General features: G+C 34.1%; 1 protein-coding gene across 1 annotated transcript; it reads right to left on the bottom strand.

The window, feature by feature from the left end:
- Positions 1-221759: 221759 nt before the first annotated feature.
- On the bottom strand, positions 221760-776298 carry STPG2 (sperm tail PG-rich repeat containing 2). Its single transcript, XM_031941927.1, has 15 exons — positions 775944-776298; positions 771356-771465; positions 766928-767086; positions 750968-751132; positions 741863-741975; positions 727134-727245; positions 688898-689005; positions 678268-678427; positions 657379-657539; positions 649156-649236; positions 552331-552339; positions 548226-548385; positions 425198-425313; positions 230773-230924; positions 221760-222145 (listed from the first exon to the last, which is right to left on the bottom strand). Coding segments are annotated over exons 1-15 (1716 nt in total). The 5' UTR covers positions 776053-776298; the 3' UTR covers positions 221760-222144.
- Between the last annotated feature and the right edge of the window lie 70274 nt (positions 776299-846572).

Consider the following 846572-nt stretch of genomic DNA (forward strand, 5'->3'; position numbering starts at 1 on the left):
TTGAGAAAGAATCATAACATGGAAGGAACCAACCTAGACCTGCTCATTAGTAGTGTGAGTTATGTAGATTAAAGCGCTATGAGGGTGAGGGGAAAGCATGTCTCATAACAACAAATGCTTTTCCACTTAAGAATATCAGGTCCCTGGGGAAGGCTGGGCTTATCAGAAATGAAGGAGAATCCTCTTGATTGCTGATGGGCTTCTATATAAGTCTTTTGTAATTGCATTTTCTATTACATCTAGTCTATTTTCTATTTCTATTATTATTAATGCCTTATCTTCATCTCATACATTATTAATCTGAGTTCTTAAATGAGACTTGACATGTCTTTTTTATTATAGAGACCTAGACACAATCTATCTTCAGTGTTTCCAGGAGGGACCCTGAATAGGGGTTGAATAAGCCAAATTTTAATGTTCCTGGGGGAAACCCTTGCGACAAAATGACCTGAGTAGTGTCCCAAAGTCAATATCAAGCTCTTAACATGCACAGCTGGAATTCTGAGTCATGCATCACAATTTGTAATTAATTATAACAAAGGATCTTACAACACTTAAAATGAGTGAAAATACTTAAGAGAAGAAAACAAGTCTTGCTAGAGCCTTAGGTCCTCCTCAGGAGAGATCCAACAAAGGCAATTCAGTATGCTTCTATTCTAAGGCCTCCCATTTGGAGATGGGAAAAGTTTCCTGCTAAGATGATAGAAGGTGGAGGAGGAGGAAATAGTAGCATTAGGGATATTACCAGAAAAGCTAAGGGGCTTATAAGATAAAACCAATTAGTGGGTTAAAATGACCTCTAAGATCCCTATCAGGTCTAAAATCTATACCAATGAAATGACCAGTAGGAGATAATTCCTTCCAATGCATTCAAGGTACCACTTGAATTTGAGATCAAGAACTCCTGTGGTTTCTAGAAAATTTTACTTGGAAATTTTTGGTAGGGAAAAAATAGAATGGGAACTGGAGAAGTTTAAGGATGATCTAAATATTAATAATAATGTAAGGAGGGTAATTTGTTTCATCTGAAGAGACTGAACCCCATGAATATGAAGAGAGTTGACAGAGGATACATAGATGATAGAGCCTTCAAATTCTAGTACTATCAGTTCCTCCTCAGGAGATGGCTGAAATTTATTGTAACCAGGCTGTTCCTAAAAGTCAAAAATATGGGAGAATTCTATGTTCATTCTTTCTAACAAAGCTTCCAAACAATGAAAAATTTGCCTTTAGATAATGGACTCTCCAGCATTATTAGCATTCATTAGGTAAACCATTGTCATGAAGGCTCTAGATTCAATTCTTGAATTGGATGATATCCAAATTTTGCTGCTCTTTTTTGTTAATCTTAAAATTCTAATGTCATTTGCAATTGCAGCATACCATGGAATGAATTTGTGAAGCATTCCATATTTTTTTATTTTATATTTTTGTTATTTTGTTCAATTATATGTAAACCAAAAAATTTAACACTTTTTTTAAAATCTTCAGATTTAAATTCCCTCCCTCCTCTCCCCAGCCTTCGTCCTTGAGAAAATAAGCAATTTGATATAGATTATATATGTACAGTCATGCAAAACATTTCCATATAAGAGGAAAAAAAGAAAAATTGTTGTAATATCTATTCAGATTTCATCAATTCTTTCTCTGAAAGTGGATAACACTTTTCATTGTAAATCCTTTGGAATTGTCTTAAATCATTTGAGAAAAGCTAAGGTATTCACAGTTGATCATTGTATAATGTGCTGTTACTGTTCTCTTAGTCCTGCTCATTTCTTTTTAAATCAGATCATATAAGTCTTCCCAGGTTTTTTCTGAGAAGATCCTGCTCATTATGTTTTATAGAACAATAATTTTCCATTTAAATCATATACCACAATTAATTCAGTCATTCTTCAAATGAAAGGCATTTCCCCAGTTTCTAGCTCTTAGCCACCACATAAAGAGTGGCTGCAAATATTTTTGTACATATAGATCCTTTTCCTTTAATATCTTTAGGGTACATGCTTAGTAGTGGTATTGATATGTCAATGGTACATACTATTTTATACCTGAGGATATAGTTCCAAATTGTTCTCCAAAATGGTTGGATCAGTTTACAACTCCACCAACAATGAATTAATCTCCTCCTCCTTTCTCAAATCTCCTCCAACTTTTACCATTTTCCTTTTCTGTCATATTGCCAATCTGATCAGTATAAGATAGTTGTTTTAATTTGCATTTCTCTAATCAATAGTAATTTAGATCATTTTTTCAAATGACTATAGATAGCTTTGTTTTTCTTCTGAAAATTTCCTGTTCCCATCCTTTGACCATTTGTCAACTGAGGAATGACTTGTATCATTATAAATTTGATTCATTTCTCGATGTATTTTTAAAAATGAGGACTTCAATCAGAAAAATTTGTAATTTTTTCCCTCGGTTTCCTACTTTCTTTCTTCTTGACTTCATTGGTTTTGTTTGCATAAAAATCTTTTTAATTTGATATCCATCATCTATCCAATATCCAAAAATTATCCTTTTTTATATCCTGTAAAGCTCTCTATCTCATTTAGTCATGATTTCTTCCTTTATCCACAAATCTGACTAGTAAAATATTACAAGCTCTCCTAATTTGTTTATGATATTACCCTTTATGTGTAAATCAAGTATCTATTTTGACCTTACCTGGGTGTAAAGGTACAAATATTGGTCTATACATCTCATTTCTGTCAAACTGTTTTCCATTTTCCCAGTAATTTTTGTCAAATAATAATTTGTTGTCATAAAATCTTGGATCTTTGGGTTTATTAAACCCTAAATTATGATGGTCAATTACCATTATATTTAATCTAATCCACTGATTCACCACTCTATTACCAGTACCAGATTGTTTTGAGGATTATCAGTTTGTAACAATTCGAGATCTAATATTACTAAATAAATAAATTTAAGAATTTTATTTTATTATTATTATTATTATTATTTTTTTTTTTTGCTGAGGCAACTGGGGTTAAATGACTTGCCCAGAGTCACACAGACATAGTGTCCAAGGTAAAATTAGAACTCAAGTTTTCTTGACTTCAGGGCTGGTGCTCTATCCACTGCACTACCTACCTGCTCCCAGAATTTAAAAAAAAATTAATTCCCTTGGTATTCTTGGCTTTTTGCTTTTCCAGATGAGTTATACTATTTTTTTTTCTCCCTCTCTAAAATAATTTTTGGTACTTTAATTAGTATGGTACTGAATAAGTAATTGTCATTTTTATTATTTATTTATTTTATTTTTATGATCATTTTTATTGCTCAGTGTCCAAGTGCAATTAATATTTCTCCAACATTCCATATTTTTCATCATCTTTTCAGATGAAAAGATTTTCTAAGGTTTTCAATTTAGGTGCCATCCTCAACTACTCATTCTTTCTCATCCCCCATAACTAAACAATTGCCAAATCTTGTCATTTCTACCTTTGTAACAATTCTCAACTATCCTCTAAATTCTCCTTTGATAGTACCACCAACCTAGTATGAGTCTCTATCACTTTCCCAGAGTAGATTTCTATTTTATCTCCCTGCCTCAAGCTTTCACCACTTCATGTCCTCCACACAACTGTAAAAGTGACTTTTCTAAAGTGCAGGTCTGATCATTTCCCTCCTCCTTTCTCCATCCCCGTTCAGTCCATTTCACTGATTCTGTCTCACCCTCATGTTCTTCTACAAAGTCATCTCTTTGACTATTAAAGCCTTGTATAACTTGGTCCTCTCCTACCTTTCTGGCCTTCTTACACTTTACACCTCCCCTGTCTACCACTACCTAGTCTGTAATCCATGCTGTCCCTTGTACCACAACACTCCATATCATGAATATGTACATTTTCACTTGCTCCCTGCTCTTTTACACCTAGAGATTTCCCTGGTTTCTTTCAAGGCTCTATTAAAAGCTTCCTGTCTACAAGAAGCTTTTCTCAAGCTGCCTTACTATTAGTGGCTTCTTTCTGTTGACTATAGCCAATTTATCCTATATGAATCTGTAATATCTCAGTTTCCCTGCCTCAGTTTCCCTGAATTGCAATACCTCAGTTTGCCTGAATTTTTATGTTATACCCTGAATAAAATATGGCCCCCACCCCTCCTTTTCCTTACCCCATTAAGTTCTGGTCAGTCTCACATTCCAAAGAGTCATAAAACTCTAAATGGCTTATCTAAAATGCTCACTATCTTCTGTCCCAGACTCTCTGTTTCCTTCTTGACCCCCAACCTGTCAAAACTAAAATTATGATCCTTTCCTGAAATTATGGGTTGTCCACATAATGTGTTTTGCCCCATCTTGTCTTTGTTTCCCTGAGAGTTAGAGCCCTAAAAAGTCTCTGGAATTAATTGCTTGTTGCTGGATGCTTTGAGACAAGTGTCCCATTCAGCTGGCTAGTTTCCCCCAGCCCAAATTTCCACTGTTAAAATATTAAAAACCTAATCTTTATCTTGCCTCAGTTTCCCCGGCATTACAAATCATGTTTGTACCTAGTTGTTTATATGTTGTCTCTCATTAGATCATGAACTCATTAGAGGCAGTGAATGAAGGGGAGAGAATTCTAGGAAGAAAAGAAATAGGTTGGTAAATTTCAAGCTCTCCAGATTTCCCCCACAGATTTGCACCTCAGGGTGAACATAGACTGGTGAAAAATAAGACTTGGGTAGAACAGGGGTCCTCCTGATACAACCTGAGAAGATCTGAAGAAAGAATCAGACTCTAGGTAGACAGAGCAATAACCTTTGTAAAGTGCAAATGCCTCTGTGCTCTCTTCCGGAGGCTAGCTGGGTTTGGTTGGAGCCTCTGTAGGAACCTCAGAAAGTTTAATCTTCTTGACTGTTTGTGGAATTGGGGTCTGATTCAGGAAAGACTGAGGGAACTTCAGTACATTGGGAACGCCAGGTCCAGCGGTGCATAGGTGAGAAGGAAGGCAGCACACCTGTGAGTGTAGAGGCAGTGGTTAAGGGGCACTGCTGGCTGTGGGCCCTTGCAGTAGGATGGTGCTCTTGGTTTGAAGTTCCTAGTCAAGGTGGAGAGCTGAGATAAAGCCAGAAGCACCATTTTCCTCACCCTAGAATTAGAGGTGCTTATACTAATATCTCTTATTTTAAAAAATGAACTTCTTTAAGAAAGGACCCCACCATAGAAATATACTATGGAAACAGTGAAGACCAGGGCTCGTCTTCAGAGGAGGACATTGAACTAAAAAGAGTACATTGAACTAAAAAAGAGTAACGCAAAATGGTTCCTTGCCCAGAGAAAATTTATAGAACTTAACTCAAAAAATAATTTTAAAGCCAAATGAGAGATCTTGAGGAAAAACTAAAAAACTAAAACTAAAAATCACCCAAAAAAAACCCAAGATGATTATGAAAAAAGGTTGGTTAACCATTCAGAGATAGAATCTCAAAGACAAAAATAATACTTTGATAATAATACTTTGAAAATTAGAATTGGTAAAGGAGAATCCAGTGAAGCTATGAGAGACTAAGAAATAACAAAACAGATTATAAAATGAAAAAATAGAACAGAATAGAAACACCTTATAAGGAAAACAACAGCCCTGGAGAATAGATCAAGAAGAGAAAATGTAAGAATAATTAGACTGCCTAAAAGTTGTGATCAAAAAAGGACCTTGACAAAATAATGCAAGAAATAATCCAAGAAAGTTGCCCTGGAATGATAGAATAGGAAAAGAAAGTAGAAATAGAAAAAATCCACTGATCACCATCTCAACCAGATCCTTTGTGGAAAATACATAGAAACATTATTGCTAAATTAAAGAGATTAAAAAGGAAATTTTTCAAGAAACAAGGAAAAAAACAATTCCACCTTTGGAGCTACAATTAAAATAGTACAACTTGTCAATAGCAATAATAAAAGACAACAGGTCTTGGAATCATATATGCAGCCAAAAATACATTTGGCAAAATTATATATAATATTGACCAGCAAAAAATGAACATTCAATAAGTTGTAGATTTTCAGAACTTTCTATCAATAAAATCTGAACTTAATAGAAAATTTAATATATAAGAACCAATATCAAAGATCAGTTTCAAGGAACTCAACACAAACAAATTGTTTATGCTTTTTATAAATGGAAAACTAATACCATATGTTTAAGATTGACATCAACAACAGGGCAGCTCAAAAGAAAGATCTGGGCAAAGTTAAGCCAAAAATAGCAACTATACAAATGAAGTAAAGACAAAGAATAGACACAGAGGCATAGGGTGGGGGGAAAAGGAGGCTTGTAGTTCTGAAAACCTACTCACATAAGGAATGAGTTAAATAGGCAACACTATATATATAGCATGAAGGGTATAGCATTCTCCAAAATCTATAAAAAAATAAAAGGGAGAAATAATGGACAGACTAGGGCGTGGGAAGAAGACAAGGAAGGGATTCATAGGCAGGGGGTGGTTAAATAATATCAGGCAAGTTAGGAACAGAAATAAAGCAAAGAGTCAACAAAGATAGGAAAGATATGTATGTGTATGTCTGTGTGTATGTCTGTGTGTATTTTTGTGTATGTACGGGGCAAGGTATGTATCTATGTATGTGAATGTATATAGTTATATATATATAAATAAATATATTCTTTCTTAACTACTAGCCTTCTTTGGGGTAGGAAGAGATGAAAGGAGGGAAATGAATAAAGTGAAAAAGGTGCACAGCAGAGAACAAAAGAACAATTTACAAGGAAGTAAAGAAAAAATGGACACATGAATATAATTTCTTCTGATAATATATATACTTTCTTAATCTGGTAGTTTGTTGTTATACATTTTGAATCCTCCCTGATGTTCTGCTGAGCACATGACAATGTTCTCTTTTGTTTTGTTTCATTTTGTTTTGTATTCCTTTTGTTTTTTTCTTATTCCATTTAAAAAATAAAACAAATTTTAAAAAACAGTAAATGATTTTTTTCTTTGTACTACCATCGCTCATTACAGTGTCTAGCACATAATAGATGCTTAATAGTTGCTTGTTGACTAAATAGTTGACTGGTGAAATGAAAAGAAAAATGGTTTTGTATTCAAAATATCTGGATATTAATCCTGCTTCTGACATTTACTATCTATGTGTCTTTGAGCAAATAACATAATCCTTATAAGTCATTTTCCAAATACCCAGTTGGGATATTTGATTTAGTTAACCTTAAAAATTCTTTCCATTTTTCAATTTATGACCTTATCCTAAAATAAGTTATTTGGCTATTTTTTTCTAACTTAAAATTATAGAACTGTTTAGAGTTGAAAGCATTTTGTCCTTAGAGCTGAAGTTCTAAATTAGTATCCATTCATCTCTAAAAACTTCCAAAAAAAAATTCCATTGGGCCTGTGAATTTGAAATAGAAAATATTTTTATCATTGTGTTCCAATATAATTGTTTTTCTTTGTAATCCTATGCATTTTATTTTATGTATTAAAATATTTTATTCTGAGGAATCCTTAGGCTTTTTCAATCTGCCAAAATGGTAGAAAGCATATTAAAAAAAGTTAAGCACCTCTGCCTTAAAAAAATCTAAACCTTTTATTTTACACATAAAAACACTGAGGTTCAGAGAACTTAAGCAATTTGCTCAAGGTCACCAAGGTAATTAATTAAGACAGCTGGGACCAGAAGCCACAACTCCTAACTTTCAGTGTAGTGCTTATTCGGTACATCAAACAGCTTCTCCTAGAGTCACGAACTAAAAAATATTAAGAATGAAACAATGAAATCCATGATACAAGTGACCTTTGAAATATTCAATGTGCTATTTTTATCACATTATATATATTTATATATGTATATATAAATATTTAATTTGATTAATAAATATTTAAGTTTTACAGGAGAATATTGTACACAATAATAGAAAGATTATGTGATGATCAGTTGTGCTGGACTTTGTTCTACTCTGCACTGTGGTGATCCAAGACAATTCCACTAGATTTGGGATGAAAGTGTCATCCACATGGAGAGAAAGAACCATGGAGATTGAATGTGTATCAAAGCATAATATTTTCTAGAAAAAAGAAGCAATCAAAAAACAACAACAAAAGGTAAAAATACCATGGCTCTTTCTCTAGATGTGGATGGAATTTCTCATCATAAGTCTACTGGAACTTCCTTGAATCACCTCATTGATTAAAAGAGCCAATTCCATCACAGTGAATCATCACATAATCTTGTAATTGTGTATAATGTTCTCCTGGTTCTGCTCACTTCACTCAACATCAGTTCATGTAAGTTTTTCCAGGCTTTTCTGAAATCATCCTGCTTATCACTTCTTATATAACAATAATATTCCATTACATTCATATACCATAACTTGTTCATCCATTCTCCAATTGATGGGCATCCACTCAGTTTCCAGTTCCTTGCCACAACAAAAAGAGCTGCCACAAACATTTTCTCTCTTTCATGATCTCTTTGGAATAGAGAACCAGCAGAAACTGCTAGATTAAATTGAAGCATAGCATTTTCACTTATTTTGTTTGTTTGCTTGCTTTCTCTTTCTCATATTTTTTTTTTCCCTTTTGGTCTGATTTTTCTTGCAAAACATGACAAATATGGAAATATATTGAAAAGGATGGCACATATTTAGTTCATAACAGATTGCTTGCTATCTTGGGGAGGGGAGAGGAAAGGAAAGGAGGGAGGGAGAAAATTTTGTAACACAAAGTCTTACAAAAATGAATTTTACACATATTTGGGAAAATAAAATACTATTGAGAAAATAATTAAGTTCTATATGAGACAAAAATGTTTTCATGAGTGTGTGTGTGTGTGTGTGTGTGTGTGTGTGCATAGATTCCAAAAACATTTATTTTGTGTATTTTTATTGCCGAAGCCTTTATAAAAGAGATTAGGGATATCACATTATGGCAGAGTTACTTTTAATTTATCAGAGTATTCCATGGAATTAGAAATGTTGATTGAAGTGTTTGGCAAAGTAGCAAGATACTCTTACATTCATGCCCCCTCAGATTTAAGCCAGAGCTTTAGATTGTAGAGCTCTAAAAAGATAATGCTATCTGTCCTCTGAATAAATAATGATCTCATAAATTTTGCAAAAATTAGCCGAAATGCTGATGTGAGAAAGAAAGAAAGGTAATATTGATGATTTAGTCATTTTAAGAGACTCACAAGTGATCTTTTTCAGTTTTGATTGAATTTCTACTGTAAAATCATAAACTTCAAGTGTGTTAAGAAACTCAATCTTTAGCTTCACTATTTTACATCCCCCACTTTCTCCCCCCCTGCCAAGTTCTGCTTCCTCATCAACCTGTAGCTAGAAGTAATTAGTAAGTAAGCATTGTAAACTTATTTCAAATACTTCTTCCAAACACCACTTTGTAAATGACATAGACGGTTTTCTATGAAGTTCGTTGCACTTGTACAACTACATATATAACTTTTACTACAAGATCAGCCATTTTAACATATCAGAGAATCTTCTCATCAATATTCATTTACTCTTCATAAAGTAATGTTTTATTATCATATAAAATATTTTTAAATTAATAATATTAATAAATTAACATATTTTAAAATATTTTAAATTTAATAATTAATTAATTAATTAACACCATAACTAGGATGGGATTTCCAGAATTTCACAAAACTTGGAAAGGCTGAAATAAACAAGAATTGAGTGCGATGATCACGTTTGTGAACTACATTAACCCAAGTCAATGACATCACAGATTTAGTAAGCATATGCAGGCCTCCAGTACAGTAGGAATTATAAAACTTAGTGTCCAGAAAGCAAGAGCAGTTCATCAAAATAGGAAGCTACTAGATAGGCTGAGTTCTCACCACTGGTCTCCCTAACTATCTTTCCTCCCAATTCCCATTTCTGCTAAAACACTTCATGCTTCTTGCACTGGGACTTCTTTATGGTACTGGCTCCAGGGCACAAAATTCCTAGTTGCAGATCTATAAATATATTTGATTGACAACAAGAATGGAGTAAGTATTTGCTATATTGGCAAATACTGACACAATGTTAACCACTGGGAATACAAAATGGGGGAAATTCCATAGTCCCTGCTTTCAAGGATTGTATATCAAAAGTTTCCTTTAGAAGGAGAGGTTTGAGCTGAGTCCTGAGGGAAGACAGGAAAACTCCAAAGAGGAAATTATGGTGGTTAGAATATTCTAGTCATAGATTTGCCAGTGCAAAAACAGAGACAATGAGGGGAGGGAAATATCAGGGAAGGAGAAAAGAAAAGACGGGAAGGAAGAAAGGAGGAGGGAAGGGAGGGGAAAAGTGAGAAGATGGAGAGGAGAGGTTGTTCATTTTTTTAACAAGTCCACTCTCTGCCTATATATCTTTGTTTATGTTTAATATATATGTATATATATATATATATATATATATATGCTCATGTATATGTATGTGTATGGTGTATGCATAACCCAGATCCTATTGTACTTTCTCTTATTATAACCCAAATGGGAGATGAAGGACTAGTCATCAATCTTTGCATGATAGCCATTCATGTCCTTGAAGGCAATTATTAAGTTGTCCTCAGTCACCCATTCAGCCATCCTTCTCTTCTGCAGGCTAAATTACTTATCTTCCTACTTGTCTATCATTAAAGAATTTACCAAGAGAAGAAAAGCAAAAGCCATTGAGAGTATTTTAAGCATAGTATCCTTGTGGTATGACAAAATTATGCTGGGTGTATGGAGTGGCCATGCATAAGTACTAGAAAATTTAACAGAAAATAATAAAACTTTAAGAATTTTAAACTTTAATTTTCTGCAAAACTGAGCACAAAATATATTCAGTGGGAGAAGAGGAAAAAAATTTCTCCTTAATTTCAGGGTCCTATGTCTTCATTGAAATTACTCTTCACATTTCCTCAGAAAGCCTGAAATCAGCTTCTGTTCACGTTCTACTAGCTGAGTTCTTTTTGTCAAGTGACAAATGCCCAGAGTTTTCTCAGTACTTGTAGCTTCTTCTAAGGAAGAATTGAGAAAAGAAAAATGGCTCATAAATTCCTAATGGCCTTAGAGAAAAAAAAAAAAAAATCTCTTGAATTCCATTCAGGGGTGTTAAATACAAAGAATTTGGGCTATTTGTCATTTCAGGACTCACATTAAAGAAAAAGAAAAGATAGAGGCATAAAAGGTTTTTTGCCTTTAAAAAAAAAAGTTGACTCTAAAATAGCATTCAGCCTACAAGGCCCTAGTAAATTAACCAAAAAAATCATGTTCATTTTAGAGGAGATATAATTTGTTTTTATGCAGGAGAAGATAAATTGTAAATTGTTGTTTATTGAGAATTGATTTTTGAACTGAGATGGAGGTATATTGGCCAGATGTGACTTATAAAGAATATAAATAGATCTTGAACTAGAAAGTTTCAGGGACTTGTCCAGGGTCACACAGGTAGTATGTTGCACAACCAAGGTTTGGACATCCACAAGTCAATTATCAGCATCACTTTACCATGGTCTCTCCTTTTATGTCACTGCATGAAAGCTTACTTTATCTTTATGAGGCAGACACATCAAAAGAATGATACAAATTTTCATAATAATAAAAAACATCATTCCAAGAAGGAACCCACTGGCCTCCTGAGTGTGGTCAGGGATTTGTTTATGTGCACACAACAAGGTATATGCAGTCATGTGTATTTGATTTTCTCCAACCAGCTAAATGATAAAATTGCAGAAAATTAAGGTCAGAGAAAAGAGGCATACATATTAATATGCTTGTGAAGTCCAAAGTCATCCCTTTATGAAGTGTGAAGGAGTTCTCTGAATTGAAAGAACAGCTGACCATTGACTAGAAAAAGATTGATCACTCCTCTGGAATATTTTAAAATGCTAAGCCATTCAAGTCCTCAAAGACAGCCAACAACAACAAATTTGGGGATTTGGGGTTTTATGAAATGTGTCCCGTGCACCAGAAGGCAATTGGGAGAGAATGAGAGACAGGTAAGAGGATTTGTTCTCTTCATTTTCCCTTCCCCTACATAAGTCATAGTATTTTTCGTCAGATCTATTCACCCAGTTAGAGATGCTGCATCCAGCAGGGAGAAATTCAGAGAATCAAACATTCCAAGGCAGGAAAACACACAATCTCCAGACAAATATATAAAAAGCTAGGCAGTATTCTAAGCACCTCCAAGAAAAGAAAAACAATAAAAAAAACAAGTAGCGGCAGACACTTTAAGCTACAACTAGTTTGAGCAATTCAAAGCCAAACTGAGGAGAGGATCAGGTCCAGGGAATCCAGCTGAGGAATTTCCCAACAAGGACACTGCACATGAGAAAACAAAGAACATTAGGACTACTTGGTGACAGAAATATAAGTTGTCTTAACTATATCTGTTACCTTATATATTTGCTTCTGTATTATTCTATGTCTATTCTTCCCAAAGAAATTGTGTGTATGTGTGTGTGTGTGTGTGTGTACTTTAGGTTTATGATGGGAAGACTTTTTAACTACTCTTATTCTAATGTTGTCTTCATAAATACCTTTGATTTGAGTTGGATTGTGTCAACTAGTTTATTATTAGAGATAAACTCACCAGTAAGGGCTCAAGAGTTATAGTGTAGGAGTAACTATCCATAAAGAAGCATCTTATATGTGTGAACTTTGAACACCAGAGGTAAAATCACTTCCGTGAGGACTAGATATATACATATACATATGTGTATATATATATATATATATATATATATATATATATATGGAGTTGGAGAGTTAGCCCAAAGGAGGTGCTACATAAAGACTTTTATTCAGATCAACTGTGAAAGAGACAGGATCATAAGATTATTCATCTAGAGTTGTAAGACCCTTCAGATGTCACCTGTTCTAACACTCTTATTTAATAAATTAGGAAATTGAGATCCACTGAGGAAATAGGAAGCACCAAAAAGGAAATTTGAACTTTGGTTCTCTAACTCTGGAGCCAAAGTTCTCCCAAGGACATAGAAAGTAAGTGTTTTATAAATTAGGATGTTCTTTCAGGAGGAATTAAGGGAAATGTTGAACACAAGAAAAAAACACTGAATTCAAAATCAGAGGACTTTGATTTGAGTCTATTCTATTAAAATTTAGTATATGTTCTTGATCAAGTCACTTAAATATTAGGGCCTTAATTTCTTCATCTTTAAAATAAGAGCACTTGATTAGATGTCCTTTGAGTTTGGTTCATTTTAAAATACATATTTCCATACAAAGAAAATCTTGCTCTAGATTAGAGAGCCATATGTCTTGCCATGTACCACAAGTGTGTTTCTGTCCCAAAGTTTTAATACCTTAATTAAAAGCTGCAGTAGAGATTCAAGCTTATATAGAAGTTAAAGAAGAGGTTTTTGAATTTTGCAAAGTTATTATTGGCAAGAGATGGAATTGGTAAATGATATTCTGCAAAACATGTTTTCCCCAGGGAATGTGCTCACTCAGGTTAATCAACTGGCAAACAAGATACCCAGGGTTATCTCTTTACCACCCTATTGCCCCATCAATAATGTACATGCTGTCATTAAGGAGTAATTTGTCCCTTCTGGGCTGAATTTTGAGAGGTGCATCATGAAGGAAAAAAATAGGAGTTATGATGAGGAGATTGTGGGTCATACTGTAATCTCAGTTACATGCTGTGCTAGACCACAGACCATACATCACAACAGTTCCAGGCATGCGCTTATGCCTCCTATAATATATAGACCAAGAGTAGCAGAATCATTCCAGTAGGGTCTTTCAAGGTTAACATTATAATCATGCTTCAGGGCATAAACCAGCTGGGCTCAGGAAGATGTTTTCTTTCTTGAGGATGATTTTTCACAGTGGGTCATAAGCATTACAAGTACTTTTTACTTTTAGCAAATATTTTGTTGCCCAATATCAAAATGTACTCCCAGTTATTTTCCTGGAAGTTTGCAAATGGGAGACTCTCCACCCAAAGGAATACTGATTTGAATCAATTTGACTCAGAGATTTTCCTTTTTGATTTTTGGTAGTTCAAAGAAATACTATGTTCTTAGATTTTTACTAAGCAATCAGGTTACATAATAGGGTTCTTGGTAGCAAGTATTGTTATTCCCAGCTGCTGATGGAAAAGTGATTTGCCCTTGCCCAAAGCCATCAGAATTTAATATTTAGTAAGACTTAAAAGGTTAAGGTTCAGATTGTTTCTCAGACACTTGATGCTGGGGGTCAGATTTGAGATTTTTCAGTTTTTATTTCCACATGCCAATGTGCTTGGCCAAAAATCATGAAGGAAATGTGGGCCCACAGAAAGAATTAAGGATTTGGTCTTAGAGATTCCAGGTTCAAATTTTGTCTCTGTCACTTATTTTTGTTAGGGTAAGATATTTAACCTCTCAGGGTCACAGTTTCCTTCTTTGTAAAATGAGTTGGACTACAGGATCTCTAAGGTTCTTTTGAATTCCAGATCTATGATCCTGTGAACCTGCTAGATCCCATTTGTTAACCAAGAGGAAAAAAACAAGCAACAAAAGATCTTCTGGGAAACAGGCTCCAAACTCATTTCTTTGCTTTCAGGTAAAGAGCCTTTTATGAACTTTGCTTACTATCTTTGTGACACTGAGCAAGTATAATCATATTTTTCCTTTGTGGAAAACTTAGTTCACCATAGCCTATGTAACCTTGAGACTTTTGTGATTTTTTTCCCCTCAACCTCAAATTTTTCATCTATAAAATGAGAGGTTTGAATTAAAAGGATTTTGAGGTCCCTCTAATTATCAAACTGCATTATAATTCTATGGTTTCTATGTACATTGTTGATGGAATATAGATGGGAGAGATCTCTGAGCTAAATTCTTTGAAGAGGAGAAAAATTAAGTAAGTGAGTTAGGGATAGGTCTCATTAGGGATGATGTAATCACCAATAGTGTGACCACCTAAGGATAATTGCCTAATTTCTTCCTACTACTCACATTTAGAAAGGGACAAATAGGTCCCCTAAAGAGCATACACTCCCAAGGAATACACAGATAAGCTCTTTAGTAAGTGCTTTACTTTTGAAAACAATCAGACATCTTTTAATCCTGAAAGGATTTATGAAGTACTTGAAAAGTTGTTTGTGTACGTCTATTCATGAGTAAATGTATTGAGACAGATGAGAAGGTACAGGGAATGTAGGAGAGAGAGTCCAAGTTGTGCACTAACAATTAACAAAAGAAATAATAGTAAAATAAAATGAGTTACAGTATATGAAGGTAATGGTATATTATTGTTCTATAAGAAATGATCAGCCATTCCCCAACATATGGGCATCCACTCAATTTCCAGATCCCTTTCACTACACAAACCTTTTTGCACATGTGGGTCCTTTCCCCTTTTTTATGATCTCTTTGGAAAACAGATCCAAGAGTGGTACTGCTGGATCAAAGGCTATGAAGTTTGATAGTCCTTTGGGCATAGCTCCAAATGGCTCTCCAGAATTATTGGATCATTTTACGATTCCACCAACAATGTATTAGTGTCCCAATTTTCCCACATCCCCTCCAACATTTATCACTATCTTTTCCTGTCATCTTAGCCAATCTTAGAGGTGTGTAGTGGTACCTCAGAGTTGTCTTAATTTTCATTGCTCTGACCAATAACAATTTAGAGCATTTTTATATGACTCTAAATGGTTTTAATTTCTTCATCTGAAAACTGTCTGTTCATATCCTTTGACCATTTATCAATTGGAAAATGGTTTGAATTCTTATAAATTTGAGTCAATTCTTTACATATTTTTAAAATGAGGCGTTTAATAGAACCCGTGGACATAAAAATTTTTTTCCTATTTTATTGTTTCCCTTATAATCTTTTCTGCATTGGTTTTGTTTGTACAAATTTTTTTTAACTTAATATAATCAATATTATCCTTTTTGCATTTTGCAATGTACTCTAGTCCTTCTTTGGTAACAAATTCTTTCCTTCTCCACACTTCTGAAAGATAGATTATCTCTTGTTCTCTTAATTTGCTTATAGTATCACCATTTATGTTTAAATCATGAACCCATTTTGTCCTTATCTTTGTATAAGGTGTTAGATGTTGGTCAATATTTAGTTTCTGCCATACTACAAAATGCAATTTAAAAAAAAGATTTTTAATTCTATTTTTCCTCCTTTCTTTCCCCCCTCCCTAAGATGGCAAAAAAATCTGATATAGTTTATACATGCACAATGATACTAAACATGTTTCCACATTAGTCGTGCTGTGAAAGAAGAATCAGAAGGAAAGGGAAAAACCACGAGAATGAAAAAATATTTTTAAAAAATGAAAATGTATGTTTTATCTGTATTCAGACTCCATAGTTCTTTTTCTGGATATAGAATTTTGTATTATGAGGCTTTCTGTCTTAGATAATTTTATTGCTGAGAAGAGCTAAGTCTGTCAAAGTTAATCATCACAATGATGCTGTTACTGTGTGCAATCTTCTTATTCTGCTTACCTCATTCAGCATCAGTTCTTATAAGTATTTCCAGATTTTTCTGAAATCTTCCTGCTCTTCATTTCTTATACAACAATAACATTATATTACATTAACATACCTCTGTCATTCTTCAATTGGTGGGTATTCCCTCATTTGTAATTCTTTCCCACCACATAGAGAGATGCTATAAACATTGTTGTATATGTAGGTTCTTCTGCATTTTTACAATCTTTTTGGGATACAGATTTAGCAGTGATATTGCCAGATCAAATGGTTTACATAATCTTATGGTTCTTTGGGCATAATTTTGATCATGTTCTTATAGGATTGTTGTGAATATATGAGACAACATAGGCAATGCTTTCCAAATCTTAAAGTCCTATATAAAAATCTTTGTTGTTCAGTTGTTTCAAACATGTCCAGTCGTGACCCTATTTAAAGTTTTCTTGGCAAAAATAATGGAATGATTTGCCATTTTCCTTCCCAGTGGATGAGGAAACCAAGACAACTTAATTTTAAGTGACTTGCCCAATGTCACACAACTAGTAAGTATCTGAGACCAGATTTAAACTCAGGAAGATCAGTATTCCTGACTTCCAGCCTAACATTCTATCCACCTTGCTGCCCCATAGAAATATTATCTTATTAGTTTACTATAATTATTACTTGACTCTCATTTCACTACAAATTAAAGAAAAAATAGGTACAAATGCTCCCAGAAGGCATAATACGGGAAGGGTAAAGGGATGGGAAGAACAATGCATCTTCCTTCAATAAAATATTTCTGTGCAATTCCTCCTACTGCCTCCTTCACATATCCATAGGAGATACATGCCAAATCCAACTACATCACTTTTAATCAACTTTCTGTAGCAAAGCAATAGTTTAGTAACTCTGCCCAAAGCCTATGGCTTCTAAGCCACAGGGAAGAAGTCACTCAGAATCAACATTCTTCTCTTTCTTCTTCCTCAACTCTCCACTTTCTGCACCACTCCACCCCACCCTACCTTCAGACAATCATATACCCTTTTATTATAACCCACCTTGCAAATTATGATCCATTAATCCCAAGTGATTTCAGGACCACAATTTTAAAATCAATTGTTGTTACATTAGCATTGGAAAGGAAAAGAGATGTCCAAATATGTCATCCCCAGCATGTTATCTTAAACATATAGTGAACAGAGACGTTGACTTGTGCCAATGTCATTTTTCCAGAAGCTTCATTTATAGGAGAGACAGGGTATAAATGATTGGCAGCCACCAGGCTGAGTGCTGTCACAATGGCAGGTTCTTACTTTAGATCTCAAATTTGAAGGAAGCGTTCTACTTACCTAGCCTAGCTACTTAGATGGTCAAGTAACAAGAGTCTGTTCCACTGTTTGCTCACTACATGGTTTAACAAACTGGCTCTCCTTTGGCATTTATTGCTTTTTTTCTTTATAAACTAGAGGCAATAATAGTTGTTCTTTTCCTAGCTTATATTATTGTTTTGAGAAATAAATCTTCTTTATAAAGCACATAACTCTCCTGCCACATCTGCTGCCTATAAGATATGAAAGATTTTGAATTTATTTAATTTTATTTTTGTCATGAGAATCTTTTCATAAATTTTACTCTGGAAAATCTTGCAATAGAGGGGCAGAATTTTAAAGTAAGCCCTCTGCCATTGAATCCTTTGCTCTTTCCCAGTTGCTAATTTTTATATAGTTTTCAGGAGCTTCAATCATGGACTCCAAAGAGGGATTTGGTTAAGGTTATGATATAACAGGAGAACATTGGGGTTCAATCTCCTAAAATTTCCACCCAAAGGAATTTGGACCATTATGTCATTGCTTATCTCTAGCATGGCTTCAGAATTGTTGCCAACATACCACACTCTTTTTTATAACTCAATCTTTCTAATAAATTAAGTTCTTATATGTGCTTCCCTACCATGTAGAAATATGATTTTTGCAAAAATATTTTGCAAAAAATTGTAAAAAAAAAATTACAAAGACAGAACAAAGTGATGAGAACAAATTACTGCTTCTTTTGGCTTGTTTGTTTTTTGTTTTTTTGTTATTTATTCAAATGTGTAAGCATTCCTCTTCCTGAGTCCAGACTTTGCATAGAACTACTGTGGTCCAAAATGTGTTTAAAGTTCTACTGGTTTGTATAATGATGGGAGGGTGTCCGTTTCATCATGTTGTAACTACTAGTGTGGAAACTGACATCTGCCAGCTAGTAATGGTGGTCATACCTCACTGCTACCCCAACTGCTCACAGTCCAGGTCAGCCTACCACCCTGAGCTCCAACCAGCTGTCAGCACTGTCACAGCTGCCATCTTATTTACTGCCATAAGCCTCCTTGGCATTGTTGTCCAACACACTGCTGAGACAAAGCCTGTCATTGGCTGCAAAAGGCACAGGGAAGGAAGAGACTCAGGAACCCTGGGAAGATGCAACATGTTCAAACCACCTGACAGTGGAACCAGTCTGTGCCCAGGTCTCTGAGATTGCTCTCTTTTGACTGATGAGATTGGACAAGGCACAGTAGGCCCTCCAGAACTCCTATTCAGAATTGTTTTAATTGAATGTGTCACTGACTAGGGATGGAGATTTGGACCACAGCATCTATTCCAAATGAAACAATTGTTTTAAAGTAATTGGTCTGACAAGAAGGCTGGCAACCATTGAGAATAAGATACATGCATTGATACATAGAGAGAAATACATACGCACACGCATGCACCCATGCACACATGCCTGGAATTGTCAAGGCTAAGCTTTGAAACTTTCCCCATCACTTTGCATATGGAACAAGTCCTTATTTGAATAAATACTGAATGATCCCAGGGATGCAACTGTAGTCTCCTTCTTTTGCTTCTCATACAAGAGGCTGTCTTTCACAGCTTGTTTAAATTATCCAGTCACAACAATTTGCTGAGAATTTAATAGAGGAGAAGTGAAGAGGGTTAGCTTGTCTCTGAACTCCTTGGCAGATCTGACTGCTTAGCAAATCCGGATACAAGGCCTGCAATTATGCCATGTAAGACAGCAGGTCAATTGCATCTGTGTGTTAGCACTTATTTGAGCTATTTTTTTTTTCCTCTAAATAAGTGGCTCCTTGGGAGAAGACTTGAGGGAGGATCTAGTTGCAAGAGATGAATATATTGAAGCATATAAGGGCTCTATCACTTGTATGCATAGGATATAAGACAATTGAACAAAACAAACAGAGTTTCTGGTCTCCCTCTCCGAATAGCTCCCTAACACATGCCTGATTCTTTCTCACTGTTGCATACTATGACTTTCTTCATTCACACTTGACTTTCTTTTTATTTCTTCTGGGATTTTTTTTTAGATCAACACTTTTTTCTGACCCTAAATTTACTTAAAGATTCTGCTACTGTGGTTTTTTAGAAAAACAAGACAGCATAATGAAAATTTAATTTTTCTGTGGCTCTTCACACAGTAATTATTTAATAAGTGATTATTAAGAAATAGTGGATTCCATAAATGTGAGATGTGCTGGTTTAATGACTCCTGTCCAAGGAGCTCTGTCCATTCCCCTGTCTATCATCATTATATTCCAGTAGTCCTTTGACAATATCAGTCATGAATCAGGCAAGATAAGAATATCTGTAGCATTGTATTAAGGTAACTTATGGAAATATTACTGGATTTTTTGTTTTGTTTTTGCTTGCCTTTTTCATGCATGGACATTTTGCTTCCTAATCAGCTTTATTTACAGCTTCTATCCTACACCTACTGCTCCTTGATATACTCTGAAGATATCAAGGCACTTTCTATTTCTGTATCTTTGTTCATTCTGTTCTTCTTTTTGGATTAAATTGAACATGAATTCCTAGGCTTATTTCCCATTACTCCCTCTTATTTATTCTATGGTCCTTCCATATTAGCTTCCTTACTCTTCCTCACATTTGACATTTCATCTCTCATCCCATGTCCATACACAAGCTTTCCCCATTCTTAGAATGTGATTTTTCTTTTTCTTACAACCCCTTTTTCATTGAGTTTAAGAGCTATTGCCTACACAAGGGTTTTCCTGATGCTCCTGGCTGCTAGAAGTTTAACCTCCAAATTATCCTGTAACTGCATCTCTGTCTCTGTCTCTGTTTGTCTGTCCATCTGTCTCTGTCTGCCTGTCTGTCTCTTTCTCTGTCTGTCTCTGTCTCTCTCTCTCTCTCTCTCTCTCTCTCTCTCTCTCTCTCTCTCTCTCTCTCCTCCCCCTCTGAGTTCAAATTTAGTTTCAGACACTTATCAATCTTGTGATCCTGGCCAAATCACTTAGTCCTATTTGTGTCAGTTTACACATCTGTAAAATAATCTAGAAAAGGAAATGGCAAATTACTCTAATATCTTTGCAAAGAAAACCCCAAAGGGATTATGAAGTGTTGAGCATGACTGAAATGACTGAACAACAGCATACATATATACATTTTCTTCCCTATAGAATGCAAACTTCTTAAGGACAAGGACTATATCATTCTTTGTCATATCCCAAGCATTTAGCAAAGTAAATGGCACTTTCCTCCTCACCTCTAAATTCCAAATATTATCTATCCTACTCATTAACTTTTGAAATTACCCAGCTCCAGTGACTCAGACCAAAGAGATCCCTTCTTTCTCTGAACTCTTATAGCATTTATTGTTCACGCAATTAAATTTTTCAATCAGTTACGTGTTTTTAAATTATTAATTATCTAATTCATGTGTCACATTTTTCTAACTCAATTATAAGAGCCTCTAGGGAGAATGGCTATATTATTCATTTTATCTTGATCTCTCAAAGTACCATTTATGGTATTCAAAAATACTGAATTGAATTGAATTGAAAAGAAGAGCTTATTAGAAACACAAATGACAGGCAGATTATCAGATATAAGATTTGTTTTTTGGATATCAAGAGAAAAGGCAAAAATAACTTCCTTATTTTGAATACACAGAAAAACAAAAAGGAAATTAATTATGGCAAAAACACTTGACCTGGAGTCAGAAAATTCAAATGTGGCTCATTTTCCTCATCTGTAGAATGAGGAGCTTGACTTGCCTCACTTAACTTTTCCCCTTTTTGTGGGGAAATGGGAAAATATCATGCCTTCTTGAGGCTGTCTCCTCACTGGCCTCTTCCTGTCTGCAAGGTCAAGGGAGAAACACTATTCCCTAAGTTATTCATTTGTCTAAACTATGTAATGCCACAGAAGGACTCTACCATAAGGCCACATTTTTAAGGATGTTGATGAACTATTTGAATTAATTCCTAAGGGATTAACAAATCCCTAGCCTATTATATCCTTCCATCCCAATGATTCTCAGCCCCTAGCTGTCATTTTTCATACTTCATTTTCTGTCTCACTTATTTCTCTCCCCTTCAAACTAACTCTACAGCTTTAGCTCCCACTAAAGCCTCTCATCATCCTCTTTGGAATATGAATTCAGTAAACAACAAATTTGCCTTTATCTTAAATATTTGCCACCATCTTTTGGTTCTCATTGAGACCAGGGCCTCAGTTCTGAGAACACAGCTTTCCTTCCACTACTGGTTGCACTTTCGGTTGTCTCCCCTCCTGCCACTCCCCCAACTCATTAGTCAAAGTAGAAGAATTAAAATACTCTGTTTCCCTTTGTTATCTCCAAGTTATCCCTTCTATATCACTCATATATCAACTTCTCCTCTGAGATTCACTCAATTCATATCTACCATCCAATTGGAATTATGGTAGTTATTGTTTACTGACTTCCAAAACAATTCCATTATTTTCTTAATGAGATCATCACCTGGATCACAGTCTTTATCTTCTCTTTAACTCTTGTTTTCATACTGGCGGGACTCCAACATATAAATTGTTATTCCCTCAAAAACATATTTTCCCAACGTATTTATTTCTACTCCACCTCATTTATCATAATGAGATTGCCATAACTTTGATATTGCAACACATACCACACTTCTACATTCATGCATTCTGAAATTCACTCATCTCATAACAATCTGTTATCATTCCAACTTGCTTCTGCCTTGCAATCCCAAACCCTGTTTTTTCATTCTCACCTTAACTTTCAATTCCTCTACTCCTTAGTTCTTTCCCAGCTCTTAATCCCTATGCTAGTAACACTTTTTTATCTTTCCCTTATTACTCCCTTTGTGAATCTGTTCAATTCTACACTGTCTTCTTCTATCAAGTCCTCTGTCCCTTCACTGAATCTTTGATTTTGCCCTGTCAAAACTCAACCTTAAATTGTTCTCCAAATCTGGTGTCCCTGATCCTACTTTAATGCTATTGAGCAAAGTTGTTCTTGTGTTGTTTTTCAGTTTTGTCCAACTCTTTGTGATGCCATTTGTGCTTTTCTTGGCAGAGATACTGGAGTTCATATTCCAAAGAAGATGATGGAAGGTGTTTGCTATTTACTACTCCAGATCATTTTATAGATGAGGAAGTGAAGCAAAGAGGGGTAAGTGAATTATCCAGTGTCACATAACTAGTAGGTATCTAAAGATAGATTTGAATTCAAAAAGTTAATTCTTCCTGACTCCAGAACAAAACTCTATCCACTGCAGTGCTATCTAACTATCTGGATAAAGCTATAAAACATTATAAAACTTGGTCCACTACAAATTTTTGTTGTATAATTTCAAATTCTTCCAGATGTCCCTAATTCATCCACAATGCCACTCACCACAGTGCCTTTTCCAAACTTTTTCATTCCTCCCCAAACTTCCCTTGGTCTATCCTCTCTTCATGCTCTCAGCTAAGAATACACTAAACAGTAATAATAACAACATGAGTTCATTTTCTACTCTTTTCTTCAATTTACATCACTCATGTCTTCTGGCACCTTCTCTTTCTTCATCTCTGACTCTCATGAAAACGTGGACCTTCTTTCCAAGGCAAATTCTTCTACATACATAAGTAATCCTATTTTCTGCAGCTGTCTCCAAAGCACAGAAAAACAATGCATGAACAAAGGTCCCCAAGGATAGTCCTAAACCACCTGTGTACACATCTCAATGTTACATTGAAAGTCAAATGAAAAACCATATGAAAATACTTTGTAAACTTTAACATGATATATAGAAATGATGTTTGATCATCTAGTGAAGGAAATCATTTTTTAACAAAGTTCTTATTTTTTAATATATAAAGTACTAAAATGGAAGGAAGAAAGAAAGAAGGAGGGAGGCAAGGAAAGAGGAAGGGAGGGAGAAGGGAGGGAGAAGGGAGGGAAGGAAGGAAAGAGGAAAAGAGAGAGGAAGAGAGAGAGGGAGTGAAGAGAGGAGGAAACAAGGAAGGAAGGAAGGAGGGAGTGAAGGAAGGAAAGAAGGAAGGAAGGAAGGAAGGAAGGAGGGAAGGAAGAAAGGAAGGAGGAAAGGAAGGAGGGAAGGAAGGAAGGAAGGAAGGGAAAAAATGAAGGAAGGAACAAAGGAATGAAGGAAGGAGGGAGAGATAGAGGGAGGGAATGAGGGAGAATGAAGGGAAGGGGGAGGGAGGGAATAAGAAATGAAGGGAGGCAGGAGGTAGGGAAAGAGGAAGGAGTCTTCTAATTGACCACTTCCAGTTTGTGGGATAGCTTTCTCACAAAGATTGTTATTTGTCCTTTGTTCTCAGAGAGGATCATAACATCAGGGAGATGATGCTATGAAATGCAAGTGGATTGGATTTGAGTGACCTTGCACAGCCCTCCCTCACTCAAATCCAATTCACTTATATGTCATGATATCACCTTACTGATGTCATGTTCCTTTTTGAAAATGAAGGACAAACAACAAGAAAATCTTTAGGCATAGTTCCAATTTGCTCTACACAATGTTTGGATTGGTTTACAATTCTACTAACAATAAATTGGTGTCCCTATCTTTCCACATTCCTTCCAAAATTGGTCAATCACTTCCTTAGTCATAATGGCAAATCTGATAAGGTATAGGTGATACTTCAAAGTTGTTTTAATTTGTATTTTTCCAATAAATAATAAGTTAGAGTATTTATCATATGATTATGCATAACTAAGTTATTATTCCAAAAACTGTCCACATCCTTTGACCCCTCATAAACTGGAGAATGACTCTTATTATTTTATAAATTTGGTTCATTCACTATATATTTGGGAAATGAAATCTTTATCAGAAGAAGGGCTATCAAATTATTTTTATGACAAATATGGTGCTGATCCCAAAATTAGAAAGAGACAAAACAGAGAAAGAAAATTACAGACCAATCTCCCTAATGAATATTGAGAGAAAATATATAAATAAAATATTATCAAGAAGATTACAGCAATATATCTACAAGCAATAGTTTGTTATCCTATGACTAGGCTGGTTCAATACAGGAAAATCCAAGGAAAAAGTCAGCATAATGCCAATAAAAAAACTAATAGAAATCATATAATTATCTCAATAGATGCAGAAAAAACTTATGACAAAATATAGCACCCATTCCTATTAAAAATATTAGAGAGCATAGAGAGAGCAGATAAATGGAGTGCTACTTAAAACAATATAATTTATCTCAAACTATCATCAAGCATTATCTACAATGAGGATAAGACAGTAGCACTCCCAATAAGATTAGGAATGAAGCAAGAATGTCTGTTATCAGCACTATTATTGTGTACTATTGTGTATTATTGACTATTAGAAATGTTAGATCTAAAATTAAGAGAATGAAAAGAAGTTCAAAGACTTAGAATAGAAAATGAAGAACCAAAACTGTCACTCTTTGCAGATGATATGTTTAGGGAACACTAGAGAACTAATTAAAAAACTACCTGAAATAATTTAAAATTTTGGTAAAGTTGCAGGATATAAAATGAATTTATATAAACCATCAACATTTCTATATATTATTAACAATGCCCAGCAACAAAGGACAGAAATAAAAATTCCACTGAAAATTGTAATGGGCTGAGGTTTGAGTTGATGCACTGAGGTTCCAAGTACATGAGGCTAAATAGTAATTGGACTATACCCTATTAATATACATGATTGGATAAAGAATGGCCCCTGCCCACTCTCTGTGCAAGTCCTGATGTGTTGTATAGGAAATGACAATTTTGGTGGGTGGAGGCAGAGAGAGAGAGAGAGGAAGAGAAGCTGGGAGAGATTGGCCTGGGTTCCATACTCCTAGCTGCTGGTCGTGTGGCTGCTGGTCTAGCTAGTTTCTTGACTCAGCTGCACATATTGCTATTGCCAGTTCCCTTCCACCTCCGATCTTTCTTCACTGAGAATAAAGAGTGACGATTTTCCCCTAACCTGAACTCCAGCCTCCGGCTGATTTTAAAATATGCGGTCTTCACAGAAAATAATTGTAGAAAATTTAAAAACAAACCCCAAAACTATGTGAACTATATAACACAATTACAAAACACTTTTTACCCAAATGAAGTCACATGAAAACCAGTGGAAAAATATCAGTTGCTCATAGGTAGGTCAAGCTAATATAATAAAGATGAGAATTCTACCTAAATTAATCTATTTATTCAATAACATATCAAATAAACTACCAAGAAATTTTATAGAGCTAGAAAAAAAATAATAACAAAATTCATCTGAAAAAACAAAAGGCCAAGAACATCGAGGAAATTAATGAAAAAAATACAATAGAATGTTGTCTAGCCATACCAGATCTAAAACTGTACAATAAAAAAGCAATCATCATGCCAAAAGAGCTATAAGACTGTGCATATCCTTTGATCCAGTAATGTCACCAGTAGGTCTGTATCCCAAAGAAATCATAAAAAATGGGAAAGGATTCACATGTGCAAAAATGTTTGTAGCAGCTCTTTTTGTGGTAGCAAGTAATTGGAAATTGAGTGTATTCCCATCAATTGGGGAATGGCTGAATTAGTTATAGTATATGAATATAATGGAACATTTTTGTTCCATAAGAAATGATAAGCAGGTTGATTTCAGAAAGACTTACATAAATTGATGTTGAGTGAAACAAATAGAACCAGAAGAATACTGTACACAGTAACAGCAAGATTATATGATGAACAGACTTAGCTCTTCTTAACAATACATTGATCCAAGACAATTCCAATATATTTGGCATGGAAAATGCTATCTATATCCAGAGAGAGAATTATGGAGACTGAAGGCAGATTGAAATATATTATTTTCATTTTTTTTCTTTTTTTTTTGTTTGTTTTTTCTTTCAGATTACTTAATGTCTTGGGGATAGGAAAGGTAAGAGGGAGAGAAAAATTTGAAACTGAAAATCTTATAAAAATGAATGTTAAAACTATCTTTACATGTAATTGGAAAAATAAAATACTATTGAATTTAAAAAATAGCAATCATAAAACTATTTAGTACTAGAGTAGTAGATAAGTGGAATAGGTTAGGTACACAAGACACAACAATCAATGACTGTAGTACTGTTTAATAAATCCAAAAACTCCAGATTTTGGGATAAGAACTCACTATTTGATGAAACTTGGAAAACTGGACACTAATGTGGCAGAATTTAGACATAGAACCACATCTTACACCATATACAAAGATAAGGTCAAAATGTGTACATGATTTAAAGTGTGATCCTATAAGCAAATAAGGAGAACAAAAAATGGTTAACTGTCAGATTTTTGGAGAAGGGAAGAATTTATAACTAAACAAGAAATAAAGAATTATTGAACTAGCTGAAAACCATGATCAAATAAAAAGAGAGTGGATATTATCTTTCAAGAAATAATGAAAGGGGCAGAGTCAAGATAGTGGAGAAGATACACGCATCTTCCTAAACTCTCCTTTTCCCTCAATCTATTTCAACGAAATTCAGCCTTGGAATTAGTGCTTGATTAGGGTCAGAACCCATGAATATTGGGAGTACAACATATTACCAACCAAAGATAATCTTCAAATTCTCCAGAAAAAAAAAAGTCTGTTTTGCTTGTGTGCAAGGACAGAATGGGGTTAGGCCAGGCACAGACTCAGGAATGGTGAGAGCTCAGTCACACTGAGCAGACCAGAGGTGGGTGGAGGGTGGTCTCTGCTGGCAGAAAATGTGCGGGGAGAATTCTACCACAGTATGAGCTACTCTACCCTGGCAGCAAGCCAGTATATCAGCAGAGAAACTATAAACACAGGGGGTAAAGATTATAACTCCAAAAAGCTGGAATCTCTCCGGACCTAGCTACACCCACCCAGCACCTGGAGTGACTCAGTGTGATCCAAGCACAGCCACAGTTACTGGTCCAGCATAGGCCTAGTAGCTGCCTTTCCACTGCTGCTAAATTCAGTACAACTGCTAATCCCAGCACAGCCAGTAGCTGCCCCACTGCCTCTTCACTGCCACTTCCTGTTGTCTTTGGAGGCGGCTTGCAAATACCCCACTGATCCCCCATAAGAAAACTGTAGTTTTTTGTTGGTTTTTTTTTGTTGTTGTTGTTTTTGTTTTGCCAAAATGAGCAAAAAGGCAAATTGGGCTCTAACTAAAGATACCTTCTATATGGAAAAAGAGCAGACTTCAAACTTTGAGGAGACTACCCAGCCAAACTGAGCATTTTCTTCCAGGGGAAAAAGATGGACATTCAATGAAATAGGCGAATTCCATTTATTACTGACGAAAAAACCAGAGCTAATCAAAAAGTTTGACCTCCAAATATAGGACTCAAGAGAAGCATAAAAAGAACTCTTGAGAACTGTATTTCTGTTATGTGCATAAAGAATATATGTATAATTTGGTTTTGCTGTTATAATATGAAAAAAGAACTAGAGGTGGAAAGGAAATTATACCAGAAAAAGGGAAGAGTGGAGGGGAAAAGAGGGAAACTACATCTCATGAAGAGGCAAAGGAAACATATTATATCTGGAATGAAGGGAGAGGGATGAACATAGTATGAATCTTACTCTCATCAGATTTGGCTCAAAATGAAAATATTAGACATATTTGGTTTACATAGAAACTTCTCGCACCTCATTGAAAAATGGGAGGGGAAACGTGAAAAGGGAAGAAATAGGGTAAATAGAAGAGAATACAGAAATTGTAAGGGAAAGCTATAAGGGAAGGGACTCTAAAGGGGAGGAAGGGATTCTAAAGAGGGAGAGCTGCGTGAGGCAAGTGGTGCTCATAAGTCTAATACAGGGGAGGGGAGTAAGAGGGAAAAGAAAGAGAAAAGCATAATTTGGGGATAATGAGATGGCAGGAAATACAGAATTAGTAGTTTTAACCATAAATGAATGGGGTAAACTCCACCATAAAGCAGAGAAGGATAGCAGACTGGATTAAAAGCCAGAATCCTCCAATATGTTGTTTACAGAAAACACACTTGAAGCAGAGCAATACATACACAGTAAAGGTAAAAGCCTGGAGCAGAATCTACCATGCTTCAGATGAAGCCAAAAAAGCAGGGGTAGACATCCTGATCTCAGATAAAGCAAAAGCAAAAATTTATCTAATTAAATGAGATAAGAAAGGGCACTATATCTTGCTAAAGGGTAGCATGGATAATGAAGCAATGCCAATACTAAACATATATGCACCAAGTGATATAGCATCTAAATTCCTAAAGGAGAGGTTAAGAGAGTTGCAAGAAATAGACAGCAAAACTATAATAGTGGGAGATTTCAACCTTGCACTCTCAGAACTAGATAAATCAAACCACAAAATAATTAAGAAAGAACTTAAAGAGGTAAATAGAACACTAAAAAAGTTAGGTATGATAGATCTTTGGAGAAAACTGAATGGAGACAGAAAGACGTACACTTTCTTCTCGGCAGTTCATGGAACCTATACAAAAATTGACCATATATTAAGGCATAAAGACTTCAAAATTAAATGCAGAAAGGCAGAAATAGTAAATGTATCCTTCTCAGATTATGGGACAAAAAAAATTATATTCAATAAAAAGCCAGAGGAAAATAGACCAAAAAGTAACTGGAAGCTAAATAATCTCATCCTAAAGAATGATTGGGTGAAACAACAAATCTTAGACACAATTAATAATTTCATCCAAGAGAATGAAAATGAGACGTCATACCAAAATGTGTGGGATGCAGCTAAGTTGTAATAAGGGGAAATTTTATATCTCTAGAAGCTTACTTGCATAAAACAGAGAAAGAGAATATCAATGAATTAGGCTTACAACTAAAAAAGCTAGAAAATTAAAAGACAAATAGCTAGCAAAACCTTAAATCAAACACTAAACTTGAAATTCTAAGAATAAAAGGAAAGATCAATAAAACTGAAAGTAAAAGAAAAAAACTATTGAATTAATAAATAAAAATAAGAGTTAGTTTTATGAAAAAAACAACAAAATAGATAAACCCTTGGCAAATTTGATTAGAAAAAGGAAAGAGGAAAATCAAATTGTTAGCCTTAAAAATGAAAAGGGAGAAATTTTCACTAATGAAGAGGAAATTAGATTAATAATTAGGAGTTACTTTGCCCAGTGTTATGCCAATAAATTTGATAACTTAAATGAAATGGATGAATACTTTCAAAAATATGCGTTGCCCAGATTAACAGAGGAAGAAGTCAATTGGTTAAATAGTCCCATTTTAAAAAAAGAAATAGAACAAGCTATTATTCAACTCCCTAAAAAATAATCCCTAAAACCCGATGGATTTATATGAGAATTCTACCAAACATTTAAAGAATAATTAACGCCTATGCTATATAAACTATTTGAAAAAAATAGGGAATGAAGGAGTCCTACCAAATTCCTTTTATAACACAGACATGATTAGGTACTGATACCTAAACCAGGTAGGACAAAAACAGAGAAAGAAAATTATAGACCAATCTCCCTAATGAACATCAGTGCAAAAATCTTAAATAAAATATTAGCAAAAAGATTTCAGAAAATCATCTCCAGGATAACACACCATGACCAAATAGGATTTATACCAGGAATCCAGGGCTGGTTCAATATTAGGAAAACTATCAGTATAATTGGCCATATTAATAATCAAATTAACAAAAACCATATGATCATCTCAATAGATGCTGAGAAAGCATTTGATATAATCCAACATACATTCCTGTTAAAAAAAACACTTGAGAATATAGGAATAATTGGACTTTTCTTTAAAATAGTCAGTATATATTTAAAACCATCAGTAAGCATCATATGTAATGGGGATAAACTGGAACCATTCCCAGTAAGATCAGGAGTGAAACAAGGTTGCCCACTATCACCATTATTATTCAATATGTATTAGAAACACTAGCCTCAACAATAAGAGTTGAGAAAGAGATTAAAAGAATTAGAGTAGGTAATGAGGAAACCAAATTATCACCCTTTGCAGATGATATGATAGTATACTTAGAGAACCCTACTAAATTCTACTAAAAAGCTATTAGAAATAATTCACAAATAAATCCATAAATCCTCAGCATTTTTATACATAACTAACAAAATCCAACAGCAAGATATACAAAGAGAAATTCCATTTAAAATAGCTGTTGATAATATAAAATCTTTGGGAATCTATCTGCCAATGAAAACTCAGGAACTATATGAGCAAAACTACAAAACACTTTCCACACAAATAAAGTCAGATCTAAACAATTAGAAAAACATTAAGTGCTCCTGGATAGGTCAAGCAAATATAATAAAGATGACAACACTACCTAAACTCATCTATTTATTTAGTGTTATACCAATCAGACTCCCAAGAAACTATTTTAATGATCTAGAAAAAATAACAATTAAATTCATTTGGAAGAAAAATAGGTCAAGAATTTCAAGGGAAATAATCAAATGAAAGTGGCCTACCTCTACCTGATCTAAAACTATATTATAAAGCAGCAGTAACCAAAACCATTTAGTATTGGCTAAGAAATAGAAATAAGAAAAATAAGAAATAGACAATTAGTTGATCAGTGGAATAGGTTAGGTTCAAAGGACAAAATAGTCAATAACTATAGCAATCTAGTGTTTGACAAACCCAAGGACCCCAGCTTTTGGGATAAGAATTCATTATCTGACAAAAATTCCTAGAAAAATTGGAAATTAGTATGGCAGAAACTAGGTATTGACCCATACTTAACACCATACACCAAGATAAGATTAAAATGGGTTCATGATCGAGGTATAAAGAATGAGATTATAAATAAATTAGAAGAACATAAGATCATTTACCTCTCAGACCTGTGGAGGAGGAAAGAATTTGTGACCAAAGAACTAGAAGTCATTATTGACCACAAAATAGAAAATTTCGATTATATTAAGTTAAAAAGCTTTTGTACAAATAAAACTAATGTGGACATGATTAGAAGGGAAGCAATAAACTTGGAAAACATTTTTACAGCTAAAGGTTTTGATAAAGGCCTCATCTCTAAAATATATAGAAAATTGATTCTAATTTGTAAAAAATCAAGCCATTCTCCAATTTATAAATGGTCAAAGGATATGAACAAATAATTTTCAGATGAAGACATTGAAACTATTTCTAGTCATATGAAAAGGTGTTACAAATCATTATTGATCAGAGAAATGCAAATTAAGACAACATTAAGACAACTCTAAGATACCACTACACACTTATCAGATTGGCTAAGATGACAGGAAAAGATAATGATGAATGTTGGAGGGCATGTGAGAAAACTGGGACACTGATGCAGTGTTGGTGGAGTTGTGAATGGATCCAACCATTCTGGAGAGAAATTTGGAACTATACTAAAAAAGTTATCAAACTGTGCATACCCTTTGATCCAGCAATGTTACGACTGGGCTTATATCCCAAAAACATCTTAAAGAAAGGAAAGGGACACATATGTGCAAAAATGTGGCAGCCCTTTTTGCAGTGGCTAGAAACTGGAAATTAGATGGATGTCCATCAATTGGAGAATAGCTGAATAAATTGTGGTATATGAATGTTAGGGAACATTATTGTTCTTTAGGAAATGACCAGCAGGATGAATACAGAGAGACTTGGAGAATCATATATGAACTGATGCTAAGTGAAATGAGCAGAACCAGGAGATTAATACACTTCAACAATAATATGATGATCAATTCTGATGGACATGGATCTCTTCAACAATGAGAGGATCCAAATCAGTTCCAATTGATCTGTAATGAACAGAACCAGCTACATCCAGAAAAAGAATGCTGGGAAATGAGTATGGACCACAATATAACATTTCCAGTCTTTCTGTTATTGTTTGATTGAATTTTTGTTTTTTCTTCTCAGGTTATTTTTACCTTCTTTCTAAATCCAATCTTTCTTGTGCAACAAGATAACTATATAAATATGTATACATATATTGTATTTAACATCTACTTTAACATATTTAACATGTATGGGACTACCTGCCATCTAGAGAAGGGGGTGGAGGAAAGGAAGGGAAAAGTTGGAACAGAAGTTTTTGCAAAGGTCAGTGTTGAAAAATTACCCATACATATGTTTTGTATAGAAAAAGGTACAATAAAAAAGTTTTAAAAATTAAATAAAGAAATTATGAAAGAAAACTACTTATTCTCTATCTCTCTCTGTCTCTGTTTCTGTCTCTCTCAGTCTATCTGTCCTTTCTCTGTCTTTATCTCTCGTGTCTCTGTGTTTTTGTTTCTGTCTCTCTCTGTCCCCCCTCAAAAACCTATCAAAATCAAACAGTATATAAAATCTTTAAGGATATAAAAATAAACCATGGCTTCTATATATCTCAATTTATCTCTTTCCTAACTCTATATTCCTCACCAAATAAGTGATCACTCTAATGGTGATGTAACTACTTTCATAAAACAGACTGAAGACATTCTCAAAACCTTTCTATAATAGTAGAATCTTCCTGGGCTTCTGCTCCACACCAAGAACTTTCTAAGACCACAGGTTCCTTTCCATGATACAATGAAACAGAGGTGAGAATGAAAGTTATAAAAGAATAGTCAAAGTGTGTACCTTCATGTTAATGGTAGAAAGTAAGGAAGTCTTCCTAGAGGTTTAGCAGACTGTCTTGTGATTAACAGTATGGGTAAAAATCATACACACAAGATGTGTTAGTATTGATGGGCTACAATCTGGTCCATTGAAGGGAATTCTCAGATTGATATGATCATGGATCCATTTGAATATCTGAATATTTAAAACCAAAGGATCACACATAGAGATTCAGGTATTTTAGTATTCATCTCTTCTGGCTTTCTCATTTTACACATGAGGAATGTGCCACTAACAAGTTATTCAAGATCAGAATGGTACTAAGTTGCACATCATGTCTTTCAACTCTGGTTTTCTGATATGAAAACCAGCATTCTTTTCACTATACAAAGATGCTTCCCTCTCAATCAATTCTTCCTATTCAAATCTGCATTCATGAAAGGTCCATCCATCTTTATGGGGCCAGAATATAGCCTAATAAAAAGATTCTCTTGTGAAGCTCAACATTTATCAGAAATGACTTTCCTATTTAAAGCCTGACTTGGACAGTATCCATAACATTTATAAACTTTTTTTTTTTTGTGAGCTCACATCTATCTGTTAAATCCTTCTCTGAATACTTTTCAGAGGGCATTTGAACATAGTTACCTCTGTTGTTATATCTTTAAAGGTTTTGCATAATATTTGATTTTGACAAATACACAGAAGACACTTTACTACCTTTCATATATTTTATATACATTATATCTGTTCTATATGATAAAACTTTGAGAAGTAACATGACACAGTGAGTTTTAAACTAGCAAGAATCAAGAAGATCTCATTCAAATCTTGTTTGATATATTAACTATATGAACTTAGGTAAGCTTTTCTATTTCTCTATGTGTTGCAGGAAAGTTCTTAAGACAACTTACAGAAGAGGTATTGACTTAAATTGGTAGAGTTTCCTTTTGTTTAGGCATTTTTTATATCAGTTAAGTCATAGTTAAGTCCTTATTTCTATAATAAAGCTTTAGGCTGTTTTTTTTTTTGTCCAACCAAATTAAAAGCTTTATTATAATCAATAAACAAGTAGGATTTTTCCCCCTATATCTCTTAATTAATTAAAAATATGATATATTAAAGAATTTTGTTTCTAAAAGCCACACATTTCATTTCTTTGCTTTCATCAAGTATGTTTTCCATAAACTCATAAAATATTTTCATCATTATATATAAAGATGGAAAATTAGGCATAATGGTTAGTCACTGATAATTATTTAATACTTTGGGGGAAATAATAAAATAAGAAGGAGACCAATTTTAATAATAATAAGAAAAATGCAGATCAATAGAATCTTGAGCCTCATCAAAAATAAGAAAACAATAATGAAATGTAGTATTTATAGAACTGCAAAGAATGAGGCTTTCCACTTTCTTGTTTGTGGAATACTATATTGATGTGAACAATTTGGAGAACTATTTGGTAATAATAATAATAAATAATTATAGACTATAGTAATTACACTACAGAATAATACTGACAAAAACTATAAGAATAAGAATGCCAAAATCCATCATGTTTTTTAGCCAAATGATTTCCTATACAAGATCTTTAATCCTAAAAATATAATTAAAAAAATGGAAAAGGGGCCTAAAGCATAAGACTATTCAAAGCTCCACAGTCTTTTTCTTTTTGTCTTTATTTGCTATGACTAGAAATAACCCATTATAAATCATGGTTATTAAAGTAAATGTATAATATTATTTTAGTGAGAAATATTAGTAAAATAAAATATGTAAAGATATGGGAATTTAAACACAATGAGATTAATAGAATGAGAATTATGCATTCACAGAAATCAAAGTCAAAGATAATTGAGTCTCAAGTCAACTTCGAAGGGAATAAATGCAGAACTTGGATTTTTTGTTTGTTTTCTGTTGTGGAAGAGGGGAGAGGACTCATTTTATGCTGTTAAATGATATTCTTAATAAAAGATTCTCTTCCTTATGTGCTTCTTTGTTCATTTTTATTTGTTACTATTAAGTTTATAGTAATGAAAATATTTAGTAAAAGTCTGAATGTAAGAATAGACTGTGTAATGTTTTGTACTGCATATAAACTGATGAGTTTTTCCTTCTAGTCACAAGATATCCCACCCCTTCTGCAGATTCCTCATTAGAACAGTATAAGGACCCATCCTCTATGGCCTCTCTACTGAAGAATGGTTTTTAATGAGTTTCTGGGACAAAGGGCATTTTAAACAAATTAAACTGCTCCCAGTGACCTGAAAAGATGTATAATAATCCTTACTTTTTCTCTTCGTATTATTTTCCCCAGGATTATTATTGACAACTGGTCAGCCTGTCATGACAGAGTCCAATTAAAATTATATATCATTGCAAGTTTTCCTTTCTCTGATGTCAATATTCCCTCTGGATGAGAGATACTTCAGATAGCTTTTTTATATCCACCCCTGGGTGTTTTAATTTCCTGACAAATCTATCATGTGCAATTTGCCATCAGGAGCAATACATCTCACAGCAATGATAAAAAGGCACAGAGCCTGATTCTTTCTCTTGCTTTGAAACATGAAATGTGCACAAATGTTATTGTGTTTAGAAGTACTTTTAGCCTAAACCATCTCTGTATCCCTGGATACTTTCAAAATCAATTCTAACAATACAGTTAATGATGATTACCAAGGGAGTTGTAATTGAAAAAAATCTTTTTATTTGTTTGTTTTTGTAAAATTTTTGTACCACTGATTCCTAACCATTGATTTAACAATTCCTCAAAGTATTTCTAGGAGATATCATGAAATTCCAAATTATCACATTGTGAAAATGTTCACAATAACATTGTAATTAATTTTTATTATAAAAATACTCGTGCCATAGAATATGTTTAGGAAGAATGGCAAGATTGGTTATTAAGAATCCATTATGGTGTCACAAATCCATTGTCAAATCAAACGAGAAAAGGTATATATAGAATATTTTGCAAAATTTAAAGTATTATATAAATTCCAATTACATGTATCACATCATTGCTTCACCTTCTTTTGTATAATTCTGATGGTATAGTTGTCATTCATGCTCAAAGAGGACCAAAATGACATCATTGTGTTAAAATCAGATTAATGTGTCCAGTTGTGGCTGTTCAGACCAATATGAGTTTGGAATACTCTACCATAGGTCAGACAAAAAAAAAGTCCCTATGAACATTTAGGGTGGATTATCTAACTTGGCATATCTCATATTTTTTCCTGAGTTAATTCAGTTTTGCTTTGCTCATAAAGCATAGAACCTTCTCTGATGAGGGCACACCATGCTGGTTGGTCCTGTACCAGTGTCTCCCATATCATACACTCAATTCTAAAGTTCTTAAAAGATGTTAAGAGTGTTCTTGTATCACTTTTTCTGACCACATTGTGAGTACTTGCCCTGTATTAGTTCTACATAAAATAGTCTTTTTAGCTAGGGTATATGGCAAAGGTTTGTGGCAAGTATTTGTGATAAGTGTTTGTGGCAAGTGTTTGTGGAAAGTATATGTGGCCAATGTTTGTAGCAAGTGTGTGGCAAGTGTATGAAAAGTGTGGCAAGTGTTTGTGTCAAGTGTATATGCAAGTGTTTGTGGCAAATGTTTGTGGCAAGTGTATGTAGCAAGTGTTTGTGGCAAGTGTATGTGCAACTGTTTGTGGCAAGTGCTTGTAGCAAGTGTATGTGGCAAGTGTGTATGTGCAAGTGTTTGTGGCAAGTATATGTGGCAAGTGTTTGTGGCAAATGTTTGTGGCAAGTGTATGTAGCAAGTGTTTGTAGCAAGTGCTTGTGGCAAGTGTTTGTAGCAAGTGCTTGTGGCAAGTGTATGTAGCAAGTGTTTGTGGCAAGTGTATGCGCAACTGTTTGTGGCAAGTAAATGTGCAAGTGTATGTGACAAGTGTATGTGGCAAGTGTTCAGCAAACAATGTGGCCAGCCCAATAGAGTTGTACTCTCTGTAGTAGTTTAATGCTTGGTAGTTTGTTCAAGAAAGGACCTATTTCTCATCCTTCTGGTGATCTTCAGAATCTTTCTAAGAAAATTCTAATGGAAGTGATTCTTTTTTCTGGCATGACGCTGGTGGACTGTCCAGGTGTCACAAACATACAACAATGAGCTCAGCACAGTATCTCTGAAGACCTTCAGAGAGTCAGTCTAATACCTCTTCTCCCCACCCCCATATTTTTCTGCAGAGCCTACCAAACACTGACTCAGCATATGTTCAAACTACTGGACATGTCAAGAAGTCCTTGGGAGGAATAGATTTGGATCAATCTGTTACCTTCAATTCAACCAGTCAACATGAATTATTAAGTGTGTAATATGTGCAGGAACTATTCTAATTCTTCAGAATACAAAGAAAGGCAAAAAAGATAAACCTCTACTCTTGAGGAGCTCACTTTCTGATTGAGATCAAAGACAGAAATGGGAGCTATGTCATCCTTTTATATATCCTATATATTTTTTAATTTTTAATAGCTTTTTATTTACAAGTTATATGTATGGGTAATTTTACAGCATTGACAATTGCCAAACCTTTTGTTCCAATTTTTCCCCTCCTTCCCCCTACCCCTTCCCCTAGATGGCAGGATGACCAATACATGTTAAATATGTTAAAGTATAAATTAAATTCAAAATAAGTATACATGTCCAAACCGTTATTTTGCTGTACAAAAAGAATCGGACTCTGAAAATAGTGTACAATTAGCCTGTGAAGGAAATCAAAAATGCAGGCGAGCAAAAATATAGGGTGTATCCTATATTTTTATAGGAATAATGGAAAATGTTGGCATTGCTTTACACCAACATTTATGTTGTTGCTACACAAAATAAATTAGGTGAAGGAAATTTAGTTACCATAAAAAGCTATGAGAGTCAGCATGTCATATTGGGTTTTGGTTTTAGAGTTAGAAAGACATTGGTTCCCTCAGAACATACAGCTGGTGGAAATAGATAGCAGGAAGGAAGGAAGGAGAGAGAAACAGCTGTGCTGCCCAACTGACTGTTCAGTTGGGTCCCCAGTGGGGCAGCTCTACTCACAGAGGTTGTTTGTCCTTCATTCTCAAAGAGATCTATGACATTAGGAGGTGATGCTATGACATTCAGGTGAGGAGTAGACTGTAAAAAGTCATCAACCTTACTTCTCCAGAGTCAAGATATAGATCAGAATGACTGGAGATAGTTGTCAGTCAAATAGGTCCATCAGAATCCCAATTTTTTTTTAAACAAAGCCAGGTTTTCCAAAGTTATATTTAAAGAAATCATAAATGAAAGCTACATTAAACAAAACAGTTAATTGTTTCAGTTTGGGAGGGAGACAAATTATAGAATAAATAGGGAATAAAACCTCTAGCCCTGAAATCCCAAGATATTTTTACAAATTATAAGAAGTCAAAATTTACATTCCTTTGGAGAGAGGACTCACATGAAAGGGTATGACTCTTTATGTAGACATAGGGAAGAGAAAAGGAAGAAAAGGATAAAGAGTACTCCATATATATCTATGTATGTATGTATGTATATGTTCTTGATAAGTCATTCTTTTTGTTATAATTATTTTTATTAAAGTTTTTATTTTCAAAACATATGCATAGATAATTTTCAACAATTACCTTTGTAAAACGTTATGTTCCAAAATTTTTCCCTCCCTTTTCCCTATGCCCTCCCCTAAAAGGCAAGTAATCAATATATGTTAAATATGTGCAATTCTTCTATATATATTTCCATAATTTTCATGCTGCACAAGAAAAATCAGATCAAAAAGGAAAAAAGTGAGAAAAAAAAAACAAAATACAAACAAGCAATTACAAAAGAGTGAAAATACTATGTTGTGATCCACACTCAGTCTCCATAGTTCTCTTTCGAGCTGCAGATCGCTCTCTTCATCACAAGACCATTGGAACTGGCCTGAATTACCTCGCTGTTGAAAAGAACCATGTCCATCAGAATTCATCATTGTATAATCTTGCTGTTGTTGTGTACAATATTCTCCTGGTTCTATTCATTTCACTTAGTATCAGTTCATATAAGTCCAAGCCTCTGTGAAATCATCTTACTCATCGTTTCTTATAGAACAATAATATTCCATAATATCCCATCACTTAATAAGCCATTTGCTAACTGATGGGCATCCACTCAGCTTCCAGTTCCTTGCCAGTACAAAAAGAGCTGCCACAATTATTTTTGCATATGTGGGTCCTTTTCATTTTTTATGATATCTTTGGGATATAGACCTAGTAGAGGCACTGCTGAATCAAAGAGTATGCATAGTTTGATAGCCCTTTAGACATAGTTCCAAATTGCTCTCCAGAATAGTTGGATCAGTTCACAACTCCACCAACAATTTATTCATGTTCCAGTTTTCCCACGTCTTCTCCAGCATTCATCATTATCTTTTCCTGTCACTTTAGCCAATCTGACAGATGTATAGTGATATTTTAGCATTGTCTTAATTTTCATTGCTCTAATCAATAATGATTTAGAACATTTTTGATATGACTATGAATGATTTTAATTTCTTCATCTGAAAATTGTATGTTCATATACTTTGACCATTTATCATTTGGAGAATGGCTTGGTGACAAATTTGAATCAGTTCTCTATATATTTTAGAAATTAGGCCTTTCAAGAAACTGGAAACTGAATGGATGCCCATCAGTTGGAGAATGGCTAAATAAGTTATGGTATATGAATGTTATGGAATATTATTATTCTATAAGAAATGATCAGGAAGATGATTTTCAGAGAATCCTGGAGAGACTTACATGAATTGATGCTAGTGAAATGAGCAGAACCAGGAGATCATTATATTGGGCAACAACAAAATTATATGATGATGCAATTTTGATGGATGTTCTTTTCAGCCTGTTCCAATGATTTGTAATGATGCAAGCCATCTACACCCAGAGAGATAACTGTAAGAGCTGACAGTAAATCACAGCATAGCATTTTCACTCTTTTTTTGTTGTAGTTTGCTTGAATTTTATTTTCTTTCTCATTTTTTAACTTTTTGATATGATTTTTCTTGTGCAACAAGATAATTGTAAAAATATGCATGCCAGTATTGGATTTAACATATATTTTTAGCATGATTAACATATATTGGATTACATGCCATTTGGGTGAGGGGATGAGGGGAAGGGAAGGAAAAATTGGCATAAATTTCAAGGGTCAGTGTTGAAAAAATTATCCTCGCATATATTTTGAAAATAAAATACTTCGATTAAAAAAAGAAGAAAAAAAAAAGAAATGAGGCCTCTATCAGAACCCTTGGATGTAAAAAATTTTTTCCTAGTTTATTGCTTCCCTTTTAATCTTGTCATTAGTTTTGTTTGTATAAAACCTTTTTAACTTAATATAATCAAAATTATCCACTTTGCATTCCATAATGTACTCTGGTTTTTCTTTGGCCACAAATATTTTCCTTCTCCACATATCTGAGAGGTAGACTATCTTTTGTTCTTCTAATTTGCTTATAGTGTCACTCTTTATGTCTAGATGAACCCTTTCAACCTTATTTTGGTATAGGGTGTTAGATGTGGGTTAATAACTAGTTTCTGCCAAACTAATTTACAACTTCTCAACAATTTTTGACAAATATTGAGTTTTTATCCCAAAAGCTAGGATCTTTATGTTTATCAAACATAAAATTAGTCATTCTTTCTCCATTACATTCTTCTGAATTTACCTTGTCCAATTTATGAGTCATCCTACCATTCAGCTTTGTCCAACTAAATATATTGATTCTCTTTGAGAATGGTGAGTCATAGGGACTTCAGTTCCTTTATGAAGACAGGGAGAATAAATGAAAAGTTGGTATAACACTTCATAATTAAATTTCATTTACTAAAATACACATAGATGCAAAGCAAATTCATTTGCTACTCAATATTATCTATGACATATATTTTAAGTATTTTAATTTAGAGCAAAATTCTCCCTTTACAAATTTTAACAATTTATATTTAAGAAACAATTTAATCCATATTGACAAAGCATTTGGCAATCATTACATTTATACAATGTAAATAAGCTAATATCAAAAAGGTTAATAACTACTAAACTGTTATACAAAGTAGTATTTATTTAATTTGTAATAAACTAATAAATAATTTATTTAAGAGTGCAAGGGTCAGAAGTATTAATAGATAAATTCAAACAATGTAATTCTTCTACTAGGAAAACAGTTGTCAAAAACAAGGAAATATATCTATTCTACTTTTTTTTTCTATGAGGTAAATATTTCTGATCCAAATCTAGGAAAAACTATACAGAAAAAAGTATAGGCCAGTATAACTAATAAATCTTATAATTAATAGCAGAACAGAGAAATAGTTTTAAAATCATGAAGAAAAAGGATAATTTTGTGATTTTTTTTTAAAAATTCTGATTTTACATGCACATTCTTTTTTTAAAAAAACACATTTCCTTATGAATCATATTAGGAGAGAAATATCAAAACAAAAGAGAAAAACCATGAAAGAATAAAAAAAGAAAAAGGGAGAAAAGTGAACATAGCATTTGTTGATTTACACTGTATATTTCTCTCTCTGGATGTGATAGGGTTTTAAATCCAGTTTATTGGGATTGTCTTGGATCATTGAACTGCTGAGAAGAACCAAGTCTTTCATAGCTGAACAATGATCAATCTTGCTATTACTGTGTAAAATGTATTCCTGATTCTGCCTGTTTTGCTCAAAATCAGTTCATGTAAATCCTTTCAGGTTTCTCTGAAATCATCCTGCTTATCATTTCTTATAGAGCAATAATATTTCATAACATTCTTATACCATAACTCATTCAGCTAATCTCTGATGCACATCCACTCAGCTTTCACTTTCTTGCCACTACAAAAAGTGCTGCTACAAACATTTTTGCACATGTGGGACCTTTTTCCTCATTTCTGATACAGACTCAGTAGTGGTATTGCTGGATTAAAGGGTATGGACAGTTTGATAGCCCTTTGGCTAATTCCAAATTGCTTTCCAGAATGGTTGAATTATTTCACAATTTCACAATTTCACCAAAAATGCATCAGTGTTATGCCTTTTCCCACATCTCCTCCAACATTTATCATTATCTTTTCCTGTCATCTTAGTCAATCTGAGAGGTGTGAGAGGTACCTCAGAGTTGTTTTAATTTTCATTTCTCTCTGCAAATTCTCTCTGCAATTTCTCTCTGCTCTGATTTAGAGCATTTTTTCATATGACTATAGATAGCTTTATTTTCTTCATCTGAAAATTGTTCATATTTTTTTCTTGATTTCTCAAAATGGGAATGACTTGTATTCTTATAAATTTGACACAATTTTTAATATATTTTAGAAATGATGAGTCAAGATGATGGAGAGTAGAAAGAACTTCGGCTGAGCTCTTTCTGATTTTTCTCAGATTCAACAGTAGATCAAGCCTCTGTATGGATTTTAGAATGGCAGAAAACACAAATATTTGGATTGTAACAAAATTTCCAGCAGAAGATATCTGGAAAAGGACTTCAGGAACAATCTATTTCATTTGGACAGGGGAGGACACAGCCTAGCACAGGTGCAGAGCAGGAACCCAGGATGGAGATGCAGGGAATCTAGTGAGAGGCTAGATTGACTACTCTTTCCTCATTCAGAAGACCAATAAATGAGCAGACTAGTTGTGAGAACTCCAATACAACTACAGAAAGCAAACAGGAAACTAATCCCAGAATAACAGGCAGACTTGACCAGGCTCATCCAGTGCAGTGGGAAAGCCTGAAGCATTGACCCCAGCACAGTTTGAAGCCTCTGTTATTCTGTAGAGGAAGCTGGAGACAATCTCCCCCTGTGCCCTGGGAACAAATCTCAACTTTTTAAAGTGAGCAAAAACCCAAAAATATCTCTGACCATAAATAGCTTTATGGAGAAAGGGAAGAACAGAACCAAAAATATGACAACACTGAAGGCAAAACACCTCCAGATTAAGCCTAAAAGGGGGATATGAACTGGTTTCCAACTCAACTCAAAAGGCTTTCTTGGAAGTATTTTAAAAGGATCTTAAAAGAGAGTTAAGAAGAATGGGGAAAGGAATTGAAAACTTTGAGGGAGAGTTTAGAAAAGGACACATAGAAATTGACTGATGAAAACAACTCCCTAAAAATAGAATTGGTGAAAAAGAAAAATATATAAAATGTTTATATAAAAAAGTAAATATATATATATACTGAAGAAAACCATTCTCACAAAAAGAGATTTGGCAAAATAGAAAAGGAAAACAACTCCTTGAAAAATAGAATTGGTGAAATGGAAAAAAAAATCCAATGAACAAAATAACTCCTTTAAAAGTACAATTAAACAAATGCAAAGTGAGATAAAAATGCTAACTAAAAAATAATTCACCAAAAATAGAATTGGACAAATGGAAATGAAGGACTTAATAAGACATCCAGAATCAGTCAAACAAAACCAAAAGGATAAAAAAAAATAGAAGAGAATGTAAAATATTTCACTGGAAAAACTAGGGGTACCTAGGTGGCACAGTGGACAGAGCCTGACATGAAAAATAAACCCAGGAGAGAAAATCTAAGAATTATTGGACTCCCTGAAAACCATAATGAAAAAAAAAATCCTGGACAACATCTTTCAAGAAATCATCAAGGAAAACTTCCCTGATATTGTAGCACCAGAGAAAAATAGCCATTAAAATAATCCACCAATCAGCTCCCGAAAGAGATCCCAAAATGAAAATTCCAAGAAATATTGTAGCTAAATTCCAGAATTATTACATCAAGGAGAAAAATACTCCAAACAGCCATAAAGAAATAATTGAAATATCAAGGACTCACAATCAGGACTACTCAGACTCTAGCAGCTTCTACTTTAAAGAATCAATGGGTCAGGAGTATGGTATTCTAGAGGCAAAGGAACTTGGACTATAGCCAAAAACCAACTCCCTGGCAAAATTAAGCATTGTCTTTCAGATAAAATGATGGACATTCAGTGAAACAGAGGATTTTCAATTTTTTTTATGAAAAGACCAGAACTGAACAGAAAATTTGACCTTCACACACAGAACCCAGTAGAAGCATAGGAAGGTAAAAAGAGAAGAAAAAATATTTGTTAAGGATCAAAATGTTTACATCCTTCATGGGAAGATGATATCTGTAACTCTTGAGAACTACCTTTATTAGGGGTATATTTAGAGAGTGTAGGTATAAATTGACTTTAATGTGATGATATAGAAAAGAAAATAGAGTTGAAAATGGCATTGTACTGGAAGAGGAAAGGGGATAAATTACATGACATGAAGAGGCAAAAAATACCTATTACACTTGAGGGAAAGAAAGGAGGGAGATGAGCATTGTTTGAATCATAATATCATCAGATTTGCCTCAAATAGGGAATAACATAGATATTTAGTTTGATATAGAAACTTGTTTCATGATATAGAGAAGTAGGAGAGGAAAAGAGAAAGGAAAGGAAGAAGCTAATAGAAGGGAGTACAGAAGGAGAAGGGGAAGGGAGAAGAGAGGGAGCAGGAGCTGAAAAAAGGAAGGGTAGATTGAGGAAGGTGATGGTCAGAAGCACAATACTAGGGATTAGGAAAAGAAGAGAGAAAGGTATGAGATGGGAAAAATAGGATGGCAGGAAATGCAGAGTTAGTCATTTTAACTGTGAATGTAAATGGGATGAACTCTCCCATAAAATAGAAGTGATTAGAGACAGGATTAAAAGTCAAAATTGTACAATATGTTGTTTACAAGAAACACATTTGAAGCAGACACATACAGAGGTAATAGCAAAAGGCTTGAGAAGAATTTATTATGCTTCAGCTGAAATAAAAAAGCAGGGGTAGTGATCTTGATCTCAGATCAAGCAAAAGCAAAAGCAAATCAAATTGAGTAAAATAAGGAAGGAAATTAAATCTTGCTCAAACAAACTATTGATAAGAAAGTAATGCTAACCATATATGCACCAAGTTGTATAAAATTCCAATTCCTACAGAAGTTAAGAGAGTTGCAAAAAGAAATAGTCAGCAAAACTATACTAGTGGGGGATCTTAACTTCACTCAATCAGAACTAGATAAATCAAACCAGAAAATAATAAGAAAGAAGTAAAGGAGTTAGCTAGAATTTTAGAAAAGTTAGGTATGATGAATGGGGACAGAAAGAAATATACATTTTTCTCAGTGTTACATGAAACCTATGCAAAAATTGACCATGTATTATAGCATAAAAACCTTACAATCAAATGCAAAAAGGCAGAAATAGTAAATATGTTAAGTACATACTTTTCAGATCATGATGCAGTAAAAATTACATGTAATAAATGAAAAATAGACCCCAAATTAATTGGAAGCTAAATAATCTAATCCTAAAGAATGAGTGAGTGAAACAATAAATCACAGAAAACAATAATTTCATCCTAGAGAATGACAATAATGAGACAACATACCAATAATTATGGGATGCAGCCAAAGCCAAAGCCATTTTCAGGGGAAATTTTATATTTCTAGATGCTTACTTGAATAAAATAGGGAAACAGAGATAAAGGAACTAGGCACACAAAAAAGGTAGATAAAAAACCAAATTAATCCCCCAATTTAATACCAAATTTGAAATTCTGAAAATAAGTGATTAATAAAATTGAAAGTAAGAAAAATATTGAACTAATAAAGAAACTAAAAGTTAGTTTTATAAAAAAGCGTACAAAATAGATAAACTTTTAGTTAATTTAATTAGGAAAAAGGAAAGAAAACCAACAGATTACTAGTATCAAAATGAAAAGGGTGAACTTACCATTTTGCCTAACTCTATGCCAATAAATCTGATAATCTAAACAAAATGGATGAATGCTTACAAAAATATAGTTTGCCCAGATTAAAAAAGGAAGAAATAATTTACTTAAATAGTCCCATTTTAGAAATAGAAATTGAACAAGCTATTAATGAACTCCCTAAGAAAAAAAATGTCTAAGGTCAGATGAATTTACAGGTGAATTCTACCAAATCTTTAAAGAATTAATTCCAGTAGTATACAAACTATTTGGAAAAATGGGGGAAGAACCCGTCCTACCAAATTCCTTTTATGGCAGAAATATGGTGCTAATAGCTAAACCAGGAGGAATAAAAAGAGGAAAAAACCAATAAACTAATTTCCCTAATAATATTGATGCAAAAATCTTAAATAAAATATTAGCAAAGAGATTACAGCATTTTATCACCAGGATAATACACTATGACCAAGTAGGATTTATACCAAGAATGCAGAATTGGATCAATATCAGGAAAACAATTAGCATAATTGATTACACTAGTAAACAAAGTAATGGAGATCATGTGATTGTATCAGTTGATGCAGAAAAGCATTTGACAAAATATAATACTCACTCCTATTAAAAACATTAAAATGATAAGTAACATCTAATTAAAGTCATCAGCAAGCATCATATGTAATAGGGATAAACTAGAAGCGTTTCCAATAAGATCCGGAGTGAAACAAGTTAACCCACTATCCCCATTACTATTCCAAATTGTATTAGAAATGTTAGCTTGAGCAATAAGAGAAAAAAAATTGACGGAATTAGAGTAGGTAATGTGGAAACCAAACTGTCACCCTTTGCAAATGATATGATGGTATACTTAAAGAATCCTAGCCAATCAACTAAAAAACTAGTAGAAACAATTAACAACTTTAGCAAAGTTGCAGGATATAAAATAAATCCATCAAATCATTGGCATTTCTATATATTACCAACAAAGTCCAGCAGCAAGAGATACAAAGAATAATTACATTTAAAATAATTTTAGATAATATAAAAAATTTGGGAGTCTACCTTCCAATACAAAGCCAGGAAATATATGAACAGAATTACAAATCGTTTTTTTTCACCAATAAAGTTAGATATAAGCAACTAAAAGAACAATAAGTGCTCTTAGGTAGGCTGGGCTAATATAACAAAAACTGATAATTCTGCCTAAATTAATCTGCTTATTCAGAGCCATACTAATCAAACTCCCAAGAAATTACTTTATAGAGCTAGAAAAAATAATAACAAAATTCATCTGGAAGAGCAAAAGATCAAGAATTTCAAGGGGATTAATGAAAAACTGCAAATGAAGATGGCTTATCTATAACAGACCTAAAACTATTTTTATAAAGCAGTGGTCATTAAAACTATTTGGTAACTGGCTTTGAAATAGAATAGTCAATCAGTAGAATAGGCTAGGTTCACAGGACAAAATAGTCAATAACTATAGCAATCTAGCATTTGATAAATCTAAAGACTCCAGATTTGGGGATAAGAACTCACTATTTGACAAAAATTGCTAGGAAAATTGGAAAATAGTATGGCAGAAACTAGGCATTGACTAACACTTAATATTCTATATTCAGTTCACAATCTAGACATAAAGGATGGTATCTATAAGCAAATTAGAAAAACAAGGGACAGTCTACCTCTCAGATATGTAGAGAAGGAAGGAATTTGTGGCCAAAAATAACCTAGAGAATATTATGAAATGCAAAATGGATAATTTCAATTATATTAAATTAAAAACATTTTACAGAAACAAAACCAATGCAGACAAGATTAGAAGGGACACAGAAAGGTGGGGGGAAATTTTACATTCAAGGTTTCTGATAAAGACCTCATTTCTACAATACATAATCAACTCAATTTATAAGAATACCAGTCATTGTCCAATTCATAATTGATCAAAGAATATGAACAGACAATTTCCAGATAAAGAAATTAAAGCTATTTCTAATCACATGAAAAAATGCTTTAAATCACTATTGATTAGAGAAATGCAAATTAAAACAACTCTGAGATACCACTTTTCACCTCTCAGATTGGCTAAGATGACAGGACAGATAATAATAAATATTGGAGGGGATTTGGGAAAATTGGGACACTAATGTATTGTTGGTGAAGTTGTGAACTGATCCCACCATTCCGGAGAGCAATTTGAAATTATGTCCAAAGAGCTATAAAATTCTGCCTACTCTTTGATCCAGTGGATCTGTATTCCAAAGAGATCATAAAAAAGGAAAAAAGAACCCACATGTGCAAAAATATCTTTAGCAGTCCTTTTTGTATTGACAAGGGACTGGAAACTGAGTGAATTCTCATCAGTTGGGGAATGCCTGAATAAATATATGAATGTTATGGAATATTATTGTTCTATAAGAAATCTGAAATGAAATCTGATTTCAGAAAGGCCTAGAGAAACTTACATTAATTGAGATTAGTAGAACCAAAAGAACATTCTACATAGCAATAAAATTATGTCATGATCAACTGTGATGGACTTGTTTCTTTTCAACAATGAGGTGATTCAGGCCAATCCCAATAGAGCTGTAAGGAGAGAGCCATCTGCATCCAGAGAGAGAATTATGGGAACTGAATGTGGATCACAACATAGTATTTTTTCCTTTTGTTGTTGTTGTTTGCTTGCTTTTTTTCATTCTTATTTTTGTCCTCTTTTGATCTGATTTTTCTTGTGCAGCATGATAAGTGTGGAATTATGTTTAGAGGAATTGCACATGTTTAACCTATGGGGATTACTTGCTGGCTATGGAAGGGGATGAGAAGGGAAGAAGAAAATTTTGGAACACAAAGTTTTTCAAGGGTGAATGCTGAAAATTATCTTTGCAAGTATTTTGAAAAATAAAAATCTATTGCTATTTTTTTTAAAAAGGAATGAGGCCTTTATCAGAAACACTGGCAATAAATTTTTTTCCCAGCTTTGTGTTTCCCTTTTAATCTTGTTTGTGTTGGTTTTGTTTATGCAAAATTCTTAAATTTAATATAATCAAAGTTATCTTTTTTGCATTTCATAGTGTTCTCTAGTTCTTCCTTGGTCATAAATTTCTCCCTTTTATAAAAATCTCATAAGTAAAATATCACTTGCTCTCCTAATTCATTTATGGTATCCCCCTTTACATGCAAATTAGGTACCCAGTTTGACCCTCTTTTGGTACAGAGTATGAAATGTAGGTCTATGCTGAGTTTCTGATTTATTGTCTTCTCAGAAATTTTTGTGAAATAGTGAATTCTTATCCCAGCAACTGAAGTTTGGGGTTTTTGAAATACTAGATTATTATAGTCATAGATTATTATGTCATTGTTATCTAATCTATTCCACTGATCCATCACTCCATTTCTTAGCCAGCACCATATGTTTTTCATGACTGTTGCTTTATAATAGCGCTTAGGTCTAGTACTGCTAGATCACTATCCTTTGTATTTTTTCATTAATTCCCTTGATATTCTTGACCTTTTGTTCTACCAGATGAATGTTGTTATTTTTTCTAGTTCTATAAAATATATTTTTACATTTTGATTGAAATGACAGAAATAGGATTATATAATATTTGCAAAGATATTTCAATATTTGCATGATAGCATAATAAATAACATAAAAAATCTGCATAAAATCATGATTATATTAATAGATGCAAAGAAGCTATTTGATAAAATAAGAATTTAAATATCCTTAAAATGACGAGTGATAATTTATTATAACTAAGAGCTACATTAACATAATAGAGAAATATGAGATACTTTCCCACTATAATCAGGGACAAAGTAGATCTCTTCTGTTTTGCCATTATTATTTTGTGTAGCTGAAGAAATGCTAGCTATCTAATAAAACAAGAAGAAGAAAATCCAAAGAAAAGGCTCAAAATATATATTTCTAATAGTCCAATGAAAAAGAAGCTACTATTCACAAAGCATTGCAATTAAAAGGAGTAAATTATAGTTAGCCCCTAGTGTCAAGGATCTTACATTATAATAAGGGAGCATAACATGTAAATATAAATAGCTAAGCATAAGAGAGATAATGAGGAGAGACAGACAGCCAGAAAGAGATAGAATCAGAGAGCAACAGAAACACAGAGAGAGAGAGAGATGGAGATGGAGATGGAGAAAAAGAGAGAGAGAGAGAGAGAGAGAGAGAGAGAGAGAGAGAGAGAGAGAGACCTGACACCTATGGACATGAGAAAGATTTTTCTGGAGAAAATGGAGTTTGAACTAACTCTTGAAGGAATCTAAGGATCCTAAGAGAGTGGAGAAAGAATGATTTTAGTTATATAACAATGAAAATGCTAAATATAAGGAACATTAAATTTTCAAGTTTGACTGGAAGATAGAATACATTTGAAGGGAATAATATGAAATACATATGAGAAGACAGACTGCAGTAAGATATAGAAATGTTTTAAATGCCAGTTGAGGATTTTATCATTGAATCAAGAGTAAGTTAGAGGATACTAAATAGTAGAGATATGATCCTGCTTTCTTTTCTTTAATATATAATATAAATTTTATTTTAAAATTCAATAATATTTTATTTTTCAATTACATGTAGAGACTGTTTTCAACACTCATATTTGTAAGATTCTGAATTAAAAAAATTTTTCTCTCACCTTCCCTTATTCTCCCCTCCAAAAGACAGCAATCAATCTGATGTAGGGTTTACATGTCCCATTATTTTAACATATTTCCATTTAAGTCATTTTTTGAACAAAAAATCAGAACAAAAATGTAAAACCACAACGAAGAAAAAACAAATAAAAAAGGAGAAAATAGTATGCTTTGAACTGCATTCAGTCTCCATAATTCTCTCTCTCTGGATGCAAATGGCATTTTCCTTGCCAAGTCTATTGGAATTGTCTTGGATCAAGAGCCCTTGACTCTTTTTTCCAAATATTATTTGAGGAATTGTGGCAGATAGATTGGAGGGAAGAGATAAAATGTTAGGAATCCAATTAGGAAGATATTGCAATAAGCTAAATGGAAGGTGAAGAGTGCTTGAATTATATTGATAAACAAATATACTTGTGTGTGTATCTATATATCTCTCTATATCTATCTATCCATAAATATATGATGAAGGGAATGGAAATGGAGGATGGAAGATATTATGAAGATATAATCAACATGACATAGCAATCCAAGAGCAATAAGCAGGGAATTATCAAGGATGATTCTAATGTTGATAAATTAAACTTTTTGAACAGTGATGTAGTTCCAGAATAAACAGGGACATGGGGAAGATAAGATATTTAGCAATTTTGTGGGATTGGTTAGAAGGGGAAGATTAAATGGTAAGTTTCATTTTAGACATGTTGAATTTGATATATCTAAGAGACACTCATTTGGAGATGCCCAGCAGGCAATTAGTGACTGGAGCTCAGATGACAAAGAGGTAATATACAATAATTATCTGCTTAAAGATGATATTTGAGCTTATGTGAGTTGTTGAGATCACCAAGTGAGAAGATACATAGTAAAAAAAAAAAAAAAAAAAAAAAAAAAAAAAAAAAAAAAAAAAAAAAAAAAAGAATAAGCCAATAAGAGAGTTAGGGAACATATTTAGAGTATAGGGCATAGTTAATAATCCATCAAAACAAAATGAGAAATTAATCAACAAGCATTTATTCAGTACTTATTATTTGCCAAGTACCTCACAAATGATGGCAGCATAAAGAAAGGCAAAAACATTGTTCATTTTCTCAAGAATATCATATTACAATTAGAAGAAGGTTTAGTTTTTAAAAATAAAATCAGAAAATTATTTTTACAAATAGTGACATTTGTAGTATTAAATAGTATTATATATTTTAAAAGCCCAAAAGAATCAATAATAATTTAAAAATCAAGACAAATAAATAGCTTCAATAAAATAGGAGCATATAATCTCCCATGAGGAAAATGCTAGGAACCCTAGTTGATAAAATGTCCCTTTTGGGATGTAATAAAAATCTATTCTCTGATTTGGAGCACGTATAGATTTCCTGCAATTGATTCTGATTAACTATATAATAAGAAAATGGGTTATTTATTGGCTACTGATATAGATCTAGGGTGTTTTGAAAAGAAGTCTTTCCTGTCGGAGTGAATGATAGAGACAATGTTGTACGCTTCAGATCTTCCCCTTCTCAAGTCAACTCGTGATGTATTAGTACAGTCCTCTTTCCTCTGAATTATTAAAATCACTTGTTCCTGTTTTATGTTAATGAAATTGGTGATAGCTATGATCTTGTGATCCTTGAAAGGTCACAAGAGGAAGCCACCCAAAGTCTGAAAGCTAACGTCCATGCAAGGATTTGCCAAAAGCTAGACAATGAGGAACAAAGTCCCAAATAGCCTATTCGATCCGGTCCAGCAGTATCAGAGATTCATACTCATCCATCTATCCACTATAACATATCTAGAATTGAATCTGGTTGGGTGATGCTATGTAAAACCTGTCATGTCTAAGCCCATTCTGAAATGGTATAAAGAGACTGAAATGATATAAAGAAAAATATTCCCAAGCACAGTATGTGTGGGAGAAATATTTGTAACTTCTGGCTTTCTATATCTTCACATTAATATTGTTATAAAATTAATTTATGCTAATTACTTAAATGAAACTAGGATATCAGTTACTGACATTTAGTAATGGGGGAAATAATATATAAGTAATAAGCATTAATGAGAAATAGTGTCTAAGTAATAGGGAAGTAAGTTGATAGTTAATAATACTAGAGATAAATCATCCCAATCTCTCAGGAATGCCTTCTGAGAAATGAAGCTCTAAAAGAGACAGACTGAACTTATTTCTGCCGAAAAATAAACAGAAAACATAATACCTTCTTGACATCCCAATTCAACAGCAGTTACTGATTTGTGATAATTCATTACCTTGGAAGTTACATTGATTTCAGTGACTATCGAAGCAGGGGTCCTCAAACTACGGCCCGCAGGCCAGATGTGGCAGCTGAGGATGTTTAACCCCTTCACCTAAAGCTATGAAGTTTCTTTATTTAAAGGCCCACAAAACAAAGTTTTTGTTTTTATATAGTCTGGCTCTCCAATAGTCTGAGGGGCAGTGAACTGGCCTCCTATTTAAAAAGTTTGAGGACTCCTGGACTCAATTCCAAAATATATGTGAAACATTAAATCTATAAGAACAATTCCCCAATTGATTAATAGCAAAATATATATGAACAGGTAGTTTTTAAAGAGGAAATACAACTCAAAATCATTTTAGAGAAATCACTTTAAAACAACTCTGAAGTTCCATGCCAAATCCATCAGATTGGCAAAGTTGACCAAAAAAATATTGAAGAGGATTGCAGAAAACAAGTATATTAATGTACCAGTGCTGGTAGGACTTTGAATTGGTACAACCATTTTAGGAACCAATTTGAAAATGTGCCTAAAGGGGGACCAAATAGTACCTCTAATAGGCCACTATTCCAAAAAAAAAAAAAAAAAAAAAAAAAAAAAAAAAAAAAAGCAAAGGCAAAGGAAAAAGATTGGGATATGTACAAAAATATTCCTAGCAGATCTTTTTGTTGTTGTGGTGGTGGTGGAGGTGGTGGAGACAATAAAGTATCTTCAGAAAAGGGGAATCATTTTCCTCCTCTAGAAAACAGTACTGAGAGAGCTTGAAATGAAAGCTATGTCACAAAGCAAGAGTAAATTATCATTGAGGTCTGCATCACCACCATCAGAGTTACCTCAGTGCAAATAGACAGTTCACTTGGCTCAAGAATGATTGGTAGATTAATCTACCTTTCTCACCAGCATCATTGACAGCAATATTGATATCAATATCATTATCCGTATATCTATCTATGCATATATATGCATGCAAACAAATTACATGTAAACATTGAAAGTTTAGTATTTTAGTGTGGTTAGAAAATAGCATTCAGAGGGGACTAATATATTCTGAAATTCTAATTTTGATAAAATTCTATAGCTAGCTGTGTGAATTCCCTACTCTGAAAACTGATGCTTAGTTTACCAAGCTAAAAAAATAATAGAATTATAGATATAAGTGATGATGACTGGAATCTTAGAGAAGAAAGAACTTTTATATATATATATATATATATATATATATATATATATTATTGTAAATTGTTAATATTTTATAGCTAACAAAGGCAAATTCTATATGGAATTTTCCTGGTGACCAAACATTAAAGACATTTCAATAAAAAATAGGAAAAGATCATGAGTTAATATATAATATGCTTGAAAGAAATATTATGTATATCTTATAAATAAGACTCTTTTTACTATTTACTGAAAGTAAGTCAATTAGTAAATGAATATCTTAGATTTCCTCTTCCCAATATTTTCCTTCTCCATTTAGCTCTAATCCCCAGAATGTATAATTATCTAGTAAAAAGAATCACCATTGGCTCATATTTATAATTGATTTATCTAATTAGCTAGAATTAAAAAAAAACTTTTTAAGGTTTTCATAACACACAAGCAGCTGGGTCTATGTGTAATTCTCTTGTTATCTCTAGACACCAAAGGGAACTCTAGCTAGCTCAGTTGTATAGCATGCTAAGACTTTCTGCTTTGTTGCTTTTCTGTTCTTGAAGAGCTTTCTTTTTCTCATTTTGCCCTCTTCCCTCCAGCAAAGAGGATGGCACCCCCTACAGAGTTCATGCTGTGTTTTAGGATCCTAATGTTTTCCAAACCTAATGCTGCTGTGGTCATCGTTGGAAATGTTAGACTTGGGAGAAAAAGAGCAGCTATTGTTACTGAGGTCCCCCAGCTGCTGCTAACTTAAGGAACAAGCTTGGTTAAGGCAGCAAACATATGGGAGCTTATGGTTTGTACTCACTTCATCTTCTCACAGCAGGCTACTCTTGTGCAGAAAAGACTTCTGATGAGAAGCACTGGAGTGAAGGAGGACTTGAGGGGAGGGAGAAAGTTGGGGAAAATTGTATGGAAATGTAAATGAAGGGAAGATAATGACCACTATTTCTCAGCTCTGTTGCTTTCAAAAGCTTGAGCGCTTTTCAAAAAGATGAATTTCCAGGACAAGAGAAATACAGCATAGATACAAACCAATTGACAGGGCTGTGATGGGCAACTGATTCTATTACTTTCAATTGGCTGAATCAGTGAATCCATTCAAACACAGTCATACTTTAAAGGATGAATAATAATAACAATAATAAAGAAGATATAGAGAGAGCTAAAACTTCACTTAGCCTTTCCAGCTTTCTTCTGTCTCTGTTTCTCCTCTTTTCTTTCTTTTACTCTCCTCCATTCTTCTTCCTTCCATTCCTCTCTTCTATTCCCCATTCATTTCTTTTCCTTTCTGTTCTACTCTTCTCCTTCCCCAACCTTTCCCCCTTTCTCACTCTTTACAGCCTTTGCCATCTCCTTTCTGTGTGTCTGTCTCTCTATGATTATCTCTTTTCTGTCTCTCTATCCCTATATGTTTATTTCTAATACATACACACACACCGCACACAAACACACATACAACTAGGCAGTTGAAACTTTAGAATGGCCATTATTTAAAGCTGATAGAGTATTTTCCATGCCAAGCTAACTCTCATAATTAACTTTTCCAGCTGTAGAGAGATAAACTTGAGAATCCAAGTTTTCTTAATACAACAATCACCTCACATAGCTTTCTATGGGATTTCATAAAAGTACTAGGCACTATATGTCAGTTTCTGTTGAATAGTCAGAAGTCAGAATACTGTGTGCCCACCCTCCTTTATACCTATTAAAGAGAAAAATCCTTTCTTTCTGTATCACATGAGATTACCCTTAGTCTTACCATAGCAATTTATATATGTGGGTTTTTTCTTGAACTGTTCACCAAAGCAAGATAAGATGTGCTTTCTTTCAATATAAAACTAACCTACTAAGTTTAACATCTTTCTCAGTTTCAAGTCTGAATGAGAACCATGGACATGTAGATTTTTAAAAATACAAGATTACGAAAACTATAAATACCCTTATTGTTTCTTTTTAAATGTACAGAAGGAAGTTTAGTGAAGATTTAAGTTTTATTCAATCCACACGAACTTGTTCCTATATAACTGCTATATAACAGGCAATATATTTGGCGCTAGAGACATGAAAACATAAATGAACCAATTCTTGCTCTCATATTTGACTCCTATAATGATCAATGACTGTCCATGCCACAGGTTCAGAATCTAAAATGAGAGAAAAAAAAATCTAGGCCTGCAAAGTTGTCTAAGAGATTGTGAAACTCTTTGAAATTCTAGCCCAAACTATGTCTTTGTGAAGCAAATCTCAAATTATAAGGCTATCCTCAAGTTATAAGGAATCAAATAAGATAGGATTTTATATAGACACCAACATTTGAAATATGAACAAAATAGTACTGGTCACTAATTCTTATATTATGAACTTTGATTTATTGTATCTCCATAGGAAGTGCTCAGCTCAAAGGAAAGGACCACATTTTCCTTTAGATTTTATATTCAGGGTTTGATATCAACAATATCACAATAAAAATGACATATTGAGTCCATAATTGAATTATATAAAGAGGATTTAGACTTGTAGAAATTGGAGGATATTATCTGTACAGGTTTATTATAAGAATTGGAGAGTGCTAGTCACACTCGCCTAAATCTTTTTTTCTATAGTGAAACAGAGTCTATCCTGTTAACTCAGACTCAAATCTTTTATGTCTGAGGGGCCTCACTTCAAAGAGACATAGGTGCCTATTTCCAGAAGGGGAAGATCATGGGTAATGTAAGCACCATTGAGTATTTTTTTGAGTATTCACTGATATTATATAAATGTTCACAGTCAGCTAATCGTGAGATGAAAAGAAGGGTTATTGATTGATTTTTGAGTAAGAACTGGGGTGCATTTAAAAAACAAATGTCATCTAATTGGGTTTCTGATTATTGTTCTTTTCCTTCCTGGTGGTACTTGAAGAGAAAGGCTCTCTGTAAACCTCTTGATAAGGAAAGGACTCCAGCACTCCCATCTGAAGGTGACATGTGCTTCGAGAATATAGTTTCTTTTCTCTCCCTCTTCTCATGTTCTTTATTGTTATAAATTTAAAAGGATTGACAATGATTTGTAACCTTTGAATGGTTAGGAGAATGAGCCACCAAAAGTCTAGAATCAGAATTCATGCATCAGGTTTCCCAGAAGCCAAAAGACAAGGAGGAAAGTCCCAAGTGACCTGCTTGAATCAGCCAGTTTTAGGAGTGATGTGCTTTCATCTATTTATCAATTGTGATACATTTGCAAGTGAATTTGGCAAGTGATATGTAAAAACTTTGTTATCTTCTCCAAAAGGAGTAAGGTGTTGGGGAGAAATGTCTAAAACTTCTGTTCTTACTGTATATTTACAGTAGATATTTATTTTAAATTAATATTAACTGGTTAGATAGAATTGGGGAGATAATTATTACCAATTAATATTGGCAAAAACACATCAAAATAAAAATTTGAACCAATAAGTCTTCAAGAAGAAATGTTTGACCTTCTGGAGCTACTATTCCTGAACAAGGTATGTAACTGGTTTCTCTCTGACAGAATGAATCCAGAAGCATGACTATACGATCAAACATTATGTGATAGAAGAAATTAATTGTCCTGCATTGCATTGGAAATGGTTCATTTTTGTTACCTATGTAGTTGCTAATGAATATGGAATTTGTAATCATGTTGATATTTATTTGAATGTCTTAAATATTAGGATATTAAATTAAGTGGAGAAAGGGCTTTTTATTTGCTTTCTTCCATTATTTACCCCATACAATATATTCAAGTGCTTGCTATATTAGACTTTTGGATCATGAGACCTTGGCTCAAATTCTGGTCCTGGATGATCCTGGACAAATCACTGCACCTTCATGAGCCTCAGTTTATAATTGGCAAAATGAAGATATTCGATTAAATGAGATCTAAATTTCCTTCCAGCACTAAATGTATGCAACCCCCCCAAAAAAATCTGTGAACATTTTACATCCTAGCAACTAAATTAAAAGATATTTTGTGTTTAAATGAAGTTTCCAAGAAAGCATTTATTAAATGCTTACCATGCAAAACACAATAGACATTGTAAGAGAGAAAGAAAAAGAACAATTCTGAATATTTAAATGTCTTTCATTTTCATCCATTTCTATGCTTTCATAATCATATGTTCTTTTTCACTGAGCACATACTTTGGAAGAAAATGTATTTTAACACTTCACTGTCTCTTCAGTAAAAACAGGTTTATTGAAATAATAAAGCAACTTCTAACCTGCTGGGCACTTTTAAATGATATTCCACGATGATGTGAAGAAAGGAAATCAAGAATTGCTTAGCATTGACAAATTTGGAAGAATAAATAAATAAAAAGTAATTATACTCCCCTCCTTCTATATGTATGTTATAGTCACACAGATAAGAGAAATTGGGCAATAGTCCATTATGAATAAGAATCCAATAATACCAAGCTATTATTCTCTTTGTATTCCATTATTAATCTGTTCAAAAGCAACACATTCAGCAGAGAGAGTGTAGGTGAATGAAGTGAGGTTAGGAACAATAAGCAGGAGTAAAGTAATGGTGCAAAATCCCTTAGAGCTCCCCAGGGAGCTGTCCACCAACAGGAAGTGCTAAGCACTGGCAGGAGAGAGAAGCAAAATAAAATCCCTCCATTTATGCTTAGTATCCTTCACCTGGAAAAGAAATCAAAAAAAGGGGGGGGGGGATGGGAGGAGGGGATTTTTTTTAAATGGCATCAGAATAACAAATAACCACAGACAGTCACTTTGGACCTATTCCGAAACAACAGAATACACTTTAAAAAGCCGTAAAAACAATAAAAATCCAGTCATGGTGAAAAAGGAGAGTCTTCCCCGCAATAAAGCCAGTCAATAAAGAGGCTCTCTCATTTAAACATCAAATGCACATTGTTTTGCAACACCTGTTATTCAGGCATAATAGCTTTCTTAACCTGTCAAAGTGTTTAAGCTGAGGAAAAGAAATGGGCCTCCAGCTGTGCGGTTCTGTGGAGAAAGCCTGTGAGAAGCGATATTAGTTTAATGAAATGTGTACAGATTGTAATTGTAGTAATAAGAGGGCAATTCCCGGAGGCGCGCTAGGAAGGCGGGGGAGGGTAGCCAAGCGGAAAGGAGGGGCTTGCGGATTGAAGGGGGCGACTGAGCAAAGGCATACTCCAGAGAAGGAGGGACAGAGTAGGGAGCAGCAGGGAAGATGAACCATGCTGATAATGTGCTTTTCTCCGCAGATTCGCATACAATCACAAGAGCGGCAGACAGACTGCAGGCTTCTTTCAACAACAGAGACCCTTGGCAAAAATTGACACCTTCAGAAAGTGTGGAGCCAGCCTCATTGCTTCAGCTAGTTCCTCCTAACACCAAACACAATAGCAACAATAGCAATCTTGCTTTGGTGAGGAAAATATAGACACACACTGAGAGACACACATAAACCTTTATATGTAAGGTAAAAAAAAAAAAATCAAACTGAAGTAAGGGACGGATTCGGGAACAGGGGAAATGAAAATCAACTGGAGTCTGAAATAGGCTTTGGTGGGTTATTTGATTTCATCTGAAAAATTCATATCAGACTTAGTCATAAGATCAGAGGTGTAGAGTGGAAAGGGACCTTAGAAGTTCACCTACTTCAATCTCCTCATTTTAGAGGTCAAGAAATTTAACCCTCTCCTTTTATAGGAGAGGGAACTGAGACCCAGAAAAGTTAAGTTATTTATCCAATCAAATAATAAGTGACTGGTAATAAATGGCCAAGTCAAGAGGTGAACAGAGATCCTCCGACTCCCAGTCTTGTGTTCTTTCCAAAGTACCAGTCCTCCGAGAAAATGGGGTAGGTAACTACTTCCAGAGTAAAGAGCATTGCAAGTTGCTGTTGCAACTTATACACGTTGTAGGAATCAGAGAAGAAGATTTATACTAAGTAGTTCAAAATCTAAGAATTCCTTTTTCAGTGATCTTTTTGTTTAATAAGCATTTGGGGGGAACTATGGAAACATTGAATCAGGTAATCTAAACTCTACATTATCTGTTTAGCTTTATTTCAATCTCTTTGACTAAAGCTTCTATTATATAATTCTGTTAAGTCGACAAGGAATACGACTTGCTTTTTATTTGTGGTTTTAAAAGCCCTGGAACAGCACTTGTACTGCAATAAGTCAAATATCTAACTACTCAGTCTACACCTCTTCGATAGAGTTATGGCATTTTCAAATTCAAAAGACCATAAGGAAAATCACACTGCATCTGACCAGTGATAGATTCAGCAAGGATTCTTTCTAATAAAAGTGTCAAACAATGTGTTGCAGGAAACTATTTTTTAAAAGGTCAGGGAAATTCCCTGAACATTCCTAATATCTTGTGAATAAAATGTAATGAGCTTCTAATAAGTAAAACCTTCTTGAATCTATTTTGTTAGTTGTTTGAGGAAGAGGATGCTAATAATATCTTTGTTAATAGCATAGACTCTTCAGACATTTGGTCCCATTCAGTAGCACCAACTATAGAAGATTACATTAAATTTTTCAAGGGGGGCTAAAGATGTCTTTAATGTGCCTTGCCTATATCCTATATCTGAAGCATTTAAGGACAATATGAAAGCAGAGTTATAATTATAAGTGTTAGCCTCTAGTTGCCACCCATGAAATAAGCATTCAAATCAATTTTATAATTCTTATTAATTTTATTCATTCTTTTGTTTATTTGTCCATCAATTCTTTCATTTTTTCTCTCTTTTTTTTGCAACTAAATGTTGTTGTGATTAGACCACTGAATTCAGAGTCAGAATAGACCTGAATTCAAATTTTTCTCAGATGTTTACTAACTGTACGACCAGGATAAGTCATTTAATTTTTCTCAACCTGTTTCTTCATCTATAAAATTGGAGAAATTATAGGATTATAGGAAATTATAGGATTACTGAGAATAAAATGAGATAACATGTAAAGTACTTTGCAAACCTTAAAAAGCATGATCCAAATGCTATTACCCTTTCATTCTTTCTTTCCTTCTTTGTTTCATCCTATGACTTTGTAACTATAAAGAATTCAAGAACAAACTTCTTCCAAGTCAATGGGCAGATATTTTGCAACTTCATCATTAAAGATACATGGAGGCAGTATCTTATCCAAGGTCACACAGACAATATTTATTAGAGGCAGAATTCAAACCCAGATATTCTTCACTCTGAGGCATGGTTCAGTAGCTGCAAAGTAAGTAGTACTACAAGAAATAATTAAGAAAAATTATGTTGACTGGGGAAATTACTTACTGTAATGTCTCATATGGATCAACCCAGTAGTTTTCTGCTTTAATTAGTTCTTAACACCTAGGTACTAACTTTGTTGTTTCTACCTTCAAGGAGTATCTTTTAAATTCTTGCCCCTGTTCTACTTGCCCCTCTGCCTTAAGGCTGGCCAAGGAGTGGAAAGGCCTGTAAAGTCACATTTGGACTAATATCTTATATAAGGAATCCACTGCAGAGTCTCCTAGGAGTTAGTAACTACTTCTGGAACTCCAAGAATTTCTCTTTTTGGCTTAAATTCCCCAACTACTATCCTTGTGCAATTCTTAGTTGACAAAGGACTTCCTATATCTAGTTAACTTTAGAAAAATCTCAGCATGACAGAGACATAAAGCACCATCCAGAAAGCTATTTACTGGTCCCAAATCCCTGAAGTGTACACTGAAGAACACTAGAATAGGAGCCATTTGATTGGGGCTGTTTTCCCAGCTCTCACACAGATGTGATCTTGGCTTTCTTAACTATTAACTTTGCCTCTTAACTTCTTCAGGTTTCTATTTCTTTATTTGTTGCAAGAATAAATTGTGATAACTATGAAAGCGTTTCAAAAAAGATAAAACCATTTGCAAATGTAAGGTAATTGTTAAAATTAGCTTGACATACCATCAGTTGGAGAATGGCTGAATAAATTGTGGTATATGAATATTATGGAATATTATTGTTCTGTAAAAAATGACCAACAGGATGATTTCAGAAAGGCCTGGAGAGACTTACACGAACTGATGCTGAGTGAAATGAGTAGGACCAGGAGATCATTATATACTTCAACAACAATACTATATGATGACCAGTTCTGATGGACCTGGCCATCCTCAGCAACGAGATCAACCAAATCATTTCTAATGGAGCAGTAATGAACTGAACCAGCTATGCCCAGAGAAAGAACTCTGGGAGATGACTAAAAACCATTAAATTGAATTCCCAATCCCTATATTTATGCCCACCTGCATTTTGGATTTCCTTCACAAGCTAATTGTACAATATTTCAGAGTCTGATTCTTTTGGTACAGCAAAATAATGTTTTGGTCATGTATACTTATTGTGTATCTAATTTATATTTTAATGTATTTAACATCTACTGGTCATCCTGCCATCTAGGGGAGGGGGTGGGGGGGTAAGAGGTGAAAAATTGGAACAAAAGGTTTGGCAATTGTTAACACTGTAAAGTTACCCATGCATATAACCTGTAAATAAAAGGCTATTAAATTTAAAAAAAATTAGCTTGACATAGTGGAAAAATAATCAGCCTTAGTGTTAAATATCTGGGTTCAAGCCCTTGATCATCTTATGTGTAGTGTGTGTGTGTGTGTGTGTGTGATCCTGAGCAAGTAACTTAATCCCTCCATGTTCTAGGTTTTCTAAGATTGTAACTTGAAGAATAACTAACTACTTGCAATGTTAGAATGAATTTTCTCATTGGATATTCCTTTTGTCAGTGAAATCATTGCTATGTTTTTGACTTTTTCACTCTCTCTAGTCTACATATCTAATCATTTTGAAATCTTTACCTTTCTACTTCTATAGTATTTCTTGAATCCAAAGCTTTCTCTCTACTTACATAGCCAACTCCCAAATTTAGGCTCTCATTACCTCTTCACTACTGACCTCCTAATTGGTCTCCCTGCAATCAAGACTCTCCCTATCCTAATACTTCCCTTCAAGTCACCTAAACTGCATCTCTGTAAACATCTCTCCCTAGAGACTGACTAGAGTCAGTAAATTCTATTGAATCTCTATTTCCCTTAGAATAAATTATTAACTCTTTCACTTGGCATTTAAAGTTTCAACACTGTAGTCCCTCCTTTTCCACCTTTCCAGTTTTCTTATACTTTCTTCCCCTTCCCATACTTTACAATCTAACTACATTAATCTTCTCTCTATTCATCACACATATCTCTCTATCTACTGTCTCCATGGCAATCATTAACCATCTCTCTCTTCTAACTTCAACCTCTCTTTTCAAAATTCAGTTCCTGTCAATATAAAGTCTTCTTGATTCTCTCTCTCATTTGTTTTTATATTTAACATATGGGTATATATTATGAATGATTATTCTATATATATTCTACATATATTGATGTATATGTATAGACACATGTGTATATATAAAAATGTGTGTATATATGCATTTATTCAGGTGCATATATTTGTGCATATATATATATATGTACTTATTCATGTGTAAGTGTGTGTGTTATCTTTACTCAATAGAATATGTTTCTTGAGAACATGGATTGCTTCATTTTTTTAATATGAAGAATCTAGAAGAATGGCTTATACATGCTAGTGATTCACAATGCAATTTAATTGATTGGCTGAAATCACAGGAACAGTGCAAAAATATTATTATGATTGATTAAAATAATTGTGGTTATTATTATCATTCTATTTTAAAAAAATAATTTTTTTACCATTTTAAGGGGTATTTAGGTTTCATTTGTTTTGCTTTAGTTTTCTGAGTGTACATTCCTGATTAGAAAATCAGTAACACAAAATAAGTTACATGCAATTAACCCAGACAATTCAGAGAACATAAGTAACAAGTTTCTGATATTGAAACTAAAGTACAATCAGCAGAGCATAATGGTACCTGTCCTGAAATTACCATACTCATCTGACCTCAGCTCTCTAGTTTTTGGTTCATTTACATTCTCTCTAAACTTTGTGGAGGTAAAAGTCTGGATTAAATTTAATTTGAGGAGCATAGCTCTTAGGCCTTTTCATCTCCAATCTGTGTCCCTTTTAATGATGGTTCGAGTGTGGTTTCTGATATTGCCCAGCTGAGGTCTCACATTGTGAGATGATACTTTCATCATCTACATCCTGCTCTGATCCATGATGTCATGGAGGGCAACATGACTGATAGGTTCTGACATGCCATGTCCCAGTGCTGGATGTACCAGCTGGGAGATCAGCTAAGCATCAAGCATAGGCAAAGAGGAGACCCGGGGGGGGGGGCAGATTATTTTCGTAATGTTAAATTCTCAGAAAAAAAATATTCATAGCTACATATACAAGACCACTGCCAGGTCTAATCCAAACATTAGATACGATTTTTGTCAAGAATTAAACCAATGGACCTGTTTGAACTTCTCAAAGTAACTTGCTGTCTTTTCTTTAAAATTTAAAATCCTTCAATATCTACAACATAAAATATAATCATAATCAGAATAGTTTCACCTTTTACACCATTTCCTTGGATCCAAAAAAAGAAATGTGAAACTTTGGCTTTCTACTGCGGAGTTGAGTTGAAATGCATGTGCATTTATCAATGTTTTGAAACTGAATTTGGACAAGTTGAATGCATTAAGTTGGAAATAATACGGAATAGAAGAAAGAGCATTGGTCTTATATCTACTTATATGTGTAAATAAAAATATCATCATCATCATCAACAATAATAATTACTAAGGTATATAAACACTTTAAAATTTGCAAAGTCCTTTCACACATTTGGTTATCAAAGCAATTCTTTGAGTTGGATAATATTATTGGGCTATTTTACTTGTAAGAAAATTGAGGCTAAAAAAGTGCCTTGACTCATTAATCAAGGGTCATATATCTAAGGTATCTGAGGCAATATTTGACTTCACATCTTTTTAATTCCAAGTTGAGCTCTCTCGATATGTCACTAAGTTGCCTGTACAAATGTATCTGGATAAAATATAGCCTCTTTGAAATCAGGAATGATTTAATTTTTCTCTTTGCAACCTTCGCCAGGTAGAAGGAACTTCATAGACTCCAAGGAGTTTAAAGACATCTGGGTTTCAATATTGACTCCAAAGCAAAATTGTTTTGTGACTTTAAGCAAAAAACTTTTGAGCCAAAAAACTCTTCTAGCTTGTTTCCAAATCTTTCAAGAGTAAATAATATTTGTTTAATCTGCCTCATAGAACTACTCTGACCAAGACACTTTGAGCACTTTAAAGTGGTTTCTTAAGTCTACATAAATGTGAATTATCATTGTTGTTAATGTAAATAAATATAGACCATTAGCAGCAGCACTTAGCTAGGTAATTTTTTTGTATAATCATGCTTTATTTTTCCCCCAAAATACATGAGAAGGAAATTTTTAGCATTTATTTTTACAAGATTTTGAGTTCTAAAGTTTTCTCCCTCCCTTCTCTCCTCTCCTCTTTTCCAAAGAAGGTAGATAATTTGATCTAGTTTATACATGTCCTATTATATAAAACTTATTTCCATATTAGTTACAGTTGTAAAAGAAGAAACAGATCAATGAGAAAAACACTAGAAATTCTGAGGTGAGAAAAAAAGTATGTTTTTTTTTTTATTTGTCAATAAGTTCTTTATGTTGATGTGGATAACATTTTCCTTTGAAAAGCATTCATATTTGTCTTTGTGTTGCTGAGAACTGCGTCACTCAGGGTTAGTCAATACACAATGTTTTCTTGGTTCTGCTCATTTGGCTTTGCATCAGTTTGTAAAAGTCTTTCTAGGTTTTCCTGAGACTTGCCTGTTCATCATTTTTTATTGCGTAACAGTATTCCACTATGTTCACATGCCACAGCTTATTCAACTATTCTTCAAATAATGGGCATACCTTCAATTTCCAAAATTTTCCTAACCATGAAAAGGGAGGCTATAAATATTTTTTGTACATACAGGTCCTATTCTCTTTTTTATGACATCTTTGGGATATCAGCCTAATAGTGGTATTGCTGGATCAAAAGGTATGAACAGTTTGGTTGTCCTTTAGGCATCATTCCAAATTGCACTCAAGACCAGTTGGATCAGTTCATGACTCCATTAACAGCACATGCATACATCCAGCCATTCTGGAGTGCGATTTGGAACTATGCTCAAAAAGTTATCAAACTGTGCATACCCTTTGATCTAGCAGTGTCACTACTGGGAAAGAAGCGAAAGGGACCTGTATGTGCCAAAATGTTTGTGGCAGCCCTCTTTGTAGTGGCTAGAAACTGGAAACTGAGTGGATGTCCATCAATTGGAGAATGGTTGGGTAAATTGTGGTATGTGAATGTTATGGAATATTATTGTTCTGTAAGAAATGACCAGCAGGAGGATTTCAGAAAGGCCTGGAGAGACTTACATGAACTGATGCTGAGTGAAATGAGCAGGACCAGGAGATCATTATACACAGCAATAATAATATATGATGATCAGTTCTGGTGGACGTGGCCCTATTCAACAATGAGATAAACCAAATAAATTCTATTTGTTCAATATGAATAGAACCAACTACACCCAGTGAAAGAACTCTGGGAAATGAGTGTGAACCATTACATAGCATTTCCAATCCCTCCTTTTTGTCTGCCCGCATTTTTTATTTCCTTCACAGGTTAATTGTACATTATTTCAAAGTCTAATTCTTCTTGTGCAGCAAAATAACTGTATGGATATATATACATATATTGTATTTAACATATACTTTAACATATTTAACATGTATTGGTCTACCTGCCATTTGGGGGCCGGGGTGGAGGAGAAGAAAAGGAAAAATTGGAATAAAAGGTTTTGCAATTGTCAATGCTGAAAAATTACCCATGCATATATCTTGTAAATAAAAAGCTATAATAAAAAAAATAATAAACTAGAAGGGAAATTTAAAAAAAACCAGTACATATTTATTCCAATATTCCCACATCCTCTCCAATATTTATTATTTTCCTTTTTTTGGTCATATTGACCAATATGAAAGAGAAGAGATGGTACCTTGGAATTGTTTTAATTTCCATTTCTCTAATCAAAAGTGATTAAGAGCACTGCTTTATATGCTTAAAAATAACTGATTTCTTCATCTGAAAACAGCCTGTTCATATCCTTTGGCCCTTTATTTGTTGGGGAATGGCTTGAATTCTTATCAATTTGGCTCAGTTTTCTATGTATTTAAGAAATGAGGCCTTTATCAAATATACCTACTATAAAGACTCCCAATTTTTTGCTTTTCTTCTAATCTTTGTTGCATTGGTATTGTTTATACAAAAGCTTTTTAATTTAATAAATTCAAAATCACTTAATTTGCCTTTATCTCTAAGTAATGCACTCATTTAGACCTTATCTTGCCACATAGTATGAGATGTAAATCTATGCCTAGTTTGTGTCCTGTTTTCCAGTTTTCCCAGCAGTTTTTGTTAATTAATGAGTTCTTATCCCAAATGCTGGAGTCTTTGGATTAATTGAACCCTTGATTACTTTTGTCCTCTTTCTCCTTTTCCTTCTCATCAGTGTTTTGCTCCTTTTCACCACCTCCCTGATCTGTCCTCCTTTCTATCAATACTCCTGTTTCCTTTATTTAATCTCCTCCCCTCCCATTTTTCTTGTGATAAGATAGATTTCTATATTTAAATGATTGTGCATATTATTCCCTCTTTGAGCCAACATAGATGAGAGTAAGGTTCAAGTGATGTTCATTGCCCACTGTCCCAGCTTCTCCTCCATTGTTTGGTTTTTTGCACCTTTTCATGTGAAGTAATTTACCCCATTTTATATCTCCCTTCTTTCTGAACCCAGTGTACTTCTTTTTCTCATCATTTATTTTTTGTCGTTCTCTCAAATTCATCTTTTTTCCATACACTTTTTCTATGTGTATTCCTTCTAGTTGTACTTTAGTAATATAATTATTAAATTATAAATATCATTTTCTCATATAGAGATGTAAAAGTTTTAGCTTTATTGAATCTTTTTTGTTTTCCTTTCCCTTTTTACTTGTTTATGCTTTTCTTGGGTCTTAATATTGGTGGTCAAACTTTTGATTTAATTCTATTCTCTTTAATGAAAGGTTGAAATTCTTTCATTTTATTGAATGACCATTTTTTTCCCTTGAAGCCTTAGGTTTAATTTTTCCAGTTAGGTGATGCTTGGTTGTAATCCTAGATCCTTTGCCTTACAGAATATCATGTTCCATGATCTCTGATTCTCTAATGTTGTAGCTGCTACGTCCTATATGATCATGATTATAACTCCCCAATATTTGAATTGTTTCTTTCTGGCCACTTGGAGTAATTTTTCCTTGAAGTTATGAAGTTCTGAAACTTGGCTATTATGTTCCTTGAAGTGTTTCTTTTGAGATCTCTTTCATGAGGTGATCAGAGGATACGTTGGTTACTTTCAATGCTTAGTTTTGCCCTCTGGTTCCAGAACATCGTGGCATCGTGGCAATTTTCCTTGATATTTTCTTGGAAGATACTATCCAGGCCCTCCTTTTTTTTTTATTTTTATTTTTTTTTTTACTTATGGTTTTAAGATAATACAATTATTCTGATATTGCCTCTCCTGGTTTTATTTTCAAGGTGAGTTTTTTTTTCCCATGAGGTATTTTACATTTTATTCCATTTTTTTCATTTTTAATAGTTGTTTGATTCTTGATGTCTCATAAAGTCATTATATTCCACTTGCCCAATTCTAGATTTTATGGTGTTTTCCTCAATGAGTTTTTGTACTTTCTCTTCCATTTGGCCAACTGTACTTTTAAAGAAGTTGTTTAGAGGATTTTGAATCTCCTCTTCCATATGACCAATTCTACTGTTTAAACAATTTTCCAAGCTAGATGACTCTTTTCATAATTCTCTTGCATCACTTTCATTCCTTTTCCCAATCTTTCTTCTATCTCTCTTATATGATTTTTAAGTTCCTTTTTTGAGTTCTTCCATAGGTTGTTTCTGGACTTAAGAGCACTTCCTGTTTATTTTGGGAATTTTGCCCACAGTTGTTTTGACATTGTTGCCTGAGTTTGTGCTTTAGTCTTCCCAATCACTATGATAATTTTCTATGGTCAAATTCTTTTTGTTGTTGTTGTCTTTTGCTTTGTTCTCTGTCTCTCTCTCTACCTCTCTCTCTCTCTCCCTTTCTTTTTTTCTGTCTGTCTCTTTCTCTCTTTCTGTGGTGCTAGCTGAGGTGGTGAGGTGAGATGGGAGTGGTGCTGCTTCAGCAGCACTCAAGCTTGTAGGGGTTTGGTAGTTTACCTGGTACTGAAATGAAGTTCGAGTGGTGATGTTTGGTGTGTATTGAAGCCAGATAGGCTTTTTTTCTGAGTTTTTCTGATGCTACACTCTAGTTTGGTGATTCTAATATTGGATTAAATGACTAGAGAAGGGAAATAGGTGTTTGTCTAGTGGATCATGAAGTAATCAGAAGTGTTCTTAAGTTCTATGGAGGTCATCAAGCTTCAAATATGGATATTGACATTTTGATGTCATCATTAATAGAATTTTATCTCAACCCTTCATTTCTAAGAGCAAACCTTAGTAGAATAACACTTAAGCAGAAAAAAAGTAGTAGAACTAAGCCTAATTTTTAAATTCTCCTACTAGATTATTTAATCTATATAGCTATAAGTGGCTGCATAAGATCTCAAATTTAAATCTCAGTAACTTCTTGATTTTTCTGATGTAGTATAGATGGAATGAATTTTTCTAAGTATGTCATCTCCTCCCTTAATTTCCAATTTCTGGAAAAAAAAAAGATTTATCAGTTTTTAGAGAATTGTAAGGTATCATTGAAGAGGTGAAAAAAAAAGGAATGAATGGAGGGAGGCTGACTGTCTATAACCCAATCCCTCTGAGACCAAACTATAAGGTCATCATTTAGCCTAATTGAGATGATCCCTTTCTAAGTCCCTAATAAAGCACTAAATAGTGAGGGCTCCATGAATCACACACACACACACACACACACACACACACACACACACAGATACCTATTACAGCAGTTTTGTTTGTTTGTTTATTAAGGTCTAAATTGTACTACTTTACCAAAGAATTATATGAAATACATTACTTTGACTTTTCTAAAATTTTCAAAAGCTAGAACCAGGATATATATTTCCAATCTTTCAATCTCAGCAGATATATTAAGTGAGAATGCAGAGCTTCTATCTGACATACATTAAACTCAAAATACTTAAAAAAAAATAAAGTCTTTTCTTTTCCTTTTGTTACTCCTGGTGGACTCAGAGGATAAGAGAAGTTTTATATAAGCAGTCAGAGACTAAGCTTTGAAAACGATGTAGTCACAACTTTCCAAAGATCAGCCTGAGTCAGACATCTGCTTAATTTCCAGCCATTCTTCCCTCCTACTTAACCAGAAACTAAGTCAGAACAGATTTTATTTTAATTTGGGGCAGTTGGATCTACTTTATGGCCAGTTCCAAGGTTGAAAAAGCCAGCATCATAACTGTGCTCTTTAACCTCTGTGATGGATAGATCCCCCTTAGAAATCACAGGGATTTTTGTCTGCAGTCCTGGTCAGAGTCTTACTGATGAATCGGAAGCAGGTTTAGTTGATGCTGCCACCTATTGAATGAGGGGTCCATCAATACCCTGTATATATGAACATGTCAGTAAGCTACAGGACAATGGTATGTCAATTTCCTTTGAGCACAGCCCATACAACCAAGCAGTAAAGCAGCTTCAGCCAAGCATATTACAAGCTTGTACATCAAAAAATAAAATAAAAAACGGGAGAGAAAAGGATAAAATCTCTCAGATACAGGGAAGCTTTCATTCTAACTCAACCTTAGGCTATCTTCAGCACAAGGAAGGACGAGGGCTGATTTATTACTGCAGCTATTGGTGGATCCCCTTTTACAGGGCTTATTACTTTGACAGGGTTAATATCAGATTGTCTCCTATTTTCCCTGATTCTTCCCCAGAGAGGAGAACATAAGAACAGAAAGAAATGTTTACTCCTGGTAGGTCTCTTAGAATAAGAACAGGAATGTTTTTAAATATAATTTTTGAAATTTTGCTTAGAATTACAGATTTAGAGCTGGAAAGGACTTTACAAGGCATTGAGTTGAACCTCCATATTTGTGTATATACGGGTTAACTGACTTGCCCAGCATCACAGCTAGTGTCTGGGGTTATTTCAGAGCCAGTTCTCCATCTTATATAGCTGTCCTACTGCTCATATTTTAAAGAACAAGAAATTTTGACTAAGCTTTAAAATTGATGTAGTCAGAGCTTTTGAGAGAAGATCAGTCTGAGTGAGAAGTCTGCATAATTTCTAGCCATGCTTCCCTCCTACCTAACCAGAAACTAATTAAGAACAGATTTTTTTTTTAAATTTGGTTTTCCTTTTCTTGGAGCAATTGGATCTACTTTATGGCCAGTTTCAAGGTTTAAAAAGCCAGGATCATAACTGTGCTCTTTAACTCTGTGATGGATAGATCCCTCTTAGACATCACAGGGATTTTGTCTGCAAAAGTGACTTCCCACAAGCACACACACACACACACACACACACACACGGATCTGAAGCAGGATTCAAACCTAAGTTTTCTCTCCTTACTCCAAGATCAGTGTTCTATCTATTATGCCATTTTTGATCATCCAATAAATTTTGTTAAACATAAAATAATCTGAAGAAGGTCATAGTGAGAATTCACTCCTAGTACTCAAATTGCCTATTTTTGTTCTTCAGTATAATTTTTTTCTTTTCATACCCAGCATCCAGTATAATACCTGGCACATTGTATGTACTTAAGCATTTTTAATCAAATAAGGAAAAATTAAAATAATACATTCTTAGCTTCTATTGAAGATATGAAGAATTGAATTTTTTGTTAACAAAGTCAAAGATTTATTGTGAACTTCTTGAGAGGAGAATATTTTTTTTTTGCCTTTCTTAAAGCAGGAGAAAATTCCTCCCCATGCTGGGTGGACTTCTGACAAATTTATGAGAGGACATGAAAAAGAATTGCATGTTTTAGATAGCTGTAGTTGAGTTGCAACCTCTTTACTGATGATTTCTAATATATTCTATTTATAACCTGTTATACATAGTTATTTGTATGTTGTTTTCCCCCCTTTAAACTTTCTTCTCCTAGAGAACAGGATTTACTGTTGTTTGTATCTCCAGTGCTCAGCACAGTACCTGGCACATATTAGGCCCTCAATAAATGTTTATTGACTGACAAACTAGACTTTTGGCTTTGAGTACAATAAGAGATTAAGTATAGTCAGAGCAATGGCATTTAATCCATCTTAATTTCCACTCCTATACAGTGCCCCAGCCCACTTGACAGTGACAGGAGCTATAAACTAAATAGAAGATAATTAAATTCTCAGGTTTCGTTACATTTAGTCCCTAGTCACTATTTGAATTTCCCCTTACTCCTTTGGAGCTGCTATTATCTGGTGTTTCAATGGGCTTGGTTCCTCCCTTCCCCCCCACGCAAAGAATTTCAGTACATATAGTTTTGGATTTATAATAACATATTCTTCTTGTCTAATAAGAGTTGCTCCTATTTATTTGTCCTTAAGGGGCCCTCTGCTCTGGATCTATGCATAGAGTTGCCACAGATTCAGTCCTGACCTCTACTGAAAGGACTTATATTCTTGGATTCCTTGTCTCTTCACCTTGAACAAGTTAAAACTTTGTTTATGGCTGGTGTCTTGGACTCCTAAAGAAAAGCACAATTTGAATCATGAAACAGGTCTTTATTTGTTTGTTTGTTTGTTTATTTATTTTTTTATTTTTGCTGAGGCAATTAGGGGTTAAGTGACTTGCCCAGGATCACACAACTAGGAAGTGTTAAGTATCTGAGACCAGATTTGAACTAAGATCCTCCTAGCTTCAGGGCTGGTGCTTTATCCACTGCACTCCCTAGCTGCCCCACAGGTATTTATTTTCTAAACAAAGACATATTGAATGTGCAAGATTCAGAACACATTGACAGAACACATTAAAGAGGATTTTCTAGTTTAATATATAATTACTGTTACAATTTGCTCAGAGACTAATACTTAAATATGATCAGAGAATAAATATAAAGTTCTTTGATCAATTGTTGATTAGGAGTTTTATATTTCATCTCAACTCTGAACTAGCTACCTTAATACTTGCTTATTCTGACAAGCCCCAAATCCTATAAATGTAATTAGTATGGATAGCAAAAGCTTTATTCAGCGAATAACCCTGTGCATTCATAAACAAGTCTTCTCAGGAAAAAAACACTCTCTGTCTCTCTGTTTATTTCTGTCTGTTCTCTCTCTGTGTCTGTTTGTCTCTGTCTCTGCCTCTCTCTGTTTCTCTCTGTGTGTCTCTCTTTCTCTCCGTCTCTGTCTATCTGTCTATCTATCTCATACACTCACACACAAACACTGGGGTTTTAAGATATTAAAGCTTAAAACTTCATTAAGACTTTTGGAAGTGTGTGTTTAGTGTGTGTGTGTGTGTGTGTGTGTGTGTGTGTATGTGTGTGTGTATGGCTAGTGTAGCAGAAGATTTAGCCACACACTTAACTTTTTAATTAAAAAACGTTTTATCTGGACTCCTCCTCCTCTTGTTAATGGTCCCCTTTGTTGAAGAAATTTCTCTAATTTCTAGGCAGCTCTACTCTTTGGACCCAAAGAACTCTGAGCCTCTTGAACTTAAAGCTCACCTCCAAGCACAGACACATTCAACATGAGAACAATATTCAATTTTTGTTGTTGTTGTTCAGTCATGTCCAACTCTTCATGATCCCATTGTGGGTTTTCTTGGCAAAGATCTTGAAGTGGTTTGTCATTCTTTCTCTAAATAATTTTTATAGAAGAAGAACTGAGGCAAACAAGGTTAAGTGAATTGTCCAGGTATGCAACAAGTGTCAGAAGCCAGATTAAAACTCCAGAATATGACTCCTTCTGATTCCAGACCATGTACTCTATCCACTACACCACCTAGGAAACAACAATGAATAGTATCAACTAGATAAGTGAATGTTCCATTAACGATCAGCAGTGGAGTAGGGAGGGAGCACTTCCCATTCCTTCCATCCCTGCCTTGATGCCCTAATGAAGATCTGCCTCCTGGAAAAAAAAAATCAAAACAGGAGAAAAACAAAGAGAAGCTATTTTCCCTTTCCATTGATGGAATATTCCCTATTCCCCCATACATACCCATTTACAAGTAAACTGCTCAGCAACATACTAAAGAAAGTTGAATCATAATATGATTAAAAACAAAGAAGCTCAACATTCATAAAAGGTCTGTGTAGAAATTGTAATGAAATGGGGGCTATTACAAACAAAGAACTGGATTTCAACAAAGTAAACGACAGAGTTGGTCAGATTATCACATCACTACACAAGCTAATAAAATATGGTCTTAATCTAGGTAAATTTGTAACTAGTTGAATAATCAGTTTTCTAGATTTGATGCATAGAAGTATCTTCACTGATGTGTCACAGGACTCCCTGATCCATTATGATAAAAAATTTTAGCATAGAATTGGATAAAATGAAAAATGGCATATTTCATCAAACTTAACAGATCACTGGCAGGACCACAAACACACTTGGATGATTAAATTGTAATTTCAAAAGATCTTGAATGGCTAGAGGAATAGGTCATTCTAAGAGCATGAAATTTAATAGAACCAAATCCTCATCTCTATGTGTTGGGGGGGAAAGATTAAAGCTATTTTGAAAAATACTATATATTAATTTTCTTGTATATTTGAAGGAAAAAGCAATTTGTGCATAACAGATTTGCAGTTCCGTACACAATTATCTTTTTATTATACTATGTTGTGGAAATGCTTGTTTTATATCATAAATTTAAAATATTTAAATATAACTAGGAAAGAGTTTCTTTGAAGAATACCTAGCAGAACACTACCTATGTTCAAAAACAAAATAAATCAGGAGATATAGAGAGCCAGAACTCTGGAGAAAAGTGTTAACTCAGTGGAATTGATAAGACAATGATTATCTGATTTAGCATGGTGATTAATAGTTATCTCGTTCAGTATGATTGATTTAATCCTAAAACAAGGTGTTAATTCAGTGAAATTAAGATTTAATATAATATTAAATGTAAACTCTCTAGTTTACATGTATTTAATACTTAGTATATTTCTATAAGTTGACACCTATTCTACAAGATTGACACCTATGATAAATTGTATATTTTGTATATTGATTGTATATATTATATATTGCAATACAGTATATAATTGTAATAGAGTATATAAACTGGGGACAAACTCAGCCAGAGAGAGGAAAAGACTTGACCAGCCTCTGGTGGCTCTCCTGTCTCCTTCACTTCTCCACTGAAACCAAGACGCATTTGGAGGTCCCCCAGAAAGCTAGCCCAGCCCAATGTGAAGGATATAGACTGTGAAGGAGATAATAAAGACTTTGGACTTTATTCCTTCCTGATTATTCTTGTGGTGATTATTCTGCTGAGACCAAGGCTGGTCCCAAGACCTTCAGAAAGCTAACCAGAGCATTACATTTTGGTGCCCAAACATAGGTCTAAGGATTTACACTCAGCAATTCAACTGACAGGATTGTGAGTTCAGTGGAGAAGTCCCCATGACACAGAAATAGGGTAAGTACAAAAATAGACAAGCAAGAAACTTTCTTAAGGGGTAAAGTAGTGTTTTAGCTGAAATGGGACAAATGCTTAGAAAAGAGCTTTCCCCACCCCAAGGGAAATATGTGGAATGCATATGTAAGCTAATAAAAAACCAACATTTGATTGTAGCTTGGGAGCAAATTAGTGGACTCTTAGAAACATTAAAATGCACATCCCCTTCATTTTCCAAGGAAGAAGAATTAGAGGCAAATAAATGGAAACTAGGGAGAGCAACTAATTGAATATTACAATGATAATGGTCCTGATTAAATTCCTAAGGAAACAATATATGTGTATATATATATATATATATATATATATATATATACACAATTGGCCTTAAGGAATTACATAAGTATTAAAATAAGGAAAAAGGAGAAAGAACAGGAAGGGGATGGTATTGATAAAATAGCTGAAAAACATGAAGAATTAAACAAGAAAGGAATTAAGTACAATGCTGATGAAATTAAGGAGTGTGGTGCTTCACAGAAGGATCCATTGGGGGTTCTCCATCCCCTGACCCACCCACCCCTCAATTAACCCTTCATCAGTGGAAGGAGAAGAAGAAGGGAGAGGGGCAGTGACACAATCAGCACCACCCATGAAGCAGCTTTGTTCACCCACTATGACAAGATTACAAAAGGCACTAGTTAAAACTAAAAAAGGACAGTATATATCTGATTTAAGAATAGAAGCATATCCTGTTATTCAAGAGTTTGACTCTTAAGGTCAAGCCTGGAGAAGATACATTCCTTTTGATCTGGAAATTATCAAAGATCTGAAAAAAGGTTACACTCTTTATAGGACTACATCGTCTTATGTTAAGATGGCATCAGAGAATTTGGCTTTTGAAATTTTAACCCCTAGTGATTGGAAATCTATAGCAAGGACAGGTTTAGAACCTGGACAAAACTTGTTTTGGCTTTCAGAACATAGTGGACTCTGTAGAATACAAGACCAATGAAATAGGCAAACTAAAGTTAATATACCAATCATCTTTTATCAACTAGCAAGTATAGGTCAGTATGCAGACACTTTAGTGCAGATAAATTATTCTTTGATAGCATATGAGCAAATTGCTACTGCTGCTATCAAAGCATGGGGCACCCTCCCAGGAAGGTAAGATAGAGGGGAAGTCTTCATGAAAATTGCACATGAGGTTTGTAGAAGAATTATATAGGCACTACACAAAGATGCTCCTTTAGAGGAAATCATAAGATGCTGTGCCACAGTGGGCACAAATGCCTTTTGTACCCAAGCTATAATGCAGAACATGGGAAGACAGAGCCTCTTTTGGCAAGGGGCTTCCAGAGAGACTCGTTAATGCTTTCAATGTGGTAAAGTAAGGCATCTGAAAGCTTAAAGTGAGAAGACAGGGTGAGAGAAAACGATCCAAAACCCTATATTCAAAATGTAACTGAGCCTTTCATTGGGCATCAGAATGTAGAATGACCCAGGGAAATGACAGGCAGGGCTTGGCTCCAGGGTCCCAGACAAAAAACAGTGGGGCATGATGGCAGCTGATGTTACCCCCAGAGAGTCTTTAGAAGTTCAGTTCTCTGACATGAATAATCAGCCAAGAAGCAACCTGATGAGAGAAAGGGATTATAATTGGAGAGAATACAAGTTTTATAATCTGACAGAAAGCTAGTGTTCAGTGTGAGAAGCTCCAATATAATTGCCAGGTGATGTGGAGAGATCCAGAAAGTGATGAATGAAAGAGTCTAGATAGGTTAACTGCTTGGGGGAGAGGGTTTATTTGTATGTCTAGAGATGGAGAAGGAATCAGATAGGTGCCAATGAGCCGTATTAGCCTTGCCCATCAGAGAGACACAGAAAAAGAGAAAAACCTTGAAACAAAGGAGAAAAGAAACATCAAGTGGTTCCATCTCTGACTACATGTGCCACTGAAAAAGCATGTCTGTTAACCCAATGTGTATGGCAATTGACTCATGAACATCAAAAATTGTTGATAAGACTGTTACAGAACTTCAAAACCCACAGGAATCACTGGATTCTGTGAGACATGATAAGATTGTTGCAGGACTTGAAAATGATCAGGAATCATTAAATTCCCTAACACAGTATAAGACTATTGCAGACTTCAAAACTTGCAGAAATCATTGGATTCTCTGACACATGAAGTAATGGACAATAGATTATTTTTGGACTATCTCTTCACTGCTGAAGAAGGCATTTGTGTGATTGTTATTTATATACCCTCCTTCTAGGACTTACAGAAATCTTTTACAATACCACGTTGATGAATCAATTGTTTGAATGAATTGTTTGTTATATCAGTACTTGCATATATAATTCATGTTTGTTACACCACATTGAGCCTGTGCTGGCTATGGAGAGAGCCATCACTACTAGCCTGTGTTATATTATATGTGCTTGCTGATGGATTTATGTATACCTGTTTCAAGTGAGACCCTTCAGAAACTTGCTAACAAAATCTGGTTTGACTCCCCATTTCCCTTTGGAGTTTTCATCTCCCTTCCTGAGACATCAGGGTTCTCATCTCCCTGCTAAGTCAGGGAGGGCATGACCACCTATGTTCTAAAACAAAAGAAAGCAGGAGATGTAATGGGCCAAAAAACTAGAGAAATATACTTAAGGCTCAGTATGATTGACTTAATCTACAACAAAGTGTTAATTCAATGAAATTGATGATACAATGATTATCTAGTTTACATATACTTAGTACTTAGCATAGTGATGTAATAATTCTACAGTTGATATAATTATAATAGGGTATTTAAACTGAGGACAAAGTCAGTCACAGACATTCCATCTCCCACCATCCTGGTGGCTCTTCTGTCTTCTGCATTTCTCCACTGAGACGAAGACCCATCTGAAGGTCCCCCAGAAAGCTAGCTAGGCCCCAAGCAAAGGAGACAGACTATGAAGGAGATAATAAAGACTTTGGACTTTATCGCTGACTATTCTCCTGGTGGAGAATTATTCTGCTGAGACCAAGGCTGGTCCCAAAGGCCCTCCAGAAAGTTAGCCCAGACATTACAGTTTAGTAATCCATAAACTGGCGATGTAGTAGCAATATGACATAGCAGCCTAAAGTATTAAGTTATGATCTGAGTTTCACATTTGGGGGAGGATATTGACATATTAGAACTTGTCCAGAGAAGGACAATGGAAAGGGTGGGAGACCTGGGGCCTGGAAGGAGAACCAGAAACTATAGGACAATTTGTTATGATAAGGTTATTTCTCAGGCACACATTCTCCTTCAGTACTGAAATAGAATTAAAATCACTAGTCAGAAAGGCTTCAAAAGTGAGGGAGAAAAAGATTAAGTTAACTAATCTCAGATTCTGGTTGCAAACTCAGCAGGCATTAATTGGTACATATGGCAAAGCAATAGATGATCAGTCTGCTCTAATTATCATCTTTATTAATTTACAAGGATGCTTCATCTTAAAAATAACTTAATTTTTCCAAGAACGTGACCTTTAGGGTAGAAGATGATGACAAAAGTAAGAGTTAATTCTCTTTACCTTCACTGCAACTTACGGCCCTAGAGAATTGTTTGGAACACTAAGAGGTCAAGTTTTTTCCTAAAGGTTACATGGTCAGTATCTATAAGAGGTAAGAATTGAGTCCAGGTTCTCATGTTTTCCAGTCTAAGTCTGTTCATTCTGACATAGTGATTTCTTTTTTTATTTTATTTTTAATTTATGGAATAAAACAAACATTTCCATTATATAGTACAATTAAAGATGATTGTACATTAAGTTGCAAATCTATTATGCATAACTTGTTCTTCTTTTCAAATAAACAACAAAATTATCATGTAAATTTTTCTTCTTCCCCCAACTGATTCTAGAGATGACTACCATTAGACACAAATAGGCATGTATATGTATTCTATACCTACTTCTATTTATTAGTTCTTTCTCTGAATGCAGATAGCATCTTTCTTCATATGTCCTTTATAGTTAATTTGGGTATTTATGTTTATTACAGCTGCTTCTTCAAATACCTTAAGTCCTACCATTTAGTTATAGCTTTAAGCTTAATTCATTAAGTTTCAGAAGGAAGATCTGAAATGAATGAAATTGAAGGGAAGCAAATTTGGGTCAATATTAGGAACTCCATCCCAAAAGTTAGTTACTCCAAAATGAGATCAGTTACCTTATAAAGTAGTGAGTTCCCCACTGCAGGAGATTTAAGAAGAGATTGAACGATCACTTTCTGAGATACCATAGAAGACATTTATACTTCACATGTAAGTTAGATTAGATGACTGTTCCCATAACTTCCAAATGGAATTCTTTGAGGTAGATCATAGGAGAATATGGTTGTAAACTATCGAGCCAAAAAAGAAAAGATTTTGAGTAGAAGGAATAAGATAAGTTACCTGGAGCATTTTTTTCTGAAATTAAATGCAATGTCATTTGGATTAAGAGTCATACAAAAAAAAAAAAAACAAAAAAAAAAAACAAGCCAACTGAGACTGAATGGTACAAAATTATAAAGAATACACTTGACCCTAAAGAAGTGTGAGATAATACCCACTCCCATTCGTTTGCAGAGGCTGGGATCCATGGGAAATTGCTTATAATCAAATTTATTTGATATATCTAACAGTCAACTTTTTCTCTTTTCCCTCCTTCCCAATCCTGACCTTTTCTTTCCTTTTAGACATCTTTGTTAAAAGAGGTGGTTTTCTGAATGGGGGAAGGAAACAGATAAAGAGGGAAATATAGCCAAAGAAGAAACAGATGTCAGTAAAAAAAATTTAATAATGTGAGTTATAGTTAGAAGACCAGTTTTAGTAGATAAGTAAAAGGGAGAGATAGACAAATAGTCTATTTATCTCACCATGGTGGTCTGTACAAAGGACCATAGTTACTGTGATTTTTTTCTTCTAAATGGTCCAATCACTGAAAGCTATGCTTAAAGATAATATTTTGTATAATGTTCCTATAAAAGTGAGATATTCCAAACTAGGGAAATTTGTGATCTTAATTCAGTTAAGTCACACAGAGACTTTTCCCAGAACTGGCTGATGGCAAGGTTTGTGAAGTTTTCTAATTGATGAACTATATTCTCTACATTCGTTCATTTAAATACTTTTGATATCCTAAGTAATTAGAACAGTCCCATTGACTGTTCTTTATTTTCTAGTCATTTGCTAAGGAGCAATGATAAATATTACCCCAGAGAAATGAGTGTTTGCAAACCACCTCTGCTTTCTTTATATTTCCCATCAGTGATATATTTATCCTTATCCTTTTACATTCTATTATCTCTTGAATCTACTCTTTTAGAAATAGCTTTCTGTGATTCTCATTTCCTTTTTTCTCCTCAATGCCATACTCTCTCCTTTCTCCCCCTTCTCTCTCACCAGCAAAACCTACATAGCAGACAGACTCATTCATCTCTAGGAATTTATCTGGTGAAACACATGCTTTCTTTGAGGTCAGATTAACCATTCCCCATAGAGAGTGCAAAGGAGAAATACATGTTGGCTGCAAAGTTGTGCTACATTTAACCATCATTTAGGCTCACTATTTTAAGCCAATTTAACATGCTTAAACATGCCTTTTGTCATCAACAACAAAAGCAAAAAACCAACTGAATTCGAGTTAATAAATCATTTTCTGGAGGCAGAAACTGCTTGAATACCATGATATCTAGGCCTTAACATAACTCTCCTTTTGTGGACTGAACAGACACAAACAAATAGAAAAGGTTTATTTCTCCCCATAATTAAAAAAAAAAAAAAGATCTAAACAGGAAGAATTTTAAAAGGCTTTGTGAAATGCATGAGTTTTGAAAGAGACTTAAGTCTTAACTTAATGATACCAGACACCAGCATTACATTGAAAGTAAAACTAGGCTGTGTAATGGATAGAATGGTGGACTTGAAGTCAAAAAGAGCTGAATTAGAATCCAGTTGAATAAACCTATATAGAAGGTTTATTAAATGAAAAAAATTCATAATATATAATTCTCAAAATATTTCTTATTTTTAAAAATTTTTAAAGATTTTATTCTGAGCTTCTTAATCATCAACAAATATAGAAAGAAGGAAAGAAAAAAAGAGGATTGTATGTGAAACCAAGAATCTATTACCTGCAGCTTAGTCTTTTTATAGCATATATTAAAATTAGTAAGGTAGTACCACCCTACTTTGACTATTTATGTTCCCTTTTGAACTTTTTTTTTCCTGGGTACTAATGTGTATTTTTAAAATGCTTGATTGATGATACTTCCTTTCTTTTTATTATTTTTGTGTCACAATCACTCCATTTGTTATTTTTTAAATGATTTGGGATATATTTTTATATAGTTGTTGATAGCTATATATATATATATATATATTTTTTTTTATCTCAACTATCTATTCAAATCCTTTGGACATTTTTAATTGAAAAAATGTTGCTCTTACATAATTGTGTCTATTTCATACACACACACACACACACACCCTGTTATCAAAAAAATTTCTTGCAAAAAAGGGTGTTTTTTAGTTATTTCCCTTCTAATTCAAATTTGGCCTTGCAAAAACGTTTTAAGTTTATAATAATAAAATTGTTCATTTTATCTGCTATAATTCTCTCGGGTTCTCATTTGACCAAGAAATCCCTCACTAGCCATTGTTGTTAAAAATATCTATTTCCCTTTTCCTCTAATCTGAACTTTTTAAAATTTCTGAACCTTTTATTATGTCATGCATCCATTTGAAGATTGTGATAGATGATGTGAAATACTAGCCTCAACCTTATTTCTGTCAGATTATATTCAAATTTTTGCATCAGTCCTGTTGGAATCCAATAGATTATAAAATATTATGAGATGGTGTGTGATTGTTTCTGAGTCTTGTGTATGTGAGGTTTTTTTAAGCTTTTTTTTCCCAAAACACATGCATAGATAGTTTTCACCATTAACCCTTGAAAATCTTTGTGTTCCAAATTTTCCCTCCCTTTTCCCCATCCTCTCCCCTAGATGACAAGTAATACAGTATATGTTAAACATGTGAAATTCTTCTATACATATTTCCACAATTATCATGCTGCACAAGAAAAATCAGATCACAAAAGAAAAAAATTAGAAAGAAAAAAATGCAAGCAAACATCAAGAAAAGAAGGCGAAAAAAACTATGTTGTGATCCATACAGTCCCATAGTTCTTTTTCTAGGGGTAGATGGCATTCTTAATCACAAGACCACTGAAACTAGCCTGTATCATCTCACTGTTGAAAAGAGCCATATCCGTCAGAACTGATCATGGTATAATCTTGCTGTTGCCATGTACAATGATATCCCAGTTCTACTCCACTGAGCATTAGTTCATATAAGTCTCTCCAGGCTTATCTGAAATCATCCTGCTGATCTATTCTTATATTGTGTATCTGTTGTACTTGTTAACTTAGATATTTTTAAGTCACTTGTTTTTCTTGTAAGCTACTAAAATGTTCATACTTTTTAACTCCGTGGTAGTAGTAGTAGGTAGTCATTATTATTATTACTATCACAAACATGATGATGACAACTACCATTACAAACATCATCACTAGACCTATATTCCAAAGAAATAAAAGGAAGACTGAAAGCATTTATATGTGCAAAAATATTAACAACAATTTTTATAGTAGCCCAAAACTGAAAACTAAAGGAGTGTCTTCCTATTGGAGAATGGCTAAACAAAACACAGTTTATAAATATAATGTAATATGATTATGTAATAAGAAATAATGAAATCAACAATATCAGAGGATATTTGGAAGACCTTTACAAATTAATATATAGGAAGGTGAATAGTACTAGGAGAACTATAAATTTTTCAAACCAGGAGTTTATACAGTGACAACAATGTTATGCAGAAAAACATCTTTTTAAAAAACTTTAGAATTCAGATTAATTCCATTGTAAATAATGAATCCAAAGCATTTGGGATGGAACATGGCAACTATTTCATATTAAAGAGGAGGTAGCCTTAAAATGCAGAAAGAAACATACATTTTTGGACATAACCAATGTGATAATTTGTTTTGGTAGATTTGGTATTTCTTATGATACTTCTATTTTTTGATAATTTAGTTACATGGGAGAAATAATAAATGTTCACACAATTAATTTTTTTAAAAGAATCCTGTTTTGTCTTCTATTATGTGTACAGAAAAGCCCCTTTTCCTTGGTTTTTAAGTTGAGAATATTTTAAGAGGCAATGTGATACACAGATGCTTCCAGGTACAGTTTAACATACTGAGGATTGACCTTGAAAGAACTGGATTCAAAGCCAGGTTGTACTACCAAACAGGCATGTGACTTTGAAGTGTTTTTTACTGTCTTTTAGATCTAGCTTCTCAGTTGCATAATGAAGAACATCACACCTGCACTGATTTCCTCAAGGACTGCTGTGAGAAAAAGCATTTTGCAAAGCATGATAAATATGTAAATTATTGCTGTTACAGAGAAATAGAGGTATGAAGTGACTTTTTCAGTATCACACTGTAATCCAGAAAGGGAACAAAACATTCATATTTGTTTATTACAAATTATTTTTCAAACCCTTGTAATACAAGGTGTCTTCAAACAGGGAAACTTTTCTTAAGAATGGTTTGGTCTTTGTTTATTCTCTTTGCTGAAATAGTCATTCCAATCTTAAAGCCAGAAAGACTGAAATTGTGATTATGTGACTTACTTGGATCTATTGGTAATGATACCTAAGCTGAAACATTTATCATAAATACAGCTATGGTATTTTTCAGGAAAAAACTTTTAAAAAAATTTTATAGTGTTTTTTTTTAATTCCACTATTTGCCTAAATCATATATAAGTAAAATAGTTGAAATATTTCTTTCTGGAATTTTCAGAAAAAAAGAAATAAGAAACAACTGATGAAAACAAGTACAGAAGCTTTCTTTTTTTTTCTTCTGGAAACACAAGAAGTAAGCATTGATTTTTATTTTTTAAAGGCAAAGTCATTTCATAAACAGCCAACTCCATGCTATTTCATTAAATGTATTTCTCATCCTCCTAAGTGTTTCATTTGCCTTATCAGGAAGGAGGCTTTACATACTGACTTTCTGAGTATCATCTTACTGTCCCTTTAGAGAACACAGCATTATTACCATGCAGTGTTATGGAAGAAGTTCCTAGTGAGAGAGAATTATTTTTTTCTGGCTTCTTGGGGATGGAGGAATAGCAATTCAAAACTGACACAGACTGCTTGAAGATGATGAATTCAGAAATCTTTCCTGTTCAAGAGTCAAAACTTTCTGAAATGAGTTTACCACTATTGCTTTGGAAGCAGGTGTTAACAAGAACTTTACTTGTAGAAGTCTGTGGGATAAGAGCAGGGTATACCTGCAAAACATCTAATTGTTCACAAGAATTTCTCACAATTAGTGTCATGATATCTATAGCTTGTTAAACATTTTATAATCATGCACCATACAACATGGGGCAACTAGAGTAACTGCCCAACTCTGTCCAAATATATTCCCCAGCTGTTTTCATCCCTGCAGTGTCCTGACCAAGATACGTACTGTCATTTTGATGGCCCATTCACAAAATTTATAAAGAAATTAATTCAACTCGATTCAAACAGAGAGCACTGATGGGCAAAATGGGACTTCACTGTATATTAAGCACAGCTTTAGTCTTCTTTAAAAAATGTTTTAATCTTCATGGATAGATACAAAGAGGAAAAACACACTGATCAAAAACAGAAGCCTTGTGGCAACAGTAATCCATAGCTCATCAAGTTCTAGCCTGTGGAGTTCAGAGGGATCATGCTACTATCGTTATCCAATAAAAAATGATAATTACCATGTCATCCTCAGGTCTTCTGGTTCATAGGCTATTTCAGACACAGTAGCCCTATGTGGTACAGCACAATGATATCATAGGGGGAAAGAAAGAAGAAACAGCTACAGAAGATCATTGAAAGCAATGAAGAATTAGGTGACTTTCAGGAAAATGTCCCACCAGATAAACTCCTGACTTGTTTTTGGACTTTTATGTTAAATATGTGTGTTGCATGTGTGTTATGTGTGTCTGTGTGTGTGTTTGTGTTCAGGGTATTCCAAAAATGTGTGTTTGTATACATTTTTATAGTACAATATTCTGCTCTTGTTACCCTCTACCACTCTGCCTGGAGATGAAAAATATGTTTCATTATGCTTTTTCAGGAACAATGTATATTTGTTTTATTTTATTAACCAATTTATTGATGCATATCATTGTTACCTTTTTTTCACACATCCCCCAAATCCTACTCTAATCTCCTCTTGTATAAGCAAAAAACTTCAGTAAATGCATATACAAAATATTCTCTCCTCTAGGAGCTCCTAGCACATCATCCATGAAGGAGGGGACATTGTTTCATTTTGTTCTTTGGAAGCTTGGTTAGTTTTTTTTTTTCAATTATTTATTGGTCAAGTTCTTTTCTGTGATCTTTTTTTTTTTTTTGTCCTGCAATGATCTAGTCATTATGCATATTGTTATCTTTTTGTTGTTCAATCATTTTTCAACCATATCCAACTCTTTGATATAATTTGAGGTTTTCTTGGCAAAAAATACTGAAGTGATTTTACATTTTCTTTTCCAGATCATTTTACAGATGAGGAAATGAAACCAACTAGGTTAAGTGATTTGCACACACATTTAGTAAGTGTGTGAGGCTGGATTTGAACTCAGGAAAATGAATGAACTGTGTCCATTGTGCTACCTTGCTGCCCATATTTTTTTTTCAAATATTTACAAAGAAATAAGAATATTGACATAAACTCTCTTATATTTTAAAAAAAAGATTTGATAGTGTTTTACATCACTTTTATTTCCTTCACTGTTATTCCCAACAAGCTACCTCATACAAAGAAGAATTTTTTAAGAGGAAAAAAAATAAGTAAAACTAAACACTTCAAAAAATATTACATGTAGTATTCTATATCCACAGTTCCTTGACTCTAAAAAAGAAGAAAGAAGGAAGGAGAAGGAAAAAGAAGAAGGAAGAAAGAAGAAGAAGAAGAAGAAGAAGAAGAAGAAGAAGAAGAAGAAGAAGAAGAAGAAGAAGAAGAAGAAGAAGAAGAAGAAGAAGAAGAAGAAGAAGAAGAAAGAAGAAGGAGGAGGAGGAGGAGGAGGAGAAAGAGGAGGAGGGAATAGGAGGAAGAAGAGAAAGAGTATCTTTATATCTTTGAGATCAAGTTTAGTTGTTATAATTTCACATCGTTAATAGCACATACGATCTTGCTTATCTGTATTTGTATCCTCAATATTTAATATAGTATATGGTGTATAGTAAGCTTTCTCTCTCTCTCTCTATTTCTCTCTCTCCCTCTCCCTCTCCCTCTCTCCCCCCTTTCTTTCTTCCTTTCTCCTCCACTATGTGCTATGAGTATATTGGAATATATCAAACTTTTTCATTTTGACATCATTGGTGTATATTGCCAATAATGATATCATTGGATCAAAGGTAATTAAATATTTTTTTCTTACACATTTCCTAGTTGTTATGAATACTAATTGTATCAATAAATAGCAATTAAAAACTAAATAAATTCCCAGCTCTACAAACAGTAAATCAGTGTTTCTGTTTTCCCACAGGATCTACAAAATTATCAAATTTTTGGTCATATATAAGGTGAAATCTAAGTTGTTTTCACTTTTATTTTTCTTACTATAAATCATGTGGAGCACAGTTTGAAATTGGCATTTATGGTTTATAATCCTTTTTTTGAAAATTATTTGTAGATTTGCTTTGATCTTTTATCTATAGAGGAATGGATTTCATACATCTGTAGCATTCTCTGCAGTAGAGGTGTCAAACAAATGGGTTGTGGGCTGCATGAGTTTAACAACTCTTCCAAGTGTGGTCTAAGTCAGATTAAAATGTAATTGACAAGTATTTAACAAAACACAGATAAAATTGCACATTACAACTGAGTCAACATGTAGCCCGGTATATGATTCCTCATGTTTCTATTTGATTTTGACACCACTGCTCTTAAATATCAGACTTTTATTGGGAATATTTCTTGAAAAGAAGTTTCCTATGTGATAATATTTCATTGATTTTGTATTCATTTATTTTATTCATCAAAATGATTTCACATTTTTAAGTAACAAAAACTGTCTCATGCCTTTTACAACTCTTTCCGTAGCTTTCTTTGGAAAAAGAACTCTATAAGTATTGTGTCCCATTTTCTTCTTAATTTCTGTGATGAGACTGTATATTCAGATCATTTGCCCCTTTGGAGCTTTTAACTGATGAATCTCCTTTGATATAATACTCAATATTATCTCTGCCTAACTAGGTTTCCATTTGCCTCATTTCCTCTTTTTGCAATTGGCATTAAATAGTTTTGATAATTACCAGACTATATTCCTGAGTTCATTCATGTATTGCCCATGAATTCACATTTTTCTCATTATTTCCTTTAATATTCTGGACCACCTTTTCTCCAAATAAATTTTATTGTTGTGGTTTCTTTCTAATTTTCTTTCTAATTTCTAATTTCTTTCTAATTTTAACCTTATTATATGGTTGTTTATGCACTAAATCTATACATTAATTTAGATACTACCAGAATTAATATGCTGGTATGGCTCAAACATGAACACTTGAGAGTTCTTCAATTATTCATCTTTTATTTCTATAAAGTCTTTTGCTGTTGAATTATACCATCCTTGTATGTTTCTTGATAGACTATTTTATACATCTTGGTAGCTATTTTGAAAGATTTGACTTTATGTTTTTCTTGTGTTATATCAAAATTTCAATGACTTTTGTGGATTTATTTAGAAACTTTCCACCATGTTTATTGATTTGGGGGATTTTCTAAGTACACTATCATGTTATAGTTTTACATTCTCTTGAGTAGTGTTTATGCCTTTAATTTTTTCTCTTGTCACATTTTTATAGCTAATATTTCCAAAACTACGTCAAATAATATTGAAGAAAGACTTTTTCACAGGGAGTTCTAACAACTTCCTGTTCTCTGGAGGAAATTATTACAGAAACCCAAGATTCTCTCTCAGAGAAGCTAATCTTCTAAAGTATCTAAACCTTCCCAGCAGTTAATTAATTGACTTCCTCCTCCCACTCTCCTCCTGATTTATCCCCCATTCATAGCTTTGCCTATTCCAAACTGAAAAGAAACATTTCATTTATTTGTCTTGCATATATAGCACCTTGGTACACCAGTCTGAGACTGTTGCCAGGGAGATTCAGGTCTCTTGAAGAAGTATCTATAGCAACCAAATTGACTTACCCAGAGTTCACAAGGACTCCTGATGTTCAAATGTATTATTTGGAGAGTACTCTGGGAAAAAAGAGAATAGAGGACTCATCTTGGTTAGCCTTGAAGAGAAAATGATCTTAAGTGAAAAACTATATTCAGTGTTGTTCCTGATTTCCTGGGGTTTCTGAGCTCACTCTCTGTCCCTCCTTCAAGCTGTGCAGGTTGATATTATGTACAATGATAGGTAAACAGTGATCATTAACAGGATAATATAGAGGATTCCAAAGGCTCAGAAAAGAAGAGATTTTAACTTCAGTGAGCAGTTTGGACTATGCATCTTCTCTTTGTCCATTCAAGAGAGCTTGTGCAAACCCCTTATCTTCAGCTGAACTAATTGTTGTTTCCTTTCTAAGAGAAGAGTAGGAGTGGAACAACTGGCCTTTCCATAGTTGCAATTTAAGATGAGAGTATCTACTTTTTATTACTTTGGCAACAAATCCCTTTAAATTCTTATCTTTTCATTTGTTTGACATAAAAAGCAACATCAAAATCCACAAGTCAATATGCTTTATATTACAAAAGAGAAAAGGTTTAGTCCTTAGAGAGATGGAAAACAATCTTCCTATTTAGTGGGAACTGTAAAGGGATGGAAGAGTATCCATGAATCTCTAAAAGAGAGAGAAAAAGTATATTGGCAAGCATGATAGGAATTTTTCTAATGAAAAACTAAACCAAGATTAGAAATCCAAATAAATTGAGAGTAAGGAACTTGACCCTGAATCTCTTGGGTATTTCTATTTCAGAATCAAGGAGTTACTTTCAAGTCTGCTCAAGACCTTAGAAGAATATCTGGAACAAAATACATAGCACCCCATCAGTCTTTGCAAAGGAGGATCTATGTGTATATGTATATATCTTATATGACATGAATATATATATATATATATGTATGTATAAATATAATATAGAATGAATAGAGTTGCTATAAATATTATTATACTTGATACCATTAATATTCTATATAAACAACTCCTAATACTATGGTAAATCTTTAATATATGGGAGCCTAAATCTATAAATCTATTTTAGTAGTATTACTCCTATATCTACTTTATTCATGGTAATTCTACATATTCTACATATGGAAGCTTCCATATTAAATAATAAGGTACCCATATTTACATATGGATACTCATTGATAAATTATATATTGTTTTCTAAAATTGTTTAATTTCTTATTATTTGATCAGTTTGCAAGTTGAATGAACTTTGAACTGCCTTGAAGAAAAAACATGGCTCTGTTTTTCTGAATATCAATAGCTTAATATGTTTTTTTTTTCAAGTTGATTTCCTTTAGATAAGGTAAGATGAATTTTAATAATAGCTTTTTATTTTCAAAAAACATGCAATGATAGTTTACAACATTTACTCTTGCAAAACCTCGTGTTCCAAATTTTTCCCTCCCTTTCCCTCCCCTCCTGTGCTAGACAGCAAGTAATCCAATGTATGTTAAGCATATGCAATTTTTCTATACATATTTCCACATTTTTCATGCTGCACAAGAAAAATCAACACAAAAAATCAGCACAAAAAACAACAATAACAACGTAAAAATACTATGTGGTGATGCACATTCAATCCCCAAATTCCTCTTTTTGAATGCAGATGGCTCTTTCCATTACAAGTCTATTGGAATTGGCCTGAATCACCTCACTGTTGAAAAGAGTCATGTCCATCAGAGTTGATCATCACATAATGTTGTTGCCGTGTACAATGTTTTCTTGCTATACTCACTTCACTTAGCATAATTTCATATAAGTCTCTACAAGACTTTCTGAAATCATCATTCTGATTGTTTTCTATAGATCAATAATATCCCATAGCTTTCATATACTACAACTTATTCAGCCATTCTCCAACTGATGGGTATCTACTCAGTTTCCAATCCCTTGTCACTGCAAAAAGGGTTGTCGCAAACTTTTTGCACATATGATATGTTATTTTGGAAGGTACTAACCAATTCTTTTAGTTTGAGAATGCTGTAATACAACTTTGCCTTTGATTTCTTGTAACTGAGGAATAATGTTTTCATGGATTGGGCTCCTAGTAATATAAAAGTCCTTTTCCTTACCTCATGGCACGAACATATATTCTAAAAATTATACCCCAAACAGGCTTCTCTAAGCTGAAAGACCCATGGGAAGTGAGTTGTTGGAGAGTGCATTGGAGAGCACTAGGGATAACATTGTCAGAAGCAATATATTGGTAAACTATTCTTCATTATTATTTTCCTCTAAGAACTTCCTTGTGGCCATTTCTTCCAATTTTCCTTTTCCTGTCATTGCTGAATTTGCTTCATTTTCTGCCACTGCTTTTATTTATTTAGGATGGTAAGAAGAGAAAGTTAAACAAGGAGAAGACATGCCTTGGATTACTATTTATTCCAACACTTTCCCAGGATTCCTCTCTTACAGTGATAGGAAGCATAAAATAAAAATCTATCAAACTTCAGAACTTAGTAAAACATGATTAGTGATTCCCTAGATACCAATAATTAGACTTAAATATCACTAGATGGATATATTTTCATCCCAATATGAATCTAGAGAGGGGGAAAATAGCCCCCAAGTGACTAACCTGAATAAACTTTCAGCATGAACATTCAAAATGAACTGGCTTCTCACAGATTTTGGCTTGAAATCTGAATTTCAACATCAACAATTAATCACCATTACTGATCATGGTCAATTGGCTTCCCACCCCAAAGGCCCTGATAAGGGCAGTATGTTTCCTTATAGCCAATATGTCAGTTTCACTGTGGAGCAGATGGTGAGTCAATTGGGTTTAGGCGGGTAGTCTAGATAATGCCATACCAAGTGCCACCTTCCAGCAGGAAGTCAATTTTCTGTGACTTTGATGCCACCTTGACACACCACAAGTCTATTGCTTCCCATGAAACCTGTTTCCATAGGCACTGGAAAAAAAGAATATTAGGCAATGTATTACTGGAAATTTGTGATATCCTCCAATCCCTTCCAAGAACACAGTTGTCAGGAACAGTTCTGCCCTTCAGGATCTGCCTAGAGAAGGAAACTTGGCTTATAGCCCCATATCCTGAAAGCATCTGTTATTTAAGAATCATCCTATGAAAAATATCCTATCTTGTCCAAAAACACTTAGTGATATTCTTTTTCTATCTTCCCATACCATATATTAGAATAATTGAGGACCAGTCTTTTCTTGGTAAATGGAAAATTATTTTTATACAATGCCTTCTAGTTAACTCCATTTTATCCAATTTACCAAAAGTAAATAATAGCAGATCTAATATACTGTAAGATTCTATCATCTTTAAACCTTGGCTGAAATCAACAGGCATTTACAAAACTTGCACTATTTTCTTTCAGAAGGAATGCCATCTCTGGAACTTTACTAGTGTCATTACTTTTCTTAAGCTTTAGTGACATTCTTCCATCTTCAGAGCAGAACATTAATCCCTCTTGGCATACTATTCCTGCAAACTGAATTAAAGTTTCTAACAGCTGGTAGATTCCTTTACCTGTCTCACAACTGGCACATCCATTACAGAATCAACATTATCTTTGCCAGTTTTCTCTAAACACTTTCCCTGTAATGCTTCCTTACTATGTCCATAGTTACAGAGATGAATCTTTCTTTATGCATATAAGTTATATAGCAGCAAGAGATTGTCACAATGATTAAGATTTGGGTACTTGGTGAATTTGGAAAGATAAATACACATAAGTAATTTAGTTTTTGAAATTGTTTTTAGCCAGATTACTCTCTTGGGAGAAACAGAATGACAATTCTTTTCCATAATCCCTATTTTTTTCCCCCGCAAATCCATTGTTAACTTGAAAGATCTTGGCAAGAATGTTTTTTGCTTACTCTACTTAATTTGAAGTGCTATCATTAAAAAAAAAAAACAACCTAATAGCTATGTCCTTTCCTCATGATATTAACAGTAACTGGTCACATAGCATATATCACTAGCATTTTCAAAGGAAAAGGGACCCAGTACTTACCTAAGACAATTTATTTTTGATTTTAGTTTAAAATCTATCTTGAATATATCTTCCTGCTTGTCTGCCGAGGGAAGCAGTCAATGTACTTTGTTCAAACATCCAATCTAAAGAATGTAGTCTAGTGGCTAGAAATGGAAACTAGAAATTAAAAGGTAAGATTTCTCTAGATTAATATGTGATCTTGGGTAAAGCATCTATCTTTATGGCTTAGTAACTTTCAAACCAACTTTCTCTTTTCTGACTTTTTTGCATTCATAAATACAAGTAAGGAAGGCAAAAATGAGGGGAAATTTCTTTCCTATTTTTCTAATTCTCTGTTCAGGAAAGGTTGGATATTTCCTATGACTTGTTTGAGTGAAATTGCTCATGTGTGAGCATGAAAAAAATCTAAAATCTAATGAGAATTTGTTTTCCTTAGCAATATACCCACAATAGCAATAGTAAAAGCTTTCCATTTTGGGAAGAGAAAAGATATGGATTACCAGCTTCATGCACATCCTCCCTTGTTATTTTTGTTGTTGATGATGATGATGATGATAACACTGTGCAGCCATTTTTCAGTTGTATCTAACTCTTTGTGAAGCCATTTTGGGTTTTCTTGGCAAAATACTGGTGTGGCTTGAATTTTTTTCTCCAGCTCATTTTTCAGATGAGGAAACTGAGGTTAACAGGGTTAAGTGAATTGCCCAGTGTCCCACAGCCAGTAATTAAATGAGGGCAGATTAGAACTCAGGAAGATAGGTATGATTCCAAGCCTACCTACTGCACCACATATTTGTCTTATGCTTTCTTTGGAGTTACACAAAAAGTTAGTGCTCATAAGTAAGGCCATGAGAAAACAAATAGCATACATCTTTCATTCTCAACTAGTACCATCTCAACTAGTACCAGGATATAAGAAGTAAATTAAAACAGTACTAAATCAGCACAAACTGCATTAGGACAAGCATCCTTGCCTTTGACCTGGAGCCAGCAGAAATCTTTCCTCCAGAAGTTTCAGGGGGTGGAGCTTGATAATCTATTGTTCACCAAGTACAGAAAATAAGGTTTGAGATTTAGTAACTAAGTAATAGTTATTTCCAAATGATGTAATAATATCTGCCTATTGGTAAAATTTCTGTAAGACCAAGAAGTGAAAAGTGATGGACAAAACTCATGCTTTAGAAGGACACCTGATAAGAAATTTGGTCTTCCACATTGAGAAACTGTGACCCTATGTTAGTATGAAAAGATAACTTCCCAATTGGAACAGATTTATAATGTGTTATTTCAACTCACGCATGCTATCTTGCAGTTTATGTCCCTGTTTCTTTCTTTTGATCTTTCCCATATGTATAAAAAATGGAAGGATAAGAAGCATTTATATAGTGCTTACTAAGTTCTATGCACTATGGTAAGCACTTTACAAATACTGTCCTGTTTGATCCTCACAACTTTGGAAGACAGATGGATTATTATCTCCATTTTACAGTTGAGGAAAAGTCATACAGTTATAAAATGTCTGAAGCCAGATTTGAACTCAGGCATCTTCTTTTAGAACAACATGCTTACAGAAAGAATAAAAAAGAAATACTTCCATAAAGCACTTCTTTTCCAGCCTATCAAACAAAGAAGCATTACAGGGATGTAAATCATCAGAACAAAATAGTCTATATTCCTTTTAATTTCAAGAAAGGTTAGAAACCTCCAAAAATGTTTTTACATCCTTTCTGTAAATGGGGTTAGATAGATCCTTACAAATCTAATCCCAGATTCATTATTCATATATATTTTTTATCTTTGGCAATGATTAAGGGCAATGATTCACATAGTAGACAATTAATTGAAATGGTTGTTGATTAGTTGAGTAATTGACTAACTCAATGACATTTCAAATAAATCAGTGGTAATGATGATAATGATCATGATGATGATAGTGGTGGTGGTGGTGGTGATGGTGAGGGTGGTGAAGGTGGTGGAGGTAGAAGCAGATCTGTTCACAAGAGCTTCTTAATTTCAAAAGCAAATTCCAGTAAATTACTCCTTCCTTCCTTCTAATACCTTCTTTAAACCTTAAATCTTCATCACACCTCACAACCAAATTAATGGCACAGCCTGTTTTTGCACTCATACTTTTGACTTAAATAGTACAGAAAGACTTATATCAATCTCAATGTGATAGGATATAATGGAGTACTCATTGTATCCTTAGAATATGAAAAAAGTGTATAACATCCACAATCTTTCCTAATAATTGAATTGGTTTTGATATCAACTATATTTCCCCACATATAGAAACCTATAGAACTCAAATCATCAGGATGACTGTCTCTATTGCAGAGACAACTTGACAACTTAGGACATTTATATTCTTCCTGGGAACTGACAGATTTTCTAAACTCTTATGTAGAATATCTTAGGCATTTTGCAAATGATATTTTATAGCTTGTGAATTATGACTGGTTATAAAATCCAAGATGCATTTCAACAAGAGAGTCCTTGTTTCCTAGAAAGAACTGAAAAAAAATTCCAAACTGCTATAAAAAGAACTCTAGAAGAGTTCATCAGAGGTCATGGAAGTGATGGGTTAAAGAATGGGCAAGGTTGGTCATAGTATTCACCATCCAGTGTAAGAGAATAGGGATGATGAAATGAAGAAAAAAAAAATCTAGCAAATATAAGAGCTGCTTATACAAGTATATCTTGTTAGAAATCATAATTTATCCCAAATACAAACAGTAGTTAAGGATATGGTTTTGAGGATGGGATGGACAGATATTTTACTAGAAAAATACTCAAAATTAGAACTACAGAAAGGCATTCTGATCTTTGAATCATTTACAAATTGTTCCCATCAATCCTTTCCCAGATCCTATGGCCTTACCTTTCATTCCAGCAGTAAGATAAATTATATAAGAAGTAAATTAAAACAGTACTAAAGGTGGAAATGAATTTAACAAGTAAAATAGTTGAAAAGACATGAAATAATTATTTAAAATAACGTTGAAATTTCTCTATAACAGGAAAAAGCATAAAGTGATTTTTTTCACTGAGCAATTGGCATTATTACTTTTGTAAAAACCTACAAAGACCTGTACTTGGTGCTGTTTCAAATGGTATGGTAATAAACCCTCATTAATTTTGATTCCACTAATTCATAATGTATTACTCAGTAATTTTGATAGGGTCAGGGATATTGTTTAATTTTGTGTAATAAGTCTCTTCACTCTTAATAGGTAAGGCAAATTATTAATAATACAAATAAGTGCCATGGTTCCAGTATAAGAATTGTTTGCAAGTACTTGAAATGGTAACTTGCATAAAAATACCTAATAAACTAATTTTCAAACATCTTTATTAATACTGTAAATAAATAAGGATTCAGCAAGAGACAGAGAGACAGAGATAGAAACAAACAGAAACAAACAGATAAGAGGAGAGACAAGGAGAGAGATAGAGACAGAGAAAGAGATTAGAGAAAAGAGCATTCATTATTCTATGGGGGAAACAACATATATGTTGAAAATTAGATACAGGGGCAGCTAGATGGTGCAGTGGATAGAGTACCTGAAGTCAGGAGGACCTGAGTTCAAATGTGACCTCAGACACTTTACACTTCCTAGCTGTGTGACTTTGGGCAAGTCATTTAACCCCAATTGCAGAAGCAACAACAACAACAACAAAAAAAAGTTACAAAACACTTTTTTACTAAAGTTTTTTTTTATTTTCAAAACATATGCATTTATAATTTTCAACATTCACCTTTGTGTTTCAATTTTTTTTCCTTCACTTCCCCCCACGTCCCCTAGCTGGCAAGTAATCCAATATATTAAACTTGTGCAATTCTTCTATACATATTTCCACAATTATCATGGTGCACAAAAAAATCAGATCAAAAAGAAAAAATGAGAAAGAAAACAAAAACCAAGCAAACAACAATAAAAAGGTGAAAATAATATGTTATGATCCACATTCCATCCCCACAGTCTTCTGGTTGCAGATGGCTGTCTCCATCACAAGATTTTTGGAACAGCCACATCCTTCAGAATTGATCATCGTATAATCTTCCTGTTGTTGTATACAATGTTCTCCTAGTTCTACTCACTTCATTTAGCATTAGTTCATGTTAGTCTCTCCAGGCTTCTCTGAAATCATTCTTCTGGTCATTTCTTATAGAACAATAGTATTCTATAACATTCATATACCATAGCTTATGGCTATTCAGCCATTCCCCCAACTGATGGGCATGGGCTGTTTCCAGTTTCTAATCACTACAAAAAGGGCTGCCACAAACATTTTTGTATATATGGGTCCGTTTCCCTCCTTTAAGATCTCTTGGGGATATAAGCCCAGTAGTAACACTACTGAATCAAAGGATATGCACATTTTGATGGCCCTGTTGGCACAGTTACAAATTGCTCTCCAGAATGGCTGGATCAGTTCATAATTCCACTAACAATGTATTAGTGTCCCAGTTTTACCACATCCCCTCCAACATTTATCATTATCTTTTTTTGTCATTTTAGCCAATCTGAGAGGTGTGTGGTGGTACCTCAGAGTTGTCTTGATTTTCATTTCTCTGAACAAAAATGACCTAGAGCATTTTTTCATATGACTATAAATGGTTTTAATGTCTTCATCTGAAAATTGACTATTCATATCCTTCGACCATTTATCAATGATACAAAACACTTAGCAATTTCAGGGAGATGGTGGTAGATGCTGGGAAAATCAAAGTTATCAAGATTGATTTCCTGTAGGAGGTGGCACTTTTAGGAACTCTGTAAGGCAATATCTAGAACCTGCATATGCTAAGACAAAAAGGCATGACCTCAAAGTGCATAGACATGGTTAGAAGAATTCTGGACTTAAATTTGGATGGCTTGATTTCATATTTTAGGTCTAATATTTAATAGCTGTGTGACCTTGAGATCATTCAACCTCTCTGAATTTTAGCTTCTTCAGATGAAAAGGTGCATAAGAGTAGACTCACCCCCTCAATAAACATTCATCAAAATAAGTATCTCTTTTACCTTTACAACAGTTCTTTTTCCTAAACGCTTATTAAATGGTTTGTCGAATTGAATTACAACTACAGATTTACCAGTCACACCTATGAACATTCATGAGCAAGCCTCATTACTTCCTACAAAAGCAAAATGAACTTCTAAACAAATTTCAAAAAAAATTTTGCAGAATATTTACCTCAAGTATTTCTTAACCTAGATATAATATCTATTATTTAATTCTTACAAAATACACAGGATAATTATGGGCAAAAATCAGGTGGGGGAGGATGATAAAAATGAAATGAGGGGCTAATTGTTTATTATTTATTATCAGAGGAAGGTTTAGAATTTAAAGATTCTACTCTATATCAGTGAGTATTTTTGTCCTCTCCCTAAAGAACTGCTAACATTTATAAAGCTAAGCTTTAGGAATAACCTTTAAAATACTGCTTACAAAGATGTCACCAGGGATACACTGAAGACGAGCAGGCTAAAAAGTTTTCATTTTCTAACAGCAGGAGAAAGAGAGATGGAGGGACTAAAGAAACCAAGAGGGAAAAGAGGAAAGGAGGCGGAAAGAGGGGGCGAGAACAAGAGAGAGATTTTAGCAGAGCCTCCTGGAGATAATGTAGTTGCCTAACAGTGAGAATTTCAGGGACTGTAGCAGTTTGGGAGAGATGTTACCAGGATAAATAGCTCTTTCAGTGTCCCTCAATTAATATCACTAAGCTAGCTACCCTGTGGAGGTATAGGATCTGCCCTACCAGAATTAATCCTCTAAAATAATCCTTAGATTATGTTAAGCAGTAATGTCTTGCAATAGATTTAACTTCCTTCTAAAGAAATTCTCCTCTAAAGAGTGTTTTGAGAATTCTATGAGGAAATAACATCACTTTAATTATTGAACTACCAAGTTGAGTTTTGACTTATCAATAGTGCTTATTTGGGATCCTTTTCTAATCAGTTTCCTAATTCTTACAAAGGGTCAAAAAACTAAGCATTTCCCAAGTTAGATGCTCCTCTTCTCTATGACAAGCATGGAATGTGCTTGTACTAAAATCAATTTAATCTTATTATTATGAATATATCCCATCCATTCTGCTCACACACCCATATACCACTTTTCTAATTTTCTACCACCCATCCTCAAAAATAAAGGGTTTTCTTTTAGAGTTAATGTTACAGTAAAAAAAAAAAAAAAAAAACTAAATTATGGTGAAGCTGGGTCAATTATTACAATTACGTTTTTGACCAAAAAACTAAGGAGAGAGGATGCAAACATGCCATTTGCAATTCCAGTTAGTTTCCCACTAACTGTAGATGACAGATTAGTTTCAGGGTTGTAATTATATATTGATGGAATTGACTCAGACAAGTTCTGAGGTTTCCAAAGATGGACTATGGCTACCCTTGTGCACAGAGGGCTTGGCTATTTCTGCAGCTACCTGTCATGGTAAAATGGACCTTAGGACATAAGCTTCAAGTGAGATTGCATTCAATCAGAACCACCTAGCTAGCCTCTTTTCTGTGATTCTTTTCATCTGTCTTAAAATGAAAAACAAAATCCAACCTGGATTGAGAACTCAGAGTGAGTCAAACTAAACCAAAATCCAGAACAAAGGGCACTGATTTACAGAATATCCAAACAAGTCCACATTTAGCTAAAACAAACTGAAAATTACAGGCCCCCCAAAAAATTCTGAGTTGACTTGAAACAAAACACCACCTCATTTGAAAAATATTTAATTTAATGGTTATCCTCATATTTTTACACAAACAACTCATAGTTTTTTTTTTTACCACTACAAAAAAATCTGTTATAAATATTAAAAAATGTGTGTATGTGTATATATGTATATATATATAAATATACATACACATATATAATATACATAAAAGAACCTTTCTTCTTTCTTGATCAAAGAAATAATTGTCTTATAATATTAATTTTTAAAAATTTGTTCATTGACAAACCTTTTTAATTTTATATAAAATAATTTATCCATTTTATTTTCCATTATTCTGTTTCTTGCTTGATCATGAAATTTCTCATACTCATAGATCAGATAAGTTTTCCATATTTTTCTACTTTGCTTAAAATATTGTCTTTTATGTCTAGGTCATATACTCATTTTATATCTAGATCACAATTTTTGGGATATAGATCTATCAGTGGTATGACTGGATCAAAAGGCAAGTAGTCTTTATAGGCTATAAGGGTATTAGTCTATATAATTCCAAATTGCTTTCTAGAATGATTGTATCTATTCAGAGGTCCACTAACAATGCATCAATCTATTTTCCCACAACTCTTCAAGCATGTATCATCTTTTTTTTGCCTATCATCTTTGTCATTCTAATAGGTATGAGGTAGAATCTCAGATTTGCTTTAATTTGAATTTCTCTAATTAGAAGTAATTTGGAGCATTTTTTAAATATAAGCTAGATTTCTTCCCATGAAATCTTTCTATTCATATCCTTATACTGTTTACCAATCAAGAACTAGCTATTTTAAAAAATAAATTTAAATTAGTTTTTTTATATATTTTGGAAATGATATATCTATCAGAAAGGGGGAAAAGGCTGCTAAGGTTTTTCCCCAGTCAATTCTTTCCCTCTTAATCTTAGTTTTATTATTTTTTTGGTCAAAGACTCAAATTTTATATAATAAAATTATTCCTTTAATTTTCTATGATTCTCTTTATTTTTTTTTTGGTCAATAAATTTCTACTATCCATAGATCTGATAGGTAATTTATTCCACATGTCTCTAATTTATTTATGTTGTGATCTTTTATATCTGGCTCACAAACTCATTTGGAGCTTATCTTTATATAAAATGTGAGGTGTTGGTCTAAATCTAATTTTTTCCATACTACTGTCCAATTTTCTCTGGAGTTTTTGGTCAAATAGTGAGTCTTTATCCTAGGAGCTAGAGTCTTTATATTGTTGAATACCAGGAGATACATACATACACACACACACACACACACACGTTTGTTTTTGTATGTTGTACACTAGAGCTACTTCATTGACCTATTTTAACCAGTATCAAAATATAATGACTATTGCTTTGTAGTATAGTTTGAGATATGACATTACAGACCCCCTTCATTATCATTAGTTTTCATTATTTTTAGAGATTCTTTTCCTAAATGGGATGGCTACTAATTGAGGAATGACTAAAGAAATTGTAGATTATGAATGTGATCAGATACTAGTGTGAAGAAAGAAATTATTTCAAAAAGATATGGAAAGACAAGAACTGAAAAAGAGCAAAGTAAGCAAAGATAGAAGAAAAAATTATATCATAACATAAATATTATAAAAATGAAATTTTTGATTACTTTTATATATTTAGGAGGAATGAAACAACAACTAGGAGAACAATTTTACAATAACAAACTTGTAAAAAACAAATGACTTTGAAACTTATAAGACCTATGGTGACTACAATGACCAGTTGTAATTCAGACCAATTATAAAACATGTTATCCATTTCTGAGGGTGTGGAATTTTACTTTATTGTTTTGACCATTTATAAAATATTCCCCATGAAATATGAGTAATCTACAAATTTAGTCATGGCAAAAACAAAACACAGCAATAAAACTTTAAAAAAATAACAATCCATTTTGTCAATAGTATATTGAGTTTGGTTTCATGATTTGCTGTTCTGTGAAATGTTTTCTGGGGAAAACATCTTGGAAATCTTATAATTAAACTCAGTATTTACTTCTCATCTGTCTATGTAAGGCTTTATTACTCTATACTTAATCTAAGACAAAATAGAGAATTTTTTCCCTCTCTATATTTATAGCATCCATTGTATTACATGGTGCTTTTGACTTATAAAAATACTTAGGCAAAAGCAAGTCACCTATCCAAGTTTTCAATAGTCAAAGATTACTCCAGGAGCTAGACTGTATTTAGTATTAGATATTTTTCAAATAGCTCTCCATTTATTCATCTCAGACAGAGATAGATAGAGAAGGAGAGAGAGGGGGCAAATGAAAGGATGGGAGGAAAGAAAAATAGAAAGAAAAAAAGGAAGAAAAGGAGGGAGAGAAGGAGAAGAAAAGAATCATCTCTGAAGATTCTCTGGCTTATATTTAAATCTAATTCAAGTCATCCTGTATGTAGAACAGGAACAGCTAGTGTCATATTTTCTTCTCTGTTCTATTGCTCTCTGTAACGGGCTTTCAGGAAAGGGGCATGCAAATCCCAGTGATTGATTGGCCTTTTTTACTATGCTCTTTCATGTGTGCTCATCTTGAATGGATCTATTTCACAGCTTTTTGAAGCCCACACACAGAAAATTCATGCATGATCTGAAGCCAGCTTGAGAGTGTCAGGCTAACAGCACAGATGTCCTAGTCCTAGACATGGGGAGCAGCAGCTAAAAAGCAGAATGCTTGTGTTGCTTGAATGGCCCAATGGGCATCATTCCAATTTTAAAGCTCTTGTAAAGCAGGTTGACTCAAAGGAAAGCATATTTTCCAAATGAATATTCTGAAGAAGGCCTGTTGCAGTCAGACCCTAAATTTGTGGATTAAGTGATAATTAAATGTCTGCATTTTTAAGATACTCATCCATAAACAGGACCTAGACAGAAGAAACAGCAGAGTTAGAGATTGAACAAGTTCAGAGTCAAGATAGATTCAGGAATGGGAGTGGATATTAAAACATTCTGCAATTTGAGGGATAAATCTTTCTTAAGGTCAAAAATTCACCCCATAAGGGTGGCTTTTGTTTTTCTGAATGCAGAAGAAACCAAATGGATTATGTGGAGAAAAAGTCAAAGTGCAAACTTAACAGAAATTTACAGGAGCACAATATTTTTTTTAAAATTTTGAGCACTTGTGTTATTTTTAAGCCTAGAGAGAAAGAAAGAGTTTGCATGAGTCACCCTAGGAACTAGAAATACAATTAAGTGGAACTCAGGATGTTGTCTCAGGTCTCACACTTTCCCTACCTTGTCCTAGAATGATAGAGCTGGGATAACAGGAAGGTGGCAAAAAATATAATAAAACCATAAGCAACATTTTCCTTTTAACTAGAAGAAGCATTAATTGGTAAACTTTTTAAAGATTGGGAATGTTTTTAACCTTCAGTTTAAGTACAATGTAGCTAGAAAAATAGCACCATCATTATGTGTAATTTTAAATTTCATAGTTTCTCATGTGTTTGTGTATCATATAGACTACATACCCAGGGATTACTACCAAACATTATAAAAGCATTATAATTTTCACATTTAAGTATAATATTCATGAATTTTTTTTATTTTAATTAATTTGGATTAATTTATTAGGGACTTCCACATGAGGAAAACCCTCTATTGATGCAGAGCAATACTGAGAACTTCCTGGGACATTGAAAGATTAAGCAACTTGCCTAGAGTCACAAAAACAGTATGTGTCATAGTGGGGATTTGACCCAGCCCCTTCTCACTTTCCAATCACTACAGCAGTATGTGAATTTTGCTGCTGCTGCTCTGTGGTAGCAGGAGATCCCACAGGAGAGAAACTACTGCTCTTGGAGTCAGGAAGATCAGGGAGAACCAGATACTTAAAAGTTATGTGACACTGAGCTTCTTCTTTTACCTTTACTTTCCTTAGTTTCCTCCTTTGTTAAAATCTGTAAAACATAGCTTCTAGAGTTGTGAGGACCAATAGAGATAAAATATGAAGTGCTTTGCAAACCTTAGAGCACTAGAAATGCTACCTATTATAATAAGTAGTATTTGTTCAGCAGATTAGATTTTTAATGTTTTAGATCTTATGTACCTTAAGGGCAGGAACTGCTTTTTGCTTTTTTCTGTATCCCCAGCAGTTAGCATAGTGTCTGACATATAGTAAGAATGTATTGATTAATATTTCGGAAAGCTCTTTATAAATATTGTCTTATTTTATCTCCATTAAAAACTTTTAATTTTAAAGTGCTACAAAAATTATTATTCATCTCTGCAACTACAGCAACTGGGACATAATAAGTTAAGTAACTTGCACAAGGTCATACAATAATAAAAAAATATCTAAATTTAAAATTCAAATACAGGTTATCCTAAAACTATGTCTAGCACTCCATATGTTTTCTTCAATAAAATTATCTCAAGTTGATATTACTTAGATTTCAAGTTTAGACATTTGGAGGATGATCTGATAAGCGATTATTTTTCCAGAATTCCTTCCCATATCTTTTCCTACATCGACTTTTGACCCACAAAAAATACTTATCATCATTTTAAACCTAATCCCAAAGGTTACATTTAATGATCTGATATCATGAAAATTTCTCCTATTAGGAGAGAATTTAATTTAATTTAGTCTAATATTAAAATTTTAAATATTTTATTTGAGTCTAAGTCTCTTGATCCTGCCCAAGCTAAGAGTAGAGAGACCATTCACGAACCAACTCCAATACTGACCAGTATGCTAGCATGCTCTAGCTAGCTTGTAATCAGGTTGTAATCTGGTCTCATTTTCCCCTCCTTAGACAGGTGGCCCCTTACTACAGGGGGTTCCCATACTGGTGGCATCTTTAACGCATATACCCTAATTTCCTTTAGTCCCACTGTAGCTCAGAATTCAAACCCAAAGGATCCAACAACCCAAATCTGCCAGAAAGCAGAGACTACATATATTTATTTCCCTTTCAAATGCCCTACTTACTCCCTTATTGTTTTCTTCAAGTGATGCGCACTTAAGCAAAGGCAAGGATATTTATAAAAAATTAAATGAGGAGCACCTACATCTGACTAGCCTTCGCAAAGACCTAGAAAAAAATGTAGTACCTACTTGAATTACATGGCAATCATAGATTCAGAAAGCTACAGCTGGAAGAGTCTACTGCAATCATCTCATATTACATTTGAAGAACCTGAAGCTTTGGAATTTAAATGACTGATCATCCTGGTTAAAAATTGCATACGTAGTACTGAAATTTTCAAACTCTCACTCCAGGATCAGTGCTCTATACCCTCTTTACAGTGAAATCTTTTAGAAAAAGATGTTGTTCCAGATGTGCATTTTATGCTTGGATTTTTACCTGAATTAAATATAAAATTGCACAGAGATATTGCAATATAAAATTGCACTGTGCAATTGCACAGTGGGCATCTAGATGAAGCAAAAGCTTCTGTCTATCAGAACAGCTTCAGCATCATGATCCCTCATCTCCTGAGACCTATCCATTGTCCAGTCTCCACTAGTTGAACCTGGCTAGGTATGAAATCAGTCACACTAATAGGATATGTGTGAGTGCTTGGCCCTCTTATTTCTCTGCTTCCTCAATGGTTCACTGGAAATCAGGCATATAGTTTTTAAACCTAAAGGGACTTTATTGAAGTCAAAATGCAAGAAAACTTGACCTCTGTGCTGATTTAAGCCACTGGGTTCACACCTGACAGCCCAGTAAGAAATCAGGCTGCCACAACTAATTCTCCAAGTGTAGGGAAGGAAGCGCCAGCACAGAATCATGATGGCACATGATACAGCTGGATAGGAATAGAAAGGAGAAGAATATGAACACCAGAAAAGCATTTTAACACTTGCTAACCTTGTTAATGTTGTTACTTCTTTTGAAATAATCACTTGGACAACTTGCAAAGTTGGACTTTGAATCTATTCAGTAGATTATTGATGTTTTGGTCTAATAATCAGTTCAAATATTGGAAAGGTCAATCACAGATACAGGGTTATATAGGAATACAGGTTAGATCACACAATCAGTATTGATTTCTACATAGAGCTCCAACCAGAGTTTAGGATTGTCTTTTAAGTCTTTTTAATGGCCATCAGATGAGGCCACCATTTTTAGAAAGTTTCATGCAACTTTATTTTTATATTTTATCCATCATAACTTCAACTTAATGCATTATAACTACTATCATGTTTTATTAGACTTGAAGCCTCAGGCTGGTTAAGCAAAGGGTTCTTAAAAATTAAATAAATCAATAGAGAAGTTTCCTACAAAGGCTTCTGAGAAAATATAAGAAGTTGAACAATATAGAAATTTGGATTTTATCACAACTAACTATTCATATCATTCCTCTATAAGGATCCTTTTCTCCAGTCAGACTGGTCTATACCTTCTTCACCTAGATAGCTAGATATACTTATCAAAATTATACCCATCCTTTAACTTTACACAACCTACTTTTCCTGTCTAGGTCTCAGTTTCCCTATCAATAAAACAAGAGATTTAAATTAAATCATCTCTTAAGCACCTTTCAGCTCTGAAATCTTACAAAACATTGGGATTGGTAGTAGAAAAGTCTGTGTTCAAATCCCAGCTCTAATTCTTACTAGCTGTATAGCTATAAGCAAATCATTAAACACCTCTGAGAGTCAGTTTCTTACCTACCCTACTGTATCTATCTATCCTACTGTATCTATCTACCTACCTACCTATCTATCTCTATCTAGCCATCTAGCCATCCATCCATCCATCCATCTAGCCATTCATCTATTCATCTATCTATCTACCTACCTACTTATCTTCATATTTATCAACCTACATAGCTACCTCTCTACCTCTCTCCCTATCTCCCTCCTTCCCTATCTATCTATCTATCAATCTATCTATCATCTACCTACTTCTTTATCTGCCCAACTACTTATTTACCTACCTATTTATTAATCTATCAGTCTATCCACTTATTTATCTATCTAGATAGATAGCTATTTATTTACCTACCTACATATATATCTACTTATAACTATCTATATATCTATCTACATTTAAGTATATATCTCATGGGATTGTTAGAAAACTCAAGTTACATATAATTTTATATTGTCATTATACATATTTTAACGTTTTATGTATTGAGAAAACAGACCTGCAATTTTATGCTAAGGACTCCTTCTAAGAAAAGATCTTGTTAAGTATCTGCTCTGCAGTTTATAGTCTTGAAATAGTTTGAGTGCTCCTGATTATCTAAGACTCTTTGTCACAGAAAAAATGCAGATTTTCTGTAGTTGGTGAAGTTCCTCAAAAAGAGCTCTCTATATCTACAGATAGTGAAATGAAAGGGTTTTTTTGTTTTGTTTTGTTTTTAAAGAAGGTAAATGACAGTTCTCATCAATTACAATTCCTCCCTCCTGATCTGTGATCAGTCCAGTCCAAAGTAATCTGAAATTATACAATCTGAAGTGGGAAGGAATAACAGAGATCACCTAGTCCAACTTACCCAAAGGATGAAGTTACCAGTGATCACCCATCATGTAGCCTTTGCATGAAGGTAACAGTAGGGCACAAGGGATCTGGCAAAATCCAGGTCAGAGAGAGAGCCAAGTCTTTGACCACAAATAGAAAGCTAGAAGGCTCTCCATGGCATCTGCAATAAAACAAGGTGAGTGATCATATGGTCTAATATTTATAGCTGAAAGGGATCTCAGAAGCTATCCTATCCAATCCCCACATTTTATAGATGAGGAAAATGAACCTCATAGACTTTAAGTGACTTGCCCAAGGTTGCAGAGAACCAATATTCCTCTATTTTCACAGAACTTTCCCCATTCTCTCCTTGTGATCAATCAATAGATAATCGATTAGTCAGTCAACAAACATTAACAAAGACAACATAATAAACACTAGAGATTGCTTAAGATACCTCCTCACAAATTTATACAAAATTATTAAGATACCTCCTCACAAAAACATATTTTAATAGGGGACATGTATAAGCATATACAGTAAAAATACAGTTAATAAATACAAATATATACAAAGGAATGATATGCCAGGTAGTGTAGGATGAAGGGTATTAATATTGGGAGGAATAAGAAGGATCTGCATGTCCAAGATGATGTTTGGTCTTCATTTTAAAGGGAGAAAGGGATTCTGAAAGAGATGAAAATAGCATGCATTTCAGGCAAGAGAGATGGTCAGAATGAAGTTATGTAGATAAGAAATAGAATGTGGCATGTAAAGAAGGCTGACTGAAGGAGAAGGAGCTTGAGTCCAAAAAGATGTATTGAGATTGGGTCCTTGAGACAATAAGAAGCCAAGAATAATTAAGTGAGAGAGTCACATGGTCTGATTTTCAAATTAGGAAAATTATTTTGTGTAGAGAGCATGGATTAGACTAGGGAGAGCTTGAGGGAGGGAGATCAATTAAGAGGATGTTGCAATTATCTAATTGAGAGTGATGAGAGTTTGACCTTAGAAAGTAGCCACGTGAGTAGACAGAAAGGATAGGAGGTAGGAAATGTTGTACAGAGGAAATAGCAAGATTGATGTCTGATTAGATAGATATATGGAGTAAAGAATAGTGATGAATCCAAGATAATTTCAGTTATTATAATGGAATATTAAATGTATAATATTATATTGCACTAAAAGTATTTCTTCAAACATAAGGAAATTTATTTAATCAATTTTACTTTGGATTTGTTGAGCTGAAGAGATCTTGCAAAAGAAATGTCTGACTAAAAAAATAAAGATGTATGATAAAAAAAATTTATTGATGTAGGGCCAAAACTCAAGAGAGATATTGGGGCTAGACATAGAGAGACTGTTGAGTCATCTACATCAAGATAAAACATGAGTCTAAAATAAAGGCAAATTCTCAACATAGGATTTCACTAGCATAGAGAATTTCTGGTGGAAAAAACTCCCTCTGACAATGCAGATGAGCACCTGCTCTGAGACCAAGAATTTAAATGACTTTGATGGGGCCACATAACTAGTATGTAAGAAGAGAGACTTGAACCTAGATCTTACTGACTTAAATCTGTCTTTGCTGACTCTACACATTATACCATGGCTGCCTCCCATACTAATCATAATTATTTGTTATTAATGGTTGGTAGGACTGAGCAGGAAAATGATAGGAAAGGAATAAGATAATTTTTGTTATTAGAGAATTGATCAGTAGACATATCTTTTTTGTATGAATTATTTCTAGATTTATTGCCAGTGAAGTTAGGAGGATGAGCTGGTAAGGACCCCAAAGTTTTAAGCCTCAATTCTTAGGCTTAAGGCTCTGCCCTCTGGAACAGGCTTGGAGTTGATATTGCTTCTTTAACCCTAAATTCTTTTCTAGTTTTTTTATGAAGTGTATTGGGTATGGTTATGACCTTGTAAGCTTCAGAAGGTTAGGATATTGATTACCTAGGAAGTCTAGCAGCAAAGTCTACGTTGGAGCTTACATCCAGCCAGTCAATGATCAAAATCTTAAGGAATGATCTTATGGATCCAATCCAGCAATAGCTGAAACAAAAGCTAATCCATCAACTCTGCCACTTTTAGATATGAATTCAGTAGTACCAAAACTATGTAGAAATGGAATTAAGTCTTAGCCCATTCTCCCCAAGACAGAAATAATATAGAGGAGACCATTCCCAAAGGTATTGTTCTTGTTATTTTCAGAGTTAAATATCCTTTTGCAAAGTTAAATACAAAAAAAAAAAAGAAATAATAGATATAGTAGAAGTGTATTTTTAAGGCTGGTAGTGGGGAATCTGAATTTATATTTTGAACAAAAACAATAAATCTTATCTATTCCCACAATGACATCTTCACACACACACACACACACACACACACACACACACACACACATCTCAATCAGCAGCAATGGATAAATTAATGACTCCATCAAGCACTATCAGACATATGATCCATTTGGTTTTCGGTTGCTGGTGACACAAAGCCAGGCTACATGGCACCAAACAAGCTTGTATGGCTCCCTTGGAGGGAAGCCACAGTCATTTGTAAGCAGTTGTTATCAATAACCCCCTTTAATTCTTCACAAGTGTCAATTGGATGTAGGGAAGAAGAGGGTGAACAATTCATTTACTTATGCCCTCATGCTTCCCGTTCTCACTCACTTTGTCAGCCTCTTTGCTTACTTTGCAATGTCAGGAATTGTTTTTGTTGTTATTTAGTCATATCCAACTTTGTATGATCCATTTTTAAAGCTTTCTTGGTAAAGATATTAGAGTAGTTTATCATTTTCTTTACAACTCATTTTATAGATAAGGAAACTAAGGCAAAAAAGGTTAAGTGACTTGCCCAGGGTCACCTAACTAGTAAGTGTCAGGTCTTCCTGATTCCAGGTCAGGCACTCTATCCATTATGTCACTTAATTGTCCTTATGACAATGGAGTCACATTAAAAAAGATAGGGTAGTTTAGATGTCCAATTGCTTTAGTTAGTGGTAGGATGCTTCACTTAATTCTCTGTTGTTATTTGGTGGATCACTATAATATGTCTAGATTGAAGCTTATAATACAGTATTTAGGATAGTACAAAATCATGGATCATAATTCTTGAAATAGGAAAGTGTCATCATTTGAAATTCAGACAAAGAGAAAAACATCATAATCCCCAAGCAGAAAAACAGGCACTAGTGTTTTACCACTGACAGGTTTATCATTATCTAGTTGGACATTCTCAGTCTTAATTGTTATTTTTCAACAATGATAATTGTCACATTTAAACAACATACTTTATATTTCATAGCCAGCCACCAGTAGTCCTTGCTTCTATCTCATCAAGTTTCAGATTATTCAGTTATCAAAGTTTCATTAGACAACATATCATTGCTGTGGTTGAAAAATCTATTAATGAGCCAGACCTAGAAGGGCACAGAGATCTAAAAATTGGTTGAACATTGTATTTCCAAGATTGGATCTGTCTCTTTTTCTTGTGATTGGACAATTGTGTGTGTGTGTGTGGGGGGTCCCTAGAGAGGCTATATCTTGGGTATTATATTGATCAGGTCACAAGATAAAAAAAGTAAATTTAAAACTGGTGACAAACTGGCATCTCAAGCTCAAATATTGCCCAATGACAAAATGGTTCTGGGCAGCCCCCATCTCTCACTAGGAGCATTCTATAACATTAATGACATCTGGATTTCTTTCAAACCAGTGGATTTTGGACAGCATTGAAGGCTTTTTCCTTGAATAGTTCACAGCTCAAATTAGGAACAAAATTAGTCACTATCTCTGTATGTGATTCTTTTCACAGAAGGCTTCTTCTGAATCCATTTGCATTGCAAATGTCAAAACCCCTAAAGAAATAAAAGGCAGAAAATAAAGAGTGTATTTCTACTCAAGCAGCAATAATTCATTATCCAGCAATTATCTTGATAATAAACTTCCATTTCTCTATTTGGGAGATTTCTTTCATTATTGGAAATATCATAAAGATTGGAGACAAAGTACAATACTACTAGCTATCAACAATTTCTCTTTAAGGATAGACAAGAGAGTCTAATTAGTTAGTATTTCAGGAAAAAACTGAATGTTTGCCAGATGATTCTCATTTGGCTGTTTTTAAGTCCAGCATTAGATTGCTAAAGAAAAAAATAGGAATTTGAGTTCCAGGTAATTAACCTCCATATCATTTTTTTCCTAGGTTCTAATAAAGGTCCCTTGAACTCTTCATTACCAAGAAAAATTTGTCAAAACCAAGGAAAAATATTCAGAAGATTTCCCCTAGTATTATCCGTTTTCATTCCACAGTAACAACTTTGAAATAACAAATGATTGACCGATATGTGCAAAGGGGAAGAGAGGCTTATTGAAACAAGGCAAGACAGCAATCAGACAGAGCAAGGTCAGTGAAAGAAAGAAAAGTAATGTAGCAATAAAGAAAAATGCAGCAAAATCTCTGAAATCCCAGTCTTTCAGCAAAAAGACCATCTTTTTAAAGCATTAAAGAGAAAGGATAAAAAAAATGAACAGTGAAGATAAACCAAAAAAATAGTGTTCTAAAATACATCATAAAAGACTTGCTAATTAACTGGGCTTCATCGTCTGTTTCATATAGAAGCCAAGGTAGTATCAGGCATCAAATCGTTATGTTTACATTCATCTTTAATAGGACTGAACACTAGACCCCTGCCCATTTCTATTACTGCATTTTTGCTCACCAGAGAAGCTTGCATATTTAATATCTATTCCAAGAGAGCTCAAACAATAATTCCAGCATGATATTTCATAGGCCCTTGATAAATCTCTTAACAGTATGCCATTAAGTGTCTAAGATTTCTTTGAGTCTTTTGCACCATTAAGACACTAACAGACTGAGATGATCGATTTTCCTTTGTTAAGTCTCATCTGCTCAGGGTATATAGTTTCTCTCCAGTGTCCTCCTAGAACCACTTAAGAACTGGGGATCATCTTTCTAATAAGACCACATTTTTAGGTTCTGGCTTATCAACTTTTCAGCCTACCCACTTGAAACAATTTTCAGATTGCTTAGAAAAGCAGCTGAAAAGGAGAAACTTGCTCTGTGGCCTTAAGAATAAAAAAGAAAATTCACAAGAACAGAAAAGATTTTAAAAGTAGCTATTTTAGGGCAGTTATGAAATTATTACTCTTTTACAAATTTGGATCCTGAGTCATAGATTTAGGAAGGAATCTCATAGCAATGCCCTACCTATCTCTCTCAATCCTTAACTTCTATGGCTAAGGAAAATATATCCCAGAGAAGTTGGTTGCCAAAGTGGTATTTATATTCAATGACTGTAAATTTATTACTCCAAGGTCAAAACTTATTTCTACTGCACTATACTAAACTCCTCCAAATTGTATTGCATTCATTGAAATAGAATCCAGTGGGTTTGAGATAAGAAGTTTGGGCTATCATTTGATGCCCTTAGTCACCCTGGAAAGTTAAAAAAAATACAGTAAAATAAAATACAGAAGTGTTGCCTTTTATTTCTAATAAATTTGTTCTCCAGAGACCACTGAATTTCCTGGTCATCTGAGTAATTTCTTTCCAATTAAACAAGGAGTCCAGACTTTTTGGAGCAAATGCCTGTTATAATCTATAATTAGTGGGTAATTAATGACATACACACTACCAATACTACTCACCAAATGATTAGAAAAATAATACATGGTTTCATAAATCCTGGGAAAATGACTATAAATCAAATTGTAAATCAAATCATAAAATCAGGTTTGTTTGTTTTTTTTTGTTTTTTGTTTTTTGCTTTGTTTTTAAATCTGGAAATAACCTTAGTGATTAATTGTCTCAGATCTTTTATTTTACAAATAAGGAAACTGAAGCACAAAGTTTACATGTTTTGAATGTACTAGAGAAGCCTGTTCTGAGGATTTTCCTACACATAGAAAATGTCCCAATAGTACTGAATAATTAATGCATTCTCCCTATTTTTCTGTTTTTCTCTTTTTTAGCTTTTTTGTCTCTTAAAATATGTATTTATTTAAAACTAAACACAAAACAAAATAGAATAAGAAAGCAAAGGAAAATCCTTCCTATTTTTCTAGATTATTTCAATCACTCTTCCTTCATGGTCTGCTATTTTAAGGCTTTGCCATTTACCACTCTGGAAGGCCTCATTGTCTGGAACCTATTACTTCTCAACCTTGGTAATCCTTCCTATTCTCATTCTATTTTTTCTTCATCTATTATTAAAATGCTGAGTAACCCTAGAGAGTCACAAAATCAAGCTTATTTAACTTTATTCTGCATTTATAATCTCCATCAAGATCTTTTTTCTAATTAACCATTTTTCTACTCCTAATGACCTTCTCCTCAAACTCTTGCAGTTGTCCACCAATAAACCGAAAGAGATCACCCTTTGTCTTTTATAAGGGGGCGAGGGGAAGGGAGAAGAAGCATATCTCCTTAATAATGCAGAGTAAGGGAGGAAAGAGTATTCAGAAGGAGGATATGGTATGTTAAACAATGTTAAAAGTAATAGAGAAGTAAAGGAAGACAAGGATTAGAGGTAAAAGACCACTTTCTATTGTCTCCCCACTACAGCCTCATTTTCTCACCAATTTCTGATCAACTGATCAACTCAACTTCTGACCAATACCAGTAGAAAATAATGCTCCGTTCTTGATCCTTTTGCCTAATCTACTTAGAAACTAGTCTTCCATAGCACTGCTACTTCCTATAATCTCTTCACTGTGCTCCTTTCTTTTCCTTACTTTCTCTTCCTTCCTTTCTTTTTCTCTTTCTTCTTTTCTTTCTTTCTTTTCTTCTTTTCTTCTTCTTCCTTCCTTTCTTTCCTTCCTTCCTTTTCTTTCTTTCCTTTCTTTCTTTCCTTCCTTCCTTTCTTTCCTTCCTTTTCTTTCTTTCCTTCTTTCTTTCCTTCTTCTTCCTTCCTTTTCTTCCTTCCTTCCTTTCTTTCTTTCTTTTTCTTTCTTTCTTTTATTCCTTCATTTCTTTCTTTCTTCCTTCTTTTTTTAGAATCTTTTATCACTTATTAAAACAATTCTAAAATCCAGGACTTCCAAGAAGCTCACTCTACTTTGAGATAACTTTACTTATTAGGAATTTTTTTTTTTATATTGGACCAAAGTCCTTTGTTCTTTTAGACTTCTATTTTTAAGAAATGGTATTTATGTTTTAATTTTTTTAAAAACACCTTTTTTTCTGCCCAGAAATAGTGTATCTGATATTGAACACTGTTTAAAAAGTCTAAAAGAACAAAGGACTTTGGTCCAATATAAAAAAAAAAAAAATTCCTAATAAGTAAAGTTATCTCAAAGTAGAGTGAGCTTCTTGGAAGTCCTGGATTCTCTATTCCTAGTAGTCTTCAAATAAAGTCTGGATGATGACCTCTCAAGTATGTTGAGAAGAGAATCTTTGCTCAGATACAGCTGGATCAGAAGGCTCCTGAGTTCTTTTTTACTCCTAAGTTCTATGAAATCTAAACATTCTTTCTCATGCCAAACCTTTAAATACTTGAAGCTAGTGACCATGTCCTTTCTAAGTCTCCTCTTAATAGGCTAAACAATCACAGATCCTTCAACTGATCCTTGTAAAGAATAATGGGAAGGTTCTATATAACTATCTATCTGTCTAAGATTCTTCACTATCATCTTCTTGCTGTACATAGTGTTTCAGGTGATTGGATCAGTGAAGGGCACATCAGCCATGTTCTTTCTTTTCAGAGCCCCTTTATCTGTTGCTCCCTCTAGTTGAATTTAAGTCTCTTGAAGACAAGAACAATCTTGTTTGCTTTTATTTACTCCCCAATATTTAATCAGGTACAGAGTAAATGCTTAATAAAATATCTAGCCAGCTAGATTAGAATGACTAGGTGGTGAAGTGGATAGAGGATATGGCCTGGAGTCAGAAAAACATCTTCATGAGTTCAAACCTGGCCACAAATACTTACTATGTGCATGAACCTAATGATTAAGCAAATCACTTAATCCTATTTGTCCAATGAGTTGGAGAGAGAAATGTCAAAACACTTAAGTATCTTTGAAAACAACAACAACAACAACAATGAATAAAGTCACAGAGTCAAACATGCCTGAAAAATGACTCAACAAAGCCAGCTATATTTGTAAATCATTTCCAGCTGATTTCTATCTCCCCACAAGCTCATCCTATTGAACCTCATAACTGAGTTTGTATCTTTCCTGAAAACAGAAAGAAAAGGTCCTTAAGCTCTCCTGTGAAGACTTAAGCTAAGAAATGTATATTTGAGGAATTTATTTCAACACCCTATTGAAATACAAAGAAACCAGATTTAAACACACAGTCATAGCAACTTTCATTTCATTTCTCTAAGCCCACCAAATGTAATTTAGCTTTGTTTGCTTCCCTCCCTTCAAAAAAGGGAGAAAGAATCACTGCAGAAGGTAGCTTTTTCCCTCCAATGCTATTAATGCACCTTAAAAAGAACTTGAAGGCTTGTAGTGCTATTCCAACGGAAGTCTCCCAGAAAGGGAAAAAAACAAACAAATAGAAAAAACTTGGGGTTGTTCGAGACACAATACTTCCAGAAGAATTTGGATATCAAAAAAGGACAAAGTTCAAATTTATTTATTCACATCATAGTTCTCTCCCTTCCTTCTCCTGGATCTGCCTAATCCAGGGACTTAGGAAGATGTAATAATTGGGAGAAACAAAGTAGTAGGACATCTTAATAAAGTCCCCTCACAGAGGCAGAAAGATCTTGATTCAAATCTTACCTCAGATATTTACTGGCTTTGTGTCTCTCAACAAGTCATTTACCCTACCCTCTGTGGCTCAATTTCCCCATCTATAAATTTAAAGGATTTCAAATAATGATTTTAAGGCCTTCTAACATCTCATGTGGTGATATTTTGCTCCTGATAGGTGAGCTTCTGCCTTCTCTTATAGGAGCTTCCATGTTACTTCTGGGACTGATCCATTGCTACAATCTCCATTCTCCTTCCAGCTCCCCTTTATTTATTTTCTTTCTCAACCAAAATGCAAACTCCTTGAGGTGAGAGACTAACTTTCTTGTACTTGTGTCCCCCCAGAGCTTAGCACAATACCTAGCATACTGCCACAAATGTTCTCTCTCTCTCCCCCTCTTCCTTCCTTTCTGTCTCTCTCTGTCTCTTTGTTTCTGTTTCTGTTTCTGTTTCTCTATGTCTCTGTCTCTTTCTGTCACTGTCTCTGTCTCTTTCTCTCTTTCTCGAATCTCTGCCTCTGTCTGTCTGTCTGTCTCTCTCTCACTCCTCCCTCCATTCTCTCTTTCTCTCTTTCTTCCTCTCTCCCTTTGTTCCTAACCCTGTGCCACTGGGATTGTTAGGCTACTATCTCTGGAGCTTGAATTTCCCTTGAGGACTTCATGGATGTTCAGGTTTTAGTTCTTAAGTCCTTTAGTTTCTCCTCCATGTTCTTTGCATCAGCTCTTTTGACTCTGGGATCTCCCTCCTTTTTAGAAAGACCACTCTAAATTATATAAATTTAAAATATAGTGTCATGTGAACTGGGCATTCCTCATCCATAATAGATGGAGTTAATTCAATAGCACTTAGAACAAGAAAAGTTACTATTTTGTTGAAAAATTAATCTCCAAGAAATTCCTTAGCTTATTCCAAAAAAAGCATCAGTTCCAAGACAGAGGTCTCCTTGTGCTAACCTTGTTTATTAAAAAACTTATCGGGGCAGCAAAATGGTGCAGTGGATAGAGGTCCTGAAGTCAGGAGGACCTGAGTTCAAAGCTGATCTCAGACACTTAATACTTCTTAACTGTGTGACCCTTAGCAAGTCACTTAACCCCAATTGCCTCAGCAAAGAAAAGTTATCTTTGTCAAAGAAAACTAAAAGGAATCAAAAGAACACCAATTCTAATGCACTATAATTTTTCAGTTAACATTGTTAGCCATCCTTTCTTTTGAGATATCTTTTCCTCCCTGAGCTTCACAGCTAAGAACCTTTCCTGATTCTCTTGCTGTAGTCATGTTTCCTTCACTGATCTTTCACTTGCTTCTGGACTTCATAAAGTAGATATCCTCCTTGTTTCTCTTTCTTGTTATACATTCTCTCATCAATCTCATTCATTTTCTATTACTTTCACTGTTTCATGTACATAGATAACTCTTGTCTGTATTTCCATCACTGATCACTCTCCCAAGTTTCTAAATCAAATACTCTTTTACTTAAAGAACATCTCCCCTATATGTGCTTCCAAAAGGCCAAAGTTATCATATCCAAACAAACTTTCCAACCAATCCAAATGGATTATCGCCTAGTCTCATTTCCCTAGATAAGGACCATCCGTCTTTTGCTTAGATTTTTGGATCCTAAAATCTTCTCTTTCACATTTTACTGTATGTACTTTCACAGTGTAATGGTCACTTATTCAGTTACCCATCTTAGAAGCTTTAACGTGATCTTTTTCTCTTTCCTCTTCTCTACTAGTCTCCCGTCAGTTGCCTAGTGCTGTTGTTTCTACCTTTTATATCTATTCCTTTTTTTTTTTTTTTACTTTCACGACCATCTTCTCTAAATAAGACCTCTCATTGTTACCTGCCTAGACTATCATTGTATTAGCCTTCTGTCTATTACCATCTCTGATCTTTATTCCCTAAAAGCCATCCTTCTTGCTGCTTTCTTTTCGAAACCTTGGATTGTCTTCTAATGGGCTATTGTGCAAAATTCAGTTCCTTAGGCTGACATGGCAGCTCCTCCGTAGTCCTGTGTTTATTCTGCTTTTCTAGTCTTCTTTCATAACAGGGTGCAGAATGAACTATATTAATATAGTGTCCTAGGATCATAGCTACAGAGGGATTTTAATGTTATTTAATCCAAACCCCTCTTTTACAGATAAGTAAATTGAGATCCAAAGAAGCTCATAGGGTATAGATCATAGAGGTAATAAATACAAGCTCAGATTTTGACATACCAAGTTCAGACCTACAAGTTCAATACTCTTTCTAATATACCAAACTCCCTCTAGTTGTGGTCCAATTCAATTTTCTTCATTGCATTTTTATCAAACCAGAAATTTATTTCCCTAATTTCAATTCTTTGCCCACCTTTATATAAATGAAAGAGATTTTAGAGATATTCACCCTTGCTGAGGGAAAAATCTTGAATTATAATTGAAATCTTTAGATGAGAAAACTGTATCTATCTCACAGCATCATCTTCTACATTATATGAATTTACCAGCTTAAATTAAACCAAAGGTTGAGTTAGACTCCAAGGCCAAGCACCCACCTTTTTGAAGAATCTTATTAAAACCCTAAAACAAAACCCCAGAGATCTGAAAACATAGATAGGAAAACATGACCCATTTTAGAAAGTTATAATAACACACCAGCACCATCTATCAGAATAGTGATTTTTTTCCAGATGGAAGATAGAATTTCAGGAGAGGGCTGGTGTGCCTTGAAATATTTAGAAGACTGCCTAAATTAGATCATTACTTCTTTTTAAAGAACTGGAATGTACCACTGCTAATCGAATCTTTGTTCTGAATATATCCTCCTAACTATGCAGCCAAGTCATTATGGATTACCATTCAGATATAGCCTAGAAATGAGAAAGTGATAATGAAGACCCAGCAGTTATTAAATAAGTAAATCAAGAGAGATTTGATGGGAAACAGTGATGATCTGGCAATTTTGTCATAAGTTTTTAGTTCTAAAGACAGGCTTCATTTCCTTTCTATTAATGGAATGGCGCTCCTGCTTATAGAAAGCAGAACTTAACAAAAATATACCACAAGGTTTTCCTAGTACAAATAAATGAATGAATAAACAATTTCAATACTAGAAATAGAATATTACTAAATAGAAATAGAAGTCTCCTGCTTCTTCCAGGGTTAAGGGATTTCATGTAGACTGCATATCCATGGCAGTGTTGTTAACATAAGGTATTAAGTGCAAAAAACCTGAAATGTAGCTAATGGTATCCAATTCACTACTATGTCTTTCTATAATTTCCCAACAGAATGAAGCTCCTTGAGGAGATGAATTATATTGTTGTTGTCTTCATATATAGAATCTCACATTGTGACTTACACATAGTAAGCACTTGTTAAATGATAATTAAAATTAAATGAATTGAAATATGTTAAATTTTATGCTTTCAGTATAACATGATGTATATTATACAGATTATATGTTGGATTTACATTGAAGCTACAAAAATTATATTGAACAACTTCTAAGGTATCTGCCTCATTAACTTTCGTGGAAAAATCTCCTGACTTTATTTGTACTTTGTCCCTTTTAGGTCCAAGTCCAAAGACTTAAGTATTTTATTTAGCCATTTTCCATAGAGTTATCACATGACAGAATTCATGTCATTAGAAGTTGATGAACAGATATGCATTTGAACTGTTTGGCTGATAAGGACCTCTCAACAAAGAAATTTATGAAATAACAGCAGCCAATAAAACCATCTTGAAAGGAAAATGGTCGATGTCCACAGTACAATACAAGTATTTTCCCTTCTGGAGAGCAATTTGGAACTATGCTCAAAAAGTTATCAAACTGTGCATACCCTTTGATCCAGCAGTGTTACTACTGGGCTTATATCCTAAAGAGATTTTAAAGAAGGGAAAGGGGCCTGTATGTGCAAGAATTTTTGTGGCAGCCCTTTTTGTGTTGGCTAGAAATTGGAAACTGAGTGGGTGCCCATTAATTGGAGAATGGCTGAATAAATTGTGATATATGAATATTATGGAATATTATTGTTTGGTAAGAAATGACCAGCAGGATGATTTCAGAAAGGTCTGGAGAGACTTACATGAACTGATGCTGAGTGAAATGAGCAGGACCAGGAGATCATAATATATTTCAACAACAATACTATAGGATGATCAATTCTGATGGACGTGGCTCTCTTCAACAATAATATAAACCAAATCAGTTCCATTTGTTCAAAAATGAATAGAACCAGCTATACCCAGAGGAAAAACTCTGGGAAATGAGTGTGAACCACTACATAGCATTTCCAATCCTTCTGTTTTTGTCCGCTTGCATTTTTTATTTCCTTCACAGGTTAATTGTACATTATTTCAAAGTCTGATTCTTCTTGTGCAGCAAAAAAACTATGAGCATGTATACACATGTTGTATTTAACATATAGTTTAACATATTTAACATGTATTGGTCTACCTGCCATCTGGGGGAGGGGGGAGGGAAAAGGAGGGGAAAAATTGGAACAAATGATTTGGCAATTGTCAATGCTGAAAAAAATTACCCATGCATATATCTTGTAAATAAAAAGCTATATAAATAAATAAATAAGAAGTATTTTCCCCTCACTTTCCTGTCATGGAAGTGTTCTTTGCCTTGCATTTGGAGAGTTTGCCTCAACATCCGCTCTTCATTTTAAATCACACCTAATAGCATCCAAAGCAATTGCAAATTCTCTTGGATATTCAGCCTTCAGTTGTTTGGGTATATCATATATGTTTTAAAAAACAGAGACTATGGAATATTATTTTTCTGTAAGAAATGACCAACAGGATGATTTCAGAAAGGCCTGGAGAGACTTACACGAACTGATGCTGAGTGAAATGAGCAGGACCAGGAGATCATTATATACTTCAACAACAATACTAGATGATGACCAGTTCTGATGGATCAGGCCATCCTCAGCAACGAGATCAACCAAATCATTTCTAATGGAGCAGTAATGAACTGAACTAGCTATGCCCAGAAAAAGAACTCTGGGAGATGACTAAAAACCATTACATTGAATTCCCAATCCCTATATTTATGCACACCTGCATTTTTGATTTCCTTCACAAGCTAATTGTACAATATTTCAGAGTCTGATTCTTTTTGTACAGCAAAATAACGGTTTGGTCATGTATACTTATTGTGTATCTAATTTATATTTTAATATATTTAACATCTACTGGTCATCCTGCCATCTGGGGGAGGGGTGGGGGGTAAGAGGTGAAACATTGGAACAAGAGGTTTGGCAATTGTTAATGCTGTAAAGTTACCCATACATATAACCTGTAAATAAAAGGCTATTAAATAAAAAAAAAAACAGAGACTAAATAACATTAAGAAAAACTGAGAAATAATAGTCATTTCTAAAATTCTGGGTTACATAAAAACAAAGGATTTCTATTTAGAAATAGAATTTAGCAGGACTTGACCCAAACAAAATAATAGCCAAAACTCCATCTCTTTTACACAAGCCCTCCTGGCCTACCATTGTCTCTTTCTAATGTCTTACTTTAGTTTTCCATTTATAACTTTTTCACAATATTATTGGAGTTTGCAAAAACTAGGAGCAACTAGGACAGAATTTTTACCTTTATTATGAATTACCATTCAGCACCAACATGTCAAGTATCTATTACTGCATTCTATTGGCACAAATGCCAATGACTACTAGTCATAAAGATATATCATCTGGTGATAAATTATGAAAAACAATAACTTATAAGATCTTTCTCTATACCATTTATGGATAAAATATTTGTTCTTCCTTACCAAAACCCCATGAGATAGGTAAATATTATTTTATTTCAAACTAGTAGCTTTATCTAAAACTTAAGATGGGCAAACTAGAACTTATAATATCTCTTCCATCAAACCTGCTTCTCCTCCAAATTTTCTTATTTCGATTTAATGTATTATTTATTTCCTAACCACCTGTGACCATTATAAAAAGTAATGGAGATTCATGGTTAGTAATGGTTGGCAAGCATTTAACTAAATCCCCTCTTTTCTCTATGGCAAATATGAATGCATGTTTGTAGAATCCTATCATTTAAGATAAAAGAGTGACATGCACTATAAAGTTAGAGGTATTTGTCAATGGGTACTCAAAATGTTCGCAATAATAGGTCACTTGTAACACAAACATTAATGGCAAAACATAACTTGTTCTCAGAACATCATATGGAGCACTTAATAGAACTTTACTAGGGCTTTGAAGCAGGTGATCAACAACCTTTCAGTGATGCATGAAATATATCATGAGGCATAAAAGAAAATGATGTCATTGCTACATGTATGCTCTATTTTTAGAAAATCTTCCATATAAGGGTTTTTTATCTTAATGTATCTTCTACTTTTAAACTTCCTATTTGTAAATATTAGCAATGACTGAGTAATGTGTTTAATCATCTTCTGTGAAATCAGCTAAACTCTAATGTTGTTTGATTACATCTAGTCACAAAAATGCCAAGTGCATTATCATTTAGAGTGCTTTGCTTAAACAGCCATGCAAATGGGAACACCCAAAAATCAGCATACATCAGGAGAGACCTGAGTTTCCTTATGGCACAGACTTATTTTATTCCACTCCCTTCCTCTTTAAAATAATGCATTTTCCAGCACATCATTTCCCCAAATGATGATGATCCATCACCACTGGAGATTGACTCATGAAGCCCATTAATAAAGGTGAATATTCTCAGCAGATTTGCTCTTTGGGAAGGTACATTGGTCATGAATATATTATTCTTTGGCTTTTGCCAAGAACCCCCCCCCCAATATGCTTTTGCAAATTCTATTTTCCCTACTTAGGCACTTCTCCAGATAATAAATAACACTCACCCCTCCTCTTGATTAAATAGACATTCTTTTTATAATATATCAAAGTGAAGTGGGGGAAGGGAAGATTTTTTTTTCTCTCTCTTCTGAGCATCCAGAATTTAATGACTATAATTGAAACTACCCTGGACAATCAACTCCATACTCAAGACATGATCGTTTTCAAGCCAGAAGCGATATTTGAAGTCCAGTCCAAACCTTTCACTTTATCAATAAGGGAACTGCAGTCCAGATAATTACTCAAAGCTATATAGATCATAAATGAAAGAGGGTATTTGAACCCAGGTTTTTTTTTATTCTATATCCATTGGTTTTGCCATCAAAAGTACAATTTCTCCATTTAAAGTAACTACTGATAATATAAAATATTTAGGAATCTATCTGCCAAGGGAAAATCAGAAACTTTATGAGCAAAATTACAGACCACTTTTCACACAAATTAAGTCTGATCTAACCAATTGGAAAAATATTAAATGCTCTTGGATAGGGCGAGCAAATATAATAAAGATGACAATATTACCTAAACTAATCTATTTATTTAGCGCTATACCAATCAGACTCCCAAAAAACTATTTTAATGACCTAGAAAAAATAACAACAAAATTCATATGGAAAAACAAAAGGTCAAGAATTTCAAGGGAATTAATGAAAAAAAAATCAAATGATGGTGGCTTAGCTGTACCAGATCTAAAATTATATTATAGAGCAGCAGTTACCAAAACTATTTGGTATTGGCTAAGGAATAGATTAGTTGATCAGTGGAATAGATTAGGTTCAAGGGATAAAACAGTCAACAAATATAGCAACCTAGTCTTTGACAAACCCAAAGATCCCAGCTTTTGGGATAAGAACTTACTGTTTGATAAAAATTGCTGGGAAAATTGGAAACTAATATGGCAGAAACTAGGCATTGATCCATACTTAACGCCGTACACCAAGATAAGGTCAAAATGGGTTCATGACCTAGGCATAAAGAATGAAATTATTAATAAATTAGAGGAACATAGGATAGTTTACCTCTCAGACCTGTGGAAGGGGAAGGTCTTTATGACCAAAGCAGAACTAGAGATCATTACTGATCACAAAATAGAAAATTTCGATTATACCAAACTGAAAAGTTTTTGTACAAACAAAACTAATGCAGACAAGATTAGAAGGGAAGCAATAAACTGGGAAAATATTTTTACAGTCAAAGGTTCTGATAAAGGCCTCATTTCCAAAATATATAGAGAATTAACTCTAATTTATAAAAAATCAAGCCATTCTCCAATTGAAAAATGGTCAAAGGATATGAACAGACAATTCTCAGATGAAGAAATTGAAACTATTTCTAGTCATATGAAAAGATGCTCCAAGTCATTATTAATCAGAGAAATGCAAATTAAGACAACTCTAAGATACCACTACACACCTGTCAGATTGGCTAAGATGACAGGAAAAAATAATGATGATTGTTGGAGGGGATGCGGGAAAACTGGGACATTGATGCATTGTTGGTGGAGTTGTGAACGAATCCAACCATTTTGGAGAGTAGTTTGGAACTATGCTCAAAAAGTTATCAAACTGTGCATACCCTTTGATCCAGCAGTGTTACTACTGGGATTATATCCCAAAGAGATTATAAAGAAGGGAAAGGGACCTGTATGTGCACGAATGTTTGTGGCAGCCCTTTTTGTAGTGGCTAGAAACTGGAAACTGAATGGATGTCCATCAGTTGGAGAATGGCTGAATAAATTGTGGTATATGAAAATTATGGAATATTACTGTTCTGTAAGAAATGACCAACAGGATGATTTCAGAAAGGCCTGGAGAGACTTACACGAACTGATGCTGAGTGAAATGAGCAGGACCAGGAGATCATTATATACTTCAACAACAATACTAGATGATGACCAGTTCTGATGGATCAGGCCATCCTCAGCAACGAGATCAACCAAATCATTTCTAATGGAGCAGTAATGAACTGAACTAGCTATGCCCAGAAAAAGAACTCTGGGAGATGACTAAAAACCATTACATTGAATTCCCAATCCCAGGTGGTATTTATGCCCACCTGCATTTTTGATTTCCTTCACAAGCTAATTGTACAATATTTCAGAGTCTGATTCTTTTTGTACAGCAAAATAACAGTTTGGTCATGTATACTTATTGTGTATCTAATTTATATTTTAATATATTTAACATCTACTGGTCATCCTGCCATCTAGGGGAGGGGGTGGGGGGGTAAGAGGTGAAAAATTGGAACAAGAGGTTTGGCGATTGTTAATGCTGTAAAGTTACCCATACATATAACCTGTAAATAAAAGACTATTAAATAAATAAAAAAAGAAAAAAAAAGTACAATTTAATTGAGATGCTTTGAATTTTCAGTCATTGATTTCAAAAATCTAGTAACTAGACAGATTTCAAATTCACACTAAAAAGCTTTCTAATTTAAGCATCTAGGGAGCACTTAGAATCTACAAACCTGAATTCATTCAGCAAGAAATTTCATTAGCATTGACTACATTCAAGGCACTATTCTAGAAATTAAAGAAGACACAAAGAAAAATACATCATGTCTTTGACCACTATGACCTTATAGAGAAAGGGTTTTTAATTCGGGGTCTATGAGGGGGTGAAAAAATTTTGTATTATTTTCTTATTTCTAAATTATTTTCTTAAATTTTTTAAAAGTATATTCCAATACAATTCCTATGTATCTTATTTTCTGCATTTAACTACATCCTGAGGAGTTCATAAAATCCATTAGTCTACTAAGTAGGTTCATGACACAAAAAAGCTTAAAAAACAATATTCTTAATTTTTAAAAAAAGTGGGATTTATGATCATCAATATGAAAAAATAGTCTTTGTTATGAGACTGGATCATTTCAATTAGCTGGTCACATATTTCATCACAAACTCCATCAGGCTCACTAATTCACTGTTTCTATACTTCCAAGTCTTAAAATTAAGTTTGAGTATGAAAGCTTAGCTCTTCTACATTACATGGAAATTATCTTGAGTTGCTGAGTTCTACATCACAGGAACCTCAAGGTCTAGAAGATAACTTGATGATTCAAAGATGTAGACATTAGAAAACTGGGGCATCTGCTATCCAAGCAGAGAAGCTGTTCACAAGAAACTTAAATCATATGATTTATTCATCCATAGAAATTCAGGACTATCATATACCATAATGTGAAGGGATTGTGATCTACAATAATGGAGCCATTCATTCATACTGGTAAAATCATGTATCATTGATGAAATAATTTAATTTCCAAATACTATTCAGATATTTTAGAAACATATGTCTATTGATAAAGTGCTTTTTACCTTGACTCAGAAGCAATACCAAATGGTAGAGCAGTCCAATGGAATCATCATAGCTTCCTTGACCTTCCTAATAGTCATAATAAGAAACTTCACCACCTTTCCCATTCTCCTTCTCCTAAACCATTTCTTTCTGATGCGCTTTTAAATGTAATTTGGATTTCTATGGAACCTGAAATAGCATCTGATTTAAATATTAGGTGAACACTGATCTTAATCCTTAATCTGGGCTCAGAATTTGAAATGACTCTGTGAGGTTGAATCTTTTTTAAAAGAGCTTTTAGCTTCAGGAAAATATAAAAAAGCTAGACTGATGATTTTCTTAGTATAAGGGATTTCTTCCTTGAATATACATCATCATGGTTCTACAAATTATGATATTAGCTGCCTGATGCACAGAGACAAGTGATTTGTCTGGGATTACACTGTCAATATGTGTCAGACGTGGGATTTGAACCCACCCACTTGGTTATTACATAATATGCTTGTATTTGTTTTCTCCACTGAAAAAGATGCCAAATCCTTTAGCATCCAAACAGGCTATCTTTGTAATCATCTTGATGGTTAATTCTTTAGAAGTTAAAATAATGTCTTCTGAATTTACCTGGCTTGGACCTTGAGCAAAAGAAAGGCAGCCTATTAGCAGGGCCTTCCAGGTTGACATGGTCTTTTAAAAGCAGCTGATTTTACAGTGGTTAAATTATTAAATCAGAAAGATATGAGTTCAAATCCAGACTTAGACACTCACTAGTTATATGTTCCTGGGCAAATCAATAAACATCTGATTGCCTCAGTTTCCTTCTCTGTAAAATGGGAATAAGAATAGTACTTACTTTTCAAGGTAGCAGTGAGGATAAAATGAAATAGTATTTATAAAGAGCTATGCATTTAAAAGACCATATAAATGCCAGTTATTATTATTATTATTATATAGTTTTTTAACCAGAGCCTCTAAACTTGTTTTTGTTAATATTTTGATAACTGTATTTCAATATAATTTGTTTCCTTTATAATCCTATGTATTTTGTCTTATGCATTTAAAAATATTGGTTCATTTTACAAAATATTGGTTACATTTTACAATTTTTAGGTTTTTGTGATATTCTGGAATAGCTTTTTATAAATAGTCATTAGCTTTGGTAGAAGCCGAAATATAACAGATTTTTAAAGGAAAAAAATTGTGGGAAACTTTAAAAATTCACACAGACTAGCTGGGATCATATTAAGTGTTCTAGTTAGTGTCCAGAACCTTGAGAGCATTCAATCAATGAAAAGTGATGGCTCAAATATTTTTGAATAATCAAATTAAATTATTTTGACTTTTAATAGGTATTAGCAACCTGTTAAGCCTTGAGTTATTTGAAATATGTTTTATAAAATCCGGTATTTATATAGGAGCCATGCTGCAAAAGCATCTGGCAGCATAAAGGTGGTAATAAATAAGGATTTAAAATCTAGCCAAAATAAGAATTTAAGATACAAGAAAAATACAATGTGGGATGAGAAGGGAAAAGGATAGAATGAATTAGAGATCACTCCCTTCTGAAAGATTTAAAATGAAACACCAGCTTAGAGAATTAAATACTAAATTTAAATCAGTTGATAAAGATGGTACAAAGATACACCCCCCAAAAAAATGGCATTCCCAGATGGAAAAAAAATAGAGAAAAGATTGGAAGCCACAGAGAATGAACTGATTGTATCTGAATACATATTGAGGCATACTTTTTCTTTTTACTTTATTTTTCTTGAGGGTCTTTTTTGGGGGATGAGATCCATGTTTTCTTTAGAAACAGGACTTTCATTAATATATTTTGCATAATTTCACATGTGCTTCTGGAAGAAGAGGAGTGAGAAAGGGGGAAGGGAGAGAATCTGGAGCTCAACGTTTTAAAAACAAATGTTAAAAATTGTTTTACATGTAACTGGGGAAAATAAAATATTTTAAAAGATTGGGAGATAGTAGAAAATAGATCAAATAAACATAAATTTGTTTGCTGACTTTAGTATTACTAAGGATTCCTTGCTAAGGGATTAATGCTAAGACCATTAGAGAAAAAGACAGAAAGAAGAGACAGACAGAGGTCTGCCATGAGTAACAGAATTGTCCCTGAGAGTAAGAGTTCAAATTAATAATAATAATTGTTAAAGTTTTAAAAAGAATAATCAATTAAATGCAATGTCTAGAGGCCTACAAGCTTCGTTAGTCTATCAAATCTACAAGTTACACTGGGACTGGGAGATAATTAGTTGGTTCATTGGATAGCCTACATATATGAGCAGGTGGAATTGATTAGGGGTCCAAACAGGATATAGAGATGTTCTTTCATGGTTCACTCTCTTTTATAATTACCTACAATATTGTAAATAATAACCTACAATATTTAAGCACATATTAAGAGATACTGGGTCCCTTTTGACATTCATTCATCTTCTAATCTTTTTGTAATGTGCCTTCTTATTACTTGTTCACCACATTTTTCCATCTTCTCCTATTAGCTAATTAGTTGTAGTGTTTTTTTTTTTTTAACAGTTCCAAGTTAGTACTCAAGCTGCAGATTGGAGGGAAGCCAGCAAGACAAAATGGAAGGAATATTTATTGGTCAAGCTATGAATTTTTTCAGCCTTTCTGGAAAACAATTTGGACAATGCTACAAAAATTACCAAACCTTTGACTCAAGTATCCTACTAATAGAATTATAGCTTAGTAGAAAGAAATCAAAGAAGAAAGGAAAATATTTATATATACAAAATTATTTTAGACCCTATTTCCATGGTAGCCCAAAATTAGAAACTAAGGTATTGTTCTCATATTAAAGAATGATTAAACAAATTATGGTATATGAATATGATATGATGTTATTAAGACATAAGAAATGACAAAATGGTCAGTTTTATAGGAAACTGAGAAAATGTTTGTGAAGTGAGCAGAACCAAGAGAATAATTTATACAACATAAATAGCAGTATAGCAAAATATAACTTTAGAAGCCTGATCAATGCAGTGACAAATCATGATTCCTGAAGACTGAAAATAAAACACATCACTCCTCTCCTGACAGAGAAAATGGAATTAAAATGCAGACAGAGACAAACCTTTTGAGGCATGACCAATGTGGGGATTTGCTTTTACTGTACTATGCCATTTGTGATGAGTGATTTCTTTTTCCTTGGTTTCCTTTCCATTCCTTTTATTTTGTTCAACAGGGAGTAGGGAGCAGTAGTACAGAGCAGATTACTAAATTAAATATATGTTAATTAATTTTTTAAGTACAAAGAATGTTGTTTGTAATTAGAGGTTCTAAGTTCAAATCTTCCCTTTACACTTACTACTCATGGAATCTTGAAGACTCTATTTCCTCATTAATAAAATGAGGGATTTGAACCAGTAACCTCCAAGATCTCTTTCAGCTCTCAATTTATAATCCTCATTTGGTTTTGAATGAATTACAAATGCTAATGTGATTAGAGAAAAGAGGAGTCAGATAAACAGAGGCAGAGAGACCCAGGTAAGAAATGGAACAAATCAAAATTTTTCGTGATCATTCAGTAGTGGGATCAGGACAGAGAATGGCTGGATTTCTGATCTGGGTGAAGGAAGTATGGAGACAGAAACAAAGAAATAGAGGTGAAGAAAGAAGGAAGAAGAAGACAAAGAAGGGAAGAAGAAGAAAAAGAAGAAGAAATTACTTTTAACCTCTTCATAATGCTCTATTTATCATTTGCTACTTATCTATTCTATAATATTTTTTTATTAAAAACTTCATTCTGAAAAGAGGTTCATAGACTTCACCAAACTGCCAGAAGAACCCATGAAATAAAAACATTTAAGAATCCCTGTTCTAATTTGTTTTCTGTTCTCCTCTTGTCCTCTGACTCACCTAATTTTATTAAAAGCTTTAGTTGTGATTTGATATTTATAATTCCTAAATCTTAGATGAAGAGAAAGAGGTATTCCCTTCACCATTACAGGTCTCAAAGCCTCTATTCTTGCTAAATGACTTTTGTTACAAGCAATGGCCAAAAACAAAAATAAAAATAAAGCATCACTAGATGTCCATCATTCTGGTGAGAAACTTATCCAAGTTCAATCAGACTGGTTCTCACGTGATATTTCATGAACCTGAAGAAATTCAAGTTTGATAGGACTTGACCAAATTTGTGTTCTGATTACAAAGAAGAATAGTCTACAACTGGGTCCCTACGGCCTCTCAAGTGATCCATTTGGTACAGAAATCCCAACTGGTCAAATAAACAGCCTAAAACATCCAATTCAGATACTTCTTTTTTATTCCAAATTGAATAACATCTATTCCAAATTCTCCAATAATGATTCTTTGATGTAGCAGGTTCTCTGAAAGGGTGTACTTGAATCTAAGACAGGAGAGTGCTTGTAGTTAAGTACCTACTCGAGTAGCACATACTTGATGTAAGGTAATGATGTGGTCAATCTAGGTGGCCTATACTTCGGGTAATGTGGTGATGTGATGCTCTTCAGCTGCGCATGCCCTGTGTGGTGTCTTAATGTAGTTGTGCTGGTATTTTAGGGAGTCCCAGAGAGAGAGGGCACTCTCGGCTGCTATGATCTCAGCCCCAGAGAAGAATTCAGGCTCCAGACTCCAGAGTCTAGACTCTATCTTTGACCGGCCAGGTGATTGTATCGATTACCTCATCACTGCTCCTCTTCACCCTAGTTTCAGATCCCATTTATCTGGGTTTCTTCCATTCCCACCATATCTTCATATTCTCAATTGTACCTCACAGGAAACTCTTTATAGGGGAATTTATGTCCCATTTTTATCTCCTACGTTATATTCTCCCAAAACAAGACAAAAATATGAGAAATGGAGTATTGAATGGGTGGGTAGGTAGATAGATAGACAGACAGGCAGACAGGGAGGTAGAAGTTTTTCTAAAATGCCAGATACTGTGCTAAGTAAACTGTGACTACCGACAGGACAAAGGAGCAAGAAATTCAATGATAGAAAATAGATTTCCCTTTAAACTGGTGAATCAGAGCGTTAAGGCTATGTGGAAAAGAAAGTGAAACCAGAATAGTATTTAAGAAATGAGGGAAGAAACAATGGGAGATGGATTAGAGTACCCCGGAAGATTAAAGCAGGAGTATCTTTCTGGCCAGCATGATGGGATCTTGATCAGCAAGAGGAATTTAAGAATCTGGATCATGCAAGCAGTAAAGTTATATATGATGAAGACATGTCTATCATTATGTATTGCTGAAGTAGAGGGAAGAGATAAGTCATGAGAGGCAAAGAGGCTGGTGATTTTGAAGACTCTTGAGTTTGAGAAATCATAAAATCATAGCTCTACAACTAGAAGGGATCTTAGAAGTCATCTATTCCAAATCACTCATTTCACAGTTGAAACTGAGAGTTCAAGTGATTTAACCAATATCATGCAAATAGCTTATCTCCTAGGTACTTTTGAAATACAGACATACTGATTTCAGATCAGCACTTTCAACTAATTGAATACTGCCTTTCAATATATTCATGTATTAATTGAAATGCAAATATGATGGCTGAGATAGAGTGGGAGGAAGACTCTACCCTTAATTTTTTTTTTTTAAATAATGTAGGTCAATAGGCCTGAAGACCAAAAAATAATTGTGACAAGAAGCTGGACTGAGCAATGTAGTTAAAGAGAATAAATCTCTAAGAAGAGATTCTTGAAGTTCAATGTTGGGTCAGAAGTGAGAAGGACCAAAGTGTACATGTGCCTCCTTTTCCATCTACCTGACTATTTTTAGGGGTGAGGAAGGATTAGAGAAGAACCAAGAATTAGAGAGGATCAGTGTCTTCACTGAAGGGGTAGGTTTTCATTATTTCAAAGTGTTTAGAGAGATATTTTTGTACTCTTCAAATTTCATCCTTTAGGTATCTCATCATTTATTCTCTTGGATTTAGTCTTTATTTTAAAGTAAATTTATTTCATAAATGACAACTTGAAATTATACCCTAAAATTTCTCTAAGCATGCCTTCCTTTACTGTATGATGTGAAGAATTTTACAGTTGAAAATTTTAAGGAAGAAAAATTCTATATTGTTATTTATTAAATGTCTATTCTATGCTTGATATCATTCTGTGTCCTGTTAGATACAAAAAAATAAAAGGAGCATTTTCAGCTCTTGAAGACCTAAAAATATTTTATCTGTACTAAAAATCTTTTTGCTAAAAAAAGCTTGGAACAGCATTTGTTCAATGGTGTGAATTTGCTATATTATTCAATTTCCCTTGTCCCAAGTAGTTCAGCAAGTGAATACAGTGAATCCATCATTTTCAGGTACCTTATCCCACAAAGATGAGGACATACCTCATATCCCATAGCATCAGGTACTACATAATAATATTAATGACAACACCTTATATTTATATAGTTCATTATAATTTTCCAAGCTTTTACTCCTGTAGGGAAAATATTATCACTGCCATTTTGTGGATGAAGAAATAGACTCAAAATGGTTAAATTATTTGCTCAGGATCACACAGCAAGTAAATGTCAGTGTCTGGCACTCAAATGAAAGTTTTCAGATATCATCAATTCTCTTTCTGTGACATCATGCCACCAATTCTATCAATTTTCACTGATCTGTTCAGGGGACGATAAATGTGCAACCACTTTATCAATCTTAAGAAATGTATAGTATCTCTATATGTACATGGAAATGACATATCACAAGGAAATTGCAATCACTGGAATCAAGCCTATTACTAATAATTTCTGCTAGGCAAGAAAGGCTTTTGGAAAAGATATTGTATTCTCAGTGTTGTGAGGCTTGCCCTCTTTCCATGAACCAACTAAAAATGAGCACAGATAATGAGAACATTTGATAACAGAAGTTGGGGATAACAGATGCTTGGTTTCACAATTCTCTAAGATCAGCCTAAGGAATTTTTCTGGGAACATGTTTCATGAAACTCATCTATTTGGATGCAGTTAGTTCAAGCAAATACAAATGCAACCTTTTCCTTCTGAGGCCCAGGCGACAATGATTCAAATTTGCCATATTCCAAATATAACTCACAGATAATTATGTTCCCTATTTGTAAGGAACCAAGTACATAAATCCTTAAATGGAGCAGTTTAACCAACTTTAAAAGAATGAGCAGCTGGGTGGAATTGTAATGATATAATATAAAAGCATAAAAATTGAAGCAGTAGTCACATAGTAAATTTTCTCAATTTCATATTTATGTTCTCTCCTCTATTTATTATATCATATATCAAAATGAAATGATTCTGCTTCCTTAAAACTCCTGTGGTATTTGCCAGAGGAGTCAGCACCATGGACAGAGATGCAGTGCATCTGGCATTGAAATTTAAATTCCGAATTGTATAATTCTGTATTCAAAATGGTCTTGTCTCCACACATCCCTCCACCCTGCCAACAGTTATCAAAACTGTTTTATGGTGATATTTAAATGTGAACCCCACATTTCATGGACTTATGATACTTCATTGTTAGATTGTGAACTTATAACATCAGAAGTAACTATTCTCAGAGTCGATCAAATAGTCTATCCTATTTTGGGAGAAAGGAATATAACAAAGTAAAAAAGGGGAGAAAAAAATTCACATGCACACACATACACACACTCACAAAAGTTGTAGGAAATTCCTGGTTAGGTAACTCTTTCAATCAATGAAGATTGCAAACTTCCCTGCATCTTTACAGTCAGTTACCAAGGACAGCAAACTGTCAGGTCAGCATATGCTAAGGTGTAGTAATGTTCAGAGAAGATTAAAATTTATGGAGTGAAGCCTGCCAATTTGCATCTTTAATATCCACCTGATTCACCCAGCTCTCACCTGTGGCTCCAAAACACTGTAGTACATGCAGCAGCCATACTCTACTAACCCATTTTGGCAGATGGACTGAAGAAGGTTGAGGGAAACTGAGGACTCACAAATTCATTAGTGAGTTGGGGTATGTCTACCCCCATGCATGTGGAGATTTATCCCAATGGAATGGTTGTATGAGAACAATTTATTCAAACAATCACAAAAGCAACCAATGCAGCATTGTGGAGCACTTAGAGCTCACTTGGACATCAAAGACACTATGGTCCTCCATTGCATGTTGGGCTATATACATGCAAATTTTTTTTGTATGATGATTCATTAATCATCAGTACATGAAACATGGGCATGCTTATGGACAAACAACACTTCTTGCAATTCTGCAGATATCACTTCCAAACAGCAGCCTTGAAGGAAACAAAACTGGCAAATGAAGGGTAATTTGCAGAAGTTGGAGCTGATACACATTTTTCTGGAGTGGCCACAGTGATGAGGATGCCAGGAAACTGGCATAGGTTTTGCAATCACAACTAATCTATTCAACAAACTTGCTTATTTCCCAAAAATAGTGGATGATAGACTCATGACAATGTAATTGTCACTTGCAAAAAAGCACCATGCTACAATCATCAGTGTGCATGCACCTATCATGATGAATGCTGATGATGTTAAAGAAAAATTTTATGAATGCTTGGAGACTCTCAATATCAATGTGTTGACAGAGGGCAAGCTAATAAACCTGGGTGCCTTTAACAGCAGAACAGGCACAGACTATCAGACATGGCAGGGAGCCATTGGGAGAAATAAAGTTGGAAATAGGAACATTTGCAGAGGAGAGGATAGAATTCAGAAAAACTAACCAACACAGTAAAAATAAAGGAAAAAAAAGAGCAAGTAACATGATATTAGGTGTTCTATACTCATAGTACCCAAACTCCACAAAGAAGCATTCTTCTCATATTTCTTCTTTGAGGTTAGTCTTGATCATTATAATTTCAAATATTCAGTTTGAAATGATTTGTATTGCTTTTTCCATTTGCATTGCTATAGTAATTGGATATATTGTTTTCCTAGTTTATATTATTTTACCTTGCATGAATTCATATAATTGTTCCCATACTCTTCTGTACTTGTTATAGTCATTATTTCTTAGAGCATTCCCATTCTATTAATAATCCACAATTTGCCTAGCCATTCCCCTATTGAGAAGAAACTACTTTATTTCTAGATCTTTGCAACTATAAAAAATGTTTCTGTGAATGTTTTTGTGTCAATCAGTAAATAAGCATTCATTAAATGTTTACTACATATCAGTCATGGTGATAAGTTTATTTGGGACCTTCTTTTTTGTCATTGATTTTCTTGAGCTTTATACCAAGAAACTGTGTGCTAGTATTCAAAGGATATACATAATTTAGTCACTCTATTTATAAAATTTCAGACTTCTTCAGAATGGCTACATATATTTACATTTTAGAAACAAAGGAGTAGAACAGACAATTCAAACCCTCAGGTGACCCTTAGAACCCCGAGAAGGGGAGAAGTTATCAGCCAGGACAAGGAAAAACTGGGATAGACATTCTCAGGGTCTTTATAAAGTCTGCTTATATAAAATATTTTGTAAACTCCAAAGCCCTAAATAATTGTGGACTATTACTATTATTATTGTTAACATTTTAAAATGGATTCTATCTATTTCTATTCAATTATTTTAAATTTTAAATCATTTCAAACATTCCAAAATTTTTGAATTTTGGGATGACTACTCTAGATTTATAGATTAAATTGGTCTATGCTATCATTTTTTAAATGCAAATAACTCTTGGGTTGTAATTCCACAGATTGAACAAAGAAAATCAACTGTATTTCTCTTTAATGCATTTTTATTCTGGAAGAAGTAAGGAATATTCCCCTCAGACATTGTTATTCAGTGTTGAATATGTAATGTTTGAGGTAGGATTTGAGGAAGCATCAAGGAAAAAATAAAGACATTGTTTTATTTTCCCTTGTTGTTCCGGGATTTCTTGGGTGCCCTTTAAGCAATATCTAAGTGTCTCTAGGGATATCAAGAAGAAGATTTGAGCAACTTTGGTTCTGTGTCGGTTAACTTCAGAGGCAGAAGATGTGCAGAAAATCTAAAGGGATGAATCAATTGACCTCTTCCTTAAAAGGAAATAGCTGTGAATAAAAAGGAAAGTTTTCCTTTGATTGTTGCTATATTGTGGTTTGGGAATAAAGAGGAATGCAGGACTTATTGGAAAACATTGCTGCAGTCTTGATTTACTATTGTTTTGTTCAACTAAATTGTAAAACTTAAACTGGGAACAACTGTGTGCTACAAACATCTTAAAAAGGAGAGTATTAGAGCTTCCAAGGAGTTCTCTAGGGTGTAATTGTGTGATCTTTGTATAGGTTTGATCTAGTAGTCCTGAGGGGGCTCCTTGTAACTCTTACTTAATTGAATAACTAAAGATTTTAAAGCAAAATAGCATTAGAAACACTTCAGCCTCTCTCTCTCTCTCTCTCTCTCTCTCTCTCTCTCTCTCTCTCTCTCTCTCTCTCTCTCCTCCTCCTCCTCCTCCTCCTCCTCCTCCTCCCTCTCCCTCACTTCCTCTTTCTTTCTTTCTCTCTTCTCTGCAGTCTCTCTCTCCATCCCGCCTCCACTCATTTTATTCTTTTCTTTCTCATCCCTGTTAGTCTCACATTCATTCTCTCTGTCTCACTTGCTCTCTTATTTTCTCTCCATTTTCTTCTGTATGTGTCTGTGTCTCTATGTGTGTCTGTATCTGTCTTTGTTTCTCTTTCTTTTTTTCTCTCTCAAGAAACATTGAGAACTTAGAAGTTCCAAGTTAAATTTTATCATTGATTTAATCTCTAATAACATCCAGATTATTTCCTTCCTTGAAATATATACCTCAGTCTCTCGGAAAAGTTAACTTTCTCTTCTCTTTTTTTTTTCTTTTTTCTTTTTTTTATAATCAACAATGATTAATCTTTTTTCCATTCTCACCCCTCCTATTTTTAATATCCTTGCCTTTACGGGTTGTTTCTTAGAATCAAATTAGTCTCTAAAATAATGACCTATGCCAAAACTGGAAGTTTTGTGCAAAAATCACCTATTTTGCTTTCATTAGTTATGCATATATAAATATATGTATGTATATAATGTATTTATTTTTAACATCCTTTTCTTTTTAACTTTGAGTTCCAAATTATCTGCCTCCCTCTAATTCCCTCCAACTCCTACTGAGAAAGCAAGCAATATGAAATCATACAAATCATATTTCCATATTATTCATATTGCAAAAACAATAAGAAGGAAGCAAGAAAACTACATTTCAATTTGCATAGAATTCATCAATTTTCTCTCTGGAGGATTCCATTTTTTCCTCCTGAGTCCTTTGGAATATTCTTGGTTCATCAAATTGATCAGAGTTGCCCAGTCTTTCACAATTGTTCATTATTACAACATTATTGTTACTGTGCATAATGATCTTCCAGTTCTTCTCATTTCACTTTGTATCAGTTTCTACAAGCTTTCTCGTGTTTGTTTGTTTTTTCAGAGATCATCTCATTCATCACTTCCTATAGTACAATAGTATTTCTTCATAATCATATGCCAGAATTTGTTCAGCCATTTTCCAGATGATGAGTATTTCTTCAATTTCTAATTCTTTGCTACCATAAAAAAAAGAGTTGCTATAAATATTTTGTACATATAGATTCTTATCCTTTTTTTCATCTCTTTGGGTTATTGATCTAATACTAGTCCCTTTTTAGAAGGGCCCCTGCTCTCCTGCAACCACAAATGCTAGCTAGCTCTTCTCTCTGTCATGGAACTAGGAATAGGAAACTGTTCCTTGTTTCTGATCATAAACACTCCTCTCCACTTTGTCCATATCAATCAGCACAAGCTGCACACACTGACAGTAAAGGGTGCCCTATAATCTCCTTTTGACTTGTCCAACCCCTTTACCACCTCTGGGCTGAGAGCTCCTGAAACTATTATAGCTGTAACTCCTGCCTTTATCACAGCTGCCACCAAGGCCCACCTGCCTATACTACTGCCCATAGTCACTCTTAAGTATCACATTCTCCAGAGTCACATGCCTCCTCTATAGATCTCCTAAATTTCCTTAGTCTGGAAAAAATGGCTTACTCTGATCTGCCACTCCAAAATTTGATCTGAGAAGTTATTTTTAAATTGTTTGGAGGGGAATGTTGGGAAAACTCAACTAGATTGCTGCCTCTAATTCACCAGCTTGTTTTCATCCCTGTATTTATTTATTTTTAAGATCTGAAGAGTTCAAATCAAGTATAAAGAAGAATAAAGACTATTAGATGTTTTTTAGTGACAATTTCATCTGACAGGCAAATTCTTGCTAATTCAGTCCTTTTTGCAAATGGAGATCTGTAAAAAGTAACAGTTCATGCTTATTCAGTGTCTTAGCTTTTGAAATGTGCATTCCTGGGGCAATCTTGTGAGACTGAAAAAGTGAGAAGTAACCTAGAGGAAGGAAACCTGTAACAAAATTAATAATGACAGGATAGAGAAATAGAAGAATTGGACACAAGGTGTTGCTTACTGAGTTGCGGACCATCATCTAGTTCTCCACAATTACAATCCTGTAATGGGCTGAGGTTTGAGTTGATGCACTGAGGTCCCAAGTAGGCTAAATAGTAATTGGGCTAAAATCTATTAATATACATGCTTGGATAAAGAATGGCCCCCGCCCACTCTCTGTGCAAGTCCTGATGTGTTGTATAGGAAATGACGATTTTGGTGGGTGGAGGCAGAGAGAGACAGGAAGAGAAGCTGGGAGAGATTGGGCCTGGGTTTGAGACTCCTAGCTGCTGGTCGTGTGGCTGCTGATCTAGCTGGCTTCTTGACTCAGCTACACACATTGCTATTGCCCATTCTCTTCCACCTCCGATCCTTCTTCACTGAGAATAAAGACTGACGATTTTCCCCTAACCTGAATTCCTGACTCCTACTGATTTTAAAATACACGATCTTCACACAATCCCTTTCCATTTCCCACCCCACCCCAGCCCTAAGAGTTGCCTGGGGTACTTCCTAATTGATGGAAGTTTAGACATTGAATTTTGAAGTTAAACTCTTGACAGTATCCACGGGAGAACTCCTCTCTCAGGGCAGTCTAAAGTTGGTGAATCAGACCTATCAAATGCAGGAGAGGAAGAAAAGAAGTGAATTATGGAATGGTGGAAGGGCATGGTTGAAGGAAGATAGACAAGATTAGTTAGAAGTGAGGGAATCATCAGTGAGACCTAAATTGTCTGAACTTAAGAATTATTTTTTATCAGGAATTACCAGTGATGAAGTTCTCTCTATCAGTGCAGATCTGGAATTTGTATCCGAAAAGTGTTGGCCCTACATGTCAGTGGTGAAACTTAAACCCAGGTCTTCCTAATTTTGAAACTAATTTTGAAACTCTGGTCATGATTTTCACAAAACTGGAGAAAACCAATGAAAAGCAAAAGAAATAGAAGGAGTGCTAGAAAAGTAGAGAATAGGTCAAATTATGTGTAAAGGCCAATTATTCTAGCTACTTAGGGGTTAGAGAGTTTTTCTTTAATGCCATTGGATTGAGCTTTCATTTTGGGGATGATCTCCCTAGTGTTAGCCACGGGTGATTATTACCCCTGTTTCAATTAATCACTTAAGATTAATTAGCATTTGCAAAGGTGAAACCTGGACCAGAGCCATGCCAGGAAATGAAATCGCTTCAATTTAGATTATTTTAGGAAGATTCTGAAGATCACCTCTGCAGGATAAGATACCAGACACTGGGATCCTTTCTTCAACAAAACTGCCAAACATTCAAACTCTACTGCAGGGAGTGCAACCCTACTAGGCTGACCACATTGTTTGAATGTCAAATGTGCATTTGCCAAAAAGGCTATTTTATTGAGAACTCACGCAGGATAAGTACTCACACAATGGTCAGGAAAAGCGATACAAAGACAAGGTCTCATTTAAGAAATTTAGAATTGATTGTGTGGCATGGGAGACACTGATATAGAACTGCCTAGCATGGTATTCCCTCTAAGAGAAGATTCTGTGATCTATGAGCAAAACAGAATTGAAGTAGCTCAAAAGAAACATGAGATGCACAAAATTAGAGAATCCACCTCAAATGTTCATGTGGATTATTTGTACCTGACCTGTGGCAGGGCATTCTGAGTACATGTTGGTCTGATCAGCCACAGTCAGACACATTATAACTTGGCTCAAATAGATTAATATCATTTTAGTCCTCTTCAAGAGCAAAGGACAGCAACCAATCATTTATTTCAAAGAACAGTAAGAAGAGAAGTACAAACATTTCTCTCTAAAACTTTGATAATACATTTTGCCTATTATACTTTGAATTTCTGGAGAGAGAAGCCTCTCAGATTTAGCACAGTTTCTACATAGCATTGGTTCTATCAAGTTCACATACAAATGTGGCCTCATTACTAAATGAATTTTTGTCTCAACTTCCTCTGTGATAGGTCCTGAAGGTCTAAAGTCACTCTTTGATTGTTACTGGATTAGCTGCAAAAATTGGAATGGACTCAACAGATTCTAAATCACTCTCCTAAGCTTTAGGCGCTCAGAATATCATAACCACAAACTTCCTTCCCTTAAAAATAAAAGAACAGGGATTGAGAAAAATAAAGATATAAATTTTATCACCTGGGAGCTGAATGTTGGCCTTGGATGTGAAGAAAACTTGAAGCCTCTCTGCTTACAGTACTGTCTCTTTCTATACATTGTCAGTCAGGAAGATATCAGCTGAAAAAAATAGAAACAGTGACAGAGACAGATCGAAAGAGAAAGACACAGAGAGAAAGTCAGACAGAGAAATATATATTAATTTCTTGTAAAGTTTTCTATAATTCTGTTTCTAAAATTGTAGCCACATATCATGTATCATGTTAGTAGATTAATTAGTAGATTGGAGTGCATTATGGATTATTTATGCATGCTCCAAAATATCTCCAAGACATTTTTATTATATAATCATCAAAATGTTCCAGGAAAAAGGCTTCCCCTTCTTATCTATGAGATTGTTTCAACCACATTCTGCATAACCTCAAAGGAAAAGCTTTTTTTGGCCATTCCCCCAGTTACATAGAAATCTAGGTAGGAATGGAGATGAAGACACAGACTTCTACTATGTTTCATTATATTAGACTGACTCAAAATGGCTTTCATAAATTCCTTTAGGAAAATATAGAAATCGAGAAATTCAGAACATTCCATTCTATTCAAATAAAAATTCCTATATAGATAAGATAATAAAATGGAAAAAGTACTGGGCTCAGAGTCAACAGACTTGGGGAGTAGGATGGTGGTTTAGTCCCACTTGTATTACTAAATAGCTCAAGGTCCTAAGGTACATTACTTCAGATTTTAATGTCACTGACGGGAGTGAACCCTGAAACTGTCCAAATAATGGGGGTGAACTCTGAAATTCTCCTCTGACAGAGACCCACCCTTCGGGGCAGTTAAGTGGGTTCATTCTGTTGGAAATCTTGGCAGGGACTAGCTGCACCCTCTACTGAGTTGAAGATTAGGCTGGGATCACTCCCAATAGCTCCTACTTAAGTAGTCTCATTCAGTTGGAGATCTCGACCTGATACTCCTATGGAGTGGCTTGAAACTCCAAGATAAGTACTCTCTTTTCAACTGGAAATCTAGGCCTGGGGGCATTGACAAGATTGAGGGATTCCCAGGCATTGACAAGATTGAGGGATTCTCATTCAATAGAACCCCAAATCCCAGACTGCCAATAAAAGACAACAACCCCAAGTTTCTGCAGAAGTCCGAAGCAGGATTATACCTTGCCAAGGAACTTCTCTTCTTGGCCCAGCAGCCTGCCAGGACTCTTGCCCACTGTGAAGATACCCTCTTCTCAGTGATAACCTTTGTTATTTCTCTGATAGGACCTTGCCAGTGAGGAGTCTATCTTCCTAGCAAAGCTGGTTTCTCAGTGCCAATAAAATTTCCTTTTGCCTCAGACTTTTGAGTTTGCGAATTCTTTCTCATTAGACCTGCATGGACCAGAGGGGATTCCCCATCCCAATTCTCACACCACTAGCAGCGCATCATCACTGCCCTAGTATAAAGCCCTGATCTCCTTACAACTGGACTATTACAATACCCTGATGGTTTAATCTGCCTGTCCCTCCCATCTATTCTCCACTCTGCTGTCAAAGTGTTCTTTCTAATATAACTCTGAACGTGTCACTCAATAAACTCCATTGACTCTCTACCACCTGCAGGATCAAATATCAAAATCTTTTTGGCATCTAAGACATTTATAACCTCTTCCTTACCACCACCTTGCAAATTTTATTAGGCCTTATTCCTCTCTAAGTACTCAAAAATCTAATGAAAGTGACTCCTTGCTGTTCCTCAGAGAAGACAATATATATTCAGGATCGAGACATGGTCTTTGACTATCTCCCTTGACTGCCTTCCCTTGCTTCCATCAGGTCCCCTCTAAAATTGTACCTTCTATATAGGAAGCCTATCCTGATTGCCCTTAAATCTAGTGCCTTTCCTCTTTTTTTTGGCTAAATTTAGTTTAATCTCTCTTTATAGTGCTTGTAGATAGTTATCTGTATGTTGTCTTCCCTTAAACTATGACCTCCTCAGGAACGGGGACTGTGCTTTACTTTTTTTTTAATATTCCTAGCACTTATTAAAGTGCCTGACACATAGTAGGACTTTAATTCATCTGTAAAACTACAGCATTAAAGTGAATAACCTCTAAGGTCAATCAATCAACAAGCATTTGCAAATGCCTGCTGCAAAGATGCAGTGTGGAATGATGAATATAGTTCTAGAGTTGGAATCAGGAAATGCTAAATCTCAATTATTTACTTACTACTGAACTAATCAATTTCTCTGGGCCTCCTTTGTAAAATAAGTGTTTAGACTCAGGGCCTCTAGAGTCCTTTTCAGTTCCTAAAGCTAAGATCTTTTGTGTTTCTTTTGCCTATGAAATTCTATAACTTTATTCTAAGAGGCAAGCCAAGCCCAAGGGAGTAGGCAAGTGTAATTTTGAAGTGTGACAGAAATATTTCTCTCACCATTCCATTGTTGAAATTTTCCAATTGGAAATATAAATGTTAGGAGTTAAAGCACAGTTTTAACTGGGGATATTCATTAACAATGCAAATGCATGTTTGGAACCAAGTGTAACTTAGGTAACCCATTTAATTAATCATCTCTATGAACAGTGACATTAAAGAATTAAGGAAATAGGAATCTTGCCGATAAAAGAATAGTGGAGATAAGATCTAGATAATGGCCTACATCAGGGAAACTCAGGGCACTCACACAATAACATTTGGAGTGAAATGCTTGTAATAGAAAGAAAAGTCCTAGAAAGGAAGTAGGAAACCACCCAAAACAACTTTAGTTATTTAATTAACAATGTTGCTTAGTCCTACTAAAGTAGTTTCGTAATAGAGCACAGCATCCAGTAGTTTCTTTTGAAAAAATTGTCCACTTAAAAGGTCCACCAATTGAATATTTATAGTACTAATAACCTGCCTCATTTATTGAATGAAAGACAATTGGGTGGAAGTTACAAAGGGAACAATTGAGGTTTGATGTGAGGATAAAACTACCTACCAATTAGAATTGTTTAGAAGTGAAATAAGATGCCCTCATGCTTTTTCCACATCAGAGATCTTTCACAAAAGGTTGAGTAACCAAGTATAGATATGTTCTATTAGAGAACTGGGGAAGAATTGAACTAGATAGTCTCTGGGATACTTTCAATTAGAGAATTTAGTGATTTCAGGATACTATGAATGCCTTCTGGGGTCAAACAGCCAAACGGTATGCTAAATTGCCATTCAAAAGCAATGCATTATGAACCCTATTTTACACAAGCAAAAGTGAAAATCATTTAACCTCTCAGTCACTTTTTAAATATAAATTTCTTATTAAATTTTAAACAAACACAAAATGAGAAGACAAAAAAGAAACATTTCCATGTACACGGTAGAATACTGAAGATTCAATATAAAACAATAAATTTCCATTTCAAGAAAATGTATATAATAAATGAGAAATTGTTTTCAAAGTTACATATCTTTTCTTTGCTTCCTTTTAGGTTTTTCTTTTGTTCCCTGCATTTTTCCCCTCTCTCCACTATAAAGAAGGCTATAATTAAACATGAATGTATACACACACAGTCTGTGTATGTATATATATATATATATATATATATATATATATATATGAGGTGTAAACATAAATATGCATATCTAACATTACATATATATACTCATGTACATATACGTAAAGCCATCTATATATACAAATATACACACATATATATAAAGCCATATATTTCTACTTGTTATCTCTTTCTCTGAAGATGGATATCATCTTCCTTCATTGGTACAAGTCTTTCCATGTTTTTCTGAGTCAACCAGCTCATCATTTCCTATATCATAGTAGCCTTCCAGCACAATTACATCCTAGCTGAGAGATTGTCTGTGAAAGCTTTTTCCCAATTTTCTATATTCCTTCCATTCTTGGCTACACTGGTTTTAATTATATAAGATTTTAAAATTTAAAAATAATTGCAATTATCAATTTTACAATTCAACAATGCCCTCATCTTAAATAGATAACATATCATACTACTGAATCTCCTTCCATCAGCCACATTTTAAGAATATAAGGGTGGATAAGTTGCCAATTAATATTGGTAATGTGAGTTTCTTCACTGAGTTCCCTACACTGATGATATCCTATATAGATCTAGACTTTTATTCTTTCTTTCAATCTCTCTCTCTGTCTCTCTCTGTCTGTCTGTCTCTCTGTCTCTCTCTCGCTCCTCTCCCTATCTTCATTTTTTCTATCTATTTCTAAATACATGATTTAGTGAAAAATAACCAGTACTTTTTGATGTGCAAAGCACTGAATACAAATTTTAACTGGTTTACTTTCTAAAAGGAGGAGACAGTCCTTATGGGGTAATCATGATTAGGAAGGAACATTTTGCTTTGGTAAGTCACAAGAAGGGTGAATGGAGGTAGATGGGGAATTGGCATGTTTATTGATATGCCTTTTCTGGTCTCAATGGCAAAGCACTAATTTGATTACAGTTTCAGAACTAGAAAGTAGGATGATGGCAGGAGATGAGGGTGGAACCAAGAGTGGATAGCAATTTCGTTTGACTTTAAAGATATAACAGTAGATAGGGCATATAGGAAGAATCAATATGTTTGATAGCCTTTTATTTTATTGTACCATGTGTTATACATGATAGAAATGGTATGAGGTCTGGGAAGGAACAAGCAAGGTAATTATCTTTATTAAAATGGAATACCAAACAATGAATTGTGGAGACAGCCATGTGACATAAGTTTGACTATATGAGTGGGAAGTAAAGTTCACCACTTTGGGAGCTGAAGATCTTGTTTTGACATCAGACTGGTTCAACAACCCACAGAAATATTTTAATTTTATGATTGCTTTGGAGGTGGTAGTTTTATCTTACAGATTTTTAATGAATGACTGAAAACCAAAAGAAAAGCAAAGGAAAGATCTTTTCCTACGGTCTATATGGTATCATAATGTCAAACCCAGGTTTCAGGAAATAATTTTGTGAAAGTACTTGGTTTGCTCAGCTGAGCAGAAAAAATAATCAGATAAGAGGGCCAAAGGATATTCATAACCTTATTGAAATAAAATAGTGCCAGATATTAGGAATGGAGTGCATATCCATAGTGATGCATATCACAAAAAAGAAAATATGATTTATAATGGCATTTAAAATATGGAACATAGTATATCAAGCAATAAAATAATGCATTTTTATAATTTGAAACTGCCTGCTCTTTTCATCCATTTGCTTAAACAGAAATAAGCAACGTACCATTGATTCATCACAACATAAATTATATGACAAACAGGACTATATACATTCTTAAATATATACAAATATGTATATGCATATATCAAGCAATAAATTAAAATATTAAGCATCTATGGGCAAGACATTGTGCTAAATGTCTGGGATACAAAAAGAGGCAAAAGGAAGTTTAATAGAGAAGAAAACATGTAAACAATTATATATAAGGCAACCTATACACAAGTTGAATAGGAAATGAGTAATGTAGGGAAAGCACTGGAATTAAGAGGGCTTAGGGAAGGCTTATTGTAAAGGTAGAATTTTATTTGAAATTAAAGGCAGTCAGGGAGAGTAGAGGAAGAAGAGTGTTCGTGTGAGGGGCAGCCTGAAAAAAAAAAGATGAGAGATAAGAGCATTTTCATGAAACATCCAGGAGGCAAATGTCCCTGGATGAAAAGGACATGATAGGGAGTAAGGAAGGTGTAAGAAGAGTGGAAATATTGGAGGGGACTAGGTTTTGAAGAGCTTTGAATGCCAAACAGTATTTTATATTTGTTTCTGGAGACAATAGGAAATTCCTAGAGTTTAATGAATAGGAAAATGACATGATCAAACCTGCACTTTAGGAAAATGAATGGAGGATGGAGTGGAGTGGAGAGAGATTTGAAGCAGACAGATGCATCAAAATACTATTGCAATAATCCAGGCATGAAATGATGAAAGCCTGTAGTAGAGTGCTATCAGAATAAGAAAAAAAGGAGGCATATCTGAAAAATGTAGTAAAAATAACTAACAATCCTTGGCAACAGCTTGGATATGGAAGATGAGAGATGGTGAGGAATCCAGGATGATCCCTAGGTTGAGAACTGAAGGACTATGAGAATGATGATGATCTCTGCAGCAATAAGGAAGGTAGAATGTGGGGGTGGCTTTTAGAGGGAAAGATAATGAGTTCTCTTTGGGGAATATTGAGTTTAATATGTCTGCTGGACATCTAGTTCGAGACATTTGAAAGACAGTTTGAAATGTAAGATTGGAGATCAACAGAAAGATTGGGGCAGAATAGATAGACTTGAAAATCATCAGCAAAGAGATAATAATTACATAATGGGTACTTTGCCAAGTGAAGCAGAATAGAGGGAGAGGAGAAGAGAACTTAGGGCAGAACTCTGAAGGATACCTACTCTTTATGTATGTATGTATGCCTGTGTGTGTGTGTGTGTGTGTGTGTGTGTGCCCGCTCTCCAATCGAATCTAAAGCTCTTCTTGTTTTATCAGATGATTTGGAGCTAAACTAGTGGAATGTGGCCGGGGAATTAAGGAAGTAGATTTCCCAAGAATTCAACAACTTTTGGCAAGTTAACATAATTTCTTCCCTTAAAACAGGAGTAACATCGGCCTTGACTATTGCATAAGAATCAAATGAAATGATTTATGTGAAAGTATTTTATAAATTGTAAAAAAATAAAGAAATGAGGATTTTCATAAAATGAGCACTGAATAGGGATTTTAATCCTCAATATTGATTGTAGATCTGACTTCTTTGTCACTGACTGTATTAGCTAACTCAGTGAGGTGACTTGGGGTATATGCAACTCCCAAACACTTCCATCGTGACTTTTAAAAGTGCTTTTATTAGCACCAGCAACTTATTAGTTCTGGTTTTATTTTGGGAGGAAATTAGGAATACTAATAAGCCATTGAACTGTTAATATAAAGAAGTCTTATCTCTAACACAACACAGACATGCAACAAGGATTGAGTGGCAGATTCCCTTTGTAGATGTACCTCCCCTTGTTTCCATATAGAAAAGCATCTGGTCAAAAAAGCCTAGTGTAGAGACTAGCTTGGTCTTTAAACAACCTTGGAAGAGCCTTGACTTTCATAGGAGTGGGATCTTTCAAAATAGTCAGAAGCCTCCAGGATGCCATCAGAGATACACTGATAGGAACTTGACCAACTCTTAGGCTAATAAATTCCTTGGTTTATTGTCTTTCCCTAAACTATATTAAAGAACCCTGGTATATATTGCCTTCACTTTATGTTTTTTTTTTTTTTTTTATCTCCAATCACATTTTTTTTTCCAATAGAAAGTTTCTCTCCCTCCCCCTTTCTCAGGAACACAGTATCTGGTAGATAAGAAAATCTTAAAAATTCATTGAATTTTATTGAATTCCAAGAGCATTTAAAGATTAAAATAGAAGGGCAACAAATAGATAGGAAGTGGAACAGTTTTGCCAGCATTTCTATAGCAATCTGCTTCCATAATCAAGGACAAAATGACTTCTACATTGAGATGCTAACATGTAAGTATTTAATATGCCAAATGAGATGAGGCAATGGAAAATGCTCTTAAAAACTTGAAGTTGGGAAGTTTTGGCAAAGCATATTCTTGGCTGGCTAGACTTTTAAACAAATTCCTATAGGAACAATCTGTGCTTTAGGTGACACAATTTAAAAACCATTGAGGGGTTGATTTCCAAGCTATTTCAAGAAAGATTAACAAAAATTGGGGAAAAATCATGGACAAAAAATTTTTAAAGATGCCATAAAGAAGACATGATAATACAGTTCTTTCCTACCATATAACAAATCCCATGAGAATGGCCTATGCATATGTTTGAGGTATGCATGATAAAAATATAAGAAAATACAAAGACAACCTTTTATAGCAGACCACATCTTCACAGTCATATAAGTATATGAATAATATATAATATAAGAATATAAGAATAAGAGGTGTTGTGTGCATACAAAGTTCTGTTAAATTTTCTGATAAGCTTATTTCAAAATAGTACTTAGAGTATCTGCATAGGTTATGCTTTAGTAGATAATGTAGTCAGGTCACTAAATAATTTTTAAGTGCCTACAGATCTAAGTGCTGAGGAGAAAAAAAAAGTCAAAGACAAACACACAAACATTAAGTCCTATTTTCTCAAGGAGCCTATGATAGGGAAATAATTTGTTCAATGATCTTCCCTGCAAATAAATTGAATGTAAGTGAGGGAAAATTGGGCAAAATCACCAGCCTTACTTTCTCCTCTAGAGCTATTTGGGTCCAGAGGTAATATTATACATCAGTATGACTGGACATCACCCTGAATGTAGTGAGAGACCTTGAACTTTTTAATTTAAGTTTTTAACAGGTCTGTTTGACTGAGGTAACCTGCCCATTCAGTGATTAAGACTATTAAGTATTGAGGCAGGGAATGGGTTTTGTCCTGGGATCCTTTGGTAGCCAATCAATGAGAGCTAGAGTGATTTGGGTTTAAGGCAAAGTTTTAGGTTTAAGAAAAAAAATCTAATTGGAAAACCCCAGTCTATGGGAAGGTATCTCTAATTAAATTGTTTCCTAATGTTGTAAACATCAGATCTGCTGGCCCAAAGAGGCTGGAATATTTTCTAAAACTAAGAGGCCTTATCTCATTGTGATTTCTGACTCCTTATGCTTTTTATCCCATTCATCCCTTCCTTACACAAACAGAGAGTCCAGGATTAGAGTTTAGATTTGACTTGTATCTCCAAATACTGGAGTAACATGACTTTTTAAAATAAAGTATCCCAATATGCAAAGCAAATATAAGACAGATAATAATTTCCTGCAATATATCCAAAAAGACTTAAATGTAAAAAATTCAAACGTACACACTGACAATAAACTAAAACATGAAAAAGCAACCCATGACTTCTATTGCACCCTCTCAGGAAGCAGCTAATGTATAGAATGTTGGACCTGGATTTAAGAAGATCTTATTTAAAATTCTGCTCTGGATATTTCCCATCAGTATGACCCTGAGCAAATCATTTAAATGCTATATACTTCAGTTTCCTCATCTGTAAAATGGAAATAATGAAAGCAAGTTATTTAATTGTCTCAGTGTTATTTTTTTTGTTTACATATAACACCTAAAGCATAAATAATAAATTGATAAAATATTTTAAATCACTTGCAAACTTCAAAGTGACAAATCATATTAAGTTATACTTAAACCATGAAATATTTTTGGGGATTTTTGAAAAAACATTTTGTCTTCACATCTTCTATTCAATTTCCTCCATGTCCATTTCTTCTGGCAAGCCAGAGTATGGTTTGTGCTGATCCTTGTTCTGTTTGATGAAACATTGTGGTACTTGTAGAAGTCATGTAGAATGAATGAAAAATAAGGCATGAACATTTCCAAATTTCATCAAGGTATCCATAAAATCTTAAGAGTCATAGAAGTAGAATGTCAGCATATTTTGTAGATCCTCTATGCACAAAGTATGAAGAAAAAGCAAGATGAACTGAAGATCCTAATGAGACACATTTTTTTTCATAAATTTTTGCTGAGCTTTGGAGTGAGTCCTATGACAGTGATGTGGGTGTTTTAATTTATACCTTATTCAACAGGATCAGCATAGATAAGCGAGGGAGGGAAGAATCATTTTCTCTTAAAAAGACATAATCATTTGAAGAAAACCGGAATGGACTGCCTCCAATACTTTGTGGGTAGCCTGAGGTTAGCTACCTACCAAGTAAATCATAGTGATACCTCTTTTAAGGATATGACTTATACTAGATGACCACTAAAGTCCCAAATCTGAAATTCCATCATTCTATCTGTGCTCCACTATCTGTGCTGAATTCAAGATTTAATCTACTTTTAAATATATTATTGAGCATCTATTATGTGCAAGGCATTTCACGCATAGCAGTACAAGTTTCCATACAGTTTAAACAAATATGACAATAAAAAATTCATAGAAATTTAATAGCACTGTAATTCTAGATGAGCATATTATGTGAAAACGAGCAAGGGCTTAATATGAAAATATCTCTATGACAAAAAAAGCTAGTTGTCAACACACAAACACAGTACTTACTATTTGATGGAATTATATGACTAAGTTTTTTTTATAATTTTCTGCAAAACTGTGATCAAAAGATCACAAATCCACATATGCCATCTAGTACCTGAATATTAATTAATTATATAGATAGAAGATTGTAATCAAGTAATTTCATAGGGGAATATACAGAATGGACACTCTAGAGAAAGTATGAGAAGTGCAATGAAGGAATCCTGACAAGGTGCTATGGGAAATGAGATCCTTAAGACGATTCTTATACTAGGAAGAACACAGAAAGTTTTCATGAAAAAGTGGTATTTCAGGTGGTGTTTACTTTATTACAGAAGAGAGAGATTAAAAGTAGATGAGTTTAACCAGCAAAAGAGACATAATACCTGACAAAGAAGCATAATATTTTTGTGATAAGAGATTTCATTTTTTCTGACAACTATTAAAACTGTCTTTGCCAAAAGTAAAATACCTAATAAGTCCTTAAATTATCTTTGGGACACCAACGGCCTTTTTTCCCCTCTTCCCTCCACAAGCTCAGCTTTCCTTTTATTTTCTCCTTTCAGTCTCTCACTATCTCCTGTGTTGCTAATTTTTTTTTCTTACTCTATTAAATCCTAAGCAAGGTAAGAGATGAAGTCTTCCACTGCTGCTATTGCCCAGCTCTTGAAGTCATTATCATTCTTTTAAATATGTTTCTCACTAAGTATGTTTGTCCCTCTAGAAAATCCCAGGCTTGACCCAAGGCTGCCTTCTGGCTCAGATATAATGGTAGTTCCAAATCATATTGGGGGAGATTGGGAATGCTCATCCCTCTGAGTAACAACACCCAGGATTCCAGTCACTTGTCAAATCTTTATTGCAAAATTAATAAGCCATTTGGGAATATTTAGAAAAGGAACCAATCACTTCAGTGTCCCAACATGATGTCATTAATATTGAAGTAAATAAAGGTCATAATGAAGTAATTTCCTTTCTTTTCTGACAAGTTTACTGGACTATGAGATCATCTGAATGCTACAGATAAAGTTTCCCTGGATTTTAACAAAGCATTTGACAAACGTCTCTCATGCTGTTTTTGTGGAAAAGACAAAGTTGTTGACTAAACTATAGTGCAGTTAGATGTAACTAAAACTGGTTGAATGGTAGAATTCAAAGAATATTAATTAACAGTTCAGTGGAATATCTCAGGGATTTGTGTTTGACCCTCTGCAACATATACATACATATATACATGTGTGCATGTATATATAAAATTAGTGACTTAGAGAAAATCATAGGTGTAATGTTAATCATCAATGCGGGTAATACATTTTAGGAATAAGTTAGCAAGTGAAAAATGGCTTGGACAGTGAAGAAACTCAAGATAATTTCAAGAATAGGTAATTCTTTGATTCACCAACTTAGGATCCCAAAAGATCATTGGGCTGAATATAAAAAGATGAAATTTAATAAGGATAAGTGAGTAGTAATAATCTTTTGTTTGTCTTCTATAGACACACTATATTCCTCTTCCCATCAGAATGAAAAAAAAAATCTAATCAATATTTGAGCTAATTAGGGCCAGCTTCACTGTGTGGCCTATTAGATAGGGCCCTAGATTTGTATCATTAAAACAGTTCAAATCTCATCTCAGACTACTTTGAGATTCAGGGCAAGAGAATCTCTTTCAGCCTAAATTTCCTAATTTGCAAAATAGAAATTATAAGAATAGTTATCTTTACATAGTTGTGAGGATCAAATGAGATAATTTATTAAAATACTTTGTAAAATTTGAAGTTATAATAATGAATTATCATAATACAATACAATATTCAATAATAATAATATTGGCATTATTATCAACAGCTTAATTACTCTTGCTTAGAGAAACAGGATGTGCCAAAGAATTCTTTTATAGTGAAGAAATTTTCTTTTCCTTCTTTCTCATTTAATCCCTCAATTAATTAATTAATGTTTCTCCTCAATACTTAGCTATATTTTTTTAAATGCTCCTTTTCCTAATATATTGTTATGTTTGATTTCTTTGGTCATTGTTTTTGCTTTGGATTGCTCCTGAATTGATGTCTTATTTGATTCACATAATTTTTTTCTATTTCCAGGCCAGATTATTATGTTGCTGAATTATTGTGTATCACAGAGTGGAACTAGCACATTTTTGTGTTTAAAACGAATGCAATAAAAATGGAATTTGCCACAAAGCCTGCATTGTCTCCCATAGGCCTTCATTATAGCTTTTAGGGAAGTGCAATCCATAACAATAAAATTGTTTAAGAAGTTACAATGAACACAAGGCCCATCTAATTAAAACTCTCCCTAGGTGGGGATGTCAGATTAAAGCATTTAGCTAGGCTCCAGGTAACATCTAGTCCACCCTTTATCTAGTTCCATCTATCTTACTTTAAGCAAAGAAAGAAAGAGGATATTTATTTGTGAAAGCTTTAAGAAAAATGTGAAAATGGCTCTCTGGGGAAATGAGATACAGACTTCAGTATTTTGCATAGGAATGCTGATGATGAGAACAATATCTGTAGAAGCTTCTCAAATTCTTTAAGAATAAGGCTAAAAAGAAACAAAATCTTACTTGAAGATTATTTCTACTATCATGATAGACCTCAGAGAAAACAAGCAATTGGAACAAGCATTAAAGAAGAACTTTAAAAAACACTGGTAAAATAGTGGCATATGTTTCCTAAAAGCAAAAATACCTGTAAATGATCTTAGCATACTATATATGATTGTGATGAAATACTATTGTGCTACAAGAGATGATGAGTTTATTGATTTTAGAAAAATGTGGATCGATTTGCATGAAATAATGAAGAGTGAAATGAGCAAAACCAAGAGAACATTATGCACAGTAATGGCAATATTGTTTTAACAATGACTGAGTGAATAAGTCATTTTGATGATAAATACTCGATTGACTAAAAAGGATATATGAAGGAAATTGCTATATTCATCCAAAAATGATAAATAAAAGTATGTCTAGAATGATTTTATGTGTGTTTTATGTGTATTTGTGCCTAATGGTAGCCATCTCTAGAGTGTGGTGGGAAGAGAAAAAAAAAGGAATGCACATAGTGATTTTATTATATATTTATAAGGAATATAAAGTTGTATATAATAGATTTGGGGTTTCGTGTGTAATTATATATTTTTTTAAAAATTCTACTGTTATAGATATACTTGTTTTATTTCAAATATTAAAATAAAAATTTTAGTTATTACCAATATTCATTACTCATTGTTTCATTGGATATAATACATATGTAATAAGATATAGTAAAAACTATATAATGTATAATATTGATAATATATAGATATAATAATTATATATTGATATATTAAACATATAAGTTATAATCAATAAATAATTAAAATCTATTAAAGTACATGGCCCAGAAGATGACAGAGTAGGATTCGTTTGCTTTTCCAGCCTTAGCCTCTATGATACAGTACAAAGACTATTTGAAGGACCTGAATTTGAACCCCGATTCTGTCATTTATATGAATTTGGGTTAAGTTATTTATCTTTCTAGGCTGTAGCTTCTTCATCCACAGAATATATGGTTTGTGTAGTCTGACCTCCAAAGTTCCTTTTAGTCCCAAATCTAGGATCCCATAATCTCTCCCAACAACCTCAAAACAAGAGCTAATCTTCCCAGACCACAATAATTCACTCTGCCTTCACAAGACATGAAAAGCCCCTGGGAGAACCTGATTACATAAGTAATTACTCCCTCTGATCATCCCTGGTCCACTATTGTCACCAATAAAAACAACCTGACAGGCTTATGCTTCAAACTGTTGCTTCAAGCAAGCAATCCCTCCCAAATCCTCTTATATCAATGACTCAGTCTGCATTCACATACACATAAAAAATTACTGACCAACATTGTCAGACAGAAAAAAGATGCAAGTTTTGGGATGGTAGGAGCGAAGGTCTTAATGAGGAACTGAAGAGAGAGGAATAAGCATCTGTGCTACTGTGTTAAGAGACCAGAAACCCAACTGGGACCATTTCTATGTCAGTGGATTTCATAAATAGCTGATGACTATCTGAGTCTTTCCATTCCCTAACGGAATGCTTTAGGGATTGTACATTGCAATTGTCTTTTTTCTGAAATCACTACCCATTTACTTTTTAATTTCTATTGTGAAGTAATGTTATATTATGACACATGTAATGAACAACTAACAATGACTGAAAAACCTGAGGTGACCTCACCCACATGGACTAGGGACCTTCTAAGAGACTTGAAGACAAGAACATATAGTCTTTATCCAGTGAATGCAGGAACTAGAGAGCAGTTTTGGAAGGTGAAGGGCTGTGGAGGTGTGAAGTATTCCCATTCAACTTGGTACAGAATAGGAGCCTGAGAACTGCCATAGCCCTCCACCAACCCCCTTTGGCCAATGACCTGAAAAGTCTAAATCTTAGATCATTTCTTTCATTATTTTCTTTTCTAGGTTCAAGAAGAAAAGTCTCAAATCAAGCCATGAAGATCTGGAATCTAAGAATCCAGGAGTATTAGGTATTGCAGCCAGGTACTGAAAAGAAAGCTTCCAGGGACAGCAGCTTAGCAGGGCTTTGGCCTTCAATTTGGTGAGATTGATGCTACTTAGGAATTGACTTAAACTATAAAACTAATCTCTCTTACTCTTCTCCCTAGAAACTAGATGGGATGAAGGGGTCATTCTTGCAAGAGTTATTGGGGAAAATGTCTGTATCCTGTGCATACTATATATTAACTAGGTAAATGAAGCTGAGATGCTAGTCACTGTGCCCCTTAAATGAGGGGATATATTCAGTGAGAATTTGAGCAAATGGCAGAAAATGAGCCTCCTCCAACTCCTCATGGTGCCAGAGTAGCCTGGGAATCATTGTGATGATACTGAAAAATATACAAGGTTTGCCCCTGATAGAGCAAGATTAGAAGCAAACCATGTTATACATTCATAGATGACAATGTCCTTTCTCTGCACTAAGGCTTCATGCATTTATTCCAATGATACTGTGCTAAATGATTTATAATATTAACACATTTGGTTCCTTCAATAGCCCAAGGAGGTAGGCTTTTTAATACCCCCATTTAACAGATGAGAAAATTAAAGCATACAGAGATCACTCATTGTATTTTGAAGCTGGATTTAAACTCAGTTCTTCCTGACTCCTGGCTCAACAACTTTATCTGCTGCTCCACCTAAATTTTCTACAAAGTAAACTATAATGTAACAAGATTGATTTTCTTGTTAGGCCTCAAAACTAGATTTAAAGGCTGTTCTAAAGGAACAGTTTCCACAATGTCTGGAACAATAGCCATGCTATTGGAGGAAGCACCCAGCACCAGGAGAGGTCACCTTAGAAGAACACTCATTAAAAATAGAAAATCCATCTTTCCAATTCAGCAGCAACAGTTTTAGTTGGACTTTCTATCTAAAAATGCAAAACAAATGGAAATCATATCCAAGTACATTCATCAATATGCAGATTCATTTTGTTTTTAAGTTAATTTCAGAAAACAAACTGCTTTTTGTGTGATCACACACATATTTTGATTGTGGTTTTGGAAGATTTCACTTAAAGAACCTATCTCAGAGCAGTGTATGTTGTTTGAAAACCTCCACAAAGAATCTCATTCTGCATTCTGCATCAGTTTTAAACTCTATGATAGGGAAAAAAAATAAAACCCAGGTCTTCAATAATGACTGAAAAGTTGACCAGATGTTGAGTATTTCAACCTCTTAGGCATCAGTTACTAGGGAATTTTCTGTGAGTTTTAGTTAATGTCTATAGGAAAAAATATAAATGTGTGTGTGTGTGTATATATATATATATATATATATATATATATGTAGTATGTGTGTTTATATGTTTTTTGTGTATATATATATATATATATATATATATATATATACACATACATATAAACCTGTATATATGTATGTATGTGCGTGTGTAAAATGTCTTAGTCAAATCATCATATCTCTCTCTTTTAAATTAGCAAAGCTTATAGGTATCCTGGAAAGTTTCAAAGTAATCATAAGGCAAGAGATATATAAAACTGTACACATGCTCTTGCTACTGAACAAATGAAGTCAGCAACCATTCCATTTTTTATTCTCTTCTGACCTCACCCAAAGCACAGAAAGCATAAACTTCCATATACACACAGATAAGACCAAATTCCAGCTCCCAGGTACCAAGAAAGAAAAGGCTGATGACACAGATTGGATTTGACAATTCTCAGGTTGGAGGGATAGCCTATATTTAGAGCTCCAACCATTTTGGGGGCAAAGAGAATTAAGTAAATTGACAGGTGGCATTCATGTAATCCTGTGAGTTCCATCAGGTAGAAAAATATAGATGGCCTCAGAAAATAAAAATAAAAATGCATATTATATATATATATATGTATATACGCAAAGAGAAGGGAGAAGAGAGAGAGAGAAAGGGAGAGGGAGAGAAAGAGGGAAAAGTAAAGAGAGGAAGGAGGGGGGAGAGAGGAAGGGAGAGGGAGAAAGGAAGAGGGAAGAAGAGAGAAAGAGGGAGAAGGAGAGAGGGAAGGAGAGGGAGGGAGGGAGGAAAGGAGGGAAAGAGAGAGAAAGAGCTCGAGCAAATACTTACCTATTCTTGGAAACCCCAGAACAACTGTGGATTTATGATCATTTCTGCACATTCTGCAGAATATTTTGGTGATACAAAGAAGATGGAATTCAAATATGGGCTTCAATTAATTATATTAAACAGCAACGAGGGAATAAGAATACAGAAGTGGGAAGGTGATTAGAACTTGCTCTTAACATTCTTTAATTGCCAGGCCTTTGTCAGTACCAGATGGTACTTGAGCAGGAATTATTTGGGAATAGCCACCTTTCTGACATTATCTTTAATTAAGAAACCTTTCTCGACTATCAGGCATAACTTTGGAATCATTTCATCTTTCCCAGGCCAATATTAACTCACAGGGTGGAATCAAGTCTGTTCCCCTTCTGTCTGTCATTTGCTAGAGCTGCTTCCATCTGTTGTAAGGTGAAAAGATCAATGTTGCAGTGATCTTAGCTCAGGGTCACTGTTTGAGGTTCCTCTCTGAGACCGCCAGTGGCTCATCCATGTTTCCTTCTATTTCATAAGATGAGAAATGTCTTCCAAGCCCCAAGAAACAATCTAGTAAAACAGTAGGTTTCAGGCAGATGTCATACTGGTAGAGTACCTTATGCCATTTATATGGAACTGGTTTTGTACTAATGTAGCCCCACCAAGTATTCAGCTGCACTCAGTGACTCAGTCTTGAAAAGGGATTGAATCAATCAAAGTATGGATTGTGTACTGCTACGTATAGAATATTGTGCTTTGTGTTGGAAGAGAGATAAAAGTTTTCAATAAAACATAGTGTCTGCTCTCATGGAGTTTACAGTTTGGTAGAGTTATAAGACACAAAAGAAAACAACAATATAGATAAATAAATATATTATTACAATATGCCTAGTAGATGGAAAAAGCAGTTAATATTTGAGCAGGTGAGGAAAGATTGTGTGAAGGGAGTGGCATTTAAGCTGAGCCTTAAAGGATGCACAGGAATTCAACAAATTAAAAGGGCAAGATAAGACATGGAGGCAGGGAAATGTAACTTGTGTTCAGAGAATAGAGAGTAATTCTATCTGGCTATAATATAAACTACTTACATCTTCAGCTTTAGCAAGCAGAAAAATATCTTAGCATTCAGTTAAGCAAGAAGAGATATATTGGACTTCCAGGTCACATAAGCAACAAGAGGAAATACTAGACATTTTCTCCAACTCCCCAATTTTTTTCAAATCTTCCCAAAACGGAGATTATGTGCCTAAGAGAAAACAACTTCAGCTATCTCTATGGTTTAGATAGGTCCTCAGACTACAACCCCAGCCAGATGCAGCAGCTAAGAACGTTTATCCCCCTCACCCGGGGCTATGAAGTTTCTTTATTTAAAGGCCCACAAAACAAAGTTTTTGGTTTTACTATAGTCAGGCCCTCCAACAGTCTGAGGGTCAGTGAACTGGCCCCCTATTTAAAAAGTTTGAGGATCCCTGGAACATTCAGAATCCAAAAGATTTTTTTTAAAAAGGAACTCAAGAACTGAATCACTGAACCTGAGCTCACTCAGCATACCTCCCCCACTCTCACACTAGTGGTAATGAGACTTCATTAGCAGAATCAAGGGCCCTACAAAAGTGTGCAAGAAAAAAAAATATTCCAAAATCTTACAGGCTTTCACTTTGTTTCTTGTACAATGGATCTCTGGCTCTAAGCTGTGGGCCTCAACAACTAGCTTAACAGTAGCCCTTTAGTAGCCCTTTAGTAAGACAGACAGAAGACAGACAGAAGGGGAACAGACTTGATTCCACCCTGTGAGTTAATAGTGGCCTGGGAAAGATGAAATGATTCCAAAGTTATACCTGATAGTCGAGAAAGGTTTCTTAATTAGAGATAATGTCAGAAAGGTGGCTATTCCCAAATAATTTCTGCTCAAGTACCATCTGGTACTGATAAAGGCCTGGCAATTAAGGAATGTTAAGAGCAAGTTCTAATCACCTTCCCACTTCTGTATTCTTATTCCCTCGTTGCTGTTTAATATAATTAATTGAAGCCCATGTTTGAATTCCATCTTCTTTGTATCGCCAAAATATTCTGCAGAATGTGCAGAAAGCCATGACTCAGTAAAGGAGATACATAAATGAAAAGAACAAGGATTTGGACAGGATGGGATTGACTTTAAAGGAAGAGAGATAATAAATAAATGGTTACTTAGAATAATACAAAAATAAATAAATAAATGATAGTGACTGAGAAAGGTTCATCAGCGGATATAAGGATTACACCACTAAGACAGCAAGAGCTCAGCATTCAGCTGAGACCAGTTCTGATCATCCACTCGCCTGAGACAAAGATCTCTAGGCTGGTTAGTCATGAATTGCCCAGAATGAGAGGAGGCTGACATGCTTTCAGGTCCAGCCTCTAATGAAAATATCATCAGAGGGGAAAAGTTAGAAAATTACATATAAGAAAATGCTCTAAATCACTTACACTAAGAGAAGGGAAATTAAAATAATCCTGAGATTTGACCTTACATCCTAAAAATTTGCCCAAAAAAAGATTAAAAATATGTCAATAATTTATGTTAGAGGAGTTTTGGGAAGACAGGCAAACTTATACATTATTGATGGAGCTGTGAATTGTTACAACCACTTTGGAAAGCAATTTGGAATTATGTAAATAAAGTGAATATAATGTGCTTACCTTTTGAACTAGAGACTTTATTACTGGGATTTCCCCCCAAAAAAGCTATTGATAAGAAGAAAGTTTTCATAAACTATAAAAGAGTTGATAGAAAAGGATTTTTGTGAGACCTATGAAATGGAAAGAAAGCAAATGTTCTTCACTTCGGAAATGTCTAAAATTATGTACATAACTTTAACTGGAATATTACTGCTAAGCTGTAAAAAGTGATATAAGTGATGAATACAGAGATAATGGAAAGATCTATATGAAGAGATGCTGAGTGAAGTGATCAGAGACAGGAAAACAATATACAAAGTGACTATAACAATGTAACTGGAGCTACATAACAGAAAATCAAAAAATAGATATTAAAAAGTAAATTATAAAGATCCAGTAGCTCTCAAATAAAAAGATATGAGAGGAAAAATCCAATCCATCCCTTTGTGGATGTGAGAAGTCTGCAAGTGTTGAATATTGCAGGTTTCTTCCTATGCTTAAGACTGTTCTGGGGTCTCTATCTACTTCTCTTCCACTGACAGGGATCCCGGGGTCTGTCTTCATATAGAGGACTTTATATAAGATATCTCCCCACCCAATTTAGACAAGGTGATAGAATTCATCTTTAAAAAGCTTATTTACTAGCACCAGGTGGTCCATCAAACCTAGAGCGACTAGGCAAATTCAGGTGATCACTGAGAAGAGACACATTTAAGTTTTGACCACTCCAGTGCATAGTAACAATGAGCATAAAGTATAAAAGCAATAGCACTTAAGGGAGGCTAGAAACCTAGTGGTTTGGACACCTGAAATGGGCACAGACAAGGGTAAACACAAAGACTGGTAGTCAGGCACTGAACTTAATAGGCAGTAGTCAGAATGATAAGGAGATACATAAATGAAAAGAACAAGGATTTGGACAGGATGGGATTGACTTTAAAGGAAGAGAGATAATAAATAAATGGTTACTTAGAATAATACAAAAATAAATAAATAAATGATAGTGACTGAGAAAGGCTCATCAGTGGATATAAGGATTACACCAGCTTTTTCTCCTGGTCTTGGGTGTTAGGGCATGTGAGGAAAGGAATTACTCGGTTTTTAGAGGCTGCCAAGAGATGTTGGTACTTTGAAGATAAAGTTAGGTTTTAGAGAGGAACAGAAATGAGGATGGAAGAACCATGGAAGAAAAAGACAATAGGGAACACATATTGGGAACAATGGAAAAGGAGAAGAGAGAAGCAGGACTGAGGAGAATTAAAACTGAGTTTACTAGAGAAGGAGAAGGTGGGTCAAGAGATAGGGAAGAGCTATGAGATCCCTGATCTCCTTAATTAATTCTGCTGCTCTGTGTGTATAATGATCCTTGGATCCACCCCTACATGGTGTGGGGTGCCTGGGTCAGGTAGCCTATTCAATGCAGGGTTATAGATGGTTCTTGAGTCAAGTACAGATTTTTTTGATATGAAGCCATGACTCAGTAAAGAGGTGTAAAGGTCATAGGATTCTGGGCATGGCAGCTGAAGGAACAGAAGAAGGAACATATTGAATTCCTATATGGTGGGATGAGAAGGATGGAGGAATCTTTGATTGGCCATCATGTGCTGCCTATGGTTCTGCTTCTTCCATGCATTCAAAATTATGTGGCTTCTATCATAGATGTCTTTAGTGAAAATTTGATCTAGTTGTTTTTCCCAACTTCATTATCCTAAGTCCACTTCTACTTCTTATAGCATAGTGAAGATGAAATGTTAGGTCCCCAGAATAGTGACATCTCCTTTTATCACAGATATTGAAAATAGGTCATCATAAAAATATTGATACTTCTCCCCTTGCCATCATGTCATTTTCATTTATGAGTATCCGTTAGATAATGTGTCATATAGACTTATTTTCACTTTCAATTCTTTTCTCTGTTTTGTGAGGCAATAAAATGCTTAATATTTCCTAATTCTGTTCTGTTAATGTTTTGCAGATCAATTTATATATTGGTTCCCTTGGCAGCCATATTGCTTTACCCAGAAATAAGATCAAATGTTCACTGCCTAAATCAGTTTTTAAATAGACCTATATTTTCACTTTCACGTCTTTTCTCTGTTTTGTGAGGCAATAAGATGCTTAATATTTCCTAGTGCTGGTCTGTAGTGTTTTGTGAATCAATTTATATGTTGACTCCCTTGGTTGCCATATTGCTTTACCTGGAAAAAAAAGATCAGATGTGCACGCCTAAATTTTAAATTATTTTTGCCTCTTTTTGTGGCAAATTGCACATACAAACATACATATCTGTATATGTGGATGTGGATGTGGATATGGACATAGAGATGTATGTTAGAAAGAGATTATTATTCTACAGAAAATAATCAATGTTATTACTTATTCCTTTTCTCTATTCCCCTATTTTTATATGATTAGTTACTTAAATAGATTCACTGTAAGCAATTTCAATAATTTTTCTTATTCTTATTTGATATTGATTTTGGAGCTTTGCCTCTCAGCTTTTTAAAAATGCCATGGATTCCTTTGGCAGTCTGTGAAAACCTCTTCAGAATCAAACTTTTAAATGTATACAACAAAATATATAGGATTACAAAAGAAATCAATTACCTTGGAATTATTTTTTTAATTCATAGACCCTTAGGTAAGAAGACCTGCTTAATTTGGTCTGATGATATATAGACAGCTGGTTCTATTAACCTTCTCATCTGAGAAAGCACTCATTCCCATAAACTGAGTCAATTTCTGTTTGCATATTTGAATGTGTTTGTGTGATGTTGTTTGGTTGTTTGCCACACCCAGCATTCTGCAACTTTCTTCTAGAAAAATTTGTTATGTGATGTGTAGGTGTGATATCTGTAAGTCACTTATAAATCTTTTGACACCTTTCTTGTTTCAGAATTGAGATGTATTTCCAACTTTTGCATAACTTCCCCTATGATCACTTCCACTATCCCTTCATCCTCTACATGGGATACTGCTTATGATGCCCTCCCTAAATAACAATCAACTATCTTTTTTTTTTTGCTGATTTTTACTTATTCTAATCATGAGTTTGATACAAACATATACATGAGCACATGAGCATGCACACACATACACTCACACACACCAACTCTAACTTCAAAAGTTCTTTTTCTTGGATAAAAATACTTTTTTGTCATGCTGCTCAATCTATTTTTTCAAAAAAGCAATATTGGTGTAATTTAGTTTTTCCAGTAGTATTTAAAATCACTGGTCATTATACAAAGATTTCATGTTCAGAGATTTACAATTTAGTTAATATTTATAGAGGATCTAAAATCTATGTCATTATTATCTTTCTCCAAGTCCTTTTCTTCCATTTCACCTCTATGTTAAAAGAAAGACATTCAAGACTGAGAGCCATTTTGTATTTTTCTTCATATTAGAATGCAAGCTGTATACGAGTTCCTCCATTAAAATGTAAGCTACTTAAGAGTCAGAAACTTTTTGGTTTGGTTTGGTTTGGTTTCTTTGGGGGAGAGGGATATTTTGCATTTTCTTTACATCAGTAGCATTTAAGATCGTGCCTTGCTTATAATAAGCACTACACTTAATTGACATAGGTTATCATGTGACAATTCCAATATAATGCTGGTTTTCATACTTATTGACATTAATTTCTATCTAGTACATAATTTAAGCATTTACAGGGTAAGAGAACTTTCCAGATCTCTTATTATGCTGACATACTCATTTAGATTCAATACAGTAAGCTTTTATTAAACACTATTAAGATTATCATGCTAAGTGGCCAACATACAAAGATAAAAAGCAGTCCCTATCTTCAAGGGGCTTATATTCTATTTGGGAACACAACATATAATTAAATATAAAATATAAAGTAAATTGAAAGTATTTTCAGTGCTGGGAAGAGTATAAAAAATGAGACATCAGAAAAAAGAATAAGTTAATTTATTTATTTAAATTATTTAAAAGAATAATTTAGAAAGCAACTGCTTTGTGCCAGATGTAGTGCTAAGCACCATGAGTATAAAGACAGGAAAATCAAGTCAAGAATAACTCAGAAAACATCTACTCTGTCATAGCCATGAAGCTAAGCACAGTAGTCACAAAGAAAGGTCAAAGATAGTCCTGGCTTGCAAGGAACTTATAATCTAATGAGTGAAAGAACATGTCAAGAGATATGTTCAAAAAAGTTACAGACAGGATTAATTGTAGAAAATTAATGGAGGGAAATAACTAACATTAAGGGGGATTTGGAAAAATTTGTTGTGTAAGGTAGAAATGTAAAGGGGGATGGAGCTAAGAAGGTGGAGAGTACTCAGGTCTTTGAGCTCTTCTTCCTCAGATCCCCAGAAGATCAAGCCTCTGTGTGAGTTTTGGAGTGACATAATCTAAAAATATTTGAGAGGTAACAAATTTCCAGCAGAAGATATTTTGGAAGAACTTAGGGAAAAGTCTGTCTCAATCAGGCATGTCAGAGAGTGGTTGCAAGCCAATTCAGGAACAAGGAAGCACAGGGAGACCCAGGGCAGCCTCCATGGGCAAAGGGAAATCAAGTGGGAGGCTCTTTGCCAAATTACAACAGCGTTTACCATTCTATCCAGGTTTAAAACCCAGTGAATCAGGAAATTAGTTGTGATACTACCAACACAATTATAGAAGGCAAATAATAAGCCCCTGAACTCCATCATAAATATACCACCCAGCACCAAAAAACCATGAAGCCACTGTTGCCTATAGAGGAAGCTTGGGGCAATCTCCCCTTTGCCCTAAGAACAGACTCCAACTTTTAAAAATGAGCAAAAAAAAAAAAAACCCAAAAAGAACTCTGACCATAGATAGCTATTATGGAGACAGGAAAGAACAGACCTCAAATGCTGAGGTAAAACATCTCTAGATGAAGCTTCAAAAGGTGATACAAGTTGGTCTCTTTCTCAAAAGGCTCTCTTGGAAGAATTCAGAAAGAATCTTAAAAGAGAGTTAGAAGAAAAATGGGAAAAGGAAATGAGAGCTCTGAAAAAGGAAACAAATTATCTGAAGAAAATCAGTCCTTATTAGATGGTTTTGGTGAAATGGAAAAGAAAACAACTCCTCAAACAATAGAATTTTTGGAATTGTAAAAAAATCCAAGAAACTAAACAATTCATTTAAAAGTTCATTTGGGAGATAAAAATGTTAACTGGAAAAAATAATTCACTAAGAATTGGAATGGAACAAATGGAAGGGGAATGACTCAATGAGACATCAAGAATCAGTCAAACAAAACGAAAAAAATGAAAAAAATTAGAAGGAAATGTAAAACACATCTTCAGAAAAAAATTGACTTGGAAAATAGATTCAGAAGAAACAATCTAAGAATTACTGGACTAGCTGAAAATCATGATGAAAAAAGAGTTTAGATAACATCTTTCAAGAAATCATCAAGGAAAACTGCTTTGATGTCCTAGACCCAGAGGGTAAATAGCACTGAAAGAATCCACCAATTACTTCCTGAAACAGACTCCAAAATGATAGCTCCAAGAAATATTGTGGCTAAATTCCAGAATTATCAGATCAAGGAGAAAATACTGCAAACAACCAAAAAGAAATAATTCAAATATTGAGGCACTACAATCAAGATTGTCCAGGACCTAACAGCTTCCACTTTAAAGGCTCAAAGGTCCTGGAATATGATATTTCTGAAAGCATAGGAATTTGGACTGTAGCCAAGAATTAACCATTCAGAAAAATTAAGCATTATCATTCAAGAATAAAGAAGAACATTCAATGAAATGGGGGATTTTCATTTATTTTGATGAAAAGATCACAGCTGAACAGAAAATTTGATCTTCAAATATAGAACACAAGAAAAGCATAAACAGGTAAGAAGGAAAAGAAAAAACTATATTTTAAGGTTAAAATGTTTATATATGTCTAAATGAGAAGATTATATGTTTAACTCTTGACGAGTGTATCTTTGTTAGGGGTATGCTTAGAGAATGTAGGTATAATTTGACTTTACTGTCATGATATGAAAAAGAAACTGGGGTGGAAAAAGGATTTTACTGTAAGTAAAGGGAAGGAGAGGTAAAATGGGGTAAATTACATCACATGAAGAGGAAAAAAAGGAGGGAAATAATGGAGGAGAATGAGCATTTGTAAACCTTGATCTCATCAGATATGGCTCAAAGAAAGAATATCAAAAATATTTACCTTAATATAGAAACTTGTCTCATTCTATAAGGAAGTAGGGGGGGAAAGGAAAGGAGGAGGTAATAAAAGGGAGAACAGATGTAGAAAGAAAAAAGATAAGAAAGAAGGGGAACTGTAAAAAGGAGAAGATAGATTGAGAGAGATGGTGGTCAGAAGCAAAGCCCTGGGGAGGGGAGAAACGGGGAAAGTAAAGAGAAAAGTATAACTTGGGCAAAATAAGATAGCAGTAAATACAGTTAGTAATTTTAACTGTGAATGTGAATGGGATGAATTCTTTCATAAAACAGAAGTGGATAGCAGATTGGATTAAAAGCCAGAATCCTACAATATGTTGTTTACAAGAAACACATCTAAAGCAGAGTGATATATAGAGTAATGGTAAAAGGCTAGAGCAGAATCTATGATGCTTCAGCTGAAGTAAAAAAATAAAGCAGGTGTTGTGATCCTGATGTAAAATAAAGCAAAAACAAAAATGGACAAAAACAACAACAAAAAAAAGATTTAAGAAAGAAAACTACATCCTATAGCTAATATCATAAATAATGAAGTGTGTGTGTATACTATTTAATATAGTATATATTTATGTCTTTAGTATATATTTAGCACTAATTAGTATAGCATCCAAGTTCTAGAGGAAAAGTTAAGAGATCTGTAAGGAAAAATAGAAAAAAACTATACTAGTGGGGGATCTCAACCTCACTCTATCAGAACTAGATAAATTGAAACACAAAATAAAGAAGAAAGAAGTTAAAGTAGTAAACAGAATTTTAGAAAAGTTAGGGAATGATTGACCTTTGGAGAAAACTGAATGGGGATAGAAAGGAATATACTTTTTTTCTTGGCAGTACATGGAGCCTACACAAAAATTGTCCATGTATTAGGGCATAAAAACCTCAAAATCAAATGCAAAAAGGCAGAAATAGTAAAGGCATCTTTTCCAGATCATGATGCAATAAAAATTACAGGTAAATAAAAGGGCTAGGGAAAAACATAACAAAAATTAATTGGAAACTAAAAAATGAATGAGTGGATAAAACAGCAAATCATAGAAGCAATCAATAATTTTATCTAAGAGAATGATAATAATGAGACAACATAACAAAATTTATGGGATGCAGCCAAAGCAGTTCTTTATCTCTAGATATTTACTTGAATAAAATGGAGAAAGAGAAGAAAAGAACAAATTAACCCCCTCCAATTAAATGCCAAATTTGAAATTCTAAAAATAAAAGAAATTTAAAAATAAGAAAACTATTGAACTAATAAACAAAACTAAGAGATGATTTTATAAAAAAAAAACAATAAAATAGATAAACCTTTAGTTAATTTTATTATAAAAAGAAAACAATAGAAAAATGTGCAAAAATGTTTGCTCCAGCCCTTTTTGTAGTAGCTAGAAATTGGAAATTGAATGGATGCCCATCAATTGGAGAATGGTTGAATAAATTATGGTATATGAATGTTATGGAATATTATTGTTCTGTAAGAAATGACCAACAAGATGATTTCAAAGAGGTCTGGAGAGACTTACATGAATTGATGCTAAGTGAAACAAGCAGAAGCAAGAGATCATTACACATGGCAATAACTAGATTATACAATGATCAGCTCTGATGGATGTGGCTCTCTTCAACATTGAGATGATTCAAACCATTTCCAATTGTTCAGTAAAGAAGAGAATCAGCTACGCCCAGAGAGTAAACTATGGGAAATGAGTGTGGACCACAACATAGCATTTCCACTCTTTTCTGTCATTGTTTGCTTGCATTATTGTTTTCCTTCTCAGATTTTTTTCTTTCTTCCTAGATACAATTTTTCTTGTATAGCAAGATAACTGTATAAATATATTGAATTTAACATATAACTTAACATATTAACATGTATTGGACTACCTGCCATCTAGGGGAGGGGGTATGGGGAAGGAGGGGAAAATTTGGAACAGGAGGTTTTGTAAGAGTCAGTGTTGAAAAATTACCCATGTATATGCTTTGTAAATAAAAAGCTATAATAAAATAAAATTTTAAAAGGTAAGGTAATGGTTGCTGGATTAAGAAAGAGGGAGGTTTAAGGAATGGGGAAATGTGAAAGCAGTACACTCAATCTGATTTTCTTAAAAGCCTAGGAATTTGACAGTATTTCGTGTTTTAATTATTTGCTTAATGATGCAGGACTAATTTGACAGCAGGCGTTAATTTCCAATGCTTAATCAAGCAACCAAAAAAAAAAAAGAAAGAAAGAAAAGAAAAAAAGGAAAGAAGGAAATGCCATTGCTTTTATCAAAAATGAAAAAGGTGAACATCTTATAAATAAAGAGAAAATTAGTACAATAATTAACGGTTATTTTGCCTAATTGTATGGCAATAAATCTGATAACTTAAGTGAAATGGATGAATACTTACAAGAATATAGTTGGCCATATTAACAGAAGATGAAACAGATTACTTAAAAAGTCCCATTTTAGAAAAAATAAATTGAACAAGCTATTAATCAACTCCCTAAGAAAAAAATCTCCAAGGCCAGATAGATTTACAAGTGAATTCCATCAAACATTTAAAGAACAATTAATTCCAATACTATCAAATTATTTGGGAAAATAGGGTAAGAAGGAATCTTACAAATTCTTTGTACGACACACATATGGGGCTGATGTGTAAATCAAGTAGGGTCAAAACAGAGAAAGAAAATTATAGACCAATTTCTGTAATGAATATAGATTCAAAAATTAGCAAAGAGATTACAGCAAGGTTTCACCAGGATAATACACCATAAACAAGTTGGATTATATACCAGGAATGCTGGACTGGTTCAATATTGGAAAAACTATTAGCATAATTGGTTATATCAGTAACCAAACTAAAAAAAATCATATGATCATCTCATCAACACCAATTCCTATTAAAAACAAAAGAAAGCATAGGAATAAATGGAGTTTTCCTTAAAATGATAAATAGTATCTATTTAAAATGATTCGCAAACATTACAAATAACAGGTATAAAATAGAAGCATTCCCAATAAGATCAGTAATGAAACAAGGTTGAATGAAACTACCACCATTACTCTTCAATATTGTATTGGAAATGTTAGCATTAGCAATAAGAGATATAAAGGAAATTAAAATAATTAGAGTAAGTAATGAGAAAATCAAATTATCATTCTTTGAAGATGATATAATGGTATACTTAGAGAATCCTAGAGAACCAACTAAAAAACTACTAGAAACAAGTAACAACTTTAGAAAAGCTGCAGGATACAAAATAAATCTACATAAATCATCAGGATTTCTATATGTTAACAACAGAATCCAGCAGCAAAAGCTACAAAGAGAAATTCCATTTAAAATAATTTGCTGATAATATAAAATATTTGGGAGTCTGCTTGGCAAGATAAGATTAGGAACTATATAAACACAATTACAAAACACTTTCCATACAAATAAAGTCAGATCCAATCAATTGGAACAATATCAAGTGCTAATAAATAGGCTAAGTTAATATAATAAAAATGACAATTCTACAAAAATTGATCTAATTGTTCAGTGCCATACCAATCAAATTCTTCAGAAATTATTTTACAGAGCAAAAAAAAAATAATAACAAAGTTCATCTGGAAGAACAAAAGGTAAAGAATTTCAAGAGAATTAATGAAAAAATGCAAATGAAGGTAACCTAGCTGTACCAGACCTAAAACTAAATTATAAGTAGCAGTCATCAAAACCATTTGGTATTAGCTAAGAAACAGAGTAGCTGATCAGTGAAATAGGTTAGGTCCACACGACACAATAACTGTAGTAATTTAATGTTTGATAAACCCAAAGATACCAGCTTCTGGGATAAGAATTCACTATTTTACAAATATTGCTGGGAAAATTGAAAACTAGTATGACAGAAACTAGGTATTGACCCACACCTAACATCCTATACCAAGATAAGCTCAAAATTGGTTCCTTATTTAAATATAAACAATGATACTATAAGCAAATCAGAAGAATGAAGGATAGTCTACCTCTCAGATCTGTGGAGAAGGAAGGAATTTATGGCCAAAGAAAAACTAGAGTATACTATAAAATGCAAAATGGATAATTTTGATTATATTAAGTTTTGAAAACAGAAAACTGGGGAAAATTTTTACACCCAAGGGTTTTAATAAATGTCTCATTTCTAAAATATATAGAAAATTGACTCAAATTTATAGAATAAAAGCTATTCTCCAATTGATAAATGGTCAAAGGATATGAACAGACGATTTTCAGACAAAACTAGTTCTAATCATGTGATAAAATGTTCTAAATTACTATTGATGAGAGAAATGCAAATTAAGATAATTTTGAAATAACACTTAATACATCTTGGATTGGCTAAGATGACAGGAAAAGATAATGATGAATGTTGGAGGAGATGTGGGAAAACTGGGACACTAATTCATTGTTGGTGGAGTTGTGTATCTCTCTCTCTCTTTTTTTTTTTTTTTAATTTAATAGCCTTTTATTTACAGGTTATATGCATGGATAACTTTACAGCATTAACAAATCCCAAACCTCTTGTTCCAATTTTTCACCTCTTACCCCTCACCCCCTCCCCCAGATGGCAGGATAACCAGTAGATGTTAAATATATTAAAATATAAATTAGATACACAATAAGTATACATGACCAAACCATTATTTTGCTGTACAAAAAGAATCAGACTCTGAAATATTGTACAATTAGCTTGTGAAGGAAATCAAAAATGCAGGTGGGCAAAAATATAGGGATTGGGAATACAATGTAATGGTTTTTACTCATCTCCCAGAGTTCTTTCTCTGGGCGTAGCTGGTTCAGTTCATTACTGCTCCATTGGAAATGATTTGGATGACCTCATTGCTGAGGATGGCCAGGTCCATCAGAACTGGTCATCATATAGTATTGTTGTTGAAGTATATAATGATCTCCTGGTCCTGCTCATTTCACTCAGCATCAGTTCATGTAAGTCTCTCCAGGCCTTTCTGAAATCATCCTGTTGGTCATTTCTTACAGAACAATAATATTCCATAATTTTCATATACACAATATTCATATATATAAATTCAATTTATTCAGCCATTCTCCAACTGATGGGCATCCATTCAGTTTCCAGTTTCTAGCCACTACAAAAAGGGCTGCCACAAACATTCGTGCACATACAGGTCCCTTTCCCTTCTTTATGATCTCTTTGGGATATAAGCCCAGTAGTAACACTGCTGGATCAAAGGGTATGCACAGTTTGATAACTTTTTGAGCATAGTTCCAAACTACTCTCCAGAATGGTTGGATTCGTTCACAACTCCACCAACAATGCATCAATGTCCCAGTTTTCCCGCATCCCCTCCAACAATCATCATTATTTTTTCCTGTCATCTTAGCCAATCTGACAGGTGTGTAGTGGTATCTTAGAGTTGTCTTAATTTGCATTTCTCTGATTAATAATGACTTGGAGCATCTTTTCATATGACTAGAAATAGTTTCAATTTCTTCATCTGAGAATTGTCTGTTCATATCCTTTGACCATTTTTCAATTGGAGAATGGCTTGATTTTTTATAAATTAGAGTTAATTCTCTATATATTTTGGAAATGAGGCCTTTATCAGAACCTTTGACTGTAAAAATATTTTCCCAGTTTATTGCTTCCCTTCTAATCTTGTCTGCATTAGTTTTGTTTGTACAAAAACTTTTCAGTTTGGTATAATCGAAATTTTCTATTTTGTGATCAGTAATGATCTCTAGTTCTGCTTTGGTCATAAAGTCCTTCCCCTTCCACAGGTCTGAGAGGTAAACTATCCTGTGTTCCTCTAATTTATTAATAATTTCATTCTTTATGCCTAGGTCATGAACCCATTTTGACCTTATCTTGGTGTACGGTGTTAAGTGTGGATCAATGCCTAGTTTCTGCCATATTAGTTTCCAATTTTCCCAGCAATTTTTATCAAACAGTAAGTTCTTATCCCAAAAGCTGGGGTCTTTGGGTTTGTCAAAGACTAGGTTGCTATAGTTGTTGACTGTTTTATCCCTTGAACCTAACCTATTCCACTGATCAACTAATCTATTCCTTAGCCAATACCAAATGGTTTTGGTAACTGCTGCTCTATAATATAATTTTAGATCTGGTACAGCTAAGCCACCTTCATTTGATTTTTTTTTCATTAATTCCCTTGAAATTCTTGACCTTTTGTTTTGCCATGTGAATTTTGTTGTTATTTTTTCTAGGTCATTAAAATAGTTTTTTGGGAGTCTGATTGGTATAGCGCTAAATAAATAGATTAGTTTAGGTAATATTGTCATCTTTATTATATTTGCTCATAATGGGCCTGTATCTCAAAGAGATCATAAAAAATGGGAAAAGGACACACATGTGCAAAAATATGTATAGCAGCCCTTTTTGTAACTGGAAACTGAGTAAGATGCCCATCAGTAGGAGAATGGCTGAATAAGTTATGATATATGAATCTTATGGAATATTATTGTTCTATAAGAAACAATCAGCAGGATGATTTCAGAAAGGCCTGGAGAGACTTGCATGAACTGATACTAAGTGAAGTTAGTAGAACCAAGAGAACAGTGTACACAGCAACAACAAGAATATACAGTGATCAATTATGATGGAAATGGCTCTTCTCAACAATGAGGTGATTCATGCCAATAACAGCAAATGTGTGATGCAGAGAGCTATCTGGATTCAGAAAGAGGCCTATGAGGACTGAATGTGGATCACAGCATAGTATTTTCACCTTTTTGTTGTTGTTTCCTTGGGTTTTGATTTTTTCTCTCTCATTTTTTCCCTTTTTGATCTGATTTTTCTGGTGCAAAATTATAATTGTGGAAATATGTTTAGAAGAATTGCATGTGTTTAACATATATTGGATTACTTGCTGTCTAGGAGAGGAGCTGGAGAGGAAGGAGAAAAATTGGAACACTAAGTTTTGCAGGGGTGAATGTTGAAAACTATCTTTGCATATATTTTAAAGATAAAAAGCTATTATTAAAATGAAAAAAGAAGAAATGTAAATGGGAATTGAAGGAAGTGAGGGAAGTTAGGAGGTGGATATGATAAGAAAGAGAGGTTCAGGAATGAGAGACAGTCAGTGAATATGCCCCAAATTTGGAGCCGGAGTTGTCTTGCATAAGTCAGAGCAAGGAATTCAGTAGCACCATTTTGTTGAATAGAGGGAAACATTATAGTTAAAGTTATTATAATTGGAAGAGTTTCAGGGGGCCAAGTTTTAAAATATTTCAACACCAAACATGGCTTGAAAATGATAGAAAAATCAATGAAGTTGATTGAATGGGGAAAGAAGATGTGATTCATGGTTAGACTGAGTTTTAGAAAGATCAATTTGACAGCTCAGTGGAGGATGGACTGGAATGCAGAGAAATGTGATCAAGGAGACCAACCAACAGGTGATTGCAATAGTCTAAGCAAGCAGAAAAAGAGGGCCTGTGCCAGGATGGGGGCAGTGTCAGAGAAAAAAAAGAGGTTATGTTTGAGGGATAATATAAAGGCAGATACCTTAATATTTGGCAATAACAAATTGGATATGGTGTGAGAAAGAGTGAAAAGTCAAGGATGACTCTGGGTGACTGATAATACAATTGACAATAATAGGGAAGGTAAAAAGAGAAAAGAATTTGGGAAGAAAAATAATAAATTCCATTTTGGACATGTTGAGTTTAAGATTTCTACACCAGTTTGATAAGTCTAAGAGATAGATGGAGATGTGAGACTGGAGATGGGGAGAAAGGCTAGGGTTGAACATGCAGATTTGAGAAGAAAATTGAAAATGTGAAAATAGTATCAATAATTCAAGAAATATGTATTGTCTATCATAAAACTATCCTTGTCAAAAGTAATGTAAAAGCAAGAAGTACATAGTCCTTGCACCCAAGGGATTTGGTATTCAATCATTTGTTGTCCATTACATATCAGATGTATACAGTACTGTACTAGATACTTGTAATACAAAACCAAAACCATAACACCTCCTACTATTGGAAGACCATAAGTCCAGAATGCACAACCAGGAGCCAAAGTGATGGAGACAAGTCAGGGAGGCAGGAATTCAGGCTCTTATTTTATATCTTTATTTGCATCCTCAATAGTCTGTGGTTTGATAGCAGTTCCTATTTATTTAGTTCTGTTTTTTCTGCCCCAATAATCAATCTCCCATCCTTTTTACCCCAAGTGATCTTTTTCATCTGTTATTTTGTATAAATCAACTCATCATGGACTGATCACCAAGGGCAAACTAAGCAGTCACCCAACTGACCAGCCAATCAACCAACCAACATTTCCAAACCTGAAAAGTCAAGATGAAATAGTACACCAAAAGTGGGATCTCAGATGGCTCTGCCAGAGTATTTTCTGACTTTTTACAAATCTTTTTGGTTCCTGAAGCACAGAATTTGGAAAAATTATGTAAAGATCTTTGCTGTATGATGCCATTATGAAACAATAGGATGGAGATTGGTTGTGAAACATGACAGCAGCTTAAATGAAGATTTATTCACTGGTGACATTTGATCAGATCTTTGGGGTGTATTCTTAGATTTCATTAGTTAAGGACATAAAGGAGTCTGTCTGATTAAAGAGAAAAAACAGTGGGGAGCTCTCATAAATTACTACAGCTCAATTAGGGGCAGACAGTTTAGTGGGTGTTTATTACCAGTGGAAAAAAAGAAGATTTCCAATTAGATTAAAAGGTTTTGAAAACCATAGTTATAGACATAGTGATTTAGAAGACAGCATTGTGAGAGGCAGCATTGATTAAAAGTAAAGTGATCGGTGATTTGCAGGGCTCTGTTGTTTATCAATGGGAGCCTTGTTACCTAGGCACAGTATATCTCACAAGATAGATGGAGTGATCCGGCTAATTTTTTCTTGTGCCTGAGATCTACAAGATTATAAAAGACAACTAAATCACAGATGAAAATACCAGCATGATTTATTCAGAGTAATCATCAAGGATAAAAGGGGGGGTGAAGACAGTGGATGAGCATCAATCATCAGGAATGTCTGTCTGCTCCTAAGAGTTGCTCTTGGTATCACAGCAAAGCAAAAGAGTCATCAGAAATAACATAAAAGTAGAATTGTTTGTTTAGAGATCAAGCTGATGTATGGCAAGTTTCAGAAACGTCCTTGACTCTTATCAAAATTGCCAATCAGAACTTCTGCCCTAGGAATGAAAGAACTGTGCTCTTGGTCTAATCCCAAATTCAGATTCCTGTTTCACTCTCCCATCCCCATCCCACCCTCTTTTTTAGTGCTTAACTGGACTTCGAGGAATATGAATGAACTGGGATTTTAGAACAATGCCTTGATTTTATAGTACTGGTAGATGTACTCCTTGCATAGGTTACCTTTTGCTATATATTTTTTTCTAATTAAGGCTTTCCTTCTTTAAGCACAATAATCATGTGGTAGAAGGATGTAAAGGATGAGCCTTTTGATATTTCCTTTTCCCCAAGGGTACCTTTCAGGAAGTATCATTTTGCTCCAATCTTTTAAATACAATCCCTCCTTATTTCATTTTCACAAGTGTAGACTCTTGCACTGACCAAAGTTTTTGCTTTATGGTTGTTGCTTATAATTGGTGGGCATTTGCATAGTGGTCAAAAATTAAGACTGGCCTTCAGATGACTCCTACTATTATACTAAATTTATTAATAATGATATATTGATAGCAACCTGGTATAACTTTCCACATAAACATTTATTTTTGAATCATTAAACTCATTACAACTGCCCTTCACTACACATAAGAACAAAGCCCAACCAGAAAAGAAAAGTTACTTCTACAGCATTAAAAGTGGAACTTATATGTAAGATAGAATGATGTTCTAACTTTTTCTTCCTTCTTTAATTGTCTTTCTTCTTTAAGTCTTTATCTCTTTCCCTCTTGCTCCTTCTTTTTGTATCTAATTTCCTTCATCTCTTCCTCATTTCCTCCTCCTTTGCTTTGCTCCTTCTCTTCTTCTTCCTCTTCCTCTTCCTCTTCCTCCTCCTCCTCTTCTTCCTCTTCTTCTTCTCCTCCTCCTTCTCTTCCTCCTCCTCTCTTCTCCTCCCCCTCCTCTTCCCCCTTCCTTCTTCTTCTCCTCCCTCCTCCTCCTCCTTCTCCTCTTCCTCCTCTTCTTTCCTCCTCCCCCACCCTCCTCCTCCTCCTCTTTCTTTCCCTCCTTCTCCTTCTCTTTCTTGTCTTCCCCCTTCTCCTCTCAGGAATCACTTGGAATATCCCCAATCATCCACTTTTTAAGGTCATTCTTGATTCTTCATTCTTACTTATTACTCTCCATATAAATCTATTATTCAATTTTATGGATTCCACCTCCTCTATCTCTCTTGCCTGGAATAGTGCACTAGCTTTCTAATTAAGTATTTCCACTTGCCATCCCTTTTTTCTTCATTCCATCCTCCATTCAGACACCAAATTGCTTTGTTCTCAAAGTACATGCCTGACTCCTCATAAAAAACAATCTCATTTGCTCTTCATTTGCTTTAGGGTGTAATAGAAACTTTTCAGTTTGAAATTTCAAGTCCCTAACAATCTGAATCCTGATTACCAATACAACCCTAAATGCCTTCACCCAGACATGGCAATCCAGCTCTCTCTGGACCCCTGAGCTAAGATTATGGAGGATTCACTATATGTAGCCCAACTCAGGAACACCTTAATGCCCCCACAGTCCCCATTATACACACAAATACATAAGCATGTGTGTTATAATTCTATGAGTAATAAATTCAAATGCTATTTTCATTATCTTCCTCCCCTGCTTTTATAGTCAATCTTTAAAAGGTTGCCTGCAGAATAAAATCAAAACACACCATCTTGCTATTAAAGTTCTCACATTTCTTTTCTTTTTTTCTTTTATAAAGCTTTTTATTTTCAAAACATATACTTAGATAATTTTCAACATTCGTTCTTGCAAAACATTGTGTTTGAAATCTTTTTTCTCTCCCTCTTTCCCCCCTATCCCCTTCCCTAGATGGCAAGTAATCCAGTATATGTTAAACATGTGCAATTTTTCTATATATATTTCCAAAATTAGCATGCTGCACAAGAAAATCAGATTTATTTTCTATCTGCATTCAAAAGATTCTCAACTAAAAAATATTAGACACAGATTATATGCAAGGCAATGTGCAGGCTATAAAGATATACAAGACAGTCTTTGACTTCAATCAACTTGAAACCTCCTTAGAGGGAACAAATGTTGAAATATGAAAAATTAACAATATAAGACATGCAAGAAGTATCAAGTATGCCAATGATCATGATAATAATTCTAAGCATGTATATGGAGCTCTATGATTTGCAAAGAGTTATACAAGTATTATTTCATTTACAGAGCAGGAAATAAGAATCTAGCATTTAGTGTTGACAGATCCTTGTAGGTCATCTAGTCCAATCTTTTTTTTGCAATAATGAACAAATGGCCCCAGAAATGTAAAGTGGGTTGCCCAAGGTCATATTAGAATGATAAAGGAGGTTTATTCCAAAATAAGAGTGACAAAGCAAAAAAAAAAAAATTCCCTACTCATACCATAAAATTTTCATAGCATAATAGATTATGTGATTAAGTTATTCCTCAATTATATTTTTAGGTCCACCCCTATTTTTAGGGGGAGTTGGAGATGAGTCAATTTCTTCCAAGACTAAATAAATCCTTAGATGGCTTTATTATGTGGTTGAATGTCTTGTCACTCTTCATATAAATAACAATTTGATGTTATTGAAGCTGGTGACAAACCCTTCCATGTCTATCATGTGAATAAAACTGGAAAGCATTCTGCATTTTTTGATACTACTAACTTACTTTGTCTAGAGAAGCAAATATATTTAACCTGACTTTCAAAATATCTTAAATTTCATTGTTCTGAGCCCAATACATGAGAAAGAATTGCCTAAAGATGTAATCTGAAATCTATCTGTTAAAGCAGATACCCTAAAATTTTCTTCCACTTAAGGTAAAAATGACTCCATCAACACAGTGGTGGATTCATTCATGATCCCTCCACAACCCTTCTGCCATTCCTAGTTAGCATACTCAATAAATTTCATTCTATTCTATGCTCCAAAAATATTGACCTGTAATTCCATGCTTGCATTCTCCAATTTACATTCCATGACATAGATAAAAACATTCTTCCTATTCATCTAATATGCTATTAATAATCAATTTAAATAGCATACAGTACAAAAAAGATCCAGCTATAATTATTACAAACTCCATATTTGCAATCCAATAAATCATAACAGCCAAAATGTAGTGAGTTTTATTAGTAAAACTTTATTAGTAAAACTTCATACAAAATTTGGGAAACATTTAAATTTAGGAAAATGTTATACCCTCAAAAATGACATATATTCTTTTTTTTGTTTTAATTAGTTTTATTAGTTAAACATATGCATACATAATTTTCAACATTCACTCTTGCAAAACCTTGTGTTCCCAATTTCCCCTCCTTTCTCCCCACCCCTTCCTTTAGATGGCATATATATGTTAATGTGTGGAATGTGGAATTCATTTATATATATATATATATATATATATATATATATATATATATATATTATGATTGTGGATATATATATATATATATATATATCCACAATTATGCTCCACAAGAAAAATCAGATCAAAAAGAAAAAAAAAAGAGAAAGAAAATAAAATGAAAGCAAACAACAAAAAGAGTGAAAATCCTATGTTGTGATCCACACTCAATCCCCAGAGTTGCTGTCTACATCGCAAGACCATTGGAACTGGCCCGAATTATCTCATTGTTGAAAAGAGCCACATCCATTAGAATTGATCATCATATAATCTTTTTTTAATAACATTTTTGACAGTACATAATGGGTAATTTTTTACAACATTATCTCTTACACTCCTGTTCCGACTTTTCCCTTCCCTCCCTCCAACCCCTCCCCTAGATGAGAGGCAGTCTTATACATGTATGTGTGCAGAACCTAACAGTTCTCTTGTTGCACAGGAAGAATTGGATTCAGAAGGTAAAAATAACCTGGGAAGAAAAACAAAAATGCAAACAGTTTACATTCATTTCCCAGTGTTCCTTCTCTGGGTGTAGCTGATTCTGCCCACCATTGATCAATTGGAACTGAATTAGGTCTTCTCTTTGTTGAAGAAATCCACTTCCATCAGAATACATCCTCATAGAGTATTGTTGTTGAAGTGTATAATGATTTCCTGGTTCTGCTCATTTTACTCAGCATCAGTTCATGTAAGTCTTTCCAAGTCTCTCTGTTTCCATCCTGCTGGTCATTTCTTATAGAACAATAATATTCCATAACATTCATATACCACAATTTACCCAACCATTCTCCAATTGATGGGCATCCATTCAGTTTCCAGTTTCTAGCCACTACAAACAGGGCTGCCACAAACATTTTGGCACACACAGGTCCCTTTCCCTTCCTTAGTATCTCTTTGGGGTATAAGCCCAGTAGTAAAACTGCTGGATCAAAGGGTATGAACAGATTGATAACGTTATGGGTATAATTCCAGATTGCTCTCCAGAATGGTTGGATTCGTTCACAACTCCACCAACAATGCATCAGTGTCCCAGTTTTCCTGGATCCCCTCCAACATTCATCATTATTTTTTCCTGTCATCTTAGCCAATCTAACAGGTGTGTAGTAGTATCTCAGAGTTATCTTAATTTGCATTTCTCTGATTAATAGTGATTTGTAACACTTTCATATGAGTGGTAATAGTTTCAATTTCATCATCTGAAAATTGTCTGTTCATATCCTTTGACCATTTATCAATTGGAGAATGGCTTGATTTCTTATAGAGTCAACTCTCTAAATATTTTGGAAATGAAGCCTTATCACAACCTTTGAATTTAAAAATATTTTCCCAGCTTGTTGCTTCCCTTCTAATCTTGTTTGCATTAGTTTTGTTTGTACAAAGGCTTTTTAACTTGATATATATGTTCTTTTCTTCCCTATATGGAAAAAAATCAGTCTTGACAAATTCATCTCAGTCCATAAGTTTGTCAACTTCATCTATCCTTGCCCTACAATTAAATTAGCAATTAAAACTTAATATTTTATAACTAGCCAAGTGTAAAATGGTTAGTCAATTTAGACTTAAGAATCTCTATGGTATAAATATACAAAAACAGATATTAGATATACAATGTAATAAATGACCCTAGTTAATTTAGTGTTTGGTAAACCCAAAGATCTAAGCTTTAGGGACAAAAACATATTATTTGGCAAGTACATCTAGAAAACTTAAAAACAGTATAGCAGATACTGGGAATAGAACAAATCTCACAGTATATACCAAGGTAAGGTCAAAATGGGTTCATGATTTATACATAAAGAATGATAAATAAATAGGAAAACATAGAATCAGATCATGGATAAGGAAGGAATTTAGGACTAAAGAGGAGCATTGAGAAAAGCAAAATGTATAATTGTGATTATATCAAATTAAAAAGGATTTACACAAAGAAAACCAATGCAATCAAAATTAGAAGGAAAGCAGAAAAATTGTAGGGAAAATTTTATAGCAAGTATCTCCAATAAAGGCCTTATTTCTCAAATACACAAAGGGCTAAGTCAACTTTTTTTAAGAACATAAGATATTCCCAATTGGTAAATGGTTAAAGAATAATAGGTATTTTCAAAAAGGTCAATGCTATCAATAGTCATACAAAAAAAATGCTGTAAATGACTATTGATTAGAGAAATGTAAATTAAGATGCTTCTGAGGTACCACCTCACACCCATTACATTAATTAATAGGAAAATGATAAATGTTGAAGGAGATGTGGGAAAACTGAGGTACCAATGTACTACTGTGGAGTTGTGGATTAAGAGCAATTTGAGAATACACCCAAAGGACATTAAAACTATGCATATCCTTTGGTCTAGCAATACCATTACTAACTCTATATTCCAAAGAGAGCAAATAAAAGAAAAAAAATTTTTTTGTACAAAAACATTTATAGCAACTCTTTTCGTGATGGCAAAGAATTGGAAATCGATGAGATAGATGTCCTTTGACTAGGGAATAACTGAAAAAGTTGTGGCATATAATTGTAATGGAACATTAATGTGCTATAAGAAAAGATCAGCAGGAAGTGTTAAAAAAAATGTCATGTGTAGAATGAAGTGAAAAGAAATAAGAGGACATTGTATACAATTAGAGCCATATGAATGAACAACTGTGAATGTTTTAGCTGTCTCAGAAATAGAAAGATTGAAGACAAATCCCAAAGAACTCATAATAAAAAATAGTATCCACCTTTGAAACATATTATTTTTCACTTTCTTTCTTTTTTGTTTTGTTCAAGTTTTCTTCAACAAAATGACAAGAATGAAAATGATTTCTATATTTGCATATGTATAACCCATATCATATTATTTACTGTCTCAGGCAAGGGAGAGAAGAAGGGAGGGATAGAATTTGTTGGGTTTTTATAATAACTTTTTATATTTCAAAATACATGCAAAGATATTTTTCAACATTCATCCTTCCAAAACCTTGTGTTCCATATTTTTCTTCTTCCCTCCTCACCACCCCCCTCCCATAGATAGCAAATAATCTAATAGAGGCAATTCTTCTAAACATATTTCCACATTTATCATGCTGCACAAGAAAAAGCAAATCAAAAAGGAAAAAAATGAGAAAAAAACAAACTAGCAAACAACAACAAAATACTATATTGTGATCCACATTCAGTCCCCACAATCCTCTTGAGGGTGCAGATGGCTCTCTCCATCACAAGTCTATTGGAATTGATCTGAATCACCTCATTGTTGAAAAGAGCTACATCCTATGGAAAAACAAAAGGTCAAGAATTTCAAGGGAATTAATGAAAAAAAAAATCAAATGAAGTTGGCTTAGCTGTACCAGATCTAAAATTATATTATAGAGCAGCAGTTACCAAAACTATTTGGTATTGGCTAAGGAATAGATTAGTTGATCAGTGGAATGGATTAGGTTCAAGGGATAAAACAGTCAACAAATATAGCAACCTAGTCTTTGACAAACCCAAAGATCCCAGCTTTTGGGATAAGAACTTACTGTTTGATAAAAATTGCTGGGAAAATTGGAAACTAATATGGCAGAAACTAGGCATTGATCCATACTTAACGCCGTACACCAAGATAAGGTCAAAATGGGTTCATGACCTAGGCATAAAGAATGAAATTATTAATAAATTAGAGGAACACAGGATAGTTTACCTCTCAGGCCTGTGGAAGGGAAAGGTCTTTATGACCAAAGCAGAACTAGAGATCATTACTGATCACAAAATAGAAAATTTCGATTATACCAAACTGAAAAGTTTTTGTACAAACAAAACTAATGCAGACAAGATTAGAAGGGAAGCAATAAACTGGGAAAATATTTTTACAGTCAAAGGTTCTGATAAAGGCCTCATTTCCAAAATATATAGAGAATTAACTCTAATTTATAAAAAATCAAGCCATTCTCCAATTGAAAAATGGTCAAAGGATATGAACAGACAATTCTCAGATGAAGAAATTGAAACTATTTCTAGTCATATGAAAAGATGCTCCAAGTCATTATTAATCAGAGAAATGCAAATTAAGACAACTCTAAGATACCACTACACACCTGTCAGATTGGCTAAGATGACAGGAAAAAATAATGATGATTGTTGGAGGGGATGCGGGAAAACTGGGACATTGATGCATTGTTGGTGGAGTTGTGAACGAATCCAACCATTTTGGAGAGTAGTTTGGAACTATGCTCAAAAAGTTATCAAACTGTGCATACCCTTTGATCCAGCAGTGTTACTACTGGGATTATATCCCAAAGAGATTATAAAGAAGGGAAAGGGACCTGTATGTGCACGAATGTTTGTGGCAGCCCTTTTTGTAGTGGCTAGAAACTGGAAACTGAATGGATGTCCATCAGTTGGAGAATGGCTGAATAAATTGTGGTATATGAATATTATGGAATATTACTGTTCTGTAAGAAATGACCAACAGGATGATTTCAGAAAGGCCTGGAGAGACTTACACGAACTGATGCTGAGTGAAATGAGCAGGACCAGGAGATCATTATATACTTCAACAACAATACTATATGATGACCAGTTCTGATGGACCAGGCCATCCTCAGCAACAAGATCAACCAAATCATTTCTATGGAGCAGTAATGAACTGAACCAGCTATGCCCAGAAAAAGAACTCTGGGAGATGACTAAAAACCATTACATTGAATTTCCCAATCCCTATATTTATGCACACCTACATTTTTGATTTCCTTCACAAGCTAATTGTACAATATTTCAGAGTCTGATTCTTTTTGTACAGCAAAATAACGTTTTGGTCATGTATACTTATTGTGTATCTAATTTATATTTTAATATATTTAACATCTACTGGTCACCTGCCATCTAGGGGAGGGGGTGGGGGGGTAAGAGGTGAAAAATTGGAACAAGAGGTTTGGCAATTGTTAATGCTGTAAAGTTACCCATGCATATATCCTGTAAATAAAAGGCTATTAAATTAAAAAAAAAAAAAAGAGGAAGAGACCTACAAAAAAAAAAAAAAAAAGAAAAAAAAGAAAAGACCTACATCCATCAGAACTGATCAGCACATAATCTTGTTGTTTCTGTGTACAGTGTTCTCTCGGTTCTACTTACTTTACTCAGCAGAATCTCTCCAAGCTTCTCTGAAATCATCCTGATGATCATTTCTCATCCATTCCATTACATTCGTATACTATAATTTATTCAGCCATTCTCCAACTGGTGGGCATCACTCAGTTTCCAGTTCTTTGCCACTACAAAAAGGGCTGCTACAAATATTTGAAGATAAGTGGAAAAAGTTATAGGAATGGTCATCAGACCATAAGGGAATAAACTGACCCAGTTAGAAATATGGTATATATGAGGCAAGAAGTCTGTGGCTTTTCCTATCTTTTCTCTCCTTAGATGACATTATCATCAATTTATTCAGGTTCTGAGGTAAAACCTCAGAGCTGTCTGATTTTACAACTCTTAATTGCTAGCATTTTGAAACATTTTTATGAGTTCATTTGTACACTGAAATTATTTGTTTGTTTCTCAGTATTGTATAGCTTTAATTTCTTTAGATACTGGTTAAGGACCCAAGTGGAGTGCTTTCTAGGAGAGTGTTTTTGGTTTATTTTTGAAGAAAGGAATTCTGTTGTTTGTCTTTCTTGGAAGGGATAAATAAGTATATACAGCCATTGTAAACAAATCCTTAAAAAGAATAAGTAGTGACTTTCAGAAATTTAAAAAAAAAACATCTCATCAAAGTCTTTCTTGCATTATTATTATCCTGAAGAATTTATTTCATCTTTGGACCTAAGTACCAACCAGAAAATGGCAAAAGTTTGGCCATATCCTTTGAAAACACTATAGGGGAGCCACCCTGCTATTGCTTCCCACTTCACCAAGTAATAGCATTTATTCCCCTGGAGCATGTTAAATAGTTTCCTCACTTATCTGGCTGGAGGGGACCATTAGACTACATACTTAGTAATTCCATTTTAAGAGTGTTTAATAACATGTTTTCAGGGATCCAAGAGAAGTATAATCCTAGGGGTTTCCTTATATCTATTTTCTCAGAGTATCCCAGTATTTCTTTCTTGCTCAGCTAGCCTCACAGAAATATTGTTGGCAATATGAGCTATTATCCATTCTATCTTTGATACGAGGGTACGATAAATATGAACCTGTTTAACCTTGATGTATTAAGGATTAACATTTACATAGTATTTAATAATTATATGATTTATTTTAAATATGTTATCTCATTTGAGCTTCATAAAAATTACAAGGTACATACTGCTGATATCAACAAATAGATTAGTTTAGGTAGTGTTGTCATCTTTAGTATATTCGCTCGGCCTATGCAAGAGTACCTAATATTTTTCCAATTGGTTAGATCTGGCTTTATTTGTGTGGAAAGTGTTTTGTAATTTTGTTCATATAGTTCCTGGCTTTCCCTTGGCAGATTCCCAAATATTTTATACTATCAGTAGTTACTTTAAATGGAATTTCTCTTAACTTTAACTGTTGGATTTTGTGGTGATGTATAAAAATGCTGAGGATTTATGTGGATTTATTTTGTATCCTGCAACTTTGCTAAAGTTGTGAATTATTTCTAATAGCTTTTAAGTAGAATCTCTAGGGTCCTCTAAGTATACCATCATATCATCTACAAAGAGTGATAATTTGGTTTCTGCATTACCTACTCTAATTCTTTAATCTCTTTCTTAACTCTTATTGCCAAAGTTAGCATTTCTAATATAATATTGAATAGTAATGGTGACAATGGGCAACCTTGTTTCTCTGATGATCTTATTGGGAATGGTTCCAGTTTATCCCCATTACATATGATGCTTACTGAGGGTTTTAAATAGATGCTCCTGACTATTTTAAGGAAAAGTCCATTTGTTCCTATACTCTCAACTGTTTTTATTAGAAATGGTTGTTGGATTTTATCAAATGCTTTTTATGCATCTATTGAGATGATCATATGATTTTTGTTAATTTGGTTATTGATATAGTCAATTATGCTAATGGTTTTCCTAATATTGAATCAGCCCTGCATTCCTGGTATAAATCCTACTTGATCATGGTGCATTATCCTGGGGATGATTTTCTGTAGTCTTTTTGCTAATATCTTATTTAAGATTTTAGCATCAATATTCATTAGGGAGATTGGTCTATAATTTTCTTTCTCTGTTTTCAACCTACCTGGTTTAGGTATCAGTACCATGTCTGTGTCATAAAAAAGAATTTGGTAGGACTCCTTCAATTCCTATTTTTTCAAATAGTTTATATAGCATTGGAGTTAATTGTTCTTTAAATGTTTGGTCAAATTCACATTTAAATCCATCTGATACATGTTTTCTTAGGAACTTGATTAATAGCTAACGTTCTATTTCTTTTTCTAAAATGGGATTACTTCTTCCTCTGTTAATCTGGGGCAAGCTATATTTTTGAAGGTATTCTTCCATTTCATTTAAGTTATCAAATTTATTGGTACAAAGTTGGGCAAAGTAATTCTTAATCATTGCTCTAATTTCCTCTTCATTAGTGGCGAGTTGTCCCTTTTCATTTTTAAAAGTAACAATTCAATTTTCCTCTTTCCTTTTTTAATCAAATTTACTAAGGGTTTATCTATTTTTTTGGTTTTTTTTCATAAAACCAACTCTTAGTTTTATTTATTAATTCAATAGTTTTTTTTTTACTTTCAATTTTAATAATCTCTCCTTTTATTTTTAGAATTTCAAGTTTAGTGTTTGACTGGGGGCGTTAATTTGTTTCTTTTCTAGCATTTTTAGTTGCAATCCCAATTCATTGACCTTCTCTTTCTCTATTTTATGCAAGTAGGCCTCTAGAGATATAAAATTTCCCCTCATTACTACTTTGACTGCATCCCACACATTTTGATATGATGTCTCATTATTGTCATTTTCTTGGGTGAAATTATTAATTATGTCTATGATTTACTGTTTCACTCAATCATTCTTTAGGATGAGATTATTTAGTTTCCAATTATTTTTTAGTTTATATTCCCCTGGCTTTTTATTGAATGTAATTTTCATTGCATTATGATTTGAAAAGGATGCATTTACTATTTCTGCCTTTCTGCATTTGAATTTGATGTTTTTATGTCCTAATATATGATCAGTTTTTGTATATGTTCCATGAACTACTGAAAAGAAAGTATACTCCTTTCTGTCTCCATTCAATTTTCTCCAAAGATCTAGCATACCTAATATTTCTAGTATTTTATTTACCTCCTTGACTTCTTTCTTATTTATTTTGTGGTTTGATTTATCTAATTCTGAGAGTGCAAGGTTGAGATCTCCCACTATTATAGTTTTGCTGTCTATTTCTTCTTGCAGCTCTCTTAATTTCTCTTTTAAGGATTTAGATGCTACACTACTTGGTGTATATATGTTTAATACTGATATTGCTTCATTATCTATGCTACCCTTTAGCAAGATATAGTTTCTTTCCTTATCTCTTTTAATTAGATCAATTTTTGCTTTTGCTTGATCTGAGATCAGGATGGCTACCCCTGCTTTTTTTATTTCACCTGAAGCATAGTAGATTCTGCTCCAGGAATCTTTTAACTTTACTCTGTATGTATCGCCCTGCTTCAAGTGTGTTTTCTGTAAACAACATATTGTAGGATTCTGGTTTTAATCCAACCTGCTATCCGCCTCTGCTTTATAGGGGAGTTTATACCATTCACATTTATGGTTAAAATTGCTAATTCTGTATTTCTTGACATCTTGTTAACTCCTGCTTATACTTTTCTCCTTTCTTTTCCCCTTACTCCCCTCCCCAGTATTAAACTTGTGAATACCACTTGCCTCTCAGATCCCTCCCTTTTTAGAATCTCTTCCCCCACCTTAGAGTTCTTCCCCTTTTCTTACCCCTTTTCCTCACAATTTCTGTATTCTCTTCCGCTTAGCTTATGCCTTCCCTTTTCACTTTTCCCCTCCCACTTTTCAATGAGGTGGGAGAAGTTTCTCTGTAAATCAAATATGTCTAATATTTTTCTCTTTAAGCCAATTCTGATGAGAATAAGATACACACTATGTTCATCCCCCTCCCTTCTTTCCCTCAGATATATTAGGTTTCTTTTGCCTCTTCATGAGATGTAGTACCCCCATTTTACCCTTTTCTGGTACAATTTCCTTTCCACCTCTAGTTTCTTTTTTATTATAACTGTAAAATCAAATTATATATGTGTTCTTTATGTATATTTATAATAGAAATATAGTTCCCAAGATTTCTTTTTACCTTTTCATGTTTCTCTTGAGTCATATATTTGGAGATCAAACTTTTTGTTTAGTTCCGGTTTTTTCATTAGAAATAGATAAAACCCACCTATTTCATTGAATGTCCATCTTCTTCCCTGGGGAAAAAAAATGCTCATTTTGGCTAGGTAAGTTATTCTTGGCTGCATACCAAGTTCATTAGCCTTTCAGAATATCAGATTCTTGGCCCTTTGATCCTTTAATGTGGATGCTGCTAGATCCTGAGTAATTCTTATTGTGGCTCCTCTATATTTGAATTTTTTTTCTAGCTGCTTGTAGTATTTTTGTCTTGGTCTGATAGTTCTGGAATTTAGTCACAATATTTCTTGGAGTTTTGATTTTGGGGTCTCTTTCACTAGGTGAGTTTTGTCCTATGGAATTTTTTTTTCCATTTTTCCAATTTTATTTTTTAGAGAGCTATTTTCTTTTTCTAGTTCACTAATTCTGTTTTCCTTAGAATTGTTTATCTTTTCCAATTCATTAATTCTGTTTTTCAGGGGATTTGATTTCTTTATCCACTCTATCTTTAAATGAGTGGATGATTAAAAAGACTCTTACAAGAGAACCTTTTTAATTTCCTCTATGAGAGTCTTTTGTGATGAAGAACAGATCATATCTCCCTTTAGAGATTCACCTGGAGACACTCTGTTTTTAGTCTCCTCAAGATTTGAAGTCTGCTCTCTATCTGTATAGAAGCTATCTATAGTTAGAGTTCGCTTTAATTTTTTGCTTATTTTGACAAAGAAGAATCAAAGAAAACAAACAAACAAACAAAAAAACAAATGTAGTTTGCTTTTTGGCTGTATGATATTACCAAGTTTCCTCTACAGACTACAGGAGGTAGCAATGAAGCAGCAGTGGAACAGTAATGGCTGTGCTGCCTGCATAGTGGCCACTTTCTGAGACTCTAAGAGCCTGCTGAGTCCCTCTGAGTGTTGGGTGGGTGTGGTCAAGTCCTAAAAGACCCCAGTGTTTTGGAATTGAAGTCTTTACCCCCTATGTTTGTAGCTTCTCTGCTGATCTACTGGCTTGCTGCCAGGGCAAAGAAGTTCATAATAGTTAAATTCTCCTTACAAATTTTCCCACAGTTCAGGCTATACTCCACCCCCCTCTAGTCTGCTCCATGCTCTTGCTGTCTGCCTGCTGTCTGGGCCTGGTCTAACCATCCCTGCCCGCAAGCAAACCTTTTCTGGAGAATTTCGAGGATATCTTCTGTTGGTAATGTATTTGTGGGGCTTTTTCAGTCAAGCACTAATTCCAAGGCCATATCATCGAAAAACATATTCTGAGGGCAAGAAAGAGTTTAAATAGATGTGTGTGTTCTTTCTGCCATCTTTATCAGAAGCCTTCCACTCTCACTTTTAAAATCACAAATATATTCTATGCCTGTGGCCTCTCCCTCTGACTTCTCCTAGAACCTTTATTTAAGAATAGTGCCTATTAGGGTATTTGAGGGAAAGGACTTATGTGCACAAAAATATAGTAGTCTTTTTTCTAATGGCAAAATATTGGAAATTGAGGATATGTTGCTCAATTGGTAAATGGCTGAACAAGTTATGACATGAATATAATGGAATACTATTGTGCTATAAGAAATGATGAGCAAACTGATTTCAGAAAAACCTGGAAAGCCTTGTGTGAAGTGATGAAAAAAGAAATGAGTAAAACTAGGAAAATGTTGTACATGGTATCAGCAATATTACATGATGAATAACTTAGCTCTTCTCAGCCACATAAAGATCTAAAACAAGTTCAAAGGACTCATGGTGGAAAATGCTAACTACATCCAGAAAAAGAACTGATAGATTCTGAATGCAAATCAAAGATACTTTTTCACTTATTTTACTTTTTTGTACTTTTTTTCTTTTAATGTTTCTTTTTTCCCTACAAATGTGACTAATATGAAAACATATTTTACATAATTGTATATATATAACCAATAAAAAATTGCTTTCCATTTTAGGAAAAGGGGAATGGAGGGATAGAGGAAATTTGAAACTCAGAATCTTGTAAAAACGAATGCTAAAAATTCTCTTAACATATAATTGTAAAAAAATAAAATGCTGTTTTTATAAAAGAAATAAGATCCTTATAAATTCATCTTTCTGTTTTTATTTTTATTCTCAGAAATTAGCACAGTAGTTGGCACATAGGAGATACTCAATGTTTGACTGATGGCCACTTTTTAATTTACTTCATTGAATATTTGCCAGCAACTATAATCTTGAACATCTTTTCTCAATTGAGTAAATGTTTGCTGTTTTTCCCTTGATCTTCGTTTTCTGGATTCTTTACCACCTTGCTTTAAAATTGTATTTCCTAGCTTAAGATTACACATTGCTCATTCTCAGATGAAGAAATTGAAACTATTTCTAGTCATATGAAAAGATGCTCCAAGTCATTATTAATCAGAGAAATGCAAATTAAGACAACTCTAAGATACCACTACACACCTGTCATTGGCTAAGATGACAGGAAAAAATAATGATGATTGTTGGAGGGGATGCGGGAAAACTGGGACATTGATGCATTGTTGGTGGAGTTGTGAACGAATCCCACCATTTTGGAGAGTAGTTTGGAACTATGCTCAAAAAGTTGTCAAACTGTGCATACCCTTTGATCCAGCAGTGTTACTACTGGGATTATATCCCAAAGAGATTATAAAGAAGGGAAAGGGACCTGTATGTGCATGAATGTTTGTGGCAGCCCTTTTTGTAGTGGCTAAAAACTGGAAACTGAATGGATGTCCATCAGTTGGAGAATGGCTGAATAAACTGTGGTATATGAATATTATGGAATATTACTGTTCTGTAAGAAATGACCAACAGGATAATTTCAGAAAGGCCTGGAGAAACTTACACGAACTGATGCTGAGTGAAATGAGCAGGACCAGGAGATCATTATATAATTCAACAACAATACTATATGATGACCAGTTCTGATGGACCAGGCCATCCTCAGCAACGAGATCAACCAAATCATTTCTAATGGAGCAGTAATGAACTGAACTAGCTATGCCCAGAAAAAGAACTCTGGGAGATGACTAAAAACCATTACATTGAATTCCCAATCCCTATATTTATGCACACCTGCATTTTTGATTTCCTTCACAAGCTAATTGTACAATATTTCAGAGTCTGATTCTTTTTGTACAGCAAAATAACGTTTTGGTCATGTATACTTATTGTGTATCTAATTTATATTTTAATATATTTAACATCTACTGGTCATCCTGCCATCTAGGGGAGGGGGTGGGGGGGTAAGAGGTGAAAAATTGGAACAAGAGGTTTGGCAATTGTTAATGCTGTAAAGTTACCCATGTATATATCCTGTAAATAAAAGGCTATTAAATAAATAAATTTAAAAAAAAAAGATTACACATTGCTCTCTGTGAAATATTTATCTTTACTCCATTCCTCTTTTCTATTCTCAGCTGTTCCTCCCTCTTTCAATTTCTTGTAGCAGAATTCCATGTTATGTTTTAAAATCAATGAATAAAGTGAAACTCTCATATGGCCAAATGTAACCTGAAAATGCCTAAAATTACCCATAAAGTACGGTATAATTCAGACCATAAAGTAAGAAGCAGTTGCATCTGGAAAAGGGCTCCAGTTTCTCCAGGGCAATTCATATCACAGAACAACTAGATCTGAGATAGTTGCTGTGAAAAAATTAGGTTAGTCCTTTGACATATTAACATTTTTGTGTATTCAAGCTCTCTACTGGCATTCATTTGCACTTCTGTAAATAATTAAAGACATGCATGATTAAAAAGCAATTAAGATTGATTTTATGTTTATCTAGAGAAAGCTGACTTTAAAGTACTATTGAAAACAGTAAATGGACTGCTTAAAAGAGACTGATAATTTGGAGTTTAGACATCTTCCCTTTCACATGAAAGGAAAAGGAGGAAAAAAGTCATTTTGTCAGTCATTAATGTTCTCAAGGATTGATATTTCTGAGGGATTCCAAGTTCTGTCATGTCATCTTAATAATATTCTTTCAATAGGCATAGAGAACAAGAGGAGACTCCAATCTCTCAAGACAAGAAAGCAAAAATAACATTACAGATTACATATATAGAATATGTATATTCTATATGTAAATATAAGTCTTAATGGTCTTCCTTTCTATTTGGATTTGATACCACTGATCTGAGCAGCTAGATAAAGCACTGGATAGAGTTCAGAAATGAAATTAGGAAGGCTCATCTTCCTGAGTTCAAATCTGGTCTCAGATACTGTGTCATCTAATCGTGTATGTCTCAGTTTCCTCCTGTAGAATGACATGAAGAAGGAAATAGCAAACCACTCCAGCATCCTTGCCAAGAAAACCCTAAATAGGTTCATGAAAAGTTGGAAAGAACTCAACAACAATAATAGCCATAGATATAAAAGATAGCCTGGAGACAGTGAAGCTATTTAATTGGCTGAGAACCTTTTGAAGAATGAGAAAATATATTCTTAGGATGGGACCTTTTTAATAATGTTGAATAATGTAGCAAGTACCTACCATCCTTTTGGCAAAGTTATGTGGATAGCTTTTAGAGTTTAGTGATAAATCTCTGTATGTATGTTTCTGGACATCTGTATAGTAGAAAAGTATGTACACCAATATATCAAGGGTTAATTTGGTTGGCAAGAAATAGGGTATTTTTCTTTAGCAGTGCAATGAATTTAGGATTTAGAAACCAGGCAAACCCCTAACCATGTGTATGAAGGAAAAACTGACACTTTCAATGAATAGGGGGAAAAAAATTTCTCTATAAAACTGCACTCAAGGTTGGACTAAGAAATGACTGCATATTTGAATTGGCAATTTTTTTTTGCCTTTAGTGATCAGGAAATTAGTTTGAGGATTTTGAAATTTCAGCTGACATTTTATTATACCCATACAGTAAATGATGATAAGCTTCGGCTTCTAAAATTGTGGACTTATGTATGAATTTGGTAAATTTGTGCACAAGGTTAAAAGTTCTTTGCAATGAACAATTTCACTTCACAAAGAAAATTAAATGACTCCTGAGCATCCCTTTCAGAACTTAGAAAAGGATATCATACTTTATAAAAACATTTTAGTTATTTTGCATTAGGAGTTTATCTATTTTAATTATTAGCAGGTATAACTTGGTAGATTATAAATTATGATGGGATGGAAATTAGGTTTTTATTTAATTCTAGCTATATTTGATCAGTTAAGCATTAAACTGATTATTAGTGCCACACTGCATAGATATTTTGGTTGAGAAAATGGGGTTGCCCCTGGAAGAGGAAGATACTTATCAAATTTGTTTCTATGAGAGACACATAGATTATTCAGTGTCAGGAGTTAGCTTTTATTCTTTTGTCTTACTTCCTAAAGCAGATTTCTTTTTTTTTAAAAGCTTTTTATTTTCAAAATATATGCATGAATAATTTTTCAACATTGACCCTTGCATGGCCTTGTGTTTTAGATATTTCCCTCCTTATCCCCATCTCTTCCCCTAGATGGCAAGCAATGCAATATATGTTATACACGTTAAAATATATGTTAAATCCAATGTGTATAAACATGTTTATACAATTCTCTTGCTGCACAAGAAAAATCAGATCAAAAAGGAAAGTAAATGAGAAAGAAAATAAAATGCAAGTGAATAACAACAAAAGGAGGGACAATGTTATGTTGTGATCCACATTCAATTTCCACAGTCCTCTCTCTCTGAGTGTAGAGGTTCTCTTCATCATAAAATCATTGGAACTGGTATAAATCATCTCATTGTTGGAAAGAGTCACATTCATCAGAATTGATCATCATATAGTATTGATGTTGCCATGCACAATTATCTCCTGGTTCTGCTCATTTCATTTAGCAACAGTTCATTTAAGTCTCTCCAGTCCTCTCTGAAATCATACTGCTTATCATTTTTATAGAACAATAATATTCTATAATATTCATATACCTTAACTTATTCAACCATTCTCCAACAAATGGGCATCCATTCAGTTTCCTGTTTCTTGCCACTATGAAAAGGGCTGCCGCAAATATTTTTGCACACATCCCTTTCCTTCCCTAAAGCAGATTTCAATTACTCTAGTCCAATATAAGGCAAGACAACAGATTTCTAAGATTTATCTTTATATCTAAGAAATGCTTCTCTTCTCCCAACAGTTAGTCATCTCAGATTGTGCAGCTCATGACGCAAAGTTGTCTTTATCCATAGATAAATCCATAGAACAATCATATTCCTCCTCCAGAATTCTAATTTACTTTTCTGTTTTACCTAGTGCTAATTTTTTTTTCATTTTCCTCTGAAATGAATATGAACCTCAGAACTTAGTAATATGTGAACATGTGCAATTGCTTTCTCATGACGTCTTGGAGCTCATGCCTCAGGGAGCCAAGATCTACCAGTCAAAAAACAGTTCATCAAGATCTACAAACCACTCTTTTCCTTTTATCTCTATATAATACTCTAGAATACTTTTTTGGGGGCAATTCAGTCCAACTACTGCCCATCCTCTAAGAACATCCAACCCAGATTCTAGTCCTTAAAGACAGCCTTAACCTAAAGATAGTTTTCCATAACATTTTCCCGATGTTGGTATGAACCTAAGACTATAGGATGACAAAGTAATTCTCTAGCCTTCGGTGAAGCTTCTTTCTTATGGCCTAGAAATCACATACTCTGTCTAAGTATTCCATTGCTATTCCATTGTTCAGTCATGTCTGAGTCTTTGTGATCCTATTTAGAGTTTTCTTGGCAAAGACACTATGATGGGTTGCTATTTCGTTTTTCTAGCTCATTTTACACATAAGGAAAGTGAGGCAATCAGGGTGAAGTGACTCACCCAGGGTGGTACAGCTAGTAAAATGTCTGAGGACAGATTTGAATTCAGGAAGCTTCCTGACTCCAGATCTAATACTCTATCCACTGAGATACCTAGCTGTCTCTATGTATATACACAAAAATTAAAAAAAAAAAATCCCTTTGGGATGAGGATTTTTCCTACTTAATCTTATTTGATTTGCAATTATTCACAGTCTGCTGAAATTTCTTGAAGTCACATCCCTTTACTCAAACTCAAAGTGAACTCTGTGCTAACCTAATGATTTTATTGTGTTTAACTATATACTATTTATTTAACAACGATGGAAAGGCAATATGGAAAAAGATTGGTAAGAAGCTTCTTTTGAGGGACCTGTATGTGCCAAAATGTTTGTGGCAGCCCTGTTTATAGTGGCTAGAAGCTGGAAAATGAATGGATGCCCATCAATTGAAGAATGGTTGAGTAAATTATGGTATATGAATGTTATGGAATATTATTGTTCTGTAAGAAATGACCAGCAGGACGAATACAGAGAGGATTGGCGAGACTTACATGAACTGATGCTGAGTGAAATGAGCAAAACCAGGAGATCATTATATACCTCAACAACGATACTGTATGAGGATGTATTCTGATGGAAGTGGATTTCTTCGACAAAGAGAAGATCTAGCTCAGTTTCAATTGATCAAGGATGGACAGAAGCAGCTATACCCAAAGAAAGAACACTAGGAAATGAATGTAAACTGCTTGCATTTTTGTTCTTCTTCCTGGGTTATTTATACCTTCTAAATCCAATTCTCCCTGAGCAACAAGAGAACTGTTTGGTTCTGCACACATATATTGTATTCAAGATCTACTGTAACCTAGTTAACATGTGTAGGACTGCTTGCCATCTTGGGGAGGGGGTGGAGGGAGGGAGAGGAAAAATCGGAACAGAAGTAAATGCAAGGGATAATGTTGTAAAAAATTACCCTGGCATGGGTTCTGTCAATAAAAAGTTATTTAAAAAAAAAAAAAGAAGAAGCTTCTTTTGATAGAGCTTGGGCAATTCATGCACCACCCAACTCTGAGATTCAATTTCCTTAACTGAAAAGGATATCACTTTTTCAACTTGAGAAAGGCTTTAGAAATACGAGCTGTCACACCCAAAGAACTCTGGGAGATGACTAAAAACCATTACATTGAATTCTCAATCCCTATATTTATGCACACCTGCATTTTTTATTTCCTTCACAAGCTAATTGTACAATATTTCAGAGTCTGATTCTTTTTGTACAGAAAAATAACGGTTTGGTCATGTATACTTATTGTGTATCTAATTTATATTTTAATATATTTAACATCTACTGGTCATCCTGCCATCTGGGGGAGGGGGTGAGGGGTAAGAGGTGAAAAATTGGAACAAGAAGTTTGGCAATTGTTAATGTTGTAAAGTTACTCATACATATAACCTGTAAATAAAAGGCTATTAAATAAAAAATAAAATGTTTAAATAGAAATACGAGTTGTTATTATCAACACTGAATGTACAAGCAAAATAACAGTTTGGTTAAGTATACTTATTGTGTATCTAATTTATATTTTAATATATTTAACATCTACTGGACATCCAGCCATCTGGGGGAGCGAGTGGGGAGGAGGGGAAAAATTGGAACAAGAGGTTTGACAGTTGTCAATGCTGTAAAGTTGCCCATACATATAACCTGTAAATAAAAGGCTATTAAAATAAAATTTAAAAAAAAAGAATGAAGAACAAACAACAACAACAACAACAAAAAACACTAACTGTACAGTTGTTACTTTCTTCCTATTTTATCACTATTATTTGTAAAAACAAATTTGTAAAAATATTGTAAAAAAAAGACTTAATTCTTCCCTATGTTTTATTATAGTTATTATAATTACTTTAAAATATTTACTCTTAAAGACTGGAATACCATTACTTACATAGTTATTATAAAGACTAATGTGAAATTCTGCTCCCTTTTTTCTAATATATTTTCCAAGTTACCATTTTTAAAAAATGAGTAATATTTTGTCTTTGTTCAAGAAACACTTTCTTATGCCTTTTTAAGATTAGAACCAATTTTCAAAAGATGTTACATAATTACTTGTTCAACTTTTGTATCAGGTAAATAGAGGGCAATTGTCCTGGTGCCCACAAATTGAGAGCAGTTTTACTCCATCACATCTATAGCATTTAACTAATGGGTAAGTTGCTTTATCAAGTAAAAATAATGCAGATGTCATGCTTAAAGTAGTGAGACAACTATTCATTATGTAAAGGTATTCATATACATATAAATATAAAATAATCCATATATTAGGTACTTATTCTGTACCAAGCATTATGCCAATCCCTGAGGATACTAATTAGATGCATTAATTAGTGTGTTGTTCTGTTTCCTGTAGATTTACAGAAAATATGATATATATCTGAGATGATTTTATTTGACTTCTGAAGCATCTCAAATATGTCCTCTGACATGCACAAGCGTATACCTTGCTTGCAATCACTACCAGATAACCAGCAAAATTAAATCTTGGTTGGGTCTTATCCTTGGTTCTCAAAGAGGATCAAAATGACATCACTGGCTGATCAGACCAATAAGAGCTTGGAATGCTTTGCCACAGGTCAGACACAAATAGTTCACATGAACATCTCTAACTGCACATCTTGTGTTTCTTCTGAGCTTATTCAATTCTATTTTGCACAGCACCATCTCTGATAAGAGCACACCATGCTGGTTGGTCCTGTACCAGTGTCTTCCATGTCATAAATCAGTTCTAAAGTTCATATGCACTATTTGTATCTGACCTGTGGCAGAGCATTCCGAGCCCAGCCACAGTCTCTTCTAGTATAGAGATGCCATTTTGGTCCTCTTTGGGAACAAAGGACAACAATCAACTAACCAACTACTTATAATCATAATTTCATGATCTCCATATTCAGCTATATGATCCCATATGGGTTCATGATTCACAGTTTAAGAAACTTGGCTAGACTTGAGAAAGTTTAAATCATACAGAATAAACTTAAAAGTCTGTATGTATATATATTTTTTTCCTAAATAACCCATCTTAAATCTTTCCCAGCAAACCCTCTTGTCACTTTATAAGTGTTGCTTTAAGTTCAACAGGAGTCTAGGAAAAGACTTGAAGAATAAAGTTACTACCAATCTGGAGAGAAAAAAATAATGATAATAAAATAATAAAAATAATGGTGGCAATAATGGTGATAATGATGATACCAGGCATTTATATGTTCAACATTTGCAAAGTATTTTAAATGCAGGAGCCTTACAATACCCATGGACATATGCTTAGCAGGGGAATTCCTTTGTTCAGAAAGTATATGTTCATTTCAGTCACCAAGATTGAGAATATTTTAATTTTTCAGCATTAGAGACATCTGCAGAACCATGCTGGACTCATTTCAGATTTAAATCCACATATCTCACAATACAAATGTTGGAATTTAAGGCAGGAAAACTATTTTTCATGGTGTTCTCTTAGGCCACAGTGGGCAATGGCATACATGAGGGCATTTTTAAAACACTTAAATGAAAAACAAAGAACAAGTATCCCATTAGGATAATAGGATTTCTTCACATAATTCCCATACCTTATAGTAATTAGAAAATCCACTTCTGCCTCCTTTTCCTGTTAATCATGAGGTTAAATGGTAGCTTGACAGTTATTCTAATGAGCACACTTTACATGCCATCCCAGCTTGCTTGCTCAGCAACAGCCTTTGCTCTCTGGGGACTAGAGATAAGTTCTCAGGAATTACCTTTAAGCTAATCAAGAGGCTTTGTGAGTTGAAGGTGGATTGGAGCAGTGGGGACAGGAAAGAGATGTACACATAACAAACTGTAATCCTCAGTCTTGTGATCTGGTCAAATTCTCAAAATAGAAGGCTAAAAAAACACCCTTTGGGGAAGTAGAATGTGGGGAGGATTCAGTACTGCTCAGAATCTCAAAAGCCTGATTTCAAGGTTAAGCTGACCAGATTCCAGGTTGAGTATCAGATGGCTATATGCTTATACCAAGTGAAAACTTGGAGATACAGAGCTGATGCAATTTGATATAATTTAAGATTTGCTTGTGTTTTATAAAGCCCAAAGAGCTCTGTATCTGCTGCCAGTCCTACATGCTGTGACATCTTGAAGTTCCATTGATTTTGAATGGGAATAATTAAAGCTGTTGCATAGAAACCACTGGGGCATTCCCAAGGTGAGCTTCCTAGTAACAACTCTGCTGGGTGAGATGGACTAGCTGTGATCAGAATGAAGCAGCACAATACTTCCACAGATCTACCCATTTTAAATGGAGCTATTTGGCTTCTAGGAACTGTTTCACTAGGTATCATGTAGTAGGATTTTACTTTCCTGCAAATCCAAGAAAGGCAGTGTGTCACAGTATGGAGAAATAATATTGCATTTAGAGTCAGGTGATTTAGGTTCAAACTTTGCCTCTATTACTTTCCTCCTCTGTGATTTTAGGCAAATTGCAAGCTTTTCACATGCTCTCTGAGTTTCAAGTTCCTAATTAAATAAATAAAGGGGTTGGACCAGATCACCAATTTAAGAACTCTTGTTCTAGGACTCCATCTAGCTTCTGAACCTAGTGGATGACATTTTTAATAGCACTAACATTCAAAATATTTAATTTTTTAAAAAATTTAAACTTGAATTTGGAAATATATATTGCAACTATTTTTCTCTAATGAAACTGGATAAGTCATGTAAGCTTGCAAGGGGCAGGAACTTCAATTTTCAGCTTTATGCCCCCAGTATTAATACAGTGTCTGACACATAGTGGGCATTTAAAAAATGTTTTTGTAGATCCATGGATTTTGTTTCAGTTAGTCACAGGGCAATCTCTTCATAGTAAAGTTAGTCAAAGACTAATTTCTTACTAGCATCATGTAGATTAGTTACTACTATATGAGCTTTCAGTGCCAGAGAAGAAACAATGTAATAGAGATATTTAAGTTTTAAAATGAACTGTTGTTATGCCTTGTGGTTAATTTTCATCACATTTTATGTGATAGCAATAAATCTTCTTGAAATAAATGGGAATCTGGCACCAGTCCCCAAGGTCTGGAGAATAATTATCATTCTCTTACAGGAATTTGAAGAAAGTCTCATCTCCTTCAAAATACTGTGAATCCCCATGACAATGCAGCTGATAAACTGTCATCTAGTTTCTACATAAAGACCTAAGTCCTAAGCAATCCTTTCAACTTTTTGATAGCTCTTACTTTTAACTTAGCATATGTATGTAAGTATGGCACCTTCTTTTCTTGTTTTTCTGGGCTAACATTGACTCATCTACCCAAATTTTATTCATACTCATTTACTGAGGTTCTCAGGAGGGCAACCACAAAACAATATACATCACTACTTCTGGTGGTGCATGAAAAACACTCAACATTCACAACTAGAGGTTCTTAGCTTCCCCCACCCAATATATTTTTCTGTTAACAAATTAGCTAAGATAACAGCATTAACTTTAAAAAAATACATTTTACTACTTTTTTAATTTTACACCAGCTAAATTTTCTTCCTTCATCATCTAGAGAGCTATATCACATGTACTTTTCAAAGAAAAAAAAGAAAAGTAGAAAAAATTATCAACATTATTAAAAATATATGAAGTTATTCAGACTTCCATATCCATGGACTTACTACCTCTCCAAAGGAACAGGGTGAAAGTATCTTCTCATACTCTTTGTTAGTGTCATACTTATTATTTTTTAAAATTTTGTTGTTGCTGGGGTTTTCTGGGTTACATTTCAAGATTGCACTGTCTCCTTCATTCCCTATCCCACACTAGAAAAGCCACTATTTGATAAACATAGAGATAGAAAGAAAAAGAAAAAGAAAGAAAGAAAGAAAAAGGAAGGAAGGAAGGAAGGAAGGAAGGAAGGAAAAAAAGGAAGGAAAGGAAAAAAGGAAGGAAGGGAGGGAAAGAAGGAAAGAAGGAAGATAGAAAGAAAAATAGATAAGATGGATGGATGTATATGTACACACATATATCCATATTTACACATATATGTATGTATGTGTATGTGAATATATAATTAGATAGGCAATATACACGTGCCCCATTGACAACAAACAGTTCCATATGTCAGGATTCCCCAGATTTCAGTTTGAAAGTTCTCAAATTAGGTTCTAGGGGTAAAGGGGATGCTTTGATCACAAACATTTATTCTGTACCTTATGTTTCAGGTGTTATGGTAAGTATTGGGAACAAAAAGAAAGGTAAAAGATATTCCCTGCACTTGATGATTCCACAACCTAAAGGATCAGCTTTTCTCTGATGAGCAAATTCCTTAGAATTTTTTCACATAATTATCTTTGTTCCTGCCTCTTTCAATCAATAAACTTGTGCCAATTAGAAAGGACAACCTTACATTGGATAATTTCTCATTTTATTAAACTTAAATTTATCTCATTAAAACTTGTGTAAATTGTTTTATATTTGGGGAAAAACAGAAAAATTCAAATTTCCTTTCTCCATTAAAGGATATGAAAGACTTGAACACCCCTATCATGTCACCTTGGGGCCTTCTTGAAATTAAATATCCCTAGTTTCTTCAACCAATAGCAATATAAAGCTTGTATTCAAAATTCTTCACCATTCTAGTTGACCTCTCCTGGATGCTTTCCAGCTTATTAATGTCCCTCCTAAACTGAAATGAGCAGTATTATTCCACCTAAGGTCTGCTGAGGACAGGAAATAATGTCATCTTGCTGTTTTCAGTAACTTGCCTTTATTCAGCATTCAATATTATTAGCTATCTGGGTTGTCAGTATCAAACTGTTGACACATATTGAGTTTCTACTCCAGGACCACTTTCAAACATTTTTCCAAAGTTCTTTTGCAGACTGTTTCATTTTTGACTTTATTATCTCCAATATTTAGTTCATGGGTAAGTGCTTACTAAATGCTTATAATTGATTGAATAACAAATATCTGTTTAACTGTACCTCTTCATGCTGTATTTGCAAAAAAAAAATTTCTTGAATTTCTTTTTTTGTTATTATTAAGAGTTACAATTATTTTTTTTCTTTTAGGTATTATGGGATAGAAAATAAAAATTCAAATTGCAGGACGGGACTAGTTTCAGAGAAACACATGTGACTTATTATAAATTCTTTACATTTCAAACAACTAAATATAATAAGAAAAGAAACTTTTCTAACATTCAAACCCTTTTCCCCCCAAATAGCTCACATATAAATGTATCTTGGGAGTCCCTACAATGGATCATGAAATTCTGCAAATTTTTATTATTAATTTGTTTGAGAATCACTCTGTAACAAAATGAATCTGTGCTTTAGCTATGTTTTTAAAAAAATATATCAGTACATTAAAATAAATTTAAAGGCTTTTATTTTTGAATAAAAAGTGATATATTACAGGCTGTTTTTAATTGGTAGTTCGTTTTCACCATTGTGCTAAGGCCAGAGGTTTACATTTATTTGACATCATGAAAAATTAGCCTTGATTATTAATTTCATGGCTTTTTGTGAGAACTTTTGTTTTGGGCAGGGGTCTAGGAATATGAGTCTTAGCTTTGCTGACAATTTGCAATGAAAAGCACAAGCAATGCCTGTTCCTTCTTACACGTGGATAATAGAGTATGATATTGACTTTCCTGATTTATACATAGTAGTACTATGCACTTTAGGGAGATTTCCCCAAGTCTATAAGGAGATAGGCTTTAAAACCCATACATAATCTCAACAATCTCTATAGTTGACCCAAAAATCCAATGTACTTAAGGGAGGAAGTCACAAGATTAAGAATTATAACCATCTAGAGCTAAATTCTGATCAGTTTTATAGATGTTCTTTCTTTTTCTATAAGCCCCTTTGCTTTAATATGCCAACCTTTAAGCTTAGGTAGCAAAAGCTGATATTTTTAAAACAAATGATTCTCATCACTAAAGATATATTCCTATTATGAAATGACCTCAGAAAGATGCAAAATTCACCTTCTTAATTAATTCTTTACATTTTTCCTTTTTTGACAAAAAGCTACCCAGAATTTCTCTCAGATGGCATATGCATATGATCTAAATTATAACTTATTCTAGCACAATTGCTTAATTTACTAAATTATTTATTTGCCATTTATTTATTATTCCAGTAAAATAAGCATTTATTAATTGGTAAACATTTGTTAAGTGTTTACCATGTGTCAGGAACTGTGCTATATGGTGTTATTTTATTTAAATACTATAATTATTTATTTTCTACAATAAAACTTTGAAACACTTTAGTAAGATTTTTCATTTAGCGAGATATTACCCTTTAAAATACTACTGCCTTCTTATTTTATGGTGATAACTTTTAACATGATCACATACACTCTGATCACAGACACCAATATGTCCCTTCTAAGGGACAGTTCTAAGACTATCCATGCTTGTCTAACCTGTGTAACTTGTGCTCTTACTTTACCATGAGTTCACCACAATTGGTCCACCCAATGTGCTCCAAGCCTTCCTCTTTTTCTAAAATTTACTGCATTCATTCTTGTCTTATAGAGTATACTGAACACAATTTCACCTTTGCTTGATGATTAAGGGTAGCCATTTTGAACACCAATTTTTGCAATATATTGAGTTATACAGGTATAGATGTACTCAAATATAGATGAATTCTTACTACACTCTCCTAATGCTTGTAATTTATTATCTCCTTCACCACTATTAACTACCAGCATTATATTAGCTGTAGCTACCAATTTCTATCACTCTCAATGGGCTACAGTTGATTGGTTCTTCATCAAGGAGAGAAAGAGAGCTCTTACTGATGATTATGCCTATAATAAGCCAGTCCTTTGTTTGAAGTCAGAAAAATCACATATAAAACAACAGAATCCATAAACCATCAGAGCTGAAATGAACTTAGTGATAATTTAGTCAATTTTACAGAAAAACTGAGGCCTAATCAGATTCAGGATCTATTTGATCAAGATCAGATAGATAATAACTGGAGTCATAGCTTCCTGATCCCAGACCAAAAATATCTCCAGTACAAAGAGACAATAGAAAATTAGAAATGATGAAGGGAGTAATGTGAGATGATCTAGCATCATTCAAACTCCTTGAGGGCTGGGCTATTTCATCTTTTATCCGATGCCTTTTACCTAGTGGACATTTGGTAAATGTTTGTAGATTTGCATTGATTTGCTGAATTACTATGGTCTTTTCCATATTGTCCTAATATATTTTTCTCCCACGATTCTGTTGTTCAGATTTACCATCAATGTTTATTTTTTTATTATTATGGTTTTTTATTGACAAAACATATGCAAGGGTAATTTTTCAACATTGACCTTTGCAAAAACATCTGTTCAAACTTTTTCCCTCCTTCCCTCCACCCCCTCACCTAGATGGCAGGTAGTCCCATACATGTTAAATATGTTAAAGTATATATTAAATACAATATATGTATACATATTTATACAGTTATCTTGTTGTACAAGAAAAATTGGATTTAGAAAGAAGGTAAAAATAACCTGGGGAGAAAAACAAAAATGTAAGCAAACAATAACAGAAAGAGCGCAAATGCTATGTTTTGGTACACACTCATTTCCCAGTGTTCTTTCACTGGATGTAGCTGGTTCTATTCATCATTGATCAATTGGAACTGATTTGGATCCTCTCATTGCTAAAAAGAGCCACATCCATCAGAATTGATCCACATATACTATTGTTGTTGAAGTGTATAATGATCTCCTGGTTCTGTCCATTTCACTCAGCATCAATTCATATAAGTCTCTCCAGGCCTTTCTGTATTTATCCTGCTGGTCATTTCTTACAGAACAATAATATTCCATAATATTCATATAGCACAATTTACCCAACCATTCTACAATCCATTCAGTTTGCAGTTTCTAGCCACTATAAAAAGGGCTATTATTGTACACATGGGTCCCTTTCCCTTCTTTAATATTTATTTGGTATATAAGCCTGGTAGTAACACTTCTGGATCAAAGGTTATGCACAGTTTGATAACTTTTTGAGCATAGTTCCTAATTGTTCTCCAGAATGGTTGCATCCATTCACAACTCCACCAACACTGCATCAGTATCCCAGTTTTCCCACATCCCCTCCAACATTTGTCATTATCTTTTCCTGTCATCTTAGCCAATCTGACAGGAGTGTAATGGTATCTGAGAGTCATCTTAATTTGCATTTCTCTGCTCAGTAATGATTTGGAGCACCCTTTCATATGAGGAGAAATAGGTTCAATTTGTTTATCCAAAAATTGTCTGTTCATAACCATTGACTATTTATCAATTGGAGGATGGCTTGATTTATTACAAATTAAAATCAATTCTCTATATATTTTGGAGCTGAGGCCTTTATCAGAACCTTTAACTGTAAAAATGTTTTCCCAGTTCATTGCTTCCCTTCTAATCTTGTCTTCATTACTTTTGTTTGTACAAAAGCTTTTTAACTTGATATAATCACAATTTTCTATTTTGTGATTAATAATGATCTCTAGTTCTTCTTTGGTCACAAATTCCTTCGTCCTCAGGTCTGAGAGGTAAACTGTCCTATGTTCTAATTTATTTATAATCATATTCTTTACGTCTAAATCATAACCCATTTTGATCTTGTTTTGGTGTATGGTGTTGTGTGGGTCAGTGCCTATTTCCTGCCTTACTAATTTCCAATTTTCTCAGAAGTTTTTGTCAAATAGTGAATTTTTATCCCAAAAGTTGGAGTCTTTGGGTTTGTCAAACACTAGATTGCTATAGTTATTGACTATTTTGTCCTGTGAACCTAAACTATTCCACTGATCAACCACTCTATTTCTTATCCAATACCAAATGGTTTTGGTGACCATTGCTTTATAATACAGTTTTAGATCAGGTACAGCCAGGCTGCCTACATTTGATTTTTTTTTCATTAGTTCCCTTGAAATACTTGACCTTTTGTTCTTACACATGAATTTTGTTTTTAGTTCTTCTAGGTCATTAAAATAGTTTCTTGGGAGTCTGATTGGTATAGCACTAAATAAATAGATTAGTTTATAATGCAGACAAGATCAGAAGGGAAGCAATAAACTAGGAAAACATTTTTTACAGTCAAAGATTCTGATAAAAGCCTCAGCTCCAAAATATATAGAAAATTGATTTTATTTTGTAATAAATCAAGCCATCCTCCAATTGATAAATAGTCAATGGTTATGAACAGACAATTTTTGGATAAACAAATTGAACCTATTTCTCCTCATATGAAAGGGTGCTCCAAATCATTACTGAGCAGAGAAATGCAAATTAAGATGACTCTGAGATACCTCTACACACCTGTCAGATTGGCTAAGATGACAGGAAAAGATAATGACAAATGTTGGAGGGGATGTGGGAAAACAGGGACACTAATACATTGTTGGTGGAATTGTGAATATATCCAGCCATTCTGAAGGGCAATTTGGAACTATGCTCAAAAAGTTATCAAACTGTGAATACTCTTTGATCCATCAGTGTTTCTACTGGGCTTATATCCCAAAGAAATCTTCAAGAAGGGAAAGGGACCTGTATGTGCAAGAATGTTTGTGACAGGTTTCTTTGTAGTGGCCAGAAACTGGAAACTGAGTGGATGCCCATCAATTGGAGAATGGCTGAATAAATTGTGGTATATGAATATTGTGGAATATTACTGTTCGGTAAGAAATGACCAGCAGGATGATTTCAGAAAGGCCTGGAGAGACTTACATGAACTGATGCTGAGTGAAATGAGCAGAACCAGGAGATCATTATATACTTCAACAACAATACTATATGATGATTTGATGGACGTGGCCATCTTCAGCAATGAGATGAACCAAATCAGTTCCAATAGAGCAGTAATTCATTGAACCAACTACACCCAGCAAAAGAACTCTGGGAGATGACTATGAACCACTACATAGAATTCCCAATCCCTATATTTTTGTCCACCTGCATTTTTGATTTCCTTCACAGGCTAATAGTACACTATTTCAAAGTCCAATTCGTTTTGTACAGCAAGATAGCTGTTTGGACATGTATACTTATATACTTTAACCTGCCATCTGGGGGAGAAGATGGGGGAAGGAGAGGAAAAATTGGAACAAAAGGTTTGGCAATTGTCAATGGTGTAAAATTACCCATGCATATAACTTGTAAATAAAAAGTTATAAAAAAAATAAGATTAGTTTAGGTAGTATTGTCATCTTTATTATATTTGTTGACCTATCCAAGAGCACTTAATATTTTTCTAATTGTTTAGATCTGACTTTATTTGTGTGGAAAGTGTTTTGTAATTTTGCTTATATAGTTCCTGACTTTCCTTTGGCACATAGATTCCAAAATGTTTTCTACTATCGACAGTTATCTTATATGGAATTTCTCTTTGTATCTCTTGATGTTGGATTTTGTTAGTGATATGTAAAAATGCTGAAGATTTATATGGATTTATTTTGCATCCTATAACTTTGCTAAAGTTGTGGATTATTTTTAATAGATTTTAATAGAATCTCTGGGGTTCTCTAAGTATACCATCATATCATCTGCAAAGAGTGATAATTTGGTTTCCTCCTTACCTACTCTAATTCCTTTAATTTCTTTTTCATCACTTATTGCTGAAGCTAACTTTTTCTAATGCAATGTTGAATAGTAATGGTGAAAGTGGGCAGCCTTGTTTCACTCTTGATTTTACTGGGAATGGTTCCAATTTATCCTCCTTACATATGATGCTTACTGATGATTTTAAATAGATGCTACTATTTTAAGGAAAAGTCCATTTATTCCTATACTCTTTAAGTGTTTTTAATAGGAATGGATGTAGGATTTTATCAAATGCTATTTTTTGCATCTATTGAGATAATGATATGTTTTTTGTTAATTTGGTTGTTGATATAGTCAATTAGACTAATAGTTTTCCTAATATTGAACCAGCCCTGCATTCCTGGTATAAATCTTACTTGGTCATGATGTATTATCCTAGGGATGATTTTCTGTAATCTTTTTGCTAATATTTTATTTTAGATTTTTGCATCAATATTCATTAGGAAGATCATTCTATAATTTTCTTTCTCTGTTTTCATCCTACCAGGTTTAGGTATCAGTACCATATCTGTATCATAAAAGCAATTTGGTAGGATTCCTTTGATCCCTACTTTTTCAAATAGTTTATATAGCATAGGAGTTCATTGTTCTTTAAATGTTTGGTAGAATTCACATGTAAATCCATCTGATCCTGGAGATTTTTTTCTTAGGGAGTTGATAAAATAGCTTGTTCTATTTCTTTTTTCTAAAATGGGATTGTTTAACCAATTTACTTCTTCCTCTGTTAATCTGCACAACTATATTTTTGAAAGTATTTATCCATTTCATTTAAATTATCAAATTTATTGGCATAAATTTGGGTCAAGTAACTCCTAATTATTGCTCTAATTTCCTCTTCATTAGTGGCGAGTTCCCCGTTTTCATTTTTAAGACTAACAATTTGATTTTTGGTACATATATGTTTAGTATTGATATTGCTTCATTATCTATGCTACCCTTTAGCAAGATATAGTGCCATTCCTCATATTTTTTAATTATATCAATTTTTGCTTTTGCTTGATCTGAGATCAGGATGGCTACCCCTGCTTTTTTGGCTTCACCTGAAGCATAATAGATTCTGCTCCAGCCTTTGACCTTTACTCTATATGTATCACCTTGTTTCAAGTGTGTTTCCTGTAAACAATATATTGTAGGATTCTGGCTTTTAATCCAGTTCATTATCTGCTTCCACTTTGTGGGAGTTTACTCCTTTCACATTTGTGGTTAAAATTGCTAATTCTGTATTTCTTGCCATCTTGTTAACTCCTGCTTATGCTTTTCTCCTTTTTTTCCCTCTTACCCCCTCCCCAGTATTGAACTTGTGAGCACCACTTGCCTCACACAGCCCTCCCTCTTTAGCATCCCACCCCCCTTAGAGTCCCTCCCCTTTTCTTAAACCTTTCCCTTATAATTTCTGTATTCCTTTCTATGTAGCCTACATCTTCCCTTTTTGCTTTTCCTCTCCCACTTTTCAATAATGTGGGAGAAGTTTCTCTGTAAGCCAAAAATATGTCTAATATTTTCTCTTTGATCCAATTCTGATGAGAGTAAGATTCACATTATGTTTATCCCCCTCCCTTCTTTCCCTCGGATATAGTAGGTTTCCTTTGCTTCTTTGTGAGATGTAATACCTTTTCCCTTTTTCTGGTACAATTTCCTTTCCACCTCCAGAACCTTTTTTATATTATATTTATATTATTATTATTATATTATATATAATTATATTATATAATATTTATATTATAACAGTAAAATCAAATTATACATGTACTCTTTGTGTACATAACAGTAATACAGTTCTCAAGAGTTCTTTTTTACATTTTTATGCTTCTCTTGAATCCTATACTTGGAAGTCAAACTTTTTGTTTAGCTCTGGTTTTTTCATTGAAATAAATGGAATTCACCTATTTCATAAAATGTCCCTCTTTTTCCCTGGAAGAACATACTCATTTTGGCTGGATAAGTTATTCTTGGATGCATACCAAGTTCTTTACCTTTCAGAATATCAGATTCCAGGCCCTTTGATCCTTTAATGTGGATGCTGCTAAATTCTGAGTAATCCTTTTTGTGGCTCCTCCGTATTTGAATTATTTTTTTCTGGCTACTTATAGGATTTTTTCCTTAGACTGGTAGTTCTGGAATTTAGCCACAATATTTCTTGGAGTTTTGATTTTGGGATCACCTACTGAAGGTGATCGATGAATTCTTTCAATGTCTATTTTACCTTCTGTTTCTATAACATCTGGGCAGTTCTCTTTGATGATTTCATGAAAAATAGTGTCTAAGCTCTTTTTTTCATCATTATTTTTAGGGAGTCCAATAATCCTTAGATTATCTCTCCCACATCTATTTTCCATGTCTGTTGTTTTCCCAAGTAGGCATTTAACATTTTTTTCTACTTTTCTTTTCTTTCTTTTTTTTTTTTTTGGTTTTATTTGACTGGATTTTGGTGTCTCCTCAAGTCATTCATTTCCATTTGTTCAATTCTGATTTTTAATGAATTTTTTTCTTCATTTACTTTATTTCTTTTTGTAATTATCCAATTGAGTTTTTAAATGAATTGTTTTCTTCTGTGCAATTTTTTTCCATTTCTCCAATTTTATTTTTTAGAGAGCTATATTCTTTTTCCCATTCACTAATTCTATTTTTCAGGGAGTTGATTTCTTTTTCCACTCTATATATTTTTTTAATTTAATTTTATTTATTTATTTATTTTGTTTTTTGTTTTTTATTTAATAGCCTTTTATTTACAGGATATATGCATGGGTAACTTTACAGCATTAACAATTGCCAAACCTCTTGTTCCAGTTTTTCACCTCTTACCCCCCCACCCCCTCCCCTAGATAGCAGGATGACCAGTAGATGTTAAATATATTAAAATATAAATTAGATACACAATAAGTATACATGACCAAAACGTTATTTTGCTGTACAAAAAGAATCAGACTCTGAAATATTGTACAATTAGCTTGTGAAGGAAATCAAAAATGCAGGTGTGCATAAATATAGGGATTGGGAATTCAATGTAATGGTTTTTAGTCATCTCCCAGAGTTCTTTTTCTGGGCATAGCTAGTTCAGTTCATTACTGCTCCATTAGAAATGATTTGGTTGATCTCGTTGCTGAGGATGGCCTGGTCCATCAGAACTGGTCATCATATAGTATTGTTGTTGAAGTATATAATGATCTCCTGGTCCTGCTCATTTCACTCAGCATCAGTTCGTGTAAGTCTCTCCAGGCCTTTCTGAAATCATCCTGTTGGTCATTTCTTACAGAACAGTAATATTCCATAATATTCATATACCACAATTTATTCAGCCATTCTCCAACTGATGGACATCCATTCAGTTTCCAGTTTCTAGCCACTACAAAAAGGGCTGCCACAAACATTCGTGCACATACAGGTCCCTTTCCCTTCTTTATAATCTCTTTGGGATATAATCCCAGTAGTAACACTGCTGGATCAAAGGGTATGCACAGTTTGATAACTTTTTGAGCATAGTTCCAAACTACTCTCCAAAATGGTTGGATTCGTTCACAACTCCACCAACAATGAATCAATGTCCCAGTTTTCCCACATCCCCTCCAACAATCATCATTATTTTTTCCTGTCATCTTAGCCAATCTGACAGGTGTGTAGTGGTATCTTAGAGTTGTCTTAATTTGCATTTCTCTGATTAATAATGACTTGGAGCATCTTTTCATATGACTAGAAATAGTTTCAATTTCTTCATCTGAGAATTGTCTGTTCATATCCTTTGACCATTTTTCAATTGGAGAATGGCTTGATTTTTTATAAATTAGAGTTAATTCTCTATATATTTTGGAAATGAGGCCTTTATCAGAACCTTTGACTGTAAAAATATTTTCCCAGTTTATTGCTTCCCTTCTAATCTTGTCTGCATTAGTTTTGTTTGTACAAAAACTTTTCAGTTTGGTATAATCGAAATTTTCTATTTTGTGATCAGTAATGATCTCTAGTTCTGCTTTGGTCATAAAGACCTTCCCCTTCCACAGGTCTGAGAGGTAAACTATCCTATGTTCCTCTAATTTATTAATAATTTCATTCTTTATGCCTAGGTCATGAACCCATTTTGACCTTATCTTGGTGTACGGCGTTAAGTATGGATCAATGCCTAGTTTCTGCCATATTAGTTTCCAATTTTCCCAGCAATTTTTATCAAACAGTAAGTTCTTATCCCAAAAGCTGGGATCTTTGGGTTTGTCAAAGACTAGGTTGCTATATTTGTTGACTGTTTTATCCCTTGAACCTAATCTATTCCACTGATCAACTAATCTATTCCTTAGCCAATACCAAATAGTTTTGGTAACTGCTGCTCTATAATATAATTTTAGATCTGGTACAGCTAAGCCACCATCATTTGATTTTTTTTTCATTAATTCCCTTGAAATTCTTGACCTTTTGTTTTTCCATATGAACTTTGTTGTTATTTTTTCTAGGTCATTAAAATAGTTTTTTGGGAGTCTGATTGGTATAGCGCTAAATAAATAGATTAGTTTAGGTAATATTGTCATCTTTATTATATTTGCTCGCCCTATCCAAGAGCATTTAATATTTTTCCAATTGGTTAGATCAGACTTAATTTGTGTGAAAAGTGGTCTGTAATTTTGCTCATAAAGTTTCTGATTTTCCCTTGGCAGATAGATTCCTAAATATTTTATATTATCAGTAGTTACTTTAAATGGAATTTCTCTTTGTAACTCTGACTGTTGGATTTTGTTAGTGATATATAAGAATGCTGATGACTTATGTGGGTTTATTTTATAACCAGCAACTTTGCTAAAGTTGTGGATTATTTCTAATAACTTTTTAGCAGAATCTCTGGGGTTCTCTAAGTATACCATCATGTCATCGGCAAAGAGTGATAATTTGGGTTTCTCATTGCCTATTCTTATTCATTTAATCTCTTTCTCAGCTCTTATTGCTAAAGCTAGCGTTTCTAATACAATATTAAATGGTAATGGTGATAGTGGGCAACCTTGTTTCACTCCAGATCTTATTGGGAATGGTTGCAGTTTGTCTCCATTACATATGATGCTTACTGATGGTTTTAAATAGATGCTGCTGATTATTTTAAGGAAAAGTCCATTTATTCCTATACTCTCAAGTGTTTTTAATAGGAATGGATGTTGGATTTTATCAAATGCTTTTTCTGCATCTATTGAGATGATCATATGGTTTTTGTTAATTTGGTTATTAACATGGCCAATTATATTGATAGTTTTCCTAATATTGAACCAGCCCTGCATTCCTGGTATAAATCCTACTTGATCATAGTGTATTATCTTGGAGATGATTTTCTGTAGTCTTTTTGCTAATATCTTATTTAAGATTTTAGCATCAATATTCATTAGGGAGATTGGTCTATAATTTTCTTTCTCTGTTTTCAGCCTACCTGGTTTAGGTATCAGTACCATGTCTGTGTCATAGAAGGAATTTGGTAGGACTCCTTCATTCCCTATTTTATCAAATAATTTATATAGCATTGGGGCCAATTGTTCTTTAAATGTTTGGTAAAATTCACATGTAAATCCATCTGGTCCTGGGGATTTTTTCTTAGGGAGTTGTTTAATTGCCTGTTCTATTTCTTTTTCTGAAATGGGACTATTCAAGCAATTTACTTCCTCCTCTGTTAGTCTGGGAAGTCTATATTTTTGGAGGTAGTCATCCATTTCACTTAGGTTATCAAATTTATTGGCATAAAGTTGAGCAAAATAACTCCTTATTATTTCTCTAATTTCCTCTTCATTGGTGGAAAGTTCTCCCTTTTCATTTTTAAGACTACTAATTTCATTTTCCTCCCTCCTTTTTCTAATCAGATTTACCAAAGGCTTATCTATTTTATTGGCTTTTTCATAGAACCAACTCTTAGTTTTATTAATTAGTTCAATAGTTTTTTTACTTTCAATATTTTTAATTTCTCCTTTTAATTTTAGAATTTCCAATTTAGTATTTGATTGGGGGTTTTTAATTTGGTCTTTTTTTAGTTTTTTTAGTTGCAAGCCCAATTCATTAATCTTTTCTTTCTCTGTTTTATTCAAGTAAGCCTCTAAGGATATAAAATTCCCTCTTATTACCGCTTTGGCTGCATCCCACAAATTTTGGTATGATGTCTCATCATTGTCATTATCTTGAGTGAAATTATTAATTGTATCTATAATTTGCTGCTTCACCCAATCATTCTTTAAGATGAGATTGTTTAGTTTCCAATTACTTTTTGGTCTATTTCCCCCTAACTTTTTGTTGAATGTAGTTTTTATTGCATCATGATCTGAAAAGAAAGCATTTACTATTTCTGCTTTCTTGCATTTAATTTTGAGGTCTTTATGTCCTAATATATGGTCAATTTTTGAATAGGTTCCATGAACTGCTGAGAAGAAAGTATATTCCCTTCTATCTCCATTCAATTTTCTCCAAAGATCCAACATACCTAATTTTTCTAATATTCTATTTACTTCTTTAATTTCTTTCTTATTTGTTTTGTGGTTTGATTTGTCTAATTCTGAGAGTGCAAGGTTGAGATCTCCTACTATTACAGTTTTGTTGTCTATTTCTTCTTGCAACTCTCTTAACTTCTCCTTTAGGAAGTTGAGTGCCATACCACTTGGTGCATATATGTTTAATATTGATATTGCTTCGTTGTTTATGCTACCCTTTAGCAGGATGTAGTTTCCTTCCTTATCTCTTTTAATTAGATCAATTTTTACTTTTGCTTGATCTGAGATAAGGATGGCTACCCCTGCTTTTTTGACTTCACCTGAAGCATAATAGATTTTGCTCCAGCCTTTTACCTTTACTCTATATGTATCCCCCTGCTTTAAATGTGTTTCTTGTAAACAACATATTGTAGGGTTCTGACTTTTGATCCAGTCTGCTATCTGCCTCCTCTTTATGGGGGAGTTCATCCCATTCACATTTACGGTTAGAATTACTAAATCTGTATTTCCTGCCATCCTAATAACCCCAGATTGTGCTTTACTTATTCTTGCCTCCCCCAACCCTCTTTCCCCCTTTTAAACTTATGTACCCCTCTTGTATCACGATACTTATCCTCTTTATAATCCCTCCCTCCCCCCCTTTGAGTCTTTCCCCCTTCCTTCCCTTATTACTCTTTTTCTTTTCCCTTTTCCTCTCCCCCGTTTTTAATGAGGCGAGAGAGAATTTTCTCTAAAACAAATGTCAATTATTTTTTCTTTGAGCCAACTCTGATGAGAGTAAGATTCACACAATGTTCCTCCCCCTCTCTAAATTCCCTCAGATATGATAAGTTTCCTTAGCCTCTTTGTGGGATGTGGTTTCCCTCTTTTTATCCCTCCTTCCCACCTTATTCTGCCATCATCCCTTTTCCATATCTACTTCCCTTTTTTATGTTATATCAGTACAATCAAATTATACATGTATTCTTTTTGTATATCCACAACAGAAATACAATTCTCAAGAGTTATTTTTACCTTTTCTGCATCTCTTGAGTTCTATGCTTGGAGATCAAATTTTTTGTTTAGTTCTGGTTTTTTCTTCAGAAACAAATGGAATTCATTTGTTTCATTAAATGTCCATCTTCTTCCCTGGAAGAAAATGCTCAGCTTAGCTGGGTAGTTTATTCTTGGCTGCATCCCAAGTTCTTGTGCCTTTCGGAATATCATATTCCAGGCCCTTCTTTCCTTTAATGTAGAGGCAGCCAGATCTTGGGTGATCCTTATTGTGGCACCTCGGTATTTAAATGGTTTTTTTTTGGCTGCTTGTAAAATTTTTTCCTTAATCTGATAGTTCTGAAATTTTGCCACAATATTCCTTGGGGTTTTTATTTTAGGGTTTTTTTTCAGAAGGTGTTCGATGAATTCTTTCAATGCCTATTTTACCTTCTGATTCTATTACATCTGGGCAGTTCTCTTTGATGAATTCTTGTAAAAATAGTATCTAGGCTCTTTTTTTCATCATAGTTTTCGGAAAGTCCAATAATCCTCAGATTATCTCTCCTAGATCTATTTTCCAAGTCTGTCGTTTTTGCAAGTAGATAATTCATGGTTTTTTCCAGTTTGTCATTTTTTTGTTTTTGCTTGACTGATTCTTGCTGTCTCAATGAATCATTAGTTTCTATTTGTTCAGTTCTAATTTTTAAAGAATTATTTTCTTCATTACTTTTTTTACTTCTTTCTGTATATGTCCAATTGAGTTTTTAAATGTATTGTTTTGGTCTGTGGAATTTTTTCCATTTCACTAATTTTTTTTTTTTAGTGAATTATTTTCTTTTTCCAATTCACAGATTCTACTTTTTTGCGAGTTCTTTGTCTTTTCCAATTCGCAAATCCTACTTTCTTGCCAGTTTTTTATTTTTTCCAATTCACCAATTTAGTTTCCCTGCACTTCCTGGGAATTTTTTAACTTTTCCAATTCGTATTTCAGGAAGTTGTTGCTCTCTTGTAAGGCTCTCTTTCCTTTCCCCATTTATCTTCTAACTCTCTTTTGAGACTTTTAATGGTCTCTTCTATGAGAGCATCATGTAAAGGAGGACAGTCTGATGCATTTTTGCTGTTTGAGGTCTCTTCAGGTTTGCTGACCTGCTCTTTTTCTGCATAGAAGCTGTGGGTCGTTCTTTTCATCTTTTTATTCATGTTTTAAAGCCTTTAGGGTATGTCTCCTAGGCAAGGGGGTTACCAGCTTCCTCTGCAGAGCAGGGAGAGATGTAAACCGATTTCCGGCTCCGAGGTATGGGAGTGCTCTGAGTGAGAGTCTTCCCTTCCCCCAACAGGAAGTGGATTCAGCACTGGCCGAGCTATCGAAGTGCCCAGTTGGGCTGTGTGGGTTAGCGATTGCCCTCAGCTAGAGACTAAGGGGTGAAAGTGTCACTGCCCCAGGCCGGAGCCTCTTGTGCGACTGTAAGTATTAGCAGCTGACCGCAGACCGTAGACCGCTGCAAACTCTGCCCAGCATCTCTGCCTGATGCAAATCGGCCCTGGAAAAGCTCTATGGCCCCAAGCCGAGCTCCCCCCTGCACAGATTGGAGGCTAACTCGGGCTGCGTCCTCCTGCCGTGTAGGATCACAACAAGTGCCCAAGGAAAAGCCCCGTACTGCGGGTTGGGGCTGCGCGCTTGTGCTGAGATCTGTGCTTTCACTTTCGGTTTGAGGCTCTCCTCAGAACCTAATTTCTCTCCCAGTCTGCGCTGATCTCCCCCCTGGCCCCGGAGCCAACCTTTTTTTTGGCGAGACTGCAGATTTTCTTCGGCTGGTGAGTTGTTATACTTCTTATCTTTACGAATTGTAGCAGTCAAGACTATTTTTGAGGCTCGATATAATTTTGATAAAGAGGGTAAGAGCTTAGAAAGTCGCGTGTGTCTTCTCTGCCATCTTGGCTCCTAATCCTCCACTCTGTCTTTTAATGAGTTACATGTCTCATTCAGATCCTCTTACAAAGCTTCCCTTTCCTTTTCCCATTTTTCTTCTAGCTCTCTTTTAAGAGCTTTTTAAATTTCTTCTATGAGAGCCTCATGTGGTGAGTTCCATATCATATCCACCTTTGGATCTAGAGACAAACTGTTTGTAGTCTCCTCTTTCAGTATAGAAAGTATCTATAGTTAGAGCCTACTTTGCTTTTTTTACTCATTTTAACAAAACAAAACAAAACAAAATGTTGCAGTCTACTTTGGGGGCAATGTGGGGTTACCAAGCTTCCTCAACAGACAATAGGAAGTAGCAGTGAAGCAGCAGTGGGACAGCAGTGGCTGCGCTGGCATTAGCGCTTATGCTGAGATATTGTGGAGTCCCGCCCGGTGCTGCATGGGTGTGGTCAGGTCCAGAGGGACTCTAGCGTTTTGGGGTTATATTCTTTACCCTTTGTGTTTATAACTTCTCTGCTGATCTACTGGCTTAGCAGAGCAGCCCACACTGTGGTAAAGTTCTCCCTGTGGCTTTTTTGCAAGTGAAGACCACACCCTACTCCCCTTTAGTCTGCTCAGAGAGCTGTTCTGTGCTCTCAGTGCATATCTACCTGAGTATGTGCCTGGCCTAGCACCAGTCTGTCCCCACACACCAGTAAAAACAAACCTTTTCTGGGGAATTTTGAGATTATCTTCTGTTGGTAATGTGTTCTACTCCCAATATTCGTGGGTTTTGACAGTCAAGCACTAATTCTGAGGCTGAATTTCCTAAAACTAGATTGAGAGTAAAGGAGAGCTCAGCAAGATGCATATGTTCTCTCTGTCATCTTGGCTCCACCCAGTTCCATCAATGTTTATAACCAGATCAGTGGATTATAGCCTTAGTCTTAGAAGGGTCTAACAGCCATCTAAACCAAACCTTCTTTTAAATTTGATATCTAATTAAATGATTTGGGTTCTTAGAGGAAGGGATAAGATGCATATCCAAATTCTCTAACTCTACTACAATAACTATCTTGGTGGTAAATAGTCTGTTGCAGACGTAATCAAAGGAGTTAGGAATGGAAAGGAATATACCTTAGAAATAATCTATTTCAACATTTTCACTTTACAAATAAGGAAACAGTCAGAAGACGTGTACTATCAAGAAACAGACTACTTTTTGAACTTTGAACTAGTCTTCAAACTCCACAAGTCTTTAATGGCCAATTCTTTCTACCTAAAGAGCAAAAGGGAGATAGTGTTTTTCTCACCTACACATATTCCATAGTCTTGAGGTTTATGAATTTCCTAAATAGATGCTGTTTTATAATATTAATTTCCAACATTAAATAAGTTTAAAAGTTCTTTTTAAAATTTATTTTAATACACATTGCTTTCTGTGAGAAAGCAATGAGAAAAATTAAAACAAAAGGGAAAAATCATAGGAGAGAAAAAAGTAGAAAAAAAGAAGTAAACATAGCATGTATTGATTTATATTCAAATTCCATAGTTCTTTTTCTAGATGTAGATGGCATTTTCGGTCCAAAGTCTATTGGGATTGATTTGGATCACCCGAAGCACTGAGAAGAATCAGTTCTTTCATAGCTGGTTATTGCTCATTATTGCTGTTATAGTATAAAATGTATTCCTGGTTCTGTTTATTTTGCTAAGCATCAATTCATGTAAATCTTTACAAGAAAAAAGTTCATTATGGGTGTTTATGAACAATTTACCTTTCCCAGGTAGTCTTTGAGTTTTAGGCAACCTGGATTCAATATTCTTGATTCAGTTTCCACTACCTGGAAATGTCACTGACTTTGATCCAGTGATTGAACCTTATCTAGGTTTGGGGGCTCTTTTTCTAAGGTGATAACATGAGGTAGACATGACCCTTTGACATCTAATGCTAGCTAGCATTTATTCAAGCAAGAATGCCCACTGAATATAAGATAGCTGACATGGAGGTATTTATAGTGTACTCTCAGTAAGTAGCTCCTTATATCCCATAGAGACACATCAGATCTGTGCTCTAATGAAATAGCTTATATTAGGTAGAATTTCATCTAGTCTAGGAAGCTATTGGAATGGATGGGAGTTCGAGCATAGGTACTTTTTATACTTTACATAATTCATCAACTAGACAAATCTAATTGTCTAGATGTAGCTGCTGTAGTTTGTCTGTATTAGCCACACATTTTTCAGTTGGAGTCTTTCGGGTGAGCTTCCTGGGATGTTTATATTAACAAATTTAATGTCAAAAGAAAAGGGTTATAAAATGGAATTATGCACTGAATGTTTCATAGAGTAACTCTGGATCTGGTCCCTCCACACCCATGACTCAAAACAAATATTTTAATTAGTTTAGGAAGGAAAAAAAATCATGTCAAAAAAGAGAAGATAAAAGTTAAAATAACATGCATCAGACCCAACTACTCCCCAAAGTCAAGGTTCTCCTTCCCTTTACCCTACTTCAAAATTCAAAAATGTCTTCCAATCAAGCAACTTTTTTTCAAATTAATTCCCAATTAGGAGGAATTGATAAGAAGAGGTCAGGATTGTTTCATCACCAGAAAGACTCCTTTTTTGTGATTTCAAATCTGGTCTCCAACATTTACTAGCTATGTAATCCTAGGCAACTTATGTTAACCTATTTGTCTCAGTTCCTCGTTTGTAAAACAAACTTGAAAATAAATGGCAAGTCACTGCAATATCTTTGCCAAGAAAATACCATATGAGGTCACAAAGTCATATACGACTGAAATAAGTTAACAAACAACAGCAAGAAAGTGAGAAACATTCCTATACTATATATTTTCTCAAGACATAGAAAAGTCAGTTGCAAATGTCATTATAACTATGGCTTATATCAAGTTGACCAGTTTCTTACAAATGCTATATTTCTATGTCAGTTTAATTCAATATGAACTGATTAATCATTTACTATATGCTGGATTGCATTTTGTTATTATTGCCAGATTGCATCAAATTTTTCTATTGTTCTATATGAAGTCATTCCTGATACCAACTGTTTATATCCTCCTTCTTAGCCTGTCATTTACTTAAATATTTCAGATGTATTTTTACATTTATTATAAATATTAAAATATTACATTCTCATCCTACAAGTTTTGTTCTATATTCTCATGTAATTGTTAAGCTTTACTACCCATGCCAACTTCTATAATTACGTCAATATGGGCATTTTGTGTAAACATCTGGTGCAACTCTATTGACAATGACATTGTGGGTCCCCAGCCTCTACTCCAAACTCTAAGCCCAATTTTAGTTCATCTTTGAAAGAACCTATAACAATATTAAGCAAAACCAGAAAGCACATATACTGGGTTTACTTATCTCTATGTTGAAGATTATGTATCAAGCTCTTCCTTGACATCCAATCCTAAATCATCAGTTACTCAGAGGACCCTTCAAACCCATTGCCCCAGAGATATCACCAAGTAAACACAATCAAAACAGAATTCACTATCTATCCCACCCCATCAAACTCACCTTTTTTCCAAATGTCCCTATTTCTGTTGAAGATATCACAATTCTTTAGTCTCACACATTTGTAAATTTAATCTTATCCTTGACTCCTCTCTTCTTTACCCTGCATTTCCAATCAATTGCCAAATCTGGCCATTTTCGCCTTCATATCATCTCTCAGATTGACTCTGGCACTTTATTCACATAAAAACCACCTTTGTTAAAGATCTCATCATCCCACCATGATTATTCCACTGACCTCCTAATTGGTTTTCTCTCCCTTTAGTCTGTTCTCTACTCTGGTACCAAAGTGGTTTTTCTTAAGAGTAAATTAGACCACCACACTTTTCCACCTATCAATTCCAATTAGCTCTTAGATAAAATATAAGTTCTGCTTAGTGTGTAAAATCCTCAGTTGTTTTTTTTTTTTTTTAAATTCACCACACCTTATTCTTTTGTGCTCCACTATCCAGCCAAACTTGCTTTCTCTTTGTTCTTCAAACAGGAATCATTTCCTAAATCTGTGTCTTTATTGATTGCCCCCTGTACTTGGTATAAATTCTCTCCTCACTGCTGCCTCAGAGAATCCATCTCTCCCTTCAAAATGCAAATCCAAGCACCATGTTCTACATGAAACCTTTCCTGATACCAACTGCTAGTATCCTCCTTCTCAAACTGAATTTTCTTAACTATTTTAAATGTAGTTTTATATTTATACTCTATCTATCTATCTACATATAACATAAATCTGTATATAGGCATTTGTATATGTGCATATTTATTACATATTTGTCACCACTCTAAAATTTACATTAATACTATATATACAAATATTATATAAATATGTATGCACATATATGTATGTGTGCATATGTGCACATGTCTGTATACATCTGTTGCTATCTTTCCTGTTAAGAGTATAAACTTCTTAAGAATAGGAATTATTATTTCATCCATTATATTTGTAAGTCTAGAATTTAGCACAGTGCCTGACACTTAGTAAAAGTTTGTTGATTAATACATTTACACTTTATCTGTTCTGATCATTATTTGTATACATCCCAGTCTGGTACAGAGGGAACAGTACCTGCTTTGGAATTAGAAAAGCTAGATTAAAATTCTACTTCTGTTGTTTATTACTTGTACCTAAATTTTCTCATCTGTAAAATGAAATATGGCAACTTCCAGATCTGAATCTATGATACTAAAGTATGATCCTATGTATGTGTTTATATGTATATATGTTTGTGTGTGTGTGTATCTTTTATTCCACATATTTTTTTTACTGACAATCTCATTATACTCTCCTATTTCTCAGAATTTACAAGCTTAACATTTACCTTAATAATGAAACCCTCTATAAACCTAAAATGTCCTTATTGGGGATTTTTGTTTGCTTGCTTTTTATTTTTACTAAAATTCATTCTATTTGCTACGAGTGATCCTTAAAAAAGTACAAACCCACTCCCACTTTCTTCACTTCCAAAAACCAGCCCAAAAGTCTCTATGTGGATTTTACCATGTTTGAGGCCATATGGGAAAGAATGTTGCCCATTTAAAAATCAATATCCTTCTCTAATCACATCTGTACTGAAATATTTATATAAATATACTTACATTTGTTTATTTTACCTATCTTGTCCACTTTTTATATTTCTGAGTAATAAGAAGAGAAAAATGAATCAAAGTAACAAAATAGACATGAGGTAGCATCATTTATTGAGTTTACTTAACTCCTGGCATATGAGAGACAATTACATTCTGGGGTTTTAAGATGAAACACAATGGGAAAAAAACTTTCCATCAATTATTTTTATTCAGTGTTAAATTTGAGAAGGAAGCATCAATGATATATGTTAAGACAGACAGAAATAGACATCTGTGCTACTTCTGTAATAGGAAAAAAATCAGAGAGAAAAGAATTAGAATTCTTGCAAGAACTGGTTTTCTTTCTCAAGGTTATAAGAGCAATTATGTTTCTTTGAGCAGCCGATGGAGAACTTCATCAAAATTAAAAGATTTCTTTGTAAAAAGACCTTTCAGCTTGTTTCTAGTAATAGATGGGAGAAGTTTGGAACATGTCTGTGGAAATATAAAAAAAAAGAAAAGCAAGTTGAGCAAAAGCTTTTCCCTAGTTTATTAAATGTATTTTCAATTTCTATAAAAACTCCAAATTCTATGAAACTAATTATTTTAGCATTAAACTTAATAATAACTGAAGATTCTAGTCATTTGTGCTTTTGGTATGTTCTAATTCTCATGTTTTAACTAGAGGCTTTGAAAGTCAATAAAAGTCTTGCAATCATTCTTTAAGTGAACTATCATGCATTTGGCGACATCTGGACCTTGAAGATCATCTAGACTAACCCTCTCATTTAACAGATAAGAAAATGATGGCGCAGAGAAAGTGGCTTATTCAAGGCCATGAAAGCCCAGTAACATCCATAATTTATACCTGGGTCCCCTGACTTCAAATCCACTCATCTTTTTACTACACCATGATGGGTTGCATTGCTCAAATAAAAATTTGTAAAAGTTCCTACTGGGGAAAAAATTAACAAATCCAAACAAAAATCATGGGCTTGAACTGCGCTTGAACTAAGATGAGGAGGAAGTTCATTCTTAGCATGGGGAAAAGGGAGACCACCTCTGTAAAGATACAGAAGTTTGAGACAGAATAGCATATATGAAAAAGAACTAGTAGACCAGTTTGACTGAAACAGGAAGTATGGCAAGAGCAACAATTTTTAAAAATCTGGAAACAAGAGTTTAAAAACCTGTCTGAGGATTTTACATTTTATTGCATGAGGAAATAAGTAGTCACTTTAGATTTTTTAGTCATGGAGTGATATGGTCAGCTCTGTGCTTTGAGAATATGGATTTTACTACTGCATGGAGGCAGGTAAGAAGTCAAAATCATAATTAGAAAGTTATTTCAACAGTTAACACAAAATTGTGGTGAGGTTATACCCTAGGGCAGAAGGTTATGAGATGAGTAGAGATATGGCATATAAGGGAAGTTTTGGATATAGAATTGACAACATGCAGGCAACTGATAGTGTATGGGAATTCAAGAATATAAAAAAAGTTTACCAAATTTAATAAACTATATTAGGGTGACATTACCTTTATCAAAAATAGAGAAGTTGAGAGGGGAGGTATAATGACTTTTTTAATGTTGAGTTTGAGGTACCTTTGAGATACTCAGGTTGAACTGTCCTGCAGGACTGGGTTTAGAAGACGGATATGATATGATATGGTATGATATGATATGATATGATATGATATATACATATATATATATATATATATATATATATATACAAAAAGAAAGAGTGAGAGAATATGAGTGTTGAGTTACATGCATTAGAAAAAAAAATAATTGCTGGCTCTAAGTATTTGAAGAAATATCCTGGGAAACAGGGATTAGATTAGTTCTGTTTTGCTCCCTAGAAATAACTAGAAGTAATTAAGAGAAGAGGTATATTTAGACTTTATATAAAGAAAAACTTCTTAACAATCAGAACTATCTACCACAGATTGCTTTGACATTCAAAGTCTTTTTCTTGGTCATTCTGAATTTTAAAAAATCTAAGATGACTCTTGGTAAGAATATATATATATATATATATATATATGTGTGTGTGTGTGTGTGTTTAAATAGATTTATAAAAAATTTGGAATCCAATATACACATGTTCTTTGTTTAAAGGCAAAAAAAAAAAAAAATAAATTGTCCAAAAATAGAATGGTCAGCTTGGTGAAGACAGTGAATCCCTGCCTCATTGGTAATCTTCACTTTCCAGGTACAATGTAGAGAGGATTCTTATTGGTTTAAAGATTGAACTAGATGGCATCTGAAATCTTAGAAGCTCTGAAATTCTAGAGTTCTATAACTTTTTACTTGTTTGATTTAAGGACATCATGCTTCATGAAAGATGTAGAATTCCAGGAAGTGTTTGAATAGTATGTGTGTGTGTGTGTGTGTGTGTGTGTGTGTATGTGTGTGTGTGTGTGAGTGATAAAGAGATAGAAATATGGGGACAGAGGGAAAGAGACAGAGAAAAATAAAAAAGAAAGGAGACATAACTTAAATAGGTAATAACAAATTTGAATATGATACACAAGGTATAAGAATTTTGGAAAAAGTAGATGTGGGGGATTCAAATGATTAGAATTTGGTTTTCTATTCATGGAAATTTTATAAGGAAGATGCATGGTCATATGATAAAATTTCCTAGCAACAGAATTACATGGCTACTTAAGACAAGGGTGAAAGCCTTAATTATGGTAAGCAATAAGACAATTTTGATGGTAGATAGAGAAAAAGACAAGTTTCATTAGCCATATAATCTTTTTGTTTTGGAGGGAGAAAGATACAGGAGGGTAGCATGATAATAGTAGACAACTGACAGATTGAATGAAGAATAACAAAAGATAAGAAAAAGAATAGAAAGGAAAACATAAGATGAAGAAGGAAAAAGAAATAAGAATTAAAATATCATTTAGCATGTGAACTAAGCACTTTACAAATATTATCTTATATAATCCACACAACAATGCTGAGAGATAGGTGCTATTATTATCCTCATTTTACAGTTGATGAAATTAAGATAAAAAGAAGTAAAATGATTTGTAGGACTGGGCAAGGTGCCATCTGGGTCCAGTGGCCAGATATAAATCAGGATAATTGGAGAAGGCTCTGGATGCAATAGGTCTTCAAGACTCCAGACCCTGGCGCCCTATCCACTGTACCAACAGCTGGCTCTGTTCCTTTATATATTTTACCCCAGAGCTGGCAAAGAAATAAGGTTACAATTTCTAATCCTCTTCTATTAGTAGAAAGGGGGTTAAAATACTTATGTGTTTTCCTAGCATATTCCTAGCACAGTCCCTGGTATATATGGTAGGAGCATAATAAATATTTTTAAAATTTTTAATTCCACATCTTTTTGTAACCTACAAGATATTACAACTTTGACTCTCCCTTCTTTGATATTTTATTAGCTGCCAAATTTTACAGATTCTATCCTCAAAGTGTCATTCGTATTGGTCACCTTCTCTCCTTCACATGGTCACCACCTTAAGTCAATAGAATATCATTTCAATCTGTACTATTGCAATGATTACTTAATTGTACTTTAGTTTTCCAATCTCCTCTCTCCAATCCATCAGCCCTCCAGCTGCCAAAATTATATTTCTTAAGGACATCTGATCATGTCATTATATTCCTCAAGTATATTCAGTGGCTCCCTATGGTTTCTAGGATAAAATATAAATTACTCAATTTAGCTCCAGCCTACTTTCTTTCACATTAATTCATTTAAAACTCAACACTTTTAAGAAACTGACTTTCTTGCTATTTCTTAGACTCAGCATTCATTCCATCTTCCACTGTCATGTTTTTGAAGCTTTTTCTGTTCCTTTTAGCTAATACTCTTCCTCTTCCTAAATTACCATGTTTATAATATATGTATGCATATTTCTATTTCTATCTAGTTATTAACCTACATATACTTATCTCTTTTTATATTGTTACTGCCCAGTAGAATTCTCCCCCTGAATGAAAGAATAGCTTTCTTATATTTTTGCATTCTCACAGGATACAAAAGAGGCAGCTAGGCCTCTGAACAGGAATAGGCAAGAAATCAAGAAGACAAATTCAAACTAGGCTTGGGCACTTTGTAGTATTGTGATCTAGGGCAAGTCATTAAACTTGAGCCTCTGTTTGTCTCAGTTTTCTCAATAATAAAATGGAAATGATAGTAGAATTTAATGTCTAGGGATGCTGTAAAGATGGAATGAAATATCTGTAATGCGTGGTACATGGCACAAAGTAAATACTCAATAAATGTTCGTTTTCTTTTTCTCCTAGAACACTACTTATAGAAGATGCTTAATATATGCTTTGTAGGTTAAATGAGATTAGAAGCTATTAAATGACATGAAGTATGAGCTATTCCTCCCACAAGTAATTTCTTAATACCTCCACCCAACCCTTAACCAAAGGTGGCATTCCTCATTGTAAAAATACAAATTCTAGTATGACTCTGGATATGAAACAATTTTTCAAATGAAGGAATAAAAATGATTAATAATCATATGGAGGGGTTCCAAATCACTAATAATAAACTAAACACTTCGTACCCAACTAATTAGCAAAGATGATATAAAACAGAAATAATGATTACTGGAGGATTATGGAAAGAGAGGCCCACATACACTGTTGCAGAAAAGATGACTTGGTTTAACTATCTTGGTAAACAGTCTAGAACTCTAAGAGAAAAATGAGTATCAAATTTATGCTCGATGACTGGGTTCAGCAAAGTGAAAAATAAAAACAGGTTTAGAAGAATCCACATTGAGAAAAGAGGTTAGAACTTCTCAATTATAACTTGGTAACCTTTGAAAGAGGACCTTCTATTGAATGATGAGGCCTAAAGTCATATATAAAAGTTGAAGAAGTGAGCATAGGGAGAGGAAGTGAAGGTGGTGGAAAGTTGGGGTTTTTTTGTTTTGTGTTGTTTTGTTTTGTCTCGTCTTTCCCTCTAGAAGTTTGGTAGTGACAAGAAAGAGGGATCTAAGAGACAAGTTCTTATTCTAACTCTCTTTACAAAATAGGTGCTGGTTAAACTGGTAATAGCAAATACAGAATGGGAAGAGTCCCAATATCCAACACTTGTTTCCACTAATCTGTCGCTCTCTTCTCTCATACCATTCCTGTCTACTTAGAGGTGCTCCTGTGGGAACACATCTTCCTTTTGGAGCTAATGCTGGAAGAGGGTTAGGGAGATAATAAAGGGTTAAGTGTCTCCACCAAGAAAAGGCAGTAGGAGTAAAAGTTGGCCCAACCATCCCAACCTCAACTGAGGAGGGTTCCATTCCACCCTGAATGGCAGGGAGTGTCATAAAGAGATGAACCATTGCTATATGGGACAACATAAAGCTATGAGGTAGGTCCCCAAAGTTTCTGAAGGACACTATCTTGAGAGCTTCCTTCCCACTCTTGGAGAAGCTCAGTTGCAGGGAACATTGGTCCAGATTTTCAAAGTGAGGTGTTTGAACATTATGGCAACAGCACATAGTATCCCCCTATAATCTACAATCATAATATGAACAGAGTCCACAGGTCCTTTAGTATAAGACAGAGCTAGGGTCTTGTAGCAGCCCTACTAGGGCCAGGCTGTACTGATTCCATTCTTCCCATTCCTCATGTATCCAGGTACCTAGCCTAGGCTTAACTGGGAAGTATCCAGAAGATCAAATATATTCAAGGATCCTCAAAGAAGAGTGATGCAAGGATTACACATTATAGTGGATGTGACTTTATCAGCCCAGATGGAGCCTGGAATGGGAGCAGTCCTACTTCTCTCCCCTAATGTTACCTTCCAGAGTGTGAGGCAGTTGCTTTCCCAGAAACTCCAGAGTTAATTACTCACCCTCAAGGAGAAGGTCCACATTTGCTCAGCCCTATGCTGCTTCTGGATCTATTTGTACACTTATTCTGCCTCATTTTTTAGAAGCCAACTTTCATCTTCTTTAAAGAATGGCCTCTTTCCAAAGTACCTAAAGTTGTTAGGCAATATCTTCTAAAAATGGATCAAGCAGGAACAGCTTTCAGATTAAACCAGTAAGACAAAATGTTTTATTCCACCCACATACAAGTAAAAAGCAATTTTTAAATAAATATATATTTTTTAAATTAATACTTCATTTAATTTTAGGGGGATAAGTGGAAAGAAGAATGGCAGTCAGAAAAAACCAAATACAGAAAGATAAAGAGAGAAGGAAAATAAACATACAGTGAGAGAAAAAGAGATGAAGATTGATAGGAGAGATAGAACTAAAGAGGATACACAGAAACAGATAGAGAAGCAAGGTAAAAGGAGAAAAATGCAAAGGAAGATGAACTAGCAATATCAGATCTAAAACTATGTTATAAGTAACCTCATCAAAACCATTGACTAAAAAATAGAGTAGTGGATCAGTAGAATCAGACACAAAAGTCAATGACTATAGTGATCCATTGATAAACTCAAAGACTCCAGTTTCCCAGATAAGTACTTGACAAAAATTGCTTGCAAACCTGAAAAGCAGTATGGCAGAAACTAGGCACTGACCTAGTCAAGATAAGTTCGAAATAAGTTCATGATTTAGTTATAAAGGGTGATACTAGAAGCAAATTAGGACAACAAGGGATGGTCTACCTCTCAGATCTGTAGAGAAGGAGGCAGGGAATTATAACCAAAAAAAGAACTACAGTATATTATGAAGTCAAAATAGATAATTTTGATTATATTAAAATTTTTTAAAATGTACAAATAAAACCAATGCAGTCAAGATTTGAAGGGAAGCAGAAAGCTGAGGGAAAAGACCTCATTTCTAAAATACATGGAGAATTTACTCAAATTCTTAAGAATACAAACCATTCTCTAATTAATAAATGGATATGAACTGACATTTTTCAGACAATGATAAAGTCATTTTTACTCATATGAAAAAATGCTCTAAATCACTATTAATTAGAGAAATGCAAATTAAGACAACTCTGTGGTACCACTTTACACCACTCAGATTGGCTAAGATGACAGGAAAAGATAATGATAAATACTGAAGGAGATGTGGGAAAACCGTAACAATAAAGGAATTGTGAAGTGATCCAATCATTCTAAAGAGCAATTGGGAACTATTCCCAAAGAGTTACAAAACTCTGGATACCCTTTGATCCAGCAGTGTCTCTACTGGATCTGTATTTCAAAGAGGTCATAAAAAGGGGAAAGTTCCCATTTGTGCAAAAATGTTTGTAGCAGCCTTTTTGTAGTGTAATAGGAACTTGAAATTGAATGAATGCTTATCAGTTGGAGAATGGCTGAATAGAAAGGAAGGGAGGGAGGAAGGAAGGGAGGGAAGGAGGGAGGAAGGAAGGAAGGAAGGAAGAAAGGAAGGGAGGAAAGGAAAAAGGAAGGAGGGAGGGAGGAAGGAAGGAAAAAGGAGGGAGGGAAGGAGGGAAGGAAAAAGGAGTGAGGGAGGGAGGGAAAGAAGGAAGGAGGGAAGAAGGGAAGGAGGAAGGAGGAAGGGAGAAAGGGAAGAAGGAAAGGAGGGAGAAAACAGAAGGGAGGAAGAGAGAAAAGACAGAAGGGAGGGAGAGAGAAGGTGGAAGGGAGGGAGGGAAGGAAGTAAGGAGGAAGAGAGGGAGGGAGAGAAGGAAGAAAGGAGGGAGGGAAGAAAGGAAAGAGGAAGGGAGGGAGGGAAGGGAAAAGGAGGGAAGAAGGAAAGAAGAGAGGGAGGAAGGGAAGGAAGAATGGATAGAGGGAAGGAAGAAGGAAATCAATACTTTATAAATATTTCATTTGATCTTTATAACAACCCTATGAAATAGGGGCTATAACAATTCTTATTTTATAGTAAAGGAAACAGGCAGACAAGTTAAATGACGTGTTCAGGATAATACAGCTAGTAAGTGTCTGAATCCATATCTAATTTCAGGTCTTCTGACTCCAGGTGTGGTTTTCCATTCTTTGTGGCCCCAGCTGTCTTATATTATACAGAATATAAAGAACACATTTGGTACTATCCTTCATTTTACTGTGTTGTACTATTTCCTTCCATTGATTAAATCCCTCCTTTCCCTAGTCCTTCTACAATCAAATCCATTGGAAAACTATTCAGAAACTGGGTGGTAGAGGAAGTCAAGGGAAAGGGAAATCTTGTTGATTCTTGCTTCACTCTATTGCAAATATGAACATCTGTTTCCATTTGAAGTGGGGGACTGTGGTTATAGAAAGTGATTAGTTAGAGAAAATGTCTTTTTATTTGAAAACCACAAGTATATCTGACGAATACCATGACAATTAAAAGATGACGACGAATGTTGGCAGTTAGTTGGGAGCTTCTATCCCATTTACTAACATAAACTGCAAAGAATACTGGTCAAAGTAAAATTAACACAAAGAAGTTCTTTCATAGACAACACGTCCGTGGAACTCCACGGTTTCAGAAAAGAAATGAATCCGAGATTTTCACAATAGAAGAATGTGAAGGTACTTCTTGGCATTTCCTCTGGAGTTCTACTAAGTAGGTCAATCATTTACATGGACTATTGATCTTTGTATTTGATTACCCAAAGGAAAAAAAAAAAGTAAATAATTTTCTCTTCAGAACTCTGGTGCCTTTTAATTGATGCAAACTCAGTTAGTGCTCTAACCATAAAGGCATTTAATGAGGTGAGTAATGAATGGAAGAGGAATTTCTCCCTGGGATGCCACAGGCCAGAGTACATTCCTGCCTTTATGAAACCCCAGGTCTCGACCACTGTCTCAGACATTTTGTGGATCCCACAGCTCTGGCTGTATTCTCTTTCTCATTTGACAAAGGCATTTCCTTCTGACTTAATGACAATCCTTTCATAATACAATCTCTTTTGTTTGTATAGTTATTTCCAAAAAAAAAAAAAAAACAAAAAACAAAAACAAAACCTAGAATACTGCAAGGAAAAGGGTTTCTACAGGAACTGACTAAACAAAAGTACAGGGAAAGGATAGATGTCTTTGTATTGGGAAAGAAGGGCTAGGCAAAAGAAAGTCAGCCAACATTTTATTAAAGAGGATTTCTAAGAGATTGATACTATGTATCACACAATTTATGGTCTATTGAAAACAAACTGATCTCAGATTACTAATGGTGCTACAAGAAGAATCAGCAAGACTCACCATTTTAAAATCGCAGATTTGCTTCCTAGCTGGAACTGCAATTTGGGTGATTGAATCCGAGAGACATTTTCCACCTCTTTCCACAATAAAGGATTCCGTAGAGTAGCATTAAAGGTTCCTTTTAGCACAGTGTCTCTGAAAATTGGACTTAGCTGTTGATAATCAAACAAAAGAATAGCTTATATTAAACATATTGCTCAAATTTTGGAAATTGGTGTCTTTAGAAAGAATATATAGAGATATAAAACACAGGAAAATATAGCTGAGTATTTTAAAATTTGATTGATGCTTTTGTTAATATATAACATTAATTTAAGGAATCGTTCCTGTTCTCCAGAATGAATCCTTTCGTGTAACAAATATATCTGGTTATATGTATAATATTCCTTCCTAGTAGTTCCCCATTTCATTTCTCAGAGAAGATCACTTTATTATCTGTCTTCTTGAATCATCACTAGGTTGTCCATGACTCAAAGTTCTAATTGCTTTTAGTGACATTTTATTTTTTATTATGATACTCATTGTATAGAATTTGGTTCTGTTCATATGATGCTATATCAATTCATATAAATCTTTCCACATTTCTTTGAATATTATGTTTCATTTCTTATTGTATTGTCCTATCCTATATCACTGATATAACACATCTTTTCCAGTCATTCTCCAACTGTTGGATACACACTTTGTTATAATTGCTTGCTACCACACAGAGTATTACTATGAAGGTTTTAGATTCTGGATCTTTTTTGGCTTTAATATACATTTCTTGGTTTTTAGGCCTGTTAGGTTTGGTCAAAGAGTAAGAAGAGAGTTATCACATTACTGTTATTTCAGACCTATTTTCTGCCAAACAGTTTTCTAATATTCCCAGCCATTCTTGTATAAAATGAAAAATTTCCCCAATTAATTTATATTCTTAGGTTCATTGAACATTGAGCTGCTATTCTTTTTTCCTTCAAGGTTCTGCTTATCTAGTCAAGTCAACTAATTTTTCTGTGTTTTGTTCTTTTAACAACACAGATGAGGTACAGGATCATGAACAAACTACTTAACCTCTCGCAACTTTCCAAGATGCTGTTCCAAATGAAAGCAAGAAAAGCATTCTAGGGATGGGAAGATGCTGAATAAGGGGATGAGAACAAGGCAGGATACAGGAGTCACATAAAGAAATGGGCAAATATAGGGGGATGGGAGTATGCTAGGCTAAAGAGTATGGACTTTATCTAGAAGGAAGCCACCAAGGGATTTGGGGCAGAAGAATTATATATATTCTATGTATAATGGAGATCAATTGGCATTAATACTAAAGAGTGCACATGGTGCAGCAAAATACTCAAAATACTATTTGGGCAACTACATAAAAATTATATAAATAGCAATGGTGACGAGTTGTCCTAAGGTTGAGGCAGCAGTAAGAAGTAAGAAATAAATGTAAAATTGGGGGAAGAAGATCAGGAGTGTTTCAAAGGTAAGTATTAAAGATAACATTATTGAACCATGGATACATTATTGAAGACATTCTGATTGCATGTCTGATATTACCAAGAATTCTCTCCAGAGGATTCTCATTCCACGAGAAGACCAATTATCAATGAATCATAGTTTTAAGGGAATTCAATAATATCAGTCATTTTGGGGACTGGTCAGGAGTTCTTCCTACCACTACATATGAGTATTTTCTCTGTAACTAAGTCTGAGAGTAGTTTGTAGCCCTAGAAGATAAGTGACTTGTCCAGAATGACACATCCAATTTGTATCTGCAGAGGGACTTGAACCCAAATGCTCTTTACTCTAATGCTGTTTTTATAGTCCCTGTTGTAGGCAGTATCTTAAAATAAGCATGATCCATAAAAGAGAAAGAAAAAAGAAATATTTTAAAAGATTATAAATTATTATTTTATAATAAAAATTTTTTTCCATTTTATTTTGAAAGAAAAAGACTAAAGATTTTCCAGTGCTTTCTATCCAGGCAATATGTGGAATAACACAGTACATTTAAGTTTTTAATGGTATTTGAAATAGACTTTATAGCATCCAAACTGGTACAGCAATTCCATGAAACACAGAAATGGTTAACATTTTGTGACATTTTTAAAAAGTTCACAGCATTCAAAAGAAATACTAAGAATGGAAATTTAATAAACTCTAGCTATTCCTTGCTTGTGTCCCTTTTTCCTTTAGAATATCAAGTTAAGTTAACCCAGTCTTTGAGAAAAATCTTGTCTTTATGGAGATAACATATCATAGAAAAGTATAATTCACTGAATTTGCTACATATAGATTTTTGTCAAGGTACTTTATTCTATCATGTGCTCTGCCATAGTGGCTATTTTTGGAGCATGTGTAGATAAATTATTCCCGGCCTGGTTCCAGTGGGCCATGTGGACAATTTGGAGGATCCTACCTCTATTCCTGCAGTGGCCTACTGCTGAAAGTATTTCATGATTCAATTTGACATGACAGACTACAAATGGCCCATTGGTTGCCCTATACTGTATCTGTTAAAGGAAAAGGATAAAACAAAAATGAAAGCTGGCATTCTATCAACTTCCACTCTCCAGTTGGCAAGATGTGTTTCTGGAAATGGATGGTAAAGGATAGTCCTTCTTTACTTTGATTTCATGGCAATCACTCTGGTTCCCCATGCAGAGTTAAGACTTTTCAAGGTGGGCTTGTAACAGGGAATCTCTGACTACTTTGAACTTTTTATGTTTGCTCTTTGCTGATGTTCAATGAAAAATATACTCCAAAAAAGGATTTGTCCTGAGGACCTTGTCTTCTTGGAAGGTCTAGAGTTCTTTCTTTACTTGGAACTGAAAGTGTTAGCTTGATGTGATAGAAATCTCAGAGCAACAGTGGATGATGACAGAGGAAGCTTCTGCATTGGAAAAAGCTAACAAGAAACAGAACTGTCTAGGCTGGCCTTCTCATTAGCAACTAGGTATTAGAACTTGCCCAGATAAAATGTAAAATGCCTAATAAGTTCAAATCAACAAGCATTTAAATCACTAAGGATTTATTAACTATCAGGCACTACGATAAGTGTTGGCAATTCAGAGAAAAGCAAAAACAATCCCTCCTCTCCAGGAGCTCACAATTAGCAGCCTTTCAAATACCTTTGTTTTGATGGACTTAATTGCCAGTTTTAATAATCTGAAGAGCATGAGAAAAGTGATCCTAATCCCTCTAATTTGAAGTCAGACTTTTCTAGCTGAATCCATCAATGACTCTCATAGTAGTGGTCCCTAAACACAGAGCTAGGCATGCAAAAAAGCAGATACCCTCACCCCTATGCTCCCAGGAATTATTTCTCTTTAAGTTAGATATTCTTAATATTTTCTTTTATATTTTGCCCCATCATAATAAATTTTCTTTTCATAGAACACAAAAATAGTATTTTAATAGCTCTAACTATACCAAATACTCATAATATTCAAGTCTCTTGGAATGAAAAGCTTTCCAAATAGAGAGATTTAGCCGAGAAGATAAAAAAATTACCAAGGATGCTTTTAGTAAGCCTACAGGAGGGTGAGTTTACATACTAATACTTTTATTCTGCTTCAAAAAGCAGCAATTTTACCCTGGTATCTATAGAATATTAAATAAAGAGGGGAAAAACAAAGCAAAACAAAATACAGGAAAACAAATTGTCCCAGGACTGTTTCTAACTGAATACAGTTGAAAGAAATGAGAAAAGGGATGACCAAAATAATAGCTAGCATTTAAGTAGCACTTTAGAATTGGCAAAGCACTTTACAGACATTATCTGATTTGATCTTCAAAATAGTCCTGTGAGTTTAATTCAAGTAATTTAGATTAAAGGACAATAAAAAGGCACAGAGCCAAAAGATTACTATCTAAGATTTTTGGTGCTACATACACTTACATCTAATCACTTTGCTTTATTCTGTTAGAAAGTGCCCCATGTAACTGGAATGAAAGTGGATAAAAAGAAGAAAAAGGATGCTTCTTTTGCAGTTTTACATGCTTGAAGAGCAGACAATCTATGTAAGGAAGCTTCCTTTTTCAGAGGAAGTTCCTGAGATCCTTTCTAATATGCATGCAGTCTTTTTGCTAGGTATATCCACAAATGTATTTGCAGTATAAGTGATTTGGAAAAGCTATTAAAATGAGACAAAAATGTTAACATATTACACTAAAAATAGAAGCAGATAGGAGGAATGAGAAAATACAACCAGGTTAAAAAGATTGAGGCTGATGAGGTGACTGGGTCAGGAGATAAATATAAGTTCAGAGTAGACAAATGCAAAATAATTAGATCGGGAGCCAGGAACCCTGCTAGGGAATCTATGCTAAATGAAAACCATCAAACATTTTGAAAGGGGAAAAAAGAATGTGAGCTTTGGCAGCCAACGTTATGGAAACCCTTATTTCAAGTTTTGTTTTGTTTTAAAAGTAATAATAGCAAGTTATATAGGCTAAGATTGTGTACATGTAAAACAGTGATATTTTACAGGAACAACATATAGAAGATATGTATGAGAGGATTAGCTCTGAAACAAATAAACAAAACCAAAATATAAGAGGCTATAGGAAAAACTGGATTTAAACCCCACATTTACTAGCTCTGTGAACTCCAGAATATCACTTAACTTGAACCCACTTTCCTAATCTGTAAAATGATGGGGTTGAACTAGATGGCATCCAGAGTTCCAAAAGCAGCTAGATGGCTCAGTATTGAGTGCTACGCCTTAAGAAGATGTTACGCTTTATAAGCAAAGAAGAATTGAAGTAGCTCTAAAGAAATGCAAAATGTGCAAATTTAAAGAATCTACCCCATGTTCACTATAATTTGACTCTAACATAGTGATATTATTTTGATTCTCTTCAATAATGAAGAATAACAACAACAAATCTATGATCCTATGAAATCCTATACTCCTTCTTACACAAAGAATGTGCAAGTTGTGTAATCAAAATCAGTCAAATGTGTAATTTCACCAATTAAAACTAGATAAATTTTCTGAAGTCATTAGGATTTCTATCTTTCTACTCTATCATAATTGAAAAGTTCTACAAAAAGTCAAGAGTGACAAATATATTCAAAGTAATTAATTGTTCAGAGACACTGAACAGGTCCTGCACCAAGACGGACAAACAAAATACCAGGATTACTTCCTAGGGCTCCATGTGGTCCAAAATGATCAACCAGAAGTCCAAAAATCAAGTGGAATTAATCAATATTCTCACAATGAGACAGAGTTTATTGAATTCAGTGTTTAGCCTATCTATATTGCTACATCATCTTAAAATATCAAAATTTTGGCCACCATGAATGAACAATTATTGAAAGTCAGCATTATGAATGGATTCTGGGAAGATGCAAGAGTAGATCAAGAAATTACAACTTTTCTAGATTTCTCCCACAAACAAGACCTAAGTGAGCCACAAGGCAAACATACAACAGTAAAAGCAAATTGCAGAATAGTTGTCCTCCTGGGACAATCAGAGAAGTTCTGAAGAAAAAAAGATCTTAGAGATACCAGGATATAGTTTTGATCTATGTGAACATTGCTAGGTTAGTTTTGATGAAACAGCAAATAGAGAGCTCTAGGAGTATGAATTTTCACCTCCCAGTGTGTGAAGTCCAGGATCTGAGCAGAGGAAAGTTGGGAACCTTTACTGAGAAAGGATAACAGGTCCAGCTGTGCTACCAAGACATGGCCCTGGATGAGGATCAACACAAGCCTAGTGAGTGCAGAAAAAGTGAGACAGGGAACACTGCTATGTGGCTACCTACAGCAGAGTGGAGTCCTAGATTTTGGGTTCCAATTCAGAGGGGAGAACTGAAGAAGGACCCGAGGCCAGAAGCACTATTCTCCATACCCCAGGACTAGAGGTGATTACATCAGCAATCTGCTATAATATTTTTTAAATGAGCAAACAAAGGAGAAAGAACCTAACTATAGAAAATTACTATAACAATAGGGAAAATTTCATCTTCAAAGGAGAATATAGAAGTAAAAAGAGGCTCTTATCCCAAAAGCAACATTAAATGGCCATCTGCCTCAAAAGAATTTATTTAAAAAACAACTCAAAAAGATATTAAAATCAAAAGAGAAAGATTGAATAAAAACTAAAAAAAAAAACAAAGCAATCCAAGAAAAACAAGATTATGAGAAGAAAGTCAACTAATTAGAAAAAGAGAAGCAGAATCTTAAAGAATAAAATGACTCCTTGAAAATTAGAATTGGATAAGGAGAAATCAGTAAAGTTGAAATAAACCAAAAAATTATAAAATCAAATATGAAGTATGAAAAACATGAATGTGAAACATTTCATAGCAATAATAATTGTTCTAAAGAACAGACAGATCAAGAAAACATAAAAATAATCAGATTACCTGAAAGCTACAATTAAAAAGAGAAACTTGACCAAATAATACATGATATAATTAAAGAAAATTATTCTGAAGTATTAGAATAAGAAGAGAAAGGAGAAATACAAAAAATCCAATAATTACCACCTAAAAGAGATCCTATGAGGAAAATCTATAGGAACATCAAAGTCAAATTTCAAAATTCCCATACCAAGAAGGAAATATTACAAGCAACAAGGAAAAAAAAACAATTCAAATGTGGTACAGCCACAATTATAATCACATAATACCTAGGCATTGGCTACATTAAAAGCCCATAGCTCTTGGAACATTTTATATCAAAAGCAATTCGGGTTGTCACCAAAAATTTCATCCTCACCAAAGTTAAGCATAATCCTAAATGAAAAAATGGACATTCAATGAGATGACAGACTTTCATGATTTTGTTGCAAAAAGAGTAGAAATTAACGGGAAACTTGATGTATAAGGCCCAAGAGAAATATAAGGTAAATAGTAAAGACTAATTTCAAGGGACTACTAAGGACAAAAGTTATGTTTTGTGTAAACTATATGTTTAAGACTGTCATTAGTAATTGAGGTGTTCAAAGAAAGATTGGGGTAGAGCTGAGTATGATGTGATTCTAGAAATCACATAGGAAAAGGTAAAAAGAATAATTATGTTATATGAATGAACCATAACAAGAACTGATATAGAGGAATTGGAAGAGAAGGACTAGATATTCTGAAATCTTACTCACATCAGAAATGGGTTAAAGAGGGAACAATACATGTGTGTATGTGTGTGTGTGTGTGTGTGTATGTAAGAGTCTTCAAAGTTTATAAATAAATAAAAGAGGGAGGGAATAGGGAAAGGGGATTAGAATATAAGGATGTATAGATGTATAGAGGTATATAAGGATACAAGAATGGGAATGAGATAAAGAGGGAGGAAAAGATTGGATGACAGGATAAGGGGGGAATCCTTGGAGGTAGAGTAGGTTAAGTAGTACCAAGGCAAGGTAGCAAGTAAAGCAGAGGCCTCAACAGGGATAGAAATAAGAAATAATAATGATCAGAAGTAGAATTTATTAAAAAAAAAAAAGCAGGGCTAACAATCATTGATCTAAAAGTTAAAGCTATATGGCATCCATTATTAATCAATATTATTTTAAACCATTTAAAATAACTAGATATTATAAGGCTGAAACATTCCTTTGGTATAGGAAATGATAAGTTGGTGGATTTAGAAAAAATATGGAAAGACTTTGACTTATGAAGGATGATATTATATACCTTCAGAGTAAGAGAGGACAAATAAGTGGCAGTATATTCTTACTTAGATGTTCTTGAATGCATATGTGTTTGATTACAAATGTCTATTTATATCTGTATATATAGATAGAAATATAAACATTTGTGTACATATATAAATGTATGTATATGTATACGTGCATATACATATACACTTATGTGTATATATGTATACAATTGTAGCCTTCTTAGAGAAGGTTGGGGAGAGGAACAAAAAAGGAAAAAGAAAAGTAAAAAAGTACACAACCGAGAACGCATGAACACATTATTATATAGACTTTCTTGAAATGGAAATTTATTGCCTCATATTTTGAATCCTTTCATGTTCTGCTAAATATGCCAATTTTTTTCTTTTTCTGTTTTTTTTCTATTTCATATTTGTTTTAAATTAATAAATTTTAAAAGAAAGTTAGCAATGTTGTAGTGTGTTTTTTTCATGATATTTCATGCCATATTTCTTTTTAATAACCTGAGTGGAAAAAACTTTTGTATTTTTATTAATTTTAGATCTAATTTTAATTAATTTTGAGATCAATTTTAAGCTCCTGAGGAACTAAGTCAGAAGAGTTCTGAAGGAGGGGAAAATACCAACAGCTTAATAAAACTTGGATCTTTTTAATATCAAATGAAGTTGAGCAAGGAGAACATCAACAATTCCCAGTCTCTATGTGCACTTCCTCATTTATGTAAAAATTTTATGAGAATGAAATACATTAGTTCAAGATAACATTTTATGATAGTATTAGCAAGGAAAAAGACAACTTGCACAAATGACTGTCAGCTGTAGACAGCGTCTTTATTAATGCATAATTGATTGAAAACTAGAAAATATAAGGTTTCACTGTGCTATTGTTTAAAATATGCTAAGTATGTTTTTGCAAGGTAATAATGTATATTATTGGTAGAGTATAATAAAGTAATAATCTGGTAATATCTGGCCCATAGTAGGTGTTTAAATACTTATTGACTGGCTAAACAAGTTGAAAATTATATATGATTATTTGAAATATAGAATAAAAATGATTACTTTTTCAATGAGCCTCTCATCATTTGTATTAGATATAAAATAGAAAGTTATATGCCCACCAAAAATAAATGTTTTTGTCAGGCAGAAGATCATAGTCCAAGTTGGAGAGGAAACAACTTGTAGATGGTGAAATGCTAAAGCTGTCCCTGTTTGTGTTTATATTGAATTCCAGAACACTGTAGAGCCTCCTTGTTGAGATTCATAGCCACTCAATGATTGGTTAAGAAATAACCTACCTTGCAGAAACTTACATGCTAAGTGAAGTGAGTGTAACCAAGAGAACATTGTACATAGCAACAGCAAAATTATGTAATGATTAATTCTGATGGAAGCGGCTCTTTTCAACAATGAGATGATTCAGGCCAGTTCCAATAGTCTTGTGATTAAGAGAAACACCCAGAGAGAAGACTGTGGGGACTGAATGTGGATCACAACATAGTTTTTTCATCTTTTTAGTTATTGTTTGCTTTTTTTTCTTTCTCATTTTTTTCTTTTTGATTTTTTCTTGTGCAGCTTGATAAATGTCAAAATATGTATAGAAGAATTAACATATGTTGTATTACTTGTTGTCTAGGAGAGAGGGTAGAGGAAGGAAAGGAGAAAAAATCTGGAGCACCAAAGCTATTAATTTTTTAGAAGAGCAATAGCCTATACAGCATGAAATAGAATAAATATTTCACTGTTTACAATAGGACCTGGAATAAAGGTGGTCCTTTTAATTTCTTATAGAATGAATTAATCTCAATTCTGAAATTAATGATATTGTGAATGGATAGTCTTTGAACCAAAATAGTAAAATCAATTATGTATTTAGGATAGATAAGAAAAGCTTTGGATTGGAGAGGGGGGAAGGAGAGCTTAGTCTAGGGACTTTTTTGTGTGTGTTTGTTTGTCTCAACCTTCTATGTAGAGGAAATTCTGGAATCATGTGAAATGGATAAGAATAGAAAATGAATTTTGTGGTATAAGCAAATCTATAGAGGCAATTAGGATGTTTTGGTACCGAATAAACTACTTTTATGCCCAAGTTAAGGCAGTATTTTGTATGCTTTATTTCATGATTAAATTAATTTCATTCTGAGAAGAAATGATCAAACAAATACTATATTCTAAGGCTTTTAACTGAAATTATTCTTTTTTCATCTAGCAACCATTCAATTAATGTTTGGGTTCTAGATAAATATCTCAAAGTATTTTAATAAATTGTTTTGTTGCTGTTCATTTTATCCAGGCATGTCTGACTCTTGGTGACTTCACATGGAGGTTTTTTTGACAAAGATATTGGAGTGGTTTGCTATTTCCTTCTCCAACTCATTTTCCAGATGAGAAAACTGAGGCAAATAGAATTAAGGGGTTTGCCCAGGAACATACAGTTAATAAATGTCTGAGGTTGCATCTGAACTCAGGAAAATTAGTCTTCCTGACTCCAGGCTTGACAGTTTTATTCACTGTCCCACCTACTACCTGCCCTTTTTTGCCTATTACCTTCATTTTAATTTTCAGATTCATTTTGAATGAACAGATATTGAATATTGCAATTAGACAAAGAGATTAATTTCTCCTTTGAGCCAGGACAGCATTTTAAAATGCATGCCCACATCCTAAGCAATTCCTTCAGATCTTCCCTAAAACCTATTTTGAAAGTGATAGGATCACAGTTTCAAGTGAAAAAAGAAGGAGCTCACTAAATAAAACTATACAAAGAGCTAGAAAGTATTATAACCTTGACTTATGAAATTAGAATTAGGTGTCTGGAAACCTCTGAAATATGCAAAATTTCACTAATAAGAAAAAAGAAACATGAAAGAACTGTTGAAATTTGAAGAAACTACATACTGCCAAGTAAAATTTCTATAATCATGAATTATCTCCCCTCCACCAATTTAAGTACAATTGCCTTTTCTCCCTCAATACCAAGGGAAAAATATATGCATGTAAATATATATATATATATACAATTTTATACATATATTTATATACATAAATATAGAGAGATTTACATATGTATTTATATGTAAATTTGTACATACAATATATGTGTGTATATATATATATATATATATATATAAAAATATATATATATAAAACTAATGATCAAAATACACTGATGGATCTTCAAAGGACCTTATAGAATATTCAGAGTAAGCCTCTTTTATAAAAAAGGAAATTGAGATTACACCAAAAGCTACAAGTATAGTGAGTAATTTTTGAATTCCAGGCCAAGTATCACAAATAGCCTGTGTCAGTGGGAAGTGGTTGTTATTTGTCCTTCCTTCTCTTAGATGTGAGTGGGGATAATGGCCAAGCATAAAGTCATAATCTGGGCCAGGCTAAACAATTCACCTAGGCAGGAGCTGCCAAGAAAGGAAGCACACGGGAACGAGCAGCTGGTAGCTTCCTCCTTCAACTAATTATTTTCCCTGCCTAGGTGCTAAGCTGTGTTTTGTTTTGCTTTTTTTTTTTCCAACACTGTAAGAGGGCTGCCCATGTAATATTTGAGTTCTTCAATAACTCACTTCAGTCCTGATTATTCTGCCCTGGTTTTGACTCACATTCTGAACTATCTGTGCCTTAAAGCCAGTTCCCTTGAACTTTAAGTTCAATATCAGAACAAAAATAGACATTTGAAAGTAATTCAGCACTTAAGGAAAAGAATTTCGTTAGCCATAGGATATTAAATAAGGATAGACACCAAAAATCCCTTGGGTTCATTGAACTGGGCAAGCCTCCTGTCTCTGTCTGGATGAGAATCTGGTTTCTTGGGGATAGCTTTGCAATGAGGTGACCTGGAAGTCACCTCAACAATCTGAACTTCTAGTCTCCAAAGTCAGCCAAGTCCTGGATACGTTTCTGGAAAACACCAATAACCAAAAACCAAGTAGCCTAACTTACATGGGGGGTGGTAATTGATATTGCCCCTACTATATTCTAACAAAGGGGAAACTGAAAAAAGAACTATATATTTTTTAAAATTAGTTCCATATGTAATCCATGGCTCAAAATCCATTTGTATAAGACTCTCCTCATTTGTAGAGAGTGATTACTCAGGGTTCATTCTTTGGAGGAGGAAGAGAGTTGGTGAAAACTTAGAAAAAGCCTTATCTTATATTTTTCAGCATCTGTCCAAAAGACCCACAGGTCTCTGAAGAACTCTTAGAATCTTTGTAGTTAGAAAGCTGGGAAGAAGTTAGCATGTAGAAGAGCTGGTACTTTGATCATGTCTCTGTAATGTCCGGGCTAGCTTTCTGGAGGATCTCTGAACTGGCCTAGGTCTTTAGGTGGACAAGTGATGAAGGTAGGAGAGCCACCACAAGGCTGGTCAAAGATGGAGTTTGGAGTCTGGAGTCTTCTTTGTGTCTGTGACTATGATTCTTCTGTGACTGTGTCTGAGAGAGACTCTCCCTTAAGTAGCTTAGTACAATTATATCACTACAAAGACTGAGCATGTGCCAATTGCCCATTACATCACCATCATATTAAATATATGTTAGAGAACCATTATCTCACACTGAGTAGGTGCACCCTGCTGTTCTTGATTCAAGCATACCTTTTCAGAATTTCAGCCCTCTACATATCTCTATCTCAAGATTTCTTGAGATATGATTTCTCTTAAGTGACATCTGAAACTTTCTAATTTCTATTTTCAGATAAATGGGTGTATTTGCTATTCAGTATGTGTGTTCATTATAAAATTGGCATTTGGTGGGAAGGGAATCAAATCTTACATATAATGCTTAAGGGAACTTCTTCCCTGTTAAGAAATAGAGATCAAGACCTGGGCTTGAACCTAGAAATTATTTTCCCTATACTAACAATATTTAAAGGGAACTGATGGACAGAATAGCTAGTCTATGGCCCCAACTTCCTGTCTTCTCTCCTAGTAGGAGTCTAAGTCTCTCTTGGAGAATGGTGGAAAAGGAGATTCTACAGACAAATATTTTTGCTAACCTGTGAATCGAATATATATAGACCCAATGATACATATACATATATGGGCAAAAACATAGTATATGCAATTTACACATACATATTGCTAAATGCTCTTTTAAAAAATATGGTTTATTGAAGTCATTCATTTTTACAACAATATCATAGCTAATGACACACCAAGTATTAAGATACATGTTTCCTAACTTACACAGTTTTTAGTTACATAGTAACATACTTTTAATATAAACTTGTTGCTTTGCTTTTTATCTTTAAAACCAAGCCTTTGAAGTAAAGAAACTCTAAGCTCCCTTCTTTTCTAAATCTGAGTCCTTGTGATGATTAAATATAGAAAATATTAAAAATCAATAAAGATTAAAGCCTGTTTCACTTTTATTAACTCAGTATCTGACACATAGTAGATACTATATTAATATTAGCTACTTTTAATACTAATATTATTAGTCTAATTAATATCAAATGCTATATGTGTATGTCTGTGTGTGTGTATATATATATATATATATTCATATCAACATATATCAAAGATCCCCAGTGAATGACAAAAGATTCTCATATATTATACATACTAAATGGCTGCTATGAGTAAAATATTTTGCAAGGAGGAATGCACCATGTCAGGAAACAAACACAATGCCCAGGACCATAGTAGGTGCTTATTGGTTGAATTACAGAAAGAAAACACTTAATTGAAAAATATCCTGAATGCTCATGGTAATGAAATATTGGTCAATTTATGAATCACTACAAATTATAATGAAGCATTTCTGTGTACACTCACTTTTGTTAAATGTCTTACTAGACTACTTTCATTTCATAAGAGACAGAAATGCAGTCAAACCCAAGACAAGCACTTTGTAGTTTAAAATTGTGCCTGTTCTCAGAGGAGCTGCCATCACAGAATGAGTAAGGAGCAGGGGATAATGGAGAAGATGCGATTAAGGCAGAATGATTGATGAATTCTTTTACTGAATCCAGTGTGGTTTTGTGCATAGCCAGCAGGTTCTGCTCTGGGACGAATGGATTTTTAACTTTTGATTATGTTATTCAATTCAATTTAGTACAATTCAGCAGGCATTTATTTATAACTACCTACTATGTGCCACATTAAGTATTAAGGATAAAAAACAAAGGTGAAACATTCTTTTTCCTTAAAATTAAAAAATATTCAACTGGTAAAACAATATGCTCATATATGTTCACAGAGAAAATAAGTGCAAAGAGGTAGAATAGTGGAGTTTTGAAACCCTGGGTCACTTGAATATATTTGATGACCCTGAATAATCAATCAATCAATAAACATTGATTAAGCACCTATAATGTGCTAGGTAGGGGCAGCTAGATGGTTCAGTGTTCAGAGAGCTGAGCTTAGGATGAGGAAGATCTGAGTTCAAATTTGACCCAAGATACTAGCTGGGTGACTCCCATCTATAAAATGAGTTGGAGAAGGAAATACAAGCCACTTCATTATTTTTCCCCAATAAAACCCCAAATAAGGTCACTAAGAGTCAGACATAACTCAAAAATGACTGAACAACATCTCCTCTGGTACTTAGCACAATGCTCAGTTCATTGGTGTAGGGAGCTCTCATTCAGTATTCAAAGCAATTCAAAGGAATTGGGGGTTTATGAGTACTAACAATGGGGCAATCAGGGACACTTCTTGTAGGAGAGAGTACTAAACTTGGTAACTTGAACAGGAATGAAAGAATAGAATAATAAAGTCATTGGGATCTCTCAGTCTGTACAAAAGCATAGGGAAGAGTATTAGAACTGCACAATACAGAAAGGAGCTAGTAACCTATTTGGGTTATAACAAGGGTATGAGTGAAAGTAATGAATTAATTAGTCTGGAAAAATAAGGTAGCGCCAGATTGTAAAGGCTTCAAATTCAAACAAGTCGGGATAGATTTTACCCTAGAAGCAATAGCAAAGTAATTTAAAGTGTCTTTTAAAAAAATTTTCTTTTGCTGACTTTTTTCCGTTTTTATATCATCTAGATTACCCCTGTATACTTATACCTCCCTAGCCAGAAAGCCATCACTTATAATATTGAATTATTTTTAAAGAAAAACATGCAAAGTAGAAAATTCTGCAAAATCAATCAATACTTTGAAAAATCTGATATTGCATGCAGTACAAATACTTGTAGGGATCTCCTGTCCCTATTCACCTCCCCCAAAAAAATTTCTGCAAAGGAACAGGAGGAGTGATCCTCTCAAGACTCTGTTATGGGGAGTTTATTCTTAACAATTTTTAATACAGTATTCATCTTCGATTATTTTGTGGTTATTGTTCTTCCTGTTTACATTGTTGTAGTCAATAAGTGTATTATTTTCCTGGTTCAGTTTACTCAACATCTATTCACATAAAATTTTCCATTTTTTTTTTTAATTTGCTGCTTGTAATTTTGATAACATAATATTTAATTGTATTTGTGTCATTTTGTTCAGCCTTTTCCCAATTTATGGTGATCCTTGTCCCAACTCAACCCTTTATTCAATAAATTCCAGTTGTTTCTTTTTACCTTAAGTATCAAATATAAAACCCTCTATCATTTAAAGCTCTTAAAAAACTGGACTCTTCCTACCTTCCCAATATTCTTACACTTTACATTATACACTCCATACTCTTGCATTTAGTGACATTGGATAAGACCTTGAATCTCCAGAGTCTGAGAAATCCTGCTTTTTTCCTTTGGCTGTCCTGCATTCCTGTAATTCTCCCCACCCCTCATCTCTATGCCCTAGTTTCCCTGGCTTTCTTCAAATTCCAACTAAAATCCCATCCTCTAAGAGAAACCTTTCCTTATCCCTCTTAGTGATAGTGCCTTCATTCTGTTGACTACCTCCAATTATAATTATGTGTTTATACATATTTGTTTATATTTTCCCTCCCCCAACAGTGATTCCTTGATTAAAAGGTCTATTCTCTTCCTTTTTATCCCCAGAACTTAATACTTCTAGTTCTTGGCTATCACAGAAAGTGTCATCATAAATAATGTGGTATGCTTGGAACTTTTTTTGGCTGCTTTTTTGTTTTGAACCAATGAAACCTATCAAGAGAAAAAATATAAAAAAGAAATTATGCAAAGGGCTGAAACTCAAAAAAGGTATGCTTGAATCAGACAACTAAGCACTTAAGGTTAATAACTTATTCACTATGAGACAATGACTCTATTAGCATATGTTTGGAAAAATGGCTTTTCTCACCATGTTTGATAGGCAAGGATTAGAGGGTGGAGTGAGAGAAATGAGACTTCACTTGGCAGCAGGATGAGGAGGAGAAAGGTGGAGATTCTGGACTCCAGAATCGAGAAGAGATCTTTGTCTAAACTCCTAGAAGTTTGCCTGCTTCTCCCCCTAAAGACCAAGGACTTTTACTTATCCTGACTCTGGCTGATCCTGAGGCCTCCAGGAGCTAGCCCAAACTTTACAAAATGAGAGGGATCCAGAATGGGGAATACACTGGGAACATAATATGGATTCTTCAAAGAACTATCAATCAGATAGGCAGAAAAAGCATCAGGGAAAAGTAATATTTCATTAAAAGTTTCAATAAACATTCTTTAATATTTGGAATATGGAAAATCAATAATTTAATTTTTTTTCTGAGACAGCCAGTATTTTAATAGATTGATATCTACTTTCTAAAAATATAATATGCTTTTTCTTTAACATAGCATATTATATTTTCAGTGTGATATCAAAAGTACAAGTCCTAAATTTTTGAATTGGAGCATAAATTTTCTCCCTTTATAAAATTGATATACTCTATTATATTGAAAAAAAAAAGCAATACAATTTAAGAATTTGATCTCTCCCTATCAAACTCTTATTTTATCTAAATAAATAATATCCATCCACAAATACTTTTTAGAAGAAAGCTATAGAATATTAAAATATGATTTTATTTTAATTATTTCTGTCACATGCAAAATTTTAATTGTCCTAGAAAATAATGTAATTTTTTGAAATCATTCATTGTCATTCCATATGGCAAAAATTTTGACTACTGAAAAATATTAAGATGAAATTTTTACCCTTAAAACTTGTTACCAAGAAAGTATGAATATCTCTCTAATAATTATTATATTTTTAAAAATCTAAATGTTCAACAGTTTGCATGAGCAACATCAATGCACTTCTAACACAAAACTGAATTCTCTGTAAGTCAGTTTTATTAGTAGTTAAGAATTTTAGTGATTCTTTTTTATGCCACAGTCATTTCCTTATACAGCATGTCCCAAAAGTCTTGGTGCAGTTTTAAATTATTAAAGTTTAGACTAAGATATTTAGAACTCCCTGTACAGTTCCTAGCTAAATAATTCATGCTCCCAAACTTAAATTTAATTTAAATTTCTACTTCCTGATTAACGGGAGCTCATTCTATGTTATTATTCCACATACATCCCAATTTGTGTTCAATGGCTAAATATTTAGTGAACACTTAAGGAAAGGCTGCCCTTATAACAAACTTTCAAGGACTTTGGAATCTTGAGTCCCATAGTTTTTCCAAGTCTAAACTCTAGAGTTCCTCTGGTTCCACTATTGATAGATGAGTGGAACCTAAGAGAGAAATTAAAGGGTCTTTATGCCCTAAATAATTTGTGTTGTATAATAACTTTGACACTTTTATGAAAACTAAAAAGCCTACTCAGATTCACTTGTTGTCTGGATTCATAATTGAAGGAAATGCTAAATTTCAGTTAAATGTTAAAATAAGGATGTACTTTTTCTTTCTCCATTTAAGTTCCCAGACCTCCCGAAATCTATTCACAGTTTCTACATGTACAAATACGTGTTTACACACACACATGTATATGTATACATATGTGTATGTGTGTATGTATTGTGTAATTGTGTACACACACGTGTGTGCTAATTACAGAGAGTCTAGAAGTCTTGAAAGCAATTTTAAACTTTTCAGGAGGGAATCTCTGAATGGAGTTATGATTCAATTGAAATACTGAAATGCTGATGATAAACAATGTGTATCCATGAAAAATTATATCTCCTCTGCAACTGCAAATGCATAGAATCCCATGGGATAATGAGAGATTCCTTGACTTACCTAACGTCATACTATAAGCATTAAGTGTATATGTAAAAAAGTGGGACAAACCAAAAATTTTCCTAATTGTTTTATGTCTCTTTAGCCATACTGGTTCTCTAAATTCAGGGCCTCCCAAGGATAGATCAATTCTTTGAGGAAACTATCCCAAACTAGTTGAAGGTTGGGAAGAAGGGTCACATCCTATTCTTCTTCTAATACAGATAAGCCTCATGCTTGGTTAACATAATCAATGTCATCTCTATCCTTTGCCAAACATCTTTGAAAATTTCTTTCCTCTTCTCTACCTGTGTCTGAGAGAGCTCCTAATAGCTCCTCTTCTCTACAAGGTGTTTTTTTTTTTTTTTTTTTTTTAAGAGTAATTATGATCTTATCACCTGGATAGCTAGCCATAGTAGTGGCTTTGTAGGTGCCATTGGGAAAAATCTTTCTTCCTTTCCAGGTTACTAGTTCCTTATCCTCTGCATTAAGTTCACCTCTTAGGTGCAGCAGACATTTCTCAGAAGATGGGTTCTTTGCTCTACAGCAAAAATCCACACACCTCTATACATCCCTTTTTGTATTGAATGGGACACAGATGACCAGAATGAGCAGGCGATGGCACTATGTTTAGGAAGCAATATGTTTTGCAAAACTCATCACTTTATCTTTCCTTTACAGTTTCTTGAAAGATGATTCTAGGTTCTTTTTTGATATTGACTTTTAGGTAGTCCAATAATTTTTAATTTCTATCTCCTGTGTGTGTTTTCCAGATCAGTGGATTTTCCAGTGAGATATTTTTTATTTTTTCATTATTTTGGTTTTGTCTTATTTCTTGATTTATCATAAATTCATTAGCTTGCTTTTGCTTAACTCTAATTTTTAAGTAATTATTTTATTTGGTGAACTTCTGAATTTAAAGGTGATATATTCTCCAGTGGATTTTTTTCCATTTGGCCAATTCTGTATTTTCAAGCATTCTTCTCCTCACTTTTTTTTTTATACTTCCTTTAACATTTGACTTTGTCTATTTTAAGGTATTTTTCTTCAGTGTTTTTTATTTCTCCTTTACTAAGCTGTTGACTTGCTTTTCATGATTTTCTTGCATCACTCTAATTTCTATTTCTATTTTTTTACTCTGCCTCTTACCTGATTTTTCAAAATCCTCTTTGAACTCTTCCATGGCTAGAAGCCAATTCATATTTTTCTTGGAGACTTTGGATGTAGGAGCTTATCTTCTGAGTATGTATTATGATCTTCTTTGTCATCATAGTAACTTTCTATGGTCAGAATTTTTGTCTATTATTTGTTCATTTTCCCAACTTAGTACTTGACTTTTAACTCTTAAAGTGGGGCTCAGCTTCTAGGGTGGAGGGCTCAATGTTCCAAGCTTCAGAGGCTTTGTGAGGCTGTTTTCAGAGATACTGTTAGAGAACCATAAATTTTCAATTTTTCCAAGGTGGTATGATCTAAGGAGAGGTGATTTACCACTTTCCTAGCCTTTGTTCTGGTTTGTGAGTGATAAGCACTCTTTTCTTGCTTCTCTGACTCTTGAGATCCCTGACCCACTTTGGCTACAACTTCAGGTGCTGATATGTCTTCTCATGCTGGGACTGTTACCCAAGACTGTGACTTAGATCTGAGTATGACCAAAGCAGCAGAGTCCTACCTCAGTGCTGGTAAATAAAACCCTGTGGATCTCCTTCTGACTAGTTGCTTAACTGTCTTACTGTCTGTGGGCTGAGAGCTCTAGAAGCAGTCACTGCTGCTACTGATTCATTGGCTCCCAAGGCTTGCTCATGGTTTACTAGAGTTGTCCTGGGCCAGTGTGTGCTGAACTGTGCTGCACTATCACCCTGACAAACTGTTGCGTTCTGCTAAACTCAAACCAGGTCAAGCAAGTCAAAGAGGGGGGGAAAAGCATGTCCCTCTGGAAAACTTCCCATGAAGATGATGGAATAAACGATTCTAGTCAAATAATCTGTCTGCACATCAAAAATAGCAAGAAATGCAACAAATGAAGCCAAATAATGACAATCAAAAGTGGAAAAATGAAGAAACTTCTACAATATAAATTCCATGTAAAAATGTAAAAAAGGGAAGAATCAAAATTAGCAGATAACCACACTATGACCTCTCTATCAGTGACTGCTGCTCCTACAATATCACTCATTCCTAAAGCCCAAAGGGGTATTGGCTTATGGCTTAGCACTTAAGACTTATAACTCTGCAAAGGTCCAGATGCTATAAGGAGCTCTTCCCATTTCTGCATTCTCCTCTCTCTGACAATGACACTTTGACCCTCCTCTCCCCTTTGAGGGAAGATAGGGAAAGGAGCAACTTTCCCTATTACCAGCTATTGCTTCTTGAGAATTATTCTCTCCTCTCCCTTCAAATGCATTCTTCTTGTCTTACTCCAGCAGCCCTCCTGAAACCTGGACCCCAAATGTTGTCCCCATCCTCTCCACTCAGGGAGCTGCCTTCCCTTCCTATCAAATAAAGGGAGGAGGGAGCTACACACAGATAGGATCCCCACTTCCAGGAGTACCCTATCTTGCTACTCCTTATATATTCCACAGGCAGAAGGTTTAGTTATTTGGAATTACTAGTTTTTAGTTTATTTGCTTAGAACTTGTAGTACTAAAGTAACTAGAATAAAACAAACTCTTAATGCCAAGCAGTGATCTTTAAAAATGTATATTGATGATTAAAATAGAGAGTGAATAAGAGATTATGAACAATGAATCCCCAAAGTCTGTTCTATTTAAACATTTGGGATATAAATCCATCACTATTCAAAAAACACAAAGCATATTTCTTAATGAGAATGAGCTAGCTATACTTTTTTCATACACAAAAGTTAACATATACATATAGTATTAATAAATAGAAAAACACTATTAGTAATCATTATGGTTGTTATTTTACACCTACCAATACAAGAATTCCAAATGCTTGCTTTCTACTGCAACTATAATTCATCTCATAGTATAATTACACTATTTAGCATTTCTTCTACTGATATCACTTTATTGCTTTAATATAAAGCACTCACTACCTACTGAATGCAGCAAAATAAACTACTGTGAGTTTTTAAAGTTCCATAAATTAACAAACATAACATCCAAGCTACGATGTTTCATTAACATAGCTTTTTGTTTAATTTCCTTGGGGACTATTTGAAAGGAAGAGAGGAAACACATAAATGGTAAAGAAAGTATGGTATTAATAAGGATAACTAAATCATGAAAGCTTGAGGCCAGAAGGCACCTTGAACAGCTATTTAGACAATCTTCTTATTTTCAGGTAGTCATGTTAAAATCAAACTAGAAGAATGAGAATAAGTCTTTTTTATGGACTTCCAAAAAGAATATTCTCAAATTTTCTTGACAGCCCCATCTCACTGCTCAACAATAACAACATTATTTTAGAACTTTCTTATGTTTATAACAATTTTGTAGAGTAATACTGTTAGGGACATTTCTCCTTCTCTGAGAATTGTCGTGTATACCATGTCAGCTAGTAGGGCAGGCCCAGGAGGTAAAAAGGGGCTTGGCCTGAGGCAGGAGGTTGTGTCTTACAGGTGTTAAACCACTAATAGGTTCGTTGAGATGGAGGGGGGGGTGCCCTCTTACTCTATCTCCACCTAGGACACAGCACTAACTGCAACTCCAGGTGTCTCCCTTCTGTAGATCCACCTATACAGTGGGCTAGGCACGAGGTAATCCCAGAGGAGAGTAAATATAAATAACCACCTTTGAGTCCATAGAGAGGTGCAGGCATACACACATATACTTGCTATTGCACCCTCTTACTCCTTTTTTCTGCTAACCCCTGCTGAGATTACCAATTAAGAAAGGCTATTTTGCACCATAAAATCTTCTCGTCTTCGTGTGTATCTGGGAGTATTCCAAAGACTGGTATGAATAGCCCTGACAATCTAGAATAGTGTACACCGACAGTCCGGTACAGATTATGGGTCATCAAATTTCCAAAACTCGTGCAATCATAAAATGTCAATGGCATTACCCAGAAGGCAAAGGAGAAACAATAGGATGGGCATAATTAGGTCATTTCTAAAAAAAGCATACAAAAATCCAGGAAGTATAGATCAGAAAATGTGTTCAGCCCAAATATATTGGGAAAAAAGAGGACAAATGAATAAAGGGCTGAAACAGGTGAGATAATAAAAGTCCTAATTAAAGGCCTTCAGAATGTTGAAGGGATAATAAATGGTGAAAGTACTGAAAGGAAAAGAATCACACAGCAAGCAAAGGCATTGGTTTGAAGTTGATTGCTAAAGGGAGCACCCATATAAGTGATGTAATTGATGTAACTTTAGTTATGTCTATATTATGATTTCATTTTCATAAAAGGACGTTAAAATCTTTCTGCTCATTTTAAAAATTCATGATTTATGCCCAAATTGCAAAGTATATTTAAGACATTCTTATAAGTTGAAACATGATGCTTATTTTCTCAACTTATGGCTAGGGAATGGATTCACCTGAGATTTCATCAATATAAGGAACTTCAAGAAATAGAAACTTCTCCCACCAAGGAAGTACCCTAGTGGACTGAACAATCAAGTAGTTGCCCACAGTAGAGCAGCAGTATATTTGAGAGACAATCAGTCAAAAAAGAATTTATTTAACTCTTGCTATATGAAGCCCTTGAAATGAAAATGTAAGAAGATAGTCCCTAACCTCAAGGAGCTTATATTCTAATAGCAGAAAACAACTACGTCTCTTCCTCCCCTTTCTCCTTCCCTCTCCCTCTCCCTTCCTCCCCTTTCTCCTTCCCTCTCCCTGTGTAACCACTGTATTGAGCCCTAAAACACTGGAGAGCCATCTAAATTACATTTATAACCACTCAAGAGAATTCCATCTATCAAACCATACTGGAACCATTAAGTAGACAAAAAATGCTTATGTTCTAGTATGAGCTGATGGGGTGCAGGCCTTAAGAAGGATGTAGCAACAACTCCAAAGTGAGTGTGAACACTAAACTCTAAGACCAAATTTGCTTTAAAACTTTTGGCTTCTCTCACAAAATGACCAAGAAAAACCAATGGGTACACCAACAAGATGCTTGGCCACTGGTATAGTAACTGGCCCTGCCATTCTACCAATGACAAGCACATGCAGAAATTCACCATCCAACATGATGGAAATCACAGCCATCAGGGATATATGAGGTCCGTGTCTGACTTCTTTGTACTTCCTACACCAGCTGTATGCTTCTGTGTACTGCCCCAACTACATTTCCATGTGGGCTTAAGGATAAACACTAATGAGGACATAAATCAATGATTCCAAGCACAATGGAAAAACGGAACAATCCCAACCCACTTTAGGCTTGCTTGCCCTAGATTCCCACTAAATCCCAAGCAAATAGCTCTACTCATCAAAACCCCCAAATCTTTCAGAGATAGCAAAATGTCTACTTTACCTTAAAAAAAAAAAAAAAAAAAAAAAGAATGTGTATGTTCTATTACATGCTGTTGAATGGACATACAGTGATTCTCTAAAAACAAATATCCAGAAAGACACAACTTGGCATAATGGATAATGAGCCTACTTTAGCAACAAGAAGTGTCACATCAAATACATACTGGCTGTAAGAACCTAAATAATTCACTCAGAGTTGCAGCAAATTCTTCCAGTGACTGCTGGAGGTCTAACTCATGATGGCGATGATACAAAGAGACTGAGAGGCAGTTACTTTTCTCTGACCTCTCTCCTCTTCCCTCTTGCCTCCAATTTATTTTATTCCCAATCTACAAGGAACATCTGTGAAGGCTGCTGCTTTGCAACTCCTTTAAGTGTTATGATCCACAGCTTTGGAGGCTCTTGGAGAATTGACCTGCTCCTTCACTTAGGCATGGTCCTTAACAATCCACATCTTTATTGCCATTACAACTCACATCTTTATTGCTATTACCTTTTTTCATTTTAGTGGTATGGTAGCTTTTTCCTTCATAATTTATTTCACATTATATTTTTAAAATCATGTTGTTTTTTTTTTCCCTGGATTAGGGGAAAAACAAAAAAGCAAAATCCTAAGAACAAACCCCTTTTGTTTTGCCTAAATAGAAGTTTAAAAAAGCTGTTAAACAGATCTAACATAGTAATTTATCTTTGACAATAAAAAATGAAAACTTGGCAATCAGCATATATTGTCAGGAGAACAACAAAAATATTTGCATTTTCATTTGATTTTGACAATTATAAGTTCTAGGGTATATCAGAACTGTATTTTAGCAGTCAAACAGAATATCTTTTGTATCTCTAGGCAGACAAAATATAGCTGCCTCAGGAAAAGAATTTATTAAACATTCCCCCCTAGACACACACTGAACTCAGAACTACACAGCATGCATCGAGGCTCAAAAAGATCGTGATTTGCCTCTCAGTCATATACTTCCTGCAGTTAAGGGGGAAAAAAATCGAAGCTTTGTTTTATGAAACTCTTGAACTTCAGAATTATAGCACTGCCACAGTTACAAGGCGAGATATATAACATGCTCAAGGGGGAGGCAAAAAGAAACATTTGGATTAGAAGAAAAATTACTCTTCTATTGGAATTTTATAAACATGACCTCTGCATTTATGTAGGTATCTATAAAGCTAAAATATAATCTCTCAGAAGCATGCTAACTCTGAATGAAGTTACCCACAGTGCAGTATATGTGGTCCAGAAGTCTGTGAAAAATTATTCTTTTCTAATAAAGTATATTTTATACAAATAAGGCTTTGATTGTCCTTTGACTTTTTCTAAAAAGGTGAAATTCACCATGGGACATTCATTTGCCTGACAAATAAATGTTCATAATGAAATATTCATGAGGAAATTACTTTTCTACTTTCATACTTTAAAGCAACACTATAAAAGAAAAGATAATGTATTCATATATTAAACTAATGAAAAATGCTATTGCATAAATTCTTTAGAGTTTAGTTTTACAAAAACAAAAACAATACCAAAAAACCTTCTAAACAAGATGCTTCCTATACAGTATTGCTAATCATCAGAAGTACATAAGTGGACCTGTAATTTGATTTTTATTTAACCCTTCTCTAAAACTCAAATAGGAATGTAAAAAAAATGCTCATATTTAGTCTGCAGATGCTCACAGTTGTTCATTGATATTTCACAAAACATGTAAAAGGCCAGAGTTGCTAATAAATAGAAACTAAGACAACTCTAAATATTAACCACCAGGTCCAGTAGAACTAACATATGAATTAGGTCAATTTTCTATTAGTATTTCCCACCTGGGTCATTGTTAATTCAACATAATTCCTCCAAATGATAATCTTGGGATTCCCTAATATTGTGCCTTGTAACAAGTTAAATGTTTCATTTCCTTATTATTCTTTGTCTAGAATTTGTATGTTTTCTTGGAGACTTTCATGCAAATATTGGTCTTACAAGCAACAAAAGAGGTAGACAATTCCTTATTCCTCCGTACAAATGTATAAACCATGCAATCCAATTCCAACAGTTTAATCAAGCAATTAATGTAAAATTATTTGAATTAATTATAAAAATCCATATTTTAAAACCCTTACTCAAAAAAAGTATGGATAGCATTTTTATAAGAAAATCTTAACATGAAACATTACAAAGTCATCCAAAGATTGATTTTTTAAATTACTACCATTGATTTTTAAAATTACATAGTACCATTAAGAAGCCTAAGACTGAAAAATCTGGTTTCTGGAAAGTATGTAGAACATGGGCAGTGACCCAGATAAAAGTACATGATGTTTTTATTTTATAGATATGGCCATGTAATTATTATCCATATCCAAAATGCAGGCTTATCTCCCTCTTGTAAGAGAAGATAAAGATCTCAAGCAATGCCTCCTCATTCTCCAGGTAATCAGAGAAGATGTGTGTGTGTGTCTGTCTAAGTCTACAATATGTATAAAATTAAGGGACAAAATATAAGTGATGCAAACAATGATGTCAACAGACAACTTTTTTTACAGTCTTGGGCAAGAAAATAAAAACCAAAGGAACACAGCTAATGCTATTCACTAATTACTGCTAATGAAAGAATAAGGGATTCAGAAGGAAAAGTCAGGTTTGGAAAGTGAATGATGGTTAAAAGCTGAGGGTAGCAACCTGATGGCACAGTGGATAGAGCACCTGACCTGAAATCAGGAAGATATGAGTTCAAATCCAGCCTCAGACCGTTAACACTAGTTGTGTTACCCTGGGCAAGTCATTTAACCCCAATTGCCTCATGCCAAAAAAAAACCCTCAGGCTATGCCAACTTTGGAACCCTGTATTTTAAGCTGAGTGTTACTGCAGCCCAGAGGGAAGCTTGAAAGACCAGAATCTTGGGATACAAACATTGGACAGGAAGGAGGGTGCTTTTGACTTGGAACTTTGATGGGACTATTCCATATAGGAACTGAGTTAAACCATGAATCTAATATCCCTCTCCAGAAATTCAGAAGGGATAAGGTGAATTATATCCACAAGATTTATGAGAGAATGTTCATATTTTGCTTTTGTTACACATTTGTAAAAAAAATAATACATTAACTAGTTAAATGCATCCAGGGACCCCTAAAATTGGGAGAATACAATCAATGGGGACTTGAGCAATTAGCAAAGATGAGAGAACAGTAGCCTCCTAAGGATACTGAGAGCCCTGGGGAAGAATGAAATGTAACACATCTGGTTCTCAGGTCCCCAATATGGGGTAGGGAGATGAGGCATGAGTAATCACTGTTACATCAAATAGTCAAGGTATTTTTCCAACAAAAGAAGGATATGGGAGTGGAATTTGGAAGAAGAGTTAGTGATGGCAATTTAAAAATTAAAAAGAAAAAAATCATTAATGAAGTGTTTTTCTACAATCATACAAGAGATACATACAACTTAAGTAGAAATTCATTGAGTTAAAAAGAAGGGAATTCTGTTTAGCAGGGTAAAATTTGACACCTCTTTCCACATAGAAATTCTTGTGTAATAATACACTCTATGTGATAGAATTTAGCTTAAAAAATCAAATCAAATCAAATTAATGGTTTTTCCTAGCTCCTGAAAGTACTGAAAATTCCATCAAACCATTTCAAGCTGAAAAGGAAAGGAAGGGGTGAAAGTGCCTCTGTATGATTAGATACTACAGAGAAGCTACAAGAAAATAGAATAACACTACCAGAAACTGATAAAAGATAAAATCAAGGAAAGGATCCAGAAATAAAATCAATGCCTTCAGATGTCTATACACATATAAAGAATATAAGTAGCAAGCAATATGAGATAGAGATTTTAGTGAAAGGACATAAATTTGATCCCATATCTACTCAATTTTTTGGATGTATAAATGATGAGTGATATGATACTGTTATAAATAGTAGCATATCCTTAAGTGAAGAAATTCAAGACATGGAAAGATGAAGAATTATGCAAAGTATTTGAGTAAAGACCAACAGAGGCTGAAACAAAAAGCAATATTATCACTGGTGAATATTATAGACCAGCAGGTCTGAAGACCACCAGGCAGCAAGTGGAACTAAAGACTTTTTCAAGGTGTTGGAAAGTTCAAAACTATTTTCTACTATTTTCTTAACAATGTAGACACTACTTGCAGAAAATACTCCTTCACTTTTCAACTCCATATCTATGTGATGTCAGACTTCCTTTATATTGAAACAACATATTATAACAGAAAATGAAGGCGATATGATAACGTTTTCTTCTACTGGCCCAGATATTAAAGAGAAATTTTCAAAAAAATAATTAACCAATGACTCTTTTCACAATAAGTTTTTCTGTTGTGAGTTATTTTTCATAAAAATATGTTAACATCCAATAAGTATATTTTAAAATGAGTTAAATTATACGAATTTTATTTTAAAATTCTATTAGGAGAATTTTCATTTCTAATGTAACATATAGCAATAGATATAATACACGTAAAAGCAATTTGGGATCATCAATAAATTTTAAGAAGGCAAAGGAATTCAGAAAACAAAAAGTTTAAGAAATACCATTATAGACCACTATAGTTTCACCCAGAAACTACCGTTACAAGTCCCAGGCCTTCAGAAATTCTCTGGCCACTGTCTTGCATAGTGGTTCTTTATGACCTTACCTCAATCAGAGGTCTTCAGAGATCTCTGGCTACCACCTCACTGAGCAGTGGTTCTAACGTTTAACAAAGCACCAGAGGGCAGCTGCATGCAAGTGCAAGATCTTTATTCCACGTGTTCACATCCTGCCCTAGCTGACCTCCTGCTCACTCCTAGTGAACTCCCTGGTAAGACTCCAAGTAAACTCCACCTACTTCCTGGTCCCCACAGCTTATATAGGGTCTATGAGGTCTCACACACAGCCAGTTAGAGAAGGAGACATCTCCTGTGGATGATGCGATCTCAATGTGACCAGAGCTTCCACTCACAAGGCGGTTTGTGCTAGTCACAAAAAACCTCTTCTGGGCATCTCAGGCTTCAAGGCTTTTGTACTTCCTTATTGCATTATCCGAGCTTCCTCTTTGGACCCTTACAGACCACCTTTGAGGAAAAGAAGAAATGAATGAAGAGTTTGGGGGACTGAGCCTAAGTAAATTATTCTGGTTCCGGATGAAGGAAAAGCAAAGCAGACATAAAATTTTCCAATCCAACCACAGGGTCTATTGATAGTATACTAACCACAGATGGTACATTTGTTTGGTTCTTCAGTCTCAAGGCCATATTCTAGAAAGAATGTTGCAAAGTTAAAGCACATCCAGAGCAGGATGCCTAGGGATCCCAATCTACACAAAGATAGATCAAAGGAAATGTCAGTTGTCTAGTGTAAAAAAGAGAAGAATAGCTTCTTGTAGGTATTTAAAGAGCTGATCCAGGATGGAGGAAGTAGACTGGTTCTACCTGTCCCCAGAGGGAAGAACAAGGAGAAATGCGTACAAATTGCAAAGATAGAAATTTTTGATGTAATTTTTTTTTTCTTTTCAGAGCTAACCCAAAGTTGTATAATACCTCAGCTCTATGAAGTAATTGATTTCCCTTCCCTATTGAAGGTCTTCAAAAAACAATAATTAAATGACTATTTTAGATCACATATATATATTACAGATTTTATACACACACATTGTTATTTTATGCAGAGGATATGGCAAATATTAGATATTTAATAAATACTTATCGATAGGTTGAACTTATTATCTTAGCTATAATGAGCAACAGCACATAATTAATTGTCAAATACATTGAGTGCAGAATGACAATAGAATTGTTCATAACAGGAAAATCATTTCAGTTTAAGTTAGTCAGAGAAAGCTTAATAAAAGAAATAATATATGGGCCGAGAATTCAAGAATATATAAGGTCTATAAGGGTAGTAAAAAAGCAGAAATCATTTCATGCAGAAAAAAAACACAAATAGAAGCAGAGACACTTGAAAGCATAGTATTTTCAGAAGAGAGAATATGGGGATATATATGGAGTAAAAAGTTGCTTAGGGACATAAAACTGCAAAATGGAAGCAGTGATAGAGATCAACTCCATTATAATGTTTTTAATGATTTTTCTTTTTGCAGTAAAACGCTCATTTTTTTAAATCTGTTAGTCTGATAATTAAAATTATTTCTGTAGATTGTAGTGCAGAGACTTTGTTTCATACATTCTTTGTAAATTTGTAAACAAAACAATTGCAAATTTATTCAGAATGAAACATGACTAAAATAAATTTAGCAGGAAGGCAACTTTCATTTTTCCTTTAAGAAATGTGCTAAATATGATGTGATTTTTGCCAAATGATAAACTTTACCTACTAACAAAGTATTAAAAATCTTTCCGGTCTTGACAATTCTCTATTTTGCTGATGGCTTTGTGTTATCTGTCACTGATTTGAAAGTTCAATCCATTCTATTCTTCTTTCTTCATTTATAGGGATTCTCAAGTGGCAGATAGTGAATGTGGCCATAGTCAAGCAGTGAAACATGAAATCTAATGGAAAGATTAGAACTCTATTTCAAATGCATTTTAGTATACAATTATATTTCAAATAAAATTTTCTTCTTTTACAACCTCATCATATTATACTGGAAGAATAAAATCTTAAAATGATTTCATACCTAAACATCCAATGTCTGTTGACAAAAGGACACATTTACCTTATCTGTTCTTCCTACATTATCTTGTGATAGTTTGGAATCAGTATGAGGCCTCATTGAAGAAAAGGAATATATCATTTATGGTAAGAAACTTTTTTAAAAGAATATGTTTCAAACAAAACCAATGCAATCAAGATTTGAATAAAACAGAAAGCATGAAAATAGTTTTTGTCAGCAAGTATTTCTAATAAAGTTCTCAAATATATAGAGAATTGATTCAAATTTATAAAGCTAAATGTCGTTCCCCAATTAATAGAGTGTCAAAGGCAGTTTTCAAACAAAGAAAACAAAGCTATTTGTAGTCATATTAAAATCATTATCAATTAGAGAAATAAATTAAAACAAATCCAAAGTACTACCTCATGCCTATCAGAGTGGCTAACATGACAGATAATGAAAGTAATGAATATTGGATAGGATATGGAGAGATTGGGACACTAATATACTAGACATGTAGTTCTGAACTGATCCAACCATTCAGAAGGACAATTTGAACTATATCCAAAAGGCTATAAATTTGTGTATATTATTTGATTCAGCAATACTACTCCTAAGTCTATATCCCAAAGAGGTTTTTTAAGGGGTAAATGACCTATTTATACAAACAAATTTTATGGAAGTTCTTTTTTAATAATGGATTGGAAATCGAGGAGATGCCCATCAATTGGAGGAATGGATGAATAAGTTGTGATATATGTTTATGACGTTACACCATTGTATTAGAAGAAAGGATAAGCAGGATGTTTTTGAAAACCTGAAAGACTTACATGAACTGATACAAAGTGAAGTAAGCAGCACCAGGAGGGCACTGCACATAGTAACAGCAATACTATATTATGATCAACTGTGAATTACATCTATTCTCAGTAATACATTGATCCAAAACAATTCCCATGAAAAATACTATGCACAACCAGAGAAAAAAATTTGGATGCAGATTGCAGCATACTAATTTTTACTTCCTTTACTTTTTTATTCTTTTGTGTCCTCTTTCACAACATGAGTAATATGGTGGTATATTTTTTCATAATTAAATATGTGCAAACTATTTCAAATGACTTACCATCTCAGGGAGGGGAGAGTTAAAGGAAAGAAAAAATGTGGACTTCAATTTTTAAAAAAATAAATGTTAAAAATTGTCTTTAAATTTAACTGTGAGGGGAAAACAAAATATTTTTTTAAATTATACAATTTATTTATTAGAAAAATAGAATGTTATTATTTTGGCTGAAGATTTGTATAGGTGTAGATAAATGAAGATTTGTAAATAAGTTAATTGAAATAAATTACTTGTTTTTCTTACCTAAATAACAAAACTATTATGTATAGTGTTAGGGTAATTTCTAGAAAATAATTTTCCCTGAATAGTTTCTTTCAGAATTAAAATAAAATGTATGGATTTAGGAGGCCTCCAGGACCAAATACAAAATGCTCTGTTTGGTATTCAGACCTCTTCATTAACCAGCCCTTTCCAATTTTCTTATGCCTTACTCCCATAAATATACTCTTCAATCCAGTGACTAATATTCATATAATATTACTAATATAATACTCTTTAAATGATGGGTTTTCTTTTCAGGTAGAAGGCTGGGATCATTTGAGTCCCTAAAACAATCCAACCTTCTTTCTTCCTCCTGTTCAATTCTGGTCCCAGCTCACTGACCTCACTTAATATCTGAATTTTCTTCTTCCATGACCAGACATTCCATCTCATAGCTCTAGATATTCTCTCTGGCTGTACCACAGGTTGGAAACATTTTCCCTCCTCTACTCCTACTACTGACCTCTCTGATTTCTGTTAAGTTTTAAATTCTACCTTGTACAGGAAGCCTTCCTCAATTCCTTTTAATCTGAGTATCTTCTTTCTGTGAATTATTTCCTATCTATCCTCTATATAGCTTACTTTCTATATATTTGTTTGCACATTGGCTTTCTCATTCGATTGTAAGGTCCTTGAGCGTAGGACTGTCTCTGGCTTTTTTGTTTTGTTTTATTTTGGTTTTTTTTGGTATCGGCAGTGCTTAGTACAATGTACTTGGTACACAGTAGGCTTCTAACAAACATTTACTGATTGACTGTGAAATAGAGTGGAATATGATGCACTAAATGGAACATATGTAATATGATTCTTCAAACTATGTAGAAGTTATTTTCAGAAATCCAATGTTTAAAATACTTTGACTAAAATGTAAAATGTTATGCCAATGATACTGGTTTATATATGTGCAAGAAGAAAACAATTTATGATGCAATTTGAAGAAGTAAAAATTTGTTAGCTTCCTTATTTGTTATGTAATTGATTTTCAACTTATTTTAAAATGTGGCACTACTTTAAACAAAATTTTGCTTACCTGAAAATATAAAATACATGTGGGAAGAAGGAAGCACACAGGTAACCATCAGGATTTATACAGGATTACTGTTAAAAAGCCTTTCACTATAGAAATTGTCTGGAATATGTGTTTCAATTTATTTTTATTATATACTTTTGTTATATTCATCAAGGCTGTTTTTAACAACCCAAAGCATTGAAAAAAAATAAGATTTAGACTGAAAAAAAAGCTCCTTTTCCAAGAAAAAGAGAAGAATTCCTGTCAAGGTTTATTTTGATAGTATGAGATAAATAGCCAAAAATAACTACTAGATATTTTCTTGCAAAACAGAATTACTCAAAGAAGTTGCAGATGCAAATTTATACTGATGTAGTAAGTTTTAAAATATGTATTTTAGCCTTATAAAAAGTTCATTCTTTCTCAAAAGCTTTTGATCTGGAAACCATTAAAATGACTAGGATTGAAGTACTCAATTTTAATTGGGTTTTGAAAAATCTTGCAAGACATTGTAATACTGTCTTTGCTTAAAATAAACAGTGAAATATGGAGAAATTTCATTAGCGCACTGTTCAAGTAGTCAGTTTCCAAAAGAACAAAAAGTGTGATAATGAAAGCATCTTAATGAGGTTTTGTGTGAGAAAAGATTATAATACAAAAAGTGATTTATTTGATATTACAAACCATATAATATAGTGTTATGATTTTCAATCAAGACAAACCCCAAAATTTTACATTCAGTTATAGAAGAGCTGTTTGATCACACCAATAGCTCCATCCTTTTTTCTACTGTTTTCAAATTTTATTAGGAAAAAATAGGGAGAGGGAAGAAGGAAAAAAGAATTAAATAATTAAATAATTTACATTGTTGTATATGCTATCCAAATTGCTACTGACCCATCAGAGATACAGCAATTCAAATTCCAGGTAGTATAATGTACCTTTATGGTGACACAATATCTTGCTTTTTTTCTTGAACATAATTCCCTTTCAGCCCTTTCAGGACATCTTCACTTTAGGGTTAGAGGGTAGATATATTTAACTCCTAGGTCTTGCCTTTCTTCTTTTAAATAACTGATTATGTATTATTTCCCTCTTTGAAGAGAGAATAAGAGAGAATAGGAGAATAAGATTCAAATGATGCCCATTGCCTACTCTCCTGTCTTTCCTTTTGAAAATTTTTTGAGCCTATTCTTGTTAATTAATTTACCCTCATTCTACCTCTCCCTTCTTTCTGCACCAAGTGCACTCTTCTTTCTCATTCCTTAACTTTTTTATGTTACTCTCTCTAATTCACCTTATTCCTATATCCTCTATCTAGGTATATTTTTTCTAGCTTCCCTGTTAGTAGGATCATTTTAAAAAATTACTACTATCATCTTCCCATATTAATAGTTCAATTCCACTGAATCACATGTTTTCTTTTATTTTTTTTTTTACTTCTTTAGGCTTCTTTTGGGGCTTGACATTGGAGAACAATCCTGGTCTTCTCTTTATAAAAGCTTAAAATCTTCTATTTCATGGAATGACCCTTTTTTTTCCCTTGAAGTATTATGCTTATTTTCACTGGGTAGGTGATTATTGGTTATAGTCCTAGCTCTTTTGCCTTCCAAAATATCATGCTTTGTGACCTATACTTCTTTTTTCCCTATTTTTTTATTAAAGCTCTTTTAAATTTTCAAAACATATGAATGGATATTTTTTCCAGCATTGAACCTTGCAAAAATCTTATTTTCCAAATTTCTCCCCTTTTCTTCCACCCTCTCCCCTAGATGGCAAGTAATTCAATCTATGTTAAACATGTACAATTCTTTTATATAGTTCTACAATTATTGTGCTGCACAAAAAAAAAAAGAGATCAAAAAGGAAAAAAAATGAAAAAGAATACTGTGTTAGGCAATATAAGATCTTCAGAAATCTAAGCTATGGTCTCCATCTTCTGAAACTTTAAAATTTTGTGAGAAATAGAAATGATGTTCATTTATACAACATAAGAGTGAAATAAAAATTCATGACAACTTAAGAGCTATCATAATGTAACATATGATCATGTTTCAAGTAATGCTAAACCAGAAAGTACAATTATTATGAATTCAGAGGAAAAGAACAATCATTGTTAAAAGACCTAAGTTTGAATTCCAATTCTATGAGATAGTAATAATATCACCTTATCCTTTATTAGCCTTAGTTTCCTTCTCTGTAAAAGGAAGGTTCTTCTTAAAAGAATTCATAATCCTCTAAAAGAGTCATTTAAACATGAATCTAAAAAGCAGATGCATGAAAAATGTGCATTATACCAGACTGGCAGTCATTTCAGTTGGCAAATCTGAATAACTTTCTTGAACAGAAGCTATAGCTAATCAATGATCTTGGCCCAGAATTGAATAACAGAATTGAAAAAGAAAATGGAAATTTTTCCGTGATCCTATATTGTTTCACAATCACAAGCCTTTTCTGCTAATGATCCTCTATGACTATGAGTCATAAAACATCATAAGCTAAGAAGTATTTATTAAGTACAACTGTATTAAATGTTGGGAATGGATAGAAAGAAAAAAATCATCTGAGATGGCTGTAGGCCTAGACCAGTCCTATGACTTAATGGATATCAGTAACTCCCATGTGAGGAAATATCCTCTTCCAATGCAGATTGAATCCTCTGAAATTTTTAAAGTTGCTTAAAATATTGAGAAGTTCGGTGTCATCTCCCAGGGTCACACAACCACTTTTTATGTCACAGAAGACCTGAATCCAGTTATTCCTGGCTTTAAAACCAATCATTTGTCCACTACAATATAAAAAACAAATATGAGCAAAGAGAAGGTAAATTGGTGGCATAGTAAAACTGACAGAAAAATATTTTCAGCCTGAATTTTGCACTGGTTTTCACAAAGTGACAAATGAATTGGAAGAAGATATCTCTCTAGCACACTGGGTAGATGTTTTATGGAGGATTAATGAAAATGCAGGTGAGAGAAATGACAAAAATAGCACAGAATGAGAAGGCATGGATGAGTAATAATGATCTCATTGTAATGAGATTATGAATCCCTTGAAAAAAAGAACTATACAGGATTATTGTAAGCATCAAATAATAAAATAAGTGGTTCACAAATGTAAACTCATCATCATCACCATTGTTGGCTGAGATAGCCAGGAAATAGTAGAATTAAAATTAAGCCTAAAGATTTAAATAGATTAAGAGAAAGAGATGGAGGGTCTGTGACAGGATGTAAGCACAGGGGAATGGACAATGAGTAGCTTGTTCTTCCTGAGAGGGTTATATGATTTCTAATATCATAGAATATTAGACTGAATTAGCTTCTAATAGCATCTAAAGATCTGATTTTAATAAACATCCAGTTTAATTCCTGTACTTTATAAATAAAAAAATGGAGAGTCCAGAGTTAAAAGTTTTATCTGCAGTTAATAATGCCTGTCAAACTATGCTCAAAAAGTTATCAAACTGTGCATACCCTTTGATCCAGCAGTGTTACTACTGGGATTATATCCCAAAGAGATTATAAAGAAGGGAAAGGGACCTGTATGTGCACGAATGTTTGTGGCAGTCCTTTTTGTAGTGGCTAGAAACTGGAAACTGAGTGGATGTCCATCAGTTGAAGAATGGCTGAATAAATTGTGGCATATGAATATTATGGAATATTACTGTTCTGTAAGAAATGACCAACAGGATGATTTCAGAAAGGCCTGGAGAGATTTACACGAACTGATGCTGAGTGAAATGAGCAGGACCAGGAGATCATTATATACTTCAACAACAATACTATATGATGACCAGTTCTGATGGACCTGGCCATCCTCAGCAATGAGATCAACCAAATCATTTCCAATGGAGCAGTAATGAACTGAACCAGCTATGCCCAGAGAAAGAACTCTGGGTGATGACTAAGAACCATTACATTGAACTCCCAATCCCTATATTTATGCCCACCTGCATTTTTTATTTCCTTCACAAGCTAATTGTACAATATTTCAGAGTCTGATTCTTTTTGTACAGCAAAATAACGTTTTGGTCATGTATACTTATTGTGTATCTAATTTATATTTTAATATATTTAACATCTACTGGTCATCCTGCCATCTGGGGGAGGGGGTGGGGAGTAAGAGGTGAAAAATTGGAACAAGAGGTTTGGCAATTGTTAATGCTGTAAAGTTACCCATGCATATATCCTGTAAATAAAAGGCTATAAAAAAAAATAATGCCTGTCAGTACTTGGGAACGGAACACAAGTCCTCAGGCTCCTAAACTAGCATCACACACACACACACACACACACACACACATTATTGAGGAAGTTATTAGTAAGCCATTTTCTATATCACTTTTTCAGATTTAAGTTTCTGCCTTTATAAATATATATCTAGCTAAGATGCAGTTTTCTAGAAAATTAATAAGAAATACAATCTCATTACTATTTAAATACAGGTATCTATAAGAATCATATATCAAGTAAGTATAAAAAAGTATTGGTAGAGAGAGAAGAAAAAAGTAAATTGAAAGATCATTTGAAAGATATTCAACACACACACACACTTACAAATACACAAAACTGTTTTCAAGAGTTCTAAATTGTAAGTTGAAGGAGCCATTTAAAGAAGAAAATTGGGTTAAAATGTATAAAGTTGGAAGATTTTTAAAGAAAAATTTTAAAAATAGAACTTTAGGTTCAGATTGATTTTCATACCCCAGGCAAAGGGGGGGCAATTATAAGGAATGAAAAAAATTAATATTTAATCCAAAGTTTTTATGAATATAAGCTTTCATTTTTTATGTTTTAGATTTTTATTCTGGTTTCATGCATACCTAAATCTAGCCTTACTGCTATGTGTACATTGTGATATAGATTATTATTTATGCATTTCCAAAACTATATTACTGTCTATATAATACTATTTCCTTTGCCTTAACTAAGTAAATTGTTATCAATTAAAATCTAAAAGTGTTATTATTATGAGAGACTGATTGTACTAATATGATACATGTATAGCTATATTATCTTGTGAGTAGCTGATTGTATAGAAAGATAACAAAGGATGGGGACAGAAAAGCTGGAATGGTGGAAAGGAAACATATTTCCCCTCAATAGGGTTACTCCTAAATTCTTGTGGAAATCTGAATGTAACTATATGGTTATAGTATATCTCTGGGAACTCAAGACTTACTCATGTGAGAGCAAATTAGAAAAATGAGTGAGAAAAAAAGTAGTGTCTCACACATCAGAATTACAGGTGTGAGAATACAAGTGTGACACTTTTGTTAGGGTGTTTATAACTCTTTTTCTGTGAGTCCTACTGAATGCCATTTACCACATTACATTGAGGGTGCTCATGTATGTGGAAAACACATTGAATGATGAATAAAACTTTACGCTTTGTGATATTACACAGGGAAGCAGGATCATGTGTGTCTGCCCAGTATAAGAAAGGAAGAAAAAAAATTATTCTGAACAGCTATTTGGAATACTTAAAGCATTAAATAAAAACTGTTATATTGACTTCTTTATAGGGCAGATATCTTAATACATACATAGCAGTTCTCCTATTTGTTAATTGCTTTAGTAATCTTAACTTTTTAAACATTACATTTATTGCTATGCTTTGTTTGAACACTAGTTATTTTTGCAACAAGCACCTAGATAACTCCATTCCCAAGTATATCCCCTGAGCAAACATTTTGACTACCAGACATTAACAGTAAGGAGGAATGTGTCCCTAATTCTGCCCATAATACTAACATTGTATTCAAATAGCATTTCTTTGGCTTTCCATGATGGTGTTACTTATATTATTTCATTCATTTGTGGAGATTATTCCTTTATCTCTGTTTTCCTTGTTCTGCATCACTTCATGTTCCATATTTCCATAATTATTTTATATTCATTACTCCTAATAGTACAGTAACAATCCTATGGTCCAGGTCTACTGCATTCAAAAACTGTTCAATTCTTCCCATTTGTTGGATATAAACAAGTTTTTCAGTTTCGTATCATCATAATATTGCTAAACACTATTTGTCTTTTTTTTGTTCTATGCATAATCTCTCTTACCCTTGGGATGTCATCCCAATAGTGGAATCTCAGAGTTAAGTGGTAAAAAAAAATAAGTTGTTAAATTTTATCTTAAAGTTTAAACATGATCCCCTAATTCATAACTCCCCCTAGCTGGGAATCCATGCGCCCATATTATATGAAACTCATCTAATTCGTCTTTCAATAAAAGAGTACAGAATTATTGAGTCATAAGAATGTCTTATATTTCTCTGTATAAAGTTTAAGATGGAAGCACTTTTCAAACCATAAAGCACTATATAAATGTAAGTAATTTTATTATAATCTCTTGGAGGACCTCATGCATACCTGACGTGTAATAAGAGCTCAATTAGTGTCTGTTTAATGAATGATCAATCAAGATGACCATGACAAATAAATCCTCCAATATTTCAGGGGAAGATTCTACCATTTAATTTTTTAACACTTAAAGGCATGTTGAATCTAACTCCTAACTACATCTTGATTTCTTCTTTTATCTTTATTTTTAATCTTCATTTTCATTTTTCTTTTATTCTTTACCAATGTCTTTTCTGTGGTATCTCCATCACACCATCTTTTACAATTAAATTCTAGTTAATTCATTTTCAAACTATATATCATTCTTTTTTTCAAACAATATTACTTTGGGTTTATCTTGTATATATTATACATATATTTATTCAGTTTTTCCAGATTAATGGAGTGAATGAGTTAAAAGGCATTTATTAAGTAATTACAATGGGCCAGGCACTGTACTAAACTCTCCAGATATGTTATAAAAGCAATATATACCCTATCCTTAAAGATCTGTTCTAATAACAGAAGATACCTAGAGACGAGCAGGATAGTTTCAGAAAAAACTGGGAAGACTTACATTAACTGATGCAAAAAAGAGAACAGCAATATTGTAAAGATGATCAATTAAAAAACTGAGCTACTCTGATCAAGACAATGATAAAAGACAATTACAAAGGACCAATGATGAAAAATGCTATCCACTTCTAGAGAGAACTTCTAAGTTTGAAGATTGAAATATACTTTAACTTTATTTTTCTTGTTTTCTGTATATATGCTTTCTTTTGCAACATAGCTAATATGGATATATTTTTTGCATTAAAAATTATGATACTTAGAAAGGACTGATAGCCAGGGAGGAATGTGTTTTTTTTTCCTTTTGCAAAGTAACAGAGGTGGTGGGTGGAATCAAAAGACAATTGAATAAAAGATTCTTTCTAGACTCTAGAAGGTGGAGGAAGAAAGGATATGTACTCGATGGCATGGCACGATGATAGCTGGAAAACAAATGGTAGATTTGGGTCATATAGGGAATGGAGAACTCTCTTTAGCAAGGGACCTACAGTTCCCTTTGGAAGGGATTGATATAAGAGGCACAGGACAAGGGAGAGCAGCCAGGGCAGATATATGAACTCTTTGGGGGTAGATATTGTTTTATTTTGGACTCTGTTACCCACATATCTAGCACAGTGCTAAATCTATAATAGGTGTTTCAGAAATATTTCTTTGATTGACAGGACATCTTACTCTTTTCCTCCTCAATACTTCTTAGCTTTACCTTCGTTGCCTTAAGTACACCTAAAAACCACAAAGCAATAACTGGATGAGTTGTAATTCCTGGGCAAAATGTTGTTTTCATACTTCACCACAACGTACATGCTTCCTGTCTTTCTGGCATGACGATTCTGTCACCTCACTAGCTCCTCTCTCTCTTACTTTTATTCTGTTCCCTCTATGGACATTCTCAAGGATAGAGTGCAGTATCCCTGTTATCTTTATAGATCCACATACTTATTCAAATCGCTATTACTCATCTCCTAAAAAATAAGGTGAATAATAGAATGAGGCTTCGTGAAGCCATACATCAAGAAGAAGGTTTTATAGTTTTAGTGTTGCTTACAAATCAATTCCTTCGAGTTGGTCTGCCATTAGCAGCTTTTAAGATTGCCTCAAGCTGTGTCATTCACGGCTGTTTTGACACATTAATGCACTAATGGTATGTACCAGCTGACATAACTTCTCTTAAGCACGATTACAATAATTATTAGGCCTCTTGGATGAGACGTGCAAAGTTACCAAAGGTGACAAAGAGTATGTAAATACTCAAATATTCCTCAAGTACCCACTTAAAATTGTCAGTGAATAATTAAGAAACTACAAACACACTGGGAAGGAGAATTGTCTACAGAGAACCCCCAAGAAAACACTTTGAATGAAGAGAGACAGGAGCTCAGAGCTGATAGCAGAGGCACTCAAGTACTCAATTTCTTTTTATAAAACAAGGTTAAAAGTCACAAGGCGATGAAACATCATCCATCGAGTCCACGGATTACTGGCAGTTTTAAATTAAAATGAGCATACATTTGAGAGGAGCATAATGGAATGACTTGTTTTTAAAATTATTCACCTTTTCGTGAGGGTGAGGGTGAGGGGAATAGACATGTGAAGTTTCTTTTTATATGACAAAGACACATTAAGGTAAATGCATTGATGGAGTCTGACCTTGATAAGACCAAGTGATTTTAATTTCCCCAAATTAATGTACTGTGTAACAGCTTCCTAGCTGATCTCTCTGCCTCCGCCTCTCCCTTGATCACACAAACACCTGAAAGACTGATTATCCTCAAATATCATTTTCATCATGTCCCCACTCTTTGAAAGCATAAAATGCTCTGGAGGAGGGGGGCATGTTGGACATGAAATCCAAGTTTTTCTGACTGGATTTATATGTTATTTGCCAATATCAGATAGGGCACACTTTTACCCAATGAAAATGAACAATTTCACTTCTCTCCCCTGCTCAGCAGTAATTCCACTTCCCTACTTTTCTTCCAGATGAAAGAAACCACTTCATTGGGTTTGTATCATCACAGATTTAGATCTGGGAGTTAACAAATTCAACCCTTTCATTTTACAGAGGAGAAAATTGAGTATTGGAGAGGTTAGGTGACTTGACTTACTAGGTAGTATAGAGGACAGAGCACAGCACTGAGTCTGTAGGAAGGACTTCAGGTAGGAAGACCTGAAATCCAACTTCTAGGTAACACATTTAACCTCTTTTTGCTTCAATTTCTTTAACTATAATATGACTGATAATAGTACTTACCTTCCAGGATTTTTGCAAGGATCAAATGAAATATTATTTATAAAATGCTTAGCATAGGACCTGGTACATATTAGGTATATAATAAATGTTGTGGGTTTCCCCTGGCACACAGCTAGTAAAAGTCTGAATCTGGTTTGAATACTTGATTAAGGGTACTGCTCAATCAACTTGAGTTTAGAGAATAGTGAGTCATTAGGATTTTGATGCTATCTTCCTACAGATTATATAAACAGACTCCTTGTTTCTCAAAGAAGATGGGTAAATCTTATTGATTTGGAATGAATAATTTGGTTTGGTTTGTTATAGGGGAAAAAACAGCAATGTTACTTTTTTCTGAACCTATTAAAAATGGATCAATAACAAACTGAAAGGGGAACATTTCCACCTCCCTGCCTTTTCAGAGGACAGCAATCAAGATGATTTGGGTCATAGTTTGATGCTCAATCTGGGTACATCTATTTCAAAGGTTTCTATGTTATTTAATGAATGAAACAAATGATAAGTTGGGATCTGAAATGCATTTTTTCATTGTGCTGCATGACAAACTAAAAGCTTTCCAAAAGTGACATGGGTGTTGTGACAGATTTCAGATTTGAATCTTGGTCCTTTGCCTCTAAATCCAAAGCTCTTGGCACTTCATCACACAGTTCCCATTGGCTTTTGAGTTTTCTATCAACAAGTAGTTAATAAAGTCATTTGTCTTAACAAAAATTTCTTTATTTCTACTTTGGATCTAGTTCTGACCAATAAAGAATTGGATAAGAGAGATGGGAATATGGGAAATAAGTAACTGTTACTTAGTCATACTCTTCCTGCCAGAGAAGGAGGAGAAAAATGGGCATAGTGACTGAAGACTTTGGAAGAATGTTTTTCAAAGATAGCAAAATGGAAGCTTCCAGCTCAGTTCAGTTCCCTCAAGAACCATAAAAAATAGCATCAAATTAGGCAAGTTAACAGAGGAATGAATGACAAATAGAATGATAAATTAATAAAATAATCAGTGAGGTAATCTCCATACCAGTCCCAAAATAAAATTTAAAAGATATAATAGAAAAGGAGAAAAATATACTGTAAGCTTCATATCTGATACAATGCCAAAACCAAGATTCACTCTTACCTCTTGATGGTAATCCTTGCCTTCTCTGTTGAATATAAGATTTTTGGACCAGTTATGGACTGAATTCAGGCATATCATCCTAGGTCACATGGAGAGCAAGTCATTCAGAATGTGGGCAGTAGGAATAACCCTGAGACTACCAAGACTTCAGCTCAGATAAAGGGAATAGGATCCTTACCTCAGCATTCACAAGCAGGCAGATGGTGCAGGAACTCAACCTGGATTAGCCTCCTAGTTCAAGATTCTGGCAGAGAAAACCATGATTTCAGCCTAGCTACCATACCCCTGACTGCAGCAAGGTACATAGCACAAAGATTATGATTCCAAGTCCATCTGCCCCATCCAGAGCATTTAATTACCATTTTGATGTCCCAAACGATCTAAGAAGCTACAATTAGCAAAGCTGGTTGACTTCCCAACTTCCAACAAGAAATCAGATCTCACTATGGTTACTGGAAACCGTCCAATCCTACACTGAGTCCTTCCAATGTACTGCGCTGATAATAATTTCAAGAAATAAAAGTCAATAAATTAAAAATAAGGGTGTTCTTTGTCATCCACTCCAAGTGGAGAGACTAAAGAAAAAGAATGACAGAAGAAAATCCCAAATGTAACGAAGAAGTATCAGGAAGTTAAGGAAACCGAAGGTAAAATTCCAATGTATAGAGAACTCATTGAACGATATGAATATTTAAAGGATAAAATATGAAGGAGAAATACATTTTTCCATAAGATCAATGTGTAAGGTTTTTTTGTTTACTAAGCATGTATATTATAAAGATCTTTTTTTTGGTTTATGACAAGGTTGAGAAGTGGGAAGGAGAGCAAATATATGCTTGTTAATTGAATATATGTGTGTGTGTGTGTGTGTGTGTACTGCCATATAAAAACCCTTTAAAAGATAGGCTGGAAGCAATTGGAAGTTCAGTATAATCAAAACATCAATGGCAATACTGAGGGAAATCTCTGGTGAAATGTTCCATCAGGTTGTCCTTGATTCATATGTATCGATCATTTGTATCAATAATTTGGACAAAGGTATAAACAACAAATATTCTATGTATAGATTACACAAGTTTGGAAGCAATAGCTTACACATGACTGACAAGGGGATAAAAAAGATTTTAATAGACAATGGACCCAAACTAATAGCATATAACAAGTAGCTGTGAAAGGTCTGGTGAATTCTAATATCAATAATGTTAACAATAAATAGCAACAAAGACAAGCAATCTTAGGCTTCATAAACTAGAAGCAAAGTTTCCAGAGCATGCAAGAAAATCATCCTTATATAAATACTTGGTCAGACCACACCAACTTGTTCAAGAGAGAGTCTGACCATCAAGGAAAGACACCTACAAATTTCATACTTAGTTGGAGATACTGAAATGTTTAGGCTGTCCTAGAGAAAAAGACTTATGAGGGACATGAAAATCATCCCTAAGAATTTTGAAAGGGTTTCATATGTAAAAGGGTTTCAATTTTGCCTTTGGACCAAATGGGCAGAACTATGACCAACTGACGAAAGTTTTAGAGAGGCAAATTTGGCTCTACATAAGCAAATACAATTAGCCATGTCCAAAAATGGAATGAGCGAGCTGCTTTAGAAAGTAATAGATTCCATATCAACATAGACCTAGAAAAAATAAGAAGCAGCAGCTAGATAACAACTTCTAGGGAATAGCCTAGAAGTGGCTCCTTTTCAGGTATAGATTATACCAGCAAACTCATTCTCTTCCAACTCTTGAGATTCTGTTATCTTTCCCAGATCTCATATATATTTCACTATCTTCATTTGCATTTTATTATTTTCATTTTTCAAGTATTGTTACTATTAGGATTCTTACAAGGTGCCAAGTCAGTGGAATTGATGAGGTAATGATTCTCTAATTTACATGTATTTAGTACTTACTATAGTTCCACAAGATTCACACCTTTAAGAGAGCATATAGAAGGAGGAGCTCTCAGGGCCAAAGAAGAGAAGCCCACTAGAAGCTCATTTGGAGGAAGCTAGAGGCAGAAGCTGGCAGAGGCAAGAGACTATCGGCAGGAGCTCTCGGAATCAAGGAGAGAGAGAGGCCTCTAAGAAAGACTTAAAAGGAAGCAATAAAGGATTTGGACTTTAACTCCTGGCTGCACTTGTGATTACTGAACTGAAAGGAAGGCTGCTCCCAGAAACCCCCCACGAAACCTGCTCCCAGAGAAGATTACATTTTAGAGGAGAACATTACTGTTAGAATATCTAGCATTTATTTAGAACTTTCTGATTTACAAAATTTTTTCTCTTCTCTATGTGTTTATGTGTGTGTGTGTGTGTGTGTGTGTGTCTAACACACACACACACACACACACACACACTTAGGTACATATCTCTATCTTACCATCTATTTATATCTAGGAGGCAACTAGGTGATTCAGTGTATAAAGCAATGAGTCTGAAATCAGGAAGACATGAGTACAAATTTAGCCTCAGACATATTTTCTATGTGACTCTGGGCTACCTATTTAACTTTTGTTATCTTAATACACTGAAGAAGAAAATGGGAAACCACTCCAGTATCCTTGCCAAGAAAACTCCCTGAACAGTATGGGTCATGGGGTGATAAAGGGTTGGACACAAATTTGTAACAATAAATATATATAGCATTTGATTCCCACAACAACCCTGTGGGGGTAGGTGTTATTATCCCTATTTTGTGGATTTTTATGAGAAAACTGAGGCTGGGAAAGTTTAAGTGATTTGATCTAGGTAGAACTCAAACTCAGAACTTTGTGACTTCAAGTCCAACCCTCTATTAATTGCTTCTTGTGTTGATGCTTCCCCAAAGACAGTCATTCATTCATTTATTCAAATAACATGATAACTTTAGGTAGGACTGAGTCTCTATCCTCACAGAGGATAAAATAAATCCCAGGTAATGAGAATACCCAATGTTAAGTGCCTCCATATATTGTAGAGCTGATAAGTAATATGAACAAATAGGAGAATGAATCATGTTCAGGGCAGCCCAGTTCTGGTGTTCTGGTGGGTATGGATACAAAGGACCTCTGACGGTCTGAGTTCCAATTCCAACTATGCCATTTATTCCCTTGTGTAATACAGACAAGCCATTTATTCACTTTAGGCATTATTTTCCTAATCTGTAAAATAAGTGGGTGTAAATCGTATGTTTTCCAAACCCCTTCTGGGTTGAAATTCTATGACTCCATGTTAAAGGAAAGATCCCTGCTTTTATTAGGGAGAGAGAATATTTCCATAATCAATAAAATGATGTACATTTATTAAGCACCTATTCTGTGCCAAGAACTATGCTAAGCACCACCATAAATCATAACCAGTGTGAGGCAGAATAGACTAACTGCTCAGTGAATGGTACATATAGAAAAAATTCTGGAAAAGAATGATCATTGAGAGCTGGCAGTGTCAATGAAGGCTTAATGAAGGTGAGGACTTTGATAAACGAGAAGAAATGATAAAAGCATTCCAGGAAAACTAAACCAGGATTTTTCAAGATGCATACAATAAGTAGACCAGTTGGACAGATTGAGGGTTTAGAGAATAGCAGTTAAAAAAAAAAAAAAAAAAAAAAAAAAAGCTGGAAAGAGCCTGGAAAAGGCCAGAATGAGGAAATCCTTAAATTCCAAGATAAGGGACTTTCTCTTCTAGGTATTATTATTAAATTACAGGCATAATATCTACAAGGTAGAAAGCACTCAGAAAAAAATTTGTAGGATGAATGAACATACAGGCAACAAAGAAACATTGATAATTTAGTCTGGGAGTTACATGGGGCAGATTTAAAATAGGAGGAGAGAAGCATCTAGGAGACTTTTATAATTTTCTAGGTATAAAGAGACATGAGACCCTTAAGTTCTTATTTCTTTTCTATAAAAGGAAGGCTAAAAAGTCATAGCATCAGGGAAAGGAAGCAATACTGGAAAAGAATACATTATAGGGAGCCCAAGTTGTAAGTAAGGGAAAAATAAAATCTTGGTCTTTTGATATCATAGCACACTGTGATTACCATGATGACTGGAATGAGAGTCTCTCTCATGCTTCTCTTAGAAGAATCAATAGCCTCTAGTGACAAGTTGCAAAGTGTAGTTTTGTGAAGACCATGTATTTTAAAATCAGCCGGCATCAGGAATTCAGGTTAGGGGAAAATCATCAATCTTTATTTTCAGTGAAGAAAGATCAGAGGTGGAAGAGAATCGGCAATAGCAATGTGTGCAGCTGAGTCAAGAAGCTAGCTAGACCAGCAGCCACAAGACCAGCAGTTACCAGAATAGAACCCAGGCCCAATCTCCCCCAGCCTCTCTTCCTGTCTTTCTACCTCCACCCACCAAAATCGTCATTTCCTATACAACACATCAGGACTTGCACAGAGAGTGGGTGGGGGCCATTCTTTATCCAAGAATGTATATTAATAGAGTATAGTCTAATTACTATTTAGCCTCACATGCTTGGGACCTCAATGCATCAACTCAAGCCTCAGCCCATTACATAATTTGGTCTTAACCAAGTAATGATTCCTTCTTTGAACCCTTCTTCTTACCTGTAGATGTTCATGAAAGACAGAAAACTAAAATCCTAAGCACCTGTGGAACTTTTACAAGAAAACCAGAAGCAACTGAGGTATTACCCTCAGAATTCATCTTCTACAATTAAGTTAGACTCTTGTAAATTTCCCCTGCGTATCACTGGTTACAGAATTTTTCTCCACTTACTGGCCTAGAATAATATGAAAAACTACTGGGCTCCACTAAGATAGTTTTAGCTTCACACTCTAGAGAGGACAGCATTTCAGCAAAGTGATTTACAGTATTTCTGCCTCACAGATCTATAATGAAATTTAATTAATTTTTAGTGGCACAATGATATCTGTAGGTGAAAGTAGTTATAAAAACAAAGATTTCCAATGCTGGGAACTCTCCCAATTAGATAGCTAACAGTTAAAGCCATTGTACTTAATGTTGCTTTAGAAAAAAGTAATGGAAGGTATGCAATCAATATCCGCTAGGATATGGACAGTTAGTTATAAATATACAAGATGACTATGAGAAAAGGATAAGAAGTTAAGAGTACTTTTCAAATATTCAGTAAAAATAGCAATAACTCATTAATAATGTTAATAATAATCAACATAGGTAGGACTTTAAGATTCGCAAAGTGCTTTCTATATATTAGGTTAATACTAGGATCATTTATCCTCATTTTACAGATTGAAAAACTGAAAATTCATGGGATACAATAACCTGACAAGGTTATCAAAGTAGGGGTTATCCTAACAGGAATAATATTTGTTGTGACAGAACTTTATATGCGTGAATTAGAGTTGTGATTTAATAAGCTTGTTTAAAGTCATTCAAGCATCAGTTTAAAAACTGCCTGTGGACATTTTTTCATATAGAAGTAAAATAAATTTAAAAAAATTATTCCAGTAAGTATGAAAGTAAATCTATATAGGCAATCTGTCTATAAAAACTGGCATTTATATAATGTTTTAAGATTTGCAAAAAACACAAATCTAATCTCGTTAGATTCTCCATGAATTGTACTATTTTCATTCCCATTTTACAGATGAGAAAATTGAGGGCAACATACCAGAATCACACAAGTAGTAAGTTTCTGAGGTAAGATTTGGACTGAGGTTTTCCTGACTCAAAGTCCAAAATTTCTAACCACTATGCCACAAAGTTATTCTTTGAAATATAGATATTTTCCTATTGACAAAATTGCAAATTCAGTTGACTCTCTACACATGCTACGATTCGCTCTCTCAATGAAGTGAAGAAGTCACCATTACCTTTCAGTTGATGTCTATTCCTTCAATAAGCTTCAAGCTGTTTTTTTTTTTAACCTCAAAGAAATAAATATTAGCCAGGGGATTCTTTCTGACATCTTTAAACAGGATGGAGGAAGTTAGGGAAGAGATACCCTTAGGCACACAAGATCTGCCACAACTCTTAAGCCCCAGTTATCTTCAACATCTGGCTATAGAAATGCTGAAATGATTTGGGGCCAGGTCTTCCTGGAACTGAACTGAAGCCAATTTCTTCAAGTTTTTTCCTAGACCTAATACGTTTTTATTTTTAAGTCAAATTTGTATGTGTATGTGTTTCTCACCATGATGCCAGATAACAGAAAATATACAATACAGAGTTTTCGTTTCTCATCTCAATTTCTAGAAATGGAAAACTATTACAATGAAAAAATTAATTTTTCCTATTCATTGTTCAATAGCTGACTCACTTACATTAAGTGATTCCATGGAGCTCCTGAATTGGCAATAGGAAATGCTGACTGACAGCAGAAAACCTGAGAATTATTATCACATTATCATTATTACTTTGTCTAAGAAGACAGTCAGGATGTCCTGGGAACATCACAAAAATAAAGTACACTGACTAGGGTAGAAAAAGAGGAAAAGAGAGAGAAGAGGAAAAAAAAGAGGACAGGAGAGGAGGGGAAAGGAAAGGAGAAGAAAAGAGAAGAGAAGGGAAGGGAAGGAAGGGGAGGGAAGGAAAGGGAAGAGAAAAGGAGAGAAAATTAATATAATATGTCTTAAAGACAGGAAATAATCAATTGTAGATATAACAATCAGCATACACCAACAGTTCATTCTGAAGCCAGTTTCTGGACCATTTAGAGAAATGGTAGAAGTCTGAACCAAATGAGAATAATAGATGAAGATAGGAAGTCATTACTTACAATCACAATAGCTCCAACCACAAATTTTTAAATAAGTTGTCTTGGAGTTGACAATTTGTGGAATAGACAAAAGTTGATATTTGCTATCATAATTTCTATGAAAAAACACATTTATTTGATTTTTTTAAATCAATACAGCACGGAGTATAACAGAGATTAGAAACTGCTTTATCCAGCTGACATATGATGTCCTTATCACATAAAGATATTATGGAACTTCTAGTGGGAAGAGCACCAGGCCTGGAGTCATGAAGATTTAAGTTCAAATCTAGCTTTAAACACTTACTATCTATGTGACTACAGGCAATTTCTGTTTGCCTCAATTTCTTCATCATAAAATGGGAATGTAAGTGTACCTATCTTCCAGGGTTGTTCTGTGGACCAAATGAAATAATAATTTCAAATTACTTAGCAAAGGGCCTAGCCCATATTAAATGCTACATAAATGTTAGTTATTATAATGAACAGAAAGAAGAGGCAAAAGCAATACTCATTTAATCAGAAAGGAGGAATATGAAAGATGATGAGCAATATTGCCTTAGAAAATATTTAAAAAATTAATTGAGGAGAAAGCAAATATCGAGTTCTTTCCATGAGGTCAAATTAGACTAGTTCATCTCAAAAATATTTGTAGATTAAATTAAAAGATATACAAAATGGCACATATCTGAAAATATTTCCAAAGCAGTCAGCTATCAGTGTTAAAAGTGAAACAATCACATGTTCTTAGATATATCTATGCTAGATAAACCTAGATATTTATGCTAGAGGAAATGTCATTTTAAATACTGATCTTTTATCCTCTCTCCCCAAGAGGGAGGATAATTAATTAATCAACAAGAATTTATTAAGTTCTTACTTCATGTCAAGATGCAAGAATATAGTTTTGTTTACAAATTAATGAAAATGAATATCAGTCATATCTAAGACCACAAAAAAAAAATGGTACCAACCCCAATAGGCCTCCCTTGGAGATGTGTATCATTTTAATGAAAAACAATGCTTTGATCAGACATGGTAAACATTTAAATATAATACCATTATACATATATACATATAATATTGAACTGGGAAACTGAGGACTTCTCAGAATAAGACTCAGCACCAAGGACTTAATCATTAAGGTTCTGGGAAGGACAACAAAGACTTTGCAACAGAAAACATTTAAGAGATAAATGCTTAGAGAAGACTCTGACTAACTATTTAATGGACTAGAGATATTAGAGAAGTCTACAAACTGGCTAATCTCTGTTGATTGAGAAAAACCTGAGGTAAAACCAAGTCTCCTTAAGTTATTTTAGAAACCTCTAACTCCTCTCCTTAGAAGCAGAACAGACTTTTCTTTCTTTTGAAACAGGTATTGCTTAACCAAGACCCTACTGCCACAAAAGCCCATAAATATATTTATATATTCCAGAGACAAATAAAGGAATAAAAGTCAAGTTTGCCAATGATTTTAGGAAGATTAACAGGAAATGGGGGGGGGGGGCGAATACTTTCTGTAATTTTTTTTTCTGACCATTTAAATTCTCTCTCAGCTTTTGTGAAACCAGCTCTCCTTTCTGAGACTCCAGTGAGTGGACTGTCCACATCTCAGGAGATTCTAATAAAGCTTCTGTTCTTCACTCTGAGATATCTCTCAGTATTTTGAATTAGGGGTCGGTATCCCACACAATATCATTATATATAAATATAAATAATAAATATAAAACAATTCTTCTTGGGTACAAGTTAGCAGATATTATGGCTCCGACCATTTTCCTAGGGATATCAAACCGGAAAAGGGAGAACTCATCAAAAACCTGTCCTATCATGTTAGTGGGGAACCTCAACCTGTTGTTAGTATTAAATGACACACTTCTAAAGCATTCTCTCTTGTCATTGAATCATCAAGTTGACAATGGCTTCAAAGTTCCTCTTTACATTCCCTTAATATTCTCTTTTGCAATATTCCCACAAGTAATCATCCTACCTTTTCTTGAAAACTTCCAATAAAGGAAAATTTAATAATACCAAAATAATCCATTCCATTTTAATAGTATTAAATTAGAAAAAGATTTTTTTCTTCATATCAAGGAGATATCTACTCTTCTGTTTTGCCCTCTGGGATAAAACAATAAATCTAATCCATAATCTATAAATAATACCTCAAATACTTTAAAGGCAGCTATCAAATCTCCCCACCAAGCATTGTTTCTTTTGGACTATAAATATCTTCAATTTCTTCAGTTCATCTCCATATCTCATATTCTCCCTTTCCTGATCTCCATCCTATAGATTGTACTCCATAGATATAAGATAGATAGATAGATTCAATAAAAAATCCATTAATATCATAATATATTTTACCTTAATGTACAAAATGTGGTAGCTAAGTGGCACAATGGATAAAATACTGGGCTTGGAGTCAAGAATACATCTTCCTGAATTCAAATCTCACTTTCAGATATTTAGGAGTTGTATGACCCTGGGAAAGTTACTTAATCCTATTTGCATGAGTTTCCTCATCTATAAAATAAGCTATAGGAGGAATTTGAAAACTACTCCAGTATCTTTGCCAAGAAAACCCCAATCAGTTCACAAAGAGTCAGACATCATTAAAAAATGGCTACAACAAAACAAAAAAATTAAAACACTTTTTAAATGCTTTTGTTATCATCTATATAGTTATTACCAGTAGATGGAGTTTTCTCTGGGAAAATGGGGAAAAAAGGAAGCCTGTACATATTTTGTAATATGAACCAATGGAAAGAATATTTGTATCATTGAGATCACAGATAACATTAAATTGTTAAAATAACAAGCTATTCAAATAGTCGTTCTTTCTTGCCAGTTTTTTCTGCCTGCTGCTAAAGTGTAAATTAAGATATAATTTTTTATTTATTCATAGAAATGACGAAGAGCTATTTCCTAATCTAGCTAGTATTTATGTAGTATTTTAGTGTTTGAAAAAAACATTTTAAAAAAAATCTCATTTTTATTCTCCCAGCAACCCTGAGTCTTATGATCTCCATTTTACAGATCCAAAAACTAAAGCAAACAGAGGTTAAATGACTTCTCTAGGATTATACAGGTAATGTATAATTTGAACATTGGTCCTCTATCCACTATACAATCTACTAGTTTGAATTTTAAGTTGAAATTATTGTCAGTCAATATACATTACACAATGTATATTAGAATGCATATTATAATGCTCATGTGTTTTTGATGTTAAAATACATAACAACTAGTTATTGATTAAAAATAAGCATAGAAAAGTGAACAGAGAACCATCTTCAAAGTCAACAAGACCTGGGTTGATGTCCTATCTCTGATAAACTGGTTGTGAGACACTGGGCATGTCATCTAACTTCTCACTGCTTTGGGCAATTTTCTATGACTATAAGATGTAGTTTAACTGGTAATAGGGGATAGAGTGCTAATCCTAGAGTAAAGAAGTTTTGAGTTCAAATCTTGGCTTAGACACTTAATAGCTGTGTGACTTAGGAACCTTGCTTAACCTCTTTCTGCCTTAGTCTTCATCTGATAATTGGTTATAATAATAATTTCTATCTCCCAGGGTTGTTACCAAAAAAAAATAACAAGTACATAATTTTGAAAACTGAAAACACTATGTAAATGCTTTTATTATCATCTCTATTATTATTGCCAGTAGATGGAGTTTTCTCTGGGAGTTCTATACACTAAAGAACAGCTCTATTTGTTTTTCTTTTAAGTGTATCATAGAATTAAAGCTGAAAGGGACCTCAGAGGCCGTATAGTCCAATTCCAATTTTAGAGACAGGAAAATATTATGATATACTCAGGGTCACTCAGTAGGAATCATCAGAAAGTGAATTTAATCACTCTCATTGCTGTGTTCCACTGATGGTGCAAATATGGGTGGAATGTGCTTCATTCAACTATTTTCGTAAAATAATTTGCATAACTTGCTGAGAGAAGACTATGAAATGACTCAATTACCATTCTAAGTGATTGGAGCATTTTTGTGAGGATGCTAGTACATGCTGCATATATTTGCATAGCATATACTTGTGTTACAAGGATTAAATTAAAACATGACAGACTTTGAAGATAAGATCAAACATTAGGGATCAAAACAATATAATGCTACACTGGCTGGCAGAGGGAGATTCTGGGCCTATCTATGGTAATCTCTAAAAAGACAAGAGACAATATTCTCTTAGATATCCCAGATCAGGAGAGTCAAGTTGGGGGCCATAAAACTGAGCATAGGAATCCCTGTAGGCCACATATTGACTTATTTAGATAACCAAGATATTAACATTATCTTTTTTTATCGAATGTTTATGAGCACACAACAATTTCTAACATTGTTTACTCTCTTGCCAAAAAAATTGATGAATATTGATGAAATACAAGACGAAGTTACTTTTTCAAAAAAATTCTTGATTCTTATGAAATCACTCTGTAGAGCAAGACAGTGAAATGATTTCTCCTTTAGGTCTAGATCCTTCAGGTGTCAATTTGGCAACAGGAGGATTTGATTATGATGTTAAATTTTGAGATTTTTTAGGGATAGATGCTTCCCTTCCAGCTTTCCAATTTCTTCAATCCTCTGATTGTAACCAAATTAAGTCACTACAATACATCACAGAAGATGTGATTATTGTGGTGTCTAGAACTTTCAGGCCAAAAGATTTGACAGAATTGACTTCCTATTGATGTCATATGTGAAAGGATATCAGTATATTGTGGACAAGACTAGCACCAAGGGTCATACAGCAAGCTTAATACAGTTTCTGACATCCCCAAAATAAAGGAACAAGTTTTGACTTATTCAAATTATGTAACTGTGTGAAGCTAAGAAGTAGAAGTGATTTAAAAAAAAAAGTGATTAAACCGAGAACAATTAGAGGGGGAAAAGTTATTCCATTACTTTTATATAGAGCAGAGCTGGAAAGTTCATTGCAGCTGGCTGCCAGGATGGAAAATCCAGATATGGGACAGAACTATCAACATAAGTTAAGGACATTTAAACTTTCTTTAAAAAACATACCTAACCTTAATAAGACAAATACAATATTAAATGTAATGAAAGTGAATTCACTGAATTTAGTTTAAATTTTAACCTGTATTAATTTGATTAAACATTGGACCTTTATAGTAAACACATGTCAATAAGCTTTTCATCCCATTACTTATAAACAAAGAATAAGGCAAAATTTAAGGTGTGATTAAACAAAATATTAAAAAATATATACACAAAACATTCCTGTTTTCATCAATGAACTACAAAAAATATTAATTAGTGATTTTCCCATTTTTTTATAATTATGTGAATAATTTTGGCCTCCTTTACATTCTGCCTTAGATTTAGGCTTTCATCCAAAGAGAACTGAGAGCCATATCTTATGCCTATAGATCCATGTTGGAAAAAGTATATGGCCATATAGAGAAGGAAATTCTATTCTACTTTTTTTTCTTAATAGTAATGTCAAGACACTTTTCTTTAATTATTTCTTGTATTATTGAATCCAAATTCCTTTTTCTTAGTCATACCTTTCAAATAGTTAAATTATTTTTGTTTTCTCTGTTGTTGTTCTTATGAAATGTCTCACATTTGCTTTTTTTTCATTCTTAACATTTAGTTCTATTATTTCTTGATCACATATGTTTTCCTGGCTTCCCCTTGTTCTTTTCTACTTTACAAAGAGTCATCTTCTTCCTTACAACTCTGGATCTAGAAATTTGGTAGGCTTTCTTTTCAGTGTTGTCTTGTTTTATTCTTTTATTTTTCCTCAATCTCTCACTTGATTTTAAAAATCTTTTTTGATTGTTTTCTGAATTCTTTTTGGACAGAGACCTATTTAATATTTCTCTTGGAGATAGGAGAGGTTTTTTTTTTATTTCAGTATCCTCTTTTCAAGATGAACCCTGCCTCTTCCATATTCCCATAGTTACTTTGTTTGAAGTTGTGTTGCTTGAGCATGAAAACTTGTTTCCAGGATTTTGTTCTTGGAATTTTATTTTGTGATTTTCAGTATATTTGGTAAGATGAGAGATGTTCATTGGGAAAAAAAACTTACTTTAAAAAGAATGCCAATATCAGAAATCTGTACAATATTAAGCAATAAAGAACTGAAGGCTTCTGAGCGCAAAAATAGCCTTCTCTTGGTGGAATATTAGATTGATTGCTCAAGACAATGAAGGATAAATAGAGAAGAGAGGAAGGTGTCCAATATTATAGAATAGTTGGGAAGGGCCTACACTAGAGACAATTTCATTAGAAGAGAAAGGGTGGTGTCCAGGAATGATATTCCAAAAGCAGAAAAAGGAAGACTCAGTAACTGATATAAGTTGGGTGAGATAGCCTGTTGTTCATTCATTTCTAACTCTTTGTGACCTCATTTGGAATTTTCTTGGCAAAGTTGTTTGCTATTTCTTTAACTCAGTTTATAGATAAGGAGACTGAGGCAAAAAGGGTTTTTGTAGAGGGATGAAACTCTGAAAATATGTGCTTGAATCAGACAACAAAACACTTAAGGCTAATTACCTATTCTATGTGAGATAACAGCTCAATAAACATATATTTAGATAAGATGGTGATGTGATGGCTCTCCTCACCATTGGTGCTTGCTGAATGTGTGGTGGTGAGGTAATCATAGGCAAGGATTGGAGGGCAGAGGGAGAGAGATGAGAGTCACTTGGCTGCAGGATGACGAGGAAGGAGGCTGGAGACTCTGGAATCCAGAATCCAGGATACATCTTTGGCAAGCCACGTGGCAGCTTGCCTTCCTCCTTCACTTCTCCCTCTAAAGACTAAGAACTTTGACTGATCCTGACTCTGACTGGTCCTGAGACCCTCCAGAGAGCTAGCTCAGACATTATATTTGGCGCCCTATAGTGGACTAAGGACCTGCACACAAAACTCAATCATACTTTCAGTGAATAAGTCCCTGTGACCAGGAAGTAGGTTGAGCATTAAAACAGAGGTGCAGGAAACTTTGTTAAGAGCTGAAATGGGGCAGATACTAGGAAAAGAACCTCTCCCACCCCAATCCCCAACTTGAGGGAGCTCTATAGAAAGCATATTAGGTTAATAAAGAAGCAAGGTTTGCTTGTAACTTGGGAGCAGATCGGTGGACTCTTGGAAACATTAGAATGCATGTCCCCTTGGTTCTTCAAGGAAGAAGAAATAGAGGCAGACAATTAGAAATTAGTTGGAGAACAACTAAGTAAATATTACAATGATAATGGTACTGATTCAATTTCTAAGGAAGCATTCGATATATACAACATAATACAAATTGGCCTTAAAGAATCCCACAAATTCTAGAAAAAAGAAAAGTTTTAAGGAGAATAGCCAGACAAGGAATCATGAGGAGAAAGAGGAAGAGAAGGGGGATGGTGCTGATAAAATAGCCAAAAGGCATGAGGAGTTGAGTGAACTTAAAGGGTGTGGTGCTTCTCACTCTTACAGCTCAGCTGCACCTCTGCCTACACCTGAGCAGGCTCTAGATCCTCCCCCATCAACTTCACCTTCCTGAGTGGAGGGAGGAAGAAGAATGGGAGAAGCAGTGATACTACTAGTACCTCCCACTCAGCAACACCCCCCCACCCCAGACTTGATTGCAAAAGGCACTACTTAAAGCCAAAGTGGAAGGGCATAATATAGCTGATTTGAGAATAGAAATGTATCCTATGATTGAACAGCTTAACTCCTCAGGTCAAGAAAGGAGAAGATACACTTCTTTTAATCTAGAAATTATCAAAAATCTGAAAAAGGCTTGCACTCTTTATGAGTCTACATCATTTTATGTTAAGATATTATTACAGAATTTGGCTTAGGAAATTTTAACCCCTAGTTATTGGAAATCTATAGCAAGGACATACTTAGAACCTGGATAAAACTTCTTGAGTCTTTCTGAACATAGTGAACTCTGTAGGATACAAGGCCAACGAAATAGGCAAACTGGAGTTAATATTACAATTACCTGTGACCAACTAACAGGTGTAGGTCCTTATGTAGACACTTCAGCACAGATTAATTACCCCATAGCAACATATGAGCAAATTGCTTCTGCTGCAATTAAAGCATTGGGCATCCTCCCAGGAAAGCAAGATAGCAGGGAAGCCTTCAGGAAAATAGAGCAAGGTCCAAATGAACCCTTTGCTAATTTTGTTGGACGTCTGGAGACAACTGTCATACGAAGTATTGGTGAAAATGCAACAACAGAAATTATGATAAGACAAGTTTCTAAAGAAAGTGCTAATGAGGTTTGTAGAAGAATTATACTAGGATTACACAAAGATGCTCCTTTAAAGGAGATTATAAGATGCTGTGCCACAGTGGGCACAAACACTTTTTATACCCAGGCTATGATGCAAATTTCCCAAGATCCAAACATGGAAAGACAGGGTCCCTTTTGGCAAGGGACTTCTAGAGGGACTTGTCAATGCTTTCAGTGAGGTAAACTAGGGCATTTGAAAGCTCAATGTTGGCATAAAGACAGAGTGAGAAAATAGGTTGGGAAAACAAGACCCAAAACCCTATGTCCAAAATGCAACAGAGGCTTCCATTGGGCATCGGAACATAAACTGATTCAGGGAAATGGAATGGGGGGCCCAAGCCCAGGGCCTAAGGCAAAAAATACTTGGGGCATAATGGCAGCTGATGCTTCACCCAGAGAGCCTTTAAAAATTCAATACCCAGACATGATCAATCAATCAAGAAGCAACCTGATGGGAGAAAGGGATTACAATTGCGGAGAATAGAGTTATATGCAACTGGGACTACTGAAATATCCCCTGAAGAGGTGAAATCTGTTTGTCTCTAGCCTATGGATCTTTTGCCTCCAGGCACAGCAGGCTTGACCATTTCACCTCCTGAGAGTGCTTACAAAACAGTGTTCATCCATACACTGATGTGGGAAACTGGAGAATATATAGATACTATCTTAGAACTAATACAGGTAGACAATGTATGACTTATCAACCAGGAGAAGTAGTAGCATCAGGTTTACTAATACAAACTCCTAATAGGCTATCTGGTGATAGTTGCCCAATTCTGACTCCAAGCAACAGAATACAGGATTATATGGACAGCAGTTGTGACAGCTGACCATCCTATGCTTACTATCTATGCAAATGGCATATCATTGAAAGAGTTGGCAGACACAGGTGTGGTGCAGATCATACAGTCATTAGAGGTGGCAATTGGCCCAGTAATTGGCCAAAGATTAAGGCAGACACTTACATGTCTGGTGTAGGAGGATCAATAGCAGCTGAAGTTAGTGCTACCCCTTTGAGATGGACATTTGAAGGTAAAACAGGAGTTTTTACTCCTTTTACAGTTGAAAAAATCCTCATCAGTCTATGGGGAAGAGACATCTTACAACAGTTAGGATTACAAATGAGTACTTCAGTTTTTTTGGCAGGGCTGCTGTTAAAAATCTGCCAACATTTTCACCTGTTCCTATTCAATGGAAAACTGATATACCAGTGTGGATAAAACAGTGGCCCTTAGCTAGTGAAAAAAAATTCAAGCCTTATTAGATATAGTACAGGAGCAACTTGACCAAGGACACTTACAACCTTCTCTTAAGTCCTTGGAATTCCCCTGAATTTGTCGTAAGAAAAAAATCTGGAAAATGGAGGATGTTGACTGATTTAAGAAAAGTTCCATCTCCTACTCAGTTGCCTAGAGAATGGCCTCTTTGGGTTATAGACATTAAGGATTGTTTCTATTCTATTCCTCTGGATAAGAAGGATATGAAACGATTTGCCTTTTCAGTGCTCAGCATTAATTTATCTGAGCCTTATAAAGCATATGAATGAACGGTTTTGCCACAGGGAATGAAAAATAGCCCTCAATGTCTCATATGTATGTTTCTCATCTCTTTGAAAAGTCAGGGAGGGCGTGACCACCTGTGTTCTAAAACAAAAGAAAGCAGCAGAAGTAGAGCACAGGAACTCTGAAAAGGTATACTTGAATCAGACAGTTGAGTACTTAAGGCTAATTACCTATTCAATGTGAGATAATAGTTCTATATACATATATTTAGATGAGATGGTAATGTGATGACTCTCTTCACCATTGGTGCTTGCTGAATGTTTGATAGTGAGATAGGCAAGGATTGGAAGGCTGAGAGAGAGAAGTCAGAGTCACTTGGCTACAGGATGAGGAGGAGAGAGGCTAGAAACTCTGGATTCCAGAATCCAGGATACATCTTTGGCAAGTCACATGGCAGCTTGCCTGCCTCCTTCACTTTTCCCCCTAAACAACAAGAACTTTGATTGATCCTGACTGACTGATCCTGAAACCCTCCAGGGAGTTAGCCTGGACATTATATAAGTGACTTGAAGACAATTACATAGGTAGTAAGTCTTTGAGTCCAATTTGGAACATAGGAAGATAAATTTTCCTTATCTTAGTGCTCTATTCACTGCACCATTTTAGCTGGATAAGTCAAAAATGACTTCAGGTTTGAAAGTCTTAATTATTAGTAAGGTGATAACATGGCAATAGAAAATTTGGGTAGATTGAGATTTGAGATTAAAGAATTATCCAATTTTAACATGCTTATGTTGATAAGCCAGAAAGATAGCGAGGTAGAGATATCAAACATGCAGTTAGAACTATGGGACTATAATTCGGGGGACATTTGGAGAGGGGAAACAGAGGAAAGAAATATAGATTTGGGGACAATTTGCATATAGAGGTAAATAGAAATTACAGTGATAAATGAAAGCCAAAAGAATTGATGAGATTATTAAGGGAAAGAGCATTGAGAGAACATAAGAGCTGTGAATAGAAATATGGAGTATGGCTATGTTTAAAATGTGGGAGGAGAATGAGAAATCAGAAAAAGAAACCCAGAAGGAGAATTCAGACATGGCAGGAGATAAGAAAATTCAGTTGTCATATAAGGCAACAAAAGACAGGATATTGAGAAGAAGAAAATGATATACAATGCCTCAAGAAGTATGGAAATGGGGGGGGGAGGTGAAAGTCATTGGATTTCAAAATAATGAGGTAATTAGAAGGTAACTTTTAGTAGAGTGATAGAAATGGAAGCAAGATCACAAGTTGAAGAATGAATGAATAATGAAGAAAAGTATAGAAAGTTTCTCTAAGCCCTGGATATAGTACTATTTTAACAAAATAATAATAATAATAATAATTTCAGAAGAACATTTTAATTTAGTAAGGATATTCAATATCATATCATAACATTTAAGAATATGAATAAAATATATTCATTGCATACAAAAAATGTTCTCATTAAGCTGAATCTTTCTAAATAATTCTTGAATTTCATTAATCCAGTGTCCCATTGTCTCTACCAAACCTAAAATTCTCTATTTTAATAATGTAGACACATTCCGCAGAACCTGACCTCATTAAGGCACATTTTAGTGAAACAAATAATCTTTACAAACCTTTTAATGTGCATTCCATTTTCCTCCTGAACTATAATGAGTGTAATTAATCTGTATTAGATTTCAGCATGTCTTTTAAGAAGCACTCTACTCCATTTCATTTTCCTGATTTGAAGAAAAGCACATTTGCTCTTCTGGGTGTGGTGACAGAAAAGTCAGTTTTATTTTCTTTTGTAAGCTGGGTTCTGTCATCCAGAATTTGAACTTCCCATTGTTTTGTTCTTTATGGAATGTAATCATGATACAAAAATAGTCAAGGTAAAGCAACTGGCCAAAAATAAGGATGAAAATAATATTGATCTTGTTGGGAACATATTAAATCAAATGAAATTCTTTACTTTAATATCTTTATATTTCACTATCCATGAATTAAAAGGAATGGAAAATACATGCTTCAAATTTAATAAATTATAATGTGCCTAAAATACACAAAAAACTATAGGCATTAAAATAAATTTAAGTTATAATAATTGTCTTATGATCACTGGATTAAAAAAAACTTTGAAAAACTCTATTCATGTATAACAGAATTTCTATGCAAAAGGATAATTTAAAATATCCAATCTGAACTTAGATATTCAATTTTTATAATAATTTATAGAACTTTGATTTTTTTATTATTTGAAGTAAACTATGAAGTTCAGGAGAAACATGTACTACTAGAAAATGTAATTTTGTGATTCAACCTTCTCCAGAAACATAATCTTTATATGAAGATCAAGTACATATCAGCATATAATACATATAGAAGCAACTAATTCACTTTGGTGATAAGCTCATGAAGTCAGAGAAAGAGACCTATTTAGGTTTTTGATTTTATTTTTGTTTGTTTGTTTGTCTTCCCTAAGAGGACAGATTCTTCATGAATCTTAGGGGAAAGCGTATGTGTTTAAGAACATGGCTTCAAATGTACTCTCTCTCTCTCTCTCTCTCTCTGACATTTACTTCAACTTTAGAAATACTAAACAAACTCCATTAACTTCCAGAGTTAGAGCTTCTGGTTCATCCACTTCATTTTAGAAAAGAGGAAACTAAGATATCCCCATAGCCTGCAGGCACCTTATCCCTCTCTGTGCTTTCCAAGTGTATCACCCCTGCTGTGACCTGATTTATCCACCTTAGGGTATCACCCCCATTGTTAAACATTACTCAGTTGTCCTATTGTTTGTTGCTCATACCTTGCCAAGCCCCTTCCTGATTTACCCTCTCCATCTGACTTTTCTCCTCCTACTCAAAACTGTAGAATGCAAAGAAATCATATAACTATGCAGATCAAAATTTAGGCAAAATAATATATATATAAATCACAACTCCAATCATACCATTTTCCTGCTTAGAAACATTTAATGGTTCTTTTTTGCCCATTGGATAAAATACAAATAGTTGAGAAAGTCTAGCTGCTGTTAATGAGTTCAAGTTATTAAAGATGGGCATATACACCTTTTGAGTATTGAAGAAGCTGATGGGAATAATTATTGAGCCATTGTTAATGATCTTTGAAATATCAGATTGGGAAAAAGACAATAGGATTCTATAATAATTTTACAGCATTTCATGTAGCACTTCAAAATTTGAAAGAAAAATAAAAACCTTTACATATATCAACTCATTTACTCCTATCAAAAAAACTGTGAGGTAGGTGCAATGATTATTCCCATTTTATAGATGGGTAAAATGAGATTGAAAAGTAAAATGATTTGCTTAGGGTCAAGCTGTGAGAAAAAATTGATTTCAGGTCTTGATGAGCCAGGTCTGCTCCACTTAGCTGCCTCAATTAGAAAGGGGGGGGAAATATTGACAAGTATATTAAATCTCTGAAATATAAGAAGTTTGGGCTGTATAGTATTTACATAGATTGCAGCAAAACATTGACCAGTCTTATATAAGATGGAAAGAGATTGGCTAGATAATAATAGTTAATTGAATTCATAATTAATTGGATTCATAGCTACACAATAGACTCAAAGATCAGTAATTAATGTAATTGACTATCAACTTGAAGAGAGATTTCTAGTGAAAGTATCCTAGAATCTGTATCTGATCCTATGCTATTTGACATTTTTGTAAATATAGCCCCAAATGACATGCTTATCAAATTTTTAGATGACATAAAGCTGAAAGAACTAGACAGTGCAACAGGTAACAGAATCAAGATCCAACTGAACCTCAACTGGCTAGAACATTGAGTCAAAGTAAGATGACATTTTATGGGGACAAAAATAAAATTCTACACTCCACTTTAAATATATGAACTTTACAAGTGTATAAGAAGATATTCATCTGAAAGAGCTTTTGGAGGTTGTAGTGGTAATAAGGTAAATATGAATCACATATGAGAAGGCAGCCAAAAATACTAATGTCATTCAAGCTTCCATAACCAAGACAATTCCAATTAAGCTTTGGGGTTAATTGGATGATTGGGTAAAGGAGCTGAATTCTTATGCCCACATATATATAAGAGAAGATGAAGCAACAAATTAATATTTTATATCCTAACTAAAAAGTCTTCTCTTCTAAGATGTCTTCTTCCCAAACAAAGAGTAACCAAGACTTTCCCAAGTAGTCATTCCCATTTCCATTAACTTTTTACTTCCTTATCAATATTGGGAAGAATAAATAAAAGGCCAAAGAATCACTAAGATGACAAATCAGGTCAAATTTTACATTTCTTTGGGCAGAGAAAACTGAATAGAGTACCAGTTCAATTATTCTTTGGTCACCATAAATCTTAATGAAAATTTTTCTTCTTTTAATTGAAATTCTCAGGCAAGAGAGTTTTATTTGGTCTCTAGTTTCTACTCTGATAGAAAATATAACATCCTCAGCTCAAAAATATTTCAGTTTTACAGGCTATAAACAGAAATTGCAAGTACTTATATAGAAATTCATTTCCCTTTAAAATGAATAGGTAAAAAATTAATTTTCCCATTAAAGGCTAAAAAGTAACTAGTCAGTTACCTTCTCTAGAGAAACTGTATATAAAACTAAAAATGTTCTATCATGTTTGAGTATGAGAGCACCTTGATACTGATTAGGTTTAGATTTAGAGAACCAAAATGAGGTTTAACTCCCTGACCACCAGAAACCCTAATCAAAATGAGATTAGGGTTTCTGGTGGTCAGGGAGTTAAATGATAAGGTCTAGTGGCAGGTTTGGGGTTCAGGGAACCAAATGGAGAGGTTGGGCTCCCCCACAACTCCTTGGGATTCAGTGCAAGGATAGGGAGCTTTGGGGAGTCCCTTCTGGGGGCACAGAGGTTCTCTGTAAAGGAATTTACAGACCTGAAAACCTAGACTGATAAAAGAGGCTTATTATGGGGACTGGAATTTAGGTTAGAAATACTGACAGAGAGGCATAAAGTCTGGTTAGGGAAATAGGTGGGGGTAAAGAAAGGATGGCACTGGAAAGAATATTCCAGTGGACAGAGGCCCTTTGCATCCCAAGTATGGCATAGCTTGCATGTTTGGAACCTCTGCAAAGAGAGGGTTTTAGTTTGGCTCTTTTATATTGAATGTCTTAGTGGGGGCTGGGACAGCTCAAGTTGGCTACATGCTGGGGGTTGCTCTTAATGGGGCTGAGTACAGCTTAAGTTGAATTGAATGGAAGATCTGCATTTGAATAGGGTTGGAATTCAGCTCAAGACTCAACCACCCCACCTAGGTAAACCACTTTATCTGATTCTCTGGGGTAGTCTCTCATTGAGGCAGGGTTGAAGGAGATTTTCTCCTTCAAGGATTTTTAGAGTTTTGGGGGTCCCCTCTTCAATACCAACACAGCAGGTTTGGGCTTTTTTATATATAGGGTTTCTTCAGTGAAGGAAAAAAGATAAAATATGTTTGGAAATGGTTTTTTACAACTCAGGATTTAAAGTTTATTTAAAAAAAATCTTTTTCCAACAAGACATTCCAAATTACCTAGGAATTAGAGGTTTATTTTTTATTAACTATGTCAGAATTATTTCAAATTGATTAATTTTATTGTGGAAATATGATTTTTCCTTATGATCAGGGGAAAGTAAATAATAAGACAGTTATTTCGTGAGACAAGAAATGAGATGATTGCTGCTTCTTTGGTCAATTCTTTCTCTCTCTCTCTCTCTCTCTCAGGTATAGAAGTATATAATATGTTTAGAGGAATACCAAGATAGATGGGACAGCTCTACCAAGAGTGTGGCAAATATCTCCTCATCAATGAATTTTGCCCTATTGAAGCAACTCAACATCTAGTGAAGCCATTTTCCCCCCTTTCTCTCTTCCCTTTCTGTCCTTTTGGATAGAAGAATTCAGAGTTTTCTGTCTTTAGAGTTATCAATTGTTGTAGTCTTGAAAGCCAGCTCCTTATAGATTGAATCTGACCTATATAAATGGTTTCTGATAACTAATGTCTTTAATTGCAAATAAGAACTGAAAATACGAGAAACTGTTTTTGATTTTGGAATTTTGAAATACATTAAAAAATTAAGGCTCACTTTGATCCAGCAGTGTCTCTACTGGGCTTGTATCTCAAAGAGATCATACAAAAGGGAAAAGGACCCACATGTGCACAAATATTTGCAGCAGCTCTTTTTGTAGTGGCAAGAAGCTGGAAACTGAGAGGATGCCCATCAGTTGGAGAATGGTTGAATAAGTTATGGTATATGAGATACTTAGCTTCACTTCTTATACTATAAATATTTTTGCACATTTTTCCCCATAAAGGTGGATTAACAAAGGAAAAAACAACACACACAAAAAAAGATTGAAGGTTTTTTTTTTCTTTCTTAAATACCATATATTTTAATAGATGAGAAAATCTATAAATAAGGAATTCAACATAGAATGAATTTAGTTTATCAGAGTAAACAAATTTAGAACAATGTTTTCTCCTTTTTTCATATTTCTTGAAATACAGAATAGTTCAAAGCAATCTTCCTGCCTTCCTTGCATGATGATCTTCTTAGGATGTGAATTATACAGAGGTTATGGGGTACAATGGAAAATGTGCCAACTCTGTAGGCAGATGACCGCATTTAAATTTTGTTGCAGCCAATTACTTTCTGGGAGTTTCCTAAATTGTCAGTATCCTCAGTAATAAAAATAAACATCTTAGGCTAGATCAGGGCTTCTTAAACTTTTTCCACTCATGATCCCTTTTTGCCCAAGACATTTTTATGTGATCCTGAGTACATGTGTGTATGTGTATATATATACAAATATAAATATATATACATACATTTATATATACACAAATCCAACATTTACTGACAATGTCATAATTTCATGACACCCACATTCAGTTACAAAATCCCATATGCAGTTGTAAACCACAGTTTAAGAAATTAGGTTTAAAAAACTATCCATAACTATTCTTATCAAACTTTTCAAGCTAGAAATGTATACTTAGAATATCTGTCTGATATTTTGAATCTATCCTTTTTGGATAAATAAAATACCCTAAAATAAATAAAATAACCCTAAAAATACCCTACTCTTAAGTATTTTTCATGAACAGATAGTATAGAATATCATTATACCTTTTGTCTATTAAACCTCTTCACCTTTTAATTTAATTGGGTAATGTACTATTTCATTACTAGGAAAAAGGTATTTAGAATTAGGTAAGTTAGAATACCCAATTGGCTGTTTCAATATTAGTCATTTTATATAATGATATCAATTTTCTTCTTTCTCAACTAAATACATATTCACAATCTTTTTTGTAGAAAAAATTTCTCTTCTTATTTACAAATATAATTGTTCTCTTCATCTTCCTAATACAGTCTTTTTAAATATGGGATGATTAAATGATTATTATAAATAAGAGAAAACTATATTGTTGAATTATTTATTGATATTTAACAATGCTTAACTACCTACACAATTTTAAAAATAGTCTAATATCTTATTCTTTTCTTAAATTACCTGTATGTTTTGAGAAAATATACTCAATGAGCAGGACAAAAGGAATGCACAAATTGCTTGATAAAATCACAATATTTAATAACTAATTAAGTGTATATAAGTAATTCAAATTTATTTTTCAAAGGACTATTTTTTGTATGTATTTAAAATAAATTTCATAAACATTAAGTTTTTTTAATTAACTAATATTAAAAGGTGCTTCTGGCATTTTTTCCTAGTTGTCTCTAAGCTAAACAAAGTTAAAATTGCTTTCTGTCAGCAACTTTTGAATCTTCACTGCTCAATGCCTTTTCCAGATCATTAACAGAAATATTGGATACTAGTCATAATTCTGATTCCTAGAGTAACCCTATCAATTAACCTTTTTCTTTCTTAAGTAATGGAACCATATTTTCATTCAATTTCTACTTATTGACCTATTTGTAATCTTATGATCTACCCAGGGCCATTACTAAAGGAGAAGATTGGGATTTGCAGTGAGGGAATAAGAAAATTTCCATATCATTATTTTTTTTTTCCTTCATTGGGAAAAAATTTTCAGTACTCACTCCAGCTGAGAAATGTAAACAATCCTTCTTAAATGAGTAAATATGACTAGAAATAACAGAAGAAAACACTGTTATAAAATCTTGATTAAATAACCATCAAGAGTGAAATGAAAGAGAGACAAGTATAGGAAAATGCCATAAAGGTAACTTTACAGCCAAAGGGATATATGTAGGATTGCCAGAAGGTCATTGCTCCCACCATTAATCTCCACACAGTTTATGAATACAAAAAATTAACTGATTAGACACACATCTTGTAAATATTTAAAGAGGAAAACTCTAATCAAGAGAGCTATACTAATTAACATTTTTATGAATGACTTCGATAAAGGCATATATGTCATATTTATTATATTTGCAGATGACACAAATCTGTGAAAGATAATTAACATATGGGATGACAGAATGAGGACCTGAAATGATCCTGATAAGCTAAAACATTGTACTAAATATTCAGTGGAACTGAATAGGAATTAATGTGAAATGTTGGATATGTTTTATTAAGTATTCTGGGTATGGCTGGAAATGATAGTCAATGAGGTTATTTCTGTCTATGAAGTTTGTGATGATTTTTGATGTCTCTACTACCCATCAATTGTTGCCTTACACTAGTCATTTAGGCTCCAGAGTAGTAGAAAGCCCCTAAATTGCAAATTTTGAAAATTAACCTGTTTTTCCAATTCTAGAGATGGACCATATTGGATTTATCTCCCATGTTTTGGTTGCGAAGTTCTCTTAACATAGTAGAACAGATCAAACACTATTGTGGAACATATGCACATGTATGTGTAAATATACACATGTATTTATGTACTGTGTGTATAAATACATACATATGTTGTTGTTGTTTAATTGTCACTCAGATCCAGCTCTTTGTAACCCAATTTTGAGATTTCTTGACAGAGAAACTGGAGCAGTTTGCTATTTCTTTCTCTAGTTTATTTTATGGCTGAGGAATCTAAGCCAAACAGAGTTAAGTGACTGTCCCAGGGTCACAAAATTATGTATATAATCTGTACAAATATCTTGATAGTGGCCTCTGAGGAAGATTTTTGTAGATCTTTGATTTATAAAACAGTAACTTCAAAAATAAATTTATACATCCTGGGGCTCCTTTCAATGGCCCACTTCTCTCCAGCATGTGTAAGTCCATGGTACTGAAGTGTTAGATCTATTCAGAGTTCTGAGCTCCTACAAATATACTTCTAGGTCACACTAAGTCAGACTTTCTCTTAGGACTTAGCTCAGGCCTTGCGCCTCTTTGTTGTCAGGGCTTGTTCCATCCTCAAAATGTTTTGTTTCCTTATTTTCGTGCTTATTGCTTCTTCCAGGTAGAATGTAAACTTCTTGTGGTCAGTAATTGTTTAATTTTTGTATTTGTATGTCCAGCATCTTTGTTTCTTATATGTAGGATGCACTTAAATATTTGCTGAATGAAACAGAGACTGATCCTCAGTCTTGTTTTATTCTCGCTATACACTCTCCTTTGCAATCTCATTCAGTCTTATAGCTTCAACCATTATGAATGCATAAATTATGGACAAATCTATACCTCTCAACCCAACTGTTCTTGTGAACTCCAGACCACCAGTACCTATTGACTCTCTTTAATGAAATGAAAAACTGGCATGTAAAATAAAAAAATTCCAAAGACCTTTTCATAGTAATCTGTTACTCATCTAGATTTTTCTTTTTCTGAACTGTAATCACTTTCTTCTCAACTTTCTAGAATAGAAATCTAATAGGATCAACAACAAAATAAATGAAGAATTTATAGAAGTAGCATAAGAAAATTCATTGCCCTAGTGGCCAAAGAGAGGGCTTCAAGAATAGAGAATAATTAAAAGCTAAATTCTGTTTTTTAGCATTATTCATAGAATAACTTGAATATTCTCTAGTTCCAGACATCAGAAGTTAAGAGTATAGAATTGTAAAGAAAAATAAACACTAAGAAAAAAAGCATTAGATTTCCTGAACTGAGTAATACTGGTTCTGGTACTGGTGATACTGGTGACCTTCAAGAAGGAAGGAAACAGACATTTCTTGATCTCTTACTATGATGTAAAAAGAAAGACAATCCTTATCTTCAAGAGATCACATACTAATGGGAGAAGTCAGTACACAAAAAGGAGCTAAAAAGGATTTAGGGGAGCACAGAATTAAGTTATAAAAGTCTGGAAATCAGGAATAGGAGAAAAGGAAGAATGAAGGTTGGCTTGTGTGCCTCCACAAAATAGAGACCACAAGAGAAATTCATTAATGGCAGAAAAGGGCAAAATTTATAGTATATCCTAAGTAAAGAAAGTTAAAGGAATGGTTAAGTGTGTCATAACAATGAGGAAAGTTTCAGGATGAGACAATATCAGAAGCCTGGTTTTAAGATCCAGAAATTGATAGAAAAATGAAAGTTGGCATAAGTCCTCCCAAAAAACGGGAGCCTCAGGAGAAGATCAGCAATGGGAGAAGGGAGTGGGAGCTATGTGGAGATAGTCAATTTAAGCAAATTCAAGAGAACAATTTCTGTTAAGTGGTAGATACCACTTAATAGATAACAGAGATATAGATACCTAAAAGGTGAGTTACAAAAAGATGACACGAGTGGGAGGTAATCTAGTAAAGAGAAGAAGACAATAAAGGACAGAAAAGGGTCTAAAAACTTTTATCAATAATAATAATGCAGTGAAAGCATTTTTATTCTTTATTTTACTCATGTCTGGAAGTGGGGAATGGTCAAACTATTCTATGAATAATGCTAAAAAAAATTTAAATGGATTTTTTAACATTTAATGACTCTCTATTAGTATAATAGCTTGTGAGAACAAGATTTTTGCCAATGGAGCTCTTTCCTATATAATCTATGTCCATTAGAAAAGTGATTGGCAATGATATATATGTATGTGCTCTTCTTTATACTATAATTTCTAAATTCCTCCTTTATGTAAATAGGAATGGCTCAAATATGTTCCTAGTATATTTTGTTAAGAGTTATAGTTTATGTTTTTAATTATGAAAAGAGTATTTATTTCTAGAAAATTTTTAATTCTGTCTGAAAACATTTTTTCTGTTATCACTTGTCTTGCTGTTTGGGTTTCAAAATGATATAGTGCTAAATGCTACGGGAAAGAAGTGATTTAATATTATGGGCAGCTGGGTGGCACAGTGAATAGACTGCTAGGTCTGGAGTCTGAAAAACTCATCTTCATGAGTTCAAGTCTGACCTCAGATGCTTAGTATATGAGTGACTCTGGGAAAAATCAGTTAATTCCGTTTACCTCAGGTTCCTCATTTGTAAAATTACCTAGAGAAGAAATGGCAAATACCTCCAGCATTTTCTCCAAGAAAATCCCAAATGCAGTCATAGAATCAGTCATGACTGAAATAATTGAACAGCAGCTAAGGGCATTATTTATATCAATAGGAATTTCATCATCATTCTATAAAGTATAGTATAGAATACAGGGCTATATTCACTTTTAATCCAATAAATGTTTATGAAGTGTCAGGGGCCTCTTGTTCTTTGGAGGTGAAACAAGGCATGGCAGCATATGCAAAAAGAGTGATTTGAGAGTTTTCCCTTTATAATGGAAGGCACTGGGAGCTACTCCCAGATCCTCCACTATTAGGGATGGTCACCAGGGAATTCTCTTTATCATTTCCTACCTGGCTACTTTCCCAAATTTAATTTTTTTCCCAAAAACTCATCATTCTATAAGATGAAATCACTTTGGAAATTTATTTTCTTCCCTATCTACATGATTTCATGGCATCCATATGACAACATCCTTCCTGCTCTGTCAGCTTCTTTTTTATATATTTTTTCTCCCATTATACTGTAATCTCCTTGAGGACAGAGAACTATTTTTTTGCCATTCTTTGTATCCCCAAAACTAAGCAATAGTAGACATTTAATAAATGTTTGTTTGACTATGATTTTGACTCTAATGGATTCAGGGTCTGGAATAACTCATATATTTTGGGTACAGCCAATGTAGGATTTTGTTTTGCTTAATTATGCATATTTATTATGTAATATTCTGGCTAGTTCTCTGGAGGGCCTTTGGACCAGCAGAATTATCACCATGAGAATAATCAGGAATAACATCCAAAGTCTTTATTGTCTCCTTTATTCTCCCAGTCTGCATCAGCAGTCTCAACCAATCAGCCAGTCAGCAATCTGCACATCCAAATGTAATATCCTGCTTTCAAGAGCCCCCAAGTTGGGGTGATAAAACATACCATTGCTTTCTAAAGCTCCCACACCAAGCTGATTAAAATAATGTCCAGACCAGCTCTCTGGAGGATCTTGGGACCAGCCAGAGTCTTTGGTTTTAGTGAATAAGTAATGAAGGCAGAAGAGCCACCATGAGGCTTCTCCTTGTGGCTGAGTTTGTCCCCAGTTTATATACTTTATTATAATTAAATCAATTCATCATACCGAGTATAAACCAATCATTATATCACTAGGGAACCATAGTTTGTTGTAAAATTAAATCAATCATGCTAAACTAGATAACCATTGTCTTATCAATTCCACTGAGTTAATGCCTTTCTCCAGAGTTCCATTACATGGAAAATCATGACAAAATTTGGTTGCCTGAAAAAGTTCATCAGAATTGTTGTGTAATTCCATAATTCCATGGCAGCATGTTTTGTATGAGTTCAAGATAACAAATGATATTCTGCTTTTCTAGTCACTATGAAGTAAAACAGGGCTGTGTGCTTATTCTCATGCTTTTTAGCATGATATTTTCAGAAAGCTTCAAAAAGGATAAAAATATCATCAAGATCAGCTATTTCATTGACAGTAAGTTATTTAACTTAAAAACACTACAAGCCAAGGCTGAAGTAGAGGGAGAATTGGTGCATGATTTTTTTTTTATTTGCAGATGATTGTGCATTCTGTAGAGCTTGTGAAACTGAAATGTGATAGAGTATGGATCAATTTTCTGCCACTTAGGCTAATTTTGGCCTAAAGATTATCCCAAGAAAACAAATGTTCTCCACCAGTCAGCATTTTTAAATGTTGTGGATGACTTGACAGTATACTTTGGAGGGATGTCCACATAGTTGATGAGGTTAATGCGTGCACTGCCTCAGGTATTTCAGTGTTTGGGAGGCTCCAATGAAAATGTGGGAAAGAAGAAGTATAAGACTGTCTACCAAGGTCTACTTTGTGCTGATCTCACTACAGACCAGTAAACCCTGAACCTTCTACCTGTACCAGGAACTGAATTGCTTCCACCTGAGGTCTTAGGAAGATTCTGAAGCTCATTTGGCAAGATATGGTACCAGATAGTAAGATCTTTTGTTGAACTGAATTTCCAAGCATTCAATTAAATGATGAGACATGAGAGACCCTGACACAAGATTTTCTAGCATAGCATGACAGCATCAAAGGAAGGTGCTGTGCTTGATTAGAAAATTGCAGAATTGCAGTAGCTCAAAAGAAACATGAAATGTGCGAATTTAAAGCCTTCTCTCTTCCAAATTTTTTCATGGATTACCTGTGCTACACTTATGGCAGAGCCTTCCAACTTGCTATTAGTCTGTTCAGCCACAGTTGGACACATTGTACCTTGGCCCCAATATAATAATGTCATTCTAGTCTTCTTCAAGAAAAAGAACAATTATCATCAATTTGTTATAAATGTTCTTTTTCCCCTTTTTTCCCACTGGTAGAAAAAATAGTTTTTTTTAATCTATTCAAAAATAAAATGTAAAATGTTACATAAACAAATATACAATGGATAAAAAAATAGTTTAGAAAGAACAAATATGCAAATTTATAGAATGATTAATAACAATAGTTCAGCATTAGACTTCAGAGGGGTATAAAATTCTATGTGAGGTTGGAGGAATAAAGATTAGTTCCAACTAGATCAATCAAAAAATTTTCCTGGAGAAAACTGACTTTGGAGACTTAAAGAATGGATAAGATCTATGAAAGTGGATATAGAAAAGAAGAACCTGCCAAATATAAGAAATATTGCATTTCAAAGTATAGAAACAGAAAAGTTTCAAAAATAAACAATGGTGAGGGAGCAGTCTAGTCTAACTGGAAGTGGGTGAATATATAAAAGAGCTATGTAAAATAATGTGGAAATATGAACACAGGGCCATTTATGGAAAACCTGTAACAATAGCCAAGGAGTTCAGCTGTATTCAGTAGGCAATAGTGAGTCCTTGAAAGATTTGAGACAATTTGAAATGGTGCCATGAATGAATAGGAAATGTTAATCTGATCTAGGTATGAAAGACAGAATGTACTGAGAAAAGAATGGATACAGAAAAACCACACAAGACTTTTGCAAAACATATAAAGTATAGGTGCTAAGTTGGTAGCAATAAACATTAGAAAGTTGACTTGGAAAAATAAGGAGTATGCGTAGGGCGAAAGCAACAATGACAAAAATTTATTAAGTGCCTGCTATGGGTAAATTATTGCATTGGTAATTAGGTGTCCTTTACCTTACTGAGCTGATAATTTAGTAGTGGGTCAGAATAAAAAATGCTATGAAGGGGCCAAGATGAGGAAGGAAAGGATGTTGCCAACTTGGAGGTCAGAAATGGCAAAACTTTAAAGGGAAAATATGACATATTAGTTATATATCATATATAACATTTAGTTATATACTCAGGAAATTTAGATAGATTTGGTAGCTGGATGCAGATGAACATGATGGAAAGTATAAGGAAACTGGATTCATTAATTGGTCAAACACAAAAAGAATAACTGATACAAAATGTGAACCAAAATCCATTGATTCTAAATTTTGTCACTGATAATACAAGGCTTCAAACATGGATAAATGACAGTACTAGGGACTAAAGATCCTAGGAAAGAAAGGATAGCCCTGTGTGAAAGCCTGAAAGCATCTATTCTTCAGTGCTAATGATGGGCATTTGTGGTTAGAAACTGCCCTAAAGAAACAAGTGAGGATAGGAATTAACTCAGTCAGTGTGTGGAGAAAACATTAGTAAGAGTCAGATAAAATGGATTCAATAAATACATAATAGCCATGGCTAGAAGAGTTTGGGAAGCACTATTGGTACCTAATAAATACTTAGTAAAACACTCATTGAGTGAATAATGAAAGGCTTAGAGAATGGGTGAGCATGATAGAGTGGTGAAATAAAGGAATGTGTAGACATGGAGAGTAAGTAGAACTACAGAGAGGCCCATTCCAGCTATGCTTTGAAATCTAGACTTGAAAAATCTGGGGGCTAGGACCCCTACTTCTACAGGATCATGGATTTATTAATTTAGAGTTGAAAAGACTTAAAGGTTTCTAAATCCCTAATTTTAGAATTGAGAAAACTGAAGCCTGAGGAACGTAAGAGATTTATCCAAGATCATAAAGACAAAGTTTAGTGAGAGTTCTGGTCCTCCATCTCCAAATCAGTGCTCACTCCAGTAAATTAAGATCAATGCATCTGTGATACCATCAATGTGGGGACTGTCTCCACAAATGGGAATCAACGGGGATGACTTCATGTTCTCTACATCTCCTGGACATGTCCTGCCATAATTCTTGATAGGTGGTATCCACTAAATAACATCTGTCTTCATCGTGACCAAATAAAGCTCAAACCTATTATCTTAATGGGGTCTTTGTCTCATTTTTGTTATGATTTCATTTCAAAACCACTAAGTGAATTTGAATTGTTATTATAATTCTGAGAAAAAGACATTCGAATAATTAAAAAAACTCCCATTTTTGGATGATGTCAGTAACAACCCATAAATCCTTTTCCAGGGGGTAGAAATGATGTGCAAGGTAGTTATTACATGGCTATTAAACAGATGAAGAATCCTTCATCTATTAATAGATAAGTAAGAAAGTGGCTATTAAAGCAAATGGTGAAGTTACTTCAGTGTCTATCAGTAATGCATGGAATTAACCATATTTAATGCTATTGGAGAAGAATAACCTAGCTCTCTAATCATTATCTTCTCCATCCAATTCTATTCTTTAGATACTCTAATTCACCTAGCTTACAAAGAAATGTGTTAAACAAGGGCACTTCACAATATTAGTGCAATTTACATCAAATGCACTAGAGAAAAATTACCTAATACAATTTTCTAAACCATTTAGTATCATGAACTTGGCACTAAAAGGAGAAAATTGCATTTTATGATTTGTAGGCAGTTGAAAACATCTTACACCTGAACTCACACAATCTGCACATTATTATGCTGCTTCCTTAAAATTCTTAAGGATTTAATAAGCCAGAAAGAATCTTGGAGGGTTTTTTGTTGTTTTGTTTTTAATTGCAATCTCTTGAAATAGGAAGATGACATTTTTAGCCTCATTGTTTGAGAAAAGACATACAACTAAAACAATGCTATTACTTCTCTCTAGTTTCTGCCTTGTTTTTATTATATTTTTCCCAAGATTAATAGAGGATGAGAGGAATTGCAACTGAAATATGAATTAAAAATGGGAGGTAGTTATTTTATTCATTTTAATCATCTTTAGAACAAACAGTTATTGGATTAGACTGAAGAGAGTGAAATACAATATGCAAAAAATTATTAATTTTATAAATATAAAATATGCCAATTTTATTAATAGTACCTAGTGGTATAAAAGAGATAGTGAACTGAATTTGAAAGCATCCCAAGATGATCATGTATCTTTTGGACTGAGTCAGAAAACCCAAATCTAAGTTCTGGTTGTGCCACTTGCTTTAATTTTTCCATTTTCAAATCAGAATAATGATCATTTCACCATCATTCTCACAGATACAAATAACTCTACAGCTGCTATTCATAGCCCCAAAAGGTACCCCCTCCTGAAGGGTCTTTGGATTCTGTACATTTCAGGTTTGAGAGGGAACAGGGGAAGCTTAAAAGTATTAGACATGTTCTGTTCTTCCTACTAGATTCACAAGGTAAAAATCTCAAAATTGATATATGGATCTAGTCCAAGATCTCCCCTAATGAAATTAAAAGAGTCTTTTCTAGAAAGGGCATGTTATTTATAAAGTAAATAAGACAAGTATTTTTTTTCTTTAACATACACAAAAATTCTTAAAGGCTCACAAGTCTTAAACAAATATTTAAAATATGTAACAGTAACTCATCACAGCTATTCCATAATCCTAAAAGACTTAGAGGATTGCTGAATAGATGCTCCATATTCACTTAATATCTGTATTGTCTAAGCAACTCACAAGTAGAAAATTCTGGCAAAGGTTTTAAAGATTATTCCTTTCAGTTACAGAATTCTCCTGGTGATAATTTTCTTCTGAGAAGTTGCTGAAGAAATTACTTCTTTCTGGGCAGCCAGTGAACAATTCAAGAGCCTCCAACTTTTCACTAATGATATTGCTGAAAAGGCTTAACACATCTCTCTGATAACTTCTGTTCAGTCGTCTGTATTTAGAGAAAGAAACAGGAGGCTGAAGAAGCAGCCAGGGGACTTGAAGCTGAGTGTCAGATTCAGTGGGCAGCACATGTTCTTGGTAGTAATGGTGATTAGGGGAGAGAAAGAGAGAGAGAGAGGAGAAGGAGGGAGAGAGGAGAGAGGAGAGAGGACGAGAGAGAGAGAGAGAGAGAGAGAGAGAGAGAGAGAGAGAGAGAGAAGGGTGGAGGAAGGAGGGTAGGAGGGAGATTCTCCATCATTGCTGGAAATGGAGAGCTGTGTTCCAAATCAGGAAGGACCATCTAATGACAAGGTAAAAAAAGAGAAAGTTCTGTCTCCTTGGATCTTTTTTAGCCTACTAAGTGGCCAGCTCTTCCTGGATCAGTTGCCAATCATCACAGGGAACAACAGGGATTGTTGTTTCAAGCCAAGCACATGACATGAATAAGTCTCTCCCCATGAAGCAGAGAATCCATGATCAACTAATCATGGGATTGTTCCAACTGATCAGGGATGTTCCAGTGATCACCTCTATTACACAAATATGAACTATTCTTTTTCAAAGTACCATTCATTTTTGCTGTTCTTTCGTTGCTTTTCAGTCATGTCTGATTCTTCATTTCCCAATTTGGGGTTTTCTTGGCAAAGATAACAGAATGAATCAACATTTCCTTTTCCAGCTCATTTTATAGATGAGGAAGCTGAGACAAACAGGAGCAAGTGACTTGCCCAAGATCACATATCTAGTAAATAGCCGAGGGCAGAGAACTCAGGAAGTTCCTGAGTTTAGGCCTTACATTCTGTCCCATCTATTATACCACCTAGATAAGTATAGGGCAGGCCTAATTTCTAAGCTCTCAGATCCTCTTTTTAGGGATTGTAGCAGGTCATTGTTTGGGGTGGGAACAGAGAAGGGAGAAAACATTTTAGATAAATCATTTGGTATCTGACAAGTCTATTGTAAACACATAAGATAAAAGGGAACATTCATAAACAACTAAAAATTAGATTATCCTGTCTCTATTATTGGACACTAGTTGACCTATGCTAAATGGAAAAGAAGCTGACTGCCAAGAAAAGCAATAATGCCTTTTGTTTTATGTCTGTACCAAACTCAGTAATCTTTGTGCACTAAGGCTTCTGTTTTCATCTTTTAGAGTTCCATGTAGGCTAAGAAATCAAGAAAAATAAATTTCACTGTCAATCAATATATGAGAGCTGACTAATATTTAGTCATACCCTACAATAAATAGTTCCTAATAATAAAAAGTACTGTAGGGGAAAAAAACTGCCAAGCTCCTCTCTCTCTCTCTTTTAGGCAAAAATGGGAAGTGACAACAGATTTCACACTTTTCCTACAGCTACCTACTCTTTGCACCTAAGGGGGAAAAGAATGCTAAAGTTAGCATTTCTATCCTAAAGTAAAATTTTCTTTAGCATTCTGCTACAATTTTCAATAATCTGAAGTTCCAGATTCCTAATTTATATTCCCTGATTTTTGTTTGCTAAGTGATTCTGTAGCTTCTTTGGCTGATTTCACTCTCCATGTGGGGGAAATGTAGAAGAGGCAGTGTGACTCAATGGAGAGAAAGATGGTCTCTAAACCAAGAAAGCCTGGGTCCAGATCCTACTTTTGACCCATGTTAGCTATGTGGACCAATTCAATTATCCTTAAAAATGTTATGGAGAACTAGCTGACCTGCATTGATAGAACTGATAGAAGCAGTTTCCTTATCCAAGAGCTTTCCATATCAATGAAATCACAGATCCAAAGTCCCCATGTCTTCTCTATAGGAAACTATAGTCTCCTGATTTGCTAAATACTTGGTTTCCAGGCTCTTAGTTGATATTCAACTATGTCAAATAACAGGAATCTAAATCCTCAATCTGCTTGCTACTACTCTTGCTGCAGTAATGTTATCATAATCATCTGCAGATGCTACATTGAGCTAAGTAGGTGATTTAAAAAAAACTTATTCTTAAATAAGAAATTAAAGAAGAAAAATGGGGAAAGGAAAGGGAAGCTTTGCGAGAGGGTCTACATAAGTCATGTTACCCATTAGAAGATAGAGTGGATAAAGAAATCAACTCCCTGAAAAACAGAATTAGTGAATTGGAAAAAGAAAATCGCTCTCTAAAAAATAAAATTGGTGAAATGGAAAAAAATTCCATAGAACAAAACAACTAATTTAAAAACTCAATCAGAGAATTACAAAACAAATTTTAAAAAGTAAATGAAGAAAATAATTCATTAAGAATCAGAATTGAACAGATAGAAATAAATGACTCAAGGAGACACCAAGAATCAGTCAAGCAAAACCCAAAAAAATAAAAATGAAAAAATAGAAAAAAATGTTAAATACCTACTTGGGAGAACAATAGATCTGGAAAATAGATCTAAGAGAGATAATCTAAGGATTATTGGACTTCCTGAAAATCATGAGTAAAAAAAAGAGCCTAGACACTATTTTTCAGAAAATCATTAAAGAGAACTGCCCAGATGTTACAGAAACAGAAGATAAAATAAGCAATGAAAGAGTTCATTGATCATCTACTGAAAGAGATCCCAAAATCAAAACTCCAGTATTGTGGCTAAATTCCAGAACTATCAGACCAAGGAAAAAATACTACGAGCAGCTAGAAAAAAACAATTCGAATACAGAGGAGCCACAATAAGGATTACTCAGAACCTAGCAGCATCTGCATTAAAGGATTGAAAGGCCTGGAATCTGAGATTCCAAAACGCTAAGGAACTTGGTATGCAGCCAAGAATAACTTGCCCAACCAAACTGAGCATTTTCTTCCAGGGAAGAAGATGGGTATTCAATGATATATGCGAATTCCATCTATTTCTGATGAAAAAAACAGAACTAAACAAAAAGTGCAACCTCCAAATATAGGACTCAAGAGAAACATAAAAAGGTAAAAAGAAATCTTGGGAACTATATTTCTGTTATGAGAATACATAAAGAATACATGTATAATTTGGTTTTGCTGTTATAAAAAGAAGCTAGAAGTGGAAAGGAAATTGTACAAGAAAAAGGGAAAAGTGGGGGTACTACATCTCACAAAGAAGCAAAGGAAACCTGTTATATCTGAGGGAAAGAAGGGAAGGAGATGAACATAGTATGAATCTTACTCTCATCAGAATTGGCTCAAAGAGAAAATGTTACACATATTCGATTTACAGAGAAAACTTCTCCCACCTCACTGAAAAGTGGGAGGGGAAAAGCAAAAAGGGAAGGAGTAAGCTAAATAGAAGGGAATACAGAAATTGTAAGGGAAAGGTTTATGAGAAGGGGAGGGATTCTAAAGTGGGGGGAAGGATCCTAAAGCAGAAGGGTCGCCTAAGACAAGTGGTGTTCACAAGTTTAATACTGGGAAGAAGGGTAAGGTGGAGAGAAAAGAGAAAAACCATAATCTGGGGTTAACAAGATGGCAGGAAATAGAGAATTAGTAATTTTAACCATAAATGTGAATGGTATAAACTTCCCCATAAAGCAGAGGTGGATAGCCGACTGGATTAAAAGCCAGAATCCTACAACATATTGTTTACAGGAAATACCTTGAAGCAGGCCAGTACATACAGAGTAAAGGTAAAAAGCTAGAGCACAATCTACTATGCTTTGATTATATCAAGTTAAAAAGCTTTTGTACAAACAAAACTAAAGCAGACAAGATTAGAAGGGAAGCAATAAACTGGGAAAACATTTTTACAGTTATAGGTTCTGATAAAGGCCTCATTTCCAAATATATAGAGAATTGACCCTAATTTATAAGAAATCAAGTCATTGTCCAGTTGATAAATGGTAAAGGATATGAACGGACAATTTTAAGATGAAGAAATTGGAAAGACTTCTAGTCATATGAAAAGGTGCTCTAAATCATTATTGATCAGAGAAATGCAAATTAAGACAACTCTGAGATACCACTACATACCTGTCAGATTGGCTAAGATGACAGGAAAAGATAAAGATGAATGTTGGAGGGAATGCGAGAAAACTGGGCCACTGATGCATTGTTGGTGAAGTTGTGAACAGATCCAACCATTCTGGAGAACAATTTGGAATTATGCTCAAAAAATTATCATATCAAAATGTGTGGGATGCAGCCAAAGTAGTAATAAGGGGAAAATATCTCTGGAGGACTACTTGCATAAAATAGAGAAAGAGAAAATCAATGATATAGGCTTGCTACTTAAAATCCTAGAAAAAGAGCAAATTAAAAACCTCTAGTCAAACACTTGAAATTCTAAAAATAAGAGGAGATATTAATAAAATTGATAGTAAAAATATGTAATTAATAAATAAAACTAAGAGTTGGTTCTATGAAAAAACCAACAAAATAGATAAACACTTGGTAAAATTGATTAGAAAAAGGAAAGAGGAAAATCAAATTGTTAGTCTTAAAAATGAAAAGGGAGAACTTTCCACTAATGAAGAGGAAATCAGAGCAATAATTAGGAGTTACTTTGCCCAACTTTATGCCAATAAATTTGATAAGTTAAATGAAATTGAGGAATATGTTCAAAAATATAGCTTGCCCAGATTAACAGAGGAAGAAGTAAATTGGTTAAACAGTCCCATTTTAGAAAAAGAAATAGAATAAGCTATTAATCAACTCCCTAAGATAAAATCCCCAGGACCAGATAGATTTACATGTGAATTCTATCAAACATTTAAAGAACAATTAAGTTCTATTTAGATGTCAGAGGAATTTTTTTGGTTTGTTTATTTGTTTTAATTATCTAGAGTGTGCTGGGGGAAAGAATAAGTAGAAAGGAAGGGAACATAACATTTGTCCTATTCTAGATTAATATGAGAAACAATTTATAAAAATTATATGATTTGTCATTTCTTTTTCTAATATTTGAAAGTAGTAAACACCAAAACTATTTTGGTGCAAAAACAGAAGAATGATCACTGAAACAGACATGAAAAACAAGATAAAGCAAATATGCAATAGCTAAGCAAAGTTGTAGCTATGTTTCCCTTTATCTCTGAAGACTGAGAGGAAAGTTTTTATCCTCAAATAATTAGAATACACCTGGGACTAAAATATTGTATAGGTCAAAAGCTTTTAATATTTTTGTGTCATAGACCCCTTTAGTAAGTAGTCTGGTAAAATTTATAAATACTTAGAAAAAACGTGTTTAGATGCCTATGATAGAATATACAGAATTACAAACGAAATGAATTAAATTGAAATGCAGGGTTGTTTTTTTTTTTTTTGATCTCTTAATAGTTTATTAAAAATTCCTGGTCTAGGGAGAGAAGAAAACCAAAGATTTAATTTTAGGTTTCTCTGCCTGTTATGAGATTGACTACATTGGATTGGGTTAATGATATAGAGAAAAATTTTCCTGGCTTTTTCTGCCCCCACTCCCAGGCTGTTTTTAAACCGCCTAATCTAAAATTTTAAAGTATCAGCTATTTTTGTTATATGAGCAAAACAATAAAAACAATATACACTTCTTTCAACCATGCATTTATTAAATATCTACTGTGTTCCAAGCACTTGTTAAGAATTGGAGTTGCAAGGAAAATTAAAATACTGTGCCTCTGGTTAAGAAACTCATAGTCTGATAGGGGGACAACATGACGCAGCTTTGCATACCCAAGATATAGCAAAGATCTATTAGAAATAAACTTAAGAGAAAGACACAGAAATGCTTCTTACAGAAAGTGGGAGTTTGTCTGAGACCTAAAGGAAGTCAAGGATGTCAAGAGGCAAAGATGAGGAGGGTTTGGGAAAGAGGACAACAAGGAAGCAGTGTCATGGGGGTAATTGAGACTTAGTCTCCATAACTCAAACCTCTTACCTAAAGGATTGTTTACTTAAAACATACCATAGCATAATGAAAGATAAAGATGTGGATGAAGAAAAAAATTAGAACCAGGATGGGGTTTAAATTACATCAACCAACTGGACTTTGCATCTGGGAAGCTCTGTTCATAATATACTCTTTTTTCTAATAAAAAAAAAAAAACATTTCACCCACACAAATAGCATAGCATTCACACTTCACAAGAAAAATATAGTGAAGTTTGAAAAGATCTTCAATAGATATAAATAAAAAATGGTAAATTCTTCAATCTGTTATAAAATCAGACCCCCTTTATATTAAATGAACAGGCATGTGTTTCTTTATACACTCTTCATGGAGTCTGTCTTGTACTTTATGATATAGAGTAAAAAGGACTTTTCTGCATGAAGCCTTTCCTGATCCCTCCTCCCCAAAGCTCTTCCTTCCAACTTAAGCATTTAACAACTCTGTACATGTTAAATTTATATGTATGCTGCATATATTTTTGTGTGCTTATTGTCCTTCTGCAAAGATTCTCTTTTTACTTGTATTTCATACTCTAATTGAAGAAAACAACATGTAAAAGGAAATTGTGGTTGAGGGGGAATTCTTTGGTCAAGGAGGGCACAGGAAGATGAATAGAATCTTAATTGAATTGATTCTTATGTTCTTTCAGAAATAATATTGTTAATCTGATTACTGTTTCCAGAAATGAAGTAGAAATAGGTGGGAAGAAATGATGAGGGAGGTTGGTGGCAGTGACACACACAGTAGGCCCTTAATACTAGTTGAGTGATTGATGAAATAAATATAAAAGAATATCTGTCAGATGCATAGAACTTGCAAGGTCACCATCTGGAAAGGGAGAAGCATCCTTACAGTTCCATTTCACATGATCTCCTATTTACTCTACATGTCTAGGATAAGTGGAAAACGAATCCATTACTGTGGCCCTTAACATCACCATCTACAGTGAACAACTGCTAATATAATAACCTGTTCTTATAGAAGAGAAATAGAATTGCTCAATATAAATTTGAACAATTCCTTTATCCAGCCAGGATGGAGATTCTGAAAGCAGAGACTATGCTTTCTCTTCGTTTTTCCTTTGCTTTTCTGTGTATATTTTCATATCATCCTGGCGTTCTAATCTCCATTTCTACCAATCTCTTGCTCCGAAGCCCTGGGTTTCTGATTTGTCCAACCCAGATCCACCATGATTCTCTCATGACATTTTAATGCCAATGTCACCAAGCCTCTTTCTAACTTTATTTTTGGAAATACTAATCAAGTCAATATCATTCTTGATATGACTTACCAATCAACTCAGCTTTGATTCCACTCATCTTCTCTGTTGCCTCCCTCATCAAATCACTTCATCATGACCAGAATTCCTTCTTACATGTTGTTTTCCTCAACTATACTGTAACCTCCTTGAAGTCAGGGACTGTTTTTCATATTTGTTTCCCCGGAATGTAGCCTAACATGTGGCACATTATAAGTACTTAAGACATTTTTTCATTTATTTCTTCATTTGTATGCCATTCAGTCTCTCATCTCTTTTTCTCTCTAGCTGCTTACTTCCAAATTTTACCCATACATCTTGAACCTTTACTGCTATCATGTCTTCTTTATATGTTTTCCCAAGTGCAAAATTAGGACTAATGTCTAGAAGCTAGAGAAGGGGAAATTACTTCTTAGATAAAAATGACAGTGCCACTTGAACTCTCAAAAAATGAAATGCATTACTTAAGAAGTTCCCAGTTACTGGAAGTCTCCAAGCAGAGTTTGGATGTCTACTCATTGACAGTGTTGCAAAGGAGAATCATCATATCTGAAGTTATTTCTAACTTTAAAATTATATGCCTTTTATAACATCAAAAACAATTACACTTTACCAAAAAATTATGGCAATAAAAATTCTCTTTTTCTTTCTTATTAAAAGTTTAAAAATATTCCAAACTCGATACAATTCATTATTTGAAGTATGGATTTTAAAACTATGGTTTCTAAACAAAGCCAGAACGCTTTAAAACACATTCTCTGAAGCTAAACTAAATTACAATATTAAATTCCCAATGCTGCTTAAAAGCATGTTACAAGTGACAATCACACTCAGGAGTGGGTGGGGAAAAAATCAACTGTAGAAAACTTGAGATGTATGTTAGAAGTGCTATAATTGACATAACACATCTCTCACATCTCTAAAAGTCTTTTCATTTTTTATTCCCTCAGTTAAAATACCCTCTCTGGACCTTGAAGATAATACTCCAATATCACCATCATTCTTTATTTGATAGGCTTTGTTGCTACTAAAGTTACTGCTTCACTTTGCTAACTGTATTTGCAATTCTTCTGCTACTCCAAGCAAAAGGAAACCATGGATGTAGAGTCAAAGAGTCTTGGTCAAACTGTAGTTCTTCCACATACTTCCTAGGTGGCCATAGGAAATTATTTAAACTCCACTAGGCTTCAGTCATCATCTGTTAAAAGAGAAGGTGGGACTAAATGGCCACTTCCAGGGCTAAACCTAGCATCCTATGATCCAAAAGAAGCTATAAATTCAAAAAAAGTAGTAATCATATAGACCTATTTGAGATATGACAATTTCAAGATCATTCTTTCTTCCTAAGTAAGACTTTGAGACTTAATTGATTCTACTCTTTGGTGGAATTCTTTGGGAATGGAAGAAACTTTGGGTTTATTCTAATTTATTTTCTTTACAAATCATTATTCAATTATATTGTCAAGTGCACCATATCAAAAAAAATCTATAAGCATTAAATTCCTGCCTTATTCTTTGATAATGAAATCTTGATTTTCTCTCATTTAGGCAGAGTTAGACTGTTTTGCAAACTAACTGATAAACAAACTAATTAGAAAACCAATTATTTCTTATTACTAGCTATATTCTTTCAGTGAAAAAGCTACTTCCCATAAGTTATTTTGTATATGTCTCAAGGGCTCCACAAAATTCTCCTAATATCTTGGAAAGCATATTCCACCTAGAATCAGGAAGACCTGGGGTAAGTTCTATATAGGGCACTTCTTAGCTATATTATCATGGGATTCTCAATATGTAAAATGGAAACAATAATACCTCAAATCCTGAGGTTGTAATCAAAAGAAATATCGTATATAAATTGATATTTGATAAAGTACTATATGAAATGCAGACAAGAATAATCATGCTGATAGCATTTATATAGGGCCTAAGGTTTCAAAGAGATTTACAAGTGTTATCTCATTTTATTCACATAACTACCCTTGGAAAGTAGATTATTATCCTTTCCATTTTATGGATGAGTAACCAGGCCAGAGAGAGTTTAAAAGACTTGCTCAGTACCATGCAGCTTGCAAGTGTCTGAAAGGACAAGACTGGAACCTAGGTATGATCAAAATAATTTAAAATCTGTATTAAGACCAATATTGAAGGAGATATTTTTAACAGAAAAAGAGGACCTAAGTCTAAGACAATCAGCTGGAAACTGCCCAGGGCTCATACCTAGACCAGAGAGTTACATTGGCTATAAGAGAATCCTTGATGAAGTGTTCATAATACCAGTTAGTGGTTCATTGAGGAGATTACATCTTTCAATTAGAATCAAATGGTAAAATGTGAGAAATGAATAATTCTCTCCCATATTTAATGATTAATTATTGTATTAGGACCAAGGTTTTTCTCTTTTTCTATTCCTCATTCAGAAATCAACCAGTGTGGGAAATCTTTACTCAGCCCAAAATCAAATCAGACAGCAAAAGAAACATTAAGTTTAGGCTAACAGGTGTATTCCTGCTCATTGTGTTTGCTAAGACAGGTTTAGGAAAGTGTTGATTCTCCTTATAATCAAGATAGATGATATAGAAATTGTTATGTCTCCTTGACCTCAATTTGAGTGACCTAAACTGTGTACTCCACTATAGCCCACCTTCCATTTGATTAACCAATCAGAGTTGAGTAGACATTGCTCAGGAACACCTCCTCTTGGAAGGGCATATAAACTGTGATCCCACTGCCATAAGGGGTTTTGGTCTAAGACAGCCAAATGATCATTCTATAAAATTATTAATAAGTGATTAAATTACCCAGAAAAAATATATTGATAGGTCCTCCAGACTCCATGTTCTGTATTCTATCCACTAGGTTATTTAGATGGCTTATGCATAGACTGTACACAAACAAATTATACCTTCAGGAATTGTTTTTATACTATATATCTAGGGAAGTGTGATAGAGTATAGCACAGAGATAATATCGAGTCAACTGTTTTCTACTGATAATTTTTTCTTGAATTAAATCAATTTTTGATAGATTGGTCACAGAGTATGTAATATCTTAATTTAGTAAAACACAGACAAACATAACAATCTACACTCTCACATATATTGAATCAATTATATATTCATGTAATTTGAAATTCTGTCATAATATTGTTTAATATATTAGAGTATGATATTTTGCTAACTTATGGTAATTAGAACTCTTTTTAGGGTGTCATGGAAAGGCAATAGAGTTGAGTCTCAGGACCTGGTTCAAATCCTGCTCCACCACAATGAAGTAGTGAAATCCTCCAAATCACATGCCTCTCTCTGAGTAAATAATAAGATATAAAATATATAATGAAAAACTTCCTCGATTGGAAATACTTAATTGAATGAAATTTAAAATTCATCTCTTTTTAGTCACATGTTGTCTTTCAAAGTGGATCAACTGCAAAAAGCACCTTGTCCATATAATTAGAGACTTCCCTCAGGAAATGGAGCAGCTAAATGACTCGTTGGAAAGAATTCCTAGACAGGAGTCAGGAAGACTCATCCTTGTGAATTCAAATCCAGCTTCAGCTGCTTACTAAATATGTAATTCTAAAAAATCACTTATCCCTGTTTATCTCTTTCCATTCATGGAATCCTCATTAAATTTTCATTAAGAATAGTACTCTCTCTCGTGGGCCACTCAGTTCTATCCTTGTTGCTTGGTTATCTAGTTTTGAAGTTTCAATCCCGAATGTTTGGAAATCTATAGCAAGGACATGTTTAGAACCTGGACAAAACTTGTTGCGGCTTTCTGAGTATAGTGAACTCTGTAGAATATAAGGCCAATTAAATAGGCAATCTGGAGTTAATATACCAGTCTCCTCTCATCAACTAGCAGGTTTAGGTCTTTATGCAGACACTTTAGCACAGATTAATTACCCTTTAACAGCATTTGAGCAAACTGCTTCTGCTGCTATCAAAGCATGGGGCACCCTCCCAGGAAAACAAGATAGAGGGGAAGACTTCACAAAAATAGCACAAGGTCCAAATGAAGCCCTTTGCTTATTTTGTGGGACATCTGCAGACAGCTGTCATAAGAACTATTGGTGAAAATGCAGCAAAAGAAATTATGATAAGACAACTTGCTAAAGAAAATACTAATGCGGTTTGTAGAAAAATTATATTAGGACTACACAAGGATTCTCCTTTAGATGAGATCATAAGATGCTGTGCCACAGTGGGCACAAATACCTTTTATACCCACAGTATTATACAAACTTTTCAAGATCTGAACCTGAGAAGAGAAGAAAAGGTCCCTTTTGGCAAAGGATTTCCAGAGAGACTCATCAATGTTTTCATTGTGATGAAATAGGGCATCTGAAATCTCAATGTTGGAAGAGAAAACAGGGTGGGAGAACAAGACCCAAAACATTATGTCCAAAATGCAACAGAGGCTTCCATTTGATGCCCATCAGAATGTAGAATGACTCAGGGAAACAAGAAGCTGAGCCCAGCTCCAGGGCCTGAGACAGAAAACATTTGGGGCATGATGGCAGCTTAAGTTAAACCCAGAGAGTCTTTAGAAGTTCAGAACTCAGACATGATCAGTCAAAAGAAAAGCAATCTGATGGGAGAAGGAATTACAATTGGGGAAAATGGAGTTGTATGCAGCTGGGTAGTACTACTGAAATATTGCCAAGAGAGATGACATCTGACCATGTCTGGCCTATACATCTTTACCTCAAGGCATAGTAGGCTTGACCATTTCACCTCCTGAGAGTGCTTACAAAACAGTGTCTATCCATACACTGATGTGGGAAAGTGTAGAATGTGTAGCTAATATCCCAGTCATTAACACAGATAGACAATGTGTGACTTATTAATCAGAAGAAGTAGTAGCATTAGGTTTGCTGATACAGACTCCTAATAAGCAATTTGGTGATATTTATCAAGATTTTGACTCCCAACAACAGAATCCAGGAATATTCTGGACTGCAGCCATTACAATTGACTATCCTATGCTCACTGTCTATGTAAATGTCATATTATTGAAAGGGTTGGTAGACACGGATGCAGACTGTACAATCATTAGAGGTGGCAATTGGCCCAGTTACTGGCCAAAGATTAAGGCAGACACCTATATATCTGGCATAGGAGGATCAATAGCAGCTGAAGGTTAAATTCACGCATTTGACTATTCTCGTGGTTTCTATCCTGCTGAGACCAAGGCCCTTCAGACCTCCAGTCTGCTAGCCCAAACATCATAGGAAACAAGAAAAGAGAAAGGAAGTAGCTTCAATCAGCTCTGCTCATCAGTTCTAATCATAAAAACTCTTTCTTCCCTGGTATTCCTTTGAAGCTTTCTCCTTCTGATGACTCCTCTGGACAGTCACTTGAATTAAGAGATGGAACTATGACAATGAGAGAATTTTTTCATTTTGTCTTTAGCTCCTCAATACCTAACATAGAGCCATATAAATCATAAATACTTAATAAACTATTCTCTTTCTTGTTATGGAGAAGAGGTATGCACAGTTCAATGAAACTTCATTCTTTGTTATGCAGAATTACGAAAGTTAGGTCACAGAGGAGAGTTTTGACAAAAGGTGATCTATTATTTTTTTTACATGTTAAATGTGTCACATTATATCCTAGATACAATATATGTGTGCAGAACCGAACAGTTCTCTTGTTGTTGAAGAATTGGATTCAGAAGGTAAAAATAACCCAGGAAGAAAAAAAAAGCATGCAAACAGTTTACATTCATTTCCCAGTGTTCTTTCTTTGGGTGTAGCTGCTTCTGTTCATCATTGATCAATTGAAACTGAATTAGATTTTCTCTTTGTCAAAGAAATCCACTTCTATCAGAATACATCCTCGTACAGTATCATTGTTGAAGTATAATGATCTCTTGGTTCTGCTCATTTCACTTAGCATCAGTTCATGTAAGTCTCTCCAAGCCTCTCTGTATTCATTCTGCTGGTCATTTCTTACAGAACAATAATATTCCATAACATTCATATACCACAATTTACCCAACCATTCTTCAGTTAATAGGCATCCATTCATTTTCCAGTTTCTAGCCACTATAAACAGGGTTGCCACAAACATTTTGGCATATATAGGTAAAGGTAATCTATTATGAAGGGAAATGGCAAGTCACTTCAGTATCTTTGCCAAGTAAATCCCATGGACAAGATTAAAATAATAAAAGATAGAACACTAGAAGATGAGCCCTACCCACCCACCCCCAGATCAGAAGACATCTAATATATACCATTTTACAACATCCCAAAAGGTGACATACACATGTATGTCATCAGATGACAATTTCAAAATCAGATTAATTATATACCTTGCACCCAAACGTAGAGAAGATCTATACAGTTAAATAAAACAAAGACTTACTTTAAAAAAAGAAATTAAAAGATAATTAGAATAACAGGAAAGTTTGACCTTGGTATACAAAATGAAGCAGGACAGAATTTTGTCAAGATAACTTGCTATTTGAAGCAAATATTCTTTTGCAATGATCTATTAAATAGAAATCAAGCTGATTATATGTTTTGAATCAAAGATAGAGTAGCTCTATACAGTTAGTTAAAACAAGATCTGGAGCTGATTGTGGATTATATCATGAGTATCTTAATGCAAAAATTCAGAATGAAATTGAAAATGGTAGGAAAACTCATCAGACTATATATATATATATATATTTCTTTATGAATACGAAGTTGAAGTGATAAATAGATTTACAGGACTTGATGTGTTAGATAGAGTGCCTAAAAATTATGGCCAGAAGTTCACAATATTGTACAGGAAATGAAAAAAATTCTAAAGAAAAAGAATACCAAGAAAAAATGGCTATCTGATGAAACAACAAATAATTTGGGAAAGAAAAAAAAAACAAAAGATAATGGGATAAGGGAACAATTTGCCCAACTGAATGCAAAATTCCAAAGAAGAGCAAGGAGAGATAAAAAGATTCCTTAAATGAGAATTCAAAGAATTCTCATTGAAAAGAAGAAAACAATAAAATTAGAAAAGAGACCTCATCAAGAAAATTAAAAATATCAAATGATTATTTCATATAAAAATGGGCATGATAAAAGAAAAAATGTTAGGGACTTAACAAAAGTAGAAGAAATTAAGACTAGGTGGAAAATATATAAAACAAATAAAATATATATGAAAAGCTATGCAATCAGATTTTAATATCACTGATAACCAAGATTGTACAAGGCAATGCCAAGATAATTCAATGATCAATTCTGATGGACATGGCTCTGCTCAACAATGAGATGATTCAGACCAGTTCCAATGATCTTGTGATGAAGAGAGCCATCAACACCCAGAGAGAAGAATGTGGGAACTAAGTGTGGTTCACAACATAGCATTTTCACTCTTTTTGTTGTTTTCTTGCATTTTATTTTACTTTTTTCTTTTTTCTACTGATTTGATTTTTCTTGTGCAGCACAATAATTGTATAAATATGTATGCATATATTGAATTAACATATAGTTCTATCACATTTAACATATATTGGACTACTTGCCATCTAGGGGAGGACATGGGAGAAGGGGGGGGATTGGAACACAAGGTTTTGCAAAGACTAATGTTGAAGAATTGTCCACGCATATATTTTGAAAAAGAAAAAAAAATTCTTACCTGAGTTAGTTAAAACCCTAACGTATATTGCAGTAAGTGTTGCATTCAATATGTCAGCAAATTTTAAAAACTCAATAGTGGCCACTGAATTGGAAAAGATCAATTTATATCCCAATGTTAAAGAAGGACAATGCTAAATGTGTTCAAATTACTGGATAATTGCACTTATTTGTGTATCGATAGGTTATGTTTAAGATTCTTAAAGCTAGGTTTCAACAATATATAAACCAAGAATACCAGAAGAGGAGACTAGTTTTTCAAATAGGCAGGGGAACTACAGAATTGCCTAAAGTCTTTGCTGGTTATGGAGAAAGCAAAGAGATTCCAGAAAAAAAAAAAATCTACTTCTCCTTCACCAATTGTGGAGATCACAGAAAAGTGAGACCAGTCCTCAAAGAAATGGAATTACCACATTATCTTATTTGTCTTCTGAAGAAGCTATATGCAGGTCAAAAAACAACAGTTATTGAACAACCGATTAGTTTAAGATTGAAAAAGAAATACAACAAAGCTGAATATTATCACTTTTTTATTTGACTTATATGCACAAGAATATATCCCACAAAATGCCAGGCTGGATAACTAAAAAGCCAAAATTAAAGTTTCTGGGAGAAATATCAATAATTTCAGATATGCAGATGATACCAATCTGATAGCAGAAAATGAACAAAAACAATTAGAATGGAGAAAAATCCCTTGATGAGATTGAAAGAGGAGAATGTAAAAGTTGGTTTGAAGTTAAATTTCAAAAATGTCAATCATAGTAACTGGTTCTATTAAATTTTAGGCAAATCGAGGGAAAAGAAATGGAAGCAGATTTTAAATTCTTGGGTTCAAAGATCACTGAAGATGATGACTGATAAACTTAAAAGCCCCTTGTTCCTTGGAAGGAAAGTTATGGCAAATCTGGACAGCATACTGAAAAATAGAGATGTCCCCTTTCCAACAAAATCTATATAGTCAAAGCTATGGTTTTTCTAATAGCAATGTATGGCTATGAGTTGTACTATAAGGAAAAATTGAGCAATACAGAATCAACACTTTCAATTGCAGGACTTTTGAAAGTCCCTGGACAACAAAAACAACAATAACAACAAAAGTCAGTCAAATTAATTCAGACTATTCAATGGAAGGTCAAATATTATAGCTGAATATTAAATATTTTGGCTACATAATGAGAAGACAGGATTAATTGGAAAAGACCCTGATGTTGGGAAAGATTGAAGGCAAAAGGAGAAGGAGATAGCAAAGAATGAGATGGATAGTATCATGGAAACAACAAATATGAACATGGACAGACTTTGAGAAATAGTAGAGGATAGATAGAAGGACCTGCATGTTATGAACTTATAGGCTCATGAAAAGTCAGACACAACCAAATGACTGAACAATAACAAATAAATTCTTATTGAATTGGGTGGTTGAACTGATTTTTATAGATATTTGCCCCTTTACAACTTGCTATCTTTTCAGCTAGACCTGCAGAACCTGCTCCTATTGCACAAATCTACTCTCAAGTAGCCCTTAACTTGGTTGCAATATTAAGCATGAAGAAAGTACCTGTGGACTAAAAAAAAGTCAAAATAGGAAGTACTTGGAAGCAATTTAATGCATTAAACTTGTGTCAAGGTAAGTGTCCGATCACAATACTCTCCAAATTTTATAAACCTGTTTGGTCATCACTGTACAACTTGCAAATATAGATAGTGATCAGTTCTGATGACTTCCATTTAGAAAGATTCTATTCCATTACTCAACATTGTTTTAAAGACATTTTAAAGACCTTGTATCTAAGCTAGTAATAAGTAGCCATGGAAAGCTAAGGTTCAGTGCCCTATTAAAAATGGTTCTGAAAAGACTTATTTGTATTAGATGTTAAATTTTTTTCTTTTTGACCTAACAACAACCCATCCAGTTACCTACCATTGCCCTCATTTTCATACTATAATGACGATATGAGAGAAATATGAACTACATGAGAAAACTAAGACTCAAAAATGGATATGAGCTGGTATGTGTAAACAAAGCTATGGTATAAGATGGAAAACATCAAGCATAGATTTATAGTTTCAATCCCATTTAAGAAGGTAAATTTCAACACCATCATTTTCATATGGAAAAAGATTACCCATTTGTATATTTAATTTAATATACATTAATTAAGGTGAGGAAAATCCCCCCAACAAATTCAATCTGTTTCTGCCCATAAAAACACTGAAGATTTCATCAGTGTCAGAAGAAAGAACGTCCTGAAACGCACTGGTTATTAGTCAGATAATGATCACTATAGAGACACCTTACCATCAATATTCCTCAGAGAAATATATAATGGGAAAACCTTTCTCATAGACAGAAATGGAATGAAAATAATAGCGATGACTCTTAACATGTGATAATTTATTAGTCCTTTAATGGAAATCCAGACATGAAAAGTCTCAGAAATAATCTTTAGTCTGGTACAGTAAAGAGTACTAGTGTGAAAATGGATTTGAATCCTGATTAGACTAATTTTCTGGTCTATAATCCTGTACAGGATACTAATTCTCTATGGTCCTCAACTTATTTATCTCTAATATGTGAATAATAATTTTCCACTATCTACCTTATAGTGTTATTTTGGAAGTTTGTGTGTGGTTGTGTTTTGGTTTTTTTTCAATAGATTTTAATTTTTTCAAATAAAGATAATTTTGTAAAATTTTGTGTTCCAATTTTTCTTTCTCCCTTACTTACCTGTCCCTTCCCCAAGATAGCAAACAACTTCATGTAGATCAAATATGTGTTTCTTTTAAACATATTTCTATGTTTGTCATGTTGTGAAAAAGGAAAAAAAAACAAGAAAGAAAATCAAGCAAACAACAACAATAACAAAAAAGAAGAAAATATTATGCTTTGATCCACATTCAGTCAGATGGCATTTTCCATCCCAAGGCTATTGGAATTGCCTTGAATCAGCACAATGTTAAAAAGAGTCAGGTATATCATATTTGATCATCACATAATCTTGTTATTGCTGTGTACAATGTTCTCTTCATTCTGCTCACTTCACTTAGCATCAGTTCATGTAAGTCTTTCCAGGCTTTTTTGAAATCAACCAGCTCATTGTTTCTGATAGAAAAATAATATTCCATAACTTATTCAGCCATTTCCCAGCTGATGGGTATCCACTCAATTTCCAGTTCCTTGCCAGCACAAAAAGGGATGCTATAAAAATGTTTGGATCTTACACAGTTATTTTGAAAGAGGCACTTGTGTTCATGCGATAAGATGATTAATTTTCAATTTAAGAAAGGCATGATAATATATAAAAAGAATAAAAGAAAGCTTCAGTTACAAATTCAAGAGTAGCAAGTACAAGATGCTCTGGTGAACTTCCAGGCACCTGGTTGAAGCTCTTTAATTCATGTATTAGACAACTATATTTGATTGTCCCTGAAGAACTAGAAACCAATTATGCAATCTGATGCCTTGTACTATGTCACCAAATAAACACTAGATGATGATTTTGGTCACATGAACTAAGGAATGACTTTAGAGCTGGCACCAAACAAAACCACCTACTACTATTGATCCAAGATGGTAAAAGCTGTCCAGCAGAAGCACGAAACTTATGCTCAATATCCTATAAGTGTTAATTTTCCACCTACATTAAATACATATTCCACACAATGCTACTTGCTTGCTTAGGTATGTGTTTGATGGACACAGCCTTCAAAAATCCAGAATCACCTTTACCAAAAATTAGTGCTCAGGAAGGTAGTGCAAGCAAGAGCTTTTTTACTATGTGGTACACCAAGCACAGAAGCAACACACACACACACACACACAAACACACACACACATACACACACACACACACACGTTATATGACAAGGCATACATAGATTCAGCATAGAGTTGGCCACTCATATAAAAGAGATGTATATAGTTGCAAAATCTCAATGGAAGTACACACTCAGCAATTAGGGAAATTGTATCCCTTAAAATTGGCTTGTTTGAGAATGAGTATGCCAGATATGGAAGGGGACATGTGAGACCCTTCTATCCTCCACCATCTCCAAAAGTCTGTCCAAGGTCATATTCATTGTTTCCATGATATGATCTGTCCATCATGTCCTTTGCTGTTCCCCTTTCCTTATGTTTTCAATCTTTTCCAACATCAGGGAGTTGTCATAATGAGTCATTATGTGGCCAGAGACTTTGTGCTTCAGTTGCAGCATTTAGCCTTTAACTGTATAGCCTGAATTGATTTTTTAAATGTGGACTGACTACCCTCCTTGCCGGTCAGTAGACTCCAGTAGTCTTCTTTAGACCACAATTTAAAAGCATCAATTCTGCAGCATTCAGCTTTCCGTATAGTATGCACACACACAGGTATTTGTATAAATAAAAGCCAAACACATTTGAAATAGTTAAAGAGTAACCTTGGTAAGGAAATCCAGAAAAAGATCTCATGAAGAAAGTATTGTCTGATTCTGAAGGAAACTAGTATTTCTGAGAGGTGAAAGTGCAGGATGAAGCATCTATAGGCACGGGAGTAGCCAGTACAAAAATATAAAGATGATAGAAAGAGTATCATGAATGAGAAGCAGTAAGGAGACTAATTTAAGAGAAGTATACAGTGTCATGGGAAGTAATATGCATATAAGATGGACATGTAGGAAGAAGCTTGGTTATAAAAAGCTTTAATAGCAAAATGGAAAATTTATGATTGTTGCATATTTGAGCCAGATTTAATGAATTTAAGTTCAATGAATTAGCATTTTTGGCAGCAGTCAAAAATAGATGATGCAAAAATAGATAAGGCTAAATTAATAAGGTATCACTCCTCAAAAGAGGGAAGCAATTGTCCCATTGTAAAGTGCTTGGCAGTAAAGTCACATGTTCCCAAAGGAGAGTAATGAAAATGATGACAGATCTTGAGTCTGTTATACAAGAGTTGGTTGAAGGAAATGGCAATATTTAGCCTTGAAAAGAGAGTAACTATGTTCAAGTATTTGAATGATTGTCACTTGTTCTGTCTAGTTCTAGAAGTCAAAATCAGAGTAACAGGTGAGAGCTGCAAAGAGTCAAATTTGAAGTCAAGAAAACTTCACAATTAGGGCTGGGGATAATAAAACTAACTGCTATGAGAATGAATGAATTGATGGCCACCTTTTGAGTATGTTTTAGTGGATGGAGAATGCTGTACAGATAAAACTACATGGTTGCTTAGGGCCCTCCTAATCCTCAAAATCTGAGATTCTGTTATCCTAAAGAAAATAGGAAATCTCTGCAATTTAAGGGTGTGGTATGGTCATTCATTTACTTTAGAAAAAGTACTTTCTGGCAGAGATGTAGAAAATGGATTAGAGTGAAGAAAAGACTTGAAGCAAGGAAATAAAATAGGATTTTATTGCAAGAGTCTAGAAAATATGTGATGACGGATCGAGCTAAGGTTATATACCTGTGAGTAAAGAGAAGAAAACAGATACAAGAGATATTGAGAAGGCAGAAATGACAAGATTTGACAACTAATCAGATATAGTAGGCAAAGGAGAGTAAGGAGTTCAGGATAACATCAAAATTATAAAACCAAATGACTTGGAATAAGGTTGGTACTATTAACAAAAGCAGAAAAGTTTGAAAGAGGCATGAAAAAAAGACAAAAAGGCAGACCCAAGTGAAAGATTTTTCATTTATCCCTATTAAATTTCATTTTGTTTTATTCAACCCAATGTTCTAATCTTTTCGAATATTTTAAAATTCTCTATTAAAGTTCTAATTTGATACCTCTTTTTACGAAACTAAAGGTGTATTGTGAAATCAGAGATGTTTTAGACAGCTAAAATAAGTATACACATACAATTAAACATGTACAATGATAAAGAATGCACATTATCCCAGCTAAGATATTGTTCTGAGTTCCAGCTTTAAATGAGGACTTAATATCACTTAATAATCTGAAAAATTTTATTATTAAATTAATAATAAACACAAAGCAAAGAAACCAAATGCCAGTGTTATCCCTAATTTCCCCACTTTCATTTTCCAATTATATCTAGCAAATTGTCATATCTTGTCATTTCTACCTTCTCAACATCTCTTGCATATATTCCCTTTCTTTTACTCACACAACCACAAGTTTTTGTCACATATTTTCTGGCACATTCCAACAGTATCTTATTAAATCTCCTTACTCAGAAATTAAGAAAATAATTTTTAAACTTGATACAGCTTTAAAAATTTAAGGAAAAAAACTAAAAAAAAACAAATTAAATTTTCTTCAAATTTATATCAAAATATTACAGCAAAAAAGGCTGCTCTATTTTTGGATAAGTACGAAAACATCACATCTCAAAGTAAAATTCATCACTGTAAAATTGTACTGAACTTGCAGAGCTGATTTATGGGCCTCAATATCAAAAAGATACAGAAATTTCTAAGAAATTCATACAATAACAACAACAAATGATTCACAAAAAAACCTGCTTCATGTTTGATGTAACAAATATTTAGCTTAGGAATAATATCTCAATTTGCAAATATTTCAAGAGTAAAAGACTAAAGTGGAAGTAGCAATTTATCAGGAAATAAAAAGTATTAAATTAAAATTAAACAGTAGTATTTTAGCCTGTTTTGGGGGTTAACTTCCAATTTTATTTCTTGAAAATTCAAATTAGGCAACCTAAGATACTATAATACATCATGAAAGGAATGAAAGCAAAGAATAGATTAGCCCAAAATATATTTTACTACACTTTCTATAATATTAATTGGTTCATATGATAATAAAAACTTATTGATACACAGATTTTTGTATATTCTGATTGCTGGAGTTTTTTTTTCAATGAAAGGAAGAAAATTATCATAAGTAATGAACAGATAATAGCCCACAATTTTGACAGCCTAAATCTTTCACAGATCATCACACATGAAGATGAGAAAGTGATGCAGAGTAATGATAAGAGGAATAAAAATATGAACAATATGGTTATAATTTCTTTCAACACATGTTGTACCCTAGTCTGCCACGGTCCAATGCAATCAAATTGGTTTTCTCATCCAATATAAGTGTCCAAAGAGGGATATTGGGAGAAAGGATGGACTAACTTTCCCATCACTTCTGTGAATGTCAATGGTCAGGATGTCAGTAGACAACGCCTTTTGCCTTTTACAAGATATACTTTGGGAATTTTAAAGAATTTCTCACAAGTTATCATACAAATGCCATGAAAACATTTTTCAGTCTAGTAGATCATATTTGTTCTTTTTGATTATTCTCTAAGTTATAACTATCTTCATACAAAGAATATTGAACCAATCACTCAACCAAAAACCATTTAAATGTCTATTCCATACTAAACACTATTCTAGATACTGAAGATAAAAAGACAAAAAATGAAATGATTTCTCTTCCTAATGATATTACAATATATTATGGGGAACAATATGTATTTGTATGTGCAGTAATAACAGATTAAATATATGCAGAATAAAACCAAAATAAATATAATGTAATGAAGGAATGATTAGTTGTTGATGGGGACGAAGTGTTAAGAAGAGTCATCACACAGAAGGTGTTATTTGAGCTTCATTTTGAAGGAACAGATAAATTCAATGATGTATAGCGAGAAAAGTGTACATTTCAAGCATAGTGGATGACCAGTAAAGTAAGATGGGAGATAAGAGTGTTCTATGTGACAAACAGGGAGACCAATTTCACTGGGAGCAGGATATCAATGAAATATAAAAACAGGTGGAGGCCAAGTTGTGTAATGTTTTAAAAGTCAAATAGATACTTAGATATAATCTTAGGGAGCCACGGCATTTAATGAGTAAATTAGTAGCTTATGTTGAGATCTACATTTAAGGAAATTACTTTTGATTGGGATGAGAAGAAACTTGAGTAGGAGAAATTGGGGAACTATTACAATATTTCAGGTAAGAAGTTGTAGACAGAAAAGATGTGAGCAAATGGCAAGATCTGATGAATAAGGATATGTAGGATGAGGGAATGTGAAGAGTCAAGGATTACCCAAGTTGATGGAAGTGGGACTCTGTTTTTTTCTTACAACTTTTTATTTTCAAAATATATGCATGGAAAATTTTTCAACATTAACCCTTACAAAACCTTGTCTTCCAGTTTTCCCTCTCTTTACTCCACTCTCTCCCCTAGATAGCAAGTAATCCAATATATGTTAAACATGTAGAAAATATGCTAAATCCAATATATGCATACATATTTATGCAATTATCTTGCTGCACAAGAAAAATCAGATCAAACAGGGAAAAAATAAGAAATAAAATAAAATGCAATCAAAATGTTATATTGTGAGCCACGTTCAGTTCCCACAATCCTCTCTCTGGGTGCAGATGGCTCTCTTCATCACAAGATCACTGGAACTTGGAAAAGGACTCTAGAAAAAATGGCACTTTCCTCAACAGAAACAGAAAGTCTGGCAGAAAGGTTAGGAGCTGGGAGAGAAAGAAGTTGGAAATAATGACTTTTGCTTTGGACAATTTTGATTGTTTTTGGGACATCTAATTTGAAATATATAATAGAGACATGCTGGTGCCAAACTGAAGCTCATGGAAGAGATCTAATAATCACAAATATCTGTGAGCCCAACTACATAGAGGGCATAATCAAGGGCATTATCAAACTCTGCACACTAAAGGGAGCCATTGAGAGAGCAGGATTGTGTATAAAGAGACAAGGGGCATGGTAGAAAAGCTTGATGTTCAACCACAGTTATAGTACATGATATGGAAAATGATGCAGCAAAGGGGATATAGGAGTAGTTGGAAACATAGAAGAACCAAGAAAGAAGTGTCACAGAAAACTGGAGAAGAGGTAGTAGAAGCAGTTCAATGAAATCATGACTATCAAAGGCAGCAGACAGGCAAGAAGTTTGAGGTCTTAGAGGAAAAACAACCTATCACATCCCAATTAACAGACTGCTGGTAACTTTGGAGAGAACTGGTTTAGCTAAATGATGAGGCTGGAAGTCATAATGTAAAAAGTTGAGGCGTGGATAAGAGAATATAAAATAAAAACTGAGTGTAGTCAGCTTGTTCAAGAAGTTTAGTTCAGAAAGGGAAGAGAATTATTGATATGTGGCTTAAGAGAAGGCTAGAGTCTAGTGAAAGGTTTTGTGTGTGTGTGTGTGTTTTTAAATGAGGGAGAGTTTAGCATGCTTAAAGCAGCTTGGAAGGAATTGGCAATTAAGGAATTGAAGGTTATGATCTCAGATGCGTAACATACTTACTAGCTGTGTGACCCTCAGCAAGTCACTTAACCCCAATTGCCTCAGCAAAAAAAAAAAAAAAAAAAAAAAAAAAAAGGAAAAGAAAAGAAAAGAAAGAAATTAAAGGTTAGAAAGAAACTGGACATGATGAATTCATCTATTGGAGAAGTTACAGAGTATTATAACACTGATAAAACAAGGAAGCAAACACTGTGAAAAGTAGGGTTTTTTTTAAGAAAATGCAATATTGGAACAAAATAAAGGTACATATACATAGCACCACTTATGCATCTTCCTCCTTAGAGAAGATGGGGCACCTACTTTCAAGATTTTAGCAAGATTTTGGAGCATGTATAGGATAGACATTCTGTAACTGGTTCTGCTCAGATAGCCATGTGGAGAACAAATTTGACTGGCTGTAGGGACAGTTAAAAAACTTCCACTTTTATCTTTTTTTGGTGGACATATCTTCTCTTGGTCTGTCTCTTTTGATGATGGCATCCAGAAAAAGCTGGAGAGAAAAAGCTGTAAGGCAAAAGACTTCCAGCCCTCCCTCTTTATAACTGATGTGTTCTCTGATTCAGCTTTTGTTTTGTTTTGTTTTGCTTTAGATAGATAAATTAGAGAATATTATCATGTAATTTGTAAAATATTGGAAAAATAAAACATCTTGGTTTCCAGGTAGTCAGGTGTCTGAGAGTTAAGTCCATGTCATGTTTTGAAGCCAGCCCAACACGGATATAAAGGAACCACAGTGAGTTATCATGTGAAATCTGGACGTGGTTTTGGTGAGAAAAATGTAATATAGAAACTATGCAAAGTCTGAATCCCCTCCTGAGTCAGAATGTAAGGTGGTATATGCCTCTCAATATGCCTGTGAAGTATTGTAGGAAGAAGGGAAGAAATATATGTACTTTTGTTTTCACTATAATCCCTTTGGAAAAGCTAATTGATTAATTAATTTGTTAAATGGAAGTAAAGTGTTAGGCACTAACATCTAGTGCATTAGTGTAGTATCTATACAACTACTAAATAAATGTCTGAATTGTAACATCCTGGTTATGAAACAGTGGGACAGTTTATGCTTGTCATGCACATGCATTCATACACCAAGAATTTTAAAAGCTAATATAGTCAATATAATGTTTTAAAAGAGTATTTTTATTCATTTTAGATAATATTAAATATCAATGAATAATGAAACAAATATCTAAGCCTTGATTAAAAGTTTGCTTTTGAGAAGCAAGCATGGAAAAATTAATCTATTAATTCAGAGGGAAAATCCAACCCAAGCATTTAATTTTATGGTCAAACTAACAGAAAGCCAAAAGTCTAAAATCAATTATTCAAAATAGAAATGGATATACAGAGGCAATCAGTACCTGAGCCTAGAATCTTGGGACTCTTAACAAAAATGGAATTCATCCGTCATGAGCTAAAATGGAGTAAGAAAAACACAATCTGAAGCAAATCACTTTAATATCCTTACTGAAACAAACAAATATTGCCCACATAAGGCTGATTGTTACAAGAATAACTGAGCAGGATCAATATTCCATGAGGTCTTGAGATAGGTTTTGTATGAAATAATATTCATATTAAAGACTTAGGCCTTTCCTTGGACCAGCCAGGATATCCAGATAGGATAGAGAAGGCACCCACTACTCAAAATAATAACATGAAATTAAAAACAAACAAAAAGTTAATTAAAAGAACAACACAATGCTTCTTTATTATACTGTACTCATTTATAGATTGGAACTCTACTCCAATTAAGTCAGGAAGGAGTAAGGGGAAAGAAACTCTAAAGAGGGTTGAGAGTAATTTTACCCTGGTAAATCCTTGATCCCTTTCAAAGAGTTCAAATTATGGTACAATGATGCATTTGATATAACTGACTGACCAAGTTACATCATTAAAGTAAGTTTTGGGCTAAAAAACAATGGCTTTCTTTTCTGTGGTCAACAAATAAAAGAAATCTCTACCTTCTTAAAATTTCAAGTAAAAATTTAATCTGTAAACATGCAATTTGCTAACAACTAGAAAAAACATATTACTGTATCTAGATCAATCTAGATATAAATATATAGATACATGTATGTTCATATACATATATGCATGTGTATACACATACCCATAATAATGCAAAGAGTATGTATGTGTGTGTGTATGTGTGTGTCCACCATAGGAACAGTTTGAACACATTATGTCCTAGCTTTGCCCCAGAATAGAAGAAGAAAAAAAAGTTTAAGAAGGAAAGGCTGCATTGCAACTTCAGACAATCTAAAAGAAGCAAAAAGCTCATCTGCAGCATTTCAGTGGCATGAGACCAATTATAAGAAACCATACTGGGGAGAAAGCTTATACCTTAGGAAGCAGAAACTATCTTAAATATATTCTAACTGTATTCTTTGGAGAGAAAGTTTAAAAAAAAACCTACATAGGCATATATCTTTTTTAATATAGACCCAAAGTAAATCTATTGCTTTAAAATCAGCCATGTGGCTTGCTCCTATTTTTAACACAGGAGAATGATGAGAAGTGATGCTACCTGATTATTAAAGACCTGCCAAGAGTAAGTGCTCTATCTACTCTTAAGTGTATGTGAGTGACTTGAATGCCAAAAACTTCAAAGAGCTCCCTTACAAATTCCTGCCCCTAATATTGGAAAGTATAAAGTAGCAAAAATGCCATAAAAGCATGACTATAATGCATATGAATCCTTTTATGTGAGTACTAGTTATAGGCACTACATAAAAATTGCTGGAGCAGCAGATAGTTTGAATAGCAAGACTTGGTATCCTCTGCTTTATAATACACATAAGGGACAAAAAAACAAAACAGACAAGCAAAAGGACAAAGTGAAAGAAAGGAAGTAAAGTAAAAGATAGCTATGTCACAGTCTTGTCCAACTTTTCAGAAACTCATATATCTCCAAAACTGGAGATCAGATTGACTTACATATATATTCATCCTTTCTCAGAGATTCCCTGGAAAAATTTGTAACAACAATAATAATAGCATTTTTAGAATGATTTAAACTTTGCAAGTTGCTTCATATTTGTTATCTCAGCTAATTCTAACAACAAACCTGAAAATTGGATGTCATTATAATTCTCATTTTATAAGTAAAGAAACTGAAGTAGACAGAAATTAAACAAGTAAGTGCCTAAAGCAGGTTTTGAAACTGGCTATTTCTGACTCGAGATTCAATATCCCCACCACTGTGAAACCTACCTCCTTATGTAGAAAAAACTAGTTATTGGGGTGGAAAAGAGTAGAGTGACACTTCCATTCTTTTTGGTGGCTAAACTATAATTCCACTTGTGAACAGGAGAAAAAAATCGAAATGATCTATATTATAACTCTAAATTTCTTTTTTTCTCTTTTGGTGTTTTTACCCTAAGCCTGAAAGTAATGGTCTCAATATTCTTTGTGCTTCTCTGTTGGTTGGACCCGTCTTGGAATGGCAAGAAATGTCTAGAAAATCCGAGGCTCATAGACAATTTTTTGCAACCTGGCTTCCATCCCCTACCCCAAATCCCAAAGCTGTCCAAGCTATCTCAGGAGGTTTTTCTTGGAGCAGGTAGGAAGCAGTTCTAACTTTGACTTAAACTTTTGCAATGACAACACTGGGACAGAAATGTGAGAAGGGATTAGGAGGAAGAGAATGATCCCAATTACTCTTTTTTCCTCCCCATGCTTTGTCTTTAGCAACATGTTTGAAAAAAGATGAGAGCTACCAGAACCCTAGATAATCAATAACATTTGTTGAACTCTTTTTGTATGCAAAGAGCATAGTTTAATAATATTACCCATAATTCTATTGGTCTTCTTACATTGCCATAGTCTAAGGATTCCTGATAGTAGCACACTAGAAGAGATGATTACACAGTAATTAATCTTAACTCCCAACAAGTGACTTAAATTGAAGTGATAAGCCATTAGGATTCTTTAGGCCATAGAATCAAAGCTCTTTAGTTGGAGAGAACCATACCCCCTTATTTTTACAAATCAAGAAACAAATCTCAGGAGATATAGGCCTTGCCCAAGATCATACAAGTAAAATATATCTCGGTCCTCTGGCCCCAGAGTCAGCATGCTTCCCATTACTGTTTAGAGATGTATGAGAAAGTCTGGGGGGAAAAAAACTAATTCTAAGCCTGGGTTAACTTCTATTCTTTGGAGTTTTGATCAAGTCTATAGGCTCATAAAGTTCTACAACAGACTCTGGAGATTGAACTGTAGTAGGTACCCAGGTAGTCAGAAACTTCAGAAATCAAGGATAATCCACCCTTCCTACCCAACATTTGAAGCCAACACAAAACACTTTTGGCTCTGCTCCAGGTGCAAATGCCAATATCTGGAGGTCAGGGAGGGGGAAAAGAAGACAAGCTTCCTGCCTTTGGGAAGTACACTTTCTGCCGCAGCTCAGTCCTGACTTATTGTATGGGTACCTTCTAGCCTGCCACCCCTTTACCCCTACACCTTCCCCCCAGCACAGGGAGGCCTATATCCATTGTACCTCCTAGTATGCAGTATGTCTGAGATCAGTGAGAAGAAGAATACAGTTTGTACTGGTCACAGCTGCTCTCTTCCTCAGCCCACCTGCTAAAGTTAGAAGTTGTCTTCCTCAATACCTATTATTGATCCCTTCTCCATTATGGTACACTGGAATTTTGTCTTGATTTTGACACAAATTATCTTGAGTTTGAATATGTTCTGAATAGTACATGTTCTGAAAATATGTTTCCAATCTTCATTTGAAATAGGAATTTAAAATGTGCCTAGACTATGTATGGCTCCTCCATCCACATTAACAGTTCTGATGGTAGTGCTGAGGAGCTGAATATCTTTTTTCTAATGTTATAGTTATTGACCTTCTCTCTATCTGTATACTGCTACCCCACTACCTCACCATGATTATCTTTTATTAAAATCTGCCTTACCAATTTTTCTCCTGGGTCTCTTTTGGAGTCCTGAAGCTGACTTTCTTCACTGTGTCTAGTTAGTTCTAAGTTCTTGATGCTGACATTGGGTTGGCCATTCTAGAGATAACACTAGAGCAGGAAGCCAATGGGAAGTCCAAAATCTTCCAACCCTACAATCCTCCAACCCTCATTAGATGAACTTCTCTTGTAAAGCATGGAGAAGAGAAAATGAGATCCTGGAGCTGACTCCAAAATATTCTCCCTAATTCACCCCCTCCCCACAAACACATAGGAATAATTCCTTGTCACAAGTTTGACATTTTCTCTCCTTTATATGGTCACATATTCAATTTTCCAATCTAAATTATTTTGATAACTTTATCCATACCCTGAAAGGGAATGAGCAATTCCCAAACTTATCTGGACAGAATTACTATCATATCTAGTTGACATGATGTTAATTAATTGATTCAATGGAGATATCCTCACCTAATTAATACAACTGGGGTAAGTGGGGTGAGGTAATTGATTGGTTGAATCAACTGATTCATCCCCAAACACTGGATAAAATTGCTTTATTGTGATCTTTTAGAAAAATCACTTCATATCTCTGGCTATCAGTTTCTTCATAAATAAAATAAGTTAAACTAGATGAATCCTAAGAGTCCTTGCAAGTTCAAATCTTTGATCCTATAAAGCAATCAAAAAACATTGATTAAAAGCCTATTAAAAGTTGGGGGCAGAACCAAGATGGTGGAGAGAACACACACTTCATTCTGAGCTCTCCTACTACCCTCACTACTGATTACAAAAGTCAGTCTCTGAAATAGTGCTTGACTGGTAGAATCCATGATATTGGGAGTACAACAAATTACCAGCTGAAGATAATTTGGAAGATCGCCAGAAAAGGTCTGTCTTTATCAGGTATGGGAGGAGGCCAGTGCAGACAGGGAGGCAGAACACGGAGGCTAGCACATGAGTGGACAAGAAGAGAGACAGAGAATTTGTGGGAAGGACTCTATCTCAGTGTTGGCTGTAAAACTTTGGTTGTAAAGCAGTAGATCAGCAGAGAAGTCACACAAACACCAAAGGTAGAGTATACCCCTAAATGCCAGAGTTTAACAGGTCCTGGCCACACCCACCCAGCATGAGGAGAGACTCAGCATGATCACAGCCAGCCACTCTCTGCAAAGCAGCTGCTCTCCACAGTGTGTCTGCTCTTCTCCACATCTCAACCATTCTCCACAGGGCAGATGCTTTTCGCAGCCTATTTGTGGCCTGTTCACAGCACAGCCGCTGTTCCACATGGCAGCCACTGTCCGTCCCTGTTCTGCATGTTCTGCAGAGAAAGCTTGAAACCTCCTTGTCCTGAAGGCAGACCCCAAGGATTTTAAAAAAAATTAATAAAAGAGCAAAATGAGCTCTAACTATAGACAGCTTCTATACTGAAAGACAACAAATTTTAAACCTGGAGGAGAGTAATAGCAGACAATCTCCAGACAAAACCCCAAAGGGGGATATAATCTGTTCTCCACCAGACAAGGCTCTCCTAAAAGAAATTAAAAAGGATCTTAAAAAGAGAGCTAGAAGAAAAAATGGGGAAAGGAGAGGGAAGCTCTGCAAGAGAGTATTGAAAAGGTATATAACTCATTAAAAGAAAAATTTGAAAAAAAAAACTCCCTGAAATGTGAAATAGAAAAGGTAAAGAACTCCCAGAGAAACAGAATTTGTGAATTGGCAAAGATAAATAACTCCCAAGAAAGTAGGATTTGTGAATTGGAAAAAAGAAAATAATTCATTAAAAAAAGTGAAATGGGAAAAAAGTCCACAGAGTAAAACAACTGATTTAAAAACTCAATTGGACATATACAAAAAGAAGTCAAAAAAAAGTAAATGAAGAAAATAACTCATTAAAAATAAGAACTGAACAAATTGAAATGAATGATGTGATGAGACATCAAGAATCAGTCAAGCAAAACCAAAAAAATGAAAAAATAGAAAAAAATGTTAAATATCTACTTGGAAAAACAACAGACCTGGAAAATAGATCTAAGAGGAGATAATCTAAGGATTATTGTACTCCCTGAAAATTATAATGAAAAAAAGATCCTAGACACCATTTTCAGAAAGTCATCAAAGAGAACTTGCTAGATGTTATAGAATCAGAGAGTAAAATAGCCACTGAAAGAATTCATATGGACCATCATCTGAAAGAGACCCTAAAATAAAAACTCCAAGGAATATTGTGGCTAAATTTCAGAACTATCAAATTAAGGAAAAAATATTACAAGCAGCCAGGAAAAAAAAAAAACAATTCAAATACCGAGGAGCCACAATAAGGATCACTCAGGATCTAGTAACTTCCACATTAAAGGATCGAAAGGCCTGGAATCTGATATTCCAAAAGACAAAGGGAATGCAGCCAAGAATAAACTACCCAGCTAAGTTGAGCATTTTCTTCCAGTGAAGAAGATGGACATTCAATGAAACAGGTGAATTCCGTTTATTTCTAATGAAAAAAACAGAGCAAAGCAAAAAATTTGACCTCCAAATATAGAACTCAAGCGAAGCATAAAAAGGTAAAAAGAACTCTTGAGAAATGTTTTTTCTGTTACAGGCATACATAAAGAGTGCATGTATAATTTGATTTTACTGTTATGATATTTAAAAAGAAATTAGAAGTGGAAAGGGGATTATATCAGAAAAAGGGAAAAGTAGAGGTAAAAAGAGAAAAATTACATAATGAAGAGGCAAAGGAAACCTATCAAATCTGAGGGAAAGAACGGACAGGGAAGAACATTGGGTGAATCTTACTCTCATCAGATTTGGCTCAAAGAGAAAGTATTAGACATATTTGGTTTACAAACAAACTTCTCTCACCTCATTTAAAAGTGGAAGGGGCAAATCAAAAAGGGAAGGAGTAGACCAAATAGAAGGGAATACAGAAATAGTAAGGAGAAGTTTTAAGAAAGGGGGAGGGACTCTAAGGGGGAGGGAAGGATGGTAAAGAGAGAGAACTGCATGAGGCAAGTTCCCATAAGTTTAATACTATGAGGGAAGTAAAGAGGAAAGGAAAGAGAAAAGTATAATCTGGGAATAATAAGATGGCAGAAAATAAAGAATCAGTAGTTTTAACCATAAATGTGAATGGGATGAACTCTACCATAAAGCAGAGGCAGATAGCAGACTGGATCAAAAGCCATAATCCTACAACATGTCGTTTAACATATTAAACACATTTAAAACAGGGTGATACATACAGAGTAAAGGCAAAAGGCTGGAGCAGAATCTATTATGCTTCAGTTGAAGTAAAAAAAGCAGGTGTAGCCATCATTATCTCAGATCAAGCAAAAGCAAAAATTGATTAAAAGAAATAAGGAAGGAAACTATATCTTGCTAAAGATAGCATAGATAAATGAAGCAATATCAATACTAAACATATATGCATCAAATGGTATAGCATCTAACTTCCTAAAGGAGAAGTTAAGAGAGTTGCAAGAAGAATGAGACAGCAAAACTATAATAATGGGAGATCTCAACCTTGCACTCTCAGAATTAGATAAATCAAACCACAAAACAATAGAATTTGTGTGCTTTGGCTATGTATATTTGTTATAAGCATTTTGTATTTCTTTTCTTTTCTTCTGAAAAGAGGAAAAAAAGTTTGTTGATTTTTTTATTATAGTTTTAATTTTTATAAAAATTTTACTCTATAATGTCCAAATCCCTTTTTTGCCATCATTTAATGACCTCTGTCTCTCTTTCTCCTCTACAATTCAATATCTGGCTTACAATTTTTTTTCTTGTTACTTATTGTTGTTTGTCCTTCAAATACACTGGCCTCCTAATTCCTACAATCTACTCAATTCTCATCACCTCTCTTCCTTTTTGTCAGCACCACTAACTCTTCAACTGTGTCATACACCAGATTTTCTAGTTACCAAGATGTTGCTAATACTTCAAAAGTGCAAGATGAAATTTGATGACATGGGGCAACTTTGGGCTGGAGGAGGCCCCATGATTCCACACTTATCTATTGGGACAACATCACAGTCTCTTAAAAATACACTAAGATTTTAAAATATAGGTAAGGAGAACCTTACTTATCATATTATGATTAGCATGTGTCTCAACAATCCCCAAAACACAGGCAAATCAATCAAAGATTTGGGGGGCTTTCTGGCTAGTAGATTAATATGGAAATGCTAGAAAGCACTATATAAAATCTTGTATACATTGGCAACTTACAGAAGTATAGAGGTTAGTGTCTGAAAACTTCATAGGATGAAGATATTTTAATTGGAGTTCGATACATGATGTGCTACCTTCTACCTTTTTTGTTAATGTTTCCAGATGCTTGTCTCTTTTTTTCCATATTTTTGTATTTATTTTGATATAACAGGTAAATCAGGACAACCTTTGGTCATTTTGATGAATTCCCATTTTCAGCCTTGAAAGTTACTCCCTAAGTTCTAAAAGTCCTGAGTTACTATGTCAGTCAATGATAACCTTAAGAAGAATGATTTTCTTAACATCAAGCTTCTGCAGGAGAGGAAAGCTTGTTATGCAGCTGGAGAATTAAACTGATTAGGAGATCTAGATCTTGCCAACCCTCCATGAAAAGATCTATGAATTGTTCTAACTGCAAATCTGATGTCAAATAAGTTCCATAAAGCTTTTCTTAATTATTTTTTAAACTTTCCAGTGGAGTCTAGTGAAAGAGATGAAATAATTTTGAGTGTTGTATGCTTCCTGAACTAATTTATATGTATTTTAAAATCTTTCTTATATTATGTACTTTCTATAAGGAAGGTTACAAAAGCATCCCATGCCTAATGTTCATATTGTATATGGAATGATCTGTCTGTGGGGAGAAGACTCTAGTCAGATCTTTGGTTCAGAAATTTCCCAGGTGGTTTTTTTATTTAATATTTTATTTTCTCAAAATACATGTAAAACCAGTTGCAACATTTTTTATTTTTTCCCAAAATTTTGAGTTCTAAATTATCTCCCTACTTTCCTTCCTCTTTCATAGGGAAGAGATTTGACTTAGTTAGGTTTGTGTAGCCATACAAAACATATTTCTTTGTAAGTCATATTTAAAACACACATACAGGTGTTTTATTTTGGAATGACACCAAAACTAAAGAGAGAATATTTCCTTCCTTTTGGTTTGGCCCCCAGATTAGAACTGAATGAATCAAAATTCAGAGCTCCTAAAGTGAGAAGAAGAGGAAAGAGGTACCCATGACATGAAATATATCATATATTTTGTATTTGTGTATATATTATTCTAGCTAATAAATATATAAACTCTTTGAGGTCCAGAACTATTTCATTGTTTCTAGTTTCTTTGTATCTCAATAATTAGCACAGTTGCCTAGCATGACCAAACACTTAATAAATTTCTACTGATTCAACCAAAAAAATCAATCAAGAAGCACATTTACAAGACATAAAATAATGTTAAACTTGAGATGCTGTTGTTTGTGCTTACTTCTTGAAGAGGACTAAGACATTAGGGAGGAGATTCCTTGACTTGTAAGTGGACTGGATTTAAGTGAGGAAGGGCTGTGTGAGGTCACCTATCTCACTTTTACCTGCAGCGCCATCTAGATATAGTGACTAGATATAGATCAGGATGACTAGGATGGCCCTGGATGCAATGGGAGACCTTGGCCTTTTTAAGTTAAGATCTTAAACAGGTCTCAGTTTGACGGAGGCCAAACCCATTCAGCGATTAATACTAGGTAGCAAATGAGGTTAAGAATCTCCTTTTTCATCTAGTCAAAAAAAATATCTAAATAAATATGGGAGGGGAACACCCTCTTGGTTTCTGGCCAAAGCAGAAATGACTGCTATTTACATTCTAAGTCAATCAAGACCCACATAATGATCAAATGGGCCTTGGCTTGAGACCAATCAATGAGAATCACAATAGTTTTAGTTTAAGACATCCTTCTTAAGAGAGAAATCTAGCCAGTAAATCCCAAGATATATTGGAAGGGTTCAGAGATCCAAAAAAAGCTTTTAAGAGCATCTGTACCTGATCTGTAGATAATTTTGATAAAACTGTTAAATAGTATAAGGCCAAATGCACTCTTTCAGGAATTCTATTGAGGGAATCTTTTCAAGTTGACTAGCTAAATTGTCAGCTGTCCTACTATGGACAGTGAGAGGGAAGGGAAGGAGGCAAGTCAGAGAGTAGTAGGGAGAAATAGAGGGAGGAAGGAAAGGAAAAAGAGAAGGAGGAAGGAAAGGAAGGAGGGAAGGAAGGAAGAAAGGAAGGAAGGAAGGAAGGAAGAAAAGAAGGAAGGAAGGAAGGAGGGAAGGAAGGAAGGAAGGAAGGAAGGAAGGAAGGAAGGAAGGAAGGAAGGAAGGAGGGAAGGAAAGAGGGAAGGAAGGAGGGAAGGAAGGAGGGAAGGAAGGAGGGAAGGAAGGAAGGAGGGAAGGAGGGAAGGAAGTAGGGAGGGAGAGAAGGGAGGGAAAGAGAAAGGGAAGGAGGGAGGGAAAAAGGGAGGCAGAGAGGGAGGGGGATAAGAAAGAAATGTTATATATATAATAACATATGTTATATATATAATAACATATGTTATCTCATTTTATCTTCACAATATTCCTGGGACATAAGTACTATTATTAGCCTCATTTTACAGATGAGAAAACTGAAGGCGATTCAATCAATGACTTGCCCAGAATCACATAGCTAATAAGCATCTAAAGCTAGATTTAAACTCAGACTTTCTGACTGTTGGGTCCATCACTATCCACTTCATCTCCTATCTATAAAGGCAATTATAAAAAGGAATAATAATAGAACTTTTAGGCCTCAAAATGATGAGGAAGAAATTGAAAAAGAAACTAGACTAGGAAAAGACTTTCATGACACTTTTCCCCTCCCTAATGAAAGATCCTAAACCAGGATGGGACTATAGGAGGGATAGCTGTCCTAAAGCCATAAAAATCATTTGAAAATATGCCCTAGGAGGGGCACAAGTTAAGAATAGGTATTTTTTACATATATACCCTTTAATGGGGGAGACAATATGAAAAAATGTCTAAAGAATCATCCTATTAATTAATGTCAGGAATAGGATGTAAATGTAGGCCTTTCTGATTCTAAACTCAGTTGGCTCTCAATTTACAGATCTGAGCTGACAATTTAACTAGTCAATTTGAAAAGATCCCCTTAGTAGAATTCCTGAGAGAGCTGCACTTGGCCTTATACTATCTAACATTTTTATCAAAGACCTGAATAAAGACATGTTGGTAATAATTATCTAATTTACATATAACACAAAGCTGGAAAGGAAAGCAAAATTGTAGGTGATGGAATCAAGATCCAAAATGACACTGATCAACTAGAGCATGTAATGTAAAGGATAAATGTAAACTCTTAATTGTTGTCAATCACTTGTTCAATTGTTGTCTAACTATTCATTCTACCTTAACTCAAGTCTCTCCCCACTCCAGTCAACTAATCTTACTTAAGTGTATATTTGACTGTGTCATTCCCCTGCTCAGTAAACTGCAGATTTGTTCAGTTTCAAATGTAAAATACTGTTTGACCTTTAAAACTTTTCTTAGCTCAACTCCCTCTTATCTTTCCATTCCCACACTTAAAACCCCATCACATCCTCTATGATCCCGTATCATTGGCCTCCACACTGTTTCTCACACAAGATACCCCATCCCTCAAGTGTGAGCCTCAGCTTGGGCTTATTCCCATGACTGAGCCTCTCTGCCTCCTCATCTCTGCTTCCTAGAGTCTTTACCTTCCATCATATCTCAGCTAATAGCCATCTTCTGCAAGCAACATTTCCACATCCTCATTAAACTTAGCACTTTTCCTCTGAATCTATCCCCAATTTATTCTCTATATCAAGTCTTCTTAAACTTCTTTCCACTTGTGACCTCTTTTTCCTGAGAGATTATAATGTGTCTCCAGACATATAGGTATACAAACCAAATATTTAGTAACAATAAATTATAACTTTGTGATCCCCACATTCAGTTACATGACCCCAGATGGGGTCATAGTTTGAGAAGTTTTGCTCTACTTTGCTAACTTGCACATAGTTTTTTGCATGTTGCCTGTCCCCTAGACACTGAGTTCTTTGAGAGCAGAGACACTACTTTTTTGCCTTTTCTTTGTATCCCTAACACTTGACATCCCAAATACTTGGTAGACAATAAATGCTAGTTGATTGATTGAGACTTTATCTGCATGTATCATTATTATCCCTCACATCCAGGAATGTGCTGGCAAATGTTTAACAATTAGCTATCTGGGGGAAAAGTATACACAATACTTTTAAATTTAATCTGCATTATGTATTTTCTGTATCCCATTTTTAAGTCCAGATAATGAATAAAACAATAAACCAATCTCTGACTTATAGCATTTGCTGATTTCTAAGGTGTAAATGCTGACACTGAACATTTAATTATTGTCTTCAGTGAGCTTATATGAGCTGGTTCCAGTAAACTCGAATATTCACACACCACTGTTTCTGTTTAGGGTACTACCATTTTCCTACTTATACTGCTATGAAAACTCAGAGTCATCTTTATCTCTTCCTTTACCTCCTATATCAAATCAGTTACAAAGTCTTATCAATTCTACTTCACTCTATCACTTAAATCTACCCCTTCTTTCTGTACCGGCAGGCTTGAAATAAATTACTTACTCCTATTCCCCTTTTTCTTATATGATTTGATGAGCCTGAGAAGTTCCCTTAAGCCAAAGCCTTTTTTAAGTTCAGGGATCATGGGCAGTCACAGACAGAGTTCTGACATTCTGTTTGTAATCTTGCTGCATGGTCCGTTGACTAGCTTGGGCTCTAGACAGTTCTAAGTATCTACTTCAGAGTAGCAATGTCTCTAAAATGACCTTAAATACCAAGAAGACAATTACTTATAAATGTAACCACTGTAGCTCAATTTCATGTTAGTTTTGTTTATTTTAGTTTCGTTTTAAATCTATAATTTAGCAGAATATAGATATAACCAATAAGCACTTAGTGGGCCATAACCTATTCACCATGGGTTATAAACTTTCTACAAATCCCATAAGGGAACATTATCTAGCTGCAAGCAATATGGCGCTAAAGATGTAAAGTAAGAATATTTTTCTGATACAGGAAAGGCAAACATAAACACAGGTCAGATTTAGAGCAGCAACCCCTCTGGTAACTTTGTTTTATGAGAGCTCTTAAACAAGACACATAATAAAAAATAAGATACACTTGAATCATCCACTGACTGGTTTTATTTCTCACATAACAAACCCATCAAACTTTGTGAAGACTATTCTTTAAGTTGCAATGTGGCAAAATCCACAGATATAAAAGTTGTTATTTGTATATACAACAACTGGGTGACTCAACAGCAAAGCTCTTCCTTTCTTAGCTACCTTCTAATACAATTGCTTTAGTGTAAAGTCTTTAAGTTATCTTGTCCTTTAGTTCTAAAAACACATGCATTTTTTAGCTGCACTGACAGAAACTGCTATTTCCTTTCTCTCTGGAAAATTTTAGCAAAAAGTCATAAGGCATAATACTACTTAAAAGACTAGGAAAAATAGTCAAAAATCATTGTTCTAAGAAAATTAAAAGACAATTTATAAATATCCTGTAAAATTATTTTATAAAGTCCAAGCACTAATTAATATGATGTTTTAGGATATAATATCATAACTATCTATACTAGGATATCTTGAACAGATTGCTACTCTGATAGAACAAAAGATGCATGTTCTGTTCCTAGCATTAACAAAATATTCTGACAATTATTATAAATAAAATATCAAATTTAATATACTCTTTTAAAAAGTTGTTAAATTACTATTGTTAGCATTTGATAATCAAGTCATCTAAAGGATGATATTTTCAAATTTACCAAAAATATTTCATTTATCTAACTCATTTGTCATCACATTTAGATAATATATAGTCTGAATAAAAGGGAGGTAAAAGTAAAACATATATATCTGAGGCAGCATGGAGTCCGTCCTGGATTCAGGGAATTGCTTCTTACTCATAGTGGCAACTTGCTACTAGAAAAATACATTCAATCTGAGAAAATCAGGACCCAAACAATGGGGCTTGGCCTAAGACTCATTGGCAGCCAATTAGAATCAAACTGGTTTTGGTTTAAGGCCTGCTCCTTAAGAAATAAATCCAGGCAGTAAACCCTAAGATATCTTGGAAGGATTCAGAGGTGCAAAAGAGAAAAATAATGCTTTTAAGAGCATCTATTGATAAGGATATGATATCCTATGTGGACAGAGGGAGGAGAGGAAGGAAGCAGGGAAGTAAGGAAACAGGAAAGGAAGGAAGGAAGTGTTTGGGACAAAAAAGACCTACCCAAATTGACTACTACCGAGATCACTCATAGAAAGCAGAATTATTTATTAGAATCTCAAGAAGCAGACCCCATCCTGGTCTTTGAGCCAAATTTCACAGCAGGATAGGGCCAGAGCCTTGAAAATGCTTACAGCTTTTATACATTTCAGACAAAGAATCTCCAAAATCCTGCCCTCTATATGTTGTGATTGGTCACATAAGTCTACTGTTCCCCTAGTTGGTCAGTGGAATGTAGTAGACAAAGTGATATACAGCTTCTTTGGCCACAATGGACAATGGAATGTAGTCCAGGCCTTATCTAAAATCATGTGACTCCGGAGAAGCCAAAACTGAAGCCTATAGGCTTGATGTACTTTAGCTAACAGTCTCTGATCAATATGTGCTTAATCTGTAAGTTCTTTACCTTTTTCCACACAATTCCCCCTGCTATTCATAAATATATCTATATTTTTGTGTATATATATATATATATATATATATATATATCCTCATAAAGAACTTATATTGTGGTCAAATTCAATTAACATCTCTACACATTGCTTGTTAATCTCCTCATCTGGATCATTACCAGTTTGTCCTCATTAACCCCTAATGAATGCTGGTGGACACAATTAAGCACTGACCCATCATCACAAACAATATTTGACTTGCTCCATCTGTTTCTATATTCACTACAATCTATAATATCTACCCTCTCTGGCTGACGAGTAAAGGTCCATTCACACTTACTCTCTCCCATCCATGGCCCTTACCTGTTTGATTTAGGCAATGCCCGAACAAGGTACACCAGATCAATACTACTATCAAGATTTTACATGCACAGTTCATCAGTTCCTTTTCAATGTTTGTCTCAGCTCATTCTCTAGATTCAATTTGGAAGTCCACACTCTTGGAGTGTCCACCGGTCCTTTAATTCTGATATGCTGAGTCCACCCTCTTTCCTGTGTAGCACTGCTGTGTCTGATGTCAAGAGGATCTGGAATGGTCCTTTCCAGCTCAGGGTCAGCTTGTCCTTCTTCCATGTCCAAACCAGCACCCAGTCTCCAGGCTAGAACTTATGCACTGTGAATCCTAAGGGAGGAGTCTGAGCAATAAGCCCTTTTAGTTGTAAAGTTTTCAGATGTTGCAGTACAGACATGACACTTTGGTTTCAAATATTGGGTCCAAGGAAGAATTTTGAATCCCTTTTGGATAAGGGTGACCATACAATAATTCATAAAGTGAGAATCCTACATCCCTTCAGTGTTTTATTCTATTCTTAATAAAGCAAGAGGAAGGCACTTGGTCCAGGGCAATTGTGTCTCAGTCAATTTAGTCAGTTGCTATTTAATTTCCTTATCCAGTCTTTCCACTTTACCTGATGAGGGCAGATGCCATGGGGTGTGTAAGTCCCATGATATTTCTAGAGCTTGGGCCACAGATCGAAGGATCTTAGCTGTGAAATGGGTGCCTTGGTCCAAATCTATCTGCTCCACCAACCCATACCCTGGCATGATATATGCTCAAGGATGACTTTTACAATTGCTGAGGCAGTTGCCCAGGCAAGAGGGGGAGGCCTCCACCCATGAGGTCAGATGGTCCACTACAACCAACAGGTATTTGAGATGCCCCACTGATGGCAGCTCGGTAAAGTCCACCTGAATGCTTTGGAAAGTCCTGATACCAGGGGGCCTTCCTCCCTTTTGGACTTGTCATTGGGCCACCCTATTCATCCTCTGACAAAGAAGACACCCGCTGACCAGTTGCCTGCTATTGTGTACAAGCCGGTGCCACCAACTTAGCACCACATCGCACAGATTCTGGACACCCCAATGACTGCCCTGATGTAAATATTGGAGTACATGTCTCATAACTGCTGTGCTCAGTATCTCTCTGCCATCAGGGAGGAACCAGTACCCCTTTTTATCCTCCTGAGTGCCAAGAATTTGGATTTCCTGCTTCTCTTTTGGGGTAAGGGAAGGTGGAGACATTTGAGGCAGAAATGCCAGAATTAGCACCATAATTTCCTCCATACTTACAGATTCCTCTTCTCCAGCCTGTTTCCCCGCCTCAACCACAAAGCAGTTTTTCCTTGTCTCAAATGAATCTCCTCTTTGGTGCCCCTGCACATGAATCACTGCAACGTTCTTAGGTAACATAAGATTAGTCAAAATTTTAGTGGCCAATGCCCTGTGTGCCAATCCCTTACCTTTATTGTTTCCATTCTTTCCCTCAAGTAATTTATAGGATCTAATTTCTTTTTCCCTTCACTTATACAATGACCTAAATATTTTACTTCACATTTCACAAATTGCAATTTGTCTTAAGAAATTGTCAGTCCCTGTATCCTAAATAATTTAATAAACTGATAGTGACTTGGACAAGGTCACTCTTTTTCCTCCCTGTCACAAGAGGATCATCTACATAATTTAATAAACTGATAGTGACTTGGACAAGGTCACTCTTTTTCCTCCCTGTCACAAGAGGATCATCTACATATTGTAAGACTTTTAATAGTAAGAAATTTATCCCAGAATGTTCACACAATTCTTATAAGTAGAAGTTCCATAAATTGAATATTATACCAATCATTTTGCTTTTAAAGTACCCAAAACACAGAAAAATCCCAAACTACATATTGTCTATAACAAAAACATTTTCAAAAGGACAGAGGCAAAAACTATTATCCTTGGAGTCCCTTTAAATAATTGACACCAATACAGTTAATTAAAACTTCCTATTTTCACATAAAAGAATCTAAAAAGTTCTTAAAAACATCAATTAAACTTTTCTGAAATAACTCTTTCAAACTATATATCACATTTCTGATCATATTATTTAAACACGAAAACCATTATGTATCTAAAGAAACAAATGTTCAATCAATCAACATCTTGTAAGAACATCCTGTCCCTTTAAATCAGTTTGCTTTCTTCAGCCAAAAGCAGCTGCACCTTTCCACTGTTGCTCTCCCCCTGAAAAACACATCCCATATCACAGTCGTCTCTCTGTGACTATCCTTTCCAACCAGTTCCTTCTTTTTCCCACTGATTTCTTCTTGAAATCATTTGCTCCCACTAATCAGTCCTTCTTAAATCACCTTCATTCCTGTCCCATCTCTCTGTCTCTCTTCTCCCAATGCCTACTTGCTCAAACCTTCTCCGACATACTTTAAACACTCCCAAACCAATAACCCTTCTGACTAGATTCTCAACTGCTTTTGTAAATCAATCTCTCTTTTCCCTTATCTTTAAATCACCTTTTTTTAACTTTAAACTTCAAGATTCACAATTAATTTTGAATCAAATTTCATAAAACATAATATAATTTACAAATTACCCAATACTTTTAGAAAGCAACATAACATTTAAGTAGGGAGATACAAACACGACCCCCCCCCCCAAGGTAAGCTACTGGCATTTTGTTTAATAACCTATATTTCAATTTGAAGTCCAACCAAATAATAAAAATTTTTTTTCTCTTCAGTAGTAAAGGCCACAATATTCAAACAATTCTTAATATTTTATCCTCTTAATAAATCTAACATGTGCAAGGCAACAGTAAAATTATTTCAAAATTATTTCAATTTCAAAATTATAGTACCTCTTTAAAATATAGTAAGTTCCCAAAACTCTTAATCAAATGTTGCAGACAAACAGTTAGCAAATTTAGCCTTCTTAAACTTTCTGTTCTCTAATTCCATAAAAGCAAACTTGCTAATAATGATTTTTCTTTCTTCTCCTGGGAAATTTTTTTTTTCTTTTTTAGAAGTATGTCTAGTTTTCCCACAGGTCCAACAGGTCAGAGAACCACTTTGTTCAACTATTTACCTCTCTTACTCTATTTTTATTCCTCCCTTCCAATATCTGAAGTTTCTTGTTTCCAATCTTAACATGCATGCCAATTTAAAGTTATTTTAAAATTAACCAGTATTTTAGTTTGTGAAATTTCCTAAAATCTACCTAGATATTCCATTCAAACTTCTTTTCTTTAGTTATCCAGGAAAGAGTCAAGCACCAATCCTTGCTTTACCCTGAGAATTTTTTCTCTGGCAGGAATCCACAAGCCTGAGTTATCAGTAACAGGGCTCCTTGTTTACAGGAATGATAGCCACTGTTCTTCTATTTTTTCAAAACTTTCCAAACTTTCAATCTATGTTTTTATTTTTCCCCTTCTCTCCCTCCTCTCTCTTCTCCCCATAAAGCTGAAGCTGTTAGCTGGAGGTAGAGGAAGAGAGAGAAAAAGATTTTTCAAACTTCTTTTCTTACCTAAGCCACTCTGAAAGAATTACTACTCTGAATGAATTCCAATTCCCACAATTCAACCTGATATTTTTCTAAGCTTGCAACACAGAGGCTGAATTCTTATCTTTTATGAGCTTGCTAACTTTTAACACAGAACAAAAAATGTAAAGCAGACAAACACACAGACAGACAGATGCAGAGCTCTATTTTTCTTGAATTCCCTAGGTAACATCCTGATATAAATTCATGGATTGCTTCTATACCACCCTAGACCCAGTCCAGGTCATTAGTGGAGGTCCTCCCTCATGCCCCGCAGGCACCCGAGAGTCTTTTCAGGAAGTCCTTTCCTTGGGGTCTAATGCAGTCCCAACATAAAAACAAATTTAGGAGGGCTAATCCCTTGGGGTCTCTCTCGACCCAGCCAATAGATACTCAAACTCCTGATTGCTTACCTTATGTTTACATGTGTATATATCTTTCAGGCTTGTGGTACCAACCAACAGGACTCTACTTCCTTCTATCTTCAATCTTCAATTCTGCTTTCCACTGAATTTCTCCGCCTCAGGTCGTTGTCTAAAAGGGAGGGAGGCTGCACACCCAGAGCCAGAGACCATGGAGAAAATTGCTCTGTGGGCGCCTGTCTCTGTCTGGGTTGCACACAGCCATCTCCCCCAAAAACCCCATCCTGGACGAGCCCCCAACTATTTGGGACAAAAAGACCTACCCAAATTGACTACTACCAAGATTACTCATAGAAAGCAGAATCTTGAGAAACAGACCCCATCCTGATTTCCGAGCCAAATTTCAATGCAGGATAGGGCTAGAGCCTTGAAAATGCTTACAGCTTTTATACATTTCAGACAAAGAACCTCCAAAATCCCGCCCTCTATATGTTGTGATTGATCACATAAATCTACTAGTTCCTCCTAGTTGGTCAGTGGAATTAGTAGACGGCTTCTTCGGCCACATTGGACAATGAAATGTAGTCCAGATCTTATCTAAAATCACATGACTGGAGAAGCCGAAACTGAGACCTATAGGCTTGATCTACTTTAGCTAACAATCTCTGATCAATATGTGCTGTAAGTTCTTCACCTTTTCCCACATGAAAGGAAGGAAGAAAGGAAGGAAGGAAGGAAGGAAGGAAGGAAGGAAGGAAGGAAGGAAGGAAGGAAGGAAGGAAGAAAAGGAAGGAAGAAAAAGAGAGGAAGGGAGAAAAGGAAGGAGAGAAGGAAGGAGGAAGGGAAGAAGGGAATGAGGGAAAAAGAGAGGAAGAGAAGAAGAGAGGGAGGGAGAGAGGAAAGAAGGGAGAAAAGAAGGGAGGGAGGGAGGTAAGGAGGAAAGAAGGGAGGTAAGGAGGAAGGGAGGAAGGGAGAAAGGGAGGAAGTGAGAGAGGAAAAAAAGGAAGTCTTCTAACTGACCAATTCTAGGCCAGTTTTACTTGGAGGTTGTTTGTCCTTCCTTCTCAAAGGGAACCATGATATCAGGGAGGTGATGCCATGTCATGCAAAGTGAATAGGATTTAAGTGAGGGAAGGCTGTACAAAGTTACACTTTTTCCTTCTAGTTATTTGGGTCCAATGGCAAGATATAGGAAAAAGGGGGCGGGTTTTGTAGGGAAAGATAATGAGTTCAATTTAAAACAGGTTAAGTTTAAGATATCTATGGAACACCTAGTTATAGATATGCAATAGGCAGTTTGGAAGAAAGAAGTTTTGGCTGGACAGATACAACAGAGAGTCATCTACACAGAAATGATATTGAGATCAATGGGATCCAATTACTTCAGCAAATGGACTTGTATATAAAGAGAAAAATAGAGGGCTCAGGGCAATCTTAGAGAATATCACAGAGAGTGGATATGACCTGGATAAAGATCCAATCAATAAAGGAGACTGAGAAGGAGCAGTTGGGTGGAAGGGAAGAACGCCAGGAGAGATTGCAGAGAGAGTGTCAGTGAGAAGAATGTAATCGGCAGTCTCAACAACTCTAGAGAGATCAGAAAGGATAGAGGTTGAGAATAGGCTGTTAATTAGATCTGGCAATTAAAAGGTCACTCATTACTTTGAGAAAAGCATTTTTAGTAATATGATAAGACCAGAAGGAGAACTGCTGTAAGGAGAGTTAAAAAGAAAATGAGAGGAAAACAGTTGATGGCAGCAGTCATAATTGATCTTCTAAAGGAGTTAAATCACAAAAAGGAGAAGAGACCAAGGAATATAGCTAGTGAAGAGGGACAGATTAAACAAAGGAATTTTTTTTGAGGATGGGGGAGACATGAGCATGTTTGTAGATAATAGAAAAATAGTATACAAGAAAAATTAAAAATGAGTGAAACAGTGAGAGGGATAGAGGGATAGATAATTTGCTGGAGAAGAGAGGTAGAATAGGATCATATATGTATGGGGAAGGGTGTTTACTTTGGCAAGAATAAGAGTCACTTGTTCGTGTGAAATAGGAATGAAGGAAATAGTAGTAGAGGACTCCTGAATGCTGTGAGAAGAAGGTGACAACTCTTAGTAAATGGCCTCAATTTTTTCAGTGGAATATGTGTTTGTTTATCTCTAGGATAAAATACAAAGGTCTCTGTATGGCACCAAGAGCCCTTCATAACCTGGCTCTAAAAAGATTTCTCCAAGTGTATTACTTCTTACTTACTTATTCTGGGCACTCCTTACTCTTAAGAAACTACACTCCTTGCTATTATTAGTATATGACATGCTATCATTGTTCTCTGCACTTTTGCACAAGCTGGCCCATGCTTGGAATATTCCCTGATGTCTTTGTCTATTAGATCTACAGCATCCTTCAGAAGGGAACTTTAGTGTCATTTCCTCCTTATCCCTCCAGCAACTCGAGATTCTTCCCTGAAATTTATTAATATTTGCTTTCTAAATATTTTGCATTTTAATATGCATGTATATTGTCCCCCCCCCCTGAAGAATATAGGCTTACATTTAATGCAGTGTCTGAAATACAGAAAACACTTAATAAATATTTTTAATTGAATAATTAATTCACTGGGGAGAAATCAGTTGATGTCAAAAAAGTGACATGGACTCACATGGTGGCCATAACGTCACTGACATGCTGATGTAGGAGGATGCATCACTGGGAATTACCAATCCCTGAATTAGCTTAGAGAGCTCAGCAAATAGATATTGTCCTTTGTAAATGTGGTTTTTTGTTAAATCAAAGTAGAAAATGCATTGTTATGGACAGTGCAAGTTCAAAAAGCAACATCATAAAAGGAATCCATAATATAAAGACTTTCAACCTGTTACTATGGTAAGCCTGGATAAAAAACTCTATAAAGAATAAAGCTCTTATTTTTTAAGAGGTATATAAAATCTTTTCAAGGCACCAGGAAGTCATTTAGTAAATAAGCTGTTTCAGGACACTAAATAGAACACCACATGTAGAAAATGTTAATTTATCCAACTTGAGTGAACTGAATATAAACATACCATTATGGTACTCACCATGATTTCCAACAGAATAAGGTTAAATGGTGTAGCAGATGCCTCCACAATCACTGTAAGGCAACCTGGGAGCTGGGAACTCAGACTCAGACTAAGGTCCCCCTTTTGGGTAATTCTGATATTCTCTCATGTATGTGCTACATACCCTCAACTCTTTGTAGAATATTTCTAATAAAAACTATTTACATTAAGACCTTTATTATTATTTAAAATAAATTTTATATCTTCCGAGGGCAACCTTAGTACTTAAAGATATCACTTTACCTTTATTTACTATCCACACTTCTTAGTCTAATACCATGTAGTATTCTTGGCTATCAGTTAGTTATAGGATGGTTTAGTATTGTTATCATTCTATTGAAAAGAAAGCAGTTATATATCAAATTAGGTATCAGATATTATCAAGCAAAAGAGGCATACAAAAGGTAGAGTATTTACCAGGTGGTTATCTGTTCTCACTTCTTCCCTGCTTTCTCTAGAAAGCACAGATACTGCCTTTACCACCTTCCTTGACTTTGCTCAACTTTCCACTTTGTCTTGTATTTTTCAGAGAGTGGGAACACTGGCTATCAAGAGATAGCAGCCTTTCTGGAATGATTAACATGTTAGGAGACCCAGAAGCAGTCCCAATGTTACCTCAATCCTGGGTCAGAGCATGCAATAGAAAACAGTGTGAAAGGCTCTCAGAGGGGCAATAAATCTTTGGAGCAGGGTTAGATATACACAAATATACACAATTGGCAATCTACTCTTTTTGTTCTTCAAAGAAGTAGGGATTCTGGGACCTACCAACTTTGGAAATTCTTCCAAGTGATCTCAGTTATCTGGTCTCATGCAAATTTGCTATTTTCGTCTGATGAAGTCTGCCCTTGTCCATGATAATATAAATTTACAAATTTTTATAAAAATATTCTAACAGCTAACAGTTTTGTAACCCTTCAAAGTTTACAAAGCATATGTGTGTGTATATATACATATATAATATTAGCTAATAATATATGTATATATATATTAGGTATATTAGGTTACATATATATATATATAAAGTATATAATCTTAAGTAAATATCACACCATCTTGTGAACGGATGGCTAGAGTATGCATTGTCCTCATCACACAAATGAGAAAAGAGACTCAGAAAAGTTAAGTAAATTAATCATAATGACATGATGAGATAGAACAGATAAAATAGAACAGAGAAAGAGAGAAAAAAAAAATAGAAAGGAGAAAGAGGGCTCACTTGCTCACTGTCCTCTTCTTAAGTGCATATACTGTCTGAATTGCAGGATGAATAATATAAATAAGATTTTAGAATATAATTAAGAATTAGAATGTAAATAAAAATTATTTGATTCTGAGGTAACAGAAATTTTCTCCACTCTGCATACATTGTTGGGATATTTAACATGGGTCCATAAGATGAATAAAAGATTTTGAGAAAATATTTTCCATGATATTTGTAATTGTTCAGCCAAAAGTTATCAGTCATTGAACAAGTAGTTAATGAGGCTCAACTTTGTATATTGCACTGGTTATGAGAAATCAAAAAGGTATAATTAATTATAATTATTTTTTAAAATATTAATTAAACAAGTAAACATCATTCTTACCCTAAAGGAGTTTAAAATCTGAGTAGATAAAAGAAACAGAATTTAATAACGAACAAGGTGACTGGTTTTACTCAGAGAAAGATTCTAGGAGAAAGTGGGACTTGGATAGATCTGGAAAAATGGAGAGGATTTAGATATAAAGAAAAGAAAAGGCACTGCAGAAAAGGGAAATAGAATGAGTAATGCTCTAAGGCAAGAATGAGCATGGCACATACAGGTGACAATGAACTGACTGTCAAATTAGATTAGAGAATGCTTGTTGAAGAATCATGGTAAATTATGTTAGCCAAGCAAGGCCGAGATAGGTTATAGATCAGTTTCAAAGATAGATAGATTAAATGTATTAAACAACAGGAAGTCATTCTACATACCTGAGCACCGATTGGAATAAAGAAATTAATATTTAGGAAGGTGATTCTGGTAATAATATACAGCATGAGTTGTAGTAGGGGAAAAAAAACCTATATTTCCTAGGCAAATAGAAAAGTCAAGGATATTTCTAAATATGGAGAATGAATAGATTAACACACTAAAAAAATCCCACAATCTGATATTATAAGTAAGCCTTCTTATAAAAATTGGGGGAGGGAGATTAAGCTTTAACAGAAATTATTATCTTTCTACAGGAAAGATGTAATGACTTATTTGACTATTTAAAAAAAAACAAAACTTATTGATTATTCATTTGAAAACTTTCAAATGAGATGATCAACATCCTGAATAAAATCATACTATTTAACTAAAGAGGAACATCAATCTAAAATCTTCAGAGTTGGCTCTTTCTATCTTGAAAGTTATAACAAGTTTTCCTCTAAAAGATCTAGGGTCTATTACTTTGAGAATGTACAAAATAAAAATTTTATGTCTCCTGCAAATTATTTCAAGAGATTTTCCCATTTTTTCCCTCAAAACATCAAATTAGACTAAAAAAATTGAAATTACTCAATTAGTTTCCTTTAATTTAAATTTAGTAGAATAGAGTTTTTCATATGGAATTTATAAGATAGTTATTGTAAGTTGCTGTTACTGATTTTTCTTTTGCTAATCTAACATTCACTGCTTGATTACAGGGAATAAATGATTCCTGAGTATTTGCTTTGAGGCAGGCATTTAAATATACACAAGAAGCTTACAATGGGTACACAATGAAGGCAAAAAAAGGGAATATCTTCGCAGTTTTGTTCATTTGAAAATTAACTGAAGAATGATTAGCTAGAAATTTTGTATAAATTCAAGAAAATTTAAAAAGAAAGTTAAATGGCCTGGAGAAGGTAAACACTTGGGAGTCTGAGGGTCAATAGGCCGGGTCGAGCAAGACCCGAGAGGAAAACTCTCATGTAAATTGTGTAGTGAAATGATCGGCAAATGACCCCAGGGGAAAGGGCTTTCCGAGAATGCTATGGGGTAACTGAAGACAGAAGGAAGACCTCTATCAGAATAATTTGGAATAACAAAAGGAGTCTAAGGACAGTTCTCACTAAATTACGGGGAAAGTGCAGTCCAAACCCCAAAACCAGGAGCAAGAAAAAAAAGAAAAAAATGCACTTGGGTATTTCTGTTGTATGTGGGAAAGTATAATTTCCATGTGATTTTTGTCTGTTTGTGTCTGTGCAGAATTTATTTATCATGTTTATTCAGTGAGCTACAAAAAAAAAGAGAAAGGTCTGACTTTCCTGTAGGCTCCAACACTGGCCAAAGTTGGAGCTTTAGAAAAAGTCCATTAGAAATAAAGGTTGGGAATTTGGCAATTGGTCATTTCAAAATTACAAAGCAGTTCAATTAAATTGGAGAGGATCGTGCAGAGAGTAAAGATAGTTTTTTTTTTTCTTTTCCTTCCTCATTCCCTGACAGGAAACATGGGGCCCCAGGCAGAGAAAGAAATTATGTTTAATCACTTTAGTGAAATTCATTATTTGAGATAAGCAATTTTATATTATTGGGAATTCAAAGCCGTATGAGATTGGATTTTAAGTTACAATATAGGTTATTAAAACAAAGTGCCAGTAGTTTACTTTAGGGGAAGGTCAAGTCTCCCTACTTAGATGGTATGTTGCTTTTTAGAAGTATTGGGTAGTTTGTACATTATGAGTTATGCCTTAAATTTTGTCAGTTCTGCTGGATATATGTATATAAATTTTATGAAATTTGGTTCAAAGTTATTTAATTACAAATCTTAAAGTTTAAAGTTTTTTTAAAAATGACTTAAAGACAAGGGACAAGAAGGATTAATTTGCAAAAGCAATTAATAGTTTAAATGGATCATCTAGTTAGAAGGGTTATTGGTTTGGGTGTGTATTTAAAGTATGTCAGAAAAGGATTGAGCAAGTAGGTATTGGGAGGAGATAAGAGATGGGACAGGGGAAGAGATGGCATGAGAGAAGGAGGAAGAAGATACCCCATGAGGCTGGGGCCTGTCTTTAACTGGCAGATTGAATCCTGGGGGATTTGGCACCCTAAAAGTGTTAGCTGTGAGAAGTGGGGAATTGGGAAGCATGGTGGAGTTGGGAGAAATGCCATGTGGAGTGGGGGAAGAGCGACCACATGGAAAGGGTGTTGTCAGATGACAATCTAATTCCCCTTCCCCCATTAAGTGTGGTTTAGTTGCTTGCTTGCTTGCTTTTTCTTTTTTTTTTTTTGGAATAGACTGCAGCTCCTTGCTGATTGAAACACTAATCGCTTACACTATTTAAAGGAACAGCCTACATTTATATAGTGTTAATAACTGAATGTTTTATTTTTATTTTTCAAGTCTATAGCTGCTCTAAAAGGTTTGTTGGAACCATAAGTTTTCTGAAAGTGATTTATTTCTACTAAGGTGTCCCATCTATCTTCAGCAAATTATTTAATGTTTATCTAAGTGCATAATGGTATCCTTGTTTAAGGAATATTGTTGGAATCTTTACAAAGTGTTAAGACATTGGAGCTGATTTGATCTTAGAAGAAGATATTTTGGGCCAGAACTTGAACTAGGTACTAAGTACAACTGATGGAAACAATGCTTGTGTTCACACCTTTAGAAAGCTCTAAGAACTCAATGGAGTTCACAGTTTGGGAGATTCAGGGTCTAGAAAGAGATATCTGAATTCACACCTTCCTTAGGACCAGAGAGCACTCTGGGAGATAACCCAGAATCCCTCTCCCTCCAGAAGGTGGAGTTAACCTTTGGGAGATCACATAAATATAGGGAGCTTTTGCAGCTTGAACTTATTTCTTCTGGTGGAACTGACTGGAGATACAGAGAGATTCATTGCATCTTTCAACTTGGTGCTGACTGGAGGCTGAAGAAAGCAGAGGCAGAAGCCAAGGACAAAGTTGCAAGATCTCTTGGAGCCAAGCAGAGAGTTAGGCCTCAACTAACCAGGCTAATTTGGAAGGAGAAATAAACGTTTGCATTTTTACCAGCTGGCTGCGGTTTTGGAGTAATTATTTATTTCAACTGAGACTAAGGCTGCCTCCAAGAAAACCTTCACAGAATATGATAACAAAAAAACCTAAAGCAGAATTTTAATCTGATCTGATAATTTGATAGGGTTATTTCCAAAAATTTAATACTTTTTTAAGAATGTTAAATTTGAAAGATTCTTTTATGTGGAAATTGGATATTCTGTGAATTTTAATTGATTGTATTGAATCATCTTAAATTTGCACCATTATTTAAAGGAACTCTGAGAATAATAGTTTTTGTCTTTGTCCCTTTGAAGATGTTTTTGTTATGGACAATATGCAATTTAGAATTTTTCTATGTATTGGATATTTTAAAAGCAAAATGATCTGTGTAATGTTGAACTCAGAACCATCTACTTAAATATGAATGATAAGCTGTGAACTTCCTAAGATGAATCTCTTACTGTGATCCTTGAGAGCTAGATTTATCTGAAGCTTTGATTAATGAGAATTTCTGTATTGCTGTATTCTCTTGGGACTGCAGTTGATATTATTTAGAATTTTAAATTCAGGAATGACTATCTGATCAAGCCAGGATTCACTACCTGAAAGGAATATGCCATAAGCTCCTCAAAAGAAGTTGTTACAGGTGGAAGTTAGTATCGGGGAATGAATTAGAAGCAGGATCTTGGATCTTGGCCTCTGCTGGAGGTAGGATCCTTCTGATTCAATTTCCCAATGGTATTCTTTTGAATGAGAACCCACCTGATTATTCCTGAGTCTGACTTAGGGTGGAATCATTAAAATTAAGACAGTTACCTGAAGTAACTGATTTAAGGAAATCATGTCCCTCACTACCTAAAGCTATTGCTATTATACATGTGAAAAGGACATCAGGTGGGGAACACATTTGAGGCCCAGGGTAACTGCCTTACTGATGAAGAGGCGAGGAAAGCTGGGAATGAAAAAGATGTTATTGAAGGAATGATGGTATTGATTCCTTCTCTGCCACCTAACCCAACTTCCCCATCCTCTACCAGGGAGGAAAAATTAAGAGCCCAGGATTTGGGAGCTCGAGAAGATGACATGGGACAATGGTTTCTTCCAGAAGGCAGGGAGGTACTGACTAAAGCAGGTATGAGGCAAATTCTATGTTATCTACATGAAAGCAGCCATTAGGATGTCCAAAACCTGTGTGACACTGTGCTTACTATGTTTGTGACTCCTGGATTATACACATTGGCCTGGCAATTGGTGGAGAGATGCCTGATCTATCGAAGAACAAATAAGGCTGCCTCGTGTCACATGCAAACCAGAAGGAGACCCCAGCATTGAGACTATTCCAGAGTATGCAGGTGGACTTTACCAGGCTGCCCATGGTAGGTCACCTCAAATATCTGCTTGTCATAGTGGACCACCTGACCTCATGACCTGAAGCTTTTCCCTTGTCCTGGGCAACTACCCCTATGGTGAGCAGAATTTTATTGGAAAATATAATCCCCAGATATGGAATGGTGGAATGCATTAACTCAGACCAAAGCACCCATTTCATGGAAAGAGTTCTCCCGGGTCTGATGCAGGTCCTGGAAATATCTTGGGAATTTCACATCTTGACATCCTCCCTCTTCAGGCAAAGTAGAAAGAATGAATCAGGAAATAAAGAAGCAATTGGCTAAATTGGGCCTAAAAACTGGTTTGCCGTGGACCCAGATGTCTTCCCCTTGCTTTGCTTAGAATTAAGACTAAACCTCAGAGGGATATTGGATTGTCACCTTATGAACTCTTACAGACATCCATATTCCAGAGAAAGGAGGACTAAAAAATATAGGACACCAAAGACTTGTTAATTAGAAAATATGTCTTACAACTTGTTAAGCATTTGCATGAACTAAAATTAAACGGGCTTATTGCTTCATCCCCTCCTCTAGGATTTGCCGTGCATAAATACCAGCCCAGAGATTGGGTCCTGATCCGAACCTGGAAGAAGGAAAAGTTGATCCCAACCTGGGAAGGACCTTTCCAAGTCCTTTTGACCTCAGACACTGCTGTAAAGACCCAGGAACACAGTTGAAATTATCACACTTGAGTTAAAGCACTTATGGATGCTCCAAAAGAATGGATTTTAGAGCCTGACCTTATAGACGAATTGAAATTACATTTGAAAACAAGGACTCACTAACTTTGGGAGGGATTTGATAAACTGTGTGTACAGATTTCTACTGGGTTTTTTGATTTGAGGGATCATTTTGGGAACCAGCACCTGCTGCCATAAGGAATGAACCAGAAGGAATCAATGACTTAGAAAGACATTGTGAAAATATGCTAAATATGCTTCAACATATCAGTATGCCATAACTTTCAAGGATCTAGGGCCAATTCCACACTATGATGAGGCATGGGAATAGGATTTTAGTAGAGGGATTCATAAATAGGTAAATTAAAATGCCACTTTAAAAGAAGCATGAAAATGACAAATCATTAAGTATAGTATAAATTATCTTGTGAAGAATAGCAAAATAAGGTCTTCAGAATTATGCCATCTCTTTTGTAGTGGGGAATAGTTGAAGGATCACTGAATCATTTTAAAAGTTCTAAATACTGTATTGATTTTTTCTATCTCAATGTGACAGACATGAACCCATAGGCTTTTAAGCTAATGTTTTTTCAAATGTTTATATTTCCTAGGAAATAAGATCATTATTTCTTGACTTGACCTCCAAATACAGGGAAGCCACATACCACTTGTCCTGAATTCTTACCTCCCTGCTTTCTGCAGATGTGTTGGTCAAAACCAGATAAGGAGGATTTTATCTTGAAAGAGCAACAAAGAATAAAAAAATAAAAAAGAAAGAGCAACAAAGTCCGGGGTCAAGGAAACTAACATCAGTAACGACAACAATAACAAAACAAAACAGGGAAATCACCTCACCCAAGTCAACAGATTTTTGCTCATCCTTGAAGGCTATAAAAAACTCTCTTGAGAGAGAGGCCCTTGGAGTTGGTCCATGCTACTTGGTTTTTTCACTTAGTAACTAGAAGTTCAAGTGTGTGATCACACCTGCTTAACTTGTTAGTCTCTGCTTAGGGGGTCCAAAGTATCTTTCACTATTGACAGGAGGCCTGGTATTTTTTAAAATTTGTTTGTTTGTTTTTTCCTGAGGCAATAGGAGTTAAGTGACTTGCCCAGGGTCACACAGCTAGGATGTGTTAATTGTCTGAGGTCAGATTTGAACTCAGGTGCTCCTGACTTCAAGGCTGGTGCTCTATCCACTGTGCCACCTAGCTGCCCCAAGGGAGGTCTGTTTTTACCTGAAAAAAAAGCCTTCCTCCAATCCATAAATTTGAATCTAATCATTAATTGGTTCGTCCATCAAATTAATACATTCTCCACCCTTTATTCTTTTACCCCTTTTTGCCCTCAAAACAAACTAAAACAAAGTTACATTCCTCTCTACCAAATTCGTGACCAAAAACAAATTCTCCTAATGGTAACATGTTAAAATTAGAGCAGAGCTATAAGTTATCAGTTAGGCCTTATTGAAGTAGAAGTGATATAGAATTTATGTTATGTATTGAGCAAAAGAGGGATAATAACAAGAAATAACTGAGATCAAACACAACTTAAATTTTATTCTGAGATTTCACAGTATACTAAGTGATAGAAACATTTTGATAATATGGAAATATATGCAAAGTGAAAATTATGCATAATTTGAATCATTTCTTGATTTTGCAAATAACAAATATTACAGGATTAAAGAAAGAGATAAATGAGAATAATTTAAATTCAGACCCCATCCATCAGCAATTCAGTCAGCAGAGAACAGTGGAAGATATGGTCTCCAATGTACAGTAAGGTATAAGAAACTGGTATGGGTTCAAGAATAAAAGAAATTACATGATTTTAAGTCAGGTACGGATAACAATAAAACATAGTACATCATAAAAAGTATGTTGCCTAAATAATAGTGAGAAGTAGCCCACTTTATTGAATTAGAGTTGAAGGCAAGGAAAAATGAAGACTGTTAGAAGATACAGAAAGGCCCTCCTAAAACAAAAAAATAATAATAACCCTTAGGCTGAATTTCCAAAACAAGCAATTCTATATGCTACTCTATAATCCAAATATATGATGATGGCATGGAAAGTTAATACATGAGAAGAAAAAGGTTGTATTGCTGAGAAGAGCTAAGTCAATCATAGTTAATCATCACAAAGTGTTACTCTTACTGTGTGCAGTGTTCTCCTTGTTCTTCTCATTTCACTCAGCATCAGTTTATATAAGTCTTTCCAGGTTTTTCTAAAATCTGCCTCTTCATCACTTCTTATAGCATAATAGTATCCCATTACATTCATATACCACAACTTGTTTAGCCATTTTCCAATTGAGGGCATTCCCTCAATGACCCATTCTTTGCCACCACAAAAAATGCTGCTATAATATTTTTGTGCATATAGTTCTCTTTCCCCCTTTTTAAAAATAATTATAACTTTTTATTGACAGAGCCCATTCCTGGGTAATTTTTTACATTATCCCTTGCACTCACTTCTGTTCCGACTTTTCTTCTCCTTCCCTCCACCCCCTCCCCCCCAGATGGCAAGCAGTCCTATACATGTTAAATATGTCACAGAATATTCTAGATACTATATATGTGTGCAGAACCGAACAGTTTTCTTGTTGCACATCTCTTCCCTTTTTTATGATCTCTTCAGGTTATAGACTTAGCAGTGCTGAATCAAAGGATATACATAATTTGATTGTCTTTTGGGTGTAGTTCCAAATTGCTCTCCAGAATGGCTGGCTTAGGTCACAATTCCACCAACAAATTGTTAGTGTTTCATTTTCCCCAAATCCTCTCCAACATAATTATTTTCTTTTTCTGTCATATTAATTAATCTGTTAGGTTTAAAAGATGGTGTCTCAGATTCGTTTTAATTGGCATTTCTGAGCATTTTTATCAGGCTATAAATAGTTTTGATTACTTCATCTGCAAACTTCCTGTTTATATTCTTTGACCATTTTATTAGTTAAGGAATGACTTGAATTCTTGTAAATGTGACTCTTTTAGATATTTGAGAAATGAGACCTTTAACAGATAACTGTTATGAAAATTACAACTTATTATTTAAGTCTGACTTTCTTCCTGGTTATTTCCCAGATTCTCTATTTTGGAATAACCTTCTTTCTCTACCAACTAATCTCATATGGCACTTGGATATTTGTTCATTTGAAAAGAGAAAGGAATAATAGACAAGCAAAATCACCAAAAAAGGGAAATAAATGAAAAATAAAGAAAAATGTCCAAAAAACCCACTGCCAAATTGTCAACAAATTAAAACATAAACAAAAAATAAAAATATTAGCAAAAAAATTCAAAATACTAAAATTTACAGAATAAGAAACAGAAAACCTAAGAAAACCAATCCGAAAAACAAATTGAACCTATTATAAATGTCTTCCCAAAGAAAAAACCCACATGGCTCTCAGATGGACTTAAGAAGGAAATTATATACTGTCAGACAATAAAAAAAAAAAAAAACTATTTAATTGGCAGAAAGTAATTTACAAATTCCTTCCGAAACAGGTATAATTCTGATAAAGAAACCAGGGAAAGTCAAAACAGAGAAAGAAAACTACAAAGCACTATTCATTAACAAATAAAAATACTAATACACAAATATTTAATTTGTTAGCAAAGAATTTATAACAATATATTTAAGAAATTATTCATTAATCTTAGATTGGATTTATACCAAGAATACAGGTATAGATCAATGATAAGGAAACTAGATCACAAAGCAATATTAATAATAAAACCAATAAAATTATGATTATATTTACATGTAAAAAAGCACTCAATCAAATGCAGAACTTGGTCATTTAAAAAAAATAATAAAAGAAAGGAATGGACTTTTCTTAATGAAGTGACTATCAATCTAAAACCAAGATTAAGTCATTCTATAAGAGATAGCTTAGTACAGAAAGAAGAAAATGTAATAAGGCAGTGATTGCCCTGACAACAAAAATAAAGGAAATAAAAATAAAAGTTTTAATAACACAATAAGAAACATTATAGCACTGTTAAAAGAGAGCAAACTTGGAAGAAGAAACACAACTGACTTGGAAAATGGATCCTGTAAAAGAAACCTAAATAAAATCAGGTTCACATAAAAACATGAAAAATATGAAACTATATTTCAAGTAAACATAAAAGAAAATTTCTTAGATATATTGGAACAAGAGATTGAAGTATTGATTTGTAAAATTCACAATTCACCACCAAAGAGTAACCTGACATATAAAGTTCCAAGAAATTTGACTGCCAAGATAAAAAGATGGCAAATAAAAGTAGATTTATTGCAAGCATCCAGGAAGAGATTAATCACATAACAGTTGGAATGTCATAGATCTGTGTATCACCTAAGAGAAAGGAATCTTTTATTCCTTTATATTCCAGTCTAATATGCTAAAAAGAAAAGGACAAGGCAGTCTCCCAAAAAGTAATTTATCCTTTAACATCAAGCAAAATCCTCTAGGAAAAACAATGGGTTTTTAATAAAATAAATACTTTCCAAGTATTCACTTTGTGAAAACTAGAGTTGTGAAGGGTCCCTGATAGGCAAACACCACAAACTATAGAAATTTAAGACGAACAAATTTGAACAGGTAAAAAGGGCCAAGTAATGGTTCAGAGTTTAAATAACTGAAAAGAAATGAGGATACTATCCCTTCAAAGTATCAACATCTGTAAAAATGTCAGTCAAGGAACAAGGAAGGACAAAGTATTGGCTTGAGTATACAAAACAGTACAAAATAACAACACTCAAAAAATACTCATACAGGAGCAGAACAAAGGAGAGAGGAAGGAGTAATGGATTTCTGAATTTGGGATGCTACAGAAAAAGATATTCCAAATATAACAGTGTGGATTTGGGAGAGTGATGATCTTATGAACCTGATTCTTATCTGGGGACAGCCAGATTTTAATTAGTTAAATTCATTAAAAGTCAAACAAGCAAATAAAAATATTTCATTTTACAGAAATACTGTGAAGTAAGCATTAAACTCACTTGAAACAAGAAAGGGAAGGAAGGGGGATGTTTTGAAATGGAAGGAAAAAAAAGAGAAGGAACAACTGGAAGCAAAAACAAAATATAATTAAGGAGGGAAGATTACAAAAAGGGAAAAAAAAACAAGAAAAGGGACATGACACAGTGAGGTAGATCTAAGCACAGAAAATGGGGAGACTAAATAGATATTATTAATTTAGTACAAATACTTTTTTTAAAGGGATGAATCACAAATTATACCTTCAGAATAACAATAGTAAGAAGTGCAAGACACCATGCTTTACAAATATTATCTCATTTGATTCTCACAGAAACTCTGAGAGTTAAGTGTTGTTATCATCATCCCAATTTACAGTTGAAAGAACTGAGGCAAACAAGTTAAGTGATTTGTCCAGGGTCATATAGCTAATAAGTGAATTCAAATCTTCCTGACTTTAGGTCCAGCATTCCATCCATTGAAAGAAAAGAAAAGGAAAAAAATCCCTACTTGCTACAACATCCACTATAATGGTCATGATTATTAATAATAATTATGTATATTTATATACTTCAAATTTATTAAACATACCCAATAATAATGGAGCTCTTAATTCTACATTGAAACCTGTTCAAATTTAATAACTCTTTGACCAAGATGTTAATTACAAGTGATATAAAACATGACATTTTAAGGGAAATAGTAAGTTAGGGTTTGGATGAACCTAAATATGTTGCCATGACCTCTTAAATAAAACTAAGTATAGTTTATCAATGTTAAAAGAAGTCAAAAAACAAAAAATATGCTATTAGTCATATGGTGACATAAAGACATATGGGTCTACCAAAAAAATATTAAACAGTTCTTTTCTTCTTTCAGAATATTTCTCTGAGAATATCAAAATGGCATTTGAACTAGATAAGTGTAAATTTTTAACTTAATCCAAGGGAATATAGAAGTTACAATCTTTGAACTTGAATCCATAGTTAGCATCAAGTCAATAGATAAAACCAAATTCTACAAATTACCTTAGACTTCCCTGGAAAAAGACATATAAAGGCTTAAAGATATCAAGAAGGTTGTGAATGCAGGTTGAGACTTACAGGTATCCAAGCTGAATGGGAATACAGATTTCAAACAATTCTTTTATAATACTAGGCTTAATATACACTTTTAAAAATGTAAATGGAATCTAACATATTTGATAAATATTTTAACAACAATACTTCTAATATTAACAAAACACAAGATCCATTATCTGAAACAGCTATAAAATGCTTTTTTGAAATGAGCCTATACTATTTTTCCAAGGAAAAAGAAGCTGATAACAAGTACAATTTATCAATTGAAACCAAAAAGTGCTTATCTCCATATGGAACCTATAAAAACAATGACATCCAAGAATATCCTCCACTGGCAACATCTGCACCAAGGGCAGGACATAACAATAGTTTGTGGAAACAGAGGGAACTGTAATGGCAATTTATTACCTGTGATGGCAAGCTCATTGCCACCAGAAATGACATAAGGATTATCCTTAGGAATCTCAGATATTGTTACCCATATAGACAATTCAAGAAAACAGTAGAGAGGAGTTGCAGGGATAGATGTGGCAGAATGAAGCCAGAAAGCTGCTTGAGCTTTTCCAGTTTTCCTCAAAAAGCCATATAAAACCAAATCTCTCAACAGAGTCTGATGGAATGAAACCACTCATCAGCTCAAGGGAGATTAAAAAGACTTCAAGAAAGGTCAGTTTCACTTGGGTGAATGAAAGGGGTGATTAACCTAGCTTAGATAGTGTCCATGAAACCAGTGAGAGGGTCTTAATCAAGGCAGATCAGAAACTGAGACTCTCTGTCCTGGCTCAGTAGTGGAACAGACCAATGGTGCATCCTCCAGTTACAGGTCAGAAGGCATATTACCAGTCCAGAAAATGATGCTGTTGCCTAGAGAGAGAAAGCAGGGCTATGCCCTGTTTTGAGCAAGACACCAAACTTAAGAGGTTCTTGTACTCAAAGCCAAGGCTCAGTGTGGCACAAGAAGCTTGGAACAGGACCTCATGTATCCCAGGAGCAGAGCTTGACCTCAAAAGTGACAAAATAAGAAAAAAAAATCAAGAAAGAAAGAAAATGAGCAAGAAATAGAAAACAATCTTATCATAGAAAGCTACTATGGTAACATGGATGACTAAAACACCAACTTAGATAAAGGCAAAATGTCCACATGAAAATCTCAAAAGATGATATGAATTGGTCTTAAGACCCAATAGGTTGCTTGGAAGCACTCTTTTTTTTTTTTTGCTGAGGCAATTGGGGTTAAGTGACTTGCCCAGGGTCATACAGCTAAGTGTTGAGTGTCTGAAGTCAGATTTGAACTCAGGACCTCCTGACTTCAGGCTGGTGCTCTATCCATTGCACCACCTAGCTTCCCTGAAGTATTCATTTGTAAAAAGCAAATAAGAGAAGTAGAAGAAATATTGAGAAATAAAACAAGCAAAAAGAATCAACAATTTGTAAAAGGAAAACAATTCCTTTAAAAACACAATTACCTAACAAAAAAAATCCACTGAAGATAACACCTTGAAAAGTAAAATTAATCAAATGGGAAAAGAGATGTAAATGCTAACTGGAGAAAATCACATATTAAAAATTAGAACCAGGCAAATGGAAGCTAATGACTCTATGAGACATCAAAAATCAAACAAACTAAAAAGAATGAAAAAAAAATGTAAGAAAATGCAAAATATCTCATTGGAAAAACAGCTGACCTGGAAAATAGATCCAGGAAAGATAATTTTAAAATTACTGGTCGACTTAAAGGCCATGACCAAAAAAGAACCTGGATAGCATTCTTCTAGAGATCATCAAGGAAAACTGCCCTGATATATTAGAAACAGACATCAGAAAGTCTTCAAAAAATTCATTGAAAGCCTGTAGAAAGATCCCACAAGGGAAACCTCAAGAAACATTGTTGAAAAATCTCCAGAACTATTATCTCAAGAAAAAAAATTATTATGAGCTTCCAGAAAAAAAAAATTCAAGTATAACAAGCAACAGTCAGGATTACCCAAGATATGGCAGTTTTTACAATAAAATAGTAGAGGGGCTGGAATATCATATTCCAGAAGGCAAAGGACCTGGGATTATAACCAAAGATCAACTACCCACCAAGACTCAGAATTATCTTTCAGAGGAGGAAATGGATCCTCAATGAAGTAAGAGACTTTTAATCATTTATATTGGAAATAAAAAGAAGTAAACAGAAAATATGATCTTCAAATACAGGACTCAAGAGTAGCATAGAAAATTAAACAGGAAAAACAATTATTTAGAGATTAAACTGTTTACATCTTTAGATGGGAAAAATTGCATTCTTCTTTTGGAGTAATTCACGGGGACATACATTGACAGAGACTATGGATATGAATTGACTTTGATGTGATGATATCAAAGAAAAAGACATTGAGGGATAGAAAAAGGATTGTACTAGGAGAAGAGGAAAAGATAAAATGGGACAAATTAGATCACATGAATAGGCAAAAAAAAAAGACCCTATTACAATAGAAGAAGGGAGGAGGATGAACATTGTTTGAAGCTTAATCTCATCAGTTTTGGCTCAAAGAGAGAATAACATTCATTCAGTTAGATATGGAAATGTATCTTACCCTATAAGAAAGGGTGTGTGTGTGTGTGTGTGTGTGTGTGTGTGTGTAGATAGGGGAAAGAAAATGGAGGAGCTGGAGAGCAGAGAGGACAGAAAATTTAAGAGAAAGAATAAGAGAAAAAAAGGAGGAAGAGTGATAGTAGAGAAGGCAGGTTAAGGATTGGATGGGTTAGAAACAAAACACTACTAATGAGAAACAGGGTGAAAAGAATGAACAAAAGTACAGAGGAAAAAAAGAAGGTAAAAGGAAGTACACAGCTGGTAATCATAATTTTGAATGGGATGAGATCCCATAACTTGGGAATGGGATGGACTTTCTCAAAAAATGAAAGCAAATAGCATAGTGGTTTAATTAAAAGCTAGAATCCTATAATATGTTGTTTACAAGAGACACTTTTGAAACAGAGAGATACATATAGAGTGAGGATAAAAAGCTGGAGCAAAATTTATTATTCTTCAACCAAAAGCAAGGGTAGTAATTCTGATCTCAGATAAAGCAAAAACAAAAAAAAAGTCTAATTAAAAGAGATAAGGAAAGGAACTACATCTTGTTAAAAGGATACCATAGACAATGATATAGTATCAATATTAAATGTATATGCACGAAGTGATACAGTATCCAAATTCATAGAGAAGTTAAGGCAGTTACTAGAAGAAATTGAGAGTCCTCCTCTCAGAATTAGATAAATCTAACCACAAAATAAACAAGAAAGAAATTAGGGAGATTAATAGAATCTTCAAAAACTTAGACCTCTACAGAAACTTAAATAGGGATAGAATGGAATATATCTTTTTGTCAACAGTATATGGCGCCTACACAAAAATTAACCATGTATTATGGTATAAAAAGCTCATAATCAAATGCAGAAAGGTAGAAATAATAAATGGTTCCTTTTCAGATCATGTTGCAATAAAAATTACATTCACAATAAAGGGTCAGGGAAAGATAGACTAAAAACTAATTGGAAATTAAATGATTCAATTCTAAAGAATGAGTTGGTCAAACAACAAATCACAGAAACAAGCAGTAATTTCATCCAAAAGAAGGAAAATAATGAGACAATATACCAAAACCTATGGAATGCAGCCAAAGCAGTTCTTAGGGGAAATTGGTTTTTTCCCTGGGAGATAGACCCTACCCCTTTTTTATTAAAGCTTTTTATTTTTCAAAACATATGTGTGAACAATTCTTCAATATTAGTCCTTGCAAAACCTAGTGTTCCAATTTTCTCCCTCTTCCTCCACAACCTTCCCTAGATGGCAAGTAGTCTAATATATGTTAAACACGGTAGTAATATATGTTAAATTCAATATATACATACATATTTATACAATTATCATGCCACACAAGAAAAAAAGAGAAACAAAATAAAATGCAAGCTAACAAAAAGAGTGAAAATGCTATGTTGTGGGCCACACTCAGTTCCCACAGTCCTCTCTCTGGGTATAAATGGCTCTCTTTATAACTGAATAATTGGAACTGGTTTGAATCACCTCATTGTTGAAGAGAGCTTTGTCCATCAGAATTGATCATTGTATAGTCTTCTTGTTGCTGTGTATAATGATCTCCTGGTTCTGCTCATTTCACTTACTATCAGTCCATGTAAGTCTCTCCAAGACTCTCTGAAATCATTCTCTGGGCATTTCTTACAGAACAAAAATATTCTATAACGTTCATATACCATAACTTATTCAGCCACTCTCCAAGTGATAGGCATCCATTAAGTTTCCAGTTTCTTGCCACTATAACAAGGGTGGCCACAAACATTTTTGCACATGTGGATCCCTTTGCCTCCTTTAAAATCTCTTTGGGATATAAGCCCAATAGAAACACTGCTGGAGCAAAGAGTATGCACAGTTTGATCATAGTTCCAAATTGCTCTCCAGAATGGTTGGATCCATTCACAGTTCTACCAACAATGTATTAGTGTACCAGTTTTCCTACAACCCCTCCAACATCGAACATTACCTTTTCCTGTCATCCTAGCCAATCTGAGAGGTGTGAGGTGGTATCTCAGAGTTGCCTTAATTTGCATTTCTCTGATCAATAGTAACTTAGAGCACCTTTTCATATGACTAGGAAAGTTTCAATTTCTTCATCTGAAAATTGTCTATTCATATCCTTTGATCATTTATCAATTGGAGAAAGGCTTGAATTCTTATAAATTTAAGTCAATTCTCTATATATTTTAGAAATGAAGACTTTATCAGAACCTTTAAATATAAAAAAATGTTTTCCCAGTTTATTGCTTCCCTTCTAATCTTGTCTACATTAGTTTTGTATGTACAAAATTTTTTTGACTTAATATAATCAAAATTATCTATTTTGTGATCAATAATGATCTCTAGTTTTTCTTTGGTCACAAATTCTTTCCTCCTCCACAGATCTGAGAGGTAACTATCCTATGTTCTTCTAATTTGTTTATATCATTCTTTACGTCTAGATCATAAACCCATTTTGACCTTGTCTTGGTGTATAGTGTTAGGTATGGGTCAATGCCTAGTTTCTGCCTTACTAGTTTCAAATTTTCCCAACAGTTTTGTCACTAAATTGTGACACTAAAATATGTGTCACTAAATTGTGAGTTCTCATCCCAAAAGCTCTTTGGGTTTGTTAAACAGTAGACAGCTATAGTTATTGACTATTTTGTCCTTTAAACCTACGTTAATTCATTGATCAACTATTCTATTTCTTAACTAGTACCAAATGGTTTTGATGACTGCTGCTTCATAATATAGTTTTAGATCAGGTACAGCTAGGCCATCTTAATTTGCATTCTTTTTCATTAATTCCCTTGAAATTCTTGACCTTTTATATTTCCCAGATGAATTTTGTTGTTATTTTTTCTAGGTCAGTAAAATAGTTTCTTGGGGGTTTGATTGGTATAGCACTAAATAAATAGATTAGTTTAGGTAGTATTGTTATCTTTATTATATTGTTAGGGAAAATTTTGTATCTAACTTTAATATCTCTAAATAGCTATATGAATAAGATAGAGAAAGAGGAGATCAATGAATTGGTTATGGAACTAAAAAGCTAGAAAAAGAAAAAATTTTTAAATCCCAATTAAATACCAAATTAGAAATTCTGAAGCTTAGAGATTAATAAAATTGAAAATAAAAAAAAACTATTGCCCTAATTAATAAAATTAAGATTTAGTTTTATGAAAAAAATAAAAGTAGATAAACTATTTGTTAATTAGATTTTAAAAAAAAGAAAAAAAACAAATTAACAGCAAAACAAATTAAAAGAAGAAATGAAAGCAATAATTAGAAGCTATTTTGGCCAACTTTATAACAACAAATCTGACAATCTAATTAAAATGGATGAATATTTACAAAAATGTAAATTGTCCAGATTAATAGAAGAGGAAATAATTTATTTCCTCTCTAAATAGTTCCATTTTAGAAAAAAATAAATTTAACAAGCTATCAATGAACTTCCTAAGAAAAAATTTGGAAAAATAGATAAAGGAGTCCTGTCAAATTCCTTTTATGATACAAAAATGGAACTGATATCTAAACCAGGAAGAGCAAAACAGAGAAAGAAAATTACAGACCAATCTCCCTAATGAACATTGATGCAAACATTTTAAATAAAATATTATCAAAGAAATTACAATATCTTATCAGCAAGATAATACACCATCATCAGTGATATTTATGACAGGAATGGAGGGCTGATTTAATATCAGGAAAACTATTGTCATAATTGACCATATCAATAACAAAACTAATAGAAATCTTATGATAATCTCAATAGATGTCCCAAAAAGCTTCTGGCAAGCTATTAACACCCATTCCTATTAAAAACACTAGAGAATGTAGGGAATAAAAAGAGTTTTCTTTAAAATGATAAGCAACATCTATCTAAAACCATCAGCAAGCATTATTTGCTAATGGGGAGAATTTAGAGACATTCCCAGTAAGATCAGGGGTGAAACAAAGATATCCATTATCATCACTATTATTCAATATTATACTTGAAATGTTGGCTTTAGCAATAAGAAAAGAAAAAAAATTAAAAGAATTACAATAGGCAATGAGGAAATAAAACTATCACTCTTTGCAGATGATATAATGGTATCCTTAGAGAATTCTAGAGAATCATCCAAAAATCTACTTGAAATCTACAATTAACAATTTTAGCAAAATTGCCAGATATAAAATAAACCCATCATTAGCATTTCTATATGTTACTAACAAAGCCTCGAAACAAGAAATAGAAAGAGAAATATTTGTGTGTCTATCTACCAAGACAAATCTAGGAACTAGAGGAACACAATTACAAAAGACGTCTCATACAAATAAAGTCAAATCTAAATATTTGGAAAAATATCAATTATTACTGATGGACCCAGCTAATATTGATTAATCTACCAATCAAACTGCCAAAAATATCTTATAGAGCTAGAAAAAATAATAACAAAATTCATCTGGAATAACAAAAAGGAAAGAATATCATCAAAGACTTAATGAGGGGGGAAAAAGTATAAAGGATGGTGGTCTAGCAGTACTAGACCTGAAATTATATTATAAAGCAGCAGTCATCAAAAATAAATGGTATTGTATAAGAAATAGAATGATGGATCAGTGAAATAACTTATATGCACATGACACAATGATCAAAATGATTACCATAGTAATCAAATATTTGATAAACTTCAAAACTCCGTCTTCTGGGATAAGAATTCACTATTTCACAAAAATTGTTGGCAAAACTGTAGAACAATATGGCAAAAACTCAGCATAGATCTACATTTCACACCTCATACTAAAATAAGTTCAAAATGGGTACACAATTTGGGCATAAAGGGTGATACTATAAGCAAATTAGGAGAATAAGTGATAGTTTACCTATCACAACTTTGGAATAGAAAGGAATTTGTGGCCAAAGAAGAACTAGAGAAGGTTATGCATGAAATGCAAAATGGATAATTTTGATTACACCAATTAAAAAGCTTTTGCACAAACAAAACCAACACAACCAAGATCAGAAGGGAAGCACGGGGAGGGGAGGGAATTTATAGCCAGTGTTTCTGATAAAAGCCTCATTTCTAAAATATATAAAGAATTGTGTCAAATTCCGAAGAATACAAGCCATTCCCAAATTAAGAAATGGTCAAAGGATATGAACAGATAATTTTCTGATGAATAAATTAAAGCCATCTATAATCATATGAAAAAATGCTCTAAATCACCACTGATTAGAGAAATGAAAATTGAAACAAATTAAAACATCTCTTAGATTGGCTAAGATAACAGGAAAAGATAATGATGAATATTGGAGAGGATGGGGGAAAACTAGGACACTATTGCATTGTTGGTGGAGTTGTGAAATGATCCAACCATTCTGGAGAGCAATTTTGAATTCTGTCCAAAGTACTATAAAACTGCACACACCTTTTGATCCAGCAGTGCCACTACTAGGTCTGTATCCCAAAGAAATTATAAAAGAGGGAAATGGACCCACATGTGCAAAAAATTTTGTAGCAGCTCTTTTTGTGGTGGCAAAGAATTGGAAAATGAGAGGATGTCTATCAGTTGGGGAATAGTGGAATAGTTTATTATATATGAAAGTAATAGAATATTATTGTTCTATAAAAATATGAACAAGCTAATTTTAGAAAGGCCTGGAAAGATTTACATGAACTGATGCTAAGCAAAACTGTGAAGATCGTGTATTTTAAGATCAGCACAAGACAGGAATTCAGGTTAGGGGAAAATCGTCAGTCTTTATTCTCAGTGAAGAAGGATCGGAGGTGGAAGAGAATCGGCGATAGCAATGTGTGCAGCTGAGCCAAGAAGCTAGCTCGACCAGCAGCCACACAACCAGCAGCTCAGAGTCTCGAACCCAGCCCAATCTCTCCCAGCTTCTCTTCCTGTCTCTCTCTCAGCCTCCACCCACCAAAATCGTCATTTCCTATACAACACATCAGGACTTGCATGGAGAGTGGGCAGGGACCATTCTTTATCCAATCATGTATATTAATAGAGTATAGCCCAATTACTATCTAGCCTCATGTACTTGGGACCTCAGTGCATCAGCTCAAACCTCAGCCCATTACACAAAACAAGCAGAATTATGAATACATTATATACAGCAACAACAAAAATCTGCAATGATCAACTATGAAAGACTTGTTTCTTCTCAGTGATTCAATGATCCAAGGCAACCCCAATAAACTTATGGTAATTAAATCATCATATACTACTTTCACTTTCTTTTATGGTTTTTTCCCTTTTATTATGATTTTTCTCTTTCAACATGATTCATAAAGAAATATGTAAAAAAAAAAGAATGTATATGTATAGCCCCCCCAAAAATACTGGTTTTTACATGTAGCTGGAAAAACAATAATAAAAAGGAAAAGGAAACAGAAATTTGCATCTTATCCCTTCAGGCTATAAAAATTTTATACTTACTATATAGTACTGTATAGTAAAATAAAATTTGATGATTACAATAGTGCAATAAAAGTTTTCTCTCATTAGTAGAGTTAAAAACAAGAAATAATCATACTACAAAACAGAACTCAAGACATCCTTAATAATTCAACCAACAAATGGAACCAAATGAAGTTGTTGCTAACCAATGCTTGGACATTACACTGATTCTAAAACACACACACACACACACACACACACACACACACACACAGAAACTGAAGGACTATGTATTAATAGCTTTTCCATAACAAAGAGGCATAATCTCCAGCTTTTTTTGAAAATATTTTCAAACAGATTTGGCAGAGGAAATTAAAATCATATGAGAACAAAAGGAAGAATGTTTCACTTTTGTCCTTTCTCCAACTTAAAGCTACATGATAATGGGTTCTTTTTATGAACAAAGTGAATGCACTTCCTAATGCTATTCATAAAATACAAAAAAAGTTATTTTAATCAATGTGCATGAAGAAAAATAATTACTTTAGATATAATATGTAATAAATCTTGTTGATTACTATTTCAATAATTGAAAAACTTTTTTTCCTCAAAAAATGACTTTTGTTCCTTTTAGTTCCCTCTTTTTTCTCTGTACCTTTCTCTCCTACTCATCTTGCACAACGGCTGCGTCACCATTTCCATAGCAAACTTTAATGATTTTATATCTCATTGATTTCTTTTTCTTTTTTCTTCAATCCCTAGACTACTAATATTCTACATTATACAATTTAGAATTTTAGAAAATAAACTCATCTTAAGATTTAGAAACCATGGTTTCTTTAATGTGTACTCTAATTTACATTGTTAGCAATCAACTCTATCCATCTTAAGCTGTTCTCATTCATTTGTAAATGAGGGTATTAATATTTGTATTGCCTGTATCACTAGTTTGTTGAAGAAAATCACTTGAGACAAAATATCTGTAAAGCATTTTTTATTTATAGAATGTTATAAAGATATTAGTTTTTACTGGATGTGTAATTTCATTACTATATGGAACTCTAGTGAAGGAATCCCCTAATTAAGGTCAGCATTTATTAAGGTGCAACTCATATTGCAGGTAGAAATGGAATGCAGGTCTTTCTAACTCCAAGACTAGTTCACTATTCACTACACCATAAGAGCATTATTATTTTACAAAAAAAAAATTCATTATTTTTCATTTGCTGCTGTTCCCTTCTCCACAATGAAACTAGTGCTTCTTTAGAAGCAAGGACTAGACTTATAAACTATTTATACCTCAAGGAATTAAGCTGAATGCACAACAGATATACAATAAACACTTATCAATTTAATATTAAGTTGAATTCATATGAAAACTAATTTTAGGGGTTAAAAAAGAACTATTTTGTGACATAAGTACATACATTTCTTAGAATTCATATCTAAAGATGGTAAAATACAAAATAAGAAGAGTGTACAATTGTAACATAATAATTACATGACTGGAATTAAATAGAGGATTCAATTGAATCCAATAAAAATTTACTGTATTAAGTATCTAAAATCTGTAGACCCTGTGCTAGGTCCCAGGGTAGATAAAGATTAACAAAACATATATAAATGACTGACACAAAATGGAATACAATGTGCACAGAACTATTAAATCTGTAGAGCTTCTGCAAGAAAAAAATATTGCTTATGAGTCAAACATAATTATCAAAAGAAACCTTACCTTTTTGAATAAGACATTTTAAAATCCCCTTTTTAACACTGGGCGGCACAGTGCACACATGAATTATTTCATTTCTCATTTGCTATTTTAGCTTCCTTATTAACCACAAGTAGATTTGGCTCTAAATAGTTTTAAATGCATAATCCAGTAATATTTAAAATGCCTGGTCTCTCCTAAGCACTCTCTAAAGGTATCTTTTTTTTAAATAAGAACTACAAAAGAGAAGGAAGAAAACACAGTTAAAGCTTGAAGCAAGGTAAACAATTCTCAGATTCATATTGGTTTCTAAGCAATCTTAGATTTTCTAATCTGAAAACTTAATTTCAAGGATGGTACAGTCATTCTTTTATTCTGGGGAGTAGATCTTATGAGGGCATCACCCTTATCAAAGATAACAAGCTTGTTAAAAAATGTAATACTAATGGACATTTTATTAGAGCATATGACTGTTATCCCAATAATAATTACATGAGTTTTTTCATATCTGTACAGTCAGCTACCTAATCAGAATCCCCAGTAGATTGTAAAAGTATATTGAAATTTCTAAAATTTCTATATCTTTCATAAGCTCAATGAAAAAAATAACAAAAAGTAAAATAAATACTAGACTTCAGTTGAGGACTATGGGTCATCTAAGGAAAGATCTCTACTTTTTACTACAGACAGGAGTATTGAACTTGCTGTTTCAAGAAGTTCCCAACCTATCTTTTTTTGATAACCATTACAAAGGTACTTTTAAAGACTAAGACTGTATTATATGGGTCATCAAACTTATGAGTCAATCAATCAATAAACTGATCTTATTAAATAAATTTAATAAACACCTAATATGTGCCAAGAACTTTTATGTCCTACGGATACAAAGAAAAGTAAAAAGACATTCCTTGCTCTTGAGGAACATTTAATGAGGAAGATGATATAATTTTGGGCAAAGAAGCTACAACAAAGATAAATTGGAAATAATCATTAGAGGAAAGGCATTAGAATTAAAAAGGATTGGGAAAGACTTCTTATGGAAGGCAATATTTTAACTTGGACTTGAAGGAAAGGACAAATCAATGAAAAGTGCAAGATGTAAGAGATGGAAGATCTCATTTGAGAAAAATCAAGGAAGATTCTGTCACTATATCAAAGAGTACATGAGGTAAAAAGTGTATGGTAGAAAAAGACTGGAAAGGTATGTGTGTATGTGAGCACATTATAAAGGGCTTTAAATGTCAAAAGATTTCATATTTGGTCCTGGAGGTGATAAGAACCACTGGAGCCACCTGGAAAGTGGAAAAATCACCTTTGAAAGCTGAGGAGAGACTAGAGTAGAGAAAGATTTCTGGCAAGCACACCAATCATCAGACTATTACCATAATCCAGGCTGAAGTGATAAGGATAGACTGCCGGGGATGTGGCAGTATAGGAAGAGACAAGAGAGAATACAATGTTAGAAAAGGAAAATTGCCAGATCGTGGCAACAGCATGGGTGAGAGTGAGAAAGTGAGAAAATTAAGAATGACCCCTAAGTTGGGAGCCAAGGAGACTGAAAGGATGGTGGTATCCTCAAGAAAATTTTTTTAAAAGTTTATAAGGAGATAAAGCTGGAAGAAAAGAGTCATGCAACATATAGTGATCTTCAGAAGTTGTAGTGGGATGTTGAGGGTATGACCATAGCTATAAAGAGAAAGAAGGAGAGTTAAAATATTTGTGCCAAAAAAACCACATTACTTTTAGCCCACAAATCTCTTAATTTTCAAAATATCTCTTTGGCTTGACAGTGAGAACTCAGATTGTTCAGGGAAATCATTTGTTGACACAATTTTAATTCTATTAATTGATCTTTCTATTTTTTAAAATTTTCATTCTTACTCTTGACATTTCCCCTAAATCTTTTTACTCCTTGATTTGTCTTTTAAAACAAACAAACAATAAATCCACTATTTTTTTGACTTCCCATTCATTTTGGAAAACTATCTGTAGAGGGCCACAAATAGTGGGGGAACTCTGGGTAAGGTATAAGACCCTTCAGCCCAGAGGGAACCTGCTGACAATGTCTGGTTTGGCAACCCATCTCCCTTTGGTGCCTCTCACCCTTCCTGAGAAGTCAAAAAGGGTGTGATAACCTGTGTTCTACTTGAAGCAAGGGACACTTACAGTAAAAAGGAATTTACATATATATCAATAGCAGGGTGCTTATAGCTAGCACTTATTCAGTGTGATGTGGTAATATAATGCTTCTATAGTTAGCACATGCTCAGTGCGCTATAGTAGTGTAATAGCTAACATATTTAGGGGCTGAGAGGACTTGAAATAAACAGACTCCATCTTTGACCATCCTTGTGGGTCTCCTGCTTCTTCAATCCTCCACTAGAACCAAGGACTCGGGTTGGTCTCGAGATCCACCAGAGAGATAGTCCAGACAGTATATTTTGGCACCCCAACTTGGAGGCTCTAAAAAGCAGGTCACTACAACTATCATCTATCAATTCAATTTATTAAACATGGATTAAGTGCCTACTATTGTCAAGCACTGGGTTAAACATTTTTAAAATATCTTCTGATGTATTAGGCATTGTGCCTATAAGGACAAAGGTGAAAACCTGTTCCTGAGCAGCCTGCATTCAAATAAAGGAGCTTATATGTGCATACACATGAATAGATACAAAGAAGATGCAAGATAATCTTTGAGGGGAAAGAATTAGTAACTAAGAAAGTCCAAAAGTCCTCAAGAAGAAGGTAGTGTTGAGTCTTTAAGGAAACCATGGCTTCTTTTTTTCTCTTTTTTATTATAGCTTTTTATCTACAAAACATATACATGGGTAATTTTTCAACATTGACCCTTGCAAAAACTTCTGTTTCAACTTTTCCCCTCCTTCCCTCCACCCCCCTCCCCTAAATGGCAAGTAGTCACATACATGTATTATTACATATATTAAAGTATATGTTAAATACAATATATGAAATCATGGCTTCTAAAAGGTAAAGTTGAGAAAGAAGAGGGAAGGAGCCAATGTAAAGCTATGGAGACACAAAAAGGAGTCATCAGATCAGTTCTGGGTCTGAGGACTACAAATGTCATCAAAAGGACCAAAAAAGCCACCTAGTATGTTACATGAAAATATGCATGTAGGAGTTGGGGGAGACAGAAAGAGAGAATAGATATAAAAGGTTAAGAGATACTGAAGTATTTCAGTGGGTAGCTTGCTAGACCTGGAGTTAGAAAGACCTGTCTTTAAATCTGCTTTTAGATTCTTATTAGATATATAAAAGTGATTAAGTCATTTAAAATCTATCTGCCACATTTTTTCTCATCTGTCAAAAAATGATAATATAGATAACTCACAAGGTTGTTATTAGGATCAAATGAAATATTTGTAAAGTGTTTTGTAAATGCTATTATCATCACTTTTATTTTAGTAGTAGTAGTTGTAAACACAAGTACCAAGAGTGGAAAATAAGCAGAAAGGTACTGGCCAATGAAAACTAATAGTATAAATAGAATTGTGTAAGTATGCCACTTTTGGAATACTGTAAGGAATAGATGGGTAGACAGATAGATAGATGGATATACAGACAGACATAATGACAGATGACACACATACACACACATCAGATTTTAATTCAGATCTTCCTATTCCAGACTCAGAACTCTATCCACTGTACCACTTAGCTGCTCATATTAATGCACAGCCATTGCCAAACCATTATCCATTCAACATGTCAGTTCTGTCTGACATAAACTACATTGTTGTGAAATGAATTAATAATTATCCACATGTTAAGAATGAACTGAGTCCATAATATATTAATATGCAAACATTAGACCAATAAATATAATTCCATCTATAAATGAATAATATTAAAGTCAGACTTTGCAGCTTCTTTCAAAAACATATCAAGAATTTACAGCAGAATATGCTAATACTGTAACAGAGCTACATAACAATTTCTGTCTTTGCAGGAAATGCAACAAGCCAAAGGGCCTATTTCATTTGATTTATTAATCTCTTAGACCTACTATTAATGATGAAATAAAATAAGTATGGCTATTATGACCACCCGTCAATCTGCTGCAAATTATACCTGAAGCTACTTGAGCTCTTATCATAAAATTTCCATGATGTTAAAATATTGTCAGCTACAATATAGCAACAGAAAAGCAATTCCATTTTTCAAAAACAACATAAATTATTTTAAAATATTTTGGGAAAACTGGTTTCCCCTCTAAGTCTAATACTCTATTATCCTAATTTTTCATCATTAATTACAAGAAATAAACTTCCATTCAATAGGTTTTTTTGGATAATATATGTTTATGTTTACATCACAAGTGAGTCTAGTTTACTCATCTTATTAGAACATCAATCTGAAATTCAAATAAAGCAGAAACAATACACATTTGTCTTTCAACAAAGTAAATATTGGTGCTTTCTAAAAATCTCATAGATTGAAGAATGAAACATCTAAAATAATTTAATCAATTACTATTGCTGAGGATATACCCTCATTATGATATTCCTACTCCCTAGCACTGACAATTTATCATTTTAACCTTAAGAATCTGACCGAGAACAGCAATATAATAGCAATTTAAGATTGATTTGACAATGCCAGTTTCTATCAACAAAAAGAGGATTCATTAGTTAAACAAAGAAAAATATGCAAATGTTCATAAACCTGAATGTATAGAGGCCTTGAATATGAAAGAAGATATATAACTCAAGCCTCTCTGGACTAAATTCTTAAATTTATTAAAGACATAGTCACGAAAAAAGCGGGAGATGGTGGAGATGATGACAAGTTCTCTCAGCAGCTGCTTTGAAATAAAATATTGCTTGCTATTTTGGAATGGATTTTTTGTTAGAAAACTTTTTAATATGTCTTGGGAAACTGAGATCAGAGAAGAAAATTATTGCAGAGTCTCTTTTTTAAATATGATTACAATCTGGGAAAAAGATAGGAAAATTCGCAATTCAATTCAGAACAAAGGGTTTTAGGTACATTTAACTGTCATAACTTGTTCCAATTCCTATTAAGAGTGCTAACAACTATCCCTCCAAGACTTCCAAATCCATTTACCAGCTGACCTAGACAATATTTATTATACATCACATCAGTCTTGAAGTTAAAATTAGGTTGCTCTTCATCATTTATTGGCTTTCTTGGTTCTAATAAATAATTAAGCTAACATAATAGAAAAGTCTGAAAATTAAAAATATATTATGTCATTTTTCATAAGATCTCTGATAGTAAGGTTTTAAATAGCATATAATTTATATATCTAAAACATGTACATTTAGTTAAAAAGCAGCCTCTATAAATTCCTATTTTAAGTTGTTTCCTGATTTTAAAAAATGAAAAATATAACTTCACTTAATGGAAAAATAAAGAATAAACTTAAATCAAAAGTGATTGTGTAATAAATACCACCAAAGCCACCATATTAAGAGAACAAAGACCAGCAATGTCACCCATTCTTGGAAGAGTGCTGTTTTAGATTGTGCTAGGTTGGATAGGTTGTCAGAATAAGATAAATGGAGCTGAGTTGTACTATTAACCTGTGACATTTTTGACAGTACAAAGCTATATACTGTGAGAAAAGTGGAATATCTATTTTTTGACTTTGCTTTCTCCCAGTTTATAACAGAAACTAGTAAAAATAGATGAAATGTCCTAATGAAAGACAGAAGCAGATCTTGGAAGAACTACTTTCCATTATTTGTAAAAAATAATCATAATAAGATATATGAAGTATCCTATCATGGCCTGAGACCACAATTAAAATTATGGGATTTATTTATTATACATGTGTGTATATTTGTGTATATATATCCATATATATGTATATTGTGTATATATATATATATATATATATATTGTGTATGTATATCCACTTATGCATAAAATAATCTAACTGTGATTGTTGATAACCTCATTTACATTCTTGTCAGGAAACTTGAAATAAGCAGAGACAAAAAGTCAAATCATTATTAAATGATAACCACTATAACTACTATATGAAGTCATTGCTACGGTTACACTCACTGAAATTTTTAAAAGAAATGTTTTTATTAATTTTATTTCCTTTTGTGAAAAAATTGTTTAGAACTTTTACATTGTCAATATCATCATATTTAAAAGTAACAATATTTAAAATTAACAAATCATGAATACAACTTGAACTCTATTTCTCTATAATGTACAAAGACTAGAAAATTTGAAGACATTGGGATTTCCATTTTACTTTCCTTTTAAAATATGCTAAATAAAACACTGAATCTTTAATACATACACACACACACACACACACACACACACACATATATATATATATATATATATATATACACATATATTTCTACATATTAATTTCAGTGCATTGTAAAAGGCCCAAAGTAGATTCAGACAAGTAATATTGTCTGGATATAGACTGAAGCATGTTATTTTTCACTTTCTATTTTTCTTTCTTGTTTTTTTTTTGTTTGAGGACTCTTCAAGAATTTGAAAATTATCTCTCTTGCTGTGGATATTAATTTGCATTTTATAGATCTTTGCTAATTTCTAAGTTACAGATTCTTGAAGTATTACTAATTATATTATAAAAATATACTTACTTTATGCAAACATACAATTCCTAGAAAAGCATGAACTCATAATGTAAGATGCAATAGAATGTAGGACCCGTGAAATCAGTTACTGTTTTGTTTTTTTCCATTGTATTTTTAGATAAGAGTGCTTTGCACATAGTAGGTAATTTACTATAGTGGATTTTATGTGTGTACATGTTAATATATGTTTTGGTGTTTATATATAATCTAAACAAAATATTATATAAAGGAAATTCTAAATTATTTTATTAATGATTACTTTATAAAAGGATTAAAAGATTTATTTTATAGTAACAAATAGTGAACAAATTTTAAAAAAGGTTTTGATTGCTTAAAACATACGAAGTACTGTGTTGAGTTAGGAACACAAATGCATAAGTGTGACAATCTTTGCCCTCAAAGAATCTGTTCTAAATGGGAAAGGATATACACAAAGAGGAGTGATGACCAAGAGGAACATTTTGTTTTGGGAAGTCCTGGGGATGATGAGTAGAAAGATAAGTGACATGCCATTCTAGTATGATTTGATTGTGGTACCAGAACTGGAAAATGTGACATATAAAAAGTTCAAGAAGCAAAATTTTTGGATAATTAATCATCTTATTAATCATGCTAATAACAATTAATAAGAAAGATGAATGATACTCTTGAATACCAAAGACCGTTCACGGTACACACTCAACACTTATATGCTCTTGGAATAATAGGTGATCCTAAGGGTGTAAATCAACTCTGATTGGTTAACTAGGAATGAGAGAAAATTAATATTATGAGATGTTAATCAATGAGATTATAATGAGAAGTTAATCCAATTTCATTATTAGTAATGTCCTTCAAAAACAGGCTTGGCCTAATAAGGTTTTGGAAAGGAAAAATCAAGTGTCTTTCCAAAATTAACAGTTAGCTATTTAATAATTATTTGTCTCAAAATAAAGATGTGGGTACACTTACAGAAAGATGCAAGAAGATATCTGGGATGGGATGGAAAGTATACTTTTGGAACACAAAATATTACAGAAATGAATGCTGAAAACCATGTTTCCATCTATTTAGAATTTTTTTTTTAAAATTGAGAAAAATGGCATTGAAAATTTTAAAAGTATATGTAAATGTTTAACCATGTGAAAAAATGCTTTTAATCAGTAATAATAATAGAAACGCAAATTATAAAAAAAAAACTGCCAGGTTTCATCCCATGGCTTTCAAATGGGCAAAAGATAACAAAAATAGAAACAGTCATTATTGGAGAGTGATAAAGTATAATTTTAGTAGGTTTTTATTGAGATAAATTAATAGTCAACATTTTACCAGTGATACTTTCTTAAATGTATGAAATTAGCATAGATTTTTAACTTTCATGTATAGTAATATATATATATATATATATATATATGTATACACACACACACACACACACACACATATATATATATAGATAGATATAGATATAGATATATATGTATATATTCCTACTGGACCCTTTATCAATTTGTAGAAAGTGAATTTTCCCCCTAAATTTCACATAAAATAAGTAATGTGTTCACATACTATCCATGATTCAATTAAAACCATACTGGACCAGTCAGCAATTAATAGAATGTAAATTTTCTCCTTTGAAATGTTTTCAAGTTTGAAGTACTGTTCGTTTCACTATAATGGTTCTTAGAGATACAGCCCTGTATTGAAATTTCCAGATGGTACAGGACAATGATTCTTTTAAAAATATATTCTATTGATATTGCCTTTGAAACCCAGGGATAATTCCCTACCTCATTGAATTAGAATCAGTCTCAATGTTCAAGAAATAGTTCAAAAGCAAATCCCCAACAAAGAGACAATTAGTTGAAGAGGAACTCACTGTTTCTCAATAGAGTCTATCTACCTTTTGGAAAACTCCAATTCTCAGAAAGTTTCTACTTGTATCAAGTAAAAACCTGGGTTCTCTACCATTTCCTGTCATAATTTCTACTTCTCCCTTATGAGTTCAAACAGAAATCCAATCCCTCTTCCACTGGACAGCCATTCACATACTCTAAAAAAGCTGTCAGGTCTTTCAATTGTCTTCTCTTTACAAAGATAAACATTCTCAGTCTTTTTAGCTGATCCTTGTAGCACTAGTACTGCTATGGCAGTGATGATAGTAATGATTAAGAGGAAGAGAAGGATAAATGTGATGATAAATTCCTTTTCTGAGAGGGGCAAAGATAAATTAATAGATAAAAATTAATTTTAATTGTTACAGTTACATAATAAAGCATATGAAATAAGAGTAACCCCTTGAAGTACTCAGTTACTTTCTTAATCCTCTGCCCTTTCATGATTAATATAAATAACTGCACACATGATATTTAGGCTTTCAGAAATGTAGAAGAAAGGAAGGATGGAATTTATATCAGCAAAAGTACATAAAACATTGTTTAATAACAGAGAGCATAATAAAGTATTAACTTTCTATGTTGCATAGAACATAGTGAAATAAAATGGTTTCAAAGCCCCACTTCTAGAATATATAAACAGTCCTCCAGCTACTTACTAGATACATAATGAGTGTTCCTATGCATCTGCATTATCAATGCTACATTGCTTTTTAGCACTTTCCTTCGCTTTATTTATCTAGTTACATGTTGTACTCATGTAAAGTAAAAAGACAGAGCATTTTTGGTAACTTTCTAGTTCATTATGCCTTTGACTACCTGACCTTTTACATTTTATTTTATAGATGATCAGGAAAAAAAGTCAGCAAAGCAGCACTTGCAAGGAAATTACATATTCTAAAGATACCATCTTGTATTCCAATCTCCTCACTACCCTTTCTCACCATACCAAAGGAATGTGTCCCAAAGGGTAACTGCATGAAGCTGTACAAACGTCATATTAAACAGCATTCTACCTTTCCTCTCTTTTATTTTTTTTTCATGAAAAAAAGGTGTTTGGCAAAGGAATAGTCCATGTATATTAAATACTTTCCTCTTTGCCCCTTAATTTCATGCTTGACTTTCATTAATATGTAGGTGCCAATACCACAAGTTTAATCTCTTTGAAAAAAGCATGATTAAACTCATGAGGTGATATATTCTCTCCTTGTCTCTTGGTATTTATTTAGTGGTATTTTATTTATTTTATTTAGGCTTTAACCAATGAATCATGAGTTGTGGTTTTGTGGGATTTTTTCCCCTAAAACATCATCTCTATTAACAATTATGTCTAATAAAAGTAGCCATCTTTCAGTTTATGTAGCTTGAATATGCCCAGAACAATCCAATTACCAATTAATTTTTAAATATTTTTAAGGTCACTCAAACTACAAATTGGTATATGTAAGGGTCTGGAGAGGAACCTCACATAGTATAAGAGGAAGCTAAGAGGCTTTGATGCCTGAGGCACCCGGATGTGATCTCTGCAGCTAGTAAGGACTGCCTCAAAGCAGAAACTCTGGTCCCACTGAGGTCACATCAGCAACGGGAGATGTCTCCTTCCCTTATTGGCTGTGCATGTGACCTCATGCACTATATATACAATATAAGCAATGGGGACCAGGAAGTAGGAGGAATTCTGTGGGAGTTCAGCAGAAGTTCAGAAGAGTGCAGGAGTAGTGCAGGATGTGATCATGGGGATAAAGTCTTGAGCTCGCAAGCCACTGTGTCAGGGCATTCTGTTGAACATTAAACCACTTCTTGGTGTGGGAGTGGCCAGAGACTTCTGAAGACCTGAAATTTAAAGTAAGCTGGCAATCAGCAACCTCTGAGGGGGAGGTTACAAGTATAGATGCAAGACAATCAATTCTATATACATAAATGAATCATTTTCTTCTCTCCTACATGAAATAATTAGAGAAATGCCATTGAGATACAAACAATAGCATCCTTGCAAAAACATGAAAAGAGTTATATCAATTCAGAATTTTTTTCTAAGTATATAGGGTTCTTGGAGTTAGTGACTGAAAAGAAAAAAAAAGTTTCTAGAGTTCGGATGATATCTGTGAAGCATTTAGGAAAAAAATGATGAAGAATAACTTTTCTTTGCATTTTAACATTCACCATTGTCTATGGGCTAAGAGAGATGGAAGGTAATAGGATAATCACAATTAGATAAGTGATAAGTATTATATTTTCTGTTTTCTATTTTCACTCATAATTAAACATCAGTTGTAACAAATATGTATTTTTCAATTGTTAATACATCTTTTCTATGAAAATGTTTTTTGAAATCAAGGTGTGATTAAAAATATCCTTCTTTTTGTAAGTCAAAGGACAGAGCAATGATAGAAAGATCATAGATTCAAGTTATATTAGTTCTTTTTTGTGACAAAACTTCATTTAAATGAAAATAAGCATTCACTTCACAATAAGCCACGGCCCAATTTACTCAAAAACAATTACTCTAGCCCTTTGAAAATCTGTTGTTCAATGTATCTTCCTAAAGCTTCCATCTTGCATAATAGAGGCTTAGGGCCAGATTTTCTCATTAATATACTTTAACATAATGATTGACTTTAAAGTAAGTATGGTTTTGAAATTCCTGATAGATTTTCCTCTAGATTACTTATCCAAAAAGAGTGTTTTTTCAAAGTGTCAAGGATAAAAACAGGAATTTTTTTAAAACTATATAAAACCTGGCTGAAAAGAGAAAAGTAGAATTAGAAAGTTGAAATGTAGTTCCATATGATCTCCTAACCAGGTTATCCAACATTTAATTAAATGAACCAATCATATGACCAAATTCAACCTTTTAAAATTTTAATTTGGGCAAACTGAGACACATTTAGATAAAATTTTATATCTATATATATAAACTTCTGTATAAATTTGTTTATATTGTGTATATATAAACAGTTATTATTTTTATTGTTATTACTTTTAAGAGAATTTGGGATGCCCTAGAGCAAAATTTAAAAATAAGGTTAGTTTTCTTAGGAAAATTTTATCTTTAGGCACAAATGAGGAAGGTAAAATGTGAATGGAAAAAAAAAATTAGTACTAGCCTTGATATAGTTCAGTTGGCAAAGATCATTAACTCTAGTCACCCTCTGGTTCTTACATGTTTATGAAGGAAATTTTTCAAAATAAAATACATTGATTTTTTGGTGCCCCCAAATCTTTCACATATAAATGTTGATTCATTGCAATTCAGATTTTAATTTTAATCTTAGCATATTTATTCATTCTTGTACCAGAAAAGGCCCAAAGGAAATGTCTCAGGTGTCTATGTGAAAGAAAGCATTACTTCTCCCTTGCATGACTGCTTTTGACAAATGAGTGACCTGTTGTTAGTCCCTAGCCAAGCAAATAAGTCCTATAAAGAGAACAAATGAACGCCCCATAAATGGGTCATTTTCTATGATAAACTGTCTGAACCTTCTGCTAGAAAAATCTGTATTACTTGGTCCCCCAACTTGTCAACTTGCATCACTCTTCAATAGCAGATTGAGAGTATCACAGGAGAAGCTTACATAGCATGTCTCTAATTGTTCTTGGGACCTTCTGGAGTCAATCTGGCAGTCACTGGTTTTGGCAACCTATAGATAATGAGATCAATTTTTCAATTAAACAATTATTATTGCGCAGAGACAGGATATGTGAGATCCTCTCATTGAGGGTTTTACCCTTACAGCTGCCAATAGGAATTAGTAAAAACAAAATTAGCTTTGCTTAGAAATGTCCTAAGTACTCCAGAAAGATTAACATTTCTTCAAAATGTCTTAAGACTTTTTGCCCACAGAATAAGTAATTTTTCTTTTACTTTATACTCTGTGTGGTTTTAGATAAAATGTAAGTGAACAACACCAGATTTGTGATTGTATTATCATCTCTGGCTCACATAACTCACCTTGAGAATTGGTAATATAAATATGAAAACACATATAAGCATACATATGGATATAGGTAGATACACTTGTATCCATTTGAGTGTGCTGTGTGTGTACGTAACCATCTCTTGCTCAGATGGACTGCTCTGGCTGCAATGTAAGTATCATACACAAAGTCCATTTGCATTATCTCTCTGATTACTTATAAAAAAATCACCTTCATCAAATATTATTTATATTCCAAATTCTGGAGCTGCATATAAACTGTTGCCTCTTTAAACCATTTGAAAAGATAGAAAAGACAGATGGGAATTGAATGAGATTCATTGTTTCACACAGCTCAATTTTTTTTTTTTCAGAAAGACCAACAGAAAGCTTCCTGCATAGCAGCTGTTAAGAAGGGTGGAGCAAAAAGCTTCATGCCAGAAGGGTAAATGAATGAACTGCATAAAATGTGAAGGGCCCGGCTATGTGGGCTTCATTGGATGGAAAACTCTTGGCTTGAGGTTGTGATTTTAAAGAGAAAACACATAAAAAACAAAACTCAGAAGTCTTTTTCAAGTGCCTCTGAACTCCAAGTAAGGATAAACATCAGATTTACAAACATATTGAGAATCCTTTGCACCCTACCCTGGCTGTACCTTAACCTTTGCCATGTGGCATATGAATAGAGCTGATTTTGTTAATCTGTACAATATAATTAATAGGCATTGTCAGCTACCCTCATCTATAACCATGGGGGCTTTGGCAGCCTTCTCATTTCCTTGATTCCAGGCCTGAGAAGTAGGCCAGCTGGTGTATCTTCCTACAAACTGAGACCTGGATGTCAGCCTATGCAGAACAGGAAAGCCAACTTCATTACTCATACAAAAAAAGTTCTATTAGCTAACAGTTGTCCTGAACTGTTAATTAGATATATTTTAGAATAAGACAAGTTATAAACAATAGCAAAATTTGTGAGGGGATTGGTGTTTTAAAACATAGACTGTATCAAGGGGGAACTGCCACATTCTAATATTTTTTGGCCATCTAAAGGACTTAGTGAGAATTGAGAGATAGAAAATGGTGTGCTATAAAGTTTCTACTCTTGGGGGCAGCTAGATGGTGTTATAGATAGAGTACCAGCTCTGAAGTCAGGAAGACTGGAGTTCAAATTTGGCTTTGGACCCATAACACTTACTAGCTATGTGACATTGGGTAAGTCATTTAACCCCAAATGCCTCTCAAAATTAAAGTCAATGAGTTTTTTTATAAAAAAGTTTCTACTCTTTTTTCCAAGAAATAAAGGGGTACATTTTTGTCATGTGGCTGTATTTGAGAGCCATTATATGTAAAAGCAACATAATAATGAATGATAACATAAAATTTTGCTTCTAATAGTCTATAGAACTTTATTTTCCATCTAACTGGATCTTTTCCTTATGAACTGAATATAGTTCAAGATGGATAATGAAGCTCAGTAGTCACTAGGTGGGACTGGTGAGCAGTTCCTGCCTCACCAGGTAACTTGAAAAAATATGAATTTCTAATTAAGACAGTTTCCATTGGAGAAAATAAGTGTTAAAATACGATACTCTTTATAGATTGTCTTAAATTTAAACTTCATTATATATGTCTTCTATAAGATTTTTCTTGAATATAGGTTTTGCTGAAAGAAAGGATCTAATACAGGCAAAAATATGGAGTTTGTTGTTTTTTTCCTTCTGCAATTGCCCTATTCAAACTTCAGACCCTTTCTAAAGTGTGAAATACTTTCTTTTACACCTCTCTTCTCTTCGCTTCTGTCTTTCTTCCCCTCTATTCATTTCTCTCTCTCTCTCTCTCTCTCTCTCTCTCTCTCTCTCTCTCTTTCTTTCCACTTTTTTCTCTTCTTTTATTTCCAATCTTTAGTTTTGCTAAGTCTAAAGGGACACACCCATACACTCAAATGGATCTCTACTACCATGACACGGTAGGTCCCTCCAATATTGAAGACCTCAATCCATCAAGACTTGCCCATCCTATGTGATGCTTGGCCATGATCTCATCCAATTTGTCACAGAGGATTACTCATCTTGCTAAAAGATCTTCTTGCTTTTTTCTGAGTATTTGGACTTGTCATGCTTTATTCTCACTATATAATCAGTCAATCTTTTCATCCTATCATAGATCTTCTAGATAACATCTTCTACCTATTCCTTTGGAATTCCTCATTGACTATGTATTTTTGCTTTTTAATATTCCCCTCCCCCCCCCCCACACACACATTTCTCTATTGTTTTCTATGGTAAACTTATTTGTAATTCTCTGAATACTATTTTCCATGACTTACTATAATAAATGAATTGATTTGTGGCTATAACTATTGAAATCAGAATGGTTTGTTTCCCCCTCCCTCCCTCTCTCCCTTCCTTCCTTCCTTTTTTCCTTCCTTCTTTCCTTCCTTGCTTCCTTCCTTCCTTCCTTCCTTCCATTCTTTCTTTTTTTTCTTTCTTTCTGTCTTTCTTTCTCTTTTCCATCAATTTGCTATATGCTATTAAACAATTCTGTTTGGTTAGTTCCTTGATTACCATTTAGTGTTAACTGTTTAAATTAACACTTTGCATGATATACAGAAAATGAAACTCTAGGAGAAGTCAAGATGTCTACTTTCCTTTTGTCAAGATAAAAAAAAAATTATATATCCCACTAAAACTAGATATCAATGGTGTCAAGGGCACAAAATAAAATGGTTTTGTAGTTATCTGAACACAAAGCAACAATTGGCACATTTTCTGCCCTGATTCTTTTTAAAAAATTGATATCTTGTATTTGTAATATTCATTTCTGAGTATATGCCTCCCTCTTTCACCTACAATAAATCATGCCTGTAACAAAACTTTAAAAATTGAGAGAATTTATAAAAACAAAAGAACACATTAGCAAGGAATAAATATAAGCAATATTTCACACACATATGCCATCAAGGATAGCAAGTAAATTTTCCCAATTATTCTGGTGCCAAAATTGGTCATTTCAATTACAAAGCATCAGTTTCTTTTTGTTATTAGATATTTTTTCAAGAATTTTTGAAAATCCTTTATTTCGTTGAAGTTCCATTTCCCCACATACTTAAACTTAGTTTTTCTGGCTAGGTTATTCTTGATTATATGACTTTATCTTTTGCTTTGAAGAATATTATATTCCAACTTCAAATTTGTTTATGGTGTATCTGCCAGGTTTTATGTGATCTTTATTATAGTATCTTGGTTTTTGAACTCTTTCTTTGTTCAGCTACTTATAGTTTTTTTTGTTTGTTTGTTTGTTTCTGTGATTTGAAAACTCTGTATCATGGCTATGATATTAGAGTTTTCTTCCAATTGATAACCAGTGGATACTTTCTACTTTTATTTGGCCTTCTAGTTCTAAGAATTCTAGCCAGTTTTAATATATAATTTGGCTTTTTTTAATTTTTTAAATTTTTGTAATTTTTAATTTTTTCCCAGTTACACCTAGTAACAATCCTTTACATTCTTTTTTTTTTAATTTTGAGATCCAAATTCTCTTCCTTCCTCTTTTCTCATTGAGAAGTCAAGCAATTTGACAGATTATACATGTGCAGTCATATAAACCACATTTCCATGTTAGACATGTTATGACAGAAAACATATTTACATACACACATAACCTCCCACCCCAAGAAATATAAAGGAAAAAAAAGTATGCTTCAATCTGCATTCAGATTTCATTAGTCATTTCTCTTGAGATAGGGCATTTTTTAATCATAAGATCTTTATAGCAGTCTTGCATTATTGTATTGCTGAGAAGAGCTAAGTCTTTCACAGTTGATCATTATAGAATATTATTGTTATTGTGTATAATGTTCTCTTGGTTCTGCTCATTTCACTTTTCATCAGGTCATATAAGTCTTTCTAACTTTCTCTGAAATCCTCTTGCTTGTCATTTCTTATAACACAATAGTAAGCTAACATCATCAAATGCCACAATTTGTTCAGCCCTTCCCCAATTGATGAATATCCCCTCAATTTCCTATTCTTTGCCACCATTAAATGAGCATAAATATTTTGCACTTATAGGTCTGGTTTTTTTTTTTAATCTCTTTTGAGATACAGACCTAGAAGTGGTACTGCTGAATCAAAAGGTATACATGATTTTATAGCTCTTTGGGTATAGTTCCAAAGTACTCTTCAGAATGGTTGAATTGGTTTGTTGCTCCACCCACAGTACATTAGAGTTTCAATATTCCCACATCCCCTCCAACATTTGTAATTTCCCTTTTTGTATAATAATAGTCAATCTGATCATATGGGATGGAACTCCAGAATTGTTTTATTTTGCATTTCTCCAATCAATAGAGCATTTCTCATCTGACAGCTTATTATGATTAGTTCATTTAAAAACTGTTCATATCCTTTGACCATTTTATCAATTGGGAAATTACTTATTTGTATAAATTTGACTCAGTTCTCTATACATTTGAGAAATGAGACCATTATAATAGAAAAATGCTGTAATTTTTTTCACAGTTCTGATTACTATGTATTCCCTCTATCCTATATTACTATGTATTATTACTATAATACTATGTATTCCCTCTATTTATACTACTCTCTCTCTCCTTTTACCCTGTCCATCCTCAAAAGTGTTTAGTTTCTGACAACTGCCTCCTTCAATCTGCTCTCCTTTCTATCAGTGTCCCTCTTCCCAATATATTTTATACCCAAATGAATGTATATGTTATTCCCAACTTGAGCCAATTCTGATGAAAAGAAGGTTCACTCCCTCTACCTGTCTTTATCTCCCTCTCCAGTGTAAAAACTCTTTTGTACCTCTTTTATATGAAATAATATGCCCATCTGCCTCTACTTCTCACCTTTTCCCAGTGTATTGCTCTTTTCCAGTTTCTTAGTTTTTTTAGACAATCATTCCATGGTTTTTATTCATGCCTCCCATTTTATTCATTTTAACTGTCCTAATAATGAGAAAGATCTGAAAAGTCACAAGTATCATCTTCACTTATAGGACAATAAATAGTTTTACCCTATTGAATCCCTTATAAATTATATATTTTCTTTCTTGTTTCTCTTGAGTCTTGCATTTGAAAGTCAAATTTTCTATTTAGGTCTGATCTTTGCATCAGGAATGCTTGAAAGTCCTCTATTTCATTGAATCTACATTTTTCCAATTTTGCTAGATAGGCTGTAATCTTATATATTCTTGTAATTGCCCTCCAGAATTTCATTTTCCATTTTCCAACTCTTCCTATCCTTAGTGTACCAGTGATTAAATCTACTAACTATGGCTCCATAGTATGTGAATTCTTTCTTTTCAATTGTTTGCAGAATTTCAGTATTTAGATGACGTTTTCCACCTTCTATTCTAAGATATCAAGTCTCCTTGCTATTCTTTCATTCCTATTTCATGGCTCCCCAAAAGCCAACATTTTAGTATTAGCCCAATAAAGCCAAAGCTAATTGTTTCTATTACCACACTATCTGTTTCATATTTACCCTTCTCTCTACTCACACAGTCACCACCTTAGTTAAGACCACTATCACTCTCACCTAGATTAGTGCAATAGCCTTTTCAGTTATCTCCCTGCCTCAATTAATAAATAAAAAATCAATTATTAAAAACTAACCACTTCTAGTACTCTGCTAAGTCCTTGGGATATTTCATCCTTCACCCAAATGCCAAAGTGATTTTCCCAAAACAAAGATCTACTATGTTACTTTCCTACTCAACAAATTCTTGTCATTTCCTATTAAAACTGTAAGACAAAATATTTACTCATCTGTTTGGCAGTTAAAGCTTTCTAGCCTTATTTATGTTCCACCAAATTACCTGCTACTTTTCACATGTGATATTCTGTCTCCCTTCTCCATGCATGGAAAGCATTCCTCCTTACCTCAGTCTCTTTAGCATCCCTAGTTTCTTTCAACTCTCATCTTTTACTACATGCCTCCTATCCTGTTTTTCTAATGGATTCTTTGTCTAATGCTGGTTTCCCATGAAAACCTACCTCGTATCTCTTTTGAATATACCTATGTCTATATTGGTTTTCTTCTTTTTAAATGTAAGCTCCTTGGGGGTAGGAATTGCCCTCTATTTGCCTTGTTTCCCTGGATATAACACAGGTCCTGGCACACAATAAATGCAAATCAAATTCTGATTCAACTATTGATATAAATCAGGACACACAATTGCAGAGATCAATGGGATCATTTTAATGAGCGATGAATACAACACTTAACTAACCTTGATTTTATTTAAAAGTTAGAGGCAATTTTCTGTCATTTCAAAAAAGAAATGTTTTTCAGTTATATTATTTGGATCTTATCTATAGTCAGTCAATCAGTCATCAATTATTTATTAGGCACCTCTTATGTGCTAAGCCCTTACTGTGCTAGAGATACAAAGAAAAGTAAACAAAGATCTTGCCTTCTAAGGGTTCACATACAAATAGCTTTTAGGTATATATACAAGCTATATACAGAGTAGATGGAAGGTAATCTCAAAGGGAGAGGTTCTAACAGATAAGGTGGAGAGGGAAATGGAAGGGACAGGGAAAATTTCCTCCTGACAAGGTAGGATTTGAACTGATTCTTGAAGGAAACTAAGAAATAGAAGGTAAGAAGGAGAGCATCACAGATTTTATTAATTAGAGGCTAAAATATTTCAGAAAGAAAATACCACAATCATTCTCATTGTGGAGGATTTGCAGTCTTCCAAACAACAATAACCACAGCAACAACAACAAAAGCAACTGGAAAAAGCTACTGTCAATTTATGATGTTTGACACTTTGTGATTCAGATTTAGATTCAGGGCACATTTTTCTGGACACATCCCTTTGTTTTGTTAATGCTCTAAGGCCCAGATTCTTAAATTGTGGTTTACAGTCACAAACTGTGGGTCTTATAACTAAATGTGGGGGTTGCTAAATTATGATTTATATCAGTAAATGTTTGATTTGTATGCTATTTTATATAAATAGAAGAAACTGATTGAAAACATTTCATGGGAATGTGACTTTGACCTATGCTCTAATTATGACTTGAGACTTTGCAATAAGTTGAGCTATAATTAAAAAGCTTTAGGTGTTCTATTGTCTTAGATAAACATTTCCCCTCCTGTTCTCCCCACTTCTTAATTAGCATTTAAATACTTGATGGGTAAAGAGTTTGTTATTTAGTAGTATTCTTTTGTTTCTGAGATAGATTTCCATGTTTTAAGTGTAAGCCCGGATTCACCAGACAATGGAAGAAAAAATGGGGGAATAAGAGGAAGGGGGTTTCTGCATTAGGGTTTATATAATCTTGTTTTGTTCTCCTTTACTGACAACAACTTGGTTATGAGATTCTGCATGTAATGCCAGAAAATCTGAGGCAAGACAGAGTTTAGAGAGTTTTAATATTTTATTTGAAAGGGACACATTTACTGGGATCAGATGGATCCATGGTTTGGTCCCAGGGCTGAATGAGACTTGAGACTATTGTCTCCAAGAATCCACCAAACAATGTTAGTTCTCAATGACATATATATATATATATATATATATATATATATATATATATACATATATATATATATATATATATGTATATATATACACACACACACACACATATCCACATGATTCAGATACAGGGGTAGACCGAGGCAGGGGCAGCATGAGAGCACTGAGAGTGGGAACATGGGACTAACAATCTGGTTCTGACAGGATGGGAGAAGGCATGGGGGATATCTGATAATTGGGATTACAGAATGGGGAGAGGCACCCAACATTCCAATGTTGTCTAAGATAGAAGGTCTTTCTCCTTATCTGGATCATCATGATTAGGAGGGGCAGGGGTGGTGTTGCAGTATTGACCAGAATAATTAGGAATTGAGGCAGAACAATTCAGGGAAACTGAGGCAGGACAATTTTGGGAAAGTGAGTCAGAACAATTAGGGAAACTGAGTCAAGGCAATAAAAGAGAACTGTAGCACAACAGGTGTAGGGCAAGGAGTTGTGGGAATCCCCTTCTGGTCAGCACAGGTGCTTTATAAAAGAATTTGTGAATTTGAAAAGTTAGACTGGCAAAAAGAAGTTTATTTTGGCATTGGGAAGTTAGCCTTTGCTAGGAAAACTGACTTCTAAGTGACAAGGTCCCGACAGAGAAATAAAGGACCAAGCAGAGAAATACTGACAGAAAGGTAAAGTCCTGTTAGGGAAATAGGTGAGAGAGATAGAGAAGAGTTAATGCTAAAAAAAAAAGAATGTCTTTTCAGAGGGCAGAGAGTACTCTCAGGCAGCCATGCCAAAGGAGATCCCTTGGCCTGGCATGATTCCTGCTTTGTCCTTTCTGCAAGGAATGAGCCCAGTTGCCCCTTTTTATTATTGAAACTTTGGCTAGAGGTCGGGGCAGTTTGTGTTAAAATCAGACCAAAATCTTCCAATTGAATGAATAGGCCTAGACTAATCTTCAACTCAATAGAGGGTGTAATCAGTAGTGAGTGTTATCAATGGGGGTGTGTTGGTCTCCTTTAGGATAACAAAATGAAACTACTTGTCTTGATTCCCTGGGGTGGATCTTTTGTAAAGGGAAGGGTTCAAGGAGAGTCTCTCCTTCCAGGAGTTTCTATCTCATACTCCGCCCCCCCCAAGTCAGAGAGAGAAAGAAAGGCTTCCCTCATCATTGGGAGTTGTCCTTTCTCAGAGATCGTAATAGATCCCCTTTTTGCTTTTTACCTTGAGAGTCTCTGATTTTAATTTGAGTAAGGATCACTGTCCTCCACTTATATATATCTAAAAATATATGCAAATTTTTCTCAAGGATAAAAGGGTCACAAGTAGAAAATGTTTAAGAAGTCCTGCTTTAAGTCACAGAAAGTTTAACAGAAAAAAAAATAGAAACTGCATTAGAAAGTAGTTCATAGATTACCCATTAAGCAGTTTACATATTCTCACTGTATTAAGATAGCCAGGAGAACCCCATTTTCTGAGATGGGGACATCTCATGGAGCTATCGGACACATGCTTTGGCCTCTTGTTTAAGTACATATGCTATAAGTCTTTCTGAGATGACAGGGCCATTCCTTATTGGTGGTTCCCGGCAGGGTTTTGTCAAAAAGGAAAAGTTTTCCTTTTGGTAGCCTACAAGAGAAACCAAGAAAGAATTGATTGACCTCAGCAACTGAAAGCCCTACTTGGATATTTCTTCTGCCTTTCTGTTTTTTTATCTGAGCAGATTCATGAGCAGCAAATAGAAGTTTCCTGGCTTGGTAGCAACTTGAAAAATTATCAAATTCAGGAATTATGCATTTTGGCTATCATCTAGCCAGCAGGAGGTGGTTCCCATAAAGAATCCTCCTTAGAGAAGAGCATAACAATGGACAATATTTTCATGAACCTTGAAGGAGTTAAAACATTTGCATGGATAGCTGAGAATATCTGGCTCTTGTGAGTTGCCTGCGCTGTGCAGATCCCAAGGAATAGTGAATAGAAATTTCAGTTATTTCAATAGCCCCATGAAAACCCCATGGATTTTTTGTTTGTATATTTTTTTGTTTTGTTTTGTTTTTCTTATCCTCCAAGTAATCTATAACAAGCATCATAGGTTATTATTCTATGTTTCTAGCTGTTGCTTTTGGGAGGTTTTGTATGTTAATGCAAACATGTGAATGAGTCTTTTCTACTCCATATGTACTTGAATGCAGCCATTCATTTTTATCTCCCCAACTAGAAGTAAAATTCCTTAAGGGAATAAATTGTTGTTCTTTCTTTTTTTTTTCTTTCTTTGTTTTCCTTTCTATCCCTAGCATTTAGGACAATGCATAGAAGATACTAGATAAATGCTTGTCAATTGGTTGAATGAAGGTTGATTGAAATTATAGATCTAGACAAAGCAAATCAAGGCACAATAAATTAATCATACTTTTACAAGTTAAATACAAATAAAAAAGGAACAGTTTCATCTAATTGAAGTTTCTGAATATAACATGAAAGAGCAATAAATTTGGATAGGAAGGTAAAATCCATAATAAAGAGAAAAGGTCAACCACCGCTGAATTTTTTTTTTTAGTAATCAACATGAAAAGGATAAATTTAAACTAACTTATACCTGCCAAAGAATAAAAAGAATGGAGTTGAAGTCATATTATCCCTCCAAATAATATTTTCTGCTAACTTTGTTTTTTTATGAAATATGTGCTCTAGGGATCATGTGGTATATTGATCTAGTTACACATGAAAAGTAACTTGATTAAACTCCAAAAAAATATTGATTTAGATTCTGGGCTACAAATTGTTCCTTAATTTTTAGCAAAACAGACACAATCTGCAATTTCCTGTAAATAACAACTAAAACAAAATATTAAGAAAAGCATATATGTTTGGCTGAAAGTATGTTTCACATGCATGTAGTGGACTGGAAAATGGTATTCTACTATTCTACTCTGATACATACAGCCAAGTTACAGGAAAATAAGTACTCTAACAAATTTGACTCTGCATAATTCTTCAACCGTGGGTAGATTAAGACCTCCTACTAAAAATATGTAAAAAAGGAAAGACATGGTAAGAAATTATACACATTCAAAAATCACTTGCCCATATCACTTGGAGATATTGACTCATTCACTCAATAAAGGGGAAGATACAGTACCATTTTAAACAATAATTATTTTATTTTCATTGGCGTTTATGAACTGGGAAAGTAGGGAAAGCAGTTTAGCTTTTGCATCTCTTTGCTTGTCAGGGGTGAGGAAAGCAATAAATCACTTTTGTAGAATGAGTGATTGATGAGGCATGACACTAGAGGAAAGGGAAGAAAGAGAGCTCAAATATCTATTATTGAGTACCCTTCCCTTTAACTTTCTCCTTTTTCTATCTAATAACTTTAAGGATTATAAATGTTGGTCCTAGAAAAAGATATTCTATGTAAAGTTTCATCTCAAAATTTTTATAGGGGTAGGTTTTTAAACTTCTGAAATCAATTTCCAGTGAAACTGTTTAAAAGACCTTTAACTCTGGTTATGCTATTGAAGACCATTAAAATATACAGACATTCCTGTCAGTTCCAAAGAATCAGACTTTTATTACTAGCATTGTTCTAGAAACTATTTATTATATCTGGAATATGATATTCTTCTCACTAGCATGCCTGCTGGTTTCTGGAACATATCAAGCTTGAGAGAGTCATTTTACACATTCCAAATGGCAAACGATAATAGCAAAACAGCAAGGGAACTTTCTCAGTACACTAAATGCTTACTATCAGAAGTTCCCATTATTCTTGGAGAAAGACAGAATACAGAGTTATGAAAATTCTACTATATGAATACTTACTCTGAATTACTGCTGATAAAATGCCAGATTAATGTTTCTGCATAATCTCCCCAACAAGTTGTCTATTATGGTTGCTGAATTGTTTGTTACTGTTGTTAGCTTTGCAATCCATCCTATTTAAAGCTCACTAAACTTGGAGGCTGACTGCAGTCTGGGGTAACTATATAAGAATCCAAGCATAGGACCTTTAGCCTGGATGCAAAATCACCCACTTCACAATAAATTAATAAATACACATAAAAGCTTTTGTGGATAATATCCTCTGTACAGTATATCTTATTCTATCCTTTTTTATCAGTTCTTTAGAATGTCTACTTTCTTTACCTAGCTTAGGTCAGAACTTGACTCATGCACCCTTAAATAAAGAAAATTGGTCATGATTATGGCTGCCTCTTATAATCCTTAAAGCATTCCTTTGAATAAATTTAATCTTATAGAAGTATTGGCAGAGAAAAACAAAAATAGTTATATTTTTTGAAGAAAAAATTTTACTTATCCTTTCTTTTATATATCTTAAACAATTCAGTATTGTACTTATACCTAATCTATTTACAAATAGTTAATATAATTCCTTTATAAATAGTTAGAAGACTTCTTTATACTTTGGATCTCTTCTTACCTTTGGCCAAGATGCTTCACTGAGAACTTAATTCTACCTGCTCTGGAACTACAACTTCCAAGGCCCTGCTATCAGATTGTTCAATTTGACACATGAACCACTACCTAATTGGTCCCAGAAATGTTTCCCATTTCACCACTATCTTTCTTGCCTGCTGCAGCATACACACCTACCTTCTTTATCTCCAGTCTTTTCCAGCTATGTAATCACAATGAAATTAAGACTGCTACTGTTATTGGGAAGTGTAAGCTTACTGCTGCCAAAATACGCCTCCCTCCCTTCTACAGGATGTCTCTCCTTTAAGAAAGTAAGCTCCTTGAGAGCAGGGTCCTTTTGATTTTTGTATTTATATTCTCAGCTCTTACCATAGTGTTTGGTATACGGTAAGCTTTTTGATAAATATCCTACTTTCCCTTCCCTTCTGTCCTTTTTTCCTTTTCTTTCTTCATTTCTCCCTTTCTTTTTTTCTTTCATTTACTACAGGGTGAAAAATGGCCACAAGTTTTTAAAGACTGAGACCCACAGACCAAAATAAAACACAGAGGTGTTTTCTTAATGAAAAAAAGTCCACTGAGAAGATAGTTTGTTTGATCTTTACATCCAAAATGCAAATTTAAAATATTTGTGCAATTGAGTTAATTTTTTTTAATTTGTATCCCTAGCACTTAGCAGACTGTAGGCAAACAGGCAGGTTAGTGCCTGGTACCTGATAGTATCTTAATAAATATTTAATAAATAACTGACTGATATATCAATTTATCCATCAAAATTGGTTTGGTCTTAAATATTTTCCAAATTCTCCTTTTTAAATTTGCTACCTTTATTGTAATGCCAGAGAAAATGAGGCAAGATAGAGAATAGAGAGTTTTTACTATTTTATTTATTGGAGAGCTTAATTGATTGACTTAATTGGATTCTCATCTCAAAGTATCCAGTATTGAATGTGAGGACTCGAAGTTTTTTAATAGGACTTCAATGAGAAGAGAAACGACAGAAGGCAGAGAGTGGAAATTTTCAGGAACAGACCATAAATTGGGTTCTGACAGATTGGGGGTGAGAACTATAAATTCTTACTAATTGGGAGATAAGGAGGTACTCAACTAGAGACAGAAAGTCTGGAGAGAGAGAGGTAGATGCCAATTAGGTATCTGAGATAGGACATCTGGAGTCTTATCTTTTGGAATACCAGAGTGGCCAGCTTTCTACAACCCTCATTATCTTAGCCCTAATGAACAGAAAAGGGGGGTGGGGAGCATAGCATACCTACCCCAGGGAAACTGAGATATTATAATTCAGGGAAACTAATGCAGGGAAACTGAGGTAGAACAATTCTAGGAGACTCTAGTATAACATAATACCACATGGCCATTCAAGCATAACATACCAATTTGGAGACTCTGGTACTTCATAAATCCATTTTTGGTAAAGTAGTTTGAACTTTGTGCCAGAAGGTTGTTCTCATGGCCATATTAGAATCTTCTACCACTACACAGCCATCAATTCAAGTAGAATTTAGCAAAGATTTGTCAGATGCAAAGTTTTAAGATTCATTTTTTAAAAATATTCATTCAAAAGAATTGTTGGTTAAGCAAGAAAAGCATTCTATCATTTTAACTTTATTGGGAGCTTAATAAATGCTTATTGTTTGTTAATCTATTAATCAACTTTATTAAGCTCCCACTCTGTGCCAAATCTTATGCTAGAGGAAAAAAATTCAAACAATCCATATTTGTAAGGAAAACATTTTAATAAAGGAAAAATTAACTTAATATGTATCCTTAACTTTTACAGACATAAGGAGGGGAATATAAAGAATAATCTCTTAATCTGTGCATTATATCATATAAGTCAAAATAATTAAATTAATAACGAACTCTTCAAAAAAATTATCTGGACAGATTAGGCTCAGGTAGGCAGCCATGTAAGATGATAAATGAGATGTTCTAATTTTTTTTTTTTTGCTTTGACTGGCAAGCCACTTTTTTCCATAGTAAAAGTTATAACTTTACTATGACATTTGCTCTCAAGTGGATTACAACAGTTTTCATCAAGAAGTCATTATAATGGAAATAATGTTAGACATATTAAAAGAATCATGGTTATTGTTTTCCTTAATCAGTGACATCCAAGTATGGTATTTTAATTTGCATATGAATTGGGTTTAAGTGAATCAGATTTGCACAAAGTCATCAGCCTCAATAAATTCTTCTCATCTGCCTATCCTGCCAGAGCAAGTCTTCACAACAATTTATCACCGTTTTGACTCTCATCAGTTACCCTCAACCTGGTTTGGCCTGCCTACCTAGGTAGGCAGGGTGTGGTCATTGTGCACACTACAATTTTTGGAGCCACTGGTGAAAGTTGTCTTGATATCAAAAGTGGATAAGTAGCTCTTACAAGGGATCCACAAGTCCTCATGACAGAGGGACTAGTCCTCCTAGAACATATAATACGCCACTTAAAGAATTAAGAAAAAATACAATGCATATGCATAAAAGCCAAAATTCCAACATTAAAAATTTGGCCTATTTCTCTAAGCATGGGTTTCTCATTACAAATTAATGATGAGAAATATATCTTTTAATTTTTGCTTATCTCCTAAAAAGTTGCAAAGACTAAAAAGATTCATGCTAAGTGTAAGGAATTGTTCTCAATTAAAATAAATGCTGATGATTTTTATTGCTGACTAATAAACTCTCAACACTTGGAGTTCAGATTTCAAATTCCAACAGATTTTTAACTGTAATGGCACATATGGGCCAACCCTGTAATTTGTCAAAATTATTCTCTCAATAAATTCCCAGATGTGCCATATTCATGAGTTGATGAGTAACTATAAAGTAAGGATTAAGATATAATTAAGTTAAAATATTTCCCAACAGTTTCTGAAACTCAACATTTTTCAAACAATTATTAGAATGAAAACAAGTCATCTGCATTTTCAGTTATAGCTACACTCTAATGTATGTAATTATTTAAAACATGTAGATGATCTATAATTTTTGGTATTATTTGAAAAAGTAATCTGTAAAATGCATCTGGGAGAAACATTTAAGTATAAGTTTTAGAATAAAGTGTATTTCTACAGTAGACTGGTAGCTTAAATTATGTCATTTCTTCTTACTCTGATAAATATGTATTTGACTTTACTTATTATTACATAGGAGACCACTGCTAAGAAGTGCAGTTAACATAGCTATCAAATTTTAATATCATTTCTTTTATGTGACCAGTAGTGTGATTTTCTGTCATTACCAAGATGGTAAGAATTGAAATAGGAAGATAAATGTGTTGACATATTAGATAACCATATACTGTTTAAAAGACACAAAGGTAGCTTCAAAGGGGAAACAAGAAACTTTACTTCAGGTCCTCTGTCACATCATCAATTATAGGGTTGTCACACTAATGACTTAGTTAAAACAGGGGGACAGTGACAATGGGTCCATTCATCTTGCTCTTTTCTGGAGAAGGCTCACCTGTATCCTGCTTCCTTCGGTCTCTTTTTACCAATCTCCTCCCCAGCTCTAGCTCTCCATGACAGTTGAGCTGAGAAATGTTACCTATCTATCATCCCTTTCTTACTGAAAGGCACCTTGACTGCAGTTAATAACTATAACAAGATAAAACAAGATACTCCCCACCCTTTGGATTCTGTTCCTTTTTTATTAGGCTCAATCTCTATTGGGGATGGGGACACAGATCTGTGTGTTGACTGTGCAGGGAAACCAAGGAAGATCTTTTAGTTTAGTTTTTTATTATTTAGCGATTTTGTTTTTCTGCTTCAAAAACATGAATTCAAACTTCCATATGTATGATTACTCAAATATATATGACATCAGAATATGAAGAATTAAAAACTGGCTATCTTTTAGAGAAGTTCTGGTCTTCAAAAAAAAAAGGGGATTCTATTAGAATCTACAAACTCTAGCTAGTGAGCTTGATTTTAATTTCTGGGGAAAACTTGGAATAGATCATAAAAAAGATAGTGGTCATTTAGAAAAGAAAATTGTGTCTACAAAGATCCAGGATGGCTTCATCAAGAAAAAAAAGTTCCACATAACCATATTTTTTTTTCTTTTAACAAGATTTTAAAACTGCTAGATCAAGTAAAAATTTGATAGGTCTACTTAGATTAGCTAAGCATCTGATAAAATCACTCATGTTATGTTTATGGAAAAGATGACAAAATGATGGCAGAACAAAATTTGATGGCATTTCCCTTGAAGGAAGGGAAATAAGTTTGATCACTGGCTCAAACACTAAAGAGCTATACAATCCTCAGCAAGTATAATTTTATTTTATTTGTTTGCCTCAGTTTCCTCTCCTGTAAAAATAAGATAGTTTACCTGAAGGGTTTCTAAGGCCTCTTACAGTTCTAACTCTATGATCCAATATAGGCTGGATGAAAGTACACTAAGGTATATGTGGATGGTTAATTGATTATCATAGTTTATGAAAGATATTAATAATCTGGAAAATGACCACAGAAAGACAAGAATGCTGAATACTGAAATATTGAATACTGAAAACTATTAATTATATATTGTATGAGACTTGGTTGAAAGAAATCAAACCTAGAGAGACTCAAAGATAAGATGATGATGGCTGTCTTCAAGTATTTTGAATAGCTAACATATAGAGTTAAGGAATAGTTTTTTTTTTTCCTTTGTACTAGAAGAAAAATCTGGAACCAATTGTTGAAGTTTTACAAAACAGATCATTTAAATTTGATGTCAGGAAAAGTCTAATGATTTAGAGTTATCTCAAAGTGGAATGGATTGCCGCTCAGAAAGTAAAATGGTTTACTCATTAGAAATCTTCAAGAAGCTGGTTCAATGACTAATCAACAAGCACTTATTAAGTGCCTTTTATGTGTCAGGCACTCCACTAGGTCCTAGAGATAAAAGGCAAGAATGGTACTGTTTCTGAAACTTCTTAGGTATGTTTATGGGCATGTTTCTGGGTATGCATTGGATTTAATACCATGGAGGCTTCTTTCAAGTCTAAAAGTTTATAGGATATTTTTATTATTTATATAATATTATTTATATATTTATGTTTATATTATATTATTTATATTATCATTTCTAAGGTTTAGGATTTTTTAGATATATGGATGGAATGAAAATAAAATTTCACTTGAACGTTAAACTATTAAAGCATTTCATTAACAATGTCCTGAAGCAATAGTCTCAATGGACAGACAGTATGGCCTTGGGTATTTTGTGTGGCAGATATAAAATTCGCTTTGCAACTGAAAATAGTCTCTTACAAATAAAATGCCTGGAAGGAACCCTAAAATTGTTCAATGTATTAAATTGTTGGACAGTATGACAAGGCATTTACTGTTTTTTAATAACTCAACCATTTTCTTAGCAGATGATGCAGAACCAATTATAGCTATTAAACCAATTTAATCATCAAAAACAAATGACTACTAGATTATAATAGCTTGGCCAATTTCCTGGGTGTTTTCCCTTAAAGCCAGTCTTAATTTAATTGTTTTTCTTGAATGTTTTGGAGTCCTCTAGATAGACTTGATTGTACTTCAAATACAAAGTTTAAATGATTAGAAAATAGTTTTATTTCTTTAAAAAATTAAATATAAACCAATTCTTAAGTCTTATGACCAAATATTATTTCTTATAATATTGTCACTTAATATTTTACTTTGGTAGTTTCTGGTTAAATAAATGGCACATTTTGAAGTTTTAAATAAGTTTCTTAAATTATTATTTCTAATTTCAACCACTTTAAAAACCATACTAGCAAGGCCAAGTGATATAACTAATTTTGTACTCAAATACTAAGAAGTTTTTTGCTAATATGCAATAATAGGAGTTTGAAAAAAGGAAATAGTATTGCATATAATCTTAATTTGATCTTTAAAAGATCCTTCAATGATCAATAAATATAGCTACTTGAAAATAAAAAATAAGTTAATTTTATTTAAAGTAATAATGTAGCCATGGCTCTTTATGTTTTAAAAGGCCATTTAACATATAAAATTTAGTTAAGTCTCTTCCTTCCCTTTGGGTAAATTAGGATTTTCACTACCTACTCCAAGGAATAAGCCATTCCTCCTTCTTTTCATCCTGGACTGAATTAAACCATCTTTTAAAATTGTACTTAGTATTTTGTTTTCTCATACTTTTAAAAAGTATTTTCCACTTTTAAGTTTATGTCTTGATTTTTTATTTGTTCTTGGGGATGCTGCATCTGTTTCCATATTTTTGACACATCATAGGATCATAAGAGATGTAAATGATTTATTAATTACCTCCCTTTCATTGTACAGAAGACTAATCCCCCCACATGTCAAGTGGTTTGCATAAGATTACATAGCAAGTAAGTAGTAAAAGGTGAATTTGAACTGAGACCTTCTGTCTTCAACTTTAGTATATTCTCTTCCAGTTGAAAGGTAATTGTGGTATCCTCTGGGACCCCACACCACAGAAAATAAAAACTACGCTGGCATTTTATTCTTATTGTCTCAAATGCCCAGATATATAAGTCCTAGGAGATGGAATGCAATCCAATTGAACATATTATTTTCTAGGTTTGAGAAAATCCTAATAAGAAAATATCTTCAACATATAAAGATTGACACACTCTGTTCTGCAACTTAGAATACAGTCTGACCCCTAAGAGGTTAAGTAATTTGCTCAGTATCACAGAGATATTAGGTGTCATTGGCAGGGCCCCAACCCAAATAAGCTGATACTCATATATTGTTCAACTTCTCATGAACTCAGAATCACGGGAATAAAGAAATCAAAGGAGAGAAGAAGAGAGCCCAATAAAAGAAGGATGAAGAGGAGATACAAGTCTGCCAGAGGAAATGAAGCAAATAGTAATTAGGAAAAAAGAAAAACCTTGATTTCCTCAGTCAATGGGATGGTTAGATATGTCTATACCATATCTTCATTTATTTTCAGAAAGTAGTGCTTCAGGGTACATATCATATTACCAGGATATTTCTACTCTATAGTTCATTTTATGCACTTGCTTAAAATGCCTTATGTTTCATGAATTAAGAACAAATTAAACTGAGCAAAACAATATTAGTGCAGTCATACTTTTTCTTTCTCTAAAGAGTTCAGAAAGCTTTCTCAAATCCCATTTGTTATATATGGCAACATAATAACAAAAAAAAAAAAAAGACTGGCAAAATACAGATTTCTCTTTCAAAAGCACAGTCCAATATTTGAGACTTGGGGTATGACTAAATGTAAAATGTAGGGCTCTGAATTTTCCTTTGTTCTTCACTTTTTAACATAACATAAAAACCTACCTCAAATCAAATGACTTTTTTTGTTAGTGAAATAACTTGTTCCCAAAATAAAAACGCATGGAATAATTTTTGATGATTAATTCATATGATTTGAAAATAGACAATGATTTATACAACATATATAGAGCCTATTTGTTTGTCTCCCTCAGGTTAAGAAAAATTACTATGTTCCATTTAGTAATAAACCATAGGGGGGGAAAAAGAGATTCACTTTTGTTGTTATACTTCGGAAATATCCCGTCACATGTGCAATTTTCTAGTATTACATTATCTAGTAGTATCACATTGAAATAGAGCTTATTATTTCATGGATTCAAATATATGAGAGCAAAATTGTATTTTCCAAAAATAAATACAATGATACTTCAACTAAAACAAGCCTATCACTGAGCCTCTAGCAACAGCTTCTTGCAACAAACTCAATGTAGGTGATCTCTCATAATTACCTGAATAATTACCTGCAACAGCAGCTGAACCTGTTCAACAACACAACCAAGGCCAGGTTCCATATTCCATATTTTCACGACAGTTTTGGAGTTACAGAAGATGGAGCAAGGCTTGGCCATATCCAGACCCTATTGAATCCATCTAAGGCCCGAATGAGAGCTCTGGGGCTCCTGCTTCCCTTCTTTTGCCTTCTCCTAGCTCTGAGGATCTCCACACAGTTCATGGGCCTTCCCACAGCACCTGGGAAGGTTCCTAAAATAGTAATGTTAGTTCCCAACATAAATTCATATACTAAAGTGATTTGGTTCTGATGGTCAAAGTGAATTTTATATTGGTGTCTGTGTATTTCCTATGCCTAGAGTAGGGACAATACTATTCCTCCAAAACCCAAGACTCCACCATGATATGATGAGTGTTGAGGCTGCTGCCTCAATTGTATCCCTTTCTCTGTCCCACATTTTCTTTTTTAAAAAGAAGAGAGCAATCTCCAGCCATAGTGATCTACTAAGGCAAGTGATAATAGAACTGAAATGGCATTTCTTCTGGCACAGTCCTTATCAGGGCATTTATCCCAGGACCTAGTCAGCCAAGCATGAAGTTACATGTAATCAGGACTATGATCCCAGAGCCATAACCAGGAACACTGGTACACAGAGCATATCCAATTGTAATGATAGAAACCTTCAGATATGAAATCTCATCCCATGGCTCAGGTGACAGAGAAAGGAGGGAGGGGGAGGGGGGAGAGAGAGAGAGAGAGAGAGAGAGAGAGAGAGAGAGAGAGAGAGAGAGAGAGAGAGAGGAGAGGAGAGGGAATAGAGGGGAGGGGAGGGAAGTGGAGGGGAGGGGAGGGGAGGGGAGAGAGGGGAAAGAGAAAGACAGAGGCAGAGAGAGACAGAGAAGATAGAGGAGGGAGGGAAGAAGGGAGGGGGAGGGGGAGACAGACCACATGGCCTCTCCCATTCCAGACTAATTTTCATTCTGGTCTGAACTGGGACCACTTTTTGACTTCACCCTAGATTACTAATCAATGTAAATGACAACCATGGCCTATGGCAAAAGGATATCAGCACTTTTCATTGCTTTGTGCTACAAGAATTATATTCCTACCTCAGAGTTATCATTGGTCCAGACTTGACCTTCTCCCCACTGACAATGTATACTGAAAGGCCATCTTTAATTTTGCTATCTACAAATGAAAATTGCAGAACTATACAGCAACTACAATACGTACCATCTCACTCAATTTTCATAGTTACTGTAAACAGAACCCTATCAACACAATTGTGTTTTGTCTAATACACAGATGTTTCCCTTTTCAGTTAAAAAACCAACATATTAACAATTCTATGTATTTTTCTCCCAATAAATATTTCTTCTAATAGTCTAATAAATATTTCTTCTAAGAAAAAATAAGATGGGAAATTACTGCCTGATTCCTTGAGTATTCTTAATGCAGCATACTCTGCCATATATCTGTCATATAACTTCCTTCTCACAGCCTGGTCTGATTTTCCTCAGTGTTAGTTCTATATCTTACTTTGCATTTACATTTTTTGTGGCCTATGCCTACTTATCTGAATTCATGCATCTTCCCCAAGTGATAACCTCCTTGAGGACAGAAACTGTCTTATTTTTATCACTAAGTATCTGAGACCTAACATGATGCACTGCAGTTATTGTGTTTGTTGATTGACCATTTGTCCCTCCATTTTCTAATTAACTCTTGAGGAATAAAATTCTAAAACGAAAGAAAACCATTTATGTACATATACAGAAACATAATCTTATTAAAATTAAATTTTGTGAACTATATACATAGAGTAAGCTATAAATCAGGGCTTCTTTAATTTTTTTCCACTTATCATCCCTTTTTATATGAGAAATTGTTATGCGAATTCAGGTATATAGGTTTATAAAATAGGTATACAAAACAAATACTGATAATAAATCACAATTTCACTGCCCCCACATTCAATTACACAGTCCCACATGGGGTGGTAACATATAGTTTAAGTAATTTTTTTATAAACAATTAGATACTTTATAAGGTGGGCTTTGCTTAAAGGCTTATCTCTGTTAAAAAGGTAGAATAGTTCAGTGTTGAAGATGAGACAGGAGATGTCTGGGTGAATGTAGTATAAAACTAAAAAGCAATAATACTATTGCAAAAATCCCAAATACACTATCCTCTTCATTTCAAAGAATCTGGCATAAAGGATTTTGAATGGGTGCTGTGTATAAGTTTTAGGATATACTCCTTTGAAAAGTGTAAGCCTCTAGATCACATTTACCTTTCTATATATATGCTAATTTTTGCATTTTTAAATGAGTGGGAAAAAAGACTAAGTTAGCTTTCCATTTCAGAATTGGAAATTTTTCTAAAAACCTTAAATAACAAAACAGTTTTTAAGCGCTTGTTTAGAACTGATTTTACATTGCAAGAAGATTTAAATCAATAGTACAGTTGCTGAAGTAATTTATCTTTATTCAAATTAGCACTTTATAATCATGGCTTCTTCATAATCAGGGACACAAAAAAGCTCTGCTTTTCTTTCACAAGGTGAATGCCATGATTACTTGTTATCCAAGTGAATTAGACTTATATTTTACACACAGCCACTCATACCATCTTGTAAATCCAGGCAATACAGACATTCTACAACTAAGAACAATATATAACAGCAAAGTCAATTATTAGGTAAGGATTTTTTCAGAAGATAAGATGAAATCCTTTTCTTAACAGAGTTAACAAAAATATTAAAAAGAAAATATTAAATTTTAAAAAGGATATACTATCAAGCTAAATGAGAATTTAAAAGCTGATGATTACCTCACCAATTTCCTTGGATAACTACCTGTGAATCCGATTATTTAAACTAGATTTTGCAAACATCACAACAGAAAATAAAAAGAATAATTCATTTCTGAAAGCTTCAAAGGTCAATATGCCAGCATGATGGGGTAACTAAAGTATTAGTACTAGTTAGAAAGATTATGACACACAGTAGCATTGTGAACCTACAAGATCATTTTCATCTAAAGCCCTACATGAAACTCTCTAGAGGGCAGAACTTTGGAGAAGTATCCCTGAAACAAGTATACTTGAAAAATGGTGTTAACTCAGTGGAATTGATGAGATGATTGTTCTCTAATTCACATATATACTTAGTACTTAGCAGGGTGATATAATGATTTGCTAGTCCCCACATATTCAATATACTGTATATACTGTAATGATGTAATTGTAATAGGGTATTTAAACTGGGGTCAAAGTCAGATTGGGGGGGGGTAGAGAGACTGGTTGATACTGTCAAACTGTCAGACTGCTGGATGAGAGTGGGTTAGACTGAGACTGGATCAGACTATGACAGACACAGACTATGTAAGAGACAATAAAGACTTTGAACTCTATTCTTGTCCATTCTTGTGGTGTCTATCCTGGTGAGACTAAGGCCCTTCCAGAGGATCTCCAGAAAGCTAGCCCAAACATTACATTTTGGAGCCTGAATGTGAGGACCTATACTCAGCAATTTGACTGACAGGATCCTAAGTTCAGTAGAAAAGTCCCCAGTGACCAGAAAATAGGGTGGGCATAAAAATAGACAGGAGGAAACTTTAGTAAGGGCTAAACTAGTCACGGTTTTTAGCTGAAATGGGGCAAATATTAAAAACAAAACAAAAACAAAAAAAAGAATCTTCCCCACCTCAAGGATATATGTAGAATGCATAGTTAAGTTAATAAAGAAGCAAGTTTTGTTGGTAACTTGGAAGTAGATCACTGGACTCTTAAATCTCCTTGGCTATCTAAGGAAGAAAAATTAGAGTGAGATATGTGGGAAGTAGTGGGAGAGCAACTAATTGAACATTATGAAGCTATGGGTCCTGATTCAATTCCTGAAAAACATTCCTTATATACAAAAGAATACAATTGGCTTTAAAGAATCTCACAAGTTCTAAGAAAACAGCTGAAAAGCATGGAGAATTAATTAGACAAGAACAGCTCTGATGAACTTAAGGGGTGTAGTGCTTCTCACTTTCACAGCTCAGTTAAACTTGAGCAGGTGCCATTAAGGCATTCCTCATTTTGACCCTCCTTCCTCAATTTCACCCTCCTGGGTGGAGGAAGGAGAAAGAGGTAGTAGGGCAGTGACACCATCAGCAGCACCCATACAGCAGTTTTGTCCACCCCCTATGACACGATTACAAAGGGCAATAATTAAAGCTAAAGAGGATGGACAAGTCTGATTTTAAAATACAAACATACCCTGTGATTGACGAGTTTGACTCTTCAAGTCAAGAAAAAAGAAAATATACTTTGTTTAATCTAGAAAGTATCAAAGCTCTGAAAAAGGCTTGCACTCTTTAAGGGTCTACATCATCTTATATTAAAATGATATTAGAGAATTTAGCTTTTGAAGTTTTAACCCCGAATGTTTGGAAATCTATAGCAAGGACATGTTTAGAATCTGGACAAAATTTGTTGTGGCTTTCTGAGTATAGTGAACTCTGTAGGATACAAGCACAACAAAATAGGCAACCTGGAATTAATATAACAGTCACCTCTGATCAACTAGAAAGTTTAAATCTTTATGCAGACTATTTAGCACAGATTAATTACCCTTTTATGCATATGAGCAAATTGTTTCTGCAACTATCAAAGCATAGGGCACCCTCCCAGGTAGACAAGATAGAGAGGAAGCCTTCACAAAAATAGCACAAGGTCCAAATGAACCTTTTCTGATTTCATGAGATGTCTGCAGACAGCTGTTATATGAATTACTGGTGAAAATATAGCAACAAATCTTCTACTGGGTCTATATCCCAAAGAGATTTTAAAAAAGGGAAAGGGACCTGTATGTGTAAGAATGTTTGTGGCAGCCCTCTTTGAGGCGGCAAGAAACTGGAAACTAAGTGAATGCCCATCAATTGGAGAATGGCTGAATAAACTGTGGTATATGAATATTATGGAGTATTATTGTTCTGCAAGAAATGACCAACAGGATGATTTCAGAAAGGCCTGGAGAGACTTACATGAACTGATGCTGAGTGAAATGAGCAGGACCAGGAAATCATTATATGCTTCAACAACAATACTATATGATGATCAGTTCTGAGGAACGTGCCCACTTCAACAATGAGATTAACCAAATCAGTTCCAATAGAGCCATAATGAAGCAGCTACATCCAGGGAAAGAACTCTGGGAGATGACTATGAACCACTACACAGAATTCCCAATCCCTCCATTTTTGTCCCTGCATTTTTGATTTCCTTCATAGGCTAATTGTACACTATTCCAAAGTGTGACTCTTTTTATACAGCAAAATATCTGTTTGTACGTGTATGTGTGTGTGTGTGTGTGTGTGTGTATGTATGTATATATATATATATATATATAGTATTTAACTTATACTTTAACATATTTAATAGTATTGGTCAACCTGCCATCTGAGGGAAGGGGTGGGGGAAAGGAGGGAAAAAGTTGGAACAAAAGGATTTGCAACTGTCAATGCTGAAACATTACCTATGCATATATTTGTAAATAAAAAGCTATTAAAAAAAAGATTTTACACACCACTGGCATACCCTTTAATCCTCAAGGACAGGCAATAGTAGAGAGGAGAAACAGAGACATTAAGACACTCCCCAAAAAACAAAAGAAAGGGGGAGCCACAGGTAACCTTAGAGAACTTCTAAATCTAACCCTTTATACTATTAACTTCTTGATTTTTAAGATGCACTGGCTCCGGCAGACACGTTTTATAACCCACCGGAAGGGCAGTGTCCAGTGCGAGCAGCTCCACTATCTTTAGATAATCACCAGGTGATGTGGAGAGATCCAGAAAGTGGTGAATGGAAGGGACCAGATAGGCTAACTGTTTGGGGGAGAGGGTTTGCTTGTATCTCTACAAGGAGATACTTGGAGAAAGAATCAAATGGGTGCCAACGAGCCATATTCCCCTCCATGGACAAGGGAAGACCCAAGAAACATCAGATGACAATTGAGTCATGAACATCAAAAACTGTTGATGAGACTGTTGCAGGACTTCAAAAATCTGCAGGAATTATTGGATTCCCTAACATATGATGAGCCTGTTGCAGGGGAGGGGAGATTGGCTGAGACTCTCAGACTGCTGGAGGAGACTGGGTCAGACTATGACAGACACAGACTGTGTAAAAGACAATAAAGACTTTGGACTCTTTTCTTGTCCATTCTTGTGGTATCTATCCTGCTGAGACCAAGGCCCTTCCAGAGGACCTCCAGAAAGCTAGCCCGAACATTACAAAAACCACTCTGCAGCCAGCAGCCTATTCTAAAAGATCTTCAAGGGAAGATTCTGGGGAGGCAGCAGGGATGGCTAATTGTGAAAAATGTTGCCTAGCAGAGCATGGTCCTCTTCCTGGTGTCACTCCCATATCTCAGTATTTCTGTGACCCACTGGACTAGAAATGCCTCTGGAGCTGGGGATGTCTATGGCATATTGGGGAAACTGTTTACATATGGATCCATTAGTCTCATTCAGTCCTCTAGGAGCCTCTAGTCCAGTCAAGGGTGACTGGATCCCAGGGAGACACCTACCCCAAACACATAAAAGTCAGTAATAACTCTTGGCAATAACTCCCTTCACCGTGACCTCACTGCATAACTAGGACTCAGTGAGTTTCCCAAGTAAGATACAGGCCAAGTCCCTCAAAAGCTTCAAGAGTTCTTAAGCATTCCAAGGGTTCTGGAGGTCTCAGTCCACTCAGAGTCTCCCAAGGTAGGATTAGTTTGTATAATACACAACAGATACTTGGAAGCCCAAACTGTCCACTTGCCTTCAATGGAGTAAGAATAAGTCAATTAAGAGGCTCTTATATAATGGATACAGTGGATAGACATTTGGATTGGGTTTAAATCTTGCTTCTGGTGTGGGAAGAGTTTCTCTCAGAGTCTATCAGGGGTCCTGAAATTTTTTAAATAGGGGGCCAGTTCACTGTCCCTCAGACTGTCGGAGGGCAGGACTATAGTAAAAACAAAAACTTTGTTTTGTGGGCCTTTAAATAAAGAAACTTCATAGCCCTGGGTGAGGAGGATAATCGTGCTCAGCTGCCGCATCTGGCCCGCGGGCATAGTTTGAGGGCCCCTGGGTCTGTCTCTGACACTCTCTCAACTCCAAGACCTTGCCACTGAGGATACTGAAAGAAAAGATATCAGCCATGGAAGGTATGGGCCCCAAAAGCAAAGAGAAGCTCCACAAGCTGGTGTCTGGTGAGGCTCATGGCAGCAACTGACAGCCACTCTGAATTCAGCAAAGTAATTCTGAAAAAAAGACCTGAGGAAATCACAGAGGAGCAAACACAGCTGAATGGCCATGTATGTTAAGACTGAAGGGAAGCAGGTCCAGTAGGAGCCAAGAAATGACATCGCCAGAAAAGGTTTGCTGCTCTGTCACCAGAAAGTAATGAGCTGCCCTTGCAGGCTTGCCCTGACTGCTCATATTGTCCCTCTGAGTGTTTTCTTCCAGACATATGGTTTGGTCTTATACAGTTTTTGCATATGTACCCTAATCATCAGTCATGATTATTTGCAGGTTTCTCCACCTGGGTTCCCTGAACATCTATTCTTCCCACTAGAAAGGAGGGTGTTACTCTTAAAAGAAATAAAAACTTAAAAATCAGCAATTCAAAAACATTTATGAAGCACTTACTCTGGGCAAAGAGCACTGTTCCATGTTTGGAAGATAAAAGTTAATAATATACATACACTTTCATAATCACCCTTTTCCTCACTAAGGGAAAAGAAAACCTTCTTTTCCCTTAATATTTGTACCTTCTATATGACTTCAATGCCAACTAAGTCATTTAATTTTATATGCAAAATGCAATGATTGGACCAAGTGAGTTAATTTTTAATCTATGAACTTTGACCTGTAGATGTACCTTTGAATCTCACAGCTCAAAATACTGATATTCTGCTCATCATAATTGAATCACACTTAATAATTACCTCTTTAAAATATCTATTACTCAGGTTTTCTCCAAGATAAATATTTTCCTACAAAGCATGACAAAAAATATTTTATCTCTTTAATTTACTTTTGATAGGATTTTTTTTTGGTAAAATAGTACATTTAAAATTTTCTGAGATGCTGAAAAGGCAATATAAAAATCTTCTCTGATTATCTTTCATTGACTTCTTATAATTTTATCTAGTCATGAAATACTTTTTTTTATTATAGCTTTATATTTACAAGATATATGCATGGGTAATTTTTCAGCATTGACAATTGCAAAATCTTTTGTTCCAATTTTTACCCTCCTTCTTTCTCCCCATCCCTCCCCCAGATGGCAGGTAGACCAATACATGTAAAATATGTTAGAATAGATGTTAAATACAATATATATAAACATATCCATACAGTTATTTTGCTGCACAAGAAGAATCGGACTCCTAATAATGTACACTTCAAAATAATGTACACTTAACCTTTGAAGGAAATCAAAAATGCAAGCGGACAAAAATAGAGGGATTGGGAATGCTATGTAGTGGTTCATAGTCATCTCCCAGAGTTCTTTCCCTGGGTGTAGCTGGTTCAATTCATTACTGCTCTATTGGAACTGCTTTGGTTCATCTTATTGTTGAAGACGGCCACATCCATCAGAATTGATCATCATATAGTAGTTGTTGAAGCATATAATGATTTCCTGGTCCTGCTCATTTCACTCAGCATCAGTTCATGTAAGTCGCTCCAGGCCTTTCTGAAATCATCCTGTTGGTCATTTCTTGCAGAACAATAATACTCCATAATATTCATATACCAAAATTTATTCAGCCATTCTCCAATTGATTACCTTCCACGGACTACTCTTATTCTAGAAAATCAACAACAATCAACTACAATTAACTACAATTTTTTCCTATGTTCTGTAAATGTCCTGAAGCAGAGGATCTGGACCATGTTCAAAGACACTAATAAGTTCAAAGTTCAAGTCATTAATAAGTACAAAGAAGAAAAAATGACAAATTTCCTACTTTCAAAGAGTGCTAGAACATATAACTATAAATTTATGTAAAACATCATTAAGTAAATAGGAAAAGTCAATAAGAGTAGGGAAAAAATTGAGGAGGAAGGAGCCACTTCAAGTTGGAGGGATCAGGAAAAGTATTTAAACTGAACCTTAAATGAGAAGAGGATTTCAACTAGTAAAGTACTGGGAGAAAGTCATTTGAGGTATGGATGATGACATCTGAGATGTGACATATGGATAAATGAGTGAAGACAGAAGGTGAGATGGGATTGGGAAATAATGACTAATTCAATTTTTCTGAAATAAAGCACAAGAAAATACAGCATGAGAGCTGGACAGGAAATTAGAAATCATCCTGTTTTGTTGGGATCTTTACAAAGTGTTAAGCCATTGGAGTTGATAGAGACAATAATTATCCAATTTGGCATGGTTCAACATGATTGATTTGATCTTAGACACACTTTTAGAGAGCTCATAAGTATCTAAGTACTCAATGGAGTTCACACGTTTGGGAGAGTTCAGGGTTAGGATTTTGCACTCTGGGAGATAACTCAGAATCCCTCTCTCTCCAGAAGGAAGAGTTAACCTTTGGGAGATCATATATATACAGGAAGCTCTTAGAGCTTGAGAGAGTTTTCTTAGGAACATTGACTGGGGTCGGAGAGGAGCACTCTGGGAGGAAGCCCACAAGCCCTATCTTTGAGGCAAGAGATTCATTGCATCTTCCAACTTGGTGCTGGCTGGAGGCTGAAGAAAGCAGAGGCAGAAGCCAAGGACAAAACTGCAAGAGCCTTGCAGAGAGATAGGCCTCTGAGCTAACTGGGATATATTGAAGACACAATAAAAGATCTGAACTTTTATCACCTGACTGTGTTTTTGGAAAAAGAACACCCAACACTGTTTAACTCCCCTTATCCTTGACAAAGAGAAGTAAAAATCATCTGATTAAGAAATTAAGCCACACAGCTGGGATCTGAACCCAAGTCTTCTGAAAATGAATAGTAGGGGGCAGAGCCAAGATGGTGAAGAGTAGACACTACTCTCTGTAACCCCCTCTGACCTTCTCTCAAACCAACAGCAGATTAAGCCTCTAAAACTGGTTTTGAAGTCAAATACTTGGAACTACAACACATTTCTAGAAGAAGATACTCTGGAAGAACTTCAGAACAGGTCTGTTTCAAACAGGCAGGGGTAAGTCTACCAAGCCCAGACTGTAGCACAGGGAGACCAGGGCAAGAGCTAGAGCAGAAAGTCAGAGTGTTGTAGCTTCCACTCACCTGGGAATCTTCTGTGAGCCTCTTAGGCCACTCTGTCCTGATTGTAAGCAGGCGATTTGGCAGATTAGCATTTTGTAAAAGGAAAACTGTAAACCACTGAGGCCTGGAAGTATCAGGACCCAGCTGCCTTTACCCAGCACTGGAAATCAATCAGCAGAACTGCCCAGGGAAAATTAAAGCAGCTGCCACTCCTTTGCATTGAACAGATCTCAAGCCTTTAAAAAATGAATAAAAAACAAACAAAAAAAGTACTCTCACCATAGATAGCTTTTATGGAGAGAGAGAAGAACAGACCTCAGATCCTGAGGTTCCTAAAGGCAAAGCAACTCCAGAAGAAGCTCCAAAGGGAAACACGAACTGGTTCCCATTTCACAAGGCTTTCTTGGAAGATTGCATAAAGAATCATAAAAGGATCAAAAAAATCATAAAAAGTTAGAAGAAAAATGAGGAAATGAAATAAGATTGTTGTAAGAAAGAATGGAAAAAGCATATAATGCCCTACAAAAGAGATATGAAAAAGACTCCAATTCACTGAAAAACAAAATTTGTGAAATGGAAAAATAATGCAATGAACAAAAAATTCAATTGGCCAATTACAAAAGTAGCTAAAAAGGTAACTGAAGAAAATAGTATATTAAAAATTAGAATTAAACAAATGGAAGTGAATGATTCAATAAGACTTCGAGAATCAGTCAAACAAAAACAAAAAAAAATTTAAAATAGAAGAAAATATGAAATATCTCCTAGGAAAAAGAACTTACTTGGAAAATAGATCTAGGAGAGAGAATCTAAGGATTATTGGACTTCCTGAAAGCCACGATAAAAAAAAAAAAAAAAGAACCTAGATAATTATATTACAGGAAATCATAAAAGAAAACTGCCTTGTTATTTTAGAATCAGAAGGTAAAATAGCTATTGCAAGAATCTACCAATCACTTCCTGAAAGAGACCCCAAAATTAAATCCCCAAGGAATATTGTGACTAAATTTCAGTACTATCATACCAAGAAAAAGATATTGCAAGCAGCCAGAAAGAAATAATTTAAATACGAGCCACAGTTAGGAAGCTTCCACCTTAAAGGATCAAAGGATCTGGAATCTGATATCCAAAAAAAGCAAAGGAATTGGGATTACAGCCAAGAATAAGTTATCCAGCTAAAATGAGCATTATGTTTCAGGGAAGAAGATGGACATTCACTGATATAGGGAATTTCACCTATTTCTAATGAAAAGACCAGAATTGAACAAAAAATATGATGTCCAAAGACAGAACTCAAGAGAAGCATAAAAAAGTAAAAAGGAAAGAACTCTTTAGAACTATATTTCTGTTATGGGTACTTAAAGAATGCAGATATAATTTGATTTTATTATGATAATATGAAAAAGAAACTAGAGGTGGAAAGGAAATTGTACAGGAAAAAGAAAAATGAGGTAAAATAAGGGAAATTACTTCCCTCAAAGAGGCAAAGAAAACTTGTTATAATTGAGGGAAAGAAGGGAGGGGGATGAGCACTGTGTGAATCTTACTCTCATCAGATTTGGCTCTGAGAGAGAATATCAGGCATATTTGGTATCACAAAGAAACTTGTCTCATCTTATAGAGAAATAGGAGGGAAGGGGGGAAAGAAAAGGAAAGACTAATAGAAGGGAAAACAGAAGAATTAGGGGAAACATTTATAAAAAGGAGGAGGACTATTTGAGGGAGGTGGTCATCAAAAGCAAAATACTGGGGAGGATAAAAGGGAGATAGAGAAGAGAAAAGCATAACCTAGAGTAAATAAGATGGCAGGAAATGCAGAATTAGTTATTTTAATTGTGAATGTGAATGGGATGAACTCCTCCATAAAATGAAGTGGATAGTAGACTGGATTAAAAACCAGAAACACATTTAAAGCATAGTGATATATAGAGAGTGAAGATAAAGGGCTTGGGCAGAATATATTATGCTTCAGGTGAAGAAAAAAAAGCAGAAATAGCAATCCTGATCTCAGATCAAGTAAAAGCAAAGATAGATCTAATTAAAAGACATAAGGAAGGAAAGTATAACTTCCTAAAGGGTACCATAGATAATGAAGCAATATCAGTACTAAACATATATGCACCAAGTGGTATATATAGCATGGAAATTCCTAGAGGAGAAGTAATAGAGCTGCAAGAAGAAACAGACTATGATAAAAACTATGATAGTGGAGAGATCTCAACCTTGCACTCTTAGGAGGAGATAATTGAAACATAAGAAAGAATTTAAAGAGGTAAACAAAATGTTACAAAAGGTATGATAGATCTTTGGAGAAAATTCAATGGAGAAAGAATGGAGTTTACTTTTTCTCAGTGGTTCATGGAACTTACAGAAAAATTGACCATTGGTTAGGCATAAAAACCTCAAAATCAAATGCAGAAAGGCAGAAATAGAAAATGCATTTTTTTCAGATCATGATGCAATAAAAATCACATGCAACATAAGGTCAGCAAAAAAGAGACCAAAAAGTAATTGAAAACTAAATAATCTCATCCTAAAGAATGAATGAGTGAAATCATAGACACAGTTAATAATTTCCTCCAAGAGAATAACAATAATGAGACAACATATCAAAATTTGTGGGATGCAGCCAAAGTGATTAAATTTAAAAGTTTCTATACAAACAAAACTAATGCAAACAAGATTAGAAGGGAAGCAATCAACTGGGAAAATATTTTCACATTCAAAGGTTCTGATAAAAGCCTCATTTCTAAATATATAGAGAATTTACTCATATTTATAAGAATTCAAGCCTTTTTCCAGTTAATAAATGATCAAAGGATATGAACAGACAATTTTCAGATGAAGAAATTGAAACTATTTCTAATCATATGAAAAGGTGCTCCATATCACTATTAATTTGAAAAATGAAAATTAAGACAACTCTGAGATACCACTACACACCTCTCAGATTGGCTAGGATGACAGGGAAAGATAATGAAGAATATTGGAGGGGATGCAGGAAAACTGGGACACTGATACATTGTTGGTGGAATTGTGAACAGATCTAACCATTCTGGAGTACAATTTGGAACTATGCTCAAACAGTTATCAAACTGTGTATACCCTTTGACCCCGCAGTGTTTCTACTGGGATTATATCCCAAAGAGATCTTAAAGGAGGAAAAGGGATCCACATGTGCAAAAATGTTTGTGGCAGCCCTTTTTGTAGTGGATAATGGCCAAATAAATTGTGGTATATGAATGTAATGGAATATTATTGTTCTGTAAGAAACAACCAGCAGGATGATTTCAGAGAGGCCTGGAGAGACTTAGATGGACTGATAAATGGAATGAGCCAAAACCAGATTATACACAGCAACAAGAAGACTATATGATGATCAATTCTGATGGACATAGCTCTCTCCAACAATGAGATGATTCATACTAGTTCCAAATGTCCAGCAATGAAGAAAGCCATATACACCCAGAGAGAGGCCTGTGGGAACTGAGTGTAGAACACAACATAGTATTTTCATGCTTTCTATTGATGTTTGCTTCCATTTTGTTTTCCTTCTCAGGTTTTTTTTCTTTCTAAATCTGATTTTTCTTGTGCAACAAGATAACTGTATAAAAATGTGCATATATATATATATATATATATATAAATATTGGATTTAACATATATATTTAACATATATTAGAATACCTGCCATCTAGGGGAGCAGATGGGGAAAGGAAGGAAAAATTTGGAACCGAAAGTGTTGCAAGGGTCAATGTTGAAAAATTACCTCTGCATATGTTTTGTAAATAAAAAACTTTAATTAAAAAAAAAAAAAGAAAATGAAGTCTTTTTTTCACTGCACTACACACTCTTATCACTGTTATGAATTAAGAGTTGAAAGTCATATCCAGATTATGAAGGGCCTTACAATAAAGCCTAAAGAGTTTGAATTTTATTCAGTGTTATTCAAAAACAGAGCAGCTTACCTCACTACATAGCCATATACAGTATAAATTATATATACTTTTTAAACATACATATTCTCTTGAAATCATTCAAAATTCATTAATGATTATTTAAAAACATATGTAACTCGATACTTAGACATCAAATGATATTCATAACAGTTTTGAAGGCTTATTTTTTCCTGTCAATTAAAAAAAATATCATTTGATTTATCACAATTTAAAATTACTTTATTTTGGACAATGAATTGTATCACTAAATCTATATTTCTCAAAAATCTTACCTCTAAGCACAGGGGAAGAGAAATTATTGAGCACATAAGATTTAATATGAGAAACTACTATGAGTTACAGCAAAATTTCTATAAATCAATTATAAGTCTAATTATTCCAGAAAGGGAGATGTAGTTACATAAACATATAGAAATGATTCTTGAAAGTTACTCATTGGAATATTAAAAATGTTTTACTATCACAAAAGTAATCAGGAGAGGAAAAAGTAAAGAACTATTTATCCTCCATTATAATTAAGAATAAAAAGGCTATTATGAATTAGATTTTTTAAATCCTATAGGCTTGTTTTAGTTTATTTTTGATTATCATAAAGTTCAGAAGCATAAAAACAATCTTCGTTCATTATAATTCTCAATTAAAGTAGCAAAGTTCACAAAAAATAAGTAGCATTCCATTAGCTGACTAAATTTCCTTTGAATCAATGCATCATTTCAATAAAAACTGACATGAAAGATCTAAAAGCAGCAATGCCAGAAACATCTAACTCTCCTGCATAAATATCCACAAGAAAAATACCAGGATACTTCTGAATAATTCTTACACAATTTTAGATTGGTGTATTATAAAGCTCCCTGAACCAATTTTGACAACTATTAAACACAAAATCAAAGGATAGTAAATCATACATTTCTTCCAAGTATTCTAAAAATGTCATATCTGAAAATAAAACATTATTAACATACCTTATAAGTTCCAGGACCGGGAGTTATATTCTTAGGTTCCACAAAGCGTTTTTCTTTTTTAAGAAATAAGGACAGTTTGGGACATGTCTTGAAAATTGGGTTGTAGGAGGCAGGTCCTATAGAGAAACACAAGAAGAACTTGGTAAATAAAGGGTGATTTTAAAAATAACATAAAAATTGATCTTAAATTCATGTAATTTTGTCTTAACATTTTATTAAAGAATAATATCAGTATAACTATGTTAAGTAACTATTTACACTCAAAATAATTTATTTCAATGCATAAAGAATTCTTTTTTCAGTAACAACCCTCAAATTTTCTTTTTTTTTTAAATAGTTTTTAATTTACAAGTTATATGCATGGGTAATTTTACAGCATTGACAATTGCCAAACCTTTTGTTCCAATTTTTCCCCTCCTTCCCCCCACCTCCTCCCCTAGATGGCAGGATGACCAGTAGATTTTAAATATATTAAAGTATAAATTAGATACACCATAAGTATACATGAGCAAGCCATTATTTTGCTGTACAAAAAGAATCGGAGTCTGAAATATTGTACAATTAGCCTGTGAAGGAAATCAAAAATGCAGGCAGACAAAAATATAGGGATTGGGAATTCAATGCAATAGTTCTTAGTCATCTCCTAGAGTTCTTTCCCTGGGTGTAGCTGGTTCAGTTCATTACTGTTCCATTGGAACTGATTTGGTTCATATCTCATTGCTGAGGATGGCCAGGTCCATCAGAATTGATCATCATATAGTATTGTCATTGAAGTATATAATGATCTCCTGGCCCTGCTCGTTTCACTCAGCATAAGTCTCTCCAGGCCTTTCTGAAATCATCCCATTGGTCATTTCTTACTGAACAATAATATTCCCAACCCTCAAATTTTCATCAGGACTTTTTTCTCCTTCTTTTCTATTGCCTTTTTTTCCTAGTACTTCCACACTCTATTCTTCTGATCCTACTTTTTTCACTTTGTATTATTTCAGAAAGATTTTCCCAGTCTTTATATTTATCCAACTTAATTACATCATAATATTCTGTTGTATTGAATTCCACAATGTTAACTATTCCTCTGCTATTGGATATTCATATTGCTTTCAATGATTTTTGGATTGCAGGTGGTTGTAATTACAGAGCTGCTCTGAAAATCTTTGTGGATAAAAGCTTAATTTTTGTGGTTTGTTTTTTGATTACACTTGCAGGATGTATTCCCAACAATGGAATTAGTGGGTCAAAAGAAATGATGATTTCTGTAACTTTTCCTAAGTACTGAAATACTACTGTCCCCATGATTTAACAACTTGCAATTCCACCACTAGTGAAAGAAATGAATCCATAAATCTTTCCGTTTTCAACATTAAAAAAATTTCTATCCATGGTAAGTGAATATTAATATTTCCTCTTTTGAAAATTGTCAATTTATATAATAGACTTAGGAACTCTTAACCATTGTGATGACCAGTCAAAACTCTAGAAGATTTATGACAAGGAATGTTTCTTATCTTTCAGCAGATGTGCTAGGTGAAGAATGAAATATACATTTTAAGGCATGGCATGACTAATATATGAATTTGTGTTGCTTGATACACTTATTGATGATGGCTGGGGAGGGTTTTTTTATTCTAGAAGGAAGTATTAAGAGGGAGAATAACAGATACCGGTAGAGATACATATATATAAAGGAAGTTCAGGCAAAGGAAACAAATAAGCAGGGTAATTTGGTTATTATTGTGTTAAATATAATATATACTTTTTTAAAAAGTCAATAGTTTATATATAACAGATTCATAGCTTTACAATACTATTCTCTATTTTTCTACCTATTTATAAATGTTAAATGTTTATGTTAATTGATACTTGCCAAACTCATAATAAAAGGGCGATAAAAGAATGTATGTGCAAGAAAACTGAATAGGACCTGAATAGGACCATTAAAACAATATGCACAAGGAAAACAACACAAAACTGTACTCTGTGGACAAAACAACCAAGCTTGACCCAGGTGAAGAGATGAGAAAATCACCTTTCCTTCCTACTTTATAGAGGTAGGAGACAAAGGGTATAAAAATTTCATATATTGTTAGATTCAGTTAGATAGATCTTTGGGTAGGGAAGCTGGTAAGCATATATTTAGAAATTAAGGTAATGTGAAAGCAAAATTTATCAAAAAGAAAAGAAAAACTACAACATTCACTCGACATTCTCTCTTGCCTAAGCTAATTATCACTACTTATTTTTTGCAGATTATCATGTGCCATGGTTTCATGTTTCCTCATTGACCTAGATGAACTCTTCTAAATACTCTCCATCTTACAAGTGTCTTTTCTTAAAGCATGATATCCAAGACCTGGCAGGATATTCCTTGACCAGGGATAGTTCACTGGAATCATTATCTCCCTTATTTCTGGGCACAATATTTGTAAAATTGTCATGTATATTTACAGAAATGTCTTTCATGTTCCAAGTAAAATGTAATTTCCTTAAAGACAAAGACAATATCTAACATTTCTTTGCATCCTCAATAAATAAAGAATATATGAAAAAATGAAACCTTAAAGCAAGGTCTGTAGTCTTAAGGGTTTTTTGTTTTTACTATGTCTTTAACATAAGAGATGAAGGAATTTTTACTCAGCACTTGGTTAAATTAACATTTCTCTTCTATACTTATCAAGCAGTATTTGTGTTATAGTCATTTGTTTTTGAGCTCCATAAGGTGAGTGACTTTTTTTTATTCAATTGGTCTTCCCTATGCCCATTTCCAACCTCACCTGCTAGATAAATGTTTGTGGAAGCTGAAAGAGTGACTGTCCTTGGGTCATATTTTCAAGGAATGGAAAATAAAAGAGACAGAGACAAAGAGAGCATCAGAAAGGTAACACTAAATTGGAAGTCAGATGAGAACTGAGTTTTAGAAGGTCATGGTGTCATATACTACAGAAAGGTCAAGAAAAATGCAAAGTGAAATGAAGCCACTGGAGATAACCACTAGAAAATAGTAATGCACTTTCAATAAAGTAGCAAAGATAGAAACAGGGTTGCAGGGAACTGTATAACGAATGAGTATTGAAAGGAAATGGTAACAATAGGCACAGAATGGTTTAAAAGTTTGCCAGTGAAAGAAAGGAGAACATTACATGGAAGAAAGCCAGGTCGAGAAAATGTTTTATTGCTTTGTCTTGTGTTTTCTAGAATAGATGAAAATTATACATGTTTGAAGACTGAGAGAAAGAAACCCATGGAGAGAGAAAAATTGAAGATTTTTAAAAGGGGGCTGGGGGAGAATAGAGGGTTATGAGTGAGGTTTTAAGTTCCCAAAGAAAGCAGGTAACAAAAAGATTAACTATGAAATAGGACCCCTCTTTCGCTGACAGAGGATGGGGGGAATTGGCTTAAGGGACAGATAATCTGAAACAGAGACAAGAGAAAATTGAAGAGTTCATACCAGATGGCCTTAGTTTTCCCCTAAAAGGTCATTAAGATACCCCTGAGGTTGAAGCTATGAGAATGATTTCTTTGGAGTTTCTGAGGAAAGGAAAAGGGTTTGGAACAGTTGTCATAAGGAGTGATTAGGGGAATCAAAGATGATGAATCAAAAATTGCTAAGGTGCAATGAGAACTGAGGTTAAATAGCATGAAATTGTAATAATCCAGTTTTACATGATTTTATACCTTTTTACAGTAATCCTTTCTTGCGTCTGGGATATAGGAGTACAAAAAGTAGATTCAAGATTGATTCAAGTTTGAAGACTTTTGCAGTGGACATTGCAAAATATCCAGAAAGTTAGAAGATTTAAAAAGAAGTTAGGTGTCACGCTGTATAAAGAATCTGGCTTAGAGACAGGAAGACCTGAATTAAAATCTGACCTCAAAAGCTTACTAGTTATATGACCCTGGACAAGTCACTTAAACCTGTCTAAGTTCCTTATCTGCAAAATGATCTGAAGAAATAGCAAATGACAAGATAAAAAATAATTAGAAATTTTTTAAAAATATAAAAGAAATTATATATTTTTTTAAAAAAGTAAATAATGAAAATAAACATTATTGAGTTCAGCACCTCTCAAAATAGCACCTACTGTTTTGGCTAAATTCTGACAATCATTCTCATTTTCTTTCCACTCCCACTACTTCCCAACCCTAACATTCATCTCCTGGGTTACACAGGTCTAATAGTTTTTGCTTAATCATGTCTTGAATCAGGCCTATGTAATGTTTCATGATCACCACTACAACATAATGCCTGGAGTCCAGCATAAGCTATCTTTCCACCCCTACCTCTTCTAATTTTCTTTTTGTGTATTATCTTCTTTTCACTAGCATGTAAGCTCCTTTGGGGATAGGTACCAACTCAATTAATCGTATCAATATCTCCAATTACCAAAGGCCCTTATCCATAGTAATTATTCAATAAATGTTTATTCATTCTATATTATCTATCTATCCAACCCTCCATCCCTACTTCTGTCTATACTTCTATTTAAATATCAATATCTCTAATATCCATGTTGATGATTCATTTGATAAGCGCACCTCATAGTTTCCTACCTTTCTCTACTTATCTTTATTTATATTTATCAGACTTTCTCCAGACTGGACTTGATTATCACATTGCACTTTCAGGATCTTGTACCTAGATCTCTTATCTTTTCCTTTTCTCAAGGTTTTATACTTTTTTCCTTCTATAACTGTCTTACTCCAAAAGCAGATATCAAATCACAGAGCTCCTTCCAATATTCTGGGCACACATATATTTCTATACAGATTATATTTAGTGATCACTTCACTTCAGTCAACCATATATGAATTCTTGGTATGGACTATGTGCTATAGTAGATGGTGCCAAGAAAACAGAAATTATGGAGTATTTTTTATTTTGTGTTATTATTTTTCATTTTTTAAACATATCTGTCATGTTGTAAAAGAAAAATCATAACAAAAGGGAAAACCCATGAAATAGGAAGCAATCCCTCCCCCCCAAAAAATGAAAATAGTATACTTTAAACAACATTTATTCTTCACAGTTCTCCCTCTAAATGCTAATGGCATTTTCCAGCCCAAAGCTATTAGAATTGTCTTGGATGACTTTATTGTTGAGAAAACCTTAGTCTATCATAGTTAATCATCACAGAATCTTATATATATATATATATATATATATACACATATATATAAACCATATATAACGTTCTTCAGATTCTGCTCATTTCATTCAGCATCATTTCATGTAAGTCTTTCCAGGCTTTTCTGAAATCAGTCTGCTATCATTTCTTATATAACAAAGACATTCCATTACATATATATAACCATCAATTTCCAATCCTACTACAAAAAGAGCTACTACAAACATTTTTGTATACATAGATTTTTTCCCTTTTTATGATCTCTTTGGGATACAGACCCAGTACTGGTACTGTTGGATCAAAGGGTATGCACAGTTTTATAACCTTTTGGAAAGATTTCAAATTTCTCTCCACAATGGTTGGTTCATAGCTGCACTAAGAATTTAGTGTCCCAGGTTTCTCACATCTTTTTCAATATTTATTATTAGTTTTTTCATGTCATCTTAGCCAATCTGAGAGGTGTGAGGTGATACCTAGTTGTTTTAATTTGCATTTCTCTAAACAATAGTGATTCAGAGCATTTTTTCACATGAAGGCTTTAATTTCTTTATCTGGAAATTGTCTGCTCATATCCTTTGACTATAAATTGGGAAATGACTTGTGTTCTTATAAATTTGACTTGATTCTTCATATATTTTAAAAATAAGACCTTTACCAGAAACATTATCTGGAATACAGAAATCATTAAGGCATACCTTCTACATTTAAGTACAATGTACATGAGAAAATAGTACATGAATTCTTTAAAATTTCTTTTTTCACAGTTGTTCAGTTGTTTCTGACTTTCTGTGACCCAACTTCTTGATAAAGATACTGGAATGGTTTGCCATTTCTTTCTGCAGCTCATTTTACAGGTGAGGAACTAAAGCAAATAGGGTAAAGTGACTTGTTCAGAGTCACACAGCTACAAAGTGTCTGAGGCCAGATTTGATCTCAGAAAGATGAGTTTTGTGATTCCAAGCCTAGTGCTCTATCCACTTTGTCACCTACTTGCTCTTCACCTTAGAATAGAAGCCATATATTGAACGTGGTTTGCCGAGGTAAATTAATGAATGATACTAATTATTGGCCAAAGAAATTCAGTCTAATTATCTCATCGCCAAAGAAACTGAAAACAGAAGTATATTTCTTATCTAAAATGGTGTTGTGATACTCCAGAGAATTCTGGTACATTATGATTAATGTATAAAGCCATTAGAAAGAGGATCCCACAGTTAGAATTCATTTGAGAGGTGAGATTTTTAAATAGTTCCATTATTACATCTATATTTTATTTAAAATAGAGAGGTAGATTTATTCCACACATTTTTGTTGATGTGGTATGATTCAGACTGGCAAACCACAGATTCCTCCTCACCCAATCACTCTAATTCTATTTCCATTTTCTGAGCCCTACCTAGTGGGTGTCTAGAGATGGATTTCTTGGGAACGGAGAAGACTGAGAAACTTGAGAGGTCAGTATGTTAGGAGAATCACAGTCATGAACTAAGGCAGTCACCCCTTGTTTCTGTCTATCTGAGATACACATTCAAGATAATGAACTATGAGATTAAGTATTTAGAAATATTAAAAATATATTATAAAATTTCCATTCTCCATATATCCTCCAGCCCAAATCTTGTCTTTATTCCAATTCCAATTCCAATTCATTGAAGTTGAACTTCCCTCTCTTGATCTCTGGAACTGTTCTAGCTTCTAGTAATTCTAGAAGGGTTAGGGGGAACCAGGTACTATGCTACCTGAAATATATATGTAGAAATTGAATTGTTCTAGCTAACAAATTATTTGCAATAATAACAACATATTTCCTTATTGTATTCTTCTGCTGTCTTCATGTTGACTCCCTGCCATGTGTTTCTGCCATCTCTCTCTTAATTCTTCTTTTCTCTTGTCTATTACAACTAATGTTGGCTCAAATGAGAAACTGGGCATCATTGCAATCACAAAGATAAATGGAAGCTGGGACTGTTAAACCGTTCTTCTCTACAACATGGAGAGTCTGACTCCATAGACAAAAAATATATTGGTGAGAGAAAGCAGAGTTTGGGCAGATCATAAAACCAAAAAAATTTATGAATTGTTATTCTGATATTTGAGACACCCATATTTCTCAATTTGTCAAGAAAGAACACATTCTACATTAAAAATCACTTTTCATAATTTATAAGAAAAGTATTATTACAATGATATTAATAGAAAGTATAACTATGCTTTTAAATCTCCTAAGTAATAGTCTTATTGGAAAAGGGATTTTTGAAATGTTTAAAGACAAGGATTTGAGCTTAAGATTAGAATGGATGTTCAAAAGGAAACAGAGAAATTTTTATTAAAAGATTTCATTTAAAACTCTAAAATAGAAGACTATCCAGACTGATTTCAGAAAATCCTGGAAAAACCTACATGAACTAATGCTAAGGGAAGTGAGCAAAACCAGAAGAACATTGTACACAGTAACAAGAAGATTATATGATGATCAACTTGATGCACTTGACTCTTCTCAATAATGCAGTGATACAAGACAATTCCAATAGATTTGGGATGGAAAACACCAATTATATCCAGAGAGAAAATACGGAGACTTAATAAGGACTGAAACATGTACTTTCACCTTGTTTGTTTGTTTCTTGTTTTTCTCTCATGTTTTTTCCCCTTTTGGCCTGATTTTTCTTGCACAATATGACAAATATGGAAATATGTTTAAAAGTATAGCACATATTTAACCTATATCAGATTGTTGCTGTTTTGGGGAGGGGTGTGGTGAGGGAGAGAGAAAGAAAAATTGAAACACAAAGTTTCACAAGAATGAATGCTGAAAACTATCTTTACATGTATTTGGAAAAAGAAAATGCTATTGAGAAAAAAATAAATTAAGTTGAATGTTACACAACTATTCTTATGCTAGTATAAGTAAAACACAGTTCTACAACTTTGATGGAAATGCATATGTACATCATATGCATATTTCTATCCTCTTAAATGACAAAAAAAAACTGATGGAGAACAAAGGCCATTAACTTAGAAACAGTATAGTGAATACAAACTTGAGATTTTAAATGTCTTCACATATAATAAGAATGCTATTGATATATAGATATATTATATGGTAATTGAATGCATCATTTTTCTTAGAACCAAAATAGGACTTTAAATGATTCTGTTTAAAGCAATACCAAAAACTATTGTGACCATAAACCATTATTAATGATTGTGTGACTATTTCCATAGGCAGTTAATTGAAAATTACAACTTCAGCTATTAAGATTTATGAAGGTTAATGCAACAGGTAAGGCAATTATCCAAACACTATTGTAATGATAGGTTTCACTTTCAATTATTAAAAAATATAGCATGTCCTCTGGCCTCACATCTTGCTGAAACTGATAAATATTTACATTATGAATCATACTACTCAAGACAGAGGAAATTATTTAAAAGATTTTGGTAAATTTGCTTTTCTCTGAATCCCTTCAATGGGCATAAAGTGAAATAAAGCTTCTCTTAAGTGTTAGCTTATTCCATTTCTGCTTAAATGCTTTAGATATACTTTAAAGGCTTTAGATTTTAAACTTAAAAATAACGATTTTATTCAGCTTTTTCTTAAGATACATTTCCCAATACACATATTGCTGCTGTCACACTATATGATGTAGGTCAGAGACTACTCCTGTTTCATAGCACTGATTCAAGAGTGGATTATGCACAAACCAGCATTTATTTATTTACCAAAATGCCACATTTTAATTTCAGGTCAGAGAAGAATAAAACTTCAAATTCCAAATGAAACACCTATGAAAAGTCTGTCTGAATCATGATGAGTATATAATGGAAAAAATAAAGAGCAGGTGATTCCTATAATTATATATTTTCCAGGTCTGTGCCAGCTCACTCTCTATGAAATGTCAACCAATGCTACAGGGCAAAACTGGAATAGAACAGAACCAATGAGTAATTTACAGGGAGAATCTATGCTGCTAGTCCCTCAATGAGACCATAACAGTACATTAGGAAAGAATGGGTTATAACTGTTTTTATAAATTAAAGCTTTATAATATAGCAAAAAGAATAAATGATTTTAATGTTAGAAGTATATGAATTTTGTATTATCAACTTATTTTTAATATGAGATATTATTTTCCTCATGAGAAGTAAAATTTAATCTCATTTCTGCAAATGTCACAAAATAGAGAGGCATTTAGGAAATTGTTCACAGAAATTAAGCAAGTGCCTTTAAACAATACCATTTAGGAAGCTTGAGGTTTTTATGGAATATATTTTATCTATTCTTAAACTATTACAAATAAACCACAAGCAAAGACAAAAGATTAGCTCATAGTGAAGTTTTCTTATCAATGTCTTTACCACATTTAGATTTAATGGTCTTCTGATGCTCTTGAGGGAGGGAAGGAAGGAAGAAGGAAGGAAGGAAGGCAAGAAGGCAAGAAGATAGGCAGGAAGGAAGGCAAGAAGGTAGGAAGGCAGGAAGGCAAGAAGGAAGGAAGGAAGGAAGGAAGGAAGGAAGGAAGGAAGGAAGGAAGGAAGGAAGGAAGGAAGGAAGGAAGGAAGGAAGGAAGGAAGGAAGGAAGAAAAATGGGAGGGAGGGAAGGATGGAGGGAGAGAGGAGGAAAGAAATAGGAGCTGAAAAGTCAAATATGGTAAGTGCAAACTTTTTTAAGAGTCTGATTTTGGGGAGATAAGCAGGATGATAGTATGTAATGATGACATTTAAGTGAAGTGTTTTTAAGGAAACATCTGGGAATTTTTGTCAGCAGCAGTAAAGAAAGAAATGAATAAAAATAGATTGGAATCATTCTTAGAAGAGCTTGGTAACTCGGTTGCTCACAAGAAACAACATAACCTGCAATGTTGGAACTTTGGAAGTGCAGAGTGCACTGTGGCATCCGAGATTTCCCAGCACATGCTGATTTTTTTGCACAACTTCAATGTTCCTGAGGGATGAAAGGGGTGGAGCCTCCCTAAGCATCCTAGCTCCCCAGAGACCAGGTCTGAAGCCAGAGCAACATTGAACCCAAGGAGCAAAGAGCAATTTTAAGCACTCCAGGCCAATAGTAGCTGAAACAAAGAATTTCCTGTCAGGGATTCCACCTTTTTTAGATGTGAATGCACTTGGTCTCTGTGATTGAAATGTTGACCCCACTCTCCCCAAAGACCAAAGCTGTATAAGAGTGATATGCTTCTTAAGTATTGAGGGAAAGGCTTGTTCTTTGTTCTTGTTGTATCTGAAAGCAAATATCACCTATTAAAAGTGAATTAATATTATATATATATATATATAAATATATATATTAAATGGAACTAGGATTCTAGTCCCTGGAATCTAACAATGAGGGGAACATAACCAGTAAGAGCTCAAACTTATGTCAGTAAGGAAAAGATTATTCCATATCTATCAGGACAATCTAGAATTCTAAAACCACCCTAGAATACTCAATAAATCAGGTATGGGAGAGGAAATAAGACCATATTGGTTGCATTAGAATTGCCTTTATCTGCATGTAATAACAATTTATTTTCCCTTTAAATATAGCTTTTCCCCCTTTTCTTAAAATTCTTCCCTTCTAAACAAAGCCAGCATTAGGTCTGACACCCCAACTAGATCTAACACTTGCTTTTGTGGTATGATACTATTAAGTCAATGAGTGATAAAAATGAATGAATGAAAAGAAAATAAATGAAATAACCATTTATTAAACACTTACAAAGTTCTAATTATATAACATAGCTTATAGTGCTAGACATTGGTATTATATATTGCAAAGAAAATGACAGCCTTCCACTCAATGAGTTTAGTTCTCATGGGGCAGATAACATTCCCTCTAATGGAGGAGTGGTGGCCGGGGAGAAACACTTTGGTTTAGAAAGTTACAGCAAAGATGAGTCAAACCATGTGGGAAATGTTTTTATACACAGGTCTCATTCAGAAACAATGACAGAGTTGATTAGATTGCAGTCCTAGAACTGGCATAAGGGTGGAAGTTAGTCTATGGAAAAAATAGCTGTAAAATAGAGAGTGAAGTGAAGCTTTTCTAGAAAGGATGTCTAGGAGAATCCTCATACCAATCAGGAAAGCAGATCCTGAGGGAAAAAATCCTCCAGAGTCTCTAATGTTATGTCTAATGTGGCTGCCCACATGGCCATGGCAGACCAGTGTATTATATTTCATGAGACAAAAAACCTTCAAATGCATTATGTTGTCATCCGATTATGAAACAATAAACCAAAACACATAGTAGTTATTTTGCAATTACATTTTTAACCTAATACACTGAAACACAGGCCTTGCTATACTTGCTAAATAATCACAATGTAGATGAACATATGACTGTCCTCTGATGTCTGCCAGCTAGAGGTAGCTAGGTGATGCAGTTCAGAGTGCCAGACTTGAGTCAGGAAGACTAATCTTCCTGAATTCAAATCTGGACTCAGACACTTATCAGTTGTGTGACCCTAGGCAATCATTTAACCCTGTTTGCCTCAATTCCCTCATCTGTAAAATGAACTGGAGAAGGAAATGGCAAGCCGTTCTAGTCTCTTTGCCAAGAAAACCCCAAAGGAGGTCACGAAACATCAGACATGACTAAACAACAACCAAAGACTGCCAAGTTTGGTGGATAAAATGAGGGTTTCAAATTAAGTGAACAAGGCTGTGACACTTTCTAATCCATTATGCCTTCAATTCAAACATTTTCCCAATTTGATCTTCAGATTTAGTTATATTTCTGCATTTAATCATCATATTTAATTTATTTTACACCTGTAATTATGGCCTTTTGAGAGATAACATGGCATATTAAATAGAAAGCTGCTCTTGTAATCAGAAATATCTCAGTTGCCCCATTCTGACAAATGTTGGCTGTGCAACTTTGGCAAATCTCCTGACCTCTTAGTGCTCCAGGTCCCACTGGAGAATAGTAAATTAAAGAATAGTTGCTAATCTGCATTGGTAAAGGAAGTTATCAAACAGTATTTCTCTATACTGATAAAATCACAGATCCTATTAAATACATAAAAATCTTTTATGAACGATTTGTCCACTGGCCACCTTTTTGCAGACATCACCTAGGAAATCACGATGGAGGAGTGGATACTTCTAAGTTCAGAAAGATTTCCCATCTTCCTTCTTTTTGACCTCTCAGAGGGTTTGGCCATGATTTTGAGGCTGAAGAGATTTTTGGTGATAAGAAGCAAGAATATCAGAAAGCCAGAGAGATAAAAGCCAAAAGGGACAAAGATTAAGGGAAGCAGGCGTGGATAATAGACACCCTGGGCTGCAGACAAAAAATTGTAATTAGTAACAAGGAACCGAGTCAGAGAAATACAGGTGACGCACCCACTGAATTCAGGACAAAAATTGTCCTGTTGGACCTTTTTGGGTTCTCTTGACAAAGTGAATTGTATTTATTTATTCATTTTCAACTCTTCAAGTTTCTCTTGGGGCTTGGGAAACGTATACCTTAGTGTTTTTTTTAATTTTTACCTTGTTTCTTAAACTAGTAAATGTGATAAAGCTATAGATCAATAGAATTACTAAATTATAAATGTGCATGTTTTAGATAGCATGCTAAGGGAAGAAATTGAAACTTTAATGGGAAGGAGATTTAGGCTATGGCTGCATAATAGGGAGAACTTTAGCAACTCTGAGTGTGTCCAAAAAATTGCAATTCAGAAGCTGGAATGACTCAAGTTTGTGCTATATGAAAATCAGTTAAATGAAATTCTATACAGTCAAAAAAAGAGATGAAATAGGCAGGCCTGAGGATTTGAGTTTGCTATATTGTTAGGCTTGGGTCTTGAAGACAAAACTATAAGGGAAGAAATTTTGGAGGTAAATTTGGTCTCAATACTTTTTTAAAAATCCTCATTGTTTTCGAAATCATTTAAAAGAAAATTTTGCTTCATTAGAGGCAGTTTCATATAACTGGAAGTCTTCAAGTAGTAGTTAGATAACAGATTTTGGTGGGTGAGGAATAGATTTTTTAGGGAAGAGTCTTGCTCAAGTTCATGTCAGAATAGGTACCCTTTAAGATTTCTCTGAAAATGGGATTTTCCTGATTAATTTTGTTAAAGGACCCCAATGCCCAATCTTAGTAACATCTGGTGAGATACAACAAACTACTATGGTTTTGGACAGAAAAGTTATAATTGCACTCTGTCACAAAATATAACCAAAAGTAACAAGAAAATTAGGTGGAGGCTTAAATGTTTACTTTTTAGCAAAATTTTGCCATTTTATATAACTACATAATTTATATAATTCTTGCCATCGCTCTCTAAGAAGGTTATGCATTCTTCCGCATTTCATGATTTATAATTTTATACTCTCTCTGCTTAGTAATTATTGAGCCCAGAGGAATTTGAAAATTTTTACATTCTGTTCTTCTGTAAAGAAAAGGGACTTCAAAAGGAAATAAAGAAATTCTTTGTCTTGGATAATATGAGTAATCCTATTTATTGTAGCAGTATAGCCAGACACTAATCTATTTTGGTTTCAAATTTTAATAAAATAGTATAAGAATAATGGGGCATTGACCTAGCTTAGTGGATACAGAACTAACTTTGGAATTAGAAAGACCTGGATTCAAGTCCTGCTTCTCTCATACTGACCTGACCCTTTGATTGTGGGCAAATTACTTCACACACACACACACACACACACACACACACACACAATTTGTATTTTGTTGCTTGCTTATTGTCTCCTACTACTAGTTCTCTGAGATCAGGAACTGCTTACTTATTTTGTTTGGTTATTGTTAGGGGGGTATTTATTTGGTTGTTTTAATAGACATCTCTAAGCATTTAGGACAGTGCCTAGCATATAGTAGACATTTAATAAATGTTTATTGACTGATTCACTATTGTCAGTGGTTGATGACTAAGGGATTTCTATTCAAAGAAGAAATAAGTTATTGATTTTTAACACTTTCTCAGAACAAGAAAATACTTTCATTGAAGTTTCTTTAGGCATCAAAATGAGTCAGTTAAGGAGGAGAGAGATGAATGGAGTTAAGTTAGGCAACACTCTTTCAACCTTAGCTATCCCCCTTTCATTTAAAGGAAACCATAATCCCAAAAGGCTGTGGTTAGAGAAGTGGTTAGAGAGAAAGTCAAAACCCAGGAAAGGAATGAGTTCTAGATATCCACTCAAAGGTGGTAAGGAGTTAAATGACTGATAAATATGCCTTCCCATTCAAAGAAGTATTATACTTCCAGAAAGTTCAGAAAGAAATATTATACTTATAATGGTATCCAAATGAGGTTGCTGTTTAAGCATATTATCTCATGTAAAAGCTCATTAATTCTTTTTCTCTAATTATAATATTATATTTGCATTCATTTTAGGTAAATTGATTTCATTATAAAACTAGTTTATAAAGGTCAAAATTTATCAAAACCTTTTTTTTAACTAGCTAAGATTCAGCATATGAAGATTTAACCTACAGATATTATTTATTAAATATATCAAAATGACAGAGGAGATATTACTTAAATGACAGAATTATTTCTAATTCCCTAAATTTCATGACTATATGGCTATGAAATGTAGATATTATCAAAGATATATTTTTTTATTCTCTTTGTCTCTGTTTCCTATATATCTATGTATCTCTGTATCTATCTATCACTTTAGAGGCATCATGGCAACATGGTCTGGGAAGAAAGTACTTAGGGGAAAAAATTTAGTATTTTCACTTCATTTTTCTTTTACTACTCTATTCCTCTTAAAAGTGCCTCAAGATACTTAAGAAGGACTAAAAGCAATTCTAGAAGGAAAAAATGAAAGTAAAGCAATTTTATGTCCACACTGCACTTTTTTACAACTTCTTGTATACATTTTATACAAGGTCTCATAGCTATAGTAGGCTATAGAAAAGACACTCTAAAACAAAACAACTGGAAAAAAAAAAGGATTGCCAACTCTATGCTATATAAAACTGATAAAAAAAAAAACTAATGGGTTTCTAGTAAATAAGAGTGGAATATAAACTAATGGCTTGAACAAAGGATCTAAATTCAGGAATTTCACAAAGTAAAAAACAAAGTAGTTTAAACAAAGTAACTACTTCATGTGATGGCAAAATCAAAGCAGGAAAGTTCACTGGTGCTTACTTATTATCCATTTATATAACTAGAGTTACTGTTTTAACCCAAATTGTTTCTTCTTTTTTTCTCATGTACTATTTACCTATGGAAGAAATGTATCTTTATCCTGAAAATGTTTAGATATCATTGAAAAAAACTGCTAAAAGACAATATGGTATTTTATTATACATACTTATATGTGTGTTATATTACATATTGTAGAGGCAGGTAGGTGAAGTATTGAACAGGGGTTTTAGGTCTAAACTCAGGAAGACCTGACCTCAACTCGAATCTCAAGACACTTAGTGCCTGTGTGACCCTGGCCAACTCAGTTAACCTCATTTTGCCTGTTTCCTCAACTGTAAAATCATGATAATGATAGCACCTGTATCCCAAAGTCACTGAAATGATCAAATAAGATATTTTTCAAATATTTAGTACAATGTCTGGCATATAGTGGACACTTTATTCTTTCCTTTTTCAAGCCAGTGTTCATTAAAAAATACCTCTGACCTAACAAAATATTAAATTGTAAAGGCAGTATCATTGCTTTTAGACTTAACTAAGTAACATACTGAAAAGTAGATAGGAAATGTTTTATTTTCCTCATAAATTTTATTAAAGATTAGATCAGATTTTAAATATATATCAACAAGCACTATTGCTATGAACATTCAGATCCTTATTTTATTTTTAATAGGATTGCCCCCCCCAAAAAAAAAAATTAGCCCTGCCAAACAGAAGCTCTGTGTACATATGCCTTCTAATATAGGGACTATTATAATTATCTGAATCTAAAGGTGACTTCCGAAGAATCTAAATCAGCTCAATTTCCTATCCTCTGGTGAAGGCTGCCTCTCTGTGGTGGAAAATCACGTATAATATTGCAGAGAATCTAAACCTTTCCCTGTGTTATTGTATAGTTTAAGGAGGATTCAGCAGAATGCTTTAAATCTTGATTTAACACAATGAACATTTTCTTATAGGAAATTTACATCAAGCTGAATATTTGGAAAGGACTTTGAGCAATGAGTAATAGCTGAATCCACTTTGTCAAGAGGCTAAAGGAAAAGAGCCATTTCTACAAGCCACAGAAACCAAGGAGACAATTGCTCAGAAAATGTTTATTGTCTCCCTTAAAAGCTCTAGTCATTATTCACCTTACTCTGAGTGACCTCTACTGGCAAGAAAGACACACATGTTAATGGGCATCTTACCTACCGTAAAGCAGCTGTTATCTTAATTTCCTCAAGGAATTACTTGTAAATACTGAATATGTTATTAAATGATGTCTCTGTTTTATATACTTCCCTTGCAAGGACAAAATAATATAACCTATCTTATGTCAAACACTATGAGTCAAGGGGGAAAAATCTTAACAACTCTAAACTCAATTCATCAAATATGCTTTCTGCATTAATGATCATTGTCAGCTCAAATGAATCTTGAAGAAAATAGCACTTTGATTTATGCTAGAAAGGGAAATAGTCACCATTTCACGATAAATTCTTATTATTTTTACATAGGAAATGGTAATATTGACAGAGTGTATAGTCTATTTGATATAGGGAACCAATATACTATTAAATAACAAGGACTAATTTTACTGGTCATCAGATGTGAGGTATGTTCTTCAAAATGAAAGATTTATTTAATTAATATACTCACTAACACTGTGATATATGCATTGTAGAAAATTTAACATTTTTCTTGATCAAAATCTGGAAAAACTAATCAAGAAAAGATAATTCAGAGGCCCCTACCCAACAAAGCCAACAGATGACATTAACTATTTGACTCAAGGCTATTTTAAAAAATACACCTCCACATAAAACTAAACTGGTTTTAATTTTTTTTAATTAACACTTTATTTAATAGACACTCAAACTCTTTACCTTAAAATATGTTGTTTTATACTAAAGAATTTTGGTCAAAATAATCTTAATTCATGACGGATGATTGCAATATCCCCTCTTATTTAACAATGTCCAAGAAAAAAAAAAAAGGAAACATATTAGACCTCTACTTCAGCAAATACTGAAATCTATTTATATGCAAATAAGCTATCCATTATTAGCAGGGGAAGCATCTTAGGCATAAAGGGAAAAAATAAATTATCACTGGAAAGCGTTAATGAAATCTATTTCAAAACATAACATTTTACAAGAACCCTCACTCAAGTAATATTTGTTCAAGCCTAGAGGGGAACTGGTGAGTTCTACACTTAGATGAGATCTGATACTACATTATTTGCCATGTCAATTTGTTTTATAAAATGCATTTATTCTTTCCTTAGAAACATCTTGTTAATTATACATCTACTAATCCTGCATGGTGAACTTCATCTTCTTTCCAAAGAATGTTTTAATCATCTTACTACAAAATGTTTTTAGGAAAAATCTATGTGGAGAACATATTTATTCCCATTATTTAGCAACAAAATCATCTTAGATCTTTACAAATAAGAAGAAAATATGACATAATATAAAAACCATTTTGGAGAGACAGAAACTGTTCTGGATTTGCAACAAAATCCAGGTTCAAATTCCAAGTCTGCAATTCACAATGTATTCTATTTTGGACAAGTTACTTAACTTCTGGATTTCCTTATCTTCAAAACAAAGGGGCCATAGTAGATGATGACTAAGGTCTTTTCCAAATCTAAATGCTATGACATAAAATTAAGATATCCAGTAAACATCAGATTTCACGTATAGTTTTAAAATCTTTTAAAAAATAATTATATTAGTCCTATAAATATTTACTTTAAAATGAAAAAGGCAAACATTCAATAGAACTTTGCATAATATGAAGGCAAGTTACATTATAATAATATTTTAGGGAATATGTTATAATAATAGATCATTATTTTCAGAATGTCATTGGTAACTAAGTATTCCTTCCCTCTATCAAATCAAATGGTACAACCTCTGTAATAAATAATCTCCCAGAGTTGCTGTTGGTGAAAAATTCATTCCTGCTCAGCCAGTCTGGTCGTGAGTCTCTAATCCTAGCTGGCCTGGTTTTTGAAAGATGGATATACTTATTTACATTTATTCCTTCAGCCCATAGAGGAAATCTTTCCCACATGGTAGAAATTTCCTGAACTTGTATTTCTGTGACACAGCCTTCAAAAGTCCAAGATCAGTGTCACACTACAGTCAACTGGCATAATGAAGGCCACAATTTGAAATCATTCGTTTTTAAGGAAATAATGAAGAAATGATTATTTTTAAAAATAAGCACAAAGGAAAAGTCAATAGATTAATAGTGTTATGTAATGTTTTTACCAAAAAAGGACTGGATAATGAGTTTAGAAAACAAATCATAAACTGCATATAAAAACATGGTTCAGCGGTGGTAGTCACTATGAGATAGGTAGCAAAGGGTCTTCTATTATGCTGCTCTAAAGAAAATTTTCATTTGGAGAATCACTTTAATGATACAAAATAGGGTTGCCGAGTATATACTCAGGTTGCTCTAACCAAAATAGCCACCAGATGGCACGCCAGGCTTTGAATGCTTAGTTTGAGTAACTGATCATGCATGAGTTGATTTAGGAATGATGAATCTTTTTCAATCTTTCTGCACATAAATACTTTGCACCTGCCTGGTCTCTCAAGGTATTTTTCCCAGGGCTTTCCTGGCCTCTTTTCTAAAGGTATAGTTTAAACCCATAATATTTTTTAATTCATTTAACATGGGGTTTTCCCTCAATATCAATCACTTCCCTTTTTCTTTTCCTTCCTCAGAAGGAGCCCCACAAGAACTGACTGATCAATTTAATAGTTAAGTACAATTTTTACATTTCGTTAATCTCACTTTCATTTAACTATAAAGACTATAAAATGACTTAATAGCATAATTTAGGCAACAGCTATTCTTAATCCACTTAGTTTTTCTAGTATGAATAGTTAAATTTAACTCTTTTGTGTGGTTATGAATCTTCCAGGAGACTCTGAAAGTGAGATCTAAAACATCAACTTCCCAAGTGACTTCTATTCCTAGTTTTCTTTTTTTCCTTTTTATGGTCATAATTTGTTTTAATAATAGCTATTTATTTTCAAAATATATGCAAAGAAAGTTTTTAACATTCATCTTTGCAAAATCTTGTGTTCCAATTTTTTCTCCCTCCCTTCCCCCAGCCTCTCTCCTAGACAGAAGGTAATCCAAAATAGGTTAAACATGTGCAATTGTTCTATACATATTTTCACATTTATCATGCTGCATAAGAAAAATCAGATCAAAACGAAGAAAAATGAGAAAGAAAACAAAAAGCAAGCAAACAACAACAAAAAGATGAAAATACTATATTGTGATCCACATTCATTCCTCCACAATCCTCTCTCTGGGTGCATATGGCTCTCTCCAATACAAGTCTTTTGAAATTGGCCTGAATCACCTTTTCTTGAAAAGAGCCAAGTCCATCAACTGATCATCACATCATCTTGTGGCTATGTTCAATGTTCTCTTGGTTATATTCACTTCACTTAACATCAGTTCATGTAAATCTCTACATCTTTCTGAAATCATCCTCTGGTCATTTCTTACAAAACAATAATATTCCACAACATTCACATACTATGGTATGTGAATGACTTATTCAGTCATTCCCCAAGTGATGGGCATCCACTCAGAAAAAGAGGAGCCACCACAAAAAGAGGAGCTACAAACATTTTTGTCATGTGGGTTCTTTTGCCTTTTTTTATGATCTCTGTGTGTCTCTACTTTTTCCAAAATTACATCCAAAATATTTTTAAGAAAGCATTCTAAGCTATGCTGTTTCAAGGTCACATTGTGAAAAGGGTAAAAGGATAATTCTCTCTCTGTGTTCACCATATTTAACTTCCATTATCTACTACTGTAGAGATTTCCTTCTTAAATTCCTAACTGTCCTTATTCTTTAGTGTACTTGATAGAACACCAGAACAGCTTTGGTAACCCATAGGCAGCTAATTGAGACTTGAAATCTTAGTAAAATAACCTGCCACTAATCTCCCAAACTTTTTTTTAATTGCAAAGCTATAAAGAACTGTGAAAAAGGTTTATTTACCATCATGGGAAAAGATTGCCACATTCAAACTAATTTACATGTGCAGCTGCCCTGAATTCCTAAGCATAGCATTGAATTCTGGAATATGAATATGATACAAATAATATGAAAGGAACACATTTCTAATTAAAAACTAGGATCGACAGTGCCACAACAATGACTACTTAAAAATATATAAATAAAATTTATATTTTCCACATAAATCTTGAATTTATACTTTATTAAAGGTAAATGAATATATAATATTGAGTAAGATGATACATCAGTTCAATTCAACAAGCATTTATTAAATGCCTGCAGTATGAAAGGTACTGAAGAAACAAAGTAAAATGAAACAATCCTTAAATTCAAAATTTTACCTTCTTTAGGGAGAATGTGCATGTAAATAAATACAGTGTGTAATATAAAAGTGTTCAATTGAATCTTTGAAGAATGATTTTATTGCCTTTCAGTAAGGTAAATTTCTACTTATCTGTGCCTGCCCATTTTATGCAACTCTTGCCTATATCATCCTATAAGTTTATTACAAGTATGTGCATCAAATCTTTTTGTTTGCTTTCCTTGTTTATTTCTTCTTGACATTTTGAAAATACCAATAAAGTATGCAAGCCATCTCCCTATTTCTGTTTTATCTCACTATGTGATCAGTCTGTTTTCTTGTTCATTTGCCTAATGACAGTCTTTATTCAAGTTTTTGCCACATATACATTCTGCTCACACTCACTATGCACTTTTTCATTGCCTTTTGTATGGATTCTTCAAGCACTGTAGTATTCCATGAAACCTAGTCATATACTGTACTGCTGCAGTACATATACTACATATGTATATATGTATATGACTATACACATATAGTCATATACAATACTACAAAAATATGAATATTAAAAAGATAAGTCTTTGTTTCTAGGAGAAATTTAGTGTCATTATAGTAATGATGCATGTTCCTGAATGCAATTTAAATGGCTTATCTTCCCCTTACATGATTCTAGTCCAACTTGCTCTCCATTTGCAATTTTTGCCTCAGGTATAATATGCTGATAGACAAGCTCTTTAAATTATTGCCAAGATAGCATAATAGCATAATTTAGGCAATAGCTATTCTCAATCCACTTAGTTTTTCTAGTATGAATAGTTAAATTTAACTCTTTTGTGTGGTTATGAATCTTCCAGGAGACTCTGAAAAGTTCTGGGTTTGATAAAATGAGCAAATTGTCATTCCCAAATAGGATCACTGAGGCTTTAGCATTCACAGGGAATTCTTTTCTAAATTTGGGCTTCTAGATTATTTCCATGATAGTGGTAAAGAACTTTGTCAAGGATTCATCTTACTCTCTTCTTTACTTCATATATATATACTCTGTTATATAAAGTTCTTTCTGTTATTATTTCTTTCAAATAACTCTGGACAATTTCAATGTATAAATGGGGGACATCTTTAAGGTATTTTCCTAAAAGTAAGCATGTAGGTGACTCAGTAAGTAGATAACTGAGCCTTGAGTCAAGAAACCCTGAGTTTAGATCTGGCCTCATATATTAATTGCTATGTGACTCTGGGCAAATCACTTAACCCCTGTTTGTCTCAATTTTTCCATTTGTAAAATGAATTGGAGGGGGCAGCTAGGTGACATAGTGGATAGAGCCACCCTTGAAGTCAGGAGGACCTGAGTTAAAATCTGGCCTCAGACACTTAACACTGTGTGATCCTGTGTATAATCCTGGGCAAGTCACTTAACCCCAATTGCCTCAGGGAAAAAAAAAGTGTTGGAGAAGGAAATGGCAAACTATTCCAGTATCTGGAGATACAATATAATCCATGGGTCCATGAAGAGTCAAAGACAACTAAAAATCAACAAAATTTCTCCAATGTTTTGTCAATAAAAGAGACATCATAATAAGAAATTGTTCTTAATTAATAAACAATCTTAAGTTAATTGTGTGGTAGTAAAATAGTCCTATTCAGGGTATCACTTGTGCAATTCTAACTTCTCCCTACTGATACCTTTTTGAGGAAGCCCTCAATGTGTGTCTAAATTAGATGCATCAAACAAATTTCAACACTTCTAAATGTAGCATCTAAATTGAATTGTAATGTATCTAAATTGAAATGTAATTATTATATGTTTAACAAAAAACATAGATCATATTGATATATGGTTTTCTAAGACAATTTGCAGCCCACAATATTCTTATCTATTGGTGTTTCTAAGTTTATTTCTAAGTTTAGTGGGCCCTATTTCTAAACCATTGGTCTAAATGACTTATCAAAAATGTTATTGTGTTCTAAAAATATATACAATGTTCTCTTGTTCACCCTTTTTCATAAGTATTAATAAGTTCCAAGATTTCTCCAAGATTAATATCTTTTTTTCCTCCACATACAATTGAATTGATCTTTCAATTCCCTAATAATTGTCACCTATGAAGCAGATCTCTTTTATGTACACTGGTAGAATTCAGCTATTTTTTGTATGCATGGCACTAAAATAGAACAAAGTCCATGTAATTTATATTTGTAGTTGCTGCAACTTTTCTATTTTTTTATTAGGAGGCTACTGAAAAGTCCTTAGGTCAAAACTTTCATCATACAGCAGACAATCTGGTAATGAGCCTCTCCAATTCTAGTAAGAATGGTCATGCCTTGGGAACTCTATATAGCTTTCTAGCTTGATACAATCAGAGTTTGTGCTCTGCTGGCATATCTTTCAGGAATACAGGGTAATCCCTCTCTCATCAAGACAGTGAATAGCATTCTAAGTGGAGAAGATATTGTCTTCATGAGCTTTATTACACTTTCCCTAAAATTCTCAAATTATTTAATTTATCCTATGGTACAAGAAAAAGTGGCCAAGTATACCTGAACAGTGCGCCAATTGAATAGGAAAGTATCTAGAAACTGCATTTTATCATCATTATAGCATGTCATCAGCTAAATTTTTCTAGGCAAATAAGAAGAGCTTTCATATTTTTGAAAGAGTAAAGAAAATTGAGTAAATTAAAGTACTAAAATAAAGTAAAAAGTAAGACTACATACATATAAGAGATTATAGCCCAAGAGACTGATACCTCAAAAAATTTATAATTTTATAAATGAGTAAAGTGAAACTGATAGATAAGTGATCTCATGGTCTCACCACAAGTGTCAGACAAGTCTGAGTCAATATTTTACTCCCTCAAAGTCCAGGATTTTGTTTACTAGGAATTCAATATATTTAACTTTAAAAAGCTCAAGATTATTAATAAGTGAACTAAGTTAGCCAAACATGTCATGATGACATAGACTTTACTTTCAAAGTGCTTCTTCCTTTAAAAAAGGAAATTTTCATTTCAGTATAAGAAATTCATATCCAACAACTATTCTGATATACTCTGAATATATAAAAATGGAAATCTACTTTATTAAAATGGCTCTGACCTACCCATTATGGCTTTCTCTCACACTACTCTTTTATTCATAAATTCTGGAATCCAGGCTCACTCAACTTTGTCCCCTGAATACATTCTGCCATTTCTTCCCACAATGGATTCATTAATACTTACAATGTATTTGGATAAAAATCTGACTTTCAACATTTAACAGCACCAAGGAATTTGGTGGTAACAACTTTCCTGGGTCTTCTGTAGCACCTGCAGGAGGAATTACCATGCTGCATATTTATATCTTGCTTCCCAAGATGATGGTTACAGGGGCTGGGCTGAAAACATTGCTATTCTCAAGGCTCTTGAGTTTAGGATGCTGGGCTATCTTCATCAGAATCTAAGGGAAGATGGTTGTCAAGGTAGTAATGATGGTGTCAACTTCTAGGCACCTGTGGCCTCCTGCTTCTCCTTCATGGGATTTTGCTGCTTCATGTAGAATGGCTTGCTGGTCCTTGGTGTAAAAGGTGGTTATTGGGTAGTAAGGATGACTTGTACCTTTTCCACTGGAGTTGCTTCCCCAGGTAATGGCTGAGAAAGCTGGGTTAGAAGCAGCACATTGTTCTGGGAGGTAATGCCACTCCCAGGGATCCTGTACATATTCTGCCATTATCTCTATGAAACATTTGTCTAATCACTTCAGCTAATAATCTGTAGTCTTCTGTAATCTTTTAAATTTTCATGCATAGCATATTGATTATATTTTTTCTCCCTTCAGCTATCAAATTCAAATTTGTTTTACAGATATTTGTATTATTTCTACCGAACTCTTAATTCATGAAAAGCATGAACTATATCTTAATTATTTTTGTATCTCCCCCAATGTCAATAACAACACATTATACATCACTGGTACCTAGTGAATATCTGCTGAAAGAATGGATGAATTGCTTCAGATAATTATGGTGTTATCAATTTTAAAACAACACAAATGACTTTGAGAAAAATTTTTATACTATCTCAAAGTTAAAAAAATAACTTTAACATAAAATTTTTATTAACTATGTTTATGAGATACAAATGATTTTGGACACAGTGGTTCACATAACTTCTATCTCTATAGTTCCTAGGTATTTAAGATTTTTATTATCATACGGGAAATCTTTATACATGAATTCTCCATTCCTAATTTTACTTATTTCTTCTTCCCATTCCCATTCTCACACTAGATAAAGACATGTTAATACTCATTCCTATAAAATGAAGAATTGCACAGATATGCACATGATGAGAGAAGTGATACTGAGTATTACATAACCTTTCCAAACATGGAGCAAACTCTCAAAAATAAGAACATAATCTAGACTCTCAAATAAAGTTATTTAAAGGAATCAAAGACTATCTGACCCTAGTCAAAAAGGAAACTGAGTAGAACAGACCAGATAAATACAAATGGGAAACAAACAGAATAACCTAGTGTTTTATAAGCTATTATAAAAGAAACTTTTTGGGAAAGGATTGCCTACTTTATAAGAACTTTTGGGAAAATTAGAGAAAGCAGTTTGGCTAAATAAATAAACATATAAGTAAATTTAGAAATAGGAGTTTACACTATATTCTACAATAAGTTCCAAGTGGATGTGATAGAAATAGGTTGAAGAAGTACCTCTCAGAACTCTAAAAGTAAAAAATATTAAATAAACAATTTGATAAGAAAATTTAAAAGAATACAATAAATATATCTAGTATAAGAAGACAGATTATAAACTAGAAAAATATCTTTGCATAAAAAAAAATTGGATAAAAAAACTAATACCCAAAATAATAGAGAATTAGCATAAATATATGTTGTTGTATTCAGTCATCTTAGTCATGTCTAATTCTTCCTAACTCCACTTAGGGTTTTCATGCAAAGATACTGGATTGGTTTTCCATTTCTTTATTTTATAGATGAAAAATTTAGGCAAACAGGGTTAGGTGACTTGTTCAAGGTCACACAGAGAGTAAGTGTTTGAGGACAGATTTTAATTCAGGAAGATGTCTTCCCAATTTCAGTTCCAGAATTCTATCACTGCATCACCTAGCTACCCCCAAATATATAAGAACAAGAAGCATTTCCTAGTAAATAAATGGTTAAAAAACATGATGTCTCAAAGGAAAGAGTGTCCTACATTACTACTAATAAAATTTCACCCCATATCCTATCAATTGGTGAAAATGACAAAAATGTCATTGTTAAAAGTTCCTGAAGGAAGACATGTCACAATGGTACAATGCTGGTGGAGCTGAAAGTAATACAAATATTCTGGGAATCAATTTGGAATTGTGCAAGAAAAATGACTAAATTGATCCTACCCTCTGAACCAGTAAATGTATTTTTGGACAAATAACCCACAGAAATCCAAGAGAGAAACAAAGTTTCAGCCAAGAGAATGAAACAGATATATACACCCTGATATTTTAGGAAGCATCTTTGCATTTTCATTTAATTGTATAATATGCTCTTTGGAGTTTAAAATATGTATTGTTGTTTTATTTAACAATTACCAAATTGCAAGCATAGACCTATCTCTTGTTAACAATTGGTGAACCTGGTAGCATAGCTAGCTGCTCAACTTACAAGTGTTCAAGATATAAGAGTAGGGTATCTGAGTCTGGCCACATATGAATATCTGAAGCCTAGAATATATGGGGGATGCTCTTCTCATTTCTCATTCCTGATTCTCATTTCTTAGTCTTTCTCTTACTTGGTCTTCTTGGGACATCTCTGTGTCCTTTTCTCTCTCCCTTTCTCTGTAACTCTTCCTCTAATCTTTGTCCTCACTTATTCTTCTATTGGTACTCTTTTCTCTGTGTCTCTCTCAATCTCTGTCCTTTGTCTCCTTAGCTATTTTTTGTCCTACTTAGGCTTTATATCTGCCTTGATTCTCTCTCTTTCTATGTCTGTAAGTCTCCTTTCAATTCTGTATTTTCTCTTTCTGTACTCTGTCATCGTATTCACATATTAAAAGATTTCAAAAATACCATAAAAACCATTTGGTCAACATTTAAAATAAATCCCTCCTTGTCATACTGCTTCTGCTTCTTCAGAGACAAAGGTAATTTCGCTTCTTGGTAAAGATCACAGTGCAGACCAGAAGAGCTGTGATCATATCTCTCCTAGGATTACACTATCTTGGAAGCAAAAAGTCCTAGCAGATCCCCAGAACTAGTTCTGAAAATAACAATACAAAAAAGCCTGAAGCTTGGACAGTGTCTCCCCACTCTCAGGTGAAAAGAGCCCAACTTTAACATAAAGGTCAAAGTCAAGAAGTAGGCTAGAAAAAGGACAAACAACAACAAGTATATGACCATAAAAAAAACTACAATGGTGACAGGGAAGACCTAAAACAAACTCAAAAAAAAAAAAAAAAGAAAAGAAAAGAAAGAAACCCAATGTGAAAACAGGTAACCAAAATTAAATAAATAAATAAACAGATAAATAAATGAATGAATAAGTGGATGAGTAAATAAATAAATAGATAGATAAATTAATAAATGAATGAACAGATAGATAAATAAATAGATAGATAGATAAACAAGAAATAAGTGGGAGAAGGAGCCAAAATGACAGAATAAAGGCAGGAACCCACCCAACTTCTCCCCCATACCTCTCCAAATTTCTTTACTTAAACAATTTTAAGAATGTCAAAATACCCCAAAGGCCCAGTAAAACAATTTTCCCCCTAAAGACAACCTAGAAGGTCTGCAGGAAGTCAATCAGCAGCCACACTGGTAGTTTCTAGACCTCTCAACCTGGAGACACCAAAAACACCTTCAAAGGTCAGCAGAAAAGATTTGGCAGTCGGGTGAGAAGGCTCCAGGAACCAACAAAACAGGAGTGGGCCCAAGCAAGGCTGGCAGTAGCAGCTCCTACAGGCCTTAACTCACAGGAGGGGTCTTCCCTAGCACTGAAGAAGGACACTGCTGCTTTAGCACACCAGAACTTAACAGCTTTAATGGAAGGGAAATACTCCTCATAATTTCAGGGTAGAAAAGGGGGCTTGTGCTCATGTCTCTACAACCATTTCTGACAATTACCCAAAACCCCTGAAGCTTGGGACACTGTACCCTCCCCCCTGGAAACAGTCCTATTATAACAAAGAGTTAAAAGAGTAGTAATAGGCTAAGAAAACGAGTAAACAACAGAAAAAAAAAGATTCTCACCACAGAAAGTTACTAAGGTGACAAGGAAAACCAAAAATCAGCCTCAGAAGAAGATAAAAAAGTCAAAGCTCTTATATCCAAATCCTCCAAAAAATAAGAATTGGTCTCAGGTGATGGAAGACCTCAAAAGGGATTTTGAAAATGAAGGATGAGAAATAGAGGAAAAATTAGGAAGATAATTGAGAGTGGTACAAAAGAAAATGCAAAAAGCTAATGAGGGGAAGGCCTTAAAAAGCAAAATTGGCCAAATGAAAAAGGAGTTCCAAAGCTCAATGAAGAAAATAATTCCTTAAGAATTACAAGTGAGCAAATGAAGGTTAATGGCTTTATGAGGAATCAAGATACAATAAAACAAAACCAAAAGAATGAAAAAATAGGAAAAAATGTGAAATATCTCACTGAAAAAATCACTAACCTGGAAAAATAGATCAAGGAGAAATAACTGAAAAGTTACTGATCTATCTGAAAGTCATGATTAAAAAAAAGAGCCTGAAATTACCAAGGATTTCAGAGAAGTCTGGAGATACTTACAGGAATTGATGCTCAGTGAAATGAGCACAAAATCAGTGTACATAGCAACAATAAGATTATATGATGACCTTTTATATATATATATATATGATGTTCTTCTCTAAAATATATTGTTTTCTGAGAGCAGGTTTCTTGGAGGGTTTCTGAGGAAGCATTAGTTTCAGTTCAGTGTAATCATAAGTGCAACAAAGGATTAAAGTCCAAATCCCTTATTGTCTCCTTCAAAGTCTTGTGTCTTTCCTTGGGCCTGGTTAGCTTTCTTAGAGGTCTATCTCTCTCCTTGGTTCCAAGAACTCCTGCTGCTAGTCCTTTGCCTCTGCCAGCTTCAGCCTCCAGCCAGTACAAAGGTGGAAGATGGAATGAATCTGTCTCCTCCTCCAAGAGCTTCTAGTGGGCTTCTGTTATCTTGTGTTAGGGAATCCAATGATTCCTGCAAATTTTGTCCTTAGGTCTTCTCCTTTGTTTTGAAGTTTTTCTCTTTTTCTGTCTCTCTCCAGTGCTCGTTGCCACCCATCTGTTTCCTTCTCCATCTGTAGGAATGCAAGCAAACCCTTTCTCCCAAGCAGTTAGCCTATCTAGTCCCTTCTATTTACCACTTTCTAAATCTCTCCTCATCATCTGGCAATTACATTGGAGCTATTTGCACTGGACACTGCCCTGTTGGTTTAAAAAGCCTATATTCTCCCCGATTGTAATCCCTTTCTGCCATCTGATTGTTTTTCTATTGGTTGATCATGTAATCCCTTTCTGCCATGTGATTACTTTTTGGCTGATTGATCACATCAGAGTTTTGAACTTCTAAAGACTCTTTGGGTATAAACTCAGCTGCCATCATGCCCCACCTGTCTTTTGTATGATATCTTGGAGCTGGGCCCCACCTCTCATTTCTCTGGGTCAATCTACATTCTGAGGCCCAATGGAAGTCCTTGTAGCATTTTGGACATAGGGTTTTAGGTCTTCTCTCAGCCTGTCCTCTCATTCTATCTCCATACCTGCATTGGGCTCTCAAATGTCCAACTTTTCTACACTGAAAACATCAACGAGTTTCTCTAGAAGTCCCTTACCAAGAGGGACCCTGTCTTCCCATGTTCATCATAGTTTGGGTATAATAAGCATTTGTGCCCACTGTGGCACAGCGTCTTATGATCCCCTCTAAAGGAGCATCTGTGTCTAGTCCCCATATAATTCTTTTGCAAATCTCATTAGCATTTTCCTTAGCCAGATGTCTGGTCATTATTTCTGTAACTGCATTTTCTCCAATTCTTGTGAAATGTGATAGCTGTTTGCAAACATCCCACAAAATCTTCAAAGGGTTCATTGGGACCTTGCTCTATTTTTGTGAAGGCTTCTCCCCAATCTTTCCCTGGGAGGGAACCGCAAGCTTTTGTTGCTGCAGCAGCAATTTGTTTATAAGCTGTTAAGGGGTAATTAATCTATCCTGAATTCTCTACATATTGACCTTCACCCGCTAGTTGTCAAAAGTGATTTCTATGTTAACTCCTGTTTGCCTATTGTGTTGGGCTTGAATCCTACATAATTCATGATATTACAAAAGCCACAAGTTTTGTCCAGGTTCTAAACATGTCCTTGCTATGGATTTCCAATCACTAGGGGTTAGGATTTCATAAACCATATTATCTAGTAACATCTTAACATAAGATGATGTAGCCCCATAAAGAGTACAACCTTTTTTCAAATCCTTGATTTTTTCCAAATCAAAAGGAGTGTAATTTCTCCTTTTTTGACCTGAAAAGTCAAGCTCTTCAATCACAGGGTATGCATTTATTAAATCAGATATATTTTCTCCTTCATTTTTTGCCTTGACCAGTGCTTTTTGTAATCTTGTCATAGGCTGCTTAATAGGTGGTTCTGTTTGTGTCACTGACTCTCCCCTTCCTCCTTCTTCCTCCACTCATGAAGAGTTAATTGAAGGAGGGAGGTCAGGGGATGGGGAATGACCTAATTTCTCCTGCTGTAAAGCTTCACACTCAAAATTGTACTCAGCTCCATTCTTATCTGATTCTTCATCCTTTTCACCTAGTTTATTTACATCCTCCTCCTGCTGCTCTTTCATCTTTTTCCTTATTCTATAACTTGTATAATTTCCTAAAGCCAATTGTATTAAATCGAATGTATAAAGTGTATCTTTGGAAATTTAGCCAGGTCCATTTTCATTGCATAATTTACATAGTTGCTCTTCTACTAATTTCCACTCCTCTAGATCCAATTCTTTTTCCATAGAGAACCAAGGAGATATGTATTGTACTATTTCTAAAAGTTCAGTGATCTGCTCCCAAATTACAATCAAACCTTGGCTTTTCATAAACCTGGCAATGCTCTCTACACATTTTCCAGAAATTGGAAAAGAAGGCTGTTTTCTAAACATCTGTCTCATTTTAGCTGAAGCACTAGTTTAGTCCTTTAATGAAGTTTCCTTGTCTGTTTTTGTACCCACCCTAATTTCTGGGTCGAGTCCACTGGGTCCACTGAAATCAAGATCAGAGGCTTTTCCACTGAAATCAGGATCGTGTGTGTCCCACATTCAGACGCCAAAATGTAATGTTCTTCTCTAAAATTCAATGTTCTTGGGGAGCAGGTTTCTTGAGGGGCTTCTGGAGGTAGCCAGTAAGCACCATAAGTGCAGCCAGGGATTAAAGGCTAAATCCTTTATTGTCTCTGGCTTCTGAATCTCTTCAACTGAATCCTGGATTCTGAATCTCCTGGACTCCAAAGGTTTCTGCTTCAGTCTCCAGCCACAACAAAGGTGGAAGATGAAATGAATCTGTCTCCTCCTCCAAGAGCTTTCTCCTGGCCCTGAGACCTCCTCCTTATATATGCTCTTTAAAGCTGTGAATCTTGTGGAATTATAGTAAGTACTAAGTACATGTCAATTAGAGAATCATTATCTCAACAATTCCATTTAGTACCTTGTTTTAAGTTCTGGTCCATAACATCTCCTTGTAGGATCAGATCAATCATACTGAACCATGCTAAATTAGATAATTATTGTCTCTATTAATTCCAGTGACTTAGCACCTTGTAAGAATCCTAACAATGACCAATTCTGATGGACATAACTCTTTTCAACAATGAGATGATTTAGGCCAGTACCAATAATCTTGTTATAGACAGAGCCATCTACACCCAGAGAAAGGACTGTGGGAATTAAGGGTAGATTACAAGATAACATTTTCACTCTTTTAGCAAAAAGAGTGATTTGCTTAAATTTTTTTCTCATTTTTTTTTTACTTTTTGATCTGATTTTTCTTGTGCATCAAGATAATTATGTAAATATGTATGCCTAAATTGGATTTAACATATTTTACCATGTTTAATATATATTGGATTATATGCCATGTAGGGGAGAGGGATGGGGAGAAGGGGGGAATTGGAAGAAGGTTTTTCAAAGGTAAATGTTGAAAAATTATCCTTGCATATGTTTTGAAAATAAAAAAAAATCCTTCAATTAAAAAAAAAGGGGAAAAAAAGAAATTATCAAGGGAAACTGTCCTGATATTCGGGAACCAGAGGGTGAAAATAGAAATTGTAAGAATCCAATGAACAACTCATGAAAGAAATTCCAAAATGAAAATAACCAAGAATATTATGAAAAAAATAAGAGCCCTACTTGAGGGGCTTCTGGAGGTAGCCAGTAAGCACCATAAGTGCAGCCAGGGATTAAAGGCTAAATCCTTTATTGTCTCTGGCTTCTGAATCTCCTCAACTGAATCCTGGCTTCTGAATCTCCTGATCTCCAAAGGTTTCTGCTTCAGTCTCCAGCCACAACAAAGGTGGAAGATGAAATGAATCTGTCTCCTCTAATTGATTAATAATTAAAAGATATAAACTCTGCCCAAAGAACTATAAAATCATGCATATCCTTTGACCTAACAAGACACTACTAGACATGAATCCCAAAAGAGATTTTTTTTAAATAAAAGGACAAGGACTTATAGTACAAAAATATTTATAGCAATTTTCTTCTCAGAGCAAAAGACTGGAAGCTATGGGGATGCCTATCGTTTGGGGAATGGCTGAATAAATTGTGATACATGATTATGATGGAATATCATTGTTATATGGGAAATGATGAGCAGGATGCTATCAGAAAAACCTGGAAAATCCTCCATGAACCCAAGCAAAGTGAAATGTACTATGTACAAAGTAATAGTAATATTCTGAGCTGATCAAGTGTGAATGACTTTGCCACTCTCAAATATACAATGATCCACAACTATTCTGAATGACTTATGATGAAAAATACTATCCATATGCAGAGAAAGAACTGATTGTATCAGAATACAGATTGATATATACTCTCTCCCTTTTTTTAACCTTATTTTTCTTGAGGATTTTTTTGGGGGGTAGAGATTTATGTTTTCTTTCACAACATGACTTTTATGGAAATATTTTACATAACTTCACATGTGCTTTCTTAATGGGGGTGGGGTGGGGATAAGAGAGAGAATCTAGAACTCAAAGTTTTGAAAACATGTAAAAATTGTTTTAAATGTAAATGGGGGAAAATTTAAATATTTTTAAATTTTTTTAAATTTAAATTTAAAAAATGAAATATGCTAATGGTATCCAAAGAGAATCCAACAATATGTTATTTAAGAGAGACACACTGGAAACAGAAAGAGAAACACAGAATTAAAATAATGGCCAAAGCACAATCTAATAAACTTCAAATGAATTTTTAAAAATAGGCAGGGGTAGCAATTATGATTTCAAGCAAAATAAAAACAAAAGTAGACTTAATTTAAGGAACTACTCAGAGAAACTATGTTTTTCCTAAAAATATACCACAGATAATAAAGTAATATCCAAAAATTTTATAGCAAGCTTCTCTAATAAAGGCCTCATTTCTCAAATATATGTGAAGTACAGAACTGAATAAAAATGTATAAAAATAAGAGCCATTACCCTAGGGGATCAAATGATATGAACATGTAGCTTTCAGAAGAAATCAAACTTTTCTATGGTTATATAAAAATATTATAAATAACTATTGATTAGAGAAATGCAAATCAAAACCTTATTTTATGAGATACCATCTCATACCTATCAAGAATAACAAATGCTAGTCTGAAGGAAAAATAAATACTATAATGAATTATATCTTTCAGATACAGACCTAGTGGTGGTATCCCAAAGAGATAAAGAAAAATGAAAAGAACATATATACATTTATATAGAAAGAGACCTATATAAAGTGATGCAAAGTAAAGTAAGAACTCTATTTCCAATGAGGGGCAGAAGAAGCTTTCAAAGCCCTTTGATTATAAGAAAAGCTTCAGAGTATTTTCAATTTATCTTTAAAGACAATGAAAAAATGTATATATAGAAAATAATATAATGGATCCCCTAGGTAAGAAAAGAAAAATTTCCACTCAATTGATGATACATTTTAGTCTCAATTTTAACACAAATGAGAAACAAGAACAAGTAACTTAATTTGCTCTTTCTTAGACTCAACGTTTACAATACTGATAAGAAATTTGAACATCAGAACTGATTATAATATTGGTGTGGGTAACATAAATTTTTATTGTCAATAAATTAAAACTTGGAATCTGAATTGGAAGCTGAAGTCTGCTTTGGGGTTTGCTATATTCCTAAATATAGCTTGACAAACAAATCCAGAAAAGTGTATATTACCTGACTCAATCTTTTTACCTTTTGTTTCCCTCTATATAAGTCTGTCAATCTGTTAATAATGTAGCATTTATTAGATACCTACTTTGTTCTAGATGACAGCTAAGTGGTGCAGTAGATAAAGTACTAGGTTTAATTAGGAACATGCATCTTCCTGAGCTAAATCTTGGACAAGTCACTTAACCCTATTTGCCTCAGTTCCTTATTTATGAAATGAACTGGAGAAGATAATGGCAAAGCACTTTAGTATCTTTGCCAAGAAAATCCTTAAATAGGGTCATGAAGAGGTGGATACTACTGAAAAATGACTCAACAGTTACAAATGTTCTAAGCACTGTGCTAAACTCTGAAGAGCTAAAGGAAGGCAAAAAACAGCCCCTGCTCTCTAAGAATCCACAATTCTATTCAATGACTCTGACCTCCTTAATATGTCTTCAAAATTATACTCCCAATTCTAGGCATTTTCATTACTTGCTGACTTGCCTTGTTGAGATGATTGGTAAGAGGATTTAGATAAATCTTCCATGTTCTAGGTCTTTTACAAATCTATTCAGTCTATTCCTTCTAATACTTACCTGTTGCAAATTGTTCACGTAAAAAAGTCTTGTTTGGAAGCAGCACATTTAAAACAAATAAACAAAAAAAAAAAACCCATTGTAAGACCCCATCTCCCAGTTACTGGAGAAAGAACTCACTGTTTGGAAAAAAACTGCTGAGAAAACTCTACAAATGTCTAATAAAAATTAGTTTTAGATCAATATCTCACACCATATTCTAAAATAAACTCAAAATAGATATATATTAGATACAAAAGGTCATATCATGAATAAAATTAGAGAAACAAGAAAGAAATTATATTTTGTATTTAGCAAAAGGGAAAGAGTTCACAACTATATATATATATAATAGATAGGATCACACAAAATAATCTTGCTATTTCTTAATATTGATCTCTGTGGGCCTCAATTTTCTCATCTATCAAATGAAGGCTTTAGAGTATATGATCTCTAAGGTTCTTTCCAACTCAGCAGCTATGATCCTATGATCCCAATTATTTTTCCTTACTCCCTACCTGTTCTACACTTGTATGAAATAATATTTTAAAAAATAACCAGTCCAATTATCAGAGACTCTTGCTCTCCCTAATTATGCTGAGTTAACATTTCCAGAAATAGTTGTTTCTGAAATTGCCAATTCAGTCTACCTAAGAAGTAGGCAGCAATGACTTAAGAAGCTATCTGAAAAATGTCCTTGTAGAATGATATAATTTATGAACTTAATATAAATGGGATTTAAGCCAACATAGCTTTTGCTCAAACTGAAGTCATCTTCACCTCTACTTTTAGGACCTGTTATACAAAAATAAAGTATGTCACATAAATTGCCTTAATTGATCCAATAAATCAAAATCACACAAGTAAAAAGCAATTACATTATGTTTAACTTTATAACAATATAAATCAATCTATAAAATGTGTTAATTTTAATCCAAATGATATATAAAAACCTGTATATGTATGTGTATATATCTATATGTATGTATGCATATGTGTATATAAGTTCCATATATATGTTTATATCCAAAGATGATATAGATTATATAGATGTATTGATGTAGATAAATATATATATATATATATATATATCCCTTAAAGGTATTTTTCTTCCTTCTTTATGTCAATTTATTCAACTCTCATGTTTTTCTTTTAGAGTATGCTGTCATTTATTAGAAAAAATTTTCTATCATCATTTTAAAAATTACTTTTATTCTATAATACTTTTAGATAAAATTCTCTGTCATAAATAGAATGTCAAGCTGACATCTAGGTTATCCATATGAACTCTAAGATTACATTCTGTTAGAAGATAACTTTTAAAGGCTGAAGTGAATAAAAGAACCATCCTTTTTTAGATGAAAGAAATTGTTTTATTTAGGGTTGTCCTTGCTCAAAGAACCTTGACTATAAATACAGGCAGGAAGCCAGTGGAAAACAAAAATATATTTAACAAAGAAAAACTACTTTAAGATACTTTTTTATTTATCAAAATGTTGCTTTCATTTTGAAAGTTACCTGTTGAATTTTTTATTCATGTAGTGAATATGCTCTGGCCTTCTGGCCCAAATAGGACATTTGCAAATATCCTATTACACATGTTTAAAAGAAAACATAAGTTGGATATCATAGAAACTTGCAGCTTTAATCCTTTACTTAACAACTTCAACTTTGCATTTGTCCTCTACCCTTGAGTCTCTTGGTTAAAATAAAACAAAACAATTTTAAATTCCCACATCCTGTTTCTGAGCATCTCTTCCCAGACCCCAAGTCCAGATTGATCATAGCACCTGCCTGATCTGTTCCTTCTTGTCTGTGGCTAAACACTGCTGGAGAGGCCACACAGCTGGGACAACTGAACCTACCACTGATCCCTGTTATCCAACCTCCACATTTAAGAACTGCCTCAACTTAATTCGACCAATTCTGAATTTTCTTCTGTTTAGCTTATACCACCTGTTAGGGGCAATGAAGCCCTGCTCTCTCTTGGAGATGTGCCATGGAGCCGGTAGTCTAGTCGGCTGGTAGGATGGACCCGGGGGTAAGAAGGGGCCTGGCCTCTGAGGTGGGAGGCTGTGTCTGGCAGGAGTTGAAGGAACTGCTAGCGGTTTCCTGAGATGGTGAGGGGCATGTCCTCTTGCTAGATCTCCCCCTGGGATGCAGCACTAACTCCAGAAGCCTCCCTCCTGGGGCTCGGCCTGTGTAGTTCTGAGGGGGCAATCTGGGAAGAGAGGCAGCATAGACAGCCCTGAGCAGAGCTCACTCTCTTGCTCTCTTGCTTCCTGCTACTCCCACTGAGAGGATGATGACTAAAGACAGAATATTTGTACCTCCCGATCAACTAGTCTCCAAGTGTTTATCCGGGATAATCCGGAAGACTAGTACGTAAGACCCTGGCAGAGGGTGCCCAGACATTCTGGCACAACCACTATCTATCTCTTCCCTTACAAAATGATCTTGACGCACCAAAAAAAAAAAAATCTGAAAATATCCATTGTAAGCTCTCCCTTCTCAGCTTCACACTTTCAGTTCCTTTAGTATCCTCCTTTGCACTAATCTTAAACAAAGAGGCTACCAATGTGTATTTGACCTAATTCCCTCCTATCTCCCTTAAGTATTTGACCCTTTGATCAAGTTCTTGGTCTCTAATTTTCAACATCTTCTTATCCCTTGGTTAGTGTCAGTTACATAAAAACATGTACTACTCTATCTCATTCTGAAAAATCTTTCATCAGACCCCAAAATCATACTATCTCTCTCCACCTTTTTGCAACTGAACTCCTGAAAAAGTATCTATTCTCATTGCCTCTGTTTTTTTTTAAGTTCTTACTCTCTCTTCAATCTCTTTGACCACTTAATTGAAAATATTCTAAGGACCCCGATGTTTTGTTTAGCAACACCTAACATAATGTTGTGTATGTAGTGAGTATTTGTTGAATAAATGAGTGATGAATGATGTCAAAGAATTTATTAACTACTTAACCCTATGCGCAGCTGTGCTTTCTCTTGCCTTCAACAAATTTAACTTCTTAATTTGAGAGTTTGGGGACAGTAAGGTTGGCTTGGGAAGAGGATAGCACAGATTTTAGATAGGGTCTAGAAATGGAGTAATAGTTAGATTTCAGGCAAAATAATGTGAAAATTCACCTATAAGAATCCAGAATCCTAGTGACAGAATCCAAGATTTTCATGATAGGTAAGAATCCAAGATTTTCATGATAGGTAAGGATTGCAAGGGTACAGGCCGTATAATTTGAAAAATGTCAAGAAATGATTCAGGATGAAGCCTCAAAAGTTATGAGATAACTTCCAGTTATAGGTAGGATATATTGTGATTAGCTACAAGTTCCAGAGTTAAGGAGTCTCTTGTCAATACCTAGTAACTTACTTTCTAAAGTATTCAGGATTGAGAAATTAAAGATCCTGATAGTGTAATTCATTTACTCATTGACAACTCCAATTATGTCTTTGTTGAATATTTATTATTTTTAAGGTAGTGGGAGAGAAATCAAGTTAAGGGATGGTATTTACTAATAGGATAAGAAATTATTCATAAATTATAAGAATCAAGTAATGCATTGTGTGTAGTTATGTTGTGGGACAGATAATGGAAAATGTGGGTAGAGATTAACAGAGTCAAGGAGGGAGAAAAATGGCTAAGTCATAAATAAAACATTTCTGTTAAGTCCCCAGATGAGAAAGAAATATGAGATAAAGGAGGGTCATTTCAGAATAGTGGAAAGAGCACCAGATTTGGAGTCCAAGAACTTGCTTTGAAAATGTAGCTCTGTTACTTATTACCTATGTGATATCTGTTAGTCATTTAATAACTCTAATAACTCATAAAATCCTATCTCTAGGGCCATCTCTAGTTACAAATACAAAGATGATCCTATAGCACTCGAGAAAAATATTCTGCTTTCCATCAGACTCATGGTTACTTCAGGAGATGATCTGAAATGTAATAATGTCTAGATATAATGATGGTTGTGATGATGGTGGAGGTGATGGATTACCATCCTCTTGTTTCATAAATAGATTTTTAAGTGATGATATTATAAGTCATGCTAATATTAACATTCATCTACACCTTCTCTAGAGTGAAAATATGAAAAAAATTTCTTAGTTACATTATAAACTGCTTTAAGTACATATTCATTCTTATCTTTTGATAATTTACTGGTCAGTTAAATCTAAGTCTATTATGGAAAATTCTGACAAAAGCCCATTTGGTTTATAGAAAAATACAAATCAGAAAATGGTGCTTACATTGATACATTTCAAGAAATTCATCTGTTGCCATTTTTAAAAATTTCAATACTTTTTTCTGCAGCTACACTGCCTTTTAACCTTTCTGATAATCTTTTTTTAAAATATACAATACTATATTTTTCTAACACATTTTATAGCATCACTTTTATGTCTTTTCTTTATTAAAAAGTAACAGTAAATTTATTTGTATTTCCCTATTGTTATTTATATTTACTGGTGATTGATGTTTTTAAATGTACCATTTAAAGGGTGAACTACAAGAGAATGCATACCTAACCACTTTATGATCAAATATCTTACTTTCTAAGATAGATAAATAAATACATTGTTATGTTCATTTATATAAATTTTGCATCCATGCTACATTATGGATCAAGCAGAAGTTGCCTCTCTATAAACTTATATCAGAATGAAAAATGCAAGTTTCTCAAGAATGTGAACTTCATTTTCACTAGTTGTTTTTTAAAAGTAGCATTTTATTGTTTTGTCTAATGTAAGAAAAGCTAACTAAATAAGCTTTCTGGCCTGGTTGCATGCCATAGAGAACACCAAGATGGAAGAAGAGAGGCCTCAGGCCTTTCCCATTTGAGGTCAACATGAATACAGGATTCTGTTCTTTTCATCTTTGCTTTTGTTCTTTTCTGTTTAAAGTGAAGAAGATGGACACATCAGAGATGGCTACGACCTTTAGGCCTTTAAAGCTTAGGAAAACAAGTTAGCAATAGTTCAAAGAGCAAAGTCCATGCTGGTTTTTATAATCAACCAGTCCAGCCTCAAGACCTCAAGCTCAGAATCTTGAGGAGCTAAGAGACAATTCTTTCAGCAGGTATATATACCATATTTGGTGAAAAATAGGGCTGCCTTGAAAGTGCATTAATACTGGGCCCACTCTTCCCAGAGACTAGGATGAATCAGGAGAGAATGTGCCCCAGGTGCTGAGAAGAAAAATCTGTACTCCTGGCCAAATTTCTTAAGGATAGAGCATGTATTTCATCTCTTTTTTTGGTACTAAGATAAAAACGTTCTAGTCTCTGACTTCAAAGTGTTTACATTCAATAGGAAATTTTAAAGAAAATTAGGTTTGATTTAATCTTATTGAAGTAAGATCTGTGATATAATGTGGTTAAATATTTGGTATTCCATATCAACATTATCTGTGAAATATCACTGGAAATCTAGTAAAAAAAAAAAAAAAAAAAGGAAAATCAGGAAAAAAAGGAAATCAATAAAGATCTCCTAATAAGACAAAAACAGAATACACAATAAATGAACATAATCATTTCATCTTTCTCCATTGAACTGTTATTCCGTAGAGTAATGGTTTATAGTTAAGGGTCTGTAAGCTATTTTTAATAAAATTTTGTTAATTACATATCAATATATTTGATTTGTAGGTCTCTATATTTTGTTTCATGCTTTGTATGAGAGCAAGCACTTCATATTGAGGGCTTTTATTTGTCTCCTCTTGTTTCATAAATAGATTTTTCCTTTTGAGTTTATTTATATATGTATTATATATATTATACTATATATTTAATTAACTAAATAATAATTCTAATAACAATAGTTCCAACATATACATACTAGTGCAACTCATATCTCAATTACAGCGCTAGGTTCATATTCACAGTTTGGTCTTAGGATGATCAAAGATTTAAAGCTAAAAGGAATGGTAGCAGACATCTAGCTTCACACTCTTACATAAGAAAACTAAGACCTGCACAAAATGGAGCTGAAAGTCTTGAAGGAGGAATACTCTGTTGAATAATGGAATTGAAATCAGGAAAGTCAAAAGAGTAACCAGAAGAGGTTGGACCACCTGGGCTCCTTCCCAAAATGGAGACCAGAGGAAGACCTCACCAATTACTTCCAGAGTAAGAATGGAAGCTTGTTCTAAAGTAAGAAAACCCAAACACTGTGGGAAGTTCAGTGTAAGACTGCAGGTAAGGTATGGGAAAGTCCTAAACACCAAAAGCCCAATCACAAGGGGAATAAAGCAAACTTCAATTGTTAATCCGAGTTCCTTCTCAAAATGGAGGTCCTGGGAAGGAGTCAACAGTTTGAGAGGAGATCAATATAGTGGACGAATGTTGCAGAGGAAGAAAGATGCACAGGAAGATGGATATTCCAGGGAGAGGTCAATTTGAGGAGATGAAGGAAAAATCTACTCTTGCAAGTATTTTTGCTATGCTTGTTATCATTTAATTTCTGCATATATTCTCATCAAACAATGCTAACCAAACATGGAAGTAGTATCTGTTATTCCCTATAGTTTTATGTGTTTATAGCTAAGGATCTGTAAACTGTTTTTAAATAAAATTGTGTTAATTATATATCAATATATTTGATTTGTAGGCCTCTATATTTTGTTTCATGCTTTTATTTGTTTTATGCTATTATTCTGAAATGTTTATAGGTTTTACTAGTCTGCCAAAGTGGTCTATAACACACACACACACACACACACACACACACATGCATGTACAAGCACATACATGCATATATTTAAGAACCCCTGCCAGAAAATTTATCAAATGTTTTGAGAATTTTTCTCCAGTTCTGTTATCTTTGGGATACTATTGCGCCTCTTAGAATCTTTGTGCCATGTTTTATTCTTACTATATAAGTGGACATTCTCTTTTTCTGCTCATACACTTTATTGATAATTTCTTTTATGCTATTTGTGTATAGCATGATTAATTATTGGTAATGTACTCTAGACAACTTAAACCCACTAGTTATTTAAGCAAACTTTAAGCAGATAAGAGAAATGGGAGGAGGGAATTGTCAGGCTAGTGAACTTGGAATCTGGAAAATAAATAGGTGATTCTATTCTTCAGTGCTTAGCTGAAGATAAAAAGAAATATACTTAAAACAGTTTTTAGTCCAGTGATTCCTTAAAAACACTCTTAATAGCAAAAATTATTTTTAAGAAAAATATATTTCTACTGATCTTTTCTCCCACAGAAACAAAATGAAAAAAATGTTTCATTCTTTACATTTTTTTCACTCAAATTAATCTTTCCTTTTCTTAAAAGCATTGAATCAATTTGTCTTTAGAGATAAGGACAGTCTATGTTGTTCCCTACTGACCAGTATTTTAGGGAATAAGAAATGTAAACCTGTTTTCCTCATTCTATTTGTAACTAATAAGAAAGATGGAAGAGGGAAAGATCATTGTTCTAATTCTAATGGAGAGCTTTCTTCCTCTGAAAAGAGTCATTGTGCATACTACTAATGCACACTTTCTTCAATTAAAAGAAATAAGAGGAGCAAATGGTCAAGATCTCTTAGAAAAAATAAAAAGGGACTTGGAATGGACTGAGTAATAGAAAATAATCTTACAAAAGAAATTGGAAAAAATAACCAAAAATATTCCTTCTACTCCCATTAGAAAAATCTTACATTCAATCTCTAAAATAAATAACTAGAGGGTTATTTCAAAATAAAAATCAAATACAGCAGACAAAGGATGAAATGAATATGAAAAACTCTTCAGTGTTATATGAATATTTTATTTTCATAAACCTTCATTAAATAATTTTTAAATCTCTCAAAATGTGTAACTTTTATTCTAAAGAAAATGTACTCTCAGCAAAAATGGAAAAGTTTTTTCTTTCTCTGATTGTTTTGCATGGTCATATGTTTCAGATGTCCTCTACGTTCTGATCGACAGAATATCAAATAGTAAGTAGAATTATCTTTTGTTCTAAGAATTTAAAGAATTACTAGAGACGGAAATGGAGAGATGGCATACAGATGCAAGATAACAGACTAAAGGCAAGGACTTGCCCAAATTCTTCCCCCAAACTTCTCAAAATACCTTCAAATACTCTAAACAAATTTTGGAGCATCAGAACTCACAAAAAGACCAGAGTCAAACAATTTTCCAGCTGAAGACAACTTGGAAGCTTGGCAGGAAAGGTCTGTTGCACAAAGGTGAATCAGCAAGTCCCAACTTAGTCCCAGCACAGGCCATGTCAGCATAGCCTCGGTTTTAGCAAACCAGGAGCAGGTCTTGGAGCCTCTGAACCAGAGGCAGCAGGTAATGTTTCTAGAAATCTCAGCTCACAGATGCCAAAAGAAAGGATTGTCTCACTAGAGCGAAAGGGCCTTAGGAAGTCAGCATACTAAGAGAGGGTCTCAGGAGCCACTGAATTGGTGGAGGTGACAACAGCAGCAGGAATGGCAGCCTACAGAGGGACAGGGGGTGAAGAGTCAGAAGGACACGTTCTTATTAATGCTGAAGCAGGTCTCTTTTGGTTTTCACATATTAAGATCTTCACATCCACAGTTCCAGGGTAAGGAGAAGCAGACCAATTTGCAGCCACAGAGGATCACGGACCCTCCTCACAGTTCCAGGACAGAAAAGAGTGCTTGTAGTCACTCACAGACCAGTGCCTAGGCCAGAAAAGTAGTAAATACACTTCTCTTTGGATCATACCACCTTGGAGGAAATGAAAACTAACAGATCCCCATAAGAATCTCTGAAAACAACTGCACAAAATCCCTGAAGCTTGGGACACTGCAATCTTCACCCTAGAAACAGAGCCCTACTTTAATAAAGAATTAAAAGTCAAGAGCAAACAACAGAAAAAAGATTCTGACCATAAAAAGTTACTATGGTGACAAGGAAGATCAAAACACACACTTAGAGGAAGATAAAGTCAAAGCTACTAAAACCAAAGCCTCCAAGAAAAACAATAATTGACCTCAGGAAAAGCTCAAAAAGCATTCTGAAAATCAATTAAGAAAGATAGAGGAAATTGGAAAGAAAAATGAGAGTGATGCAAAAGGAAGAATAAAAAGTTAATGAGAAGATTGCCTTTCAAAAGCAAAATTCGTCAAATAGAAAAAGAAGTACAAAAACTCACTGAGGAAAATAATTCCATAAAATTAGATTTGAGCAAACAAAAGTTAATGATTTCATGAAAAAAAATGACTTAAACCAAGAAACAATAAGATGAAACCTTTTATGAAATAATGAAAAAAAATAGAAAAGCTTTGATCAAAAAATCATCCAGAAAGAAAAAAGTCAAGTATAGTGGATACATAGGGAACACAAGATTTAGCAGCTTCTTCATTAAAGGATTGGAGGGTTTGGTATATGATATTGCAGAAAGCAAACAAGCTAAGATTACCACCAAGAATCACTTACCCAGCAAAACTGAGTATAATTCTTTAGAGGAAAAGGTGAACATTCAATGAAATAGAAAACTTTCAAGAATTTGTGATAAAAAGACTGGAGATAAATAGAAAATAGAAGCTTAAAGAGGTAATCAGGAAAGGGAAATCATAAGGGACTTAAATTTATTTCTATTCTTTCATGGGAAGAATCTACTTATAACTCATAAGAACTTTCTCATTATTAGGGCAGTTAGAAGAAATATATATATATATAAACAGAGAGCACTGATATGAGTTGAATATGAAGGGATAATATCAAAACAATTAAGGAAGAAGAGAGAAATGTATTGAGATAAATGGAATGGGAGAGATAGAATAGTGTAAATTATTTACCATAAAAGAGTCAAGAAAGTTTTTATAGTGAAGAGGAAAACAGAGAGAAAAGAAGGAATGAGTGAACCTTATTCTGATCACAATTGGCTCAAGAGGGGAAATAATATACACACTCATTATGGGTATAGAAATCTCTTGCCCTTTGGGAAAGTTTGAGAGGAAGAGAATATGAGAAGGAAAGAGGGTTATAGAGGGAAGGGAATATTGGAGGAAGAGTAGTCAGAAGCAAAAGACTTTTGACAGGAACAGGTTGAAAAGAGAGAAAATAGAATAAGTGGAAGGAAATACATTTAGCAATAGTAATTGTGAAAAGAATTTTAAAGCAATTTTCTCTGATGAAAGCCTCATTTTTCAAACATATAGGAAATTGTGTCAAATTTATTTTTAAAAATTAGAGTTATTTCCCAGTTGATAAATGATTTTAAAAAGCTAGGAACAGTTTTCAGATGAACTAATTAAAATATATATAGCCATATGAAAAAATATTCTAGCTCACTATTGATTGGAGATATGCAAGTTGACTCAATTTTGAGGTACTACGTTATACCCATTAGATTGACTGATGGGAAAGAAGGAGAGGATGACAAATGTTGTAGGGAATGTGGAAAAATTAGCCATTGATGCATTGTTGATGGAATTGTGAACTAATTCAGCCATTTTATAAGGTGGTTTGGAACTATTTCCAAAGGGCTATAAACTCATGCATGCCCTTTGACCTAACAATACCACTGCTAGGCATATATCCCCAAAGTGATTTAATTTTTTTTAAAGAAAAGGACATATATGTACAGAAATATTTATATCAAGTTTTTTTTCTCAGAGAAAGGAGTTGAAAATTAAGGTTTGTGAATGGCTGAATAAGATGAGGCATATGATTGTGATGGAATACTATTGTTCTATGGGAATTTATAAGCAGATACTCTCAGAAAAGCTTGAAAGTATTTCATGAGCTCATGCAAAGTGAAATGCATTGTGTACAAAATAATAACAATGTTGTGGAATGATCAACTATCAATGACTTTGCTACTCTCAGCAATACAATGATCTAGGATTACTCTGAAGAATTTATGGAGGAAAAGACCCTCCATATCCAAAGAAAGAATTGATTGTGTATAAATATAGATCGAAACATACTTTTTTAACTTTACTTTTCTTAAGGTTATTTTTGGGGGAGTTGGGGGAGATTTATGTTTTCTTTTATAACATAACTTTTATGGAACTGTTTTGCATAACTTCACATTTGACTTCTCAAAGTGGGGGGGGGGAGAGGAAGACAATCTGGAACCCTAAAACAAATATTTTAAAAGTTGTTTTACATGTAACATGGAAAAACAAAATATTAAAATAAAAAGCCATGAAAATAAAAAGAATTACTAGCTATGATGTTTAATCATAGAAAAAAGTAAGAATAATAAATTCCATCTATTTAAGTGCTTTCTATGTGCCAAGCAGTATGCCATACTTTAAAGCAGAACACCAAGGAAAATAAACTTTAAGCTTTCCCTTAATGAGCTTGTGATCTAGTGGGGAAAATGAAACATATGCAAAATATTAACTAGAGTATATGTGGCATATCCATTAGATTGATGCAAATTTTAGAGGAAGAAGATATGATTTTCTGATTGGTGAGAGAAAATTGAATTCTAATGAAAACTATATTCTGTTAACAACAATAACAAGTCATGCTTAACAAATATACTACCACCATCAAACTCACCATCACCCCCAACCACCAACCTACAACCACCTAATTGAATTCATAAATAAAATTGCTGATAAAATTACTAAATAAAATAAATCTTGGCCATTCAAAATTAATATCCTCACTTCCTTTTCCTCTCTTTTTAATTCTCCACAATCTGGCTTCCAACCTCATCATTCAACCAATAGGTTTCACTATGATGTTGCTAATATCCCATTCTCTCATAGTTTTCTTTTCTCTTTTTTTAAAATTATAGCTTTTTATTTACAAGATATATGCATAGATAATTTTTCAGCATTGACCCTTGCAAAACTTTCTGTTCCAATTTTTCCCCTCCTTTCCCCCACCCCTACCCTAGGTGGCAGGTAGACCATTACATGTTAAATGTTAAAGTATACATTAAATACAATAAATGTATACATATCCATACAGTTATTTTGCTGCACAAGAAAAATCATACATAGAAATAAAGTAAAATTAACCTGAGAAGGAAATCAAAAAAGCAAGTGGACTTTTAAAAACAGAGGAGTGTGTAAATCCTATGTTGTGGTTCACACTCATTTCCTAGAATTCTTTCGCTGGGTGTAGCTGGTTCAATTCATTACTGCTCCATTGGAACTGATTTGGTTCATCTCATTGCTGAAGATGGCCAGGTCCATCAGAATTGATCATCATATAATATTGTTGTTGAAGTATATATAAGTCTCTCCAGGCCTTCCTGAAATCCTCCTGCTGGTCATTTCTTACAGAACAATAATATTCCATAACATTCATATACCACAATTTATTCAGCCATTCTCCAATTGATGGGCATCCATTAAATTTCCAGTTTCTAGGCACTACAAACAGGGCTGCCACAAACATTTTGGCACATACAGATCCCTTTCCCTTCTTTAGTATCTCTTTGGGGTATAAGCCCAGTAGAAACACTGCTGGATCAAAGGGTATGCACAGTTTGATAACTTTTTGAGCATAGTTCCAAATCACTCTCCAGAATGGCTGGATGTATTCACAATTCCACCAACAATGTATCTGTGTCCCAGTTTTCCCACATCCCCTCCAACATTCAACCTTATCTTTTCCTGTCATCCTATCCAATCTGTCTCTCATAGTTTTTTGTGATTATCCTCTCCTGGGAGAGAAGTCTTCTAGTTGTTAGATTGTTCCTCCTCGTGCTCTTTTGTTGGATTTTCATCTAGGTCACTCCTGCTAACTACAGGTGGCCCACAAGGCTCTGTCCTAGGCTCTTTTCCCTTCTCTCACTTGATGATTCCATTAGCTCTGATGGATTCAATTAACATCTCTAAAATGATGATTCTCAGATCTAATTATTCAACGCTGACCTCTCCTAAACATTAGACCATTATTTCTAATGACCTAAAAACATTTTATACTGTATGGCCATTTTAATTTCACCATCCTAGGCTTTGCCAAGGCCTGTCCATTTTACCTTTATAATATGTATTATTTATACTCTTCCATTTTCTCCTCTGACATTGCTGCTTCCTTAATACAGAGTGAAGGATCACCTCCAAAGCCCATGCCTAGAGTTTTGCAATAGCCTTCCAGTGTTCTCCCTGACTCAAGTCTTTCTCCATTCCAGTTCATCCTCCACTCAACTGTCAAATTGATCTACCTATCATACAGATATAACCCTAGTATACCTCCAGTTTAACAAACTCCAGTCAATATCAGCTTCAAGATCAAAAGCTTTTATTTGGAATTCAAGACTCCTCATAACCTGGGGACTAGGTTATGTCTCAGGGACACCGGCCTCCTTGTAATTTCTTGCACAAAACACTCCATATGTCTTGGTTTGGGGTATTTTAACTATCTATCCCTTATGCTTGGAACACTCATTCTCCTAATTTCTACCACGTGGCTTCCCTGGTTTCCTCCAAATCCCAAATAAAATCCTACCTTCCCTGAGAAGCCTTTTCTTGTTCCCCTTAAGGCTAGTGTCTTCCCTCTATTGATTATCTCTAATTAAACCTGTATATAGCTCAATAGTACATAGTTGTTTGTATATTAGCTCTCACATTAGACAGTAAATTTCATAAAAGCAGAAATTGTCTTTTGCTCTTCATTGTGTTTAGTGTTTAGCACTACACATGTCATATAGAAGTTTAATAAATGATTACTGACTGTTCAATAACTGGATCAAGTCTAAATTTCTGACCTTGATATTTAAAAATCTTCCAAAATCTGGCCTGAGTTGTGCAACCTGATTTCTTGCAATTGCCTGACACCAAACCTTTGTTATTATCCATGTCAAAATTGTCTTGTTGCTATTATAAAGTTATTTCTATTACATCTGACTCTTTATAATCTATAAAGGGTAGGAACTCAGTATGATTGATTTAATCCTACAACAAGGTGTTAACTCAGTGGGATTGATAAAACAAATAATGATTATCTAGTTTAGCATGTGAGTTCTCTAGTTCAGTATGACTGATTTAATCTTACAACAAATAATGGTTCCCTAGTGATAAAATGATTAGTTTATACTCAGTATACTGTAATGATGTAATTGTAATAAAATATATAAACTGGGGACAAACTTAGCCAGAAACAGACTTCAAGATATGCCCCCTGCATTTTCTCCACTGAAACCAAGACCCATTCCAGATGGCCTCCAGAAAGCTAGCCAGGACATTACAATAATCCATGTAGGGTTTTCTTGTAGATACTGAAGTGATTTGTCATTTCTTCCACATCATTTTTCACTTGAGAAAACTTTAAGAGATTTGCCCAGCTTCTCATAGTTAGCAAGTATCTGAGGCCAGATTTGATTCATGAAGATGAATCTTTCTGACTCCAGGCCAGACCCGACCTAGCCACTGAATCACCCAGCTGCTCTAAATCCTTACTGTCCCCTAACTATTTTCCATGTTCATTTTTACCTTTGTACCTTGCACAAAATCTCCTTAACATGTATCTGACAATTATATTAACACTTTATTTCTCAACTCATATTGTTATATATTAAAGCCACACCTAATTTATTCATGCTTTTAAGTTACTTCTCCATAAAACACATAAATATTTTGAGCATAAAGTCTACAACAATTGATAACACATGATAAACACTTAATGAATTCACAGAAAACTGAACTGAAACTTATGGAAGCTATTAAGATCCTTCTTAGAATAAGCATTGAGTTTCACAGTGGTAGTTTTTTAACCAGGATAAACATAAGCATGCATGAACATGGCCCAGGTATATGACCTACCCTGGGAGAGCATCCCAAGAACTCTACTCCTTCCCCCATGGCATATCTCACTGTGTCATATATTGCTCTCAAAACAAGAGCCTATGGGGTTAGCATATCTGGCCCTGGCTTTCTATATAACATTGACCTCATATAAAATATTTCCCAAATATGATTCGCTATAATTTTCATATTCTCCCACTAAAGTTCTTCATAGTACACTATCTCCTCTATAATCCTTTTCTAATGCTACACCATGATATAGAAGTAGCCTTGGGTTCAAAGTGCTATAGCAATAGAGAGCAATCTCTAGCAAATACTCCTAATCTGAGAATGCTTTGAGAATGGGTTCAGTGATGTATTATATACCTGTTACCAGCTTAACAAAATCCTGAAAGGCTCATTATTAGGATGGCTATAAGAAAATATATTTTTCAGTCAAAACAATCACAAAGTCTAGGGAAGTTATAATCAAAACCTTAGTAAAATGTCTTCACCCCATGACATCAAAAGGTTGAACTATAGAAGAAGTTTATATGTACACTAAATCCTGCCTCTTAAGCATCAGTCTCAGGGAAAAAAATCAGCTGTTCAAGCAGAAGAGGAATAAGGTCTGGCTAAACTGCAATGGTTCAGGTTGAAAAAAACCACCGCAAACCAGGGGATTAAAATGGATTGCAAGCTCAGTATGAATCAAGTCACACACAATTACCAAAAAGGCTAACAAATCTTAGCTGTGTAGTATATAAATGAGGGTCATGAATAGTGTCACTGTACTTTGAGGGAGTCAGACTTAAGAATTGTGTTAAGTTTTGGGTGCCATCTTGTAGAAAAAAAAGTTAATCAGCTGGAATGCATACAAAAGAGGAAAACCAGAAGACTAGTGGGACATTTCTTATGCCTCTATTCTTCTAACACAAAGGAAGAATAGCATTGAACAGAGGCAAAGGTAAACCTTGGGGATGGTAAGTAGCTTCTTTCTCTTAACTACTTTCTTACCATATTTGTATGGGGTAGTCAATAAAGTTTTTTAGATATTATACTCCTTTATGTGTTTAATTACAAAATAATTGAACTTTAGATTATAAAAATCTGTTACCATACTATAGCATTAGATTTCTAAATTCTGTACTGCTCAAAAAAAATTTTAAAGATCTTATTATGAACTGGAATTCTTGAGATATGCAAAATATCATCAATTTTCTACATGGAGATCATAATGGTACTTCACTTTTGGACACCACTTTTGGAAGTACATGATATTTTATTATATTAGGAAGACAATTTTTTCCTAATATAACAAAACAAAAAAAAGTTTCAAAAATTTCTGGAAAATGTATTGCCAAATATTTGACTCATTAAGCATTTATTAAACACTTGTTATCTAGTGGAAGGACAAATATAATTTATTAGAAAGTGGAGTTGGGGAGGTGGATTAAAACCTGGTCTGTTTCATGGGATAGTTGCTGCATTAAGATAGCTTGAATACAATCCTTTTTGTATTTTACCCTGAAATAATTAAAAGACAAAACAAAACAGTCCTTTCCCACAAATATATTCCCTACTACTGGAGAGTGAAATTTGCACAAATAAATATAATACAAGATTGAGAGTAAAGAGCTGAAAGAATAAATCAAAGTATAGTAGGAATTTTTGAGAAGGAAGAAAGTACCAATAATAAGTAGCATCATAGAGAAGGGAGCACTTGAGTTCAACCTTGTAGGGACTTTAACTGATCATTCTGCATAATAAACAGGTGTGATTCTTAATCTTAATACCAAATAATCTCATAAATTACATATTATTGCAACAGAATGAAACACAGCCCAACTATTATGACTTTTATTAGGGCATGTTTAACATGGGTGAAAAATCATAGCATTTTAGGATATAATGAAATGATTTGGTCTCAGTTCCTGACAGAGCAGTAGTACATGAAAATATGATAGTTAAAAATTGTATAGTAGATAAAAAGCTGGCCTTGGAGCCATGAACACTTGTGCTTAAGTCTTACCTCTGGTACATTTGGCTCTGTGATTCTATGGAAGTCATTTAATCTCTCAGTGGTCTAGTCCATTGTTACAAAACTTAAAGAGAAACAGGGGCCACCAACCCTACTTAAGAATCTCTGCAAGCCACAGAATGACTTAGAAAAACACACGAGTTTATACATTTCTTTTTCTATTAATATATCATCACATGAAAATGAGAAGGGAACTATATTCCAATTTGGTTCATGCTGAACCTGGGAGTTTTGTGGGCTCATGTAGGCCACATGTAGCCTTGACCTTGCTACCACACTTTATGCTTCTATTTTGACAACTCACATTCATCCTTTGCAAAAAAGGTGCCTACCTGCATTAGTAGAAGGAGTATTATCAACAGGGATTCCATTTATCACTAGGGATTCCATTTAACAAGTCCAATTCCTATGCCAATTCCCTTTAAATTCCTAGACTCAAGGCTCATATCTTAATGGGAAAAGAATATGTCAACTGTTGTTGAATTTGAGAAAACTGACTTCATGGCTTTTATTTCATTACTTATTATTCATATTTTTTTGATCCACTACAATGCTGGTCTTGTAGGCAGTACCTAATACAATAGATTCTATTTATCACTTCTTCCGCTGAACAGTGATAACACACTATAAAAGCAGTGAAGCAACTGGAGCAATGCAAACTTGATTTTACTTTCCCTCATTCTAATTAATTTTTTATGAAAAGATTATGCTCTTTCTCCTCAATAAACAGGCATCTAATTTGGTAGGAAATAATTATCTCGGAACAAAGTAGGGAGGGAAGGGGGTTGTATGGAACATTCTACATAATTTTTTAAAAGTAGTGTAGTTTAATAATAAAATACAAAATACAACACCTATTGTTGCAGAATACTGTATTATTCTCTATTTCTAATTGTAAATGAATATGAATATTACATAATTTATATTTTCTTGAGGCTCATTATTCATCTTCTGTCTTTATAAAACTGCAATTATAGAAGCAAATTTCCATAAAATTGCTTATCTTGTTGTCTTAGAAATTAAAGATAACTTTACACAATGATCATTTAGCCAAATTACAACACCTAAAACATTTACTTAATACAAAATGGGAATTTTAATACAGTGTCTGCAAGCATCCCCATACACCTGCAAATGTCCTTCTTATTGTAATGAATCTACAGCCAGTTAAAATATTTTGAAAAAGTACAATATTTAGTGAAAACCTTTTACAAAAAAAATCCGAAGACTATTAAAGCAATTTTCTAACTTAAACTTCTTATTGCTTATGTCAATCTTATATTCCTCCTGGAGTTGTGGGTGAATTTAAACTCCATGGTAGTAATAATTATTATTAGGAGGAATGGAGAAGTAAAAGAGGATAATGTGAACAAGAATGTGAGAAAAACATATTCTAATTTCTTTTTGATCCTTGGAGCTAAGTTCAGTAAAACCTCATTGTAACCACCAGTTCTCTATTTTCACACTTTAGCTATTTACAAAAAATGCTACAAAAATTCATCCTGCACACACACACACATTCCTGGCATATATTATTTGTGCTTTTAGCAGACAAAAGAAAGAAAAGCTTTTTTCCATTTTCCCTCTCTGCCCTTATGATTACCTTTCATTCCTCTATACCTCAACTCACCTTATCCTCCACCTAACTCTCCTAAAAATTTACTTTAAATTAGAAATAATGTACCATGTGGAAACAAAAAAGCACAAAGATGGAGAAGTTTAAAAGCAGAGAGAACTGTAATGGGGTCAGTCAGATGTACCACTTTCATCTAGATGGGTCAGAGGCATTTTTATTTGCTGATTCACTGCATTGTTGGCATCAATGAGTGCATTTGATTTGAGGTACAAAAGACTAGGAATGATTTCTGACAGAATAATCAATTATAAAAAATACATTTTTAGGATTCAATTTGACCTTTAAAAAGTAATCAATCAATACTTTATTTAAAAGGCTTAGAATTGGAGGTGATTCTGAGAAGTTGTCACAGCAGGTCAGGAAATCCTAAATCCTCCAGATTTCTCCCACAAACAAAACAAAATTGCATGGCAGGGAAACACAGAGCAGTTTAAAAGAATAAGAATTGGGGAAGAACAGTAGTTTTCCTGGATAACCAGAGAACATCTGAAGGAGAATCTCAGACCATCTGGCTCCATCCCCCAAAACCCAGGACTAGAAGTGATTACAGGAACAATCTGTTATAAAATTAGCAGCCAAAGGAGAAAGAACCCATGGACAGAAATTTACCATGGGAATAGGAAAAACGAGGGTTCATCTTTAAAGGAAGATATTGAAATAAAAAGTCTCTTTGCCCCCAAAGAGAAATATTAAATGGTCACATGCCCAAAAATAACTTAGAGATGAACTCAAAAAAAAAAGTCTCTAAAATTAAATTGAGGAAATATTGAGGAAAAACTTTTAAAAATTCAAATAAAAGAACATTCCAAGGAAAACACAACAAGAAAAATCAACAAACCAGAAGAGGAAATCCAGAATTTTAAGGAAGAAAATGAATCTTTGAAAACTAGAAGTAGACAAGGAGAAGCAAGCAAAGTTGAAAGAGACCAAGAAATAATAAAACCAAATATAATGAAAAAATAGAAAAGAATGTGAGAAGTCCCAAATAGATTTGGAGAACAGGTCAAGAAGAGAAACCACAAGAATAAGTGGACTAAAAGCTACAACAAAAAACAAGTATATTGATATAATAATACAAGAAATAATTAAAGAAAATGTTCCTGAAGTGTTGAAACAAGAAGGAAAAATAGAAATAGAAAAATCTACCAATCACCACTTGAAAGAGATCCTACAAAGAAAAGGTATGGAAACATCATAATTAAATTTGAAAACCCCCAGATCAAGGGGAAAATATTAAGAAAAACAAGAAAAAACCAATTCAAATATTACAGAGCTACAGTTAGAATTACATAAGACCTATCACAGACTACATTAAAAGACTGCAAGTCTTGGAATACTATATATCAACTAGGGTTGTGAACAAAAATATCATATCCAGCAAAATTAAATATAATACTAAAGGAAAAAATAGACATTTAATGAATTACCATACTATCAAGATTTTATTGAAAAAAGAACTAAACTTAATAGAAAATTTAACACATAAAAGCCAAGAGAAAGATAAACATCAAATCCTAATATAAATATAAATAAATATAAATCATTTGTCTAAGATTGTCTTTACTGTTGGGGAGTTCAAAAGAAAGTTTGGAGTAGAACTGAGTATGATGTGATTGTAAAAAGCAAAATCATTTCCAGAGTATAAGGAAAGGATGGGGGAGAAGTATGCTAAGTAATAGTAAGACAAATCAGATGGGAGAAGTAAAGAAAGGAGTCATGCACAATAATAATTATCAGGAGTAATCTATTAGGAAAAATCAAGGGTAGTAATTTATTTCAGAGTTAAAATAGATTTAATCAAAGGAAAAAATAGGTAGATGATCAATATTGCTATAAACTATTTAAAATCATTAAATAGTAGACGGTTGGAATATTGCTGTTATAGGAAAGGATGAGTTGGTGAATTTAGGAAAAATATGGAAAGGAAAGACTTGAAGTTATGAAGGATAATGTCTACCTTTAGAGAAACTGAGGACAAATAAGCATAGTACAGGCTTACATAGATATATATGTATACATCATATTCACATAAACATACATATATATTCACTGTATATTACATATATGTATTATATATGCATATAGTAATACATTTCTACTTAATTATATCCTCCTTTGGAGATGTGGAGGGGAAAGAAAAGGGAAAAAATAATAAAGTAAAATGTTTACAGTAAAGAACATTACATACAAGGAAGCCAAAAAAAGATGGATTTCTCTGAACACAATGTGTAGTATTTAATATATAGGCTTTTTTTGAATTGAAATTTGCTGTCTCATATTTTGAATCCTCTCATGTTCTACTGTGAAGGTGGCAATGTTTGCTTTTTTCTATTTTCTTTTTCTATTTAGTATCTAAGTTTTAAATAAATAACTGTAATGTTAATTTCCTTTACATGTAATTGGGAACTGTTTAATAAAGTAAATATAGCTTGAATTTTTAAAAAAGGAAAAAAAAAGGTTTAGAATTAATAACATCTATGAGCCCAAGCCTGGTAAGAAAAAAAGATCTTTGAAATAGTCAGTGCATCCATAAGGAACAGGAATTGCAGATGGCAAGTAAACTGGATGCAGAATTTAAGAGAAAAGACTGGATTACATCTGGAATATTGTGGATGCTTTCAATAAGCAGCTCCCTATACCAATATTGTCCCCTAGGTAAATCATTGAACTCCATGATCTTTAAGCATCAAAAATATAGATGGTCTAAAGAAAAATAGAAAAATAAATAATATGTACAATCAGACTACCAAATATTGCATATTGTAGCAATGATGACATAAAGGAAATAATGTAAAAGGCATTGTATGAAATTTCTAACAAAAGGAAGGACTGGTCATTCAGTAAGAATAATGGATAATAAATCAACAACTCAAATGTTGCGTAGTATATAGGAAATATAAAAAGCTCTAGAGGAAGACTTCCAGGGAACTGGGCTGTTCTTTTATGGAAGATTTATGGAAGGACCTAGAAAGGAATCCCAGAGTAAGAAAGCAAACATGAATGATCTGTGATCTGCTCCATTAGAGGCAGAGCCAAAACTAATAAGCTAATGGAGCTACTGATGTATGGAAATGGCAGTTGTGACTGTAGTATCTTTGTTACAATAAAATATACCCTGCAGCAATTACTGACCTTGATGAAGTTAAGTAGCCTTAATAGAAGACAATTTAAAATAATACTAGTATTTTGCCTACTATGGACTAATAGCAAAAACACATGTCCTCTCTCACTGGCTCATTTCTATCAGGGGAGTTGTGAAACATGTCTGCATGTATGTTTGCACTGGGTTTATGTTCACTCTTCATTTTTTTAAATTTCCAATAAACGTTTCAGTGAAAGGGGTGGGGGGAGGAAACAATATAAATAAGCTCTGAAAGTGGCTAACGAATCTTCCTCTACAAACTGCTTAAAATTATTAATGGCCACAGTTCACATGTCACTTCCTGTTATGTCCCCAGGAGGGTGAATATTCCCCTAAATACTAGCTCATGAGATCCAGAGAGCATGCTTCCCTTTAACAATCATCCAAAAGACTCAATTAGTTCCTCAGCAAAAACATTGACTCAAATGACTTAGTAAGAAAGTAGGCACAAACTGCTTTTCCTAACAGCAAGGGTATCTTTCCCACATCTACATCCAGTGTTGAGAAGAGTAGACCTGAACCTAAAGTCCCGTGGTAGTAAGGCACCTATGGAGGGTCCACATGACCAAGACAACTTACAAGTCCAGAACTACAGGGCTGCCCTTCAGAAGTTTGCATTCACTGCATAGGGATTGATCATTCACAGGCCCCGGGGTTTCCAATAGACCAGTGGTTCAGCTGGGCTTAGACCTGTTCTAGGGTGTATTATCTCAACCAGACATACTGTGCTGGCTCCACGGTTGGCCAGCCACTACCTGTAAGGTAAGCAGGACATTTTTGCTGCTGGGCAGTGGTCACCTTACAAGACCATCTAAGTCACTCTTCTGCTGGACAGTAGTACTGAGCGATAATGGATGCTGAAAGGAGCAAGTAATCTATGCTGTAACTGGGTAAAAGTCACTGGATGGCAGGCAATTTACTTTGCCACTGGGCTTTTCTAAAGGTGTGGTGTCTCTCCTGGACAGGTACATCCAGTACTTGGTCTCCTGGGTTCTTCAACTGATAACTATAGTCTTTTTTTTTTTTTTTTTACTTTTTGCCCCTGGCTGGACTGAACAGTATTATGCTTTCTTCAGCTAGAAAGATTGTTTCAGCTAGAATACTACAAAAGCTCTTGTAGTTCAAGAAATAATGTCAATTTAGGATTTAAGGAAGTTTCTTCCCTTTGACTCTCTTAGGGCCTTAATTCTAAGACTGTTTGTCATGTACTGACATAAAATGGGAGAAGACTTGGCTGTCCTTTGGACAAATTTTCCTTCCCTCAAACACCACTCCAGATTCCTTAGGCTGATTAGTTTCAGTTCATTCGTTTTCAGCTTCTAGATTCCTATGTCAATCTTGTCTTAAGTGGCATTTATAGGCCTGCTGATCTCTTCACATGCAATCATGATATTCAAGCCTCCTATTTTTCCTAGGATAGAGAATGTCTATTTGGTACAAGAAGGCTATCCCTCTTAACTTTGACTACTTCTATCTTTTAGCCTCTGAAGACCTTAACTCTTGATGAAGACTTATTGGGATTCTCCCCTTATATTAAAAACTAGGATGGTGCACATACCTTTGAAAGGAGGATAAACTAGGAGACTTTTTGAAGTTACATACAACCTTTCATATTGTTGACCAATTGATGGAATCAATACAAATTAGCAATATGACATAAGATACAATAAAGGTGATGGCCAATAAATCAATCAATCAGCAAACATTCATTATTAAACACTTTGTCAAATACTATGCTAAGTAGTAGGAACATAATGATAAAAATGAAACAGTCCTTGTTAACAAAAAAAGCTCTCCCAAGATAAATATATAACACACAAAAGAATGTATGAAATAGATATGTTAACCTTACTTGGGAAGCAATTGAGAAGATGAAAGATCTTATATTGAGTCTTTTGGTGAGCCAGAAATGAGCAGAGAGCATCCCAGGGAGGGGATGCAAATGCAGAGACAGGAACTAGAGTGTTGAATATAAGGTAAATCAATAGATTGTAAACTATAAAGTGTATGGAGAGTAGTAATGTGTAAGAAAACTGGAAATAGAAAGTTGAACAAGTTATGAAAAATTTTAAATGGCCGAGCAGTTTTTATTTGATCCTAGAAGTAACAAGAATAGACTTGAATCCATTGAGTAGAATGACATAGAGAGACCTGCTCTTTAGGACAATCACTTTGGCAGCTGTGGTGGAATAGACAAAAGCTTGCTGCAGAGGAACCAATTAGGAGACTTTGAATAATCCAGGTGAAAGTGATAATGATGATGGCTGTGTGCATGTGGAGATAAAAGGATACATGTGAGCAATGTTGTCATGATAGAAATGGCAAGTTCTTAGTCATGCTGCATTAAGAAAGCCCTAGTTTCCAGGAAGAAGGACCTGGTTGGACCATAATTGTAGTGGTGTGCTACCATTTTGGTGTAATATTGTGGGTTTTGAAACTGCATTTTGGAAAAAGCATTGATAAAGTAGAAAGTGTTCAAAGATGAGGGACTGAGATGTAAAAAGCCTTAAGTAAATTTCATATTTAATTGTACCTTCATTGAAGAAAATAGAAATTTATAGAAGAAAATAATATAGCAATGCCATGAGAGCTGATTTCAGAATATGACAGACAGCTTGTCACACACAAGAGATATCAGACTTATGCTCCTCAGCCACAGAAAGAACAAGTAGAAGCAATGTGTATTTATATTTATATTTCAATGTAGTATGATGTTAAAAAAAAAAAACTTCCTATCATTTAGAACCACTTCTAAAGTATGATAGATTCTGTGGGTGATAATGGGTTCAATTTCATCACAGAACTTCAAGAAAATACTAACATGTTAGAACATTACACAGAGGGTTCTTTTTTAGGTATGAGAAAGACTCCATGGTCATCAGTATCTGATCAGTATCAGAATTTCAAACCTGAAATTCTGAGATTTGAAAGTAGCTTAATAAAATAATTATTAAGATAATTGCAACATTTATCAATATCTATTATAGAAGATAACAAAAGATAAATTTTTTAAAATATTTGACAAAATCCTGCAACACAAGTGAAAATACAAGGTGTCCCAAAAGACTCAGTGTAGTTTTCAGTTCAAATAAGGAATGCCAGGCTACAATTGCAACAAAACTTTAGGGACAACCTATTTAGTGTTAACTATATAGATGCTAAGTGAGTCCAGAAGACTTGCATTCTAATTTGGCCTCAGATATGAATAGCTGTGTGACCCTGAGAAAGTCACATAAGTCTGTTTGCCTCAGTTTCCTCAACTACAAAATAGTGCTAGTATTACCTCCCAGAGTTATTGTATAGGTCAAAAGAGATATTTCTGAAGCATGTAAAACAGAACTTCACACACAGAAGACATTTAATAAATGTTTGTTTCCTTCATTCCTACTTTTTTACCTTCCTTTTTAAACATTTTATTTAAAGTGACTTTGATGCAAAGGTTAGAATGCCAAAGTATATATTGGAAAATGTGGTTGAATTTAGATAGTAAAGGAGGTCAATCTCTTATAGACTACCAAACTGTCAGGTCAATGCACCATTAATGTTTTCTTCAAGAAGAGAGGTAGAATATGCTGGACACACAGAAAAAAACAATAATAACAATTCAACTATGTTAAAAGACAGAAAACAAAAGTTTAAAAAAACTTGTCTTATGTAGAGTAAGATCAACTTGTTAGAAAAAAATAAATTTCAACTTAGAAGAATGACTGAGAATAATAAGATACTATACAGCATCCCTCAAGATATGTATGTTCACAATATTTGCTATTATCCTAAATGTCATACTCTTTCTTATCTCACATAACCAATAAGATGCCAGGTTTTGATTCTGTCTTCTGCCTTTTATCTTTCACTGCACATTCTCTTTCACAACCTCTCTTCCCCAGTCCAGGTTTTCATTACTTCTAACCTGAAGAACCACAATATCCTTCTAATTGATCTCCACCACTATTCTGTCCACATTCTAATCCATCCTTCAGCTCCCAAAGTGAGTTTCTTAAAGTGCAGGTTGGAGCATATCATGCCTCCTTTCCTACTCAATTAACTTCTGTAACTCTCTATGGCCAAGAGCTGCCCAAATGGTGTTTTGTTACAAAACAGAATCAGTTAGGTTAGGTGATATAATAGACAGGGTGCTAGGCCTGGAGTCAGGAAGATTCATCTTCCTGACTTCAAATCTGGCCTCAGACACTTACATCCTATATAACCCCAAACAAGTCACTTAAACCTGTTTTCCTTAGTTTCCTCATTTATAAAATGAGGTGGAAAAGGGAATAGCAAACCAAGTCAGGATCTTTGACAAGAAAATTCTAAATGGGGTTACAAAGAGTTGGACAAGACCAAACAACAATAAACTGTCGAGACAACAAACTTATTCTTACATCCATCAACTCTGACCTAAACACACAACATATTGAATTTCTGATTTAACAGTTCATCAATTATATTCCTCAATAAATTTAAGAGTTCATAAATAAAATCTTTAAGTCTTTTTTGGTCCACTACATACTTATTTAAACTAATGCAGGTCTTATCCTATAATTATTTCTATAGCTCTAATCCTAATAATGTATATATCCCTAAGAAAATCATCCTATAACACATGAAATAAATTTATAATAAAGCTGAAGTAATGTACAATGAATATTTTTGTTTCAGCAATTTACAAATAACTATTTTTCCAAAAAGAAAATGGATTATTTTTAATATATTTGTAAATGAATTTTATACAACACTTGTTCAGAAAACAGTTCTGACTGACTAATGTCAAAGATAGTATTTCAAAACCCCAAAGATCAGCAGGAAAGGAAAAGTGGACATTATTTTCCTATCATTTTATGTACTGAGTACAATAATGAAGAAAAAAAGGAGGAAAAGGAGCATGGGGAAGAAGAGGAAGAGGAAGAAGAGAAGAAGGAGAAGAAGAACAAGAACAAGAACAAAAAGAACAACAACAAGAAAAAGGACAAGAACAATAAGAACAAAAACAAGAAGAAGAAGAAAGAACAAGAAGAACAAGAATGATTACTTTATAATACAGAAAAAATCATATTGTTCATTAATGGATATGATAGTACTAGACAAAACCCGAAGATGTATTGGAAGTCATAACTATAAATTTTTAGGTTAATTCTAATTAAGTTTTTAAAAAAATCTTCTTTATAAGGACAATCTGAAAGATGTACTTGAGTACTTGAGATGGTACTGAATTTTCTGATCTAAGATTATGTGTGTGTGCATACATATAAACATGTATGTAAATGAACTGCAAAGTTCTGATGATGTTATAACTTGCCTAGAAAAATAATCATAAATTTCTTTTTTGAAGGACATGTAGCACCATTTCATTAGGCTGTAACATAGTTTATTATGATGATAATAAATCACATTCTTTTTTTTACTGAGAAGTGAAATTCAAGTAAATCTTAATGGTAAAGTAGCTAAATTTTGGCACAGACTTTTTCAGCCAGATTCTTCCAGTAAATAAAGACTGCTCTGGAAATAACTTATTAGAAGAAGTAATAATTCCTTTAGGCCACTTGAGTGATGTCAGGCAACTATTTGAGCCACATATACAAACTGAAAGGCACAAATGAAACTAGGCCCTGAAAAAATAACCTTGGCCTCTGAGTTGAGCTTTTATACAAATTCATTTGTAAGGTAGATACATGCGAAATATGTGGAGAGGGGTATCATTAAAAAGACTATATTAGATAAAATATGCTCGAAGTTTCTTTACTAAAGACTCCCTGAAATGGGTTTCAGAGGACAAACTATTCCACACGCCTAGAAATTAGTCCTTCTAAGTTCTATCTATTAAAATTTCCTTAAAATTATTTCCTTCAGAACAATTCAAACATCATCTTTAATACAAGTCTCATCTTGATTGTTCCTAGTTGCTAGTGCCTTTCCAACAAGGATTACTTATTTTACTTAGTCTATATTTTGTTGTTTTTTTCCTCATTTCTTTTCATCCCTTTCCCTGTTCCCCTCCTGTAACTGAGGAAAATAGATATTTTGTTTGTCTTTATATCTCAGTACTTAGGAGACATCCTACTATACAATGGGTGCTTAATAAAGATTTGCAAAAGAATGAATGAAATTTCTGATAAAGAATTAAGCAAGAAGTTACATAATATTTCTAGCCTAAAGATAGGGATCTCTGACACAGAAGCTCTTTGGTAAATAGGAAGCACATGCTACAAGTTAAAGGAAAATTAAAACAATTCTAAAATTTCTCCCCCTCAGCAAAATGGTTATTGGAATAGTCAGTGCTAGAGAGGATATGGAAGGATGCTACTGATTGAGTTGTCATACATTTAGGATTGGAGTGATACAAGGAAAGTGACTAAACTGTCAATGTCCTTGGATTTAGTGATCTCACAACTGAGCACATATCCCTGAGAAAAATCAAATCTATAGAAACAAAGGCCTCTGGTATAGTGAAATAGTTGTATCACTCTATGTAGTAGCTTCACATTCTATCCTGCCATAACAGTCCAGTCATATTAGTAGCAGCTCTAGGGACTATCCCTTTCTCCCCACCTGAAACAAGACTCTAAATTATGGAAGCCAGTAGATTCAACTTTGGAAGGCCTGACTTAAGACAAGGCTAAGTAGATAGGTGAGGTGGGGGGGAAATTGGGGAAGAGAAAGAATTTGAGTGAGCACAAATTTACCTGGGCCATGATTTGTGACTAGTCCTAAATCAGATTATCTTTCTTATCCACCCCAATGCACCTTGAAAGATATTCACAAAGACTATCACAATCCAAATGAAAAGATAATTAAAAATAAGTGAACCTCTGAGTAATCTAAAAGCCATGTAGTCCCTGAAGAATATATAAAATTCACAAGCCCCTCAAAGCATATAGAGAATTATTAAAATATCAATATATACATTAGTAAATATAGTCACAGTATCATGTTTTTGTTCATATATTTTTCAGCAAAAGGGAAAATATAATCCTAAATTGGGATGATTTGAAATGATCATGATATAAAGACAGAAATTATTATACAATGTAGTTTTTAAAATAATGAATGAAAAAGTCCAAAGATTGTAAACTACCTACACAGAAGCCTCTCATCTATATTTCATTAATGAATTATTTGAAAAACAAAACTGAAGGTACCAAACATTGTAAGCACTAGATAACATCACTAATAATATGTTTATTATAGTTAAACAGTCAAAAACAATTCATTACTGATGTGTCATTCCCTGGATGATATATTTTTATAAAGTTCAACTGATGATTTAACAATGATTAGAATTAGCATAATACTGGAAGAATAAAAAAGTGATTTAAAAAGACACGGTCAACAGTTAAAACAACTTCAATCTGATTTATTTAAGGTAGTTTTTAACCCTAAAAAATGTAGTATGATTAGAACATATTACTTAGAAAACAATTTTTATTTCATACTTTCTTTACTTACTTTTACATTACTTTCTAAGCTGAGTGATATTAGGAGGCAACAGTAGCACTCATTTAGAATGTATGCTTCTTTGTAAATTCATATGGAAAAAATGAACAGTATTACTTTATAAAAGCTATCAACAGTAGGTAAGAATAAGACAAAATAGCTTTCCATGGATGTGGTGTGATTTGCATCATTAAAGAGAAAATTCACTTTGAAGAAATCATAAATCTATTTGATTATTTGAATGAGGTACTCTCTTACTTCTTCTACCAAATCTATTTCTTTTGAACAAAAGCTCCAGTCATGAGTCACACTTTCACAAAGTCTGAGTAATACCTATCAAGACAAATTTCCAAGGGTATTAAAATGTCTAACTCATCTTGTTCTATATTCATTCTTTGTATATGCATGTATAAAGATGACTTCTTGTATATCAGTTTCTATGAATTATTTGTTCCACTGAATTCTTTTTCCTTTGTTATATTTGTAATTCTCTTTTTTTGTAATTTGTAATCTTTTCTGTCTTGGAAGTTATTTGAAGGCAATGTTCTATTTCTTCCTCCGTTTTCATTTTAAAGCCTTTCCTTCTGGATCATATTAACAAATCTCTAGGCACTAAAACGTTTACTGCCCGTCATTAGTACACTCTGGACCGTTTTTTGTTTAAATTTCATAATTCCCCAACTAAAACATGATTTACAACTTTGTACTTTCCCATCATCTGCAGAGATCAAAATGATGTGTTGATCATAATTAGTATAGCTTCAAAAAATGGGTCAACCTAATTCTCATAGGGACATTAGGCAGTTTCCAGGGTTAGTAAATTACTGCTCCTTTCTTTTTTCTTCCCTATCTCGTGTCCCACACCACCACCATGCCCTTTCTCCTTGCGAAAAACAAAACCTAAAGCATAAAGGGCAAAAGCTACATGGAAAGTCCCTGGGAAAATGCTGTATAGAAAAAGAATCAAAAGATAGTTTCTTTGATCTTGACAGCATATACATGGAACCGAAAAGTGTTGGAACCAAAAACAGACAAAGCTTCTGGCTTAACTATACTAGCTCAGTCTTCCAGGATCTGGGGGTGATGAAACCTGCTGCTTTTTACCCGATATGATTATTTAGGGCTCAGATTACTGTGCTTTGAAATGACAAAATGTATCTTTATTGCCCACTGAGGCAAGAGAGAAGGGGGCTTTGAAAATGGAGTCATTCTGCCTGTGGCATGAATGCTAGCAAGGAGACCTCTTTCCCTAAACTTCCCAAGATGAAGTAGGAGAAAGGACAGCACCCTTTATACCTTGAAATGGTGAATTTTCCAGTACATGGCAACCAAAGCACACGTACTGCCTCAGTAAGCACAATTCTGGATCACAGAACCTTATCTGTGATCTTCTGCCTGTAACCCTTCTGTCCTGTCTCTTTCTTCATTATGATGATTATCAACGTCAAGATAGTGACCTTGTAAATTTACAAGGTCCAGAAACTTGAGTTGACCTTAACAACTTTTCTGATGTCAAGAAAAGTTTCTGCACTAGAGAAGATGATCACCAATAAGAGGAGAAACCTAAATTTAGGCTCAATTGAACAGGGAACATGATTTTGAGGAGATAGTGAGCTAAGGTAAAACTGAATTATGTTCTGATGAGTTTTGAGTGTCAACTTCCCAGGATGAGGATAATTACAAATTAAGTTACTGATTTACTTTGTCTTTCTGTAAATATATTCTTGTGATTTCCTTGTATGTTTCACATTTTTAACATTACAAACTTTTAAGAAAAAAATATTTTCATACCAAAAAAGTATACTACACACTACTGGACTACAAAAAAGTATACTAGACACAGCTTCTTTCAAAAAATACATATAAAACTGCATATTACATTCGAAACTGCCCTCCCCATCTATTCCTCTAAATTTTTATCTATTGTCATCTACTCATTAGAGTCATACAACACCTAACAAATTCTACCATGTAAACCAAAATCATCTTGAATTTTTTTTTAATATAACACCTCTTTTTCCCTAATATTACCTATTGGAAATGAGAAGAGGAAAAAACACACTTTTAATGAATGAAGTATAAACAATAAAATGAATCCACACAGTGATCAAGTCCAAAATTATATGACATTGTGTACCATAAGTGTATCACTTCTCTGTCATGAGGTAGACCTATAATGACAGGCTCAATGGAGATGCAGTTGGTTACTGTATTTGTATAAACTATTCTTTTGATTCTTCTCACTCCCCTGTTTATCAGTTCATACTACCCAGGATTCTCTGTAGATGTCACTGTCATGTTTATGGCACTATAATATTCTAATATATTCTCATAACATTGATAATTACTTTGTGAAATTCTAGTTTTCTTTTTTTCCCTTTTAAGTGCCTTTCAAGATTATGAAGTTCATTTTGCTTGTGATTATCCATCCTGATATTATTCTCTCTTAACCATCCCTTTCTTGTCCACTTCCCTATTGTGTCTGTTTCTACAACAGAACGTGTATTCATTTGCTTAATCCCCCTTTGTCCATTTTAGAAAGAATGAGGTTCATCTGCTGTTCCCTTATCTCACTTTCCTCCTTGTTGGTATATTCTTCTTATGCATTCTGATTATGAGAAAGAGCAAATTCCTCTTATTTCTTCGTGCTCTCTACATGTTTCCTTTTACCCACATCAAACCCTCAAAACAGAATTAATCCATGCCCAAATGCACTGGTTTTCTTACTCTCTTTCACTTAGTTTGGAATACATTATAGAAAGGAAGGGCCATTTCTTTCTTATTCTTTGTTAAATATCAGAACTACATCAAGTAGCCCTTTTCAAACACTCAAGTAAATTTAAATTTCTATCATTTTCTGGATCCATACTTGTATTTTAAAATTTCTATTTAGTTTATCTTCATCAAAAATGCTTGAAAATCCTTTATTTCATTAAAGTTCCTTTCTTCTCCCTATAGGATGACATATTACCAAGCTTTGTAAACTAATTATCAACTTAGAGAAAACTGAAACAGAAAGTCTTTGGGTATAAGCCTATTTTTTGCTCAGTCATTTCAGTTATGACTGACTCTTCATTACCTCATGCAGGGATTTTTTAGCAGAGATATTGGAATGGTTTGCCATTTTCTTCTCCTTTATGCAGATGAGAAAAAGAGCCAAACAAGATCAAGTGACTTGGCCAGGATCTCACAGCTAGTAAGTGCTTGAGGCCATAATTTAAACTCAGATCTTCCTGATTCCAGTGCTCACTGAGGCACCTAGCTGCTCCTTATAAACCTACACCTTTTGTCCTTTAGAGTGCTGTATTCTGAGATGACTTTATCTTATACAGAAGAATTTGTTAGGTGTTGTGTGATCCTAACTATGAATCTTTAGTGCTTGAAATGCTTCTCTCTGGATATTTGCAGTATTTTTTTTGATACAGAAACTCTTAATTTTGACTGTGACATTCCTGGGAACTTTTCTTTTAGGATTCCTTTCAAAAGATAAGGATTCTTTCTATGTTCAAGTTCTAGCTCTTAGAGATCTAGGCAGTTTCCATTTATCATTTCTCAAAAGTGTCCATTTTTTAAAATCATGGTTTTTAATTAGTCCAGTGATTCTTAAATTATTTTTCCTTTACCTGCTTTCCAGGTCCACTTTATTTTATATGAGATATATTACTTTTTTTCTATTTTTCTAAACTTTTGATTGTGTTCTAATATCTGTTATCTTATGGTTTCCTGAGAGTTCAGGAATTTGAATAAGATTTGTCACTCTGTCTTCGATGCTATTTATTTGCCTACTAATTCTTTCTTCCAGAGCTTTTATTTCATTTTTATCTCTTTATTTTATTTCTTTTAAATTTCTATGTAAATCTTATAGAAAATATTTTTTCCTTTGACTTTCTGCTTATAGTTGTTATGAATGGAGGGAGAGATTGAAGGAAGAAGAAAGTAAAGGAAGAAAGGAGGAAGGAATGGAAGGAGGGAAACTTTGATAACGAATATGCATAATTAATCAATACAATGACCATATCGAAAAGACATTTACCTCATTCTGCACCATCCATCAGGAGGTAAGAAGCATGCCTCATCATCAGTTCTCTGAAATGATGATTGGTCATGGCATAAATCACAGTTTTAAGTCTTTCAAAGTTATTTATTGAGAGTCCTGCACCCTTGCAGTTGCCAGACACACAACCTTGAAAGATATTATTTGGTCTGGTCCATCTCTGATTGCACTAGCACTAGCTTTACTAGCAATTACTTTTCCTATTGTTTATGAGCTTCTGGCTGGTGTTTCTGTGTAATTCTAGATTGAGAGAACTTACTATAGTTTCACACTGAATTTGTTGATTATTATTTCATCTAAGATAAATTTCATTAGATTTCTTTCAGTTTAGGAGGCCATTTTGGCTGTATATTAAATTGCGTCTTGGGGTAGGAAATGTAATGAGCCAAAACTACCTAAGAAAGGAATGCTTAACTCTTATCATTAGAAGCCAAGACTAAACTCAATCCAGAAGAGCTGGACATTTCAAGGGAAAAACACTAGTACCTTAGACCTAGCAGCATATTATATTAGATAAAATACTTATTATATTAGCAGCACATTATATTAGATGAAAAAGGAAGAAATCCCCATTACATGAAGACAAACTTTTCTTCCTACTCTACATAAAGATAGTATCTGTGTCGTGTATCTGTATTCAGAAAGCACTACTCTTCTATCTTTCATTTTAGAGCCTATCTACATATTTTTGCATGCTAATAAAACCTAAGCATTTCTTTTGCTAAATAAAATTTTTTTTTCTTTTTGAATTTAAAAACTGTTTCTAAGATTATGCTTTGCATTTCCCATGGCCTTTTTGTGAAATATGGTAATCAAGTAGCAATTTCAATGAATAATCATAGTCCTCAACCTTTAAGTAACCCTATATTCAGTCTTTCACCTATGATTAACCTATCAGAATGATTGTTAATATTATAATTATTAATTAGCATTTGCTTGTTTAATTTTCCGGCCTCATCATTTACATTTGAATAGATTTTACCTAAAACTAGCATTTTGAATGGGGTTTTTTTAAACTAAATTTTATTGGTATTTTGTTTTAACATTAACTAATGTCCCCCTATAATGTCTCTCTGAGAAAGCTATCCTACATAATGAAGAGTACTTCTAAAATAAAAAAGAGAAAAAAATCAACAAATTTTTAACAATATATTGAAAAAGATCTGAAAATATATTTTCTGTATACCAAGATACCTTCCACCTCGGCAAAATAAAAAGTAGAGAGAGGCATCTTTTCCTAGATTTTCTCTAGGTCCATGAGTGTTCTTAATAGTTTTACAGCATTCACTTTTCATTGTTTGGGGGAGGGGGGTTCTTTTTACATTTGCTGTAATTCTTGTGTATTTATTTCTCAGCTCTTCTTATTTGACTCTTCTTCAGTTAATGTTAACCTTTCCAAAGATTTCTGTGTTTATCATTTTCCTCATTTATTACAGGATAGTTATACTTCATTACATTGATGTATTACTGTAGAGGGCCACAGATAGTGGAGGAACCTGGGTGAGGTTCAGCCCAAAGAGAAACTGCTAACAATGTCTTGTTTGGCTCCCTGTCTCCTCTGAGGGGCTCTCGGCTTTCCTGAAAAGTCAGGAAGACGTGACAACCTGTGTTATAATTGAAGCAGAATGATACCAAGTGACAAAGAGTCATCTACATACAATAGCAAGTTGTTTATATGGTCCCACATGCACAGTATATAGTTAGCACATGCTGTGCTATGGTTATATAGAGGTATTAAGGTATATAAGGGTGAGAGGTTTGAAAGAAACAGACTCCATTATTGACCATCCACATGAGTCCTGCCTCATCACTCCTCCACTAAGAACAAGGACTCTGGCTGGTACCGAGGTCCTCCAGAGAGCTAGTCCAGACACAACATTTAGCATTCAATGTGGGGTCCCACATGTGGGCCCTAAAAAGTAAGGTACACAACAGCTCAACTGACACAACTGGAGAGTTGGTGGAGAAGTCCCCGTGAAGTAAGTATAAAATCAGGCCAGCAGGAATTTGGTAAGTCACTTCCATTTTTCAACTGAAATAGCATAACTGCTAACAAAAGAGCCTCCCTCCCCAGAGAAGTATAAAACATGCTTTGTTGGGTTAGGGGAGAAGCAAGATTTGTTGGTAACTCAGAAGCAGGTCAATGAGTTCTCAGATGCTCTGAAGTGCACGTCTCTATTGCTCTCCAAGGAAGAGAGTTTGGAGCCAGAGATGTGGAAGGTAGTAGGAGAAGAACTAACTGAATAAAAAGGGATAAAATTGGCTTTAATGAACCCACAAGTATTAATAAAAAAAGAAAAGATTTTAACTTGGGTGGCCAAACAAGAAAATATCAGGAGAAAAACAAGCAGAGAATTGGTGCCCATACCCTCAAAGGGAACAGCACATGGGACGGAGCTAAGGGAGTTTGTTTGTTTTTTCAGTATTTTGTTAATTAATATTGTTAGTTAGAGTTGGGCTGGAAGGGAGCCTGCTTGCACTCTCACCTGTTCCTATTCAATGGAAAACTTATACACCAGTGTGGATAGAACAGTGGCCTTTAACAACTGATAAGATTCAGGCCTTATTAGATATAGTACAGGAGCAACTTGACCAAGGACACTTATAACCTTTTCTAAGTCCTTGGAATCCCCTTGTATTTGTTGTAAAAAAAAATCTGGAAAATGGAGGATGTTGACTGTTTTAAGAAAAGTAAATGAAAAGATGGAAACTATAGGAACTCTTCATCTTCCTGGACTTCCATCTCCTACTCAATTGCCTAGAGAATGGCCTCTTTGGGTTATAGACATTAAGGATTGTTTCTATTCCATCCCTCTAGATGAGGAGGATATAAAAAGATTTGCCTTTTCGGTGCCCAGTATTAACTTAGCTGATCCTTATAAAAGATATGAATGGACAGTTTTGCCACAGGGAATGAAAAATAGCCCTACTATGTGTCAAATGTATGGTGCTGCTGCTCTTACTCCAGTAAGAAAAGCATTTCCAAAAGTAATGTTACATTACATGGATGATATATTGGGATGTGCACTTGAGGAGCAAATGTTAGAAGCATGTCTACAAAAGACCATAGAAACCCTAAGCAACTACAAATTGCATATAGTTCCAGAAAAAATTCAAAGACATGCTCCTTTTCAATATTTAGGATATGAAGTATACCCTAAGATGTTTACAGTATAAAAACGTTCTTTAAGAATAGAGAAGTTGAACACTTTAAATGACTTTCATAAAGTGATAGGAGATATCTAATGGATTCATCCAGTGTTAGGCTTAACTACCTATCAATTACAACCATTATATAACATTTTAAGGGGAGACAATGCTTTAAACTCACCACGCCAGCTTACAAAAGAAGCTCAAGAGGCTTTGAGAGAAGCTGAACTGACTTTATCCAACAGGGTTGAAAGAGTTACTCAAAAACCCTTGGAAATATCAGTTTTTGCTACAAAAGAGGCCCACAGCAGTCCTTCATCAAGGACACAGTGTAATAGAGTAGGCGAACCTCCCAGCACAACCATAACAAAGCCTTACTCTTTACCCAGTGCTTGTGACTAGAATTTTATTAAAGACCATTAAGTAAACAGTACAATTATCTGGGATAAGATCTGACAAGATATACACCTTTTATACCAGTGTACAAATTAATGTATGCTGTGAAACCATCCCAGAGTGGCAAATTTTATTGGCCACAGTCCAAATTTTACACACAGGTCTCCATTAAAGATAATCCAACTATTACATAATTGGTGATGGATTTTTGAAGAAAAGGTTTCTAAGGTTCCTTTTAAAGGACCAACCACCTTTACAGATGCATGCAAACATAACATTTGTGCTGTGTATTCTTCTATAAAAGAGTAATATATATAAAAAAGAGTATATAAAAAGAGTAATCAGAACTTCCTTTCAGTCCACTCAGCAGAATGAGTTATATTGCAATTATGCTAGCTCTTACTTATTATTCAGGAGATGTTAATATAACATCTGATTCAGCTGATTCAGTAGGTGTAGTACAAAGAATTGCCACAGCCCAAATAAAATTTGTAGCCTCTAACATATATCAGCTTTTTAAGGAACTTCAAGAGCAAATGAGAAAATATCTAGGTAAGTATTATATCTTGTCTACTCTCATACGGGACCAGGTTCTGTTTTTTTTTTTTAAATGGAAACTCAAAGGCACCTTCTCTCCACTTCCCTATATTTCAGGCCACCCAAGAATCTCATTCTAAATATTATCAGGTTGCTCGAGCCTGATGTCTGCAGTTTGGGATAACAAAAGAGAAAGCTAGGAACATAGTAAAAGCTTGTACAACTTGCCTTCCTTTCCATGCCCCTACACTCCCTCCAGAGAAGAACCCTCGCGGTTTGCGACCCAATGAAATTTGGCAAATGGATGTGACCCATTATAAATCTTTTGGTCATCTGTCTTTTATCCATGTTGTGGTAGACACCTTTTCAAGATTCACTTTTGCAATACCAGCAGCAAAAGAGACAGCCCGAGTGGTCACTGAATTCCTTACACAGGCCTTTGCAGTTATGGGTGTGCCACAAGAAATAAAAACAGATAGTACTTCTATATATTTTGCACACTTTTATGCACAGTATAAGATTTTACAAACCATTGGCATACCCTTCAATCCCCAAGGACAGGCAATAGTAAAGAGGAGAAAGATTGATTGAGATGCTCCTCCAAAAACAAAAGAGAGGAACCACAAGTAACCCTAGAGAACTTCTAAACTTATACTATTAATTTTTTTGGTTTTTGATGAGGATGCACCGGCTCCAGCAGACAGATTTTATAACCCACTGGAAGAGCAGTGTCCAGTGTGAGCAGCTCCATTATCTTTAGATAATCACCAGGTGATGTGTAGAGACCAGAAAGTAGTGAATCAAAGGGACCAGACAGACTAGTCACTTGGGGCAGAGGGTTTGCTTGTGTCTTTAAGATGAAGCAGGAATCCGATGGGTGCCAATGAGCCATATCTGCCTTATTCATTGGAGAGAGACAGAAAAAAAAGACCCTTGAAATGAAGGAGAAGACCCAAGAAACAAGTCCATCTCTGACTCTGACAGAAATTCTGGTGAATGGTATCATGACTCAAAGAATATGGCAATTAACCCTATGTATATGGCAATTGACTCATGAACATTACCATGACCATAAAAATAATTGCTAAGGAGACTGATGCAGGACTTCAAAACCTGCAGAAATCATTGGATTCCCTGACACACGAAGTGATGGACAATAAGTTGGCTTTGGACTATCTCTTGGCTGTTGAAGGAGGTGTATGTGTGGTTGTGAATAATGAACATTATAGGGGCCCTTAATTTTTCACCTGTCTACTATATTGTAAGGTTTATTTGATTTGAAAGAGTCTCTCTGTTCCAAAAGAGTAAAAGCATAGATTAAGGATCAAACTCAGTAAAAGTACATACTCTATGAATAGTCTTTGGATGTGCTGGATGTGTTTGAGCTGCAACCTATAAGAATATGAATCACTGACCATTAAGATAAAAATGTAATCCTTATCTATGATGGAAGAATACAGAAACTATTTTCAAGAAATTCTGGTGAATGGTATCATGACAGCCTAGCAGCCTTTATTAATCACTTACACAGTGGTAACCCAAAGGAATGGAAAGAAACAGATATGTCCATATTATCATGAACAAAACAACTTAAATAGAGCATATACTGTTTAACACATTCAAGAAGAACTAGATTATCTGCTAGTTAATTAGAAGACATCCTATATTGTCTACTAGGCAGAAAATAGTGTTCAGTCTTGGTTAGACTAAGCATTGAATTGCCTCTCTCTTTTTCTCTTCTCTCTTTTTTCTCTCTCTTTCTCTCTCTCTCTCTCTCTCTCTCTCTCTCTCTCAATATATGTGTGTGTGTGTGTGTGTGTGTGTGTGTAAGATTGGAAAGACTAAGAATCAAAAAAATTTACTGTCTTAAAATCTACAAAGCCTTTCTTTTTATTTTTTATCTAATAACTTTAATATTAAACTGCTAAGAAAAAAAATGTTATTGCAGCCCAGAAGAAAATGGCAAATTGTTTCTCAGAGAGCACTATCTTCTTTTTTATACATATGTACAATGTAAATTCCTCATTTTCCTTGGGAGATCATGGTGTTTGAATGTGCAACCAGCTTTTGGATTGTGATTAACAGAGAATTCTGTCTTTGGTACCTAAGCAATCTGAATTTAGGATTCATAGTAGCAATTTCTCTGGATTTTGGTTTTGCTAACCATAACTGAGAAATTATATATTACTGCTATATTAATATTTCAAAGCATGTGGATAGTCTACGTCTAACTGGTAATTAATTGTCAATTATGTATTTGAAATGTGTGTTTGAACAACTTATTAAAACTGATGAATTGGACAGCTATTAAAACTTTGTATTGTAAAATATGCTTAATAATAAAAATAAGTTTTAAAAAAGCCTAAGAAGTATTTTGGACGTAAATATAAAAACAAATAATTGTGAAACCATTTCCAGTAGCTTAACTGGCTAAATTATCCATGAGTCAGTATGGCCATATGAAGACACAAGCAAATCTTTTGGTCTCCATATTGATGCTAGTCTGGAAAATTTGGGAGTTTACTTATACCAAAAGAAAAATGGTCACCAGAGGCAATTTGCATTTATTCAAGTGACTTAAGTAAGTCTTATTACCTTCTCAATTTTGAGGTTTTAGCTTCAAAGTAGACTGTAGTCAAAAATTCAAAGCTTGCATAAATGGAGCAAGACTCCAAATATAAACCGACAACAATTCATAGACATATTCTGACCAGCCCCAGATCCTGCCCACCCTTCCCCAAGTTAGACTGATGATATTGGTACACAACTCTCTGCAACCTTCCCCACTCCATGTGGAAAAGGGCTCAGATTATATCCATTTATACTATCTGTGAGCTGTGTATAGCCTGCAACTCAAATTTTGATAAGAAGCCTGGATAATAAGATGTATCAATATACTGATGACTTAGGCATATAGCAAAATAATAATATATATAATTTAGTTTTTTCTACTTTCCTGAGTCATATAAAAAAATCACAAAAGGACCATTTTAGGCTACAGGTGAGTTATCAGTCTTCACTAAAGCCAGAAGTTGCTGCATTGAGTAATTCCTCACATTAATGGTCCCACTGACCTTCCTGTGTGAATATATTTATATACACACATATTCATATATAAACATACATATATTTACATGTGTATGTACATAGGCTTAATAGATATGCGTATCTGTACATATAACATATGTATATTATGTATGTGTGTAAAGTCTGAACCTGTGAGTTCTTCAGAGGAGGAGTGGAGGGACTTGTGGTACAGAAAATTTCTTTTCTCAATGAAGACTAGAAATTTATCTGTAACATAAAATTGCCTTGAATAATAACTTTTTTAAAAAGATGTTACCTATCCATCCTTAATCAATCATGGGCTTTAACTTGTTTCCAAAGCGATGGTGATGGCTTTATCTTGTGTTCCTCTGATCTATAAATCAGTCTCTTTTGTGATTTATAGTATGTATTTAAGAGACAGCTATATAAGATTAAAGGTATAGTCTGGGTCTTCATAGGACTTAATTTTTTTTCCTCTCAGGATAAAACAAATTGTCCTTTTCAAGAATCTAACCCATGTTCATTTCCCAATGTCATTGCTATACAAATTGAAAATGGTATTTTATTGTTAATGCTGTAAAGTTACCCATGTATATATCCTGTAAATTAAAGGCTATTAAATTAAAAAAAAAAAAAAAAGAAAATGGTATTTTAAAATAATTTTTCTAATGTGAAATGAATCTTTAAAGTTTAAAGGTCAACCAACATATTATAGCATAATGTAAGATACCTAGGGTATGTGTGACATTATATCCTTATTTAAGAGCATAGTAAATAAAGAGTTGCTGTTAATTATAATTGTGTATATTTGGAAGTAGTGTCATGGTTGAAATTTAGAGGAAAACCAATATTCTATTCCATGACTGATGGAGATTCATAAATATTTATTCAAAGGACTTTAAACATTCTCGATTCTCATATCCCACTTATTTTCTGCTCCTCTCTGGGTAGTCACTGTGTTATAGCACAAATATACCCTTGCTTGAAAAGAGCAAAACAAGACTTTCAATGTATTCCTGTAATTTCACAATGACATAGGTTCACTTCAATTTGTATTTAATAAAACTTTACAGGTGAGGTATGGGAACTGTTCTGAAAAGGTTCAGTGAGGTGGAAACTGTCTTTTGAACTTTTTCTTCCACTGTATAAAAAAGTCCTGGTATATTTCAAACAGATAGGAACTGTTAAAATCTCTGAATGCATGTACTCTGCAATGAATTTAATTTAATCCTTACAAAATAACTTGACTGGAAACCACAGTTCATGGGCCCATGCTACACAATGAATTTCATTTACAATGAAATAAAATGACTAACAGTACAACTATCAACTCTGCCTCATACACCATTGTGATGTTATGATTTTATGTTGTACCATTTTCTACACTGCATGCAATTTCAAAGTTGTCAAAAATGCTTTAGATTGACTGAAAATACATATAATCTCTTGGAAAACATTTTATGTTATATTAAAGTTTGAAACTGAATAATCTCCTTCAACATAGCTTTTTGGTTGTTTTTTGTTGTTGCTTTTTACAAGCATAATTGTTTGTTTTTTAATAGTACTTTCAATGGCAATTAACAGACATCAACAATAACATTTATATACTACTTTAAAAACACTATCTATTTTATCTTCTCAATAAAATCCTGTGAGGTAAGTGTTGTTATAATTATCCCTATTATAGAGATTATAGGTAAAATGAGTAAAGGAAGTAACATGTCCAATGTCAGAGTGAGTCATGTCTTCCTGACTCCATCTCAGCACTATATCCACTGACTTGCCAGCTGCCTCAAAAGCTAATATTCTGCTCTTTTTAAAAGTAAAATGTGAATTTTATAAGAATTGCAGACCATATATGTTGAAATGACTGAAGTTAAGTTTTACACAAGGTGATTCTTTCAAGGAACCTAAATATTTTCACATCATATGTTCAATGAATATTGTTTGAGTCCAAAGAAACAACATGATGTAATGGAAAGAGAACAAGGAATGAAAAACATTGGATGCTAATCCTAAATTGGTGACTCACTAGTCATGTAGCCTGGGGCAAATATCACTTCATGTCTCAAAGTCATTTTTCTCATCTGTAAAATAAGTTGGTTTATTCAATTGCTTTTTAAATGTTTTACAATTCCAATCCAACAAGCTTTTTTTAAAATATACAATACTGAGAGAAAATTCAGAACAAAAGGAAAAAGCCATAGAAGAGATAAAAAAAAAAAAAAAACAGAAAAAAGTGAACATAGCATGCTCTGATTTATATTCAGTCTCCTTGTTCTTTTTCTAGATGTAGATGGCATTTTCTATCCAAAGTCTATTGGGATTGTTTTGGATCATTAAACCACTGAGATGAATCAAGTCTTTCATAGTTGATCATCACACATTCTTGCTATCATTGTATACGATGTATTCCTGGTTCTGTCCAAACAAGCATTTTTTTAAGAACCTACTTGAACCAAACTATGTATAGAGAAATGTATAGCAAAGTAATATTAAAAGCAAAACAGTCACAGTCCTGGAGGAGCTTCTACTCCTGGGGGGAGACAGCATGATTATAGGTAAGTAAAGCCATGGTAATCTATCAGTGTAGAGATTTCCAGCCTTACAGAAACTGACTCTTAAAAAAAAAGTCAATTTTGTTCGGCATGGAGTATGAGTAATTAGTGCATATTGGTTCTTGAATGTGTTTATAACTGTGTTGTGCATTATATACATAAACCTTTAACTGTATCAGTTTAGTTTTTTGTTTTGTTTCGTTTTAACAATTGTCAGTCATCTATTTGGAGTGGAACAAAGTTAATTTTAGTGGCATGGAGTCAGTGAAAACAAGGCAGATTGGCCCAATTGAACAACAGGGGAAAAGTAGGGGACTGCTGCAAGACCTCTTTCCAAATTAACTAATCAGAGACATCTCCAGGTACAAAGAGAAAGCATCTATTTAATCCCTTCAGGGAGAGACCCAGACACACCTGGGAGCTATCCCAACTCCTTCCTGCCATGTGCTCCTGGAACCTGGCCACCTTCCAGCGTGTTCAGGACTTAAAAGCAAAAGACCAGAGCTTTCTCATTGGAAAGACTAAAAGGACGTAACCATCCTTGACCAATGGTCACCAATGTTGGCTGCCTCCCCCAGGTCATATCACTTCCTGCCCTGTATCCCAAGGTTAAAAGTATTAAGTATTTCTCAGTATTGAGTCACATAATCCTTGGTCCCAGAGCTGGGACCCTGAGGAGGTCACATGATCTCTGGAGGGATGAATTTTGAACCCATTGAGAAAGCTCTGATCTTTTGCTTTTAAGTCCTGGACACGCTGGAAGGTGGCCAGGTTCCAGGAGCACATGGCAGGAAGGAGTTGGGATGGCTCCCAGGTGTGTCTGGGCCTCTCCCTGCAGGGATTAAATCAATGCTTTCTCTTTGTACCTGAAGATGTCTCTGATGAGTTAATTGGAAAGGGGGTCTTGCACCCATCCCACACACACAAAGTACAGAGTCTATTCTGTGCCAGGAATTGTCTAGTGTTTTTCATGTATTATCTTCTTTGATCTAAATAACTACCTTGTGAGGTAAGCACTATTTTATTTCATTTTATATTTGAGGAAAGTGAGGTAAATAGAGTAGCTGAACTCAAAATCAGAGGATCCTCAGAAATCAGTTTAGATTCAAGGGTTTGTGGAATTCAAGAGAGATAAAGGATGTAAAGAATTTTGCAAACCTTAAAGTACTATATAAATGCCAGTTATCATTATGAACCTATAGTCACCAAGCTGCCAATGTAATGATGACTTCATTACCTAAACATTTTCCTAATACTCCAACATTTTACTAAATTTCAATGTTTAGAGAGAAATACAATAGTGTGTTGGAAAATATTTAACAACCAGGTTTTTTGTGAGGGGAGAGGATTAGGAGAAAGGGAGTTGGAGGAAAGTGTGTATATACATACACTTTTAAATTACTCGGCATTATAAACACTTTTTAAAGTCTAGATAATTGTCAAAACAACAAATTAAGCCTTCATTTGTACATTGCTCATTTCTGAGGCCTACACTGAAATTTTAACTATGGGCCCATTGTTAACAGGCTTGCACTTAAATTCTAATCCCACACCTATAACACCCCCCAAAAAAGATGAGTCTTTGTTATAGGAGTAGAACTAAAGTATAGTATTTATTATATATGCTGTCTCGAAACAGAAATTTGTTCTTTTATATTTTGAATCTCTCACATTCTGCTGTGTATGCGGCAATCTTTTTTCTCTTTTCCTATTTTGTATTTAAGTTTAAAATAAATAAACAAATATATTTTTTAAATTACTGTCTTTCCCTTTCTAACGATTTTCCCTTTGATTACAGAAGAAAACATTTGAGGTATTAGTCAAGGAAAGAACCAAGTAGTTATTAAATAAATAAATAAATGAAATTTATTGAATAAATAGTAAATAAATATAACTAAAATATAAATATTAAACAAAAATAAATATGATTAATTATTAAATAAATATATATAGTGGAGTAGAAATATTATTTAAATGCTATTTTAACACATCATAACCTTTTTCTTAATCAATATTTCTATAAATGTTACCTCAAATTGTCTTGGTATAGTTTGTTTTTGTTATTACATAGTGAGCTAACAAAAAGTCACAAAGCATTCCACCTTGTGTTTGATTAGAAAAATGCCACCATCAGTATAAGCAGGAAAACTGTACTTGAGCTGAATCAATGCAGCAGTATCTTGCTGAATATTCTTTCTGCTTTCACTGGAGTAGGAAAATCAGGAGGAGGGCGGAAGAGTACATGATACGGAGTTCTGTTTGTAGGGGTCTGCTAACTGGCTAGTGGGTAATACACTGGGCTTGGCATCTTTGCTTCATGATTTCAAATCCAGCCTTAAGACTCTCCCTAGTTGTATGAACCTAAGTAGGTCTCTTAACCCCATTTGTCTCAGTGACACTTCGATGAAATGAATTAGAGAAGGAAACAACAAACCACTCCCAGTACCTTTGTCAAGAAAACCCAAATGGAGTCACAATAAAATCAGACATGACTAAAACTGGTGGCTCAAAAGTAAAGATGTCTATTATGCAATTGGAGAAGACAGATTAGGAGAGAAGGGAGAAATGAGTAAGTACCTTTGAGATCATGCACAGAGATGACAGTTGAATCAATAAAATTTGATGAGACAGATTATCAAAAGAACATTTATAGAGATGGAAAAAAGAGTAGAGCCCTGAGATATACTTGCCCTTAAAGGATTTGTATGTTGATTTGGCAAAAGGGAAAAAATTAGACCAAAGCAAAAGGAAAGAAAATCAGGAAAGAGGAGTATTGCTAAAACCTACTTAGAAAAGAATATATAGAAGAGGTTGGTGTAGAAATTCAGGTGTCCTCAAACTATGGCCTAGGACCAGATGCAGCTGCTGAGGACATTTATCCCCTTCACCCAGGACTATGAAGTTTCTTTATTTAAAGGTCCACAAAACAAAGTTTTGTTTTTACTATAGTCTGGTCCTCCAACAGTCTGAGGAACAGTGAACTGGCCCCCTATTTAAAAAGTTTGAGGACCCCTGTATCAGAAACGATTCTATCACAGGCTACCTATACAAAAACAGGAAATAAGTAATAGTCTAGGCAACATTACACATCTGCCACAGATAAAATATGGTCATAAAAGCCAATTTCAGTTATCTAGCTGGAGTTCTTTCACCATCAAAAGGAAAGCAACTAATAATCTCTTAACTTGCTTTACTGATAATTTAATTCTTTAAAAAATATAGATGACAAAACAGTTATCCTTTCTTTCTTTATCACATCACAACTTTCCCCATCATGGTTTAAATATATCACAGGTCAGCACAAGAAATTAAATAGGAATTTGAAGGGAGTTTTGTGGAAGCAACAGATGATATGGAAAGTCCAGCAGACAACCCACAAAATGTTTAGAAACTCAGAAATGTATAAAATATACAGACAGTATAGTATAATATGAACTCAAATTTTATAATAATATCCTGTAAATACACCATAAAAGAAAAATTAAAAATTCAGATCTCTGGTACAAAGGGAAGACCAAAACATTGTATGCATATTGTAGGCATTGTGCCCCTAATTCCCATGATATGGAAAGGATAATCGCAGTTTATTTTCAATATAACAACAAACTCTTCTCCTTAGCACATGGTACTTAATGTACCATGACTTGGTACTGAACCATGACTTGACTTGAATTAAACTAAACTGAATTAATTCTGGCTATAATCAGGCTATTTCTCCCTTTAACTAAAGGTTTGGTGGATTTAAGACTCTAAATCCTCTCAGCTTTTTTCCAAGAACACAAGATTACTAAATCAGAGAATTTCAGAATTGGAAGGAACTTCAGTGAGCGTCCAAAACAACCTATAAATAAAAAAGAATCCCTACTACGGCATATCCAGTAAGTGGCTTTTTAACCATTGTTTAAAGACCTCCAGTGGTTGAGGGAAATCTGTGCAAAGAGGGAGAAAGGAGACATAATTCTACTAAGATTGAGCAGCATACAGGCCAGTTTGGCTGAAATATAGAATATATAAGGGAAAGTAATTTGTAATCAGCCTAGAAAGATCCTATAATATATGGTAAGATAATGTCAGGCCAGGCACAGAGGTGCACACCTGCAATTCTTGCTGCTGGAGAGCCATGGGAATGCTGGTATGCTTGAGTTCAAGTATTCTGAGCTGCATAAGAACTAAGTTCAGAGCTAATATAGTGAGTCTCTGAGAATAGAGAACCACCAGACTGCCTGAAAAGAATTGAGCCTGCCAGATTATAAATGGAGCTTATCAAATCTTTCATGTCAGTCAGTAGTAGTAGGTGAGAAAGGGAGACTCCATCTCAAAAAAGGCAGGGAGCAGGGCATCCTCCATGTATCAAAAAGAGGAGTTTGAATTTTATACTTCAAGCAATATGAAAAGAATCAGTGATGATCTTGATTAGGATAATGACATAGTGACCTGTACCTAAGAAATTTCCATTTACAGCTATATTGAATGTGGATTGCAGAGAAGAGGATATTATAAAGCAGAATCCATTGCAAAAGGTAACAGCAAGTAGTAAAGAAGTAGAATAGAAGAATATTAGAAAGGAATCAGGAAAAAGCAAATTATTCATGTGAAAACTTTTAACTGATTTTCCTATAATTACTTATAAGTTTTTAAAGTTTCTTGCTTTCTATTCTTCTGCTTTCCACCCCCAGAAATTCCCTTTTTAATCTCAAGAGATCGCAAATCCTCTACTCTAATTTTAATAATAAAAATAACTAACATTAATATCATCCTAATTGTTACCTCATTAAGTTCAATAGGGATAAACTTAAACTTAGGTTCAAAAAGTGAAGTTCACAAGTGCAAGATGGAAGAATCAGTCTTAGGTAGTAACTTATTTGAAAAAGATCTGAAGCTTTTAATAAATTCTAAAATCAATAGAAATCTACAGTGGCAGCCAAAAAAAAAAAAAACCCCTACAATCTTCAACTGCATCAAGAAAGGCATGACTTCCAGGAAACAAAAATAACAGACCAATCAAACCATAGCCTGTTCAGATCACTTCTACGTATGTATTTCACATACAATATTGCATATTGTATATAAATATTGCATATCACAATTAGAGTGCTCTATTTTAGGAAAGAACAGTAATAAGCTACAGAGTCCAATAGGTAGCAGCTAGGATAATGAAAGACCTTGAGTCGATGCCAAATGAAGAACAGCTGAAGGAAACGAGCATGTGTGGCTTGGGAAAGAGATCTGTGTGCTGCTCCATCTTAACAGAATTCTATCTCCTTTCTTTCTCTTTGTACAGATTTCCCTCAACCACTAGAGGTCTTTAAACAGTGGTTTTAAACAGGTTGTTTTGGACATTCACTGAGGTTCCTTCCAACTCTGAAATTCTCTGATTTAGTAATTTATCTGAGAGCTAGATCTCAGTCATTTTCACATGTATAAAGGCTTGATCTTTGGAAGAAAGATTAGACTTGTTTTCTTTGGCCTGAAAAGACAAAGCTAAAGCTAGGAAAAATAGAAAGGAGCTTCCAAAGTAAATGGAGATTTGATTTAAAAAAAAAAAAGGAAAAAAAAAACTTCCTAACAATTCTACTCATCCCAAACTAGAGTGGACTGCCCCTAATTGGAGGACTCTAAATAATGACTAAACAACTTCTTGGATACATTGTGGAGGTAATGCTTATTCTGTTACAAATTGGGCTAAATGACCTTTAAAATTAATTCCCATTTCTGAATTCTATGCTTTTATGGATCCAAAAAAAGAATTAGATCTGTTTAGAATCAATCTTGTTCCAGAATTGTATTATATTTTATTTTATTTAGACTTATATTTGAACTAAGAGACTTTCTAAACACTAAAAAATCAATCTATTTATCAGAATTTATTAATTTCCTATTGTGTCAAAAACAGTGATAGATACTAGGGACACAAATACACACCTACACACACACAAACACACACACAAAGTCTCAGCCCTCAGGAAGTTTAAATTCTACTACAAAAGATAAAATGTACATAAATTAGTACATTTAGCATGTGTACAAATAATTAAAAGTCAATTTGGGGAGTAAGTAAGAAATAAAACTCCAAAGACTTTATGTAGTAGGTAATACTTGAGATAAATCTTGATAGAAATAAGGAATTCTAAGTTATGGAGGTGAAGGGAGGTATATTCTAGTCATGGAAGAAAGACAGTCAGTGCAAATTTACAGAGATAGGAAATGGAGTGACAGAAAGAAAGCCATTTTGGGTGAACTGTAAATTGCAAGAAGAGTGGAAATACAAAGCTGGAAAGATAATTTAGGATCATATTGGAAAAGTCTTTATGTGCCAAGAGGTGTTGTTGTTGCTATTTTATTTTATCTTAGAAGCAGTAAGAAAGTACCAGAGTTTATTGTGTAAGAAAATGAAATAGTCAAATCAGCATTTTAGGAAAATAATTTTGGAAGCTGTGGAAAATTAATTTGGAAGGATGGATTGGATGGAGAAGAGGCTTGAGAGAAGCTAATGTGATGATATATAAGCAAGTGGTAATGAGGGTCTAAATGAGGGTGCTAGTTATAATAGTGGTGAAAAGGATTAGATTAAGAAAGATCTAGTTAAGTAACCTAAGAATTTTAGTTATTCACAGGTAACATTCTAGTAAAAAGTATTTTTTTCCATTTCATTTATAAAGGCCTTTGACACTTTATGTTCATCCATTAACAGGAATATTTAACCTTCTTTTATGTTTATCCTTCATGGGTAAAAGAAGCAAAGAGCTCAGAAATAAATAATTTCCTTTACAGATAAATATATATTTTTCAGTTTTCTTATATAATGATATATAATAGAAGATCTATTTTTCAGGGTCAAAAGAAATCTACCAGAATAGAAAAAAAACTAGAAAATGGTTCTTTTTTCTGTACTCACTGTATTGAATTCTAACAACTTTTTAGGTCCATAAAGTACCTTTTCTACCTATGAGAGATAGCCTTTGCATTATATATCAAAATCCTGTCTTTTTCGTTCTAAAATAAATGTTAAAAATAAATGACAACAAGGATACATGTCATTTACGGTGTTTTGATTTTAAAGCTGTTTTAAACAAATACTAAACTACACTTAGAGATCCCTTACCCAGTTCAACCAAAACAAAAGTTACATGAGTAAATTGATTATTTTTGTTGTTTAGTCACCTCTGATGTTTTATGACTCCCATTTGGAGTTTTCTTGGCAAGATACTTGAGTGGTTTGTAATTTCCTCCAGTTCTAGTTTACAAATGAGAGACGTAAGCAAAATAAGTTGGCACAATGGGTAGAACACCAGTCCTGGAGAAAGAACAATCTGAATTCAGGCTCAGATAATTGACGCTAGGTGTGTGACATTGGGCAAGTCATTTAACCCAAATTGCCTTGCCCCCCCCAAAAAAAAAATAAACTGAGGCAAACAGTATTAAAGTGATTTGGCCCAGAGTTTCAAACAACTAATAGATATCTAAAGTTGAATTTGAGTTCAGTAAAATTAATCTTCCTGACTTCAGCTTTGGCACTCTATCCACTGTGCCTATCTACCTAAATGCTCACTAAAAGTTGATTATAAAAAGTAATTAATAAGAAAGGAGATTAGAAGAGGCTTGGGAAGGGAATAATGAGGAGGGAAAGGTGACCTTTCCATTTATAAACTCTATTACTTTAATGGATAATTTTCACATCTACATTGCGAATCATTTATTGAAAAATTGTTTTTAAGTTGACATGGTTTCAGTATGTAACAAAATAATGAAAGTTGAAGTAGCTACTCATAATGAAATAAAAGTACAACTCAAAATGTACTTCATTGAAAAAGTACAAAATACTACTCTAAATGTATTTGCATTAAGGAACTATATTCACCTTTCTATTATAAATATCAGACTAAACAGATAACATACTATACAAGTTTAGAAACTGATTTTCATTACTTGAGTATTTATAGAATCATGTTATGCCTAAAAGTCTGAAGATCCTAAATCAAACATTATCATTTTTGTAGATGATAGTTTTATATGGCAATTTTAGCTAGATATATTTAATATTATTTAGAATTTGCTATTTTTGAATTACCACTAATTAAAATCTCTGAGAAATATATTTTTAAAATTGGTTTAGTTTTATTAACTTAAGGCAAATAAAAGTACTTCTTTGCCATGTTATAAAACTAATTTAAATTATTATAACTGCAAAAGTTCTTCTGTATAGAAACCACATAAGACTGTGTATGTGCAACCTCTTTGAGTCTACTTTCCCAAATTGCAGTAATATTGCTAGGCTAGGTGTCCAGAAAATGGCTGAATACTGAGAATTTTAGAGACCACCATACTAGGGTTTCTGCTATTGTCCTTCCTCAGTTCTCACTACTTATGCTCACAATTTGTTATCAGCTAGAATGCATTAATTTTCAAAAGTTATACATTAACCAGATATAACAAGAAGAGTTGTTATAAAAACTTTCCTTCAGATCAGGGGAAACATGCTACTGTGGTACATAAATAAAAGCTCCTTGGAGAGTTTTCTCAAATTTAAAAAACACATTTAACATGAGGGCAAACTCATGCTTTGGTTTGCTAGAAATCTTTTATTTTTTTCTCTTCCTGGAGTTCACTTGAATTTTCTCTTTTTTATCATTCTCTGCTGCACTGTATAGGTTGATGTCCTTATAAATGAAATTCTAAAGAAAGGGTGCCTTTCTTTACTATTGATTACAGTGAGTTTGTCATAGGTATATGTATCATCTCTAGATTCAGACACCGTTATGAGCCATGACTATTTTGATGATAATGCTAACCCTCTACAGTGGATACTGCCATCGATGCCAAAGGGATCACTAAATGTTCTGACAAGTGGGAGGGGAAGGGACAAAATTGATTTTTCTCTCCTCTAGGTAACTATCTCTTATGAGTCATAAATATGTGCATGTGTGTGTGTGTGTATGTGTGTGTGTGTTTGTGTGTGTGTTATAGGAAATATATATATATATATATATATATATATATATATATATATATATATATTATATTTGGAACCCATGGTTCTGAACTGGCTTTCTGGTTCTTTTAACCAAACATGACATTCCATGAAGCTTAATCTATTTCTCTTCAGTGATCAAAGGACTCTCTTCCTCCCACAATTGCCTAATTCCAAGTATTTTCAATGGCTATCTTCCATGCCTGAGACTCTCTCCCATTTATCTTTTGGCTCCCTGATTTCCTTCAAGTGTTATTGAAAGAGTTAGCTAAAGTTCATCTCCTGGAAGAAACCCTTCCTAGTGCTCCTTTAATCTTAATGGGGTTCTCTTGAAATTGCTTCCAATTTATCTTGTTTGCATTATGTTTGTATATAGATATTTACACATTGTGTCCTTCATTAGACGGTTAGCTCCTTTAGAGCATGTTCTGGTTTTTCTTCTTTCTTTGTATTCCCCTATGCTTTGTCCAATGCCTGATATGCAGTATGCATTTAACAAATGCTATTTGACTTGAAATCAGCAGAACCAAAAGAACAACATTTACTTTGACTAAGAACAATGTAGTTTAAGTAAGTCCAGAAAGATAGATTTGGGGGTGTAAATGACACTGTATGCTCCCAAAAAAAATAAAAGAAAAGAAATTCTATTTCTTCACAGTGGGCAGAGTATTAAATTAAATTCCTTGCTCTAGCACTTACTAATATTGTGACTTTAAGTCAGAATTGGATAGAGCAATGATCCTGAAGTCAGGAGAGCCTGAGTTCAAATCTGACATCTGAATTATACTAGCTGTATGACCCTGGGCAATTTACTTAACCCTAATTGCTTACACACACACACAGAGAGAGAGAGAGAGAGAGAGAGAGAGAGAGAGAGAGAGAGAGAGAGAGCATGTTAAAATTAGGAAATACAGCATTTGAAAACAAAATGTTTTAGGGTTTTTTAAGAAAAATTGGGATATTTACTTACTCTATATATTTGGAAGATTATGAATAGCACAAGAATAAAGAAAATTAGTCTCCAAATGCATTATTGGTATAAGTGTATATTACAACACCTCTTCAATCAATAAGCAACAAATTTATCATGTGTAAATCCTTTCCAAAGAACTAGTGATGTCTTCTGAACTCACATCTATCTGTTTAAGCTATATTTTTGGTTATCAAAAGAGAAGACAGCAAGAGAGATTATTAAAGTCTCTTCCCACTTCCAAAAGAAGATATTTTACAAAAAGTGTTTAATATTCATATATTTAAATAATTTTTAATTCTCTATCGTCAACTAATATCCACCTAGTTGGATCATCAAGCCTTTCTAAAATCTTATCCCTACAAAGATTTCAATTTCTAAATTTATACTATGTATACAAAAGCAGATGTGAATTTCAGATATCATGTGTGTATGTGTGTGTGTGTGTGTATATATATATCTTTATGTTGTGTTATTTCCGCAATCTAATAAAGAAAAAATAGATTGTAAATCTCTGGGGCTAGAGCTGAATAGCATCATTTAATTACTGCTATGCTTCATTACATTTAATTTGATCAAAGAAAGACCTTTTGAAAATGACAAACATTTCAAACTGTTCTCCAACAGTACTGAAACCTATCAAAATAGGAAGTAAAGTTTTCTTATTTAGGAAAAAAACAGCTAAACAAAAGTAAATGTGACTTTTAGATTAAATTCTAAATAAGATTAGTTTCTCAAAAAAATCATAAATTTGAAATTCTAACAAAAGCTAATAATGTCCAGCTTTGCATATAGACTTAAATAAAGACTACTATGCTCCCTTCCAATTATTAAATTCTATGATTCTATAATAACATTACTGCTTAAATCTGGAGAGAACCTTGGAGATGATCTATTCTATGATTTTACAGATGGAAAAACTGAGGTACACAGATATGAAGTGACTTATCTAACATCACATAATTAAATATAAGTTGAAGAAAAATATAAGCTTTTATATGATGCAGTTTAGTAACTTGATGCTAAATTTGTCATTCAGTACATTTTAGATGCAAGATTTCATTCTTCCATCAAAGTAGAATTAAATCCCTTTTTATGTCTTCTTGAGTTCTGATACATATGGAAAAAAGTAATTATCCTGCATCGAATATAAAATTATTTTTGCTATAAAACATAAATAATATGTTTCCTAACATTCTCTTCCAATGTCTCTGTGTCATAAGGGACTCTTCAAAGATTGTGTCAACAAAGCAAAAACTCCACCAGTTTCTATGTCACTAAAAAGACTTCAAATATGAGGTAGCTAATGCCCAACAGCCTACTCATTTTCAGTATGCTGACCACTTACTTTTTAATTATTTTGCTATGGCAACATAAAGCAAGGAAAACTACAAAATATCTTTCTGATTTTGCAATGACAGAAGCAGAGTAGTGTTTAAAAGAGCAGGCAGATACAAAGAATCATATCTATTATATTAGCATGACTTCGCTTCCAACACTGTGAATGTGAAATCTTTGTCCAAAGATAAATGAACTGATGATTGGAGGAAATTAATCAAATTCCCACTACAAATAAAATAAGATGGCAATAAAGTTGCAGCTCAATAGAATGACTGTTCATAGGTTCTTCTTTGAATGAAGGAGATAGGACAATTAAGTTTATCAGTTCACAAGTTGTAATTATTTTTTCATCAACTGTTTAGTCCTCCTCACAACAAATATTTCCAAAGATCTCTCTGAAAATTACTGCACATTATACCACAACATGTATAGCAGAGAATGAAGTGGTGGAAGTATTCTATGATGACTTTAAAAAGTCTTTATGTAGAAGACAGAACTTTGGTTGAAACTTGAAAGAAAGCTAGGAGGCAGAAATTGGAAGGCAGAATCCGAGACACAGGGGAGAGTTGGTGATCTACTATGTGTTAACATACAGAATATACTCAACAAACAATAAATACAAAGATATTTTACATTTTTTTTCTTTCAGTCAATTATGATATATTAAAGATATGGTTCACTGTTGAAGTTTGCTAATATATCTCCACAAAGGATTCCTTCAGTTCATATAGATGATCCAAATAAAATTTTTGTTGCAATAGCAGGGTAGTCACAAAGGTCAGTAGTTTCTTTATCTTTGGTATCAATTATTCATGAGTTTTTTTCCACATTTTTGTCATTTTCCCTTCCATTGGATCCTTTTGATTTCTTAGTGTTTTCATATTTGTTTCTTTTTGAGAATAGAACTTTTCCATGAATACTTGGTCTGATGACACTACTTTTATTTGTTTTCCTTAGTTTGGTTTCTATGTCCCTTATGAAGATATTTAGGGCTGTGATATTAGGATCTAATTGTAATAATTACACTATCCTTGAACTGAAAGCACTTCTAATAGTAATCCTTAAAAATTGCTTTTTTTCCATTTTTCTTGTGTTACCTTTCTTTCCATTTTCAGTCTTAAATGCCTTTAAGATTTAGATTTTTGCCAAAATTTATTTTAACTAGTTATTAGCCTTTACTGCTTCTCTCTAAATTATGAGATTATATTATTTATAATTTTCTAGTCCTTCATAAGACATCACAAACAAGTTTATATTTTAAAGCAGTATTACATTTTATTACCATTTCTTTCCACTTACCAAGTAAGTCAAATGTTTGATGAATAAGATACTTTCTGAACTCTTTTGGTCATCAAGGCAATTTTATAATCATTGTTTGATATTTTTGATGTCCATTTCTCATTTTTCATTGTTGATAACTAGGTTAAATGATCCTGGATTGATTATTTCAATTGTATATGTAACTGAGGTAATCCAGGAGGTTTCCTAATATGATAGACCTATAAATAAACAGACCTAAAATAAAGGTCTATAATAGATAGATCTTTAATAAAGAAGCTGTTTTAAATTGTGTCAAAACTCTCGTTGTATATGCCATAATTTTTCTCATAATTATTATCCTCTTGTGATCATTGCCTTGATGAGACACTGATCTGACTATTTATTTCTAGATAGCTGATTCAGGGATAACTCCTACATCAATAGGTTTTTTTCTTGCCTATTAAAATACAATCTATTTCTTTTATGTGATGTCATTTGTCACTCACTAAATCTGGTTCCTGCCAATTTTTTTCTTGAAAAAAGTAATCATAATGTAAAATATGAAGGTACTTTATAGTGTATATATATATATACATCTATATGTATATATATATATGCATATATATAGCAATGTTCAGTAAAAAAGCATGAAACATGCCATATTACCATCTCATGCACACAGGATTCTGCACCCTTAAATATTTCAACAAAATTATTTCCATTATTTTAGGGTTTGTATGTTTTAACTGCAGAATAATTGATAATTAAAATTAACTAGTTAATTTAGTTTGATTAAGAAAAGGGGGGTTATGATTATTCAATAAACTTTTATCTTAAAAAATAAAATTTCTTGACTATCCATCCTAATGAAATGTGATGTGCAAAAAAGAAAGCATGCTCTACAATGATAAAATTAAGATAAATACAAATCAAAACAATTGTTTTTATCTAAAAAATAGCAAAATAGTAAATATGATAAAAGATTAAAATAATCAATAATGCAGGGAACTGTGAGAAAAGGCATTAATAAACTGTGAATTGGTTCAATCATCCTAGAAAGTAATTTGGAAGTCTATTTTAAAAAGTGAATAAAATGTCTTTTGACCCAGAGGAACCATTGCTATCTGTAATCCAAAGAAATCAAAGACAAAAGAGAAAGTGCCACAATTACCAATAAATTATTAGCAGCATTTCTTGTGCCTGTAAAGAACTGGGAATAAATTAGATGTGTATCAATAGGGGAATGACTAAACAAATTGTTCTCCATGAAATTATGATGACTATTAGAAATTCAGAGATATATATATACATATCTTATTGGATAGTTGCAGAGGAAAGCACAAAATACAACATCAACAATAATATTGAAAGGACAATAAAATAAAACTAAATTCTACATAATCAAAATAGCCAAGTTTGGTCGTTCAAAAAAGTTGAGAAAGCATACGTCCCTCTTCCTTTTATTGCCAAAGTGGGTGACTATAAGTATGAATCATTCCATTATAAGTTGGTGCCATGACACAGTAAAGATGAAGGATTTTATATAGGTAAACTAATGCTAAAAGGGCAAAAGAAAGAACAAAATTAATCAAGAAAGAAAAATAGTCACAAATAGCAAAAGAAATGTGAAAATAAAATGAGTGCTCTGAGAAGCACGTATGGAAAATCAGTACTAACTTAGGGAAGCAGTTGCAAACCCCAAACTCCTAGGTGTTTTAAGTTAATGGTGCTCATTGCTTGGTAATAATAGATAATAACTAGCATGTATATATATGTACTTTAAGATTTGTAAAACACATTACAAATGCTATATCATTTTATCTTCACAATTTTCCTGGGATATAGATGTTATTACTGAGATAGGCGGAGAGTAAGTGATTTATCAAGATCACACAGCTATTAAATATCTAAAACAACATTTTTACTAAGAGCTTCCTGAATTGAAATCCAGCAATCTGTCCACTGCATTCATTAAAACTGTAACATATCTATCTGAACAAAAGGACAAAAAGTTTTATAACATACATTAGCATGGGGGAAGGGGTTCCAAGCAAGCAGCCTGACGTATCCCAGATCTGAGATGCCTGGCCTAGATCATGAATCAGTAATCTCTAGCATTCATATCTTATCATGTTATTGCCTGCCTGGCTGCAAAGCTATTGCCAACTGTATTTAGAATACCAGTATCTTTCCTTGCCTGTTGCATTCCAATACCTTCCTCAACAATCACCTTCGTATTCTGTAATGGGTTGAGGCTTGAGTTGATGCACTGAGGTCCCAAGCACATGAAGCTAAATAGTAATTGGACTATACTCTATTAATATACATGCTTGGGTAAAGAATGGCCCCCGCCCACTCTCTGTGCAAGTCCTGATGTGTTGTATAGGAAATGACGATTTTGGTGGGTGGAGGCAGAGAGAGACAGTAAGAGAAGCTGGGAGAGATTGAGCCTGGGTTCTATGCTTGTAGCTGCTGGTCATGTGGCTATTGGTCTAACTAGCTTCTTGACTCAGTTGCACACATTGCTATCGCCGATTCTCTTCCACCTCCAACCTTTCTTCATTGAAAATAAAGACTGACGATTTTCCCCTAACCTGAATTCCTGACTCCGGCTGATTTTAAAATACGCAGTCTTCACAATATTCCATCTGTCTTCACCTGCATATTCTCTCAAGAACCACGTTCCTGTTATACCTGCTGCTCATGTGGCACATTGCTCCCACCTACAACTAAATCACTGCTCTGATCCTTTCCCATATAATTCAAATGTTTGGTTCAGTCTTGGTGCAATAGTTAATACTGAAAACACTGAAAAAGAAATTTAGGAGAATATATAATAAGTGCAATACTGCTCATAGAGGAGGGGAAAACTGAGGAGAGAATTAAAATGGGAGAAATGGGTAGAATAGAAGGAACCAAAAAAAATCCAAAATTCAAAATTGCACTAGAAGAAATTAAAATTAGACCAAGTATTTGGGTACTAGAAAGAGTAATGGACTGAGAAGAGATCTGAAGTCTAGTTTGAATATGACCAGTACCTTGAAGCTACTTTTTGTTCTGCTTCATTTTTCCTCATCTACAAAATGAGAGTGTTGGACCAAGACATCTATAAGGTCCACTCATATTCTATAGCACGATGAACCTTCTGGTGAATCAGATTAGATTTTTTTCCTTGACGACAGCAACTACCAATGATACTAATGTCACATCATACAGTATTACATGAGAATTATGGACAACAATCTATTTGTCTGCTTTTATCTGTGCACTTCCATAGAAGTGAATGCCAAAATGAAATGAATACCATATGCAAATATTGCTTTAACAACATTTGCCAATGCTGTTACTTTATCTGATGGTACCTTGTATATAAAAAAAGGACAATGAATTTCTAAAAAATTTATGACTACTATTCAATAAAATCCTATCATTAATTTTTAGCATACCAATATCCAATGCATGACAGCAATAAATAATTCCTAGCAAAGGATACAGATAAGTTCCAGAGCAAATACAGATATTCATTATGAACTAAGTTAAAGTATATTAATAACCAGAAACTGAAAATACAGAAGTGGAAAAAAAATGATGAAGCATAAATATGTTAAATTAAACTCACCAAAAACCTGATGGAATGGAGAGGGAGGTGGAGGGGGGGGGGAATGGTGAGAAACAGAGGTAAGAGCACAACTACATTTTTCTACTCGGAGAGTTGTATAGATCACTAAAATTATCACAGTTAACAGAAAATAGAAACTTCACTAAGAAAGAGAAACAAAAGAAAGGAAAAGAAAATGTCATAGCAGGTAAGAGGAAAGACTTAGGATGTTTTTATTTGTTTTGAAGACAACATATTATCTCTGTGTAGTACAGCTCCTCATTTGCTTGCTATTTGTAAATAGCAAAGACAGAGAAGGACTATTTTAAAAACCAAATAGATAGTAAAGCAAACAAACAAAGAGAAACCATCCACATTTAAAAATGCAATCTATCCTTAAGGGGCATCTCTTACTAAACCATTGGCTTCTGAAATACTTGGTCATACCTCAGAATTATGAACACTGAATATTTCACATCCGTTAATGAAATTTTTAATTAAAATTACTTTTAAGAAAGAAATATGCTACATACACCACATATATTTCTATGACCAAAATATATTTTTTCATATTATCTCTCCTGTGGAATTCAGTTCCTAAAAAAACCATAAAACTCTATGTTTAGATTGTCAATTTGCATTTGGAACTCACAATGGACCATTTCATAGCTGCCACTCAAGTTCATAAAAAATTAGGAGTTGGGGGTGGAGTAACATTTCTAGTCTGGTATGACTTATTTATTAAGGGGCTTGCACTGTGAAATAAAGAAGAACCTCTAAATGGCTGATTAGGCAGCAAGCACAAAGAAATGTTTTCAAGCAGTATCAGAAGAGCGGGTCAGGGAAGGGAATGGCCTACCTCATGCCCCTCTGACCTCCCTGGGATGAAGACATTGCAAATAAAGCACATGTCCTGTCCAGGCATTTACCTTTTATATTTCTTTTTCTAAGTTAGGGACAGAATTAGAGAAGTCAAAAACTAAATCTCTTCTATTTATTCTGTCTTAGGAGAAGCCCAAAGATCGCTAGGCAAAAAGATACTGGACAATGAGGTACTTTCTTGAGCTAAACTGTCAAGCATTCAAATTATACTGCAGAGAGTGCAACTCAGATGGACTGGCCATTTTGTTTACAAGTCAAAATACTCTAAATAATATAGTCTAAAGAGTTATTTTACAGATAATTCGCACAAGGCAAATGCTCACATAGAGGCCGGCAGGGCACTCTCAGGGCCCTTCTGAAGAACTGTGGGATCCATCGCATGCCATGGGAAACACTGGCACAGGTGCCATGCCATGGGCACAAGGTGGCTGCCCACCTCAGAGAAGGTGCTGAGTGAAGCAAAGTCACAGGAGTTCAAAAGAAACATGAGACATATTTTAAGATGCTCCCCACCAGATGTTCGCATGGATTCTTTGTGCCCAATCTGTGGTTCCGAGGGTTCTGAGCTCATATCTTGATTCCAACATGGTGACATCATTTTGGTCTTCAGGAATGAAGTACAGAGCATGAACCCTGAGATGAATACTCCAGATTAGGAAGCAACCTTGTGAATCTTGTAAATAAGAGACTGTGAGGTTTGTGGCTACCCAGTTGCTGGTTCCCAATGGCAGAAAGGAAAAGCTGAGTTCCTGCCCCAGTGCTAAGCCTGAGTTCAGAAAAGGTTCATGTTTGAAGAAGGGTAAACAAAAGATCAGCTATAAAAGGCCTAATTGGCAATCCCACAAACTACTTTATGTTCTGACTAAGTTTAAGTATCATCCTCTCAGCAGATTTTACCATGCTAAATTACTAATTCTTTTTTGTTAACGTCTACTTGTGCGTTTTTTCTAAATGTTATGGTTTTTTGTGTCTGTTCAGGAATTTATTGCCTCCTATATTCAATTCAATAATAATATAAATGCTACAATCTATGATTATAAGTCATCTTTATAAAAAATACAATCTTGAGAAATTCATTATCCAGTACAGTACAGTATATAATAACAACTGTAGCAAATGTTAACAATGTTAGCATGTGGAATATATTCACTAATTCTTCCTAGGTTTTTTAATTTTGTAAATTGTAATTTAAAATAGGCATTATATTTATAAAAACAGAAAATAATTTCTTTTATTTTGATTTTGCTGAGGCAATTGGGGTTAAGTGACTTGCCCAGGATCATACAGCTAGGACGTGTTAAGTGTCTGAAGCTAGATTTGAACTCAGGTTCTCCTGACTCCAGTGCTGGTGCTCTATCTACTACGTCATCTAGCTGCCCCTAATTGATTTCTTGCCTGATAGACACTGTAGAATTTTTCAAAATTTGATTCATTATTCATTTAATAGAAATTTATTAATTTTTTATTATTTGCCAACATCATGCCAGATACTAGGGATACAAAAATAAAAAATAAAAATGAAATCAAAAATAGTACTAGAAGAAGAAAATCAAGTAAGATCTTGGGCTGCATTAAAAGACACAGATTCCTTGAGTAAGGAGGTGATAATCTGGTTGTACAGTGGCCTGAGCAGAACATATCTGGAATACTGTATTTAGGTTTTCATCACATTTCAATTTTTTCTATGTCTTTTATATTTTAATTTTTCTATTTTAGACTTAACAAACACTAAATAAAATGAATAGACAAAACAGGAAAAGGGCTATCATAAAGTCATAAATTTATAATATAACTTGCTTTTTCTTTTAAGTAGATAAAAATTTACGATGTAATTGAAGATGTATTACTTGTCTGAATTTTCCACTAGCCTTCCTTATGTTCTCTTCTGTGCATTTTTTAAATGTTTCAATGATTCTTTCCTTTCTTTCTTTCTTCCTTTTTTTTGTGGGGGACAGCCTTGTTGCTAACTTTCCCCATCCTTTTACAACACATATCTTCATTATAAAAAAGATAAACCAAACTCTTGTGAAAATATCCATAGTCAAGGAAAATAAATTCCCATACTCGCCATATCTTAAAATATTGTATTCTATTCTCCATTTTGTGCCTAGCACTTCTGTCAGGAGGAGGATTTATCATCAGTGTTCTGAAACTGTGGTTCATCATTGTAATAAACTGTGTTTTTAAGTTTGTCTAGGTTGCTTATATTTATAATGTCATTAGTGTATAAATTATCCTCCTATTCTGATTACTTTGATCTTTGATCTTGATCAGTTTATAGTTCTCAGGTTTCTCTGAAACTATTCCTTATACCATTTCTTATGCTGCAATATACTTTAATACACCCTCTTACCACCAAGACACATTTTAGATATAACCGCTATTGTCAGAGGAAAGTAACAAGGTTAGTGAATCAACCTCAAATTCATGCCATTTGAGGACCAACGAAAGAACTGGAGATGTTTAGCCTGGAATAAAAGAGATCCTGGGGATGATATTATACCTATATTTAAGTATGTGAAGGAGTCTTATGTAAAAGAGGATTTAGACTTTTCCTTTCTGAATCCACAAAGCAGAACCAAGGGTAGAACTTGAAATTTGATGTCAGAACAAACTTTCTAAGAACTACTTATACAAAAGTGGAGTATGCATCCTAGGGAAACACAAGGTTCTCCCTTATTGGAAATCTTCAAACAAAAGTTAGATGGCCACTTGAGATTCTGCAAGTCTGAGAAGATGGAGCTAGAAGTTCAATTTTGGGGGCCCTCTGTGTGGACTCTAAATTGAAGCCATGGAAACAATTCTCAAATAAAACTATCAAGTTATAAAATCAAAATTATCTTTTTATCCTCAAATAAACTTGTGGTCTCAATGATTTAATTATTCTCTTTAACAGTGAAAATAAAACCAATCCATTACTGCCAAACCTGGGTGACTCTGATCAATGTCCTTCTATAAATTTGTCACAAAAATCTAGCTCAATGTATTAAAAAACCAGAAGAAATGAATGGGACATTCTACTTATTTACTTGTTATATTTCTCCACACATATATAAAAATATGACCAGCCCAAGCTTTCCTATATGCATACATTTTCTTAATTATTACTTGTAATTTTACATGATTGTGAATTTGTAATGTTAATGTTAATACATCTAACTATACTTGAACAGTAATTTTGATATATTGATATAAGAATATGTATTTATCAGTTTTTAAATCTGAAATATTAGCCTGTTTCTAATTTCTAACCAAATTCTTGGTTTTTAATTTAATTTTAATTTTAATACAATATCTTACTACAATAACTACTCTGCAAAATCAAACCTGAGACTTAAAATTTATTTTTTTAAAGTGCAACATTTAATTACAGCTCTTTAAAAAAAAAAATTGGGCTGCAACATTTCCACCTATCACATTAGAATTCAGATTTTGTCATGTAAAATTGATATATTAGCATTCCTAAATGGGTGGTTTTTTATCATTCCATCTTTTTGTAAATAGTAAAACAATTACAAATATACAACTTCCCTCAATGTATCAATCTCTTTCTACTCTAACAGTGCCAATTCTACTTCTCTTCCACTTATGACGTATTATCCTCTGACTAGACTGTCCCCTCCTATTTAGATGACCAAGCTGTCTTATAATTTGAACAACTCCTAGAGTTCTATCTCTATTACCTCCAATGTTCAACAAGTATTAATTTAGCATTTTAATGAATGAATGAATTATTTATTTAACCCTTGTCCAGATATTGAGAGAGTTTTAAAATATAACATAAGATTTAATCCCTATTCTCCAGCAGATTAAAAATCCAGATGGGGAAGCAACAAAACACACACACACACACACACATACACACACAAACTCACTCATGTTTAAAAGCCAATGCAAAATGTTGTGTAATAAAATATCAAATTAATGGCATGGAAAATTTATTTAAAAAAAAGGAATGTAAGAATGAGGGAAAGTATAATGTACTACAGAGATAAGGAAAGAACTGCTAGCTAAGATAAAAACACCTAGATGAATAAAATTTGGATAGGACATGAGTCTGACTGACAAATTAAAGTATGTAAGAAATATCAAGAACAGCTTCAGGGAAAGATAATGTCTTAGAGTGGAGAATTTGTAGTGGTATTTAAGGGAAGAAGTTATCTCTTTGGTCTTGACTCATTCATTCAATTTAATCAATTCTACAAGCATTTATTAAAGAAACACTATGTAGTTTATTAAACTATAATGTCCAAGGGATATTACAAAAAGATATAACAAAAGAATTTCTTCCTCAATTAGCTTATATTCTAAAGAAGCAAGCACAAAGAGCTGGTGAGCTTATGTAGGAGGTAGTAAACCTGATAAATTGGGGAAGGATTTCAGAAAGCTTAGAAGTAGAAGAAGGAATGTCAAAGCAGAGAGAGCAGAGTGGCCTACTCTAACTAGAATAAAGAGCATATAAAAGGAAATTAAACTCAAAGGGGAAAAGTCCCATCATTTTAAAAAAGTTAGAAAAATTAATAAAAATATATTTCCTATTATTTATTCAATCACAAATGGGAGGATAGGGTTAAAAAGGAAATTTAATTAGCATGGGGAGGAGGGGAAATCTTTGCATTTATTATCTCTGAGAAAGATCTAATATCCAAGGTATGTAGATAATTAGCACAACTGTGCATGAATTAGAGGAGGATTAAGGAGTGGAAGGAGGATTAAGAAGTCAAAGGATATGAGTGAATAGTTCTCAAAAAATTAATGACAAAATATTAACAATAATATGAAAGTTTGCTTCAAAAAATAAATGAAAGAAATATAAGTTAAAATAACACTGAGATTTTATTTCACACCTAGCAAATTAGTGAAGATGACAAAAAAGATGAAAATATTGGTGTTTGAGGGACTGTGAGAACGCTAAGTATACCAATACAACATGAGGGAAACTGTGCATTTGGTCCTTCCATTCTGGAAAACAATTTGAAATTACGTTTTTTAAAAAGTGACTAATATGCATATATCCTTTGACCCAGAAATACTGCTATTAAGTGTATCTTTAAAAGTATCAAAAGCAAAAAGAAAAAATCCATATAGGTCATTATATACATAATTGTGAACTAGAAATAATATATATGCAGATATATCTACTTAATTGAGGAATGACTAAATAAATTGTGGTACATGAACATAATAATACAAAAATGTCATATATAAATACCATTGTGATGTAAGAAAAATGAATATGAAAAATTCTGAAAAATACGGGGAAAATTTATGTGAACTGATACAAAGTTAAATAAGCAGAACCAAAAAAGCAAACTTTCCAATGATTAAACAATGTAAATTAAAAGAACAATAAAAAAGAAAGTTGAATTGTCTATAATGACAATAGGCTTACTAAGATAATAAGCTTGACCTGAGAGGAGAAAAAGGAGCTCTTATGGTCCCACTCTGCCAGTAATTAATTCTGTGCCCTTGGAAAAGCAATCTCAAATGTTCTCAGTTCCATTCTCTTTAAAAAAAAAAAAAAAAAAAAAAAAAAGCCTATTAGACTAAATTATCTGATAATTGCAAATCAATTTAATCTAAGCCAATTTAATAAATATTTGTTGGGCACTTACTATATAAAAAGCAAAAAGGAAATCTAAGTATTGGCCCTGAAAAAGCTTCCATTTTATTTTTTAAAGTCCCTTTCCAGCTCTAAAATTCTTGGGTTCTAGGTACAATTGCATAATTAAAGAATAGGAATACCATATATGCCACCACTGCTAAAAGTAAAGAAATTTAATTTTAAAAATATAAATTTCTCATTTATTCATTCTGTCAAGTGCATGTATTAAGTATCTATACTAGCTATGTATTCAAGTAAGCTAAAATAAAAACTGCTAAATAAAAACAAATCCTGCCAAACTTTATTTCATCAATCCTCTCTTTTATCTTCAATTTCTCCTTTCTGTTAGCTCTCTCATTAGCCTGCAACTTATTTGAAATTCTGCTATCTTAAAGTAACAAAAACAAAATCTTGAGTCCATTTACCCCTTCAAATGATCCTCTTTTCCTTCCTCCATTGATATATTTATCAAAATCTATCTATGCTTGTACCCACACTGGGATGTGATTGCATGAGGTTTAACTGTAGAAATAATCTGAGTATGAACCGTTTGCTTGTGTGACAACAAAAGAGTAGCCCACTGCACCCTTTGGCAAAGAGAAAGCCCTCTCTTACTAGCAGGCCTGTATGACTCCAGATCCAAGTCAAACAGACCCCATTTAAGGCTGACACTAAAAGAGATAGGTTGCTTTTCTCTCAGAGAGTAGTTCATTGTGTACTCACTCCAGACTAGAATTTTGAAGGAGACATCTAAAACAAAACCTAAAAATGGCTCATATCCAAAACATCCCCATAATCAACAAAATCCCTTTTTATAAGTATTTGACATAAAAAAGATCAGGTATAGAAATTATTTTCTCCACCACCCCCCCCAACTTAGAATATAGATGTCATGAACACATACACTGACAAATGTTTAAAACATTACATAACATCTCATAATTTTCCTAATACTTTCCAAAAATGCTGAGACTCAAAACATTTAAAAATTAAAGGCTTTCAATATGACTTTCATCTCAGACTTGAATTGGAGCAAGTCACTAAACATCTATCTCTTTTGACAAGCCAGAATACATGGGACTTAAGATTCTCTACCTTGGGGTTATTAAGAAATTTATTCACTCCACTATGGCATGGTTTAAAACTATTTTATCTACTAGTCTAATTGTTATAAGAACTTATGTTGGCATATATATATACATATATATATATGCTTTGGAAAAAAATCATATATCTAGACTCAGAGGTCACTATGACTACATATGAATTAATGAATTGGATATACATCACAGGAGCCAAGATGGTAGAGAGAAGCCAAGAAGTTGCCTGAGTTTTCCCCAGTTTTCCTCAGGAACAATGTTAAATCAAACTTCTAAATAGTTTCTAAATAGTTTAGAATAGTTTAGAAGAGTGTTAGAACCCACAAAAATTTAGAGTGAAATAATTTCCCAGCTTAAAATAACATAGAAGAAAATAAAAGATAACAGAACTTTAGGAAAGGTATATCTGATTTAAATAAAAGGGGAAGATAACCCAATATGGTCTGGGGAATCCAACAGGAAGCTCTTAGTCACAGCACAGATAAGCAATGCAGGATCCTTATATCTGGACTCCAGCCCCAAAACAGAAGGCAAATTACAAGTCCCTGAATCCTAACACAACAGGCCAAACCAATCCAGTATAGTGGAAAAACTACAAACTCCTCTAGCCTAATGAAGGAAAACTAATGACAAGGCCCCTGTCCCCCTGCAAAAGAAACTTAGGACAATGTCCCCTGTGCTCAACTTTAAAAATTGAACAAAAAAGCAAAAATATTCCTGATGATAGAAAATTACTATGACAACATGGAAAATAAGAATACAAATCCAGAAGAGGACAGCAATGACAAATGTCTTCATGTTAAACATCAAAAACAGACTATGAAACACACCAAAAAATGACTGAAGAAAACAACTGCCTTAAAAAAATAGAATTGTTGAAGTGAAAAAAAATCCACTCTACAAAACAACTCTATTTGACCACAATGGAAAAGGAGGTAAAAAAGCTAACTGAAGAAAATAATTCATTAAAATTAAAATTGAACAAGTGGAAGCAAATAACTCAATGAGATATCAAGAATCAGTCAAACAAAATTTGAAAAACTGAAAAAATAGAACAAAATGTAAAATAACTCATTATAAAAACAACCAACCTGGAAAATAGATACAAGAGAGATAATTTAAGAATTCTTGGACTACTTGAAAGCTATGATCAGAACAAAAGCCTAAAACATCTTTCAAGAAATCATCAAGGAAAACTACCTGATATTTTTTAAAGGAGAGGCTAAAATAGTCATTATCAGCCACTATCAAGATTACCCAGGATGTAGCAATTGCCACATTACAGAATCATAGGACCTGAAATATGATGTTTTGGAAGGCAAAGAAGCTTGGGCTACAACTAAGAATCAACTATCCAGCAAAATTGAGCATAATCTTTCACGTGAAAAGATGAACATTCAATGAAATAGGAGATTTTCAATCATTGCAGATGAAAAGACAAGAGCTGAGCAGAAAACTTGATATTTGAATAAAAGATTCAAGAGAAACCTAAAAGAGTAAACAGAAAAGAAAAAGTGTTAAAGATTAAACTGTTTATATCCCCACAAGGGAAGATATCTATTGTATACAATATACTGCTTCGATGTTTGGGATACAAAGAGAAAAACGAGAAACTGAACCTTAGGAGTCTAGGCACTACTCCTTAGGGGATAACTAGGTAACAAAGTGGAGAGAATACAGGGTCTATAGTAAGGAAGACCTGAATTCAAACTCAGTCTCAGGAGCTTATTGGCTGTTTGACCCTGAGCTAGTCACTTAAGCTATGTTTGCCCCAGTTTCCTCACTGGTAAAATGGGGATAACTATGAGCAAAACCCTGACTGTAAGGGTAGTTGTGAGGATCAAATGAGATAATTTTAAAGCATATAGCACAGTACCAAACACATAGTAGATATCATATAAATGTTAGCCATTATTCTTTTTTAGGTATCTCATTTAGAAAAGGAGAAGAAGGAGAAGGAGAAGGAGAAGAAGGAGAAAGAGGAGAAGGACAAGGACAAGGACAAGAACAAGGACAAGGAGAAGGACAAGGAGAAGGAGGAGAAGAAAAGTTTTTAAACTTTATATAAATGTGAGTTGTTTGTAGTGTTATTGTTATTGCTGAACAGATTAATAAAAAACAGTAAGACAAGAGTGTATTTTTAAAATTCTGAAGCATTTCTGAGAATATTACACCACAAGCCAACAAGCAAATAGAAGAAATAATTAGTTGTCACACTACAGTGATTTTTATAGCAAAGGTATTGCTTATGCTCATTGAAAAAGTAGAAAAAACTACCTTCATGTGATATGTTCAATTAACTTCAAAGATAAATTATATTTGTTACCCAAAATAATTTCCTGTGGGAATGTGCTCTGAAAGCACAATGATGTTTGTACAAATCCAACTAGTTTTTTCATTTAAAAAAAAAACTCAGCTTCTGAAAAGATATTCCATCCGTAAAATAACAAATGTGCAATCTAGTCATCTATAATATGTATGTACATTTAATGTTATGTTAGTGATAATTATAATGAATTCAAACTCCTATGTCCTCCATTGTTTTTTATCTTCTTACTTTATTTTATATCCAAATTCCATAGATATGTCAATAACAATAGAAAATACAATATTTAAACATGCTTTTTCCAGTTTATCAAAATAGGTTCACTCACAAAACCATTTAAAAATCTATAAAGGAAAACTTGGCATAATAATAGGAGATTATAATGTGATCCACGTCATTTGAGAATTTCTCCATTAATTCTAATGCATTTCATTATTGGATACAAGGCATTAAGTAGTAGTACTCTATGTACATGTGCTGATAATTATTATACCATTTCCTATTTTAATTGTGACTGATTGCAATGCCCCATGATCTTTCAAAAATTTGGTGAAAATATGTGGTGCCACATAGTATAGTGAGCCAATCATATCTAAGGAATACAAAACAATTCTTTCAAATCCTTACAATAAAAGAAGGACCTACTTTTTAAAAAAAATAGTACACTATTTAGTACAATGAAAATGAAGTAAGAATGACAACAAATTTCTCTTCTAGAAGCTCAAATCTTCAAAAACTTTTTTTCAGGAGACAAGCTCTCCTGTGGGTGATAAAAAATTCTTTAACATCATCTTTAAAATGAATATTTTTCTCTTAAACTGTCTCACAAGGAAAATATAATTCATCCTCCAAATATTTTAATAAAAAAAGCACATTGTATATCTTCAATTCTCTATAAAGACTACTTGAATAATTCTTATAAACAATGCAAGGTTAGGGAAAATATACTTGGTAGTAAAATGTTATTTAAGAGAGTCACAAACATGTCCCATAAAGGATAATACTAATCCACACAAAATATTAACTTAAATAAGGAAATAGCAGAATCTTTATAAAATTCTATAAATCTGGATGGTTAGCTGCTTAGAAAATCCATCTACAACCTATGAACTATTAATATCTAAAAATATAGAAGAAAACATTTTATGTGTAGCCCAGCCTTGATCCACCAACTGGTAAGTGCCAAATCTTGTCTAGATGTCACTTCTATATATATTTCTGACATCCATCTTATCACTCACATGGCCACATCCTCACTCCAGCCCTCACCACCCTTCTCTAGGATGACAACCATGGGTAGTAGATTGTTGCTTCTCTCCACTCCATTCCATCCTTTACAGAGCTTACAAGTTTATATGCCTAAAAAAAGGTCCATTCAAGAAGTCTCAGTGATCCTATATACCTCCTAGAAGAAAATTATTTTGCAAACTCCTCAATTTAGTCTTTTACACAAATCAGATCTGACTTACATTTCCAAGCCGATGCTATGTTAATAAACTTTCACAATCTATTTAGTCAAACAGGTCTCTGTGATGCTTCCTGTTCCTATCCTGTCCACCCCTTCCCCCGCTGTCTACTATGCACCTCAGCCCCAAGGTTTCTTCAGTGTTTCCTCCTATAAAGTCAAGAGGTTTTTCCTAATTCCTCCCAGTATTACTATTTTCCTTTCCTCCCCCTCCCTGCTCCCTCTCTTTCTCTTCCTCTCCCTTATTCCCTCCCTCTCTCACTTCCTCTCCCACCTATCATCCTCATCCTCTTCCTCCTCCTCCTCCTCCTTCTTCTTCTTCTTCTTCTCTCTCTCTCCCTCTCTCTCTCTCTCTCTCTCCCTCTCTCTCCTTTCATCATTTATATTCTATAGGACCTGTGATTCATCACTGATTCAAAATTTTCCTTTATTGATAATAGAACACCATCTCACCATGCCAGCCCATCCTTTGAGACAATTGTCCATAATTTTTCACAAGTTCATCTGGGATTGGAGGGAGGTCAGGAGGTGCTATTAGAATAAAGTATATTTTTATTCTTTATGATATCATTTCCTGTCTGCCATGTTCAACACTCACTAACTTTTCTTTAAATAAATTTAGAGATATAAAGGTTTGTGACTTCTGTGTATATCTAGCTAGCTCCTAATTAGCATAAATAGTGAATCCAATGAAGTGATCACAACCATTCAAATTCACACTACTCAAAGTTATACTTAAGTAAAATATAATCATTGGTTCCAGTCCAACAGAAATATGTACTGTAAATACAAGTAATGTAATCACTTAATGAGATTCTAATTGGGACCAAAACTGTAATCTACTAGCGTTTGATTTCATTTCTTTTTAATGGATCATACTTTCGATATATTTCCTTTCTAATCTCACATTTTCCTACCTTTACAATGAAGTTTCCAAGTATTGGAATGTATCTTGATTTGACTTGAAAGCTTTTCTCAAGTTCTTCATAGAATATCTCTATTATTTCACTCTCAGCAATCAATACTGACTCATAAACGGCAATTATTTTCATGAAAGCTATTTTGTAAGTACTTATCATTAACACTGCAATATATGATGGCCAAATGTTCTATGTATCTTGTAGTTTCTGACCACCTCCCCGACTTTGTTTTTACTTCTAAGTTATGATGTCCTTCAATTTTTCAGCAACTCCTTTCTTCTTTTCATGAGAGCAAGAATGTGATAATTGACACCAATTCAGCTCCTCTAGCAATATATTTATTATTAGGACAAAAGAATTTAAAATAAGGAAAGAACCACAGTGGTCAGACAGTACAAATCAGACATAAAATGAATCCCCACTATAAAATATCTGACAAGGGATAGTCCAATCTCTACCTATAGAGGTAGCACATTCTGCTTTTACACAGTTCTCATTGCAAAGACATTCTTCCTGATATCAGTCTAAACTCGCCTGTTTGTACCTTTAAGTTACTGTTCTGACTCTTCTCTCTGGTAAGAAACGGGAAAAATCTAATGTATATTCCACATGATAGCCCTTCAGACTCTTAAACAGAGCTATCAAGTCTTGTTTCCTTTCCCATCCAAATCTTCTCTTCTCTAGGCAAAATGTGCCTACTTCATCAAAAAATGTCTATATTATTACATGAGCTAAAGATTTTCATCAGCCTAGTTATCCTTTTCTGGACACTTATCAATGTCTTTCTTTTTTTTTCCTCCCAAAAAAACTTCTGTGTTGTTTCCTTGAAACCATTCAGATTTATGGAATTATAACTCATTTTTTAAAAGGAAGACTTTCACTTCATGGCCAGGCACCAGTAAAATTGTACACACAGCACTAAGTCATTTTGTACAGGTTACATTTTTATGAATACTAACTTTCTATATAATTAACCCCCCCCTTACTCTACTTTTTTTTTAAGTCCAGTTAAATACACTTAGCTTCTTCCAATATTCCAAGATCAGCTGGTCATTCTATCAATTTCACATATGATTTAATTCCTCAGTTCAATTCTAAAGATAATGTTCTTCTTTCCTGCTGTAAGTCATTTAGAGGCCTAAACTTCTTTCCTGATCTAAATGGTGAAGGATATGCACAGAAAAAATTAAACTGTAGTCAATGAGACAGTTTTGGTTAAAGTCAACTTTGGTTAAAGATCCCTTCAGGGATCTGTGAATTATTTACATGTTTTTACTGAAACTTGAATATATAAATCAACAAAGTATTAAAGAATGAATTTTTAAAATCTTCTCAATGCAATCACTCTTTAATACATTTAGAGTCTTTTTAGCTTTTTTTCTTTTGTGTGTAAGGAATACATACATGTTCCATACCTGATTTGTATTATACATTAAGTACTTTTCTACTTTAGACTTTACATAATCTCTAGGCATAAGCCATGTTTACTTATCCAACTTAGACAAAGGCATATATAGTATTTGGGCTATAAATCAAAAGGCTGATCTGTGACATTGCTGAATAGGCAGTCCATGTTTCTTATTAACTGGGCACTCTCCAAGCAATTCATGATCTATGACTTTTGCCAATATAATAAGCCTGAGCTTGTTCCTCCTACCAGTAGTCATTCAGTCTGATGCTTCCACTAGTCAACTCTACTCAGTGAATTTAAGACCTCCAGATTTCTCAAATTCACATAGTTGCTTCTAAGTCTAGACATATTCATCTCAATAGTTATGATTCACTCACTCAATCAAGGAGGAAATATAAAGAGGAAAAATTATGAAGTGTCTAGGTGAAAGCTCTGCTAGTTGAGGACCCTATCTCCAGCTGCATATAAAAGAGGTCACTATTCAAGGTTATGTGATGCAACCTGGAAGTTCAAAGGAAAAGAATAAGTGGAAGTCATTTCTCTTATTAAGTGATTCCATGTTACTTTCATGGGCAAAAAATGGCCAAGATACCACATAAAGTTTATTTCATCAAAACAAAATAACAATTCCTTAATTGGTGAGCACTATTTCCCCAGCAGTGGCTAGGACAACTCAGTACTCTCTCCATAGAATGGTTCCCATAACCCATTCCACATACGGTCCTAGAGAGTATCTGCCAATTCAATTAAAAATGTCCAATTCTATACTCTGTAGCAGGGCAACTGATAGAAGCAGAAAAATATAGCCCTGGCCAACACTTGATATCTCCTAGCCTGTTATATCAGAGGTCAGAAACCAATAAAGCACATTGCTTAAGAGGGACACTGACAGCTCTCTCTAAAACTCAATGGGGTTCAAATTGCTTAGCTGCTCTGATATGTCAAAGGATGAAGGATTCATGCAATCTATCCATCAACCTTCTTAGTGTTAACTGAATATGCCAAATCTAATGTAGGACTTCTTACTTGACTATTATTGATCCTGTTCTGCTCCCTACTAAGTTCTGAAAATCAATGCAATCAAAATTTTGCTAACTTCTGTGGGAGAACCTTTTATTAGCCCTTTCCCCCATCATATCCCCCATAATTCTCTCCTCTTGTTAGCATCTGTCAACAGCCTTCTGTATACCCTTATCCTTTATTGTACCTTCCTATCCCCTGATGACTTGGTTCACTTCTGTTAAGTTAAAACACAACTTTAATTAGAGACTACCACCTTGGAAATGCAAAGAAATGAGAGAGAATTTGGAGTATGTGAAAGAGCTAGAAGATATATTGAATGGAATAGATAAAGCATAAGAGGAAATACATGAAATATGACTGGAAAGGTAAATAAGGGAGCCATTTTGTGGGGACCTTTAAAGCCAAGCTGAGTATTTCACATTTTATCCTTATTGCAATTAGAAATCTCTAAAGATAACTGATAATGGGAATTGTGTGGTCAAATCTTATTAAAATATTAATTGTGAAATCATCTGAAAATGTAATGGAAAACATAGGGACTAGAAGTAGATAGAAAAATTTGTGGGCTATTACAATATTCCTTGTGGGAAGATCTGAATTAATATAGAAGCTGTATACCTGGAAAGATCAATATGAGAGATATTATGGAGATAATGAATGAATATGGGAATGTTTGGGGTGATAGAGTGAGACAATTTAGGGGTAAACTAAAGGTTGTGAACCTGGATGACTAATAAGGGTGGTACTCACAATAAAAACAGGAAGGTTGGAAAAAGAGATGTGTGTGGTGATTAAGGAACCAATGTAATACTGAAGTGCCAGAAGGTTCTGTTCAACATTTTTACCAACTATTTGAATGAAAGTATGGTTTTTATCAGTTTTCAGAATAGTAGAAAGTACATATGGGAATAACAAAATGAAGATCCAAAAATGGAGATTTTTGGTTAATTGAAAGTTCAGAATGAAAAAACAGCAGGATGTAGAAGCCAAAGATTCTAATGTGATCTTAGAGTACGCTATTAATATAGCACAATGTTGAGAACACACATAAAATTATAGTATGCTGACCTACTTGGATTATAGTTAGTATTTTGATAATTTCTTAATATCATCTTTAAGAAAGATACTATCAAACTAGAGCACCCTCATAGAACCACCAAGACACTGAGTGATAAAATACTGTCATATGGAATAGTTTAAAGGATCTGAGGATGTTTGGACTATAGAAGACATTTACATAAAATAGAGCTTTTGTCTTCAAATTATTTCATAAAATTAAATTTGGAAGAGATTTGAGAGTTGAGTCTAGGCCAGTCTCTCATTTTGCATATGAGAAAACTGAGATCTAAACAAAAGAAGAGTCTTGAACAAATGTGAAGTAGTAGAAGATGGTCAGTATTTAAAGCTACACAGATTTCAGCTTAGCAAAAAGAAAAACATTTCCTAACAATTAGAATTTTCCAAAAATAGAATAGATTGCTTCAGGTGATGAGTTCCCCCATCTAAAGATCCTTACATATTGATGGGGTGTAAACAGAAAATTTTCTGCTTCAAATATGAACTGGACTGTATGAGTTCTGAGGGCCATAACAACTCTTGTGACTAATTTTATGCCTTTCAATTAAATATACTTATAAACTAAAAGATGGCCGTGTGCAAATAGTAAAGATCTTAAGGTAAAATGGACTATAATGCTAAGAAATAAACAATATAATACAACTTTTAAAAAGTAACTATGAAATGAATGATCAATTAACTTTAATTATGATATATTCAAATGGATCTAGTATTATTGTTCAAGGAGTTCCTGCAAGTGATTCAGATAACAAGCTTAATATGTTTGTCTATTGTGTGTGATTTTTTTGGCCATGTCCTTCCATAAGTTCATGACAGAGGGTGGAATCCAACATTCCTAGTTTCTCCTAATAATGTGAGAGTATTAGTGAAACACTCTGTGCACTTGTCACCTTATTCTCATCACCTGAGCACCCAATATCATCCTTCATAATACTGCTTATTGTTTCAATGGTACTTTCTACTCATACTCACTACATGTGATCTTAAAATTTAATTCCTCAGATCCTGTTGAATTTTATGCCTTGCAACCATACAGCAACCACAATAAAAATTTTAATATTTAAAAAATACTTTTGTTTCTGGGAAATAATTGGGATCATCAAAGAAACCTTGGAATTTCCTAAAGGAAATTCAACCTGTTCTCCTCCTGTTCAAATCTGGGTCCAAATTAATGTCTGCCTAAACTGTCTGCAGCATATATAATTAGATAAACAGACATATAGATATGTAGGAGGAGGGAGAGGTTTTGTCCTTCATTCTCAAAATTGGTATCAGGGAGGTGATTCCATAACAATGAACTGGATTGATGTGAGGAAGGATTGTGCAAAGTTACCTATCTCACTTTTTCCTCTAGAATCATGTAGTTCCAGTGGCAAGATATAGATAAGGATGACCTTAGATGGTCTTGGATACATTGGGAGATCTTGCCTTTTTAAGCTAAAGTCCTTAACAGGTCTCAATTTGACTGATACAATGTCCAATCAGTGATTTAGGCTAGGTAAGAAAAGAAGCAGAGATTGAAACAACTCTGAGATACCATCTCACACCAATCAGGATGGCTAAGATGACAGGAAAAGATAATGATAAATGTTGGAAAGAGATACTAATACATTGTTGGCGAAGTTGTGAACTGATCTAACCATTCTGGAGAACAACTTGGAACTATGCCCAAACTGTGCATGCTCTTTGATCCAGCAGTGTCATTACTTGGTCTGAAACCCAAGGAAATCATAAGATAAGGGAAGGAAAAGAACCCACATGTACAAAAATATTTGTATCAACCTTTTTTATGGTAACAAAGAATTGGAAAATGAGTAGATGCCCATCAATTGGGAAATGGTTGAATAAGTTATGATATATTAAAGTAATTGATTATTATTGTTCTATAAAAATGATGAACAAGCTGATTTTAGAAAGGCCTATCAGGATTTACATGAACTTGTGCTGAGTGAAACAAGTGAAACCAGGAATACATTATATATAGTATACACAATAATAGTAAGAATGTGCAATGATCCACTATAAAGACTTGGTTCTTCTCAGTGGGTTCAGTGATCCAAAGCAATCCCAATAAACTTTGGATAGAAAATACTAACTGCATCCAGAAAAAGAACTATGGAGATTGAATGTAAATCAAAACATGCTATGTTCACTTCTTTTTTCTGATTTTTTTTCCTCTTCCATGGATTTTCCCTTTTGTTCTGATTTTTCTTTCTCAACATGATTCATAAAAGCAATGTGTATTAAAAATAAATTAATTAACTTTATAAAAAGAAATGAGGCAGAGGATGGCCGCTTTTACCCAGTCCAAAAAAATCAATTTATTAGATAACTCCAGAGGAGAAAAGAGAAAACTGGTGACCACATGGCTCTCCTTCATGTCAACCAAATTCTCTTGCATGTCATGGTATTACCTCCCTAATGTCATGGTCCTTTGTGAGACTGAAGGACAAACAATCACCTCTGTGAGTAGGGGCAAGAGCAGTACCACTGGAGACCCAACTGCAACTGCCCAGTTGGGCAACATAGCTCCTCTCCCTTTCTCCTCTCTTTGTTTCTCTTCTTTTTCTTTCTTCTTTCTCTTCCCTTCCCTATGGCCACTCAAGAGTATCACACCCCTTACCTGTAGGTGCTCTGCTGAAACCTCATATCTTGGGGTTTATGCTCTAGGACTATACCTTAAATCACTCTGGCTCCACTGCCTGACCAAACTTCGCTTAGCCATAGTTTGGGCCCTGACTGGCTTAGAGTAAATAGCAATTGTTTCTCTTTTGTCGAGGAAAACTGAGGGTTCTCCCCTCCTAGATAGATTCAAAAGATACATACACAGAGAGACAAACAGACAGACAGACAAAATACCAACAGACAGACAGATACACAGACAGATATGTACATCTGTGTATAAGTGTACATATGTACTAATTGATTGACTCTTATGCCATCAAAATTATGTCATAATGAAGGGGGAAAGGTGTTGTTCATTCATTTGGTCTTTTCTGTGTGAATGGTCAGGATAAACTCCTTTGGACTATTTGTGGATTCCATTCAGGTGGCTCATTCCATTGCATAATACAATTGGCACAAAGTCATCTGCAAACAAGAGCACAAGTTTCACCATCCATAGACCTTTCTCTTCAACTTTTGTTGTAAATTGAAACTCCCCAATTTCAACAGTGACCACCTTTAGCCAAAACACATTTCCTTATTTTATACTTTGTCTGATGATCTTCTTTAGGATTATTGAACAAAATTATTTCTGTTGAGTTTTTTAAAAAATCTGGAATAATTTTTATTTAAATGGGAGATATCCTAGTGGAAAGGGTCTTTAGACAGCATTTTGCGCTAATGAATTAAGTGCTTTTTCATTAGGAGTACAATGACATCACACATTTTCTACATCTTTTAATTATGAAATGATAAAAAAGTGTTCCATTGTTAAATATCACTTTAAAATGTCTCATCAAGAATATGTACAATTGACTAGCATCTAAATTTTGTATTTATTAGAAAATTGATATACAATTTAGTAATCATAAATGTATTGAGTCACTTTTTTGTTTATTTAAATATACTTGTAAAATATTATCTTAGATCGATCTCTTGTCTTTTCTTTTACTTTCCACTGTTTTTGATATTGCTTTTAAACAACCCTAGTCCTTTGTGAGAGTTGATGAAATAGTTTATATTTTAAAACAGTATTATCAATCATTTCTCTGCAACTTTGCAAATAAACCAAACACTCGCTCACTAAGATTATGAGATTTTTTGTGAAAAGATTTATAATAGTTAATCAACAAAAATTGTGATTTCTGATAGTGCTATTTGTGTGGCCTATTTTCTTTTTTTCTACTAATTTAAGTTTAGAATCAAATTGTTTCAATTGTATGCAACATTTTCTATCATTCTTTTTATTTTTTTAATTATTCTTTTTTATTAATTTCATCTTTGTTCTGACAAACCAGTGATATGACTGTACAGAGATAATAGTTCAAGGGACAACTATCATATTATTAAGAATACTTTTCCTATCTATTAAAGTATAAATTATGTCATTTATATAAATATGGCATTTTATATTTATATATATATATATCATATTCATTGCTTACAAATTCTTTTCTCAAAAACATGATTTATGATATTAAAATATGAACATTTTCTCATTCTTTTTTTCTCAAATCATGCATTTCTCATTTTTCTTGTCATTTCTTGGCTTTGCTTCAAAGTTATAGAATTTTAGAATGCACATTGACTTAACCTTATAGGTAATATTGAATTCTTTGCAGATTTTCATTGCTTTTTCACCACTTAATGATAGTGGAAAGACTACAATTATTTTAAATTATTATGACTTTCATAAATATACATATTAGTACTAAATGAATGGAATAGAAATCATTCATTAAATTCGAAATTATTTATTAAATCTTCATTCTGTGCCAAGTACCAGGGATTCAAATAGAAATTCAAATAGAAAAACCCAAAGAGTCTCTGGTCTCAAGTTTACATTCTATTAAGAGAATCAACACCCAAAAGGCCCTGGTATCTTGCTGGTAAGCAAGAAGATAACCAAAGAATAAGTTCATTAAGAGAGGACCATAGAGTCCATAAAATAAGATTTAGTGTTGCCTTTGGGTCTATTATAAAACCAATTCCATAAACTCTTCTGTCTCTCCAATTTTGTTTCCTCTGGTTCCATTTATAATGAGAATGTCAATATTGAGATGATTCTGTTTCTATAGAAATACATTACAGAACTGTTGTTGTTCAGTGGTTCATGACCCACTTCATGACCCCATTTGGTGTTTTCTTGGCACAGATTCTAGAATGGTTTGCCATTTCCTTCTCTAATTCATTTTACAGATGAGTGAGTCAAACAGGGTTAAGTGATTTGACCAAGGTCACAGAGTTATATATAGAATATATGCTTGCTCACTAAGATTATTTATGAAATTGTTTTCTGAAAAAATTTATATCAGTTAATTAACAAAAATTATGATTTCTGATAGTGCCATTTTTGTGGTTTATTTTCTTTTTTTCTTCTAATTTAAGTTCAGAATTGAATTGTTTACATATATTCTATACTATTTATTGGGAGCTATAGTAATAGGATTAGATTATAAACTAAAATATTATATATGACAAATATGCATATACATTTATAATATTTACATATGCCATAATAGAGCAAAATAGAATTAAAAATTTCAGAAATGTCCTTTATGGAAAGTATATACAATAAGGTATATTTGAGTCTAAGAATGAATAAATTTAATAACAATTTTCATATGTTATAGAAGCAACTGTGATAATTCCTTTGAAAAAGGGACTGGAAACAATCAATTTAAACAAGAATAGAAGAAAAGTAGACACTGGAAATAGGTTTCTTACAAAAAAGAATTGAAGATCCTGGTCACAAGTTGATATAAACCTTCTTTGAAAATTTTTAAGTAAATTGAGACTCAAAAAGCTCTGAAATAATGAAAATTTAAAAGTTTTCATTATCTTCAGAAAAGAAGTATCTTCAAGGGATCATCTACACCATTATCCCCTTTTCAGGAACTCAAGGAAAGAACTCTCTAAACTTTCCCATTGTATTTCCCATGAGTGTCTTCTACAATCAATTCGAACCAAAATTAACCTGCCTGATTCTGAAATAAAGAAGAAAAGAATGAAACATAGTTCCTAATTAACTATTCACATTTGTTCAACAATGGCATCTGCAGCCAGAGAAAGAACTAAGGAGACTGAATGTGGATCAAAGAACACTATTTTCTTTACCTTTTGTTGTTGTTGAAAGAACACAAAGCACTTTGTCATGGTTTTTCCCTTTTGTTTTTATTTTTCTTTCTTAACATAAATCATATGGAAATAATGTTTTAAAAAATGATTGTATTTCTATAACCAATATCAGTTTGCATATTATCTTGGAGAAGGATACAAGGGAGAGAATGAAAAAAAAAATGTTGGATATCAAAATCCTGCAAAAATAAACGTTGAAAAAACCATCTTTTCCTGAAAATGGAAACATAATATACCAATAAAATAAAATAAAAAATTTAAAACAATTCATATCTTAGAACATGAAATGAAGCTCAAATGCATCAATTAAAAATATAAGAATAAAATATAGATCACATATAGCTATAACTTTTGTATATTTTATTTATGTAGCATTGATTTTTAAAGAGCATAAAGTACTTTCCTGATCAGATTTCATTAAGAATATAAAATGGAAATGTCAGAATAAAGATCTTTTCTCATTTCTATAGAGAAAGACGACAATAGATCACATATAATATTCAAAGGGAGCAATAAGGGCTTGTAAGATTTATCAACCAGAAAACTTAACTTAAAAATCAATAATAATGATGAATGATCCAATTAGAAAGATCTAATATGACACGAGTATACAAAACTTGATTAACTAAACTTAAAACAGTTTCAAAATGAAAGTCCACTTTAATGACCTATTAAAACATATATTAAGTGAATCATCCCTGCTCATCTAATCAGATTGTGCAATGTGTGTCTTACAGAGATTGCGAAGTTTTAAAAATTACTGAAATATTTTTATAGGAAAGAACATATTTACAAATAATCCAAAAGAAATAAAATATATATTATAATATCAGGGAATTAAATGTTGATAAATGTATATAAGGTTTCTATTCTTATTCACTTCCAGAATCAGAATGACAAATAAAATAGTTTGCTTATATTAATAAATATTATAAATATCCCTTTCCAATGGTATATTCACTATTGTATGTCTGGTCTGAGTAACCAATAAAAGTATATATAAAATGAAAGAAAAAAATCATTTAATTAGTTGCTTTGGAAAAATTAAATATTATAACACAATATAACGATGTCTGTAAATTAAAAAAAAAACTTTCCCCTCCCAGAATTTTCTCAAAACCTATATTGGCATGACATTTAACTTATGTCATGTTTCAGATTACAGCAAGACTATATAATTCTGCCCCATTTCAGGGATTCTACAAGTAATTTAGTACTATTATCTAATCAATCTTCACAACCCACACAAAAACTTAAAGACATAGCAAATATAATTCAAAATTTGCAAAAAAGAACATTTGATAAAAAAGAGCTATTTAATTGTTTGCCTAAGGTTACAGTGATAAAGTTGATGAAAAATCTGTTAGCAGAAAAAAGATATTGTCTCTTGCAAAATCATCTAGGTCACTATTTGTACAAATAAATAAGTGTGGTGTTTGTTGCTGGTCCCTGTACCCATGAAACCTGAGACGTGCCAGCAGTCCCAGCCCAGCAATCCAGTGAAGACCCCATCATCAAGACCTTGCCCTTACTGCTGACCAGCAGCTGCCCTGTAGGGTGGCCAGCAGAGAGACCCTGCCTCCATAACAAATCAGCAGCAGGCCCCATCTCTGGGGCAGGACAGCAGCAAAACCCTCACCCAGCGGAGACCAACAATGAAGCCCCACACCCAATTCAGGGCAGCAGCAGGGTGGTCCTTTCTAGTGAAAGTTCACAATTAAGACCCTGACTCCTAGAATAAGAAGCTGGGACAGTACAGGAGCAAAGCCCAACTTTCATAGAGAAGATAAAAAATGAGGGGGAAAAAAAAAGAACTTGTCTATAGAAAGTTATTATACTGACATGAAGAATCAAGGCCCAAAGTAAGACTAGGACAACAATGTCAAAATGACAACAATTAAAACCTCAGAGAAAAATGTGAATCTCAGGCTCAAAAAGAACTCCAAGAAGAGTTTAAAAAGGAATTCCAAAAGAAAATTTAGATAAGAGCTAAAAAAAAAAGGGGGGGGGTGACTATAGGGTGATTTCCCTAATGAATGTCGATGCAAAAAAATTAAATAAAATATTAGCAAGTAGATTATAGTAACATACCACAAGGATTATATACTATAACCAGATGGTATTTACATCAGGAATGCAGAAGTGATCCAATATTAGAAAAACCAGCAGCATAATTTAAGCTATAAATAAATTTTAAAAAGCAACAAAAATCATATGATTATCTCAATAGATGTAGAAAAAACCTTTGATAAACACACTCATTGCTATTTTAAAAACACCATGAGAGCATAGGAATAAATGGAGTTTACCTTAACATGATTTTTTAAAAGTTATTTGGGGGAAAAACGGCTAGGAAAACTAGAAAACAGTATAACAGAAACTATATATAGATAATCATCTCATACTTTATACCAAAATGAGATCAAAATAGGCACATGAGTTACACATACAGAATAGATTACCTGTCAGATATGTGGAAAAGAGAATCTGGGCAAAACAAGAGATAGAGAGTATTACAAAAATGTAAAATAGACAATTCTGATTATATTAAATTAAAAAGATTTTATATGTGCACATGTGCACACCACATGCACACATACACACAGACACACTAACCAAAATTAGAAGGAAAGCAGAAATGGGGAATTTTTACAGCAAGTATCTCTGATAAAGACCTCACTTTTCAAATAAAAAGAAAATTCAGTCAAATTGATAAGAATATATGTCAAAACCTAATTGATAAATGGTCAATAGATATTAACAGGCAATTTTCAGACAAATAAATTAAAACTATCTAAATTCATAGATCCAGAGAAAGAACTGTTGTCTAACTGCAGATTAAAGCATACTATTTTTTTCCTTCCCTCCTTCCTTCCTTCTTTCTGTTTCTTTATTTCTTTAGTCTTTTTATACAAAATGACTAATATGGAAATTTGTCACATAATTACAAATATATAATCTATACCAGACTGTTTATCTCACAGAGGGAGGGAAAGGAAAGACAATAGAATTTAGAACCCAACGTCTTTTTTTAAATTATTTTTACAAGTAATTGGGGAAAACATTATTTTTAAAAAGAGAGGGCATATGAACCTCAGAATCTTTCATTTATCTCACCGATTTACATGTTTTCAATAAATATTATAATTTAATGGACAAACAAATGGATAAATGAATGAATGAATGAACAGCTGCTAGAAAACTTAAATTCATATGAAACTTATCACAGACTTCTGAGTGAACATTGTTCACGAGTTTGGGTTCCTGGAGCTTTCCTTAAACTGAACAAGGTTCTGCCCCTCTTGTGGTAAGAAGATAGGAGAGAGGTAGGTGACAGTGATAATTGATGTTGGAGGGATTAGGCACCAGTTCCCAGGAAAACTGAATCCAAGCATAATAAAAATAAGTGGCAACAGCTGCAGAGGGGAGGGGCAGGGAAGAGAAAGCGACAAGGGTTTAATTAAATTTCAACTAAAAATGGGCTTTCATACTGGCAATATGGTGAAAATTCCAGAAAGATAGGGAAAAAGTAAACTCACTGTTCGAGAATCAGTGTCTTAGCACATAGTCTCATTTTCTTGGCAGAATATAGATATGTACATACATGTGTAATTTAAAACTGATGAAAAGGAAGTTTTCTTTAAAATCTCATGAAAGACCAAGAGTAATGATTTAGTTGTGTAGTGACAACACAGTGGTAGATGCCTTTGTAGAGCCATTATTTTTATTTACAATTCAATGTTTTGCTTTTGAAATACTAATTTTACTGAATTACAGTGCAATTTGATAATATTGGGGGAGAGATTTTCTGGTGTTCTTCTTTATGGCAAGGGCATAGTGATTTTATTGTTAGACCATTATTACTCCTTGAGATAACTTGATTTTATTTTAAAGTTTCTTTAAAATTCTTCCAAGACCTTTCCCTAGAAAGCACATTTTTTCCTTTAGAAAAAGATTTTAAGATCATTGTACAGATGAGGAGACAGAGAAGTTAAGCCACTTTCCCAAGATTATAGAAGCCATAAGTAGTAGAGTCAAGAACACTCTCTATTGCTTCAATAAAACCCCAAAAAAATTAATTACGGGAGAATTTAATTTAGATGTTTTAACTAATAATAGACAAACCAATAAAGAAATCCAAATCTCTGCCACCGAACTTACCTCCTTTAATTCCAAGAATAAATCCTTCCTTGACATTATTTTTTTTCTTTATTGTAGTAAGTTTATTTGTTTGTAATACATATTGCTTTATGAATCATATTGGGAGAGAAAAATCAGAGCAAAAGGGAAAAACCATGGGAGAGAGAAAAAAACAGAAAAAAGAAGTGAACATAGCATCAAAAAATGTACATTCAGTCTCCTTAGTTCTTTTTCTGGATACTGATGGCATTTTCTGTCCAAAGCCTATTGGAATTGCTTTGGATCACTGAACTATTGAGAAGAACCAAGCATTTCATAGTCGATCATCACATATTCTTACTATTAGTGTTGTACAATGGTTCTGCTTGTTTAGCTCAACATCAGTTCATGTAAATTCTTCCAGGCCTTTCTATAATCAACTTGTTCATTATTTTTTATAAAACAATAATATCCCATTACATTCATGTATCATGGATTGTTCAGCCATTTCTAATTAATGGGCATCTACTCCTTTTCTAATTCTTTGTTACCACAAAAAGTGCTGCTATGGATGTTTTCGCACATGTGGGTCTTTCTTCCCCCTTTGTGATTTCCTTGGGATAAAGCCTCAATAATGGCACTGCTGGGTCAAAGAATATGCACAGTTTTACAGTCTTTTGGACATAGTTCCAGAATACTTGGATAATTTCAAAACTCCACCAGCAATGTATTAGTGTCCCAGTTTTCCCACATCCTCTCCATTTCATCATTATCTTTTCCTGTCATCTTAGCCAATCTGAGAAATGTGAGGTGGTATCTCAAAACTGTTTTAATTTTCATTTTTCTAATTAATGGTGATTTAGAGCATTTTTCATATAACTATAAGTGGCTTTAATTTCATCATCTGAAAATTATTCGTTCATATCCTTTGACCATTTATCAGTTGGAGAATGGCTTGAATTCTTACAAATTCGAGTTCCTTACACTTCTCTCTATATTGTAGAAATGAGGCCTTTATCATGACTCTTTAAAGTAAAAATGTTTTCCCAAATTTTTGCTTCCTTTCTAATCTTGTCTGTATTAGTTTTATTTGTACAAAACCTTTTTAACTTAATATAATCAAAATTATACATTCTGTGTTCAATAATGAGCTTCAATTCTTTGGTCACAAACTCCTTCCTTCTCCATAGATCTGAGAGGTATACTACCCTATGTTCTTCTAAATTGTTTATAATATCACTCTTTATGTCTAAACTATGAACCCATTTTGATCTTATCTTGGTATATGGTGTTAGATGTAGGTCAATGCCTAATGTCTGCCATATTAATTTCCAATTTTTCCAGTAGTTTTTGTCAAATAGTGAGTTCAGTGAAGCTGAATCTCTCCAGGTAGCTAATTCTTGGTTGTGACTTTAGGTCTTTTACCTTCCAGAATATGGTAATCCAAGCCCTCAGATCCTTTATTGTAGAAGCTGCCAGATCCTGGGTAATCCTTACTGTTGCTCCTTGATATTTTTTTTTCTGGAAGCTTATAGTACTTTTCCCTTGAGATTGTAGTTCTAGAGTTTTGCAGCAATGTTCCCTGGGGTTTTCCTTGTGGGATCTCTTTCCAGGGGTGATAAGTGGATTCTTTCAATGAATATTCCCTCCTGTTCCTAGAATACTGGGGCACTTTTCCTTAATGATCTCCTGTAGAATGTTATGCAGGCTCTTTTTTTGGTCATGGCCTTCAGGTAGGGAAATATTTTTTATTATTTAAAAATTATTTAAATTAAATTATAAAAATATTATTATAAAAAATGTAAAATGCATTATATATAATATATGTATGTATGTATATATATATATTGATAATTTTCATCATTCACTCTTACAAAATCTTGTGTTCTAAATTTTTTCCCTCTCTTTCCCCCACCCCCTTCCCTAGATAGCAAGTAATCCAATATATGTTAAACATGTGAATTCTTCTATACAAATTTCCATAAATATGCTACACAAGAAAAATTAGATCAAAAAAGAAAAAACATAAAATGCATGCAAACAAAAACAAAAAGAGTGAAAATAGTATATTAGGATCCACATTCAGTTCTCAAAGTCTTCTCTCTGGGCACAGGTAATTCTCTTTATCACAAAACTATTGAAACTATAGACCAATAATTTTTACATTGTCTGGTCAGCCATTTTGCCAATGAGGTATTTTACATTTTCTTCCAGCTTTTTCCTTCCTTTTCCAGACTGCTGACTCTCTTATGCATACTTCTCATTTTCATTCTCAGTTTTTCTTCTACCTCTCTTATTTGCCTTTTTAAGTCTTTTACGAGCACTTTGGACTTGAGACCAATTTATATCATTCTTTGAGATTTCTTCTGTAGACATTCTGTCCTAGTCTAAGTTTGTGTTTTGGTCTGCCCTATCACCATCGTATCTTTCTATGGTCAAGGGTTTTTTGTTTGTTTGCTTGTTTCTAACTCATTTTTTTTCATTTTCTTTTGTTATTATATGTTATTATAAAGTAAGAAACTTTTATGGCTGAGCTCTGACCCTGGGGTAAAGAGGGTGCTGTCCCAAGCTTTCTGTGCAGCTCTGAGCCTTCATTTTGAACACAGGGGCTCCTTGTGTTTATAGGAGATGGCTTTGCCTGTTCTGTTCAGGAAACAGCCTGGTCTCCTGGAATTTGGCTTCTAAGCTGAGACTGGAAGTTGCTCCACTGGTTTGGTTCTCTATTGAACCAGGACTTAGGGCCTTAGTTGCTGATTTGCTGTGATTAAGAGCCTCTCACCAGCTTTCCCAAAGTTTTCCTGACCTGGGCTGAACACTCTTCATTTCAATGAGATTGACCTTTCTCGAAGTTTTGTCAGTCTACTTTGAGCTGAAGAGTAGATTTATTCCATCAGACTCTGTTCAGAGGCTTGGTTTCCTATGATTTTCAAGAGAAACTGGGAGAACTTGAACAGCTTCCTGATTTTACTCCACCATCTTGGTTCATTCCATTTCTAAGACCTTGACAACAATTTCATTACTTCAATACATTTACAATAACATTGCAAAACTTAAAAATTGAAATTACCCTTTTTTTCTATCAGCTTTTACATTAGCATCTTCATCCGGTGACATAAAAAAGGCAAACATCCTCAGGCAAATTCATACTTTTACTACTGAATAATAATTTCAAAATATGGGATCAATTCTATTGAATAAGTAATTTCTATCTATCTAAAAAACTGACATTTCCCACCGACAGTTATTTCAATGTAATGTAACATAGAAAACATGTATATTCTTAATCATGTGTAAAGCACAGTAGAAAGTTAATAACTATGATGAGAACGGTTTCTATAAAACCTGGAAAGACATATAAATGTGATGCAAAGTCAAGTGAGCAGAACTAGAATAACATTGTACTCAGTAACAATATTTTACAATGATCATTTGTGAATTACTTAGCTGTTCTTGGCAATACAATGATCTAAAATAATTCCTGAAGGACTTAATGTTGAAAATTTTATTATCTACTTCTAGAGAAAGAACTGATGGAGTCTGAGTAAAGAGTGAAGCAAATCTTTATTTTAACATTGTTTTTTTTTCTTGGATTTTTTGGGTTTGTGTTTTCTTTTGCAACATAGTTAATATAAAAGTATGTTCTGTATGACCACAGATGAAGGAGCAGGAAGGGAAGCAAATGGGAGGGAAGAGAATTTGAAACTAAAAAAATGTTTTAAAAAATGTTAAAGACTGTTTTACATGTAATTAGAAAAAACATAAAATTTAAAAAGAAAAAAATAAATTAATTATTCAATAATCAACTTATGAAAATATGTTAAAAGAAAGAAGACAGAGAAGAATCTTCTATAGCACTTCCAATTACAGTTTTTTAAAGACATATAATGATCTTACCTGGTCCATCTTTCTTTATCTCAAAACTTCTAGGAGCTGAACTAAGGAAAGAGTTATGCTTTATTCTGGCGATACAGGTCCGAGGTGGCATGTATTTAGGTCTGCCATATGATTTCTCAAATGATTTTTGAATGTCATAGTGGCCTGGTGGTGGAACATCCTGAAAAATGAAATTTGTAATAATATACATAAGCATCTTATAATATATAACAAAATTTTTCATTAACTGCAGGATCTGATGTTCCTAGATGTATGTGAAAAAGGTAAGAATGAAGACAAGGGAGGTAGAGAACCAGCCTCTTGTTTTCTACATACCTTTTTCTCTGGTTCAAATTTATTTGACTTGTATGAATGTGACACAAAGTGAAGTGAGCAGAACCAGAATAACATTGTATTTAGTAACAACAATATTGTATAATGATCAGTTGTGAGTAGCTTAACTGTTCTTAGTAATACAATGATATAAAGACAAAGAGGAGTTGGTGAATTTCTAACCCTAAATCAGAGTGGTTATATGGGACAAAGATCTATGGTCTATGCCTTATACAAAAGAATTGAGAAGAAAAGACTTGATCTACTTAGCTGCTACTTAGGGTACTTTGTGACACTTAGTGACTTCAGTAAAGAAATGTCAGTCTGAATAGAAAACTAATACTAAACTAAAGAACACTAAACTATCAGTCTGAAGGAAAAGATCTCTTGTCATCATACTTCAGTAGACTGGTACTGAGAAGCTAATTGGTGGTCCTAAAAAGATGATTCCCACAATCTAGAACCAAGTACCACTGATGAGCAAAGATTATGAGATGAATAGAGTGACATGCTCAGCAGAGAAAAGAGAAATCTAAAAAAGGCAGTGAGACATTGGGATGTAGTTAGAAAACCATAACCCAGGGGGTTATGTCCCAGGTCCTCTTTTCTATCTCATTTGTGGTTTATCAATCTCCCAGGGATTTGATTATCATCTTTATGCAGGTGACAACTTTGCACTGTACATACAGTTCTGGTCTTTCTACTAAGGAACAGTCACACATTGCTAGATCATACTTGAACAATTAGAAGTAGACTTTCTGTAGACATCTTAAATTCAATATATCCAAAACAGAATGAATCATCTTTCTTTTCTATAAATATTTTAATTTAATCTGACTATTCCACTATTTTGTATTTAAAAATAAATCTCCAAAATAAGGCTCTCACTAAAGAGCTACTCAGTCCAACAAAATAAATTCCCATATTAGCCTTTTCTAAAAATGTATGTCTCTTCATTTTAGCTTCCATTCTTTTGGACTCACATTTGATTACTGCAGCAATCAAGAGTTCTAAAGTCTTTCAAAGTTGCTATTCTCAATATTGTAAAGTGTTCTTCTATTTCTTCTCATTTCTTTCTTCTTACTCATTTTCATTTCCTTCAAAATTCTTTTTCCAACATTCTTATTCCTGTTGAGCCTACACTTGCCAATCATCCACATGTCATTCTCATAAATTCAATGCTACCTTGAGTCCTCACTCTAATGCACCTTACACATCAAATATGCTGCCCAATGTTATGATTTCTACTCTCAGATCTCTTGGATATAATCTCTTCTCTGCATACACATAGCCACAATCTTAGTTCAAGTCTTCATTACCTTTCTACAGGACTACAGAGTCTTCTAAATTGCTCTCCCTACCTGAACTTTCTCGCCTCCCAAGATTGTTCTCCACTCACCACCATGTACTTGTGTACATCTGAAAGTTTGCTCCAATGAGCTCCACTGTCTTATCTATTGTTTTCAGAATCAAGTATAAATTCTTCTGTTTGGCATAACACATCAATCATCATAATGTGGTTTCTCCCTGGCTTCCTAGTCTTATGCTTTGTTCCCCTTCATGCAGCTTAAAGACTTTTTCCATCCCCATGCTTCCACAATGGTTGTCCCCTATTCCTACAACACTCTGCCCCTTCTGTGGTTTCCTTCAAGACTTAGTCCACATCTCATTTCTAAAGAAAACCTTCCTCAGTTTCCCCAGCTGCTACAACCTTTGATCTTCTTGATGTATTTCTTGTCTATTAGTTATTTATATTAGAAGATGAGATTCGTGAGGCCAAACATTGCTTTCCCTTGTATCACCAGCCAGCACTTAGCACATAGGAAACATTTAATAAATGTTTTTGACTAACTGAAGAAGTGCTGTGAGGAACAAAGAAATATGATAGCAAGGTGTAATGGCCAAGGGAAGCCCCAAAAAGGATAGTGATCAGTCCCAGAAAGAGCAGCATGATGATATCAGCAGATAATATCAGAGGCCCTTAAGTGTCAACAGGTATGAACTGCCTCTCCATATGTATACCCTGATCACTTCTCTGCACATAATTTGGTTATATGCATTCCCTCTATGAATATGAAAATTTTGTGGGTCCATTCTTTCAACCAATGGTCTAAACCTGAAGTAGTTATTCTCGGGGCCCATATGGAAGCAGAAGGTTCCCAAGGGCCTATAAATACTTCAGAGAAATTCTGAAAAAGAAAAGCTTAAAAAGATTTTTTCTTCATAAAATTCTATAAGGAGAGAAAATGTTCCTCCAAACCACATAAGATTGGAAATTTAAATTGTGTCAATTTAGTGATTATATGCTTTGCCCACAAAATTGCAACCAGGACAGAGAAAAAGAAGAAATATCAGTCCATGTGTTATCAAATTTGTCCCACTATAGTTCAACCTCTGTAAAAATACTCATTTGCATTTTTCATTTATCGTCAATGTCATAAGGATATTCAGGTTGTACATGAATATGAATATAAGCTGTGATTACCCCAACCAGCAATTTTAATATATCCATTCCTGCTTCATGAGTTTGTGAATATATTTTATTTATTTTGCAAAATTAAATTTATTTCATGTTTAATAGTCTTTAATTAAGCTAAAAAGCTTATCTTTCCATCTGTTATAACTCCTTAATGCTCTAATATTGTATTAAAATATTAATCAGCATCAGAACAACATGGATATTAATAATTACAACAATAATTCTCTACTAAATATCAATATAGAACACAATCATGTACAATTTAACCTTTTTAAAAGATAATGACCTCAATGAAAATCTTTTAAATGTTTTATTTAGATTTGATTCTCTGCATATACTTCATATAGAAATTTTAATACTTTCTACACATTTATGTTAAAAATTATTTCACCAAACATGTCATCTTCACTATTAGAATCCATTTATTTCTGTCTTTCAAAAAGACCTAATCTTTTGTAACATAATTATCTCAAAAAGAAATAATTTTTATATCAAAGAACAAGCATTAGAGCTTAAAGTATTAGGAAAAAGTCCAAGAAAAAAACAAATATTTTATAACAAAGGAAACTAATTTGCATTTAGCGATAGCAGTTGCTCCCATGAACTCTAAGATGGACATTCATTATAGGAGCTGTATAATGTAACTTATTTCTTTTGATATCCAAGACAATATATCACAAAACTGCCTCATGTTACAATTATTATATATGGTAATAACTTCATAGAAACTAAAGTAGAGAAAGTTAAATGATCATCAAATCCATTGTTAAAAAATTTGAGGGCAATTATTGTTCAATCATTTCAATCATGTTCAACTTTTTGTAACTTCATTTGAGATTTTCTTAATAAAGAAGTTGAAGTGATTTACCATTTCCTTCTCCAGTTCATTTTACAAATGGAGAAACTAAGGCCAATGTTAAGTGATTTGTCCAGAAATGTACAACTACATTTTTCACACAAATAAAGTTAGATCTAAACAATTGGAAGATTATCAAGTGTTCATAGGTAGGCCAAGCCAATCTAATAAAAATGACAATTCTACCCAAATTAATCTACTTATTCAGTGTTGTAGCAGTCAAACTGACAAGAAATTACTTTATTGAGCTAGAAAAAATAATAACAAAATTCATGTGGAAAAGAAAACATCAATTCCCTTGAAATTAATGGAAAAAATGCAACAAAAGTGGCCTAGCTGTACCAAACCTAAAACTATATTATAAAGCAGTGGTCATCAAAACCATTTCATACTGGCTAAGAAATAGAATAGTGGATCAGTGGAATAGGTTAAGTTCAAAAGATACAATAGCCAATGACTATAGTCATCTAGTGTTTGATAAACCCAAAGACTCCAGCTCCTGGGACAAAAACTCACTATTTGACAAGTTTCTGGAAAATAATGTGGCAGAAAATAGGCACTGAGCAACACCTAACACCCTATACCAAGATAAAATTAAAATGGGTTGATAATTTAGACACAAAGAGTGATACTAGAAGCCAATTAGAACAAGCAATAGTCTATCTCTCAGATTTATGAAGAAGGAAGGAATTTTTGGTCAAAAAAGAATTAGAGAACATTATAAAATACAAAATGGATAATTTTGATTACATTAAATTTAAAAGTTTTTGTACAAACAAAACCAGTGCAGAAATGTACAACCAGTAAGTGTCTGAGGCCAGACCTGAATTCATGAAGATGAGTCTTCCTGACTCCAGATCCGGCATTCTATCCACTACAAATGGAAGGAGACAAATTTATATGTATAACATTCATGTGTACATGTGTACATATAGATATATGGGAGAGGAACAAAGTCCAATTTCAAGCCTATAACCTTGATGTTATGCCTGGTGCTGCTCTTGCTCAAGGTCATATCTTTATTGGGAAATCTACTGTGAGCTGCAATGATCTGACACCATCCACCACATGTTCCAGATCATTTAGATGTAGAATTCCATCTTTCCAGGAGTGAGGGGAGTGACAAGCACTAAAATTTCTGGACTTTTTTCTTCCTTCCTTCAAGAGAACATCAAACATATTATCTGTTTAATTATGGGGGGGGGGTCCCTTTATGGTCTAACTTTTCCTTTCTAGTGCTGTCTAGACTAAACTTCTTACATCCCTAAGATCAGAGTTGTCAGCAAACACCCCAACCATTTAAGTGGTGAGGGATCCTCTGGACAGTCATCCCAATCTCCATTGTCTATCTCCCAACCTCTTGAGATATTGATTAGCATATTATTAGACAGAACTGGGACCTAGTGTATTCTGAGTTCCTGCCTTTACTTCCCTGGTTTCACTGATAAAGCCCTGAAGCTGTATTTTTCTACAAAAGATCTGTTCACGATAAAGATTTTTGCCAAGTTCTTTTCAAGCCCATGATGAGGCACTTTTTCTCCCCCTCATAATGTCTTTTTTGTTCCTATAGCTAACTCTGGTTAGTCTTCTAAAACTCCTCTATGGATTTCACCTGCCTTTCTCTCACCTTGATTTTCTATCTTCCTTCCATTTGTTGAAAGCACCAATAAGCTGGGAGTAATGGGGCAATCTTGTATTTCCAGCACTGGGGCAGACTGAGGCAGGGAGATCTCATGAACTGAAGAATTCTGGGACAATCTGGTCAGGTCTCTACCCTGTTTGTCATCAATATTGTGAATCCCGGTGGGGGGGGGGGAGGGAAGAGAGAAGGGGAACAGGGGGAAGGATGTGTGCCCTCACTTAAATCCAATTCATTTGCATGTCATGGCATCACTTCCCTGATGTCATGGTCCCCTTCCAGAACCTTTGGACCTCTAGAAATTGTTTTGAACCCTGCCATTAAGAAATAGCATTTGGTAGGAGGAATATCTATCTGAGTCTTCTACCATATGGACTAGACTAGTTCTTATACTTAAAAGATATTAGAACCATCAAAGGATTAAAGACTTAGCTCACTGATAAGAGTTTCCTAGTAGTATGAGTATTAAAAAAGCCATAAGAAGCTCCAGCTGCCACAAGAGATTTTATTGGTGGGCCACAGTGGCCAACTCAGAGATAGGGAAATTTGCTCAACTGAATCAAGGTTGTGCCCTAGCTTAATAGACTTCTCTTGTTCTGAACAGTCTTTCTCTATTTTGGTTAAGCAAATCTCCTTTTTTTTTCCTTTTTTTCTTTTATCACATATAGACCATAAATGCCAGTTTTTTTCCTTTTAATCTTGAAAGTGAGGTTTCAGCCAGGCCTTTGCCCATTGCAGCTGCCCAGCAATAAAAAGAGAATAGCAAAAGTAATGTAGATATCTTAAGCAATTTTGAAGAAAAGACAGGTACACAGACTAGAACTTTGAAGAAATGTTTAGAGTTTTTTGAGTTTTGTGGTATTAATTCAACAAAAACACTGATTTTGTCATGAAAAAAACCTAGAGAAAGATATTTGAAGGCTGTTGCCATCTAGACAGGGTGAGCAATATAAAATTTGAACACATAGGTCAATGAAAAGCCACGAAACAAAAGGATAGAATTGTATCAGTTCCTTTGCACTTTTCCACACATAAAATCCACAAAGACCCATTTTTTTTCTCTTATTCTGATAATGTCTTACTGAATAACTTAATAACTCAAGGTCCCAGAACCTGGAAGGACAAAGACTGTGCCCTGAATGCTTTTATTTCTTCCCTAAAACTTAGCCCTGAACATAGTAAGTACTATCAAATATTTATTTTGTGGACAAAAGAATAAATGTTACATTTTTGCAAATTTCTACATTTCTGATAAGAAAAGTCCACATCTCACTGGTGTTTTGAAAACAGAACTGGGAACACACACAGTTTATAAAGATAGAATTCCCTGAACCTATTGTCCTAGATAATTAAAATCTGCCAAGTTTTTAATGCAAAATATTGTTCTCTTTCTTTGCTAACAAAAAATTTTAGTTTTTATTTTGTGAACACTTTTGACAACAGTAAGAGGAAAAAATATTCAGCTCAGCAAACAAAAGCAGGACCACTTGGGAAGAAATGCCTGATAAAACTTTGTTCTTTTAGTAAATGCTGATATGATTGGAGGTAGAGAATTTCTAAGGGAAAAAAAGGATTGCTGCTACTAACATGTTAGCACTTTTCTACACAGTCTCAGCAGGGCAGCCATATATCTCAGGGAATAGATCACTGGGCCTGGACTGTGGATAGTACTAAATTCAAATCTAGCCCCAGACACTTACTGGCTGGGTGACCCAAGTAATGCATTTCACATTATTTTTGCCTTAATCCACTTGAAAAGGAAATGACAACTCTCCAGTATTGGCATGCTATAGTGCAGAAGGTCACAGAGTCAGATACAACACAGTTCTGATACTAAAGAACTAATCCAAAAGACAAATTTATATCTATTTTAGATATACAAATGGCAGATAATTGTGTCTTGAGATATTTTGCTAACACTTGAATTTTTTGTTGTTTTAAATAATTTTCTATTTGTAGATGAATTATATACAGTCCATGGGAAATGTGTCTCCTACATAAAAGCAATATACTCTTTAATTAAAGACAATTCGAGATCTACTATTAGCCCACACAGTTTTGGGAATACATTTTAAATAAGTAAATGTGTAAAGACTGACATGAAGCTGTAACTTGATTATGAGCTAGATACATTATTTTATATATATCATTATTTTATGTGAAAAGATAGAGTATCTTATAAAGGCCTCCATTCATTAATGTCATTTAGAAAAGGTCACACTAAAAATTTGTTTTAAAAATTTTTATGTATTATTCAATTAAATTGTCTCTTGTATTTTTTGCTCATCTTAAAATGTCCCTAACAAAGCCATTATGAATCTCTAGCTTAATATATAACAAAATAAATAAAACTTTTTATCAGTGTACCAGGAAGCAGTGTAGTAAAATACAGTAGAAAAGGGCATGGATTTGGAGTCCACAGGGATCTAGACTCAGAACCTAATACCAACAATTATAAAAATTACATTTCCCAGCTTTGGGGATAAGAATTCACTATCTGACAAAAACTGCTGGGAAAATCGGAAACTAATATGGTTAATAAGATAAGGTCAAAATGGGTTCATGATCTAGACATAAAGAATGAGATTATAAATAAATTAGAAGAACACAGGATAGTTTACCTCTAAGGCCTGTGAAGGAGAAAGGAATTTGTGACCAAAGAAGAACTAGAGTTCATTATTGATCACAAAATAGATAATTTTGATTATATTAAGTTTTTGTACAAACAAAACTAATACAAACAAGACTAGAAGGGAAGCAATCACCTGGAAAAACATTTTTACAGTCAAAGGTTCTGATAAAGGCCTCATTTCCAAATTATATATAAAACTGACTCAAATTTATAAGAAATCAAGACATTCTTCAATTGATAAATGGTCAAAGGATATGAACAATTTTCAGATGAAAAAATTGAAACTATTTATAGTCATATGAAAAGGTGCTCCAAATCACTATTGATAAGAGAAATGCAAATTAAGACAACTCTGAGATACCACTACACACCTGTCAGATTGGCTAAAATGACAGGAAAAGGTAATGACTAATGTTGGAGGGGAAATGGGAAAATTGGGACAATGATGCATTGTTGGTGGAATTGTGAATACATCCAGCCATTCTGGAGAACAATTTGGAACTATGATCAAAAAGCCATCATCATACCCTTTGATCCAGCAGTGTTACTACTGGGCTTATATCTCAAAGAGATCTTAAAGAAAGGAAAGGGACCTGTATGTGCAAAAATGTTTGTGGCAGCCCTTTGTGTAGTTGACAGGAACTGGAAATTGAATGGATGCCTGTTAAAATTCTTACAAGATGCTAAGTGGAATTGAGGAGACAATGGTTAAATCTAATTTAGCATTGATTTAATCCTACAACAAATAATGGTTTCCTAGTGATATAAGGATTAGTGTATACTCAGTGTGGGACATATAAGGAGGAATTGTCAGGGCCAGAAAGGACAAGCCCATTAGAAGCTCTCGGAGACTCAGACAGGATTCAGTGCAGGAGATTCACAAGCCAGAGAAGGCAGCTTAAGCTCTCAGAACCAAGACTACAGAAGGCCTCTAAGAAAAACTAGCAGAGTCCCAAGTGAAGGAGATAAGACTTTGAAGGAGACAATAAAGGATTTGGACTTTAACTCCTGGCTGCATTTGGGGTCATTACTAAACTGAAACGAAGACTGCTTCCAGAAGCCCCCAAGAAACCTGCTCCCAGAAAACATCACATTTCAAAGAAGAATATTACAGATGCCCATCAATTGGAGAATGGCTGAATAACTTGTGGTATGTGAATATTATGGACTATTATTGTTCTGTAATAAACAACCAACAGGATGATTTCAGAGAGACCTGGAGAGACTTATATGAACTGATGAAATATGATGAAAAACTTATATGAACTAAATGAAATGAGCAGAACCAGGTGATCATTATACACGGCAACAACAAGGTTATACAATGATCAATTCTGATGGATGTGGCTCTCTTCAACAATGAGATGATTCAAACCAGTTCCAACTGTTTAGTAATGAAGAGAGCCATCTACATCCAGAGAAAGAACTGTGGGAATTGGGTGTGGACCACAACACAGCATTTCCATTCTTTCTATTATTATTTGCTTGCATTTGTTTTTCTTCTCAGGTTTTTTTCTACATCCGATTTCTCTTATGTAGCAAGATAACTGTATAAATATATATACATATACTGGATTTCACATATACTTTAATATATTTAACATGTACTGGACCATCTGCCATCTAGGGAAGGGAGTGAGGGGAAAGAGGGGAAAAGTTGGAACAGAAAGTTTTTCAAGGGTCAGTGTTGAAAAATTACCCATACATATGTTTTGTAAATAAAAAGTTATAATAAAAAAGAAAAAATCTTTAATAACAATAAAAAATAACATTTCCTGTGGCTCTAACATTTGCCAAAGCACTTTATATACCCCATCTCATTTGAGTGCCAGAGCAGCCTCCCTTAGAAATCCATTATTATTATCATACCCATTTTAAGGTTAAAGAAACATGCTGACTTGTCTATGATATCTTAGACAGGGTTCAAATACACATCTTCTTTCAGTCCAGCACCCATTTACTATATATAACATATAGTTACTATTGGCAATTTAAAACATTTCACATGTATTATATGGGAGAGGATTTCAATTATTATTTTTTTATAAAGTAGATGGTGTATTAATGACAACAAAAAAAACTAAGATATAATCATTCCTGCTAAACTGACTGAGCAAGGAAGGAAGGAAGAAAAGAAGAGAGGGAGGGAAAGAGAGAGGGAGGGGGGAAGAAAGGAAGGAAGGAAGGAAGAGGGAGGGAGGGAGGGAGGGAGGAAGAAAAAAAGAATGGAGGGAGGGAGGGAGGGAGAGAAAATTCTTGAATAATTTTGGGGATCACGGATTTAGAACTAGAAGGCTCTTTAGAAGAAATCAAATCTAATTCTGCCTATTACAGTTGAAGAAATTGAAGGAAGTTAAATGATTATTACTCTAATTTATTTGATTCTCAAGGTCAGATAAAGAATCACGAAAAGGGCTATAAGGGAAGAGACTGAATAGAAGATCAAAAGCAGTATGAAGAAATGATTTGCTAATTTATTTATACAATACACTAAAGTCCTTATCATTAGAGCTATATACCAAAACTTTCAGCTTTCATGGTAATAAAGAAAACATATTAAAATTACAGGCAATCCCCAAAAGTACTATTAAACATTAATCTTAATATTTTTCTAGCAGCTGCCATAATCATACTCTCTTAAGTAAATTATCAGAAGCAATCACTTAGAATTTTCCTTCTCCTTATTGAATCTAAGATATATAGCAAAGAAAAGAATTCTTTATAGAGGCTGAGTGAGCTTTAAGATATTTCTCCACAAGTTTTTTGTTATTTTTTTTTCCATGAGGGGAAGTCTGATCACGTAGCTATCTGAGTTCTTCCTTCAGGCATGCAGGCATGAGAACTACAGGCCAAAATAGGATAAAGAGAGAAGTATGTTACCTTCTTGATAATGAAGCTCATACATTTCCATTTCAGTGCAGCTTTCCTATTCTTTCTATGATATAATTATAGAGAAACTAAGCATATTACTCCATCGTGAAAATGGAAAGAACCATAACTATAATAAGATACTATTAGAAAACATCTCACTATTCTATAAACTAAGAGGTGAAGATGATGATGATGACGATGATGATGATGGTGATGGTCATGACGACAATGACATATATGTTACACTTTCTATTTTCCAGGCACTATGTTAAGTGTTTTATAAATATTATATCATTTTATCCTTAAAACCAGTCTCTAGAGGTAGTTATTATTCCAATTTTATTGATGGAGAAATAGAGAAAAGTGTGCTTAAGTGGTTTGCCCAGAGTCACAGATCATCTGAGATCAAATTTAAACTTAAGTCTTCCAAATTTTAGACCCAGCACCAGGAGTCTATCCACTGTATTACCTAGCATGATCCTCAAGGCCAGAATGAGTTATCTCCCAAAATATGTTCCCAGAAGCATTTGTTAATGTTCTATTCATTTTATTATGACAACCAGAACACAGAAGAATACAAAGAATTGACAATCTATCTCTAGAAATGAAACACATTCATACCAAATAGTAAAGAACAAATTTAAAGTAATATTAAAGAATGAGACAGCATATTATAGATATCAGGAAAAAAATCATTTGTGTAAATCATGAAAAAATGTTAGCCAATCAATCAAAAAGTATTATTAAATAACTGTTATAAAGCCAGGCACAAAGGGCATGAAAACAAAAAATGAATCATTACCTATTTGCACGAAATATACAGGGGAGAGAAATACATATTTGAATAAAAAGAAACAAAAAATGAATAAATACTTATCTCTTTCATCATTTACATAGATAAGTATATAGTAGTTATGGTATCTATGCATATAAAAATGTATATGTAGTCATGTAATAAAGTCAAGTCATGAAGAAAGTACTAAGAAAATCTTTGAAGAAAATGTAGGCTTTAAATTCCAGATGCCTTTCTTAAGGCATAGGGATAGTAGTAATAAGCTTGGCCTATATTAAAAACAGTATAATCAAATGCCTAGAAAGAAGGTCTAAATTGGAGAGTAATGAGAATGGAGCAGAGGTGAAGGATTAAGAAAGGAGGGTACAACTGATATAAGATCTTGAATAATACACTAAAGTTTGGACCTATTCTCAAGGACAAAGTGGAGCTATTATAGGTTCTTAGAAAAGGAAAAGAGGAACATAACATTTTAAATTCATTTAATTGGCTATGATAGGTAAAATAGATTAACATTAAAAAGGATCAGAGGCAAAAAGCCTAGTGCTAAGAAACTACTTTCAGGATTTCAGATATAAAAAATTGAAAGGTTTAATGAGAGTAACAGAATAACAAGAACAACCCTGATTTAAGTTTTACTGTTTCAAAAAAACTACACTGGAATTCTTATGGAATTAAATTATAAATAATTTATCATTCAAATAGTTTTTAAAAATCTGTTACTAATATTACTAATTACAATTTTAACTGACCTATTTGCTTTTCCTATTTTGAAATATAAACTGCTTTTCCTATTTGAAATTTTTGAAAATAAATTATTTATGGGACAGAAATGAACAAGCATTTATTTATTAAGTGCTTAGGTATTCATAACTCTTAAAGAGGACACTAGATAGCACAATGGATAGAGTACTAGGCCTGGAGTCGGGAAAACCTGAGTTCAAATCCGACCTCAGACACTCACTGCTGTGTGATTTACTATGGGCATCATTTAACCTCTGTTTTGCTTTAATGCACTAAAGAAGGAAATGGCCAACCACTCCAGTATCTTTGCCAAGAAAATTCTATATGGGATCATGAAAAAGTAGACACAACTGAACAATTCATGACTCTACAATTGAGTTCTCTATCCACCAAACTACCTTGCTGCACTAGTAGGAAGTAGAAAAAAATCTAAGTGAGACAAATGATGAAAAATATGTTCAACTCAAGAATATGTTGGCATTGGTATGCAATTAGAATTGGTATGCAGATCCCTTTGTGATGCCTTACTTCCTTAATTTTTATGCTAATTTTTTCCTTTACTAGACAAGTACATGCCTAAAATTTCAAGAGATATGAAATGAGTAAAGCAAAGAACATGTACTTGAAATGCTTCTGATGATACTGCAATGCTATAAATCTTGCAAAACTTAAATGTATTCAAATATAAAATAAATTCCCTATAAGAAGGATATAGTATCAATTTTATTTTTTTTGATATTTTCTTATTAGTCTTTCAAGTATCACACTGAAAATTCTAAAGGTGCCATGTATTAAAAGATTAGGTTATTTAAGGGTTTTCTGTAAAAGAATAATCAGTAAAGCTGTCTGGTCATTTGTGAAAAATTAATTTATTCCCATAAAAATATAATTTTCTTATCAGAATATCTGTTTCAGTATCTGTACATTGTTACTTTTAATATGTGTCATATTGAATAAAATGGTAGAGACTAGTTTTGTTTCCAGCAGTACTATAATTTAGTATGTAAAGTTTCAGGTTGACAAAATAAACATTTTTTCCTAATAAATAAAAAGTTATTGCTGAATCAGTCCATGTTTTCATTCTTTATTTCTTATTTAATGAAAAGATATCTTTTGACATTTTCTCTTCCCTAAAAATGAAATGCAATATAACAAAATGTATTTTTTGCTAAAAGTCTCATAGGTCATGCCCTTTTGTTCATTTGATATTTCTAGAAATAAGATTAGTTAGTGGCAAGTTAAATAATGTTAATCACTATTCTCTTTTATTAGACGTCATTTAAATTTATAAATTACTTGAAATGGCAATAAAAAAATCTCAAAATAAATCGTTCTTATACAATCTGTTTTGTTGCTAGAAAACTAAAAGGGAAATGTTCTAAATTTACACATGTAAGCTACATTTTATTTTGTGAAATTACATGAATTCCTTTTCACAACATAATTATGTTCTATTTTTATCAGGATTATTAAATATGGAAATGTTCCTAGTACTTGGATTTCCTCAAAACAATTACATGAATAACAGAGACATTTATTTCTCAGAATCTAAAGTTCATTATCATTTCTGCATTCTCAGCCCTCATCTAGTTCAAATGATGGTCATTCCAGTTAATCAAGTGTCATTATATAACAATGTTCCTAGGCTTCACAAAACACATGAGATCATTGATGAGAAAAATGTATAAAGTAAATGACATTTTGGATAAGCACAAAACAGTAAAAATCTGAATTAGAATCTAAGTGTACATTTCTAATGGAGCAGTAATGAACTGAACTAGCTATGCCCAGAAAAAGAACTCTGGGAGATGACTAAAAACCATTACATTGAATTCCCAATCCCTATATTTATGCACACATGCATTTTTGATTTCCTTCACAAGCTAATTGTACAATAATTCAGGGTCTGATTCTTTTTGTACAGCAAAATAATGTTTTGGTCATGTATACTTATTGTGTATCTAAGTTATATTTTAATATATTTAACATCTACTGGTCATCCTGCCATCTAGGGGAGGGGGGGGGGGGGTAAGAGGTGAAAAATTGGAACAAGAGGTTTGGCAATTGTTAATCCTGTAAAGTTACCCATGTATATATCCTGTAAATAAAAGGCTATTAAATAAAAAAAAAAGAATCTAATTGTATAAATTCTATCCTCTTCCATATCATTTTAATATAAATCTAATTTTTAGAGGGCACACAAAATCAATCAAACATTTGATTGATAAAAAAGAAAAATGAGAAGGGTTTTGTATCTCACAAAATGGGCTATATAACTGGAAGACTATTCAAGGTGAGAGCAAGCATTGAAAATTAATATTTGTAATACTTAATGTTCACAAGATATATATTGATGGGGGGTGTGAAATTATGTTCCCTTTAATTTGCAAAATTAACACTTTAAAATTGTGCACCCTTTGATCTGTAAAGAAGGGAGATTTGCGTCTCAGGCACTCCTGGGAAGCATATCTCCCCAGACAAGTTAAGTAGTGTCATCCAGACAGGAAAAAATAATGACGAATGTTGGAGGGGATGCAGGAAAACTGGGACACTGATGCATTGTTGGTGGAGTTGTGAACGAATCCAACCATTCTGGAGAGCAATCTGGAATTATGCCCAAAAAGTTATCAAACTGTGCATACCTTTTGATCCAGCAGTGCTACTACTGGGCTTATACCCCAAAGAGATACTAAAGAAGGGAAAGGGACCTGTATGTGCCAAAATGTTTGTGGCAGCCCTGTTTGTAGTGGCTAGAAGCTGGAAAATGAATGGATGCCCATCAATTGGAGAATGGTTGGGTAAACTGTGGCATATAAATGTTATGGAAAATTATTGTTCTGTAAGAAACAACCAGTAGGATGAATACAGAGAGGATTGGCGAGACTTACATGAACTGATGCTAAGTGAAATGAGCAGAACCATTGCTCATTATATCTTTATATACTTCATTATAAACTTCAACAACGATACTGTATGAGGATGTATTCTGATGGAAGTGGATTTCTTTGACAAAGAAACCTAATTCAATTTCAATTGATCAATGATGGACAGAAGCAGCTACACCCAAAGAAAGAACACTGGGAAATGAATGTAAACTGTTTGCATTTTTGTTTTTCTTCCCAGGTTATTTTTACCTTCTGAATCCAATTCTCCCTGAGCAACAAGAGAACTGTTCGGTTCTGCACACATATATTGTATCTAGGACATATTCAACATATATAGGACTGCTTGCCATCTAGGGGAGTGGGTGGAGGGAGAGAGGGGAAAAATCGGAACAGAAGTGAGTGCAAGGGATAATGTTGTAAAAAAAACTACCCTGGCATGGGTTCTGTCAATAAAATGTTATTATAATAAAAAAAATGAAAAAAAAGTAGTGTCATTCAACTGGGCCTTTTCTAAAGTAAGCCAGATCTCTATTCAAATTTAGACTGAAAAAGCCTTTAAAAGCAATTTCATTTGGGAGATCCTGGTCTGATCAGCTCAGGCTGCCCCAGTCCCCCTATCAAGATCTGCTCATATAATAGGCTTCTGTTAACTCATTTCTTTGCAGAATGTCCAAAGCAAGACTACTCTTTTTCCCTTGGTATAGCTGCCTGTCAGGATACTGTCCTCTGAGAAGACATTCTCTTCTCAGTGCCAGTCTCCATTTCCCTAATAGGACTTTGTCACTAAAGAAGTCAGTCTCTTAGCAAAGCTGACTTCTCATCCAAAAATAAACTTCCATTTTTGCCACCTAAAACTCTTTGGGTTCATGATTCTTTCACAAAGAACCTGCACCTCGGACCAAAAGGGGATTTCCACAATTCTCTGCACTGCCACTTACCTCATCATATATATATATATCACTAGTAGTGACAACAATTATCTGTCTCTTAAAATTTTTTCAAAGTAGATGATTTAAGGTGTTAGATTTTTAAAGCCCTTCACAACCTGGTCCCTTTCTACCTTCCAGACTGCTTAACACCTTCCTCCCCTATGCATATTCTACAATTGCTGCTACTTCCAAGTCCCTTTCCATACCCTATTTGCTCCCCTTCCTCATTTCCATCTCCTGATTTCCCTGATTTCTCTCAAGACTCAGCTCCAATCCCACTTTCTGGAAGAAGCATTTTACCTGCACACCTCCCTCTCTAGAGTCTTCTCTCTGAGATTAATTTTTATTTGCATCCTAGCTATTTATGTGTTGCCTTCCCCAGAGGCTGAGAACCCTATTTAAACTTGGTTTTGTATTCCTTATGTTCATTACACTGCTTAGCATATGGTAAGCATTTACTTGATGCTTGTAGATGAAATCATTTCTGTGTCATACCTACGCTTACCCCAGAACTAAACCTTCCCTTGTAACAAAAACAAACTTATGTACTAAAAACAAGTAATGCAATAATCTCACCTGACAATTCTGCCCAAAAGAAGGGAGGGATGTTTCAACAGAAGATCTCTATGACCATGATTGGTTTTTTCAGTTAAGAGTTAAAGTTGCTACTGGGCTTATATCCCAAAGAGATTTTTAAAAAGGGAAAGGGACCTTATGTGCAAGTATGTTTGTGGCAGCCCTCTTTGTAGTGGCTAGACACTGGAAACTGAGTAGATGCCCATCAATTGGAGAATGGCTGAATAAATTGTGGTATATGAATATTATGGAATATTATTGTTCTGTAAGAAATGACCAACAGGATGATTTCAGAAAGGCCTGGAGAGATTTACTTGAACTGATGCTGAGTGAAAGGAGCAGGACCAGGAGATCATTATATGCTTCAACAACAATACTATATGATGATCAATTCTGATGGATGTGGCCCTATTCAACAATGAGATGAACTAAATCAGTTCCAATAGAGCAGTACCAATAAAACCAGCTACATCCAGGGAAAGAACTCTGGGAGATGATGGTGAACCACTACATAGAATTCCCAATCCCTCTATTTTTGTCCACCTGCATTTTTTATTTCCTTCACAAGTTAATTGTACACTATTTCAAAGTCTGATTTTTTTTGTACAGCAAAATAACTGTTTGGACATGTATACATATATTGTATTTAACTTATTCTTTAACATATTTAACATATATTGGTCAACCTGCCATCTGGGGGAAGGAGTGTGGGGAAGGAGGGGAAAAGTAGGAACCAAAGGTTTTGCAATTGTCAATGCTGAAAAATTACCCATGCATATATATTGTAAATAAAAAGCTATAATAAAAAAAGGAAAAAACAGATTTAAAGTTGCATTTCAGCGATTCTTTTAATTTACACTGATAACAAATATTTCACAGAAACATTCTATTTGGAAAGGCTCATTCTGAATAGGCAAGCAAGACATATTAACACAAAAACAGTATCCCAATGTTAAACAAACTGAAGAACACAAACTAAAATTCCTATTCAACATTTACTAAATGCCTACTATATGCATTGAGGTAACAAAAAGAAAAACAAAATATTTATCCTCAAGAAGCCTATAATTCTATCAGTAGAAACAATGGTAATAATGCATTGCAAAAAATGCACAAAGTAATACAAAATAAATTTAGAGCACTCTAGTATCTGGGAAGACCTCAAAGAGTCACATGAGCTGAGGTCTGAAGTTACTATAAAATTCTAAGAAACAAAAGGAGTCCACTGCTGGCAAATGCAGCCAGCCTACACAAAGTTATGGAGGTAGGGGATGGAACAAAAAGTGACCGAAAAACTGAGAAGTAGTAGCTCATTGGAAAACAGATTAGATTAACACCATTTATAATATATAGATAGTATAAATAAATACTAAATAGAAAAGAGCAGAAAACCTAAGGAAGTATTTTGCAGATCTAGGAGTTGGAAGAATTCAGAATAAAACAAGAAACAGATGAAGTAACAAAGATAAAATAGATAATATTGACTATATCAAAATATAAAGCTTCTACAAGAACAAAATCAACATAGAGTCAATAAGAAAGGAAATAATAAACTGGAAAGAAAAACTTGTATTAAATATAACCTATTAAAATCTAATAATCACTGAATTTATACAATGCCCTAAATTTGCAAAACACATTATTTAAGATTCAAACCAACCCCATGAAGTTAGTTCTGAAGGGATTATTATAATCATTTTACAGATCAGAAAGTCAATTCAAGAAGCATTTAATAAGCATCAACTATATGCCCCACTGTGCTGAGTTCTGGGGATACAAAAAAAGGCTAAAACAGTCTCATGAAGCTGACAATCTAATATGAGAAACAACACAAAAACAACTATTTGTTAACAAAATGGATTCATGATAGGAGACTAAGCAAAGGTTCACAGAAATATTGACTTCTCCCATGTCACAAAGCTAGTAAATTTCAGACACAAATCTTCCTAACTCCAAATACAGTACTTTATCCACTGTACTATCCTTCCTCATAAAAGATATATGCACATATAAAATATAGAACCATTTCTCAATAATTAAGTGGACAAAAGATATGAATAAGAGTTTTCAGAATAAAAATGCATTCCTTAAAAAATTATCCAGACCATTAAAAATGAGAGAAGTACAAATTAAAAACATACTGAGGATTCATTTTACAACTGCCAATTAGGCAGATAATAATAAACAGAAGTAATCAACGTTAGAGGAGCTGTGGTAAATCACACACAATAATACACTATTGGTGGAACTATGAATTAATCCAATTATTCTGGAGAACAATTGTAATTATGTGAGAGAGGTTATTAAACTATCTATAGTTTTTGACTCTGCAATGCCATTCTTGGACATATACTACAAAGCAGTTAACAACAGAAAGGAAAAAAATTTTCAGTTTAAGTTCCTGCTCTTCCATATATGATATGAGTGACTTTGGGAAGATCACATCACCTCTCTAGTCTGTAGTTTACTTTATATGTGAACTAAAGGAGTTAGAATAGGTGACCACAGAGGTTCCATTTAGTTCTTCATCTATGATCTTATCTTCTCTATGCTTTTAAATATTAGATGTCATGAGCTCTTGTACAAAAATTCAAGATGGAATAAATAATAATAAAAGCAAAAAAATGAGGATTAAAAAAAAAAGGAAGAATGATAATGATGGCAATCTAGTGGAGAAAACAGAAGGGGCCAAAAGTACATATAAAGGGACTGGTTTCTGCAAGAGAAAATTTATTTCTTCATCAAAAACAGAAGTAATGATCTTGACCTTTTCTGGAAGTATGAAGTAAGGACATTAAAGCAGAGGAGTTCTAAGAGAGGCCAAACATAGAAAAGAAACTTATATCTGATGTGGAAATGAAAATAAAATCAATGTTTGAGGTGTAGATAATTGTTCAAGATTGAGATTTAGATAGCATACATTAATTCAAAGTTTAAAAAAATAAAGGGAAAAGATATTGAATTACTAAAAATAACTTTTTAAAATTTACCTATCTATAAATTAGTTATTAATACAAAATTGGGAACTAGATGAATGAGAGGGACATTGACACCAGTTACAACAATTTACATAAGTTTACTCTATGTAATTCAGTGGATGTTATAAAGAGCTTAAAAATGCCTTAGTCAGAAAACACTTTACTTATTTGCTATGAGAAAAGACATGATTCACAGAAACACCAGTTTTGAATACAAGCTTGTAGGGAATGCACATTCTCATTAGCAGATTGGTTTCCCAGAGCTCATCTGCCTACATTTCACCCTCAAATTCTAAGAGCACTCCTAGGAAATGGTGGGATATTTCTAGTGCTATTGGTTGAGCCCTTAATCCAGTGTGGTCCTTTCTATATCACTCTCAGTGATTAGGACCATAATATAAGTCAACCAGTTGTGCTTCATTTTTGAAGAGAACCAAAATGACATCACTATGTTAGAATCGAGTTATGGTGCATCCTATTGTACTCAGACCAATATAAGCTCAAAATGCTCTGCCACAGACCAGACACCAATAGTCCATATGAACATTTGGGGTAGTTTCTCTTATTTTACGTATTTCCTGTTTCCTTTGGGCTAATTCGATTCTGATTTTTTTATAGAGCACAGCACCTTCTCTGATGAGGGCACATCAGATTGGCTGGTCCTGTACCAGGGTCTCCGATGTCATACAATCAATTCTAAAGTTTTTAAGAGAAATTTGAGAGTGTCCTTGTATCACTTTTTCTGACCCCTGTAAGTGCTTGCCCTGTATGAATTCTCCATTAAAATAATCTTTTTTGGCAAGCATATATTCGGCATTTGAACAATGTGACCAGTCTAACAGAATGGCACTCTCTGCAGCATGATGGGAATGCCTGGCAGCTTAGTTTGCAAAAGGGACCTCAGTGTCTGGTATTTTATCCTACCAGGTGATCTTCAGAATTGTTCCAAGACAATTCAAATGGAAGCAATTCAGTTTCCTGACATGGTGCTGGTATACTGTCCAGATTTTACAGATATACAACAATGTGGTCAGCACAAGGGCTCTGTGGACCTTCAGTTTGGCAAGCAGTTTAATCTCCTCTCCCACACTTTCCTTCAGAACCTTCCAAACATTGAGCTCTAGCAATGCATGGGTCAATCTCATCATCACTGTTGACATCCCTGGAAAGTATTGCCAAGGTAAATGAACTAATCCACAGCATTCAAAACTTCTCCATTTACTATAACTAATGCTCCCCATCACGGTTTGTGTGGTGCTGGCTGACAGAGGACCTGTGTTTTCTTGATGTTCATTGTTAGGCCAAATTAGCACAAGCAGCAGAGAACTGATCCATACTTTGTTCCATCTCAGCTTTGAATGCTGCATTGAGTGCATAATCATCTGCAAACAAAAAATCATGTACCAACACTCCGTCCACTTTGGTTTGGGCCTTTCAAGTTTTCAAGCTGAAGAATTTATTGTTGATACAGTAGCTAACTTTGATTGCATATTTGTCCTCATTGGAAATGTCTGACAACATGGCTGAAAACACTGTGCTTAAAAAATCATGGGAACAAGCACACAGTCTCGTTTCACTGCACTGGTGACTGGGAAAGCTTGAGAGCATTGCCCATTATCCAGAACCTGGGCAAGCCTGCCGACATGAAACTGATGTATTGTGCTGATGAACTTCTCTGGACATCCAAATTTTGACATAATTTTCCATAAACTTTCCCAACTGACAATATCAAAGGCTTTGGTCAGATTTACAAATGCTGTACAAGGACCTCTGTTCTGCTCCTGTAAAGCAGGAGTTGTAGGGCAGTAAACACCACGTCTAGAGTTCTTCAGTACCTTCTGAAGTCACACTAGCTCTCAAGTAGATGATCTTTTTTCTAGGTGTGGGGTCAGCCTATTAAGGAGGACTTTGGCAAAAATTTTGCCAGCAATGACTAAAAGAGAAACCCCCTGTGAATGTCAGAGGACAATTTACTCCCTTTACCTTTACAAAGATGGACATTGGAGGCATCTTTGACATCCTAAGACATAACTTATTCTTGCCACATAATCTGGAAAATTTCAGTCAGCTTTTTTTATGAGCAAGGGACTTCCCACCTTGTAAATCTCAGATGGAACAGAATCAGAACCCAGAGTCACCTAATGACAGTCAAAACCTCTTCTTCAAATGGAACTTCAGTTAAGGAGAGATTTAATTCAACCTGAAGTAAAAGATCAATATCTTCAACACTGATTGATAATGGTTTGATGAGAATATTATGGAAGTGTTCAGCCCAACTCTCCAGGACCAATGTCCTAATCAGTATGACATCATCAGTACTGAATAGTTTAATATATACTATAGGTCTTTGGCCCATAAAAGCCTTCAGTGCATCATAACAACACTTTGTATTGTTACTATCAGCATAAAACTGAATTTCATCTGTGTTTTTATTGATCCACAAATCCTGTAACTCTCTAACTTTCTATTGTACTTTACTTTTGATAGAAATGAATGCTACCTTCTTAGAGATGGATGAATTATCCTGTTAGTAGAGCCTGCCCATTTTTCATTTAGCAGCTTGTGAATTTTCCTATGATTTCCATCAAACTAGTCAAGACATTGTGAATATTCTGACCCAAATGAGTAAATATAGTGCTGTACACCAAATTTCTCAAAGCTGCCCATTCCTTTTCTACTTCATTATTGCTAACTGTGTGTTTGCTCAACTTACTCTCCAAGTTGATAACAAACCATTCCCTTTTAGAGAAGCACTCTAATCTGTTGATGTTAATTCTTCTGGTAGTCTTTTTGCCTTAGGCCCACCACATATGTGGAACATGAATATTAAGCTTAGAGAGAATCAGTCTAGCACTCTGTACCATGCATTGTCTTGGTCCCTCTCACATCCTATCAGTCTCTTCTTACACTCACATAATCTTTTATTTATTACATATTATAATTTAACCAATTAATTTATTACAATTATCATAAATAATGATTAATTGATTAGATTTTAAACATGTAAATTTACTAGAAAAACATAAGAAGAACAAATACTATAAATACAAACACATTTCCCCAAACTATTACATACTCTTTCTTCTACCATGGCCATCTCTGGCAAAGTGGATTCATTTTAAGGAGCTTCTAGTAAATATTCATCCCACCACATTCTCTTTCTAGTGTGAAAGAGCAGATAAAGAAGTCATAATATTTCAGCTTCCAGGTAGATTTACTGCTAAACTGGATCCTGCAAAAAAATAAATTCACATAAATCAATGGCATTTCTATATTGTTACCAACAAAATCCAGCAGCAAGAGATAGAAAGAGAAATAACATTTAAAATAACCATAGATAATATAAACTATTTGGGCATCTACCTGCCAAGACAAAGCCAGAAACTATATAAACACAATTACAAAACACTTTCCACATAAATTAAGTTAGATCTAAATAAGTAGAAAAATATCAAGTGCTCAGGCTAAGCTAATATAATAAATGACAATTCGACCTAAATTAATTTACTTATTCAGTGCCATACCAATCAAACTGCCAAGACATTATTTTATAGAGCTAGAAAAAAAGAACAACAAAATTCATTTGGAAGAACAAAAAGTCCAGAATTTCAAGGCAATTAATTTTTTTAAACTGTAAACGAAAGTGGCCTCAATGTAGCAAAGCTAAAACTATTTTATAAAGCAATGGTCATCAAAACATAAAGAATGATAATATAAGCAAATTAAGAGAACAAGTGATAATCTACCCTCAGATTTGTGGAAAAGGAAGGAATTTTTGGTCAAAGAAGAACTAGAGAACATTAATACAAAATGGATAAATTTAATTGTATTAAATTTTAAAAATTTAAATGTAGCCAAGATTAGAAGGAAAACAGAAATGGGGACCCCTGGGGCTTGCTGAGTTTGGCCGGAGTCTCAGCAGGAACCACAGAAACTTATACCTCCCAGTGTGTGGAGTCAAGGGTCTGAGTCCTGGAAGAACCTCTTGATAAGGAACACCAGTCCCAGCTGCACTGCAGAGATGCAGTCCTGGAAAGAAGGAATCAGCACACCAGAAGTATAGAAGCAATGGGGCAGGGATGCTGCTGGCTACAGGAACTTTCAGAAGGGTGGAGTTCTTAGTTTGGGATTCCAGGTTAAGAGGAAAGAGCTGAAGTGAAGCTAGAGGCACTACCCCTACCCCATGATTAGAGGTGCTTACACTAATACTTCTCATTAAAAAAAAAAAAAAAAAAAAAAGGAACTATCAAAGAAGAAAGACTCCAACTACAGAAATTTACTATGGGAACATGGAAGGCCAAGGTTCATCTTCAGAGGAGAACAGTCAAGTAAAAAAAAGCTTCTGTCACAAAGAGCAACATTAAATGGCTCCCTGCCCAGAGAGAATTTGTAGACAAACTCAAGAAAGGATTGAAAAATCAAATGAGACACACTGAGTAAGAACTAAAAAATAAAAACTATCCAAAAAACAAGATTATGAAAAAAATTAACCAATTAGAAAAAGAGATACAGAATCTTAAAGATGATAATAAATTTGGTAGGGGAAGCCAGTGAAGTTATAAGAGATTAAAAAACAGAATATAAGGAATGGAAAAAAAAACAATATATGAAATATTTTAAAAAACAACAGATCTGGAGAACAGATCAAGAAAATAGAAGAATAACTGAACTACCTGAAAGTTGTGACCAAAAAAAGAACCTTGACACAATCGTGCAAGAAATAATCCAAGAAAAGTGTCCCAGAGTGATAAAATATGAGGGGAAAGAAAAAATAGAAAAAAATAAACCAATCACCACCTCAAAGAGATCCTTTGTGAAAACCACAAAGAAATATTATTGCCAAATTTTGAACCCCGAGATGAGAGAAAAATAAGAAAAAACAATTCAAATATGCTAGATCTTCAATTAGACTTATACAAGACTTAGGAGCAGCTACAATAAAAGACATCAGTCCTGGAATTATATATACCAGCAATAAAAATAACTGTGTCAAGCAGCCAAAAATATCATATCCAACAAAATTATCTATAATATTGAATGAAAAAATGGACATTCAATGAACTTACAGATTTTCAGTATTTTCAACTAAACCCAAACTCAATAGAAAATTTAACTTATAAGAGTCAATATCAAAGATCAATTTCAAGGAACTTAACATGGACAGATTGTGTATGTTTTTTACATGAAAATATATACCATATGTTTAAGATTGACTCCAGTAATTAGATTAAAGAAAGATTGGTACAAAATTAGGATAAAAATAGTAATTGTGTTATACAAATGAGGTACAGAGAAAGAACAGATACAGAGGTATGGAAGAGGGCTCATGTTCTGAAAACCTACTCACATCAGAAATGTATTAAATAGGCAGCACTACACACACACACACACACACACACACACACACACACATATACCATGAAGAGTTTACCAACCTCCAAAATCTATAAAGAAATAAGGGAGGAGGGATGAGTGGAAGGAAGGTATCAAAAGGTGAGTGAAGAAGATAAGGGAGGGTTCAATGGGTGAGGGAAGGGTAAATAACAGCAAGGCAAGTAAAAGAGTTAGCAGAGATAGAAAAGATATGTGGGGAGGGTACTGGAGTTAGGTGTGTATGTGTTTGTAAGAATATATTTATATATGTATACATGAATATATTCTTACTTAACTATAGACTGCAAGGAGAAGTAGAAAGGGATGCAAGGGGGGGGGAAAGTTTTAAAAGTGTGCAGCAAAGAACAAAAGGACAACCTATAGAAAAGATGGATACTCGTGATATGATTTTTTTCTACCATTATATAGCTTTTCCTAAACTGGTAATTTATTGTTATCTATTTTGAATCTTCCCTGATGTTCTGCTGGACACATGACACTATCACATTCTGTTGTGTTTTGTATCTTGTGCTTTGTTTTCTTTGTTTTCTGTTTTTCTTTTTTTTATTGTTTTTTTTAATAAAATAAAATTTTTTAAAAACTTAAATAAAAAAATAAAATAAATAAAAACCGGGAAAACAGTATGACAGAAACCAGGATGACCAACATCTCACATTGTATAACAAGATAAGATCAAAATGAGTACATAATTTTCACATAAAGGTGATTCCATAAGCAAATTAAGAGAGCATGGAATAGTCTATTTGTCAGATCTATGAATGATACAAAGAACTTAGGACCAAAGAAAATAGAGAGAACATTACAAAATGTAAAAAAGATAATTTTCATTATATAAAATTTAAAAGTTTTTGGAAAATAAAATCAATGCAACCAAAATCAAAAGGAAAGTAGTTAATTGTGGCAGAAAGTTATTGCAAGAGATATCTCTAATAAAAAGATATCTCAAAGAGAAGTGGTTCAAATTTATAAAAGTACAAGTCATTCCCTGATAAATGGTCAAAGAATTTGAAAAGTTTTCAAAGAAATCAAAGCTATCTATAGTCATATGAAAAAAAAATGCTCTAAATCCCTATTAATCTAAGAAAGGCAAATTAAACAATTCTGAAGTGCTACCTTACACCTATCAGACTGACTAATATGACAAAAAAGGAAAGTGATGAATGTGTTCCAGAATGCCTGGAATATGAACCAATCCAACTATTCTGGAAAACAATTTGGAACCATGTTCAAAGGATTATAAAACTGTGTGCATATCCTTTCATCCAGCAATATCACTGATAGACCTATATCCCAAAGACATCATAAAAAGGGGAAATGACCTATTTGTACAAAAATATTTACAATAGTTCCTTTTTCTGACTAAGATTTGTAAATCAAAGGAAAACCCATCAATTGGAGAATGGCTAAACAAACTATGATATATGATTTTGATAGAATATTATTGTGAAAAGCAGGATAATTTCAGAAAAACATGAAAAGACTTACATGAACTGATGCAAAGTAAATTGAGAAGAATCAGGAGAACATTGTAAATAATAATAGGAATGATAAATGTTGTGAATGACTTAGCTATTCTCAGCATTACAATGATCTAAAATAATCTCAAAGAACTAATGATGAAACAGACTATCTGCCTTCAAAGAAAGATGTGATATTGTTTGAATAAAGACTGAAGTATGGGTGAGTTAGTGGTGCAGTGAATAGAGCACCAGCCCTGAAGTTGGGAGGACCTGAGTTCAAATCTGATCTCAGACACTTAACAATTCCTAACTGTGTGACCCTGGGAAAGTTACTTAACTCCAATTGCCTCAGAGGGAAAAAAGACTGAAGTGCTACCTTATAGCATGCTATTTTCATCTTTTTTTTTTATTTGTGAGTTTTTGTACAAAATGACTAATATGTAAATATTTGTATATTGCACATATATAATCTAAATCTGATTGCTTACCATCTCAGGGGAGGGAGGGGAGAAGGAGGGAGAAAAAAGAGAATTTGTAAATTTTAAAACTTTAAAAAATGTTTAAAGTTGTTTTAATGTGTATTGAGAGGAAAATTAAATATTATATATTAAAAAGAAAAAACTTCACCATCAATGAGAGTCATCACACTTAAGTTCTAACATCATACTACTGTATGTGTTTATAGAGATGAGAAAAATATAACTAAAGAAAAAAACAATGAAAAAAGCAAACCAGATAAAACCAAATATTCATAAAAGAGGTAAGTGCAAGAGGCAATACAATTTTCAGGGCAATGAGGAATCAATTCTTAACATATTTTTTGGGAAAAAAAAAGCAGAAGCATGGGAGGGTGGAAACTCAGGTGTATCTATTATCCAGAAAAAAGTCTACAAAGAGAAAATCAATAACACTTAAACCTGTTATCTTTCTAGCCAAATCCTTCTCACTTTCTAACCACTATTACTGGAGAACACTTCTATCCTCCTAATTACCCAGGCTCATAACATCAGCGTCCTCACATTTTTACACTCTCTCTCATCTTTTATATCCAATCTATTGCCAAATTTTATTGAATATGCATTTTCAACATCTTTTATACACACTCCCCTTCTCTTCTCTGACATTGTCCATACCCTGGTGCCAGACCTCCTCCCTCACCTCAGGTCAACTTCAAAAGCCTTCTTTTAGACTTTTTTCTCCCCATTCTAATACATACTCTACTTTGTTATCAATTCAATAAACTCCAGGGGCTTTGCTTTGAGTATCAAATTTAAAATTCTCTGTTTGCCTTTGACAGTCCTTGATGACTTAGCCCCCTCCTGTCTTTCCAGTCTCCTTATCTTATTTCCCTACCTATACTCTATAATTCAATTAACTGGTCTCCTTGATATTTCCCACTTAAAACATTCTAATATTTTATCTTTTAATTGAATTTTCATACTTCTGCCTCCTACCTTCCTTCAAGACTCAACTAAAATCTCATTTTCTACAAGAATCCCTTCCCAATCCTCCTTTGATGCTAGTATCTTCCCCCTATAATTATCTCCCTATATGGTGTTTCTATTTAGTTTGCATATAGTTGTTTGCATTAAATTGAGAGCTCCTTCAGGGTAGGAAATGTTTTTGTCTTTCATTATAACCCCAGCATTTAGCACAATGCCTATCACAGAACATGCGTTTAATAAATACTTCTTGACTTGAATTAATCCATATACTTACATGCCTATTTTCTCATCTATATAATATTTTATGAGAATACTCCACATACCCATCAAAAGGATTATTAATGAGAATGTTATAAGGAAACAGACAGGGTTTGGAAAATGATTTTCCAAAATAAACCACACTTTTAAGATCACACAAATGACTTCAAGATGTGAGGAAAAAAGCTCCAATTGTTTGTTGACTATTAAAAAAGCAATTGATTAGGCATAGGAAAATGTCACCTTACAGACTTTCCTTAAATAAAATATATCTTATGCATACATCAAAATTATATAGGATTCCTTGAAACAATTAATAGACAAGATAATTTTGTTCAAAGGTATTGTGATCATTGATATCAAGTAAGTCATAAAACAAGGTAATATGCGTTCTCAATTTCTTTGCCAAGATCATAAAAAAGAAGCAGTGCAGAATCCAAATAAAGACTACTCTCCCTATATAAACAGTGCAGTCTTCTACACATTACTAATTGGTGTATTGATAAAGAATGGTCTCAAATGCATAGTACTAGGCTCTTTTGATGTCTTTTAATTGAGGTTATTTTAATCATTCTCTATATTTTTTTAAGTTAAACTTAATTCTGCATTTGTCCATACAAGTACTGCCATGTTTTTATAAATTCTTCATCTTTGTGGTTTCTTATGGAACAATACATTCATATTTCACAATTTTTCTGTTATGTATCAATTAACATTGATTTTGTTTCATTTTTTATGCTATAAAGTGATGAGGTTATAAATGTCATTTCTCATAAACTGCTAGTAACATGCTATAAACTACTTATGCCCAGTATGCAAGTTTTCATTTTCCTTTGATGAATTTTTGGTGATTAATGATTTTTAGGTCATGCATAACATAGGAAGAAAAAAACTATTAAAAATTAAAGAAGTGGGAATTTGGTACAGTAAGACATTTGGGGATTACTCAATGTACTGAACAATTTCTTAAAGCAGTTCAAGTTGATTTTTTCCTATTACCTACTATTCCCTGGGCCTACTTTATAATAAAATACTATACTATACAATATATATATATATATACAATATATATGTATATATATATATATATATATATATATATACACAATAGTATACTATACTATACAACCAGCTACATAGTTGTCTAAGATATGCATATAGCTAGGATATCTATAAAGTTGTATGTTGGCAAAATGTATGTATATATTTTGTTTTCCCAGTATGAACAGATAAAACACTAATATCATGTTGGATTTCATGGCAAAGGCTTTCTAGTGTTCTAGGATTTAATGCAATTTAGTACAATATCATCTATAATATAAACAAGCACTTCTCAAAGGAGAATTTCCAAGTTACCAACAACTATATGAGTTAAATCACTATTAGAAAATGCAAATTAAAATGAGTCTGGGATTCTACCTCATATCTATCAAAGTGACAAAAATGACAAAAAGCAAAATGATAATTATCTAAAACATTGTTATAGAATTGTGAATTTGTCTAAACATTCTAAATAGCAAATTGAAGACCACATCTAGAAGTCATTAGAGATATTTTGGATACCTTTTGACCCAATATTACCACTACTCAGCCTGTACCCCCAAAGAAATTAAAGAAAAAGGCAAGGGACCTATATGTTGAGGAATTTTTAAAGGAGCTCTTCATGATTCTGGAAGACAAGATATTAATCATGCTACACACCAGATGACAGAGAAGAGATGACCTCAAGGTGCAGAATGAGAAAAATTTTTAAAACAAGGCTAATGTGGGAATTGTTTTTTGTTTGACTCTGCACACTTGTTCCAAGAATCTTTTTTTCTTTTTTCTTTTTCTTCACTTGTAGAAATGAGGGAGATTAGCAATAGAGTATCTTTAAAAAAAAAAAAAAAGAAAAGAAAAGAAAGAAGGAAAGAAAAGAGGATTATTGAAGTATCTCTTTCAAATGCACAGAAGGAAATCCAAAAGGAAACACAGACAAGCAAAATAGTTTTAAAATCATATTTTCAATTTATGATGTCTAAAGAGAGGCAAGTATTATGTAATAAAGATTTGTAGTTTCATTTACACCTTCTTATTCTATTCTACTTTTCATATGGCAATACTCATTTTACTTGGTATTTAAGTCCAGAATAAAATAAATATATTTTTTAAAAGTAAATATTTTTAAATGGAATTTATTTGGACGATTTGGACAATTGTGCTATCAAAAAGGAATTCTTTTTTCTTTAGAATTATGTACATTATCACCCATTAAGAATATCAACAATTGAAGATGCCCCCAAAAAAGTGTTTTATTACACTCTGCCTCCTTTTGCAAATCCATCTTCAACAGGGTAAATACATTTTACAACAGGGTAAAAATAAATACCAGAGAACTGAGAGTCACTTTGTATGGATGCCTGCTTCTTGGGTCACTATGAATCCAAAAAAATCATCATGATGAGTGTTTTACAATTACTTAAGATATTACTTGGCCAGTAGTCAGTCAACAAGAACTTAGTAAGTGTTTATTATGTGCCAGGCCCCATGCTGAGAATACAAATATAAGCAAAAAGAAAAATAGTTCCTGCCCTTGAGGAACTTACATTCGAGTGGGAGAAAACAAAACATTAAAGGAAGCTGAAAATTGAATGAGGAGAGAGAAGATACAACAAGGGGGGTGGTGGAGAAAGGAATCTAGGAGGTCAGAAATAAAGTATGGAAAACAATGAAAGCTTAACCATATCTACAAACTAAAGGCTCCAAGAAGAACCCACTAATCAAAAGTAGGGGCTTTAGGAACAGAATGATCTATCTACCAGGGGAAGAAGTCTGGAGAAGAACAGTTACTGGAGCATGATAAAAAAAAAAAAAAGAAATATATAGGGTCAGAAGCAGAGTTCAGAGAGGAATCATCTAGTACTGGACCCACAATCAATGACTTAGTTGGCAACTTTAAACACTCTCTATTGCCTCTAAAATGAATATAAGCCCTTCTTTTTGGCTTTTTAAACTGTTCATAATCTGCCCAAATACTAACTTTTCAAACTAATTTTATATTATACCCCTTCCCACACTACAATTCTGACATGATGCTGCATCTATCTTGGCCAAATCACTAAACTTCCCGGGGCCTCAGTTCCATCAACTGTAAAATAAGGAAACTGGCTTCTGAGCTCCCTCTAATCTCAGTGACTGGAGGTCTTCTATACCTAGAATGTTCCCCTTCCTCCCTCTTTTAAGATTTCTACTTCTGTTCAAAACTCTGCTCAAGGACCACTTTTATGGATTCCCACCTTCTCTACCACCCCAGCAAAAAAAAAATCTTTTATTTTACATATATCATTTATTCTCTATAAGGCTTGCTTGCACATAGTTATTTTCCAGCATCTCCACATATTTGAGTTCCTCCAAGGAAATACTTTCTTTTTCCATTCTTTATGTCTTCAATTTTTATCACAGTGCTCCATAAAAATGCTCACCAGCTGACTAACTTCATAGGGATGGAAGTTATATTTGGAAATGATTATGGTGTAAGAAATAAAAGGCATTGATCCTTTTTTAAAAATAATGACCAAAATATGCTACAAATTCAGGGACATTTTAAGATGAATTTTTCTCTGTTAATTATAGAAGCATCTACAAATATTTGACAAAGCCATACATAAATGTGAGACATGTTTATAATGTCTACAAAAATATTTGATTATTTATTATGCTAAATTGTTCTACATATTTTGTGGAAGCTAAATAAAGATAAAAAGAATGAAAAAAGTAAAAAAAAAAGAGAAAAGAAAAAAGCAATGATTATAGATTATTATCTGAGAAATATACTAGTCAAAGAAGAAAAATAATGTTACATAGAATATACATAATGAGTTAATAACTTAGTATGTTGATATTTTCTGGATATTCTAAACATAGACAAAGGTCAGACTAAGTCAAGATGTCAATAAAAGTCCAAGGAGGAAATATGAATCCAAACAACAGGGGTAGAGTAACAGGATATATAATTTTGCTCCCTAATACAATTACTTCACAAAGATCTAGAAAATGTACCCAACTGAATTCCTAGAGAACGTCACAGTAGTCTTTATTTACAGGTGAAGGTACATTAACATGAAATAAAGAGATGTTTGTTGGCAACAGGGACAGATCTGGTGAGGAGTATATCACAGAGCATTACAGTACCCAGGGACTAAAAGGGAGCCAAGACTGGCCACTAAAAAATGAGTATCTGGGCAGGAAGAGATGTCAAAAAGTCCTTGCAGGATGCAGAAATGGGTACCATCTAGCAGAGTTGTTACCTACTACACAATTGTGACCCAGGGTTGAGAGGAAATAAGCACTAGGAATGGTGGGAGAAAGGGATATAATGGATCCTACCTGAGTACAGAGCAAGAAACAAGATTAGAAAGTAGTTATGCTGCTCTGGTCCCAGAAGCATAGCAGAAAACTTTGTTCTTGCTTTTAGCCCAGGATGGAAGCCTGTAGTGGAATAAAGAGGAATCTCAAGCTTAAGAGGAAACCAGTTTAAACATTATGAAACTCTAGAGCAAAGGTGTCAAACAAAAACTCTCAGGAATATTATAGTCAAAATCCAGAGCTTTCAGACCAAAGAAAAAATATTACAAGCTGTCAAAAAGCAAGAATTTACATATCAAAAGGTCACATAAATTTTAAAAGTCACTACCATAAAGGGATGGAAAATTTAGAATATGATATTCCAGAAGACAATCAAGAATAACCTTAATAGCAACACTGCATATGATCCTATAGGGAGTAAAAAAAGGACCTTTAATGAAATTGGGAACTTTTAAATATTTCTAATGCAAAGATCAGAGCTAAATAGAAAATTTGACATACAACACACATGATTCAAGAAAAATATTAAAAGGTAAATATAAGCATGAAATCATAAGGGACTAAACAAGGTTAAAATGCTTAACATCTTACTTAAGAAGGTGATGCATGAAACTCCTTAGAATACTATTACTGACAGAAGTCATAGAGGGACTCTAGATAGCAAAATTTTCAATCTTCTTTTCCCCATAATCTTCATTGCTTCTTACTACAAAATAGTATTACATCTATATGCCCTAACTTATACAATCATTCTTCAGTTAATGGGAATTCCCTCAGTTTCCAAGTCTTTATCACAATGAGAAGAGCTGATATAATTGTACATATGGGTCCCTTTTCTCTTTATTTGATCTCATTGGACTATAGATTTGTAGTATTATTGCTGGATAAGTAATACCATGCTCACCTTAATGACAATTATCACATCAAATCTATTTCCATGTAAAATAGGACCTGAAGAAAACTTATAAGGAAAGATTTCCTAAATAGTCATCTATGGAACCATGCTACTCCACATAAAGTTAGAAAGGGGTATGCAAAAAAAAAAAAATTTATGGTTGCAATGTTTTACTTCTAATATATTAAAATTGAAATAAAAATAATTATTACTTTCTATAACTTTAATTTTTATTATGGATGCAATTTTTTCTATTGCATTCCAAAATTTATTTGATCCCCTTTATCTCGGAGACCATTCTACATTGCTACTTCCTTAGGACCATTATGTTTAAGTTCTGACCATATATTCCTACCATATTTCTTTTTTCTAAGAACTGTTCTCCAAATAAATTAAAACTTGCTAGAAGAGATAAAAAAATTAACATTGTCTCTATTAAAACTTAGAAAAACCAACATCAAGCCAAATTTTTATTTCAGCAATAAAGAAAGCAGCCTATGGTAATAGGTAGTTGTTGTTTGTCCTTTCTTGAAGATGATTAATGACATTAGGAAGGTGATATCTCCAGTTGCAAGTGAACTGAATTTAAGGGAGGCAAGGTTGTGCAAAGTCACTAGCTTCATTCTCTCTTCCAGAGCCAACTGAGTCCAGTGACCAGACACAAATAAAGACAAATGGAGAGGACCCCCATGGTAAAAGGAACCCGGAGGTAAAACTGTGTGAGAGGTTGTTTGACATTCCCCTCATTCTGAGGTGAAGGCAAGTACTACAGGTTCTTCAGCTGATATTAAATGACAGAACTTTAGAATATGCCTAGGTGAGTAGGGGATGTAGAAGCAGGTTCTCAGTGGTGGCTATGCAGGGAACGATCTAAACATTGGACTCCCCAGTGCTTTCCCTTTGGTCTATGTAGAAAATGTCACCGATCACAGAATGCAGAGAAAGGAAATACCAGTAGCATATATATCAAATTCAGTCCAAAGCTGCCCATGTTTGTGCCAGTGGAATCCTCCCCCTTTATTTCTGAAAGATGTTCTGGAATTATGAAAGCAATAAATAACACTTAGAAATAACTGTATTTAGAGGCCAGAAATTAGGATTTACATGTATACAGTAAGAATCCAGGAAGGAAAATATCTTCTATTATCGGTAGCTTCACAATTTTCTTATATCTGTTTACTAAGAGTTTTTCCTATAATGTCACTTCATTTTTTTTCTTTTTGATCATAGCTTTCACAGCCTTTCAAATGTCACACTAAAAACAGTTTGTCAAAGCAGAAATTTAGAAGGATAAAAGTAAATAAAGCAATAAAAATAAAAATACCTAAACAATAAAAATGACAGTGCATTCCAATTATATATTAACTAGAAAAGCAATTTGGAAAACAATTTAAATACAAGATAAAAAGAAATTCTGTGTGAATTAAAATTAAAGTGCATTAAATATACATAGCTCATCTATGACACTGTAGCAAACTATCAAAAATAATTATACTACTGTGCCTGCACTCTAATCACATGCATATGCTAAGAATTCTATCTTCCCATGAACACATTATTGGAACTTAACTAATTAAATCATCTGAACATCAGTAGACTAAATGCCCCCTAAGTGTGTTCATTGAGTTTAAATATGAAGAAACAGATGTGATCACACATTTACACTGCATGTTGGTGAACTATTGACAAATGTTTAGGCTGTGAAAATTTTATGTACAGCCAATCAAAGGTCTATGAAAGACCTTAAACCCTAGTGAATTATTCAAATGAGAAAGCTTATAATTTTTTAATCCACTGTTAATGTTAATTTTGTAATTAAGCAGCAATGTTAAATGTATTCCTAAATTAGGATATGGATCCATTACAATGAGGAAACTAATTTTCTAAAAATAAAAAACATATTCTTAAGTAATTAGAAAGTTCTTAAAGATGTTTATCATTAGAATTGCAATCTGTTTCATTTGTGTCCTAATGGTTAGAGGATTATTTTACCTTTTTTTGAAGATATTTCCTACATTATCCATGAAGTTTATCAAAGTGATAAGCACATTTTGCAAATCTCTGAGTCCTTCTATTCTATCTATGACTTACAAGTGGTGAAAATAAACAGTATTGAAGAAAGTCTTGCAGTGTCAAAAGCTAGCTTTGTTTTGACTCTCAATCCTCGAGAAAATTTTAAGATTTTCTTTGGTGATCAGCACATACTAGACAAATTAGCTATTCCAGTAATAAAGGAGATTCTTTAGATTTCTTATTTGGTTCTATTTTACAAAATATATGCTCTGATATACTGTCTTGAATCTAAAAAATGTTTTGAATTTCTTGTGCCTATATTTTGGACATTTTAAAAATACATTAAATTAATCCTAGGGGCAAATAGGTGGTGCAGTGGATAGAGCCCTGAAATCAGGAGGACCTGAGTTCAAATCTGAACTCAGACACTTAACACCTCCTAACTATGTGTGACCCTGAGCAAGTCACTTAACCCCAATTGCCTCAGCAAAATATATGTGTGTGTGTGTATATATATATATACTGCTTTGGATTACCTAGATCAGCACATGAATAAGCAAAAAAATTGTTGCTACATTTCTTACTATGCTATTTCAATAAATGGTCTTTGCTTTGAACCAACTGTGTTGTGTGCAATTAAAAATAAACATCCATTTCAGAAAAATCAAAAGAAAGATAATACGGAATGTGATAGCAAATTATGCAATTTTTTTCAAGAAAAGATAACTACAATGAAACAGAATCCAGTACCTCATTTTTAACTTAAAATATTTTTCCTTTTCATATACAGAGAATAAAAATAAAAATAAGCTTTTAATGGAACATTTTTTCTTTTTAGTTTCAATGCTAGGATTTCAAAGTATTTTGCAATCCTCCAAAGTAATCTACTAAGAGATTTTTTGGTTCCACTAGCATGCTAATTTATCAGCCAACCTTCATGGTAATTTCACACAGTTAAACAACTCCATGCTCTCCATTTTCCACTGATATCCACACATTTTTAAAATTTCACTCTACTTCTTCTATATAGTATCTATTCATCCTAAGTCCATCTTAGTAAAGTAAGGCCCCATATTTTCCATTACAGGTGAAATAAATCCCAAATGTATGCACCTCAATTCAGTATTCCAGTGATATACTCATTTTTTTTTATTTCCAGGTGATCAGTACAGAAATTTTAACTTGAATTCACATAAAATATTCAGGGATATTCACCACATATCTTTTGCATATAAACTTAGATCTATGCTTAAACAGGGATGCTAGAGTTAACTCCAGCCTGAGAAATTTGATTGTTAAATTTCCGATGTATTTACACCTAGGAAATCAATAACCACTACAAAGTAGGGCTAGACTTGTTTTATTGATTTTCTAGACTAAATAAAGTGTTAAAAATACAGATTAAACTTGAAAGTATGTGTGCACAATTTTTTTTCCTGAAAAGCATATTTCCCTCTGTTGCTCAATAAACACTGCTTGAGCTCAGCAGGAGTACAGGAAAAAGCTCAAAGAACGAAGTCTTCACCAGACTAAGGTTCATCATGATATTCACAATTATTATGATCTTAGTAATTGACATTTAAATGTCATTTTAAGGTTTGCAAGATGCTATACATCCATTATCTCCTTGAAGCCTCACTATCACCCCAGTCACTAACCACTCCAGACTTTCTCTCTCTTCTCACTCTCACCTGTCCTCTCTATACCTCAGACTGCAAATTACTATTAGAAAAAAATACAGTGAGTAGTTGATCACTCATCCTTCATTCTGCTACCCTCAGCCTCCATTTAACTCTTTATGTGCCCCCACCTCTAATCCTAAACTCTTGAATTTATTTTCACAAAATTTACTTCTTAATATTATCATGTTAAATGTGATTAACTACATTATTTTCAAAGAAAGATAACTGAATTAAATTGACAGCACACATATTTATTCTTTTTTCCTATTATAGAGAACAGAAGCTAGGAATATAAAGAAGAACAGCTCTGGAAAATGTGGTTGAAATTGTTCAACCAAAACTCTGAATATTCTGATTGCCATTGTTACTATCAAGGATTAATGGAGAATAGTAATATCCCACATAGGCCTATCAATGCTAGCTGAAAAAGAATTTTCCTCACAGCAGTCTGATGAAGTAGAAGATAAAAATATTATTTCCAACCTTTCTAAAATGTGGAGATAGAGCTCAGAAAATCATTCAACACTACCCTAAAAATAGGCAGAAACCAGAACACAAATTCAGGAATGCTGATGCCAACTTCTAGTCCAGCATGCTTCCCAGGACCATTCCCTCTGATATGAGGGAAGCAGACCCTCAGGTCTGGCTTTCCTTGCTATGCATCACAGAAAATGTAACTAGAGAGAGGTATTTTCTGTCCTTTAAGTATAAGTAATATCTCTGGGCCTATCCAGTGAGAAAAGAAAGAGTGGAAAAGGAGAGATTCACACAGAGAATAAGAACTTGAATATGGTGAGAAAGGTCCTTTCCTGGTTTTCTTCTCTACTTTTGCCCTTTAGGCCTGAGGTGTTTATTATTTCACCACAAATCAATAGTTTTGACTATAACAAAGTACACAGGATTGTTCTGAGAAAGTGCTCTTTGGGTGAGTTGAGGATAAAAGTACCAAAAAGTTAGAGAAGTTGGGCAGAGTTAGTTGACACAATGGACTGAGTTCTGGTCTTAAAGTTAAACTTTCTGCCCTCAGATGCTTGTTGTTTTTGTTCAGACCAATGACATCACAGATTGACGTCTTAGTTTGTACATGAATTGGACTTATATGAGACTGATGTCTCACTCTCTCTTCCAGAGTCATCAAAGTCCAGTGGCAAAACAAAAGTCAAGATGACTAATAGCAGCCTGGGATGCAGTGGATGACCTTGGGATGCAACATATGACCTTGGGATGCATCAGATGACCTTGGGGTCTTCAAAATCTGGCCAAACTCCAAGGCCTGCTTCTGGCACTTTCACTGCTATTGGAACAAATTGTTCCCACCGCCCCTTCACATGCTTGGTTGAGTTATACATCCTCTAACTCACTAATGGTTTGAGATCTGTCAGTTCCCCTCAATCTGGTTTAGCCAGTGTGCCGAGATGTTCTTATCATGTTGTGGTGCTGCATATTACAGCTTCTGAGAGCCACTGGTGAGAGCTGGATGATAGATGGACACAAAGAAGGGTCTGGCACACCCTCCCATCAGAGGGGCCAGGCTTCCTTCAACACCTCAACACCAACATACACTTACTAGCTGTGGGACTCTTGGGCAGGTCCCTGTCTATCTGTTTCCTCAGCTGCAAAATATAGATGATAATAATAGCTTCAACTTCCTAGAGTTGTCAGGAGGCTCAACTGAAACAATATTTATAAATTGTCTTGCAAACACTGAAGTGTCTATAAATGGTATTATCATTATTTCCATGTTTAAAGATGAAAAGAAATCTAATTCAATGCTATTATTTTAAAGAAAAAGAAAACAAAGCCCAGAAAGATGAAGCAGCTTGGCCGAAGTCATAAAAGTAAATTATAGAACTAGGATTTGAAACCATCTAGTCTGATCAAAAATCTAACCATTTCTCCAGTGTAAAAATAATAGTGTCTCAAAGCTGGAAGAGACCCACAGGCAGCAAAATATTTAAAGCAGTACTTCAAAAAAAATTGAAAAGAATATAAGATTCCTATCAACAGAGGAATGGCTAAACAAATTGTGGTGCATGAATTTAATGGAATTTCACTCTAACATAAGGTATGATAAATATTGCAATACAGAAATTTATGAGAAAACTTATGTGAATCGAGGAACAGTGATAAAATTAGAATGAGAAAAATAGAATAAGGAATGAATGCAACCTTTTAAATGATCGTGGGAAAATAAAAATAAATGGTATATAATTAAAATGGTCAAGTTTTGCCCTGAAAAAAAAAAGAAACATTTCCCATTCTTTGCTGAAGTAAAGGTAAGGATATCAGGAGGACAGTATAATATTGTATAGCAGATTCAATTTTTCAAGATTTCTGCTGTTATCATCAAAAATTACCAAAAAAAAAAAAAAAAAGAAAACAAAAAACAAGAATAAAAAAGAAAAAACTCAATGGTTCTTAACACAGCAGAGCATTTAGCATTTCAGGATGAGGATTTCTAATCACATTTAAGTATTATCTGGAAGATAAGATCTATAAAAAATCTTTCCATTCTAAATCCTATGATCTAGAAACACTTCCTAAATTGGAGATGGAATGTTGAAAACAAAATGTGAGTGATATGGGGAAAAAAAACAGAATCCACTATAAATTTTATATTGTCTGGATTAAAAGTAGAAAAATTTCTTTTACTGAACTGGCACCTTAAAATATTTTATCTTTTGTTAAGAGCTCTTTTTTCAGTCAAATGATTATCCAAACAATCTGTCACTGTTTCTCAGAAATATGCCCACAAAGATGTTAAACAACCCTCCAAGTGATGGAGGATTGAACTTGGTCAATCAAGAAATTTGAGTGATGGAATGGTATTATTTCTAATAGAAACTTCTCATAAAATAGTTAAATGTTTAAAATAGAAATCATTTTTATACTTAAAATATTATTACATATTATTCATCTCTATGAAAATCAAGAAATAATAGTATTGATGTAAGCATATGCTATTCTTGTATTAGCCAAAAAAAATTTTGGATGGATACTTTCAAATTAATAAATATTCACAGTAGGTTGCAAATCAAATCCTTATTTCCTGCCTGAATGCCCTAGAGAAACTGGATATTGACATTCATAATGAGGCAGGAAAAAGAGTAGAAAACTGCTATTTAACAGTTCCTTGTTCCAAGTCATCATGATAGTGAGCAAGAAAAAGAGGGGCCCCCTTTGGAGGAAGAGGAATTGTTGGTAAAGACTTGTGTCACTTTTTACCTCAGACAAAGAATATGGAATCATTAATATGAGTTTATGAGTTGCTATTCTAATCTTTCTCACCATGAAACACATGAAGATTATAACAGAGTCTAATACTGGCAGCTACAATATCATGCTGGTTTTCATTAAATCTGCTGAAAGGAAACTCAGCATGGAATTATTAAACCACTTTCAAAAGCAGATGACTAAAAAGGTTCTTCTATTTATAGCCATCAAAGTCAATTTATTTTTTAAAATTAGAGACACCAAGTTAGGAGTCAAATAGTTAAAGGGTGATAGTGACTTTACATAAGTATATTTTACAAAATTTCCATACCCCAGAAAAAAAATAAACCTTTCAGCTGACATTAGATAAATAAAGAATGACCTTAGAAGCTTTTTTCTTACTTTTTTTCATAAAAAGTAACCAAAGTATTATAATTGTATATATAAATTATATAAACATATTTTTATTCAAAGACTAATCACAAAAAAGGTAAAAAACAATGGTATGTACAAACTAATAACTCAAAAATAAGAATCATATGATCAGCAATATGATAGAGAAGTTATTTTCTACATACCTCTCCAACCTCAAAATCATGAAAAAGGGAAATATGCATCAAAGAGTAGAGTAACTAAAGCTGAATCTATAAGATAAGAAGACAATAATATTGGACAACATAAATGTCTCATAAGTTAACAGTAAAGAAGTGAGATACTTAAATGTTCAACTCACTATTTTATTGCATCTTAGATACCATGTGCAGCCCTCACATATCACTGGCAGATGCCTCTCCCTCCTCTGCTCCCCTTCCCTCACAAAAACCTTGGTTTTATACAAACAAGAGAATGAAACTAGCATGAGGGGTGAAGGAGAGATTGAAGCACATATAGAATTGAAACTACTTGAGGTCAGACCACTTACTCAAGATATGAGATAGCTGTGTTACCAGGACCTCAGAAATTGAATATATCTAAACGTGGTAGTCTGTGAAGTAAACTATTAAATCCAAGAAAACCAGATATGATCTACTGAGAATATAATTAAAAGATTGAAAGATAAAAAAGTCCAAGGAAGAAAGGTTAATATAGAACTAGTATTCAAGTAGATAAAAAGTGAGTCTTATTTTTAAAAATGGGGAGGGGGAGAATAAATAATTTTTAATTTAAAAAAAGATAACCCTTTTTGAAGTAGTAATACATAATGGAAGAAAGGATAGCAGAGGAAGAAAAAGAACAGAATACGTAATTTTTATTAATATAAGAAACTCTTCAATGAAGAACCTGATTCTACCGATATATATTGGCACTTTATCTGCAACTTATATAGAAAGTTGTCTAAAACATAGAAAGGTTAAATGAATGGTTGGGTAATCTAGCCACTGTATCATTAGTGGGGCTCAAACTTCCTAACTTCTCAGCCAACTCTCCAATTACTAGACCACACTTAAAGAAAATGAACCAAAAATCTCTGGTCAGAAAGAGAATTCCGCATATACTGCAGAGATTATACAGCAAAAAGAAATTACAGAATGAAAACAGCAAAAAGAAATGCAAATTGGATCAGAAATCAAAGCTTTCAAAGTATAATTAATGAAGAAAAATAACATCAGTAAATTGAAGTAATGGATAGACACTTTTTTCCAAAGAGGCAAACTCCCTGAGAAAGAAAATGACAGATTTGGAATTTTAAACTACATAAGGAGAAGAAAATTTGATTGAAAAAAGCAAAAGACATTAACTTTGAACAAATGTATATATTCTAAACAAACCAAGATGTTTGACAATGGGAAAAATGATGTAGAGAAATCATTTAAGGATCATAGAACAGAACAGAACAACATGACAATATTTTCTAATCCAAACATTATAAAAAGCAATAGATGAAAGCCCCAGAGAACTATTAACAATACACAAAATAGTACCATTTGGTAAAATCCAAATATTGAAGCTAAAGAAAACCTTGCTTGAAAAGAGTTAAATTACATTAATTCATATGAAACAATAACAACAAAAAACTCTCAATTATGACAGAAAGTCAACTTGAATAACCCAGCATCACATATGCCATCACAAAAAATATAAAAAAGACTTCATGAAAATATTCCAAAAAGAAAAGGGGATCAAATTGAAATTTTTAAATAATGTATATTGTTCACATTTGAATCTAATATTATAAGCAAAAACAAGAATCTTTGATATGAGAGGTATCTAAGGTGTTTCTAATAAACAAAAACAAAACAGGTAAATAGAATATATAACTTGCAAATAATCCAGAAAAAAGGGAACTCAAGAAATATATAAAATTATAAAGAAAAAACTAAGTAACGAAAGAACTTGCTCTTTTAAAAAAAATGTGTTTTAAAAAGAAAAGATGGCATTAAAGGACCAAAAGAATTTAAGAGATTAAAAAATTAAAGGAATATGATTGAACTACCATGAAAGGAAGACAAAGAAGTTAGATTGATATTCTACAGGACATATATATTTCACCCTGAGTAAATCATTAAATTTTGTGATGGGATCACAGTGAAAAGTCGTCTAATTAAGGAGCAAGAAGCTGGGAATGCATCACCACCTATTCTGGACCTGAAGAGAAAAAAGATAATAAATTCCTTAGTCCCTCAACAATGAAGGTAAAGAGTTAATGAAGATGGGAGAGTAAAGAAAAAACAATGAAGAGGAGAACTTGGTTTGAGGGAAAAGGAAAGAGCTCTAGAGAGTAAAATGAACATTAAAAACAAACAAAAACAGGACATGCTTGTGTGTGTGTGTGTGTGTGTGTGTGTGTGTGTGTGTGGTTGTCTTTGTGTATCATAATTGGTTTGTTTAAGAATGGGCACTAAAAGAAATAATCTTCTCTGAGTAGGGGTTGTGTTTCTAGAGTAAAAATACTCTAGAAGAGAGAATCTTTGGGGTCTCAGAGGCAACCATTAAACAGAGTGGTAGAATGAGAAATAGAACCAAAGAAACCCTGATTATAGGAATGGTGTATAATTATGGTAAAGACAGGGGGAATATCAGAACTTTGTGACTCTCATTACATGATATGGCTACCTTTTTGAATTATTATTTTTAAGAATAAGGCAAGGCAGGGAGAAAAAACTAACCAACATAAAACCAAGCTTAATGTAATTGTAAAAAAGAAAAGTTACATAAGGAGAAGGAAGATTGTGATGAAATCTACAAATACAATAATAAAATAAAAATCCCTGTGAAGTGCCAAAATGGAAGAAATCCCAGATCCAAAAGAGGTACGTGGAATGAGTCAGGATTCAATCACAGTCTGCAAAGATTATAAAAGCATTTATTGCCTGAGAAGAAGCTAGCAAACTGAAGCAGAGAGAGACAAAGTTCTCAGCTGCTTAAAGGGGAATGGAAAAGAATAAGTATTTGTAGTATTTATGACTATTTGAGATATTCATAGCTAAATAGGGATTTAAGTGACAAATGTAATAGATCTGGAAGTCAATGAAATGGGGTTCCAGGGAAAAGACTTATACAAAAATAAAAAAGATCAGAAAGTAGGATATTTGCTACTCTTTAGCTAAGTCAAAAACCAAGATGTGTACTGCTCTCTCTTAGTTAATCAAGACCAGTTTCAGCAGTTTCAGGCATCTCTCTGAGTTCAGCTAATGGTTTTTCACAAGCAATCACTGGTATGTCAAGCAGTCCTTGGCTTCAGAAGTAGTCCTGAATGGCTAACTGTTGTGCTACTCCATTTTCTGGTTCCCCTGTGGAAAAGGGAAGCTCTAGCATATTTAATCAGTTGATATAATCATTACAGAGTTCATGTCTACAACCAAAGAAGTGAAACAGGAGAGGGAATTTAAACTTGTAACAAGAAAAGCATAATGCTGTATATGGGAAATAGAAAAAAAGAAGGAATTAGTAAGGATAAAAGAAGGCACAAAGACAAAGAATTCATAAAGCCCTAGGAAAAAATAAGAATAGCAAGATAAAAATAAACAAAAATGATCTGGAAAAAAGCATCACCAAAAAATGATCATTTCAAGAGATTAAGGGGATAATTAAGCATAAAGGAAAAGCAAAGGATTGAAGGCAAGTGGGAGAATGAGAAAGTCATAGAGACAAAGACAGATAGAGACAGAGAAAGGGGGGAAGGAAAGGAGGAAGGGACAGATAGATTCATAGCAATATACTCATAAGTGAAAATGTAACTGAGTTACAAGAAAATACGGTAATTATAATTATAGGAAAATTTAATTTTTCTCTCTCAGCTGGATAAACTTAAGAGAAAAATAAAGAAAAGGAAAAATATAGACCTTTCTGCTATCAGAGAAGTATATATATATGTATATATATATATATGTATATATAATATATATAGCTGTCCACATACACAGAGAGAGATACATAGCAAGGATATTTAACAGGGACACACTAGCATAAAACTTCACTAAATGATTCCTCCTCTCCAAATGGAAACAAGCCTTATAAACAGGAGATGATAACATTATGTCATTATATCATCTCTGTCTTCAATAAAGATCTCTGCTCACCATAATATGACAGTTTGAGGGCTAATTCCGGTAGGCCTGGAAAAAGACAATGAGAGAGTACTGGCTGCCTTTCCTGGAGAAAGCAAACTAGTCTGAGCACCGGTTTTGGACACAGAAATAAGGAAACAAAAGTTTTCTTTCTCCAATATATTCTGGCACTGAGCCTTAATTAAACCACTACTCTACTATTCATTGCCCACCAAGCTGCATGTTTTGGATTCTACTCCACTATCATCATCCCCTCTGGGTACTTCCTATCTCCTCCCAAACCCTCCTATTTTTCTGTTTCCTTTGTTTGTTGTCTCCCCATTTGACCCTAAGCTCTTTGAGGGTAGTCTGTCTTTCCTTTTCTTATTTGTATCCCCAGTGCTAAGCACAATGTCTGGCCTTAATACTCTACTCTAAATGGCACATTAACTTGCCACTGATTGCTGTGCAGTGCTGGACAAATCATTGGATATTAGCAAATTCATTCATTTAGATATTTACTGAGCATCAATAATGTGATAGTCCTTGCATAGTATATAAATTGGAACATACAGTCAGAACCTTAAGGAGTTTTTAATCTAACAAGCATGGGTGTTCAAATGAACATTACCAAAGAAAGCAGAGGAATAGAATCTAAGTGCTTTTAATAATCCTCTCAAAAACATTATGGGTGAAAATGTTAAGAAAAGAAAAAGAATTATAAGAGAATGCAGCATCTCAATTGTTTTTAATTTGTCAAGCAAATTAAAAATAAAATTAATGGAAAGTATTATACTGACTAAGTAAAGGTCTAAAAAGCAATATTTGTGATAATAATGAACATGAGAGTAGCAAAGTGGATAAAACTCCAGGTCTAGATTAAGGAAAATCTGAGTTCACTTCCTAGCTGTGTGACCCTAGGCAAGAACTCTATTTGCCTCAATTTCCCAATTTCTTCATTTGGGAAATGAGCTGAAGAAAGAAATGACAAATCAAGCCAAAAAAACAAGGAGCTGGACCTGCCTGAACAAATGAGTGGTAACTATAAATTATCCTTAATTATTTATAAAAGCATTTGTAAGCTTCTCAGATATGAGCTCATCTTACAAGTAAGCATTATTAGCACATATACTGAGATTACACATTCATTCATTCATCAATCAATTCACCCTTTCAAATAAGTCTTTTGAAATAAAGTGCATTTCTTTGTGAAATGTTTTTTTACTCATTTTACCATCAGCCCCTAATAAAGTGAATTAACAAGACTTTATTGTATTTGTACTTGCATTATTGTAGATCAATAGCATCCTAGATTCACAAAATTTCAGAATAAAAATGGACTTCTCCAGTACTAGCTAAATATCCATGTCTATGCTAATTAAGATTCAGCTGCATTTAGTACAGAGAAAGAAGACTCTAAATAAGTTGACTGAAGCCACACTTCAAGGTCACCAATTTCAGATTCATGACTCCCTAGCTGGTACTTTGTCCACAGGGTTGTGTTGTCTATATCTTCCTTAATTCTATGGATTATAATAATGTGAAAGCCCTCAGGATGCCTTTAGAACCCATTGAGTAAATAAAGCTGTTAAAAGCTGTAATTGTCTACATATAACTCCTATGGGAATCATTTTTTAGAATAGTAATGTTATTATACTATGCTACCATGAGAAATTTTTGTTGCTTTTTATTATTGCCCTCATAAAGAAAAAGAATTAGACTAATCAAAAAAAAAAAAGAGCTCAGTTTAGTGTGGTATCTAGTTAAAAATGAAAACATTCCCAGTAAAAGTGAAAATACAAGATAACACTGAATCATGAGTTTACCTTATTATGCATAGATATTATAAGTATGTGCAATGTGGTATGTATAAGGAGATGATGGAATAACCTATAAAATATAAGATATTGTTTCTCTACTGTAGAGAAAATTGTGTAGTACAATTAGATTTCAGACTAGAAAATCTATGTTATACTTTTTTTGGATTGTTGTTAAGTTTTGAAATTTTTTCTAAGGTATAAATTTACAATGGAAAAACATGAGCAAAATGATTAAATAAGAGGCTACAGCTAATCTGTATCACCTCAAAGTAGAAATGAACTTAATAATGTAAAAAAAAATCTTTAATTTTTTAAAAGGAACACGAAGCAAATCTCCACAATAAAACTCTTATGGGGTAAAAATGCCAGATTTCTACTTACACCTAATATTTCTTTGCTATATGTCATTACTTCTCTGAATCTCTCCTCAGCAGTAATCAATCCAGTTAGTATTGTGTCCTGCTTTCTAGAGCCTCCAAGTTGGGGTGACAAAATATACTGTGTTTTCTAGAGCCCCCTCACTGGGGTGATAAAACATACCATACTTTGTAGAGCCTCCACATCAAGGTGATTAAAATACACTGTCCTAGTGAAGTGATGAGGCAGGACTCCTAAGGATGGTTAATTCAAAGGACTTTCCCCTTTTTATACCCTCATACCCTTATGTAACAAAAACAATAGTGGGCATGCACTCAATATATACTGAGCATGTGGGACTGATGAGGTCTAGGGTTTTGGGGTTACCAGTCAGGAAACCAAAATGATGATGAAGTCTAGGGTTCCTGGTGGTCAGGGAGTTAAATGATGAGGTTAGTGGCAGGTTTGGGGTTCAGGGAACCAAATGAAGAGGTTTGGCTCCCCTAGATTCTCCCTAGGATTCGGCGCAGGATAGGGAGTTGTGGGAATCCCTTCTGGCAGCGCAGAGATCCTTCATAAAGGAATTTACAAGCCCAAAAAGCTAGACTGGTAAAAAGAAGTTTATTATTGGCATTGGGAAGTCAGCCTTTGCTATGCATGAATAGAAAGAATGAATTCCTTGGTGGCAAGGTCCCCACAGAGAAGTAAAGTTTCTAGTAGAGAAATCCTGACAGAGATAAAGTTTTGTCAGAGAAATAGGTGAGAAATAAAGAGAGGATAACACTGAAAGAGAATTATCATTTCAGTGGACAGAGGTTGCTGCTATGTCAGGGGGAGAGATTCCTTGCCATGTTAGGTCCTCTACAAGGACTGAGCCCCAAGTTGGTTCATTTTATAATTGAGGCCTTGGCCACAAGCTGGGGGTTGCTCTTGATGGGGCTGGGTGCAGATTGAGCTGGAATTAGAATAGAGAATCTTAGAATTGAATGAGTGTCTCTAGGCTGATCTTTAATTCAATGGGAAGCTTAAGCAGTCTTGAGTGTTATCAATGGGGGTGGTGCCTGTCTCTCAGGATAACAGAATGAAGCTGTTTATCCTGTTTCCCTTGGGTGGGGTCTTTTAAAGAGTCAGGGTTCAAGGAGAATCTCTCCTTCAAGGAGCTTCCCAAGTACTTCATCTATGGCACATCCAGAAGTCAGAGAGAAAGAGAGTTTTGGGGCTCCCCTCTCAGGACCCCATAAACAACTTGCTATTGTACACAGTTTTCCACCTGGTATCCCTCTGCTTCAATTACAGCATAGGTTGTCACAGCCCCCTGACTTCTCAGGAAAGCCCAGAGCCCTTAGGAGAAATGGGGAACTGAACCAGATATTGTTAGCAGGTTCCCAGAGTTCCCTTACTATCTGTGACCCTCTATTAGTTAGAACCAGAACCACCATCCCAACTCTAGTTAGATACACACTCACCTGATTTTTGTCCAGCCCAAACAATTGGCATTGGAGAGTGATGATGATGAAGAGGCAGAGAGGATAAAGGAAAGCATGATCCTCACGTTAAAAAGAAGGGAGTGAATGATAAAAGAAAAGAAAATAATTTTGAAAGTTTCTATCTATAATTAAATACTAAAGTGAAAATATTCAACAAAAATACCTGATGAAAAAGAAATTATAACAGTCACAACAATATGTCCTGAAATAATTTCCAGAATAGATCATAACAGCAATAAAATAGCTAAAAGTATTAAAGGAAATAAGGATAAAAATTAATGTGGAAATTGAAGCTCTCAAAAAAACACAAAAAGACAAATAAAACACTAGAATATTTTGGCATATCAGAATCTCTTCAAAAAAGCAGATTCTCTGAAACACAGGGTGGGAGATTTGTTACTCAATAATGCTAAGATGGAAGAAAATTAATAGAATAAAATCAAAAGACAAATGATATGTGAACTCCTTAAACAAATGAAATGACATTTTAAAAATCAGTAAAAAGATAATCTAAGAATTATGAATCCTCAGAGGAAAAAAAGATGAAATTAAAAGAACAAATACCATTTCTAAAAAATGATATAATGAATTAAAAAAGAGAATCCTAAAATATATTCAATATGTTGTTTATAAGAAACACATCTAAAGAATAAAGATAAAAGGTTGCATGAGAATACATATACTTCAGCTGAAGTTAAAAAGGAAAAAGCAGACACAGCAACTGTGATCTCAGACAAAGAAAAAGAAAAATTAGGTCTAATTAAAAGAGATAAGGAAGAAAATTATATCTTGTTAAAAGATTTCACAGTCAATGAAGTAATATCAATACTGAACATATATGCACCAAATGATAAAGAAGCCAGATTTTTAAAGAGCAGTTAAAGGTACAACAGCAGGAAACAGACACACAAGTGGAAGGCCTCAACTTTCCCCTCTCAGAACTAGATAAATGGAGCCACAAAATAAAGAAGAAAGAAATTAAGGAGGTAAATATAATTTTAAAAGGATATGACAGATTTCTGGAGAAAATTGAATGATTAAAGAAATGAATATACCATTTTTTAGTCACAGACGGCACACAAAAATTAGCCATGTAGTAGGCATTTTTATAAGCAATAAAGGCCCATATATTAAAAATTACAATTAAATAAATTAAACCTAAAGAATCATCACATCAAAGAGAAAATCACAGAAAAAATAATTTCATTAAACAGAATAACAACACTGAGACAATATACCAGAATTTATGGATGCAGGAAAATAAGTACTCAGGGGAAATGTATGTCTCTAAACTCTTTCATCTTTTCATCTTTCATCATAAATAGCAGATCAATGGCTCGAATATGTGATCAAAAAAAAAAAAACACCCTAGAAAAAGAACAAATTTAAAATCCCCAAATAAACATCAAGTTAAAAATCCTGAAAATCAAAGATTAATAAAATTGAAACTAAGGAGAAACCATTGAACTAATCAATAAAAACAATAGCCAATTTTATGGAATATTAAATAAAGTACTAGTTAACATGATTTAAAAAAAAAAAAGAAAAAAGCCAAATTACAGAATCTAAAATGAAAAGGGTGAATTTATCACCAATAAAGTGGAATTTAAAGCAATAATTAGGATTCCCAAATTGTATGATATATCAATAAATCTGGCAACCTAAGGGAAACATGAATATTTACAAAACTATAAAATGACCAGATTAACAAGAGGGAATAGAATTCTTAAATAAACTAATCTTAGGGAAAAAAAATAGAATGAACCATCAGCAAACTCCTTAAGAAAAAATACTCAGGGCCAGATGGATTCACAAGTGAATTCTACCAAACATTTAAAGGATAATTAATTTTAGTAATATGTAAAATATTTGGAAAAACAGGTGAAGGAATCCTACCAAATTCAGAGAGAGAGAGAGAGAGAGAGAGAGAGAGAGAGAGAGAGAGAGAACACACAGACACAGAGAAGAAAAATACCACCACTATTATTTAATACTGTACATAACAGTGAGGCATAACAATGAGAAAAAAAAAAAAGAAATTGAAGAAATTTGAATGGGCAAAGAGGAAACAAAACTATTATTCTTTGAAGAAGATTTGACGGTATATTTAGAGAATCCTAGAGAATCAACTAAAAAAAACTACTTGAAATAATTAATAACTTTATCCAAGTTGCAGCATATAAAATAAACCCATATAATTCAACATGTTTGAGGGGGGTGGAGCCAAGATGGCGCAGAAGACACATGCTTCATTCATTCTGAGCTTCCTTGCTACCCCCTGAGCAGGGGAGCTCAGAATGAAGCCTCTATCTATTCATGAAAGTCAGCCTCTCAATTAGTGCTCAACTGTCAGAACCCACGAATATTGGGAGTACAAATTCTCAGATGAAGAAATTGAAACTATTTCTAGTCATATGAAAAGGTGCTCCAAATCATTATTGATCAAAGAAATGTAAATTAAGACAATACTGAGATATCACTACACACCTCTCAGATTGGCTAAGATGACAGGAAAAGATAATGATGAATGTTGGAGGGGATGTGGGAAACTGGGACATTGATACATTGTTGGTGGATATGTGAATGGATCCAACCATTCTGGAGAGCAATTTGGAACTATGCTCAAAAAGTTATCAAACTGTGCATACCCTTTGATCCAGTAGTGTGTTACTACTGGGCTTATATCCCAAAGAGATGTTAAAGAAGGGAAAAAGGGACTCACATGTGCAAAAATGTTTGGGTAGCCCTTTTTGTAGTGGCTAGAAACTGGAAAATGAATGGATGCCCATCAGTTGGAGAATGGCTGAATAAATTGTGGTATATGAATGTTATGGAATACTATTGTTTGGTAAGAAATAACCAGCAGGATGATTTCAGAAAGGCCTGGAGAGACTCACATGAATTGATACTGAGTGAACCGAGCAGGGCCAGGAGATCATTATACACTTCAACAACAATAGTATATGATGATACATTCTGATGGAAGTGGCTCTCTTCAACAATGAAATGATCCAAATCAGTTCCAACTGTTAAGTAATGAAGAGAACCAGCTATAGTCAGTAAAAGAACTATGGGAAAGGAGTGTGGACCACAACAGCATTTCCACTCCATCTGTTATTGTCTGCTTGCATTTATATTTTCCTTCTCAGGTTATTTTTACATTCTTTCTAAATCCAATTTTTTTTGTACAGCAAGATAACTATATAAATATGTATACATATATTATATTTAATATATGTTTTAACATATTTAACATATATTGGACTGCCTGTCATCTAGGGGAGAGGGTGGGAGGAAGGAGGGAAAAAGTTGGAACTGAAGGTTTCGCAAAGGTCAATGATGAAAAATTACCCAGGCATATGTTTTGTAAAAAAAAGCTATAAAATTAAAAGAAAATAAAAAAGAAAAAAATAAAGGAATCAACATTTTTACACATTACCAATAAAACCTAGCAGCAAGAAAAAAGAAAGAGAAATTATATTTAAATAACTGTAGACATTACCTGGGAATCCACCTGCCAAGACAAACTATATGAAAACAATTACAAAATACTTCACACAAGTAAAGTCAGATCTACACAACTGGGAAAATAACAATTACTTATGGACAGACTGAGACAATAGAATAAAAATGACAATTTGACCTAAATTAGTTTATTCATTCAGTGCCTTACCAATCAAACTACAAAAAAATTGTTGTATAGAGTTAGAAAAAAATAATAACAAATTTTATCTGGAGAAACAAAAGGTAAAAAATATTAAGGGAATTAATGAAAATAAAACGAAGGACAATGGCCTAGTCATAACAGGTTTCAAACTATTATGCTAATCATTCATTGAAACTATCTGACTAGAAAATAGAATTGTGGCCCAATAGAATAGATACATAAAACAGTAGACAATGACTACAATGGTTTACTGCTTGAAAAAACCCAAGGTCGGGAAGCCCTGAAGTCAGGAAGAAATGAGTTCAAATCTGGCCTCAGACATTTACTTCCTGTGTGACCCTGGGCAAGTCACTTAAGCCCAGTTGTTTTGGAAAAAAAAAAAAAAAGAAAGAAAAACATCAAAGAACTCCAGCTTCTGAGATAAGAACTCAATATCTGACAAAAAATTCTTAGAAACAGTGCGGCAGAAACTATGTATATACCAATATCTTATACCATACACCAAAATAAGATCAAAATAGGTACATGATTTAAACATAAAGAATGAAACCATAAATACATTTGGAGAAAAAGCAACAGTTTACTTGTCAGATGTATGGAGATGGGAAGAATTAATGACCAAACAAGAGACAAAGAGCATTACTACATATAAAATGTCAGTTTTGATTATATTAAATTTAAAAAGTTTTACACAAATAAGATCAATGCAACTAATATTATGAAGAAAACAAAAAGCTGTGAAATAATCTTTATAGGGAGTACCTATGATAAAAGCTCAATTTTCAAACATATAGAAAACTCATTCAAGTTTATAAGAATATAAGTCATTCCCCAATTGACAAATGGTCAAAATATGAACAGACAGTTTTCAGATGAAATCAAGGCTATCTATATAGTCATGCCAAACAATGTTTAAAATCACTATTGATTAGAGAGATACAAACTCTGAAGTATCATCTCACACATATCAGATTGGTTAATAATAATAATAAACGTCATAGGCAATATGGGAAAATTGGAACACTAAGTCACTATTGGTGGAATCAGATTGGTTAATAATCTGATGATCCTGACTGGTTAATCAAAAGTCCAGAGAAGCCTTTGAGATCTCAGCATCTTCACAGATTTTAAAACTACCACCAAAATAATGTTTTGGGAAGTTGTTTTTAAGTGGCATTGAACTCGTCATTCAGTAGTTTTTCAATTGTATCCAACTCCTTAAAATTCTATTTGGAGTCTTCTTTGCAAAGATAGTCTTTTGCCATTTTTTTCTCCAGATTATTTTATAGATGAAGAAACTGAAGTTTAACAGGGTTAAATGACTTGCTCAGAATCACACAGATAAGGAGTGTCTGAGGCCAAATTTGAACTCAGGAAGAGGAGTTTTCCTGATACCAGGTCCAGCACTACCCACTATGGCACCCTGCCCTTGGAATTAATTATTAAGATAAATATATAAATATATTAAAAAGAAAAAGTGCTATGAAATTATAGAAGTTCTTAAATGGAAATGGAATATCACAGCCCCACCTTAAAACATGCCACATCCTATGAAAGTTTCATAAATTTATACAAGAAATAGAGTTAAGCATATTTAGGTGATCTGGAAATATGACTAAACTAAACTCCATTGAAAACCTTTGAACTATAATTAAGGATATTTTCGGGGAAAAATGGACTATTGATTAAACTTTATAATTAATGAGAGAAAAGTGTTATTTCATAATGAAAATTAAGGGATATGTTACAATCTTGTAAACTCAATGCCAAATCATATAAAATAAGTGATTGTAGCAAAATGGAGATATATTGAATGTTAAAAGTTTTTAAAGATGTGAAAACTTATAAGGTTTATCATATAAGCCAAGAAATTTAATTACCTTATTTTGTCCATATGGGGTTTTTTCTTCTTTCCTTGATTTCTCTGAGATATATACCTAGTAGTGGTATCACTGAGTCAAAATACAGTTTACAGACTGTATTTCAGATTGCTTTCCAGCACTGCTGGCACAATTTACAATTCCACTAATACTACATCAGTGTCACCATACTTTGTTCCAGTTAATTTGCAGACCACATTATAGATCATGAATACCCACTGGTGAACTTACCTTTAATAGTTAAGCTAATAGATGTGGAGGGGTAAAGGTAAGAGGTGAATTGATATGATTCGATCAAAGTGCAAATGTTTACTAAGATAGTGGAGGGGAGAGAGAGAGGGAGAGAAAGACAGAGAGACAGAAAGAAAAAGACAGAGAAACAGAGACAGAGAGACAGACACAGAGATAGACAGAGAGAGAGAGAGAGAGAGAGAGAGAGAGAGAGAGAGAGAGAGAGAGAGAAACAGAAAGGGACAGACACACACACGCAGAGAGAGAAAGAGAGACAGAGACAGATGAAGACACAGATACAGACAGACACACAGAGACACACTAAGAGAGGCAGAGAAAGGGAGACAAAGAGACATAGACAGAGAGGGAGAGGCAGAGACAGAGACAAAGAGAGGAAGAAAGGGAGGAAGAGACAGAGAGAGACAGAAACAGAAAGACACAAGAGAGAAGAGAAATAGAGATACAGAGAGATAGAGACACAGACAGAGACACAGATAAAGAAACAGAGGCAGACAGAGGAAGAAAGGGAGAGAGAAACATTGGCAGAATTGTCCATATTTTTTCATCATTGCAATTTCATTCCTTCAATGTCCCTGAATTAATTTTATTAAGATTTCTCTAAATTTTCATTGTCTTCCAAACCTTCTCTACATTTTATGAAGAAATATAATATTCTTTCACCAACTCTCTTCATGATATTTTTACAATAGATTATATTCTTAACTGATATTGTCCTGGGCTGCTATATCCCTTTTCTGGCAAGAAGGTCAAATGGTTGCACTCTTTTTTTTTTTTTAATAGCCTTTCATTTACAGGATATATACATGGGTAACTTTACAGCATTAACAATTGCCAAACCTCTTGTTCCAATTTTTCACCTCTTACCCCCCTACCCCCTCCCCTAGATGGCAGGATGACCAGTAGATGTTAAATATATTAAAATATAAATTAGATACACAATAAGTATACATGACCAAAACGTTATTTTGCTGTACAAAAAGAATCACACTCTGAAATATTGTACAATTAGCTTGTGAAGGAAATCAAAAATGCAGGTGTGCATAAATATAGGGATTGGGAATTCAATGTAATGGTTTTTAGTCATCTCCCAGAGTTCTTTTTCTGGGCATAGCTAGTTCAGTTCATTACTGCTCCATTGGAAATGATTTGGTTGATCTCGTTGCTGAGGATGGCCTGGTCCATCAGAACTGGTCATCATATAGTATTGTTGTTGAAGTATATAATGATCTCCTGGTCCTGCTCATTTCACTCAGCATCAGTTCGTGTAAGTCTCTCCAGGCCTTTCTGAAATCATCCTGTTGGTCATTTCTACAGAACAGTAATATTCCATAATATTCATATACCACAATTTATTCAGCCATTCTCCAACTGATGGACATCCATTCAGTTTCCAGTTTTAGCCACTACAAAAGGGCTGCCACAAACATTCGTGCACATACAGGTCCCTTTCCTTCTTTATAATCTCTTTGGGATATAATCCCAGTAGTAACACTGCTGGATCAAAGGGTATGCACAGTTTGATAACTTTTTGAGCATAGTTCCAAACTACTCTCCAAAATGGTTGGATTCGTTCACAACTCCACCAACAATGCATCAATGTCCCAGTTTTCCCGCATCCCCTCCAACAATCATCATTATTTTTTGGAAAAACAAAAGGTCAAGAATTTCAAGGGAATTAATGAAAAAAAAATCAAATGAAGGTGGCTTAGCTGTACCAGATCTAAAATTATATTATAGAGCAGCAGTTACCAAAACTATTTGGTATTGGCTAAGGAATAGATTAGTTGATCAGTGGAATAGATTAGGTTCAAGGGATAAAACAGTCAACAAACATAGCAACCTAGTCTTTGACAAACCCAAAGATCCCAGCTTTTGGGATAAGAACTTACTGTTTGATAAAAATTGCTGGGAAAATTGGAAACTAATATGGCAGAAACTAGGCATTGATCCATACTTAACGCCGTACACCAAGATAAGGTCAAAATGGGTTCATGACCTAGGCATAAAGAATGAAATTATTAATAAATTAGAGGAACATAGGATAGTTTACCTCTCAGACCTGTGGAAGGGGAAGGTCTTTATGACCAAAGCAGAACTAGAGATCATTACTGATCACAAAATAGAAAATTTCGATTATACCAAACTGAAAAGTTTTTGTACAAACAAAACTAATGCAGACAAGATTAGAAGGGAAGCAATAAACTGGGAAAATATTTTTACAGTCAAAGGTTCTGATAAAGGCCTCATTTCCAAAATATATAGAGAATTAACTCTAATTTATAAAAAATCAAGCCATTCTCCAATTGAAAAATGGTCAAAGGATATGAACAGACAATTCTCAGATGAAGAAATTGAAACTATTTCTAGTCATATGAAAAGATGCTCCAAGTCATTATTAATCAGAGAAATGCAAATTAAGACAACTCTAAGATACCACTACACACCTGTCAGATTGGCTAAGATGACAGGAAAAAATAATGATGATTGTTGGAGGGGATGCGGGAAAACTGGGACATTGATGCATTGTTGGTGGGGTTGCACTCTTTTTTAAAGTATTTTTTCCAATTAACAAACATCTAGTTTTTCTCCCTTCCACAATGCTCCATATCAAAAAAGAAAGGAAAACAAAACATGTTGTAAAAGCTTTAATTATGAAGTTTAAAGGTTGTTTTCTCAATTTTGAATCTAACCATCATTTCCTTCTTGGTGTTCTCTCCTTGAAGGCTTTTTATGACACTGTTCTTCCGTGAAAGGCCAAGAGTTTCTACCTATGACAATTGTTTATCAATCTACTCTGCTAGATCATCATCCATGCCAGATCCACCAAGCATGAATAACCTCAAAGGTTTAGTTAATATTGGGGGTTCTTTTCTTCTTCATTTCATATATTTTTCCATTGATAAATATATTTCAATATGATTGGTTTCATTCATAAACCATGTATTTTGTTAAATGAATTTTAAAGCATTATTCTTTAAAGGTGCTCCAGATTTCTAAAGGGATCAAAGACACATACATAAAAAGTTAAAAATCCCTGCTCTACATTCTCTGATAAAGTAACAGTGGACCTAGCAAGTCCACCACTAAATTCAATGCCTTTGAAATGACTTGTCCTCTATGCCTTCCCCTCCTCTGTTTTTGCCTCTAAGTTTCACTAGCTTCCTTCAAGAATGAGCTAAAACTCACCTGTATACAAGAGGCTTTTCAATGCTCCAACTGTTTTCTCTTTGAGAGAACCTTCCATGTTATCTCCTCCTTTACTACATAAACACCTTGAGGACCAGCATTGGCATGATCTCCCATAAAACAAATTCCATAGAGATAAGTAATTTTATGTTATTCTTATTTTAAAAATAATAGCTTTTCTTTTTCAAAAAGCATGCAAAAATAGTTTTCAATGTTCACGCCTGCAAAACCTTTTGCTCCAAATTTCTCTCCTCCCTTTCTCCCATCTCCTCCCCCAGACAGCAAGTAATCCAACATATGTTAAACATGTGCAATTCTTCTATACATGTTTCCACAATTATCTTGCTACACAAGAAAAATCAAATCAAAAAGGCAAGTGAGAAAGAAAAGAAAAAGAAAAAAAATGCTGAAAAGTTGGATTTCCACAGTATTGCAAGCTTTAAGGTAGTGTGGGATAGTGGGTACCACTAACCAAGAGGTTTTCAGAATGTAAGAGGTTAGGATTCCCAGAAAAATTAAGTGTTCAATAGAAGCCTTGAGTTTTGAGAAAACCATAAACTTAAGATAATAGCCTATCTAGCCCAAACTAGTTGGGGTCAATGACAGGATTTGATCAAATCACTATTGTGCTTGCTTAACAGGTTAATTGAATATTAAACAACACACCCCAGAGAAGGAGTTTGCCACCATTTTTGTACATGGGATGGATGATGGTGGCGGGGACATGTTTTACACATATTAAGGGAAAACATGTAGTGAGCATATCAGAAATAGTGTAACCCAGAAGAAATGGACCTATATGTTCTCTGAGGGGAGGAGCTGCTTCACACGAGCAAGTATAAAGGTTCCCCCATTTCTGTACTCAGTGCTCCCTCTTCCCAAAGAGGAGTGGGGCCTGCTTCTGGCCAGAAATGTTAAGATAATTCCTTAAGATTCTTCTTTAATAAATTTTCCTCGATATCTGATTTTCAATGTCAGGAGTGTTAACAACTTTGGCGCCCAATGTGGGGCTTGACTCACAGACCTTGGAGGGAACAGAGTAAGACCCCTTGAGAAGAGTGTACTGTTGCTTTCAACAGTCCTGGAAGTTGAATCCCATTCCTTTTGAACTCGCAACTTCAAACCACAAGCCTTGAGGTAGTCCAAAGAACAATCAGGGAGGCAGCTGGCAGACCACCACGTCGTTGACAAAGGTGAGAAACACCCTTTGTTGATCAGGGATATTCCTTTCTAGCAGAAGGCTGAAAAGAGCAGCTTTGGGCTGTGCTGGCCTTGCAGAAAACACCTAGCAGAAATCCACACAAAAATCTTGAGTGGGCAGCTTTGGGCTGGGCCAAAAGTTGCTGGATTTGCAGATGGGAGGAAGGGTTCTAGGCCTAGGGAAAGGGGAAGAATCCTGGGAAGGGATTGGGAAGACTATCCCTGGAGTAGGAGCAAGGAAGAGAAGAGAACAGACAGAAGGAAGAAAAGTTTAAAAGCAGTTTTTGCTTGTCTGTTTTTGTGTATGTAAGTGAACTTGTGTTTGGTTTTCTGTGTTTCTCTCAGCCAAATTATAAAGGAAAAATATCTGGCCATTTGAGATTTAAAAGCACTTGTTTTGAACATAATTGGATTTACGCAAATAGCTTTTACCTAAAGAGAGGAAGGATTGATTAGTTCTGAGAAAGTGAAAGTTTTTAACTGCTACATCAAAAAAAGAAAGAAAAAAACTTGATATATTTCTGTGGATATAAGACTGACCAATTTGTATCTGCAGAAATAATTAAGATTATAGAACTGTTAAAAAACATTTCAGCAGATTCTGGGGTTTTTGAGACTAATCATTAATTTGCTTGGCACTGTTGGAGTTAGTTTATTGTATTTTTAAGTAGACCTGATTTATTTATTAACTGGAAGCCTTCTGAGGGCCAGAACTTGTAGCTTCCTGGAAGGAGAGGCTGTTATCCCTCACTGGTCTGTATTCTGTTGAAGTTTGTGGCTAGTACTCCAACATCTACATTTCCACCTCTCTGGCACTTCTAGTGTCGAGGGTGGGCCAGTATTGTGCACAGACCTGCAGCAGGACACCTGAATCCCAATTTCTCCTATTCTCTTCCCCAAGGTTCTAAAGTGCACTAACTTCTTAAAGCCCTGTAGACAGACTTGAAAGAGAAATTTTCTGCTATCTTAAATTTTGGGACTGTGTGTATTTGTGAACATATTTATTCTGGCATAAGATTTTAGAAATATGTGTACATTTATATTGAAGTATTGCTAGAAGTTTAAATTTGCTTTTGATTTGATGTTAGCATAAAAAAATGGATATTGAAACAAAATTCTCTGGTAATTAATCTAAAAAAGGTCACATGGTTGTGTTTGTCACATTTTTATTTGTCTCAGAAGCAGGAATAAATTTAATTCATAAATTAAAGTCCATACTTTTGGGAAAATTTGGGAGGAATGGAGCCTCATAAATAGTAAAGGAAAGGATTTGGCTCATGGTGAACTAATCAAACAAGGGTTAGAAAATATATTATTGCTATCAGAAACAGCAGTGGTACATATCAAAAGTCACCAAAAGGGGTGCTGGCTAGAAGTGAGGGGAAATAGACTTGCAGATGAGGAAGCAGGGCAAGCTGGGCTATGTGTAGAGAAAACTCCATGTTAGTCTTAATACCTCAAATATATCATCCTAATGTGATCCCCATCTTTAATCAAAGAAGAGTTGTCTAAATTAGAGGCTACTAAAGATGAGGGGATAGTGGTAGAGCCCTCCCTTCAAATTCTCCACCTATGGAGACCGCATGCCGCCCCCAGTCTGCTCAGTGTGCTAGCCTCTGTGTTCTGCCTCCCTGCCTTTATAGGTAAAACTAAGGAGGGAGATTTAAAACAGAAAGCTCTTCTAATTTAAGAACTTTCTAGGATGAATCTCTTACTGTTATTAATATAGGATTGTGGTCCCTGATATTATTTAGAGTTTTGAATTCTAACAAAGTCATCAAGTCAATAATCCACCATATGAGAGAAATGTGCCACTATCTACTCAGAGGAATGTGATCTTGAACTGTTACAGGTAGAGGTTAATATCTGGATAAAAGTTGGAAAGACAACCTTGGCCTCTGCTTAAGGTGGGATCCTTCTGACTCAGTTTCCAAGGGGTGTTCTTTTCAATAAAAATCCACCTCATTATTCATGAGTGGCTATAAGGTGGAATTGTTACTGAATAATTGGTTGTTGATGATAAAACAGAGCTAAGGATGCTTTATCCTATCATGTATGAGCTCTCAGACTGAGGCTTGAAGGACCAGTTTTTGATTATTAATTATGTCCCAGCTTTTTCCTCTTATGGCAATCTTCTTTAATCAAAGTGATCAATAAAAATCATGAATAAAATACAAGTATGTAAGATTTTGCAGTTTTCAATCTGAAAAATATGGTCATTATATCCTAAATAAGTAGGTAAATATGGTTTACCCTGTAAGATGATTCAACTCTATGCCCTTTTCAGCTTGAAGTAGTCATGATTCCTGTGGAAGACTGAAATCTCCATTCTTTGTCCTCAGAATTCCATCACCCCAAAGGACAGAAAAAGGGAGATAATGGGTTCAAACTGAGGGTTTACTCAGAACCATGTATATAATTAAGGATTGTGGAACTTATTGTTTTATCTTTTATCTTCTTGTTTGCATCAAGTTCATTATATTCCTGTTAGTCTTATTTCTTTCAGGTTACAAGTTTTTAGTTTAAAGAGAAATGTTACATTAAAATGGTTGCTTTTGAGGAAGATTAAAATATAGATGAGCAATGTAAGGATGTTAAAAGGCTTAAAGGGTCAACAGAAAAAATGTAGAAACCAAATTCTTATTAAAAAAGAAATGGGGAAATTGTGAGAAATGCTGAAAAGTTGGGTTTCCAGTGTTGCAAGCTTTGAGATAGTGTGGGATCATGGATACCACTGACCAAGAGGTTTTTTGAGAGGTTAAGAAAGGAAAGGTTAGGATTTACAGAACAATTAAGTGATCAACAGAAGCCTTGAACAAACAAGATACTGGGGGCTTTGACTAGGAAGGCACAAGTAGATTCAATCAATCAGAAAGAGTCTTGAGATTTTGAGAAAACCACAAACTTTAAGCTAATAGCCCATCCAGCCCAAACTAGTTGGGGTAAATGATAGAACTTGACTGCTTAATAGGTTAATTGAATATTAAACAACACACCCTCACTTACTAATTACCAAATTCGACCTCTGAAATAGTGCTTGACTGATAGAATCCACAAATGTTGGGAGTACAATAAATTACCAGCATAAAATAATCTGGAAGATCGCCAGAAAAGGTCTGTGTTGATCAGGCGGCAGGAGGCTAGCACAGGCAGGGAGGTATAACATAGAGGCTAGCACACTGAGCAGACCTGAGCAGGCTGAGGTCTCCATGGGTGGAGAATTTACAGGGAAGACTCTACCACAGGGTGGCTGCTCTGCTTTGGTTGCAAAGCAGTAGATCAGCAGAGGAGTTACACAAACGCCAAAGATAGTGTACCCCCCCCCAAAAAAAAACAAAACACCAGAATTTAACAGGATCTGGCTACACCTCCAGCATCAGAAATGACTCAGCATGGACCACAGTGAGGTCCGCAGTGGGGGCTTTGCCCAGGGCAATCACACTTCTTCACAGTGGGGCTCTTCCTGGGCAGTCACACTTCTGCTGTGTGGGGCTCTGCCCAGGACAATGACACGTCTGCTGCCGGGCTCTTCCCAGGGCAGTCGCACTTCCGCAGCTGTGCTACGCTTTGCAGCCTATATGTAGGACAGCTACTGTACATCTCTCCTTGTTCTATAGAGGAAGCTGGTAACCTCCTTGCCCTGAAGGCAGACCCCAAGGGCTTTTTAAAAAATGAATAAAAAAGCCAAGTGAGCTCTAACTATAGGTAGCTTCAATACAAAGAGAACAGGTTCCCAACCCCTAAGAGACTAATAGCAGACAGTCTCCAGACAAAACCCCAAAGGGGGATAAAACCTGATCCCCAACACACAAGGTTCTCCTAGAAGAAATTATAAAAGATCTTAAAAGAGAGCTAGAAGAAAAATGGGAAAAGAAAAGAGAAGCTCAGCAAGAGAGTAGGGAAAAGGCATAAAACTCATTAAAAGAAAATTTAAAAAAGAAAACTCCCTGAAATGTGAAATGGAAAAGGTAAAGAACTCCCAGGGAAATAGAATTTGTGAATTGGAAAAGATAAAGAACTTCCAGGAAAGTAGGATTTGTGAATTGGAAAAAGAAAATATCTCATTAAAAAAAATTAGGGAAATGGAAAAAAATTCCACAGAGCAAAACAACTCACTTAAAAATTCAATTGAATATAAACAAAAAGAAGCAAAAAAAGTTAATGAAGAAAATAACTCATTAAAAATCAGAACTGAACAAATGGAAATGAATGATTCGTTGAGACATCAAGAATCAGTCAAGCAAAACCAAAAAAATGAAAAAATAGAAAAAATGTTAATTATCTACTTGGAAAAACAACAGACCTGGAAAATAGATCTAGGAGAGATAATCTGGGGATTATTGGACTTCCTGAAAATTATGATGAAAAAAAGAGGCTAGACACTATTTTACAGGAAATCACCAAAAAGAACTGCCCAGATGTAATAGAAACAGAAGGTAAAATAGGCATTGAAAGCATTCATCGAACACCTTCTGAAAGAGACCCCAAAATCAAAACTCCAAGGCAAGCAGCCAGAAAAAAACAATCCAAATACCAAGGAACTACAATAAGGATCACTCAGGACCTAGCAGCTTCCACATTAAAAGATCGAAGCGCCTGGAATCTGATATTCCAAAAGGCTAAGGAATTTGGAAATTCGCGCTTCTGTAGGGCACAACCTCCAAATCAGCAACGCTGCTGAAGGCTTCAGGACCTCTCTACTAGGGACACCAGGGAGGACTCAGAAGGTCAATGGAGAGGGGCTGTGGCATGAGGTTGGAGTCTGGTGTGTAGCCTCAGCATAGGCCCCAATCCCCATCCCAGCTCTGTTGCTTTAGCACACTGGGCCTCACAGGACAGGGGGCAGGGACCCCCTCAGTTCCAGGGCAGACAAGAGGGCTTGTGGTCTGATTCCCGGAAGGATCTGAGAACAGCTGCACAAACCCCTGAAACTTGGAACAGGGCACCCTCCACCCTGGAAACAGCTTCACTTGAACAAAGAGTGGTAAAAGCCAAGTAATAGGCCAGGAAAATGAGTAGAAAACTGAAAAAGTTCTTGACTGTTGAAAGTTATTATGGTGACAAGGAAAATCAAAACATATACTCAGAAAATGATAAAGTCAAAGCTCCTACACCCAAAGTCTCCAAGATAAATAAGAATTAGACTCAGGCCATGTAAGAGCTCAAAAGGGACTTTGAAAATCAAAACAGACAGATAGAGGAAAAATTAGAGAAAGAATTGAGAGAGGTGCAAAAGGAAATACAAAAAGCTAATGAGGAGAAGAATTCTTTAAAAAGAAAAATTGACCAACTGAGAAAGAAGGTACAAAAGCTCACTGAGGAAAACAATTTCTTAAAAATTAGAATTGACTAAATGGAAGCTAATGACATTATAAGAAATCAAGACACACTAAAGCAAAACTAAAAAAGTGGGGAAAAAAGGGGGGAAGTGAAATATCTCATTGGAAAAACAACTAACATGGAAAATAGATCCAGGAGAAATCATTTTTTTAAAAAAGAGCCTGGGCATTACCTTTCAAGAAATTATCAAGGAAAACTGTCCTGATATTATAGCATCAGAGGGTAAAATAGAAATGAAAAGAATCTACCAATCATCTCCTGAGATCCCAAAATGAAAACTCCCAGGCCAAGGAAAAAATACTGCAAGCATTCAGAAAGAAACAATTCAAGTATAGTGGAGCCACAGTCAGGATATCACAAGACTTAGTAGCTTTTATATTCAACAACTGGCAGGCTTGGAATATGATATTCCATATATCATATTTATTTTGTTTTCTTCCACCCAGTGTACCCTATACATAAAGCAACCACTTCTAGTTATCTTTACTTGCATGAATCATCTCTATCTTTAACTTATTTTCTGTCTTTGCTTCCTTGAGCAATGGAGATATAGAATTGCAACCAAGAATCACCTACCCAGCAAAATTGAGAATAATTCTTCAAAGTAAATGCCAGTCATTCAATGATACAAAGGATTTTCAAGCATTTGTGATGAAATGACCAGAACTGAATGGCAAATCTGATTTTCAAATACAGGATTCTAGAGAAGCATAAGGAGGCAATCATAAAAGTAATATCATAAAGGATTTAATAAAGTTTATCTATTCACTTACCAATGACAGGATGATACTTCTAAGGAATATACATAGACAGAAAGCATGGGTGTGTGTTGAATATGAAGGGATATTATCTTTTTTTTTAATGATGAAATTAAGAGTTGAGAGAGGAATGTGCTGGGAGAAAGGTAAAGGAAGAAGTGGAATGGTACAAATTGTCTGCCATAAAAAAAGATAAGAAAAAGCTTTTACACAGTGTAGGGGGAAAAAGGGAGGAGAAAGGGAGTGAGTGAACCTTACTTTCATCAGAATTGGAAATAACACACATCCAACAGGGGTACAGAAATCTATCTTACCCTGTAGGAACATAGGAGAGGAATATGGGAAGGGAGAAAGGGTGATTAAAATCAAAAGAGGGCATATTGGGCTAGGGAGTCTCAGTAGCAAAACACTTTTGAGGAGAGGCAGGGTGAAAGGAGAGGGAAATAAAATTAGCAACAGTCATTGTTAAAAAAAAAAATGTGAAGCAAGTCTCTCTGATGAGGATTTATTTCTCAAACATGAGCAAAATTGATAAAAAGTAAGCCCCCTACCCCAATTGATAAATGATTAGAAGATATGATCTGTGCCCAAAGGGTTATAAATTCAGGCATATCCTTTGACCTAACAACACTACTACTAGGCATGAATACCAAAAGAGAAATGAAAAAAAAACAAAAAAAACAGGAAAATGGCCTGTATCACAATTTGACTTTTATGGAAATGTTTTGCATAACTTCTTATGGTTTTTTTAATTGGTTTCTTAATTGGGGTGGTGATAAGGGAAACTAGAATTCAAACATCTTTAAAATAAATGTAAAAATTGTTTTGACTGTAACTGGGGAAAATATCAAATAAATAAAATAATTTTTTAAAAAAGAAAAAAAACACATCCATCTCATTATTATGCAAATTTGTTTTCATGGTAGAGTTAAAGGGATAAAGATATTAATGTGATGAAGAACAAACTCTAAAAGGAACAGTAGAAATAAATAATAGAAGGAAGCAAAGACAGAAAATAAGTTAAAGATAAAGATGATTCATGCAAGTAAAGATAACTAGAAGTGGTTGCTTTATGTATAGGGTACACTGGGTGGAAGAAAACAAAATAAATGAGGTAATAGTCACTGTGGTAAATTGAAGTACATATTTTATTATCAGGAAATCACGCTCTATAAGTAGTTTTTTTTTTTTTTTTAATTAAGGAGAGCTAAGAGATAAACCAGAAAAATCTGAAAGAATAGCATAGTGGATAGGAAAATGGAAAACAGAGATAGGAACACACATACTCTCATTGAGTTGATGCTCAAGTTACAAATAGAAGTTCTTTGCCACTTCTACTAAGTTCCTTGATCCTCTAAAATTTTCTTTATCCATCTCTATATGCTGACAAACACATGGTTTTTAGAATGTCAGAGGACAGATAGGGAGGAAATCAAGCAACCAAAAAGCTTTTACTACATACCACTTAGTAAGTGATAATAGTAAGTACCATGTAGTAAGTGATAATAAGTACCATATGCTAAGTGATCATGATACAAAGAAAAACAAAAACAGTCTCTGCCCTAAAATAAAAGTTTACATTCTAATAAAAGGGAAAAGATACATAAATCAGTATATGCAAGATTAAAAATCAAGCAGATGAAAAAGAAACTTTAGAGAAAAGGGCACTAATGCCAGAAGAACCAAAAAAAAATCTCCTAGTATAATTCTAAAGCCAAAAAGTGTTTCTACTGTCTCTGAATACAAGAAATGTCTGGTTCTTCCTATATGAAGAAATTAAATGGAAGTTGAAATGAACAACCTACCAGAAGTAAGACACACATCTAAGGCAACTCAGTATAAAATAACCATGCTATATGTAGGTCACTCTACAACATGAAAACAGATTTGGATTTTAAGTTATTCAGCCTAACTTCCTAAGAAAAGCACAAAATTTTATGAATATTCCATGAACAACTGAAGTGCTCTCCCAGGATAACCCCTTTCAAATTCCACAAAGACACATTAAGAGCCTGAACCAGAATAGTGGCAATAGGACTGGAAAGTGAGAGACAGATGCAAATAACATTTCCAATATACACTCAAGAGAATTTGGTAATGCCTAGATTAGGAACTGAACATATTAGGACTCAAAAATAGCTATTACTATTAAGAGCAAAAATTAAATTAAAAACAGAAAATAAAAATTTTCTTTTTGCTTTACTTTTATGTTTTTAAGCATCATAAAACAAGTTCTCATAAATGAATAGACTAATGATTTGCAAACTATAGATAACACTTATTTCTAAATATGAAATTATATCTTTCTAAGCAAAGTGAATTAATTGCATTAAGATAAGTTCAGATTTTATGAATCAAAAATACCACAAGCTATACATTTAAATGTATATTCAATGCAATTAATAGTAATTAACTGATGGGTTTGAATTGATTACTGTCACATTCTGTAATAGTTTCAAATTTATCTACATCAGAACATAAGTCCTACAAAAAATAAATTGACTTCTTAAAGAGCAAAATGTGAGGAAGCAGCTTGAAGCTAGAAAAATATGCCAAATTCTTATTGCTATAAATGTTATGGTATATTTCTGTAAAAAGACAGGCAATTTAAGAACAAAGATTTTTCTCATTTTCTATTCTCAGAAGCAATTCAGGTCAAAGGTGTGCATTTTTTTAAAAAGAAAAGGAAAACATACTTGCTAAGGAAGTCACTTAAAGTTTATACTTTCTCAGAGCATCTAAAAAAGAATTAGGGTTGGAATCTCTGAAGCCTGATGAGAAAGAAGCTACTGGTATACATTTGATGGAGAAGACAGTCAATCCTTCCTGTCTCCAAAAAAACTTACTGTTTATTTTTAATATGATCATAGAATCAAAAGATTTGTGAACTGAAAGGGAACTCAACAGACTCAAACACAACCCATGTCTAAAGAGAACTGTTGCTGCAATATATTAAACACATGTTTTAAAATAAAATGATAGGAAGATTAAACAAAAGGGAGAAAGTAAATCTAGTTGAAGAGACTCTCAGTCTTTGTTTAAAGATCTCATAAGAGGAAATCTCCTGAGAAAGACGACTCCACTTTTATATAGGTCTAATAGTTGGGAAGATACAGTAGATACAGAAATGACTTATAGTTGAAAAAATCTGAGTTCAAATTCATTCTTATATGTTTATTGGAAGCAGTACTATTCCAAAGGTTTCAAATTTCCAATAGACCTTATATAGTTGGACATAATCTCCAGGTTTTACAATACCTACTTTTCTGAGTCACCCCCCAATAACCACAGTTCCCAGTTTTCTTTTATTCCTATCATGGCCCTTGGGCCAATTAGATTCATATGTGATACTGTGGGAAATTACTGAGAAGAAACTATCAGAAGCCTCTGTACATAGGTTCATTCTGAAGAATTTTGATTTATCTTCCAACTGGCCACCCTTGCATCCATGTACTGGACTTAATGGTGTGATGAACTATATTTGAACTTCTCTCCAAATATACAATTTCTTCTATACCAATCCTACAAGATCGGTCCAATTCAAAGTCCTAAGCCCACTAAATAATCAGGGATCTATCTTTAAGAACTTAACTGAAAACTGATGGCTGACAAAACAGCATCCAAGAAGAATGCAGAACTCAACAAAATTCAAACCACTTGGGGTTTGAACAAGGACTGTGTACTGGTAAGAGAGCCATCTGTAATTTTTTTCCCTATAATTTGTAGTTTTGAAATTTCCTTGATCTTTAAGTTAAAGACTAGGAATTTCCATGTGGGAACTAAATTATCTGGTAATTATAATATAAAGGCACTAATTTGGAGTTAATGCCATGTTTTAGCCAAGACATTTAAAACAGAAGAAGTTGACAAATTGAGAGAAATAGTATGCAAACACTCAGAAAGGAATGAAACAAACTAAACAAAAAAAGCATTTATTCAATTCTTACTGTAAGCCAAGCCAAGAACTTTGCTAAGTTCTGGGAAACAAATATAAAAGTAAAAAAGTTCTTGCCCCAAGAAGCTTACATACTAATAAAATAAAAGATAATAATAAAATGAGATAAATTATAAAGGGATTTGATACCCAGAGTGGAGTATTTTGATTTGGAAAGCAATCGGAATGATGATTTCAGCCACAGTGTAGAAGACCAGACTTTCCAGGTACAATTATTTGATTATAGTTCTAGACTATAAAAGGTAGGAGAGTGGGAGAGTGAAGGAAAGGCATCATAAAGGATGTAGAAAGTCAAATAGCAAGAAGATCGCCAGTAAAATAAAGAATGGCTGGAGCTGGCCATACCTAATGTGGTGGGCCACATAAAGGGTGTATACCAACTAAGAGAATGAGATCCCAGATGGGAGTTCCAGAAATGAAAAGGTCGAGCCTTCCAGAGCATGTTGTCTGGGCCTTATGGCAAGGAAGCTAATAAGATGGCTGGCTTTTAAAGTAAAAAATAGCTATATCCAGCCATGTCTAATATATTAAGGCACTCATCAACATAGTGAGCCTGCTACATGGAGAAAGATACTACCTGTTAAATAGGTTCACTCCTACCCTCTCTCTTGAGCATCCATAAGTCATAAATGAAACTTCTAGAACTGCTAATGGGAGGATATTTGTTTAAAGGAAAACATAGCTCTAAATATCTGTAGCAGGAAATAATGACCATTTTCTGTGGTAGCACAGAGCTCAAAATGATACATCCAAGACATTAGGGCTCTGAGGCTAGAGGGTGCCCTGAAGATGCAATGCTCCGAACTTCAAAGAAACAGGGGGGCCTGACCCTAGGAACTAAAATTGGGGGTGTGGGTAAATAAAAAACACCTACCAATATTAAGAAAAAAATAATGATCTAGAAATTCCCCCCAAAGAACTAGCAAGTAACTGTAATAACTATGAACAGAGACTTGAGGGGAAAATTGATTTTCTACCTAGAAAAACTACAAGAAATGAAACAGAAAATAAAAATGAAATAAAATCTCTAAAGGAAAAAATGGAAGGAGCATAAATATCTTATAAGAGAAAGTAGTAAACTTTACCCAAGAAATGTTCTCAATACTAGAATACTGCAAACAGAAAATGATGACTCCATGAGACAGCAAGAAATATAGGGTAAAATCAAAAGACTGAAAAAATAGAAGAAAGCAAGATATGTTATTTTTTTTAAAAAACTGACCTGAAAAAAGTCAAGCATAGATAATTTAAAAATCACTGGGGTCCCATGATTTATTATATTTTGAGAAATCAATTCAATGTCCAAATTTATTAAAAGAAGAGAGCAAAGATAGAAAAAATCAACCAATCACCTGCCAAAAGGAAAAACCTAGAAATGTCAAGCCAAAATATTAAATTTCCACATCAAAGAAAAAACATTCCAAACATTCAGAAAGAAGAATTCCAAATACTAAGGAACCACAGTTATAATCACAAACTATAAACAAAAAGAATGCAATACTACAAAAGTTACACACACACACACACACACACACACACACACACACACACACACACAACCAATAGTGACTTACCCTGAAAAACTGAGTATAATTAATTCTATGGAGGAAAAACAGACTTTGAATGGAATAGAGGATTTTCAAACATTTTTGATGAAAAGGCTCAAGCTGAACAGCAACACTGTATGGAAAAATCTAGGAAGGAAAATTTATTTTTGCAATTAGAAGAGACTGTAAGGTACCTAACATTCTAATATGGAGAAAGAGTCAAGTGCCTCTTCAGAACTTTAAAACCTTCAAACCCTTGTTTGAGAGGGTTTAATCTGGGGGTTGACTGATTCTGTTCTAAGGATTTTTAAAAAGGTAAGAAAAGGAGTGTAAAAGGAGGAATACAATAGCATAGGAAGGAGTAAAAGGAAAACATAACTTGTTATTACTCTTAATTGGTACTGATGAGAGAATGTGCAAACACACTCATCTGAAGACAAATGGAGAGGGAGACTATACACATACACAAGGAGAATGCAGTTTAAAAACACATCAGATTCAAAAGGGAAACAAGATTAGATAGGATTAAGATTAAGATGGAGAATAATATCAGGGAAAGAACAGCCCCAAACAAAATACTTTTTGATAATGAAAGAGGAACTAAAATGGGGTAAGAGAAAAAAAAGAAAAGGACTAGAATATAAGGTGATGGCTTAGTATTTCAAATTGCTTCTTAGAAGATTGAGGAATAGATGACATGGTACCTGCATGTAACAGAAAAATAATATGTTGTAAGAAATGACCAAAAAAATTTTTTTCACAGAATCTTAAGAATCAATGCAATGACCAACATAGCTCCAAAGGTCTTATGATGAAAATTATTATTCATCTTCTAACAGAAAAGTGATAGAAGGTATAGAGATATACATTACTGGGAATGTGACTGTGTGGATTGTTTTTGTTTGACTATGCTAATTTGAGTGCTACAAGATGAGGATGAGGAGAGAAGAGAGAGCTCACAGTGAATGGGTTCAATTTTGTCTGCAAAATATGGGGTAAGCTTGGGGTGGGGGGTGACAGGCCAGAAAGACAAGGAAGGTTTAAAGAGGGGGAAAAGGTTTAGAAAAGCAATTATGTAAAGTTGATAAGGGAAATCTATTGTAGGATTAAGCAATGAAGGCCCAGTTGAAGTTGTATAATTTGTAGTGGGCCTAATCAGAAAGACTTGTTTTCTCCACCTTAATTCTACAGTATATGTGTAGAACAGAAGCCCAGAGCTTCCAAAGCTAAGGTTGAGTTGGGTGAATTAGCAATAAAATAAGCAGTCAGAGACTCAAGGGAAGAGAATACTGTAGAGTTGAATTTTCACTTAAGGGTCAATTTGAAGGAAAGAGGAGAAAATGGCTAATGCCAGGATAATAATCTGAGCAAAAACTGAGAGATGGAAGAACTGAAGGTCACGGTGTCTATGTAGGTAGGGTTTCATAGAGAAAGGTGGGAGCAGGGTGCAAAGCCAATATGATCACTTCAGGGGATTTCAGCATTCTTGAACATAAATGTGGTGTATCTGTGAGTGATGACAAAATCAAGGGTATGAGCATCTTTGTGTTTGGTTAATGTGGGGTGGAGGAATAGGCCATGAGAAGTGAACAGAATGGGAACAGGAAATAGGGTTTGAAATAAAATCAATATGTACATTTAAGTTGCCTAGTATGAGGGTAAGAGTTGGGGAGAAGAGAAAAATTGGGTTAGAGTCGGGTACTAAGCTCTTGAAGAAGGTGGTGACCTAGATATCTGTAGACAACTGCTAGTATTCTGTTTGGGTGTTAGAAGGTTACTGCATGGTGGAGGTAGATTTTGGAAGTAGCAAATCGTTCTGACTCTTCTGCCATGACCAGAAGGCCCAGAAGATCAGTTTTTACTCAGGTAAAGGTGCAGCCAGCACTAGAAAGAGTGGCCAGAATCTGCGTCATCAGAGGGGAAAACCATCCCTTCCAAGAATTAAGTAGAATGATTGATATAGAGAAGGGTGGTTTAGAATGGACATGATTGATAGCTTTCTTAGATAATTTAGAAAATTGTCCTTTGAAAAATTGATAAAGCTTTTTTTTTTTTCTACTTAACTCAGCAAAATTACATCATGAACTCTAATCTTTCCTGAGTTCTCATTCATCTGTGAATTTAGGACTCAATGAAGCTACAGAAAATCCTCCTGGACTTAATTAAAGACAAAACTACCTGGCAATTAGAATTACATAAAAGTAGATAAGATGGTTCAGGAATTAATGAATTTTCTTCTAAAGATCTTCCAAAATAGAGGTTTGGGTAAGAGCAATGTCAATAATTCTGTGCAGGAGGTATCTTTTCAAGATTTGGCTAGAGTTGGTGAATTTGGACATTCCCTGATTTTGTGATTCTTTAATAAGTAGCTTTGGCTCTAATGTAATTTTATTATTTGTCTAGGTTTTGCAGTTCACCAAGGATCACCTATCATTAATATTTACACAAATATTTTTGGCATTACAATTTTCTTCCCCCATGTTTCCCAAAAACTCTTGTTTAGAATAAGAGCCTCCAATATAATATCTCTAAAAATGAGATACCAGGGCAGAAACACATGTTAACCAAAATCCAGAACCAAAAAGCTCCAGTAATATCTGTTAATAAGCAAATTAAAATATGTAAGCTGAATAACTTTTTTTAACATTTACAGTCATGTAGTTTCCAGGGTATTCTCTAATTTAAATGGTTATTTTAATCAAAAATAGCAAAAAAAAATTATAATTGTAAAGCCTCAGAATTTTCAAGTATTATCAGCTGTACTACTAAACTGATATATAAACAAAATGTAATATCCAAACATCCTATCTAATTCTAACCACGTACAAACATTACCAAACATTAAAAATTACTTCAGACTATTCTAAATGTCTTAAAAGGTTTCTAAAATGCTATGTGGATATGAAAATTTGGCCTACATAAGTAACATAATCAAATCTCAGAAATCTGAAGGATATATACATGAAACATTTACATTAAAAGGCAAGAAAAATGTTTCTTCTGTCTGGGTTTTGTAAAGCACTTTCCAGACATTATCTACATTTTTACAGAAAAATGAATAATGATAATGATACCTATAGCAGTATCTTGAAATATAAACTATAAAGGTAGGTTGGTGGATAAAGATGTATTTGTAAGGCAGACCAGAAACATCGAAAAGTGCCCTCTTATCCATAATTATGGTAGTTAAACAATAAAAATTTATAGGAACTTTTTCTTTTAACCAAACCTGTGATTCAACATTGTAAGGAGCTTCCTGTGAGCCACTTCCTCTTTTTAAAAAAATATTTTTCCCAATGCCAGTTAAAAAAATTTGTAATATTTTTTATTTTGCGTCCCAAACTTTCTTTCCCTCCCTCCCTATCTCAAAACAGCATGCAATTTGATGTTATATATGAGCAATTATGTAACAAATATTTCCATATTAGTCATGTTGTAAAAGAAGAAACAGATCAAAAGAAAAATACACCAACACAAAAAGTGAAAATAGGACACCTCAAGTTCTCTTCAGACTCCCATCAATTTTTTTTTCTGCATGTGTATAGCATTTTTCATCATGAAATCTTTAGAACTTCCTTGGATCATTGTTTTGCTGAGATTAAGTAAGTCATTCACAATTGGATTTCATACAGTGTTGCTGTTACTGTGTACAATGGTCTCCTGGATCTGCTCACTACACTTTGCATCATTTCTTATAAGCCCTTCTAGGTTTTTCTGAAACTCTTCCACCATTTCTTATAGCACAATAGTATTCAATTACATGCATCCCTCATCTTCTTCAGCCATTCTCCAATTAATAGGCATCCTAATAATTCCCAATTCTTCGCCATCATAAACATTTTTGTACATGTGGGTTCTTCCTCCCTTTTGAGGGGATCTCTTTGGAATATGGACCTACTGGTATTGCTGGATCAAAGGGTATGCACAGTTTGATAGCCCTTTGGGCAAAGTTCCAAATTGCTCTCCAGAATAGGTGGATCAGTTCACAATTCCAGGATCAGTTCATAATTCCATACTGCACTAGTATCCCAATTTTCCCATATTCATTGCAACATTTATCATTTTCCATTTTTTAAATGTTGGCCATTCTGATAGATGTAAGATGATACCTCAGAGTTGCTTTAATTTGTACTTCTCTAAACAAAAGTAATTTAGATTACATTACGATAGATAGTTTTGATTACTTCATCTGAAAACTGCCTGTTCATAATATCCTTTAACCATTTATCAATTGGGGAATTACATTACATTTTGTTGAGAAATGAGATTTTTATCAAAGTAAAAATTATTTACCAGCTTATTGCTTATCCTTCTGATCTTGGCTGCATTGATATAGTTCAGGCCCACAAGCCAGATGTGGCAACTGAGGACGATTACTGGAGCCCCTCACCTAGGGCTATGAAATTTCTTTATTTAAAGGCCCACAAAACAAAATTTTTGTTTTTACTATAGTCCAGCCCTCCAACAGTCTGAGAGACAGTGAACTGGCCCCATATTTAAAAACTTTGAGGACCCCTGAATAGTTAATGCAAACCCTTTTTAATTAAACATTATCAAAATTATCCATTCTATATTTTATAATGCTCTATATCTCATTTCGTTATGAATTATTTTTCTATAGGTCTAATAGGCAAAATTATTCCTTGAGATCACTTATTTTGTTTATGGTATCACTATGTTTAAATCACCTATTCATTTTCACTTTATATATGATATTTAAAAAATGGTCTACAATTAGTTTTCCCCATATTTTCCAGTTTTATCATCAGTTTTTGTCAAAAAAAAAAATATATATATATATTATTTTGCCAGAAGCTGGGATCTTCGGGTTTACTAAACACTAAGTTATTACAATCATTTACTCTTGTGTCTTCTGTACCTAATCTATTTCATTGATCCACCATTCTATTTTTATCCAGTACAGGATAGTTTTGATGATTTATAATATAGTTTGAGATTCTATTTTCTATTAATCTAGAAAATTTATATTTCTAATTGATTTCAATTAGATAGATTAACATAAAATTAGATAAATATTTCCTTGAATTTTCTCTTCATTGGTGAAGAGTTCACTTTTTTCATTTTTGATACTGGCATATTTGGTTTTCTTCTTTTACTAACCAATGACTTATGTTTTTCATAAAATAAGTCCCTAGGTTTTGTTAGTTCAATGGTTTTCTTATTTTCAATTTTGTTAATCTCTCCTTAGTTTTCCAAGATTTCCAATTTGGTGTTAATTGAGGATGTTTGTTTTTTGATGCATACCCAATTCATTTATTTGCTTTTTCTCTATTTTATTGATGTAAGAGTTTAGAGATATGATTTTCCCTAAGTACTACTTTTACTACATCCCATAGATTTTGTTATGTTGTCTCACTGTTGTCATTCTTTTTAATGATTTGTTTTTTAATCCACTCATTCTTTAGGAATTTAGATTATATTTAAATTATTTAGATTCCAATTAATTTTAATCTATCTTAACGCTGTCTTATAGTGAATGTATTTTTGGCATTATAATCAGAAAAGGATACATTTAATATCTCTGCCTTTTTACATTTGATTGTCAGGTTCTTATTCCCTCATACAAGCTCAATTTTTGTGTAGGTGCTATGTACTGTCAAATTCTTTTCAATTCCCCTTAAATTTTCTCCAGAAGTCTATCATATCTAACTTTGCTTAAATTCTACTCAACTTTTTAACTTCCTTTTTCCTTATTTCTATGGTTAGATTTATCTACTCTTGAGAAGGAAAAATTAATTAGTATGATTTTATTATCTATTTCTTACCATATACCAATTGGTGCATATATGTTAACTTATTGGCATTAATTCATTGTTTGTATTATTTTTACCAAGATTTCCTTCTTGGTAATTCCTTGGTATTTCCTTCTTTATATCATTTAATTAGATATAATTTTGTTTGTCAGAGATCATGATTGCAACCCTTTCTTTTTTTTTACTTCAGTTGAAGCATAAAAGATACTGTCCCACCCCTTTATCTTTTCTCTGTGTGTGTCTTTTTCTCTTTGTTAAGGACATTTCTTATAAATATCATATTGCAAGATACTACTGCTATCTGCTTTCATTTTATGGGTGAATTCATTCCATTCACACTCACTTATGATGTAATGGGAAATTGAGGACTTCTCAGAATAGTCACTTGATAGTTCTAGACCCAATTTCAAAGGTCTGTAAATCATTAAGGCTCTGGGAAGGAGAACAAAAGACTTGCTCTTCTAGTAGAAATATCTGAGGTGATCTCCTGGACCTTTACATAACTACTTAGAGAAGAATCTAACTATTTAATGGCCTGGAGATATTCTGAGAGGTCTATAAACTGGCTAATCTCTATTTGTTGATTGAGGAAGCCTGAGGCAAACTAAGTCTTCTTGGGTATTCTAGCTTAATGGATTACTTACCTCTAAACAAATCTCCTTATTGTGGGGGATTATATGGTTTCTTATAAAATTATTTTTTTTTCTTATAAAATTATTAACTAAGCTAGATTGACCTATAACTTGAATTCAGTTTATCTGAGAGGTTTGGGAAAATGAAATAGGATGCTCATACTGGCTCAAGTAAACAGTTCTAAACCTTGTGAAACCGACCATAAATCCATAAGCTTAGGAAAACATACCTGCAAAAAAGTAAAACTGACCATATGGGTACTGACCATATGGGTCTTGACTGGAATTTGGCAAATTTGTGCCACTAAGCAAGGAAGTGAGAATTGGTCGATGAGAGGTGGTGTCATGGATTCTTGCAGTTTGTGACTATATAATCCCCTCTGAATTCTGAATGGGTAAACTTCTCTTTATTGGAGAACCCCAGTTAGTGAATGTCCGTTTCTCATGAGAACCTAAATAAACACTTCTATTCTTCACTTGAGACATATTTGAGTATTGTTAAATTGGATTTGCCATACCACATAGTTATGATTACTTGCTATGCATTTTCCTCCATCCTATTTCCCCTCTGTTTATCCTTCTCTGTCCCTTTCTTCTCCCTTTCCCTCTCTCTCTCTCCCTCTGTCTCTGCTTCTGTTTTTCCTTCTCTTTCTCTCTCCCTCCCTCCCTCTCTCTCTCTCTCTCTGTATATATATATATATATATATATATATATATGTTTCTACCTCCCTACCCCCAACCCCTCTCTCCCACCTGAGAAGAGCATTAGAATTTAAAGACCATCATTCATTCTGGTAGTGATGTGGGTTGAATTCGGAGCTGATTTCATGATTTGTACTCTCCTGATATTTCCTTCCTGAGAAAGAATGAGCTCTCTGGCTGATGCTCTTCTGCAACACTGAATGCATTGCTGTGCTGATTCAAACCACAACTGGTACTCTCAGAGATAATCATCTTCTGCCATGACTCAGAATCATCCATTTCCTTTAGATTGTCAGTTTTATTGTCATGTAGTTTGGGCAAAATATTTCACAATAATTAGTTTTATTTCATCTTCATTGGTAATGAAATTACATTTTTCATTTTTGATACTGGTAATTTGGTTTTCTTTTTTTGTAAGTAAAATCAGTCAGCAGTTAATTATTAGTTATTGGTCTAAAAACAGCTCCTACTTTTATTTATTAGCTCAATATTTTGTTTGGTTTTTACTTTCTATTTTGTTAACTTCTCTTCTGATTTTCAGGATCCCTATTTAGGTGTTTAATTTTTTTTCTAATTTGGGGGTATATCTTCAATTTGTTGCTCTTTTTCCTCTTTAATTGATGTAAGGGTTCAGAAATATAAATTTTCCCCTTAATATGACTTTGACTATGTACCATATATATATTTGTTATGTTGTTTCATTTGTATCATTATCTTTAATGAAATTATTGTTTCTATAATTTGTTCTTTTACCCATCCATTCTTTAGTATAGTCATATAGTCTATTGAAAATAAATTTTATTATATTATGGTTAAGAAAAAAGATGCAGTTAATATTTCTGACTTTCTACATTTTTATGAGATTTACATGCCTTAATACATAATCAATTTTTGTGAAGGTGCCATGGATAAGAAATAGTCATCTTCTTTTCTATTCAATATTCTCCAGATAGCTATTCACATCAAAAGTTCTAATGTTCATTCAGTTCCTTAACTTCTTTTTTGTTATTTTATGGTTATATTTATCTAGATTTGAGAAGAGTATGTTGAGATACGAGGGGATGTGGGACAACTGGGACACTGATACATTGTTGGTGGAATTGTGAATACATCCAACCATTGTGGAGAGCAGTTTGGAACTATGCTCAAAGAGTTATCAAACTGTGCATACCCTTTGATGCAGCAGTGTTACTACTGGGCTTATATCCCAAAGAGATCTTAAAGGAGGAAAAGGGTAATATTCTCTTCTCTATAATTCATTGTTCTCTGGGAGCAGGTTTCTTGGGGAGCTTCTGAAGGCAGCCTTAGTTTCAATTCAGAGTAATCACCTCAACTGCAGCCAGTGTTAAAAGTTCAGATCCTTTATTGTCTCTTCCAAAATAGCCCAGGTAGTTTTCTTTGAGGCCTATCTCTCTTCTTGATTCCAAGCTCTTGCTGCTAGACTTTTGCCTCTGCCAGCTTCAGTCTCTAGTTTCTCTGACTCCAAAGCCTCCAGCCCACACAAAGGTGATATATATGGAATGAATTGACTCCTCCTCCAAGAGTAGGCTTGCTCTCTGTGCTTGTGGGAGCTCCTGGACTGAATCCTGACTTGTGAATCTCCTGAACTTGTGAATTTCCTGGAGTACCTTTCAATTCCAGTGACTTAGCACCTTGTAAGAATCATAACAAGAAAGGGACCTGTATGTGCAAGAATGTTTGTGGCAGCCCTCTTTGTAGTGGCCAGAAACTGGAAACTGAGTAGATGCCCATCAATTGGAGAATGGTTGAATAAATCGTGGTATATGAATATGAATATTATGGAATATTATTGTTCTGTAAGAAATGACCAGCAGGATGATTTCAGAAAGTCCTGGAGAGACTTATATGAACTGATGCTGAGTGAAATGAGCAGGACCAGGAGATCATTATATACTTCAACAACAATGCTATATGATGATCAATTCTAATGGACGTGGCCCTCTTCAACAATGAGATGAAATAAATCAGTTCCAATGGAGCAGTAATGAACTGAACCAGTTACACCCAGTGAAAGAACTCTGGGAGATGACTAAGAACCATTATATAGAATCCCCAATCCCTCTATTTTTGTCCACCTACATTTTTGATTTCCTTCATAGGTTAATTGTCACTATTTCAAAGTCCGATTCTTTTTGTATAGCAAAATAACTGTATGGACATGTATACATATATTGTATTTAACATATACTTTAACATATAGAATATGTATTGATCAACCTGACATCTAGGGGAGGGGGTGGAGTAAAGGAGGGGAAAACTTGCTACAAAGGTTTTGCAATTGTCAATGCTGAAAAATTACCCATGTATATATCTTGTAAATAAAAAGCTATAATTAAAAAATAAAAATAAATTTTAAAAAAGAATTTACATGCTAGACAATTTGATGTGTTCAGTATTGATATTAATTTGTTGCTTATGAAATCTTTTAGCAAAAATACAATTTCCTTGTCTTTTAATTAGGTCTATTTTTGTTTTTGTTTTGTCTGAGACCATGATTGCTACTCCTATCTTTTTTTATATCACTTGAAGCACATTAGATTCTGCTCCAGTCCCTTATTTTAACTGTGTCTACATTTTTGTTTTAAAAATGTTTCTTGTAAACAATATATTTTTTGGATTCTGGTTTCTACTCTATTCTGCTATTCTCTTGCACTTTATATGTACATTCATTCCATTCATAGTCAAAGTTATGTATTTCCTTTCATCTTATTCTCTCATATGAGAATCTGTTTTGTTTCAGACCATTACCCTCCTCAATTACTCCTATTCTTTTCTACCACCCTCTCTATTAATTCCCTCCCTTCCTACTTCCCTGACATAGTATGGTGAATTTCTGTACCCAACTGTTTCTATCCCATTCCTTTCTTCTTGAACCAGCTGAGATAAGAATAAGATTCAAGTGTGGTCTGTTCACCCCCTTCCACTGACCTCTCCATTATATAAATTCTTTCTTGCATGCTCCATTTAGGAAAGATAATTTTCCATTCTCCCTCTTCTTTCCTCCATCATCCAGTGCTAATGAATTTGCAAAAGAATTATACTAGGACTACACAAGGATGCTCCTTTAGAGGAGATCATAAAATGCTGTGCCACAGTGGGCACAAATACCTTTTATACCCAGGCTATGATGCAGAATATGGGAAGACGGGGTCTTTTGACAAGGGACTTCCAGAGAGACTCGTCATTGCTTTCAATGAGGTAAAGTAGGGCATCTGAAAGCTCAGTATTGCCATAGAGATAGAGTGAGAAGACAGGGTAAAAGAACAAGACCCAAACGCCATCTTCAAAAATGCAACAAAGGCTTCCACTGGGCTTCAGAATGTAGACTGACCCAGGGAAATGAGAGGTGGAGTCCAGCTCCAAGATATCATACAAAAGACAGGTGGGGCATGATGGCAGCTGAGTTTATACCCAGAGAGTCTTTAGAAGTTCAATACTCTGATATGATCAATCAAACAAAAATTATCCAATGGGAGAAAGAGATTCCAATTGGGGAGAATACAGGCTTCTTAACCCAACAGAAGGGTAGTGTCCAGTGTGAGCAGCTCCAGTATAATCTCCAGGTGATGTGAAGAGATCCAGAAAGTGGTGAATGGAAGGGACCAGATAGGTTAACTGCTTGGGGGAGAGGGTTTGCTTGGATCTCCACAAATGGAGAAGGAATCAGATGGGTGCCATTAGCCATATTTGCCTTGTCCATTAGAGAGAGACAGAAAATGAGAAAAACCTCCAAACAAAGGAGAAGACCTAAGAAACATCTGACATTGAAAGAGCATGGCTGATAATGAGACTGTTACAGAGCTTCAAAACCAGCAGGACTCATTGGATTCCCTGAGATGAAAAATTATTGATAAGACTGTTGCAGAACTTCAAAACCAGCAGGAATCATTAGACTCTGAGACATGATAAGATTGTTTCAGGACTTGGAAACCATCAGGAATCATTGGATTCCCTAACACATGAAGTAATGGACAATAGATTGGTTTTGAACTATTTCTAGGATTTATGGACATGTATAATTCCTCATGTTGATTCATGTTGTTTGTAATATCTCCCATGTTGATGGATTTATGTATACCTGTTTCAAGAGAGACCCTTCAGAAACCCGCTAATCTAGTTTGATTCCCCCATTTCCCTTTGGTGTTTTCAGCTCCCTTCTGAGACATCAGGGAGGGCATGATCATCTCCTTTTATGGTGTTTTCACCACCTTTTTCTGAGAAGTCAGGAAGGGTGTGATCACCTCCTTTTTTCGGGTTCTCACCTCCCTGAGAAGTCAGGTAGAACCACCTTTGTTCTAAAACAAAAAAAAAAGTGGGAGATGTTATGGGCCAGAACTCTGTACTTGCAACAAGGATTCTTACAAGGTGCTAACTCAGTGGAATTAATAAGACAATGATTATCTATTTTAACATGGTGATTATTAGTTCTCTAGTTCAATACATGTACTCAGTACTTAATATAGTTCTATAAGATTGACACCTATTCTACAAGATTCACACCTATGATAATATAATTATAATAGAGCATATAAGCTGGGACAAACTCAACCAGATTCATTCACTCCATCTCATACAACCAGGATGGCTAGCCTGTCCTCCTGCATTTCCTTCACTGAGACCAAGCTAGCCCAGGCCCCAGGCAAGGAGACAATAAAGAATTTGGACTTTATCCCTGGCTATTCTCATGGTGATTATTTTACTGAAATGAAGTCTGGTCCAAAGACCTCCAGAAAACCAACCAGAACACTACACAGGTCAGTTGTTTTTCCTAAATTATATTTTACATTTTCTTTTTTTTTCAGCCTTGTGACTTTGTTTCATTATTTCTTGATTCCCATGGAGGTATTGGTTTCTATTTGGAATTCTAATTTCTAAAGAGTAATTATCTTCAGTCCAGTTTTGCACTTCTTTCATCAAACTATTACTTTTTTCATATCTTTCATAGCTCTAATTTATTTTTAAAAATCATTTTAGCTCCTTTTTTAAACTCCTCTCCAAATTCTTGATGGATTTTTATCCTAGAATATATTTCTCTTTGAGGCTTTGCTTAATGATCTTTTCAACTCATTGTCTTCTGAATCTGAATCGTGAGTCTGTCTCTCTCTCTCTCTCTCTCTCTCTCTCTCTCTCTCTCTCTCTCACCATAGTAGCTCTTAATCACTCTAGCCCAAGTCTTGACTGGGGACCTTCTGTTAGTACTGGGTTTTCCTCACCTTTAAGGAAGCAAGACTTGCTGCTTTCACAATTAAGTTTAAGAGCCTGCAACTTTTTAGTGCTTTTACAATGGTGTGTTCAGGGTAGAGGTCTGCAAATGTCCTCCCAGTCTGAGTTCTGTAAATTTAGTCTGCTGGTTTGTATATAGTTGAGTTTCATTAGACTGTTGCTGGACTCACTGTTAGCCTGCTGTTAAGTTCTATAGAGTCAGAGAGATGGAAATGATAGCTCTGCTTTGGTCTTGGTCTCTAATTAGTCTCAATTGCATGCATCAATTTGACCCCCCGATCTTCCTATGCTTATATTTGATTCCATACCCAGTCATCTCACATATGGGGTCACATCATAATCAATTATTAATAAACATTTATTAAGCACCTTCTAAGAGCCAGGCACTCTTCTAAGTGCTGAGGATACAAAGAGAGACAAAAGACAGTGTTCACCTTCAAGGAGCTTTAATCTAATGTAGAAGACAATACGTACAAACAAGTTATATATATATATAGGATAAATAGGAAATAAATTTAAAAGGAATATTAGAATTAAGAGAGGGTTGAGAACTACTTCCTATAGAATACATGATATAGAAAGAATCATTTCTATCCTTCTGTATTTCAGCTGCCCCTGGAACTCTCAATATTCCTTCTCCCCAGCCATGCTGTTTTCAAAGGAATCATAATGTTCCTAGAGAAGGTGTACCTTGCACCACCACTTCTCTGCAGACTATACATGAAGTCCCCTTCTCTCATAATTGGCATGTAGCTTTTCCCCTATGAGAGTGCTCTTCAATGGGACACTCAGCATTATGTTAAGAACCCCTTTTTGATCCCCTCAGTTTAGTCCCCCAGTTTTAATTCTTCCCATCTACCTGTTGTCTTAGTCTTCTGTAGCCTTTCTTTTTGCTGAGACTCTAGAGGAGTAAACATCCTTACATTGTCAATTCATGGATTTAATAAAGATTTTTCACTCATTCTGTTCTGTTCTATACCTCCTCTATCACAAACACATAAAATCAAAATGGACAGCTGAAATAAAATTGAGTATATGGAAGCTGTGTCTAAAAAAGCATGATTTGTAATCATATGAGTCAATAAATGTTTATTAAGTACCTGCTATATTCAAGGAACTGTACTAAGAGCTAAGTTTTTTATCACAAAAATAAGTAATAAAAAATATATATCAATAGAAAAAAAGGAATCTATATTATCCTGAAAGAAATGATAGATGATGAACCAAAATCAATAGTAAATTGATATGTACAAAATGGCATCACGTCAAAATTCAACAATCATTTTTAAGTACCTACTTATGTTCTAAGCATTGCACTAGATGCTTGGGGAAACAAAAACAAAAATAAAAACACTAAATGACTTGCTTTATACTGCAAGCACTCCACCCTTACCAGAATGGCATATATCTTGGGTAATCATTGGGATGATCACAAACAGATACCATAGCACTTGGGGAAAAAAATCTTGCCTTCTGAATGTATTCAATATTACAAATGTAATTACTAAAAGTCATTGCCTGAATTGTCAGATCTTTCAGAAATAATATCTAAAGTCCCAATATAGAAAGAGAAGTATAATAATTTCTTAATGAAAGCACAATTCTCATTTTAGTCCTAATAGTTCAAAAGACCTCAAGGAAGTAAAGATATTTTTAAATCTCAGCCAAAGTGCCTTTTAATGTAATATATGTGATAATATATTCATGATATGATAGGATCATAGTTTTAGATCCAGAAAAGTCATTAGAAATCACTTAATCTAACTCCTTCATTTTACAGATGAGGAAACTAAGGTTGAGTTAAAGCCACATTCTGCTGTTGATCTCTGCTATTTTGAAATCCATGAATATTATGTCTACAGAATCACTGTAAACATTATTATATCACTGCATACATTATTATATTTTAGGAGCTCCAAAATTGAGAAATAGAGCAGAAAACTTTTTTTGCAGGTAGACTTTCTAGAAATATTTTGTATTGGAGGCATTTTAATAGATATAAAAAGTCAATTTAATTAGATAGTCTTCTTTAGAAGACACTATAAATGACTATAGGGAAGTGTAGCAAGATTTTTTATTATTGTTTTTAAGAACAGTGAGTTATCTTCCAATTTTCATGTAAACTGAGATTTTTGGGCAAGAAATGAGGTAAATTGTGTCCCCTTAACTTTTGGAGTAAACCCTGAAACTATACCCCTTCTCAGGGGAAGTTTTTTGAGTCTCAAACTCTCCTCTGAAAGAGGCCCACCCTTCAAGTTAAGTGGTTTCATTCAGTTGGAGATCTTGGTCAGGGACTTGGTTTCACCCTCTATTGAGTTGAAGATCAGTTTGGAACTACTTCCAGTAGCTTAAAACTCCCAGTTAAGTGATTTTATTCAAGTTAAAATCTAAAAAAAAAATTTCAACTTTAATGTGAAGTTTGAAAACAAACTTTTTACTTCCAAAATATAAAAAGATTGACTGGATTTCTACTGTCTTTTATTAAATTCATTCAAAATTGTTTCATTAAAAAGATGAATGCTACATGATATACACATTAATACCTTCCAAAATAAATAAATAAAACAAATATTCCCTCTGTTCCAAACATAATGCTGAGAGAAAATAAACTACTCAATGTAGGAGAAAAAGCACTTTTCTTTACAATAAATCAACTGCTGCTAGGTACAATATACTTTAAGAAAATCATATTTAAATGACGCTGTTTTTAGAAAGTTAGGCATACTGCCAGAGATTGTTATATAATCAGTAAAGTCCAAACTAATAAGTTGAATTGGAGTTTAAAGGACGAACTAAGCAGCTAGATATATTCAGAATAATATAATTCAATGCATCCAGAAATTCAAAAGGCATGCTTTATAATTAACATTTAAAACTAGCTACAGGACTGCAGAAAGAGCATCCCATAATTTCAATGAAAATTTTTCTACAAATAATTTTTCCCTTCCCTTGAGAGAATTCCATTCCCTTGAGAGAAAAAATGAACGAAAATCTATTTGCCCCTTTCATTTGCCCTACTATTACAGGCATCTCTACCTTACCTATTATTATACTTTTCCCTTGTCTAATTTTTACAACGCCCAAGCATTGACTTCCTAATCGAATCCAAATTCTACAAATATGACTTATCCGACTCATCACCAAGCAAATAATAACAATACATAATAATCTGGGTCGAACATGAGCCCTTATACTTATAACCCTTATCCTATTTATTGCCACCACAAATTTTCTGGGACTCCTCCCTTACTCATTCACCCCTACAACACAACTCTCAATAAATATCAGTATAGCCATCCCCCTTTGAATGGACACTGTAGTATTAGGCTTTCGCAATAAACCAAAAGTGTCACTTGCCCACTTCCTACCACAAGGAACTCCAACACCTCTTATCCCCATACTAATCATCATTGAAACAATTAGTCTCCTCATTCAACCACTAGCACTAGCAGTATGACTAACAGCCAACATCATCTCCAGCCACCTATTAATTCACCTAATTGGCTCGGCCGCCCTAGCACTCATATCCATTAACATCGTACTATCCTCAATAAGACTCATTATCCTTTTCCTCCTTACTATCCTAGAACTGGCCATAGCCATAATCAAGGCCTATGTCTTTACCCTACTAGTAAGCTTGTACTTACATGACAATACATAATCATATAATAAGCTTATACCTATATGATGAAACCTAATGACCCACCAAACCCATGCTTACCACATAGTAAACCCTAGCCCATGACCACTAACAGGAGCCCTATCAACACTCCTCCTTACTTCAGGAATGATTATATGATTTCACTTCCACTCCACACTCCTTCTCTTCGTAGGGATTACATCGATGCTCCTAACAATATTCCAATGATGATGAGATATTATACGAGAAGGAACTTTTCAAGGTCACCACACCCCCATTGTCCAAAAAGGCCTACGCTACGGGCATAGTTCTTTTCATTACATCAGAAGTTTTCTTTTTCGTAGGCTTTTTCTGAGCTTTTTAACCACTTAAGCCCCTCCCCAGCTATAGAACTAGGGGGCTGCTGACCTCCTGTTGGTCTCCTGTCACAGAATCACTAAACCTTGTAGTTGGAAGGGAATACAATGACCACCTAAAACAAGCTAAAACTGAACAAGAATTCCCTTAATAATATACCCAATCAGGAGTCATTCAACCTAGACAGAATATCCACTACTCCCCAAAACACCCCTTTCTTTAGAATGGGCATTTTTATAATTGTGACAAAGTTTTTGTTCCATAAAGCACAAATTTACTACTTGAAGCTTAAGTCTTTGTTCCCAATTCTTCCTTTAAAGACTTAATCTCTCTTCCACTGGACAAGTCTTTCAAATACTTGAAGACAGTCATTATGTTTCCCTGAATTTCTCTCTCCAGAACAAATATCCCCAGTTTCTTTGAGTGATATTTTTAATAAACTGCTCTTCAGTCCATTTTCTATTACTGATAATTTTCTGATTTGCATCTAGCTTGTCAACATACTTACAAAAAGAGGTCATAAAAATAGACCATAAAACTGAAGATATGGCAGTATTAATATCTACTAAAATCTTGTAACATAGTCTGAGTTAGTTTCTCCTAAGGTTCTGCCTGTTAGACAAGGCTAGAATATTTTTATTACTAAAAGGTAGGCCTGAGACTTAACTGGTTTGAATCCAGAGGATTAAGGCTGAAACTTTCCAGTTTTCTATGGTATAAACAAGACCAGTCCCCAAGGAGCCAGTGTGTCCCTCAATGGGGAGAGTGAAGATGAGGAAAGCCACTGGAGGAAGTGGAGAGGGAAAATGGAAAGAGCTTTGATATACTTTTTTACTTTTCATGGCCAAGTAACCTTCTTTTATTAACTGCTACACAGACTACAACTGGCTCATATTTTCATTCTAGTCCTAGACCTGAAGTATCAGACTGGCCTCTGGTCCAAGTGACTGCCCAGGTTGGATGAGACTTTGTTCAGATGTAGTCCCAGACAGACTCCAAAGTACTCCTAGGATTTTCATCTACTCATCCACAGGTCCCCAACAATGGCTTTCCAGGACAGTTGTATCTTACAAAGATGCTAAGAATTTGCCTGATGCTTCATTCGGAGGTGAACTCAGACTACAAAATTGCTTCCAAGTTTCAACCACTCCTACATAAAATATCCCTTAAAGGAAATACTGATTCTATGTTTCTTTTACCTTTTAAAAAAATAATGCTTTATTAAATGAACCAGAAGCAACTCTTTCTACATCTTTCTAACTTCTAAAGAATTCTGTGCCATTAGAGGGACACTCTTTGATCCTCACTAAAATAGGCCTGAGGAGGCTTAGTGGATTTCCTTTCTGCAAACTGCCATCATGCCTAGAAGCCAGAATTTCTGCTGTGCCCATATAAACTGGCAGACCAGGAAGTGGGTACCCTATATCTTTCCTCCCTCTGTCCCTAAAAGATACAGAAATAGTAATATTGGATGAAAAGCAGAAGAAAGGCAATGGGATAGGAAGACCACAGAGTCAGTGTGAAAAATACTATGTCAAGAGCTCTTCTGGTGGCATTTAGAGAGGACTCTTTTGCACCAAAATGATTAACCAACCAATGATTTAAAAGGTTGACATAAATAATAAAAACAACAACAGGAAATACATTCTCAGGTTATTGTTAATAATCCTAGAAAAATTAGATTGCTATCACAAGGAAAATTAAATTAAATTGGTTCAGTGAATCAGCAACAAGAATCTGTATTCTTGGCATTTTAAAGACTGCCCTGAAAAATCATTGAACTATCTGAACACAAATATTTTTTTAAAAAAGAACCTGAACATCAAAAATTTTAAAGGGAGGCCTTGGATTTAGGTGGTCCTAATAAATCTAGACGATTAAGGCTAAAACTTCCCAATTATCTAGTCTACAATATAAACAAGACCAGCCCATAGTCAGATCTTTTAGAACCAGAGGGTAAAATAGAAATGGAAAAAAATGCCCTGGCTACTTCCTGACAGAAACCCTAAAATGAAACTTCCAGTTGTGTGAGATGGATGCTAGAACCGCTTTCCCAAATTAACTAATCAGAGACATCTTCAGGTACAAAGAGAAATTCTTGTTCATGCACTTCCACTGTGTCTGACTCTTTGTGATGCCATTTGGGATTTTCTTGGATAAGATACTGGAGTAGTTTCCCATTTCCTTCTTCTGCTCATTTTATAGATGAGGAAACTGAGGCAAACATGGTTCAGGGACATATTCTCAGGATCATACAACTAGTAAGGCTTTGAGGTCAGATTTAAACTCAGATCTTCCTGACATGGGATTATATTCTCTACCCACTATGTCACCCAACTATACATAAATTAGGAAATAGATATACAAGTTATGGTAAATAAAAATGATTATGATGAACTATTAAACAATCAGAATTCCAGAGTACTAATGAGGAAACAAGTTACTCAGTTCCTGATAAATGAGGCAAAGAACTCAAAACAAAGAATAAGATAAATACATATTTTAATATGGCCAGTGTGGAAATGTGTCTTACTTGACTTTATGTATTTGTAATGGATTTTGTTCTTGTGTTCTTAATTGGAAGGAGGAGCTAGAGCAAGAACATGAGAAAGATGAAATAAAACAACATATTTTTTAAATCTATGAGGATTAAAAAAAGAATGCTTTATAAATAGTGATGAGGGCACATCTAAAATGAGATAACATAATCTGTAGTGTACCTAGTCATCACGATTATATATGATTTGCTCCAATAACATTCAGTAGCAAGTAGGAGCATAAAAAAGATTGTTGGTAGGAGTAAGGTAGGTCTGTTATTTAGAAGAAGGACAAAAATATAAAGGTAGAGGACATTTTAAGTTAAGGCAATTAAAGTAAAACTAAATAGGACCAAGATTAACAATGGAGTAAAATAAAATCAGGGCAGACTGACAGACTGGAAAACCATTGGGAGGTAGAACTGTATTGTGATGAAAACATCCAAGAAGGAGGGAAAGGAGTCTATGTTTAAACTGAGAAATTTCAGAGATCTACAGGATAGATATGGGTAATGAAGAAGAGAGTGGTTTCCTTCTCTTCATGCCACTTTTTTTTTGCCATTCTCCAGTGTGATTGTCATGTATGCATTATAGTTATCTTTTTGTACATCTTATCCCCACTTATATAATATAAGCTTCATCTTCATCAGTCTATTGCTATTCTCAGTTCTCATCCTTCTCAACCCCTCTGAAATCTTTCAGGGACATGGTTATCTTCTTTTATTTTCCTTCTCATACCTAGTGTACTAACCCCAGTGTATGTGTAAGACACTTCCTTTCTTTCTTCAGCTCTGGTCCCCATCTAAAAATAATGACTTTTTTTCTCTGCTTATATACCCCTTCAGTTTCTAGAACTCAGTATGTCCAAACAAGAATTCACTTTTATCCCTAAACCTATCCGCCTTCCTAAATGTCTTCTTTCCTTCAAGAATAACCATTCTTCCAATCATCCAAGTTTGAAACCTAAAAGCTATTCTGGATTCTACTCTCCCTTACTTCTGTTGACAATTAACACTTTTTGTACATCTCTCAATCCACTCCCTGCTCACAATTCAAATGGCCATTACCCCAATTAAGGAATTCTTCACCTTTCACCTGTATTACTGAAATAGTTTTCTAATTCTTGTCTGGGTAGGCTGCCTCCTCTGGAATCAGTCCTCTAGGTCCAGATCTTACAAGTGTCAGTACCCCATCCACAAAGCTTCAGCAATTCCCTATTTTCCTAAGATAAAACACAAATTTAGCTATTTGGTAGTTAAAACATTTCACAAGTTTGGCCCAAATCAATCTTTCCAGAGTAATTACACATTTTTCTATCTTATATATTTTATGCTCTACCCAAATAAGCTTACTTGATGTTCCCATTTTAATCTCATTGTACAGGATATCTTCCAGTTCCAGAACACACAACTTTCTTATTTCTCCATCTTAGTATCTTTATCGTCCTTTAACACTACACAAATTCATCATTCTACAAGAAAATTTTCCTCTTTCCTCCTGGTAGCTAGGAAGGAATAACTTTAACAAAATGCATATATTTTGTATTTATTTATCTGGGTACATGTTTCTTTTTTCTTTTCAATAAATTCCTTGAAGGTTATTTCATTTTTCCCCCTATCAGTCTATGGTACCAACAAAGAACTGGCATATATTAAGGTTTAATAAATGCTCACTAAAATTAATTGAATTCTGGTTGGTTCCACATTTCCCAGTACGAAGAGTACTGTAAAAAGGGATTATTGGAACAGATAGGTGGTGCAATGGATCAGGCACAAGCCCTGGAGTCAAGAGAACCTAAGTTCAAATCTGGCCTCAGACACTTACTAGTTTTATAAGACTAGACAAGTCACTTAACCCTTAACCCTTGTTGTTTTCAGAGAGAGAGAGAGAGAGAGAGAGAGAGAGAGAGAGAGAGATGAAGAGACTATTGACTTAGAAGGGAATGAGTACCCCATCATTGCGAGGTCCTCTTTAAGCAAAAGTTAAATGGCCATAGATTAATTATGTTGTGGAGGAGGCTCTTTTTTGAGATATAAGTTGGAACAGATATCCACTGGGGTAACTTTCAGTTGTGGACATCTGAAATTAGCATATACCTAAAATATAACCTATTTAAAATTGCGAAATTAAAATTATGGGTCAAAAAATTATATTGCGCTTCTTTAATATTTTAACATTTCATATACTTTATCACTGTTATTCTGCAAATATAGGAAGAATTGTTAAAAAAAACTTTAAGGAACAATAAAAAATTTTCAGACTTGGAAATTTTTTGGAAAGAATATAAACAGGAAAAATAGCAAAATAATAAATTTGTCTACTAAGTTGCAGTTTTGAAACTTAGAACTTACAGTACTAAATCTGCATATTTGTTCAAAATAAATTGTTTCTCTTTTTTGTTCCAGTGTAGGGAAGAGAAGGAAGAAAAAGAGATTTTTATTAATACAATTTTTTAAAAGAATGGATCTGTAGCATCACTATGATGTACCAAAAATATTATTCTTCCCTACCAAATTTCTTACAAATGCATAATAACAGGCAATAAAAAATATACGAGAGACAATATTGTATAACAAAAGGAGAGATAATTTTTAAACCAGGCAGAATTGATATATACTAGTTGTATGATTCTGTGCAGGTCACCTTGTCTTTCAGTCTCTAAGCTACTTTCAAAGACTATAAACTGCAGGGAAGATATGACCTACATCAGGAGAGGGAGTTTCTTTAGCTCAAAATTTTTATACCAATGATATCACTGATCTAGTCTTTATCCCCTACACATTCCCTAATAACACACAACACACACACACACACACACACACACACACACACACACACACCATTATTATGGTACCCAGACCCACCCTAAGGGAAAATGCTAATCATCTAAAGTTTTGAGAGGTTTCTAACACCTCTCTTTCTATATCCTGCAATTAGCTGTGATCTGTGAACATTTAGAAAGAGTGGCAGAAATCATTATGGAATCAGTTTACTTTCATTAAGAACAGATTATTTAATCTTTATGTTCATTATGGCACATTGAAAAGAATCAGACTTAGGTTTAACTCCCTGCTCTTACACAGTTTTCTTAACTGGAAAATGGGAATAATAAAACTGTATTACCTATCTTCAAGGACTGCTGAGAAGTGTTTTAAAATCAATAAAAAGGAATATAAATGTGAGACTTTGTTGTTATAGAATTACTAATATTTGCAAATCAAAGAACTGACATAGGTAATATATTTCAAAAAGACATTTTTAAAATTTACAAATCCTTGGGGAAAATATAAAAAAATACTAAGTGAATATTCAAACGGGAAGGTTATTTAGAATCTGGATGAATAACTTCAATCAAATAAGGAGAGTCAAACTGCAGTAACTTCTCTTGTGGAATACCACAGATTTCTGAGGCTTATGATCAGGATGAAGACACAGATATCAGGATTTTAAAGTATGCAAATAATGTCTGTCTCATGCACCTAAAATATTTGATGATGGGGTCAAGCTCCAGGAAGATCCTGACAAACTGGCATGTAGGACTTAAATCTCACAGATTGCATATAATAGGAAAAATAGCAAGGCCTATGCTTGGATTAAAAGAAAATCAATGACACAGGTACAAGATGAGAAAGATGGAGGGGAAAGAGAAAGGCTTCCGGTCAAGCTGAGACTGATGAATCTCATGGATTCATGGAATCAATGGAAGCTATGAGTAGCAATTAGGGTTAAACATCAATGGAATGTCAATATTATTCTGGCACCAAGATGGGAAGGAGGAGGGAAGCCGGGAGGCTACCTAGGGAGGGGCAAATGAAGCCCAGAGAGAAGCAATGCCATTCAGAGCTCTCAAGCTACTCAATAGTGGGATTGAGCTTGTGAGTGGCCCCTAGGAAAAACGAAGATCTAGTCTCAAATAAACAAACAAATAATAAAATAGGATAACATGAAATAAGGCAGTCTCATCTTTGCTAGAAACACTGTTGGACGGAGCTGATATATTGGCTAGTTTTGCTGAATTGCTCACTTTCTCTTTTTTTTTCTTCTTTTCTTCTTTTGTTTTTAAATAGTGCTTTCTTTAGGAAGGGGGAAATGATAAGATAAATTTAAAAATGAAAGTGATACAAAAAAGATCAATAAAAAAATTTTAAAAGAAAAAAGCAAAGCAATATATTTATTATTTGATCAAATAAATTCATTAATATGAGAAAACGTATATATATATTATACACACAGACACATATTCATAAAACATAAAACATAAAAGAGAACATCATGGGGATAAAGCAGGAATGTTTTCTCTTCCTTCTCTAGATTCTCAAGGTAAATACAAAACATACAGGTCCAGCAAAGTGTCTTTGACACACTGGACTGAAGAGCAGATTGTGTCGGGTATATTTACACCCCCCTCCTGTGCCCTCATTATATTATGAAGTCTCCATAAGTTTTCAATAAAGTTGTCTAACTTCATTACCTCAGAAAATGAGTCTGACAGTCAAAAGACAGGAGCAACTCCTGCCAGCTGACATCTTAATTCATGGCAGAGAAAGGACCAAGGAAGGAAGCTAAGCAAGGTACACAGTGATAAAGCCACAGCCCCAAACATCCTCTCCACCTGGGAACTCGTGTCCTGGAACATTGGCATTGAGATAACAGCACCACAGTTCCAGATTAATGGGCTGAAACTGCAGCTTTTGTTTTTTAGTTGCCCTATACAAATCTCAAAAGTAAACAACAAACATGTGTCACAAATAAGAAAAGAGCAATGAGTAGTGCATTTTTTTTACAATAAATCTGGTTTCAACTTAAAGGGATAATGTCCAATCCTACTGCATCCTAAATGAAAGGGACAGACTTTCAGAGAACACACATAGATATACCATAGACTACTGATTCTGAATTCATCCCAGAATTTATCCCACAGAGTGGCTGTGTAAAAACTTTAAAGCTATATATACCATAGGATGACTGTACCCAAGATATCCAAGAGAAAGGAAATTATGCACATAGAACATTTACTTTCCTGGCTGCCTTGCCAAGGGCTCGGTTCTTCCATATAAATGGGGGAAAAAATCCAACTTATCAAGACAATGCTATCCAAAAGATTTACTTAGATGTTTTTCTTCCTCACTACTAGATTATTCTGCAACCTGTCTCACTTACACTGGCAAAGTCTGCATTGTTTCTAATAATTAAATGCAATGGTTACAGGCAATCTTCATGAAAAGTGAATTACCAGGATGCTTTTAGTCATTCAGGCAGCCAGTAAATATTGATTAGTACCTACTATGTGCCATACATTGTGTAGTAAGAACCAGGTATACAAAAAAAAGGCAAAAGCCAGTTCCTGTTCTTAAGGAACTTGCAGCTTATGAAAATAACTATGAGTAAGACAAGGAAAGACAGGAAAAATTGGAAATAATCAATAAAAGGAAGCCACTAAGGGAAACAAGTAAAAACTCCTTATAGAAGTTGAGATTTTGGCTGAATCTTGAAGGAAGTCAGGGAAGGTAGGAGCAAAAATGAATAGAGAAAAAATTCCAAGTGTTGGGACAGTCACTGAAAATTCCTAGAGGCTGGAAATGATAATGTATATATTGTATGTAAGGTAATATGTGTAATGTGGTGTATTATGCAAAGAACAGCAAGGAAATGTTACTGGATCACAGAATACATGAAGCTTGAAAACTAGAAGGTAGATAAGTTGGGGAGTTTATGTTTTATATCTACAGATAATAAGGAATCACTGAAGTTTGTTGAATAAGGAGGTAACATGGTCATATGTGAATTCTATGAACATCATTTTGACAGCCAAGTGAAGAATAGACTACAACAGGGAGAAATTTGAGGCAGGAAAACCAACCAGACATGACCTGGTGAGGGTCTATACCTGGGTGCTGACAATGTCAGAGGAGAAAAAATGTTATGAGAATAAAATAGACAAAATATGGCAGCTGATTTGATATGAATAGTGAGAAAGAACTGAGGAGTCGATGATAATGATGATAATTAGGTTGTAAGAAATCACTAGAAACTTTAGAGAAAGCAGTTTCCTGCTTGATTGCATGATGAAGAAGCAAGATATTAGAGTTAAAAATTAAGAGAAAAGAAAATGAAGCATTGTTTACAGATGGCATTCTCAAAGAATTTAGCCTTGAGATTGAGGAAAAATATGTCAATATGCTACAGAACGTGAGATAAAATGGGATCATGTGTATGTGTAAGGAGTTGGGAAGCCAAAGGGTCACCTATTCAGGCGAGACAGAAAGAGCAGATACATGAAGGAAGGAACCTGAGTCATGTGAAATGAAAAGATTAGTAGAAGAGGGAGCTCTCCGCTAATGACCTCAATTTTTTTCAGTAAAATATGAGGCGAAAGAGTGTGAGGGAAATGGGAGGTTTATGTAGTAGTGAAAGCACTTAAATGTTGAGAATGATTTAAGGCTCAAGTGTAGCAAGACAATCACCAGATTACTTTCCTGACACAAATTTTTCTACTTTCTTGTACCCTTTTCATTGAGCCCTCACTGTGGTTGGTTCTACATTTCTAATGCTGAATTGCCAATCTAGCAAAGCAATCACACCTCTCTACATAACTGAATTACCTTCCTTTTATTTGAATGAACAGTTAAAAGAAAATCAGCATGTATAGAATTTATACATATATATAAATATATGTGTATGTGTACATATGCATATATGTATGCATACACATACATATGTGTGTGTATACATGTGTGTATTCACACACATACACACTCAAAAAATGAAGTATGGATCATCCTGAGATTTGCTTCCAAGTTCGATTTAACCAGAGGAATTTTAGGGCAGCTGTTGGACATGTGGTGGTGATTCATTGCTGAAAAAATTTGGTATTTAGTATGATATTAGCCATATTGATTTAATTTAGTTTAATATAGTACAACCTGAGTAATCCCTCAGTTTTTTCTCTCTCCTCTCCCCATCCCACCCTCACCTCCTAACAGAAGTAAAGAGGCAGTGACTTTGACTTTTAATAGAATAACAGCTTCTGACTGAGGTCCTCTCAATTGCAAATCTGAGACTCCATATATCTTCAACAAGCAGTGAGAAAAAAAGGTCCCATCCCACACGGCCACTAGCGTGGGAGTCCAAAACCACAGAAAATTGCTCAAGTCACTGAGAGTCCTTGTCTCTCTTGGCCTTCATTTCCTGAGTAAATGACATTGAGAGCATGAAAAATCCAGAAGTCTTTAAGAATGACAATGGTAGCATCTACCAAAAGTTGCTGGTTGCAGATACAGCAGCAACAGGAGTAGGCTGGTGCAAGAGAAGCTGGTGCTTCTGTATCACAGAGGACAACCAGTAAAAAGAATGATCAATGTTTGATTAGACAGAACTGAGTCTAAATAAAATATAAAACATTGGCTTAGCAGTATTTCAAAACTGCTTTATTGCCTTAATAAGGCTTAAATATTAACCTCCCAACTGAGTGAATCAGTAGTTAAATGTTAATTCACTGTAATCTGTTCTAATTATTCCTATAATGTATTCTAATATATTTACTATTGCTTTTTTGTCAGTGGGAATAAATTCTTCTGTCTCACACTCAATTCACAATATATACTGAGTATCTTTATTATGTTCTTCTTTTAGTTTGGAACCATAGATTTACATACCAAATTTTTTTAATATTATTAGTATTTTCCCTGGGCCACTGTAATGGGAGAGTTATGATGATGCAATGAATATAATAGGAGAGAATCCCTCACCATAAGACAAGATAGCAAGGGACCGAGCTAAATGATAATTTACAGAACAAAATCAGGCAGGTGAATAGATGTTGTAGGCTCACCCAACATCTCATCCCTTTGTGTTTGTGCATATATACATACATACATACACAAATATATATACCTACACACACACAAGTCATTCTTGAAACTACTCAAATTGAAATATGATATTTTTTAATCTAGTAGCTTTCGTTCAGTAGCTGGTAAAGAGCATGTGAGGGAGGGGTAGAATGAAGGAAAGTACCAACAAAAGGCTTGGGGATGAAGGATACAGCACCTTTAATTTAATCATTAAATCTCTAAGTTACTTTGATATCTATGTCACCAAATATATCCCTTCTGTGTTTAAATGTTATTATAAATACTGCTAAAGCCCCTTTCTTGATGATACTCATAAATAAACTGTGCATCAGTACTTTTTAAATCTTTTAATAATTCATCTCTATTTTCAGAAGTATCTGAAAATTCTATAACCCCTTAAGATTTACAAAGCAGTTTTCTTACAATTATTCTGAAAGGCAGTGGATGGAGTAGGAAAAACACTAGATTTTGAAATCACAGTTCTTTTACTTATTATTACCTAGGTAACTTATTGCCTATGGGGATATTGGTTTCCACATTTACAAAAAAACCCAAAACTACACTAGATACGTTTATCAGCTCCCTTCTTCTAAATTCTAAGGTACTACTGCCTGCAATATTATACTAAATTACAGAAATCTGCTGTCACTGGCACACTTAATGTAGTCATCTATTTAACAAGACCAGAAGTCTAAATTTCTAAGCATATGGTCATCATTACATACTAAAGCAAATACTAATGGTCCTTCTGTTGGGAATTTTCAAGAGGGAAAAAACTCACTATGAATTAAGGTCTAGGAAAAAATATATATTACATATCACATAACTTTTAAAAGATAGCTATCCTTACTTAATAAAATTATTTTAGGATCACCCAAAATGAGCATACATAAATATTAGTCACATATGTCAAAAGAATACAGAAAATATAAATAAGAACATATAAATGGGGTCTATTTGGTAACATTCATCCTAAAATTGAAGAAATTAAATGGATAAAGAGGTAGGAAAAGGGAAATATAGAAAGAGATGGGGAGAAAGAAGGGGAAAAGGAACATAACCATACTGAGAAGACAATGGAGTGAAAGGTAATTGCTCCTGAATCTCCCATCCCTGCAAAATAACAATATATAATTGCTTTAAAACTATTGCAAATGGGTTTTACAGAGCATGGTATTATTTGCAATTCCTCCTGTTAAACTCAGTTTGCCAATCTTCAAATAAAGCAAGCGAAATGTTTATTAATGATGGTTACCATGTTGGACTATAAATTTGGATCATTCCTCAATAGTTTGTTTTTTGGAGGTTTGGGGAAGAAGGGCACAAGAGGAGTGGGTTTTTTTATTTTTATAATGGACATTATAATGTTTGGAAATCCGAGTACTCTTCCTGGAAGGGATCCAGCCAATACCTTTAGGGAAGATCCTAGACACAAGCTAGAATAAAGTTCTATTTTAGAGATTTTACCCAGGATTCTACTATGGAATAAGAGTATAATTGCATAACGACAGAATTAAAGCCCTTTGGGGGAGAAGGCATATTTTAGAGGAGGTCCACCCATTTTCAAGACTCATATGAGTTTGTTCTATTTTTTCCTGGGCTAACTTGCTTGCTATATTATCAAGTGGACCTCCATTTGAAACATCCCACAATTTTCCAGGGTCTCACTGGAGAGATTATTTTTATCTGGAACTCCACTTAGATTGCCTTATATACTGTTAGGAATCCACTGGAAGAATGTTTTCTCTACATGCTCAAAGCAATCATGGGAGAAATTTTCACACAATTTGGTTTTTTACATGAAGATGAGAAAGTGACTCCCAATAAATCCCAAATGAGTAGTCCTTACTAAGAATGCCTTGTGTAACTTGAAATCTCATTTGAAGTTAGTATTGGGAATGGAAGGTGAAAAGAATAGGAAAAAGATAGTATGTTGCTTTTTATCATTTTTATTAGTTATATCTTTAACTTAATATTGTTTTTTTCCTAATTGCTTTGTGCACCTAGAAGATGGTGACCTCTAAAAATTTTATAAAATTATTCTTTATTGAATTTGTAAAACTTTTTATAAATATATAATCTCTAGACCCACAGGCTCTGGGTAGGTCTGGACTATCACAAAAGACTGTCAATTTGTGGATTGTCTAATAAACCTCAATGGACTGCTGAGCATATTTGCATAGTACTTGGGAACTACTAAGAATTATGCCTCTGGGAGTTTACTGAAATTCATTACTAAAAATCATTGAAGGAGGCACTCACAAGGAGAGTGAGTGCTGGAGTCCTCCAGGTCACCAGACTACTATCTAGAACTGGGGTCATGGACAAAGGATAACATTTAACTGGGGAAAAGCCTCAAAGAGGGGTTTTTGAGTGTTTTCTATAGAACTAAGCATGCACTAAGCTCTTTCTGTAGGAGTTATGCTCTAGCCCCTAAGTAAAAGTCATATGTGTGATAGCAATTCCTGGTTGGTCCCTTAGTCTTATTAAATAATACATGACTGATTTTCTGTGGAATATAAGATACCTAAAGAGAGACTCTACCTTTCAACATGAACACAAGACTTACAGATTTGACCAGCTCTGACTTGAATTTCCAGTATGAGAATGAAAGGATTTCTATCTTTGTCCCCTTCCCTCAGCAAAAGTGGACTCAAGCATCAGGCAGTGAAATCATTTGCCTGCTCCCTTAAGTTTAAGTCCCATGCTTCCTTCTTCTTCCTTGATGCTTCTTCCTTGGGCACAAGTGTACAAACAATGAACTTGCAAAAATAATATTCTGAGCCTTAGCTCATGAGCTCATGAGTTCCCATGTACCTGAATCAGGGCAGTCAGTACTTCCTACCCACTGGAAGGTTAAGGCTTGTTTCAGGGAGGAGGAGTTGACCCGGTCCCCCACCCAGTATCATTCTAATCTGAAATGACTAAAGAAATATACTTGAATGATCAAGAACTGTCAATCTTATGAATGAAAACTAACTGGAGGAAGAAAGAGATCTCAAAGAGAATAATCAGGCTTCTCTTTCTTTCTCCAGTTAATTTTGTCCTGATTCCAGATTAAAACCCTAGGGAAAGAAATCTTCAAAACAAAGTTTAGGTATGGCTTGTATGTAGGGTCTCTCTAAAAATGAAGAAGAAGAGGGTAACAGAGTTATCAGAGGAAGGGTTTTTCTAGAAAGGGCATTCAAAATACAGAACAGGCATCAGGTAGAGGCTTGTTATTTATTTTCTCTTTCATAAAAATTATATTTTAAACACTTTAGATTCATAAGCATGCATTAATAAATATACAAGCAAAACAATTAGCACATGCAGTATACTTTCTTAAAATGAAAAGGCATTTTTGGGACTGCTAAACAGATATTTCTCTTTCACTTCAAACTTGTAAAGCCTGATCAATTCATTTTTTCATCCACTATAAATTACTCGGCATTAGGCAGCTGGCTAAAAATGTTAAAGTCTTTTTTTAGGTTTCATATAAAAAAAGATAGAAATAGGGATACATATAAAAAGAAAACTGAAGAAATTCAGCTTAGTGGGTGATTTGAATTAAATTTTAAATCTTCTCATTTTTAAATTAGATCAATCTTCAAGGGATATATAATTTCTTATCACGGAAAGAAGAAGAGATTCCCTTCTATCACATATAATACTGTCACAGAAGAGCACGTGATGAATTTATATTGGGCTTCTGGAGTATGAACAATTCTTTACAATTGTAAAGAAATGTGTAAATATCAAAGAATAGCAGACAAAGAAAGGCCCATAGATCCAACATAATGTCCAGTATTAAGTATACCACCTTCTCTCAACCTTTTAAGTTACAGATTTAATGTTTATAGTTATCTTACCGGAACTTTACTTTCTCTTTCTAAATTTGACAGCAAGGCACCTGAATCCTTTTTTCTTTCTGATGATTCTTCAGGCAATTCTGTAATCTGTCAATTCCAAAAAATATATTAAAATTAATTTAAATGAATGGCAATAAAATCAGTTTTAATCATATTGTTACATGTTATCAATGTTGTATTACTAAGCAGAAAAATCTAAAAGACAAACACAAAGAAAATAAAGATTTTTCTGGAGACACTTAGGCAAGTTATGAAACCACTACAAGTCTAGGTTTAGTGAACTACAAGCAAATGAAGGAGGTTAGAAGACATGATCTCCAAGTTCCCTCTGAGCCTACATAACTATTATAAAGTTTAAAAACTATGGATATGAAGGAAAGTCAAAATAAATTTATCCTGATATGTGAAATTATTTGGCATATATTGTTTAAAAGAATTAGAAATTGATTGTACTTTGGTATTACTTTAAAAATTAATAATCATCAACATTAGGTTGGCAGCTTTGGAGTGCCAAGATCATTAACCACATAGCAGACAGTTCATGAATGAGCAACAGGTGAAACATACACAATCAATGAATAGGAAAGGAGAAATAAGCAATTAACTCTGATACTGTGCAATTGAGATGAGTTATGCTTTACAGTCCTACTGCCCCATTTCTTGATGTAGTCAGAAAGGTACATAAACCCTAATTCCATCAACACTAAAATATATCCAAAGTATCAAAGTCATGGCATTTCAGAGCTAGTAGAAAACAAATCTTACTGACCAACTAATCCAACCCATAACCCTTTCCCCCCAAAATGAATCTTACCATGACTCACTCAACAAGTGTTTATACAGCTCTTGTTTGAAGAAATACAGTATAAAGGAAATCACTACCTCATAAGTCAGCTCATTCTACTTTTAGATACATCTTATAAAGAAAATTTTCTTTACATTAGCCTTAATTTTGCCACTTTTCTCTAATCATTAGTCCTACTTCTGTCTTCTCAATAAAAATAAGGTTAAATTTTGGAGAGTAGTTTGGAACTATGCTCAAAAAGTTATCAAACTGTGCATACCCTTTGATCCAGCAGTGTTACTACTGGGATTATATCCCAAAGAGATTATAAAGAAGGGAAAGGGACCTGTATGTGCACGAATGTTTGTGGCAGCCCTTTTTGTAGTGGCTAGAAACTGGAAACTGAATGGATGTCCATCAGTTGGAGAATGGCTGAATAAATTGTGGTATATGAAAATTATGGAATATTACTGTTCTGTAAGAAATGACCAACAGGATGATTTCAGAAAGGCCTGGAGAGACTTACACGAACTGATGCTGAGTGAAATGAGCAGGACCAGGAGATCATTATATACTTCAACAACAATACTAGATGATGACTAGTCCTGATGGATCAGGCCATCCTCAGCAACAAGATCAACCAAATCATTTCTAATGGAGCAGTAATGAACTGAACTAACTATACCCAGAAAAAGAACTCTGAGAGATGACTAAAAACCATTACATTGAATTCCCAGTCCCTATATTTATGCACACCTGCATCTTTGATTTCCTTCACAAGCTAATTGTACAATAATTCAGAGTCTGATTCTTTTTGTACAGCAAAATAATGTTTTGGTCATGTATACTTATTGTGTATCTAAGTTATATTTTAATACATTTAACATCTACTGGTCATCCTGCCATCTAGGGGAGGGGGTGGGGGGGGGTAAGAGGTGAAAAATTGGAACAAGAGGTTTGGCAATTGTAATGCTGTAAAGTTACCCATGTATATATCCTGTAAATTAAAGGCTATTAAATAAAAAAAAAAAAAGAAAAATTACCCATGCATATGTTCTATCAATAAAAAGCTATAATAATAATTAAAAAAATAAAATAAAATAAAAATAAGGTTAAGTCTAATCTGTCCCTAACATAAGAAGGAACTAAGTCAAGCCGTGCAGTGTTCAACTTAAAATTAGGAAATTCAGCCAACACTTAAAGCTATGTGACCAGACTTGCACTTAACTCTTCTCAGATGAGTTTCTTCTTCTATAAAATGAAAATAACCATGGCTACCTGGTTTGTTGTAAGAGCCAAATGAGATAATCCTTGTAAAGCACTTTGCAAACCCTAAATTGCTTTTAAAAAGCTAGTCATTATTTTTAACATTACAGCCTTTTAAATGTTTGAAGACAATTTTCCTGTCCTAAAGACTTCTCTTCTATAGAGTCTCTTCTCTACACCCTGATGCAAAGTGAAATAAGCAGAACCAAGAACATTTTGTAATGATCAACTATAAATGACTCAGCTCTTCTCAGGAACTCAAAAATCCAAGACAATTACAAAGATCTCACAAAAAAAAAATGCTATCCATGCCCAGATAAAGAACTTACGAACTCTGAATGCAGATCAAGGCATATTTTTTTGCACTTACTTTATTCTTCCTCATGAAGTTTTCCCTTCTGATATGTGTCTTCTTTCACAATTCTGACTAATATGGAAAGGTTTACATGGTAGCATATATAAAAACTATATCAAATTGTTTACCATTTTCAGAAAAAGGAAAGGAAAATATAGAAGGAGAAATATTTGTAACTCAAAATCTTGTAAAAATGAATGTTATAATTTTACATTTGCCTTCTCAATAGGGATGGAGTGAGGAGGGAGGAGAGAATTTGGAACTCAATGTTTTAAAACAAATGTAAAAAAATTTACATAAAACTAGATAATTATATATAAACAATTTTCTTTTATTTTTTAAAAGGGAAAGAAGATAAATGTTACGCAAATAAAGTTAGATCTAGACAATTATACAAATACTTGCTCATGTGTAGGCTAAGCCAATATGATAAAAATGACAATTCTTAAAAAAAAATGAATCCTAAAAATTTTCTTGACATGTAACTGGGGGAAAAAAATAAAATCCTACTTTTTAAAATAAATATTTCTAGTTCCTCAAGCACTATCACTATGTCTTAAATAAAATATTATTTTTTAAAATAAATATCTCTAGTTCCTCAAGAAATATCACTATGTCTTAAACTCAAGGTTCTTTATGTTCCTTCTCATAATATTCTCTGGTATATCAATATCCTTCTTGAAATAGGCTATCCAGAGCTAAACACAATATACCACATGTAATCTGACTAGGGTAGCACACAGCAGAACTATCATCTGTTTTGACATCTAGGACACTAAATCTCCTCCAGTGTAGACCAAGGATCTGTTAGCTTTCTTGGCAGTGATACTATGCTATTGATTCATCCTGAAATTGCAATCCATTAAAAACCTCAGGTTTTTTCAGATAAAGTATAGCCTAATAACATTTTCCCAAATTTAACTTAGATTTTGCAGGCATTTCTCTTAAATTTCATCTTAGATCAATTCAGTGTCACATCCTATAGAAAAAAATTGTATCCCTATTCTTTTATCCAGTTTGGTAGTTATTTCTGTCAACCAATCAACTAGTTATTTATTAATTTATTAATTTACCATACACTAAACACTATGTTAAGTGCAGAAATACTAACCAAAAATAAGTGTCATCCCTTCCCTCAAGGAGCTTACATTCTCATAAGGCAGATGACATTTGTAAATCAGAACATACAGGATTACTACAGAATAGATGAAAGATAATGTAAGAAGGTATGGCACTACCCTGGGAAATGCCTCTTGGAGGAGTTGGCTCTTAATTTGAGAATAATGGATTGATCAATCTGAGGTAAGCAAGCAAGAACAATCTCTACCCTCAAGGAATTTACAGTCTATCAGAAGACAACATATAGAAGAAAGATGAAAAGGGGTTTGGATACTATGTGATAGTTTGGTGCTAATGTCAAGATCGTTAATGGGAGCCTCATTCTGAGCAACATATGACAGAAAAATCATCTATCAGAATACAGAGTAGTTGCAGGGAAAGAGTTCAAGGTTCAAGTGGAAAGAAGATGAGGATAATCATGTCAAGAGTAGCATAATTATGGTTTGGAGCTAATGGGAGAATAGCATTTCAGAACTAGGGAATAATCAGTGTAAAGTCATGAGATCAGGAGATAAGAGTATCAACTTTAAGGAATATTGAGTAGTGTGATACAGCTGGATCAAAGAATGTATGGAAGATTGTAAAAAGGGTCAAATTGTGAAGTGTTTTACATGCCAGGAACTTTATATTTGGTCCTGGAGATAACAAGGAATCACTGGAATTTACTGAATATGAACATGGGGGTGATGTGGTCAGATATAGACTTAAGTGAAATTATTTTGGCAGCTAAGTAGAACATAAATTAGAGGAGAGATTTCACATTAGGAAATTAAATACAAGACTACTATAATAGTCCAGTCACAAGGTGATAAGGACTTGAAATATGATGGTGGTGAAATAAGGGGAGAACACAGCATATGTGAGAGATATTGCAGAAAAAAGAAATTATAAGATTAAGTAACTAATTAGATATATGGAATGAGAAAGATAGGAAAGTCAAATATGACACCAATGTTGGAATTCTGAGTGAATGGAAAGGTAGTGATCTCCCAAAATGTACCAGGAAGATCCAAAGAAGGGAAAATATAGGGAAAAGAATAATGAGTTTTGTTTTAGATATTTTGAAAGAGACATGACTATGAAATAGTCAATTTGAGGTGAGATTGGAACCTACTGACTCCAAGTTCACTATTTTCAACTGAACCACATCATAGAGTCTCTTGATAACCATTAGTTCCTTTTTCTAGACTATGTAATTTTATTTGTCTGAGATAAATTTCCAGCAATTTAAAAGGGATGGTAAAGCTAGTTGGTTTACATACTGAATTTTTTTTTCCTGTGGGATCAGGATATGAAAGAACGGGCACAGATACCCTCAAATTCCTCAAATGATCACTAAGCTTTGAATAATCAAAAGTGATTTTTCTTAAGTCATCAGGATAGAAAAATGGGGAACTAATGGCACAAACAAAAAGAAATTCTTAGAATTAAGAAGCTAATTCTAAGAATTTCCCTTGACAACATGGAGTGGAATAGCACTTCAGACTTTAAAAATATAGATCTACACTCTCCATGTGAAGATAATAGATTCATTCATTCAACTTGTCTTTATTCAATTACCATTTTTCAATTTTAGCAAATAGATGATATTTCCAAAATTAGAAAAAGGTTGTTAATTAAGTTAATTCCCATTATTAAGTGAAAATTTCTCCAAAGTAGATGCTGTTAAATGCTCATAATTTAATTTAATAATATCATTGATATAGTATTGAAAAAAATAGGGTTCATAGACACTGTAAATATAGAAGCATCACTGCATAAACTGAGTACTATCACTGTGTTTTTGATATAACCAAATCTATTCTCATCATTTGCTTAAATTCAAACTAATTTGTATGATATCCCTGAACATCTAATGTAATATTGATATACCTGTCAAAGGATGGGGATAACAGCCAGAAAATATCATTGTCTCAATCTTGACCCTCTATATCTGCCAATCATTGGAAACCCAACAGGTCACATATCCTTCTAGTTGAAATCTAGATTATCTTGATTTAACATAACTTGCATGATTTATCATACAGTCTAGCCGTAACTATTAACTAAATACTAAAATACATTATGCATGATTAGAATTTTTAAATAGCATGAGTTCTAAGTAGATAAGCTTTCTATACCCTTTCAAAAATTCACCATTATTATTCTCAGTACTCATATTTCAGAATTCTATATCTTAAGTCTTGTGTATTATTAATATACAGTAAAAGTGTAGTTACATCCTCCACCTCCATTCTATTTTTAACAATCTAAAGTAATTCACCCTTCAAATGGCTTACATTTAAAATCCACCTCTATTCAGACTATAAACACTGAGAATGCTTTCAATGGTATTTTTATCATAATATCCTTTATAAGTGTTAATTCAAAAACAGAAAAATTAATCTTTTCTAAAGCTTTGTTATGTGAAAAATCACAAATCTAGACAATCTTAGCCAGAATAATTTATATGATGTTCAGTTATAAATTGGATGTTAATATATATCTCCTGAAGTATAAAAATAACTTATCTTTGCAATATTTCTATTGACACTATTATTTTCATTTGAGTGATGTGGTCTAGGGAGTTCTTGAACAATCTTTAACTTCTGATGTGTTGATAGGTATTTTTCATTTTTATTTTTCACTTTAGGAAATTTTATGTAAATTGGCATACTGATAAAAAGTTATAACCACAGTATATAGATATGAATCTTCAGTCAACAAATAAAATACAAGATAATTATAGTAAAGAGTAATACTTTTTATTTCCTATTCCTTCACATTTTAGTGAATCTTCTTATTTTTAAGCTAGACAACAGGCTCCTCAAAATAATGAACAATTAGCATACACCTGCTTTAAAGTGAGCAGGCACTTTTGGAATTACATTTCCCAGAGGAATCACAGTGTATTTATATATACACATACACACACACACACACACACACACACACAGAGAATACAGTTGAGAATATGTTTGCAGTCTTCTTGGCAAGCCCTAAAATCCAAACTGACAGCCATCTAAATTGATTCATTTTATTGTTTCAATTATGTATTATAAGAAGTTAAAGCTAAGTGAAAATAATTAAAATATGTATTTAAAGAAAGTGCCAAAGTGATGAATATGATAATTTTCCCCAGTTGGAACCTCCAGCCCCTTTAAATTCAGAAACTGAGGTGATTCAGGGAGAGTATGTCTTTGAGGTATAGTGAGAAATACTCTTCCTAATCTTTCCTCTTCCTAAATCTTTGAGGTAAATATCTTTTTACAAAAACGAATTTATATTATGTGGTGAAATGGAATGGGGGCTGGGCCCTGATGCCAAAGAATGAGAACTCAGTTCTTGAGAGTTCAAGCTGATAGCAGAGAAAAGCCCAAACCCCTGAAGAGTACCCTAAGATACATATTTACGGGACATAAAGTAATTACTGCTCATTCTAAAAGAAGACAAAACCATGCTACTACATAAGGTATAAATGCATCCATATATATACACATATATATATGCTAACACAAAAGAATTATAATATAAAGAGCTCTCACCCAAGATTTCTTCTCTCTAAATCCAACAAAACCCCACACCTATGATTGTCATTATGATTAAACTCACCCATTTTATGACTGAGGTAGACAGCAAGCACCGGCACTGCCATTCTGGCACTCACTAACTGTTGTGACCCTGGGCAAATTATGTAACATCTGTCTGCTTCAGCACTTATCCGACAGGTGGTTGTGAGAATTGAATGAGATACCGATAGATACCAGGAGATACTTAATAAGCGGCTGTCCCTTTCGCCTCCTTCTCTCTTGCCCTCCTCTATGGCAATGATCCTGCCAGGATACTCAAGTGGGAAGTGCTAACACAAAAAGTCAACCCAGGGGAAAAGAGCCTTCTGCCCTTCCCCTCTTCTTTCCCCTCCCCCTTCCTCGAAGCTTCATCCAACTTGGTGTAATTTGGAAGGGAGGAAGAGGCCACCTTGCTCTGTTTCAAGGCTGGTGCTACTTGGAGCCCAGGCCCTGCAGATGACAGCTAATTAAAAGGCTGTCAAAAGGCCCAAAGGAGTAGTCTATATTGTAAAGAAGGCTCCTTTTTTGGGAGGCCGGTGATGCTGAACTGGAACTAGTTTATATAAAAGGTCTCAAAGTAGAAATGTGATCTCTCTCCTTCCTATTAGTTTAATGTGAAAGGACAATTCTCTGAGGTTTGGAGGAATAGTGGGGGCTAAGGTAAAGTAGCGTCACCTCACCATCAGGGCAAGCGTGAACGTTGGCTAGAATAAAAGTTAAAGCTAAATATTTCAGTGGATAGTATTTCTTGAGTCAGGAAGACAAATCTTCCTGAATTCAAATTTGGCCGCAAAACACTTTCTAGCTGTGTGACGCTGGGTAAGTCACTTAACCTGTTTGCTCATTTCCTCATCTCTAAATGAATTGGGGAAGTAAATGACAAACCACTCCAGTATCTTTGCCAAAGTACTACCAAAAGGGATAACAAAGACTTGGACATGACTGAAAAATGTCTGAACAACAAAAAAGATTGAGTGTCAATTTGTTTCAATTCTATACCTGAATACCAGACAAGTCTGACATAAAATACCAATTGCTTTCATTTTATTTGTAAATATATTTCTAAGATTAAGCATTACTAAAATAACAACTTGATATACCAATGGATTTCAAAATACTGTTTTGTTTTCTTTTAAACAATAATAGGCTCAGATTACCTGATAATCAACTGGCCCAAGAAGTCCATAGTCTTCTTCTTTAATCAATTGGAATTTTCGAGGAGTAGAAGATCCAAATGCACTTTTTTTTGTTCCCTCCACATAAGAACTTTTCACAGGATCAAATGAAATATTTTTTGAAATATCATAACACCCAGGACCTAGAAACACATTCCAAATTTTTAAGTTATAACATGTTTTAATTGCTGTTTTAGAAATAAATAATGATATGAAAAGTTTATTGGAGGAAAAATCTTAGAATATATTTAAATAAATAATAATTTATTCAATTAGAAATACTGCATATCTTTAAAGCACATGCAGCTACACATGCCTTTTCAATAACAATAATCATTTCTGTATGTAATTATGAGTTAGTTAGAAATAAGTTATTTTGTGAAATATCCTTGTAGCCCTGGAATTCAAATTTCAAAAGTTGCCTGTACTCTTCCTCTGATCAGACAATTCCTCCCAGAACACCCATTTAATGAGGCCACCCCAGGCCACTTTCCTTTGGACTTTTCTCCATGGCCCAGAGAATAGCTATCACCCAAAGTTAATGCTATCAAAATAAAAATACAATGTCAATTACCCATCAAATTTAGAATAATTCAACCTAATCAATAAATTCAACATTTCCTCAAATATAATGAATTGTGGCTATAACTTCTATTTAACTTTTACCATGTAACTTTGGCATATCTTTTATTTGTCAAATAACAGTGATGTTCTCTTTTGTATCTTGTTCTTGATTATGAAGAATTGGGTTTAACAAACTTGATCAATTTAAAAGTTGCGATGCTATTTTATTAAGGAAAATAGGAATAAAAGACCTTTATGATGTCATACTATTCATCTTTGAGACAAAAGGCTCACTCATATAAGACAAGAAAATAAATATACCATTATTTATGTCATCCCTAAAACAAATCAGTAAAGTTCAAATAATATGCTGTAAAATAGTTACATAACATTTTACCATTTACAAAGTGTTTTATGTTGCTTTTCTCACTTGAACCTTATGACAAGTATGTAATGCAGATACCTAAGTTATTTACAAATGAAGATACTAAGAATCAGAAAGGTTAAGTAATGTTCCAAAAATCACAAGGCTGTAAAATGCCACTATTATTAGGACTTGGATATTTTGACTCAAATACAATGTTAATTTTATTTTATCATGTGGCCATTTCTTTTGATACCTTCTTTTCCTTATGTTCTTGGCTAGAAATACATCTTTTACATTCCAGGCCAGGCCTAAACCAGGCAATTCTAGGCATTCAAGTTCGAGTTAAAATGCAGTGAGGACCCTAATCACAACAAATTAAAGAATACAACTTTTACTCCAAAAGGATATAAAATGCTACTTCCCAGGCAACAGAGAAGCTAAATAACCCCTTCCCCGCCCCCCGGGCCTTAAAGAAGCACTTCAGTAAATCCAGTATATTGGTTTTGGGGTAAGGATTGAGAAAATAATGGGAAGTGAGATGGAGAGGGTGAGGACAAAAAGGAAAGTTAAAAGACTGGCTCTAGTTGCTTCAGGAGCACAGATTCAACCTTGCTGTCAGCCCTGTTTGAGCACCATCTCCAACAGCTCTTCCCCTACAACATCCATATGAAACAATCATAGTTGCTACTGTACTTGTTTTTTGTTTCACCCTTCAGGATACAAATGGGCCCTGGAAAAATGAATTGGCACATTTGATTAGTGAGATACAGAAATCTTAGTTTCATTGTCTTTCAGTTGTTAGTGTTAAACTAAGAGAAAAAAATAATCCAGGCAATAGGAAAGAAAAGATAGGTGACCACAATCACAGGGTTGGGAATCCATAAGGCCCATAACAGAAGTTATGGTGAACTTTGGGAGTTGAGACAGATTGCTCCTCAACCCCAAAAAATGAAAATCAGAACCTGATACGCAGTTGTTGAATTTGCTGAGTGAGATAGTGAAGAACTCTCAGAATTCTACTATTCCCCTTTTGCTACTTGCTGGGATCTGACTTGTGGAAATTATCTATTACTATTGCAGAACCCAACAGGGAAATGCATACAAATCCTAAAAGGAAACTTCTCAGACCTCTTAGAACCAGAGAGCAAAGTAAAACAGAAAAAAAAAATGCACTTCCTCAAAAAAAAAAAAAATGAAAATTCTCAGAAATATTCTAGACAAAATCTTGAGTTTCCATGTCAAGAGGAAAAGTAATATAAGCACCCAAAAGAAAGAATTCAAGTACCAAGGAACCACAGTAAGGATTACATATGATATAACAGCTACTGCTATAAAAAAATAGAAAGCTTGAAATAACAATATACCAGAAAGCAAAGAAAGGTTTACAGCCAAATCTGGGTATAATTCTACAAGGTTAAAATGATCCTTTCATAAGAAAGAGAACTTCCAATACAGTGCTAAGCCTGAAGTCGGGAAGACCTGAGTTCAAATGCAGCCTCAGGCACTTACTAGCTATAGGATCTTGGTCAAGTCATGAAACTTGTTTGCCTCACATTCCTCATCTGTAAAATGATCCAGAGAAGGAAATGACAAACCACTTCAGTATCTTTGTTAAGAAAACCTCAAATGGTATCATAAAAAATCAGAAACAACTGAAAAACAACTAAACAACAGGTGTCGAAATAACTATTAAAAAATAAACATAACAGATCATAAGGGAATAAACAAAACTAAACTCCTTATATTCTAAGAAGAGGAGAATATTTACATGTCATATTGTCCCCTTTGCCCAATTTTCATCAGGTCATAGAGGGTATCTAATTGAGCAGAAGACTTAAGAATGGTTCTGCTATGTCTTTATGATCTTAAAACAATAAAAAAAGGAGTTAAGAAGAATATACTAGTTGAAGAAATAGCAAAGGAAAAGAGAATCTCACTAATAAGGCTGAACAAATAGAAGTATATACAAATAAGGAAAAATTAAGAGTATAGCTAACACTGAAACCCCACACTCATGGGAACTGGTCAAAGGAAGGAAGAAAACATGTACATACAAATACAGACACACACAGAGTTTGGTACAGAAATATATTACATTCAACATGGAAATATGAGGAAAAGGAGAGAAGGGAGAATTAGAAGGAAGATAGACTTAAATAAAAACTCAAAAGATGTAGAAAACCAGTTATAGTCCTTTTTGGAATGACAAAATGTTGGAAACTAAGGAGTATCTAAGAATGGGGTAATGATTAAACAAATTATAGTACATGAATATTTTAAAATACTATGTGCAAAAAGAAATGATGAGGGTATGTCCAAAGAAACCTGGGAAGAGTTGTATAAATTGATGCAGAGTGATGTAAGCAGAACCAGGAAACCACTTTACACAAAGACATTAATATTGAAAATAATTTTGAAAGTCTTGATTAACCTAAAAATAAAATATAACACACAACTCCTAATAAAGAGATTAAAAGACTGAGAATGCAAAAAAAAAAAAAAAACACATATGCCCAGGTGACATAGCCAATGTGGAAATTTGTTTGCTTGACTATACATATTCATAACAGATGTTTTGTTTTTCCTTCTTATTGAAGGTAGAGGAACAATATAGAAGGGGAAATGGTAGCTTTTTGCTGATTAAAAATTAAAATTCTATTTTAAGAAGAATAATGATAAAAATCATGGATACAACAGCCATGCATTAGTGTGCCTATCTTTTACACAACTGGTCAAACACTGATTATCTTTTATCAAAACTGTCATTTTGCTAGATGTGATATGTTTGGGAGAACAGGAATCACCTTAGCAAATTTCTCTAATAAAGATACTTATTTGCTCAAGTATCTAGGGTATAATGATTACAGATAACCAGATTGGAAACAGCAAAGTATGACATAATTGAATTGCATTAACAGTTTCTTAATGACCATTGCTCTGATTACAGAAATCAGTTACAGGAGGAAACAATGTAGGGATATATTGACTACAAGCCCAAGGAATTTCACCTCCAATAACAAATCCTGTTAACTAGTTTCGGGATAAATCCTAAACAGATATTTACCATGACCTTATATTTATACAAATCAGTTTGCTTCTTTTAGCTAAAAACCAGGTGGCTATAATTTGATAAAAAAAAAAAAAAAAACATCTGGAACAGTTTAGAGCGAGAGGATTCCACATGGCTTCCCTTCCCCCCACTCCACCTCCAAAGAGGCAGGGGGGAGGGAAGGTAAACTAAACTACAGCCCAGGCTAACTAGATGCTCCATACCTGAAGTAGCAGAGAGTGGGGGGCGAGTTTAAATCTAATTTATTAGTATGGAATAATTTATTATTTATTCAACTTCAGTTTTTTTTATTATTGCAAAAAGTGTTGCTATAATTATTTTTGTTTGCAGGCATCATTTTCCTATTTAAAAAAATTACTTATGGATAGGTGTTATGACTGGTCAAAGGATTTGCAAAATTTAATGACTTGTGACTTTTTTTTGTATATCAATTTTTTTCCAGAATGGTTGAACTACATGACAGTTCTACTAGCAGTATGTTACTATGGATAACTTTCCACAGCATCTTCAATAATTGTCATGTTCCTCTTTTGTCATCTTTACCAATTGGTTGGTCCATGAGATACAATCTCAGCATTGTTTTAATTTGAATTTCTTTTGTTATTAATCTTTTAAAACATTTTGTCGATACTTTTACTTCCAGATTTTGTGAACTACATTGACTGTTTATCTATTATGCTTTTATTCTTATATTTGCATCAGTTCTCAATGGACATTAGATTTTTATTAAACTCGCCCCCCCACTCTCTGCTACTTCAGGTATGGAGCATCTAGTTAGCCTGGGCTGTAGTTTAATTTACCTTCCCTCCCCCCTGCCTCTTTGGAGGTGGAGTGGGGGGAAGGGAAGCCATGTGGAATCCTCTCCTTGCCCCTCGCTCTAAACTGTTCCAGATGTTTTTTTTTTTTAATCAAATTATAGCCACCTGGTTTTTAGCTAAAAGAAGCAAACTGATTTGTATAAATATAAGGTCATGGTAAATATCTGTTTAGGATTTATCCCGAAACTAGTTAACAGGATTTGTTATTGGAGGTGAAATTCCTTGGGCTTGTAGTCAATATATCCCTACATTGTTTCCTCCTGTAACTGATTTCTGTAATCAGAGCAATGGTCATTAAGAAACTGTTAATGCAATTCAATTATGTCATACTTTGCTGTTTCCAATCTGGTTATCTGTAATCATTACACCCTAGATACTTGAGCAAATAAGTATTTAGTCTGGTCATCTATCAGTTACTAGATATTGTGTCTGGATATTCAAGTTTTTTTTTGAGGTTTATAACTAACGAGAGGCCACCTCTTGTAGCAGTCCTTGTGGACCAGTCTTTCTACCTCAGACTGTTCTAACTTTCCTTTGTTATATTTGTTTTTGTTTCTAGATTTGGTCAAATTACAGATATATTGACTTGCTTCTGGGACCTACATCAGGCTTTGATCGTCAGCACACCATGCCATACCCATCCTCCTCTCTGGACTGAGCATCTCTGCCCATCTTCAGCAGGAAGTAGTTTTTGAGAAAACTATTGCCCCTGCTCTTGATGTAATTTAGACTGATGGGGGAGTGGGAAAGTGTTAAAATTTCAACTGTATCACTGTGTTTTTAAGACTTGGGAAGAAAATTGTCAAACTTGTGTAACTATTGCTGCTATGTTTGAGGGATTTTTAGTCTGTTGTGTATGTGTATATGTATAGGAATTTTGATTTACTCTTGGGATTTATATGTAGAATGGTTATTTGATAATTCCTTTCCTTGAGAAAAAAGAGAGGAAGAAACTGGTTAGAAAATTGGGGAAACTGTCTTTTCTTAGGAACTTCTGCCCTACCCCCTATGCTACTAGTTTAGATTTAATTGGAAACCCTTTAAACAGTCCTTTTCATTTTTTTACTCCTTGCTTAAATTTGCTGGACTATGATTTGCTGGTTATGTTTTAACTTTGAAATCCCTTATTCTGTTGAAATTGTGCAGAGGTTTTCTTGGGGGCAGCCTTATTGAAATAAATAATTATTCCAAAATCGCAGCCAGCTGGCAGACTCAGTTTGGGGGATTATTTTTTAGAAATAACCAGAAATTGAACATCTTTCCTGGGACTGGCAGTATCTCTGATCTGTTTCTCCACTCCTGTTACCCTAGGTCCTTAATTAGTATTTCAGCGTACTTAAAAGGACCTTGCAGTTTGGTATCAGGCCTCTAAAAGTTTGGAATTTGTCTGACTTGGTCTAACTACATAATCTGCTCAGAAATATGATCCTTTCTGCAGCCCTATCTATTCCTTTGGGAAGGGACAAGTGATGCTACACCAAGCCTCACCCTTCTTTCCTGGAGCGGGTTGCCCCTCTGAATGGGCAGCACAACTGTCTTGAGCCCTACTGCTCTGTAAGCAGAGGCCGAGTCAAATGCACAAACGACCACACACCTAATGCTCCCCAACTGTAGAGGACCTGACATGATTGCAATGAGGAGCTTTGTGTATTGCTGATTAACTCCAGGGTTATCAGGGAAAGACTTGTCCTTGCCACAAGTCCTTGCATTGTTCTAGCTTTATTTTGGTTTTTATTTGGTTTGTTTACTTAAGATAGGGTTGGTCAAAATTGTGGTGCTAAGACCTTCTAGAGGAAGGTAATTCAATGGTTTGAATAGTCAGGAGAGAAAGAGAATATGGAATGTTGTGCCACAGTTCCCTTTTAATGTTCTGACCCAGTTTCCCTAATTATCCTATTCAGTTACTCTGCCTCAGGTTATAACCATTCCCTCTTAATGTTAGGATAAAGGTCTTATATCTTAGATCTTAGGCTATAATCATTCCCTCTTAATGTTTGATGGGATAAAGGTCTTTATCCATTTTAGACATCATTAGAATATCAGGAGCCTCTCCAGTAATCCCCATTATGTCATCCTAGGTTCCTCCCCCCCATTAGGTCATCCCTATCCAGGTACCTTCCCTATTATATCATTGTTCTTGTAATCCTATAAAATAATCTTGTATCTGACATTCACTGCTGGATTCTTTGAGACGATAGTCTCATTTGGCCCTGGGACTAACCTTGGATCCATTTGGTCCCAGTAAATCTCTTCCTTTTAAATAAATTATTAAATTGTTCTCTAAAAAACAAATTAGAATTGGACTAGTAGAAGCCAAAGACTTTATAGGAAATCAAGAAACAATATAATAATGAAAATATAGAAGAAAATGTTAAGTATCTTATCATAAAAACAACTGACCTGGAAAACAGATCCAGAAGAGAGAATTTAAAACTATCTGAAATCCATGATCAAAAAAAAAGTCTAGACATTATCTTTCAAGAAATTATCAGGTAAAACTGTTCTGGTTTTATAGAACCAGAGGATAAAATAGAAATTGAAAAAATCTACTAATCACCACCTGAAAGAAATCCTATAATGAAAACTCCCAGGAATATTACAGCCATATTCCAGATCTCCCACGTCAAGGAGAAAATATTGCAAATAGCCAGAAAGAAACAATTCAAGAATTAAAAAGTAGCAGCTTCTATAAAAAAATTTAAATTTTTTTCTCCTGAAGGACTACACTTAGCTTTGCTGGGTAGGTCATTCTTGGCTGCAATTCAAGCTCCTTTCCCCTCTAAAATACCATATTTTGAACCCTTTGATTAACCTGTCTGAAGTGCAGACCCCTCCGGGCTACCTAGGTGTGACTGAAGCCTCAACAGGAACTATTGAGACTTTCACCTCCTGGACTATTTGTGGCATCAGGATTCGAGTCGGGAAAGACTGAGGGAACCTTGGATGAATGGGAACATCCTGCTGCTGAGATGTAACACCTGGTGAGTGTAGAAGCAGTGGGGTATAGGCACTGCTGACTTAGGCACTTACAAAAGGGTGGAGCTCTTGGTTTGGGGTTTCTGTCAGAGTGGAGAGCTGAAGGGAAGCTTGAAGCACCAATCCTCCATCCCATGATTAGAGGTGCTGACATTAATACCTCTTAATAAAAAAAAAATGAACCAGCAAAGAAAAAAGAACCCCACCATTGAAACATCTTATGGGAATAGAGAAGACAGAAGAACAGAGAAGAACACTTTAGTAAAAAAAAAAAAAAAAAAAGATTCTACCCCAAAGACTAATATGAAATGGCTCCCTGTCCAGAGAGAATTTATAAATTTATAAAAGAACTCAAAAAAGAATTCAAAAAATCAAATGACAGATATTGAAGAAAAAACTAAAGAAAAAATTAAAACCACTTGAGAAAAACAAGAAGCTTATAAAAAAGTTAATCAATTAGAAAAATAGGTACAGAGTCTCAAAGATGAAAATAATGCTTTGAAAATACTTAGAATTGGGCAAGGGGAAGCCAGTGAAGCTATGAGGGACTAAGAAATAATAAAACAGATTATAAAGAATGAGAAAACAGAACAGAATGTGAAACATAAGAAAAATGAAAGATGTAGAGAACAGAGCAAGAAGAGAAAATATAAGAATAAATGGACTGCCTGAAAGTTCTGACCAAAAAGAGAACCTTGACACAATAATGCAGAAAATAATCCAAGAAAAATTTTCCTGGAGTGATAGAACACGAGGGGAAAGTAGAAAGAGAAAAAAATCCACCAATCACCACCTCAATGAGATCCTATGTGGAAAACACACAGGAATATTATTGCCAAATTTTGAAACCCCCAGATCAAAGAAAAAAATTTGCAAGAAACAAGAAAAAACAATTCAAATATGCTGGAGCTACAATTAAAATTGTACAAGACTTATCAGCAGCTACAATAAAAGACCACAGATCCTGTAATCATATCTACTGACAATCAAAAGAACTAGGTCTGCAGCCAAAAATAATCGTATCCAGCAAAATTATATAAAATCCTGAATGAGAAAATATGGACATTGAACAAACTTGCAGATTTTCAAGGCTTTTTAATCAACCAAACCCAAACTTAACGGAAAATTTAACATATAAGAGTCAATATGAAAAATCAATTTTAAGAAACTTAACATGGACAAATTATTTAGATACGGACAAATTATATATGTGTGTGTGTGTATATATATATATATATACACACACACACACATATATGTATATAAAATTCACATTAACAGTGATGTAGCTCAAAATAAAAGATTGGCATAATTAAGGTAAAAATAGCAACTATATTATACAAATGAGGTACAGAAGAAAAATAAACACAGAGGCATTAGAGGGAGGAGAAGAGCTCATAGTTTTGAAAAACTAGTCGCATTGAGAATGAGTTCAATAGGTAACACTACATATATCCCATGAAGGGTACAGTACCCTCCAAAATCTATAAAGAAATAAGGAGGAAGAAATGGGTGGACAGGAAAGCAAAGGATGAGGGAAGAAGACAAGGGAGAGATCTCTGGGTGGAAAGAGGTTAAGTAATAGCAAGGTAAGTTAAAGAACAGAATTTAACTAAAGAGGCAGCAAAGATAGAAAAGACATGTGTGTCTATGTGGAGTGGGTGTGGTTATGAGGGTGTATATGTATCTACATATCTATATATGTATACATAAATACATCTTTTCTTAAATGTAGCTTGCTTGGGAGTAGGCAGGGATGACAGGGGAATAAAGTAAATAAGGTGAGTAGCAGAGAACCAAAGAACAATTTACAAGGAAGTAAAGAAAAAAATAATCATTCATGAGTATAATTTCTTCTATTATATTTATACTTTTTTGATCTGATAATTTGTTGTTATGTATTTTGAATCCTCCCTGATGTTCTACAGGGCATATGACAATATTATCTTTTATTCTGCTTTATTTTGTTTTGTATTTTTTATTTTCCTTTTTTTTCTTAATCTGTTCTTTTTAAAGAAAAAAAGAAAAAGAAAAAATGCAAATTTAAAACAATTCTGACACCTGATACCTATTGAGGAGAATGTGAGAAAATTAACATTAATGCACTGTTAGATGGAATTATGAAATGATATGTATGACCATTCTGAAGTAAAATTTGGAACTCAAAGGAGTACAAAATGTGCATACTCTTTAACCAAGATACATCACTATAAGGTTTTTTCTCAAAGAGATTAAAAAAACACAATGGAAAAGGATTTACAGGTACAAAACTATTTATAGGGACTTTTCTGGTGGCAAAGAATTGAAAAATGAAGGTATGCGCATACCTGAAGAGTAAGTGAGCAACTGAATGAGTTGTATATGATAGTGTTATGAAAAATGATGAACCAGATGCTCTCAGAATTGTAGTATAAGAAATAATGAGTCAAATGCTCTCAGAAAAACCTAGAAAATTTTACATGAACTGATGCAAAGTGAAATAAGCAGAACTAGAGCACTATACACAGTAACTATTATTGTATAAATCAACTGTGAATGATTTAGCTATTCTCAGCAATTCAGTGATATAAGACACCTACCTGTAAAGAATATATGATGAAAAAGTGCTATCTATCCACAGAGAAAGAACTGGTGGAATCTGAATACAGATAAAAGCATACCTTTTTTTAACTTTTTTCATTTTTCTTGGGGGTTTTTTGGTATATACATGTAATTGAAGAAAAATAAAATACTAAATAAAGTCTTCTAGCTTGTTATTCTTACATAGCTGATGACTTCCAAATAGCTATCTACCTACTAACTTCTGCGGTTTTTTTTATGATTTCTTTATTATCACACAATTATCATAATGGATCCTCAAGACTCCAGTTAGATCATGATATTATTTTTTTCATCCAAAATTATTTGTATCATCAAACTTCCAACAAAATTAACTGGTTTTATGTCCATTCCAAACTTATTTCCCTCAATTTTAATTAAATTCTTACAGTCTAATTACTTCAAACACTAAAGTTCATATCTAATTCCTTTTTAATAACAATTGTTCTATAATTACTGTAATGGTTTCTTAGTAGGACCTACTTCATATATGAAAATATGAAAATTCCCATGTGCATATAATCTTTGATCCCTGATAATCCGATAAATTAACATGCCCTTCAAATATGGGGAGATAAAATTAAATGTTATCTTCCAGATATCTCTATGCAATGAGAAAAACTACTCAACCCCAAAAGTCCAAAATTAAGAATAAATAGTTATATATCTATTTTGAAAAGATTATCTAAGCATAGTAAAAATTCATGTTCTACTGAAAAGTTTTCTTTCAAATATGAGTATGAGGAAAGGGATGCGAATGCTCATTCTCAATTCAGTTGATATAGTCAGAATATTTAATTAAAGATAATGATGTGGTAACAAGGCGTTTAATTGTAAAGTAGCATCCATGCCTTTATGAGATACAACTAAGCCCTCTGAATGATTGGCTAAGCAAATTGTTCATGTCTCTGAGGAACATTAAATGGCTGAGCTTTTAGCTCTGCAGTTAGTAGAAAAAGTATCAGGCCACTATGAGAAAGCTGCTCTTGGAGCAAAGTAAGGAGGAAGGAACAAGAGATTTTTCTCCAAAAAACCTCTTTCCCCTATTTGCCTTTGACTACACATTTAACTAGTTGGAGACCCTGGATCTATTTATAGAGACAGATTCTCTACTCTAAACACACATTTTATAGAAAAGCAGATACTCCAGAATGGGAACCCTGGAATCTGGAATCTGGGGTGGGGGGGAAGCTAACTACAGAAAGTAAACCCCTGAGAATTTCCCAGAAAAGGCATTGCTACCAAGGGGAGAAAAAAATAAGAGAAAGAATTTTCAGGTCCTGCTGCATTGAGTACCTTAGTGTTACCTGTTCCCTACACATACCCTTCATTAGAATTGTGCTCTCAGTTGAGCATAACATTCCCAATAATACTGTGAGAGTATTTTGGGGGTTAGTATGTCCCACATTTACAGTAGGAATTATTCATAACTACTATTTTTACTCTGCCATCTTAGTAAATGTCTTTGTTAAGATATAATTTTATCTGCTGGCTAACTCTCAATTGAAAGAAAGAACACTGATGAGGGTTCATGACTTGCAGTTTTAGGAATATAGCCTCATAGAGTTGCTCCTCCATTCCAGTCACACCTATTAACTGTGGATGTCCATTAAAGCTTTTTACACTATATCTTCTCCCTTGCTAATCTCATCAGTTCCTGTAATTCAATTATCACTCTCTGGTGAAGATTCCCAGAACTTCAATTTCATCCCTAATCTCTTCCCCAAGATCCTCAGTCCCATATCATCTACTACCTTTGATACATCTCAAATGGGCTGTCCCATGAACACCTCAAATTCAACATATCTGTCTAATCTTATCTTTTTACCCAAATTTCCCCATTTTTCAAGTTTCCTATTATTAACTGTAGGCATCATCATTATTTCAGGCATCCAGACTTGGAACCTTAATGTCTCCCTTAATCCCCTATACTTACTCCATCCTGGAGCCATGATGGGGACACAGTTTGTCATTTCTGCTTCACAACATCTCTCATCTATGTTCTCTTCACCCCACTTACACACACTAACACAGTATGCAGTCCTATATCAGTTCATACCTAGATGAACACAGTGGTCTGCTGATGATCTCCCTACTACAAGCTTCTCCTCTTAATTCATGCTCAGCTCAAGTACCAAAGTGATCTTACAGGTTTCATCTTTTCACCCTAAATCCTCTATTAAACTCAAGTAGCCCCTTCTTACTTCTAGTTCAAAAAAGAAAATGCTTTTTCATATTTAAAGCCCCTCACATCCTGGTTTTTTTCTATTCTTCCATTCTTCTTACTTACTCCTTCCCTTCTATCTCCTCTACAATACAGTTACATCAAACCACCTTATGCCTCATCACATTCTACTCTCCATCTTTTATGCCTTTTGATTGGCTATGCCTCATGATTTTCCATTCTCATCTCTACTTCCTGGATTTCATGGCCTCTTTCAAGAATCAAGTTAAAATATCATGTTCTACAAAAGGCTTTTTCCAACTCCTCTTTCTCCACTTAACTACTATTCACATAAGTTGTATGTACATAATAATTTACATTTTGTCTCAGTCATTGTAGAGGAAAGACTGTAAAAGGAAAGACTGTTGTGTAAGAAATGACCAGCAGGGTGAAAGTGAATACAGAGACTTGTAGAGACTTACATGAATTGATGCTAAGTGAAATGAGCAGAACCAAGAGATCATTATATACCTCAACAATGATACTGTATGAGGTTGTATTGTGATGGAAGTGGATTTCTTTGACAAAGAGAAGATCTAACTCAGTTTCAATTGATCAATGATGGACAGAAGCAGCTACACCCAAAGAAAGAACACTGGGAAATGAATGTAAACTGTTTGCATTTTTGTTTTTCTTCCCAGGTAATTTTTACCTTCTGAATCCAATTCTTCCTATGCAACAAGAGAACTGTTCCATTCTACACACATATATTGTATCTAGGATATTCTGTGGCCTATCTAACATGTATAGGACTGCTTGCCATCTGGGGGAGGGGGTGGAGGGAGGGAGGGGAAAAATCGGAACAGAAGTGATTGCAAGGGATAATGTAAAAAATTACCCTGGCATGGGTTCTGTCAATAAAAAGTTATAATTATTAAAAAAAAACTCAATTGGACAATTAGAAAAAGATATAAAAAAGTAAGTGAAGAAAATAATTATTGAAAATCAGAATCGAACAAATGGAATTGAATGACTTGAGGAGACACCAAGAATCACTCAAGCAAAACCAAATAAAAAATGAAACAATGGAAGAAAAATGTCAAATATCTTCTTAGGAAAACAACAGACCTGGAAAATAGATCTAGGAGAGACAATCTAAGAATTATTGGACTCCCTGAAAAATATAATGTAAAAAAGAGTCTGGACACTATTTTCCAGAAGTTATAGAAATAGAGGGTAAACTAGAAATTGAAAGAATTCATTGATCACCGACTGAAAGGGATCCTAAAATCCAAGATATATAGTGGCCAAATTCCAGAACTATCAGACAAAGGAAAAAATACTGCAAGCTGCTAGAAAAAAATCAATTCAAATATAGAGGAGCCATAATAAGGATTACTCAGTATCTAGCAGCGTCCACATTAAAGGATCGCAGGGCCTGGAATATGATATTCCAAAAGGCTAAGGTACTTGGTATGCAGCCAAAAATAACTTATCCAGCCAAAATGAGCATCATTTTCCAGGGAAGAAGATGAACATTCAACAAAATAAGTGAATTTCATCTATTTTTGATGAAAAAACTGGAACTAAACAAAAATTTTGATCTACAAATATAGAACTCAAGAGAAACCTAAAAAAGTAAAAAGAAATCTTGGAAACTATATTTCTGCTATAAAGATATATAAAGAACACATGTATATTTTGTTCTAGAAACTAGAAGCAGAAAGGAAATTGTACCAGAAAAAGGGTAAAGTGGGGGTACTATATCTCACGAAGAGCAAAGGAAACCTATTATATCTGAGAGTGGACGGGGTTGAACATAGTGTGTATCTTATTGCCATCAGAACTGGCTTAAAGAGAAAAATATTAGACATATTCAATTTATGGTGAAACTTCTCCCACCTCATTGAAAAGTGGGAAGGGGGAAATTGAAAAGGAAAGGAGTAAGCTAAGTGAAAGGGAATACAGAAATTGTGAGGAAAAGGGGTAAGATAGGGGGAGGAATTCTAAGGTGGAGGGAGGGATACTAAAAAGGCAGGGCTGTGAGAAGCAAGTGGTGCTCAGAAGTTTAATACTGGGGAGGGGGGTAAGGGGAAAAGAAAGGAAAAAAGCATAAATAGGGCTTAACAAGATGCCAAGTAATACAGAATTGGTAATTTTAACTACAAATGTGAACGGGGTAAACTCCCATAAAGAAGAAGCAGTTAGCAGACTGGATTAAAAGTCAGAATCCTACAATATGTTGTTTACAGGAAACACACCTAAAGGAGGGCAATACAAAGAGTCAAGGTAAAAGGTTGCAGCAGAATCTGCCATGCTTTAGGTGAAGTCAAAAACCCAGGGGTAGCCTGCTTCTCATCTCAGATCAAGCAAAAGCAAAAATTCATCTAATTAAAAGAGATAAGGAAGGGCACTATATCTTGCTAAAGGGTACCATATCAATATTAAATATATATATATATGCACCAAGTGGTGTAGCATCTAAATTCTTAAAAGAGAAATTAAGAGAGCTGCAAGAAGAAATAGATAGCAAAACTATAATAGCAGGAGATCTCAACCTTGCACTCTCAGAATTAGATAAATCAAACCACAAAATAAATAAGAAAGAAGTCAAAGAGGTAAATAGAATACTAGAAAAGTTAGATATGATAGACCTCTGGAGAAAATGAAATGGAGACAGAAAGGAGTACACTTTCTTTTCAGCAGTTCATGGAACCTATACAAAAATAGACCATATATTAGGACATAAAAACCTCAAACTCAAATGCAGTAAGGCAGAAATAGTAAATGCATCCTTTTCAGACCATGATGCAATAAAAATTACACTCAACAAAAAGCCAAGGGAAAGTAGACAAAAAAATAATTGGAAATTAAATAATCCCATGCTAAAGAATAATTGGGTGAACAGCAAATCATAGACATAATAAATAACTTCATCCAAGAAAATGACAATAATGAGACATCATACCAAAATGTGTGGGATGCAGCCAAAGCGGTAATAAGGGGAAATTTCATATCTCTAGAGGCCTTCTTGCATAAAATAGAGAAAGAGAAAATCAATGAATTGGGCTTGGAACTAAAAATGCTACAAAAGGAACAAATTAAAAACCCCCAGTCAAACACTAAACTTGAAATTCTAAAAATAAAAGGAGAGATCAATAAAATTGAAAGTAAGAAAATTATTGAATTAATTAATAAAACTAAGAGTTGGTTCTATGAAAAAAAACCAACAAAATAGACAAACTCTTAGTAAATCTGATTTAAAAAAGGAAAAAGGAAAATCAAATTGTTAGTCCTAAAAATTAAAAGGGAAAATTGGCCACTAATGAAGAGGAAATTAGAGCAATAATTAGGAGTTACTTTGCTCAACTTAATGCTAATAAATTCGATAACTTAAATGAAATGGACTACCTTCAAAAACATAGCTTGCCCAGACTAACAGAGGAAGAAGTAAATTGTCTAAACAATCCCATTTTAGAAAAAGAAATAGAACAATCTATTAACCAACTCCTTAAGAAAAAATCCCCAGGACTAGATGGATTTACATGTGAATTCTACCAAACATTTGAAGAACAATTAACTCCAATGTTATATAAACTATTTGAAAAAATAGGGATTGAAGGAGTCCTCCCAAGTTCCTTTTATGACACAGACATGATACTGATACCTAAACCAGGCAGGTTGAAAACAGAGAAAGAAAATTATAGACCAATCTCCCTAATGAATATTGATGCTAAAATCTTAAATAAAATATTAGTAAAAAGATTACAGAAAATCATCCCCAGGATAATACACTATGACCAAGTAAGATTTATACCAGGAATGCAGGGCTGGTTCAATATTAGGAAAACTATTAGCATAATTGATTATATCAATAATCAAATTAACAAAAACCATGTCAATAGATGCAGAAAAAACATTTGATAAAATCCAACATCCATTCCTAATAAAAACACTTAAGAGGATAGAAATAAGTGGACTTTTACTTAAAATAGTCAGGAGCATATATTTAAAACTGTCAATAAGCATCATATATAATGAGGAAAAACTGGAACCTTTCCCAGTAAGATCAGGAGTGCAACAAGGTTGCCCACTAACACCATTACTATTCAATATTGTATTAGAAATGCTAGCTTTGGCAATAAGAGTTGAGAAAGAGATTAAAGGAATTAGAGCAGGCAAAGAGAAACCAAATTGTTAGTTTCCAACAATAATCTTAATCTTAATCCCCTTAATCTCTTTTAACAACAAATTCCAAATTATGGAATATTATTGTTTGGTAACTCTTTGCTGATGATATGATGGTATACTTAGAGAACCCCAGAGATTCTACAAAAGAGTTATTAGAAATAATCCACACCTTTAGCAAAGATGCAGGATACAAAATAAACCCACATAAGTCATCAACATTCTTATATATCACTAACAAAATCCAACAGAGTTACAAAAAGAAATTCCATTTAAAGTAAGTACTGATAGTATAAAATATTTAGGAATCTATCTGCCAAGGGAAAATCAGAAACTTTATGAGCAAAACTACAAAACACTTTCCACACAAATTAAATCTGATCTAACCAACTGGAAAAATATTAAATGCTCTTGGATAGGGCAAGCAAATATTATAAAGATGACAATACTATCTAAACTAATCTATTTATTTAGCGCTATGCCAATCAGACTCCCAAAAAACTATTTTAATGACCTAGAAAACATAACAACAAAGTTCATATGGAAAAACAAAAAGTCAAGAATTTCAAGGGAATTAATGAAAAAAAAATCAAATGAAGGTGGCCTAGCTGTACCAGATCTAAAATTATATTATAAAGCAGTGTTTACCAAAACCATTTGGTACTGGCTAAGAAATAGACTTGTTGATCAATGGAATAGGTTAGCTTCAGAGGACAAAACAGCCAATAATTTTAATAATCTAGTGTTTGACAAACCCAAAAACCCCAGTTTTTGGGATAAGAACTCACTATTTGACAAAAATTACTGGGAAAATTGGAAATTAGTATGGCAGAAACTAGGCATTGACCTACACCAAGGTATACATTGATCTTATACCAAGATAAGGTCAAATGGGTTCATGACCTAGGCATAAAGAATGAGATTATAAATAAATTGGAAGAGCATAGTTTACCTCTCAGATCTGTGGAAGAGGAAGGAATTTATGACCAAAGAAGAACTAGAGATCATTATTGATCACAAAATAGAAAATTTTGATTATATCAAATTGAAAAGTTTTTGTACAAACAAAACTAATGCAGACAAGATTAGAAGGGAAGCAATAAACTGGGAAAACATTTTTACAGTCAAAGGTTCTGATAAAGGTCTCACTTCCAAAATATATAGTGAATTGACTCTAATTTATAAGAAATCAAGCCATTCTCCAATTGATAAATGGGAAAAAAGATATGAATAGACAATTCTCAGACAAAGAATTTGAAACTATTTCGAGCTACATGAAAAGAGCCAAAGAAAAGTCATTATTAATCAGAGAAATGCAAATTAAGACAACTCTGAGATACTATTACACACCTGTCAGATTGGCTAGAATGACAGGGAAAGATAATGCGCAATGTTGGAGAGAATGTGGGAAAACAGGGACACTGATACATTGTTGGTGGAATTATGAATACATCCAGCCATTCTAGAGAGCGATTTGGAACTATGCTCAAAAAGTTATCAAACTGTGCATACCCCTTTATCCAGCAGTGTTACTACTAGGCTTATATCCCAAAGAGATCATAAAGAAGGGAAAGGGACCTGTATGTGCAAGAATTTTGTGGCAGCTTTCTTTGTAATGGCCAGAAACTGGAAACTGAATGGATGTCCATCAATTGGAGAATGGCTGAATAAATTGTGGTGTATGATATTATGGAATATTATTGTTTGGTAAGAAATTACCAGCAGAATGACTTCAGAAAGGCCTGGAGAGATTTACACAAACTGATGCTGAATGAAATGAGCAGGACCAGGAGATGATTATACACTTCAGCAACAATACTATATGATGATCATTTCTGATGGACGTGGCCATCTCCAGCAATGAGATGACCCAAATCAGTTTCAATGGAGCAATAATGAATTGAACCAGCCACACCCAGCAAAAGAACTCTGGGAGATGACTATGAACCATTACATAGAATTCCCAATCCCTCTATTTTTGTCCTCCTGCATTTTTTATTTCCTTCACAGGCTAGTAGTACACTATTTCAAAGTCTGATTCTTTCTGTACAGCAAAATAACTGTTAAGACATGTATACATATATTGTATTTGATTTATACTTTAACATATTTAACATGTATTGGTCAACCTGCCATTGGGAGGAGGGAATGGGGGAAAGGAGAGGTAAAATTGGAACAAAAGGTTTGGCAATTGTCAATGCTGTAAAATTACCCATGCATATAACTTGTAAATAAAAAGCTATTTAAAAAAGAAAGAAAGAAAGAAACACTAGCCTCGGCAAGAAGAGTCGAGAAAGAGATTAAAGGAATTAAGAGTAAGCAAAGAGGAAACCAAATTATCACTCTTTGCAGAAAGACCTGGAGAAACTTATATGAACTGATGCTAAGTGAAGTGAGTGGAAACAAGAGAACATTGTACACAGCAACAATAAGATTTATGTGATGATCAACTGTAACAGATTTAGTTCTTTTCAAGATTGAGGTGATTCCCATTTCAATAGACTTGTGATAGAGTCATCTGCATCCAGAAAGACAATCATGGAGACTAAATGTGGATTGCAACAGTGTTTTCACCTTTTTGCTGTTGCTTGCTTCCTTGTTTCTTTTTTCTTTCTCGTTTTTTCTTGTGCAGCATGATAAATGTGGAAATATGTTTAGAAGAATTGCACATGTTTAACCTATATTGGATTACTTGCTGTCTAGGGAAGGGAGAAAAAGGGAGGAAGAAATATGTAGAGCAAAAGGTTTTTTAAGGGTGAATGTTGAAAACTATTTTTGCATCTATTTTGAAAATAAAAAGCTATTTAAAATTTTTTAATTGCTATCCAGGATTGATATAAGTAAAAGCAATATCCTAAAGCCTTATTCTCTGCAGATTATATTAATTTTTAATTAAAAGGCACTGAAACTATCTTTGGGATAAAACTGGATCACCAGACTAAGGTTTACACCACTGATATCACTATCTGATCAACTGTATACAAAAAATCCAGGGAAAACTTCAGCTGCTCCCAGATATTTGACTGGAAGACCATATTGTGCAACACAAAGGAAGGGAAGCTTTGCTCAGATAAATCATTGTGGGAAACTCAACGAATATCTTTGTTAAATATCCTTTTCTTACTAGGGCTACATATACATCCTTTTGTTAACTGTCATATCTTCTATAAGCACTTCATCTTATTCCATTGTTGAACCTAAGGTATCACACTGGCCTATTCAGTTTTAACCTACAAGAAAATCCAATTAATATGGGTGTATATTTGTAGAGTCAAAAAGCTTCTACAGCAGATGGTTTTATATAATGCCAGATGGAGTCATACATTAGGTGTTTAATTGCTTATTTGTCTATTTCTCACAAAGGAAAGTTCAAGAAAAAAGTGGGAGAAGAGAGTTATTTATCCTTTTCTAAAAATGACTATGATATAAAGACAAAAGCTACAAATAAAAAATTTTTAAAGAAGTGTGTGATAGATGTCAACCTCAAACTTACTTCTAATACAAAACCTTTACTTGAAAGTACAAATTAGGGACAGCTAGGTGGTGCAGTCCTGAAGTCAGGAGGACCTGAGTTCAAATCTGGTCTCAGAAACTTCAGAAAAGATGAAGAATAATTGACTTCACTTATATCACAATAAGATATTTGAAGAAAGTGAGCAAAACCCTTCACAAATATATATATGAAAATACTAAGTTGTTGAATTTTTAGGAGTTCCCTTTTTTTTTACTCTTAGCCATTTAAGGCAGGTAGATGGCATAGGGGATAAAATGCTGGACTTACAGTGATAAAGAAGTAAGTTCAACTTCAGATACCATTTTGTTGTGTAACCCTTCATTTGACAACTGGGTATAATAATAGCACCTACCTTATGGAGTTGTTGGGAGGATAAAATGATATAATATTTGTAAAGTATTTTGCCAAGTTTAAAACTACTAAAAAATACTACATATTACTACTGTTATCTTTACTGATTTAACAAAAAGAACAAACCTTTTGAACAACATTAATTTCCATAATTTTTGCTACATTTTTAAAAAATTCCAACTTGAAGAGTTAACATTTAAATTTATGCTGTATCCACATGTAAGTAATACATAGTTATATAAAATTAAATCAATTGCTAACCTGGTGTGTCCTCTACATTGGACATCTGTGTGAAGCGAACAGAAGTTCTACCAAAAGGGGTCTTTTTTTGTGCTGGTAATTTTTTCAAAGTCGCAAGAGCTGTTCGATGATCATTATATGTTCCAGGAGCTGGAGTGACTGATTTCACAGGTATAAATCTCTGGTAAATCATAGAAGAAAATATGCCAATTATAGGTTATACTATATTTAAATAATTTATGTGTAGAATAGTGGCTCTCTTTATATAATACCTATAGTTTATTTATCTCTCAAAGAAGTTAAGAAAATACGTTAGTATTAATATCTTGTGTCTATTAATCAATAATAACATATATTACTGTTACTATATAGATAATTCTACCAAAAGATGGTAAAATTATGTTTTACAAATATTAAAACAAAATTCTATAAGAAAATTTAAAGCAATAACTGTATTTCTAGAACATCACAGAAATGATAATTACATTTTGAATACCCTTGGTAATATCAGTTAATAAGCTGAAAAAGGAATACATATTCATTGTCACATCAGCTAACTTAGACATAAACCATCCAAAACTCTCTGACAAATTGCTTTGACAATTCACTAATTTCATAAGTCACCTTTAATAACAACCTGAATATTATACATATAAGTTAATAGCAAACAGCATTTCATTTATAATCTATGACATACAAACATTTAGTGTTTGGCATAAAGTGACAACATCTTACAACTACCTCAAATGGTCTATTTACCTAAAATGACACACTGAAATGCCTACATATTAATAAATAAGAGTTAGCAATAAAGAGATTATTTAGATCCTTTAGATAAAATATCAACAAAATCCTGAATTTCAATGAAAAGAAATTTTCCAAAATTCCAAGACAATTTTCTTGGATTATCATGCATGTTATAATAAACCCAGATCAAATAAATCTTTGTCTTGCTTTTAAAAAAGCAAGTTTCCAACTATTTTATTATTTTTTATTTAAGAATATTCCATTTTTATATAATTTTAATTTCTCAACATATCCTTCTCCTTCCTAAAAGCCCATATTTTATTACAAAAAGTTAACAAAAGAAAAAAACCACTTAATGAAACTAAACAACAGATCAGCCAAATCTAATATTACATGCATTATTCCACACCTATATGCTCCCACATTTACACAAAGAGCAAAAAAGGTTTATTCTTATATTTCTTATTTAAGAACAAGGTTGAACATTGTTGTAATTTTACAACAATCATTTTCATTTTTTTGTTACTGTTGTTCTTTCCATTTATACTTGCAGGGGCAGCTAAATGGCACAGTGGATAGAGTACTGGCTCTGAAATCAAAAGAACCTGAATTCAAATAAGGCCTCAGACACTTAATACTTTCAAGCTGTGAGACCCTGGACAAGTAAGTCACTTAATCCCAAATGCCTCAGTACACACACACACAAAAACATTTATACTTGCAAAACTTTGCTGATTCTTGTTTTTCCCTTTGTATTAATTCATACACATCTTCCCATGCTTCTCTATGTTCTTTATATTTATTGTATCTTACTATGTAGTAAAAATCCATTGTAGTCACCAATTTATATTAACTATATCTTCTAGAAAAAATGGCAGAATTGACTGATCCTGACTCAAAAACTGAAAGGGAAGAAGGTGCCATGTTCAGTGATAAAGTGATTGGTAAGGTGAAGTTAAGTATGGTTGGAACCTTCCAGAAAAAGTGGGTCAGGAGGAGCATTAAATAATCAGACTCACATGATTGCAGAGCAGAAGTACCAGAGATGAAAATGTTAAAATCCTTAAAGTATGGTTTCTGGCATAAACTCATAGGAATCTCTTAAAACTTCAACTTTACCACCTCATTCCGGGTCAATGCATGAAACACCAGTTGTTACCAAACTCAGGTTTTCTCAGGTCTTTTTTCTGGGGACATGAATAACTAAAATTATCATTCATCAACCTCTTATAACTCAGGCCCCATTCTAATGAAACTTAAATCTTTTTCAACTTTTGTGAAGATCGCGTATTTTAAAATCAGTCGGAGTCAGGAATTCAGGTTAGGGAAAAATCATCAGTCTTTATTCTCAGTGAAGAAGGATCGGAGGTGGAAGAGAATGGGCAATAGCAATATGTGCAGCTGAGTCAAGAAGCTAGCTAGACCAGCAGCCACACGCCCAGCAGCTAGGAGTCTGGAACCCAGGTCCAATCTCTCCCAGCTTCTCTTCCTGTCTATCTCTGCCTCCACCCACCAAAATCATCATTTCCTATACAACACATCAGGACTTGCACTGAGAGTGGGCAGGGACCATTCTTTATCCAATCATGTATATTAATAGAGTATAGCCCAATTACTATTTAGCCTCACGTACTTGGGACCTCAGTGCATCAACTCAAACCTCAGCCCATTACAAACTTTGATAAATTATAATATGTTTATTAAAGCAGAATCAAAATTAAAGTACAGAGGTAGAGCTCTTGAATAGCAGAACCAGTATTGGTAAAAGTCTTCCATCTCACCTTACTTCACCTCACCCTATTTTTTGCACCGGGTTTTCCCTAGGGCATGACCCTAGTAAGCATTTGGTTCTCAAAAACAAAGAGGTAAGGTAACAAAGAGAATTTTCCACCTTAGCTCAATACTTTTGGTTTGGATGCTGCGATAATATTATTTTATTCCTTAAAATTTTTCCATGTCCATCTATATTTCAGAGAGATAAATTCTTCATTGGATATCTTAGAGACCAATCACCAATAAGGACCCTCTTTCAGGTATCTTCTCCAAAATGCTTTCAGTATCTTTCTTCAGTATCATCTTCAGAAAGCATAATTACTTTATTTTGAAAGATCCTCTTCATAGTAAGATATTAGAATGATTCTATTCTTTCCAATTGTGGTACATGCCCTTTAAGCAGCTAAATATTGCTTTAATTTTTATAGGGCCTATAAAATTCAGGAAATTTTAGGGGGGGGGAATCATTATCATCTGAAGCAGATCAGACAGATCTTGTGATTCTTACAAAAATTACATGAGGCATATATGAGCATCCATACTATAAACAACATGGCATATAAATACTTTACAAACTTTGAAATGCCACATAAGTATTATGTTAATATTATTAAAAATATCATAATATGAATTCATGATTTACACCTAAAAGTGATACTGTAAGCATATTAGTAGAGCAAGTTATAGTATACCTGTCAGATCTGTGCAGAAGGGAAGAATTTATGGCCAAAAAAGAACTAGAGAACATTATGAAATGCCAAATGGATAATTTTGATTACATCAAATTAAAAAAGTTTTTGCACAAATAAAACCAATGCAGTCAAGATTAGAAGGCAAGCAGAAAGCTTGGAGAAATAACTGTAGCTAGTTTTTCTGAAAAAGGCCTCATTTCCAAAATATATAAAGAACTGAGTTAAATTTATAAGAATACAAGTAATTCCCCAATTGACAAATTGACAATTTTCAGATGAAGAAATCAGTCATTTGCAGTCATATAAAAAAAAATGTACTAAATCACTACTGATTAGAGAAATGCAAATTAAAACAACTCTGAGGTACCACTTTATACCTCTCAGATTGTCTAAGATAACAAGTAAAGATAATGATAAATGGTGAAGAAGACACAGGAAAATGTACTGTTGGTAAAAAAAAAAAAAAAAAAAAAATGATTCAGCCAGATTAGAGAGCAATAAATTGCTCTCTTGTCCACTGTGCATATCTTTTGATCCAGCAATTTCAAAATTGGGTCTATATCTCAAAAAGATGATAAAAAAGGGAAAAAAGATCCACATGTGCTAAAATGTTTGTAGCAAATCTTTTATGTTGTGCCAAGGAATTAGAAACTGAGTTAGATGCTCATCAAATGGGGAATGGTTGAATAAGATATAGTATAGGAATGTAATAGTTCTATAAGAAATGATAAGTAGAGGGGAGGGGAAGGGGGAAGCCAAGATTGTGGAAAGTAGATGGTACTTTGCCTGAGATCTTCCTGGCTCCCCTCAGAATAAATACTAGATCAAGCCTCTTGAATGTATTTTGGTGTGACAGAATCCACAAATATTTGGAGTGTATCAAATTTCCAGCAGAAGATATCGTGAAAGGACTTTAGGAAAGATCTATCTCAATTGATCAGAGAGTCGGGGGGGAAGGGGGAGAGTGGGGAGGGGACTCAGTCCAGTGCAGGCACTTGTATGGGGAAGTCCATAATGGAGAGGCCCTGTGCAGGGATTTCAGTAGAAAGCTCTTATTAGAAAAACAGCAGCGTTGTATACTCTGTCCTGGTTTAGAAGACCAATGAATAAGCAGACTATCTGTGAGACTGCCATGCAACTACAAAAGGTAAATACTGAGCCCCTGAATCCTAGCCTAACAGGAGGTACTTGACCAGGCACACCCAGTGCAGGGAGAAAGCCTGCAACAGCACTAGCCCTAGTAGTGTGAAGCCGCTGTCCCCCTCTAGAGAAAACTCAGGGCAATCTCCCTTGTGTCTTAGAAGCAGATCTCAACTTTTAAAACTGAGCAAAAAAAGCAAATAGGGCTCTGACCATAGATAGCCATTATGAAGACAGAAGAACAGAACTCAAACTGAGGACAATGAAGGCAAAATGCCTCCAGATGAAGTCTCAAAGGGGGATATGAACTGACCTCCAACTCACAAGGCTCTCTTGGAAGAATTTTTAAAAAGACCTTAAAAGAGAGCCAAAAGAAAAAAAAAAAAAAAAAAAGAAATGAGAGCTTTGCAGGAGAGTTTGGAAAAAGAAACAGAAATTAACTGAAGAAAACAAATCTTTCAAAAATACATTTGGTGAATGGAAAAAAAAATGTACTCAAGAAAAACACTTCTTAAAAAAACAGATTTGTCAATTGATCAGTAATGAACAGAACCAGATACATCCAGAGAAAGAACAGTGGGAAATGAATGTGGACCACAACATAGCATTTACACTCTTTATGTTATTGTTCGCTTACATTTTCGTTTTTCCTCCCAGTTTATTTCTTACCTTCTTTCTAAATCCAATTTTTCTTGTGTAGCAAGACAACTATATAAATATGTATACATATATTGTATTTAACATATACTTTAACACATTTAACATGTATGGGACTACCTGCCACCTAGAGGTGATGGAGGGAAGGAAAGGAAAAGTTGGAACAGAAGTTTTTGCAAGGGTCAATGTTGAAAAACTACCCATCCATATGTTTTGTCAATAAAAAGCTATAATAAAAAAAACAGATTTGGCAAAATGGGAAAAAAACAACTTCTTGAAAAATAAAACTGATAAAATGGAAAAAGAGAATAACTTCTTAAAAAGAGAGAATTGGTGAAAATGGGAGCGGGGGGAAAATCCAGTTGAACAAAACAACTTTTTTAAAAGTATAAATGGCCAAAGACAAAAGGAGATTTTAAAAAGCCAACTGAAAAAAATGATTTACTAAAAATCAGACTTGGACAGATGGAAGTGAATGACTCTGTGAGACATCAATAATCAAACAAAACCCCACAAAAAAATGAAGTAATAGAAGAATATGTAAAATATCTCATTGGAAAAATAACTAATCTGGAAAACAGATCTAGAACAGACGATCTCAGAATTTTGGACTACCTGAAAACCACAAAGAAAAAAAGAGCTTGGACAACATCTTTCAAAAAAAATTATCAAGGAAAACTGCCATTATCCTAGAACCAGAAGATAAAGTACACATGGAAAGAATCCACCAATCACCCCCTGAAAGAGACCCCAAAATAAAAACTCCAAGGACTATCATAGCTAAATTCCAGAATTATCAGATCAAGAAGAAAATACTGCAAGCAACCAGAAAGAAACAATTCAAATATGAAGATGCCACAATCAGAAGTAGACAGGACTTCCATTTAAAGGATCAAAGCGCCTGGAATATGATACTATAGAAGACTAAGGAGTTTGAAATACAGCCAAGAATCAACTATACCGCAAAAGCAAACATTATCTTTTAGGGGAATAGATAGAAATTCAATGAAATAGGAGATTTTCAATTATTTTTGATGAAAAGATCAAAGCTGAACAGAAAATCTGATCTTCACATACAGAATTCAAGAGAAGCATAAGAAGGTAAAGAAGAGAAGGAAAAAAAAATGTTTACATCCTTATATTGGAAGATGATATATGTAACTCTTGAAACACTCATCTTTGTTAGGGATATACTTAAGAGGATGTAGGTATAAGTTGATTTTAATACAATGATATTTAAAAAAACTAGGGGTGGAAAGGAAGAAGAGGAAATGGGGAAGTTAAATGGAATAAATTACATTAAATGAAGGGGCAAAAAATACCTATTTAATTGAGGGAAAGAAGGCAGAGGGATGAACATTGTTTGAATTTCAATCTCAACAAATTTAGCTCAAAAGCAATTTGTCTCATCTTATAGAGATGTAGGAGAAGGGGGAAAAGGAAAGGAGAAGGCTGAAAGAAGGGAGGGCAGAAGTAGAAGAGGAATGACATAAGAAAGAATAAGATAAGAAGAGGCTGGAAAAAGGAAGGGCAGAGTGAGGGAGTTGGTGGTCAGAAGAAAAACACTGGTGAGGAGGGAAAGGGGGTTAAGAAGAGAGAAAAGTATAACTTGAGGAAAGTAGAATTTGGGAATTACACAGTTTGGAATTCTAACTATGAATATGAATGGGATGAACTCTCCTATAAAACAGAAGCAGATAGCATACTGGATTAAAAACCATAATTTTACAATACAGGAAACACATCTGAAGCAGAGAGACACAAAGTAAAAAGTAAAAAAGCTGGAACAGAATCTATTATGCTTCAGCTGAAATTAAAAAAAAAAAAAGCAAGGGTGGTGATCCTGATCTCTGTTCAAGCAAAAGCAAAAATAGATCTAATTAAAACAGATAGAGAAGGAAACCACATTTTGTTAAATAGTACTTCAGATACTGAAGTAATATCAATGCTAAACATATATGCACCAAGTGGTACAGCATCCAAATTCCTAAAGGAAAAGTTATAAGAGAATCACAAGAAAAAATAGATAGCAAAACTATACTAGTGGAAGATCTTAACCTCTCTCTATCAGAACTAGATAAATCAAACCATAAAATAAATAAGAAAAGTTAATGAGGTAAATAGGATTTTAGAAAAGTTAGATATGATAGACCTTTAGAGAAAAATGAATGATACAGAAAGGAACATACTTTTGTCTCAGTGGTACATAGAACCTACACAAAGACCATGTATTAGAGCATACAAACTTCAAAATCAAATGCAGAAAGGCAGAAAATAGTAAATGCATCCTTTTCAGATCATGATGCAATAAAAATTACATGCAATAAAAGGCCAGGGGAAAACAGACCGAAAATTAATTGGAAACTAAATAATCTAATCATAAAGAATAAGTGTGAAACAACAAAGAATAGAAACTATTGATAATTTCATCCAAGAGAACAATAATGATATTTTGGACCTCAAGGCCTTGTTCTTGGGCCTCTTCTTTTCATCACTATAGTTTCAAACTGGGTGATCTCAATGGCTCCCATAAGTTAAATTAACATCTTATGAAGATGACTCTCAGATCTATATATCCAGCTCTAGATTCTCTTTTGAGTTCCAATTTCACATCAGCAATTGCTTCTTGGACATTTCCAATTGTATGCTCCATTGACATCTTAAATTCAACGTCTTCCCTCACTCTTCTGCAAACACACTCTTTTCCAAGTTTCTCTGTTTCAGTCAAGATTACCACCATCTTTCTACTTTCCAAACTTAGTATAATAGTTCTAATACTCTTTAACCCTATGATTCCACTTAATTGCTAAATGCTATCATTTCGGACTTCATTAAATATCTCAAATCCACTTTCTTCTTATTGACACCATTTTAATTGAGGTTTTTTCATGAATTGTCATTTATTGCAATAAACTCCTAATTGGTCTTGCTGCTTCATTTCAATAGTTTCCTATCCAGTCTCCCTACTTCAAGTATCTCATCACTCAAACTGTCCTTCTATGCACAGTTTCCAAAGAGATTTTGCTTAAATGTAGATTTGACATATCATTCCCCTACTCTGTAGTCTTCAATGACTCCCTATTATCTCTTGAATAAAGTATAAATACCTTCTTAGCATTTAAAGACCTTCACATCTTGGCCAAAATTGATCTTTTCAATCTTGTTATATTTCCTTCTCATACTGTTATGACCTACCCAAAATAACTTTCTTAATGTTCCTCAAACAAGATACGTGATTTTTCATCCCTGTGCTTTAGCTAATATCAGTTGGCTCACACCAATACCTGGAATATATATTCTATTTCTCTCTACTTCAAAGAATCTATTAAGTCCTTCAAAGCTCAGCTCAAACTCTATTTTCTACCTGAAGTTTTTCTTGATTCCTCAATATCCAGTACTCTCCCTCCCAAATCTATCTTGCATTTATTTTTTAATTATTCTATATTTACTTATATCTGTATACTTTACAGATTACAGATTTACAGATTTACAGGCCATTAAGGAGGAAATGGCAAAAGGTTTTGTTTTATTTCATTTTCTTTTATTTTGTTTACTTTGCATTATCAACCATAATCTTTGGCACACTATGAGTACTTGATAAATTTTTGCTGATTGATGGATATTTCTGTAACTGTCAAAATTTACTATGATTTTGTCCATTTGAAATCTAAAAATACAATTCACAAGTTCATTATATGCATATTTAATATCTAAACTTTAAAAGATTAAAATTAATCTTTTGACAATGCAAAATTACATGGTGGTATCACAAATGGAATGGCCCATTCTATCACCACATTGGGTCATTCCTCCCATTCAACAGTATTTTGGCATTCTTGCAGCTACTGCTCTTTGTACTCTATATAAGGAGTCTTTGTAAGATCAGTTTCCCTAACATGGAGGAAGGAAGGTATATGTGGACTTGCTCATGTCATTTAATATGGAGTATTTAAAATGGCCAGACTCTCTGGCTCATATTATTTCCTGCATGTCCTTCTCTGCTGGGTTCAGAAGGTAAAGTTTACAATGTACCCCTAACTCGTGCATCATGAATTAAACCAGTAAAAGAAGTACTTCTTGCCTTTCACCCTGATTCCAAGAAATGGATGGGAGGGTTTGTTTTTGTTCCCTTTGTTCTTTTCAGTTTTAGATGCCAGTGATGATCCCCACCAGACCCAAGAGTCTAATCCATGATGACCCTGGAGCCAAGGTCTCATGTGGGATTGTATAGCCAGCCAACTAGCAGGACAGCCCTGAAAGAATCCCAGTTATCTGTGAGTTAAGACTGAAAAGGGTCTTGTTCTTAGAATTTAGAGCTGTACTCTATAGGAACTGAGCAAAAATGTGAAAATAATCCCCTTAGCCTCTCCCAAAAATGAAGTGCCACAAAATGGAGTTTTATTTTATGTGTTGGAGAGTATATTTGTATTATAATTGCTATTATGCCTTTGTCTATATATTTGCTATTAAAACTTTGAAATAAATATTTTATAAAAACTAATCTTTTAACGTATAAATTAATATAAAGCATTACCCTTACATTCATATTAATCCCTATACTTATCATTCAGTAATGGCTGAAGTAATTTGCAGATTACCTGGACACCCCGAAACCTTTTATGGGTACTGGAGAAACATAGGGAATGGTGAAATGTAACCTATTTAGACATCAGACAGTGAGGGTTAGGGTACTCAATGTTATCTCTATAAAAGGTACCTAATTCTGAGATCCCATGGCTAAGATACAGATTTAATATTTTCTAAATATGTGGTCTTGTCTTTATTAGCTATCACTACAAAAAACTGAAGGGTAAAAAACATGCACAAATTTCAGAGATATAATCTGCACTTTAATAGTACAAAGATCTGAGTATATGTCAAATAGCAGGAGTATCCTAAGTTGCTTCAAGGATATATATGGTTCTTTATTAGAAAAGAAGTAATGGCTACCAGATATCCTCATCTTCCTTCAGTAAATTTATTAAGACGAGTTAATTAACTTCCAAAGACTAGCTACTATAGATGCTGAAGCAAATGCCCACCTTTCAGCTCCACATCACTGCCATACCCAAACAAGAAGAGCCAACTAGAAAAAGTTTTTATTCAGACTCAATTATATGGCTTTCTATACTAAAGTGAGCTCTCCTGTATATTAATTGTTACATATAACTTCAGTTGTAGCTATTAATCTGTATACAATTTTACTAACATAAATGCTAAATGTTACACACAATATTAGATTCTCCATTGTATAACTACAAAAAGGTCGAGATCACATTTCATTCAGATTCAAATTATTTGAAGTTATAAATATATAAAATATAATAATAATATATAATATATATTATATATATAATATATATTATATATATAATATATATAATAATATAATAATAATAAAATATAGTCACTGGTATCAGATGCCCAATTGTGAATATAGCATTGATTTGAATAATGTTACCATTCATAAGACTCACTTATTAAAAATAATCAGGATCTATCTAGCTATATGTTTCCATTTTCCTTAAATATGATTTTCCCTTTTTTGTTCTTATAAATGCTCACTTATCATCTTGGTCAAGTTGCTAGTTTTCCATTCAGTCTATCTGAACCTTTATATTAAAATAACTGTGAAATCTTACCTGGCATTGTGAAAGGAAAGCAGGGTGAATTTCATTTATACTTGAAATGTCATCTTCTACATTTTTAAACTGACTTTTAATGTCATATTTCCCTGGTCCTGGTACTCCCTGAAATACATAGCAAAAAACTAATTAATTACTTAATTGATAAATCTATATATAAATATACATGCATTTGTCTATTAATAAGGTACCTTAAATCAGTAATTAAGGGAATAGTTAATTTGAGCCAAGTTAATGAGTCACAGGTATAACTTATTAAAAAGGGAAACCAAAAGATACTGCTTAGCAAACACCAAAAAAAAAGCACTCTTCAGAAAAAGTTCTGATATTCCAGAAATATACCACTTGTAACTCTGCTACTGTCCACTGACAGAGGTCAGAAAAAAATTCTCAAGATATTAAAGTTGAGATAAATTTTAATAATAATTTAATAATTTAAAAGTTAAAACAACTATAAAAGATTTGATATATTATGAGTACAGCCTGAATCATAATTTTTTCACTTCTTGTTTTTTTTGCAACTTAGCTAATATGGAAATATGTGATTTCACATATGTAACTGATACCAAATTGCTAACCTTTGCAATACACTGAGAAAGAGAAGAAGAGAGAGAATTCAGAATCCAAAATTTCAAAAGATAAATGTTAGTAAAGCTTTAAGAAAAGACACAAACTTTTTTCTGGTAAATTTATGTTTAATAACATTGCTTTATGAATCACATTTGGAAAGAAAAATCAAAGCAAAAGGGGAAAATCATGAGATTAAAAAAAAACAGAAAAAAAGAAGTGAACATAACATGTGTTGATTCACATTCAATCTCCATAGTTCTTTTTCTGGATGCAGATAGCATTTTCTATCCAAAATCTTTTGAGATTGCTTTGGATATCTGAACCACTAAGAAGAATCAAGTTTTTCATTGTTGATCATCATACATTCTTGCTGTTATTATGTACAATGTATTCCTAGTTCTACTTGTTTCATTCAGCATGAGTTCATGTAAATACAGACCTTTCTAAAATCAGCTTGTTCATCATTTTATACAACAATAATATTCCATTGCTTTCGTATAACATGACTCATTCAGTAATTCCCCAATTGATGGACATCTACTCATTTTCCAATTCTTTGCTGTCACAAAAGGAGCTGCTACAAATATTTTTCCACATGTGGGTCCTTTTTCCTCCTTTATGATTTCCTTGGGATGTAGATTCAGTAATGGCACTGCTGGTCAAAGAGTATGCAGAGTTTTATAGCCCTTAGCCTGCAGGGGTCAAACTTTTTAAATAGGGGGCCAATTCACTGTCCCTCAGACTGTTGGGAGGGCCGGATAATAGTAAAAACAAAAACTTTATAGTATAGTTTGAAATATGGTAGCTTAGATTCCCTTCTCAACCACTTTTTTTATTTCTTCTTTTGATATTCTTGACCTTTCTTTTCTTCAAAATAAATTTTATTAAATTAAATAACCACTATAAGGAAAACTATATAAACATAAACCAAATGCAAAAGTAATTCAGAACCAGTCAATAACTGTATTGTAAAAGGATACTAGATCTCATATATTGCATTTACCTTATAAGCAATTCAAACAGAAAATTAAACAATAGTGACACAAAGTACTTTGATTGATTGTTATATCAATTGTCCTGCCATATGCTAATCAGAAAATTGAAAAAAAAAATCTGTTTTTATTATAAATCTAAACAAAGTCAAGATAAACAATGCCTAAATATGCAAATTTTTAAATAGCAACATCTAAATAGGAGCTGTGTAGAAAGTGCTTTGTAAAGCACTAGACATATCTCATCTCACTGAATCTTCCCAATAATTCTGTAAAAGTTATTACTATCCCTAACTTTCTATATACAGAAACTAAAGTTGAAAGAAGCTAGGTAATTGCGTCAGGATCACATAATGTCAAGTAAACATCTTATATAATAACTGATTTTAAGTAGTTAAATCTAACTGGGGTTCTCATTTACTGGCAACTAACAGGCAAGGGAAGAAAACTAATGAACACTCAATCAAAACATTCACACCCTGAGAATGAGATATAAAAGTCCTTGCACTAGGAAAGTAAGGCCAGAGCACACTTGATATATGACTGTGGTTTTAGTTAAATTGATTGTATCTACCAACAATGCTGTATTGATAGCTGTTCACTTTTAACTTTGAGCTGTTTGAACTTACATGCTCAACTGCCCATAAGCTTGCATCAATATTGTTATGAAGATGAGAGATTTATCTCAAGAATCTGTTACCACTGATGTGATGTTGGAGCTTCTGGGATAGTTTTGTGGATATTTCTAGGCAAAAGATGGCAGAAATGAATTAAGCTGATCAAGAGCTTCAGGACTCATTTTCTATCACTGCATCACGTGGACTTTGTTTAGCTGAGCATTTAAGGAAGTCTCTGAATTTTATACTCATCTTGTCTTCCCTACAAATATCTCAAGCTAAATATACATAGGGAATCTGTCCCTTTATTACCCTTAAAATAGAACAGATATTAGAATGATTTCTTTTAGAAAACTGGCTTAATTTTTTTTTCAGTTCCCGATTAATTCTGTATAAGCATGCTAAATTTATTTAATGTGTCTATTTGTCCTCAAAGGACATGACCATACAACTATGTCAACTGGGGGAAAGAAAATTGTTTCCTTTTACTATCTTTAGGTATATAAGATTAACCCAACAAAAACAAAAGGACTCCACCAAAATTGTGGCATTGTCTGAGGAGAAAAGGGTTATCTACATACAAGAGATATTGCAAAGGTAAAAATAGCAGTATTTAATAACTCACTGGATATGGAGAACAGGAGTGAAAATTAAATGAGTAAAGGAAGACAACTATATTGTAAGCTTGAGTGACTGAGAAGATGGTGATTCCCCCAAGGTGATAATAGGGAAATTCAGAAAAAGGGCTTTGAAGGGGGAAGATAGTGAGTTAGTGTGAACATGTAAAGGATGTCTCATAGGATATCCAATTTGAGATGCCTAAAAACCAATTTTAAATATGAAACTAGAGGTTGAGGCTAAATTTGGAAAAATAGATTTATGAATCATTTACATAGATATAATTGAAACTATGAGAGTTGATGAGATCCCTAAGTGAAATAGCATAGAGGAAGAAGAGAGTCTAGAATGGAGTTCTAGGGGACACTCATTGTTAGCAGAAGTGATGTAGATGATCCATCAAAACAGACAGAGAAAGGGTCAGACAGAGGAAAACCAGAAGACAGCAATGTCTTGACAACCTAGAGAAAAGAAAGAATTATATCAAGAAGACACTGATCAACAGTGTCAAAGACTGCTGAGGGAAAAGTACATCTAAATTTGCAACTGATACATTGTTAGTAACTTTGGAGAGAGCAATATTAGTTGAATAAGGAGGTTAAAAATGAAACTGCAAAGATTTAAGAGAATGAAAGAAAAAGATGCAGAAGCATCAATCATGGATGGCATTTTTAAAGAAGTTTAACCATGAAAGAGAGGGGAGATAAAGGATAATAACTCATAGATGTAAATAATTTAACATCTCTGTTTAGTCTTATGTTTTGTACTTTTTGAAAGTATTTTATTTTTTGTGCTCAGTTTTGCTAACATATAACTACACAGTAGAGTCTGAGAAAGTTTTTTTTTTATTTTTTGTGGTTTTATTATTTTACTTTGATCATTTTGTATGTTGTTGATTTGATTTTCTGACTTTTTAAAATCAAAATAAGTTGTCATCTAAAATCTTTTCATATTGATTAAAAGCTTTGAATGCTTGACAATTTCTTAGCTCACCTAAAGTACTAAACACCTCTCATAACTTCCCTGTTATAGAGGGCTGGAATCTGAACTTTCCAGATAGCTCTTTACTTTCCACCAGCAGGTCTACTTAGTTTGAACTTCATGACCCATGATGTCCCCATGTCAGATACCTGTTAACTACCTTATTCCCTGGTTTCTGGCTTCCTTTTGTATGTTGTTTTCCCCCTTGAGACTGTAAGCTTCTTGAAGGACAAAGACTGTCTTTTTCTTATTTGCAACCTCTAGTATGTAGTACAGTAGGTATTTAATGTTTATTGAATTGAATACAAAATCACATTGCCTAAAAATTTATCGATTTTCTCAGTCTCTTCAAAGAACCAGTTTCAACTTTGTTCATCATTTCCATAATCTTTTTGGTTTCCATTTTCATTAACATAAATTTGTATAAGAAGTTTTGATCATTCTTTTAATTTTTCTGGCTTTATGTGGTTTTCAGATTGATAGTTTCTTAATTTATTGATTTGTTTTTCTGCCCTCTTCTTTTTAATCATATTGACTTAAAGTTGGCAATTCTGTTAGTCTTTTCAAAGTAGCAACTGTTAGTGTTGTATAACATCTTTCCTATAAGGTGGAGTTTGGTGGGATTTTTTGCTTTAGCTGAATATCACGGGATTTTATAGTAACTTGGAGAATGTTTAGAAGTCCCCTATGTTTTTTATTGGTATGGATTAAGATTTTGCTATGAATCTAGATAGAGAATTGCAGATATCATAAGAAGTTATCAGAACTTACTGGTTAATGAGAAGAATCCCAGAAAAGGATTTAGGTCTTAGAACCAGTAATTAAATTACTCTAGAAATTGAAATGAGGTAGAGAAAGCAGAAGCCACATTCAATCATATAATCACCCAAAACACAAGTAGGAGTAAATAAAAGACTTCTTAAAAGAAAAAAAATGGGAGAGAAATGAGTTATAAATTGATTATTTTAATAGGAGGTTGTCTTACTTGCAACAAGATACTTGTACTGCTTTATATGTTTTTCCATATATAGTAACATATATATGTGTGTTTCAATGTTTATATTACTGTCATAATAAAAATTCTATTTTTATATAAAGAGATATTTAAAATAAATTTAGTATCATATTCTGAGCTACTCCCCTCATTTACATTCTATTTACATTCAAGATTGGACCCTCAAAGAGGAGCTGCTATCTCAGGTTCCAAAGAAAACCCTAAGACATGTATTCCCAAAATTAATAGCTCAAGAGTCCCTTTCATTTACAGTCAAAAGACACAATTAATTCTTAGTAAAGAAATTTATTAGCATGGCATAATAAAAACAAAACATTTCTCTGCATAAATCTGGGGTACATTCTCCCACAAATACAAATATCATATATGGAAAGAGTAGATATAAATTGAAGAGTATAGTAGTACTAGGAAAGACATGCAGAATACAAATAAGTAAAGTCAACTCAGACCTTCTGGTAGTGTAAGGCCTGAAGACTTTTCTCCCTTCAAAGAGTCCTTTTATAATTCATCTTAAGTACTAAGTTCTCTGCTTGCTTGGTGGCTCAGCTGAGTTCCCACTGACTATTCCTTTGTATGATTTACAATGCTAGATTTCTCTTGAGTTTATAAACATCTCTCTTCTCTGATACCCAAAGTCCTATTTCTCAAAGCTACTTCCTCCCTCAAGTGACTTTCTGTAACCATTCCCATTCAGAGTATGACTCTCTGCTCCCTGAATTACATTGCAAATATTATCAAATTGATGAATTCTTGAATTACTGGATAGAAGTGTTTTCCTCTGTGAAAGTCACTGCTAAAGAGGATGAGGAAAGAGAAATTCCCTCTTTTCTCACTGTAAAGTGCTTCTGCATGTGAACTTTCACCTTAAATATTCCCCCAAGAAATTACCTGCTTAAAACCTTGTGAGGATATGTGTTGATTTTGTTTGTCTAAAAATGTTGTTCTTCAGACAATTTTCAGATGATGATATTAAAACTATTACTACTCATATGAAAGAGTGTTCCAAATCACTATTGATCAGAGAAATGCAAATTAAGACAACTCTGAGATACCACTATACACCTGTCAGATTGGCCAGAATAACAGGGAAAGATAATGCAGAATGTTGGAGGGGATGTGGGAAAACAGGGACACTGATACATTGTTGGTGGAATTGTGAATACATCCAGCCATTCTGGAGAGCAATTTGGAACTATGCCCAAAAAGTTATCAAACTGTGCATACCCTTTGATCCAGCAGTGTCTCTACTGGGCTTATACCCCAAAGAGATACTAAAAAAGGGAAAGGGACTTGTATGTGCCAAAATGTTTGTGGCAGCCCTGTTTGTAGTGGCCAGAAGCTGGAAAATGAATGGATGCCCATCAATTGGAGAATGGTTGAGTAAATTATGGTATATGAATGTTATGGAATATTATTGTTCTGTAAGAAATGACCAACAGGACGAATACAGAGAGGATTGGTGAGACTTGCATGAACTGATGCTGAGCGAAATGAGCAGAACCAGGAAATCATTATATACCTCAACAGCGATACTGTATGAGTATGTATTCTGATGGAAGTGGATTTCTTCAACAAAGACAAGATCCAACTGAGTTTCAATTGATCAAGGATGGACAGAAGCAGCTACACCCAAAGAAAGAACACTAGGAAATGAATGTAAACTGCTTGCATTTTTGTTCTTCTTCCCGGGTTATTTATACCTTCTAAATCCAATTCTCCTTGAGCAACAAGAAAACTGTTCGGTTCTGCACACATATATTATATCCAAGATCCACTGCAATCTATTTAACATGTATAGGACTGCTTGCCATCTTTGGGGAGAGGGCGGAGGGAGGGAGGGGAAAAATCAAAACAGAAGTGAGTGCAAGGGATAATGTTGTAAAAAAACTACCCTGGCATAGGTTCTGTCAATAAAAAGTTATTTAAAAAAATAAAAAAATAAAAATGTTGTTCTTTTTAGTTCTATCCTCTTCCTTCACCCTTCCAAAAAATATGGTCACACTTTCTAAAGAATATCAAAATATTTGGTCTCAATTTTACAGTTAATTTAACACCATATTAAAACTTCATTATCTGTGACTAAATCCCCATTCTCCTGTATAGAATATTCATAAGACTTAAAAGAAAAAGAAATGTTTACTGATTTGTGTTGTTCTGCATCTTCCAGCAATTCATACTTGAGCAAAACCTGGTAGGCTTGTATCATAAAAGTATACTTACAAGAAGCACTCTGTGAGGTAAATAGCACAAACAGATTTTAGAGATGAAAAAACAGGTTTTGAAGAATACAGTAACTTTCATGATCGGAGAACTAATAAATTTAAGACAGGAACCAAGCTGAAGTCTCTAAACTCTAGGTCCAGAGTTCTATTGAGAACCTCATGCTGGTTCCCAAATGCATTCCTACCTGCTATGCAGGTAATACAAATGTGCAACAAAAAAATTATGGGATCTAAATTTTAACATGCAAAGAAAAAGATACGTATTTCTAATTATTTGCTTCCACTTTCTTCTCTCAATAGTCAGAAAATCAGATAATCTACTTCTTTAAAAAGGCCTAAACAAAGTGATATGAAATGCAATCATGAAAAATATAGGTTTCACGATTGAGCAATATTTTTTAGTAAACCCTTCATTCCCTCTGACGGTTTAGTATATGCAAAAGAAGTGCTCTTACTTTTAATAAAGTGAGGAAGGTCAATATCTGATTTTAAATAATTTCATGTCATTTACAAGGCTTCTATAGACTTCAGAGCTAATCTTCAAGTTTTCAGATTTCCTATTTTTAGTTTTTCTCTTGATTTGTATGTAAGGACTGGCCAATAAAGTTCCAATCATTAGGGAATGTTTGGATTTGACTTCCCTTGTGGGTTATATGGAGCAGACACAGATATTAATTGTCTACTTTCAATCCAGTATATGGAATTTCTTCCAGTCGTACACAACTGACTGCCAATCTCTTAATCCTCTTCCTTCCTGGTAACAAGGCAGATCTGATTTAAGCTTCCGGATACCTTATCTCTCAGTCACAAATGTGCCTGTGAGCACATCTTGCCTATTTCTTTTCCATTTAACCTTTCTAAGTTTTAGGTAAATGATTATAAGATGAAGGAAATGCACAGATGGACAGGAGCTCCATTAGAGTCATGAGAAGTCAAACTAGTACCTGAAGTCAATAGCAGAGTCTTACAGATCAGTAGTGTCTCTAGACAGTCATTCAAAGACAGCAGAAGTTTCAAAGATCATAACTGCTTAATGATACAGAAAAATCTTGGCTATGGAATTTTCAAAAGGCACCAATTCTCAGAGCCCAACAGAGCTGAGGAAGTGTGAAAATTATACAAAAGGAGAAAAGAATTGTCAGGGCCTATCACTGAAAAGTGAGTGAGAGAGAGACAGAGACAGAGAAACAGAGAGACAGAGAGAGAGAGAATGAATTATGAAATACTTCCAAAATCCCAGAAAAGACTTCATTTAACAATATTTTAAAGGCCAGATTCACATTTTAAATATAATTTTTGTAGACAGAAGTAAATATATAATCAATGACTAATGATTATATAAATTACATTTCTTATGAATTAAAATTAATTGCTGCCATAAGTCAATATTAAATAAAAAGAGTTCACAAATGTTGTTACAAAAACACAAATGTATATCAAATCACACTTCAATATTCAAAATCCCAAATTCTAAGTTTCATTCCAAAAACCCCAATCTTAGATGATTGCTTGCACCTTACCTACTCCTTCAATTCTTAATGAACCTCATTTTAATCATAATAATGAACTCTATAATTCATATTTTACTTATTTCCTTACCTAACACAGACTGTACTCAAACATTTCAACCCATCTGATGGTACATATTGCTCATCTTTAATTTTGGAAAGTTGAATTTAATATATATTTAGATCAGGTACAGACTCATGCTTGATCATTAAATGATTAGTATAAACAGCCTATCTGTTCTTTCTCCTGCTTCCTATTTCATAGTAATAGCTGATTTCTACATAATTTATTACAAATTCTGGCCTATGATTAGCTTTTAGAAGACATAATACATACACATATATTTACATGCGGTTATAAATCTGTAATTAGAAAAGGAATCATAGCATAGATGGTTTCAAAACTAAGTATACCCAAGTTCAAGTCTTACCCCTGACACATTCTAGCTGTATGACTCTGGGTAAGTCACTTAGGCTCTCAGTGCTCTGAGCAAATCTCTAAAACTACATTTTGTATAGAACATATAGATTTACATTAGTGAAGGAAGTTTACTCATCTAGGAGTTTACTACAGTAGAAAAATCACTAGTCTGGTTCCTATTCCTATCTCCATCTCATATTTAGTTAGGTATCCTACATGTAGCTGCCTTCTACATTCTATAATGTCTTTATAGAGACGTATCCTATTACTTTGTACAACTTAAATAAATTATGCATACATTCATCTGGTTGTGCAGAATAAAGGGGAGAAAAATATTTCCCCTCCTATCAATAAGAAGATGACTGAATGTCCCAGGCATAGACTTTTTATGGCATTAGTGTAAAGGTGATAACTTACAGGGAGAGCTCTGTGGAAATAAGAAAAAATGGCTGAAACAATTTATAAGTGATCTTGGACATCTAATGAAACTTTTCCTTCAAGAAGGTAAATAGCTTTAAATTCACAAAATTGCTATATTTCTCAGTTAATTATACAAGCTGGCTATGTACTCTAGATCTGAAGATACTGGGTAGAGATGATTGACTGATGACTGTCCTATTTCCTACTTTTTAAAAATTTTTAGTATTTACTACTATTTAGTAATAGGTTGATAAGCACAATTCACACTAACTGTAGATTCAACTAGTTAAATGAAAAAAAGAGCAGATAAAGAATAGTGCATTTAATTGTTATATCTTGATAAGCTAAGCTGTAATTTATTACAGCTTCCTAGTGCCTCAATTTTCTTCAGTACAAAGTAGAGGTGAGAAGCGCATATACTAGAATATCTGTCACCTTTGATGAATACTAGCTTCATCTATCAAAAGCATGATGCTTATCATTTAATTTAAATATGAATCATCTAAATAATTCATTAGCTTTGGAGCCCGATAACTTCACAAGAAGACACACTTGATAGATAGACAATACAATTCAGCCACTCCCTCACAAATGGGAAAAAGTGTGTACAATGAAAAGAATTAAACACATATGAGTTAAAGTACAAATTCAAAGTCTAGGAAGAAATAGAAGAAACATTTTAATATTTACTCAGTTTGGCAATCAGATCCTTTCACTAAAGCCCATCCCCAAAATATATTTCTTCACTTGTAGAAATGGCGAAAAAAGACAGAAGAAATGGAACAAATATGTTCTCTTCTTTCACTAGACCAACTATTAATAATACCTTTCTAAAACTAAGAAGAAACACTTGCCATAAATCACCTTCACTCTATTAAGTATAAAATTCAGGTTTTATGAAAGACCTTTATTGCCAAATTCATTCTCTATATCAGTGACTGAACTGACTGCTTTATTTATTCACAACCATATTACTTTTGACAATCAACATCAGTTATAATACTCTTTAATAAATGCAAAAAATATGTTCAGCAACAAGCCACTATCCAATTCTGTTTAGCATTTATGGACAGAAGGCCAGATTCAAGCTTGACCTCACCAATTATTTAGCTATGCATTCAGGAAATATTCCTACCTCAACTCAGAGCAAATCATTCATTTTTTTAGTAAACTAAAACAATCAGCCATGTTTTCCCAAGAGTCACCACTGCTCCTTCATATAGGATTATATGTCCTAACAGTGGCAAAAGTTAACTTTCCATTCCTGATTGTTAGCTGCGACAAGATGGATAGTGGTAGGTTCAATCCAGAAAGACTACATGTTGAAAGCAACAACACTGCAAGGCCTTCCCATGCAATCTCTTTTTTAAAAAAAATGGTAAACATGGCTCCTTTTAATAGTTCCAAAACCAATATTATCTCTCCCACACAGTAGGAGGGACCAATTAGCAAATGGTTCTGGTTGGACTTTCCTTTTTTGTCCCAAAGAGCTTTTATTTCTGGTAATATAAGTACATCAACATTAAGAAATGTTTTAGAACAGATAAACAGATGATGATTTATAGAGATACTGTCAACACAGTATAATGAATTAAGTACTTAACTGAGTTACAACTTGGTTTAAAATATCAACTCTGCTGCTAATTAAGACATGTGACCACAAATTTCTTAATCAGTAAAATAGAGATAATCATATCTATACTGCCTTACATGACATTGTGAGGACATTGATACATTTTCAGGCTTAGTTTCAAAGCTTTTAAATACTGGATCCACACTTAAATTTTTCTCTTCAGCAACATGAATAGGACAAAGGATATGTAATCTGATATAGCAGAAATTTTATAAGTTTAAAATAAAATGAAACTTTTAATAAAGGAAACCAAAACAACCCCAATCCTTAGGCTGCTCTGGTAGAAAGATACAGTAGAGAATAACACTAAATCTGGATAAATAACACTAAATTTGTATTCAAATCCTATCTGTCATTTACCAACTACTCAACCTTGTATATCACCTCTCAGACACTTTATCATCTGTAAAATGAAGAGGTTGGACTTCATGACTTCTAAGATATCCTTTAGCTCAAAATCTCTTAAGCCTGTATGTAAAATGTTGCAATCTTTGGACCACATCTCTGTTAGGAAATGGCTTTTGTCCATATATCTAGATAAGCTCCTTATTACCAGATCTTTATCAGTGAAAATTTTTGTCAAGTTTTTTCCCCCTGGTTAAACATTTCTCTTTTAATCTTAAATGCATTTTTTGTGAAAAAAAACTCTTTGAATTTTATGTATTCACAAATATATAATGTACCTTGGATGATCCTCTCTACCATTTGTTTGGTCCTCCTAAACTGTGCAAAGAATTGAATTCTTCTAAATTTTCTTCTGAAATTTATCTATGATACAACTATTTATATATGTCATATATGTTTTTGAAACTTTTCTTAATATATGATATGAGATGTCAGTCTAAACCAGGGGTTCTTATTAATCTGGGGTCTGTGAATTATTTTTAAAAATATTTTGAAAAATGTATGTCTATATAATTGGTTTCATTTGACATATATATTTGGCTTTATGCAATTTAAAACATTATTCTGAAATAAGATCATAGCTTTGTCAGGCTGTCAAAGGGATCATGACAACTAAAAGAACTACTAATGTTAACCTAAGTTCTGTCAAATTGCTTTCTAATTTTTCCAGAAGTTTTTGTTAAAAAATCTCTTCTGTAATTAAGGGTCTTTGAGTTTACTGAAGACTATACTGGTATGTTCATATGTTCTATGGTTTACTCTTTTGTTTTTTACTTAATTTAGAGTATTGATTGGGTTTTATTTTTTAATCACTATTAAGTATGTTCATTGATTACTACTGTATAACATAGTTTTGAAATCTAGTTATTACTAGGCCCTCTCCCTTTCTAATTTTTTTATCATTATTTCCCTCTAGACACTTAACCTTTTGTTCCTCCAGATGAATTTAGTTGGTATTTTTTTTCCTAGATGATTTGATTGGTATAGTACCAGAGGTGGTAAAATGAAAATGTTTCTTAAATTGTACTTAAAAATGGATTTTTTAAGAGAACTAAAATATTCAATGATATAACAAAAAATGTTGGAGCAAAGTCCAAAGACTACAAAATTGGAATAATGTGAGATATTTATTATTGCCAGCTGGATTCCCTGTCTGTTCATCCTCTACTAGTTTTCTTCAATCACAGACCTGACAATATCACCTTATCATCTCCAGGATCAAATATTTTAAAGCCTTTTATAATCTGAACTCTTCTTGTCTTTCTAGTGTTCTTCCCACATATTTTATAATGCAATAATCTCACAAAAAAGTACTCAAGGAGAAATCTTGAAAATCAAAAAGATATACCACTAGGTCTGTATACCAAAAAGATAATAAAAAAGAGAAAAGGACTCATATGTACACAAACATGTGTAGTAACTCTTTTTGTAGTGGCAATTAGTGCTCATTAGTTGCCCATTAGTTGGGGAATGGCTGAATAAGTTGTTAATGTAATGGAATATTATTATTCTATAAGAAATGATGAGCAGGCTAATTTTAGAAAAGCCTGGAAAGATTTACATTAACTGACGCTAAGTGAAGTGAACAGAATGAAGAGAATAATGTACACAGTAAGAACAAAATTATGTGATGATCAAGTGTGGTAGGCTTTTCACAACAATGTGGTGTGATTCAAGGCAATTCCAACAGACTTGGGGTGGAAAATACCAATCACATATAAAGACAGAACTATGGAAAATATGGATGGAAAATTCATATGGATCGAAATATAGTATTTTCACCTTTTTTATTCCTTTCTTTCTTTCTCAGAGTTTCTTTTTCCTTTTTGGTTTGACTTTTCATGAACTTGTCTTGAAAATGACAAATATAATAATTTGTTTATAAGAACTGAACATATTCAATCTATATCATTTTGCTTGCTGTATTGGAAAGGGAAGGGAAGAGAAGGAAGGAGAAAAAATTTAGAACAAAGTTTTACAAAAAATTAATGTTGGAAACTATCTTTGGAAATTTGGATATTTGGAAAAATAAAATTTTATTAAAAATAAAAGAAAGAAATGCAGTAACAATGTTTAAAAAAAGAAATATCAAAGATATAAATTGGGAACAGAAAAGGTAAATGCAAAGAAAAGTATAATAGCTTCAAATATTAACAATTCTAAAAATCAGGAAATCTTTAACAGAAAACAGCTTGAAAATTAGTAGTAGTAGTAGTAGTAGTAGTAATAGCTAGGATTTATATAGCACTTTAAATTTGCAAAGAGCTTTATACATTTTATCTTATTTGATCCTCACAATATTTTAAATTAAACTGAGTGGTTTTCTGAAAAAAAAAATTAAATAGATAAAATATAAGGTAATTTGAAGGCAGAGGTGTAGAATTAACAAAATCCAAAATTACAAAGGGAAAGTCATTATCAATTATAAGAAATAATGAAAATTACCCCAATTATTCCTAGTTACATGCCAAAAAAAGTTAAAAACAAATTTAAGTGGAATTATGAAAACTTTAAACTAAGTGAATAAAGCAGAAAATAGAGAATCTAAACAACTGAAACTCTAATGAAAAATGTCAACCACAAAATTCACACTGAAAAAACTGCCTCGTTCAAAAATTTTACAGGTGAATTTTGTCAAACATTTAAAGAACAAATAACTGGTGGCTGCAAAATTGTTTTCAAAAATGGAAAATAACACACATTACCAAGCTCCAAGTTCTTGATACCAAAGCAGGGGGCACATTAAGCAGCAAAAGTAAAGACTAAACATCACTAACCTCAATATCAAGTTCCTATGGTTTTGTTTGAATGTGTAAACTACTACCTGCATACCCACCCCTTCCACTAATCAAAATACACCTAAAACTTACAGTCTTTCAGAATTTTCTGAGGATTAGAGCAGCTAAGAAATTTATTCCTAGTCATACAGATACTATCGAATGTAAAATTTGAACTCAGCCTTCCAGATTTCAGGTCCAATACCCTATTAACAATGTCATGCTGCTCGTCTACTTACCAAAATCATAAATTCTGCTGCAAAAATACTAAATAAAAGCAAAGACACCCATGGCAATTTATTCTTAAAAAATATTCACTAACACCAAGATAAATTCATACCAGAAAATGAAGAATAGTTCAATCATATAAAAAATAAAAATACACTTTTGCTTTGATACTTCAATAAATCTTCATCTCATTGATAATAGGCTTTCCCTCCAAAAGTTTTGGAATCCTTACAAAGTGTTAATTCATTAGAGTTGATAGAGACAATAATTATCTAATTTAGCATGATACTTAGCAAATCCTCTAGCTCACTAATGTATTTAAGTACTCATTGGAGTTCACAAGTATGGGAGATTCACAAAGTTAACTTCGCAACATTGTGAATTCACACCTTCCTTAATCCCTCCCTCAAAGGAGGAATCAACCTTTGGGAGATCATATATAAAGAGCTGACAGAGGCTCAGTCAGTTAGTTCGGAACATTGCCAGGAGTCGGAGAGGGGCACTCTGGGACAGACACAGAGCACTCTGAGAGAGCCAGAAGCCCTCTCCTGGAGGCAAGACAGAATCATTCCAACTTTCACCTTGGTGCTGCCTGGAGACATTCGGAGTTGCGCTAGAGGCAAAAGACTAGCAAGGAGAGCTCTCGAAACCAAGGAAAGCTGAGGCCTCTAAGAAAGCTACTCAGGCCCAAGGAAGGAGAAAACAAAAGTATGAACTTTTATCACCTGGCTGTGTTTGGAGTGATTATTACTTGAAACTAAAACTAAGGCTGCCTCCAGAAAACCTCCCCAAGAAACCTGCTCCCACAGAGAACCATCATATTAGAAAAAGAAGAGAACACCACACAAAGGTATAAATCTCAAGTAATCTAGATTCTCTTGTCCTGACCATCTCTTGTTCATGTCTTCCCATATATCTTTCATAGCTGGTTCCCCAATTGTTCTAATACTCTTTGACACAGATATTGTTTCGTCATTTCAGCCATGTCCCACTTTTCAAAAGTTCTGGTGTAATTTGCCATTTCCTTTTCCAGATCATTTTTCAGATGAGAACTAAGGGAAACAAAGATAATCCTAGGGTCACCCAGCTAGTAAATATCTACAGTCAGATTTTAACTCAAGAAGACAAGTCTTCCTGATTCTAGGTAGAGCACTCCATCATATTATACCATCTAACTGCGCCACTGGGTAGACACCAGTGGATAGCTATCCATTGGTCATCCCTGGCTCTTGCCACATGATTTGCCCAACTTTTCCAGTCATATTTCTTTCTGCTGACTTCCTTTTATGCTGCTACTTCCACATAATTCTAGATTGATATGTTACAATATACCCATGTCTACCAATCACCTTTTCATTGTTCTTAAATGACCATTATTCTTCAAAGCCTCTAATATTCTATGATCTCAGTATTGGTGGAAGAATACTAGACTTACAATGATAAGTTTTCACTCTCCTCCATATTTAAGATTGTTAATGTTGTTAGAAAATATTTTGCAAAACTCAATCATTTAACAAGTATTTAGTAAGCAGCTACTATGTGCCACAAACTCTGTTACATGCTACAAACACAGACAAGAAATTAAACAATCCTTACTGTCCCATAATATTCCAGATATAATCTGACCTGCCAATTTGTTTTTCTTTTGTAATGGCCATCAGGACTTCTAGGTCAGTGGTGTTAAAACTCAAATAGAAATCAAGGCCACCAAACTGTTCATGAGAATAACTGCAGGTCACATACTGACTTGGAAAAATATATATGGACATTACTTTTCTATTGTATTTTTAATTATTTTGTTAAATAAATTACATTTATACAAGTTCAGGCAGCGCTCAGGAGTAACGTAGGATGCATGTTGTCCATGTAACATATTTTGGCAACTTTTTTCTAGGTCATTGTTACACAAATAGTTTTTTGTCAATATCTTAATATAATAACTCTTAATGTAATAAGTTAACAATAATAACGTAATAACATGTGCACTTCAATATACATTTTTCAATGCCTTAGAATCCATAGGAATGGCCCTAATGGTAGAATTTCAGATAGTACTGAAATGATAGTTTTTGGTCCAGGGTACTTATATAATGCCATGTAAGTAAATTCCTCCCTATTTGTAAGGTTTACCAGCCTCACAGGTCAATTGCAATTTAAATCAAGACAACAAAATAAATTTGCTATTTATCATCACTTATTCTGTAGTAATGTTTCAATATTTGAATATTTAATATAAAAATAATAAGTAAATGCTTTTCAAAGTGGACTAGAAAAAAGAGAGAAAAATTTTGAGACTGGCCATTTGTGATTTTTTACATTATTAGCAGTTCTATTTCAAAGTTTACATCTTTTCCTAAGATTGCCATTTCAAACTAGTCAATCCTTATGTTCTCTGCTGACAGAATGATGTTGAAAGTCATTTAGTATAAGAGTTGGAAATACCAACACCAATGCTAAAGGTCATGAAAACTATAATTTCTCCAGACACTAAAAAAGATATCTATTTTGGTTTCATAATTTAACAAGTAATTTTATTAAAACATGCATGTACATGTGAAAAATATGAATTATTCTATCTGAAACTATATTCTTTTCTGACAATATTTATCATATGTTCACTGAACCAGGAATAAAAAGATACTATTTATATATTTTAGAAAATGAAAACGTAGGGGGGTTTGTTATTTCTCTAAAATAATTTTCAAATAGTTATATATATTCAAAAAAGATAATCAGGCATATATCAAAAGTAAGATACTCTGTCAGGTCAATTCACTGGTTACCATAAAATGTAAACGAACATAAAGGAGATTCTCTAGCTCTTCTGAACATTTTCTCTGTAGAAGATTTACAGAAAAAGATGAATAAGAATTTCACAGGATGAAAAGACATGGACAAGGCTATAATCTATAACCAAAAGGGAGAAGTAATCATGTCAATGAGATTATATATCTACTATGTATAATAAAGATAAAATAATGACAATAATATACCTAAGTATCTCCATGAATAAAGTGAAATCTTTTTTTTCAGCAGTAGAAGCTACCATTCATCTACATCCAATTATCATGTGAAATTTTGTTCAACTTCTCAAAAATTTCTCCTGGAGAATTTACCCAAGGTTCTACATACTTTCCTATAGGTCTTTCAATATCTTATACTTATCAATAGAAGACATGAGCTAACCACCTCTTTCCTCTTTTAACAGACTATTTCCTTTTCTCTTCATATTTCTTTTATTTTGTCACTTCTAGAATGCAAATTATATTAATACTCTGTAGTCTATTTAAAATATATTCAACATCCATCCATTATTATTTCTCATTATATTTTATGTTTCACAGCCAAATATCATTCAGAGGACACTGTTTGTTACATTATTTTTAATTTCTTAATCTTTAATTTTTGGCTTTTATAATAGTGAGCACCTTGGAATTATCAAAAGTGCTGCATAAATTCCCTAATGAAATCCATCCTTTCTTCTTCCTATTAATTCTAAGGCCAGATCAAGATACATTTACAGTACCTGTCAATCATATGTGTACTGACAGATTAATTCAACTGCTCTCCATCTAAATGGATGCTGTGGTTTGGTCAATATGTATTTTTCATCTTCTTGTTTCTTTCATGATACACTGCTAATCTTTCTTGGCAATGGATCTCACTGAGAAGGCACTCTGCAAAAAATTACAATGTCATATGCAAATAGGAGTTTCCACAGAAGGCCACTAACTATCATACAGCCCCCTTCCATTTCAACTTTGCATAAGATACCCTCAATATATAATATATATATATATGTATATATATATATATATACATATATATATATCAACTATGGCAAATCCATTTCTATTTAATTCCTTGCTTCACAGTGATAATCAGAAAACTGTTTAACAAAGGTTTTTCCCCCACTGGTGGCATTTTTCCATCAGTCAGCATAGCTTTTATTAAATCATTATATTGTGCCATACATTGTACTCAGTACTGGGAACACCAAGTAAAGTATCAAACAGCTCAACTCTCAAAAAGCATACATTCTAACAGGGAAGACAATGCATAAATAGGTAAAATAAGACATATATAGAATATATGAAAGTAATTTGAAAGAGGAAAGCTATCAGAACCTAGAGGGATGACAAAAGGCTTCCTACAGAAGGTAGAATTTAAGATATAAAAGACCATTACATTCCTGGCATTCTGGATAGCAGGTTTAAAAGCAAGGTTATGAGAGTGAAAGCAATATATTTGAGGAACAGCAAAAAAAAAAAAAAAAACCCAATATATTTGAAGTATAGAGCATGTAGGAGTAATATATTTTTAAAAATTAGCAAGTTAGGAAGGGGACATTATAAAGAGCTTTAAATGTCAAACAGAAGACTATATTGGATCCTGGATATAGCAGGGAGCTACTGCTTATCATTCAGCATCAGGGTTTTGAAGACCTATACATTAGAAAAATTAACCTGTTATCAGCAGAATAGATATAGTGGAGTGGAGACCTGAGATAAGGAACCAACCAAAAGGCAGCAAGTCCAGATAAGATGTGATGAGAACCTGAACTAAAGATGTGAAAAGAGGACACATACAAAAAGTGTATGACAAAATTTGGCAAAGGATTGGGTATGGGGGTGAAAGTGAGAAGTAGAGGACAACACTAAGACTGTAGGCCTTGATGACTAATAAGACTAAGACAGGAATGTGTAAACAAGTGGACATCCAAGGGTTACACTGATAACTTTAAAATATTGAATTATTGGAAAATTATCTGTGTTAAGTCTGCCTGTTTATGGCCCATGTTTTCATCAGTGATATCCCAGGTAGATGAAAAGAACATGCTAACAAAGACTTTGGAAAGATGAGAAAGTAGACATATGGGTTGATAATTAATTGCAGAGGAGGAAGAATAATAATAGTATAAGAATATGCGATGGAATAAAAGCAAAACATTTATGTTTTGTATTGATATATTATTTTGTGATATATTATTTTATTATTCAAAATATTACAACAACCTGTTAAGGTTAAAAAAAAACCCTTGTTCACCTATAAAATTATTTTATTTGTATAAAAGATTTGCATTTGTTGCATATTGTTTTTCTTTAAAACTCAAGTTTTGTGTTACAATTATGCTCTCAAAGTCTAGTGAAAGTCCTCTGGAATTACTAGCAAGAAAAAATGATTTGCATATGTTACTAAGTCACATGTTACTGATTTTATTTTGTGTATTACATTTTGTGAGTTATTTCATGATTTCTACATTGGAAAACTGCATGTTACTGGAAATTAATATTTTGTTACAAAGAATTATATACAAAAATTATACAGTATTTTCAGCAACCTCTAATGAAAGATTACAAGATTTTGGTGGTTGTGGAAATTTAACCTCCTGTTTCCCATAAGTTCAATGTATCAATATTCATGTTTTTTTTTTCTTGGAACATTATCCCCACAGATTGACTACATAAGTCAAAGTTACATACCTCTTTTGCCATACGCATATGATATTTCCACATGTTTTAATGTGTATTTTTGTCTATATTTCATTAAAAATTCCAGAAATATAAGTAGTAGGATTCTCCAAGCACTTTGCTAATTCTTTTCTATTAAGGTTTCAGAATCTTGAATTTCAGTGTTAATGTAATTTTAGAATTAGAAGAGAGATATGTCAGGATGGTTCTATGTTTAAAAATTATTCTTATATTTGGGACTTACACTAAATCATCTCCTCTCCCATCCCCACAAAATAATTACTGTGTATATAAAATAGGTTTTGTATTACTTATCCATGTTCATATTATTCAATCCTAAGTAAGATATAAGATCTTCAGGGACCAAGATTATTTCAGTTTTGTCTTTGTATCTTCACAACCTAGCACAGAGCCTGACAGTACATTCTAAATAAATGCTTGTTAAATTAATAACCAGTTTCCCCTTTTTCACAGGTGATATGAGCCACTATTAACAATCTTTACTGTTCTTTGAAAAATGGCAATTGATTAACTATTTCAGATATACTTTCCTGAGCAAAAGAATATCTTCCTTCATCACAAAATCAGGTATAATGATAATTATCATCATCATTATTATCATCACCCCTCCCTCACAAAAGATTTCCTCTGAAATAAAGGTAATATTGGGTTCTTAACGGGAATGCCAATTTAGAAACAAACTCTGGCACATACTATGACAGGTTACAAAGAGTTCAAATATAGCCTCATGAATGGACTCACATCTGTCATCTGCAGACCAGGCAAGTTAATTGAGCCAAGTCTTACCACAAGAAAGTTGAAACCAAAATGATTTTTTTTTCAGTCTCATCAAGTTTCAACAGCTGTCTATTTTGGCATTAAGGGTATGACCTGTGTCAGTGAAAGGAATGCCCACATTAATTACATAATTGGATCTCTGAAGAAGTATCACCTTTATCATCATCATCATTGTCATCATCATCATTATCACCATCATCTCCAAAAGAAATTCTTCTATGTCTTGGAAGGGGCTAACCCTACCTCAAAAACTTACTCAATAGGTCATCCGTAACTTAGTCAGATACTCAAAACTTTGAAAAAAGAAAATACTTCTTTTTTTACATATGCTTCTATAGCAACCACAATCCTGTAGTAGAAATTTAAGCTTAAAATTCTAATTGTACCATGGTGTGTTACCACAACAATAGTCTTCTTAAAGATTTTATTTTCATAGTCTAAATACATTCAGACAGACTCTTCTTGTCATGATTTAGAATGTTAATAACAAGAATAGGCATGGTAAAGAAAGCAGAGATATATCATCTCAAGATCTTCAAACTTGGTGACAAGATTCATAAAAATTCTATTATTATTATTTTGTTTTTTGCTGAGGCAATTGGGATTAAGTGATATATTATTTCTAAAAACCTGTAAGAGTGCAAAGGGTGTACTGATATACTATCAAGAATATTTAAAAGAAATTGCAATCAAATTGTCAGTTTGTTTTTATTTTCTAGAAACACTAGTTCTAAGGAATACACTGTACACAGTAACAAGCAAGATTGTGCAAAAGACTTAGTTCTTCTCCTGATTCATTGACCCAAGGAAATTCCAATAAACTTTGGGTAGAAAACATCATATGCATCCACAAAAAGAACTATGGAGATTGAATGCAAATCAATACTTGCTATGTTCACTCTTTTTCTGTTTTTTTTTTCTCTTATGGTTTTCCTTTTTGTTCTGATTTTTCTCTCCCAACATGATTCATGAAGAAATGTGTATTTAAAAAGTTAATATGCATATATAACCAGGAAAAAAATAAAACAATTAATTAAAAATAGAAATACTGGTTCTAGAAATCTTTAAGAAAGCAATAGATGTTGGTTTTTCATAGTCTTAGACAAATAGCTGTGATCTTACTTGGAATCACCTAAATAGAGTCTCATTTTGAATCACCTAGTCTGCAATTTATATACTGTTTTAGTTTTTGTAAGCAATGAAATCCATTGTGTATTAAACTTTAGTAGAGCTTATACACAAACAGAAAGCATATAATATATTTAGTAGCTTACAATTAAATTCCGTTTTGTAGCTTTTTAACATGATATATTTATTGTAAACATCTACATACAAAGAAATCATTTCTTACCCCACTATTCCTAAAAATTTTACCAGTTTCTTATGAATATCAACCCACAAATATAAATCTAATAGTTTAAAATGCCTTAATATATCACTATAACTCAAAATAGCACTCTCTAGTAGGTAAATGTGCATGTATGTCTTTCATAGTATGACTTTGCATGTCCTCCAGGTAGGCCCACAGGGCAGTGTAGGCAATAATGACCCATCTGTTCACTACTGGCAACAAGAAAACTTCTAATGAAGACAGATGTGGGTCACCCAATACCAGCAGGCTGCAGAGTGTTAATGAATCCACCTAATGGTCACTCCCTGCCACTTTTGACTGATTGATGACATGAAAGGCTGAGTCTGAAAAGCAAAGAGGCGTATTTCAGGCACTCATCAGTCTTACTAGGACATCTCTTTCACTTCCTCTTCTCTTGTCACTTCACTCTCTTTGTCTCTTTCAATTCCTGTTATGTGTTCCTACTATTTATTGGACTTAGTCACCTAAAATACCTTTCTTAGAATTTTATAGAAATTAATTCTTCCTAAATTTTTCCATTGGCTGATATCAACTAATCAAGATTAATCTTTTAAAAACATACTACACTTCCATATTTTATTAAATTGTTTACCACAAGAAATATAATCTTAATAAGTTATAAAACTTTTCACCTATACTTAGAATCTCACATGGAGCTTTGTAATACCTTATTTTCTCTCCTCCTTTTCCTCTTCCAAACCTTGAATTTGTACATGAGAAAAACAACCACTAGATTCAGAAATAACATAGAAGGGAAGGTTATTACCTTTACCTGCACTCAGCACCTTCTGAGCTTTTTTGAAATTTTTATTTTGTTGATACATTTTGCTCTACTTCAATGGATACTTTCCCCAAAAAATAACCTTTATAAAATATGTTCGTTATGAATCCTTTGACTTTGGCAGATGATACTAACACTGGACATGGTACCCTGAGGCTCTGGGTTCAAACCCAAATTCTTGACACTGATGAACTGTGGTGCTTTAGGAAATTATATAATCTTCTTGGCCTCAGTTTCCTCATCTGTAAATAGAGCATGTTGGAAGAGGATATCTCTGAGTTCCCTTCTCTCTTTACTAATCCATCATTATCAATAGATAGAAAGGAAAAATTCTTTAATTTTAGCAATAACACTGAATGTATACAGTGAAAAGGGAAATGACATCAGAGTCCAACAATATGTTTTCAAATTTTGGCACTGATGAGCTTGGAAAAGATATCTGCTTCTTCATCCTTCAATGTTTTCCTCTTGCCTGAGTCATATGAATTCTTCAGCCTGGTACTCAAAGCCCTTGGCTTCCTGCCTTTCTCCCCATAGCCCACCCTACTCAGCACTGTTCTACAGACAAAATTATTCACTTTCTATACTTCCTGTGCATTCAAAACTAATCTTTACTCATAAGACTCCTCATACTTGTAAAGCCCTTCCCAGATCTTTTCATCCTAGTCCTCTCTTCAATGCTTTGCTGCCTCCAGCTCCCATCACACACTGGCTGAATAGAGATGAGTTAAGTATGGAGGTCATGAGGATGTTAAGAACTCGACTGGGAGGTTTATAATTGTAAAGTTGGAGATACAAGAAATTGACCAGACAGATGTTTAAGAACACAATATCTTAGTGGTAAACATTCCTTGAATTCCTTGAAAAAGTTCCTTGATTATGTTTTAAAAGCTTTTAGGATTTTTTCCCCTATGACATGGAACAAGTTTTGTATATGTGTTCTGTTTAAAAGAAAGTTGGATCTTAATCTAAGAAGAATGAATGAATAAAAATTTTATGCTAACTTTTCCTTTTTCATTACCAACTAGTGCTGATTTTCTTGGTAAATTCTGTTAATATAATGTGAAGTGGGAGAAATAGTATCATTTCAAATACCATTTTAATTGATTTTTATCTAGTGAGCTGTGTTTTTAATATATGAATCAGCAGAGATATAATTTCCAAAATTATTACTATTTTTATATTAGCTTTTTATTTTTGTAGTTTAAATATGGCCCATCCTTTTATTTACAGAGTAAACATAAAAGTTTCTATATGATTTTGTGACATTTTACATAACTCATATATTCCACTATTTTCAATGAACAGAAAAGTAGGGTTAATGAAATATAATTCAATATAAAAATGTCTAAATTAAACATTAAGTTTTGTTTTAATTTTTAAAAAGCATGCTGCTAGTACAATAATTAAAAATAAAGTTAACACACATTTACCTAATATCTTAATAAAAAGTGATGGCTTTACATATGAGACTTTTCAGGAAACTAAAGTTTATACTTTTTTAAAATGTCAAGACTTTAAAAAATCATTTTGCATGTCAAGCTAAGTCCTATATATCTAAGGCCACAGATCTACTAATCTTCATCCAACTCTGTTCTTTATCTCCCCATCTTGTTTACCCAAGTTCTACTCAGGTAGTCTAACCTCTCAAGGAAAGTAGGCTCCCCAGTTTGACTACTTTGAGGATAATTTTATTTTATGATCTAACCTAAGGATTCTCTCCAGCAAAGAGAAAATTTTTCAAAGAAACCCAGAGTATAAACATGAATCATATATATAGCAGGTGATTTTACCCAAACGGAAAGGGATACTAAACAATTAAAAATAATAATAATTAAAACAAAGTCTAACAACTACTGATATAATCAGTTGAGAGTCTAAAATCATCGTTTTTTTTTAACATTTACAGTTTATTTGAGAAGAATGTTAATTAACCATTTTCCCAATTCACCTCTATTGAGCAGTTTGAAAAAAATACTTAATGGGCTCTTTTTTGGGGGGGAGAGGCAGGATGGGAGGAAGGGTCTGTCTCCTCTCCTCTTCATCTTCTTTCCTCACCTCCCCCCATCCCCAAACAATTCTTTTCCTTAGGGACTGTTTGCTTTTACATATTGCTCAAATACTGGGGAAAGGGAAGGTGCCATTTGCCTTTTGTGTTTACCAAAGGAAAGAAGACACAAGCACATACTTAACTAAAGAAATGTGAGTTTATTTCCTGAGGTCATATTGGGCGGAAGTGCACTCTCACTGACTCTAGGCAGTTTATCACAGTGGTCCTCAAACTACAATTTTTAAAACTCTCTTTCCCCTTCAGTCATGTAAGAATTTTCATCTTCTCCAAGACTTTTCTAATAACATCAGGTCAGCTGAGCAATTATATCCTTACATCCTTTTGGCAAGTTTGCGTTCTCTTTTTTCTATCAGGAGTCCCAATCATTTTTTAATCTAGAAAAAAACATTTTTATGCTAGAGAAAAATAAGCTAGGTTTCTGTATGTAATTATTGTTACAATATCTATTCACTATTTGAAGAAAATATCCTATTCAATGTGTTTTCAGATGTTGTTAATTTTTTTTTTAATTTTGCTTGCGTCAAAACCTCTTTTGGATAAAAAGCCACCATGGATTACTAAATAAGTACTGGACAACCTTTTCAAATAAGTGAATATCAAGCACATACTGGGCAGCTGCTACATATTACATGACAGAAATGGGTAAGAATGTATGTTATGCATCAGAAATAACAGTCTATCCAGAAGCTATAACTCATTATAACAAAAAAAAAAAAAAAAAGACTCATTTGGAATTTCACAATTATGGATTATATTTCAGTTAAGTGAGCACTTAGGAAGCCAAGTAGGCAAAAACTCAAAAGTTTTTAAGTTTTTTAAACTTTATTGATTAAAATTTTCCATCAAGCTTTCTACTTAGCACCAAATATAATTAAAATTGTATTCTCTTAATAGAGTCATATTCTAGGTGCAAAGGAAAAACCTAGCCGTGAAAAGTGTATTACTGGGATAAATCAATCAATTGACAAGCACTTACTAAATGCCATTATATGCCAAGCATATACTCTAAACCCTGAGATTAAAAATGCAAAAATATGGTTCCCCACTCCCAAGAATCTCCCATTCTGATGGGGAGAAGACAACTATCTATATATGAGAGATATACAGTATATGTACATATGAGAAAAAGACTCTCACAAAAGATGGGATCTGAACTGAATCTTGAAGAAAAATCGGAAAGCAAGGAGGCAGAGAAGAAAAGGGAAAGCATTTCAGAGAAAGACATTAAATCCAAATGCATGAAGGTGGATGATGGAGTGTCTTGCTTAGTGAATACATGTAATGTAATAATGTAAGCTCATGAAGAATGTAATAAGGAGTAAACTATAAGAATCACAAGAAAGGTAGGAAGGGACCAAGTTCTAAAGAGTTGTCATAAAAGTAAAAAGACAGTATGTTACAAGCTGGATGTGAAAGGTATATGAGAATAAAGAGACAAGAAAGGAAAAGACATAGAGGTTAGAACTATGAATTTAGTGGCATAGGAATTCCCAGATAAAGAAACTACCTCTGTCAAAACAAATTTGCACTTCCTCCACAACTTACACTTTAAGATAGTTGCATAGAACACTAAGTAGTTAAATAACTGATTTGAGTCCACTTTGCCAGCATGGGTAAGTGTGTGACCTGAATCTATACTATATGGCTCTTAGGTTAATTCAGTCCTCTACTTCACAATATCTCTTTTGTGTATATCAGTAAAAGATGTTTTTAAAAATGAATACTATCTCTATTATCAAATGAAAGAATGTACAACCAGAAAAATCTACAAAGCTTAATAAAATATTTAAACACCAAGCTATGTCCATTAATCAAAATTGTTCCGAATACTTAAGCAATTTACAAGTCAAATTATCAGACCTTGCCTCATTTAAAACCACTGGTTCCAGCAAATGCAAGATAATAAATGAACAAAGCAGTATGCATTTTAATGGTAACCCAAAGTAATGGTGCCATCTAGTGAAATCTTACAGATAGCACTCAATTGCACTTTTAAGAAGCTACTGTTTTCTAGAATCAAGGCACTCTGATAAATAACAAAAAATTTTAAATACATCACAAAAATATGACAGTGCTAATGTAGACAGCTGACTATTAAAATTAAAAGCACCTTCTGCAACATTTTCATACTAAATACAGAGTTGAACAACTTAGAAATTCATGCCTTGGATCTATCACTTAACATTGATTATTCAGTCAGGTCTGACTCTTCCTGACCTCGTAGACCGAGGTTGTCCATGGTATTTTCTTGGCAAGAACATTTGAGTGGTTTTGATGTGGGAAAGATTCCAATCTTTGATTCCCAACCCCCCCCCCCCCCTCAGTTAATGTAAATTACCCTTTGACTCACAAATCCTGGTCCCTTTGAATTCCTATAGAGGATCCGGACCTGTCCCAGCCCCACCCGGATCTGAGCCAACTTTGGGGCTATACCCAAAAGCCCCTCGAGCTAAGTCTCCTATTATAAAAGGGGCCATGCTGGGAACCCCTCTTTGCAGAGATTCCAAACATGCCAGCCATATGAGGACCCTCTGTCCACTGGACCCTCTGTCCAATGCCCTCCTTATCTCTACCTTCACCTACCTATCTCCTACTTCTAAACTCAATAATAAACCTCTTTTATCAGTCTAGCTCTGGGGCTAATAAATGCTTTTATTGGGGACTCAAGCGGCTACTAGACCTCATTTACCGCCGTATCCTTGCGCCGAATCCAAGGGGGTTGCAGGGGAGCTCTGTTTGACTCCCTAGACCCCAAACCTGCCACTAGATCTCAACTAAATCCTAATTTCATTTAGGTACCCCAAATCTAGACCTCAACAGTTTGTCATTTCCTTCCCCAGTGGATTAAGGCAAACAGATACCTAGTCAATTGCTAAGGGTCCCATAGTTGTTAAGTATCTACTGCAACATTTGAACTCTGGTCTTCAGGACTCCAGACCCAGCTGCTATCCATTCTATCTAACTTTCCTAGCTATCTCCAATAGAAAACATTTTTAAAGCACTTTCAGATTTATAAAATACTTTAGATACACTATCTCATCGGAGCTCATTGCCAACCTACATGCCAGCACAAGTACCATGATTTCCACTTAACAGATAGGAAACTGAGACTCAAAGAAGGTAAGTAATTTGTCCATGACTATACAGATACTAAGTGTCAGAGAAATTGAAACTATCAAAATGCTAAAGTATCCTGTTGTAGACCTTAATATTCAAAGCCATCCATACTCGCATCTTCATTCACTACGCATACATTCACATACATATATACATATACATGTAAATGTAAAACTTGAACGTAACTTTTCCATTAACACACTCAGCTTCCCCATCTCCAAAGCCTTTGCTTTTGCTGTTCTTTCTCCCTAGAATGTTCTCCTACCATCTTTATCAAAATCCTTCTGATCATTCAATTCTCAGTTTGGATAACCCCTTCCAATACAACAAGCATTTATTATTTTCACCCACTATGCAGAAGGCACTATTCAAGAATCAGAGAATACAAAGACAAAACAAAAAATAGTATCTGCCCTCAAAACCCTACTAGTAGGATTCCCTACTGGAGGTTTGGGAGTGGAAATAGATACAATTAACTAGGGAGATTAGAAAAGGCTTTCTACAAAAATCAGAGCACAGCTGAATCTTGGAAAGAAGTTAGGGATTCTAATAAACAGAGGTGAGAATGTATTCCAAGCATGAGGAAATAGATGAAATACTTAGTTCAAGAAATATCAAGTAAAACACCTTTAGGTTGGAACCCAGATTATATCAATCAATCAGTATTTATTCATTACTTTCTCTGTGCCAGGTACTGGGCTTAAAGTGAGGTTATAAATACTAAAGTGAGAGAGCCACTGCCCCTATTAGAGATGGAATCAGAGATGGAGAGAAGAGGGTGTATCTATACATACACGTGCACATACACACACACACACACACACACACACACACACAATAAATATAAGGTAGCTTTAGAAGAAAGAGCACTAAGCAACTGGTAGAAAAGTTCATGAAGAAGGTGGTTCTTGAGGTAAGCCATGAAAAATAAAACAGTGATTCCAAGAAGCAAAGATGAAAGAAAGAATTCCAAACATAAGAATAAGCACTGCAAAGGCACAGAAATGGAAAGTGCAATATTGTTTGAGGGGCAGCTGGCAACAATGTAGGAAGGTAGGAAAGAACCTCGTTCTAAGGAGTTTTGAAATATAAGCATACAGAAATGTTTATATTTAATCTAAAGGGTAATAGAAAGTCACTGGAATATGCTAATTAGAAAAATAACATGGTTTACCTTGTACCTTGGGAATATTATTTTGCTGACTGTGTTAAGGATAGATTGGAATGGAAATCAGGAAATCAAATAGGAACTATTATAATATTTTAGGTATAAAATAAAGATACTAGCATGGTGTTCATCTAAATGAGGTAATAAGGAGGGAATATTGTGATAGTCAAGAAAATGAGCATTTATTAAATGCTCATAAAGAAAAACAATCTTTACCCTCCAAGAGCTCACATTCTAATAAGGGAAATAGCATACAAATGCCTGTGTACATGGAAGGTATATACAGAATAAATTGAAAGAAGTGGAGTCCTAACATGGAAGGGACAACAGGAAAAGGTGCTTTCAGAAGATGAGATATGAAACTAGAAGAACGCAAAAGGCCGGGCATTCCTGAATAAAATTAGAATGAGCAAAATTTGTTAGTTGATCCTACATAAGGAAGAGAAACAGAAAAGCTGAGGATAACATGAAACCCAAAACAAAAACAAAAAACAAAGAATCCTAGACTAACCTATAATCAAAGATGGGACCACATGCCCAAAATAAGAAAAGTTCTTTTACATCCCACTCAGATTGAACTACACATTCTGGGCCAGCAGAACTCACAAATATTGAGAGTACAACAAATTACAAACAGAAAATAATTTCAAAGATTGCCAGAAAAGGTCTGTTTCAATTGGAAATGAGAGGGAGGAAGACAAGCATAAGCAGCTGAGCACAGACACCAGCACGGACAGCACCAAGTCCTGGGGCTGTGAGAACTCCTCAGGGCAGTGCTGACTCCCTGTGCAGGAGAATCTACAGGGAGGAATCTACAGGAATCTACAACAGTGTTGGCCACCCTGCCATGTTGCAAGCCAGCAGATCAGCAGAGAAGTTAGAAAACATCCAACACAAACACAAAAGGTGAATCTCAAAATGCCAAACTTTCACAGGACCTGGCCATGCCCATCCACCACCAGGAGTGAGTCAGAACTGACCCAGCGCAACCATGGCCACTTATAGAGAAAGCCACTCCTTGTAGAGAAAGCTTGGAAAACCTCCCCTCCCCTAAAAGCAGACCTTAATTTTTAAAAAATAAATGAGTAAAAAAGTAAGAGAACTCTGACAATAGACAGCTTTTATGGGGAAAGAGAAAAACAGATTTCAAACCCTGAGTAGACTAAAGGCAGTTTGTTTCCAGAAGAAGCCCCAAAAGGCAATATAATCTGATCCTCATCACACAAAGCTCTCCTAGGAGAAATTTAAAAGGATCTTACAAGAGAGCTAGAAGAAAAATGGGGAAAAGAAATGAAAATGTTGCAAGAGGGTTTGGAAAAGGCATAGAACTCATTAAAAGATAGATTTGCTAAAATGAAAAAAGAAAGCAACTTATGAATAGAAAAAGAAAATAATTCATTAAAAAACAGAATTTGTGAAATGGAAAAAAATTTCATAGAACACAACAACTCACTTAAAAATTCAATTGGAGGGGTGGATCAAGATGACAGAGAGGACACACACTTCTTTCTGAACTCCCTTACTACCCTCAAACTATTTACAAAATTCAGCCTCTGAATTAGTGCTGGACTGTCAGAACCCACGAATATTGGGAGTACAACACATTACCAAAAGAAAATAATCTCAAAGATTGCCAAAAAAGGTCTATTTTGATCCTGTTCATGGGCACAAGAGAAGGCCAGGCTAGGCGCAGGCACAGGCAGGCAGGTAGGCAGAGCACAAAGGGCAGCACATGCTGAGCAGACAGAGGCGGGATGTTGTCTCCACAGGCATAAAATTTGTGGGGAGAACCTTAATGCAGTATTAGCTACTCTGCTCTGGTTACAAGCCAGTAGATCAGCAGAGAAGTTATAAAACTTCCAATATGAACACAGAGGGTAAAGAGTGTTCCCTAAAGCCGGAATCTCACGGGACCTGGCCACATCAACCAAACACCAGAAGTGACTCAGCCTGATCCAAGCACAGCCACTGATCCCAACACAGTCTCTGCCATTCTGCTGCCACTTTGCTGCCACTTCCTGTTGCCTGTAATGGGCTGAGGTTTGAGTTGATGCACTGAGGTCCCAAGTACGTGAGGCTAAATAGTAATTGGGCTATACTCTATTAATATACATGATTGGATAAAGAATGGTCCCTGCCCACTCTCAGTGCAAGTCCTGATGTGTTGTATAGGAAATGACGATTTTGATGGGTGGAGGCAGAGAGAGACAGGAAGAGAAGCTGGGAGAGATTGGGCCTGGGTTCGATACTCCTGGCTGCTGGTAGTGTGGCTGCTGATCTAGCTAGCTTCTTGACTCAGCTGCACACATTGCTATCGCCGATTATCTTCCACCTCTGATCCTTCTTCACTGAGAATAAAGACTGGCAATTTTCCCCTAACCTGAATTCCTGACTCCTGCTGATTTAAAAATACATGGTCTTCACAGTTGCCTAATGAGGAAGCTTGGAAAGCCCCCACTGCCCCAAAAGCAGACCCCAGCATTTTTGGTTTTTTGTTTTTTAAATGAGTAAAAAGGCAAAGCAGGCTCTAATTACAAATAGCTTCTATAGCAAAATAGAGCAGATTTCAAACCCTGAGGAGACTAAAAGCAGATTGTCTCCAAAGGAAACCCCAAAGGAGGATATGATCTGGTCCCCACCACACAAGGTTCTCATAGAAGAAATTAAAAAGGCTCTTATAAAAGAGCTAGAAGAAGAATGGGGAAAAGAAAGGAAAACCTTGTAAGAGGGTCTGGATAATGCATAAAACTCATTAAAAAACAAAGTGAAAAAAGAAAACAACTCTCTGAAAAACAGAATTAATGAATTAGGAAAAGAAAATAACTCCTTAAAAAAAATTGGTGAAATGGAAAAAAAAATTCTATATAACAAAACAACTTATTTAAAAACTCAATTGGACAAATACAAAAAGAAATTTAAAAAGTAGATGAAGAAAATAATTAATTAAAAATCAGAACTGAACAAATGGAACTGAATGACTCGAGGAGACATCAAGAATCAGTCAAGCAAACCAAAAGAAATGAAAAAATAGAAAAAAATGTTAAATATCTACATAGGAAAACAATAGACCTAGAAAATAGATCTAGAAGACAATCTAAGGATTACTGGATTCCCTGAAAATCATGATGAAAAAAATAGCCTAGACACTATTTTTCAGGAAATCATCAAAGAGAACTGCCCAGATAACATAGAATCAAAAGGTAAAATAGCCATAGAAAGAATTCATCAAACACCTGTTGGAAGAGACCCCAAAATTAAACTCCAAGGAAGATTGTGGCTAAATTCCTGAACTATCGGACCAAGGAAAAAACACTACAAGCAGCTAGAAAAAAAAATTCAAATACTGAGAAGCCACAATAAGGATTATTCAGGATCTAGCCGCATGCACATTAAAGGATCAAAAGGCCTAGAATCTGATATTCCAAAGGTTAAGGAACTTGGAATGCAACCAAGAATAAATTACCCAGCTAAACTGAGCATTTTCCTCCAGGGAAGAAGATGGGCATTCAATGAAACAGGTCAAATAAAAAAAAAAAAAAAAACCCAGAGCTAAATAAAAAAATCTGACCTAAAATATAGGACTCAAGAAAAGCATAAAAAAGTAAAAAGAACTCTTGAGAACTGTATTTGTGTTATGGGTATACATTCATAAAGAATGCATGTATAATGTGCTTTTACTATTATAATATAAAAAAGAACTAGCGGTAGAAAGGAGATTGTACAAGAAAAAGGGAAAAGTGGAGGTAAAAAGAGGGAAACTACATCTCACAAAGAGGCAAAGGAAACCTATTATATCTGAGGGAAAAAAAAGAGGGGGATGAACAATGTGTGAATCTTAGTCTCATCAGATTTGGCTCAAAGAGAAAATATTAAAAAATAGTTTCCAAAGAAACTTCTCCCGCTTCATTGAAAAGTCGGAGGGGAAAAATAAAAAGGGAAGGAGTAGGCTAAATGGAAGGGAATACAGAAAATAGTAGGGGAGAGGTTAAAGAAAGGGGCAGGGATTCTAAGAGGGAGGGAGGGATTCTAAAGAGGGAAAACAGCATGAGGTAAGGGTGCCCATATGTTTAATACTGAGGAGGGGGGTAAGGGAGAAAGGAAAGAGAAAAACAAAATTTGGGGATAATAAGATGGCAAGAAATACAGAATTAGTAGTTTTAACTGTAAATGTGAATGGGGTGAACTCTTCCATAAAGTGGAAACAGATAGCAAACTGGATTAAAAACCAGAATCCGACAATGTGTTGTTTACAGGAAACACATTTAAAACAGGGTGATACATACAAAGTAAAGGGAAAAGGCTGGAATAGAATCTACTATGCTTCAGGTGAAGTCAAAAAAGCAGGGAAAGCCATTGTGATCTCAGGTCAATCAAAAGCAAAAATGGATGTATTTAAAAGAGATAAGGAAGGAAACTACAGCTTGCTAAAGGGTAGCATAGATAATGAAGCAATATCAATACTAAAAATATATGCATCAAGTGGTATAGCATCTTAATTCCTAAAGGAGAAATTAAGAGAGCTACAAAAAGAAATAAACAGCAAAACTATAATAATAGGAGATCTCAACCTTGCACTCTCAAAACAAGATAAATCAAACCACAAAATAAATAAGAACTACCCATCAATGAAGAGGAAATTAGAGCAATAATTAGGAGCTACTTTACCCAACTTTATGCCAATAAATCTGACAACCTAAGTGAAATAGAGGAATACTTACAAAAATATAGATTACCCATATTAACAGAAGAGAAATTAATTAAATAGTCCCATTTTAGAAAAAAGAAATAGAACAAGCTATTAATCAACTCCCTAAGGAAAAAATCCCGAACCAGAGGGATTTATATGTGAATTCTACCAAACATTTAAAGAACAATTAACTCCAATACTATATAAACTGTTTGAAAAAATAGGGAATGAAGGACTCCTACCAAATTATTTTTATGACACAAGTATGGTACTGATACTTAAATCAGGTAGGACAAAAACAGAGAAAGAAAATTCTTTCAATCTCCCTAATGAATATTGATACAAAAATCTTAAATAAAATATTAGCAAAGAGATCATAAAATAATCATCCCCAGGATGATACATCACAACCAAGTAAGATTTATACCAGGAATGTAGGGCTGATTAAATATTAGGAAAATTATTAGCATAATTGACTATATCAATAACCAAATTAACAAAAACCATATGATTATCTCAATAGATGGAGAAAAAGCATGTGATAAAATACAATACCCATTCCTATTAAACACACTAGACAGTATAAGAAATGGACTTTTCCTTAAAACAGTCAGTAGCATCTATTTAAAACCATGAGCAAACATCATATGTAATGGGGATAAACTGGAACCATTCCCAAAAAGATCAAGAGTAAAACAAGGTTGCCCACTATCACCATTATTATTCAATATTGTATTAGAAATGCTAGCTTTGGCAATAAGAGAAGAAAAAGAGATTAAAGGAATTAACAGTAGGTAATGAGGAAACCAAATTATCACTCTGTGCAGATGATATAACGATATATTTAGAGAACCTTAGAAAATCAACTAAAAAACTATTACGAGCAATCTACAACTTTAGCAAAGTTGCAGGATAAAAAATAAATCCACATAAATCATCAGCATTTTTATACATCACTAACAAAATCCAACATCAAGAGATACAAAGACAAATTTCATTTAAAATAACTGTTGTTAGGATAAAATATTGGGAATCTATCTGCCAAGGCAAAGTCAGGAACTATATGAACTAAATTACAAAACACTTTCCCCACAAATAAAATCAGATCCAAACAACTGGAAAAAAATCAAGTGCTATTAGATAGGTCGAGTGAATACAATAAAGATGACAATACTACATAAACTAATCTATTTATTTAATGCTGTACCAATCAAACTCACAAGAAACTATTTTACTGACTTAGAAAAAATAACAACAAAATTCATCAGGAAGAACAAAAGGTCAAGAATTTCAAGGGAATTAATAAAGAGAAAGCAAATGAAGGTGGCCTAGATGTACCAGATCTAAAACTATATTTATAAAGCAACAGTCATCAAAACTATTTGGTACTGACTAAGAAATAGAGATGATCAGTTGAATAAGTTCACAGAAGAAAATAGTCAATGACTATAGCAATCTAACATTCAACAAACCCAAAGACCCCAGCTTTTGGGATAAGAATTCACCATTTGACAAAAACTGCTGGGAAATTTTAAAACTAGTATGGCAGAAAGTAGGCATAGACCCACACCTACTATATACCAAGATCAGGTCAAAATGAGTTCATGATCTACACATAAAGAATGAGATTATAAACAAATTAGAAGAACATAGGATAATTTACCTCTTAGATTTGTGGAGGAGAAAGGAATTTGTGATCAAAGGAGAATTAGAGATCATTATTGATCACAAAATAGATAATTTTGATTATATTAAGTTAAAAAGTTTTATATAAACAAAACTAATGTAGACAAGATTAGAAGGGAAGCAATAAATTGGGAAAACATTTTTACAGCCAAAGGATCTAATAAAGGCCTCATTTCTAAAATATAAAGATAATTGACTCAAATTTGTAATAGTTCAAGCCATTCTCCGATTGATAAATAGTCAAAGGATATGAACAGACAATTTTTAGATGAAACTGAAACTAATTGTAGTTACATGAAAAGGTGTTCCAAATCACTATTGATCAGAGAATACACATCTGTCAGATTGGCTAAAATGTCAGGAAACAATAATGACCAATGTTGGAGGGGATGTGGGAAAACTGGGACACTGATACATTGCTGGTGGAATTATGAATACATCCAGCCATTCTAGAGAGCGATTTGGAACTATGCTCAAAAAGTTATCAAATTATACATACCCTTTGATCCAGCAGCGTTTCTACTGGGCTTATATCCTAAAGAGAGCTTAAAGGAGGGAAAGGGATCCACATGTGTAAAATGTTTGTGGCAGCCCTTTTGGTAATGGCAAGAAACTGGAAACTGAATGGATGCCCATCATTTGGAGAATGGCTGAATTATGGTATATGAATGCTATGAAATATTATTGTTCTGTAAGAAACAACCAGCAGGATGATTTCAGAGAGGTTTGGAGAGACCTATATGAACTAATGTTAAGTGAAATAAGCAAAACCAGGAGATCACTATATACAGCAACAACAAGACTATATGACAGTCAAGTCTGATAGACTTGGCTCTCTTCAGCAATGAAATGATTCAAACTAGTTCCACTTGTTCAGTCATGAAGACAGCCATCTACACCCAGAGAGAGAACCATGAGAACAGAGTGTGGAATACAACATAGCATTCTCACTCTCTCTAGTTGTTATTTGCTTGCATTTTGTTTTCTTTCTCAGTTTTTCTTTTTCTTCTTTCTTGATCTTATTTTTCTTGTGCAGCAAGAAAACTGTATAAACATTTATACATATATTGGATTTAACATGTATTTTAACATATTTAACATGTATTGGACCTACCTGCCAGCTAGGAGAGGGGGTAGGGAGAAGGAAGGGAAATTTTGGAACAAAAGGTTTTGCAAGGGTCAATGTTGGGAAAATTACCCATACATATGTTCTGTAAATAAAATGCTTTAATTAAAAAAACTATTAATACCCTATGATTCTATGAAATCAAGTGTCCTTCAAAATTAAAAGTTAAGAGGGAGAAAACCCCGCTTTGATCTTTAGCTTGTACTTCTTACTAATTCTGGCTACAAAAAAGAACCCCCTCCCCCGCAGCAAGCAATCAGGATCTTCAGAACATTTCCCCCACATTATCCCAATTACACTACACATGCCAAAATATTTAATCATTTATCTCCTGATTCTTTTTTTCTAGATTTTCCATATCTAGAAAGTAACTAATTGATTAGGGTCATGTTTATGGACAGCACTATCTTAAATAGTTTATCATATTTTCTTCAAGAATCAAGAAGAAGATTCACTCTTCAAGTGAAAAAGGAAGAAAGAGAATGCCTGCAGAATCATTCAGTCAAATCAGGCTTTGGAACTAGAATGTCATGAATGATGGTCCTGAGGAAGAACTAACAAGGCTTAAGAACATAATATAAATTGATGCTTTTGCATACACCATAAAAAATAAACATTTCAGTTTCAAATGTTCAAACTATGTGATGATGGTTAATACAGAAATGATCAACAAGAAATTTTAATTTTTGCATTTCAGTTCTTAAATGAATATGAAGGAAAATTACTAACATTTACATGTAGATCTGTATCTTTGCATAAAATCATATCTAATTATCAATTACAATCCTCCTTCCTTGTAATTCATTGATCTTCAAATTAAAAGCCTATCAATTATAAAGCAATATTATAATCATCCTAAGAGTAATGTAGACAATGTAATAGGATAGATAGTATGATAATTACTTTAAAAGGACAAACTACAATTCCTCCAATTCTGTCTTTTCCTCTTATCCTTCTTACTACTATTATCAACCAGATAGTTTTTTTTTTAAGTTTAACATTAAAATTTCTAAAGCAAAAATTATCTCTAACAAAAAGGAGGAAATTTTTACTTCAATATTTTTACTCAGCTGAACTTAAAACAGCAGATTAAATATAAATTAAATTCTATTTGTGTATAATAAAACTGCTTCGTTTTGGGTTGGAGATTTTTCTGTATGTATTTTTTTTTTTTTTAGCATAAGTCTATTTAGTAAATTTCACTGGTCCTAAGAAAATGGTAACTTTATCTGTTTTGAGGTTGAACATGCTATTTATAAATAGCATTTGAATCATAGCTTAATATTTCTCTAAACAAGAACAAAAAACTTATCTTTTTTAAATTAAATAATCTAATCTAATATGGAAGAAGGCAAAAGAAGTAATTTAAATATGAAAAAGTTCCCAATGAACATGTGGTTAGGTTTTGTTCTTTTAAATCAAAGAATTTTTTTTCTTATCTTACTTATCTATTTTGTGCCTACAATCTCTAAACACTTATAATGAATTATTTTAATATGCTAGCAAACAGCTTGTTTCCAGCTTACCTTTTTTCTTTCCTGTAGCTTACCTTTTTTCTTTCCTGTAGTACTAATACCTCATGATAACGTGGAAGAAAAGGACAACTTTTTAGTTTATCTTCTTTCTTGATATTAACATTCTCATAATGCAGTGTACTTTCCCTTGAGAGTTTAAAGAGATATCAATGAGTTTTTAATTTTAAATATATGAATATCTAAATAAGTAGAGCAAATTCTAAACATAATGCCAATATGGGCTGCCAACAGCCATATAATAGAGAATCAAGAAATGGTAGCCTGTTACACTATAAATTTGTAGAAATCACTTTGTCCCTTGTTAAAATGCTGGTTTGTTAGGAGAATTTCACTGAATGAGAACTCTAGATACATTGTTAAGAGTTTTTTTCCTAATTATCTCAAAACTAGAAGATTGGTCCCAGATTTTTTTCTTCCAAACATAATAGCTAAAAAAAAGATAATTAAAATAAGATGACAAAATATGAAGTTTCTTAAAGTATTCTAATAATTGCTCTAGAAAGAAAAGAAATCATTGGGCCAGGATAAGAGATTCTGTGTCCTATATGAAATTAAAAGCCTATGAAAAAACAGACTATTTATTTTACTTTTCTGTATATAGCTTAACACTCTACCAAGGCCATCCTCAAGCACTAGGATTTCAAAAACTAAGATCATAGAATCATAGGATCACAAATTTTGGATACTCTCATTTTATAGAAGAAAACTGAGGCCCATAGCGGATAAATGACTTGGCTCAACAGTCACAACAAACTATTGCTAAAAACAAGGAGAATTGTAAATAGAAAATAGGAAAAGTGATAAAAGTATTACTGTAAATTTTATTGTTATAATTCTCTTCTCTATTTTAAGCTGTTATAATTTCAACAGATCTTTAATACTACAATTAAATTAAATTAAATGCTAGCTGGTTTTCACTTGTATTTCCTACAGACAAATACTTAGTTCTTAAGGCTATCATAAGTCCTATTTATTCTGAGAGCATGAGATTTCTCTCTTCTGCTCCACATAGTGCCAAATCTCAATTCTAATCCTATACTGTGTTTCCTAGCCTCAATTACTGAGACAAAAAGTACCCAAAAGTGGGGGCATGGGAGATGACACATCCAAAGAAGCCAACTGAGAGAAATAGGGCCTAGCCACAGCAGGGCAGCAGAAGTAGACCCAGAAGTATATATGGAAGAATGAAAAACAGAGGAAAAGAAGCCTGGCAGCTGAAGCAGTGAAGACAATTAGAGAGGACATCACTAAAATCCCTAGTAGAAAATGAGGGTAAGACACGAACTGATGCTGAGTGAAATGAGCAGGACCAGGAGATCATTATATACTTCAACAACAATACTAGATGATGACCAGTTCTGATGGACCAGGCCATCCTCAGCAACGAGATCAACCAAATCATTTCTAATGGAGCACTAATGAACTGAACTAGCTATGCCCAGAAAAAGAACTCTGGGAGATGACTAAAAACCATTACATTGAATTCCCAATCCCTATATTTATGCACACCTGCATTTTTGATTTCCTTCACAAGCTAATTGTACAATATTTCAGAGTCTGATTCTTTTTGTACAGCAAAATAACGTTTTGGTCATGTATACTTTATTGTGTATCTAATTTATATTTTAATATATTTAACATCTAATGGTCATCCTGCCATCTAGGGGAGGGGGTGGGGGGGTAAGAGGTGAAAAATTGGAACAAGAGGTTTGGCAATTGTTAAGGCTGTAAAGTTACCCGTGCATATATCCTGTAAATAAAAGGCTATTAAATAAAAATAAATAAATAAAAATTTAAAAAAAAATAAAAAAAAAGAAAATGAGGGTAAGAAGCAATATAAAGTACTTGAGTGAGAGAGGATTAAGGAAGAGAAAAAAAATCAGAACTGGAAATAAAAAGAATATTTTAAGGTATCCACAGAGTGACACTAGCTGAATAGAGTTGGAAAGACCATAAATATGGTATCGCAGAATAAGGATACAATATAAGGTATAGGAAATAAGCATGAACATTTTTGTTGTTTTCAGTCATTCAGTCATGTTTGACTCTTCAAGACCCCTTTTATCCTCCATTATATCTTAAAGTCTAGTCAAGTTCATGTTCATCATTTCTATGATACTGCCTCATCTTTTGCCATCCCCTTTTCAATTTTTCCTAAAATCAGGGTCTTTTCTGATGAGCCCCATCTTTTCATTAAGTGACCAGAGTATTTATGCTTCAACTTCAATATTTTACCCTTCAGTGAATATCCTGAATTAATTTAAGTATGAATGGATTTGACCTTCTTACTGTCTAAAGGGCTCTCAAAAATCTTCTCTAGCACCAAAATTTGAAAGCATTGATGGTACGGCATTTGGCTTTTCTTAAGAGTTCAATTGTCATGGCCATACATTGCTACTGGAAACACCATAATTTTGATTATATCGGACCTTTGTCAGCAAGATGATATCTGTTTTTTTAATGTGCTATCCAAATTTGCGATAGCTTTTTTTGAAGGAACAAGTCCTTTTTAAATTTTCACAACTCCAGCTGCTATCTGCAATGATCTTTGAGCCCAAGTATATGAAATCTGACAAGTGTTTCCATTTTTTCTTCCTCTGTTTGCTGGAATTGGTGGGACAAGTTGCTAAGATCTTGGGTTTGGGGATACTAAGCTTCAAGCCAGCTTTTATACACACTCTTCTTTCACCCTCAGGGGGGTTTCTTAATTCTTCTTTACTTTCTGCCCTCAGAGTGGAAAGAATCCCACTATATAATCTCATATTATATCTGGGATTATTGATATTTTCCCCAATAACCCTAGTTCTGGCTTTGAGTTCATCTGGCCTGGCATTACTATATATAACTTAAGTAAATAAGATGACAATATGCAACTTTGGGGTATTCCTTTTCCAATATTAAGTTAACCAAGTGTTCTATATTCAATCTAACTGTTGCTTCTCGGGCTGAATATAGATTTATCAGAAAACAAGCCAGATCTGGTACATCTCTTTGAGTCAAAATTTAGTTGCTCAGAGAAATGCATAAATTTCATGACAGCATGCTTGCCCAAGTTCTGAATGATGGGCAGAGTGAGGGGAAAAAAAGCTATGTGCTTTTTCTCATGCTTTTTAGTATGATATTTTCACCCATGTTGTTAAATGCCTTCAATGAGGATAAACATAGTATCAAGTCAGATATCACAGTGATGGTAAATTCCTAGACTTATAAAGACTACAAGGCAAGGCTAAAGTGGAGAGCATGTTGGTGAATGATTTTTTCTTTGCAGATTATTGTGTATTCAATGCAGCCTCTGAAACTGAGATGTAACAAAGTATGGATTGACTCTATGCTGCTTCTGCTAAATTTGGCCTAGCAATTAACATCAAGAAAACACAGGTGCTACCAAATATTTAAAGAAAAATTAACTCCATTATTATATAAACTATTTGAAAAAATAGGGAAAGAGGACTCCTACCAAATTCCTTTTATGACACAAACATGGTCTTGATTATCTAAATCAGGCAGGATGAAAACAGAGAAAGAAAATTATAGAACAATTTCCCTAATAAATAGTGATGCAAAAATCTTAAATAAAATATTAACAAAAAGATTATAGAAAGTCATTCCCTGGATAATACACCATGACCAAGGAATACCAGGAATATATAATTTATACCAGGAATGCAGGACTGGTTAAATATTAGGAAAACTATTAGCATAACTGACTATATCAATAACCAAACTAGTAAATAAATTATCTCAATAGATGCAGAAAAAGCATTTGATAAAATCCAACATCCATTCCTATTAAAAATGCTAGAGAGTATAGGAATAAATGGACTTTTCCTTAAAATAGTAGTAGCACCTATTTAAAACCATCAGCAAGCATTATATGTAATGGGGATATAATGGAATTCCCAATAAGATCAGGGTGAAACAAGGTTGCCCACTATCACTATTACTATTCAATATTATATTAGAAATGCTAGCTTTGGCAATAAGAGAAGAAAAAGAGATTAAAGGAATTAGAGTAGGTAATGAGGAAACCAAATTATCATTCTTTGCAAATGATATGATATATACTTAGAGAACCGTAAAGAATCAACTAAAAAAATATTAGAAATAATTCACAACTTTAGCAAAGTTGCAGGATACAAAATAAATCCACATAAATCACCAGCATTTTATACATCACTAATAAAATCCAATAGCAAAAGATACAAAGAGAAATTCCATTTAAAATAACTGTCAATAGTATAAAATATTTGGGCATCTAGCTCCCAAGGGAAGTCAGGAACTTTATGAGCAAAATTACAAAGCACTTTCCACACAAATAAAATCAGATCTAAACAACTGGAAAAATATCAAGTGCTCTTGGTTAGATCAAGTGAATATAATAAAGAGAACAATATTACATAAACTAATCTATTTATTTAATGCTGTACCAATCAAACTCCTAAGAAACTATTTTACTGATCTAGAAAAAAATAACAAAATTCATCTGGAAGAACAAAAGGTCAAGAATTTCAAGGGAATTAATGGGGAGAGGGGAAGCAAATGAAGGTGGCCTAGATGTATCAGATCTAAAACTATATTATAAGGCGGCAGTCATCAAACCCATTTGGTACTGGCTAAGAAATAAAATAGTTGATCAGTGGAATAGGTTAGGTTCACAGGACAAAATAGCCAATAATTATAGCAATCTAGTGTTTGACAAACCCAAAGACACCAGCTTTTGGAATAAGAACTCATTATTTAACCAAAACTACTGAGAAAACTAGAATAGTATGGTAGAAACTAGGCATGGATCCACACATAACATTGTATACCAAGATAAGGTTGAAATGAGTTCATGATCCAGGCATAAAAAATGAGATTATAAATAAATAAGAACAACACAGGATAGTTCACTTCTCAGACTTGTGGAAGAGGAAGGAATTTGTGACCAAAGAAGAATTAGAGATCATTATTGATCACAAAATAGATAATTTTGATTATAGTAAATTAAAAAGTTTTTGTACAAAACTAATGCAGACAAGATTAGAAAGGAAGCAATAAGTTGGGAAAACATGTTTATATTCAAAAGTTCTTATAAAAGCTTCATTTCTAAAATATATAGAAAATTAACTCAAATTTATAAGAATTCAAGCCATTCTCCAATTTTCAGATGAAGAAATTAAAACTATTTCTAGTCATATGAAAAGGTGCTCTAAATCACTACTGATCAGGGAAATGCAAATTAAGACAACTCTGAGATACCACTACACACCTCTGACAGGAAAAATATTGACGGGGATGAGGGAAAACTGGGACACTATTGTATTGTTGATCAAGTTATGAACTGATTCAACCATTCTGAAGAGCAGTTTGGAACTATGCTTAAAAAATTATCAAACTGTGCATACCCTTTGATCCAGCAGTATCTCTTCTGGGCCTATATCCCAAAGAGATCATAAAGGAAGGAAAGGGACTCACATGTGCAAAAATGTTTGTGGCAGCCCTTTCTGTAGTGGCTAGAAACTGGAAAGTGAATAGATGCTTATTAGTTGGGGAATGGCTGAATAAATTATGATATATGAATGTTATAGAATATTATTGTTCTGTAAGAAATGAGCAACAGGATGATTTCAGAGAGGCCTGGAGAGACTTACATGAACTGATGCTGAGTGAAATGAGTAGAACCAGGAGATCATTATACATGGCAACAACAAGACTACAAGATCATCATTTCTGATAGAGATGCCTCTCTTTAACAATGAGATGATTCAAACCAGTTCCAATTGTTCAGTGATGAAGAAATCCATAAACACCCAGAGAGATGGCTGTGGGAACTGAGTGTGGTACACAACATAGCATTTTCACTGTTTTTGTTGTTTGCCTGCATTTTATTTTGCTTCTCTTTTTTTCTTGTGTGGCATGATAACTGTATAAATATGTAGCATATATTGGATTTAACATATATTTCTACCATGGACTACTTGCTATCTAGGGGAGGGCATGGGAGAAGAGGGGAGAATTGGAACACAGGGTTTTGCAAGGGCTAATGTTGAAGAATTGTCCACACATGTGTTTTGAAAAATAAAAAAAAAATTAATAAAAAAAAAATGAGGCATTGTGGAAAAGATCCAATTTGCTATTCTACCTTGGGCAAATCAATTCTCCCATTTAATTTCTCTGATCCTCAGTTTCCTCATCTTAAAATGAAGTGTCTGGGCCAGAATATGATCTATCTATTCTCAAAATTTTTGGTCTCAGGATCTCTTTACACACTGAGAAATTAATAAAATTGGGGGAATCCCCAAACAACTTCCATTTATGTGAGTTTTCTCTATATTTACTGTATTAGAAATTAAAATATTTTACATTTAATTGAAAAAATTAATACAATTAAGTGGGGAAAAAGAAAAAAGAAAACACAGGTGCTCCATCAGCCAGCATCATACTATCCAAATGTGGAACCATCAGTAACAGTAAATGGAGAAATTTTGAAATGCTGTGGAGAAGTTCACTTACTCTGACATCTCTTTCCAGGGATGTACATATTGAAAATAAGACTGATGCATGCATTGTCAGAACAAGTTTAGAGTATGGGAGACAATGAACGAAAGTGTGGGAAAGAAGAGGTATTACACTGACTACCAATCTGAAGGTCTACAGTCACAGCTGTAAGCTTGTGAAACCTAGGCAGTAAATGAGCACCATGTCAAGAAACTGAATCATTTCCATTTGAATGATATTAGGAAGATTCTGAAAATCACTTGGCATGATAAGATATCAGACACTGAGGTCCCTTCTCAAACTAAACTGCCAAGCATTCAAACTCTTCTGCAAAGAGCACAACTCTGCTGGACTGGCCACATTGTTCAATTGTCTAACATATGCTTGCCAAAAAGATTATTTCATGGAGAACTCAAATAGAGTAATTGTTCACGAAGTGGTCAGAAAAAGTGATGCAAGGTCACTCTCAAAATCTGTAAGAAGAATTTTGGAATTCACTGTGAAACATGGGAGATACTGGCACAGGACTACCCAAAATGGCATTCAATGATCCAAGAAGAAGGTGCTGGCTCTATAAACAAAGCAAAGTTGAAGTAACTCAAAAGAAACATGATATACACAAATTTAAAGACTCCTCCCCAAGTGTTCACATGGACTATTTGTGCCCTATCTGTGGTACAGCATTCCAAGCTTGTGTTGGTTTGATTAGCCATAGTCAGACACACTGTAACTTGACCCTGACAGAGTGATGTCATTTTGATCCTTTTCAAGAATAAAGGACAACAATCATAGAAATCTATCTTGTCTTACAGGAAAGTAGAAAAGAAAGAGAATAAGACATGGAGGAGAGACACTGATAGGAGGGAGGGAGGATGGGAGGAGGCAATGGTCAAGAGCAAAATATTTTTGAGGATGAACATAGTGGAGAAAGAGACAGAGAAATGGAGAGAATATATGGGGGGAAATAAAATGATTAAGGCCTCATTTCTCAAATATATAGAGAACTGAGTCAAATTTATAAGAATACAAGTCATTCCCCAGCTGATAAATAGTCAAAAGGATGAACAGGCAGTTTTCTGATTAAGAAATTATCTATAGTCATATGAAAAAATTTGTAAATCACTAATGATTAGAGAAATGCACATCAAAACAATTATCAAGTACCACCTTACAAAGATCAGATTGACTAATGACTGAAAAGGAAGATCATAAGTGTTGAGAAGATGTAAGAAAAATCAGAGACTAAAGCACTGTTGGTTGAGTTAAAAACTGCCCCAACCATTCCAGAAAGCAATTTGGAACTATATCCAAAGGGCTATTAAATATGCATACTCTTTGATCCAGCAATACCACTAAGAAGTCTGAATCCAAAAGAGATCCAAAAGGAAAAGAACATAAATCATTAAAGCAGCTCTTTTAATGGTGGCAAAGAACTGGAAATTCAAGGCATACCCATCAATTGAGAAGCGGCTGAACAAGTTGTGGCATATGATTGCAGTGGAATACTATTGAACTATAAGAAATAATAAAGATTTACATGAACTAACACAAAGTGAAATTAGCACAACCAGGAGAACAGTATATACATAGTAACAGCAATATTGTACAATGATTAACTGTGAATAACTTATTTTCAGCAGAAAAATGATCCAATACAATTCTGAAGAGCTTATTATAAAAACTGCTATCCGTTTCCAGAAAAAGAATTGATGGAATCTAAACAATGCATACTTTTTTTTTTTTAAACTTCATTTGGAAGGGGTATAGTCTTACCTTTCTTTCATAACATAACAAATGTGGAAATATGTTTTGCATGCATATTAATCTTTATCAAATTGCTTGCCTTCTCAATTTGGAGAATTTGGAACTCAAAATTTAAGAAAAAAAATGTTTAAAATGTTTTTACATGTAATTATAAAAAAAATTTAAAGAAAAATACAACTGAAGAGATTGTTACTCAAACATTACAAACAATAGGAGTGGATAACTGAAGACAACAGCAAAAGAACACTGAAGACAACAGCAAAAGAACTGACAACAGAAAGATCAGTAAAAGAATTCTATTTAAATATATATAAGGAAGCTTGGGTTAATGTGAAATTCTGATAGAACAATGAAAAGGCAAACAGAGGACACTATGGACAGAATTTGGTGATACTTACCCTAGAGATGAATGCTTTTTTGTGGCTCTATACTACAACATAGAAGACTACATGAAAGGAAGGAAAGACAGTAAGGTAAAAAAAAAAAAAAAAAAAAAGGAGTGTGTGTGATGTACTGGAATAAAATTTTTAAGAACTAGTAATGAAGGGAAGGTGACCTCTGGCTCAGAAAGAGAAGAGCCTATAGAGGAGTAACTGAGGAGGAAGGGAAAGATTGAAAAGAGGAGGGAAGGAATGTCTTATTTTGGAGATAGGAGAGTGTTGTATTGATAAATGCTCCTACAGGTTTGGGATGAGGACCTTACACTGGATGAGGCCTGGGGTATATAGTGTCTGACAAATCTGCTTGCCCTTGGGGCAACTGGTTCTTGGAAGAGTGGAAAAGCATCCATGCAAGGAGATTTCCAGGAAAATGTAGAGGGAAAACCATCAGTTAGAGAGCATATAAGGGCAATTAGATGATATAGTGAATAGAATACTGGCCCTGGAGTCAGGAAGACCTGATTTCAAATCCAGGTTCAGACACTTAATACTTACCAGTTTTGTGACACTGGGCACAAGTCACTCAACCCTCAATTGCCTTGTAGAGGCGAGAGCAAGAGCAAGAGAGAATAAACATGAATACATTGGGGGAGAGAAGAAGAGGTGAGTTGAGGAAAAGAAGATGATTTATCAAGTGGCATTGTCTTCTCTGATACCTGCAATAATCAGCACGATTTTTAGAGTGAAGCACAGTGGAAAAGGTTTATCCATGGGATATGCCCAATGAGACAGTGGCAGAAAGCCTAGAAAATAGATCCCAGAACAGATACCTTGTAAGTTTTCACTCTATGAAGAATACAGAAAAAAAGAGTGAGACCAGATGAAATTAAAAATGAAAGATTGAAACAGAAAAAGAAGTTGTATAATGAAATAAGAGAAATCCTATTTAGAAAAGGGCATAAAAGAATGAAATTTTAAAACTAATGAATAGGACTAGCTGAAAAAGAGAGGAAGGGGGGAATGTACTTGACTAGGTTAAAAAAAGAAAAGAAAAAGAAAAAAAGGAGGAAGAAATATATAACTAGATAAAAGCAAGAAACTAATAAATAAAACCCTAAAGAAAAAGGGGTGACAAATAAGAAGATGGGATCAGGGAAAAGGAGAAGAAAAGAGACTGTGGGAGCAGTGTCAATATTTTAAAGTGATTATGATAACTGAAGTATCATAATGCTGTGTTCATAGCAGGAGAGAATTACAACTTCTTAAAAACTATTTTGAAGACAAATGAAGAAATTTTAGAGACAAATAATTCTTATAAATTTAAATTCTAATATATTAAACAATCCAATAAAAAAGAAAAAAACAACAGACTGCATAATAAAACAAAATTGTACCATCTGTTGCTTATTAAAAAATATGTTTAAAAAGCAAAAACATATACAAAATAAAACTGAGAGAAAAAATTCTTATATATCAAGTGAATGCAAAAAAAATAAGAGGTGCCAACATGCCAGCAGAGAAGGCAAAAACATTCAAAAAGTAATAATAAATAAGAAAAGTGTTATGCTAAAAGGAAGCACAGAAAATAAACTAATATATATTATATCATAATATGTTATATTTTATTACATTATAACTTATATACCAAACTTACATATACCAAATGAGTATTCAAATTAACTAATGAAACATTATCTAATCTTAAAGAAAATACAATAACAGAAAGGTGACAACTTAACACAAAAATGGCTTTCATTCCCCTCTCTTGGTTTTGAATAAGCCCAATAGAAAGAAAAGCAAAAGAGAAAATATGGAATTAAAGAGATTTCTTTAGCTCTAGAATTAAGACAAACATTATCTTCTAAATGGGACAGCAAAAGAATATACATACTTCTCTGCAGTTTTTGTAAAAACTGAACATATCTTAGGACAAAGAGGTATTATAAGGAAATGTAAGAAATGCAAAAATACTCAATACACTATAGACCATAATGCAATAAGAATAGAATTAGTTCAGGAACCAAAAACAAAATGCATAGTCAAATAGAGATTTACCAATGAAATCTTAAATAATGAGTGTTTCAAAAAACAAATAAAAGAATCAATAAGTAACTATGTAAAAAAAAATTATGAGGAAACAAAATAACCAGAATTTCTGGAGCATACCTAAAGCAGTTATCAGGGTGAAATTATATCCTTGTAATCCTATGCTAATAAATTATTCTAAATTACTGATAAAGAACCCCACAAAAATCTTCTTTATTATATATGTTCTAATACTTAAACCAGGGAAAGAAAATGCAGAAAGAAAACTATAGACCAAAATATAATTGACTCAAAATCATTCATTATGATCAAGTTGGATTTATGGTCAATCAACAATAAAAGGATGATTCAACATTAAGAAAATAATCAATATAATCAAGCATATTAAAAACAAAAACACACAAAACCACATGATCATCTGAAAGGATGCAAAAAGCCACTGACAAAATACAATATTCTTTTATACTAAAAACTTACAAAGTTTTACAAAGAATTGTTATAGACAAAACTTTTTCATCTATCTAGTATCAAAAGCATGTACCTTATACAATGGAGATAAATTAGAAATTCTTTTCCAATAAATATGGGAGTGAAGCAAGATTGTTCATTATCCTCACTATTATGCAGTGTAGTACTGGAAAATCAATAGCAATAGGATAAGAGAAAGGAATTAAAGAGATAAAGTGGAAATAAAAACTAACCCTATACACTGCTAAAGTGACTGTTTTGACCAGAAAACCCCAAGGAATTAGCTATTGAGAAAATGAAAAGCTTTAGCAAATGTCCTCAAATAAAATCCTCACAATAAATCTTCAAAAATCAACAGCATTTCTATATAAAAACAACACAAGAAGCAATAATATAAAGGGAAATTCCATTCTAAATAACTACAAAATGCATAAAATATCTGAGGATAAATCTCCCAAAGCACATAAAAGACTTGCATAGGTTCAATTACAAAGCACTCCTTTGAAAAATAAAGACCAACCTAAATAAATGAAAGAATATTCAATGCTTATGTTTAGGCTGTGCCAATATAATAAAATTGATAATGCTACCAAAAGTAACTAACATTTTAATGCTATGTTAATCAAATTACCAAGAAGATACTCTATAGGGCTTTATAAAATATTAACAAAATTCATTTAAAAAAACAAAAAAATCTATAATAAGAAGGGAAATGAGGGGAAAGTAAGGACAAAGGAAAAACAATGCTCACATATCTCAAATTATATTATAAAGCAAAAGCTATCAAAACCACCTTGTATCTGTTAAAGAATAGAGACCCAGATATATCAACAGAACAAACTAGACAAGGGAGAATTAGAAATAATAGAACTTAGTAAACCAGATTTTGATAAAAATGGAAAATATAAATTACCTAAAGGAAAACTCCCTATTTGATAGCAACTGCCAAAAAAAACTGAAAAGTAAAAATTAAACTTAGACCAAACATTTCTTATCACATTCCACAATACATTCTAAAAGAATATTTAAAACTTAAGGTCATACTTTAAAAATATTAGAAGATAAAAAGATCATTTACCTTTCATGGCCATGAATATGAAATATACTCTTAATGAAAAAGAGCTAATGATAACTACAAAATTAAATAGGTAACTTTCTTTATTTGAAAATGAAAAGTTTCTGCACAAAAATTAATAAGAAGAGAAGTGGCTGAATAGAGGAAAAAGTTTTTTGTATAAAATTTCTCTAATAAGGATTTAATATTCAAATACACAAATAATTAAAGAATATACAGAAGACAAATAACTATTCTCCATAAAATAATCAAGGGAGATGAATAAATGATTCTGAAAAGAACTGCAAAATTTTCAGAAAAATCTGAAAAAATACTCCAAATTACTAAAAATAAAACAAATTTAAATCAAAACAACACTCAAATTTCACTTCACACTTTATAAATTGGCAAAAATGACCAAAAAAACAGTAACATTACTAGTAGTGCTATGAAATGGTGTATAAAAAAAACATTCTGGGAAACAATTCAGAACCATGCAAATAAAATGGCTAAAATGCCTATAACCTTTGAACCAGAGACGCCATTTCTGCACTTGTACCTCAAGAAAGTCATCTATAAGGAAAAATATCCCCATACACTCCAAAATATTTATAGCAGCACTTTTTATGATAGCTAAGAATTCGAAACAAAGTACATGCCCATGAATTGAGAAATGGCTAAACAAATTGTGGTATATAAAAATAATGAAATATTTACTATGCAGTAAGCAATGTGTGTAATCATTACCTCATGGAAAGATCTATATGAATTAATAGAGAGTAAAATAAAAAGCAAATATACATATATATATGTATGCACATATAGAGACACAAAGTAACATGTGTGTATATACATACACACATACAGTTACAAAACAATGAAAACAAAGACAGATACCAAAAAAATTAAAGTAAACGTAACAAAAGTATAAAAATCAAGCGAGACTTAAATGAAGTGATATATGAAAATGCCTCCCCACCCCCACTAAACTACTCTTTCATAGAGCTATCTTCACAGGTGTCACACATTGGACATATTATCAGACTTTTTCAATATATTGATCAGTTGTGCTAACAATTTTTTTCCTCTTTAAAAAATACTATTTGTCATATGTAATGACTCTCAAGGAGAGGGCTAGGAAAGGTATATGAGATAAAATAGTGGTGTTACTAACAGAAAATATCAATAAAAAATTGAAAAAGACAGAGAGAGGGAAGTAAAAAAAAAAAAAAAAAAAAGGGTATGACTGCACTGCACTGTGATGAGAGCTTCAAGAGCTGTGTGCCTCAGCTGCCAGTGACTCTGAATCACAGGCAAATATGGGATGGGAATCTGACAGCCCTAGATAAGGAAAGAACCAGTTGATAAGGGTCTCAACTTCTCACATTGCTGTGATTTTCATTTTCTCATTCATTTTCATTCTCTTGTTCAGGCTTCAGAACTGTTTACCTACTTAATAACTTTCCATTCTTCTTTGCAGTGTTTCACAAAGTAACATAGTCTATACCTCTGCTGCTCGGCTTCCATTTCTTCAGAGAGGCATCAATGGATAGAGCATTGGATCTGGAGTCAGGAAGACCTAAATTCTATTCCAGCCTCAGATATTCAGCAGCTATATGATCTGACAAGTTACTGACCTCCCGTGTTTGCTTCAGTTTCTTCAGTGGTAAAATAAGGATCATAATAACACCTTCCTCCCATAGCTGTATTTAGGATCAACTATGATATGATAAAGCACTTAGCACAGTGTCTGGCATTGAAAATGTCTGTTCCCTTGCTCCTCTATTCTCCCCAAAATAATGAATTCAAGTATCTGCTTATTGAGATGATTACTGGGCTCTTTTGTCACTTGTTTTTGCAACTACTTAATATCAGTAAAAATCTCCTTAAAAACATGATCATCAGAGTCAGTGATTTTGATCTGATCTATATTCCATTTCCCTAAGCCAAGTTTTTTAATAGGCCATTTAAAACTATCATAATACGCAGAGTATAAATCTCTTAATTTTTACCTTTATTCTTAATTTATTCTTGTGACCTTTGTTTTAACTAAGGCTTGCTCTGTTAAATCCAACTGTACAATCTAGGACAAGTTTGTCTGACAAAAGGAGTAGCAGCTAATAAACTGAATTTTTCTAAAAGATGATGTTATCCATTTCTAACAAATTGTAAAGAACGACTAAACAGACAGTAAAGATTCTATGCAACATTTCAGTAATCCTGAGGCCAAGTACTCTTTAAATTTCTTTAATGTGTTATTATTTTTCAGAATAACAAACATCATCATTCAACCCTCTGTATTCTACAACCAAAAGTAATTCTAAAAATAAAATTTAGTTCCTATTTCTAATGTTCTATTTTTTTTAATCTTTTAAATTCTCTCTTTCTTAAATGGGCTCTATTTACCTCCCATGAGTCATTTGATTTCCATAATTTGTTTCATAACCAAACAATCAAGGAGCTAGATTAGTGGCCTTCTATAATAAATTGCTATAATATAAAGCTTCTGTAATAAACAGCTAAACTGAAATTACTACTCCAGTTTACTTACTGAGGTATATCATACTCCCCAGGCCCAGGGCCTTCCAGTATTGGTAAATCCCGTCTTCCTGACAGGTTGCCAAAATGTACTCCTTTATATTTCGAAGTTGAATCAGAAGCATCCTAAAAAACAAAAGAAAGACTGCTCAATCACACAAAAGTAAAGACTTTTCTTCACCCAAAGCAGTAGAAAACTCAGTTCAGAAATATGAATAAATATCAATTCTTTAAAATTCAAAATTATTTTACCTTTCAATTAGAGATTTATATTCCCAAAACCTAAAGTCAGTACTTAAATATCTTTCTAACTAACTGGATATGTACTCAGGAATCTTTCTTCATCACTTAATTTTCTATGCTATTTGATTAAGCATCTTTTGCTTTGATCTATTATGTTCTCTTCTTTAATAAAAATAAACATTGGTAATGGCTTATGAGCCCTACTTTTATTCTGATCACTAAGTTAGTTTGAAACTGCTAACTTTCCTTTTTTTTTTAAGTATTAAGCATTTTTTTCTCTTTCCTACCTCTCCTCCCCCCACCAAAAGAAAAGAAAAAACAAAACCCATATAAATATTCATGTCAAGCAAAACAAATACCCATGTTGGCCAGATCCAAATATATTTGTCTTATTCTATATATTTTTCTATCATATCTGCCAGAAGATGTCATCAAACCTCTGGAATTATGAATAATAATTTCAAAGTCTTTCAAATTTTTTTGGTTTTGCAACATTGTTATTGTATAAATTTTTGTTCCGGTTATATTCACTTCATTCTGCATCAATTCATACAAGTCTTTCCAGGATTCTCTGAAATCACCTCTTTAATCACCTTTTACAGAACAAAAGTATATTCATATATTATTAGTTATTTAACATTTCTCTAATTAATGGACATTTCTTTAGTTTCCAGCTTTTTGACCCCACAAAAAGAACTGCTATAAACATTTCATACATATAGGACCCTCTATTTTCTTAATCTCTTTGGAGCAGCAGCTTAGTATTTTAAGGTCAAAGGATATGCATAATGTATTAATTTGGAGGGTATAATTTGAAATTACTTTTCAGAATGACTTAATAAATTCACCACTCTATTAAAAAAGAGTAACTCTTTCCTACAACTCTTTACATTTGTCCTTTTTTCTCCTTTGAGATTTTTGCCAGCTTGATAAATGTGAGGTATAACTTCAGAATGGCTTTTACATTTTACATATTTATATCACTTGATCACTTGTCAATTGGAGGATGGCTCTTCTTATAAATTTGAATAAGTTCTTTGTATATCTTCGAAATAAATAAAACCTTGAAGTAAAATATGATGAATTGAAAACAATATAAATTTACACCTGCTTAACTCATTAGCCCATATTTTAAGTAAAATATCCTATCTACAATGACAGTAAGATTTTTTTTAAATCCAAACATAAAATTAAAAATAAATAAATGCAATTTTAATAATTAAATCACTAATATCTTTATAGTAAAAAATTGTGTCAATATCAGCTTCAAGATCACTGTCGATTTGGTATGTCATTAACAATAAAACAATTTAAAGCAAACTCAGCAAGGGGTTGCATAAGTGAACAATTAATATAATTTGAAGAATTACTAATAATTACTACTGTTGATAATAAAATGAATAAAGAAGGTGCTGTGGAATTTTATTTTTACACTATGGACAATTAGGCTTGAAAACAGATTTTGTGTGAAGAATTGAAAATCCCACAGTACATTAATTCAGGGCCTAATGAACTGCTTTTCAGTAAGGCAACATATATCTAACTCTTTAAATATTATCTTAGGTAAATATGTCAGTGTCAAAACTCTAATGGCATTCCAAACCTTAAAATCATTCAGTGAAAAAGAAATTCAGAATATTTCTCTAGACTGAAACAAAATCTCAAGAATTTTAAATCAAAATTCCATATAAGACAATAAATATAAATATACAACATTTTTATTTAAAAATTAAACTGAATGAAAATTTAGCATCGGATTCATTAGATGGTCTTAATATTTATCCTCTGATTCAAGATTGCTTCTAGCACATAAATATATTTAGCAGATACATTTTAAAGTTCAATATCCAACAATGGCTGGTACATGATAGGTTTTCAAGATTTGCTTGCTAAACGAAATTGAACTGAATTCTACTATTTAAACTGAAACTCACTTCTGTAAACTATTCACATAATTCTTTTCCTCTGCTCCTACTTACATGCTACTCAATGATGCTAAAAGAAGTCAAGCAACCCCCCAAGAGGATTCATTATAAACAAGGCTCTAACTATAGCAAGGTAATTCTTGTATTTCTCTCTAACAGACTTTCTATTGTATTTTCTACCAGTATTCTATCTCATATATCTCACTTCTTCCATGCACGTTTTCAGTAGAAGACTTAACCTTCAATTTTGCCAAGAAAATAAAGGCCATTCACTGGGAATTTTCTCCTCTCTACATCCCTTTTTAACTTTTTATACTACCTATGTCCAATACAATGATTTTCAAAATATAAATGGTGTCCTCTCTAAATAATGTGCATTTAGCACATTATTTTTAATACTTTTCAATATTCAATGCTTCCCATTCACTCCTGCTAATAGTAATATAAGTAGCAGTTCTACCTTATTTAAGTAATGCACTGAAATACTTATCGTTCAGTTGCACAATAATAGAGTGGATCTTCACCATTCCTCTTTGGTGATGTAATGTAATGTAACATAAACACCATCACTGCATAGCAATAAATTGTATTGAAATAAATGTGGCATAACATAAGAATATTCTTTTTTTCTTTAAGAAAAAAATCACCCTCTTCTTTGAGCAATTTTAATAAATAGGTAATTTATTCATGAATAAATAAATAAAAGTATTTAATGCATTACTATATAGGACCCATAAAATAAATTCCTACATGGGTCACGTCTGAATAAACACACACACTGACACACACACACATCTTAAGTTCGTTGGTCTCTCAGTCAATGAGTGATGTCTTTTATCTTAATTCTTTTGAACTTATGGTTTATCATTGCATTGATTAGAGTTCTAAAGTCTTTCAAAGTTGTTTTGTTAGACAGAGCCAAGATGGTGGAATAAAGGCAGGAATTCACTCAACCTCTCCCCCAAACCACTCCAAATTCCTTTAAGTAATGACTCTAAACAAATTTTAGAATATTCCAAAGATGGACTAGAACATTTTCCAGCTGAAAATAATTCAGAACATCAGCAGGAAAGTTCTGGACACCAGAGTAGTAGGAGTCCAGAGTGCAGTCCTGGTATAGACCATGCTGGGGCAACCCCAGCCAGGCCTTGCCCCGCCCCTGGCCCAGCCCCAGCCACTCGGACCCCAAAACCAGTCCTGGCCTGACCAGACCTCTGAATCATCAGCAGTGCTGATGGCTTCCAGATCTCTCATCTCAGAGCACCAAAGAGACCTGGAAAGTCAGTGGAAAGAATCTGTAGCAACAAGGTGGGGAGTCTGCTGTGTAATTCAGTGCTGCACCAGTGCAGTTAGGCTCCAGTCACAGGGCTCAAGAATCTGCAAAGTAGAATTCTTGATTCAGCACACTAGATCTTACAACCACAAAGGGTCAGGGACAGCTCCAGGACACACAAGTGTGCTTGGGATCAGGTTCCCTGAAGGAGTTTGAAGATCGCTGCACAAAATTCCTGAAGCTTGGGACGATGCACCCATCATCCTGGAAATAGAACCCCACTTTAATAAAGAGTCAAAAACCACATAATAGGCTGGGAAAATGAGCAGAAAACAAAATTTTCTGACCATAGAAAGTCAATATGGTGACAAGGAAGATCAAAATACACGTTCAATTGTTGGTTGAATTGTGAACACATCCAGCCATTCTGGAAAGCAATTTGGACCTATGCTCAAAAAGTTATCAAACTGTGCATACCCTTTGATCCAGCAGTGCTACTCCTGGGCTTATACCCCAAAGAGATACTAAAGAAGGGAAAGGGACCTGTATGTGCCAAAATGTTTGTGGCAGCCCTGTTTGTAGTGGCTAGAAGCTGGAAAATGAATGGATGCCCATCAATTGGAGAATGGTTGGGTAAATTGTGGTATATGAATGTTATGGAATATTATTGTTCTGTAAGAAACGACCAACAGGATGAATACAGAGAGGCTTGAGAGACTTACATGAACTGATGCTAAGTGAAATGAGCAGAACCAGGAGATCATTATACACTTCAACAACGATACGTATGAGGATGTATACTGATGGAAGTGGATTTCTTTGACAAAGAGAAGATCTAATTCAGTTCCAAATGATCAAGGATGGACAGAAGCAGCTACACCCAAAGAAAGAACACTGGGAAATGAGTGTAAACTGTTTGCATTTTTGTTTTTCTTCCCGGGTTATTTTTTACCTTCTGAATCCAATTCTTCCTGTGCAACAAGGGAACTGTTCGGTTCTGCACACATATATTGTATCTAGATTATACGGTGACATATTCAACATGTATAGGACTGCTTGCCATCTGGGGGAGGGGGTGAAGGGAGGGAGGGGAAAAGTCAGAACAAAAGTGAGTGCAAGGCATAATGTTGTAAAAAAAAAATTACCCAGGCATGGGTTCTGTCAATAAAAAGTTATAATAAAAAAAAGTAAAAAAAAAAAAAACAAAAAAAAAAAACATGTTCAGAAGATGATTTAAAAAAAAAAAAAAAACCAAAGTTCCTACATCCAAAGCCTCCAAAAAAAAAAAAACCAAAGTTCCTACATCCAAAGCCTCCAAAAAAAAATAAGAATTTGTCTCAGTACATGGAATAACTCAAATCCTTGCACATACTAGAAAATCAGGTAAGAGATATAGAGAGGAAAAATAGGAAAAGAATTGAGAGTGATGCAAAAAATTACAAAAAGTCAATGAGAAGAATTTCTTAAAAAGCAAAATTTTTCAATTGGGAAAGGGAGTACAAAAGCTCACTGAGGAAAATAACTCCTTTAAAAATAGAATTGAGTGAATAGAAGCTAATAGCTTTATGAAAAATCAAGACACAGTAAAGCAAAACAAAAAAATGAAAAATTAGGAAAAAATGTTTAATATTTTTATTGGAAAAATAATTGACCTAGGAAGTATATCCAAGAGAGATAATTTAAAAATTATTAGCCTACTTGAAAGTCATGATTAAAGCCTGGACAACATTTTTCAAGAAATTATCAAGGAAAATTATCCTATTATTATAGCACCAGAGGGTAAAATAGAAATTGAAAAAAATCCACCAATCACCTCCTAAAAGACATCACAAAATGAAAACTCCCAGGAATATTATAGTCAAATTTCAGAACTACCAGGTCAAGAAGAAATACTCTAAATATCCAGAAAGAAACAATTCAAGTATAGTGAAGCCACAATAAGTACAACAAAAGATTTAGCACCTACTACATTAAAGAATTGAAGGGCTTGGAATGTGATATTCTGGAGAGCAGTGGAGCTAGGATTGCAAACAAAAATCACCTACCAGAAAAATTCTTCAGGATTAGACATTCAATGAAACAGAGGACTTTCAAGCATTTGTGATGAAAAGAACAGAGCGGAATAAAAAAAATTTGATTTTCAAATACAGGACTCAGGAGAAGCATAATGAGGTCATCAAGAAAGGGATATAAACGGGAGAAATACAATTAGCAATAGCAATTGGGGAAAGAATTTTAAAGCAACTTTCTTTGATAAAGACCTCATTTCTCAAATGTATAGGGAACTTTGTCGAATTTATATAAAAAATCAGTAAGAATCATTCCCCAATTAATAAATAATAAAAATATAAACTATGCTCAAAGAGTCATATCTCTTGACTTAACAATTCCATTATTAGATAAGAATCCTAGAAGAAATAAAAATTAAAAAGGAAAAGGACCTATATGCACAAAAATATTTATAGCAGCTCTCTTTTCAGAGCAAAAATTGGAAATTGAGGGAATGCCCATCAATTGAGGAATGGTTGAATAAACTATGGTATGTGATTATGATGGAATATTACTGTTTTGTGGGAAATGATGAGCAGGATGCTCTCAGAAAAGCCTAAAAAGTCCTCCATGAACCCAAGCAAAGTGAAGTGTACTGTGTACAAAGTAATAGCAATGTTATGGGATGATCAGCTGTGGATGACTACTCTAAAGGATTTATGATAAAATATCCTATTTATACCCAGAGAAGGAACTGAAACATATTCTCTTTCTCTTTCTCTTTCTCTCTCTCTCTCTCTCTCTCTCTCTCTCTCTCTCTCTCTCTTTTTTTTTTTTTTTCCTCTCTCTTTCTCTCTCTCTCTCCTTAATTTTCTTGAAGGTTTTTATTTTCATTAGGGTAGGAGATCTATGGAATTTTTTTTTCACAACTTGACTTTTATGGAAATGTTTAACATAACTTCGAAAAAATGGTTTGGTTTTTTTTTCTCTATACTGTTATATAAATTTTCTCCTAGTTATGCTCTTTTCACTCTGCATCACTTTAGTTTACAGAAGTCTTCCCAGTTTCTTCTGGTATTGTCCATTTCATCCTGTTTTATGGCATTTTGTTTAGCCATTCCTTAATGTAATTTGCTGGGTATAGTTGTATTTCTAAAATGACTGGCTCACTTTACAGGTAAACCAGCATAGTATACAGTACCTATTTTCCCATAGTCTATCCAATATTTGTCCTATTTCTCATCTTTTCAGTGTCATGAAAAGTGGAATCTCAAAATGCTTTAATTCAAGTTTCTTTAATTATTAGTTATTTGAACATTTTTTTCATATGCCATATGGAAGCCTGAATTTCTTCCTTTGAAAATTATTTACTAATACCTTTGACTATTTATCCACTAGAGAATGGTTCTTGATTTTATAAATTTAAATCAGTTCTTTATATATCTTGGATGTGATATATTCATCAGAAAAATATGTTCAAAGGTTTTTCCACATTACTTGCTTCCATGCTCATTTTCAGCACATGAAATCTATGCAAAAAAGTTTAATTTTGTTAAATCAAAATTGTCAGTTTTATCTAGTATGATGATTTCTTCTTGAGTTGTCATCAATTCTCCATAGACTGAAAAATAATTTCTGCCTTGGCATTCTAATTGTTAATGATGTCACTTTGTGTACATACAGGTCATGTATCCAGTTGGAACTTATCTTTCTATGAGTACAAAATGTTTTTCTAAACCTAAGTTCTTTCCCAACAGTTTATGTCAAACACTGAGACCCTCCTCTAGTAACTGGGTTTTTTGAGTTCACTGAATGCTATGCTACTATGTTTGTTTATTTGTCCTTGTAAATTTGATCTGTTCTATCGACTGACCCTTTTATAAATTAGGACCAACTCATTTTATTGATTACTTCTTTGAAATACAGTTTGAGACCTGTTACTAAAAGACTTCCTTTCCTACTTTTTACTTATTATTCTTGAAATTCTTAACTGTTTTGTTTCCTTTCTATGAATTTCATTTTTTTCTAACAATATAAAATATTATCTAGGAGTTTGATACAATATTTAGTACATATTTAGATAACATTGTCTTTTTTTTAATTTCAAGTTTCTGATTCTTTCCTACTCTCCTAATCTCCTTCACCCACTGAGAAAACAAAGAATATGATATTAGCTATATAAGTGAAATCATACAAAACATATACTTCATATATAATTTTCTTACTTTACTTTTTTGCCTCATTTTTTCAATATGAAGTATATGTTTTGTATGTATATAATATTTTTCAATATTTTGTGCTTCTTTTTCCTTTCCCTATTTTCTTACATTATTCTGATTTCTTTTCCCAATTTTTCCTCTACTCATTTTTTTCTTTTAATTTTTCCAGGAATTCTTGTTGGATTTGAGTCTGTCCACTTAATATATTTCTTTAAATCTTTTTTTGGTAACCATTTTCACATTATTATCTTCTTCTGAATTCATGCTTTTGTCTTCCCTGCCACCATAGCAGTTTTTTATAGTCAAAATTTTTTATTGTTTACTCATTTCCAGTCTATTTCTTGACTAAACTTTCTGTTAAAGCTGGACTCTACTCATTGGGGAAAAGGGGATTGAGGAGACACTGTTCCAAGATTCAGATTTTATGCTGCTATTTTCAGAGCTGGTTATGGAGATCTGCAAGTTTTTGGTATTTCCAGAGTGGTGTGATTCTGGGAGAGATATGGTCACTGTTATTGTGGCCTGTTGGTCTTTACCCAGGAATATGCCTTCCATTTGCAAAAGCTAGCACTCCTCTCCATCCTAAGTCAACTGTTATGGCTGTTGTATCCACATCAGCATGTGTGAGTTCCAGAGAGGTCTTTACCCTACCCTCACAGACTTTTCCTAACAAGCCCTTAAGGTTTGGGGGTCACCAAAAAAAGTCTCACTCCTGACTTTTTTTTGCTCTGTCACTCCAAAATTTTATTTGAGACATTATGATTGCTGCTATGAAATTGAATGATACTTGCTGCTTGAAAACAAATCTATGGTAAATCTGACCAGCATACTAAAAATTAGAAATATCTCCTTACCAACAAAGTTCCATATGATAAAAGCTATGGGTTTTCTCACTGTAATGTATGGTGTGAGAATTGGACTATAGAGAAAACTGAATATCATAGAATTGATACTTTCAAATTGTGGTGCTGGAAAAGACTTTTGAGATTCCAAGGGATAAGAAGGAGATCAAGTCAGGCAATAAATAAAAGTAATAAAATAAGATAAAACCGTTTCACTTAGACTACTCACTGAAGGACAAATACTGAAGCTAAAGTTTAAATATTTTTCCACATAATGAGATAAAGTACTCACTGGAAAAGCCTGAGATATTGGGAAATTATAAAAACAAAAGGAGAAGGGGACTGTAGGGCATGAGATAGATAATGTCATGGAAATAATGAACATGAGATTGGACAACCTTCAGGAGATAGTGAAGAAGAGTGATGAAGAGTCAAGACACAACTGAACAAATGAACAATAACCAATGCCTGAAACAGTAATTTAAACAAAAGTATTGGTTAGATCAGTATTTAAACTTTCATCGTTCAATTAAGTTACTTTAACTTACACAATTAACTTTTCTACATTGAAAATTAAATAAATCTATACATACTCTTTACACTTAAAATATTTTGTAAAATACTTACGAACAATGGTTTGTAGAATGCTGGACCCAGTGTTTTATCCAAAGGAGGTGGACTTTGTTTTAATATAGAGCCATCTTCTTTTATATTATAACCATGTGACTGCCCAGGAGAAGGAATGGAAGGCGCATATACATTTTTGAAGGCTTTAAATTTTTTTGAAGTTTTCTGTAAAAGTGATTTTAAAATTAATAATCTTTCAGCATGTGAATAAATAAAATAAATGGTAGATAATATGGGGGATGAAGAACAAAATTTACTGAAATCTACTGGAGGACCAAGAATTAACTTCAGAATTCAAAATTCATGATGAAAGAAGGAACTCAATGATGGTAAGTCATTCAACAGAACATATTATCAACATTTTGGATGTCTTCTCAGGAATCAAAATAAAAATCACAGTTCTATGAGTTGAAGACAACCACTTTTTTCGATCAGGAAATGAAATCTATCTTCAGGCCCTTAACACCTCTTTCATTCTTCATTAGTTTTCAAAGATTACTAAGAGAAGCTTAGTAATCAAATGTCAGCTCTTTTAATACTCTGAGATCCAGTTCATCTATTGCTATGACTTACTATTATAGAATTTAGAGTTAAAAAAGACTTAAGAGATCCTCTGTAAGACAGAAATTTCTCATCTTACAAATAATTAAACCAAAGTTTGGAAAGGTTAAATGATTTATCCAAGTAGTATATAACAGATCTGGTATTTAAACAAAGATCTTCTAGCTCTAAATCTAAGAAACTTTCAGTACAGCATATTACTTCTCATGGTCCTTAAATACTTAGTTATCAAATATTTGTTATTTAATTGTCAAAGAACTATTTTATTCTATCTTTGTGTATTATCCTGATGAACCAACCAATCAAAACTTAGGCTGTTAGAATCCTAGCGTTAATTCAACTTGAAACAAGGTACTAAGTGGAACTGAAAAACAATGCTTGTGTTCACACCTGTACTCACTGGAGGTCACATGTTTGGGAGATTTCACGGTTTAGTATGAGATATCTAAATTTACACCTCCCTTGAAGCCCTTAGGGCCAGAGAGCACTCTGGGAGAAACCCATATTCCCTCTCTCCCAAAAGAGATCTATATAAGAAACAGACAGAAGCTCTCTCAGGGAGTTGAGCTGAAAACACTGAGAGAAGAGTTCAGCTGAATTAGATTGAAGAAGGGAGTATCGGTCAGTTCAGCAGAAGCCCACTCTCGGAGACGCAACCAGATTGGGAGATCATATATAGAAAGAAAGCTCTTAGAGCTTCAAGGAAGTTACTTTGGAACACTGACTGGGTCAGAGAGGAACACTCTGGGAGGAAGCCCACAAGCCCTTTCTCCGAGGCAAGAGAGAGTCATTACAACTTTTACCTTGGTGCTGGCTGGAGGCTGAAGAAAAAAGAAGCAGAAGCAAGGGACAAAGCTGCAAGAGCTCTTAGAACCAAGGAGAGAGAGAGGTCTCTAAGAAAACTAACCGGGCTATATTGGAGATAATAAAAGATCAGAACTTTTAGCACCTGGCTGCATTTGGATGATTATTATTTGTAAATGAAACTAAGGCTGCCTCCAGAAAACCTCCCCAAGAAACTTGCTTTCTCCCAGAGAGAACCATCTTATTATTATTTTAAAGAAGAAAAAACACCACATTAGGCTATAATTACAATGTACTGGAAATGACTAGAAAAGAGAGACTTAAAGACTAGAAGCATTAAGAAACTGGAAACTGAGTAGATGCCCATCAATTGGAGAATGGCTTGAATAAATTATGATATATGAATGTTATGGAATATTATTGCTCTGTAAGAAATGACCAGCAGGATGATTTCAGAAAGGCCTGGAGAGACTAACATGAACTGATGCTAAGTGAAATGAGCAGAATTAGAAGGTCATTGTATACAGCAACAATAAGACAATACGATGATCAATTCTGATGGATATGGCTCTCTTCAACAATGAAATGATTCAAACCAGTTCTACTTGTTCAGTGACGAAGAGAGCCATCTACACCCAGAGAAAGAACTGTGGGAAGAGAGTGTGGAGCCCAACATAGCATTCTCACTCTTTCTGTTATTTCCTTGCCTTTTGTTTTCTTTCCCAGTTTTTCTTTTTCTTCCTTCTTGATCTGATTTTTCTTGTGCAACAAGATAACTGAATAAACATGTATACATATATTGGATCTAACATGTATTTCAACATATATTTAACATTATTGGACTACCTGCCAGCTAGAGGAGGGGGTGGGGGGAAGAAGAGGAAAATTTGGAACAAAAGGGTCAATGTTGGAAAAATTACCCATGAATATGCTTTGTAAATAAAAAGCTTTAATTTTAAAAAAAAAAGGAACATGGAAAAAATTTTCTCTGCAAAGAAAAGAATAATAGATTTTACTTTAGCCACTAATTTTAAATTTATGTAAATCTTTATATTTTTAAACATATTTCCTGTAATGTCCAGGTTAGCTTTCTGGAGGTCTTCCAGAAGGGCTTTGGTCTCAGCAAGATAGACACCATGAGAATGGTCAAGAATAGAGTCTAGATTGTCTTGATCTTAGTGCAGGAGGCATGAGAGCCACCACTAGGCTGGTCAAAGACAGAATGTCCATCTTCTAGTCCTTCTTAGCCCTTATATACCTTATTGTAATTACATCATTACAGCATACTGATTATGTGTGAATTTAGAAAACCTTTACATCATTATGCTAAGTACTAAGTATATGTATACTAGAGAACTATTATCTCATCAATTCCACAGAATTAACACCTTGTTTCAAGTCTATTTTTCCAGAATTACAGTTCTCTACAATTTCCCATACACAATTTATCCTTGGATTCTGCTTTTTAATCCCACTTCTATGACCCTATTTTCTTTTATGAGTGAACTAATCCTATTCACTTTCACAATGATGTTCAATGTGTATTTTCTTCCATCTTATTCTATTCTGTTTTCTACCCCAACTTTTTTTTTTAAGTATTTAAAATTTTCCTCAGTTACATTCAAAACAATTTTTTAAACATTTCTTTTTAAGATTTTTGAATTCTAGGTTCTCTCCCTTATCCCAACCCACAATTAAGAAACCACATGTGAAGTTATACAAAACATTTCCATAAAGATCAAGTTGTGAAATAAAATATACATTTCCCAACCTCATGAAAATAAAAGCCCTCAAGAAAAATTAAGTTGAAAATAAAGAAATAGAGAAATAGCTTAAATCTGTATTTATACACAAATCTTCTCTGGATTTCTCATCATAAGTCTTTCAGAGTAGTTAAGGATGATTGTACTACTGAGAATAAGTCATTTACAGCTGATAATCCCAGAACATTGATATTATTTTGTATACAGTATATTTCACTTTGTTCATGGAGGCCTTTCCAGGGTTGTTTTTTTCCTGAGAGCATCTTATTCATCATTTCCCAGAGAACAATAATATTCCATCAGAGAAACTTGCTTCAAAGAAATTTTTTACAATTACTATTGCTAATTGTATTTCTCCCCCCCTCAATTTATTCTCTCTCCTTTCCCCCTGTCCCTCCTCAAAAGTATTTTGCTACTGACCACTCTCTCCCCCAATATGCCCTGTCTTTTACCATCCTCTCCTCCTTGCCATATTTCATTCCCCTCCTATTTTCTTGCAGGCTAAGATAGATTTCTATACCCCTAATAAGTATGTATGTTATTTCTTATGTGAGCAAATTCTGATGAGTAAGGTTCACTCTCCTTCTTCTCCCCTTCTTCCCCTCCATTGTAAAAGCTTTTTTCTTGCTTCTTTTTTATAGCAGATAATTTACACCATTTCACTTCTCCCTTTTCTTTTCTCTCAGCACATTCCTCTCTGATCCCTTAATTTCATCTTTTTTTTAAAGATACCACCTTTTCATATTCAACTTATACCCATGCCATCTGCTATATATATGTATTCTAATTGCTGTAATAAAAATGTTCTAATGAATTACAAATATCCTCCATATAGAAATGTAAACAGATGGGACTTAATCCCAAAAGATGGTTTTTTTTGGTTTTTTGTTTTTTTTTTTATCATGACTTTCTGGCAGACCAATAATTTTAAAATTATCTCCCCTGGATCTATTTTCCAAGTCAGTTTTTTTTTTTTTCCAATGATATATTTCATTTTTTTCTATTTTTTTTTGTTTTGCATTACTGTATCTTGATTTCACATAAAGTCATTACCTTCCATTTGCTCAATTCTATTTTTTAAGGAATTATTTTCCTCAGTGAGCTTTTGTACCTCCTTTCCCAAATGGACAATTTTGCTTTTTAAAGCATTCTTCTCATTAGCCTTTTGTATTTCCTTTTGCAGTTCTCAATTTTTTCCCTAATTTTTCCTCTATCTCTCTTCCTTGCTTTTCAAAATCCTTTTTAAGCTTATTCATGGCCTGAGTCCAATTTTTTATTTTTCTTAGAGGCTCTGGATGCAAGCTTTGACTTTGCTATCTTCTTAGCGTGTGTTTTGATCTTCTTTGTCACTCTTTCAATGGTCAGAAACTTTTTTTTTGCTTTCTGCTTATTTTCCTAGTCTATTATTCAGCTTTTAACTCTTTGTTTAAAGTAGGACTCTGTTTTCTGAATGGAGGTGCACTGTCCCAAGCTTTAGAGGGTTTGTGCAGCTGGTTACAAAGATCCTTCTAGGAATATGACCACAAGACTCTTTTCTGCCCTGGAGCAACAGTTAGGTGTATCCCCACCCCATGGTAGCTGTAAGATCTAGGGTGCTGGCTGGGGCTTCGCTGACCACGGCTGTGGCTTCGCTGACCAGGACTGCACTGGAACTGCACAATGGACTCCCACCTTGTTGACACGGATCCTCTCCACTGATCTTTCCAGTCTTCCTTAGTGTCCCTGGGCTGAGAAGTCCTGAAACCTCCAGTGCTGCTACTGATTCAGAATTCTTGCCTCACTGATGCTGATGGGCTGGGTCTGCACTGGGGTTGTGTGATGGGTTCTTACTGTGGTTCCAAAGACATTTTCTTCTGACCTGCTAGGTTGTCTTTGGTGTCTCTGGGCTGAGAAGTCTGGAAGCCACCAGTACCTCAATTATTCAAAAGTCGAACCTGGGCTGGGGCTAGGGTTGGGGCTGGGTCCAGGGCTGTGCCAGCACATACTGCACTGGGACTACACTGCTGGACTCCCACCCTGATGTCACATACCTTTTCTACTAAAGATTCTAAGTTACCTTAGACTGAAAAATATTTCTATTGTGTCTTTTTGTGTATTTTGATGCTCTGAAATTTGTTTAGAGTCATTATTTAGAGGAATTTGAAAAAGTTTGGGAGATTGCGTGAATTCCTGCCTTTATTCCACTATCTTGGTTCTGCCTTCCCTGCCCCAGCTTTTTTAAAGAAGAGGATGATGAGAAAGGAATGCACTCAACACCAATGCTTTAGATTTAAGTGTAATTTGCTTTTCTTCTCTGCCATTCTTATCTTTCCTTCACCCTGAGCCCAATCACAAGTTATCCATTTCTTTTAGTTTAAATTTCTCTTCATATTCTACTCTTTTTAGTTTATTTTTAATACTTTTCCTCTTGTTCCCTCCCCTTCCTTCTCGAACCCTTTCTCCTGTTTCCCTATTGAATGAAATTGTCCTCAACTGTATGTAATTTTTAATAATTCAATAAGTTTTAAGGGTCACCTGATGCCTATACCTCTTCCTCCTTTTTTGTGTAGTCTTCTACTTTGAACACTCAAGACTATGTAAAATTATTTTCTCCATCTTTCCTCCTAGTGGCAATTCCTTTTCACCTCTTTATTCTTCTTTTAAGATTATCCAAATATAACAAAATCTCTTCTGTGTCCTCTATCTTACTGGACTCTCTATAACCCCTGCTGAAGCAGCTAAGTGATACAGTGTTTAGATTACCAGTGGATAGAGCATTCAGGAACCCTCATCTTCCTGAGTTCAAATCTAGCCTCAGACACTTACTGTGTGACCCTGGCCAAACCACTTAATCCCATTTGCCTCAGTTTTTTCATCTATAAAATGAGGTGAAGGAAATTCCAAGCCACGTCAGTACCTTTGCCAAGAAAACCCTATTGGGATCATGAAAACTTTAACACAACTGAAAATAACTGAACAGCATATGACCTTTGATGATGTTAGCATTTTAAGAGGTCTGTCTTCATAACAGAATGTAAAAAGTGTGTTTTTGTTTAGTTCCTTATGATTACTCACTCATATTTATCTCGTTTTTGTATTTCAAGGTTTCCAAACTGTTCTTTTCATCAAGAATGAATGGAGGTGTTGCTCCAGTTGTTTTTGTATTTTACTCTTTGTGAACCCATATATAGTTTTCTTAGCAAAAGTATCAGAATGGTTTGCCCTTTCCTCTTCCAGTTAATTTTACAGATGAGGAAACAGAAGAAAACAGGGGTTAACTAACTTGCCCAAATCACATGGCTATTAAATATCTGAGGCCAGATTTGAACCCCTAATTCCAGGCTCAGCATTATATCTTCTATCCAAAAAGACTGGAAGTCCTCTGTTTCATTAAAGGTACATTTTATCCCATGTGATTACATTGTATTGTTGAAAATTATTCTTCATTATAAACTTGTATCTTTTGCCTTGTGGGCTAACATATTCCCAGTTCTCCATTCCTTTATTATGGTGACTGCTAAATCATGTATAAGTCTGAATGTAGCAGCTTAGTACTTGAACTGTTTCTTTCTGGCTTGCGGTACTTTTTTCTTGACCTGGGAACTCTCTATATTGGCTATGGTATTTCTGGGAGATTTTGAGAGTTTTCTTTCTGGAGATAATTTATGGATTCTTTATCTTTTCATTTTTTCCTCTGGTTTTAAGAGATCTGAATAGTTTTATAGTTTCTTGAATATTATGTATAAGCTCCTTTTTCAGTCATGCCTTTCAGGTGGAACAATTATTCTTAAATTCTCTCTCCTTGGGGATGCTAAGTGGTACAGTGGAAAAAATACTAGTCCTAGAAGCAGGAAGATCTGAGTTCATATTCACATTAGACACTAGCTGTGTGGTCCTAGGCAAGTCACTTCACCTCAACTGCCTCAACAACAAGTCCAAAAAGTTTCTTTGAATTTTAGGGGAAAACTAGAATAGTTTACATGGTAGGGAACTCTACTATATATTGGTTCAACCACACTGTTACTTCTTCTTCTTCAGTGACCAATTTCTTCTGATTAGTCATAAAGAGGTCCAGAATAGTAGATTCCCTTGGTTTAGCCATCTTTTAATGAAGGAACATATCATCAAGGCATTCCTAGAATTTATCACCTCCAACATCCTTTCTGATAATTAAATCCCCCACAACTACTATATCATGCTTCCATTTCAAGTTTGTGATCCATTTCAAAAATTCACCATTCATTACCTGTTTCATATGTGAAAGTAACACTCCCTCTACCATATTCCACTGATTCTCACTTACATGATTTCAGCCAAGGTTTCTCCCATTTGTCCTTATATTTCCTCATGAATTTTTGTTTTTAATATGCAATGTTATGCCACTACCTCTTTAATCTAATCTAGCTAATTCATTATTTTTTAAAAGGTGTATCAAAATTCACAGACCAACAAGTTTATTTCAACATATTAACTTCTTTAAATTAAAATCTCTGGTTCACTTTATGTAGTACCCATGCTTTCTTCATTTATGTATGGATATCTGAGGCTACAGATTACATAATATTTCTCTTCTCAGATACTGCTTCCTGAAAATTGATACTCTTCCTAACATTCTTTCTATTTATACCTGCTGCTTTTTTTGGTATCTGACGTGATGGGCATATAAATTTTTATATGTCCACACATGTGTGGTTTCTCTTATTTCCTCCATCTTTAATATAAATCCCTCATACATATTTGAAAAAGTTCAGGTATATAAAATTTCATCCATTAAGTGCACTTACGCTTGATTAGAAAAACAACAATAATGTAATAGAAATGTAATGTAGTAGAAAGAGCACTGAATTTGGAATTTAAAAAGCTGGGTTTTAATCCTGGATTACCAGTTACTAGCTACCTGACCCTGAGCAGCCTATCCTTGGGCTTCAGTTTCCTCATTTATGAATGAAGAGGTTGGTCTAGATGATTTCTCAAGCCCCTTTTAGCTCTTAATTCTCTGATAAGAAACCCATATCCTAACACTTTCATCTGCCTTTCTCTTCAGAAATAAGCAGACAATTCTCAGATGAAGAAATTGAAACTATTTCTAGTCATATGAAAAGATGCTCCAAGTCATTATTAGTCAGAGAAATGCAAATTAAGACAACTCTAAGATACCACTACACACCTGTCAGATTGGCTAAGATGACAGGAAAAAATAATGATGATTGTTGGAGGGGATGCGGGAAAACTGGGACATTGATGCATTGTTGCTGGAGTTGTGAACGAATCCAACCATTTTGGAGAGTAGTTTGGAACTATGCTCAAAAAGTTATCAAACTGTGCATACCCTTTGATCCAGCAGTGTTACTACTGGGATTATATCCCAAAGAGATTATAAAGAAGGGAAAGGGACCTATATGTGCACGAATGTTGGTGGCAGCCCTTTTTGTAGTGGCTAAAAACTGGAAACTGAATGGATGTCCATCAGTTGGAGAATGGCTGAATAAATTGTGGTATATGAATATTATGGAATATTACTGTTCTGTAAGAAATGACCAACAGGATGATTTCAGAAAGGCCTGGAGAGACTTACACGAACTGATGCTGAGTGAAATGAGCAGGACCAGGAGATCATTATATACTTCAACAACAATACTAGATGATGACCAGTTCTGATGGACCAGGCCATCCTCAGCAATGAGATCAACCAAATCATTTCCAATGGAGCAGCAATGAACTGAACCAGCTATGCCCAGAAAAAGAACTCTGGGAGATGACTAAAAACCATTACATTGAATTCCCAATCCCTATATTTATGCACACCTGCATTTTTTATTTCCTTCACAAGCTAATTGTACAATATTTCAGAGTCTGATTCTTTTTGTGCAGCAAAATAACGTTTTGGTCATGTATACTTATTGTGTATCTAATTTATATTTTAATATATTTAACATCTAATGGTCATCCTGCCATCTAGGGGAGGGGGTGGGGGGGTAAGAGGTGAAAAATTGGAACAAGAGGTTTGGCAATTGTTAAGGCTGTAAAGTTACCCATGCATATATCCTGTAAATAAAAAGCTATTAAATTAAAAAAAAAAAAAAAAAAAAAAAAAACCAGAAATAAGCAGTTTCAATTGGCAGCAAAGTTTATAATAATAGTTGTATTCCTACTGTCTTCAGTTTCCTATCCAGGATTTATTCTCCTACATTATTGATTCCTAAGTTCTTTCTGTTGGTATCATTTGTCCCTACATGAATGACCAAACATTAGATTTTTTTTAAATCTCAGGAGGCTGTCATAATCTAGCTACAAATCCAGGGCAAACAGCATACCTGCCTTACTGCTCAAGTCAGATTGACATTTATCTACCTTAGTACATGTCAACAACCACCACAACTTATCTCTTTTTCTTTTAACAGGTACTAGGCAGGTTTTTGTCTGGTGACCAAGTAGATCTGCATCATAATTCCTTGAAGTACAAGAAACTCTGCAAGTTGCCAGTTTCTCACAGAAATAAGAGGAGCTTCATATCTATAACATAACTCATAATTGTGATGACCATGCTAGCACCCAGGATACCTCAGAATCAACCGGAGTCAGGATATGCAAAAGTCCTCAGTCTTTATTCTTGATCCTTAGACGCAGGATTGAACAGGATGGAAACAGAATCTCCGTGATGGCCTTCTCCCTTGTCTACCATCAAGTGTGACTCTGGCTAGTCTTACTCCACCCCCTAGTCCCTCCTACAATCCTCTGTATACACCAATCATTGAGCCAGCACAGGATAGTGGGAAGGGACATTTTCCAAGCATATGCCCATGGAGGATTGTCCATTCAGTAATTAGCCTCAAATGCTCGGCAGTCCTGACCTCAGTGCATCAACTCAAGAGTTTCAGCCCTCTACACATAATGTTAACTGGTACTTTTTACTTCCCATCTTTGTGTAGTAGGCATTGCACTCCACAAAACAAGGATGGGGGTAGGCCTATGAGGTCATCCCAGGGAGTATGAATCAGAGTCCCTTGGAAACTTCCAGGAATTCCTGGAACAAGTTTCAGTCAATGCTAAAGGTCCTTAAACTTTAAAATGATGGAGCAATGCCTTTACTAGTATCTGAGAAGGGAAATTCTCTGACTCGGTGATCTTTAAAAAGGGGTAACCTGCCCTCCTCTCTCTCTCTTCCTGTCTGCAGATTATTTCTGGGCTCTTTGAGCCACTTCTTTGAAGGGGTTGGGGGCAAAGCACACACGCTGTAAGCATGTGGCAGACATTTACACAGGGGTGAACCTAAGATTTAAAATGCAGAATTCTTGCTGTTCTGCTGTTATGTGTTTCTTTGTTTAATCATAAATATCTGGGCATTGATCCTGAGGTAAATGTTTCTAGTTCTAAAGGGCACACTATGAGTATAAAAGGCCCAAAGATCCTGGGTCTTCAGTCAACATTACAGCAGCATCTACATCCAACATGATGCTTCTTGGATAAAATGATCACTAACAGAAGACTACAAAGGACATCACTTTTTTTCAGTTGCTTCTGATATATGACTAGTAGTTTCTTGCCAAAGCTCTAATACAAATAGAAGCTGTCCTCAATCATATCTTCAAAAATGTATTATCTAAAAATTCAATTTCCAGTCATTTTTCACCATTCTTTTCCTGTATGTGTTTCCTGCAGCTACTGGCTTCTTGATTAAAGATATCTACATATATTATGTGTGTATGTATATACACATACATGTATGTATACATGTGTGTTCACACATACATCTGTGTTTCCCCATACACCTACAAACATGTGTTTGATAAGCTGAATAAAGGTAGACTAATTCTGGTGAGCTAAAGTCCCATAAAGTCTATAGTCAGAATTCTTAGCACATTCTGGAGGATGAATTTCACTTATTTTTGATGGACTGTTTAGCCTGGACTTCATTCTCATCTGCCAGCAGGTTAACAGGGCATCTTTATGTCCTCTACCTCTTAGAAAAGCAATAATCAAATTGGGATAATGAAAGGAGAAAGAAGAAAAGAGAAGCTATTGATGGCTATCTTTAGCAAAATACCATCAACCATAAGGCAGGTATAAAAAGATGGATTTCATGTCCAAGTGTGCTGGAGATGGGAGTCTCTGGAGAAGAATATCTGGGTCCAGATACTCTTCCCTCTTTGAAGACTTTTTCCCAGGGTCTCTCAGTCCTTCAAATTCATGGCAATACTCTATAGTTTGGATTTTCCTTTGTTAAGGGAAAAGCAAACCTCCAAAAATTCTAGTAAAATTTATTTTCACCCCAAAGACAAGTAGGCATGTAGAAGTATTAAGATTCAAACTTTCTCCAGAAGGGAAATTCACTTTTCTCTATGACAAGTTCCACTTTTCCTTGGAGACCCATACAGGCATCATATCTTATGATACTTACTTACTTACTTAGATTATACTTACATAATTGTGGTTACAAAAGCAACTGTTTTACTACTTGAAAGACAAAGATATGCTTCTCTCTCATATCATGTCTTGGGCTTCCCTATTGTCCTTCCAATTTGGGAGACAATGTGCATTATCTCATTTTCTCTTGAAGAGGCTAACACTTTCTAGGAACATCCTAACTCCTTTGGGACTCCAGATACCTCAGCACTGAAACTCAGGAATATAAACAGCATACTTGGTTTCATATTTTAAAAAGGAAAAAAGAAAAATCAACTGGCTTTTGTTTTCTTTTACTACTATCTATACATCTTAGGTTTGAGAAGTGATTATCTAGATTTCTTTAGTATCTCAATTGATAAGCGATCTCAAAGATGGGTGTACTTCTTCTGTAACTTATATTCACCCAGTTGCTTAGAGCACTGAGAGGATAAGGGAGTTATTTATATCACAGAGTTAATAGATATTGATCTCAAGTCTTCTTAACTCAAGTACAGCCGTATTGTCTCTCAAAAAGTTTAGATGAGTCAAGAAAACAGTCAAAAAAATCCTGTTTTTCCCAAGTTTTAGCATTTTCTTCCGTTTGAAATTACCTTTTACTACATAGATATTAAATTTATTTATATAGATACTATATTCCATCAGAAGAATTTGCAACTCTTTGAAAACAGGGATGATACTATTGATCAGAGAAATGAAAATTAAGACAACTCTGAGATACCATTACACACCTCTCAGATTGGCTAAGATGACAGGAAAAGACAATGACAAATGCTGGAGGGGATGTGGGAACACTGGGACACTAATACATTGTTAGTAGAACTATGAACGGATCCAACCATTCTGGAGAGCAATTTGGAACTATGTTCAAAAAGTTATCAAATTCTGCATACCCTTTGATCCAGTAGTATTTCTACTGGACTTATATCCCAAAGAGATCTTAAAGGAGGGAAAGGGACCACATGTACAAAAATATTTGCACATTTTTCATAGTGGCAACAAACTGGAAACTGACTGGATGCCCATCAGTTGGAGAATGACTGAATAAATAATGATATATGAATATTATGGAATATTATTGTTCTATAAGAAATGATCAGGAGGAAGATTGTAGAGAGGTCGGGAAAGACTTGCATCAACTGATGCTAAGTGAAATGAGTACAATCAGGAGATCATTGTACACAGCAACATCAATATTATACAATAATCATTTCTGATGGATGTGATTTCTTTCCAACAATGAAATGACTGATGTCAGTTCCAATGATCTTATGATGAAGAAAGCCATCTACACCCAAAGAGAGGTCTGTGAGAAATGAAAGTGGATCACAACATAATATTCTCACTCTTTTTGTTGTTGTTTGCTTGCATTGTTTGCTTACTCATATACTTTCTTTTTTATCTGATTTTATCTGATTTTTCTGCAGCAAAAGAATTGTATAAATATAATTATACATACTGGATTTAACATATATTTTAACATGTTTAACAGATATTGAATTGCTTGCCATCTAGGGGAGGGAGTGGGGAGAAGGAGGAGAAAATCTGAAATACAGGGCTATGCAAAGGTCAGTGTGATCAAATTATCCATACATATGTTTTGAAAATAAAAAGCTTTAAAAATTAAAAAAAAGAAAAAAGAAAACAGGGATAATTTGATACTGGCTAAGAAATTAGTAGTAGTCAATCAGTGGAACAGGTTAGATTCACAATACACAATAAATAGTCAAAGACTACACTAATCTAGTGTTTGATAAACCCAAAGGCTCCAGCTTCTGGGATAAGAACTCACTAATTGACAAAAATTGGTGGGAAAATTGAAAATTAGTATGGTAGAAAATAGACACTGACCCACACCTATACCACCCCATACCAAGCTAAGGTCAAAATGGGTTCATGATTTAGACTTAAGAAGTGATATTATAAACAAATTAGAAAAACAAAGGATAGTCTATCTCTTAGATCAGTGGAGAAGGAAGGAATTTGTGGCCAAAGAAGAACTGGAGTACATTATGGATTGAAAAAAAAAAAAAGTTTCTGTACAAACAAAACCAATGCAGACAAGATTAGAAGGGAAGCAATAAACTGGGGGAGTGGGGATGTGAATTTACATCCCTTTTCAAGGATTCTGATAAAGGCCTCATTTCTAAAATATATAGAGAATTGACTCAAATTTAAAAGAATTCAAGACATTATCCAATTGATATATTCAAAGGATATGAACAGACAATTTGCAGATGAAGAAACTGAAACCATTTCTAATCATATGAAAAAGTGCTCTAAATCACTACTGATCAGAGAAATGTAAATTAAGACAACTCTGAGATACCACTACACACCTCTCAGATTGACTAAAATGACAGGAAAAATGTTGAAGGAGATGAGGGAAAACTGGGACACTAATGTATTGTTGGTGGAGTTGTGAACTGATTCAACCATTCTGGAGAGTTATCAAAATGTGCATACCCTTTGATCAAGCAGTGTTACTATTGAGCTTATATCCCAAAGAGATCATAAAAGAGGGAAAGGGATGCACATGTGCAAAAATGTTTGTGGCAGCCCTCTTTATAGTGGAAAGAAACTGGAAACTGCCAATCAATTAGAGAATGGTTGAATAAGTTATGGTATAGGAATGTTATGGAGCATTATTGTTTTGTAAGAAATGACCAGCAGGATGATTTCAGAGAAGCGTGAGGAAACTTAACATGAACTGATGGTAAGTGAAGTGAGCAGAACCAGGAGATCATTGTAACGGAAACATCAAGATTATATGATGATCAATTATGATGGAAATAACTCCTTGCAACAAATGAGATGATTCAGGCTAGTTCCAATGGTCTTGTGATGAAGAGAACTGTCTACACAGAGAGAGAGAGAACTGTGGGGACTGAGTGTGGATCACAACATAGTATTTTCATTCTTTTTGAAGTGCATGGTTGCATTTTGTTTTCCTTCTCATTTTTTTTCTTTTTGATCAGATTTTTCTTGTGCAGCATGATAATTGTGGAAATATGTATATTAGAATTACACATGTTTAACATATATTGGATTACTGGACTGGGGGAAAGGAAAGAAGGGAAATAATTTGGAATACAAGGTTTTGCAAGGGTGAGTGTTGAAAATCATCCATGCACATGTTTTGAAAATAAAAGAAAATAAAAAGATTTAATAATTTAAAAAAAAAAAAGAATATAAGCAATTGCAATGGGAGAAGATGGCATTTGATTCTCAATTATGTCTAATGCATCTCAACTGTCTTTTTGAAAAACTTATTCCTGAAACATGCATGAAGTTTCCATGTAGCATGGAGCCTGAGATTTATTTTTTTCCTTCCATCCAAGTCACAATTTCCTATGTATTTTTTACCATGTGTGGATTTAATTTAAAGAATCTGAGTGAGTTATTTGTACAATTTACCAACTTCATCTTCTGAAAAGGATGTTAGCATATCAGCTACAATTAATTCCACTGTGGTCTTTTTTGCTCATGATTTTGCTCATGATGCTTACAAATAGTAAGTCATCTGATAAATACAAAATCAGATGACTTACTATTTATAATATTTAAAAATTAGATATTTTTATGTTAATCAGACTCATATCTTAAAATACAAGACTTTCATCATCAAAAAAAAAGTTACCATTTGAAACTGATTAAAAAAAGAAATATAAAACAATGGAACAAGCAAGATAAAGATTAAATTAAATGAATAACCCATTTTTCAATATGCCCCAAAACAAAATTACCTAGGTAACAACTCCATACTTGACAAGAACTTCTGGGAAAAACATAAAACAGTCTAGCAGAAATTAAGGTTAAACCAACATTTTACACTAGAGTTCTTAATGAATTCAAATTGAATACACGAATTGAATATTCAAAATAATGCCATAAAAAGAGAGAACTAAATCATATAATTTTTACATTCATGGCTAGGAGTGAATTCTTAGTTAAATAAGCAATAGAAACAATACAAATGATAACACATAATTGTGATTACACGAAATTGAAATGCTTTGACATGAACAAAATTCATGTTATCCCAAAAAAGTAATACACCATAAATGTTAACTACTACATATATCAGAGTTTTTTGATATGTGAATTAATTTTTAGAACCGTTTTTCTTCCCTTTTTATTATAATAAAAAATAACCAATTAAAAATGAAAGTTAAAAAAAATTGGATGGGACTTCAAAAATCACCTGACATAATTCCAAATAAAGTATATGTAGCGGGGTCATTAGAGACAATGTCTGATGACCCCTGGGAACCATTTGTCTGTATTTTTAAACAACAGTTTAACAATATGACCTCTGGTGAATCTATCCAATTTTCCTTTTTGCTTCAAAAGTATAAATCACGTTACTCAGTTGGTCTTCTTTTAAAGAAGGAAAAAAAAACAAGAAGAACCACCACCTTAAGTATCATCATTTTAAAAAGGAACATACCAAATCATAGCGTTGTCTAGGATCGCTCAGCTTCCAATCTATCATCCCCACGCCTCCAGTACAAGCCTGTTCATAGTATCCGGGTCCTGGATTACCTGAATCAAACTTTTTAAAACGTGCTTCTCTGTTTTTCAGACTTAGGCCTCCCTTTACATTGCACTAAACAGAAAATAAAATTATGAAATAAAGAAGAAATTAGCGATACATGGACACTGTTGTTACCATATTATGTATGAATCTACATATGTCACTGTACAAAACAAGAGACAGAGTGAGTTTAAGATCAATTTGGTTACCACTTACTGATCATTTGACCCTGAAAAGTTCTTCATCCTCTCTGGGCTGCAGTTTTTACTTCTGTAAAATGAGGGAACTAGAGCAGATAAATCCTTTGACTCTCAGCAGTTACTCATTCTTATAAGCCTATTTTCAGGGTTGAGAAAGAGAAAAGAAAGGAAGGAACTGACATATTCTCAGATCCCCTAAATCTTTTTTCAGATAAGGTCTAGCCATTCTGGAGAGCAATTTGGAACTATGTCCAAAGAGTTATAAAACTGTGCATACCCTTTGATCCAGTAATGCCATTACTAGGTCTGTAACCCGAAAAAAGCATAAAAGAGGGGAAAGGATTCACATGTGCAAAAATATTTTTAGCAGCTCTTTGGTGCAAAGTATTGGAAAATACCCACCAATCAGGAAACGGTTGAATAAGTTAAGGTATATGAAAACAATGGAATATTACTCTTCTATAAGATATGATGAGCAGGCTGATTTCAAAAAAGCCTAGACACTTATATGAACTGATGCTGAGTGGAATGAGCAGAACCAGGAAAACATTGTACACAGTAACACAATACAATAATCAATGATGATAGGCTTAGCTCTTTTCAGCAATTCAGTAATTCAAGGCAATTTCAAAAAACTTTGGATGGAAAACGCTGATCTGAATCCAGAGGGAAAACTATGGAGACTCAATGTGCAAAGCATACTATTTCACCTTTTCTTTCTCCCTTTCTCATGATTTTTCCCTTTTATTCTGATTTTTCTCTCCCAATAGATGGAAACATGTTTTTAAAAAAAGTGAATGTATGTATATTATCTAAAAAAATTTAAATTAAAAATATTTTTTCTTTGACTATCAGTCCAATTAATTCTCTTCATTAGGTATTTAAGATAATTCAGTTAGTCAATAAACATTCATTAAGAGTTCACCATGTTTCAGACACTGATAAAAGTGCTAGGGACACAAAAAAAAGGTAAATTACAGTCCCTGATTCCAAGCAGCTCACAATCTAATAGAGCAGACAACAAATAACAATGCATAAACCATATACAGAATATATAGGAAATAAACAACAAAAGGAAAGCACTAGAACTAGAGGAGGTGGGATTTTAGCTGGAACTTGAAGAAAGCCAGGGAAGCCAACAGACAGAGATAAAGTGGAAGAACATTTCAGATGGGGGGAGAGGAGGGGACAGCCAGTGAAAATGCCTGCAAGCAGGAGAGGGACTGTCTTTTTCAAAGAACAGTTCAAGTCCAGTGTTACTGGATCAGAATATGTCAAGGAATAAGAGCTAAGAAGACTGGAAAGGTCAGAGGGTAAGTAGATTATAAAGAGCTTTGAATATTAAACAGAATTTTGCAACTGATAAGACAGATGACAGGGAGCCACTGCCATTTATTAAATAGGAAAATGACATATTCATACTATGGTTTGCAAAAATCATCTTGACAGCTCAATAAAAAGTGGATCAAAGTAGGAGAGATTTGTGATGAGCTGAACTATCAACAGGCTTTTGGAGCAGTCCTAGCATGAGGAAATGAAAGCCTGCACCAGAGAAGTGGCAAGATCAGCATAAGGGAGAAGATGTACTGAACAGATGCTATAAAGGTGAAACTGACAAGGCTGGACAACAGATTAGATTTTGAGGATAAGAGAATATAAGGAGCCAAAGAATACATCTAAGTTGAAGTCTAGTAATAATAATAACAAAAAGTTTGAAAGGAGGAAATATGGGAGGAAAAATAATGAATTCTGTTTCAGACATGCTGAGTTTACAATGTCTTTAGTTTACAAATAGTTTTACAATGTCCAAAATATCCAATAGAGCCACCAGGCTAAAAGTCAGCAGAGATGTCGGGTCTGGACAAATAGAATTGAGAATTATTAGCACAGAGATGATAATTAAATTCATAGGAGCTGACAAGATCAACAAGTGAAATAGTAGAAAGAGAGTATCCAGGACAAAGTCCTTTGGAACACTCAGCAACTGTGACCAAGATGAATATTCAGCAAAGGAACCTGAGAAGGAACATTCAGAAGAGTAAGAAGAGAACAAGAAGATATTAGTATCTTTAAAAACGATAAAAGAAAAGCGTATCCTGGAAAGAGGGATGACTAGCATAGTCAAAGATTATAAAGAAATTAAGATGGTTAAGAGATGGAGAAGCAGTCAATAGCCTTGACAATTATGATATCATGGGTAAATTTGGAGAGAATAGTTTCAGTTGAATAGAGTAGAGTAAAAACATAAACTGTACTGTAACTTTATTAACTCTTAAATGGTCACACGAAAATACCTTGTGTGCATTATATAGGCCTCTGTAAGTCCAGCTCTTGAATGGATCGGTGATTTTTGAATACTTCTTCCAGTGATACAACTGACAACTTATCCACACCTCATTAAAGTATCTTAGTGAATCAAAGAGCAATTAAACTTCTTTATAAATAGAAAATTTAAATAAATGCAAAATTATACAAATCTATGGAATCCTTTAACTTAAATCAAAATAATTTTGCACAGAATTTGTATTATTATTCTATTATTGAGTGCTATTATTACCACAAGAAAGTACAAATATAACCAACAGATCTTTGATTAGTTGGTAATTAAAACTAAGACAATTACATATTTCTGTAAAAAACTTTTTATCAGAAGATAGGGAGAAACCAATTCTGTGGGTATGGTACAACAACAAAATAATGACTCTTAAGAGTGGCTATATGTGTGAAATATTGCATATAAAGTAAGACTTGAGTACATTAAAATGTAAGCTCATTTTGAGTAGAATTTGATTCGTGCTTTATTACTTATCTCGCCAGTGACCAGTGCAGAGTATAAGTTTAATATATGCTGGCAATTCCAATAGACTTGTGATGGAGAGAGCCATCTGCATTCAGAAAAAGACCTATGAGGGACTAAACATGGATTACAGCATAGTATTTTCACCAATTTTTTTTTGGTTGTTTGCTTGCCTTTTTTTCTTTCTCAATTTTTTTCCTTTTTGATCTGATTTTTCTTGTGCAGTAGGATAATTGTGGAAATATGTTTAGAAGAATTGCACATGTTTAATATATATTGAATTACTTGCTATCTAGGGGAAGGAGTGGGGAGAAAGTAAGGAGAAAATTTTGGAACACAAGGTTTTGCCAGGATGAATGTTGAAAACTATCTTTGCATGTATTTTGAAAGTAAAAAGCTATTGCTAAAAAAAAGTTTAAATAAATATATGCCAATTGACTGAACTATTATTGATTTCTCTCTTCCTTTTTATTTCTCTGCTACAGAGGTTGATTCTCTGGGTAGGGAATAGGGAGAGCTAATGATAAGTCAGGAAATGAAAATGGTTTAAAGACAAAGATATCATTTTTAACAGTGGTCTTTAAATAACTGAGGAACTACTGAGTTAATAACACTTTTTGCCCCTCCCCAAATTTGAATTTTAAAGGGAAAGATGTTAAAAGGGAAAATATAACAATATGAGAGACTAACTTGACAAGTAACATTTTGGTCCATTATAAAAAACCACATTTCAATCTTTTTTAACTCAGAGAAATCAGTCCTAATGCACCAATACCTGCATTATACATTGACCAAAAGTGAAGTGGAGAAGAATGTAATTCTCAAAAATTTCAGACATATTTATTCCTTCTGTTATCCTTCTTTCAAAATGTCTCTTCTTACCTTCCTCCTCAGTCCTTCCCCTAAATACACTCAGCAATAAGGCACAAATCTGTTATGTTTTATGATTGTGATCAATAATTTGTACATTAAAATTTTATTTCAGTAATGAAACATAAAACTTTTTTCTTATTTTTGTCAACTCCTAATATAGTTTAAGATAAACTATTTCAAAATTTTCTTAATCATGGTACTGTAAAACATGTTATTAGGGAAAAAACTGTAAAACAGATAAAAATTACTCTAAATGAACAATCTTGGTACCAGAGAAAAGAAAATCTTCCTCTCCTGTATTGGAAGAAAAAGGGAAGATGGGTGTAGAATAGTGCTATGTTGGTCAATTTTACTTATCTGTTTTACTTTTTCATAAGGCTGGACATTTTAGGAAATAACAATAGTATAAAAAAAGTGAATGGCAACCAAAAAATCTTTAAAAGATATCACTAGGAAGAATCATAAATTTACTTTTATCTTCTTAATATTGTAGTGGGCTGGTCCTGGAGCATCATCCTCAGTGAAAGGGGTAACGAAAGCACTTTCTCGGGATACGAAAGAAAGAAATGGAGCATAGCCATCTAAAAAAGAAAAAACAAAAACAAAATTGCTGCCTGGAAAAAAAAGTTTGAAATCTAAGTCAAGAAGATCATTTTTCACCACTCTAAAATGTTGAGTCTATACAATATAGACACCATGCACTAGTATATAAATAACAAGTTCTGAAAAGAAAGTATCACATTTGGTAATATAAATCAGTACTTATCTTACTTATTTTACTTATTACTACATTTAATATCAATTGGTATATGAGAGGTTATAATGAATCAACTATATAACATATTGGACTACAGTCAGTAAATATTTGTTAAGCATTTTAAGTCCTTTCAATATTCTAGGCATTGTGCAAAGTACAGTGGATATCAAGAAAGGCACAGGAACAATCTGCTCTCAAGGAGCTTACATTCTAATGGGAGGGGCAATATATAAATACTAGGAACATATAATACATATATAGATGGAGAGAGAGACAGAGACAGAGAGAAAAAGAGACAGATATAGAGAGGAAGGAAAGATAATGTGAAAAGAAGCATTAAAGTTTGGGGAGTCCAAGAAGGCCTTCTACAGAAACTGGGCTTTTGATCCTGGAGAAAAAAAGGGCCTTTTTTTTTGGGGGGGGGGGGGGGGGGAGATGGGCAAAAAGGAAGAAAGGAGAACCAGAAGATACTACTGTAACAAAAACCTAAGAGAGTAACCAAAAGGAAAAAGAGCAGTTCTGTTATGTCTTGATGATCTTGGGGAAATAGAAGGATCTGGGAAGAGGAATACATGTAAGAAAGGATTAAAGGGAGAGAAAGGAAAAGAAGTTCAGGAAAAGTGATTTCACATAAATAAGGTGTCTATAGAGAAAAGAGAAGACAGAGGAGTGTAGTTGAACTTCATTTTCAACTGGTCAAAAGGAAAAATATACATAAAACATATAGTTGAGTTTATATTTTCACTCAACAAAGGTAGAGGAGAAAGGGGGACAGGAGAAATTGGAGGAAGAGTAGATTAAAGGAAGTAATCGATTAATATTAGCAAATAGTCATAATGATCATGCAAATTAATTTAAAACAAAAGAAACTCTGAGCTGGACAAAAATATTTATGGCTCTTTTTTGAGGTAGCAAAGAATAAGAATCTGAGGTTGTGCCCATAAATTTGGGAATGGATACAAATTATAGTATATAAATATGATGGAATACAATTATGCTGAACTTTTATTTGTATAATAACAAGGATGTATGCTACTTATCTCCTTATAGAGAGCTAAATTTAGAACTCAATGCAAAATTAAATAAACATTTTTATGTGGCCAACATGGAAATTTATTTTGATTAATTGACCATATATGTTTGTAATGAATTTTCTTTTTCCTGGGTTCTTATTTGGCAAAATAGAGAAAGGGGGAGATTTTAGCTCATAAAAACAAATAGAAAATAATAAACATGCACAGGCATACATAAATAGGAGAGGGAGGGAGAGAGAGAGAGAGAAAGAGAGAGAGAGAGAGATAAAGAGAGAGAGAGATTGTTGATAGATGAATAAGAAAAGATCAATAATCATTAATAACTTTGGAAAGCTTAGTTTCACTAAAATGATAAAATGAGAAACCAAATTTCAAGGGTTTAGAAAAGAGTGAGAAGAAGAATTGGAGGCACTGATTGCAGTATATAGGAACATTTGAGATGAGACGGCTGGTAAGGAGAATAAGATCAAGTGAGAGTTTTTTAAAAGGATGGAGAAGACACATTTCTAAGATATGTAGGGAAGAGATTCAAATTTAAAATAATAAGAGACACACACACACACACACACACACACACACAATAGATATATGGTCAAAGGAAATATTTTCAAAGGAAGGATGTTAGAGGAAGAAATTAAACCATCAAGAGTCATCTGAAAAAAAAAATGCTCATCATTACCCAGAGAAATGCAAATTAAAACAACTCTGAGCTTCCAATTCATAACCATCAAATCAGCAAAGATGACAAAGAAAATATCAAATATTGGAGGAATTATAGAGAAACAGGTGCAATAATGTGTTGGTGGAACTTTGAATTGATCTAACCATTCTGAAAGTTTCTTGGAATTGTGCCCTATAAGTTAATTAAATGTGAATACCCTCCAAACCATTGAAACCAATATTAATTATACCCCAAAGAGATCAAAAGACAAAAAGGACCCATATGTACAAAAGTATTTATGACAACTCTTATTAGGGGGAAAGAATTGAAAACTGAGGGGATGTCTATCAATTGAAGAATGACTGAACCATTATGGCATATGAATATAAGGTGATACTATTATAATATTAAAAAATGTTAAAGGGAAAAGTTTTTAAAAACCTGGGAAGACTTACTATGAAGTAAGCCAGAAGTACAATTTATAAAATACTATTAGTTGTTTAATGATTTTGATAATTCTAAGTAATAATTCAGATAATTTTGAAATGCTTTAGAGCTCCAATCAACACAATAACCAACTATGATTCTAGAGGATTCATGATGAAGCATGCTACTGACCTCCTGACAGAGGTGATGAGTCAGAAGACAAAATGAGTCTTTTTATTTTTTGACATGGCCAGTTCAAGAATTTGTTTATTGACTATATGCTTTTGATGGGTTTATTTTTTTCCTTTCTTAATGGATGGGGGAAGAGGAAAGAGAGTGGGAGAGAGAGAACACAGATTTTCATTGATTAAAATTAGAAAATGAATTGAATTTCAAAAAAGGATAGGGAAACACAGACCTGTCTGTAAGGGACACCAATAGACAGGAAAAGACTGAGGGAGGTGAAGAGTGGGAATGACTGGCGAAAAAGAGAAGAATTTGCTAGAGACAACAGAAATGATAAATTTCAGTGCCTCAAATATAGTAGCAATACCTTTTTTTAATAGTGCTTTGCAGTTTAGAAAGCATTTTCTTAAAAGGGGGATGGGAGAACTCTGTAAGAGTCATGCAACTATTTTTATCTTCACTATACAAATGAGGAAACTGAGGCTCAGAAAGATTAAGTGACTTACTCAGGATCACAAAGACAGTACATAGCAGAGAATATAAAGATTAGGCTATTAACTACCTCTTCAGTGTTGGCTTTTTAAAATCTATTTTTCCAAGAATGACAAAGCGTGTGTACTAATTCATCTACACTCTTCATTTTACTCCCAGTTCCCAATCTTTTCAACCTTCTCAACTCCTACCTCCCTGCCCCTCCTCCAACTCCCCATCCCTTCCTCCCCAAGAATCAGTCAACCAGAGGCCTCCTTAATGACTGCCTGAGACTGCCATATCAGTAATGCAGTAATTTAAGATTTGTGAAACACTATGTGTGTGTGTGTGTGTGTGTGTGTGTGTGTGTGTACACATATATATGTTACAAGTTCAATTTTGGACATTTCCAGTTTAAGATGTCCAATGGGCAGTTGGAAATGCAATTCAAGTCAGCAAAGAGGTTACGGGTAGAGAAAGAGATGAGAAGTATCAGCATTTTGTTTTTTCCAGTTGCCTTTGAGTCCCTGTGACCCCATTTGAGGTTTTCTTGACAAAGATTCTAGAGTAGTTTACCATTTCCTTCTCCAATGTGTTCCCATTTTACAGATAAAGAACTGAGACAAATAGAGGTTCAGTGATTTGCTCAATAAATCTGAGGCCAGATTTTAACTCAGGAGGATGAGTCTTTTTGACTTCAGGTCCTGCATTCTATCCAAGGATCAATATTTTATTGTTAAATTGAATTTATTTGAACAGATATCACCACATATGAAACAGCATAGAGAAAAGAGATGAGGTAGCAGAACATAGTCCTTTTGGACATCCACACTTAGCAGGCCTGCTCTGGATAAAAATGTAACCAAAAAGATGGAGCAGTCCTCAGGCAGTTGGGGCATCAGGAGAGCGGTATTCCCAAAACCTAGAATGAAAAAAGTATCAAGGAGGGAAGGTTGAGCAACAGTATCAAAGGCTGCAACAAGCTTAAGAAGGAGAAAGACCGCCATTGGATCTGGCACTGAAGAGATCATTAATAACCTAGCTCTAGGATGACAAGTATTGCTATTTCATCAAAGAAAAAAAAAGATTTAGAAAACGGCAAGAAGAAAGAATGAGGAAGACAGAATGCCTAAGACGTGGCAAAGTGAGTCAAAAAAAAAAAAAAAAAAAAAAGGCAGGAGTACTATCAGCAGTCAGGAAATCAAAATGTAAGATTGTTGCCTAAAATACGAAATCTGGTCATTGTGCATCAAGGCAAAACTTTTGTTATAAATGTTACTTTGCAATAAAATCTTCATCTCGTTTTTATTTTCTTTAAAAGAAAAGAAAAAAGGTGCAGAGAATCAATTGAGTAAGTTTGATCTTTCTAAATATTCTTAAATTCAGTGCTTCAGGTGGTAACTCAAAAAGGAACGTATGGTAGTTGTCTGTGTCACTGAGAAGTAGTAAGCGCCTGACTGACGGACTGGTGGGGAGCGCGCAGCGCGCTTGCACCACGGCGCGTCGGACTTCGGCGGCTCTTACCTGACACGAATTGCTTCTGGAAAGGCACCTGGTAGGAGCCCGGCCCCACGTGGACGTCGGTGCTGGTGGCGTTGGCCAGCGTTATCTCCCGGGGAGCGCGGTCGTACATCGCGGGCTCCTGCCGCTGCGAGGGAGGAAGAGGACGCCGGGCCGGGCGCGGATGCGGGGCGCGAGAGTAGGGCTCGAGGAGACCGACAGAGAGGAGCGCGGGCCTGGACCATAGAGGCTCCCGCCCTTCTCCCCGCCCCGGCCCCCCGGTCCCCGCCCTACGCTGTTCAGTTGGAAGCACCCATTCTGCGGGAAGATTCCCACCTGCCGCGGGCTCGGTCGCAGCCAACGGGCGTGTCCAAAAGCCGCCGCTGCCCGAAACCTCCTTCCCCGGGTCCCCAGCAGCCCTGCGAGAAGGGCCGAACAGTAATAGACCCCGAATCTCCCTTCGGGGCTTTCTCTCGCTTCCGGCCTTCGCCTAGCCTTCCAATCTCCCTTGGAGTGGGGAGCAGAGAGGTCCGAAGGGTGAGAAGAACGAAAAGGGGGCGGGGTCAGGCTCGGGACCCCATCCCCTCGGGCCCGCTGTCTGGGAGCACGTGCGCTCGCGAGCACCCAGGGAGGAGTTGTGCAGGTCAGGTCGAACCTGCACAAGTGCAGGCCGCGGCTGGCGGGCGCTCCAGGGGTCCGAGAGGGACGGGTGGGGACGCCCCCCGGGGTTAGCCCAAAGGAGTGAAAGCTAAGTGTGGGATACCGCACCCTGCAGCCTCGTCCCCGGGGTCTCCTCGCACCCACCCAGGGCTGACTTCGGCCCAAGTTCTCAGGCCAGCGAGAGAGGGTCAGCGCGGCCGGGAGGCGATGCTTATCGAGCTGACCCCGGGGGGATGGGAAGCACCCATTCCCCCACTCAGGGACCCCCGCGCGACTGAGGCTCCTTGAGGCCCTCGGAGTGCTCTTTCCTGCTATGGTTGTCTCCTTCAGGCCCCCTATGCGTTGGCCATTGCTTGCACAAGGTTCCCCAAATTCTGTGCTCTTTGGCCCGATCCCCGTGCCTAAATGCCCTTCCCCCTTTTAAAACTCCCCCTCTTATTTAAGGCTCCACCACTCCCCGTGCCTAAATGCCCTTCCCCCTCTTAAAACTCCCCCTCTTATTTAAGGCTCCCCCACTCCCCGCCCCTTTCTTGACCTCAATCGCTGAAGCCGTGATAAAGTCCTTGTTTCCCCAAAAAGAAAGTCAACTCGGCAAGAGCAGGACACTAAACTTTTGGTTTTTGCACACATAATTGGCCCAGTTATTATTGATCACCTCATTGAAAGGAATCTTGTCTGTGCCTAATAGCTCATATTAGAACCCTGCTTTGCGGATGATACCTTTTGCCTACTTTAAAGTTGTTTGTTCTTCTTGCTTGAAGACCATGATGTGAAGGAGGGGTTGCCATGACATGATAGCAAGTTGGGTTTAAGTGGGGGAAGGAAGCCCTCTGGAGATGTCCCTGGAAGCAGGGGGAACCCTTGGCCCTTATAAGCAGAAGCCTTTAACAGATCATCCAGTGAAGGAGAACCCAGCTTTCCCAGAAACCCATTCTAATTTGGAAAATCTCTGATGGTCATATCCCAAGTTTCTCCCCTTTCAGATTAAACTGGGTCTTAACTAATACAAAGTTATATTAAATTCACTAGTCATCTCAGCAGCTCCCTTTGCCTGAATACAGTTACATACCAACTGCACCAATTCTCACTAGTGATTTCATATCAGTGTTGGACAATGATATCTAGCATTTACATAGTACTTTAAAGTTGTGAAAGATTTCACATATATTATCTATATATTACTCTATGAGAGTACTATTCTTATCCCCACTTTACAAATGAGGAAATTGAAAGATTATGTGATTTTTTTTTCCCCAGGCTCTCACAGCAAACTAAATGTCTAAGATCTGATCACTGATCTAACAATTCAATTTTATACCTCTGGATAGACTCTAGCTATCCAGCTTTACTACTCAGAAGCTAAGATAACTAGTAGTCATAGGTAACACAAGATGTTGACTAAAGACTACTATCCAACTCAAATAGTTTTGTATTGCTCTCAGTTGAGTGGATCTATTCTAGAACAATGGAGTAAGGATTTGAACTTGAAACCAAGATGCTGAAATAGACAATTATAAAAAGACATTGCAGTAAGTTCCATTAATGTATTCTGATTGAAGTCAAATTGAGAAAAATAAGCAGAACACCGGATATTTTACAAGGGAAGTCCTGAAAGGTAAACAGCAAACTTAAAAATTAGACATAGAACTTGGGTAGAACATACCCTCAAAAGATGAATGTCGTTCTTATCTCTTCCTGACTTCAAGGCCACCTCCTAAGTTTCATTACATTCCATTTCAGGGTCCTGATGTGGGGTTGATACAGGGTATCTAGAATATTGGAAATCTGAAGAAACTCAATATTCTTGCTAACTAGCAGGTAAATATAATTGAATTCCCTCAAGTGAACAAGGGTAGGTTTGGCTCTAAAACATTTTTTTTTGTAATTAAGTGAAATTTTCATGTACAGAATCATATGTATCATTATGTATCATATGTATCATTCCCACTAGTGAGTTATTACTGATGTTCAGTGGATTCCCATAGCTAGAATATTGGAAATCTATCTGAATAGACATTAACAAAGAATGTTTTGTCAAAGGAAATATAGAGCTCCAATTAGATAGCTAAGTGGATCTATTTCTTATTAAAGGTATGATCTAGAAAGAAAATACTCAAGTTAACTATATTCATACAATATTACATTGAAAAATAACTAGAGGGGCAGAGCCAAGATGGTGGAGAGAAGCCAGGACATTGCCTGAGCCTCTCCCCAGCTTCCCTCAGAATCAATACTAGATTCAAGTCGTTCCTTTTGAAGTGACAGTACCCACAAATATTTGGAGTGAACTTTTTCAGCTTAAGATAGCTTGGAAGGACTTCAGGAAAGGTCTCTCATTTGGGGGGATGAGAGAGAAGAAGAAGAAGATGGGAAAGAGGGGGGAAGGAGAAAGGAAAAGGAGATAGAGAAAGAGAATGGGGGACATCAGTGCAGGGGTGGTTCATGGAGATGCTACCAGGAAAGAGGCTTTTAGCCAAAGTACAGCTACCTGTGCCACCCTGTCCTGGTTAAGAGAGCCAGTGGCTCAGCAGGCAGATGTGAAACCTTCAACACAACCCTAAACAAATTGTGAGTTCCCAATCCTTAGCAAAGCAGACAGGATTAGGCCAGGCCAATCCAGTACTGTGAGAAAGCCTACAGAAGCCAGCCCCAGCATGGCAAATCAATGAGAGGCCCCTTGTTCTGCTGGGAAAAAAAAAACTTGGGACAATTGCCCTTGTGCCAGAGGGGCAGAGCTCAACTTTCAAAAACAAGCAAAGCAAAAATAGCTCTGATCACAGAAAACTATGGTAGCAGGGAGGATCAAAACACAAATCCAAATGGAAGTGAATGACTCAATGAAACATCAAGAATCAGGCAAAATAAAAACATAAAATATCTTATTGGAAAAATAACTGACATGGAAGGTAGATCTGGAGAGATAATTTAAGAACGATTGGACTACCTCAAAGTCAGGATCAAAAAAGAGAGCCTGGACAACATCTTTGAAGGAATCAAAGAAAATTGCCCTCATATTCTAGAAACAGAGGCTAAAATAATTTAAAAGAATTTACCAGTCACTAATTAAAAAATTAAAAGAAGTTACCAGTCACTTCCTGAAAGAGACCACAAAATGAAAACTCCAAGGAATATTGCAGCTAAATTCCAGAATTAGGTCAAGAAAAAAATACTGCAAGCAGCCAGAAAAATATCAAGGAGACACAATCAGGATTACCCAAAACTTAGCAGCTTCCACTGGAGAAAAACTATTACTGATCTATTCAATTAACATTTTTTCCTTCTCAAAATTATTTTATATTGCTTTGCATATAATAATCACTGAATCTGGAGGCAGAAAGACCTGAATTATAATCCTGCAAATCATTTAATCCCTCTAGGCAATCCTTATCTGCAAAAGTGGAATAAAACAGAGCCTACTTCACAGGGGTATCATGAAAAGCAAATAAAATAATGAATAAAGCATTTTTCCATAATAAAGTGCTCACTATCATATACTTTATATTTACCACTTGTAGCTATGTTATATTCTCCCTACCTGGAAGAATGTAAGCTCCCTAAGGGCAGAGACTTAGAACAATGCCTTGAACTTTGTAGGTACTTAATAAATGCCAAATCAAATTGAATTCAATTCTTACAAAAAGGAATTCAATTTTTATCTTTTCCTAATTCTCCAAATCATCAACTGACACAATACTGTGATAGTGTTACATCAGTTTCTTCAATCTGACTATATAATACTATGTCAGGATCTGAGTGTTTACATTTCCTTAATATCATACACACATTTCAAATGTGTAAGATTTATTTTTGAAAACCTAATCAAAGATGTTCGTTTCAGTAAAAGACACTAGGTGGCAGACTTTTACCAGTTTTCTCTTTTAAAAGCCTATCACTATTATACATGAATAAGATAAATGGAAATTGTTGTTTGACACACAAGTATAGCCAATGTCAAAAATTATTATTCATTTAAGTTTAGGAAAATCAAAGCTTATAATAGGGTTGAGTTTTTAAAATTTATATCTTCATCTAAAAATGTGCATTCTAGAAGACACTTCGAGGTTTATAGAAAGAGATTAATTTTTTAAAACATAATTTCTAAAAAGTATTACTACACCCAGTACAAAAATATAACATGACAAAGTTTTTTTTATCTGAATTTTATAAATCAAACATTGTTCATACTATTAATTCGGTCAAATACCAATTATAAAGAGTTTGCTGGATATTCTTTTAAAAAATAGATTGTGCCAATTGATAAATGGTCAAAAGATATGAACAGACAATTCTCAGATGAAGAAATTGAAACTATTTCTAACCATATGAAAAGATGCTCCAAGTCATTATTAATTAGAGAAATGCAAATTAAGACAACTGTGAGACTCTGTACCACTACATACCTCTCAGATTGGCTAGAATGACAGGGAAAGATAATGCGGAATGTTGGAGGGGATATGGGAAAACAGGGACACTAATACATTGTTGGTGGCATTGTGAACACATCCAGCCATTCTGGAGAGCAATTTGGAACTATGCTCAAAAAGTTATCAAACTATCAAACTTTGATCCAGCAGTGTTACTGCTGGGCTTATATCCCAAAGAGATCATAAAGAAGGGAAAGGGACCTGTATGTGCACAAATGTTTGTGGCAGCCCTTTTGTAGTGGCTAGAAACTGGAAACTGAGTGGATGCCCATCAGTTGGAGAATGGCTAAATAAATTGTGGTATATGAATATTATGGAATATTATTGTTCTGTTAGAAATGACCAACAGGATGATCTCAGAAAGGCCTGGAGAGACTTAAACGAACTGAGGCTGAGTGAAACGAGCAGGGCCAAGAGATCATTATATACTTCAACAATAATACTAGATGATGACCAGTTCTGATGGACCTGGCCATCCTCAGCAATGAGATCAACCAAATCATTTCCAATGGAGCAGTAATGAACTAAACCAGCTACGCCCAGCAAAAGAACTCTAGGAGATGACTAAAAACCATTACATTGAATTCCCAATCCCTATATTTTTGCCCACCTACATTTTTGATTTCCTTCACAAGCTAATTGTACAATATTTCAGAGTCTGATTCTATTTGTACAGCAAAATAACAGTTTGGTCATATATACTTATTGTGCATCTAATTTATATTTTAATATATTTAACATCTATTGGTCATCCTGCCTTCTGGGGGAGAGGGTGGAGGGGTAAGAGGGGAAAAATTGGAATAAGAGGTTTGGCAATTGTCAATGCTGTAAAGTTACCCATACATATAACCTGTAAATAAAAGGCTATTAAAAAAAAATAGATTGTGATATATATAGGAGGGCAACTAGGTGGAACAATGGATAGAGTGCTGAGTCTAGAGTCAGAAAGATCCTGGTCAAGTCACTTAACCCTATTTTCCTCAATTTCCTCCTCTGGAAAATAAGATGAAAAAGGAAATGGCAAACTACTCCAGTTATCTTTGCCAAGAAAACTCCAACTGGGATCATAGAGAATCAAAAATGACTGAACAACAAAAGCAACATAGTAGGTCACTGGACTTGAAGTCAATAAGATTTAGATTTGAATCCTGAGACCTCACTAGCTGTGTCATCTAGGACTAATTAACTTCCCTAAAGTGAAGACAAGGGATTCAAGGGCATCTCAAGTCCTTTCCAGCTCTAGATTTATGATCCTATGAACTTTAGATGATTTTCTCATTTCCCTTAACTCACAAATCTATGAAAATGCATACTTGGCAGCCAATCTCCTCTTACCGCACCTCAAGGCCATATACAAATGCCAATTCCCCATTCCCAAGGCTGTAGTTCAGAATATTACAGAAAAGCATTTTATTAAATGATGGAGGAAAACTAAGAAGTTTTTTTGAATGGGTAGCCATTAATTCCAAAGAAATACATGAATGTCAACAGTCACTTACAGTCCCAAATTTGAAAATTCGTCTGGTCAAGACCTTTACATAAATTCTTTGTTCACCTCATCAAAATGGAATGAGTTGTAATGACTTTTTTTTTAATGTAATTTTTTTCAATTAGGAAAAAATCTATTTTCTTTTCCTCCCCCCACTGCAGAAAATTAAAAAGAGAAAGAAAACCCTTATAATAAATATGCTTAGTGAAGCAAAACAAGGATTGTGGTGCATTTCTATATACTTTGGACCATGCCAGGGAATGGAAGAAGTCATGAGTTAGTTGGATATATGCAAAATTTAGATTACCTCAGAGAACTAAAACCTTTGTCCAAGTTAGAAATATTCCTAACTGGGGGAAAGAGAGGACTCTGAGCTATTATATAACAACTTTTTATCTGATACAAACTTCATAAGAAAAAGGAATGACATGGAGCTAATGATTATTTTGCTTTCTCTAGGTTGACAGTGAGCTAAATCTCATAACAGTACAGCTTATTGCATCTCCAGCCATGATAGGGGAATAGGTGAGCAGAGAGGAGAGGGCAATGATGAAGGAGATCATCCCCTGAACTAGGCCCATAGAAGGAGATGGGCAAAGAGAAGGCCTGGGAAAAGGGGGAGGACAGGAGATAGGAGTGGGGAAAATAGTTCCTCCCCTTTCCAGAAGGAAGGAGGGAGTAGAGAGGAGCAAGGATTGCCTATCTTGTTCTTTACATTGTCCAAGGAATAGATGCTTGGGAAGAAAGGGGGAAGTGATATATTGGGAAATAAAATAAAAAACAAAAAATTGAATTGATTTTTTAAATATGTCCCTATATGGATCTTTAGTGAATTTTTCCTTAACGTTAGAAAGGTAAATAGCTATAACTTAAATAACACAGTTGATAAGTCTGGGGCCTGTCTTATGTGAATTCTAGATTTATAAGCTGGCTTTTGGAATAGTTATGCTCACTCTGAGGAAAGAATAACCAGGTCTCTCTGTTAGCAGTTGCACACCCTGCCAGAAGCAGCAGGAACATTTTCTTATTCATCCAAATATAAATCAGGAAGAGAGAAAAGGGAGGAGGGGGGGAGTGAAAAGGGAATAGAGTCATTTGTTCCTATGCCCAGAAGGCTGCATTCTAGTGACTTCCTAAACTCAATGGGAATAATTAAGTTAAATATTCCAGTTCCACTTCTAACTAAACAATATTGATATTGCTCTCTTGATGTTAATAATCTAAGTATATTAATATAGAAAAATATATGTAGCCATGTATTTCATAAAATTTTAAAGAAAAAAATATCAAGCATTTTGTACTAGCTTTGGGAAGGACAATATTTCCCTAAATGATGTTGATAGTGCTTATTTCCCAAATGGAAAAAAATAAGATACAGAACATCCAATATCTCATTCATATGTGAACCACTAAAATGATCGAGTTCAAAAAGGTGTTAACTAAATTCAATACTACCTTGTATTAGAGCTTTGTTCTTTGAAAGTACTATGTTCTAAAATTTGGGAAAGGGACGTCTTGTATATTGGCCTCTGAATAACTGTTTTTTCCTCCTCTATACTGCCCTTAAAGCTAACTGAGATAGTTACAGAAAGTAATAGGACAGATAAAAGGATGTTAAACGAAGGTTTAACTCTTTGTGAAGTATGAAAAGGTTTTCTTTGAATGAGACTTTTCTTGTCTAAAAAGATGAGTTGTTTTAAGAATGTGAATGCTATTTGCTCAAGGATGGGAAAACTCATGTGAATGACAGGAGACAGTGATTTAAAAGACTTCAGGGGATTTATAAACTGCTACTGGCTGGAGGGCGCTGACCTAGATTCACAACCTTCTCCCTCCTCCCTATCTTTGGTAAAGGGGCAAGTGGGTAGAAGACTAGAAGCCCAATAAGAAAAGAGGAAGGAGATAACATTCCGAGCAGGAAATGTGGGTGTCAGGCCTTGCAGAACAGATGGGAGGTTGTAAGCAGCTTCAAAGAATCCTGAGCCAACATGGTGAGTATAATTCAAGCATCTATGTCTTGGATGAACTCTCTAGTGCTTATACAATTCGAAAGAACACTTCCTCTTGCCTTCCCCTTTCCTTTACTCTGGTGACGATGAAGTGCACTATGGCTTATATGCTTACTTTAAATACCCTGTTTTGGGTTTGTTTTTTTTTTGAAGGGAGTATTAACTTCTAAAACTTAATTTTGTTTCTTATGCTGGGAAATGTGACAAAACTAACACTCAACAAATCTAGTACCATGTTTTGTTGTTTTTTTTTTAAAACTATTTTAGTTCATGTTTATAGATATTTGGTCAGGAAGAGAGAGAGATGAAAGGTCAATTCTTCTTTCCTGAGAAAAGCAATATCTTTCTTGAAATAGGCTGGGGATTTGGCATTCATATTTTTAGTGTCATATTTAACTAGGAGAAAGTTGGAGAGGGTGTGATGGAAGCTTTTGTGAGCTGGTATTTAACCTTGGCTACAAAGAGAGCAAAGCACGAAAGACTTTTCCATTGTCCCTAGAAGTTGCCATTTTGGGGGAAAAAAAAAAGGATTTAAGAAGGAAACCCTAACCTCCACTGAAGAAATAGTGAGTAAATTATTTAAGAAAAGCCATATGTCCTTTTTTTTATTATTATTAAAGCTTTTTATTTTCAAAACATATGAATGGATAATTTTTCAACTTTGACTCTTGCATAGCTTTGTGTTCTAAATTTTCCCTTCCTTTCCCCCCACTCCCTTCCCTAAATTATGGCAAGCATTCCAATATATGTTATACATGTTAAATCTAATAGAAAAGCCATATATCCTTTAAGGAATTTAAGTTGCTAGAGAAACTCAGTCACAAGAAGAGAGGGGGTCCTCTGGTCTGGGAAATGATTGATAGCATAATATGCTCAGCTCCCCAATACCATATGCTGCTTACATAAGGAAATAGTAAGAAAAATCCTAGCTGCCCTTGATGAGTTCAAGTTACCTGCCCAAAAAAGAATTTCATCCTTAAGTATGAAAAGAACTGACATACTTGATTGCTGAGTCACTTGTCAATCACCTTTGAAAGCTCATAAAAAAATAGAATAAAATCTTTGGGATTGGAGAAAGGCAAATGTGTTCATTTAAAACAGAAGAAAAAGAAGAGGAGGAGGAGGAGGAGGAGAAGGAGAATGGAAACAATCTCAAATCATCCAACTCATTCTAGATAATAATTAAAATCAAAAATATTTTCTTCATATTTTTTTAAAAACTAGACCTTTATCTTCTCTTTGGGACTCACAGGAAGCAATCTTTTGGCTTCTTTCAAACTTTTCATACAATTGTCTTTATAAACTTCTCTTTATAACATCATACTTAAAATAGTTCCAAGACAGAAATTTCTCCATACCTCCTTCCTGTCTTCTCTACAGATTCTTCATAAATTCTCCTGTTATCACTGATAACACACAAGTTATCACTAAGTCTATAGGGAAAAGTTATTCACTCTAAGTTTCTCTCTCTTTGTGTCACACACACACACATATACAAACACACATGTGTGCGCGCATACACACAATACACACACATATACACACACAATATACAACCTCCCTAACTCTATAGAGAGAATCACTTCCCATTAAAACTATTTCTCATTTTAGTCTTTATAGATTCTCATAGATCATACTTTCTCTCTGACTTTGCGAGGAGAAGGACTTCACATGAAGATAATTATTTTCAGTGGATTTCATTAGTAAGATTTCTCAGAAGACTTAAAACTTCTAATCCAAAGCTTTATTTTTTCTCCCAACATTCTATCAGTTCTCAAAGTTACAGGAATAGCTGAACTCTCTTCTGGTTCCTAGAGACTTAATAACAGTCTCCATATAATCTCTGTAGGGTAAATATTCAAAACAAGGATAATATATTATTAAAGGGATGATTAATAAATACCTAGAAAAAAGATGTGATAGTCACAAAGAGCCAGAACATCTTCTTCGAGAATAAAACAGGCAAGAAAGAATAGGACTATTTAAAAAACAAAACAAAACTGTGTTTACTAAATTTGTAGATCAAGGGAATACTGTTTCTCATGTTATTTCTCCACTCTGCATCTGGTTTCAACTTCATGGAACACAGAGTTCCCTCACATTGGGTACCCCTTGGGGTCCCCTTCTACTTTCCTTCAGCTTTCCTGCCTCCTTTTGTGTGTCATCTTCACCAAGTAGATTGTAAACTCCTTGAGGGCAAAGACTCTTTTTATTAATTGTATCCCCAGTTTAGCAAAGTTGTCTGGCACTTATTAAACATTTATTGGATTAGACTGTGCAAAAAAAAAAAAAAAAAAAGTTGTGGTCTTCACAATAGCACAGATATAGACTCAGAACTAGCAGAATGGTTAATGCTAAAGTATTACATTGAAATTTTACATAATTTGGAAGGAGGTCTCCAATGCCACTTGGTCTTTTGCTTTTTAACATTTTTATCAGTGACTCAGATAAAAGCGTACATCAATCATGTAAATGATTGCAAAAGATGAAGCTCAAGCCCAGCTTTCTGCATGAAGCTTTTCCTTAAACTCCTCCCTCCCCAATTGCTATATCTTCCCATCGAGACTACTTATTATTTAACTATTTCGTATTTATTCTCTTAATATAGTTGCATAAGTTTATATATATGGTCATTGTCTCTTCGATTAGAATTTAATTCTTGAAGACAGAGACAATTTTTGCACTTTTATCCCCATCCCCATACCATGGTGCCTGCCACATAGTAGGAAATTAATGGTGATGAAAGCAATTTTATTTCTAAAGCAATATTTTATATCCTCTAGGGTAAACTATAGCGCAGAATAAGATATACATTTTCAGATATGAACACTATATTGATTATTCTATTTAATTATATCTGTTTTCTACAAAGAAAACTTATGGAGAAGGGTGATTTTGATATAAAAAAATCTAAGAAATGTTTTGAGAAAGGTGACAATTTTCTCATTATATCAATAACCAATTTTGTATATGGTAACCAAAGATTCTCTTTTTGATTATTAATAACCAATTATTAGGAGGGTTACTTACTAGAAGAGCTTTTTCTCTTTTCACTTCCTCATTCAAAGCCTGATCTTTGTAAAGCACAAGGCTAACAATGAAGCACTCTCCTCAGTCTTGGGCAGGACCCAACTTATCATGGAGATCTGACTAGATTTCTTTCTTAAGCACCAGGCCTTAAACCAAAACCAATCTGATTCTAATTGGCCACCAATAGGTCCTAGGCCAAACTCATGTGGTCATTGTTTAGGTTCTGATTGACTCAAATGGCATGTAAATAATAGTCATTTCTGCTTTGGACAGAAACCCTGAGGATCTTCCCCTCCCTGATTCATTCTTTCATTTATTAATTTATTTAGATTTTGGGGGGGGCTCCCTAGCCTTAATTCCCGAATGAGTGCAGCCTCAATCAAACCAAGACCTGTTGAAGATCTTAGCTTAAAAAGACCACTGTCTCCCATGTCATCCAAGGGATTTTCCTGTTGGCTTGATCTATATCTGGCCATTGGACTCAGAGACTCTGGAGGGAAAAGTGAGGTAAGTTACCGTGCACAGCCCTCCCTCTCTGCAATCCAATCCAATCCACTTGCATGTCATGGAATCACTTCCATGATGTTATGGTCCTCTTCATTAAGGAAGGACAACCACAATAACAAAAAGATTCTATTCTAAGTAAATATTCTATTCTAAGTAAATTTGGGGCCATAATAAAGTAGTTTAAATAGTCTGGGTGGAAACAGATTTCTTTATCCAGATAGTTCATAAGCAGCCGAGTCTCATCTAGCCAAGTCCTCAGCTGGAGGAGCTGAATACTTTTTGCCTACCTCCTCATTAATATGTCTATTTCTTTCTTAATTGTTATCCAATAAGAATTGTTTTTCACCTCAGGGATGTTCCCTCTCCCAAAGATATTTAAACATTGAATGACCTCCATACTGGATCTTTAGTTACAAAGAAAGACTACTGACCTCAATTTATTGATTACTTGCTAGGCTTATTAACAGATTACTGAGAAACTCTATTTCTTGGACTTTTCATTGATCTCTATTTAAACTAAAGCCATAAATAATATGCTGATATATTTGGAGATGGCACCAAACTGGGAGAGCTAGCCTAGGTAGGAGTTACAAAATTTTGAAAGGAGGAAAGATTAGACCAAATAAAATGAAGTGGGGGCAAGATCAAAATGATAGAGGATAGACAGGACTGCCTGAGCTCTTTCTGGCTTCCCTCAAAACCAACTCCAGATCAAGCTTCTGAACGAATTTTGAAGTTATAAATATTTGGAATGTAACAAATTTCTAACAGAAGATATTTTGGAAGGACTTCAGGAAAAAGTATGTCTCAATATAGCCGGAGAAAGTGGGGATGCAGCCCAGCATAGGGGCAGTCCAGGGAGGCCCAGGCCAAAGAAGTCCTACACAGGGATTCTAGTGGGAGGCTCTTATTCAAAAAATAGCAGTGTTAGCTACTCTGTCCAAAAGCCAGTGAATCAGCAGACTAGCTGTGAGACCTCCAATACAACTGCAGAAGACAAATAGTGAGCCCCCAAACTCCAGCATAACAAGTGGAACTTGGCCACGCCCACCCAATAGGGCAAGGAAGCAGACAGCATCAGCCCTAGGTCAGTATAAAAACCCTTTCTGTCATCTTGTAGAGGAAACTCAGGACAAACTTCCCTTAGCCTTAGAAGCAGACCTCAACTTTTGAAACTGAGCCAAAAAAAAAAGCTCTGACCATAGATAATTATTATGGAGACAGGGAAGAGCAGACCTCAAAACCTGAGGACACTAAAGGCAAAATGCTTCCAGATGAAGCCTCAAAGGGTGATGTGAATTGGTCTCCAACTCAAAAGGGCTTTCTTGAAAGAATTCAAAAAAGATCTTTAAAAAGAGAAGAAAAATGGGGAAAGGAAATGAAAGCTTTGGAAAAGGAAACACAAAAACTGTCTTAACAACTCCTTAAAAAATATGATTGGTGAAATGGAAATAAAATATATATATATATATATATATATATATAGAGAGAGAGAGAGAGAGAGAGAGAGAGAGAGAGAGAGAGAGACAGAATTGTGAAATGGGGGGAGGGGGGGGGAGATCCATTGAACAAAACAACCAATTTAAAAGTTCAATTGACCAAATTCAAAAGGAGGTAAAAAAGCTAACTGAAGAAAATAATTCACTAAAACTTAGAACTGAACAAATGGAAGTGAATGAGACATCAAGAATCAGTCAAACAAAACCAAAAAAATGGACAAAAAAGGAAGAAAATATAAAATATCTCATTGGAAAAACAACTGACCTGCAAAATACATCCAGGAAAGACAACCTAAGAATTATTGAACTATCTGAAATCACAATGAAAAAAGAGCCTGCATCCTCAGCAACGAGATCAACCAAATCATTTCTAATGGAGCAGTAATGAACTGAGCTAGCTATGCCCAGAAAAATAACTCTGGGAGATGACTAAAAACCATTACATTAAATTCCCAATCCCTATATTTATGCACACATGCATTTTTGATTTCCTTCACAAGCTAATTGTACAATAATTCAGAGTCTGATTCTTTTTGTACAGCAAAATAATGTTTTGGTCATGTATACTTATTGTGTATCTAAGTTATATTTTAATATATTTAACATCTACTGGTCATCCTGCCATCTAGGGGAGGGGGTGGGGGGGTAAGAGGTGAAAAATTGGAACAAGAGGTTTGGCAATTGTTAATGCTGTAAAGTTACCCATGTATAAATCCTGTAAATAAAAGGCTATTAAATAAAAAAAAAATAAAAAAAAAAAAAAAGAAAAAAGAGCCTGGATAGAATCTTTCAAAAAATCAAGGAAAAATTGCCCTGATATCCTAGAAATAGAAGGTAAAATAGCCATTGAAAGAATCTACTGAACATCACTTGAAGAGACCCCAAAACTAAAACTCTAAGGAATATTGTATCCAACTTCTAGAATTAGCAGATTAAGGAGAAAATATTGTTTGCAGCCAGAAAGAAACAATTTGGTAGGACTTCTTCTCTCCCTATTTTTCCAAATAATTTCCATAGTATTGGAATTAATTGTTCTTTAAATGTTTGGTAGGATTCATTTATAAATCCATCTGACCTGGAGATTTTTTCTTAGGGAGTTGATTAATATCCTGTATTTTCTCCTCTGTTAATCTGGGCAATATATATTTTTGTAAGTATTTATCCATTTCACTTAGATTATCAGATTTATTGCATACAGTTGGGAAAATAGCTTCTAATCATTGCTTTAATTTCCTCTTTATTGGTGATAAGTTCAATTTTTTATCATTTTTGGTACTGGCAATTTAATTTTCTTCTTTTTTCTAATCAAATGAACTAAAGGTTTATCTATTTTGTTGTTTTTTTCATAAAACCAACTCTTAGTTTTCTTTACTAGTTCAATAATTTTCTTACTTTTATTTTATTAATCTCCCCTTTTATTTTCAGAATTTCAAAGTTGATATTTAATTGGGGGTTTTAAATTTGTTCTTTTTCTAGCTTTTTTTAGTTGCATGCCCAACATCATTGACCCTCCTCTATTTTATTCAAGTAAGCATCTAGAGATATAAAATTTTCCCTAAGAACTACTTTGGTTGCATCCCATGAGTTTTGATATGTTGTCTCATTATTGTCATTTTCTCAGATGAAATTATTGTGTCTTTGATTGTTTCACCCACTATTCTTTATGATTAATTTTTGGTCTACTTTTTATTGCAAATTTCTTTTATGACACATATATGATGCTGATACCTAAACCAGGTAGGGTCAAAACAGGGAAAGAAAATTATAGACCAATTTCCCTAATGAATATTGATGAAAAAAATCTTAAATAAAATATGAGAAAAGAGATTACAGCAAGTTATCACCAGGACATTACATCATGACCAAGTAGGAAATTCCTTTTAAAATAACTATTATTTAAAATAAATATTTGGGAATCTACTTGCCAAGATAAAACCAGGAACCATATGAACACAATTACAAAAAGTTTCCACACAAATAAAGTTAGATGTAAACAACTGCAAGAATATCAAGTGCTCATAGGTAGACTGTGCTAATATAATAAAAATGAAAATTCTACTTAAATTAATTATAAATATAATTAATAAATTATTCAGTGCCATACCAATCAAACTGCTGAGAAATTACTTTACAGAGCTAGAAAAAATAATGACTAAATTCATCTGAAAGAACAAAAAGAATTTTAAGGGAATTAATGAAAAAATGCAAATGAAGGTAGCTACCTGTATCAGATCTAAAACTATATTATAAAGCAGCAATCATCAAAACCATTTGGTACTGGTTAAGAAATAGAGTAGTTGATCAGTGGAATAGGTTAAACTCACAAGACACAATAGTCAATGACTATAGTAATCTAGGGTTTGATAAACCCAAAGACTTCAGCTTTTAGGATAAGAACCCATTGTTTGACAAAAATTGCTGAGAAAATTGGATAGAGGTATGGCAAAAAAACTAGGCAACGACCAAACCTAACATGCTATACCAAGATAAGGCTGAAATGGGCTCATGATTTAGACATTAAGGATGACTGATACTAAAAGCAATTTAGGAGCACGAGGGATAGTCTACCTCTCAGATCTATAGAGAAGGAAGGAATGGATGGCCAAAGAAGAACTAGAGAACATTACGAAACTCAAAATGGATAATTTTATTTATATTAAAAAAATTTTATACAAAAAAAACAATGCAGCCAAGATTAGAAGGGAAGCAGAAAATTGGGGGAAAATTTCACATCCAAGGGTTCTGATAAAGACCTCATTTTTTAAATATATAGAAAATTGACTCAAATTTATAAGAATACAAGTCATTCTCCAGTTGATAAATGATTAAAGGTTATGAACAGATAATTTTCAGACAAAGAAAATAAAACCATTTATAGTCATATGAAAAAAAATGCTCTAAATCACTAGTGATGAGAGAAATATACATTAAGACAACTCTGAGATACCAGTACACACTTCTCAGATCAGTTAAAATGACAGAAAAAGGTAATGATAAATGTTGGAGGGAATGTGGGGAAAGTGGAACAATAATACATTGTTGGTGGAGTTGTAAACTGATCTAATCATACTGGAGAGCAATTTGGAACTATCCCCTAAATGCTATCAAACTGTGCATACCCAGTGATCCAGCAGTGTCCCTACTGGGCCTGTATCCCAAAGAGATCATAAAAAGGTAAAGGACCCACATGTGCAAAAATGTTTGTAGCAGCTCTTTTTGTAATGGCAAGGAACTTGAAACTAAGTGAATGACCATCGGTTGGAGAATGGCCGAATAAGTTATGGTATATGATGTTATAGAATACTATTGTTCTATAAGAAACGATCAGCAGAATTATTTCAGAGAGGCCTGGAGAAACTTACATGAACTGTCGTGCATGGTGGCAACAGGATTACATGATGGATACATCTCTTTTCAACAATTTCAGGCTAATTCTAATGGATTTGTGATGGAGAGAGCCATCTGCATCCAGAAAGAGGACTGTGGAGACTGAATGTGGATCACAACATAGCATTTTCACTTTTGTTGTTTTGTTACTTTTTGTTTTCTTTCTTTGTCATTTTTTTCCCCTTTCTGATCTAATTTTTCTTGTGCAGCATGATAAATGTGGGAATATTTATAGAAGAATTGCATGTGTTTAACATATATTAGATTGCTTGCTTTCTAGGGGAGGAGTGGGGTGGAAGGAAGGAAGGAAGGGAGGAAAAACTTGAAACACCAGGTTTTACAAGGGTGAATGTTTAAAACTATCTTAGCATGTATTTTGAAAATAAACAACTATTATTTTAAAAAGCAATATAAATGGGATGATTGTTGATTATGGATAAATTTAAAATCTTACACATGTTCAAAAATATCCACTTTACAATATAAGATGGGGAGGAAATTGCTAGATAGCAGTTTATTTGAAAAACATTTAGAATTTTTAATGTACAATCATTCACAGTCAATGTAAGCCAACAGGATAAAATACCAGCCAAGAAAGTGAATGTCATCTTCAACTGCATTTAGGGTGATCAAGAATAAGGAGATCAACTGTCTCTGATCAGGTCAGACAGCATCTGAAGTATTATATTCTCTTTTGGGTATCCCATTTTAGCAAAACCATTGATAAACTGGTGTTTGGAGCAGACTAACCAGAAAGGTTATTGAGTTCATGCTATAATATATGAGGACTGACAAAAAGATCTTGTTTATCCTGGAGAAGATAAGTTTCAGTGGGCACTTACTTGCTTCTTCAGGTATTTGAAAGGCTGTAACATGGAAGAGAAATGAGACATGGTCAGTTTGGAAATAGAGACTAAAAGTTAGAATGGTACTATGTGGGGGGGTGAGAGGGAGGGAGGTGACCACCAATGTCACTGATTGCCAGTCTTACCTTATCCCAGGTCTTCAGACATCTGAGGCCACTGTCTCATTGAGCAGCAATTCATTGTTCCTTGGTAAAAAACAAAAAACACAAACTAATAAATCTTAACTGGTTAATTGAAACTGATATGTTATATCACTAGTATCTTACCTTAAAGAAGAATACAGTCATCAAGGACTTGAGCCAATGGCAGGAGAAAACAATTAACTTCAAATCCTTCTGTGTTCCTAGAACCCAGAGGAACAGATATAAATATACCTGGGCCCTGGGAGAGTGGGCCAGTATCCTTGCTCCAGAAGACTCTGCTTGGAAGAATGACTGCTGAGACCCACTAAATTTCTTCAGTAGCTATTTTCCTCTCTGCTTTATCACTGCCTGGCAAACCAGTATTGCTAACCATGAAACATTTCCCATTCTCTTAAATTTTGCTTACTCGCTAATTATGGTTAAATATTTTTTTCTTTACATAAAGATAAGATTGCTGTAATTGTGTTCTGAGTGCAGGTGTGTGCTATAGGGAATGTAGATAAGAAGAAACCCCTCATCCACAGAGCTATTTCATTACACAGAACTTAATTGGCTGGAGAATTTTGTTTTCGCCTTAACAACAGAGTTTTCTAACGGTTCAAAGCTTTTATCTTCTTTTACAAAAAATTCATAAACTTCCTAACAACTACAGTTTAAAAGTGGACATGGGGTTCTACTTTTTCCCCCTGGGCTTATTAAGTCATTATTCATAGTAAGATTTTGTGTGTGGATGCCTGGATCTAAGCAATTTCTACCCTCTATTCTCTCTAGAGGGAAAGCTTCGCCCAAAGCTGAGCTCTAAGGACTGGAGATTTGGGGTGGAGAAATACAATTCCTTTTTAGAAGGAAAGGAACAGAGAAGAGCACCAACCAGTCACCTTGGCCCTTCATAACACCTACCATCTACATAATAGTTCACAATTTCATCTGCAATTTTCTGTTCTTTGTATATTGAAATAATCATTTTAAAATCTTTATAAGAAAAAGAAAGGGGAAAAAAAGAACATCTGATCTAATTCTCACTTTGAGACTCAAACTGTTTAAATTGCCCAATGAGGTTTGAATTCAGGTCTTTGGATTTCAAATTCCATGCCTTTTCTATTATATCTACTCAAACCTCAAGTGAGTGGGTGAACAACTTCCCTTCAAAGTTCTTGATCTCCAGTTTGTATATAAGGCCCAGAATCAAAGATCTAGCAGATCAAAAGTAAACCAGAGGAAAGAGAATCTACCATATCTGTCAGTGGGTGAGTTTTTCAGGGAGTTATTTGAGACCCAGGTGATCAGTTTGCAATGGTAGGTGGGTGCTGATCACATTGTCAGACAGTGTGCTATTTTGTTTTGCTTAAATAGAGTTTTAGTATAATATCAGATGAAAGGGGATGAGGATTGGGGAATGATAATGATTTTTTAAAAATTAGTAAAATATTTATAAAAATAAGACATTAAAAATAAATTGGGTGCTGCTTTCTTTAATGTTTGTATAACTGAAGTGAATTCAGGGTAGCATTAGGGATGCAAATTCATCAGTCTATGGTTGGAAGAAACCTTTAAAGTGAATTGTTCTAATTCTTCCATTTTTAAAAAAGAGATTTTTATGGAAGTCTTACGTCATCATAATTTTTCTCAGGTAAAAAAAAAAAAGATAAACAAGCCCATGTTTTAGTTCTGCTTCCAAGGTCAATTATAGAGAAGTGGTCTTTTCTAAAACAGAAAGGTTTGTGTCCTTGTTTCTGGAGATATTCTCATATGAATTATAAGGTAATGCCGAGAAACTGAGCAAGACAGAGATTAGAGAGCAATTTAATAGTTTATTAAATGGAGAGATATACTGGGACCAAATGGATCCATGGTTGGTTCCAGGGCAGGATGAAACTATTGTCTCAAAGAATCCAGCACTAAGTATTAGATAGCAAGATTCTTTTTATAGGATAATAAGAACAATGACATAATGGGGGAGGTACCTGGATGGGGATAACCTAACTGGCGGGAGGAGAGGCACCTAGATGACATAATGGAGGGAGATACTGGAATGGTTACTGATATTTTAATGATGTCTAAAATAGATAGACCTTTATCCTGCCAAACATTAAGAAGGAATGATTATAGCCTAAAAATATAAAACCTTTATCCATCAAACATTAAGAGGGAAAGGTTATAACCTGAGGCAGAGTAGCTAAATAGGACAACTGGAGAAACTAGGTCAGGACATTAAAAGGGAACTGTGGTACAATAATCTCTTACATATTTCTTTCTAAATCAAGCTTCCCTTGACCTGGACCCTAAATTATGACTATGTTTCTTGATGCATCAAAAGCACTTCTGTAATCCAGGCTTTGCCAGTTATTATCAGTATGAACACAGGCAAGTCCTATCCACTCTGGGCCTGTTTCCTCATCTGACAATTTTAACTAAATGGTAATTCACTATCCTTTCTTTCCTATCCCACTTTGTCTCTGACGATGGAAATCAAGCCACGCCCTTCACCATCATTAGTTCATTGTAAGAATGGGATAATATTATGGTACCCTGCTGGTTTCCTCTGGTTTCCTCCCCTGCTACTTTAGGGTGTTTATATTAAATGAAAAGTTGAATATAATCTCAGACACTCAGAATTCTCTTTTTTTTTTTTTTTTTTTTTTTTAATTTAATAGCCTTTTATTTACAGGATATATACATAGGTAACTTTACAGCATTAACAATTGCCAAACCTCTTGTTCCAATTTTTCACCTCTTACCCCCCCACCCCCTCCCCTAAATGTCAGGATGACCAGTAGATGTTAAAATATATTAAAATATAACTTAGATACACAATAAGTATACATGACCAAAACATTATTTTGCTGTACAAAAAGAATCAGACTCTGAATTATTGTACAATTAGCTTGTGAAGGAAATCAAAAATGCAGGTGTGCATAAATATAGGGATTGGGAATTCAATGTAATGGTTTTTAGTCATCTCCCAGAGTTCTTTTTCTGGGTATAGCTAGTTCAGTTCATTACTGCTCCATTAGAAATGATTTGGTTGATCTCGTTGCTGAGGATGGCCTGATCCATCAGAACTGGTCATCATCTAGTATTGTTGTAGAAGTATATAATGATCTCCTGGTCCTGCTCATTTCACTCAGCATCAGTTCGTGTAAGTCTCTCCAGGCCTTTCTGAAATCATCCTGTTGGTCATTTCTTACAGAACAGTAATATTCCATAATTTTCATATACCACAATTTATTCAGCCATTCTCCAACTGATGGACATCCATTCAGTTTCCAGTTTCTAGCCACTACAAAAAGGGCTGCCACAAACATTCGTGCACATACAGGTCCCTTTCCCTTCTTTATAATCTCTTTGGGATATAATCCCAGTAGACACTCAGAATTCTCAAGTAGGAACTTTGGTTCCTAGGATTTAGACATAGGTTTGATTCTTAAACTAGGTGCTAAACCCCCTTCCCCAAATTAACTAATTAGAGACATCTTTAGGTACAAAGAGAAAGCATTTATTTAGTGCCTGCAGGGAGAGGCCCAAACATAGCCAGGATGTGTCCCAGCTCCCACCAAATAAAACCCAAGCCTTTTCATCGGATAGACTAAAAGGATATAACCATCCTTGGCCAATGTTGTCTTCTTCCTGTGGGTCATGTCATTTTCTGTCACTTCCTGTGACTTCCTGAAACCTGAGGCGCATGAACTCATCTTCTGGCTCTGGGAATAGGGATCATGTGACTATCTCAAACTGAGAAAACTTCACAAAATCACTCCCATTCATAAGTAACACTTTGTTGAGGTTCCCCACACAGGGCCACCAAAATATTGAGGTTACAGGGTACAGTCAGACTCTTCCTATACCAGTCTACCAGAATCATAAACATTAGCACCAAATGATGAGGTGCTGGAGATCTCATGGCAGACCAGCCCTAAAAAGAAGTTAGCAAAGATCCACAGAGTGAGGATGGTGCCTTACTCCTTAGTATAGCTAACATTTAGGGTGCTAAATCCCTTTTAGAGTTAGCCTGTCAATCAATGATTTAAACCCCTCTCCTCCAACCCCCTTTTGGGCTTAGTCTGCTAAACATATCTATTTTTTTAGCCTGTAATCCTACTTTATGATTTCTTCCCTTTAATCTTTCTGGTTTCTGCTAGGAAACTTGTCCTTCCCCTTGTTAATTGCTAAAAATCTCTTTTACTTGCTAAGAGATTCTAAACCTAGAGATTCTTTTGAGATGACTCAAGACACCAGCCCATAACTCCACAGGGTATCACCCCAAACCTCACCATTTGGTGGTTAATCTTATAAATATGGATTACATCATAGTAAGTATTTTTGCTAAATTAATTGGGATTAAGTGACTTGCCCAGGGTCACACAGCTAGGAAGTATAAGGTCCTCCTGACTTCAAGGCTGGTGCTCTACTCACTGCACCATCTAGTTGCCCCATGTAGCAAATCTTTATAAAGGAAAAATAACTTCTGAGGTTTGACATAACTGGCTTTCTGATTGGACATAATAAAGGTGAGGTTTCTAAAGACCTCCACCAGGGGTGGGACTGTAATCCAAAATCTTGAACAAAAGGCCTGCTAAAGAACAAAAGGCTCACTTAAGGCAAAGGTGATCCAATCAGTGCTCCTCCCATCTTGCCTCATGTTGTATACAGCGATTGGGCTTTCTCTGTTAAAGATCATCTAGCTGCCCTGCACCTTAGCACCCTGGTTTCTTGGTGGTTTAAGCAAAATTTAGGTTACTATAATAAAGAAAGCATGTTTTCATATCTGTGATAAGCACAAGGAGGGTGGGAATTTGGAACAAGAAAACCTTTCCTAGAAAATGTCTTGTCCTTGAAGAGATCCGGAGCTTTAGCCCAAGTCTTCTATTCCAAGATGCCTTTAGAGCCACTAGCTCCGTTCCATCTTTCCCTTCTCTGCCACAACTCAATTCTACTTTTTCTCTCTCCTTTTGTTTGTACTCATTATGCTGCTACTTTTTTTCTTTTTCTGGCTCTGCGCTTGGGGCTCCCACTCTTTCCCATCCACTAATCCTCAAATTCCAAACTAGGTCCTGGTTTTATATTAGAATAGTACAAATCAGCATAAGAAGTTTATTTTGATTGGTTAAGGAGATTTGCCCAGAATCAGTTGATAGCAAAGTGAATAGAGTTGAGTTCAATTTGAGCCTAAGATACTTGCTAGCTATGTGACCCTGGTAAGTCACCTAAATTCTCTCTGCCTCAGTTTTCTTAACTGTAAAGTGGGAATAATAACAGCACTTACCTCACAAGGTTATTGAGAAGATCAAATAATATAATAATTATAAAGCACTTAGCATGGTGCCTGATACATAGTAAGTACTATATAAATGTTAGCTATCATTTTTACAGTATACTCTCTCTTGTACTTTTAGGATCCTTAACTTCACTTCCCCATTTAGGTGCCATTTCCTGCATAAAAGTCTTTCTTGATTCCCATAATCATTAGTGCTCCATTCTCAAATTATCTTGTCATCTAGACAATGTAGTATGTTGAGTTCTGGGTCTGAACTCAAAAAGATCTGAATTCAAATTTAGCCTCAGACATTTACCAGCTGTCATATCTACCTAAGGCAAGTCATTTAACCTTTGCTACTGCATTAAAATGAGGATAATATACCATCTATTTTACAAGAGTTGGTATGAGACTCAAATGAGATAATTTTTGTACCTGACACATAATAAACATTATGTAAATATTTATTATCTTCCCTTTCCCCTTCTCTTGTTCACATGTCTTGATTGCATAGAAATTTATTCTCATTTGATAAAGATATAAGAACTAGATAGAGTAGGGTGATTTTTGAAACAACGAACAAGGAATATAAAGGAAAGGAAGAGAGAGGGCCCTTGATTGGAAGATTTTGCTGAAGTAGGATTGCTGGCTCATTTTAGAGAAGATCTATAGGACTTTCATGTTCCTTCATCAATATAGCCACATTTCAAGGTCTTCACTCACTCATCCAGTGCAACTGGTGGTAGACTTGTGCTTCAGAACAAGGAGACACTAGCACAAATATTCAACCTGCCCTGACACTATGGGAACTGTTGTAGTTGCCAAATAGCCCTACTTGACTGGTGTTCAGCAATACATTTCTTGAATTTTCCCAGCATTTGTGAAATTTTGTACTAGACTTTCTGCCCAAACAGGAAAACAAAATAAAAATCTCACATTCACCTTGATAAATGATAAATTCAGAAGATTCAAGTTTTAGAAACAGACTGATCTAGGCCAGAAAATTTTTCCAAAAGACATAGTGAAATGACATAAGAAGCCAAATGCATTCTAATTTCTCCTAGAGCTAATGTACTTCATGTTGCATTGCTACTACCTAAAGTCACATGGGAATCTTTATAAAGAATTCTAGCTTCCCAAAACATAGTATTTTTAAAATTAGAAAGGATTTTCAGTATTATCTAGCCCAATTGTCTCATTTTTATAGATGAGGAAATTGAAGGTTAGTGACCCATGCAAGAGCATAAAGATAATAAATGGAAGACTAGTATCCTTATATTAAAAGCACTCTAGTTAGGCCTCTGCCTCTGTTTACAATGTCAATTCCTATTCTGCTACTATTTGGTCTTCCAGGAGATTTTCTTAAGGAAATATATGGTGGGATGAAAAACACCAGGTGATAATTGTTTATTTAGGATGATAGGAACATATCTGTCCAATGAAAGCAAAGTGGTAAGCATCAGATTTGGCTCACAGTGGTGCACTGAAGTTCCTCTTCAAGGAAATAAATCTGGTGAGAGGTAAAGAAGAGGTGTTAATGGGGAAATGGACTTTCCCTTTCAGCATCCCTACTTTAGAGTAGCTACTCCACCGGGTTGTTGTGAGAACTAAAAGGACATATAAAAGGCTTTGCAAAAAATTAACTTACATGTAGATTTGTTTTTTAAGTCACTGTCAGTGATATCAGAAAGACCAATAAGCAAAGGAGAGGTACAGCAGATTTGAAGAAGGACAAATATTATCCTGATATCCAAAAAAAGGAAAGAAAAGAATCTGTACTCTACAGGTTAGTAAACCTGACTTTAGTTCCTGGGGAAAATTCTAAACTAAATCATTAAAGAAGTGATTAGTGAACTTCTGGAAAAGAAAGTGATAAGTACAAAAAAGCTGTGTAGATGAGAATACTGGAGTTATTTACTTTACCTTTATTTTAGCAAAGCATTTCATAAAACATCTCACAATATTCTGGTGGAAAACAGAGAGAGACAAGGACCTGACAATAATAGAATTAGATGGACTTGACATCACTTGAAAAGTCAAACTCAAAAAGTAATTGTTACAGGTTCAGTGTGAATATAGGAAGTTTCCAGAGTAGAGACCCCTGAGATCTGAGCTTGGTCCAGTTCTGTTTAACATTGTTATGACTTGGACATATTATTATGATTTGCATAAAGGCACAATTGGCATGCTTATCAAATATACAAATGTCACAAAGCTAACAGGTTCAGCTCAAAGCCAGAATTCAAAAGGATCCTGATAGGCTTCCAGAAGTATTAAACACAAGGATTACAATATGCCCAGTGCTGCCTGAAGCGAATTCAAATGTAATTGGGAAATATTTAACAAGATAAGTAAAAATACGATAAAACATTGATAATGTTATATTATAAAACCAAATTAATATGGACCCTCACAAGAATCTTTATGTATGGTTTAGTAAGCCTGCATTTCTATTTGAGTTTGATGCCACTGGGCTAGAGCACAGCATGGAATTTAATAAGATGAAAGGCAATAGAGATAAAGGCAAACAAAGTCTTATCTTTGGGGCTCCAAAAATGGGTTCATGAGGACTAGATGATAGAGGTAACATTAAATAGAAGTTATTTGAAAAAGATTTTGGAGAATGAGTAGAGAAGTAGATAGAAATTACAAAGAGCTTCATTTAGGCTTCATGTTAGAAAAAAAACCTCCTGCAAGCTATCCAAAAATGGAATAGTCTGTCTTAACAGGGATAGTTTTCCTTTCATTGGAAGTGTCTAAACAAAGAATGGATGAACATTTATTTGAGATGTAGTGATGGTTGGGAATAGGGGTGAAGGCTGTTTATTAGAGTACATAGCTGCTAAAAATGCCTTCCAATTCTAAAATTTAATCATTCTGTGATTAATTTGGACCACTATTCAACTTATAAAAGGGTCAGAGAGAGCAGAAATATAATTCAGTGGGAAAATTTACAGTGATCTCCATTTGGCAAATTTTTTGCTCAGTGTTCTGTTTGTAGACCCTGCTCTGGACATTATTTCTGAAATATTCCAGAGCTACTTGGAATCCACATAAAATGAGCACAGTGAAAAGAATGCTGAACTTGGAATCAGGAAAACCTAAGTTCAAATCTGGCTTCAAATCCTTACTATCTGTGACTGGGCAAATAAATCTTCATTTTAGTTTACTCATCTGCAAAATAATAACACCTCCTCTCAGGATAGTAGAGATGATCAAAGAAGATAACATATGTAAAGTTCTTGGCAAAACTTAAAGTGCTATATAAATACTAGCATATCATCATGACTCAATCAATTGGCTATTATCTAAGGACTGCATAATTTTTAGCTCTTTTAATTCTTCATATTTATATTTTTACTAAGGCTAAATGAGCTAAAACAATGAGTCAAAAATATTTCAAACTAATTTTTAAAATTTTAAAAAGAAAAATCTCTATATTTCAGTTTTTTCTAATGACAAGGTTCATGCTAATAGAGCCTAATTAAGTAGATTCTGAATATTTGTGTTAAATTTTCAGAAGTTAGGTTCTTACTTTTTATATGATACACTAATTATGTGAATTCTTAGGTCATTGACTTACTATAATCATCTAAATCAAGCCAGAAGAAAGTATTAAATGTCATATTACATAGAAATCTTTAAAAATTATTCTTTCAGAAGAGGTAGCAAATCAACTGAAGATTCCAGATAAAAGCAGAATATAGAAACAGTGGGGGGAATCTACACAAGCATTTATTAAGTATTTAATTTGCCCTATGCCAAATACTTTACCAAGCACTGAAAGGAATACAAAAGGAAGACAAAAACATGTCATCATTCAGGAACCTCATTATCCTTCAAGATGGTAGCAGCCTTGAAATTCACACTTCATTAGAACTCTCAATATTTTTGTCCTTCTTATTGGAGGGCAGAAGGAAGAGTCCCTCCTAATTTTAATAATGATTGCATTAGGAGTTGCTTAGTTTATGAGAGTTAATGTGTTCAAAGGATCTTGTGGTAGTTTTTCAAGTCACACAACAATTGTTTGGGGTTTTTTCTTTGTTTTCTTAGAATCCCAGAATTTTGTAAACTAGTGTTAAATATAGACATCCTTTTAGATCAGGCTTATTGTTGAGATTTAATGAGATTTCATAGAACTTGAATAGTTAACAGAGAGGTTCACTTACCCTAACACAGCAAGGATATGAAACAAAGATACTATGAAATATAGGTTTAACAAACATCTATTTAACAAGGCAGGATATGGTGAATTCCATGGTCTCTGGAAGTCTACCAAGTCAGAAGGGCCCTGACCTCATGCAAGCGGGAACTTTCATTCCTATAAGTGAAGGAAAAATCACATCAACCCTGTTCAGTTTTTTCTGAATCTTCATGACCCCATGGACAATAGCATGCCAGACCCTTCAGTCCTCCACCATCAACCAAAGTTATTGTTTCCATGACATTATCTATTTCATCTTTTGCCTTCTTCAATTTTTTTTGCATTCAATCTCACCCAATATCATGGTGTTTTCAATAAACTGTCTTCTTATTATGTGGAATGTCAGTATTTGACATTCTAATAAATAATATGAATTAATTTCTTTATTGACTCATGTAATCTTCTTGCTATCCAAGGAACTCTCAAAAGTCTTCTCCAGCACCACAATCCAAAAGCATCAATTCAGCAATGTTCAGATTTCCTTAATAGCTCAACTCTCACAGCCATAATCACTACTTTTTTTTTTTTTAATGGCCTTTTATTTACAGGTTATATGTATGGGTAACTTTACAGCATTGACAATTGCCAAACCTCTTGTTCCAATTTTTCCCCTCCTTCCCCCACCTCCTCCCCCAGATGACAGGATGACCACTAGATGTTAAATATATTAAAATATAAATTAGATACACAATAAGTATACATGACCCACCCATTACATAACCACTACTTTGACCATATGGACAACTGTCAGCAAGATGATGTCTCCAATTTATAGAGTGCTGTCAAACTTGCTATAGCTTTTCTTCCAAGGAGCAAATGTCTTTTAATTTGATGGCTATAGTCACCATCTTCAGTGATCTCTGAGTCTAAGAATATAAAACTCGACACTATTTCCATTTCTTCTTTCTCTATTTGCCAGGAAGTGATAGGAGCAGTTACCAAGATCTTAGGTTTTTTGTTTTTTTTGTGTTTTTTTTTTTTTTAATGTTAAAGCTCAAGCCAGCTTTTACACTTTCCTCTTTTACCCTCATATGAGATTTCTTAATTCTTCTTCATTTTCTGCCATTGGAGTAGTGTCATCTGCATATCTAAATTATTGATATTTCTCTCAGCAACCTTAATTCTGGTTTTGGATTTATCCAGCCTAGCATTTTGCATGATGTATTTAAATTATAAGTATATAAATTAGCTGCATTTAAGTTAAATAAATAAGGTGACTATATACAACTTTCTACTTCTTTTCCAATCTTAAGCCAATCAGTTGTTACATATTTGGTTCTAACTATGGCTTTTGATCCACATACAAGTTTCTCAAAAGATAAGTAAGATGATCTAGCCCCCATATTCTTTGAGGATTTGCCTTATTTTGTTGTGATGCACACAAAAGCTTTAGTGTAGTCAATGAAACAGAAGTAGATGTTTTTCTGGAACTTCTTTGCTTATCTCGACAAACCAGTGAACATTAGCAATTTGAAAACCAACCTATGCTTTTATAATTTTCAATTCACATATGGCTAAAGCCTAGGTTGTGGAATCTTAAACATAACTTAGCTGGTATGTGAAATAAGGGTAATTTTTTGGTAATTTAAATATTCTTTGGCATTACCCTTCTTTCAGACTGGATTTTTTCCAGTCTTATGGCTACTATTGAGTTTTCAAATTTCCTGACATATTGAGTGAAGCACTTTAACAGAATCCTATTTTAGGATTTTAAATAATTAATCTGAAATTCTGTCACCTCCATTAGCCTTATTGGCATCCTAAATCCACTTGATTTTTTTCATCTAGGATATTTGATTCTATATCATCTATATCAACCACATCCATTGTCATTATTGATGATATTAAAAATCTTTCTTGCATAATTTTCTGTATATTCTTGTCATTCTTAATCTCTTATGCTTCTGTTAAGTCACTATCATTTTGTCTTTTATCATGCCTATTTTTGCATGAAATGTACCCTTGATTTCTCTAGTTTTCTTGAAATCTCTTGTCTTTCCCATTCATTATTTTCTTTTATTTCTTTGCATTGCTAATTTAATAAAACTTATCTCTCTTTGCTATTATCTGGAATTTTGCATTCAGTATATCTTTCCCTTTTACTTTCTTTCTTCAGTTATTTTTAAAGCCTTATCAGAAAGTCATTTTTCTTTCTTGCTCTTCTTTTTCTTTGGATTTTTAAAAATTTGCTATTCCTCAGGTACTCTAACAGTTATAATTCCTTAAATCTGTTAATCACTTACACTTCATCTTCATATGAGATATTATTTAGGTCATAGTTATATGGTTTGATGGTTTTTCCTACCTTCTTCAATTTGAGTCTGAATTTTGCAATAAGTCACTTATGATGTGAGCCATAGTCAGATCCAGGTCTGCTTTTAATTCACTATATAAAGTTTCTCCACCTTTGGATGCCAAGTATATAATCAATCTGATTTCAATACTGACTTATATGGTGTATGCATGTGTAGAGTCACCTTTTGTTTGTAAAAAAGAAAAAAAAAAGTTTTTGCTTTGACCAGAGAGTTATGTTGACAAAACTCTATTAGTTTCTGCCCCGTTTCATTTTGTACTCCAAGAACAAATTTATGTGTCATTTCAATTATTTTTTCATTTCCTATTTTAGCATTCCACTTTTTTTTTCCCTGAGGCAATTGGGGTTAAGTGACTTGCCCAGAGTTACACAGCTGGGAAGTGTTAAGTGTCTGAGGTCAAATTTGAACTCAGATCACCTCACACCCATTAAATAAGTAAAAATAAGAAAAGATGGAAATAATTTATGTTGAAGAAGCTATGAGAAGACAGGCACAGTAATAGAATGTTTTGTTTTTTGTTTTTTTTTTTGGCAAAGAAATTGGGAGTAAATGACTTGAACAGAAGTCATGCAATTTGTTTTAGGTGTCTGAGGCTGGATTTGAATTCAGATTCTCCTGATTTCAGGGTTGGTTCTCTATCCATCATGCCACCTAGCTGCCTGCATTAATAGGGTATTGATAAAATTAGGAATTGGTACAACTGTTTTGAAAAAAATTCAAATATGAAAAGATGGCAATCCTTCAAATATTTGAAAACAGATATCATTACCCTTATGGCTTCCCTCCTCTAGATAATCACTCCCAACTCTTTTTTTTAATTCAAGAATTCTCAACCTTTTTTGAGTCATAGATTTCACTTTTGGCAATCTGGTGAAACCTGAGGATCCCTTTTCAGAATCAAGTTTTTAAATACTTCGAATTACAAAGGAAACTAAAAATTAATGAAAATGAAACTATAATATTTTTCTATCCAAGTTCACTGACTCTCAGTGTTCTGTGTACTGCAGATTAGAGATACCTGCTGTAGCTAGCACTCATACATCATGATTTTCTGTCTCTTTAACATTTTAATCACACTTCATCTGGCATATTCCAAACTGTACCATGTCTTTTCTAAAAAATGGCATCTACCATGGAAATATGCACTCCAAAAAACTAGAACAGTAGTATAGCCTCTACGGTTTTGTATGGGCATTTTCCCTGGGTGTCTCCCATACCTGGAACTTTCTCTTTCCTCAGCTTCATCTCCTGGCTTCCCCAAATTCCTTCAAGTTCCAACTATAATCCTACCTTCTACAGGAAAACTCTCCCAATTCCTCTTAATTCTGGAGCCTTCTCTTAATTATTTCCTGACTATTTTTTACATAGCTTGTTAATTGTATTTACACATTGACTCCTTAGTTAGACTGTGAGTTTTAGATAATTGGGTCTGTCTTGACTTTCTTTGTACAGATTAGACGATTAATGGACTATATTTCATTAATGCAGAATAAAAGTAGTTCCTTTCTTTTTAACTGCTTTAACTAATCATGGTTCTGATTTATAGTGGTTGAGTTCAGTACAAAACCTCAGGGTGTTTTGTTTTTTTTAATTCTTTACTGTCTTTCGAAAATCTTAGTAATTCTGCACTTCTCCCTTTCTAACATTATACTTACAAATTTTGCCATTCTTTTGTATTTATCCTTCACTAGTTATTCTTCCATTTCATAATATTTTCAAAGATGACTGTCAAAAGCTTTCTTCTACATTCTATAAACCTTTTTGTCATTTTCTTCTTTAAGAAAGTGTACAATACTGCAAAAAAATTGTCATCTTTAGGACCTCCCATTCCTCTTGCCTGACCTTCCCTTTCACAGATCAAGTTGATGGTATCTTACCTTATCCTATTTCTGAATTTTTTGAGGTGAGCTCTCCTAAAATCTGGGACATACACTAGTCACTCAATGTTTCTCTTTTTATCTACCAAAAATACCATCTCTGTTTGATGATATGGCCACTGCCTCTCAGGGTTCTTGTCATTTTTACTTTGTCTGAAAGTACCAACTCTTTAGAAGGGCATAAATAATAAAAGTTGATTTTAATTTTCCCTTTCATACTAGAGAATGTTTGAACTTGAAGTATGAAAGAGAAAAGAAACTGCTAAATTCCCCTCTATTTTTCCATTTAATTGTAGCTAATAAAGATTTATGAAATACCTAAGCACAAAGCATAAGGGAAGCAATGTATTGTAGTACATAGAGTACTGGGTTTTCAATTGAAAAAAAAAAGGATTCAGTTGAATTCAATTTTTTCTGATTTTATTAGATGAAATAGAGTTTACTGGAAAAACAAATTAACCCAATAGATTGAAAAACCTAGACTATACAAATGATTCTCATTTATACAAATTTAGAAAACTGACTCACTTTTGTTACAAAGATGTTGCATGTGATGAAAGCAATTTCCCCATGTTTGATTGGGCTCCATGTTTCTAGAAGACTGGAAGAAAGAAAGTAAATTTTGCCTCCAGGTCCTAATTTGGCAATTCAATTAAGATTTATTGATAAAATGCTGCAACAAGTTAAAATGTATTGTCCTTATCGAAGAATCAATAAGTAATTTTCTGTAATATTTTTAGGCACTATAAATGAGATCTTTTAATGTATGCTCATGTGATGGCTAAATCTGAGAGAAGTAAGGTGCCTAGGGTAATTTGTGAGACTAGAATATGATTTTTATTGTGACTGAAAATAGATGTCATTTATATTCTAATCATGACAGAGTTCCCAGAGATTTTAGAGTAACTGTATTCTATCTTCATATTTAAATGAAAGACAAATTTTAAATAATATATAACTTAATGATTGTGTGGAGGCAGAATTGTAAAAATAAATTCCTTTCCCAAAATGTTCACAGTAATAACTTAAGAAGGAGTAATTTCATAAACTACATTATGAGTTTTCTTTTTTCTTTTTCTTTTTTTTTATTATTTTTATTACTTTTTATTGACAGAACCCATGCCAGGGTAATTTTTTTACAACATTATCCCTTGCACTCACTTCTGTTCCGATTTTTCCCTCCCACCCTCCACCCCCTTCCCTATTATGAGTTTTCTTAAAAGAAGCAATAACATTGGCAACATATGCTCTAATATTTTGTTGTTGTCATTCAGTTGTGTCCAGCTCTTCATGATCCCATTTGGGGTTTTCTTGGCCCCAGATACTGGGGTGCTTGCCATTTCCTTATCCAGCTTATTTTACAGATGGGGAAACTGAGACAATCAAGGTTAAATGCTTTGCCTAGACTAGTGTCTGAAATCAGATTTGAACTCAGTCTTTCTAACTCCAGGCCTGGCACTCTATCTACTGTGTCACCCAGCTGCCCCTATGCTCTAATATGCCAGTGGATTTACTGTCTTATAGACCTTTCAGCAGGAAATCCTGCCCATTCTGTGAGATACTCATTCAATCCACTCATAAGATGAAAAGAATATTTTAAAGCCATAGGATGAAATGGAATCACATTACATAGGAAGTATTTGGGGGTTAGCTAAAAAACTTGATCATGTGGCTTTTATTTGTCCAACCAATGAGATAATAATTATAAAATAGTTTAGCACAGTGCCTGGCACATAGAGCTTTATAAATTTTAGGTATTATTACTATTATTGTCATTTCAGTCAAGCTCAAGATATTTCCTAGGTGACATTATTTGCTTTCATCCAATAATAGCAAAGCCTTGTGATCCTTTCAGATTGGTGAAACTCTTAGTCACACAAAGTTTATTTTTGATTGGTTCAGTCCAGATTTCTGCCACATTCTGTCACATTCTTCGTATTAGGATAGGAGTGGGAACCCCCCCCCCCCAACTTTTATAAGTAAAGTAATTCACTTTTACAGGGAAAGTTCACACTTGTTCACATTTGTCAGGCTTAGAATGACCAAAAACAAATTTAAGTTAAAAAATAAAAAGATACTGTCATTTCCTGGTTAATTTTAAATAGGTTAGTTACATCTAAACATTATTCACATGGAAGCTACTTAGCAAACTGACTGCCTTCCTACATTCCTGCCCTTTTATGTACCAGCAAAATCTTTTCAGGCTTCAAGTCCACCCTACACTATCAATTCATTACATATTGCAATCCTTCCACACACTCACACACACTCAATAAAATATAAGTCCTTTGAGGTCCATAGTCTTTTTGGTTTTGTCTTTGTATGGAGCACAATGCCTTAACTGTACTAAATATTTAATAAATATTTGTGAAATTGAATCAAAGAGAAAAGAATGATAATGTGAAAGACAATACAGAAGGGTTTAGAGAAGAGCATTCCCTTCCCTATCAGGACACTGGCATCTCTAGCTCAAACTTTGAAACAGAGCCTGGTATTCATGGGCTAATCCTGTGTTAGAGCCTCATACATTTTCAATTATTTGTCCTGAGAGAAAGTTCATATTTTTGTGACCTTGGGCAAAACACTTAAAAATCATAGTTTCCTCACCAGTAAAAGGAGGGGATTGAACTAGATGACTTCTAAAGAACCTTCTAGCTCTAAAAAGATTAACTTATACGGTGGCAAAACATTAGCATAATGGCATTTTTAATTGGTCTGAAATGTTGTGGAATTATTTTATACCATAAGGGATATAAGATATTAAGTTTTTTATATTCATTGATAATTTGGTGATAATTAATTGTATGTCCTATTATAGGTATTACATTTCCTTCATCAACAATTTCATTTTCCCTACATTAGATTTTTGTAGTATAGGAGAGAGGTCAGAGCAAAAGAAAATTTTAGATCTATAATGCTTCATCACTTTCCTAATCTTTGTATCTTTCACATTTATAGCTTTTACATGACACAAAGGTTACCCACACTGTGGGATTTCTTTTCCTGCAAAAGTCAGAGTTGTTTTGACATCTAAATCAAACAAACAAACAAAAAAAAAGCATAAAACTTTCCATAAAAAGGAATTCATTCTTTTGTAGAAGTTCCTAGCATTCTTGTATTTTTATGTGGAATCTAATAATATCAACTTTATCATCACTTATCATTTAACAAGGAAAAAGGAATAAGCATTTATCAAGTATCTATTATGTATCAGGCATTGAGCTGTTTTACAAATATTATCTCATTTTAGCCTCACAACAACAGAAAATGAAGTAGTTGCAGAAAATGAGGTAGATAGAACTAAAGCAATTTGCTCAAGATCACACAATTAGTAGCTGATATATTTTAACCCAGGTTTTCTCAACTTCAGCCCAAACCCTGTATCAATTAATTCCCTCTGATAACAAGTAACTTTTGGTCTAGAATAACCTGAACCTCAAAGCCTATTTGTATGGGAATCTCCTCATTGGTGAAGATTGATTGCTTAATGCTTCTCACCTGCAGAAGGAAAATTTGTGAGAGCTTGAGAAAAAAAAGATATTCTCACTTCTAGCTTTGAGAAAGAAACCAGTGTTCCAGAGTCTATTCATGAATCTTCAGAGAAAGAAAGATTCTGTGGAGCTCACATGAAAGAAGTAAAAATATTCCCAACATGTCCCTGTTATCAGCTTGCTACCTTAGAAATTTCAAGGAATTTCCCCTTGAGTCAAATCTTGGACTTTGTCCCCGCGGAACTGAGTTTGTTTGCTCCTATTGGAAGAGTTCATTCATTCTATGTATTGCCTAATATGTATAGTTTTCTAATTTTTTATTTTTTTTTTTTGGCTGCTTGGGTAAATGGCATTATTTTCTATTTGCTATTTGTGTTCACTGGGGAGTTAACATTTGATAGGAAGATAATCAAACTTTGGATATTTAAGTTGGGGCACCACTTTTTCATGAAGGCATGTGCTCTGGAACACAGCTTATACCTAAAAAAATATTTTCCCCAGACTAACAGACTAATTTAACCGAACGGGTAAAATTTTAGCCTGATATTCCCTCTCTTTGAGAACAGAATGGTCAGCCTCTGGTCTTCACTTCCTGGCAGGAATCAAAGTATCCCTTGGAGAATAGTTAGGCTAAGAGACTGATCCATATGGACACTAGACATATATTGGACATAGTCCAACACTCATAATTTTTACAAGTTATCAGAAATTTGAAATATTTTAAATTTTTTTCATTTTTCACATTTTAATATAATAGTCAAAACTTTAAAACTTTCTTGTATAATTTACCACACATTTAAACAATATTAACAGAAAAATCAATTTCTCAACCCGTAATTTATTCTACTAATAAATTACAAAAAGTATGTTCTGATTTTAAATCATATATGAGGACAAAGAACAATGTCAACATGCTAAGTGGTAAAAGTGCCAACCTTTCTTATTTGTATGGACATTTTAAAATTGGAATAAAGAGAGAGGTCCAGCTGACTCAGAGTCAGGGAGGAAAAAAATCTTTCTTATGAACTATCAAGGGGTTTTATATTCCTCCCCTTGAACATTTAGATACTGCTTTATGCTACTATACTAGTAACTCCTTGAGGACATGAAAACATGTCTTTTTTTTAAATCAAGCTTTTTTATTTTCAAAACATGCAAGGATAATTCTCAACATTCACCCTTGCAAAACCTTGTGTTCAATTTTTTTTTCTCCCTCTCTTCCCCTCACACCTTCCCCTATATATGTTAAACATGTGCAATTCTTCTATACATATTTTCACAACTATCATGTTGCACAAGAAAAATCAGATCAAAAAAGAAAACAAAATGAAAAAGAAAACAAAATGCAAACAAACAACAAAAAAGTGAAAATACTATGTTGTGATCCACACAGTTCCCACAATCCTCTCTCTGGGAGCAGATGGTTCTTTTCATCACAAGACCATTGGAATTGACCTGAATCATTTTGTTGTTGAAAAGAGCCATGAGGAGAATAGGGAAGGAAGGAAGGAAGGAAGGAAGGAAGGAAGGAAGGAAGGAAGGAAGGAAGGAAGGAAGGAAGGAAGGAAGGAAGGAAGGAAGGAAGGAAGGAAGGAAGGAAGGAAGGGAAAAGGAGGGAGGAAGAGGAGCAAGAAGGGAAGGAGGAAGGGAGGAAAGAAAGGAATGAGTAAAAGAGGGAGGAAGTGAGGAAAGGAAAGAGGGAAAGAGGTAGGAAAGGAAGGAAACATGACAGTTCAAAAATAGAATATATCTATTCTATCATTCTAGTTGGAGTCTTAATATAATTGTTGTCAAAAACAAAACAAAATAAAAAATGAAAAAACCTTGAAAGTGTAGATATGGATCTAAGAGAAAGTAAATTGCAGACTATATTTGCATATATGTCCTTGAGTCTGTTTACCACTCTACTTACCTTCTAATGAATTCACTCTAGTTTGTTAATGATCCTTTAAAAACATGATTCCAGAACTAGACATAATAGTTGTCATGGATTAAGGCAGAGAATAAAGAGACTATCGCCTCCCACATTTTGCACACTATCTTCTAAATTATAAATTATAAAGAAATTTCTTGGTTAGTTTATTGAATGATAGCTTCACATTTTACTATTAGGCTTCCTACTATTCTGAACCTTATTTATCACACTCAGGTTTCTGAATGGTTCAGTCTAGTATGTATTTATGTTTTAGTATTTAATTTAATTCTTTCAATTAAAATTTTATTTTCCCTCTCTCTCACAATCTTCCCCATTAAAAAAAAAAAGACAAAAGAAAAACCATTTGACAAATATATATATAGTTAAGCAAAACAAATTACTGAATTGGCTGTATTTTAAAAAATTAAACATATGTCTCATTTTGTACCTTGAGTTTAATCCCCTCTCCATTAGGAAATGTGTGATATTCATCATTGGTCATTACATTGATCAGAATGTTGTATATATTGTTAGTCTTTATCAATCTGATGAATTTTAGATAGAACCTGTATGGTCCAAGAGTTGGACGTTACTGAATATCAGCTACTTGGAAATCATCTTGGTATATATTATGAGATGTTAGTCTGTACCTAGTTTCTACCAGACTGCTTTCTAGTTTCCTTGAAATTTTTGTCAAGTAATGAGTCATTACTCTTACAGAATATTTTGGTTTATTGGCCATTAGACTACTGTTTATTTGCTTCTATATATTGTGAACCTGACCTACTTTGTATTCAGCACCAAATTTTTTTCTGCTTTTTAAATTTTTCATTTTGAATATATGGAATAAAAGAAGCATTTTCATAACATAGTATAATAAAAAAGATGATTGCACATGAAATAGCAATTCTATTATATACAACTTGCTATTCCTTTTAAATATATAATAAAGTTATCATATACATTTTTCCTTCCCTCTTCTACTACTCTAGAGATGCCTACCATTGGGCACAGATTATATATATATTTGTATGTAAAATCATTATATATATATATATATATGTCAATTTTTCAGTTCTTTCTCTAGAAGCAGATAGCATTTTCCTTGATTATGGCTTTGTAGTATATTTTGAGGTTGTCTGTAGGTTGTCTCCTTCTTTTATAATTTTTGTCATTATTTCCTTTGAGATTCTTGACATTTTATTCCTCCAAACAAATCTGATTATTTTTTTCTAGCTGTATAATTTTTTTAGTAGCAATCTTTCGGTAATTTGGTAATTCTAAGTAGGTAAATTAATTTGGATAGTATCATCAAAGCCATACCACTGATACCACTCAATCATGGGCAATTATCTTTACAATTATTTAGGTCTGTGTTTCCATAGTCATTTGTAATTGTATTCATGTACATGTCTTGGTAGCTAGATTCTTAAGTGCTTATATTTATGTAATGTTCTTGATTGGTTTTCTGGAGGTCTCTGGACCAGCTTTTGTTTCAGTTGAAAAATCACCGAGAAGAGCCAGGTATTAAAGTCCAAATCCTTTATTATCTCCTTTACAATCTAGTTTCCTTGCCTGGGGTCCAGGCCAGCTTTCTTAGAGCCTTTCAAACTGGCCTTGCTCTCAGTGGGGTAAATACAGGAGGCCAGCCACCATGGTGATGTGAGATGAATTGAATGAGTCTGGCTCTCAGTCTGAGGGCTTGTGCTTTAGCCTCCAGCCACCACAAAGGTGGACAATGGAATGAATCTGTCTCTGTGTCTCACCCTGGCTGAGTTTGTCCCAGCTTATATGCTCTAATTTAATTACATCATCATAGGTGTGAATCTTGTGGAACTATATTAAGTACTAAGTACATGTACTGAACTAGAGAACTATTAATCACCACACTAAACTAGATAACCATTGTCTTATCAATTCCACTGATTTAATACCTTGTAAGAACCCTGATTTCAGAGTTCTGGTTCTGCTTATATGTATGTATATATTATATGTGTATGTATATATGTTTATATATGTATGTATATATTTATATATGTTTATATATATAATATTATATTCTTAAATATTTATATAAAGAGATTATAAAAGTGCACTGTTGTTTGGGAAAGTATAATTTCCATGTAATTTTTGTCTGTGTTTGTGTCTGTGCAGAATGTCTTTGTTGTAAGGGTCTGAGGAGGAGTCAGGTGCAGTGCAAACAGGAAGTAATATATGTGTGTGTGTGTGTGTGTGTGTGTATGTATATATGTTTATATATGTATATCTATGTATATGTGTTTATATATATGTATATATGTTTATATATGTGTGTATATATTATATATGTATGCATATATGTGTGTATATATTATATGTGTATGTATATATGTTTACATATGTATGTATGTATTTATATATGTTTATATATATAATATTATATTCTTAAATATTTATATAAAGAGATTATAAAATCTCTCTAAAGGTTCAATAAGTGTTTTTTAGCACCCATCTTGTAAAAGATATTGAATCTAGAGCAAACCCTAATCACCCAACTCCCTGTTTTTCTACTTTATGCCTCATAAACAACTACAAATAGTTTTATTGGATGTGTGGGGCAAATAATGTGGTTTCTCAGAAACTATCAGCTAAAGTATGGAAAACCTCAGGTCTCAGTTTCGATTTCCTAGAAATCATGTAACATTGAAGAAATGAAACTTTTTGTATAGTTACATAGTTACTTCAGTTCTAGTCAGCCCATTATCACCCCAGCCACTGCAAGAGCCAATCTAGACTAAAGGCTTTATATATGGGGATTTTGGGGAGGGGTTGGGTAGTGCTTGTTTATTTAACTGAACTCTCCTTCTGGGAAGTCAGCCTCCTCCTCCTTCTGGACTTCCCAAAGGTAAGGACTGCTCACTTCTCAGGAGATTCTAATAAAACCTTTCTACCTTTACTTTGAGAGATCTCCAAGTAGTCAATTTCGGTTAGGGTCTTTGTATCCCACACAGTTTGGGGGGCTTGTCCAGGCTCAGTGGGGAACAACCATTACCCCTATTTGGGGGCAGGTGCCTGTGGGACACTTTGTTCCTACAATCTCCAGAGCTGGTAGTGTTTCTCCTCTCTGCTGAGCAAAGTGCCCAAAGGGAGAGACTCAGTGAAGAAGAAAGTGAAAGACATGCATCTGAAGCTCCTGTGTAGATGTTGCATTGATTGAGCTCACAGTCAGGAGAACCTACACATGTGTAATCTGAAGGCAAACACTTGGGAGTCTGAGGGTCAATAGGCTGGATTGAGGGAGGCCTGAGAGGAAAACTCTCATGTAAATTGTGTAGTGAAATGGACTGCAAATGACCCCAGGGGAAAGGGCTCTCCGAGAATGCTATGGAGTAAGTGAAGAAAGAAGGGCGACCTCTGTCATAATAATTTGAAATAACAAGAGGAGTCTAATTACTTACTAAATGATGGGGAAAGTGCAGTCTAAACTCCAAAATCAGGAGCAAAAAAAAGAAAGAAAGAAAGAAAGAAAGAAAGAAAGAAAGAAAGAAAGAAAGAAAGAAAGAAAGAAAGAAAGAAAGAAAAAAAGAAAAGTGCACTGTTGTTTGGGAAAGTATAATTTCCATGTAATTTTTGTCTGTGTTTGTGTCTGTGCAGAATGTCTTTGTTGTAAGGGTCTGAGGAGGAGTCAGGTGCAGTGCAAACAGGAAGTAAACAGGCAATAATGTCTGAGGAAGTGGTTTCTGTGAATAAGCAGGGACTGCTTTGTGGGCGGGAACTCTGGTCACATTGAGATTGCCTCGTTAATGGGAGATGTCTCTTTCTCTGAATGGCTGTGCATATGACCTCATAGACCCTATTTAAGCTGTAGGACGAGGAAGCAGGTCTTCTTTGACCTGGAGTTCATCAGGATCCACTAGGAATCAGCAGGAGTTCAGCAAGGCATAATGTGAACACGTGAATAAAAGATCTTGAGCTTGCACATGGTTGTTCTCAAGTGCTCTATCATGTATTTAAACCATCTTCCCTATGAAATGATGGCCAGAGATTTCTGAAGACCTCAGACGGAGGTAAGCTGGTAAAATTGGTATAAGCATTGCAAAAGACAGTGACTGGAGATTTCTCTGAGGGCCTAAGAATTAGGAGAGACTGGCAATAGTGAATGCAGAGTGGGTATTGCCTTGTGGGCATTCACACTTTGTCATGTTCATTCAGGGAGCTAGAAAGAGAAAGAGAAAGGTCTTTCCTGTAGGCTTCTACTCTGGCCAAAGTTGAAGTTTTAGGAAAAGTCCATTGGGAATAAAGGTTGGGAATTTGGCAATTGATCATTTCAAAATTACAAAGCAGTTCAATTAAATTGGGAAGGATTGTGCAGAGAGTGAAGAGAAAGTGAAGATAGTTTCTTTTCCTTCCTCATTCCCTGACTGCAGCAGGCCACCTGGGGCCAGAGGGAGAGAGAGAAACTATGTTTAATCACTTTAGTGAAATTCATTATTTGAGATAAGTAGTTTTCTATTATTGGAATTTAAAGCTGTGTGAGATTGGATTTTAAGTTAAAATATAGGTTATTAAAACAAAGTGCCAGTAGTTTACCTTAAGGGAAGGTTGTGTTTGTATCTCCCTACTTAGATGGTATATTGCTTTCTAGAAGTATTGGGTAGTTTGTACATTATGAGTTATGAGATGGGAGGAGTTATGATGGGAGGAAGAGATGGCATGAGAGAAGGAGGAAGAAGATACCCCATGAGGCTGGGGCCTGTCTTTGAATGGCAGATTGAATCCTGGGGGATTTGGCACCCTAAAGTGGTTAGTTGTGAGAGGTGGGGGTCAGAGGGGCATTGGGAAGCATGGTGGAATTGGGAGAAATGCCATATGGTGTGGGGGAATGTTGGCCACATGGAAAGGGCCTTGTCAGGTGACAATCTAATTCCCCTCCCCCCCATTAAGTATGGTACAGCTGCTTGCTTTCTTTCTTTCTTTTTTCTTTTCTTTTTTTTTTTTTTTTTTTTTTTAACAAACTGCAGCTCTTTGCTGATTGAAACATTAATTGCTTATACTGTTTAAAGGAACAGCCTACATTTACATGGTGTTGATAACTGAATGTTTTATTTTTATTTTTTAAGTCTATAGCTGCTCTAAGAGGTTTGTTGGAACCATAAGTTTTCTGAAAGTGATTTATTTCTACTAAGATATCCCATCTGTCTTCATAAAATTATTTAATGTTTATCTAAGTGCATAATGGTTTCCTTGTTTAAATGACATGATAACCAAAAACAAAAACAAAAACAAAAAACCTAGAGCAGAATTTTAATCTGATCTGATAATTTGATAGAGTTATTTCCAAAAGTTTAATTATTTTTTTTAAATGAAGGGATTATTAATGTTAAATCTGAAAGGTTCTTTTATGGGGAAATAGGCTATTCTGTTAGTTTTAATTGATTGTATTTAGTCATCTTAAAATTGTACCATTATTTAAAGGGACTCTGAGAATAATAGTTTTTGCCTTTTCCCTTTTGAAAATGTTTCTGTTATGGACAATATGCAATTTAGAATTTTTCTATTTATTGGATATTTTAAAAGCAAAATGATCTGTATAATGTTGAACTTAGAACTATCTACTTAGATATGAAAGATAAGCTATGAACTTCCTAAGATGGATCTCTTACTGTGATCCTTGAGAATTAGATTCATCTGAAGCTTTGATTAATGAGAATTGCTGTAGGAGATAAAATCTCTTGGGACTGCAGCTGATATTTATTTGGAGTTTTAAGTTCAGGTGTGACTGTCTGGTAGATCATCAAACCAGTGCTCCACCATCTGAAAGAAATATGCCATAAGCTACTCAGAAGAAATTATTACACGTGAAAGTTAGTATCAGTGAATGAATTAGAAGGATGATCTTGGCCTCTGCTGGAAGTAGGATCCTTCTGACTCAATTTCCCAGTGGTGTTCTTTTGAATGAGAACCCACCTGATTATTCTTGAGTCTGACTTAGGATGGAATTGTTAAAATTAGGACAGTTACCTGAAGTAACTGTTTTACATGCTTGTATATGTGAAAGGACATCAGGTGGGGAACACATTTGAGGCCCAGAGTAACTGCCTTACTGATGAAGAGGCGAGGAAAGCTGGGAATGAAGAAGATGTTATTGAAGGAATAATGTATTGATTCCTTCTCTGCCACCTAATCCAACTTCCCCATCCTCTACCAGGGAGGAAAAATTAATTGGGTGCCGGGGAAGATGACATGGGACAATGGTTTCTTCCAAAAGGCAGGGAGGTACTGACCAAAGCAGCTATGAGGCAAGTTCTATGTTATCTACATCAAGGCAGTCATTAGGATGTCCAAAACCTGTGTGATGCTATGCTTACTATGTTTGTGACTCCTGGATTATACACATTGGTCTGGAAATTGGTGGAGGGATACCTGATCTGTCAAAGGACAAATAAGGCTGCCTCATGCCACCTGCAGGCTGGAGAGAGACCTCAGGATTGAGACCATTTCCGAGTATACAGGTGGATTTTACTGAGCTGTCCATAGTGGGCCGCCTCAAATATCTGCTGGTCATAGTGGACCACCTGACCTCATAGATTGAAATTTTTCCCTTGTCCTGGGCAATTGCCCCTATGGTGAGCAGAATTTTATTGGAAAATATAATCCCCAGATATGGGATGGTGGAACGCATTGACTCAAACCAGGGCATCCATTTCACAGCAAGAGTTCTCCAGGGTTTGATGCAGGCCCTGGAGATCTCTTGGGAATTTCATACCCTCTGGCTTCCTCCCTTTTCAGGCAAAGTAGAAAGAATGAATCAGGAAATAAAGAGGCAATGAACTAAATTGGGCCTAGAAATTGGGTTGCCTTGGACCCAGATGTCTTCCCCTTGCCTTGCTTAGAATTAGGACTAAACCTTGGAGGAATATTGGATTGTCACCTTATGAACTCTTATATGGACATCCATATCCCAGAGGAAGGAGGCCTAAAAAGTATGGGACATCAAAGACTTGTTTATTAGAAAATATGTCTTGCAACTTGTTAAGCATTTACATGAACTACAATTAAAAGGACTTATTGCTTCAACCCCTCCTCTAGGATTTGCTGTGCATAAATACCAACCCAGAAATTGGGTCCTGATCTGAACCTGGAAGGAGGAAAAGTTGATCCTAACCTGGAAAGGACCTTTTCAAGTCCTTTTGACCTCAGACACTGCTGTAAAAACCCAGGAATGCGGTTGAACTCATCATACTTGAGCCAAGGACCTGTGGATGCTCCAAAAGAATAGATTGTAGAGCCTGACCTCCAGAAGAATTGAAATTACATTTGAAAACAAGGACTCACTAACTTTGGGAGAGATTTGATGGACTGTGTGTGCAGATTTCTGTTGGGTTTTTTGATTTGAGGGATCATTTTCGGAACCAGCACCTGCCGCCACATGGGATGAACCAGAAAGAATTGATGACTTAGAAAGACATTGTGAAAATATGCTGCAATTATTTGAGGATAAGGAATGTGAGAGGATGTTGAAAAATGTGAAGTTAACAAAAGGAAGTTTATTCTGCCCCAACACAGCAAAGATATGCAAGATATGCAAAGATTGTGAAAATTAACACTGGCTGCTTTCTGTGTTCTTCTGCAGCTCTGGCCCTCAGCCCAGCCTCAACAGGCAAAACTTTCCTATTTCTGAAAAAGGAAATTTCTTTTATCTTATACTTTATATACATCTATATGTTAATTAAATACAACAAACTGCTTGTGTTGTTGGCCAACAGGTTTTTAATCACATTTTAAAGGCTCTAAGACAAAAGTGAACATTCAGGGAAAAAAATGTTCTGAAGTCATACATACATATATATATATTTTTTCAAAGAATGTAGCAGACTAGATAATAAAAAAATGGAAGTGAATAAATAAGAGACATTCAACCAGAGTTACCCTACTAAATACCTAACAATGGGCTCTCTAAAACATGACACTTTAAATTTCACTCAGCTTTATTAATATAAGTTTAAATAATCAACAAAACAGATTGGAAAATGCTACATTTCAGGGTTCAACTTCTAAGGTATAAATATTTACATCAAATAAATAAGGTATAAAGATTCACAATGAAAATTTTATGATTGGACTGAGTTACCTCTGCACACCCAAGCATTCAACCAAACCTGCCCACCTCTACTTTCAGAAGAAGGGATAAGTGTCATTGTTTTCTCCCTAAAAGCAACTTAATTATCCACACAGATTCTGGCCAGTTTGTAGTTCATGTCTAGAATGTTCCCATTCTCCTTGTCTTTGGACTTTCATTCTACAGAGAGTAGTCCAACCTCTGATAGATTTGATGACTCCTCCCAAAACTCACCATGATGACTTTTCTGGTATTCTCTCCACAAATCCTTTTTTCTGGTTGAGGTAAGTCATTAGTCCCAGAACTTGAGAATGATGAGTAAACTGTCTACCCCACAAATTGGTCCTCCTCCCCTAGTCTCATTGATCACCCTCTTCCCTTATACCCAGGGCAGAGTCAAAGAGAGGTTACATTGGGATGAGTAAACTGAGGTCTAGACAATATAATTGACTTGCCCAAGTTTATACAGATGGAAAGAAGCAGAAATGAGACTGTAATCCCCATCCATGGTAATCTAATGATACTCAGGCACCTACCCTTTGGAAGATAGTTTCTATGCCAGCCAACCACAATAATTCAAGTTTATAGAAACAGATTTTGTGAAATGATTAATCACAGAACTATATGTAATTTTTTTTGGTACCATGTAGGCCATAAGTAGCATGATTAACACAAGGAAAAGAGGAAATATGTTCTCCATCTCCTATTTCTGTACTTCAGTTTTAAATATTTTTCTTCATAATTCAATACTACTTAATAACTCACATTTGAAAATTTTATCCATGTGACTCAATGAAATTTTCTAAACAAATCCAAAGATATATGTCTTTTCAGCCAAAGTAAAAAGAAAATTCAGATTAAAAAAATGTTCCATAATAATTATACTTCAGCTTGAGCCATTTAAATTTGATTATGGAAGTGTCAGTCTGTGGTGTTACATATTCTTACAAATATTATAATCCAGGTTTCATAGAATAATAGTTTTAATCCCTAGGAGTATCATACCTGGCAATGTGGTTTAGAAAGAAAAGCTTTGGATTTGGGTAGGGGTAGTGCTGGGTTCTTGAACCTCTCTGGGTTTCAGTTTCTTCATTTATAAAATGCTGAACAGGAACAGGCTAGACAATCAATAAGCATTTATTAAGTGCTATTGTGTGCTATGCATTGTAAAATGCTACCTCTAAGACGTTTCAGCTATAGATCTATGCTATTAAAAACAATCCTTTCTCACAGTTGGAAAATACTATCCCAGCTAGAAAAGAAAAACCGAATTCATTGTTCCTCTCAGCTATCAGTGAGAATACCTGATTGCCCTCTCCAGTGATGCAGCTGGAAAGGGGAGAAGGCTTTTGGAATCTGAGTTTAATTGCAGGGTTTTGCTTTCAGGGAAGAAAGTGACAATACTGGATCAGATAATGCTAGTCTCATACTCCCTTTCTTGATAGAGTTACAGTTATTTTCTTCTACTGACTGCAAAGGAGAATTTTTATGTAACATTTGTAAAGAAGTAATCATGGAACTTATTTCTTTTCACTATTCAAAGGTCTAATTAGAAAATGAGCGGAAGATATATATGTAGTAACATACCACAAGAATTTTTTAGAAGCAGCAGAAATATCATTTATGCATAAAGAGATAAGCAGTCACTATTGTTCTATTTTAATTACAATTTCAAATAAGATGGAATAACTGCATATCTGATAAGAGATCTGCTGGTATCTTCTTTGCATCATTTCTTTTTTCATTTCTGAACAGGATGACCATATGGAAAATATTTAACTTGATCTAGTGGAGGAAATGAGCTTTGATGATTCATTTGAATCCCTGAGCACATTCTCCATCATATATGACTAGTTAAATGAGATTCTAATTATTTCTTCTATAAATTATGAGATTCTGTTACAGAGTCTACCTGTGCCCCTTTTTGGATGTCTCATGTGATAGCTGGGGAACTATGGTAGCTAAGGAGCTCTCATTGACTCATTAGTTGCCTTTCTTAGGACCACAAGAAGACAAAGTGTCACTTTATCTTCAATTAATAGTAAAATTTTCACAACAGGAAGCCCCAAAGTGGATCTTGAGAGGAATGTGTTGGAGTCTTATCCAAGTCCCTCCAGTTGTTCAGTGTCTGTCACAAACTGGAGGTTTAATAAATGTTTGTTAATTTGACTCCTTATACAAGAAATCCTTTCCACAATCAACCTGTAATTTAAAAATATCTAGGGAGAAAAATAGAATGTTGCTTTGAAAAATTAAAATTGTAGAAATCTTGATCAGATCTTATTTCTATTTCACATGTAGGAAACTTCCTTTTACAGTACTCCTTATACAATTTACCTTCTGGCAAAACCAATCTATTTGCTATTCTCTGAACTTGGAATTCTGTCTTCTGTCTGTATATGCGGACTTTTCACCATGTTTTCTCTCCTCTTGGAATCCATATCTCCATTCAGTTCCCATATGAAGTCTTCCCTCACTTATTTCTCTTCTCTCACTCATTAACTTACTTGACATATATTTTGTGTTTACTTCCATATCTGTGTATTGTATCCTCCCCCAGTAAAATGTAAGCTTTTTAAGGGCAGGAACTTTTTTTTTCTTTTTATCTCCAGAGTCTAGGACCCTCATAGATTTAGAGCTGGAAAGTCCTCAGAAGTCATTTAGTCCAAAGTCCTCATTTTGTAGATTAAAAACTAAGGTGTGGGTATTAAATGGGCCCAAGTTCATGCAAGTAGAAAATCTTGGAGATGGAACTTGAACCTGTCTTTCAACACCAGAGTACTTTCCAGTCTACTAAGCTGTACTTGCTTGCACATCTGTTGTAAATCTTTAATAAATGAAAATTTAAATTGAATCAAATCACTCTATATTCTAAAGTATGTTTGGGTTGGTTCTAACAGAAAGAATAAGCACATCTATTATATCATAGGTTTGTAAAAGAATCTTATTTTGTTCAGTCCCTCTGTCCATTATCTACCTTATGTTTCTGAAGACAGCCCACTCATAATTGAATTGATTGGAGGCTCCAGTGAGAGAAATTCCCATTTTGGCCTTGGTCTAAAAAAGACCAAGAACTAATATTATCTCTAATGATCAATAGCAGAGCTGTTCAAATAACAGTTAATTGAAAACATGTACTTAAATTATAACTGCTGACCTCTTTCTAAACCATTGTCATAAAATTCTTATTTACTATCAACACACACAAAAAAATTAAATTTAAAAATTCCATTTAGATTGCTAAATAGCAAGTTTCATCTCTGAGAGCCACGAATATACCATAATAGGACTTCTATGTGAATAGCTGAAATAGCTTTATTTTAAAATGTAAAAAAAAATATTTAGCTCCCAGGTCATACAAAACAAGACAGCTGTAGGATTTGGCCTTCAGGCAATGGATGCCTGATCTCCATTATAATGGATAGAGAATTAGCTAGAAAGTAATGAAGATCTGAAACCTTACCATATGTTCACTATATGCTCCAGGTAAATAAATGACTTAACCCTTCAGTACAATTCTTCAAGATTATAAATTGCAAAGAAGATACTGCTCTAAGCTAGTGGAGGGAGCTTTCTCAACCAGGCCTCATCCTTATCCTATGAGATGATGGGCTCCGATAAAGAATGATGCAGACCAAGGGGAGAATCATGTCTAGGAGGAGGAGCACAACTGATTACAAAGGATTAATTATAGGCAATGTGTATTGTCAAGCAAATAGCATCCTAAAAGTACCTTTATTCTGCTCTATTTGGTTGTAGGCTTCCATGGCCTCCTTTCTAAATATTTCCAATCAAACTTGTCCTGACCTTGATGACTATCAATCTTGGATCAGTCTTAGGAAGTCTCATGCAAGTTTCTCTCTCCACTGCCATTTTGTAACTATAAGCTTATTTCTTCAGATGAGGAAGAGCTCTGTGGTTGGTTGATTACAGTAACCCAAAATAATAACATTACAGTAACAGAAACCCCAGGTCTTTCCTTTGATCCTACCTTATTTACATCATTCTAGAGAGATAAAATAATTCAAAAATCATAAAGGGACATGTAAATATGTACTATTTGCTATTTATTCATTGTGATTTATAAAATTACACCTTTGTTTTTCTTTGTCTTTTGACTATTAAGGTTTAAAATAATTTATTTCAAAAATTACAAGTCAAAACAGAAGAGGGACACAAATCTAGAGTCATATCAAAGACTATCCTACACTTCAGATGAAAATGTTTGGGTGATTGCGAGGAAAATTGGAAAGTAACCTGGCAGAAAATTAGTTATAGACCAATATCTTATGCAATTTGCCAAGATAAGGTCAAAATGGATACAAGAGTTATAAAGAGAGATATCGAAGTATCTTAAAAGGACATGGAACATATTACTTATTAGACTTATGGATAGGAAAAGCATTGATAAATAAGTAAAATAGAGAGTGCATTATCGGGTATAAAATGGATAATTTGATTACATAAAATTAAAATGTTTATGTACAAATAAAATCAATGTACCCAAGATTAGAAAGAAAGAAGAAAATTAGTGGGGATAATTTATAGATAGTTTCTTGCAGAAAGGTTTCATATCTCAAATACATACAGAAACAGAATTAAGTTTTTATAAGGATATGAGTCAATGGTCAGTGGTCAAAGGATATGGACAGACAGTTTCTTCAGATGAAGAAATCAAATCTCTGTGTAGTCATATTTTTAAATGCTCTAAATCATTATTGACTGGAGAAATGCAAATTAAAACAGCATTGAGTTACCATTTTACAACTATTAGATTGGCTAAAATGATAGAAGGGGAAAATAACAAATGTTGGAAGAGATATGGAAAAATTGGGATACATACAGTGTTGGTGAAACTGTGAATTGATCCAATAAATTTGGAGAGCAATCTAGAATTATTCACAAAAAATTATAAAGCTGTATATAGCCTTTGATCAAGCAAGACCACTATTAGAGCTATTTCCTAAGGTGAGCAGGGGAAAAAAAGGAAAAGAACCTCTATGTTTTAATATATTTTTGGCAACTCTTTGTATTAGCATAGAGCTGAAAATTGAGGAGATGATCCTCAACTGTGTAATGGCTGAATAGATTATAGAATATGATTATTATGGAATACAATTGTTCTGTAAGAAATGACAAGTAGGTTGATTTTTAAAAAAACGATAGAAAGACTTTTAAAAAAACGATGGAAAGAAATAATGCAGAGTGAAATGAGCAGAGCCAAGAGAATATTGTATGTAAAGAATAAATATAAATAACAAAGCTATTTTGAGTATTATGATCATTGAAACCAACCATGAAGGATTATGAAAGAAAATGCTATTCACTTGAAGAGAAAGAACTGATATATGGAAGTATGTATTATATGATTCTATATACACACACAGCCTTCAAATGTTTGCCTTTTCTAATGCATGGTAGGGAGAGAGACAACTCAAACTCAAAATATAACAAACAAATGAACAAACAAAAAAATCCCAACAAATAAGTAAATAATAAAATACATGGAAGACACTCCCCATGCTACTGTTTTTGAGAAGATTCATGAAAAATCAGGCACAAAAGAATGGGTTATTGGATTTCAGACCTTACTGAACACATTGTTCATTTCATTTTTCTCTTTAATAAAAAAAAAGTCCAGAGGAACTGAGATATTAGAACTTGCACAGGAGGAGCCTTGCTGTTCCAGACTTCTAACCTAAATTCTTTAATAATTTTGCTTTGTAAGTTATCAAACTGTGCATACCCTTTGATCCAGCAGTGTTACTACTGGGCTTATATCCCAAAGAGATCATAAAGAAGGGAAAGGGACCTGTATGTGCACAAATGTTTGTGGTAGCCCTCTTTGTAGTGGCTAGAAACTGGAAACTGAGTGGATGCCCATCAGTTGGAGAATGGCTGAATAAATTGTGGTATATGAATATTATGGAATATTATTGTTCTGTAAGAAATGACCAACAGGATATTTTCAGAAAGGCCTGGAGAGACTTACATGAACTGATGCTGAGTGAAATGAGCAGGACCAGGAGATCATTATATACTTCAACAACAATTCTATATGATGACCAGTTCTGATGGACCTGGCCATCCTCAGCAATGAGACCAACCAAATCATTTCCAATAGAGCAGTAATGAACTGAACCAGCTACGCCCAGAGAAAGAACTCTGGGTGATGACTAAAAACCATTACATTGAATTCCCAATCCCTATATTTGCCCACCTGCATTTTTGATTTCCTTCACAAGCTAATTGTACAATATTTCAGAGTCCGATTCTTTTTGTACAGCAAAATAAACGGTTTGGTCATGTATACTTATTGTGTATCTAATTTATATTTTAATATATTTAACATCTACTGGTCATCCTGCCATCTGGGGGAGGGGGTGGGGGGGTAAGAGGTGAAAAATTGGAACAAGAGGTTTGGCAATTGTTAATGCTGTAAAGTTACCCATACATATAACCTGTAAATAAAAGGTTATTAAATAAAAAAAAAGAAAAAAAATAATAATAATTTTGCTTTGTTAAAATGTATTCAATCTATACATAAGTTAGTAATCCTTTTAGTTGACATAAAGTTACAAAGAATATTAGAATTTAAGTGGGATGGAGACAGATGATCCAAGTCAATTATAAATTACTGTTGCAAAGGAATCAAACCAATTATAAATTACTGTTGCAAATGCATTCAAATCTTAAAAATAGAATCAAACCATGTTGATATATTTAGTAGATGAAAAAGGTAGATCCATATGCATATGCAGAGAGACTAATAAATTCCGGACCTAGGCTTGCAAAATTCTCTCTGTGCATATGCAGAGGAAGGGAACTTGGAGTCTTTGCATGTGGCTTGTGCAGAAATTCCAGCCCTAGTAGCTGTTCCAACACCATCTTCTCTTCTCAGATTTAATATAAATAAAGTGTATGTTCTTGTTTCTGCCTCTTTTTATAAAGAGAACAGCTAGAAACATGAAAGCTTGAAACATCTCTTGAGTAATGCATTTTCCATAAATTTTTAAAAATGAAAATGACCATTTTTATGTACATATATATATATATATATATATGTCATGGTGTATAAAAATTAAATTTTTGATTTTACTATTCAAATTTGAAATAAAATTATTTATAATATTGAAATTCAGTTGAAACTATTTGCTCCCTGGGGTACAGAAAAAATTAAATCACACAGTTTTAAGTACCATCTCTGTGCTGATGATTTTCAAATCTCTTTATCCTGCCCCAAACTGTGTGATGACCTCTAGTGTCACATCTCCAGCTGTTTTTCAGACATTTCAAACAGGCTATCTTAAACTCATGTTCAAAACTAAATTCATTATCTTTTCTCCTAAATCCTTCCCCTTCCTTCCTTCCTTCCTTATTACCAGAAGGCAACATCATCTTCCAGACTCTTAGGTTTATGCATTAGATCCTTGACCCCTCACTATTTACTTCTCCCCCCATCTAATCTGTCAAGACCTACTAATTTCATCTTTGAAACGTATTGAATATTCCCCCTTTTGTCATCTGACACTGTCACTATTCTAATGCAGAACCTCATTATCTTCTGACTTAGACTATTACAATAAGCTACTGATGAATTTGCCAGCCTCAAGTCTCTCTCCCTATTCCAGTTCAGCTTCCATTCAACCACCAAAATGATTTTCCTGAAACTCAGGCCTCTCTACTCAATAAATCCAGTGGCTCCCTATTGCCACCATGGTCAAATAGAAAATCCTCTGTTTGAATCTTACCTCAGAAATTTATTAGCTATGTAATACCAGATAAGTCACTCAAATTTTTCTGTAAAATAGGAATAATAATAGAATCAAATTTCACAGGGTTGTTCCAAAGATCAAATGAAATAATATAGGTAAAGCATTCCTAAAACTGTAAAGAACATATCATTATTAATTATTATTATTAGAATTTTCTTCTTGAGATGGAAGTTTTAAATAATGAATTCCTAAAAAGAGGCCAGGTTTTTATTCCTATTAAATTTATCTCATTTTGGGCTTCACTGATTATCCCATCACATTTAAAAACAATTACTTTGTTACATAAAAATACTTCTTGGTAGAATAAATCTATCAGAATTGAGTGAGAATAGAGCCTGTAACTCCCTTGAATCAATCAAAGCCATTTAGACTAGGTCAGGCCCTGGGGAATTTGTACAAACAGAAGATGCTATATTTAAAACATATAGAGATTTTGATGGACCTGGCAGTTGAAAGTATAGATCAGAAAGATCCAGCAGCCTAAGGGGCAACAAGCTAAGAGGTGGGGGGGAGATTAAGACTCTACTGTGGTAAAGGAGGAAGATGTCAAAGAGGACTATGACTATTACAGACATTTTGGAGAAGATTCAAACTAATGCCACCAGGGAACCCACCAATCCAAAGACTAAAAGAAGTTCTCCTCCTCTTAAAAAAAAAACCAACTAAAAAAAAACAACAACATTTCTTTTCCCAGTTTCATTTCTTGTTGCCTGTCTATAGAACGACATTGTGTTTAGAAAGCTGAACTTATATCTAAATATCAAGAATGTTTCTCACTGAGGACTTATAGCAATTTTACTCCTAAATTTTATTCTAAAATAAGCTCCCTAAAACTGCAGAGGAGGGAACCATGTGGACTTTAGGAGAGGTGTAATCAATCAATGGGAAGGGCTGAACAAATTTTTGTAAATTAATGTAATGGAATATTAATGTTATAAGAAATAACAAACATGAAAATATAGAGAAGCAAGAAAAGGTGGCTATGTGTAATGGGCTGAGGTTTGAGTTGATGCACTGAGGTCCCAAGCATGTGAGGCTAAATAGTAATTGGGCTATACTCTATTAATATACATGATTGGATAAAGAATGGTCCCTGCCCACTCTCTGTGCAAGTCCTGATGTGTTGTGTAGGAAATGACGATTTTGGTGGGTGGAGGCAGAGAGAGAGACAGGAAGAGAAGCTAAGAGAGATTGACCTTGGTTCCGTACTCCTAGCTGCTGGTCCTGCGGCTGCTGGTCTAGCTAGCTTCTTGACTCAGCTACACACATTGCTATTCCCCATTCTCTTCCACCTCTGATCTTTCTTCACTGAGAATAAAGACTGACGATTTTCCCCTAACCTGAATTCCTGACTCCTGCTGATTTTAAAATACGCGGTCTTCACAGCTATAGACCAAAACAAAGTAAAGCAAGCCAGAAAACATGATATTGCACCTTCTATTTGAAGTTCAATTTACTCAGATTTTATCATATATTCTGCATCTGCAATTATCTATGAGACTCTTCCATCAGTATTTCCTATTGGCATTTCAAACTTTGTGGCAGCCCTTTTTATAGCTATAAGGAACTGGAAGGTGAATGAATGCTCATCAGCTAGGGAATGGCTAAATAAGTTATGGTATATGAATGTAAGGAATATTTATTATTCTATAAGAAATGATCAGCAGGATGATTTCAGAAAGACCTGGAGAAACTTATATGAACTGTAGTAGAACCAAGAGAACATTATACAAAGCAATTGTGGTGATCAACTTTGATGGATTTGGCTCTTTTCAACAATGAGGTGATTCAGGTCAATTCCAATAGACTTGTGATGAAGAGAAAACCATCTGAATCCAGAAACAGGACTATGGGGAGTGAATGGGGATCACAATATAGTATTTTTATTTTTGTTGTTAACTTTTTTCTTTCTCCTTTTTTTCCTCTTTTTGATCTGATTTTTCTTGTGCAGCATGACTAATGTAGAAAAATATTTAGAAGAATTGTACATGTTTAACCAATATTGGATTACTTGCTGTCTAGGGGAGGGAGTAAGGGGAAGGGAGGGAGAAAAATTTGGAACACAAAGTTTTACAAGGGTGATTGTTGAAAACTGTCTTTGCATATATTTTGAAAATAAAAAGCTATCATTAAAAATAAAAAAAAATGCTTAATATGTCCCAAAAGAAAATTCATTTTTCCCTCTAAATCTAAAACTTGCCCACTTAAAAAATTTTTTTTTGTTTTGTTTTTTTTTGTGACACTACCATTCATCCAAGTTTTCAAATTCAAAATCTTGGATTAACTTTGGCTCTTCACTTCACCTCTCACTTCTGGTTGCTAAATCCTCCACCAACCACTTCTGTTAATCTGTTTTATTCCCACATCCCCATGGTTTCACAATTGATTCCAAAGATCTTCAGAGAGACGTTGAAAGTTTCTTTATGTTGTTTTTTTTTCTGACTTCTGTGTGAACACTTGCTTTGTGGGAGTTCCTTGTAAAATAGTTTTTTAGGCAAATGTATTTTTGACACTCAAACCTCATGGCTAGCTGGTTGGAGTTGCACTGTCTAACATAGAGTTTGAATGGTTGGCAGTTCAACTCCAGAAAGGACCTTTGTGTGCATTATCTTATCTTATCAGGTGATCTTCAGAATCTTCTGAAGACAATTCAAATGGAAGTGATTCAGTTTCCCTATATGTTCCAGGAATTCTGTTTAGATTTCCAGAGGATAAAACAATGAGGTCAGCAAGATGGCTCTATAGACCTTAATTGCACTACATGTATCAACCTCATCATTTTGTGTACATCTGTAAGAGGTATACTACCAAAGATAAGTAACTTATCTACAACATTCAAAATTTCTCCATTTGCTGTAACCAATGGTTCCACATATGCATGGTATAGTGCTGTCTTGTGGAGAACCTCTGTTTTTTTGGTGGTAATTGTCAGGCCAAAATTAGCATAAGTGGCATCCAAGAATCGACTCTATGGAAATATTCAACTCATTTCTCCAGGATCATGTCCTTATCGCTATTCAATGTGGCTCCATCTGCACTAAGTAGTTGAAATGCACCATAGGTCTTTAGCCCATAAAAAGCCTCCAAGGTATCATAAAAATGCTTTTGATTATTGCTATCAGCATAAAATTGAATTGCATTTACTTTCTTACTGATTCAAGAATCCTTTATTTCTTTAAGCTTGGCTTTCACTCTTTTTTTTTTTTTTTTTTTTTTTTTTTTTTTTTTTTTTTTTTTTTTTTTTTTTTTTTGATTAGTTAAATTCTAACTTAGAGGCAGACAAACTATCCTGTTGGTAAACCCTGTGGAGTTCTCATTTTTTGTTTAGCAGCTTCTGGATTTTCTCATCATTTTCATTAAACTGATCTTGATGTTTGCAAGTGTTTTGGCCAAAATCAATAAATGCAGTGCCAAAGACCAAATCTCTTGAAAGCTATCCAACTCCTTTTCTGAACCACTGTTGCCCTCTGTGTGTTGGCTAACCTTTTCCTCTAAGTTAGAAACAAATTATTCATGCACAGGAAAGCATTTTAATGTGATGGTTTTCAGTCTTCATTAAAATAAAAATATGATTAGTCCAGCACTCATATATCACCTTTGTTACGCTCACATCCTGTCTATCTCTTCTCCTTACAATGACATAGTCTATTAAAAGCCAATGTTTGTTGTGAGGATGCATCCACAAAGGTTTATTGCATCTAAGCAAACAGTGTTGGGGATGAGAAGATCATGAAATGCACAAGTAAGTGTTCAGTAGTAAGTGATCATTGCTGTTTCTGTTTCTGACTCCATTCCTTCCAAAGACTTGCTGGCATGTCTGATAATCTATGCCTACTCTGACATTAAAAGCACCGGGAATTATGAGATTGTCCTCTTTGAACTGATCGTGATGATGATTTCAGTTCTCCATAAAATTTTTCTTTTACCTCATCAGGGTTTGTGGAGCATAAACACTGATGATGGTGACTTGGTGCTTTCTTGCAAATGGCAATAACATTCTCACGAATTTATTGTTCACTCCTTTTTGGAAGCCTTCAAGCTCATTGACTAGATTAGTTTTATTTGTGAAACCTATGCCAGCCTTAGACACTCCCCATCACTATGCCACTTCAGAGAAACATTTATCTAGTTTAGCTTTAGCAAGCTATCCTTCATTTGCCAGCCTTATTTCACTCATGATTACTATCTGGATGAACTGTTCGTCTTTCAGATCCATTGCCTTTCCTGTCCATAGCATTCAAACATTCCATGTACCAATCAATGGTGAGTGGAATCACTTTTGTAAAAGGTTTTTACATTTTTGTGTGTTTCAATTGCAGGGTTGCATCCTTGTTTGCCACAGTAAGCAAGGCAAGGTTAAATTGGATAAAGCAGACAATTTTTAGGCTACCTTTTCTAGCCCTTTTTTCATACCAGGAGATAACTAAATTTGTAAAATTTATATAAATTTATATAATAATTTATATAAATTAAAAATTTAAAGACTGCTCAAACATCTAGGGGGCTGCTGGATCTCACTGCTACTTCAGTTCAGTGAAATGATCCTTTGACCTGGGTCTCCATATGCAAGGTTGAACTACAATTACCAGTGTATCTGCACCTGCTGATTTGTCACTTGCCTATCTTCAGAGGATTTTGAGGTAGATAAAAATGTTTTTTTTTAAATGGCATGGATGATGTCTTTTCGTTCAGGCATAAACTGGATTTAAGTGAGACACAGTTGCATAAAGTCATCAGTCTCTTTCTTCCACAGTCTCTGAAGTCCAGATACAAAAATCAAGACAACTGGTGATGCTGCATGATGCAGTGCATAACTTGGGCATCTTCCATGTCCAGACTTTGTGTTCTCCACAGCATCTGCTTCAGCCTCTTCCATGGTGCATTGGAACAAATTGCTTTCATCTACCCATTCCACCAGTAGAAGTCTTCACATGCTTTGGGTAGACATTCTCCTAATTCACTATTGCTCACCCTCAACCTGATTCAGCCCATTTGCTGAAATGGTTTATTGAGGTGTGGCTGCTGTACATGTTACAGTTTCTCAAAGCCATGGATGAAAATTGGTCAGTAAGTAAACACCAAAGGTAGAAAGCAACCCTGAAAAGAACTCAGCAGTTCTCATGCTAGAGGTACTAGTCTTCTCTGAACATCCATAGATCCTTAGGTGCTTACTATGGACCAGCTCAAAGTACTTCTCACTCACTATAGGCTGTCAAGAAATGGGAGAGACTGAAAGTTGGAAGTATTGTATCATTTTTCTGGATACCTGATTTACCAGCTTTTTCGTCAACCAATTAGAATTCTGATTTTTTATCATTACACTTTCTTGATCTCTGAGTTACTTATGTCTATTAACTAGATCACTAAAGTTTCTACATGGATGAAAAGTATGACAAAAAATCTCAGAAGAGGGCAGCTAGGTGGTACAGTGGTTAGAGCATCAGCCCTGAAGTCAGGAGGACCTGAGTTCAAATCTGGCCTTACACACTTAACACTTCCTAGTTGTGTGACCCTGGACAAATCACTTAACCCCAATTGCCTGGGGGGAGGGAGGGAGAGAATCTCAGAAAAGTCTATGAGCATAGATTTTATACTATTCCAATTTACAGGGGAAAATTTTAAAAAGAAAACATGATGCACATTAAGCTTCTAATATGTGAAACTATCCATAAAGATTAAAAACTCAGGACCTACCAGAAGTCACTCATCATTTCTCAGGTAAGAAATCAAACCAAGTTGTCTTGATGCTTTCTTAGCAATAATGATCATGGGAGTGGGAAGAGGAAGAGATGCAAAGTGCAATTTCCTTCCTTTTCTACTAAGAAATATTTATTCTAAGTTTAGTGGGTGCCAAAAGCTTCAACAAATCAGTAGTTCCAGAGGAAGGACTGATATCCTCTATCTTCCACTAAGAGCTTTTCCTCTCCCCCTATTCTAGACTATACACTGTTTGATTCTGTGAAATTCCTTTGGGTTCCTGCAATAACATAGGATACCTGAAAATTTTCCAGAGATAATTGAAACACCAGGGAATCCAACTAATTAAATTTCTAGGTGTCCCATGATACAAACATATCTCAGAAATATTGTGGATTATGTTCCAGACTATTGTAACACTGCAAATATCACAATTAAGTAACATTAATTTTTTGGTTCTCAATGCATATAAAAGTTATGTTTATATTATACTATTGTCTATTAAGTATGGCAATAGTATTATAGCTAAAAAAAATTATGTATCTTAGCTAAAAACCACTTTATTGCTTAAAGAAAAGAAAGGCTAACCATTATCTAAGACTTCAATGAATTATAATTTCTTTTTTGGCTGGTAGAAGATCTTACCTCAATGTTGATTGCAGCTGACTGATTAAGGTAGTGGTTGCTGAATACCAGGATGGCTGGACAATCTCTTAAAATGAGACAACAATGAAGTTTGCCACATTAATTGACTTTTCTTTTCACTAGGACACTTGGAGATCATTATAGAGTTTTAAAAAAAATTTTTGGGTAAGGCAATTGGGGGTAAGTGACTTGCCCAGGGTCACACAGCTAGGAAGTGTTAAGTGTCTGACACCAGATAGAACTCAGGATCTCCTGACTTCAGGGCTGGTGCAAGTGCAATAAAACAAAGAATGCTTGTACATAGGATATCAAAATCCTTGGGGGTCCCTAGAATTACAGGAAGTACCTAAACTTTCTCAAGGAATTCTTATAAAACTTGGGAAATTTCATCTGAGAAGTCTGAACTCATCTCTCACTAGGACAAGTAAATTATCTTAAAATAACAGCAGCAGCAGTAGCAACTTAAAAAAAAAACCCAGAGGTGATTAGTTTGTTTGATTAGTCAATCAGCTACTCCTTTCCTGAACCAATAAAAGAGGTTCATAATTCATAAAGAGATGAAAGAATATAGAACACTTTATTTAAATATTTTAAACTTCATCATTCTCTTATACTGATTGAGATGGAAGAAGGTGAAAATCCTTACTATATATATATATATATATATTGATCATATTAAAAAGAGGTCAATGTTTTTAGGATTTTTAAAATAATAGGCTGTCATTTTTTTGCCAATAATTTTTTTAATTATTATAACTTTTTATTGACAGAACATACACAGGGGTAATTTTTTATAACATTATCCCTTGCACTCACTTCTGTTCCAACTTTTCCCTTCCCTCTCTCCACCCCCTCTCCTAGATGGCAGGCATGTAATTTTTACATATTAGATATGTTATAGTATATCCTTGATACAATAGTCCATCCAGAGCTATAGAATCATAATCAGTTTCTGCTATGGATAGCCATTCCTGCCATTTCCAGGAAATATATAGGCTTCTGGTTACAAATTCAATTTTCTTTTTTTTTTTAATGTTTTCTTTTTTATTTTTTTAATAACTTTTTATTGACAGTACATATGCATGGGTAATTTTTTACAACATTATTCCTGCACTTAACTTCTGTTCCAACTTTTCCCTTTCCTCCCTCCACACCCTCCACTAGTTGGCAGGCAGTCTTATACATGTTAAATATGTTATAGTATATCCTAGATACAATATATGTGTGCAGAACCAAACGGTTCTCTTGTTGCACAGGAAGAATTGGATTCAGAAGGTAAAAATAACCTGGGAAGAAAAGCAAAAATGCAAGTAGTCCACATTAATTTCCCAGTGTTCCTTTTCTGGGTGTAGCTGCTTCTGTTCATCACTGATCAATTGGAACTGAATTAGATCTTCTCTTTGTCGAAGAAATCCATTTCCATCAAAATACATCCTCCTACAGTATTGTTGAAATGTATAATGATCTCCTGGTTCTGCTCATTTCACTCAGAATCAGTATATGTAAGTCTTTCCAAGCCTCTCTGTATTCATCTTGCTGGTCATTTCTTACAGAACAATAATATTCCATAACATTCACATACCACAATTTACCCAACCATTCTCCAATTGATGGGCATCCATTTAATTTCCAGTTTCTAGCCACTACAAAAATGGCTGCCACAAACATTTTGGCACATACAGGGCCCTTTCTCTTCTTTAGTATCTCTTTGAGATATAAGCCCAGTAGTAACACTGCTGGATCAAAGGGTGTACACAGATTGATAACTTTTGGGCCATAATTCCAGATTGCTCTCCAGAATGGTTGGACTCATTCACAACTCCACCAACAATGCATCAGTGTCCCAGTTTTCCCATATGTATCCCCTCCAATATTCATCATTATTTTTTCCTATCATCTTAGCCAATCTGACAGGTGTGTAGTGGTATCTCAGAGTTGTCTTAATTTGCATTTCTCTGATCAATAGTGATTTGGAACACCCTTTCATATGGGTAGAAATAGTTTCAATTTCATCATCTGAAAATTGTTCATATCCTTTGATCATTTATCAATTGGAGAATGGCTTGATTTCTTATAAATTTGAGTCTACTCTATATATTTTGGAAATGAGGCTTTTATCAGTACCTTTAACTGTAAAAATGTCTTCCCAGTTTGTTGCTTCCCTTCTAATCTTGTTTGCATTAGTTTTGTTTATACAAAAGATTTTTAATTTGATATAATCAAAATTTTCTATTTTGTGATCAATAATGATCTCTAGTTCTTCTTTGGTCACAAATTCCTTTCTCCTCCACAAGTCTGAGAGGTAAACTATCCTATGTTCCTCTAATTTATTTATAATCTCGTTCTTTATGAATAGGCTGTCATTTTTGAAGTGTTTTTCTAAGTCTATTGATAAACTAAAAATTTCTTATTTGAACACCAGCTTTCTAGATCTGGGGTATATTTTCAAGCTACTGTGTATTTAGAAGACTCTTAGTTTATGGAGAGAATTCCTATTTGATACTGTGTGCCTGCATAAGGGATGGATTGGGTGCATGAGCTTTTATATTCTACCAAAAAGTCAGAGACATACATGTTTTCAGACAATATTCAGACCTGACTTAGAGAGAGAGAGAGAAAGAAGGAGTGAGTGTGGTGGCGATGGTGGTAGGAAAATATTTGGGAAGCTCCAGACCTGTAGGGGAAGTTTGCTTTTCAATATATTAATATATATCCTTGATTTCCAGCTTGTTTCCTGAGAGACTTGTGAGATTTTTCCTTTGAGTGAGATCTGAGCCTGTATTTATTTATTTATTTTATTCATTAATTTATTTGTTCATTCCATTATTAATTTTAAGTGGATAATTTTTTTAAAATTCAAAACAAAAACAAATCATTTCTCAGTTGTTATTTGTTCTTTTTAAAAACTCATAAATGTCTCTCTCTCCCAACATGTGTATGCACAGAGATGTGCTCACATGCACGCGCACACACACACACATATATACATTCACTTTCCTTGGGTTACAAATTGAGCTCTTCCACTCTTTTGAATACATTGTTCAATTCCCTTCTGTAGTTTTTGGTGGTTGCAGAATAGTCTTATGTTATTTCCTTTCATTCATATTTAAGGTCTTTCTCCTGGTCATTTGCAGAATTTGGTTTTACTGGATTTTAAATTTAGCTAATTTAGATTAGTTAAATTTAAATTTAAACTCTATGCCTTGGAGTTTACAGCATATTTTTGTTTTGTTTTTCATGGAGGCAATCTGAATTCCTTTAAATGGCACTTTGTTTTGTGTGTCCAGAAGTTTTTTTGTCAGTTAGGAGTCACAGTGAACAGAATGCTGGAGTGTGAAGCCAGGAAGACCTGATTTCAAATTTCCTTCAGTTACTAACTGTGATGCTGGACAAGCTTCCTTTGCTTTAGTGTCATATATCAAATGGGAATAATAATAGCACTTATCACTTAGAGTTGTTGTGAGAATCAAATGAGATAATAACTGTAAAGCATTTTGCATAGTACTTGGCACATAGTAAATACTATATAAATGCTAGCTATTATTATTAAGGTCTCTTAAAACAATTTATGTTCTTTTTGAGTTATCTCTACTGACAACAATAGACATTGACATCAATATGTTTTCCTTATGTAGTGTTCTTTTAATGTTATTGCTTTTTGCTTCTCTTCTTCCAGATTGTCCTTCACACTTGGTTATTTATATTCCCAATTAGTTGTTTTCTTTTCTAATTCTTTGTAAAGACTCACAACTGTCAATTCAAGTTTTTCTAAAGTCCTGACTATTTCTTCTGTATAAGCCATAAATTCTGCTTTCCTGATTATTTTTTTTTCTCTTTTTTGAACAATTCAGGAATATCTTATTCTCTTGGGAATACATTTTCTATCAGGTGCTGGTTCAATTTCTTTCACTTTTCAATATTTATTTAAAAATCTTTGGTCTATTTGGATAACCTGATAACCATTTCCCCTTTTGTATTAAAATAAGCTTGTGACTAAGTTTTAACTGAGTTTTCTTTCTCCTTTTGCTTAGAAATGTTAAGGAACTTAAAGTGGCCTTAAAATTCTGAAAGCTTTCAAGTCTTTGATGATAAAACCAAGGGAAAAAAACCCTCTTTAGAAAACCTAAAACATATGACTATAGAATGGGAATGAATATCTTATAGATAAGGAACTGCCAGGAATGATCTAAGAAGATCAGTGTAGAAATTTCTCTGGATTCCACCCCTGACACTCCCCATTTCTTTCTCTACATGTCTCAGAAGCCTTTTGCCTTGAAATCCTGGAGCTGCTTTTTCTGATAAGTTCATCCCAAACAAGACACTCCATTTTAAAGAAGGACTCAGGCCAATCATAATCACTCCTTCATTACATTCCAGGCTTCATTCTTGATCATTTAGTCTTCTTTCTCCATCATGCTTCTGTTTTTATACCTTCTCCTACTTTCCAAACCTCGATTTCAGCTTCCTTTTGTGTGTTATCTTCTCCCATTAGAATGTAAACTCTTTTGTAAGCATTGTCTTCCTACCATCTGTATTGGTATTTTTAGTGCTTAGCATAGTGCCTGGCATATAAGTAAGCATCTGATAAATTTTCATTGGCTTGACTCAATGTATATGAGTAGAATTCTTGAAGATGATGAAAAAGTCCAATCAATGATTATTAGAAACCGATTTCTTTTCCCCTTTTGCAGACACAAAGAAATAGATTTAGTAGTTGAAAAAGATTCTTTCTACTTCCACTTTATGAATTAAGCCTATTTTTCCCCTCCTATCTACATGATTATATTTGCAAACACCTGATTCAATTGTAGGAATTCTAAGTAATTAAAAAAAAACCTAAATAGTTAGCTTGTTGACAAATAACAACTTGTCAAGGGTTTTGATTTTCAAATAGACTTAAAATCATTTAGGTTTGAAGAAAGGATCCTATAGTATTTTCTATTCTCTCTCTCTCTCTCTCTCTCTCTCTCTCTCTCTCTCTCTCTCTCTATATATATATATATATATATATATATATATATAGGTACTCTATTATATTTCATCCATTTATTATATGAAACCTTAGAACATATCCTCTTAAAACAGACCAGAAGATAATTTAAAATTTATACATGTGAAGTTTTTAGAAAGAGGAGAAAAAGTATTTTAAATTAGGAGAAATTTAATCATTCATTTCAACAAGAAAAAGGAATTTTAATCCTGAAACCCTTCCCTTCATTTATAGGCCAAATACTACCACAGGTTTGAGCCACAGTGCTAATTAGTCAGCCAATAATCATTTATTAAATGCCTGCTATGTGCCAGGCACTGAGGACATAGAAAGAGGCAGAAGATAGTCACTATCTTCATGGACCTCCAAATTAATAGGGCAGTACAAGTTATATAAAAAAAAAAAAAAATTAAGAGGGAAAAGGCTTTCTGTAGAAAATGTGATTATAGTTGGTTCTTAAAGGAAGCCAGTAGGCAGAGATGAGAAGGGGAAGCATTCCAAGTATGGAGAACAGTAAGAGAAAACACCCCCAAATGATTCTTGGAACAGCAAAGAGGACAATGTAACTGGATCAAAGAGTATTGGTGAGAATAAGGTTGATAGTTAGAAGAGGGCTACCTTAAGAAGAGGATTTGTATATGATCCTGCAGGCAACAAGAGGTCACTAGAATTTATTGAATAGGGAAGTGAGATGGTTGGACTTAGATTGGACTTAGACTTTAGGAAAATCACTTTGATGACTGAATGGAGATTGGATTGAATGGCAAGAATCTTGAGGTAGGTAGACTCATCAGCAGGCTGTTGTGAAAATCCAGGCATGAAGTGATTCATGCCTACACTAGAGTGGTAGAGAGAAAAAATAAGCTTAATTCATAAAATGAAAGTAGAAAGAATCTTTTGCAAAAGGGGAAGAGAAATAGATGTAAATATAGAGGTAAAGGTAAAATTAACAGATTGGATATGGAGGTGAGAGATAATGAGGAGTTAAGGATGACACCTAGATAGATTTCCAGAGTGAGTGACTGAGAGAATGGTATTGCTCTTGATTGTAATAAGGAAATTAGGAGTAGGGAGGGGAATTAGGGAGAAAGATAATGAAGTCATTTTGGGGCATATTTGCTGGACTTCAGTTTAAGATGTCCAACATGTCCAACATGTTAAAAGGCAGTGGTAGATGAGAGAATTAGTACAGAGAGAAAAAAGAAGAGGCCCAGGAAAGAATCCTACGGGACATCTATAGTTAAAGGGCATGATCTTGTTGAAGATCCAGTAAAGGAGACTGAAGAAGAGGAGTAGGAGTAATCAGGTAGGAGGAAAGAATGGAATTTTTTGTAGAAAAATAACTTTCTCAAAATAATGATTCTTGAACCTCCTACCGATTTAATTCCTTTCCTCATCAGTCAAAGGATATATTAGTTAATAATAATGCAATTTAATCAAATAGCTTAGCAAATAAAGTCACTAAGAAAATATTTTCTATTTAAACATAAATCTAAAATATCTAAATGTTGTATTCTTGGTGCCACACTACCAATGTGGAAAGGCAACCATACAAAGAGTATATGTCATCAGAAAAAACATGTGAAGGGCACATACATATTAGGAACCCATTTCTCCAAAGCTCATGTGTTGTGATAGAGAAAATATTTACTCCTATTTTCCCATAATATGGGTTAAGATAATTCTTTCCCTAAAAAGTAAAGAAATTGTTCCCAAAACAATTGATTCAGGCAACAAGGTTTAAGCCAACTAGTTATTGATGCAGCTTCCTGATGTCCTTAAGTTGGGGCAATGTAGTTTTCTGGTCATTTAAGGAGAGGTCAGCCCACATAGAGTCAGGGCCCTGCAAACTTGGCAGATGTATGGAGATTGGGAAAAGGAAAGTCCACCTCATTCTAAAAATCTCTGAAGGATTAAAAAATGAATGTAGAGTAACACTTGTGTTGTATTCATTCTGTTATAACGATTAGCTACCAGAAAGTAATTCTATTTATCTCTATCAAGCACAGAAATGCTCTCTTAAGGCAGTTATGAACTATTAATGTTTTTTTCTGCTAATTAACTAGAACAAACTACTACTTTTCTTCTAATTAGACATATTCATTTCCTTTTATCTACAAATATATCATTTTCCTTTCTTCATATACAGATCAGCATATTGCTGCCATATCAATCTTCTTTATTTTTCTGTTCAAATCTTTTTAATTTAATAGTTTATTTTCCCCAGTTACATGTAAAACTTTTTTGTTTGTTTTTAAAACTTTGAGTACCACATTCTTTCTTCCTCCCCACCTCCCCCTGCCATTGAGATACATGTGAAGTTATGCAAAACATTTACATAAAAGTCATGTTTCAAAAGAAAACATAGATCTCTCCCATGCCACCCCCAAAAAAATCCTTCAAGAAAAATAAAGGGTTTTTAAATTTTTTTTAAAGTATGCTTCAGGCTGTGTTCAGGCACAAGCAGTTCTTTCTCTGGGTATGGATAGCATTTTTCATCATAAATCCTTTAGAACTGTGTTGGATCATTTAATTGCTGAGAATAGCAAAATCATTTACAACTAATCATCCCATAACATTACTATCACTTTGTACACAGTACATATCATTTTTGTTTGACTTCATGAAGAAGTTTCCAGGTTTTTCTGAGAGCATCCTACTCATCATTTCCCATAGAACAATAATATTCCATTATAATAACATACCAGAACTTATTCAGTCATTCCCCAATTGATGGGTAATCCCTCAATTTCCAATTCTTTGTGTCCTGAGAAAAGAGCTGCTATAAATATTTTTTAACATATAGGGTCTTTCCCCCTACCACCCTCATTTTCTTATAAGTCTCTTTTGGGATTCATACCTACTGGTAATATTGTTAGGTCAAGGGATATGCATGATTTTATAGCCCTTTGGGTATAATTCATATCTTTTGATCATTTATCATTGGGGAATAGCTCTTTTTTAAATCTGATTTGAGAAATGAGGCCTTCATCAGAGAAACTTACTTCAAAATTCTTTACATAGCTATTGCTAACTGTATTTCCCCCCTGTAAATTCTATTCTCTTCCCTTTCACCCTGTCCTTCCTCAAATGTTTTGCTTTTAACCATGCCCTCCTTCAATATGCTCTTTCTTCTATCATTCTCCTCCCTTCTCATATGTTCTTCCCCTCCTAATTTCTTGTAGAGTAAGACAGATTTCTATATCTGAGTTGGACTTGTATATTATTTCCTCTTTGAGCCAATTCTAAGGGATGTAAGGTTTCATTCACTCCCTCTTTTCTCCCCCCTTTTCCTTCCTGTTGCGTCCCAAGTTGGGGTGACAAAACATACTGTGCTTTCTAGAGCCCCCACACTAGAATCCTAGTGAAGTGATGAGGATGGTCCTAGTGAAGCACTCCTGAGGATGGTGGAAAAATGGAATCCATTTTTTACAAGGTCTTTTCCCCTTTTATACCCTCATACCCTTAAGTAACAAAAATACTGGGCATGTGCTAAGTATATACTGTGCACATGGGACCACATAAACAACTCGCTATTGTATGTATTTTGCTGTAATGTTCTCTTCTTTTGTATAATGTGATTGTTCTCTCTGGGAGAGAAGGTTTCTTGGGGAGGTTTTTAGAGGCAGCCTTAGTTTCAGTTCAAAGTAATAATCACTTCAAACGCACCCAGGAGTTAAAATCCATTCCTTTATTGTCTCCTTCAAAGTCTTGAGTTTCAGTTCCTAGCTCCCTCCAAATGTCTCCAGCCAGCACAAAGATGGAATATGGAATGACTCTGTCTCCGCCTCTGAGAGTGGGCTTCTGTGTCTGGCCCTGAGAACTTCTTGCTTATATGCTGTACACTGAGTACACACCAATCATTATATCACTGGGAAACCATTATTTGTTGTAATTGATGTAATCCTAAACTAGATTTAAACATTGTCTCCTCAAAGTCCACTTAGTACCTTGTTTCAAGTTCTGGCCCATAACATCTCCTTGTAGGATCAGATCAATCATACTGAACCATGCTAAATTAGATAATTATTGCTATCAATTCTAATGACTTAACACTTTGTAAGGATTCCAACAGTTTGCCACCTGGTATCACTCTGCCTCAATCACAATATAGGTTGTCATCACCCCCTGACTTCTCAGGAAGGCTGAGAGCCCTTAGGGGAGATGGGGAGCCTAACCAGACATTGTCAGTAGGTTCCCTCTAGGCTGAAGGGTCTTATACCTCACCCAGAGTTTCCCCACTGTCTATGACCCTCTACACCTAACATGGTAAAAAACTTTTTCTTTTTTGGCAGATAATTCACATCATTCCACCTCTCCTTTTCCTTTTCTCCCTAATACATTCCTCTCTCACCCTTTAATTTTTTTATATATTATCTCTTCATATTCAACTCACACCTGTGTCCTCTGTCTATATATACTCCTTCTAACTGCTATAATGAGAAAGTTCCTATGAAATACAAATATCATTCTCTTATGTAGGAATGTAAACAGCATATCTATCTTCTTTAAATGTTTTCATCATGTGTCTCCTACTCAAAAGCTTTTCAATGGTTCCCTATCTCCTGCCACATCAATTCTAAAAATAGTTATTTTAAGAACCAGAAAATTTTACTTCATGATCTTTGATTGAAAAGAATAGATGAAGGAACTTTGGCTATAATAGTTGTCACACTGTGGTCATTAGGTCTGCTTAGGATGGTATACTTTGATAGTCTGGCATTTTTTCATCTTTTGCCATTCCATATTTGAACTTCCTGAAAAATTCCCATTCCACTAACGTGATTATTTGTCCCTCCATTGAAGAGTACCATTCTTAGGTCTAATATATTCAATCTAAGTTACCCTACTGGAAGCAAGGCAAGAAACCTTGAATCACAAAAGACTTAATGTCAATGTAAAAACAAACTGGTATAATAATGGATGCTATGTTAAGAATCCCTAGTTCTGCAACCATTACTGTGGCATCAGAAAGGATAAATCCTATAGAATACATTTTGATACATTCTGCTATGCTGTTTTTTCATTTTGTTATTGTTTCTGCCCTTGGGATTCCGGTTTATTTTCCCTTTAGAAAATTACTTCCAAAGGATCCAAATCACTTTGATGATCCAATTAAAAAAGCAAGACATTGTATCAGGGATACAAAGATATAACATACAAATAAATGTCTTCCCCTACACCTCCCCCTCACCCAATCCCTGCTTCAAATGTCTTACATTCTATTGGACAAATAATACAATCATTAAACTTTTTAAAAAATCTTTTGCTTTTAGATTACCTTTATTTCTGAATATATCCTCTTTCCTACCCAAGAAGCTATTCTTGAAACAGATTCAAAAACAGAAAAGGAAAGCAGTTTGCGAAAACAACCAGTATTTCATCTGAGATTGACAATATATGCAATATTTCATGTCCATATCAATCAGGCTCATTTTAAAGATCTATTTATGAACCTCTTTTTCTTTTCTTTTCTTTCTTTTTTTTTTCTTCTTTTTTTGGTGAGGGAGGCGTATGAATGAAATATGGCCTACACCCTAGGCTAAAGAAAAGAGCAAGTCACCCCTTCCTCAAAACTTGAGAGAAAACAAGACCAAAATAAGGCTGGAGGAATGAGAGCCGAAAAAAAGAGAAAAATCTGATTCAGCTATTTAGCATTTTCCCCACACTTCTGCCAAGGCTGCTCTGGCGTGTTGCTGACTCTGCATCCCTCCTCCTTTCCTGTTTTACTAAGGGGGGCTCCTGGGCAGGCCGGCAATCCCTGGAGAATGGCCTGGCTCAGATTGACTTCAGTCTAGATCACAGAGGAGGTAGGGAAAGGTAAGAAGAATGTAAGAGATGCTCTTTCCAGCCTCTTCCTCATCATTACACACAGCAGCCCCCGGACCAGGTCCCAGAGCAGAAGGAAAGCTTTCTACATAGGACCCTAAACCTTTTCCTGCTTAAGGAGCATGCTCAGGAAGAGAACCAGCCTCGCATCAGACACTTTTGGATGGGGGGCGGGGAGGGTGGGAGAGAAGGAAATATCCTTTTCCGGGTTTTCTCAAGAGCTGGGAGGGGAGGAAGAAAAGCAAATCCTGAAGCTGTCATCCCCGCAGGAGCGCAGGCAGGGACAGGATGAAGTGGGTGGAGCTAGGAAGGCGATGGGAGGGGCAATCGGGCGTTGGGCGTGGCTCTGCATAAAAGATTTTCTTGGGCTTTGGTCTTTCCCTGTAGAATCCTGCTGCTCGGATATTTGGAGATGGTTGCGGTGAAGTCGATCTGAGTGTCACAGTGGCCCTCAAACGCCCGGGGGGTTAGGGGCACTTTTTTTCAGGGCCGTCGCTTCCCATCCTGCTCTGGGGAGGGAACATCCTCACTACACTATACGAGGCAATC

This window comes from Sarcophilus harrisii, chromosome 6, assembly GCF_902635505.1.
Source record: "Sarcophilus harrisii chromosome 6, mSarHar1.11, whole genome shotgun sequence".
NCBI lineage: Eukaryota > Metazoa > Chordata > Mammalia > Dasyuromorphia > Dasyuridae > Sarcophilus > Sarcophilus harrisii.

What these genes read in the sequence shown, in the direction of transcription:
- STPG2 (XM_031941927.1), bottom strand. Translation starts at nt 776,052, where the DNA reads ATGTACGACCGCGCTCCCCGGGAGATAACGCTGGCCAACGCCACCAGC. An exon ending in TACTACAGGAAAGAAAAAAG is followed by an intron (nt 689,006 to 727,133) that starts GTAAGCTACAGG and finishes TATGTATTTCAG; the next exon opens with GGAGTACCAGGACCAGGGAA. An exon ending in CTTTCCTTTCACAATGCCAG is followed by an intron (nt 678,428 to 688,897) that starts GTAAGATTTCAC and finishes ATGATTTACCAG; the next exon opens with AGATTTATACCTGTGAAATC.